The sequence below is a fragment of the Gopherus evgoodei genome, chromosome 3, assembly GCF_007399415.2.
Source record: "Gopherus evgoodei ecotype Sinaloan lineage chromosome 3, rGopEvg1_v1.p, whole genome shotgun sequence".
In the NCBI taxonomy this organism is placed as follows: Eukaryota; Metazoa; Chordata; order Testudines; family Testudinidae; genus Gopherus; species Gopherus evgoodei.
In genome coordinates this window covers 107,606,367-108,759,799 of record NC_044324.1, presented here as the reverse complement: position 1 = coordinate 108,759,799, position 1,153,433 = coordinate 107,606,367, and the positions used below count along the sequence as shown (strand labels likewise).

The 1,153,433-nt window shown below is 42.1% G+C and overlaps 7 protein-coding genes and 1 long non-coding RNA gene across 25 annotated transcripts; 7 read left to right on the top strand and 1 right to left on the bottom strand.

Annotated features, from left to right (window-relative positions):
- Window positions 1-105,404: 105,404 nt before the first annotated feature.
- Window positions 105,405-143,720, top strand: LOC115649393 (vesicular inhibitory amino acid transporter-like). The gene is made up of 3 exons (XM_030558335.1): window positions 105,405-106,021; window positions 109,807-110,044; window positions 142,533-143,720. Exons 1-3 carry the CDS (start codon window positions 105,405-105,407, stop codon window positions 143,682-143,684), a joined length of 2,007 nt encoding a protein of 668 aa, XP_030414195.1. The 3' UTR covers window positions 143,685-143,720.
- A 77,439-nt stretch (window positions 143,721-221,159) lies between these two features.
- On the top strand, window positions 221,160-847,479 carry PTPRK (protein tyrosine phosphatase receptor type K). 16 transcript variants are annotated; one of them, XM_030556281.1, is made up of 34 exons: window positions 221,160-221,332; window positions 348,099-348,221; window positions 435,890-436,161; window positions 523,169-523,250; window positions 529,216-529,331; window positions 557,495-557,669; window positions 611,118-611,411; window positions 721,135-721,437; window positions 731,352-731,461; window positions 732,591-732,792; window positions 737,412-737,517; window positions 751,261-751,534; window positions 754,800-754,836; window positions 798,782-798,917; window positions 802,230-802,259; window positions 806,408-806,568; window positions 809,056-809,091; window positions 810,617-810,628; window positions 812,074-812,258; window positions 813,834-813,921; window positions 821,035-821,111; window positions 821,310-821,327; window positions 824,460-824,496; window positions 825,999-826,096; window positions 826,867-826,983; window positions 829,706-829,860; window positions 831,048-831,183; window positions 835,875-836,024; window positions 836,589-836,762; window positions 838,387-838,518; window positions 838,775-838,900; window positions 840,679-840,842; window positions 842,245-842,380; window positions 846,100-847,479. In XM_030556281.1, the coding sequence occupies exons 1-34, from the start codon at window positions 221,230-221,232 to the stop codon at window positions 846,151-846,153; spliced, it is 4,419 nt and encodes a 1,472-aa protein (XP_030412141.1). In that variant the 5' UTR covers window positions 221,160-221,229; the 3' UTR covers window positions 846,154-847,479. The 16 variants fall into 16 exon arrangements, with proteins under 16 accessions (XP_030412141.1, XP_030412126.1, XP_030412127.1 ...); XM_030556266.1 differs by having other exon boundaries at window positions 829,706-829,875; XM_030556267.1 differs by having other exon boundaries at window positions 798,779-798,917.
- Window positions 264,574-264,918, top strand: LOC115648542 (histone H2A type 2-C-like). Its single transcript, XM_030556282.1, has one exon. The coding sequence runs from the start codon at window positions 264,574-264,576 to the stop codon at window positions 264,916-264,918; it is 345 nt and encodes a 114-aa protein (XP_030412142.1).
- LOC115648543 lies at window positions 376,482-398,829 on the top strand. The gene is made up of 3 exons (XR_003999590.1): window positions 376,482-376,493; window positions 381,484-381,489; window positions 398,734-398,829. It is a non-coding gene; the product is annotated as an uncharacterized LOC115648543 (long non-coding RNA).
- A 21,515-nt stretch (window positions 847,480-868,994) lies between the features above and the next one.
- On the top strand, window positions 868,995-972,525 carry THEMIS (thymocyte selection associated). Its single transcript, XM_030556264.1, is given in 8 exon segments — window positions 868,995-869,190; window positions 885,970-886,128; window positions 896,923-897,381; window positions 901,882-902,927; window positions 956,021-956,031; window positions 956,033-956,172; window positions 962,878-963,015; window positions 970,339-972,525. Coding segments are annotated over 8 exon segments (2,064 nt in total). The 5' UTR covers window positions 868,995-869,099; the 3' UTR covers window positions 970,359-972,525.
- Window positions 972,526-977,868: 5,343 nt separating this feature from the next.
- On the bottom strand, window positions 977,869-1,002,582 carry C3H6orf58 (chromosome 3 C6orf58 homolog). The gene is made up of 6 exons (XM_030554362.1): window positions 1,002,204-1,002,582; window positions 995,628-995,714; window positions 990,996-991,180; window positions 987,000-987,136; window positions 981,123-981,361; window positions 977,869-977,972 (listed from the first exon to the last, which is right to left on the bottom strand). Exons 1-6 carry the CDS (start codon window positions 1,002,580-1,002,582, stop codon window positions 977,869-977,871), a joined length of 1,131 nt encoding a protein of 376 aa, XP_030410222.1.
- A 49,355-nt stretch (window positions 1,002,583-1,051,937) lies between these two features.
- SOGA3 (SOGA family member 3) lies at window positions 1,051,938-1,111,932 on the top strand. Of its 3 annotated transcripts, none has more exons than XM_030556262.1 (10): window positions 1,051,938-1,052,033; window positions 1,052,624-1,052,733; window positions 1,054,531-1,055,451; window positions 1,056,111-1,056,335; window positions 1,059,461-1,059,619; window positions 1,089,302-1,089,373; window positions 1,090,108-1,091,283; window positions 1,093,462-1,093,807; window positions 1,107,240-1,107,346; window positions 1,111,822-1,111,932. In XM_030556262.1, exons 3-8 carry the CDS (start codon window positions 1,054,618-1,054,620, stop codon window positions 1,093,570-1,093,572), a joined length of 2,577 nt encoding a protein of 858 aa, XP_030412122.1. In that variant the 5' UTR covers window positions 1,051,938-1,052,033; window positions 1,052,624-1,052,733; window positions 1,054,531-1,054,617; the 3' UTR covers window positions 1,093,573-1,093,807; window positions 1,107,240-1,107,346; window positions 1,111,822-1,111,932. The 3 variants fall into 3 exon arrangements, with proteins under 3 accessions (XP_030412122.1, XP_030412121.1, XP_030412119.1); XM_030556261.1 differs by having other exon boundaries at window positions 1,107,234-1,107,346; window positions 1,111,826-1,111,932; XM_030556259.1 differs by having other exon boundaries at window positions 1,107,234-1,107,346.
- A 53-nt stretch (window positions 1,111,933-1,111,985) lies between these two features.
- Window positions 1,111,986-1,130,615, top strand: KIAA0408 (KIAA0408 ortholog). Its single transcript, XM_030556263.1, has 5 exons — window positions 1,111,986-1,112,070; window positions 1,114,905-1,115,137; window positions 1,115,468-1,115,545; window positions 1,117,196-1,118,547; window positions 1,126,808-1,130,615. Exons 2-5 carry the CDS (start codon window positions 1,114,958-1,114,960, stop codon window positions 1,126,824-1,126,826), a joined length of 1,629 nt encoding a protein of 542 aa, XP_030412123.1. The 5' UTR covers window positions 1,111,986-1,112,070; window positions 1,114,905-1,114,957; the 3' UTR covers window positions 1,126,827-1,130,615.
- Window positions 1,130,616-1,153,433: the final 22,818 nt, after the last annotated feature.

The window sequence follows — 1,153,433 nt, the reverse complement described above, 5'->3', positions numbered from 1 at the left end:
AATACAAAAAGTAATAAAATCAGCACAGCGGCCCTGGTGTTATCTTGGTATTATACTCAGTTCTATTCTGTGCCCATATTTTTAGTTTCTATGTGCTAGAGGGTTTTTTTTTTACTGGTCATCTCTAAGTACATTGTAGAATTTATCATGGAGTAGCTAGAGATTTTGTCAGATGGGTAGGAACCAGTTGGGGCTTTTGTCGTCTTACAAGGCATAGGAAGCAGTTTGTATTTATGGGATGAATATGTTACCTGGATGTTTCTGCTAAAATAATCAGTAGTGAAATCATAAAATCATTCTTCTGGACAGGGAATCTATGAATCATGAAGGCTAAAATTAACTAGAGGGAGAAGGAGCCAATGAAAGCTTAGTTTCCGTGGTAAAAAGTCTATAGCATGGGATGGATTCTGTGGCAATTTGTATGACCTACGCCTGTCTTTATATCAATGCAACAAACCATCTCCCTGGTTCTGAGTCATTTGGAATTCCTACAAACTCATAATTCGGAGAGGAAAAGGAAAAATCACATGAAAATATGATCCTCTTACATGTTTGCTGTCTGAGCTTAAAGTTCTAGCACAAGCCAGCATGATGGGAACATTTTTTTTTTCTTCTGCTTCTTCCTTACTCAAAGTAGCTCTGAAGGGTCAATGAACTTGATGGAATAAATTCCTTAGTATCTTATATCAGGGACATAGGTAGCTGTATGCACATGTAACAATTTCCATCACATTAAAAAACAATGGCTGCATTATGAAAAAATGACAAATTTATGAGAGGTTGGTTACAACGTTAATTGGACTAACAGAGGAGTTTGCAAAGTTTGGGTAGACGCTATCTGGGATGGTTTGGCTGTGTTCTGACAGATTATATAGTGTTTTGTGAGAACTTCATTTTCTTTATGGACTGATTTGTATGGATTGATTACTAATAATGGAAGACTTACTAACCTGTATAGAAGACCAAGTAATTATCTAATTAAAGTGAAATTTCCCCATCCTTCCCCTGACCCCAACACTTCATTGTACAGGTCAATATGCACTTATGTTAGCAAATTAGGTAACTGTGATGAAAAGCAGCACCCATTTTACATATACAGGGCCACATTCCAAAATTGCTTCAAATCCACAAAGAATTTTCAGGTTATGTTGGACTCCAAAAGAAAATTTTTCAGAACAACTTGACTGAGTTGTGGCCAACATAACTGCACCTGACAACATAACCTGCAAGGTTGTTTGATTGCATGCTTGTATGGCTCTTGGAGTGTTAACTCCTAAACACTATCTACAGTTTCACACGAGCAAACTTTACAAGAAATAGCCATGTGAAACAGGCAAGTTGAATAAGTATAACAAAAAAAAAAAATCCACAGAGAGATCACACATTGTGCAGACAGTTTAATTGTTCCATTCATCTGCAGAGTTCTTTGGATAACAGCTCCCTCAGGATTGTGGTCCTCCACTGAGACATTTTGTAGGGATGCATGGATATAATTACAGGCAAAACATCTCTGAATTATAAACTTGTCTTTAATTAAGTGTCTGTGTTCTTTCTGCTCAAATTGTATACTTCGTGTCTTCCTCACTTTTTTGGCTGTCTACTTTATTATTGTTTGCTTCAAAAGTCTGGGGCAAGAACTATCCAACGTGCAGCACTATCTAAGTAGTATCACAGAAGCTGGTTTGGCAGTTACTGAGAGACCCTAATATTAGTATTCCCCTAGCAAAGAAATAGTGTGAACAGAATACACCCCAACGCCTCCACCAACAAGGTTGTATCTTTTGTACTTTTCAAATATTTGAGGCAGCATAGGCAGTGGGCCGGTGGGAATAGTGGAGGGCGAGTGTTCAATCTTTTTTCCTATCTGAATGTATTCTTGAACCCCCTACCTAAAGTGTGTCCTCCCAGTGCTACAATAAAGGTACGATTGTTCCATTCTTTATAATATGCTGTCACTGTCATTTATATAGATTTTTTTTAACTCTCTTCAAATCCACAGACACATGGTTTTCCTTTGTTGCTTACCCCACAAAATGGCATAACCTGAAGAAACTAACATACAGGAAAATAATGCTCAAAAGATCATGGGTCACACCTTGTACTGGGACAAGTGTTTTACAGCAGCACTGTATATAACATAATGGAAATAAATATGGATGTATTCTTCTCATGATATATTCACTGGGAAATTGTTACCAACATCTCATAACAAATTAGAATGTAGCCTCTTTAACAGCATCTCCTTCAAGCAAAGAAATTCACTGTTTCCATATGTTTACCAACCTCAAAATACTCAAAGTACAGTCATTATGAGTACTAAACCTCTCTGCCAGCTCTTATTGCCTACAGTGATTATTTTAACACCAAGCAGCTGAAGTGTCTTTGTCTGTGTCTCCCCAATTCAAGGTGAATATTTTACCAAAACTGAAATGTGGCACATTTTAAATTATCTGAAAAAGCCAGTCCTGGAAAAACACTACAAAAAAACATTTGGAATAGATTTTTCAAAGACACAAATGGAACTAGGTTCCTAATTACCCTCTGTGTCTTTGAAAAACTTAACACTGTGTGAATGTTTAATTTAAAATTTTGGCCATGCTCTTTTTATGTTCCCTTCAGACAAATATTTAAGTGATTGTGTTTAACTCACATAATTTTCAACAGAAAACAGATTTCAAAGTTGAATGTGCAACTATTAATAGAACTCAATTTTAAATTCATGCCATTATTGCTTGCTTCCTCATCCGGTCAGGCATCAGAAACAAAAACATATTATTCATCCAACCATCCACAACAGGCTTCAAAAGTTGAAGAAGCCAATCAACACTATTCAAATAGCAAAATATTGTAGAGAACTGGTCACAGTCAATCTATGGAGTTAAAAACATTTAAAGGAAGGAAGGGAGAAAGGAAGGAAGGACTTCCAAGCAAATACATTTAAGGAAATCACAACAAAGGAAAATAATTTTTATTGATTATTTGCTAGCTCTCAACATAAAAACAGGCCTAGCTAAATAGAAGCCACAATTCATCCTTTATAAAGGCAAAATAGTTACTTCATGGACTGTGTAAGCTTTCCAAGTCGCTAATATGAATAAGATTAAATCTTCCAGTATCACCAACTGAAAGGGCCATCAATGCGCAGTTTTTATGTATCTCATACAATACAATTCTCCAGGCAAATGAATTCTCTCAACATAGATATCTACCTAATATTAATTTTATAGTGAAAAATGAGTTATAAAAAAATCATGGAGATCCTTACTTGATAGATTTGGCTATTGTTAAAATCTGTAACAACTGTGAAGACAGTAGCCAAATGTTGTACCAGCAAGAACTCAGGTGAAAGTTAGTTCCAAAGAAAAAAATTAATATCTGCTCTTTGGGAGCCATATATAAACCTTGAAGTAAAGGGCCGAGATGCTCAAAGATATATTACACAACTGAACTGTAAGTTAACATGGATCATAACATCCAGTCATGAGGAAAAAAAATAATGACTGGAAATAAAGAACATTATAGGCAAAACTGGCTAAATTCAGATCAGATGTAAGTTTAGTCAATTGAGATGGGCCAATAAACCTGGTCTGAATTAGGTCAACAGAGGCTATAATCTTCATTTTGTGTTTCTAGCCATGCCACCTCTTAGTTTTGACAATTTTTCCCTTTGTGTGATCCATGCTAAAATGCAATGCTTTACTCAAATGGCGGAATCTCCTACCCTGTGTTTGTAGAGCACCTAGCACCATGATACCTTGATCCCAGGTTTTCTTCTCCTAGCACTATAATAATACAAATAAATAATAAATAATAATAATCATCATCTGTAGTAAGAAGTAAAGACGTATGATAATAAGCAAACTTTTCCAAGCCTCTTGCAATCCTTTGCCAACAATCCTCGTATGCGTCAACATTCATTGAAATATTATTTTGCCAAGCTAATGTGTTGTTTTTGCCAAAAGTAAGTTACCACTCTCAAAGTAGCATTACTATCTGTTTTCTTCAATGAAAATAAATTATATTGCCAATTACCAGCTATTTTGCTATCTGTGTTTCATACAAGACAGTGAAGATGTTGGATTATTCCTCAGTGCTTGCTCTGACAGGACAATGACCAATTACCATCCAGAATTTTCCCATCAACTAGTTCTCCCTTTTCTACTTCTTCAGTTTGATTCCTTATGATCTGTATGAAATTTGTTAGGCTGCTCTTCAACCCCAGCTAAAATGAGAGTTTAAAAATCTAGATAGGGTGGAAATCTGTGCTGTTTCAACAGAAACACAGAAAACAAATTAGCCGGAAAATGGAAATATAATTTGCTTCTCTATGTTCAGTCTGCAACAACATGCTTTTTAACAGAAAAAAAACACAAAAATTTTTGGACCAAAGCAGGAAGATTTCCACTCCATTCATCCTGTACGAGAAAACATAATATGGCCTTTTGTATAAATATGGATTATATCTGCCTTTAATTCGTCCTTCCAGCTTTCTCTATCATCTTTTATTTTACCCAGCAATATACATTCAAACTCAGGATAAATCCAGTCAAAACCATATGGCAGTTTCAAGTCAGCAGCCTACGACACACTTGCTCTTTCTTCTCCAGGTTTGCCCTCATATTTTTATCCCTTAATCAGTGTATTTAATAGAGTTCTCTAACAGACTCTGATCAGGCTCTCATAGATATCAGTGGCAGCTTTGCCGTTGTCTTCAATGGGAGCAGGATCATACCATTAAATTGCTCGGTTTATGTATCATTTCTGCACTAAACTATAAACCCACCTGTAGCAGGCAAAATAGAGACATACTCAAGTCCCTGTGAGGAAAATCAAAATTAGGGGTCTCCTTTTGAGATCACAACTGACACGCCTCTGATTGGCATTCCAATTGGCCTGAAACAGATGGACAAAACAGTGGGAATGGAACACCACAGGAGCATTCTTGATGATTAGACAGAGAGGGAGGACACATGTCCTTCTTGTAACACTCTAGTCTCTGCCTGACCTTCCACATCAGACAGATGGATACTGTTCAGAGGACTGCATGAAGCTGCTCTGTAGAGCCACAGAACAGTGAGCAAAGCTCTTAGTGCAGTAGTGTTCCAGACAATTGAGGATAGGTATAAAAATAACACTGCACCCCTTCATCTTATTCAGGTCTCTTCACATCACAATTTCCAGTTTTCTTTCTGTGCTCCCCTTCCCACAATCCTACACTTCTCTGACTTGGAGACATATAATTTATTTTGAAGACCTCTCCCACAGTGATGAATTCTTTATTTTACCTCTCTTGCAGCTAAGTTAGCACAGCAGCACATTTAAGTCATTAATCCCTTTGGGGATACAATTGCTTAAGCATTTAAGGTGATTCCTTGTATAGTTACAAGTTTCAGTGATAAAATGCCCCAGTTACATAAAGCTATTGCATCTTTAACTCACTGAGCACAGCATGGGTAGACTGTGTAAACTGCAGAGATTAAAATGCAGTATTAGCAGCCCATTTGCCAATGGAAAAAATGCATACTATACTTAATCATGAAAATTAGAATGCATTTGTTTCCCAGTTTTAGTAATTTTTCTTCCCCCTCTCTTTAATGCTTCAGCTCATGTATAATAACCCATTTCTCCACAGAAAATTTCAAACAACCAACAGATCATTAAGTATTTATACAAAATACTACAATGAACATTTTCACACTTTCCAGACTTGAGGGTTCTCTCTCAGCTAGGCCACTGGCTATGCCATGTAAATGCCACCTAGATATCTTTTGAGATGGATGTGAAGTGCTTGGAAAACAAGCAAAATGAGTTACTTAGGCTGCCTTTGATTCTGAAGATGTGTACTTAGATATTAGAACATGATGTATTTGCTAAGAAGATACAATTTTAGATATTTTACCTGGGTTTGTAATGTATGCTGCCTTAGCAGGGGTAATTTTTAAAATCTCATCAATACAACCAGGGCCCAATGCTGCATCCTCCACTCACTCAAAAGCTTTCAGTGGTTTCAATGGAATGTGAGTGTGTAAAGAACAGTCTCAGCCTCCCCAACCCCTTTTGTGTATCAGGCACATGTTGGGTTAAAGTGAGGGCAGAGCATTGGGAAGGAGTGAAAACACTTACTGAAGTACAGAAAGTAGATTCTTTTGTCAAATCTTGGACTTGCTTTATGCAATGTTTCCAATCTTTTCACTTGCAAATTCAAGCATAATGTCATGTTACATCATTTGCAAGAAGTGTGACAAACTGTGCATTGCAGTAACAGAGAGACATCTTTCCAACCCACTTTGCTGAACACTTGACAGCTGCTAAAAGAAAATACCTTCTCCCTTCCACAACAGAATACGCTGTTTTATTTAAAAATTCATTAAGCTTCTATATTAAAACCAAAAAGGAATGACACTGTGTAATTCATGTAAAAATATATGAAAAAAATCCTATTACTTATAACAGTCAATACTAAAATGAGGCTATAGAGTTCATTTTTTCATATGAAAGGCAGAGAATAGACTGCAGGATAACTTGTGGTTTGGACTATTCACCTGCCCAGGAAGGTAAGAACCCACCATTTAAAGATAAGTAAAAGCTACCCAGATTGAGGGTTCAGGTGCATGTGCCCTCTTACTTTACATCCTCCCAGGGAGGGATGGAGGAGGGACAGAGCTTTGGCCTTGCATCCCCATGAATCAGTGGTTCTCCAAACTTTGGGGCACACTCTCACAGGGCAACGCAGAGGAATGTTTGGGGGGCACTCAGGTGGGCACCCAGCCTCGGTCTGCCCCCAGACCAGCTCCGATCCCAGATGCAGCTCCCTCCAATGCCAGACCAGTTCCACCCCCAGCTGCAGCTCCATCTCTAGCCCTAGCTCCTCCCACATCCCCAGTTCTGCTCCCAGCTCCATCTTCAGCCCAAGCTCTGCTGCTGAGGAAGCCCTGACTGTGCAGTAATGGGGGTGAGGGGCAGCCCAGACAGATTCCATTACTGATAAGTGGGGCAATACTGGAAAAGTTTGGCCACCACTACCATATATGCTAGTCAGCACAGTTTAGCCAGCATGAGATGTTGTAATTTCCTACTGGCCTACACACTCCCAGAGTGAGGGGGACGCATGCAGGGAACTGTGATTCTGAGTGCTTCCTGAGGCTACTCTTGGGGTGGCACAGCTTATACCACCACTCCCTCCTCAGGGCTGTTCCTATATGCACAACCTAGCCTCACGCATATAAACAGTAATACAAAGAATTTCACTGGTTGTGAGCTTCAGACGAATGTCAGACACACGTCCATAATGTTAGGACATTAATTTTAGGGGACATGAAGAGGACATCAAAGTGTGTGGAATGTGCTTCTGCTGCAGCATGTGCTGTACTCAAACAGAATAGGAATTCAGCCACAGATTTGGAAGTTAGAACCTTTCACTAAAGACAGTCTATATCAAGATTAAAAACATTCCAAAACTTAAAAATAAGCACTCACGTACACAGTGACCCAGCTGAGGAAAGACCCTGAAATTGAAATGCAATTACTTCCCACACTTATTGAACATTATGTTGTTGCTGTGAGACGTTTTGGAGAGTTTGTGCACTGAAGGCACAGTCTCTATTCTTTTCTTGCTTTTATGCACCCCTGCTATGATAAGTACCAGCAGTAGCAGAAAGACCACTCCCAACTGCCAGACACAGAACATGTGCATATCTGTGTAAGCCAAAATTGTAATGTTTCTCTGTTTCTTTCCCTTTGTCCTTTTCCTAATACCCAAGAGGCAACATCTTTATAGCATTATCTCTGCCAATGCTGAGATAAATGTGGCCTCCCTTTTCTGGGATTATAGGTACATTTACATATGCTATCCTCTTCCCACCTTCCTACGTGTTCTCCATTAACTGGCAAAGAGTGTTAACCATAATCTGATTGTAAGAAGCCAAGGTGGCTTCTCTTTATACCTGAGAGTAAAGAGCCACTCTCTCAGCCTGAAGGGGCAGGGCCAGACCAAGCTTACTCCACCCCCCCCCGAAGGGGAGACGTGGAACAGGAAGTACAAAGGGCAGGGCCCTCAGCCCAGTCAGGGCAGCACCAGGGAGGGAGGCAGATGCAGATTGCTGGCTGCTTCCTTCAGACCCTGCTGCTGGTCTCCTGCTGGACCAGGAGAAACCTGACCTGGAGGAAGGACAGTGGCTACCCACCACCGAGTACCCGGAGGAACTGGAGGATCTGAGGCAGAGGGGGAGCTGGAGTTGCCAGCAGCAGAATACCTGGATGAGTTGGAAGGACCAGAGGGACTCACTCAAGGGACCGAGTAGGAAGGAGCCCAGGGACAGAACTGCACAGTGCAGTGAGTCTGTTTGGTCAGCGTGTTGCAGAGGGACCCCGCTGATGGGACTCTCACCCTGCCACTGCCAGGACCCTGGGCTGGAATGCAGTGGAGTTGGGTGGGCCTGCATTCCCCTACCCCAGCCAACTCGCCTCGGGTAGCAAAGTCCCGATAGCGCTACAGACTCTTGCTGGCGCTCCCCTACCTGAGGGGCGCGCTATAGATCTTTGCCGGCGTCCCTCCCTCTGCTAATTCCCTAGTGACAGATGGCCTGATGCGGGCCGGCCAGTGGGACAGTAGCTCCCCACCACCCCCTAGCAGCTCGGTGGGTCAACCGACATGGGTCACACTGATCCACACAGCATCTGAGTTTTGTTCCACGTGTGACTGAGTGCTGGGCTGGTGCTGCAGCAACACATGCAACACATGCTGCAGCATTCACACTACAGAAAAGCCTGATTCCACTGTCTTTTAGACAACAGCATACTATTTATCAGGTCAAATTTCACTGGCCTGGCTGGATACAACTTTGGTAAACTTAAGGTGAGCAAGGAAATGCTGCTAAGTTGCCAAGTAATTAAATGATGAATAAGTAGGATATTGTCAGTAGGGCACAACAGCAAAGAAAGCAACATGAAAACTTTTTAAATCTGCAGAGTTTATTTGTTTTTAGCCTTCTGTTCTTTGTGATACTGTAAAGCAACAAGACAAGTCATTTGGTGAGGTGCAAGTCTGAACAGAGTAGCTGCTATTCCAAACCCAGTTGTAAATATAGCAAAGAGAGGAGAAATTTTAAGCATGATTAATAAGGGTTAATTTATCAGAAGCATATATTGTAGGAGAACACTATGTAGTGTCAAGCACTGAATCAGTCCCTACAAGCAGGGTCCAAAATCAAGGCCACTAACTACACGCAGCAGCTTATAGCAGTTTCATTTTTAACCTTTACCCTGATTCCACTGTATAGGACCTGTAAGCAATAGTCATTTGTTACTATATAACAACATCAGTATTATTTAGAACAGGGGTGCTCAAACTTCATTGCACTGCGACCCCCTTCTGACAACAAAAATTACTTCACAACCCCAGGAGAGGGCACCGAAGCCTGAGCCCACCTGAGCGCTGCTGCCCTAGGTGGGAGGACCAAAACACAAGCCCCACCACTCCAGGCAGGGGGGCCAAAGCTGAAGCTCAAGGGCTTCAGCCCCAGACAAGGGGCCTGTAAGCTGAGCCCCACTGCCCAGGGCTGAAGCCCTGGGCCCCAGCAAGTCTAAGCCAGCACTGGCGACTTTGGGGTCCCAACCCACAGTTTGAGAGCCACTTATTTAGAATAACTCCAAGGAGAATACGTAAACCACCAACCAATGCTGAAACTGAAACCAGTTAATTGACACCAACAATAATGCAGAAAAAGCTGTTAATTTACACTGACAGATTTTGTCTATTTCAAAGTTAGTTCTTTTTAAAAAGCTCACCATCTTGAGTATAGTCATTAATAGATTACTCCTGAGGGCATTCTGTGCCAAAAAAAAATAAAAATTCTGCACACAATATTTTAAAATTCTGCAAAATTCTGCTTGTCAAATAAATGTGGTGACTCCAGCATAGGTCACTGGCTGCACAGAGGTGAGAAATCACTGCTTCTCCTGGCACACAGACTCAGCAGGGAAGCTGCACTCAACCCTGACACAGCACAAGCATCCCATCTGGGTTCTGTGTGGGGAACTCTGGATGCAGACATCTCAGTGGGAGATCCAGGTGTGATGAGGATCTGGATGCACTGGGGCTTGTTGGGGAATTCTGGATGCAATCTAATTGGGGGACTCTGCAGAGGGGTCTAGGTGAAGGTGGTTGGGGCTCAGCAGGGGGGTCTGGGCATGGGGGGGATAAAGCTGGGCAGGGGAGTCTGCGTGTGGGGTCTCAGTGGGGGGTCCAGATGCTGGAGGAGTTTGACTCAGTGGGGTGGGGATCCAGGTGCAGCTGGTTGGGGCTCAGTGGGGTGGGGATCCAGGTGGGGATGGCTCATCGGGGAGGTGAGGTGAGGCGGGAGGGTCTGGTTATGACAAGGTCTCGATGCATGGGGGCTGGGTGGATGGGGAGAAGCTCACTCTTCAGGGATCCCTCTCCCTGAAGCTAAGGAGCAATGGGTGCAGGAAGCAGGTGGATGGGAGTTTGCAGAGCTTCCTGCAGCAAGGGAAGAAATTTGAGGGTGGGTCTGACCTGGCCTTGGATGCTGTGCAGGGGAAGAGGAAGTCCTGTCCTCCCCAGCTCAGTCGGGACCAGCAGCTGAGCCCGGTGCAGGGTAGGAGCCACCTGCCGGGTCTTCCCCAGTCCCACCTCCTGCCTCACAGTGATTTACCTCTCTACTGCTTCCCTGGGCCCCAGAAACATACTGCTGGGAAGGGTTGCATGACTGCTTGTGGCTTCCCTTTGCTTCCCTGTCAGAAAGTCATTTTTCTGCAGGGAAGCAAATAAATCTGCAGGGGACATAAAGTCTGTGCATGCACAGTGGCACAGAATTCCCCCAGGAGTAATAGATACATTATATCCAAATAGCTCAGATAGTACAGCAAGTAGCCATGTAAGTGCCTAAATATGTCACATTAGAACTAGAAATGTTGTGTTGTGTTCTAATGTGGTATTAAATTTTAGATTTTAATCTTGAGGTCCATTAAACACACTATCAATCTACTGTCAGAAAACCTCCTTGTATATACATCATGTAGAACTGTACATTATGTTTCTGTGTAGGTACCTAAAGGAATGTGTTCCACATACACATGCGGTTTAAGTAAAAACTGCCATATATCAGAACTACCGACTAGGTGCCTGTCATATGTGAGTACTGCTGAGCTTATCTGCAGAGAAACACACTTTAACAGCATTTTCACAGCAGGTCTTCACTTACCACTATTCAAATGCAGAGGGAAAGGAAAGAGCCAACGATATTATATTGACTTGTTGACATTGTCAAAATGCAATTTAACTTCAGTATAGTTCTGCTATAATGTTCAATACATGCTTGGCTGTAATTGAAGCTATTCTCCTGGAAATGTAGTTTATGTAACTGCAAAGGTGGTGGAACATCTCCCCTGACAAAATCTAACCAATTTAGTCTATATTATTATGTCTCCCTTAATAGCCTGAATATTTTTGATTTTATGAATAAGCATATCTCTTCATATGCACAAACTATAGCTATTTTTTACTTATGGGTATTATCTTGACTGTTAAATCCATCAGGTGGTTGGAGTTAAGGTCTTTATATCCAAAGTAATGGGAAATTCGTTTAAATGGACACAAAAAAGAAGGCTGCATAAGATGACGTAGATAACAATAACACCCAGAAGTAAAATGAATACACACACACACACACACACACACACACACACACACACACACACACCTTAAATACCCAGAAGATTCCATATTGCAGATAAACATGTTACAAACAACAGATACCTCTGTTCATAACAGGAGTAAAAACAAATTGCTAAAACTTTTGAAAGATACAACAGTAACAAAAATTCTTCTGAATATGAAGATGAAATAGGGCCTGTCATCATACCACACTACATTGGTGCAGCTACACTGGTGCATTGTGTCGATGTAGCAGGTTTGGTGAAGACCTGCTATGTCAATGGGAAATTGCTCTCCCCTTGACTTAATTACTGTACCTCAATAAGAGGTGGAAGCTATACCAGCAGAAGAGCATCTCCCACTGAAATCGCATGGTGTAGACACCGCTTTAAGTTGATGCAACTTACGTCGCTCGTGGGGGGGGCTTTTTCACACCCCTGGGCAATGGAACTTACGTAGATTTAAGCAATAACGTGAACAAGCCCACAGATGACATAGACTTAACTTGTTTGAAATTCTAACTAGTGGTTAATTTGAACTAACTATATCTTCAAAAGAAAACATCTGGAAAGTCAAGAGAAATGGGAAAGACCTCACTTGTTGCTGTATCTATTCCATGCTTTGTGAGGCATACCACTTCCTATAAGATGAGGAGGAAAAGATCATAAAATCCATGTGCTAAAGAGTGGGAGAATTTTGTCATTACTCTGATAAATAACTACAAGGTGACATCCTAGAACGTTCTAGGCTGTGAAGACATTTTAAATGGCTGGGCAGTATGAACTGGTTCAGAATTTCAAATTTATACCAAGTCTAGAACTTGTAATATACAGCTTGTGTAGCCTGCATAAAAATTATCTTGTGGTACTACCTCTGTGTCCTGGGGCTGGTATCTTTGGGAGAATACCCGAGGGTAAGAAGTGTCTGTCTGATCTCGTACAGTACCAAGTGGACTTTTGGCATTAAATAATTCCTTGCTGCCTTGAGTGGAACGACTGGAGGCAGGGGTGTCTTCTAAATCACCTGTAATCCATTTTTTTGCTGCTGTGGGAGTGGAGTCTAATCTTATTTTTCTATAGCACCCATCACCATAATATCTAAGCACTGACCAGATATAATATTTTGTCCAGACTTGGATACACTGTGAGAGAGCCCACTTATGGTTGCTAGGGATAGATCTGGCAGAGGCATCTTCTGTAAACACTAGAGGGACTCTCTCCAGATTGCTTTCAGAGGTTTAACCCTTTTGGCCAGGGGACAAATATTTGAACATTTCTTACCTCTGCCAGAGAAAGAGGTGTCTTTGCCACAGGAGGAGGCATGGCTACTTGCCAAGAATGATCACTTCAAGCCCATCAGAAGGGATGTTAGAAGTCTCAGTTCCAGGCCCTGAAGGGACAATACTCCAGCAGCAGATTGCAGTCCTCTCATTCCCAGTAGTGACACAGGGCATCTGCCCTGCTATCAGGATGACATATTTTACACTATATGCAAAGGAGAAAATCTTTCCTTTCAGCCAGGCCTCTGATAGGCAACCCCAACTTTCAGACTTGTAGTCAGTCTCCAAACAGACCAACATCATTAGAAAGGACCGCACACGGTGGTGTAGTTGAGAGTAAACTTGGATAAACTGAGTTTACCCATTTCTCATTTGGGAAATATGAAGTTTAGGTTCATTTACCCTCTTCTCTTTTTTAAACCTCTACACTGTTGGTCCCAATAATTGACCACCTTCCACTGGATCACTCTCTTTACTCAGCTGGCTTCTCAGGTCTGGTATCTTTCACCTTATGAGTGGGAATGAGGTTTGTGTTCATGAGGAATTGCACAAAAGTTTCCTCCAGGTGTTAGGATTGCCAGATGAATGGGACAAGGATGATCCTAATCTTGGAGAGGAAGGTTAAGATGCCATAGATTCAGAGGCCTTCCCTGAGAAGAAAAATGCACACCTCACGGTACTTATGTCAATACAGCATCCATCCCATCACAACTGGTCCCTGTATCAAGGACCAGTGAAGCAAGTATCTGGACAGATTTGTAGTGCGAAAGAAATTGCCTCAGCATCAAAGATGTCTTCAGAAAGATCCTCTGAAGTGGAGACTGGGTGTAAGATAAAACAATCTAAAATTGCAAATGTCCTTTTCTCCCTATGCAGATGGGATCTGGAATGTGGATGGAAATGGCAGCAGGCAATATGCTGTAACCTTCATCCAACAGAACAGGAAGCTGTCCCTTGAAACCAGTCCTATGAGTCTTTGGTGGAGGAAGGGAGATAAAAGGAGAACTATCATGGGGGGGGGTGTCACAACAAGCATGAAGAGTGTAGCTCCTCTCACCTTGGGGGTATTGATGGGGCAAAAGAATTCCCCACATGTGAATAAATTACATGGCTTTACTGCCTGCTATATGTTTAGATACAAGCGGCAGCAGTGGAAGCTGGGCGTGGGGGGAGTACTTAGGGAAAACACAGGTAAAAGTTACAGCAATATCAAAGAATGATGCCATCATTTATTTTATATGCTTGAGCATGAACAACTATGTTGGAAGGCCAGAGTCTGCACAACTTGTCAGAAATGAAAGCCGAAGCCAGAGGTTAAGCATAAAAACTGCCCTCTCTAGGATTTCCAGTTCATACATTGTTCTGGTACAACTAAACTAAAAAAAGACTAGCTAAATCCTTGGCCACATTCCCTTCTTGCAGCTAAACTCCAAAACAATATTAACAGAGCAGCTCTCCAGAACTCCTTGTCCTAGCTTCTAAGATAACACCCCCATCTGCTTATTCTCTGAAAAGGATCCCAGCTATTTTCTAAGGCTCGGAGCCTAACTAGGCTCGCCTGCAGCCTAGGGCTTCCTCCAATAACTTTCGGCACACTGGGACACTCCACAGCAGAAATCAGATACAGAAACCTAGTTGTAGATCGTGATTCTGCATGACCTTCCTTTAGAGGCCCATAATGTCCAAAGAATCAGTGCACTCAATCACAAGTTGCAGTCAACCCAATGTCCCAGATTTATCAATTAGTAGTGGACTGCTCAGCCTATGATCTGGGATTTTAACAAGGTTGTAGCCTCTTATTTGGCTGATATGTTCACCTCTGTATTGGTGGGTCAATAAAAATGAGTAAATAATGGGAGAAATTACATCTTAGGCCTGCCAACACTGATAGTGTTTCTTAAACATTTAATACAATTATTTTTGCATTTATAAAACTGATCAAAAAAGGCAATTGGGCCTTTGACATAATTTAAAAATACAAGAGGGAGCAATTTAAGAAAACCCATCAGAAAACACGCAGGCCTTCCCACAATTCCTCAGCTCATTTTCAGATCCCTGGGTGGAAAATGAGCTTTGCAACATGCCTCAAAGGGCATCAGATTGAGGCTACTTCATCCAAGTGGGAGAACAAATTCCAAAACTGCGGGACGCTCACACAGAATGCCCTTGTTTATACCAATGGTGCTCCAGCTTGAGCACCTTTGTGAGTCTCAGCAGTGGCAGCATGGCCCGGTTAATATATTACGTTAATAGCAAAAGGACTGAGTTATTCATATCATTCAGATAAGCATCAGTTTTTTATCAGTTTAGATATGTTGATTACTATTTTTCCCCTTTTTTGGTTTCTTTTCTTTGAGGCAATGGGAGTATTCACTATAGTCAAACAAATTCAGATCCAAGACTCAAGTCTGCAAGTGCTTATCAGTGGTTTCATATTAAATGCTTGAAAGTTCACCTGAAGTAGCGTGTGCAGGACTGGAGCATTCCCATTCCCTCTCCATTATGACAGCAGTTGGTCCTAAACAGCATTTCAACACCATTGAACTTTACTGAATTAAATGGTACCACCAGTGCTTCATTTGTAATGAAAGAGGTGCCAAAGCTCAAGCAATTAGGTGCTGGGGCTATGAACTGCCAAGCCTAGAAGTGCCAGAGCTCAGCCCTACAACTCCACGCACAAATTAAGCACTGTGCACCACAGATTACATGGTCACCTGTGTTTGAGGATCTGTTATAGCAGTGGTGCCCTGAACATTGACCTCAGGAATATGTATAGTTCCAATATTCTGAAGAGGAAAAACAGAACTTCCCCACAAGGGTTGTTTTTCATGTCTGTCACCATTAAGGCAGATGATCCTTTTTTTTGGCTCATTGCTCCAAAAAGAAAGAACAAGAAAATCTCACAGGAAAATTTGTACTTTTTCCTTTTTTCCATCCCCCCCTTTGTTTATCCAAGCTCATTTGCAAGAGAGCCAAGTTCCTTTCAAATAAATCTAAACAGTCTTGCTGGGTTTGGTGGGTGTGAACCACACCTACTCTCAGAAGGTACCCAAGACTACAGCTGCTGCTGCAGCTACATTTCTAAACAAGAGTCAGGCATTGTCAGGCTGCCCAAACGAAGACGAATTTTTATTCTTCCTGTCCACATCCTCCAGTTATACACTAATTCAATTTATACTATCTCTTGAATACTAATTCTGATACATTAAAATATGGTTTACAGGATTTCAGGCCATATCCTGGACCCTTGGAAATTTGGGAAAGTAACAACAAAAATTGGTACCCCCAAAGGGACAAGATGAGGAAGTGGTCACCTGCCTCTCTTGAACCTAGGAGAGCAAGGCATCCACAGAAATACAGTGAGTATCAGTTCATCAGTTATTCCATAACAGAGCTAAAGGAATGTTTAGGAGAGGAAGTAGCTGGTGGCAGGCTGCCTCTTGGTGGCTCATGTTCCAGGAAATTGGTTTATATCGAGAGATGAAATTGTCAAGATTCTCTCCCTACTCTGGAGTACAGACCTCCTAAGTTTATCTTCTATAGCTTAGGTTAAAACTTCCCCAAGGCACAAATTCCTTTCCTTGTCCTTGGACGGTATTGCTGCCACCACCAAGGGATTTACACAAAAATTCAGGGAAGGGTCACTTGAAATCCATATCCCTCCCAAGCTCCAGCCCCTTTCCTAGGGAGGCTTGAGAATAATATACCAACCAGTTGCCTTAGCACTGTAAGCACAGACCAGACCCTTTGTCTTCAGGACACTGAAATCAATCAGGTTCTTAAAAGATGAACTTTAGTTATAAAGAAAAGGTCAAAGAATTACACCTGAAAAATCAGGATGGAAGGTAACTTTACAGGATAATAAAGAGATTTAAAAACACAGAGGATTCCCCTCTCCTCCCCCCACCCCCAGCTCAGCTTCACAGTTATAAAAACAGGAATAAAACTACCTCTGTAGTATGGGAAAAATTCACAAGCTAAAACAAAAGATAACCTAATGCATTTCCTTGCCCTAGTTACAATTTCTGCAGTTTTAGGATCTATTATTTCAGGTATATTTTCAGGAGATGTTAAACCTGCTTGGTCTCTCCCTCCGTCCGGAGAGGGAACAACAAAGAGAGCACAAACAAACTCTTCCCCTCCTAGATTTGAAAGTATCTTCTTTTCTCATTGGTTCTTCTGGTCAGGTGCCAACGAGGTTATTTGGACTACTTACAGGTAAGGCAATTCAGTACAGCTGCCAAGGAGGGATTTTATGCTACCTTTCCCTCTATTTTTGTGACAAAAATGTTTAGTAGCAGCACAACAATGGTAGTTAGGCCTCCTGATTTCTATTCCCAGTTTTGCCACTAACTTTAAGTATGACCTTGGTTAAGTCATTTAATCTTCCTGTGCCTCTGTTTATCCAGCAGTATGATGTGTACACCGTACTGCCATGCCCAAGTGCTCAAACATGTGAGATTTTAATCAAAGAATAATAAATTACATTTTTGGTCTGCCTGGTGATTTTTCCAGCCTCTGGGGTGAGCAACAAGCTTTGATTTCTCTTCATTTCAGGAACTTTAAGCTCTGAAAAAATGAGGGAGCAGTTGTCTTCAATGAGGGCATCCTGTCTTCAGTCCCAAGATAAAAAAACTAAGATGACATCCATGTTGTATAAGGGCAGAATTCACAAGAGATTCACAGCTGTCCATGAGCAGCTGTTTTACGAAAAAGAAAAAGGAAAAAAACACATGCACCTAAAATCAGCAACTCTAGTACCTCCATAGGTGTTTTGAGGGTTAGTATTTATTTAGTATTTCTACTCCTGGAGGAATTCTGTGCCACTGGGCAATGCAGACTTTTGCAGAAATGGACATTGTGCATGCAGAATTTCCTTTCCCATGGAGAAATTGGCTGCAGTGCTGCTAGCTGCCACTAGGGGCCATTGGACCCTGCAGAGCCCAGCTCGCACATAGAAGTCTGCTGGGTGGAGGGAGAGAGAGGGTTCCTGACAGCTGCAGTTCCCAGCATGCCCTGAGGGAAGGAGAGGGTGGCACTCAGGAAACTCCATGCAAGCCTGGGACCCAGTATCAGGCTGTTTCTCCCTCTGGATCACTGGGCTTTGAGGGGACAGGAGACTGGGTATCTGACCCGGGTGAGGGGGTGGAATGGCTGGGCTCTTGGGAGCAGGAGGTGTGGGTGTCTGGATGGGAGGGACCCTGTGGCTGGGCTCTGGGGCAGAGGGAGTGCAGGTATCTGGGCTAATGGGCTCAGGGGGTTGGGTGTCTGCCCCCCCCAATCTGGGTTTGGGGGAGGGGCAGAGAAACAGGAACTGGGTTGTCATAGGGGTTTCTTTAATTCTCTTCTCCTGGGGGAATTTTTGTGTCTTTCTCTCTATTGTTACAGACATACTTGGTGACAGGTATTTTGAAATAAATGACCAAAATATTTGAAACTGGTGTGATTATGTAGTGGTATTTTGACAAATAAAATCTGCAGAATTTTTCAGAATTTTAAAATATTATGCACAGAATTTTTAATTTTTTGGCACAGAATGCCCCCAAGAGTATGTTTCAAGATCTTTGGATGAAGGTGCCAAAGTGCAAATTATTACTAGCCTATTTCATGCCACAATTCTGCAATGAGATGTGCGCAGGCAAACTCCTGTGCTTGCAGCTTCAGTGAACTCAGTGGGGCTCCATATGGATGCAGGAGTCCACCTGCATGCATTTCATTGCACAGACGGGGTTTTAGCATTCATAAAGGGCAAAAAACCTAGCCCTACTTTTTCCATGCAACAGGTGCAGTCCAAACAAGCTCTCTCACACTGCCACTTTCTCACTGCAAACTTTTTTCTACTGTTCCACCTATGTAGCTCACCCTTAGCTTGGAGGGACCACTAAAGGCAGCATGATAATTCAGTCTCCTTTACTTAATCATGTTAGTTCAGTCTCCTTTACTTGTCTGCTCTGCTGAGAATAGCTGATGTCAAATAGCACCATATGTCAGGGGTTGGGGAGTGTCAGGGGAGAAGTAAGGAGGAGGATATTTTTCCATACACTTTTGGCTACTAGTGTAACACGGTGAAATACTGTAATACAGTGATCACACCTCTAAAGATTTCCATGCTTGAGATACACCACCAGTTACAGCAGTAGTCTCCTATTTTTAAATACAGCAAATCTCTCTCAAACAAACATTTTGAACCTTTCAAAATGGAAGAAACTTTAAATGTGACCAATACACCTGTAGTATAACTACAGTTTTGCTGCAGGAAAACACTGCACATCTCTTATTTTCGGGTATGGCCACACTGCAATTGCAGCATGTGTCGACATACATGCACAAGCTTTAATCTAGTACAGCCTATGTTGAAGCTTGTGTTGTCATAGCTTCACTGTTATTGGAACTCGAGCAGCTCAAGTATGTGAACACATGCGGCAGTCACGCACCCTGATCGCACTGTAGACATACTCTTAGTTCTTGAATTACAAAATGTCACTTTTGGCATTTCACGAACCCCAGTGTAAACTGCAATGCTTCAGATGAAAAACTGTCTGGGGTTAGAAGGAAAAAGATTTGGTATCTTCTACTCAACATTTTCAGAGGAAAAAAAACAAAGAGCAAAACAAATAATTTTTGTCTGCTTATGCAAAACATGACAGTTAAATTCTATAGATAACATAGATTGCCCTACTTTTCATTTTAACTGAATGAGAAATAACCATGCTTATTATTTTGCAGAACCTTGGTCACAGTAATATTTATGTCAGGGTGATGAGAAGACATGACAGTTTCATGAAAGTTAACAGTTACTGTGACACTTTGATGAATCAAAGTATTTGTATACTTAACCATCACAGAAAAGCAATACTAAGTCTATTATCTTTACCAAACTATCATATAAACCACAGTTGTTTTTTTCATCCAGAAGTGAGCTCAGACTACACGCAGAACTGCAGGCAAAAACATTCTTGCTACACTTTTATGACAGTGAACAGTTAATAGCAAATTACAGCACAGACAGGGACTACAAAGAATGCTCAATTATAATGGAGGTTGATTTTGGACACGTGTTTGTTTTATCTGGCATATCAGCAATACTGCAGGAAACTATGCTCCAAATTAGAGAGCATGATGTTGACTTGTATAATATAATCAGATTTCCAGTATGTTATACTACAGTTGCTCTGAGTAGCATCTTGAGGCTAGTAACAAAATCCAGATGTAAATCTATGACTTTATTTTTGTAACCATTATTTAAATTTATAACTTCCTGTGTATGTTGTTCTAATTCAAAATTTACAGTTGTTTATTAACAAAAAGATTCACCCTGACCTGACCTAGAAGGCTATGACTGTCCCCCACCCTTCATGTATTACCATTCTTTTTAGGTCCTGATCCTGGAAACACTTATGTTTAAGGCCTTTGAGTATTACCATAATATAAGTATTACTTCATTGTAAACCTGCATAACTCGTCATGATGGTATTCTGCTGTTAACTTTATCTGTATGGAGGAGCGATCTCTAGGGTAATTAAGGTCTACTATAGTTGAACTCCAACAGAGGTTCTGAAATAGCATGATACTAGATCATGCACTTCTTAATAGCTTTAATCAGGTGAGTATCCTAATGTGGTCAAAGCACTGAGACTTGAAGAGAAAACGGAACTCCAAACTCTCTTTTCTTGGATCAACAGGATCCAAACACACCAATTATAGATACATAGATTCTAAGGCCAGACGAACTAATATGATCATAAAGTCTAACCTCCTGCGTAACACAATCTGCAGAACTTCACTCAGCAGTTCCTGCATAAAGCCTGATAACTTGTGGTGAAACTAGGGCATATCTTTTATGTGAACCACTTAGAATCTGGGGGGGGGAGGTGGAAACTAGATGGGGAAAGAAAGGCAGCCAACCATCTTACTCTTCAGCAGTGCCTACTGCCTGATCCTTGAAACTTCAGGTTTGGAAGTGGGCACTCTGCCATTTCAGCTGGGGTTCCAGGGACAGATATTGCTACTATGAAAGAGATTGGAAGTGTAAAAAGTCAAGGCTGAAAAGTTTTGCCAAATCGAAAGCTAGACAAGAGTCTATATTCTAATGCAAAGTTGTTTGTCTTATCAGAAACATGACATTTTAAAAATTATAATGTGAATCAGATTCCCTTCTCTTGTGGAAAACATTTTGGGAAGGGTACCCCTATTTCCTCTTCCCCACAGCAGCAGTTCCAGAAGCAGCAGCACTATCATTCCTCACTTCACTTAGTTCTGTGCCAGCAAGAAAAATAAATTCTCAGGAGATAATGCTGCTTCAAACAAGATTGATTACCTCCTACATTTCAACATGGAGAAACCCTAGGCTGAGTAGACAGCAGCATCTGGCGAGCTGCTCATTCTCTTTTACTCCTGCCTTGTACTCCAAGCCTAGAAAGCACCAACTCCAATTACGAGTCTTTGTGGAGTACAATAGCACAAACAGTACTTAAACTTTCTGCTTAGTCAATGAGACCATCATCTGTACTAAGACCCTTCTACTCCCATAACCAAAAGGGACAGTTTGGGCCACTGGTGGGAGAAAGAAAAACAATGTTCTAAAGAAGTATGGGTAATAAGCAGGAAGAACTGGAAGTGCTAATAAATAAATACAACTATGACATTGTTGGTATTACTGAAACTTGGTGGGATAATACACACGACTGGAATGTTGGTGTGGATGGGTATAGTTTGCTCAGGAAGGATAGACAGGGGAAAAAGGGAGGAGGTGTTGCCTTATATATTAAAAATGTACACACTTGGACTGAGGTAGAGATGGACATAGGAGATAGGAGTGTTGAGAGTCTCTGGGTTAGGCTAAAAGGGGTAAAAAACACGGGTGATGTCGTGCTGGGAGTCTACTACAGGCCACCTAATCAGGTAGAAGAGGTGGATGAGGCTTTTTTCAAACAACTAACAAAATCATCCAAAGCTCAAGATTTGGTGGTGATGGGGAACTTCAATGATCCAGATATATGTTGGGAAAATAACACCGCGGGGCACAGACTATCCAATAAGTTCCTGGACTGCATTGCAGACAACTTTTTATTTCAGAAAGTTGAAAAAGCTACTAGGGGGGAAGCTGTTCTAGACTTGATTTTAACAAATAGAGAAGAACTCGTTGAGAATTTGAAAGTAGAAGGAAGCTTGGGTGAAAGTGATCATGAAATAATAGAGTTTATAATTCTAAGGAAGGGTAGAAGGGAGTACAGCAAAATAGAGACAATGGATTTCAGGAAGGCGGATTTTGGTAAGCTCAGAGAGCTGATAGGTAAGGTCCCATGGGAATCAAGACTGAGGGGAAAAACAACTGAGGAGAGTTGGCAGTTTTTCAAAGGGACGCTATTAAGGGCCCAAAAGCAAGCTATTCCGATGGTTAGGAAAGATAGAAAATGTGGCAAAAGACCACCTTGGCTTAACCACGAGATCTTGCGTGACCTACAAAATAAAAAGGCGTCATATAAAAAATGGAAACTAGCTCAGATTACAAAGGACGAATACAGGCAAATAACACAGGAATGCAGAGGCAAGATTAGAAAGGCAAAGGCACAAAATGAGCTCAAACTAGCTATGGGAATAAAGGGAAACAAGAAGACTTTTTATCAATACATTAGAAGCAAGAGGAAGACCAAGGACAGGTAGGCCCACTGCTCAGTGAGGAGGGGGAAACAGTAACGGGAGACTTGAAAATGGCAGAGATGCTTAATGACTTCTTCGTTTCGGTCTTCACTGAGAAGTCTGAAGGAATGTCTAATATAGTGAATGCTTACGGGAAGAGGGTAGGTTTAGAAGATAAAATAAAAAAAGAGCAAGTAAAAAATCACTTAGAAAAGTTAGATGCCTGCAAGTCACCAGGGCCTGTTGAAATGCATCCTAGAATACTCAAGGAGTTAATAGAGGAGGTATCTGAGCCTCTAGCTATTATCTTTGGGAAATCATGGGAGATGGGGGAGATTCCAGAAGACTGTAAGGGGGCAAATATAGTGCCCATCTATAAAAAGGGAAATAAAAACAACCCAGGAAACTACAGACCAGTTAGTTTAACTTCTGTGCCAGGGAAGATAATGGGGCAGATAATTAAAGAAATCATCTGCAAACACTTGGAAGGTCGGAAGGTGATAGGGAATAGCCAGCATGGATTTGTAAAGAACAAATCGTGTCAAACTAATCTGATAGCATTCTTTGATAGGATAACAAGCCTTGTGGATAAGGGAGAAGCAGTGGATGTGATATACCTAGACTTTAGTAAGGCATTTGATACGGTCTCGCATGATATTCTTATAGACAAACTAGGAAAGTACAAATTAGATGGGGCTACTATAAGGTGGGTGCGTAACTGGCTGGATAACCGTACTCAGAGAGTAGTTATTAATGGCTCCCAATCCTGCTGGAAAGGTATAACAAGTGGGGTTCCGCAGGGGTCTGTTTTGGGACCGGCTCTGTTCAATATCTTCATCAACGATTTAGATGTTGGCATAGAAAGTACGCTTATTAAGTTTGCGGACGATACCAAACTGGGAGGGATTGCAACTGCTCTGGAGGACAGGGTCAAAATTCAAAATGATCTGGACAAATTGGAGAAATGGTCTGAGGTAAACAGGATGAAGTTCAATAAAGATAAATGCAAAGTGCTCCACCTAGGAAGGAACAATCAGTTTCACACATACAGAATGGGAAGAGACTGTCTAGGAAGGAGTATGGCAGAAAGAGATCTAGGGGTCATAGTGGACCACAAGCTTAATATGAGTCAACAGTGTGATACTGTTGCACAAAAAGCAAATGTGATTCTGGGATGCATTAACAGGTGTGTTGTAAACAAGACACGAGAAGTCATTCTTCCGCTTTACTCTGCGCTGGTTAGGCCTCAACTGGAGTATTGTGTCCAGTTCTGGGCACCGCATTTCAAGAAAGATGTGGAGAAACTGGAGAGGGTCCAGAGAAGAGCAACGAGAATGATTAAAGGTCTTGAGAACATGACCTATGAAGGAAGGCTGAAGGAATTGGGTTTGTTTAGTTTGGAAAAGAGAAGACTGAGAGGGGACATGATAGCAGTTTTCAGGTATCTAAAAGGGTGTCACCAGGAGGAGGGAGAAAACTTGTTCACCTTAGCCTCCAATGATAGAACAAGAAGCAATGAGCTTAAACTGCAGCAAGGGAGATTTAGGTTGGACATTAGGAAAAAGTTCCTAACTGTCAGGGTAGTTAAACACTGGAATAGATTGCCTAGGGAAGTTGTGGAATCTCCATCTCTGGAGATATTTAAGAGTAGGTTAGATAAATGTCTATTAGGGATGGTCTAGACAGTATTTGGTCCTGCCATGAGGGCAGGGGACTGGACTCGATGACCTCTCGAGGTCCCTTCCAGTCCTAGAGTCTATGAGTCTAAGAGATACCGTAGCTGGTCAAGTTAAAATCCCTGCGCCAAAAGAACATGACCATATTAGAGAGGCGAAGACATTAAAATCTTGAACACAGTGGATGAAATCCTGGTCCACACTACACTAAATGAACAACTAAACAATACATACCTACTGTGAAGACAGCATTACGTTACCCACACCTGGACCCTACCCTGTGGGTATACTAGGTACATATCAGGGAGGGAGGTGGCAATAGCCAAAGCTTGTTGTGTCCAGAAATGCCTGACTGATGTAAAACATTGCCTTAGGGGGCCATTACAAGTTAGTCTAAGTTAGCCTCAGCCTCCAGGCTGGCCTAAATAATTGGGGAAGGATGGCATACATCCTCCTCTAACCACCTCATCAGATCTTGAACCAAGTGTAGCTCATGGATGGAAGTCAATATGTGGGTATAAACTATGCATCTACTATTAATGTTCATGGAGGTGCTGTTGCAAATTCATTCAATATCACATTACATATTTAACCTTTTGGAAGTGCTATGTACCTACCCAAATAGCACAATCACTGTCTCCTCCCTGGAGTTAGAAAAGAACAATTGAGTCAACCCTCCAAGAATGCATCTATTCTTGATGCATACAAGTATTTCCCATTAATGGAGTTATGCATGGGAAATGCATGGAGAATAAAGTTGGAAGATGTAATAATGGGATAAATAAAGAAAACAAGTGGTTGCTGTTAAGGATGGGAAGTTTTGTCTGTCTCTCACCCTGAGTTTTAATTATAAAATTAAAAGTAAAAATACAGTGAAACTCTATTATTCACAATTTCCTTCAGCCTAATATATATATACACACACACACACACACACACACACACACACACACACACACCTTTCTCAGTGGCATTTCCCTAAAACTGAAATTCCTGGAAAATAAATGTAGACAGCATTTTAATAAGAGTATAATAGTTTACGGTTACTAACACCTGTTATTCCAAATGTTAACATCCAATTGTATTTAATTTGGATGAGTGAAATTTAATTTATACAGTGGTATAATCACATTCCCCAATTGTGTCCCCAGCACACCATAATGTACAATTTGCAATTCAGGTTATAAAGAACTTCTATTGATCCTTAATACAAGATTTGTCTGAGGAAGGACTGAATAAAAACAGCTAAGGATTTCAGGATCTGAGGTAATATTTCTTGTGTATTCCACTAATGCCAACTGGCACAGGACCCATCAGGCCTGACACACTCATTACCCTCAATACATTGTTGTCATAATATGTATCTAAAAGATGTCATTAAAAGTGTCATATGAAAACTGGGGACACACTCATCCTGAAAAAAAGACGGTTACTCACCTTTGTAACTGTTCTTCTTCGAGATGTGTTGCTCATATCCATTCCAATTAGGTGTGCGCACTCCGCGTGCATGTCCGTTGGAAGATTTTTACCCTAGCAACACTCGGTGGGTCGGCTGGGCACCCCCTGGCATGGCGCTGCTATGGCACCGAATATATACCCCTGCCAACCCGTCCGCTCCTCAGTTCTTTCTTGCCGGCTACTCCGACAGTGGGGAAGGAGGATGGGTTTTGGAATGGATATGAGCAACACATCTCGAAGAACAACAGTTACAAAGGTGAGTAACCGTCTTTTCTTCTTCAAGTGCTTGCTCATATCCATTCCAATTAGGTGAATCCCAAGCCTTACCTAGGCGGTGGGGTCGGAGTGAGATATTGCAGAATGCAAAACCGCTGAGCCGAAGGCAGCATCGTCTCTGGATTGTTGTACCAGGGCATAATGGGAAGTAAAGGTGTGCACTGAAGACCAAGTAGCTGCTCGACATATCTCCTGGATAGGTACTCGAGATAAGAAGGCGGCCGACGAGGTCTGAGCCCTGGTAGAATGTGCGGTAATGTGTCCCAGAGAGACATAAGCTAGATCATAGCAAGTACGGATGCATGCCGTTACCCAGGACGAAATCCTCTGAGAAGAGATGGGTAGGCCTTTCATCCGGTCTGCCACTGCAACGAAAAGTTGGGGCGTTTTGCGGAAGGGCTTTGTTAGGTCAATATAGAAGGCGAGCACCCTATGGATGTCGAGGGAATGTAACTGCTGCTCCCAACGAGATGTATGTGCTTTGGGAAAGAAGACCGGGAGGAATATGTCCTGGTTGAGATGGAAGGCCGAGACTACTTTGGGGAGGAACGCCAGATGTGGACGTAACTGCACCTTGTCTTTGTGGAACACCGTGTATGGTGGGTCCACCATCAGAGCCCGAAGCTCAGAGACTCTCCTAGCCGATGTGATGGCTACAAGGAAGGCTGTTTTCCATGACAAATATAGGAGCGAGCAGGTTGCCAATGGCTCGAATGGAGAAGTCGTAAGTCTCGTCAGGACCAAGTTGAAGTCCCAGGAAGGGGCGGGGCTTCATACTAGAGTGTATAGATGCTCCAAACCCTTGAGGAATCTCGAGACCATAGGGTGGGAGAAGACAGAGTGACTACCTTCTCCTGGGTGGAAAGTAGAAATAGCCACCAAGTGCACTCGCAATGATGAGATAGCGAGGCCTTGCTGTTTAAGATACCAGAGGTAGTCCAATATAGTGGGGATGGGAAACTCCATGGGTGTGGCATTCAGTGTTTGAAACCAGCAGGAAAATCGCTTCCACTTGGCCAAGTATGTAGACAGAGTGGAAGGTTTTCTGCTACCCAGGAGTACTTCTTGCACCGGGGCAGAGCAGCGTAACTCCGATTGGGTTAACCATGCAGGAGCCACGCTGTGAGATGGAGAGATTGCAGGTCTGGGTGGTGAAGCCTGCCGTGGTCCTGAGTTATAAGATCCTGATGAGGAGGCAGGGGGATCGGGTTGGCTATCGAGCGGTTCAGCAACGTGGTGTACCAGTGTTGTGGGGCCACGCAGGGGTGAACAGGATCAAGCAAGCCCTGTCTCTGCAGAGCTTTAAGAGAACCCTGTGCACTAGTGGGAAGGGTGGAAAGGCGTAAAGCAGCTGGCTCTTCCATGAGATTAGGAAGGCGTCCGATATCGAGCCCGGGGTGAGATGATGGAAGGAGCAGAACCTCTGGCACTTCCTGTTCTCGCGGGAAGCGAAGAAGTCTATATGGGGAAAGGCCCACTTCTGGAAGATGGAATGTATAAAGTCCGGGCGAAGCAACCACTCGTGAGACAGAAAAGATCTGCTGAGATGGTCTGCCAGAGTGTTCCGGACCCCTGGGAGGAAGGATCTACAAGATCTATTGAGTGGGCTATGCAAAATTCCCACAGTTGGATCGCCTCCTGATGAAGGGAGGAGGATCGAGTCCCTCCCTGCTTGTTTATGTAGTGCATGGCCATTGTGTTGTCCATAAGCACTGAAACACAACGACCCTGCAGATGTTGCTGGAACATCTGGCATGCCAGGCGGACTGCTCTCAGCTCTCAGACATTTATGTGCAATGCTAGCTCTTGAGATGACCAGAGGCCTTGCGTGTGAAGATGGCCTCGGTGACCCCCCAGCCGAGAGATGATGCGTCCGTCGTTAGGGATCCTGAGGGCTGCCTCAGATGGAATGTCAGTCCTGCACACACCAGGGAGGGTGTTAGCCACCAGTCGAGGAAGCCTAAGATGCTCTGAGGAATGGTGACCACCATGTCTATGGTATCTCTGTCTGGGCGGTAAATTGAGGCGAGCCAGGTTTGAAGGGGACGCAGGTGTAGTTTGGCGTGCTTGGTTACAAAGGTGCATGCGGCCATGTGACGGAGGAGGCTGAGACAGGTGCGAGCCGAGGACGTCGGAAAGCTTTGGAGGCTTTTTTTAATTGAAACTAGTGCCTGAAACCGGGGTAGTGGCAGGCAGGCTGTTGCAAGTTTGGAGTCTAGAATGGCCCCAATGAATTCTATTCTTTGAGTGGGTACTAGAGCAGACTTCTCTAGATTGATCATCAGGCCCAGTCGCTCAAATAGGTCCATGATGATGGCCACGTGCCTGATGACTTGGCCTCGGAGGTCCCCCGAATAAGCCAGTCGTCTAGGTAAGGAAAAACATGTATTCACTACAGCCATACACTTTGTAAACACGCGAGGGGCCGTAGAGAGGCCAAACGGAAGGACCACAAATTGAAAATGTTGACGGTGCACCATAAACCGTAGGTACCGTCTGTACGGGGGATCAATGGCGATGTGGAAATATGCGTCCTTCATGTCGAGAGCAGCGTACCAGTCTCCGGGATCCAAGGATTGGATGATGGTCCCCAGGGATACCATGCCAAACTTCAACTTCTTCAAGAACATGTTGAGTCCTCGCAGGTCCAGGATGGGTCGGAGACCTCCTTTTGCCTTGGGGATTAGGAAATATCGGGAGTAAAATCCCTTGCCCCTTAATTCCTCCGGTACCTCCTCTACAGCCCCGATCGAGAGGAGCGTACGAACCTCTTGCCAGAGGAATTACTTGTGAGAGAGGTCCCTGAAGAGGGACGGGGAAGGGGAGTGAGAGGGAGGGGGCGAAATAAATTGGAGGTGGTATCCAAATTATACCATGTGTAGGACCCAACGATCCGAGGTTAATTGGGTCCATGCAGGGAGGAAGGAGGAAAGGCGGTTGGAAAACTGAAGGGGATTCTGGGGAAGGACTGGTGCTCTGCTCTCAGGCGTACCTTCAAAAGTTCGGTTTGGGGCCCGTCGTTGGTTTGGCGGGACCATTATTGTGGCCCCCTTTGGTCCCAGATTGCCGTCTGCGGTTACCGCGACCGCGCCTTCTGCCAAAGTCTTGTCGTGGCCTGGGTGGGGGGTAAGGGTGCTGAGGCTGGCTACGGAATGACCTTTATTGTGTTTGTGGGGTATGCATCCCGAGGGAATGCATAATCACCCGATTGTCCTTGAGATTCTGCAGCCTAGGGTCCATTTTCTGAGAGAAAAGGCCCTGGCCTTCAAACGGCAGGTCCTGGATGATGTGTTGCAGTTCAGGAGGTAGGCCTGACACTTGCAGCCATGAGATCCTTCTCATCGTGATTCCAGAGGCCACGGTTCTGGCTGCCGAATCGGCAGCGTCGAGTGAGGCTTGGAGGGAAGTCCATGCCACTTTCTTTCCTTCCTCCAGAAGGGCCTGGAATTCCTGGCAGGAGTCCTGTGGGACAAGTTCAGTGAACTTGCCCACCAACTGCCAGGTATTATAATTATATCTGCTAAGCAGGGCCTGTTGGTTCGCCACCCTGAGTTGGAGGCCCCCGGCAGAGTAGACTTTACGTCCCAACAGGTCCATCCGTCTAGCCTCCCTTGATTTTGGGGCGGTGGCTTGCTGGCCATGGCGCTCCTGCTCATTCACGGATTGAACCACTAGAGAGCATGGAGGAGAGTGGGTATATAAGTATTCGTATCCTTTGGAGGGTACCACGTACTTTCGTTTCACTCCTCTGGCCGTAGGAGGGATAGACGCCGGGGATCGCCAGATGGTGTCCGCTTTGGCTTATATGGAGCGGATGAATGGCAAAGCCACACGAGTTGGCGCATCCACCAACAGTATGTCTATCACCGGGTCTTCAATCTCCGGGACCTACTCTACCTGGAGATTGATATTTAAGGCAACTCACCTCAGAAGGTCCTGGTGAGCTCGGAGGTCGATGGAGGGTGGGCCCAATGAGGATGTACCGGCTACCACCTCGTCTGGGGAAGAGGAAGACGACAGACCCAGAATGAGTGGTTCATGTATGGACTCTTGGTCAGGAGGTACGTCAGGGTCTGGGAGGACCTGCGGGTCCAGTGCCAGAGGAGATTCGTCTGTACCCGCTGGAGGGGGGCGGGTAACAGTGGCCTCCGGTGCGCGATGTTCTGACGGGGCAGAACGTGATGGTACCATGGGTTCGCCTTGGGCCTGGTGATATGCCCAAGGCGTCCAAAAGGACCACTGATGAGGACCTTGGTCTGGACCTTGAGCCTCATGGAGAACACGGCTGTGTGTCTCCGAATCCCTGTATGAGGCACTATCAGCATGCGATGACTCAGACGCATGCCATGATGGCCATGGCGGAGCAGAGACCACTTGAGGAGGAGCCCTGCATCCCAGGTACCATACTTCATGCCTCACCTGAGAGCGGTACCGGGTTCTGTACTGGCACAAGGAGTGGGTGTCATAACCTTAGTCCCAGATTTGGACCTTAGCGTCCAAATTATGGGGGTTAGCATGAAAACCTCCAAGCTTAGTTACCAGCTTGGACCTGGTACTTGCTGCCACCACCCAAAAAATTAGAGTGTTTTGGGGCACTCTGTTCCCCCTGAAAAACCTTCCCTGGGGACCCCAAGACCCAAATCCCTTGAGTCTCACAACAAAGGGAAATAATCCTTTTTCCCTTCCCCCCTCCAGGTGCTCCTGGAGAGATACACAGACACAAGCTCTGTGAATCCAAACAGAGTGACTCCCCCTCTCCGTTCCCAGTCCTGGAAACAAAAAGTACTTTCCTATTCCCCCAGAGGGAATGCAAAATCAGGCTAGCAAATCCAACACACACAGATTTCCCCTATCTCTTCCTCCCACCAATTCCCTGGTGAGTACAGACTCAATTTTCCTGAAGTAAAGAAAAACTCCAACAGGTCTTAAAAGAAAGCTTTATATAAAAAGAAAGAAAAATACATACAAATGGTCTCTCTGTATTAAGGTGACACAATACAGGGTTAATTGCTTAAAAGAATATTGAATAAACAGCCTTATTCAGAAAGAATACAAATCAAAGCACTCCAGCACTTATATTCATGCAAATACCAAAGAAAAGAAACCATATAACTTACTATCTGATCTCTTTGTCCTTACACTTAGAAACAGAAGATTAGAAAACAGAACTACTTCTCCAAAGCTCAGAGAAAGCAGGTAGACAGAAAACAAAGACCCAGACACAAACTTCCCTCCACCCAGAGTTGAAAAAATCCGGTTTTCTGATTGGTCCTCTGGTCAGGTGCTTCAGGTGAAAGAGACATTAACCCTTAGCTATCTGTTTATGACAGTGGGACCGGGACCTGCGACCAGCACGGTGCTGGGAGGTCGACCAGGATCTTGAAGCTCTATGATGAGAGCAGCTGCAGTGCGAACAGTGCCGGGAGCTGGACCGGTGTCTGGAGTATTGGTCCGGTGAGTGGGATCTCGAGCAGTGCTGCGAGTACGACCGGTACCGAGAAGGGGATCAGTACTGGGACTGCAAGCGGCGTCGGGATCGGGACCGGTGATGAGATCGAGAACGCTGGCGGGACCTTGCTCTTGAGTGATGCCTCCCAGCGGTGCCAACGGAGGATGGTCTTACCATGGCAGGCTTGCCTGCTGACTGAATAACCCGCACCGGCAGTGCCGGGGATTGAGGCAGGGTGGGTTCCGTTAATGCAATCAGTTCCCTCGCCGTAGAAAATGTCTCTGGCATAGTGGGAATGATAAGCTCTACCGAGGCATGCGCCGGGGAGCTGTCATGCACTGGACTCGACCGCCCTTGTGTGGGCGGAATCAACGGTGCTGAGATTGTTGGTGCCACGGCAATTACTGATGCCGGGCAGCTCGACTTAGGCCGCTGCTCAGACTGCAGTGCAGATAGTGGAGCCACAGGATCTTTGAGCTTCTTGGCACGCGGGGAGAGGGAGCGGTGCCGGGCAGGTTTCTGGGCCAGTGACGGTTGTTGCCGAGATGTCTTTGTGGTGCTGGCGCGCTCCGGAGCCAACGAGGCACTTCTCCCAGGCACGGACTGTCCGGCACCCGATGCCGAAGGTGGAGGAGTGAGGGCTGCCTCCATTAGGAGCTGCTTGAGGCAAAAGTCCTACTCCTTTTTCGTCCGCAGCTTGAAGGATTTGCAGATCCAGCACTTGTCTGCAAGGTGGGATTCCCCCAAGCACTTGAGGCAGGAGTTGTGAGGGTCTCCTGTGGGCATCGGCCGGCGGCAAGCCGAGCATGGTTTGAAACCTGGTGAGCCAGGCATGGGCCTGGGCACCGGGTGAGGGAAAGGGCTAATCCCCAACGCTCTGAACTATATACACTAACTACATTTACGAAAAGGTATTAAAAGTATTAACTAGAACTAGAGAGAATAAACTATATACACAATAAGTATTAGAACAAGTGAATAGCTAGGGAGGTGGAGATCAGCTAAGCCGTGCTCCACTGTTCCAATGACCAACACAGGCGGTAAGAAGGAACTGAGGAGCGGACGGGTCGGCAGGGGTATGTATTCGGTGCCATAGCGGTGCTACGCCAGGGGGCACCCAGCCGACCCACCGAGTGTTGCTAGGGTAAAAATCTTCCGACGGACGTGCACGCGGCGCACGCACACCTAATTGGAATGGATATGAGCAAGCACTCGAAGAAGAATCATTGTGTGTTGTATGTACAAGTTGTGTACAAACAGTTATAGATCGGTGCAAGAAATATGTTCTTAAAATGTGTTTGGGTGGCAATGCATAAACCTAGCCTGCCCTAAACAAAGGAATGTGTATTCCCCTGTCTGACTGGCTTGATTACAGGCAGAGGACGATAAAAGTACATTTATATATAAGGTAAGCAAAGCCAACAAGTGGCAAAGAAGACAGTTTAGCAAACATGCCAGGGAACAGAATTTGCCCTCCAGGAATGCTTCCTAGCTCTTGAGGCAGAGACAATGGATTTTGGGTAATATAAAGGAAGCAAAAAGACGTTTTAATTGCCCCTCACCTGGGGGGCAGAGTACAGCACCCTCTGAGCCTGTGAAAGTTGAGTCCCTTAGCCTTGAGGGCTAAGGATGCTGTTGGTACTTGTCAGTAAGAAAACTGCTTAGGCAAATATTGTAACTTACTAAAATTAAGTTTTGGTCACTAGAAAGTGTGTTTTGTTTTGTTTTCTTTGTAACCAAACCAGTCACTTTTTCCTCTTGTTTAGTATCACTTACAATTCTATTCATTGTTAGTAAACTTATTCTTAGTTTTACTATAAACAATTTCACTGCTCTTATATTGTCGTCGGTTTGTGTCCTTTACTAAACTTATAGGCTGGTATATGCTCTGTCTCTTTGGAGGCAGTGAACTTAATTTCTGTGAGTGTCCAGTGAGAGGAGGGAGAAACTAAGAAACTGGGAAACTAAGAAACTGGGGTTCACTGTATATTACCGACAAGGCAAGGTGTAGAATGGCAGAATTTCAAGGAGTTGGCTGATGAAATAGATAGACTTTTGTGACAGGGAGAGGACACACGGTCTAATCGACAACCAAGCTCATTCTTGCTGAGGCAGCAGTGTCTTATGGTTCTGGGTGTCCTGAGTAGAATGTCACAGGTGGTCTCTGAAGAGAAGAATTTGGCAAATAATTCATTGCTGCACTACTGGAAACTACAAATGTCTTTATCAAAGGAGAGAGGGGAAAAATTATACAAAAACCAACAACAGAGTGCATATTTCAAATTGTTGCTGGTTGCATTTTAAATTACATGTATATGAATTATATCCTTGAAACAAATCAGTGGGATGCCAGTAGTGCTATCAGAGGACATACTGATCAATATTTTTGTTCCTTAGAGCTTTTGAGCCAGATGTTTATTAGGCCCAGCTGATATTTTAGGAACAGATTTCAACTCAGACTCAAAAGTGGTTTAATTCCTGGAAACTGATTACTATTAAACCTGATATATCTTCTTTAAAGCATTCCTTTCATATGCCATTTCCATGCTAAGTTTATTTCTTAAAAACATAATGTTTTTTTATTGTCCTTTTGGTACCACTAAGTATAATATTTACAGTACTGATACAATTTGGAGACAGTAAATAGCTAAATCTGTCACTTACATAGGAAATGACTAAATCTTTGTTAATAGCTGTTTGTAAAGATTTATTCTTCTATAGCCTTCAACTACAACTGATTCTCCATGTTACATTGTTCTTGCTGATAGCTACGTGACCTTCCAGTTTGAATTCTCTAGTTCCTTTGATTATTGTAGAAATAAATAACTGTATATATCACATATATTCAATGGATAATTGGGATATAACAGAATTAGTGTTCTGGCCTATATGGCTTAGTTCATAAAGACTGGGGAATAAATCCTGGCTCCGTCGCAGTCAATAGGAGTTTTGCCACTGACAACAGCAAGGCCAGGATTCACCTTCATGTGTTGATAGCACCTACCTGATATATTAACTCGTATGTCACATTAAGAGAAGTATCATAGTAAAAATTCCAGATTCTAATAATCAGAAATGAAACGAATTTCTTCTCTTTAATACTGCTTTTCACTTGATGCCTTATGGACACTGTCTAGTAGACATCTATGAAGAGGAATTAACAAGTTCCTCTTCACTAGTACTATAAAATTATTTCTTTATTTGAAAAGGCAGATGGTGCTAATATTTTTAAAGTGCAATTTCAAAATAAGTCAAAACCATCTCTGCCCTGGGAAGTGTATTGGCATGTAAATGTGTGATTTAATAATTATTTGCATTTGCAAAACACAAGCTTGAGCAATGCAATTTTCTATTATTCTATGAGTCTAATAATAGTACTGTGAGTCACTTGACAAAAAAACCCAAAAATGTTGTTCAAGTGAGGCATTAGTAACAATTCATATAGTAATGAGTTAGAAATTTATTTTCTCAGTCTATGACCACAATTCCCATAACTCTTAACACTGAGAGACACAGAATCGTGATAATAAACTCAGTCATTTTCATAGGAATTTAGGGCCTGGATTCTGCAATTAATTGCATGCAGACACAGCAGTGTGCCTGAACGGAGCCCAAAGGACCTCCAAATGGGGCACAGGGGTCTATATGCAGACATCCATCTGCTGGATATAGGCCTATATCTATAAACTGCTAGGATAGCCATTCCACCCTGTATTTCTGCCCAAAACTACCACTGACATCAGTTGGAGTGCTGCATGTGAACAAGAGTAACCAGCCTATGGTCAACCCAAACAGAATTTTTTTTTAATTTTCATGATCTGCCAGCAAACTAAAAAAATCAGTTATTCATCCAGCTCTACTGCAGATAGCCCCAATGCTAACCCTACCATTGGACAGTGAACAGTTTGCAACACTTACCCTAATCTAGCTCCACCAATCAGCTCTAAATTTCACCCAATCCCAGGCAAACCTATTCTTAGTCAAAACCCTTGAACTGACCACAGCCCTTATGCTAGTCAAAGCCCATAAATTTGCAATAACTTTAACCTTAGCCCAAATTTAGAATGGAATAGGTGTTGGGTATGGATTTTGAGACCATCAAATGGCATCACACAATAACCCTACCACGGGATGATGAACCTATTCTAATCCTAACCTGCGTCCCAAACTTACCATACCAAATCCTATATTTTACAACTTTATTGGAGTGAGCATTTCTGTCCCGTGTCTGTCTCTTAGGGCTTGTCTATACAAACATTTAGTCTGCAGCAAGATGGGGTGTAAATCTACCCCATATTAGCCAGCTCCATTCTAATTGTCCATGTGGACTCTGCTGCCATGGTCTAAAAGTTCCCTAGCACTCTTTAATCTACTTCTGTTTCAAAAGACAGTAGATCAAAGTGCACTGGAGAATTTTAAGTGCACGGCAGCTGGCTCCACACAGACACTTAGTATATGGCATGCCTAGTGTGGGGTAGATTTACACCCCAGCTTGCTGCTAATGAAGTGTTCATACAGACAAGCCCTTAGATTGAGCTGCTTGTGGTAAGAACTCACTATGTCCTCCACAGTGTCAAGCACAGTCATCAATTAAATACATGTAATTTATTGTTGCTCACTATCCCAATTTTCCCCCTTGCATTTACCTGAGCTATCTCACATGTGCAGTGTAGTACTGTATTACATTCCAGAATCGATACTAGTTAGAGAGGAAGAGACTAAAATAGACCCAATATCAGCAAAGATTCCTTCCTGAAGCAATCAACATTAGTTAGCATTGTATAAAATTCTTTCCTGATTATTGGGATGATAAATCTAATAACTCTAATGAGAAAGCCTTTAAAAATATAATTTACATGCTTAAAATGCTACCAAAATCTCCTAATCTCTCTAGTAAAGATTAAATCATCTTTCACAGCTCATACAGGGTATGTAGTTAGTACCTACCCACCTTGCTCTGCAACTTCTATGGTCTCCACAGATACAATAACAAGCAGACAGAAAAAGGATGACTGACATGCAACCCACTACATGATTTTTAAAAAGGGCTTATATAAGGTTTTCCTTTACTTAAAAGAAGGAGCTTCATTTTTCTTAAATTTACACCTCATTTTATTGACTTTATAGGTGCTGGAACTAAGAGTGCTGGGGGGGGCTGCTGTGGTTCCCATCGTATACAGGTTTGCAGTTTGGTTCAATGGCTCTCAACACTCCCACTGCACACATTTTTCCAGCACCCCAATTGACTTCACCTGATTGTGAGTAGATTAGTTTAATCAGCCAAACAGAGAAATACCCTAGACATCATTTTCTTATAGCCAGTTAGAGCCTCATCCTAAAATCTGATCTAAACTTCGTATTTGGGATCTTGTACTATATATTATTGGATGAAGCTTTAGCAGCTTGGAAATGATCAAGAGCAATGGATAGCCTGTCTTTAGAATGAGAGATCAATTCTGCAGCCCCCAAAGACACAGTGGCAATACTCTTCACCAACCAGGAGATGTTGAAACTAATTTCATAAATCTTTTGTTTCACTCTAATCATTTACACAACCCAATATTTTATTAAATGGTTTTATTTCTTTCGAGTTATGCACAAGAGGCACTGCTTGTAAAAGAAGAAAGACTTGCCCAGTATTCAGAATAAATGTGGATTGATAGTATGAAAATTAAACATTCTACTTCTAGATTGTTAGAATATAATTAAGCAATTACAGTCAAGGTATAAGGCATTTCCTAGGGATTAATGACCAGCTGGGAAAGAAGATGGCCCTTGGCTGTGTCTCAGGCCATTAACCAGAGTGGGCCATCATTAATTCTCAATAAATTGCTCTGCACCAAGGTAGCTACTTCTATTGTAAGATTAAAAAGAAAAAAAGGTTATGAGTGGGTTTTGTTGTACATAGGTGAATCACTTTAATTTCCTCTGTGCTGTACAGGGCATTTCTGGAGAATTAATGCCTTCTATTATCCAGTCAGATTGCTTGAACTGTGTCTCAGCATTCAATTCCATTTATAATTATTTATTACAAACCTAAAGTGGCAAGAAAAATGCCACATACAGCTTGGTTTGTTAGCAGTCTTTATTGTTCAGAGAACCTCTAACTCTTTTTGATCTTCATTCCTAGAGACATACTATTGGCAAAAAATGCAAGGATAATGGTTCTTCTGCAGTTCTTCCCCCCAGAAAGCCAATAAACAGCACTGCCTGTCCCCACAATAACGCTTCTAGGAATAAGCAGTGACAGACTATATATATCAACCAAGTATGTTATTGGGCTTAAAAAGAAAAGCCATGAACAACTTTTCAAAGGATATTTTCCCTCTCTTTTAAAAATAAAGATGTTGTTGTTGTTGTTCTGGTAGCAACTAAAGGACAGGAATCCATAGTGAAAAGCACAGTACAATCATATACCAAAAAGATAGTCAAAGGCTCTGATCCTACAAACAAGTATGCACATGCTTAACTTAACTTCCATGACTAGTCCCATGGGACTCATGTAAGATGAGAGACAACAAGTGGATGCCACACAGAGGGGGTACAATGAGAGTTGCAATAAGAATCCATAATCACGTTTGATCAGACAAATTATTAAATATGCCTATTATTGCAATGCTCAGAGGCCCCAGATAGGATACAGGTTCCATTGCTGTTGGTGCTCTACAAACAGATGTAGAAATGGTCCCTGTTCTGAAGATTCTACACCATCTGTTTGTATGCACTAGACCTTCTCAGGCTGACAAAGGACAGTTGGATCCACTAACTGTTCAAAACACTGTATTTCCCAAGTTATACTGTAGGAAGAGAAATGGTGATGGTGGGGTGGGAACATAATGATGATGATCTGGTAGCAATACTGAATATGATGCGGGGAATTTCCCAGGGGAATTAATGAATAACTGGATACAATAACTTCAGTCTTACTTTGTGTCATCATCTCTCCTGGACAGCCATTAATCCTCCAGAAAATGCCTGGACCTGGATTATTATTTCTTTTAAAACACACACACACACACACACACACACACACACACACACACACACACACACACACACACACACACGCTGTTTTTCCAATTATTCCAAAGACACTACAAAGTTTTTAAATGACTCCATAGCCTACAATAAGACAAACAAGTTGAGTGAGTTTTCCCCAAGCTATAAAAGTGGAACAAAATATTCATATGCTTTGCTGGAAAACTAATGTCTCACTCTGCATTCAGTCTGCAGCTGGGGAAGTGGAAAACTGTAGCCCCATGCATAATCAATAATGATAGGGTATGCATGTAAAAACTGTCCGCCCACTCTGAATGTAACAAATATTTGCCATATTTACTGTACATCCATAAAGAAATGACTGGGAGAGAGAAGCACATTTAAGCAGATCCAAAACCCACACAACATACAAGCTTAATACAATGGTACTAATTCAGAAGGCTTTCTGCCGACCTGCAAAAAGCTCAACTTGCTCAAAAGAGAAATCCTCCAAACTTTAGATTATTTGAAAATACACTGCCGATTAAATATGCATTTTCAATTAAGACACATAATTGAGAGGGGTTAATACATGTGGTGGCATCATAGATCAGTTATTCTGTACTACATCATTAACAGAAAACAACTCTCTACTGCTAATGAATGGTTTGTTCTGTTGCTTCATATTGTATCAGGCATTTTAAACTTTTTTCAGTTATTTTTTTAAAAAAGTATTATAGTGGGGGCTAGATACCATCCTAGGGTCTGAAAATGGCATGAAGAAAAAAAAACAAATAATTATAACCATTGCATGCTTTGAGAGGTAAAACACACCTCTAATGCTGCTCTGTCGGTTACACCACCTTATGAGGATTCTCAACAAAATATGCAAACAATTGCACCCCGAATTCACATATGCTATTGCAGTGACTTCACACATAAATCACTAGCACTGGTCATTTGCATGAACAGTATTGGGATTTGCTCACACAACACAGGCACAAGTATTGCATGCCTAATAGGTTTTTTTTTAAATCAAACTCAAAATATTTTAGTTCATACTACAATACATTTATTTAAAAGGCAAGGTTTACAATTTATTCCATGGCACCCTCTTCCCCCAGAGGAATTCCATGCTCCTATACAACCATCCATTAGCATTTGAGATTTTGAAAATACATGTATAATAGATGCTGCTGTAATGAGTATTTTTGCATACACATATATAAAGAATGAAAAAAAGTTGTATATTTATTTTTCCACATCTGAAAAATATTCAAGAACAAATTTATAGCAATAGTTTTGCATCCACCAGAGATGCTGCAGCACAGGGGAAGGTCCCAAATAGGTTATTATGTGATATGTTTCCTTACATGCATATATGCATGCCACGTATATATGCAGCCAGTATTACAGGATGCCATAACATATTGCTTTGCAACAGGATACAAACCATTCAGCAGCTAGCACAGACCAGGGTGCTAATGCTGACTGCCCTCCACTAGAACTACTAGTATACATGTGGGAAAGTGCCTCACTACGCAATATGCTCTGGGCCAAGTGCCAACAGTGTGAAATTTAATTTGTCTGATATAAGGAAAACTGGAAAATATATTTAAAATACGACACATGGATTGTAGTGTTAATTAGCAGTGAAACTGAAGGAAGATAGCAACGACAACAGGGAAGTAATGGGAGCATTGTAGTGACCCAGTAGAGATTGTCTTAGGTTATGTCTATACTAGAAATACTACAGCAGAATAGCTGAAGCACTGCAGCTGCGTCATTGTAGTGTAGACACATACTACAGCCATGGAAGAGGTTCTGTTGCTGTAGTAAAACCATTTCTCCAGGAGGCTCTGACTAGGTCAATGGAAGAATTCTTCTATTGAACTAGCACTATCTACTCTGGGGCTTAGGTCAGCTTAATTATGTCTTAGGGAGGTGAGCTTTTTACACCCTCGAGCAGTATAGCCATGACAACCTAACCTCCTAGTGTAGACCAGTCCTCAGTAACAAAAATGAGATGTATCTGTTTTAGGTACTTATATGCTACACTATTAGTATATGTGATGAGGCGACTGCGCCTCACTGGTATGTAAGGGATTAAAGGAACCCTAGGGAGGCGGTGCAGGAGGCAGTCAATAAGGAAAAGGCTTGTAGTAACAGCTAATTAGGGAAACGTTTATTGGGGGAACCAATCAGGGCCAGGCTGGCCCATATAAGAAGGGGCTGCTGAGCAGAACAAGGCAGTCACTCCCAGGAGTTTGAGGGAGGAGGACTGGCTGCTTAGGCTTCGTCTACACTACGCGTTTAAACTGATTTTAGCAGCATTAAACCGATTTAACGCTGTACCCGTCCACACTACGCGGCCCTTTATATCGATATAAAGGGCTCTTTAAATCGGTTTCTGTACTCCTCCCGAACGAGAGGAGTAGCGCTAAAATCGGTATTACCATATCGAATTAGGGTTAGTGTGGCCGCAAATCGATGGTATTGGCCTCCAGGCGGTATCCCACAGTGCGCCACTGTGACCGCTCTGGACAGCAATCTGAACTCGGATGCAGTGGCCAGGTAAACAGGAAAAGCCCCGCAAAATTTTGATTTTCATTTCCTGTTTGCCCAGCGTGGAGCTCTGATCAGCACTGGTGGCAATGCAGTCCCAAATCCAAGAAGAGCTCCAGCATGGACCGTACAGGAGATACTGGATCTGATTGCTGTATGGGGAAACAAATCTGTTCTATCAAAGCTCCGTTACAGAAGATGAACTGCCAAAGCATTTGAAAAAAAATCTCCAGGCTACACAGTGCTGCGTGACAAGCGTAACGGGAAGCCAGAGACTCAAATGGACACTCATGGAGGGAGGGAGGGGGTACTGAGGACTCCAGCTGTCCCACAGTCCACAGCAGTCTCCGAAAAGTATTTGCATTCTTGGCTGAGCTCCCAATGCCTGTAGGTTCAAACACATTGTCCGGTGTGGTTCAGGGAATAGCTCGTCAATTTACTCCCCACCCCCATGTGAAAGAAAAGGGAAAGAAATCGTTTCTTGACTTCTTTCAATGTCACCCTATGTCTACTGAATGCTGCTGGTAGACGCAATGCTGCAGCAGTGAAGAGCAGTATCCACTTCTCTCCCCTGCCTGGTGGCAGACGGTGCAGTAGGACTGCTAGCCGGCCTTGTTATCAACCCGTGAGTGCTCCTGGCTGGCTTCAGGTGAGGCTGGTCGGGGGCGCCTGGGTGAAAATAGGAATGATTCTCGGTCATTCCCAGTAGATGGTACAGAACGGCTGGTAACAGTCCTCATCATAGCAACTGGGGGCTGAGCTCCATCAGCCCCCTCCCCTTCACGTGTAAAGAAAAGATTCTGTACTGCCTGGATTGTCATAGCAGCGGCATGCTGGGCTCCTCTCCCCTGCACCGCTTAATGTCCTGCCTGGACTGTCATAGCGGCAGGAGGCTGCCTCCCCCTCATTTTATCTCACTAACAAGTCAGTGTTTCTTATTCCTGCATTCTTTATAACTTCATTACACAAATGAGGGGGATGCTGCCACGGTAGCCCAGGAGGGTTGGGGGAGGAGGGAAGCAACAGGTGGGGTTGTTGCAGGGGCACCCCCGGTGAATGGCATGCAGCTCATCATTTCTGTGGGATCTTGCACGAAGCAGCTGTGCTCTCTGATACACTGGTTCTCTAGCACACTTTCCCCATATTCTAGGAAGGACTGACTCTATTTTTAGAAACCATAAAGGAGGGATTGACTCGGGGAGTCATTCCCATTTTTGCCTTTGCACCCCCGGCCGACCTCAGCCAGGGGTACCCATGATAGCAGCAGACAGTACAGAATGACAGATAACCCTCATCTCATTGCCAATTTACACCGGCAGCAGATGGTACAGAACGACTGATAACCGTCTCTGCTATCATGCAAAAGCAAATGAATGCTGCTGTGTAGCGCTGGAGTATCGCCTCTGTCCGCGGCATCCAGTACACATAGGTGACTGTAAAAAAAAAAGCTGTACAGGCTTCATGGTTGCCGTGCTATGGCATCTGCCAGGTCAATCCAAGGAAAAAGGGCGCGAATTGATTGTCTGCCGTTACTTTCCTGGAGGAAGTAATGACTGACGACATTTACCCAGAACCACCCGCGACAATGATTTTTGCCCCATCAGCCACTGGGCTCTCAACCCAGAATTCCAATGGGCGGGGGAGACTGCGGAAACTATGGGATAACTACAAAATAGCTACCCACAGTGCAAAGCTCCGGAAGTCGACGCTAGCCTAGGACCATGGACGCACACCGTCGAATTAATGTGCTTAGTGTGGCCGTGTGCACTTGACTTGATATAATCTGTTTTATAAAACCGGTTTATGTAAAATCAGAATAATCCCGTAGTGTAGACGTACCCTTAGAGAGCTGGAGCACCATGGACAGAGCAGTGCTGGGCAGGGACAATAGAGTATGAGAAAGCTCCAGAGTATGACTGCCAAACTAAGGCCCTGATACAAGGGCAGAGGAGATTCTGGGGTTGCAGGGGAAGTCACCCGGGGAAGAAGACAGGAGAGCTGGAGGAAGGGCAGTAGGTGGCTGCTGGCTATTGGGTCCTTGGGTCGGGGCCCGGAGCAGCAGGCAGGCCTGGGCTTGCCCCCACTGGCCACTGAGGAAAGTGGCTGCTGCATGAACTGCAGTCTGCCACTGAGATGAGTGGGTAGAACCTGGATTGCAGATTGCCACTGAGGACTGTCGGTCCCTTGGAAAGGGGGAAAGCACTGAGAAGGGCACAGCTGGAGGGCTGTGTCCAGAAGAGGATGATGTAGTCTGGAGAGCAACATGGGTTCTGGATGGGGAGACAGGAGTAATGAGGAGACACCACCTGGAGGAGGACACACTGGCAATCCTGAGCTAATTCTCAGGATAGCCAGCAGGAGGCACTGTACTAGTGAGTCATGCCCTGTCACAGCATAGTGCCTCACAATCTTTAATGTATATATCCTCTGAACTGCAGCTGGGCCAAAAAAATTTGTCAAACCATTTTTTGCCAAAAAAACGCAAATTCAGGTTGACTGAAATATGTTGCAAATTTGTATCAAATGTGCTGGATTGTTTCATCCAGAAAAAAAATTGAGAACACACAACATTTTATTTCAACATTATATAAATGAGCAGTTTTGATTTTATTATCATAAAGGACTTTATTTCAAATTTTACTTTCAATTTTATTTACATTTTAATTTTAAAAAACTCAAAGGAAAAAACCTAGCAACATTTCACTTTGGGTTGAATAGCCAAAACAAAAATTAAACTCCTTTGGTTTGTCAAAAATAATTCCTTTCCAGTCAACACAAAATGATTCCCCCACCCCCAATTTCTCAGTTTAGCAAAAAAAAAAAAAAAAAAAACCCACACCAAACAGTTAGTCATGCTGATTTACTCCCAATACCCCTGTGAGATAGCGAAGTGCTATAAACCCCACCATTTTACAGATGGGAACTGAGGTAACTAGCAACCAAAGGCCAGATTTTAAAAGGTATTTAAGCACCTCAAGATGCAGATGCAAGATGCAGAAGCCAAGCAGAATTTTTAAAATAACCTAGGTATGTAACTCCCTTTTCCAGCCCATGAAGTGTGGGGCAAAGCAGAGGCTTGAACCTGGGTCATGTTAGTGTATTAGTTAGGGTATTAGCTGGTGTCCACTACAGACCACCAAATCACACTCAGGAACAGGATGACCACTTCCTTGCACACTTATCTTTAATGTGTAGAGGGGGAGAAATCTGTTATCATGAGGAACTTCAATTAGAGTGGCATATGCTGGAGATCTCATGCTGTCAGTACTAAAAACATCCTTGGAATTTTTTAAACATTATATATGACAATTTCCGAGCTCAAAAAAAGTGTTGTAGCCAACATGGAGGAATTCTATATTAGACCTTGTCCTAGCAGATAAAGAAGAACTGATCACAAAACTAAAAATTAATGGTAACTTGGATACAAGTGATCAAGAGTTGATCACATTTATAATGTGCACACAGAATAGAGTCCAGACCAGTAATACATATACTTGGTGCTTTAATGGGGCTAATTTCACAAAGCTGAAAACAATTGCAAGCCAAATCAGCTGGGAAGAAGACTTTCATCAAAAATGTGAACAATAATTAGGAATCATTTAAGAACACCTTATTAAGAAGCCATAATCTCACAACTGAAGGAAAAGACCATGCTGGTTAAAAATATCAACCAGGTTTAGACAGAAAGTGAAGGCAGATATTTATAAATTAAACAAAACAAATCGAAGAAAGAGGAAGTTGATAGTAACGAATATAAATCAGGAATAGTAGAAAATTAATAAGGGAAGTCAAGGGACACAAGGAGAACTCTATGGCCATCAGAGTTAAGGACAATAAAAAGGAGTTTTTAAAATATATTAGGAACAAAAATAATCCAGGAAATCAGCCTAAAGCCGGCCCAGTCAGTGGGGCTAGCAGCAGGGACCCCGGCGGGCAGGGGTCAGCAGATGGAACCCCAGACCCGCAGTGGGCTGAGCGGCTCAGCCTGCTGCCGGCCTGGCATTCCGTCTGCCACCCACACTGCCAGTCTGGGGTTCTGTCCACCGGCCTCTGCCAGCCGGGGTTCTGTCCACCAGCCCTGCTCAGCCCACTGCTGGCCCAGGGTCTGTCCATCCAGGCTGGCAGTGGGCTGAACGGGGCCGAGACCCCGGCTGGCAGGGGCCAGCAGCTGGAACCCTAGACCAGTGGTGGGCTGAGCAGGGCTGGGGTCCAGCACCTCAGCCTGCCACCGGTCTGAGCGGCTCAGCCCGCTGCTGGTCTGGAGTTCTGTCCACCAGCTCCTGCCAGCCGTGGTCCTGGCCGTCGGCCCCACTCAGCCCGTTGCCGGTCTGGGGTTCTGTCTGCAGGCCCCTGCCAGCCGGGGTCTCGGCCCCGTTCATCCCACTGCCAGATGGCAGTTCTGTCCATTCACGATGGCAGCAGGCTGAGCAGGGCCAGGACCCCAGCTGGCAAGGGGCTGGTGGCCAGGACCATACACCGGCAGTTGGCCAAGTGGGGTGGTGGATGGAACCCCAGACCGGCAGCGGGCTGAGCGGCTCAGCCAGCTGACAGTCTGGAGTTCTGGCCCCCAGCTCCTGCCAGCCAGGGCCCTGGCCATTGGCCCCACTCAGCCCACTGCTGGCCTAGGATTCCATTTACCCAGGCAGGCAGCGGGCTTAGCTGGGCCAGCAGCTGGGACCCCAGCTGGCAGAAGCGTGTCAGTAAAAAAAAAAAAAAAAAAAATCGGCCCTCGTGCCACTTTTGGCACACTTGCCATAGGTTGCCGACCCCTGATCTAGGTAATTAAAGGGCTGTCAGCATAACAATGATCCCAGGAAAGATAATTGACTGGCTGATCTGGAAATCAATAAAGAATTGAAGGCAGGTAATACAATTAATGCAAATCAACATGGGTTTATGAAAAGTAGATGCTATCAAAACTAACTTGGTATTCTTTTCCCCATGAGATTACATGTTTGGTAGATAACAGTAACAGTGTTAATATAATATAGGTGTTTGACTTGGTACTGCATAACATTTTGACTAAAAAGCTAGAAAAATATATCATTAACCTGCCATACATTACATGGATTAAAAACTGGCCAACTGCTAAGTCTCAAAATGTAACTTTAAAACAGGAAACCATCATCCAGTAGGTGTGTTTCCAGGCGGTTCCCACATGGATAGGTTCTTGGCACTACACAATTTAACATTTTAATTAATGACCTGGAAGAAAACATAAAATCATCACTGAAAAAGTTTGCAGATGACAAGTTGAGGGAGTGACAAATAATTAAAAGGACAGGTCACTGATTCAGAACTACCTGTATTGCCTAGTAAACTGGGCAAAAGCAAACACTGGGTGGTCTTAATATATCTAAATGTAAACATATTCATCTAGGAACAAAGAATGTAGCCTATACTTACAAGATAGAGGATTCCCAACAGGGAAGCAATGTCTCTGAAAAAGATTTGGGGTCATGGAGGATAATTAGCTGAACATGAGCTTCCAGTGTGATGCTGTGGCCAACCAGTCACCAGTACCAGGTGACTCAGACCCATGTCTCTGCAGGGCTGTGGCAGCCATTACTCGTAGGCCATCTGGAGCGTTCACAGGAAGACTATGCTTCTTCACAATCCATTGTCTCTATTAATGGCCCATTAGCCCTGTCTGGCTTTTTCATTGTTGTACCTCAAGGGCTGGTTGGGGTGATACCCAAAGTAACACATTTGAAATACAGATAGAATATTAACTATGCAACTTCAGATATAGAAATGACAGATATACAGACTGGATAATCACATTCAATAAATCATCATGTTTCCAATTACCTCTTGCATGGCCATCTTGCGTAAGATATATCTGTTATGTCATTCATATTATAAGCATGTTTTCATAAATATGGAGTAAAACATCCCATTTCAGTTACAACACAGAATGCAAAGTGTATAGTGCTCACTTTATCATTTTTACAGTGGAAATATTTCTAGTAAAAATATAGAGACTTCAAATTCACCTTATACAAGTACTGTAGTGCAATCTCTGTATCCTGAAAGTGCAACTTACAAATCTAGACATTTTTTTTGGTTACATAACTGTTTTGTTTGAGTGCAATGTAAAACTTTAGAGCCTACAAATCTACTCAGTCCTGCTTCTTGTTCAGCCAATCACTAGGACAAACAAATTTGTTTATATTTATTGGATATAAAGCTGCCCGCTTCTTATTTACAATGTCAAGTGAAATGTGCATGGCAATTTTGTAGCTAGCATTGCAAGGTATTTACATGCCAGATATGCTTAACACTTGTATGCCCCTTCATGCTTCAGCCACCATTCCAGTGCACATGTTCCATGCCAATGACACTCGTTTAAAAAAAGTGTTAATTAAATTTGACTCCACTCCTTTGGGGAGAATTGTATGTCTCCTGCTCTGTTACCCACATTCTGTCATATATTTCATCTTACAGTAGTCTCAGATGATAACCCACAGATGTTCTTCATTTTAAGAACACTTTCGCTGCAGATCTGATAAAATGCAAAGAAGGTACCAATGTGAGATTTCTAAAGATAACTACAGCACTCAACCCAAAGTTTAAGAATCTGAAGTGCTTTCCAAAATCTGAGACAGATGAGGTGTGGAGTCTTCATGGCTGAGGATGTTAGGGAGATTCCCAAACCTGAGCTGACTTTTCTAGGTGACAAATCTGAGGAATTGTCACAGATTGAGGTGTCACTAGAGGAGGTTTTGGAATTAATTGATAATTTAACAGTAACAAGTCACCGGGAATGGATGGCATTCACCCAAGAGTTCTGAAAGAATTCAAATGTGAAATTGCGGAACTACTAACTATGGTTTGTAACCTGTCCTTTAAATCAGCTTCTGTCCCCAATGACTGGAAGATAACTAATGTAACACCAATATTTAAAAAGGACTTGAGGTGATCCCGGCAATTACAGACTGGTAAGTCTAATGGTGGCTCCACTGTTAATTGCCACCAAAGTAACTGTGCCTATTCCTGAAGCAGTGGAGAACAACAGGATCTTATGGGCATGAAGTCAAACCTCAACTTTGCTTGATTTTTTTTTTTAATATGACTATGACTCAAACCCATGAACCCAAGTCAACCAAATACATGCATGTACTATTGGTAGTTAGGAGTAGGACAAGGCGTACTAGTAGCATTTGGATAGGATCCTGTAAAAGTATGTTTATTATTCATTATAAAGTTTCACAAGTGTTCACTGGCATATCGCTGCTCCAGCTGTTGCAGACCTTGTAATGACATTACACTGAGTCAGATTTTCTGCTGGAGGAATCTGGCAGTGAGTTCAGTCCTTGTCAAAGTCTTATTGATGATGATGATGATGATGAGTAATCTCTTCTAAAATAACTGATTGCAATGACAGATGACTTTTATATATTAATCCTGAGAAGTTATCTTATTACTTGACAGGACAAAAAAAAACCCATTAATTTACATTACTTTTCTTGGAAATCCTGTCAATAAAAAAGGCCTGAGTAAGAACACTGGTGTAATACAATTATAATGTTCAAGCTAGCCACAGTTTCACTCTTTATCTCACACACAGTGCAACAATATTCTAAGAGTTATCAAATTCTTTTGGGACATGTCATCAATTACTATATGCTCATCTTGATTGACAAGGGCATCCAAGCTGCCATCAGTGAAGCAGGAACCAAGCATCTATGATTGCTTACAGAAGCTGGTTTGGAGGGACAATGATATGCAGCTCCTAGTAGGATGCTTACTATGAACTAGATTAGTGGCAGCAGTAAAGGAGTCCCATTGCTGCTTCAAAGACATTTAATATACAGATTACAGTCTGTTCTGTCTGTTTATTTTACAATGGAGGGGTGTTCTGTTTCAGCCTTGACAGCAACCTCAATTAGTAGTAGTATGTGGGTGTTAGCAGAAATATGCTTGACATGATTCACCCTCACAAAGAAAGAAAGCCTCTGCTGCAAAGAGCTTACAGTCTAAAAAGACAAGTAACATAAGGGTGGGAGAGATGGAGACAAAATATATACATTTTATTATACATATATTTGAGGCTCATTAGCATTATCACCCTTGCATTTGGAACTTAGGAGAAAGTCCTGCTTCCTCTATTCAGAATTATGATCTTCTCCAAGTACTATCAGTCCAAGTAGCCAGATTGACTGTGAAGGCATTTGTGGGGGTGGAGTTCCTTCCTTCATTCTGAATTAATTAAAAGCCATTAGTGGATGCTCTAATTGGACACTTATTAACCAAAGGGACAAATTGTCTGAAACTGCAGTGTAAATCTCAGGAAGGAGAATCAAAAAAATTGAAGGACTGGAAGGGACCTGAAGAAATCATCTAGTCCAGTCCCCTGCCCTCATGGCAATACTAAATATTATCTAGACCATCCCTGACAGGTGTTTGTCTAACCTAATCTTAAAACCCCCCAATGACAGATTAACTACCCTGACAGTTAGGAAGTTTTTCCTATTGTCCAGCCTCAACTGTCAGTGATGCTCTGATTGAAATGTGACCACATACAGTAACTCCTCACTGATTAATTATTAGAGAACATGCTCATTTAAAATTGTGCAATGCTCCCTTATAACTTTGTTTGGCAGCTGCCTGCTTTCTCCACCTCTTGCAGGAAGAGCAGCCCATTGGAGCTAGCTGGTTGGGGCTTAGAACCAGGGTGGGCTGGCAGCCCCCCTAAGTTCCCTGTGCAGCAGCTGCTCAGCAGGCTATAAATTGCCAGGCAATTCACGTGTCCTGTGTGCTGCTCCAGACCTCTGCCTTGTAGCTGCTCCCAGGAGCCTCCTGCTTGCTGTGCAGCAGGTCAGGGGGATGAGTGGTGTTGAGGTCAGGGTGTCCCCCTCCCCACACTCCTGCCCCCCACTCCTGTACCCCACCTCCACAGAGCAGCAGGGGACATGACAGGGCTCAGGACTGAGGGAGCTTGTTGGCAGCAGCTGCTGTATCAACTTGATGATCTACTTAAAAAGGCAGTGTACTTAGAGTGCAGCCAGCATACTTAAAGGAGCAATGTGTGTCTCTCACATACACATGCACCCCCCATCATTTTGGAAAGTGGAGGGAGTGGGGAGTTCCAGAGGAATAGTGTGGGTTCATCATCCCATTCAGTTTCCACAGGGAATGTTTGCAACCACTGCCATGGGCTATTGTGTCTCCTTCCTCTGTTCATGCTGCCTTGTAGAGTGTGAGGCTACATTAACAACGTGTTAACTCTTGAGGACTCAGCCAAGTGCTAGTTCATCATTTAGCAGCAAGGCATTCCCTGGGAAATATCCCACCCTCTGACTCCACCCCCACCCTCACCCAAGCATCACAATCATTGCTATGTACAGTATTAATTGTTTGTTTAAAACTTATACTGTGTGTTTATATATGTCTCATCTGGCAAAAAATTTCCCTGGAATCTAAAACCCACCCATTTACATTAATTCTTATGGTGAAATTAGATTTGCTGAACATCATTTTGCTTGAAGTAGTGTTTTTCAGGATCATAACTACAATGTTAAATGAGCAGTTACTGTATATTTTTGTTGCTACCACTGTTAGACAATTGCAGCAAAAATTGTACAAAGTATATCATGTAAGGTGTCAATGGAAAAGTCATGATTAGCCAAGTATGATTATCCTGTTTTTATGCATGTATTTTTGTATCTGAAGTTATGAATATTGGGTATAGATCTGTATCCCAAATGTGTTTGTTCTTGGGGTAACACCTACCAGCCAAAAACCAACACTGAAGCCAGACAGCTTTCTACTGATGGCCCATCAAAGGCAATTGGCTCTCTCAATGGGCCACAGAAGAAACTCGTCCCTCCCATTAAATCTTCCTGTGGATGCCTTAGCCTCCACGTGGGCAATGGCTGCTCCTGTGAGTCAAAGCTATGTAAGGGCATGTGACCCTGGACTCCAGCTTGTGCCTGTAATTTTCCACACGCTTACATTGTGAGCTTGGTTTGGGACAGTAAAATTCCATCCACATGGGAAAAGGTATAAAAGACTCTAGAAACATCTCCATTTTGTCATCATTCCCCTTTTCATTTCTCTGGACTGGACTTTTAACAGGAAAGCTCTGAACAATGGAGGGACCCCCCAAGCTGTTTGGATAATTTCAAGAGAGACTTTTGCAAACTAGCAGCTTCTTCAATCACTGCTTCAAACTTGATATAAGAACTTTGCAGTCACTTGTATGTACAGGATTTCCTGAACTATGTTAACTCTCTACTTCTTTTCTCTTAAAATTAGACCTTTAGATTTTAGTTAGTAAAGGATTGGCAACAGCATGATTATTGAGTAAGAGCTGAGTTATATATTGACCTGGTTGTGTGGCTGATCTCTTGAGATCAGAAGAAGCCTTTGTTCGACAAAACTGTTTTTCAAGTGTCTTTTGTTTTCTCTGAATTAGATAACCAGGACCTGTTGTGCCTAAAGGATATAAAGAGGAAAGGTGACACCAAAAAATCCTTCTGAAGTTCTAAAGAACTATTGCTTCTGGTATCAGCAACCTCAAAGAAACCAATCTATTCAGGGAGTTGTCAACTGCTTCCAAAAGTTTAAGATGTCTCCCAATGTTCAGTATGTAGTAAAGACAAAGATATATAGTTGCCTTAAGAACATGATTACAAACAGGACAAAGCAAAACTGGTGAAAAATAATAAAATTCACACTAATTTGTTTTGTGCTATGTGTAATCTCAAAAATATCAATTTGAGGGGCAAAAAAATTGAAACTGATTGACAAAACCCATTTCTAGTCCTAAAATCTGAGCTTTCAAATTTTAAAGTCTTCAGATTTTCCTCAGAACTATCATGGCAGTCATCTCCACAAGCCAATACTACAAAAGATAAAACCGGGAGTATTAACATAAGTCACCAAACTAAAACATACAATTGCATTGCCTATGATACACATACCAGGTCAGGTGTGGGAAAATATGAACACACTCCTGTGCCATCTTCAAAAGTGGCAAAGTATCCCTGAATTCCTCTACCCATGCTGTGACCAGGAAGGAAAGTTAAGCAGAGGCACTAAGCTAAATTACAAGAAAGGTATCTGTGGGCAGACCTTTCCAGTGCAAAAACGAAGACAGTAGACCAGATGATAGTTTCCTCTCACTTTGGAAACACACTTAGCATGACTAGGCAGCGGAAGACAGGTTGAGGATGACTGGGAGCTCTTGCTGCTCATCTAGAGACACAGACCCAACCCATCTCTCTGTAGCCAGAGGCTGATTTCCTATAGCTGGAGGTGCAGATGGACACTAACTTTGGATGCAGTGGTTAGCAACCCAAGAACCACCTTTGCTTCATATCGCCAATAGTGGGCTTCCCCCTCAGTCTTTCCACTCTTTGTGCTACTTTTTCCCTCCTTCCCCTATATTCCCTAGAGATGAAGCAGCTTCCCTTAAGGGGAGGAGGCATGGAGCCTTAATCAGCTACTCAGCAACCAGAGGGAAGCAGTTATGATATGTTCCCCTAAGGCCACCAAACTATAATCTGGAATCTTAGTTCTAGTGAAAGTTATTCTAGTGCATGAGCAATTAGTGCTTGGAGTAGACTGCTGGAATCCCTCTAATAAGAACATAAGAATGGCCATACTGGGTTAGACCAAAGGTCCATCTAGCCCAGTATCCTGTCTTCCAACAGTGACCAATGTCAGGTGCCCCAGAATGAATGAAAAGAACAGGTAATTATCAAGCGATCCATGCCCTGTAGCCTATTCCCAGCTTCTCGCAGACAGAGGCTAGGGACCCCATTCCTGCCTAATAGCCATTGATAGACATTAATAAAGAGAGCACCAACATTTATCCAACAAGATTCAGCCTCAAGCTTGCTTTCTTCACTAAACAAAACCACCAACAACAATTGCAATGATGTGGCAGCAGTAAACTAGCTTGTTTCTCATCAGGCTCCCACAGCATCTCCTCCTCTTAGGGCCTGGGGTTCATTGATGCAGGAGTATAAATGGGAGTGTGGCAAGGTATACAGGTGCTACATAGGTTCCAGTGTGAAAGGAGTTACATGTAGAATGCAAGTTCACTGACTAGCACATGGATGGGGCTATAAAAACTACCACAATGATGACTACTGAGGTGGTGGCAACAGGATCTGGGGGGGTCATGTGCTGAAACAGCTTCTGTGGTTGTTAATAAAGCCAGACCTGAAGAAAGGAACTTGATCTGAAGTCTAGTTTAGTGCTTTATTTTATCTTCCTTCACTGGTATTCTGGTCTCTTGCAGCTAGTGGAATAGTAAGGGAAGGGCATCAAGTGTGTGTGGGGAGTGGGGGTTAGTGTTTGCCAAATCCAACCATCCACAGGGTAAGAAGGAAACTGGGAGATTCACTGACTTGTTTTTGTCCCCTTGACTGAGGTAAGTCAAATCCATCTATCTATTGCTTCAAAAAGCTGGACCAGGTTTCCACATGGAATGAAGAAACTTCAAAGAATTCTGTATTTTGCTCATCCTAGAAGTAATCAGTTTCAAAAGATTGTGCCAAATGAGTTTGCTCCTCTAAGATCCATGATGTGAACTGATTGCTTTAATTTCAGTATGCCAGTGTGAGGAAAATATATACAGTTTCTCACTGATGCCTAGTACATAGAATTAAAAACATCTAAAGTACTTCTTCACATACCGAAAGTAGTCATTTTGAAACCCAATGCTTCCAAGTAATGTTGCACCAGGAAGCAGCAGCAAAGGGGTTAAGTATCATGTAACATATCAGAGCAGGATTAGATCTGTTACAAGATTCTAACATTCTTTGACAGAATAAAATCCTCCAGAGAGTATTCTATATCAGAATATAAGGATTGCCCTACTAGGTCAGAGCAATAGTGCATCTAGTTTAGTATTCTGTCTAAAACACCAATCAATACCAGATGCTTCAGAGCCTAAATCCACATAATACTCTAAAGATTTAATATTTGTAATGGGACCTTCATATTAACAGATATACCTGTATCCTTATTAATCCATCTCCCTGAAGTTTCTATACTTTGGGGCAAGATCCTAATATCTGGGTTCTTTTACTGTGCCCACTGCATTGGTATCTGAGTTCTCATGGGAGTTCTGCAGAATTGGACCCATGAATAGGCTGTGTGGCAGTCATTCTATATAAATAGAGTAATAACTTTTCTGAACAGGTCGGGAAAACCACAGACCCTTAGCAACAATAAAAACAAGTGGGCTACCATCTGATTCTGGATCTGTATAGAGACTAGGGAAAGTTGTTTTCCCTGCTATTGTCAGCAGTCAGGAAGGAGGACAAGTTAGAGATAGCAGGCTTGTCCCCTTCCTTACACCATTCCCAGTAGATAAGAGAAGGCAAAGAAATAATACATGAAGTAGAATCACAGAAATGCCATTAAATGGAGCTGCAGATAGCGACAAAATAATTGTGGGGATCACTGTTACTCTGCATCATTATGTGCACTGACAGCATCACAATGAAATGACAGCATACTTCATGGCTCTTTGCAACTCCATTTGATGCATACTCCTGTCTACTGGAACTGAGATGGGGTGGGGTCAAGCCTGCTATCTCTTACCTTTCCTCTTTCCTACTGACAGTAGGAGGAAGGAATTTTAGTGACTCCAGGTATCAACAATGACATGAGACCAGGCCAGCACACAGAAGAGCTTCCATCAGACTCCAGGAAAACCCTATGTGATGCACAAAAGAACTGTATACAACTCTAGAACCACTGACCAAGTATCACTGTTCTATTCCTAATAGAGTTCCCTCAGGATGTTTTTCCTGATACTTAAATGAAAGAGAAATATATATTATATCTTCCTATTTCATATAGGTGGCATTGTAAGTAATTTGGACTCAGATTCTGATGCCATTTGTCATGTTCAGGGACACCTTACTCCACAAGTAAGGAGTACAGTGCACCTCAGCATAAGTCTCAGGTTCTGGTCCTTCGTGCTTACACCTTTCAACTATTGCAAGATTATGTTCACTCCCCAGTAAGACACTTAGTTTTTCAATCTCTCCTTGTTAAAATCACTCTCTCCAAGATCACAGGGATGTTTGTTGCTCCTTTCTGAATTCCCACCAATGTGTCTATTTCTAATATTCTGGAGGAGAATGAAGCCCAGTTGGGTGTTAAAAAGGGCTACTGTCTATCTGCTTGGCATTTTTGCTTGAACTATAAAATACCCAAACCTATAAGAAATAGCATTGTAAAATACACTTGGTTCAAGTCTACATTACAAAATTAAGTTGACCTAAGTTATATCAACTTACAGCCATCACAGTAATTGAATCAGTTTTACACATCCACATTATGTGCCTTATGTCAGCAATGCGTGCCCTCACCAGGAGTGATTGCACCAATTTAGTTGTCGGTGTGGAGCATTGTTGGATGGCTTCTGAAAGGCAGCAATTGTCAATTTAAGCAACTACATCAACTTAAGCACTACACCTCTCATAGAGGTGGAGTTAAGTCAGTGTTGTGAGAAAGTTATATCGATGGAGTTACATTTTAGTGTAGACACAGAGTTAGGTCAATGTAAGCTGCCTCATGTTGACCTAATTCTGTAGTGTAGACCAGAGCTTATTGTGAGCCAAACATGATGCTGCCAGTTTATGAGGAATTCTACAAAAATACTCACTGTTCAGTCTACAGAACAAACAACAACATCTGCAGCAGAGAACAAAATACAAAATTAACTCCAGGCTTCTGACCACAGTAAATCTCCAAGCTGTTTAAAATATAGAATTACAGACTGTTCATGTTTGAGGTACAAGATGTTCTTGAACTTTACGTTTTTAAAGGGCAATATGGAACTTTCATGCGAGGTCTTGAACAATTTGGAAAATAGCACTTAAGACATGTTGCATAGCTTCCTCCTCCCCTCCAAAATCTCAGATTGCTGCCAAAGTCGCAGAGTAGCATTAGCCATACAGTATTATTCATTAAATAAAGAATTAACTGAAAAACAAAAACTGTGAACATAAACTTACAAACTTAAGGCCAGTTCTGGTCAGACTGAAGTCAGTGTTAAAATGTTCACTGGATTTCACAGAGATCAGACTTCGGACCTTAAAAATCACAGTACAGTTGACTATCATTCTTCAGCAGTAGAGAGAATCTCTCTATAGTGTGTTAGAACCTCCTAGCAGCTGTAGCGCAGCTTAAAAAGAGATTAGGGACAAGTATAAATAAAGTGGAAAACTGTCAGTCCAGTACTGGAATTCAGCAGTGAGGTCTAAAAGGTCCCATTTACACTTAGTTTAACATTCCATTACAAGAAGTACTAGAGTTCCTCTTTGAATTAATGGGACTCATACAGCATAACACTAACAGTGTGGCAGCCTAAAATAAAGTAGATCAGCAGTTCTAAAACTGTGGGTCAGGACCCCATTTTAATGAGGTCACCGGGGCTGGTATTAGACTTGCTAGGGCTAAAGCCCAAACCCCACCGCTTAGGACCAAATCCAAAGCCTGAGCCTCACTGGCTGGGGCTATAGCCAAAGCCCAAGAACTTCAGCCGTGGGCAGCACGGCTCAGGTTACAGGCCTACTAACGCGGGGTGGTGGGACTCAGGCAGACTCAGGCTTCAGCCCCCTACTCCTGTGGTGGAGTAGTCATTTTTGTTGTCAGAAGGGGGTCGGGTACAATGAAATATGAGAACAGCTGAAGTAGATTAAAACCAAAGACTCCCACTTCCTTCCTAAGAGGAAAGTAATGAGCAAGTTTCTTCATCATGGAGGTCAAAAACCAAAAACATTGATTAAAGAAAAGCACATTCCCCAGCAATAAGAGATGGTTGGGAGGTGGGGGCGGGGAATGAAACCCTGCCAAAATGAGTGTCTTTTTGGCTGAGAATTAAATTCTTTGGAGCAAAAGCAAATTATGGCAAATGCATGTTGTGCTGTATCTTTACTTTCTGAAGATCTTCCTTACTCTTCAGTATTTACAGCGAGTCAAGTTCCAAATGTAGTCAGCATGGCTGGGTGAGATTTTCTTGGTTTACTACAACTATTTAAGTTCTATGAAGAAGTTTAGTCAACTGTCATCTATCTTCAGAGTTAAAATTAGCATTAAGGAGTCAGCTGCTTGAGACAATACATCATATTTTATAAAGTAGGTGTCAAATCCCTGTACCCAAAACCTGAATGGAGGAAAAAACCCTAGACAAATCTGAAGCTGTGTGTTATTCTCAGGCTATAGCATGATATCAAGGTCATTTAGGAGCTCATTGTTATTCTAGCTATTTTAATCAGAGATTTATTATCATCACACACCCATGGTATCTCCTTACTGAATTCCTTTCTTTTTTTTCTTTTTTTTTAAATAGCAGAGCTAAAAATGTTAGGGTAGGAAGAACAGGCTCTAGAAGTGATACTGTGTGTACTAGTAAACAGACTTTTAGAAGTTTTGTTTAGCTTATTTCTTTTATATAGCTTTTTATGAACATTTCTTTCATATCTTATTTCCACCTACAGTAATAGACTTAGCAAGAAAAAAGAAAGAAAAAGATAGTCCTTTCATTTTAAAGTTACTAATTAAGCACTGTATAGCTGAAAAAATATTACTATAGATGCAGCATTTTGTGTACCTGGGAAGGGCATGATCCCACTTCCACTGAGGTGATATTCTCTATTTTAAAAATTACTACGAGTTTGAGCAGCAAAGAGTCCTGTGGCACCTTATAGACTAACAGATGTATTAGAGTATGAGCTTTCGTGGATAAATACCCACTTCGTCGGATGCATATGAGTTTGAATAACACCACCATGTCTTCTAAACTATCATGAAACTACCGCATCAGCCTACGATCTTGCTTAAAAGTGGAATGCCATATAAAGACTGCATGCATTTACATAGATCTCAATATGTATTTCATTACAATCACAGAGATGCCTGTAGATGTATGTTAGATGAGGCATGGGCTGGACAGAAGAGAGGAGAACTGAAGTCATATTCAAGTCCATCCCTACCAAATCCAATAGAAAACTACCTGAGTATAACAGAAAATATCACACTTTGAGTGACTATCCCTGTATTTCAGAGACATACTGTGGGTGAGGTAATATTTTTTATTGGACCAATTTCTGTTGGCCAGAGAGAGAAGCTTTTGAACTACACACAGCTCTTCCTCAGGTTTGGGAAAGATACTCCCAGCACCACAGGGACATGCAAGGTGGAACGGATTGTTTAGCATAAGTAGTTATCACATACTGTAAGGGACCTTTCAAGACATAGTTGCATTAATACCGCTGCAGTCACTGGACAAAAAGAGGGGGTTAGTGAGTTAGAGATACGGGAGCTATAGGCAGTATATTTCTCAAACAGCAATAATCCCATTCGGTGTTGTGTCTGAAATGGTCACTCTCAGTGCTGGGAGCTGTATCTCCCCTATATTTTGAAACGGGAATAAGGAGAAATGCTTGGCATTGGCTTTTTCCTGAAACAGGGATTTGCGTGCGTGTTGTGGGGCGGGAGGGAATTAGTCGGGAATCAGATTTGTTCTCAACTGGCACGTGAAAGAGCCTGCACTGCACGGTGTGCCTGGAAAGTTGAAGTGTCAGTCAACAGCACAGGTGGGGGTGAAGGGCTGGGAACCAGAACCAAACCTGCTCCGATCAGTGCAGGTCGGGAGAGACCAGGACAAGAAGCCGACTGCCGCTTGGCTTGAGCTGGGTCGGACCCTAGCGCGCTGCCTCCCAGCTTAACGCCCGGAAACTTGGAGCCTGACCTCAAAGTCTCTCCTCCTCCCACTGGCGATGCCAACAGTGCCACTCCGGCTAAACCACCCAGCCAGCTCTGGGGTCCCCGAGTCCCCGCCTGCCCCGGAATCGGGGGGTGCTGAGCTGCGGGCAAAGGCGCCCCTGAGCCCCGCCGCTCAGAGCTCGGCGGCAACTCGCCAGCCCCCAACCCTCCGGTACCTCTTCGCTGCGGCGGCGGCGGCGGCGTCTGCTGCTGCTGCTGCTGCTGCTCAGCTTGGCTGCTGCACCAGCCGGCCAGCGCGCTAAGGAGCAGGAGGAAACCCAGACTTCCCCGTGCCATTGCTCCCGAGCCGCTGCCTCTTCCCCCGGTCAGCGAGGCGAGTGAGCCGCCGCCTGGGAGAGCGGAGGGAGGAGGCAGAGACCCTACAGCCTCGGGGCGGGGGGGGGGGGAGACACACCCCTGTCCTCCCCTCCCTGCTCTGTCCTGCAGAGCCCTGCTGCAGCTGCTCCACGCCGAGGGGCGCCCTGCGGCGCGCAAGGGGCACGGGCCAGCCAGCCTCCAGGGGCGCTTTCTAGGGCACAGGGTCCTGCGGGTCCGGCCAGGATGGGTGGCTCCAAAAGCGAGGCGAGCCCCAGGAGTGAGGGACCCCTGAGAGGCAAAAGCTGATGGCCCGGGCTCTCCCACTGTCTGGGGGCCGCTAGAGGGGATGCCAACGGGCTCTGCAGGGGGCGCCCCTGGTCTCCGCTTCAGCGGGTGCAGAGCATGCTGCAGAGCGGTGCTAGCCACAGCCCAGGGCTACCCTGCTTCTCCGGGAACTGCTGCACTGCCAGGTGAAAACCAAGGTGTTGCCCAATCATTAGCCCAGGCTGAGACTACTTTCTCCCTGAGTCCCCAGCCACAGCAGGCATGACTAGCTGGGGGCATGACCTGGCAGCTCTCATGTTTGTCTGTGGCTGATGGAGGGAAAGTTCTCTGCGAAGGGCCCTCAACTCCGGAATTTGCTTCCCCTACCAGGTTTGGGCTATGCTGGACTATTTATCAACAGAATATGGTGCAAAGCCCATCTCCAGTCATGTCTTAGAATCGTGGAAATTAAGGAAGAGAGACCTATCATGCCATGGAATCCATCTCCCTGCCACTTGGGGCTTGTTTCCTATGGTACATGGAGCACTGTATATGCTTGAACTGGGCACATACAGGGTTAAAGGTCAAATGATTTAGTTGGCGTTGGTCCTGCTTTGAGTAAAGGATTGGACTAGATGACCTCCTGAGGTCTCTTCCAAGCCTAATCTTTGAAATGCTGCTTCACCCCATACAAAGGCTGAGTAAGGAGGCTTTGCATTGGGTGCAACAGCATTTGACTTTTAATCCTGTGCAGGGCCACTCCCTTCTCCACCAACCTTCACTAGGGTATTCCAGTGATGGCTTAATAGCACACAAATCTTTGGCAAGCCAGCAGAGTATCTAAGAGCTGGAGAGAGGGGCTTCTCCTCTTCAAGTGTTTTCTTCTAATTTTCCTTTTTAAAAATAATTGGAAAATCCTATCTGTACCAAAAAGCTACATTAAGAGAAAGTTAAAGTTACCTAGTCAAGCAATCAAAAGTCAGGAAATGTAAGTATACCATGTATAATTTTCCTGCTATCTTAGACACACATCTGTGCATACTACTATACATATGTCAGAAAGAGCCATGAAAAACATTTTTATGAAAATTACAAACTAATCAATACTTACACAGCATTACAAATTAATTACAACTTTCAAAATTTGCTGGCATTGTAAAATCAATTTACAACTAGTTCCCTCTATAGCTAACTGCCTTATCTCCTGAGGTGCACAAAAAGAAGGTTGTGAGATTGGATTAAAATAAAATGTATAATACATGGCAGATGACTAAAATTAAACTATATCCCTTGAAAGGGGAAAAAGAACTTCAAGTCAATTTTGTTGACTTGAATATGTCAAAGACAGGTTAAGCCATTCTGACAATGAAAATAGTGTACATATAAAAGTTACTACAAATGTGTATCTGAAGTAGAAAAATGTATAATAGATTGCATTAGAAAAATGGAATTTAATAATGCAAGTAGAGACTGCATTATGATTCATCCACACAAAACTGAGTAGTTAAGATTGCACTGTCAACTACTTCCTGATTTGAATGCTTACCAGTGCATCCATAAAGTTTTCTTAACTTTTTTTAAATTAATCTTCAGATTTCAGATTAAACAATTATATGTATTTGCTCAAGTCAGGCATAAATACACCCTCATATAAGTGTTTATGCACTGAAGTCCATAATCATTATCTGAACTTCCTATGACAGTTCCTGTTTAAATGGAGTTTGGGTAATGAATTTGTCAAGCAATTTCAGACATGGAAAGTTTGCCATAGTCCCACAAATCTGGGTATGCCTACTTCAGCTCTCAAAGTCATGAACTTCTTTGTTGATAATTTTTTTCAGACATTTCAGGTTCACACTCAAGAGAGCATTGTATTTTGCTGATAATAGATTGTACTGTTATATCCAACAATGCAGCCCATGCATTTCTTTCACTATTACTCCACATTTAGTAGAGCCGTTTCTTGTCCTTGCAAAAACTGATCTTGAGGTTTTATTGAAAATAACATGGCTCGAGTATGTGCACTGTTTTGAAAACTCCCATTACTTCTAATACATTCAACAGATTCTCTCTCAATAAAATGAGAACAGCTAAGTTCCTTCAACTGTCAGCCATTTGTCACTCTTAAGTAAATAGAAAACACTGTACCCTCCACTTTCCCAGTGATGAGGTACCAGCATTCTGCAGATCTTACTGGAAAACCCAAATTCAAGACTAGCATTGATAGTTCTGCAGTTGAAAGTTAATTGCTTTGTTGCAATAGTATATGTAATGAGTGGCATGTTGGAAGGAAATTAGTCAAACCAATCTAGCATAGTCTCACTGTCACATTTTAGTCTAAGAGCTTTATGGGAAATAGTATCTCTTGCTGATCCCTCTCAGGGAACAGGGAACAAAACACATAACTTTGGCTGCTAAGTAGCACGAGGATGAAAGTACACTGCTGAAATGCAAGGTAACTAAAAGCTCAAAGCTGTTCACTCCAAATATATTCCCTGGAGTTCCAAAATGGAGCAGTTCACATTTTGTAATCAGGGCATCTGAAAACTAGTCGCATCACTCATAAAAGAATCAGAGTGGTAGCCGTGTTAGTCTGTATCAGCAAAGACAACGAGGAGTCCTTGGGGTACCTTAGAGACTCAGGCCTGGGCTACACTGAGAGTGGGGAGGGAAAGAGGGAGAAAAATCAATCTAAAATACGCAACTTCAGCTACAAGAGTAGCGTAGCTGAAGTCAATGTATCTTAGATTGAATTAAAATTACTTACTTCGCATCCTCGCGGCGCTGGATCGATGGCTGTGGCTCCCCTGTTGACTTTGCTTCCACCTCTTGCACTGCTGGAGTTCAGCAGTCGGCAGGAGAACAATTGGGGATCGATCTATTGTGTCTCACTACATGCGATAAATTGATCCCTGATAGATCGATCGCTACCTGCCAATCCGGCGGGTAATGTAGACGTATCCTAACAAATTTGGGCATAAGCTTGTGTGTTTTAGACCACAAAAACTTATGCCCAAATAAATTTGTTAGTCTCTAAAGTGCCATAAGGACTTGTTTTTTCATATAAGAATGAGTCTCAACTACATGAGCTAAAGTACCAGGCCTGTTAAGTCAGAGGCAGTTACAGCTGCATTCATTAAGCTGCTGTAAGAGCCACACCCAGAGGTGAAAGTAAGCTGGTACAGGCCAGTACGGAGGACCAGTAAGAAAAGGAGACTGACTGAGGGAGGGAGAAAGAAGCCTGCTCCATGCATAAGAATAGTTTAAACTCGGCTGTTCCCTGATGGTTCAGCCCCCAGGGCTAGGTTTCTGGCATCCTTGTTAATTTCACGCACAGTAGTTGAGGGGAGTGTGTGTTGACCATGGCAAGGGCAGTCCTCTTCTGCCCCCGGGATGAGGGGATCTCCCTAATACTAATATACACAACAAATACAAGCATTTGGCTGCACAGCTTAAATCCAGAGCTAATAAAAGCAAATGGAGGGGGAAAACTCACTGTAACATTGGTTTCTTGTCTCCTCTCTCCCCCTTCTCCAGCCAGGCTGCAGACAAGGCTTTGCATTCCTCCCCCCTCTGCCAGCAGGGGTTCTCCTCTAGGCTCTAGCTTGCAGTAGGGAGACTGGCTGAGATGCCTGCTGCTGCTGCCTGCAAAAGAACAGTTTAAACTCAGCTGTGGGCAGCCCAGAGCCCTTTGAATCCCAGCCGTGGCTCCAGCGGCTGGGCTAGGGCAGGGGTTTAAAGGGCTCAGAGCTCCCCGCCGCTGCGGGCAGCCCAGATCCCTTTAAATCCTGGCTGCGGCTGAGTTTTAAAGGACTCAGAGCTCCCGCCACTGCGGGCAGCCCAGAGCCCTTTGAATCCTGGCCGCGGCTCTGACATCTGGGCTGGGGCAGGGATTTAAAGGGCTCAGAGCTCTCCGTGGCTGCAGGCAGCCCAGAGCTCATTGAACCGCGGCCACGGCTCTGGCAGCCTGTCATAACTGTCCTACTCAGATCTGAACCTTAGAGTTCAGAACATAGAAGCTAGCATGAAACCTCCAAACTTAATTACCAGCTTGGATCTGATATCGCTGTCACCAGCCAGAAGATTCCAGTGTCTGGCTCATGTGGTCTCCCCAAAGCCTTCCCTGGGGGACCCCAAGACTCAGATTCCTTGAGTCTCACAACAAAGGGGAATAAACCCTCCCAGATTTCCCTGCCCTGGGTTCCCTAGGAGATTCCCTGCTTCAAGTCCTTGAAACACAAGTACCGAGAGATCTAATCTCTCTCTCCCCTCACCCAGAGGGTATGCAAAGTCAGGCTTTGTAACTCTAACACAAAGAGATGTTCCCCCTCCCTTCGTTTCTTAGCCTTAACCAGTGAAAAACACTTAAACAAGTCTTTAAAAGAAAGCTTTATATAAAAAAGAAAGAAAAAGACATAAAATGGTCTCTGTATCAAGGTGACAATAGACAGGGTCAATTTCTTAACAGAAAAAATGAATAAACAGCCTTATCCAAAAAGAATACAATTTAACACATTCCAGCAACTACACACATGTAAATACAAAAAAAAACCAATATAAACCTATTGTCTTACTATCCTTGTACTTACAACTTGGAAACAGAAGATTAGAAAGCCTGGAGATAGAAAGATCACTCTCAGAGACGAGAAAGAGAACAGACCAAGAACAAAGGACTCACACACAAAGCTTCCCTCCACCCAGATTTGAAAAAGTCTTGTTTCCTGATTGGTCCTCTGGTCAGGTGTTTGGTTCCCTTTGTTAACCCTTTATAGGTAAAAGAACATTAACCCTTAGCTATCTGTTTATGACACGCCCCCCAAATTGCAGACAGTGGGGAACCTCACTGGTGGCGATTTCCTCCTAGAACTTTAAAATGAACAGATTAATACAACACATGCACCTTTACATATACCACTAAGTATATAACTAACAGACTTTTACCTTTTAAGAACACTTTTTAACTACTGGATTCTGGGAAACTTTCACGAGAGAGTGCATTAGCTACTTTGTTAGAAGCTCCTCAATGTAGATTGCCATGTAATTTTAGGGGCGAAAGCAAAATGCAGACCTGTTATTTACCAGGCTGCACGTGGCAATAGACTGTATAAGTAAGGGATGCAAGGAGGATATGGGTCACGATGCAAACTGCAGGCACGCACACAACTAAAATTAATTAATTTAAAGTTTTATTGGGGATAGTTACAAGGGGTAGGGGAGCAGTGTATGATTAGCTAATAGGGTTAATGGAAATTAAAACATACAATGGCTAAAGTATGTACTATCAAACAATATTTATAAACAAAGATGCAGTAAACAATATTTATAAACACGGATGCAGCATTTAGTAATAACCAATACTTACGAATACAAACCTACTCATAACGACCGGCAAACATAGAAACTCTGCTTAAAACACGTGAGCTGAGAGAGGCTTCGAGGTGATCAGGCTCGGTTACGGGTGTGCACAAGGTACACAGGATTCGTTTTTCTTTCTCCTCTTCTGCCTGCACATGGTAGACCAGCCTAAAATACCCACTATGACATCATAGAAGTGTCATAGGGGACAGGGCCCAAAAACTGTGTGTGTTCGTTTCTGATTGGTACAAGCAAAGTTTACACCAAGTAGGGGAGCAGGTGTCTGAAAGTCTGGCTTCGCCCCCAAAAGGTAAGGAAATGCATATAGTTCAGAATGCGTTTAACACTGAATGACAAAGGAAGAGGCCTGGGCAATACCGGTATGGGCAAGTTTTAGGATACAGACAGGAACTAATCTTAACACTCAAATGTGCTGAATTTCAAAATCAAAATCTTGGAGAGCTAAACTCCAGCGAAGAAGTTTCTTGTTGTTCCCCTTGTGTCATAAACAGATAGCTAAGGGTTAATGTTCTTTTACCTGTAAAGGGTTAACAAACAGTAACCTGAAACACCTGACCAGAGGACCAATCAGGAAACAAGACTTTTTCAAATCTGGGTGGAGGGAAGTTTTTTGTGTGAGTTCTTTGTTCTTTGTCTTGGGTCTGACCCTCTCGGCTCTGAGAGTGATTTTTCTATCTCCAGGCTTTCTAATCTTCTGTTTCCAAGTTGTAAGTACAAGGATAGTAAGACAATAGGTTTATATTGTTTTCTTTTGTATTTACATGTGTGTAGTTGCTGGAATGTGTTAAATTGTATTCTTTCGGAATAAGGCTGTTTATTCACTTTTTTTCTTAAGCAATTGACCCTGTACATTGTCACCTTAATACAGAGACTATTTTTAATGTCCTTTTTCATTCTTTTTATATAAAGCTTTCTTTTTAAGACCTGTTGGAGTTTTTCTTTCGTGGGGACTCCAGGGAATTGAGTCTGCAGCTCACCAGGGAATTGGTGGGAGGAAGAAGTCAGGGGGAAAATCTCTTTGTGTTAGATTTACTAAGCCTGACTTTGCATACCCTCTGGGTGAGGGGGAAGAGAGATTAGATCTCTCGGTACTTGTGTTTCCAGGACTGGAAGCAGGGAATCTCCTAGGGTCGTCCAGGGAGGGGAGCCTGGGAGGAAGAAACAAGGAAACAAGGGGAGGGGGTTATTTCCCTTTGTTGTAAGACTCAAGGCATCTGAGTCTGGGGGTCCCCCAGGGAAGGTTTTGGGGAGACCACACTGAGCTAGGCACTGTATAATTCCTAGCTGGTGGCAGCAATACCAGGTCCAAGCTGGTAACTGAGCTTGGAGGTTTTCATGCTAACACTCATATTTTAGACACTAAGGTCCAGATCTGGGAAGAAATGTTATGACACCTTAGCAGTAGGAAGCCACTTTAGTGCAGCATGGTCAGTTTGTAGTTGGAACCGCCGTCCCAAAACATATGGGCGTAGCTTTTCCAGGGCGTACACAATGGCGTAGCATTCCTTTTCACTGACTGACCAGTGACTTTCCCTCTCAGACAGTTTCTTGCTGAGAAACACGACAGGATGGAAGTTGTGATCCATTGCTTCCTGCATGAGAACTGCTCCTATACCACGCTCAGATGCATCTGTGGTGACTAGGAATGGCTTGTCAAAGTCTGGGGCCCTGAGCACAGGGTCAGACATGAGCGTTGCCTTAAGTTGGGTAAAGGCCTTTTGACACTGATCAGTCCACTTAACTGCATTTGGCTGGGTCTTTTTGGTCAGGTCGGTCAGTGGGGCAGCGATTTGGCTGTAGTGTGGTACAAATCGCCTGTAGTACCCGGCCAAGCCTAAGAAGGATTGAACCTGTTTCTTGGACTTTGGGACAGGCCACTTTTGGATAGCATCCACCTTGGCCTGTAGGGGGTTTATGGTTCCTCGACCCACCTGGTGTCCCAGGTAAGTCACTCTGTTTTGGCCTATTTGACACTTTTTGGCCTTAACAGTTAGTCCGGCCTGCCTGATGCGCTCAAAGACCTTTTCCAGGTGTTCTAGGTGTTCGGGCCAGGAGTCAGAAAAAATGGCCACATCATCGAGGTAGGCAACTGCATATTCGCCCAGTCCTGCTAGTAGACCATCTACCAGCCTCTGGAAGGAGGCGGGTGCATTTCGCAGCCCGAAAGGAAGGACATTAAATTCATACACCCCTGCATGGGTGATGAATGCTGACCTCTCTTTGGCAGGTTCATCTAGCAGTACTTGCCAGGACCCCTTGGTTAAGCCTATTGTAGAGATGAACTGGGCACATCCCAACTTTTCCAATAGCTCATCGGTGCGTGGCATTGGATAGTTGTCTGGATGAGTTACCGCATTTAGCTTAAGTCCACGCAAAAGCGTATTTCCCCGTCTGGTTTGGGTACCAGAACCACTGGAGATGCCCATGCATTGGTAGATGAGCGGATTATACCCATCTGTAGCATGTTCTGGATCTTCCGTTCTATAGCAGTTTGGGCGTGAGGAGACACCCGGTAGGGTGGTGTTCTAATGGGGTGAGCATTACCTGTGTCAATGGAGTGGTATGCCCATTCAGTCCATCCTGGGGTGGCTGAGAACAATGGGGCGAAGCTAGTGCACAGCTCCTTGATTTGTTGCCGCTGCAGACGTTCCAGGGTTGTGGAGAGGTTCACCTCTTCCACGCCACCGTCTTTTTTTCCCTTTGTAGTAGACACCTTCAGGCCACTCAGCATCATCTCCCTGGACTGTAAACTGACAAACCTGTAAGTCTCTGGAATAGAAAGGCTTGAGAGAATTAACATGGTACACTCTGGGTTTTAGAGAGGAATTGGGAAATGCTATGAGGTAGTTCACAGTTCCCAGGCGCTCTTGGACCGTGAATGGCCCTTCCCATGATGCTTCCATCTTATGGGCCTGTTGCGCCTTCAAGACCATAACCTGGCCTCCTACCTTGAAGGAACGTTCTCTGGTATGTTTGTCATACCAGGCCTTTTGCTCTTCCTGAGCATTTTTTAGGTTTTCTTTAGCAAGCGCTAAAGAGCGTCGGAGGGTGTTTTGTAGGTTGCTTACAGGCTCGCTGGCGCCCTCTGGCGTTGGGGTTGAAGATGGATTTGCAAGCACTGTCGTCAGTGCTAGCACCAGTTTTGGTGCTGGCTGCTTTTCCAGTTCCTGGTCTGGGATTGGAAGCGCTGTGGCTGTTTTTGTTGTTGGCATGGATTTCGGGTCCACTACCTTTGTCTGGGTTTCTTGTAACACAGACGGGGCCTCTGTGGATGGCTCAGGAACAGGAATGGGTCTGGAAGCTTGCCTGGTTTGGCTACGTGTAACCATTCCCACTCTCTTGGCCCGCTTCACCTGGTTGGCCAAGTCTTCCCCCAGTAGCATGGGGATGGAATAATTGTCATAGACTGCAAAAGTCCACATTCCTGACCAGCCTTTGTACAGGACAGGCAGTTCAGCTGTAGGCAAGTCTACAGCTTGTGACATGAAGGGATAAATTGTCACTTGGGCCTTTGGGCTGATGAATTTGGGGTCGACGAAGGATTGGTGGATAGCTGACACTTGTGCCCCCATGTCTCTCCATGCAGTAACCTTCTTTCCGCCCACTCTCAAAATTTCCCTTCGCTCCAAGGGTATTTGAGAGGCATCTGGGCCTGGGGATCTTTGGTGTGAGGGTGGTGTAATGAACTGCACTCGGTTGGGGTTCTTTGGGCAGTTGGCCTTTATATTTCCCAGTTCATTACACTTAAAGCATCTTCCAGCTGACTGGTCACTGGGTTGAGGTGAGTTACTGGAGACTGGTGAGGTGGAAGAATAGGGTGTCTGTGGCTTTGCTTGGGTTGTAGGAGGGGTCTTGGGTTGCCCTCGGTTGTAGGGTTTATTGTCGGTGTGCCCCCTGGGGTATTCATTCCCCTTGACAGTAGCTTTCTTGCTTTCTGCCACTTCAATCCATTTGGCTCCAATCTCCCCCGCCTCGGTGAGATTTTTGGGTTTTCCATCTTGTATGTACCGTGTTATGTCCTCAGGAACACCATCCAAGAACTGCTCCATTTGTATGAGGAGGTGCAGTTCGTCCATGGATTTAACATTGGTCCCTGATATCCAGGCCTCATAATTCTTTCCAACGTAGTAGGCGTGTTGGGGAAATGACACATCTGGTTTCCACTTTTGGGTTCTGAAACGCCGATGGACATGATCCGAGGTTATCCCCATTCTGAATCTGGCCTTGGTTTGAAAGAGTTTATAATCGTTCATTCTGTCCTTTAGCATTTCAGCCGCCAACTCTGCTAAGGGTCCACTGAGCTGTGACCTCAGCTCTACCATGTACTGGTCTTCAGGGATGCTGTACCCAAGACAGACTCTTTCAAAATTTTCTAAGAAGGCCTCAGTGTCATCACCTGCCTTGTAGGTGGGAACAATCATTGGCATAGGGTTGTTATGATTGGCTGTGTTCTGTTGCTTAGCCTTTTCTAATTCCAGGGCCTGCCGGTAGGTCTCCCTCTGGAGTTCCAGCTGTCTTTGGTGGTCTGCATCTTTGGCTGCTTGCTCTCTTTTGTAGGCTGCTTCTCTGTCTTCTTGTTCTCTTTTGTAGGCTGCCTCTGTCTTCTTGTTCTCTTTTGTAGGCTGCCTCTCTTTCTCTCAGCTCCATCTCTTGCAGTTTTTTTTCTATATCTCGCCTGTGGTTTGCCTTTTTGATTTGTGCCTCTGCACTCAGTTTTGCCTTGGAAGTCATGGTTCCTGTTTTCTTGTGTTGGGGTGCCCTCCGGTGTTTATTGTCTGAACTGTTGGCTCTATTGTCTCCTGGGGTTTGCCTAGCAACAGTGCCTTTTTTTTCTAGCTAATCTTTTAAATGTAAAGTAAACCAGAAAAACCACTTTATTTGCATGTGTGTTGTGCTGGGTACTTAACTCTCAATCGGAGTGCTATAGTTTAACAAAAGACCCTTAATAGTTCCTTGCTTAATATGCAAGCCAAACTGCAACCAGAGAACAGAAAAAAAAATTCTCTCTGGCTCTGTTTAAAACCACCCTTTCTCTGTGCATAAAAGCCCTAGCGGAGAAAAAGAAAATAATATTCCTACTGGCTTCTGGATCTTATCTATCCCACCTTTGTCATAACTGTCCTACTCAGATCTGAACCTTAGAGTTTAGAACATGAGAAGCTAGCATGAAACCTCCAAACTTAATTACCAGCTTGGATCTGATATCGCTGCCACTAGCCAGAAGATTCCAGTGTCTGGCTCACTGTGGTCTCCCCAAAACCTTCCCTGGGGGACCCCAAGACTCAGATTCCTTGAGTCTCACAACAAAGGGGAATAAACCATTTCCCTTCCCCCTCCTCCCAGATTTCCCTGCCCAGGGTTCCCTAGGAGATTCCCTGCTTCAAGTCCTTGAAACACAAGTACTGAGAGATCAAATCTCTCTCTCCCCTCACCCAGAGGGTATGCAAAGTCAGGCTTTGTAACTCTAACACAAAGAGATGTTCCCCCTCCCTTCGTTTTTTAGCCTTAACCAATGAAAAACACTTAAACAGGTCTTAAAAAGAAAGCTTTATATAAAAAAGAAAGAAAAAGACATAAAATGGTCTCTGTATCAAGGTGACAATAGACAGGGTCAATTTCTTAACAGAAAAAATGAATAAACAGCCTTATCCAAAAAGAATACAATTTAACACATTCCAGCAACTACACACATGTAAATACAAAAAAAACAATATAAACTATTGTCTTACTATCCTTGTACTTACAACTTGGAAACAGAAAATTAGAAAGCCTGGAGATAGAAAGATCACTCTCAGAGATAAGAGAACAGATGAAGAACAAAGGACTCACACCCAAAACTTCTCTCCACCCAGATTTGAAAAAGTCTTGTTTCCTGATTGGTCCTCTGGTCAGATGTTTGGTTCCCTTTGTTAACCGTTTACAGGTAAAAGAACATTAACTCTTAGCTATCTGTTTATTACACAGCCGGGCTGGGACCAGGATTTAAAGGGCTCCAGACTTCCCTCAGCAGCAGGAGCTTTGGGCCTTTAAATCCCTGCCCCTGCCCCGCAAAGCTCAGGGTTCCCCCTGGTGGCCAGAGCCCTGGGCCTTTAATTTGCCCCTCAGCCCCGGGGGGCTTCCAGCCACCTCTGCAGCTGGGAGTCTCTGGTTGATTTAAAGGCTCTGGGTCTTCCAGCCACAGCTGATTCCCCAGGGCCTTTAAATCTTAAGAGGCCACGCCTCTTCCGGATGAGGCCATGCCCCCTCAGGACTCCAGCAGTACCAGTAAGTCCTGCAAGTTACTTTCACCCCTAGCCACACCATGTTAGCATGGATTGCATACTCCCTCCGGCTGGGAACATTCAACCCAAACAGAGGTCCACAGCAGTGCAAATGCTTGTGCTAGTTACAGTTTGTCACAATGCTGGATGGATTTAGGGTGACCAGATGTCCTGATTTTATAGGTACAGTGCTGATATTTGGGACTTTTTTCTTATATAAGCCCCTATTACCCCCTCTCCCAACCTCCTGTCCTGATTTTCACACTTGCTATCTGGTCACTGTGGATGAATTATCACTGGAGATTGAAACTGGAACCTTAAAGCATGAGCCTCTGCTGTTTAAGCTAAAGGAAGGTCTATTAACAGGCAGTAGCAGGCTCAGATGTGATCTAGCCTCTATAGGGGTCAAAAATCCAAACTGTGTTATAGTATTACTTTCAAGGACACTCAAAAGCTATCAACCTCTTATTAAAATCCAAAGCTATGGGGACAAATTCATTATTGTAAGCAGCCTGCTGCTTTCTTGCTGCCAGCTCTGAGCTTCCTGTAGCTCAGTCTCTCCACGGTCTATATGGCCACTTCCTTACTTATGCAACTTCCCAGGTTGCTGGCTCCTAGATAACTATGTGACCTTGAAAACTGAGAATATTGCCTTTTCAGGGCTTGTCTAAGTATCCATGTCAGTTCTACAAAAATTTTAGAGTGTCAGGTTTTCCAAATCTCTAAAGTGGTCATGTGCCAGCTAAGTTGAAACTAACAGCAGGATGGTTATGTAGGTTGGCACTTTCAAGCTTGCCCCCACTCTTGCCATCATATGTTGCTTATCTGACCTCTCCCTACGTGAGTCCTCAATCCAGCCCTCCCTAATGTGTACATTAAACTCCACTGAGCCTGTCGCTGCACCATTGTCATATGCAGGTAGCTAAGAACCCAGCCATGGCCAGCATCACCACTTTTCCCTAATCCCACCAGAGTTGCACTCTGGAATGTGTTGGTGCAGAGAGGCACAAGAGGAAGCCTGTTTCTAGATGGGTGGGAAACAAGGAAAGGTTATGATCTCAGAGGAGAAAGGAAAGAGGAAATAGATGGGAGGAAAGATGGGGAAGAGAGACAGAATTGAGTAGGTTTTGGGACTGGGGTCAAGTGAGGTGAATAGGAATGTGTGGGCATGACAGGTTGAGTGAAGGAGAGCATAGCAAAGAGGAGGAGAAGTGAAGCTCAGAACTGCTGTGGTCTGACAAAGTTCAGATGGCTCAAAGTGCAGATCTTTTCTCTTCCAGGCCCCTCTCAGCTCAAGCCCCACATTTTCCATTGCTATCTAAACATATCCCAACTCACCCCATGACCCACTGCAGCCTCACTGTTCATTAGGACTATCCCCTCACCCTGGGCCACTACTCTCCTACCATGTGCACCAGCATTTATGAAACATGATACTTAAACCATGTTGATTCTTATACTGTAGATGCAGATAAGTAGGGGAGAGAAGTGGTGGACCTGCCTGATCTCAGACTGTGCATCCAAAAAGGGCAAAAGCCATACTCCTGGCTTCTTGAGGGGCCCCTTTTCAATCTACTTGCTGCCCTTTTGGGCCAATTGAAAGAGGAAAAGATACCTAATAAACAGCTGACAAGTCTTAGGATTACTTAATACACATTTAATTATTACAAACAAAACATCTACTCACCCTAAGCAAATATTCACTTGTTGCAGAGAACCCAATGAGTATGTTTTTAGATTATCAGATAACTGCCAAAGAACAAGTACTGATTTTCATAGACTTATTCACCAAGGAAAACTATAACCCACTCTGAGTGATCTGTGAGACTTTCAATTTGAAAGTATATTTTAAAATAGTCTTCAACTAGTAAGTCTGTTGCATGAGAAACTGCCAAAATTGCTAGATATCATTAACAAGGGGAGTTTCTGTCTACTAATTTTACCCTGATCTATATCTTTGCCTCTCCTGGAATGGACATGGGGATTTTTTGGCTTAGTCATCAAGTCTCGGTTTTATATTTCCTTGCCAGCAGCTGATGAGTTTCGTGGGGAGGGAGGAATTAAATCAGTTCTATAGGATTATATTGACTTGCCTTCCTGAAAATTGATATTACTGCAAGGAATACAGGCAGGGAGAGAAGCAGATGGGTAATATCTGACAAATAAAATTCCAGATATTGCCCATATGTTTCCCTCTCCACATTTCAACTTCAAAGTATTGCTGGTGTCCTAAAGGTTATTTTGGTGACATTCTTCTTTGCAATGAAAATCCACCCAAATAGGAGCAGTATTCTGTCCATGAGCAGGTGCAGCGACGTGAGAGTGGGGTTCAATTCACAAGATGCTACATTTCAAGTTCATATGTTTGGAGATCAAAGTCTTCAGCAGTCATATGATGGGCTCCTTTTATTACAAAGCAATTCTGCTTGATAAACTATATATGCTTTGTGTTTGTTTTTACATTTATTTTCCAGAAAAAATAAGACAGTAAAATAGAGAAACCAAAGAAGCATGTGGGAAAGACACTGCAGCATAACTGTGAATAAACAGAGGTTCAGTTAAGAATTTATGCTTTGAATACCAACGGTGTGTTAGGCTTCCAAACACTTCTTCAGGTGTGGATGATACTCCAGTGCTTGCATTTTAATTTCTAGTCATTCTGTCTATACATTTGTATTAGTTAGATTTAGTGGCAGGCACATTTTTGAACAAAGTTCTGATGTTCTCTAAAGACTTCTCTTATAAAGCAAAAACTTCACACATAATAAACTGGCAAAGGCGCAGGGGCTTTATAACAGGATAGTCATATAAGGCCTGATTCAGAGCCCACTGAAATCAAAGGAACTCTTTCCATTGACTTCAGTGATTTTGGATTAGGCCTCATACCTTAGTCTAGCAAAGCACTTATGTGCCTAACTTTAAGTATGTGAGTAGTCAATGAGACTGCATCTCACTGAAATCAATGGGACTATTCACACACAAATTTAGGCACATGCTTAAGTATTTTACTGAATTGGGCCATAGTACATTGCATCTGTCAGGATTGAGTCCTTTACTGTCTGTCATACTCTCACTAGCGTCTATAGGACATTTAGACTATGGGATCAGACTCATGCTCCAGGACTATACACAAACAGGAAACTCTGTATTGAAAAGTTACGTGATCTATGAAAAACTTTTACATCTTCAGAAAAATGTAACACTGCATAAATCCCTTAAGTTTATGGTGCACTTTTTACCCAGAAAAATATTTTAATTTGACTAAATCAATTGTGAGTAAAAAGATCCAAATCATTGCTAGTATTTTAATGTTAGTACTTTAATCCAAAGATGTTAGTACAGTTTGTGGTGTTGTATTTATATATATTACATTAAACTACAGTTATTTTTGTATTAGTAAGATTTACAGCTACAGAAGAAAGAATTGAACATTCAAACAAAATTAATGAGTTGCTGATTATGATGTAATTGAGAACAGAATTTGGCCCTCTGTCTTTAATTCACACTATTATACCTAAATTATTTCACCATACTGTGATTTGTAAAAATCACACTGCAATCTTTAAAATTACATTCCCAATAAGCATTTCACATAGATTTAATAATTCGGTTATACAAAGGATAATGTCCATGGCATTCCAATATACAAAGCAATAAGTGGTACTTGTGTTCGATTAAACGCAGTTGCAAAGCTGAGGCATTTGATCAGTGGAAAAGAAAGTGCTGTGTAATCCAACACTGTGTACATTATTTCTATCTAGTGACCAGCTAAAAAAGATACAAACTACATTATAAGAAATTATGGTTAAACTTGTATATCGTTCTTTCACATTTGTTTTTGGTGGTTCTTTGTACATTTGCTAGTTTGACCAGTAAGCATGACGAAGCTTGTGGCTCAGCAAAGTGCCTAGGAATAATAAATAAACAATAATAATTAAAAAAATAATGAATTATTTAAACTATTGGTGAGTTTGTCAACGGAATTAGTAAATTCAGTCCCAAGCATCTCTACCAGATAGCTATGAGGCCAGGAAAGAGAGTATTTTAAAAGGACATTTGAAGACATACTCCAAAATGACAGACATTAAAGTCATTCTCACCTGTTTTGCAGCAGCTTTCATGTAAGACTACACACTTCATATGACTGTGTTGGGAAATCCTGGAGAATAAAGTCAAGAGAAGGAAAGGTCATATTGTTGCCCAATTGTATAATTATTCATTGTGACTAAAGAACACAACTGGATTTAGTTAGTTCCTGTCACAACATCATAACGTTGCACCAACAAAGCAGCCTCCAGGTCTGTCTCATACAGAACTTTTATCAGCAACCTCAGTACTACGCTTGTACATATCCCTAAGGGCACGTCCAGACTAGGGTATTAAAATCGATTTTAGATACGCAACTTCAGCTATGTGAATAACATAGCTGAAGTCGAGTTTCTAAAATCAAGGTACTCACCCGTCCAGACGGAGCGGCATCGATGTCCGCACCTCTCCGTGTCGATTCCGGAACTCCGTTCGCGTTGATGGAGTTCCGGAATCGATGGAAGCGCGCTCGGGGATCGATACATCGCGTCCAGACTAGACGCGATATATCGATCCCCGAGCAATCGATTTTAACCTGCCGATGCCGCGGGTTAGTCTGGACGTGGGCTAAGTAACAGAAGCTCCTGAGCCAGTGAGCTTTAGTTCTTCTTGCATTCTTACTCCACTTGACTTGGAAGTTAGAAAATTATTGTGGACCAGTACTACTGAATTGTTGAGGAGGAAAGACATGCAAAGGAAAGAATTCTGAGGGCAGTAATCTCTCTGACAGGATGTAATGTTGTCTGCTGGTTAGAAAATGGGTCTATGACCCAGGATTTACTCTGTGACCTGGGACACACTACACTCTCTGTGGGTCATTTTACGCATTTAGAAGCTGTGTATAATATTGCTTATCTTGCAGGGAATCATGAAGTTAAGTAAATTAATTTAACATGTGTCGTACAGCAGACCACTCATCCGCACAGCACCTCCTGCTGGTTGGTCCAGGAATTAGCTCTTTCAGAGCACCTCCTCCTGGCCCGTGTCTCACTTGCTGTCATCTGCTTCTCCCTTTCTTCAACTACCCCTTTAGTTCAGGCGCCATGTCCCTCCTGGTCCACGGTGCCCCTTCTCTGGGGTACTGCCCCACAGCAGTTCCCCCACACTAAGGGATCCTCCTTGGGGAACCACCTTGCCTCAGTGAGGAACTGCCAGTCACAGGGCAAATTGTAGCCTAAAATGGCTGCTCATCATTGGCAAGGAGGTTTGGGTCTGGGTCTGTTGCCTTTCCCTGGCCTAACTGCACTGCTTCAGCCTCAGTACCACCACAGACCCTTTTAGCACAGACTCAGCCTGGGGTCTCACCTGGCCAGAGTTCCCCAGAACTGCACTGTTTGAGATACCTTACTCTAGCCAGGTACTTCCCACTCCACCAGTGGAGTGAGACTCCACTATCTAGCTCCCAGCCCTTTTATCGGACCCTAACTGAGTGTGGCCACACCTGTGGCTGCCTACCCAATCAGCCTCTCTCAGTTGCTTTCAGCCCCAACCCTCTCCAAGGGCCGGCTTTTAACCCTTTCCAAGCCTGAGCAGGGTCACCACCCTGCTACAACATGAAATTCTCCGATGAAAGGAATACCAATCATTAATATATTACCACTATTTTAGCATTGTGTCAGATTTCTGGGACTAGCCTTTTAAAATGGCCAGATTAAAGTAATGTCTTCAGTTTAAGGGAACTAAGAACCTGTTTTGTCTGGAATTTATCCTATAGTGGATTTGATGAAAATCAAATTTGTTCAAAATATTTAGCTTATATTGTGGCAAGCACAAGGCTTTACCCACAGATGTAGGTATGGATCTGATACAAAGGCATTCCTTACATCTTCTGGAACTCCAAGTCAATGAAAATGTTGAAGAAACTGAATCATATGGAGGAAATTCTGCTGGTGGAACAGCTGGATAGCAAGTCATGTGCTATCTTTATGGTTCTTTATGATTGGGGCATTAGGTATATTACAAATTATTTATTTGTGCCTTTGTTTGACAACTGGGATACTCAAGCAACATCCTAGATTTGTATACGTGGTGCTGGTGACAGGACATTCTCAGAGGGATGTCAGGTCTGCAATTTGCTTTTCATACTTGGCCCAGTAGAACCCAAGTTTCTGACCTTCAGGACATGCTGCAAGGCTTATCTGTTCACTTGGAGTTTGTAAAAGGTGGTAGATTGAGCAGAGTATGTTTAGTTTTCCTTTATTCTAGACTGAGTTCTTCTGTGATTTTTTTACATCAATTATTGTTTTATTTATTTATTTATTGTATTGTTGCCCTAGAGAAACAGTGCTGTCACAATTGTTCATCCCTCTCCCCCCATATTTAAAGTACTTGTGCCAAATCCTTTTCTTCTTTGTGCTTGTCCTAATTTCAATAATTTTTTTTTCTGTTCAGTAGTAATTCTCTATATGGACTATAGATTGGCTAGCCCTATGTCTGAACTGCAAAGAAACAGCTGTAGCCAGTGAGGATCTGTACTAGGCAGATGCAATGGCTGAAGATTTTTTGCAGGATTTCCCTGCAACCGTGACAGCTGGAAAGTTACTTTTTGGTCTTGGGCTAACCAGTTCACGTGCATATGGCCAGTTGGCTGTTATTCAGATACTATGATCCTTTCCCTTGTAAGTTGTGGATGGTCTTATGAAAAAAGAGGCACTCTTTCATAAATTACTTTTCTTTTTACAGGTTTTTGCTTAAGTACTGCAGATCTTCCAATTTAGAGCCACTTTTGAAACTTCTATTTTTCATGCTCTCATCCACTTACTGAGTTTATAATATATTTGTTTCTATATATATGGGTAATGAGGTATATGACATAATTAAACTGTTAGTTTTGCAGTGTTCAGTATATCCGATGCAATAGAAATTAATACAAATACTAAATGAATAATACCATGTATTACATTTTCATAAATATAAAGTATGTGTTTATATACATATTGGTGTAGTAATTGTAATATATGGTTTTAATTTTCTGTTCTAGATGTATCTGTATCAATTCTATGCATCTCATACAGATCCCCAAGATGCTGCTAGGTTTTGGTGCCTCTTTAACCCTCCATTTTCCTGGTTTCAGCCAGGAACTTCTAGCTGGGAAGAGTGACAATGGCCTTTGGAGATCTCCTAGATCAGCGTTTCCAAAGTCGTGGGTCCTGACTCATAGACTCATAGACTCTAGGACTGGAAGGAACCTCGAGAGGTCATCGAGTCCAGTCCCCTGCCCTCATGGCAGGACCAAATACTGTCTAGACCATCCCTAATAGATATTTATCTAACCTACTCTTAAATATCTCCAGAGATGGAGATTCCACAACTTCCCTAGGCAATCTATTCCAGTGTTTAACTACCCTGACAGTTAGGAACTTTTTCCTAATGTCCAACCTGAATCTCCCTTGCTGCAGTTTAAGTCCATTGCTTCTTGTTCTATCATTGGAGGCTAAGGTGAACAAGTTTTCTCCCTCCTCCTGATTACACCCTTTTAGATACCTGAAAACTGCTATCATGTCCTCTCTCAGTCTTCTCTTTTCCAAACTAAACAAACCCAATTCCTTCAGCCTTCGTTCATATGTCATGTTCTCAAGACCTTTAATCATTCTTGTTGCTCTTCTCTGGACCCTCTCCAATTTTTCCACATCTTTCTTGAAATGCGGTGCCCAGAACTGGACACAATACTCCAGTTGAGGCCTAACCAGCGCAGAGTAAAGCGGAAGAATGACTTCTCGTGTCTTGTTTACAACACACCTGTTAATGCATCCCAGAATCACGTTTGCTTTTTTTGCAACAGTATCACACTGTTGACTCATATTAAGCTTGTGGTCTACTATGACCCCTAGATCTCTTTCTGCCATACTCCTTCCTAGACAGTCTCTTCCCATTCTGTATGTGTGAAACTGATTGTTCCTTCCTAAGTGGAGCACTTTGCATTTATCATGTCCCCCAGTGGGTTTCAGGAATGGTCTATGTGGTTTGTGAATGCCCTGGAGATGCTCTCCTCCCCTGCAACCATGTTCTCACTTTCCCTGGACATCGGGCAGCAGCGTCGGGAGCAGGATCTGGGCAGCTGTAGTGTGGAGGACACGGCTGGAGGCAGTGAGCAGACAGTCAGCAGCCTGGTAATGATTGTGGCTCAGCCACAGAGAGAGAATCTGGTTGGGACAGTGAGAGCAAGGGGCTTTGGGGAGCCAAGCAGGGGGCTCAGGGGCCAGGCTGGTAAAACAAGGGCAAGTAGGAGTCTGGAGAAGGGGCAGTAGGGTAAATGATAGGTCCTCCCAAAAAAGACAAAATGCAAGTGGTGGGCTGCCTTACTAAAATGTTTGGGAACCTGTGTTCTACAGATGAACTGCTGCAACACAATGATCATTTTTAACTTTTATTTCCCAGGGTTGCCACCACCGCACTTCTCATTCAAACTGACATGTCTCTCTGTCAAAATGTTGCCTCTAAAGCAGGCACACACGTGTGCACACACAAATGGAGAAATTCAACCCTGCTATGACTCCATTGATGTCAGTGGAGTCATAGCAGGGGGAAAATTTGGCATTAAACATCCTTAATATGGAGAAAATGAATGCTTGAGGTATGTCTGTTCTTGTGTGTATGCCATACATCCATATGATTATGGAAAAAGTTTAAAAGATTGCCAGTCTGTGAGCCAGGAGAGATTAATTAAAGCCAATAGATAATTTTAAAAGGTAAATAATTATGGCAGCAAAAATATTTTGAGATGGTGAGTTTTTTTAAGCCAGTCTAAGAGAAGCTGGAAGTACCTATCTTTGCAGCCATCTGTCACTAGTACTAGAGAGGGGACATGTCAAAGATGAGTAAATACTTGATTTTTTTATTCATCCTTCAGTGATACTCAAGCTATGCATGAGATGATATTTTCTTGCAAACAGGGCCACATTTTGATATTCACAGCAAGTTGTACCTTACTCCACAAGCAGTCCCTACGAAATCAAAGGTACTATCCTGACTCTCAATCTAGCTCAAAATAAATAGTTTAGGAAGTACCATGCTGGTCAAGGTGGGAAGGCCCAAGACATTAGATCTTTATGACATCATATTTTTTATTCTATCTGATATAAGTGGCATATAACATGGTCTTCAGACAATGAGAGAGAACCTTAGGATTTGGCCAAGTGGGAATGCCACCTTGGTAAGGACTTTAGAATTTGGACTAGTGTGTACAGATTGTCTCTCTCGTATGCAGTGCATTTTGGCATTTTGCATTTTGACTTAAATTTGGGACATATTTAACCTGGTACTCTGTTGCCTCCTGGAAGTTTGGAGTCAGCTGCCAGATTCCATTGCTTGCCCATCAGCTTCATGAGCCTAACCTATTTTGTTATTTTACAGTGAAGATTGAGCCTAAGAAGTGAAAAGCAGGGAGGTTGTGAACTCAGAGGGAGTTGTGCACCAGTCTGCAGTTCTGGTAATGAGACCTCTGCAACTCTATGCTTTGAAACTGAATAACTTCTTTATACATAATCTTTACAACCAACAATATGCCTATTGTATTATCATTACAATGTATTGTAACAAAGCCTGTGCTCCAGCTGTTCATTTTGTTTACAGCATTGGAAAAACCCTTCATTACAAAGTCTTGCATTTAAACAGATACCATGGTATATATTCTCCCCATGTTAGGAGTGTATAATTCTATTAACAATAATAGGAGTTACATGTGCACATTGGTAGTGACTTAGATCTCATGCTCAAGAGGCTAGGGATGAACAGACCTCCTAGCTTATGTCCTTTTTGTATTATATATATATATATATATATATATATATATATATATTCACACATACACACACATTCAACAATTTTAAAAATCACTTGCTTGTAAGGAAAATGTTTACCATTTACATGCTGTAAGTAGCATAGGTGGTATATTATTAATATGTGGAATTAATTACATTGGTTTTATTGTTGGAGGTTATTTGCACTCTCCTCTGAATGATAAAAGCCAGCCTACTCTTTCCTAAAACACTATGTCAGCAAAGGCAATACGTAGAGTGCCATTTTATTTATGTAATGCTGATAATAAACCACCACACAATTCCTCTTCCAATCTCAGTAGTGAAGTGCTGTCATGTGTCTGATTTTTCTCTTAACAAAGAGCTTTCCAGTTTTACTAGTACATAATTACAATATATGCATAAATCCCAGTCTAGTGCCCAATGTAATTAAAGATATTTCTTCAAGAGGAAAATTCTGAGGCTAAAAAACCCTGCTGAAACAAGAAATCCTTGACTAAATGCATTTTTATGCATGAATCAATCTTCAGAAATATTTCTGAAAACAATTATTAATGGTCTGTTTAATGGAAAACATCTTTTTTTTTTCTTTTAGTGTGGGAGAGAAGTTTCTCAACAGTGCCATCAAAGCTGTGCACAATGACTTCAAGACAATGTAAAAAGCCTGCAGAATGTTTGTGCACCCTAGTAAAACGGAACCAGCAGAACCATTTTACAATGATTAGCTTTAGTAAATTTCTAACCAGACTAAGACATTCCTTTAGCTGGACATCTCATGTACCCTTGTGGTAACATTGTAAGCTAAGAAAGAAGCCTTGAGAAAATATTTCCTCTTGTAAATTAAGCATGCTAGAGACATAGAAGTAATACTAACTTGTTTTTTCTCATGGTTTTTTCCTCCTCTTTTGAGAGACAGCAGTTGTGATTCTGCCAAAGTACTTGCAGATACCATCCCACAAACACTTGAAGATAATGCAGCAACCTAATATGCCCAGTACTTAGACAAGAGTGGGTCACGTGTTTAGCACCAGTGCAAATAATCAGAATGCACTGCCTGGCATTGGACTAAGCATTGCCTCATTCCATTTACCAAAGGAGCACTGGATTAAAGAAACTCATCAAGAGATGTACAGATCAGAAGAAATAAAAAGATATTGTTTCTTAATTGAGTTCTTGATAAGGGAAAAAAAATCACCATTCAAAGGGAAAAAATAAAGTGATGGAACTTCTAAGCTGTCATAAACAGATAGCTAAGGGTTAATGTCTCTTTCACCTGAAACACCTGACCAGAGAACCAATCAGGAAACTGGATTTTTTCAACTTTGGGTGGAGGGAATTGGGTCTCTGAGTCTTTTGTCTGTCTGCCTGCTGTTTTCCTCTGAGCTTTGGAGAAGTAGTTCTATTTTCTAGTCTTCTGTTTCTAAGTGTAAGGACAAAGAGATCAGATAGTAAGTTATATGGTTTCTTTTCTTTGGTATTTGCATGAATATAAGTGCTGAAGTGCTTTGATTTGTATTCTTTTTGAATAAGGCTGTTTATTCAATATTCTTTTAAGCAATTGACCCTGTGTTGTATCATCTTAATACAGAGAGAACATTTGTATTTTTTCTTTCTTTTTATATAAAGCTTTCTTTTAAGACCTGTTGGAGTTTTTCTTTACTTCAGGAAAATTGAGTCTGTACTCACCAGGGAATTGGTGGGAGGAAGAAATCAGGGGAGGTCTGTGTGTGTTGAATTGGCTAGCCTGATTCTGCATTTCCTCTGGGTGAATAAAAAAGTCCTTTTTGTTCCCAGGACTGGGGAACGGAGAGGGGGAATCACTCTGTGTAGTTTCACAGAGCTTGTGTCTGTGCATCTCTCCAGGAGCACCTGGAGGGGGGAAGGGAAATAGGATTATTTCCCTTTGTTGTGAGACTCAAGGGATTTGGGTCTTGGGGTCCCCAGGGAAGGTTTTTCAGGGGGACCAGAGTGCCCCAAAACACTCTAATTTTTTGGGTGGTGGCAGCAGGTACCAGGTCCAAGCTGGTAACTAAGCTTGGAGGTTTTCATGCTAACCCCCATATTTTGGACGCTAAGGTCCAGATCTGGGAATAAGGTTATAACATAAGCCTTGATGCATTTTTAATGTAGGGAGCAGAGGACAGGAGGGTATGGAATAAAAGTGAGTGGAAGCAGAGGAAGGCCATTCTGATCTTCCATTTTGCAAACATCTTTGCTTTATTTATCACTCCTTATTTCTGATTTAATTTCTTTTAACCGTAACTTTCTTTCAATTTAATCTTTGCATAATGTTTCTGCTATTCTAGTGTAATAGTAAGGCACTTTCTTTTAGTTCAGGAGCAGTGCAGCTATTCAGCCTCTGCTGGGAAAGTGTGACCAAACTCAGCACTTGGTCGCATCTGTTCATAGTGGAAACAAAGGACAACTATATGGTTTGCAGTTCTTTCTTTATCAGAGTACCCTTCCAGTGATCTTTGTCTAACATTGTGTTTATATCTGGTCCCACTTGTCGTATAATCAATATTCCACTTTTTATGTCTAGAATTAGGTTCCTGAACAACTTTAAGAATTGGGCAAAAAAGAAAGTTATTGTAAAGAGTGTCACATCCCTTTACTGTCCAAAGTGTGAGAGTTTGCTTGAGTAAGAGTATGGGGGGAAAATAAGGAAAGATCTCAGGATTTGGGCCCGAATTAGTACCATCATCTGATAAAGTATTACTTAACATACTCATCTGCAGTGTTGAAATCACCCCCTACCTCGAACTTTTGCTAGAGTCTGCTGATTTTGTGGAGGAAGTAATAAACTTGCTGTCCCTTAAAGTGTTTGAGTTGCTAAGATACAGTTGCCAAGAACAGAGTAACCCCCACACACAGGGCCAGCTTTAGAGGCAGTCAATCAGGGCAGTTGCCCTGGACAACAACTTCCAGATCCACCAAATCAGCATCTGGGAGGGGGTGAGGGCAAGTGGGAGCACTACACTGAGGGTTAAAAAGAAGAGCTGAGCAGCCAGTCAGTTTATGGGGACTCCAAAAAAGTTTTCTTCTCTTGGCAGCAAAATGCCTAGGACTGGCCCTGTCTACTCAGACAACACTAAGGACACCATATTTGTCATATTCCTCTTGTTTATACTCAGGTGGATGCAAGCTAGGCCTGATCTTCATCCTAGGAGTTGACATTAGGGACATCACAAGTGTTCCACTCTCCTGTTCTAACCACTGTTTCATCAAGGCAAATATTGTACCCTTCTCTCTGTCCTACCATGGAAAGAATCAAAAACTTGGTTTTTATTTTAATCATCTAAATTTTCCGCATGGTCTAGCTAGGTAAATTTCCCAACTGCAAAGATACCAATGAGCTGGTAGAACATTATAAATCACCTTGTGATGGGGTGTCTGCCCCACACTAGCCCATAAAGGGTTAATAGAATCCTAGGGAGGCTGCGCAACAGGCAGCCAAGTGGGGAGGACCCTAGGGAGACTGTGCAGGAGACAGCCAATTGGAGAGGGCTATGAGGAGCAACCAATCAAGGCCAGTCTGACCCATATAAGAAGAGCCACAGGGCAAAGTAGTTCAGTCACTCCCTGGAGCTTGGGGAGAGGGGACAAGTGGCTGCCTTGCAGGCATAGGGCAGCAAGCACCTTGAACAGTGCAGTGCTGGGCAAAATCAGGGGAGTGAGAGTCAGCTCCTGGCTGACTGCTGGGGCCCTGAGACAAGGGTGGAGAAGGTGCTGGGACTGCAGGGACGTGGCCCAGGGAAGTAGACTGCGGGGTTTGATGGAACACAGCGTGTGACTGCCATCTACAGTGTACCTGGGCTGGTACCTGGAGTAATGGGTGAGCCTAGGGTCCCCCCCACCCCTACTTGCCACTGAGGAAGTGGCTGGACAGTGGACTATGGTTCCCCTGGAAGGGTGAGAACTGAGGGTGACACAGCTGGAGGGCTGTGTCCTGAAGAGGACATGGTGTTTGTTGGAACAATTCACTTCCTGAGGCAGAAGTGACAGTGGTGAGATGTCACCAGATGAGGGCGCATGGGCAGAGTAAGCTAGTTTCTAGGACAGTCAGCAGGAGATGCCACGTTGACACGCAACTGAAAAGGTCATGATGGTTCACTGACAAACTGCACCAAATGAAGCACACAGACATAACAATACGATTGGTGTAAAATCCTCTCTGAACCCACTTGCATATTTCTTTTGGATACTACATTGAAGGGATCCCATACAAAACCTCAAGTGAAGAGAAGCTTGCAATGCAGGTGGAGATTTGATTTGCTGAGTAGGGGAGCTTAGATGCTGCCAGAACTTGTTGGAAGAAGCAAAGCTACTGGAGAATGTACCAGTCCAGGTGCCCCCAGAAAGCAGCATGCCTGCTGGGGCCATCTCTCTCTCATGAAGGTCCCCATTACTATTGAGTCAAAGCAAAGAATCTAATATGTGATGGATGCTGTAGATCACATGTACACACAGCAATCTAACAGGCATTTCAGGCTGCATATACCAGCTCTTCATAAGGAGCAAGAAATACCTTGGCATATACTACAAAAGAGTTGCTCATGCCCAATGTCAGCAATTACAGTATCATCTTCATAATAGGCTCAGTACTTGAAGCACAGACACCATCTTCACTTTTTTTGCCTGTTTTTATACCACATTACATTCTTATCCCTCTGTACTGGTGGCAGATTGCTTGGGCTGTAATTAGACACTATGAATTAGCAAACACTGTCTTGTTCTTTTCAGAGTTTATCTCATGGAGGAAGAAGAGGAGGTAGGTGAAGAGACAGTGGACCTATGATACTGTTACCCTCACTACAATTTCTCAGACTGGCAATGAGCAGTATACTAGTCCGTGTATGTTGAGATAAAGCACAATATTTCAGGCTTGCTCTCTCCCCCTCTCTACATTATCAAATTTTATTATATATATGCATACATTTAATTCATCCCTGCAAAACTGTCATTAACGTTATCCAGCTCCAGATACAAAAGTGACTAGCCTGCCCTTTACCATTACAACGGGTGTTACGGACCAAATGAATGGTATTTTACCCACTCATTAAAAGAATTACTCACCCTGAGAGGTGACAAGTAAAATTTTACAAGAGTGGCAAAAACAGATCTTTGCTATATTGCAAGCTGGAACCATCTTCCTCTTCCCCTGAAATGTGTATATAATATTAAAAAACTCTACATTGAAGTTACATTTGGAAAGTCAGGTGCTCAAAAGTTAGGAAGGTCCAGAATTAAGAATGCTTGTGCAACCTGAATTCGTCCCCCTCTGTGTATGCATTATGATGCTGTCTTTAATTGCATGATCACACACTTTTCACAGGACCCCTGACTGTACAAGATGGACAGTGCCCTGTGAATGGGCAGTATTTTCTTTTTATCCTCATTGTTCAGTGTGTGGCCTCATGGATAACTTACTACACACTATTCAACCCTGCACTGAATATAGAATTATTAATTTCCTTATGGGCTTTTCTATGGTGCTTTCATAGAGGTATGAGTTCTTTACAAACCTTATTGACTTTATTATTACAACATGCCTATCAGGTGAGGTGGCATTATTATCCCCGTTTTACAACTGAGGCAGAGATTAAAGTCAAGAGTGTCAAAAATATCAACTAATTGGGTGCCCAATTTGAGATGCATATGATATGATTTTTTTTCAGAGCTCTTAGCATTTATACATTCAAAGCACAGTTCATTGACTGCATTTGCAGCTGCAAGTGCTTGGCACTTCTGCAAGTCAAACCCTGGCTTCTTAAATTGGGTACCCAAAAAATGAGGAACACAAAGGGCATGTCTACATTGCAGCTGGGAGTGAGCTTCCAGTGTAGCATGGGCAGCAGCTCAGGCTAGTCTCTAAGTACATACCCAGGAGGACTCAGCAGTTTTGTACTCAGGTGGTTAGCCCAGGATGCTGCCCATCCTACCTCAGCTATACTATTTTTAGCGCACTAGCTCAAGCAGAGATAGTGCATGTCTAGCTAGAAGCACAGTCCCAGTGCAGCCTGGATATACCCATAGTGGCTGTTTGTGAAAACTGTTTTATCCAGCATCATCACATAGAAGCTCTGTGGCAGAGGCAGAGATAGAATCCAATTCTCCAGGTAAGTATTCAGGTGCCTTAACCATGAGACCATTCTTTCTCATCCTGCAATTCCCAGATTCATTCACTACATAACCCAGATTCATTCCCTGAGCCCCATGCAGCCTGTGCACTTTCCTATCTTTGATGTGCTTGACTTTGTAGCCTTAACTTTCAACACAGAGATAGAAATCTCTCTCTCTGGGGCAGGGGGGCGGGGAGAGAGAGAGAGAGAGAGAGAGAGAGAGAGGAGTGATGGGATGGACAGCCAATACTCAACCTGAGCCACAGTGAAGTCATCCCTCCTCCAGTGAAGTCATCCCTTCTATGACAATTCCCAGAATAGATTCTGCTTCCTCCAATTCAATAGCAGAGACAGAACTAATATTAGCATACAAGAGACTGTAGGATTCAGTCATTGAAAATAATATTCAGTAATCTATTTAATATGGTGACTTTTATTGTACTCTTTATTATAACATTGTGTGTGGAATATTAACAATTGCTGTCAGGTTTATAATTATCTCAGTGGTTTCCTGACTGTTAGAACATCCTCTTCTCAGCCTGGACTCCATGTAATTTCTCCTCTGCTTGTATGCTTCTGCTGTCATTTCTTCCTAATCACTCTCTCCATATGTATGCTTTTTCCAATCCTCTTTCCTTACTGTTTTCTTTGTCTGTCCCACTCTTACGCCTTCTTTCACGCTGTCCCTTAGGCTTTGAACAGCTTCCCACTTCTCATCTGACAAGAGCCATTCTATTCAAATCCTCCCTTAAAATCCACTTCTTTCAAGAAGCCTCCCAGTACTTAACTGTTCACTGACATCCACCCTACCATCTTGTATTAAATTATCCCCTTAATTGTTGTCTGACTGAATTACACTTTAAGCACCTAAGGGTAAGGACCTCATCTTTTATGTACTTCTGAAGTGCCATGTACATTTACAGTCTTCTAAAAATATAAGCAGAATAATTTTGAAAGAACTGCTTTAAGAGCTGGTAGAAAAATACATTGGAAGCAAGTTATGGGCAGCACTCCTGAAAGCCTAAAAATGGAGCTTATCAAATGCTGCAACAACCTTTCCCCAAACATACAATCATATGTATAATTACATTACCTCTCATCATGTTCTATGGCTGTTTTGTATTTGCTTTTCACAATCATTCACGCAATCAAGTTTCACTTGCACACTGGCTGCAGAAAATAAATTTTAGTCACATATCTGAGTAGTCACAGAAGTTACATTTTCACTTTGCAGGCATGAATATTTTGGCCATAAGTGTTGTATTAGGACAAAAAATACCATGTGATTAATCTTAATCACAACTAACCAATAATGCAAATAGTGAATGAATATTCACAGGTAACTGACAGATAGGGGGTATGTCTGTCAAATTATAAGCTCCATTTTGTTTTGTGAATGCCATTTTGATTGTAACCTTCCCTGTAATCATTCATAAAATATAGGTTAGAAGGGATGAGTGAGATAATCTAGTCTGATCACCAGTATAAGCTTCTGTAACATTTATTTTGCACTGTAACCTCCAGTATAGCCAGTCTTATACAGGGAGTTAGAATAGATGATCAGGTACCTTCCAGCCTTGGAATCTAAGAATCTGTGGTTAAGATTAAGACATCCAAATGGTGTTGCAAGACAATCAAGTCCAGATAAAGACATTCTATTCTGGGACATTGTGTGCTCAGACTTGGGGATGGGACAATTTCTAAAGAGTTAATGTGAAAGAACTATTAACTCTGAACAATTCTTCTTTTTGCTGCCAGTAGGAAGCAATGGACTTGACACAGAAACCTCTCTGCAGAGTGGGATGGAATCCCCCAGTCTAAGTACGTGGCTGGAATCTGCAGTTGCCCAGCCTGACCAACTCACTACAGAACAGAGACTTTATTGATAGAGGCTACTTCTCTGAGAAGAGTTGTTGTAGCATGCTCCATTGTGGCCTGTCATGGCCCTGCAGGCCCATAGCACTCCACACCCTGTGTGTCTTTTCAGTCAATTACCCAGACCAGATAAGTTAAACCCCTCTGTAGCGAGGCGGTGGGATATCCCACAGCCCCGCTGAGGAACAAACCTCCCCTACCATCACCGTGGGTGGAGCTGCTGGGTCCTGCGCCCGCCCCTCAGAGGTCACGGCACAGATCTGGAAGTATAAAAGGACGCCTGCAGAGCTCAGTCGAGGCCCAGCCACTGCAGGGACCAGATGTCTGCGGCCGCTGCCAGCCGGAGCCTGCACCCAGCCAGCAGAGCCTGCCCCGCGCTTGCTACCCCAAGGAGGACTGGCCGAGCCTGCCCCGCGCTTGCTACCCCAAGGAGGACTGGCCGAGCCTGCCTCTTGCTAGCTACCCTGAGGAGCCGCTGAGCCTACCATCGGCTACTTACCCAGAAGAACCGATGGTGTTAGAGACCACCGGTGATGCTATGACGACTCAGGTACCCGACAAGGGGAAGTGTGGAAGTAGCCCGGGGGCAGCTGACCCCAGTCTGGCTGCAACACTGCCAGAGTCAGTGTCAGTGTGTTGCGGCCAGGATCCCCACTGACAGCAGCGAGTTTCTGCCGCTGCTAGGGCCCCAGGCTGGGACGCAGTGGAGTGGGAGGGCCTGCATTCCTCCTGCCACCCACTCCTTGGGTGGCAGACTCCCCCTTTTCCCTGGCCTGGAGAGGCTAGGACCTCCTGCTAACTGACTATTGACTCAGCCCCTGCTGAAAGGCCTGAGTCCCAGACTGTTTGTTTGCTGCCCCGCCCTGACCTAGGGCCTGGGCTGCTACCTAACTACTACTGCTCAGCCCTGCCTGAGGGCCTGAGCATTCTGACTCAGTGTTTGTTGTCCCGCCCTGACCTAGGGCCTGAGCTGTTTCAGACTAGTGACTCAGCCCCACCTGGGGTCTGAACCCCCCTAATCGAGTGTACACTATTCCCCAGGACAGCGGAGCCACCAGCCGGCGGACTAGAGCGAGGCGGTGGGATACCCCACAGCCCCGCTGAGGGACAAACTGCAGCCAAGCCGCACTACACCCTCTTCATGGGGAATGGTTTAGTCACTCAGTCTGCGGAGGATAAGACACTTATTTAGCCACTCAAATTCACATCCACTTCAGATCCATGAAAGACTCCTGGGCAGTTTCCCTATTCTGCAGGTCCCAAGCCTTCTCCCAAGGCTGGGTTGTACTTCAGACCAGAGGCGACTCTAGACATTTCGCCGCCCCAAGCACGGCGTCATGGCACGAGGGGCGCTCCGCCGCTCTCCGGTCCCGTGGCTCTGGTGGACCTCCCGCAGGCATGCCTGCCTGGGTCCGCTGGTCCCACGGCTCCATGGAGCCATGGGACCAGCGGACTCTCTGCAGGCATGCCGCCAAAGGCACCCTGCCTGCTGTCCTCCTGGCGACCGGCAGAGCGCCCCCCGCAGCATGCTGCCCCAAGCACGCGCTTGGTATGCTGGGGCCTGGAGCCGCCCCTGCTTCAGACAATCCCTTTCTCCCTTTTCTTAACATAGGAGTCTCCAAGCTTTACTCCTTAGAGCTGGAGTTGTATTTTAGGTCAGCTATAAAGCCTCAGGTAACTTCTCCTTCAGCTGGCCCTTTTCCCAGCCAACCCTTCCACCCTCAGGTTAGGAGGGCTCAGAAGGCAGACTTTCCCCTACTACTATCTTATCTCTGCTAACAAAAGGCCCTGCAGAAACCTTCTCACTCCCTGTAGCACTTTACAGATAGCTGCACCAGTATGAAGGAGGCAGCATTTATACTCGCCCCTTCCAGTTTATTTCTTATTGGTTGGGTGATTCCTTCTAATTGCTAATTCTTCCTAGGACCCCTTTCCACTTTTCCCATATCTCTTCAGGTGTTGTGTATCAGACCACCACAAACTCTTAAAGGGCCATGTCACATGACAGCGAGGACTGACCAGTAAGGAGCTCCTTAAGGGGCAGACTACCCCATCACAGGAGATTATTCCACTGACACATGCAGAATAACAGGCAAAGCAGGCATAAGAGCTGTCTGTCCCTAGGATTCAGCCCAAACGTGGGATTCACAAGGTCAGTGAGGTCAGACTCAGAGAGACTGCATTTAGGAGATGGTTTGTTTCCTAATATCTGTTACTCTTGTGCTGTTTAAAAGTTAATGTTTGTGGTTAAGAAATTCCTTTGCTAAGTCTGTTTGCTTGTTTGGCTGCCACAATGTCCATGAAAGCCTTAACTGGAGCTCTCAGCCAGCTGAATTCAGGGGAAGGAAACACATCTAAGGAACTCGATGAGAGGGCTAAGGCCCAAGTTCCAGGATCTAGGTGGCTGGACAGTAGGATCCCACTGCCCAAGAAGGGTGTAAGACATGGGAACTGCACCTGGGGTTATACCTGAGACCCCCAGAGCCAGAAACAGTGACCAATCATTACCCAGGGTACTTTAACACACGTAGGCTTCAGTGGTTGGATCTAGTCACAACAGATGTGCCTAAGACTAGGACAGGCCCAGGCTGTTGCTGTTCTCTATATTACCATAGCAGCTAGGAGCCCCAGCCAAGGACCAGTACTCCTTTGTGCTAGAGACTGCATGAACAGAACAAAAAGACTGTCCCTGCTCCAAGAAGCCTACAATCTAAAGTTGTGACTGAAATCAATCGATTCAGGGGTTTAACTGAATAATGCACACATTCAGTGATATTCTAATAACTTGAGGATCCTGCATGAATAGAAAAAGCTAAATTTATTAGATAAGTCATGAATTGTCAACTATTCACTCATCCCTCATTTGAAAAAGAGGCTTTATTGTGCTGTTGCAGAGCGGGGCCAATAAGAAAAAGTAGTAATATATTTTGATTAAGAACTAGCATGAGTGTGTTTGTTATAGGCTTCTCCCTGAAGACCTGTCAAATGACATGCACAAGTCTTTAGATGGCAAATGTCTCACTTTACTGAGATTTGTCCTTTTTTCAGGACATTTAATATATTTATGGTGCCAAAGTTACGCTCATCAGATAGAAAAACTAGACAGGAGGTAAAATTTTCAAAAGTGCTTAAGTGACTTATGAGCTTAAGTCCCATTTTCAGAAGTGACTTACGAGTCTAAGAACAAATTACTTCGAGCCAAAACATCTGTGATAAATGAAGTGCAGAGGTGGGGAGAGCTCCCTTTGATGGACCCCAGCCAGCCAGTTAGCAGTAAAATCCCTCTTGGTAGCTGTTCTCTACTTGCTTTACCTGTAAAAGGTTAAAAGTCCCCCAGGTAAAGAAAAGAAAATGGGCACCTGACCAAAAGAGCCAATGGGAAGATAGAACTTTCTAAAATTGGGAAAGAAACTTTCCCTCTCTGTTGTTCTCTCTGGTCTGAAGAGATGGGCAGCAGGAATGCTGTGTAAAGTTTGAACAAGATATGAAAACCATCAGATCATATCTAGAACTACTTTTAACAACCCAAATATGTAAGTAAATTATGAATGTTTAGGAAGATGCAATTAGGTTTATTTCATTTATTTTTTAAGGCTTGTGGATGCCTCTGTGCTAACCCCAGATGCTTTTGTTTGCTTGTAACCTTTAATCTAACCTCCAAGAAAGCTATTTGGGTTGCTTATTTTGGAATTCCTCTTTTAAAATCTAGCAAAAGCATAAGTTCCAGATGTAAATTTAATAAAAATATCTTTAAGAACATGATTGGATTTTTGATGTTTTAAGAGGTTTGTGCATGTTTGATTAGCTGATGGTAACAGCTGATTTCCTTTGTTTTCTTTCTCAGCTCTTTCCTGGAGCAGGAGGGAGGCGAAAGGACTTGAGGGTATCCCAGAGGGAGGAATTCCCAAGTTCTCCTTCCTGGGTCCAAGGGGTTTTTTTTGGCATTTGGCTGGTGGCAGCATTTACCAAGCCAATGTCAGAGAAAAGTTATAACCTTGGGAGTTCAATACAAACCTGGAGTGGTCAGTATTGATTTTAAAAATCCTTACGGGCCCCCACCTTCTGTACTCTAAGTGCCAGAGTGGGGATTCTGCCTTGACAACATCCAAGTCATTTTTGAAAATGGGACTTTGACTCTTAAGACATTTAGGCCCAGATTTTGAAAGACACAGGGGGTTGCTGTGCTCAGTGTGACAATACCCAATTGATTTAGGAGCCTAAATCTCATTTTCAAAAAGGGTTTAGCATTTAGGAGCCAAAATCCCAATGACAGTTGATTTAGGAGTCAAAATCCCATCAACTGTCATTAGGATTTTGGCTCCTCAATCCTTTTGAAGATGAGAATTAGGGTCCTAAATCAATTAGGTGTTACAATGTTGTGCACAGCAATACCTAATTACCTTTAGAAATCTGGGCCTTAGGTGCTTTTGAAAATTTTACAAGTGATCTGTGCCCCCAAAGAGTTTGAAGTCTACGTTTAGAAAAGACTCAGAGAAGGGGCAATATAATAGTGGGTGGGGAATGAGGGAGCAAGAAAAGGGAGTTCATCAAAAGATAATGCAATTACTCAAAGTCATTTGAAACAAGTTTACAAAAAAAATTAAAATGATATAAGTTCTTCTATAAAAAGAGTGTCTCCATTAACTCAAGTAGTATGTTTCTAAATCTAGAATAGAAGACTGAATTCTGTTCTTTTGCGCCATGTAGCAAGACGGTAACCATATCAAAAAAAGTCACACAACTGCTTAATAAAAGGTAAAGAAATATCACTTTATGAAGTTCTGAGAAAGTTGTGAAGAAGGGGAGATAATCTTCTTGAACATCAAGACAGTTTTTGGTACAATATGTGATTTACATGGGAGAGTATAAAATATATTTTATAAAAATTTAATAACAAGAGCCAAAGAAGAGTGGTTATAGATCAGATAAATGAGAGATGGCAAGCATAATGCCATAGACCCTGTGTTTAGCCCAGTACTTTTCACAGTGTACTCTAATCGCAGTGATACGGAAGATGAGAAATTCAGCAAGGTCTGCAGTTCACATGAAACTGGCAGAGGTAATCAGTACAATAGAGGAGAAAGACACATCCTACTGCATTCATTTGGAATTATGGGTGCTCTGCAGCTCTGAATGTCAGACCATTGGTGTCTCATGTTGGATTAAAAAAAAGTGGACACTCTCAAAAATGTAGGCCCAACTGTGCTGTTCACAATGCGGTTGCTCGATCATACAGCAGTTGGAGAGAATCTGCTGTTGCACCAGTTATAAAGCTCGTAGTACAAGAAGGTTAAGTCTCAAAGAGTCAGTTCTAAATTAAACTAATATAAGAAGCCTAACTGATGTCACCTGACTTGGTTGGATTCTTCCACAAGAGTCTTAAGTCTATATAAGAACAAGCAGAGGGAACCCATGAACTTTACTCCTAGGGGAATTCTGCGCCACTGCATATGCTCAGAATTTATGTCCCCCGCAGATTTTCTCTCTGCAGAAGATACATTCTGCTGGAGAAATGCTGCAGTTATGCCCACCCAGGGCTGCTGTGGCACCAGAACAGAGCACTGACAGTAGCAGCCAGCAGTGTTCCTCACAGCTTGTGAGACCAGGTTAGGAGGCACAGGGTATGGGGCAGGGGGACAGACAGAATGGGGTACACAAGGCTACTGGGGGAGGTCACTGGGGTAATGGGTTCAGAAGGGCTAGTGGAGGACATGAGCTTAATGGGGGTGCAGGGCCACATGGGAATGGGGGTGGGGGGGTGCAGGGACAGATGGGGACAGGGGCAGATGTGCCTGACTGAATAGGAGAGGCTAGGGGTCAGCCAGGGTCTGCATGAGGGAGGCTCCCCAACAATCCCTCTCCCCACCCAAAAAAAAAAATTCTATTCCATACTTCTCCCACCCACACCCAACAACCCTTCATGTTCACTTTCAGGCTCCTTCCCAGCAATTACTTTCCCCTCCTTCAGCTCCTCTGTTACCCTAACCCTCTCCCAAGCTTTTGCACTGTTTCTGAGGCATGCAGGAAATACGTTTCTGTATTGTTTAAATGAATTACTGAGAATTCTGTATTAATATGCCTAGTAAGGAATCTATTTGTCGAAAACACATTGCCGGCATCTTTTTTGTTGTCTGTATTGTTACAGACATATTTGCTGAAAGGTATTTTGAAATAAGTTACCAAAATAATTGAAACGGGCATGATTATATTGTGTTTTAACAAATAAGATATGCAAAATATTTTAAAATTCTGCACAGAAATTCCCCCAAGAGTAGAAACTGCACAAGACTTTCCACAAATCTTGTCACAATAAGAGGGAAAAACAAAGCTCTTGTGGTTGAACTGAGTTTGAGTATCTGTTCCTTCTTCTATAAGCATCAGCACCTCCCCTCCACCCAATCACCACAACAAGGTGCCAGTGTTGAAGCATTCCTAAAGCCCATTTGTGAGGTTTAATTAAAAGCATTTAAACATGCTAATATAGGTATATCGATGAAGCATTTCCCATTATCATCTAAGGACTCCTAGAATTGTGTCAGGCATGGTGAGGTTAGACATCATTCCACTGCAGCATCAGCATAAGATGGCAGTGGCTTCTGCTGGAACAGCCCACCAATCAATGCCGTAGTATAAATCCAATCTTGGCATGTAGCAGCACTAGCTTTCTCAACACTATCCACACATTTCCCATTTCTGCAATTTAGCACTTGTCCAACTTATGGAATCACTGAAGCAGCTGCCGGCCTGCCTCACCCTCACAGAAAAGGAGCTGCAGAAGTCTGGCATTGAGCCTTTATGGAAGTAGCTGAATCCACCCACCTGAAGAGAAACATCTGCATCAGCTTGTGGTGAGTCCTTCCAGGACTCATGCTGCACCACTCCTTCAATAACAGCTTCTAGAACACGATGGGCAGAAGTGCTACTTGTATTTATTTCATTTGAAATGACTAAAGACAGTAGTAGAATTTGTAACAGTGCTGTTATTAATAAAAGAACTCAAGCACTCAAAAAAAGCAAATGAACGTTACAGCGTACAAGTCTTAGACACACAGGTAGCCAGACTCACCTGGGAAGGCCATGTAACGTGTTTTAATACCAAACTATTAGTGTATTTTAATAGATTTAATTAGCACTATTTATAGGAGGTGTCATTTTACTTATGTTGTAGTTATGGTACTGGTTGTGCTAAGCCTATGAAGCTACTCAGTGTGAATGAGATGTTTCTAGAATATTCAGTCTGATGTGAGTACTGATAAAGCTGGTAAGTGCTGCACCTTAGGTCCTGATAACCATGACTTCATAGTATATTATTAAACATTACACTATTTAGTATGGGCCAGATTTTGACCCATGTGATCTCCAAAGCATGTACAGAGGGGAGAGTCTTCTCCCCAATTTAGTAGTGGCTATCTACCTCCTCTGCAGCCATCAAACCTCACCTCTCCCAAATTGAAATCCATGGCTCTGTGCTCCTCCCCTCTTCCTGCTGTATATTGAAGATGTGACTTGAGGAAGACTTAGAAATCCCATTGTGTATTGGGGATCTCCCCAGCAGACTGACAGATGGAGTGAGTGACCCAAAGAAACCCTGAAGCCAACTGACTGTGCCAAACTGAACACTATCAGACACTTTCATTGGGGGATGAGATTATGGCCAGCCACCCCATGATTAAGGCAGCTTGGAGTAAGTGGATAAAGCACAGTCCTGTGGAAGAGACTTCAGCTATGCTTCTCTAACTGAGAACAGGCTGGATGATTCAATTGAGCTCAGCTCTTTCTGGGAAGGTACTCTGTTCACGAAGAGCTGAGAAAGGATCAGGGGTGTCTCATTGGCTCCACTGCAAAAGGGGGTAAGAGGAGCTTCTGTGGTGGAGGGACAGGAGAAAAGATGGAGGAAACTGGAGAGAAAAGGAGAAGAGAAAAGGGAGCTGTAGAAAGGGTTAGAAAAGTGTAAGAATACACATGGAGATAGAATAAGGATAACTGAGAACAGAGAAAGAAGAAATAAGGCCTGGATTTAAAGGGGGAGAAGACAGAAGACAACTCAACCAGCTGGTGTGTTAGTAAAGGGGCTAGCAGATCATTCGAGGAAGGCAACCTGACTTGTAACTAGCTCCCATTTAAATCTTGGGAAGAGTGTAGGTGGTAAAATAGACAAGGGTGGAGGTGGATTAGTTGTAGCCAAAGAGGATGATAACAGCTGTATTTACTGGCTCCCATAGATCAAGAAACTTGTGCCAAGACAAAGCATGGAGGTTTAATTAGTCACATAGTCTTTGTTTGTGTAGCTCCAGATGTCGATGGTTATAAAATTGTCCAGTTTTACAGCCAAAGTATTTGTCTTGATGACCTCTTGCAGCAGTGAATTCCACATGCTGATTACCTACCTCCCCTCAAAAGGGGGCCAGGCTGGGGCCATCTCTAGGAGTGACTGGCCCCAGTTCAGGAATTATATGAATTTACTATTTCTTTGCTTAAGAGTATAAGATTTTATGTAAATTTAGCATAATAAATATGAAATTTGCCCAAGATTACCAACACATTTCTTTCAAAACACAACAGAAAAAGGTTTGGTCTTCCTTCCTTCCTCTGTTATTTGGGTCAATGAAACAGCCAGTGGAATTGCACTGGTGTAACTGGGAACAGAATTTGGACCACTGATTATGAAACCAAAGTGGTGACTGATGTAAGGGGGAGGAATAGCTCAGTGGTTTGCACATTGGCCTGCTAAACCCAGTGTTACAAGTTCAGTCATTGAGGGGGCCACTTAAGGATGAGACAAAATCAGTACTTGGTCCTGCTAGTTAAGGCAGGGGGCTGGACTTAATGACCTTTCAGGGTCCCTTCCAGTTCTTGGAGATATGCCTATTTATTATGTATAAAATGGAAAATCCATGTCCAGTAGTCAAAGAATAAGGACAAGCCTCTGTCTTGTCTATTTAGATTGTAAACTTTTTAGGGCAGGAATTGTTTACTATTATTTGATTTTAAGGCACCTAACATAAAGAAGTCCTGATTTCAGCTGGGGCCTCTGGTCAGTTCTGTAATATAAATAATAATGATAAAATCATTGAACTATGCTGGGCTGTATTGTCCTGTGCTATACTGTGATATGCTCTTCACTCTGACAGATTAATGAAGTTAGTTCAATAGGAGATTAGTCCAAAAATCCCAGAAGTTTTCTATTTATTCAGATTTAAGCATTTACCCTTCTATTCTGTCCTTCAATGTATTTGGTAGCCAGAAGGCACGAGCCTTCGCAAAAGTGTTTCATATAAGTTTGCATAAAGCCACCAGAATGTCGCTATTAAAATAGGTTTTAAATGTCATCATGAAAAAGTGAAAAACATATTTTTTAATAGTTGTTAAATTATTCTGCCTTACCAGACCTAGTAGTATGTAACTGGCTAGCAAGTAATCAAGGTGCCTAATCCAAAACCCGATGATGTTAATGGGACTCTTTTCATTGACTTCAGTGGCCTAGACACCTGGCCTAACCACAGGTAGGCAAATACAGTAGTTCTGTGTTCAGAAGTATCTGATCATTTCTGAGCCCATTTGCTCTTTCCCCAATGAAGATAACCACACTAAATACTGAACATATTGCAAAGGGGGAGGAGGAGGTGACCAAAACAGCACTTTGATTGATATCTTTATGACTTCTTTTGAAAACAGCACAAATAAATCCATCTATAAGCAGTGGGCAAACTACAATTTTTCATGTAATATATCAAATGTAAAATGAATAATAAGAGTGCTGCATTTAACATAATTCAGATTCTCAGTGAAGGGTGGTAAAGTAGTTCTTCTCCATATTTAATCTAATAAAAAAGGCTTTTAAAATGCTAATCACATGTTTCACCAGATTATACCTTCCACAGAAGGCTTAGTCAATGAATCAACCAAATGTTTTCTGCCCAGAAATGTAAACATCTACATCAACAATGCTTAGCTAGAAAGACAACATTGAATGGTACATAATAACTTTGAGATATTTAAATAGAAGGTACTATAGAAATACAAAGCACACAATATACATTGGTGAATTCAACCCAGCATTATCTCCGCTTCTCAGATCTGGAGACCAGAGTTGTTGAACATAAGAAACAGAGGGACACTATAGAGTAACTGACTTCAAAAGTGGCAACCTTGAGCCTTCATTTGTGGAAGGTGGTGTCATGATGGGAGGGAACCAAGGTGAATGGAGGAACAAATTCCCTTAGTTGATAGATGACCAACTTTTTATTTCTATTTTTCATGCACCCCTGAGATTACTCCAAGAGATGCTGATATGGTTGAGAGATGCAGACAGGCTATCGCAGTATGGGCCTCAGTCATTAGAAATATCGACAGATGAATATACTGTGACCATGAGAACTGTTTGCCAACTAGGAGCAAAACTGCTGAATTTCACCAGACATCTAGACTACATCTACACTATGCACCCCTTTTGGCTACGCATACGTAGCTACACACTGCAGTGAAAAGCTGGCTGCATCCACACCACAGTGTGTAGTTTCACATGCCAGTGAAAGGCTCTGGCATGGAGAGGCAGCAGTGAAAGGCTTCAGTAAGTTCAGTAGCTTCCTCCTGCCAGAGCTTTTTCCCTGCTGCCAGAGTATTTTCCTGTGGTGGAGGAAGGCTCCAGCTGTGGGGAGCTGCCAGAGCCTTTCTCCATTGCCTCCCTGCAACCAAAGCATTTCCCTGCTGCTAGGGTATTTCTGGAGAATGGCTGCAACAGCTGTGAGGCAGCCAGACATTACATGGATAAAAATATCAGTGTAATTGGGGAGGTACATCTTGGATGATTAGAGAGCTGTGTATGGTATGTACTTGGAAACGTACTCGCACCCTTCAGGCTTATACCACTGACATAGGGAGGTGTAGGAGAGAAGTCCTGGAAGTTAAATCTAGATTGCTAGGGAAAAGACTTAGGTCCAATTCCTCTACGGTACCTTTTTTTAAAAAAGCTTCCAGTTTCATGCATGAGGCCAACCAAATGGGGTGGGGAGGTTCTTCAGAGTTTCAGTGAAATGATGAGAAGATGGTGTAAACATGAGCCATTTCAATTTATTAGCCTGAGGAAAGCTTTTTGGAGAAGGAAGAGCCTGGGCTGCACCAAAGAGAAGAGATGGGCTCCACATTAACGTAAATGGAAACGCATGATTGGCACAGAAAATGGATCACTTTTTTTTGGGGGGGAGGGGTGATTTAAACTAGGAATTGGGAAAGCTGGCAGGTCCTGAGGAACACTCAGGTCAAAGACATATGCCAGGGAGATAATACAAATGACCTCTGTGTTCAGTACAGGATAGGACAGATTTTACAGCTAACTGGGAGACCAGTTTGGTTACATTGGTTCAAATAAGGGCATAATGTGACCTCATGAAGTTAAATTCAGAGCTAGTATAGGTAGGTAAACTTCTTAGTGAAATCAGCAGTTGCACTCACTTAAACCAGACCTTAATCTGGCCCCATATATACAGAGTAGCTGTTAAAATCCAGATCTGCTGCTGGAAATCCTGTTGGCAGGAAAGATATAGACACTGCTGGGGTTTACAAACCCTATACTGAGCACAGACAGAAGGGAGAGGAAAGTCTTCCCTGCTTACAGGCAACCAGGCTGGGCACACCCCAGCACAGCGGCCAGTACTGCCAATCCTGGAGGCATGCACTCACAGCTGGGACCAACATGGAAAACAAGCCCAGCTATAAAGGAAAGAGAACAGATTGAGAGAGCACTGGGAAGGCAGAAAGGCCTGAGGGATAGCAGAAGGCAACAGCTCCCATGCCAGAGTGACTCTATGAAACTGTCTAGGAGATAAAGGAAGACTGCAAGCCCTGGGGTTTAAGGGCTGTGTAATGGCATCAGCACCATCTCTTACAGGCACCCTCTTTCTGATCAGGGGTGAGCCAGATTTTCATTTAGTTCTTACAATAGGGTGGCACCCAACTCTCACGAGCATCCCCCTGACCAATAGTTGTACAACAGGTCTTCAATGACTCAGTCCTCTGGCTGAGTCACACACATTGCTCCCCTCCCTTTTGGAGTGTATAGTCTCTAGTTCTTTCACATGGCTCTGGTATTGGGCCATAGCATCAAAGTATCCTCCCCAGTGGCACTGTCTTCTTTAATACCCTAACAGGACAGTACCTCAGTACCTGCAGTTCATATCCTTTTGACAGCCCTCCCTGAACTCAGTCTTCAACCAGACCGGTAGGGCCAATCACCTGGTCTGGCTGGGTCCTGGGCTCAGTCTGCCCAGACTGACCTGTCTATGGTCTGCTGCTCTTCCAGACAGCTAGGCACACAGTCTTTGTACGCCTTCCCTGGGCTAAGTCCTGCGTCCAGTGAACTATCCATGGTCCTGTTGCTCTTCTGAGCACCTAGTTGTCCCTCTTCAAGCTCCAGGCAGTAACTGACAGCTTGGCCACTGCTGCTTTCTTTTATATGGCACTTATGGCCTCTGATTGGCTGCTCCAGTAGCTCCTCTGATTGGCTGCCTGGAGGACCTCTCCTCTTCTCTTTTCTGGGGCTGGGTGAGGTAGGCCATGCAGCCTCCATCAGGGGCCCTCTGGACTTAGTCCACCCGTCACAGGCTGATTGACTCATGTCAGGTTAAGTTGATGGACAGGGCTAATTTGAGATGAATAGAGGAAAAACAGCTAGGAGAAAACTGGGACCTGTAAAGAGACTGCCTCTAGAGCTCTTTACATTATGGTACCAGAAGTGAGGTTGAGTTTAATTGTCTCAGCAGAAAAGGGAAGCTCTGGAGATCAATCAGCTTCTGCTATGGCTGTCTGACTCAAGCACAGCAACAACAGAGGCAGCAACAACTGTTCAGACAGATGGCATTGCACCAGCAACAGTTGTTACAATGGATGGTGGACCTGGTACCAGCTGCAACTCCTCAGGGTCCCACCACTTTCCCCTACACTTCAGGGAACCACTCATTCTTGGCACCTTTTGCAAGAGTGACCATGACCTCTCAATGGCCCCCAGCCACGTGGGCAATCTGGCTTGCTCCACTCCTCACTGGGGAAACCCAAGCAGCATCTTAGGGACTTGAAGATGCAGCAGCCCAGGACTGTTAATAGGTGAAGTCTACCATTTTACACTTAGAAAATTTGTGGACAATACCAACCTGGGTGGGGTTGCAAGTACTTTGGAGGATAGGATTCAAATTCAAAATGATCTGGACAAACTAGAGAAACGGTATGAAGTAAATAGGATGACATTCAATAAGAACAAATGCAAAGTACTCCACTTAGGAAGGAACAAGCAGTTGCACACATACAAAATTGTAAATAACTGCCTAGGAAAGAGTACTGATGAAAGGGATCTGGGGGCCATAGTGGATCACAAGCTAAATAAGAGTCAGTGTAACACTGTTGCAAAAAAAAGCAAACATCATTCTGGGATGTATTAGTAGGAGTATTGTAAGCAAGACACAAGAATTACTTTTTCTACTCTACTCTGTGCTGATTGGTTTGAGTATTGGCCTGCTAAACCCAGGGTTGTGAGTTCAATCCTTAAGTGGGCCATTTGGGAATTTGTCCTGCTTTGGGCAGGGGGTTGGACTAGATGATCTCTTGAGGTCCCTTCCAACCCTAATAATCATGATTCTATGATTAGGCCTCAAGTGCAGTACTGTGTCCAGTTCTAGGTGCTACATTTCAGGAAATATGTAGACAAATGGAAAGAGTCCAGAGAAGAGCAACAAAAATGATTAAAGATCTAGAAAACATGACCTATGAGGGAAGATTGAAAAAAAACGGGTTTGTTTAGTCTGGAGAAGAGAAGACTGAGAAGGGACATGATAACAGTTTTCAAGTACATAAAAGGTTGCTACAAAGAGGAGGGAGAAAAATTGTTCCTCTTAACCTCTGAGGATAGGACAAGAGGCAATGGGCTTAAACTGCAGCAAGGGAGGTTTAGGTTGGACATTAGAAAAAACTTCCTAACTGTCAGAGTGATTAAGTACTGGAATAAATTACCTAGGGAGGTTGTGGAATCTCCATCACTGGGATTTTTAAGAGCAGGTTGGACAAACACCTGTCAGGGATGGTCTAGATAATACTTAGTCCTCCCTTGAGTGCAGGGGACTGGACTAGATGACTTCTCGAGGTCCCTTCCAGTTCTATGATTCGGGGGTTCTGGGAGAGGACAAAAACTCAAGAACTTCTAGACTCTCCCCAAACCTCTAGAGAAAGCAAGGCTATAAATAGTAACATTTTCTCATGGTGAATTTTGCTTACTTTTTTTTTATCCTCCTTGCTTCCACTTTGTAATGTTTACTCTCACTCTCTCTCTCTCTCTCTCATGGCAAACAGGCAGGCACCATTGACAGATGTGGCTACTGTTGGTGTAAACAAACAAATCTGGTTCTGCTTTACAGCAAGAGTTACTGTCTATGTATGAATACAATTTTGAAGCAGATGCAACAGATTTTAAGTCAGGACATTTTTCTCCCCTATTTCCCACTCTATTGTAGAGAAGAGCAACATACCGGTATCTGGGTATACATTTAGTATTTTGTGAAGTAGTCAAGTTGATCACAAAGAAGAGCTACAAGTGATCACCATTTAGAAGCTTCAACATGCACTGACAAGGACCCTAACCTAATTACCTCCTGGCCTAGAAGGAAGAAGTCCCAGAGAGAGAGGTGATAAAGGCAACCCCCTTCATAGGCATAATGAAGATGACAGACTCTGTAGTCAATCCAGAAGATGCTTCAGAACAGCATTCCATAGGCCAAAATGAGACAGCCTCTCTGCAACTGGACCCAGAGAGGCTAACAGGCTTCTTGGATTTCTGCATGGAGCAAAAAAATTATGATACTTTGAGCCGGGTCATTGAACAAGAAGCAGTGATAGACGATGGGAAGGTGGACCGCCTGAGGGCATGGCCATACCCTCATTTTTGTCATTAAGACAGACTTGTCATATCATGTAGATAGTGTTTTGCATTTTCAGTTTTCACCAATTTTCACCAATAAATTACGAGCTTTTTTATTAAAGGAGTTTGGTTTTTACTGCTTTATACCAGTTTATCAATCTACTCAATATTTTTGGGGGTACTTTTTTTAAAAAACATGAATGCTTTATGCGATTGTTATGTCCTGGAGCTCTGAGGCTGAAGCAGTTCTACAGTGTAAAACAGAGGTCAGCAACCTTTCAGAAGTGGTGTGCCAAATCTTTGTTTATTCACTGTAATTTAAGGTTTCACGTGCCGGTAATACATTTTAACAGTTTTAGAAGGGCTCTTTCTATAAGTCTATAACATATAACTAAACTATTGTTGTATGTAAAGTAAATAAGGTTTTTAAAATGTTTAAGAAGCCTCATTTAATTAAAATGCAGAGTCCCCTGGACCGGTGGCCAGGACCTGGGCAGTGTGAGTGCCACTGACAATCAGTTTGCGTGCCGCCTTCGGCACACGTGCCATAGGTTGCCTACCCCTGGTGTAAAACATAGAACACACACGGTGGAAGTTTGAAAAATCAAACAATGTTAATATCACACTATGACTGGCTCACAAGGAGATGTTGCCCACCTATTTCTTTGAGTCCATTTAGTGTGGTGCTGAATTCAAATAATCAATCATCTGCAGATAAAGATAAGGTAAAAAGGTAAAGATGAGGTGAAAACACAAATCTATGCCTGAATACCAACAAGAAAATCAGTGCTTAGAAAATTTCAAGAAAAGTAGACTGGAGTGAAGAGGATGCATTGTGCTGCAAGTACTGCAGCACTGAGGTCAGTGCTCGTGCTGACAGAATAAAGGAGAATGTCGAAAGCAAGCTTAAAGAAGAAAGTGAACTTTGGGATAAACAGTCACCATGGCTTTCACTGCGGCTTTAATGAAAGGGAGAAGACACAGCATGATTGTGTCAATGAATTTGTGCATGCTCTTTGTTTTGTCAGACAATCGCTGTTAATTGTAGAGAGGCCTATTGGTGACTTTGTGAGATAATACTGTGCAGCAGCAAAAATTCTTCCAAATGCAGACAACCTCACGTGTAAGTATCTGAAATAAAATGATGATATTTTAGTATCTAGACTGATGGAACGAACTGATGGAAATGTGGTGTCTAGTCTGATTTTTGATGAGTCTCCTGATGTTTGAACTGTCCAATTCTTGGCCTTTTGTTTTTGATTTCAAAGTGAATAAACCTGCACTGTTTTGTGCTGATGTGACATTCATCCTCTCTGCTGATAGCCATTTTGTCAATGCAGCAATAACTGACATGTTTGATATGTACCAACTAACTTGGGAAAATCTGGCTACAACTAACACAGATTCTGTTTCCTACATGCTAAATTTGCACAGGAGATTAAACTCAATCAGAAACTGGAGCTGCTTTATACTACCTGCCCTACTCACCTAATTAGTATTGCACTGTCAGTAGCTACTGGTACAGAAGAAATGAAAGACGTGAAATCTTGCATCATTGGATCTGGAGCCATTTTCAAGCATGCAAACAAGTTTAAGGCTTTGTTTTACAGAGTGTGAGATGAGTGCAAAGCCAACTGCCAATTACCCCTGGTGTACCACATAGGTGAATGAGCTTGTATTTCACTGCCTGTCTTGTAAATAATGCACAGACTGGGCTAATGTGTCTCCTGGAGCATCCTGAGTTTGTTGGTTCTAAAGCAGAAACTCTGAAGAGACTTGCAAATAACCAAAATGACCACCAGACTCTGCACACCAAGGTAATATTCATTGTTGAAAACTTGGAATCACCATGTGACACACAGAAAACATTGGAGTTTTCTCTGATTACTGTCAACATGTTTGTCAATTCAGATGTTTTCTGGATCCTGACAACCAAAATCACAGCTGAAATGAGCACAAAAGCTTCAAGAGAAACATACAGTGAGAAAACCCAGCTGTTTTTGAAAATCCTTATGATCCGAGAACACAAGAAAACCAAAAATGCATTCAAAACCAATGCTTACAAGAAATGGGGGATGACTGTAGCCCATAAACTGATCCCCAAAATGTTTGGTGCTAAAGATTCTTTTTGGAATGTCATCCAGGTGTTGCACCCCTTCCTCAGGGTGAATTTTGCAGCAGACCATGACTGTTGTTCCAGAATGTTTCAACTATTTGCCACTAAAGGTGAAATCTCAAATCTGAACATGCCTAACCCTGATAATATGAAACTAGATGTGCTGGCTTTTTGGACCAGTCATCAAAACACATTTCCCATCTCCAGCAAATTGGCAAGGTGAGCTTTGGGTGTACCCCCTGGATCTATTGATGCAGAGCACTTATTTTCAAAGTTGGATTACCTCCAAGACAGCAAGAGGCCCTATATGAGTGAGGATACTTTGAAGAAAATTATGCAAGGGTATACAAACCAGGATTTCTGGAAACATTCCTAGTTCAGAGAGACAAAAAATACCTTTGTACATTAAAAAAAGGTTTCGATTATACTGTAGTAAAATGTGTATACTATGAAAAGTCCCTGTCTCTCCTCCCCACTCCCCCGATTTTTTTAATTCTAGTTTTAACCTGATTTCATCCTGGTTTTAATGTTTGGAAAATAAACACTGATAAATTCCCTGAATTTTTTTTACAAATAAAAACTGAAAATGCAGAACATCTAGACCAGGACAAGCAGAGGCATGAGATATGGATGCAATTACTTCTGCCCTGGTTATATCATCTTGAGCTCCTACAGTTAGTGCACACAGTACTATGTGCAGGACACCTTGGGAAGGATAAGACAAAGTCTAGGATCCTGACCCAATACTTTTGCCCAGGGTCCTTAAAGAAGTTGAGAATGTATGTGTGTCATGCTTCAAATGCTAACTAGTGGTCACCAAAGGAGTCCCATGGACTCTACTAGTACCCTTTCCCTTGATGGAGATCTTCTCTAAATGAACAATAATCATTCTTATATGCCTCCTAGAGAAGAGTACTTCTGGACACCAGCATATCCTTGTTATCATGGATTTGGTCACCCAATAGCCAGAAGTGATACCATTCCATACAATGATGACAAGACTATCACTAATGAGCTGCTGAAGGTCTTTGCCTGGGTAGGGATTCCCAAAGAGATCCTGATGGATGAGGGAACCAGTTTTACAATCTGGCTGATAAGAGAGTTTTGTGGCCTACTAAAAGTCAAAGCATTATACACATCTGTAGGGTCCTAGCAATTTCACAATCGTAGGGTTTTAAAAATCACAGATTTCATGATTTCAGCTATTTAAGTCTGAAATTTCATAGGGTTGGAATTGTAGGGGTCCTAACCCAAAAAGGAGTTGTGGGGGGAGGTTGCAAGGTTCTTGTAGGGGGGATTGCAGTACTGGTACCCTTACTTCTGCACTGCTGCTGGTGACAGCACTGCCTTCAGAGCTGGGCAGCAATGGCTGCTGGCCAGGAGCCCAGCTCTGAAGGCAGGGCCACTGCCAGCAGCAGCACAGAAGTAAGGATGGCATGGTAATGGTATTGCCATTCTTCAGCACTGCAGCCTGCAGAGCTGGGCCCTCAGTCAGCAGCTGCCACTCTCTGGCTGCCCAGCTGTGAAGGCAATAGGGAAGAAGTAAGGATGACATGGTATGACATTGCCACCCTTACATCTGTGCTGCTGCTATTGGGGCGCTGCCTTCAGATCTGGGTGCCAGGCCAACAGCCACGACTCTCTGGCGGCCCAGCTCTGAAGTCAGCGCAGAAGTAAGGGTGGCAATACTACAACCCCCAAAAAATAGCCTTGTGACCCTCTGCAATTTCCTTTTGGGTCAGGACCCTCAATGTGAGAAACGCTGGTCTCCCCCATGAAATCTGTATAGTATAGGGTAAAAGCACACAAAAGACCAGATTTCATGATCTGTGACGCGTTTTTCATGGCTGCGAATTTGGTAAGGCCCCTACACATCTGTGTACCATCCATAGACAGATGGCCTAGTGGAAGACTTAATCAGATGGTAGAGAGAATTCTCAAGAAATTCATTATCCAAGACTCATAACATTGGGACCAACTACTCCTGACTCTTCTCCATTAAGGAAGTATCACAAGTTTTGACCGCATTTTCACCACTGCAAGTGTTATATGGGCAACCGCCAAGAGGTATAATAGACCTGGTGAGAGAGACATGGGAAAGCCAGGCTCCAACCACCAAAAACCTTGTACAATATGTCTTAAAGTTACATGAGAGACAGGAAGCTACGGGGCCCTATGCTACAGGAAGGAGCACACGTACAAAAACAGTTATATTATAATAAAGGGGCATGACTATGTGCCTTTCAATCCGGGAACAGAGTTCTATTGCTTCTTCCAATCTCTGAATCAAAGCTGATGGCCAAGTGGCAAGGCCTTTATGAGACGGTAAAGGAGGTAGGAACTGCAAACTATTTAATCAGACAAAAGCAAGAAATGGTGGGAAGGAATGACAAAATAACCATGTAAATTTGCTGAAGCCAAGGAATGCCACTTCATCATGCCATATGCTGAGGAACTGGGACCCCAAATTAGAGATTGCCTGAAAGAAAGCTCAGTGCCCCTCTGAGAGAACCTAACCAGAAGCAAAAAAAACCACAAAACAGGCACTCCAATTGGTGGCCACTTTTACAAAGATATTCTCAGCCCACCTTGGGAAGATATACATGGGCCACAATCACATTAATATGGAACCCAGTAAAGTAATACAGAAGAGCTGCAACCAATCCCCCAAAAATTGAGGAGGGCTATCAAGAAAGAGTTCAAGGTCATGTCAGAACTTGGGTTATCCCAAAGTGACTGGAGAAGTCCTTTTGTGCTGGTTCCAAAGTCAGATGACTCACTACATTTCTGTATAGACTTCAGAAAGGTTAACAGTTTCAGAATTTGATGTCTACCCCATGCCTTGGGTAGACGAACTCAGACTGGATTTAACAAAGGGATACTGGCAGATTTCCTTAACACCAGACTCACAGGAGAAGATTGCTTTTCTCTGCAGAAAACGGACAGAGGTGACACTAAAAATCAGTGAATCCTGCAACTACACTCCCTTTATTTTCCGTCCTTGCACAAATCCCAGATGCTTCTCCATGAAAGTAAGGGAAACAAAATAGATATCGTTTTTATGGTCTTATGGTGTGTAAAGACTTTATTTATAGCCCTGGAATGAACAGACAGAGCTAAACAGCATTAAAAAAATTCTGCTCTCTCTCCTCAGAAAAATACTATGAAATAGAAATGGTTATCAATATGCTAGAAGTTTTTAAACTTTTAGCTTATGTTTTTAAAACATTTTTAAAGTTCTACTGACCTCTGTAGACACTAAATAAGAGCAGAAAATTCTCACATCTGGAGAAGTAGGTAGTTATTTATACATATTTTTCCGTTGTTCTCTATTTAATTTTGAATAAATTATTCTTTTTAAAGTTGTTGTGCTATTATAACTCTACACATGAATGATATAATTTGGTCTAAATATGATGGGACTACTTAGCTCATGGACAATGTAATAAACCTTAATTTAACCCAGCAGTAGCCTGCTCTATTAACTTCTATGTATATTACAGTCATTTTGTTTGTATCAGTCAGTCAGTGCTGCTTTTCAATGCAGTAGGTTGGGGGTTTTTTGGAGGAATATTTACTTGTATTGAAAAACATGCTTGCATAATTTCCAGAAACAGATTCTTGCAACCACTTGTAGCTTCTTCACGAGTGACTGATCTATGTACTTACCATAAGTAAAAGGATTTGAATTGTAAATTTCAGCTTGCAGGCTACTAAACCTCATTGACTCTGAGTAGCACCTTGAAGACCCTGGGTATGTTCCTTTAGTTTGGCATTTGAAACTGACACAAATAAAAGACTGAAGGCCAACAGACCTCATAAATCATAGCTACAGTGTCAATGCCAATCTAACAAAGGGACTAATAACACACAACTACTGCAAAAAATAAAGACAGCCAGGAAAAGATTTTATTTTAATAGCTGGTATTCAGGATGGCTTACCTGAAGCAGGCTCTTTCATCTCTTCCCCATTGCTTTAGGGGTACACAATCCCTATTTTTCAGGCTGGTGAAATGGGAAGGTTGCCTAGATGCTGATGAAGAAAATGTGAATTTTGCCAGAAGGGATGAGCTTAACCAGACCCACAGCGAGGAAAAAGAGGAACAAGATGCTACCATGACCCTTGAGTTTAATGTGTCCCACCAGGACCCAGGATATCAATCCAACGCTCACATGCAAGGTGCCCAGATCAAACTGATCACCACTTGGGAAGCTGGATGGAATGTTACCAATGCTATTCAGGTAAAATGCTTATCTATTCACATTAATCATAATTTTAAACACTTACTCAGTTTTGTTTTGCTTTAACTATATCATCATTTCACAGCATTCAGAAGGTTTTTTATTTCATCTCAGATGGTGGATTAATTTATTACTGACATATTTAAACTTTTTTTTACATGAAACTCACACTTTTAAAACAGGGAACAAAGGTCAAAAGGGAGTCCTGGGGGAAGTAGGGACATTATCAAAAGATAGAAAGATTCTGAAAATAATTAAACAAGGTAAAAATAAAGAGATACTAACTGCTTCTGTGGGTTTGGAATTGCCTTTCCATGTGTACATTTGTATTCAGAGAAAATCAGCAAGTTAAAGAAGGTGGAAATAAATCTGAGATACAATATGTAAATCTCACAAAACCAGAGACAATGTGTTTAAGATCAGTTTCATCTCAGGTCTAACTTAACTGATGACTATGAATTTGGACCAAAGAGAATAATAATAAAATAACACTTTTTATTAGACATCAAATTTAAACTTGGTTCCATAATTTTCTTGATGGAAAAAGTGTTTTTTTCATATCCATAAATTTCTTTTAAAAACTGCTTTTTCTCTCCCACCTCCTTTTCATTTGAGACATCATACAGTAAGAAACAAATGTCTACAGATATATTTCACATTTAGCATTGTTTATACACTAATCAGTAGCTCGCTTGCAAATTTTCATGACACCTTAAATACGGAAAAAAAACAAAAAAAACAGTTCTTCCACTGTTGTTGACACTCTGATAACTTTAGTGGACATTTTTTTGTTCGTCCTCTTCTACTCCCCCCCCCCAACAATCTTTTAAACATTATGTATGTCTCAATGAAGTTTCCATGCTATATCTAATTTAAAATGAATACAAATACAATAAAATTTAAGTCAAAGTAACATATCATATTCTAAATGTGTTTAACTAGGAACATAGACTTGCAATCCTAATACAACAATGGAAATATATTTTGGTGACAAGTCAGTTCTTGCAGCCTCTCAGCATGGTCTGTCAATCAGCACAATGGGCTCGGGGTGAAATCCTGGCCCCAGCACAGTCAATGGGAGTTTTGTCATTGACTTTAATGAAACCATTTCACTTTTGAGATTAAGGGACTTTGTTTCTAGATCCACTTTTATCAATGCCTTGTTGTGTGACTTTTGTCAGGTCACTTAACCTCTCTACTATTGTTTCCACATCTGAAAAATGTAGGTAATAATTTCAGTCGCTCAAAGTAGTTTAAGACTCCTGGATCTATTTAAATATAATATTATATTATTAATTGTTATAGATTCCAGTATAGAACTAGATATTTAGCAATACAGTAGCAGATTATTAAAAGATTATTAAAAGATTTTTTAAAAGGACAAAGTAGCTAATCAGTTCAGGAAGAAGGCCTTCAATGAGGGTCTGGCTACACCGCAGTAAATATCCTGTGGCTGGCCCAGGTCAGCTCACTCAGGCTTGCAGATGACCAGTGATGAGCTGCTAAAATCTTAAAAACTAGTTCCCTATAAAAAGTTCTGATTTAAGGGATGTGCCACAGCATTTTTGTACCAATAGCGTTACCATACATCCATATTTTCCCGGGAGGAATTTTCCTAGACAGCAATTTAAGAACCGAAAAGCCTGACATGTCCAGGAAAATACGGATGTATGTTAACCCTACCTAAAGTTCTTTTTTAAAAAGATGGGCTTGAACTAGAACTGAGTTCAGTTTCACATGTGTGGGTCACTGCCACTCCCTGGGGGTGTGCTAGGGTGACCAGGTGTCCCAATTTTATAGGGACAGTCTCAATTTTTGCGTCTCTTTCTTATATAAGCTCCTATTACCCCTCACCCCGTGTCCCGATTTTTCACACTTGCTGTCTGGTCACCCTAGGATGTGCACATGTGTGGGTCCCAGCTGCTCTCTGCACCCCCTCATTGAAGCAGGTGTGCAGGGTTACTGCCCTGAGAACTGCAGGGCACCAGTGGACATGAGGCTGGCTGCAGACAGGGGAATGGGGCAGGGTTAGCTGGAGGCAGGGAGTGTAACATGGGCTGGCTGCAACAGGAGCTGGCTGTGGGCAGGTGATGCAGATGGGCTGACTGCGGGCAGGGGCTGTGGCAGGGGCTGGCTGCAGGTGGCTGTGGGCAGGGGGCAGCTGCGGGCAGAGTGTGTGGCAGGGGGGTGGCTGCGGGCAGGGGGTGTGGCAGGGGGTGGCTGTGGCAGGGGGTGGCCGCGGCAGGGGGTGGCTGTGGGCAGAGGGCGGCTGTGGCAGGGGGTGGCTGCGGGTGGCTGCAGGCAGAGGGTGGCTGTGGCAGAGGCTGGCTGTGCCGGGGGCTGGCTGCGGGTGTCTGTGGCAGGGGGTGTCTGTGGCAGGGGGTGGCTGCAGGTGTCTATAGCAAAGGGTGGCTGTGCCAGGGGGTGGCTGTGGGCAGAGGCTGGCAGTGGGCAGAGGGCGGCTGTGGCATTGGGTGGCTGCGGGTGGCTGCAGGCAGAGGGTGGCTGTGGCAGAGGCTGGCTGTGCCGGGGGCTGGCTGCGGGTGTCTGTGGCAGGGGGTGGCTGCGGGTGTCTATAGCAGAGGGTGGCTGTGCCAGGGGGTGGCTGTGGGCAGGGGCTGGCAGTGGCAGAGGGTGGCTGTGGGCAGGGGCTGGCAGTGGGAGGGGGTGTGGGCAGGGGGCGGGGGGGCAGTACTCACACAGGGAGAGTGGCTGGGAGCAGTCCGAGCAGCAGGACGCAGCTGGGGACTCATCAGGGAGCAGCAGGAGCCCCAGCGCCAAAGGTCCAAGGAGCAGCAGCAGCACCAGGGCCAGGAGGCAGCCCGCAGTGCATCTTAGCGCCCCTGGCCGCCGAGAAGAGGAATACAGGCTTCCCAGCCTGAGCCCATCAAAGCTTCCCTTGCAGGGAAGCCAGTTAACAAGCGGTTCTAAAACTGCTTCTAAATTTAACAACCATTCCTGTGAACCAGTGAAAATCGGTTCCAGCTCACCCCTGCAGATGAGGGCTAGGGTAGGAGGGCTGTTCAGGCTGTAAGGCAATAAAATTGCAGTGTAGACATTTGGTCTTGGGCTGGTGCCCAGCTCTGAGACCCCATGAGGCAGGAGAGTCCCCAATCCAGGTTCCAGCAGAAGTCTGAACATCTATATTGCAATTTTATAACCCCACAGCCCAAGCGCCGCAAGTCCGAGTCAACTGACCCAGATGAACTGTGGGTGTTTTGTTGCAGTGTAGACGTGCCCTGAGTGTCTACAGCTTTAAACCCTGCTACTTAGTCTTGCTTGGCCCAGTATTTAAAACAGAACACAACAGCAAAAGGGGACAAGCTACAGTTTTTCTGTGTTTTGTTTATGGGGGAGCATGAAGGTGGCAAAGTAGGGAATAATTATTTATTTACTAACACGGTTGGAGTTTTCTAATGGATATATTGTATGTGGGTAAGTGCAACAGAGCAGATGTGAAATACATTTTGTGTTTTCTTGAACTTCTCTGAAGTATGAAAAAAAACCTTTATGTCTGGTTAGGGGAATACTATAAAATATGTATCTAAGGCAGAAAAAAATATTGAGTTGGCACAGCTCACTGAACATATAAGAATTTGAGGGAATTTCTATGCAAACCTTATAAGGGAAAAACCAGGAGTTATGAATAGATTGATTAAAGCAATCAGAATGCTCTTGACAGGTGGAAACAAGCTCTGTTAAAATGGGAATGACAGTTGTTTTTGCCTTACCCAGAGGAAAGGGCAATGATATTTTGCATGGCAATTAGAGATAAATGTTTAAGTTGAATTTGAAAACACTCTAAGCACTTATTTAAGTGCACACAATTAATCCACAAATGAAATTATATTATAATCTGGAATTATTTTAAAGATAAGTAACTTTTTGGTCATTATGAAATTCAATAAAGGGGACTTTTTTAGATTGCTTATTAAATAGTACTTATTTGCATTGGAAATGTTGAAGTTTTTTCCTTCAACTGAAGAATGTGAAATTTTGATGATAGTGTTGTTTATGTAAATGATTATTTCAGACATTTAAAGTCTCCAAGGAAACATGTTTCATATTCTTCCACTGTACATGCAAATGAAAACCTGTGTGCAGTTAAAACTACATTTAAGAAAAGACATAACCCAAAATTATAAAATAAAGGGATGAAGAAAAGTATACTCTGGCAGAGCGGTTCAAGTTATACTTCTAGCTAGCAATAAAATGGCAAACTTTTACACTGGTTTTCACAGTAGTCTAGATTCTAACAATATGGTAGGACACCTCTACCTCAATATAATGCTGTCCTCGGGAGCCAAAAAATCTTACCACGTTATAGGTGAAACTGCCTTATATCAAACTTGCTTTGATCCACCGGAGTGCGCAGCCCCGCCTCCCCGGAGCACTGCTTTACCGCATTATATCCAAATTCGTGTTATATCGGGTCGCGTTATATCGAGGTAGAGGTGTACCAAAGGAGTCTTTAGATACCAACAGCATGGAAGAGGAGTGTATTCAGAAGAGATGACGTGGTGTGCTAAAGAAAAATAATGTCAAAATAAAAGTCCCACTAAGCCTACTGTGTCCGAAGTAGTTCAAATGGGCAGAAAACAGCTATTAGGAAGATGTAAAATAAAGTATCCCATCACTACTTTAACTTATAACCCAATTGAGATGGGCTTCCCCAGAACTCTCAGCAGCACAGACAAAGCTCAGGGCTGCAGAAAACTCATCTGTCCTACCAAACAGTTTCAAAGTGCTTTCAATAGTGTGAAACTCACTCCTTTTTACATTTAAAATATAGTTGGGATGGGTTCCCCCTTGGGTGCCACCTGGACTGGGGTATCACTGAGCCATCTGACCCACCAGCCAGGGCTCCCTCTCACACGGTATTGCCATGACAAATTGCAAAGCTCCTCCAAGCTTGCACTTTCACCAGCATTCACACAGATAGGGACACACCCAGCTGCAGTCACTTACAAGCTCTCTAAGCACCAGCCTCAGACCAGTGTTCCCTCTAATTTTTTCCATCGATGTGTGGAATGAATTTTGTTACGTTCACCAGTATGGAGGTAAAGTGTGATGTGAGAATAACAAAATTTATGTAGCAGGTTGGGGCTAAGGGGTTCAGAGTGCGAGAAGGAGCTCAGGGCTGGGAGCAGAGGGTTGGGGTGCAGGGGCTGATGGCTCCAGCAGGGGGTGTAGGCTCTGGAGTGGGGCTGGAGCTGAGGGGCTCAGGGCTGGGGAAGAGGGTTGGAGTTCAGGCTAGGTGAGCTGTAGATAGGGATGTTGGCTCTGGGGTGGAGCCAGGGATGAGGGGCTCAAGGGCGGGGCAGAGGGTTGGGGTTTGGGGAGGTGAAGGTGCCATCTGGAGGTGTGGGCTCTGGGGTGGGGCTGAGGAGTTTGAGGTACACTGGGGCTCCCCAGGGCTATGGTGGGGAGAGAGGACTCCCCCCAGGCCTCTCTCCCTGCAGCAGCACCTGGGCTGGGGGGGAGGGGCACCTGTCCCCTGGCAGGTTCAGGACTGGGCTGGGTCAGGGCCAGGGGAAGGGTGCCTGTCCCTCAGCCACAGCAGGTTCAGGGTCAGGCTGGGTCAGGGCTGAGGGAGGGGCACCTATCCCCCGGTCGCAGCAGGTCTGGGGCTGGGCTGGGTCAGGGCCTGGGGAGGGGCACCACAGCAGGTTCAGGGCTTGGAGAGAGGCATCTCTCCCCACCACAGCCCTGAGCGCCTGCATGGCACTTTATAGGCAACTGCATGGCTGTGTGGCCACACAGCTTAGAGGGAACTTACCCTAGGACCCCAGAGCAGTACCATCCTGCCTTGGTCAAATCTGGACAGAATATGGTTTTAAACCCAGTCTGCCTCTCCGTCAATGTGAAGAGGACCATACACACTAGTAATAATCAAGCTGAGATTTTCCCTAGACACCTTAGTCAAATGCACAGTGGTTTGGATTAAAATATAAAATAAGTTTATTAACTAGAAACAGATAGATTTTAAGTGATTATAAGTGATAGCAAACAGTTCAAAGCAGATTACCTAGTAAATAAACAAAACCACAAACTGATCTTAATATACTAGATAGGTAGGATATTGTCATGGTATAATTCCCCACTCTGAACCTTAGCGTCCAAGAGATGGGGTACCAGCATGAATTTCTCTAAGCTCAATTACCAGCTTAGAACCTGTAGCGCTGCCACCAACCAGGAATTTCAGTGCCTGGTACACTCTGGTCCCCCCAAAACCTTGCCCGGGGACCCCCAAGACCCAGACCCTCTGGATCTTACCACAAGGAAAGTAAACCCTTTCCCCCACCGTTGCCTCTCCCAGACTTCCCCTCCCTGGGTTACCCTGGAAGATCGCTGTGATTCAAACTCCTTGAATCTTAAAACAGAGAGGAAAATCCACCTACACCCCTCCTTCTTTATCCCCCTCCCAGACTCTCCCTGAGAGAGAAAGTAATCCTAACACAGAGAGAAAATTAACCTCTCTCTCCCCCTTCCCTCCTTTCTCCCCACCAATTCCCTGGTGGATCCAGACCCAGTCCCCTGGGGTCTCACCAGAATAAAAAAAACAATCAGGTTCTTAAACAAGAAAAACTTTTAATTAAAGAGAGAAAAGCAGTAAAAATTATCTTTGTAAATTTAAAATGGAATAGGTACAGGGTCTTTTAGCTATAGACACTGGGAATACCCTCCCAGCCTAAGTATACAAGTACAAATTAAAATCTTTTCAGCAAAATACCAATTTGGACTCCTTTCAGCGAAATACACATTTGAACTCCTTCCAGCCAAATACACATTTGCAAATAAAGAAAACAACCATAGGCCTAACTTGCTTTATCTACCTAGTACTCACTATTCTGAACTTATAAGAGCCTGTATTGGAGCGATTGGAGAGAAACCTGGTTGCACCTCTGGTCCCTCTGAGCCCCAAGAGTGAACAACAACCAAAAACTAACAGCACACACAAAACTTCCCTCCCTCAAGATTTGAAAGTATCCTGTCCTCTGATTGGTCCTCTGGTCAGGTGACAGCCAGGCTCACTGTTCTTGTTAACCCTTTCCAGGCAAAAGAGATATGAAGTACTTCTGTTCCATTAACTCTTAACTATCCGTTTATGACAGATATGAATTAGTAAATCCTTACCCTGAGTGATAAACAGACTGGCAGATTCTTAAGGCACAAGCTGCCTTGGCCTTCCAGCTTGGGCTTCCCAGGTTTTCATACACAGACTAGAAATCCCTTTAGCCTGGGAACATCACTTCCCCCCCTGTTCAGTCTTTATTCCTCATGTGTTTCCAGGTGTGTTGTTGTAGGGAGAGCGAGTTCCCCTTATGCTGTCCTTTTCACTCTTTTATATTTTCTTCCCACTAGCTGGAAAGCTCTTTTGCTGTGACCTGGGTCAAACAGCTCCTATTGTGTAGTGCTATCTCTGAGAGATTTCTATTGTACACAGTTCCTGGGTCTTGGGGGTCCCCGGGCAAGGTTTTGGGGGGACCAGAGTGTACCAGGCACTGAAATTCCTGGTTGGTGGCAGCGCTACAGGTTCTACGCTGGTAATTGAGCTTAGAGGAATTCATGCTGGTACCCCATCCACTTGTGCTTGTGTGTATTTCCTCAGTAAGCCGTTAACATTGTTTGTGTTTTTTACTGTTGTACCTGAAGGCTGCTTGTGGGTGTTTTCAACCTCACAACATGTTTCAGTAACACATACATAGCTAAACTTCATAACTTCACATACAACGATAGCCCATACATTCCAGCAGGATATTAATGTCTAGCAGATCAAGACTTTTAGAATGATATCTCAAGGCATACTTTGTACAAAACATATTCTAATTACATGAGAGTGGTGAATATTGAGGTGCCTGTGTGTCACAACAGTGTGATGTATAAATGTTCAATTACTGAAAATATATTAACCATATATACATAGCCAGAGCCTTACCTAGTGTAAAGTAGCAGAACTTCACTGAGTTCAATGGATCTCTGCTGATTGACAGCAGCCTAAGACCTTATTCTATATGTTTTGTAAAATGTATTGATTATATTTTATACCTGTCTCATGTAACAATACATTCCAATAGATGCAGTATTATATTGTATTACATTTGTGGATAATGATACCATAGTCAGAGTATCAATTTTACATTTTTATATCTGGTTTATATATGCATTTGAACTTGTGGCTATAAATCTGGAGTTTTCAAACTGGGGGTCAAGACCCCTAGGGGGTCATGATATTATTACATGGGGGATTGTGAGCTGTCAGCTTCCACCCCAAGCCCTGCTTTGCCTCCAGCCTTTATAATAATGTTAAATATAAAAAAGTGTTTTTAATTTAGAAGGGGGGAGGTCGCATGCAGACGCTTGCTGTCTGAAAGATGTCACCAGTACAATAGTTTGAAAACCACTGCTATAAAGAATTCATACAGTTACAACATCTCTGGCATACAAACAAAAGGAATCCATGGATCCAATTTTAATATTTAATGTTCTCATTGATGAGAATATAGTTTCCATATAGGGGTATATGATGATAAATTTTTATCTGTGACCTTTTATGGTGTTCACCTGAGTAGAAGTGATAGTTGATATTTCTCTTTCTTCCATGGTTTCAGCTGCCTTCATCACGCTAGCGATAAGGTTAAATCCTTAGAGACATTGAACATCACAAATGGAATGTGCAGGGGACCTGCACCTCCAAGGACCAGGGATCAGGTTTGCACAGATATTCAGGCCCAGTAGGGCTTGCCAGGTGTCCAGTTTTCACTTGGAACACCTAGTCAAAAAGTGACACTGGCAGCTCCGGTCAGTACCGCTGACCAGGGCATTAAAAGTCCAGATGGTGTGGGGCTGGCAGGCTCCCTACCCAGCTCTGCATGGCTCCTGGGAAGCAGCCATCATGTCCCTCTGGCTTGTAGGCATAGGTGGTTCTATGTGCTGACCCTCTCCTCAAGCACTGGCACCGCAGCTGCCATTGGCCAGGAACCATGCCCAGTAAGTGCTGCTCGGAACCTGCAATGCTCATCCACTCCTGCACTCCAACCCCCTACCCCATCCTTGAGCCACCTCCTCCATCCCAAACCCCTCATTCCTAGCCCCACCACAGAGTCTGCACCCCCAACCCCAGAGCCCTTACTCCCCCATTACCCACTCCCTGGCCCAGCCTTGATCCCCCTTCCCCCACCCTGAACCTCTCATTTCTGACCCCACCAGGAGTCTGCACCCCAGCCCAGAGCCTGTACCCCTCCCACACCCCAATCCCTTTCCTCAGCCCAGAGCCCTCTCCCACACTCCAAACCTCTCATCCCTGGCTCCACCCCCAACCAGAGCCCTCACCCCCTTACACACCTCAGCCCGCTGCCCCAGCGCAGTGAACATGAGCAAGTGAATGAGGGTGGGGAAGAGCAAGAGACAGAGGGATGGGGGATGGAGTGAATGAAGGGCGGGGCATCGGAGAAGAGATGTGGAAGGGGTAGGGCCTCCAGCAAGGAGTGGAGCAAGGGTGTTCAGTTTTCTGAGGTTAGAATGTTTGCAACCCTAAAGCCCACAGGGTGCCTATCTGCATTTTTAGCTGCCTTTTAAATCTGTCCCCAGGTCCTTAATTGCACCACAGAATCCCAACATAAATTTTCATCCTTAAATTCAGGTAGTTTACACACCTGGGCTTAATTTATACCCCTTAGAACTCCACTGTAGAGCTTGGCCCAAATTATTCATTTTCCATATTCAAAGTTGAAGAACAAGGGCCCACTCCAGTATTTCTGACCAGAGCAGTAAGTAAAGCTACTGCAGCGTTTGGGTTACACACTGAAATTAGAGTAAGTCAGTCATACTTTGAAAGAATTTATAGAAGCCTGAGCAATAAAAATACAACAGCATTTCCCATCACGGGCTGGTTTTGAGAATTCAAACGGAGAGGCCTCCTGCTGATAGAAACAATCAGCTTTCCTAGAGTTTGATCCAGAAGCAGCCAATCAACAAACATTTAAGTTCCCAAAGATGGCCTGCACAAAGCAAAGCCCAAACCCAGAGTAATGTGCATGCAATGTACAGATACCAATCAACCTGAATCTAACTCAACCAGCCCTGGCAGTATTGGCCCCTCCACGCTTTACAGGTTTGCACTCAGAGTACATCTATGATCAGCAATCCTAACAAAGTTTGGGGCCCGGAGAGCACCTTTCTCAAATCAGAGTTGTATTACAATCTCTGATTGAATGTCACCATTATGTAATACATTGTCAACATAACATCACTTCAGGGATGAGGGAACCATGACTGCAGGCTGTGTCTCTGGTTCTCTCTTCCCCCTTGTGAACAAGCCAGCCACCTCCCAAGGCCAGGGCTCCCTCAGTCAAATTACCAAAACAGACTGTTAAGTTCAACACCACGCCTCCCTGGGGCTTGATTTATTAAGATAACAAAATATTCAAAATAAAAGTTCTCAAATACTCAGCAAGTCCATGCTCCCAATCTTCTTGTTGTGGGTCTCCCAGGCCTTCCTTTCCTGGGGCCTTTTCCCTGAAAACTCAGGGTCCCCTGCTGGAGTCTACTTGCTCCCAGCCAACGTTCCCTGCTTTAGCAGGCCTCTGCCACTGTCGCAGACTCTGCAGTCTCTCTTTCTGCAGCTTCCTGCAGCTCTTTACAGGAGAATCAGCTCCTCCATACCCAGCTCATACTACTAAATAAACGCCACACTCCATTGGGGTGCCAGGCAGAGCTAATTGTACAGGGATGGTCAGTTCTAGGCCTCCAAGCCTTAAAGGGCAAGCCCACCATTACATACGTTCTATTAGGGCAAGGATTTTGGACAGATCTATGCCATCCCACTGATGCCACCAGTTCAGGGGGCATGAGTATTGTCAGGGGAAAGAATTTTGCCAGGGTATTCCAATGCTCTGACTATTTCCAGCCACTAGAATCACCCATAAAAGCATTACACAGTCCTCAGGATTGTGCTACCCTGTACCATAGGCCAACTCCATTATATTTTAATATGCAAACGGAAAAGTTACATAAACTTTCCCCACACAGGAACTCCAATTATGTTCAGGGTTTGGCTTAAATCTAACCATTACATTAGTAAATCAAATTGTTTTCACTATGTAGTTTAAGTCAGTTATCAGAGGTCTGATAAATATTGAATACAAGTACATTGAATTTAAAATGCAGGCTCAGTTTTAAATTTGAATATCTTTATTGCTGATTTAAGACAAATCTTTTATTTTTAATGTATTTTTATGTGAATAAAACTATCTAATGTTACATCTTTTTGATAGCAATAGCTGGAAGCAGTGTTATGATGATGTTATAAAGATGGTATTTCTGATGCTGAACTGCAGTTCTTCTGCCATGGCTCACCCTCTGGTGTGTCTACACTTAAGGTGGCATGTAGAGTACATGTATTGCATGACCTCTCAGCACAGGTATAAACAGCAGTGTAGACAGCAAGGCACTGCTAAGAGGAGTACAGTAAAGACATATCTTAAGATATGGACCCTACACAGCTCTCTGCATGCCAATGCAGTGCCTCCCTACCCATCTACACTGCTAATTTCAGCAGCATAGTGTCCCACTGCCAGAGCCTTTCCCTGCTGCAGTGAAAGATTCTGACAGGGACAAAAGGGACTGCAATGTGTAGCTACACATGTATCTTTCACGTAGACAAGACCTGTGCTTGGATAGGAAGGAGGAGACCATCCCAGGAGGTGTTCTTGAAGAGAGTGGACCTAATCCCAACTACCTTGCACTCAGTAAACTCATTTACATACAAACGGACCTAATGAAGGTTTCTTGGACAATAGGCAATGCCAGATTTTTTAACTTTGAAGTGCTTGGAGTGTGACCCATTGCAATTCATAGTTTGTTGTGAGGAGGAATGAAAGGAACTTATGTAAAGAGCATGCTACTGATAGAACAATCTTTAGAATATCTTGCTGCCAGGATAGGGATTCCCTTTTTATATGAACACATAGTCAACATGAGAAGAGGGTGGCAGATTCAGCCCAAAATAGTTAAGATAAGTAATGGCTAAAATAGATTTTCATCAAATGGGTGCAAAATATTGCAGTAATAGACATTTTATTCTATAGGCATTACACCATTTAAAACTGTAAAAATCATAAACAGGACAAACTAGTGTTCACGTACCATGACAAGGGTTTTGCACAGACAATAAATGTGCTGTGATCTATAGACAGAGTAAGCTTGGATTGAATAGATCACTCGGTCAAAGCCCAAAACTTTAAAGAGACCCTCACTTCATTCCAAAGGCTTTCCCAACTTTGAAAACACTAGGACTTGGTGCAGAAAAGAGATCCTTCACTCCCTCATCCCAAGGAAAAAGCTGATCCACATTTCTGCTGCAGAGAAACAAAACTCACTGTAATGCCTACATTTCTAGCTGATCAGTCTTCTGTAACCTTTGTAGGAAGCTGCATAAAAATGAATTGGCACTTTTTCTCCCTCTTATTCACAGTTGGCTCCAGGCTTTTTATAGTACTGTAACAGGCAAGTTTGGATTTCTGTAACTGATATTTATTTTACCTGCTTCCTTTCACAGTTGTGATATTCAAGAAACTTCTCTCTTACTAAGAATGTTGTGGCCCATCTAGTTTTCTTTCAGATGAAAGCCAAAATTACAATTACTTGTTCCTCATACGCAGTCCTCCAGCTATGCTATAAAACACCTCAGATATGTATGTGTGCACATATGCACTTATGCAGGGCAAAAACCACATTGGTACACAACTACATTTGATTGAAACCATAAATCTTCTTACTCTCTGAACTTTATCCTATCTGAAATCTCAGAGAACTAATCTGTTTTAATGAACAACTTTTAGACACACAATTCATTCCTCTTAAGAGGGTAAAGCTAAAGAACATAGATGCCAGAAAACAGTGATAGACAGCAGAAAGACTAGCACTTTTACAGCCAAGAATTTTTTCCTACTCTATAGTAACACACTCCCCTACAATTAACAAATTGTCTGTGGGAACTGGGCAGTGAACAAGGTCTTAAAATAAAGAAGGGTGACCCCTAGTGTTTGTCTAGAAATAAAGATTGATTCACACCAACAATCTTCCCCATTACAGAAGTTGAAGAATTCAATGCTGTAAGTGACGTGCACCTAAATTACTACATTATCTATTATTAGTAGAATTAGTATTAGTGCTATTATTAAAAGAATTTCCAAATGGCAAAACTTCTTCCCCACCATGCATACATGGTTAATCTACAATTCACCCCGGGCATGTAACTCTAGCAGCAGCAGATTCACTGGAAAAGGCACAAGCTCTGCCTCAATGAGCAAATGGAGCTATTCAAGAAAATAAGGAAAAACCCCAAACACTGATTACGCACTTTATTGAGGATGACAAATTGTACCCTAGCCTCAGCAATAGTGAGCTGTATGAAATGCACCTGAAGCTAAATGGAAGAAATCAAAGCTTTTTTTCCTGACAATGTTTCTTACTTGGCAGAAACATATCCCTGTCTGCTTGGCCAGTAGCATCATGCCATATGGAAAATATAGCATTTACCAAACAGCCAACTCAACATCTGAATCTAATATGTACGTCACGAAAACATAAATACATGAATCCAAGTGGATGAAACAACACATATTAGCTCATATACCCATTATCTGTACATTCATTTTCTTTCAGGCTATTTCCTCTGTTGAGACAAATTATAGTACAAATAGATGTTTTTGTCAGCCCCCTCAGCTAGCATTTTGGTGGCTGTATGGTGCCAACTGCTGCAAGAGTTGCAGCCCTTTCTTTTACAAGAGAGCTGCCCCTCGTGACAAACACTTCTTTATCATTCCGTTTTCCCCTCCAGAAACATGTTTTGTTCAAGCTGGGTCCACTCTCATGTACCACTCAACAGTCCCTCATATGAAGAATATCCCTTATTTTGATACCCAAATGTACCTGTGTTCCATATGGACCAGTTGTTCTCCCTTAGATTACTGTAATCTACATATATGGATCTCAGAAATCATGAATAATTCAACTGAAATGAGAAAAAATGTGTATGGATAAAACAAAGGATGACTCCAACATCCTTTTAACTTTCCTATACTAATAGTCATCATGCCTCTCATTTTCAGTCTTTGCCCCACATTTGGGTTTTGGCACTGAGCGGGGATTCCCTCTCGATTTGTTTTAAAAACTCCTCAATATCTCTTCATGACCTTCCGCAGCTCGGTGCTCTTCTTATGAGACTTAGAAGTTTAATTGAAATCCCAAGTCTAAAGCCTGAAAAATTACTTTTCATGGGGTGTCTCATTATGGCTCTCCATTCCCATTCTTCTTGTTTTTGCTGCCTTCTGATTTTTCCACCTCTAATGGGTAGTCACCCACCTCCAATTTGTTGGTGATCATCTCAGATTTAAAATTCAATCTAAAATATGTGCACTAAATGCAGGCATCCCTCTTTGCTGCTTGCGGGGGAGGGATTTTACCTCCCCTCTACTATCTCCTGGCTGCTGGGAGCTCCCGCCTCCCTTCACACACACACACTAACTAGGCAGGATAAGCTGTTGCACTATTTGTATTTTCTTTCCATGGCCCCTCGCAGCCTCCTGTCTCCCATCTATCCCTACATTCACTTACTTCCCATATTTCCCTTAGTTTCCTACCCATCACTTTCTCTGTCTCTACTATGCCACATTCCCCTGCTCCCCCAGACTGCCTCTTACCCTCACATTCCCCTGCATCTATCAGTTTCCCAACTACCACCCATATCCCCCTCCACTCACCTCACTCTTCCTCCTGCTCCATCCTCTTCCCCTTGATTCCTCATAATTTCCTATCCTGTGCCTCTCCACTCCCAGCTGCACCCCTCCCCCCAATCTGTTTCCTGTCACTTTCAAAGTCTCTTGTCCCATGTCTGGATCTCATAATGCTGACTACCAGGCTACCATCCTTCCTGAGTCCAGTCCGCTCAGCCCCTTTGGAAACAATGGGAGAGGGAAGCCAATGCTGGGGGCAGTCTCACCTCCACCTGCAAACATTAATGAGACATAGGAGCCAGCATGCTGAGGATTCAGTCCCAAAGACAATAATGGGAGATGACAGCCATTCTGGAGAAAGGCGAAACTTCACAAGATTCAAAGCAGACATTAGACACTAATGTGAACCCCTAAAAAGCCTAAACATTGCAAGACAGGCAATAAAATCATGACAGCTGGCCATACTGAGGTCTGCAAAGGGGCAGATCTCCCAGCCAGACTTAGAAGATGCATCTGCATCCACTTGCAAACCTTTGCATGAAAAATTAGAATGATAGATGGATTTGTGATGGCCAGGAAAACTGTGTGGTGAATTGCCTGCAAGGTGCAAAGTTCATGGACCTCTTGAGACATCTAGACAGACTTATATGTAGTGCTGGGGAGGAGCTGCTGGTCATGGTACATGTAGGTAACAATGACATATGGAAAGGTAGGAGAGAGGTTCTGGAGGCAAAACCTAGGCTGTTAGGTGAGATATTAAAGCCGAGGACCTTCATGATAGTGTTGTCTGAAATGCTTCCAGTTCCATGTGCAGGGCCAGTAATGCAGGCAGAATTGCAGGGTCTCAATGGGTGAATGAAATGGGTTAATGAGACAATGATGTTTAGAGGGAGGATTGAGGTTTATTAGGAACTGAGGAACCTTTTGGGAAAGAAGGAGGCTATACAAGAAGGATGGGCTCCACCTAAATCAAAATGGAACCAGGCTGCTGACATGTAAAATTAAAAGGGTCAGAGAGGAGTTTTTAAACTGAGGGCTGAGGGAAAGCTGATAGGTGTGGAGGAGCACACAGTTCAGATGCATCCCTTGGGGAGGACTTATTAAAGGGGATACTCTATATCCCATTAAAGAGGACAGGATAGAAGTTGATATAGTACAAGTAGATACCGAAGAGAAGCAATCAAACAAAAAAGAGCCCCATTCAATTACGTCACTTGAAGGCAGACAACTAAATACTGACAATTTTCATAAGCCTTAGTGTACAAATGCAAGAAGTCTAAATATTAAGATGGGTGAATTTGAAAGCCTTGCATTAAATGAGGATATTGATATAATAGACATCACAGAAATTTGGTGGAATGATGATAATCAATGGGACACAGTGATATCAGGGTACTAACTATATAGAAATGACATAGTAGGTCACACTGGTGGTGGGGGCGGTTGTGGTAGTGGTTAGAGAGGCTACAAAAGCAGAAAACTCCAGCTAGTCCTGGAACCCACAAGGGGAGAGGTGATTCTTGATTTAGTCCTAAGTGGCACTGCCCCCTCTATGGTAGTTGTGACATCTAGTGGTAAAGGTCCCCAATGCTGCTCTTTCTCTCAGGGCAGCAATGCCATGGGGCACATGTCCACAGAGGCCATCCTTTCTCTCAGGGAAGCAATGCCCAGTATCAATAGTCCAAGGCATTAGCCTCTAGTACCAATACTGCTAGACAGCAGGGCCAAGCAGTGCAGGGAGGGTAGGGGAACCCAAGCCCATCCTACTCCACCAGGTTCTTACCCAAGGCTCTATGAAACCAATCACCCCAAAGGAAGGATCAGGTCTGCATGTCTCCTGACACATCCCTTGGGTTGCTTCTTACCCTTAAGCTGACCTCAGGCATCTCCTCAGCTGGCAGCAGCTCAGTGTCTCCTTCTATCCCTGCAGTCAACTGGTTCTCTGCAGCATAGACAGGGTCCTTGGTCTCAGCCATCTGGAGTCTTGTAGGAGCCTACAGCACACATTCGCTCTCCTCCTCAGCCATACCAGACTGAGCCAAGCTGAGCTGCTTCCTTTTATATGCTCCCTCCACTGGGAGCATGCACAGCAAGGGCAAGAGGGAGTGGCCATTTGGGCCCAAAGTAATTGGTTAACCCCTGCCTGATCAGTATGGGGTTGGTACAGCCTGTCCCACGCACACAGAATCTAGTCCAAGAGGTGAACATGTCTGAACAGCTCATAATAGTGACGATAATGTAATTAAATTTACTATCCTTGGGGAGGGGGGTGTCACTGGGCATTTCACGCATTACTGGAGCACCTCCTTCTGGCAGCATCTGGGGATTAGCTCTGCTAGGTCAACACCCCTTCCTGCAGTTGCACCCCATCACTCTCTCAGTCTCACTCTCTTAGAATTCAACTGCTCCCACTTTCTGGCTTGGCCCTCCAAGGATATTGCATGCATCTAAGTCTTCTCTTTCATTGCAACCTTAACCATGCCACTGGGTTCCAGCTCAGGGACCCTACAAATAGCAGTCAAGGTCAGCACAATCTTATCCCTTACTACTGTATCCCTGGGCTACTTTCTACTTTGTCGTCTCACCTTGACAGTAACTGAGCATCTCTCTTTCTGCAGCCTGCTTCTACTCTCAGCTGCAGAACTTTATACAGGCCCTCCTGTTCCTATACAGCTGAGCTCCCTCATTACTCCCCGTTTCTTCCTCCAGGAGAAGCCTAGATGGTTATTAGGCCCCCTTGGCCATTTTAACCCCTTCAACCCTTGTGTGGGGTGGACAGCCCGTCACAGGGGGGAAATACCAGTGAAACCCCCCACCATAGCATTTAACTTCAAAAAGTGGAACTACACAAGAAAGAGGAGCCTAGTTAAATGGAAATTAAAAGGAATAGTCACAAGAGTGAAATGCCTGAAAGCTACATTAAAAAATGTTAAAACACCAGAATATAGGCTCAAACTGTATGTATACCCCAGATTTTTTAAAAACAGCAAGAGGATAAAAAAAAATACCATCATGGCTAAACAGAGTACAAAAGACAGCTAAAGACAAAAAAAGGCATCTTTTAAAAATTGGAAGTCAAATCCTACTCAGGTGAATTGCAAGGGACATAAACTCTGGCAAGTCAAATGTAAAAGTATTATTAGGCAGGGCAAAAAAGAATTTGAAGAGCAACTAGCAAAAGATACAAATACTATCAGATTCAGGAAGCCTGCTAAACAATCAGTGGGGCCACTGGATAATCAAGGTGGTACAGGAGCTCTCAAGGAACACAAGGCCATTGCAGAGAAACTAAATGAATTCTTTACATCAGCCTTCACTGCAGAGATTATGAGGGAGATTCCCACACCTGAGCCATTCTGTGTAGGTGAAAAATCTAAGGAACTGTCCCAGACTGAGGTGTCAGTAGAGGAAGTTTTGGAACAAATTGATTAATTAAACAGTAATAAATCAAGAGGACCAGATAGTGTCCCCCCAAGAGATCTGAAGGAACTCCAGTATGAAACTGAGGAACTACTAACTGTGCTATGTAACCTCTCACTTAAATCAGCCTCTGCATCAGATGACTGGAGGATAGCTACATTAATGCCAATTTTTTTGAAGGCTCCAGAGGTGATTCTTGTAATTACAAGTCAGTAAGCCTAATTTCAGTACCAAGCAAATTGTTTGAAACTATAGTAAAGAACAGAATTACCAGACACATAGATCAACACAATATGTTAGGGAAGAGTCAACACAGCTTTTATAAAGGGAAATCATGCCTCACCAATCTATTAGAATTGTTTGAAGGGGCAACAACCATGTGGACAGGGGTGAGAGGTAAATAGTAGGGTCCCCCAAGGATTTGTACCAGGACTAGTGGTGTTCAACTTATTCATAAATGATCTGGGAAAAGGGGTAAACAGTGAGGTAGCAAAGATTGCAGATGATACAAAGTTACCCAAGATAGTTAAGTCCAAAGCTGACTATGAAGAGTTACAAAAGGATCTCACAAAACTGGGTGACTGGGCAACATGACAGATGAAATTCAATGTTGATTAATGCAAATTAATACACACTAGAAAACAATCCCAACTCTACACATAAAATGATGGGGTCTAAATTAGCTGTTATCACGCAAGAAAGAGATCTTGGAATCATTGTGGATAGTTCTCTGAAAACATCTGCTCAACGTTCAGTGGCAATCAAAAAAATGTCACAGAAAGTTAGGAACCATTAGGAAAAGGATAGATAATATGACAGAAAATATCATAATGTCACTACATAAATCCATGGTAAACCTACACATTAAACACTGCATGTAGTTCTGGTCAACCCATCACAAAAAAGGTATATTGGAATTGGAAAAAGTATAGAAAAGGGCAAAAAAAAGTATTAAGGTGTATGGAACAGCTTCCATATGAGGAGAGCTTAACAGGGCTGGGGCTGTTCAGCTTAGAAAAAAGATGAGTAAGGAGCGATATGATGGAGGTCTATAAAATCATGAATGGCATGAAGAAAATGAATAAGGAATTTCTACTTACCCCTTTACTTAATACAAGAACCAGGAGTCACCCAATGAAATTAACAATCAGAAAGTTTAAAAAAGAAGTACTTCTTCACACAATGCACAGTCAACCTGTGGAACTCATTGCCAGGGGATGTTGTGAAGGCCAAAGGTATAACTGGGTGCAAAAAAGAATTAGATAAATTTATAGAGGATAGTTCATCAGTGGCTGTTAGCCAAAATGATCAGGGATGCAACCCCATCCTCTGGGTGTCCCTAATCCGCTAGAACAGTGGTTCTCAGTCAGGGGTATGGAGAGGTCTTCCAGACGGTACATCAACTCATCTAGATATTTGCCTAGTTTTACAACAGGCTATCTAAAAAGCACTAGCAAAGTCAGTACAAACTAGAATTTCATACAGACACTTACTTGTTTATACTGCTCTCTATATAAACACTAAAATGTAAGTACAATATTTATATTCCAATTGATTTATTTTATAATTATATGGAAAATGAGAAAGTAAGCAATTTTTCAATAATGCTGTGCTGTGACACTTTTGTATTTTTATGTATGATTTTGTAAGCAAGTAGTTTTTAAGTTAGGTGAAACTTATGGGTACTCAAGACAAATCAGTCTCCTGAAAAGGGTACTGTAGTCTGAAAAGGTGAGAGCCACTGCTCTAGAAGCTGGGATTGGATGGTAGGGGATGGATCAGTCAATAGATTGCCCTGTTCTGTTCAGTTCCTCTGAAACATCTGGCACTAGCCACTGTCAGAAGACAGGATACTGGGCTGGATGGACCATTGTTCCGATTGATATGGCCATTCTTATGTTCTTAATTATCTTTTTTAATTGACAAGCCTCCACAGTGATTGTTTTAGAAGTAGTAGGATTTGTATTATAATATTACCTACAGACCCCAACCAGGGATCAGGACCATGTTACCCCAGCGCTCTACACCAAAGATGAAAAGACAGTTCCTGCCTGAAAGACCTACCTTCCAAGTGTACTTTGACTTGAGACTTTTTTATTTTTTAAAGCAAGCCTAAGTCTTCAGCAGACATTTGATGTACCATATGCCAGAGCTGGCACTACATAACATTCCAAATTCAAAAGGTAATAACTTTTATAAAGTAGATGCTCCGCAACCCAGTGTCCCTGCTTATGGCCCTGTAAGCCTCATTCCCATTCCTATTTGATCATTTGTTGTTCCCTGAAATTAGTTTAAAAAAAATATTAAAAGGAAAAAAACCCTCTATTTTGGCACTGAGTGTTATATCTCAGCTAGGGAGTCCATTAAACTAAGTTGTATTTCTTTCTTATTTTCTGATTATTTTTCCCCTCTTTATTTTAGGATGTGCATTTTGTTAAAATATTCAATGTTGGTCCCAGATATAACCTACTAATTTTGATGCCAATATGACATTTTTGTTGCTTGTTGAAGGAAGATGCCCAACACTGGGCCTATAACTCATTTGCAAACTCAATTTAGAGCAGCTGCTCTCACTCCATAATTTCTTATCCTAAAACTGTGTAGAGTAAGAACAGCTGCTGTGTTTTATTTCAGAGGTGGCTGTATTTAGTAGTGGGTGAGCTCCTGCCCTTTGAGGTCTGAGGGGGGAGAAGGAGAAGAGGGTATAGAGAACTTCTGCCCTTCCCTATTCAAATTGCACAGCCAGATATTTCCCTGGCATTCCAGAAGAGATGTAGCAGCCATGGCAGTGCATACTGACTTATCAATTCACAAAACATTTTTATAATAATTAATGGGAACAAAATAACTTTACAGCTACATGCTTTTCATACAGATGATTCCCAAAGTACTTTACAGACTGGACCAAACTCTTTCTAGCTGGTGCTGTGAGGAGAAAGAGGGATGCTGCCAGTATATCCTCTTCTCTAGGGATCATGCTGGCCAGGACAGGTTTCTACTGAGGGGTGCCCTTAGTGTGGGGGCTGTGCTGAGAAATGGAGCAGCATAGGCTGTAGGTATGCACTATATCCAGCCAGTTAACTTTTATGATGCACTCAATAGCTCGTGCTGATTCCTGTCCAGGCCAGCATGGTACCTAGAGAGGAGGATATACCTGGCAACATCCATCTTCCTCCTCACAGTAGTGGCTAGAGAGGATTTGGTTCAGTCTATAAGTACTTTGGGAACCTTCTGGATGAAAGGCATATAACTGTAATGTTATATCATTCCTGTCAATTATTATATAAGTATATTATGAACCGATGAATTTGAATCAGATGAGTGGACAGTGATACCAGCTTGCTAGGTACAACTCACTTTCAAAAGTGATGGCTGTAATGAGTGTAATTTACCTTCCTCTTTATTCTCTTTTCCCTGCTTCCATATGCAATGCATAATACCATTTCTCAAATTCCTTTAGCTACAGTATCTACTGTGCCTGCCTTCTCCTCTGGGACTAAAGGAAACAATGTATTCTCCTTAACAAGTAATTTGCTCCCACATTATATTTTGTGGGATTCAGTATATTCTGACAGAAAGCTGGGAACTTTTGCACCACTAGCATTTTCCATGAAATCATGCAGCATTAAGCCACAAGCATATTATTTCAATTTTAGAACAAATATTTAAAACCAGCATACTTCTTTGGTGGAGGGAAGTTCTTGCATTTAACAGCAGCAATCACTTCTTGTTGAGACATTTCCTTTCTCCCCCTCCCCCTTTTAATCTCAGTGGAGACTCTCACAAATAATCCTGGCTATTCATGGAAGAGCAAACTCAGTGATTCCTGTATCAGCCAAATGGACGTACACATTTTACAATGAATGCAGACCAAGCAGCTTATTTCCCTCAATATCCTCCAGTACCATCCCAAGCAGTCTATCTGCCTCATCACAATCTGTACCTGTTTACATGAGCTGAAGGACTGACAGACCAACAGCTCTGAACAAAGTTCTCTCAGTACATGAAGTAATTGCAGGCATTAATCACAGAATAAACACTCGTGTCACTTTCCTCCCTGAAACTGGAAGCAGGGTTGTACTGGCTGAGAGCAGAAATATCAGGAAAAAAATGGGATATTGTTAGGAATTAAGGGCCTAATCAAACTCCCACTGAAGTCTTTCAATTATTATTAAAAAGAGCTGGATCCATCCATAAGATTATACCAGCCAGGAACAAACTGAGGTTGTGGAGAACTCCTCCTTGTGTTTTCAAACTCAGACTCAGTGTGTCATGGACAAATTGAACTGAGGTGGCAAAGAATGTGATGCCATGTTTTTCAACTGCTTAAATACCACTGCTAGGAGTATGGTAACAAGCAAAAGCAATTGGAAATTCTCACTGATGAGAAGAAATTTGATATAATTGACATTACTGAGTCACATGACTGGAAAGTTAAAATCACTGATTACAGCCAGTTTAGGAAGGTTAGAGTGGGTAAAAGAAGTGGCGTATGTGTGTTTATGTGGAGGGATGACACTGTACATTAAAGACACCATTACCTGTTTCAGAGTTATTGATAAATCAGAATAATGCTTATGGATCAATATTCCCAGTAACTAAACCCAGAAAGGATACTGGTGGGGGCTGTTATAGACCACTGAATCAAACCAGAGAATAGGATGAGTTGCTTCTTAAGAGCTTCTTTGTAAAGTGTTTAAAGAAACCTGTGCTGTTATGAGGGACTTCAGTTTGAGGGACATATTCCAGAGATCTCATGCAACCAGTAGTAGAACAACATTAGAGTTTCTAAAAATTACATTTGGTAATTTTCTAACACAACGGGTGTAGCACCCAGTGTGAGTAATTCAGTTCTGGACCTCATTATGATACATGAAGATGAATTAATCATTGGCTTCAATTACATTAATTATGGGCAAACAGAGGACAGTCTCAAACAATCAAATATATATTCCTGGTGCTTCCAAAGGCTAATTCCCCAAAGCTGATGAAAATTAATAGCAAAAATGATTGGGAATAAAAATGTAGACAGAAAAATGTGAATTAAAAGGGAGAGTTGTTTAAGAAGACTTCATTAGATGGCTAGAAAGCCACAATTCCCCACACAAGAAAATAACTAAAAGTCCATCCTTGTTCAGCAAGAAAGTGAAGGGGCAATTGGTTGAGGAAACCTGTGGTCTTCTGATGAGTAAAGATTGTATACTCCTTGGGGATGAGGTCATTGTTTTGTCCTGTGTTTGCAAAACACCTAGCACATTCCTGGTTCACGATAGAGATCCTAGGCACAACTGTAATATAAATAAATAAAAAACAATAATACATGTAATAAATCTTGACATAATGGAGAAATTTCAAAAAGCTGGAAGACTGCTAATATCCTGCCTGTATTCAAAAAGGATAAATGGGATGGAACAATTCTAGGCAAAATAATGGAAAAGCTGCTATAGTATTCAATCAATACATAATTAAAGGCTAGAAACATGGAAAACAGCTTATCAAACAAACCTGCTTTCATTTTTTGATGCGATGACAAGTTGGACCGATAAAGATAACTGTAGATGTAATATACTTTGACTTTTGTCAGGCTTTTGACTTGGTAATGCACAACATTCTGATTAAAAGATTAGCACTGTACAATACCAATAAAGCACACAATCAATGGATTAAGAACTGGCTAACTAATAGATCTCTAAAAGTAGTTGTCAATGTGGATTCATCATTGAATAGGGTGTTTCTAGTGGGGTTATGCAAGGATCAGTACCAGGCCCAATGCCATTCAATATTTTACCAATTACCTAGAGGTAAATACAAAATGACTGGTGACAAAGATTAGCAGAGTGGTAATAATGATAAGGACAGGGCAGTATAGAATGATCTGGATTTCATGGTAAACTGGGCCCACTCAGACAAAACGTGTTTTGATACAGTCATATGCAAAGTTATGCATCTAGGAACCAAGAATGCACGCCGCACCTACAGCATGGGGGATTGTATCCTGTGATTCAGTGACTTAAAAAAGGATTTAGGTGTCATAGTGAACAAACAACTAAATATGAGCTCCCATTGTGATGTTGTGGCAAAAAGAGCTAATGCAAAGCCTGGAGGTATAAAGAGAAGACTACAGAGGTGATTTGACTTCTATATATGGCCATTGGTAAGACTGATACTAGAATACTGTCTGTAGTTCTGGTGTCCACATTTCAAAAAGGATGTTGAAAAATTGGAGAAAATGAAGAGAATAGATACAGTAATGACATGAGGGCTGGAGAGAAGAGTGAAAAAACACAATCTGTTTAGCCAGGGCCGGCTCTAGTTTTTTTACTGACCCAAGCAAAAAAAAAAAACCTCGGAGAGGGCAACTGCCGAAGCAAAAAAAAAAAGCCTCCCAGAATGCCACCCCTGGATTTGTGCTGCCCCAAGTATGTGCTTTGTTTGCTGGTACCTAGAGCCGGTCTGGTCTTTATGAGAAATAAAATGGAGAGGTGACTTGATTATGATGTATAGTACCTTAGGGAGAAAACAGCGGACACTAACGGGCTCCATACTTTAGCAAGAACTAATGGCTAGAAGTTAAAGCCAGAAAAAATCATGTTCGAAATAAGGCAGACATTTTTAAAAGTGAGAGTGATTAACCATTGGGACAAACTACTAAGGAAATGGTGGATTCTCCATCTCTGGCTATCTTCCCATCAAGCGTGGATGCCTTTCTGGGAGTATACTTTAGCCAATACAAGTTTTTGGGCTCACTACAGGAGTAACTAGGTTCTATAGCCTTTGTTACAGAGGAGTCTGACTAGATCAGTGGTTTTCAACTTATGGGGTCCGCACACTATATCTAAAATTTACAAAGGGGTCTGCACCTCCATTGGAGATTTTTAGAGATCTGTAAATGAAAAAAGGTTGAAAACCATTGGACTAAATGATCTAGTGAGTCATAGACTCATAGACTTTAGGGTCAGAAGGGACCAATGTGATCATCTAGTCTGACCTCCTGCACAAAGCAGGCCACAGAACCCTACCCATCCACTTCTATAACAAACCCCTAACCTATGTCCGAGTTATTGAAGTCTTCAGATTGTGGTTTGAAGACCTCAAGCTGCGGAGAATCCACCAACAAGTGACCCATGCCCCATGCTGCAGAGGAAGGTGAAAAACCTCCAGGGCCTCTGCCAATCTGCCCCGGAGGAAAATTCCTTCCCGACCCCAAATATGGCGATCAGCTAAACCCTGAGCATGTGGGCAAGACTCACCAGCCAGCACTCAGGAAAGAATTCTCTGCAGTAACTCAGATCCCATCCCATCCCACATCCCGTCACCGACCACTGGGCATACTTATCTGCTGGTAATCAAAGATCAATTGCCAAAATTAAGCTATCCCATCATACCATCCCTTCCATAAACTTATCAAGCTTAGTCTTAAAGCCAGATATGTCTTTTGCCCCCACTACTCCCCTTGGAAGGCTGTTTCAGAACTTCACTCCTCTAACGGTTAGAAACCTTCATCTAATTTCAAGTCTAAACTTCCTAGTGTCCAGTTTATACCCATTCGTTCTTGTGTCTACATTGGTACTAAGCTTAAATAATTCCTCTCCCTCCCTAATATTAATCCATCTGATATATTTATAAAGAACAAGCATATCCCCCCTCAGCCTTCTTTTGGCTAAACTAAACAAGCCAAGCTCTTTGAGTCTCCTTTCATATGACAAGTTTTCCATTCCTCGGATCATCCTAGTAGCCCGTCTCTGAACCTGTTCCAGTTTGAATTCATCCTTCTTAAACATGGGAGACCAGAACTGCACACAGTATTCCAGGTGAGGTCTCACCAGTGCCTTATATAATGGTACTAACACCTCCTTATCTTTGCTGGAAATACCTCGCCTGATGCATCCTAAAACCACATTAGCTTTTTTAACGGCCATATCACATTGGCGGCTCATAGTCATCCTATGATCAACCAATACTCCAAGGTCTTTCTCCTCCTCTGTTGCTTCCAATTGATGTGTCCCCAATGTATATCTAAAATTCTTATTATTAATCCCTAAGTGCATGACCTTGCACTTTTCACTATTAAATTTCATCCTATTACTATTACTCCAGTTTACAAGGTCATCCAGATCTTCCTGTATGATATCCCGGTCCTTCTCCGTGTTAGCAATACACCCCAGCTTTGTGTCATCCGCATACTTTATTAGCACATTCCCGCTTTTTGTGCCAAGATCAGTAATAAAAAGGTTAAATAAGATTGGTCCCCAAACCGATCCTTGAGGAACTCCACTAGTAACCTCCTTCCAGCCTGACAGTTCACCCTTCAGTATGACCCGTTGTAGTCTCCCTTTTAGCCAGTTCCTTATCCACCTTTCAATTTTCATATTGACCCCCATCTTTTCCAATTTGACTAATAATTCCCCATGTGGAACCATGTCAAATACCTTACTGAAATCGAGGTAAATTAAGTCTGCTGCATTTCCTTTGTCTAAATAATCTGTCACCTTCTCAAAGAAGGAGATCAGGTTGGTTTGGCACGATCTTCCTTTAGTAAAACCGTGTTGTAATTTGTCCCAATTACCATTGACCTCAATGTCCTTAACTACTTTCTCCTTCTGGCCTTAAAAGCTTGGGGGGAAAAGAATCTCTGGAAGCTTGAGAGAGGACTACATAAAAATGGTCTTTCTGCTATTATTTCCAGTGGGCACAGTTATCACTCAGACAGGTTTCTGAGTCACAAATAATAAAAGCTAAGGCAAGAATTAAATTCTTGAAATACCAGCACAGAAAATGTGTACTTATAATTTTTCTTTACAGAACTAAATTTAAAATTACTAGGGCCCTGAATTTCTTTTCTCAGACATCATTTTGGAGACCCAGAGTTGCAGGGCAGCCTTCATCCCTATTTAAAACAAACTAAAGAACAGGAAGGCTAAATTCAAGTTGTTCTATGTGATGCTCTTGAAGTTACTGTTTAAAAATTAAAAATAAAATAGAAAACAACAAGTCCCTCTACAATGATGATGCGAAAGACACTGATATGTCCAAGTAGGTTGTTGAAGAGGCTAAGAAAACAAAACAAACCCAGGTTCTATTGCAAATGGCTCTGTTCTAACTGCACAAGATTAAGGGATTTGCTGTATTTCAAAACCTAGCTCTGGTTCAAATAAGCGCTTATTTATATTTTTATATAAATAGTGTGGAAGTGTATGTTTGTGTAAATACAGGAAAAATAACATATCTGAGGTGATATCCCTAAACAACTTAATCTAGCATTGTATGACAGTATGTTTGGGGGATGGGGGGTCATAGGTTCATCCCCCTGCCCTTCCAAGGAGATGCCTAACCCAGATTCACATAGACACCCAAGTATATGATTGCAGAAATATTAGGATTAGCCTATGATACTACTTCTGTATAATATTTGCAAATGTTGGACGATTTATTAGAATTAACCTAGCACCTTCATAGCATTCTGGCCTTTTTGCCATCTATTCTGATATTAAGCCAATACAGCTGATATTCAGGGCACCTGTTACTAACTAATTTATCCATTTATTTGTACTTACTTCACTTCCTACTTTATTTTTTCGTTTAATTTAACCCTAAGGTTGAACCAGTTTTTTACATCATTCTTTTTGTTCCTTTCTCACTTCATTCTCCTCCTAGCATGATTTGGTCTCTTCTCTTTCTGCCAGGTTACCCTCCCTATGAGGGATACTGCTTTGTTTTTACAGGGGTGTGGTACATTATAGGCTGAAATGGCTTGTAAAATTAAGTAGTCGGTATGACATGCATGACAAAGCCCTGTTAAGGCTGGAAATTCAGAAATCTGGAGAGTTTCTTTAAATGATATAACACTAATTTGTATATTTGGTGAATATGTATCACCTTATTTACATAACTGACTAGGGCAAACTAGTGAGCAGAACTAATGCCTGACAAGTTTGCAGCATTGAATAAGCTGTAGGATTGCCATGCTCCTGCCAGACTCTGTCATCTCTTTGGACTGGCATCCAGCTAACTCTGAACCTGGCTACTACTTGTCCTGGACTTGGCAGGGAACTGTGACTGGGTTGGTGCCTCTGGGGATGGCTGGGAGATCTGTCTGCTTCCTGATGGGAATGCTCTGGTTGAGCTGATGGCCCCTAGCTGAGGGCTGAGTTCTGGATGTGGCTTGCCTCATGCTCCCTTGCTTTAATCAGCTTTTGCTGGTCCTTGTTTCAAAGGCTGTCTAATCGCCAGTCTAAACCCCAGCGTGTATTCCACTTTATGCCTATCTGCCTATGGCCCCATTACAGCAGCCAATGATCACCAGGGTTCTGAGATACACTAACCCCCCTCCCTTCCATTAGACTCAACCCCTATATGGGTGTCTGGGAAGTACAGTAGCATAGGAGCTGTTACAACACCCTTACACCTGAGGTTTTATTAATGTGGGAGGAATCTTCCATGGACAAGTTAAGCTTTTTCAGGTTGCTTTACAATGAAACAGCCTTAACAAATCACAGAATCTGGCCTGCTATCTCTGCAGTTATGTGACATTGTCATTGAAAAAGTGCTTACTGGAGGTATCTTTTCCTTTGAAACTTCTACTTTTAAACTTGATGACATGCAGAAAGTGTCCTTGCAGTAATTATCACTTGTAGTGAGTTAGGAACAGGAGATTGAGGCTGAGATCCTTCTTTACTTGGACTCTCACTTTTCTTCATTAACTCTTTTGGACGTATGGTAAAAAACCAACACCCTGCTGCCAAAGGACACTGGTGAAAATGTTTTTAAAAAGGAATGTCAGTAATAAAACAAATTCTGGAGATACAATGGAGGCAGTGCCACTTTTTATTTTAACACATACATTATGGATGTATCCCAAATGCTCATTTCTGGTTACTAATCATCCTCTGTACTGAAAAGACTACACAGCCAGTTATGGCCAGGAGGCTAGAGGCTTGCTGTTCTCCGTTATCAAAAGGATGCTGAAGGAAGCAGAAACAGTAAGTCCCTGAATCTCTGAGCACCATCCTCCATACTCATACCTTTAAAAAATAAAAGCAAAAGGGGGAGTTCAGACACTATCAATTGCAGAGAAAAACTTGTCTTACTGTGGAAATGTTCAGTATAAACTTCCATTTATCAACTCCAATCTAACTTCTAGGTACACTGAATTGGCAATCTTTTGTGGATTATTTTAAAAAAGGCTAGACAGTTTATCCAAATCCTGAGATTATTTCTATGTAACTCTTCTTCCAGCTTTTCCAAAGAGTAATTAGGCCTGAGCTCAGAAGACAGAAAAATATGGCCTTGGTCACAACTGTGTCCCAAGTTAGCAACCAAAGAAACATCATCAGATATAAGTAAATAGCAAGGGGATCTTAGAAATTAGTTATGCCATGTGCTGATTAAAGTAACAGTTAAATAAATGAAAACAGATAACTATGGGGAGAGCTGTCAGTGGCTGTGGGACGTGATAATGTTGTCTGAAAGACTTACGCTTTAGTCTGGGATCAGGAGAGTTATATAAATGTTAATGGACTAAATTCAGCAGAGGAGAAGCTATTGTGCGGGGAAGGCTTGTTCTGACACGTACCTGTGGCTTAATTATATTGTCATCTTTTTGGGTCAGCAGATACGCTTGAAACTCCCAACTGCAACTTGGGATTCCATAATTTAAAAAAAAATACTATGAATGCAGAAGAAAAGAGAGAAGCTTACTACACGCTAATGAACTAAGGAAACAGAATGGTCTGCATGCTGATACAAAAAATTCCTCCATGTCTAGATTCTTCTACTGATTTTCTTACGAACATGGTTTCTTTAAGATGCTATCAGACCCATTCTGGTATTGGGGCAATCCCTGTAGATTGTTTTCATAGTCAAGGAAAATTGTTCTTTGGGGAAGTGCCTGACTAGCAGCATTCAATAAAAAGCATGGACCAGAAGGGGGCATGATCTCAAAAAATGCTGTTGCACATGCACCTGTGGATAGCCAGATTTGTAGTCTTTTCAATAAAGATGAGTAGTGACCAGAAATGGGGGAAACTTTGGACATTTCCAAAGAATCTGTGTTAAATATACATATGGGATTCTAATCATGTTCTTAATGTGCTTCTGGAAGTTGCTCAGGTACTATGGTAATGAGGACTGTATAAGAACCTAAATAGAACTGAATTAAGACACTGACTGCAGTCACTGTCTGGCTTTGGAAAGTCCTGGTGACTGTGAAGAGTGGGATGAACAGGTGATCAAACATTACAATACCTCAATAAAATGGCTTTCCCAAAGACTTAAAAACACTCCCCCACCCCACCCCAAGTAAAGTGCAATCAACGGTTTGAGCAATAATAAGAGATGTAATGCATACACAGTTAAATACATCCTTAATTGTACCCATGTTTTAAGAGTAATCCTGCAGTCTTAATTCAACTGTATTTTAGAGGTATCTGTACCTACAGTAAAGTCAAGTAAAATAAATACCACTGGTCTAATGATCTAACTTGCTTAGTAACTTAGTGTAAAGATGCCATTGTAATTTGTTGGCTGCCCATCTTCCTCCTTTATTGACTGTCCCCTGTAGCCATTGACTTACAATGTATGTTAGTTTATGGCTGGGAGACAAGAAGGAGATCGCTTTCTATTACATTCAATAGTTTACCGTTAGTTTCTCTTCTCCCCCACCCCTGAACCTGTTATCTAGATCTGTACTTACCTTCTCTTTTCTACCTTTTCCCCTTACAAATAGCATACAAGTTGTGCTTATCCCACCTAAACCTCATGATGGACCTAATCCTGAGATCTTTAAAATTCCCACTGAAATCCACAGGAGCTGGCCTGAGTAAGGACTAAGGCCCTGATCTTCAAAAGATATTTAGATGCTTAACTCCCATTGATTCCAAAGGGAGTTGGCTCCTAAACACCTTTGAGACTCTGAGTGCAAAGGCCCAATTATACTACCCTTACTCATTTTGAGTAATAGCTTACTCTCAATGTAATCACTGAGTAAACTACCACACAAACTGAATAAGAGTGACAGAATTAGGCCCTGTGTAAATAACGAGGCACATATTCTGCCACTTTTACTCATGCTGAGCACAAATGAAGACCCTGATCATATAAACATTTATATATATGATTAATTGTACACAAAGAGACTACACATGTGAGTAACGTTAAGAAATTATTTAAGCATTAGCAAACCAAGGGATTTAATCTGATTACTTTGCATATAGCCTCATTGATGGCACATGACTCATAGCAAGGATCTCATGATTTGGGCCACCATGCCTGGTTAAATGTGTTAATACTTACATTTTACTCTTACCTATAATGCTGTAAGACATAATATAAAATAATGTAATGAATTTAGCTTTATTTTGCTTCCCTTCTATTTTATTTTAATTACCAAGAACACAAAACACTGATGAGAGTGTGACAAATGTACATTGTATATCTTCAACTTTGCCACCTGGGAAAAAAGAGAAATGTCAGGGATACTATTTAGCTTAAATTGAATCTTTTGCATGCATGCCTATTGGGTTCAAGAATTTGATAGTTTTGTATGGATCTGAATTAAAAAGCAATAAAAACACATTTGAAAAAGACAATGAACATGGTGTTTCATGAAACTGAAGTGTGGGACTGTGCATTGGATAAAACGAATATAATCCAATTCCTCTGAGAAAATTTTCAAAGAAAAGTATGTGTATTCCCACCATATATTTTTAGATGTATTAATAAGGCCAAGATTTCTAGCCACTCAGCTACAAGAGTGTTCACGTCAGGAATGAATACAACAGCAAAGAACCCATAAGGTTTCAGCCTGCTGCAGAAGTAACCCATTCAAACACTAATGGCATTTTATTTCTAGATGACTGTTAACTATGACCCCATATAATCTTTAAACCAAAGCCACGTGTCATTATTGGATTTGCCTAAGATACTATTTTAATATTTGGATGAAACTTATACAGCAGCTGCTACAGCTGTTCGATTTTACTACTGAACCTGCTCCATTAATATGCATGTTGACTGAATAACTGCTGATGAACCTTTTAAAATATGCTCCTAATCACATCAGCATTAAATATTAAACAGGAACATGTCTCTACCATTTGCTTGCATTCTCTCTTTCTTAGCTTATCTGTACATGTGTGTTTGGGCGAGCAGTTATTTCTGCTGATAACTTCATTCATCCTAAATAAACACTTTTTTTGCTATTGTTATTTATTTAGAAGTCTCCCACCATGGAAAAGGTGATGCTCAACAGATGCAGGTTTGAAAGTGTTGCTTCTGGTAAACATTTTGCCTCAAGGCTTTTTGTCCTATCTTTTCTTTCTTTCTCTCTCTAGGGAATTTTTGTTCTAGGATTGCCATATGCTCTTCTCCACAGCGGATACAGTGGGCTGTTTCTTATTATCCTGGCTGCAGTGTTCTGCTGCTATACTGGCAAAATTCTAATCGCTTGCTTGTATGAAGAAAATGAAGATGGGCACATCATAAGAATGAGAGACACCTATGAAGACATTGCTAATGCTTGCCGTAAAAAGCGATTTCCCAAACTAGGTGGCATAGTTGTCAATGTAATCCAGGTGATGGAACTGATCATGACATGCATTTTGTATCTGGTTGTTAGTGGGAACTTGCTGTCACATAGTTTTCCATATTTACGAGTGACGGAGAAAACTTGGTCTGTAATTGCGTTTGTAACGTTGCTGCCTTGTGTGTTTATCAAAACTCTAAGCATTGTTTCCAAACTCAGCCTGCTTTGCTCCTTAGTCCATTTCATTATCATCTTCATAGTGATGAGTTACTGTCTGACACAAATACATCAGTGGTCTTGGACAAGATTTAGACTCTCTATTGAGTTTGAGGATTTCCTGGTCTCAGTGGGGGTGATCATTTTCAGTTACACTTCACAAATATTTCTTCCTACTCTTGAAGGGAACATGAAAAACCCAAAAGAATTTAGCTGTATGTTGAACTGGACTCACTTTTTTGCTTGTCTCTTCAAGACAGCCTTTGCACTGACTGCATTACTGACCTGGGGCGAAGAGACAAAGGAAGTCATTACTGACAACCTGCCATCATCCCTGAAAACCCTGGTGAATTTGTGCTTCTTAGCCAAGGCTCTTCTGTCTTACCCATTGCCCTTTTTTGCAGTCACAGAAATACTGCATACTTGCATATCTAGCAGTAATCATTCTGATTACAGAGCCCCTCTGTTTATTGTAGTTTTAAGAGGCTTGGCCCTCTTGTTCACTCTGCTGATGGCCCTGTTCATACCACATTTTGCTCTGCTAATGGGTTTAACAGGCAGTGTAACAGGTGCTGTTATGACTTTTCTTCTTCCTTCTCTTTTCCACTTAAAACTTAAATGGGGAAAGTTAGTGTTCTTGGAGAAATGTGCAGCCATTTCTCTTTTTATTGTGGGTTTCCTTTGCAGCTTAGCGGGTATAGCCTGCTCAATAAAAGGGCTGATTGAAGCACTTGGAAGAATATAGAAAGGCCATCTTGAAAATCTGATAATATACTCTTTTGCAATTCCAAAATTAATATATCATACAGCAGAGACTTTCAAGTTTGTTTTAATATAAGAACTATTACTTGTTTTTAAAATGAGTAAAGAAAGAAAAACAACTTGGTTTACAATTGAAATATTTTGTCATTGAATTGAAATGGGAGTTTCATTTGCTCTCACATTCAACATTAACAATGCTATAACAAGAAAAACAGAAGCACTTTTAATAGACCATTCCCACTTTTAATTCATAGTTATTTATGTGTATATCTGTTCTAGCTAATCAGTGCAGTTTTCCTGGAAGTCAGTTTCTAAGGGCTGGTCCACACTAGTGGGGGAAAATCGATCTTAGATACGCAACTTCAGCTACGTGAATAACATAGCTGAAGTCGAATATCTAAGATCGGATTACTCACCCATCCAGATGGCGCGGGATCGGTGTTCGCGGCTCTCCCTGTCGATTCTGGAACTCCGTTGGGGTTGATGGAGTTCTGGAATCGATATAAGCGCGCTCGGGGATCGATATATCGCGTCTAGATTAGATGCGATATATCGATCCCCGAGCAATCGATTTTAACCCGCCGATACGGCGGGTAGTCTGGACGTACCCTAAGATTCCTTCCCCTGCAATGCAATTATCCTATTGGTTGGATTACAAGATGTCTTACTGTTAGAATGAAGAAGTTAATCTGCAGTTCACTTTCTATATTAGACAGAAAATTTCTTTGATCTTTTTATTTTGTCTGACTAAATTAAAAGCTGAAATGAAGTAAATCAAGTTCAATAAACAGACACATAGTTAATATCCTATATAACTTGCCATCATCTTTAATTTTAAAAGATATTAGCTTAATAAAGAGATCAGCATTGCAATGTATTTCACTTTAATGAAAAGTCATCATGATAGGAAGCAATCTAGTCAGGGCACTTTAATGAATACATCTCTTATTATACTAAAGCTATGCTAAGTTAGGAATTAAAGTAATTATTTGAAAGAAGAAAATTAAAATGTTCATTATGAACAGCTTCATGCAACCCTTACTGAGTCATATGAAGGAGAATCTGATTCAACCATATGTTGGCATGCATAAAGTGGAAACCTCAACAATAACTGTTTAACTGCAATATTTTTCTTTATAATATCTTATCAGCAATGCTACTGGCCCGCAGGAACGACAGTGGCTTCTCAAGGCTAACCTGTTCAATGATAAATGGTCCACAATTAAACTTAAGCGATCAACACTATTGATAAGACCAAGTATATCAGTCTGTTCCTTTGTATTCTTTCTGGTAACTAATGGAATAACATACACTTGTCAAGTTTTGATCATTAAATATAGGACACTAATGAATTATGAAAACAAAATTGCTATATAACAAAACCCCCAGCACAAACAAGAAAGCAACTAGAGTCTTCTAGCATTTGTGTACTCTCTTAAAAACTATGGGTCAAATTCTGCTCTCATTTGCTCCACATTTACACCACATTAATTCCATCGACTTCAGTTGAGTTATTCTGTATTGATGGAGATGTAAATAGGAGAATATTTGTCCCTATCTACTTTTTTAAAGTATAGTCTTTTCATTTTTGTGTAGAATGGCAAAAAAAAAAGTGCTGCTCACTGAAGTAGTTGAAAGGTTATTATTACCCCCAATGACATAGACAAAAGGATATTATCCCTTGGATGATGCCAATGAAAGGGTATCATTACTTTTTTATGTGGAGAACATTCTCAAATAAGTAAACATGCAAGAACGGTATTAGTTATATTTTATCCTTTATGTGTCTGAGGACATAAGAAGATAGTTTGAAGTGTTGCATAAGAATTCTTGAGCTTAGTTTATTCAACAAATCTCCAAACCAAATTGCACAGGCTTTTTTTTTCTATCCCATTTTATTTTATTGCTTTCTGTCTTTTATTCTTCAGAGATTTCTTAGAGTTGCCTTAGTGAATATACCACTCGGAAGTCTTCACATGAATTTGAATATTTTAACTGGTTGGAAAGTAGTAAGATTTAAAAAAAAAAAATTACAAAACAAAACCCTCGGTTTTTCTCAAAAGGTTTTGCAAACACTTTAAAATGTTTTTAGTTTTTGGACAAAATGCCCCCCAAAATGATTTTGGTTTGTTTTTTTCTAAACTGAAAATGGAAATATGGTTTTCAGTTTTTTTTGTTTTTCAGTTGCTGTTTGTGTCCCCTCCCTCACTCCTATGTTGCCACTGAAAATGTGTGGGGAAAAAAGGAGAAAAAAAACCACCCTGAAAAACCAATACACAAAAACTTTTCAATTTCAAAAAGAAAAAGTTATATTGGTACTTACAGGGTCTATCACCATACAGCTATTTGGGACATTTAAGGGATATGGATATGCTATATGTCTGTGAAATGACTAGCACACAGTCGGGCACTGAATAAATACTAATAACTAAAATCACTGCAGCTAGAAAAAACAGACAGACAGACAGACAGACAGACTTACTTGGTGTTCCAATCCACTACCCTGCTAGTCTTTTATTAAAACTTGTTTTAAGAGCCAAGGATCAGCATTAACTGGAACATCCATCAGAGTAAGTGATGAGAATCAAATTGCAAATAAATATAGTCTTGAAAGGAAATATCTACCAACTGTTTTCCTCCTTTACTAACTGCACCTAGCAGCATCTGTCCGGTAGCAAGATTCCAAGTTCCCCCTTCAGTGATGATATCATTAGTACCAGCTAAAACAATCTCTCCCTGTTAATTTTGAGATGGTTGTGGCATCATCAGCGGGTTTAAGGGAAACAGAGCCCTGAACTCAGCACTTGGCACATATACATCCTAGTTGGGGAAGATACTTAAGCACACTCAAGCCGCTGGGACTACTCACATGCTTAAAGTTAGGCATGTGTTTAAGTACCTCCCAGAACTGGAGCTATAAATAGGAACAGCTTCCAAACATTTTCTTTGACTCTGTAAGTGTATTTTAATGTTTAAATTTACACGTAGGGTGAAAGCCAGGACTCACTGAAGCCAATGGGAGGTTTGTCATTGACTTCAGTGGAACCAGGATCACACCTACAATTTGTTAATGATATTCTGTAACAAAAACTTTGCAGTCCATTTTAAATCACTTCACTTCCTAACTGGGAATTGTTTCTCCACCACTATATTTCTTTCTCCTCTTTCAGCAATGAGATATGTGTTCCCTGCTGCTGCTAGTGATAACAGAACATCAGCAATAGATCAGGAAAGGGTATTAAAAGGCCAGTGTTGAGGCCAGAACCACTTTATTATCTGTTCACCCCTGATTATAATGCATTTCGCTTTTCATTCTCTGAAGTGAATTCTGAATCACACATACAAAATTCATTCTACACTAATCAGTTACTCTGAAAAAGTGCAACAAAAAAAAGCATGTGGAGTAGAAGGAAATAAGGTATGTTGTCTGGGCTTTAAAGACTAGTCTGCTACTAAATCAAATTTCAATATTCAGTACTCCCATTCATGAACTATAAAACTTTAAAAACTGGTGACTGATTGCTGAAAATCATTTACCCTGTTCTTCTGCATTATTATTAATAACTGGATGATCTATCACTGCTAGAAAATGTTTAATCTTCCAAATTTCAGTTGAAAAGGAAATGAAGCTCAAAAAAGTATTCTGATAGTATTTCAAGATTTACAGTCCTAAGAGCTCACATGGGAAATAAAATGTTAGGAAATTTACTGTGTTCTGTAGTAGTTTGTCATGTATTTGAAAATACACAATTTGAAAACTTTTAAGTACTGTTGTCCACTGTTTAGCTATCTGTAGCTACTTGTGAGCTATCCATCTAGGGTATGTATATAGCCCACATTGCTGTAGTGCCTGATCACCTCACAGTCTTTTGAGAGAATCGTAAAAATAATGTATTTATCCTCACAATACCTCTGTAAACTAGGGATTAATATCCCCATTTTACAGATGAGGGTGCAAAACACAGAAAGATTCCATGACTTTGTAAAGGTCACACAATACTCTGTGGTGGAGCAAGAAATTCAACATCCCAAGTTCCATGGGTTTCTAATGCACTAACCAACAGACTATCCTTTCTTCCAGTGGTGGGGTTCTAACATAAGAGGCAGCTCCCCTTCCTTCCTCCTTCTCCTCTGCCAATTTATGTCCCCCTGAGATTACGGTATATAATATGGTGGACTATATAGGAGGTTGGTCCACACCATTTATGCTAATGTTGCTCTTCCTACTCAATCTTTTCTTTTCTTGAAGAAATGAATACAAGAGGACGGGGGAGGAAAGGTATTTTAAAGGGAAATAGGGAAGGGAGGGGAAGAGGAAAAGAAGAGCAGAAAGAAAGATGGAGAGGAAATAGAAGCTAGAAGAAATAAAGGAAAAAAGGAGATGGATAAGAACCCAGAGACAGGGAAATGGTAGAATAAAGATGATGAATGGGAAAAGAGGAGGAACGAAGAAGTGAAAGGAAGGGGAGGACAGACAGCGGGAACAATGAGGGAAACAGAAAGGCAGAAAGGGGAAAGGAAGGGAAGAGAAAAGTGACAAAAGAAGATGAAAGAGAAGACAGGGAGCTGCCTTCAGTGTTAGAATCCCACCACCCTAAGAAATTGATCACAGTTACCTGCTAGTAGTAATTCAAGCTTTGCTGCCTGGTGTGAGCTATTTCCTGTATGGGTTCAGTTCTCCATTTGTTCAGTCCCCCAAAGCACTCACGAGCTTGGAACTTTTAAAATAAAATCCTTGCTAGCTCTTTGAGTTGATCTCTATGTTTAATGCTCTCTGCTTTCCAAAGGCTTTTGACAAACTGCTAAATAAAAATGTTCTAAAAATCTATATTTCTCTTCAGTCTATTATATATCCCTTCCTCTGAGTGCTCTTCCCTCTTCTCCCCACCTTTATAAGTTCACAAATACCCACTGGGCCCAATTCATTGTTTTCCTGATGCACCACAGACAGCACAAAAGGACCATAAAGCAGGAATAAAGCCCCTTGCAGTGAGGTCACTGGTGCAGGGAACCTCTCTTAGCTGGGTGCAGAGCCAGCACTGCACCCCCCCTAAAATCCCTGGACTTAGAGAGTGTTCTGGCCAGGCCAGGTGCATGTTGGGTGTCAATGTGGTGGTCCTATTTCTCAGATGCCACAACGTCTGTAAGGGCCATGGAAGCCAGGGAACAAATTAGAGCAGCCCCTAGGGTTGTCCTAACATGAACCAAATATTGAACTAGTCTCTAGAAGCCTCAGAATCAAGGCTGCAAAAAGCTGTGGGGGCAGGGACTAATTCCCTGCATAAAGCAGATAATTAGTCCAATTATATAAAGTGGTGCATTAATTCAAATGTACCTAGAGATGGGCACATAAGAATGTTCCTCAGAAACTGGTGTAAGCTTCAATGTGAAGTGGAGTTTACTGTGCACAGCCCTACCATAAGTTACAGAGAGGTGTCTAGGTCAAAGGTACCAAGCATGCAGCTCCTAGGCTGAATCCAGACTAGCTGATATATATTTATATGGCCCATATGACAGGCTCAGACGTTGCAAAATATGATTTTTTTTAAAAAGCAAGTTTCTAGTCCTCATGGTTGCAAAGTTATCCTTTCAGACATAAAGTTGCCTTCCTAAATCTGCAAACAGCCTGAAACGATGGCCCCGGGAGGTGTAAACTTCCTCATTCCTCAGTCACACTGAGAAATTCACTCTAAAGCATAAGGGTGACAACTCAAACGATCAGAGATTAATAGTTTATGAGGTGATCAAATGGAATGAGAAATGGGGTGGAAATGAATCTTACGGGGGAGGGGGAGGAATTAGGAAGTTGCTCCCGGAAAGGAAATGCAGGTGGAAGAAAAGAGGAGAGACAAAAGGGAGAGGGAAGAGAGAAAGGAGGATAAGGAAGTAGATGAAACAAAAGAAGAAGGGGTGGTAGTTCTAATTTCCTACAGTGTGAAACTGAATGTGATTTATCTAAAAATAACTGACATTTAATTGCTACATAAAAGCAGTATCTTACCCTTGGTCTTGTACAAAACTCTCATTGACTTCTGTGGGAGCTGCACTGTGGACTGAAGGAAGTACTTAAATGTAAATTTATGCCCTGCCCCATGGACCAGCATTGGAATTCTCTCTCTCCTTAGAATGAGCTTGACACATCTGTTCTAGTCATAAAATAGTTTTCCACTCCTGGCTGAAATAAGAACACAGAGAGAAGCAGCATTACTAACTGGTAATCAACATTGAACAAAAGGCTGCAGCAGGCCAGGAACCCACAGAACACCTGGGCCAGAGTCCATGTCTGCAGATTGCCACTCATTTTTGGTGCTTAGTAAATAATCAGTTTGTATAATAAATATAGTAATAATGTAATAAAAGATAAGATGAAGGCAGCAAGATTAGAGGAGCACACTAAGCACACAGGCCACACTACAAGCACCAAATTCTCATTGCAGCTGCCTCAGGAATACTAAGCCCCACTTGGACAGCTGCACCCCCACTGCCATCTGTGACTGGGATCTTTGTACATAACACTCAGAGTGAGCTACTCAGGTGCATGAGGAGACATAACTTCCATCAGCAGAAAATATCTACCACAGCACCTGTCAGTGGGGTTAGCCCCCTAGCCCAACAGATCTAGAGAGCCACACATCAACATGAGCACCCTAATGCAGTTGCTAGTGATATAATCTGCTGGTAACTAGTCACAGCAGGTCACACAATGCCAAAGATGGGATTGGGTAGCCCATTAAGGAATCAAATGGGAGCACAGAGCATGCATCAAGTCATCAGTTGTTTAGTAAACACTAAACCCACCTCTGAACACTTGTCAACTACAATGTGAGAGGGGGAATTATGATGAATGATCATTTCAATAAAAAATAGCTGACTCCTTGTATCATCTCCAGTCATTCAGTAACCACTTCTTTCACCCTGCAATGGGACCTATATGCCCAACCTATAGCATCAAGGTAACAAAAAACATGTCACAGGCAAGGACTTAACTGTGGCATAGCATGACAGTAACTAGTGGATCCTTGAGCCCAGTTCTACATTGTAAACACGTACACTAATCTATATAAGAGAAAAGGCATTTTCCACGCTGGGCATGCTCCCTTTGCTGCTATTTTAACATGCTCTTTCGTGCATGCATTGTTAAAAGTTATGCACCATAGAGACTGGCATCCTGCAGATATCCACACTTTGCAGGTAAGTATGACCCTCATCTGTATTCCTGTAGGTTATCTGCACAGCAGCTGTGCATTTCTCGGCAGTGCTGACTACACACCTGATAGTCTGCACTGTGTGAACTTTACTAGCCTATTGATTTGATACTACTCAGTTTACATATTTTCCCACTGCTGAGCACCATGAAACAGATTACACCCCTTGCGTATAAATTGGGGTTCCAGAAATGTCATTTTCTTATGCTCTCCTGAACTTTCTTATTTGACCCAAATGGAAAAATCCACAATCAACATAATCCTACTGAATGTGAACCTTTGATGAGTGTCTAATGGTTGTTCCAGGGTGGAGCCACAGGAATAACTAAGCAAACTATGGTGTTCCTTTGTAAGAGGTCTGCTCAGTGGAATAAGAACACCACAACTTACTGGACTGGAGGCTGCAAAACTTCCTGCTTTATTCAACTGTATCACAACAAACTGAGCATGGGGCAAAAACTCCTCCTAAAGAAACAGGAAGTAAGGGAAATGTAGAGCATGGCTCCATCCCCTAATGTTCATCATCATGATGACCACTCTTAAACTGCACAGCCAGAGACTCTGTAGGGCTTCTAAGCACCATAGGTCAATAGGGGCAGGGCAGAAACCAGAGATCCTGCAGCATCCTAACACTCCATGTAAGCAGCTCAGAAGTACATCTCCTAAATAAATGCACAAAAGTAAAGTGTCAGATTGCACATCCCAAAATTCTGCTCATGTATCCCCACCCTGCATACCAGAAACCCTCAAATGCCACTTCAGGGTAACAGCTTACATGCCTAACCTCTCTGCCCATCCAGGTAAGTTGACTTTATCTATAACATTGTCCTCTGGTGCATCTCAGCTGCACTAAAGCTAGCAAATGCAGCCCAGGAGGAGCCCCCAGATGTTGTGTTGGGGGAGCCTTGTATAGTCCAGAAATGCCACAGCAGCTCTTCAATAGCCTCCATTCCAGCTCTTGCAGGGGGGTTGCCTGGAGGGATGGAAAATGTCTAGGGCTTCTTTATTCCTTGGTGATCCCTTGTTGCTGGAATGACTCCTTGCAGTTATTGCCATCCAGCACAAATTAAAGACTTCACAATGCTCTCACTTGTGCCAGAGACCTGGCAGCCTGACACCACCAGGATCAAGAGGCCACAAAGCTGGCCTTTACACTCACCTCCTCATCTGTGTGGAGTGTAGAGCTGGGTGAAATTTCTCAATTGAAACTCACCCCACCCTAAGAAAACACAGATTTGGGTCGACTTAGACATCTGCAAAATGTTTCAGCTGGAAAAAATATCTGGAAAAGTAGAAATGCTCAATTTTGACATTTTTCTAAACAAAATGTATAATTTTTTAAATGTGTAATGCCTTTTGTTTCAAACTGTACATGGATTTTATTTTTTTTTAAAGAAGGTTAGTAACCCCCCCAAAATAATATACAATAATTTGTTTTGGTTCAAATGAAGTGTTTTGTTCAACCCAAAACAATTTTTTACTTATTTGGTATACAAAATAATGCAAACAATTTTTTTTGTTTGGTCACTGAACCAAAAAAAAAAATCAGTTATTTGCACAATCCTAACTGAGGGATCCTTGGCTGTAGCTGGGGATCTTGCTCTAAGACTTAATCTTTGGCGATGCCGGGAGGCAGAGTCTGCATGTGTTGACTTTGCCTGGATGAGTAGGAAGGCTGAGTTGAACTAATGGATACAATATTTTTCTGTCCAGGGTCATTGCATTGTATTGCTTTATGCTGTTAAACAGTTACAGTTTAAAAGATGGCTGCATCTCAGGAGTGAATTTCTAAGCACTTCATTCACCACTGCGCTGTAGTCCCCTTGGAACTGAACATAGCAGTGATCATAGAACATGCAGCCATGCAACAGAACAGTTCGGGATAGCAAATGACAAAGAATATTGTATCCAATCGACACTGAAAGGATCATTTAGGAAGACAGCATGGATGTGCCCAAAATTGAATTTAGCCAGGACACAAGAGTTACCAACCCTGTTCTTACAAAAAGTGTGGTAAGATCTTGACTGTTCACTAACAATCAAGACCTTGCTTTTATGTCACTGTGTATGTCCAATACCACCTGGTTAGAAAACCTGTGGATTCGCCATGATCACATATTTCTGTCATTGAAGTGTTGTAACACCAGGCCTGCTTCTGCATGTCTGCCCTGGCCTCCAAGCTTAGATGCAAAGCCAGCACGTACACCGAGCTGTTTCCTGTTTTTGTCTTTGCCAGTAAAGGCTGAGGGTTGACCATTCCAGTAAAAGGCTGAGGCTGAAGTTTGACTGCTCTGTTGCAACTTTACAGATACTTTACAGATATTTTGCAAACAGCTTGCAACAAAATATCCCCTGCTCTTCGGGGAAACTCGGTGAAACCCTATCTATAGTTAATTTTACCTTATTTGGTAGACGAGAAGCCCCATATAGCTGTCAGCGATTTCTTCACTAGATCTTGGTGGGGGGAGGGGGCGTCACTTTGGGTATATCTGTCCTGCCCACAGTTTGGCAGGCAGAGAGGAGAACGCACCTGAGTCACTTGCACCCAGAGTGCACCCGTAACCGAGCCTGATCACCTCGAAGCCTCTCTCAGCTCTCGTGTTCCAGTGGAGCTTACGCGTCTGCCGGCCGTAATGTTTTTGCATTGGTTTGTATTAGTAAGTATGCTTTGTAATTAATTGTTTTTGGAAGTTAACAAGATTTTCTTTTTGGGTTAACTGTATATTGTGTCTTTCTTTGTATGAGTATATTGTGTTGTTTCCTTGTATAAATAGAGTTGTTAGTCAATATTGTTTCTGTATCACTAATAAACCATTAAGGTAAAACCATACGTCTCAGTGCCTGCACACTGTGTCACAACTGTTCCCCCTCTAAACATCCAAAAACGAACCTTTGTCGTTTGGTCACCCCTGCAACCTGGTAGATAACAGGTGTGCATCTGTCTACTTGGGTCCTCGCATACTAGTGGGTGACTAACATGAAGATCTCACCAAATGAAATACTACACATTGGAACAGTGACCTCTGAGGAGAAGTCCAAAGTCAGAACTCAAAGTTGTGCAGGTCTGAGGGAATATGATGTTTCACCTCACAGTCTACCATATAAATCTTAATCTTCAGAAATGAGGTTTACAGAAAAATACAATTTCATTTCAAATAAGAGGTGTTATATTATATGCTAGTTTAAAGCTCTTGACAAAAGCAGGTGGTGAAATTATCCAGAGCTGTTTTATAGTAAAACTCACTATATGAAAGGCAGAACACAGAGCAATCTGCTGTTATAATTATATGCTCAGAGCAAATGCAATATCTGCAGCTTCAATAAACATTGACCCTTTAACTGAATGTGCCCTAAAACACATTAATGCCCATCTGGGAAATAATCCAATCATGCCAACAGGGGAATGAGTGTGAGATTGGCAAATGAGGGCTCATCCACTTTAGGTTGTAAAGGCTGTTCCCTATTAGCTTGTTGCTGGCACTGTGTATCCATCATAGCTTTTTGCTTCTTATTTCAAAATTAATTTTAAAAACCAGTGGTTATGAAGTGTGTCAGACTAACATTGCCATTGCAAAATGAAGTACTCTTGGGTTAGAGCCCAGATCTACTGTTCTTATTACATAGGCACTAGCTGGCAGAGGGAGGAGAAAATTATATTCACCAGTTTATCCCTCTGAATCATTAAAAAAATATATATCACCCTGAAAAAAGGGAGGTCATTTTGCCCCTTTCTACCCTCCCTTCTGGGTATATGCTGGGTAGGAGGAATGCTATAGTTGTGGTCAGAGCTTAACTCTTAGCTCGTCAATAGGGGCTGCTCAGAGGTGGTACTGAATCAGCCCATCTCCAGACTGTCTAGCCAATAGCCTCCACTGTTTGGGCTTCACTGGCCATCTGTAGCTTTCTTCATGGACTTTTCATTGCTGGCGATTCCACCACAGTCTGTGCTGATGGAAGCCAGCACAGACCTAGGAATGAACGCTGCCCACTGACTACAATGAGAGTGATACGTACAGTGCAGCCAATAGTAATGCAAACTTTTTCCATACTACCTCATGTTTCAATTTACTTAGAGACGGACTTAAGCCTAAACCTTGGATTCAGATACCCTCAAACTTTCCAGTTCCAAACTTTGCAACTAGCCCCTCTCTCAGTAATGAACCAAATCAACCCCCCAGAACTTTGTGAACCCACTTTATTTGTATTAATGTACAGTACAGTACAGTAGTGCCTATAGACCTCACCTGATATCAGAAACCAATTGTGCTATACCAAGGGTAGGCAACCTATGGCACTTGTGCCGAAGGCGGCACACGAGCTGATTTTAAGTGACACTCACGCTGCCCGGGTCCTGGCCACCTGGGTCCAGAGAGCTCTGCATTTTAATTTAATTTTAAATGAAGTTTCTTAAACATTTTGTAAACCTTATTTATTTTACATACAACAATAGTTTAGTTATATATTATAGACTTATAGAAAAAGAGACCTTCTAAAAACATTAAAATGTATTACTGGCACACGAAACCTTAAATTAGAGTGAATAAATGAAGACTCGGCACATCGCTTCTGAAAGGTCGCTGACCCCTGTGCTATACAAACACTGTGCCATCAGACTGTAAAAGACAGTCCTTGCCCCCAGACAGCTGACTGTCTAATTACATTAAAATACATTTTAATGTTTTTAGAAGGTCTCTTTCTATAAGTCTAAAATATATAGCTAAACTATTGTTGTATGTAAAGTAAATAAGGTTTTCAAAATGTTTAAGAAACTTCATTTAAAATTAAACTCAAATTTAAGGTTTCGTGCGCCAGTAATACATTCTCTTACAGACAGAGAAAAGGTGAGAAAGGAAACAGGCACAGAGCTGTGATGTGACTTGCCCGCCGAGCAGACAAATTGAAGAACTAGGAATAGAAATCTGGTTTCCTGACTCCCGGTCCAGTGCACTATCCACTTATCATACAAGTGTCTAAAATACAGCTGTAGGCATCCATGCATCAGTACACACTGTCTCCAAACTCTAGACTTAACCTTTTCCAGAGGGACTACCACTAGGGAGAATGGGAAAGCTCAGACCTTAGACCATTCAATCCATAACACTTTCATTGAGATTGCCTATCAAAGGTCACACCTGCCCTGTAGCACTCCCCTCTGACCACAAGTAGCATTACTGAGGCCTGCCAGAGCTTTTCCTTAATGCAGGCTCCCATTAAAAAGTCCACACAGACCAAACATTCAAAACATTCCCCCAGCTGAGGTCCAGTTTATGATGTTCAGTACAAAGTCTTTTAAAAGGAAATGTATATCTTCAGAAGTCTTCAGCCCAGTCCCAGCCTGGGCACAGCCCATCCTCCCTGACGGTCTATCTTTCTGCTCTCCCAACACCTCTTGCCTGGAGTTTGGCCTTCTCCACAGGCTCTCTCAGCTGGTAACTTCCCCTGCTGTCTCAAGGCCCCACAGAAGCCTCCTTATTCTGTGCATGGTCTGCAGGTTATAAAGCCCAGAGGCCTTCCCTTAAGCCTAATTGGGCAGTCCCTAATAGGTCCACGAGCACCAGACTCATTCTTGCAGGGGCCAGTCACTCTTTGACACGGCCAACAAAGATGTCAACTGATGCTAACTGTGCTAATTTGTTTGAATGTAGATTGCCCACTAGGAACTGAAATAAGACAACTAACTCATTTCATGCATGCTCCCAAAAAGCCACCAGATGTTAGTTGCTTACAATGTGAATTTTTACTTTGAATGCAATGGTTGTCATGAGAGTCAAATACTCATCGGAAGTGAAAGTACAAACAAGTGACAAAGAGGTTTTTCTTCTTCCTCACTTGCACAGGAATCCATCTGTGGGGAACATCCAAACACATGCCACATGAAGGCCTTTTGCTAAATCAACATTTCAGCTCCGACTCAGTGACAGCATTCTATTGTCATAGTTCTTTCCTGATAGAATTCAAAGCCTTGTAATGACACAGGGATATATAGATATTAGACCTTGGGGAAGATGATTTATCTGTAGCTTGGTGCACGCTGAAAGACATTTACATCCAAACACAAGAATGATCTGGGATTTTTTTCTCATCTTCAGGTATTAGTTGCTTGAAGAATTCTCTGCATTTGGGTTTAACCCTGATTTTATTCATTACATTTTGTGCTATTTGATTGTCATGCAGAACCTTGTACTCCAAGTGGGGTAGGACTGTGATCAACACAAAAACTGATGTATTACTGTTTCAAGAAAATTCTTGTTAAAATCGATGTAGACTTAACCAGGGTCTAATGAAATAGCATGAACCCTTGAGGTCCAATATTCAGAACATGCATAAGTTCCTCTGCCCTCTATCCCAGCATCTGGCCACCTTTATACATAATGACTGATGACTAGACTGTGACTTAGACTTTTCACCCAGTCCTACACAAGACATATGAACTAGTAAAAATCCCCCATCCCCATTTACCCCTGTGTAGAGTATTCACACATATAGGAGTCAGCAAGTGCCCTCCACCCACATTTGAGCTGGCAATGAATGTCATGGAGTGGGGATGGGTTGATGTCATCATTTGCTGCATAGACGAATTGAGAGCAAGATGGGCGTCACTGAAGCACAATGCCTCCCAGGACTATTCCTGGCCTAGTACAGCTTCTGAATCAGCTAAAGGTACAATTTAGCCTGACAAAAATCTCATTCTTTTTCCTGTCTTAAAGTTAGGAGGACTTCAGTGACAGTGAACATATTACTATTTTCCTATGTAAACTTTTTCCTGATAAGTAGGGGCTAGATTGTGCAGACTCATACATGCTGGTGAGCACTACTCAAATAAGTAATCCCACTGAATATGTAAATCCTGTGGCCTGAAGTTCTAGAGGGAAAGGATCTTTTTGCTCCCTTTGGTTTGTGAGCAGGGTTAAGAAGGCTGTTGTATCAGCCAGGCAAGGTACTCACAAACTTCAACAGGACTTGATTTTTAAAGTGGAAACCTCTTTACCAAGCTGCTGCTGCACCCTCTGTAACTCTCCCTCTGCCTCCCCCCTTCTTCCTGTTTCTTGTCCTTTCAGACTCCCAACAGTCTGTGCTCCCAGTTCTAATAATTACAAGCAACATCTAAACACCACCAAGGCCCACAGAGCTGCTTCACCTTCATAAGCAATTTACTCAGAATTCCAGATGGACAAAAGCTCTAGAGAAGAGGCTGCTCTCTGTCCCTATCTAGTGGTGAATAGGGTGAACTATGTGGCTACAGAGAGCTTCATTTGCATTAACTTTCTACACAACATGTTTCTAATAACACTTTGGGAGCTACACAAACTCAAGACTGCTTGTGTACTGGAACTGAATGGTGACAGGAGAAAACAATTCCTACTTTGTGGCAAGGGCTGTGCTCCAGGGTTCTAGATACTACTGGTTCCCCTCCACTGAAGATCTTGAGCTGTTGAAAGGACTTTGCACAGAGAGATGATGCAGACTGAGCGCTTTGCGGTAGGAGATGAAAGAAAGTCAGAGATGACAAGAACTGGTGCAACACAGAGAAGGTTCTTTGCTGAAGTGGCACAGGACAGCACCAGCGCTGAGTGAACTCTGTTGAGCCACCTCCTATTCAGCCACTAAATAAAGCTGAAATCCCACTAAATGAAGCTGAAAGGATTAAATGGTGGTGCCTTAGTACAGGACCAGCAGCACTTCCCAGGAACTGGAGCCAGGCTTGCCTCCAAGCACCTTGGGAATATGCTACTGTGGCAAACTCAGGACACTTAGCTCCCAAGAGTGGGGTAGTAATTAGTCCCAGAAGGCTTAACCATGGAGGAATAAGGTTCAGCTGCAACAGGGGTTACCAGGGAGGTAATTAGTTTCAGCTGGCCCCAATGGCTAGAGACCTTTTTAAAACCTCCCTGGCAGGGAAGCAGGGGGGGAGGAGAGAAGTAGAGTAGCTGCCAGCGAGTAGAGGCAGCTGAACTCTAAAAACTTTTCTTGCAAGGCAGGTTGCACTCTCCCCAGAAGGAGAGGACAACAGAACAAGGGCCTGACTGAGAAGGGATCAGCCAGACCCTGCGCGACTGTGAAGGGCTTTTGCTTTGCCCAAGTCTGTGTCTCCAAGGCAGAGAAGGACTGAGCTAGGAGAGGAGAGACAGGTACTTTGCCACATGTGGTGTCAGGAGTCGGGATGTACTAGTGAGTGAGGCTCGGTGGCAAGCCATCACAGGGCAAGGTAAAAAAAAAAAGAGAAAAAAAAAATAAAGGGAGGAAGTTTGTTTTTTTTTTGTGGAAAAATGGAGGAAGTACTGAAGACATTGATGCAGGCCACCGCGGCTCAACAGGAGGCTACCTGAGTACAGGTGGCGGCCCAGTGAGAGTCTGTACGGGTACAACAGGAGACCAACCAGCTGCTGCTGAGCCAGGCGGCCCAAGATCGAGCCACCCTGACAGAGGTAGTGAACCAGTTGAAGGCCCTGACCACGATGATGCACGCGGCCCAGGGGACCCGGCCGCTACGGGCAAGCAACTACTTACAGAAGATGACAACGGATGACTATATAGAGGCGTATCTCCTAGCGTTCGAGAGGACGGCACTGTGGGAGGCCTGGCCCCAAGACCAGTGGGCAGGTCTGCTGGCTCCATTCCTGCGTGGGGAGGCCCAGAAAGCCTACTTCGACATGACCACAGAAGCAGCTACGGATTTCCCTCAGCTGAAGGCAGAAATCCTGGCGAGGGCAGGCGTGACGCCAGCCATAAGGGCCCAGCGCTTCCACGAGTGGAAGTACCGGGAGGACAAACCACTGAGGTCCCAGCTATTTGATTTGATACACCTTGCGCAGAAGTGGCTCCGCTCCGAGGCCCGTGGGCCGCAGAAGGTAGTAGAAACCTTGGTATTGGACAGGTACATGAGAGGGTTGCCACAGGACATACGGGGGTGGGTCCGCCAAAATGATCCCTCCTCTTATGACGATCTAGTTGCTCTTGTGGAGAGGCACTTGGCAGCCCAAGAACTTTCTCAGACCCTCGAGGGAGGAAGGCGCCAGTATCGGAGACCAGCCTCTGCACCGAGGCCCCAGTTTGCCCCAGCTCCAGGCCGGAAAATGGAGGGGAGGCAGGAGGCGGAAGAGCCGCCAGCAGTCCCGGAGAGACTGGAGGACTGGGGAAGAAAGGCTCAGGGGATAAATCCCAGCAGCCTGAAAAATAGGGGGCTGCCCCGAGTGGGGTACCGCTGTTGTGCCTGTGGTGAATTAGGGCATATTGCTGCCCAATGCCCTAATCTAGGAGAGCCCATGCAGTGTGAACTGGGAAATATAGGGGGACCATGCGAGCTAATAAGTCTAGTCGGGGTTGCGATGGTCCCCCATAGGTACACTAGGCCCATTAAGCTGAATGGTATAGAGACCACAGCTTTAATAGACTCGGGAAGTGCAGTCATACTGGTCTCAGGGAAGCTGGTCAGGCCGGGCCAACTATCCCAGGCCAAGCGCTGGGGAATATCCTGTGTACATGGGGATATCAGCTATTACCCGACAGTTCCTGTATGCATAGAAGTTCTAGGGAACCCCGCTGAGTTGACAGTGGGAGTCGTCCTGAAACTCCCTTACCCTGTCCTTATCGGACGAGACTTCCCAGGGTTTGATGGCCTAGTCCCTGGGGATGATGGAGAAGGAAAGAAGGACTCTGGGACCCAAAGGGTGGCCCAGATCAGGGACCCTCTCCCCACCTTCCACGAGTTTAGCCAGGATGTGTTCTTCCCACCGGGGAAGTCCAGGAAGACTCGGAGGGAACAGAGGGTGGATAAAAGGAGGGGGACGAGGATCCTGACACGGTACCTGATGCCTACACTAGCAGGAGAAAGAGGGAACTCAACTGACAGTGGGACGGGGTCGGCCATCTACAACCCAATTGTTGGACCGGGTTCTCCAGGCTCTGTCCCTGAGGGGGAGACGGAGGTAGACCCCCCCCCGAAATAGGGCCAATAGGGACCGCACGCGGGACTTTTGGTCAGGATCAGGCCAATGATCCCATATACCACAACATTTTTAAGGAAGTAGTCGAGGTAAATGGGGTCCCAGTGGAGGGGAGAACTAAGGGCCCAGGGCCATATTATATGATTAAAAAAGATCTTCTGTATAGAGTAGTCCGCGTCCAAGAGCAAGTCATCGAACAACTCTTGGTCCCCCAGAAGCATCAAAAAGCAGTAATGGATCTGGCCCACAGTCATCTATTTGGGGCCCACCTAGGGATGGATAAGACCCTCAATCGGATTCTACAGAGGTTTTTTTGGCCTGGTATTTATGCGGCCATCCAGCGATATTGTTCCTCCTGTCCGGAGTGCCAAATACATGGGCCCCGACCACACTTAAGGGCCCCTCTGGTACCTCTGCCAATTATTGAGGTTCCATTCGAACGAATAGCTATGGATATAGTGGGGCCATTGGAGAAGTTGGCCCGGGGCCATCAATACATCCTGGTAATACTAGATTACGCCACCCGATACCCCGAGGCCATCCCCCTACGGAATGCCATGTCCAAGACCATAGCCAAAGAGTTAGTCCAGATATTTTCCAGAGTAGGGATACCTAAGGAGATCCTGATGGACCAAGGGACCCCCTTTGTTTCTAAACTAATGACGGACTTGTGTACCATGCTCCACATGAGGACCCTCAGAACGTCGGTCTACCACCCCCAGACCGATGGCCTCGTTGAACGTTTTAATAGGAAGTTGAAGAGCCTGTTACGGAAGGTGATTAGCCGCGACGGAAAAGACTGGGATGCCCTGCTATCTTATGTACTGTTTGCTGTACGGGAAGTTCCTCAGGCTTCCACTGGATTCTCCCCCTTCGAGCTGTTATATGGTCGACACCCCAGGGGCATACTGAACCTGGCTAAAGAAGACTGGGAAGAACAGCCAAACCCAGGGAGAAACATTGTGGAATATGTGCTGCAAATAAAAGACCGAATAGCCCGAGTCACCCCTCTTGTGCGCGAACACATAGAGAAGGCCCAAGGGACGCAACGGACGTACTACAATCGTCAAGCATGGTCCCGGAAGTTCCAGGTGGGGGACCGGGTGATGGTGCTCATACCCACGGCGGAGAGCAAACTCCTGGCCAGATGGCAGGGGCCCTATGAGGTAATCGAAGCCGTAGGAGAAGTTGACTATAAGGTCCGGCAGCCAGGTCGCCAGAAGCAGGAGCAGATCTACCGTATAAATCTGCTGAAACCTTGGCGGGATAGAGAAGCTCTGGTAGCTGCGCTGGGGGCACCATCCCCTAATGGCGATCAGCCCAACCTGGTAGTAATATCCCCGGAGCTGACCCTGGAACAACGATCCGAAGTGGTCAGCCTGATCAAACGCAACCAAGATGTGTTCTCAGAAAAGCCAGGCAGAACTACTGAGGTTCACCATCACATCTTCACAGAACCTGGAGTGAAGGTGCACGTCAAGCCATACCGGATCCCAGAGGCCAAGAGAGAAGAGATTACGAAAGAGGTCAGGAAGATGCTGGCCTTAGGAGTCATTGAAGAGTCTCATAGTCAATGGTCCAGTCCCGTGGTTTTAGTGCCTAAGCCAGACGGCAGTATGAGGTTCTGCAATGACTTCCGTAAGCTAAACGAGGTGTCCCGATTTGACGCCTACCCTTTACCCAGGATTGATGCGCTGATTGACAAACTGGGAAACGCCCGTTTCATGTCTACCCTTGATCTTACTAAGGGCTATTGGCAGATCCCCCGGCTAAAGCCGACAAGGAGAAGACGGCCTTTGCAACCCCAGAAGGACTATATCAGTATACTGTTCTTCCTTTTGGATTGCATGGGGCCCCCGCTACCTTCCAGCGGCTGATGGACAAACTGTTATGGTCCCATGGGGAGTACGCTGCTGCCTATCTTGATGACGTCATCATATATAGCCCCGATTGGGAGACACACCTAAGAAAGGTAGAGGCAGTCTTGGATACCCTGAGAAAGGCCGGACTGACTGCAAATCCCTCCAAATGTTCGATCGGATTAGCTGAGGCCAAATACCTTGGATATATTGTGGGGAGGGGCGTGGTGAGGCCCCAACTCAACAAGCTAGAAGCCATACAGAAGTGGCCCCGACCACTCCGGAAAAAACAGGTCCGAGCATTCCTGGGACTCGTGGGGTACTATAGACGTTTCATTCCCCACTTCGCCACCAGGGCATGCCCACTAACGGACCTGACCAGGGCTCGGGGCACAGATATAGTAAAATGGTCTGCTGAGGCCGAAGCCGCTTTTGCAGATCTGCGAACGGCCCTCTACAGAGATCCCGTACTGATAGCCACAGACTGGAGGGAAGAGTTTATCCTGCAAACAGATGCCTCTGAAGTAGGGCTGGGGGTGGTGCTTTCACAAATGGTCAGAGATGACGAACACCCCATCCTCTTCCTCAGTAGAAAGCTCCTGCCTAGGGAACGGAAGTACGCCATAGTGGAAAAGGAATGCTTGGCGGTAAAATGGGCCGTTGAAAGCCTCCGCTACTATCTACTCGGATGGAGGTTTACCCTGGTCATGGACCATGCCCCGTTGCAGTGGATGCACCAAAACAAGGACAAAAATGCGAGAGTAATGAGATGGTTCCTATCGCTTCAATCCTTCCACTTCACGGTACGACACAGGTCGGGAGCCCAACATAGCAACGCAGATGGCCTGTTGAGGGTGCACTGCTTTCCAACCCAAGTAGCCCAATCCCATAGTGTTGAGCGGGGGGGGGGGGATATGTGGCAAACTCAGGACACTTAGCTCCCAAGAGTGGGGTAGTAATTAGTCCCAGAAGGCTTAACCATGGAGGAATAAGGTTCAGCTGCAACAGGGGTTACCAGGGAGGTAATTAGTTCCAGCTGGCCCCAATGGCTAGAGACCTTTTTAAAACCTCCCTGGCAGGGAAGCAGGGGGGAAGGAGAGAAGTAGAGTAGCTGCCAGCGCGTAGAGGCAGCTGAACTCTAAAAACTTTTCTTGCAAGGCAGGTTGCACTCTCCCCAGAAGGAGAGGACAACAGAACAAGGGCCTGACTGAGAAGGGATCAGCCAGACCCTGCGCGACTGTGAAGGGCTTTTGCTTTGCCCAAGTCTGTGTCTCCAAGGCTGAGAAGGACTGAGCTAGGAGAGGAGAGACAGGTACTTTGCCACACTACCCATAGACACCAAACTATGAGTGGGGTTTTGCAGATGGGGAAGGGATGTGGAAAAGAGATATTTCCCTCCAAGACATTCACACTGGTGGGTGGGGAACCAACTTAATAGATTATTGCCAAAGTTAACATAGGGGAGTATTTTACTTACCCATTCATATAGGTTTACTGTAACTGTGCTTCCCTACGTTGATAGTGTATTCTGTTTGCCCCTAATAAAATTCTTCGCTTTATACACAGACTCAGTGCTTGCAAGTGGGGAGGTATTGTCTATTAAGGGAGCACAGGGACGGTATTTAGTGATCTGAGCTTGAGCCAGGAGTGTTTTGTTAATTTTAAGAGGAACACCTAGCTGTGTGAACCTTGCCCTTGTGGCCACTGACAACACCTGGCAAAAAGGTTACAACTATAATAGAAATATTAGTGTGAGATAATTGCTCACTAATGTGAGTAAGTATTGTACAGTCTAGGCTTCATTCATATTTTAACATTTATATGAAAAAAATGACTCCTATAGGTCTAAGTGGCTAACAATCATCCCCATTATTCAATAACAGTGTTTAAGTTTATCATATTTAAAGTATTTTTAAGCCACCAGACTTGAATACTTACTTCATGTTTAAGTGTGCACCCATTAACTGAGAGACTATGACAAGAAAAAAACCTAAATAATTGGCCTAAATACCAGCTGAACAAGGTAGGTCTTTACTGGGGGAAATGTATTAGCACACAGTCAAGATGTATTTTTCCACCTTAGTCACTACAAAATACAAATTCCTTTCTGTCATTTACGCTATGTTTGCTTTTCACGCTTCACTTAGCTTGGACAATGAAACAAAACTGGTTCATTTCATTCCACGTTTCTAGTCAGTTTCATTTTCTGGTTCTGAATCATTAGGCCACTTCAATGTTTTTTGTTTGGGATTACAAAATCAGAGAGGTTTTCATTTATTCACTATTTAAAAACTGTTTTTCACTGATTTTCTTTTTAAAACAATTTTCTACTCAAATTAGGTTTTCTTAAACAATATCTTTTTAAAAAATGAAATTTGGAGGAAAAAACACTTCACTGTCCCTTTTCTAACCTCATTTACCTTTTCATATGTGTTTTTCTTCTTTCCCTCACTACTTTTTAGACTGATTTATTCATAGTTTACCTTTTTGCCATGTTACTCAGCCTCAGCTCATTTGCCATTCTGTCCATGTCTTCTTGCCCTCTGAATTCTTTCTGTCCATACTTTCGTATAAAATGCTACATTCCTCACTCTGATTTATTTACTTTCTGTAGATTGAGTCCATGTTACTGGTATTAGGATTCACCTATATGTCACTGTCCGGCCCTAAATGTTAAGGAGTCAGATTCTTTTGATTAATATTTAGATGCAAAGGCACTGTTATTAAGATAAAACTCTTGTAAGTCAGAACTTTTCTGAGCTACAGTTCATGTATATGCTGCAATCTGTACACATAAATGAAAATCAATAGAAAGTTAATGGAAACAAAATACCTCGGGGTGCTTCAGATGCTGCATATAGCATTCTGATAGAGGAGTAGAACAAACATTTCAAGCAAATGGCTAAAAGCCACGGATTGTGAGTTGCAGAAGAAACGGTAGGTAAAGTTCTTCATATGATGCTTATCTTGAACACTCTACAGACAAGATTCAGATAGGTTTAATGTGTTTTCGTGTGCTCAACCATATAAAAGAACCACTGTCAAGAGAAAATGTGTGGGAAACATCCGCACTACAATGACTTACCTAGTTACAAAAAAGACTGTAGATCTTACCTTTATCAGAGTCATAGGATACAAATTTTCAAAAGGAATGTAATGAGCTACACAATCAATTTTCTACAGAACGGCATAGCAATTTCCTGCCTAGGCGCCACACTGTAAAAGTGCTTGATATTAATTTCCAGCAAGCAAAAGAATAGCTGTCAGTGACCATTTTCTCGCCTTGCAAAATTCCCCAGAAGGCTCTAAAAGTTTTCTAATATAATGTTGAACTGTCTAAAAACCAAGGTACATAACAAATTTAATAAGCACACTCTTGCATACTTCTGATTAAAACAGGCAATGTTTATTTCTGTGTTATATCTCAAGAAGAATGTTATGATAGTAAAGTAGACCTTGTCCCAGGCCCTTTGCTTTTAAAAATCAGAAAGCAGTAATCAGTTCCCTTATAGGCTTTCATGCACAGAGCTCAACTCAGAGCATTAGAGAACCTTTGTCTCAAATTCTTAGCATATGCCCCTTATCTAAATCCTTTAAATAATAATAATAATAATATCCCAAGGGAGCAGAACAGAATTAGAAGTCTGTGAAACCTTGGCCCCAAGTCAATTGGAGTTATGCCATTGACTCCAATGGGTCCAGAATTTCACCTTCTATTTCTCCCTTGCCCATGTTACACTGTGTGAAATGGCTCATGACCATGACTGCCTACCTCAGGGCAGACTGTCAAAAACAGGGCAGATACCTCAAATGGGTTGTATGTTCTATAACTAGATTTTACCAAGCCAGTAACAAACATAAACTCCTGGATCACGATACCAGTCTTACCATGGAGTCACAGACAGCCCCCTTAGGCTCTCCAGTCTATCTTGCAACCCAGACAAACTGGATTTAGTAGTAAATGGTCACTTACACTCCCAAAAAGAGAAAGAAATAATGCAATGTTCAGGTGCTTCCACTCCCGAAAGACCAGTCACTTACCCCAGATCAACTGGTACCCTAGATCTTACAATGACAACGCCTGCAGCCAATTCTATAATAAGCTATCTAAAGGTTTATTAACTAGGAAAGAGAAATAAGAGTTATTTAAAGGTTAAAGCAAACAAAAAATATGCACAAATGAGTTACCATCTAAATCCTTTATGTTAATTAAAAGGCAAGTTTAGTATAGTTGTGATGCCATAATTGTGATAATTTTATTTTAAATTAGGAAAAAGACTTGTATACTGGGGCCTCACAAAATCTAATAGCCCCGGGCACACAGGAGAGCTAATCTGACCCTGCGTGTGTATACATATAAACATAAACACACACACACAAACACTTATTTTGGGACCCAGATTATGAACTCTTTAAAACAGGGAGTCTATAAGACTACTCATGGAGTCACTGTACACCAGTGGGAATGAGAGATTCATAATCTGGCCCTGTAATACCAAGAAGACTGAATTCTACATAACAATTTGCAATGTTCAGGTCATTTAGATTTCTTTAATCTGTCATTCTAATTACCCCTGGACTAAGGAGTTTTTCTACGTTTCACCTCTAAAAACTGTATTAATCAGTTTTCTTGACATATGAACCATTCTTGCTTCCTCTTTGCATTTGAGCAGTTTTTCTCTGCAGATCATGTATTCCCATATTCTTTGTTTTTTTCTCATTTCAGGCTTCAGAAACCATGCTTTGGCTCAGAGTGTCTGTAGTGTACACCCTTTTGCCAGAGAAATAATGGACCTTCACATCATATTTTATACTTTTAACATAATTTTTGTGGATGTAGCTGCACCTGGCATTTAAACAGGCTGACTATGAATTTATGGTCTCTTCCAATATGAATTATAATTATTTTATTTTTTGTCCATACAGAAATTAAGAGTTTTGAGCATGTGGATCTACAAACAAATATTTCCTTTTAATATCGCACATAGCTAACAAAGTTTGAAAAGAACTGTCTAGAACTATATCTCACAGGTTACTAACTCTGAAGCATACTGTTTGTGCTCATGAAGTATTCACTGGCAGATTAATAGTTCTGGGTTTCAGTATTAAAATACTGAATTTTATCTAATGTATCTCATATGAGGCAGAGATTTAAACTTTTAAAAAGAAGCAACCTGTGCTTTTGTCGATGTCCATTCTATTTGCTCTTCTAGCAACTTCACTGAGGTTTATTTGAAGATGTTACCCTGGGACTAATCTATTTCAAATAATTGGTAAGGTTCATCCATTTTCTTGGAATGGAGAGCAGGCAAAGGCCTGGCAGGTCACCTTTTCTACCCACCAGACAATGGCAGAATATCCCATACTTGGAATTATGTGCTACCTTCAGCAGCAGTTCTGAAAGAAGAACTATGTATCTGAAAAGCGCACAAATCCATTAAACATCACAGAGCCATTTCCATATGTCTGGGTCTCTGTGATAGGGTATACAAATGCCATAGTGGTCAACATGGGATTAATCAGCTATTTCAGGAGGTTGGGATAACTGGGCCTAAAAATTTACCCTAATCGGAAGGTCAGGTGTACAAAGATCAACCCACCCTGTCCCACCTTGACTGTGACAGATGTCAGACTTGATGGAAGGAGCTTAAAAGGAGAGAACACTGCACAATTGCAGGCAGGCCAGACAGAAGAGCAGACCTTCAGTCCTCAGGTCCTGGAGAAGGGTTTGGTGAAAGCAGAAGCTTCTTGAATGGCTGCTGCCTGATAGTTCCCTCTCTGAACTATACCGTAGACTGGCCTGTGAGCTGGACTGAGGCCATGGCTTGCCAAGGGCTCTCTGAGGAAAGAGAACCCTACAATGTCCATGTGAGAGTTTATTTACGTTGGTTTCTTTTCCTTCATTGACAATCCTGGAAGGGATGGATTCTGTCTCCTATGAACAACCCTGTGTGGCAGACTGTCTGGTTGTTGTGGAGCAGAGGATGGGTGAGTACAAAAGCCCTGTCCTAGCCCTATGAGTGCCCTCAAAGAGGAACACAGTGACAGTCTCTGTTACAGGGAGGAAGGATTCTGGGGATAGTGCAGAAGACAGGGTGATCAGATAGCAAGTGTGAAAAATCAGGACAGGAGTTGGGGTGTAATAGGTGCCTATATAAGAAAAAGCCCCAAATATTAGGACTGTCCCCATAAAATCAAGACATCTGGTCACCCTAGCAGGAGAGTAGTTGTGGGATATCTACACTGTGAAGCATGGTCCCTGATGGAACAGTTGAGTTTTCAAGTAGAAATCCATTCAGGAATTACTGCTGGTTGAACCAGGCAGAAGAAGCTGTCCCTGCACAGTTGCAAACCCCACTTCCAAAGGGAGAATTTTGCAGAAGCTGCCACTGGGAACCACATGGCAGCTCAGAGGGCCAACTATGTAGATATTCGTGGCTCCTACTATTTTCTAGAGATCTGAGATTATTTTGACAGAACTATGGATTCAGAGGAATCCATTACCTGAACCCCCATTATAACATTCTGAGAAAATGCCAAGAGTGTGAAAAAAAAGCATTTCCTAGCTCTTATGTAAGATTTTCCTGATAGGTCCATTATATTGACCCTCCCCAGGTACTGAGGCTTGATGTGATGGGTCATGTTACAATGACCCTAAGAGCTATGCTGATGATATTAGAACTTCTGCCAGATCTACTCAAGCTAGACAGGTCAAAGGGGAGGAACCAGGCTAAAGGGAGTCCACCAGTACTCTGGGTAGGTGATTGTGAGTCAGGCTAACAACTTCTCCATGTAAAAATGTTACAGAAACAACCCAGAGGCAAGATGAGTCTGTGACAGACTTGCAAATAGAAACATCAACTGTAGAGAAGCACAATCTGCTGAATGTAAGACAATATAGTACCTGGCAAACCAGCAAATCCAGCTGACACTATAATGATGGAGAATCAAAGCCACAAGAAAGTTTTTCATCTGAAATGGAGTAGCTTCACAGGTAAAGTTAACGTAGGAATTAGGTGTTGGGCTGTTAGGTCACTTTCGACCACAGGTAGACTGATACAAGTTATTAAAAACTGAAAAATCTTTGGCGTAAATATACGTTTGATTGAGATGAGGTGACCTGGATGAGAGAAAATATCATCAGAACACATAATTGTTTATCTTCAGGAAAAGAGGATGACATAGGGGAGGTTTAGGATTAGTATTGAGCAAGCAAGCCACTAAAGCACTGAAAGCATGGGGACCTATAAACTCAGAAATACTGACTGTTCACATTCTGACAAACCAGGCAAAAGTCATAATTCAGCATTATGTGAAACAAACAATAGCACCAAATGGGTCAAAGACTGTTTCTATAAAAGATGTCAGTGTCCTTGACAAGATCAATATATAAGACATTGTTATTCTCATGGGAGATGTAAATGCATAATACTGCATATGAACATATTACGGCCAGACATGGCATCCCAGGACAAACTGACAATGGAGAATCTCATATTAAACTTTGCGACCTATGTAGTCTTGGCATTGGGGGCCCACTATTTCCACAGAAGAGACAAACTGACATAGAGATTAAATGATGGCTGCACCCAGAAACAACTTGACCATGTTGCCAATAGTAGGCACTGGGAAAAGATCATTGTTGTATTCCAGGGTGTACACGAGTGCTAATGTTAGCAGCATCACATTACTGGATAAAACAAAACAAAACTAAAGAAGGTATCATCACACAAGGCAGAGGGTATGTATACTAGAAAGTTAGTAGAGTCAGCCACTAATGTGCATTTCAAACTACAGTTCAGTAAGAGACCTGAAGTTAGACACTGATGAATGGCATAGAATAACAAACAATAGCAATTTTTTAAAGACGCAAGGGTGAATGCAGGCAGGACCACAGTGAGGGTGAGAAGATCTAAGAAAGAAGAACAGCTTCAACCAAATACATGGAAGCTTGTTGAACAGAGGAGAGAATTAAAGAAGAGAATTCAACAAGACTGAGACAGCAGCAAGAGAGATATTCTGCCACAAGAAGAGGCAGACAAAGACAAAGAAGTTAAAAGATAAGCCAGAAGAGAGAGTGGATGGAAAATAAAACAAGGGAAGCTTAGGAGGTGTACAAGACAGGGGATTCTAAAAAGCCTTTTCTAGTATCTAAACTGACATTACAATTCTCAAACCATTGTGATATTGTGAAAGCTTGAGATGATACAACTTTAACCACAGAGGAAGGATAGAGAGCTCATTGGATGAAACATTCCCAGACTGTGCTTAACCAGCCAGAACCACTAGCACAAACTGAGTGATGTAAAGAAATACCAGACTTACCTATATCCCTAGAAGTGATTGCTTCTGAGGAGGTAACTAAGGATAGTGTACTCAAAAGGAGTTAGGGTCCTAACTTTTGAGCATTCCACCCTAAGGTTATAAAGCCAACTGAAGAATAGGAAAGCACCAGGATGTGATCAGATAGATACTGAAATGTTTAGATGTGTCCTGAAAACTAGAGAAGAGGGGTTACCCTCAAAAATTCCTAAAATTTGTGATAATTGGAAAGGGATGACACTTCTATCTAGTCCCATTTCAAAGTAAACTAATACACTGTTAATGGGTGACAGCCGATACAATATTTTGTTGCTGTGACCATAGCAAGAATTATCTATTTTTTATCATGACTCTGCAGTGACTTGCGCATAATTTTACTTTAACAAAATTGCAGATAATAGAGAATGCTGTCAACACCGGCAGATGTGTGATTAACAGAAGAGTTAATGATTTAATCTATCTTGAAAGTACAATAACTGCTAATGGCTGGCTCACTAAAGAAGTGAAGGCAAGAATCAGCAAAGCCCATGGATCATTTTCCCATTTGTCAAACATCTGGAAGAGTAAAATGAGATTGGACAACACTATTGTCCTTTCAACATTACTGTACGTCTTGGAAATGTGGCAGATGGAAGTACACAACAGGAAGCTGAAGGCACTCTACCAGCAACATTTAAGAAGAAATCTTGGGAATTCTTTGGAGAGATCTTGTAAATAATGCGTAAGTGTTGTGCTGCATTGGTCAGCAGATAGTGGCCTCAATAATGAGACAGAGATGGCTATGACTGTTTGACCATGTCATGATGCTACCCCATGGCAGAAGCACAAGGAATGTCCTAGATCGGATCCCACCTGAAGGGGAAAGAAGCCATGGAGGACAAAGAATGACCTGCCATACAATGATGGAAAGGGATGCTGTTATGATGGAGACAACTCACAATGGAGTCAAATGTTTTTCCAGACATCAGTGGTAGAAAATGGGTTGCCTCATGTGCTACTGGGCACAGGACATTGTAAGTATACATTACACACACACACACCCCTATACTCTAAACACTTTGTCCAATCTAGTCTTTATTTACTTAAAGCAATGTGGCTTACACTCCTTCCCTTGGGATACTATTCTACAGACTGGTAGGCTGCATTGTAATTTTTCCTGTTGGTCAGCTTTATTCAATCTAATTCTATTACTACAATTACTACTACTGTGCCTTTATAGCTGGAAAGTATAGTATGTTCTACTTACTGTGTGTATATTGCCTACTATTATCTCAGTGCCTTCTAGTCTTAGTCATGTAAAAAGTTTATGTCCTTTTTGCAGTACTGCTAATACTGATGTTACACCAAGTGCAAGTCTTATAAACTTGTACTGGCCAAACTACTGCTCAGATTTTCAACAGGTCCTTAATGTTAAACTCCTGAATCTATAAGTAGGCATTTTAAAAGTCACCTGATTTTCAAAAGTGCTTTGGAATCAGCAGGAACTGCTGAGTGCTCAGCAGTTTAAAAATCAGGAATGGGAGTGGGCTCCACTATCTGGAAGTTCCAAACTCCCACATCTTGTCTTGGAGTGGAGACCCTCTTACAGCATTTGGGGAGGCAGATGCTGATGATGATCTCTAAAGTGAGGCTCCACACAGGCCTCATCTTTAGAACTTAGGAGCCTTGATTTTTAGTGCTCATGTTTGAAAAGTCTGGCCTAGACGTTTCAGATAGAATTCTGAACAGTTTTATGCTCCCATTGTTGTGACTATATGGGGTATTACTCAACACTAAATTTGCCCCGTTAAATACAATTTGCCAAAATCCTGTGTGAGCCCCTCTAGCATTAATGGATTCAGTCAATTTAGCAATAACTTCTGTTTTCATGGTGGCAATGTTCTCATTTATATGCCTTAAGATTATTTGTATTCAGAAATATTGTAACTTTGCAGCTCTGATTTTCTATTACTGCTATGGAACTCAACCAGATTATGCTTTTTTCTGTTCTTGTTGTTGTTGTTGTTGCTCCTTGATTTTTCTCACATCTACTACAACTCAATTTTTACATTCTTTTCACATCAGTCAAGTATTTTTCTAGAAAGATGCACTTTGGGCTTTATTTGAGAGTGATGTGTTATTTAGTCTCTCCAGACCTTTTGTGGGATGTAACAGCTTCCGTATGAGGGGAGATTAATAAGACTGGGACTTTTCAGCTTGAAAAAAAGAGATGACTAAGAGGGGATATGATAGAGGTCTATAAAATCATGATAGGTGTGGAGAAAGTAAATATGGAAGTGCTATTTACTCCTTCTCAGAACACAAGAAATAGGGGTCACCAAATGAAATTAATAGGTCGCAGGGTTTTTTTTGAGGATTTCAATAACTCAGTCCTGGGTTAGGGGTTGTTATAAAAGTGGATGGGTAGGGTTCTGTGGCCTGCCTTGTGCAGGAGGTCAGACTAGATGATCATATTGGTCCCTTCTGACCTATGAGTCTATGAAAGACAAAGAAACTCTATGAAAGGTTTAAAACAAACAAAAGTCAACCTGTGGAACTCTTCACCAGAGGATGTTGTGAAAGTCAAGACTATAACAGGGTTCAAAAAGAACTAGATAAGATTCATGGAGGAGAGATCCATCAATGGCTATTAGCCAGGATGGGCAGGGACAGTGTCCCTAGCCTCTGTCAGAAGCTGGGAATGGGGGACGGGATGGATCACTTGATGATTACCTGTTCTGTTCCATCTGGGGCACCTGGCATTGGCCACTGTCGGAAGACAGGATACTGGGCTAAATGGACCTTTGGTCTGACCCAGTATGGTCATTCTTATGTTCTAAAAACCACATATGTTCTGTAAGTATTTCTCCTGTCCTCTTTTTCAGACCTTTCACTCTATGGCACTCTAGGAATGAGACTTAATTCATGATATGAAAAAGGTAACCAAAAATAACTGACTTCAGATTTCTTCAGCAAGTTCCTTAGTTAAAGTATTATAAAGTGCTCTGGCTGTTATGTATACAAAAGGCAGAACAGATCCTTTGGGACCTAAAAGGAGTCTGGGTAGATCCTGGACCCAGGCAGCAGTGGCTTAAATCAAATCAACAAGAAAAAAAGCAGAAGCCAAATACAACATGACTGAGTCAAAAGGCCCTTGGTCCTCAGGGCCTCCATCTCTAGCTATCTCCCTTGTACTTCCAAGAAGTTATAAGTTTCTCAGAGGAAGCCTGGTGCTAGCTCCTCTGTCAGGAAGTTGTTACTCCCTCCAAATCTCAAGCTCTTCTGCCTCTTCCTGTCTGTTCCTCCCTCTTTATACTTGGCCTTGCTCTCATTAGCTACAGCAGCTGGGTGCATGTCTGTAACACTTTGGGGGGTTGTGTCACCATCTGCCCTGTAACCCGGTAGTGTTTCTGTGTTGAGTAGCTCTGACGCCAGCATCCTGCTTACAGCACAATGGCCTCATCCTGACTTCCACCAGTCTGGTTACCCTTGCAGAGTGACACCAGCAGACCGACCAGTCCCAAGTCCAGGGCTGGCCTTACTATGAGGCAAACTGAGGCGGCTGCCTCAGGTGCCAGACTGCGCCAGCAGGCACTAGTACCTAGAGTGTAGAAAATTGTGTCTGCTGCTGGTGCATATGTATTCTTTCTGCTCTAGATGCACAGAGATAGTGGAGTGCTGTGCTGGAGGAAGGAAGGCACAACAGACATAACAGGCAGGCAGGAGAAAAGGGGGAGAAGGAATAACAGAAAGTAGCAGGAGCTGCAGGGAGAGAGAGAGGAGGAGGAGCCTCTGATGTATCTCTCTAGCACCCCCAGGAGCCTGGACGGATTAAACCAGGTTCTCAGGGAGCTTCCTGATTCCTGCTGCTTCCCTGAACCCACGTGAGGAGAACAGGCAGTCAGCTGAAGTAGTAGGAGCCAGTTAGGCCCTTAAGACCCTGATATCTTCCCTCACTGAGGCCCTGCTACCAGCCTGCTTATATGTCCCCTTCAAATGAGTGTTGAGAGCCACTACAGCTGGCACAGAACAGCAGTCATAAGTGAAAGAAGAAAATGCCCCTCTGGGGCAGCATTCAGAAAAAGAAAGAAAGCAAAGGAAGATTTTCTGTCAGAGAAGGAAGGAACTCTCCGGAGATACATAGACACAAATGTTCACGATGAGTCTTCCGGCCCCAGTGAGGATGTGAGTGGTGAGGAGATGCCTGATCTTCAAGTTAGTCAGAGTGCAGGTGACCAACTCAAATGGATGTAACCCTGCACGTTTCTGAAGAAAAGTGTTAATCAGAGAAGAGTGTAGTGGAAGCACAAGAAACAGCTGTTGAGTTTAGTTCCTTAAGTCTAGATGATCCAGGACTGTGGACGCACTTGAGCAGTAGCCTGAGGGACTTCCTTGTACTGCATGGGCCACAGCAGGTGAAAAATTTCATGTTTCCCAAAGACAATGAAAATAGAAGTTTCCATCCAACACACTACTGGTGTGAAATCCCCAATGGTGACAAAGTGGAGAGGCCATGGCTTATGTACTCAAAAACCCAGAATGCTGCATACTGTTTTTGTTGCAAACTCTTCCAGTCTAATGTTCCAGCCACATTAGGTTCTACAGGAACAAAGGACTGGAAAAATCTGGCTAGAAGTCTGGCATGCCATGACAAAGCAGCAAATCACCAGAGAGCATTCCATCGATGGAAAGAGCTTGAGATGAGATTAAGGTTAAAGGCCACCATAGATGATCAGCATCAAGAGAAGATTGCATCAGAGTCTCTTTACTGGCAAAATGTTCTGAAAAGGCTCATTGCCACTGTGAGAATGCTTGCTATCCAAAACCTAGCACTGTGTGGCACTTCAGTTTAGCTGTATGTGATAAACAATGGAAACTTCCTTAAAATTGTGGCACTGATGGCTGAGTTTGATGCTGTACTCCAGAAGCATCTAAGAGTCACCACTCAAGAAATGTACACACACCACTACCTTGGAGAAACAATTGAAAATGAGATCATACAGTTACTGTTAACAAAAGTCAAACAGAAGATCATGGTAGACCTAAAGTCAGGAAGATATTACTCTGTTATTCTGGACTGCACACCTGACATCAGCCATATGGAACAAATGACTTTAATGGTGCGTTTTGTAACAACAACAGAACCTAGTGAAAATGTCCCTGCAATGGTGACTGTCAGAGAGCATTTTCTAGAATTTATTGACACTGATGATACTACTGGAGCTGGTATGACAAATGTGCTTCTTTAAAAGCTGGAAAATATGGGAATTGCAATAGCTGACATGAGAAGTTAGGTGCCAACAATAATGGTGCCAAATAAGAGGAAAGAACAGAGGAGTGTAGACACAGATCCGAGAGTTAAACCCTTGAGATTCTTTTGTCCCATGCAGTTCTCATTCATTGAACTTGGTGGTCAGTGATGCAGCATCAGTTTCTAGTGAGGCTGCTGAATTTGTTAATGTAATTAAAAGCATCTATGTATTTTTCTCTGAATCAACTCATTGACGGCAAATTTTGAAGCAACATCTGGGAACATCCTCTCTGACACTGAAACCACTGAGTGCCCCACGATGGGAAAGTCAAGTGGAGGCGATAAAGCTTATCAAACACCAAATTGGGAAGATAGATGATGCCATAGTTGCCATTATGGAGGATAACACTATGACAGGAATTGTTCATGGGAGAACAGTGGCAAAGGGAAATGGAATCACCAGAAACATACATAACTTCAAATTTCTGCGTGGCTTAGTGTTGTGGCATGACATACTGTTGTGAGCAAGAGACTCCAAGGTGTTGACCTTGATATATCTGGAGCAATGGAACAACTGGACAAAGCAAAGTCATACTTACAGTCTTACCAGTTTCAAAGTGTTCTGAAGAGTGCACAGAAGTTGGCAGAGGAATTTCACACTGAAGTTATTTTCCCACCCATTCAAGAACACAAGAGTCACCAAAGAAGAAGACATTTTCATTACGAGGCATGGGGTAATCCCTTAAGAGATCCCAAACAACAATTCAAAGTTGAATTCTTTAACCAGGTGCTAGACTGTGCAATACAGTCAGCTGAAGAACGTTTCATGCAGCTCAGGGAACACAGCAGTATATTTGGGATGTTGTATGATATTCCAAAACTCCTCACTATACCTGAAGAAGACCTACAGCAGCAATGCAGGGCACTAGAGACAGTGTTGACACATGATGACGTGCGTGATATTGATGCGAGTGATTTAGGTGATGAACTAAAAGCCCTTTTAAGATACACTTTAGCAGGATCAACTCAAAAGGGTTTTCTGGAATATATGTGTACAAATAAGATGACCACCCTCTTTCCAAATGCTTTTGTTGCTCTGTGCATACTTCTAACACTTCCTGTAACAGTTGCCAGTGGAGAATGCAGCTTCTCCAAGCTGAAGTTAATAAAAACACATCTACGCTCCACAATGACACAGGAGAAGCTGGTCGGCCTTACAACCATCTCAATAGAACATGAGCTGGCCCACACTATGGACATTCAGGAAGCAGTTCAAATCTTTGCAACCAAGAAGGCATGGAAATCACCACTTTGATTATTCAAACTGATAAAAATGCCAGTGTTTACTATGCAGATAAGAAAAGTTACATTTGCTGTTCAGTTAAGTGTTACTTAAAATTTTTGAACAAGGCATTTTAAATTGTTAGTTCTCCTTTATCGGGGTAGGTAGTGGAGCAATACCATGAGAGGAGTAGAACAGGAAGAAGGCAGAATTGAGACCTTTCCAAGTTTTGGCCCAAGCAAGGCGGCATGGGGGTGTCATTTGAGCTCCTCGCCTCAGGTGCCAAAATGTTGTGGGCCGGTCCTGCCCAAGTCTCCCCAAAACTGTCTTCCCTGCAGTCTTCAGTCCCTCTCACTGGACTCTCAGAGAAGTTTTCAACTTTGCTGCCTCCAAAGAGATGGAACATGCACACATCTGTTAGTTTGGTTGAGGATTTTACCATTCATTTTGAAACACAGCACTGAGATGGTTGTGGAATACAAGATTAAGTTTATTAATAAAGAACAGATATTTAAGTGATAATAAGTAAGACTAGAAGAGATAGGTATGGTTAGCAGTAAAACCAAACAAAACTTGCTTCCCCATGACTACAACTTAAATTTCATCAAGTTACAATCTTTGTCTAAGCAGGTTTCTCATCTATAGTCAGTTTCTAGCTGCTCAGGCCAAGAAGATCCACTCTGCATGAACTCAAAAGATACTGCTTTCCCTTTGTCCCCTAAGTGATGGATCCCCAAAGTCTTTCAGCAGTTCCTTATATCCTCAAAGTTTATCTATATTTTCAAAGTCCTGGGGGGCTCAGCTTTCTGTGTCCACCAGGGAGTTGACTCCATGTTAATTTTTTCAGTCTCCTGTGATTCTACAATTTCTTCCTGAAATCCCTGGCACAAATGACTAGCCCATTGTTCTTGGCCACACCTGGATTGATTTGTAACTGAGCCAAAAAGGTGTTGGCTATCCTCCTTCGTCTGGAAAAAACCTGTTTGCTTCCTTCGTCTGTTTGCAGACTCCACAACCTAATATCAGAGAGTATCTATAATTTCACATAGTGCCATTACATACAATTCATGGTGATATTAATAACTAGCCTGTTATTAGTTTTCAAATGATATATTACAAGACACCTTTTAGAAACAGGTGTACAAGATATATTGAGCTGGTCAGGCCAGCTGAGTTTTACTGTTACATATCAGGGAGATCCTGGCCATTAGGCATTGGCATGTGCTTAAGGTCACAGTGTCTCTTCTTAATTGACATTTCTCACAGCTGAAGGAGGGCTTGTTTTGCAGCCTGCCGCTAGAGAGGGTTCTTAACCCCTTCCTGCCTGTGTAATGTGGGGTTTGTAGACACACATCACAGAACCTTTATAGTGATGGTTCTTCATATCCCATGTTCCCAACCAAAAAGAAAAGAAAAGAAACCACCAAGTGGATACCGCTCAGGAGCTCAAGGGAACAAGATTGAAACGCAATGCTACCCTTAGTTACATTACTCCTATTTCTACTGTAATGAATCAGAGTGCTCAGGGGCATGTAAAGTGGAAAGTTCCATTCCTAATAACTCCTTCCAAATGCTGGTGGCTTCTAGGTTGTATATCCAGCAGAAAACTTTGCTGTGGTCCTATTAAAGTTTAGGCATCATCAATTCTTAATCTTCTCTGTAACAGGCAATTTCAACAAACTTTACTCAACGAAGCTAAAGAATCAAAAACTCCTTTAAAAAAAAGTAATTAAAGCTTTTCATTTTTGTGCTTCCTGACAAGATGGTCAGAGATGAGATGAGTAAGGTGTGGGACTGAAAATACTTTCAACCGTCTCACTACCGGTCACACAGGAAGTGAAGCAGTTTACAGGATCAAATGTTTTTTTCATTTCAACAGCTGTGTCTTGCTCTGTTTAGAATTAGGGGCATAAGGGCTATGCATACGTATCCAGGGAAGCAATATAAGCTGTTGCATCCAAGGTTTCCTGCAAACATGGAAATCACACCCCCATAAATCTTGTTCCCAGAACTGGGCAGGAATGCAGTTCAATGGTTAGAGTAGGAGCAATGGAAGTCAAAATTACTGGCTTTTGTTCCTTCACTTTTCTGAAGGAAGTGGTGTTAGAAGCTAAAGCAGGGAAGAATAGAGACTTCTGGGTTTAGCCTTTATATTGCATAAATATTAACTTTGAAGGAGGCTAGGACCCAGGTTCTCACATAATAGCTGTAGCATATTTTTGCTATCATTCTTCCCTGGGACAGTATTGTCATAAACAGATAAGTAAGAGTTAATAGAACAAAAGTACTTCATATCTCTTTTGCCTGTAAAGGGTTAACAAGATCAGTAAGCCTGGCTGCCACCTGACCAGAGGACCAATCAGGGGACAGGATACTTTCAAATCTTGAGGGAGGGAAGTTTGTGTGTGTGCTGTTAGATTTTGGTTGTTGTTCTCTCTGGGTTCTGAGGGTGACCAGATGTGCAACCAGGTTTCTCTCCAATCTCCCTGATACAGGTTCTTATAGATTCAAAATAGTAAGTACTAGGTGATAAGGCGAGTTAGGCTTATGTTTGTTTTCTTTATTTGCAAATGTGTATTTGGCTGGGAGGAGTTCAAATGTGTATTTGGCTGGAAGGAGTTCAAATGTGTATTTTGCTGAAAGGATTTTAATTTGTACTTGTATATTTAGGCTGGGAGGGTATTCCCAGTGTCTATAGCTGAAAGACCCTGTACCTATTCCATTTTAAATTTACAAAGATAATTTTTACTGTTTTTTCTTTCTTTAATTAAAAGCTTTTCTTGTTTAAGAACCTGATTGTTTTTTTTATTCTGTTGTGAGATCCCAGGGGATGGGGTCTGGATTCACCAGGGAATTGGTGGGGAGAAAGGAGGGAAGGGGAAGAGAAAGGTTAATTTCTCTCTGTGTTAGGATTACTTTCTCTCTCAGGGAGAATCTGGGAGGGGGAGAGAGAAGGAGGGGGGAAGGTGAATTTTCCTCTCTGTTTTAAGATTCAAGGAGTTTGAATCAGAGTAATCTTCCAGGGTAACCCAGGGAGGGGAAGCCTGGGAGAGGCAACGGTGAGGGAAAGGGTTTACTTTCCTTGTGTTAAGATCCAGAGGGTCTGGGTCTTGGGGGTCCCCTGGCAAGGTTTTGGGGGGACCAGAGTGTACCAGGCACTGGAACTCCCTGGTTGGTGGCAGCGCTACAAGTACTAAGCTGGTAATTGAGCTTAGAGGAATTCATGCTGGTACCCCATCTTTTGGACGCTAAGGTTCGGAGTGGGGGATTATACCATGACAGGTATAGAGAGGATGTGATGTGAAAAGCTTAGGCCTCTCTGTGCCCTATTCACTATATACGCTGATAATATAACAGATTTTTTTGTAAATCTCAAATCGCTCTCATCCTATTCTTTAGTAAGCCCCATGTGTTACAACCTTCTGTTTCCTCAAGCTACAGACAAATCCTATTAGAAGGAGTGGATTAAACTGGGCCTTGACAGATCTGTGCAATTCACAGATTGAAAGGGACAAATTTTCACATTATACTGAATAATGCTACACCATGATCACATTAAGGTTACATGATTTCAAAGCTTTTGGGTACAACAGTTTTCACACATGCATGAAAACAGGTAAATTATGCAACTAAAAACTCAAACGGTTTTCCTTTTTGCTGTGAGCAGCCATCTAAAGTATATGCAATATAAATAAACACTCCAAATGCAGACTGTGTTAATGGGAATTGGCAGATCAATGGCAGCTACCCCAACAAACAGCAACAAAAAAGTGCCTGATCTCATCCTCTGGCTCCATGCACCAAGGGGATTCTCCTCATATGGATCTGCCTCTACCCATATGGAATGTGGGGGGCAGAGGGGTAGGTCTGATACCTCCACACAAGAATTCCACTTACCCTTCCCTTAGGCAGCATAGAGGGTGAACATGGGAAAAGGGGAGTGTAGTGTATAGGGAAGTATCCCTTAAAATATGTTGTGAGCCAGGTAGCAGTGTTCACTGTGTTATGTGCATTAGTAGCTGTCAGAGCAGCAGTATTTATGAAACTAGGCCTTGCATGTTTGTGTGATTTCTTCAACTTTTTGGTGTGCAAATTGAAACAAGACATAATCGGTGACAAGGATGGGATCCTAATCCAAGAATAGAGTGCAATACAGAATGACTGCAGAGGCCAGTTTAAAGTGAATCTAAAAGAAAACTGTGTCCTGCAGCTCTGGAATGTAAGTAAATTGCTCATAAGAAGAAAAAAGGGATATCATAATTGCTGTATCAATAGAGACAACAACTAAAGATGCCAGAGAACTGTAGTAGCAGCAGTGTGTAATCTGTGCAACAAATACACTGGCGAATCAAACAGAAAACACACCATAATATCATGCAAAGACCATGTGCTTTCATTGTGGGAAATAACAATCCAGTGCAAATGGAAACCCAATGGACACTCCAACAAAATGGGGCACACAGAAAATGTGCCAGCTTAGCACCCTCCCCCCAAAAAATCATCACAACCACTACCTGTCATGGGGTGACTGGCCCTTGATGGTCAGATTGGGTCATTGCACTTGTGCCTGCTCAGCACACCTCTTAAGATAATTAATTAAGCCCAGAGCAAGGGCTTTTGATTTGAGTACCTCTTCTAGTACCTATTGTGGCTCCAGAAAAATGGTAGGCCTAAGCCTGCCTGTAACTAAAGGACCTCCCCCTTAGCTGAGGTGAGAGGGGATAGTGAACCCAGGCCACAACTGAATACTAGGGACAACAAATGAAAAAACAAGGATGGGAGTGAAGGCCATAGGGCGAAAATCAGGTTGTGGAAATGGGACACCAAGCAGAGAGCCCCTGGCAGTACCCAGTGCTCCTCAGAGTATCCTTCCAGTAAGGGAGCTTTACTGTGGTGATTAATCCCAAGTATAGGAAGGAAGGGGGCGGGAAATATGTAAAGGGAGCTAGAAACTCAGTAAGAGGGACATTGCAGAGAAGGAAGGCCACCCCTACACAGAGAGACTGACAGGGAGCTGATCAGACTGGAGGGGGAGAGTTCCAAAATATGGAAGCTTGTTACAGGCTAGAAAGGGACCAACTAGGAGCAAAATAGGTTCCTGTCAAGGGGAAGGCCTGAAGAGATGGTTTAGGGAATCTGGTGAGGTCCTGCTGGAAGAAGGGACTAGGCTGATAAGACTGAGGAAATTGACCTTAGCTTATTCTTAGTGCTGATTCTCCCTCACTTAAATTCAGCAGCAGTCTTTTCAACAAAAACCTACGACATATGAAGGGGCATCATTCCCCAGCACTGCCACCACGTCCTGATTTCCTTTAGCGTCCAGCCCCTCTTATGGAGGTACTTGCTCATGGGTCTGATTTCATTCTTCTCCATTTTTCAGATCAAAAACTGATTACTGATTTAAAAGAAATACCTAAAATATCAGCAGTTTGAACTGTGAAATCTATTGGGTCCTAGCATGTCATTGACTAGGTCAGGCTAGATTCTTTCTGAATGACTACTACCTCTCAGACCTAATTTGTATCATGTTATATATTTAGTGATAGTTGTGATAATAATGCATTTGTAACTTTTCATATCCTTTTATTTTATAATATATAAATATATTAAAGGGGAAGGAGTATGCAGACTATAGAAAAGAGCAGTATTCCTTTAAATAGTTTGTGAGCACTTGAGTGGTGCTCACTGTTTTATGCTGCAAGACATCAGATAGAGCTGCAGTATGAATATAGCTAGCTCTGGCATTTTTGTTAGCATGAGTAAGCATAGTTATTTTGGACCCAACTGTGCCTCTGTAGTTTCTTATTATTTGTGTTATGTAAAAAGCAAAAACTACAAGGAATAGGTAGGGAGGGGTGAATGTACTGGGTTGAGGGCAATGTGGGTGAATATGGTCTATCACCAGCCCTTTGGAGATTAGAGAGAAGTTATAGGCTATATTCATTTTGCTGCAGTCCCTCCGTCATGATGGCAAAACATCTATTGAAGGGAGCCCCAGGGATAGCTGTGGCCAAGGGGGTCCTGAGAATGGAGAAGGATTGCTGCAAAGGATAGTCCTGTGGCCCTAAGGATCTCTGAGATTCACAGGATTTGTAGCCAGATCCTGAGTTTCTTCTATGTAAGGAGGAACCTCCCCTCACTCCGAGTGGAAGATAGCAGAGGAGACTTGCTGGGGAGACCCTGCCATCTTTGTGTATTACCAGATACAGGAATAATCTGGCCCTTGTATTGGGGTGGGAGAAGTTTGAATAGGTGACCATCAGCACAATTCATTTAAATACCTAAACCTAACAGCAAATCCTTCCCCATATTTATCTCAATCCACAAAGAGTTTTCAAAATGGGATGAATAGTCACAGCTCTGAAGCTGCAATGTAAGTATGCAATACCCACAGATAAAGTGGAATTACCCAAGGATGAAATACAATCAGGATATGAAAATTAATAGCCTCCCACTGCTGTCAGTTAAGAATGAATCCCCAAAGGGGGAAGTAGATCATTTTGTTAGGCTCTTTTTGGTAGCCATTTGCTTCACCATTGCATCAGTCTGGCACATACTGTATGTACAAGGAAGCAATTTACTATCTATCTTTGAATGTCTATGCTAATTCGCAGCTATAATGTTGCATTAATGTATTTTTACTGTATGTATTAATATCAGTGTATCTACAGTAACTATATATGCCTGCCAGCTGAGGTCCTGGCCTTCTGTGTTTACCCATATGGAAGTGTGTCATGGGCACGTATGCATACTCGCTGTAAAAGGGTAAATAGATTACATTTATATGCAGTACATATGCAGCCTATGGTTTCTATGCTAGTGACAACAGAGCCTGAGAGGAAGAGAAGAGAGTGGTACTGAGAAGCCTAAGCATCTAATTGCAGAAATCAACTCATTAGTACCAGCAGGAGCAGCCATGAGCTGGTTTTTCATGTTGTTTTTTCCACTGCTTCACTTTTGATATTTCAGCCCCTCATGCATTTTTATACCAGGAAAAAAATATAAATAACTCTATATAAGTCAAGAGACAAAGCACAAATAGAATGTTAAAAGCAGGAACAGAAAGCTCAAACAAAGAGGCTTCCTTCAATGCTTGGCAGTGAGAAAATGTTTTGCAAGTGTTTAGGAGTGGAAGGATTAGATTCTTGTTAGTAGATGTTGGTAAAAGTTGATTTCACCACACACAAACGGAAAACCATTTCCATCTAATGAAATTTACAGACCGGCAAAAATAAGAAAAATGATGCTTGAGAACTTAGAGTTTGATTTAAGGATATTTATTATATGTTTCAACGTGATGTTGAAAATCTGTATTGTAATGATTATAAAGCTTTAACTTTGTGAAACTCATTGTCTGCCATTAACTACTGGTATTTATTACCTGGCAGCTCCCCCAATAATTTTCTGCAACTGAAAATTTAAAATGATAAAAATTGAAAAAATGCTTTAAATCTGATACTATGAGTTGAAATTGTATTTAAAAAATGAATTCTGCCGAGCCTACAACTATTGCTGGCCCACCAAAGAAAAAGTCAGGAACATATGGTTCGTGTGCCTAGAAGTGCTTTTTCTAAGCTATTTTTCTTCCTCAGGGCTGCCGCCACGAAATTGACTACTTGAGAAGTGCCTGGAACAATTCCAGTACATATCCTTTGCCATGAAGCCTACAAAAAAAAGTTAGTAGTGATTTCAGCTTGGTGTGCTGTGACCACTGCCTATCATGCCAGCCAGTATGGTCACATTTCCTATTACTCCCATCCATTGTACCCACCTCTTGTCTCTCCTGTTATAGATTATAAACTCTTCAGGGCAGTAGACCATTACCCTATTTGTACAGTGCCTAGGACATTGGGGCTCTGATGCATGACTGGATCCTCTCGGCACTGATAATGCTATCTTCTTGCTATTTTCCTAATGGCCTGAAGATAGCCCAAATTCACCCTGGGTGTAACTCCATTTAAAGTAAAAGGAAGGCCCCAAAAGGGAGTTGGGTCTGCAGTGAATTTTGGCTAAAAAAACCCTCCAACTCCATAGTGCCCAGAACTTGTGATCCAGCCCCCCAAAAAGATACAATCCCCACAATAATACTGTGGGGAGTAAGCAAGAGAACCACATCTGTTACTTACTGGAAGAGGATACAGAGGCAGTGCCTCTCCAACTGGAGGTGTTTAAGTTACCTAATGCTGTCCAGTGTTTCATAAGCGGACAGAACAGACACATCCATGAGTTTCCCAGTATTGCCAGTCCCAAGCACTCACAACTCATGTGATTTTTAAGAAGAGTTAAATTGTGTGTGTTTATTTGTCTGGTGGTTTTCTGAGCCTTGAGAGTGCACAGGGGTCATGTTTTCAAACTTTTCTCAGGAAAGCTAAAAACTTTTTTTTTTTTTTAAGATGAAAGCTGAGAATCTCACACTCACAGCAGTCTAGACGCTGGGGCTTTAAGAAAAAAGCACCAAATATCAGAAGTACTTCCTGATCTCAGGATCCTTCCTGTAGGAGGTGGGATGGGTGGGAGCTGTCTGCTGTGTTTGTCTAGGAACGTTCACTTATCCAGTCAGCAAAATAGCAACTGAAGAATGGGGCTGACTAGCGCAGAGCTTGTGAGGTTTCAAATTTGGGTTTTGTTCCAGTGCAGTATAAAAAACAATTGAATGTTGTTTCAGAAATAGAATTGTGTTGAAAAAAGTTGTGGTTTTTTAAAAATCTAAATATGATCTTTTCAGTTTGGGACTACAGAAGTGAGTATGCACCCTGATGGTTTAGATACTGGCCTACAATGAAAGAAACCAAAGTTCACTTCTCTGCTTTGTTTGAGTCAGTGACATCTGGGATTTAAAAAAAAAAAAAAAAACACCTCACATCTGAAATCAGCTAGAGTAGAGAATTGAACCTGGATCTCCCACTCTTCAGTTTAATACCCATCTCACAAGGATATAGAATGTCTTCATGCTTCAGTGAAATTCGGTTTAGTCAAAAATGCTCCAAGCAGCTCTACTGCAGAGCCATCATATTGGCTGTTTGTGATTCTGATAGATGAGCTCAGGCCAGAGCCGTAGGCCAATTCAGTTGTGTGTGAATATCAAAAGGAGTTAAATATATTAGTATATATTCAGGGAAATTCACTTGTGCTAATAGAGATCCAAGGAGATGTTGATTGCATTGTTTTCATCTATCTATATCCTGTTGTTTACTATTATATTACATTTACATTATGCATGTCTGGTAATTAAATAACCTTGTAAGAGTGTATTCAGGTGTTAGAACTTGATGAAAACTAATGGAATGTTACTTGTATTGTTTTCACTTATCTATTCTTATTATAATGTAATGGCAAGTGTATATCCCTGTAACAAAATAACTGATCAAATGCAAATGAAGAAGAGTGCTAAATTCAAAGCAATTGGCCATTGTGTGAGTAAAAACACTTATCAGATTGTTATCTGGAGAAGACACTATAAATACTTATTCAAAGGAAGATCCTTTATCTCTGAACTGTTTGGGTTCTAACAGGGCAGAATAACTGAACAAGAAGACAGGGATTCCCCAGAATTATTCTGGGTAGCCCTGGGAGAAACTTTTGTGAAACTGTCAGCCTGTTACATTACTGCTACTGTTTGGAGTTACAAACTGTGATTTACTGTTGTTATATTTTACCTGCTTTAACCTCTTAATTACTTTCATTCTTTTTCTTAGCTAATAAACATATAGTTAGTTTATTATAGAACTGGGTTCTGCCAGTATTGTCTGGTGTAAGGTCCAGATACCAATTGATCGAGGATGACCGGTTGGCCCTTTGGAACTGGGAGCAACCTGCTATGGTGTGATTTTAGGTTTAAATAAACTTTTATCACAACATTCAGTTTGTCTGGGGTGCAAGATAGGCGGCAACTATCTGTGACTCTATGGTAAGACTGGTATAGTAATCCAGGCCTTCATATTTGTTACTGGCTTAGTGAAATCTAATTATAGAACATACCACCAGTTTGGGGTGTCTGCCCTTGTTCCCTGAAACAGGCACTCACAGTGATGAGCCACTCCAGACAGTGTGACTGTATTCCCAAACGACTCTATATGATACATTAATCCTCAGCATAAAACTACTATTTTGGACCCCCAAGACAGGTGTAACAAGAATGTTGCAGCTCACAGCTGAGTTATGTTGATGATCTACATCAGTTAATTTGCCTAGCACTGATCTACACTATCAGTTTCTCACTTTTATGAGCATGAAAGCTCACTACCTGTTTTTTAAACAATAACCAGTACTTAGTGAAAATTATAGTGTCAAATTGCACGCATATTGCTTCTAGAGTTAAGAGATTAAAATCTGACTGATTATAGAAAAAACAAAAACATTAAAAATATATCTAGCACAATGTCATTCTACAGAGCCGATGTTGCGAGTACATCTATAGTCTTACCAACATTCCATATAGGTGTTCAGAAAACACAAGTGATCACTCTGAGACATATACCTTGATGAACTCTGTTGTACACATACATTTTCCTTTTTCCAAAGAGAATTTCTCTTAGACAACTGTGATGGGAGCTGGACAGTCGTGCTGTTTCCCCATAGGTGTTATTTAGTACTTTAAATAAGTACTAGCAGCAACTCAACATGTGGTACACTAGCTTTGGGTTATATATTTTCCTTCAAAACTATCTATTAAAGATGATTACTACTCTCCATTTTCAGGCTAAAAAGAAAAAGAAAACAGAAAATACTACAATAATGTAATGTATTTGGATTCAGTTAATAACTTTGTCTTTTTAATATTCTGAACTTGGTGGGATGATTCTCATTTGCACAAATTTAGCTGTGTAAAAACGGCTGTAATTACACGTGATGCTTCATTTATTTATTCCTGAAAATATAGTGTATCCCTGGAAGGAAAAAAAATTAGAGAAAGAGAGGAAAAATTAGAGAAAGAAATGAGAGAAAAAGAGAGAGGGCTGGAAGGTGGGTATGCTACTCAATTAAGAGTGAAGAATTGAGAATGCAGGGCCAGATTCTGACTTGCACTAAGGCCATTTGACGCTGGTGGACTGGTATAATAGATCTTGTGTGAATTACAATCCGTTTAATAAATTTCCTAAATGGTCTCCTGGTTACCCACAACTAAAATACTGGTTTCACTACATTCTTTGCTAGCATTATACGATTCAATGCAAAAGAAATAGCAATACCCATCTATTTATATGCTGTATATTGTAAACATAATCAAGAGCTACATTTTTATTTTTATCGGATGAACATATAAAAAGCCATTTCAATTTTAGTCCCTTTTTCAGGAAAAAACAAAACAACTCATAACCTTACCCATCTATGTCCTGTGGCAAATGTCTGAAGAAAGATCATGCTCAAACTGCACCCTAAAAAGTGAGAAAACTGATGACAAAGTTAAGAAAGACATGACTTGCGAGTTACAAAGGCAGAAGATGCTGCATGGAGAACTAGCAGAGGCATCTCAGATGTCTTCAGGTAGTAGCCCTGCATAGAACACATTGCAGTCATCCAGTCTAGAGGTGAGAAGGTGCAAATTTCACTAATAGAGACTGTAGATTCAGGAGCACCACCGAAATATGAGCCCTTTGGCAAAATTGCAGATAATCCTCAGTAATCATAGCAAGAACCATCACCACCAGGTCCTTCCCTGAAAACTTCCCCCTCCCACAATTTCCAGCTGTCCACATGGGGTCTTTGCCTATTTGCTGCAACTCAGATCCCTGTCTTGTCCAGTCACTTGGAAAAGTAGAGTCCAGAATTGCACTATCCTGCTCTGATGAGAAAGAGGCAGAGCTGTGTCTCATCTACTTACTAATGAGGCTGCAACTGACTCACTATTTCCTGGGCAAGTTCACAAACAGGAGAAGGTGACAAAAAAGAACCTTGTGGAACCCCACACAAGAGAGTACTAGTGTAATGAATCATCTCTGAGAATCATGAGTGCTCATTAATCCTGATGAGTTATCCCTCACCCTGAGTACCTGAGACTCCATGTCAATCTATCAGGGCTCAGCCAATCGACAGGCCAAGGTCTAACCAGGACATCCCAATGCCAGGGATATGGGCTCCCAATGAGAGCAGCTACTCCAGTCAACTCAATATCGTTACCCCTTGGGAGTATACCCCTCTGCCTGGTCATTCTGACAGACTGTGCCTGTGCCTGCTACTACCCCAGTCCAAGACCCAGACCCAGCTTGTGCTTACTCCTGCTCCTGTCTTGTTCCAACCCCATTGTTGATTTCTGCTCTGATCCCTGACTCCAGTCCAGCCTGACCACTAGACCTGACCACTGCTGTTCCAATCATCAGACATGACTGCTGCTGCTCAGTTTCTGAGGTAAAGAGCTAGGTAAAGACAAGCCGTTGCAAAACCACCATCTGGGGTCAGTCAGAGAGGAAAGAATGGAGTACAGCTTCCATGTAGCTATCAACTGCAGCTAGAGGCTGCAGGCAAAAATAGATAAGCCTTCAGCTAATGATATCAAAGACTGAAACAAAAATCTAAAGAATAAGCATGAACATTCAAGCATTGTCCATAATTAGTGGGAGATAATCTACTGAACTAGTCTAATCTCTAAAAGCAGCAAAGAGTCCTGTGGCACCTTATAGACTAACAGATGTATTGGAGCATGAGCTTTCATGGGTGAATACCCCCTTCGTCAGATGCATGTGTATCTCTGTGCCATTCTGAGACTTAAAGTTAGAGTGAAAAGGGACAGAGAACTCTAGGTACTTCTTATGACAACATGACCTTCTCCATAAAGGGAAAATTAGAAATAGGGCAACAGACTGCACAATTGTTATCTTGAAGAGATGACTTCTTGAGTAAGAGCCTAACTACTGCTCATTTGAGGGATGCTATCACTTTACCCTTTTCAGAGAGACAATTAACAAGCTCCTTCGTCAGGAGACCTTTTTAGCTTTTACAAATCACAACGGGCGTAGGTTCAGCTGCAGGTTGCAAAAAGAAGCTTTAAATTTTACCAGAGAATATGCCACATGTGTACATACCTGGATATGCTCAAACTGTCTATTTCTGACCCAGATATCATAGTCTGGGAACCACTCAGAACATGAAGATGATTCCTAAGTAGATAATGCTTGGAAACCACCACATCTCTGGCCAGGGACAAAAGATTATTATAATGTTCTGCCATGACAATGACAAACTGGACTCCCAGCCATAATAATATACGGAGATATACCTGTCTCATAGAACTGAAAAGTCATTGAGTTCAGCCCCCTGCCTTCACTAGCAGGACCAAGAACTGATTTTGCCCCAAATCCCTAAGTGCCCCCCAGGATTGAGCTTATAACCTTAGGTTTAGCAGACCAATGTGCAAACCACTGAGCTATCCCATTCGTCCTCTGGAAGGTATTCTTTCTCAATCCTGAAAGCCAGTTGGGTCCATCAGCCTCTGTGGGTGAACCACTTAGCTAGATCCTCCACCCAAATGGAAGCAATGGTGAGCCCTGACTTCAAACTTTACCCAGGCCTAGGTGTAGAGAGAAAAATTGGCCAGGGTAGGTTCCTGATTGTTCTGGCAAACATAAGATCACAAACCAACTCCTGAGAGTTCACATGGCATGGATATTGAAGTCATCCAGAATAATAAGTCAAGATGACACACACACACCCTCCCCAAGGCTGGACAAACACTCAGTCAGGAATTCAATAGGGTGTCTGGCACATGCAAACTATTCCCAACTTTGCCCCACTGTGGTTCTCACATACAAGCACTCTCCAACTGTATGGTGTGGGTGTGTGTTTTTTTCCTTCTGAACTAGTAATTTCTTACATCTGAAATCGTATGTAAGTGACATTGCAAGAGCACCTGTCTAACACTTAGATATTTTATTTACTTACACAATAGTTATTTTCCCAAAGTAAAACAAACAGTTATTATTAGGATCCATTTATCAGAGAGTCTTTATGCTGTGTTTTAAAACTCCTTTTAAAATGCACTGCAATGCCACTGTATTTGGAGGAAAAAATAAACACGAGCCTCACTTGAATAGGAAAATATGCTGTGTTGTTGTAGCCATATTGGTCCCACTATATTAGAGAGACAAGGTAATGTCTTTTATTGGACCAATTTCTGTTGGTGAGAGACAAACTTTCCAGCTTACACAGAGCTCTCCTTCAAATCTAGGGAAAGAAGATAGGAATAGGGAAATGTTGGCAGATGTAGAATCTGAATATTCAATAAATACTGAGCAGAAACAGTAAGTCTCTGTGTGGGTTTGTATGTGTGTGTTAATTATACTAATTAAAATTAGAACTTCCACCATTAAAGTTTTCTGCAGCTGTGTAGTGTTAGCTGCTATTGTTAGTGTACACAGAAAATACTCCAACAGAGGGCACTAAGAATTACTCATGAGCTGAACGCCCACACAGTCTTGTCACATTAGAAAGACTGCAGACAGCATAACTAATAAAGTTATTGTTCTCTTTTGAAAGAATAATAGCATGTTTGAAGAGAGCATATTAACCCTGTTGTAGAGTATTGATTGCATTTGGTAGTAAAGGAAATGAAACAACAAAGACTGTCTTTTCATTCTTACCATTTTCTCTTGCTAGTTTTAGTCTGTGCCAATTTACACCTATATCTGGGAACACTGAAGATGTATCACCCATAACCACAAAGACAGTGTTATTTTCATAGGCGTTGTTTTAGCAGCTTGATGCTTTTAAGAAAGGATGTGTACTTTAATTTGAGGAAATAACTATGGACAAGAAAGAAATCCTCATCTGGAACTACCCTAAAGCCAATTTGTCTTTTCTTTTTTTAAAAAGAAATAAAAAAGGACAAGGACACACACACGCGCACACACACACGTCAAGTCAATACACATGTCCAAAGATGTCAGGATGATTGGGTCTAGAGATTTTCAATTTAGACCATGTTACAAGAAACATGATACAATTATTATTGCAATCTCCCAGGAAATACATTAATTCTATACCAGTGCAGTAGTAATGAGCAAAGTAGTGTCTTCTGCTGTAATACCTCTTTACAAAAAAGAAAAGTTCCAAGAGAATGAAGCAAACATTTGGGACTGTTTTGAGATTTCACTTTTTAAAATATTTAATAGGCTTCTCATTTATTCATCAGTATATAATGCAGTGGTGGTCAGGTTAAAATAACTATATTAAGCTACTCACAACAAATTTATTAAAAGTTAACAAAAACAATATAAAATAATACCTACTTTATGCTAGAGTGCAAGTTTAAAGGCAAGAAGATGTTTGAATCAGCAGAGTGGTGACTGATGGACATTTCATACATCCGTTAGATATATACCAATATATAACAATCAAATAAAGTTTTTACTTTTAATGAACATCATTTGAAATCATCCCTTGTGCAATAATCTAGTATACATAAACCCACTCACCTTTTCTTGAAATACTGCCTTTAAGAGTATGAGTCCTTGTAGTTTTATTTCCATCCCTTTCTATAAGACTATCTGTAAAGACTTTTGGCATCTCATCAGCCAAACAGCAGACGGAGAAAGGCCTTCCTATCTGCTCTGTCAAGGGAATTGCAAGTTTAGGTGGGGTTTTAATAGACATTGAGGATTTACTGGCATGCCATAGATTGCACGCCTCATTCTCCCTATTATTTGTGCCTTTCTCTTTTAATGGAAATGAAAACAATTACAGTGCAGAAAAGATATAGCTTTTCTTTGTGTGTATCATACCAAACGCTGAATAGCCTGACAAAGGAAAAATGAAGTACAGTATTTACACATCAGATGATAGTAATTAAATTAGTGTTTTAAATCTTTTGCTGAGCTGATAGAAAAGTTTACCAGCATCAAGAAAACTTCAGTATGCTAATTGCAATTTTATTAAATCATAAAATGTATCTGCAAATGAGCACTGCTTTTCTGATAAAGATGGTCTTGAGAACCAAAGAATTTGCATATTTCAGCAAAGCATGTGAAATGCAAAGGATACCATAAGTAAGCTTCACTAGACCTGGTATCCAAATTGCAAGAGTTTCAGAAAATCAACATAGTTATTTCAGAAAGTCAGCATATTTATAGCCTCACTGACAGGTACTGCATATGAAATAGCAGACAAGGAGGTAGCAAAGATATTTCTCACACAGCCATAAAATAGATTCCTTAAAAGACTTTCCCAAATGGACGAGATATTCCTAATTATATAGAAGATGCAGGAAGAGTTTTCCCATGGTTGCTGCAGATGAAGAGATGTCACGGATCAAATAATTCTTTTGCCTGCATCCCAAAACTGGAAGGGTAGCCATTTTATAAAACTGTATCTGATCAGCTAGACACTAGGGGCAACTTTTCAAAGAATTAGTTGTCCACTTGTTGGAGGTCACTTTTCTGTGCTCCCAGAAAGCTGCCAAGTTTCTAAGGCAAGTTGAAAATTTGGTCTTTCAGGACTGTGTCCAGTGTTCAGACATGCACAAGTGTCACGGGCACTATAACAAAGATAGCCACCTCCTTAGCACCCCCTTATGCCAGAGGTCACTCTGCAGCACCCTGTCTCTGTTCCCCCCTCTTCAAGGCCCCTTTAGAACTGCAGGTAGGCTTCTCTGGGTTAACACCACCTCTGCCTGTGGCTGGCTTAATAACAGAAACAGATCAAAACAGTCCTCAGGGTCCCAAAATAAAGCCCATTCCCACAGCACAAGAGTTCATACTTAGTGCAGTCATCTTCTGTCAAAACCAGTCAGGGTTTCTAACAGAAGCCTCCTGCTCACTGAGCTATGGCCTCTAAATTACTCTGGCACCTGGGTCTTTTCCTACAGGAGCTTTTCTTACTCCCTGCAGTCTTGTGCATGCATATCCCTTCCCTTCTAACTCTGCTCTCACTGAGCCGCTCTCCAACCCTTTATAACCTATGTGCCCCTTCTTTCCTCTCTTTATAACCTATGTGCCCCCCCACAGGTCCTACTGGAAGCACCTGCTCTAGCAGGTGGACCTACTGTAATCACACGGAGATATCTTGAAAAGGGGCTTCAGTACATCAGCCTAGTTCTAAGACAGGGATCGGCAACCTTTGGCATGCAGCTCGCCAGGGAAAGCCCCCTGGCAGGCCGGGCTAGTTTGTTTACCTGCCGCGTCTGCAGGTTCGTCTGATCATGGCTTCCACCTGCCGTGGTTCGCTACTCCAGGCCAATGGAGGCTGCGGGAAGCGGCGCGGGCTGAGGGATGTGCTGGCTGCCCTTACTGCAGCCCACATTGGCCTGAAGCGGCAGACCGTGGCCAGTGGGAGCCACGATTAGCTCAACCTGCAGACATGGCAGGTAAACAAACCAGCCCAGCCTGCCAGGGGGCTTACCCTGGCGAGCTGTGTGCCATAGGTTGCCAATCCCTGTTCTAAGATCTCTAACTCCCTTTCCCAGGTGCTAGTAATGTCTCCTGATTCATCCTCCTTCAGAACCTTTGGACTGGCTGTCAGGTTCTAGAGCCCCACATGGAGGTAGAGAATTAAGCTCTAACCTAGCAACCAGGCCAGGTAGATCTTAATAGCTCCAGCCCTGGAACGTAAAAGATTGAGAGTCTCTCTACAGCAAAGATTATGTCTAGAAGATGCAAAAAAGTTTCAAGTTAGGGCAATTGAATTAGTTTAACATAAAAGAAACATCCCCCCAATATCCATCTAAACATATAATTTCACACTAGTTGTCTCTTGTCTTAGATTGTAAGCTCTTTGGGGCAGCCGAGGGACTACCTTTTTGTTCTGAGTTAGTACAGCACCGAGCACAATGAGGTCCTGGTCTATGATTGGGACTCCTCGGTACTACAGTACTATAAATAATAATATTAGTTGGTCATGATGTAGCTCCTTCTTAGTCTATAACATGGCCAGCTAACATCTGGGTTTTTGGAGGAGAAATAGGAGGTTCCAAACTTGATTAACTTGGTTGAGGTAACTAAATTAATCCCACCCCACCCCCAATGACGCTAGTGCTCTCTGGTGGGCCTTCCACTGCATCTCCTTCCTGCCTTTTGTCTTTCATTTGCCACAGATAAAATATTTCCATTTTGTTCTTTACTCCCCAAGCCCTGTATGATAACCTGATGCAACTATCAAAGCCTGTCTGCAGTCACCCTGAAACTCTCCAATGCCCCAAGATGCAAGGGACACTTTAGTGTCATCCCCCCAATCTTATCTGCTGCTCCATTTGAATGGGTCAGCCAAGCAACCAAGAGAGGGCACTGTGGAGACTTTCCCTAATCTACACCTCCTGGTTTGCACTTGCCAATATTTTCTGTGATCTAAATCCTCCTAAATTGGCCCTGCGCAAACCTGAAAATAAGCAATGGGTGACGAACAACCCTTTCACTACCTTGTCCATTAACACAGGCACATCAGGTGCCTCCAACCATTCCCCTTGAAAATTCTATGCAGACACATCTGCTTGCTCTGCAGATAGGTGTGCTTACTGAGATTTATAGTCATGCAAGCATTTTAAAGTCAGGCCCAAGACGTAGAGGGGAATAAGGAAAAAGGTACTGCAACATGAAAAGTGGCAGCATGCAAAGAAAGCAAAATATTTCAGTATCATTAATTTCACCAGGACATGAAGGCAGTCAAGTAAGTGCATTCATCCTCACGTATCATCAGATAATGTTTCTTCAACAATCCAAGAAATTTAAAATATATCCTTTTTATGTTTTTTTTATTTTATTTTATTTGTCAAATCAGGAATAGCCTTAAGGGACACTCAAGTTAGCTGGATGGCACAGAGGATTGGATATGAGACACAAAGGCTTTGATCTGTAAACCACTGGATCAAATGCAGCTCAGGTCAGTATTCAATGAAAGGCCATGTCTACACTTACAGTTTTGCAGCGCTGGTAGTTACAGCTGTGTATGTACAGCTGTGTAGGGCCAGCGCTGTTGGGAGTGGTGCATTGTGGGCAGCTATCCCACAGAACACCTCGTTCCATTTTGGCGCTGTGGCTTGTGGGAAGGGGAAGGAAGTGTGCGGGTCTTTCCGCTTCCTGTTCCAACGCCCCGTGGTGCTTTGCTACACATTCCGAGCAGTTTGGCGGCATTGTGAGTCTGCAGCGTGATTTATGCGATTTTTGTTACAAATGGAGCCTGAGCTGCTGAGGACCTTGCTGATGAATGTTGCCAGCACATCACGCATGGCAGTGGAGCTATTCCTTCAGCTGCAAAGTGACAGTGAGGAGTCAGACGATGATATTGAAACGCCTGACGCTCAAGACACTCAATTGCTTGTGGCAGTAACAGACGTGCTCAGCACCGCGGAATGGCGCCTTTGGGCTCGGGAAACCAGCACTCAGTGGTGGGATCACATCGTCCTGCAAGCATGGGATGACGAGCAGTGGCTGCAGAACTTTCGGATGAGAAAAGCCACTTTCATGGGACTGTGTGCTGAGCTCGCCCCTACCCTGCGGCGCAGGGACACGAGATTGAGAGCTGCCCTGCCAGTGGAGAAGCGGGTGGCTATTGCAATCTGGAAGCTGGCAACTCCAGACAGCTACCGATCGGTGGCGAACCAGTTTGGAGTGGGAAAGTCCACCGTTGGAATGGTGCTGATGCAAGTTTGCACAGCCATTAATCGCACCCTGCTAAGAAGAACTGTGACTCTGGGGAACGTGCAGGACATTGTGGATGGCTTTGCACAAATGGGTTTCCCTAACTGTGGAGGGGCAATAGATGGGACGCATATTCCTATTCTGTCCCCACCCCACCTCGCATCAGAGTATGTTATTCGCAAGGGGTATTTCTCCGTGGTTCTGCAAGCACTTGTGGATCACCGTGGGCGTTTCACTGACATTTACTCAGGATGGCCTGGAAAGGTGCATGATGCACGCATCTTTCGGAACAGTGCCCTGTTCAGGAAGCTGAGGGCCGGGACTTTTTTCCCAGACCGCAAGATCACAGTAGGGGACGTCGAAATGCCCACTGTGATCTTTGGAGACCCCGCTTACCCCTTAATGCCATGGCTCATGAAACCGTATACAGGGAAGCTTGACAGGAGCAAGGACCGGTTCAACTACAGGCTGAGCCGGTGCAGAATGACTATGGAGTGTGCTTTTGGCCGTTTGAAAGGGCGCTGGAGGTGTCTTTATGGGAAGCTAGATTTGGGGGAAAGCAGCATCTCCGCTATTATATCCGCATGCTGTACCCTCCATAATATTTGTGAAGGGAAGGGTGAAAGATTCAGTGAGGAATGGACCTCCGAGGTTCGACGCCTAGAGGATTAATTTGCACAGCCAGAGAGCAGGGCTACTAGAGAGGCCCAGGAGAGGGCTTCAAGGATTAGGGATGCCTTAAGGGAGCAATTTGATGCTGAAAGCCAACAGTAATGTTTGGTGCCTTTGCTGTGCTCTTTCTACCTTGGGGTACAATATTTACCACTTCCTGCAATAATAAAACGTATTGTAAAAGCCATAAAATCCTTTATTCAAAGTACAGTACATAAAAGGCCAGGGGGGTTAGGGTGGTGGACTGTACATTCAGAGGTTTGAATATGCCCTGTTTGGATTACTGTTCAATGTCTGTTGCACTTCAGGATTACTATGCTGCAGAGTAATGGGGGTGGAGTGCACAGGGTAAGAATTGTAGTTATCAGGGCTGGTAGGTGATCGTACAGGTGTTGGGGGTAGCTGGGGGTAATAAGAAACTGGCTGCTGGAGAAAGGTGTTTTGTGCAAATACTGGGGAACAAGAAAGAGAGCTTTGGGCGGGGTGTGGGTTACCACGGTACAGATCTGCCTGCATGGCTACGAGAGACTCGAAAGAGTCAGTTTGGCGAGCCAGGAGGCTTATCAGGTGCTTTGAGGTTTTTTTGGTAGCCAATTCCTTTCTCCTGCTTTGTGTTTGCCTCCACTCATACATTTTCTCTCTCCATTCCTGCGTCTTCCTACTTTCTCTGTTGTAGTGAATCATAACTGCTTTGATCAATTCTTCTTTTGATTTTCGCGGATTTTTTTCTCAAGTTCTGCAAGCGACGTGAGGTCAGTGATCCGGCTGCATTAGTCAAGGTCACTAAAAAAAACATAGATAGAAACATGTAATACACAGAGGCTACATTGTTTATTATCACACAGTGAAGGAGTTTTTAGACTTTTTGTAGCATCCTTCCCACATACCTAACATAACACAGAGAGGCCAGGGAAGCGAAGGCATGGCGAGCAATGGGGTGAGTGTTTCTGCCCCGACTGCACCTGGGAGGGGGAATTGACCAATGGGTCACTGGGGTTTATCTGCACTGGGTACAGGAGGTAGCTGCACAGGGGACAGTAGTGAACAGGAAGGTGGCGAGCTGCTCGCAGGGGGGGCGGTCCGCGTAAATGCCGGCCTGCTGGTGAGGGGGGGGGGAACGCACCGCGGGGCAGGCTACCTGCTGGAAAGGAGAGGGGGGGAAACGTAGCTCACCGCGGGTCTGGCTGCCTGCTGGAAAGGAGGGGTGGAGATCGTAGCTCACCGTGGGGCTGGCTGCCTGCTGGAAAGGGGGGGTGGAGACCGGAGCACGCCGCGGGGCTGGCTGCCTGCTGGAAAGGGGGGGTGGAGACCGTAGCTCACCGTGGGGCTGGCTGCCTGCTGGAAAGGGGGGGTGGAGACCGTAGCTCACCGCGGGGCTGGCTGCCTGCTGGAAAGGGGGGGTGGAGACCGTAGCTCACCCCGGAGCTGGCTGCCTGCTGGAAAGGGGGGGTGGAGACCGTAGCTCACCCCGGAGCTGGCTGCCTGCTGGAAAGGGGGGGTGGAGACCGTAGCTCACCGCGGGGCTGGCTGCCTGCTGGAAAGGGGGGTGGGGAGACCGGAGCGCACCGCGGGGCTGGCTGCCTGCTGGAAAGGGAGGGGGGAGACCGGAGCGCAACGGGGGCTGGCTGCCTGCTGGAAGGGGGTGGGGAGACCAGAACTCACCGCGGGGTTGGGGCGGGACCGTGAACCTGGCGCCCTGCACTCAAGTATCCCTAAATTCTCAACAGGGTTTCCTACTGCCAGATATATCACTGCTGCGTGTTACCTGGGAAGAGAGGGAGGGTCTTCTACAGCAATGTGGATTCCGCCCTGGCCCCTATGCAGCTTGCCTGTGTGCAGCCATGGTCCCCCCACCCCTCGCTGCACAGTGGATCGGACGAGTTAGCCTGACCGGGACAAGGACCACGGTGGCTCTCCCTATAAACTTGCGAAAGCACATTGCCCACGCTTTGGCTGCACCTTTTCAAGAGATTACCGAGGCAGATTACAGAGACGTGATAGAGCAAATCAATGGGCTATTCCACGTTTAGGCATGCATGCAGGCAGCCATAACCCCAACCGTCCTCTCCCAAAACATAAAAATCTGCTTACCCCGAGCACGCTCCTCTGCTTCTTCTTCACCAGCAACTTTCCGCTGCTGTGACTGGCTAGCCTCCTTCTGGCTTGAGAAGAGCTCCTGGCTGCATGCCTCCTGGGACTCCGGGGTGTCTCCTTCCACCCCAGTAGCCTGACTCTCGGCTTCCTCTACACCCTCCCCCACTTCTCCCTGCTCTGAACTCTCCATTGTGCTCCTAGGATTGGCAGTGGGGTCACACCCAAGTATGGCATCCAGCTCCTTGTAAAAATGGCAGATTGTGGGGGCAGCTCCTGAGCGGCGATTTCCCTCACGGGCTTTGCAGTAAGCACTCCTCAGCTCTTTTATTTTGACCCTGCACTGCAACGCGTCCCGTTCATGGCCCCTTCTCAGCAAGGACTGTGATATCTGCCCATAGGTATCATAATTTCTCCGGCTGGAGCGCATTTGTGCTTGCACAGCTTCCTCACCCCAAACACTGATGAGGTCCTGCAGCTCGGAACTGTTCCATGCTGGGGCTCATTTGGGACGTGGAGGCATGGTCGCTGATTGATTGAATGATTGATTGCACTCCACACCTGGCTGAGCAAACAGGAAGGGGATTTTTAAAATTCCCGGGGCATTTAAAGGTGGGGTCAGCTGAGCCCAGGGCAGTGGAGTGTGCATGATTACCAGAGAGGCTTCTAAGGTATGCTGGGCTACCTCCTTATACCCCGGAGGTCAATAAAAGGGCTGGTGGGCGTCCACACTTGCTGACCAGCGCTGGATCACAAGCGCTGGAATCTCTACACCCGAGGCTCGACCGGGTGTACAGCCAGCGCTGCAACCAGGGAGTTGCAGTGCTGGCCGTGCTTTGCAAGTGTGGACACATCCTAAGTTGCAGCGCTGTAACCCCCTCACCAGTGCTGCAACTCTCTAGTGTAGCCATGGCCAATGAAAGTCACTTCACTTTGATGACTGTTCAATGGCTATGTGAAAGGAGCTGATGCTCTCAGGTGTCTACATCACAAAAACTACCATCATGGTTGTGGACAGTCTCTGCAAAGGCCACAGATTGAATGGCCATGGAAACTAAAATACCCTCCCACCCCCCAAATATTCCCAGTAGCAATGCAGATAGGGAAAAAGCTTGCATTTTTACTGTCCATGTTGTGGATAAACAGAGAACTTCAGTCTCCCAGGGCTGTCACTCTGTCATCTTTCAAGCACAGAGAGAACAGGTATTGCCTTATAAAAGAAAGAACTCTGCAAATAGAAACTCATCATAAATCAGGATTTATTTTTCTATATAAAAGAGTAAAAAGCAAACTTCATATTTGGAACTCTATTTCACTTCAGAAGTCATGAAGAAAGAGCATAAAGTAAAACTAGAAAGTTTGCTCTTAGAGACAGGAAAAAGAAACATTTAGGTGTCTGTATGGGATATGATGGTTGATGCAAGTTAAGTACACTAGTACGAGAAACAGTGATATGATTCACAGAGCCCGGTGGCAGAGCACTGTGTGCCATCCATCAAATGCTCACTTCAAGACACCCTAGAATTTTGAATACAGCAGGATTAGGCGATCACAAACCACTTTGGAATCTGTGCACAATGCCAGGCACTCTGTCCTTTATAACAATGGTAAAAACCTTGCATGTGCTAAAATGAAATAAGTAAATGAGACTACCTGGAATTTATGACTGGTTAGATAATTTTGTTTCTCTTGGGGCGTGTCTACACTACGATTAAATACCTGTGGGTGGCCTGGATCGGCTGACTCGGACTCACGAGGCTCAGGCTGCGGGGCTGTAAAACTGTGGTGTACACATTCTGGTTCGGGCTGGAGCCAGGGCTTTGGGACCCTCCATACTTGTGAGGTCCCAGAACTTGGTCTCCAACCCAAACCCAAACAGCTACACTGTAATTTTACAGCCCTACACCGCAAGCCCTGTGAGCCCAAGTCAGATGACCCAGGTGTTTAATCACAATGTAGACATACCATAGGTCATAGCAATGACTCACTCTTTGTTTACAAGAAGGGGTTTTCCAACTTTGTCAATTGATATAAGCCAATCCAATAACATCTCTTCTGCAGCTGATGTACATTCAAATTTCATTTTAAATGGTTCATGACACGGCTCTGTGATTTACACACCACACACAACTTACAATAAAAACAATCTTTAACCAAACTTTTGAAAAGTAGTTTCAAGTGTTACACCTCCCACTGAGTCTTCCTGCCATTTTTTTGTAGTTTTGCAATCACATTTTCCTGGTTTTCAAACATATTTTTCTCTCTCTGTTTCTATGTAAGAGACCCCAAACAACAGGGGAAACTTGCTAGCAGTCCAATTGTAGGAACCCTTACTACCAGACTGTGACAGATATTGCAACCCTATTCAGTATCTTTGGGGACAATTGTATTAAGCTTATGAATGGGTTATGTATGATTGTGTTCTATTCCATGGAGGGAGGGTTACCACAGCTGCTCCAGAAGGTGATTACCCCGGGGACTGTAAACAATTGCAGAGAAATTCCACCCTCTTGGCTGGCTTTTATATGCTTATTCAGACTGGATTTCCAGAGACCAAGAGACAATGGGATTTGGATATGAAAAGCTGAGTTTAAATACTACTCAAGGCCTGCATTTTGATTCAGCAGACAGACAGGACCTTTGGTATTAGGTGGCTCCAACTCTGGAGGATTGGAAAGGACATTGGCCTACCAGATTCCCCATGTGGAAGATGGGTGACTCCTGGTATATTTAGTAAACTTATGGGACTTTTTATACGCTTTCTGTGTCATGCTTTTGTCCTTAATGTAAACATACTCTGAGAAAGAGCTGTGTGGTAACTTAGAACTGCTGGCAATACACTGTTCATACCCATAGGAGAGAGAGCCCAGCACAGGGGCTGGCCTTTAGGCAGACGGGCTTGCTGGGGATATCACAGTGCAAGGCAGGGGACTTTGTAGCCTTAAAACTACTGTTCAGATGGGAGGGAGACAAGGGTTTGTGCCTAGAGACAGGTGATAGTTCAGTGTCAAATTAGGAGGGTGCATCTAGTAGCGGCCCAGATGGGTGTCAGGTATTGGGTCTGGTACTATTTAATATTTTCATTAATTACATGTAAAATGGAGGGGAGACTATGCTTATAAAATTTACAGATGATACGAAGGTAGGAGGGATTGCTTGTACTTTGGAGGACAGGATCTGAATTCAAAATGACCTCGACAAATTGGAGAATTGGCCATTCAACAAGATGAAATTCAGTAAAGACAAATGAAAAATACTACACTTAGGAAGTAAAAATCACATGCACAACTCCAAAATGGAGAAGAACTGGGTAGATGGTAGTGCTGCTGAAAAAGGATCTGGGGTAGGGGTGGGCAAACTTTTTGGCCCAAGGGCCACATCTGGGTGGGGAAATTGCATGGAGGGCCATGAATGTAGGGCTGGGGCAAGAGGCTGGGGTGCAGGAGAGAGTGTGAGGTGTGGGAGGGTGCAGTGTGCAGGAAGGGGCTCAGGGCAAAGGGTTGGGGTGCAGGACGGGTGCAGGGTGCAGCCGGGGGCTCTGGGCAGGGGGTTGTGGTGCAAGAGGGGTGTGGCAGAGGGCTCAAGGCAAGGGGGTTAAGGGGCTCAGGACTGGAGATTGGGGTGCAGGAGGGGGCTCAGGGCAGGGGGTTGGGTGCAGGAAGGAGTGCAGAGTGTGGGAGAGGGCTCAGGGCAGGGGGTTGGGATGCGGGATGCAGGAGGAGTTTGGGGTGCAGGCTCCAGCCTAGCGCTGCTTACCTGGAATGGCTCTGGGGTGGCAGCGGTGCACTGAAGGGCTAAGGCGGGCTCCCTGCCTGCTCTGGCCCTGTGCTACTCCTAGAAGCAGCTGGCACCATATCCCCGTGGTCCCGGTGGGGAGCAGACGGCTCCGCGCGCTGCCCTTGCATGCAGGCACTGCCCCCCGCAGCTTCCATTGGCCAGCAACAGAAAACGGTGGCCAATGGGAGCTTCAGGGGAGGTAGCCTGGGGATGTGAGGCCACAGGGACGTGGTGTCAGCCACTTCTGGGAGTGGCACGGGGCCAGCGCAAGCAGGGAGCCTGCTTTAGCCCCACAGTGCCACGGGGCTGGCAGTCCCGTGGGCCAGATCCAAAGCCCTGATGGGCCAGATCTGACCCACAGGCCATAGTTTGCCCACCCCTGATCTGGGGGTTAGAGTGGATTACAAATTGAAAATGAGTCAACAATATGATGCAGTTGTTAAAAAGGCTATTATCATTCTGCAATATATTAACAGGAGCGTCATATGTAAGACACAGGAGGTAACTATCCTGGTTTCCTTGGCACTGGTGAGGCCTCAGCTGGAATACTGTGTCCAATTCTGTGCATCCTACTCTAGGAAAGACATGGACAAATTGGAGAGAGTCCAGAGGTGAGCAACACAAATGAGGAAAGGTTTAGAAAACCTGATCTATGAGGACAGGTTAAAAAGGGTGAGCATGTTTAGTCTTAGGAAAAGAAGACTGAGGGGGCACCGGATAAGTCTTCCAATATATTAAAGGCTGTTATAAGGGGACAGTGATCAATTGTCCATCATGTCTCCTGGAAGTAGGACAAGAAGTAATAGGCTTAATCTTCAGCAAAAGAGATTTAGGTTAGATATTAGGAACTATAAGGAAAAAATAAGCTCTGGAATAGGCTTCCAAAGGACGCTGTAGAATCCCCATTCCTGAAAGTTTTTAAATGCAGGTTAAACAAAAACCTGTCAGGGATGTTTACTTGATTTACTATGTTTACTATGCCTCAGTGCCACGGGTTGCACTTGACTTCTCAAAATCCATTTGAGCACTATATTTCTATCATTGTACGGCTAAAGGTCTGAGAACTGACCAGACCCTCCTGGAGTGGAGCATGGAGGGAGAAACAGGTGCAGCTACAACTGAAACTGAGACATGTATCTAGTAAGGGTGATATGGATTTTGATGGTGATTATTTGTGGTGGTAAGTACTAAGCCTGATCGTGTTTACAGGATTGGACCCTAGCTGATTATATAAGGGAAACCATGCAGGGTCGCCCAGAGGATTCTGGGGGCCTGGGGTCTTCAGCAGCAGGGGGCCCCCATGTGGGTGGTAATTCAGCAGCGGGGGGCCCTTCCGTTCCGGGACCCGCTGCCGAAGTGCCCCGAAGACCCACGGCAAGGTCCCCCCCCCACCAAATTACCACCAAAGCAGGACCCGCTGCCCAAGTGCAGCCGGGTCTTCAGCAGTAATTTGGTGGCGGAGGTCCCCGCCATGGGTCTTTGGGGCACTTCGGCCCCAGGTCCCCAGAACAGAAGGACCCTCCGCCGCCGAATTACCGCTGAAGACCCGGCTGCACTTTGGTGGCGGATCCCGCTTCGATGGTAATTCGCCGGCAGGGGGTCCTTCCGCTGGGGCGGAAGGACCCCCCGCCAGCGAAGACTGGGAGCAAAAAAGCTCCGGGGTCCAGGGCCCCACAAGAGTTTTCTGGGGCCCCCAGAGCGAGTGAAGGACTCCGCTCCAGGGACTCCGAAAAACTCTCGTGGGGGCCCCTGCAGGGCCCGGGGCGTGGGGCAAATTGCCCCTCTTGCCTCCCCCACCTCTCTGGGCGGCCCTGAAACCATGAAAATGACTAGACTAAGTGCTGTAAAATGCACAAAGTAAGCCTGTGGAAAAATAGAAGAAAAATATATTTCTCTCTAATCTATGTGTAGGAAAAAAAATAACAGAAAGGAAATGATAAACAGCCAGAGGGAGTCAGTTATCAGTCATACAGCAAGTGAAAACCACTCTCTCCCACATGCCATCAAAGTCTGCAAAGAAGATGCACCTCTTTATTGCAGCTGAGGCACTGCAGGGTAGGGAACCAGAGCTGTATGGGTCAATGTAGGCTGAAAGTAGGAGGCAAATCTGCAGAAGTGTAAAGGTGTGCTCAGAATTAATTTACCGCACCAGGTAAGGATGATAATGTTACATTGTCTGTAACAGGTTAAGTGATGCCTACTCTGCCTGCCTCAAGAAGCTTCCATTACCATAATTGCTCTTGAATCAGGGCCTTCCATTCTGCAGCATACAGTGCTGTTCCCAAGTCCACCATTGTTGATTTTAAAATAGGTAATAATGTTTTAGGAGCAGTTTTCAGTATCAGATGGTGATAACTCTTAACTGACAGAAAAATACCTTGAACATGCCATCTTACTACAGTAAGGAAAAAATATATCCAGAGTTCTTGAAATGCTATGTAAGGAAAACTGAAACCTGTCCTCTTGGGCTTAATCCTACTTCCATTGAAGTCAAAAGAACTTTTAAGCCAATGGGGATATATTTTTAGACCTAGAGTATACAATAGTGACTGGTAAAACACTTTTTTCTAATAAAAGCTATCATTCCCTCTCTGCAAAAACAATAGAGTAAAATGCAAATTTCCTAAGGAATTCCACTGATTCCATTCTACAGGGATTTTGCTTTTCAACACTCTCCACTTGATTCTGGCCCTACTAAGGTAAACTTTATTATTCGGTCTTGAACAGTTTTGGCCTTCCCTGTGCTATTTTCCCCTTTATTGCTGAAGTTGTGTGCCAGGTTATGCTCTAAAACATGGGAGATCTAGAAGTGTGGCAGATGGTGCAGAGGGACATTCCAGCTAAAAGACAGCATGTACCTAGATTTTAGAAAATGTAAGTTTTAAATTTAGAAGTTAAAAAAAAACACCTGATAGAATATTTTTAAACGTGATTCCAATATGCTGATGTATTGCAATTCAGAGTGAGTCACTTGACACCCAGCAAATACAAAGAAGACATAGTAATTTAACTGCCAGTAACCTTATAGGGTAGAAATTATAGGGTATTTTGGATGTCACACGCACACGCACACGCACACGCACACACACACTATTTTTTGGAGTATTTGGGACCCTTTTCAATTGAATAGCCTATTTTTCAAAGGGTAATTGAGGAAAATATTCTAGCTCTTGAAAGGAAAGAATGAAACCTTGCTCTTTAAGGATGATATATGAAAGCCACACTGTACCTTGCAGTAAAAATATGTAGTGTTCAGGCAGTAATATTCTGAAGGCAATCAGAAAATCCTTGTTGGACCCAAAAGACAGAGTCCTTATGAGTTTGCAAAATTTATCTGTTAAGACTTTCCTGGACTGGAAGAGAAGTTTAGCAGTATCTTATAAAAGACTGTTCTGAGAGAGAAAGATTATCTGAAATGACACTAGCAATCACTGTACAGGAAACCAGTAATGAGTTGTGAATCTGTTGAGTAAATATTAATGTGACTTGAGTTAATTTCCCTCAGGGTTAAAATCTGCCTAGAATGATAGAAAAGATCTCACCCATGAATTGTTAACAATCATTTCTTCAAAAATCCTTTTATAACTTTCAAAATTTCAGTTTGTATAAGAGGAAAAGGAAGAAAGAGATAACATATTCTACCTTCCCAGTGTTAGAATCCACTTAGCAGAACCAAAGAGAGATGGGAGCACTTTAACTTAAAGAGGGTTGGCCCTTTGTATCCATTCCTTATTGCAAAATAATGGATGGAAGATGAAGTCACACGTGGACCATGGGAACCCTCCTTTGTTAGGCCACTGCTGACCAGCAGAACTGCTACAGAACACCAGTTTACAGACATGGCCCCAGTTTTGTTTTCAGCTTGTAGTCAGTGGGGTTGCACTAGTAAAATGAAGAACATTCTGGCCTTTGTCATTAATCATGTTCTCATCCCTAGAGTATGGACAATTTTCATCCCCTGCTGTCATTAAAATGTGTGAAAATATGACTGAATTGTACTGGCTCCTTGGGCCTCTTTTTTATTCAAACCATGGCCAACCCTTGGTTAACAGAAAGAACCTTTAAATAGATGAATGTGCCAGAGGAATGGATAATGCTTTTTATAGTGTCACTAACTCCAGCTTCTTTGTGCTCAGTGTCGTTTTCTTTAGATAATTTTCTATTCAGGGAGGCTCTTCAGCTATCCTGAGATGTATCAATTTCCAATTAACCAGAGGTAGAAAGCTGAAAGAATTTGGATTTTATAAAGGAGGTCTTGAATCTATCAATATAACTGTAACAATTATTTTAGGGAGAGTAATTACTCTCCTTCAACCCAAATCTAGATTTTTTTCATTTCACTAATAGGCTTTTAAGTTACCTATATTGGACATTTATGCCTCTATAAGCCAAACAAAGTTACTACCAATCCCAACATGCTTAAATGCAGCCAGTTCCTGTGTTACTTTTGATTCATAAGTTTTATTTCACTTTAAGGTTTACATTAAATGCTCTTCTTTTTGGAGAAGAGTTCAGCAAAATGTGGTGTTAAATACCTAATAGTCATCTCCAGAATGCTATTTGCATTAAAGGAGGAAGGACTGACTTCTCAATTGATTGTACTGCTAAATAATTCATTTGGCCCCCAAGGCTCCTTAACAAACTGATCATTGGACGTAGCACCACTGGACGAAATAGCACTGTGAAAGGTTTGAGGCTATGGAGAACTTCGATGTCATTACTTTCGCTCGATAAATCACACCTTTAAAATGAATCTCAGGATTTTTTCTTAATAATGGGGCCAGGCTGTGACACAGACAAATGCATTTCTGGTGTCTATTTTGTCTAAGATGTCGCTGCTGTGATCTTGTAGTCATTTAGACTTTATATAAAAGAGCTGTGAGAAATGTATAAAAGTGTTTGACATTTCAGATTGACCAGTGCTCACAAACTGTCTACATTTTGAATGTTCAATAAAGAACTAAGTAAGTTAATGGAAGATAGGTCCATCAATGGCTATTTAGCCAGGATGGGCAGGGATGCAAAACCATGCTCTGAAGTATCTCTAGCCTCTGTTTGCCAGAAGGATCACTTCATGATTACCTGTTCTGTTAATTCCCTCTGGAGCACCTGGCATTGGCCACTGTCGGAAGCAGGACACTTGCCTAGATGGACCTTTGGTCTGACTCAGTATGGCCATTCTTATGTTCTTCATTCCCTCGTTGTGTAAAACAGTGGTCCCCAACCTTTTTTGTCTGGTGGGCGCCAGACGATGAGCCATGGAGGACCATGGTGGCGGATGAGCATTTGCCGAAATGCTGCTGACAAGCGGCATCATCCAGAGACATCAACGCCGAAATGCCACCGAATTTCGGTGGCATTTTGGTGGATGCTCGTCCGCCGGCCAGTACATGGGCACACTTAAGACCCCCCAGCGGGTGCTCTGGCCCCTGCGGGCACTGTGTTGGGGATCCCTGGTGTAAAACATACAGAATCACTCCAATCCTGGTTCTGTTGAAATCAATGGCAATGGCAACCCCCTGACTGACTTCTATGGAGCCAAGATTTAAGCCTGGTCTTCCCAAACGCTAAACGTATTGACCTCTAGAATTCTCAGCTTGATGCATGGAATTTTAACTTCTTAACTGTAATAATATCTAGCTTTTATAGAACACTTTTCATCAGCCGATTTCAAAGTGCTTCACAACCTTTAATGTGTTTATCCTCACAACATTCTCCACCCCACCCCCAGAGAGGTAGGGAAGTGCTATTCTCCCCATTTTACAGATGTGAACTGAGACACAGAGACAGGGCCGACTCTAGGCATTTTGCCTCCCCAAGCATGGCAGGCAGGCTGCCTTCAGTGGCTTGCCTGCGGGAGGTCCCCAGTCCCGCAGATTCGGTGGCAGCCTGCGGGAGGTCCGCCGAAGCCACAGGACCAGTGGACCTTCTGCAGGCATGCCGCTGAAGGCAACCTGCCTGCCACCCTCGTAGCGACTGGCAGAGCGCCCCCCGCGGCTTGCCGCCCCAAGCACGCTCTTAGTGTGCTGGTGCCTGGAGCTGCCCCTGCACAGAGAGATAACATGACTTGCCCAAGATCACTCAAGAAGTCTTTGGCAGAGCAGAGAATTGGACATGAGTCTCCCAAGTCCTACACTGGTGCCCTAATCAGTACACCAGCCTTCTTCCCTATAATTAGATAACTATAAGTGTAAATAGGAGTTGCACAGTGAGAGGTCAAATTCATATTATGACCCATCTATTAGGTCACATTTACCCCTATTTCAGCTCTGTCTTAAGTGAAGTTCTACCTGCTTACACAAGTGATAAGTATGGGAGATGAGTTTAAAATCTCCTTAGAATGCTGTTTGTCTGAACCACAATATTCTAGGGCTTAGAGTTGGATGAACAGTGTAAAACAATTTCTGAGCATATTGATTTGATTTCTAATACATTCACTTCTTCCATGTTTATTTCTGAGTTCACTTTCTGCAAACAATTCTTCACATTCTTCTGGCATGAATTTTAAATTTGCACGTGCAGGTACTTGCACAGAAATACATGCACACTCATCTACCCAAGAAACAGTAACAATACCAACCAATCACAACTAACCAACACAGCTCAAACAGTGAATATCTAATATAAAATATTCAAAGACAGCTTTTATAATCAATCTATAGAATTTAAAAAATGCACACAAAAATACTTGAATAATTTTGAAGAATAAGTAAATGAAAAGCTATCAGAGTTGGCATATGGATATTCTGTGAGCAGAGACAATGGCTACCTTTATAGAATAAATTATCCATTATTAAGTATTTACTCAGTTGAGAGATAAAAAGTCAATGGAGTATGATTTTCAAAGCATTCAGTGTTGGCTTAACTCTACTCCCATTGAAGTCAATAGGATAAGGGTGGAGTCAACACTGAATTCACTTGAAAATCCTACTCTGTATGGCAAACAAAAGAACTTGGAGTTTTCAGTTATACTAACAAAAGTAAGAATCACAAAGGTGAAGAGTTGATTACAGTAGGACACTGGGAATCAGGACTCCTGAATTTTACTTCTGGGTCTGCTAATGATTCATTGTGTGACCTTCAGTCACTCATTTATTTTCTCTATGCCAATGTTTACCAAGCTGTTGTGGAGTTTAATTAATTAATTAATTAGTTATTTGGCATCCTCCACTGAAAGGTAGAAGAGAAGTGCAAAGTATGTGTGACTCATGGACTTCTTGGTGCCAACTGATAGAGGGCTCAGAGGTGCATAGGGATGACAAGGATCCCCTGGGTCTGATATCTACGTACAAGTTTACCAAAAAGTGTCATGTAAGGTCTCCAGTGAAAGCCGGTGTCACACTAATCTGTATAATCATTGTGAAATGTATGCATGGATAATATGTAAAGAGTTTTGCATATATACTGAAAATTATGTTCTGCAGACCTGTGACTTGGGGTTGGTCACCAAAAGGTATTAAACAAGGTTCTTTCAGGCAAGAGATGTTTTATCTATCAGTCTGGCTAGATGTAAATTGAGTATGGTATGGTCCACCCATTTACAATCCGAGCCAAATGCTAATGAAGGGATTGCGAAATCTTCCAGAGAGGGAGTTTACAGGAAGACAGAAACCAGCAGAAGGTAATCCTGCTTACAAATGAAGACAATAGATTTTTGGACTATAACTGTAGGAACAGAGTTACACTCTGCATCCTTTACCAAGAGGACAAGCTGAGAGAGTGGCTTGTTTCATGGGAAAGAAGGATCACATTCTGAAAAATGCTGGTGAGCAATACTAGATTCTAGAATGCATGTTATGATTTTATTTTATATGCAACCCTTTGTTTCCAATACTTCCATCTACTGCTATTACTTGAATCTCTGTTCTTTGTTTAATAACTTCTTATTTTTACTATAAACATATCTAAGTGGTGTGTGTTGAGCAGTGGGATGATCCTGAGATAAAACTGGTAAGCTGGTATGTACTATTCTTTGGGAGCAGCAGAACTGTCAATTCTGTAAGTACCCAGTGGAACAAGGGCTGGCCACTCCAGAGGGATGTGTGGAGGAGTCAGGGGTTGGAGTGTACCTTTTGTTACTGGTAAAAAGAGAAAGGGACTTGAGAAGGCCTGGACGGTAATGCTTGTGTTACCAGAGGCTGGTGCAGTTGTGGAACGGCTTCCTCACACTAAGGGGAGGTAGTAGTGAGATGCCTCACAACCCATGAAGGTTACTCAGCTGATGGCAACATTCACTCCCTTCCTTCCAGAATCTGTCTGGTGCCTTTACATAACTGTTTCAGTCAGCCACTTTCCCTTCATCCCCATTTGTCAGCCAGACAAGATTTGTCACTGTGTGGAGATATGGAAGAAACTAAATACTACCAAATCTGTATGAAATTAAATGTTTACAGTGGAATTGAAATTTCTATTTTCATTGACACGTTCCAAAACTGAATCTTTACCACTGAAAATTAAGCCAAGTTCTGTCCAAAATTTGAAAAATGGAAGTAAGGAAAAGCCTTAATAATCTGCACACTTTATATTAATTTGTTAATAGCATATTAGATCTGGCATTAGGAGAGGCATATTAGTTTTGCTGCCTGCTGCTTATGCAGTATATCTTCTTAAATGTAATGTTACAAAATGTTATGTACAGATCTATTGAAGAGTGTTTTTCATTTATCACAAATGCACACACCTACTTTGCTACCCACTTTTCTTCATGGCTGAGTGGCCAGAACTTTGGATGTGTGTAATATATCTAATTATACCAGAATAAAGTATAAATTACCATTTTAATTTGCCCTTTCTTGCTTCATACCATTTAGAAGATTCAGCCCTTTCTCTTTGTCCAGAGAACTACAGCTCTTTTCCATGCTCTCATATCCCATTACATTACCACATCTCCTCCTCTTTGATATCCCAGACAATCACTTTCTAATCCATCCAAAAATGCAACTGCTACCATGATCTTCCTGGACAGACAAGCTATCTAGATCACTCTGTTATTTTAATCTCTCCAGTGGCTCCTTAGTCTTCATTGCTTCAAAAGGAAATGTCTTGTGCTTGCCTGCAAGACCTTGCATAACTTTACTCTGCCTTACTTTTCTTTTGTTTTCTCTCATCTTATTGGACCTTGCCCTTCCATTCTACCAGTGATTCCAGCCTTGAGGCCATTTGTCCTTTTCTCCCATAAGCCTCTATGCACCCTTTTTCATATTGCATCCTACAGAAGACATGCCCTTCCTGAGCTTGTGCACAAGATGAGTGCATGCCTTCAACTGAGTATTCTGTGTGATTGTATTCTAGTTATTCTCATCAATCCTCACCCCATATGTTCCCTATTTTTTGACAACCTCCCCTCTGTTATATCCAGAATTTTGGCTCTGATCCTGCAAATATATGAAACTAACTTTTCAAGATAGATTCATAGATTCCAAGGCCAGAAGGGACCATTCTGATCATCTAGTTTGAACTTCTGTATAGCACAGACCATAAAACTTGCCCAAAATATTTCCTAGAGCAGATCTCTACAAAAAAATCCAATCTTGATTTTAAAATGGTCAGTATACACTACAATCCTTGGTAAATCATTCCAATAGTTAATTACTCTCACTGTTAAAAAGTTATGCCTTATATCTAGATGAAATTTGTCTAGATTCAACTTCCAGCCATTGGATCATGTTTTACCTGTTTCTGCTAGATTAAAGAGACCATTAACACATATGTGTTCCCCATGTAGTTACTTACAGACTGTAATCAAGTCACCCCTTCTCTTTTTCAAGCTAAATAGATTGAACTTTTTAAGGTTATCACTGTAAGGCATGTTGTCTGATCCTTTAATGGTTCTCATGGCTCTTCTCTGAATCCTCTCCAATTTATCAACATCCTTCTTGATTTGTGGGTTCCAGAACTAGACACCGTATTGCCTCAAATAACCTTTCCTCATCTACTCAAGATTCCCTTATTTATTCATCCAAGAATTGAATTAGCCCTTTTAGCCACAGTGTTATACTAGCAGTAAAGAGTCTTGTGGCACCTTATAGACTAACAGACATATTGGAACATGAGCTTTTGTGGGTGAATATCCACTTCGTCAGATGCAAGAGTGTTATACTAGGTGCTCATGTTCAATTGATTATTCACCATGACCCCCCAAACCTTTATCAGAGTCAGAAGAACTATTGACTTCAATAGGAGTAATCATGTGGCTAAAGTTAATCATGTGCACAAGTATTTCCGAGATCAACTTTCCATTTATAAACTCTTTGGGGAAGGGACTGTAGTTTTTTAAGTCTTCCGTGAAGTACCCAGAACACTTTGGAGGCTATAAATTACTAAATAAACAGGAAACTAAAATGTACTGGAAGTTACATGTGTAGTTAAGGTTACAGAAAAATTGCATTGTTATATTGTGTTTTGAAAAATATTAATTAATCGATATGCACAAAGGAGTATACTTGTATATGCAACCTTAAACTAGGCTATAACAACACATGGGCCCTCAGGGCACATGTACATGCCCCAGCTCACTTGTTATGGCACTTAGGCCCTTTAAAACTGGGAGCTGTAGTTGCAGACGAATGACAAGGGGAAATCATGTGACATACAGGAAATCAGGTACTGTATAAGGATTCTTGCCTTAGGGGTAGGGCAGCAGATAGAAGAAACCCAGGGTCAAAGAAGTCCTAGGTTCTCCATAATAGCCTGATAAGGCTACTAAGAGGGAAAGGTGTTTCTCCCTTCCCAGCTGATGGAATCTGAAAATACCTCAGATGGTTATTAGCCTGTATTTTGAGTTTATTTGTTTCGTAACTCTTGTTTGAAAGTTAAGTCAGCATAGAGGAAAGGGTTTGGGGCTGAGTTGGGAATTTTATTCTACCTTCCTAGCCAGTGAATTTGCACTGAATTTGTATGGGCACTTCTGGATTTTTGAGTGCTTAATCATGAAAAGTTAATGCTCTCTTAATGCAGTTCTTTGTATGGAATTTCCTATGTTTGGAGGGTGATGATAGGGTGGGTTAAAAGAAAAAGACTAAAAAAAAACCCATGAAAGTTTCCGTTTCTAGGGCTTTGAAGCTCTGCTGGCTTGCAAACAACTGCAAATAGCACTTCTAAATTCCATAATTTAGAAGTATTTGGCAAGTTAGCACTGAAATGTCACTTAGCTAACATACCCTAGGAAGTCCGCATAAGGGAGCCCCTCTCCTGCTGGTGCCTTTCCCAATTGCTGAGCTTATAAAGTGCACCAGAGTGAGGCGCCTTCTCAGGACCAGCGCTAGGGTTTGAGTGCCCTAGGCGGACGGCAATTTCGCCGCCCCACGCGCTGATCCCGCGGCTCTGGTGGAGCTGCCACAGTGGTGTCTGCGGGAGGTCCACTGGAGCCGCGTGAGCAGCCGATCGTCCGCAGGCATGACAGCGGCAGCTCCACAGGAGCTGCCTGCCGCCCCCTCCGGACACCCTGGGCTGCGGGCTGCCGCAGCGGTGCCCTGACCCAGGGAACACCCTGGGCTGCCGGCTGCCTCGGCGGCGCCCTGACCCAGGGGACACCCTGGGCTGCCGGCTGCCACGGCGGCGCCCTGACCCAGGGGACACCCTGGGCTGTCGGCTGCCGCCGGCAGCTCAGACTCCCTCTCTGTCCCAGCAGCAGTGGCTGCTCAACCATTTAAAAAAAAATTGGGGGGCGCTTTTTGGCGCCCTCAAATCTCGGCGCCCTAGGCAATCACCTAGTCTGCCTAAATGGTTGCACCGGCCCTGCTCCTTCTGTAGAAGTCTTCCTGGAACTTGGATGGCGAAGCAGCGTTTGCAGGAAGGAAGGGTTTTAGAGACAGCATCAGGAAATCAGTCTGTATGCGTATGGCTTGAATGCTAGCTTCACTTGCAGCATCTCTGTAAATAGTTGCCCGAAAAGAGCTGGTTTACTTTTAGAAACAGGGAGTTCTCTGATGTTATTACCTAGCATGCATTACAAAATACCCTCTGATGCTTCTTAGGAGCTGTGACACAGCGGCTAGGGGCTAGAAGTAGACAGATTAAAGACTCCTTGGAGCTGTGGGGAAACATAATAGTTTAAGCCAAATCATACTGAGAACTTTAGGTGGGAACTGATTTAAAACCTAATGAAATGTAAGGAGTTTAATGTACCTATAGCTGTGTATACTTGCCCCGTGCTTCACTTCTTAGCTGCTTTGTAAGGGGCAGATTCTGATACCCTTACTCACATTGAATAACACCTCAGCCCAAGGGAAGTCCCATTGACTAGCACCATGCAGGATTGAGCTCTAAATTACAGAAAAACATGTAATTGTGCATTCTCAATCTGTGATTTCTAAATGGACATTGCTCAATCAAATTAAAACCACTTTCTTCCAGACCAAGACCATGCATTGCTCCTCTGTGAGGGCTATTTCCATCCTAAATTTAAATTCTCAGCCTTTTTGGTGGCAAAGCTGCTCAAAGATAAGTTGCAAGAATTTGGTTGATAATAGGAAAAGCATATTTTTTCATTTTCCTGTTTAAAAATTACTGCACCATTTTTTATCAAAGCTTCATAAAAGGAAAACAAACCAAACAAAACCCCTACCTTTCGGCAGAGAATGGAAACTGTCAGCCTGAAAGTTGCTTCAAAGAATCATGAGTAAGACAGAACAAGAGGCTTGGAATGGGAACTGTTACATAGCCCTCTCTATAATTGAACACACACACAGCCATTGATTCTCGTGTAATGATAGGGGATCATGTGAAAGAGCTGCAAAGGCTTCCTTAGCCTTGAGGATGGATGAATAGTCATAAGATGACTCCATTACTGCTCAGGTGTAAAAATGCAGTTCCCAGTACCCAGCTGGAATAGCTGGGCACGTATACGGAAGCTCTAAATTGGGAGGATTAATTTCACCCAGTTCATGGAGTAACATTGGAGCTGTCCAGTGACAACTACTCCAGCCTCAAGTTCAGGCAGCCTCTGCAGTCCTTCTGTACCCACTAATGTGCAGCAGCCCACTCCCAGCCCCGCTCCCATTCTTCATCTACTTTGCTGTGAAAAACCCATTGTGTGAAGATGTGCAGAAGTCCCTTCAGAGGGGACAGGAAGATTCTGAGCATTGCCACCTTTTCTCCAGCCTTTATAGCAGTCTGTTCTCAGCCATAGACCGTCCATGGAATTAGTGAATTTCAAAAATTCTAGCTTGAGTCCTGGACAATAAACTAATCCACTTAGCTGAGATTTTTTGTCTAGGTCTCCTGAGATGTTCTTTTCGGAGTTCAGAATAAAACGAAGACCTTGCCTTGAGAATATTAGATTTTATCAAGAAAACTTGGATCGCTATAATGCTCTCTCTTCCTGAGTGTCTCCATCAAAAGGCTCTTGAATGCAGCCTTGAAGGGCCAGATATTGCAACAGCTCAGACCCCATTCAGGCACCTAAATGAAGTGGAGGGAGATGAATGGAGGGGAGAGGGAAGGGTTGATGTGAGCTATTGTGTGCTGTGTACTTTTGAAAATGTAATCATAATTGTTTGACACTTGAAAAAAATACCTTTGAACCTTTTTGGAATCTCTTCTACATCCCAGTGAGACAGCAGGTAGCTCTAAGTGAAAAAAATATTTTTGCTGTTGTCTGCATTGCAATAGGGCAACCATATTTTGCAAAAAATACCTATCAGCTGTTTAGCATCTTTGTTTAGATTATTATAGCAGCACCTGACTGGTGTGCATCCTAGATCTTTGACACTGAGAAAGTGGTTTTGGGCTTATAAGGAAATCTCTCACTTACCCTTCACTAGGCATTGTGGGACAAAATTCACTGACAGTCTATGTCAGCTTCCTCCAGTAAAGATACCCTCTAGCAAAAAATGTTTCTGGAGGAGGAATGCAGCAGTACAAGTTATCTACAATGTTCTTTCTAGCCAGGGCAACTGAGAGATGTGCAGATCCATCATATTCCTGTTGCAGCCTCCATTTGTGGGGCTTCTATGACACCTATGGCAGAGATTAAAATTGTCCTCTCTGCCAAAACCCCCGGGGGAAGGCAGCAGTGGAAATTCTGCCTTCCCTTAGCCAGAGGTGGATTCCCTCACAGGAATGGTGGCCCTCACTAGTATAGAGGGTGGAATTTGCACTTCCTTGCATCAGCAGGTGGGTATGATCTAAGCACATCTGATTTAGATGATAAGACAGGTAGAAATAAAAAGCCCCCCAGTTAGAGTAATTTGCAAGTCAACTAAGTAGCTATGAATCCACAGCCTGTCACTATATAAAGACCTGCTACTATACACACAGTCAATGACCAAACAAGTCAATGATAAACCAAGGTTCATACATATAGTAAAGTGCTTTTTTTTTCATAATCAGGAAAAATATTCTCCAACTCCTTAGAGAAAGAAATTCATCCTTTGTGAAAGTGACTATTTTTAAAAAAAGTTTTCTTTAGTCTGTCTGCGTCACAGTTTCCTGAGTTTCCAATTGATTTAGTGGCACCCAAAAGTGCAGTGCAGGGGCTTTAATGAGAAATATGTAAAGGATGGGGAGATCCAGCGGAGTTCTGGAAGCATTTAAGCTTTTTCTAGTTTGGGGAGATTTATTTTGCACCTTAGTTGGAGACTGTAATCATCTGGGATTAAAGATGGCGGGTTCCTCAGGGCTCCAAATGCAATGCAGAATTCCCCTCCAGGGGATTCTGGGGGAAAGTCATCTGAGAATTTCTCTGCTGTTTTGGTTGACCTCATGCTTACACTTGACATCTGGTCTCTTAGCTCAGAAGATTTTTTTAAAGAAGTGCAAGCTGTAAATTTAAATGTATAGTACTTTGCTCTTAATTCAAAGTAAAGAGCAGCAAACATTCACAGACATAACAATGTAAAAGCAAGAATAATGAATCCATTCCCATCATACTACTAACGATCTCAAACTTGATATGTCAATGTCAGTATTTTTAAGTGTGTTTATTACACTTAAAAAAAAAATTCTCTCTGAGCCAACATGGATCTGAGCACCACAGACTCTCTGCTCATACCCTGGGGAAGGAAAGGCCATATACTTCATAGTTACTCTATTCACTGGTGACCCCTCCTCTCAATTAAGAAGCAGAATTCATTCTGAAGGAAGAAGGTCCATTTATTGCTCCATAACCTGAATAATGTTGACTGTAATGAGAAGCCTTTGAGTGACAGGAAAGAGAGGAAATCAGAAGACTCCACCATTTGAAGATGTGAAAACTAGTTTGGATAAATCACTTGTAAATATACTGTACTTCAGGTATTCATTGGCAGTGGAACGGATTACAGGCCCCTATCGGGCAAGTGGATCTACAAAGGAGGACCCCTGTGCTAGTGTGGCAATATGAGATCTGCCAGTATGGGTTCAGGGGTCTGCCACAGGGATCCAGCTGCAGGACTGGGGTCTAGATGACCTAATCAACAACTTTACAACTTTATATATATATAAACTTTATATATATATAATATTATCTTCAATTCAGGTTTTTGTATATATACAAAACCCTGAAATAAATATATATATTATTTTTGTATATATACAAAAACCTGAATTGAAGATAATATTATGAGTTAATTTAAATCAATACATTCAAAATTAGAGCTAACAAAGTGTCTTTGGTTCTCCTTCCTCATAGGAACTGCAGTATATGTATCTAAAATCAGTAGATGACCCATTGTTTCTGCAACACCTAGAATACCAGTGCACTTAGATCAGAAGTTAATGTGTCCCCCTCACATAACTCTGAATTTCTCTGGTTCTGTCAGTTTAAACAAAGCCTCAATGTTCTTTGAAGTGCAGCTATTTGTATTCCACAGAAATACATTTGGATTGGTTTTCAATCACTCCACCCAAATAAAACATTTACCTGGGCACAATAATCTGATTCCTCTACACAGTAAAAGTCTTAAAAGCCAACACCTCCTTTTTAGAGAAAAGTCTTTGTGTTGGGTTTTCTGTGCATTTATTGAAAGCTAATAACATTAGCCATGATCCTGAGAAGACTGATCAAATGACTAGGGCCTAGATTTTAAATTACAGCTATACTGGTGTAGGTTAATTGTATTCCAATTCCCTTTCACAAATCCAAAGGTCAGGAAGAGCAGAAGAAATCTTGGCATTACCTCACACAGGACCTGTGAGAATATTTTATTTTATTTTTATTTACATGAGTTCACACCTGTGTGTGCTTTGTATTCAAATAATGAGAAAATAATCTGACATGTTGTGTTTCACCTGGTTTTGCTGTGAAACCATGAATTTTGCAGGGTACAGAGGCAAACCTATCAACTGGCACAAGTTGGCTGGAAAGGGTTTTGAACCATAGTAAGCCTTTTGATGAACCTGGGCTGAATTTCGAGCCTGTAACAAAACCGGTCTGTTTTCAGTGGTTTCAGGTTTTGTTGCAATCATTTCGTAACATCCCTAATTATAACTTACTATGCAAGGAGGAAAACACACTTCAGTAAGCAAATTCACATTTAAAAATTGGGGGGAAATGTCATCTGGTGTAAATAAATGTGAACTCTGATGCCTTTACCTAAAGGGCCTAATCCTGTGCCCATTCAAGTTAGTGGCAAAACTCCCATGGCATTCAGTGGTGCAGGAGGATCAGGATTTTACTGCATAGCATATATTAGGTCTGGATCTTGTAAACAGACACATTCCTGCTCTGGCACAGTCTTGTTAAAGTCAATGGGACAACACGTGAGAGATAGGATCAGGCCCCTATATAGTACATATGGAGATAATCGAGTAGATGGTTTATTCCAATGCCAATGCAGTTAAATAAGACTTAATGGCATTACAAGCTACATGTGTTGCCAGAGAATGTGTATATATGTACACCTCCATCCCAATGATAACTGTATATAACAGACTGGCTCCAAAATGTATCGAGCTTTGCATCTGGGGGTTTCATTGAAATAATACCCTCCCCCCCAGTACAATATTTATATTTTGAAAGAAAAAGAACTCCAGCCAAAGCAAATCACTGAGAGCGCGGAGTAAGTCTAACCCGTGGCTAGGATGATTCCGGTCTGCCAGTGCAGGGGCGTTTGTGATCCAGCCTCTTTCCCTTTTGTTCCCCTTGCTGGAGAAAACAAACCGCGATCGCCCGAGACAGAAGCGTTCCCCATCTCTCTCTCCCGCTGGAACTGCACCCGCTCTCCGGGAGAGGAGGCTGCTACACGAGAGAGGCCGGGGGCCGGAGGCTCCAGCAGCAGCTGGTGTGCCAGTGGCCGCCCGCCAGGCTGCATGTCCGCGTGTCTGCAGCAGGAGGCGCTGGTGGGCCCCGCTCTGGAGGCGTCTGGGCTCCCGGCTGGAGTCCCACATTCCCCGTGCCCAGCGCTGGGACCCGGAGGGTTTGACGTGCGCGCGCGGCTCCTCCCTCCCCTCTCGCAGAGCGGCAGCAAAGTAACTCCGGAGTTACGGGGAGCAGCAGTTGCCGAGCGTGGACGCGCCGGGCTGGTGCTGCCCTCGGGGTGGTTGGGGGGCGGGCCCGAGGGCCGCGGAGGCGGCCGCAGCTGCTTGGGGGTTCCCGGCGAGCCCTGCCCGCGGAACGTGCGGCTCGGGGCCAGCCCGCCTCTCTTCCCCAAACTTCTCCAAACTCGCCATGGAGCCGAGATCCGGAGCCGCCGCCTGGCTGCCGCTGCTCGTGCTGCTGGCCGGCCCCTCGCCGGCCCAGCTCGGAACAGCCCGAGCCCAATTCGCGGCAGGTAAGTGGCCCAGCGGCGGGTGCCTGGGGAAAGAGCCCAGCTGCCGCTCGGCGCCCACAAGGTGCACTGTTGCGCTGGGGGAGGGGCTGTGGTGTCCCGCTCTGGCCCGGGCTGCTTCCCCCGGGGGATCGGAGCAGCGGGAGGGGAGCTGGAGCTCAGGTAAGGAAGCCCCCCGGGCGTCCCGCTGCGGGTGGGAAGGCGGCTGGTGGTGGCGCCCTGGAGGGGGCATTGTCTTGGGGTTCTCCCGCCGGAGCTGCGGTGCTCGTGGGGACTGGGCGTTCCAGCCCGGCTCGGTGCGAGACCGCCTGGGTTCGCCTCCAGCAGCTCCCTTCCTCCTGGGCTCTGGGGGGCCCGCACCCCCCCCAAATCCGCACGGGGTGAAGGCAGGACTTGGGGAGCTCTCGGTGTCCAAGGGGATCTCACCGGCCTGCGCCTCCTTGCTGCGGGGCTTGGAGAGCGAGCGAGCGACATGAGCATTTAAATGTCTCCTAAACTCTCTCCCTCTCATCTAACCAGTTTCCCAGGTAGCGTTTGTGCCGGAGCTCTTGCTGCTCCCTTTGTTCGTGGAACTTTCTCCTCTCCGGCCCCAGCGCTGGGGGAATAGCTCCCTATGTTCTGGACATTGGTGTAGTCTAGTTTCTTTCCTTTCGGGCTTGTGCTTTACACACAGCAGGGGATCTAGGATGTAAAAGCAAATCAGCCTGAAATTTCCTGCGGTGGGGCTGGGCTCCCGGTCGTTTCCAAGAAGTGTGAATAGGAAGGGGTGGAAAACCTCAGCTGCAACTCTCAGCTTTGGAACGCGAAGGGGTGGTGGCGGGTATTTGACTGGGTTGTAACAATCCGAGTATTAACATAGCTTTAACCCCCCACGCCCACTCTTCCCCCGAAAGAGAGGGAGGGAGCTGCCAAAAGAGATTGGGCCGTCGCAGTCTGATTTTAATAAGCAAACAAGTCCCGAATCAGGCTGATTTCTTCTTTCCCCTTGCGGTTTCCTATATGTGTTGGGACAACTTTCCGAAGCGCTGTTGGTTTCTGCTGTCTGCTCCTCTGGGCGGTGGTAGCCCTCATAGTTTACCTGGTAAATAACAGGAGGGGTCCGGGTCCGAGCTTCTCTGCCAAACTAAGAACTTTCCTGGCCAAGCTCCCACCTTCACATGTAACCACTTGAATGGTGCCTTCCGCTCGGAGTGGGTTCGTTTGGTTTTGCGGAAGAGTTAGTCAAAACGATGAGACCGTGGAAGAGCTCACATTTCAGAGCAGTGTATATAGATTTTTGCTGTTCTTAGGATAACTGATGCGAGTTTACACCACCACCACAATGAAAACATGTGGAGATTGCCCAGTTTAAAAAGCAAAGCAACACCAAAAGGGGGGTGCAGGTGGGGGAACCCAACCAGGGAGAGAGAGGTGAATATTTAGGTGGCAGCACATGCACAGCATGAGGTTCAGTCAAGCAAAGATCTTGAAATACAGCATACAGAATAAAAGAGGTTCTGACCATGTTAGACAAGGAGTGATATATGCGGAATGCAATTGCTGTGTTTAGTGTATGATCAGAAAGTAGTGTAATAGTAAACGTGGTGCATGCATCTCTACTGTAGGATGGAAGTCACATTTTGGACTGGTTTCTTCATGTGAAGCATTACATAGGAGAACTGTACAGAAGATTCTTGTTTCATCTTCCCTTGTCCTCTGGCCCCCCCTCCCCCCTCCAGTTGGGTGCATGAGTTTAAGAGATGTTTGGGCCCTATCCTATTGGGACCTTAGTTCCTTGATTGAAAATTTGAACTAGAACATTGCTATGATTGAAAGTATATGTATTCATGAGAATATGAAACACTGTTGTCATTGCAGCTGAAGTGTAAAATTTTAATTGTAAGAGAAAGGTGGTGTTCTGTTCTCCTGAATAAATTTCTTCCTCTTTGTTAGAAGATGTGAACCTTTGCAATTTTCTTTTAATCAAGAAAGATAAGGTGAAGATGGAAGTTGTGCTAATATGCAAGGTTTGTGTTCTATGTGACTGACTTGGAGGTGTATAATAATTTCATATATGCTTACAGAAATTGTTAGCAAAGGTAAACATTGATGTATTATGTGGTAAAGGTCTTCACTGGGGAAAAGAGAAGAGGAATACAAAATGTGCAGCACTTGTTTTCCTTACAGTTGATGTTACAGGGCTGGCTAAAGTATTATGCTAAGGCAGAAAATACCTTTATGTATGCATTATACTATAGAAATTAGACTGATGATTTGGCTATGGCAATATGAAAAGACATTGACTTGACAATGTTATATCAATGTACTGTGTATATATATAGCTTTCTGCTTCAAGACCCTTGCTTTCACAAGCTTGTGTATTTGCATAGAAGTGTAGTCGCATGTGTGTCCTAGGCTCCCATTATATTTCATGTCTTAGAATGTGACATGAAACCCTTTTGGTATTTAACGGAGACCACAAAAAGTTGTCTGTACCTTAGAATTTATAGGGAGTAGAAGAGAATGTAGGATTCTGACCATAGGCAAAGCCTGAGTGAGTTGAAGAACCGCATCTGGAGAAAGACATGGGATTAATTTATTTCATATACTGAGTATTGCAGTAGCTAATACCTTCATGTTCTAGTGCTTAGCAAAGGATGTGCTGATGTATTGTACTGATCAGAACTCCATCAATTAGAAGCCTGCTCAGTCAGACTCTTTTAAAGGTTAGAAGAAAAATAGCATGTTCTGACAGCATCAGCTACAAAATGTGGAAGTTTAAGATTTTGTGTTTATGCATCATAATCAAGACACTTGTGGCTGAAAAGTCCTGTTAAATCACCTTGTCCATTCGCCTGTCAGTGCAGGGTTGTTCCTTACTGTGTATTTCCTGAATTTTCTTAGTCTAGTTTTGAATATCCCAGTTTTAGTAAACCTATGCACACTTATTCTTTCGCTATCACAAGCCAATCTCTGAAGCCCCTTAATTACTACTTTTCTCTGAATTGTCTTCAGAATTCTGACATCTTTCTTGTACCAAAGGGTTCAAACGTATATGCAGTACACAAGGTGAGGGTGTACCCCTGCCATACAGACTTTCTCTCTAGCCCACGATGAGATGCCTCTGTGTATGCAGCCAAAAACACATCCACTTAGCTGCTGACTAGCACCTCAAAGTTTTTAGCAGCATTACTGCTTTCTGAGTACATTCCTTTGACTGATTCCTGCTCCCCTCCCCATGTATTAGCCTGCCATTTTCAAGTTAAAGCTCATTCTAATTCCACTCCAGCTTCCTTTGTATTTGTATTCATACTTGCCGACTCATAAGAATTTAAAACAATGTTACTATTCATCCTTTCTTCCTGATTATTAATAAAGATGTTGACTCAATTTGGGTCTGCTACCAATATCTGAAGTACCCCACTGACACCTCAACAACGTATTAGTCAAATTGATATTTTCTTTTGTTTTATAAGTCCTTCACACAGTTTTCAATCTATGAACAGTGGCCAGATTCAAGACAGTTTAAGTTAAAATTCAGGTAGGATTGTGTGATGTGCTTTATGGCTGGCTAAACTGTGGCCCACAGTCTTGTTAAAAGCAACCCTCCTCCAAATGGGTTTTGTTATGCCTGCATTCCCTCCCTATGTATTCTACGAAAGCACAGGGAAAGGAGATGAGGTGGAGCAAGTTAAAAAGAAATGCAGGGAAAATGAGAACAGCAAAGAAAAAAGAGCAGGATGCATTTTGAAAGGAAATAGCTGCAGATGGAAATTTTCTCTATCATAGAATCCCCAGCCCCATCATACATAAATGACACATGGTAGGTATCAAATTTTTTTCTTTGCAATGGTGCAGGCAGACACATTTTTAACAATTCCTGTCCCTTAGTATGCTATTTCTTTATGCTGATGTTTCTTTCCATCCTTCTTCTTTTTTAAGATGTAATGGGAAATGGCCCTTCAACTTGGTATGTGCCTGTCACACTCTGGGCTAAAACATTCTGGCAGTGCCTGAAGTTCACAGAAGTCAAGCTATTTCATATACAGCACATTCTTCGATCTATGATTTTTGCAGTTCAGTAAGGAACTGATCAGTTTTACAATTTATAATTTTATAGTATGTTAAATACAACACATTAGACTAAAATTCCTAGAGATGGATCAGCCTTATATGCCTAAAGCTCTGAAATTTAAAATTTTATCTCGCAGAACATGTTTTTAACTAGGGACAATTAAAACAACTTAAATATAAGGTCCTTGTATTTTAAAAGGTCAAGACTTTGTAAAATATTACAAATTTAAGGAATGATCCTGCAAACTTTACATGACAGTAGTCTCTACAAAGTAGGACTCTCTGGATGAGCAAAGGCTAAATGTGTTAGGATTGCAGGATTAGGCCCTTGATTAGCATGTTCATTTAAAGTTTAATAGAATTTCTTTCTCAAAGAAAGAATATCACTATCTTCGAAATCTGATACAGTAGAGCAACAGAAGTGTTATTTCTTTTATAAGGAATTTATAATAATTTAAGAGCTAACCTTGATATAGGGAAACATACCAAAATCTTTAGCCAGGCTTAGTAAAATGAAATTGTTAATGTTTCATTTTTATCTCATTGTGTAAAAGGATTAGGTAGTTACTAAAAGATTTTTAAAAAATGCTAAATTAGGAATTAAAGGTTTTTGAAACTAGAGTGATCCTTCTCGTATTAAAGCAGCTAAAGTCTCGTTGGTATTTTCTTACTGATTATGTTCAAAGTTGTGTGTAGTATACAGTCAAATGTTATATATACACAGTCTGTATGTGTATATAAAATTTTAAAGATTAAGATTTAAAAAAAAATAGTTTAAAAACTGATAAACTGCATAGGTGATATTGTCATGGACTGTATTTGCATTCTCCTTTGTATGTTGGAATTTCTTGTATGTGGGTTTGTTTATCCAAGGGCCCAATCTTGCATAATTATTTGGAGTAGTGGGGCCAAAATTAATGGACAAACTATTACAATTGTGAGCTGTGGTTCCAGAGTTTAGTTTGTATTAGCTAGACATTAGTGATACTTACTGATTAGTTTCCATCTATTAAAACTTAAAAATGTAGATATCATCTGAAATAATGGTGTTGCTTTACTATTTGTGGTGCATGCTTTTTTCATTAACATAAGTCATATGAACTGGTGGATGGGCAGAAAATGAGGCATATAACATTAAAAAATAATTTTGGTTGTAAACCTTATAGCAGAAACTGTGTTTCACTGATCAAGTGTAGAGCCCAAAACATATTCTTGCTGCTCCTGTGTTGTACACCTTGGTAGGTGGTAAGCAGGAGGGGAGAATTATTTTCCTCTGTTGTTGCACATTGAGTGTATATGACTTTGAAGAACTATTAAAATGCTGTTGAAATAATAACAGAATAAGCAATTTATACAAATGCCTGAGAATAAAAAACATGTTGCAATTAGAGTTGCCAGTTTTGGTTGGACATATTCCTGGAGATTTCCTCACATGACAGTCTTAATTCCTGGAGATTCCAGGACAATCCTGGAGGATTGGCAACATTAGGTGTGGTGTTTCCTAAAATAATAGGCTCTTTATGCTTGCACAGCAGCAATATTATGTTAGAGGCCAAAGTTTATAGTTCTAGTTAAACAATACCCACCCACCTCCCAGGTTGCTTGTTTAATATTTATTTAATCTTTTATATGGGTGCTGAGCAATTCAGTAGACTCTTAAAGTAATCTTTTTTGAATTGTGGAGGGTAAGGTCACAGTTAACCATTGTGAGGATTGTTGACATACTTAAGGAGTTCCATTTACTTTGTTTAGCACTTGTCAGGTAGTTGTGCAATTTGGTTGCTTTTGTTTGTTCAGAATAGGGGTGGGTTGGGGAAATCAATGTAAAAGTTTAGAGCACTGACACCATGGATTGGTTTGTATCCAGAGGAACAGTGGTGTTTCTTTGTTTTGCCTTTTGTTCTTCAAATTAATTTCCACAAAAAGTTCTAGGTGTGTTTTTTCTTAACAAATCTCTAAGTGTGTTTAAATGGTCCATTTGCTCTGTTGTGTCCATTTCCATAGCCAAATCCCTGTCTGAGTCAAGATTTTGTCTTACTTTCAACAATTCACTGGCAGTTCTAAAATACCGAATAGATTGAAAGATACTTGCTGACACAGACAAATGAAAACAAGAAAATTCAAGTTAAGAACTGCCTGTCTCCCACCTGGCAGCAATACGCAGAGCTGAGAATACACTGAGGTTGTGGACACTACCCCTCAGCTCTCTTTGAATTTAATTGCAACCTCGTATGACCCCCAGCTGTGTAATTCTGCCTTTGGTCCATTTTGCAGGATTGGGATGATTACATATTAAGGGTGAAATCCATGTATTTTAAGAGTGAGATTCCTCATTTCAGTAACTTCTATCCCAATTATAAAAGTTCTTTTAGTGAGAGTCTTGGTTTATTGGCTGTCATGTTTTTAACACAAAACAAATACTTTCAACTTTCCAGAATCAGTGAGAGATTTTATCCAGCAAAACAAAGAAAAAATCCTCATTTTTTTATAGACTCAAAAAGTACTTATCAAAACTTTTAAAATGTGTTTTCTGGGAACACACATTAGTTTTTACTCTTAAAAACAGTTTTAAATCTCATCTGAGAAAGAGAGAATATATTGATTTACAGCTGTTCTACATGCCTTGAGAGAGGTTTTTTTTTTATGGGTTTGGTTGACATAATACCATGCATATTGGCATAGCCATAACCCTGTTTTGTCAGTGAAGCAATTGAGTAACATATTTATGGAATGATTATACTATTGAGCTTGGATCTAAGCTTGCTATCATGTAAAGACTACATTCTTGGTAGTAAGTGGCTGCAGGATTGAGCCCTGAAAGATGTGAATTTGTAAGCATGTGGTTTAATACTGCTACAAGTCCCAGAAAATCATACAGTTGTCTAGAGTAATTGAAAAATGCAATATTTTCCCACTCTCCCAACTGTCTCACTTTGGGTACTTATGAATTATCCCTTTGTTTTAAAGCCAAATTTTCTCTCTTCTGTAATTTAATGGAGGCATATTCATGCTATTTTTACTGCACATTGAATACGATATCTACACTGAGTTGTATGCTCTGTGTGTATGTGTGAGAAATATACATATAGATATCACATTCCCTTACTGTAATAACAAAGCATAACCATACTGGCTTTGAAGATAACTAACTGGCAGAGAAAAATGCCATGACAAAACAAATTTGATTCTAATTAAAATAACTTCTAACAGCTTCTGATAAATTATGTCCTTTGTGGAGTGGAAGCGCTAAATTTTATAAATGTTGTAGCTTTTAATTATGATTATTGCTAAGTAGCATTTCCATGTATTATTTTTTCTGTAGTTTCTAGTAGCTTGGCTTAAAATACCTATTGACTTTAAGGGCTTGTCTACATCACAAAGTTGCAGCGCTGGTGAGGGGGTTACAGCGCTGCAACTTAGGAGGTGTACACATCTGCAGGGCATCACCAGCGCTGCAACTCCCTGTTTGCAGCGCTGGCCGTACTCCCGTTTTGTCTCGGGTGTAGAGGATCCAGCGCTGGTGATCCAGCGCTGGTAATCAAGTGTAGACACTTACCAGCGCTTTTCTTGACCTCCGTGGAATAAGCAGGTATCCCAGCATACCTGAGGAAGCCTCTGGTAATCAAGCAGGTCTCCTTCCCCGGTTTGCTCTCGCGTTCCCCGAACCCCCGAGCAAGCAGGTCTCCTTCCCTGCGGTTTGCAGAGGGGTTCGGGGAACGCGAGAGCAAACCGCGGCGAAGCTGGTCTCCTTCTCCGGTTTGCTCTCGCGTTCCCCGAACCCCCGTGCAAGCAGGTCTCCTTCCCTGCGGTTTGCAGGGGGGTTCGGGGAACGCGAGAGCAAACCGCGGCGAAGCTGGTCTCCTTCCCCGGTTTGCTCTCGCGTTCTCCGAACCCCCCTTGAAGCCGCCCAACAGCGCTGTAGTGTGGCCACATCTAACACCACTTGCAGCGCTGGTTGCTGTAAGTGTGGCCACTCTGCAGCGCTGGCCCTATACAGCTGTACTAATACAGCTGTAACAACCAGCGCTGCAAAATTGTAGATGTAGACATACCCTAAGTGCATACATCAGCCTAAGGGTATGTCTATACAGAAGTTGGGAGTGTGCTAGTATGCTAAAAATGGCAGTGTGGCCACAGCGACCAGGCTAGTTAGTTGAGTACAAACATGAACAACCCTGTGGGTAAATATTCATGTGGCTAGCCCGTGCTGCCATCTGTGCCACTATAATCACATTGCTATTTTTAGCATTCTGGCTGAAGCAGAGCTAGCATCTACCTACCTGCATTAGGCAGCAAGCTCCCAGCTACTGTGTAGACATACCTTACAGTTGATAAGGACAAGTGCCTTAATACTCGAACATTTCACTCGATGGTTCCTGTTATCCCATCAAGAGTGGCAAGTGAAAATTACAAAAACTGGGTCATTTTCATCCTGTATCTGTTGCTGGTAATAGAACAATTTTTCCACTTATAACAGCTTGTCATTTGGTATCTTTCAGGCTTTGCATGGTGATTGGGGGATTAAAATCAGAATGGGAGGCTAGATATATCTTTGCAATTCTTGAGGCTTCCTCCTGATACTGTCTCTGTGAGAGAGCACAGCTGAATTTCTTTCTCACCTTCTTATACAAATACAGGGGTAAGTCTTTGATTTTTAGCAGTGAGACAGCAGTCAGTACTTAGCAGAAAGGCAAGTCATCAAAACCTAGTAATGTAAAGTATAGAAGGCAATTTTATATTTTGTACAATTGCTAACCTCCGATTTCCCTCTGAAAGCACAGTTTCTGTATTTTCTCTATTTTCCTTCCTGTGGAGGAGGGCTTCTTCAGAGAGATGAATATTACCTTGTTGTAAGTGACCTGCAAATAAATATATATAATAGGCTTCTGCCTCTTTACTGCTTTAGAGATGAAAAAGGCCTGAAAGATGTGGGTCTATTTGTTCCCCTCTGCTTGTTGTGGTTTTTTTTTTTTTTTAACCTTTAGAAATACAAGGAATGACAACTTTGATCTTCCCAGGTTTTGCGGGAGGACTTCTGAAGAGCCTTGGAAGATAAATATTAATACTTGCACCTTAAGTGAAGGGAGAAGACGTTGAGTCATAGATGTCCTTTCTGTGAACTGTTTGTTAGTCACTGAAGTTAAACAGCTATTAAATGGCAAAGAAATAAAAATAAAAATAATTAATACACAGTTAAGGTTGCTTGGTGATAGTTCGTGCCCTTCCAGAACATGAAGTACAGCAAAACTCAAATTTATGAAAACCAGGAAATACAGAATTAAGGAACATGTCCTGTTAATATTACCTCTGGCCCCCTAGAGCAGGCAATAAGCACTGGGAATTATCTGCATGTACTGCAGCTGCATTGAGAGTGTGAACTGGTGCTTATTGAATGGTGGAGGCAGTGGGTGGAACAGGAAGCTAGAGATTTGTTTGTTCGTTAAAGAGATGGGGATTAGCTTGAAGAGCCAGAGCTCTGATTATGATATGAAGAGATCAGAATTTATGTCCAGTACGTATCTGAGTAAAGGAAAGGAAGCATATGTATCTTGACAAGCTATTGCAAAATTGTACAGGTTGTCTCAGTACCAAGGTATGGGGGTAGAGTGGGGGAGGTTTTTACCACCATAATTAGATCAGTAATGACGCAGAATATGAGATAAGTCTCTAGATTTAGTAATGGGTAATAGAAAGTATAGGTTTAGATGATATTCTGTGAGATAGTGTGAAGAGTTGTTAAATTTCCTAAACATGGTATTTTGCCATGAAAGTAGACTAGGGGCAAGTCTACAGTTAAAATGCTGCAGTGAAGATTCTACCTACCTAGATGGGAGGGCTTCTCCCATCAGCACAGGTACTCCACATACCCAAGAGGCAGTAGCTATGTTGACAGAGAATTCTCTCATCAGCCTTGTGCTGACTACATTGGAGGTTAGATAGGTTTAACTGCATTGCTCAGGGATGTGAATTTTTAACACCTCTGAGTAACGTAGTTATACATACCTAATTTCTTAGTGTACACTTGTCCTAAGTGGTTGAGTGTAGGGTAGGTTCAGGTTGCATCTTTCTTTTACAGTGAAAATACAGAGTGAAAGTATGGGTGTTTTGGAGCTCTCAGAGAGGGCAGAGTTAAGGTTGTGTGGGTGTGTACTTTAACCCTGTGTTTCCTGGTTTTCACAAGTCTGAATGGTGCAGTTCTGGAAGGGCATGAACTATTGCTGGGCAACCTTAACTCTAGAATGTAGGTCTATTGTGAGCAAGGGCATGAAACAATGAACAAAGCACGAATTTACAGGAGCTTCGTCAATATGTAAAAGATGTAACTAACTGAAAATAAATAGTAGGATAGTGAATGTGTGATAACTTGCAGCTGTGATTTAGCATTTAATGCAGCATGTGAACAGCTCATGGTTTAGATGGGAATTGGCTACGAAAACTGGTAGACCAACTGTAAAGTGTGTGATACGATGCATTAAGTGTAGACGTGTATCAACTGATTCATGATTATGTACATTGAATGTGTGGTACATCTATACCCACCCCCACACTTGAGTCTGATTAATTCATTGGAGCTTTGCTGTATGCCAAATAAAAAATCCTGAGTGACCAAATCTGGAGTTGAACTGAATTCTTGGGAAGCTGATGGGAAAGAGGTCTTGGAGAAAATCCCAAGGTAGGTTAATAAAGTTTTGTTGCTATTTTAATTTTATAGTTCTTTGAGCAGACAGAAAAATAGTGTTAGTACAAGGTGGTGGTCACTGAGGCAGTAGTAGTTATTATGTATGTGTGCAGTTCAGACACTCCTGTGGTAAAGTAATACCTATCTCTTACATAGCCTTTTTCATCAGTAGGTTTCAAGAAGAGAAACATTATTAGTTTCTCCATCTGTACAAAGAGAGTAAAGCATAGAGAGGTGAACTGACATGGCCAAAGTCATTCAGTGAGCTAGTGGCACAGCTGGAAATAGAGCTAGATTTTCTGAGTTCCAGTCCATTGTTCTCTCTAGTAGGCCCACACAATTGCTATGTGATTCCTAAGTGCTCTCCCTTCCTTTCCCCACCCCCCCATCCTTTGTTACAGTGGAGTGGTAAAAGTGGTCTTGCTTTGAAATATTTGGAGAATGTGGTTGCCAGCAGCTGGTGAGAGAAATCTCAGGTCTGGCCTATGTATGTCCCAAGAACTTGGCAGTTTTATTACATGGTGGTTACGGTAACTTTAAGCATAGAATTGTAGAAATGTAGGATGGAAGAGACTTGGATAGGTCATCTAGTCCAGTCCCATGAACAGAGGCAGGATTAAGTATTACCTAGATCATCCCTGACAGATGTTTGTCTATCCTGTTTTTAAAAATCTCCAGTGATGGAGATTACTAGGTAATTTGTTCCAGTGCTTAACAGCTTTACCTCTAGAAAGTTTTTCCTTATGTCTAACCTAAATCTCTTTTGCTGCAGTTTAAGCCCATTATTTCTTGTTTCGTCCTCAGTTTATAAGGAGGACAATTTATCACCCTCTTTATAACAACCTTTTACATCCTTGAAGACTTACCATGTTCCTCCTTAGTCTTTTCTAGACTAAACAAACCCTTGAAGATCATGTTTTCTAGACCTTTAATCATTTTTGTCGCTTTCCTCAGGATTTTCTCCAGTTTATCTGCAACTTTCCTGAAGGGTGGTGTCCAGAACAGTTTGATCTATTGGTGTGTGAGCTTTGGAACTGCTGGGCAATTGCCTACATGGAGAACCAAAATCTTCAGCTATTAATGTAATTTGGCTTCCCCAAAAGAAATAGTGGGTGGCATGCACTCTGTTGGGATAACTCAAGCATTTGAGACCCTGGTGTGATTATCTCAGTCCGGGTGTGGTCTCTTCCTGTGAGCAAAAACAGTTGTGAAAACATGTCAACTTCAGGAAAAGCTGTTTCTTTCAGGAGGCTGTATCTTAAGAACCACTTAGTCAGATGGCTCCAAATTTGGATCACTAACCAAAGCTCAGACCCTCATGGGGCACACCACATTTTAAGACAATCTGGGCAAAAAGAAAGCTTAGAAAGCTGATCTTAACCTTAACTATAGTAGAATTGGTGCTCCACTGTAATACACAGTATGAGTGAAGCCCACTTCCCTTTTCCATTGCTCAGCTTTCTTTACCTTGGCTCCTATGATGAAGTCACTTCATTAATTCTCTAGTTTCTTTTAGGCTAGATGGACTTTTTTTTTTAACATCAGAAATTCAGATCCCAAGGGGGAAAAATCCCTTTGAAAGGAAATCCTCCAAAATAAACCTGAACAAACCTTTCAGCCTTTCCTTATACAGTTTAAAAAAGCAAAAAGGCACAAGCCCAACTTTTTTTTGCCTCCTGCTACAGATTACGTTATATTGGTAGTCCATCCTAAATTGTACCAGGAACTGAAATGGTGGTAATGCACAGAACTACAAACTAGGGCCTCAATGCTTATGTACATGAGTAGTTGGGGGTGGGCCAGGCTGGGGGTGGGGTGATGGTTCAGCTCAGTAGGACTACTTGTATCAAGTTATTCACTGGCAGGATCACGACATAGCTGTTTCCCCACTCAAACATCTTTCAATTTCTTTTTTAGTCTAAAAGATAACTCTGTTTTCAAAGCAAGGAACAACTGCTTTAGTTGTGAATGAAAGCAAAGTTCTTTTAATGGTATAACCTTTGGATTGCTGAATGGGTTGAAAAAGCTCAGTCTGAAAGGGAACATAATTTCCTTTGTTGAAATGACGTAATTAGACTAGTGTAATATAGGGTGAAGACAAAAGGGAAGGAGAATTCCTTTGGTTACAAGTTTACTATTTAAGCCCTGGATAAGACCTTGGCAATGGGTAGTATTTTTAGTATTGGTGATGAATGTCAAAAGCAATTTAAATCAATAAATATGTTCAGTCTGTTTAGCGTGTTTGCTTTTCTTTGACAAAGATGTTGGTTTAAGCCTTTATGCTATCTTGTGTGAGTGGAGGGAGAAGATCCCACGTACTTCTTAAAGAGTTGATTATTCTCTACCTTGAAACATTGCTTTGAAGTCCTCCTATATCCACTTGGGCTAAGGACTGGATGGGATTCTTTTCAGTGCCTGTTCACTGCTCTCCATGAGGTCGTGCTTGAGTAGCTTGAGGTATGGACTGCTTTCATATTCACAGTCCCTCCAAATAATGAGTCAGACCCCACAACTGGTTTGTATGCCCTATGGTTGCATAACCGCATTAGGCAGCTGGGTCAGTTTATACACCATTGAAACCACATTCAAGCATATGTACTTAACCGTTTTTTTGGTATTCCATACTTCAGCTGTTTCCTCTATATCAGTGTGTTGCATTTCTGCGGCTATGTCTACACTACTGTAGCTGTACTGATGCAGCTGTGTTGCTGTAAGATCTCTTGTATAGCCACTGTAGTCCGACAGGAAATCTCTCCTGTTGACATAATTAAACCAGCCCCAATGAGCAGCGGTAGCTATGTCTGTGGGTCTCTCTCACCGACATAGCACTGTGAAAACTACCACTTATGCCGGCATAACTTAGGTTGCTCATGGGTGTGGTTTTTTCACACTCCTGAGCATCGTAAGTTTGCTGGCATAAATAGTAGTGTAGACATGGCTTAATTAAAGCTACATGTCTTCTGGTGGTTTATTTGCATTTCTCTCAGTTGTGGAATAAGGAATTGTGTTGAGTGATCAGTAAGTTTTTGGGGGAGATTATCACAGTATGCTCATTTAGAGCAGAGAGAGTGTGTCCACGTGTTTCTTACAAGCATTTCTTACAAGTGGGTATACGTTGTCAGTAAATTGACAGAAACCTTGTATGTTAAAATCTAGAGTTTGTGGCTTGTGGGCTACATGATCCTGTGAATCTGGAAGAACTGAATATATAATTATTAATGACATTTGTGGACCTTAGAAATACTGACATAATATAGATAGATGGTTGTGCACAATAATAGTTTCCAGATAACTATAAACATCTCATCACTGACTGCTAAGTAGAGAAATGAAAACAATAAGTATTAGGTTTGTTTGTGTTTCAAAAGGCCATATTTCATGAAAAGTAAAATATGGTAAAATACTTTCTTACAAGTATACTGTCTTGTTTTCTCTTAGGATCCTTTTCTTGGGTAAGTAACTAAGGGCTTGTCTACATCAGAAAGTTGCAGCGCTGGTGAGGGAGTTACAGCGCTGCAACTTAGGAGGTGTACACATCTGCAGGGCACCACCAGCGCTGCAACTCCCTGTTTGCAGCGCTGGCCGTACTCCCGTTTTGTCTCGGATGTAGAGGATCCAGCGCTGGTGATCCAGCGCTGGTAATCAAGTATAGACACTTACCAGTGCTTTTCTTGACCTCCGTGGAATAAGCAGGTATCCCAGCATACCTGAGGAAGCCTCTGGTAATCAAACTGGTCTCCTTCCCCAGCTTGCTCTCGCGTTCCCCGAACCCCGAGCAAGCAGGTCTCCTTCCCTGAGGTTTGCTGGGTGGTTCCGGGAACGCGAGAGCAAACCGCGGCGAAGCTGGTCTCCTTTCCCGGTTTGCTCTCGCGTTCCCCGAACCCCCCTTGAAGCCAACAGCGCTGCAGTGTGGCCACATCTAACACCACTTGCAGCGCTGGTTGCTGTAAGTGTGGCCACTCTGCAGCGCTGGCCCTATACAGCTGTACTAATACAGCTGTAACAACCAGCGCTGCAAAATTTTAGATGTAGACATGAGGGAAGATAATCTGTGAAGGTTAGCATAATTAAGACAATAGAAATTAATATCAGAAAAATCTTTAAAATGGAACAATGTGCATGGTGCATTGAGCGGAGAAATCTGTGTTTTTGAGTATGAAGCAATCAGCGTCAGTACTGATGACTAAGAAGCTTTAGGCAATCAAGAATTGATGAAAATACTACCAATCTTCCGCACCCCCAATTTAATTAGCTTATATTGATGGTCCCTGGAGGATCCAACAAGTAATGAATAAAATTAGTAAATGTTTAGTTATTTTCTGGAAGAATATCCTGATTTGTGTTGAGGCTTTATCAGAGGGCTGGTGCTGATTACATAATAGATATTTAATTCATAGTTTTTTCTACATAGAAATCTCCCGGCAACTACATGTATAAAGTTGTAATAAAAGTAACACAACAAAATTGTAACATGGAAAAAAAATTCAAAGCATTATTTTGACTGAGTACTTTGAACCTTGGGACAAATAGGAATGTCTTATTTTGACTCATAACAAAGGGTTGTTAAAGCATAACAGAGAAAAAAATTGGGGAGCGGGAGCGGATGTGCAAAATACCTAGCACACTGGGGCCCCAAAACCTGTGTGTGCATATAACAAAGCAATAATATGTGTTTGTCACAGCAAGTCTCTAATTATTATGCAAAGTTCATGGAGTCAGGCTATTTTTAACAAACTATCTCATTTTGCAATAGAAATTATTTAAAACCATTTAAAATCCCAGTTCACGCTCCCTTATTCCTCCACACTGGACTTACATTGCCTTGTAAAATATCACTTAGCAGTGGACTAACTGGGATTCACAACTCATGTTAAAATAGCACTCTTGCTTATATTTATGGAAATAAAACTGAAAGGGTTTGGAGAAAAGAGAATCTGGAATTATGAAGAGAAGGAGGATAAGACTGAATCCTGAAAATGTACTGTAAAGGTCTTGAGGTAAACAATTGGGTTTTTGTCTGTAAAGCACCAGTGACTAATAAGATTAAGATTTTAAAGGTGGACTGCAAAAGCAGAAACCAACGTAACTTACATTTGTGCCTGTTACTGCTCCTTTGACATAAAAAGATGGCTGAGTACTTCTTTCCTGCCTATTTTTAATATATCAAATAACTTGTCTCATATTACTGTGATTGTCATCTCACTCATTGCTCTAGAGTCCAAGAAACCCCCCCCCCAGATTTTCTCAATTGTGAAGTAGAGTTTCTCAGTTATGAAAATATATACCTTTTTTAGCTGATGGTGATAATTTTCTGTGTGAGCATCTTATTTAGGTGACTCTTATCTCTCTTTTTAGCAATATAAATTTTAAATATTGGCTGTAGTTATTAAATTGTATGTAGATGTTAAATTATAGCTTTTCAGTTTATAAACTGGCCCAGCAGCTATTTGATGGATATATTTTTTATACTTGTTAAGATATACAAATACCTGAAAAAAAATGGTATCCCTGGAGTATCCCTATTTCCTCTAACATGTGGTTGGTAGTTTCCTGTAAATAATGGAGCAATTTGTTCTCAGACACAGAGTTTTACTAATTTTGGCACATAGGAGGAAACGTGAGATTCCTGTAATAGCAGAAGGAGAAAAAGTGCATTTGAACAGTTGCTTAATTATTACCCAATAGCCATTTTAAGAAAAAGATAGAAGGGTTACACTAGCCATAAACAGAGGTTTTAGAGACAGGCTGAACTGCTGCAAAAGGTAGAGTGGCTTGGCAAATTGGTAATTACAAGGACTATGTGTCAGATGGAAATACATGATGTAATTACATGAACTAATAGTCTAGTGCATAGAGAACAAATTATGTAATGTGTAACTTTCATATTGTTTTTCAAAAGTTTGCATATGGAGGCTTGGAAAATCCACTTACTCTGGTTGAGTAGGAAATGGTCCCTAGAACTTGCTCCCCGTCTCCCTCCCTCTTCAGTTCTCCCCCCATGCCTCTCCCGCACCTCCCACCCCCCGGCAAGCTGCAGAGCAAACTTTCCAAAGACAAAACAAAGTTTAAATTGATAGTGTCATCTGCAGACTTAGGAGGACAGACTGCTCCAATGCCTCTGTTGTTGTTTGGAGCTTTTGTGAGCTACTACAGAGTGAAGACTGAAAAGTATTGTTTGTTTTCACTGTTACTAACCAGAATTAGAGCTTGCCAAAACTTGAGATTTCCTGTTCATGAGAAATTTTGAAAAAAAATTGAAAACACACAGTTTCCAAAATTCAATATGATTCTGGGATCTGGGCAGCTATTCACTGAAATTGACAAGAATCATGTAAATTTTAGTCAGAGATTAGGAGGCTTACCCCAGCCTTGTTGGGGCTGCCCTCATGGCATGGCTGTCCTGGAGCAATAGACCTTGGAAGCCCATTTCAAGACTTCAGGTCTCCCAGCTCCATGGCAGGGAACCTGAGAAAACGGATTTGAGCTGTGGAGATGGGAGTTGAGTCCTGGTTAGAACAGGAATTTCTAGGGCTTCAGGCTCCTCTACAGCCTGCCAGGAAACCAAAGTGGTTTCCACTGTAACCATGCCTATGATTAGGTGACAGTTCATTGAACCTGAGATGCATCCTCAAAACATTTCAGATTTGATGAATGGCATTTTCCAGTTAAACTTCACTGAAATGGTCCCAACCAACTCCATTCAGAACTTTGTCAGTTTCACTACTGTCCGTAATCAGGTCAGTTTTCTGTGATTTGGAAAATCTAGGAGTAACAGCCAAGGGAGGCACAGGAACAACTTACTGTGGAGGAAGATGCAAAAATCAAAGTAGGAGCAAAAGAAATGTTTTTCAGTAGCTAGAAAGCTGAGGGGAGGGGTGGAGTTGCTCCTAAATAGTGGGTGTCTCCATTTTGTTTATATCCATCTGTTCCTGTTAGGTTTAGTCCTCTGGCTACTAGATGTCTGATAAAATTGTCCAGTTCAGGCTGGAGGTGAGAGGGAGATACTAAGTTTTAAAAGAAGTACTGTGTATAGTATAGATTAGGGGGTCCCTCATTCTGTAGTGAGGTCCTGGCTACCCTTTCAATTAAAGATGAGAAGCAAAGAGCAAATACATGCACTGAAGTTTCTGTCCTCCATGCGTTCTTCTCCCAATGAGTCAACCCTGTGGCCTTTGTGTGAATTGTACCTTTCCTCCCTTCTGCCACACTTTGGATATCTCCCTGTCCACTGTGGATGCACATAAACTCTCTCCTGGGGGTTTCTCTATCTTGGGGTTGGTGGTTGGGGAAGGAGGGTATGTGGGTGTGGAGAAGTAGCCACTTCCCTGAATCATGCTGTAAGGTCAGCTGTGGGTGCAGCAGGGAGATGGAGGAAAGCTGGAATGAAGCTTCTCTCATGCCATTGGTGGCAGGGACGTGGGTAAAGAAGTCGGTGGAAGAAGAGGTCCCCTCATGCAGGGTTTCACAGTGGTGACAATGGATGAGGGAGGCTGTAAAGGAGTGTCCTCTGAGCTGGGAGTCAGAAAGCAATGTGGTTCTGCCACCAATGGCTGTGGGGTGACTGCCTGCCTTATCCCGTATTGGCCCTGACTGGAGGAGGGGCTAAATTTGATTGAGTGGCATTGCTGGCTGCAGTGCCACTCAAATTTGGGGCAGCCAGGTAGGTAATCTAGAGCCCTCTCCTTAGCAAAATTCTAGTTGTGCCCCAAGTGGTTGTACTGAGAACTCCTGCTTGGGAAAGAGGGAATCTGTTCCCTGTGTGGAATCAGACATGAGCTGTTGCCTCCTTCCATTTTGGCTGTGGGTCCCTGCTGGCCCCGTTAGGCTGAAGCAGACAGACTGCTGTGCGCTGGACACCTTTTGTACGTTTGAACAGAGACTGAGGGCCAAATCTGGATGATGAGTTTGTTTGACACCCCAGGAATAGAGAGAGGTTTTGTGGTGGTGAAGTGGGAGGGGAGAGAGAATGTATGGGATGAAATAGAGAATGTAGGGAAAATAAAGAAGAAATGAGCACCAGACAATTCAAGAAAAGATGTGATATGATTATGATGTCTGAGGAAGAGAGGCTGTTCCAGATCCTTTAAAATTACTTGTTTGTTTGTTTGTTTTTTAAAAACACCTTGTAAATTACACACATGGTTATCTATGCAACTTTGTATTCCTGTTTGTCTTACTAACTGTCCCCATTTTAGTACTCCCTTCCTTCTCCACTCAGCTGTTTCCTCTTGATCTTATTTACACTGTAAGCTCTTTGGAAGAGGGACTGTATTTTACATGTACAGGGCCCAGCACACAGGGGTCCTGGTTAAGGCTGCTGTGTGCTTCCATAACCATCAATAATAATAAAAATAGCATTGATCTGAAGAAGGACAATGATTCCCCAGCATCACATCGCATCTCTGCCCCCTTCACTCTCTGCAAAATCTTGTTATTGAGAGCAGAGGAGAAGGCTGCAGTAACTGAGACCAGATGGGACCAAGGCTAATTTTTGTATTTTTTCTTTCATATTCGCATATCTAAAATGGCCCCAAGTATTGTAAGAATTAAGTGAATTACAGTCTTTGATATATCTCCTTAAAACACACCTTTGAGTTAGAAGTGCTCTTATCCCCATTTTACAGATGGGAAACTGAGGCACAGAGAGGCTACATGATTTGGTCATGCAGGAAGTCAGTGGCAGATCTGGGTTCAATTTCTTGCTCTCCCATGTCCCAAGCTAGCATGATAACTAGTGAACCTACCTCCCTTAACGAACAAGTAAAATAAAAGTCTATGTGAAATGGGGCTATGTAAAACTTAAGTCCAGCATAGAAAGCTGATCCACATATATAAAGTGAGCATTATCAGAGACCAGGATAAATAGTGTCTGTGGTAATAAGACCTACCTGTACCATATCCAGTTTAAAATAAATTTAAGGGGATGCAGACTGAGCCAATACTAATATGTCAAACCTTTAAAAGGAGGAGGGAGGATTAAGGAATTCAGTGAGGTAAATGTAGAGGAACACATTCAACTTGAAATAAGTGTATAAATAGCAGGAAATAAGAATTAAAACAAGAATTGGTTGGGGGAGTTGAGCCAAGGCATCTATAGAGATGTCCACCCCATGGAGATTAATATCACACTATATACAAAGACTGTGATCTGGAAATGAGATTAAAACAAGAATTGACTGGAAGAAGGGGATGAGCCATTGCATCTTCACAGAGGTGTTCGCCCCCATGGAGATTAATATCATATAGAATAGAGGAAATCTGATTTGGAAAGGAGATAAAGAAGCATTAACCAGAAGAGGGGATGATCCTATAGCACTTGCATAGTAAACAGGCTTTACTTTCTTTCAAAGGCTACTACTGTCCCTTTTAAAAAATATCCCCTCAGGGTAATTAGGGCTTGTTACTTTTAGCATGATTAAAAACAAAACTACAATTGATTGTTAATGTTGCAACGAAAATTCCAAGTACTTTTCTTAAGCAATGAAAGATCAATACCATTATTCAACAAATGTGTCAAACAGTTTTTACCTTCATTTTATAAACATATCTTGAAAGCATAGAGGTGTTTCAGAAATTAGAATACCTGTGGGAAAAATTGAGACTTTGTAAGTTCTCCATCCCCTGTAGAAAAAGCTCCAGAAACCTGAGTTCTGAATGTATTCAATCATATCTAAAATTTAAATGTTACATTGTACTTTTTCTAGAAAGATGACAAGGTTCCTCTGCATGCTTATGCTTAATTTTGCTAAAACTTTGTTCTACTCAGACATGTCACCCATTGTACTTTGTCACACTGGGCATGTCTACATTACAATAAAAACCTGAGACTGGCCCATGCCAGCTGACTTGGGCTCATGGGGCTCAGGCTGTAGATGTCTGGGCTCAGGCTGGTGCCCAGGCTCTAGCATGCTGAAAGGTGGGAGGGTCCCAGAGCTCAGGCGGCAGCCCAAGCCGGAATATCTACACCCCAATTAAACAGCATGAGTCATCTAGCATGGGCCAGCTGCTGGTATCTAATTACAGTGTAGACATACCCACTGTTACTTAAAATGTTACTTCCTTTCCCTTTAACTCAGTGTTTCCCAAACTTGGGATGCCGCTTGAGTAGGGAAAGCCCCTGGCGGGCCGGGCCGGTTTGTTTACCTGCCGCGTCTGTCGACCTGGCCGATTGCGGCTCCCACTGGCCACGGTTCGCTGATCTAGGCCAAAGGGAGCTGCTGGAAGTGGTATAGGCCGAGGGGCATATTGGCTGCCGCTTCCAGCAGCTCCCATTGGCCTGGAGCAGTGAACTATGGCAGTGGGAGCCATAAACAAACCAACCAGGCCTGCCAGGGGCTTTCTCTACACAAGTGGTGTCCCAAGTTTGGGAAACACTGCTTTAACTGATTCAGAAATGTTCCTATGTAAACATTTGTTCTTTATTCTGCTCTTCTCAGTCTCTTATTTTTTGCACAAATACAGCCAAAAGTACTTTGACACCACTTCCTTCCCAAATCCAGTTTTGATCAAGTAAAATGCTACCCACTGGTTTAAAAAAAAAAAAAGTTTATTCAGAAGAAAAGGTTCCTCTGACAGCTCTCCTTGAATGTTCTCAGAGGATTGGCTTGCAGCCAAACTCGTACTCGAATTCTGAGCTTTCTGATTCACATTGTTTTATGTATGAGTCTTTGTGTGACACAGGTGCTAGCTGGGTGGTGACCTGTACAACAAGGCTGTGTCTGCAGTGTCATTTTCTAAAACTTCTGTCCTTGCTGCAGCATCGGTACTGCTGCACCAGTAGTAGTGACAGTGGGAGTGCTAACATATATGGAACACTGGCATTTTTACCACCATATCCTCTAATCCTTCAAATAACATGTCTAGATGACATGGTGGTAAAAATACCTGTAACTATCTTTTAATAATACAGTGGGCTGGGAACACTTTCCACTGATTATTTTGAATTCTTGATGCAGGTCTAGTGAGCCTTGTCCCTGGTTCTTGGGTGTTTCCTAGCTTCTCTCTCAACTGCAAATAAAGCATATTTTCATGTCAAGATAGATATCTCAGGGTAGAATCTTAGTGGAGACAAGGTATGGTACTTTTTGCCTCAACATAGCTAATTGACATAATCCCCAAATGAGGGAGTATAGTGTTGACCTCAGTGAGCTGTGCTGAAGTAGAAACTAACTGCTGAAGTCAGAACTTTCCTCTTCAGGAGGCTTGAATCCAAACTAACTCCTCTAAGGGGATTGATTCTTGATCTATGCAGACTCTAACTAAACAATGTAGAAGTCTGTTAAATGATTCTTGCTGTCAAGGCTGGCCTCTACTTTCTTTAAAATTACCTTTCAAAGTACTGAGTATCCAGAGAGGCCCTCATAAATGTACTAAGGTGTTAATTCTAGTCTGGAGTGCAGGTGTTTCCTAAATCCTTGGGGGGGCTGGGGGGAGGGAGGTAGAGCTTGCTTAGGATATTATCCTTATGTTCTACAGTTCAGAGATAGCTATGTGAAGTGTGTGGATTTCATAAGGATGCTCTTTCAGAATATTAGTAACAGTTTGTCTACATGGAAACACTCAGGATGTTAGGACTAATTAACTAAAGGTGTAAAGTTAAAGCACATTTAATCTCTGAGCGTGTGCTCTCATTCAGAAGTCAAATGGCCATAGTTCACTTTAGCTTAATGCCTCTTCAAAGGGGATTACTTAATTTTAATTTTTGGTGTCTATGTGGAGATGAGCCCTGAGAGATGAAGTCTAGTTTGAGTCATTTCTGTGGCTGTATTTTCTCTGAGGTGATTATATGGAGACATCAACATGTAAACAAGTGTATTCTGTGGGGGAGAGCTAAGATAAAGAATATACATTTGCATGTGATAACTTAACTTGCATGTTATATTAAGACCAGCTTTTGGAATTGTTACTCAGAAGAACAATTTCCTCATCATTCTAATGGTATTTTTCAGCATTAACTATTTAGAAGCAGATGATGAATAAACAAAAATAAAAATGTTGCAGATATATTCCAGAATATATTGTTTGGGTTACTCTGAACAAGGCCACCTCTATTATTTGTATTTTTTGGCCAAGGAATTTTTTACAGAATTCACTCTATGCTGCAGAACTGTGCTTCGGAATTGGAATTTTCATTTAACTTCTCTTCCAACCCCAAAAGCCCCCCAACTGTTTCTATTTGACATTGTTGTGAATGAACTGTAAAAAAAAAAAAAAAAAAAAACCCCACCAAAAAACACCAAAGCAAAAAGAAATTTAAGATACATAGTGGAGTGATGTCTTCCTGATTTTGCAGAAGCCTTGGCACAAGAGTTCAGCTGTCCTGTTCATTTGTTATGCTAATCCTGAAACCTAATCATGACACCACTTTGAACAAATACTATCTTTCACTGCTGATCATTCTAACAGAAACATTCAGCTAATGTGCCTATTCAGCAATCCCAAAATGTACCAAAGAGGTACCCTTGTACAAAGCTGCAACTGTTTCCTGCCCAGCAACCAAAGCCTCCAACTTTCTTCAAACAACATCAGTACAAAAATCTGCGGCATATTGACCACTGCAAGAGTAGGTATGAAAGACTGACAATATCCTGTAATATATTGAACAAACGTATGGAATTAAGCCTTGTTGAATTACGGTTAACACCTTTGGAGAACATTGTATTAAAAATACAGTTGTGTGATAGTGATGTGGACCTGGAGGTACTTTCTCTAGTAGGGAGGGAGATACTAATAAAGTTTCTCCATTATCAGCCTTAGAAGCCCCCTTGAGAGAGATGCATATACTCTGGATTCTCCAGAGACCCATAGACAAAGTGAAAGATTTTTTGGATTTAAAGCGCCCCCCCCCCCCGAGTATAGGCTGACTCGGCCTTTTTCCTGATCCGGTAAACAGGCAGGACCCTTGGTCCATGGAGGACCTCAGTCCATTCTGTGGGGTTGGAAGGGCTTGATCTACTGAGGCCTGATGGGACTGGGTACTAGTTCTGATGAACTTGTAAGCACAAGGAAGCCTTAGGGTGGGGCGTTGACACTTTTTAGAGTCCGTGTGAGATTTGGGATGAACTCTGGTAGGCTTACTAGCATGCCTGCAGGTTCTTCTGTTGTTTAAGTGTTTTCTCTGCAATGCTTTTTACCTTTAAGAATAAAGAAGGTTTGCCTAGAATACTAGAGAGCCTCATGGGGAGGCACTGAGAAGTGGAAATTCCTTAAGATGTGTTGGTCACCCCAAGGGGATTTTTGCACTATCCTTAAATGTGTAAGACACAGGCCATGTCAGCAAGAGAAACACTTAATTGGTATGGAATGCTCCTAGTGTGGATGCAGCTATACTGGCAGAGCTGTGCTTTGTATGGTAAGCCCCTCCTGCTGCCCCAATAAACTATACCGATAAAATAAACTATACCGATAAAAGCTCAGCTTTGCTGGTATAACTAAGGCCTGGTCTACACTGGGGGGTGGGGGTAGGGTGGAATCGATTTAAGTTACGCAACTTCAACTATGTGAATAATGTAGCTGAAGTTGATGTACTTAGATCTACTTACCGCGGTGTCTTCACTATGGTGAGTCAACTGCTGCCACTCCCCCGTCGACTCTGCCTGCGCCTCTCGCCAAGTTGGAGTACAGGAGTCTATGGGAGAGCGCTCAGGGATCGACTTATCACATCTAGACTAGACGTGATAAATTGATCCCCACTGGCTTGATCGCTGCCTGCCCATCCGGCTGGTAGTGAAGACATACCCTAAGTCTTCACTAGGGACTTCCACTGGAATAACTATGTCAGTCAAAGATCACAACTCACTGACTGGCATAGCTGTGACACCAGAAGTCCCTAATGTGTGATATACTACTCTGCAAGGGGAAGATTTTAATCAGCACTAGTCCTTTCTAATAAGGCCAATAAACTTAATATTTCATTTTGCTCTATGCTCTGAATCCTTTTTCAAAATACTAGACCTATTATGTCTTGTAGATTAGAACACATGCACCTTTTAAAGCATTCTCTTGAACTCCTGGGAAAATGCTGTAACTTTAATTAGTGTTCCCTGCCTTCTTTCATTTCATCTAATTCTGCAGATGCAGGCAACCTGTTCAGAAAATGTTTTGGCTAGTCCTGTAGTGGTTAGAATAAACACTGTGGTTTCTAGTTTAAACTTCTCTTCATATTCTCTCTCATTCTTGGTTTATTTAAAAGAAATCCAACAAAAACCTTTCAAGACAAGCTTTCAAGCACAGTATTAAGACTTACAACTCACTAGTGAAAACTAAATTGGTTAGCATAGTTCTAAATTAATTCAGGTTAATTCACTGTAGTTTTGTGTGTATGTATACAGTGTCGAGTACTTTTTGTTTGAATTGGTGTAGCAGCTGTACATGCTGCCTGAATGAGATGATTAACGCTGCCGACAGTACAAGGTGGAAGGAAAAACCTGAGGAGCAAATCATGTTTACGTATTTAGCCAGTTGCAATATGATACCAATCTTTAAATTCCTAGAGCCAGATTAGTATGATTTGGTTTATTCTTGCAAACAGGGGCCTTGGGGCTCTCTTCATTTGTCAAGTGGTACGTTGAATTCACAGTTCACTATTTAGCCTTATGTGTTATGTATATTACATACTTTCAGCTGAACACGGAGGAGAAAAACATCAGAAGTGTGAAGATGTGTTTTCAGGCAAAGTTGTGCTAAGAGGCTCTTAATGTGCTCAATGTGGTAATTTACAGAGCAGTTTGCTGCTGAATGGTAAAATTTAAAAACAAAATACTGTTTAGAAACAATCCTGGCTATATGTAATTATTTCTGTCTTATTATTGGGGACAGTAACAAAACAAGATACTTTTTAGGCTTCATATTCTTATTACTTATTTGAAATTGTAATGCCTGTTTCATGTAAGTTTGTTGCTGTGGATATTATTGTGTATGAATCGGGGAAATAAGCACCAGAATCAGATCAACTTTTAAAAATAACCTTCCTTTATCTACAGATAATTCCTGGTTCATGCAAAATATCCATAAAATGTGTTTGTGGATAAAATGCTTTCCACATGTTTCTATGAGAAAATAGATTGCTATGGTGTATATTATTTGTATTTAAAACATTTATTTTGTATTCTGATTCTTGAGCTTTTTTCCCCATTGCTTTTAGTGTTGAAAGGAAAAAAACAAACTGGCACCTAATCTCAGAGTTTTGCTCACCAGGTGGGGAGTGCAGGGAGCCTAAACCACTGAATTCCACAGAATTTAAGCTTCCTTTAAAGTGTGTTGGGGGGCACTTACATGTGTTTTGGTTATGAAAGTTCATGAATGCCAACTGAATATATGCTGGTGCAATGATGTCTTCCTAAGTCTGTATTGAGGGAGCCTCAGTGGTTCTGCTACTTGGCAAAGCTGTGAGCAGCAGCAGTATGAAATAACTAACTCTGGTTAGTTTCACAGCTGCTCTTCAGAACCTCTTGGGCAAAAGTGACATGCTTTTTGACAGTTTCAGTTTCATGCTGCTGTTGCTTGGGAATGCTATAAGCAGCCTCAGGAGGCAGGCATTAGAGTTGTAGTTAGAGGGGAGGATCTTTCAAGCTGCAGTAGCTGTGGGTTAGGTAGGATAGCAGAGACCTTTCTCTCTTGCCTGCCTCTTCTTCCCCCACTCTGCCAGAGCAACTATGAGACTGGAGGACACCAAGCTTCCCTTTGAAGCAGCCGTGAGGCCAGGGCTGTCCTTAAGATTTATGGTGCCCTAGGCGAGATTATTAAACTGGTGCCCCTGTGCCTGATCTGCTCTTAGCAACACAAGTATAAGCATACAGTACTGGAAAACTTGCAACACTCATGTTATTAAAACCAGTTTAACTTAATTAAGCACACTGTAATGCTGATGCACTAGCACTAAAGAAGTAGCAATACAGAAAAAATTCTGATTTGACAGAATGATGCAAATAATATAATTTTTTTAATTTGTCAATTTTATTGGAAATTTATGTGAAACAAAGATTTGTTTTTAATTAAAAGTAATCTTTCTGGCTTTTTTGGCTGCAAAATCAGTAATAATGTCACCGTATGACAAAGACAAAGTCGTGTCTTGTTCGATTGCAAGAATAGCAAGACCAGTTAAGCATTCCTGACTCATTGTAAAGTGGAGATAGTTTTTAATGAGCTTTAGTTTTGAGAAACTCCGTTCTCCTGATGCTACTGTTACAGGAATTGTCAGTAGAATATAAGTGGCAATGTACAATCATTAGAATGTACACTCAGTAGAATGCAGAATTAGAATTAAAAGTAGAAGTAGAATGTACACTCAGTAGAATACAAGTGGCAAAGTCCTGGCCACCAGTCCTGCTCAGGCCACGGCCAGCTGAGTAAATGAAACCCCAGACCGGCAGTGGGCTGAGTGGGGCTGGTGCCTGGAACCCTAGACAAGGATCCCACGCCCTGCTCAGCCCGCTGCTGGTCTGGGGTTCTGACCACCAGCTCCTGCCAGCCAGGATCCCGGCTGCCAACCCCCCACAGCCTGCTACCAGCCTGGGATTCTGCTCACCCAGGCTGGCAGGAGGCAGAGTGGGGCCAGCGGCTGGGCTCATGACTGGCAAGGGGCCGGCAGCCGGAACCATGGAGTAGCAGTAGGCTGAGTGCTGCTGGCACCCCAGACTGGCAGCAGACTGAGCCACTCAACCCTCCACCGGCGCTGCTCAGCCCGCCACCAGCCCACTCAGCCTGCTGCCAGCTGAGTGAATGGAACCCCAGACTGACAGCAGGTTGAGTGGTTCGGCTGGCCTGCTCAGCCCACTGCCAGCCTGGGGTTCCTTGGGGGTCCCCAGGCCAGCAGCAGGTGCTGAGTGGGGCCGGCAGCCGGTATCCCAGCTGGCAATAGGGCAGCAGCTGGACCCCAGATGAAAACTGGCCCACTCCCTGCCTCAAACCAAACCTGTCACTAATAATTGTCAACAACTTAATTTTCTGTTTTTGGCTAAGATATTGACATTTAAAAAAAATATTGACATTGGATTCAGGATTGTTAGCAAGAATTTTTGGCAAACAAAGTTGTTAAATGACAATCTAAATGGCAACACAGTACTGCTTTCATGCTTGGCTCACCCCCGAGCCTGCTGGTCCAACAGCTGCAGTAGACCCCAAAATCCAGCTCTTGGGATGCGGAGTGGCAACAGCAGCAGCAAACCCTGAGGTCCAATCACACGCCAATGGGCACCACCACCAGCCATATGGACCATGGTGAAGTTAGCACAGCATCTGATCTCAGACAGGTCACCCATGGAGCCACAGCAGCTCATCCTGCCCTGTGCAGCTCCCCCAGATGAGATGGATCGCTGGCAGCTGCCAGCCTGGGGGAGAGGTGCTCCCCAGCTAGGGTGACCAGATCCAGATGGCCTGATTTTATAGGACCAGTCCCGATATTTGGAGCTTTGTCTTATGTAGGCACCAATTACCCCACCAAGAGTGACCAGACAGCAAGTGTGAAAAATCAGGACAAGGGGTGGGGGTGGGGATAAGAGGAGCCTATATAAGAAAAAGACCCCAAAATTGGGACTGTCCCTATAAAATAGGGATATCTGCTCACCCTACCCCAACCCCCTGTCCTGATTTTTCACACATCTGGCTAACCCCAACACAGCCCTGTGTGACATTCCAATCCTGGCTCACTGCGGAGGAAGTGAGTTACTTTCACTTTCACTCCTCAGCAGGCAGCCAGCCTCCTCCCCCCACCTACCTCCCAGCACCTCACCCAACCCAGCCCTGACGGAGGGGAGGGAGAAGAGAGAGAGGGATGCTCCTGGGGAGGAGGGAGAAAGGAGGGGGTGCTCTGTGGGGCAGGGGGGGGAGAAGAATGGATGTTATGGGGGACAACAAAGGATACTGGTTCCAGAGCCGCAGAGCCTGCCTCACCTCACCTCAGCCGGGGGGAAAGAGTCACACTCACAGGTGAGCTCCTTTCCCCAACCCCTACCCTCTCCCCTTCCCAGAGACCCCAGCAGCCAATCCCCTTCCTCAGACTGTGCAGCATTCTGCTCTTTCTAGGACTCAGCAGCCCTGCTCTTACATGCTCCACTGATTCCCATCTGTCTGGGCTCACGGCAGAGCGGTGCCCCCAGACCTAGTGGTGCCCTAGGCTGCTGCCTATTCTGCCTATGGCTAAGGACGGCCCTGCATGAGGCTGAAGACTGAAAGCTGCTCCTTGCTTTCTAGTAAGGGATGAGAGTGGAGTTGAATTTATTAGATTGCTGGTATCCAGAGGCAGGTAAGAGAGCCTGAGCCGATATGAAAGCAAGGTCCAGGGATAGTATCCATGTACAAATCCCAGCATTCTCTATTCTTCTCTTTGTCTGGTGGAGAGGGACTAGGCTTGTCTTAAAGGATTGATCCTGGAGACTAGTAGGTTTAATGCTCTCAATTAGTAGAAGCCTATAGTAAATTTCTTTGTTTACCATCTCTTTATGCTTGATAAGATCTGTCATTTTAAAATGACTGTGTCCTCTGCCTACCAGATTTTGTTTGTTTTTCCTAACACCATAAGATTAGGGTATGTCTTCACTGCAGTGTTAGCTTGGGCGCTTACATGGGATTTACCTCTAACAACCCCATTCCTGTTCACACACAAACTTCTCTCACCAGAGTCTGGTGGTGCTTACAATCTGGGCTAGCTGTTTCGTCAGGGGCTGTAGCTAAAAACCCAGGTTCTGCTTTCAGCTGGGTTGGCAACCATCCACTTTGCAATGGGGACACAGGCTAAACCACTTGAGTGATGATAGTTTTCTAGTTTCCCCCCCATGTGTTCAGGACAGACACATTCTCTCGCGATTCACTGGGGAAGAAGCGAAGCACAAAGAACCACGGGATATGCCCCCCAGAAGTCCTTGTGACACACATGGGTGAGTGAGGCACCCAGGGGTGGGGGACGACACTAACTAAAATGGGGTTGCTCCCACCTGGCCTAGGCTGACCCAGTTGCCAATCACCCAAGTTAATGCTGTATGTGAAGGCATCCTAAACCCTGTGTTACAGCCACTGTGGCCTCTTTTTCACAGTTTATTGATGCCCCTTCTTAATTGGTTGCTTAAAAGGTTGCTGTTGAACAGTTTGAAGCTTTCTTATTGGACTAACAACACTACAAATACAGTGCTGCTGGCTTTTTTTCAGTCAATGAAATAAAAGGTGTGTCAGGAATTTGACTGCCCAATTTTGGATAATTTATTTAACTATAGTAAGGGAGTCTGTTAATTATACTAGGGAATTTACTGGAAATCTTTTACTAAGGAGAGCATGGTATAGTTACAATACCTGCCAAAATTTAAACCATGGAAGAGAATGTTCTTGTCACAGCATAAAAGATTGTCTTCACTAGAGATTTTAACCTTGAATTGATTGTCAGGAACACCTTTCTAAAGGCTAGTCTGGACACTCCTCAAATGTCTGTTCTAGGATACAAACATTTGTATTTTATCCTAAGTCTGTATTGCCAGAAAAAAAGTTTAAGGAATGTCCAGAATAGCCCTTATTAACGAGATAATTGGCAATCAATGAACATGATATGGTAATAATACTGTGGCTAGGTCTTCATTGCAAAAAGGGCATGTCTTTCAACACTGACATAGGCCTTGTGTTAGCTATGATAAATGGTGTGTTCCTAACTCAAGTTAGCTAATTTGAAGTAAAATCCTAGTGACAGCAAGAGTTTGTAGTAGGTTGAGATAAAAAATTCCGGGGGAGCGTAGGGGTTTAACTCAACTGATAATTTATGTGAAAAATAGAGACTGCCTTGTCGTCTTTAGGATTTTATCTCATGGTGCTAACTCTCGTTTTTTTCATAGGGAAGACAAGTCTACAGCTTGTGTGTGTACCTCAACCTTAACCAGCTAACATGTTAAAACTACAACTGCCTTTCCTACACTAGGATTTTAGCATGTGTTAACACATGTTGAAAATGCTTTTACTTTTGTGGACATGACCTAAAAAGGGGTGTGTTTGCATGTGTGTGAGAGAGTCTTTGGCTACAACTACACTATGAGTTAGAGATACAAATACCCTGCTTGTGTACACATACTGAAGCTAGCTCTTATTGAGCTGGCAGGAGTATAAATAGCAGTATAGCAGCGGGAGCACAGGTAGTAGCAGCAGAGATGTGGCTGCGCCATGCAGAGCACAAACCCATCGGAATCTCTGCTGCCACTATCCATGCTGGTGTGGTTACTCTGCTATTTATACTTGTGCCAGCTTAATGAGAGCTAACTCCAGTATGTGTACACAAGCAGGGTATTTGCAACCAGAGCTCGCAGAGTAGATGTAGCCTTGCAGTGATCCTTCTGAATGCACAGAAATTGTTAGACATCTAGGGAGAGGGAGACAGTCTGTTACTGATGACGTTATTTTTATGCTGAGAGGCTTAGAAAGGGCAGGTTAAAAAAACAGTTAAATGAAATAATTTTTATTTTTACAGAAGATGATTTCGTGGGAGGCCTCGGACAAAATAAATACTTTGTAAAGGCTAACAGTGTGATTTCTATCTGGGAATTTAGGGCTAGTGTTTTTTATAATAAATAGGTGTGTATACAAATGTTACCCATTCTTTGTATGTTATAAGCTGAACAGAAGAAAATTCAGTGGTTTATACAAATATTAACCTGTAAGTGTCAGCTAATTGGAATAAATTTTCCTAATTACATGCTTCAGCTGTAATTATATGGCTGGTATTTATTATTGGATGGCAATAAAGATGCAAATGATCAGTGTTTATTATTTGATTATTATTCTTTTAATTGTGGCTCAGAGACTGTTGTCTGAATTCTTGATCCTATAAATATTATATAGAGGCACAGATTACTTTTTCTAATCATTCTTCAATTTTTATGGGTTTCATGTACATTGTGTTGCATAGCTACAAACCAGATTACAATTACAGTACTTCTGAACAATTTTTTTTTCTTGTGGGAGGAGAAAACAGAGTAGTGTTGGGTGATAAGGGGCCGCAGTCTATTAGTTGTATAGTACAAAAAGTGGCTTTTTGTAACTGAGTTTTATTGTTGACATTCTGTTTTATGCAAAGATTTTAAGCAAACTATGCTAATTAAAGTCATTTCGATACTCCTATTAACAGAAATATGTGGAGAGGGAATGCTTCATGTTGCCTTTTTGTGTTACTGGCAGTATCGTCCATTAGCATCCTACCATGATTGTATTTACTAGAGCCATTAGGAAAAGCCATTCACCAGTGGCTGCTTTGGCCTTTAAAGTTTACTTTACAGAAGATTAGTCAGGAAATAGCTCTTTTCATATTCACCCCTGACTGTGGTATGCATGATAGTATATACTTTTGACAAGCTACCCATGGACAACAATAAAATCACTTTCCCAGTCTTATTTTTTCTGGCTTCATTTTTTAAAAATAATATCCTTTATCGTGTTGTGATTTGGAACTTGGCATGTGACCCTATGCTTTGTGTTTCAAAGGCTTTTTGTGCTTTAAACCACCACACTCCCAACACTCTGTAGAAAACTAGCTGATACTTTTTTGTGCCATTGGGGAAACTGGAGGTAGAGTATATCTAGTGGTATGAAAATCTTTTTGTTGTGTTCCTTTTAGGGAGGGGCATGAGGGTGGGTTTTTTAAATTAAATTAAATTAAATTTAAAATTTTTTAAAATAAACTATAGCATCACTACTGATGCATAGGTCTGGGTTTCAGATTGTAAATTCATATGGGAAAGATGCAGAGCTATTTTGCTGATTCATCTTAGAAGCCAGGTCAGCTGAATCTCTTGAGATCCAACATGGTGGCATGAGCGATTTAGTGGCTCTCTGAGAAGAGAAGGTTATAAAGAAATAGAAATCTAGCTGAGAAAAGTTTTTGTTGTTGTAAGTGCAATCTGGCTTTTGGGCTTTCCTTCTTTAGTTACAAATAAAGGCAGACCCCAGGAAGGGGGGTGAGTTTTGGAAATTCCCTATTGTGTGTGTGATGTGGGAGGACTACTGGTTGTGTGTGACATATTTAAGGCCTCCTATTCATTGGGAAAATTGTATTAACTAACAATACTAAATATGATTTTGCCCTTAGTTGTGTTTTTAAAACATATTAGCTGGCTGTGGCGAGAGTTTATCTTGTTCTTGCCTATTCTAGGTGCTAATTTAACTCACACACATCCTGGGTGTGGTGTTCTGTCCCATATAGTGGCACCAAGACCATTTAGAGAGTAATTAATGAGTCTGCTCCACAGCTTGAGCTACCAGCCAGTTGGCTTGTAGCTCATGCAGTAGAGGCTCATGCACTAGGCTCAAGAGGTCCCAGGTTTGATGCCAACGACCGTGGTCTGTCAGCGTTACACTAAGTTGTGGTCAGCAGTGTCACTGTTAAAATGTATAGTCATACCTTTAGAGACTCACCTTTAGCGAAAATGGGCTCTCTTCCCTAAAAGCTTATAATCAGTGAAAAGATGCTGCCAAAGGAGATAGGAAAGGGAACGGTGAAGTTTAGTGTATGATAGTTAAAGCAACAAAATATCTTTTTTTAATTGTTAAAAAAATGCAGTTTCCTGATAGGGCATTCTTTAACCCGTATTTCCTCAATTCTTTTTACAAAATCATTTCTAGAACTACAACTCTAGATCTTCTAAAATTCTTCTTACCTTACTTAGAGATCAAAATTACTCTGGATCTCCAGGATCCTTGATTTGAGTATTGCCCAGTGCCGTAGCAGGTATATTTTAAAATCAAGGATGTTAGGCTATCTTGTCAGACCTCTGTTAGCTCTGGTCTGCACTGGGGAGGAGGAGGGAGAGTCGATCTAAGTTGCGCAACTTGAGCTATGTGAATAACATAGCTGAAGCCGACATGCTTAGATTGAGTAAGGCCTGGTCTACACTACGCGTTTAAACAGATTTTAGCAGCGTTAAACCGATTTAACGCTGTACCAGTCCACACTATGAGACCCTTTATATCGATATAAAGGGCTCTTTAAATCGGTTTCTGTACTTCTCACCGACGAGAGGAGTAGCGCTAAAATCGGTATTACCATATCGGATTAGGGTTAGTGTGGCCGCAAATCGATGGTATTGGCCTCCGGGCAGTATCCCACAGTGCACCACTGTGACCGCTCTGGACAGCAATCTGAACTTGGATGCAGTGGCCAGGTAAACAGGAAAAGCCCCACAAAATTTTGATTTTCATTTCCTGTTTGCCCAGCATGGAGCTCTGATCAGCACGGGTGACAATGCAGTCCCAAATCCAAAAAGAGCTCCAGCATGGACCGTACGGGAGATACTGGATCTGATGGCTGTATGGGGAAACAGATCTGTTCTATCAAAGCCCCGTTACAGAAGATGAAATGCCAAAGCAAAGAAAAAAAAATCTACAGGCTACACAGTGCTGCATGACAAGCATAACCGGAAGCCAGAGACTCAAATGGATGCTCATGGAGGGAGGGAGGGGGTACTGAGGACTCCAGCTATCCCACAGTCCACAGCAGTCTCCGAAAAGTATTTGCATTCTTGGCTGAGCTCCCAGTGCCTGTAGGTTCAAACACATTGTCCGGCGTGGTTCAGGGAATAGCTCGTCAATTTACTCCCCCCCCCACATGAAAGAAAAGGGAAATAAATCATTTCTTGACTTCTTTCAGTGTCACCCTACGTCTACTGAATGCTGCTGGTAGACGTGATGCTGCAGCAGTGAAGAGAAGTATCCGCTCCTTCCCCTACCCTGTGGCAGACGGTGCAGTAGGACTGGTAACTGTCCTTATCAACCCGTGAGTGCTCCTGGCTGGCTTCAGGTGAGGCTGGCTGGGGGCGCCTGGGTGAAAATAGGAATAACTTTCGGTCATTCCCAGTAGATGGTACAGAACGGCTGGTAACCGTCTTCATCATAGCAACTGGGGGGTGAGCTTCAATCAGCCCCCTCCCTTTCATGTGAAAAGAAAAGATTCTGTACTGCCTGGACTATCATAACAGTGGGATGCTGGGCTCCTCTCCCCCACACTGCTTAATGTCCTGCCTGGACTATCATAGCAGCTGGAGGCTGCCTCCCCCTCATTTTATGTCACTAAAAACTCAGTGTTTCTTATTCCTGCATTCTTTATTACTTCATGACACAAATGGGGGGACACTGCCACGGTAGCCCAGGAAGGTTGGGGGAGAAGGGAAGCAACGGGTGGGGTTGTTGCAGGGGCACCCCCCATTTCTGCGGGATCTGACACAGAGCAGCTGTACTCTCTGATACACTGCTTCTCTAGTACATTTGCCCCATATTCTAGGCAGGACTGTCTCTATTTTTAGAAACCATAAAGGAGGGATTGACTTGGGGAGTCATTCCCAGTTTGCTTTTGCGCCCCCGGCCGATCTCAGCCAGGGGCACCCATGATAGCAGCAGACAGCACAGAAGGACAGATAACCGTCATCTCATTGCCAAATTACACTGGCAGCAGATGGTACAGAATGACTGGTAACCAGCTCTGCTGTCATGCAAAAGCAAATGAATGCTGCTGTGTAGTACTGGAGTATCGCCTCTGTCCGCGGCATCCAGTACACATAGGTGACTGTAATAAAAAAAAAAAGCTGAACGGGCTCCATAGTTGCCGTGCTATGGCGTCTGTCAGGGCAATCCAGGGAAAAAGGGCATGAAATGATTGTCTGCCGTTGCTTTCCCGGAGGAAGGAATGACTGACGACATTAACCCAGAACCACCCCCGACAATGATTTTTGCCCCATCAGGCACTGGGCTCTCAACCCAGAATTCTAAGGGGCGGGGGAGACTGTTGGAACTAGGGGATAGCTATGGAATAGCTACCCACAGTGCAATGCGCCAGAAATCGATGCTAGCCTCGGACCGTGGACGCACACCGCCGAATTAATGTGCTTAGTGTGGCCGCGTGCACTCGACTTTATACAATCTCTGTTTTATAAAACCGGTTTATGTAAAATCGAAATAATCCCATAGTGTAGACGTACCCTTACTGTGGTGTCTTCACCGCGGTGAGTCGACTGCTGCTGTTCCCCCGTCGACTCTGCCTGCACCTCTCGCGGTGCTGGAGTACAGGAGTCGATGGGAGAATGCTCGGGGGTTGATTTATCGCCACTAGACTAGATGCAATAAATCGATCCCTGCTGGATTGATTGCTGTCCACCATATCCTTAGATTCATGCATCAGATTTTTCTGTTGAAGAAATTCTAGTTAGTCCTTGAGGATAGTGGTGGATCAAGAGCTACAGACTTGGGCCCTAATGTGCCTCTTCTTAGTGTCTGGGAACGGAAATTTATCTGTCTTATTTACTGGAGTCTTTTATGCTTACGAATATGGTATATGAATGATTCAAAACGTTAATCTATTAGACTTCATAACACCCTCCTCCCACCCCCTCTTGCATTTTACAGATGCGGAGCTGAGGTCCCGAGAGGTGATGTGATTTGTCCAAAGTGTGTCAGTAGTCCTGTGGCAAACACAGAAGTAGAATTGAGATCTCCTCAGTCCAAGTCTAGTGCACAACCACCTCTTTCCTCTCAATAGGGTTTCAGTAGGCCTCACAAGAGGCAGCTGTCCTTTATTTTAATGGGCCAGTTGTGCTTTTGTTTTGTTTTTGGTTTATAGATTAATTTTTCTTCCTCTTCCCCTCCAGTTGCTTCTCATTCTCTCAATCACCCTTTGTAGCTGCTGGAGGAGCGCTGAGCTTCAAACTACTCTATATTTGCTTTCTGTTCCTTGATCTGTCTTTTGGATGCCCCTAGTTCACCCTTGTAACTTCTGCTGTTCTACAAGTAGCAGACTGAAATTTACAAGACTGTTAGGAATTTCTTGGCTACAGTGGCCTGTAACTTTTAGGTAGCAGCAGGGAATCTGATGAGATTCTATCACATTTACTCTGCTGTTTCTCAGAAATTGGCGAGCAGCCAAGACATGGAGTGAGTCTAAATTGCATTGTTTGGCACAGATGCTACATTTACATGCTTAAACTGGCCAAAACAGTTAAAACAATTTGTGCAGATCCTGTTATTAATCATTTATATAGTATTGCACATGTAAATGGCACTTTTGTAAACAAAGAATAAGACACATTCCTTTGCCCTGAGGAGTTTACTATCTGAGGGACAAAACAGTGCATGGATCAGCAGTTATCTAAGGAGGGTGTGGAGAATGTAGGTGAGGAAAATGAAATAGGAACTGCAGGTAACTAAGCACATTAGAATTCATGGTTTTGTTTTCAGGTGTCTTCAGTATGTTTCAATAAGGTGGTGTAGGGAAACTCTGCTTCCCACTGTAATGGACTATGTAGTTAGAATTTCTGTCAGGGAGTAGCAATATGTGACTTATTGGGTCAAGATCCATTGTCATTTAAAGGCCAAACTAATACATGCAGCATGGGAGATTAGATGCATTTAGGATCTTCTGCGCCAAAACATTTAAGCAAAAGACTTTTTATCCTACGTTAGCTACTGGGGGACAACATAAGACAGTTTTAATTTTCGGGGGTGGGAAGTGTGTGGGAAGCTGTTTTTCATGGAACAAAGTGGCAAATTTTACGGGGCAACATTAAATTTCATAAATCCTCATTAAAAGCTGTCAATCAGCCGGGCAGTGACTTAGAAAGAACTATACACTTTTCAGTAGACCTCCAAAGAAATCTCTAACTTCTATTTGCTTCTGATTATGTATCTTTTCTTAGATTTTTTTCTAATAGTCCAAAGATAACTTGTTCAATAATACACTTCAGTAAAATCAACTTCAAGGCTCTGGAATATCTGTCTTAAGAAAGCAGAAATCAGCTGTCTTTAGGCAGGAATGCAGAGTTGGGTTACCCATGCTATACAGGTAAATACTTCTGTAGCCCCTCTGTCCACTCGGTTACCTCCTTTAATGCCAATCTGCTTACAGGTTTTGATGGACAGGCCTGGGTTCTTTTGGATCCCACCACTAACTCAGCAGGGTGTATCTTGTTTCTTTTTTTCCTATGAAATTATTTTGCTGTGCCTCCACCCCCCTCGTTCCTTCCTGGCAGGGTCACCAGGGCTGCTTGGGTGGAAAATTCTAACTACAGAGTAATCCCCACTTACTTGCCAGATAGTTGGAGGCTTCCAAGAAATAACATAAACACACACAAATATATTCAACACAATAATTATATTAAAAAGGAGACAAATACAACATAACAGGATGAAACACTATTTTTAGGGTCACCAGTACCCACACTGAAAATACCCATGACTTGATATAGCAAATGTAAAATTAGTGTCCCGTTGGTATGCGTGCTTTGCTGGGGCCCCTGATGACCTATAACCACAAAATTCTTCTCTGCAGGGGTTTAGCAGCGTGGCTGACTGGCTTCAGTACATCCCAAAGGACTCACAAGTGGGAGGAGGTGGTAAATCCCTCCACAGATGTAATATGCAGGTTATAAAATCCTCAAACTCTTACTCCCTGGCTTGAGGACACAGTTCAGGGAGTAGCATGTCCCCAAAAGAAATTCCCTGACTGACTGACTAAAAGATGGTGCACTCACAAACTCCATGAATGATCCTCAGGTTTGAAGATGAAGCTGGACTCCTCAGTCACTGCAGAGGGGCTGCAGTCTGCTGGCAGGGATCCTCCTCAGGCAGGACTCAGGCTGCGTCGGTCCCAGGATTTCCCCTCACCACAAAGGGGTGCAGGGCTCAAGGTGTAGGCTTTACAACTACCCTAACATCCAAACTGTAGCTTCCTAGCCCAGCCTCCAGTCACACATTCGGCAGACAGTTTCCCTGGACTAGCGGCCAGAGCAGAGCTGACCATGTGGTGATTAGTCTCCCCTAGGGAGCTGGAGGGTGAACTCAGCCTGACTGGGGAAACTTCCCAGCAAATGCAACACATTGGGAATCATCAGTAGGGAAAGAAAAAACCCAGCTGAGGGATCTGCTGTCAGGTCCTTAGAGGCCTGTTCTCAGGGGGAACCCTGCATGCAAGCCTGGGACTCAACAACTCCCCACACAGCCAGTCCTCCCTTGCCCTGGGCTGGCTCCAGAGAGACTCCAAAATGGTTTCTCCCCTTTCCTGAACTCCCTGGGAGGATCATCTCACTCCCTATTGGTTTCTGGGCAGACTCTGAGTTTGCCTTGGCTCCCCCTCCCTGAGCTGCCAGCAGACAGAGCTCCAGGAATCTAGGTAATCTCCTTGGGGGTTACACTTCTAACAAATAAAAGGTGGTAATACTTGGTAAGACATTTATAAATACATCTTTTATATAAAGAGTTAAACAATTAAAATAAGTAATAAGCATATTACAGACCTGTAGTATGTATTCTGATGATGGTAAGAACATCAGAAAAAGGCATTGTAGATGTTTGTAAGTCAAGATTACAAGCAATCTATTGGAATTCATAAAATATACAGATCACTTATCTGTTAATCATTTATTACCTTTATAAACTATTTATAAAGATAACCCTAATATTAACCAAAAAGGTGGCTTGGTGCATTATTTTTGTGCCACTCTTTTAGCCATCTGTTTGTTTATGGTGTAGCCCACAGAAGAATCAAATTTTCTCTTGTCAGTGCATGTTGAAGCTTCTAAATGGTGATCACTTGTAGCTTTTCTTTATGATCAACTGGACTGCTTCACAAAATGCTAAATGTATACCCAGACACTGGTATGTTGCTCTTCTCTACAGTAGAGTGGGAAATGGGAGAAAAATGTCCTGACTTAAAATCTGTTGCATCTGCTTCAAAATTGTATTCATACATGGACAGTAACTCTTGCTGTAAAGCAGAACCAGGTTTGTTTGCACCGAGAGGCCACATCTGTCAATGGTGTCTGCCTGTTTGCCATGAGAGAGAGAGAGAGCGCGCCATTAAAAAGTGGAGGCAAGGAGTATTTAAAAAAAAGAAAAAGTAAGCAAAATTCACCATGAGAAAATGTTACTATTTATAGCCTTGCTTTCTCTAGAGGTTTGGGGAGAGTCTAGAAGTTCTTGAGTTTTGTCCTCTCCCCAACCCCCCATTTCATAGAACTAGAAGGGACCTCAAGAGGTCATCTAGTCCAGTCCCCTGCACTCATGGCAGGACAGAGTATTATCTAGACCATCCCTGACAGTTATTTGTCTAACCTGCTCTTAAAAATCTCCAATGATAGAGATTCCACGGGAATTTATTCCAGTGCTTAACCACTCTGACTGGAAGTTTTTCCTAATGTCAAACCTAAACCTCCCTTGCTGCAATTTAAGTCCATTGCTTCTGAAGTTCTCTATCCTAAGAGGTTAAGAACAACAATTTTTCTCCCGTCTCCTTTTAACAACTTTTATGTACTTGAAAACTATTATCATGTCCCCTCTCAAGCTTCTCTTCCAGACTAAACACACAATTTTTTCAATCTTTTTTCATAGGTAGGGTGACCAGATGCCCTGATTTTTGGGTCTTTTTCTTATATAGGCTGCTATTAACCCCCCTCCCCCCCAGTCCCTGTCCTGATTTTTCATACTTGCTGTCTGGTCACCCTATTCATAGGTCATGTTTTCTAGATCTTTAATCATATTTGTTGCTCTTCTTTGGACTTTCTCCAATTTGTCCACATCTTTTCTGAAATGTGGTGCCCAGAGATGGACATAATACTCCAGTTGAGGCCTAATCAGCGTGGAGTAGAGCGGAAGAATTACTTTTTGTCTTTCTTACAGCATTCCTGCTAATACAACCCAGAATGATTTTGTTCAATTGATCGTTCCTTCCTAAGTGAAGTACTTTGCATTTGTCTTTATTGAATTTCATCATATCTACTTCAGATTATTTCTCCAGTTTGTCTAGATCATTTTGAATTTTAATCCTATCCTCCAAAGCACTTGCAATCCCCTCCCAGCTTGGTATCATCTGCAAGCTTTATATGAATACTCTCTATGCCATTATCTAAATCATTGATGAAGCTATTGAATAGAACCAGACACAGAACTGATCCCTGCGGGACCACACTTGTTATACCATTCCAGCATGAATGTGAACCACTGATAACTACTCTCTGGGAATGTAAAATGCGACAGAGTGTCCTGTGGCACCTTATAGCCTAACAGAAGTATTGGAGCATAAGCTTTCGTGGGTGAATACTCACTTTGTCTCCGGGAATGGTTTTCCAACCAGTTTTGCACCCACCTATATCTGAATAGTTCAGTCCCAAGCAGGAAAGGAAGCAGGCACTATCTACCCTGCTTGCTGTAGGGGAGCTGCTTGTGTAGACAGGCTGCTGAAACAAAGGCACCTGCCCTGGTAACTAGACCAGTGAGAATATCGAGAAGGAAACCAAAGAATTTAGGTGACAGAAATGTGTATCCCTCTCCATATTATGAGAGAACCATACTATATTCTCTGGGGGGGTCTTATGCTTCCTTCCCCTGCTGCTTTCTGTGCTCTGGTCTGTGGACTCAGCCCAAGAGCAGGCCAACTTGTTTCTTACAAGGCGTCATCCCTGTCTGCCTCCTGCAGTCATCCCTACCTCAGTGCATTTGATTTTGTGTTCTCATCTCCATCTGCCTGTTTTTATTTGCATGGTAAGAAAAAAAACTGGCAATAAGTTTGAATTAGACTTTTTTTAACCAAAGATTTTGATTTTCGTGACAAATTGTCAACTTTATATTTTTGTGAAAACCGTTAAAATAATACAGCCTCTGTTGTGTTTGTGCTTAAATAGATCAGATTGTGGCCAGCAGGTGGCAGCAGAAAACACACTCACTCACACGAGCGCTTGCGCTTCTTTGCTTTAACTTGTGTCTCGTGTGCTCTGACCCCCCTCTGTTTCCACAAAATTCAGGACTGTAAAAGCGCTTTAGTATTTACATATCTTTCTGATTATAAATGTTTTACCTCTTTGATTTGATTACTGAATGATTGCCATTCAAAATGCTCTGGAAAACTGTCATGATTTTTCAAAGATGGTAGCAGCCCAAATTGTGAGAAGATAGATTAAAATTTATATAGAATATTCTAATAGTGTCCTCTTGCTACAAAACATTGAACAGTTCTATGAGGAAATGCTGTTAAATGGAGTTTATATAATGCAGAGAGAAAGATAGTGAGTTTAGTTAAGGTTGCATAAACATTTCCATTCTAGCTTCCCCTTCTTCCTTGACTGCAACTTCACAAAACTTGAACCTTTTGACCTTAAATTTTCAAGGTTTTATCTCTTCCCAAAGATTAATTATTCTTAATGAAAGTTTGAGCAAAAATAGTTGAGCTGCTTTGAGTATAAGGAAAATTTAGGGAAAATTATTCTTTACTTTTTATATTTTTTCTCAGTTTCAAAGTTGAAATAGTTCATAGAATCATAGAATCTCACAGTTGGAAGGGTCCTCAGGAGGTCATCTAGTCCAACCCTGTGCTCAAAGCAGGACCAACCCCCAATTAAATCATCCCAGCCAGGGCTTTGTCAAGCCTGACCTTAAAAACCTCACAGGAAAGAGATTCCACCACCTCCGTAGGTAACCCATTCCAATGCTTCACCACCCTCCTAGTGAAAAAGTTTTTCCTAATATTCAACCTAAACCTCCCCCACTGCAACTTGAGACCATTACTCCTTGTTCTGTCAAGATCATTACTCCTTATTCTGTTGTGTAGCTGAAGTTGTTGGGGGTTGCACATGCAACCTTAGCTTTGACATATCTTGACTATGCACTTAACTATGCACCTTAACATTTGCTTAACTTAGATTTTTTGCATTGAATTACGTATACTTAGTAATTGTAATCACTTTAAGAAATATATATGCTAATAGAATAACTTAAGTACTCACATCTGTAGAAATAGTTGAACTGTTGAGTGTTGTCTACAGTGTAATTGTTGGGGTCATGGGAAATGATTTTTTTTTAATACTAGTAATGACTTTGAGCAGAATCTCAAGTATAATCCATTTACCTTATGTCCTTTTTCCCAGGACCATTAATAGTTTATTTGCACAAGAGCAGGGGAACTTGATACTGCAATTTTGCTAGTTACTCTTTCCTCTCCATTTTGAAATTTGAGTTGGCCCAAAAAAAGCCAGGCTTGAAAATCAATTTACTGTATCTGTGATAGCTTAACCCTGAACGCTTGCTGAATGTTCTTTGTACAGTCAGCTGTGGAATGTATTGCTACAGTTGAGTGCATGCTATTCTCAGACATGTTAAATACAATGTAATGGTCAGCACAGAAAAAAGGGGCTAGTTTTGCCTTGTTTATGGCCTGCATTCTGTTCATATTTTTGTAAAAGGTACTTTTATTTGAACTGTAACGTTCAGTGCTTCTGCCCAGAAATGTATTCTGTACTTATCTAGTATTAAAATCCTTTAAGATTGCAACTTGATCATGAGTTTATATTCTCTTTTATAACACACTTCTGTTTTAAACAAAAACAAGATTTAACATTAGAGTGTGGGGAGTTGGTTTAAAACAAACATTAATGGCATACATTTAAGGACTTTAGAGATCATAAAGGTTTCAATCTGAACTTTTCTGTCACTTGTATTATTTTTCTGCTGTGTGTAGGAAGAGTGAGTTATTGATGGACTTTTGCTGACTCCTATAGCAGTTTGTTTCTCGTGATTTACAATGTCAGACCGAGGCAAGCCGGGAGGGAAAGCGAGGGCCAAGGCAAAGTCTCGCTCCTTGCGGGCTGGGCTGCAGTTCCCGGTGGGTCGAGTGCACCGGCTGCTCCACAAAGGTAATTATGCTGAGCTGGTGGGGGCTGGAGCTCTGATCTATATGGCCGCAGTGCTGGAGTATCTGACCGCTGAGATTCTCGAGTTAGCCGGCAACGCTGCTCGGGACAACAAGAAAACCAGGTTCATCCCTCGTCACCTGACAGTCGCTCAGGGGGGTGTCCTGTCCAGCATCCAGGCTGTGCTGCTGCCCAAGAAAATGGAGAGCCACAAGACCAAGACCAAGAGCAAGTGAAGGTAATCAGGAAGAAGCAAAAATCTTCAGTCCAAAAGGAACAATTCTGTCAGGTGCTCTACCTTTTAGGGATCTCACTTCTCTGAACTCAGTATGCATTTTCAGACAGAGAGAAAAGGAACGTAGAAAATATTTTGGCAAAAAGCAAGTAACAGATATACAAACAGATGTTTTGGAATGTAAATTTTCCTCTTTCTATCATTTACAATTCTATAATTGAATAGTAAGCTTAAAACAAAGGTGAGACTCCCTTTATTCTTTATCAACTTAATTATTCTGTTCTTAAATTTGTTTCTAGTTATCTTTAATGCTCTATCGTTTGAGAGTGTGGATGGAACCCCACAACTTTTGCCTGAATATTATATAACACAACATTTTAAACTTAGCTGGCCATTTTCCTGCATAAATTAAATATTCTCATTAAGATAAGTTCAGCCTCTGTCACTTGTAAAATGAGAGATCCTACTCACGTCTCAGTAAAAATGATGAATGTCATTTGCAAGGAAACTGTTTCCTCTGTTTTTTCTCTCGTTAGATAAGTCCTTTTTATAATACAAACATGTACTTTACACTTGTGCTATTGTAAATAAGCCTTTTGGTGTAAAATTGAATTGCAGTAAGTAATATTACCATTCTCACTTTAATAGTTCACACCAGTTCAGATGGTGCCACCCTAGCAGGAGCTGGAAATGGTACAACTTAATCTGTTGATGACATCAAAAGGATTGATGGCTCACTGCAGCTATTGTTTCTGCCGTCCGCGAGTGAAGGATCAGTTCTCTTGCTGGTGGCTGGTAAAGCAGATCTAAGGAAAGGCTACATTTATCTCTGGTTTACAAAGTTTAGGATTTGGATCAAGAATTACTTCAATGTGCAGCTGCTACCACAATGGCCTTGTTACATTTAATCCTCACTGCAACGTTAATTATGGGAGGTTTTACAGTTTGCATGCCCACAAGTACTCGTTTCCTTGACCTTTTCTTGGGTTGCTGTGGGCAATCTGATGTTGCTGTGCTTAAGATTTTCTCTCCCTTCAATTACAAATATACAAGTTAAAGTAGCATACCCTTTAATCCTGACCCATAAGTAGGTGAAACATTTATTAGCATACCACTAACAAACTTGACTTTTCTGAATGCACTCCAGTTTCCTGAAATTTTTAATTCAGTGTGGCTGCTTGTGGACTGCTTATTTTGGAAAGCACCCTAACAACAGTTTGGAATCTTCAAGCATTTAGTTATATACATTGTTGTTAAAACTTTGAGTGTTTACTTTAGCTAGGCATGGAAGGTGTTTGACGTCCATTTCTACAGTAACTGTATATAGATGCAACCTTTTGGAAAAGATTGAAAAGTACAGTTGCAGCAGGAAATGATGTACCCCTCCATTAGGAAAACTAGTCTGAGAAGAACTAATATTGATCTCTGTAGTAAATGTTGCCATAATAATAGGTAAGTCTTGCAAAGTGTTTTCCATCAGTAGATCTCACAGTGCTTTACAAAGAAGGTGTAGGGATCATTATCCTCATTTTACAGAATAAGAAGCTGAGTCCTAGTCCTGTGCTCTATACACTGGGCTACACTGCCTCCCTTATAATTCCTACTATATCCCCTATTTTCAGTTCATTGTATCTTTCAGAATTTGACACCTTTTGCATGTGTGTTTGCTCAGAAATTATTTGTTTTGGAAGGTCTTAGAAAATAAGTTCAGCTATTTCTGTTTAGAAGATAAATAGACACACATTTTGAGTACTGTACTTCAAACAACAAAAAAAAACCCCCAAATTGCTATCTCTGAATGAAGAGCTCTGGCACAGGAGAGATTAGGAATAGGAGAGATTGGGAATAAATACTCTTTAAGGTGTCTGGTATAAATTTACTTCTATTTAGCAAGACATTAAAACGGCCATTTGCACCATTAGTTCCTTTTGGAGACTTTTTTTGCACTTCCATTCATGTTCTAAGAAGTCTGTACTATACTACACCCATATTTATGACTTACTGTTTTAAAAAAGATGCTTATGGCTACTGGTCTTATCCAAAACTCTTTTAAATTGATAGATTTGCAGGTCCAATATTTCATGGTCCATTTAGGTCTTGAAATGGGAGATTTCCTACCAGTAGAAGTGAAGATTCCGGGTTTTCCAAGGGGAGGTTTGTCATAAGACTTGATTTTCCACTTGAAAGTTTCTGAAGTGTGGCTCTGAAACTGATATTTATATTTATAAAAACATTTTTACCACACTATGATTTTCTCATATAGAAATATAGTGTCTATATTGAGACTGTAAAAGCAGCAAAGAATCCTGTGGCACCTTATAGACTAACAGACGTTTTGGAGCATGAGCTTTCGTGGGTGAATACCCACTTCCTCAGATGCATGTAATGGAAATATCCAGGGGCAGGTATATATATGTTTGCTAGCAAGCAAGCTAGAGATAACGAGGTCAGTTCAATCAGGGAGGATGAGGCCCTGTTCTAGCAGTTGAGCTGTGAAAACCAAGAGAGGAGAAACTGGTTCTGTAATTGGCAAGCCATTCACAGTCTTTGTTCAATCCTGAGCTGATAGTGTCAAATTTGCAGATGAACTGAAGCTCAGCAGTTTCTCTTTGAAGTCTGGTCCTGAAGTTTTTTTGCTGCAGGATGGCCACCTTAAGGTCTGCTATAGTGTGGCCAGGGAGGTTGAAGTGCTCTCCTACAGGTTTTTGTATATTGCCATTCCTAATGTCTGATTTGTGTCCATTTATCCTTTTCCGTAGAGACTGTCCAGTTTGGCCGATGTACATAGCAGCGGGGCATTGCTGGCATATGATGGCGTATATTACATTGGTGGATGTGCAGGTGAATGAACCAGTGATGGTGTGGCTGATCTGGTTAGGTCCTGTGATGGTGTCGCTGGTGTAGATATGTGGGCAGAGTTGGCATCGCGGTTTGTTGCATGGATTGGTTCCTGAGCTAGAGTTATTATGGTGTGGTGTGCAGTTACTGGTGAGAATATGTTTCAGGTTGGCAGGTTGTCTGTGGGCAAGGATTGGCCTGCCACCCAAGGCCTGTGAAAGTGTGGGATCATTGTCCAGGATGGGTTGTAGATCCTTGATGATGCGTTGGAGGGGTTTTAGCTGGGGGCTGTATGTGATGGCCAGTGGAGTCCTGTTGGTTTCTCTCTTGGGTTTGTCTTGCAGTAGGAGGCTTCTGGGTACACGTCTGGCTCTGTTGATCTGTTTCCTTATTTCCTCATGCGGGTATTGTAGTTTTGAGAATGCTTGGTGGAGATTTTGTAGGTGTTGGTCTCTGTCTGAGGGGTTAGAGCAGATGCGGTTGTACCTCAGTGCTTGGCTGTAGACAATGGATCGTGTGATGTGCCCGGGATGGAAGCTGGAGGCATGAAGGTAGGCATAGCGGTCGGTGGGTTTTCGATATAGGGTGGTGTTAATGTGGGGCTGTTTATCTGAAGAACTTCACGCAAGACTTTTCAGACTTTTTTTATTCTGTCCACACAGAATTGTTCATCAAAGCTAGATCAAGATAGACTTCATTGTCTAAAGTTAATCATTAAGGGATTAATGAAAGATCCCTCTGGTCTGACTTGTATAATCTTTTCTTGATACTTTTTCTGCTGTGTGTTTTCTTGTCCTTGTTGTCATTGATGGTTTTGGGCATCTATCTAGTTCTTGAGATGAATATGATGAAACTGTACATCAATAGGAAGATATTTACCTTTCTGCCTTTGCCTGAGGCTGTCTTGCTCTTAAGAGGTGATTTTTCTGCTGTTCGGAGTGTTAGCAAGGCACTTGAATTCTGATGGACAGAGCTATAGAAAGCTGTCTAGCATAAATTTGAGACATAAGTTTGACTGCATGAGAGCACATTTCTAGGCCATTTAATTTGTCACAGTGAACTTGCTGTAAAGCTTTTTATTTGAATCCATGGTGGCCAACCTAGCATTTGTCAAATTTCATACAAACGTTATAGGGGATAGATAATAGGATACAGAACCTTTCACCTTGAGAACACACATTCAAATCTGTTGCACATTCAGCTGTTAACATGTGACCTCTGTTAGGCAGTTTATGTGAAATGAGATGACACAAAAATGTCATCACAATTAATACTAATTAACAGTTTTGGTCATGGAGGCCAAGGAATGGACATTGTGGCTAAATTTCCTTCTTGCCTGTTAGGCAATCCCTTCACAAACAAACACACTAACAAAATGGAATAGGGCAGTTTGTGCTTCCATTTCCTGTGTTGCCCTAGTATTAGAGGATAAATGGAAGACTCGTACGTATTCTCAGTTGTCAGCTTAGCCATTGTGAACATTTAAATAAAATTTCAAAACAAATAAATATTGCTGCCACAAAACAATTAAAAACTGGGTTACGTTAGTGGCTAACACTGAATTCCAGTCTTGTAAAACTTTTATTGATTAAAACAGTAACTTTTGAATCCCAGGAAGTTTTCCATACACCAGATATACTGAATTATTAAAAACTGGGTTTGATTTCCCTAGGAATTCTGTTTTTTGAAGATGCAAGAGGAGAAAACAAAATCAAACCCTTTGATTTCCAAAAGCCCCCAGAAGAATAAGGAAATAATCTCCTAACTAGAGAGTGGACAAGAACTTGCATTGGTTCATACACAGGGGGAAAAATTGTATAGCATAACTTCCCCTGCCTCTGCCCCGGCACCCTGAAGAACTGTTCTGTTTTCTAAAGCTCATTTAACGAAGCTTTAAAGAGTAGTAATTTATGGGCTAGGATCCAGATTGTGATCTTGGGTACATAAAATTATAAATTCAGAGTAACTTAGTTGAAGTCAGTGAGATCAGAATCTACCCCTAGGTGTTTAAAAACACAGCAGTTCTCAGTTGCATTAATTTTTATACTTTTATTGAGCTCTTTTAGGTTATCAAAGGGCTTATTGAACCAAAACCTGTGTGCTCAGAGGCCACAAGAGTAAAGACACGGAGAAGGAATATTTTGGGTATGAGAGTAGTGGTTTTTATAATTGTTAATATACTGATTATAGATTTACTGATTATAGATTTAATAATATAGTTGAAATAAAACTCTGTTAATGGGATATTTTTGCCAGGCTATACTCTAACAAGCAGTGACCCTCTGGTATGAATAAATTGCCAACTGCAATATTCATTCTTTTGGACTTTGTCATGCTTAAACAGGAGAAGGCTAATCCAAATCCAAATTCTGAACATTAGAGGCCTACCTTAAAAAAGCTTTTAAAGTATATGTGGGAGGGGAGGAGGAATTGAGGTACTTGTAATCTGTCATGCAAATGAAGATTACTTTTGAGCTGTTGTGGTGTCCACCAGGTAAATATGGGACACAGTTAGACTAGTGGTGTGCAACATTTTCAAGGCCAGGGAGCTTCAATCAATATTTGAGGGCAGATTCTCTATCCTATTTTGATTGTTTTGCACCATCCAGACAGTCGAGAGGGAGTGGAAATCACTTGCATTTTCCCAGTTAAAAATTCTTCCCCTGTGGGTGAATTCCTGACAGATATAGAGCTGGCTTCTGTGCCTCCCTCCTTGCAACCTAAAGGATATGGGGTCCTCTTGGAGGTGGGGAAGGGGAGTGGGTGCAGTGGACTGTACCTTGGTTATCTCCAACTAGTAGATGGTCCTTTGGGGGATTCAGGTTAGCTGGTATATGTTAGGGCAGCTTGGACTCTGCTATACCTGCGCCACAGACAGAGTACAAAAGAAGCCAAAACTGGTGGTGGTTTCTTGGCTTCTTTTTTAACTTTCTTCTGGGCTGCCCTTGATGGCTGTGTAGGGGAAGGGAGCCATCTTTTGCTAAACACTCCCCAGACTCAAGCAGAGCCAGTTGAGGTCATATCCTGTTCTCCCTACGACTTCTAAAGCCAGACCAAGGAAGTGAACAGTGGAGCGACCAGAGCTATACTCTTTTCCTCCTTTGTGATGAACAGACAGCCTGCAGAGGAGCAGCTGCAGCAGGAAAAGCACAGCAACCCCAACTCGCATCAGAGCTGTTCTTGGTGTTAACGGGGAGAGACCATGCAAAGCTGTGCCCTCGATTACCTTCCCTTTTAAACGAGGTAGATTAAAAATCAGAATCTGAGGACCCAGCTCCAGGAACACATTTTAAATTGTAATCAAATAAATAATCAAGTAATTCTTTTTCTTGACATGCTTGCCTTTGAGGGCCATAGGCTGGACCCTGCTGTGTTAGGTAGGGATTAGAATGAGGTGATAGACTTGAAAATTGGTTGGAATGCTTTCAAAATGGGGGTGGGAGAGGCGGAAAGGGAGATGGTGACAGAGGTAGAAGCATAAAATCACTTGCTCCTTTTTTGCTTTAAACAGCAGAAAGTTACCGGCAATTAGAAGTGAATCTGGGCTAGGGTGGATGAAGGTATTGGGGGCGGTATTCTTTTAACAGCTTTGAAAGCAGAGGCTAGTGTAAGCATTCGGTAAGTATGAACAGAGTGCTCAGACATGGGATGCTCTTTGAGAATACAGTATAAAAGTTAGATATAAGTAGGATAGGACTGTAGGAATATTAGATTGACAAGTATTTAGGAGTGACAAGTGTGTATTAGATATAAAAGTAAGGTAAGGCAGTAATGCAAGACCTACAGGCCAAGGCCTGCAAGGTTTCAGCTCAGCCACAGTAGGCCTCAGGCCTAAGGTGATTTGACATGAGTAGGTGATCCATGAATGACTCTATGCCAATAAGATTACTGTAAAGGATGTGCCAATAGGTGATGATCCAGGAAAATATATCACAATGTACCCATCTAGACCTCAATGTACCCGTTCAGACTGCAGGACACCTGATTGTAACATCACTGAAAGTTCTGTTCTGGCTGAGTGTTACCATGATAACATATGTACATAAATGTCCATGAGAAAAAGGGGAACTAACAGGACAACCTATGAAGAGCTGGGCACCCCAAGATTTATGTGGTGTGGAAGTATAGATGAGGAAAAGTAGGTTGGAATCCTCATAACAAGATAAAAGGGTTCCGTTGTATGGATAGGGCGGGAAGATCCCAGAAAGAGCCATCCCTCTATTGATGACCACCAGCTGAGAGATTCACCAGACTCTATAATATCTTTGGGTATGTGAGGATGAATACAGCGTTGGCTATTGCTTGGGCTCTCTTGGGTTGAGAAAATGGGTGAGTGAGTGTAATAACTTACAAGTAAAAAATCTTGTTTGCATTATAACTATGTTTCTGGTTACTGTATTTGTTGTTTGTTCCTAGAGCCTCCAAATCTAAGGGTGATTTCCACCTTATTGATCTTAAAACCGTAGCATCACAGGAGCTGGACTCACTGTAATTTACCGCAGAACTATCAATTCATTCAATTAAATAAAGGCTACAGATGGTTTTAAAAAAAACTTTTGAAAAGGCAGTAGTGAAGCAAACTTTTGTCTACATTACTTGTTATGTAATAGGTGTGATGTTGCATTACAGAGTAATATGTTTTTGTAACAGTTGTCAGATTAAAATCTGGAGAAAAAAGTACTGAAAAATGCTTCTGACAGTGTTTGCTGGTACTTTGGAATATCTGTGCTCTGCTTAGCTGTCATTTTTGTATGCTTTCTACTGACAGTTTACATTGTCATAGTAGTTACAGGCCACTTTTTTTTTTTCTGCCTCCTTCTTGCTTTTGTCCGTTCCCAGCCAGGAACTGTTGTTCAATTGACTCAAGTTTCCAAATTGTTTTTGTTGGGATATATAAATTTGACTTGATTGCTTTACTAAAGGTCGTATTTGTTTTTCGGCAGGTCTTTTAATACTCGAGATCATGGCATTGTTGCCGGTGGCAAAAGCTTAGAGAACATTTTTCAATGTAGAAAACTAACCCAGGAGAGGACCAAGAAATTGGATTTAATTTTTTCAGTTCATAACCTTATGTAACCTGTGTTCTTTCTCCTTCCCCAAAAACCCACAATCCATTCTCCTGCACTTACGCTAAGATAGTTTTTGCTGTTTTTCTGCCGTGAGATGGATTTATTCTCCTGTTAAAAGGTAGAAACTGGTACAAATATGAAGTTAATATTTTTGGCATCATAAAGTGATTGCTTTTTGGGTGATATAATTCTAAAATCTGTAGTGTTTGAAAGATGCTATAATGTTTTGGCTTATTAAGCAAGGTTTTTTTTGTAGTTTTGTAAGATAACTATGTGAAACTGCCAATGAAGTGGTTATAGTAAGACACTAACTAAAATTACCTAAAGTTTAAGGTGGCATGTTTCTCAGAAATGATTTACTATCACTCTACTTGCATCAGTTAGAATTTTACTTTGTGTGGTATTGTTTTCAAAAGACTTATATTATTATATGTTTTCACATCATTGTAAGACTTGGATATTTTACAGGCTTTCTGTGTAAATTGAAACAATGTATTTGTTCTTAGAGTTTAGGTTTTTCTTTTAATGTTTGCTTTAAATCCAGCTGGACACTTCCTTTTAAAATAAAGATGCTGTTGTATTTGTAACAAGGGGCTTTTTTTTACCAAGGAGATTATTTAACAATGAATAGGTGTTTTCCATTCCATGCATGTTTACTTAATCTGACTGCACATCTTTGGCACAGATTTCAATGGAGTTATCTTCCAAGAAGTTTGACTGTACTAGTGAGCTGTCTGGAAAAAGATTGTATTATCCTGCTGTGGTTATATGTAATACATCTGTCATAAAAACATTGTGAATCACTTTCTTCCCAGATAATTTGCCATTTCTATGTGCTACCCAGAAAGGAAAAATTATGTCTTCGAGTATAGATAATTCTATTCCCAAACTAACAGAAACAGCAATAACATGTAGAGCTATACTGACTACAGGAGACTCACAGGAATCTTGTTGGTGGATGCCAATATTTCTCTAGGCTTGGCCTGCAGGAAGTAGGTAACAAGAAGAGGGGACACAGAGTAACTTTATTCATAAAAGGGAGAAATAGAAGATTAATGCTACATATGACAGAAGGCTCTTGATTAGGCTGTGGTGTGGAGGGTGCCTTTCTTAATCAATTTCTGTGTATCAGTCAGCCATAAATGTTGTGCTCTGTATAAAACAAAAGTCAACATTTGGGGTGTGCTTTAACTGGCAACAGCTTTTGGGGGAAAAAGGCTGCCTACGTTCATTTGTATCCCTTTTTTTGGACAGAATTCTTTGTTCCTTGTTATTCTTTAGGCTTCCTCATGGGCATCTTCTTGATGAGTTATGGTTAATTAATAAGATATCCATGGCTGATTTTATGAATAGATAGGTGGTGTATATGTGGAAGACTGGTTATGTTACAGGTATCTCTCTCTCAAATTAATTGAAATATCAATTGCCTGTCAAATGAAATGTTTTAATTAAATGTAAGATCTAAGTTCTGAAGCTGAATGTTATAATTGAACTAACTGACAATAAATAAAACCGATCAGTTTAATTTTCCCTACATTGTGCAGTGTGACTGTTTGGCAACATTGATTCTCTTTCATGGAAGGATTATGTGATAAATTTTTTCAGCGTTCAGCAGCAAAATAATTGATCTTTAAAATGGGATCATTCTAATAATGTTTCTTGAAAATAAAAACACCATTTTAAAATAAATTCTGAGTAGCCTTTTTCATGTAGTCCAGGTTAGTGGATACATAATTATTCAAAGCTGTGACTTACTACGGCCTTGCTGGGGGAAACTAGTGGGAGGGAAAGGAGAGGAACAGGCCAAATGACAGCTAACATCTGTATCATCTTTCATTGAGATCATCCTCTGTAGAAAATAGTGTTGCTGGTTGGTACTTTTCCATTAGTTGAGATTGCAGACAGGCAGTTGTGCTGTCTTTGCACTGAATTCTCAGTTTTACTTTGTTTGTCTCACTAGCAGGAAATATGACAACGTAGAATATTTGCTTCTACTCTCTAAAATTGTGTGTGGGTCTTCAATATTATCCCCTGACCTCAGTGGCTGGGAGCTTCTAAACTTGAGGCTGAGCGACTTGCTTCTCCCAAATCCATTTCACTGGGCTGTGGTGATGTTATAGTTTGTTCTACACAGACTGGGCTTGTGTGCAACACTAATGAATAGTTAGATGCTGTCTTGGTTACACTGGCCATATGTGTTGAGATTTAATCAATTTAGCATTTTCCGCTGTTAAATATGTACAGTCAGAATAAATTACCTGACCTTCCGTCTCTTTTCTGACAAGTAAAGGAATAATGATTAAAAAGTGTCCCCAAACCTCCCAAAATAAAACAAAAGATGATTTAAAAGATGAGGAGAAAGAGGTGTTCAATTTTCAAACGTCATTGGTTAGATGATATTGTAGTCCTGAAAGTATAAACCAAGGTTACAAAACCAAACTTCTTGAAGTTCTTGGGAGAGAATACACTGTAAAAGTTTAATAAAATTAAGCATGTTGGTTTTAAGGGGAGAGTGTGAAAGGGGTGTGTGTGTGTGTGTGTGTGTGTGTGTGTGTGTGTGTGTGCATTAGTACCACATGGTGAAGCTGAAGGGTGTGTGATTGGTTCAGTTTTCCTGAAGAGAGGGACTTGCCTTCAAGAAATTTTGGGAACACTGCTTCAACACAAGTAGGGGGAATCTTTTGGCTTTTTGAGGCTAGCTTCAACCTATAGACACATTTCAGGTGCTTCTGTATTTGACTGCTGTTGGTGGAACCAGCCTATTTCCTATGACAAGCAATGCCGACTTGCATAAATTCCTCCTGCCCCACTCTTTTTTTTTTTTTTTTGATTAGTGTATGTGATGTTTTTTATTGCGGATTCTGACAACTGGCATTATTCTTCTGAGGTGAGGTGGAGGGAAATTGTCAGATTGCGTAAGTCCCTGGGGAGCCTGGCAGCACAGTTACATTGGAGGAAACGGAATACAAATAATGGGAAGCCAATTTTCCTGCCTTCTGCTCTGCCTGTGTCTTTGAGAATTTAAAGAAGTGTGAGGACATGGGATTGTTAGGGAGTTAATGTGCTATGTCTTAATGCTACAGTACTGGGGCTAAACAGATGGTGTCATTAGCTTACAGTGGAGAAGAACTATTTTTTGTTAAGATAATAGGAAGTAGCTGTGGGTGGTGAACCAAAAAGCTTATACATTGATGGGACCTAAAATATATTTAAAACTATGAAGTGTATGGTTATGATTGTTCATTGCTAATTACAGCCCTATTGATAGAAGAGACTTACATGCACCTCTGGAGGTAGCCTTTAATGACCAAAAAAAAAAACAAGTGTGTCCATTATTTTTAATGTGTAAGCACAAGTGAAGGAGTAGAGACATGAAAAGCAAACACTCCTACTTCTCTTGGCTAATAGTGATTACATATCTTTGGAGTGACAGAAAGCATGGAGCTCATTTGCTTTTATTCCCTGCATGTGTGTTAGGAGGCTATCAGAGAACCGGGCATCCTGCAAACATCCTTTAAGTCCGTGATCCTGTTAGTGGTTTTTTGTGTGTTTGTTTCTCACATTAACTTATTTTGAGCTTGCTTATGCCATATATAATATATAAAATATTATTATATTATAAAACGTAGTTCACAAAAGTTAACAAGAAAAATGTAACTACGCAAAGGAAAATAACTTGCTCTGGCCAAGTGATCTACGTGGACTTAACATTTAAAAAAAGAGAGCTTCTCTGAGGGTACGTCTACACCACAGGATTATTCCGATTTTACATAAATCAGTTTTGTAAAACATATTGTATAAAGTCGAGTGCACGTGGCCACACAAAGCACAATAATTCGGCGGTGTGCGTCCATGTACTGAGGCTAGCGTTGATTTCTGGAGCGTTGCACTGTGGGTAGCTATTCCATAGCTATCCCATAGTTCCCGCAGTCTCCCCCACCCATTGGAATTCTGGGTTGAGATCCCAGTGCATGATGGTGCAAAAACAATGTCACGGGTGATTCTGGGTAAATGTCATCACTCAATCCTTCTTCAGGTGAAAGCAACGGCAGACAATCATTTTGCGCCCTTCTTCCCTGGATTGCCCTGGCAGACGCCGTGGCAACCATGGAGCCCGTTTTGCCTTTTGTCACTGTCACCGTATGTGTACTGGTTGCTGCTGACAGAGGCGGTACTGCAGTGCTACACAGCAGCATTCATTTGCCTTTGCAAGGTAGCAGGGACGGTTACTATCCGTATTGTACAGTCTGCCATGCCATTGTAAATTGGCGATGAGATGACGGTTATCACTCGTTCTGTACTGTCTGCTGCTGGACTCCCCGGGTCATTCCCTCCTTTGTTTCATCTAAAAATAGTGAGTCCTGCCAAGAAGATGGGGCAAGTGTACTAGATAACCAGTGTACCAGAGAGCACAGGCACTCCGCATCAGATCCTGCAGAAATGATGAGCTGCATGCCATTTTAGGGGGTGCCCCTGCAACAACCCTACCTGTTGCTTCCCTTCTCCCCCAACCCTCCTGGGCTACCATGACAGTGTCCCCTCATTTGTATGATGAAGTAATAAAGAATGCAGGAATAAGAAACGCTGAGATTTTAGTGAGATAAAACGAGGGGGAGGCAACTTCCAGCTGCTATGATAGTCCAGGCAGTACAGAATCTTTTCTTTAGATATGAAATGGGGGGGCTGATGGAGCTCAGCCCCCAGTTGCTATGATGAAGACCATTACCAGCTGTTCTGTACCATCTGCCAGAATGACCGGGAGTCATTCCTATTTTTACCCAGGTGCCCCAGCTGACCTCACCGAGGGCAGCCAGCCAGGAGCACTCACAGGATGACGACGGCTATCAGTCATTTTGTACTGTACCATCTGCCACCGGGGAAGGGAGGGGAGTGGATGCTGCTGTTCAGTGCCGCAGCACCGTGTCTACTAACAGCATGCAGTAGACATGCGGTAACATTGAAAAAAGTCAAGAAATGATTTTTTTCCCTTTTCTTTCATGTGGGGGTAAATTAACGAGATATACCCTGAACCACCACCCTACAGGCATTAGGAGCTCAGCCAAGAATGCAAATGCTTTTCGGAGACTGCGGGGACTGTGGGATAGCTGGAGTCCTCAATATCCCTTCCCTCCCTCCATGAGTGTCCATTTGATTCTTTGGCTTTCCGTTACGCTTGTCACACAGCACTGTGCTGTGGCCTCTGTCTATTATAGCCTGGAGACTTTTTCAAATGCTTTGTCATTTCATCTTCTGTAAGGGAGCTCTGATAGAACAGAGTTGTCTCCCCATACAGCGATCAGATCGAGTATCTCCCGTACGGTCCATGCTGGAGCTCGTTTTGGATCCGAGTTCAGATTGCACCATTGTGACCGCTCTGGAAAGCACTGTGGGATACCGCCCGGAGGCCAATACCGTCGATTTGCGGCCACACTAACCCTAATCTGACATGGCAATACCAATGTCAGCGCTACTCCTCTTGTCGGGGAGGAGTACAAAAACTGGTTTTAAGAGCCTTTTGTATTGATATAAAGGGCCTCGTGTGGACGGGTGCAGGGTTAAATCAGTTTAATGCTGCTAAATTCGGTTTAAATGCGTAGTGTAGACCAGGTAAGAAATAATTGAAAAAGAGGGGTGTGGGTGGGTGGGGGGAGACAGTCGGCCAGAAGTTTCATGCTTGGGAGAAAATCCAGTTACATCTTGATCAAGTCTTAGATCCCTTTCTCTTCCACGCTTAATAAATAATTTCACCTGACACTTTGGCTAATTATCAAAGTTGTTGGTTAAATATTTTTCCTTTTGCAGCCTATGTATGCCTGCTTGATCTTTAATTGGCCTTTTCCATGAAATGTGATGTCACAATTCCATATGTATGACTTCATAGGACATTAAATTACAAGAAATTTCGTTGTAGTTGGAAGGTTGGGAGGAAAATATGTTCAAATATATCTTACAAAAGGCAAAGTGTAAGAGGGTGGGGAAAATTAGCATCAGAAGTAATTGCAGAGATTTGGTTAGTAAGCTTTTGTGATCACAGCAAGTCTCCAGACCCTGACATAGAACTTACTTATCCTTGCAGCTAGGTTTCAGGGGTACAAGCAAGCAGTTTCTGTCATTGGTGTGACTAAGGGCTGGTCTACACTGGGTGTGTGTGGGGGATTGAACTAAGATACACAACTTCAGCTATGCTATTTGCCGCTATTCAGCTTCCTCATCGATGCTTACTTCTCCTGCCGAGGTGGAGTACAGGCGTTGATTCGCGGATCGATTACTACCCGCCAATCCGATGGGTAGTATAGACGTAGCTTTAGTTCCTGCCTCTATGAAAGCCATTAGCTTGTTCTGTGTCCTGTCAGCAGAGGGTGACTGGCTTTCTTCACCCACTCCAGATCCTCTGCGAAGCCTCACAAAATAGCATTTTCCTCAAATAACTGCATTCTATTCTTCTAAACGTTACCTAATTTATGTATTCTACATTTGTCCCTCTTACACTGTTTTCATTGTTTTGTTTTGCTGTCTGTCTTGGGATCATATTCTTACAAGGATGGATAACTTACAAATAGATCATTCAAATTTTACCTCAGAAGTGTCCACTAGAAAATTCTTTTCTTGACTGTATTTGTTTTAAATTATTTGGCTAACGTCTGTGAATAATTTGGTCTGCACTTGGTTTGATCAGTTTATGAATTTCCACACTTCTTGGATACATAATTCATATGGCATATTTCTGTCTCAGACTAGACAAATAATTCTTAAAATCAAGTTACCAGTGCATATTCTTGTTAATAGTCAAAATTTGCTTTCTGTAACTATTCCCCTAGTATTTTAGAACTTGCTGCTTCTGTGGATGTTCCTGCAAGTAAACTTTAATAAAATGCTGACTCAAAGAAAACGTGAGGAGTTTGATCACTAAGCGAATGGCTCTTCTCACAAAAAATTACTTTGCAATATTCACGCCGCACTACATCTGGGTCAGCTGGTAAAAAGAGGAAAGATTGTTAATGCAAACTCTTTTAAGTTCAAACTACAGACTACTACTGTAAGTCTAGTGCTAGCTATCTGCTCGACATAAACTTTTGTCATGTTGATTATATCCTTTAGATAACTAGACTCTGGGCTGTAATTGTTAAATTGCCAGGCACCCATATTGGCTTAATAAAACCTGCTCAGCAAACATGTCAAACGAGCAAAAAAGGCAAAAATTGGGCTTGTTTTTGGCTTAATTGGTTTGTAAGTTGCCTGTTGGCTAGATTTTGGCTTGTTGCTTGTAGCTTCTTTTTTTTGATCAGCTCCCAGCAAACAGGGGCAAGGGGCATAAGGCTGGGGAGAGAGTCCGGGTGCACAGCGGGCACATCACCATCCCAAAATGCATATGAGGGGAATCTAGTCATATAGAGCTTTTGGATTCTTAGGGAGATTGGCTTGTTTTGGCCTTGTTTTGAAATGTGATTAGCTTGTTTTTTTGTTTATTGTGAAAGTAGGGTGCGTATTTACCGCATGAAAGTTGGCAACTGTGCTGCTCAGATATGACAGCACTTGCGGATAATGGAAGAAGATTATAAAGTTTATCACTTTCTATACTGGCTTCATAAATTCGTCAGAGGGGTATTCGTATTAAACAACATATCGGGGGGCGGGAAATGCTAGTCAGTATAGTTGGAAGATTTTTTTCCCCCTTACAAACATTTTCTATTTTTTAATGTAGTGTAAAATCAGAAATGTCATAGATATTGCTCTCTTTTCCCCTCTTATTATTGTCTCCTTATTTTGGGGGATGGGAAATACATTAAATCTAAATTAGTCATAGATGCTTTTGAAAATTTCTCTCAAGTCGCATTTTAAGTGACTTTAGGCCATGTCTACACTTACAAGCTTACAGCAGTACAGGTGTGCTGCTCTAAGAGTGCTCATTTTAGTCACGTTATGCCGATCGGAGAGGGCTCTCCTGTTGACGTAATAAAACCAGCTCAATGAGTGTCAGTAGCTATGTTGGTGAGTGAGTCTCTCCTGCTGCCAGCGTTGTGCACACGAGCACTTATGCCAGCAAAACGAATGTCGCTGGGGGTATGTTTCTTCACACCCCGAAGCAACAAAAGTTTTGCCCACATAGGCCATGCCTACACTAACATTAGCACTTAAGTCTCCTAAATCTCACTGAAAGTCAGTGGGACTTAAGTGCTTTTGAAAATATTACTCAGTGCCTTTAAGGAGGAAATCTGCTACCAGTGGGGAGAAGAATGCACATTTCAATAGCTAAATTTCTCCTGGTAGGTAAGGGTTTACAAACCTGAAAATCATTTGATAAATGCTTTCTTATTTGCAGAAAGTACACATAAAATATTGAAATTTAGTTTAATAACTTATTTCCTTTACTGGCCTAGGAAAGAGTGACAAGGACAGAGAGTTGGGTAGTTTTATTGGTAGTTCTGGTGTTCTAGGTTGAGAGGTACTGCAATAGTGAGACATTGTCATGACAAGCTGTTGTTAAGTCTGTAATGCTTTTGATGTTTGAGGGCATTATAATGAGTTCCAATTAGGATATGTCCTTGTATTGGTCATCTCATTACAGATGTTCTGTTCTCACTGATGAAATTACACTTATGTACACAAACTCAGAAGGGAGGTTTATATGTTGATAAATATTATCCAGAGAAAAATGTGTTGGTGCCACTGCTTCAGTTATTAATCTCATTTTCCAGTGTTCCATTGAATTTGTAGTTAAATTTGAAATTAAGTTTTTATGAATTTGACTACGTGGAATATCACTGCCTATCATGCTGGCCAATTCTGTCTCTTTTTTTACATCTACTCCCCCATCTGTCTGTATCCATCTGTCGTCTCTTGTCTTATATGTAATTGTAAGGCCTTTGGAGCAGGGACCGTCTTTAAGTTCTGGTTTGTACACTGCTTAGCACCAAAGGGTCCTGATCCAGGGCTGAGGCTCCTAGATGCTAACAATAACGCAAGTAATAATAACGGTCAGCTTGAGTATAATTTTTAAGTAAACTAATGGAGGGTGTGGGGGACATTTTTAGTAATTCAAACTGATCTTCATTTAGACCGAATGGAAAAAACACCGGTACCTCTAGTGCAACTGCTCTTTTGACAGAGGAAGGTGTGTGTCCTGTGGACCCGTGCATGTTACCTAGTTTTTCTTTTTGCCCCATCTCCATGGATGGGCTGATTTAAATGGCTGTTTCTGGAGAACTTTATTGCATATCATACATTTTCAGTGCAAAATGGTCAGTCCCTGTCTGACTGACACTGCAGTAAATCAACTTAAGGTATATTGACCCCTGCTACATTATTCACGTAGCTGGAGTTGCATAACTTAGGTTGACTTAGCCCCATAGTGTAGACTTGCCGTAAGTGTAACTTTTACTCTGGGAAGCAACTCTGTAAGAATGGTAATGTGGGGTTCCATGATTGTAGTGTTGATTCCATGTGAAGTGTGCTCAGATTATAGGCGGTAAATGTTTTTTCTATTTGTCAGCCTTACACACTCAAGTTAGGATCTGCCAGTTGGAGTGGGATCTCAACTTTCATGCACAACTTCTTCACCAGTAATAAGTGTTCTGCAGGCCAAAGTAGGTTCTCAGTTACACCTCTGCAGCCCCATTGTCTTTGCATTACATATGTACATGCACAATAACTTGAACTATAATATTTTGAATACCAGTTGGCATTGATGTTGCTCCATGTATTTATGAATTATGGTTCCTTATGTTTCTGTCACAGAGTACAAAATGGCTTGGAAGATGCTGCACTCTACTGGATTTATGATCTCCTAAAAAGTTAACATATATTGACAAGACAGACCAGAATTAATCTGAAATTCTTGGTTTGTTGTCTTTTTTAAATGTTTATCTTAAATACACTAGTTGTCTCTTGATTTTTAGTGCACAGCTAATAAGTGTCTGATATTTTGTTTTTGTTTTTTAATTTGGTACAAAAGCCAGATAAAGCTGAAGTTCGACAGATATTGACAAAATCCAGGCAAACATTCAGAGCTGACGCTCTGTCCTAAACTCTGTGTTCTGCTTTCCATCTCCCCCACACTCTGTACATGCATGACATGAATACAGAACCAAATGTCAGCTTTACATTAACATTTGTTAAAGGTTGTGACACACACTGGAAAAAGGCCGGGCAATTACAAGTAATTTATTTTGTATTTAATTTAATATAACATGTCACGAGACTAGAGATGCTGAAGAGCAAACGAGGGCATGTCTGTTTTTATCCTTACGTCGTTTTACTAAAGAAAGGTATTGTAATATATGAATGAATAGACTGATTAGCTACGAGAGCTCCAGTTTGGCAACAAAATTTAAATGAACTACATTTGAAACTCGCCTTGAATTATACCTATGGTTACATAATACACTTGTTTTTAATCGCTGATTGACTTTAAGAGTGAGTGCAGGTTGTCTGTTTGGAACAAACACCTGAGAGTTTTCACTTTTTTTGATATATTTACCAATCACTGGTAAATATTTAGAGCTTGTACAGCACATGCATGTGTTGTCTTCAAAGTCTGCTTTTTTAGAAAAATGTGGTTATTTTAAATTCATTAGATTTCATTGTTGGCTTCTAAACAGTGATACAAAACCAAAGCTGCTCAGTGTTTTGGGGTTGTTTTGTTTCCATTCAATCTGACTTCAGTCAAGATGAAGAACTAGTTCAAAAAGAGAAGACTTAGAAGTACTTAGAAATATACTCTGCGGAGCCAAAACTTCACAATGTTAGTCTTGAAAAAAATATACACAAAGGGTCATCTTAAAACCAAAACAGTCTCATAAGAACATCCCATGATTACCAAAGTCCGGAAGGGGGCACATCTTTCAAAGCTGGAAATTTTAGTGAGTCACCTGATGCTTCCAGACTATGGTATTCTCGGGTTACATTTGCTACTTTTGACATTTAACCACGCTTCCACTGCAAATAAATTAGCTTACTATATTTCTTTAACAATGTGCTTGGCACTGTGTATGAACAGTATGACGACCATTCCTGCCACAAGTTGCTCGCAGTCTAAAAGACTGACACAAAAGAAAAAAATGCAAGAAGCCCAGTGGTTCATTTAATGTGGTGTTAGGGAATAATTAAAAAAAAATTGGCTCATGTAAATGTTACTCATCTGTAATTTCCAGACTTGTCAGGATTTTTCTATTTGACACTAGAGTAAAATTAATGTCTTTCTAGTTTGATACATCTGAAAGCTTTGAGGTTATGTATGGAAGTGAAATGTCTATGGCCCTCATCCTGCAACTGACTCCTTTCAGGCAGACTGCAGCCCAGGCTCCGTGCAGGTGTCCTCCAATACAATCCCTTATAGTGTGGAAGCAGTTATACCAGTATATGGGGGGGATGGGGAATAAACTGCTGGTGTTAGGTACTTGTCTGGGATATAACTGTGCCCACACTACAGGTGTTTGTGCTGCTTTAACTAGACAGGTAAAACAGTTATACCTCCTAACTGACATGGTTACACTGGGACAAAATCTAAGCATAGCCCAGGCCCTAGTTGCAGGTGTAGGGGCTTTTGGAAGGAAATGAAGAAGCTATAGTGAGTTGAGTGGTAAGTATCTGATCTTTGGACTTCGCAGTCTTTTACAGTGACAATTAAGGCTGACCTTTCATGACATCAGCTATGTATTCTTGCCATTTGCACTTAAAGGTGATCTTCAGAGGAAAAGTCAAGAGTTATTTGTTCTTTCTTTCACCATAATGCATACAGGATTATTGAATATTTTTATTTTCCTGGTGTTTGTGAAGAATATCAGGTTATATTTACTTAGTTTTTGCTGGAGGACTCCATGGTCAACTGTAGAACTAATGGGATTGTAATATCTCAAGAGACCAGAGTGAAACCTGCTAGAAGCAAGGGGAGATTTAGACTATCTATTTAAAACTTTTTTGCTTTATCAATTATTTAAATTTAATTACATTCCTGATGAACAGTTAGGAGAAGTCCTCCTCTTCTCCAACTATCCAGTCCTTTAGGGTCTCAGAAGTCTTCTGGCAAAAGTAGGACAGACCAGGTATTTGACTGGCTTGCATGGTTATATATTCAAATGGGTGACGTTTCTTGGTTTATCTGTAACGTGATTGCCACAGCTGGTCAATTACAGAATTTCAGGGAATACTCTTAGCATCAATGGGCAGGCAGACCTCTGTTAATTTTTGTGAAACCTGGAAGGAGAAAATGGGGAACACATGGCATCTGGTTAGCAGACCCAGAAGCTGTAATCAGATCTGCAGTTGTCTGTAGCTCACAGGAAGTTTGACAGATTGTGCCATTAACACCTTCTAGCATACCAGCACTTCCCATCTCATCTTTGTCCTTTGTCTCAATTGAGTTCAAAATATTGGCACTATCGATGACAAGAAATAAGGCACAACTGGGGGAGGAATGATGGGAATAGGGGAACATGGGGCGAATGGCACAGACCTCTGGCATGGCTAAAAACCATTAACAGGGAGAACAGGCCTGGGGGAAATGTTCAATCAGCAGGGGGAGCCAGAGAGAGAAGAGAATGAACGAGATTCAGTTTTTCCTCCCTCCTAGCTTGCTGCACTCCACAAAGTCTGCTCCATGCTGTGGGGGAAAGGGTGTCAGCTATCTGTCTCTTCAGTTTGAGGGGAAGAAAAGGTACTTTGGAGGGGCAATAAGAGAGACAGAGCCCTGGCATTTTGGGGGGAGGGGATGAGGGTATTGGGAAATGAAGGGGCACACAGAGTTACTGGCATGGGGGAGGGTGCAGGAGGTGGGAAAGGGGGGATACAAGTCCCTGGCCTCAGGGAAAGGGTGGGGTCACAGGGAATCCCTGGACTGGAAGAGTATGGGAGAGTGGCAAACAAGGAGCTTATGGGGCAGGGAATGAAAAGATGCATAGAGAGACCCTGTTGTGTGCAGTGCACTCAGCCTAGAGAAGCAACAAAGTATGTTCCTTTAGTTCTAAGTTTGTAAACGTGTGTGTGTGTGTGTGTGTGTGTGTGTGTGTGTGTGTGAGAGAGAGAGAGACTACCTCTATATAAAAGCAGAAAAAGGTGCACAGAAAACTCTCTCTGTTTTCTCTACAAGTCATCTTTAAACATCCACATGGGCAGCCATTAATGACTAGCAGGATGATAGACTCTACTTAGTGGTTGCTGATTAATATTGACTTGTAAATAGGTACTGGCTGTGTTTGGAAATTTAAAACATTCCAACAGCTTATGAGCTTAGTTTGGATGAGTGTAATTAACATCCATGTTTGGCTGCAAGGTAGGGGTTAGTATAACTGCTGTGCATATATTTACATTGGGAAGGCTATTTGAACCTTATTGCATGTTCTTTTCTTAAAATTGTGTCTATTCTGCCCTGCTTGCAAAATCAAATACTTTCTCTCCATTCCCTCTGATTCTCAGCCACAATGGGTTTTTTTATTCCTTTCAGTCTGTTAATCTTTCATATTAAAAGAAATGAGACATAGCAAGAGAGGTGGGGAGAAACACACCAGCGCCAAATGGAGTCCAATTAAATTCAACAAATCATGGGAGAATACTCGCTAACGGAACACTAATCCACACATAGACACTTCATTCAGAAGTCTCAGGGCTTGAACAACAAAAGCATGCTTCTGTTTGGAATTCTTAAAATTGTATAAACCAACCTCAGTGCCTTCTGGAGGCATGGCAGTAGTTCAGTCAAAATGAAACCTCTCCAGCTACTCGGCTGGAGGGGGGAAAAATCATCATAGCAAGATGAGAACAAAACACATACTCCTCTTTAGAGCGCTTTCTCACAAAGGCTCCTCTTAGGGCTAGTCCTACTATGGCTTAAACTGTGTTGTTAACAACCATGCTGAAAGGCTACCAATAGTCCTCTGAGCATGTCTCTGGCATGATTTCAGAGCACTGTTAAAACAGTAAGTAAGAAAAAAATTCCCTAAACCCCATTAGCTAAAATTAAGAAAAGTTGATACTATTCAGTCTTAAACCAATCTGAGAGCATATCTAAACTATAGCTCCATGTCCTCTGTCAAATGATGTCCACATTACCCTCCTGTCGGTGATATGGGTCCTCACCAAGAGTGCGCCCAATGATGGAGGAGGGGCAGAGTGGGGGCCTTTCCGCTCCCAGGCAGGAACAATGAGGGGCAGCCACCCAGGCCTCTTGCCTCCTTGAGCAGGGAGTCTCTGAGTAGCAGCCTGGCTGTAGTTGCCTGGCTTTCTTGTCAATTTCACGGCATGGAGCTGTGAAATTGACAAGACATCCAACAGCCAATATAGGTAATGCAGTGTCCACACAGACCCTGTGTCACCCTAACTACACCGACAGAAGCTCTGTGCCTCTCTTGAAAGTGGAGTTATGTCGCTGTAGAAGGGCACTTATCAGCAGGACAAGGCTGTAGTGCAGGGATCTTAAACTCAGATCACCACGAGGGCCACATCACTGACACTTTTTCATATAAAGATACAAAAGCCCCCTCCCTCAGGCTTGTAAAAGGAAGGAAGGCCAGTTATGCTACTCATAGGGGATGATACCCTCCATTTACATCAAGGAAATCTTCGTCACAGAAATAGCAAGTTAGAAGAGTGGCGATAGGAGGCTTGCCTTTCCAAGCAGTCTCAGATACAACCTGGAACTTTTACTGAGTTAAAAATTCTATTTTATTACTCTGTCCAGGAATGGACCATTATCAGTTGTGTAGTAAGCCGGTTTCTCCATTAGTGGCAAAGAGTCTTAAAATGCAGGTGAATTGGGATGGCAGTGAGTGCCTTTAAGCACTGTTTTATGGCAGTTTATATTTTGGCCAGAATATGGTCACAAACTTTTTATATTAATGCTTTCCATTTAAGAAGAAAAAAACAAACCCACCCTACTGATTGATTTGCAGTAAAGTGCCACGTTTCATTGTTATCTCTGCTTGTCTGGACATGTGAGTGGGGGTGGGGTTGGCAAGTGCAAAGGTTCAGCATCTACCCCCAACTGAAGCAGCAGCTAGGCTAAGAACCCATCCAAATACTTTGTAATATCCTTCATAATAACAATAAAGATGGCAACCTCCATCAATGTAGGACTGTAGGCTCACATTAGGCCTGATTAAACTATGATTTTAAATTTGATTTTGGATATTAGCATGAACAATAGGCACAAATCATGTGACCGAAAAGAATGAACTCATGAGAAAGAAGGATTGATTGTATTGTTGCTGCTTAGCGTATGTGCAACGTGCCTCAGGCAGCATGTGACCAGGATTCATCTTGGAATTTGGTCCTCTGGTTGGATCGTTAACTTCCCCGACTTGGGCTTGGTACTGACAGGGAGTGCTAAAGAAACTGTTAGTGACCCAATTCCAATGTTATCTTATTTAAGGTTTGGGAAATAAAGAAAACATGGTGAATTTGGCACCAGGTGCAGTAAATAATTGGTTAGAAAGGCTTCATCCAGTAGTTGGGAGAAAAAATATGGCAAAGTGAGATAAGGGAAGAACCGTGAAGAGAGCAGAGTGCAGCCTTAAACTGCTTCAGGTATTGCTAGTTAATAAATAGCACTGTCCTCACTTACTTGTTATAGTGTATTAACCCCCCGCTCCCCCGGGCTTACTAGGGGTTCTTTGTTAGAGCTTTTCCTAACCCCTCTGGAGTCATACCATGATGAGAAGGTGTCTTCTGGGCCGGATCCAGTTGTGAGTATTCAGCCAATGCTTATAACTAAGGCTAAGATTTTGTCATGGTTATTTTTAGTAAAAGTCATAGGTCGCAGGCAATTAAAAAAAAAATCACGGAAGTGCAGGGGTGAAAGTAACTTAAAGAACTTACCGGTAGGCTGGAGTCCTGAGCAGGGGCCTGGCCTCAACAGGAAGAGGTAGGGCCTTTCAAGATGTAAAGGCCCTGGGGCTCTGGCTGTGGCTGGGAGCCCCAGGGCTTTTAAATCATCCCAGAGCTACTTGCTGCAGAGGTGGCTGAGAGCCCCAGGGTTCAGGACTAATTAAAGAGACCGGGGCTCCAGCCGCAGTGGTGTGCATTGGGTTGAGTCTTTGCAGACATCCAAGTTCTAGACCCATACCCATCCAGCTGTGTAGCTGAGTCCATGTTGAAATGGCAGTGTTTGGTACTCAGAACACGGTCCGTTCCATTGTAAAACAGACATATTGCATGAGAATCACTAAACTTTCTTCTTATTATTTCTGACTTTCTGGTAGCTCATCTTGATCCCCCTTATCTTCTCCCTGCACTATTGTCCAGTCTACTCCATCCCGTGATTGGCCAGCAGCTGTCAAGACACATACTTAATAGATCAATGTTCCATTACTTATATAGTGCAAAGAGGGTTTTTCTCTCTGCAGCCCAAAGCTGCAACAAGATTCTAGGGCCTTTGTAGGCTTATGGGAAGGAACTGGAGGACCATGATATCTCAATTGTGGATGCCCCTGGCTGCACATTTTCACTGCATTAATACTGTGTAGAAACCCTCAGTAAGCTTGCTCATGGTCTACCCCAGGGTCAGCAACCTTTCAGAAGTGGTATGCCGAGTCTTCATTTATTCACTTTAATTTAAGGTTTCGCGTGCCGGTAATACATTTTAATGTTTTTTTTTGAAGTTCTCTCTCTATAAGGCTATATATTATATAACTAAACTAGTGTAGTATTGTCAAATAAACCAGGTTTTCAAAATGTTGTTTAAAAAGCTTCATTTAAAACTAAATTAAAATGTTGATCTTATGCTGCTGGCCCGTTCAGCTCGCTGCTGGTCTGGGGTTCTGTTCACTTAGGCTGGCAGTGGGCTGAGCAGGGCCTGCGGCTGGGACCCCGGCTGGCAAGGGTGTGGCAGCCAGGACCCCAGACTGGCAGTGGGCTGTGTGAGGCCAGCAGCTGGGACCCGAGACTGGCAGTGGCCTGAGCGGCTCAGCCCACTGCAGCTCATGGATTCCATCTGCCGGCTCCTGCCAGCTTGGATCCCGGCTGCCAGACGCCCTTAGCCCAGTGCTGGTCTGAGGTCCCGGCCCTGCCCACATACAGTGGGTACCTACCTTCTCCCTGGGTCTGGCCCATTCTCTTCTTCTCTCTGCACTGAGCTGAGGGTGGGAGTGCACTGAGCACAGGGCTGGGGGTGCAGGGTCTGGCTAGGAGCTAGAATGGGGGAGGGGGCTCAGGGTTGGGGCAGGAAGTTTGAGTGTGGGGCACTTACCTGGGCAGCTCCCATTTGGTGTGAGGGGTGCAGGTGAGAAGGTGGTGTGTGTGTGTGTGTGTGTGTGTGTGTGCAGGAGCTCCCATTTGTTGCTCGGGGGCAGGGGATATGGGGGGTGCAAGAGTCAGGAGTTGGGGTGTGTGTGCATGGGCTATGGGGGGGTGCTGAGTATGTAGGGGGTGCAAGAGTCAGGGGAGAGGGCTGGGGGCATGTGAGGGGGGTGCAAGTGTCAGGGTGTCGGGGAGGCTGGATATGTGTGGGGGTGCCAGAGTCAGGGCTGGGGTCATGGGGGTGAAGGAGTCAAGCAGAGGGTTGGGCGTGTATGAGGTGGGTACAGGGCTTAGGGCAGGGGACTGGCGTGTGGGGGATGGCACAGGGCTCAGGTCATGGGCATGGGGGGTGTGCAGGGTTCAGGGCAGAGGGCTGGGTGTGTGTAGGGGAGCAGTCAGGGCAGAGGGCTGGCTGTGTGTGTGGGGGGGTCAGGGCTCAGGGCAGAGGGCTGGGTGTGTGTAGGGGGGCGGTCAGGGCAGAGGGCTGGATGTGTGTGTGTGGGGGTCAGGGCAGAGGTCCCTCCACACCCCTGGGCAGGGCTCCTTGCCAGGTGAAAGGAGACGGGAATCCATGGGCAGGCCACTGAGGCGGCTCCTCTCTCAGTGGGCACAGTCTCTGCCCCTCACTGGCTGTGTGTCCTCGGGACTCCGGCAGGCAGCAGCATGCCATTAAAAATCGTCTCGCGTGCTGTCTTTTTGGCACACGTGTCATAGGTTGCTGACCCCTGGTCTATCCTATAGTTGAGCACATGAAGACTGCCTGGCCATGGGGATGTATATAAATGCATACTTCATTAAGAGTAGAAAACTAGAGTTGAGCAGAAGGTTAGCATGCAATGAAGACAAGGCCGTTGTTTAAAAGCTCTGTTCTCCCCTCTCACTGCCTAATTGAAGGCATTATTCTTAACTATTGTTTTGGTTAATATGGGATGATTTCATATCTGGCCAAGCCATACTGGAACAGTGTTCATAGAACCTCATTTAGAAAGATGAAAGCCCAGTACAGACACATGACCATACCTGGGATGTTAGGGCTGTTATGTAATAGCAAAGTTTTAACAGACGGGAGTATTTGTAGCATTGTACTATAGTCCAGTCAGGCCACTAGCAAAACTTCTGGTCACTTTTGGTACTGCGGATAGCTGAACGATTTAAATATAAATATAATATAGTTTGCTTGGCCAGTACTGATGTTTATGATAAAACAAGGCAGATGTTAAAAATCTAATTTGAAGTTTTTGCCTTACTATCTGTTTCCTTGTCTTCTCTGCAGGCTGGGCCAGGTATTAAAGCTGTAAGTGCTCTAATGGGGGTAGTAGCCTAGGGCTCTTGAAGCATTGCTAATTTCAAACCTTGTAATTTAGTTAAATGGAAACTTAACTGCATTTAGATGGGTGAGCTGCCAATTTTCTATTCCAGCCCAAACGTGCCAACCACCCATTATTTGTTGTCTGTGCTAAAGCCTCCTTGCTGTTCAAGTTTGACAGTTTGCACATGATTGGCATGGCATTACTTTCCTCAGTAACAAGCTTTTTTTCTTTTTTTATTGGAGCCTGTATAGCAGTGGTGGGCAACCTGCAGGTTGCATGCGGCCCATCAGTGTAATCTGATTGTGGGCTGCGAGATATTTTGCTGACATTGACTTTCCACAGGCATGGCCCCTTCACAGAGAACGGCAAACTGCCACTGGGAGCTATGGGGGGCTGTGCCTGCGGATGGTCAACATCAGAAAAATGTCTCATGTCCTGCAGTCAGATTACCCTGATTTGCTGCATGCTCCCCATGGGCTGCAGGTCACCCACCACTGCTGTATGGGAAATAGTACATGTGTATCCGATCATTTAGAGTTTCAGCAGTACGGGATTCACTCTCTTATTCACCGGGGGGGAAACTCTCACAAATGTGGTGGGTCTACACAAGGTTCTCCATCACTTGACTTACACGGTGTGGCTGCATGAATGAGAGGGGAGAGGCTGTGGATAATTTAGTGTAGAGTGTACCACAGGGAATAGGCCAGGGAGAGGGACCACAAGAAGTGCCCCTAAGTGGATCCAGCAGTCCTATCACCTACATAGAAGGATTTAGAGGAGCTTTGGCAACTATTTCAGACCATAAATTGGATTTGTGGCAATGGAAGGGGTTATTCAAACCTTGTGGCTTTTCTCGGGGTTGGCAGGAGTGTGCTTGCATTCCATCTCCCAAATCCACACAGTTCTTTGCACAAAGCCTGAATAATCTGATTGTGTTTACACTATCTTTTCTTTTCAAGATTGCTGCTGGTGGAGCTCCAGTGATAGTAGCAATGGTGAGAGCATTGGTGTAGACTGGGCAGTAGAGTCATCACTACTGTGACATGTTTGTGAAAATGCTGGTGCCATGTTTGTTAATGCTTGTCCGCCCCAATGAAGTTGCATAGGTGGTTGGGGGAATGCAAAGTAAAATGCTGTAGATAATACCTGTATTGAGGTGGATGCTGTGCGTGCGAGAGACAATGCTTCACTATTTAGAAATAATTTCTTAAAATAGCCAGGATATGAATAAGAGTAGCTTAGAAGGGATGATTACAAAATACCATTTATCTTTGTTTGGGAACCATAGCTTCCATTAAGTTTAATTGCTTACCATACAGTGATAAATAGAGGGCAGCTTCAAAACAAAGATGCTTTCTAAATGAAGAAATATGGCATTTAAACATGTTTTTAAATTGAATAATGTTTTTTTTTTAATTTGTGATAGTGGAGTTTGAAATTAGCCTACTGCACAGTTTGTGCATTCATGACCAAACATTCCTTTACTTGATCTTATCTTCGATATTAATAATCAAGGATGGAAAAGTTTCTTGTCATCTACTAGTGGATCAGGGGTGTGAAAAAACAAATGTTTCACTGACAAAAGCGCTGCTGTGGACAGCGCTATATCGGCGGAAGACGCTCTCCCTCCAAGATAGCTACTGCCACTCATTGGGGGTGGTTTAATCATGTCGGCAGGCGAGCTTTCTCCTGCTAGCCTGGAGTGGCTACATGGGAGACCTTCCAGTGGTGCAGCTGCAGCAATGCTGCTGTAAGGTCTTTAATGTAGACAAAGCCTAGTTTGAGGGAATTAGCCCTGTGTGTTTTCATGAGATGAATGAGCCCTTCAGTGAAATTTTCTATTGAGAAGATCTTATCTTGGTCTTTCAGCAATTTGTTATAAATTCTAAAGGTATTTTTAAAGCTGTTAGTCTTGTAATAGTGATTAAAATAGTTTATCGTAGCCTTTTTATTGTTGGCTCTCCTCTGATCCAAATTAAAAAGAGAAAATCAATTAGCAACTTGTCTATACTTCAAAATTAAGTCAACTTAGTTTAGGTTAACCTACAGCCACTGCAGTAATTCAGGTGGCTGTTGGTATCCACATGGCCTTCCTTCTGCTGGTTGTGGGCATCCTCACCAGGAGTGCTTGCATCGACTGAAGTGGGGCATTGTGTGGCACTGACAGCTGAGCGTAGAACACTTGCATCGACTGATGTGGGACTTACACCTGGAGCCCCCTGCCTGACCTGGGGTGACAGCCCAAGCTCTGAGCCAGGCCCTGCTCAGTTTCACAGCTGCCTTCATCTAAGAGCAGTAGGATGGGGCTCACAGCTGGAGTCATGAAACTGAGAAGAATGTCAATTTCACTGCTGATAGGCTCCCTGCTGTGAAATTGAGCCCCACACTGGGCTCACAGCTTGGACTGTCGCCCCAGGGTCGGGAATGGGGGCTCTAGCTGTGAGCCCAGCATTTGGTTGATGGCTGGGGTGGGAGGTGGCTGAGAGCCTTGCATGGGGCTCAATTTCACAGCAGGGAGTCTACCAGCAGTGACATTGAGCCCTGTGCTGCTTCTCTTAGCTGGACGCAGCCATGAAATTGACAAGAACAACAGCCAGCGGCTGATATATATAATGCAGCGTCACCCACTATATAACTACACCAACATAAGCCCAACGCCTCTCATGGAGGTAGAGTTACATTGGTGTAGAAGTCCAGTTACTTCGGTGGAAGCAGCATTCGAGTGTAGACACTGACATAATTAAGTCAACATAAGCTGCCTTACGTCTATCTAAACTCTGTAGTGTAGACCAAGCCTGAGTTTCTGATATATTGTCACTTCCCTTATGGTGGCGGTGTAGGCAGGAATGTAGAATTTGCGAAGTTCAGTTTGCAGAACGTAAGATCCACCTCTTTGCTTCCCTCTTCCTGCCTCCCAAAAACTTTGGCTTTGTTCTCTTAAGTGTATAAAGGTTTCCTTTGAATTCGGCTAGACTGTTTCTTTACACAAAATGGCCTAGAAAAAGCTCATTCAGCAGCCTATCAAATGTTGAAAGTGAATCAGCATGGATAGCCCCTGCTATGTGGTAGATGGAGCTGCTTTTGCTATGATTCTGGCTCTTCCTGGCCCATGGGCTTAGGAACTACCATGGGACTCAAAATCTTCTTTCCCATGATAACTAGGGATGGCCTTGTAAGAACTGTTACCTTGGCTCCTGAATATGTTTACTCTTTTGTAATTATTTTTAATCTATTTGAATCCTTTTTAATAGCTCCCTATTATAGGTACACAAGGTAGTACTTCTTCACAGGATTGTCAGCTGAGCCAGTACAAAGAGAGAATCAGGCCCTTGGAGAAGATATTGTGCTCACTGAAGTCAGTGGAAAAAACAAGTTCTGAATAAACTTTCTTTGGGTACACATAACTAAATTGCTCTATATACTCGTTTATTAGCCTGTTCGTTTAGGTGGTTAGGTAAAAATAGCAAAAACTGTGAGACCTTTTCATAAGCTGACCCTTTATTTCAGGGGTTGGCAAACTTTGGCTCCTGGCTCATTAGGGTAAGCCTCTAGCGGGCCTGGACGTTTTGTTTACCTGGAGTGCTCACATGCACGGAGCCCTTCAGCTCCCAGTGACTGCAGTTTGCCATTCCCAGCCAATGGGAGCTGTGGGAAGTGGCGCGCCACTGGCTGGGAACGGCGAGCTGTGGCCACAGGGAGCTGAGGGGCTGCATGCAGGTAGACAAAACAACAATGTATTAGATATTCAATTCAGTTATTCCATAGAGTTTAAAATAATCAAATTTTGGTGTAGACCCGTTTATAAGCTGACCCCTGCTCTTTGATGCTTCAGTTTTTTACCAAACATATTCAGCTTATGAATGAGTATATTGGTAATTATGGCCTGCCAGTCAACTTTTTACATGTCAATTTAGTAATTTAAAAAAAGAATTAAGAATAACCCAGAAAAGGAAATGTAAGCCTAAACATGTCTTTATTTGTTTTTGTGGATACATATTTTACATTAAATTGATAGTTTATGGCAATCTAAACGGAGTTTCTATTAACTGGAAGAACTGTGTGTGTGAAAGTCAGAGTGCATGAGACCATGGATGAAGAATAATCTGTAAGTGTGAGTTTTTACTGGCTGTTTTTTTCATCTTTATATAAATCTGCCTCCATGTGCAGTACAAAAATTATATTATATGCTTATGTAAGTACATGTACCTGAATATCTGTTTAGAAGACTTAGTTAATTTTTTTTGAACACTGTTTACTATTTTGTCTGATATTCAAAATGCCTAGGAAGGAATTTAGAAAGACAAAATAGGTGAGGTAGTATTGTTTATTTGACCAGCTTTGCTTGGTGAGAGTCTCAAACTTTGGACCTACGTAAAGCTCTTGAGGTCTGTTTACATGTAGTTGCTAAGACAGTAAAAAATATTACCTCACCCACCTTGTCTCTCTGATATCGTGGGACCAACACGTTTACAATAACATTGCAAACAGAAAGGAATTTGTATGTTTGCTAGTTTGCAGGTTTCATCCTAAAATTTAGAAGGAACACTTTGAGTTTAGGTTAGCGTAATGTTGTTGAAGTACAGTCTGCTCCTTCTGTAAAATGTACGTTTGGGGGTGTGTGTATGTGCTTGTATATGATTAACAGTATATAATATATACCTCAAAATACACAACATATAAATGTTTGGTCTCTGTACTGATGCTGACTTGAATTTGAATGCTTTCTACAATAAATCTTTTTTTTAATTTTCAATTAGCCATTAAGGTTACTGATCATTATTTAACAGTGTATTAATGGACTTCCCACCCTAATTACTGAAATTAGTGCCTTGCAAATGCAGTAGTCAATCAATGAATGAATGAGTGTGTTGGATCCTGAACTCTCTCTCCTCCCTCCCTTCTTAATTGCCTCAACAGTTTCAGTAAATACACCACTGTTCTGAGTCCTCCCTCTCAGGCAGAAAATGGACCTTTTCGCTTTAATTGTGTGGTTCAGCCATACCTCTAATGCTGTGTTAGGACCTGTCTCTGTTCTAAATGGTTCCAAGTTGTAAATTAAATATTTTTTGGCACCAAAGTCCATTTTTTTGCTCAACTGTTCCCATTAACTGTTGCTTTCTGATGCTAATGTTCATGGGAGAGCAGGAGCTCTGATTGGCATCTTTTTAAATAAACACCCAATAGTTTGAGGCTTTGCCCATACTATAGAATTAAGTCAACTTAAGTTACATTGACGCACAACCACTGCAACAATTAAACCGCTGTTGCACGTCCATGCTGTGCTCCTTGTATTGCTAGTGTGTGTCCACAGTAGCAGTGCTTTAATCGACACAGAGAGCAGTGCACCGTGGATAGCTATCCCACTGTGCACCTTGCTACTATCTAGTGTGGGGTGTTTTGGGAAGGTTTTGCAATGCCTCATGGATACAAATGTATCATGAAAGGGTGGAGGGGACATGAGTTCAGTGTCTCATGATGCAGTTTTCTCCATTCCAAGGACGTCCTATTATGTTTGACACCACTTTCAAAAGCTCAGCTACCCTGCACATCTGCCATCTCTGTGAGAAGCATGGATCCTGCGCTGCTCTTCAGTATTGTGCTGAGCGTTACGAACACAATGCAAATGATCCTGCAGTATTTCATGAGCTGCGAGTCTGATGATGATTCCTTGGTGACTGCCTTGCTTTGCATCATGGAAAGAAACCATTCAAGATTGCTTTTAGCATTCACGGAGCAGCTGCACATGGTGGTCTTGAGCCTGAAAAACAGACACTGACTGGTGGAATCTCATCATTACGCAAGTATGGGATAATGAGCAGTGGCCGTAGAACTTTCGGATGAGCAAGGCTATATTCCTGTAACTGTGTGCAGTGTTCACCCCAGCCCTCTGGCGCAGTGACACCAAAATGAGAGCTGCACTGACAGTGCAGAAGTAAGTGGCGATTGCTTTGTGGAAGCTGATAATGTCAGATTGCTACTGATCAGTTGGTAATCAATTTGGAATTGATCAATCCATCTTGGGGGTTGTGGTGGTACAAGTGGGCAGGGCCATTAATGGTATCCTGCTATGAAGACTGTGACTCTGGAAAATATGTTGGAAATAGCTGGTGGTTTTGCAACTGTGGGGGATAGATGGAACACACATCTCTCTTTTGGCATCAGGCCACTTTGCAATGGAGTACATCAACAGAAAGATACTTTTTTATGATGTTACAAGCACTTGGGGATCATTGGGGTTTTCACCGACATCAGTGTGGGCTGGTAAGGGAAGGTGCATGGCACATTGATCTTTAGGAAAACAGGCCTGTATAGAAAGCTATAAGCAGGGCCTTCCTTTCTAGATGTAAGGATTGCCATTGGTGATGTTGAAATGCCAGTATTGATCCTGGGAGACCCTACCTACCCTTACTCCCACGACTAATGAAGCTGCATACTTGCCTCTCGACAACATCAAGCAGCACTTCCACCACAGGTTCAGCAAGTGCAGAATGACAGTTGAATGTACCTTTGGCTGTTTGAAGGGTCACTGGCACTGTCTACTCAAGAGATTAGACCTCAGTGAAGACAGTATCCCCATGGTCATAGGTGCCTGCTGTGCGCTTTATAATATCTGTGAAGCAAAGGGAGAGATGTTTGTGCAGGGATGGAGCACGGAGGTGGATCAGCTATCTGCTGATTTTAAGCACCCAGATATCAGAGCTATAAGAAGGGCTCAGTGGTGGTCAAGGAGAATGGATATGGGCTGGGCTGTTCAGCTCAGGGAGGCTTTGAAGGAGCATTTTAACAATAAGCCACAGTAATATGTGTTGCTGTAGTATGCTGTGCCAGGCATTTTTTATTTTTTGCACTGTGCTATGAACTTAGTAATGAGTGATCTGTGTATGCTAATATAACAATGCAAATGCAACTGTTGATGTTATCTTTGAATGTTGGTCACAACCACCATATGTTAGAGACTAATAAAGATGAATTAAGTTTTCAAAAATAGACTTCTATTCCACACCCATGCAGACATACCTGTTTAAAGCAGAAATAAACTTCATATACATGGGTAAAAGTATCTTTTAAAGGAGAAGGAACAGGGAATTCACAAACACTCACACCCAGCTTTTTTTGCAACAGTATCACACTGTTGACTCATATTAAGCTTGTGGTCTACTATGACCCCTAGATCTCTTTCTGCCATACTCCTTCCTAGACAGTCTCTTCCCATTCCGTATGTGTGAAACTGATTGTTCCTTCCTAGGTGGAGCACTTTGCATTTATCTTTATTGAACTTCATCCTGTTTACCTTTATATTTTTGTTTTTACAGACTTGGTGAGCAATTTTAACAATAATTTGATTTAATAACAAATTAGGTGTAACCATGGTGGAAACATAGCATGTATTTATATTTGTAGCTGATAAACAAGGGCCTTTTTTGTTCCTTTAAAAGATTTAAAACATTTTGTGTTTAAGTGATGCTAAACTAATAATTTGCATTTTAATACATTTTATGGCCAAGGCAGTTTTAATTTTTACTTTTATTTGTTGTTTATATATATAGCAGCCAGGAGATGGTGTTTAGCCACTGCCACATATTTTATGTTGCTTTTAGGTTTACCAGACCAATTTGTATTAAATTTATAGTATTATTTGCCTCTTTTTTGCAATTGTCACCAAAAATGTTATGCTTATACAAAGCACACAAGATTTTTTTTTATAGGAGAGAAGGCAACACACTGCATTTATTGAGAATACAGTAGTTAGCATGTGCTTTTTAGTTACACATACACACACCGTACACACTGTCCCACCAGTCGATGTTATAGTTACCGTCTGGATCAACCTGGTGGCCAGCTGGGTTGATCATCGGTAGGGAGGAGCTGGGTTCCATCGGTCGTGACACGATGCTCCGGGGAAGTCTTGGCAAGCCCAAAGTTTCATGACAAGGCACCCTGTTTATATAGTGATTTTCCTTTATTGGGATCAATGAGTTTTGCTTTGTTATGCTGTACCTAATTGTTGTTTGACAAGTGCTTGTTTTTTCATTTTTGTTTTTTATTACAGCTATTTTGTTTCTGTTGATAGGTGCCTGTTTTTTTAGGGTCATTAATTTGCCTTCCTCTGACATTTCAATAGGAACATGTTGGAGCCTTTTGGTGCCCTTGTGTCTGTCTCTGGTTCTTTTCTAGTATGTTTGGTTCAGTGATGGCCTTTGCACTTATTTTTTAACACAAATTTTTTATTCACACACAAAACAGAATTAATTTACACAACTTTTTGAACACGAACATCAGATTGCAATGCAAAAGAGAGACAATCATTGCATTCTTTTCCTGATTTTAAAAAGCTAAACCTACAACAAATTGGTGACCCTCAAAGGTCTGTCGCTGTCTTGAAATCAGATACAGATTCTGGCTTATGTATTTCTACCAATGGTCATTTTGGCCATTCCTTTTTTTCATTCAAAAAGTTGGCTGGCAGGATATGATAAATCATACACCAATACATTTAATACATGCTACATTATTCTTCATCTTTTATTTTAAATTATATTAATACAAACATAAAATCGTACTATAACATATGCACCAGAGCGACTGTTTGCCTCTCTTGCCATCTGGTAGCTTTTTGTAGCTCTTCTCCACCATGCCCCAAATGATCTGGCCATAGATGTCAAAGTTCCTACAGCTGGATCAGAGCTGTTATTGCACAGCCTCTTCTCCCCAGAGACCCTGGAGATCCACCACCTGTGGTGTACTCGAGGCAGGAGTGTGTTTGCTGTGTGGAGCCAGCATGGTCAGCTGGGCAGTTGCAATGTTAGATCTCCATGACTAAGCAAACAGGGAAATGGAATTTTAAAAATCCCCAGGATTTTAAAAGGGGAGGGGTGTGCACCTGTGTATCTGGCTGCTGGACAGCAGAGTTCAAAAGTGACCAGAACAGTCACAGTAGGGCATTGTGGGACATCTCCCGGAGGCTATAAAGTAGACATAAGCAATGCAGTGTCTACATTGACATCGTGTCTCCCTAACGGTGTAGATCTAAGCACTATGCCTGTCGCCAAAGTGGATTTATTATGTTGGTATAGTGGGTGAGTTAAACAGGATCAAGAGGAACATTGTAGTGTAGACAACTACACAGTTAGGTTGATGTAAGGCAGCTTACGTGTAGACTAGGTCCCAGCTTCTGAAATGCTATTCATGCTGTGTGTTGCAGATGTTGAGCATGTGTTTTGTGCTTGAATGCTTGGGGTGTATGGTTTATGCTGTCTTGGTTCTTACAGGATCCTATTTCTGGACTTGTCTGTATCTGTGCTGATGTAGCTGCACTAGTGCAAAACCCATGAACTTGACATATTGCACTGCTTGAAACTTGGATACTCTGTGCCAGTTGTTCGATTTTTCTGGTGTGCTGCATCTTGAGTTTTTTGCAATCGTGCAGCTGTGTTGTTGATATACTGTTGCAAAAACCCCAGGGTAGACAAGCCGTTAGGTTCAGGGTTTCTATTCTGGGCATTGACTTTTGATTTTTTCTAAACCCTTAAGACAAGGTGGGGAACCTGTGGCATGCTGCTTCATTTAATCCCACCTGTAGCAAGTCTCTGCACCATGGGCCAGGAGCCTCGAGCCTTGGCGCCCCTGCCCCCCACCCATGTGGCTGGAGCCACAAGTGCCGGATTGCCCTGTTGTGGGGGAAAGCTGGGGCTGCCAGGTGTTAAAAGTCCAGTCGGCTCTGCGCTGCTCCCAGAACCTACTGGCATGTCTTGCAACACCTAGGAGCGAGGGCAATCAGGGAAGCTCCGCGCGCTGCCCCTACCCCCAGCGCTGACACAGCAAATCTCAATGGGAGCTGCAGGGGCGATGCCTGTGGGCATGAGCAGTGCACACTGCGCAGAGCCCCCTGATCCCTCCCCCAGCAGCGTGGAGCCAGGGAAGGCAGGGAGCCTACCTTAGCCTAGCTGTGTGGGAGCTGCCTGAGGTAAGCGCCACCCGGTCGGAGCCCAACCCCCCTGTCCCAAGTAGGAAACCCCCTCCCCCACCTTAACTCCTTCTCAGACTCCGCATTCACACCCCAACCCCCTCCCCAGCCCTGAGCCCCCTCCCGCACTCAAACTCTCTATCTGAGCCTGCACCCCAAATGTCATCCTGCACCTCTGCCCCAGCCCTGAGCCTGCTCCCACACTCCAAACCCCTTGGCCCCACCTGGAGCTCCCTCCTGCATCCTAAACCCCTCATCCCCAGCCCTACTTCAGAGCCTGCACTTGCCGTCGGAACCCTCACCTGCTCCTGCACCCCCAACCCCATGTCCCAGCCCGGAGCCCCCTCCTGCACCCTGAACCCCTCATTTCTGGCCCCACTCTGGAGCCTAGGGGGAGCCCTGAGCCTCCTCAAACCCCGCCTCCCCTCACATGGGGCTTTGTGTGGCCTGCGATTGATATTTTATTTATTTATTTATTTTTTCCTGTGGGTCAATGGCCTTTGATAGAAAAAAGGTTCCCCACCCTTCCTTAACATGTACTCTCACTTTCAGGCAGTTTTTTCCTTGTAAGCAGCTCTGCTCGCTAACTGCTGGACCTTCTCTTTGGTGCATCCACTGTTGCTGGGCTATCAGAGTTCTCTCAGGAGACCCTTCTTACGTACTATTAATTAATAGGCTTTGGGAGAAGGTGAACATGTGTGGGTTTTTTTGTCCTCTTCAGTTGAGCTCCCAGGACTCTTAAGGGGTGTCTGTCCTGGTTAATTAGCATGACCTTTCTAAAGCTCCATATTAGCTAGCCCTCTTCTCCCCGACTGCATTTCTCCCTCTGATTGCCCTACCCAGCCTTGTTGACTGGAATGCCTTACTGCCTTCTACACAACTCCTCATAAGTTGTGTCATGAGGTCCTCATCTGCTTACTTTGATTTCATGGTAGTGAGTTCAACTGATTCATTGCTCCTCTGGGTCAACTGTTTGACTGGAAAATCCTTCCCACTGCTTGAACTGAGTCACAAGAGAAGTGTACCTGCATGTTAAGTGGGATCATTCAGTGACTGGAGTGCTCTGTTTTTTGACTAACGTGGTTAAAATGCTGGAAGCTGCGAGGACCTTATCTACACTGGGGCTCCTATCACTGCAGCTGAACCACTGGTTGCACTGGGAGTAGAGATGATCAAAAAAGTCTTGACTTCTCTCAATATACTTTCATGCCACTGTCAGCCAGCTGGAAGGAGTACAAATTCTCCGTATTGAATAGCCTTGGAAAAAGGGTCCCAGCTGTGGTGCAGAAGTAGCTTTAAAATAGTTCAGTAAGGCACTAAGATCCAGCCTTCAAAAAATGTTCATTTTCTTCTGCTTTTCTGTGACTTGATCTAGATGTGCTGAATGACCTTTTAATGAATCATACCTTTTGACTTAAACGGTGCTGTTACCCTACTTCTCCCTTAGGCTAGTTTATCCTCAGTCAGGAACAACACAATTCTTTAAGCATATCTATCAAACTAAGCCAATATCAAGATATACCAGTAGGAGTGTTGGCGGTCCACAAAAATATTGATAGATGGGAGAGCACACACATCCCTCAAGACAAACACGTTCATCCTCGAATCACTTATAGTCTACTACTAGTGGAAAGAGGCGGGGGGCGGGGAAACCATTTTTAATGGGCTTTTCATCTTAAAGGAATTTTTTTTTTGTACTAGGCCTTGCTGTTGAGCCTTTAAATTTGTGTCTGCAGTATTTGTTGGCTCTTCCACATACCCTGCCCTCTGATTCTTTGACATTTCCCTGTCCATCCCAGTGAGCATGCTACATTGTACTTGGCCCAGAGGTCATTCCAACTTCTCAAACCTCCATCTCTCACCTGGCAGCACTGTGGTGTCATTAAGCTGGTTTTAAGATGAGCATTTAGCTCTTTTATGTGCTTCGTGTACTAAATTCAACTTTCACAGGAAACCATTGCCTCATTAAAGGAAAAACAATTAAGCCTGGGGCACTTATATGTAGTGTTTGGAGACATGGGCTGACAGTTTAGTGCTAGTAGGTCATGATCTCATATTCAATAACTAGTTTCAGCAGATACAGTGTTGGCAAGCTAATGTAGTCAGTTGGAATCCAATAAATAGAACAACAGTGAATGAAATAGCAGCAGAACAGCAAAAGCAGACGTGTGAAGAAGACAAGTTTGTCCTAGTTGATATTATTTGAGAACCTGTTTCAGTAACTGAGACCTTGATCTCTCACAGAAATAGAGGTATGACTTTTGTGGTTAGAAACCTTTCCTGAATGTGCTTTATGGCGCAAGTAAAATGTCTATTAATGAATTGAAATTGAGAGTTGGCTACTGATGGGTAATGTCTCTGATGAAAGCCCGTAGGGCATCAAAGAAACTCTGGCACTTAGTGAGTGAAGAATATGTGTAACATGAAACATGATGTTAGAATATTAAGGAACAGATTTTTATGCATTTTTTGCCATGAAGAGTGAGTAGGAAAAGATGATAGTTTTAGCTGTTACTGAAATGAAGGATTGATAACAATGAGTAGAGCCAGAGGCATAGGCAGGTGCAGTGTATACTTTTCTCCCAGACTCTCTTGAGTCTGACCTGCGGTTTTGCATTCTGAACTGCTTAATAATAGAGATAATCATCCATACCACAAAAACTCTCTACAGTTTGGCAGGCATCTGCTATAGATTATACGACATTGAGACCATTTAACTCTCTCATCTTTAGCTCAATTAGAATCCAGATCCTGCATTAGCTGTAACGTGCCACTGTTCCTAACCTGAATAGTGCATGGTTTTAATTGAATTCTTTGTCAAATTAAATTTTCGTAATAATGCCAAATACTTGACTGCTTATGGCAGTGCAGTACATTCTTTGTGAGTATAGCAAACAGATGCACCATATTATGACGTTCATCTTCTTTGAATTGTATTTCACCTCCATGTTACCTTTATGGCCTTTTCATGGCTTAGTCTGAATACTTATCTAGAGTCCCTGATTCATGCTGAATATAGCACCCATATCTATAAAAGAATGTCAAGAGAGGGCTTGTTTAGCCAGGGGTATAGATCAGCGTTAGGTATCAGCGGAAAATGTAGTTATTTGGAAAGCCTTATTCACAGCCTAAAACTGCTAATAGACATAACTGTATAGACCAGTGGACTCTGGGTATCGATTTATGCACTTCTAAATTTTATTCTGATATAAATAACAAAAGAGTTTTAAATAGAAATAGCCTTGTTGCTTTTCAGTGTCTTTTCAGCCACACCTTGGCTAAGTGTTCCATGAGATTGAATCTGATTAACTGGTGCAGAAGTAGTCTCTGCCTTGTTTTTAAAGACTTTGCTATTAGAGTTGTCATGAGGCTTGTACTAATAGTATTTTGGGAAAAAGACTATATTGTCAGCCCTGCAGATTCCACTTTAACAGTGTCTTAGATGCTGCAACCCTACACACACTATTTAAGTAATGGCAGTAGAAACAGAAAAATAAAGTTTTCAGAAATCATGGTGAAGTCCAAAAATTAAACACTTAATTTTTTTTGTCTGTAGCCAGCAGGGCATTATTAATCTTCTAATTGAGTTCTCCCATATAAAGAACTGTCACTTCACTTAAACTTTAAACTTGAAGGTTTTTTTAAAGGGGTTGTTGGGTAATTGTGCAAGAGGAGAAATTAGATTAACCTATTTTTCAATATGTTACTTTTCAAAGCTTTCACCATATGGGTTCTTTCTCTCTGTGCTTAGGTGAATCTTAAGCCTGGTAGGAAAAAACCCTCACCCATTTCTCCCTTTACCTCCAGCCCCTAGCAAAATAACTTCAGATCTCATATGGGCTTAATTTCTTCTTCATTTTACCACCTCTCCCTTGCAATGTGCCAATAAGGCAAGTTTCATTGACCTTTTACTGTTGCCAGCAAAAGGGAGCTCAGATAGCACTGTGATTCACTTTCTTTTCTCGCCAGGTGATTTAAATGGATTACCTTGCCTCTGGGGCTGTCTACACTGAGAGTTTCCCAACTGGTTTTAAAACTGGCCAGAGCTGTAATATAGTCCTTGTGGTAGGCAATCTGACCTGTTTTCTACTGAAGAAACTGGTTCAGTAAAAATGGGTAAGGCAACCTTTAAGATGGCTAAAGCTATGTTGTTAGTGTGTTAGTTATCACTTTTAAATCCAGTTAGAAAATTTCCCCTGGGTAGACAGGCTTTACTTGGAGTGCCCCACCTGCTGTGGAACAGTAGATTCACAGTCACCTTGAATCTATATTTCATATACTCAGGGTGGCACACCTGAATGAATAATACAATTTTCAAAGGTGGTATAAGCAGCAAAGAATCCTGTGGCACCTTATAGACTAACAGACGTTTTGGAGCATGAGCTTTCGTGGAGCATGAGCTCCAAAACGTCTGTTAGTCTATAAGGTGCCACAGGATTCTTTGCTGCTTTTAAAGGTGGTATAGAGCATTTTCCAGAAACCGAGGGAGAAAACGCGTACTCTTTGAGAGCTGAGAAGGTATTTCGTACATGGTGAGCAGGGGCGCTGGAAAATTTTTTATAGTGGGAGTGCTGGTAAGGAAACAATGTATTTGAGCTGTTGTTACTACTTCAAGCTGTGGGAGGGGATGCGGCAGCTCTCGTAGTTTCAGCACCACTGGTGGCTAGTGGCTCAAATCCTTATTTTGAAGGGCCTCAGTCATAACTGGAAACTCTCTGGCCAAATAAAATTATGTGAGCAGTAGCTGCACTGTTTGGTACTGGTTTCATTTCAGACCATTCAAAAGATGCCTTTTAGATATCTTGATCAAAGCATCCATCCCCACAGATCAACATCACTTACCAAGGGAACTCTTTGCTTATTAATGTATCCTCTAGAACACTGTCTGCACTCCAGCTTTTAATTGAGTTGGTAATCACTGTTGTGGGGCATAGATAGCTCTGAACTAGGTTTGTGCCCCCACATGTGACTACTACTATGCAGAGATCCTGGTGTCCGAGTGCTTTACCCCAAGACTGTTTTTTTTTTACATGGTAATTCAACTTCTTACAAAAAGACAGCTTGTTAATGTAAATGGGAGCCCTGGGTTTTCCTGCCTTTTTGAATATGATTTGATTGTTCTTCAGGCACTGGCTTTTCATGGAAACTAGCTCTCCAGCTGAAACTGTGTTTTGTTCTCTCAAAGAAGGCTTATAGCTCCTGTTAATTAGTTAACGGGATAAACAAATGGAAGTGCGACTGAGGCATGGTCTACACTAGGAAATTAGGTTGATAGAACTGTTGCAGAGGGCATGAAAAATCCATACCCCTGAGCGGCACAGTAAAACCAACGTAATCTGCTGTGTAGAAAGCACTCGGTAGACAGCAGAATTCTCCCATCAACCTAGCTATTGCCTCTCGGGGAGGTGGAGTACCTATGCTGATAGCAAAAGCCCTCCTGTCTGTGTTGGTAACATCTTCACTGAACCGCTGCATGAGCACAGCTGCAGTATTTTAAATGTAGACATGTCCTTAGATCCTTCTCAACTGAAAGTGATGTTCTTTTTCCAAATAAGCTTTTGAATAATAGGTGAAGTAGTAGTCAAACTAAGGCTATGTCTAAACTACCACTTATGGTGGTGTAACTTATGTTGCTCAGGGATGTGAATAAGGCCTTGTCTACACTGGCAAGTTTCTGTGCAGTAAAGCAGCTTTCTGCATTGTAATTCCTGAGGTGTACACACTGCTAAACACTTAGTGCGCAGAAACTGCGCAGTTGCAGCACTGTTGTAAAAATAATAACCCACCCCAATGAGTGGCGTAGACCTTTCTGTGCTGGGGCTATAGTGGTGCCAGTGTAGACACCCTGGTCGATTACAGCACTGTGATTGGCCTCCGGGAAGTGTCCCTCAATGCCTATTCTCGCCTCTCTGGTCATCAGTTTGAGCTCTACTGCCCTGCCCTCAGGGTGAGCCCCACCCCTTAAATTCCTTAGGAATTTTGAAAGTCTGCTTGCTGTTTGCTCAGTGATGCATGCAGTGGTCTCCATGCATCTTTCCAGGTGACCATGCCTGCTTCACGCACCAGGCAATGCTTTGCTTGGAGCAATGCCGAGCTGCTGGACCTCATCAGCATTTGGAGAGAGGAGGCTGTCCAGTCCCAGCTGCACTCCAACCATAGGAATTATGATACCTACAGACAGATTTCACAATGCATGACAGAAAGGGGCCACGACCAGGACACACTGCAGTGCAGGGTCAAAGTGAAGGAGCTGTGGAACACCTACCACAAGGCGCAGGCGGCAAACCGCTGCTCCCGTGCTGCGCCCATGAGCTGCCAGTTCTACAAAGAGCTGGGCATGATATTCGATGGTGAGTCCACCTCCACTGCGAAGACCACTGTGAATACTTCGGTGGCTCACATGGCAGTTGAGAGTGGGCTGATCCAGGAGGAGGAAATCTTGGAGGAGGATGTGGAAGGGGAGGGGTCTCAGAGGCAGGACAACTCGGAGGTCAGAGGACAACTCGGAGGTCAGAGATGCATGCAGCCAGGAGCTCTTCTCTACCCTGGAGGAGGCTAGCCAGTCACAGCTGTTGGAGCTTGGCAAAGCGCAAACAGGAGAGGAGGCCCCTGGTAAGTGGCTTTGATTTGGGGAATTGCTGAAGCAAGTTGTTGGGGGCAGAAGGGTTTCAGAAAGCAGGCTTATGTCTGTATGATGCGCGTACCACCACATGCCTAGTCTGAGCGGTGGAACAGGGTGTTGTGTGACTCCCTCACTTCATGGGCATCTGCCTCACAGATCTCAACAAAACTCTTCTGGAGATACTGGGCAATCTGCTGCCACAGGTTCTTTGTTACAGTTGCTTTGTTTCTTGCTCCATTACGGGTAACTTTCCTGTGCCACTCTGCCATCATGGGGGGGACACCATTGCTGCACACAAGCGAGCTGCATAAGGGCCAGGGTGGAAGCTGCAGTCTTGGAGAAGACCCTCCCTTTATTTCCTGCTGATCCTCAGCTGTGAGATAGCTTCCATAATGAGAACAACCTGTGAAAAGTGTGGGGACAGGTCCAGCTTCCCATAGAGGCATTGCCAATGGGCTTTTAAATGGCCAAAAGCACACTCAACAGTCATTCTTCACTTGTCAGTCTGTTGTTGAACTGCTTCTTGCTGCTGTCAAGTTGCCTTGTGTATGGCTTCATAAGCCACAGCATTAAGGGGTAAGCGAGGTCTCCCGGGATCACAATGGGAACAAAGTCCTGGCTTGCAGCTTCCTGAACAGGCCAGTGTTCCAAAAGATGCATGCGTCATGCACCTTTTCAGACCAGCCTGTGTTAACGTCCATTAAATGCTCACAGGGATCCACAAGTGCCTGGAGAACTATAGAGAAATACCCCTTCCGATTAATGTACTCGGTGGCTAGGTGGTCTAGTGCCAGTATTGGAATATGCATGCCATCTATTGCCTTTCCGCAGTTAGGGAAGCCCATTTGTGCAAAGCCATCCACAATGTCACGCAAGTTGCCCGGAGACATGGTCTTCTGGAGCAGGATGCGATTAATGGCTCTGCACACTTCCATCAACACAAATCCAATGGTCGACTTTCCCACTCCAAAGTGGATAGTGACCGATTGGAGTAGCCAGCTTCCACAGTGCAATCACCACGTGCTTCTCCAGGAGCAGGACAACTGTCATTCTCATGTTCTTGTGCCACAGGGCTGGGGTGAGCTCATCACACAGTCCCGTGAACGTGGCTTTCCTCATCCGAAAGTTCTGCAGCTACTGCTCATCATCGCAGGCGTGCATCACAATGTGATAATAGAATCATAGATTATTAGGGTTGGAAGGGACCTCAAGAGATGGTCTAGTCCAACTCCCTCTCAAAGCAGGACAAATCCCTAAATGGCCCCCTCAAGGATTGAACTCGCAACTCTGGGTTTAGCAGGCCAATGCTCAAACCACTGAGCTATCCCCCCCCCCGGTGATCCCACCACTCAGTGCTTGTTTCCCGAGCCCAAAAGCGGCGTTCCACTGTGGTCAGCACCTCTACGAGTGCCACAAGCAATCTTGTGTCGTAGCTACTAAACATGGCGAGATCAGTGTGAAACTGCTGTTGTCCTTGTAGTTTAAGGAGTCACTCTAGTGCCACTTGTGATGTGTTAGTGAGAATGAGCAGCATATTTGTCAACAATGCAGGATCCATTCCTGAAGACCGAAGAGGCAGAGCAGAGCGCGCAGTACACAAACCATTGAAAGATGGCACCAAATGCGGATGAAAACACAGGAATTGCTGGGATGCGAAGCAATGCATCACAGGGCATTGGGACAGGACTGAGGATCTCCCGCGACCCCATCCGCCTTCTCACAGCTCTTAGCTGCAGAAAAGGAAGAGATGCTCTGTTGGATAGCTGTCCAGAGTTCACCGCTCTGAATACCGCTGCAAATGCCACAAGTGTGAACACGCTATTGCTCTAGTAGCTGACAGAGTGTGAACAAACAGCTGTTTCCCTTCAGTGCTCTCTGAGCGGCGCTGTAACTCTGCCAGTGTTGACATACCCTAAGCCACTCTCGGAGTGACATAAGTTATACTGGCATAAGCGCCTGTGTGGACAGCGCTACGTCAGCAGGAGAACTCATTGAGGTGGATTAATTATGTTGAAGGGAGACATCTCTCCCGTCAGCATAGAGCAGCTACATGAGAGATCTTATGGCAGCCCAGCTGCATTGGTACAGGCATTCCACTGTAAGCTCTCTAGTGTAGTCACAGCTTTAGAGTGCTTTATTCTGTTACCCTGATTCTGCCCTAAGAAGAAAACTTGGGCTGTTTTTCCTATCACCCCAAAAAAAACCCTCTGTATCAAAAGGCAAAATTGTATATTAAATGAGTAAATATAATATAGTTTATTGTGTTTCTTATTAGCCAGAAGGGGCTCTCTTAATTTGAAATGCTGGGATTCCAGTTAGAGGAAAGAAGACAAAATTGCTTTTAGAATGATTGGGATAGCAAAAATACTTACTGCTAAAAATTTGAGTACTAATGTTTTTAACATTTCCTGACATGCTGTCACATTTAAGAGGACTGATGTTTGTTTTATGTAATGTGGGATCATGAGAAAGTAAAGACTGCAAAAAAGCGTATTGTATAAATTTTCTGTCAAATCTTAAATATAGAAATAAAGAAGTCTGAGACTTCAACTCAGTCTTTTAAACTCAGGAACGTCTAACTGAAAAAACGGGGGTACCTTACCAGTATTTTACTGTCATATTTGTGTTGAAGAGTTGTTTGTAAGGGTTAGATGTATTATTTTTCAATACAAAAAAGAGACTATATACTATTGTTTCTGGAGGAAAGAAGTGTATGTTAGCAATTACTTTTTATATAGAAACAAACCAAACACAAGGTCATTTTTAACCTTACAGCTTTCACCATGTTTCCTTTAAATTCTCATTTAAACTATAATTTTTGGCCTCTGTGGAGATTATAATCTTGTTTACTTTGTCTGTTTGACAGGTCTTCAGCCACTAGCAACAAAATTGTGAACACCAGCTCCATCTTCAATTCACTCTTTGGCTGCATCCACATTAGCCTTTCTCTGAAGAGGCTACTTCCTTTCTGTAAATTGAAAATATTTCCTTCATTGTGATCCTGGGAATTTATATTGGTTATGAAGCATTTTGCACTTCTAACACGTTTGATCCCCAAATCTCAAGTATGAATAATTACTCCTATTCCTTACCTACAGCCAGGCATATAGTAATGGTTGTTTTAACTGCGCATACTATCATCCATGGGCTGCTGTGGCAAGAAAAGGCCAGATGACCTACCTAGACTTAGCAGATACCTTTTGTTATGTCTGACATCTACCAAGATTGGGGAATAAAGTCCAGTTCCAGATATGAGCGTTGGGTGTTCTACTTGGCTGAAAGTCCATTTGGACTGGTGAATAACTTTTAACTGTGTGCAATAGCGGCTTTTATTAGCTGGATGAAATCTCTAAATTTGTGGTGTGTCACAATCTAATAAGAACCTAAGAATGGCCATACTGGGCCAGACCAAAAGTCCATCCAGCCCAGTATCCTGTCTACTGACAGTGACCAGTGCCAGGTGTCCCAGAGGGACTGAACCAAACAGGTAATAATCAAGTGATCTCTCTCCTGCCATCCATCTCCACTCTCTGACAAACAGAGGCTGGGGACACCATTCCTTACTCATCTTGGCTAATAGCCATTAATGGACTTAACCTCTGTGAATTTATCTACCCTAGTTCTCTTTTAAACCCTGTTATAGTCCTAGGCTTCACAACCTTCTCAGACCAGGAGTTCCACAGGTTGACCGTGTGCTGTGTGAAGAAGAACTTTCTTTTATTTGTTTTAAACCTGCTGCCCATTAATTTTATTTGGTGGCCCCTAGTTCTTTTATTATGGGAACAAGTAAATAACTTTTCTTTATTCGCTTTCTCCACACCACTCATGATTTTATATACCTCTATCATGTCCCCCCTTAGTCTCCTCTTTTCCAAGCTGCAAAGTTCTAGCCTCTTTAATCTTTCCTCGTATGGGACCCATTCCAACCCCCTGATCGTTTTAGTTGCCCTTCTCTGAACCTTTTCTAATGCCAGTATATCTTTTTTTGAGATGAGGAGATAATAGAAAACATAGCTGCATATTGAGGGTGCCACAGAAATTGAAATATTCCCTGCCATAGTCCATGAGAAATAGCACTCTCCTCAGTATTTTACAATTTTCCATAATCTCTGCCTCTTCTGGTAAGCTTCTCTTACACTAAGCAACATGCAAGGGGATTTGTGTAGATGCTGGATGTTGTAATGTAGTTGGAAGTGTTGTTTGTTCATTCTTCTCTACCATTTACTGTGTAATATTAGCTATGAATCAGACTGAAAAAATTGTGTTAAGGGGTGTAATTCCTTTATCACGATCAAAGCTCCTGTATCCTACATGCCACGTTGCATGTTATGTAGGAGGGATCCCTGAATTGTGGTGGAAACCCTTACATTATGCATAACTGTTTCTCCAGTTCAGTACAGCATCTTATTTTGATAATAAATTCAGTTTTTTATACTGCCCCAAATTTTAATGTTACAAGTTTTCATATTGACAATCAGTAACAACACTGTAAAAATAGTTGAAAAAAGATGAGGTTTTCATAGCTGGGGAGAGAGTAGTTGCTACTTTTTTCACCCAGGAAAGCATGGGAAGTCCAGTTTGGGATTCTGGAAGGCATGCATCTTTTCATTCCCTCCTCTTTTTGGGCAAGTTGTAGGCAGGTTAAGTTTGACATGAGTGGAGTTTGAACCCCTTATACACCAATCCAGCAAACCTTGCCCCACTGTTTCCTGCCTCAGTAATTTCATGCTGTTTTTCATGCCACATCTGCTACTATTATTACAATGGTTTCTCTGCTAGAAGGCTGAGCTATTAAATAGGTGGTTGTGTTGACATTTTATAGTATTAAGCTTCAACCTACATACCTAGGTTTTTTATGTGGGGCCAGTTGTGTGGCATCTGAGCACACTGCACTCGATTTTTTTATCATGTTAATAGCCTGTAAGAGTAAAAATAGAACATCCTAAATATTTTTCTGCCTTATTGTTTGTACTATTTTAAAGCCAATTAGATACTTTTATTTCCCCTGGCTGCATCTTTACTAGCAAGCTTTGTAGCTGTAATTCATCACTGGTGCGATTCCAACGTAGTGGCTGTGAGTTGTTGTGATTAGATATTTTATGTTCTGGCACGCCAGAAAAACTGTTTGTTAGCAGCAGTATCCTAACAAGTAGCTGTTGCAGCAGTCCAGAGTTCAGTGAGTCTTATGACATACCTTGGATTCAGGATGAACTTTGAGAAAAGCAAACTGGTTTCTTATGAACAATTATTCCACCTGAGTGACTTTTTTCCCTTCAGAAAATAAGGCTTGGTGTACCAGTCCCTTAGCAGAGATTGTACAAATGAACAAGTCTAGAAAAGGATAGTGCTGATGCACTGAAGGATAATGACACAATTCATTAAGTTGGTACTGTAGTACAGTCCTAGCCATTACTGCACTCAGTACTAATATAATTGCTGTGGGACCTAAAGGTGAATGGAATGCTTTAAATGGTAGATGTTGGGGAAATTTTCTGACATTGTTTGGGAATTCATACGCTGGTGAGAATACAAACAATCTTTAAAAAGGTGTGTGTGGGGACTTGGGGGAAGAAATTATATCACTGCAGGGCCTCTGGGAAGTAATTTATACCTGATGCTGCCCTTTGGGATTGGAGTATAATTCTTGTTTTGCAGTCAACCTAAGATCCAAGCAAGAGAGGGCCACTGCACAAAATCATAGCACTAGGTACTGGAGTGAACGACCACTGACCCCCTGCCATGTGACTGCCTTGTAACTTGTAAGTGACCAATGGCATGTAGCTGAGGTCAAGAAATTTGTCTTATAGCAGCACACCTGTGTGTGTCACTCTTACTGCACGCACCAGCCTTCTCTAACTCTAGCCTGTGAGATTTGGAATACTCCTCCCATAGATCAATTTGATAACAAGAAACTCTAGAGATCCCTTATCTTTTGCACTAGGGTGCCCCTTCCTCCTTTGGGCCACAGATGCATTCATCTTCTAAGAAGGAAGCATCATGTATACCTTCTATTGTAGGTCTTGGTACCAGTTCTTGTTGCATATCTTTCCCTTTCTGTTGCCCTCAGCTGGCCATGGAGATTTTTCCTTTCCCCTGGAGGTCAAAAACACACCCCTCATCCCATGGTTCAGAGAGAGATCTTCTTTTTTAACATCTCTTTCTGTTTGCTGGGTTCACTTCCTGATTCAAGAAATGGTCTTCCGACAACCTGGGTTTATCCAAAGTTGTCATTAGTACTTTGCTGAGTTTTTAAATCAGTGATTTAAAGGATCCATTGTAATATTTCTTCCTGGTGTTCTTGTTATGCACCAACACTAGGGTAACTTTGAGGTTTTTTTGTTCTGTTCAGATCCTCTTCCAGTGTGTGAATTGGTGTAGCTCCATTCAATAGTCCTATGCCAATTCAAACCAATTGAGGATCTAGCCCTTTAAGTGTAAATTATTTTATGTTTAAGAAAGGAAAAAGTCAGGATTGAGAGCAAATCCAACTCCCTACCTCAAATTGACAACATACCACAATTTGTAATGCATGAATGATGTGATATCTCAGTGGCAGAAAACTTAAGTCTCGAATAATCTTTTGCTCTGTGGTATTGTCAGTGAATTAGCTGTGTTTAGGGACTTCAGAATAAATTGTCATAAAGGTGAAATTTCTGTAAAATAAAATAAAATAAAATAAAATACTGGTAATGGTGGCATGCCATTCTCGGCCAACTTTAAAATATAAAGAGCCTCAAAAGGAGGAAATTTGTTTTAGAAAGGTGGTGCTTTTGCTTCTAAAGGGAAGACAGCTCTGGGGGTTGGTACAGTGTCAAGCTGTTTCTAAACTGTAAATCACAGTACAGGAAGATTAAAACCTTCATTTACATCTAAAGTCTCAAGTAAAATGTTCTGCTTTTAAAACTGGTACTGCAGATCTGGCTATACATGCAGCCCCATTAGTTTCCAGGTGCAGGCGCAGTGGCATAAGGTAGTTAGCTGATGCAGGTTGCTTAGCACTGTACATGCATTTCTGTTTGCACAGACCAGTAAGTAGGAATCATGAGGTATTGGCTAATATGGGCAAGGTGTTTTTACTCAGAAGAGTAACTTGATCCAGACCTACTTAGTACTGGGAGAGTCATAAAACACAAAATCCAAGCTTCAAGTTACTTTTATTCTTCAGGTTTCAGAAGCCTGAAGAATAAAAGCCATGTTAGTCTGTATCCGCAAAAAGAACAGAAGTACTTGTGGCACCTTAGAGATGAACAAATTTATTTGAGCATAAGCTTCATCAGATGTATCCCACGAAAGCTTATGCTCAAATAAATGTGTTAGTCTCTAAGGTGCGACAAGTACTCCTGGTCTTTTATTCTTCAGACTCATTCTCTGCTCGCCAGCTCAGCCACGACCAGCACTCCTTTTTTCCATTCCTCCATCCCCTTTTTTCCTCATTGCCATAACATTTTGGGGGTGAACACAGTGGGCCAGATTCTCATCTACATGAAAGCCCTTTTATATCATCCTGGCAGTGTAAATTAACCCAAGTAAGTTACTTTAAGGGCCCCTTTACAGTGCCAGAGTGGTCTAAAAGATGCCACTTAAGGTACATGAAAGTCGAGCCCAGTGTGTCTCAGCAACTGTTATTCCTTGCTTAATCGCTGGAGGGGTGTATCTGCGTTGGGTGGCTGAAAATTTTCCTCCTGACATGAACATTTTGCATTATATACTGGATATTTTACATCACCCCATCCTGGCTTGCATAAAGAGATGGTATCATTCTTTAGCACAATATGCGTTCTGAATTTGTATCAGTGTTTACATTATTTAATTATTTTTTTTTAATGAATGCATCCTGGTTTGCCTTATTAATGGCACATGTAAAAAAACAAAGGAAATCAGGCCAGAAGATTTTTGGTTTTGAAAGTACCAGTGATATTCTAGTCAACGAATGCTTTCACATCAGCCACTTACTGCAAATGTGTCTGGATGTTTGTTGAGAAGATCGCTGATTGAGATCCCTCTCTCTTTAATCCTGTCAGTTTACAGAAGGATGCTGCTGCTTATTCAGATGTGGAGAAAAATAAAGCTTTGTTTGGAATCTGTGGAGGGAATTTGCCACATAATCTGTGTGGCATTTTCCATACACTTTCCCAGTCTTAATAAATAACATTAAAATTCATCCTGTTTTTTCTTTTGTCCCTTTGCAGTCAGACCATGCTGTCTTCCTCTCCTCTCCCACTCATGCTTCCTTTCAGTTTTTTAAAGTGGCTGACGTAAAAAGAAAGAGAGGAACAAACAAAAACCCTGCTGCTCTAAAAATATGTATGTGCAGGGGGGATAACCTTAGTGTTCACCACCTCTTTTCCGCTGAAAAACTTTGTTAAAAAGTTGTCATCCAATCTGGTTAGCAGTCTGCACTTCTGTCCCTCATACCAATATCTTCTAAGCCAGGGCAACAAACTAGTTATTAATTCATGTTTTTACATCTTTCAACTAAAGATGAGTGACAAGGGAATTCTGAATACTTCAGAGGAGATATGTATTAGGTTCTCTGAGTGGGGCACCTTGGCTTTTTACTCATCTTAATTTTGTAGCTGACCTTTTTTCCCTTTTAGAATTCTCTACATCAGCCACAATGCTGAAGGCTCAAATCCTGATGCAAAGCAACAGATTGGTCCAGAATTGCAAGGACATTCTTCCCCTCAGCTGCTCACTTCAGAATGATGGTGATAATTGTGCCTATCGTGTAAATGCAAAGAATAGTATTTCACCAAGTATATGGTTATTTGAGATCACACACGTGAGGTGTGCAGTTATGAGGTACAAGGCCAAGTTCTTCTAGCAGTTACCTCAGATCATGTACACAGAGTGAGGTGATCCACTGGTTAGTTTTGTGTTGGATAGAAAGGGTTGGGCTTAATAGTTTAGAGCCATGTGGTGGTTATTCTACAGTTGTGAGATTGGCATCTCCTTTGGCCAATCAGAGTACTTTTCCGTTATTAACCCTTATGCTGAGAACTGCTGCTGCAATTCCTGAATCGTGGCGGGGTTCATTGACAGCAGTGAGGTTTTCATTATATGCTTGGTATTTTATATTTTATAGAAGAAGATGAACTGGTATATTTGGCTATTTTTTCCACTTTTTCAGAAAATCTGCTAAACCTATGCTTTTCATGGATAAGGAGTAGCGGATAACTTAAGTGTCCTGTGATATCTTCTACAAGTTGCATTTCAGAATAACATGAACTGACCATTTCTTCAATTAAAACTTGAATAATTTACAGGATGTTTGTGAACTTAAATTCATATAACTAAAATGGAATCCTCCTTTGCTTACCTTCCAAAACCACAGTGCCGAATTCTTTGTTTCAGCTGCTTCACTTAAAAGCAGCAAAGAAATACAAATGTTTCTATTTTAGGTGCGGTGATATCATACAGTGTTTGGAGGGAAAAATACCGGAACCCTGAGTCAGAACTTGGCAAATACGTATCTTTCAGGTTAACCTTAAAAATATTTTATTAAAGAAAATATCCACAACTCCTCCTCCCCTTTTCCCCAAATTCTAGTATTTTGAAATGGTCTCTGAATAGGATGTATTTCTGACTATATATTCTTTATAGTGTGAGGTTGTGTGTTCTTGCATTTCTTACATTTTGTGTATTGTGTGTGATTGGAAAAATATTTCGTAAACTGAGTTGTGGGACTCATACAAGTTAATTATGTTTATTGGATGATCAAGAAGCATTGTAGTCTGAGACTACCAAAACTACTATTACAAGACATTTTGAAGAATTTGGTAGAATCATAATTTTCTGGAGGAGTTATCTTTCCCTTTTGTTTTTTACCTTTCACATGAATAATTGTCTTTCAAATGGAACAGGAGGGAGAGTTAAATAGCCTAAGTATGATTTGAAAATATTTACTCTGTTAAGAATATTGGTAGACGTATAATGTATGAGGGTGGGAATCCATTTCTAATGATATGTTAAATTCTCCAGCAGTTAGTTCCCTTTTAATATATTAATCAGTACTTGCTAATGTTACTAAAGTTAAGAATCCCTAACATACTGCATTATGCCTGAGTGTTCTCAGGAGTTCAAGCTCAAAGACCACTGTAAAAAATTTATTGTGGACTAAATGTAACATAAGAGAGCAGTTGGAAAGTGATAGTTGGATTTTAGCATTTTTAAGCTAGACAGGCTTGGAGGGGGGCAGGAAGCAAAAAGGTGATTATCGCATTTCACGTAATTGGGCTCTATAGTTTACTAAAATAAACATAAACTTCATGGTATTCTTTATTTTAAAATGGCTTGTTTACACTGAAGACTGGCTACTGTATATATGCATGGTAATTAATTTAATTTCTAAAAATACACTTCTGTATTACGCTGGTTGACTGTAATGCTTCACTGTAATGAACTTAAGTATCAGAGGGGTAGCCGTGTTAGTCTGGATCTCTAAGAGCAGCAAAGAGTCTTGTGGCACCTTATAGACTAACAGACGTTTTGGAGCATGAGCTTTCGTGGGTGAATACGCACTTCGTCGGATGCATTCACCCACGAAAGCTCATGCTCCAAAACCTCTGTTAGTCTATAACAGTGGCCCTCAACGCGGTGCCCGCGGGCGCCATGGCGCCTGCGGGGATGTCTTAATGCGCCCGCGTCCTGGACCCCGGGAGAGCACCCGCCGGCATTTCGGCGGGGATGCCTCTCGCTGACGCCGCTTGCCGTCAACAAGTGATGTCATCGAGAGGCATCTCTCCCGAATTTCGGCACCTCCACCTCTCGCTGACGTCGCTTGTCGACGGCAAGCAGCGTCATCAAGAGGCGTCGCCGCCGAAATTCGTCGGCATTTCGGCGGGTGCTCCACTGCTGCGGTAGTCCTTCGACTGGGGACCACTGGTCTATAAGGTTCCACAGGACTCTTTGCTGCTTTTACAGATCCAAACTAACACAGCTACCCCTCTGATACTTGACAGGAAGAGTAAAGTAGGGAAATCTAATGTTCACACACATTCTTAATGTATCATATCTGAGAGACATTAATTTCTGTATAGATGTGTGCAGGGAAAATCAGTTCATTTTCAAAAGGAAGTTGCAACCGAAGTATGTAAAAAGAAAATATTTGCTTGGAAAGTTGATTTTCCTGATGTTTTATGTGTTTTTTAAAATGGAAGTGTGAGAAGGGGGTAGTGGTGGCAGGTAAAAGCAGTGTTTTCAACCCCAGGCATTCAGAAGCCGTGCATCAAGCCACAAGAAATCATAAAACTGTTGAATAATGCTGGGTGGTTCTTATGTGCCATCTCTGTGTTGAGAGTTTTCAAGCCTTAGGGTTCACATCTTGAAGCTTTTCTCCACAGCCATGAGGGCCAGGAGCTCTACTTCCATAATTTAAAATAACTCAGATTCTCATTTAATAACATCTCACCAGGAGACGGGGCTTTAAAAAAACCCATAAAAAATCATGAATTGACAACACAGGGAAAAGCACTCACACAGCAAAGATTAGATTTACTGATTAACCAGTGGACCTTGGTGACCTAGGATATCAGTTTGGCAGGATTAAAAAAGAACAGATATTAGTATGGATAATAAGAATATGAAGTGATATAATAGTAATATTAAAAATGAGTTTTGGAAGGGATATAAAACGTCATGCTTTAGAGTATTAGCCAACCTCTACTGGGGAGTAGAAAGAGACTTCCCTGGTAGGGCACAGCGTCCTATAATTGCCTAATGTGTCGTGCCTTCATCTGAAGGAGCTGGCATGTTGCACTGTCAAAGAGAGAAAAGTGGATTGAATGAACCATTGGTTGTATTTAATATGGTAATTCCTGTGTTCCTTGTCCCTGCCTGCAGGTATATGGGATCTTGGGGAGCAATTACCACACAGCTGGGGTTCCAATTAATTTCTCTATTAAAGGAAAAAAAAGGAAGTGATGGGAATTTAATAATGAAATACAATGGGATGGGGTGTATAGGGTGTTTACAATAGACAACGATGGGGAGGGGTTCTTGAACAGTGTAGGGAGTTCTAATAGTAGGCTACAGCAAGTGGGGTTCAGCACAATGGGATACAGTACAGCCAATAAGCAACTCTAGATACAGTGTGGAAATGCAAAGCGTACCCAAAAGAAATGCAAAATAAAATGGTAGCTTCTATATGAGTTAATAGTCAGATACACAATGTAACACAGTGGCATCAATGTAAATACAAAGTATATCAGAAAAGTGGAGGCAACCAATGGGGTGTTATAATTACAAGTAAAATGTGAGTTACAGTACAACAATACAATATCAATATAAAGGCTGGGTCAAGAAACGGGGGGGTGGGGGAGTGAGTGATTAGTGGTATGCAGACGAGTGGCTGGAAGCAGCGAGAGACTCTGAAGCCCGGCAGGGCAAGGACAACGGAGCAGTGTGATGGTGATCTTCGGTAGGGGAGGGGCAGCGGAGAAGTGTAAAGAAGGGCTAGAGAGAGGTTTAAGCAACAAGCGGACACCAAAAACAAAGGTAAAAAAAAAAACAGCAAAGGGTTTGGGAAGTTTCACAGGGGGAGAAGCAGCAAGGGGTTTGGGAAGTTCGGAGGGTGATGCAGACGCGGGGGGGGCAGCAAGGAGTTGGGAAGTTCGGAGGGAGTGCAGATGTGGGGGAAAAAGCAGCAAAGGGTTATAACAGGGAGACACGGAGAAGCACACAGAGGGGGAGATTGGAGCGGGGGAAAAACAGACACGGGAAAGTTCATGGAGAGATCGGGACAGCAGGAAGGCGAATTTAAGCAGCAAAAAACCTTATCTATCTTAACCAACGACTAGGCAAAACAACAAATATCACAATTCTAAGCAAAGCTATAACAAGCAACTAAAAAAACAAGACCTATGGTGCACCTTATGCTATGGGGAGGTTACAGAGGGCAGAGTGGTATGTGTCCAGGACCCAGCTCCCAAGGAAGCCAAGGGATGGTGGCTACAGCGGTGGATACAGCTGAAAGCAGAGAGCCCCAAGGCAAAGCCCACAGGAGCAGAGCTTAGCAGCGGCACAAACTTATTTTTAGCGGCAAAGAGCCCTGGAGTTTGAGAGGTTTTAAGACACAGACCAAGGTTTAGCTTGAGTCTGTGTGCTGGGGAAACAGAGCCAGCAGCTAAAATAATAAAATAAAAGTATAGAAAGTTTTACAGAGGGATTCTTACCAGTCCCCAAGGCAGCAGCAAAGGCAGAAGCAGCAGCAACATCAGAAGAGGCAAGGAGGGCTTGGTACAGTCTCAATAATCAGGAGATCTCTCAGGTAGCAATTCGTTCTTTGTGGGGGGGAAGGGGGCGTTCAAAAAACGGGGGTATGCTCAAAAATAAAACGAGAGCGGAGGAAGGACCCCCAAAAACCCCTGGCTGATCAGACCAGGCAGCAATGCAGGAACCTTTCTGAGGTGTGTTTCAAAAATGTCTGGTTTTAAAGGCAAACTTGGGCAGTTTCCCGCCAGTAATCCTGATAGGCTCCTTCTGTCACAGGGGAGGGGGCACAGGGAAAAAACTGAAGGTAAGCCCAGAGACATGCCTGGGCATGACTCAGGAGCACATGAGGCCTATGACTCATGCCCAGGATCTTAAAAACACAATAGGTCTTGCAGCTCTGGACATTGCCTACCCTACACCAAGCCCAGGCTCAACGAGGTGATAACAGGACTAACCCTTTGAACAGGGCAGTGGTCCCACTTAGCACGCGGCACAAGTGGCCATCCCTTTGAGAAGGGCAATGGCTCTTGTTAAACAACTTAAGGGGCCCTCCCTTTGAGAAGGGCAGTGGCCCTGGTAAACAACTTAACAGCCAGGGAAGGGCGGCCACAGGAGAAGAGAGAACCAAATGGAGTCTGGGGACAGCTGTAAGAAACAAAATGGAATAGGGGATAGCTGTAACAGCCATTCCTATGTAGTTTAAAAATATTGTGAGCCCCCTTAAAATGGCTGCAGTTTCACTGAGGCCCTTTCAGAACATTCATATCTGCTGTGCAGTTCTCTGTAGGAAATGATGCTTTAATTGATGGGTTAAGAGAGGAGACCAAAACTCATTTCTAGGGTGGTATGGAATCCTGAGATGCTGACTAGCACATCCATTGATGGTGAAGCCTAGGTTGGAATTTGGCTCTCTGCCAAAAGTTAGTGATAGTTCCTGCTCTAAGGAGTGAACAGGAAAGAGTGAACTGTTTAAAGGAGCTGTTTAAAACAAACAAAACTAAATACAAGATTTAAAAAAACAATGGTGACTCCTAATACATACTGCAAGCGGATGAAGCACATTTTTTTTTTTAAAGGATAAGTGAAACTCATTCAATATTGCAGATACATTTGATGGTGTGGGGATTTTTTGGTTACTGTTTTATTTTGTAACACCTATTCCACCCTCCCCCCACTTTTAAACTAGGAAAAAAGGGAGAATATTTTCCCAAAATAATATTGTCCTATTTTGCAGTTTGGTAATCAACCAGTGCCCAATCCTGCCAACATTTGTGCATATGAGTAACATTTCTTTGATGAATTGAGTTAGTTACTCCCTTAGTCATCAACTGCCTAATAAGTAAATGTATTCCTTAGATTGGGTCTCTTATTATTCAGAGAAGGAATTAAAATGTGTACTTCTGTTATTTTATCTTACTGTAATGCTTTGGAACCCTTGTCATTGACCATGGGCCCCATTATTCTAGGTGCTGTACAAACACAGAACAGAAAAGATATTCCCTTTCACAGAGAGCTTACAGTGTAAGTATAAGACAACAGTATAGAGATCTAAGTATAAGAGACAACAGATGGATATAGATAAATGGGGAGGAGAAGGAAACAACGAGACAGTATTGGTCAGCATCATAGACAGTGGTCTCAGCACGCCAACGACCCTATAATTGTCAATTTTTTTTTGTAGGCATCATGGTAAAGGATGGTTTAGAAGGAGGCAGCTTTGTGGATATTTAGGCCCAAGCGTGAGGGACAGCATGAAAGAAAGCATGAAGGTGCTCTTTGAAGACTTAATAAGAATCATGGAGGCTGGTGTCAAAGGTAAATTAGAGGCAGGAGTGGATATTTCATTACTGAATGAGAGATGATTGGGCCTGGGGATCAGCTGTGAAGGATGTTATAAGTGAAGACAAGCAGGTTATGACTGATACAGTGGAGTAGGAGGAGCGGGTGAAGGGATGCAAAGAGAGGGGTCACAGCGTCTAAGTGTTGGGCTAGGAAAATGATCTTTGCAACAGCATTCTGAATGGATATTAGCTGGGCAAGACTGCATTTGTCAGTGCCAGAGAAAAGGAAGTTCCAGTAAGGAAGACACAAGTCAATGTGAGCCTGGAGAGGAGTTTTAGCTGTGTGGATGGATAGAAATGGCCTATCATAAATGTTATGTGGAAAAATCTGCAGGATTAGACAGTCTGGATTTGAGAACCTGGAGGAGAGGTCAAAGTCTAAAATGCAGCCCAGGTTCTGGCCCTGAATGACAGGCAGGTTGGTAGTGATATTCACATTGGTCAAGAAAGGAATATACATTTAGACATGGGCAGTGCGTGAACTGCCGGTTGGGGAGGCTAGCCTCCAGCCCCGCCCCTTCTGCATGGAGCTACACCCCTGGAGCCCCACCTTCTGCCCCCCTCACCGGAGGCGAGAGGCCCCCACTCCCACAGCTATTGACCTAGTCCTGCAGCTAGCTGCCCACCCCAAAGGAGTGCTGGGGCGGCGGGCGGCGTGCAGTCCCAGCTATGGAGCACTGGTGGGGCTGGAGCTGGAGGAATGGAGCCACACTCAGAGAGCAGTCACGGTCCTGGCTGTTTGGGGAGGCCTTGTCTCCCCCAGCCTATGCGATCTGCTGCCCATGCATTTAGCGCTCTGTTTTAGCCGTGTTGAACTTGAGCTGATGTCTAGACATTCATGAGAAGATCTCAGAGGCAAGCTGAGCTTTTAGTTTGGGCAGAAGGAAACACGTCTGGAGTGTAGGTAGATCTGTGAGCTGTCAGCATAGAGATGGCAGTTCAATTTGTGTTTGCTGGTATGATTACCAGAGATTAGGGGTGTAGAAGAAGAGAAGTGAACCAAGGACAGAACCTTGTGGAACACCCACAGAAAGGTGGCAGGACCTTCAGGGGGAGATGAAAAGGATCCTTTGCAGGACCATGCTGAAAGAGTGATTACAGAGAGAGGAGGAGGAGGAGGAGGAGAATTGGGAAAGGACAGTCACTCAAGCAAAGGGAGGACAAGATTTCAAGAAGAGCATGGTTCACTGTGTCAAAGTGACCTGTTTTCAGTTCTTTACATCTTCCTTCTCTCACTCCTGAATTATGTGGTGCTTGTTGTCTGCTGATTTGGAAATACACTGTAATTTGACATCAATGAACAAGGAGCTGCCCCACCCTCCCAGCCCCTTTCACACTGTTGTCACATATAGGATGACAAAAATCAATTGAAGGCTGCATGATTTTATTATATGCTGTGAATATCTTTTTGGTGTTTCCATGTGTCTGTTTAAAATCAGCACAAAGTTGTTATGCTTGCAACTTTCTTTATTGGGTCTGCATTATGTGTGTATTAAGTTATTAAATATTGATTTTTATATTAAACATTTTTACAGTTTTTTTGATTTCTGATCTTTATGAAGCATTTCCCTGTTATGTTTGCTCCATATTGTATATGGTATTTTAGCCACAGAGTTGTATATTTAGGAAAACTAAGAGACTGGTTCTGTACTTTTTAGACCACAATATAGAACAATAAGAGATTCTCTCCCAATAAGGATTTTTTATATACAGTGACAAGTAGTACAAGCCCCAGGGCACTTATTGTCCATTGAAATAATTTTCATTTATTCTATTAGGTGAATAAAATAAAATAAAATTTAATGTTTTTCTCTCCACCCCCCTCCTCCCAAGATATTTCATTCACCGGCCCAGATGAAACTAACCAACTTTTAGCTTGTTCTTGGTCTTATGTATACTTCTAGCAAATATCTTGCGTTCTTCAAGGAACAGCATTCGCATCTCTCCTTCCTCCAACTCCCTTTTCCATTCCCTTTTAAAAGTAGTGGCAGACAGGAAAGAAAATATTATGGTTGCAAAAATATCCACATCACTGCACAGTGTCAAGAGTATTTAAAAATAGTCCTATAATATGTATGTGAACACTGGCTTACTGTGTAAATTCACTAGCTAGCATGAAAACATGCCTGAAGAACAATCTCAGAACCTTATTTTTTTTTAAAGGGTGTAAGGAATACAGGAGGTATTAATTCTTTGCATTCCTAACAGTCAGCCGTAGAGCAAGACTTGAAATGGGGCATCCTTTTCAGAGGCTCACTTACCTCATGGTTGTAGGGTAGGTGCCAAGTTACTAAGCCCATGTCCAGACTAACCCGCGGCATTGGCGGGTTAAAATCGATTGCTCGGGGATCGATATATCGCGTCTAGTCTGGACACGATGTATCGATCCCCGAGCGCGCTTACATCGATTCCGGAACTCCATCAACCCGAACAGAGTTCCGGAATCGACATGGAGAGCCGCAAACATCGATGCCGCGCCGTCTAGACGGGTGAGTACCTCGATTTTAGAAATTCGACTTCAGCTACATTATTCACGTAGCTGAAGTTGCGTATCTAAAATTGATTTTAATACCCTAGTCTGGACGTGGCCTAAGCTGTCAAGTGCTGCTTGAAAGAAAAAAATACTATTATAGGTTTAAACAGTTGACTATTGCTGCTGAGGAATAATGTGGGGACAGGTTGCCACTTCATGTCTAGTTCTTGTGTCAAGGTTGGAGGTGCATTATCAGTTGAGATCCAGACTGTGTAGGGGAGACAACTCCAGGGGCATGAGGACCTATGTATCAACCCTCCTCTTGCCATCCATATGAGCTGTGGGAAATCTTCCAGGGAGGAGCCATCCCATAGACTGAAGCTGGCAGGAACAAGTGCAGAAGCAGTGTCAGCCTGGACCTTTGGACAACGACAGTATCATCAGACAACTTTCTACAATGTTTTGTTTTGAACGTTCTTCCTTTCCCCTCTGCTGCCTGACAGCTTGCTCCTGCTTCGCCCCTCTTCCCTACCCCAGTCTCTTCCCTTCAACATCACTTGTCTTGCCATCCTTCATTCTTTCCTCCCTTATCCCTTTACTGGCATTTTTTTTGCTGTTTGCTTTAATGAATCCCTTTCTGTGTTCCCTTCTCTTCATTTAACATGAAGAATAAAAGAGAATGCAAAATAACTAAGCCCAACCCCAACATGTGCAAACAAAAACAGGGAAGAAAAATTAAAACCTTATGGAACCAACATGATGGTCACAAACCATTACTTTTCCCCCCATGTTTCTGTGTTCTGTCACATCCTGTGTTTGCCTCATCTGTTTAAATTGCAAGCTCAATGGGGGAAGGATTCTCTTTTCTCTGCACTTTGTCTGTCATGATATGGCCTCAGTCTTGGTTGGGGCCTGTAGGCAGTACCATCATAGGCACCAACTCCATGGGTGCTCCGGGCTCAGGCACCCACAGGAAAAAAAAATAGGGGGTGCTCAGCACCCACAAGCTGTAGTGGTTCCTGCCCCCCCCACTCCCAAGTTTTGTATCACAGGTCTGCTCACAGCGCATGCCCTGGTCCCAGATAGAACTTGAATGTGGAATTGATAAGTTCTGTGCTGCTCCCAGCATGCCCTTGGGGCAGGGAGTTTGTTTATAAACAGAGGCAGGGTGATTAAGATAACAAAAGTCTTGTTGTTACTTTAAATTAAGGATTGTTAAATCATCCTGAAAGCATTGCCAGGTACTCCATTTAAAAGATAGGAAACAAAGGGTAGGAATAAATGGTCCGTTTTCAGAGTGGAGAGAGGTAAATGGTGGTGTCCTCAAGGAGCTGTACTGGGACCAGTGCTGTTCAACATATTCGTAAATGATCTGCAAAAAGGGGTAAACAGTGAGGTGGCAAAATTTGGAGATAATACAAAACTACTGAAGATAGTTAAGTCCAAATCTAACTGCAGAGACTTACAAAGGGATCTAACAAAATTGGGGTCAGTGGGCAACAAAATGGCAGATAAAATTCAATGTTAAGTGCAAAGTAATGCAGATGGCAAAATATAATCACAACTAACTATACATACATAATTATGGAGTCTAAATTCACTGTTACCCGTCAAGAAAGAGATCTTGGAGTCATGGTCACTATGCTTCCAGAATACTGCAAATTTATAAAAAACCTCACTGTGCCTGTATCATCCTGAACTGTGGAATGCTCATTCTCCAGCCTCAAAATACTTAAATTATCTCCGGTCATCAATGGGACAGACACAACTGAATAATGTAGCTGTCCTTAACATGCATCAAGACCATACCAGGGAACTAGATGTAAATAAGATTGCTGACAGATATCCAGAAAGCTATAGTGATACATAATGTCTTTAAACTGGGACATTAGTGAAGACCGTTTGTAGGTGATTGGAACGCTTTTAATATACTGTTAATTCATGATGTAATTATGTAGTTCATAAAAATGTAATCATTAAAATAGTAAAGATACCAAAGATAGATACATTCAATAACTAGAATATGAAAGAAGTGTATACATATGCTGAAAATACCTCCCTCTCCCGCAAACGGGCTGTCTCTCACCTCACCCCTCTTCAAAAGCACCCCTGGCAAAAACAAAAGTCAGTGAGTGTAAGTACCATAATACAAATAATTATTAATAATAGAGCAGTATAATGGAAACTTGCACTGTGCCTGCTCATATTCTGTCTAGTTTCACAGTCGAAGCTTTTCAGTATAAGCATAAATAGTCACTAGGTCATCTATTAAACTACTGCACAGCCAACCCTATCTTGACATTCTTTAGAGTTTCTCCATTCAGGCAGGAGAGGGGTTAAACAAAACCTGAACCTAAACTAAAAACAGTGCTATTTCCAGTTTAGTATACTTGTAATAGTGCTCCAATTTAAACTAGACTGCAAATTTTGAGAGAAACAAAAATAGAACAAAAATTGCACGTTTTAAATCCTCCCATTTTTATAACTCCCTTGAGACATACAGAGTAACTTTTTGTCTAGTTCATGAATTACAGTAGAGTTGGGGGCTTGTGGTTGTAAACCCGTTTATTGGAAAATAGAGTAACAGCTTTTTATGCCAATTTGAAATAGTCTGGGTGAGAGAGATCAGAAAGCTTGAGTAAAATCTCAGTGCCATCGTCAATTTCTTGCAACACAATCTGACACACTTTTCTGTCTTTCTCATCTTGCTAATTACTTGAAGTAAGAGGAGCTGTTTGTGTCTCTGCTGTCCTAGGTATAACATATACATGTTGTGTACTTATTATGTGGTTAATTTATATAAATTGACCCCCTTCATCCCTCCAGCATATGAATGTCATGGGACTTATGGGTGAACTGCAAAGTAGAAATGACAAGTTAATCACAACTTTTGTTCTGAATGACCTCATTTATTGGGCTTTGCAAGGGTTTCTGCACAGAAATTTTATCAGAGTCCCTAAAATGCTTCCCTTATCGCATAAAATATTTTTGGTACATCCTAGCTCATTGAAGAATGGGACATTAATGCAAGAAGTGGTAGCATATGTGATAAATGGTATATTTAATATCACTTTAGAGGATATCTTTTGTGAATTAGTAAGTACCAAAAGGGAATGAGAGGTGGGCAGGGAGATGGAGGAGTAATTTTAGAAAGACTGTCTGTTTTCAGACTTCCACAAACTGGTTAGTGTTGAAAGTCTCTGTAAAAAGTTAGACTTTAACTCTTCTTATGCATTTGCAGTTCACATTTAAATCAGATGCTAAAATGGGGTCTTGTTTGTTTATATGTTTGCTCTGCATGTTGACTTTGAAAACACAGTTGAAGCAAAATTCTTCCATCCAAGTGAATCATGTCAATGACTTTAAGAATACATAGCCCTATATTTTTTGTTTTGGAGAAAATAACAACTATTTTAGTATTGGAAAAATGTGTATTTAAATAGGGAATGTTGTCTGCAATGATCAGAGCAGGAGATTGAGAGTCAAGGTTCTAGTCCTACCTCTGATATTTACCTTGGGCTAACATGTATCTCAGTTTACTTCTCTGTAAAATTGGGGTGCTTGCCCGTTGGACAGGTGTGTTGAGATTTAATGACTGTTTTGAAAGCACTCTGATGAAAGCTGCAATATAAGAACAAAATATTATTGTATTACACCATTTACATTTAACTTTGATATTCTTAAATGAGTAGATTTACAGTGTGATTTATTTAGTCAGAGAGAAATCAAGATTTCTTGTGCTAAAATAAGAAACTAGTGCCTAACATTGACTATGGGTGGACGTATACTTAATGCAAACTGCTCTCACTTTCACTGTGGCTGCCTGCTTCTCTTTTTTTTGTAGACAATACGTTGACATTGTCGTGAACTGTTCTCTTGATGAGCTCAGCTTTTTATAAAAGTAATACTCACTTTTTCTCTTCCATTGGATTTTTTTATCTCAGTGCTTTCCTGGTTCTCTTCTCCTGCTGTCATTTCCTTACATATTTCCTCCAGTGGCTCTTATCATCTCATCTTCTTCCCTGAACTATTGGTGTCTCCTCAGGGTTCTGTTCTTGGCCCACAACTCTTCTCTCTCTGACCTTATCTCCTTTGGCTTCAAATATACCCTTTCTGTCAGTTATCCTAGCTTTCTACCGCAGAACCCTCTAATTCCATCCATTTGCTTGCTTCTAGCTGCCGTCTGACATCTCATCTTGGGTATCTATCTAATATCTCAAACACAGTCTAACCCAAAGAGAACTTTTAATCTTTTTGAAAAAGATTCTCTCCTAGGAGATTCTCTCCTTAATTTTGATGTATCTTTGACTTCTCTTTTAAAGGTTTGACACCAACTCAGCAGAAAACCTATACTGGAACTGGGATGACCAATCATACTTCATGAATAATGAACAGCATATAATGAATAGTTTGTTTAAAGCCTATGGGCTGAAATTTGTTTGCATTAGCTGTTCTATGAATATTTACTAATAATGAATTCTTTTATAGAAATCTGTTTCAGTTTACGAATAATTTATGAGCAGAAAAAAGGCTAAATTCTTTGGATGATTGACTGGCATTGAATAATTAAAGAAAAATAAGTTTCATGGTCATGGGTACAGATTTGCTAAAAACCAGTGTGATCTTAGGGTATGTCTATACAGCAAAGAAAAACCCTGGCTGGCTCCTGGGATTATTTCATTTCTGGTCTACACAGCAATGAAACAGCCTGAGCCTTGTGACCCCTAGTGAGCTGGCATGGGCCAGCTATGGGGTTTTCTTTGCTGTGAAGACATAACCTACACAGTCCTGCAGTTTGGACTGTGGGGTGTTGTAAATAGCAGTGCACACCAGAATGCTGCTCTGTAACTCCTTCTTGTGGACTCTGCAGGCGTGATCTAAAAGATTCATGTTCATGTTCATGTAGTCCCGCTACACCTCTGCATAGTCAGAACCATGGGACTGTGTAGACAACCCCTTAAAGAACTTTTTAAACAGCTCTGGAAATAGCCACTTTTGCATTCACTGGTGTTCAATAGGAAATTTCTTCTTTCCCCTAAACAGTGGCAGTGAAGCCATTTTTCTCTACTGTAGGCAACCATTCAAATGTCACCTGATGCAGTGCTTTCTTGCTGAATCTGCAGACAGATCACTCCAGTGCTATCAGTTGTAGCATAAGTAGGATCAGGTAAATAATCCTAAAAAAATGAGGGCTGAATCAAAGTTAAGGTAGCAGAGACCCAACCTCTCCACTTACTCCTTCTTTTCCATCCCCACTGACAGTGAGGAAAGGCAGTAGTGAGATCTCCCAACAGTTAAGAGATGTTTGGAGTCAGAAGAGTGGGAAGCAATAGTTCCTCTCTCTCCCAGCAACCATAAGGCAGGAGAGGGAAGGTGTTGGATGGTGAGCAAGTTCAAATACCTAAGGTATCAGATACTCAATAGCCTGAGCAAGACTCATATCTAGATAGTAGTATCTGAAAAATGTGTATTTATATAGGGAATGTTGTCTACAATGATTAGAGCAGGAGATGGAGAGTCAAGTTCTAGTCCCACCTCTATTTACCTTGGGCTAACATGTATCTTAGTTTACTTCTCTGTGAAATTGGGGTGATTGCCTGTCCGACAGGTATGTTAAGATTTAATGAATCCTAGCACCCTCCCTTTCTCAGAAGTTGGGGTTGGGATGGAGGCTGCACTTCTTACCTTACCAGTCTTTATCCTCTGTGCATTCTTATTTGCATCTGATAAGTGTGACATTATTGACATGAACTGTGACCAAGAAATTGGAACAAAGGTCTGTAACTACGGGGGGGAGCTTTGGGGGCATGGATCAGACCCTGGGTCTGTGTTGCAGCAGATTAGCATATCTGGCTCAACAAGACAGGGTTCTGAAGGCCCAAACTGGCAGAGAAAACGGGCTCAGAGGTAATCTCAGTACATCAGGTGACAGTCCCAAAGAGGTCTTTGTGACCTCTTTGGGACTGTAAGTTTCAAGCCCTGTCTTTCAATATGAACTTTTGATTATTAAAATTGCTTCTAATAAATAGAAGTGTGGTGCTTGAGTACATGAGAGATGGATGCGATTAGGCTTGAAATGCAAGATACATCGGAAATGTATCTAATTTTTAGTATTCTTGAGTAATTTAGTTTGCCATTCTGCTTGTATTTTTAGGTGAGGCCTGAAGTTAGGTATTGAGCTGATAAAGCAGAGGGAGATAAGAACATGTTATTAAAAGCAGGGAGACAAGATCAAACTAGGAAGTTATAAACTTGTTTCTGCTTGGCTTTCAATGCTATTAACTGAATAAGTTTTATTTTGTGTTCCATGTAAATTTTACTACCATGAAATAAATGGGTTGTTGCTGCAAAGAAGGGACATTTTAGTAGTAGTTAGTATGGCTATTTCTGGAATGAATGGAACCCTGTATCTTTCTACAAGTGCTGTCATTTCATAATATTTTGTTAATTAAACACAGTCCAGGGTTGCCCAGAAGATTCAGGGGGCCTGGGGCAAACCAATTTTGAGGGCCCCTTCCATAAAAAAAAAAGTTGCAATATTATAGAATACTATAGTCTTGTGGGGGCCCCTGTGGGGCCTGGGGCAAATTGCCCCACTTGCCTGACCCCCAGGCGGCCCTGACACTATCAACTTCAAAATTCTAGACACCTCAGTTAATTTAGGTTATTTCATGTATTTTTACTACGTAGACTTTCTAATAAGTCATTAGATTTTTATGTTCAAATGGTGTTAATGGCAGTTGATAGTAAATTCTAATTGGGTAACTGCTTATTCTGTTTTGCTATCATGTGTTGTAAAACACATTGGCAACAAGAAAACAAATTAAATGCCTTTAGAAGACTGAAACATCCTGTGTTACGAGACTGCTGAGATATCTGTAGATTAATGTGGAATGTGGTGGTTTTAAAAGCAGACACAATTCCTGGATATATGACAAGTAGAAGGCCTGGCATATCACCTTTTATCCCCCTGGTACTCCAAATCCATCAATCAGTGAGGGAGAAAAATTAAATTTTCACAAGATTTTTGTCTGCCATCCTGGAGCAGTATAACTTTGTCCTGGGCTTTTACCATGAAGCCTTCCAGTCTGATGGATTTAAGGCTAGTCATTATGCTTTTAGAATAGATGGTAGAGAAAAATAAAAACACGTTCTTGAATAAAAGAAGCAGATTGTTCCAAACAGTCATATGGACTTGATGAGAAAAGTGTTTCATACCTGAAGTCACCTCCATACTCACCAGTCTCAGGGAAACATGACAAGCAAGAAATAATACAGTATGAGCAAGAAGTTGTGATGGACAAAGTTAACTTCTTGACTGTAGTACAACTATTCTTCCATTCTTGTAGTACTTAATGTGTCTGTGATTTGCTGTGTTTTAGGGATGAATTGGTGTGTTCAAATCAAGCTGTAAAAATATTTATGAATATTTAAGACACTACAGGAAGTGCATGGTGGGAGGGAAAGGGAATAAATATATCCTGACATATTACCAGATATATAGGTAGAATCTTTGACCACTGAGAAATGCAACAACCCCATAGAAATTAATTGTCAAGATGTCTTTGTGACACTGCACCCCATATTCTTCATAGTAACAGTATTATGATTATAGCATAATTTTGATGTATTTTATGAAAGATAACTTGCTAAATATGATTATCCTGTTTGTATGCATGTATCATTTTTGTATCTGAAGTTATGAATATTGACTATCTGTACTTCAAATGTAGTTACACCTGGGTGATGTCCACTAGACAAGATGCTTTCAGTCTAGTCAGTGGGGAAGGGTCTATTCAGGGCAATAGGCCGTTAAGAAAAACAATAGATCTTAGGAGAAGCTTAACCTCCACCTGGTGAGCCTTCCTGATAATGCTATATGCAGCCTGTAAGAAATTACTGTGATGATTCTACAAGGACATGTGTCCAGGCCACATGATGCTGGGCTCCATCTTGAGATGTCAGTATTTTTCCACAAACTAGCTGGGAACCAAGCTTTGAAACAAAGGGTTCCTGCCATATGCTAAATCTATATAAATCAGGGAGTGACATCATCTGAGGTTTTTCACTCCCAACACAAGACAACTCCTGGAAACACCTGAGAAACAAAAACTGAACTGGGGAAGTGCTGGACTCAGGCTAAAGGGATTTCTAGCCTGTGTGTAAAAGGCCTGGGAATTCCAAGCTGTAAAGCAAGTGCAGCTTGCCCCTTAAGAATCTGCAACCTGCTTGTATCGTATCTCAGGGTGAGAAATCACTGCTTGGCATCACTTACATTCACTTAAAATCTATCTTTTGTAGTTTAATAAATTTGTTTTTGTTTTATTATAAACCAGTGAGCTTTGACTGGAATGCTTGGTGAAAATCTCTGCTTGGTTACCAGTATGCATTGCTCTCTTCACATTGAGGGAGAGGTGGACTGGGTATTAAACCCATATACTGGCCAGACTTGACCAGGGCAGGACAGTACTGCTCTGGGGTCCTATACTGGGAAGCTAGTGGCTGGAGAGCCTGTGTGAATGCTGGTGAAAGTGCAGTCTGGAGGGGCTTTGCAGCTTGTCACAGCAGCACAGTATATGAGAGAGCCCAGGGGGCCAGCGGTACCCCAGTTCCAGGTGGCACCCGGGGGGAACCAACCACAGTCTTATTGTTGCTTTTGAAATGTATGTTTTAAAAATGGAAAAGACAAGGAATAGGATGTTTGACATTGTTGATTCTGAGATCTTTCTCGCTGCCCATAATTCTACAGCCATTTATTTTAAAACTTTTCTCCCACTGGCTTCTGCTATGAGGTTCTGTAAGTCTGATGCCAAAACAATGTACCTGTTGTGAATTCTGGCAAATATCTGCTTTGTTACTACAGGGCGACTTGACAATAAGCGTTTCCTACAAGATATAAGTTATTGCACGTATGGGTGGGATTTTTGTCTTTGGTTTGCTTTTACTAAATGTTATGGCATCAGACTGAATACAACCTAAGCAGCACTTCTGCTTCATACATGACTTGGATTTAGAACCAATCAATGCTCTATTTAGAAAGATGGAAAAGAGCCATTATTCTGTTCCCTCAGAATATGTAGGGTCTTGTGATGACACAAAATACATCAAAGTAAATGTATTTCTCTCTTCAGCAAACAATTTTCCTAGCTGATATCTAATTTTATATCCGTACGATAGTTTCACAAGCCTTGGAACACCTGGTCGTAAAGGGACGCTGGCGGCTCTGGTCAGCAATGCTGACTGGGCTGTTAAAAGTCTGGTTGGTTGTGCTGAGGCGCTAAGGCAGGTTAGTCCCTACCTGTCTTGGCTCCGCACTGTGCCTTGTAAGTGGCCAGCAGGTCTGGCTTCTGGAGGGGGGGGGGTGCACGGGGCTCCGCGCGTTGCCCCTACCCCGAGCACCAGCTCCGCACTCCTATTGGCTGGGCGGTGCCTGCGAGTGAGAGCAGCATGCGGTGCCTCCTGTCTTCCCTCGCCCAGTCTACTAGTGCTAGACCTGCTAGCCGCTTCCTGGGTGCATGCAATGCAGTGTGAGTACAGGCAGGCAGCCCTGCTGTACTGCTGACTGGGAGCCACCTGAGGTAAGCCTGAGACCCAGCCCTGAGCCCCCCCAAACCTGGAGTTCCCTCCTGCACCCCAAAGCTCTCATCCTCAGCCCCACCCCAGAGCCAGCACCCTCAGTCCAGAGTCCTCACCTCCTGCCTCAACCCGCAGCCCCATCTCACATCCCATCCATCGGCCCCATCTCCCAGCCTGGAGCCCCCTCCTGCACCCCCAACCCTAAAGCCTGCACCCCCAGCCAGAGCCTGCACCCACTGTCTCAACGTGCAGCCCCATCCCACATTCTGAATCCATTGGCCCCACCTCCCAGCCTGGAGACCCCTCCTATACCCCGAACCCGTCATACCCAGCCCCACCCTGGAGCCACTGCCCCAGCCCAGTGAGAGTGGGGGAGAGTGAGCCACTGAGGGAGTGTAGTGAGTGGGGGCGGGGCCTCAGGGAAGGTGCAGTGCAAGGATGTTCAGTTTTCTGCGATTAGAAAGTTGGCAACTCTAGATTGCTCAGGTCTAACTAAAGGTGTAAGTTGACCTCCTGAATTTATACTTGTGGTGATATGTAGGAATATATAAATTCATGTGACTTTAAGATTCCAAGTTAAGTTAGCAGATAGTTTGTATTTTTATATGTAAAATATATTACTTGGCACATTTGATCTGAAAATCTTTAAGATCTTAGGTGTGAAACCTCACCCTTTTCAGTTATTTTTCAGTAGAGCCACACTTCAAAAGCATTTTATTCAGAACATCCATACCTTGCTTGTTCTATTTTGGAATAGTAAAACAAACGTGACAGCTTCAAAGGGAACTATTTCTTGATAGAGATAACTGTAACTAGAGGGTTTGAATAATTCGACCTGGACTCCATTTCGACTGGGCGTTCATTCTTGAGCTCAGTTTTACTGTCATGAACTGACAGCAGACACATGCCTGTTAGACTAAACTGGAGTTCCATGCATGTACGCAGTGTGGTATCATGAAATTTAATAAGTTCCTGCTCAGCCAGATGGGAGGGAGGATCAAACCCTCTTTTTTTATATTGAAATGGAAACTTTGGGGAAACCAAAATAACAGATCAATCCAAGATTGGTATCTAAGCACTGGTAATGAAAGATTATCCTTTTGTGCCACATTTGTTTTGATTGTGCTTATAAAATGAGATAGCTTCTACAAAAATGGCAAAATTCCTATTTTCTTTTCTAAACATGGTACAATTCTCTCAGAACTTCCTCGTAGTCTGAAAACTGTTTGTATTAAATGCTCCAGCATCCTTTGTGGCAATGGGCAGTAAAAGTCCAATCTGGTTTTATATTTTTATTTACGTAAGCCATTGTAACAAACTACAAATATTTTATGTGGCTGTACTGTCTCTTTGTTTGAATATGGAAACAAGGTTCAGATATGTTAAAATGCATTTCTGTTCTTCAAGATGGAAAAAAAAATCTTACTTTTCTGAGAGCTGTTTTCATAAATAGAAATGTCTTGCTTCTTTTCTCTCTGCCCTATGGCAGAAGCAGTTGCTGATATAAACCAGTGGGTTTGAAGTGGGTGGAGTAGATTAGATGCTCTTGTGCCTTGTGACACGACAGCCTAGTGTTTCCACTTCTGTCATAGGAGTGACACCTTACTTCATTATAGTCTATTTCCATGACAGCAACATCTTTCTCAATTTTTGTATGCTATCTATTGTCTTCCTCTTTCTATCTTTCATCAAGTAGTATCCTGTCAAGGGCTTGTCTAGAAATAGTTTTTGACCTCTGTACAATATGCTCAAACCACTTCAGCCTTCTTTTTTGAATCAGTGTTTCTACAGCCTGTTGGCCAGTCCTTTGCATCACATCAGTGTAGGTGTCTGCTGGAGGGATAAAGTAACTAAGTATTCTCTGCTAGCATCTCTAATGGAATGCGTTCAACATTCCTGTTGTGGCCTCAAGAGGTCAAGGCGAGGACAGGAAATATAAAAGCCCAACGCCAGAGCTCGCTAGAAGTACAGCTGCTGGAAAGGCCAGATGCCTGCAGTCTAGCTCCCGGTTGGGAGACCCTGGCAATCGGCGGCCAACCCGGAGACTGGCCTGACCTGCTGACACTGACCAGATCTTGGAGTTGCTGCCAAGCCTACCCCTTGCCAGGCACCCTGAGGATCCCATGGTATTTGACCCCTCGGATGACACCATCTGGACCCAGGTACCTCTAGATGGGGAGTTAGGAAGTAGCCCAGGGGCAGCCAGCTCTAGTCTGGCTGCAGCACTGCCAGAGCCTATGTCAGTATGTTGTGGCCAGGATCCCCACTGACTGAGAAGCGGGCCTTTTGCCGCTGCTAGGGCCCCGGGCTGGGATGCAGTGGAGTGGGTGGGCCTGCGTCCCCCCTGCCACCTGACTTGTGGGTGTCAGTCTCCCCCTCTTCCAGGCCCTTTGGAGCCAAGAGTCTGGACTTGCTGTTTACCTGCCTTTGCTCTGTCCCTGTCTGAGGGCCTGAGCCATTGACTCTCTGCTGCCCTGCCCTGACACAGGGCCTGGGCCTGCTAGCTATAACTGTTTACTTACCCCTGCTTGAGGGCCTGAGCCATTTATGCTCTATTGCCCCGCCCTGACCCAGGGCCGGGCCTGCTCATTATATAAGAGTTGCCCCAGGTCCTGTCTGAGGACCTGAGTCCGTTGCTCACTACTGCCCACCAACCAGGCTTGAATAACTGTTTGTGTTTTGCCTCTACTGCTGTCACGGCAAGAGACTCCCGTGGCCAGGCTAATCCCCTGTCACAACTGAAAGGAAAGTAGCAAGGTGGTGTGGTTCCCCGCTGGCCCGGAGAGGGACGAGCCCCGGCCAAACCCCTCTCCAGTGTCCAACAGAAAAATGTCATTTGCAAAGTCAAGATCTTGAAGTGTTCCCTCTACTCCGCATAACTCCTGTATCTTCCTTTGACATTTCTCTTTGCATCACGTGATCTATCACAATGCGGAAAAGGGGTGATAAGATGCAACCCTTCTGTACTTCAGTGATTATATCAAACGAGTTGGTCTCTCCACTGTCTATACTCGCACAGCATTTTGAATCTTTCTGCAGGATCTTGATCAGTGAAACGGCTTTTCTAAGGCCATATTATTGCAACATCTTCCATAGTGATTCTCTATGAATATGGAGGTGTGGGCCTATGTTTGAGAGTCAGGCTAACTACCCGTCCATGTAAAAAAAAAACAAAACACACAAAAAAGTAAGTCAATTTCAGTTACACAGTTAGAGAGAAATCATGGCCTTGCAAACTCATTGACTCAGTGATTCTGAATGGAGATATGAAGATGGTGGACCAAAATCATGAGAGTTTGTTGCCTGATACAAGAGGTCCTAATAGTTAAAACCAAAACTACAATCTGGTACTGGAATGTGAGAGCTATGTTTTACACTGGGAAATTGAGCATGTAGTTAGAGAAATGACTTTGTTCAGTATTAATATTTTTGGAGTGAGTGACATGAGATGGACTGGATGCTGAAGACTCCATGTAGACAACATCACAGTACTCTATTGAGGAATGATATCCACACAGAGGAATTTTGACACAGACAGCACAACTTCTACAGGAATAGCAACCGATCAACTCACTAATTTATAAAAGTACGTTTCATTACAAATCATGCTAAAATAACTATTATCCAGTGATATACGCATACCAGCGATCATGAGAAGCAAGCAAAAGATGCTTTTCTACACTAAGTTGCAAAGCATATTAAACCAGGTTTATGCTATGGTGTTGGTCTGGTTATAAGTGATATGAATGCCCAACTTTGTAATGACAACCTCAGATATGAGCATTTCATGGGTAAAAATGGAATTTGAAGGGTGTATGGACAAAGGTGAAAGATTCATTGAATTGTGCAGCATGTATAACCTGGGCATGGGGGGGCGGGCACTTTTCCCTTATTGTGGGAAACACAAACTGACATGGAAACGAAAAGATGGAATTACTGAGAAAAAATTGGGACTACATTTCCATAAGTAGACAGTGAAGAAGTTTGCAGCTGGATACACAATCTTTTACAAGCGCTGACACAGGAAGTGACCATTATCTTGTCATTGGACAGTTAACTTATCTTTTTATTTTATTCTAACAAGAAAAGAGAGATGATATTTGATGTGAAGAAACTCACCCATGAATCTAGAGCTCACTTTAGAGATGTCACAACTTCTCACGAGACAACTTCACTTGGACCAAGAAGATCAAGGAACAAAGAGTGGTTACAGCCCCATACATGGAAATCAAGTAAAGAAGAGCCTTAAAAGAGAAGCAAGCTCAAGAGAGACAGTCTGAAAAGCAATTCATGCTGTACTGGGAGTATGTAGAGAGGGGCAAAGAAGTTATTTTGGAAACATAAGAGATAATGACTTGACAAAAAAATGAGAAAACCCAAAGAACCTGTGAGAGGTGGCTTTAAGAAACTGTTTCAGTTGTGTAAGCAGTTGTCATCACAGTTTCTGAGTCAGTGGTATCATACAAGTGAAATATGGAAGATTAATAGTGGAAGTAGAACAAAAGGAATGATGAGAACATTTTAATGAAGTATTCCGCCAACAAAAGCCAACAGTTCCACCTGATGGATGTGAAAAATTAAATATTTCACTGCTAGAAATTTCAGAAGCAGAAATAGAGAAAGCAGTTAAGTAGCTAAAAAACAGCAAAGCACCCGGTCAAGATGAGATCGCTGCTGAACTGTTTAAAGCTGGTGAGGATGTGGTAGTGCACGTGGTACGTAAACTTTGTAATATGGTTTGAGAGTGAGAGAACTCTCCCTCAAGAATTGGAAGAAAGGTGTGATCTGTGAATTACTGAAGAAAAACAGCCAACTGTTTTTTGATAACTGGCAAGAAATAACATTACTTTCAATACTCAGAAAAGTATTCTGCAGTATATTGTTGAACAGAATCATATTGGTCATAGAAAAATCGTAATGAAGAAGCAGGGTTTAGACCAAAAAGATTGTGTAGTGGCTTCAAACTGGAATTTTCTTTCAATAAGTTTATTCTGCGGATTATCCCTAAGGATCATGGGCTGAAAGACTCGTACTTTATAAATTAAACTTGTTGACTACATTATACCGTAGAGTGATTAGGTGGCTGCACAATATATGATAAGCCATTAAATATGGCTTCTTTGTTAAAACTTTATTCATTTCTTTGTCTGCTTATTGTCTGTTTATATGCAATAACCTGTTCCAGTAAATGGTTGCTAGCTGCAAATAAGTTAGTCATGAAACACATCAAAGTTCAACAGAAACTTCATCACAACTTGTAAAGTTCTGATTTCTTTTTAACTATTAGTCTATCTTCCCTGTCTCTAAATCACTTTTATAGGAGATCTGCAAATTGGAGTATAAAATATCATTAAGTTTAGTATAACTTGCTCAGTGTCCCAATAACATGGCTAAGATGGGCATTCTGCATAGTAGAGCTTAACTTATTTGTCTAAAGTTAAATGTAGGATAGTCACCTTTCCTTATACTTAAGGTTCCCCATTTTTTATAAATGAAAACTGGACATGCAGTGGATGAAGCTCCAATGAAGACAAACTGAGCCAACAGTTCTCTCTTTAAAAAGGAAAATAGTTGAGATCCAAATTCTAGTTTTTTAGCTGAAGTTAGTAATGAAAATGTTTAATGACTTTTTTCTTTAGCTTCAATGAATAGTTGATTCGGTAGGTTTCTGTGGGATGTAAATATTCCCCTGCAGTGATTGGCTCTGAAACCCTAAGTATCAGCGGGGTAGTCATGTTAGTCTGTATCCACAAAAATAACGAGGAGTCTGGTGGCACCTTAAAGACTAACAGATTTATTTGGGCATAAGCTTTCGTAGGTAAAAAAACCCCACTTCAGATGCATGGAGTGAAAATTAGAGATACAGGCATAAATATATATTGGCACATGAAGAGAAGGGAGTTAACTTACAAGTGGAGAACCAATGTTGAAGGCCAATTCCGTCAGGGTGAATGTGGTCCACTCCCAGTAATTGATGAGAAGGTATCAATACCAACAGAGGGAAAATTGCTTTTGTAGGGAGCCAGCCACTCCCAGTCCCTATTCAAGCCCAAATTGATGGTGTTACCCCAGGTAGATGGAAAGATGTTTTAAAAACCATGAAGTATGGTGCCCAGCTCCACATATTTTATTATTTCAGCCTAGGAATCCTTACTGGTTTCTAAAGTAATGGCATGGTCTTTATACATCATAGTAGCAACCAAGGGTTAGCTTAGACCTTTCTGGTTGGGAGAGTAAGTGGTGCTCTCTCTTCCTCAGTTCCTCTGATCATTTGGAATGCATCTCCGTCTTGGCTCATTACACTCATTAAATATTTATATAACAGTAGTGCTCAGAGACCTTCATTAGGATTGGGACTTTCTTGTGCTACATGCTATACAAACAGAAAAGTAGAGACAGTTCCTATCTCAAAGAATTTGCAGTCCAAGCCAGCTAGCCTAAGTTGTCATTGCCGCTGTTTGTGCCTTGATCTAAGGTACCGTATTAGAAATCCAGTAAGTAAACATTAATCTTATTAGAAATCCAGAACAGGCTTGTTTGATAGATGTAGATGGTTCCAATGACCTTGGAGTACCAGTGCTATGTATCTCTGAAGTGCCTAGGACTTGAGCAGAGGCATTGGAACTAACACTCACAGTTCATCCCTGGCCTCAGTATGGGTGAGTTGATTTAGGCCCAAGATAGTAATGACGAGTGAATTGTGGCATATACCTCTGCAATAATCGAAGGAATGTGATAACTTTAGGCTATTGGAGATCAATAGGTGGTGGTGTACCCTGAACATACAGCTCTGTTCCTAATCCATGGAACCATAGTAGAGAACTGTCAGTTCACATGGCATTTGCTGTCCTGTTCGTTTTCAGTTGCTAAATCACATGAAAAGAAAGTAGGAATATGTTAAATACTTCTACTTTTCTGTGCAAGCAGTTGCTGTTACCACAAAGAGGTGGAAAAGTGATTTGCATTCTTGAATTGGAAGACGGTGGTCCACACTGTGGGGAAGGTTGAGAGCCCCATGCCTACAATACACTTTTCACTTATATCAGCAGTTGTGCTGGAATGGGTTTAAATGTATCAATATATCTTATCAGTGACTATAAATAGTGTTCCACAACTGAGGGCTTCCTTGCCACCCTTCACCACTCCCTCAAGTACACCTTCTGTTATTTCATCACAATGTCTTAGACAGGTAGGTCTTCTAGTTTCTATAATTACTATAATAGTGTGTGAGTGCTTGATTAGTGAACAGAGAGGGGCAGATCTGTATTTGTAGTGTCTTGGCCATATTTCAGGTCATAGGAGGTGACATGCAGGAACGGGATTAATTTCTACTTTACCTTATGGTTGTATCATAATTCATTATTGTATGTGTGCATTTGACTTCTACTTTGCTTTACTCTGAAACATGTATTGGTCACTGTTAGACGCAGCATACGAGCTGAGATGGAGCTTTTCCCCTTTTGGTATGGCAGCTCTTATATAAAGTGGATTTTGTAGCAGATTGATAATCCATTCAGATAGCTTTTCTTTCGTGTATATGATAAATGTGTACCTACTGGCTTTGCTGATGCTGCAGTGTTGTGCAAAAATGACAAGGTCTGTATTGTTTCTGAACTGAGACACTAGTTGTTGTTGTTAATCAGAATCCTGATACCTAAAATTAATAGCGGGTCTGAAGGACAACAATTAAGATAATTCATCTTCCAAATGAGTCAATGTGATATCCATTGGTAGTTTAAATTTATATACCGAGGGCACGTAAACCATTAAAAAGGGTAATGGGTGCCCTGAAGGCATGTGTTTCAAAGCAGTATGTCATTTTGGTGCTGTGACAGTAGACAATGATAACTTTGCTTTAAGGGAAGCTGCTATTCATTTATCAATTAAATGTCTATGGAAATGTTCGTGTTTGCTGTAGAATGATCACAGCAGTCTATTGGAAGTTAAATCAAAGGCTAAGATTTGTGTTTTAAGATTTTATGGCATTATCATGAGAGAAGTTAATTAGAAAGCTGTCTTGGTGGTAATAGGACACTGGAGAAGAACTTTAAAAGGTATTAATGTTTCTTTAGAGAGACAAGGTGGATGACATAATTTTTATTGGACCAACTTTTGTTGGTGAGAGAGAGAAGCGTTCAAGTGTACACAGAACTTTTCTTTAGGTCCAGTATTAGAGAGAACTTTTCTCTCTAATATCCTGGGATCAACATGGCTACAACAACACTGCATACAATTAATGTTTCTTTGACACACACACGTAATTCTTCTTTTGTGCTTTGCCATCCCTGATAGTGACACAGGCATAGCAATCAACTCGGTGCAGAATATCATTTGTTACGTTTCTTTTGTTGTTGTGTTCATATTGTCAAAGTGATGCATGAAAAGCATAATATATATAAGGTTTCACTCAGATGGAAATGGAGCTGAATTCAGATTTGTGGACAAGGCAGTCCAACATGTCCGACAAGGAAATGAATTCCAATTTAGGTTGCCAGTAGATGATGATGATGATGATGATGATGTCGTCTTATTGCATTTTATCTACCTCACTGGTGCTGTCCATACTGGGGTGAAACAGTATTTAATAACTGTTGGCACAAGCAGAGTCCTAGCATGATTTTATTGACAGATATAGAAGGGAATTTTTGTGGGGGTTGTGGGGGTGTCAAGTTGGCTAAACTGTGTGACAGACCAAAACTCCTCCGTTCACAGCCTATTCTGATATTATGGTTTTATAACATGGGTCCAACACACAATTCTTAAAATTCCAGGAAGACTGTTCGCTCTTCTTAAAACAAACACTTGTGAACATGTATCAGAGGGTAGCCGTGTTAGTCTGGATCTGTAAAAGCAGCAAAGAATCCTGTGGCACCTTATAGACTAACAGACGTTTTGGAGCATGAGCTTTCGTGGGTGAATACCCACTTCCTCAGATGCATGTAATGGAAATATCCAGGGGCAGGTATATATATGTGTGCTAGCAAGCAAGCTAGAGATAACGAGGTCAGTTCAATCAGGGAGGATGAGGCCCTGTTCTAGCAGTTGAGGTGTGAAAACCAAGAGAGGAGAAACTGCTTCTGTAATTGGCAAGCCATTCACAGTCTTTGTTCAATCCTGAGCTGATGGTGTCAAATTTGCAGATGAACTGAAGCTCAGCAGTTTCTCTTTGAAGTCTGGTCCTGAAGTTTTTTTGCTGCAGGATGGCCACCTTAAGGTCTGCTATAGTGTGGCCAGGGAGGTTGAAGTGCTCTCCTAGAGGTTTTTGTATATTGCCATTCCTAATGTCTGATTTGTGTCCATTTATCCTTTTCCGTAGAGACTGTCCAGTTTGGCCGATGTACATAGCAGAGGGGCATTGCTGGCATATGATGGCGTATATTACATTGGTAGACGTGCAGGTGAATGAACCAGTGATGGTGTGGCTGATCTGGTTAGGTCCTGTGATGGTGTCGCTGGTGTAGATATGTGGGCAGAGTTGGCATCGAGGTTTGTTGCATGGATTGGTTCCTGAGCTAGAGTTATTATGGTGTGGTGTGCAGTTACTGGTGAGAATATGTTTCAGGTTGGCAGGTTGTCTGTGGGCAAGGATTGGCCTGCCACCCAAGGCCTGTGAAAGTGTGGGATCATTGTCCAGGATGGGTTGTAGATCCTTGATGATGCGTTGGAGGGGTTTTAGCTGGGGGCTGTATGGCCACTGTATCCCACACTTTCACAGGCCTTGGGTGGCAGGCCAATCCTTGCCCACAGACAACCTGCCAACCTGAAACATATTCTCACCAGTAACTGCACACCACACCATAATAACTCTAGCTCAGGAACCAATCCATGCAACAAACCTCGATGCCAACTCTGCCCACATATCTACACCAGCGACACCATCACAGGACCTAACCAGATCAGCCACACCATCACTGGTTCATTCACCTGCACATCCACCAATGTAATATACGCCATCATATGCCAGCAATGCCCCTCTGCTATGTACATCGGCCAAACTGGACAGTCTCTACGGAGAAGGATAAATGGACACAAATCAGACATTAGGAATGGCAATATACAAAAACCTCTAGGAGAGCACTTCAACCTCCCTGGCCACACTATAGCAGACCTTAAGGTGGCCATCCTGCAGCAAAAAAACTTCAGGACCAGACTTCAAAGAGAAACTGCTGAGCTTCAGTTCATCTGCAAATTTGACACCATCAGCTCAGGATTGAACAAAGACTGTGAATGGCTTGCCAATTACAGAAGCAGTTTCTCCTCTCTTGGTTTTCACACCTCAACTGCTAGAACAGGGCCTCATCCTCCCTGATTGAACCGACCTCGTTATCTCTAGCTTGCTTGCTAGCACACATATATATACCTGCCCCTGGATATTTCCATTACATGCATCTGAGGAAGTGGGTATTCACCCACGAAAGCTCATGCTCCAAAACGTCTGTTAGTCTATAAGGTGCCACAGGATTCTTTGCTACTTGTGAACATGGTTGTCACTAGCATGGTGATGGTCCTAGTGTGAATAAGACTTATGTCCTGTGTGTGTGTGTGTGTGTGTGTGTGTAGAGGAAGGTACTACATAATAAATACAACTAGCAGAAGTTTTTGTGTGGATAATATCTGCTACAAACCAATTTCTTGAAATGTATTTGTTGTTTGCAAGGAATTTTGAGAGATAGTTTTGAGACTAGTGTTTGCAAAGTACTCTCTTCAATGTGTTGTTGTTCTTGTATGGCTCATCTACATTGTGTGGTATTGTTTCTAGTCACTTGTTAGATGATTGATGCTTTTTAAACAAAAGTGTAAGAGGTAGAACAGCAGGAAACCTGGCCTCCTGGGTAGGGATTGGCTGAAAGCTTTTTCTATCAAAACTGTTTTAAGTGGAAAATTGGATTTTGCCTTAACAAATATACTTATGCCAAAAGTGTTTGCTTTTTATGGGACAATCTTCACTTTTCATCAAACTCTCCAGCCAAAAATTCAGTGGTAGGCCAAAAACACTGGATTTTTTTCAGTTTTTCTGATGAAAAGTCAATTTTCCTGCAGGAAGCGCCATCCCCCTCCCAATTTTTTTTCCCAAGAAGCTCTACTCCTAGGCTATTTTTATGTTGCAAATGCAGCAGTAGTCGGGGTGGTTTGCAGTCCTTCTTTCTTTCTCCAGGAAAAACAAAAATAAAAAAAACCCAAGCACATGGGAGGATGTCATTGAGATGGATTGGAAATGACACATTTTTCAGATTATCCTGATTTTACCATAAATGGAAACAGAGTTTTTAAGTCACAGCATCAGGTCCTGTTTTCAGTATTGTATCTGAAATACTTAACACAGACTTTATGGCCTGTTAGAAATTGTCTCTAGTTTATTCTTTAACAGGAGGGATTTATGTTTGCAACAGTAAGAATTGTTAATCATACCAAAGTACTGATTCAGGCTATGTCTACATAGGGATAAACAACCCATGGCTGGCCCAGGTCAGCTGACTCAGGCTCACGGGGCTTGGTCTCGGGGGCTGAAAAATAGTTATGTAGATGCTCGGGAGCCTGGGATGGTGGAGGAACTCAGAACTCAGGCTCCAGCCCTAAGCCTCAACACCTACACAGTGATTTTTAGCCATACAGCCTGAGTCAGCTGACCTGGGCTAGCTGTGACTGCTTTATCCTTGTGTAGACATACCCTCAGAAGCCAATGAGACAGAAATGAGTTTGCCCCTTAAATACCTCTCACTTATTTTCAACTGCCAGATACTTCTATAACCTTCTTCCTTGGTCCCTATGGCTTCTCTTAATGGATTATATGCTGCTCTGAGTATAAAGATGGTCATGCTCTGTGTTTACAGTCTCACTATTTCTTGGAAATAATCAAAGATCATCTGTTCTGATCTTGCTTCCCATTTTCAAAACCAAGCAGCAAATCCAAAGATTGTTTACCCTAGATGGAGATAACAGCAGCTGCAGAGCTACGTGCATGGCATCTGTTGTTCCTATTGTGAAAAATACCTCTCCTTCCCAGAAGTCCCTTTCATTCTCTACTCTTTCTTGTGACTCCATGCTTCATCTCTCCTCTCACGTTCCTCTGTCTCTTCTTTCCTCCCCTACTCTCACCTTTTTCACCTTGATCTTCATAAGTGAAGGAGAAGATTTGAAAACCTGTTAAACAGGACCATTACCAAACAGTAGATTTTTATCATGCTGAAAACTTCGTTGTTTTTTTAAAACCCCTCCTCTCTGCTCCCTGTCCCTCACTCCTTCCCTTTGTCCCTTCCTCTCACAATTCCTGTAGTTTTGGTGATGGGCACTGGATAAAGATCCATTGTTTATGACCCTGAAAAAGAGTATTCAATTTGTGTTGTGTTAGGCTGGGTTGGTTTAATAAAGTAAGAACATCAAATCCACTTTGAAGAAATCAAAATATTATTTCAGTTCTCAGTGACTGTAATTATACTGTCAGAGTGCTTTCTCCTTCCTCTACCTCTGTTTGAGCTCTGTCGATAAGGTTTATTCAGGCCATGGCTACACTGGGGCTTTACAACGCTGCAACTTTTGCGCTCAGGGGTGTGAAAAAACCACCCCCCTGCGCGCTGCAAGATACAGCGCTATAAAGCCTCAGTGTAAACAGTGCCGCTCCCAGCGCTGCAAGCTACACCCGTAGAGGATGTGGAGTACGTGCAGCGCTGGGAGAGAGCTCTTCCTGCGCTGGCGCTGCGACCACACTCGAAACTTCAAAGTGCTACCACAAACACTTTTCATGCAAACACTGAATCAGGTTCTACTTTGACTTCAATAGCTCAGTCTGTGATTTCCTGCTCCTGTAGAATGAACTGTTGGGGGAATTTGGCTGTGGGAAGCAGAGAAAATTTAAAGAGAATAACGCTGATGGATGAGAGGCTTGAGATTTTTAGCTTTGCACATAAAAGCTTGTGAACTATGTCATAGGCTGTGTGGGCTCTGTGGCAGATGTGCCTAGAAGGAACACCTCTTTTTGAATTTAAAAGGATTTCTATTTTAAATAAATATAGAATTTGTAATTAATAAAATATTTGGTTTTCTTTCTTTCAGGGGGATGCACTTTTGATGATGGCCTGGGGCCCTGTGATTACCATCAAGACCTATATGACGACTTTGATTGGGTGCATGTCAGTGCTCAAGAGCCTCACTATTTGCCACCTGAGATGCCTCAAGGTGAGAGCCACGGCGGTGATGGTACAAATTGAAGGGAAAGATTTGTGGCTTGTGTTTCTTTGTTGTTTTGAGAATTTTGAAGTTTCCTTAAAATGTGCTTATAGCCTTTGAACTTCCCTTAAAACTAGTTAACACACAAGCCTGCTTTAGAAAAAAAAAAATAGGTAAATCTTCTAAGTGCTGTTCATGATTTTAGCTGGGTGGACTCCTGATTATTCTAATGAGTATTACACAGCCAGAACCTGTGGAAGCACTGTGCAAATATTCCCCTTCAAATGTCAGTAAATCTGTTCGTTCAGTCTTCCTTTTAAATACACACAAGAACTTAACCAGCTTCTGCTAACTCTGTCCTTTTTAAAAGAAACAACAGAATTTTACATTTTAAATGACATCTGATATATTTAGATTGAATCGTTAGATAATATTAAAAGGCGAAAAAAAGATGCTTACAGAAAACTGACTGCTCATCTGGGGATAATCAGAAAGGTGATTTATGGAAATATTTCCATTGTTAATTACTATTGAGGACAGGTAATGAATAACTGAAGAGGTACAGGCTAGATGACCTTGCGTGCTCGCCTTTGATGAACAACTTAATTGGTGCTTCCCAGACAGGATGGTATGCAAAGAAAATGAAAGCGTTTGAAATTCAACTACATTTTCCAATTAACAGGACATTAAGTAATTAATCATGCAGAGGAGGAGAAAAGGTCATGGCCACTCTATTTGTAGCTAACATAGCTTCCATTTAGGCATGTGGGGAAGAGAAGGAACCTTGCCATTTACAAGCAACATAACCCTTTTACCATATCTTCCCCTTTCATTTATTGCTTGTTGTGTGTTAATGGTGGTTATAGAGTATATGTAATTTTTACTCCTGTAACTAGTGGCTAGCTAGGTGTTCGCTATTTCACCCTGCTGCTGTTAATATATGGGTGCACGTTACTGTGCCCATATCTTGTAAAATAAGCAGCAGTGGCTCCAAGCACAAGCGTTCCAAGCATGTGCCTGGGGTGGGAAGCGCCAGGGGGCAGCCTGCCGGTCGCTGTGAGGGTGGAAGTCAGGCTGCCTTCAGTGGCTTGCCTGTGGGAGGTCCGGTGGATTTGGTGGCAATTCGGTGGCGGCTATGATGAATCCGTGGGACCGGGGACCTCCCGCAGGCTTGCCACTGAAGGCAGCCTGACTGCCGTGCTTGGAGCGGCAAAAAAGCTAGAGCTACCCTTGAAAATAGGCTCATGTGTTGAGCAAGTTTTAGAGTTGATTTAACAAAACGTGTGGTGATGATGCATATAAGAGAGTAGATGTTAGTTCTTAAGACAGCATTAATTGCTGATGGTATTTTTGTTAGTGTCCAAAGTAGTGCCCAAAGAACAAGGCTTGAAGTTGGTTGCCTGTTCTCAGGTTCATGTTGTATGATTGCAAATATTTAGCCTTTTAAAATGGTGTGGAATTATATTACTCATAATATGTGTTCATATGGCAGTTTAAATAGCTAGGTTTTGAAAGAGTCTGAATGACAAGATAGCTCTTGTGTCTCCCTAAATAACATGTCAGCCGTACAATTTTCAACCACTTTGACTCTTGCTCCCTAACCTGACACCTGATGTCTGTTCAGTTTTGTGACAGACCAATTCACCCACTGCATTCCCATTGTGTGGAGTATAGTTTCCTGTCCAAATGTCATACAAGCTTTAGAAGTATTTTTTTCTCCCACTTACATGTTTAAGCACCCTTTATTTAATCAAGTGATCAGGTCTTTGTACAATGAAGGGCGAGAGGTGTATCATAAAACGGGGTGATCATACAAGTGCAGGCAAGACTCTGAGTTATACAATGCCACAGTTTAGTATGTTAGATGTTTAAAAATCTGCAGATGATTTTGGGGAATTAGTACCCAGTTTCAAATACTGACTCTCTAATAAGGTTACTTTGCAATTTGATCAGAAGGCATAAACTAGGATTAAGTGGTTCTGATTTTTAAAAGATCTACACCACACCGGAACTCCTACACTCAAACTATTTCAAGTTTGAAATTGACTAGAACATTAGGATTAGGGTTTTACTGTGCAGTGGGACTTCTTATGATATTCTTAATTAATTTATAATTAAACTATTTCTGAACACCCAAGCTGCAGCCACGTTGTCAGACTGTCATATGTTCATTGCTTTACATCTTTGTGGAATGTTTTAAATGTTACATCTTTTTTAAAGACAAGAACTAAAAGCACCAAAGCATATGTAATAGCAGATTGTTCATAAATATTGAGAGAGGCTAATGTGACTGAACAACTTTCTTTCACCCTGTGTTACCCGTTAAATTTGGCTCAGGTTTCTAGAAAATAGGTGACTGCCTTGATGCCTTTTTGATGCATGTAAAATGAGTGATTTTGATTTTTTTTCAGTACTGTTTTTAATGAATCAGTGCCCCCCATCACAATAACTACCATCAAAATAAGCGAATGTAACTAGATTAGGAGGGATTGAGGGTTTAGTTACTGAGTTGGGATAGCAAGAATATGAAGAATCAGAATTAAAGTAGAGTGAAGTAGACACTTCTTGGTACAGAATGGGAAGTCAAATGCAAATATGGCGGGTGGAGTGGTGCAAGAAACAGAGAACTTATTTTCCAGCTGGCTGAAGTTGCTGTTCATAGGAGCAGCAGAAGGGTCTGGTTGAATAACATGGCTAAAAGAAGCTAACCCTTCCCTCATTGTATCCTTTTCCTGGATAAACAGCTAAGTGGGAAAGAGGGTGCTCTGCAAAACCAGTTTGCCTGGGTTACAGGTAGGGAGTACAGGGGAGATAGAAAGAGAGGAAATAAACTTTAGTTCAAATGATGGCTCCTAGTCTATGAAACTGTACCAGAGAGGTGGAGAAGTGGCAGTGATATTCTTTGTATCTGGCTGTCATGCTTGTAAACACTAGCAGTACGAAAAATAGCCACCGAGTTCCAAGGGCTTCTTTATTTTCTCTCATGTCATGGTCTCACCATCAGTGAGAATGGGTGGTAGAAATGAGCAGCTAACTGGCTTTTCAGTTTGGTGACTTAACTGAAAAATCCGAAAAAACAAATTGTTTTGGATGTTTTGTTTTGTTTTGTTTTTCTCACTGAAAGTTAAAACTGAAAGAATTTCAGGTTGGGGGTAGGAAAAAGTGAGTACAACAAACCATTGCTTTTGACTCTAAGTGTTTTTTTCCACATCTTTCATTTTATTTCCAGGCTTGTGTATTCTTGTTTTAAAAATGAATCAAAGGTTTGAAATCTTTTTGAAATGAAAGGTTGAAAAAGTCACAATGAAATGATTCAGCTGTCTTGAAATCTTTTTTGGCCAAAACTATTCATTAAATTTGACCCAAATTTGCAAATATTTTTGATCAGCCAGAACTATTCATCCAAAAAAATATCATCCAGCTCCAGTGGGTGGACGAGCAGGAGATGCCAGCAGGGCGAGGAAAATGCCTCACTCTTGTCAGCATTGCAGAAGCACTCTCCCAACAGTGGTTGATACCATGGAGCACCCTGTCTGGCGTCCTTTGATGCTCTCTTCCAGTAGCCATCCAACTATGGAGAGGTAAAATAATGAAGCAACAGGAGGAGAGAGGGTGCAAATAAAGTTAACCTTCTGCTACTTATGTTTGAAAAGCCCTGCTTTTCTATAGCTCTTCACATGCCATGAATCTCTCTTAAGGGTTATAACCAGCCCACTGCTCTGTACGGTGAAAGAGTTCGATGCAAGAAATCAGTGCATGGGGAGTGCATGACAGAGCTCTGCACAGTAAGTGAGGTGCAAGGCTAGAAGCAGAGAATCCAGTGATGATGCTCCGATCCTCCCAAGCTCCCCACTCTTTAGGGTATAATAAAGCTATAACCATTGGCTGAAGTACTCTTCATGGAGCTGCTCTGTGGAGTTGGGGGAAGGATACCTAATTTTTTATATCTTCACTAAATCCCACACATCTGCCCAATGCCTAGTCTTGGCTACTTTAGTGGGTGCTTGTTTAAGGCTTTACCACCTGATTACCTGAAAAAAGAATATTGCACATGCTTAGTGTGCAGTTTTAAGTCCTCCTAACTTTTTTTCAAAATAAAGCATTTTTTGAAACTAAGCAAAGACCAAAATATTCAGTGAGAATTATTTCCAGGCCAAATCTCAACTTTCAAACTTCTACCATTGTTTAAGATGGTTCAGGTAGAGTGTGTGTGTGGAGTGGATGGGGGAAGAGAGATTTTTTTTTTTCTTCTCTTCCATAATTCTAATGGCTGAAGAGATTTTAGTAAAACTTCACAAAAAGCTTTCCACTGGACAGAAATCAAGCATGGAAAATTTCAGACCTACAGGCAAATGTTTTGGAATGTTATGAGCATGTAAAAACAGGTAATAATGGAAAGTATTTTGCAACCTTAACTATGGTATTTGCTACCATCACACCAGATATAATAAACTCTTTTGAATGAGTAATGCAGCTTCAGACATGTTTTTCTATATTGATCTAGACTGCATTTTTCAAATTGTGATCAAAGGGAAAAGTCTGTTATTTCTAGTATGGGAAAACCATATATGCATAGGGTGACCAGATAGCAACTGTGAAAAAATGGGACGGGAGTGGGGGATAATAGGTGCCTATATAAGAAAAAAACAGGACTGTCCCTATAAAAACGGGACATCTGGTCACTCTATATATGCAGCATATATAACATTTGATTAAATGTAAAGGGAATAGCTACAGGAGGTAATACCTGCAGTTTTAAATATTAGAACTTGTAAATTATTTGAGCTACAATTTGCATGATAAGGAATATGGACTTTATCATTAATATCAATGGAAACATTATCTAATATGGTCAACATCCAGTTACCCCTTTCTGCTTGCAATCTGTATCCTTATCTAGGATAACAACTATTTAAATATCAAACCTATGATATTGTAGTAGTCGAGCAAGAAGGTTGGTAATTGGCGAAAATATAGGCATACACAGAATTTCATTGTGGTACAGTGAAATGTGGGTTGTTGCTATGATTGCAAAGATCAGTATGCTTAAACAGTCTGGGCTGCATTTGAGTCATCAGGATTACTCCTTACAAAATGTAATGGATTAATGATATCAGTGGTGGCTCCAGGCACCAGCACTCCAAGCGCGTGCCTTGGGCGGCAAGCCACGGGGGGTGCCCTGTCGGTCTCTGCAAGGGTGACAGTCAGGCAGCCTTCAGCAGCATCCCTGCAGGAGGTCCGCTGGTCTCGCAGATTTGGCGGCGGGTATGCTGAATCCGCAGGACCGGGGACCTCCCGCAGACAAGCTGCCAAAGGCAGCCTTCCTGCCATGCTTGGGGTGGCAAAAAAGCTAGAGCCGCCCCTGGTGATACGTAGTGTAAAGGTCCCCACTGAAGGTTTTACACAGCTCAAAATGTGGGTGGGATAATTTTGACAGTAAAGCATTGAGAACGTAACCATTTTTCAGTGCTGCTGGACTTCTGCTTTTTTTGTGTAATGTCTTGCAGTTGCACTTATGCAAATAAAGTATGAAGTTGGGTTCAAAATGAGGATGGAATAAAGAGAGAGAACTCTGTGAAATGCAGGGAGCAAATTGTATACTGACTTGTACTCCTTTAAAATAGGGAAAGAAAGATGGGGTGATCTTTTCCTTTGATCTACCTGCATGTCTTTTTAAAACTATTAAAGCAAATATTTTCTACTTGTCTATCTAGGTGAACTTTTAAGAACATATATATATCACCATCAGCTGTATAATTAAAATATACATTAGAAACATTAAGAGCCATTAGTGGGAAGATGAAATCTGATTTCTGGATGTAGAATATTCCCTTAGTCACTCCTAGGGGACAACTGGATACATCTTGTGCTCATTATGTCTCTTTTTGTATAATGCTTTATGAACAATTGTGCTCTTTTAGTAATATGATTGGGGACATATTCCATAGTGAGTTGGGGACAGGGGTGTGTTTCTGGCCATATTATTATATCTATTGGTGCATTTACCCTTAGTCTAAAGAAGAGAGTTCATTTACCACATTTGTGTTACTCATTAAGAGCAGACACACTGAGAGGCAATGCAGGGTCAGTGAGTGAGAGCCTGTACTGCTCGAGGGGAACTACTTAATGAAGGCTGGTTTTTAATGTAAAGCTATTTCCCGCCCCCCTCTACTCCCCCCATTTCCCCCCGCCCCAGGATACAAATGCTATCTGAAGAATGTCTAACTTGTAGTGGGACAGGAATGGTATGGTGCGATGAACATCTTCTTGTACCTGGTCTTTCAGAAATATAATGTGTCTGGTTTGGATATGTTCTAATGTTGTGGAATAAGTTTTCAAGAAACATGGGGGAAAATAAGTCCTGAAATAAAGTATATTTTTAGAAAGAAGAAAGAGGCAAAGTATAGACAGGATTTCAGGGACTATTCCGGCACCTTTTTTACATATGCCTTAAAATCAATATCTGATCCAGAGAAACAAAATTTCTTCTTCCTGTGAAGAACACTGCTGAAATCAGTTATGACCTTTCACCATAAATTAAAAAAAAAAAAATGCCACACCCTCCCGCTCCCAGCCCAAAACATACATGGCTGATTCTGGTGCAGACCAGCCACTAGCTCCATGGCTAAAAGCTGCAGCACAAGTTGATAAGTGTTGAAGATATGAATTACTAAACAGTGGAAAGGTCAAGTTGCTGCTCTGAAAAGTAGAAAAATCTCAACCAAGAAATAGAAGTTCTATGGAGAAAATTGAACATTTTGCAGTTTTTGAAGAGGGGAGAGAATGCCAACAGTGTCATGAAATTCTAAGCCCGCCCTTAGAGACACTGATTGAGAAAAGATGTGCCAACATGCTCTTGGTACTACAGGAGAGCAGGATTTAAATGGAACACTCTAAAACTTTATCAGACCTCTGAGCAATTGAGTGCTGTGTTCTTGCTGTCATTTTGCGGCTAATAGTTTGAATTGGCCATTTAGGGGTAGGGAATCAGAGTAACTTTGTGAGAGTTTTATTTGCTGATCCATTTAGGTGAGAGATGCCATATGGAAGACAATAGCTTAAATCTCGAAGTTTTATTGTATGATATTTGCCTTGGTCTTTTAACTATTAAAGAGAGAACCAAACCCAACAAATCCATGTGCTGGAGGGTTAAGAAATTTTGTTGTCTATTTTCTTCTCTTAATTGTGTATCGAAAGGAAAGGGACATGCTTTTTGTAAACTATTTGGGTGAATTTTAGGGTTCTTTACCACTTTCAGCCTCCTCACTTGCACCCTACCCCAAAAAGCAGCCCCAAACAAAAAAATGTGTGTATGAATTCAAACATAAATATGTATATTTGCATATTATAGAGTGTGTAATACACACTGTGTGCTGATCATGTTAATACATGATAGCTTTGTGGAGCTAGGAGAATATCCTGTCAATAGTGGTCCTTGCTGAAGTGCAAAGGTGGCATGCTGCGTTCATCCCTTTTTAACTTCAGAGGGTTTGGTCAGGAAATATGTTTTGCTGGGCTTCTAAAATGATGGGCAGTTTTATGTTAACAGAATCATTAATGATTATCACATATTTGTATTATTTGGTAGTGGCATGTTTAATAATAAACTGCCTTGTTAATACAGGAAATGAATGTCTATCAGATAAAAAACCTAGGCCCTGCTAAACATATACTCATTCATATATTATCAGGCTGGCTTAATACAACTTGTTCATCAATTTATTGTCCCATTCCTGGTAAATAAACAGCACCCAGTTGATTACTTGATATTTCAGATGCACAGTAGGATTGGGAAGGCACCATAGCCTACTATCTCCATACTGAGTTTTAATGTGCTTGAGAATAATGAAGGCCTTACAGATAATGTAGACTGAAATAAAATATCTTGCTTTGTGTGGAGCTTGAATAAATCAGATTTTTCTTGAAATATGGATATTGGAGTGGTAAATACCCGGAAGATTTTTAGTAATAGAAACAATGATGTCTCCAAATGGAATAATCTACTTGCTACTTTCACATCCAGTGAAACAACCAGATTATCCTCTCCCTAGAAAGTTACAAGAAATAAAGCTACCAGAAACTGTTAAAAGTGCTTGGATATTATTAGCAGAATTGCTGGCTCACTCAGAGCCAACTGCCAAGAGAGCTCAAACCTTTATGGATACAGAATGAAAGCTTAACTGCTTGGTGTGTAGTGGTGTGTGTTTTTTTGTTTTTTTTTAAGGTCATGGATATCCTTAGGTTGAACAGCTCCTTTGTGGTTGAATATGGATTGCCAAGTAACTGATTTGGTATTGAAACTTTATTTCCCCGTGATGTTCATGCACAGACGTGTCTTGCACTAGCATTGATTAAATCTTAAATCTGCAAGGCTGGGAATTGGCTAAAACCTATTCAAAGTAACAATAGAATCTGTGCAAAATGCAGCTTTAAGTAGGTAGTCTCTTAAAAGTCACACCTCCCCACCGCCTCTTCAAGTATCCCCAGTTTTGCTCCATCTTTTAATAGAAGACCTCCCCTGTTATTTCAGTTTCTTGGATGGTAATTTAAGGTAGGGCTTGAAAAATCCACTTGCTGCTGGTAAAGAGTTCCAGTGCAGCAGGGTGAAAAATGACCTAGTCAATTTTCACTGTTGCTACTCAGACTCCTGACAGCAGCATTAAAACTATTGGCTCAGATTCAGTCTGCCACTGCTTGAAAATAGCTATAAGTATCAGGAGAGAGTCACTGGAGCAACTTGTTCAGCAACAGGATAGCGAAGGAATAGAGTAGTAAAATATGAGCCTTTGTGAGGTAGGAGGAACAACATGAATGCTTCTCCCCTGGAGTAAAGGGGGCTTCAAGTTTATCAGATACTTCATTGCCAAAGTCTGTTATGCAGGCTGGAATCCCCAGGGAAGGTTGAGGTAGAGCAGCTGGGTGAAATCTCAGTGTTTTCCCAGCAGGCTGAGAATGGAGGTACGTTTTTTTACTAGGGTGTTGCTCCTGAGCAAATAGCCTTTCACCATTTCGTATTCAGCGTTGGCTAGTATGTTTTGTTCTCCTGACTCCTAGGTGGAAAAGTTACAAAAGAGAAGTACAGTATCTGAGTGAGTTTGGGAAAGAAAAGTGAAAGAAAATATAGAGGAGAAGAAGGAAAAGGGGAAACACATTGGAGACAACTTGCACCATGATTTCATACAGGAAAAGAGTGACATGAAGCCAGGAATGCAAAGAAGCTATGTTACAGGGTGGGACTCACTGTTATGGCGCCTCCTGCTGGTTGTCCAGGGAATTAGCGTTTCCAGCCTCTGGAGCACCTTCTGCAGGCTGGTGTCCCGCTTGCTGCTGAGCCTGAGTCCCTCCTGGACCCCAGTGCCCCTGTCAGGCTGGGGTGCTGCCCCCTGGCAGTACCCTCACAAATCTGGGTCTCCCCTCCCCAGGGGACTCCCAATCCCCTCTGTCCTCTCCTCACCTCACCTCACCTCACCTCAGTCTATGGCCACTGCCAGTCATCAATTAGCTCCCATTCACTGGGGCAGACTGCAGTGTAAATGCCACTCATCATAGGCAAGGAGAGTTTGGACCTGCTGCCTCTGCACTACCCTTGGGCTGCCCTCTGCAACCCCAGTACATTTCTTTGGCCTTTAACAAGGCCTGCATCCTGGGGGGTTTCTAGGCCAGAGCTCCCCAGCTCCTCTGGCCTTCCCCCAGCCCTACTCCAGTCTCAGTACCCTGCTAAGCTCCTAGCAGCCAGGCCCATTCCTCTCCACATCTAGAAAGAGAGTGTCTGTGCTCCTGGCCCACTGTCCTCTTATAAGGGCCTGCTGGGCCCTGATTGGGGCGTGGCTGCATCTGTGGCTGGTTCCCCAGTCAGCCGAGACTTGTTGCTTTTCCCAGGGCTGATTTAAGCCTTTTAAGGTGGGAGCGGGTGACCACCCTGCTACAAGCTATAACAGATATGAGAGATGTTAATTTACACTTCTAAAATGTATTAACTATGACATTGCCAATCAACGTTCTGTTGAAATATTGTGTGCAGTAGGAATTCAAGATGTTGGTGTTACAAAGTTCCTCCTTGTTTGGGGACCTGCTTACCTGAGATTGTCCCGTCCTTCTCCCTGTGCTGACTTACCATGGTTGTAACTAGCTGCAATATTGAGTTGAGGCATCCCCCCCCAGCTTTATAGAGGAAGAAGTGCTGTGCAGGGTGTACTCTGACTTTAGAACCTGCTCCAGAGGCCGGATTTGTTAAGCTACCAGTCGCACAGCCAATCCTGTTTCTCCACCACACCCCGGTCATGGCTTTTCGAGAGGAGTTTGAGTTTATTATTCTTATAGTACACCACTATTTTCTTTCACTTACAGGGGAATGTGGCCTTTGGCAGCGTGCCGCAGCACAAGTATGTCCTCTGTTATCTAGCAACCTTAGGCTCCAGGCTAGTAGTTTGTTAATTTTGCAAGCCTGGACTTAAGGTCATTTTTACTGAATGTTCAATGAAAGTGAATTTCTAGTTATGAATATTTCATATTCTGTGATTACAGTTTATAACCATAATCACTATGTAAACTGCCATAGAAGGCTATTTCTATATAGCATGTTGGATTGTGATCCTATTGCAGTAGTGCCCAGGGCACCCAAGGAGTATCTGAGCCTTACTGTGCTAATTGCTGTACAAATGAATAGGGTTACACACTACATAATAACCCAAAGACCCAGAAGCCTATTTTAAGACAGCATTCAAAAGAAGTGAGTATAACAAACAGTAGATGGGTGGATAGAAGGAATAAAGGGTAAATTCTGTTTAATTTTTTAAAATCAGGAATCCCCTTAAAGTCAACAAAATCACGGGGCAAAGAAGAAATATTAAAATTAATACATCTTTTGCTTGTATAATACAGTATCTGAAATTTTACTGCCTACTTAAGTATTGATTTTTTTTAAGTTCTTTCCTTTTTGCTGTTCAGTGTGTAATTTATATTCCTTTGTTATGCTTTTGCTGGTTGTAGGTGCTGTTGCAGCATCTACTGATTTTTTAAATGGTAAACATAGCTGCTGTAATAAAGCTCTACATTTGTGCAGAACCACACTTTGATTACACGGATAACATTTAAAAATGAAGTAACTTTTCTTTCATTGACTGTGGGCTAGTATTTGGAGACCAGTCAGATTTTAAACCTGTATATTGTTATCCATTAGTGGTATAGAGATCTGTTAAGCTGCTGTTACTGAGCTAACTGTGTCTGTAGCGGAGTGTTGTCAGATCAGGAACATTCATTTAATCCTCATTTCCCCTGCCCTCTGAGTTTTTCATTCCCCTTTCTCACCTCTGTAAACACAGGTCATGTGGAAGGTGACCTCTTACAGATGAGGTCAGGGTGAACACCAGTAAGTAGGCTGTAAAAATGCTTGCCACTGCTTGGGATTTTATTTGCATGGCAGCAGAGTGATGTCATTGTGTAGCCAAAGAGTCGGCTTGTTAATTCATGAGTTAGGCCATGGCTACACTGGCACTTTACAGCGCTGCAACTTTTGCGCTCAGGGGTGTGAAAAAAACACCCCACTGAGTGCTGCAAGATACAGTGCTGTAAAGCCTCAGTGTAAACAGTGCCGCAGCGCTGGGAGCGGGCTGCAAGCTACACCCGTAGAGGATGTGGAGTACGTGCAGCGCTGGGAGAGCTCTCTCCCAGCGCTGGTGCTCTGATCACACTCGAAACTTCAGAGCGCTGCTGCGGCAGCGCTTTGAAGTGCGAGTGTAGCCATACCCTTAGTTGCAAGGGTATTGTAACTCTGTAAAGTCTATTTGAAATGTTGGTTCTGGATCCTGGAGGGATCATAAACATGGGTATGCAGCTGCCATCTCTGACATAGCAGATCCCACAAGCGTGTCCCTCACAGCTTGGCAGAGTAACTCTTTGCTTGTAGAGGAGGTTAGCTGGTATTGCTCAGAATTGAAATAAGTGAGGAATGAGAGCCAATGGGAAAGGTCAGATGTTACTGATGTAATTCAGTACAAAGTTCATAATTATAATGTACATGTTTTCTGTACAGATATAGTGTGTGTCTGAACTCTTTATGGTAAAATTCCATTTATTTAGGGAACAAGACAGATTTACTGTCAGCCTGTCACTTGTGCAGATAGCGATTTTTATTGGTCTAAGAGTGATGATCTAGCATAGCTGCTGTGAATGGGAATAGTCAGTGCTACAGATCTGTATCTAAGAGAAGAACCTTTGGGTATTGTTAATGTTTCAATCACAAGTAAGAAGTGCTGTTTTTGGTCTTTTGATACTATAAGGATTTAAATTTTATTCTCATCCTGCCCATCTCTTCCCCCCCCCCTCCACCCACACGCTAGGTGTACTGGTTTTGTAGATCTGTTAGGTTCCATATTTACTGTATTTATCCACACAAAACCCCATTGCCCCTATTTTACAAATTGTGCCTCAGTTCCTTGAGAGGCTGCTAAGTGATTTGCTCAAGGTCACACAGAAAATACTTGGCAGAGCAGGGATTTTACCCTAGGCCTCCCGTGTCCTAAGATACTGTCTCAACCACCATCCTTCCTCTCTGGAAAGTTTTTGTGTAAAATCGGATTCGGTATATGTAAAAATAAAGGCTAAACCATAGAGAACATGGCCTAAGGAGACAATTCCCAAGTCAAGGGAATGAGCCTGGATAATGTCCATGCAACAGGCACCCAGGATAGAACTATCTGTATCAGGCCCAAAGAGAAAAATACGTAACTAGAACAAGTAACATAGGGCTTAGACCTGATCACAACAAACCTCATGCATTTCCACTGAGTCAATTACTTTCAAGAGCCATTGACAGATGGGAGCTATACTCAACCCTCATTGGTCAAAGAGATTTTCTCCCAAATACTTCAGCTGTCAGTTGGAGGGATAAACATGTTTATCATCAAATCTGCTATAACTGTGACTGATTTGCTATTCAGACCCAGTCTTTATGAGCACAGTAGCCTGGCTGTGACAAAGGAAATATTGGAAAGTTAAGGATTTCCTGAACAAGTGATTGCCCTCCCTCTCAAACCCCTCTATTATATTTGTGTGAGGAATGAATCTAGGCATGCATGATATATAAAGAGAATGAAAATGAATCCGTGGAACTTTCCAATCTCTAGTATCTTCCACAGGAGCATCTATCAGCAAGAATGTGTATTAGTTGCATCCAAGTACTATCTAAAGTCCTGAGTAAGGTAATCAGATGCTGCAGGAGCAAGCGTTCATGCTCAGTATCTCATACTTTTAACTGTCAAGATGGCATTTCTAGTTCCCATAACTTTCTTCAAGAGGGTATTACAGTCAGAGATGAATATTGTATGATGCACAATGAGAAGATGAGCCTAAGAAGTCTGAAATGTTTCCATTCCAAGAATACACTTAACATTCCACGGGACTCAGGGACTAGCACTTCCTTCTATTCAATCCAATTGTATACTAAGAAGAAATGAAGGCACAACATGAGTGTTTGAGGGACAATCAAAGTATACATTGTAAGAACAGAATAATTTAGGAAATCCACAGCATTTTTTGCCTTTCAGTAAAGGGATGAAGACAATTAATGACACAGTAGCCAGGTCAAGAGACCAAGATGCAAGCAGCAAGACAAACATTGCCAATGAGTCTTGAAATCACAAAATAGATAGCAGCTGCAGAGAGAGATCTATGCACTGTTAGCGAATGTGCAAAACAGAATAGCATGCTAAGCAGCTGTTTGGGCTACAGTCCATATATTCAACAAATACTATAAACACATTTTATCAGATTTGATGGAGGCAGCGTTTGGTATCAGGATCCTATAGTCCATGGCAAAGTGCGATTAAATGTAAGGGCATTATTCCTTTCTTAAACTCCTGTAGTTTTATTTTATGTGCATAATCCCAAGAGGTATTTGAGAGAGAAAGTTAGAGGAAAGAATTTTTAAAGGTATCTGACAATTCTGTTCCACCATGGAATCATGATTTTAAACCACAGTACGGAAAAGTAGAGGATGGGATTTAGGTGAAAGTACTAACCAAAGAATTAACATGTAGATTATTAACCAGCTGCTGTAGTATTGGGTTTTTTACTGCTTAACTTAAGTCCTTCTGATGAGCAGTTGAGGGGATGTTAGAGTTGCCTACTATAAATTGGATTGAACTGTTTCCAAGTCTCTTGAGGGAAAAAACCTACCCATGCATATGCAACAGCCAGACATACTATATTATTTCAGGGAAAGTAAATGAAAAGTAAGGATAAACTTTTCTCTAACAGTCTTGCCATCTCTTTAATGCTGGTTACTTCCTTTGAATGAAGGATCAGCGCACACCACACTCCAGGAGTGAAAAACTGTGCTACTGTCAGTTTCTTCTTTCCAGCCATGTCCATGTCATCTGAGCTAACTCTTCTGCCTCCCTGCCCCTCTTTGTAGTGTACATGTCCTGTGGGGTCTGTGTTTTGAGACAAAATGACATACATTTCAAGAGACCTTCCAGTAGTTTATAAACTTATTTAAAAAGCGCAGGTATTCTGGAAATGAATTATAGCCTCAGGCCAGTGGCAAAATGCCCATATGTACATAGTTGATTGCTTTACATGCTTTTTGCATTAATGTTGTTAGTGACAGTGACTTGAAGCAAGCTCTTTGCAAGACGCTGGTAGGTGGGCCCTTCTCCATGCCTTACCTTGATTGACAGTGCCAGCTGCTTTTTTTTCCTTGAGAAGGGACTCAAGCCTGCACATAAATCATAAAATGGAGTGCTGGTGAGATTCTGTTATATTTCACCAAATCAGATGAGGGAATAGGATTAGCAGCTCCTTATAATTTATCTATATGTAGCAAGAAAAATGGTCATTTTCAGATTTCAGTCTTGGGGTTGTGTTCTGGAATTCTCATGATGTCACTAGTAAAACATTTTTGGAGTTTCTAAAAACTATTCATAACTTTGTAACACAAAGAATTCCAACAAAATTGAGGTAATGTTGTATATTGGACATCAATCTGATTGGTAAAGGTGAATTGATCACCCAACTAAAAATTGATGGTTGCATATATGCAAGTGCTGCTTGTGTGCAAACTGAAATATAGTCCTATCCAGTAAAATATATTTATAGTATTTTTAAATGGACAATTTCTCAAAGCTGCAAACAATCAAAGTTAAATTGAGTAGAAGAAAATATGGATTATTATGATTATTGGGAATTGTTAAAGGATGTTTTATTAGATGCTCCCTCCCAAAAACAACAGTTCCACAATCATTAAATAATCCTTATTGTTTTTGTTTTAAGAAGGGAGGTGAAAGAAACGCTCACGCTCTCTCTCTCTCTCTCTCTCTCTCACACACACATAAATGGAGGAGTGATAGCAATGAATATAAATTAGCTGTTAATGATGTGCAGACAATTGATAAGGGAACCTAAAGGCATCAGTGAAAGATCTACCAACAGTAGGGTTATGGATAGACTTAGAAGGATTAGATTTGTATTGGTATATGTTCAAAAACCTCAATTTCACCATACAAACGAATGAAAAAATATTTGTCAATAATAGGAATTTACAGATAGGCAAGGTAAGAAAAATACTGATTGAGAATATTTTAGAGTTTGATGGAAAGCTATTTACTTTTTATGTTTTGGCATATGAAAACAATTAGTATTTTTATTATAAAGCTTTAACTTTCTGCTTCTGTGTTTATTATAATTAGCTAATTATTGTCTGATTCCCCTATAACTTCCCACAACTGTGAAAATTTGTATAGATAAATTATGGAGTTTAAGCATTTTTTATTTTTCACAGCTGTGAAATTTAAATACATGCAAATAAAAAAATTCTTAAAAATAAACAGATAATATCTGTGGAAGTGATATTAAAATATATGAATTCTGCCAAGCCTAGTTATGGACAATAAGAAGGAATTCTTTAAATGTATCAGGAACAAACAAAATCCTATCGGTAGTATAGGTTGATACTATACAAGGATGGCAACATGTATCAATCAAGATGTAGAAACAGAAGAAGTATTCAATAAATTTGTTATATATTCAGAAAAAAGCAGGATGATATTCATATCTTTCTATTAAATACGTAACTAGAGACAACATTAAATAGCAACTATTAAATATTTTTAAAGCTACAGGACTGGCTAATTTGCACCCAAGAGTTTTAAAGTAATTGGCTTAGTAGCTCTCTGAACCATTAATGTTCACTTTTAATGTAATGTTGACTTGACGTTCCAGAGGACTGAGGAAAAGCCGAGCTTGTTGCCAGTATTTTAAAATGGTAAATGAGATGATCATGATGCAGGTAATTATAGGCTTGTTAGCCTGATATTGATATTAGGCAATATCATGGAAAGGCTGATATGGGACACAATCAATAAAGAATTTTAAGATGGCATAATTAATACCAATTAGCATGGTTAATAGATGGCATAATTAATACCAATTAGAATGATTTTATCAAACTATCATTTTTTGGTGAGATTACTGATTTGGTTGATAAAGATAACTGTCCTGCAATAATATATTTAGACCATAATAATAAATAATGATCAATCCACCGGCTGAACGTTTGGAGAGAGACTTCTGTTAGGTATTTTACTGAGAGGCTTTGTCGTGTATCTAAAAGTCAGGCAGTGTAAATACTGTTTGTCCGCACTTTTGCTGACAAAATACCACCCCCTATGAGTGAGGTTCGCGTTATCGGCAGGAGAGTGCTCCTGCCGACAGCGCTCTGTTTACACTGCCACTTGCCATGGCAAAACTTTGGTCTTTTGGGCAGGGGGATGGGGACTGGGTTTAAGCACCTGTGAAAGACAGTCTCATTTAAAAAAATAAGAGAGGAATTAGTACTATATAAAATCAGTGCTGCTCATATGAAATGGATTATAAATTTTAAGTGACCGATGGGGAAAAAAAATGTCAATGGGAAATTGGGGATGTGTCTACTTGGGTCCTGTAGGGATCTCTTCTTGACCCAGTGTTATTCACTATCTTTTATCAGTAATTTGGAAGAAAATATAAAGTAATTGATGGTAAAGATTGCAGATGACACAAAAATTGGTGGAGTGGTAAATTAATAATAGGGATAGGTCAGTTATACAGACTAATCTTGTTCGCTGGGTAAAGTGGGCTCATTTGAGCACTGTGTATTTTAACACAGCCAAATGCATTCTTGCACATATAGGAACAAAGACTATAGCTCACACTTATAAGATGTGGAGCTGTATCCTGAATAGCAGTGATAGTGAGCTCTCAGTGTAAGGCAGAAGCTAAGAGGGTGAATGTGATCAATATATACAAAATATCAATTAGGAAGAGGGACGTTATGATATCTCAGTGGCATCAGCGAGACCATTACTGGAATGCTGTGTTCTCTGTTAACTCTTCGGAAAGAGTGTTGAAAAATTGGAAAGGTTCAGAAAAGAGCCACAAGAATGATTACAGGACTGGAAAACTTACTTTACAGTGAGAGACTAAAGAACAATCTTTTTAGTTTATCCAAAAGAAGTTTGAGGTGACTTGATCATACCCACAGATTTCTGATAATAGACAGTTCTTTAATCTAACAGAAAAAAAAAAAAAAGAACAAGATCCAGTGACTAGAAGGTGAAATTAGACAAATTCAGTGTAGAAATAAGGCATCCATTTTTAATAGTGAGGGTAATTAACCATTAAAACAACTTGCCTATGAATGTGGTAGATTCGGGCTGGGCAACCTTTGGCCTGTGGCCCGCCAGGATAAACCCCATGGTGGGCTGGGCCAGTTTGTTTATCTGCCGCGTTCGCAGGTTCGGCCAATTGCAGCTCCCACTGGCTGCGATTCGCTGCTCTAGGCTAATGGGGGCTGTGAGAAGCAGCGCAGGCCAAGGGTTGTGCTGGCTGCCACTGTGATAGATTATCCATCACTTGCCATCTTTAAATCAAGCTGGATATCTCTCTAAGGGTATGTCTACACTATGGGATTATTCCGATTTTACAGAAACTTTTTTTTAAAATATTATATAAGGTAGAGTGCACGTGGCCACACTAAGCACATTCATTCGGCGGTGTGCGTCCATGTACCGAGGCTAGTATCGATTTCCGGAGCATTGCACTGTGAGTAGCTATCCCATAGCTATCCTGTAGTTCCCGTAGTCTCCCCCACCCATTGGAATTCTGGGTTGAGATCCCAGTGCCTGATGGGACAAAAAACATTGTTGCGGGTGGTTCTGGGTACAGCCTCACTCCTCCCTCTGTGCAAGTAGCAGACCAACCGTTTTGCGCCTTTTTCCCTGGGTGAACTGTGCAGACGCCATAGCACGGCAAGCATGGACCCTGCTCAACTCAACATCTCGCGCATTCTCCTGCAGTCTGTGCTGAACCAGGACCTGCAAAGCCAGGTGAGGAGGAAGTGGATACAGCAGCATGGCAACGAGAGTGATGAGGACATGGACACAGAATTCTCTCAAACTGCGGATCCCTGCGCTTTGGAGATCGTGCTGGTAATGGGGCAGGTTCTAGCCATTGAACGCCGATTTTGGGCCCTGGAAACAAGTACAGACTGGTGGGGCTGCATAGTATTGCAGGTGTGGGATGATTCCCAGTGGCTGCGAAACTTTTGCATGCGTAAGGGCACTTTCATGGAACTTTGTGACTTGCTTTCTCCTGCCCTGAAACGCGAGAATACCAAGATGAGAGCAGCCCTCACAGTTGAGAAGCTAGTGGCAATAGCCCTCTGGAAGCTTGCAACACCAGACAGCTACCGGTCAGTCGGGAATCAATTTGGAGTGGGAAAATCTACTGTGGGGGCTGCTGTGATGCAAGTAGCCAAAGCAATCATTAAGCTGCTGTTACAAAAGGTAGTGACTCTGGGAAATGTTCAGGTCATAGGTCAGGATGGCTTTGCTGCAATGGGATTCCCTAACTGTGGTGGGGTGATAGATGGAACCCTTATCCCTATCTTGGCACCGGAGCACCAGGGCTCCCACTGCATAAACCGCAAGGGGTACTTTTCCATGGTGCTGCAAGCACTGGTGGATCACAAGGGAAGTTTCACCAACATCCACTTGGGATGGCCGGGAAGAGTACATTACGCTCGTGTCTTCAGGAACACTACTCTGTTTAAACGGCTTCAGCAAGGGAATTACTTCCCAGACCAGAAAATAACAGTTGGGGATGTTGAAATGCCTGTAGTTATCCTGGGAGACCCAGCCTATCCCTTGATGGTATGGCTCATGAAGCCATACACAGGCAGCCTGGACAGTAGTCAGGAGTTGTTCAAGTGCAGGATGGTAGTAGAATGTGCATTTGGCCTTTTAAAGGCTCACTGGTGCACATTACTGACTCGCTCGGACCTCAGCCAAACCAATGTCCCCATTGTTATTGCTGCTTGCTGTGTGCTCCACAATCTCTGAGAGTAAGAGGGAGACCTTTATGGCGGGGTGGGAGGCTGAGGCAAATCGCCTGGCAGCTGATTACGTGCAGCCAGACACCAGGACGATTAGAAGAGCACACCAGGAAGCGGTGCGCATCAGAGAAGCTTTGAAAACCAGTTTCATCACAGGCCAGGGTGCGGTGTGACTGTTTGTTTTTCCTTGATGAACCCCCCCCACCCCCTTGAATGACTCATTCCCTGTAAGCCACCCATCCTCCCCCTTCGATTACCGCTTGTTTTCTAAGGAAATAAAGTCACTCTCATTTAAAAATCAGGTATTCTTTAGTAATTAATTATAAAAAGAGGGAGAGAACTGACAAGGTATCCCGGGTGGGGTTTGGGAGGAGGATAGGAGGGAAGGAAAAGGCCACTAAACGAATTTCAAAATAATGACAGCCTTTTGCTTGGGCTGTACACTGGGGTGGAATGGGCGGGTGCACAGAGTCTCCCCCCACACGTTCTTAGGGCTGGTCTACACTACAGGGGAAAATCGATCTCAGATACGCAACTTCAGCTATGTGAATAAAGTAGCTGAAGTCGAAGTATCTAGGATCAAATTACTCGCCATCCTCATGGCTTGGGATCGATGTCCACGGCTCCCCATGTCGACTCCACAACTTCGTTAGGGGGGTGGAGTTCCGGAATCGATATAAGCACGTTCGGGGATCGATATATCGCATCTAGATGAGATGCGATATATTGATCCCCGAGCAATCAATTGCTACCCGCCGATATGGTGGGTAGTGAAGACGTAGCCTCATTAGTTGTCTGGTGGGTGAGGAAGCTAAGGAACATGTTGAGGGGGGAGGGTGGTTATACAGGGGCTGCAGCGGCACTCTGTGATCCTGCTGCCGTTCCTGAGGCTCCACCAGACGCCGGAGCATGTCCGTTTGATCACACAGCAGCCCCAGCGTTGCATCATGCCTCCTCTGATCTTCCTGCTGCCACCTCTCATCTCAAGCATCTCTCCTCTCCTCACGTTCACTGGCATCTTTCCTGTACTTTGATACCACGTCCTTCCACTCATTCAGATGAGCTCTTTCATTGCGGGTCACTTCCATGATTTCCTAGAACATTTCGTCTCGCGTCTTTTTTTTCCGCCGCCTTATCTGAGATAGCCTTCGGGATGGAGGAGGGAGACTTGAAAAATTTGCAGCTGCATGAGGGAGGGAGAAAAGGAAGAGAAGTATTTTAAAAGATACATTTTACAGAACAATGGTTATACTTTTTCACGGTGAACAGCACTATTCACCTTATATAGCACATGTGATCTCAGTACAAGGTCGCATTTTGCATCTTACTATTGAGTGCCTGTGGCTTTGGTGTTAGAGATCACAGATGCAGGTCTGGGCAGCAGAATTCGGCTTGCATGCGGCCATGGTAAGCCATTGTCTTTCGGCTTCTGCAGCCTTCATATATCCAGCGCTCACCTTTCCCAAATAGCAAGCAAAGCCCATTGAATGCTGCTTCTTCCCTGTTAACGTGCAGCACCAGAACCCCCCCCCATCCAATTCTCTGGGATGATCGCTTTACCCCTCCCCCCACCGCATGGCTGGTATCATGGAAGATGGCTGCTAGCCACCCTCCCCCTGCACCGCATGGCTGGTAGCAGGGAATATCCCAGCTAGCCAAACGTGAAAAAGCTCAGCGCCAATCACCCCCCACCCCCTGCTTGGCTAACTACAGGGAGGGATTTCTTTTAAGCCACAGGCAAACACCCCAACCATCTCTGTCCCCTTAATTAAATTCCTGTATTTCAGCCAGGTTACCATGAACGATATCACTCTCCTGAGGATAACACAGCGAGATAAAGAACGGATGTTGCTTGAATGCCAGCAAACACCGGGACCATATGCAGCTAGGCTTTGTCATGCAGTGATACCAAATTGCTTGCTACATGCATGGCGTGGTCAAGTGTCCTACCATGGAGGACAGAATAAGGTTGCCCTGCCCAGAAACCTTCTGCAAAGGCTTCTGGAGTACCTCCAGGAGAGCTTCATGGAGATGTCCCTGGAGGATTTCCGCTCCATCCCCAGACATGTTAACAAACTTTTCCAGTAACTGTACTGGCCGTGAATGCATCCCAAGTCCTCAAGGCAAATTAATAATTAACACGCTTGCTTTTAAACTATGTTTTATATTTACAAAGGTACACTCACCAGAGGTCCTTTCCATGGCTTCATTGTCTGGGATAGTGGCTTAGGAGGGTACTTCTGTCAGGCTGAGAAAAAGCTCCTGGCTATTGGGGAGAACGGAGTGCTGTGTGCTCTCTGCAAGTTCATCCTCCTCTTTCTCCTCCTCATCTTCCCTGTCCACAGAATCCTCAGGCATGGCTAAGATTACCCCCACCTCGGAATCCACGGACAGGGGTGGGGTACTGGTGGCGGACCCTCTAGAATTGCATGCAGCTCAGCGTAGAAGCGGCATGTTTGCAGCCCTGCCCCGGATCTTCTGTTTGTTTCTTTGATTTTCTGGTCTGCTTGTCTGAGCTCCTTAACTTTCACACGGCACTGTACTGAGTCCCTGGTGTGGCCTCTCTCCACCATGGCCTTGGAAGTTTTTTCATTTCATCTTTTGGAACGGAGCTCTGTTAGCACAGAATCCTCTCCCCATATAGCAATCAGATCCAGTACCTCCCATGTGGTCCATGCTGGAGCTCTTTTTCGATTCTCAGACTGCATGATCACCTGTGCTGATCAGCTGTCCACGCTGGGCAAACAGGAAATGAAATTCAGAAGTTCACAGGGCTTTACCTGTCTACCTGGCCAGTGCATCTGACTCTAGATTGCTGTCCAGAGCGGTCACAATGGTGCACTGTGGGATAGCTCCCGGAGGCCAATACCGTCGAATTGCAGCTGCACTAACCCTAATCCGAAATGGCAATACCAATTTAAGCGCTGCTCCCCTCGTTGGGGAGGAGTACAGATATCGATAGTAAGAGCCCTTTATATCGAAATAAAGGGCTTTGTTGTGTGGACGGGTGCAGGGTTAATTTGGTTTAACACTGCTAAATTCGGTATAGACGTGTAGTGTACACAGGCCTAAAAGATGATATAGCTCAAACAGAAATTAGGGGCTTGAGTCAGAAATTACTGAGTGAACTTGATTGGCTTGTCATGCAGGAGATCAAATGAGATGATCATAATGTTCCCTTATTGTCTTATAATTTCTGCATCTGTGAGCCCCTGGGGAAAGGATCTGTGTATATTCCTTCTTGGAGAAAAGGAATTGACATGCTGACATATTTTACTGTGATTGTTCAGATACTTTTTCCTCCATAGTAAAATGTAGTTCAGTACATTTGTTTGTTTTCTAACACATCTAATTAAAACTTATTTTTTATATCTTGTTTTGTAATAAGTAGTTTGTCCCTCATATTTATCCACTTCCACAGGCTCTATGGTTTTCTGGCAGATGCCATAAAATTAGTAATTGCAAAATTTGAAACGTAGCTTGTCAGAGGCCCATGTTGTCTTCGTGTTTTAGGAAGAAAGTAGATATGCCGAATACTAGGCAATGCTTTCTTGATAATTCTGAATCTTTTAAATTTGATATTCGTTCAGTATAATTTTAAATGTGTTTGCAAACATAAAATGGCAATGATTGATGCAAGAAGCCTCTTCTAATCTACATTATTAAACACTGGGTAAAAGCATCCACATATTTGTCTTGAGAAACCTCAAAATGCAGGCGGTTGTGTAACAAAGGCACAGGATGAAGACCTAGACTCACTTGTTTCAGACTAGTCTCTGGAATCACTTATTCCGTATCTTTTTAGTAGGCTAATGTTATTTATATGTTTTAATATGTCTTAAAAATAAGTGTTCCAGTACTAGAAAATATACAGTAAAGTATCTGTACATTGAAGACACCATTTGAAAGAGCTTGTATCTGATCACGTTTAAGCTAAGGATGGGTAGTTTAACAAGCTGTCTTAAGCAGCTACAGCAGTCCCACTAGCTGTAGGTGTCTCATCATTCTGGAAGCTCATGCATAAGTGTTTATGTAGTAAACATCTGTTTGTTTGCAGTGTAGCACCTCTGTAGGTCTCAACTTTTTCAAGGCTTTTGGGGATAGGCAGAGGAACAGACAGATATTTTCATATTAGTGTGATTTTCCTGCTGCTCTTATGTGGGAAATACAATTTTTTTTTGGTGACCAGTCCTTCTGGTTCAAAGGGGATATTTACATATCCTTCAAATAATGCCACAAGTGTCAGTTATCCTTTATAAGATGAATGAATTACTGTACTATAATAGCTATAAAAATCGGTGGTTTTTTATTTTCTTCCATGGACAAATAAAGAAGTACTAGCTACCATTTCTTTAGGATTGGAACAATGCTTTTGCTTGTCCCGTGTTTAGTACATTGTGGGCACTACCAAAACAGATAATAAATATCCAAGCAGAAGTGGACAAGGTATCTTGTGAATCTTTGCTAAATGCATCATACTGACTTTTAAAGACAACAGAAGAGTCTCTCATGCTTTTTCTTCCAAGTCATATATTAAACCTCACTGGATTGCTTTGATGCTTAAGTGACTTTTCTATTGAGAGAAACTCAAGTGTATCTGACTGAAATGCAAGCATCTTTCATGTGCTTTGATAACTTTTCTTGATGTGGTAGTCTTGCTAAGTGACAATCTTTTATTTAAACATTTGGCTCCATCTCTTTGATCCTAAATTGAAATCCTAATCCTGTATTATGATTGTATTACTTCCATTTCCATAAAACTGTAATGTCAGGAGTACAGAACTATGACTTCACTGCAATAATTAATAAGTGGAGAAAATGCTGAAGAGAGAGTTCTTAATTTTGGCTAAACGTGTAGTCAAACTGCATGGTTCAGGGATATCAAAAGTATGGCCAGATTCATCTGGTCTGTGGACTTCTCATGGATCTTCCGGCATGTTCAGTTACTCCAGAGTCCATCCTATGAGGATTTGATATGTATAGCTCCTCAGTTTGTTGTACTCTAACTTCCCCATGCAGAGCATGCTAGTATGCATTGATGTTGTCCTGTTTCAGAGGAGGTGTTAAGCGTGTAACACACTGGTGCACTCTACACATCACTCCGCTATAGTCCAAACTCTGGGATTATATAGACAAACCCAAAGATTCATGGGTAGTCTGTGGGCCAAAAGTAGCCCATGCCAAGAGTCAGGCCTTCTATATGAAATGAGTTTTACACTCTTGCTTGATACAGGGACTAGGAAGGAATTTTCTCAGCCCTTATACAGAACTGCATAATTGGGTCGGTACACTGTATTTGTGTTTTTTTTTTCCTCCCAAACTTCCCCTGCAATCCTTGATGATAGTCGCTGCTAAAGGCAGGGTACTGGACTTAAGGGTCAATGATTGGATCAGGTCTGACAATAACAAATCTTGTATTACTAACATGCAGATATCTGCAACAATATTTATAGTAAAAGAAGAAAGAAAACAAGTAGCCTAAACTGCTTTTAATCTGTTTTCCCCAAGTTTGTGTGACTGAGGCTTTTAAACTAACTTTAGATTTGAAAAAAAAATAGCGAACAAAACAAACAGAAAACCACTCCACTAGCTGCAAAGATTAGTAACCTGTTTTTGTGTGTTAAATGCTATTTTGGTTGCCAGAATCTTGTGGAACCCAAACCTTTAATGTTTTGGAAATGGAAAGCATAGAAAGTAGTGCTCTACCTTGAAGATTTCTATAAAGGCTTTTTTGGAACCTGTCCCTACAAAATTTGTCTAAGGATATCATAGAACCATTATGGTGAAGGATAGATATCCTTTTAATGAGGATGATTAATTTTATCTATAAGGCTCACCTTTATTCATAGTTTTAACTAAGTATTATTATCTTTGTTATGGATATAAAGGTTATTACTGCATCTCCAAAATACTCTAAGGGCCATCCTTTTCTTCATTGTAAGTTTTCTCATGGTTCTCTGGTTGTCTGCTCAACTTTTATTAGGAATTTGGGCGTTATTATGGAGAAAATGGAAACTGATGTAAGAGGGAAAAATAAGTCAATATCAGGTGAAAACAATTTTAAAAAAAGGGCAGTTGTAGGAGAAGAGTGTGAAATTTATGACTCGGACAAATATTTTTATGTAGTGATAATTTTTGAGCAATATTTAAATGGATTTGAACACTTTTATGGATAACAGGAATGTCGGGAGGAGTTATAGTTGATGCTAAAAATTTTTTTATAAGAGGATATTCAACTTTCACACTTCAAGGATCAAGGACAAGAATTTCATTGGGAAGATTATCCCACATCTACTTACTGCAGGGTTGCTTGCATCTTCCTCTCATGCATCTGGTGCTGGGCTCTGTCAGAGACAAGACACTAGAGTTGATGGGCCATGCATCTGAACCAGTATGGCAATTTACCTGTTCCTATGTAGTGGTGGTGTCAAACTCTTTTTCAGTTCTCTGTATACACACATACCTTTTTATATTTAATAAGTAATATATTTTAATTACCTTTTGTTTGAGAGAGCCCCTCAAGTTTCTTTGAAAATGCAGTGTATGTGACATTGAATATTAAATTAAGAATTACACTAACTTAAATATCTAAAGATAAAATGAAATGAGTGCTTTGTGTATTGGGCCATGACATTTTGCATTTTTCCAGTACTGAAGACAGTTGATAAACTGCTGTTCTGTCCCCATTCCCTCCCAATATTTAGAGCATGCATTTATTGTCAAATATTAACTAAAAGTTACTTCTAATTGATGATTTACTGCAACAAAGCCTTCATTCTGCAATGTGTCACCAGCCTATTCGTTTTCAGTAAAGATCTGAAAGCTGTATGTCTTAAAAAGCAAACTTTGATCAAAGATCTGAACTTGAAATATGGATAGTAATACATATTTACTCCTGTGTTCGAAGTTGATTGGAAGGAGAGGAATGTTTTTTGTGCATTCAAGAAGCATGGAGAATTTAATATTTTTTTAAAACCTAGCCTAATTTACATGCTTTTTTAACTCATGTGGTTGATTAAAATTTATAATAGGAAGAAAATTTTCATATAATGATGTTTGCCTTGAACTTCCATGTTAATTACGGTGGTAGCTATTTTTAGCCTTATTTCCGTGTGTCATGGTATAATTCCCCACTCTGAACCTTAGCATCCAAAAGATGGGATACCAGCATGAATTCCTCTAAGCTCAATTACTAGCATAGAACCTGTAGCACTGCCACCAACCAGGAATTCCAGTGCCTGGTACACTCTGGTCCCCCCAAAACCTTGCCCGGGGACCCCCAAGAACCAGTCCCTCTGGATCTTACCACAAGGAAAGTAAACCCTTTCCCCCACCGTTGCCTCTCCCAGGCTTCCCCTCCCTGGGTTACCCTGGAAGATCAATGTGATTCGAACTTCTTGAACAGAGAGGAAAATGCACCTTCCCCCCTCCTTCTCTCTCCCTCTCCCAGATTCTCCCTGAGAGAGAAAGTAATCCTAACACAGAGAGAAAATTTACCTTTCTCTCCCCCTTCCCTCCTTTCTCCCCATCAATTCCCTGGTGAATCCAGACCCCGTCCCCTGAGGTCTCACCAGAATAAAAAAACAATCAGGTTCTTAAACAAGAAAAGCTTTTAATTAAAGAAGGAAAAAACAGTAAAAATTATCTTTGTAAATTTAGAAAAATGGAATAGGTACAGGGTCTTTCAGCTATAGACACTGGGAATACTCTCCCAGCCTAAGTACACAAGTACAAATTAAAATCTTTTCAGCAAAATACCAATTTGAACTCCTTTCAGCCAAATACACATTTGAACTTCTTCCAGCCAAATACACATTTGCAGATAAAGAAAACAACCATAAGCCTAAGTCGCTTTATCTACCTAGTACTCACTATTCTGAACTTATAAGAGCCTGTATCGGAGCGATTGGAGAGAAACCTGGTTGCACGTCTGGTCCCTCTGAGCCCCCAGAGTGAACAACAACCAAAAAACTAACAGCACACACACAAACTTCCCTCCCTCAAGATTTGAAAGTATCCTGTCCCCTGATTAGTCCTCTGGTCAGGTGACAGTTCTTGTTAACCCTTTCCAGGCAAAAGAGATATGAAGTACTTCTGTTCCATTAACTCTTAACTATCCGTTTATGACACCGTGCTAAGTATCTTATTTTTCTCTAATAAACTTTGATTTTTGTTCTCTACAGTTTAACAAAAACAACAGTATCTATCATATCTTTCTCAGCTCAAGGTCTTGTAGCAGATGGAAATCAAGGATGAATCAAATCACTCTAGTTCAGTTCTTGAAACCTGACATTAGTTTGTTTACTCATTTCACTGGAAATCCTGTTCAAATGCAACATACTGATACCCCTCCTCCCCCCCCCAGCCCCCTCGTGTGTTCTTAATGGAACAAAATGATGGACTAAGGAAGCTGAAGGTGATAGAATCACCAAGTGTTTTTCCTACATATTTGCACTTCTTATCAAAAAAATTAATGGTTCAAGTTTTAATCTTTTCTCAATTTGATTAGATGCCAGCCATTCACAGAATTCTTAATTGACCTTTGAAATATAAATCAAGGAGTTAGTGCACCAATTTAATCCAAGTGGAAAGCAGTCTTGAGGGCCAAAGTAGGTTAGCATGCTGGAACACAAGTGTATATAAAGAATATATTAGCTGACCTACAGCTTGCAAGATTATTTCTCTCTTTACTCTGCATCCACAGTACTCTTCATCCACAGTAGGTCAGTAGGCTACCTGACACCTTCTTTTATGTGTAAGAATTTACCAGCTGCTTTAAAAACAACTGAATAAGGAGAAGTCTGTTAATGTGGTTGCTGGGTTAACACTAGCAGGTGCAGTTGTTTTTTTGGCCTCATAACCTTGTCATGGTAACCAGGGATGGAAGCACTAAATGCTTCTCTGTATTGGGAGTTCCATCTGGTAAAACCATTCCAAAGCTGGGCTCCATCTTCAATATTTATAGGTTAGTATTGTTTAGGCTTGTGGATTAAGAGAAAACTGTCTGGATTTAAGGGTGCAAAATCCTATTTTCCTAACACAGAGAGAGTTACGAGTGTCCTGATGCTGGACAGTCTACCAGGGTAGCAACCTGTCAGCTCCTTTTAATTAAAAAAACAAAATTCAACAAAAAACACCCATCAACTGTTAAAATTTTTTCACAGCACTCTAAAGAAATGTTCATTTATAACTAAATGTTGCTTCACTTTGTCTTGTACTTCGTAATTGTTTTGGCCATAATATAGCTAACACTCCTTAACAGAATGAACACTTTCTTCAGAAAGACTTCCTCATGAGGTGCTTACTTACATGTGCTCACTTAAATTCAGAAATGCTACAAAGAACTTTGTTAGTCCGGTGTTCCTTTTGAGCTGGTCTGATGCTAGTTACTCATAGTAATTTTCCTACAAACTTTAGAGTCTGAAATCTTGCAGCTCTTTGAAACCTTCTTTTCCCATTTTCCACAGTGATAACGGTGCCTTTTAAGGGCTGTCTATTCCTTTCTGGCTAGACCAAGACATAGGAGTCAGAATTCCTTTACCACACTGAATATCATCCAAGTACTTCCTCAAATTGTTTGTGGACCCTGCAAGGAGAGGCAGATGCTCCCCTCGCCATCTATATTTGTAATGGAAGCAAAAGTCCAAGTCGAAAATATTCCATGACTTATTAAAGAACTGCTCCCACTTTGCCGCCTTAGCCGTCAAGACTCGTACCTTCCTTTTCCCAGCGGATGTGATCACCATCACCCTCAATTAGTGGAATTTATGGGAAATATGTTTTTCATGTCCATGTCATTTGGTACCTCATCTTTGTGACAGTATTAGCATGATTTTTCTGTTGAGTTTCTGCCCCAGACCTCATTAATTTAAATACAATATCTTAAGCACAACATGAATACCATTCTTGACAATTTTTATACTGTTACAGAAAAATTTACAAATGGTAGAATTTAGATGTTAATTTGGAGGTTTGGGATGAGGAGATGGACTCCTCTTTGTGTGGGCATTTTCATTTTATTTTTTAAAGATAATTTACAAGTAGTTCATTCCATATGTGATATGATGCAGCCTTTGAGACACATATATGTATTTGTGGGATTGCAGAACCCAAGTGTAATTTTATTCTTGTGTTTTTAAAATCTAAGGCTTAAATTCGTCCCATGATGCATACGTCAATTTTTATGTGTAAATTACAATTCAGCATGCTGTGAATTGGCACGAGACAGTAGTCTGAAATCTTTAAAGAGTTTATTAGTGAGTTGAGAAATTGAGATTTTTTTTTTCCATCCATAAAAAAGAGAACATAATTAAAGTTGGCACAGTCCTGCATTCAGAAGTAGTATGGCACATCTGGCAGTTCATCTGAGGAAGACAGGTTTGCTTGGTTATGGGAGATGCCTACAGTTGCATCTGCCATCCTGACACAGCAGGAGTTTTAGCTAATGATGTTGCCTAGCAAAGAATACATCAGGAAAAAGTCAGGGTTAAAAATAAGTGTGCACATGAAAAGAGGAAGACAGCAACATATTGTAAGGGATGTAGAGCTGTTCCAAGTTGTTATAGCAACTAACATTTTAGATCCATAATTATGTAATGACAATGCTGCCAATGTAGTGTAAATCCTAAGTAGATTGCATTTGTTATATTGTCTTTGAGGCACATGAAAGTATAAAATATTCTCCAAAATAATCACTGTTTGAAATGCTATTCACGTGATTATGTAGAATCCATTATTTTTATTTCTGAAGAATTACAATGTACTACAAGATCTAGCTTAATGAAATAAATATAAACAAGAAAATAAAAATGTAGGACAGTGATTATGTTCAGATTTTTGTGCCAAAGCACGTTTTTTTTGCATAGCAAAAATTACAGATATAAATCCTAGCTTTATTTGTTAGCTCAGATACGTTTAGATGGGTTTTCTGATTACCTGAATGGATCATATTGTTCAGAAATGTTTCCAAGCAAATAAAATCTTCTGAAAATTCAATTACATTGAAACAATAGCCATAAGACATAGTGTAGTTCTTAGTGCTAATGATGGCAAAGGGCAAAGTGGGCAAACATTATTTGTATTTACTTTTGTTGGTGCTATCTCTTGAAGCCAAACATTTAGAATGATTTACAATGAGATGAAAAGTTATACCAGAAGCTCAGTGTAAAATGTTTAGAGTATGCAAGACTTTTATAAGAAATTAAGAACCTAGTTTTAAATGATTTTTTTTTCAGTGGGGTTTGGTTCATTTGGGGACTTTTAAAAAGATATGGTGCAATATAAGTGGTTGTTTTTTAGAATTTACTTTAAATTAATACTAACTTGTGGTGTGATTGAATGTAACTACTAGTGTATATGTGGGTATTTAGAAACTACTCTCAGTCGTTTATCCCTGGTTGCAGTAGTACAATATATCATTTGCAAGGCTTGGATTGAGCCACTACCAGTGTTTTAAGCAGTAAAAAGTAACTTTAAAACACTGCCTTTACTCTCCCTCATATTTCCCATTTAATAATTTCTTCCAGCTAACAGACACCTTGATGCTGATGTCACAGACAGAACTGCTTGCAGTTTTCTGAAAGTGGATCTGCCATAGCAAGAAGGACAGGCAGTATGATGTAAGGACAGGCGGTATGATGTAGCACTTGCCTGATGAAATAGGAAGCATCTTGTTGCAACTGTTCTGGGCGAATATTCCAGTTAGGGGCGGCTCCAGGCACCAGCGCACCAAGTGCGTGCCTGGGGTGGCAAGCTGTGGAGGGGCGCCTGCCGGTTGCTGTGAGAGCAGCAGTTAGGGAGCCTTCGGCGGCATGCCTACGGGAGGTCTGCTGGTCCCTCAACTTTGGCGGCAATTCGGCGGTGGGTATGCCGAAGGTGCAGGACTGGCAGACCGCCTTCAGGCGTGCCGCCGAATCCGCATTACCAGCAGACCTGCTACAGGCATGCCGCCAAAGGCTGTCTGACTGCTGTGCTTGGGGCAGCAAAATACATACAGCTGCCCCTGATGCCAGTCATCTGCTGGAAGGTGGCCATAGCAGGGTCATGAAAGGGTATGGAGGGCCGGGTAGGGAAGGCTGTGCCCCCTCAAACAGCCAGCCCCCTGCCCCCATCCACCTCTCCCACTTTCTGCCCCTCTCAGAACCCCCGACCCATTCAACCCCCCCCCCCCCGTGCTCCTTGTCCTTGAGTAAGGGGCCCACATTTTCCTTGACTTTCTTCTTGTTGCTAACATACCTGAAGAAACCCTTCTTGTTACTCTTAACATCCCTTGCTAGCTGCAACTTCAAGTGTGATTTAGCCTTCCTGATTTCACTCCTGCATGCCTGAGCAATATTTTTATACTCCTGTCTGGTTATTTTGTCCAGTCATCCACTTCTTGTAAGCTTCTTTTTTGTGTTTAAGATCAGCAAGGATTTCACTATTAAGCCAAGCTGGGTGCCTGCCATATTTACTATTCTTTCTACACATCGATATGATTTGTTCCTGCAACCTCAATAAGGGTTCTTTAAAATACAGCCAGGTCTCCTGGACTCCTTTTCCTCTTGTGTTGTTCTCCCAGGGGATCCTGCCCAACAGTTCCCTGAGGGAGTCAAAGTCTGCTTTTCTGAAGTCCAGGGTCCATATTCTGCTGCTCTCCTTTCTTCCTTGTGTCACGATCCTGAACTCGACCCTCTCATGGTCACTGCCTCCCAGGTTCCCATCCACTTTTGCTTCCCCTACTAATTCCTCCCAGTTTGTGAGCAGCAGGTCAAGAAGAGCTCTGCCCTATTTGGTTCCTCCGGCACTTGCACCAGGAAATTGTCCCCTACACTTTCCAAAAACGTCCTGTATTGTCTGTGCACCGCTGTATTGCTCTCCCAGCAGATATCAGGGTGATTGAAGTCTCTCATGGGAACCAAGGCCTGTGATCTAGTAACTTCTCTTAGTTGCCAGAAGAAAGCCTCATCCTCCTGGTCTGGTGGTCTATAGCAGACTCCCACCACGACATGAGCCGTGTTGTTCACACCTCTAAACTTAATCCAGAGACTCTCAGGTTTTTCTGCAGTTTCATGTCGGAGCTCTGAGCAGTCATACTGCTCTCTTGCATACAATGCAACTCCTCCACCTTTTCTGCCCTGCCTGTCCTTACTGGGCAGTTTATATCCATCCATGACAGTACTCCAGTCATGCGAGTTATCCAACCAAGTCTCTATTGTTCCAATCCAGGGGTAGCAACCTATGGCACGCGTGCTGAAGGCAGCACGCAAGCTGATTTTCAGTGGCACTCACACTGCCTGAGTCCTGGCCACCAGTCTGGGGATCTCTGCATTTTAATTTAATTTTAAGTGAAGCTTCTTAAACATTTTAAAAACCTTATTTACTTTAGAGACAATAGTTTAGTTATATATTATTATAGACTTATAGGAAGAGATCTTCTAAAAACATTAAAATGTATTACCGGCACACGAAATCTTAACTTAAACTGAATAAATGAAGACTCGGCACACCACTTCTGAAAGGTGCTGACCCCTGTTCCAATCACATCATAGTTCCTTGACTGTGCCAGGACTTCCAGATCTCCCTGCTTGTTTCCCAGGCTTTTTGCATTTGTATGCAGGCACTTATGATAACTCACTGATTGTCCCACTTCCTCAGCATGAGACAGGAGTCCTCCCCTCTTGCTCTCTCTTTCTCGTGTTTCCTCCCGGTATCCCCTTTCCCCACTTACTTTAGGGGTTTGGTCTCCTTCCCCTGGTGAACCTAGTTTAAAGCTCTCCTCACTAGGTTAGCCAGTCTGCTTGCAAAGATGCTCTTCCCTCTCTTCGTTAGGTGTAACCCGTCTCTACCTAGCACTTCTTCTTCTTGGGACACCATCCCATGGTCAAAGAATCCAAAGCCTTCTCTTCGACACCACCTGCATAGCCATTCGTTGACTTTGATGATTTGACGGTCTCTACCTGGGCCTTTTCCCTGCACAGGGAGGATGGATGAGAATACCACTTGCACCTCAAACTCCTTTATCCTTCTTCCCAGAGCCACGTAGCCTGCAGTGATCCACTCAAGGTTATCCTTGGCAGTATCATTGGTGCTCATGTGGGGAAGCAGGAAGGGTTAGTGATCCGAGGGCTCGATGAGTCTCAGCAGTCTCTCCATCACATTGTGAGTCCTAGCTTCTGGCAAGCAGCAGACCTCTCGGTTTTCCTGGTTGGGGTGACAGATAGATGACTCAGTCCCCCTGAGGAGGGAGTCCCCGACCACTACCATCTGCCTCCTTCTCTTGGGAGGTGGTCGTGGAGCTCCCATCCCTAGGAAAGTGCATCTCAGGCCTTCCTATCGGTGAAGTCTCCTTCTGCTCCCTTCCCTCAGATGTATCATCTAGTCCACTCTCCGCATTAGTACTGTGGAGAGAACATGAAAATGGTTGCTCACCTGTATCTGCATTGCTAGTACATGGACACTCCTCTTTCTTCTTCTGGAGGTCACATGCTGCCAAATTTCTTCACAGGCCTTCTATCCCCACTGTGCAGCCTGCTCTGATTCTTCAGAATGTTGTGCCCATAGAAGCATATCTGATGTCTGTCCAGGAAATCTTTATTTTCTCTTATGCAACGCAGGGTCGATACTTGTTTCTCCAGACCTTGAACCTTCTCTTCCAGTATGGAGACCAGCTTACAGTTTGTACAGACAAAGTCTCTTCTGCCCTATGGAAGAAAGACAAACACCCTGTGCAGGTAACAGCAGCTGAACGCTCAACATTCAGATGAAAGCCTCAGTGCACTTTCCCCAGGCAAACTCCCTCTGTTAGCCTCTGCTGTTCACCGTGCAGCTGGTTCTCTGCTGACTGCCTTTTTATAACAGTCGGGCCCACTCAAGGCCCACCTGGAACAAAGCACTCCCAGTTCACACTTTTCAAACAATCAAGTACACGGTCAAACTGACAAACTGTACCCGCAGCAGACACTCAGGTACTCACCAACACAGCCCCTTCAATGCAGCACTTAGCGTACCTGCTCTCGGACAGATCCCTTGCAAACTCCCTTTATTAGCCTCCGCTGCCTCCAAGGATCCCTGCCCCTAACTACCCCCCCAGGACCGCACCCCCTATCCAACTCCCCCCACTCACTGTCCCCTGACTGCCCCCTCCCGGGACTCCCTGCCCCTAACCGCCCCCCTGAGACCGCAGCCCCTTTCAGAATGTCGCCCTGCGAACATGGGCGGAGGACTCAGGAGGAACAGGGGCAGCCGTGCAGCCAGAGAGAAGCGACAGTTCCCTCTTCAAAGTGCTGCTTCTCTCTGGCTGGCTGCGCGGCTGCCTGGTGCTCCTCCTGAGTCCTCCGCCTGTGTCCACTGTACTCCCTCCACCCGCACCACCTACGTGCTCCCGCAGTGCAGCCCCTCCCCCCCGTGGGGGAGTGCACCAGTGCTGAGCTGCCCCAGTGCCTGGCATCCCCTTGTTGTTGCGGGGCCCATGCCAGGGCACCCTGTGTTCACTCGTAAAAATCTGCCCTGAGCTGTGCCACCCGGCTGGAGACAGCCATGCTGCCGCCATGGCAAGGTGAAGCTCTGGGGGTGGGGGGACAGCTGGGGAGGGGCCGGGGCCGGCCAGGAGCTCAGGGGATGGGCAGGATGGCCCTGCGGGCCATCGTTTGCTCACCTCTGTGTTAGGAGGTTAAGGATACAAGCACCAGTGAGCCAAGGAGAATGAGCTCCTAAATATGTGGTTTTTGGAATTTACCTCTGAGTCTTCTACAGGGCCTTTTTCTACCAAGTATTTAAAGCCCATTATTGACAAGGAGACAGTGAGTGTGATCTTAATTTTAAATTTTTAATGTCAGGGTTGGAAGGGACCTCAGGACGTCATCTTGTCCAACCCCCTGCTCAAAGCAGGACTTTGCCCCAGATCCCTAAATGGCCCCTTCAAGGATTGAACTCATAAACTTGGGTTTAGCAGGCCAATACTCAAACCACTGAGCTATCCCTGCCCCCAATAGCAGTGTGTCTGGAAGTAGGGTGACCAGATGTCCCGATTTTATAGGGACAGTCCCGATTTTTGGATCTTTTTCTTATATAGGCTGCTCTTAACCCCCACCCTCGTCCCGATTTTTCACGCTTGCTGTCTGGTCACCCTAGTCTGGAACAGAAACATTTCAGGTCGGAGTATCAAATCTTTCAGTAGTATTTTTTGTGGTATGTTACTTAATAAAATCTGCAGGGGCTTCAAACTTGTCTTTGTATGAACTGTATGTCTGGAGACTCAGGGACGAACACTGTTCCTCTGTCACTCAAGGAAGTCTAAAAGGCCACCTAAAAGTTATGAATTGACATGCTGTTGGACCTGAGGGTATTCACCCTGAGCTGCTCAAAGGTGCCTTGGGAACCAGTGAGATCAGCCTGCATCATCTGTTCTTAAAAGCAGAGGCATCAGGCGTGTGGAAAAACATCATCACAGTGTCCTGTACAAGAGTAAAGGATCTTGTACTGAGTGTGGCAACTGCAGGCTGATCTCATTGTTATCAGTCCCTGGAAAGGTCTTTGCTCACATGTTGCTTGGTGGGGTGCAGCCACTCCTTAACAGTGTCATCCACAGCAATCCGTTTTACTCTTGGGTGATCAACAATGGCTACTGTCCTTACCTTCCACCTTCTGACTAAGTGCACTGAAAATGTAACTGCCTGTTTCATGTGGCATACCTCAACATTCGCACGGCTTTTGATTTGATTGACAGGCCAGCACATTGGCTCACACTGAAAGGAGTCGGTGTTCCGGATATTCTGCTAAATCTGGTGCATGATCTTCACACCAGTACCGTGCACGTTGGTTCAGTCTTTTACCACATTTCTATGCAAGCTCAGGTGTGCAGCAGGAATGCATTCTCACCCTGGCCCTATTTTGTTGAGCTATCAGTTGGATATTAGGACTTGCTGCTTCATGCATTAGAATCAAGGTTGGTCGAGAACTGTTCACCAGCCAAAAGTATCCAAATACTGCTGCCTTGCTTGTGAAGAATTCAGGGAAGTCAGAGAATTTCAGACCATTCCTTCACAGTCTCCAAGTCACTGCCCCCACTGTGGGATTGAGCATCTCATGGCAGAAAACCCAGGTCCAGAACCTTGGATCTGGGCCACCAGAAAACCCTGTGCAGGTAGGGTTGAGTACCATGGAGAGCTTTGATGATTTCATTTACCTAGGCTATACAAGCAAAGTTCAAATAGTCGTAGCAAACTTCTTTGATTAATAGGTTTTGCTGTTTCCTGCATGAAGTCCATGTCTCACTTATGATGCAAAAATGTCTTTGTGCTGAGAGAGTTCAGAATCTATCAAATCTGTGTACTACCTATATTACTGTACAGGTCAAAAACCTGGACCTTCTTACGGGAAGACTTGGAATAGCTAGAGGCATTCCATATGTCGTGTCAGTGCCAAATCCTGAACATAAAGTGTTTTGAGTTCTTGTGAAATGCCAGGCTTGCAGAGATCTGGCTTTCCTTCAGTCACTCATTTTATTCAAAAGCAGCGTTGCATGTTCTTCAGCCAGGTCACCAAGATGGACAAACACCGTCGGTCCTCCCCCCCTCCCCTTAGCACATTGTGCTTTAAAACTCTCTATCCACCCCTGAAGGAGTGCATGCCCTGACCCTACCTGGTGCCACCTGCAGGGCCACCCCAGAGATTCACAGATTCGCAGAATTTAGTCAGATCATGGAACTTCATTACATCATACCTGTTCGATACTGTCTACAGAGTTCACTCTCACTGGCAGAACCGTTTCTGTACATTATGGGCGCTTGATGATGGTTTCTGTGAATAGAGATCCACAAATTGCATTCAAGAGCACCTGAAGGTATGTTCAGTTTTTTAACTTACAAGATGGATTTTTGCTCAAAGGACCTGATGGAACCTGGAGAAGGCTTCTCACTTTAACCCAATCATCCAGAATTTATTACATAACTCATAAATGTAGTCTGTTTTTGGTTGTTATCCTCATGTCCTGAGCTTTTACCAGTGTATAACAGCTAAAAACGAAATCGATCTAGCCCTTTTTAGAAGTTTGGTTTCTTACGTGTCTTATACAATACAATACCACCTAGTGTTCACACTGAATTTACTGGATCCTGATTAAAGTCGCTAACCACTAGAGATGGTTGGAACATTTTCGATGAAATGAAAAAGACTCAGTGTGAAATTAAACCAAATTTTCAAAATTTAACAGTTGCTAAGAAGCTGAATTGTCATCTTCTGTTCAGCTCTGTTAACCACCCACATGGCAGCTAGAGCCTTTCCCAGTCCCTTGCTTACCTGGGGCCATGGCTACACTTACAGTTCTGCAGCGCTGGTAGTTACAGCTGTGTTCGTACAGCTGTGTAGGGCCAGCGCTGCAGTGTGGCCACACTGACAGCTACCAGCGCTGCAGTGTGGCCACATTTGCAGCACTTGCAGCGCTGTTGGGAGTGGTGCATTGTGGGCAGCTATCCCACAGAGCACCTCGTTCCATTTTGGCGCTGTGGCTTGTGGGAAGGGGAAGGAAGTGTGCGGGTCTCTCCGCTTCCTGTTCCAACGCCCCGTGGTGCTTTGCTACACATTCCGAGCAGTTTGGCTTCATTGTGAGTCTGCAGCGCGATTTCTGCAGTTTTTGTTATAAATGGAGCCTGAGCTGCTGAGGACCTTGCTGATGAATGTTGCCAGCACATCACGCATGGCAGTGGAGCTATTCCTTCAGCTGCAAAGTGACAGTGAGGAGTCAAACGATGATATTGAAACGCCTGACGCTCAAGACACTCAATTACTTGTGGCAGTAACAGACGTGCTCAGCACCGTGGAACGGCGCCTTTGGGCTCGGGAAACCTGCACTGAGTGGTGGGATCACATCGTCCTGCAAGCCTGGGATGATGAGCAGTGGCTGCAGAACTTCCGGATGAGAAAAGCCACTTTCATGGGACTGTGTGCTGAGCTCTCCCCTACCCTGTGGTGCAGGGACACGAGATTGAGAGCTGCCCTGCCAGTGGAGAAGCGGGTGGCTATTGCAATCTGGAAGCTGGCAACTCCAGACAGCTACCGATCGGTGGCGAACCAGTTTGGAGTGGGAAAGTCCACCGTTGGAATGGTGCTGATGCAAGTTTGCACAGCCATTAATCGCACCCTGCTAAGAAGAACTGTGACTCTGGGGAACGTGCAGGACATTGTGGATGGCTTTGCACAAATGGGTTTCCCTAACTGTGGAGGGGCAATAGATGGGACGCATATTCCTATTCTGTCACCACCCCACCTGGCATCAGAGTACGTTAATCGCAAGAGGTATTTCTCCGTGGTTCTGCAAGCGCTTGTGGATCACCGTGGGCGTTTCACTGACATTTACTCAGGATGGCCCGGAAAGGTGCATGATGCACGCATCTTTCGGAACAGTGCCCTGTTCAGGAAGCTGAGGGCCGGGACTTTTTTCCCAGACCGCAAGGTCACAGTAGGGGACGTCGAAATGCCCACTGTGATCCTTGGAGACCCCGCTTACCCCTTAATGCCTTGGCTCATGAAACCATATACAGGGAAGCTTGACAGGAGCAAGAACTGGTTCAACTACAGGATGAGCCGGTGCAGAATGACTGTGGAGTGTGCTTTTGGCCGTTTGAAAGGGCGCTGGAGGTGTCTTTATGGGAAGCTAGATTTGGGGAAAAGCAGCATCTCCGCTGTTATATCCGCGTGCTGTACCCTCCATAATATTTGTGAAGGGAAGGGTGAAAGATTCAGTGAGGAATGGACCTCCGAGGTTCGATGCCTAGAGGCTGAATTTGCACAGCCAGAGAGCAGGGCTACTAGAGAGGCCCAGGAAAGGGCTTCAAGGATTAGGGATGCCTTAAGGGAGCAGTTTGATGCTGAGAGCCAACAGTAATGTTTGGTGCCTTTGCTGTGCTCCTTTCTACCTTGGGGTACAGTATTTACCACTTTCTGCAATAATAAAAAGTATTGTAAAAGCCATAAAATCCTTTATTCAAAGTACAGTACATAAAAGGCCAGGGGGGTTAGGGTGGTGGACTGTACATTCAGAGGTTTGAATATGTCCTGTTTGGATTGCTGTTCAATGTCTGCTGCACTTCAGGATTACTATGCTGCAGAGTAATGGGTGTGGAGTGCACAGGGTAAGGATTGTAGTTATCAGGGCTGGTAGGTGATCGTACAGGTGTTGGGGGTAGCTGGGGGTAATAAGAAACTGGCTGCTGGAGAAAGGTGTTTTGTGCAAATACTGGGGAACAAGAAAGAGAGCTTTGGGAGGGTTGTGGGTTACCACGGTACAGATCTGCCTGCATGGCTACGAGAGACTCGAAAGAGTCAGTTTGGCGAGCCAGGAGGCTTATCATGTGCTTTGAGGTTTTTTTGGTAGCCAATTCCTTTCTCCTGCTTTGTGTTTGCCTCCACTCATACATTTCCTCTCTCCATTCCTGCGTCTTCCTACTTTCTCTGTTGTAGTGATTCATAACTGCTTTGATCAATTCTTCTTTTGATTTTCGCTGATTTTTTCTCGTTCTGCAAGCGACGTGAGGCCGGTGATCCGGCTGCATTAGTCAAGGTCACTAAAAAAAACATAGATAGAAACATGTAATACACAGAGGCTACATTGTTTGTTATCACACAGTGAAGGAGTTTTTAGACTTTTTGTAGCATCCTTCCCACATACCTAACATAACACAGAGAGGCCAGGGAAGCGAAGGCATGGCGAGCAATGGGGTGAGTGTTTCTTCCCCGACTTCACCTGGGAGGGGGAACTGACTGATGGCTCACTCGGGTTTATCTGCACTGGGTAGAGGAGGTAGCTGGTGGCCTGCACGGCGGACAGTAGGGAACATGAAGCTGGCGAGCTGCTGGCAGGGGGGGCGGTCTGCGGAAGTGCTGGCCTGCTGGGGGGGTGGGGGAACACACCGCGGTGCTGGCTACCTGCTGCAAGAGGGGTGGGGAGACCGGAACGCACCGCGGGGCTGGCTAACTGCTGGAAGGGGGTGGGGAGACCGGAACGCACCGCGGGGCTGGCTACCTGCTGGAAGGGGGTGGGGAGACCGGAACGCACCGCGGGGCTGGCTACCTGCTGCAAGAGGGGTGGGGAGACCACGAACCTGGCGCCCTGCACTGAAGTGTCCCTAAATTTTCAACAGGGTTTCCTACTGCCAGATATATCACTGCTGCGTGTTACCTGGGAAGAGAGGGAGGGTCTTCTACAGCAATGTGGATTCCGCCCTGGCCCCTATGCAGCTTGCCTGTGTGCAGCCATGGTACCCCCACCCCTCGCTACACAGTGGATCGGATGAGTTAGCCTGACCGGGACAAGGACCACGGTGGCTCTCCCTATAAACTTGCGAAAGCACATTGCCCACGCTCTGGCTGCAACTTTTCAAGAGATTACCGAGGCCGATTACAGAGACGTGATAGAGCAAATCAATGGGCTATTCCACATTTAGGCATGCATGCAGGCAGCCATAACCCAAACCGTCCTCTCCCAAAACATAAAATCTGCTTACCCGGAACACACTCCTCTGCTGCTTCTTCACCAACAACTTCCAGCTGCTGCGACTGGCTAGCCTCCTCCTGACCTGAGAAGAGCTCCTGGCTGCATGCCTCCTGGGACTCTGGGGTGTCTCCCTCCACCCCAGTAGCCTCACTCTCGGCTTCCTCTACACCCTCCCCCACTTCTCCCTGCTCTGAACTCTCCATCGTGCTCCTCGGATTGGCAGTGGGGTCACACCCAAGTATGGCATCCAGCTCCTTGTAAAAACGGCAGGTCGTGGGGCCAGCTCCTGAGCGGCGATTTCCCTCACGGGCTTTGCTGTAAGCACTGCGCAGCTCCTTAATTTTTACCCTGCACTGCAACGCGTCCCGTTCATGGCCCCTTCTCAGCAAGGACTGTGATATCTGCCCATAGGTATCATAATTTCTCCGGCTGGAGCGCAGCTGTGCTTGCACAGCTTCCTCACCCCAAACACTGATGAGGTTCTGCAGCTCGGAACTGTTCCATGCTGGGGCTTGTCTGGGCCGTAGAGGCATGGTCGCTGATTGATTGATTGATTGCACTCCACACCTGGCTGAGCAAACAGGAAGGGGATTTTTAAAATTCCAGGGGCATTTAAAGGTGGGGTTAGCTGAGCCCAGGGCAGTGGAGTGTTCAGGATTAGCAGAGAGGCTTAAAAGGTATGCTGGGATACCTCCTTATACCCCGGAGGTCAATAGAAGTGCTGGTGGGGTCCACACTTGCTGACCAGCACTGGATCACCAGCGCTGGAATCGCTACACCCAAGGCTCAACCGGGTGTACAGCCAGCGCTGCAACCAGGGAGTTGCAGCGCTGGCCGTGCTTTGCAAGTGTGGCCACATCCTAAGTTGCAGCGCTGTAACCCCCTCACCAGTGCTGCAACTCTCTAGTGTAGCCATGGCCTGGGGGTTTGTTTTACCCTCTAGCTGACAAGTTTTTCCTGAATGTGGAACAAGTCAAGCAGGTGTACTTAACTTTGACTCATCTTTACTTGCTCAAATTACTCTGCAGCTGTGCCTTTAAACATTGTTAACATGGTATGCAAGGTTTGAGTGGAATAACCCCCTTGTAAAGTCAGTAAAATTGAAGCTGCTGAAACCCTTTGTGTAACTATTTTGCAAATGTAAGTTTAATAGATGACTGGACTGTTATTCCATAGCTTGTGAGGGTTGCACTGACTTCACAGCAGTAACTTTGTATTTCTGATGGAGCAAGGACAAGCCCTTATTTAGCATTCTTGTATTCAGATTGGTAGAGGTTATTTTAAATGACAGTCAAATGTGCTTGTTTTAAAGGAAAATTGCAGTGAAATATAAGAGGAACTCTATCTACAGAAGACCAAGTCACTGATTTTTAAATAATGTTTTAAAATGAAATAATGTAAGTAAAAAAGGAACCTGCTCTCTTGATAGCTTGATAGAATAGACTAGAACTGTGAATTCATGTTCCATAAGCAACTTAGTTTCTAAATCAGTGTTTTCCAAACGGTGGGTTCAGACCCACTAGTGGATCACAGGAAGATTCTAGATGGGTCAGAGAGCCCTAGGCAAACATACACGTTTCTTGGCCTGCTGCAGAAGAGAGGCCCAAGGAGGGGCGGGGGGAGCGGTGTGACCTCAGAGCACTTCAGTAGCAGATGGCACATTGTATTGTCATGATACTTTTCCAAAACATGGCATCCAATAAATAATTGGAAAACTAAGTCACTGATTATTCATATTCTTGTGTGATGTATGTATGATTAACTTACAAAGAGTGTGACTGAAATGTGTTCATACGAGGCATGTCCAGGGAGTTGATGAAAAGGTCTTCTCCAGACAAAGGAAGGAGGCAAGCACCTCAAATCAGGTGTGACCAAATTCAGTGAGCTATCCATTCATATCTGAGGCTGCAGGAAGAGATCATTTGCACTGTAAACATCATCAGTGGTGGAGGAACTACCATGGTGTCTGTACTTAGCAGTGGAAAGGAAATTAAGGTTACCCTTCAGAAAAATACACTTCAAAGATATACTCAGGGCCGGCTCCAGCTCTTTTGCTGTCCCAAGCGGGGAAGTGAGGGTGGGGGGAAGGAGAAGGAAAGTGTTTTGAGCTCTGTGCTAGCTAGGGAATCTGGTCAGTCATGCTGGAAAAGAGATGTGGTGAGAAATCCTTCTTTGAACAACAGACCCTAGTTTAGTCTTAGAAACATGTTTACTTACTTTGCTTCTAACCCTTTCTAACTTAATTCCTTATGCTTTGTATCATGCCAACCTATGAATTTTTGTTTAATAAATTTGTTTTACTTTCACTATAAACCAATTCTGCTCTTTAATTAAATAGAGTTTGTGAATCCCAGTTAAGGTGGTAAACTACTGGGTGCTCTCTCTTTAAGGGAGCAGCAAACTTAATAACTTCTGTAAGTGTTCCGTGAGAGGGCTGGATGCTACAGGGCAGACAGTTTTGGGTGAGTATTGTGGTCATCCTGCAAAGAGGAACTGGTTGGTGGAAGCCAGGGTGTAACCTGACCAGCATGCTTGTCTGCTGGCTGTTGGTGTCAAGGCTGAGAGCCACAGCAGCATAGCTTATAAGGCATCCAGAGCTGTAGGGCAGATGGTAACTCAACCCCTTACTGGGTCTAAACCCCAAAGAGTCACAAGGGGGCTTGGGGAGCGAATCTGCTCCACAGTCACCCTGCAGTGGTGGTTCCTGTGCTGTGAGGTTGGGCCTGTCTCCCTGCTTCATGATGGAAGCGCAACTGGGCCAAATTTGAGTGACATTGCAACCCAGTGTGCCAGCTCACAATGCCCAGAGTGGGGAGCTGGGCCTAGCCCTGTGGGTAAGTGCAGGGCAGGTTTACTTTTCAACCTCCTCTGCCTAGGGGGTGGCTGCTCAGTACTGGGCTGGGACTAGGGTTGTTGTGCCGGGGCTGATGGTGTATGTATGTGCAATGGTGGTTTGCTCCCTCCCTCAAAAAAAAAAAAAAAGAAAAGACACAATGCAATTTGTGGGTTATCTTAGTGAAAAGGGTGGGAACCACAGTTCCAAGTGATTTCTGGGCAAGCTATTTTTGTGATGTTTTGAATAAATTAAGAGTTATTTTTCTAACCATTAATTAGACTGGAAGTTTTTCTTTTCTAAATAGAGCCCTATTTTTATTTTATTTTTTTTGTTGCCTGTGTTTATACCTGTGGTGCTGTCCTGGTTCCACAAAGGGCTCTTAAAGCCAGAATAGCCGCCACAGGAAGATCACCTGAACGCAGAAGAATCTTTTGTTGTGCTGTCATTTTTAATAGCATCCATCTTGCTCTCCCTCTCTCAGCTGGCAAGAGGACATGGTTGTGGGAGAGGGAGTGTCATCTCAGCTCCCTAATACCTCAGCAATGCTAGCTGCTATAGAAAAGTGGCTCCCAAAGACTTGTTGTGTATGTGTGTGCACGCTAGAAGCTAAGATTCCAGGTGCTTTGGCCAGATAGGAGACCCCCCGCAACCTGGGGGAGGTGGTGAACTGACACTCCCTCTTCTTCCCCTCCCCCCAAATACACAGGCCTCCCATGGCTGATGGGGGAGCAAGAGGTTAAGGAATACAAGAGGATTTGGGATTCTGGAGGTGGAGAGGGGAAATGAGAGGGTGTAGCGAGGAAGGAATTGAGGTTCTGGGAAGAAGTTAGAGGTTGAGTTGGTGATGGAGTGTGGTGGGGAGCTGGGTGACGGATAGGGGGTAGAGGGGTTGGAGGCAGGATGATGAGCTGATAGCTCCCCCAAAGCACACTAATTTCACCCTGAGATTGACAGCTTCATAGTTCCTTAGTGACACAACAACTGAAGAAGGTTGTCATGGAGCAGAGGTTCTGAGGTATCTTGGGCCAGTTCCATGGAAGGCATTTAAGGTTAAGAGTCCCTGAATTTGATTTGGGCAGGTGTAGGGGATAGTAGGATAGTAAACTGAGCACTGTCGTGATATGTTCTTTGTGGCCGTTGTTGCAGAGAAGGTGGGTTGTTGCACTGTGCACTAATTGAAGCTGAAAGTACAGTGAGTTGCAAGGAGTGCTGCCACATGCTGTTTGTTGGAAGGGGCTGTCATGTCTGGAAATTTAAATATTGAACCATCTTTGATTTAGAAAAGTTTTGGAACAGCCAGAAAAAAATGACTGGCAAACTGTGTCTGTTCACACCATGAAATCTGAAACAGTCAACTGTACAATTTTTTTTGGCAGAATAAGCATGAGAAATTTTAAACTGAAAGAGGATTTTTTAACATAAATAAGTACCTGAAAATAGTTTAGAAAAGAAGTGCCTCTTCAATCCTAACAATAGCACTGCAGTGCTAACAAAGAAAAAGATTTAGTTTTCCAACTTTTCAGTCTATTAAAAATATGAAGTGAAAGAAAACCAATACAAATATCTTGCTTCTGACCATCACTAAATATCTGTCCTGGCACCACCTATTCTTGCACATGAACACTGGAAACGGAAACTTACAGGAAAGACAAAAAACAGAAAGAAGGCAATCTGTTTTCCTTGTTAATAAATCTTCTTTCTTAAGAGCAGTCTTTATTTCCCATGTTGCTTTTGTGTCTTGCTTCTATTCGTCTTTGTCTATTGTTATTACTTGATTTCTTATTAACTGGAGACTGTAAAATCCTCAGGTTAAGGAACTATTTTATATGTCTGGAAATAACGATTATATTTTATATAAATAATAGCTTGGGCTGTTTTTAATATGGACATGAAGTAGAATCAAGAGCGCACTTTCTGTTATACTGTACAACATTTAGGGGCGGAGTTGAGTATAAAAACCTGGCACGCTCCCTGAAGTTGGTTCCTCAGTATTTTCATAAGGCCCCAATCCTGCAAACACATATGTGAGTAGCCCCACAGAATTCAATAGGGTCATTCATGCATGTTTGCAGGAGCAAGATCATAATGTACATGGCTCCCTAACCAAACTAAGTGATATGTTTACTAATCAGTTTGAAATCTTCATGTTAATTTAGAAAATAAAACTAGATTTTTATATAGTTTTTAAAATTATATTTAAACATTTGAAAAACTTCAGCATATATCCTTTCTGTCACTTGTAGTAGTCTGGAGGAAATCTTAGGTTCATATTAGAGACTAGTATTATTTACGTTTGCAAGTTATTTCATAGCTTCTTAGTATAGCTATTTTTGAAAAGGCTTTATCCAATAATTAAATTAAGCTGTAATCAGTTCTTCTGTTAAATTCAAAGTACAAATCCCACAGCAGCAATTTTTTTTCTTGAAATTTGGTCACTGAGGTATCTCATGAAACTACAGTTGTAATCAGGAGATATTTATTGAAAATACAAACTCTTAGATGTATTTAATGACTTGAAACTTACCATGGGGAGCCTCATACTTGAAAAACATCCTATGATTCACAGGCAGGGTCCTCTATCCATCCTTTTATCAGAGAAGGGAATAGGCTGAATATTTACGTCCAGTTTGTTGTGGAATGTACCTTTTCAGGGACGTTATTAGTTTGCTGCATTTAGGATTAATACATGGGGCCCAATTCTGCTCTTTGTTACCCTTGCGTTCCTAACAGAAGCTTTGTATATCGAGTAGGCTGTATTAGAAAAGTATGTGCAAACATTCTAAAGTTATGTCTGTACTTATGGCAGCATGTTGGGTACAGACACTGCATGTCTCCCTAGCACATGTGTGTATATATAGCAGTTTAGACAGTGAGGCAGTGCTTAGGTGAGTAGAGCGTTCTGTGTTTTCTGAACCCCCAGGGTATGTACCCTTCATGGCTGTCTATACGTCCAGTGCCTCCCTTGTCTATTTTGAGTAGTAGAGTGTCTAGCTGCTGGAACTTTTCTCTGCCACAGTGAAAGGTGCCAGCAGGAAGGAGGCAGCAAGGAAAGGTGCCAGCTGGAGCCTTCCCTTGCTGCTTCCTTCCTGCTGTATCTTTTCACTGTAGTGTGTAGCTATCCACCTCAGTGACAACTGTGGATGCAGCCTGCCTTTCACCACGGTGTGTAGCTACAATGTAGTGCTTCTACTCTACATGCTGCCAAAAGCGTAGGCATAGACTGAGTTCTCCACTTAAATAGGATTGTGCCCCAGATGAAGGCTAAATTATATTACATAACCCATTGTAATGGCAATGTTATGGTACTCGTACATTATCTCCTCCAGTCAGATTCAGCATGAACCACTGGTTGGTTTGACTCTTTCCTGTGTGCTGTGTAACTAAGTTAAGGGTAGGCCACAAGACAATCATGCATTTGTGCGAAAACTGCTTATATAATTAGACTATTTTTTTCTTAATTGCTGAAAATCATTTGGACAATTTAGTAGGGGGATTTAATATTACAGGGTCCTCTCAAGTTTATCTCTACTCAATATCATTCATTATTAAATATTTATATTACCATAGTGCCTAGAGGTCCTGATCAGGATCAGAGTCCCATTCCACTACGCACTGTACAAATACATAAGCACATACCTATCCAGGCCTGGATTAAGACAGAGGCACTATAAATCCATACTTAGGGCTCCAGCCCCTGGAATTATGCAGTTACATCAAAAGCAAGCTTTTAGTTTAAAAAGTAAAAGGTTTAGCCCTCAAAGGAAAGCATGGAAACACGAGGTGAGTGTAATAGCTGCAATGGCTTCCCCCTGAATCTACAGACCGTTTAGGTTTTAGAGGTTTGAACTGTACCATGCTTTTCAGTGGGATTATAACACCAAGACCCATTGCTCTGACAGACCTCAGCAGTGGACTGTGCACATGGCAAGAAGGAAAAAAGAGTGCAGAAGGCCCAGCCAACACATCTAAATAGATACCCCCAACAGCCACCGTGCAACTACTTGGCCCTTCTTGCTGCCAGCCCTGCCTCTCCTCTCCAGGTTGGGGAAGGAGGTGGGAGCCCTTTTGCTTCTGAGGGGAGGGAAACCACAACTGTTGTTTGTGGGAAGTGAGGAAGTCCTATGCTGCTTGCCCCTACTTCTCAACAGCAAAAAGGCAGCCCTTGTGTCATAAACAGATTGTTAAGGGTTAATATCTCTTCTACCTGTAAAGGGTTACAAGCAGGGAACTGGACGCCTGACCAGAAGACCAATCAGAAGACAAGATACTTTTAAATTTGGGTGGAGGGAAGCTTTTGTGTGTGTTCTTTGTCCATTGTGTGTTGTTCTCTCGGAGGGTCTGAGAGAGACCAGACATTACTACAGGCTCTCTAAGTTTCTTTTCAAATAGTAAGTAAAAACAGGTGGTTTAGGCTTTTTGATTGGTTTACTCTATTTGCAATTGTGGATCTGGCTGGTTAACGTTTATATGTGTAGTTGCTGGGAATATATTGATCTGTATTGGTACTGAGGGGAAAGTCTTTCTGGTGTCTGTAAGCTATAGGACCCTGTAATATTTACATCTTGAAGTTACAGAGATAATTCTTTACTTTTTCCTTTCTTGTATTAAAAGATTTCTTTTTAGAGAACTTGATTGATTTTTTTTTCTTGTTTCCCTTGTTTTATTCCAGGGGATTGGGATGACTCACCAGGACGGGTGGAGGAGACGGGAGGGGGGAAAGATAGAATCTCTCTCTGTTTTCTTTTAATCTGTTTGCCTCTTTGTGGAAGGGAAGGGAGATGCTTCTCTGAATGGTGATTTAAGAGGTTGGATCAGTATCTCTCAGTATAGCCCAGGGAGGGAAATTCTGGGAGGGGGAAAGGTGGGGGAATGGTTTATTTCTCCTTGTTTTAAGAACCCAAGGGATCTGGGTTCTTGGGGTCCCCAGGGAAGGTTGGGAGGTCAGAGTGCCCCAAAACACTATATTTTTGGATGGTGGCAGTGCTATCAGATCTAAGGTGGTAATTAAGCTTAGAGGATTCAGGTGTAGTATCTCATGTTCTGAACTCTAAGGTTCAGATCTGAGAGGGAATGCTATGACACCCTGTCACTGCCACTCTACAGATTGTGATCATGTCACAGATTGATACAACAGTACGGGGATAGAGCCGTGGGGTGGAGCCACATGGGGCCTGATGTCATGGTGTGCCTACAGCACCAGATTGCCTTAATCTAGCCCTGTCACTGCCCTGAAGAGTTCACAGTATAAGCCCTGCTCCAGCTATTCATTATTTATGGGGATACCACTGACACCCCACTAACTTTAATGGAATTACACTCAGATGCAAGAAATTGACAACATGTTGCACACTGCCAGATCAGGGCCTACAGGTGACCAAAGTAATTGCAGTTTTTTCTTTTAACATACATTTTTATATTCATTTGCTACTTTTAAAAATTAGAAAGAAAACAAGTGAGTTATTCCTGTCAGCCTCTCCACTTAGTCATCATTGACAGACTGATTTCTGATAGGATTCAGTGTTTTTAGAACAAACCCTTAATGAGTTGCACTGCTCAGTTCTGTATTTCATTTGACAATGACAAATCAAAATCTTTTTGAATTTAACCTTGCATGCTGTTCTAGATATTTAATTTCTCCCTTTGCTTCCCTCCACCACCATCTTCACTTTTGATACTGGCAAACACTCTCACAAATATTGAAAAAAGGTATTTATTTATGAGTGTGACTCAAGCCTTGGTGTAGGTATTTCTCATGAAGCTCATGTCAGTTCAGAAACACTCTCCCTTTACTTTTTTGCCTTTATTTTCTTGAACAAGACTGTATTTTATCTTGAATACTATTTTACACTCAAGATAACCTGCAATTTAGTCTCTAAGGAAAGCCATATGGGAACCCAGATAAATATTGCCTAGATTGTAATTAGAAGATGCACATTTTCATCGGTGGTATTCAGGCATATCCCAAGATTACGTCTTACCCCTTAGAGTTTAGATTATTTTATACGGTAAATAAAACCGCTCATGTTCCAGAAAAATCCAATGTGCACCTTCCAACTTCAGCACTGTTTTGCTACAAAAATGATAATTACAGTCTCTCCTGAATTTAACTATTTGGTAAACTGACTCTGAGATTGATTAAGGGTGATCTCACTGACTGACACTTGTTAGCTTGCTAATAGAGGACTTTACAGTATGCCTATGTATAGATTAATATCTCGGAACAAAGATCTCTACTTTCAGGAAGTCCTGAGTGACAAAGGAGAACATACATGCAAAAAGTAATAAAGCCTGAATGTTGCACTCTCTTAGCTCTTTATACCTGAACAGTGAACCAGACACTCTAAGCTTTCTTGAGTAATTGGTGCAAAGCTTTCTCCCCTTCTCTGCTTTTGTACTTTCTCAATGTTTGGACAGAACCCTCTGGCTTTTAGTCACTTCTAGACTGGTTTACTTACCTTTCTGAAGTTTGATGTCATTAAGTTTGATTTTGAGGGACCTGAATGTTGACATTACTGGAAGAGTAAAATACTCTTGGTTAAGAGGAGGTTGTTTATTTTAGCAGTAAGATGTTACAGGGTGGAATTCATTCGTCAAATAATAAATGCCTAAATTAGATTCTGAATCTTGAGGCCAAAAGCGGACAGTTTTCTTTCATTTGAAGTATGCATTAATGATCTCGTAAAATATGCCTTTATTATTTTATTGATATAATGTTGTCCTTAAAATTTTACTAACCAGTAATTAAAATGTATGGATTTGAGAATGGAAGGACTTACATGGGGCTCTTTTGTTTTTATAATGTTTTTCATGTAAATATTGGCCTCTTCTCACTGTACATTTTACATAGCTTTGCAACATATTCATAAAGGATCTGGAAAAAGAGGTAAACAGTGAGGTGGCAAAATTTGCGGATGATACAAAACTACTCAAGGTAGTTAAGTCGCAGGCAGACTGTGAAGAGCTACAAAAGGATTTCACAAAACTGAGGGATTGGGCAACAAAATGGCAGATGAAATTCAATGTTGATAAATGCAAAGTAATGCACATTGGAAAACATAATCCCAAATGTACATATAAAATGATGGGGTCTAAATTAGCTGTTACCATTCAAGAAAGAGATCTTGGAGTCATTGTGGATAGTTCTCTGAAAACATCCAATCTATGTGCAGCGGCAGTCAAAAAAGTGAACAGAATGTTGGGAATTATTAAAAAAAGAGATAAGACATCATAATTAATAATATTGCCTCTATATGAATCCATGGTACACCCACATCTTGAATACTGTGTGCGAATGTCATCACCCCATCTCAAAAAAGATATATTGGAATTGGAAAAGGTTCATAAAATGGCAACAAAAACTATTAGGGGTATGGAATGGCTACCATATGAGGAGAGATTAATAACACTTTTAATCTTGGAAAAGAGACGAGTAAGGGGGCAGATATGATAGAGGTCTATACAATCATGACTGATGTGGAAAAAATAAATAAGTTAGTATTATTTACTCCTGCTCATAACACACAAACTAAGGGTCACTAAATGAAATTAATAGGCAGCAGATTTAAAACAAAGTATTTTTCACACAACGCATAGTTAACCTGTGGAACTCTTTGCTAGAGGATGTTGTGAAGACCAAGACTAATACAGGGTTCAAAAATGAACTAGATAAGTTCATGGAGGATAGGTTCATCAATGGCTATTAGCCAGGATAGGCATCTCTAGCCTTTGTTTGCCAGAAACTTGGAATGGGCTACGGGATGGATCACTTTAATGATAGCCTGTTCTGTTCATTCCCTCTGGGGCATCTGGCATTGGCCATTGTTGGAAGACAAGGAGTACTTGTGGCACCTTAGAGACTAACAAATTTATTTCAGCATAAGCTCACGAAAGCTCATGCTGAAATAAATTTGTTAGTCTCTAAGGTGCCACAAGTACTCCTGTTCTTTTTGCAGATACAGAGTAACACGGCTGCTACTCTGAAACCTGTTGGAAGACAGGATACTGAGCTAGATGGACCTTTGGTTTGACCAAGTATGGCTGCTTTTATGTTCTGAAAAAACCAAAATATACATAAGAGATACTTTCAAAAATTTCTTGATTAACCTAGTTGTATCAGCCCAGACACAGATCTCACTCACAGGTCCAGAAAGTGAAGTCTGTCACTTGTAGGTCTCCAGTTCAAAACCAGGACAGACTAGTGGTGACAGAAATCTGTCAGCATAATCATCTGATGGACTGTGTGATATCAGTGAGCCTCAATACAGTTATCCAGGACTATTATCTGCATCTCAGAACTATCGCCAAAACTGTTACCATTTTCAATCTCAGCAGAGAGCCTGTGGAGCAAGTGAGCAAAAAGATTGAACTGCCTCATTACCCATAAAAGTGCTCATTCATATCAGTGTGTTGTGTGTAAGCAGTTTAACACAGAGAAGGTTGCATTGACACTGACTGTTCTGTGTGTAGTTTGTGGATAAACAGAAGATTTAAGTTAGCACTGCTGTCAGTGTGTCTGTGTCGTGAGCAGTAAAGTACACTTTACAATCCTCTAGGCCTTCAAAGAGCAAGGGAAAAGATTAAACACTTTTAGCTAGTAGATTTAGTTTCCAAAGTAATTTCTCCTTCTCCCAGTGTTCCTAGACCAACCAAGAGTGGGCTAAGGATGAATGTCAAACAGAAATCTAATACAGATACCCCTGACTTACGCAATTGTTCCGTTCTGGAAAGCCTCGTTTAACTTGAATTTTGCGTAACTCAGAAATGTATGCCTGTACATTACTCATAAATTTACACAACTCGAAAATCCTATTTCTGGCTTATGGAACTTTTTCCATAAGTGCGAATTTGCATAAGTCGAGTCTTCTGTAACCCAGGGAACGTCTGTATCCCCTAATGGGGAACGCTAAGAATGTGGTCTTCTAGAAGATTGATTTATGATGTCTTTTGCCTTCCCACCTCATTAAATGTTTTATTTTTTTCTCCAGATGCACAGAATACTACTTGCTTTAAGTAAAGTTTAGACATCAAAGAATTTGCAAGCATTGTGTAAGAAATTGATTGTTTAAGTACAACACAGCATTTGTTATGTACATAGACTGCTGTGTTAGTTTAGTGGAATGTGGTTTGGGTGTTTTCTTCTGTACTATTTCCCTTCTCACCTTTGTCATTTCCAGTTCTCTTACTGAATTTGTAGTCTGTTTGTTCAGGTTTGAGGGTATTGTAGGTTGCTCCAGTGGAGCAAAGCTGTTAATGTGGTGTTGTAGATTCATTTCAGTGGGATACAGTGTGTAAGTTTGAGGTTGAATTGTCAGAAGGAAATGAATTGCTATTAGGTGGTGTGTTAGTCTCATTACTATGAAAAATTGACTGTCAACCTTACTTTCATTTCTAGCTATAAATTGAGGGGAAAAGTCTGTCTTCCTTTCTTATTTGATGCAGTGTGGTTTTCTACCCTGGTAGACTTCTCTAAATATCTTGGCCATGGTGACTCATTCTTCAGAGAGGTAGGAGTTTTTCAATGAGTTTTTATGAGACAAGTACACAGGGATTCTCAGTTTGTTTTCCAAATGCCTTATTTTCTTATAGAGATTTGAGATTTTGTAGGGAGTCAATGGGAAATAAGAGTATTCAAATACCACATACAATAAGCAGTGGAAGAAAGCAGAGAATATTATGTTGACTAGTGAGTAGAATCTGCAGCAGAGAGCAGCTAAAACCAGGAAGAGATGGCAGGATGGAGCCAGCTAGTGGTACTGCAGCTGTATTCAAAAATAAATTGGAGGCCTCCTGGTATTTATGCCTGGAGTGCATCATGCCTGTATTGCACATTGCCATTCACTCTGGGAAATCATGACTACCGCAGAGCTCCACAGTGCACTTTAAATGGCAGCACTTCACTTCTAAAATGACTAGAGCCCTGCATGAATACAAAATTTGTATCTGCATCTGATCTGTGATTCACAAACATGATCCGCGGATATAAAGCAGATATTCACAGATTTGCCGCACTCTGGATACAAAATTTGTATCCACATCCATCCACGAACTGGGAACATAATCCATGGAAAGTCCGGTTGAAAAGGGGACCTGACAGTGTCCAAGTCAGATCTATAGACGGGACACCCAAAGTCTATTTACTGCAGGCAGGCAGGCACCAGGTTATCACTTGCGCCAGCCTCTACTTAGCTGGGGCCACCTCCTACCTAGGTCAGGCTACTGCAGCTCTCAGCCCTGGCTTTCCAAGCGAGTCCCTCCCAACCTCAGGGGCAGGGCCTCAGCCAGAAGAGACGGGGTGACGGGGGGAGGAGAACGTTCTGGCACTCCTGCTGGAGTATCCGCTTTTTAAATATTACAAGGTTGGCAACCCTAATCAGAGTGGAATTGTCATATCTGTGTAATGCCCTACCCCTTCAAATAAATTATTAAATTCTTAAGCCCTACATTGGAAACAAGGATTTACTGGAACTTTTAATTTCCTGTTGAGAGAGATTTTTTTTTAATTAGTGGAGCGAGTCACAAGCAGATCCCAAATCGTAGTTTAGCAACCACAAAGCCCTTGATCACTCAGAAGGCAGTAAATGTCCTTGCTGATCTTCCTGGGTTAAAGGAAAGAATTGTGGCAGAAATTAAAACTGAGTAATTTCCCCCTAGAACATGTCATAACTATAGTTGTGAACTTTAAAATACTGTTGCCTAGAAAAATGAAATGTATATTATCAGATACCTGGTACATGGAATCATGCTGCCTATGTAGTGTACTGTTGCAAAAACTATTAACTCCATAAACCGTATGTCATGGTGACTAGGTGAGCTGCCCTTTAGGGCCTGTTTTAGTCTTTCCCAAGTGCACCCCTTTGAGGACAGGTTTCACTGCCTTCTCCCCTCTCTTAATCTTCCCATTCTTTGACTGGATCTCTGGGTTGTAGCTCTCTCTGCTTACCCAAACATGCTAATGTGACAGGCTCAAGTGGATTTAGCACCTGTTAGCTCTTTTCTTGCAGGGCCCCTGTGAGAACAGCTGATTAAAGTAACTCAAAACCAGCTTCTTAATAACAAAGCATTATTCATTCTTTAATCCAAAGTTACTGTGCTGGCTAGGTCTCTGTGTGTAGCATCTCCACAGACAGCCCCTAAAAGAAGGGAAGGGCACCTGAATGTTGGAATAACCCTCAGAGAAAGGTGCTTCTTGTCTGGGGTTTGGGGAAAATGAAAAGTAATTTTGTATTCAGCAGCAGCAGGAAGGGAACTGCCTCTGTTCCCTCCTCCAATAATGAACACGTGTTCTGGTGCTGACTGAGCTTGTGCCTGTGCCATTATTTCAGGGACTCTGCCAGCTTGTGCTAACCCACCAAAAAGGAGATCACCTGATTATGCAGCACTATGTAGCAATAGGTCAGAGGTAAAAACAATAAAGAAAACCTGCAAGCGTGACTCTTACCTAATCTTCTAGCCTCTCCTTGCTTATTTAAACCAACCCTGCTTAGTCCAGACAGCCTTCAGCCTGGGGCAGAGGGGGGAGACATACCTGCACTACCTGTCTTTTGCGGCCTACCGTTTTTCCAGTTCAAATGTCTTCCTGGTTTCCCCCTTGACTTCATGGCACATTTTCCAAATTGTTTTATTAAAGGTAAATGTTGTTTGATTAATTTCATAACCAGTGCTGCTGCTTAATTCCTACTTTGCCGCATGATTGAACCACAGATGTGCTGCAGAGGTTGGCCAGCCTTGCCTCATGATTTAGGTCTAATGTACTGCACAGTGTAAGGGTGCTTGATCATTTAAAAGAGAATATCTCACACATCTTCCCTGTAATTATATTATTTTTATTCTAAACAAGTTTCTTCGTGAATCTATAACTGAATTTTGAAATAACTACCTAATACATTGTGAGAAATAAATGTGTTTTATTCAGGGCTGCCCGGGGATAGGGGCAAGTGAGGCAATTTGCCCCGGGGCCCCCACGAGAATATAGTATTCTATAGTATTGCAACTTTTTTTTTATGGAAGGGGCCCCAAAAATTGCTTTGCCCCAGTCCCCCTGAGTCCTCTGGGTGGCCCTGGTTTTATTAATAGTTTGGGACTTCATTATTTTCAGCTTCTCAAAGTACCCAGGGTTTTTATTTTCCTGTCAAGCGAAGCAGTATAACAGCTTAATTGTCTCACTGGAAACCTCTGGTTTTATTTATTCATTTATTTACATTTGATACAATAAGGGGGACATCGGGGATGGGGGGTGGAATGGAGGTTGCAAAGGCATAGTGACAGAGTAGCTTTTTGCAGTTATTCTTGATAGAATCTCTCTCTGCAACCATACGTTCAATTATAAACCACTATCTGAAGGACTTGATTCTTGAATAGAATAAGGCATGAGAGCATTGAGCAAGTCCATTTGTACTCTTGCCTGCCTCTGCTCTCAGTTAATTGAGGGCATGTTTACACTGCCCTGCAGTTCTGTCTATGGAGGTGTGAATAGCATAGTGCACCAGTTTTCTTTGCTGTAACTCACCCATGTGGACGCTGCAAGCTAAAAGACTCCTATGTCGCATTTATGTAGCTCTGTTTGAAGAGGGCTATGTTAATGTGAACTGTGAACCTTTTAGTTTGTTTGTGTGTGGGAGAGTTACGGCGCAGCTCTTCGGTGCACACACAGCATTGCTATTCATGGCCCCAAGGTCTGAACTGTGTGGTAGCATGGATGTGCCCTAAATAAGAGGCAAAAGAACTGCTTTAAATATCAGTGTTATAGTATCTTGTATCCTGATGAGAACATGTTGTCTCCAGACCTTGGCAAGGTTCTTCTTGTCTTGTGCTGTCTATTAGAGCTCTGTATTTGCATAGTCTGATGATGGACCTAAGGAATACTGAGGTAGAACAATTTCTATCCTGAAGTAGTTTCTCTTGCATTCTCTCCTTGCTCTTATGTTTCCTTACTGTCTCCTCATATGGACAATAACGTGTGATAGTGAATGAAGGATTACATATTCTACTTTTGTGCAAGCCCTTAAAAAATTAGCGCACACAGAAAAGTAGGCATTCACTTTCCATGTATAATGTGTTCTTCACTGTGTAGTGATTGCCATATATATGGGTATTTTTTTAAGGTGGAGAGTGTGTAACTGTATCCAAATTATTTATATCAGATTTATGCTATATAAAATAAGAGCCCAAATTGTAAGCTCTAGGCATAGTCTAATTAAATACAACAATAAATAATCAAGCTGGAAGTTGCCCCAATCCAGTATCCTGACCACAGGAGAGACAAAAAGCCAACAGTTCTACCTCCTCTCCTCCCACCGCCAACATACCTGTCACATGAACCATCCTCACAATTTGGAACTAGTAGCTGAAAGCCTGTGCTGTTCCATGTAAAGTCAAACCAGTAAAGTCAAAATGGCTGAGAACTTGAAAACTGGGTGGTGACAGACGGTGAAACCCAGTGGTGATTCAACCTGATATTCTAAACAAGAGGAGCTTTCAGGCATGTGTGTAGCCATTGCCTTTGCTTCACTCTTCATAATAGATTTCAGTGTGACACACAATGACAATCCTGGAGTTTTATTATAGGTGACTGTCTTCTACAATTGCACTACCTGTGAATGCCAGGAACCTTAATGTGTGCTTGCTTATGTTTTAGATGGACAAAGTTCTTAACTGATTATATGGAAGTTTCTTTGCCTAGATTGGCTGAAAAGAGATTTTCCAGTTGGCTCTTTACCAGGCTTATGGGCATTTGGGTTGATAAGGAGGAAAGAGTCGATGAAACTATTTTTTAGAAGCCACAGTGTCACGACAGAAGAGTTGTGCTTTGCAGTAAATTTGTTTGTTTGATTTCCACCTCCTGGTGTTGCACTGGTTTGTTTTTTTTTCCAAAGATTAAGATTAAAGACTTTTTTGCTGCTATCCTTATCTTTAAATTACCTTCATTTGTGAGACCCTTTTTTACCTCCAAGTGTCTGATTTGAACATTCAAAATATTTTAAAAGCACAATTAAGATTCATCAATGGTGTTTTACTCTTTTAATATTCCTTTGCAGTTTCTGAAAATTCTGACTGTGAAAGGGAAGGTTTGAGAGGTTAAAATTACCATCTTTTTCGTTCATATAGTCATTGGTTCAGTGAGAACTGTATGTTCCCTTAGGAAGTACAAGTGCAGAAATAATTTTATTTCAAAGCTTGACTAAAATAAAAAAAATAATAATGAAATACTTTGCCCATCTACAGGAAATCTCAAAGCACTTTGTCAACTTTAATGAATTTAGTCTCAACACCCTTCTTTGAGCTAGATGATTGTACCTATATTTTATAGCTGGGGAGACGGAAGCCTGGAGATGAAATAATGTGATCAAACAGATCTGTTGCAGAGCCGAGATTAGAACTCTTATCTAAGAGTCCTGTGCTTTAATTAGACATTCCTTTCTTTCTAATAGAAGCCTAGAAGTAAAATTTTGACTTTAGGGTGTTAATATTAAGTGCAAATGAATCACCTCATCTTAAATCCAGATCAGGTGCCAGTCTGCCAAATGACACTCTTCTTTAAAACAAGCTTGATCCCTCATTTTTTGTATTCATTAGATTGCATTATATAGGAGACCCAAGGGAGAGTGTCTTGGGGACAAACTCACGTACACTCTCAGTATCTCATTGGAGTTGTGAGCATTTTTAATATTCAATAAAGATTTAAATAACATTAACATGTATAGACTAGAACTGTTAGGAGAAAAAAGATGTTAACTTTAATCTCAAATTATAATTAGTATGAACATGTAGTGTCAAGGGGAAAAGATACCAGTTTTCAGAAACTCATATGTTTAGAGTGAACAAAAGCCAGTAGTGATTGTGCACATCTTTAGTTTCCTCTAAGATAGTAGTGCTTGTTTATATGTAGCTGTTTTCCCTTGCAGTGCTTCCCATCATTGAATGCAGAGCATAATTATTTCAGTTTTAGTAACAAAAAATGCTAGTATTCTAGCATAATCTAGTTGTATAATGGGGACAGGCCTTTTCATCCATCTCAGGACTATTTCCCTGTAGAACAAGCATGGACTATTAGAGTATAAAACCAATTGAGCCACTAATATAGCTTCTAACTTGCACTGAGGAACTTGGGACATTGTAAATACATCCAACATTTATTATTTGCAGATGTTCCTCATATAACCTTTTTTCTTTGGCAGTCTAGTGCCATCAATGTAGAATTTAAAACTCCCTGTGTTAGTCATCCACTAATTTCCCTTGAGATATTACAAGCATTGTCAAGTCATGCTTACTAAATTGTTTTAGATTCTATTTCACAAATACATCACTAGAGCCTTAGTTAGGTGGTTGATGGATTGACTAGTGGAGGGAGGGATAGGGGTCACTAAGTGGTTTGAGCATTGGCCTGCTTAAAACCAGGGATTGTGAGCTCAATCCTTGAGGGGGCCATTTAGAGATCTGGGGCAAAAATCTGTCTGGGAATTGGTCCTGCTTTGAGGAAGGGGTTGGACTAGATGACCTCCTGAGGTCCTTTCCAACTCTGATATTCTATGATTTATGAAGATGTTTTGTTTTTTTTCCTGTTGGTCCTGTCCTCTAGTAGGTGACTTCTGGGTACCTGTCTCGCTCTGTCAATCTGTTTTCTCACTTCCCCAGGTGGGTATTGTTGTTTTAAGAATGCTGGATAAAGATCCTGCAGGTGTTTGTCTCTGTTTGAGGGATTTGAGCAAATGCGGTTGTATAGTAGAGTTTAGCTGTAGACAGTGGATCGTGTGATGTGTCCTGGATGGAAGCTAGAGGCATGTCGGTAAGTATAGCGGTCAGTAGGTTTCCGGTATAGGGTGATGTTTATGTGAGCATCACTTATTTGCACTGTAGTGTCTAGGAAGTGGATCTCTTGTGTGGACTGGTCCAGGCTGAGGTTGATAGTGGGGTGGAAATTGCTGAAATCCAGGTGGAATTTTTCAAGGGCCTCCTTCCTGTGGATCCATATGATGAAGATGTCATCAATGTAGCACAAGTAGAGGAGGGGCGCTAGCAGACCAGAGCCTAAGAAGTGTTGTTCTAAGGCAGCCATAAAAACGCTGGCATACTGTGGGACCGTGCAGGTACTTATAGTAGTGCTGCTGACTTGAAGGCATAAGTTGTCCCCAAATCTGAAATGATTGTGGGTGAGCACAAAGTCACAAAGCTCAGCCACATGCCGTGGCCTCATCAGGGATACTGTTCCTGACAGCTTGTAGTCCATCCTTGTGTGGAATATTGGTGTAAAGAGCTTCTACATCTAAGGTGGCCAGGATAGTGTTTTCAGGAAGATCACCAATGCATTGTAGTTTCCTCAGGAAGTCGATGGGGTCTCAGAGATAGCTAGGAGTGATGGTAGCGTAGAGTCTGAGGAGAGAGTCCAAATAGCCAGATAATCCTGCTGTAAGAGTGCCAGTGACTGAGATGATGGGGTGTCCAGGGTTTCCAGGTTTATGGATCTTGGATAGCAGATAGAATACCCCTCGTTTGTTTGTTTATGATTATGCTGTCTGTAGGTGTGTATCATTTTTGTATTTGAAGTTGAGTATTGGCTATGTACTTGCATCTTAGTGTGTTTGATTTTAAGTAGCCACAGTGAAGCATTTGGTCAAATACAGACTTCAAAGAGAAACTGCAGAACTAAAATTCACTTGCAAGTTTAACACCATTAATTTGGGCTTGAATAGGGACTGGGAGTGGCTGGCTCACTACAAAAGCAAATTTCCCTCTCTTAGTATTGACATCTTCTCATCAGTTATTGGGAGTGGACCACATCCAACCTGATTGAATTGGCCCTGCCAACACTGGTTCTTCACTTGTAAGGTATCTCCCTTCTCTTCATGTGTCAGTTTAATAATGCCTGTATCTGTAATTTTCACTCCATACATCTGAAGAAGTGGGGGTTTTTACCCACGAAAGCTTATGCCCAAATAAATTTGTTAGTTTTTAAGGTGCCACCGAACTCCTCGTTGTTTTTGTGGATACAGACTAACACGGCTACCCCTCTGATACTTTTAAATGCATAGGACTCTTGGCCTGTGAACCTTTTGGTACTGAAGAAATCAATTGTTTGATACTGTTTTTGTTTGCATAGTACTTGCTGTATTGCTGTAATTATATAATCGCAATCACAAGATGCTATAGAAGATTTGCAGAGAAGTCTTCAGCTGTGACTAAACACCTTTGACATCACACCTTGTGGGCAAAGTGCAGGGAGAGAAAAAAGGAATATCGTGGTGTAGGCAAAAGCTCTCAAGAACTAATGGATCGGTGGACTGACAGCTGTCAGGAAGCCTTTGAAACTATAAAATAACTGTTGTAAACTGTGCCCATCTTGGGGTTTGCCGGCTGGAAGCTTCCATATATATGATATATGTAATATATATATATTACATACAGATGTCATCTTGACAAGATTAAGAGTGGCATTGTATCAAGAACAAGAACAAAGGGTCAGAGTAATTGCGTATGTCAGCTGATGACAGAGTGCAACTGAATGGAATTATTTCTGTGCATAAACTTGAGTTCCTAACTCTCAGATAGTATCTGAAAACATCCATGACTATTTGTATGGAGCAAAGTTTGAGGTTGTGACTGATGATGATTCTTTAACATACACTCTTAACAACTCCAATGTTGGATGCCAGTGGTTGTTGGCAGTGTTAGCAATTTGTGATTTCGTCATCAGATACAAGTCAGGCAAACTGAATGGGGATGCAGATGGTTTATCACCCAACCACATTGCTTTAAATTTGAAGATGAGTGCATTTAAGCTTGAAGCATGAGTTCAGAAATATTTATCCAGAGCTAAACTTGAGTCTGAGAACTGGGAACAACTGTCAGCAGATACCTGCATTACCTGTGAAAAACAATCGGTACATATTAAGATACAGACATGTGGAGAAGATACCAATAAAGAGAAGTTTTTTAGTGACTGAATTGGTGTCATGCAGTGATAGTGCTGGTAGAGTACAAATGCCCAGGGCTATGTCCAGGAAACTCCAGTATACCTGGACTTCGTGTTTGGAGATTAGAGAAAGATACAGAGGAAAGATAAGTCATCAGCAAGAATAATTCAGATGATGTAAGAAGGTAAAAGGCTTACAAGGGACAGGAATCTCCTGAGTTACATTTACTAAGGAAGTGGAATCAACATCACTTAGATTAGTGGCTCTGAACCTTTCCACATTACTCTACCGCTTTTAGGAGTCTGATTTGCTTGTGTACCCCAAGTTACACATCACTTAATCGACTTTCTTACAAAATTGGACATATACATACAGCAGTGTCACAGCACAGCATTACTGAAAAACTGCTTACTTTCTCATTTTTATCATATAATTATAAAATAAATCAATTGGAATATTATACTTACATTTCATTGTATAGTATATAGAGCAGTATAAAGAAGTCCTTGTGTGAAATTTAAGTACTGACTTTGTTAATTATTTTTATGTAGCTTGTTGTAAAAGTTAGGCAAATATCTAGATGAGTTGATATGCTCCCTGGAATAACTCTATATGCCCTTTGTATCCCTGGTTGAGAAACACTTGACTTAGATGAAGAGGTGCTCTAGTGAAGAATGAGGTGAAGAGAAGTCATTATTAAATTACTGCCCCCACATTCTCATTGATATCGTACTACAAGATATCTAGGATGAAGTTGGGCATATGGGCATAGAGCAAACTTTGGCATTAGCCAGAGACTGCTACTGTTGACCTAGAATTGCAGTTGATGTCCATGGTAAATGGAGAACCTATGAGAGCTGCATCGGAAGAAAAAGCTAGCACAGAGAAGACAGCGCCTTTAGTGAATATTAAGATTTATTCACCACGGGCGCTAATATGCAGTGATTTCTTAGTATTAGAACCTGCTGACTGTGATACAAGGAATATTTTGGTGGTGTCTGTTTATTTTGCTGGGTATACATATCCCACTAAAGATTAAACAGCCAAAACAGTTGCTACTACTCTACAAGAAAACTTCGTCTGTCAGTGTGGTTTTCCAATACATAGTGATCAAAGAACGGACTTTGAATCTGAGCTGATATCTGAGCTATGCACCCCACTATGGGTAAAATGAAGAACTATGCCTTGTCACTAATGCTACATTTTAGTCACGGGTATTTTAGTAAAAGTCACAGACAGGTCACAGGCAGTAAACAAAAATTCATGGCCTGTGACCTGTCCATGACTTTTACTATATACCCCTGACTAAAACTTGGGGGCAGGAACTTCCCGGGGGCACCGCAGGTGCTGGGGCAGGGCAGTCTGGTTGTTGCGGGGGATGGGCGGGCGGTGGTGTGCAGCCCGGGATCCCCACTGGTGCTGGGGTGTGTGCGCGGGTGGTGGGGCCAGCAGGCTCCCTGCCTGGCTCTGTGTGCACCCCCTGTCCCCCCCCCCAGTAGCAGCAGAGTTTGGGTTTGGTAGGAGGCAGGGGGTTGAGGTACAGGACGAGGTGAGGCGGTCTCTGTGTGGTGCTTATGTAGGGGGCTCCCCGGAAGCGTCTGCATCCCCCTCGCTTAGCTGCTAGACAGAGGCATCGCCAGCTTCGCAGCTCCCACTGTGCCCCAACCCCCTCCCACATCCAAACTCTGCTGGGGGCGTGGGAGGGGGGCAGCGCGTGGTGGCCCAAGACTGGCCCAGCAGCGGCTGGTGCAACTGACGTAGGGGCTGCCTGAGCTGCCCCTGAGCCAGGTGCACCGGCTGCTGCAAAAGTCACGGCGGTCATGGAAAGTCACAGAATCTATGACCTCCATGACAAACTTGCAGCCTTACTTATCACCTCTGAAGAAACTTTGTAGAGCGATTCAATAGAATGCTGTTGAGCCTGTTAGGGCAGTTGGAGAATTAAAAAAAACAACCAAAACTCTCAGTGGAGGAAGTATGTCAAACCATTGATTCATGCTTACAATTATACCAGAAATGACAGAACTGGAGAGACTCCCTATTTCTTAATATTTGGCAGACAGCCATTATTGCCAATTGACTTGTGTTTTGGAATTAAGCTACAAGGCAAATCTGAAATAACTCATCAACAGTATGTAAAGGATCTTAAGAGAAAACTGAAGAAATCCACTAAGTTGGCAAGAAAAGCATTGGAGAAAAGTCAGAAAGCTAACAAGAGGCGATGGGACTCAAAAGTTATGATTTCACGAATCTGAAGGTGACAGGATCCTCGTTCACAATCTCAATTTAAGAAGGAATGTAAATTGGGGACAGATGGGATCCCCAGATACAAGTTTGTGATCCAACAACTGCAGGATGCTTTTCGTGTTTACTTTGTGAAACCAGAAGATTGTATTGTACCTGAAAGAATACATCATGATTTATTGAGGCGATATGGTTTTACTTCAATTACAGAAAAAGATGAGCTTCAATGTGATAACAGTTCTGAAAGTAACTTATGGGGAGTCAGCTGAAACAACTCTCAGAGAGAAAGTCTCTTAGGATTAGAGGAATCCAAAAAAACTTTTGGATTGAAATGTGAAGCATCAGAATTTACTCCTGAATATTCTGCTTTTTCATATGCAGTTGATACTTGGCAACCAGATGCTGAAAGCACAGTATTAATGGACTCATATGATGCTGTACCATATGAGCAAGGGAATGACTGCCCAGAAATATCAGTAGAGTTCCCTTTTTACAATCAAGATACTACTTTACCATATATACGTAGTGAAGAATTGCCTGATGTTTCTGTTGAATTTCAAGTAAAAGAAACAGATACAGAACTCTCATCAACTAAGAGAGTTGTAGCTGAGAATTTGCTTTGCAGGTTTACATATGCCAGTGAAATTTTCAGGAATACATGCATAGCCTCTCATGTGCCCATACCTATGATACGATGTGGGTACAAATAACAAGTTTTTGTTAGCTTTACAACATTTAGAATATTAGCTGATATGGTAGGAACTCACCTGGTTGGTGGACATTTCATAGAAACATCAGGAATGACAGTGGTTTAGTAGGGGAGAATGGAACTTAGGCTTCTGTCACTGTTCCTTTGATTCAGGGGTGGACAAACTACGGCCTGTGGGCCAGATCTGGCCCCTCAGGACTTTGGATCTGGCACGTGGGATTGCCCCCCATGTCGCCGTGTGTCCCATGCCATTCTCAGAAGCGGCCAGCACCACTTCCCTGCTGCCTGTGGGCAGGGGCGCAGAGAGCTTTTTGCGTTACCCTGGCTTCCAGGCACCGCTCCCCTCAGCTCCCATTGCCTGGGAACGGGGAAGCGCAGCCAGCTTCAGAGGAGGTACCTGGAGCAAGAGCAGCACATGTGGAGCCCTCCCCCCTGCCTTCTCCAGGGGCCGCAGGGCAGGGCCGGGGCCAGGGCAGGCATGCAGGGAGTCTGCCCTGGCTCCGATGTGTGCCGCTGCCACCCTGGAGCCACTTTAGGTAAGTGATGCCGGGCCAGAACCCGAACCGTGCCTGCCCCTCAACTTCCTGCCCGCACCTCACACCCCACTTGCACTCCAGATCCCTGTCTTTAGCCCCCTTGTATACTTCACACCCTTCCTGTATCCCAACCCCCTGTCCTGAGTCCCCTCCTGCACCCCAACCCCTTGCCATGGCCCTGCATACAATTTCCCCACCCAGATGTGGCCCCTGGCCCAAAAAGTTTGCCCACCCCGCTTTAAATAATAGATTATTATTTGATTGCCAAAACAGTAGAGCAGCTGTCTACTGCCTTCTGTTAGTTTGGGACTAGCAGGGGGAAAAAGGTTCACGAACCCTTGAAGCATTCTCAGTCGGGCATCACCAAGGGTGGGGCCATTTGCAATCTCAAATGTTAAGGAAAAAAAAAAGGATGGGAGGCACTAAAGTCTTTAGTTTGCTCAGGCATACCCAGAGAGAGACAGCGGTACTGGAGGGGTGATGAAGATCTCTGCCCTGAGGGTTGATGCTCACAGACCTGCTTTTACTAATTGCAAGGAGAGGTTAACCACAAGGAAAAGAATACCAGCCTATTCAAAGAACTGGGCACCTGCTGCTTGTTCAGTTCAGGATGGTATGGTGATATAAATGCCAAATCAGCATTGCGTGTTCTAAATGCATGGAATTCGTGAACTGTGTACCTTTTGGTATTGAAGAAAGCCACTATGTTTGGTACTACTGTTTTTGTTTTGTATAGTGTGTGCTGTTTTCTGTAATGATAAGATTATGCTTATATTTATGGGGAATCTTAGTTAACCTTCAAATTGTCATTTTATAAACTTAAAGATTTTTTTGGTAGCTTTATTATATGATAGTGTCTTTATTCCAAAGTAGAACAATTCAGAGTATGGGCATCCACAACTGTCCAAACATGCATATTTAGCATGTGGTGTTCCCCACAGGTAAGAGTTCCGCTGTCAAACTGAACTCACTCGCTATTCTGGCAGTAAAATGATATTACAATGGTTACTTATGTAATCAAAGTTTAGAGTGTTACACAAGCAAAAAACAACATTATCTGGTCTCAGTTACAGGGGATTCTTCAGTTGGTTATTATATATGGAGCTCTGAAGAGGGGAACAAATAATCTGGTGGGGGTGGAGGGACTGTCAGAATGTATCAGGTGATTTCTGGGAGAGCTCATCCGCTTGCCGTTACTAGCAAGGGCTAAGTGAATTATTTTATAAATCTCAAATATTTTCAGAAGATTCTTGAGAAATATAGGGAGTCTAATCTTCTTTCCATAACTTCCCAAGAGACCCACTCAAAAAACCCTAATCTGCTATTTGCATATAGTCATAATTAGGAATTGAGTTTTTTTTTTTAACACTTTGAGCCCGATGAGTTTTAGCATTCTCATTTACTGTTGAGTCCCATAGCTATCATCAAGAGAATAAGTAATTTAATTTCTGTTATCACTTTCAGTGTCTTAAGGTTATGGAAATAAGAGTGTGTTTCTTAGCCTATTTTAATATTATTCCAGTTGGATTAGTTGATAGTGCTTTAAAGATGCAAATGCTGTCTCTTGTGATATCTTCCTGTGTACCAGTTGAGGTCTAAATTCTATTTAGTATCAGAATAAATTCAAAATAATTTTTTAGAATAGGTGTAGGTGGGATTTTTGTTAATGTGGTAAACAGGTGAACAATTGTTTAACAAGTTTAAAATTCTCTCTCAAGTTGTTTTTGTGTCTCTAAAGACATGTTGAAAAATGGTTTCTCCAGCTAAAATTAGTTATTTGTTCATGAAGAACAAGTTCTTATGCAGAGAAAAATACTGAATGAATGCATTACATTTCTGAAATTTATTTCAGAATTTGTCCAGTCTGGGTGCTAAGTCTTTCTATTAAGAGTGTTTTGGAACAGTCTAGTTTTGACTTCTACAGTTAGACAATCCATATAAAATTGTGCATCTGTGCGTATAGATAAATGTATGTATGGTGACAACAACAAGAGTTAAGGTTTAAACATTTCCATTCTGAAAGATTGTCTCTTTTTTTTCAGTTGTTTATAACTTTGTCTAGTTTTCTGTTTTTGGATTGAAATTCTTCAGTCCAGGTCTCCATGTGAGAGGAATGTGTAATTTGTTTTGGTTTTGGAAACTTGAGCAAATAGCATTTTGTTTGTTTTGATGAAGAAACTGTGTGCAAGGAAAACACTTCTGTCATTATTTACTTAAAAAACAACAACCCCAAAACAACAATAAAAAAACTTCCCCTCACACAGACAACCTCCCTCCTTCCAAAAACAAACATTTCAGCCTTTTTAGAATAGTTCTAATGCCTACCAATAATGCATGGCGATTTAAAAAAAAAAAAAAACTTTAGATAAGATGAAGCCTGATAAAAATCTGTTTTTGTTTTGGCAAAGAGTGGTTTAAAAACCACAGTGCTGACACACTGATACTTTCAATAACTAGAAGTTTTTTCAGAATATTTTTCTGTGTTGAAGGTTTTTACAGCCCTGTCTCATTCACAACACTGAGTCAGTGCTCTGTACGAAAGACTAAAGAAATCTGCCAAAGTCAGTTAAGCACTTCTATATTTAAAATTTTAAAAGCATAAATGCTTAATGAGGTTTTAAACCCTTTAGATGAATGGGAGGAGATAGTGTCTGCATCATCCTAAGGCCTGGGCTACACTAGCGGGGGGATTCGTACTAAGATACGCTTCAGCTACGCTATTCGTGTAGCTGAAGTCTAAGTATCTCAGTTTGACTTACCTGGCCATCCTCACGGCGGTGAGTCAACTGCCGCGGCGCCCCCATTGACTCCACTTACTCCTCCTGCCGAGGTAGAGTACAGGCGTTGATTAGCGGATCGATTTATCGTGTCCAAACGAGACGAGACTCCATAAATCAATCCCCGATACACCGAACACTACGCGCCGACCCGGTGGGTAGTATAGACGTTCCCTCAGTGAGTGTATACACCACCTTTTGTGAAAACAGTATCTAGCCTAGGGTCCAGTTGTATCCATTGCTGTCCAAGAGATCTCGGATCATCTTCTATACTGAAGACCTTTCAGTGATCATCCACACATTTGTCATTACTAGGATTTCTACTCCTGTAAGAACTACGCACAATCTCCGATTGTTGCAAAAAGTATCTGTTTGAGTGGTACATGCACACAATATCTGTGCTCATTTCTCTGCACTGGCCTCTTTTGAGTAAGATGCAATAATGAATTAGCATTGAATGGTTGAGGGTGGGGGTGATATTCTTTAGCCCTCCCACCACAGTAATTAAGAGTATCTAGGAATCTGTTGCTGTCATTAGAAAGTAGGAATTCTCCATATCTGATAGCTGATTCTCAGTCAGGGGCTTGTGCCTTGGAAATTCTCTCCTTCTGATTATTTGTCAGAGCCAGAGATGTCTGGTTATCTGTTAGAACACTTGGGCAATACACACCTATTTTTAGAGCTAATCTGGAGTTTGATGGAAAGTGCAGTTTCTGAAAAACCGGGCAAGAAGCTTACACAGCTTCGACCTTCCTGGGTCTGACCTCGGAGCATTCAGCATCCCCTTCCACACCATGCGCTTCCCGCAGTGAGTCTGCCCAGGCGGGTCCCCTGGGGAAGCCAGAGGGCCCTGCACTCCAACTCTGCAGTCAGCAGTGACTCTCAGCCAGCCAGCCAGTAAAGCAGAAGGTTTATTAGTCCACAGGAACACAGCACAGGGCAGAACTCATTAGCACAGAAATCAGTGACTTTCAGCCAAGTCCATCTTGGGGGGAGGGGAGCCCAGAGCCAGGGCTCTCGTCCTCCCCGAGCCCAAAGCCAGCTGAGACTGACTCGCTTCTAGTTTTTTTTTATTTATTTGTTTGTTTGTTTTTCCATCGAAAAAACCCCCCCAAAATATTTTGTTTAGGGTTGGGTTGACCCAGTTCAAAATGATGGTTTGGCGAACTGAACTGAAGCCTTTCATTTCAGGTCAATTCATTAATCTGCGCCTATCTGAACTGTCTTGGTGCCTTATTGGGAGTTGTAATTTGGGTCCTATATGCTGCTTTTCCTCAGTAAGGGCTGGGCTCCTTGTCTGGACTACATCAGCTATGATGTACGGCATGACTCTTCCTTATAAACACAGAACAAATACTTCTCTGTTCTATCTTGAACAAATATTGACAGAAATGTTTTGATTCTTTAAATAAAAATAAAGAATGTCAGGTATCCCCAAAAAGGCTCCTAAAACAGATCTAGATTGAAAAAATCAGATGTACGGTCATGTTAGCTTTGGAACTATGCAATAAATAGACTTTTTTTGTCCATTAGCTAATTGCAAAGGGGAAACTCAACCAAGATGTTTATAATGACAGATGACTCGGTCATATGTTTAGGAAGTTTCCAAATGTATTACGTATTTAATGCAGTCCTTTTAGAGATCCTCCCTGCCTTGGTAAAAAAACAGAGAGGACCCTTCCTGTACTCAAGGAAGGAACAGTAGTATCAGGCTTAGGGAAATCCTGAAATAGGAGACATGTTATAAATGCTGTTTCAATCACATATTAGTTTATATTTTGATTTTTACACTTGTTGGGGGGAAAAAAATCTTATTTTCCCCCATTTGTTTTGGTATTAGAAAATGGGCAAAAAGAAGCAGTAATATATTTAAATTTGTATGTACTAAAGTTCAGGCGGAATTGGATTTAATATACTTCTAAGTCTTATGAAATGAGTGGGTCTGCATCATTTTGTTTTCAAAAGAATGTACATAGCTGCCACTCAAGTGTGTTTGTAGTATGTTGAAAGTAACTCAAGTTGCTATCATTGTTTAAAGCAGTCTTCTCTTGAAAAGGGTGATGAGAAAATGCATAGGCCTTGAAAGGTTGGCTGGATAAGTAGTAGTTTGAGAATCATTGACCTAAATATCTGTCGCTCTGTTTCTTTTCTACTGTCAGTGAGAAGCACTTGGAGAAACTGATTCAATGTTTTCAATGCTAAATTCCATATTTCTTTGCACTATAGTAATGTTACCTTTTGAGTCTTGAGAACAGTGCTGTGACAAATAACGAATACTCAAAGCTACAATGTACAGAGCTCTCATCTTCTTTACAGAGGGGCTGCCTGCCTCAAGTAGTGTCAGTTTTTTGTTTTCTCTTTACATTCTGAAAAACAAAGATTCTGTGAGTGGGGACCTGTACAGAGGGATTTGATTTCAGTGGCTGATGCAGCCCTTTCTGGAAAGGAGGCACGTGAGTTTTCTGGCCCTTTTCTCTATGGTCTGCTAGAAAAGACTACACAAGGGAGCGTGTTATAAGACCAGTGTCTTTTGAATAGACACTTCAAGCTTCTGTCACAATAGTCAGTCACTGACCTTTTATTTTCACAGGTTTTGCAGTTTGTTGCAGGCTAGATATTTGCAAAGGTCTACCACAGCAAAAAGTTAGGGTGAAAGGCCCAAACTAATAAACAGATTAAAGAAGCTAAAATAACACACCCTATTGCATCCCCCAGAATCAAGGTCAGGAGACTCAAAACAGACGTATAGGAAAACTGGGCTTTAAACTTTCAATTTTTAAAGTTTTAGTTAAGAACATAACGGCAGTACTGGGTTAGACCAGTGGTCCATCTAGCCTAGTATCCTGTCTTACGACAGTGACCAATGCCAGGTGCTTCAAAGAGAATGAACAGAACAGGTAATAGTCAAGTGATCCATCCCCTGTCGTCCACTCCTACCTTCTGGCAAACAGAGGCTAGAGACACTCAGAGCATGATGTTACATCCCTGCCCATTCTGTCTAATAGCCATTGATGGGACCTATCCTCCATTAATGTATCTTTCTTTTTTGAATCCTGTTATAGTTTTGGCTTTCACAATGGCAATGAGTTCCACAGGTTAACAGTGCATTGTATGAAGCAATACTTCGTTGTGTTTGTTTTAAACCTGCTGCCTATTCATTTTATCAGGTGACCCCTAGTTCTTACGTTATGTGCAGAAATAAATAACATAAATAAGCTAGGATGGGCAGGGATGGTGTCCCTAGCTTCTGTTTGCCAGAAGCTGGGAATGAGCGACAGGGGATGGATCACTTGACAATTACCTGTTCTGTTCATTCCCTCTGGGGCACCTGGCATTGGCCACTGTCAGAGGACAGGATACTGAGCTAGATGGACCTTTGGTCTGACCCAATAAGGCCGTTCTTATGTTCACTTTCTTTTTCACTTTCTCCATGCCACTCAAGATTTTATAGACCTCTGTCATATCTCCATATCCATAGCTGGCAGAAATAAGGGGAAAAGAAATTCTGTAGCTGCTGCAGCCAGTAGACTGAAAAATAGTTAGCAGGAGAGGCTCCTTTGTACCCTCTACCTTTAGATGGCTCTAGGAAAGGAGATGTGTGTGCCTTCTAATTTTTTTTTTTAACTATTAGTTAAAATTCTCTTAGCGTGATTATGGACTGGGCAAGGCACGTGACACTCTTCATAGAATCATAGAAATGAAGGACTGGAAGGGACCTTGAGAGGTCATTAGTCTAGCCCCTTGCAGTGAGGTAGGACCAAGTAAACACAGATCATCCAGGAATTTGTCCATCTTGTCCTTGAAGTTAGAATTTTTGTTTTAAATATCTAACCTAAATTTCCCTTGTTGCAGATTATGCCCATTACTACTTGTTCTACTGTCAGTGGACATGGAGAACAGTCGATCACCATCCTCTTTTTATAACAGTCCTTAATGTATTTGAAGACTCTTATCCCGCATCAGACTTCTTTCTGAAGACTAAACATGCCCAGTTTTTTGACTGTTCCTTGTAGATCAGGTTTTCTAAACATTTTATCATTTTTGTTGCTCTTCTCTGAACTCTCTAATTTGTCCACTTTTGCCTAAAGTGTGACACCTAGAATTGGAAACAGTGCTCCAGCTCAGGCCTCACCAGCACTGAGTAAAGGAGGACAATTACTTCCCGTGCCTCACATATGACACTGCTGTTAATACATCCCAGAATTATTTTAACCTTTTTCACAATTGCATCTCATGGTTTAGTCATATTGAATTTGTGATTCACCATAATCCCCAAATCATTTTCAGTAGTACTATTGCCTAGCCAGTTATTCCCCATTTTTTATTTGTGCATTTGATTTTTCCTTGCCATGTGTAGTTCTTTGCACTTGTCTGCTCTGAATTTCATCTTATTGATTTCAACGCAATTCTCTAATTTGTCAAGGTCATTTTCAATTCTAATCCTGTCTTTTTTAAAGTGCTTGCATCCCCTCCCGGCTTGATGTCATCTGCAAATTGCATAAGCATTCTCTCCATTCCATTATCCATTTCATTAATGAAAATATTGAATAGTACTGAACCTAGGATAGACCCCTGTGGGATACATCCTCCCAGTTTGATAGTGAACCGGTGACTACTTTTTGAGTACAGTCTTCATCCAGATATGCACCCATTTTATAGTATTTTCTGTAGACCACATTTCCGTGGTTTGCATATGAGAATGCCACGTAGGACTGTCAGAGGCCTCTCAAACCCCGGGATATATCATGTCTACTGCTTCTCCTCCATCCAGTAGGCCAGCAACACTATCCAAGAAGGAAATTAGGTTGGTATGATTTGTTCTTGACAAATCTATTTTTCTTTTTTGTTTAACTTTTTTGTAGGTGCTTAAAAAATGATTGATTGTTTAATGATTTGTTCCAGTATCTTTTCAGGTATCACAGTTAGGCTGTGACTGGTCTGTAACTCCCTGGGTACTCTTTATCCCTCCTTTTAAAGCAAGGTGCTATAATGCCTCTTCTCTAGTCCTGTAGGACTTCACCCATACTCCATGAGGTCTCAAAGAGATTCACTAATGGTTTTGAGATTCTCATCTAGTTCCTTATCTGCACTTGTGTGAAGTTGGTCAGGCCATGCCAACCTGAATACATCTAACTTATTTATATATTCTCTATTCTGGATTGTATTCCTTTCCTCCTCTCGTTAATATTAATTGTCTTAATTATCTGGCCACAATCTACCATTTTAGAGATGACTGAAGAAAAATAAGCAGTAAAACACCTCAGCTTTCTTGGTGTTTTCTGTTACTCTCCTTCCTTGCTAAGTAGTGAACCTACACTTTTCTTCACTTTTCTGTTACTCCTAATGTATTTGTAGAACCTCTTTTTATTGCCCTCTGTGTCTCTTGCGAGGCCTAACTCATTTTGTGCTTTAGCCTTTCTGATTTGTCTGTCAGTGCCTGTGCTCTTTTGCATTTATCCTTAGCAATTTGTCCATGTTTCCACTTTTGTGTAGGATGCCTTTTTACATATTCAGATAATCAAAGAGCTCCTGGTGAAGCTATGTTGGCCACTTACTATTCTTCCAGTCTTTTCTTCATTTGGGTATAAAGGCAAAACTGCAAACTAATATTGTCTCCTTAAGAAACTCCAGCTCTCCGGAACTCCTTTTTCCCTTAGTGTTTCTTCTCATGGGACCTTACTGACCAGTTATCTTCTGAGTTTGTTAGTCTGCTTTTTTGAAGTCCATTTTCCTTATTCTGCTGCTGTCTTTCCCTCCCTTTCTTAGAATCATGAAATCTATCATTTGATGATCACTTTCCCAAATTGCCTTTGTCTTTCAGATTTGCAATCAATTTCTTCCTGATGGTCAGAATCAAGTCTGAAATGACTGTTGTCCTGGTTACTTTCTCCACTTTCTGTATTAAATTGTCCTGAGTACATTCCAAGAACTTACTGGACATTTTGTTTTGCTGTATTACTTTTCCAACAGATGTTTGGGTAATTAAATTCCCTCATTCCTACCACATTTTGTGTTTTGGATATTTGTTGGTTCCACCTCCTCCCTCTGATTTGATGGTCTGTAGTAGATTCTCTCCATGACATCACCCCTTCTTTTTTCCCCCATTCAGCTTCTCTCAGACTTTCAACTGGTCTGCCCCCACCTCCTTCTGGACTTCAGAAGAATTGTATATGTTATTGATGCATAATGCAGAACCTCCTCTCTTTTTCCCCTGCCTAGCCTTTCTGAACAAGCTATACACCCCCTGTTGTGAGATTTATCCACCCAGTGATGCTACTTAAGTTATAATTTAGCTTATGTACTAATATTTCTGGTTCTTCATGTTTATTCTCTATACTCCTTGCATTTGTGTGAAGACATGTAAGGTGTTGAGCAGATTTTCCTCACTGTTTTCTCTCTCGTTACTCCTATGACCCTGTTGTAACTTTCCATTTTGCCCCAACATCTAGCTCTCCGTTAAGGTCACTTTTTTTATACCTGTCTGTGGGCTTTTGTTTCCTGCCCCCTTTGAACCTTGTTTAAAGCCCTCCTCACTAGGCTGATGAGTCTGTCCCAAAAGATGCCCTTCTCTTCCTTGGTCATATGAACCCCACCTCCTTCCTGGAACAGCATCTCTTGTCCAAGGAAGACACAGGCTTTCTGTTGACGCAGTCTGCACAGCCATATGTTCATCTTCAGGATGCACGTGTCCCTGCCTGGCCCTTTGCCTCAACTGGGAGGATAGACAAGAATACCATCTGTGTCCCTGAGTCCTTCACCCTTGTTCCCAGTGCCTGGTAGTCACTGCTGATCTCCTCAGGGTCATGGCTGGCGGCATCATTAGTGTCCACATGGATGAGCAGCACAGGGTAGTTAGTGGTCAGAGGGATGGAAAAGTCTCAGCAGCATTTTTGTGATGTCTCTGATGCGGCCTCCAGGCAGGCAGCTCACCCCTGAGGACATTACGTCAGGTTGGTAGATGGATACCTCCATCCCCTCACAAGGGATTCCCCATCCACCACAACCCTACTTTGTCTTCTCTTGTGTGTGGTGGCCAGGAGCCCTCCCAGCTTTGCGGTCAGGTGGCTCGTTCTCCTGAGCCATTGGGGTCTGTTCCTTTCCTCCTGTTGCCAGTACAGCATTTCAGTTCTTGATTTCAGTGGATTGGAAACCTAGATGCGGGGTCGAGCACTGTAGACATCTGAGGCTGTCAGCAGCTGGTTCTCCTTCCTCCTCTGGTGCTACTCTTGTCTTTTCTGGTTGGTTAGCAACCTCCATCTCAGGTGTTTCATGTGCATTCTGTTAATGAAGTCCTCTTGGTTCTGGATGGTGTGCAGATGAACTACCTCTTCCTACAGCTCTCTTACCTGCTCCATGAGGGACTCCTCCAGCAGATGCCTCTCACACCTAGTGGTTCCCTTCTGCCTGGCTATCGTGGGTGGGAACTTGCAGACAGCATTCCCAGCAGGCCAAGACTGGGACCAGGGTAGACGCCTCCTAGGTCAGAATGCCTGTTTAGCCAGGATGTCCACAGGTGCAGGGAGCGATGGCATGGGTTCTGTCATTGTGCGTTCTTCCTTGTAGTGTACCTGCAAGTTAAGGGATGGGAGGGAAAACAAAATCCATCTCCTTTCTGTCCTCTGCTGGTGAACTACAGTGGCTAACTCCGTTAATTTCCCAGCTGCCTCTGTCTCACTAGCCACTGGGAGCTGCATGCTCTTTAAAGCCTGGGTCATAAATGCAGGGGAATGGGTGACTCACCCCATGTCACTCAGTTTTCTTTAATCACTGGCCTATCCAATCAAAAACTGCACTAATCTCATTTCAAAGAGCCCTGCTAGAAGTCAGGCACTAGCTCGCCTATCTGCTGAGCAACTTCCCCATGCCAGTCAGCAGCCAAGCCTAGATTTCAAATGCATCAAACCAGTAAATTAGCCAGAGTCCTACCAAACTCGATGACAAGTTCCCAGCACAGAAAAGTGCTCCTTTTTGCCCCTCAAAATTAATCAGTAGCAAGATGATGGAAGTGCCCCAGAGATACTCACAAGCTAGCAAACTGCCTTTGTCTTGCCAGCTTCAGTACTGATCCTCAAAGACAATATATTTGGAGAACTCAAAGTACTCACTAGTACCTCTCCTTTCCTTACTGTGCCAATGTGCAGTACTTTGACTTTGCTTTGGAGCAGAGCTGTGGCATGATGGCTCAGCTGACCACTAGTTCAGGTTTCTCTGTTGAGATAAGCCCTAAGAGGAATATTTCATTCCACATCCAGTGTAGCTTAACTTTCTGAACATTATTTTGTCTATTTCTAAAACTCCCAGTTTTTATCTATTGTGAATGTAAAAGAAAAAAAAACCTCTGTTCCTTCCTGCCATTCCTCCTTGTTGTAGTATAATTCCCAAATCTGGACCTTAGTGTCCAGGATATGGGTACTAGCATAAAGTCCTCTAAGATTAATTACCAGCTTAGATTCTGTAGCACTGCCACCAATCAGGAATTTTTAGGGCCTGATACCCTCTGGTCCCCCCAAACACTTCCCTGGGGACCCCCAAGACCCAGATTCCTTGAGTCTCACAACAAAGGGAAATAAACTATTCCCTTCCCCCTCCCTTCTTCCTCCCAGCTCCTTCCCGCCCTGGGAACACTAGGAGATCGCCTGATTCAACTTCTTGAATCACCACACCGAGAGGAGTGTTTCCTTCCCCCTCACCCAGAGGCAATACAAGCTGCATGAATATAACACAAAGAGAAAATTTATCCTTCCCTTCTCCCCACCGATTCCCTTGAACCTTAACTAGGAGAGAAAAATCAGACAGGTCTTAAAAGCAAAACTTTTAATAAAAAAAGAAAGAAAAAAGTAAAAGGTTTATCTCTGCAATTTAGATGGTAAACAGTTACAGGGTCTTTCAACTTATGAACAATAGAAAGAAACTTTCTCCAGCAGAAACAATTTAAGCTACTTCCAGCAAGTACACATATGTAATTGGGGAAAAAAAAAACAAATTAAAAGACTATGACCGCCTTTTCTTACTCACAATTCTGAATAGATAAGAGACTGTAGCAGGGAAATTTGCAGAAACCTGGTTGCACCTCTAGCCCCATCCAGGACCCAGAGAGAACAAAGCCAAACTCAAAACCCACAAACAAAGGCTTCCCTCCACGAGATTTGAAAGTATCTTGTCTCCTGATTGGTCCTCTGGTCAGGCGTTTGCAGGTCACTGTTTGTTAACCCTTTATAGGTGAAAGAGACATTAACCCTTAGCTATCTGTTTATGACACTCCTCTCTGTTCTACTCCATTCTATGTCCTGTATCTTCTCTCTGCTGCAAATTCAGACAGACATTTAGTCTTGTCTCAGTTTGCATTTCAACTCTGAGAAATCGGAAGGGAACAATACAGCTATGTTGAAATTGGTGGCTGTGGTATTCACTTTGATTTCCAGCAGCTTGTAAAGAAATTAAAACAAGGCAACAGCAATCCCTCAATGCTGTGAAGAGGGAATGGCACAGCAGTTGAGAACAGGAGACAATCTTTCCTGTTCACACAAATTTCAGAGGCCTTTTGCATTATTTCCTGCAATATTAATCTCATTAACATTGACTATTTTAAATATTATAGAGGAGAAATCGCTAAATTTCAGGCATATTAAGATATAGGTGTGGTGATATAATGGTGCAGAGTATTTTAAAAATGAACCCACTAACCTATTTCTAAATGCTTCCTTTGAACTCATGAGTGGAGATGCTCCTCCTCATTGATTTGGACAAACCTTGTGTTTCCCATATCCTTATTAATGCAAATTATTTAAATCTGAATGGCAAAAACATGAAACTGAAGTTGTGGGAAATTATATTAATGGTAAAGAAATTAATTCAGCATTGTTTGTAGCTTCCTGCATAGTTTTCTTTGGTTTATTTTCTCTTCAGTAGCTCAAGTGGCAGTGGGAGTTTACCATTTTGCAAGGCAGATCGGTCATTTGTCACTGAGTAGTGTGAGTGCAGGTGTGGCAAGGCTATTTGTCCCAGCTAATGAGGATCGTTTTAAGGGCACTTGGGTTTTTAATTTTTTAAAGGAAATTCCTCTTACAAGAAGAACTCTAATGCAAAGTTACGGTTAAACATAAGCTGAAGATATTTTCTTTAAGGTTCCAACATTTATTTCAACTTTTTCATTTATCCAAACAGCATACATAATAATAGGGCCTTCTGCTATTTTACCTCTGCATTTGGCACTGGTGCTGCTGGAGTACCTTGTCCAGTTCTGGTGTCCACAATTCAAGAAGGATGTTGATAAATTAGAGATAATTCAGAGAAGAGACACAGGAATGATTAAAGGATTAAAAAACAGGTCTTATAGTGATAGACTCCGGGAACTCAATCTATCTAGTTTGACAAATGGAAGGTTAAAGGGTGACTTGATTACAGTTTAAAAGTATCTATTAGATGAACAAATATATAATGGGCTCTTCAAACTAGCAGAGAAAGGTATAATATGATCCCATGACTGAAAGTTGAAGGTAGACAAATTCAGATTAGAAATAAACTGTAAACTTTAACAGAGAAGGTAATTAGCCACTGGAACAGTTTATCAAGGGCAGGGGTGGATTTCCTATCACTGCCAAATTTTTAATCCAGTTTAGGTATTCTTCTGAAAGTTATATTCTGGGAATTATTTTGGGGAAGTTCTATGACCTTCATTACACTGCATAACTTGATGCCTCTTTGTATGCACCAGAGAATTGCACTGACCTTTTCGCTGCTGTACTACATTGAGCGTGGTTATATTATGGACTGTTAATTGACTTATAAATTGAAGCGAGTACAGAGGCGAGCAGCAAAAATGATGGTAGTGTGGGACTGATTTGAGGGGAAATAAAAGTTAAGTATGTATAACTAGGCAAAACAATGCTTTAAATATAATGGAGGGAGAGAGATAACTGTCTACAACAGGGGTAGGCAACCGAAGGTGGCACGCAAGCTGATTTTCAGTGGCACTCACACTGCCCGGGTCCTGGCCACCAGTCTGGGGGGCTCTGCATTTTAATTTAATTTTAAGTGAAGCTTCTTAAACATTTTAAAAACCTTATTTACTTTACAGACAACAATAGTTTAGTATCAGAGGGGTAGCCATGTTAGTCTGGATCTGTAAAAGCAGCAAAGAATCCTGTGGCACCTTATAGACTAACAGATGTTTTGGAGCATGAGCTTTCATGGTCAGATGCATCTGACGAAGTGAGTATTTGGTATAAGGTGCCACAGGATTCTTTGCTGCTTTAACAATAGTTTAGTTATATATTATAGACTCATAGAAAGAGACCTTCTAAAAACATTAAAATGTATTACTGGCACGCGAAACCTTTACTTAGAGTGAATAAATGAAGACTTGGCACACCACTTCTGAAAGGTTGCTGACCCCTGGTCTACAAGTATTTAAGAGATGTAAACACCAAGGATGAAGAGGAATGTGTAGAGATACACCAAGGCCGTGTAGTGCAATAAAAGTCAGACTGAATACTACTAACATTTTCCTGACATTGAGATGTGATGGGCTTTGCAGTAGTCCTACAGGACAAGTGATGACAGTCTCATCATTTGGGACTTACAAAAATGGCCTGTACCAACAAGAAAAAGATACAGTTGGAAACAGTCCTTCACTAACAGGGTATGAACAGATGACTTAATATATATTCTTCACCTCTCATTTCTGATAACCTCATGCAAAGATGGAATTAGCCACTATGAAATTCAGGGAACAAAAATGAAGACATTCTTTAATGTTAACAGAGGCTGCCAAGAGGGCTCTCTCTTACAGTGAGATAGCTAATCTGGATTGGTTAAATATACATATTTTTTGACAGTGCAGACAAACATTTTATTAATGAAAACATTCAGCTGTCTCATATAGTTCTGCTAACTATTGTGCGTATAACTTTAGCTCTAAATTCTCTAGTTTGAAAATTGGCACTGCTTATTTTATGAGTCTTATGGATTGGTAGTCATATGACCTTGACCATACCTAATATTTCTGTCAGGTGCAATAATGGTCTGTGCACTGCTTCCTGATTTCCTATCCTCTCATTACTCCTTTGTTTAACATAGGCGATAGGATTGGAAGGACTAGGTCAGTGTCCCCAGTCTCCTGCTGTTGCAGGCAATGTCATGATATAATCCTATTCGTAAACTTATCAAGTTCCATTTAAGACAAGTTAGATTGTTTACACCCATTACTGTAACTAGGAAACTGTTCCAGAATCTTAATCTAATATCCAGACTAAATGTTTTATACCATTTTATACCCATTTTGTCTTGTGCCAGTATTGTTCTTTACTTTGCTTAGCTCTTTTCCCTTCCTGGCGTCACTCTCCTCAGATGTATTTATAGAGAGCAATCACATCCTTTCTTAGTCTTCGTTTTTGTTAGGCTTAACCAGCCAAGCAGTTTTGTCTCCTCTTGTAAAATATGTAAAATATGCTCTAATCAGTAGTCAATATTTGTGTAAAATGTGTTATTTACAGTGATAATCTGAGATATATCCTCTCTTCCCTTGCTTTACTAGTTTCACATGACTGTCAGTAATTATGACCATTATTCATTGCCTAGTTTACTGGTCAGCATTAACTGATCCAGTTAAATGTGCCATTATTTTGTTATTAAAAGCAGTAATGAACTTAAATCTATTGATTTTGTAGTGCTAAAATACTGTGGATTTAACTTTCAAGGTAAGCTGTGTACAACTGTGTATAGGAATACCTTATGTGCGTATGCAATTACAAATAGTTTATTTGCTCCTGCACAGCGTCAGCTAGGTATCTTATTGGACCTGGAGACATTCAAATACTTGATTTATTCAGGTGCACTATTCTGCATGTGCAGATTAATGTTCATTACATATAAGTGATGAGATTTTCGAAGTTAACAGTATGTGGGAGGTGGGTGGGGAATGTTATGAATTGTTTATTACCTACTCAGCAAAGTCAACATCTTAGATATATGATAAAAGAATGAAATGATGTGTTAATATTGTTAGTTTAAAATATATTTAAAAAAAACTGCTAAGGTTATCTTCTTTTCTAACACAATTACAGTTAGTTTTACTTCACACCTATGCAGAAATATACATTTCACAAGCTTCATCAATTATGAAGTGCCCTGATTCTGCAAGTGTGTATGCGTGCACTTTACACACTTGGGTAGTCCTATTGACTTCTGTGTGTGTTTTGTTGTCTTCACTGGGGGCTGCCCATGCGGGTTAAGTTTAGGATTGCCGCCTTTCTAATTGCTGGTAACTGGACCCCTGAGGCCCTGCCTCTGCCCCTGCTCTGCCTCTTCCCTCACCCCTCCAGGCCTTGCCCCCCCCACTCCTCTCCCCACTCCCTTCCTGGGTCGCCTCCACTCCATCTCCTCCCTCAAGCTGGACTCCTTCTGCTTCAGGGCTGGAATGGGAGCTGATGCAGTATGACAAGGAGCCTGCTTGCAGGTAGAGGGCAACTCTGGCTGAGCAAGGGCTGGTGCAAGTTAATGACTTAGCACCTTCCCTAACCCTGGGGTAGTCAGTCTTTTGGTGTCTGACTTGACATTGCCAGGTCTCCTTTTTGACTAGACTTTCCAGTTGAAAAACAGGCTCCAGACAACCCTAGTAAAGTTAAGCACATACACAAGTGCTTGCAGGATTGAAGTCCTACAATTCATCTGGATCTGCCAATAGAGTGACCCTGTGCCAGCCAATCATGTTCCAAGTTGGTGAATTAATGATTTGTTAATAACGACATTAAATGCATTTTAATCGACTTGTAGGTATAAACCTTTTGTGTAGGACAACTAATATCTGTTGGCATTGTAAAAAACAGTAGTCCCCATACAGAATAAACTCTTGGAATGTGGATTTATATTGTATATAGTTTTTTATGTTGCAATCCATTGACTTAGATATTCCCCTAAGTTAATTTTTTAAGTGTTTAAGTTTAGCCTTGTCTTCTTAAGGTAGTGTGTTTGTTTGTTTATTATTATATTTATATATGTGTGGTGTCACCTTTACAGTATAAGAATATTTAAAACAGATATCACAGCAACATATTCCAGTGATATATATTTGATGAGGAGTTTGTTGGCAAAGATTCCTGGTTTGAATGTTTCCTTAGAGCAGTTTAGGAAGTGGCGGTTGGAGGATTCTGCGTTCTCATGGGATAAAGTCTGTTTAAAAAGAGGGAAAATAAGTAGTTTGCAAAATGTTGAACAGATGCTTTGGCTTTGTGACAAATGGTTGCAAGTGCTGTCTGGAGCGTTTTATGTTTTGCTGGAGGACAAACATATGTAGATAAATGTATGCAAATTTGGTTTTAAGTACTGTTGAACGTTGAAAAATGAAGATAAGAAGAGTACTATACAATATCTATATGCAGAAAGATTGTATGGCTTTGGAATTTACAAAGACTAACGGAGGGCTTCTTAGCACCGAAGAGGACAAACAGTTTGGTTTTTTTATAGGGCTGTTGAGCATAGCAGTTAACTCACGCGATTAAGTCAAAAAAATTAATCGTGATTTAAAAAAGTAATAGCGATTAATCACGCTATTAAACAATAGAATACCAATTGGGATGTTAGATGGGTTGGGATCTGAGTAACTACAGAGAATTCTTTCCTGGGTGCTGGCTAGTGAGTCTTGCCCACATGCTCAGGGTTTAACTGATCACCATATTTGGGGTCGGGAAGGAATTTTCCTCCAGGGCAGATTGGCAGAGGCCTTAGAGGTTTTTCAACTTTCTCTGCAGCATGGGGCACGGGTCACTTGCTGGAGGATTCTCTGCACCTTGAGGTCTTCAAACCACAATCTGGGGACTTCAGTAACTCAGACATAGGTTAGGGATTTGTTATAGAAGTGGATGGGTGAGATTCTGTGGCCTGCATTGTGCAGGAGGTCAGACTAGATGATCATAATGGTCCCTTCTGACGTTAAAGTCTGAGTCTAATAGAAATTTATTAAATATTTTAGATGTTTTTCTACATTTTCATATATATTGTATTTTGTGTAATTGAAATCAAAGTATATATTATTTTTTATCATTTTTACAGTGCAAATATTTGCAAAAAAAGTGTTTTTCAGTTCACCTCATACAAGTACTGTAGTGCAATCTCTTTGTCACGAAAGTGCAACTTACAAATGTAAATTTTATTTTTGTTACATAACTGCACGCAAAGAGAAAACAACGTAAAACTTCAGAGCCTACAGGTCCACTCAGTCCTCCTTCTTGTTCAGCCAATCGCTAAGACAAACAAGTTTGTTTACATTTATAGGAGCTAATGCTGCCCTTTTCTTCTTTACAATGTCATCGGAAAGTGAGAACAGGTATTTGCATGGCACTTTTGTAGCCAGCATTGCAGGATATTTATGTGCCAGATACGCTAAACATTTGGCAATAAATATTCATACTTTGGCCACCATTCCAGAGGACATGCTTCCATGCTGATGACGCTCGTTAAAACAAAGTGTTAATTAAATTTGTCCCTGAACTCCTTGTGGGAGGATTGTATGTCCCCCTGTTCTGTTTTACCCACATTTGGCCATATATTTAATGTTATAGCAGTCTCGGATGATGACCCAGCACATGTTGTTGTTCATTTTAAGAACACTCTCACTGCAGATTTGACAAAATGCAAGGTACCAATGTGAGATTTCTAAGGATAGCTGCAGCACTCGACCCTAGATTTAAGAATCTGAAGTGCCTTCCAAAATCTGAGAGGCATGAGGTGTGGAGCATGCTCTCAGAAGTCTTAAAAGAGCAACACTCTGATGCAGAAACTACAGAACCTGAACCACCAAAAAAGAAAATCAACCTTCTGCTGGTGGCATCTAACTCAGATAATGAAAATGAACATGTGTCTATCTGCACTGCTTTGGATCGTTATTGAGCAGACCCTGTCATCAGCATGGATTCATGTCCCCTGAACTGGTGGTTGAAGCATGAAGGGACATATGAATCTTTAGAGCATCTGGCATGTAAATATCTTGTGGCGCCTGCTACAAGAGTGCTATGAGAACACCTATTCTCACTTTCAGTTGAAGAAACAAGAAGCAGGCAGCATTATCTCCTGCAAATGTAAACAAACTTGTTTGTCTGAGTGATTGGCTGAACAAGAAGTAGGACTGAGTGGACTTGCAGACTCTAAAATTTTACATTGGTTTATCTTTGAATGAAGGTTTTTTTACATAATTCTACATTTATAAGTTCAACTTTCCTCATAAAGAGATTGCACTACAGTACTTTCTTTTGTTTTTTTACAGTGCAAATACTTGTAATAAAAAAAAAACAAAGTGAGCAGGGCCGGCTCTGGCTTTTTTGCTGCCCCAAGCAGAAAAAAAAAGGGGAGACGCGGGCAGCTGGAGCGGCAAAACAGAAGGGAAAAAAAACGGCACTGCCAGAGTGTTAAAGCAGGGAGAAAAAAAAAAGATACTACCAGAGCGGCAAAGCAGGGCGGGAGGGGGGGCGGGGAATGACGTGGACGGAGCAGCAAAGCAGGGGGAAAAAAACAAACAAACAAAAAAATCTGCGGGATGGCCGAAGCCAGAGTGCAGTGGGACTTCCTGCACAGCAGACGTGCCCCGGCTAGTGTGGGGAGGCGGAGGGAGCAGGGGGGAGAGAGAGAAGGGAGGTGGCCAGGGCTTCAGCAGGGTGCTTGCCACACGGCCCCGACCGCCAGGCCGCCTGGGCTCCGTGCCGCTCCGGTCTGTAGGAGGGGAAGGACGCAGGCTGCCGGGCTTGCTGCAGACCTGGCACCAGCTGGGCAGATGGAGCGCGCAGTTCGCTCTCAGCAGGGCGCTTCCCTCCTCAGCACTGTGGCCCCTACGATCGGCGAACCAAAAAAAAAAAGTGTGACAATAAGTTATGTCAAACTGCACTAGCCAGAAACCACCAAATGATTTCAACAGTATCTCTGAGCTAAAAGGTAGGTTCCAAATAGCCTTTTGAAGTTTACTCTAGAGCCAGGCATAACAGCTGAATGCCAGTGTGTCCATTATAGTAACAATACTAGGAACCATCAATGCACAATTGTCTATCAATTTTGAACCATAATTGTTGGAGATTTGTAATAATAATGATCCTAAATATCCTAGTACCTTTCATTTCATTTTTAAAAATGAGCAGTAACAGTGAAGAAACTGGCAATTAGCCAATGAAATCTTGCCAAGTTGTCTGTAAAGAGATCATAATGGTGGGTTCTACATGGGTAATCAAATATAAACTGGTCAATGAAACTGTATCCGGTATACAACTTTTTAAAAGAAGTGGTTTTATTCCTAGATCAATTAACAAAATAATAATAATTAAACAGTAGTAATATAGCTTTGTAAAAACTAATTTATTTGAGTCTGTAAAACATTTGTTTTCTGTTTCGTTAGAGAATAATTGTGCAGCGTGGAATTGCTATGCAAGTCAATGGAAAGTTTTATCAAACAAATGAGTCAAATGCTGATTTTTCTATCTCATTTACACATAAACATTTCTATTTCCACTGATCAATAACATATCAACAATTTCTTGTTCCCGTAGCTCATGTGCATTTTCAAAAACCTCCACACAATGCCTCCTGCTGTATAGTGTAATTTATTTTACTTACATCATACATCCCCACCCCACTGCTCCAAAGAGCTCTTTTGGTTACTAGAAATTGTCACAGTTGCTCCACTAATTACTAACAATAGGCTTGATTTTTGTAGCCCTTACTCTGTTATCAAGAATTTAGTCACACAAGGAATGTGACTCTGGGGCTCCTAGTGTGAATAAATGCTCGCAAATGTGAGTAATGGTTGCATGGTCTAGCTCAGGGATTGGCAACCTTTCAGAAGTGGTGTGCCAAGTCTTCATTTATTCACTGTAATGTAAGGTTTCACGTCCCAGTAATACATTTTAACGTTTTTAGAAGGTCTCTTTCTATAAATGTATAGTATATAACTGAACTATTGTTGTATGTAAAGTAAATAAGGTTTTTAATATGTTTAAGAAGCTTCATTTAAAATTAAATTAAAATGCAGAGTCCCACAGACTGGTGGCCAGGACCCAGGCAGTGTGAGTGCCACTGAAAATCAGCTCGTGTGCCGCCTTCAGCACACGTGCCATAGGTTGCCTACCCCTGGTCTAGCTCAGTATAAGGCCATTTTTCAGAGTCTTTTCTCTATAGCAATACATGTGTAGGAAAATTAAACCATTTTATGTCGTTTAAAAATATTTTATGTTTATTCACAGAGGTAGAGAGTTCAAAATGCATTTTAGTACAAACATTAAACCTTCAGCCCTGACAGAAATCAGTCCTGGAAAGAGCATGTTGTTTCCCCGCAAAGCAACATAAATAGTTTTGGGAAGATGGCATGTATATTATTTCTGCTTTGAAAAGATGTACCACCTCAATTTCCCTGGTTGTATTTAGAGTCCTGTCTGCTTACTTCATTGACAGGTTTTGCTACTTTTAATACCAGTCATTGTTAGCTCTTCTGAGCCAATAGGACCAGGAGAGACTAAGCTGGTGGTCTTTCTCTCTTGAGAATTATCAGAATAATTGGAGTTGCAATTGAGGGCCAAGTTCTGATTGGTTGTGGCTTTGGAACCCATTGCAGAGAAGTGTCACACAGGTGTAACAGAAAGTGTAAGTTGGACTGCAGAACCTTTTTTTCTGGTAATGTATGTGATCCCAGGTTGAGATACTGGGGTATTGGTTACAAAAACCATATTTATACTTTTAATTTGAGCAACTTTTGACCTGGCAGTCCAGAGATGATATAAATTTAAAACCCCACAGTTTCATTTTTAGTTTCTTTAGAGCAGAATGGCACCTTAAAATAACTGAGATCTGTAAAGCCTTTCATCCCAAAGGATCACAAAATACTTCAGAAATCATTATACAAACAGAATATATGGTTCTCTTCACTGAAACACAGCCATCCCTGGCATGAAATGTAGCAGTTCTTAAACAGGCAAAAAGTGTGCTACCCAAAAGTGTAAGATAGGAAGTAGAAAAAAGATTCCTATATCCATCTGAAACTGCTGGGAGAATTCAGCAAGAATGGCCCAGATCCACAAAGGGATTTAAATGTTTAAGGCCCAGATTTAGTCTCCCAGATTTAGAATGGGGTATTTTAATGTGGGTTTCTCTCAGTATCTCCTTTTGAAGCCATTCCTCTTTGTGTTAATAATTACTCACTGGACAAGAGATAGTGAGAGTGACTCTGTAGTGCAGTGGTTAGAGAACTCACCTGAGAGGTGAGAGAGCCTGATTCAAATCTCTTCTCTTCATGAGGCAGAGGCAGGAATTAGACCTGGGATCTCCAACATCCCAGATGAGTACCATAACTACTGAGCTAAAAATTATAAAGGAGGCCGTTCCCCTAACCCAGTTGTTTTGTGAGAGTTAGGCATGTGTTGCTGCCATTATTGCAAGAACTAGCTTAGGCACGTAAGGTGCCTGACTCCAGGAGAGTGTTCCCAGCTGTGGATTGCAAGCACAGATAGATGCCACCCTATAGCCTGGATTTAGGCACCTGATGCTGTTAGATAGGTAGACCTGGCTTACATAGGACCCCCTCCAAATGGGCTGCCTTTAGTGGATTGCATTCCCAAGTTTGCATTCCTCTCTTTTCCCATGTTTGTATAGACTGCCTAAGTGGCTAACTCAGTGGATTCCCCTGGGTGGCTAGCAGCCTAAATTTCTTTGAATCTGTTGCTACTCTTGTAGTCTAAATATTTTGTTTTGAAGTGTATTTTAAATACGTTTGAATATTAGTACCGTGTATCTTTTCCTCTTTTTTAGAGTGAGCTGTTTTGAATCCCTGCATTTATGTATCTTCAACTCTTTCTCTTTTCAGGATCATGCATGATAGTGGATTCCTCAGATCATGATCCTGGAGAAAAGGCTCGACTTCAACTTCCTACAATGAAGGAAAATGACACTCACTGCATTGATTTCAGTTACCTTTTATATAGCAAGAGTGGAACGAACCCTGGAACCTTGAACATTTTGGTTAGGGTGAACAAGGGACCTCTTGCTAATCCCATTTGGAATGTGACAGGCTCTACTGGCAGAGACTGGCTTCGAGCTGAGCTGGCTGTCAGCACCTTCTGGCCAAATGAATATCAGGTAAGCCTACAATACATCCTCCTCTTATTGCCAGGGTGTTAAATGTGCCAACATGTGGTGTTGTAGCATCCATGAGACCTTATGTATTTAAAGAGCTTTTCCATACAATTTTAAGCATGTCTTCTCCCATTCAGTACAACACTCCATTTGGGGTAAGGATTTTTTTGAGTGAAATTTAAATTCACAAGGAATCTGTGTTGTATGATGTCCAAAAGCCTACATTAAAAACACTCTGAGAAACTTGAAAATCCAGTACTCAGAAGTTAGGAAATGTTAGAGTTAAGATTGCCTGTGCATTTGTAACCACATCTCCCTTGTCCATATGCATTAAGATACAGTCTTTAATTACATGATCACAAACAATTTCCCCCCCCTTCATTGGAAGCCTGCCTAGTTCAATGCACAAGATGGATGGTGCTTGCTTAATGGGTAGCTGATCAATATTTGGTTTTCTCCTTATTTTTCAATGTGGGCCTATGCCTTTTTTAGTGTGTACTATTCAAACCTGTTTTGAAGACAGAATTATTAGTTTTGTCATGGGCTTTACTGTGGCTCTCATCACTATACCATCTAAGTGTGTCCCAAACACTAATGAATTTATTTCACAACACTGTGAGATGAGGGGGATAGTTGGGGAACTGAGGCAGAGGGTAAGCTCAAAGTATCCATTAATTTTGGGTGTCCAGTCTGAGACACCTAGGATCTGATTATTTGGACTTCTTACGAAGTGCTATAAAATGCTGTGTTTGAAGAACAGCTCCCATTGACTTCAATAGCAGCTATGAGTGCTCAGAACTTTTGAAAATCAGGCTCCAGGGTCTTAAGGCAGTCACTCAGAAAATGAGGAACACACAGTTAATGACCACCTGTGAGAAGTTTGGTTTAAGTGATTTGATTGGCATCACATCATAACCCCGTGGCAGAGGCAAGAATAGAATCCAGTTCTCCAGAATAGCTTTCAGTTGCAAATTTACCAGTAGTAAGACGACATTGTCAAAACAGTTAGGGTTAACAACACTTGGAAAGTTGTTTCACCATGTCGATATTAAAATAACTAGAAATGGGCTCTTTTGGATTAGTTGGAGAGAAGGCTGCCCTTCTGGTCACCTGAAGCTGTTGCTTCAGGCTATTCAGGGATATGGTGTGAAGAACAAAACTGATATACATGAGAATACAGCCATGCGGTAAGGAGGAATTGTGTTAACTAGTTACATCTGCTAAGAAGTGTCAAACAAACTGTGTCAGAGATCAGCACAGTACTCTAAGGGACTGATCCAAAGCCTATTCAAGTCAATGGGAGTTTTCTATGGATTTTAATTCAGACCCCAAAGGAGCTGTTCTGATTCATTGCAGTAAGTGTCTATATGAAGAGTGGTGTGTTCAAAAATTTCTAGATATCAATTATATAATTTTGCGTTGCTGCCCATCACCATAGTACCTGTCTTCTGTGTAAAACCTGTAGCAACAAACAAGTCCCTAGCGGAGTCTATGTAGTTTTTGGCACATTACTCACTTCAGGGTTAAAACTGTGCTAGGAATAGGATTGTTCTTGTTTTCTATTTTTTTTAAAGATTTTATCAACTCCTCCCACCCCTTATTTTTTGATTGGGAGAGGTCTAGAGGTAGTGGTGTAGGAATTATGAGCATGGTTCATAGATTCTAGGGTCAGAAGGGACCAATGGGATCATCTAGTCTGACCCCCTGCACAAAGCAGGCCACAGAACCCTACCCATCCACTTCTATAACAAACCCCTAACCTATGCCTGAGTTATTGAAGTCTTCAAATTGTGGTTTGAAGACCTCAAGCTGCAGAGAATCCACCAGCAAGTGACCCATGCCCCACGCTGCAGGGGAAGGCAAAAAACCTCCAAGACGTCTGCCAATCTGCCCTGGAGGAAAATTCCTTCCCGACCCCAAATATGGCGATCAGCTAAACCCTGAGCATGTGGGCAAGACTCACCAGCCAGCACTCAGAAAAGAATTCTCTGCAGTAACTCAGATCCCATCCCATCCCACATCCCATCACCAACCACTAGGCATACTTATCTGGCGATAATCAAAGATCAGTTGCCAAAATTAGGCTCTCCCATCATACCATCCCTTCCATAAACTTATCAAGCTTAATCTTAAAGCCAGATGTGTCTTTTGCCCCCACTACTCCCCTTGGAAGGCTGTTCCAGAACTTCACTCCTCTAATGGTTAGAAACCTTCGTCTAATTTCAAATCTAAACTTCCTAGTGTCCAGTTTATACCCATTCGTTCTTGTATCTACATTGGTACTAAGCTTAAATAATTCCTCTCCCTCCCTAATATTAATCCCTTTAATATATTTATAAAGAGCAAGCATATCCCCCCTCAGCCTTCTTTTGGCTAGACTAAACAAGCCAAGCTCTTTGCGTCTCCTTTCATATGACAGGTTTTCCATTCCTCGGATCATCCTAGTAGCCCGTCTCTGAACCTGTTCCAGTTTGAATTCATCCTTCTTAAACATTGGAGCCTAGAACTGCACACAGTATTCCAGGTGGGGTCTCACCAGCACCTTATATAACGGTACTAACACCTCCTTATCTTTGCTGGAAATACCTCGCCTGATGCATCCTAAAACCACATTAGCTTTTTTAACGGCCATATCACATTGGCGGCTCATAGTCATCCTGTGATCAACCAATACTCCAAGGTCCTTCTCCTCCTCAGTTGCTTCCAACTGATGCGTCCCCAATCTATATCTAAAGTTCTTATTATTAATCCCTAAGTGCATGACCTTGCACTTTTCACTATTAAATTTCATCCCATTACTATTACTCCATTTTACAAGGTCGTCCAGATCTTCCTGTATGATATCCTGGTCCTTCTCCGTGTTAGCAATACCCTCCAGCTTTGTGTCATCCGCGAACGTTATTAGTACATTCCCGCTTTTTGTGCCAAGGTCAGTAATAAAAAGGTTAAATAAGATTGGTCCCAGAACCGATCCTTGAGGAACTCCACTAGTAACCTCCTTCCAGCCTGACAGTTCACCCTTCAGTACGACCCGTTGTAGTCTCCCCTTTAACCAGGTCCTTATCCACCTTTCAATTCTCATATTGATCCCCATATTTTCCAATTTGACTAATAATTCCGCATATGGAACCGTGTCAAATGCCTTACTGAAATCGAGGTAAATTAGGTCTACCGCATTTCCTTTGTCTAAATAGTCTGTCACCTTCTCAAAGAAGGAGATCAGGTTGGTTTGGCACGATCTACCTTTAGTAAAACCATGTTGTACTTTGTCCCAATTACCATTGACCTCAATGTCCTTAACTACTTTCTCCTTCAAAATTTTTTCCAAGACCTTACATACTACAGATATCAAACTAACAGGCCTATAGTTACTCGGGTCACTCTTTCTCCCTTTCTTAAAGATAGGAACTACGTTAGCAATTCTCCAGTCATACGGTACAACCCCTGAGTTTACTGATTCATTAAAAATTCTTGCTAACGGGCTTGCAATTTCATGTGCCAGTTCCTTTAATATTCTCGGATGAAGATTGTCCGGGCCCTCCGATTTTGTCCCATTAAGCTGTTCAAGTATGGCTTCTACCTCAGATGTGGTAATATCCACCTTCATATCCTCATTCCCGTTTGTCATCCTTCCATTACCCCTAAGCTCCCCATTAGCCTTATTAAAGACTGAGGCAAAGTACTTATTTAGATATTGGGCCATGCCTAGGTTATCCTTAACCTCCTTTCCATCCTCAGTGCGTAGCGGTGCCACTTCTTCTTTCTTTGTTTTCTTCTTATTTATATGGCTATAGAACCTTTTACTATTGGTTTTAATTCCCTTTGCAAGGTTCAACTCTACTTGGCTTTTAGCCTTTCTCACTTTATCCCTACATGTTCTGACCTCACTAAGATAGCTTTCCTTGCTAATCCCACCCTTCTTCCACTCCTTGTAGGCTTTCTGCTTGTTCTTAATCACGTCTCTGAAATGCTTGCTCATCCAGCTTGGTCTACAACTCCTGCCTATGTTTTTTTTCCCCTTTCTTGGGATGCAGGCTTCCGATAGTTTCTGCAGCTGCGACTTAAAGTAATTCCAGGCCTCTTCTGCATTTAGATCCACAAGTTCTTCAGTCCAATCCACTTCCCTAACTAATTTCCTTAATTCTTTAAAGTTAGCCCTTTTGAAATAAAAAACCCTAGTCCCAGATCTGTTTTTGTTTATCCTTCCATCTAGTTTGAACTGAATTAGCTCATGATCACTCGAACCAAGGTTGTCCCCTACAACCACTTCTTCTATGAGGTCCTCACTGCTCACCAAAACCAAATCTAAAATGGCATCCCCTCTTGTCGGTTCTTCAACTACTTGGTGAAGGAATCCATCAGCTATCACATCCAGAAAAATCTGAGCCCTACTATTCTTGCTAGCACTTGTACTCCAGTCTATATCTGGGAAGTTAAAGTCTCCCATGATCACACATTTCCCATTAGTGTTTACTTCCTTAAAAACATTAAAGAGGTCTCTGTCCATATCCAAATCAGATCCTGGTGGTCTGTGAGTGGAAAGACTTTTTCAAAGAGGAAAGTTTTGCAGTATTTCCTAAATATGGTCAGACTAGATTCACCTCGATAGATATTTAAACAATATATGAGTATTCCATTATGCTTTATCTCATCGGGTGCCAGTCACAGCCATGAGTTTCTCTTTTATTGGTTTCTGTTTTTTAATACTGCTGTTTTACTTTCTCTCTTTTTTTAAAGTTTAAAGGTATTTATACCACAAAATATGTTCAAATAACACGAGATTAACGCCATGAAAGAAAAGTTCAGATAGTTTGAGTTGTTTTGGAGGGGAGAGGGGTGTTTCGCTGAGAGCCTTGACATTATTTAAAAGCAGGAATGCTTTATTAGTAGTTTTCATAGCAGTGATCAAGTTGTTGTATACCGCTGTAGTCAGACTTGGCAATGAGATTGGTGATTGGAGGTTTATACAGGTACCATAGCCATTCTTCATTTATGTTATAACTTTCATATAATTTCTGTAAAATCCTGCACTCAGAAGGTCCCTCCCACTCCCAGCTCCCCAATGCAATGTTAAAATAATGTAAAATACATGGTTGTTCAATTTTCTAATTTTTAATTTAAAAGTAAGTAGTAGATCTGGGTGCCGTAATCTATACATAAGCTGCACCTGGCCTGTAAATGCTGCCTTCCTGCTGTTCTCTGGTTGAATCAGTTGGAACCAGTCTAATTTTATATAATTTCTTACTAAGAATGGAAAATGTATGAGTGTGGTTTTTTTGTTTTGGAATAGAATTAATTTTTTCTGTCCTTCTGTAAGAGCTTCCTTTGAGGTCGTGAGGTTAACAGTGCTCTTTCAAGAATACAGAGTAATTTACAGTGTTAGCTTTAACGTTGAGCTGTACTCCAGAGCACAGTATGAATGCCTCTTCTGTTCAGTTGCATTCTGAGTGACAATGCTGCAGTTCACTAGCTCTGTAGGTTGCCTGTCCACCTCTTGTGAGTTCAGTAAGCAATACAGGAGGAACGTACACATGTTTAAAACAAGATTGAAGGCAAACAATTTGTTTTGAGAATTGCATTGTCATAAACTAAACCTGGCTTGGTACAGATCCCCAAGCAAGGCCACCTTTTGTTAAAGATTATAAATTGGAAAATGTATATAATATGTGCACTTTTAATCCAAGCAAACCTCCATATCTGATTTTTTATAATATTTTTTTCCATTTACTTAAAGTCAAGTAGAAGTCAATAGTAGGTAATATACTGTATCAAAAGTGATGTGTATCAGTTGTTTAGATACCGAGACACATGTATATACAAAATATATTAGCCATCTCTTAATGACGCATACTATGTTTAAAACAAACTCAAGGGATGAACTGGAGAATTACAGGCCGGTAAACCTTGCATACCTGGTAAATTGATTGAAATGATAATTAGTAGTAGAATAATAAAATACCTGGAAATCATGATAATATGGTCGGTTCAGCACAGTTTCTGTAAAAGGAAATTCTCTCTCTAATGTTTTAGAATATTTTGATCATTTAGTATTGGATAAAGAGAAACCAATTGACATAGTTGATTTAGATTTTCAAGCAGCCTTTGACAATGTCCTTCACAAAAGGCTACTAAATAAAGGAAGTAGTCTTGAGATAAGAGGCAAAATATTGTTGTGAATCAAAAATAGGCAAAGCGGTGTTCTTTGTTAATAAGACCAAATCCAAAGAATGGAGCAAGTTTGTATTTTATATAGTGTAAAGGCTGTGTTGTAAGTGGACAGAGGAAGGAATTTCCTTCCACTCCTTAGTATGTTGTTAAAAATCTCATCACTTACTTTGAATTGTTTATCTGTGCTCTGTTGATCATCATATGACTGTTGCAAAACTGGCAAAGAAGAAATGCTTAATTTCTGCCAAAGCTTTGCTAGAAATCAGTGTCCTTCATTGCATTCATATAGCAGAATGTAGCATTCTATGGCAAACCCCCAAATTCCAAGTGCTGAATGTGGGGAGGGATAGCTCAGTGATTTGAGCATTGGCCTGCTAAACCCAGGGTTGTGAGTTCAATCCTTGAGGGGGCCATCTGGGGCAAAATCAGTACTTGGTCCTGCTAATGAAGGTGAGGGCTAGATTCAATGACCTTTTGGGGTCCCTTCCAGTTCTAGGAGATAGGCTATCTCCAATTATTATTTATTTATTATTATAACTATATTGAAGCTGTAGGGCACATAAGGTGAGTGAATATGTTGCTGATAAAAAGCAAGATAAGAGGTTCTCCGCTCCTGTTCTTTTGACACTCCTGTACCACATGCATGTGAATAAGTGGTAATTTAGAAAAGAGTAGATGTGTTTTTGTAAGAAATGTTGCACTCATTCCAAAGCATAGTTGGCATTTGCTAACTGCTCTCTGGGAAATGAAAGGGAGGCTGGCTGATCTTGCTGTGTTCCTGTGGGTGCTTTCAAGCAAGAGGGCCAGTAATTCTTCCACTGTAGGTTTTATACTCTAGGAAATTCCTGAAGTTGTGTAATGATATGATTTATCTCTTCTGCTACTGGCAAGATATCTGTTTAACATGGGGATGAACTCTCTAGGAGAATTGTTTGGTTAGAGAATCCTTTGGGATTGAAGGCCCATATTTGAATTGGGTACTCATTAGTTTTTGTTTAGTTTTGTTACTGTTGTAATGGAAAAAGGTCACCCTTGACTTGTCTAAAATCTATTTTAGGGAAAGGAATTTCTCAGGTTGTATTGTTTAACTCATTCTGGAGTTTTGTGTCTTTCATTTTCCATATAGATTACTGTAAAGCAGGGGTTCTCAAACTGGGGGTTGCGAGGTTATTACATGGGGGGGTCATGAGTTGTCGGCCTCCACCTCCAAACCCCACTTTACCTCCAGCATTTATAATAGTGTTAAATACAAAAATGGTGTTATAATGTATGAGAGCGGGTCACACTCAGAGATTTGCTGTGTGAAAGGGGTCACCAATACAAAAGTTTGAGTAACACTGCTGTAAAGCATTAGTTTATGCTAGTTAAATTGGTTATTTCTGTCTAACTTTGTATGCGAGTCTAACGGTGTGTCTACACTGCAAAAACAACAACAAAAAAAACACATGGCAGAGAGTCTTGGAACTCACATCTGCAGACTTGAGCTTGCACAACAGCACAACAATTGCAGACAGAGTCTGTACCCCGGACTCTGAGACTCATTGCTTCAGGGGTGATGGGATGGGGTTTCTTTTTCTTTTTTTTCTTTTTGTTGTCTTGCAAGTATAGAGAAACCCTAGGGGCTCTATACTAATTTCCCTTGATTTCTCTGCTGTTTGGTTGATGAGAATCATCCTCTGCTCAAGAGTCTCTCCTCCTTTGGGCTTCAAGCACTATCATTTTCTGTTTCTTCTTCTCTCTTGCTGACCACGCTCTCTGTTTAGTATTCACTCTTTGTTTTGTATTAACAACAAAGGGGAAGGGAACACAGGCTCATATCAGGAAAGAACAGGATAAAGAATATTTAGATGAATTAGATGTAGTCCAGTCATCAGGGCCTGATGAAGCTCACCCTAGAGTACTTAAGGAACTTGTCAAAGCAATTTCTGACCCATTAACAGTTTTCTTTAAAAACTCATTGAGGACAGGTGAGGTCCCAGAGGACTGTGTCTGTGTTTAAAAAGGGGAAAAAGTAGGACTTTGGGAAATTATAGACAAGTCAGCCTAACTTTGATACCCAGAAAGATACTGGAACAAATTATTAAACAATCAGTTTGTAAGCGCCTTGTAGGTAATAACCAAACGAGGTAAATATGGGCCAGATTAAATGACTATATAAGGCTGGTGCAGAACTGGCTGAAAAACAGTACTTCAAGTAGTTGTCAGTGATTCACTGTCACAATGGGAGGATATATCAAGTTGTGTTACTCAGGAGTCTGTCATGGGTCTGGTACTAATCAATATTTCCATTAATCAATTGGATGATGGAATGGAAAGTATGGTTACAAAAATTGTGTATGACACTAAGATTGGTGGGGTTGCAAGCACTTTGGAGGACAAGATAGGAATTCAAAATGACCTTGATAAATTGGTGAATTAGTCTGAAATCACTAAGATAAAATTAAATAAAGACAAGTATAAAGTCACACACTTAAGTTACAAATCAAATACGAATACTAATTATGAATAACTGGATCTGATGGTTATAATGGATCACAAACTGAATGAGCTAACAGCTTGCCTTATATTTAGATAAAGTAGGGATATTCAAGTAGGAAGAGCCTGATGAAATTCATCCTAAGGTACTTAAGGAACCAGCTGAAGCAATCTCAGAACTGTTAGCAATTATGTTTGAGATCTCATGGAGGACTGGTGAAGCGTAGACATAGTACCTATCTTTTCAAAGGAGAATGCTAGACCAGTCAACTGAAACAAATTATTAAACAATCAGTTTTTAAACCCCAAGAGGATAACAGGTTCTTTAGGAATTGCTAGCATGGGTTTATCAAGAACAAATCATGCCAAACAAGCCTAACTTTCTTGTTTGACCAGGGAGGCAGTTGACATGATATATCTTGATTTTTTTGGTAAGGCTTTTGACATAAACCCACCTGACAATCTCATAAGTAAACTAGGGAAGTGTGGGTTAGATTAAGTTACTATAAGGTGGATGCACAGCTTGTTGAGAGAGAGGGCTGAATTCAGCAAGATGAAATTCAATAAAGACAAACACTTCACTTAGGAAGAAAAAAAAATGCAGAACTACAAAAGTGGGAATAATTGGCTAGGTGGTAGTGCTGCTGAAAAGAATCTGGGGGATTTATAGTGGATCACAAACTGGATATGAGTCAACAGTGTGATCCAGTTGCAAAAAAGGCTAATATCTGGGATGTTTTAGCAGGAGTGTTTTTTGTAAGATATGGAAGATAATTGACCTTCTCTAGTCAATCCTTGTGAGGCCTTGTCATAAACAGATAGCTAAGGGTTAATGTCTCTTTCACCTGGAAAGGAGTAACCTGAAACACCTGACCAGAGGACCAATCAGGATATAAGACTTTTTCAAATCTGGGTGGAGGGAAGTTTTGGGTGTGAGTTCTTTGTCTTGTGTCTGACCCTCTCGGCTATGAGAGTGATCTTTCTGTCTCCTGGCTTTCTAATCTTCTATTTCCAAGTTGTAAGTACAAAAATAGTAAGACAATAAGGTTTATATTGTTTTCTTTTGTATTTACATGTGTGTAGTTGCTGGAATGTTTTGAATTGTATTCTTTTTGATAAGGCTGTTTATTCATTTTTTTTCTTTTAAGCAAATGACCCTGTATTTGTCGCCTTAATACAGAGAGACCATTTTTATGTCATTTTCTTTCTTTTTATATAAAGCCTTTTTTTAAGACTTGTTGGAGTTTTTTCTTTAGTGGGGACTCCAGGGAATTGAGTCTGCAGCTCACCAGGGAATTGGTGGGAGGAAGAAGTCAGGGGGAAAATCTCTTTGTGTTAGATTTACTAAGCCTGACTTTGCATACCCTCTGGGTGAGGGGGGAAGTACTTGTGTTTCCAGGACTGGAAACAGGGAGGGTGGAGTCCCTCTTTTTAGATTCACGGAGCTTGCTTCTGTATATCTCTCCAGGAACCCAGGGAGGGAACACCCGGAGGGGGGAAGAGAAATGGTTTATTCCCCTTTGTTGTGAGACTCAAGGAATCTGAGTCTGGGAGTCCCCCAGGGAAGGTTTTGGGGAGACCACAGTGCGCCAGGCACTGTATAGATTCCTGGCTGGTGGCAGCTTCACCAGGTCCAAGCTGGTAACTAAGCTTGGAGGTTTTCATGCTAACACCCATATTTTGGACGCTAAGATCCAGATCTGGGAAAAATGTTATGACAGGCCTCAGTTGGAGTACTGTGTCCAAATCTGGGAGCCACACTTTAGGAAAGATGTGGATAAACTGGAGAGAGTCCAGAAGAAAGCAACAAAACTAAGAAAAAAAATTAGAAAATCGGACCTATGAGAAAAGGTTAAACGAAGTGAGCATGTTTAGTCTTGAGAAAAGAGGACCGAGGGCAAACCTGATAAGTCTTCAAATGTGTTGAGGACTGTTATAAAGAAAACTGTGATTAATTGTTCTCCATGTCCACTGAAAGTAGGACAAGAAGTAATGGACTTAATCTTCAGCAAGGTAGATTAAGTTGAGATATCTTAAATTAGAAAATCTTTCTAATTACAATGGTAGTTAAGCTCTGGAATAGGCTTCCAAGGGAGATTGTAGAATCCACATCACTGAAGGTTTTTAAGTACAGGTTGTAAAAGTCCAACACTTGTCATGGAGAGCATAGGTTTACCTGGTCCTGCTTCAGTTCAAGAGGCTAGTCTTGACGGCTTCTTGACATCCCTTTTAGCCCTACATTTCTATGATTCTATATGATGCTGTTGTGAAAAAGGCAAATGTCATTCTAGGGTATATTAACTGGAGTGTCCTATGTATGACACAGGGAATAATTGATCCACTCTACTTGGCAGTGGTGAGGCCTCATCTGGATTACAGCATCCAGTTTTGGCAATCCACTTTAAGAAAGGGAGAATTGGAGACAGTCTAGATGAGAGCAACAAAGATGATAAAACCTGACCTATGAGGATATATTGAAAGAAAGGGGCATTTCTAAAAGCAGAAAGTGTGAGAGGGAAGAGAGAGAAATGGGATATTTTGTCCATGTCCTTGCTCTCTCTAATGACAATGGCAGTTAAGCCACGCTGTTTCTGCCAACATAGCTTAATATAGACCACACAGAACCATTTTCCTCGCCAAGTCCCTACTATATTTTCATTATTATTTTTCAAACCCATATAATTACTATTTGTTGGTCTCTCTTAGCAGGTCAGGCGACCAGTGTTTAAACCATGTTAGCTGAACCCATGTTGAAACTTTGTCTAAAACTGGCTCAGTTAAGATGGTTTGATTGTTAGTGTAGCGAAGGCCTTAAAACTAGCACTTGGATATCATGGTGCCCTTAAATACCTAGATAGATTGTTGCACATGTGAAGCACATTCTTGGGAAACTTTTAGGTAGGTTTCACTGAGGAATTGAAAGTTCTGGTAACGCAGACCTGAGATGGTGATCAAGTGAAGTCTAATCAGTCAGAAGAAGTACATTAATGAATGGGAATCAGACTTGACAGGCTGGCAGGATACAGATGTAGCAGTTAGAGAGACGGGGAAAGATCTGAATGTTTTTGACCTAAGTGAGAAAGATTCCATGTAAGAAGAACATTCAATTAACTGAACTTTAACTATCAAAGTCAGTGAAAAAACATAGAATAAGGTATTAATCCGTCAAGAAATTCCCTGAACCAGGTACCTTTTCTTTCCCTTTAATAGTTCATTTAAATCTAGAGGTTACAACTCAGATATAGGCAGAATTCTCTTAAATCTTTTCTACACAACCCAGCTATTCCTGCTAAGAACATACATGATGAATAATAAGCAGTGTAGACACTGTTTTCATTTAAGTAAAACATACCACATTCCATTTTGAACTCCCTGATTTGCTTGTTAATCACTTGGTCTTTTGGCTAGTTTCCAATAAGTTGTCCGCAACAAACCTAATTTTTACATCGTTTTGTAGCTAATGTGCAAGTTTTCCATCCTCATATTTCAAATTAAGAAGGTTCTGAACAGAGGTTACTTCACAAATTCACCTTTAATGAGCCTTTTCCATGAAGGATTTTATCAATTTTGGGGGATCACAAATAAAGGTAAGACAGATTTCAGTCTTTTGTAATCCAATGAATGGCTAGGGATGAATCTAGTACTGACTGAAAGAAGGTGATTGTAATAGGTGTTAACCCATTAAAGCTGATTTCTTTAGTAATTGTAGTTAGAGATGGGTATCTTTTCAAACCTTGAATAATTGGCACACCCATTAGTGTTTTTCTTTGGAGTCATTCATTTCCTAGTTCTCAAATTTGGCAAAATGCAAGTGAGGATTCTGCTGTGTTTCTAAAACATAGACTCATAGTCTTTAAGGTCAAAAGGGACCATCGTGATTGTCTAGTCTGACCTCCTACACATTGCAGGCCACAGAACCTCACCCACCCACTCCTGTAATAGACCCAGCCTCTGGCTGAGTTACTGAAGACCTCAAATCATGGTTTAAAGACTTCAAATTATACAGAATCTACCATTTACTCTAGTTTAAATCTGCAAGTGACCTGTGCCCCATGCTGCCTAGAATGTCGAAAAAACCCCAGGGTCTCAGACAATGTGATGGGGGTGGGGTGGGATTCCTTTCTGACCCCAAATATGGCAACAAGTTAGACCCTGAGAATGTGAGCAAGACCTGGCAGCTAGACACGTGGGAAAGAATTCTCTGTAGTAACTCGGAGCCTTCCCCATCTAGTGTCCCATCACTGGCCATTGGAGATGTTTGCTGCTAGCAGTCACAGATCTGCAACATGCCATTGTAGGCAGTCTCATCAGACCATTGCTTCCATAAACTTATCACACTCATTCTTGAAACCAGTTAGGTTTTTTTTTGCCCCCACTGCTTACTGTGAAAGGTTTTCCAGAATTTCACTTCTCTAATGATTAGAAACCTTCGCCTAATTTCAAGCCTAAATTTGTTGATGGCTGGTAAATAGCTATTTGTTCTTGTGTCCACATTGGCGCTTTCCCTCCCTGGTATTTATCCCTCTGATGTTTTTATAGATTTCAATCATATCTCCCCTAAGCCTTCTTTTGGTTAGGCTGCTAAGCAAGCCAAAGTCTTTGAATCTCCTTTCATAAGGTAGGTTTCCCATTCCACAGATCATTCTCGTAGCCCTTCTCTTTACCTGTTCCAGTTTGAATTCACCTTTTTTAAACATGGGAGACCAGAACTGCACACAGTATTCCAGGTGAGGTTTCCCTGTCACTGACACTTTCCTGTCTCTACTGGAAATGCCTCGTCTGATGCATCCTAGGACTGCATTAGCCTTTTTCACGGCTGCATAACATTAGCGGCTCATAGTCATCCTGTGATCAACCAATACACCCAGGTCTTTTTCCTGCTCTGTCACTTCCAACTGATAAGTCCCCAGCTTATAGCAAAAATTCTTGTCTTTAGTCCATAAATGCATGACCATGGACTTAGTACTATTAAATTTCATCCCATTTATATTAGTCCAGTTTACAAGATGATCCAGATCTTCTTGTATGATATTCCGGTCCTACTCTGTATTGGCAATATCTTCCAACTTGGTGTCATCCATAAATTTTATTAGTGCACTCCACTTTTTGTGCCAAGGTCAGTAATAAAAATATTAAATAATATTGGTCCCAAGACCGATCCCTGAGGAACTCCATTAGTAACCTCCCTCCAGCCTGACAATTCACCTTTCAATATGCCTCGTTTTAGTCTTTAACTAGTTCCTTATCCACCTTTCAGTTCTCACATTAATCCCCATTTTCTCCAATTTAACTAATAATTTCCTGTGTGGAACTGTATCAGATGCTTTACTGAAATTCAGATAGATTAGATGTACTGCATTTCCTTTGTCCAAAAAATCAGTTCTCTTCTCAAGAAAGGGTCTAAGAAGGGGATCACGTTGGTCTGGCATGATCTACCTTTTGTAAAATCATGTATTGTATCCTTTGTTCCCAAACCTTGCATGTGTGCTTTTTTTTCTTCTTTATTGTTGAAGCTTTTATCAGATAAGAGCATATTGCCTCATCTTAGTACCTAAGGCACTACTGTAACAATGATGGAAACTTACGCAGTTTTGGAAACATACCCAAATATGAACGCTTGCTTTCTTTTTAATATTGCCTAGCAGTGTTGCACTCTGGACACAACTTAGTAATCAAAATAATCATATATTTTTCCATACAATTTACAGCAATAGCTCCTCACAGGCATATATTTTAATAAATAAACTTTCTTCAGCTCCTTTTCAAAGCCCAATACCAATGCCTTCTGATAAATGTTAACATAGATTAAATGTCTTTTTCTAATCTGAATATTTTTATACTCCTGTAGTACATACACACTTGAAGTTATCCTATTTATCATGAAATGTTTACAAATTTGGGGAAATACTAATTTCCCTAAATTGAGCAGAGATTAATTTCTAAAAGAGTAGTTACTTCTAATAATAATATAATGTCGTGCTTTTATATAGCACTTTTCAGCAGTGGATCTCAAAGCACTTTACAAAAGAGGTCAGTATCATTATCCCCATTTGGCAGATGAAGAAACTGTGGCACAGAAAGGCAAAGTGACTTGCCCAAGCAGACCAGTGGCAGAGCCAGAATTAGAACCGAAGTCTCCTGAGTCCTAGTTCAGTCCTCTGTCCAGCAGGCCTCACTTCCTGTAGTTTGACTATGATGAAATTGTATTTCTCATGTAAAAACAATTCAAGTGTATCTTCATACTCTTGTTTGGTGGGTGTGCTAAGGCCTTCTGACTTCTTCATGGGGTTGTGACCCATGAATCCCTTGTGCCAACTGGCAGGGGATTTACAAGAATATCTTGCTTTTAGTATGTAGATTTTGGTTAAGCAAAGTGTGTCATGTGAAGTCTTAAATAAAAGCCAGGGTCACACTGGTTGTTAATATTCTTGTGAAATGTATGTACTGATACTATGTAAGGAATTATGTATGTATGCTGAAAATACATTATTTGAAGAAGCAGGCTTCCTGTGGGATAAAAAATGTTCATTTGCCTATTTCTCTGTTGGCATGTTGATGAAGCATTGTAAGATAACACAATGGAGGTACATTTACATACAAAATCAACAGAAGAATATGAAGTCAACAAAGGAGACACGCAACAGGGGAAGATAACCATGTCTTGAGAGAAACTTCAAAGGGTTGCTGGTCTGCTTTTGGGAAACAGAGAAGACACCCCTGTCATCCTGCACCCAGGAAGTAAATGGACAGTATGTTTTCATTCATGAAAATGGGAGATCAACCAGTGCTGCAGAGGACATTTGGGGTACAATAAACTTCTTCAGACAGGTGGTTAGCCAGATAAGTTTAGTCTCCAGAAAGCATGTTATGAGTTTGTTTTATGTAACCTTTTGCTTCCATTATCCATACTGTCTCCTTAATCTTTGGCTTACAGTGAAAACAAGTTTTTATTATGGATCTTAATGCAGTGGCATTAAGTAAGGAGCTGAGCCTCAGCTGAATCATACAAGCTAGTGTATACACTGTTCTGTTGGGGACAGCAGACCTGACAGTTGTTCTGTGAGTGTACAGTGGAGAAGGGGCTGGACATTACAGGGGAACACTTCAGAGGAACTCGGGGACTGGGGTGCAAAGTAAGGGCTAGCATTGCCCAGAGAGCTTGAGTGGCTAACTGGCTCAATGAGTCAGGGAACTGACACCCCACTGAGCACCAGGAAGTCTCCCTTTCACTGGAAGCAGGGAGTTAACAAAGTGATTCACAGTCTTGGGTATCCCAAGAACCCTCACAGGGGTATTCTCAATTAGGTGGTCTATTCTCTCTCTCTACCATGTCACTAGAGTTACTGGAATTTGAAAAAGTAGGCAAAGTATGCCAAAGTTAACACATCTAATGCCCACATGTAGGAAAGAGTTCACAATGCTAATGTGGTATACAATATAGCCAGTTTGTTTTACAATCCATCTCTCACATACTATGAGGCTGTTTGTGCAATTTTTGTTTTCTCCCAAACTTATGTTTTCTATCATGCTTATTATCTAGAAGTCTCACTGTTTCTCTCCCACTTCCTCAGTTGAAAAGTGAGTTATTGCTAAGGAAGAAAAAAATGCAGAATCCCATTCATTGCTCTTTGAAGCTATAAAGAAAAAGCAGGGACTACAATACACCTTCTATTTTCTGTAGTGTCTCTTCCATGTAAAAGATGTCTGAAAACATCAGAGCTTTGTATCATTACAAAGATGACAACAGATGGGGAGAGAAAAAGCTTGGAAGAAGAGAAGTTTTCAGCTGAGATATGACATGACAATGGTCAAATGTGAGAAATTTAGGAAACAGTTTTGCATAGGGGCTGCAGAGGAGAAGACTCCTGTGCTTGCATTGTATGGGATGACAGAGAGATGACCAGTGCTAGATATATGGCAAGGGGAAAGGAGGAGGAAGAGAGGCTGAATTGAAGAGTGAGGGTTTTACAAATGAGGATGGTGATTTTTTTTAACTTGTTTCTGAAATGAAAATGTCCAAAGTCTTCCTTACACCATCAAATCTCATTGTGCTAATAACCCTGGGTGAACAGCTGGAAATAGAAAAGTAATTCATTATTATTTATTGCAACAGCCTGGGAGGGACAAATGCAATGATTCATATACATAAAGTAAACTCTTACACGGAGTAAAATTTCAGTACATGGCATTCTTTGTTACTTGCAGATGCAATAAATTCACAGTCAGATCATAACCTTTTGCACTGTTAAGTAGTTACTTGCACAAGTGTTCCTACAGACTTCTGTAGCACTATGCCTGAGAATAGTTGTTCATCAGTGTAAATAAGGGGGTTACAAGCTATCTCTCAGAAAATTTGGATTTGCATGCTTTCATTTTAACTGACAATTACAGGACACTGCATATTGAGTCAAGAAATCTCATCAATTTTTATTTTGTTCCTAAGGCACTGAGTTTCTATGGGCATAATTTGATTTCAAGCTTCACATTTTAAAAAAAAATCTTTTTAAAAACTATAATGCATATGGGAACACTGCTTATGAGAGTCATTGCCTATGCTCTCCTATGTCTTTTACAAATGAAAACATTAAAAATCATTTTAAACCAAAAAAAATAAAAATACCCACAAGGACTCTCTTCTCTTGCAAGTTAAATAAAAATGACGTACCATAAATACCAGAGACAATATAAAGACTAACTTTGTAAATTAATTCATTTGTAGAAGTATCAAATGATAAAGCTGGTCTCGATTATTAGTCCAGATTTTGTGATTTTCTGCTGTAGGATATTTCTGCGTGTCTATTTTGAATAATAGATATTTCATTTTATATTTGATACTTTTCCTGGTTCTTTTTTAGAATTTAAATAAGTGTCCAAAAGGGAAGGAGATCTTTTTACACACTAAACGGAGTCAAGAGTAGACTGTAACATTTCCATCCAGCAGTTATGAAATTCGTGATAGTGCTCCAGCAGCTCTTGATGCAATGTGGAAAATAGAAATGCAGATAACTACCATTTTAAAACAATTTATTGTGAAGTCATATTGACTACTGCCTTTGGTGGCTGCTAAGATTATGCTTAGTTTCTTAGCACTTATTACTTTTCTGTGTGATTTGAAATTCAGTGTGACCCACTCATCCATGCCATTACAAAGACTGACTTTTCTGCATTTTAGGCTGTATGCAGCGATTTGAACAAAATATTGGTTCTATGGGGGAGAACTGACAAAAAGTAACATTTAGTAGTTTTCCTGAAATTATTCTTTGTGGAGAGCTGAAGTATCAGTTCTGGGAATGCAGTGGAAAAGTGAAAGGATGTAATTATCTTAAATGATTATAGGAGCCATGTTAGTGTTGCAACTAAGATAGGCTGAAGCAATGACGAAACAAAAACTAGATGCCTGCCATACTTGTGGTTAGTATCTTTTTAAAATTCCTTTTGATAAGATGGTTACAGAATCAAGTTATGCTGCCATAAATAAGGCAAGCTGAAATACTGACAACAGAGATTGGTCACTAAGAATTATTTCACCCACTGGCAGACCTTCCTGAGGATTTACAGTTTAACTAGACGTATGAGTTTGAAGATAAGACTACTTTTAAACAAGTCGTGGCTTGATAATGGTGTGTTTTGTTTCCATAATATAAATAACTATTATACTTTGCCACTTAAATTCCCATAGGAAAATGTCACTATATTAGAATTTCTTCAGTGATGGTTTTAAATTACTTTAGCCTGTTAGAAATACAAAATCATTTGAATTTTACATTAAACGGGGAAAGTATAATAATTCAATGTCAAATAACATTCTTGATTATAAATGAGAGTTGAAAAGAAAATATTGTTCAGCAGCTAAAAGCAGCAGACCTTGTGTAAATCAGTGCCCAGAAGCGAGGGTGTGGCTTAAGTTGATGTCACCCTCCCAAGCAGAGAAGGCCTTCCACTCCACTGAATGCTGAAAACTCCACTCCAAAAGTGAGATGAGGCCCATCTCTAGAGAGGTAGAACAGGCCAGCCTGTGGATTGCTAAGTCAGTGCAGGACTTGGGGTGCCAAGCAACAATTTGCATTGCTTGTTCCTTTCACCATGAAGGAAATAGGGTCCAGAGTGGCTACCGCCTAAGAAGAGACAAATCTGGCTATAAACCTTAGTGAACTGGATAGTTAAAGTCAGCGGTTCTCAACCCGTGGCTCGTGGGCTGCATGCGGCTCAATTAGCACATAGCTACAGCCCAGTTCAGCTGTGTGCTGAAGGCTAGCCCGGGTAGCGGGGTCTGAGTTCACGGCTGCCTAGTGCTGTGGACTCCAGGCTGCCCTGCCACCCAGCCAGTGGGGTTGGGGCTGTTGGCCTGCCCTGCATGGCGAGCGTATGCGGTCAAGGCTCCGGCCCAGCCCTGCCGTGTTGGCAGTCCAGGGTCTTGTGCTGCCACCCAACTCCCTGAGCTTCGGGGGTCTGGGGCTGTTGCCCGACCCCACAAGCTGCAGGGCTGCCACCCAGCATATGCAGTCCACAATGACAAAAAAAGGTGAGAACCACTGGTTTGTCTTTTTCCTTTCCTTTCACTCGGAATCTCTCTGAAGTCTTATGCTCACTTGTTCTCCACAGGGTTCTGAATATCATCAGTGTGTCTGACCAGAGTCTACTAAATGATGGGCACGGTCCATGGTCCATAAAGTCAGTGAAAAGATTCTTATTAGAATAATAGAACCATATGGTTAGAAAGGACTGCAAGGGTCATCTAGTCTAACCCGTTGCCAAGATGCAGGATTTGTTGGGTCTAAACCATCCAAGACGGATGGCTCTATCCAGCCTCCTTTTGTAAATCTCCAGTGAAGGAGCTTCCACTATCTCCCTAGGCATTCTGTTCCATTGTCCTACTATTGATTTCACTGGATTTTGAATGGGGTCCTATGAACAATAGCAAAGGCAGTGGCGCTAGTTCTCTATAGACTCAGGAAAACTTACTTTAGGGGCTTGAAAGTTCATTTTTTGGGGTCAAAGGGTTAAGTTCTGCCAAAGTTTATGGCTTTAGCCACAACACTCTCCAGGGAAAGTTTTTTCTGCTCACTACTAGTAAGTAGATTTTTTCAGGTCTTCAGGAGTACAAATGGTATAGGACTCAAACAGAGGGATCAGTCAGCCAATCAAGTACTAAAAACTTCCAGTATTGCCAGTCATACACATTAAAAAGTAATAAGTTGGGCACCTCAGAACTATGAAACTGACTTTAAAAAAGCCCAATTTTTTAATAAATATTTTATTTTATCGTATGATTTTTGAGTCTTAAGGGTTCACTTTTCAGGCTTTTATCTGCACCTTGTGGGATTTAGAAACCTACTTGTTGTTTTATATGAAAGCTGAGATTCTCATGTAATCACTTGACTCCAAGCGCTGGAGCTTTGAGAGATACCGAATATCACAAAACTCTCAATAAAATCATGAGTTGGCAATGCTGCACAACTTTTTCTTAATCAGTTTCTCACCAGCAAGAAACAATGAAATTAGTGCCAGAATTTGTGTCATAGAAGTCTTTCATGTATGGTTGGGGTAAATAGGTGGAGAATGGTAAACTCATGATGCATGGTTCTTTGGATATAATAGCCTAATGAGCTTCAATATATTCTGCTGGGGGATTAGCAGACTTCATTTTTTTTTAAATATAAGGATGTTCTTCATTAACACAAACTTCCACTTTTTAAAACTTTTAAAATTGCACCCCATTCAGCCACCAAACTTGTGTGCCTAGAATTGATAGTAACAGAGGAATAGGGCATAAGGATCATGGACTTCTCGATGGTAAGATGCTTTGTTCAGCACTTTTGCTTCTGAGGACTGTGCTTCCAGCTGCCCGAGGAATGTTTTAGAAGGATGTCTTACTTTTTAAAAACTTTTTCATGCAATTATATTTGTCTGTTGTTTTGTCCTTCCTTTTCTACCTTTCTCAGCCAGGGAAAGAGAAACCTCTTGGGAAATCCCTTTTCAAATAGCAGCAGATTAGACAGTGTTTTTTAAAGTGTTTTCTCTTTTTCTGAGGTAAACTGTGAATAAGCCTGGGGCTGAAAATGAAGACCAAAAGTTTTTCTTCCTCCAAATGGGGATCTAACAGGAATCCTCAGCTGACTAGTGTAATTGCCCCCTTATAGGAAAACAAGTGCTTCAAATACTCTAAATCTCTCCCCGTTCCCTATTTCCCTATGCACACTCTCCTTCTTCCATCATTTTAGATTTGGGTGAGGGTGACTTTGTCAAACCAACTAAGATTGTTACTCTGTGGAAGAAATAACTCAAATTTCCAAACAAGTGCATTAATATTATTGTACCCCAAAAGCCTTTCAAATATACTAGTCAAAGTTCCGGAATAAAACATAACAATAATGATTAAAAAAAACCATAAAACTATAGAAAGTAATAGCATAACTCAATTTTTCCCATTGGAGGTATTTATCATATTATAAAGGGATTTTAGGGAGATTTTTCACTTTTTTTTTGGAAGTGTGGAGGGAATTTATATGGCTGTTTTAAAAAAAAAAAAAAAATCTTACAGCCAGGTTAAAATAACTTTTAAATATTGTACCAATTTTTTTTATCCAGATCAAAAGGGTGTGAAATGAGAAGTATACAAAGCAATACATGTTGTATAGTGAATGTAGGGAGGTAGTGAGCTCAAGTGAACTGAGCTTAAGGCTCAAATCCTCTTGATTGGAATCTTTCCAGACTCGTTATTTGGGAGGTCACTGCCGTCTGTGCCAGTCATGAAGCTAACTCAGTAGGGCTTTAGCTGAACTATTTTTCATGCAGAACTTTGAAGATGAAAAGCATCATTATAAAAGTCTGAAGGGGGAGTATGTTGCTTTCCAAATATTCTTTAGTAATCCTCCATGATCTCCATGTTGGCTGCCTAGGAGAAACCCTCAGCAATACTTAGTCCTGCCTGGCAAGTCCTCTTCTCCCTCATTGTCATGTAGGATCTGAGGGTTCTGATGTCTTCCTTTATTACATGTGGTCCATGTGACCTTTTTGCATATCCCTACTTCTTGGTTTCTGTCTCAGTTGTGACTCCACTGCAGAAAGCATCTTCTCTTCTTTCCTAGGGATTGTGGCGGCTCTTTGTGTCCTCAGTGATGGATTAGAGCAGGAAATGCTAGATGCGGCACTTCACTGCTTGTACCTGAACTCAGGCACAGTGAATGGAAACCCAAAGTAGCACATTTTCCTTGCTTTGCCCAGTGACAACTAGAAATGCTTTTCAACTCTTAAGCTGAGCCAGGAGACATTTTCTACTCCTAGGGGAGGATTCAAATTCTGTCACTGCAGAATAGTGAAATTCATGGGGCCGTGACACGTTGTCCTGTTACTGTACTGACTACAGTGCAGCTATTGTCTTCTTTACTAGAAGGAAATCAGCATGTAGTTAGCCTTGGAAAAGTTTTTAACGGAGGTTTCTATACTGAGGTGATCAACTTTCATGATCTCAGTCAAAATTATGGGGAAGTGTAGAGTGCATTGTGCTGACATTCATAAGTTTATCTAAAAAAATCTGAGCTTTTTGAATAGTTGTATTGTCCCTTGAAAGGAAACAAAGAACTTTTGCAAGTTATTCTTTTGAATTGAGCCAAAATTAAATTTTGATTGCTTCACAGACCTGCATTTGAAGGCTTGACATTTCAATCCTGCAGGTTCTTAGCTGTTCAAATACATGAGAAATTAGGTTAATGCCCTGAGCTAGCAGAGGGTCACTTCTGTTTAAGGAATAAATAATTTACAAGCCAGGAAAACAGATCCGTTCATTCCAAATAATTTGCAGCAAACATATTAAATGATTTCTTAATGATGCTAACCTGTTCTGGGCAATCCCTATTTGTAAGACATTGGGGCCTGCTAAATTCTTCTTGCATTATCCAAGAAAGGGACAGTCAGATTTGCTGATAACTTCTCAGACAGCTTGAGAGCACTTCTAAGCTTATACAGCTAAAAAGTGAGGAAAAGGAAGTGCTGATAGTATATCATACCCTCCGGGTGGCTAGAGTTACCACATAGCAACCATGAAAAAACAGGAGAGGTGGTAGGGGGTAATAGGCGCCTATATAAGAAAAAGTTTCGAAAAACAGGACTGTCCCTTTAAAAACGGGACATCTGGTCACCCTACTGGTGGCTAGCTTTCAGCAACTCAGATGCTCAGATCTCGGGTTCCAATTTATGATCTGTTGGCTGTTGATGGTCTGCAGAGAGATGGCTGGACATATGGTGCTGGCTCTCCTCTTTGTGGTCCTTGAAGATGAACTACTGTAACATCCTTTTTTCTCTTCTTCGCTCTTTACTCAGTTTGACTGTTAGTCACAAGAACCTGAAAATTGATGTTAAAAAAAAATACAGCAATTAGGAAGTGATTAATTATTTTCTAATTGCTTTTCCCATGTGGAGTGGAGTGAGGATGGTTAAATACAGAAAAACATAATTTAAAATGGGTTATTCCCCATCTGCAGAAACTTCCCTCTAAAAGATTTTAGTGGGACTTTTATGTCCTTAAATTTGAACTAAATCTACAGCTGTAGAGGAATTTGGCAAAGAAAAAGCACTTCTCAGTTTGCTCTCTTTTCTATTCATCTTTCTTAAAGTGCACAAAGATGAATGCTACTTTTGAACATTTAGTCTTTTCTTCGTCTCTGATATTTTTCCCCTTGGCTTGGTGGATTTAAGGCATAGTTACTTGGCCATATTTTTTTATACGTGAATACACCACTTATGGGTACTATTGTTTCCATCTTTTAATCTTGCAGATATAGCTAATCTAGCATTCTCAGTCATCAAGAAAATGATGAGGAAATAGTTGCAGTCTATACACGCCTTGCTTGATTTAGGAGCTTTTACTTATTATCTCACTCAAATCCTGTACTGTGTTGTCCCTTTTTGTGTTGCTTGTTCTGCATGTTCTTGAGAAATTGTGCTAAAAGTGTCTCCACTTGTTAGTCAGAGGTATTTTGTGATTCTGAACTTGGCTTTCCTCTAACTAGCTCTACCTATTACAGAGATGCAAGTTATTTAGGGTACAAGCAGTACCTGTTATGGGTGGGACACCATGGAAACAGGAAATGAGTGAATTTAGACTGGAAGCAACTCAGCCATATGGAACAGAGGAATGGACCAATCTGAAGGAGAGGGAATAGACCCCTATATTGCAGCCTTTGCACACTGGCTGTTACATGCAATTTTGGGAACTTGACAGACTTCCTGATTTGGGACTGTATACTCTGCAGCACTTGGGATCACCACCTGGGAAGGTGATCTCACATGAGACAGATGTTTAGGCGAGGGTCATGCAGTGGAAGAGAGAAGATAAAAGTCCTTGGAGGCACAACACAATCCCTGTAGTACATGTAAGGTTACCACCTGGCTGATATTTGACCGGCGTGGCTGTTTTTTTATGGATTTACCAGTTGACAGAAAAATAATGTAATCTACTGTTGGGGTTTTTTTTTTAACGTGGGTCTAGAGATTTGCATTATCACCACAATACACTGGTATGTCTAATGTTAGAAGTTCTTGTGTCCAGCTAAAGATGCTGCAGTGTTCCTACTTCCACAGTTTAAGTGACAACAGATCAAAACTGGTGAAAATACAGCAGCTGTCTGACCACCAACATGTGTGTGAGAGAGGGTTTATCCAGTGATGAGCTGCCAGAATGTTAATAACCAGTTCTCTACCGCATTTCAGCGGCAGTTCTTTCACTCACTCTGGGTTTTTGGTGGCACTTCGGCTGCGGATCCTTCAGTGCCGCTGAAGGTCTGGAGCTAGTGAACAACCCGCCACCAAAGTGCTGCTGCCGACCTGGTAGGGAACGGGTTATTAAGCACCATCTGGTGAGTACGAGCCCAAGCCCCCCCACCCTAACTTCCCCCCAGGACCCCATCCCCACTCAACTCGCCCCGCTCCCTGTCCCCTGACTGCCCTGACCCCATCCACCACCACCCCGACAGACCCCCTCCCCCCCCCGGAACTCCCACGCCTACCCAACCCCTCTGTTCCCCTGACCGCCCCCCGAACTTCTGGCCCCTCCAGCCGCTCCCTGCCCCTTATCCAACCCCTCCTCCTAGTCCCAGCCGGGCCCCCTTACCATGCTGCTCAGGGCAGTGTGTATTGATACCATGTGGCCTGCTGAGGCTCGCAGCCCCACCCCCTGACCACTGCTCAAAGTGACAGGAACTGCAGAGCTGCCCAGGAGTGGTCCAGAGTGCTGGTGCCGGGCTCTGCAAGAAGGGGGAAGGCGGGGGAGGGGCCAGGCGGGGGGGGCAGCCTCCCCAGCTGGGAGCTCAGGTGGACTGGACAGGATGGTCCCGCGGGCCGGTGTTTGCGCACCCCTTTAACAACTGGTTTTAAACCGGCTTCTAAATTGAACAACTGGTTTGTGTGAACCGGTGCAAACTGGCTCCAGCTCACCACTGGGTTTATCACCTGAGAGTGAGGAAATGTGCGATGTTGTTCTTACCTACATGTGTTCTCTCTCTAGACACTGTAAGTGACTGTTGAGGGGAGGGCATTGTGGATTTGTCTTTTGGCTGAAGGTTGAGATTGCAGTGGGCTTGCCTTGTGGAGTGGGTTGGGTGCTATTTTTTTTTTTTGCATTTCAGAGGTGGTAACCCGAAGTACATTCCATGAGCTAACAGCAAATGTGAGCAGGTAGGCAATGTTTCATTACCATAGGGTGATTCATTTTCTGTGGAAAACAGCATGAGGTGGTAAAGGAGTGATGCCCTGCACCAGGACAGCATTGCAAGGCGTGTGTCAAGTTGAACTATTATAGCAGTGTGTGCAAGAGCAGAGGAAGGTCCCAGAAAGAGTGTCAGACTTGTTCAAGAGGGGGCTGGCACATCACAGCAGTAATGACATCGTGACTCTCTCCTTGAGTCTGAGAGCATATTAGGTTCAGCTGTCAGGACAGGAAAGGAACAAGAGACAATACCAACTTCCCTGCATGCAACAGTAGTAATATGGAAATGACATGCAATTTCAGCTGAATAGCAGGGCCTTCTACAGTGTGACTCCTTGGGGTGAATTAGACTCAAACAGACCCATTTACAGAAGTCAGGAGCACCCTAATAGTATACAATGAGAGCATAACGCAGCCTGTAGGAAAATGTGATTTCATAGTAACTAACCTGGAGGAAAAAAAGACAGCACCAACTGAAGTTCGTGATGATGGATGGTAAGCACCACAGACCCCTCTTCGGGAATGTAACCATACAAGTCATGGATCTGCTCGGAGTGCAATGTCAGAATTTTAATAGCATGGGGAGTCCCATGGACAGTGGAGACCATTTTAAAAATTCATGGGGATGTTTTCAAAGGTGAATGGTTCTGTGAAGGCTGGAAGTGTGCTTACCATGAAGGAAAATTCCAATGCCACTATGTAATTCAGTACACAAGGAGCTCAGAAGTGTGCAAAGCAGGGATATCGTGGCACCCTTAGAGGCCAGTACAGCCTGGGTAAGCAGCATGGTGGTGATAAAGAAGCCATTAGGCAAATTATACATATGCACAGATCCAAAAATATTGAAATGGGAATTGAAAAGAGGCTACTGCTCACAACTGATGAGATCTTGTCAGAACTTTCCAAAGCCAAAATCTTTACAGTCTTTGATATGAAGAATGGTTTTGGCACATAAGCTTAGATGATGAGTTGAGCGCACTGGCAACCTTGGCAACACCACTTGGTTGCTACGAATGGCTGCACATGCCGACGGGCATAAACCCAGAGAAGACTCACTTAAGTGCTGGAAAGATTGTCTGGGGTGATGATAATTGCAGATGATATCTTTGCTGTAGATGAAGGGAGCAATGATACAGAAGCTGTGTGAGACGATCACAGAAAACTGCAAGCTTTTCTACAGCAATGGAGGGACAGGAACATAAAACTCAACCTGGAAAAAATGTGACTCAAACACATAAGGTGATATGCATTGGACTTTTGCTCCCAACAGAGGGGCTAAAATCAGATCCCAGCAAAGATCAAGGCAGTCAGCAACATGTCAACTCCAGTGGATGTAAAGGGAAATGGCATTTCAGAGGAATGGTAAATTGTCCGTCTATGTTATGTCCCCACCTGGCTGCAGTAACAGAAGGCATATGTCAGCTCACGAGGCAGGAGGTTGAATGGAACTGGGCAGGCTCCCAACAGCAAACAGTTGACATACTGAAACAATTGATAATATGTGTCTCTGTCCAGAAGTACTACCAGCCAGGAAAGCCACTAGAGAATCTGGCATGATGCATCTGAGAGAGGATTGAGGGTAGCCCTTTTGTAGGAGTAGCCAGTTCCTTATGCCACAGAGCCCTGTCAGAGTCTGGAGAAGAGTATGCCCAAATACTGGCCTTGGTTTTCGGAGTGGAGTGATTCCACCACTACGTCTATGGCTGCAGAGGTGGAGGAACAGAAAGACGGGCCCCAGGCAGGATTTTATTGTGAGCCCCTTTCCTCAATGTTACTGTTTAACATGAAGTGGTGGTGTAGTTTTGTCAGTCCAAGGATATTAGAGAGACAAGGTGGGTAAGGGAATATCTTTTATTCTCGCACCCCTTGTGTCTGACTTATTTATACACATCAAAACATGCCGATTCAACTGTTCTTTCACACATAAGTCTCTCCAAAATCCATCTCCCATTCTGTGTCCCACATTCAGCCCTGTTCATCCACCACTCCACACCAGGGGCCCTGGGAGGGAGTTGCCATTGCAACCTGGAGTGCATGGACCCAGGCACTCCTGCCCCAGCAGCAGTGAAAGAACAGGCTTCCCTTGCCTCACACTGTAGCTGCTTGTCAGGCCAGGGTGCTGGGGACTCATTTAGGCACTACAGGCTCCTGGATGGAGTTGTCAGTGGCAGGGACCAGCCTCTTTGCAGCTGGCTCCTTGCGTCCTGGGACAGAACCATGAAAATCTTCTCCATCTTACCTAAATGGCATTCCTGGCCCCTGTCTCCCCACTCTCTGACTTGAAGCTTTTTCTCCCCACCATTGAGAGATGTATGTACCCAGCATCAGCAAGTTGGGAAGGAGGATCAGGATACAGACTCCATTAACATGCCGCACTGTCTCCCAGTTTCAGTAACAAAGCTGATGAAAGTCAAAGAGACTATGGAAAAGGACATTTAATTACGGACTAGTCAAGAGAACAGAAGACAAAAGCCAAGTACTGGTAGGAGCAGAACCATTTTTTTAAAATTAAAGATGAGTGCTCTGTGTGTGTGTCATATGGAATCATATTTTGAGGACAGAGCTGCTGTCCCTGCCTCACTTTGTATGGATGTCATGCAAAAAAATCACATGCCCGTCACACTTGGGCATTGGCAGCTGTTTTAGATGGGTTCAAAGTTGTATTTACTGGCTGGGAATGAATACACAATTCTGCTACTTGATAAAAGGATGTGAAACCTGCTGGTCATGTGATAACTACCAGGCAAAAGAGACTCTGTTACCATATAAACTGTCCATCGCAGGGGTGGCCAACCTGAGCCTGAGAGAGAGCCAGAATTTGCCAATGTACGTTGCCAAAGAGCCACAGTAATACGTCAGCAGCACCCCCATCTGCTCCATCCTCCTGCTCCTATCGCCTCCCAATCAGCTGTTTCGTGGTGAGCAGGAGGCTCGGGGGGGAGGAGGGAAGGAGCGAGGTCATGGCAGGCTCAGGGGAGGGTGTGGAAAGGGGTGGAGTTGGGGAAGGACTGCTGGCAGAGCCAGGAGTTGAGCAGTGAGCACTCCCCAGCACATTGGGAAGTTGGCACCTGTAGCTCCAGGCCTGAAGTCTGTGCCTATAAAAGGAGTCACATATTAACCTCTGAAGAGCCACATGTGGCTCCGGAGCCACAGGTTGGCTACCCGTGGTCCGCCCAATCCTGGGAATAGATAAGAGTTGACTTATTTACCTTCAATGAATAGCAGTACTTGATTCCAGTGGACAACTATTCAAACTTTTGGGAGTTCAGTGCCCTGCCTGATACAAGTAAGTCAGCGATTGGCAAACTGAAGGTCCACATTGTGAAATGCAGCATTTTGGACATTGTATTCACCAACAATGGACCCCAATTTCCATCAGAAGAATTAAAGGAATTTGCACACACATGGGAGTTTGACCATCACACCTACTCCCTAGCACACCCACAGAGTAACGGTAAGGTGGAATCAGCTGTAAAAACAGTTGACAGTGAGACAAGGCTGTTTCTTCTGGTTCAGACCCCTTGTTAACATTTTTGGAACACAGTGCAGATGCTGATGGGATGAAGGACCAAAACCCTGTTGCCAGTGAGGGGTGGAGACCAGTTGCAACCAGAAGGATGGAGATATTGCCAAGAGAACGTAGTTCACAGTTAAAGAAAGCAGGCACTAGACTGTCAGCCAAGGACTTACTGGCCCTAAAGACAAGTGTTTCTGTGAGGATGGAGCCATTAGAGCAGTGTTTCTCAACCTATTTACCATTGTGGGCCGCATATACAGCTCTCCATTTGTTATGTGGGCCACATTCACATAATATGTATACTACCAGTATGGCCCAGAGGATGTCACATGGGCTGCAGCTGTGTGCTGACTGGGCTGCAAGTAGTCCGTAGGCCACAGGTTGAGAGGCACTGCATTAGAGGGACACCAGAGGGAATGGACAGAAGGAGTCAGTAGGGATTCAGCTGCAGTCAGGTCATATGAGGGATAAGAGGGACAAGTGTTCAGCAGGAATAGGAAACACAAGCTAGCTGGCACAACATCCAGAGGGAGCCTATGTAGGTCATCGTAGCATGGAAAAGTGGGGAACTATTTGGAAGTCAACCCCACAGGAAGGGAGGAGACGCCACAGAGACAGTTTGCTAGACTCGGAGACAGTTGACAGGTTTGGTTGCCTGTTGAGCATCTCAAAAACTATGTAACCAGCTGATTCTCTGGTAAAGAGGAGACTCCAATTCAGCTGTGTGGTGGCATAGAGATACAGGGTTAGGGTGCCAAGTGTCTGGTTTTCGACCAGAACACCTGGTCAAAAAGGGACCTTGGTGGCTCTCCGATCAGTGCTGTAGGTCTAAGGCAGGCTAGACCCTACCTGTCCTGGCACTGCGCAGTGCCCTGGAAGTGGCCAGCACGTCTGGCTCCTGGGGGGGGGGCCTCCACACGCTGCCCCCACCCCAAGTACTGGCCCTGCATTCCCATTGGCCAGGAACTGCAGCCAATGGGAGCTGGGGAGAGTAGTACCTGCGAGTGAGAGCAGCGCGTGGAGCCTCTGTGCCACACCACGCCTCCTCCCCCCCAGCAGCCTGACATTCAGGCTGCTTCCAGGGCACAGCACAGTGCCAGGACAGGCATGGAGCCTGCCTTAGCCCCACTGCGCCGCTGACTGGGAGCTGCCTGAAGTAACCCCTTACCCCAGCCATGAGTCCCCACAAATTGGAGCCATCTCCCACACCCTGAACTCCTCATTCCTGGTCCCACCCCAGCCCAGTATCCGTACCCCCTCCTGCACCCCAACCCTGTGCCTCAGCCCACGGCCCCCCGTGCACTCCGAATCCCTCATCTCCAGCCTGGAGCTCCCTCCTGCACCCCAAACCCCTCATCCCCAGAACCCCCACCCCCAGCCAGAGTCCTCCCCCCACACACACCTCAACTCCCTGCCCCAGCCCAGTGAAAGTAAGGGAGAGTGAGGGAGAGCGAATCACCGAGGGAGAGGGAATCTAGTGAGTGGGGGCGGGGATTCGGGGAAGGGGCAGGGCTAGGGAGTTGGGTTTTGTGTGATCAGGAAGTTGGCAACCCTAAATGGGGTAGTGGTATGGGCCCCAATTGTTTGTTTTTAGTGTTTATATTAAAACATTTGTCAAATAGCGAGGATATGTCATGATCAGTGAAATTGGAGTCAGAGGGCCTGTGTGCCCTGAAGGGATTGTGACTGACAGGATGCCAGGAAAATAGGGAATTTGGGGAGTTAGGTTAGAAACAACTCAGCCATGTGGGCAGAACAGTGCACAGTGTTTAACCAAATTCTGGTAGTTCAGTGTAACCTCAGATCACCTTCACTCTTTGCTGATGAAACTGAGGTGCCCCCTTATTCCTAGGCATGAGTTATTTATGTGGCAGACTGCAGCGTGGCAGGGAGACTAGCATCTCTCGAGTCATAACTCCCCCTTCTGTGCTGGCGGGTGGGCATGGTCAGACTGGCTAGAGTCTTGACTCTTCCCCGCAGTGTCAGCCAGCACAGCTGATCTGCTGTCACAAGGGGAAAATGCCAGGGATGGGTCTGGTAGAGGTTATTTCTCCTTTTTGAACATGAGGGAGGAGGCAGGGAACTGAAGACCATGTTGTGACTCAATGTGCCTTTGCATCTGCTTGGGTAGCATAACTATAACTATGTGCTGACCCTTATTCAGGGCTTGTGGTAAATAAACGCAGTCTAGCCTTAATGAGGTCAAAAGTACTGTAAGACTGACTGCAAAGATCCATGCTCCCTCTCCCCATTTAAAGATTGTTGGCCAGTAGCTATGAGTGTGTGGTGGTGATTGGTCAATACACTTAGGTTTCAATGATTTATTTTCTGAAAATGTAAATCTTAACAGGATAGCTTTCTACCTTATTCAGTACCTGTTACTTCTCCAGAGGTCAAGAGTCTGATTTTAATAACAATATCTCAGAGTTGCTAAGCTAAAGATAGTGTTGTCTAGAGTCAGTGCTTGCTTTGTGCCAGGGCTGAGTCCCGGCACCTCTAGGCTTGGCAGTTCATAGCCCTGGCACCTTGGGGCTTGCTGCATCAGTTATGAATGTAAAAAAAATTGCTTGAGCCTCAGCAATTTGCAAATTAAGCACTGTCTGTAACATTTAGTTTTACTACAGTTTTTTCTTCAATGTTATGCAGTGCATGAAAAATAGGAGTAAATTAATGTGTCAGACATTTCCTTGAAATTTCTCTTGAGTTACGATAAATATCAAGCAATTCACACTGAAAATAAATATCTGCAAGTTGTTTGATATAGTTACATAAACATAAGTTAGCACCAGGCAAGTTGTCATTCAACATGAAAAGCACAAAACAAAAATCTCTGCCCCTGAGTGGGCAGGATCCTATGGTAACCTATAAATACCACACACTGGGGGTTTTTTTGGGTTTGTTTTTTTTTTTTTTAGAGAGAGAGAGGGTGTGTCTACACTGCAATTAAAAACCCTTGGCAGATGACTTGGGCTCATGGCACTGAGGCTAAGAAGCTGTTGAATGGCAAGTCTGGACTCTAAGACCCTGCAAGGTGGGAGGGTTCCAGAGCTCTGGCTGCAGCCAGAGCCTAAAGGTCTACACTGCAATTAGACAGCCAGCCCCTCCTTAGTGTGAGCCACGGGAGCCTGAGTCATCTGGCATGGGCCAGCTGTGGGTGTTTAATTGCAGTGTAGACATACCCAGAGAGGGAGAGAATGAACCCTGCAGGTACAACTAATTCCTGATGCAGAAAAGTTGTTTTGGGAGGTTGTCAGTGCATTTGATTGAGCAGTGCAAGCGGAAAAATGAACTTCTGGTTCATGAAGAACTGCTAAGTCAGATGTACTTCTCTTTAGATAGTATTGAATTCCGTTTGTAAATTTCATAAATGTTGATTTATTACTAACTTTCCCAAAGGATAATGTGTGGAATGGATAATGCATTAAAAATACCTAATCAACTACTTTTGGTTTTATATTTTATTTGATTAGGAAATCCTAGTGAGATAATATGCTAATACATGCCATGTTCTAGTTGTTTTGCATAGGTTAAATTAACATTAAACATTGCTTTAATACAGAAATTGTGTTTTGCTGTTTTTGTTTTTGTCATGAAGGAAAAGTGAACAAGGTACATACATTCTTTCAGTTGCTCCTTTCACTGGACCATCAGTAATGTTGCAATAATTACAGGATACGTATACACTGGAGAGAGAGAAAAAAAAACAACACCTGCTGCAGGCCTTGATTACTTAAGTCAAGCTATGGGGTTAAAAATTGCAGTGTAGCTGTTAGGGCTCTGGCTGGAGCCTGTGCTCTGAGATCCTGCCAGGAGAAAGTGTCTCAAAGCCCAGTCTCCAACCTGAACCTGAAAGTTCACACTGCAATTTTTAGCCCTGAGCCCTGCAAGCCTGAGTCAAGTGATCTGGCCTCTGAGACTCAGTGCTGAAGGTGTGTTTTTTTTAAACAAAAAATTAAGTTGTAAGCTTCTTTTATGTTGAACTAACCTCACACTATCTACTTTTCACTTTCCTTATGCTAGTGTGTCAGAATTTACACAGGACTATAGCATGGAAATTGTTTTCAATCTTAACTACAGTGGGCACAGGATAGATTTACTATTATTTTGTGCTAAAGATTAAAAGTCAAATGCTATAGACCACCAGACCAGGTGGATGAGGTAGACGAGGCTTTCTTTGGACAACAGAAGTTTCCAGATCATAGGCCCTGGTTCTCATGGGGGACTTCTATCACCCTGACATCTGCTGGGGAAGTTTTTGGAGTGTGTTGGGGACAACTTCCTGGTGCAAGTGCTGGAGGAACCAACTAGGAGCCGTGCTTCTCTTGACCTGCCACTCACAAAAAAGGTTGAATTGGTAGGGGAAGTAGAAGTGAGTGGCAACCTGGGCAGCAGTGACCATGAGATAGTCGAGTTCAGATCCTAACAAAAGGAAGAAAGGGGGTAGCATCTTTGACTCCTTCAGGGAACTGATGTGCAGGATCCCCTGGGAGGCTAATTTGAGGGGGAAAGGAGTTCGGGAGAGCTGGCTGTATTTTAAAGAAGCCTTATTGAGGGCACAGGAACAAACTATCCCAGTGTGCAAGAAGAATAGCAAATATGGCAAGTGACTAGCTTGGCTTAACAGAAATCTTCAGTGAGGTTAAACAGAAAAAGGAAGCTTACAAGAAGTGGAAACTTGGACAGATGACTAGGGAGGAGTATAAAAATATTGCTCAAGCAAGCAGGGGTGTAATCAGGAAGGCCAAAGCACAATTCGACTTGCAGCTAGCAAGGGATGTGAAGGGTAACAAGCAGAGGTATGTTAGCAACGAGAAGGTGATCAGGGAAAGTGTGAGACCCTTAGTGAATGGGGGAGGCAACCTAGTGACAGATGATGTGGAAAAAGCTGAAGTACTCAATGCTTTTTTTTTGCTTCGGTCTTCACAGACAAGGTCAGCTCCCAGACTACTGCACTGGGCGGGCAGCACAGTTTGGGGAGGAGGTAAGCAGCTCTCAGTGGTGAAAGAATAGGTTAAGGACTATTTAGAAAAGCTGGATATGCACAAGTCCATGGGCTGGATGCAATGCATCTGAGGGTGCTGAGGGAATTTACTGATGGAATTGCAGAGCCATTGGGCGTTATCTTTGAAAACTTGTAGTGATTGGGGGAGGTCCCGGACAATTGGAAAAAGGCAAATATAGTTCCCATCTTTAAAAAAGGGAAGGTGAAGAATCCGGGGAACTACAGACTAGTCAGCCTCACTTCAGGCCCAGGAAAAATCGTGGAGCAGGTCCTTAAGGAATCCATTTCAAAGCACTTGGAGGAGATCAGGAACAGTCAACATGGATTCACCAAGGGCAAGTCATGCCTGACCAACTGGATCGCCTTCTATGATGAGATAACTGGCTCTGTGGCTATGGGGAAAGTGTTGGACCGGATATATCTTGACTTTAGCAAAGCTTTTGATACAGTCTCCCACAATATATTTGCTAGCAAGTTAAAGTAGTATGGATTGGATTAATGGACTGTAAGGTGAATAGAATGCTGGCTAGATCATCAGGCTCACAGGTAGGGATCAACAGCTCGATGTCTAGTTCAAGCCCGTATCAAGAGGGAGTGCCCAGGGGTCAGTTTTGTTTTTTTAAGCAGTTTTATTAAACATCTTCATTAATGATCTGGATGATGGGATGGACTGCACCCTCAGCAAGTTAATGGATGACACTAAGATGGGTGGAGAGGTTGATATGCTGGAGGGTTGGGATAGGGTCCAGAGTGATCTAGACAAATTGGAAGATTGGGCCTCAAGAAATCTGATGAGATTCAACAAAAACAAGTGCAGAGGCCTGCACTTAGGACGGAAGAATCCCGTGCGCTGCTCCAGGCTGGGGACTGGCTGACTAAGCTGCAGTTCCACAGAAAAGGTCCTGGGGATTACAGTGGAAAAGAAGCTGGACATGAGTCAACAGTGTGCCCTTGTTACCAAGAAAGCTAATGGCATATTGGGCTGCATTAGTAGGAGCATTGTCAGCAGATCGAGGGAAGTGATTATTTCCCTCTATTTGGCACTGGTAAGGCCATACCTGGAGTATTGTGTCCAGTTTTGCGCGCCCCCCCCCACTCCCAAATTGGAGAGTCCAGTGGAGGGTAATGGAAATGATTAGGGGGCTGAGACACAGGTCTTATGAGGGGAGGCTGAGCGAAGTGGGCTTCTGTAGACTACTAAATAAGAGAAGAGTGAGGGAGGATTTGATAGCAGCCTTCAACTACCTGAAGGGGGGTGTGGCGGGTTCGGACACAGAGACCCACTTGGGACTGTCACCTGACTTGCTGAAATTACCTCTAAACCCATCTTCCCTGCCAACGTGGGACTTCCAGAACCCGGCCTTATTTGCCTGCTGCAACACAGACCCAGGTCTGGTACACGCTCCCAAAGTTGCAGACTTAACTGAAAACAGTTTAGTAGATAACCTGCCTTAGCACCCAGACACCCAACTCCTAATGGGATCCAAACCCCAAATAAATCTGTTTTACCCTGTATAAGGTTTACTGGGTAAACTCATAAGTTGTATGCCCTCTATAACACTGATAGAGAGAGATGCACAGCTGTTCGCTCTCCCAAGTAATAACTACTTACTCTGAGTTCATTAATAAACAAAAGTGATTTTATTAAGTATAAAAAGTAGGATTTAAGTGGTTCCAAGTAATAACAGATGCAGCAAAATAAGTTACCAAGTAAAATAAAGCAAAACCACACAAGTCTAAGTCTAATACATTAAGAAACTGAATACAGGTAATATCTCACCCTCAGAGATGTCCCGATAAGCTTCTTTTGCAGACTAGACTCCTTCCTAGTCTGGACCCAATCCTTTCCCCTGGTATAGTCCTTGTTAGTTCCAGCAGACATCTTAGGTGGGAAACAGGAGCTTTCTCATGACTGCAGCTCCCTTTGTTCTGCTCCACCCCCTTTTATAGCTTTAGCACAAGGTGGGAATCTTTTTTTTCTCTGAATCCCCACTCCTCTTTCTAAATGGAAAAGTACCAGATTTAAGATAGATTTCATTATCAGGTGGCATGGTCACATATCCCTGTGAGACCTCATACTTCATGACCCATGGGCTGGCCCCCACATACACAGGAAGGCTTGCAGGTAAATAAACTATTTACAACCAGTTATCCTAATCAATGGGAGCCATCAAGATTCTAAACCACCATTAATAGCCCGCACTTTGCATAATTACATTAGGACCTATGAGTTATACTTCATATTTCTAGCTTCAGATATAAGAATGATATATGAAGACCAATAGGACAAACACTCAGTAGATTATAAGCTTTGTAATACATTACAAGAGACCTTTTGCATAAAGCATATTCCAGTTGCATTATATTCACATTCATAAGCATATTTTCATAAAACACATGGAGTGCAACATCACGGGGGTTCCAAAGACGATGGAGCTAGGCTGTTCTCAGTGGTAGCAGATTACAGAACAAGGACCAATGGTCTCAAGTTGCAGTGGGGGAGATCTTGGTTGGATATTAGGAAAAAATATTTCCCTAGAAAGGTGGTGAAACACTGGAATGGGTTACTTAGGGAGGTGGTGAACTCTCCATCCTTAGAGGTTTTTGAGGCCCAGCTTGATAAAGCCATGAGCTGAGGCTGCGGGGGAGGGGGAACAGCAAGAGAGGAGCCAAGGGTAGTCTCCTGGGGCAGGAGCTCAGGGGCCAGGCAAGAGGGTCGCCTGCAGGCCGTAGTTTGCCCACCTCTGCTCTGGGTAGATCAAGAATGACAACTGAATGAAGTTAGAACACTTCCCCTTTTCAAGTCAAGAAAATCAGGATACCCTGCATTCAGAAAGAAGAAACAATACTGCTGATGGAAACATTAAAAACTAGAGATTTCTTCCTCCCTGTGTAAATGTGACACTGCATATTCATGAAAACTGTTTACATAGAAAGTATTAAAAAAAAGTGAAAAATTAAAAATAAAAGGAAAAAAAAGAGCCATTTCTGTGAAACAGAAAAAAGATTCTTCTTTTATTTCCTCCTCTTCCAATGTTTTGACCAGCTCTAATAATTCCTGTATTACAGATGAGGAGTAGACATATGGAGGCATTAATGATAAGTAAGGTTACCTAGGAGGTCTGTGGCTAAGTTGGGAATTGAACATGCAGAAACTATTGGATGAATATTTTCCCAAACATTCCTTTTTGATTTGTTTATAGAGTAATAATAAAAATAAAGTTTCAAGAAAAATGGTCCAGTGATTTAAAAGGTATTAATGTTGCATTACAGTTTCTTCCTATATTAATTTAGATGGTCTGACTATTTTGATAGACAGTGGTACAGCAGTATTTAGATGAAAACATTACTTGATGTAATTGTTTTTATTTTTATTATGTTAGTTCCATTACTATAATTTAAATTTAGTGAATTTTCTTGTAAGTTTGGCCTTACAGGATGCCTTAATTACTTCAGTAAATTCTTTATCTGGTTTTCTGATAAATATTACAGCTTTTATTTGGGTTGCTTTTATCTGTGTTGGTTTATGGTAGGGTTTTTACAGGTGTTATCTTCATTGAGTCAATGAATAATTTAAGAGCTAATAAAAGTTTGTGGTGTGTAACTATAAAAGCTGCTTCACCTCAAAAACGTTGTACCTGTAAAGTTTGCAATTAGGAGGAGGGATGGTTAAACTAGGTGCAAAACAGACATCAGTTTCCTGCAGAAATATTTTATATATATATTCTGGAGGAAAAGTTCTTAAAAAAATCAGTCTTGCAATATACTGAAATGCAAAGAAAAACCACAAGAAACTTCCACAGAAAGATTCTGTTTGCCTTACCAGGCCAACATATTTCAGGAAGGGATTAACACCGCTCTCAGGTATCCCAGGTAGAATATACACAAATCCTATGTCATGTAAAACTGCTTTTAGCCTAACTAAAATATTACCTATTGTTTTAGTAATGGGTTCAAATGTGATACTGGTGTGTTCTACTCAGTTTTCTTTTCATTTTTATTCTTTGTTTTGTTAGCTACTGTACTATATTTTCTTCATGTGCTGTGAGAAAACGGCCTGCGGTTACATTAAATAGGCACTATTTAATCTCAGTTACCACACCACGCAATAGTATCAGAAATACTTCCGTGTTTGCTTATTCAGTTTCAAATATCACTTTGTGGTAATTGAGGGCAAGTGTTGCCTATTTAAAGTTGACCATTGTGCTCTGATTTCCTCCTTTTGTGGTTCTTCTCTTACTGACTTAAAAAAAAAAAAGAGGAGGGGGATACTTTCTGCTTTAGCTGCACCTCCACAATAAGGCTCCTCTTCTCTGCAATTCTACAAGGTTTGGATCTTGGCAATTTGCTTTTTTCTGTCTTATCTTTCTCTGTAATCTTATCTTCTATGTTCAGATTCACTGGCTTTCCTAACAGTGCTCAATGTTCTGATACATTTAATGGCTTTTAACTGAGTCTTGAGCAAGTACATTCTGGCTTTGGCTCTCTTTCTGTAAAGAGGCTCCATCTTCTACAGTACCCTGATCTTTACACTGTATTTAAGACAGAATCTCAAATGCAGTTTAAAGATGGTTGCAGTGCAGTCAGTTTCAAATGAGTTAACTAGTGTGGACAAAGGTGAACAGTGTTCAAAATTCAAATTCTAATCTAGCAGATAACATGATTTGGCTTGTCCTCTTGGTCAGTCGCAACATGCTAAAATCCATTTTTTTGCTGTGAACAAGTTTAAACTGTTGAAGATTTTTTTTTTTCCATTCTGGCTTGAAACTGATATAGGCAGAGTGCTGCCCAATCTCCTTTTCCTTTCCTGCTGCCATATATCACTCACAGAAAGTAGCATGGCAGAGCACTTGGTAACCTAGATCAATCATACCTGGATGCATCTGAGCAGTAAATTCCAACTGTGAACATCATCCTGCAGGGCTGAAGCAGGGCAGAAGTGTTCAATAAATATTTCAGTTCTTCATTTGAGAAAAAGCCAGGTGATGTGATGTCATGTCATATATGATGATAAAATCCTTTTTTTCCAGTTATTAAACAGCAGTTACCAATGTTTGGCATTTTTAAATCAGCGAGTCTGGATAAATTGAATCCGAGGGTTTTTAAACAGCTGGCTGAGGAGCTTGCTGGACTATTAATGCTGATTTTCAATAACTCTTGGAACACTGGGGATGTTCCAGATGAGTGGAAGAAAGCTTATGTTGTTCCAATGTTTTTAAAAGTATGAACAGGTTGATTCTGATAATTATAGGCCTGTCAGCCTGACGATGTTTCTGGGCAAGATAATGGAGCTTCGGATACGGGATTTGATTAATAAAGAATTAAAGGAGGGTAATATACTTAATGTCAATTAACATGGCTTTATGAGTAATAGATCCTGTTAAATTACTTTAATTTTTTTATGAGTGAAACAGGCTGGTCTGTCCCTTTAAGGGCAACAGGGTCTCCTTTTCTGCTCTTGTGCCATATATTCCTCACAGAAGTCAGGCCACATAGATTTAATATCTGGATGCATCACGATTGTGAATTCTAATCATCAACATTATCCTTCAGGGCTTCCATACGACCGTTGATCTATGGTGTGGCCTCCTTAAGGTTTGGGACCCAATGGTCTAGGAAAATGACAAAGGCGGATAAGAGGAGAGAGGAAGCAGTCCTGGGGAAATAGTCTGTATTTGGGGAAAACTTGTGCTTCTGTTCCTTTAATATCCCAGGACCAGAAGCCTTTTAGAGAGGGTGGGGCAAGACTCCTCTGTCTCCCACCAACCAAAACCAGCTCCGGGAAAGAGAGCTTTATTACGGTGGTGTGGGAGTGTCACTATAGTTAAAGTTGCATTATGACATTTGTTTAAAGGTTGACCTTTCTAAATCCTCTAAAATGGATGTGTTTAGACTCATAGACTTTAAGGTCAGAAAAGACCATTGTGATCATCTAGTCTGATCTCCTGCACAATGCAGGCCACAGAACCTCACCCACCCACTCCTGTAATAGACCCCTAACCTCTGGCTGAGTTACTGAAGTCCTCAAATCATAGTTTAAAAACTTCAAGTTAGAGAGAATTCACCATATACACCAGTTTAAACTTGCAGGTGACCCATGACTCTTGCTGCAGAAGAAGGTGAAAAATCCCCAGGTTCTTAGTGAATTTGGGGGGAAATTCCTTCTTGACCCAAAATATGGTGATCAGTTAGACCCTGAGCATGTGGGTAGGACCCACCAGTCCAAGCCTGGGAAAGAATTCTCTCTAGTAACATAGATCCCTCCCCATTTAGTGTCCCATCTCCAGCAGTTGGGGATTTTTGCTACTGTCAGTTGCCGATGGGCCATATGCCATCGTAGGCAGTCCCATCATGCTCTCCCCTCCATAAACTAAACTTAATTTAGTCTGGTTCCTTTTGAAATTTGGTGTGCTCCTTTATTTAGCGTGAGGGAAGGATGTTCAGTACACCGATCAACTTTTACCAGGTCTGTGATTGATGGCTGCAATTAACACCTTCCAGCATAAGTATATACACCTCTACCTCGATACAACGCTGTCCTCGGGAGCCAAAAAAATCTTACCACATTATAGGTGAAACTGCATTATATTGAACTTGCTTTGATCCGCTGGAGTGCGCAGCCCCACCCCACCGGAGAGCTGCTTTACCGAGTTATATCCGAATTCATGTTGTATCGGGTCACGTTACATCAGGGTAGAGGTGTATGTGCAGAAAAGATAACACATAGCATGGAACAGAGAACATTATAGTTGGATCATAAGATCCATGTAGTCTTTATTCAGACAATTTCTACCTAATCAACAGATTTTATACCAAAAACCTGTGAGGAGCTGGGAAGGCAACCATGCTAAACTAATATTGATTGTTTGGTCACCGATTGGTGTATAATGCTGATCTATTGGCATATACTTAGGGTTTGTCTATACATGGAGTTATTCAAGAACATCTATTACTGAATTACTCCATGTGCAGATTCTTTTTCAAGAATATGAGCGCCTTGTTCCTGTGATGTTGCGCAGTCTGTATGGTTTTATAAAAATATGGTAATGAGTTAATATAATGTAACTGGAATATGCTTGTTGTAAGGTACCATTACAAAATTTATAATCTACTGAGTGTGGTCATCCTATTTGTATAAATGTACCACTCTTGTATCTGGGACTAGAAATATGAAATATAACTCTGAGGACCTATTGTAATTATGCAAAGTGTGGGCCATTAATGGTGGTTTGGAATCTTAATGGCTCCCATCAACGAGGACAATTGACTGGGGCTCTGTTTGCAAGCAAGCCTTCCTGTGAGTCAGGCTGGGAGGAGTGAAAGCTTGGGGTCTTAACAGTGATGTGTGATCATGTCACCTGAACTGGAATCCATCTTTAACCTGGTGCTTTTCCAGTGAGAGGGGTGGAAAACCAGAGAGAGACAAAGGATTCCCGCCTTATGCAAAAGATCAATAAAAGAGTGGAAGAGAACAGAGTAGAGAGAGTCATCATGAAGAATCCCATAGCAATCACCTGAGCTGGAACAAGAGCTGTACCGGGGGAAAGAATTGTACCTAGGCCTGGAAGGTGTCCAGTCTGAGGAAAAAACGTACTGAAGTATCTCTGAGGGTGAGATTATCTGTATTCAGTTTGATTAGACATAGATTTGCACATTTTATTTTATTTTGCTTGTTGACTTTACTTTGTTCGGTCTGTTACTACTTGGAACCACTTAAATCCTACTTTCTGTATTTAATAAAATCATTTTTACTTAGTAATTAATTCAGAGTATGTATTAATACCTGGGGGAGCAAACAGCCATGCATATCTCTCTATCAGTGTTATAAAGGGCGAACAATTTATGAGTAAAACGGATTTATTTGGGTTTAGACCCCATTGGGAGTTGGGCATCTGGGTGCTAAGGACAAGCACATTTATGTGAGCTGTTTTCAGGTAAACTTGCAGCTTTGGGGCAAGTAATTCAGACCCTGGGTCTTTGTTGGAGCAGACAGGAGTGTCTGGCTCAGCAGGACAGGGTGCTGGAGTCCTACTGGCAGGGAAAACAGGAGCTGAGGTAGTCTTGGCACTTCAGTTGGCAGCTTCCGGGGGGGTTCTGTGATCCAACCTATCAGAGTTCCTTTTTAGCTTAATTTTAGGTTAAGCTAAACAGAAACAAGGCACTCTTATTGCAGAATAAGTGTCCGCATGTGGAGTTGTTCAGGAACAGCTATTCCTGAATAACTCAAAGCTCGTATACACTGGCACTTTACGGCGCTGCAACTTTCTCGGGGTGTGAAAAAACATGCTCCCTGAGCGCAGCAAGTTTCAGCAATATAAAGTCCCAATATAGACAGTACCTATCCCCCTCATGGAGGTGGTTTAACATTGCCAGTGAAGACGTGCCCTTAGTGTAGACAAGCCTTTAAACATGCCTAATCGATTTAACATATGTGATTATCCTAGAAGAATAAGCAGTTAAGAGGTTGACACAGATGATTAAAAAGCAAAAATATTTTATCTGCCCTTTAAAAAAAAAAATACACTCGGGAAAATTAAAGAGAGAATTGTTTGTTCTCTAAAAGTGAATTTAAAAGTGAATCTAGATGCTCTGCTACTGTGCTGTCACATATGCTTTAACGAAGAATGTTAATGGTCTCATATCTTTGCAGAAAATGTTCAATGTTAACAGTTCCAATCAAACATCAGAAGAAACCTCTCTCAGTTGTATATATTTAGAAGACAGTAGAACATCAATCATTATTTTAAATGATTTTTGTCCATTTGAAGAGAAAAAGGCTTAATTCTGCTGATGCTATTATAAAGATGTTAAAACTATTTTAACAATATAGTGTAGAATAGCAATTTGTGAAACAATTCATGGAGAGTTATGAAAGCTGAACCTCTTACTATCTTGACAGGAGTATCATGAACCAGTGGACCGTTACCTGGATATGTGATTGAGATCAGAAGGCAGTGCTTAAAAGATTAGCTCAAGATTGTCTTTAGACATACATTAATGGGCAGCAGAAAGTCTCTGGGGGTATTTATTTACACCTCTAGACTTTTTTTACCTAGAATTCTTAATAGTCACTCTGCTCTCCTCCTTTCCCCCCCCCCCCCCGCCCAAAAGAAAGCTCTCCATTTTAGGAAGGGGAAGCCCTATTTTTTTGACTTTCATAGCAATTAAAGTGCAAAACACATTGCTGCTACTGTATTTCCCAGAGTAGTTGTGACCTGCAACCATCATTAAGCCAAGCTATGTGGGACAGCTTTCCTCTAGATCATGGCGTGCAGTATGGATTCTTGTGGCACCTACATGTTTGTGGTTTGGTTTTTTTTTTTGACTATAATGTAAGCAAATGGGTTTATACTGGCTCAGAGACAGTTTATTCTCTTCATGCGCAACTTTTTTCATTCATGGGGAGGCTTGGTGTTGGGTTTAACAAAGCAGTAATGGGCAAGAAACGGAAGAAAGGGTTTAAAGAAGAGGATGCCTTTGCTCTACCTTCTCCATAAATGGAGGTATCCCAGAGAGGCCTAGCATTTGATTTTTTTTCATCTGGGAGCGCATCATTATCCTTACACATCCAGAATAATCAACAGAAAAGTTAGTGGGTAGGTGAAAGCTGGCAGAAGATGGGAGGACCTTGTAGGAGAGACAGATATGGCAATTTGCTTCAGAGTCCTTGGTTGCATGCAAGTTATGGGGTGATCTCTGGTTAGTTTATTAGCATGCATGTAGGTTTTCATTGTTTTTAATTTTTTCTCTGTAATGCTTTTACCTTCAGAGTAAATGTGCTTGCTTATAAAGAGCTGTGGGGTAACATGTGACTGCTGGCAGGTACGTTCAGAGCCTTCAAAGAGACAGCAAAGTTTAGATAGTCTGATTTGTGGGAATATCACAGTGTAGGCAGGGAACTCTGCAGCCTGGAAAAACCCCATGCAGGAGGCAGAGAGACATGGGTCTCTACCAAGAGGGGTGACAGCTGAAGAGACAGGAGCCTAGAGCGGATGCCCTTGGTGGACCACAAAATGGGGATACAGGCGCTGTTGTGCTGAACAGTGACACAGGCAAACTGGGAATTGCAGTTTTGGTTGGAGGGAATAAAGTAGTTTTCCCTCACCTCAGTCAGGAACCCTATAGCATTCATCTTGAGTAGATGGGAAAATTAGGCATACCTTGTCTTTTCATGTGGAACATGGGTTGTTTTCCCCTCTCCCTCACTCATCTTTATGTGGGTGAGGCCAGAGTCTTCTCAGCCATAAGTAGAACACTTTCCTGTGTGATTGTCAGGGAAATAATATCACCAGCTCACAAATCCAAGCGTCAGATGACAAGTTGTGATTCTTAATGTGGTGTTACACTGGAAATTTTAATTTCAGAATGTAGGGATTTAATTTTCATAGAATTATCTACTTAACTCCATGACTATGCTTGCATTATGTGCGAGCTGGAAAAAAAAATCTGTTCTTATTCAGTGGAAAAGGTAAATATAATGGGTAAAGCTGAAGAAAACACCTTTTTTACTTGAAATCTGTGCACTTGAATTTACCAGCCCATTCCAAAATATATTGCTTTATCTATCTTGTCCACCAATCCTAAATATACATGCCTTTGTTAAAGTGCTCAAGAACTGAAGATCGAATTCCCAGTGGTTAGCTAATGACACTTGTTGAAAGCCAAGTTAATAATTTCCTATGGACGTAAGCAGCTCTGGGTAGTGTTTGACTGTTTTTGAAAGGATACAACACAGTTTTTGGGTTTTTTTAAAATTCATTTCCTTTTAGTTTAATAACTGAAACATGGTTCAAAGAGCATTGAAACCTAGAAATCAATTTGGTGTGACCTGGTGTGTACACTTTGTCTGGCAGTCCCCATATCAGTGTTAGGGCATGGCTACACTAGAGTTTACAACAGTACAGCTGCAACACTGTAAGCTCTCTAGAGTAGCTGCTAAGTCAATGGGAGAGAGCTCTCCTGTTGACTTAACTACTTCAGCCCCGCGAGTAAGGTTGCCAACTGGAATGCCTTGTTGAAAGGGACCCTGGCAGTGCTGGTCAGCACTGCTGACCAGGACGTTAAAAGTCTGGGTGGCAGCACAACAGGGTAGGGCAGGCTCCCTGCAGCTCCCTGAAGGGGCCAGCATGTCCATGCAGCCACTAAGTGAAGGGGCAATCAGGGAAGCTCCACATGCTGCCTCTGCCCCCACTGCCAGTTCTGCAGCTCCCATTGGCCAGGAACTGCCAACAATGGGAGCTGCGGGGGCGGTGCCTGCGGGCAGTATGCATAGCTCAGAGCTGCCTGGCCGTACCTCCACCTAGGGGCCGGACATGCCGGCTGCTTCCGGGAGCAGTGTGGAGCCAGGGCAGGCAGGGAACCACTTGAAGTAAGTGCTGCTTGGATGGAGCCAGTACCCTGAACCCCTCCTGCACCCCAGGTCTCTGCAGCTCAACCCCCTGCCCTAGGTTGGAACCCACTCCCAGACCCCAACCCCCTGCCCCAGGTCGGAACCTGCTCCCACACCCTACCTCCCTCCCAGACCCCAATCCCGCACCCTAACTCCCAGATCCCACACCCAAATTCCTTTACCGGAGCACGGAGCATGCACCCCACAGCACCTCCTGCACCCCAATCCCCTGCCCCAGCCCTGAGCGCTCTCCCTTATTCCAAACCCCTTGGTCTCAGCCCGGAGCCCCCTCCTGCACCCCAATATGTCATCCCTAGCCCCACCCCGAGCCCACACCCTCACCCTTCCACACCCCAACTCTGTGCCTCAGCATGGACCCCTCACCTGCACCCCCACCTGGAGCCTTCACAGCCTCTCGCACTCAACCCTCTGCCCCAGCCCAGTGAAAGTGAGTGAGGGTGGGAGAGGGAGGTGAGTTTGAATGAGGAGGGGGCAGTGCCTCAGAAGGAGTGGGACAGGGGTGGGAGCAGGGGCGGGGCAAGAGTATTGGTTTTCGTGCATTTAGAAAGTTGGCAACCCTACCCACCTTCGACAGAAGCTATGTCAGTGGGAGAAGCTCTCCTGCCAACATAGCACTGTTCACACCAGCACTTATGTCAGTGTAACATATGTTGCTCGGGGGCGATTTATTCACCCCTTCCCCTGCCCCGAGTGACATAAGTTATTCGGACATAAGCTGAAGTGTAGATATAGCCTTAGTCATAGTTTTGTGCTAAATTGCTCTGCTTTGAGTTTTGACTACTCTATATTGAAATGGGCTCCGAAGTGATGTATGTGTGATTGATTTTGCTTTCTGAAAAGTTCACTAGGGTTGTTGGTATTAGCTGTGTCAACATAATGCCAAGTTGCCTATATTGATGTGGAGAAGATAATTGCTGCTGTGTGGTTTGTTGCAGCAGAATGGTTTTAAAATGTGGTCTTAACTTTCTGCTTGTATAAGCCACTGATCCACAAATTGTCAGAATGTGGAATTACTGTTATCTAGAGGATCCCTGAAAGCCCTGTTTGTCTTGTTTGCAAAGCTTTCCTGTCAGCTACCTTTTCATCATTTATTCTAATTTTTCTCTTTGATATAAGCTTCCCAGACTACTAAATTAATCTCAGTAACAAAGAACAATAGTTGACCTTTGTTTCTGACTGGTATTGTAGCAGTGTTGGTTCCAGGATACTAGAGACACAAGGTGGATGAGGTAATATCTTTTATTGGACCAACTTCTGTTGGGGAAAGAGACAAGCTTTGTTTGTGAGTTCTTTTGAAAAATTGGTCTGATACCCAGAACTGGAAAACTAATAGTCTGCATCTGTAGCCAGCTTAGCTTTTAAACTTGAGGAACTGTGACTGTGATTTCTCAAAAGCTGGAAGTATTAGATGTACAGGTATAGGACAGGAAAGCTGGTTTGATCATTAATCAAGTAAATTGTTGAATCAGGGTTTCAGAAGTACAGGCTTAAGGAGGAGTTAGATGAGAGCACCTGAAATATTTATGTAAAATTCAACATTGCCTCTTTCTAAGAAGTCAGCAATCAATGAGTTTTACTACCTGATTATTTGATTATAATGTGTGGTAACTCGGTGCTTTAAAAACACACGGGTTGAGAGATGACACCCCACCTTCCCCAAGCAGCTCTGTGAAATAGTCTGAGACAAATATAAAGATGAGAGTTGAAGGATAATTACACTGAGAAATATTGGTCTCCAAAAATGAACTACAGAGACTTTTAAAAAACAAAACTTGTTTGTAAGATCCCCCAGAAAAAGAGAGAAAAGAGCTGTCTTTAAAAAAAAAAAATCTTTATTGTATTTTAGCAAAAATTGAAACTATAATTATCTCGGCTCTTGAAGAATCTGTACAGCCAACTTCTGGGTTTTGTATTGTGTAAACAACCGCCTCCACCAATATTTGCTGGAACTAGGGGTGCTGCTGCACCCCCTACTTGAAGTAGTAACAACAACTCAAATAAATGGTTCCCACATTAAGTATCCCCCTATAAAAATTGTTCCAGCACCACTGCCTCCACGCTTCACACTCTTCTGTCCCCCCCCTCCTTTTCCACACACAACCCCCCTCCCCCAACCCTTAAAGATGTGGTCAAATAGAATCTGGACCTTCCCTCTCAGCCAGATTTTCATATAGTTTTGAGTGTAGCTTTTATGCAGCTGCTGCAGCTCTGTGCATACATCTGGTACTCAAATACCCGGTTTTCTCATCAATTCCTGGTAAGTGCGTGTGTGTTTGAAAATCATGCCTTTATTGTTTTTAAAATGAATGGTGTACTTCTCCTGACCAGTAGCTCATTCTTTTTAACCCTTTATCAGAGTGCAGACAAAGACTTAAATTATGTATACAGGGCTGGCTCCAGGCATCAGCCAAGGAAGCAGGTGCTTGAGGTGGTCAATACAAAGGGGCGGCACCTCCTGGCCTTTGGTGGGAATTCGGTGGCAGGTCCCTCAGTCCCTCTCTTCCTCTTTGAGCTGCTGCCGAAGTGCCGCTGAAGAGGAAGAGAGAGAGTGAAGGACCTGCTGCCGAATTGCTGCCAAAGAATCAAGCGTCGTGATTGAGCTGCTGCTGATTGGCTCCCTCCCCGCACTTTTGAGAATACTGAGAAAGTGAAAGTACTAGGTCACAACTGAGAATAACTATGCTCTTTTTCCTCTTGGAAACGTTCAGACAAGTTAATAATTTTCAACCAAACTACCTTAAAATATCCTTGGGTCTCTGACCATTGTGTCCTGTTATGATACCCTCTCTAGTGTATGGTATCTTTTACTTTAGATTTCAACTTCATTCATTTTAGTTGTAGCAACCACATCTCATAATCTTGGGGTGTTGAGGATCTTGTTACGAAGAGAATAAGGTACATTTAATTGAGGCTTTTAAAATTGAAGTTAGGATACTTTGGGTGGTCTTGATTCTTTATTTCAGTCTCCTGACACACTAACAATAATTACTTTTTTCATTTTGCTGAATCAATAGGTTCACTTCTTTTTTTTTTTTTACTTCAGATAACAGTTTGTAATAAGTGAGAAATACAGGAGAGAAAACATATTAATTGATAGAATTTTTTTTTCCCATGGGATAGTTTCTAGATATAGGAAGCGGTTCCCAGAACATTCTGTCCCTATATAAATTGCTAACTCACTTTGTGAGTTGCGTTCAGAGGGCCAGCACATAGCCAGTCCCAGTACTACCAACCCCAAGCATTTAAAAATTGTCCACCCCTCCCCCCAACTCATGAAATTGACTTAAAAATAAGGATGTATTAAAAATAACAAATCTCGGGTTATTCATTTACTTTTTTTGTTTGTTTTAGAGCCTTTAGGGTTCACATTTTCAAGCTTTTCTTCACAACAGCATGGGTTAGAAACGTTTTTAATTGAAGCTGAGATTCTCAGTATTGCTGACCCCAAGGTTAAAAACATCTCTCACCAGACCCTCAAATCTGAAAGTTGAAGCAAGGTTTATGTGATGCATCCATCTTGTGCTGTGCACATAGTTGAAATGACTCTCTCTATACATACTTGCCATTCTTAGTTTACCACTTAGAAATGGCTATAAAGTATTTAGCCATTTCATAGGATGGCTGGAAAAGAGGTGGTTTCAGAAATGGTCTGTTAATGCATGACAGAAGGGGAAGAGTTTATCTCTGAAAAAATAGTTTAACTGGATTTGAGTGGAACCATCTTTCTTTTTTCTTATAGCTACCAAAATGTGTGGGGGAAAAAACACTTTTTGTCATTGTATGTTGCCTTTGTTAATATAGAGATTCCATTCATACAATTTTTTCTCATAAGGAACAGAAGCTCTTAAAACTGGTGGCATCAGAAGCACTGTGATAAGTGAACACTTGTTTTGCGCCAAAATTCTACTTGTCCTGCCCTAATAGCGGATGATGATCTTATAATTTTCCCTCCGGCCATTTGCATTTTTCTTGCCTCCTTTCCCCAACTTTTGCGGCATTTAACATATTTTTTTTGCTCTGGCTTTATTTAAATATTTTTTATTTCAGTTTTACTAGTTTCCTGTCTACTGTTAAATGTTGCCTTATTTTGTAATTCTAGCAGCTGCTCCCCTCAGAGCATTTGTTGAACCATCGTGGGAACATATCTAATAGCAGCAGCATTGGTATGAGAAGCCTGAAACAAATCCTGCCCTAAGGCAACACTTGAACACAAAAGAAGTTGTTTTGGGTGGGGAGGGGGGGTATTTGTGAAGAAAAAATCATCCTCAAAGAACCAGAAATATGATTATGTTGCTTCTCTTAAACTCTGGCCTAGTCTACATTACAGAGTTAGGTAAAACGTCTATGTTAATATGCAAGTGTCTATGCTACGATGTTGCTCCCGCCAGTGGAAGTCGCCCACTACATCAACTGAATAACTCCACCTTTGCGAGAGGCATAATGCTTATCTCAATGTAGTTAGAGCGATGCCTGTAGACACTGCATTACTCATTGCCTGTTGGCTGTCACTCCTGAGTGGAGCTAAAAGCTGGAGTCCAGCCCCCTACCCTCTTCCTCTGACAACACAAGCTGTCAGCAAGACACCTGGCCAACAGCTGGGGCTATCAGGGGCAGGAGGTGGGGGGATGGGCTCGAGCTATGAGCGCCACACCTGCCCGACAGCTTGGGTTGGCAACACCAGGGGAGAGGGGGAGGGAAGCTGTGAGCCCTGGGCCTGTCTGACAACTTGGACTGTCAGTGCCAGGGCAGAGTGGAGGGGAGGCGCTACATGTGCGAGCCTCATTCCTGGCTGACAGCTCAGGCTGCCATCGCTGGGGCAGAGGGGCTCCAGCTGGCAGTGCCCCACAATGCCATACTTCAGTTGGTGGAAGCGCACCATTGATGGAGCATAGTCTGGAAGTGAACCAATGCTTTAATTACTGCTGTAGCTGTACGTCGACTTAAGTCGACATAATTTTGTTTGTGTGTGGAATGGAGATTAGAGAGAGTCAAAACTAATGTTTTATATAGCACTTTCACTGTATGTGGTACATTAGGTGAACTCTGGCAAAACACACAGGTACCCGTACAGAAGACTAAAGGCACAGGCTGGTATTTTCAAGTGCAATGCTATAACAAAGACAATACAACACAATTCTGATTTCTAAGAGGCTGAGCTGGACTAGTGGGGAAGAGAAGGTCATACACCCAAGTAGTGGTCAGGCCCAGACCAAAGAATTTTGGGGCCCTGAGCATGATGGAAATTGAGGGGCTCCCATCTTCATTAAATCTGCATGCACTTGACGAAGTAAGTATTCACCCACGAAAGCTCTTGCTCCAAAACGTCTGTTAGTCTATAAGGTGCCACAGGATTCTTTGCTGCTTTTACATCTTCATTAAAGTGTCCTGCTCCATACATCCCACTGCACATACACTCTCAAATGCCCTTCCCAAACTACATATACCTCAACAACCCTCCTCCAGCCCCGCTTATCCTCACATACGTCCTGCTCACTGCATATACCCCAACATGTCAGCCCCACCAGCCAAAATTCCTCACTCACATACCCCAACCCTGCAGCCCCAACGCCTCACCCCACAGCCTCTCCCCCAGCACTCCCCACGTACTCTGTGGCCTATCAACAACTCACCCCGGCCCCTCACCCACTGTCCTTGGGACCTTCCTGGCCGCTCCAGTGCCAGCCTGACTCAGCGCTTTGTTCCCAACCATTGCTAGGGTGGCTCACTCCCACTGCTCTCACACAGCCCTATGCTGCTCAGGTTTGGCCTGGTCACTCCCCCACTGTGACAAATGGGTGATCAGGCCAAGTTTGACTGTAATGGTGACTGAATGCATGGGGGCACCGTGCCACTCTGTTTTGTTTTTGTTTTTATGGTGGTCAGAGACATCCCTGCGAAGGGGGCCCTGTGCAGGTGCAGTGAGTGAACACTGGTTAATCTGGGTCTGGTGATGCTGGCTGGAGACATTGTGCTTTTTAAAGAGAACTTTGTACAGTGTAATGCCTCAGAGATGCTGGAGCAAGTATACTGGGCATTGGGACTTGGTTCACCTTAGAAAAAATGTACCTAGTGCTCCCTCTTCAGCACATGGATGGAATCCCCTAGTTCAGCACATCCCATGTGGGGCTGCTTATACTGCTAACAGGCTCCCACCCTCCTGAAATCCTTAATGTAATCAGCTAATTTTTGGCTGCCCCTACCACAGGTTCATTCCAGGGGGTAGGGGGCAGGATGGCTGAGGTTTGCTATGCCTCTGCCCCGTTCTAACACATCTGTGATGGGTCAGTCATAATTTGACCCACACTGCCATAGTCACAGGCAAAAGCTTGACAGGATAGGTAGGGTATTTAGAGGTTTATGAAAGAGGGACTAGAAATCTGGAATGGGCAAGACAAGGAGAGGAAAGAAGGGCTGTCACGTTAATTGGGTGTGGGAAGTGGGTTATAGGACAAAGATGAAGGCAGGGACGGAGTGTGGAGAATTTTGGAAGCGAGGAGAATCTTGAATTTAATGACGAACATAAGAAAATGGCAGTGCAAAAATCAAGGAGCAAGGTGATCAGAGGAGCAAGAAGAGAATTTTGGGTGCTGGATTTTGTGTGGACTGAAGTCTGCGCAAGGGAACAATGGAGATAGGGGGTCATTAATCAGTGGAACAGTTCTGTACAGAAGGAGCATCCCAAGGGAGTTAGCCAGTTTGTTGCTCAGGTGAGGCAGTGCTATTGTAGGGCCTGTTCTTTGACCAGTCATTGTCAACTGATGGCTGTTTGGTTTGTCTCTGTGAAGCGGGTTTATATTTACTTTATTGATCTGTAGCATGCCTATTGCCATAGCAGAGAGGAATTTATTTGCAAAGCTAAAATATGTAACTTAAACTACACAGAATGGCATCAAAGCAAGATCTGCTACTTCCTACAGAAATGTTATCAGCTGTGATGTTTCATTCCTTAGCAAATGACAAACAAAACCAATAAAAGTTAACTGCAGGTGTGTCTTGCATCATTCTCTGAAGCTTATTAGACTCAGACTTTGGGAGATTAGTTAGGGGAATAAAGTCTGGAGGCAGTGGTCTTCAAAGGAGAGCGCTGACCTTGTTCCCGGAAGATCCAGCCCCAGCAGGAATTTCTGAACATCGCCACAAAGCAGTAGATGAAGAGATTTTTGTCTGCAATAACCAGGTTCCAGACCATTTAATAGTAATATTGAGGGAGGCAGTTAAAGGGGCAGAGAAGGTTGGGAGACTGAGGAAAAAGCTTTCAAAAAGGAAAAGAATAAGTTCTTCTTCAAGTGCTTGCTCATACTCATTCCAAGTAGGTGTCTGCGCGCTGCGTGCACGTCTGTCGGAAGATTTTTACCCTAGCAACACTCAGTGGGTCGGCGGAGTGCCCCCTGGCGTGGTGCCGCTATGGCACCAAATATATACCCCTGCCGACCCGTCCGCTCCTCAGTTCCTTCTTACCGCCCATGTCAGTCTTTGGAACAGTGGAGCACAGCTTAGCTGATCTCCACCTCCCTAGCTTTTCGCTCGTTCTAATACTTACTGTGTATATAATTTTTCTGTAGTTCTAGTTAATAAATTTTTGTAAACGTAGTTAGTGTATATAGTTCAGAGGGTCAGGGATTAGCCCTTTCCCTCTCCCAGTGCCCAGGCCCATGCCTGGCTCACCGGGTTTCAAACCATGCTCGGCCTGCCGCCAGCTGATGCCCACGGGAGACCCCACGACTCTTGCCTCAAGTGGTTGGGGGAATCTCACCTTGCAGACAAGTGCCGGATCTGCAAATCATTCAAGCCGCGGACGAAAAAGGAGCGGGACTTTTGCCTTAAGCAGCTCCTAATGGAGGCAGCCCTCACTCCTCCACCTTCGGCACCGCCTGCTGGACAGTCCGCGCCAGGGAGAAGTGCCTCCTCGGCACCGGAGAGCGCCGGCACCACAAAGACAGCTCGGCACCAACCGTCACCGACACAGAAACCGGCCCGGCACCGCTCCCTCTCCCCACGTGCCAAGACGCTTAAAGCTCCTGCGGCCTCACTATCTGCACCTAGGTCTGAGCAACAATCTAAGTCGAGCTGCCCAGCACCACTAACTGCCGCGGCGCTAACAACCTCCGCACTGTTGATTCTGGCAGTGCAATAGCCATCGAGTTCGGTGCGTGACAGCTCCCCGGCACATGCCTCAGTAGAGCTGCTCATTCCCACTACGAGACATTTGCTACGGCAAGAGAACTTTTTGCCTTAACGGAGCCTGCTCTGCCTCAACCCCCGGTACCGCCGGTGCGGGTTATTCAATCGACAGGCAAGCCAGCCATGGTAAGACCACCTTCCATTGGCACCTCAGGCAGACAGCACTCAAGATCGAGATCCCGTCAGCGCTCTCGATCTCGCCACCTCTCCAGATCCAGGCGCTGCTCGCAGTCGCGGTACCAATCTCCTCCCCAGTACTGGTTGCACTCACAGCACCACTCAAGGTCCCACTCTCCGGACCGATATTCCAGGCACCGGTCCAGCTCCCAGCACCATTCGCACCACAGCTGCTCTCATCACAGAGCGTCCAGATCCCGGTCGACCTCCCGGCACCATGCCAGTCGCAGGTCCTGATCACGCTCTCGGTACCGATACGGATCCCAGTACCGCTCCCTGGCGCGGCATGACATACGGTACCCTAGAGACAGGGCTTACCCTCAAACAGCCTCTGCTCCGCCATGGCCATCGAGGCACGTGTCTGAGTCATCGCACGCGGATAGTGCTGCCTATCCTGATTCAGAGGCGCACAGCCGGATTCTCCATGAGGCTCAAGGTCCAGACCAAGATCCTCATCAGTGGTCCTTTTGGATGCCTTGGGCATATCACCAGGTCCAAGGCGAGCCCACGATACCATCACATTCCGCCACGTCAGAACATCGCGCACCAGAGGCCACTGTTAGCCACCCCCCTCCAGCGGGCGCAGATCACTCCCCTCAGGTACCAGACCCTCAGGCCCTCCCGGACCCTGACATACTTCCGGACCAAGAGTCCCTCCAGGAACCACTGGCACCGGGTCTGTCGTCGTCCTCTTCATCTGACGAGGCAGTTGCCGGTACATCCTCCTCGGGCCCACCCCTTATCGACCTCCGAGCTCACCAGGATCTTTTGTGGCGAGTCGTCTTAAATATCAATCTCCAGTTGGAGGAGGTCCCTGAGGTTGAGGACCTGGTGATAGACATACTGTCGGTGGATGCCCCAACCCGTGTAGCTTTGCCATTTATACGCTCTATCCAAGCCAAAGTGGACACAATCTGGCAATCCCCGACGTCTGTCCCTCCTACGGCCAGAGGGGTGGAAAGAAAGTATATGGTACCCTCCAAAGGGTATGAATACCTATATACCCATCCTCCTCCATGCTCCCTGATAGTTCAATCCGTCAGTGAGTGAGAACGCCATGGCTAGCAAGCCCCCACCCCAAAATCACGAGAGGCTAGGCGGATGGACCTGTTGGGACGTAAAGTCTACTCTGCAGGGGGCCTCCAATAAGGGTGGTGAACCAACAGGCCCTGCTCAGCAGATATAACTATAACACCTGGCAGTCAGTGGGTAAGTTCACTGAGCTGGTCCCACCAGACTCCCGCCAGGAATTCCAAGCCCTTCTCGAGGAAGGAAAGAAGGTGGCGCGAACGTCCCTGCAGGGCTCCCTCGATGCTGCAGATTTGGCGGCAAGAACCGTGGCCTCGGGAATTACTATGAAGAGGATCTCGTGGCTGCAAGTATCAGGTCTACCTCCTGAACTGCAACACACCATCTAGGAGCTGCCGTTTGAAGGCTAGGGCCTTTTCTCCCAGAAAACGGACCCCAGGCTACAGAGTCTAAAAGGTAATTGGGTGATCATGCTTTCCCTCGGGATGCAAACCCCACAGACACAGCACAGGTCCTTCTGTAGCCAACCCCAGCGCCCTTACCCCCCGCCCAGCCCGCGTCAAGACTTTGGCAGGAGGCGTGGTCGCGGAAACTGCAGGTGACAATCTGGGTCCCAAGGCGGACACAATACCTGTCCTGCCAAACCAGTGCCGGGCCCGAAAGCGAACTTTTGAAGGTGCGCCAGAGAGCAGAGCATTAGTCCTTTCCCAGGGATCCCTTTCAGTTTTCCAACCGCCTTTCCTCCTTCCTCCCTGTGTGGTCCCAGTTAACCTCGGATTGCTGGGTGCTACGCACGGTGGAATTTGGATACCACCTCCAATTTATTTCGCCCCCTCCCTCTCACTCCCCCTCCCCATCCCTCTTCAGGGACTCCTCTCATGAGCAATTCCTCTGGCAAGAGGTTTGCACGTTCCTCTCGATCGGAGCTATGGAGGAGGTACTGGAGGAATTAAGGGGCAGGGGATTTTACTCCTGATATTTCCTAATCCCCAAAGCAAAGGGAGGTCTTCGACCCATCCTGGATCTGCAAGGACTCAACATGTTTCTGAAGAACTTGAAGTTCCGCATGGTATCCCTGGGGACCATTATCCCTTCCTTGGATCCAGGAGACTGGTACGCTGCTCTCAACATGAAGGACGCATATTTCCACATCACTATTTACCCCCTGCGCAGATGGTACCTACGGTTTACGGTGTACCGCCAACATTTCCAGTTTGCGGTCCTTCCGTTTGGCCTCTCCACGGCCCCTCATGTCTTTACAAAGTGCATGGCGGTAGTGGCCGCCTTCCTCCGTCGTCAGTGAATACATGTGTTTCCTTACCTAGACGACTGGCTTATTCGAGGGACCCCCGAGGCCCAGGTCACCCGGCATGTAGCCATCATCACGGACCTATTCGAGAGACTAGGCCTGATGATCAATCGAGAGAAGTCCACTCTCATACCCACTCAAAGAATAGAATTCATTGGGGCCATTTTGGACTCCAAACTCGCAAGAGCCTGCCTGCCACCGCCCCGGTTTCAGGCACTAGTCTCCATTATAAAAAGCCTCCAAACCTTTCTGACGACCTCAGCTCGCACCTGTCTGAGCCTCCTTGGTCACATGGCCGCATGTACCTTCGTAACCAAGCACTCAAAACTACGCATGCGTCCCCATCAAACCTGGCTCTCCTCAGTGTACTGTCCAGCCAGAGGTACCATAGACATGGTGGTCACCATTCCTCAGCGCATTTTAGACTCCCTCAGCTGGTGGCTAACACCCTCCCTGGTTTGTGCGGGACTGCCGTTCCATCCGAGGCAGCCCTAGGTGTCCCTAACGACGGACACATCGTCTCTCGGCTGGGGGGCTCATCTAGACCATCATTGCACGCAAGCCCTCTGGTCACCTCAAGAGCTAGCTTTGCATATAAACATCCGGGAGCTGAGAGCAGTCCACCTGGCGTGCCAGACATTCCTACAACATCTGCAAGGTCGTTGTGTTTCGGTGCTTACTGACAACACAATGGCCATGCACTACATCAACAAGCATGGCGGGACTCGATCCTCCCCCCTTGTCAGGAGGCCATCCAACTGTGGGAATTTTGCATAGCTCATTCGATAGACCTTGTAGCATCGTTCCTCACGGAAGTTCGGAACACCCTGGCAGACCATCTCAGCAGATCCTTTTGTCTCACGAGTGGTCGCTTCGCCCGTACGTCCTATGTTCCATCTTCCAGAAGTGGGGCATTCCCCATATAGACCTCTTCGCTTCCTGCGACAACAGGAAGTGCCAGAAGTTCTGCTCCTTCCAAAGTCTAGCCCCGGGCTTGATATCGGACGCCTTCCTAATCTCATGGAAGGACCAGCTGCTGTAGGCCTTTCCACCCATCCCGCTGGTGCACAAGGTTCTTTTAAAGCTCCACAGGGACAGGGCTTGCCTGATCCTGATCGCCCCTGCGTGGCCCCGACAGCACTGGTATACCACGTTGCTGGACCACTTGATAGCCAACTCGATCCCTCTGTCCCCACATCGGGATCTTATAACACAGGACCACAGCAGGCTTCACCATCCGGACCTGCAATCCCTCCATCTCACAGCGTGGCTCCTGCATGGTTAACTCAGTCGGAGTTACGTTGCTCTGCCTCAGTGCAAGAAGTACTCCTGGGCAGCAGAAAACCTTCCACTCGATCTATGTACTTGGCCAAGTGGAAGTGTTTTTCTTGCTGGTGTCAAGCACAAAATACATCACCCACGGAGGTTCCCATTCCCACTATATTGGACTACCTCTGATACCTTAAACAACAAGGCCTCGCTATCTCATCATTGCGAGTGCACTTGGCGGCTATTTCTACTTTCCATCCCAGAGAAGGTACTTACTCTGCCTTCTCCGACCCTATGGTCTCGAGAGTCCTCAAAGGTTTGGAGCATCTGTACCCCCTAGTACGACGCCCTGCCCCTTCCTGGGACCTCAGCTTGGTCCTGACGAGACTTATGACTCCTCCATTCGAGCCACTGGCAACCTGCTTGCTCCTGTATTTGTCTTGGAAAACAGCCTTCCTTGTAGCCATCGCATCGACTAGGAGAGTCTCTGAGCTTTGGGCTCTGATGGTGGACCTACCATACACGGTGTTCCACAAAGCCAAGGTGCAGTTACGTCCGCATCCGGCGTTCCTCCCTAAATTAGTCTCGGCCTTTCATCTCAGCCAGGACATATTCCTCCCGGTCTTCTTTCCCAAACCACATACGTCTTGTAGAGAACAGCAGTTACACTTCCTTGACGTCTGTAGGGCACTCGCCTTCTACATTGACCGGACAAGACCCTTCCACAAAATGCCCCAACTTTTTGTGGCAGTGGCAGATCGGATGAAAGGCCTACCCGTCCCTTCTCAGAGAATTTTGTCATGGGTAACGGCATGCATCCGTACTTGCTATGACCTAGCTCATGCCTCTCTGGGGCGTATTACTGCCCATTCCACCAGGGCTCAGGCCTCTTCGGCCGCCTTCCTAGCTCGAGTTCCCATCCGGGAGATATGTCGAGCAGCTACGTGGTCTTCAGTACATACCTTCACTTCCCATTATGCCCTGGTGCAACAATCCAGAAAGGACACAGCCTTCGGCTCTGTGGTTCTACACGCTGCAGTATCTCACTCCGACACCACCGCCTAGGTAAGGCTTGGGAGTCACCTAATTGGAATGGATATGAGCAAGCACTCAAAGAAAAAAAGACGGTTACTCACCTTTGTAACTGTTGTTCTTCGAGATGTGTTGCTCATATCCATTCCAAAACCTTCCCTCCTTCCCCAGTGTCGGAGTAGCCGGCAAGAAGGAACTGAGGAGCGGGACGGGTCGGCAGGGGTATATATTCGGTGACATAGCGGCGCCACGCCAGGGGGTGCCCAGCCGACCCACCGACTGTTGCTAGGGTAAAAATCTTCCGACGGACGTGCACGCGGCGCGCACACACCTACTTGGAATGGGTATGAGCAACACATCTCGAAGAACAACAGTTACAAAGGTGAGTAACCGTCTCTTTTGTAACAAATTAAGAGGCTAAACGATTCCTTCTGACTACAAGGGGAAACCTGGGGAATTCACTCTTCCACAAAGAGGATATCAAAGTGGCTTCAACACCTGCGAGCAGTTAGAGGAAAGAGGAAAAACAAACCTCATATATGAATTCTAAAGTGCAAGTTACGGTAAGCAATATTTTTTGTCTAACTCTAAACAGTAAGGAAAATTCTAGTCTACATTTTTTTACTGTACTCTATGTAGTTCTTAGTAATTCAGTATATTCAAAAAAACAGATTAGTACTGTATGTAAAGCAATATTTATTTTTATTATACTCATTGCTTCTTTTAAAACATTTTATTCACAGTCTTAACTTTTATTCATCATCAGTTGCTGAATATTTTTAGAAGATGGTGAAAAATGTAAATAAGAAAGAGGAACGTCCTGAATTTCTTGTACCAATTTTGGGTTCTCATTTTTTGCTACACTGATTTGACAATCTCAGTCTGTTCGAAGCAGACAGATGTCCACGTTACAAAACCACCACTTTCTTCACCACTATTATTAACATACACATTAACTGTCTGAGTGTTGAGGATGGATTAGATATGGAAAATGGAGTGCTATTTGACTTTTGGAAGTAGCCCTTCCAGAATAGGATTGAAGGACATTGATAGGGTGGTTTAAATGTTTTGTAGATAAAATAAAGGCTAACAGTCTGGTAACTTTAATAAGCTTATTTGTATAGTGCTGTAGATATACTTTGCATCACTTCAAGGTAAATATTGCCTAACAAAAAAGACCCTCCCTCAAAGAGCTTATAAACTTAAAGTATGACTCAGTAGACTATGTAACTTTAGTGCCCTCGTGGCCAAGATGGCGTCTGCTCTGCAGGCAGCTCTGGCCAAGAGAAGGTGCATGCAGGAATGCAGCAGAAGAAATCCCTTCCACCCCAGGGGCACCTGTTCCAAACCCCCCAGAGTGAACACACACACCCACGGGAAAAGTACAATAGAAATAAAAAATGTAGGTATTTATTTACAGAGGGATGAGAGGAGAAATACAAAAGGGGAAATATAGGGGGAGCAGTAAAACAGGGCTGCATTCAAACCAAAACCCCATGGGCCCAGTGGTAGCAGACACTGAGAAATGTGTCTGCACACAGAGTTCAGGAGGCCTGAGCAAAGTTCCAGTCCAGTGGTGAGTCTTGGGTGCTCCTGGTCGTCTTCGACGCCAGTGAACTCTCCCCAGCAAACCCCTCCGATGCCCTCTTGTGCTGCTTCCTGCAAAGCCACACACAGCGACCACCTCCGCACTTAACTAGCTACAACCTCCCTCCTTGTTCCCAATGCAGAGTCACAAGCGCCAGTACTCACAGCCCCATGCAGCTCTGGGCATGTGATACTGGATCCAGCTCTGGCCTGTCCTTGGGCGATTTCCCCCTGGCACAGTGCTGCTCTGGGCTCCTGTCCTGGGCTGTCCCGATCAGGCCTGTCCTCCTCAGGCAGGTTCGTCCTGATATTTGGGGCTTTTTCTTATATAGGCGCCTATTATCCCTCATCCCATCCTGATTTTTCACATTTGCTGTCTGGTCACTCTAGTGATCACTATAATACAGGCCTATACATCTGTACAGTTTTATGTGTAATTAATTAGTGTCTCTAGCTGACAAGTGCTGGTTTGGCTTCTTATAATTAAATGGTGTAAGTTACTTACTGATGTGTTAAATCCATTTGACAATATTTCATATGCTGTTATTTTTCTTCATCTTAGTTTGTAAAATTCAGTAACTATTTAGACACTAACTGCCATGTTCCAATTCAGTGCACTTGTGTCAAGTTGAATGACTGTGTTAGAACTGGTGATGATTGAACCTTGCAATTTCTGGTTTGCAGGAAATTTTGGCACTTTGAAATTTGGCATTGTTCTGATTTCTGCTAAAATTGAGGTTCTCTGCAAATGTCCTGTAAAGTGGAAATGCCAAAGGAAAAAAAATGGGGGGGGAAAAAAATTCAGAAACACAGACACATGGCGTTTTCAAAAGGAAAGTTGCTCCTAAGGACCTTGGTTGCTGCTGAGTGTACTTGACATGATTCTTGTCAGTTTAACGGCTGCCTGCCACTGAATAACAATGGGGATACTGACATTACACCCAGAGCAACTGCCCTGACTTCCATTTCGCACATAGCTTCTGGACTCTTAGGGTAACTGGGGCAGGGAGTCAGCTGTCTTGGGAGTCTGGAAGCCCTGGGGCCCTTGGCCTTGGTGATATTGCCATGGAGCTATAGACCTGGGAAGCCCTGAGAGCTCCAGCTCAAGCCAGGGTTCTCAGGGCTTCCAAGTTCCTGCGTGTGGAGCACAGAGCTGAGTCCTGGTTAGAACCCAGTGCTCTCAGGGTTTCCAGACTGTGGCAGGAAGACCTGCAGTTCCCAGCTCTGGGGCAGTCTGCCCAGTGTGTCTGCTTCAGAGACGTGCACTTTGGAAGCCTTGCAATCTCTGACCCCAGAACCGTGTACGTAGCAGGGTTGCTTCAGAGCTGTGGACCTTGCACAAGCCTCAGGTCCCCAGCAGCCTGCCTGGTGAATTGACAGGAAACCAGTCAGGTTTCAAGAAAGCATTTTGGGTTTGACAAATTAGCAGTGCTGATGCTCTAGTTAGAACTATCCTGTGAGAACCTCTCATTCCCTAACTGCAGTGAGAGGTTTGTTTTTTTTTAAATATTAACCCAGAACATTTGTGCCTCAGAATAGATCTCTCCGTATAGCAAGGTCTCTTGATAAGTGCATTGCTGTCCACTAATGTGTCATGTAAGTAAGGTTAATGCAATTCTATAGCCAATGTATAAAATAATTGTATCTGCAGGTCAGAAAGAAGCTGAATGGTGGAGATTGGGGCTCCCTCTTGGATTGACAGTCTAAGTGAGTTAAGAGCAGTGAGGAGAGCATGGAAAGCTGCATGACCCTGGATCTAATAACCCTCTTATCCTCCAACCCCCATGCAAATTGTGCATATGTTCCCCATGACAGTAGGTAAAAGCAGCAGGTGGCTTACAGGAAGTCTGCTCCTGTAGCAGCCACTTACCTTGGCTGGCTGCAGTGGTAGTTCAAATGTACAAGGCTGGACTAATGTGGCAGCCCGCCAAACTGAGCTGCTCTGTTCTGCTGTGAGAGAACACCCAGCTCAGCCCTGTCTCAAGGAGCCTGTGGCTTCTGGTGAACTGCAGGGAGGGAAGTGGGCTCCAAAAATTGCGGGGAGCGGGGGTCAGGAAAAAATAAGTAAAAGTACAAATAAAAAATATGAGAAACACAGAAAAGAAGAGAGAGAAGGCAGGGAATGGACAGAAAGAGTAAAGACGGTAGTGAACTTGGCAAGAATAGGTGTGAGGGGTCAAAGCTGCAGGAGGGTGTACTAGTTTCAGTCCATTGCAAGAGAGCAGGCTCGGAATTATTCAAGTAGAAGCACAGGAGTGAGTTTGATCACTCTTATTTTGAGCCAACAGCTGATTGACTACATGGTATGTGCAGAAGAAGAAGAGGATCATTTAAATTCTTTTGCGATTTGCTGTACCCTTACAAGTTGATTATACTTAGTAAATTGGTTTTACTGTTTGCAGAGTGAAAACAGCTTGCCAAGAAGCTCACTACATTGCACAGCAGTAAGAAGTATTGTCTGTTCAGCTCTGTCTGCTTTCTCAACATTTATCTTGTTAAAGGGATTAAACACTTATCTTGGAGATGTACCTGATGGCCAGACTTGTCACGGTCGCTTAGTGAAATATAGAAAGGTGTATAGAACAACTTATTGATTCAGTAACACCATGTGTTTGTGGGTCAAATAAATGGTTGATTAGAACGTAGGTGGTAACTAGATCTGTACGGTTGCCCTTAAACAAAGATTATTTATTTTTTATCTGGCTATTAAACAAGGTATTCATCTTTGAAAAATAACTTCATAGAGCTGAGGAAGTGAAGCCCTATCACTTAGACCAGACAAAACATACAATGTGTTGTAGGAAATAAAGCTAATGTGGCAGGAAGGAAGGTCAGCTGAAGTACTAGGCATTTCCTGTGTTTAGTGAAGAGAAAACACATCGTCTCATGGTTAGGAGATGAGATTTAGACCTTATTCAGCAAACCATCCCTAGTCAACAAAGCACTGAAGCATGTGTGCTTAACTTTAAACACTTGCTTAAGTCACATTGACTTTGATGGGATTTAAGCATATGCTTAAAGATGATAAGCATGTGATTTAAGTATTTTGCTGAATCATGAACTTGATATTTAGGACGTCTTTCTGACTCTGTGATTTTGGACAAATCATTTAAATACTGATTCTCCTCCCCCCTCATCTATATAATGAAGATATTTCCCAACCACACAAGTGTGCAATGAGGCAAAATTCATTAGTATAAAATTTATTGAGAGCCATGGAATGGAATGTGCTGTTCAAATCCATAGTATTATTAATGTCATGATTCTATGATTATGAACTTCATAAGAAATTTAAGATTTGATGTTTTGTTCTGTAGTTACAGTATTTGAAACTGATTTCTCATGAATGAAAGGGAGAAATTTTGAGTAGAAGGGGCAGAAAGCTTTTAAAAAATCTTTTAACAGGACAGCATAGGTGCAAAAATTAAGCTTATCTGTGTTTTTCCTTTAACCTAGTAGAAATTTAGAGACCTTTAAAGGTGACTTCTATCTTGACAATGTCTCTTTTCAATTTACATTTTAACTTGATTTGATTAAAAATGAGGGTTAACATGGAAAATACAAAATTATTTTCTTAAAAATTAGTGTTGGCACCTACACTGTCTCCTCTCGAAGTGTCTGTCTTAATGATTAATTCTCAAATCACTTTTGCACAAGTCATTTATTATAGTAATGTGCAGTAAAAGTCACCACTTCTTTTTAGTTTCAGTAATTACTACTGTTAAATGCCCTTGCCAGGCTTTATTTTTGAACGACATATTACATGGCCAAAAATATTTTTCAGAGTCTCTGGTCTTGTTGTTTAAATGGTGAAAAGGTCATAAAATAATTGCAGGACGATTAAAATGATAGCTGTGTGTAAATTCAGATTTATGTGACAAAGGATTTGTCTACACAGGGACATCCAGGAAAGGTAATCCAAATTAAATAAAGGTGTGAATTTGAAGTGGATTAGTTAAACCGCATTAAACCTGCCTTTCAGAATTAAAGTGGCCTTAATTCAGTTTACTCCCAAAGTGAATTAAACTGAACTAAATTAAGGCCATTTTAATTCTGGATAACAGCATTTGCACGTGACTTTAATACAGTTTAACTAATCCATTTAAAAGTCACACCTTCAGTTAATTTAGTAAGGCATTTGATACGGTTCCACATGGGGAATTATTAGTTAAATTGGAAAAGATGGGGATCAATATGAAAATTGAAAGGTGGATAAGGAACTGATTAAAGGGGAGACTACAACGGGTCGTACTGAAAGTTGAACTGTCGGGTTGGAAAGAGGTTACTAGTGGAGTTCGTCAGGGATCGGTTTTGGGACCAATCTTATTTAATCATTTTAATTATTGACCTTAGCACAAAAAGTGAGAATGTGCTAATAAAGTTTGCGGATGACACAAAGCTGGGGGGTATTGCTAACACAGAGAAGGACCAGGATGTCATACAGGAAGATCTGGATGACCTTGTAAACTGGAGTAATAGTAATAGAATGAAGTTTAATAGTGAACAGTGCAAGGTCATGCACTTAGGGATTAATAACAAGAATTTTAATTATAAAATGGGAAAACATCAGTTGGAAATAACAGAGGAGGAGAAGGACCTCGGAGTATTGGTTGATCACAGGATGACTATGAGCCACCAATGTGATATGGCCGTGAAAAAAGCTAATGCAGTTTTAGGATGCATCAGGTAAGGTATTTCCAGCAAAGATAAGGAGGTGTTAGTACCGTTATACAAGGCACTGGTGAGACCTCACCGGAATATTGTGTGCAGTTCTGGTCTCCCATGTTTAAGACGAATGAATTCAAACTGGAACAGGTACAGTGGAGGGCTACTAGGATGATCCGAGGAATGGAAAAGCCCTCTTATGAAAGGAGTCTCAAAGAGCTTGGCTTGTTTAGCCTAACCAGAAAAAGGTTGAGGCGGGATATGATTGCTCTTTATAAATATATCAGAGGGATAAATATCAGGGAGGGAGAGGAATTATTTAAGGCGAGTACCAATGTGGACACAAGAACAAATGGATATAAACTGGACACTAGGAAGTTTAGACTTGAAATTAGACAAAGGTTTCTAACCATTAGAGGAGTGAAGTTCTGGAACAGCCTTCCAAGGGGAGTAGTGGGTGCAAAAGACATATCTGGCTTTAAGACTAAGCTTGATAAGTTTATGGAGGGGATGTTATGATGGGATAGCCTAATTTTGGCAATTAGTTTGGCAGTTGATCTTTGATTATCAGCAAGTACTTGTGCCCAGTGGTTTGTGATGAGATGTTAGATGGGATGGGATCTGAGTTGCTACAGAGAATTCTTTCCTGGATGCTGGCTGGTGAGTCTTGCCCACATGCTCCGGGTTTAACTGATCGCCATATTTGGGGTTGGGAAGGAATTTTCCTTCAGGGCAGAATGGCAGAAGCCCTGGATTTTTTTCACCTTCCTCTGCAGCATGAGGCACGGGTCACTTGCTGGAGGATTCTCTGCAGCTTGAGGTCTTCAAACCACAATTTGAGGACTTCAATAACTCAGACATAGGTTAGGGGTTTGTTTCAGCAGTGTATGGGTGAGATTCTGTGGCCTACATTGTGCAGGAGGTCAGACTAGATGATCATAATGGTCCCTTCTGACCTTAAAGTCTGAGTCTATAATTCGGATTAATTTTCCTGGATGTCCCCATGTACGCAAGCCCTAAGATTTTCTTTATTCAAGTTTCTTGTGTCTTTTAATTTTAAAGAGATTGTTGTGTATATATATCAATTGCCATAAAAAGCTTTGTTTTCAAGTAGTCATTTAGATTCACTCAATGGATATAAATTTCAGTAAATTGATCTGTGGGAGTAGATGGTGTGGTTCTTATTATAAACTCAAAGCCATTAAAATGGTACTTTTACTGGATAAAAATAGCTGTCCTGTGTTCCCCGTTTTCTGTGTAACGTTCTACAGTAGAGTTGGAGATATTTACCGAAAACATATATTTCTGGAAATGCTACCTGCATTTGCAAGATTTTATCTGCATAAGTATGATGCAAACTAGAGGACACTAGCCAGATTTGGTCAAAACCTTCTTCTTGCCCCAGCTACACCGCTGGTTACAAGTGTCCTTTGATTTTAGATACATTTGAAATAGTGACTTTCCACTCCCTGCCTTGTTTACAATACATGTGAAGTTTTCCTCAGTTGCCATTAATGTAAGATGTGCTTTGTTTTACCATTAGCATTTGGCAAACCTTTTAAAGTGTTCAGGATTGAGATTAAATATATTGTAGGCAGTGACATGCACATTTTTCTGTTGCACAAACTACATTAAGTGCCCAGTAGTCAGTGCTTTTTGCAATTGGTGCTTTCCATTCCTTTTGTTGATTTACAGTGGTGGTGCCCAAACTTCTCTTGTCGTGCCTCCCTTACTAGTAATAGAATCTGTCCATATCCCCCCTCCATTACTGCACTGTTGGCTCAGTAGAGGAGTTTGGGCTGAAGGTGGAGCTGTGGTTGGGGACAGAGCTGGGCTGCGGGCGGAGTCGAGCTTCGGCTGGAGGCAGAGCTAGGCTGGGTGGTGCTCTCCACCTCCCTCCCCTCGGTGTGTGTGCACAGCACTATGTTGGCAGGAGAGCTTCTTCCACCAATATAGTTTTTCCTGCTTGTGGAGGTACTTTTATTATACCGACGGTAGAGCTCACCTGCTGGCATAGAGTGTCTTCACCAGACGCACTGCAGCCGCACAGCTCTATCGGTACATCTGCAGCGCTGTATATATAGACATGGCCTTAGTTTTTTTTTTAATTCCCCCTCCAGCTAAGCAGAACACCGACTTGACATCATCAGCAAATGACTGCCATTTGGTACTCACTGATAAATGTGGGTTCAGTTAATTCACCATCAAGGATTATAAACAGCAATTTAAGAAGCTCCTCAACTAAGCTGTGTTCATGTTTCTTTAATGCGTCGTTGAAGTAGTGTGGTATTCAAAGGAGCAGTGGTCATAAGGAGATATTTGAACACCTAGGTTGTGCAGAGAAGTGTTTAATTTCCTCGCTCGGAGGTTATTGAATGATAACTATGTGTTCCAGTCTCTTCCTTATTGCTCTCATGGAAATTCTTTGCTTCTTGGATGTGGAGCAAATGCACTTTTTCATGTTGAACAGTGGCATTTCTACAGTGTCCCACCATAAATTCCAGCTGAGCTGTACAGTTCCTGTTAATAGCTAGAAATCAGGATGATCCTTCAATCCAAGCAATTAATTATATTAGAAATAATATACAGTCTTGAATTTATCTGCCCTTTTCCTACCTTTCAAGCTTCAGTATGTTTTGTAGCTGAAATTCTTGGAACGAATGAAGAAAATATAGTTAAAGCTATCCAGTAGTACTTGATGTTTCATATTTTGCGTTGTCAAAAATGATGGTAGTAATAGACTGTCAGTAGAAAAAACAAAATATAAATACTGCGACGCCAAACAGTGAAAGCATTTTCTCTCAGTGGTGTGTATTGGATTTAAAAATTGAGGTATTCAACAACTTACAGTAAGGCAGTAAATAAAAGATAAACAGGAAGGAGGAAAAGAAAAATCATGGCTGCTAGTAAGGGATTGTTCTACATACCTTTCAAGTACAAGAGGAATTACACCTCAGTTGCCTAGATATTCTGACATCCACTAAATTTATTGTTTAACAAACGCCTTGCATTTTTACACATCCAAAGACTTGTTTACAACACTGAGATGGATCACAGAGTTTTCTTTCTTTTGGTTTGCATTTCCCGTATTCATCATTTATTTTTGTCAGTCTTGTGATGTTTGGCTTTGTTCTTGTGTGCAGGATTGATTAGACTTAAGCCAAGGATAGCAGGATGTGTCAAGGGACAAGATCACTTATTCAATATACCAAGTTGCACCAGTCATTAAAACGGTAATTATGCAGAGGGGGGGTGGGAATTAGAGGGTAAACACTGTGACTGGCCATGTCCTACATGCTGCATTCTGTGATCACAGTTTAAAAAAAAGCAATGTGTATCGTCACCTTAGTTATTTCTTCTTCTAAACTTTGAGAGAAGAACTATACCATCTCCAATACCATTCTGTTGTATCCGTCGGCAAATACTGACTTTTAATGGTGACCAATGAATATTAATGACCTATTGGGATAAGTGTCAGTTTTGGTTACTGTAACCATTTTGTCCTCATTCGTACAGAAGATAGGTGTTGACTATCTGATAACTTAATAATTTAACCATCCTCACAGACCTCTAACCAGGATGAGCTAAATTAAAGTAGTTTCAGCAAATGATGGTAGAAGGGAAATGATGCAAACAATAAAGGGCAGGTTTTGTGGTGATGTATTTATTTTAAAAATATTTAGTCTGGGAATAGTTTCTGTGTTCAAATCTCAGAAGTTGAGATGTAAAATAAACATCAATAAAGAACTGTATCTACTGCTTAGGTTTATAATTGCAGATTGCTTTTCAGAAATAATTGGCTCGATATTTTTAGCTGACTGACTGATCCTCTGGACCATTATGCCACTGTGAGATGTAAGGCTTAATCACACAATCTTTCTTTTCTTAAATTTTATAAGTATCCTTTAATATAATTATTTATAATAATGTATATGCATATAGTGTGTATCAATTAGTTACTCTTCAGATTTGTTCTGTTTATCATCTGTATCATTAGCACAAATTAAATTTGTCTCTAACCTGACTGAGTGATTAATGCAAAATTCAGCACTCAGTGTTTTAGCACAGAGTGGTTTGAAGGAAAAAAGTGTGGTGTATGAATTTAGCAAATATGTTCACTAATATCTAATTTCTAAAAATGTATGGATTCCTTATCAGCTTGGTTCAATTTGTGTGTCTTAGGCCTTAGTCTGTGATAAAATGGTGATTGCAACAGCAGGATTGACATACCCCTTAAGAGAGTGATTACTGGTGCTATATAAAGAGTGATAAGATCTAGGCCTAGTCTATACTACGTGTTTAAACCGAATTTAGCAGCGTTAAACCAATTTAACCCTGCACTCGTCCACACAACGAAGCCCTTTATATCGATATAAAGGGCTCTTCTAACCGATTTCTGTACTGTTCCCTGACGAGGGGAGTATGCTGAAATCGGTATTGCCATGTCGGATTAGGGTTAGTGTGGCCGCAAATCGACGGTATTGGCCTCTGGGTGGTATCTCACAGTGCACCATTGTGACCGCTCTGGAAAGCAATCTGAACTCGGATGCACTGGCTAGGTAGACAGGAAAAGCCCCGAGAACTTTTGAATTTAATTTCCTGTTTGCCCAGCATGGAGCTCTGATCAGCACGGGTGGTAATGCAGTCCCAAATCCAAAAAAAAGCTCCAGCATGGACCATACGGGAGATATGAATCTGATCAATGTATGGGGAGACAAATCTGTTCTATCAGAGCTTCGTTACAGAAAGTGAAATGACAAAGCATTTAAAAAAATCTCCAGGCTATGTTACAGAGTCCACAGCACAGTGCGGTGTGACAAGCATAACGGAAAGCCAAAGAATCAAATGGACGCTCATGGAGGGAGGGAGGGGGTACTTGAGGACTCCAGGTATCCCACAGTCCCCGCAGTCTCCGAAAAGCATTTCCATTCTTGGCTGAGCTCCCAATGCGTGAAGGGTCAAAAACATTTTCCTGGGTGTTTCAGGGTATATGTTGTCAATTTGCACCCTTTCCCCCCCCCGCCGAAAGAAAAGGGAAGAAAAAGTTTCTCGCCTTTTTTCAATGTCACCCATGCTGCTGATAGATGGAGTGCTGCAGCGCTGAACACCAGCATTCCCTTCCCGGTGGCAGACGGTACAATATGACTGTTATCTATCGTCATCATCAGCCCGTGAGTACTCCTGGCTGGTCTCGGTGAGGTCGGCCGGGGGTGCCTGGGTAAAAATGGGAATGACTCCCAGTCATTCCCGGCAGATGGTACAGAATGGCTGGTAACCGCTGTTGTCATAGCAACTGGAGGCTGAGCTCTATCAGCCCCCCCCCTTTCGTGTCTAAAGAAAAGATTCTGTACTGCCTGGACTATCATAGCAGCTGGAGGCTTCCTCCCCCCCATTTTATCTCACTAAAAAGTCAGTGTTTCTTATTCCTGCATTCTTTATTACTTCATCACACAAATGGGGGTACACTGCCACGGTAGCCCAGGAGGGTTGGGGGAGGAGGGAAGCAACAGGTGGGGTTGTTAAAGGGGCACTCCCTAGAATGGCATGCAGCTCATCATTTCTGCGGGATCTCTGGGGCTCTGACATGGAGCGGCTGTGCTCTCTAGTTCTCTGATGCACTGGTTCTCTAGTAGACTTTCCCCATATTCTAGGCAGGACTGACTCTATTTTTAAACAAAACATAAAGAAGGGAATGACCCAGGGAGTCATTCCCATTTTTGTTCATGCACCCCCGGCCGACCTCAGCAAGGCCAGCCAGGAGCACCCACGACAGCAGCAGATGGTACAAACAACTGATAACCGTCATCTCATCGCCAATTTACAATGGCAGACGGTGCAGTAGGGATGGTAACCGTCTCTGCTGTCTTGCAAAGGCAAATGAATGCTGCTGTGTAGCACTGCAGTACCGCCTCTGTCAGCAGCATCCAGTACACATACGGTGACAGTGACAAGGCAAAATGGGCTCCATGGTTGCCATGCTATGGCAGCTGCCAGGGCAATCCAGGGAAAAAGGGCGCGAAATGATTGTCTGACGTTGCTTTCACGGAGGAAGGATTGAGTGACGACATTTACCCAGAATCACCGGTGACACTGTTTTTGCATTGGGATCTCAACGCAGAATTCCAATGGGCGGGGGAGACTGTAGGAACTATGGGATAGCTCCGGGATAGCTACCCACAGTGCAATGCTCCGGAACTCGACGCTAGCCTTGGTACATGGGTGCACACCGCCGAATTAATGTGCTTAGTGTGGCCATGTGCACTTGACTTTATACAATCTGTTTTACAAAACCGGTTTATGTAAAATCGGAATAATCCTGTAGTGTAGACATACCCCTAGTTAGAGCCCTTAATCCTGCAGCTGGTGAATGTAACTTACGTTTTTTGAAAACCTGAGCTGAGATTTGGACTGATAACCAAATGTTTGCACAACTCTTCTCACAAGCATTTGCAGCTGCAAGAGGAGAGTGGTATTGTAGCAGATAGTCATTGAAGTAATAGAAACAAATACAGAGACACACCCTGGTTCTGAAGTTAAGTCTGGAGGAAACTAAATAGTGTTGCTGGACAAAGTTTGCCCTACACCCCATTGACTTCAAGTGAAGGCAGAATATCCCCCCTTGTATCCAACTATTGATGATATGGACAGAAAAAGTGGATGCTATTCACACCTGAATAGGGAGCAGAAACAAAAATTTGAAGGCAAAGGAAAGTGGCATTAATTGGGAAAGCTTTAGTGAAGAAACAAAAACAAATTACTGCTCTCCCAACTCCAAACTGAAACACTAATATGTAATACATAACCACAGGGAAATCTGGTAAACTTGAACAATTCACATTACTGTAATATGCGCCTAGTGTTTTCTGAAGTGTCCTGAGTTGAGACTACACTAATGTGTGCTCAGGAATCAGAATACAACCTGTGCGATATCTGAAGATTAGATTGCCTACAATGTCATATGGCCCATCTGTGAGTGCTGTTAGCAAATATCTCCTGCCCCAGAGATGGGACACTAGATAAGGAGGGCTCTGAATTGCTACAGAGTATTATTTCCCAGGTATCTAGGTCACATGCTTAGGGTCTAACTGATCATCATATTCAGGGTTCGAAAGGAATTTTCCTACAGATCAGATTGGCAGACACCTCTGGGGGGTTGAGGTTAATGGAGCAAATAATTAAGCAATGAATTTGCAAACACCTAGAAGACAGTAAGGTGATAAGTAACAGTCAGCATGGATTTGTCAAGAAGAAATCTGTCAAACCAAACTGATAGTTTTCTTTGACAGGGTAACAAGCCTTTTGGATGAGGGAAAGCAGTAAACATGGTATATCTTGACTTTAGTAAGGCTTTTGATACTTGTCTCGCAGGATCTTATCACAAACAAACTAGTGAAATACAATCTAGATGGAGCTACTATAAGGTGGGTGCATAACTGGTCGGAAAACATTTCCCAGAGAGTAGTAGTTATCAGTGATGCACAGTCAAGTTGGAAGGGCATATTGAGTGGGGTTCCACAGAGATTAGTTCTGCGTCAAGTTCTGTTCGGTATCTTCGTCAATGATTAGATAATGGCATAGAGAGTACTCATATAAAGTTTGTGGATCATACCAAGTTGCAAGAGCTTTGGAGGATAGGATTAAAATTCAAAATGATCTTGACAAACTGGAGAAATGGTCTGAAATAAATAGGAGGAAGTTCATTAAGGAGAAGTTTAAAGTGCTCCACTTAGGAAGGAAAAGCCAGTTGCACACACAAAATGGGAAATGAGTGCTTAGGAAGGAGTACTGCAGAAAGAGTTCTTGAGGTCACAGTGGATCACAAGCTAAGTGAGTCAACAGTATAACACTGTTGCAAAAAAGCTAACATTCTGGGATGTATTAGCAGAAGTGTTGTAAACAAGACATGAGAAGTAATTTTCCACTATACTCTGAGCTGGTTAGGGCTCAACTGCAGATTGTATCCAGTTCTAGGTGCCATATTTCAAGAAGGATGTGGTTAAATTGGAGAAAGTCCAGAGAAGAGCAACAAAAATGGTTAAAGGTCTAGAAAACATGACCTATGAAGGAAGATTGAAAAAACTGGGTTTGTTTAGTCTGGAAAAGAAAAGCCTGAGGGGGGACATAACAGTTTTCAAGTATATAAAAGGTTGTTACAAGGAACTCTGTTCCTGACTTTATTGGGGTTAGCCTATGCTTGCCAAAGCATGTTATGCTTTTTCATGGATATTAACTTTGTTTTTTAAATATCCAATTGAACAGCAATGTACAGAATGTTTTCCTATAAACTCATGATGTACAGGGGGAGTTTAGTCTGCTATACTCTTATCAGTGGTAAAATAAGTGATATAGCTCTGCTTCACAGTAGTAGTATTACCACAATGCCTATGGGTCTTAGGCATGGACCATTGTAATATATGCTGTGCAAACAAGACAGGCATGGATAGAGTCAATAACCATATTAATGGAAGAAAGAGAAAAGAGGGCAGATGAGAAGTCATTGATGCGGATGGACTGGAATTCATGGAAAGACTGACACAACAGTGTGTAAGGAGGGAGGGGGGTGGCTGATGGGTTAGAGAGGAGAAATTCAGCAGCAGAGAGATTAGAGACAGCACTGCTTGGTGAAGATCCAGTCAAGATAACGGCTATATTGTTGAATGGGAGTGTTGAACCAGGGCCCCAGGTCAAAGGAAGATGTGAGGCTGAGGAAGTGTGCAGGTAAGGGGTAGTCTGGTTCATCAACATGGAAGTTGAAGACAGTGAGGATAAGTGTGGGAGTTTGTGAGGAGGAGGGGTGGGGAGAGAGCCAGGAGTTGAAATCAGAGAGGAAGGTTGATGGGAGGAGTTGGGTGGACAAAAGATGACAACAACGACAAAGAAAGTGAAAGGAGAGAGAAGTCTGATGTTTACCATGTAGATCAACGGAAGAGGTTTTGAAAAAATAAAGCCACACAGGACAGATGCTTGTCACCAGAAAGTTTAGTATGACAGCTCATCACAAAAGAGCATTAAAACACTCCAGATAGCTCCTCCAGATGCCTCTGTTGCCAAGTGGTGAACGATCTCTTCTGCATTTACCACAGTGCCACTAAATGCCATCCAATATTTTACAATTCGCTGCTTGCTGCACATGATGGATGGCTATTCCACAAGTTTAGAGTGAGTGTGTGGGTGTGTATATAAAATAATATACATGCAAGTTCATTTGCATCATCCCTTCTTATTAAACATAGAATAACTGAAATGCGTAGACAGACTCCTTGCCTGCCATTTCAGATTGGTTTAAAGGCTTCACAAATATAGTAGCAATGGAAAAGGCCTATTTTACTGCAAAGCGGAAAGAAGCAAGATTTAAATTTATTGGGGGCAAACCTTTTGAATGAATGACCTAAAAACACAGATTATTGAAACGTAATTTATTAATGGTTGTACTTGTAAATACATGAGAACCTCTTGAGAAATACCATAAAGGCCGTGTCTTCATTAAGAAAAAAGATGGTTTCTTATCACATATTAGCCGAAGCACGATAAAAAAAAAAAAATCCACCTTTTTTCTTAGTATGGACATGCCCAGAAGGGTACAAAGGTCCCCTCTAAGCTTTTGAAAGACATCATGTATGTCCGGTTGAACTTGGGTACAGGGTGGATCTCCAGTCTTGTGATTTTTTTCTCGGAACATTCACGGAGAATTGAAGGACAACAGAAAAACCAATTAACTGAACCAGTGATAGCTTCTTGTGCATAGAGAGAAACTTTGGAACATACTTTTAAAGATGCTCTGAAAGAATTATAAATACGTATTGTGTGCATGACTGTGTACATAAAATGAATCTACTTATTCTTCTGTGGTATTTGGTGATCTTTGTTTACAGTATAAGCCTGAGGTTTTGTGGATTTAGTTTATTTTGAGAGACTATTTTGAGATGAGCCGTCATTACAATGTTGTATTAATAACTTATATTTATATAACACCCATAACTGGACATGAAATGCAATATCAAGAAAAACAAGAATTATTTTAAATTCTCTGCTCAGCTTGGATATTCTCTGTTTCCTAATCCTCTTCCTTTTCTTTTTCTTTTTTCCATTTCCATTCTTGCTAATGAGGACAATCTTCTGCAAAGGGATAGATTTTGTACCCTTTGAAAATTGGCAGACTCTACATTCCTAAGGCAGTGTTTCTCAACCTTTTTGATACCAGGGACTGGCTTGCTGCCTTTCTAAACTGTGTCAGGGAGATCTCAGGGACTAGTGCTGGTCTACGGACCAGTCGTTAGGAAATTCTGGTCTAGGGTATCAAAGCACAGCAAGTGCTTTGCTTCTAAAGCTGGTTGAAAAATGTTCGATAAAACTTTTCTCTGAAAAATGCCCTTTTGCGGAAAGGATGTTTTGCAGGCATTGATTGAGTTTGACACAAATGATGTCAGGAAGTTTTCTCTCGTTCAGGATTGGGGGGGGGGGGGCAGGGAGGGGAACCAATAGCCTGGTGGTTAGGCCACTCAGCTGGGACCCAGGTTCAAATGGCTGCTCCAAATCAGGCAGAGCCAGCCCAGATTGAGGATATGTTATAAGCTAGAAGCGAATAGGGCTAGCTGGAAAACAAATATTCCATTTTATGGGGAAAAAAATAATGAAGTTTTGACATTTTGTTTTCATTCCAATGCACAGTGAAATCCAGTAGTCTGGTGGTTAGGACACTTATCTCAATGGAGAGTGTGGACTTGAACCTGGGTCTCCCACATCCCCTGGGTGAGTGCTAAGCTACCAGGTCATTGGATATTCTGGAGTGGCAGAATCTCCTCTTCACAATTTTTACATTGTGCATTGGAATGAAAACAAATTTCAAAAGTTGAATTTTTGTCACAAAACAGAATTGCTTTCTGTCCAGTTATAATCGATTCTAGTTTCTGAAATATCCTCTCTGCTGGCATTTTGCATCTCAGTGAGTGCAGTGTTATTGGTTTCACTAACTGTCATTTACTCCAAGACCTTGGGGGGGAGGGATAGTTCAGTGGTTTGAGCATTGACCTGCTAAACTCAGGGTTGTGAGGTCAATCCTTGAAGGGGCCATTTAGGGATCTGAGGCAAAAATCTGTCTTGGGGATTGGTCCTGCTTTGAGTAGGGGGTTGGACTAGATGACTGATGTCCCTTCCAACCTTAATATTCTATGATCTGCATTACAGTAGTTGTGAAAAGAGAATTTAACATGGATCTAAATATAGTTTACTCCCACTTCAAAGCCCCCTTTTACATTGTGTAGCAGTATATAGGATTATTAGTCCCAAAGTATTGAGAGTAATATAGAATTTTATGACATTAACCATGACAAAGATATAATCCCATCTATAGGCATGAGAAACACTTGAGTGCTTAATACAATGTTTGTTTTAAATGTACGTTGTTACAGTTCAAAGAAGGAATTTGTAAATATAGTTTTATATCCTATTATACTTGTGTTCCCTAGTAACTTGGTTTACAGTAATGGAAGGTGGCTGACCTTTGAGAGCAGAGATTGCGAATTAGCCCAGTCAATTGTGTTCGTTTTATGGTGGCATTTTGTCTACTGAAGGTTAGAGGTGAGAACACCCTTCTTGCTTATTAGTTTGGCATCAACTTGAAATACAATCTATGAGGTGATAGGTTGATGTTTTATATATGCAATCTTTTCCTGCCATTTGATAACCCTTCCATCAGAAAATGAGCTTTATAGTGGCATTAAAAATACATGCCTCAAATTAAAAGTAACTGTGGTACTGTGCTTGGCCTTTAATTATATAACTTGAGCTGCTGAAGAATGATAATTGCTTGTTCCTTAATAGCTATTTTGTACAATTAGCTTCTGAAATGTGGTGCATTTATCTTGTTGTGAAATAGCTCAGAGAACAGAAGAGTGATCAGGTATAATCACACGCAGTAGTCTGACAGTCAGTGAACTGTTCCTGTCTTTCTGGAGTTCTCTGGTTGTCATGTTGACTGTATTTTTTTTTTTTACTCCTATGGAAAAAGGTTCCATCTTTTGTGGAGCAGAATGGCAAATGTCATGAGCAACACCGAAGCTCATAAACATACATTTTTAATGGCCAGCATCACCAAAACAATGGGTTATAGGTTATTTTGAATGTTTTAGAGAATCTGTAGAGAAACAGAGAATTTTCCCCTAATATTTAGCTTCTTGGAGTTATGTTAATAATTCTGTTTTTTATAGAGTGGTTTTGTCATTGTGGGAGCGTAAGATTTCGCTCCTTCATTTTGTTTTTTTCTTCTCCATCAGGCAGGTAAAATAGGAATTTGCTTTGCAGACTAAACTATGGGGTGGTGTGTGTGTGTATTAGGGAATGGTTAAAAAACACACACACACACAAGTTTAGCAGGAAGGGGAAGCTGGCCCTGCCTAAGGGTATGGCTACACTTGCACTTTCGAGTGTGGTCGCAGTGCCAGCGCTGGGAGAGAGCTCTCCCAGCGCTTGGGAGAGAGCTCTCCCAGCGCTGCACATACTCCACATCCTCTACGGGTGTAGCTTGCGGCACTGTTTACACTGAGGCTTTACAGCGCTGTATCTTCCAGCGCTCAGCGGGGTGTTTTTTTCACACCTCTGAGCACGAAAGTTGCAGCGCTGTAAAGCGCCAGTGTAGCCATGGGCTAAGAAAAGCTGTCCCTGTTTTCTTTTGGGAGAGCTGGTCCTTTTCCCTCCCTTAAGATCCTGTATTTCCTTCCTCTTAATTGTCTCCTCTTCCCCCATCAATACCATTATCAGCATCACCTTGCTTGCCTCCTGCTGTCATACTCCCTTTGTGAGATCAGTTGCTTGAACGCGTACCGGTCTCCCAGACTTTTTCCCGCAAATGCGCAGTAAGCCAAGAACTAGCAGACAGTCTGAATGTCACATTTTTTCTATTGCTTTTTGATGAGACAAATGGTTAATTTCACATTGTCTGACAAATTTTTGATCACTAATATAAATACACAATTCACTCCGTCTGCTTGACTATTTCAACACATTTAGACCTGAAATTTCCCTTATGTTAGGGCCATTTTGTGTATAGCTAACTACTTGGAATTCTTCTGGTGGTGCAGAGGTGGCATAGTGGCTCATATGTGACTCCTTATTTCTAAGTCTGGTATAGGGAATGTGGCTCAGTCTGTCTTCTTCCTGATCTGTATATGCTGTAGTGCCATTAGGAGATGACATAATTTAGAGCAGCCAAAAGGGCGCTGTAAATTATGGCATAAGGCAGGCTTGATGAATAGATAGGATAGGGGAAATGCAAAGGTAACTTAAAGCCATCTGTTCACACACCTTTCCCGCTGAGTTGTACTGTGCACTCCTCAGTTGCATCCCAGGATTGGGGCCTTTGAGTGAATGTTGTGTGTTAGGAGATGTTTCTCTTAATTAACCTTAGTGTTAGCAAAGTTTTGTACTCCACTGTAGATTTATGTGCCCCTTCAGAAGAGTCACCATTTATTCAAAATGCTCTGTCTCGTTTTGTGTGTTTTGTGCTTTAACTGCTTTTTGAGGGAGTTGGGGCAATGTAAACTTCTGTTTCATTCAGGACTGATAAACTGAAATGGATCACAAATGTGAATGTGTAGATTTGTGGAGACAGAAGATTTATTTCAAAAAAACTGTGTTGCAACAGGAATAGGGCAGTATTCCAGTGAATAGTCTGAATGGGGAAAAGCAGCTGTGACAATGGCATAGGAAGTGGACTTTGTGAAGCACTGTTATTTACTACCTGCAGAGCAAGCAGGCTCTCCTGTTGTTATGGAGGTGGTTCTGTATCTTTCGATGGCTGTTTCAAATTGTATTTGCAAATCAGCAATTTTACACATTATTTATTTAGTTCAGCATGGACTAAAGCAAAATTTAAATAAAATTACTCTCATCTTTGAGTCAGTTGTATAACATTTATTTTGGGTTGGTGGTTGTTCATTTGTACACCTTGAACGCAGTATTGCAAGATTCAAGGTGAACCTTGCAGCCTGCCTTAGCTCTCTTCCCCCGCTTGTCTACTTCCTGGTTTTATGTTCAGCACCCATTTCTTAGCCTCGGTAACACATCTGGAGTACTATTAAAAACCCACATTAGGAATATTTATCCAGTAAAACTCCTGGGAAAAATGATAATTTTACTTGCAAGTAGAGACGGCAAAATGTAGAAATGAATTGAACGGGTGGGGTAGAGGATGTAGTATTTTAGTGTGAATTGGGATTCTTCTTTAACTTGGCTAAAAGCTAAAACACCTAGTGTGTGGGATTGGTGAAGGCAGAACTGTCTTAGTTATAAATAATTTCTTCAGTTGGTGGAGAAAATACACTGGAACCAAGCCTCAAACTCCTTTGGGCTTAGCTCCCTCTGGCCTCATTAAAAGGTTTGGCAGATAATTACTATGTCTGGATCTCTTCTGCAAATTTTCTTTCTATCACAATAAGTAAAATATCAAGTGTTCAGTTTTTATTCTTATTTTATGGGTGTTACTTGCTATCACTCCTATCCTTCACTTAGCTTCTAAATAAAAGTGTGAACATTTTTACTGCAGAATGATCAAGATGTTTTCAGCTTTGCATTGTTTTTGAATCTCAGCCTTTAAGCTCTCTCAACTGTAGACACACCCTATGGCATGTCTAAGGTCTTGGGTACAGAGCCTTTACAACCCATTATTTCTTCTTCAACTTTTCCTTCAGTCAGTCAGTGCAGGTGGGCCTGTGTGAAAGCTTAAGATCCTCCACATGGTGATTAATGATTAGAGAGCCAAATGCTGCTGTGACCATTTTGTGGCAGGTTGTCTCATGCAAACCTTTCCAAAGGTGTGTAACTCTTTTCAGTGATGGGTAGAGTGACTTCCTGGATCAGAGAAATAGGTGTTGGAACATGGAGCTCCTTTACTCTGGCCTACGGCAAGGGTTCTCAATTTTTCATAGCATCTTAATAGAGAGAACCTCATGAACCACCTCTTATTCACAATTGTATAACACCCTTGTGGCTACTACAGCAGTTGTTCACAGGTAAAAGTAATATTAGGAGTGTATTGAATCTAGTTTTAGCTCTCTAATGCAGTGCAGTAGCTGATAGGAGGAGGAGGAAGAGAGCCTGCCATCCTCATGTGACCAGCGAGCTCTCTACAGACCATATTTTGGGAACTACTATATTGAGAACATCACTAGGATTTACTGCCACCACCCTGAGACCCCTGCTCTTCAGTTTCACTGTTCTGCGATTCTTGCCAGAATCATTTGTTAAGCCCTGTTTAGAGGTCAAGCAGCACATGGGTGTGTTCCTTTCTAGTGTGGAATCCTACAGGAGCATTTTTAAACCAGATCTGAAAAATTCAGTAGCTTCTTAATCCTGTGTCAGATTTCAACACCTGGTGGGAATATTAAAGGTGTGTGCACTGGGTCTCCCTTGAGTGATTATGAGAAGATAAAAATATCTATTAATGTTTCCTCACCAGCTTTGATAACAATATTACTAACTTAACAAACAGGTAGCTTTTGAATTCTTCAGTTTTTAAATCTCAGAGGATGTGAGACGTGAAAAGCGACAGAGGAGGGTGTTTCTTAACCAGCAGATTTTAAAGGGGCTAGATTTCAAAGTTTTCACCCAAGTGGTTGATTTACTGTACTGAAAATCCTCTAGGGCCCTGTCAGCAGAAAACCCTGCCTCACAGCATTAGTTAAGCATTCAAATGGAAGTAATTATGTTTTCATGGTTTCTAAATTAGCTCAGCAAAATTATCTGGAACTGTCACAAGGGAGATTCATTTTATTATGTCAACACATTTTTTACATATTAGGACAAAATTTGTTTAGACATCCCTCCCCACCTCTCTCCTTTCAAACTGTTTTTCATTGCATTTCTTACTGGAAGTATTTCTCTCAACAGTGTTTCATTTTTCAAGTGTTCACATTTACTTTTAGATGTAGACTACTAATTAAAATCTTAATACCTGAAATCTCTAAACTGCTGAAACATCAGATTTAATTATTATTATATTTTTTTATGTGAGCGGAGTCTCTAACATTTGTCTTCTTGTAAGTACAGTTTGTCTTGCCGTTTATGGCCTTTTAGCTATGGGATGTTTTGTTTTTTCTAGAGAACAACCCTGTTTCTATGTATATTCTGACCTTAACCAGTTTTGTTTCCAGTACATCTGGAGCTGATCAAGTGTTCTTTTACAAATGTAGAATAAAAGAACAAACAGACCCCATCTTCCAACCAAACAAACCTCATGGATTTATTCATGGATTTATTGGGTTTACTTTAACTTTAAACTTTAAATATTTTAAAAATGATTAACCTGTTCAGACTCATATAAACTGATCATGAAGTTTGCAGGATAAAATTATTTTAGAGACAAAGTCTATCCCCTGCACCCATCCCCAACCTTTCTCTAAATTCCAGTTTTAACTAGAATTCCCCCTTAACTTAGTTTATTTAGCCATTAGTGTAAAAATGGTGCTGAAGCTGCAAATATTAGATCAGAATAGCCACCTTCAGGATTTCAGGTAATGGACTGGAGAGAAAACAGCATGAAAAGCAAAGTTAATTCCATTCCCAAGCTGAAGCAGTGGATGGTTTTTATATTGTCATCTCTCATGACTATAATCCCTTCTGTATATAGTCCTCTAACTCAGTTCTTAGCATCAAGTATTGGAATTGACCTGTGCATGAGTTCAAGCTTTGGGCAATTAAGCTAGCAAGAATCCATTTGTAGCTTGACAGAAAAGTTTCTCATGTTGAATGCTCTAGTGAAGTGGTAAGGCCAATTAGATCTTTGCCACTCATGGAATCTGCGCTTAGAAATGTCTTTTTAGCTCTTGTTAATGATGCAAAGCAGAGCCTAAGGGGGGAAAATAAGGTGAGTGAAAGGAAGACTTGTTGCTGTAACCAGATTTGTGTGTGTGTGTTAGTTAATATATACTACATACATATAGAGGTTTAGAAATGATATTTTCCTAAAGGAAAAACAAAACAAACAGAAAAAACCCAGTTATTGTTCCTTAAGGGGAATCGCCCTTTAACATACCTTAACCCCACATGTTACATTCCCCACTTGTTCTCCTGTACACCAAGTTCCATACACTTCAAACATTTACTGTAACACAATGTACACACCTAATTACTCACCATCACACTATGACACCTGAAGTCTTAACTCTAAGCTTAGCAGTACATGAGTAGTAAGTATTTGCATACTGGGAAATGATGTGATGTGTATGTTATATGTGATTTTTTTTTTCCCCAGGGGGATGATACTATGATTTCAGAGATAAGGGTTCATATAAAAGTGCTAGTCTCAGATAGCTTGGTATTTCCTCTTTTAATGGTTTTATAGTAAGTTCCAATTTACAAGTCCTGCGGCGTAACAAGATATCAGACTTCTAACATGGGACACTTTTTATTAATACAAAAAATAGTTATCACTAGTCTAGGACTGCAGAATAACACAGTTAGCTTGATTTTGACTAATTGTGGCTTAGCCTAGGCAAGATCCTACACTACAACTCAGCCAGCTAAATTGAGCCACAGGGCACTACCCTGCATCTACACTAGGAAGAAGTTTAGGTTGGGCTTAGATTGTGTTATGGTTACCTTGGAGATTTCTCTGGAGTAGGGTTTAAAGGTACTAGCTAATGTGTTCTAATAAACATGTCCTAGAAATTCTAGTGTAGACAAGCCGATTCAGACTTTATCACATTCTAAATGGGCTGAGTTAAAGCCTACGGATGAGTGAGGAGGACCATCTTAAGTTGTGTTTCAGTTTGCACTGCCTTGTCCACACTATTAGTGTTGTTGTAGCCGTGTCGGTCCCATGATATTAGACAGACAAGGTGGGTGAGATAATACCTTTTATGGGACCAGCTTGTGTTGGTGAGAGAGACAACCTTTCAAGTTTACACAGAGTTCTTCAGGTCTGGGAAAAGTATTTAGAGAGTCACAGCTAAATACAAGGTGGAACAGATTGTTTAGCATAACTTGTTGACACATATTTCAAGGAACCGCCGTTCATTGGAGGTTTTAATTTTGCTGATGGGAGAGTTCTCGGGAGAATCGATAAGGTGCTTTTCAGAATTGTTTTACTGTTAGTGATAACTACATCATGAGACATCAAATGAATCCTATATCTTTTTAATAAATTCATTATTGAAAGAGGAGAAGCTGTTGGAGAAGTATTGTTGAGCCAATATGAGGTTTTGGTAAAGTATAATGGGGAGAGTGAAGAATTAACTGGAAAGGAAATACACAAATTTCAGACTCTCTTAGTGACGAGCATCACAATAATGAAAATGACAGAGAAAGATTCCCCTTCCCCGCCACATACTTTTCCACCCACTTTTTTGTAATTAAGGTATGTATCCTTGGTATCTAAATGAGATTATCTAGTGGCATTTTATCCATGATTATGGGAGATTTCCAAATAGGTATATCACGTCAGCCAAACAGGAGAGGAAAGGTCTCTAAAAAGGTATTGAATGTGTGTCCTCCTTGCCTCTGTGATGCCCCTTTGTGGCCGAGCAGGGCATGAGCTGCTCAGCTGCAGGTTTTCGCTGGTAGGTCACTGTTCTTGTGAGGTCTGAGGGAGTGGAGCTGTGACTCTCTGACTAAGGCACAGTTCAGTCCTACTCCTTCCTGGGTGCTCTGGTCCAAAATAAATCAGGAATTGAAAACTATTACCCAAAACAGGGTTATTTGATGAAACTTCAGTAAGATCCCACCCTTCTATCTGGGGCTTGTCTTCAAACAGTCCGTGCATCAGCTCATCCCTCAAGGTCTCCTCATCTGCAAGGGACCATCCAGCTGGCAAGCCACCTCAGTCTCTGAGCTGCACCCAGATTTCTCTCATGTCAGGAGAAGTGGCACTCAGTTCTCCTTCCTAGGCAGTCCTGACCTGGGCTAGATCTCCTCCTTTCAACTCCTTTCCTCATGCCTGGCCCTTGCTGCAGGTATAGTGGGGTGGGGCCACAGGTTGTCATTAATCCTTTTGTTGGTAGCATGGGGCCTATATGTTTCATTGCAGAATACTTTTTTTTCCCTTTTTTTAACCAGTGAATAACTTTCTTCAGTCTCCACTGTTTTATGCCGTTTCAGACTCTTTCTGAACCATGCTTGGAAGATACAAGAACGGAATTTGGGTTGGAAACTGCATCTGTGCCAAGAACATGTGTGTTTTGAAAACTTAGTCTTTTAAATTACAGTAAAGTAGAAACAGAGAGTATTCACACACTCCAGCCCCAGTGTATGCAGTAATGAGCTCATCGTGCATACAAATGCCTATGTATGTACACAGCTTACTTTTATTACATATGCAAAGCTGTGTTAAAAGAATATTAAGTTTACAAAGTCAAGCATTAAAAAGTCAGGATTGGCTATACTAACTTTTCCAGGGGGCACTGAATGCATGACACATCTCTTAATGAGCCACTATTCAATATTTTATTTTCTCCTCATTGTTTGATGTGTGGCCCCAGGCCTTGTTATTGAACACTATTCAAATCCTGCTCTAAAGACAGAATTATTAACTTTTTGTCATGGGCTTTTCTGACACTTACCATTGTGGCATCTGATTGCTCCCTGTCAGATGGGAGGTGGTAGTTTTCCTATTTATAGATGAGGAACTGAGACACTGAGATAAAGATCAAAAGTGTCCACTTATTTTGGATGACCAGTTTGAGACTCCTAGGATTTGAGTTTTCAGAGTACTTAGCATTGTACAACACTTCATTCCTATGTTCAAAGTAAAGCTCCCAGTGACTTCAGTTGCAGCTGTGAGTGCTTAGCCTCTGGGTCTCAAGTCAGGCATCTAGTTAATGAGGAACACAATTAGTGGCCACCTGTGAATGGTTTGGTTTAAGTGCCTTGCCTAGCATCACATGGGATTCTGTGGCAGAAGCAGGGATAGAATGCAATTCTCCAGTGCAGCATTCACCTGTCATAACTGGGGGACTGTACTTTCTTCTCTTGTGCAATTCCCTTTCTCCTTCACTACACACCTTCCAATTTCTGTAACAAATGAAGCAAAGGTCCTACATGCAGTGGACTCATTCATTACACAACTCTGATTATCAACAGATCACAGCCTATCCTGTGCACTGAATGAGACAGTTCTGTGAAAAATGTAGTATGTACTCATAATAATAAAAGATTGTGTCATAATGCATATGCACAAGGGTGCAGAATTAAGGTTGCACAGCCAACAAAATTAAGTGTTCTGGTTGCAAAGATAAGTGTTTTCTGTTTACAGAAATTATATTCTTTATCTCAGTGACAGTCCTGTTCTGTCTTTGCATGGCAGTGGACACAGTTATATAGTAGGACTTATCCATTCCTAAATGGTAGGATTCTACCAGTATTATGACCTAAAAAGAACATGAGTAAAATGATTTATATTGCACTTCATGGTCATATTATCCTAAAACTTTTCAAAGTCCTGATAAAACTGCTTGGATACAGGGAGCTCTTAAACTTGACTGTTTTTAAAGGATTGGGGCAGGGAGGGGGAGACGCACAAACTTCCTGAAATTTCTTTTTTGCATTTTGAAATTTCCAACTTTATTCATATTCAAGAAAAAGATTATTTCTCTCTTCCCTTTCCAGTGTTAAAGTCAGGCACTTATAATGTTATGAAATGAAAGCACTACAAGAACTCTGGAGTCTGTGTATTGATACAGACACAGCGGTGAAATGGGGACAGATATATGCATGGAATTAAGCAGCAGGCCAGAACGTTTATTAAACTTTAGCACACAGAAAGTCAACCATACTCTCCTATACCTGGCATTTAATTGTTTCTAGTGCAGGGGTTACAGGGCTTTTTTACCATAGAACCTATAACTCAGGGTATCATAGAACCATAGGGTTAGAAGGGACCACAGGGGAGCATCTAGTCTAACCCCTTCACAAGATGAAGGATTTGTTGTGTCTAAACCATCCAAGACAGATGGCTATCCAGCATCCTTTTGAAAACCTCCAGTGAAGGAGCTTCAATGGCCTCCCTAGGCAGTCTGTCCCATTGTCCTACTGTTCTTACAGTTAAATTAAATCTCAGGAAGAATGTCCTAAATCTGCTATACTGTAATTTGAACCCATTGCCTTTTGTCCTCCCTCTGTGGCAAGAGAGAACAAATGTTCTCCATCTCTTTTATGGCAGCCTTTCAGGTATTTGAAGATTATTATCATGTCCCCACCTCCCCCCTTAATCACCTCTTTTCCAAAATAAACATACCCAGTTCATTCAGCCTTTGCTTATACGGCTTGCATTCTATCCCTTTAATAATCTTTGTCACTTGCCTCCGGATTCTTTCCAGTTTCTCTACATCCTTTCTATGCATTGATGACCAAAACTGGACACAGTATTTCAGTGGAGGCCTAACCAGCGCTGAATAGAGTGTTACTATCACCTCCCATGACTTGCCATGTTATGCCTCCATTAATTCAACCTAAAATTGCATTTCTTTTTTTGCAACATCACATTGTTGACTCAGGTTAAGCTTGTGCTCTACCACAACTCCTAGATCCTTCTCAGCAGTGCTGCTGCCAAGCCAGTTACCCCATTCTATATTTGTGCATTTTTCTTCCCTAAATGTAGCACCTTATTTTTGTCTTTGTTGAATTTCGTTTTGTCATCTATAGCCCAGTTTTCCGTTTTATCAAGATCCTTTTGAATTTTAGCTCTATCTTCCAAAGTGTTTGCAACCTCCCTGCTGTGTGTCATTTGCCAAATGCATGCCTTTCCATAGCAAGGCAGCAGTAGACACACTAATTACACTCTGGTCAGTTTTACAGTCTGGTATTGCAAGGCTGTGGAGAAATCTCTGTGTATAGGAGCAGCCCAGAAATTCTTTGCTGCTCCTGTTGGTGAAGGGTGGAACAGGAAGTAGGAGCAGATGTGAAGTTGTGAAGAAGTGCCTTTATTACTCCCCCACATCACTTTCCCTATTTCCTAGCAGGAGTGAAGAACGAAACTGACAGTGATAATATCAAACTGCACCTACTTCTGTCAAAGCCACTGGGGAAATGCTACTTGCAACATCACAAGAAGAATTTTCTTTTATGAAATTATACTGCCGGGGGAGTTCAGGAATATGTGGGGAGTGTGATTCCAACTGGAATTTAAATTCCTGTTAATTAAGTTTGTTGTTTGTGTGTAAGGAGATGTCTGACCCACCTTAAAAAGGTACTTTCAGAGTTTAATCCTATATGTATAGTGTGAAAATAAACTTTACTCCAATGGAAACAGCCTAACATTAATTACAAGTTAAGAAACATGTTTCTGTGTTGTATCCATAAGAAGCAAATCTAGAAGAAGTCAAATATACAAATGGTAATGGAACTATAGTACATTAAGTAATAAATATTCCATTCAATCATCAAATCTTATGGAAAGTCCAGCTCAAATGAAAAAGCAACATGCCATATATCTGCACTCTCCACTGTGGGTTCTGTAGAAATGAGTGTTGTAAACCTTTTTTTTTCTTTCTTTTTGACAGGTAATATTTGAAGCCGAAGTCTCAGATGGGAGAAGTGGCTACATTGCCATTGATGACATCCAGGTTCTGAGTTACCCTTGTGGTAAGAAGTGATTGAGGGCTGCATTTCTCTCTGTCTTTTCAGGACGTGCTCAATATTGGCTCAGACTGCTGAGTTTTCATTGCTTGATCATTGATGTCCTTTTTCCTTCTGTAGAATTTCTATTACAGCTTACATGAATGGATATTGGGGTGGCACTGTAGTGATTTCACTAGATAAAAATCCTTCTGTCTAGCAGAAATAAAGCATTGCATGAAAATAAAAGTGCAACTCTTCAGTGGTTGACTTTTTAGTGATAGATGTGGACACTAAAATTGAAATTGAAATTCAAAATATATATACTGATTTGTGCTAATTTTAAATTGGGTTAGCATATTTAAGTCTAAGGCCTGGTAGGCAACTTAATAAGGGTATGAAACCCGAGTGAGAACTATATATCTTCTGGTTTCCAGTTATTGTAGGCCATTATGAATAGGGACAGATTGTATGCATTTAAATGTAGGTTTCACTCTCGCTCAGCTAATCCTGGAAAAAATTCTAGGCCAGTGACGCAATAGCTCAGGAAACATTGGACCAATGCATGTGAGAAAAAAATCATGTCTATGCAGGTCTCTCATTTGTTGCTTCTTTCCTTGTTAATTCTGTCCCATTCTACTCTACCTGCCCCTGCCCAACCACAATAGCCCTGCAATTCTCTTCAAAAGTGATACTTTGTTTTAGCGTATCCCTGGGGCTGATAGCTTAACTACTTTCTCTACAGATATACAAGTTCCTGAAGCCAATGCTCACTAAGGGCTTGGCTACACTGGAGAGTTGCAGTGCTGGTGAGGGGGCTACAGCGCTGCAACTCAGGATGCGGCCACACTTGCAAAGCACGGCCAGCGCTGCAACTCCCTGGTTGCAGCGCTGGCTGTACACCCGGTCATGCCTCGGGTGTAGTGATTCCAGCGCTGGTGATCCAGCGCTGGTCAGCAAGTGTGGACCCCACCAGCGCTTTTATTGACCTCCGGGGTATAAGGAGGTATCCCAGCATACCTTTTAAGCCTCTCTGGTAATCCTGCACACTCCACTGCCCTGGGCTCAGCTGACTCCACCTTTAAATGCCCCTGGAATTTTAAAAATCCCCTTCCTGTTTGCTCAGCCAGGTGTGGAGTGCAATCAATCAGTCAATCAATCAGCGACCATGCCTCCACGCCCCAGACGAGCCCCAGCATGGAACAGTTCCGAGCTGCAGGACCTCATCAGTGTTTGGGGTGAGGAAGCTGTGCAAGCACAGCTGCGCTCGAGCCGGAGAAATTGATACCTATGGGCAGATATCAAAGTTCTTGCTGCTAAGGGGCCATGAACAGGACGCGTTGCAGTGCAGGGTAAAAATTAAGGAGCTGCGCAGTGCTTACTGCAAAGCCCGTGAGGGAAATCGCCGCTCAGGAGCTGCCCCCACGACCTGCCGTTTTTACAAGGAGCTGGATGCCATACTTGGGTGTGACCCCACGGCCAATCCTAGGAGCACGATGGAGAGTTCAGAGCAGGGAGAAGTGGGGGAGGGTGTAGAGGAAGCCGAGAGTCAGGCTACTGGGGTGGAGGGAGAGACCCCGGAGTCCCAGGAGGCATGCAGCCAGGAGCTCTTCTCAAGCCAGGAGGAGGCTAGCCAGTCTCAGCAGCTGGAAGTTGCTGATGAAGAAGAAGCAGAGGAGTGTGCTCGGGGTAAGCAGATTTTATGTCTTGGGAGAGGACGGTTTGGGTTATGGCTGCCTGCATGCATGCCTAAACGTGGAATAGCCCATTGATTTGCTCTATCACGTCTCTGTAATCGGCCTCGGTAATCTCTTGAAAAGTTGCGGCCAGAGCGTGGGCAATGTGCTTTCTCAAGTTTATAGGGAGAGCCACCGTGGTCCTTGTCCTGGTTAGGCTAACTCGTCCGATCCACTGTGCAGCGAGGGGTGGGGGGACCATGGCTGCACACAGGCAAGCTGCATAGGGGCCAGGGCAGAATCCACATTGCTGTAGAAGACCCTCCCTCTCTTCCCAGGTAACACGCAGCAGTGATCTATCTGGCAGTAGGAAACCCTGTTGAGAATTTAGGGATACTACTCAGTGCAGGGCGTCAGGTTCGTGGCCCCCCCCCGCCAGCAGGTCGTGAGCACGGCGTTGCGTCCCCCCCCTGTCCCCCCCCCGGCAGCAGGTCGCCAGTACCCCGGTGCGTTCCGGTCACTTCTCCCCCCCCCTCCCCTCCCCCCCCACCAGCAGGTAGCCAGCACCGCGGTGCGTTCCGGTCTCCCCCCCACCCCCGCCAGCAGGTCGCTAGCACCGCGGTGCGTTCTGGTTCCCCCACCCCCCACCAGCAGGTCACCAGCACCACTGTGCATTCCGGCCCGCCCCCCCCCCCCTGCCAGCAGGTCGCCAGCACCGTGGTGCGTTCCGGTCTCTCCGCCCCCCCCCCCCGCCAGCGGGTCGCCAGCTTCATGTTCCCTACTATCCCCTGTGCAGGCCACCAGCTCCCTCCTCTACCCAGTGCAGATAAACCCCAGTGAGCCATCAGTCAGTTCCCCCTCCCAGGTGAGCCATCAGTCAGTTCCCCCTCCCAGGTGAAGTCGGGGCAGAAACACTCACCCCATTGCTCGCTATGCCTTCGCTTCCTTGGCCTCTCTGTGTTATGTTAGGTATGTGGGAATGATGCTACAAAAAGTCTAAAAACTCCTTCACTGTGTGATGATAAACAATGTAGCCTCTGTGTATTACATGTTTCTATCTATGTTTTTTTTAGTGACCTTGACTAATGCAGCCGGATCACCGGCCTCACGTCAGTTGCAGAACTTGAGAAAAAATCCGCGAAAATCAAAAGAAGAATTGATCAAAGCAGTTATGAATCACTACAACAGAGAAAGTAGGAAGACGCAGGAATGGAGAGAGAAAATGTATGAGTGGAGGCAAACACAAAGCAGGAGAAAGGAATTGGCTACCAAAAAAACCTCAAAGCACCTGATAAGCCTCCTGGCTCGCCAAACTGACTCTTTCGAGTCTCTCGTAGCCATGCAGGCAGATCTGTACCGTGGTAACCCACAACCGTCCCAAAGCTCTCTTTCTTGTTCCTCAATATTTGCACAAAATACCTTTCTCCAGCAGCCAGTTTCTTATTACCCCCAGCTGCCCCCAACACCTGTACGATCACCTACCAGCCCTGATAACTACAATCCTTACCCTGTGCATTCCACCCCCATTATTCTGCAGCATAGTAATCCTGAAGTGCAGCAGACATTGAACAGCAATCCAAACAGGACATATTCAAACCTCTGAATGTACAGTCCACCACCCTACCCCCCCTGGCCTTTTATGTATTGTACTTTGAATAAAGGATTTTATGGCTTTTACAATACTTTTTATTATTGCAGAAAGTGGTAAATACTGTACCCCAAGGTAGAAAGGAGCACAGCAAAGGCACCAAACATTACTGTTGGCTTTCAGCATCAAATTGCTCCCTTAAGGCATCCCTAATCCTTGAAGCCCTTTGCTGGGCCTCTCTAGTAGCCCTGCTCTCTGGCTGTGCAAATTCAGCCTCTAGGCGTCGAACCTCAGAGGTCCATTCCTCACTGAATCTTTCACCCTTCCCTTCACAAATATTATGGAGGGTACAGCACGCAGATATAACAGCGGAGATGCTGCTTTCCCCCAAATCTAGCTTTCCATAAAGACACCTCCAGCAGGCTTTCAAACGGCCAAAAGCACACTCCACAGTCATTCTGCACCGGCTTAGCCTGTAGTTGAACCGGTCCTTGCTCCTGTCAAGCTTCCCTGTATACGGTTTCATGAGCCAAGGCATTAAGGGGTAAGCGGGGTCTCCAAGGATCACAGTGGGCATTTCGACGTCACCTACTGTGATCTTGCGGTCTGGGAAAAAAGTCCGGGCCCTCAGCTTCCTGAACAAGGCACTGTTCCGAAAGATGCGTGCATCATGCACCTTTCCAGGCCATCCTGAGTAAATGTCAGTGAAACGCCCACGGTGATCCACAAACGCTTGCAGAACCACGGAGAAATACCCTTTGCGATTAACGTACTCTGATGCCAGGTGTGGTGGTGACAGAATAGGAATATGCGTCCCATCTATTGCCCCTCCACAGTTAGGGAAACCCATTTGTGCAAAGCCATCCACAATGTCCTGCACGTTCCCCAGAGTCACAGTTCTTCTTAGCAGGGTGCGATTAATGGCTGTGCAAACTTGCATCAGCACCATTCCAACGGTGGACTTTCCCACTCCAAACTGGTTCGCCACCGATCGGTAGCTGTCTGGAGTTGCCAGCTTCCAGATTGCAATAGCCACCCGCTTCTCCACTGGCAGGGCAGCTCTCAATCTCATGTCCCTGCGCCGCAGGGTAGGGGCGAGCTCAGCACACAGTCCCATGAAAGTGGCTTTTCTCATCCGAAAGTTCTGCAGCCACTGCTTGTCATCCCAGACTTGCAGGACGATGTGATCCCACCACTGAGTGTTGGTTTCCCGAGCCCAAAGGCGCCGTTCCACGGTGCTAAGCACGTCTGTTACTGCCACAAGCAATTGAGTGTCTTGAGCGTCAGGCGTTTCAATATCATCGTCTGACTTCTCACTGTCACTTTGCAGCTGAAGGAATAGCTCCACTGCCATGCGTGAATTGCTGGCAACATTCATCAGCAAGGACCTCAGCAGCTCAGGCTCCATTTGTAACAGAAATCTCAGAAATCGCGCTGCAGACTCACAATGCCGCCAAACTGCTCGGAATGTGTAGCAAAGCACCACGGGGCGTTGGAACAGGAAGCGGAAAGACCCGCAAACTTCCTTCCGCTTCCCACAAGCCACAGCGCCAAAATGGGACGAGGTGCTCTGTGGGATAGCTGCCCACAATGCACCACTCCCAACAGCGCTGCAAGTGCTGCAAATGTGGCCACACTGCAGCGCTGGCCCTACACAGCTGTACGAACACAGCTGTAACTACCAGCGCTGCAGAACTGTAAGTGTAGCCATACCCTAAGAGATGCAAATAATAAAGATATGATTGCAAACTCAAATTCCCTTTATCCTCTTTCCCCACCTAAAAACAACTAAGGCTAAGAGCATTACCCTACTCAGCCTAAGGAGCTATTGAGTCTCTTGCCTTTTTATATTTCAGCCAGCCAAGCTATAGGGACTTGCTTAAAAACAGATGCTTAAAAAAGAGCTCTGCTGGGTAAACAAGTGGTAAAAGAAAAAGGTAGTAAAATACAGTCTTGATAGCAGATTACCAACATGATACAGTATTCAAATAAACCCTGTCTGCTTAGTGATGGTTATTCCATTCTCTTTTCAAATTGCTTTCTTTTTTTTAAAGAAAGCATGAATGAGCCTTCTGTTTAACTGGTTATGTAGGTAAAAATGTGTTTGAGAGCTATATAATGTGTATCTGTCAATTGTGACCATCAGTTTTCTTAGGCTCAATATTTCAATCGGGTGGTTTTGCCATTGAGTCTGTGCAGATGTATAAACTGTGTCCTATCAGCCATTGAAATGTTGCCGTATTTAATGGCACGGAAAACATTTGTCTGCTGAAGACGAAAGAACTCAAAATTACATTGCATTAGCTCTTAATACAGTATTATGAACGTAACAAATTAAATCTCTCTTCTCTCCGTCCTGCCCCCAAAAATAAATAAATAAAAGATTTACTTGTGAGGGATTACAGTGTGTCAGGTGGAATACAATGGAAATTCACTGGAAGAATTTTTGTGGTGTCTTTCTCACATTTCTGTATTTATTTTCCTTTTGCTTTGATTTGTAAATTACTTTATTATAAGTCACGTACAACATACAGTAGTAGAGTCACTGGTGGAGAGGAGGAAGAAGCAAAAATGCTTTTTCTTAAATTAAAATGAAACAAAAATCACTTTCTCTCATATGAGATTAGTTTTAGCCAAACGTTGTCATAATATATATCTTTTGGGAGAAAATAATGTGTTTTTTTTATTAGTGAGCACTGTTTGTAATTTTATTTTTCCACCTCCACAGATAAATCTCCACATTTCCTGAGGCTGGGGGATGTAGAGGTCAATGCAGGGCAGAATGCTACATTTCAATGCATTGCTACCGGGAGAGATGCAGTGAATAACAAGTTATGGCTGCAGGTATGTCTAACTCATCCAAGTCTGTTTGAATAAAGAACAAACTTATTGTTGAAAATGAAATATTTTAATTCAGTGTTTTTTCTTTTTAAATCTTGAGCATGTAGAATCTTTCCTATAAATCAAATTTGTGATTAATTTGATTACAGGTCTATCGCATCTTACGCGCATTTAGCATGCACGATTTCAGCTTTACGCGGTTGGCAAAAACAAAAAAAAAAAGAGAAAAATAACAATTTAAATACTGTTTCTGTAGTGCAGGCGATTCCGCCCGCCATTCAACTCAATGTAATTTTGACTATACGCGGTTTTCATTTTACGTGCTAACCATGGAACAGAACCCCTGCGTAAGATGAGACAGATCTGTACACAGAAAAACTAATCAGATTGGAAAGATACAGGAACAAATTATTAAACACTCAATTTGTAAACACTTGGAGGATAATCAAATGATAAATAATAGCCAACATGGATTTCTCAAGAATAAATCATGCCAAACCAACCTAATTTCTTTCTTTAACAGGATTGCTTCCCTACTGGAGAGCAGGGAAGCAGTAGATAATCTTGATTTTTAGTAAAACTTTTGACGCAAAACTAACTTTTAAGCAAAATAGGGAAATGTGGTGTAGAGGAAACTACTAACTGAAAGACCATACTCATTGTAGCTATCAGTGGGTCACTGTCACGCTGGGAGAATGGATCTAGTGGGATCTCTCTGGCATTTGCTCTGGGTCCAGCACCAGTCAATATTAATGACTTGGATAATGGAGTATAAAATCTGCCGATGACCCCAAGCTGGAAGGAGTTAAAGGCACTTTGGCGACAGGATTATAATTCAAAATTAGTTTGATAGATTGGAGAATTGGTCTGAAATCAGCAAGATGAAATTCAGTAAAGACAGGTGCAAAATACTTCACTAGGAAGGAAAATATCAAATGGAACAATACAAACTGGGGAATGGCTGGCTAGGTGGTAGTACTGCTGAAAAGAACGTGAGGGTTACAGTGGATCACAAATTGAATGAGCCAACAATATGATGCAGCTGAGAAAAAAGCAATTATTCTGGTGTGAGTTAACAGGAGTATTGTATGTCAGACATAGGAGATAATTGTTCCATTCTACTTGACACTGGTGAGGCCCCAGCTGGAGTATTGTGCGTGATTCTGAGTGCCACACTTGAAAAAAGATATGGCCAAATTGGAGAGAGTCCAGAGGAGAACAACAAAAATTATAAAAAGTTTGGAAACCCTGACCTTTGAGGAAAGGTTTAAAAATGAGCATGTTTAATCTTGAGAAAAAAAGATTAATGTGGATAAGAGGGAACCTGATGATAATCTTCAACTATGTTGAGGGCTGTTATAAAGAGGATGGTGATCTGTTGTTCTCTGTGTCCACTGATGGTAAAACAAGAAGTAATCTGCTTAATCTGCAGCAAGGATTATTTAAATTAGATGCGAGGAAAGGCTTTGTAACTTTAAGGATAGTTAAGCACTGGAATAGTTTTCCAAGGGAGGTGACAGACTTCCTGTCATTGGAGGTTTTTAAGAGCAGATTGGACAAACCTGTCAGTAATGGTCTAGGTCAGAGGTCGGCAACTTTTCAGAAGTGCTGTGTCTAATCTTCATTTATTCACTCTAATTTAAGGTTTCGTGTGCCGGTGATACATTTTAACCTTTTTAGAAGGTTTCTTTCTATAAGTCTATAATATATAACTAAACTATTGTTGTACATAAAGTAAATAAGGTTTTTAAAATGTTTAAGAAGCTTCACTTAAAATTAAATTAAAATGCAGAGCCCCCCGGAGCAGTGGCCAAGACGCGGGCAGTGTGAGTGCCACTGACAATCAGCTTGCATGCTGCCTTCTGCACCTGTGTCATAGGTTGCCTACCCTAGTCTAGGTATACTTGGTCCTGCCTCAGTGCGGGGGGATAAGATAGATGGCCATTTGAGGTGCTCTCCAGCCCTATGTTTCTACTATTCTATGCTAATGACTCCAAATTTTTAAAACTTAGAATAAAAAATATAAAAAGGTGCACTAGACAAATGGTTACTATGTAAGATAACTATTAATGTATTCTCTCTACATGTAAATGTTTCTTTATCAACACTTGTAAGCAATAAGTACTTATGGTTTGAAAGAAAAAGTTTAGTATCTAGTAAAACATGTGCTTTATTTAGTACAGGCTTAACTGAGAGCTGTCATAACTATGATGGATGATCCTATGATAGAGAGAAATTACAAATTAATCCCTTGGGATGTGTGTTAAAAAGACGGAAATTGTAACCTAACACTATAAAATTGCCATGCCTTTGAATCATAGGAGAAAGATTTGTATAAATATACAATTATATGTTCTGAAGTAAACAGTGTCTAAAATCAGAATATTGTTTGCCCCTCACAAAGCTCTGAGAATGTTTTTACTCATAGCTTAGAAAAAGGCAGGTTATTAGGAAAGATCACAGGGGCATAGACAGCGTCTTCAAGAATAGTTTCTCATTACTTGATGTAGATGAAAGTTGAAGAACTAATAAAAACATACCCCATTATTTCGGCATGTATCTACAATGTGCCTAGGAACAGCAAGTTTGCAGTGTGCACAATCTTTAATTATTTTGAGAAATTGAAAATTGCTTCTTCAAGCAGAACCTTTTGATACTTAAAAAATCTGAACTTCAAAAATGCAATTTTAAAATCTAGAAACTACCAAATGTAAAGTTGTATACTTTGTAGTAAGTCGGACACTGCTAAAATGAAACATAATCAATTTTTTCGTAATCAGGGTCTGACTTATAACCCAATTCAGAAAGGGGATGACCATCTTTGGGTGTATATATAGCCATGAGATGCATCTGAAATCCAAAATAGACAGGAAATTTTTCTTTTGGGTAGAATATGAGAGAGACTGACTTTTAGATAAATAGGACACAGAAGATATTCCAAGAAAAGATAATCACAATGTGCTACAGTGTGAAAAATGAGCACAGAACTAAAAGGCATTGCATTGCATTGCATTTCACATTAATAAGTCCTTGTACTAAATAGATATCATATCACCAGGAATTATTTGTTTTACAAGTCTTTCTGCTAAGTACAAACCATTATTTAAATAGAACAAATGTAAAATGTACTCATTGAGATACAGCAGTTCAATTTCTGAGCATTGTGTGTTTTATGTGCCCAATTTGGCGAAGTTAAATTACATTAACCTGGATTATTTTATGAGAGATAAGGTTATAACAATGAGAGTCTAAAGAAACAATGTAAAACACCACTTTCAACACAGATAATTGCTCAACAAAGCCTGACACTGGGAGCCAACTGGAATTTTTCCATACCACTCTGTCCTCCAAGTAAGATAACTTTGACTGATTATCCCTTATAACTTTTCTTTTTCTCTGCAAGAAAGCCAGTTAGCAGCCAAAACTGCTTGGAAAACATTCGTTTTCTCTCTTCACTCAGTTAATAGATTTTACTGGATAGATCACAGAAGTGGATTCTTTCTTATCTTGTAAAATGCTAAGAATATCCTTTCATTTGTTAGCTGAGATCTTGGGACTAGAAGATCTTTCAAATAACTTTCTTTGCTAATGTTTATAAAGTGCTTTGCTACCTTGCTATAAAAATAGCTGTTTGATAGTAGTCACCTGAATTCTTCAAATGCAGATCTCTACTCGTATTTTACTTCTCTCTCTCTCTCTCTCTCTCTCTCTCTCTCTCTCGCCCTTTAAACTCTACTAGTTCTGTCACCATTTCCTCTTTGCCCTGTATGTTCCTTTCTCATCATTCAAGTCTTTGCTGTGTTTTCCCAGCACAGCCATGCTAATAATTAATTTTACCTGTCAGAATGCTTTCTTCAGTGTTTGGAGAGCATTGCTGGTTATCAATCCTGCTGTGCGCAGTTTTGAGCAAACATCAAATTGATCCGTTTTCCTTGAAACTGATGTAAAGGTGGGTTATGGACCACATGGGGTATACAAGTATCTGACTTGGAAAAGGCACACGTCTACCCTTAGTTCAAACTACCAAATTCACTTTCTAAAGTTTCAGCATGAAGAAGAAAATTGAACCAACCAACAGATCAAATAAAATGCCTAAATAATTGTTTTTGAGGGCCTGGAGCAGCAGCGTTCCAGGAATGCATCTTCTCTCATAGCAGCAAGTGAAGAGAGATGGTTTATTAACATGCTATGTTAATAAATAAATAAAAGAACCTTTTTTGTCATCATAGTTGAATGTGAAAAGATCTTCCCTTTTTAAAACTTCGAATAAGGCATTCTACATGAGATGTAATTATATGAAATAACATTTGGGGAGACTGGGGCTGTTCATGCCAGAATTGCTCTCTGACACAATATCCTGTTTGGTTACATTGAAGCTATAGAGTGGTAGTTTTGCAGACATGGGGTTATTTAAAGAAAATAATGGCTGTCTCTGTCTCTTCCAGTTCTTTGAGTATTTCTAAGTGAAAGATTAAAATAAAGAACTTTAAAAAGAAACTACAGAATCCATTCTGCCCTTTCACTCTTTCCCATCTCCTTCAGTAAAATTAGGCAAATCATTTGTATCTATTTATTTTGTGGGATGGAGCTAGTGGTACTATCAGCAACAGTAGCACAAACAGCAATGATGTATTTTAGAAAGGCTTATTTTTCTAACTTCAGAAATCAGAGGTGTTAGAAATTGTGCATTATGTTTATGCCACTGTATGATATTTTTTCTTGCATGTGTATGTATGTGTGTATATATATATTTATAATTTTAAGCGTGTACACATTTGTATGAATATAAAAACATGAGTATAGATAGTGTGTTCCAATACACCAAATCTCTCATTATATGCATATTTATAATGCAGTAAGATCCAAAGGCTTTTCACAGACTCAGATTTTTGTGAGCATTACAGAAAGATGAATAAAGACTGATTTTGGCCCTTTATTGGATTTCATGTTTTTTTTTAATTTTTTTTTAAATCAGATAGCATTTGTTTTTTCTTTTTTTCAATTTCACAGTCGCATTGGACTGAGGTTGGGAGAAACAGGTTTTTGGCATTGAAAGATAAGTAATGCTGAGAACAAAAGTGCTTTGAAAGGTGCAGCTGCATTGATATAAAGCAGTAGATATCTGATTAGATCGGTGGTGCCCAAACTTTTCCTGTCGCACCCTCTCCCCCCCATACCAGTAATGGAATTTGTCTCCTCCTCCCACTACTGCATAGTTGGCCTCATAGTTTGGGGACCACTGGACTAGATAAAGAGCCTTAACTGGTTCAGTAACACATTATGAGAACATTGAATGTTAAATATGGGGATGAGAGAGAGAGAAACAGCTTTCAAAATTGCACCTCTTCTGCAACAAGTGTGCAGCACACAATTATTACGGTACCATGGCTATTCTTTTTATTTACAGAAATAAATACTTTAACTGGTGCGTAATTATTAACAAATATAGGAGAAGATCAAAGGTTTGTACATTTTTGTTTTAGTTGAGCATTCCAAAATATGGATGCTTGTATAAAGCTTTCTCACATATGTCTGAATTCTTGAGATGTCTCTTCTCTGTCTACCTTTTCCCATCTCCCTTAAGATACTGTTGCAGGTAAAAACAAGACATTCTGTCCCTCCCCTGCTCCCACCTACCTCCAAAGTTCCCACTGCGGGGCCTCACAGGTTTGCTAGACCCTTATTTGGATTCAGTGGTAGCTGGGGCCACTGTAGCCATTAGAGTTTCTGGGCTCAGAGATGTGATTATTCAAAACTGAGATTTCAATTTAATACCCCAGCCTGGAGACAGAAATATTAAGAGAACTAGCACTAATGTTCAGGTTGGTTCTTACTGTCTTCCTGAGCTTATTTCCAACTATGGTTATGTACTGTATAGGCTCTCTCCTAGTGTAATGTCAATAATCATGGACATAGGGTTGCCAACCCTTCGGAATTATCTGGGAGTCTCCAGGAATTAAAGATTATGGGATGAAACCTCCAGGAAGACAACTAACCAAAATTGGTAACCCTATCTATCCACATTAAGATGTCTGTCTTCTTGTGAAAGTTAAGACCAGCACATGTTGAAATTCCTTTGTTGAAGGAGTCCAGAGGTGTACACATCTGTGTTTAATTTTATGCTTAATGCATGTTAACCATGGAGAATCATGAAAAATGTATGGCCAGTTGTCCACTCTGACACTACCCACTTCTGCTCTGGTGCCTGTGTATTTGTCGAATGTACTAAGTTAAGTGACTTTCTTCCCGATGCAATATTTCCTTTCCATTTTTTAATATTCTCTTTGCCTCATTCCTCTGTTCACCTTGAATTTTTGTATTTGTTATGTTAATTTGGAATCCCCCTTGGGCAGAGACCTTTATTTTTGTATTGTATTTATTTATTTTTGTGTATAAAGTACCATGCACACCAGCGGACCTATGCTAATAAATAGCAAGCAAACCCAAGTGCTTAGCTATGCAGTGTGCCTGTTCTCTGGAAACGGCTAAATGTTAGGTATCCACGAAAATAGGCAGAGTAAAGGCAATTATTGATTCAGAGATCATGCTAAATACTGAGAGAGAGAGAACTTATAAAAATGAGAGTTTAAATGGTCAAAATAGCATTACAGGTTTGTCCCCTTTTCCCCAGCATAGAGAAGTGTGTCTTGTGCATTAGATGCTTCAGTGCAGTACTAAGCAAGTACAGTGTAGAGGTAGACTGACCTCATATGGCTAGTCAGAATGGATAGGAAGATGACACGTGCTTTGAATATTGTATATATTGTTTAGTACTTGTTCCATTAATCCAATAAGGATATCAGAGCAATAGGTTTGTGGATGTTGGGTTTTGTTTTCCTTTGCCAGAAGCAGGCTGCTTTTTGAGTTGGGAGCAATTGTGACTCCCATATGGCCGATCAGATTTTATAGTCTCTTATCAATGGCCAGTATAACTGGACACCTATGTGGAACAGAGAATAGAGCCCTTTGCTGGAACATCTGTTAAACCATATACCTTGGCTCCAGGTTCAGTTGGAAATAATTGAAACACTAATGAGTCCATCCATCATTGCTGAGCTTGGCATTAATGCCTCATTGGATTGGGCAGAGAGGCTTGTCTTAATTTGCAGTTCGGTGTGTTTTGCCATGGTCCTGGGTGATACCATTTGCTTTGATGAATCTCAGATTAGAAGCACTATTGCATGTGTTTAGAAGTTTAAAATGTAACTGGCAATCCTGTGTGGATTGCCATCAAAGCACTGGCAATTGGGCCAATCTGTCAGCAACAGCATGAAGTGCTGGCTTACTGCCTCCTCAGTTGGCTTGCCAAGCCTGGCAAGTCAGCGCATGGTTTCACCCTTGGAGAGTCTCATCAGCATTAATGCAGTGTGATACATCTCTTCTCTCAGCCAGAGGAAAATGTCATTCCTTGTGGAGTAACAGATAATTAAAGCAATTGCCTGAAAGTAATCTTTGCAGAAGTGAAATTAGAAAACATTATGGAAAATGGAATGCAAATTGCTGTGAAAATTGCAGTGTTATCAAGTGAGGGGCTAACTATGCAGTTGACCTGGTAAGGATCAAACAGCTGACCACATAATGTTATCGTTTTTGGAAAATGTATATACCATAACTCATAATGCTTTGTTTACCGTCTCACTATCAGGTTTTGGTACTGTTGTTGCCATAGAATGTGGTTTGAAACAGTCTTCACTTGCCACAGGGAATTTACCAATCTGACTCATCTTCTCTCTTCGAGTGTCCTCCCCACCATGCTGCATGTACACGCATCTTGAAAGATTCCTTTAAAGAGCTCCACACCTCAGGCATATCCAGTAACATTGTAGTTTTAGCAGATTGGCCTGTCACCTGGAAGCAACATGCCACTGGCATGCAAGAAACCCAGAACTGAGAGCAAACTTTAGAAGTTATGCTTCTGGGATAGCAGGTGGAGAGTCTCAATTGTGACAACACACTTTAAAGTATGGAGAAAGCGTTCCATACAGAGGGAAGAAATGCCCGAAATTGAAAGCAAGAGGCAACAGGAAGCAGTGAATTGTCAGGGAGGAGTAGGAACTCCAGGAAAAAAAAAAAGGCCATGTTCAAATACTTGGCAAAATCTGTCTCCAGAAAATAATACAGGCCTGTGGTTAATTTAGCTTTATTTAGGCCCATTATTATCAGTTTCTTTTTTGTTTCTGAACACATGCTATACTTCTATAGTCTTTCTAATATAACTTTACATTTAAATTTAAGACAGCATTATATTTTAACAGATTTTACTTTGTTTAAATAGGGTGGTTGTGCTTTTTTGGGGTTGAGGGTGGAGACTGAAAGATTTACTATTGTGTATGTAAAATCATTTTTCTACCCCCTATGGAATGACTGTCCCGGGATAGGCTTCATATTTTATTTTAATACTGACCTAAGGCACCCTGCGATCAGTGCAGGTTAAATTGGAATGGAATAAGCTTCCGATTGATGCTACAGAGCATCAGTTGTTGTGTCTAGTGTTTCATATGACCCTGGACTGATAGGTGTCCTAAAGAACATTCAGTATGTTGAGACACATGGGGGCAGCTGCTGATACTCATTCCCTGAAACATGTGGCATTGCAGAACCACAACCTAGATCAGGGGCCAGCAACCTTTCAGAAGCGGTATGCTGAGTCTTCATTTATTCACTCTAATTTAAGGTTTAGCGTGCCAGTAATACGTTTTAACGTTTTTAGAAGGTCTCTTTCTATAAGTCTATAATACGTAACTAAACTATTATTGTATGTAAAGTAAGTAAAGTTTTTAAAATGTTTAAGAAGCTTCATTTAAAATTAAATTAAAATGCAGAGCCCCCCCAGACCAGTGGCCAGGACCCAGGCAGTGTGAGTGCCACTGAAAATCAGCTCGCATGCCGCCTTCGGCACACGTGCTATAGGTTGCCTACCCCGACCTAAATTCTCTGCAGTTTTTATTTGACAGCCACTCATCAAGTTGGTTAATACTTTATTTTTTGTCTAATTTGTGGAGGCTTATCTAACTCGTGATGATGCTACTTATCATTCTGAGGTGTTAAAGAAAAAATATTTTGAGTGGAAAAAAAATGTCTAATGAGGAACTTCAGCAGAGATCCTTGCGAGTGCTGTGTTCTCTGCAAAGGCTGCCATATGGATACTCATAGCCCAGGGAAGCAACAGGTTACCAATACTATCCACCTGTTGCTATTACTGCTTAATAGATTTCATCATAGGTTTTTTATCTTGTTTTCCTTGAATGCAGATATTCATAGTTATGTGCTCAGCCAATAGGATGCCTCATTCAGCTTCTGACAATGATTTGTATCTGTCTTTACTTACAGTATTAATTGCTGTTATTCTTGGTGCTAAGTGTTCTGCAAATTGCTTGCAAATCAATTAATTCCTCTGTTATAAGACAGAGTAGCTTCATCATCTTCCATTTCACGAATTCCTACTCTTCAGGCCATGTATCAGTGTTCAGATTGACTTTCCTAGTAGAACAGACAGCCCTGCCATAACTGTTTACTTTACCAGACAAGGTACACAACCTGATCTTAATTAGTGAAGGTTACTTTTCTGCTGGAAAACCGAGCTTCTGCCTTCCAGTCCATTCTTACTGTATTCCTTAGTGTACTGCTGTTACAGAAAATTACTTTTAAAGATTTCTTGCTTCCTGCTGCTTTATCTTTTTCTCTTGTTAGAAAGTTAATTGACAAAAGTCCCTTTGATGTGTTTTTTCCACTACCACAAATCTTTTCCTGTCTTGAAAGCATTTAATGTCTCTTCTTGTTCTCTTTCACATTGGCACACAGTAGCCTGGTGAAACATGCTTCAGGATGTTGCTGCTGTCCTTCAGACCCAATTCTGCAAATTAGCTGGCACTTGCAATACATTCCACTTTTAAATATTACATCATTCTTCAGCAGATGTCTCCTTCTTCTGCAGACTTTGTGAAGAAAGTTTCTGTTCCAGTTTTCCTGATTGTTCGTGATCTGCTCCTGGTTTTTCTCTATACGCAGTAGTTTTAATTTCTTAACTTACATCTGTCAGATAGGAGACATGCCCGTTCCCACCATACATAATGTGCACACTGAAATTTCCCATTCCACCTTTAGTCTCCCCAACTTTCCTTTTTATTGACAGCTCTTTTCTGGAGTAATGATGCTTCTGAAAGGGAAGTCCAAAGAATATGTAAACATGGAAAGTAGCATTTATCTTTAAACATCTTGTTTCTGTTATCTGTGCTCTTAGCCTTTTCCCCTTATCTTTGAGTTCTTCTTCGAGGTAGGTGTGCGTGCCGCGCGTGCACGTTTGCCGGAAACTTTTTTACCCTAGCAACTCCAGTGGGCCGGCAGGTCGCCCCCTAGAGTGGCGCCACTATGGCACTTAATATATACCCCTGTCGGCCCGCCCGCTCCTCAGTTCCTTCTTACCGCCATGTCGGTTGCTGGAACTGTGGAGTGCGGCTTGCTGTCCTCCACGTACCTAGCTCTCCTGTACACTGTTCGTAGTCATAGTTGTAAGTAGTTTTATAGACAGTTTGAAGTAGTATATTAGTTAGTTGTTTATTATATATAGTTGTTTAACTTGTTCGCGGGTGGGCCGTTGCCCGTCCCGGTGCCCGGCACCGGGCTCATGCCTGGTTCGCCGGGCTTCAAGCAGTGCTCGGCATGCAAGAAGCCGATGCCGACTAGTGATCCCCACGACGCGTGCCTCAAGTGCCTGGGGGAATCGCACATCAGTGAGAAGTGTCGTATATGCAAGGCCTTTAAGCCTCGCACAAAGAAGGAGAGGGATCAAAGACTCCGCACTCTCCTAATGGAAGCGGTACTGACTCTGGCACCGGTGGCGCAACCGGCCACTTCTACTCCGGCACCGGACCGCGCCGGCACCGGCAAGACTCCCCGGCACCATCCATCCCCGGCACCGGGAGCAGATCCAAGACCCTCGATGTCTGCAACACCATCGAGGCAGGCTCGAGTGGAACGCCCGGCACCTACCTTGGCCGCGGCACCGCCTGCAGGGCTGCTGTCGACTCCGGGTCCGGAAGGTCCGTCGAGTCCAGCCCCTCCTAGCTCCCCCTTGAGATCAGGGGTCGAGCTGTTAGTCCCATCTACGCCGGAGACCTTTGCCTCGGAACAGGACTTGATAGCTCTCACGGAGCCGTCGCAGCCTCAGACCACGGCATCCCCGGGACGGGTAACGTCCAGAGGCAAACCGATACTGAGAGCGCTGTCTCCGGAGTCCAGGCACCGATCGCCCCGGAGACATGAACACTCACGCTCGGGGCGCCGCTCGCAGTCCCGGCACCGTTCTCCCCGGCGGTACCGGTCGCACTCGCGGCGCTGATAAGCATCTGCACGGTCCCGGTCTGGCTCCTCTTACCACCGGCACCGAGACTCTAGGAGCCGTTCACCTCGGCGTTCAGCTCCTCAGTCGACCTCCTGGCACCAAGCCGGTGGTAGGTCCCGTTCCCGGTCGACCTCCTGGCACCGCATCAGTGGCAGGTCCCGGTCCCCACTGCCATCCCGGCACCGTGCTGAACGAAGATCGCGGTCCCGCTCTCAGCACCAACCTCGAGGCAGATCTCGATCCGGATCCCGGCACCGACTACCACGCCGTTCCCGGTCCCGATCCCGGCACCTGTACGGGTCGCGGCACCGATCCTCGGTACCGAGGAGAGCGTCGGCGTCGGCATATAGAGAGGTCTATCAAACTGGCTCAGCGCCTCCGTGGCCTTCAAGGGAACCATCCGTGTCCTCTCAGGCAGAGAGCACCTATGCGTTGGGCCAGGACAGACACTCAGCCCTGTTTCAGGACCCTCCGCCTCAGGAACGAGGGCCTCAACAGTGGGGGTTTTGGACCCCATGGGTGTACTGCCAAGCCCAGGGTCCACAACATATCACTCCCCACCCTGCGGCGGAACGCAGGCCACCAGAGTCAACGGTGTCTAGACCCCCTCCCTCCCTGGAAGCAGAAGACAGGTCCAGCCACCAGGACCCAGAGCTCCCTCCAGTGATGGAGGTGCAGCCCCAGACAGAACCCCCCGTGGACGCTCTGTTGCTGGGGGGTTTCCTCGTTGTCTTCCCCGGATGAGGCAGTGGCGGGTACGTCGTCCTCCAGCCCTCCCCCTCTAGATCTTAGGGCACACCAGGACCTCCTCCGACGGCACAAAACCTGGACATTCAAGCAGAGGAGGTCTCTGAAATCGAGGACCCTGTGGTGAGCATCCTCTCCGCCGATGCACCCACCAGAGTGGCCCTGCCTTTTTTCAAGACTATTCAGGCCAACGCCGCTACTATCTGGCAGTCACCGGCCTCCATCCCTCTGACCGCTCGAGGAGTGGAAAGAAAGTACATGGCCCCCCTCGAAGGGCTATGAATACCTGCACGTTCACCCGACACCCTGCTCCCTTGTGGTCCAGTCGGTGAACGACAGGGAGTGCCACGATCAAGAGGCCCCGGCACCCAAGTCTAAGAAGGCGAGACGGATGGACCTCCTGGGCCGCAAGGTCTGTTCAGCGGGGGCGCTACAGCTCAGGGTCTCGAACCAGCAGGCCCTCCTTAGCCGCTACTCCTTTAACTCTTGGGTAGCGGCGGGAAAATTTGCAGAGCTCTTACCACAGGACGCCCGTCAGGAGTTTACCACCATCCTGGATGAGGGCAAAAAGGTAGCGAGGACCTCGCTACAAGCCTCCTTAGATGCTGCGGACTCGGCCGCTCAGACCCTTGCCTCGGGGCTTACGATGCGCCGCATTTCCTGGCTTCAGGTCTCTGGCCTTCCGCCAGAGCTCCAGCATACTATCCAGGACCTCCCCTTCGAAGGGCAGGGCCTGTTTTCCGCTAAAACAGACCCCAGACTAACCCTTAAAGACAATAGGGTCATAATACGGTCTTTGAGGATGCATACACCTGCGACACAGCGCAGGCCATTCCGGCAGCAGAACCAACAACAGCAGAGTCAGCCATATCCTCAGTTCTGTCCGCGGCAGGACCTCACTAGGCGCCGCGGCAGGAACAACCGACGCAGACAGTCGGGTGGCCAAACGGGGCAAAACCAAGGCTCTGCCAAGGCCCCTCCTGGACCCAAGCCTTCATTTTGAAGGTGCACCCGAGGGCGCAGTACCAGTTTCCCCTCCGGATCCTTCCCCTCAGTTTTCCAACCGTCTTTCATTTTTCCTCCCGGCGTGGACCCAAATAACATCGGACCATTGGGTCTTGCGTACTGTGCAGGCCGGTTATCGCCTGCAGTTTTCATCGCCCCCCTCACCCACCCACCATCCTCGTCCCTCTTCAGGGACCCCTCTCACGAGCAATTCCTCCGTCAGGAGGTGCAGACGCTCCTCGTCAAGGGAGCCATAGAGGAGGTTCCAGAGAGTGAGAAGGGCAAGGGGTTTTATTCCCGCTACTTTCTAATCCCCAAGTCCAAGGGGGGCCTCAGGCCTATCCTCGACCTGCGGGAACTCAACAAGTATATGGTAAAGTTGAAGTTCTGCATGGTATCCCTTGGAACCATCATCCCATCCCTGGATCCCGGAGACTGGTACGCCGCCCTCGACATGCAGGATGCTTACTTCCATATCGCCATATTCCCCCAGCACAGGCGTTTCTTCCGCTTTGTGGTCAACCGCCAACATTATCAATTTGCGGTCCTCCCGTTTGGCCTCTCTACAGCCCCGAGGGTGTTCACGAAATGCATGGCAGTCGTCGTCGCACACCTTCGGCGCAGCCGCATTCACATGTTCCCCTACCTCGACGACTGGCTGATCCGGGGCACATCGGAGCTGCAGGTTCGCGACCACGTCCGCAGGATCAGCAGCCTCTTTGCTGCCCTAGGCCTCGTGATCAACGTGGACAAGTCTACTCTGCTCCCCACGCAGAGGATAGAGTTCATCGGGGCCGTTCTGGACTCTACCCTAGCCAAGGCCTTGCTACCCTTGCCCAGGTTCCAGTCGCTGTCGGCCATCATTCTGCGCTTGCAGGCGGCCCCGCTGACCTCTCTAAGAACATGTCTGGCCCTCCTGGGACATATGGTGGCCTGTACGTTCGTGACAGCATATGCCCGACTCCGCATGAGACCCCTTCAATCTTGGCTCATCGCGCAGTACCGGCCGGCCAGACATTCATTGGACACAGTTGTCACCGTTCCCCAAAGGGTACTGGACTCCCTTCGGTGGTGGCTGGACCAGTCTGTAGTCTGTGTGGGGCTCCCGTTTCATCCGCCCCAGCCCTCGGCATCCCTGACTACGGATGCCTCAGATCTGGGCTGGGGGGCACACTGCGGCGCCCGAAGAACTCAGGGCCTGTGGACCCCTCAGGAGCTGGACCTCCACATCAACATACGGGAGTTGAGAGCGGTCCGTCTTGCTTGTCAAGCGTTCGTCCATCACCTTCAAGGTCGTTGTGTCGCGGTGTTCACCGACAACATGACGACCATGTTCTACATCAACAAGCAGGGCGGCACCAGGTCCTCTCCCCTATGTCTCGAGGCGATGCGTCTCTGGGAGTTTTGTATAGCCCATGCCGTTCACCTTTCCGCCTCCTATCTCCCGGGAGTACGAAACACTCTAGCGGATCGACTGAGCAGGTCCTTCCGCTCGCACGAGTGGTCCCTCTGTCCAGACGTCGCCCTCTCACTCTTCCAGAGGTGGGGTCGTCCCCGGATGGACCTCTTCGCATCCAGGGAGAACAGGAAATGTCGAACATTCTGCTCCTTTCAGGGTCAGGAGCCCGGGTCTATAGCGGATGCCTTCCTGATCCCATGGGCGACCCACCAGTTTTACGCGTTCCCTCTCGTTCCGCTGATACACAGGGTCCTCCTCAAGGTGCGCAGAGACAGAGCTCGTGTGATTCTCATAGCTCCAGCGTGGGCCAGACAACATTGTTACCCCATGTTGCTGGACCTCTCAGTAGCCAACCCAGTTGTCCTGCCCCTACATCCGGACCTGATCACCCAGGACCACGGCAGGCTCTGTCACCCAGACCTTCCGTCTCTGCACCTTACGGCATGGCTCCTGCGTGGTTGACAGGCTCAGAGTTACGCTGCTCTACCCCGGTTCAGGAGGTTCTCCTGGGCAGTAGAAAGCCTTCCACCAAGGCTACTTACTCGGCTAAGTGGAAGCGTTTCTCAAGTTGGTATTCGAAGAAAGGTCTTCTCCCCCGGTTCAGGAGGTTCTCCTGGGCAGTAGAAAGCCTTCCACCAAGGCTACTTACTCGGCTAAGTGGAAGCGTTTCTCAAGTTGGTGTTCGAAGAAAGGTCTTCTCCCTATGGAGATTCCCATCACCACTATTCTAGACTACATCTGGTCCCTCAAGGCCCAGGGTCTGGCGTTGTCGTCCCTTCGGGTCCACCTAGCGGCTATCTCCGCGTTTCATCCTGGAGGGGACGGATGTTCCGTCTTCTCCCACCCTATGGTGGCGAGATTCCTGAAGGGACTGGAACGTCTCTATCCCCAGATCCGCCCTCCTGCCCCTTCATGGGATCTCAACCTGGTCCTAACTCGGCTCATGGGTCCTCCATTTGAGCCGTTAGCTACTTGCTCCCTGCTCTATCTCTCATGGAAGACCGCCTTCCTAGTGGCCGTCACCTCAGCTAGACGGGTGTCAGAACTACGGGCCCTCACGGTAGATCCCCCGTATACGGTCTTCCATAAAGACAAGGTGCAGCTGAGACCACACCCTGCCTTTCTCCCCAAGGTGGTCTCAGCTTTCCACATTAACCAGGAGATCTTCCTCCCCGTCTTTTTCCCAAAGCCCCATTCGTCCCGCAGGGAGCAACAGCTCCACTCGCTAGATGTCCGTTGGGCGCTAGCATTTTATGTGGACAGGACCAAACCCTTCCGCAAGTCCCCCCAGTTATTCGTGGCGGTAGCAGACCGGGTCAAGGGGCTACCGATTTCCTCGCAGAGGATATCTTCCTGGGTTACCTCTTGTATCAGGACCTGTTATGACCTGGCCCACGTTCCGACGGGCCGTGTGACTGCTCACTCCACCAGAGCACAGGCGTCATCGCTGGCTTTCCTTGCCCGCGTGCCGATCCAAGAGATTTGTAGGGTGGCGACCTGGTCATCGGTCCACACATTCGCTTCCCATTACGCCCTGGTTCAGCAGTCCAGAGATGATGCGGCCTTTGGCTCTGCAGTGCTCCAGGCCGTGACTTCTCACTCCGACCCCACTGCCTAGGTAAGGCTTGGGATTCACCTACCTGGAATGGATATGAGCAATCACTCGAAGAAGAAAAGATGGTTACTCACCTTGTAACTGGTGTTCTTCGAGATGTGTTGCTCATATCCATTCCACACCCGCCCTCCTTCCCCACTGTCGGAGTAGCCGGCAAGAAGGAACTGAGGAGCGGGCGGGCCGGCAGGGGTATATATCAAGTGCCATAGTGGCGCCACTCTAGGGGGTGACCTGCCGGCCCACTGGAGTTGCTAGGGTAAAAAAGTTTCCGGCAAACGTGCATGTGGGCGCGCACACCTACCTGGAATGGATATGAGCAACACATCTCGAAGAACACCAGTTACAAGGTGAGTAACCGTCTTTTCTTCAATTAAGGGGGGCTGATGAATGCTATATTCTGAAGAACTGTTCCACCAAGGGAAGCCTACTAATATCTCTAAACATGTTCATAAAGACTCATTAGCGTTTTTCATTTATTCTGTGCTGCAACACATTACTGTCTCCTATACTACTGCTATATAGGACCATTAACCACTGAAAATACAGTATTAATCCACGTTTCATATTTCTTACTAATCACAGTCTGTTTCATGGTGTGTGGTTTTTAAAATTCCTTGTCACTATACATTCTATCTTTGATGCTGTCTCTGTCACTTCCAGAGCCTCTGTCCCAGTGGATTCTATTAAATAATTCTGCATTCAGGAAGTATAATTTTCTCTCAGACACCTTTTTCTATTTTATGGCACACATTGGTCCAGACACACTAGCTTTAAAGTGGGCAGAGGTGTAAGTGGAGAATTTCCCTGTGCAATGGAATTCTGCTGGTGGAGATGGATCTACTGAATCCTATGCAATGCCTCCCATCCCAGCCTCCATAAGGAGGAGGGAGAGGCATTTTGGGGGCAGGGCATGAGCCAGAAAGGCAGAGGAGGTATAATGACAAGGCAGAGTTCCGCCATGCCCAATCCACCTTTGGTGTACAATCCCAGAAGGACTTTAAGCCAGTGATGTAAGTGGTTGAGCTAGGGCCTGGTGACAGAATCAGGCAACCACAATTGGTTTCCTGTGGCCCACTCCCATCACCATAGCATCTGAGCCCCCTTCAGATGTATTGGAGAATCAGTCATTAGCTTTATTAAACTTAGCTTTATGGCTGTGCTGATAAGGAGTGGCCATGCTCTTGTTGAACTGCTTTATTTATTGGGAAGCTGGGCCTTCCATTGGTTTGCTATAAATCTCTGCCCTTTTCCTGAAAGACCAGTTGTTTGAACTTTATAGGAGAAGGGCTATGTTATAGTGTGTGTGTGTGCTGGGGGGCGGGGGGAGTTATTAGAGAAGCAGGAGAAATTCTACAGAGACAGATAGAGAAGGAGCAAACAGACAAACAACGTGAACGAGCACAGGGTGCCCCTAAGAAAAGCCTAGAGGGAGAGATGTTTGAAAGGGTTTGGTGCTATGAGCAAAGAAACTTCATCCTGTTTGGTTCCTCCTGTGTTCAGAGAGACAAGGACTTTGTAGGTTCTTTATCTGTAGCAAAGATACCTGACTGCATCATTAATTTCTCGTCCTACAGGAAATACCGGCAGGGCCCAGAACTTTTACCTGCTACTTAGGTCAGAAGTGGTAGCACAAATATCTCCTTCACTTTATCGATTGTGATCTAAACAATATAAAAAACAATTTTAAAGTAAAACATGTATGGTGAAAGCACTCATTTATGAGAGAGGATTTATTAAAAGCCTTGAAGTTTCTGCTCACCAGTTGTTTTTTTGAAAGGCAAGTAAAATATTTTGTTCAGTATAGTTGGTTCCTTGTGGTGAGACAAGTGAATAGATTTTGTGCAAGACTGATTAAAATCTCTATGTAGATAGCTTTGCTAAAGCATAATAATAACAACAATATCCCAAAGGTCCTTGTTGGATTGGGGGCTCGTTGTCTTGAGTGCTGTACAAGCATACAATGTGAAAAGTTCCCTGTCCTGACGAGCTTTACAGTCAATGTAGAAAAGACAAAATAGCGCTAGAAAGGCAACATATATGGAAAATGTTGGAAGTACAAAACCAGTTCTTTGCATTTTTTTTCTTTGAGGATTTTTTTATTTCATTTTCCCAAACTATCTGCTACCACCCTGTCCCGTCTCGCAAGCCAGCCTTCCCTGTTATTGCTGTTCAAAATGTTCTCCTTTCATCTTACCCCCACCCTCTAGCAGTTGTATCTTGTTCCAGAATGAACAGGGACCTGAAAGTATTGGACTGTATTGTTTCCAAGTTCTTCAATCCTTTTTTACCACAGAGGTGATGCTTCCAGAGCTGTGATCTCCAGCCACCCACCACTCACTGCTACTACTGTAACCTCTGCAGAATTTCTTTCTCTCTGGGGAGCGCCTGTCTTCTCAGAGTAATGGGGCTGCTGCCCAGTGGAGGAGGGCAATTATAAGAACAACCATACAGGGTCATACCAAAGGTCCATCCAGCCCCGTATCCTGTCTTCCGACAGTGGCCGATGTCAGGTGCCCCAGAGGGAATGAACAGAACAGGTAATCATCAAGTGATCCATCCCGTTACTCATTCCCAGCTTCTGGCACACAGAGGCTAGGGACACCATCCGTGCCTATCCTGGCTAATAGCCATTGAGGGACCTAACCTCCATGAATGTATCTAGTTCTTTTTTTGAACCCTGTTATAGTCTTGGCCTTCACAACATCCTCTGGCAAGGAGTTCCACAGGTTGACTGTGTGTTGTATGAAAAAAATACTTCCCTTTGCTTGTTTTAAACCTGTTGCCTATTAATTTCATTTGGTGGCCCCTACTTCTTGTGTTATGAGAAGGAGTAAATAACACTTCCTTATTTACTTTCTCCACACTAGTCATGATTTTATAGACCTCTGTTATATGTCATCTCTTTCCAAGCTGAGAAGTCCCAGTCTTACTAATCTCTCCTCATACAGCAGCAATTCCATACCTCTAATTGTTTTTGTTGCCCCTTTCTGAACCTTTTCCAAGCCCGCTATATCTTTTTTTTGAGATGGGGCCACCACATCTGCATGCAGTTTTCAAGATATGGGCGTACCATAGATTTATAAAGAGGCAATGTGATATTTTCTGTCATCTTATCTATCCCTTTCTTAATGATTCCCAACATTCTGTTTGCTTTTTTGACTGCAGTTGGCCACTGAGCGGATGTTTTCCGAGAACTATCCACAATGACTCCAAGATCTCTTTCTTGAGTGGCAACAGCTAATTTAGATCCCATCATTTTACATGTATTTTATATGCTACTGGAGCAGAGATTGGAATCTAGGGAGAGCTGATAATGATTAGCAGTGGTTAGGCTGAAATTACCTACTTGCGTTTCAAGGATGTAAACATCAAGAAAGGAGTATAGTTGTGCTGGATTATCTAAACTGATATGACTCAGAATGATGGTATAAAACCAATAATAGAAAATCTTAAACTGACTGTCAGGACAAAAATTCCTGATATCCGTTGTCCATGTGGGAAAATCATTGAGTTTAAAGAAGTACCAAGTTTTTTACAGAATTTTATAGAAAAATTATATACCTGCTATGAAATTCTATAAAATAACTACTAAATATTATCAGGAAAGAAGTTATTAAATTCTGTAGGTTTATAGCATATATAGGTTTCACACCTATTAAATTCTATACAGCTTATTGATGGGTGAGGTCTGTGGACGTGTCTCCCAGTAGAAGTGAAAGGAGACTCATTGCATCAATGATTTCAAACTAGAAGGGACATAACTGTGCATTGGCATAGGGATGGTATAGTGTTTTTTTTCTTTCATCTTTAATATCTATATAATATCAGCCAAGCTAAACTAAAATAATTTGTAGCCTACATTTATCATATACATGCCCTCGAGACATTCCATCTCAAATCCAGATTGGAATTTTCTCAAAATTTGGGGCTGTTTGGATGTAGGGTTTTGGTTTGGTTGCATGACACTGTTGTGGGTTGGCTTAAACCTCACTGAAACTTCATTTAAGATAGTGTAAGAATCCACTAAGTTCCTTTATGGAAGCAGGTTCCTGAAATAGTAAGGGCCTTTGTGATGATTTGGAAATCTATGTGTACAATTTATGAATTCTTGGGGAGATTGTGAACTCTCAATATGTGTTTTTATCAGACTGCAAACTCCATATGGAGTGTGAGGGCTTGTTGTGTTCCCAGTAGTGTCTTTACCTCCATGTTAGGCTGAAATTCCAAGGTGTAGTGGAGGGTCTATTGAAATACAAATATCCTAGACAATTGACTGGTTCCCAACAAGAAAAAAATTACTGTATTTTCCAGGGAAGAGGTTGATTAGCAATAAGGGCACTTCTGGGGACTGACCAGGAGGTCACCTGACTAAGAATCTGATCTCTTCACTCTCTTCAGCCATTTTCAACTGCTCAGGATGACAGAAGCTGCTGCACAAGCCTTATGAGGCTGGAGGACCCTCCTTACCTGAACACAGATGTCCCCAAAGGACTTAAGAGCTAGAGTGAGGGGCATTGGATTCATGATGTTTGTTGTTTTCTACATGATCTGTTACTTCTGTGTATTTTTCATACTTAAATAAGGCACAATAACATCAGTGCTAAAGTCATGTTGAACGCTCTGCAATGCTATTGTGATGTTTTTTTCCTGAGAACTGGAACAGTTTCCTGGTACTTTCTTTTTTAGAAGTTGCAGCCCCAGGCCCGTCTGGCCTCCCCTCAGTGGTGGTGAAGCGGAACTGCCTCTATCCTCTGACTCTATTAGTGGCTTGATCTATTAGTCGCTGTGGGAGGTGGGCCATGGCAGAGCAATAAGTGAGCAGCTGCTCTTGCCCAGCAGCTTCAAGAGGAAGGGACTGGCCAGCTGTGGCAGCTTGATGGAAGACACTGCTGAGTTAGAGCCAGCTGCTGCGGGATGTGGAACTTGGGGCGTACCAGGCTTCAGATCCTCTCCAGAACTGCCAGGTACACACCTGCCCAGGGGGGAGAGGCAGGACCTAAACCGCTAGCTGCCCGGCTGGCAGAATGACTCAGAGGATAGCCAGGGATATTAGGCTCCTGCTCCGCTCTTACAAGAAGCAGAATGGGCTGCAGCACTCGGAGCTGCTGCTATACCGGTTTCCCAAGGCCAAGTCCTGGCGCTACTCCTGCTGCCTTCTGGGCACCTGCTGGTGCAAGAGCTGCCTGAGCAATCTGGTACTTCTTATTTTACATGCTGTACTTACCACATGTCCCCTGTGAGAGTTAAACTGGAATCCAAAAGGCTCACACCTTCAATGGGATTCTGGGAGAGGGTGTTTTTTTAAAACTATAGGAAGTGTCTGAGTAGCCAGCCCTGAGCTGGGGTGTTAGGCACCTGGGCCACATGATTACAACTCTCTGGAGGGGCAGCATTCCAAAAGCATGTGTACAGACCGCAAGACAGGGATGGTGCCTAGACACTGTTCAGATTATGGAGGTTTAAAATTCCCAGGGATTCAATGGCACAGATATCTGGTGAGTTGCCAGCAAAAGGAGCCCAGACAGATCTGCGACAGCATCCAACCAACCAAAACACAGGGACGTGTGACCACCCAAAACAAAGGCACATGTCAGGCTACTCAGGAATTTGAACTCTGTGACCAGAGGGGCTTCACTGAGTGTGGTTTCAGTGTCAGGGTGGGGAGTGAGAGAGAGAAGTCAGAAAAACACCAGAGAGGGCAGAAAGGAAGGCCGGGATACAGAACAGACACTGGGAACATGGACATGAGAAAAGCAAAAGAGCTTTGGGGCTAATTGCTGACTGGAAAGGGGCTTGGGACTGAGAGTAAAGACACTATCTCAGGCTGTTTGAATCCTGCTGTGTTGTAAATAAACAGGATTACATTTTTTAAAAACCTGACTTCATCACCAGTGTCTCCTCCCAACTGGAACAACCCTCAAGACCCTGATTTTTTGGCTAAATGCTCAAGTCAAAAGGAATAGTAATACAAAGTCCCCAGACACAGTTTGACTTCTCTCAGAAGAGGGAAAAGAGAAGAATTAGTATCTCGCCACAGATTTTTGTGTGTTAGGCAGGATAGAGACTGTTGTCCAATTTAAAGGCAGATTAAAAGCGGTAGTGGTAAGGATGATTATATGCTTCCATTGACTCAAAGAAAAAGCATATGGCATATAAAATGGTTTAACTATCAAGATCCAGAAATGGTCCCGAAATGTATAGAACACTGTGATACAAGTGCCTGCAGCTCTGGAGTAGTTATCAAATGCTTTACAATAGTTGCATTTTTTTTAACCAGCTGCTTATGGCATGTAGTTCTTTGCTATGTCCACCATTATTTTCCAAAAAGGAGAAAAATGCTATCTTAGAGCATGTGGTATTATACTTCTGACCCCTCCGAAGAGATTGATTCAAGGTTATCAAATCAGACAGCAGAGGAGTAAAGGAATCAGGAAGAGTGCAGGGTGCAGCCAATCCTTATTAGCATAAATCCACACTAATTTTAAATTGAGTTTTTGAAACCTAATTGAGCAGAATTTTCGAGCTCTGTTCAGAGTGAGCGACACATAAATTGAAACAATATAGCTACCATGAACCTTCTAATGAGCAGCGAGCACTGCTGCTTTTCTTTTTGCCCTTTTAAGAGCTCTGACATTAAAAAGAACATTTCAGTTAAGAGATCATTTCAAATCATTTGAACACTGTGACTGGTTAATATGTCCCAGTGCAAGATATATGCTAAGGTGAAGCCAGGGTATTTGCTTCAACTTTTATTTTCTAAGTGGGAGATCACTTTCTGGATGCAGTGTTGACTCCACTGGTGATTAAAATTATTTAAAAATATAGATAGATATACATGGGGATAGGCTTTGCACACCTACTGGAGAAGTTGCATTTACTGCACTCATGTTGAAGAAAAGTAACATTCAGAGATTGTTTCAACCTTTCAAAATCCTCCTTCAATGAAATTTGAGCAAATTAGTTTTTTAAATTCTTTTAACTCCAATGTAATTCTAACTTTTATCCAGGCTGCCATTATCTTATGTCTTATTTACTGCATATTCTCTTCTCTGGTCTCAATAAATGCAATTTTGCCCCTCTTGTGCTGTTCCAAAGTGTTTCAAAGTGCTGTTCCAAAGATCATTTTCCTAGCCCATTTCTTTGCCCATGTCATCCGTCTCTGTGCATACCTCCACTGTGCATACCTCCTTCTCTAAAGTAAACTACTTGTCTTCACTTCAAAGGCCATTCACAGTCTATCTGCACTGTCCTTATCTCTTATATGCTATAAAGAAGTCAACTTCTGCCTCTGATCCGCCAGTGGTGCTGGCCTTCATAGTCCGCTTGTTAAATTTTCAAACTTGGGAGGAGTTACTCATGAACAGCAACAAAGTCACCACACTGTCCTCCTTCAAAACTCTCCTTAAAACTCTTTTGCTGTGATCCCTACAACAACTTGGCAACAGTTAGGCTGCTGATGTCCTGGGACCAGAGCCTATCATGCTGGCCAATATTGTCTTAATATATCTTTGTGCTCCCCCAGGCTGTCTATAGCTGGGGTTCTCAAACTTTTTTTTTTTGCTGGGGCCCCCTTTGAAAATATTTCAGACTGTGACCCCCCCACCCCAGAAAATTACTGTAGTATTGCCACCCTTCTGTGCTGCTGCTGCATTGCCTTCAGAGCTGGTCAGCAGGAGAGTAGCGGCTGCTGACCCGGCTCCCAGCTTTGCAGGCAGCGCTTCCACCAGCAGCAGCACAGAAGTAAGGGTGGCAATACCATGCCTGCTGCAGGGCTCTACCTCTACTATTTGTTTCCTGGCATTTTTCCAGCCCTTCATCTCGCTACCCCCCAGCATTGCACTCTGGGCGGCTGCCTTGCTCTCCTTGTCCTAATTACAACTCTGATCTTGTGACCCCCTGTACAATAACCTTGCGATCTCCTTTTGGGTCCAGACCCCCAGTTTGAGAAACACTGGTCTATGGTCACATCTTTTCTCTTATATTTAGATTGAGAGTTGTAGGGTAGGGACTGTCTTTTTGTTGTTTGTGTGTTCAGTGCCCAGTACAATGTGGTCTTGGTCCTGTGTGCTCCTGCAATACAAACAATAATTAATAAATGATTGTTAGTAAAAAGTAGTAGTATACTTTTAAAAAAAAAATCTTCAGTCATGGAGGGTCTGTCAAGGGCTGCATAGTCCATGGCACTGTGGATGCAACAGGAGCCTGTAGTTTTTAGGTTGCCTGAGCTTAAAGCTCAGGAGAACACTTTCAAGGATAATTTAAAAGGACACATTTTGAGTTGGGTAATTTGACTTTGTTAATACTGTTATGGGGATCCTGTTTTAGAGATCTAAAACACAGTGGCGGCCTAAAGGAACTGTATAAAGGAGACAGACACCAGCCATTCTTGAAACAGTCTAAATCCTGGAAGATAAGGGAGCGATAACTCATTAATGCAGTCAGCACAGACAATTCTAGGTTTTGTTGTGAACAGTAAATAAAATTAAGCTAATTAAATTTCTGTGTATTGATAGTGAGGCAATTCCATAACTGTTTTAAAGTGCTTCATTATTCAATTTAAAATTAAGAGCCCAGTTAATTGTGTTTTCTAGCATTGAACATGCGGAGCAGCTTTAATAAGGGAGCTGTAACATTTGGAGACTAATTTGTTTTACAGTACAGGCTATGTAAAGTTCTTCACTGTCAAGGAGAATGAGTTTGGAGCATTAGAATTTAAAAACATTGGAGTCAAAATAAAGGAAATGCTTTAATATAAGGAAATTCTACTTTTGAAGCGAAAAATGCATTGCATTTTCAGAAACCTGTATTTAGAGTATTTTTTTAAAGGGGATTAGTCAGTTGTATTCTGCAGTAAAATCCCTCTACTGGAGAAATCAATAGCATTCGGGGAAAGGTGAAGAACATTTTTTAAAAGCATATTTTAACAAGAAATGTTAAATCCTTTTATTTTTCCTCTTCTACTGCCATCCAACACTTTGCAGGAATAGACTCATTGAATTAGTTGAGTTGCCTTGCAGTCTTCTGTAATACTGTATTTCAAAATTTCAGTCTTTTAGTCAACATAATCTACACTTTTGTCATCTTTAGTGTTTCTTAACAAATGGCTGACAAGTGTGTGCGTGCTGGGAAAGAACATGATTTTCCTTCCCCTTCCTTCTCCCTGGGCTGATGATCAGAACATAGATTGTAAGGAAGCTTCGACAAGTAGAAAGGAAGGAAACTGCAGCGTAATTTATTTATTTTAGAAAGCTTGGATCTGCCGACTTAAAAATAATTTATCATTGTGTAGACTATCAAGACATTCGTTTTAAGTCTATGATTTAAACTGAGGAAATAAACAGCTAGAAAATCTTGCTTTCAAATGTAATGAGCTAGCTAAGAGGAGGAAAGAGATACATATTGCATAGTGCCAGGGTAGGCTCCAGGTACTAGCTCAGGAAGCAGGTGCTTGGGGCGGCCAATGGGAAGGGGCAGCATGTCGGGCTCTTCAGCAGCAATTTGGGGGCTAGTCTCTCTTGGAGGGAAGGACTTGCTGCCGAAGAAGAAAGGAGCATGGTGGAGCTGCTGCCAATCACGATTGCGGCTCCCCTCCACCCCTGCCGCTTGGGGTGGCAAAAACCCTGGAGCCGGCCCTGCATGGTGCTTTTACTGTAGCTTGATAGTAGTGAAGCCTTTAAGTGTGTAATAGCTGTTCGGTATTGTAAGCTTTAGTAATACTGTTGATAGTTTGCATTTCGATGGTGCCTTCCATCTGCAGGTCTCTTTGAAAACATTAGCAAACTAAGCCTAACTTCACCTTTGTGAGATGGGTATTCTCCACCTTTGACAGATGGGAAAACTGAGTCACAAAGAACCTATGATGTACCAAAGGCCATCTAGTGAGTCAGTCACAGAATTGGCAATAGAATCCAGCTCTCCTGACATCCAGTCCTATGCTCTTACCACATGATACAATTTCAGATGACTATCATATAAGAAAGGGATGTTTGAGATTTGTGTTAATGTAAGAGATGGCGGCTTTAAAAAGAGGAGGTATCTGAGTATATTTTTGTAATATTTCAGATCAGAGTTCTCTCTTCTGCTGGAGATGCGTTTTTTTTCTATTTCATTTGGCACTATTTCCTAAGTTTCTTCTGCAATCAGAGCCATGCCTGTGGGGGTAGTTGGAGGTTTTACAGTTGACTCAATGCCATCTCTGACATAACAGCAGAAAAGGAAATTAAAATTGGTCTTCTCAGTATAAACTTTTATCATGAAATAAGGGAGAGTCAGTCCAATAAAATTGCTGTTGATAAAGATGATGGAATGTTCTTCACACTGGAATTTTCTTGGATTGAGGGGAGCGGAAAACTGTCAGGAGCATATAAATGGTAGCTTTCAGACAAGATTGTAATGGAGTGTGGGAAATGGTGCATTTTGACTGCTATAAGACAGAAAAAACTAAGATTCATGTTTCAATGCGTTAATGGTTAAAAATGAATAGTTTTACAGTGAGTCTGACGCAGCACTAACAGCTGGCTAATTTATAGCGGTATGTTTTTTCATTAGGAGAGGGCAGCTCTTTATAGAGAACCTAACCCCGTACTAAGACCATAAATGTTAGATGTAAAATGAAATGATTTAGTACATGCCAGTAGCCCAAAAAACATACATATGCAGCTTTGACTCATTACACACCTCCCCTTTTTTTTTTTTTGCCAGAAGCTTTAAATTTATTAAATTCCAATTTGCTGCCTTTAGCAATATTGCTTCGTGCTCAGAAATTCTGAGTTTAAGTTTTGGGTGGTATTTCTTATTCCTGGGGTTGATTGGGAAGTTGTACATTTCTACCTGAGGGGGGGATTTGATAGGAGTAGGCAATGCTGTTGCAGGACAGATAATTGCCTCTGTTGATGAATGAGAAATGATGCTCCCAGTTTCAGAAACAGCTGCATCCACTTGTACTAGGAGAGGGATGCTGTCTGTGGGAAAGAGATGGTAACAGCTCTGCTGGAGCTAGAACTAGTCAATTTTTTTTGAACTTTTGAGTTTTCAATGAAATTTAAAATTTAATTTTCATTGGGGGTGAGGAGATGAACACAAACATTCCTTTGCAATTTTTGCAGTTTTTTGGTCACTCTCATGGAACTGATTTGAATTTTTTTTTATATTCAGGAATGGTGTTGCAGTTTTGACATTTTTCAAAAATTCAAAAATCAGTAAACATATTATGAAAAATTCCTGTTTTCCATTTTTTTTTTACAGCTTTTTTTTTCAACCAGCTCCAATTGGAGGGCGATTGATGTCAGGCAGTGCAATTTCAGGAAGTGGGTGACTGGTGCATAAGAACTAACAGAAAAGGGCAAACCCAGTATCCAGAAAGCTCTTGAAAATCCAGCAACTCTGTGCACAAGTTTTATGTAGAACTTTTGTTTACAATGGACTGATAAATTAATTTTAACTTTACAAAGTTTAGTAAGCTGTCCCAGTGATGCAACTCACACAATGTGATGCTGCTACTTGGAAAGCTAGGATCTCCTGTGAATAGTTCCCATTATTGAACAATGCAAGACGGATGTGACATGCTTGGCCTCTTGGGGTATGTCTACGTTGCAATTAAAAACCTGTTCCATCCGACTAGGGCTTGGGCTAAGGGACTGTTTAATTGCAGTGTAGATTTTTGGGCTTGTGCTGGAGACCAGGCTCTAGGACTGTGCAAGGTGAGAGGGTCCCAGAGCTCAGGGGTCCTTCGTCGAAACCCTGTGAGCCTGCACGAGCTGGCACCGGCCAACCATAGATTTTAACTGTAGTGTAGATATACCTTGGGAGAGGTGGAAGACTCTGAACGTTTCCCAACTCTAGAGGGGAAACTCTTTGCTAGACGCTCCCATCATGGAAAACTCAGCATGGCGAGATTGTGTTTGGATGTTTTAAAATATATTTGTTGGTACTTTTATGTCTTTGTCAAGAGGAAAAACACTCTTATAAGATATCTTTGCACTGTTTTCTATTATTTATAGCGACGAAATGGAGAAGATATTCCAGTCGCCCAAACTAAAAATATCAATCACAGAAGATTTGCTGCTACCTTCAAGTTGCAAGAGGTGACAAAAAACGATCAGGATTTATATCGCTGTGTAACTCAGTCAGAGAGAGGCTCTGGAGTGTCCAATTTTGCTCAACTTATTGTGAGAGGTAAAGTTGCAAATATTTTCATTTTATGAAATTAAATACTCTGAACATCAATGCATCATATTTACATTTTTATTTAGCCACCAGATAGCACAATAAAACTACAGAAATCCTCAGAAAATAAAACTAAGGAATGTGGCTGTAAAGTTTGTCAGCCTCTTTTCTGACAAGTGCTTTCCATAGAATGGGATTCTATAAAAAGTCCTAGGGTATGGCTACATTTGGAATTTCAAAGCGCTGCCACGGCAGCGCTTTGAAGTGTGAGTGTAGTCAGAGCGGCAGCGCTGGGAGAGAGCTCTCCCAGCGCTGCATGTAAACCACATCCCTTACAGGTGTAGCGTGCAGCGCTGGGAGCCGCGCTCCCAGCGCTGCTGCCCTGATTACACTGACGCTTTACAGCGCTGTATCTTGCAGCGCTCAGGGAGGTGTTTTTTCACACCCCAGTTGCAGCGCTGTAAAGTGTGAGTGTAGCCAAGCCCCTAATAATGCAGTGTTTGTAAAATATCATATTCCTTTCCTCTGTCTTCTAGATAATACTGGTTGAGATGAATACTGATAAACGTTTAACAAATAATTTTACAGATATGAAAGATATCTACTGTAATAAGTTAATTTTTACTTCTTAATGTTTTTGCCTTAGGCAGCCCTAGTGAAAATAGTAGATTTCCCTGTGACCTGAGAGACTCAGGTATATAAAAATTCCCTCAATTGTTCACCTGTCTGAGCGCTAGGTGCTTTTACGGAGATTTTGGTCTCAGCCTATTTGTGGGGTAGGGGAGAAGCCATGGTGTATTTGCTCAGCCCCCATCTGAGAATACTTTAAATGAATTTGTCCACTCAGAAGCATGGCAGCCTGCTGCTGTGCACCCATGACTTATGCTTGGGGAGTGGGAGGGTTATGTTTTAATTAAGCTTGATGGCCCAGAAAGAAGAGTGTGATATTTTTCTGTTTCAGTTGGCCTTTTCTGACCCTGTTTCCTGACCTCAGGTGACCTTGTTGATTTACTTTGGCTTAGGAAGTCTGGCAGTGGCTTAGAGTTTGAGATTTGGGGTCTTGGGGTATAAGGAGGCACTTGGTCTAGTCGTGAGAACACAGGACTGAGATTCAAGATTACTCAGTTCAGTTCCCAGCTTTGCAATTCACTTGCTGTGTGGTCTGGGGCAAGTCTTTTAACCTTTCTGTGGCTATCTTTACTCAACTGTTCAATTACCTACTCACACATTTGCAGTGAGGCTTAATTAATATTTTTGTAATGTGCTTTGAGACTCCCAGGTGAAAGGTGACTGACAAGTGCAAAATATTATTATTATTACAAAAACCATCATTAATTGGGCTCTACCGTTTCCTTGCTGAACAACCATTGGCTTTGGTAATGTTACCTGCTGTTTGTGCAGTAATTAGTCATATTATTTCTTCTAGTGGATCACTATATAATTTCCTTTTTAATGTGATAAAATTAGTCCTGTTGCAACATGAAAACTAATTTTTTTATATAACTAAGAAACTAAAATATTCAGACGTTTGTCCAAGAAATGACTGATGTTTTTTAGTTCTTTCCAGTGCAAGAAAATAGTAAAGTAAAATAGTTTTTAAAAAGTTTTGGAAAATTCAAGTTAAAATATTGAAGTCCAGAGTAAAACTCAGCTTTATGACCTAATCTTAGCTTGATGGTAAGTAGCAATCTAGTCAATACAGATATTTTATATATATAGATTCTATTATTTTAAAAGTTAATTTTTTTAAAAAGTGTATATTGCACATTCTAGAGTTAGAAGCTGAAGAATGTTAGCTATTTTATTCTATTTTAGTTAAATTTCTTTAATTGCTCTAACAGTTTTTCTACCAACACATCAGAATAAAAAAATGGGTGTATAGGATTTGTTGTTCACTGTTATATTTGAAAAACAATATACCATAATATATTTTCTTGTTTGTCTGGGTAACCACCAAATAAATCTTGTTAGCCAAAAACATACCCTTGGGGGTCAGCTACCCTGGTGTTAAAACTATGCTGAAAATTAACCATAATGACAGGTCCTATATCTCAGTGTCGCTTTAAAGCTGACATCCTGCTACATGGATACAAAAGACGGTAATTTTAAAGGAAATTTTTGGGCCACTGATATGAATTACCTTTAATAAGAGCTGGCATAGTATTGCCCATTGTCAAAGATGACCCTGGGATAAGAGTTTATTAGTGCATTTCCTCCTAAACTGAAAGTGACAGGGCTTGCTTAGGGCCTTTTTGTTGCTGTTTGTAACAAATGAAAATTTCACTGTGAAATTCTCATGCTGAAGAGTATTGATCTATGTGTACTCACAGCCAGAGGAAAAAAAAATACGGTGAAACACAATTTACTTTGTCATGACTTTAGGATTGCTTCCAGATCATTCTGAGTAATGATAATATCTTCAGCTTGTAGAAGCCAAACTTTATTGACAACACTGGTTATTAGCGAGTGAGAGATGAACAGCATCTGTTGCTCCGTGCATCAAAATTTTGGGGTGTATGTGTGTATATATAGATAGATAGATACTGTATATGTGTGTAGAATGCATACTTTAATATAGATGTGTAATCATGGTGCAGTTTACTACTCAGCAAGGTATTTTAATATTGATAATGGAAATGCCAATTTTATAGCTTATTCTATGCAAATCACCATCTGCAAATCAGCATCTAATTATTCTTACAAGGAAATTAACTGTAGACTTTATTACCAGGTTTTTTTTGGCACCCCTTCAAAGATCCTCTAAGAAATTCCTTGGCTGTTTCATTTCACTTCCATTAAGTTTTGTTTCACAAGAAAGACCAGTATAGTGTTTTCAATTCAATTACAACATTTTACCAGAGGTATTTCCAGTCAATAATTTAATGCTGAAACCTTTACTTTGAGTTGCACTTCAGCTTTCAGCTCAGTAGCTGTGTTGTATTGATTTTAATTGGTTTCTGTGGCACAGCTGTCAGTCTTGTGTATTTTCCTTCTACAAGAGACTGTGTACAATTTCAGACAATAAACTTACCTGAAAATGTCCCCCAGTCCCATCTTCCACTTCCAGTTTCATTTGTTCTCTGGTAAAATGGCCAGTGCCCAGAAGACAATACACAGTCTTGTGCAGATTCCTGTTTTTGGAATATGTAATATTGTATAGTGTAATATGGGGTAGGAGAGGGGAGAGAGCTATGAAATCTGAATGCTAGCTAGGGTAACCAGATGTCTCGATTTTATAAGGACAGGCCTGATTTTTGACTCCTATTGCTCCCCCACCCCCATCCCGATTTTTCACATTTGCGGTCTGGTCACCATAATGCTAGCAAGTTGGGGAGGTTAGCTCCTTTCTTCCTCACTACAGAGCATATGAGTGAACAGTGAGGCTGAAACATAGGCTTGCATTGTTCTGGTTTTCACAAATAATGCATCTGAGTATTATGGTTTCTCTAGAATATTTCACATAGTATTGTCCGAGACAGATGCAGGTTCGAGTAAGGATTTGATTGAGAGAGGAAAATCAAAACGAAAACAGATTGTAATTCAAAATCAAGTGGTTGTTTATTAATGGGGAATGAGTTGCAACTTGGGCTGGGGAGGAGCACTTTTACCAACTAACAATACTATCAGAACAAGAATATACACACAACTTGAAACAGTCTATTTACATCCAACAAGAAACCAAGCAGTCTACAATCAACTACTCACTAAAAACCAGAGCAGATACACAAACCAAGTTAACTGTACATGCATTAATTGAATACTATAAAAATACACCAAGTAACCACAATAGCAATTAATACAACAATTTGACTCTTATATACTATATACACAACTTGGTACCAAGTAAGGGAAGGGAAAAAAGGAAGAAGTTAAACAGGGTATCTACAGAAATTAAAATGCACATACCACACTCCAGGCGCAGCTGACCAGCAGTAGTACAGACATCGAGGACATGGCGAATTGGGGAGGGAAAACAATCCAAAGAACCAAAACGACAACGACACGAGCTGGCTAAATCCGGAGGATACCCTGGCTGAAAGGGTGATCCAGCTAAGATGCGGATACTCCGGCCGTTTTTGGCACGAGACTTAGTTTTATTCAAAGACTCTTACTCATGTCAGTGTCTGATTGGTCCCTAGCTCCTTCACCAACCAGGTTCCAAGTTGGTGCCCTCTACGTCAATGGGAGCTGCATCTGGCACACTACTTTTGCACACAGCCCTATGCTTTTGCACACAGCACCAACTTGATTTTTTGACCTACAGAAGGTTCGAGAACAGGCACACTGGCATTTTTGCACACGGCACTAGCCTGACCCTTAAGTGACCAGGGAAAAGAGCGGGAATAGGCACACAGCACTACGGTGTTGAACACGGTACCAATGTGACCTCTTGACCGACGATTGGCCAAACAGACGCCATGTTTGAGCATAGGCTTTAGGGCTGCAACAAGTATTTCTCAATTTGCTTTCATTTAAACTAGCTACATATCATTCAGCAGGTTGAGTATGCAAAATTTCTGGAGCATTATTAGATGTTGCAAGATAAACAGGATTCATAATATCTTTATTTCACACAATGGTTCTTGCATAGGTAACTTTGAAGAAAAAGTTTATTAGTGTGAATCTGTTAGTCATGGAAGAGAAAATTTATCAGGGGAATACTTATATCCAGCTGCAACATTTTAAGCTGATCTATAAATAGTTCCATCATTTGTCTGAAAGAGATTTGATGATTTTATTGAAATATGTTTAAGTGCAACTTTTACTTAAGTCCTATCCTTTGTCACATGTGTAGAAGTTGTTTTTGTTTTTTAATGGCAAGAGTTTAGTTGATTTTTTTTTCCTTTCTCTTCTCTGTTCTGTCATCCTAAATTGAGATTACTATGGGAAGTCGAAATAAGCGGCTTACTTCTTGTTTCATAGCTCCAGTGTGCAGTGATGTTAACCTCCCTAGCGCCCACAAGTTAGGGACATTACAAATCTAGACTGCTTTCCTTAGGATGTTCGTTGTATTCCGACCACCTCAAAACCACTCTTTTAGAAGTCAGAACAAAGTGAATTCCTGTTTCATTGGTTTGTTTTTCATATCAATAAAGATTAAATTCTTCCATCAACTTGTTTCAGCTCATAAAGGGGACTTCACCCCCATGTTACTAAAGGGGGAGTGATAAAGTGGTTTGAATCTCTCTCTCTCTGAGTGAGCCTAATGTATGTTTCTCTTACATGTGTGGATTTCTTCCCCATAGACTTGCAACTCAGGTGAATTACAGAGGAGGTTTGGTCACTTTTATATAGCAGAATTTACTCCACGCTTCAGCTCAAAGGAATCTAGTTTCCTGTTATTGTGTTATGATTTCTCTAATGTCTTTCAGGCATAATGTCTTCCTAAGTAACTGTCTAGGAATAAATTGAGACCACCAGTAGTCAGCTACTGATAAATGTCTGACAGAACCCTAGAACTCAAGAGCACCATTGTAGGTCAGTGGGTCTGTGAGTCTGGGCCTTGACTAACCTTTTGGTTGGGGAAAGTATGTTTTACCCTTAGCCAACCTGATGTTTATGGAATCAACCCTTATACGTTTAAAGTAATTTTTTCCCCAAAGGTTCACTGCACTGTATATATTCATTCTAACTGGAATTGAAATGTGTATGTTGCCTTGTTGAACAATGTGGAACTTCTATTAATTTTCATTGTAACAAGGTTCCTTATGAGCAGGTTCTACTGTATTTGTATCTAAAACTTGGATCATTTTTTAAAAAAAAGTTGCCTTATTTCCAAGGCCATGGAACTAGGGCTTGTCTTGTAATTTTATGTATTGAATTGTTGGTGTTTAGAACAGCCATGGCTGAAGTAAGGATTTCTGAATAATTCTGCCAGAAGGGAGATTGGATATATGCATTGGATTTTAGTCTCCAAAGGCAATAAGTTTCAGATAAGATTCTATATGGAGAAATCTTTTAGTGGTGTGAAAACACTGTATTAGATTTCCCATTTGGGGCTATGCTTATCTCCTAGGAACTGTGCCATAATCTTTATTATGGTGAAAACAAGAGTCCAACTGTTAAATAGTTTTGTCCTTCTTACCTGAAATCCCTCTAGGGTTTTTAATCTAAAAAACCAGTAGTTAAGATGATGCCTCTGATGAAGCTAACACAGCTTGATGATGGGACTGGCATCTGGAAAATACTTCTCCTGGGAATATTTTTCTTTTCTCTCTAGAAGTGTCTACATTTCTTCCACGTAGGAAAGATTCACATTCACACTGGAAAGTTAACTAGTGCCTAGTTTATCTGGGGACTATATTAAATCTCTTAATATGTCATTGTTTGTGTCCTAATTCTTGCCACCTAGTCTTTGTTAAGCACAGTGGTAAGTTTGAAAATATTCAATCTGATTTCATGAAGAGCACTAGGCAACAGGTTGAGGAAAAGACCTGAAATGGCCTAAATGATGTTAATATACCCCCTGCTTGCAGCGGAATTAACTCCTTTAATACCAGATTGGTGCATAGAACTATAGTTCTGTTCCTCAGTGTTAAACTAGAAAAACCTCAAGCTGTCTGCTCCCACAATAACAGTTTATTATCTAACTAAATGAGAAGGGATGTGATTCAAAGATTTAAGTCCAGACACTTCAAGACGTGGCTGTTTGCATCTAAAACCACAAACTAATCTGTATTTTACATCCTAGAGGATGGGAACAACACTTCAGATGGACAAATCAGCTTTATAGTGATATCCAAATTCGCTGTCCGGAGGAGGTAGCGTGGTTGAGTGCCTACAGCATTGAAGTGAGACTTAGGAGAACTGATTAGTCAGTGACCGACTGTATGGCCTTGGGCAAGTCTGTTCGTTTGCCCTTCCATCTCTTCTCTCTTTTTTTCTGGTTTGACTGTAAGCTCTTCAGGGCAGGGATTGCATCTTATGTGTATGTGCACTGCCTAGCAATTGGTCTGTCTTAATTGGGGCCTCTATCTGTTAATATAGTAAATTATAAAGCCATACATTTCTGTAGAATTTAAACTTAAGTCAGCAGACAACTCTAATGCATTACTGCCACTTACAGCTTCCTCCAAAGCAGCCACAGAGTGAGGTCAGCAAGAATCATGCTAGTTTTATTGGTGCTTTTCAGTTCCTGGTGAACTCCAGTGCAGTTGTTGAGTCATGCCAATTTCTCATTGTTCCTGCTTTTAGAATCAGGAAGAAGACCCAAAAAGGAGCCAACAGGAAGGGGACAATACCAGGGACTTCCCCTGTTCTCAGTGTTCCAATTTGGAGATAGGCTTTTGAGAGGGAGAAAGGAAGGAGAGAGGTATTTCTTTCAGCAGCCATAGAGGAGTTTTGGGGAGTGCTTTGTGTTGTTTCAGCCCTGGCTGAGCAAATCCTTGTGCACAGTCAGCAGGTTGTTGTAATAGACTGAAACTTTAGATCCCACATGCTTTTTAGCTTCCTGAGTCTGAGATGTTTCCAGACACTGTCTCCAACTCTGATCCTTCAGGCATACACCTTGGATACAGACTTCAGACTGCTAGCATCCCTTCATGGGATGTAGAATCCTGTAGCTCAGTATCACTAGAGAGGGCTGGCCTTACCATGAGGCGAACTGAGGTGGCGGCCTCAGATGCCAGATTGTGCGGGGGGGTGCCACTAGGACCCAGAGTGTAGAAAATTGTGTCTGCTGCTGGTGCATATGTATTCTCTCTGCTCTAGATGCACAGAGATGGTGGAGTGCTGTGCTGGAGGAAGGAGGGCACAAGAGACATAACAGGCAGACAGGAGAAAAGGTGAGAAGGAATAACAGAAAGCAGCAGAAGCTGCAGGGAGAGAGATAGGAGGAGCCTCTTATGTAATTCTCTCCCAGGAGCCTGGACTGATGAACACCAGCTTCTCAGGGAGCTTCCTGTTTCCTGCTGCTTACTTGAACCCACGTGAGGAGAACAGGCAGTCAACTGAAGTAGTGGGAGCCAGTTAGGCCCTTCAGACGCTGATATCTTCCCTCACTCAGGCCCTGCTACCAGCCTGCTTATTTGTCCCCTTCAACTGAGAATTGAGAGCCACTACAGCTGGCACAGAACAGCAGTCATGAGTGAAAGACGAAAACACCCCTCTGGGGCAGCATTCAGAAAAAGAAACAAAGGAAAGAAGCAGGAAGGAGCTCTCCTGAGATACATAGACACAAATGTTCACAGTGAACCTCCTGGCCCCAGTGAGAAGATGCCTGATCTTCCAGTTTGCCAGGTTACCTGCACTCTGACTGCTACTGCAGCATCCGTATCTCCATCTCAAATGGATGTAACCAGGCACATTTCTGAAGAAAAGTGTAAATCAGAGAAGAGTGTGGTGGAGGTGCAAGAAACAGCTGCTGCTGAGTTTAATTCCTTAAGTCTAGATGATCCAGGACTGTGGACCCACTTGAGCAGTAGCATGTGGGACTTCCTTGTACTGCATGAGCCACAGCAAGGGAAAAACTTCATGTTCCCCAAAGACAATGAAAATGGAAGTTTCCATCCAACACATTACTGGTGTGAAATCCCCAAGGGTGACAAAGTGGAGAGGCCATGGCTTATGTACTTAAAAACCCAGAATGCTGCATATTGTTTTTGTTGCAAACTCTTCAAGTCTAATGTTCCAGCCACATTGGGTTCTACGGGAACAAAAGATGGAAAAATCTGGCATGCCATGAGAAGACAGCAAATCACCAGAGAGCATTCCATTGGTGGAAAGAGCTTGAGGTGAGATTAAGGTTAAAGGCCACCATAGATGATCAGCCTCAAGAGAAGATTGCATCAGAATGTCTTTACTGGCAAAATGTTCTGAAAAGGCTCATTGCCGCTGTGAGAATGCTTACTACCCAAAACCTAGCACTGTGTGGCACTTCAGATCAGCTATATGTTCCAAACAATGGAAACTTCCTTAAAATTGTGGCGCTGATGGCTGAGTTTGATGCTGTACTCCAGGAGCATCTAAGAAGAGTCACCACCCAAGAAATGTACACAAACCACTACCTTGGAGAAACAATTGAAAATGAGATCAGACAGTTACTGGCAACAAAAGTCAAACAGAAGATCGTGGCAGAGCTGAGGTCAGGAAGATATTACTCTGTTATTCTGGACTGCACACCTGACATCAGCCATATGGAACCAATGACTTTAATGGTGCATTTTGTAACAACAACAGAACCTAGTGAAAATGTCCCTGCAATGGTGACTGTCAGAGAGCATTTTCTAGACTTTATTGACATTGATGATATTACAGGAGCCGGTATGACAAATGTGCTTCTTAAAAAGCTGGAAGATACAGGAATTGTGATTGTTGACATGAGAGGTCAGGGCGACGATAATGGTGCCAACATGAGAGGAGAGAACAGAGGACTGCAGACATGGATCTGAAAGTTAAATCCTCGAGTTTTTTTTGTCCCATGCAGTTCTCATTCATTGAACTTGGTGGTCAGTGATGCAGCATCAGCTTCTGGTGAGCCTGCTGAATTTTTTAATGTAATTCAAAGCATCTATGTATTTTATTCTGTATCAACTCATTGATGATAAATTTTGAAGCAACATCTGGGAACCTCCTCTCTGACACTGAAACCACTGAGTGCCTCACGATGGGAAAGTCAAGTGGAGGCGATAAAGCCTATCAAACACCAAATTGGGAAGATAGATGATGCCATAGTTGCCATTATGGAGAATAATACTATAACAGGAACTGTTCATGGGAGAACAGTGGCAGAGGGAATTGGAATCACCAGAAACATAACTTCAAATTTCTGCGTGGCTTAGTGTGTGGTATGACATACTGTTTGAAATAAATGTTGTAAGCAAGAGACTCCAGGGTGTAGACCTTGATCTATCTGAGCAATGGAACAACTGGACAAAGCAAAGTCATACCTACAGTCTTACCAGTCAGATGAGGGATTTCAAAATGTTTTGAAGAGTGCACAGAAGTTGGCAGAGGAACTTCACACTGAAGCTATTTTCCCACCCATTCAAGTATACAGGAGTCACCAAAGAAGAAGACATTTTCATTACGAGGCATGGGATAATCCCATAAGAGATTCCGAAACAACAATTCAAAGTTGAATTCTTTAACCAGGTGCTGGATTGTGCAATGCAGTCAGTTGAAAAACATTTCATGCAGCTCAGGGAACACAGCAGTATATTTGAGATGATGTATGATATTCCAAAACTCCTCACTATACCTGAAGACGACGTATACCAGCAAGGCAGGGCACTAGAGACAGTACTGACACATGATGACATATGCAATATTGATGCGAGTGATTTAGGTGATGAACTGAAAGCCCTTTCAAGATACATTTCAGCAGGATCAACTCCAAAGGCTGTTCTGGAATATATGTGCACAAATCAGATAACCACCCTCTTTCCAAATGCTTTTGTTGCTCTGTGCATACTTCTAACACTTCCTGTAGCACTTGCCAGTGGAGAACGCAGCTTCTCCAAGCTGAAGTTAATAAAAACAAACTATGCTCCACAATGACACAGGAGAAGCTGGTCGGCCTTCCAACCATCTGAATAGAGCATGAGCTGGCCCAGACTGTGGACCTTCAGGAAGCAGTTCAAATCTTTGCAACCAAGAAGGCACAGAAAACACCACTTTGATTATTCAAACAGATAAAAATGGCAGTGTTTACTATGCAGACAAGAAAAGTTACATTTGCTGTTCAGGTGTTTGAAAGTTAAGTGTGTAAAATTTTTGAACAAGGCAATTTAAGTTGTTTGTTCTCTTTTGTTGGGGTAGGTAGCAGAACAGTACCATGAGATGAGCAGAACAGGAATAAGGCAGAATTGAGACCTTTCAAAGTTTTGGCCCAAGCAAGGAGGCATGGGGGTGTCATTTGAGCTCCCCGCTTCAGGTGCCAAAATCTTGTGGGCCAGCCCTGGCCCTACACACCAAGACCACTGGTGACCCCTTCTCTCCCAAGTCTCCCAGTAACTTAGGCCTTTGTGAGTACTTCGGATGATTGTTACTATAACTGTCACAAACTTCCCAAGGGCAAAGCAAATAACACAGAGGCTTTGCAAACACACTTTTAAACACACTTTCTTAAAATATAGAAAATGAGAGAGAGAGAGAACTGTGGAAAAAAAGCACAAGAGATGTACAGATCTGTTGGAAATAATCTGCCTGAAACACCCTGCCTCAGTTTCCTCATGCTTCCTGGGAACCTTTTGGGCAGGAGTCCAGGACCTACATCTGCTATCCTGCTGATCAGTCTTCTCTTCTGGTTCTGCTCTGTCTTCGCTGTAAACAGTGTATCCTCCTTTAAAAGCAGAGTTTAATACCTTGTCTCTTTCAGTCCTTCCCCTGGGTTTTTTCCGTTCTCTAATCCTCTGTAGGATGTGGCTTCTGGCACTCAGCTTTGTTACAGTGGATGAGAGTCACTAAGAAGTCAATAAATAGTCTTTGGCTGATAGTTTCCATTGTCATGCTATGGCAAGGTCATCCAATAGCTGATGGTCCTTAATGTCTGTCCATTCAGGGACAGTGATCAGGTACCAAACGCCTTCCCCTTAACACAAGAGAACTGATGCAAGGATACAGTGAAAGATATAGAGTCATAGAAATGTAGGGCTGGAACGAACCTCAGGAGGTCATCTAGTCCATCCCCCCAACACTGAAGAAGAATTAAGTGAACCTACACCGTACCTGATAGGTGTTTGTCCAGCTGTGATAGTCTACACTGTTATGTTCACCACTTTTACAAGACCATGGTAAATTTTGTACAAAGTATGCCTTGTAGGGTATCATTCAAAACAACATAATCTGCTGAACATTATTGTCCCAGTAAAATATGTATATCATATTTGTAAAGTTACAAAATTCTACTATATAGCATTATTATAGCATGCTCCAAGGTTAAGAAAAGCTAGCACAAACCAGTTTTTCAGAGACAAACACACACAGGCACCCCAGCCAGGTGTTGAATAGCTATCACCTACTCAAGCAACCATTCTCCAGCAACGGGAAGGTGTAAACAAGAAATTTACATTTCATCGCAGGGACGGTTCAAACCTCAGGTTGACAGTGGCCTGTGTCACTATGACTCAAGCATGTTCTAGCACAAGAAATTGCATTATAAAGATGGGATGAAAGCACTTGACTTCACTCTTCCTCCTATCTCTCTGCTCATGAGATCAATGAATATTTGAAGGATACTGAATTAAGGGAAAGGGGTTCCAGGCTGATAGGACACCCAGCCTGTGAAATTTACTGCAGCATATAGCATGGAAAATCTTTGCTTTGAATTCTGTCAATTTAAGTTAGCCATTAGCTTGCATTTTATCTTTTTATTTCTTTTGTAATCAATCCTGACTTTTGTGCGTCATTACTTAAAATCTATCTTTCTGTGGTTAATTAACCAAACATACTGGTTAGGATAAAACAATAAGACAAGTTTAAGCGTGTGGGGAAACTTCATTTGGAATAACAAAGTTGGTGCATATCATTTTCCTTTGATAATTGACGGACTTTCTATGAGCTTGTATTCTTCAGCAAGGTACTGAGCAGTATAAGCAACACATTTCTGGGACAAAGTCAGGGGCTAGAGAACCTGCTAGTGCTGCCTTGTATGTAATGGATGAATAGCTTGTAGAACATTCACGTAGCATAGCTGGAAGCGATTTTGCATGCTAACAGCTGTGTGAACAGGCCAGAAGTGGATGTTCTGACAGCGAAGCAGTGTAAAAGGCAACCCAGGCTAGAGAATTAAGTGGACACAGCTTTTCAGAGGTCCAGACTCTACCCTGGATAATGTCACACCAACTTATTCTTAAAAACCTTCAAATGATGGGGATTTGACAACCTCCCATCATTCAAAGTGTAAATATGCAGAGAGTTCATAAAATCAAACTAGAATTCATAAGTTCACCTAGATTCATGTTCAAACCATCACACTTGGCAGTTGGAGGTACGATTTGACAAACTGGCCTTTTTTAACCAGGGCACTGCTGTTGTGCTGCTCTTTTCTTTGCCTTTGTTAATTATATTAGTTATACATACTTCCAGTTAATATATTTAGTCCTTTTCTAGCAGGTATCTGATAAGTTTTCCAAGTCTTTGTCTAAGTCTGAGAGATCTTTCCTCAGAACACCATGGACCCCAGGCTCACCTCTGAGCATGCCAGTGCCTCACTCACAAAGGAAAGATGTACAGGTTCCACCGGAGTCAAGAAGTCTTCTTTATTCTCACATCAGTGCTGCTTTTATGAAATTTCCTTCAAAGGTTCCACCTGGAAAGAAGGGGGGTGCTTGGTAGAATGTGACATGAAAATATTTCCCCTCAAATGTGGAAATATTACCCTTTTAGCTTTTTTTTTTTTTTTTTTTTTGGAAAAAGAGTAGTGTAAAGAGAATCGTGTAGGCTGGAATTTTAAAAGGGCCCAAAGGGGAGTGAGATGCCCAGTTCCCATTGAAGATGCCTGGGAATTGGGTGCCTAACTCCATTAGGTTTAAAAAAAAAATCTCAGCCTTAGTGGTTTTAGACCTAATACTTGAAACACCTAGATGCCCTGGAACTGTAAGTCTGAATAATGGCCTGGTTCACTGCATTTTTCATTCTTTAACGATAGATACATTTACTTCCATGCCATTTGCTGCATGTCTGACTTTAAAGATCCTATGGGACTTTCAGAAAAAAGAAGAGTTTGACAATAGAGTTGCTGGTAAAAACTCATCCTCACCCACACAAAAACCTCTTCTATCTTCTGTGGTGTGCTGTGCACCATTGTCTGGCTGCTCATTTCATCGCAGCAGTGGTTTCTTTTCAGTGGTGGTAGACAGTTGTAAATCACTTTGGGATTCTTTCAGTGTAAAGTGTGCTGTTGTAATACTGTTATGTGGTTCGTACTTCATGTTTTACTGTGACAAGTGCAAGATGCAAGACACATTTTACTGTGCTCTCTTTGGAGCTGGCTTTGTGCTTTGAAAAAAAAATCTAGATTAATATTCATATTAGGCCAAAGCTAATCTATATACTCCACGATGACATTTTCTTTCTTGCTTCACTCCCTTCCTCCCCTCCCACCTTTTCTGTGTGTGAATAGTTGGCTAGAGGAACTGACAAAAAAAGGGTGTATTTCATGAATCCCTTGAAGCATTATCACATGTGGAGAGGATGGGCAAAGGACAGGGACTTGACAGAGATGGAAGAGGCAGCTCTGTAAGGTGTGCGCGGGGGAGAAGGATAAAGCTTTAGAGTGTACTGCTACAGTTTAGTTTACAACTCACTGCTGTGTACTTTATACCTCCAGCATGAAGGGTTTTTCTCTGCCCAAAGACTTGACATCACAGCTCGACAAAAACAGTTAATGAAGAAACAAATAAGCAAAGTCATCACGCTTATGTTAGGGCCATGCTTGGTTGGTTTATTTATGTTTTAAATCCATCCCCCTTCTATGCAGCACATTAGGGTTAGTAACATCCTCTTGCTTGACACCCTTACCCATGTAACTGTAATTCCATAGACTAACTTCTGCCACCCTGACTCACAGACAAGGAGATGAGAAGGTTTAATCTCTGGCCTGGTCTACACTATGCGTTTAAATCAATTTTAGCAGTGTTAAACCGATTTAACGCTGTACCTGTCCACACTACGAGGCCCTTTATATCGATATAAAGCGCTCTTTATATCAGTTTCTGTACTCCTCCCTAACGAGAGGAGTAGCGCTAAAATCGGTATTACCATATCGGATTGGGGTTAGTGTGGCCGCAAATCGATGGTATTGGCCTCCGGGCGGTATCCCACAGTGAACCACTGTGACCACTCTGGACAGCAATCTCAGCTCGGATGCAGTGGCCAGGTAAACAGGAAAAACCCCGCGAAATTTTGATTCTCATTTCCTGTTTGCCCAGCGTGGAGCTCTGATCAGCACGGGTGGCAATGCAGTCCCAAATCCAAAAAGAGCTCCTGCATGGACCGTACGGGAGATACTGAATCTGATTGCTGTATGGGGAAACAAATTTGTTCTATCAGAGCTCCATTACAGAAGATGAAATGCCAAAGCAAAGAAAAAAAAATCTACAGGCTACACAGTGCTGCGTGACAAGCTTAATGGGAAGCCAGAGACTCAAACGGACGCTCCTGGAGGGAGGGAGGTGGTACTGAGGACTCCAGCTATCCCACAGTCCACAGCAGTCTCTGAAAAGTATTTGCATTCTTGGCCGAGCTCCCAATGCCTGTAGGGTCAAACACATTGTCCGGCGTGGTTCAGGGAATAGTTCGTCAATTTACTCCCTCCCCCCCCACGTGAAAGAAAAGGGAAAGAAATCGTTTCTTGACTTTTTTCAGTGTCACCCTATGTCTACTGAATGCTGCTGGTAGACGCGATGCTGCAGCAGTGAAGAGCAGTATCCACTCCTCTCCCCTCCCTGGTGGCTGACGGTACAATATGACTGATATCCGTCGTCACCATCAGCCTGTGAGTGCTCCTGGCTTGCCTCAGGTGAGGTCGGCTGGGGGCGCCTGGGTAAAAATAGGAATGATTCCTGGTCGTTCCCAGTAGATGGTACAGAACGGCTGGTAACCGTGCTCATCATATCAACTGGGGGCTGAGCTCCATCAGCCCCCTCCCTTTCCTGTGTAAAGAAAAGATTCTGTACTGCCTGGACTATCATAGCAGCGGGATGCTGGGCTCCTCTCCTCCGCACCGCTTAATGGCCTACCTGGACTGTCATAGCACTGGGAGGCTGCCTCCCCCACATTTTATCTCACTAACAAGTCACTGTTCCCGTAGTCTCCCCTTGCCCCTTAGAATTCTGGGTTGAGAGCCCAGTGGCTGATGGGGCAAAAATCATTGTCGCAGGTGGTTCTGGGTAAATGTCGTCAGTCATTCCTTCCTCCGGGAAAGCAACGGCAGACAATCATTTCGCGCCCTTTTTCCCTGGATTGTCCTGGCAGATGCCATAGCATGGCAACCATGGAGCCCGTTCAGCTTTTTTTTTTTTTTTTTTTTTTTTACAGTCACCATATGTGTACTGGATGCCGCGGACAGAGGCGATACTCCAGCGCTACACAGCAGCATTCATTTGCTTTTGCATGATAGCAGAGATGGTTACCAGTCGTTCTGTACTGTCTGCTGCCAGGGTAATTTGGCAATGAGATGATGGTTATCTGTCCTTCTGTGCTGTCTGCTGCTATCATGGGTGCCCCTGGCTGAGATCGGCCAGGGGCGCAAGAGCAAAACTGGGAATGACTCCCCGAGTCAATCCCTCCTTTATGGTTTCTAAAAATAGTCAGTCCTGCCTAGAATTTGGGGCAAGTGTACTAGAGAAGTAGTGTATCAGAGAGTACAGCTGCTCTGTGTCAGATCCCGCAGAAATGATGAGCTACATGCCATTCACGGGAGGTGCCTCTGCAACAACGCCACCCGTTGCTTCCCTCCTCCCCCAACCTTCTTGGGCTACTGTGGCAGTGTCCCCCCCATTTGTGTCATGAAGTTATAAAGAATGCAGGAATAAGAAACTAAGGGATAGCTACCGAATAGCTACCCCACAGTGCAACGCTCCAGAAATCGACGCTAGCCTTGGACCATGGACGCACACCGCCGAATTAATGTGCTTAGTGTGGCCGTGTGCACTCGACTTTATACAATCTGTTTTATAAACCGGTTTATGTAAAATCGGAATTATCCCGTAGTGTAGATGTACCCTCTGATGCCAAAGTGCTTCAGGGTAATGCTGCAGCAGTTTGAAAACTACAGGCGGCTTTGGGTAGGGGATGCAGTCAACTTAAAAATCACGTCTGCATGAGATTTTTTTTTTTTTTCTTACAAAATATTACAATTACCATTTAAAATTACTGGATGAGAAAGATTAATGGATCAAATAATTGTTTCTCTCTCTTTCTCACTGTGTATGTGAACGTATTCTGTACATTTGGTTTCATTGTTTGTCTGTTCAGTTAGTTGTACCTGTTTGAGTGCACGGTTCTCACATCAACAGGAGATAGGGAGAAACACTATCATAAACGGGGAACTGCATTTGTAAAACCACAGAAATTAGCTGGCGGGGCTCACAGGGTGGGTATTTTACATGAAACTACATTTAACTCTACTAGACTTCATGCCAGGGACATCGTCCCCTTATAGCAGTACTGCCCTATCTAGTTTCCGTTGTACAGTCTAGTTTGTCTGTATGCAGATGGCGGCACCGGCAGCTTCTTTTCTCTCTCCTGCCTCTCTCAGCAGAGCCAGGAAGTGGCAGCCTCTCTGAATTCCCTGTATCCTCTGCCATTGTGTGGAATCCATGGCAGAATCCTTTTCTTGGGGGCCTTTGGAAAATGGAGGAACCAGGAAACAAGAGGAACTAGAGCACAATAGAGTTAAAAAGACAGTGTAAAAGATGCAAGAGAAGTTGAGTGTCAGAAAAAGGAAGAGAAAAAGATAAAAGAGAAATTGAAGGGAGAGAGATGGTTGTGATTACACAAGGCAGGTGTATATCTGGAGGGGTGGAGGGAGGACAGTTGCATTTAAGAATTTATTTTAAAGTAGATAATAATGTCTGTAACCAAACTGTTTTTACACCTAATATTAGCTAGTCACTGGTGGCAAAAAGACACAAGTGGACTACTTGAGATCTGGGAGCATGAGACAGTCCAATGGCTAGCATAGTGAAACCCACGCTGTGCCACTCATCCTCCTCAGAGATACTGTTGGCTCTGGCAGCTCTACCTAGAACAGGACCATCTCAGATTCCTGGGAGCGATTTGTGGAATGTCACACCTGTGAGCCCCTTTGACTCTGGAGGCTTTCCAGGAGGCAAAGGATCTGATGTCCCTCCCAATTCTGCCGATCCTTCAAGGTGACTGGGGATAGAAGGCATCAAGGGATAGTGAGCTCCATCCTGGCACTGACTGCTTCGGCACCATATAGAGGAAGACCCTGCATGGTCCTGATGCAGCAATCTTTGACCCATCGTTGGTCACCAGTTCCCTGGCACTGTGCTGCCATGGTCTTCGAGGGAAGAATCCTCTTCGTAATCCAAGGGGGAATCCTTTGCTTCACCAAAGACATACTGGGACCCAGACTCTGGTACGCACCAGACTTCGGTACCAGCCCCCCGAACCGGTGCATGGCCACCAGGCCACTGGCCAATGCAGTGGCAGTATTGGAACCTGTGGATGTTTCATCTGGTACCAAGTCCCTCTTCCCAGCACTCAGACTTCATTGTGTCCGAGAAGTGAACCACCGTTTTTCTCATCCGGGTCAGGTTTGATATAACTCTGAGCCCACCTCTAAGAGAACTGCTTATGAGTCACCTAGAATGGAATGGACAGGAATAAGCACTCAAAGAAGAAAAAACTGTTTCTAAACTTTTGTAACTGTTCTTCGAGATATGTTGCTCATATCCATTCCATGACTTATTCTCCTACCCCTCCGTCAGAGTTACCGGCAAGAAGGAACTGATAGGGTGCCAAGCCGGCGGTGCCTCTTATACCAGCACATACATGCGCAGCTCCAGGGAACACTAGAGCCAGTCCTACTGGTACCATTGAGGGAAAAATCTCTGGCAACTGTGGACACAGCACACACACATCTATCATGGAATGGACATAAGCAATACATCTTGAAAAACACCAGTTATGAAAGGTTATTAACCATTTTATCTAGGTGGAGATGACCCATGTTCAGTGAATTCCAGTCTGCTTGGAACAGCTATTTTGCTCTAGTCGCATGGATTTTATGGTGGAGAGAGAAAATGATACTACCTATTCTGACTTCTTCCTGCACCATCTGATGTTGACAAGGGTATGAACAGGGCTTCACCATCATTGACTGTCATGCTGTTTTCCAGAATGAATACCTTTTTCAGAATGAATAACTTCCTTTTTTTTTTTTTTTTTTTAAAGAAGGATATGTTGTTAACGATCACTCAACCCCCAACCTAGAGGACCAGTGGACTGCTTTTCATCTGGTCCCTACCTTTTGACCTGTCTGACTTGGGTGGCTCTACCAGGAGTTAAAATTCTCTCTTGCAGGGTCACTGGAACACACAAACCTACCCACTGTGTCAAGGTGCAGCTCCCAGGGTAGGGTTGCCAACCCTCCAGGATTGGCCTGGAGTCTCCAGGAATTAAAGACTAATATTTAATTAAATATTTATGTCATGCGAGGAAACCTCTGGGAATACATTCAACCAAAACTGGTAACCCTATCCCAGGGAGAGATACCAAATATGAGTAAAATCAAGTATCAATAACTTATCTAAACTTTAAAAAATGGCACTTTTTAATGCAATACTTATGGGTGTCTGTTATATTCATTTCACGTGGCGCTTAAGAAGCATGGCAAGCTGTGATAAAGTTGACAGAGTTGAAATGAAGGAATGCTGCCATTGTGGCATAGGGACCGTGGCTTGAACTAGTACGGATCATGGTTTTGCGCTCCACTCTCTGAAGTAGATAGAATGAATTTGAGCAACTTCTCAAGAGATTTGAAGTTGATTTAGACAAGACAGTCCAATGTGCAAGTGTAGAAAATCTGAGTTGAAGAACTTTCTTTACACTGTTGTATTCCCCCAGAATAAGCTGGTGATTGTTTTTTTTTTTTTTTTTTAATTTTAAAAGAAATCTGTAAGCCATCCAGTTGTAAAGAGATTCTATTCAGTGTTCAAGAGTATATAAAAAGGAGAGCGAAGGCTGGGCAGCATTCAGGCTTTCTTGCTTCTTCCACGTATGCTGTCCTCTTTCTGCAAACACTTCCTGAAAGTAGAGTTCTCTAAATTCATAGACATTTATGCTGTAAGCACACTGTCCTATTGTAGAGTCCCATTCTGGGAAACTATATGTGGTAATAGATTCCAATGTGTACCTCACTGCTGTGTTCTCTAGTTGTCTACGGTTACCTAGTTTAAGCCACATAAAATGTACCCAGATACCCTGATGTTGGTTGCCTAATGACTGTTTGTAATTTAAAATGAAATCTATCACTTTCTCATCCAGCTTCATCAGGTGCTAACTTCAAAGTTGATTGTACTTGTGACAGTTGAACTGCTAGCGTCATTAAACATTGAATACCTGGTTTGAAATTTTGAAATATAATTATTATGATTAGCCAAATCTTTGTTTTGCTTTAGATTCTGAGGGATCCGATGCAAACTTCCCCTATCCCACACAGTAAAAGAAATAGCACAGAAAGGTTGTATGGTGGCAGGCAGCAATGTCCAGTTAAAAATAATAATAATAATAATAAAAAAATCATATATGCTTGAGCTGTTGCTTTTAGGTTCACAACTCTCCCATTTGACTGGTGTATTATTTATTCCAATCTGTATTTTAGACAATCAATACAAAACAAAAAATAGTTGACAAGTAGTGAAATTTTTTCACTGGAATGAGGGATGCCTGCCAACACTTTCTTTTTCCCCAGTAGATTTCAGTTATCCTTCCAGTCTCTTCTTTAAATATATTTTCATTTAAATAAATGGTTCACTTGAGAACTGCAGCTGAGAATGTTCGGTTTCAGTCTGAATACCACTCAAAGCAGGGAGAAAATTTTTAAGAATATTTACTTAAAGGTAGACAAAGGGCTCTTGCCAGCCATTATTTTCTTGCTGCAGAAAACAAAACAAATACACCACCAGGTTTGACATCTCTGTGTATCGTGTAGGGTTGTTAAAGTGTGCTGATAACTGGATTGGCTGATGCATGGTAGTAATGAAAAGGAAGGCATTTGGAATTCAGCATAGATGGCAGAAAACGCAAGATGTCAGAGAAGCTATATATTAAAGAGAATTTGAATTGGAAACTGAATCCCAACCTGCCACTGGGGGCATTTTGATCATTTTGATTTATTAAACTTTTATAACTGCATTCAGATGAAGCCGAATTAAAACACTTAGTCTTGGGTGGTTTATGGTACACAAGCTATTGAAGTCTTGCCATGAAGGTTGTTTTAATGATCAATGTAGACTTAATCTGAGTTTCCTTTTGAATGTAGAATACATCTGTGCTTGAAAATACATTTAATATAATAATGTTGTAGTACTGAATCATGAAAAGTAACGTGCAGTTTAACAATCTGACATTAATTTCAGTTTGCATTTGAGCTACTTTTATATTTATATATGTATATATGTGTGTGTGCATACACACACACACACACCAATTTTATACATATACTGCATGCACCCATACGGCACTGCTACAATTTCATTGTAATATGTATATACACACACACTCCAATTTTATATTGATATATTTCCATGCATTTGTATATAGCTATCCATTCATAAAAAAATATTTTATAACAATACTTCACGAAAAGGGTGATTTTCTAAAAGGTATCGGAATCCTGGATATTACTGCTTTTTTTGATAATTTTTCTGCTTCAGCAGCTACAGATAGTTTTTCTGAACACTGGCTCTGCAATAAAAATAAATCAATTACTATTAGAGTGGCACTGTGGGTTAAAGGCATTACAAGTTCACACTCAGTTTTGCAGCAGGGAGATGATACTTAGCTGTGAATTGGGAATGATGCAAAAGATGGATGAGACAGAGTTCAAGGAGCAGTAATGTGAGGGTCCAGTGCTATCATTCCAAGCTGTCTCAGCAACGTGATGGATGGTTTGGTGGCAAGAAGCAATAATATTAGATGATGAAAGATTCATCTCCAGATCTTGATCCACTGCACGCAGTCTACCTGTTGGTGCTGTAGTGGCATAATGTTTCTGATTTGTTATGAGGAGCTAAATTACTGTACTTAAGCACCCAAACTGGCATGTAGAATTTTGCAATCCAGATTTTTGGCAGCTGCTAAAGAAACAAGTAGCATATCAAGTTCTCCTGCACATTGTAAATTTAATTACCTCATATTTATGCATAGTAGTTGTTGACAGGATCTTGTAAGCTATGCTTATATGATAGGTAATTTGTTACCTCCAGAAATCACTTTCCATGTGCCTTTTGATCATTATCATGAAACATGATAAATGATCTAGCCTATGAGGTGTAAATGAAAATGAAATGGATAATTGGATTCTGTGTCTAAATTGTGGCTGGAATAGTAGTTGCAATTATAATTGCATTAATCTAGTTAAAAAATGTGCTTTGCAATGTATCAGTGACTTTTAATCATCTTGGCTGTAGTGGTGTTTGAGAATAATTTTAAAGTGACGGCAAAAACTTTACGTAGATTAGTTTGGATAAAATTTTTTTCCCCTCCTTAATAGCCTCAAATATTTGATTGCTTAATAATTCAGAGATGTAAACAAAACATGATTATCTCTTCATGTAGCTGGCAAAAAGAAGGATATTAATGGGATTATACAGAAAACGGTGAGAAACATAGCCAGTGGGTTTTTGTGATAAAAACTAAGAGAGCTTAGCTTCATGTAGAACAGAAAATTCCTTCCTGCTGAGTTGGTGAGGTTAGCTACTGCTGAGTGAATGAGGATGTGCTGGTTTGCTGGAGAGATTGTCTTTGAAACAGATAGGCAGGTGAGACTAATATTCCTTAGAGGAAGTTGGAGGAGACTTTAGAGGGATGTTGTGAAGGAAACACTTTCATTGTTATTGTCACGTACTCCCACACATTAATATGAATTTTTTTTTCAGTAGTACCCAGGGTGCCCAAACAAAGAGGAAGGGATGGACTTGTGAGTAAGACACTCAATTGGGGCTGAAGTCTGGATAGTTTTCAGCTCTGTCACAGACTTTGGGTATTTCTGCACCACAGCTGGGAAGTGTAATTCCCAGATTGGGTAGACAGACATGCACTAGCTCCATAGGCGCTGGCTCCATGGGTGCTTCGAGGCTAGAACATCCACGGAGAAAAAATTGCGGGTGCTCTGCACCCACCAGCAGCCAAGCTCCCCAAACACCCCTCCCCCCCGCACACTGCATCCCTGCTCCTCCGCCTACCTCCCAGCACTTCCTGCCAGGCCGCTGCCAAATGGCTGTTGGGTGGCATAGCAAGCTCTGGGAGGGAGGGAGAGGAGCGGAAACGTGATTCACTCAGGGGAGGAGGCAGTGAAGAGGCAGGGCCGGGGCGGGGACTTTGGGGAAAGGGTTGGAATGGAGGTGGGGCCTGGGGCATTTGGGGGTTGAACACCCACTGGCGGGAGCAGAAGTCAGCGCCTATTACTAGCTGTGACTGAGCTTTCATGATGCCTATGCTGTGTGGCCGTAGCAGCATGGGCAGCATCTCGGGCTAGCTGCCTGAGGATGTAACTCAGATGGGTTTGTACTTGGACAAGTAGCCTGGCCTGGTTTTGGCATGCAAACTTGATCAGAGCTAGCATGTCTGTCTGTCTGAATTGAGTTAGGAATTACACCGCCCAGCTGCTAGGCAGACATACCTTTTGTGTAACCTTTAGCAAGTCACTTAATCTGCCTCAGTTCCTCATCATTAAAATGGAGATGCTGATATTTCCCTCTTCCCATTCCTTCCTTTCTTTCCCACAAGTCTCATCTACTTAATTAATGCATTCTTTGGAGTAGGGACTCCTCCTTACTCTTTCTGTCATAGTGCCTAGTCTCATCTCAGTCAGCCCCTCTGTGTTACAATAATTCAAATATAATTTTGCTGAATGCTATACTAACACAGTAAGAGAAACTCCAATTACCATTTCCTCTCCCACCCTACTGCAATATGGCAGGCAACCTTTCAGATGCTTGGGTGCAGAAATTCAAAAGCAGAAGCCGACTTTGCAGAATCTCCAAGCTTATCCCAGGTGCTCCAGGCCCAGGGGAAGCTTGGCATCAAGGACCGACTCTGAGAAACAACATGCAGGCAAGTCTTAAGTGCTTGAGGTGGAAATTCAGCAGCATGAACAGCAGTTTTGGAAGCTGCAAGCCAGAAATCCTTTGTATTATGTCTGCGCCCTCACCCCCAACGGTCTTCCTGAAGTGAAATATGGTATGCAGTTGAAGCAGTTGGTGGGTTAGAGGGATAGGAAAAACCAGTGGTGCAGGACCCTACCCCTTTATCTACAACCCCTTTCATGGTATGCTGGACATACAGCAACTGAGGCCCTTGCCCTGAAACCCAAGAGGGTTTTACCTTCTGGAGTAAGAATATTCAGAGAGCTGTGTGGATGTCCTGCTCAAATTTAAAAAACTCCACAAATGTGGACATTTCAAGGAATTTGCAGTTCTCAATCTTCATGGTACTCTTGAAAGGATGAGAATTTTATTTTCTCTCACAATCGAGGCATATCCTGGAGCCCCTTCTAGATGGGACTTAGACCCAGTCAAGAGCCCTAACTTCTTGTGTCAGGAACCTTAATCTTCCACTTCTAGCCCTTTTTGCAGCAACTTTGCAGTTCCCAGTTTCTTAAAGATAGGTCTCTATAGAGATGCTGTTAGGAGACTAGTAGAATGATAGGATATTTCAGGTGATCCCTGAACCTTCTTTTGTAATGTATGAAGGAGTCTTCCTGTACTTTCTATCTAATGTAGCAATTATATTGCCCAGGAGAATTAGTAAATTCAAGGGCCTTTATTCATCTGGAATCCTTATGTGGGATTTTTTCCTCCCTAAGCTGATGCTCAGGGCTGCACCACAATTTTCTGTCCCCCAAAATTGTTTTTCACTTGAACCAATCTATTTACTTGCCTTCAATGGGTGCCTAGTCTTTCCACCATTAGGAGAAACCACTGTGCACATTAAATGTTTACACAGAATTGCTCCTTGAAGAAAATCAGAACCTATGTCAGGATTAGTTGTTTCCCCTAACAAGGGGTGCAAGGCTTCCAGATAAACTGTTTTTAGAGGTATAAATTCATAAGAACAAAAGAATGGCCCTACTGGGTCAGACCAAAGCTCCATCCAGCCCAGTATCCCATCTTCGGACAGTGGCCAGTGCCAGGTGCCCCAGAGGGAATGAACAGAACAGGTAATCATCAAGTGATCCATCCCCTGTTGCTCATTCCCAGCTTCTGCCAAACAGACACTAGGGACACCATTCCTGCCCATCCTGACTAATAGCCGTTGATGGACCTATCCTCCATGAATTTATCTAGTTCTTTTTTTAACCCTGTTATGGTCTTGACCCTCACAACATCCTCTGGCAAGGAGTTCCGAAGGTTGACTGTCTGTTGTGTGAAGAAATACTTCCTTTTTTTTTGTTTTAAACCTGCTGCCTCTACACCAGTCATGATTTTATAGACCTCAATCATATATCCCCTTAGCCATCTATTTTCCAAGCTGAAAAATCCCAGTCATATTTATCTCTCCTCATACAGAAGCTGTTCCATACCTCTAATCATTTTTGTTGACCTTTTCTGAGCCTTTTCCAATTCCAATACATCTTTTTTGAGATGGGGCGACCACATCTGCACACAGTTTTCAAGATGTGGGTGCAACATGATATTTTCTGTCCTATTTTCTATCCCCTTCTTAATTATTCCCAGCATTCTGTTCACTTTTTTGACTGCCGCTGAACATTGGATAATTTCAGAGAACTATCCACAATGACTCTAAGATTTCTTTCTTGAGTGGTAACAGCTAATTTAGACCCCATCATTTTATATGTATAGTTAGGATTATGCTTTCCAATGTGCATTACTTTGCATTTATCAACATTAAATTTCATCTGCCATTTTGTTACCGTCACCCAGTTTTGAAAGATCCCTTTGTAGCTCTTCACAGTCTGTCTGGGTCTTAACTATCTTTAGTAATTTTGTATCATCTGTTAATTTTACCACCTCCCTGTTTACTCCTTTTTCCAGATCATTTATGAATATGTTGAATAGGACTAGTCCCAGAAGAGACGCCCACTTGAAAACTGGCCATTTATATCTACTCTTTGTTTCCTATCTTTTAACCAGTTTCCAGTCCTTGAGAGCACCTTCCCTCTTATCCCATGGCAGCTTACTTTGCATAAGAGCCTTCAGCAGTTACAGTCCTACAACTTGTTCATAAAGGACAGATCTCTTTCTGTGAGGTTTCACTCAATCCAGCATGTGGCCACTTCCTGTGAGAAAAGCACAGTGCTTTGTTCAGGTAACTTTGCTGTATGGCTACCTGGTCTTCAGTGTAAGCTCTTATCAATTGCTTTAAAATAGATGTTATCTTTGTCTGATATGACTTTCAGACAAAGGCTCTGCAGATTTTCTCTTGGTTTTCCTTCATTAAAACTCTTCATATGATAGAGCAGGGTTACGCAACCTGTGGCATGCATGCCGTGAGCTAATTTTCAGTGGCACTGACACTGCCTGGGTCCTGGCCACTGGTCCGGGAGCTCTGCATTTTAATTTAATTTTAAATCAAGCTTCTTAAACATTTTAAAATCTGTATTTACTTTACATATAACCATAGTTTAGTTATATATTATAGACTTATAAAAAGAGACCTTCTAAAAATGCTAAAATGTATTACTGGCACATGAAACCTTAAATTAAGTGAATAAAAGAAGACTCGACACACCACTTCTGAAAGGTTTCTGACCCCTGTGGTAGAGGAAGGAAGAAGAAAAGAAAAATATTCTTCCTATCAGAACTTTTTCTGTTTGTTTGTTTGTTTTATTTTAATGATTTAGGTTTCCCTCCTGTCTGTGAAGGTTGGTTTTACTGCTGACAACTTCCTGGTTGTATTGGATCATAGGCCATCAGATACTCAGAAGAGAGAAAGGTAGAATTTATTACCCATCTGTAATTTTCCTTCCCTGAAGGAAATACCTAGTGCTCTGTGAGACCCCCATTGTCAGCATCGCAAAATTTGCATTAACTTCCAGTTGGAGGGCAAATATCTCAGTCTTTTCTTCTCTTATGATACCTTTCTACAGAGATGGAGAAATCTTGAGATTCCCTCGTACTGAGATCTTACTTAGTTGAAAATCATTTCTATTTTGTTCAATAATAAATGAAAAAGCAGTTTAAAAATAAAATGTCCTTCCCAGAGATGGCTAATCTTTTGTAATGTGCATTATTCAGAATTTATATTTTGCCTTCTCAGCTTAGGCATTTCTCTGGAGAGTGAGAGAGGAAATCAGTTCTCTGTATAGCTCCAACAGTTGGCAGAACATTGTGAAGCTAGAGAGAGAGAGTGTATTTTTGTTTTTTTAAAGAGGAGCCTCCATGCTTGGAAGATGAGGAGGACTAATCCAGCTGCAATGGATCGACAGCGCATCAGGTGTTCATTCAGAGAAGAAAAAAATATGAATGTGCAATTAAATTTTACCACTTATTGATCGGTAGCTTTGCCATGCTTTTTAGCTTGTCTTCTCTTTGTGAAGTAGAAAATCTCTACTGAGCATGTGCATACTGTGCTTTTCTCAGAGGCTTATTACTTGGCCAAGTTTGAGTGCTTTTTCCCAGGGATGGCAAAAAGCACATCCCTGACACAGATGCTCTAAAGCATGGGGAGCGGTAGAGTTTTTCAAAGAAAAGGTCACCATATTTTCCCCAGTGTCATTTTTGGAAAAAGCTGATGTGTTTTGGCTGAAAATTTCAGAAAATTTCAGCCCAAACGGTTAATTTTTGGCAAAGTTATAAGCAACTGAAAACAGGATCTTATAATGGGCAGTGTCTGGCAACCTGAACAATAAGTGGTGCTACCAATTATGCCTATAATATATTTGTCTTATTCTGTGAGTGCTTTCAGGATGAAAACAACTAGTAGTATGTTGTGTTATTGGCTAGTTGACAACCAACTTACTGTAATGCACTGTACTGAGTTATGCAACTGACAGCTTTCAAAATGGCATCTCTGTACAGAATTGAAGAAAAACTCTTCAGTCTCTGAAGGCTTACTTCAAAACAAAAGTAATAATAGTAGGAGATATACCAATCTCCTAGAACTGGAAGGGACCTTGAAAGGTCATTGAGTCCAGCCCCCTGCCTTTGCTAGCAGGACCAGTTTTTGCCCCAGATCTGTAAGTGGCCCCCTCAAGGACTGAACTCACAACCCTGGGTTTAGTAGGCCAGTGCTCAAACTACTGAGCTATTCCTCCCCCCAAGTCATTGAGGAATTCTCACACAAAGCTTTTCTTGTGGATGATTGTGCTTTACTTAGTCATAGTGAAAGTGAGCTATTGCTTATCCTTGACAGTTTCTCAGAGGCAACTAAAGAGTTTGGACTCATCATCATCCTGGAAAGAACTCTACCCAGCAAGCCCCATCAATTACTACCACTGCATCACTATTGATGGTGCAAAAGTAAAGAATGTCAATCACTTTACATGCTTTGGCAAGTATCAGAGGGGTAGCCGTGTTAATCTGGATCTGTAAAAGCAGCAAAGAATCCTGTGGCAACTTATAGGCTAACAGACGTTCTGGAGCATGAGCTTTCGTGGGTGAATACCCACTTCGTCGGATGCATGTAGTGGAAATTTCCAGGGGCAGGTATATATATGCAAGCAAGAAGCAAGCTGGAGATAACGAGGTTGGTTCAATCAGGGAGGATGAGGCCCTGTTCTAGCAGTTGAGGTGTGAAAACCAAGGGAGGAGAAACTGATCTTGTAGTTGGCAAGCCATTCACAGTCTGTTTAATCCTGAGCTGATGGTGTCAAATTTGCAGATGAACTGAAGCTCAGCAGTTTCTCTTTGAAGTCTAGTCCTGAAGTTTTTTTGCTGCAGTATGGCCACCTTAAGATCTGCTATTGTGTGGCCAGGGAGGTTGAAGTGTTCTCCTATAGGTTTTTGTATATTACCATTCCTAATATCTGATTTGTGTCCATTTATCCTTTTCTGTAGAGACTGTCCAGTTTGGCCAATGTACATAGCAGCGGGGTATTGCTGGCATATGATGGCGTATATTACATTGATGGATGTGCAGGTGAATGAACCAGTGATGGTGTGGCTGATCTGGTTAGGTCCTGTGATGGTGTCGCTGGTGTAGATATGTGGGCAGAGTTGGCATCGAAATTTGTTGCATGGATTGGTTTCTGAGCTAGAGTTCCTATGGTGCGGTGTGCAGTTACTGGTGTGAGAATATGCTTCAGGTTCACAGGTTGTCTGTGGGCAAGGACTGACCTGCCACCCAAGGCCTGTGAAAGTGTGGGATCATTGTCCAGGATGGGTTGTAGAGCCCTGATGATGCGTTGGAGGGGTTTTAGCTGGGACTGTTTGTGATGGCCAGTGGAGTCCTCTTGGTTTCTTTCTTGATTTCTCCTCTCCTGGTTTTCACACCTCAACTTCTAGAACAGGGCCTCATTCTCCCTGATTGAACTAACTTCATTATCTCTAGCTTGCTTCTTGCTTGCATATATATACCTGCCCCTGGAAATTTCCACTACATGCATCCGACGAAGCGGGTATTCACCCACGAAAGCTCATGCTCCAAAATGTCTGTTAGTCTATAAGGTGCCACAGGATTCTTTGATGCCTTGGCAGTATCTCCTCAAGTGACAATTCCTCAAATTAAGAAATATCAAACAGAATACAAATGGCAAGCTAGTCTTTCTGAAGACTTCACCATAGAATACTCGATCAGCATACATGAGACTGTCAACGAAACTGATGATGTACAGTGCAGCAGCAGTGATAGCATCCCTTTTATACAGGTGCAAAACATGGCCAGTTTACAAAAGACACATCAAGCAACTCGAAAAAATCCACATGCACTGTCTTCACTCTATTCTGAAGTTCCACTGGCAAGACAAAGTGTCCAAAATTAACATCTTTCAGAGAGCAAATCAACCAGCATCAAGGCAAGGATTATCAAATATCAGCTTAGCTGGACAGGTCATATTATCAGAATGGGGGGTGACACTCTTGAAAAATGTCTTCTGTGGCAAGCTGAAACTCGGAAAGCACAGGAAGGGCAGTCAGAATAAACACTTCAAAGCAGAATCTCTATTTATGCAGCATAAATATTGATAACTTTTGAAGACATGGCTAAGGACAGACCTGAATGCAGAACAACTATCAATAAAAGTTATAAACATTTTGAGGAAGACGTGCAAAAAACTGATTGAAAAATGAGCGAAGTGTCATGCCAAGTCTTTGGTTGAAGCCTATGTGAAGCCTATAAAACCAAAAGGGGCAGGGTGTGTGTGTGTGTGAGAGAGAGAGAGAGAGAACAACACAGGCAGACAAGGATAGAAAACCGAACATTTAAACTGCAAAGTAGAACCCCATTCAGTGTCGTCATGAAGATAAGAAAGTTGCTGAAATATTGAGGCACCTTGCAGCATACCCCTGTGCTTAATAGAGAAAAGAGAACTGGATATAACAAAAAGGTGATTATAAGAAAGGAACTTAAAAATATGAATAGAGGCTTAGGTTTGACTAAAGTAAGAAATAATCTGAAGCTTTATCTGAAAACAGTATGGACCTTTTTATGAGTTTGAAAAAAGGTTCTTAACTTTTCTTCCTTGTTTTGCCCTCCAAAGTCTGTATTTAGTGAGGTCTTCCAGATATAGAAGGTGCCACATAAAAATTTGTTAGTGCAGTGTATGTGAACAAAATGAACAAAGAAATAAGAGACCTCACAATGGTCTGTTCTTGACTAATGCTGTTTAAATAAACATCCAGACATCAAGATGCTTTTTGAACTAAGCCTTGTGGAGAATAGTCCAAAGGAGATTTTTTACTTGCCTTCTCTTTGTTCATGCTGTCTGTTTATGTTAGATATATCTTCATATATTCAGCAGCTTCTAGCAGGATCTGTAGTGGCATGATGACTGTTTGCCCTTCTTAACATATTTTAAGTAATATACCCAGCATCATGCTCCAGGAGATGGGATAGATTAGGTGTCATTGGAAGATGTGTCTCCCAGTCGTCATTCCACCTGTGTGCCCTTCTCCGGTCTTCTGTGATCTCTCCGATCCTCCAGGAGTTCTCAAAGATAATTGCTAATGGCTCTGAGATTGCTTCAGCTAGTTCCTTAAGTACCTTAGGATGAATTTCATTAGTCCCTTGAATAAATGTTATTTATCTAATATTCTTTAACCTGTGCTTTCCCTATTTTGGCTTGCATTCCTTCCCCCTGATTGTCAATATTAATTGTGCTGCATATCTGGTAATCATTAACCTATTTAGTGAAGATTGACGCAAAATAGGCATTAAGCACCTCTTCTTTCTTGATGTCATCAGTTATTAGCTCTCCTTCCCCACTAAGTAGAGTACACTTTCCTTCATCTTTTTCTTCTTCCTAATGTATTTAAAGAACCTCTTTTTATTGTCTTATTCATATGACTCTTATTAGTTTCTCCATTCCTGCCTTTGAATCTTAGCACAAAACAGAGGCGATTTGATACTGTAATGATAGGCACCTGGACAGACAGCTCAATCATAGTATGCTAAACTGTTAAGGCAATTTTAAAACCCAACAAGGAGTAAGCTAAAGCTGGAGCAGCCAGACTTAACAGAGTGGAAGGGGGAAGACTTAGGGTACGTCTATACTACTCGCTGGATCGGCGGGTAGTGTTCGATGTATCGGAGATCGATTTATCACGTCTTGGCAAGAGAAATAAGTGGAGTCGATGGGGGAGCCGCAGCAGTTGACTCACCACCATGAGGGTGGCCGGGTAAGTCAAACTAAGATACTCCAACTTCAGCTACGCAAATAGAGTAGCTGAAGTTGCATATCTTAGTTTGAACCCCTCTCCCCCCCCCCCCGCCTGCTAGTGTAGCCCAGGCCTTTGAAAAGTTTTAAAGGGGAAAAGGCATGTGTTTCTCCTACAACCTAACCTCCAGACTCTCCCAGTTTCAAATACATACACAATACAAAGTATAAAGATAATAAATAGGATATTTTTAATATACTAAGATCATGAGATAAATTAATGACATGTGCAGTCAGGTATCGAAACGTGAAGTGCTTAGGCCAACTACAAAAACGTGGAAAGGAAATGCACACTTGATAGTTGTCATGCCACAAACACTGAGCCTGGAGAAGCAGTAATGATTAGTGATTGATAAAACACTAAAACTTTCATCACAACACTTAAAAACAGTGCAATAGTACGAAGTCGTATAGTGTCTTTCATACACACTGAATCTCCAAATGCTTCACAGCTTTGGAGAATAGTGATATGGTGGAGTGGGGTGAAGAGATATGAGATATGCATAAAATGAACTATTAAATTTAAGTTAAAATGTGTATTCTGATGCTGATGAATATAGTGATTTTGTGTTTGGAATATTAGCTAAGTTCATGTCATTTTTGTTTATATATAATTACAGAAATAGACAATTCGCTGTAGAGGGGTGAGTAGGTTCTAAAGAATTCAGTTATTTAATAAAATAGAGAAACTAGGTTTGCATTCAGTGGAAGGAGGGGACATTACTGGTCATTAAGGTGTATTTAATTCAAAAAGGGAGGATAGATATTACAAGGCAATCTGAGCTAGTGTCAAACTTAAGAGCAAAGAGTATGAACTTAAGCTAAGTAAGGGCCAGGCTAAAGGCATTTTAATGGAATTTCTTTTCACAGAGTTAATATATTGAGAAAATGATCAAAAGCAAAAATAGAAACATTTCATTTAATAATGTAAGAGAAGAGATAAGTATTTTAAGGAAAATATTTTGTGAAGGTGCATCAAAAGACTGTACAAGTTTAAATGAGCTTTCTGGCTGACTTCAATTTTTTTCCCTTGTGTTGCTGAGAAAGAAATGATAAATAATTCAAACCAAACAAAATATAAACACCACAGGGTTAGAATACTTACCAGTAGGGAACCATGTACGCTGACTGTGAAACAAAGGCTGACAGCAGGGCAAAACGTTTGGTCTTGAAAATAGGGTTTGTAGACAAGTGGCAATTTTAACTACTCCTTTCAAAGTGTTTAGTAATTGTAATCCAGTAGCACTACTGGAGTTATTGGGTAGAATGTCCCACAGTGAAAAGAAGTGTCAAAGAGTTTATACAAGCCTATTGTACTTGATTTACTATATTTACCTTAGCTGTGTGTTTTAGACCTACTAAAGGGGGGAGGAGGGGAGTGTGTCTGTGTTTTGTATGTACTATGTTATGTGTGACAGCTTGGTGATTTGTCCATGTACAGCTTATGAATTCTGATTGATTTTATGAACTTTATGTATAATTCTGACCTTTAGTTGTATTGAATTAGATATTTGCTAACAGGAATCTGGGTATATATATCCCGCAAACCCTGTCTCGAAGTAGCTACAGAGCAATCAAGACTAGTTAACATTGAATGACACTTGCCCTGGTAGTGCAATGAATATGCTAGCAGCAGTTCTCAAACTTCTTTGCACCACAACATCCTTCTGACACCAAAAATTGCTACTTGATCCTAGGTGTGGCGAGGGACAGGAGCCCGAGCCCCACTGCCCCAGGCGGAAGCCCTCATGCTTTGTATCAGCCCTGGGCAATGAGGCTCGGGCTTTGGCTTCAGCCCCAGTCCTCAGTGAGCCCATCTGAACCACAGCCTCTTCTGAGAACGGGTTGAAGACAGGGAGTCTGCATGCCAGGACTGAGCTTCAGAGGACAGAGAATCTTCATGTCCGTGGCTCAGACTCACAGGGCTTACAAGTACACAGGACCCAGTGATTGGTTCCAAAAACAGTATCCTGGTGAATGTGTAGCGGACGGAGCTCTACCAGGTCTGTAACAGTAATGTTTTGTCTTTGAGTGATTGCTCATATGTATTCCACAGTAGGTGTGTGTGTTTGCCACATGCACCGGTATCGGAAGTTTTTCTCTTGGCAGTACCCATAGGGGAGCATCCCTAGCCACTCCTGGAGTGGCGCCTCCATGGCGCAGTATAAGGGGCGCTGTGCGCTCCCCCCACCCTCAGTTCTTTCTTGCCACGAGTGAAGGAGCTTTGGAACTGCTCTGCTCCAGCTTTGCTGTAGCTCGTCCCCAGAACTCTTGTTCATTCAGTGTATGGTACCTGTAGTTTAGTTTAGTTTAGCTAGTACGCCCGGGCCGGGACATGCCCCGCACTCCTGGTTTTAAGTTCTGTGACACTTGTAGGCAACCTATGCCAGTGAGTGATCTGCACAGCGATTGTTGACGCTGTTTTGGGGAAACCCATCTCAGCGATCGCTGCAAGATTTGCAAGTCGTTTAAGCCTCAGACTGAGAGAGACATTAGGCTCCAGGCTATCCTGAATGAGTCGGCATTGACCCCAACTCCGGCACGTTGCTCCGAGTTGGCACTATGGTATCGGTGTGTGGTGACCCCTTGGGGCCATCTACTAGTCGGCACCTCTCCCTGTCCATGAGGCATGCCAAGAAGGCTAAGAAGAGGCCTTCTCCGCTATAGCACCGGAGTAAAACTGGGGAAGAGGCTAGACCCATGTTGGGCAGTCCTCAGTCTCCATCAGCCTTTAGGCCTCTGACTCAAGCTGAGCAGAGTAGCCCATTTGGAGCAGACTTCCCCAGAAGCATCCATACCTGTTATGACCTGGTAGGAATCCCCTCACCGTCAAATGTGAGGGCGCACTCGACTAGGGCGCAGGCCTCGGTGGCTGCCTTTTTGGCCCATGTCTTCATCCAGGACATTTATAGGGCTGCCACGTGGTCTTCAGTTCACACTTTCACTTCGCATTATGCGATCATCTCCCAAACAAGGGAGGACACCGGGTTTGGCAGGGCTGTGCTCCATCCTAAGAATTTGAGATTCCTATCCTCCTCCAACAGATATAGCTTGGAATCACCTATTGTGGAATACACATGAGCAATCACTCAAAGAAAAGACAGTTACCTTTTCCGTTATTGGTGTTCTTTGAGATGTGTTGCTCGTGTCTATTCTACATCCTGCCCTCTTTCCTCTCTGTTGGAGTTGTCTGGCAAGAAGGAATTGAGGCTAGGGGGAGCGCACAGCACCCCTTATACCGTGCAATGGAGGCGCCACTCCAAGGGTCATCAGGGACACTCCTCTACAAGTGCTGCTAGGGAAAAAACTTCTGGCACCGGTGCACATGGCGAGCACGCACACCTATTGTAGAATAGACATGAGCAACACATCTTGAAGAACACCAATTGCAGAAAAGGTAACTGTCTTTTACAGACTTGTATTGTGCTACAGACATTTATTGTAGAGTAATGGTCCCATTATTAGGGTTTCCTATAATTTCTAATGTATAAAAATAACTTTTTAGCTTTTTTTGAAAGGCTCTTAACCTTCTTTGATTTGTAGCTGGACTTTGAAATTTGGCAGGCTGTCGGGGTGTACGGAGATGCCTTCTGTTGCTTAGTTCTGATCTGGCAAAAATTATAAGCTCAGAAATCACAGTTAGCTATGTGCCTTATGCACAGTAGAGCTTGCTGGTGAAATTGCTCAACATTCTTTCTGCAGTGACCATGCTTTCGCCAGTCTTAATCTCTTTCAATTTTAAGCTTTTGGGAGCAACTTGCTATTTAACAGGTAGTACAGTGTGGTTCTGATATTAATTGCAGGCTGGATATACTACTGTAATATAAAAATATGTTCCTAGCATCTTGCTTCAACATGCCATATATAGAACTCAGCCCCCGGCAGACCTCAGACAAAATGGCTGTGTGCACAGAGCACTTTAGTGGTGGCATTGGTATTTGCTAACTTTTGAGTGCTTGACTTTGCAGCCTTAACTTGCAAACAAACAAACTAGGTTTCATACGTAATCTTTGAAGGTAGCAACCTCATTAATAGTATATTCTGTATTTGAAGAGGGAAAGAGTACCACCTAATTTCTGCCTTGGTAGCTTTTCGTCTCTTCAGTGCTTCTGTTGCTCTGGTTGATTTTGTTTGTTTACCGTTCTTGTGTCAGTACTGAAGCTTAGTCACTTAACTTTCAGTCTGCTAGCTCAGTCTTAAGGGCTGTTGATTTGCATCCTACTGAGGAATTGAAAGAGGCATTGGACAAATAATAAATGCTCACTTGCTCAGTTTTAATTACAGAAATATTAATTAGGAGGGTGAAAGTTAGTTCAAATAAGGAATCCAAACAAAATGAAAATTACTTCTCATATAACCAGTTCAGTTCTTAAATATAAGTATGTATGTGTGTGTTATTAAAACACTTGAATGATGGAATTCACTTCACTTGCCTGAGACACAGCAATCCAGGAGACATGCATCTGAGGAAGTGGGTATTCACCCACGAAAGCTCATGCTCCAAAACGTCTGTTAGTCTATAAGGTGCCACAGGATTCTTTGCTGCTTTTACAATCCAGGAGAATCATCATTGATACTGCCCCGTGTATTAGAAGTATGTCATGGGTTTATTTTACTAATGTAGAATGTTAAAGTCCCTGTCATGAACAACATGAAATTTAAATGCAAAAACAGTTATATCACAATTAAATAGTAATAACCCCCCAGAGAGGCATGTGGAAGCACCCTATTTGGAAGGTCAATGTTTATTTATATATTTTTTCCATGCATAGGCCCATCTGAGGCTCAGGACATATTTAAATTTCACAGAAAATCTCAAATACAATACCTTGCTTTTCCCAGCAGATAAAATAATCCTTTCCTATCACATGAAAAATACAACCTATTCATCCTTTTTCTCCCTGAGAATAAAATTTGGCCTTGTGTAGTATACCCTGAAAGTTAACAGGTCTGTGCTTTGGTATCCCAGGGATGGGAGCCAGATTTCAAAGACGTGCATCCCTCACTGAAATTACCCTGCCAAAAGCATATTCTGTTCATATAAAGACAACTTCTGCTCAAGTGACTCCACTGATCTCATCTTGGTGCACTATGTTGTAGGAAGAGATGTAGTCTCTCAAATTATATTCAAAAACAACACATTGAATTCCTTCCGGAAACTTTTTGGCAGCCAATGCAGATCCCAGGTCACGAGTGTAATGCACTTTTGGTGTGAAACTCCTCTTAGTGTAGAATGCCACAGTCTACTCATTAACTTCAGCCTCAGAGAGAAGTGGAGCCTAATGTAGAATGCTTTCTGTCAAGAGAGGTGATGAAAATATGGAGAATTTTGCCAAGAACTGAACCTGAGAGAAAAAAAGTTGCTCTCTTCTCAGCAGGTGCAAATGGAAAAAAAAAAAAAAGTTTTTGGTCACAGCTGCTATCTGAGCATCCAGCATCTAATAACACACATGAACAGTGCACCTGAGTATAAATTCCACCAAAACTCCATGGGGTTTGCAGATGCTTCATCAAAACCTCATAATCACTGGTATCAGATTCTGTGCCCACAGCACTTGTTGTTTAATTTACATTACAGATATAAGTCAGCCTGATCCCAAAGAATATATATTGAAACAGTGGAGCTTATGAAATATATAAGACCTAAAACAACAGGTGAGGAAATAAGATGGGCAAATAAGGGTTACAAAAATAAGGCAAAGTAGTTACTTCATTTCTATAGGTCTTGTTAAAAATATTTCCTAATGTGTACCAACTTCAATCCTCCAAGTCTCACTAAAATCCTCATTCATGGCAAAATGGTCTTATTATTTTCATCCCCACCACTCACTCACTCACCTACCAACTCAGCTCTGTCCTGCCTTACTACACAACCACCCTCCCTGGGTCCTCAGTCCAGATTGCAACACAAATCATACTGCAAACAGACCTTTCTCAGATATTTACCAGTGTCCCACACCAAAGCTCTTCTCCTGTTGTTGGGAACTCCTAGAGCTGTGAAGGCTCTTTCTGTCCCCTAGCCAAGCCGAACTACTCGAGAACAGACCAGACAGCGGGCAATGGTACTGTGTGGGGTTTGCAGAGAGGTAATGGCAGAAGGGAGATTCCTGCCTCATGTTGTGGTGAGCATCGACTTGCTGCTTCTGCTGTCTGGTCCATTTGAAGGTGATTAGCAGAGGTGTCTAGGAATCAAACAGAAAAATATCTGGTTCCAATGATGTCATGAGGTCCAAAACACGAAGAAGTGTTTGTTGGCCATTTTGATTCCTGCTCCAATAGTTACTAATGGCCCAGGAGAAGTCCCCCCCCACCAAGCCTATACAGTTGTGGCAAGGAGAGTATTGGAGAGCCTGCCCCTCAGGACTGGGCTAAACCCCCTGCTGATGTGCAGCTCTCTCCACTAACCTGCTGGTGCACCAGCTCTGGCTGCTGTGGTTCTGGTTTCTGACACTTGACAGTAAATTTCACTGTTCACTCTGAAACCTTGAATGGGGAAAAAAATCTTTTTAATCTATTAATATGTATACTCTATACCATATACAAAACTCATTTCTCTGGACATGAGAGGGATAAACTGTTATTCCTGTATAACATTTATTCTTTCTTTTTCTTTTAAACTTTAAGAACATTAAATTGTCTAGCATTAAAGTCCAGATGAAGTAGTGGGGTTTTAAAACCTAGTTTGCTTCTGTCATTCCCTAAAAAGTTCCTCTAGACTTTGGAACCTAGCCAAGCCCATCTGGTATTGAGTGGGTGGGCAGCTGCTTTTTTTTGTAATAGTTCATTCATTTCTGAAATATTTATTATTTTCTCTCTATTAATCACTCCATGGGAGATGCTCATGCAATCTGTTTTAAGGTTAACTTTTTCGCTCCCTGATACTCAAGCAAGTTCATAAATTCATAGATTCCAAGGCCAAAAGCAACCATTGCGACTGTGTAGTGTCAGCCATAGAACTTCCACAAAATAATTCCTGATTCAACTAGAGTACAGGTTCCCTCACTACTTCATCTTCATGACTCAGTAGGTGGATGGGATGGAAAGTCAAGCATCTAAGAACTTAGATATTCGTAGTGAGATGTACAAAAGACACTGCAGATCATTTCTCCGGAAAAAAATTACAGAAATGGGAATAAAGTACTCCAATCCCTTGATTTCTATGCCCATTGTGAGCCACCTGGAGTTTAGTTGTTTTTTCTGTACATATAAACCTTGAAACTGGAATGTGTGTGAAAATACTCCCATCCTTAGTGTCCAATTGTGTGGTGATTAGCATTTAAGATATTTGTGGTGTTCGTGTTTGATCCTGTTTAATCTTTCTAAATAATAGTAAATTTAGCATGACAATGTATTTGTCTTGGTGGTCACCATTTGAAAATATGCGCACTTTATTGTTCATTGGAATAATAAGGCTAATTTATTCATAGATGCATTGAAGGGACTAGAAGGGACCATTATGATCATCTAGTCTGACCTCCTTTATAACACAGGACATAGAACTTCCCCAAAGTAATTCCTAGAGCAGATCTTTTAGAAAAGCATCCAATTTTGATTTTAAAATAGTCAGTGATGGAGAATCCATCACCACTCTTGGTAAATTGTTCCAGTGGTTAATTACTCTCATTCTTAAACATTTATGCCTTTTTTCTAGTCTGAATTTGTCTAGCTTCAACTTCTAGACATTGGATTGCATTATACCTCTCTCTGCTAGATTGAAGAACTCATTATTAAATATTTGTTCCCCATGTAGGTACATATAGACTATTATCAAGTCACCCCTTAACCTTCTCTTTGTCAGGCTAAATATATGGACCTTCTTGTGTCTGTCACTGTAAAGATTGTTTTCTAATTCTTTAATCATTGTCTTGGTTCTTCTCTGAAACCTCTCCAATTTGTCAACCTCCTTCTTGAATTGTGGACACCAAAACTAAATACAGATTTCCAGCACAGGTCACACTAGTGACAAATGTAGAGGTAAAATAACGTCTCTGTTTCTATTTGAGATCCCCCTCTTGATGCATCCCAGATTGCATTAGTATGATCCAATGGCTGTAAATTGAGGTTAGATACATTCAGATTGGAAATAAGGCATAAATTGAGACTTTTAAACTTCAGTGGGCTTGCAAGAGCCATTTACCATGCATCTTACTTCATACCACTTGTACCTGCACCTTTGAAGCCCAGTTGTATCATTTTGTTGTATGACTACAGAAGGGACCTATCTGAGATTATGCCTCTTCATCAGCTGCTTAAGAATTCAGCTCAGTCCACTCTTAATTCCATACTGGTGCCATCACCTCCATGGTTATTTCATTCCCTGGCACCATCTATGGAGCTGGATTCCTGAGAATGGCAGCATGCTATTATGTCACAGGTAGAGAGCTGGCTTCGTAAGTTTTCATAAACATTCAGGTACCTGTTTTTAGGTACCATAGTTCGTTGTTTCATATGACTGGGAAATTTTGTCAACACACATGAAATGATACTCATTTTTAACAGTTTGATTCTACCAGTGATCTGTAGTGTGCACCATAAAAGTATAGAAAAATAATTATTATTCTGGAGTTAGCAGCAGAACTATTCCAAATTAATGTCTGGGGGACCATATAAACCATGCAGATCTCACTCTGCTTGTTTTACTACATCACACAGAACCCCTTTATTAAAACACTGTGTTCTTCCTTTCTTAACTGCTGCCCATCTGTTTACCAATATCTAAGGAAGCATTTCTAGTTAGTGTATCTTAAAGATACTTAAGCACTTGTCACCCCCAGGTATTCATTATATGGCAGTGTGTTAATGTTAGGTGTAGAGTTTTGGAATCTGTTAAGAGTTCCTTACCCTTGGCTAATTGGAAACACACTTCGTCTGATGAAAATATTTTTTCCTACATGTGTAAGAAAGAATAAAGAATTTCTATTCTATTTGCAGATAACAAACTGGAAGTAAAAGTGACTTTGTGGCATCAGCCCCTCCCCTACGCACTATGTTCACTCCGGTATTCCATGACTTCCAATCCATCACTGCTGATGTCTTCTCATCTGCTCTCAGCCTCTCCTCCTTGTCCTTTCTTCCACTGATATGGTTGTTGACTCTCTCCATGTTTCTCTCTCCTTCACGGTTGACTTGACTCCTTTTTATTCCTCTGTCCTATGCAATTCCTGTCCAGCACTGGCTCACAAATTCAACCTCTCTTCCTCCATTTCTGCATTTCCCTACTAAACAACTCTACTTCTCCAATTTAATTGAATCCTGTGCCTGCAATCCCAGACACCTCTTCCTAACTTTTGACTCACTTCTCAAACTCTCTCCTTCTCCTACTTCCACTTCTCTGTCCACACAGATCGCGACAATTTTTTTCAAAAGAAAAATTGACAAAATATGATGTGACATTCTCCTTTCTCTCAGCTTGTGCCCTCCTACCACAAACTTTCTTACTCTGTCTCTCTCTCCTCCTCCTCCATCACAGATGCAGAAGTGTCTCATCCACTGGCCCTAGTGACCTCACCCCATCTCCTAAACTCCCTCATGCCCACTCTCATCCCTTCCCTTACTCTACTCCTTAACCTCTCACTCTCCCCTGACTTCCCCTCACAATGCAAACATGCTGTAGTCTCATCCATCTTAAACAATACAAAAAACAAAACAAACCCATCCTTCACGCCACTTGCCTCTCCTGCTACCACCCCATCCCCCTTTTCCGCTTTATGTTCTAAGCTCATTGAATGTGCTGTTTACATTGATTACTCAAGTTCCATCCTAAACCCACTCCAGTTCAACTTCTACTACAAGCACTCCACTGAAACCACTCTCTCCAAAATCTCTAATGATCTGTTCTTTGTCACATCTCAGAATCTGTACTCCATCCTCATCCTCTTTGACCTGTCAGCTGCCTTCAGCATAATTAACCATGTTTGTCTTCTTGAACTCTTGTCTTCCATTGGCTTCCATGACACTCTCCTCTCCTGGTTTCTCCTCCTACCTCTCTAATCACCCCTTCAGTGTGTGTCCTCCTCACCCTCCTCTCCACCCTGCAGTTTTCTGTGGGCATTCCGCAGGCCTCTGTCCTTGGTCACCTTCTCTTCTCCCTCTACCTTCTTATTCGCAAACACAAATTCAACTACCACTTCTGTGCTGACCTCCCTGGTCTATCTCTGTACTTCAGACCTGTCTCCTTTTCAAACTAAAATCTTCACCTGTCTCTCTGACATTTCCTTGTGGACTTTTTGCTATCAGCTCAAGCTCAGCATGCCTAAACATGGCTTCCCCACAAGCTTTTCCCGCAACCTTCTTTCCTGATCGCTATTGATAATACCACCATCCTGCCTGTCACTCAGGCCCAAAGCCTGGGCATCATTTTTGACTTATGTCTAAATCTTGCTGAATCTTTCTACATAATATCACTAAGATATCAAGTTTCTTATTCATCCACTTAGCTAAAACTCTCATCCAGGCTCGCATCTTGAATACCGTGACATCCTTTTTTCTGGCTATGACAAGTGCAGTCTTGCCCTGCTTGTATCTTTTCAGAATGCTGCAGCAAAGATCATTCTCTTGGCCTGACTCTTTTATCATGTCACCCCACTTTTTGCATTTCTCCACTGGCTCCCTCTCCTGGAACATCAGAAATAAGCTACTTCACTGTCAGGGCCCTTCCAATCCCACCTTCTGTACTGTCTCTCATTCAGTGTGCAAAGGTTGATTCCTGTCTCCAGTCAGACCGTGATGCCAGCCTCCACTGCACGCAAATTAAATTTTCAAACAAGCACCTTCGTTCTTTCCTCCCATGCTGTCCCACACATTTGGGAGGAGCTTCCAGTAAGCATCTGCAACGCCACTTCATTTTCTCCTTCAAATCGCTCCTTAAAATTGTCCTTTGCCATAATGCATACACAAGGCATGACATTTACGCTGCAAATATGCTGAGACCACAGCCTATCATGCTGACCAGCATTGTCTTATTGTTTCCTCTACTTCCCCATATGTCTATCCATCTGTTGTCTCTTTGTCTTCTGCATAGATTGTAAGCTCTTTTGGGGCTGGAGACTGGCTTTCTGGTCTGTGTTTGTACAGCACCGAGTGTCCTGGTCTATGGCTGGGCTCCTAGGTGCTTCGATAATACAAATAATAAATAAATGCAAATTGAGGATGTTGGCATTGAGTTGAACTCAAGACTTAAAATTGAAACAAGTAATTCATCTGCATAGTTCCAGTGCACAAAACAAGTGTATAGTATATAACTGTAAACCATGAGGCAAACCTTGCTGCTCTTTCATAGGCAGAACTCTATCACTTCCGTGGAAGTTTTATCTAAGCAAGGTTCAAATTCAGAGGTGTGCCATGCCTCTTCAACTGCTGAGGGCTAAGTTCTTGTCACTGATCATGAATAAAACTATAACCCAGCTGTGGAATCTTAATGCCTGATGCTTTGTCACCATCTGCATGGTTTAATGTTTCAAACAGGACACTATTTCTGCACCTTACCCCTCCAGCTTTATTCCTCCTTTCCATTACAGGCAACTGGCAATTTGACAGCATGAGTACTTGTGCAATGGTGTATAAAATGTACTATTCTCACTCACTCCATTGCACAAGCCATGCATTAGCGGATTCTAAATCATTTTTGGGAGGTGCCAGTTTTTGAAGAAGGGATTTGATTTTGTTCTTAACCTACAATGACTGTTCCTTTCTAGCAATAACCTAAAAGTTGAGATCTCGTGCGACTTACTGATGCATGTGGAGAATGAAGTAATTGTGATGAAAATTCCAAGTTAGCTTCACAACTGGCTCATTTACACTGAACAAAATCTTCGTCTTTATATGTGGTGCTGCACATTATGGTCACCACATTTTCTTTCATGCAGACCAGCTATTGTGTATTTTCATTGCTCTCTGAAGTAATGTCCTGTATAAATGTCTTTATAATACAATATATAATCTTATTGACAAAACAAGCCATCCACTTCTAATTGATTGCTATGGTGGCATGTACTAGTATCCTAAAATATCAGGAGTGTGCTTGTGCTTACAGGATGTGGGGGAGAACATGCTTCAGGTTTTAAGAAAATCTTGTTTATTTTCATATGTATGCTGAGCATGAGCCTAATGTTGTTTTCAATTTCTGCTGAGAGTGCTGAAGCAACACACTATTCCTTTTATTTAAGGGCAGATAATAAAATGATTGCAATGGTGTTTCAAATCAAGGTGAATAAAATGCCATGATGATGCATAGGATATGAAATCACTATGCAGAAGTTAGCAGTTTCCACAGTGAAATAATAATTCTTATTTCAGCACTTTGGGTGGTCAGTAACTACTGTGTCACAAAGATTAAACATTTTTATATCTGCACAATCTTTTTTGTACTTCAGACATAAACTTGATATATTATGCAGGTACTTGAAAGTTTGAGCTAAACTGTGACACATTCAGTATCAACATTAGCAGAGACCCTAAATTTAAAGCTGATGTTGCAGTGGCTAAATACAATAGGGTCATAATTATGCAAAGTGTCATGGGCTGCTGTTCAGTTTGCCGTTTCTGTTGTGTATGTTCATACTAACAGGATTTTTATACAACATTACTGAATTTTGCCAAGTTATGTTGGGTGTTTATGTTAAAATGCTTGTGTTTAAGACAAATTATTTCAGTTTTCCCATTTTTAGTAATAATGACAAATGAGAATTAATGCCGTATTTATAGCTGTTCCTTTTATGTGAGTTGGATAAATCACTCGATGCCGCCTGGTCACTAAGCAATTGCTTAGTGTTCTTTTGTTCCAGTCAACTAACTCCTTTAATTAAATAGTAACATTTTGTAGGTACTGTGTATCAATTGGCAACAGGGTACAAGGCAGTTAAGGGTACATTTTACTTGTTGAAGTCACAATGAGTGTATATCCCATGTCGTATGAATAGGCTTGGCAGAATTCAGTTTTTATCTTTTTTATATCATCAGTGGATATCAATCTCTGCACATTTTTTATTTTTATAAATTTAAATGTTCACAATCTTGGGAAAATTATAGAACAATGGAGGGGGAGGGAGTCAAACAATTAATGGCAGTAGACACTAATATTTTAAAAAGTTAAAACTTTATAGTTAAAACACAATTTGTCAACATCACAGATCCAAATATATAAGTTAAGTATCCATACATCTAACTCTAAAAACTTTTCAAGCAGCATTTTTCTTACTTTTCCTACGTATAAATTTCCATTAGTATCAATGGACATTGTTTGTGAAATAAATGTTTATTGATGTTTACTGATTAAAAAAAAAAATACAAGCCTCCCAATCCTATGTACGAAGCGGCTCAGCATGGGACTGACAGTGCTGGAAGGGCAGCTAGAACTTTGCAGTAGAGTGATAGATCTCATGCTGTTAGGTCTTTCTCATCATAACTGCTGTAATTTGTGTACACACATGAATAGTTGAAAGTGCTGAGATGTATTTGAACTATCTCTGTATTCATCTGAAAAATATAAACATGAGGGTTGTGACAATTTGGAAAACTTATCTATGTATAACTTTTGAATTCTGGTTGATTTTATGAAATTGCTGTATGACTGTATGCCTCAGGTAGGTAAAATCAGCCATTTATGGACAGACCTGGGCTAGGGCAGTGCAACAAGAGTCATTGACCGGGCCGGCTCCAGGCACCAGCGCAGGAAGCAGGTGCTTGGGGCTGCCAATGGAAAAGGGCGGCACGACCGGGTGTTTGGCAATTGGGCAATGGGTCCCTCAGTCCTTCTTGGAGGGAAGGACCTACTGCCGAAGAATGAGGCGGCGCGGTAGAGCTGCCGCCGAAGTGCCACCAATCATGGCTTTATTTTATTTATTTATTTATTTATTCCCCTCTGCCCCTCGCTGCTTAGGGCGGCAAAAAATTTGGAGCCAGCCCTGGACGTTGAGTTCTTAACTTGGAAGCACCCTAGAACAATGAGATGTCTGCAGCTTAGGAGAAACTGTTTTTTCCTGGATTGTCTGCAAGGGTGAGGCTGGAGCAATGGAAAATCCACAGAAGAAAAGAAAGAAAGAAAAAAAAAAAAAGACAGGAAAAAAAAGACACAAGCAGTTAGAAGTTGCTGTTGAAAAAGGACATGTTCATTGAGCTAAGGGGAAACATTTTGATCATCTAACCTGAATAAGCGAAGGGGACCTTGTTTCAGGAGTTAGAGGAGAGAACATAACCAGGAAGAGAAGACTAGGGCCATATCTACCCTAAAAAGTTTTTCTGCCAGAATATTTGCAGCATTATAGCTGCTGAAATTGCTAAATTGCTAGAGCTATGCATGGACTTGGCTGCTCTTCCTGGTTCTGCATGTCCTCATTGTGAGAAACTGTATCAGCAGATAATGTAGTACGCCATAGGTAGGCACCTCAATGGCCCAGAACCACTATCTGTCACAATAGCTTGTTGGAATGTTTTGCAGTGCATTGTGGGATACCAGTACTGTGCTTAGGGACCTATGGGAGTTTGGGGCCATGTCCCCATAATTTCCTTTCCTCCATCCTATAATGTTTTTTCTATCCCGTAACTTTTGTGCTTTTAAAAAAATTCCTACATTTCCTTGTACTGGCAGAAACATGGATCCTGCACAGGTCAGCAGAGTTATCACGTCTTTTTTGGAGATAGGGCATGCAATTCTTCTGTATTGGTGAAATTGCAGTGACTATCACTGCAACAACAGCTGGTTGTGCTGCAATGAAGATGAGATAGGACTCAATAAGGAGGAGGAATGGATGATGGCAAACAATGCATGAAAATTTATTGGGTGCTGCAGGCATTCATTGACCAGCTCCACATGATGGAGTGGCATTTCTGGGCCTGAGAAACAAGCAGTGACTGGTGGGTATTGGTAGATCACAGGATGACTATGAGCCGCCAATGTGATATGGCCGTTAAAAAAACTGATGCGGTTTTAGGATGCATCAGGCGAAGATAAGGAGTTGTTAGTACCGTTATATAAGGCGCTAGTGAGACCCCACCTGGAATACTGTGTGCAGTTCCGGTCTCCCATGTTTAAGAAGGATGAATTCAAACTGAAACAGGTTCAGAGACGGGCTACTAGGATGATCCGAGGAATGGAAAACCTGTCATATGAAAGGAGACTCAAAGAGCTTGGCTTGTTTAGTCTAGCCAAAAGAAGGCTGAGGGGGGATATGCTTGCTCTTTATAAATATATCAGAGGGATTAATATTAGGGAGGGAGAGGAATTATTTAAGCTTAGTACCAATGTAGATACAAGAACGAATGGGTATAAACTGGACACTAGGAAGTTTAGATTTGAAATTAGACGAAGGTTTCTAACCATTAGAGGAGTGAAGTTCTGGAACAGCCTTCCAAAGGGAGTAGTGGGGGCAAAAGACATATCTGGCTTTAAGATTAAGCTTGATAAGTTTATGGAAGGGATGGTATGATGGGAGAGCCTAATTTTGGCAATTGATCTTTGATTATCACCAGATAAGTATGCCTAGTGGTTGGTGATGGGATGTGGGATGGGATGGGATCTGAGTTACTGCAGAGAATTCTTTTCTGAGTGCTGGCTGGTGAGTCTTGCCCACATGCTCAGGGTTTAGCTGATCGCCATATATGGGGTCGGGAAGGAAATTTCCTCCAGGGCAGGTTGGCAGAGGCCCTGAAGATTTTTCGCCTTCCCCTGCAGCGTGGGGCATGGGTCACTTGCTGGTGGATTCTCTGCAGCTTGAGGTCTTCAAACCACAATTTGAAGACTTTAATAACTCAGGCATAAGTTAGGGGTTTGTTATAGAAGTGAATGGGTAGGGTTCTGTGGCCTGCTTTGTGCAGGGGGTCGGACTAGATGATCCCATTGGTCCCTTCTGACCCTAGAATCTGTGAATCATATTACAGTGCAGATCTGGGATAATCAGCTGAGAACTTTCAGGTGCTGCAGGCTCCATCCCAGATCTGTGTACTGAGCTTATCTCTGCCATTCAGCACAGAGATACCAGAATGAAAGCTGCTTTGATGGTGGAAAAGTGGGTGGTGATCGTGCTTTGGATGCTTGCCCATAGTGCTGTGTCTCGGATGGCAATCAGTTTGTGGTTGAAAATACACATTGGGGAAAGTTGTCAGCCAGGTGTGCAAGTTCATTAAGCATCTCCTAGGAGACCTGACCTACCCTTTGCTTCCCTGGTTTGTGAAGCTGGACACTTGCACAGCAGCAAGGAAAGATTTAACTGCAAGTGCAGGTCGGATGACTTTTCAAAGTGCATTTGGTAGACTGCAAGGGAGCTGGCAGTGCCCCTTGACTAGGCTGGATCTCAGTGAGGCATATATTCCCCATTTTCATTGCTGCATATTGTGTATTACATAATATTTGAGAAGCAAAGGCGGAAACTTTTTACTAGCAAGGTAATAGGATGCAGTGGCCCAACTGCTGATTTTGAGCAGCCAGGCACAAAGGCAGTTATGCGTCCACTGGGATGCTTTTTGGTTGAGGAAGACCTTAAAAGATCATTGTAACTGGGTGTCATAGTACTGCTGCATGCTCCTTTTGTGTACTCCTTTCTGTGATTGACTTGAATATGGATTTAAAATTATTCATAAATGCCAGTTATGAATTTCTTTTTATTTACCTTTTTAGTTTTTGTATGTTTCAAATGCACACAAGTCACATTTTCAAAATTTTTTTTTTCTGGAACTGAGGACTAGACACTTGTTTTAAAGTAATGCTGAGCTTTTTATGTAATCACCTGACTGAAAGCTGGGGCTTTCAGTAAAAATATTAAATACTGTAAGAATTGTGAGAAAATTAAAAAAAAAAAGTTGGCAACACTTAAATTTGGCAAATTGCTGCCACTAAAATAAATGTTACCTTAACCCTCTTCCCTCACCCAAAGTTTGGGCATATGTTCTGTACTGGAAGGGAGATGTAGTGGTGTGGGTGGAGGTGTGCTACTGTACGTACATGTGGACTGTGTGTGTAGTATAGGTTAGTACATAAAAGTGGACTCGGTGAATTATATTAAATAATGTAATAGTAATCTTGTAATAGGTAATTTTACATGCTAGTGCGTAATGTTCTACTTTTATAATACCACTTATGATACTAAAATCATGAGTAATTTTCCTGCTTGCTTGTTTGCCTATTATACGTAATTAATTAACACACAATGTGTAACATTAAGGATGTGATACAACCATTTAACAGCAAGAAAAATCAGTTAAAGTTGATGCTTTGTGCCTATTCTATTCAGTGATGCCTAAATATCTCAATGCATTTAATGCATAATGTGATTCAAATCTTGATTTGAACATACTGACTTACTAATAGGCAAAATGGAGATGTCATATTGATGAAATGTCAGTCTTGATTTATGATTAACTTCGCTTTTGGGCATTTTGAACTGGCCAAATACTGCAAAACATTATGCATGAACATTCACATTTTAGAAGTTTGTGCTCCTTTTGTTTTCTTTCTGCGGACAGTCTAGCAGCCAAGTTCACTGGCAGGATTGTACACCAAAATGGCTAAGTTTAAGCAATAGTGCACAATATTTGTGGAAAGCTTATCCTTAGTTCCTAAATGAAAGTATTCACACCTGATTGCTAGATTTGCACTCATCACAGAAGGGAATGAAATTACCAAGTGTGACCAATGTGAAAAGTTTGGAATTTGTTACAAATGTCTACTCAGTGATCATATTGAAATAGCCCATGAACAATCCCTAGGTTGAAATATTTCTTCATAAAACATTGTATAAGTTTGAACACAAGACTAAAGCTAAATTCAAAGAAAAAATTGTTTGCTGTGAAAAGTTCATATCTCTCTAGTCATAAGAATGGCCATACTGGGTCAGATTAATGTTCCATTTAGCCCAGTATCCTGTCTCTGACAGTGTCCAATGTCAGTTGCTTCAGAGATAATGAACGGAACAGGGCAATTTCATCTCATCGTCCGGGCCCAACTTCTGGCAGTTGGAGGTTCAGGGACACCTAGAGCATGGGGTTATGTCCCTGACCATCTTGGCTAATAGCCATTGGTGGATCTATCTTCCCTCAACGTATTTAATTCTTTTTTGAACCCATTTATGCTATTAGCCTTCACCAAATCCCAAGCCAATGAGTTCCACAGGTTGACTATGTGGTGTTGAAGAAGTACCTGCTTTTGTTTGTTTTAAACCTGCTGCCTATTAATTTCATCATATGACCCCCTTGTTTCTGTGTTATGTGAAGTGGTAAATAACGCTTCCTTATTCACGTTCTCCACAGAATTCATGTTTTTATAGACCTCTGTTATAGCCACCCCTTAGTCATCTCTTTTCTAAGGTGAACAGATTCAGACTTTTTAACATCCCCTAGTATGGAAGCTGTTCTCTACCCCTAATCATTTTCATTGCACTTCTCTGTACTCTTTCAAGTTCTAATATCTTTTTTGAGATGTGGCACCCAGGACTGCATATACCAGTGGTCGGCAACCTCTGGTGCGCGGCTCGCCAGGGTAAGCACCTTGGTGGGCTGGGCCAGTTTGTTTACCTGCTGCGCTGGCAGGTTCAGCGGACCGCAGCTCCCACTGGCCGCGGTTCACCGTCCCAGCCAATAGGGGCAACAGGAAGCGGCACAGGCCGAGGGATGCGCTGGCCGTGGCTTCCAACCGCCCCCATTGGCCTGGGACGGCAAACTGCGGACAGTGGGAGCCATGATCAGCTGAACCTGCCGACAGTGGGAGCCATGATCAGCTGAACCAGGTAAACAAATTGGGTGCTTACTCTGGTGAGCCACATGCCAGAGGTTGCCAACCCCTGGCATATACTATTCAGGGTGTGGGTGTATTATGGATTTGTATAGTGGCATTATGTTATTTTCTGTTTTATTATTTAGTGCTTGCCTAATGGTTCTGAACATTCTGTTAGATATTTCCCCCCCCCCCGACTGCCACTGCACATTGAGCAGATGTTTGAAGAGAACTATCCACTATGGCTCCAATATCTTTTTCTTTAGTGGTAACAGCTAATTTAGACCCGATCATTTTGTATGTATAGTTGAGTTTATTTTTTCCTGTGTGCATTACTTTTCAAAGTGGTTTCAGCTTCAAGTGCACTTAAATGTGTGCTTATGTCATTTGAATTTTTTTCATAATCTCACAGGTGTGACAAGTAATTATTAATTCTGAGATTATATCAATCACAAAATGAAGGATCAAACTTTTTTTCCTCTTTAAGTTTTGTAGTAGTATTTACTTGTGACTAAATTCTTGTATGCTTCAACACAGAGTGAACTTTTTCTGAGGGGGTAACTTTGGGGATCCCCTCTTGCTTATCATCTTCATTTCTTTCCATACCACACCTTTACATTTGGACAAACTATCTTCCCAGCTCACTTGGAAAGAGTATTACTTTTTATTCTATAGGAACTGGACCACAAGACTAGAAAACCACATGCTCCCTTATCCTGCAGGATCACTATACTGTGTACTGATATATGCAGTGACTCCAAAACCCATTGATTGAGTAGTGTTGCATACATCTGATAATAGTGCAATAGAAGTGATATCACAACATCATAATGGCCTCAACACACCCACTAATTGTTAGTGTTATTTTCCAAATCATAACATTTTCAGGTTACTAGATCTGTAAAAGCAAATGATACAATTTGAAATTGTAATTGGAAAATATTTGATAGATCTGGTCATAGACTAATGAATGAGAATCATTAATAGCAAGTTAATTGGGTAACATAAAAAAAAAGTTATCTGGTATATTGGGATTGCATGGTTCAGTTGAGTCTTAGTGTACTTTAGGGATTTTTGGTTGCACCATACCTCTGGATCTGAGTGCATTGTGTTATGAAGAATATTAATATTGCTGCAGAACAATTACTTGTTCATTTGCTAACTGATTAAAATTCATGCATAATTTATTAGAATGGGAAGAGACTTTCTAAATAAGTCTTTGTCCTCAAGAGCTTAAAAACAAAATGCATATGCTAATGTAAGAATACGCTTTACATCCAACATAAAAATTTAAAATGCAGTGGTATATTAGTTTCATTAATGCATAGTTTCACTTGTAGTAATCATGTTGTTAATCAAAGTATATACTTCTAAACATAGCTTCATGTTGTAGAGTTTCAGAACTCAGAGTTCGTGGTGTATCATCCTCAACAATGTTTGTTGTTAGCTATAAGACTGACCTTAGAATTCGTTAGTTTGCCATTTAATATGCTAGTTCCGCAGGAAATGAACTGCCTTCATTAAGCTATGCTACATTGCTGAGGTTTGATTCAGGTAAAGAGGCTTATGCCTAGTTTATGCCAGAAAATCGGAGGGCAGAGAGGGAGAAGAGGAGAAATTTAGATGATTAATTAGTTTAGATACCTGAGAGTCCAGATTGTCGTGAACTAAACTGTGTAGAACTTGTGCACATTACTGAATCAGGCCTAGGTCCATCAGTGAGGATGAATGAAAAGAATTCCAGCTGTTCCCATTCTGAGATATCATGGATTCATTTGAGAGCCCAATTTTCAAATTGTGTAACATGAGATGAGTGCTTTGGTTGCAGGTCTTCTACGGACGCTCATGGGAAATGCCTCCCTGGCAAAATTTTGTGAATACTTACTATTTGGGCAATCTGGTCCCTTCTAAAAATGGCAAGTATGCAATTCCAGAAAATATATCTAGTAGCTCCAGAGTAATGTCATATCTGGTAGAGATGCAGAGGGACAAAGAAATCTAATCCCGAACTTCACCTCGAAGTGCTGATAGAATGTAACAAGGTGTTCTTGGAAGCAGCTGCGATCCTGTTCAGGTCATCATTGTTATGAATAAGCACGTGGTAATGATATGTTGACTAACAATTTTTACATAGTCACTTTTCAAAGGTAGAACCACAGTTTACTTCATTTTCTTAAAGGTGTTGTGTTTTCTTTTTGGGAGGCAGGGTTGAAGGATGGTAGAGGGGTGGGGTTAGATATCTTTTGCATGCACTTCCCACCAGATGTCTCTACCTGCTTGGAGTTGCTGTTTTGGTTCCGCACTACTGCTGTGTGAAACCCCTGTGAGACTTGAATTTAGCATTGTTGCCTAATTAACTGAAACAAATTAGCTGAAATATGTGCCATCCGGAATGAAAATGAACCTTCCGTGTTTATCAGTGGATTCATTTTATTGGAAAAATACACGTTGCTTTGATTGTTTCTTAAAATAAATCACTCCTAGGCAATGTACTACTCCAGGCAGAAACTTCATAGATTTTTTTCCCTCACACCTTTTCAGTCCCTTGTTGCTAACTTTCACTTTACAGCTTTGTTAAAACTATATTAAATGGCAGGGAGGGGAGAGGGGGAAATGGGTGCCCATTTCAGACATATGTATGCCAGGATAAGTTATTTGATTGAGGAACCATAAATAATTCCATATATAGTTGTTATTAATCTTGACATTGTCACCATCCAGTCAGTATTGCCCAGTTCTAAACATTCTGAATGGCTTTGATGTATTTCGATATTGTTCACCCTATACTGCATTTGACAGGTTTGAAATGGACTGCAATGATGTTTTTGGAGATGCTCTCAGGGGGGCAGTGGAACGTGACACTGAAGCTATTACTGCAGGAATTGTTCCTAGCTTCTTTCAATAAAATAAAATGAGTTGGTTTTGAAATTCAAAGTCCCAATTTTTTTGTCTTATAAAATACATGAATTATCATGAAGTGATTCACAATATTTCAGGAAATGTTACCAGATAAGGATCTTATAAACCAGCACAGTCCTGGAGCGGGGGAATGAATAAATAAATATAGCTTATTGACTTCAGTGGAGCTACACTGAATTATAACAACTGTGAATATAGCCTCCTGTTCTTAATGCTATATTATTCTGGCTTTGCTTCCCAGTTCTGGCATCTCTAAAACCGCAGGATGACGCTTCTTGTTGGGCTATGCCTTTAGCTACACGTATATTAATAATATTATGATCTTTCTAAGTTTGGTTTTATTCACTGTGTATTTTTTAATTTCTTACAGAACCACCTCGACCAATAGCACCCCCTCAGTTACTTGGTGTTGGGCCTACATATTTGCTGATTCAGCTGAATGCTAATTCCATAATTGGTGATGGGCCTATAATTCTGAAAGAAGTAGAGTACCGGATGACATCTGGGAGCTGGACAGAAACCCATGCTGTAAATGCACCAACTTATAAGCTATGGCACTTAGACCCAGACACTGAGTATGAGATTCGTGTCCTCCTTACCAGGCCAGGAGAAGGAGGAACTGGCCAGCCAGGACCACCACTTATCACCAGAACCAAATGTGCAGGTGAGGTCCGGTGGATTTTTTTGTTTTGTTTTGTTTTATTGTTATTTATTTATTTATTTTTGCCAGTTTGTTTTCACTGTAATGGTGCTGTTACTATAGCAATAGTTCTCCTTTGCTGGTACTGCCAAAGGTCTGAAAGTTCTTATGCCAGCCTGGCCCCCGTATTCTGTTTGTGTCACCTTGTTGGGGTCAACTTAAGCTTCCATTTATTGATCATAGAAGCTAGGAAACTGTGACAGAGTGTCTGAATGCATATAGTTAAATCAAAGGAGGCTCTAAAGGAGAGCTGTTAAGGAATTCAGGAAAGGTAAAACAGTTACCAAAATAGCCTCTCCGGTACCCAACTTCAGTGGAGTTAAAACAACAATGGCTGAGCCATCATTTGGTGAGAGAATTTACCTAGCTGGCTTCATGGATACCCTAGGGTGCTTTAGTCTCCCAAGGCTAAGCTTGCGATCAAAAGACCCTGGCCAGTTAAAAAGATGCCCTGGCAGAAAGGGAGTGAGCTGAGAGAGGCTGGCCAGGATGTGTCAGGGAAAAGGCTGACAGGTCTGGCTGAGACAAGTGGAAACAAAAAAGCTGGCAAACATGCTATTCAAAATTACTTTAAAATGTAGTAAGAAAAGACAGACACGTTGCTTAATTCTAAGTCGTCTATATTTATATAGTGATGAGAGCAGTGTTAGAATGAAGTCTCCATTCACAAATTATGTATGTATGGATTCCAACTGGACAGGTTAGTCTAATGCGTGTCTTAGTATGTGTGATCATTCTGTTCAGTTACTATGGAAAAAGGTCAGCACCAGAGTTAGGAGCTAATGTCAAAAGTGTCCTCAACTTGACCAGGTCAGTGAGTTTATATTCCAGAAAATTAGACCATCTGTATTGATACTGTTTTATTTTGAAACCAAACATTGCATTTCTTGGGAGCTGAAGCATTCTGCTCATTTAATTCCCTAAACAAACAAGTTCTCAGCCTAAAGCAATTCTGAAACTGCAGGCAATTTTGAAATAGGCGATCTTATTTCTAATTTACTATGCAGTGTGTACCTCTCTTGAAATGTGAGAGGATTCATGTGTCTATCTCAGGTCAGATAACCACTGTTGAAATCTAGTCCAGATTAAAGTGTCAGTTCAGTTCTCTTAAATAATTTTAGACATTGCTCCAAAAATATAGTATAGAAATTTGAAGCAGCTTCTTTATTAAGGTGACACAACCTAGAATCTCCATCATTTGGGTATACTTTCTTGTTTCTAATATGTGAAAGACTTAAGCTGCCTAATATGAAAAAGATAAGGGGTTAGGTCATGGTATATTAAAGGCCTGACATCCCTTTAGCTAGCCAATTTAAGGAAAGCAGAGTGGTGTAATTTTTAAAGCATGAAAATATACACAATTATAAATAATAAAATATATATTCTTGATGAGTTTGTTCGAATGACTAGATCAAAGTAATACTTAAAGTGATAAATATTTGTTCAAGTAATAATTGATTTGAATATTAAAACATCAAAACAATAAGCAATATAGCTTGCAGTGCTTTTGGTGCCACAACAGCACAGAAACCTATTTTTTAATGAAAGGTGACAACTGTAGGCCATGGGAGGTTGAGTTACCTGCCCCAGATAATATAGTGAATCATTTACAGGATCCAGATTAGAATATGATTTCCAGGTCTTTGCTCCATTCATCCATCTCCAATAATAGTGAAGACAGGTATTTCTCTTCCACTAAGGCTTCCTTTGGGCTTTTGCAACTATGTTGTAGTTTTAAAACTTGCAAAATCAGTATAAAAATCTATCTGAAGTGTGTGTATGTGTGTGTGTCTGTTAGAAAGCAAACGACGCAATATCAGCCTCTTCCAAAAAAAAGTTTTAAAAGCCAAGAATAAAGCCAATAATGAAATAGCTAACAGTATGATATATTCTTTGCTAGTAGTGTTAGCTTGGTGACTAGCAGGTCGCTTACTGTGCTGCATTGTATTCCACTAACTGCAGTACTTTGTTTTGGAAAATTCTAGTTTTTGTTTCAGGCAAGACTGCTTATTTTTAAGATAGCTATCCTTATTCCCCTTTTATTAGTTTTGTCTTTTCTGTATGTTTTGTAAGCTTTAGGTTCAATTTTGAAATAAGTTATAATTGATTACCCATGTAATATTTATTTCCAGTCAGTGTATTTGATATATCAGTGTGAAACTACCTTGCTTTACTGTGTGAATAAGAAACACATTACTGAACATTCACTGGATGGGTTTTAAATGTTTATGCTCTAAGTAATAACTAACATTGAATTATCAGGAATAATATGTTGGTAAAATGCTATTGGCTATTTTACCACAAGAATAAACAGTTGCTTTATTTTGGGAGGAGATTGAAAATGATTTTTACACATTGTTGGTTTAGAATTTACAAATACCATGACATTTCAGAATAATATGATATTGATCTATTAGTCCATGTTTCACTTCTGAACATCTTACGTTTTGTGCACTTTGAAGTACAATTGCACAAGTTTGGGCATCAAGCATTCGATGTAGTTATCAGGTGGCAAGAGTGGTTGAACGAGAAGTTGTGTCTCCTAAACAGTGAGTTAAAACAGTGAACAGTGATTTCTGGAGGACTTTTATAAGGTGCCAGACACAATTAATTAAATTATTTGTATAACTGAAATTTGATAGATGATTTTTCCTATGCTTAAATTTAGTGACTGTATTATACTAAAAATATAGATTTTTTTTTACCAGATCACATCCATATGTGGGTAATTAACGATAATAATCAGCAGACAAATATGATATGACTAAGTATTTTTTTAATAATTAGACTGAGAATATAAAACACACTAACCAGAACTTGATTTTCTTTTTAAAATTATACTTCCTGAGAGCACAGGTCCAGTCTTGTTTTCATTTTAAAGCAGGTTATAGCCATTTTGCTAGGAGCAGTAATATGCTCCAAGGTGTATTTTGTGAGAGAGGTAATTACATGTCTCTGGTGGCTGAGGGCACTTCTCCTCATCTCATTCCTCACAATGCACCTGAAGTGTGTGATTCCCGCAGTATAACTACACTGTATTATTGCTCACATAAGCATTTTAAAATAAAAGGAAGTGAGATGCTGTTTTAATAGGAAGCAATCCTAATACCTAAGTGCGCAATAAGGCAAGGATGTCTTCCTGTGAGATTTTCCTTTTGAGGATATCATTTGGCATCAGAGCGTGTTTGCAATCTGTCTTTCCTGTGTTAAGCTGAAATAAAATATGCTGTATTTTAAAGTTGTCCACTTAGCATGCTTTAGCAATTATACTTTAGAAATTGTTCTGTTACATTAGCTGCTGCTTCTGAATAACTGTTAACAGCTGAGCTTTCTCATTAACTGGTATTTTAGTGGTAAAGAAGGTCAACAGTTCAGTCTGTGCAGAACTTAATATATCTACATGGTGAGTAGAGCTCCTGTTTCACTGAAGTTCAGTGCAGTTTGTGATTTTTCACTAATACATGTAGATCTGTGGAGCAAAGGGAAAATGATCTGATTTTCATTCCAAACCCTTTAAGTAAACTTGTGTCAGTGGATTTTTTATAAAGCAAGGAAAGGGATGAAGCTTTTCCCTTCTGGTTACAGCTTTATCAAAACGGAAAATGGAACCATATGTATTGATTTTTTTTACTATTGTCCAGGATAATTATCAATCACAGAGACTAATAATCAATGACAATCAGCCTTGAGTCACAAAAACTGGTTTAAATTTTTGTTCAACAGTGCAACGTTGACTTAAGGTTTGGCTTTAGTTAAAGGTTCAGGTTCAGGGCTGTTTTCCACTCTGTTTTTCTGAATGTGGAGTATTTGTTTGTAGTTTCCATGTTACTAATTTTGAAAATAGAATACAAAGAATACCAGGATGTTGCTGAAGTTCCCATCAGCAAAAAAGCACATAATGAGAATAAGTAGCACCAAGAAAATAATCTCAAGTGTTTTTACATTTTAAGTCTTAAAATTAGGCTCCAGAGATCAGTGCATTTGTTCTTCATGGCCATCTAGATTAATATGCCATGCTAATTATTTTTTTAAGTAATTGTATGCAATTTTCAAATAGAGCAGTAGGGCCACGAGAAATTTTTAAAAATCACTTGTGCTGAGGGCTGACTGGCAGCAAATAGTTACACTTTTCTTACTATTGATTGTCCTGTTGAAGACTATGGAGTGGGGCTGGAGATTTTTGATAGCTAGAACTAATGAACCTGTCTTGTAGGGCCTGGGAGAATTTGGCATCTTGGTACTTCGGGGAGGTGGGCTTCTGAGAAGGTGCTGGAGGCAAAATTGGGTATTTGTCAGAAGGACAACAGGAAAATTTGGCAACTGAAAGGTCAAGTTGAGGATATTCCTCCTTTATGTTTGTATAATTCAAGAACTAGAGTCTTTTCCTTTAGGGTTGCTTATCCGCTCTTCCAAAAAACTAATAAAATACAAGCAAAAGGCTAATTCTTAGTAATTTTAATCTGGTGGAATGTTCTAAAATTTTCTAAGGATTCAGAAAGAGAATATTTACTGCTTTATCTTAATGCAATCTTAAGATTTCAAGCAAAATCTTTATCCTTTTCTTGATATACTGAAGAAATCTGATATCAATAAATTAGAAGGCTTATAGTATATAAAAGAGGAACTGTAATACATTTTGAGCATTTTAGTGAGTTTGATTTACCATTTTCACATTTATATTGCTATTTATAGCATTGAAACTTTTTATTAGACTAAAATAACGACTCATTTGAAATTCTGTAGTTGAATATATTGAATTTTTACATTTGTCATTGCAGAATGCTCATATTACACCAGTATTTATAAGTTTCTGTTTGTTTTTACAAACTTCTTTATCACCTGTAACTCTTGTTTCTGGGCTTTTTGCTAGAGTGAATGTCGAACATTTAAGATCTCACTAACAGATATCACACACCATGTGCTCCTGCTCCTTGCAAATTTACTAGTTGGCTATGTTATGAAATCAGGATTTAAACAATTAAGAAGGATTAGGCAAAGGGTGCATCTTGCAGCTCTTTCTAAACATGGCTGGGTTTGCACTTAGTCATGTTTACTTGGGACAGAATTCCAGAGTTGCATACTTAGCCTAAAGAAATCTCTTATCACCAACATCTACAAGCTTCATCCGTGGGATGTCCAGCTCTAGCGTTCCAAATGATCAGCTGGCATATCAAACCAGTGCTCTGCACTGCTGTAGTTTCCAATTGATTGGCAGGTAACATTCTATTAATGAACATATACATACTATATATGAAGTGCTAACTAGCCTAAGCACACAAATGGGAGTCCTATATGGAAGGCATATAGCACTGCAGAGTAGTAGATTCTTGTTAGATCATGCAAACTAAACAGTGGTGTATGTTGGGAAGTACTTGGCTGAAAGATCTTCAAGGAAAACTCCGCTGGTCATAGGAACATAGTGTTGACTCGGTGGGCAGCTTTCCTCCCTTGGAATCAGTATTAAACAGATGACAACTTGTCTTTACTTTCTATGTTCATTGTCCGCTGTTCATTGTTGAGTGTTTATTGCATAGTCTTTCGAGCTGTGGGTTGTCTCTTTGCTTTTTGAAATCTCTTTCAATAAAATGTGTGAATGTACAAATTCCAGCGTAGGCAACTGCATGCTGCTTGCCTGAATTTCCCTGCAGCTTCATTTGAATTAGATTAATTTTCTTTTCTTTTCATGGTTGGTTCTAGATTTTATGGGTCCCTACATGAAGATACTTTATTCTGTGCCCTGCCCTCCTCCCTGTCCTTTTGAAAGGGGCTTTGGAAAGGGAGGCCTACATAGAATCCACCTGCATAAACTGTCAGCTGCTTTTATCTGTCACTCAGTGCCAACCCATCTCTATCTGAAATATCCTCTTCCTCCTTGTTTCTAAGGTCCTTTGAATTTAAAGGGAGACAATATAAGGATAAAAAGCTGATCAAGTTCTTAAACAGATAACTGACTCTGAACTAATGCTTGGTACAATTGCAGGTGCCTGCTGGGCCAAGGGGTCATTAAAGACTTATTAAGGGACAGGACATCAGCACTGCAAAAAATAAATGTTAAAAAGACAGGAACTTCTTGATCAATTTGGTTAGCACTGTAAAAGCTAGCCAAGGTGTGTCTACTAGCAGGTCCTGGAATCTCCCTTAAACAGCCACGCCTCCTTCAGCCTCCCCCCCCCCCCCACACACACACCTGTTGTTTTCTTTTGATCCTGTGTGCATGAAGTGCAGGGTCCCTAGATGCAGAGTAGAAACCCTCCTGGGTACTTAGAAATGACTAAGATTAGTAAATAGAAGACACAGAAACGTGTGTTTTTCTTTTTCTACATCTAACTTCTGTCCATGCGAGAATGGTGTGAATCTTGTCAGCCCTGTCATAAAATGGCAAAGCTTCACTGACACCTGCTGGAGAATGATTAGGGGAAGGGATTAGTACTGAAGTGCTGAACTCTCAAGGCAGAGCAGACTGAGGAATATTGAGCTTGGAAAGCCAAGGTTAGAGCCCTCATAGTGAGAGTCAGTACAGTTGCGAGAGAATGGAACCAGTAGCCAAGAGCATCCCTTCTAGACCTTGCTAGAATTTTGAGAGGGTGACCAAGAAGATAAGTGGGATGAAGGAAGAATAATCATCTGGGAAGATGGGGACAGAGCCTGTCTCAGTGCTGTTTGGGTGGGAAGGGACTGAACAGGGGAAGATTAGTTTATTTACAGCACCTAATATTTCCAACTCAGTGTGCTGCTCTTCTACAGTCATGGAGCTGTGACAGGTATACACTGCTGGTCATTCCCTTATTGGAAGGGAGGCTTAGAACTTGTTATGCATTAAAGGTTTGATCCAAAGTTGATTGAAGTCAATGGAAATATTTACATTAACTTCAGTTGGCTTTGGATCAAGCCTAAGTTTCTGGCAGAGCTCTATTATTGGAAAAGAGCAACATAGCAGCAGCTGCAAGCTAGCAGCACAGGTAAGCTATGGATTGACAAGCCCCTGCTCTCCTCCCCACGCGCACACACACGCTTGCTTTTTGGTGTCCTTTTCCAGAGCAGTGTGTGCTAGCAACATTTAGACTTCAGTGATTTATCAGAAGTGATGTAAGCACATTTCTGAGAGGAGCACTGTTTGCAGCATTAAAATGTATTCCAGTATATTAATCCAAAGCCTCTATTCCAGCTGTAAAAAAGTGGATGCAGGGAAATAATTCATATTGTACCACTTAAGAGAGCTGCCAGAGATGTGCCTAAGCCATGTAGAGCAGATCCTGATCTTAATTTCTCCAGATCCACACAGTTTTGGTGTGTGTCCGTTTCAAGAGAAAATACCTGCAGGATGACATCTTGTTGGAAAAGTGTGGCTCTCTTAAATAGACTGCCAGTTTTTACTGTTAAATCTTTTATGACTACCATCCATTACTTTGCTTGATGCTTTAATTCAGTTTGCTTTCATAATTAGGGTCATTCAACACTTTAAGCGGTCAGTACCATGGTGATGGATGCAGTATAAGTAACTACATAAAATAGAACTAGTTTTTTTAAACGTGCAGTTTTATAAAACTAGCTTTTATTTAGCTTGTTTTTATCATTGGATAAAAATTAGAGGAGAAACTTTAATACAAATATTTATAAACAACTGTCAGTGCAGCCCTTACGCATAGTGTTTCAGAGATCAAGCATTTTGTGTTCTCATTCTTACCCACCAGTGATTAGCAGAGCACCAGAGGGAAGGAAAAAGATTATAAGGTTCTGTGTGGAGGTGGAAAACAAGACAATGCAGAGAAAAGGGAAGTTTCTTAGTTGGATCAGAGTTCCCATTCAGGTACTAATTCCTCTCCCTTCTTTATTTCTGTAAGAGTATGTCTACAGTACCCACTGGATTGGGGGGTAGCGATCGCTCCATCAGGGATCGATTTATCGTGTGTAGTGTAGACCAGGCCTAAGAAATACTAGAGTAATACCCTTTCTTCCTGCCACCCAAATGGCAGTATGCCTCTGGATGAGACTTGAGTGAGTTAGTCCCCCTCCCATCCCCATATTGAAGGGGTGTGGGAAGGGCATCTGAAAAGCTCCCAACCCCCATTCCTGCTTACATTGTCTCATATGGGTCATGTCTATTGAAGTGGGATACTTCTGTTTTTTGTACCTTTTTTCTCAATCTAATATTGCTCATTTCCCTGATTCAAACTTGGCCTTCCTCAAGCAGAATAAAATAAATGATACTTTCTCAATATTTTTTTATTTCTCAATGAATTTATGTTGTATTTGGAGAAAAGGCTAGATGATATTCTCATCATATGATGATGAAATTCTTTCCATTCCAACAGTAACTAACAAAGCTGTTAAAGAGCAGCTACTAAAGTTAGAAATCTTTAAATAAGAAGGTTCTGATAACTTGCGTCCAAAAATTTTAAAAGAGCTGACCACAAAGCTTTCTGGACCATTAATGTTGATTTTCAATAACTCCTGGAACTATGGGGAAATTCTGGAAGCCTGGAAGAAAGCTAATGTTGTGTCAATATTTAAAAGGGTAAATAAGATGACCTAGGTGAAGTCATCCTGACTTTGATCCTAGGCTATATAATGGAATGGCTCGTACAGAATAAAATTTATAAAAAGAGTAATATTATTAATGCCAATCAACACAGATTTATTCATACATTTGAAAGGCCAGGAGACATTATTGTGATCCTCTAATCTAACCTTCTTTATAACGCTGGAAAGAGGATGTCCCTGAATTAGTTCCATTTGTAAATCAAGATGTTTTTCTAAAAGATTGCCAGTAGCTAGGTCTATATTAGGAGAAGGGAGGGGTCTACCGAAAATACGCAACTTCAGCTACGTGAATACTGTAGCTGAAGTTGGCGTATCTTAGGTCGATTTACCTGGCCATTAGGACGGCGGCGAGTCAACTGCTGGCACTCCTCCCTCGACTCCACTTCCTACTCTCGCCATGGTCGAGTTCCGGAATCAACGGCAGAGCAATTGGGGATCGATTTTATTGCGTCTACACTAGACACGATAAATGGATCCCCGATAGATCGATCGCTGCCCGCCAATCTGGCGAATAGTGTAGATGTGCCCCGTGATGAAGACTCCACTGAAACACTTGGTAAGTTGTTACTTATATAAATGGAACTTGTCAAACAAACTTGATAAAAAATTTTAATGAGTTTACAGGTTTGACTGATAACAGTAGTATTGTTGATGTAATGTCCTTAGCTTTCTGTAAGACATTTGATTTGGTGCCACATTAGATTTTGATTAAGAAACTAGAATGATACAAAATCAATGTGACTTACATTAAATGTATTAAAAACTGGTTAACTAATTGGTCTCAAAATGTAATTATAAAGAGGAAATAATCGTTTAAAGGGTGTGTTTCTACTAGGGTTAGTTTTTGGACCTACACTATTTAATAGTTCTATTAATAATCTGTTAGAAAACATAAAATAATCACTAATAAACTTTGCAGACGTCACAAATACTGGGGGAGTGGTAAATAATGAAGAAGACAGATCATTGATACAGAGTGATATGGATCACTTGTTAAAACTGGGCACAAGCAAACTATGTTTCAAGATGGCCAAATGTAAGGTCATGCATCCAGGAACAAAGAATGTTACTCATACTTACAGAATTGGGGAACTCTATCCTGCGAAGCAATGACTCTGGAGAAAAAAAAACTTAGGTTTCGTGAGGGTTAATAGCTGAATATGAGCTCCCAGTGCGATGCTGTGACCAAAAGAGCTAATGCGATTGTTGGATGTATAAACAGGGAGCTCATGAGTAGGAGTAGGGAGTTTGCCGCCTACCCCCCCATATATATATGGCATTTCTGGAATACCGTGGTCAGTTCTGGTGTCCCTAATTCAAGAAAGATTTTGAAAAATTGGAGAGGGTTCAGAAAAAAGCCATGAGAATAATTACAGCATTAAAAAAAATGCCTTATGGTGAGACATTGAGTTCCTTGAGTCTATTTACCTTAATAAAAAGAAGGTTAAGAGCTGATTTGATGAGTCTATAAGTACCTACGTGGAAACAGAAACGGAGAGCAGTCTGACAGACAAAGGTATAACCAGATCCAGTGGCTGGAAATTGAAACTAGATAAATTCAGACTGAAAATGAGGTGCAAATTTTTAACAGTGAGGGTAACTAGCCATTAGAAAAACTTACAAAGGGTTGCAATGATTCTTCATCACTGGAAATTTTAAAATCAGGATTGGATATTTTTCTAAAAAATATGCTCTAGTTCAACCACAACGATGGGAATTGAAGCAGTAATTAATTCAGGTAAGTACTGTGGCTTGTATTATGCAGGATGTTAAACTAGATGATTGCAATAGTCCCTTCTGGCCTCACAAATCTATGAATTAGTGTACCACTGAACTCATACTCTTTGATTAAATGATCCTTGAAGGTGTGATTATCCAGTGAGTTCACAAAGGTATTAATTCAGGCCTCAGTCCTTTAGAGATTGATGCATGTGTTTAACTTTACACATTGTGATATCAATGGGATTACTCAAAGTGCGGAATTAAGCATGTCTGGAAGTGTGTGGGGTTGGGGCCTGAATTTTTTGATGTCTTTTACAAATTCAGCCAATTAACTAATAATACCTCTTAGGGAAGGAAGCAAAACCCCTGGCCTTCTCCTTAATAATTTAAGCTTTGTAAAAGCCTCCCAAACTGGATTCTTGAAAGCCTGTCAGATTGGTTCTCAAGAAGAAAACCGTGTAGGATCACCCTGCATTTTAGTTCTCCATCCTGTGGAATCAAAGTTGACTCTTCATATGAGAGACCGTTCTTAAGATGACAAAGATGAAATGATAGAGACTTTGGAGAAATTTTAAAATATTGAAAATATAAAACAATATTCACCTCACTGTGTGAGGTAGACAAGTATTAACTCCTTTGATTGGATAGAGAACCTGTTTCTAATCAAGTGTCTCCACCAAGCATTCTCAAAACTACAATACCCACATGAGGAAATAAGGAAACAGATCAACAGAGCCAGACGTGTACCCAGAAGCCTCCTACTGCAAGACAAACCCAAGAAAGAAACCAATAGGACTCCACTGGCCATCACAAACAGTCCCCAGCTAAAACCCCTCCAATGCATCATCAGGGATCTACAACCCATCCTGGACAATGATCCCACACTTTCACAGGCCTTGGGTGGCAGGCCAGTCCTCGCCCACAGGCAACCTGCCAACCTGAAACATATTCTCACCAGTAGCTGCACACCGCACCATAGGAACTCTAGCTCAGGAACCAATCCATGCAACAAACCTCGATGCCAACTCTGCCCACATATCTACACCAGCGACACCATCACAGGACCTAACCAGATCAGCCACACCATCACCGGTTCATTCACCTGCACGTCCACCAATGTAATATACGCCATCATATGCCAGCAATGCCCCTCTGCTATGTACATTGGCCAAACTGGACAGTCGCTACGGAAAAGGATAAATGGACACAAATCAGATATTAGGAATGGCAATATACAAAACCCTGTAGGAGAACACTTCAACCTCCCATGCCACACAATAGCAGACCTTAAGGGGCTATCCTGCAGCAAAAAAACTTCAGAACCAGACTTCAAAGAGAAACTGCTGAACTTCAGTTCATCTGCAAATTTGACACCATCAGCTCAGGATTAAACAAAGACTGTGAATGGCTTGCCAATTACAAAACCAGTTTCTCCTCCCTTGGTTTTCACACCTCAACTGCTAGAACAGGGCCTCATCCTCCCTGATTGAACTACCTCATCATCTCTAGCTTGCCTGCATGTATATACCTGCCCCTGGAAATTTCCACTACATGCATCTAACAAAGTGGATATTCACCCATGAAAGCTCATGCTCCAAAACATCTGTTAGTCTATAAGGTGCCACAGGATTCTTTGCTGCTGCTTTTACAGATCCAGACTAACACGGCTACCCCTCTGATACTAATCAAGTGACTTTCTCAAAGGAACACATTGAGTCAGTGGTGGAGTTTGGATTGACACTCATTTGTTCCTGTTCCATGTCCCTAGTTCTGTCCTCTAGCCCAGTCTACAGCTAAAAAGGATACAACTTCTATTGAATTTTTTATTTGATATCGTTTGTGTAACTTGTTTAATTCAATATTGACTTTTGAAAGCAGTTTAATTTTCCATCCCACGTTATTAATTGCTGGAAGGTATTTTATTACTGTAGGAAATGACCTGTTTATTATCCTTAGTACTTGAGAGGCTGAGTCTAATGGAAATTTCATTGTTTAAATTGTATGGAATTGTGTATAACAACAAGGGAAGGCCAGTGTAACATTGGCAAAGGATGTCACATGACTTGCTGGCAAATCAGACTGAAATATCACCTAGAATGTGGCTCTCCAAGAGTAGAATGTGCTGCCCATGTGTTCACTCATAGTAGATCATGGGGTTGCAAATAAATAAATATTCTAATTGCACCAAATCGCCTCCGAAAAATGGTCTTGTGGTTAAGGCACTGGGCTGGAACTCAGGAGACCTGAGTTCAGTTCCTGACTCTGCCACAGACTTCCTCTGTGACCTTGGCAAGTCACTTAATCTCTCTGTGCCTCAGTTAGCATCTGTAAAATGGAGATAATATGTCCTTCCTCCCACTCTTTGTCTATCCTGTCCATTTCGGTTATAGGCTGTTCAGGGCAGGCAGTGACTCTTACTATGTACTTGTACTGTGCCTAATGCAGTGGGACATGATATTGGCGGTGACTCTGAATTGCTACCACAGTAAAAATAATAAATTACTAATAATCAGAATTAGTGTAATAAAGGTCAAAGGAAGTACTAAAGAATGACCCATTGAACTGTCCGCAATATGTCTATGCAATGCTGTAATCTGAAACCGAGAAAAATGTGTATAGATAGGAATTATGTTCCTTGGCAATAATTGGAAATGGTAGTGAGGAGGAGACTTGAAAGAAATATTTTGATGGGGTTAGAATCATTGAATTTTTTTTAGTGCTGTTTTACTCATATTCAGAACGTATATATTTAAGATTTACCCTATGCAACAAGAAAAAGAAAACACATGCAATAAATATTTATTGTATAATCTAGTCTATATAACAGTAGTCTTTTTCAATAATACTGTAAACAATATAATGTTACATTGTCTTTTTTTGCATTTTTTAATTATTTTCTGAGTGCCCTCCCACACCTTTTTTTTTTTAATGAGGGTAAAAGCCTCACCTTCCCCCGTGAAATAATAACACTGGTCCTACACAGTTTTATATGATAATTCCTAGACCAAATAATTTAGCTTGGATTTTTAATAGCTTTTTTAATAAATGATAATTTTTAGATTGAGTTTGTCAATGATTAAGTGTTCAGACCTGCAGATCATCAGCTTAGAAGGAGAAGTTCTGCTCCTTTAAGGTAATTCAAGGTAGGCTCTCAAATCAGTTTGTTTCTTGGATGGCTTAAGACAAACAGAATTCCTGCTTAGAACTTGAAAAGCCTGAGTTGCAAATAGTGATTGCTGTGTTGGCTCCAGCCAATATAAAGATCTTTTGAAAATATCAAAGGAAAAAATTTAGTTTCCAAATCATGTTATTGAAGAGGAGACTTGCACAGTTCATACAGTTTATCCACACTAATGGTTTGCTGTTAATGCTCTTCTACTCTGCTTCTTAACTCTGTTGTAAGCCATTATCTTTGCATGTAAATCATTTCATTTCTTGGACCGACAGTGCTGTATTGCAGCAGTCAGGTTAAGAAAGTGAGAAAATGTCATATGTTACATTAATATAGAAACATTCATCCTGAAGAATTGGACTCTGAAGCTTTACACGCTTGTGTGTGTGTGTGCATGTATGTGTGCAAATAAACTTTTTCTACCATTGAAAAGCAGCTGTTGTGCACTAGCACTACTATATAAAGCCACAGTCCTGCACTGTGATTTGTGCACAGCACTTTGTTCCTCCTGTGCCCGTCATGATGCAGGATCAGGTACTAAGAAATATAGTGAGCAATTAACTTGTTTTTCAGTACTTTGTTTTGTCTTTCCCATTATGAGTTTGGTAAATAAGCTCTGTGTGTGTCACAGACATGTTTGGATTCATTTCTTCATCTTCTATGTTCTGTTTTTTGCTCAGCCATGGCATTTTCACTTGGACTATATTTAGTGGCTCAGAAATATAAAGTAGTAGCTTATGTATATGTACCACTGTCCCTCTACTGGATGGAGTCAGACTGACTCATATGTGTAATACTTAGCTTTAGGAAACTGGTTTGTAAAGAGGATAAAATCACATTTACTACTGATAGCTAATGGAAGAAATTCTCCTTTAACTCAATTGATATAGATGATTGGGGGGGGGAGGGGCGCTGACGTTCCTGAGTTTTTCCCCTTTGTTCCCACCCACCCCCCATGTATGTAGATTATTTCCTATTGGGGGCAGGGGAAAGTAGCAGAGGAGGTTTTAAGCACTATAACAAATATATGCTTATACTTGGGTACTGTAATGGATCTGCAAGGGATCTTGTGACCGCAGCGTGAGTGTGGCTGGCTTGTATTTCTCCTGCCAGATATTCTGCGGGCAGGGCCGGAGCTTCCATTTAGGTGACCTAGGCGGTCACCTAAGGCACCAGGATTTGGGAGGGTGGCATTTTGCTGCCCTCAGCAATTCGGCGGAGGGGGGTCCTTCTGCGCTCTGGGTCTTCAGCGGCAATTCTGCGGTGGGTCCTTCACTCGCTCCGGGACCCGCCACCGAAGTGCCCCAAAGACCGGGAGCGCGGAAGAACACCCCCCCCCCGCCGCAGAATTGCCACCGACTACTGGGAGCGCGGAAGGACCCCTGCCTAGGGCGCCAAAAATCCTGGCACCGCTCCTGTCTGTGGGCCTTTCCTTTTGAGGTAGTGCCCCAGACCATGTGGTTGGAAGAAGATTAGTACCTCCAGGGTATGTGTACACATCCAAAGGAACAGGGAGGTGTCATTGAAGTTCTTCCATTTAAATTTTTAATAGAAGTTAATCTAGCACTTTGAATCTTAACCACTGAATCACTGAAATATTTTTCTTTAAAGGAAATAAAACTTCACATCTAAAACATTCATCAACTGTATTCAGTCTGATTATTACAGAACAAAATTCCTGTGACACAAATTTAATTTTAATGTTTTAATTTTAGCAGAGTAAAATTCAGCTTCTCATGGATTGTAAAACAAATATCTAGCTATTTAGCAAGGGACAAACCATAATGTCCTCATTTTAAAAAAGTATTCTGAACTTAGACAGGTGATATTTAAGGAGCCTGAAGAGAGAGATGACCTGGCAGTGTAATAAGACACATCGCAAGTGACTGTCACAAAAGGAATGAGAACGAGACTGACATTTTCCATTACTGCCCAGTGCTAAGGTGCTAGCATTATCCCCTAAATAACCACATGCTCCAAGCAATAATGCACTGTCTTCTTCTGTACTAATATGAAAGTGGAATTCAATCTCTTTGACACATATTGCTTCAGCTTTTGGCTTGTCAAGTTGTTTCTGTGCTGGAACTCAGCTAATATATTGTGAATGGGTTCTGGTACAGTGATTGAAATGGGGAAGTTACTCAGTTGTGTGAAGTAAGCTTCAGTGGTGTCTCAAATAGGCTGGATAAAGAGACTTCATTTTTGATTGCCTTTATTTTATTATTTATTAGAAGCGCACTAAATCTTCAACCTCTTGAAGTAACCTACTGTGTTGGAGTCTGTACTCCAGTAGGCTCTGAAAGTCATGAAATCTGCTGTTGGTGTAGTAATCACTGTTTTAGGGTAAAGAGGTAATTCTGTTTTCTTCCTCTCCCCACGAGCGTGTGTGTGTGTTGTTTTTGCTCTCAGAATTTCATATTTTTTTTAACTTTGTCCCAGTGGAAGAATATGACTGCAGTAGCCTAATGATAGACAGGCTTTGCACACATCCGCATCAATCAAAATCTGCTTTTGGGGGATATTGTTATGGTAGTATACATACTGACAAAATGCAGTTTGTAGTAAATTAGCTTTACTTCTGAATGTTTTACCAGATTATGTCACAACTGAATGGTTACATTTTCTTTATGAACAGGAAGAGGTAAAGTTTAAATAATATAGTATTCATGTAAAAAAACCAATATTCTTTTTACTGTCTGGCGTGAAATACCTAATTCTAAAAGTGATAATTAGTTGGTGCAATCCTAACCTGCCGATTAAAGACAGAATGTAAGATCCTAATCACTTCTATTCTCTCTGAAGTGTGCATTTCCATAGTTTGATGAGCATTAGTGTAGGTAGGAAATTTTTTGACAAAACATTTCTTAACCAGAAGTTGCTGACTTGTTAACATTGAAATGTTGTGCAGTGGCCATTTTGATTTCAACAAAAGATCTGACTGAACCCAGGTAGGGTTTTAATGGATCCCTACCAGCCAGGCAGGGTTCTAATGGATCCCTACCAGCCAGGCAGGTTTCCATTTGAAACCTATGTGACTCCTCAGTAGCCCACCTGGTGAACTGTTTGAAAGCCATTTAGTATACCTTTCTGTCAACCAATGCCTTTCTTTAGGCATTATGTAGGAGGAGATGAAGTTAACTACAAAGCTAATTTAGCTGATCTAGATTGATAGACCTTTGTGAACATAGCCATCACCTGTACTGGTGTAGTCATACCACAGAAACCTAAAGCAAGTTAGGTGAATTTGGCATGTACAGCACAGATTTCTTTAGGTGGAAGTCAGTGGCTGAGGAGGCAGTAAACTGTCACGGTAACATAGGTACAAACCTCACTGGAGCTATATATGCCGGCAAATTTTTTTGATTGCTCTGTTGTATGTTTAATATAATGCATTGTACAAGTACACTTGAATGAGTATCTTTCATGTAAATTATTTTGGTGGGCTCTGGCACACAGTAGTAAACAGTACTACAAGATGTTACACATGTAAACATTTTCTACAACTGTAGATAAAAATATTATTTGATAAATAGTGTCTGATTTAACGTGACTATTGCAAAGCATTCCTACAAAGGGGTAGAGTTAAGGTGGCACATAGCCATTTCTTGACTTTTGAGTGCTAAACCGTGCAACTTTAATATTATCTTAGCTCGGCTTTTACACGTGTATTTTCCTAGAATGTTTTAAAAGAAACAAATGGAGAGTGTAGAGAATACAGTAGAGAATTAAATATATTGCATGACTCTGCAATTTGTCACATGGCTGTCACTATACATCTTAAATACATGCACTACATTTAAAAAAAATTAAAAGATCATTATTAAAGTTGCAAAGTCAAGCTCTCAGAATTCAGAGAATGCCAGAATTAAGGCTGCCTTTGCAGCCTTAATTTGGCTTCCTGGTGGATATGCATCATGACAGTCTTTAATTACGTGATCACATACTATTTTGTCCCCAGGATCCTTGCCTCATTCAGTGCCCAGGATGGGATAGTGTTCACAAAATGAGCAGATATTCAATATTTTGTTTTGTCATCATCATTAGATCTGCCTTAAGTATCAGAGGAGTAGCCGTGTTAGCTCAGACTAACACGGCTACCCCTCTGATACTTGACACCATGCAAGGCACTGCATTTAGCCGTATGGAGTGGAAATCCATCAACCTTCCTTAGTTTTCCACTACATGCATCCGATGAAGTGGGTATTCACCCACGAAAGCTCATGTTCCAAAACATCTGTTAGTCTATAAGGTGACCCAGGATTAAAAAAAAAAAAAAATCTGCCTTAGTTACCCCACATTGTTCAAACTCTGCTCTGAATGCAGAATTATTAACTTCCTCATGGGCCTTTCTATGGTGCTTATCACTATAGTATCTAAGTGTTTCACAAACAATTAATATATTTTCAAAACACTCGTGTGAAGCAAGCTGGTATTTTTATTCTTCTTTTAGAACGGAGAGTTCAGAGCCGTAGACCTGGCCTGATTCTTCAGAGAACTTAGCATTTTGTAACATTTTTTACAAAATATTACATAATACATAAACATAGCATTTTTTGTGTGCTCAAAGCATAGCTCTTATTGACTTCAGTTGCAGGCATGAATGCTCAGCACTTCTGCAAATGAGACCCCCGCTGACTCAAGTTGGACACTCAGAAAATGAGGAACACACACTTGGGCACCTGTGAAAAGTTGTGATTTGTGTGACTGGTCCAGTACTACATAGGAACTCTGGCAGAGGCAAGGATAGATCCTCCGGCGTGGCTTTCAACTATCTGAACCACAACACTGTCCTTTCTTTTTCAGCAATCCCCTCCCTCTTTCACTACACATCTTTCAGCTTCTGCAGCAAATGAGGCAGGCATCCTACAAGCAGCCTCATTTGCTGCACACCCCTTATTCATTGCTTGAACACTATCCATTCTGTGCATTGAGTGAGCCAGGGATCCTGTAGAAAAAAAGTAATCAGTGGTAAAATATTAAAGACTATACATATGCACAAGTGGGCTGAATTAAGGCTTGTCAGACCGCCTTAATTCTGGCATTTCCTAACTTTTCAGTGCTGACTTTGCAACCTTAATGTTCCTTTAATTAGAGTGTTTGTGTGCGTGTGTAACTTCCTAGCTTTTATAAAAAGCAAATTAAAAAAAACAGACATTTTATCATGTGCCACCATATTGATACCAACATGGTTCATCAGCAGGGTTGGAACCTTTAGATGCACAGCACAGACCTCTGCCACTTGAGCTAACAGAATAACTGATACCAGTAGTAGATTTTCATCCTCTTTGGGGAAGAGGAGGCATGCATTTTACCATTAGATTGACAGCAGAGACTCGGAAATCCTAAATTCTGTTCCTGGCTCTGAAAGGAGTGTAATCAAGACCCTGCTTCTGTTTTCCTGAGGCACACTTACTTCCACCTTTGGCATCTCCATCCTGTCCTAATCCCTTTCCTCCTCCATCTTCTCCCTGCTTGTCATCCTAGTTGTGGTCTTTCTCAAGTATTACAGGCTTTGTGTGCAAAGATAGTCAAACCTGTTGGTCTTTTATCTCTATTCATCTCCATCTTCTTTCTCTAGTCCAGCTACATCCCTTGCAGGTAACTTGGGCTCCTTTAAAGCTATCTCTGCCTAGTCTTTAAAGCTGGCTGGCTGCTTCAAAGAGCCCCCTGGTAGCAGAGATATGTGGGTACTAAGTCTAAGGATGGAACTCAGGCAGCTGTTTGGAATGCATCAACTGCCCCTAAAACGCATGTATGAGACAAACCTGGACATGAGAGGAGGATAAAGGAGAGCTGTAGGCATAGACACCAACTCCGTGGGTACTCTGGGGCTGGGGCATCCACGGAGAAAAATAGTGGTTCAGCTCTTCCCCATTCCTCCTGCCTGCCAGCAGGTTCTGCCGATCAGCTACTCCTCCATCCTCGCTCCCGCCCACCACGATCAGCTGTTCAGGAGCGTGCAGGAGGCGCTGCTGGTGGTGGAAGAGGGGTGGGGGTGGAGGCTTGGGGGAAGGGGTAAAGTGGGGCAGAGCCTGGGTTGCAGCAGTGGTTGAGCATGCCTTGGGAAGCTTGCGCCTCAACACTACAGAAAAAGGCTGAGAAGGGAGAGATTCTGTTACTATTGTGATAAGCATGGTATAAACTTTAATAGGCTAAGAATTTCCAGGGTCTGGGGGGCAGGAGCTGTGGGCGGGCACTTTTGGGGCCCCTGCAGTCCCAGAGTGGCCCAGGGGATTAGTGGGGGGTCGGGAGCAGCCTGCTCTGCTTCCCTCACCCTGACCCCAGCCAAGTTGCTCAGGGGAGGAGGCTTGAGGGAAGGGATCCCATCCGCACTCACCAGCAGTGGTGGAAGCGAAGCAACCCAGCCCCAGCCTGCTCCACTCTACCAGCTCCCAGCTGTGGTGCTTCGCTTCCCACAACAGGTGAGTACAGAGGGCGTCCTTTCCCTAACCTCCCCGCACTCACCTGCGGCAGGAAGTGGAACGCCACGGCTGGGAGGTGGCAGAGTGGAGCAGGCTGGGGCCGCATCACTCCACTTCCTGCCGCTGGTGAGGGCCTGTCAGGAGGATGGGCGGAGGGGTGGATAGGGGTCAGAGCAGTCAGGGGACAGGGGGGTTTGGTAGGGGGTGGAGTCCTGGGGGTAATTAGGGACGGGGTCTCTGGAGGGGACAATCAGGGAACCAGGAACGGTAGGGCAAAGCAAGTTTGATATAACGTGGTCTCACTATAACGCGGTGAGGTTTTTTGTCTCCCAAGGACCGTGTTTTATTGGGGTAGAGGTGTACCAAGAAAGAATATAGTATGTACAGTGGCTAACATACATAGAAATAAACAGATAGACAAATGAAACTAATATTGTCTTTTTAAAATTTTGTTTTTAATCTGTGCATTTTTAATCCTTGTTCTATGCATGAGCTCCATAAACTATTTTTTCTAAAGCATATCCAGAAAAAAACAAAGTAACCTGAAGTAAGAAAAATGCATAAAAATACAGACTATGTATAATGGGTTTCTATAATACGTAGGAGGCAGAGCTTGGAGGGTCTATCTCAATTTGAAGCTATTTTATGCCTTGAGTATTTTCTTTCATTACTTTAGATAAATATGGTTTTCTGATCTTAAGAGCAATAATTTTGCACTTTTTAAACCTGAAAGTTTCTGCTGGTGAAGAGGCAAAGGCATCCAAAATGCTCTGAGACATTGGAAAGAGAATTTTCACTTAAAAAGGCATAAAACATGCACAAACATGTAATTGTTTGTGTGTGCACGTTTTAGATCGGTATTCAGTGGCTGACAGTTTTTAGAAGACTTAAAAAGCATTACTTACAGCAGACTTCACCTATATTTTATTTTATTTATTTAATAAGTAGTCACTTTAAAAGAAGTAGCCATTCCAAATAACTGTTGTGCTTTACTGGAGTCCATTACTTTTAGTTTTCTGTGGGGAAGGCTAGCCAGGAGAGGGAATCCATCTGAGACACTTTTCTTGCTTGCTTGCTTGCTTGCTTTCCAAGACCAGCTTCTAGTGGTATTCCTTCTGACTCAGGAAGGCTGGATTCAATTCCCTCCAAAGTTAGTCAGTAACTAAATTCTTGTGCCCGTGACTCCCACTTCCACAACATCAGGGCGTGCAAGCAAGCTACCAGTAAATGGAATGTATTACCTAAACTGCTTTTTTCAAAAGAAGTCACTATTTAGCCTTGAGGTCTTCAAAATATTAAAGCAATTGCTAGTGTTGAAAGTTTGTCACTGTGCTTTTTCCCTTAAGTTCGTATTAGTCATGTTATCCATTATTAAGTACCCCAAGCCTGTTTGCCATAAGCTGGGAATGGGCGGGTGGGGATGACTGATGATTACCTGTTCTGTTCAGTCCATCTGAGGCACCTGGGATTGGCCACTGTCGGAAGATAGGATACTGGGCTAGATGGACCTTTGGTCTGACCCAGGATGTTATGTTCTTATGTACATAAAACCCATAGCTATGGAACTCCCTAGGATTTTGTGGGCATCTTGAAAGCAGTTTGCTTGTGGAGACCAGTGCTCCTGGGCTTCTGCTGATAGAATTAGGATTGCAAGCTCCTTTCCAATTGTCTATCAAAGTCTTCTGTTAAGCAACCATTGTAGCTTCTCATCAGAAGGGGTACAGGTAGCTTGAAGTAGCCTCCAGGCTGAACAGGGAAATCAATTTGTAAATCCTGATTTTGAGACTGTTAAATATCTGCCTTTGGCATGTTACTTTATCTTTCAGTGACTTCCCCCCACTCCCCCCAAAAACCTGATACAAATAAATTTGAAAAGGGGGATGATAATATTTAATTTCCTGAAGGGTAAATCACTGTACACACATTAAAATTTACCAGAATACACACCTTGTGCTCCAGTGGCTGGTGACCCTCAGGCCCCTGGCTTATTTGAAGGGTTGTCCTCCTTCCTTGGAATATTTCTTTAATTGTTAACCAATCTATACAGATGGAACAGATCTAACTAGCAGCAAGGTCAGCATTTGCTGGCAAATCCATCCCCCACCCTCTCACATAGATGATGCAAATATGGGACTGGGAGAAGTGGAGCATAGCAGTCCTCTGATGCAAGCTCTATCTGTTGGAGCTGCTTCACTCTGTTCAGCTCCTCTCCTCCCTCATGGACTATTTAGTTAACAGACCACATCCCAGAGTTTTCCAGTCACAGGTCAGGCTGCAGGGCAGGAGGAAGTGATTGCTCTTCTTCCTTCTCCCTTTCATGAGGGCACTGTGGTGGGAATGCAGTCATGTTGCTGCCTATGCTGGTTCCCCAGTACCAGTGGAGGGAGAGGGAGAGACTCCTAGGAAGTAGGGGAGGTGTTGAGAAACAAATAGGGATGGGCCTTAGAGAGGGCAGCTGAGATCCAATGGGGGGAGCTAGGGGGTGGAAGTCTGGGAAGGAACTGTGGCAGTGGGGAGACAAAGACCTCCAGAGTAGTGTTTGGAATCTGAGACTGATAGAATGAACTGGATGTTTCATGTCCCTTGGGAATCTTTGCTGCTTCAGCTAAAAGGTTGTGCAGAACGTATTCTGACAGACAATATTGTGCCCGTATTGACAAGATCAGGAAAATTATGTTAGGAAATAGTGAACGTATGGGAATGATGGGTCTCTGATTTTCCAAGCTGCCCTTCATCTTTTTCTGGAAGATTACAGGACCACTATGAGCTGGCTCTGAAGGAATCACTAGTAAAGCCCATGTTCAGAAATTAGTCACCTTCACATAGCAGTTAGTCAGAATAGACAGCACAGTGTGAGCTCTGCTGTGTTCAAGGATGGGAAGAGATCCAGCTTTGCTAGGAAGCCTGCCTTTTAGATTAGAGTCATGGGGTTCTGCATGCCTGTCTTTCCCTTTCTCTTTCCTCCTCTTGTTTATGATTTGCTGTTTATCATTTACAGAGCTTGTGGAAAATGGTACATTTTTTTTTGCAAAAAATTTGGAAAGAAATGAAAATGTTTCTGCTTTTTGATGGAAAGCCAAGAAGTCTTTTAGTTTTCAGTTGTTTTGTTGGAAAATAAGAATAAATAGAAATTTTATTTTTTTTAAAAGGCCTCTTTTGATTTAAAGAACAATTTGAACAATAATATTTGACCATATCTCCTTTAATATTTCCATTGCACTTGCACCCAGTAGTCCAAGTCAGTATTATACAAGCAGAAGTGGGGCAGGGTCCTTGCCTGTGACATTTTAAAATCTAGAATAGACTGAACCTTCCATATTGGAAGTACAGTGTTAAGTACAATCTCTCCAGGATAAGGCTTCAGAATGTGTTTAGGGATAAATTCCAAAGTCATTCTCATTATGTACACATCCTGCTTCCTTCCTCTGTATCTTAACTCCTCAACATACCCATTCCCAACACTCTTTCCTCCCCTCATCCCCCACCTTCATCTCCCTTTGCAAGCCCCAACCACCCATAGCTCTGTCAGTCCACTCTTCAGTTACCCATGTATGTCTTGACCAGCTGATAGAAGTATGGTACCATAAATCACCCCATATATCTGGGCCACTGGATGTCAGTAAGAACACAATTCACCAGATTGCTATATAGCTAATTTCCACTGCTGAATTGAAGAGTGAAAGATGTGGTAGCAGACATAACTATAATCAGGCTCCCTGGGGATTGCTGCTTTGGTAACGTATTTTCTTCCACGAAGAGTGTCATGAGCAGTGGGAGCACTTAAAGACACCAGAAGTAAAAGGTAAGAGAATCCTAAATGTGTCAGAGGCTATTGTTAATAGCGTTCAAACAGTCTTACAAGTGTCACATCTACTGTCTGAGAACCGTGGGCAGATCTTGCATCCAGGCACAGTATCTCTCCATTTGGCAGTTTGTATCATCAGTTCCTCAGACAATGGACACCTGTGCAAGTATGGCACATATCGAGTTAACCCTGAAGAAGTCCTGATCAAACCATAAAAGTTTGTTGCATGTTTCAGTAAAATTTTGGCTTTTCTTGCTACTTTATTTCCTATTGTGTTGGACTGTGGTGGGGTGGCTGCCCCAGCCCCATGTGAGAGGGGGCTAGAGTAGGCCAGAGTGGCTGCACAGGTGGTCAGCCAATCAAGAAAGGGCTTATTGAGAGCCAATCAGGGCCAAGATTAGAGCCAGCCAATGAGAGCTAGGCTAGGCCCTATATAAAGGCTGCCTAAGAGAGGCGCAGGGAGTCACTTCCAGACCTTCAGAGGGGAAGGTCTGTCTCCTGAGTGAGGAGACCAGCACCTGGGACAGCGCAGTGCTGGGCAGGCTCGGGGAAGCAGAAGGGAACTCCAGCCCACTACCTGCCAGGCTGCAGGCCTTGAGGGCAGGGCCTCGCCGGTGCAAAGGCGCCGAAGGGGGAAGCGGACCGGGGAGAGAAGAGCAGGAAGGCTGCCACCAAAGGGTCCCTGGGTCGAGACCCAGTGTAGAGGGTGGGCCTGGGTCCCCCCTCTTACTCCTTGCACAGACACCCAGCCAGTGGATGTGAGAGTGGACTGCACCAGACCCCTGACGCTAGGGGGTTACACTTAGGGATGTGGTTGACCACGGTGACTGGGGCGCAGAGAAGGACTGCTGATAACACCAGACCCCCGGAAGAGGGTGAGACCGGAGTAGTGGGCACTGCTGGAGGGCAATGTCCTGAAGAGGATGCCACCGAGCGAGAAGCAACACAAGTCCAGACAGCAGCGAGGAACAGACAGCAGACGGGACACCACCAGCAGAGGGCGCTCCACCAAGGACTGAGCTAATTCCTGGAGCGACCAGTGGCAGATGCCACGGTGGTGAATCCCACTCCCTCATATGGACTGTTTTCTCCACCTAAAGAAGGCAGGCTCATCTCTAGTCTCATTCACCGCTCAGTTGGACAGCTACCTATGATATCACATGCCCATGTAGGTTCTCTTTTTATACTCTTTCATGTGAAATAATTTCTTAAAGGACTGTTTATGATTTTCAAGACTTTCAAAAGTGGTTAAATGGTGTTGGAGATGTGATTTTGGGAGAGTGGTTGCTTTCTTCTCAGTGCTTTCTGAAAATCAGACCTTTTCAAGGACTTTCAGGTTAGGCACCCAAAATGACTAGTCACTTTTGAAAATCTTGGTGTTCTCTTCCTATCAACTTTTATAACTTTTGTGGTAGTTATAACACAGCCAGAAGAGTGAGAGCTAGCTAGCTTGGCTGGCTGGTGATCTTCTATATAACAATATTTCATTAGAGAGTCTTAGTCATTAAAACACTGTAGCCTCTGCTTCCCTCCCTCCACTTCCACAGCCCTTTAGGGATTATAGTGCCAGTTAATCTCCCAAGGAAGAAATATTCAGAGAGAACTAGTTATCAAAGGAAACAGAGAGGTTACTGAAGTGTGGAATTGTCTCTTCAGATTACTCTTCTCCACCTTTTGTTTCTTTGGAGTCCTCTGAGGAATCTTTGTACAAATGAAATGGACCTGTGAGAAGTGGGAACCATGGTTCTTTTTTGTATCATCAGGTCTTAATATTTAGTTGTAAGAGGTTGCTTATGCAGCACCACTGAACATTGCTTTCTGAAAGGTCCTGATTACTGTGTTACCATGGGTGCTTGCATCCCAAAGTGTAGAGGCATAAAGGCAGGATACTACATGTAATCTTACTTTTCCAAGAACCTGTTTTATGACTTTTTTCCCTCCTACTGAGTGGTGTTTAGTGATCTCTTTTATCAGAGGGTAGCCGTGTTAGTCTGGATCTGTAAAAGCAGCAAAGAATCCTGTGGCACCTTATAGACTAACAGACGTTTTGGAGCATGAGCTTTCGTGAGTGAATACCCACTTCCTCAGATGCACCTGAGGAAGTGGGTATTCACCCACGAAAGCTCATGCTCCAAAACGTCTGTTAGTCTATAAGGTGCCACAGGATTCTTTGCTGCTTTTAGTGATCTCTTTGAAGCCAAATTCCTCCTGTAGTGCACATCTAGTCACCTGTAGGGAAACCTGACCTTGAAATGATGATGCAAGCAATGCAGAAATTGGATTCCTGGAAGGATTCTCTCTGCTGTTTGGGTTTTCATGAACAAAGATTTGTTACAAGCTTAATATTTCAATAGACAGGATGCAACTTTTTTTTAAATTGTTTGCAAATGTATTAACAATCTCAGAGATTTGGCCACTCTAAGTACAAATTGTTGGACATAGCTTTTCAGACTTTCTTGATTTGTAATTATCTGACATAATACATAACGAAATACAATTATTTGACGAAGCTTGCAAGCTTATTTAATCTGTTTCGTATTATACTTGCAAAACATATAAGCAAGATACCATTTTTTATGCTACTTTAACCTTCATATAACAATCTTCCCCTGGAAAAAAAGTCTGTGAAAGTCTAATTTATGTTGACAGAAGCAGTACAAGTGTTTCATAATAACAAAGGCTTGAATATGTACATGGGAAACACATTTGTATTACACTTCTGTATGATTATGAAATGTTAACTCTAGTGACTTCTTATGAAAAGCCATACTGTGGTACTTTGGGTTGTTTGTTAGTTGGTATAGAAATTTAAGTTGTAAAGTTTATGTACTTTATAAAAAGGTTTGCCAACAAATACGTTAATTTGCACTAAAATAGTTTAGTTTTTATTTATTTAACTGTTGACTGCACATAATTCTGTACTTATTTTGTTGTTGATGCAGCTTATGGTATATCCACAATTACTGCACCTTTCTACTTTGTATTTGCAAAGTGAGTCACTAAAATCATCTTCTCCCTGTTGTGGTGTCAGGTGAAAATTATTTTACAACATTATGTTGCTTAGCCTGATCTGCTCCAGGGTAAATGTATTCAAAATGAAATCACCTCCACTCAGTTTCATCTCAGGTTCCACTTATACACTTACGCTACGGAATAGCCCTTGACATCTTCTCTCTCCTACCTTTCATCTGGCTTCTCTTGACTGTATTAGTTAGCTTTACAGTCTTCGTGAAGCTAGCTCTGTTTGATTAAGAAGGGAGAGGGTGGCTGAGCGAAATATTTGGAAGATTTTCTCCTCAACTACCAGTCCCGTGTCCCTTATTTCTGGAGGGTATGACCATGCTTTTCAAAAAGCAATATTTGGCAAAGAAAGAGACTGAAAACGGGGCAGGAGTGTAATGCTAAGTTTCTTCTTGTTTTATGGCCATTTTCCTCTAGTATGGAAGGAAATGCTGTGAAAGTGCTTTACCACTTCGCATGTATATCTGATGAGAAAAACATACCTGGGTTTCACTGGCCACCTCCATGTTGTACCAGGGTCTCAATTTCTAATTAAGTACCTAATACTGAAGCTGGAAATTGAAATACATCTACAATTGTGAGGTACAATTAATCAGGAGAAGTCTGCAGCTCCGTCTAGTCCTTCATACCATGATGTATTTCATGTCAATACCAGCAGCAATACTTATTTTCCCCCTTCCTCATGTGTTCAGTCTCTAGCCTCTGCTACATCTTTGCTGAGTATCCCTTCAAATATACATGATTTATAATAATATTTTCGTATTTTTTTAAAATATTTGTTCTCTGCTGCTGTGTGTGAAACAGGAACTGATAAACTTGACTCTTCAGAGGAAACAAAGACATTATCTGTACCCAAGACAGACAAACTAAAAATAATTCAATGTGACTGGTGATTTTGGATGTCTCAATAGTATAAATGTCCACCTGGACATTTTCAGAGGATGGGTTGCTCAGCATTTTTTGAAAATCAGGGCCTCTCAAGGAATTACAAGCTGGCCATCCAAAATCACTGGCTGCTTTTGAAATGCTGTGCAGTCTATTTTTCTGACAGAAGTGTGATTTTTTTTTTTAAAGTTAATGGTGCCCCTTTAAGCATAAATAGCATGCCTAAAAGTACTAACATTGTCCAGTTTCTTTTGCAAGTGAATAATCCCTTGTGATCTGGCAGAAATGTGTCAATCAGTTCATGATGTGAAATGGTTAGAGAATTCTGGGTATTAATAGAGCTTTACAATTGAGTGCTAGTAATGTCATGTCAAACCTATGTCAGTTTGCCTATTATGTCCACAGGTATGACTGGATATTGTTTTGGACACTTTATTTGGAAATTCTATTTCATAACATTAGGATACTTCAGGCAGAATAGTTCTTGAGATGATTGCGTTTCCTTGGTGGTGAGTTACACAGCCTTTGGCTGGTGCCACAGAATATGAACTAAGATTTATAATAATCGCTCAGAAATGCATGGCCAACTCAACCTCACTGCCTACATTTGTGATGAATGCATAGGAAATGTCAAAATAGACTACCGTTATTGTTACTTAAGAATTTTTATACTTCGCCTGATAGAAAAAGAATAATTCCAAATTTGTAAAGTGTCATCTTCTTTACTTTTCCAAAGATTTTATGAAAAGGGGTTGCCTTCCCTAGCTGCAATCTGAAAATATTTTACGTCAGTTTAATAGCAAAAAATGAGATAAAGTACTGAAAATCCATGTTTCCTTTCCAAATTAAACAGTTCAAATAGCTCATGGAAAATCGCAAATGAATAAACTATTCATAAGTAGTTTATTTTTCCAAAAGTGCATGTTACTGCATAGTGTAATTTCCAGAGAGAAAACGAACTGAGTCAAGGGTATAGAATACCATTAAACCTCATTTAGTTCAGGAAGTTACTGATGTGGGTTGATCGAAAGAGAGAACTGATTAAATTACTGCAAATGTGATAGAGGTAACTAATCAATCCTAGTTTACAGCTCCATGCTCAGTCCACTAGAATGTAAGTAGAAATAGCGAAGCTATCTCAAATGGTAACCCAGCGGTTAAGATCTGTTGATGACAACTACTACTATTACTTTTCTTTTAAACTGGGTTTACTCCTGGGGAATTCTGGTCCACGGTGCGCACACAGAATTCATGTCCCCCACAGATTCCCCTCGGCCCCGCAGATAATAGATTCTGCCGAGGAGGCACTGCAGTTATATCTTTAACCCATTAGGGGTTGTTGTAGCGCCAGAAGAGCGGGAAGCTGGCTCAGGACCGGAGCAGCCAGCCACAGATTGGGAGGGGCAGTGCCTGCTTTCTTCAGAGCACCCTGCTTGTGGGACCAGGTGAAGAGGCATGGGATATGAGGGGGACATACAGAGTTGGGCACACAGGACTGCTGGAGGTCACATAAACTGGGTTTCAGAAGGGCTAGGTGGGAACAGACTGGGAAGGGGTACAGGAGTTAGTGGGGTGACAACATTGAGGCATGAACTGAATGGGAATAGGGGTGCAGAGCCACATGGGAATGTGGAGGGCTGGGTGGGGGTACAGGGACATATGGATAGGAGGTGGGTGAGTGTGGGTGTAGGGACACACAGGAATGAGGGAGGAGGGGGACTGAGTGATGGTACAGGGACACATGGAGATGGGGGGGAGGGTGTACAGGGACATGGGGACAGGGGCAGAAGTGTCTGATAAAATGGGAGAGGCTAGGGGACAGCCAGGGTCTGCATGAGTTAGGCTCCCCAACAATCTGCCCACCACCAGTCCTCCCTTCCCCCCATTTCATACTTCTCCCACCCACGCTCAACATCCCTCCAGGCTCACTCCGAGGCGCCTTCCCAGCAATTATTTCCTTCTCCCGAGGCTCCTCGGTTACTCCTGATTCCCCCCAGCCTTTGCACTGCTTCTGAGAAGTGCCAGAAATATGTTTCTGTATTATAGTTTAAATGAATTATTACTCAAAGTTCTGTATTAATATGCCTAGTTGGGAATCTAGTTGTCAGAAAACATTTCCTGAATCTTTTTTGTTGTCTGCATTTTTACAGACATACTAGCTGACAGGTATTTTGAAATAAATTACCAAAATAATTGAAACTGGTGTCATTTATATTGTGTTGTTTTGACGAATAAAATATGAAACATTTCACAGAATTTTAAAATGTGTACTAAATTTTTATTTATTTTATTTTTTTTGGCATAGTTAACCCCTGGGGGAATTCTATGTTCTAATTTGTATGGTAATTCCAAAGTCCCATGCCTGTTTTTCAAGTTACAAAATGATCTTTTCAAACTGCAATAGATGTTAATAGAGTTGTTCCTTAGTGTATAGACATATCTAGAGGAAGGTAGAAAAATAGAGTCTGCGCTGCATTTAAAAGAGACTTTGGAAAATTCAAGGTGAATTATTTAAAGAGATCCATTTTTCTACATTTTGGACATCATGCCTTTATCAACCCAGTTGGTAGGGATTTAGTCTGTAAACTATCGCCCAAAGCTTGTCAACATTAATTGCTGCCTCCAATTTTTTTTACTGCTAATTTATAAACAATAAATGTAGAGTACTCAGAATTAACTGTGTATTTTCAGTCTTTATTACCTCCATTAATGTATCACATTCAGGGTTGATCTGGCTTATTCTTGGACTGAACTTTATGCATTAGAGAGGACTACAGCACGAATTTGTTTTAAACATGGTTGGATCCACCATAGCCACCACATTCTATATCTATTCCTTTTCCTGCCTGGCTCCACAAAAGCAAAACAGAAAATCCATAAACAGATGAAAATAAACCTTTTGGAACATACTCTGGTTTTATGGTGTAATTCAACCTGTACATGTTAATCTTCTGCATGCTGGAGAAAAGGGGAGGGGGGGGCTTTTTTGTTTAATTAAGCATAGCTTCCTTTCAACATAACTGACAGTTTTGTGATTGGATGTGGTATAAAACCTAAAGATGAAAACTTATGTCCTCCTTAATGTTTATTGTGGCCCATTGACACTTACTGTTGTTTAACTACTTAATCTACTTCCCCTTCCCATTATTAATGTTAACCTTGTAAGCCTTAAACTATTTGGAAATTAATGGTCTGTTGTACAAGTCTAACCCTTCATAGTGAAGGGATATTAAGGTATTTAATGCTGTTCACTGTGTAACTAGATCTCAACTTATAGTCATAAATAACCACACAATTTCTTAGTTTAAATTAAATACATTTATTTTTCTGTCTATGCAGTTCTCATATAAGGGGTAGTATTGTAATTTGAATCTGGTAAACATCTACATACGTCTCTTACTTTCACTGAGATAGGAAATAACTGCAAGTTATCAGATTTGTCTTTTGAAAATTGAAATTTCAAAATTAACGTATTAAAGCAGATAAATTCAAGAGCTTTGTTTTCTGTCATAACTCTCACATGCCCTTGTCAAGGCTCAGTGAATTTTACTTTGTTTTTGTTTTTTTAATTTTCCGTGTTAAATTTGAATTGAAGTTAATGTTACTGACGAGAGAAATAGAAGCAATTGGTTTGCACTAAACAAGTATGAATGGTTGTTAATGTGAATGACTTTCAGGCAGTGAACGTTAGAAAACAGTAGATTACTTTCTTTACCTCGGGCATTTTAAACCATCTTCTGTGGTAGGCCTGACATTTTATTTTTTTCTCTTGAACACGAAAGCAAAGTAATTGGAGTCTGGTAATTTTGGCCTATGGCTGATGAAGATAAATCATAATGAGCTACTGGAATACACACTGACAACCCACATAGGTCTACTAGAACATGAACTCCAACTAATGTGTTTTTTAAATTGTCTCCTCCTGATTCATATTCTAGAAGGACCCAGAACTGTTAATTATGAAGCCAAGTGCCATTTGTTGTTCTGAAGACATTTCATGTACTAGACCAATTGCTTCAAACTGTGAAGCTTTTTCTCCAGAACATCACCACAGAACTACTATTCTGTCCTTCTATTGTGTCTGTGCAATTGCTTGGGCTTGACTCACTCATTTGTCTTAATAAAACAAAATTTCAGTTTGTTGTTTCTGTTTCTCAATCTGAAATGCTCCTTTTGACTCAGGTTGATGTGGCTCCACCCCCTTGCTGTTTAAGCTAATTCAAACCTAGTTCAGCTTCTCTCTGCAGCCTATGCTTTCTCATGGCTGGTCACGAAGCCCAAGTTTTCTGTGTTCTTATCTACACTCTTCAACTTTGCACTAGAGAACCTTGAATGTGGGCATAATCTCCCTGTCCTCTAGGGTATAGCTCCATAAGGTCTTTGGGTCAGTCAGTAAAATTTAGCCTTGGCCCTCATTGCAAAGAATCCTGTAGGCAGATTAGGACTCATTTCCCTTTTCCTCAGGTGCACTTGTGAGTCATTAGGTAGGCCGACATCCTCTTGTTGCAAAAGCATTGAGGTGCTTTGTTCTACATGTCCGACCACTTCCTCTCCCCTTCCCCCCACCAGCCTCACTTCAAGTCTTGGAGACAGTCCATTGCCATTTGTTGTCTCCAGGTTCACTGAGACCGTATAGGAAGAAGAAGATTGTTTTATCAAGAAGGAAGCCCTCTCTCCTCGTTTAAGAGCAAGCCAAGGTGTATGTGTGAAGAGGTGGCAAAAACCTTAGATATGTTCAAAGAGGGCTCCTGCAAGCATAGGCTCCTAGGATGAGCCTGTTGAAAGAATTCTCTGTTCTGTTTCCTGTTCCAAAAAGACATGAAAGAAATGATGAATGAGCCATGACAGACACCTGCTGCCTGCACCACCCTTTCCAAGACATTTGGCGCCCCAGATACTGTTCAGACCTAGGGATGCCTCCCACACGTAGACTCAACAGACACCTCATAGACTCTAGGACTGGAAGGGACCTCGAGAGGTCATCGAGTCCAGTCCCCTGCCCTCATGGCAGGACCAAATACTGTCTAGACCATCCCTAACAGACATTTATCTAACCTACTCTTAAATATCTCCAGAGATGGAGATTCCACAACCTCCCTAGGTAATTTATTCCAGTGTTTAGCTACCCTGACAGTTAGGAACTTTTTCCTAATGTCCAACCTAAATCTCCCTTGCTGCAGTTTAAGCCCATTGCTTCTTATTCTATCATTGGAGGCTAAGGTGAACAAGTTTTCTCCCTCCTCCTGATGACACCCTTTTAGATACCTGAAAACTGCTATCAGGTCCCCTCTCAGTCTTCTCTTTTCCAAACTAAACAAACCCAATTCCTTCAGCCTTCCTTCATAGGTCATGTTCTCAAGACCTTTAATCATTCTTGTTGTTCTTCTCTGGACCCTCTCCAATTTCTCCACATCTTTCTTGAAATGCGGTGCCCAGAACTGGATACAATACTCCAGTTGAGGCCTAACCAGCGCAGAGTAAAGCGGAAGAATGACTTCTCGTGTCTTGTTTACAACACACCTGTTAATGCATCCCAGAATCATGTTTGCTTTTTTTGCAACAGTATCACACTGTTGACTCATATTAAGCTTGTGGTCTACTATGACCCCTAGATCTCTTTCTGCCATACTCCTTCCTAGACAATCTCTTCCCATTCTGTATGCGTGAAACTGATTGTTCCTTCCTAAGTGGAGCACTTTGCATTTATCTTTATTGAACTTTATCCTGTTTACCTCAGACCATTTCTCCAATTTGTCCAGATCATTTTGAATTTTGACCCTGTCCTCCAAAGCAGTTGCAATCCCTCCCAGTTTGGTATCGTCCGCAAACTTAATAAGCGTACTTTCTATGCCAACATCTAAATCGTTGATGAAGATATTGAACAGAACCGGTCCCAAAACAGACCCCTGCGGAACCCCACTTGTTATACCTTTCCAGCAGGATTGAGAGCCATTAACAATTACTCTCTGAGTACGGTTATCCAGCCAGTTATGCACCCACCTTATAGTAGCCCCATCTAAATTGTACTTTCCTAGTTTATCTATAAGAATATCATGTGAGACTGTATCAAATGCCTTACTAAAGTCTAGGTATATCACATCCACCGCTTCTTCCTTATCCACAAGGCTTGTTATCCTATCAAAGAACGCTATCAGATTAGTTTGACACGATTTGTTCTTTACAAATCCATGCTGGCTATTCCCTATCATCTTACCACCTTCCAAGTGTTTGCAGATGATTTCTTTGATTACCTGCTCCATTATCTTCCCTGGCACAGAAGTTAAACTAACTGGTCTGTAGTTTCCTGGGTTGTTTTTATTTCCCTTTTTATAGATGGGCACTATATTTGCCCCCTTCCAGTCTTCTGGAATCTCCCCCGTCTCCCATGATTTCCCAAAGATAATAGCTAGAGGCTCAGATACCTCTTCTATTAACTCCTTGAGTATTCTAGGATGCATTTCAACAGGCCCTGGTGACTTGCAGGCATCTAACTTTTCTAAGTGATTTTTTACTTGCTCTTTTTTTATTTTCTCTTCTAAACCTACCCTCTTCCCGTAAGCATTCACTATACTAGACATTCCTTCAGACTTCTCAGTGAAGACTGAAACAAAGAAGTTATTAAGCGTCTCTGCCATTTCCAAGTCTCCCGTTACTGTTTCCCCCTCCTCATTGAGCAGTGGGCCTACCCTGTCCTTAGTCTTCCTCTTGCTTCTAATGTATTGATAAAAAGTCTTCTTGTTTCCCTTTATTCCCATAGCTAGTTTGAGCTCATTTTTTGCCTTTGCCTTTCTAATCTTGCCTCTGCATTCCTGTGTTATTTGCCTATATTCATCCTTTGTGATCTGACCTAGTTTCCATTTTTTATATGACGCCTTTTTATTTTGTAGGTCACGCAAGATCTCAAGGGTAAGCCAAGGTGGTCTTTTGCCACATTTTCTATCTTTCCTAACCATTGGAATAACTTGCTTTTGGGCCCTTAATAGCGTCCCTTTGAAAAACTGCCAACTTTCCTCAGTTGTTTTTCCCCTCAGTCTTAATTCCCATGGGACCTTACCTATCAGCTCTCTGTGCTTACCAAAATCCGCCTTCCTGAAATCCATTGTCTCTATTTTGCTGTACTCCCTTCTACCCTTCCTTAGAATTGCAAATTCTATGATTTCATGATCACTTTCACCCAAGCTTCCTTCTACTTTCAAATTCTCAACAAGTTCCTCCCTATTTGTTAAAATCAAGTCTAGAACAGCTTCCCCTCTAGTAGCTTTTTCAACTTTCTGAAACAAAAATTTGTCTGCAATGCAGTCCAGGAACTTATTGGATAGTCTGTGCCCCGCGGTGTTATTTTCCCAACATATCTCTGGATAGTTGAAGTCCACCATCACCACCAAATCTTGGGCTTTGGATGATTTTGTTAGTTGTTTGAAAAAAGCCTCATCCACCTCTTCCACCTGATTAGGTGGCCTGTAGTAGACTCCCAGCACGACATCACCTGTGTTTTTTACCCCTTTTAGCCTAACCCAGAGACTCTCCACACTTCCGTCTTCTATGTCCATCTCCACCTCAGTCCAAGTGTGTACATTTTTAATATATAAGGCAACACCTCCTCCCTTTTTCCCTCATCAGAAAAGAAATCTGCTCTTCCAGTGCAGGATGAAGTCATCCTGAAAGACTCCCTATGACAGAAGACCAGAATTCCAGTTTCTAGAGGAATTATGGATGTTTCTCCCAAACCATTCCAGCTGGTTCTGCAGTGGCCGTCTGTTCCAAAGTATTGTTCATCTGACTCTAAGCCCTGGATTCTCAGGCTTGTTTCATAAAAAAGAAAGCTGTAATTATACAGTTGGTCAGTTATGGTAATTTCCAGTATCCTAAATTCTGGTAAGTCTGTGACCTACAAAACCTGTTACCACACATCAGCATATTCCACTACTGGTGCAGGGATAAAGGATAGAAATGTAGTTTCTACTGCATTTCTCAAATATTAGATATTTTCCTAGGAATATTAGAAAGACACTGAGAGGACAAGACACTTTACAGGAAATGAGCAGTCCAGTCCAGGTGCTGTCGATTGGTGATTACCAGATTCAAGAAAGTGGACACCAACTAATCTGTGGCCACTGGTCCTTTACTATGCTCTTCATTGTTGCTTCACGGGCTCTGCTTCACTGAACTCCAGTTTTCTTAGATATCATTCACACAGTAGGGTGTCTATGTGTGTCCTTTCCTTTTTGTCCTCCTCTAAGGAATTCCTGTGTCATTCATGTTGTGTTATTAGGGCCGTAAAATTCTACCTCCACTGAACTCAAGAGTTTCAAAAGTTGACTGCTTGGTTCAAGAGTGCCAAATAGCCATTTTGCTATGATGAAGAGAGAGCCTATTTGCTTTCATTGAGGAAATGTACACTGTAGAAAGGCATCCTCTTCTGAGTTAAAGCTCACTGCATCAGAGGAAGTTCTTTATTGGATAAGATCAGTCTGGTGGTTGAGTCAGATGTTTAACAGACATTATACAGTTGATATCAGTGCTTCAGCAGACACTGCTTTTTAAATGTATTGTCATAGCCATAGTTTTATTACACCTTCCTCTTCTCTTATTTATTTGTTTTTGTAGGGTTGCCAGGTGTCCGATTTTTGACCGGAACGTCCGGTCTAAAAGGGACTCTGGCAGCTCTATTCTGCACCGCCAACCAGGTGATTAAAACTCCTGTCAATGGCGCAGCAGGGGCCCAGGGCTAGGGCAGGCTCCCTGCCTGCATGTCTTCATGTAGCTTCTGGAAGTGGCCACCAGGTTCCGGCAGCCCCCTAGGCTCCACATGCTGCCCCCGCCTTGAGTGCCAGCTCCGCAGCTCCCATTATCCGGGAACCGCAACCAATGGAAACTGTGAGGGTGGTGTCTGCAGGTGCAGTGTGTGGAGCCTCCCTGGCCACTCATGCCCCTAGGGGCCCCAAGGACCTGGCAGCTGCTTCCTGGGAGCTGCAGTATGTACCGCCAGGATCCTGCACCGCATCCTACACCCCAACCCTCTGCCCCAACCTGGAATCCCATCCTGTACCCCAAACCCCTCATCCCTGGCCCCACCCCAGAGCCCCTACCCCCAGCTGGAGCCCTCACCCCCCTTCCCCAACCCGGTGAAAGTGAATGAGAGTGGGGGACAGCAAGCCGTGGAGGGAGGGAGGATGGAACAAGTTGGGGCAGGGCCTCGGGGAAGGGGCAGGGCAGGGATGTTCAGTTTTGTGCGATTTAGAAAGTCGGAAGCCCTACTTCTCAGTTCTATTCTGGATCTGTTCTGCTGTTCTGATATGTATACTCCACTTCAAGACAAGTATCCTCCTCTAGAGGAGGAGGCAGAGCTGTCCCTAGGGTACGGCAAACCAGGGGCATGGCCCCGGGCCCTGCACTTTGGGGATCCCCATACTTCTGGAGCAGGCGGGCAGGGAGGTGAGACGGGAGATGGGCTCCCCCTCCTCCCAGTGTCTGCTGCCCACCTGCGGGCCCTACTGATCAGTGCCTCCATCTCCCTCCCAGCGCCTACTGTCGATCAGCTGTTTTGCAGCGTGGAAGTACTGGAGAAGGCAGAGGAGCAAGGGCACAGCACGCTAAGGGGGAGGGGGCAGAACTAGATGGAGTGGGGGCAGGAAGAGGAGGGGGCAGGGCCTTGGTTGAGTGAGGCCAGGGCCTGGGCAGAACTGGGGGGATCACCTCCCCTCCCCCGGCAGATAGAAACTCGACACCTATGTCCCGGGCCCACATCTCTCTAAGGAGGGCCCTGGGAGGAGGAGTTTGGTTTTACCTTGTAAATTTGCTTTCTGCTGAGCCCATCCAGGTAATGGTTATGTTTCACGTCTTGCAGGTCATTTGGTTGATTAATTAGTATTTGAAGTTACAGAAGCTTTGACTTCCATGAGCGAGTGAGTGCTGGATGCAATTAGGAAAAAGCTATGTTAGTAGGAGCAAGTTACCTAGTAATGGCTAGGGGGCGCAGTTATTTGAACTGGAGCCATGAGGAACAGCAGCCCAGTTTTGGTCTTTTCGGAAAGCAATTTTAAACACTTTGACCAAAAATCTTGGTTTGCCTAATCATTAAATTGTTCATATTTTGTCATTCTGTTATGCAGGAAAGAAATCTTGTCTGTGTGCAGGAAAATCCCTTGTATATTGAAACTAAAATGCGAATATATCAACAAATGTTTTTCATGGCACAAGTCACAATCTAGCTAGTTGTGGAATAGTTTTGAGACTATTCCTCAGTTGTTACTTTTAAAATATTTTATTATACACACACTTTGTGATAGTCCAGTTAAATAGTATCCACATATTATATAAGAAGGCACATTTTAGTGCAGGGAGATTAATGGCAGGCTCATATCTGACATCCTCTATTAATTATAATCAGCTAAGTCCATTGATATTTAAGAACAATATGATGATAAACAGAGCAAATGAAAAAAGAGAGACGGGCAAAGGAAACTCTAAATGACGTGTGGTGAACAAGAGATGGGCTTTATGCCAATTAAATATATGGCAAATCTGCTTTTTTAAAAAAATTGGTAAATACTATATTATCGCCACATTTTCCTTCTACAGATCCCAGTAGGCAGGGAGGTCACAATATAACATTAAATAATGTAGTATTTGATGTTTACATGAGGTCTGCTACCTATTGTAATAACAAAAAAGTTAATTAATTATTCAAGATTCATTTCTGGGGAGCTAAGGAAAGCAAATACTTACAATTTGTTTGGATATATTTGGAGATTTCCCACATCCCTAATACCAGTTAAGTTGTCGGTCTTTGAAAAGGGACTTGCATGATGAGACAGACTGGTGAAAAATGAAAACCTGTATTAAAACAGATTGCTCTGACTGGTCTTAATCTGCATTCCCTGTATGGTAATTTCAACTTCTTGTGTGGATTAGAGTTTTCTCACATGTATCCTGGCCTCTCCTCATTTTTGAACCTAGCAATGGAGTAGCAATCCTGTGCTTTGACTTCAGGGTCCATTGCCATGAAAATGATTGACACACCACAGATTTCCCATTATGACTTTGCTGTAGGTTCAAGAAGGAGACTTGAATGGAACAGGAAACCTTGAGTCAGTAGTGATAAGATATTTACTGTTAAAGAAGACATTTGGATGAGTTATACAAAAGTGAATGTTTTACAGTTTTAAGTTTAAAATACAATACTACATACACATTTCCTCAGTGTGATAGGCAGCCATTAAAATATATAGTCTATTCCCAATTTAACTTATCTTGTTCTTTTCATACAAACTATTAACAAATCTTCAAGAATAACTGAATTCATAGTCCTGTTTCCATGTCACCAGGATCTGAAGGGTGGGGGGGATTTCAGCATTAGCCTGCCTTTGTAAATTAATTTTTTAATAACTGTTTTGCTGAAGCTTAATATACTTGTTATAACAAGCAACCTGAGAGATCTGCAAATCAGCAAAGATATTAACCGTTTAAGAAATAAATTAATCCTTCAAGGGCCCCATTAACACTGGACTTTTGACTAATGTTTGAAATCCTATTTAAATACAGTTCTCTCTAACCCAATATCAGACGTTTTTTGGCTGGTCATTGTAGATAGCTGAACTTGGCTTATATGTGACTTTCAGAAATAGTTTTAGAGCAGTTTGGCTCAGATTGCAATGACCAACAAATGCGCTGTGTCAGATTTTTGTTTGAAGTGTGCTCAGAAGATAAAACTCCAGCTGAATTGGGGAACAGAATTTCTAGTTATTTTGAAAGGTGCTATTTCCACAAATGTTATCACAGTTGTTGTATTTCTTTATATAATTAGCCTATTAAAAAGATAAATGAAATAGGTTTTACAGGTTGTAGTGAAATAAAATATTTTGCATAGAAACCACATAAAAGGAGTGAGAGTGATTTACACACACATACCTCTGAAGATCTTGCATTCAGCTGAAAAATGGAATTTTCCCATAGATAGGGCAAGAATGTTTTTCCTCTTGCAAAGCTAAGTAGAACATGACAGGATTGGTGTGCTATATCGTTCAGTGTTCTGGGTTTGTTCATTTAATAAATGTTAAAACAGATAACTTGTAATAAAGATAGTTTTCACAGTCTTAACATGTAGTATTTAAACCAAGATTTGCTATAGTAATGCCTTACAATGCCTCTCTCTATAGTTTTGGATGTGGAAGCAAACTACTAAGAGACATATATAGTTACAGTTCAGTTGAAGGTTGGTGATATCTAAATTGGGATGGGTTTTATCTTCAACTAGAAAATAAGGCCTAAAAACAGAATTATTAATGTGTGTACTTTATAGGACCTCTAGTAGTGAGAGTTTTGTTAAAGGCCTAGTTTAAAGGCCCGATTACCTGATAGAAGGTTTAAGTTATCAAAAGTGCAAGGACCTACATATAAATGTTGGGAGTCTTGAAAACTGTTTCCCTTGTGTAATTAGTATTAAAAGTTTGCTCAGTGATCGTCAATACATATATGTTGTCCATAATATGTACCACATTAAAGGGATGTTATGCGCACAGTATTAAAACAGTAAAACAAAATAAAACATTTTATATATAAAAGTGCTGGGAAGTTGTTACTTGAATGTATTATGCGCTCCCCACAATTCTCTTCACCTATGCCAGGTATCCCACAATGCTTTGCAAAGCTGAAGTCAGCTTTGGCATTAGAAAATAGGAAGTCTGTCAAAGTCAAGATGCATGAATGATGTGTCCTAGCACAAGTTGTGATGTACCTCTATGCCCAGCTGATTTGGAATTAAGTATCCAATACAGAGCTAAGAGAAGTACAGAACAGCAAGTTAAGGAACTGCTATGAGGTGGTGGGTTGTCGTTTAATGACATGTAAGGAGTTTTTTGTAACATGTAAAATAGTACTAAAAATACTACTAGTTGAAATGTGTATCTTTGAAGCACACCTTCTGTAGAAAGTGAACAAGTTGCGAGATAAGAATTGTTTCCTGAAGGATTGGGGTATGTATGTCTCCTTTTCTTATTATGCTGCTTTGTCTTTAAACAGTAAAATTGGCGAAAGTATGGATATTTGGTCTCTTGAACATTTATAAGTGCAAATCACGAGCATAGTCACACAATTGGTCACACTTTTCAGTCAGTAGATTGAATTTTTAAATTTTAATAACCTGTTAAGGTGAATTCTAGTCATAGATCAACTGTCTAGGGAACTGTCATCTGTTTTCACAAGTCTCTGCCTCTGATCTCAACAGTTCCATACTTCCAATGGAACATATCGATTATTGGATGTTGTTTTTGCTGAATAAGTGGTCTCTCAAATACCCTAGGCTGTCCCCATGCAAGTTTTTGAATATCAGAACTGAAATGTTGAACTTGACTTTTTATTCAGTGGAATGGGAAACCAGAGCAGTGAAAGAAATATCTGAGTAATAAGTTCATGGCAGCCTCTGTTACTGAGCTGCAGGCTGCTGCATTCTGAAATGACTGATGCTTTTTTAGGTTGCCAGCTTCATTCCGAAGAAATGCCTATCCGGTGTTGTTTTCAAGATTTTTGTTCTCCTCCATATCATTTTTGTTGGTATCTGTATATCTTTTGCTACCCAGCAGAAACATTGCTTGTAAATAAAGGGTATAAAAAGACAGAACCTAATTTGATGTGCCTTGAACACATGTTGTCCTATGTGAAAAAAGAGGGATATTGGAAAACTAGATTCTGTTCTGAAAAGTTAATACCAAAAAAAAAAAAAACTGGTAAAGTCATACCCAGCACTTTCAGGAGAGTTCTGTGACAGTGACTAATTTTCTTTTCTTCCAAGAAAGGGAGAATTGCCATGTGGAGGATTTGAGGCTCCTTCAGATTTTTCCTTGTTAATCATATTATCATCCTGCCAGTGAGGAGGACTGGAATAAATTCCTTTCAGAGCCAGTCATTAATGCTCTTTAATCTCCTGGTGAAAAGTGCTGTTCAGCTAAGTACGATGATTCTTCCTTCTCCCAAAACTCAGCATGTTATATTTCAAGCACTCGCCTCATTTGCCTACACTGAGGAATAAGAGTCTTTTTGTTCTGAGTAACCAAACCAAAGTTTCTGCATAGAAAAACACAGCACTGCTGCTGGTTAGGTCAGAAGGCTAGAATATGATATTGGTTATACTGTAGAAATATATATTTTTTTGTTTATAATCCAACTGTAATCAGCCTACATCTTCCCATATTTGATTAAGATGCCTAAAAAGTAAACGCACTGGAAACCAAATTTATGGCAGATTTCCAATAACATGAAAGTATACTATGTATTTAATAATAATACTTAGCATTCCTATTGTACCTTTCATCCAAAGATGACAAGCTAGTTTGTAAATATTTGTGAGTTAAACCCAAAACTAGAACTGGTTGGAAAATGTAATGAAATATTTGTGAAAATTTTACTAAAACTTTGGATTTTTTTTAATTGTTATGAAAAATCTATAACGATTGTTTGTAATGTTACGAATGCAACTGAGCATATGTTGCTTGTCAAGCCCTACATTTGTGTTTCTGTTTTTGTCTGTACCAATTGGTGAGATCATTACAGCTACTTCTGAGGCTTCAGTTAAGTGAGCTCCTCAAATAGGGCCAGAGAAATGTGGCACTTCACAGGGAATGAAACGAGAATTGATATTCAAATATTGTTGTTATATGTGTTTCTAATTTTGAGATTTGCATAGACATTCCATTATCAATTTGTGTTTTTTCTAGTTATTTTTTAGGTGACCTTTAAAAGTGCCCTGTTTTGGGGTTTGTCAGGCTGTCCGTGTTACTTTAATCTAATTTTATTCATACATATTATTCAAATCATTATTTAAATGTTCTTTGGGGATTTTTAAGCTTGTAATGGTTCATCCAGAATTCTTGGACTTTCAGCAGGAACGCGGTGGGGGGGGGGGGAACGTGACCCATACATGAGCTTTGATCAAAGGCAGGTCAGTTAAACACAGACATGCACACTCTTCCAAGTAGAACATATTAGTTTTTGAGTTCTGCCAGAGGTCATTCTTTTGGAGAGAGGGAAAGGACTGTGGGCTCTTTGTTTTTGTTGGCATTTAGACTGTGTTTTGTGAAACTGCATTGTGCTTGTTAGCATTTATCAAAACTAGCTTTAGCAACAATAAGAATTAACATTTTTAGGATTGTAGATTTCTCTGCATTAATCAGTGTATTGTATTGGAATGCTGCTCCTGCCAATGGAGGCCAGACATCAAAACAATCAATATACGCTGTATGGTGGTACAAATTGCTGAGGTAATCATCAAAAGAAAATTACTTTCCTTATCAGATATTAAGGGTGCATTTTAAATGATTGTTTACCACAGTTATTCAAACACGAACTTTAATGACAAATCTGGAATATTTTGGTTTAACATGTTCATGCATGGAGAAAAATCAGTGACTCCAACACCACCTATAGTTTATAATACTGTATAAGTAATTTCTGCATATATAGTTTGCGAAGAGATTTCTTATGGTAACTTTCTTCCAGAAGGTACTATATAAATATAAGTAATTATCATGTAAGTCATTATCCTTGATCCCCTGAGTTACTTGAAAACAAAGCAGTTTTTTAGTCTTGGAGCCAGTCTGCCTTTCCATCTGTAAGTTGAGGCTGCCTTTAAGAGAGAGAGGGAATGGAATTACATAGGAGAAAGGACAACCATATGGTAAATAAAATTTGGGACCCTCTCTGCAATACAAAGCAGCCAAATTCTTATCCTACCTAATCACTGTCTCAGAGAGTTGAACCCCTCTTTCCTCCTTCCCCCTACCACAACTATTTGCTTTTGCTTGAGCCCCCATTTTCGTTGTAAAAGATCCCTCACTATCTAAAGTGAAACGATTTTAAATGAAAGATTCTTGTGAGTTAGGACTACCTATGTTGCACAAATAAAGGTTGGTCTGCCTGTAGCAGGTATTGTATTTCTAAGTACCCATCATCTTGACTCTCCAGGAACTATTTTCGGACTCCTGGGAACAGAAAATATTGTATGCTCTCTTGTATTTATTGGCATCTGGTGCTGAACCTTGTTCAGAAAATTGTGTTCTGATGGATTGGTTGACCTTTTTTGATATCATATCTGTACCTCCTCTCCCAGTGATTTGCAAGTTGGGAACTTATCACTTGGAAATACATAAACAAAGTCCTCTTGTCCACTAATCATGGACATATGGCCAGAAATTAATTGGGGGGCAAAAATACAGGAGGCAGCCTGAAAAAAGAATGGGGAGGGAGAAATAGCTGTGCACGGGGGAAGAGGAGCAGGAGCTAGTCTTAATGCACCTGTTGTAAAAATGAAATTGGGAACTGTTCATTTTTCCCAATTCTGTGTTATTTTATGATAGAATGTGAGTAACAAGTAACTATTGGTCCACAAACTGTAACTGGAAAGGTAGGAACTTTTCTGAGAGGATGGAGGACCATATGAAAAAAAGTGCAATAAATAACATCGAAAGGAAAATATTTATAATCCTTTACCTATGATTCTCATCTTGCTATTATTAACTGTTGTTCCTAGTGGAAGAACTTGTTGCAAAATGGCAAACACAAAAGTTGTTTTTCATTTTTAACAAAATGCAATTTAAAATGAAATCATATTCCAATAGTAGTAGTGGTCTACACTTACTGATGCATTCTCAGACATTTCAAGATGCCATGCTGACCCCAAGCCATGCCACTTTTTAATGCATACTCTGTTGTAGCTTATTGCTGTATTCGCAGAAATGCTCAGTGAAAATGTTCCCTGGAATACAAGACCTTTACTGTTTGATTATCTGGTTACTCCCAATTAATCTAGGAACATGTGCCTATTTTGCAAAGTGCATATTAGCAGACCAGACATTACCAAGTGTGTCATATCAACAATGTAGCTCAGGGGTAGCCAAACTGCAGCTTGTGAGTCACATTCGCCTCTTTTACAGTTGAAGTGCAGCTCGCGGAGCCCCCCATGCCTCCCTCATTCTCTGCCTACCCAGATGAGGGGCAGGGGGGAGTTCAGGACTTCTGCGCTGTATTAAACCTGCTAATTAACTAATTAGTTTGTCCATTTCATGGATAGGGAAGTAGAAAGCAGTTGATTGCCCATAGTACAATTATGAAAAGTTAGTCACATGAAGTAATTTATCTCTTATCTTTAGTTTCATTGTCATATTTTCATAGGTAACCACGTTTCACTCTTTTTAGGGCTTGCAGACAAGTACACTGTACGAATATTGATAATGGAAGCATGGAGTCCCAGTCCCTTACCTCCTGCCACTAAATCTTTGTACTGAGTTCCCATTCCACAGCAGATACAGGAGAAACTGAGAGACTAAGAGGAAACCTCAACAGAGGCCTGAACAGTAACTACCATATATACTCATTCATAAGCCAATTTTTTTTAGTAAAAAAGGGAAGCACCAGAGAAGGGGGTCGGCTTATGAATGGGTATAGAGAGGGAGAGGAGGGATACAACCCCTCCCCCCAACAAAGGGAGCAAGGAGAGGCAGCGGAGACAGAAGGGAAGAGGCAGGACCAGAGTCTCTCCACTTCTGGCCACGCTGCTCTCCCCCAAGCCTCTGAAGCAGCTGCAGCTCTGGAGCTGGTAGGCTGCAGCCGTGTTGCTTGTCCCCGCCCGCCAGAGCAGACTGTGGCCACACTGCCCGGCCCGCTGGAGCACTCTGCGGCTGTGCTGCCTGGCTCAGCCCGCTGGAACATGCTGTGGCTGCGCCACCCAGTCTGGCCCACTGAGCAGGCTGCAGCAGTGCTGCCCAGCCAGGCCAGAGACATCCTCCCCTGGGCTTCCTCAGATAAGGTGGGAAGGGATGGGAGGGGGAGAGTGTGGGGGTTCCGGGCTAGTGGTGGTGTCTTGTGGGCGATGGTCACAGAGGTTACTCCCCTGACTCCCAGCTTCCCCCCTACTCCCCCCAAAAAATAATTTCCCCACCAGTTGCTGTCCCGGCCTGTCAGGGAAAGCAGCTGGCACACCGGGACACTTTGTTTACTTAGGTTTACCGCTGTGCCTGCGGATGCTCGAGGTAAACAAACCATCTTGGCCCACCAGCACCTTATCCTGATGGCCCATAAGTCAAAGTTTGCTGACCCCTGAATTATATGGTCAGCTTATGAACAGGTTATAAAAAATTTCCATTTTTACTTATCCATCTTGGGTGGGGGGTCGGCTTATAAATGTACCGGCTTATGATCAAGTATATACGGGACATTATCATTGTTTCTCCAATAGGGGTCAGGTCCCATAGTCAGATGTTTTCAGCTGTTAGTAAAGATTCTTGAATAAATGGTTTGAATATTCTGAAAAGAAAGGAACTTTTTCCAAAGTCCTGATCACTTCCCATATGGAAGAAGTTACTGATTACTCATCACTTTAGATAACTTTTGCTTTCTGCGTGAGACTGTTGCTGGACTAACTACCATGAGATCATTTATCACTCATGACTGGTCAGGAATCTCAGGATTGCCAAGGAGAGTAACAAAAGTCAGTGTTGCTTTTCAGTCTAAAAAACAACCACATTATAGTAATTAATAACCTTGCCTATTAACTTTTTTCCTTCCTCTTTAGTACTACATTTAGTGCTGTTTTAAAGGTTTTTGTCTTCTGCAGGATGGCAGATCAGGGCTAAAAAAAAAAACTGTCTCCAGTGTAAAATGCTTCACTTGAAACTTTTAATGGTTTTGTTAAAAATAGCCTAAATTATTAACACTTTAGTTGAAACAGTTAATTTTATTTTTTTTAATTTGAAAAAGAAATAGGACACAAAAATTATCCACATCACCATTTATCCATTCTTCCAGGTCATTCAGTATTGAACAATTCCAATTCTAGTTCTGATCCCTGGGGCATCCCACTATTAACCTCTTGCCATGCTAAGAATTGACCATTTATTTCTACTTTTTCACCCTTGGGTACCAGTTTCCCTTAAAAGCCATCTTGACAGAGATCAAGAATCTTTTGGAAATATAAATATTATATCTACTTTTTCTTCTTTACCCAATTTTTCTTAACCTAAACAATTCTGAGAGGATAAAGATATAATTTTATTCTTTTAAATAAGCAATTTGTTGGTCCCTATTATATTATCCTCAAAATAGATTATGGCATCTTCAGGCTTCAATTCTGTAAACACTTACACATGTGCTTAACTTTACTTGTTTGAATAGAAGTGACTACAATGAAACTATTGAGATGAGTCAAGTTGTGCACATGCATGTTTGCAGGACTGAGACTTTAATGATAACACCATTTAATTTCCTAGAATAATTAATCAGCTATGGAGGGGTGTAATGTGCTTATGGTGTTTTTGAAAAATCGTACCCCAGGTAGGATTGCCAATTTTGGTTGGACGTATTCCTGGAGGTTTCATCACACGACAATCTTTAATTAAAGATTCATCTTTAATTCCTGGAGACTCCAGGACAATCCTGCAGGATTGGCAACCCTAACCCCAGGGCTTTGTCACACAAAACAAAAGCATGGAGTTTAATAGCAAGGTCACTTCAAAGTACTCAGTGTTAAGTAAAAAAGATCAGTTAGGAAAGAGAAAGATGCTTAAAAATCAGCAGTCCAAAAGAGATACCACATCTCTTTGATCTGTACCATTTTAAAATGGGATTTTTTGGAATGACTAATTGTTGTTTAAAACGGAAGACTGTGCAAGTTTTTCATAACTAAGAAGCACCAGTGAAAACAGCCTGTCTGATATGTCGTCTTGTTTAGTTGGAGAACAATTCAATATGTTAATATTGAAAATGTCACAGGCCTTTATACAAATGATGATGGACATTTTTTCCACTCTGCCATAACCCTGGGCAGCACCCTTCAACATTTAAAAATGTGACTAAGATGCCTTTAACCACTTCATTGTTACTAAATATACACTTGATGCACATGCACCCTGGTGCTGTCAATTATACCTGGGACCATCCAGATGCTCCATTGAATACAACTGTGCATTCTCTTCAAATGCCACAATGAAAGTCTCAGAAAGATCCAACAGTGAAGGAGTTAAGAAGTTTCAGTACCTCCAAAATTTCAACAAACTGGGTTGGGGGGAAATTACCCCAATAAAGTTAAAGGAAGATAATCAACACATCTTGGAAACTAATTGAGTCACAGGCAGATTTACAATTATATTGGTATTTAAAAAGGTTCTATGCTGGTTGAATCGGGAATTGTTATTTTAAGACGTTTCAGACAAGAAGATGACTTGACATGAAAAGATCTTCTATAAAAGCCGGGCTGCAAAAAAGACTCTTTTATAATGGTACAAAGTTAAATTAAAGGGAGTGAAAACAGACAGCACTACCATTCTGACAAAATTCAGGGATCAAAGCACCATAGAGACCCCATTATATTTTGAAAATTCATTGTCTTCTAGAATTGGTTGTGTGCACTGTAGATCACTCAACAGGATATAATTAAACAATAACACATGGAAGGCATTATTTTTTGAGCATTAAAAACCCTGTAGATTTTAATAAGAAAAACATGGTTACTTGTTACTGAATGCAAAATTTGTAGTTTCTACAGGTTTCCCTTGCCCCCTGGGCATATACAGTATCTGTTCTTTCTGTTGTTTATACAAAACTGTGTCCAAGAAATCCTCTTCAAGCTTCACTACTTCCTTTGACCAAATCAAGACCAGTTTTGAAGACTATCGAAAAGATGGAATTCCTTTGTACTGATCTCTGTAGCCTGGTATTAGATTAAGCGTTATTGGCAATGAAAGTGAACCTCGAAGTTCATTTGTATTTGAAATATTTCTGTGATTGGGAACTCACCTGGCCCCTCTTGTAATAGTTTTGTTGTCCGCCTAACAGCAGATGGATGATCTGTCATGATCTGAGTAGGAAGATAACACAGTGTTCCTTCCTTCCAAAGATGGAGCTGAATCAATGCAAGCAGTGGTTAGACATTTACTTGAAAAAATTTGCTGCAGGTGGGAATGTGGTAGTAGTGATGACTCACCTGTTCAGAATACAATTTACATTGAGCTGCAGTCTTATTACTTAAAAAGATATAACTGATAATATCAAATATCCATAGCTGCATAGCTTTGCTCAGCAATCAATGAGTAAAGAAGCATGTGGAGCAGGGTGATCCAGTGGATATAGTCAATTTAGATTTTCAGAAAGCCTTTCACAAGGTCCCTCACCAAAAACTCTTAAAGTAAGCTATCATGGGATAAGAGGGAAAGTCCTCTTATGGATCAGTAATTGGTTAAAAAATAGGAAACAAAGGGTAGGAATAAATGGTCAGTTTTCAGAATGGAGAGAGATATATAGTAGTGTCCTCCAGGGGTGTGTACTGGGATCAGTACTGTTTAACATATTCATAAATGATCTGGAAAAAGGGATAAGTAGGGAGGTGGCAGAATTTGCAGAGGATACAAAGCTACTCAAGATAGTTAAGTCCAAAGCAGACTGTGAAGAGTTGCAAAGGGATCTCTCAAAACTAGGTGACTGGGCAACAAAATGGCAGATGAAAATCAATGTTGATAAATGCAAAGTAATGCACATTGGAAAATGTAATCCTAACTATACATATAAAATGATAGGGTCTAAAATAGCTGTTACCTCTCAAGATAGTTCTCTGAAAACATCCACTCAATGTGCAGCGGTCAAAAAAGCTAGCGGAATGTTGGGGATCATTAGAAAAGGAATAGATAATCAGACAGAAAATATCATATTGCCTCTATATAAATCCATGGTACACCCATATCTTAAATACTGCCTGCAGTTCTGGTCCAAAAAAAATATATTGGAATTGGAAAAAATTAAGAAAAGGACAACAAAAATGACTAAGGGGATGGAACGGCTTCCATATGAGGAGAGATTAATAAGACTGGGACTTTTCAACTTGGAAAAGAGACAAGTAACCGGGGCTATGATAGTGGTCTATAAAATCAGGACTGGTATGGAGAAACTAAATAAGGAAGTGTTATTTACTCCTTCTCACAACACAAGAACTAGGAGGCACCAAATGAAATTAATAGGCAGCAGGTTTAATAAAAGAATTGCTACTTTTAGATCTGTAATTGAGTGTCTAGGGAGGCTGAAGTGTTCTCTGACTGGTTGTTGAATGTTATAATTCTTGACATCTGATTTGTGTCCATTTTATGCTCCTCTGCCACGTACATTGGCCGAACCGGTCAGTCTCTACACAGAAGAATAAATGAATAAAAAGTCACAATTCTTCAACAAAAAAACTTCATAAACAGACTCCAATGAGAAACTGCAGAACTGGAATTAGTTTGGAAACTGAACACCATTAAATTAGTCTTGGATAGGTCATTACACAAACTAAAAACTATTTGCCCGTGCTAAATTTTGCCCTACTGTTATTCACGCTCTGTCGTCAACTGTTTGAAATGGGCCATCCTTATCGCTACAAAAGTTTTTTTTCTCCTGCTGATAATAGCCCACCTTAATTGATGAGTCTTGTTAGAGTTGGTATGGCAATCCTCATTTTTTCATGTTCTCTGTATTCTTCCTGCTGTATTTTCCACTGCATGCATCTGATGAAGCCCCCAAAAGCTTATGCCCAAATAAATTTGTTAGTCTCTAAGGTTCCACAGCTACTAATCATTCTTTTTGCTGATACAGACTAACATGGCTGCCACTCTGAAACATTACTTTTTGGAATCCATTTGGGATGGAATTAAAAGCCCTTTCAAGTGCTAGAGTATATTGTCAACCACATTTTAGGCAATATGAAGGTGGAAAGGAATGCAGAAGAAGATGTCTCCTGTAACTTCTGATTTCCATGCTTGTGTAGATGGGCTCTGGCCCAATGCAACCTTAAATGTCGCTAAACATAGTTTGTTTCTATCAATTCAGTATTTGAATTATGAATGGGCCTTGATGACAACTGGACTAGGTTTTTTTATGCTGTACTAATGTATAGTAAATGTCAGTTCAGTGCAATGAAAATAACAGGAACTATATAAGTATTTTTGTCATACCTTTCAGGAGTTCTCATGAACAACCTATTAATTCTTTAACTTAAAATTAGCTGTTACTTAACGTCTTTAGAACATAACAAAGAACTAGTCCGTGGCATAATTTTTTTTTGTCTTATGCCCTCAGACACATCTCTAAAATCCTGAAAATTTCTAGTTTTCCTTTCCAGATTCTTTTGTCTGGAACATGTGTGGCTTTAGGCGCTGCATGCCCAAAGCTTTTTAAGAACATATTTCCGGCATGTATCTATAAAGTTATTTGTGGGTTTACCATACATATGCTACTCAAGAATATTATTAATCAGTCAGTTATTAATTTCCCAATGATATATTACATATGTTACAATCTATAAAAAGGGGATTAAGGACAACCCAGGGAGTTACAGACTAGTTAACTTCAGTACCCAGAAAGGTAATGGAGCAAATAATCAAGCAATCAGTTTGCAAACATCTAGAAGATAATCAGGTGATAATTAACAGTCAACATGGATTTGTAAAGAAGAAATCATGTCAAACCAACCTAATAGCTTTCTTTGACTGGGTAACAAGCCTTGTGGATTGGGGGGAAGCAGTAGATGTGATATATCTTGACTTTAATAAGGCTTTTGATGCTGCCTCGCATGACCGTCTCATAAACAAACTAGAGAAATACGACTTGGATGGAGCTATGATAAGGTGGGTGCATAACAGAGAGTAGTTATCAGTGGTTCACAGTCAAGCTGGAAGGGCATAATGAGTGGAATTCTACAGGGATCGGTCATGGGTCCGGTTCTGTTCAATATCTTCATAAATTATTTAGATCAGTGTTTCCCAAACTTTTGATGCCGCTTGTATAGGGAAAGTCCTGGCGGTCTGGGCCGGTTTGTTTACCTGCCGTGTCCACAGATCGCAACTCCCACTGGCTGCATTTCACTGCTCCAGGCCAATGGGGGCTGCTGGAAGCGGCAGCCAATATGTCCCATGGCCCGCATCACTGCCAGCGGGAGCCGTGACCGACCGGACCTGCGGACGGGGCAGATAAACAAACTGGCCCAGTCCACCAAGGGCTTTCCCTACATGAGCGGTGTTCCAAGTTTGGGAAACACTGATTTAGATAATGGCATAGAGAATACACTTATAAAGTTTGCTGACAATACCAAGCTGGGAGGGGTGGCAAGTGCTTTGGAGGATAGAATTAAAATTCAAAATGATCTGGACCCAAACTGGAGAAACCTTCCTAAGTAGATAGGGTGAAATTCAATAAGGAAAAATGCAGAGTACTTCACTTAGGAAGGAACAATCAGTTGCATACAAAATGGGAAATGACTGCCTAGGAAGGAGTACTGCAGAAAGGGATCTGGAGGTTATAGTGGATCACAAGCTAAATATGAGTCAACAGTGTAACACTGTTGGGGAAAAAAAGCAAACATCATTCTAGGATACATCAGCAGGAGTGTTGTAAGCAAGACATGAGAAGTAAATCTTCCACTGTACTCTGCGCTGATAAGGCCTGGAGCATTGTGTCTGGTTTTGGGCGTCACATTTCAGGAAAGATGTGGACAAAAAGGTACATTTTATGGATTTAAAATATAGGTTTTTATACCCCATCCAAAACTGGAGCGAGGATTATGTGGAAACATTTGTTTTTCTCACATTCCTTTTTTTTTTTTTTTTTTTGGTTTCTTAAAGAGTACAAAGCGTGATCCCTCTTCTCATCTTATGTTAAAATAATTGTGTTTGGTTTTAGCTCCCAACATTTTCACTGCATGTCTTCAATGTAATGAGTTTTCAGACGACAGAATGTAAAACATAATCAAACAATGTTTTTATGAATTCACATCCAGTTTTCTTGAAAAGCAGTTCATGCCATGCTTCAATTAGTATTTCATTCTGTGCTAACAGCCTGTTCTAGTCCATTTCACCCTGAGAATGGTGATATGATCCAAGACATTGGATGTAAATGTTGTGTAATATTGTAGATTTTGTTCAATAATGTGTATTAGGCCTTTGAGTTCATTAAAATTTAGTTTTTTTTGGGGGGGAGGGGAATATACTATTGCTAATGTACAAAGCATCCGTACTTGAGTATATGTGATAGTATATATCAGTTTAAATGAAAATTCTTCATTGATAAATACAATTATTGTCATGGAAAACGGCTGCTGTGAACATATGTAATGAAATACGCTTAGCTTTCACTGTACTGTTACTTCAACAGCATGTAATAGGTTAACTTGATGAATCATGAAATGTTTGCATTTCTTACTCTGGACTTTGTATATCAGTGTATCCGTTATCAAACTGCAACTACAGAAGCTCCCTGACTTACGAAAGCATTCCGTTCCAGAATGCCTTGCGTAAGTCGAATTTTGCGTAAGTCGGGAACATATCTCCAATAATTACACACCCCCCCACACACACACACACACTCCTCCCTCCCCAAAAAAAGCTCAAGGAACTTTTTCCATAAATCCAGATTTCCGTAAGTCCGGTTTGCGTAACCTAGGGAGCGTCTGTACCTCCCACGACCAAAAATAAATACATGGAGACACTGAAACACTTCCTTGCTCAGATTTAAAACTGAATATCTTAGGTGTGTAAGTTAGTGGTTACTTTGTTTAATCAATCCTTAGCTGGCTGTTTTGCATAGGCTTAGACTGGGCCTTTTCTGGATCTAAATTCTGATTAATCGGGACAGATTTTTCTGGTGCAAAAAGTTATATAAAATTGACAAGTTATCATACGTGCCACCTGGAAAGTGTACAGAATGACAACTGATATTTTTTTCTTTCACTAAAGTAAGCAACCCTATTATTTGTATTAAAAAGAACCACACATTTTTCCTGCATTTGAAGCAAAATCATATATAAAGTGTGAATTTAAACCCTAATTCTGAAGAAAGGCACTCTTTTGATACAAAAAGGAATAACTGATTTATCTTGGTGATGGCCCTGAAGATAAATGCTGTGCAAAAATCATTCAAGTGTCTGATATTACTGTGGTTGGATAATATACCCCTCATAAAAGCAGGCTGGGTGACTGCATCTTTTTGATGTTTGATTTTATTTTTGCTCAAGACTCAGAGGATTCTTATAATTTACACTTTTCAGTTTATTGCCTTCTAATATTTAAGATTCCCCTGACCCCTTGGCTACTTTTTCTTATTCTAGCAAGTAAAGAAAGTATTTAGTTTTGCTTTCTATTCTCTTAAAAAGTTAAAAGTATGCCATAAAACACATTCTGTTTGGAACTAGAAGGCACATTTCTTGGAAATATAGTATTTATATACTCTTGGAGATATTTATATTCAAAACTTTGACTGTATTTTGTGCTTTGTTTTGCTTGCATGGGTGAAAGTAATGATGGATTTGTTCACCCTAGATGATATTTATTCCTTTTACTTCACTACACATAATCCACCTGTGTTAGATCTTAAGGCCTATGTAGACTTTATACTCCACTGGAGAGCTTATCAGCTTCTCTGCAGGCTGCAATTTGAATTTTAAAATTGAAAATGAATGCATTGTGTTGCTTTTTTTAAACCCATATACAGAGCAACTCCTGCACTCTCCTGTTGATGTGATAACTGGAGAATGGAGAGCAAGCCTGTGGCTTGTTGTTTACAAAGGATGAAGGGTTTCTGATTCTATCCCTATCACCAGTTACTAGTACTTATTTGTTTGGTTTTTGCTTTTCTGGAAAGGTTGGGGAACACTGGCAATGGCACAGTCCCATACACGTGAAAGTGTGAAGTGAGAGAGAGGAAAGTACAAGGTGATACTTTTGTTTTAAGGTTAGATATAGAGATTGGCCAGGCCAAATCCTGCAAAAGCCATCATCTTGGTATAGAACATCTTGTATAACATCAAAGAATAAGTTAAGCAGATAGTACTCTGCGTCTATTTCAAGTAGCGGTTAAACAGGCTGTTAAACACCATTGACATTTCTTACAGGTAACAGAATTTTTTTATAAATAGGCCTTGGTAAGAGATGACAATTAAAGGATCAAGCCAAGATAAAAAGATAAAAAGGATCAAGCCAAGATAAAATACCTTGGTTAGTTGAAATGGCATTAATGCAACAGAACCCACTCAAATTAATCAGTAATAAAGCACTTCAAGAACATTGTCTGCTTTAGACTACTAAAGTATGCAGGAGAGAAATTCTTGTGCTGATGCATTAACTGTTTAGGGAAAGGAACAATTCTGTTTTGTCCATTGAGCACTACATACATTTTCTCAGTGCAAAAGTTTTTACCTTTTATCAAAACTATTTATGAAAAGATCAACTGAGTAAATTTCATAGATCATCTCTTATAAGAGATCTATTTGGAACAGAAGCTATAAATAAATTAATGGAGATATCTTGTCTCCTAGAACTGGAAGGGATCTTGAACGGTCATCAAGTCCAGCCCCTTGCCTTCACTAGCAAGACCAAGTACTGATTTTGCCCCAGAGCCCTAAATGGCCCCCTCAATGATTGAACTCACAACCCTGGGCTTAGCAGGCCAATGCTCAAACCACTGAGCTATCCCTCCCCCTACAGCTACACCACTGTCTGGGTCATATAAGCAACCTGTGCTTTGCTCAGATTGTAGTGCACCTTCTCCACTGCCAACAGTCATGGAGCTGCTTAGGGAGCAGGAAGCTCATATGCATTTTAAATACAAATAAGCTCTTTTACCTCCTGTTTGGTGCTACTGGAGTATCCATAATTAATCTGTCACTCCCATGCCTGGTGAGTCAACACAGAGAATGTATCAGAGGGTAGCTGTGTTAGTCTGGATCTGTAAAAGCAGCAAAGAATCCTGTGGCACCTTATAGACTAACAGACGTTTTGGAGCATGAGCTTTCGTGGGTGAATACCCACTTCCTCAGATGCATGTAATGGAAATATCCAGGGGCAGGTATAAATAAGTGTGCTAGCAAGCAAGCTGGAGATAACGAGGTCAGTTCAATCAGGGAGGATGAGGCCCTGTTCTAGCAGTTGAGGTGTGTCTTTCACACCTCAACTGCTAGAACAGGGCCTCATCCTCCCTGATTGAACTGACCTCGTTATCTCTAGCTTGCTTGCTAGCATATATATACCTGCCCCTGGAAATTTCCACTACATGCATCTGAGGAAGTGGGTATTCACCCACGAAAGCTCATGCTCCAAAACGTCTGTTAGTCTATAAGGTGCCACAGGATTCTTTGCTGCTAACACAGAGAATGTGCTGTTCAATCTCAGCAGAAGGGAAATAGGTGATCCCTAGTTGTTTTTTGATAGTTTTTTTTTAGTTTTCTTTTCAGTGTACAGAGTGAGTTTCTGCCCTGATAGCTGCATAGAATAGGTGCTTGTGTTCCTGGTGGCGACCTCCATGTGCACCGGAAAACTTATGGGCCCACCAATGATTAGGGAACTTATCCTTTCTCCCATTCCATTAAATATGTGTGAAGTGGAAAATAAAGAAGCCTGCCCCAAAAGGGCTCCTTGGCTGCTCCTGTCACATAACAGAGCTGTCAGTCAGAGTTCTCTTTGATGCATGGTGTATTTTAAAACTGCTCCTGAGCTAAGTGATTGTCAACCAAAGAACACCATCTCTCATATCTGTTCCTCTAGCTTCACACTGAAGGAAGTATTTAGAACTTTTGTTGCATCTCTATTGTCATTCCCAATGCCCTGACTACAATCAATGACAGTCAAGCTGGGCAGAGTCTCAGGCCATGTCTACATCTAAAATTTTGCAGCGCTGGTTGTTACAGCTGTATTAGTACAGCTGTATAGGGCCAGCGCTGCAGAGTGACCACACTTACAGCAACCAGCGCTGCAAGTGGTGTTAGATGTGGCCACACTGCAGCGCTGTTGGGCGGCTTCAAGGGGGGTTCCGGGACGAGAGAGCAAACCGGGAAAGGAAACCAGCTTCGCCGCGGTTTGCTCTCTCGGTCCCGGAGCCACCCAGCAAACCGCAGGGAAGGAGACCTGCTTGCTCGGGGTTCCGGGACCGAGAGAGCAAACCGGGAACGCCGCGGTTTGCTCTCTCGGTCCCGGAGCCAGCCAGCAAACCGCAGGGAAGGAGACCTGCTTGCTCGGGGTTCCGGGACCGAGAGAGCAAACCGGGAACGCCGCGGTTTGCTCTCGCGTTCCCGGAGCCAGCCAGCAAACCTCAGGGAAGGAGACCTGCTTGCTCGGGGTTCCGGGACCGAGAGAGCAAACCGGGAACCCCGCGGTTTGCTCTCTCGGTCCCGGAGCCACCCAGCAAACCGCAGGGATGGAGACCTGCTTGCTCGGGGTTCCGGGACCGAGAGAGCAAACCGCGGCGAAGCTGGTTTCCTTTCCCGGTTTGCTCTCTCGGTCCCGGAACCCCGAGCAAGCAGGTCTCCTTCCCTGCGGTTTGCTGGGTGGCTCCGGGACCGAGAGAGCAAACCGCGGCATTCCCGGTTTGCTCTCTCGGTCCCGGAACCCCGAGCAAGCAGGTCTCCTTCCCTGCGGTTTGCTGGCTGGCTCCGGGACCGAGAGAGCAAACCGGGAAAGGAAACCAGCTTGATTACCAGAGGCTTCCTCCTTCCACGGAGGTCAAGAAAAGCGCTGGTAACTGTCTACATTGGATTACCAGCGCTGGATCACCAGCGCTGGATCCTCTACACCCGAGACAAAACGGGAGTACGGCCAGCGCTGCAAACAGGGAGTTGCAGCGCTGGTGGTGCCCTGCAGATGTGTACACCTTCAAAGTTGCAGCGCTGTAACTCCCTCACCAGCGCTGCAACTTTCTGATGTAGACAAGCCCACAGACCCTACTGGTGGGAATGGGGAAGGCTTGGTAAGTGTTACAAGGCAAAGTGAGGAATAGGAAAGGATCTTTTGTGGCAGAGCTAGACAGGCCTCTGGAGCTTTGGTGTACTGCTTCCAATACTGGAATAAGGCCTTTAATGGCAGCAATTGGCTCCCCACAGGAGAGCGTTATCTCTTAATGTTTCCCAAGGAAGTGGGAATTGGGGGGAGTAATTTGAAAACCACACTTTTGGAAGTGGGAAATGGGTAAGGAATGTGCCATCTTTTGTGAAGAAATACTGAGCAAGATAAAAGACAGTGATGGTGTTGAAATAGGAATGATATAGCTGAATGGGTAATCAATGAAAATCTCTAGTGATTGAGAGGAAGAATTTTCCAGCAGCTAGGGCTCTGGCCTAGGACTTGGGAGACAGGTTCAATTCCCTGGTCTGCTACAGAGTCCCTATGTGGCCATGAGTAAGTCACTTAGTGTCTTTATGCCTCAGTTCCTCATCTGTAAATTAGAGTAACAGCACTTCCTTACTTCACAGGGGTGTTTATGAAGATTAATACCTTTAAATTATAAGGTGCCTTTAATGTCTACTGATGTAAAGTGCTATATAGGAGCTATCTGCTGCTATTCTCTTTATTTTTATCTTTTTCCATGCCTAGTACACTTCTTTGGGGGGAAGAAGCACAACAGAGGGAGAAGGATTAGGAATTCAAAACTAACTAGAGCCTATAATGTGTTTGAGTTTTTTTCAGTTTGACAACTAAAGTTTTTGTGCATAATATTTTTAAATGCATATTTTTCTTTCTCAGTTTTTAGTTCTTCACAATAAATATTATTTTCCAAACAGCTTTAAATACGTACAAGCTTGTCTGAGTCTGAAACTAGTCACCATGATGGAGTGATATGATATGCTTGCTCTTCCATGGAATTTACACAACTCTTCTTACTCAATCCTGGGGAAATGCGGAGAAAAGAAGCAGTTTTTTTGAAAAATTTAAGTGTTGTTTAAATTAACACTACTAAGATTTACAGATCCCAAATTCAACCTACTGTAGAACTATTTTGTTGCTGTTGTTTAAAAGTTTGCGTGAATATGAACTACTATCATACTTTCCCAAAACATTATTGAAACAACTTTTCCACTATGTGACTCCAGTTGGTTTGCACACATAGATGTGTATATATAGTGATCAAAGATGTCCTTCCTCTCTTCTGCTATGAAATACATCTCAGTGAATGATGTGAAGAAGTACAAAGCAGATTTGTCAAGTTTAGATCAACAGTGTCACCTTACACTTAGGTTCTTGCTTGTTTAGATCAGAAATTAAAATAAGAGTACAATGTAGCTGTGTGTATACTGAACCTTACTCACCACATAGTACTGTATGTCTCTTTCCCTACTGTGTTTATGTTTACAGGGAAGGGTGTTGGTTGCATGTACTTAATTGAGTCTAGTACTGTTTCAAGCTGGAACTTGTAGCCATCTTTTTGGAGGCTACAGGAGTTAGCACCCTGGATGAAATAGATACTCCATAATTAAGAGGTGTTAATGCTGAAATCAGTCTCATTATGCTGACGTTATTTCATATAGACCACGGTGGTTGGCACCAATTTTTATTTTCAATGCCTAAGGATTTGTAGATAGATTCAACAAAATGAAGAAAGCTATTATCCTGTTTTGCATTGATACTTTAAATAACAATTCCTCCCCTTCACTACTGCATAATTTTGTTGGTTGGGGAAAAGTCTTGTGGTGTAATTTGTCATGTTCTGCCACATTTATAGCTGATTATTATAATTTTGCATGTGTTCAGTACAGGCACAATTAGTGAGCTTTATACAGAGGAGATGCTAAAGACCTTTCTTGCTGAGCATTATGAAACTGTGTGTTTAACTGTCATAGATGCATTTAATTTGCATCACACTGATATTGTTTATAGTGGTGGGTTAAACTGTTGCCTGTGTGTATGAAAAGGGGAAGCTGTCACATGGTGTTCATATTTGGAGAACTAATATGTAGAACTTCATATTGCCAGAGTGATTTTAAAAAATTCTGTTAAGTTTTGAGAGAAGGAAATGGGTGATAATGTAAGCTGGCCAAGGTGGTAGAACACATTCTTACTGGCATTCTTTTTTCAGTTCTTAGTTTATGATCTCCATTAATAAGAAGAATGAGGGAAAATCTAGTATTTGCTTCTGAGCAAACCTAGTGTGATAGCCTTACTTGCCGTGGGTTTCCTGTCCTTGCAAGTTATAGACCTACATCAGAAGATATTGGGCTTGCCGAGTAATCTGTATGTTTATTAGTAAAAGGTTGAGTGTGGCTTACATTGAAATGGATTTAATGAGACAAGAAGTATGAAAGTTTTACTTTAAGATTGCAGAGGCAAAGAAACTACTCAAATACAAGGCCAAATTCTTTGCTGGGGTACCTTGGTGTGGTTCCACTGAAGTCGATCACATCAGCAAAGAATATGGCCCATCAGTGTCCTTCAAATAAAATACTGAGCCTCTGATCTGATAACACTAAACATAGAAAAAAATAAACTGAAACTAGTAGATCATAATTTGATAGGCCAATTTCAGGTGGTTGCTGCTGATGATAATATTCATTCTTTATATCACCATCATGCCTAGGAGCCCCACCATGGACTGAAATGTCGTTATGATAGGTGTTGTGCAAACACAAACCAACAAGATTGTGTTCCTTGAACGTGAGAAAATGGAAGAAACAGAAACCTTTTATTACCCCTATCCCCTCCCCCACACACACACACCCCGACCGATTTTATGAGGATGTTACAGATTTGATTTTCTGGGGGTAGGAACTGTGTCCTAAAAAATTAGTGACTCTTTATTTCTCTGTTTTTACTATCCTGTAAGTGGTGTCACTTATGGTTTTAGGCTGGGGTTTTCAAAGGAATATAGTCTTGTCTGCATGAGAAAGTTGCATTGATTTAACTTAAATCTGTTAAAATAGTACTAAAATTGTTTTTGGTTTGAATAACTTATTTCCATTTAGTTTAAGTGGGTAAGGAATTAGTTTAAGGTAAATCAATTTAAGCTTCTTTTTGGCCAAAATACAAGTGTGTATGCACTGGTTTAATGAACTTTGATTAAAAATATACCTTTAGCTAAACCAGTATATATTAGTATGTTGACAGAGCCTAAGGGAGTTAGGTGCCCAATAGAGCTGGCTGAAATTTTTCAGAGTTGACCAAAACTATTTGCAAGTTTGTGTTGGATTTGCCCGTTTCATTTCAACCCCCAAACATTTTGTGACGGTTTCCAAGCATTTTGACAAAAGAAAAGGGAAAGGATTCACAAGCCGACCAGAGGAGGTGAAGGTGACTCCTTTGTAAACTGTACCCCAGTGACTAGGCTACTCACCTGGAATGTAGGAAACATGGGTTCAGTTTCCCCTTTGCCTGATGTGGGGGAACTAATAAATAGTCATTGGGGCAGGAACTTCTTTCTCTCATCCTAGTTGAGTGCCCTAACTGCCAGGCTGTAGAGTCATTCTCCTGTTCTTTTCCTGGCCAAATGACTGTCCATTGTCATTCATGAAGTCAAGGAATTAATGAAGTCCCAGACCAGAATATCTGTGACTTTTCAGTTTGCCAGAAATTTTCCAAAAATGCCATTTTGGGGTTGACCCAAAACAAGACTTTTTTACTCCATTTTTTTTTGGAATTTCCAGTGAACCAAAACCTCCATTTTTCACCCAGTTGTAATGCCCTGCTGCCATTGAAAGCCAGTGGAAGTCAGGTGCCTAACTAACATTTGTGCCTTTAAAAAATCTTCTCCATAATTAATATATGCTGGATCCCCTCATAATGGAAAAGTGTGATAAGGTCATTTATAATACAACCTGGCTGTATTTAGTGAACTAAGAAAATGAGAAAAAGTATGTTAGTCTGCGCTGTGTGAGAGTATATTAAGGTCATGGATTTTGTCTCCACTTCCTTTAATGTATGTTAAAACACACAACAAAAAGTCTCACGGCCTTTGAAGTTGAGTTGTAAGGTAGGCCTGATTTAGTAATTTCTGTTTTTTGTTAATTATCTTGCATTTAGTAACACAAACCATCCAGTATTCCCTTTTATTTTAAGAGGAAGTGATAAATATGTAACTCTTAAACGGTAAGCATTTGATACTATGGAATCATTGGAGCATCCCACTGTACCTGCTCCTAAAGATCTGTTCTGCCATGTCTGTTAACGTGAAGGACTGAAGTTCCAGTGGACTTTACTTTCAAGTAATGACTTTAGTTGTGCTCCCTGAAAGAGACTGGCAATTATCTAGGTTTTGGAGTTGACTTTGTGGTGATTGGATTTTACACTGGCATATAATGCTTCTTTGGGGGGGTGGGGTTGGGGCTGGATCATGTGACTATCAATTTATCTTGGGAGGGCTGTTAATTAAAAAAAAAAAAAAAAAACCCAAGAACTTACAGGACTTCTTTTCTGGTGATCGACTTTTCCTTTCATTAGAAAGAAAAGAATCTTTCTGTACTGGATTTAATTATGTGTGTAGCTTTTTGAAAAAGCCCTTCGTTTTCCATCACAGAAGGCAGGATTTCACCAGTCCAAGATGTACTGAGATCAGACAGCTTGATTTCTTGTAAATGTGTTTTACCATATGTTAAAGAAAGGGAAAAAACAGCAGTGATAATAATGTATTTGTATGTAACACAGATTAAAATGCAGAATGTAAGTATGTGATGTTAAAAAAGCAGGAGGGAGAATGGTCAGGCTTCACCTCCCTCCATCCCTTAGGCCATCGTGTCACTTCTGCTGTTTCTTGCCACAGGATTATTTCAGAAATAATGTAACCAATATTTTCTGTTGGATCATTACAACTCCCATGTGAAAAATAAAATGGCCATTTCCAAAACTCCTGTGATATCTTTGGCTCTGGAAACATGGAGATAAGAAATAGGAAATTGGTTGTTATACTCTGATGAGCTGCAGATGTTGTTTGTATATATCTGTGAGGCCCCATATTGAGCAGAATTAAACTTGTATTGTAAATATCAACAGAGAGCTAAACTTTTCAGCTATTTCCCCCCAGACTCTTAACCTATTGACTTGTAGCCAGCTGTGGACCAGCTTCATTTGATTTTAATTTATTGGCAGTGCAGTGACACTAAAAGTAAATCCGTGTTACAACTTACAGCTCTCCAGTTTCAAACACTAACCTTTACTGAAGTCACAGTATGCATTTTACAATATTTAAGACTTAAATATCAGTCTGGAGTTGCTCTTTCTATGGGCAAGTATGGCTTGCTTTTTTTTCCTCAAGTGCTGAGCCGGGGAGTCTTTCAGTAATACATTTCAAATTATCTAAATAATGAAATAATGCATATCTAGAGATGGGAGATGTGTGTTTTGCTGGTACCTTTTAGGAAACATGTTATCAAATGCAGTTAATGCATTCAGAAAAGAAAGGCCAACAGGCAAAGTTGCTATAGAGCAGTTGTGTTGATGGGCAACCAATTTACTAAGTTGTCCACCAGGCAGCAGTGTAGTTTGAGATTTTCCTGGCATAATTTTCAAGAGTACTATGAAAACTAGTGTTATAAATGGTAGGCAGAGGGATGGACAACTGTAACGTGGGAAATTACTAATTTTCCAAACTGCATAGCTTGAAAATACCTTTAGCCTTGCCCTTTAATATTATAGTTTCTTTGCTACGCTTTTTATTGCTTTGTCTTAAATTACCAAGGCAGGATTTAACAGTGAAATGCTTTATAATTATTTGGCTGAAAAACTGTTTTGACCTTTAAAAAAAAGAATGCATGTGCATTAATGGGCCTAATTTATTTAAATATTTTATATAAAAACTACTAGGCAGGATAATATTTTACTTTAGGGAAAAGATTAGAGTGAAAAAGAACAGCTAATGACACAGTTTCCAACTTCTGAATCACATTATGAAACATTATCACAGCATTAGTTGCTTCTAATTTGACATTATTAAATAGATGTGGTAAGAATTCTTTTCATGTTTAAATGGTTAATTATACTTTGTTTTTAAATTGGGGGAAAACAGACACTTTAAAAGGCTCAGCCTAGAATTTTTCTTTAAATTAGAATAAAATATTGTGCTGTGGCACCTAAAGGATGACATTATATTCTGGGTGTCACATTTCCCCCTTTTTGAGAGAGGCGGCTGTAAGCTCTTCAGTTAGAACTGCAGTGAGGTAGGGATACTGCTATCTGTTATAGACGGCAATTCTAAGAGAAGCTTTCAAAAGGAAAGCAGATAATTTCAACAAGCTAATTAATTGACTCTGTGCAATTAGATGACACCCCCTCACCCCCACCCACCCACCCACAAAGCAAGATGCTGGCTGGAACATTCATAATGACACTCCATAATCTGCCGAGGTTCCCTATTGATCTTCATTAGGTCAGATTTCCCTTCCAACCCCACCCCCAGTAGTCCATGTTTAGTCACCAAGGAAAGCAGTTTTTGTGTCGGGCACATCTCAAATTTGGAAAGTTGCCATAATTACAAACGTTAGCTTTTCTTCTGTTGCTTGAAAGGATGCCAGAGTTTGAATTGCATTTAACTATACAAAGGCTTGTGTGATTACATAGTCTTTTTGCATAGTTATATCAGTTGTGGATTTCTGCTTTTATGGAGAATGGATTTTCCCCAAAGGGGGAGAGAGAGACCTTACTAATCACAATACTTCATAATTTGCACATGCAAAATAGCAGTCTCTCCCCACTTCTAAGCAAAGATTTAATTGCTGTAGTGAAATTGGACATTACTTTAAGACTTTTACAAAATATGCTGCAGAATGTTTCCTGGTAGTCTGTGAAATATAAATAATTAAAACTAAACTACATTTGTCCAATAAAGAAAGTACATTTTCTGAAGCATTATCTCCTGCTGTTTTAATGTCTTCGTTCACTTACTAATTTATAGACTTCACTAAAAAGCACTGGGTCTCTCCAATCATTAGCACAAATTAGTACGGTTCTATTGCTGCCAGTTTCAACAAAAAGTGTCACGGATTTCTGTATGTAGATATGAAAGAAATTGATAACATAATGGCAATACTGCTATACTCTTAAAGTACTGCCTCCACTTGTCATTCAGAGTAGACACGATGACTGGGAAGAATAAAATAATAAATGTCATTATTGTTCTCTGAAGATGACAAGCCATCCATATTCTCTAATTTAGATGCTTCACCTCCGTGTGTGTGTGTGTGTGTGTGCGTGTGTGTGTGTGTACACACCCTTAGGAATTCCCCACTTTCCCCAGATTTATGGGCAGAGATGACTTGGTCGGATTACTTTGGGGCAGTTCTATGCCTAAATTAGTGAGAGGGGATGACTGTTGTAAATTACAAAATATTTTTCTCCTGGCCCAAGTGTATTTTTAAAAGTGTCCTTTGTAGCTCATGCTGCAGGAGACTAAGACAGAATTAGTCTTTGTGATATTTTGAAAAAAAATCCTGTTATGCTAACCTCGTTTATTGAAAATACTTGTGTAATTGTAGATAATAGGTTTAATTTAAAAAAATTGAAGTATTTTTCCTTTCCTGAAGGTCAGTACAGCCAGGTATGGAGTGATGGTGCTGCGTGTCTCTTTTTTAAGCCTGAGAACATAAGTCTATAATATATAATGAAACTATTGTTGTACGTAAAGTAAATAAGGTTTTTAAAATGTTTAAGAAGCTTCATTTAAAATTAAATGAAAATGCAAAGCCCCCTAGACCGGTGGCCAGGATCCAGGCAGTGTGAGTGCCACTGAAAATCAGCTCGCGTGCTGTCTTTGGCATGCATGCCATAGGTTGCCTACCCTGTTATATAGGTTGCCATAGTGATGTGCTAGCATATCTTATGAAGAGGAAAATACTACACACATCTACTTTGTCTCATTGAAGTGGGCACCGTTACTTTTTTTATGAAAATAAAAAGTTGGGGATATAATTCTCTTCTCAATTGCATTAGTATCCAAGAGGAAAATGTAACTAGATAACTTACCTTAGGTGACCTTTAGATTTTACTGTCCCAAGTAATATAGAAAATTCCAGTAGTGTGTGAAGAGGACAACTTGTGTGCTCTCAGCTTAGCCAGGTTTAGGTACTTGTATTCATATTTAACCATGCTTTCCCCGTGCCCGCTCTGACAATTGCCATTTTCTTCACTGGCTGTTTTTCTGGGCCTTGCTTTTCCCTCCTCTTTTGATTCAGTGCCCAGACCATTACTTTTTCTTGTGCTCAGCTGTGTCTGAGCATTCAATTTCCTTCTCGGCAGAGTACCCATCAGTGCATGTTCTCATCAAATCCAATTCAGATGGTCTTAAAGTGACATTTACTAGAGAGAGAGAGAAAATCAATATATTAAAAAAAAGTTAAGCAAAATATAAACATTGCTAGAATGAAACACTCTGAAACATATAGCTAGGCCTGAAATCTTAGTTCCTAAATATTGGGAATGTCAGATGAAAAACCTTTATAAATTAAACCTCCTTGAGTCTTAATTCCAAGGTGAGGGATCAGTTCCAGTCTGTCACTGATAGCTCACCTCCTTCAGACCTGAATAACAGCACTGTGTAAACTCGAAAGCTTGTCTCTTTTACCAACAGAAGTTGGTCCAATAAAAGATATTACCTCACCCACCCTCCCTGTCTACCTTCATGTCTTTGCAAGGTGTCTTTCCCCAAGAAGTCTGCGTGTGATGGAGACCCTCCGTATATATTCCCCTGGGATTTTGTGAATGCAGCATGTTGTAAATTACTTCATCCTTTAATTCAGACATCAGTGCACAATTTACAGCTCTGAATATAAATTACAACATTGAGTGACATATTTGATTATATTAATCCAAATAAAACATTTAATTTCCTCCTAATTTGTGTGGAAGCATTATCTGCCCATTTTAAAGAACTCTGTGAATTTATTTAATTTATCCATACTCTACCCATCAGTATGGTATCTGAATGCCTGTGTAAGGGGCTAATTTCTTAATGAGAATACAAAATCCTGAAGCATACTAATAAGAGTCCATAGTATTTACTGTTGTCAGCTTTCTGCTTTCAATGGGTATCCTCCAGACTTCATGTTGTCCAATTACACATCTTCCTTCGGAGGAAGGTTAACATGAGAATGAATTCTCCTGATGGATGGATGGATGTGTGTTCTGACTGATTTGTTAGCCTACTGTTTGTTGCTGATATGAAACTCACTACAATTTTATAGCAAATTCAATTGATATCAGCCAAGTTGCCAGCTGTCAGGATGGCTATGCAGTGTGGGCCTGTTCCATATCCCACTGCAGTAAATGGAATGCCTTTCCTGTACTTCAGTAGGCTTGGAGCAGGTACTATGTAAGTATATAAATTGCAAAAATAGCAGAAAGCTCCTCTTCTACATTTCAGAGTCCTCCTGGCTAGTATTAAACAAAGTAGTGCTAGATTTCTTTACATTCATTTTGTATTTGTCATTAAGAAAAGCTAACATTTACCTAATGTCTGGCAGCTGCCATCTTGCAAGACGGATATTAACGTGTGTTATGTGTATGCCATGTCTCTTGTTCTTCTGGGTCCACATTACTGCCAGGTTACATTCCACATGCTGTCCTTCCCTACACCAAGTTCAAAGCACCAGTACAGCAGTTTGAACTTTAACACCAGCTAACTTCACCCCTGAGTTCTGGATTAATGTTTAAGCAGCAGGAGATAGATGTTTTTTAACTTCGTTGTGGGGAAGCATATATGAACTTTATGGAGTATTACAAGCTGGGAAGGTGAGGGGATGAGAGAGACACTTTCCTGTCCCCTCTTACAAGCTGACACCTCCCAGATATAAGAGAGTGCTATCCACCGCTTTGCAGTTATATGAAATATGAAACTTTGACATGTATTCTTAGCTAGTATTTTAAATTTTAGTGTTACAATTAAATATAATAAGACTAAGTGAAATTTCCATTAATTTTGTTGTATTTGTCCTCGTTAAAAAAAAAAAGAGAGAGAAGTAGTGAGTGTCTTCTTTTAAGTTTAATACACAAATATAACCAGTTATGATTTGAAGTTCACATCTCGTTACAGTGAAAGGGATGAGATCAAGCTTTACATCCTGCTATTGTTGTTCGCCGGAGACAGATTTAGTGCAGGGTTACAGTTCAAACCAGTGTACTGGTGATATATTTATAGGAAAAACAGGAAATTTTAACTTTTTTTTAAGTTTAAAATTTTCAGAACAGAGCAAAAAACTGAAGAATATTTCCTTCCTTTTCCCACCGTTTTCTCCTGTCCTTGTTACTAAAAGCAGTTCTAGAAGAATTTTGTTGTATTTCCGGGATACATTTTATTTTCTTCAGGGTAAATTTCCTCATAAATTCCCTGAAGCCTGTCATAGTAGACAGGACATAGTAGACATGCCCACTGACCAACTTCGGTCATTTCAAACTTCTTTATTTTTAGATTTTCCCTCCAAACTACTAGAGAGACTACTAATCATTAAAGAGCATTTGTGTCACATTTCAAACTCCAGCCATTTTTGCACATACTTATGAACATGTAAGTATCTGTCTATGAAATACATATGCATGAATCTGTAATTTGACAGGGGAGCTGGTTGGGACATGAAATTTTAACTCTGTGGGAAATACCAGCATTTTGATATTTGTTTTCATTCTAAATCAAAGAAAAGTTGACATTTCTCAGGCAAAAAATCTGATTTTTTTATTTGAAAATATAAAATAATTTTGTTCAGATAATGCTGAAATATTATAATAAAATATTAAACCTGATACGTAATATTGACTATTATATAAAATATGATGTACTAATTTTAACTATAACAGACAAGTTGAAATAAAATGTTTCAGCACTTTCCCTTTGAAAATTTGATTGAAATCAACACGTTCCCACAAAATGTTTTGATTTCAGTGAAACAGCATTTTCTGACAGAAAATTATGTTGAAAATTCAACAGTTCTCTCTCTCTCTGTGTCTCTCTCTCTCTCTCACACTCTCTCTCTCTCTCTCTCTCAGCTTGTGATAGATATTTTTGAACACTAGGTCCCTGATCATGCAAATACTTATGTTCATTCTAAACTTTGTGCATGGAGTGATCCTGTTGCCTTCAGTGAAGTTACTCACAGTGAGTAAAATTACACAACTGAGTAAGTCATTGCAGAATGAGGGCCTAATTTAGAAAATAGCTCACAGTATAAAATGCTATTTGTATACACGGTAATATAATTTGTAATATATAAATTTAGAATATTTTATAATTAGATAATGGGTGAGGATTTAACTCTTTTTTATATACAATATGTATAATGTTTGCAATATATGTGATAAACACTATATAATATACTCAATCCCTGTTCATTTTAGCATCTGTTTATTTTAGAACAAAAGAGTAGACCATGTATTTACATTTAATTATTGTCCTTGTTCCATTTTTACCTCTGGCCCTTACCTGCTGAAATGTGCGTGTTTAAATTTGTTAAGCTGATGATTCACAATGAATGCAGCAATTGTTAATATACAGAAAATATTTCCAGGGTTACAGTATACTTATCATTTATTTAAAAAATTGCATGATGATGTGGCAGTGTTTAAAGTTTTTATTTCAGTATGCCTTTGGGAGCAAGCCTTTGATCCTATCCAGAAACCACCCCCCCAACCGCTTAAGTAGTAGATGACACCACTACATATTCATCTATTTATTCTGTGCACTAGAGTGGAGAGAGAGCTCTGTGCAGTAGCTATAATTTGGTTTACAAAGTGTGTGTGTTGTACCAACTCAACTTTTTGCATGGTTTCCTTAATCACTGAACTGTGGAACTGAGGACCATACTACTGCCCAGCTCTTTGGGCTGCTTTCTCCATAAGTCAGGCTTTCCTAAGTACACTCCTTCTGTATCCAACAACCTGGCAACCTACTTTCTTTTCTTCCCATATTTTCACCTCAGCTGTTCTTGTCTCTGACAAATGATGCATTTTCACATATTGTAACTTCCTATCTATCTGCATTACAGTTATCCACTGTTCAGCATGAGAAACTGGTTACTGCAAACTGCCTTTTTATTTTGTGGAGCCACTGTAAAGTCCGGCCTTCTGTACAACCATGATATTTCCTTTTGGGACACACACTGACTGCCTGTATGCAAGCTTAGCATTTGCAGATGCTGTTAAAAAGTTTGTAGATGTCAAGTAAATGTATATGATTAAGTAAGTGATTCAAATAGCATAATTAACAGATGGCAGGAACAATTTTATATTCGTATTTCTGGCCAACAACATTTGGTAGATATAATTACTGTACAGGTGTTAACTGCCCTTCTATCATGAAATGAGACATCTCTAAGCACCAGAGGTGCTCAGCAAAGAGACTCGTGCTTGTAAACTTGCGAGGAGGTTAACGGCTCTCCCTTTACATGTAAATTTGGAAAGCTAAATTTGGCTCTTGGGGTCTGATACCAAATTCTGAGGAAGTGAAACTAAGCAGAAGAGCAGGTGTTGTATAATCTCCACACTGATTGCTAGAAAAAAACACTGAACATTACAAGGTGTTCAAAATTCACTTGACATTTGAAAGGTACCAAGTCCAAATAAGAAAGTCATTTAGGGAGGAAAAAGACAGCTGGCATGAAAAATTCCTTTGGCTTTGTCAAAATTATTTTTTTCCTGTGTAAAAGACTAAACTGCATGTTATTAGGCTTTGCTACTAGTGCAGAACATGATATTTTGCAGGAGGAAAAGGAAGGATGTTAGAAAGGAGAATGAATAAGCAGACCCTGGTTTTATAACAGCCCTGTTTCTCTCTTGGTGTATTTGGTGGTGATGTTCTAGGAATGAAAAGAATGGTTTTTAAGGGCTTTTCATTCAGAAGCTCGTGCAAATAGCAGAAAACATGAGAACAAAAGGTTTGACAAAACCGAGATAAAACCTGCATTCATCTGTTCATAATTAAAAAAATAAAGTGTAAACACGCTGTTAAAAATTACATAATTAAAAACCCAAAAGTCATAAGCAAAAATGAAGATTCTTACAGCATCACCAGTTTGGCTGTGTTGCACATTCTTTGTTTTATGGTATGCATTTGACAGCCTAATCTGTATTCAACTACACATCTGACCAGAAAGACTGAAATAGAAAATACTACATACTGCATGTATTGTTGTCACTTAAATACCACAGGTAGATGGGTGTGTACTACATATGGGTTAACGTTGCCACTGGACCCTTATCTTTGATTTTTCCTATTTTTGTGGCTTACATTACATAAGCATCGTATTAATGGTGTGGGAGGTTACATTTAATTTTCTTTTACATAGTGTTTAAGTGAATTAGTCATTGAAGACCCATCAAAAGTTTAAGGAGATGACCTTGTAAATGGCATTAAATATTTCCAATAGCATTTATGCCATTATGAATATACATTGAAAAAATGTATTTTATAAATAATTGAGTCATTGTAAATCATTATAGCTAACTAGAGTCTCTTGAAATATATTTGCAAATTCACACTTGAGGTACATGTTTAAAACATGCACTTGCACACTGCGTTGCTGATTTCACAGTTTTTGATTGTGTGTATCTAACAGCGAATTTTCAGTTCTCTATTATTTGTAGCCAGCTTTATCCAGATTGATTTGGAGACAAAACTGGCATTATCCACAAATGAAGTTTGCTATTTCAGCTGTTTGGTTTGAGCAGTAGGGATTGGGGGCTGAGGAGAGGAGCATGTGAATTCTTGGGTAGTATAATAAAATTGAAATGAGTGAAACTATTTTTATAGTCTTTATGGTTACGGACACTAGCTTCTCACTACTGTAATACACAGAGGATAAATATTTGTGTAGTGTAAAACCATAAAAGCCTATGAAGCTTATGTAAATCTGAAAAGCATGTGTAGTGTTTGGAACATTTTCTATAATGGTTCACACTCCATACTATGACTTGTATGGATTACCTGGATGTAGTAGATAACCCTGCACAGCTCAGTAAATGCTTGAATATTGAGATGTATTACAGTAGATCATGCATAATCATTAAAATGTTTACCTCTTTCGTGATTTTTCTTGTAGTAAAAATGTCATTTACATTATTCTTATTATGCAAAATCCCAGGAAAGGGCAAAAGGTTATCACTGTATAAAAGAAGCTGTCAAGATTATGTGAGAATAGCTTTCACAGCCCCTTTGGCATATCGGATGTGAAGGCCTTTATTTAATAGTACTTTGTGAGCAGACTCTAGGAAGTGAAAATCAAACACAAAACAAACCCCATATCAAAGTAATTAGAGGGGTCTGCGTTTAATTTTCTTGCCTTTGTGGGTTTGTTACTCTCTCTAATTCAGTCTCTTTGTGTCCACATATTGCGGCAGCAGGTGTTTATCTCATCCCTTCAATCTCTGATCATGTGGTGGGTTTTTTTCTGTGTTTTAGAGTTTTTAAATGCCTAAATACAAGTGGGTTAGTTGAAGATAGATAGTGGTACTAGTTTAACTGATTTTTTCCCCCCAATACATTATGAAGAGCACAGAAATCCATTGTATCAGCAAACAGACATTTTATTCAGAAATGGTTTAATTGACAGTATATTCTACAAATGAAAGACTGTTTTGAACATACAAAATCAGACTTCTTTTTAAAAGCTTTGTCAAACGCTATTTTAGTTATTAACTTTTGCATTCAAAATAAACAGAATGGTTGACAACGCAAGTATTTTTTCATGCAGAAGTACTCAGTGTTTGTCAGGTACACAAGATAAAGAAGAACAGAGGAAACATACAGAAGGTTTTTAGTTTCAATAAGTATATGTGTTGAAAAAATTACATCAGTGATTTTATCAAGTCATTCTACTTGGTCCTTCTTTCCTCAAAGTTAGTTCCGGGAGCTTGTTGAAAAATGACAAATTGTGTGAAAGATCTTGACATTTTTAGTTGGAAATTTTTAGCTAAATGTTTTTTGACATTTCAGTGTTTTGTATTCTTGTGGTTTTCCCTTTGTCCCCTTTTTTCCCTGTTTTCCCTGACAGCAATAAAATGTTGTCCAGGGTTGTTTTAACTTTATCGTTTTTCCTTTTGCTATTCCGTAACTTTTAGAAACATCATCAAGGTTTGAAACGTTGCAGGTTGGCCAAGTTTTACAGAGTTTCATTTTTCCTTTTCTCATATTACAACTTCTCTAAAGGTGAGAAAGTTTTGAAAAGTTAGAGTGGCAAAAGGAAAAGAAAAATGAAAAATTGGGTCACAAGGTCGTCTCTAGTTTCATCATTTGTTCTATTTCATTTAGTGGCAAAAAGGAATAAAGAAACGGGGAGGGAAGAACAAACATTCAAAAATTTGTAATTTTCCAGTTTAAAATAATTCTGGAAAATTTTGAAAACACTGAAAACTTTGTTTCTGTTTTTAAAAATGATTATTTAACCTCAAAAAAGTATCAAATGACAAAATTAAAGATCAGCTTTAGTTCAACTGTACTTGCTCCGTTTTTCTCTTCTCATTAATCATGTGTCAGTGGCTGGTATTGAGGGTAGTGGTCTGTATGTATGAAGTTTAGCATCCTGAGATGGGCTCATAGACTGCTATCAAGTTAAGTTTCATCACCCACCCAGAACCAAGTGGTATGCAATAGTGGCCCTAGCCAGACAGAGAAATAATTAAAATATATATAGGTAACTCAGGATACTGTGATTTACCTCCAGTGACTTTTCCAAGTAAATAATGTTCCTAATAATTCAGCAGTGAAGGGGTCTTTTTGACCCAGTCAGAATTAGCAAGCATTTATGTTTCTGGCAGGTACTTGTAAATACAGGACTGGAATTTCTTGCTTGTTATATGGATTCTGGCTACTCTGAAAACTATAATGGGTTTATACTTTTAGCAAACACAGCTGACATGCCATCCTGTTCTAGTTGTTAAACATAGTAGGGAAATTGATTTCATTTATGGTTTTCTTGACTTAGCATATTTTAGATAGACAGAAAACACTGAAATATTATTAGTGAATGAGTGAAGGGTCTTGTATTCTCCCTTCTTTCCCACAGCTTTTCTGTTTCTAAAGCTCTGAGCATGGGATGGGATGTTGCATATGAAGCACAATACAAGTCAAATGAAAGAGATGTCAACTTTTATCTTTGGAAACTATGTAAGAACGAGCGTACAAATAAGACCACGCCTGTTACAAAATAGCAACCTGCCCTATCTGTGCTTGTTTTATTGGCTTAGTATGCCAAAATTAAAACTAGGCTTCCACACATGGCAGCACAGAGGATACACAGCCTGTTTTAGTCCGTTCAGAAGCAAAGCATTAGGGTATTAGTAATGATTGATTAATTGTTGCACTAGCCCAGTGACTGAATTAATTTTGCAGGCAGATTATTTAATGTATATTAGCAACAACTGTACTATACTGTTTTTTTAAAAGTCTTTTATTTTATTTATGAAAAATTCATTTTAGATCTCCGTCAAAACATTCTGTACCTCTCACCCTCACTATTTTGCCAAAGTATTAATATGTTCTGACAATTGATCAAAAAACATAATTTCTGTGCTTCTCTTGAGCTAATATACTGAGCTACCATGAAGATAGCACATGTCTGGAAGGAACTAGGTATGCAGTGATTGTATATGAAACCTGTGTTTTATATAGCTAATAGTTTATATAAAAAGTCCTTCAGAAAATGCTTTTCAGGAAATTTGATAACTATGTGATGGGAGATAAAGCGATGTCATTTATTAGAAACTGATTAGCACTTGGGCGGTAAAGATGGAAATTAATAGCTGATTCTTGGAATAGCAAGAGGTTAATCGTGGAAGGAATCATTACTACGTGTTCAATATACTAATTATGTAGAGGAAGAGGTGAATAAGAAGATTGTCTAAATTTGATAATTATTTTGTTTAGTAAAAACTAAGGAAGTTTTGAGAAATTATAGAATCCTCTAATGAAAGTCAGGTGATTAATATATTGACAGAAGAAATTAGAAATAGGCAAGTTAAAGCACAAAGAGTAATTTTAACTACTTGTACACAGGGTTATGAATTAGCTGTAATCTATGCAGCAAATGAAGGTGAGATTTTAGTGCTGGGATCCCTGGGTACAGGATGTTAGCACATGCTGAAGTCCATGCCACCACATCTTCAGCACGATTGTTACCTGGGCTAGCTAAATTAAAGGATGTGCACTACTAAAGGGTATATGCTACAACCACACCTTCATTTGCTGTATAGAAATACACTCAGGATAAAGATCTATGGAATCACCAATGGATGCAGTTCTCAAATGCAGTCAGAAGTGCAAACAAGATATTAGGCTGCCACTGTTGTCATCCCAGAACATTTAGAAATCTTGACTTGAGCTTAAAAAAATCATGATTTTAAAAAACAGTCAACCATTGTTTGGTTCTTTTGACTTGGTTTTTAGTTTCCTGAGCCTTTAGGATACACTGGTGTCACGTTTTCCTGGGGACTTAGGAAAAAAACAATGATTGTGAGAGTTGACCATAATGCAGAATGGTCTAAAGACTATGGGAAATGCGCCATAGTCAAAATGCAGACCATCTAAAAAGAGTGGGCTAGAGAATGACTGTGGTGAAAGAGTTGGTTTAGGGTGATGGTTTATAACTGGAGTGTGTATTATTACATTTTTAACTATTTTTTTTAAATGAACAGTATAGCAAAAGTTACTCAGCACTCATATTTACCTTTTGTTATGATAGGAGAATAAACAGAAACTTAATGGAAGGATGGACTTTTGAATACTCTCACAGTGCATACATTACTACCCTTCTGGGTAGACTTTTCTAGAATATTGATTTTCTTTAGCCTCGTTGAGATCCAGTATAACTCGGGGGTGTGTAGACTTGATCAGCAAACCAGTGAAGATTTATGTATCTTATTGAGAAGAACACCTAGTCTTGGCAAAGAAATTACCATCTTTGTATCCTGATCCCAGACTGTTCTAATATCAGTGTTAAATGTGCTAGAGATTTTAGGATTAATTTTTAAAAGAGGTGGGAATTCAAGAAGGAATATTGCTTAGAGAGTCCACCAACTTCACATCTCTTTGTGCAAATGTAAAGGTAAAAATATTTGTTTTGCAGGCACACTTGGTTCTTGCTAGGATTTGTGGACTGTATCCAGTGTTCCATTACCAAACGTGTTCCGTAACAGCTTGCCTACCAGTTCCTTTCTATTTCTATACAGAGTGACAACGCTTTTTATTTTCTAAGACAAATCTTAGGTTGAAAAAAAAGTTGTTAAAAATAAAAAAGCCATGTCCAAAATATTAGCTTGGTTAATGTGGTAAAGACATGTTACATCTGAAATGGGGTGAATATGCCATGCTTGAGCGTTAACAACAACTGCCAACCCCTACCCAGTTTAGTATCAAGTTGGGGAGCGATTTTTGTGCTCTTATATCTCTATTGCCCATCCCACACATATGGTTTAAAATGCAGGGAGTTCGCCTTTTTTTTTTGGTTAACACTTAGTTAACTAACACTATGAACAAAAGAAGCATCTGTTTAACAGTTTGATTTTGATTACTCATTTGTAACAGGACAGAGGAGTGTGAGGTGGCAATCTACTTGCATGTGCAGCATAGGTCTAAGACTATCCAAGCCTAAAATACACTTTATCTGTAGCCAAGTATTGGTGGAGAGCCTGGATTGCATTACTACTTTTATGGACTGCTTTTCTGAAATACTAGTCTGATTATAGTCTCTTTCAAACTTTTTTCCACAATTTTGTCTCCTAAACACTTAGAGATCATTAGCAGTAGGGGGAGAACAAGGTGGGTGGGGCTGCCATAATCTAGTTGAAGGAAGAGAATTAACTTGTATCCCCAATATTTTAATTGTATGTTGATGCTTGTTCAGATATTTGCGTTGCTTGGTTTCGAAAACAAAAAAGAGAAACAAACAAAACTTCTAGTGAAATCCCAGTCATGGATTTTCTGATCAGAAACTGCAGAAGCATGTTAAATGGGCAAGGGGATTAGCTTTCATAGAGGTGTCTTTATGTTTGTCTTGTGATGCTAATTCAAGTTATCCTTGGGGAGCTTTGTGTGTCTTTCAGTAAGACACAAGTCTGTAAGAGAAAATTGCAGGATTGTTTTTTGCATTCAGGCATAACTTCCTCTTGGTGAATGTTTATACAGGAAGACAGCACAACTCACTCAGTTGACAATATGATCCACTTTTTTATTGAACTGATAATACAATATAATCCAGACATTTTTTAAATTAATGCACATAAATCTAAGCTTGTATAGTGTTACGGTTGGGAGAACTGAATCTGAATCTGCCCTGTTTGACTTCAAAATTAAAGGGACCTAGTACTGCAATCATGCTCTAGTCTGATTACATTCCATTACTTAGATTCAGTAGGAACCAGTAGGAGTGGCATATTATTTTATTAATTTGCTTATGTTGTTCAGTTTGTCAGAAATTTTATGTTGCCTATGGGCACCTTTTGTGATGTTACTAGGTTTTTTTCTTTTTTCCTCTTGCAGTTTGAGATACTGTAGGGATTTTGAATATTAGTACGGCGTGGTCCTGTCATCTGCAGTGCACAAATCTAGGAACAATAAATACAGCCATACCTACAAAAAAGGGGGCTATAGCTTAGCAATTAGTGATTCTGAAAATAATTTAGGGATCATCATAGACAAGCAACTGAATATATGTGTGATGCTGTGACAGAAAAAAGCTAATGCAATCCTTGGATGTATAAAATGGGGTGTATTGAGGTGATTTTACCTCTTTATCCAGACTTGGTGAGAATGATAGTGAAATATTGTTCTGGTATACATCTTTTTTTAAAAGAATGTTGAAAAACTGTAGAGATATCAGAAAAGACACACACACACTTTACAGTGAGACACTTAAAGGGATCAGTCTGTTTAGCTTATCAAAAAGACGTTTTAAAGGTGACTGTGCAGACTGAAAAAGTTCCAGCCAGGAGGGAGAGAGATGCCCGAGAGAGATGACAAATGAGGAGCCAGAAGCTTAAGCTATGTCTACACTACGGGATAATTTCGAATTAACATAAACTGGTTTTCTAAAACAGATATTATAAAGTCGATTGCACGCGGCCACACTAGGCACAGTAATTCGGTGGTGTGTGTCCATGGTGCGAGGCTAGCATCGATTTCCGGAGCGTTGCACTGTGGGTAGCTATTCCGTAGCTATCCCATAGTTCCCGCGGTCTCCCCTGGCCCTTGGAATTCTGGGTTGAGATCCCAGTGCCTGATGGGTCAAAAATCATTGTCACGTGTGGTTCTGGGTACAGCCTCACCCCTCCTTTCATGAAAGCAGCAGACAACCATTTCGCGCCTTTTTTCCTGCGTGAACTGAGCAAACGCCATAGCACAGCAAGCATGGACCCTGCTCAGATCAATAGCGCAATCGTGGACGTTGTAAACACCTCGTGCATTCTCGTGCTGTCTATGGTGAACCATGAACTGCAAAGGCAGGCGAGGAGGAGGCAGCTACGGCAGCGCGGCTACGAGAGTGATGAGGACATGGACACTGAATTCTTCCTAATTGTGGGCCCCTGCGCTTTGGAGCTCCTGCTGGTAATGGGGGAGGTTCTACCCATTGAACGCCGATTTTGGGCCCGGGAAACAAGCACAGACTGGTGGGACCGCATAGTTTTCCAGGTGTGGGATGATTCTCAGTGGCTGCGAAACTTTTGCATGCGTAAGAGCACTTTCTTTGAACTTTGTGACTTGCTTTCCCCTGCCCTGAAACGCCATAATACCAAGATGAGAGCAGCCCTCATAGTGGAGAAGCGAGTGGCAATAGCCCTATCATAAACCTAGTCCCAGATTTGGACCTTAGCGTCCAAAATATGGGGGTTAGCATGAAAACCTCCAAGCTTAGTTACCAGCTTGGACCTGGTAAAGCTGCCACCACCCAAAAAATTAGAGTGTTTTGGGGCACTCTGGTCCCCCAAAAAACCTTCCCTGGGGACCCCAAGACCCAAATCCCTTGAGTCTCACAACAAAGGGAAATAAACCTTTTCCCTTCCCCCCTCCAGGTGTTCCTGGAGAGATACACAGAAGCAAACTCCGTGAATCTAAACAGAGGGAGTCCACCCTCTCTATTTCCAGTCCTGGAAACACAAGCACAACACCCAGAGGAATGCAAAGTCAGGCTAGTAAATCTAACACACACAGATTTCCCCCTGACTTCTTCCTCCCACCAATTCTCTGGTGAGCACAGACTCAATTCCCTGGAGTCCCCCACTAAAGAAAACTCCAACAGGTCTTAAAAAGAAAGCTTTATATAAAAAGAAAGAAAAAGTACATAAAAATGGTCTCTCTGTATTAAGGCGACAAATATAGGGTCATTTGCTTAAAAGAATATTGAATAAACAGCCTTATTCAAAAAGAATACAATTCAAAGCACTCCAGCAACTATAGACATGTAAATACAAAAGAAAAAAACAATAACCCCTATTGTTTTTATGATCTCTGTACTCACAACTTGGAAACAGAAGATTAGAAAGCAGGAAATAGAAATCCCCTCATAGCCGAGAGAGAGTCAGGCAGAAGACCAAAGAACAAAGGACTCCCCCACAAAGTTCCCTCCACCCAGATTTGAAAAAGTCTTGTTTCCTGATTGGTCCTCTGGTCAGTTGGTTCAGATTACTTCTTTCCAGGTGAAAGAGACGTTAACCCTTAGCTATCTGTTTATGACAAGCCCTCTGGAAGCTTGCAACGCCAGACAGCTACCAGTCAGTCGGGAATCAATTTGGAGTGGGAAAATCTACTGTGGGGGCTGCTGTGATGCAAGTAGCCACAGCAATCATTAAGCTGCTGCTACGAAAGGTTGTGGCTCTGGGAAACGTGCAGGTCATAGTGGATGGCTTTGCTGCAATGGGATTCCCTAACTCGGGGGAGGCGATAGATGGAACCCATATCCCTGTCTTGGCACCGGAGCACCAGGGCACCCAGTACATAAACCGCAAGGGGTACTTTTCAATAGTGCTGCAAGCACTGGTGGATCACAAGGGATGTTTCACCAACATCCACGTGGGATGGCCAGGAAGGGTTCATGATGCTCACGTCTTCAGAAGCACTGCTCTGTTTAAACTGCTGCAGCAAGCGACTTACTTCCCAGACCAGAAAATAACAGTTGGGGATGTTGAAATGCCTGTAGTTATCTTGGGTGACCCAGCCTACCCCTTGATGCCATGGCTTATGAAGCCATACACAGGCAGCCTGGACAGTGGTCAGGAGCTGTTCAACTACAGGCTGAGCAAGTGCAGGATGGTGGTAGAATGTGCATTTGGCTGTTTAAAGGCTCGCTGGCACACATTACTCACTCACACAGACCTCAGCCAAACCAATGTCCCCTTTGTTATTGCTGCTTGCTGTGTGCACCACAATCTCTGTGAGAGTAAGGGGAGACCTTTATGGTGTGGTGGGAGGCTGAGGCAAATCAGCTGGCCGCTGATTACGCGCAGCCAGACGTTAACCCTTAGCTATCTGTTTATGACACGCCCCCCAAATTGCAGACAGTGGGGAAGCTCACTGGCGGCGATTTCCTTCTAGAACTTTAAAATAAACAGATTAATACAACACATGCACCTTTACATATACCACTAAGTATATAACTAACAGACTTCTACATTTTAAGAACACTTTAACTACTGGATTCTGGGAAACTCTCACGGGAGAGTGCATCAGCTACTTTGTTAGAAGCTCCTGAGATGTGCTGAATATCAAAATCAAAATCTTGGAGAGCTAAACTCCAACGAAGAAGTTTCTTGTTGTTCCCCTTGGCAGTATGAAGCCACTGTAGTGCAGCATGGTCAGTTTGTAGCTGGAACCGCCGTCCCCAAACATATGGGCTTAGCTTTTCCAGGGCATACACAATGGCATAGCATTCCTTTTTACTGACTGACCAGTGACTTTCCCTCTCAGACAGTTTCTTGCTGAGAAACACGACAGGACGGAAGTTGTGATCTGTTGCTTCCTGCATGAGAACTGCTCCTATACCACGCTCAGATGCATCCGTGGTGACTAGGAATGGCTTGTCAAAATCCGGGGCCCTGAGCACAGGGTCAGACATGAGCGTTGCCTTAAGTTGGGTAAAGGCCTTTTGACACTCATTAGTCCACTTAACTGCATTTGGCTGGGTCTTTTTGGTCAGGTCGGTCAGTGGGGCAGCGATTTGGCTGTAGTGTGGTACAAATCGCCTGTAGTACCCGGCCAAGCCTAAGAAGGATTGGACCTGCTTCTTGGACCTTGGGACAGGCCACTTTTGGATAGCATCCACCTTGGCCTATAGGGGGTTTATGGTTCCTCGACCCACCTAGTTCCCCAGGTAAGTCACTCTGTTTTGGCCTATTTGACACTTTTTGGCCTTAACAGTTAGTCCGGCCTGCCTGATGCGCTCAAAGACCTTTTCCAGGTGTAGTAGGTGTTCGGGCCAGGAGTTTGAAAAAATGGCCACGTCATCGAGGTAGGCAACCGCATATTCTCCCAGTCCTGCTAGTAGACCATCTACCAGCCTCTGGAAGGTGGCGGGTGCATTTCAAAGGCCGAAAGGAAGGACATTAAATTCATACACCCCCGCATGGGTGACGAATGCTGACCTCTCCTTGGCAGGTTCATCTAGCGGTACTTGCCAGTACCCCTTGGTTAAGTCTATTGTAGAGATGAACTGGGCACGTCCCAACTTCTCCAATAGCTCATCGGTGCGTGGCATTGGATAGTTGTCTGGACGAGTTACCACATTTAGCTTACGGTAGTCCATGCAAAAACGTATTTCCCCATCTGGTTTGGGTACCAGAACCACTGGAGATGCCCATGCACTGGTAGATGAGCGGATTATACCCATCTGTAGCATGTTCTGGATCTCCTGTTCTATAGCAGCTTGGGCATGAGGAGACACCCGGTAGGGTGGGGTTCTAATGGGGTGAGCATTACCTGTGTCAATGGAGTGGTATGCCCATTCAGTCCATCCTGGGGTGACTGAGAACAATGGGGCGAAGCTAGTGCACAGCTCCTTGATTTGTCGCCGCTGCAGACGTTCCAGGGTGGTTGAGAGGTTCACCTCTTCCACGCCACCGTCTTTTTTCCCGTCGTAGTAGACACCGTCAGGCCACTCAGCATCATCTCCCTGGACTGTAAACTGACAAACCTGTAAGTCTCTGGAATAGAAAGGCTTGAGAGAATTAACATGGTACACTCTGGGCTTTAGTGAGGAATTGGGAAATGCTATGAGGTAGTTCACAGTTCCCAGGCGCTCTTGGACCGTGAATGGCCCTTCCCATGATGCTTCCATCTTATGGGCCTGTTGCGCCTTCAAGACCATAACCTGGTCTCCTACCTTGAAGGAACGTTTTCTGGCATGTCTGTCATACCAGGCCTTTTGCTCTTCCTGAGCATCCTTTAGGTTTTCTCTAGCAAGGGCTAAAGAGTGTCGGAGGGTGCTTTGTAAGTTGCTTACAAAATCCAGATTGTTAGTTCCTGGAGAAGGCGTAAACCCCTCCCATTGCTGCTTCACCAACTGTAATGGTCCCTTAACCTCGTGACCACAGACAAGTTCAAATGGTGAAAACCCTAAACTGGGATGTGGTACAGCCCTGTAGGCAAACAGCAACTGCTGCAACACTAGGTCCGAATTATTGGAGTATTCGTTGACGAATTTACGTATCATGGCCCCCAAAGTTCCATTAAACCTTTCCACTAGGCCATTGGTTTGATGGTGGTACGGGGTGGCAACCAAGTGGTTCACCCCATGCGTGTCCCACAGTTTTTGCATGGTCCCTGCCAGGAAATTAGATCCTGAATTTGTAAGGATGTCGGAGGGCCAACCTACCCTGGCAAAAATGTCTGTTAGGGCCAGGCACACAGTGTTAGCCCTGGTGTTGCCTAGAGCTACTGCTTCCGGCCATCGGGTAGCAAAGTCCATGAAATTCAGTACGTACCGCTTTCCTCTGGGTGTCCTTTTTGGGAAAGGACCCAGAATATCCACAGCTACTCGCTGAAATGGGACCTCAATTATGGGGAGTGGCTGGAGAGGGGCCTTGACCTGGTCTTGGGGTTTTCCCACTCTTTGGCATACCTCACAAGACCGGACATACTTGGCAACATCCTTGCCCATCCCCTCCCAGTGGACGGACTTCCCCAACCGGTCCTTGGTTCTGTTCACCCCAGCATGACCACTGGGATGATCATGGGCTAAGCTTAAGAGCTTCCCCCGGTACTTAGTTGGAACCACCAACTGTTTTTGCGGCTGCCATTCTTCCCGGTGTCCACCAGAAAGAATCTCCTTGTATAAAAGTCCTTGGTCTATAACAAACCGGGATCGATTAGAAGAGCTGAGAGGCGGTGGGGTGCCCCGTGCCGCCGCCCAAGCTTTCTGAAGGCTGTCATCTGCTTCCTGCTCAGTCTGGAACTGTTCCCTTGAGGCTGGGGTCACCAGTTCTTCCTCAGACTGTGGACTTGGGCTTGGTCCCTCTGGAAGCGATGTAGGTGATGGGGTTGTTTCCGTTGCTGGTGAACTGCTCTCTGCTGGTGCACCTGAGGGTATTTCAGGCTCTGGCTGAGCCTTTTGGGTATGGCTGTCTGTTGCTTCTGCCAGTTCTGGCTCACTGGCGCCCTATGGCGTTGAGTTCGAAGATGTGGTTGCACTTGCTGGTGCTGGTTGCTGTTCCAGTTCCGGGCCTGGGACTGGAGGTGCTGTGGCTGCTTCAGTGGTTGGCATGGAATCCGGGTCCACTACCTCTGTCTGGGTCTCTGGTAACACAGACGGGGTGTCTGTGGACGGCTCAGGAACAGGAATGGGTCTGGAAGCTTGCCTGGTTTGGCTACGTGTAACCATTCCCACTCTCTTGGCCCGCCTCACCTGGTTGGCCAAGTCTTCCCCCAGTAGCATGGGGATAGGATAATTGTCATAGACTGCAAAAGTCCACATTCCTGACCAGCCTTTGTACTGGACAGGCAGTTCAGCTGTAGGCAAGTCTACAGCTTGTGACATGAAGGGGTAAATTGTCACTTTGGCCTTTGGGTTGATGAATTTGGGGTCTACGAAGGATTGGTGGATAGCTGACACTTGTGCCCCCGTGTCTCTCCACGCAGTAACCTTCTTTCCGCCCGCTCTTAAATTTTCCCTTCGCTCCAAGGGTATTTGAGAGGCATCTGGGCCTGGGGATCTTTGGTGTGATGGTGGTGTAATGAACTGCACTCGGATGGCTTTCTTTGGACAGTTGGCCTTGATATGTCCCAGTTCATTACACTTAAAGCATCTTCCATCTGATGGGTCACTGGGCCGAGGTGAGTTACTGGAGACTGGTGAGGTGGAAGAATAGGGCGTCTGTGGCTTACTTGGGTTGTATGTGGGGTCTTTGGCTGTCCTCGGTTGTAGGGTCATGCAATGACACCCGATCACTTGCTACATGCATGGCGTGGTAAAGTGTCCTACCATGGTGGACGGAACAAGGCTGCCTTGCCCAGAAACCTTCTGCAACAGCTTTTGGAGTACCTCCAGGAGCACTTCATGGAGATGTCCCTGGAGGATTTCCGCTCCAACCCCAGACATGTTAACAAACTTTTCCAGTAACTTTACTGGCTGCAAATGCATCCCAAGCCCTCATGGCAAATCAATCATTAAAAAATGTTTGCTTTTAAACCATGTTTTATATTTACAAAGGTACACTCACCAGAGGTCGCTTCCATGGCTTCACTGTCTGGGCTAGTGGCTTGGGAGGGCTGGGAGGGTAATTCCGTCTGGGTCACAAAAAGCTCCTGGCTGTTGGGGCTAAGGGAGTGCTATGTGCTCGCTGCAAGGTCGTCCTCCTCTTCCTCATCCTCCTCCTCATCTTCCCCCTCCGCTGAATCCTCAGCCATGGTTGAGATTATAACCCCCACCTCGGAATCCACGGACAAGGGGGGGGTAGTGGTGGCGCAGCCCCCTAAAATTGCATGCAGCTCAGCGTAGAAGCGGCATGTTTGCGGCCCTGACCCGGATCTTCCATTTGCTGCTTTGGTTTTCTGGTAGGCTTGTCTGAGCTCCTTAACTTTCACTCTGCACTGCACTGAGTCCCTGGTGTGGCCTTTTCCCATCATAGCCTTGGAAATTTTTTCAAATATTTTTTCTTTTCGTCTTTTGGAATGGGGTTCTGTTAGCACTGAATCCTCTCCCCATATAGCGATAAGATCCAGTACCTCTTGTGCGGTCCATGCTGATGCTCTTTTTCTATTCTCAGGAGACTGCATTGTTACCTGTGCAGATGAGCTCTGCGTGGTCACCTGTGCTGATGAGAGCTCCACGCTGGCCAAACAGGAAATGCAATTCAAAAGTTGGCGGGGCTTTTCCTGTATACCTGGCCAGTGCCTCTGAGTTCAGATTGCTGTCCAGAGCGGTCACAATGGTGCACTATGGGATACCGCCTGGAGGCCAATAACGTCGATTTGCAGCCACACTAACCCTAAACCGATAATGTTAATATCGATTTTAACGTTACTCCTCTCATTGAGGAGTACAGAAATCGATTTAAAGAGCCCTTAAAATCGATATAAAGTGCATTGTAGTGTGGACGGGTACAGTGTGAAATCGATTTAACACTGTTAAAATTGGTTTAACTGCGTAGTGTAGACCAGGCCTTAGAGTGGGTGCCCTTGGTGGACCATGAAGGGGAAATACAGGTGCAGTTACCTGCAATCTGTCATCTTTTGGCTTTATTACCTACACATCTCAAATGCCAAATGTTGATGGTTATAACCAGGCATGTAAGTTCCTGTAAACCCTTGGGAATTTACATCCGTTCAGGTCAATTCAAAGCTCTTTAGTTTGTACGCCTGTCAGTTCAAACTCAGTTCTGAAGAATCTGTAGAACACTTTCACTTGGGAAAGTTATTTCATAATTGACAAGACTTTGTTATATGCAGGAAAGCTTTATGGATATCACAGTTCCATCAGTGCATTGTAATCTGACAGTCTAATCAAGATAGCTGGGCAAGGATAATATTTAATGTCAACCAAACATTTCAGATAAGTTTCTTTCTATATTGGTTTGTCGAAAGAAAATTTTCTGGTTTAGTGTTAATGAAATTCTTCATAGTATGAAAGAAAATTAGCTTTGCATATATATACAGAATTAGCCAGGAGTACTTTAAAGAAGAGTGTCTCTTAATTTTCAGTAGGTTTTTTTTTAAGCTTTACCCTATATTTTGTAGGTATATTTTTCTTTAATTCTGTAGTGTGTGTGTTGTTTCTGATTGTAACTATTACAGACTTAGTTAAATCCCCCTAGAGGCCAGTCACCAGTCCGTTGTACTTGGATCCAGTCTTTGAATCCCATTTGCTTCCAAACCAGTTGGGGTTGGGAAGAGTCCAGTCACTGTCTCTAGGCCTGGAATTCTAGAGTATACTCTTGAGTGCAGGCCTCCTGGCTGGCACCCTTCTTTGGGAGAGGGACTCTATAGTCCAACTGCCTAGGACCTGAAACATGCTGAGTCATTCCAAGCTTCCCAGACAGTTGTGCATGCTCCTCTGGAGTTCTACCTGGTCTGGTTTATAGTTATCTCCTTGGGAAACAGTGACTGGTGAAGTAAAGAACATAGTCACTGCGCTAAAATTTCTAAAACCACAGTAACTTTTAGTCTCAAATGAAAAAGGGTTACGGATCTTTAGAGGGGAAAAATCTATTCATGTTCCCTGAGTCTATGTTCATCCTTTCTTGTGAATACTTAGGCACAGTCCATGTGTCAGTGCACAGGCCCCTTCTGTGTTCTGTATCCTATAATCCTTCTGTTTGGTTGGCCAGTTTGAGAGAACAACCAAGCGAATTGACAGACCCTACCCTTAAAAAAGCATGTGACTAACTGACCAACTTCATAGCCCTGCTAAGGTGGTTAACTAGGAAGTTCTAGCTCCTCTTAGAGTTGAAACTGAGAAAACCAGTTTCCTTCATCCTGGCCGCTCACTGTAGAAAATAACATTGTTCTTTGCTTAGGAAAACAATTACCGCTGATGATTCATGTATTAATATCTCTTCAGGGAGGTTTCAGGATTCCATTAAGTTATCTTGGTCTTTTCTTGATGTCTCTAGGCAGTTACAGTTACATACTCAAAATGCAAGATGCATTCTTGAAAGGAGTGGTTACAATGTCAGTGAAGGTCACAATTTGATACAGATTTGTACCAGTCTGCCCCAGAAACCTTAAATGCATACATTTGGTCTGATCACTAACCAATTGTTAACTGTTGATGGTACAACCGTTAATGGCAGTAGCTGGACCAGTGAAAGCTCCCTGCTAGCTGCTGCCGGCAGCTGAGCCATCTGCTTTGTTGAGCATCCAGTGTGATTTTGACCACTATATAGGAATGTTGCATGGTACAAACGTAGAATGAATCCCAGCTCTGACAGTGACTTTCTCTGTTGTTTTTGTCATGTCACATTTGATGTCCATAGTTATGCACCAAAATCAGAGGTGCTGAGCATCTGCAGGGTACATTGACTTTGTAAGTTGTGGATACTCAGCACTGCTGAAAAGTTGTCCAGTCTTATTTAGATGCGTAAATATTGGTTTCACTTCGTATGTCCATGTTTGAAAATATTGGCCTTAATTTCTCTCTCTCCTTCAGCTTCTCGGTGTAATGAGGGATGATGCCTACCTACATCAGAGGGTTTGTGATGATTAACTAGTTAATGTTTAAGTCCTAGAGAGGTCCTAAAACTCACAAGAGTTAAATTTGAGGTGTAAACCAAAGAATAGTTTTACTAATGGTCCCCAAAATCTTAAAGCCAGTCCTGTGCATAATTATATGATCATGGTGGACATGAATCCTTTATAGTTCTGGGGATAGCAAAAAATTGCTTTTTATGCCCATCCTAAAATGGTAAAGCTGCTTTACGGTGGAGCTATCTCAGATATATTAATGATGACAAGTTCTGTTATGTTCTTGCTATTGTGGCATAGGCATAGCAATAGTCTGGTTAACTGTTACAGTTACCCATAAAGTTTAGGAGCCAGGAGCTTAGGGTGAGGCTGGGGTTGTGTGTTTATGCAGATTATGCTAATCTGCAAAGGATTAATATTTAGAAGCAGAATAAAAATTAAAGAAAAAAGTGCTGGCTAAAAGTCATCTTGTAGAGTTTTTTGAAATCTTTCAGCAGTAAGCATAAAGAACTGCTGCCCCTTTTATTTTTAAGCATTTACTATTCTCAATAGTAAGTTTATTACGAGTAATGTGCTGGTGTCCAATGATTAACTCATCCTTCCAAATTGTACTGCCTGAACCTATGTGGCTTTGACTTGACTAATTGGCTACTTGCTTCTTTTGCATTCTGTTGTGATTTTATGATAGTGATTCAACATGTACAACACAGACATTAAAAAAAAATGACAATAATGCTCCACTTACTCAGCCGAGCATGACTGACACCATTCCAGATTACTAGTAACATAGTGCTGGGCTGAATATCACATGAACAGTTGTTGTTATAACTGTGCAACCAAGACAAGTAATAGTATAATATGTCACTTTATTTTATTTTTTTAAAGCAATATGGTGAGTTGCACTCACCACTTTGAGAGCCCCCTTCATTCAGGTGCAGTGCTATGTTCTCTTCAGTTCCAGCACCCACTCTAGGCTGTTAGCTGGGCTCTCTAATCTTTTGTGGCTTGGCCATCCAGACCCCTTCTGGGGTACAAACTCAAACAGAGAAAGTTCTTTTGTCCTTCAGGGTCAGTTATAAATAAACTGGTTTCTCACTCTTCTGGGGCTTAATCCCTTCTCCAGAATTGAATCAGCAAGGTTCCTCCTGAACTCCTGCCACCAACTATGAACAGCAATGAGCTCGGGCCCTGGCCTGGCTCCTTAGGCTCTGGCCTACAGAGCACCACTCCTCATTCCACTGCTTCTAGCTAGGGACTACCTTGCTAGAAACAGGCAGCTCCTTTTATTTTGGCCTACTGAGCCTTGATTGGCTGTTGCTGATCCCCAGCCCTTCTGGTTGCTGGAAGCTGCTCCCAGGGCACTTTTCAACACAAGCCTGAGGTCTAATACTCAGTGTTCTTTTCTTCTCAGAGAGCTATTTCCTGGGGCAAGGTGCAGCAGAAAAAGGCTGTAAGGTTTGGGTATACCCCATCCCAGGGAAAATAGGGTAAAATCATGGAGTGTGATTGACAGTTTGAACAGTGCTATCTAGAATAAGTAAGCACATAGTAAACAGTACTGACTCCTGTTGCAATTAAAGAACTAATCCTATAAGTCTGCATGTGAATGAAAACTAACTTTGTTGTTTTTGCATTTAATGACAGCATCTGTTCTATATTTCAGTTTAAGGCAAGATCAATTGTGCATGAATTAATCACATTTATACAAAACATCTCATTTTAAAATGAGAATAACCAAGAATCAGCAGCAACTAAGGTGGTTTTCCTTACAGTGCTTCCAAAAATTTGCTGGGTTTACACCTTTTTTTTGCTGTATGTCTAACTGCTGATCTCACTTTATATCTGGTTATGCTAGCTGGTTGACAATATTTTTCAGTCATATTTCAGTAGCATTTGTGTATTTCAGGATCGTGGCATAGAATAGAAATATTCAGAGCGTATTTGCAAAGACAAAATTAAGTTTGCATAATATATTACTTTTTTTGCATAGGGGTGAGAGAGTTTTTATATTTTCTCAAGTTTCCATTTTGACAAAAAGCATTGAATTTGTGAAACTGGGTGACTTAAAGGAAAAGTCTAATTTGTTATAATGCTTTAGAAAGCTAAATATTTACTAAATAATTAATATAGTATGTTCTCTATAGCATCAGAGAAATCCCCTTTAGCATTTTCAGTATCTCCATTCTGTCAATGGGACTTTTCTCTAAGAGGCCTGCTGCCTTCCCAGAAGGATCCCATTTCATGAAGTAAATTAGGGGCTTATGGATTTGATCCAGGACACTCTTTTTCAGTATGAGGAAAGCCATCTCAGATGAGCAGTGGTTTTGCAGAATCTGGTCCCAATTCCCAAAAAGGTTTCTTCAACATTTCTGATCATATGCAATTGGAAATAAGAACCAATGCCATATGAATTGTGTCCAGTCTCAACCAGTCCAGTTCAAAATGCTTTTTAATAAACATTTTTGGTTAATCTCTAAATTTTAAAGATTTATTTAACTTTCCCAAAAGTAATTCTGACCATGAAAATCAGCATTTTCAATCTGTTTTTTTCCATAATGAATATTTTATCCAGCTCTAGTTTTATTTCCTGTTACAGATAAGTGTTGTTCCCATTTTACTGAGGGCTTGTCTACATCAGAAAGTTGCAGCGCTGGTGAGGGAGTTACAGCGCTGCAACTTTGAAGGTGTACACATCTGCAGGGCACCACCAGCGCTGCAACTCCCTGTTTGCAGCACTGGCCGTACTCCCGTTTTGTCTCGGGTGTAGAGGATCCAGCGCTGGTGATCCAGTGCTGGTAATCCAATGTAGACACTTACCAGCGCTTTTCTTGACCTCCGTGGAAGGAGGAAGCCTCTGGTAATCAAGCTGGTCTCCTTTCCCGGTTTGCTCTCTCGTTCCCGGAACCCCGAGCAAGCAGGTCTCCTTCCCTGCGGTTTGCAGGGTGGTTCGGGGAACGCGAGAGCAAACCGCGGCGAAGCTGGTCTCCTTTCCCGGTTTGCTCTCTCGTTCCCGGAACCCCGAGCAAGCAGGTCTCCTTCCCTGAGGTTTGCTGGGTGGCTCCGGGAACGCGAGAGCAAACCGCGGCGAAGCTGGTCTCCTTTCCCGGTTTGCTCTCTCGTTCCCGGAACCCCGAGCAAGCAGGTCTCCTTCCCTGCGGTTTGCTGGGTGGCTCCGGGAACGCGAGAGCAAACCGCGGCGAAGCTGGTCTCCTTTCCCGGTTTGCTCTCGCGTTCCCGGAACCCCGAGCAAACAGGTCTCCTTCCCTGCGGTTTGCTGGGTGGCTCCGGGAACGCGAGAGCAAACCGCGGCGAAGCTGGTCTCCTTTCCCGGTTTGCTCTCGTGTTCCCGGAACCCCCCTTGAAGCCGCCCAACAGCGCTGCAGTGTGGCCACATCTAACACCACTTGCAGCGCTGGTTGCTGTAAGTGTGGCCACTCTGCAGCGCTGGCCCTATACAGCTGTACTAATACAGCTGTAACAACCAGCGCTGCAAAATTTTAGATGTAGACATGGCCTGAGACACAGAGAGGGTTGTGATTTATGTAAGGACGCAGTGGGTGTGTCCACATTGCAGCTGGGAGTGTGCCTCCCAGACCACACAGGCAGATTCTCACTAACTCTGCTTGAACCAGCATGCTAAAAATAGCAGCGTGGATGTTGTGACACAGGACCTTCTCGATCCAAATATAAGTGGGTAGCCTGAGCCACCACCAGTGCCATAATGTTCACATTACTATTTTTAGAGTGCTAGTTTTAGCAGACCTAGTGAGAGTCTGGCTACCTTGTCTGGGAGGCGCATTCCTGTCTATGCATAGACATACCCAATACATCATTAATGGGTAGTCACATCTAGAATCCAGGTCTGCTGATTCTCAGACCCATCTTCTAATTGCTCCCAGAAAGAGAAGCAACTTAGTTTTGTACTTTGTATACCAATAAATTTTGGACTTGAAAAAGCCAAAACTAGCTTCTCTTTCTGCAATAAACAGGGTTTTTTTTCTTCTTCTAAGTGCTGATCATATTCTGTGTTCCAGCAAGCTCTTTAGCAACACAATTAATTAACCTTTTTAACATTTTAATTTAAAAGATTGCTGTCAAATGTAATATTTTGTGGTTCTTCAGGGTGGTTTGGGCATCTTTGGATATTTTTCTCCCTTCTTCGTTTGGCAAATATTGATCCATGCTTTCTCCTCTGTTGTGTTTTGAAAGGTGATGGCAGCAACTTAGCTGCTTTATTTATCAAGGACAAATTTTGTATGTAGTCAGGAGCGCCGGCAGCCTTTTTGGCACCCTAGGTGGCGGATTGTCCCGCCCCCGAAATACCACTGACGACTGCGGCAGCCGAATATCCGGCCACCGCGGTCGCTGCCCCCCAAATGTTAGCACCCTAGGCGACCACCTAGGTCGCCTAATGGGTTGCACCGGCCCTGTATGTAGTTTTGTCATGCCAAACAGGACCGGTTCTAAGGGTGAGTGATCTGAAACATTTTCTGCTTTGGCTGGCAAAACACCTAGGGCCATTCCCAATTCCAAATCATCTTAGTTAACTGCTGCTATGCAGCTAGCAATAAGAAATGGAAAGCTGTGCTTTTGTACAGTCTACAAAACGGCAATGGTGTTCATTTATGTACCAACAAGGCTCATTGATGCAGCATACTACTTTTTGTGTGTTTATTTAAATGATTTTAATAGAGTGTAGTAAATTTGGGCTTTAACCCAAATTTGTCATAATTTTAAACATCTTTATTCTTAGAAGGAAAACTGAACTTCATTTAAATTTAAAAATTTGGTTTAGATAAAACAATCTGATTTTTTTCATATTTTTTTTTAAATCTATTTTTATTCAACCAACATCACATTATGGCTTTAATGTAGGTCAAAATTCTTGATCTCGATAGTGGCCTGTTACCAGATGATGTTTAACATATGTTGTTCATCTGTAATTTAGATATAAAACTTATCCCAGCATCAGAGGAACTGAATTCCATGAGAAGGAGACTCAGATTTTCAGTAGGACAGAATAGCATAGAAGGATGATAAAACACTTCATGTGTCCTGTCTATTTCTGATCTCTTTGTATAATTCACATTCCCATTCAAATACACTAGAAATTCACTAATAAGGGAGTGAGATATGTAGTGTTAGCAACATTCGCTATATTATCATGAGTTCCCTGATATGAAGCCACTTGTTTGTGAGGCTCTCTTGATAAAACACAGACAGCTCTGATATTTTGCCTGAGATGCCTGCAGTTTTCCTTTGTGGCCATTAGAGACTGCTCTAGCAGCTGCCTGCCGTGCCCAGCTCTCCCTATACTTTCTGTGGGTATGTCGGTACTGAAATCCAGAGATGTGATTGCAGCATATGGTATGTCAGAACTAGCTTTGATTGACACACCTTGCTAAAAATATAAGTGAAGCCACAGCAGCATGAGCTAACAGCCTGAGTATGAACCCAGGTCCTGGGCAGGCTTCTCCTCAAGTGGCCAGCGCGTGCTGCTGCCCATGCTGCTGCAGCTTAGCTGCTACCATTAGTAAGCTTGCTTGATCAGCACTAGCTAGGTATGCCTATGTGGGCTGCAACCACATCCCAATTGCAATGTGGACATATCCTGAGCAAAGCAGAGTGAGGGAGCTGGTGCTGCACATACAGTTGCCCTCTCAGAGTAACACAGCAGTGGCCTCATCGCCTCACCACAGTACAGAAAGGCAGAGTTAATGGACATAGGAACTCAGACATAGCCACCTCCCCTGGAAGCTGGAGGCAGGGGATAACCCTATGGTATCAGGATCTACTGGAGCCTGTTGTGGAAGATGGGAGAGCTGGGGTTGAGAAAGCTCTGAGCAATAGAAGGGAGAAGCTGAGATCTGCATTTTTTTTGCGGGTACACATTTTGTATGCATTTAAAGTTGAATTTTAAACCTGTAAATGTCAAACACACGTTATTGGTGGGAAGGAGAGATTGAAAAGCAGAAGGCAGAGCAAAACAACAGGACTGGGTCATCGTGTTCAGTTCCCGCTATTGCAGGAAATCCCATCATATAATCCCATTCATATGTTTATCCAGATCTATCTTAAAAGTAGGTAGATTGTTTGCCCCCATCTATTGGAAACTTGGTCCATAGCCTCACTTATAATTTATTCTTTTTTCTTTTTAAACACTTGTGATTTTAGCCAATCTTGGGGAGGATGGAGGTAGGGACTCTTGGTTTTTGAACTCTTGGGGCTGGCAATACTGGAAAAGGAAAATTGCTGAATTTTGCAAATTACATGCTTGCATTACCATTATGTGTTTAACTTTTTACTCTTTGTTCTTCATGGTGTGTAATCGATCACCTGAGTTGTGTGGTGGTATTTCTGCTCTTTGATCAGAAGGCTGGAACTTTTCTATGCAGGAGAAAGAAATTCAGATTTCAAGAAGTCCGTGAAGAACTCCTGTAGTAGGTCTTGCCACTACAGTAACTAAACAAGTTCACACCAATATTCACAAGATTTTAGGTTTCCACAAATATTCTTAAAAAAAAAAATGTGTTTCTGAGAATGTTCATTGGAAAGGCATCATGATTGTGATCCAAGAAATTGGAAGTTCATATTCAACCGAATGTTGGTGCAGGCTTTTTGTGTAGTATTCATCCAGCTGTACTAGTTACAGTTGTTAAAAATGTGGGTTCTTTTTAGAAAGGTAACTCTTGAATTCACCTTTAATGTCGCCACAGATCTTGCATTTGTAAGTCAAGGGTTATTTTTTTCTGTTTCTGTTAATTTTGTAATTTACAAATGAATTTAGATAATTAATTCTTTCAAGATGCCTGTATTAATTACAGTCCTGGGCAGGTTTCTTTGGAGTTTTATAATGCTTTTGGTCACAATTTCACTGTGTTTACTGTCGCAGCTTGATGCCTGTTGACATGCTGATTCATGTTTTATTATACCGGATAGGGCTTATTCATCTAGAGGAATGAGTTTAGAGAGGTCACATCTTATAATCATGCTGGCATTTCCACTCCTTGTAGACTATATATCTCGTTTTAATTTAAACTCAAAAAAATGCACTGGGATTTCTGCAGCTAAACTGCAATCGATGGAATTTATTATCAAGGGATGTCTAATCTCTAAAGCTAATACAAGACTTCACAGCTATTGATTACATGAGAAGGATACACAAATTGTTAATCATCTATGGAGGCAGTAGGATAAACATTCCATCAAAATAAAAAGAACAAGTAATTGTCATCAGTGCTGTTATATTTTTGTCTCTATACTATATCTCTGAAACAAGGACAGTTACATTTTGCATGTGAAAAGAAGTGTACTAGAATATATTAAATATTCCCTCAGTGTTTTTGAAATTACTATAGTACAGCTGATTATCTGTGTACTAATTCAGATGTTTTCTCTGGGTCCCTTGGGTATGTGGTCAATAAGAAATTTGAAAGCTAACTCAATAAGTCAGATACCTGAAGGAAAGGAGGAAGAAAGAGCTCATAGATTTTCATGCATTCAAATTATAACCTTCATTTGAAACAAAATAAATCTATAGTGCTAGCACAAGATAAATACTATCACTTAGTTGTTCTCTGTATCTTCCACACTTGGTATATATCAGTGATTCTCAGCCAGGGGTCTGGAGCCCGCTGGGGAGCCGCGAAAAGGTTTCAGGGGGTCTGCCAAGCAGAGCCAGCGTTAGATTCACTGGGGCCCAGGCCAGAAAGCCGAAGCCTGGGGCACTGAACCCTGCCACCTAGGGCTGAAGTCGATGCCTGAGCAGCTTAGCCATGCGGAGCCCCCTGTGGTGTGGGGCCCTGGGCCGTAGCCTTGCCTGCTATCCCGTAACGCCGGCTCTGCCTTTTATATGCAGAAAAATTGTTGCGGCACAGCTGGGCCATTGAGTTTTTATACCATGTTGTGGGGACGTCAGAAAGAAAAATGTTGAGAACCCCTGGTATATATGAATATATACTGTGTATACTGTATAGATGTGACTATACAGTATTTGCATTCATTCATTATATTCATTCTGTGTCCAGATTTTCTTGAGTGCTGAGTGTGATGGATTTGGAGCTACAATGACTGTAATAATTTATGAATATGTTGGCCTGGTTATTGGGTTGTTTACTGAGACTGTATTGGTTTAAATTACCTGGGCTGGGCTGGTATAGAGGCAGAAAGGAGATGGCTTTAGTAGCCACCTATCAAAAAGCACATAAGTTGTTAAGAAACTATGCCAGAAATGATTCTTTGATGATTGTACTTCTATCTCATAGATTCCCAGACTGTGGGTTGCAACTCCAAATGAGGTCACGCCATCAGCAAATGGGGTCACAGATACAAGGGGCAGGATGGTGCCATCTGCTCCCGAGCCTTTTCATAATGTGACCTTGCATGCACCAGCCATGCAAGGGTCACACTGTGTAGAGACCTCCATTTTGTAGCTCGAAATGTAAGCCTCTTCATTTGGCATTTGTGGAGAAAGTCCGGACACATTGGCTATGCAGAGGTGGCTGTGTGGTTGCCAGTTTGGCCATTTGCACCATCTGGCTGTGCAAGCAACCAGCTGAGGGACTTGAATGCAGAAGATCCTTATCAGACGGGCATCTTTTATGATCGAACTGGTAGGAGCTTGTGCTAGTCTTTTCTGAGATGGGACTCTGCAATGGCTTGTAAGATCCTTAAGGGGGAGGCCATATCTTCTTTTATACCACCCTGAGTACCCTATTGGCAGTCAAGGATAAAGAATCATTGTAAGTCACAGTGTCTGTGCTGCCCTAGTGTCACCACATAGGGCCTTCCTATATCTTGGCCTCATTTGCTTAATAGTGAATTTCTCTTTCTGTGTTGTAATAAGAAGCAGAATGGGCTCATTTTTTATGCAGTTCAACCTCCAGCAGTGAATCTAGTGATGGAATTATGAACGCAAAACAAGAGTCCAAGAAACGTGCTCACAAATACAACAGGAAGATGTAACTTTATACTGTACAATGTGGTATAATTTATTCACTCTCCCATCCTCAGTGCACACTTTTGGTTCCTCTCTTATCTTCTGATTTAGTTAAGAACTCTCAAATTTATATAATGCTTTTTATTTTTAAGCACGTTTTCTGACAAAAGAAAAATTGTATGCAAAGCGGGATCTGGATTCTGCTGTCATGCTAGTGTAAGTCAGAGAAAGCTCATGGAAGTCACTGGAGTTACTCTAGTTTTGCACAGATTTAAATAAGAGTAGAGTATGGCCCAAGATATACAAATGTCAGAGTTTTTTAATTCAGGGTAGGCTTGATGGAAAAATTGCTGGGGAGCATGAATCAACACTCAGATGTGGTCATGTGAAATATTACCTATTCCCTTTTAATAAGGGAAAATAAGTGTCAGGTTTAATATCTTAAAACTAAGGCTGTCAAATTATTTTTAAAATTGCAATTAATCGCAAGATTTTAAAAAATAGTTGTGATTAATCACAGTTTTAATCGCACTGTTAAATAATAGAATACCAATTTAAATTTATTATAAATATTTTGAATGTTTTTCTACATTTTCAAATATGTTGATTTCAATTACAACACAGAATACGAAGTTTACAGTGCTCACTTTATATTATTTTTATTACAAATATTTGCACTGTAAAAAGAGATCAAATAATATCTTTCAATTCACCTCATACAAGTACTGTAGCTTAATCTCTTTATCATGAAAGTGCAACTTACAAATGTGGATTTATTTTTTTTTACATAACTGCTCTCAAAATCAAAACAATTTAAAACTTTAGAGCTTACAAGTCCATTCAGCTCTACTTCTTGTTCAGCCAATTGGTAAGACAAAAGTTTACATTTACAGGAGATAATGCTGCCCTCTTCTTATTTACAATGTCACCTGAAAGTGAGAACTGGCAAGTTCTTCTTGATAACGATCCAAAGCTGTGTGAACTGATGCACCTTTATTTTCATCATCTGAGTCAGATTCCACCAGCAGAAGGTTGATTTTCTTTCTTGGTGATTTGAGTTCTATAGTTTCCACGTTGGAATGTTGTTCTTTTAAGACTTCAGACAGCATGTTCCATACCTCATCCCTCTCAGATTTTGGAAGGCACTTCAGATTCTTAACCCTTGGGTCGAGTGCTGTACTATCTTTGGAAATCTCATATTGATACCTTCTTGGCATTTTGTCAAATCTGCAGTGTTCTTAAATCAAACAACATATGCTGGGTTGTCATCTGAGATTGCTATACCATAAAATATATGGCAGAATGTGGGTCAAACCATGGAGCAGGGGAGAGACAATTCTTCCCCAAGGAGTTCAGTCACAAATTGAATTAACTCATTATTTTTTAACAAGCATCATCAGCATGGAAGCATGTCCTCTAGAACTGTGGTCAAAGCATGAATGGGCATATGAATGTTTAGCATATCTGTCATGTAAATATCTTGCAACACCAGCTACATTTTTCACTTTCAGGTGATGATTAATTGACAACCCTACTTAAAACTCAATAACTTGTCCTTGGAAAGTAGTACGTTTTTCTGTGTAATAGGAGATCAAATAAGATTTCATGAAGTTTTAAACTCTAAGGTATAAAAATAGGATATGACATTATTATTACTTTTTTGAGTCTTAGTGAAGTAAGAGATTCCATATTTACTATAGAGCATAATAGTATCTACTTTATTGACTTCTGACCTGCAGTGTTTACCAGTTTAGGTTGAGTAGTACAACTGAATAGGCTCTATTTTTGATGGCTAGTGCTCCAGCCATCTGAGTATGGAATTTCTGTCACTTTACTTGACCTCAATCAGAGCATATGCCAACACAGAGCACCTGAGTTAGGACTTTTAGGTTTTATTCATAACTTAAATATGGGCTCTATCCCTAATCTCAGCTTGTCCCAGCACGTGTGCTTGCTGTTTTTCTCTCTCTCTCTCACACACACAGACACATTCACACACATCTGAATTCTACCATTCCTAAAGCCTGCTACAAGCATCAGTAGTGGTGAACTGCCTGTGCCAAATGAGGGTTCTAGTGGTGCACACTTTCTCACTGAGACTCTGTCTTTAGCATTTGATCTTCATTGCTGCTTTTACTGATCTTCTTTAGACATTCATCATAGCTCTAACCTAGTGACTTTTTGGGAATGCTGCAAGATTAATTTATTTCTTTTAATTTATGAATAGAGACAGCCAATTTCTCAATCACATTTCTGTCTGTTTTTGTTTTGGTTTGTCTACTTATAAGTATTCTGAATCAAGTTAGGGAAGTAAAACTGTTTTTGTTTCTGTTTACGTTTTACATTTGACAGCAGTTTGTGTATTCTCTTGATCAGTCAGTCAAACTTCTTGTCTCATGCGCTAGAATAATGACATCATTCATGCCCTGCTCTGAAGTGGGCAGTTCAACTGCATGCTTGTCCCTTGGCTTGCTCTGCAAGGTGTTTACAGGAGCAAAGCTGTAGGTTGAGATTGGACTAGGAGGTGTTTTATTTTTCTGGGTCCCCTCACAAAACCAGAGAGCAACAAGTACCATGGTGGCAGCTAGAATAAACCTCTTCTTTATTTCTGAGACCCCTTCATTCAGTGAGCTAATTTCAGTATTCAACCAGGCTGTTGTTGGATGGGCAGCTTAATACTATACTCCCTGGGACTCCTCAGCATTTTCCAAGGGGACGTTTAAAATTCAGGAGGCCTTACCTCAATGGTGCTACTTATGAAAGAATGGGCAGACGGGCGGATAGGCAGTGTTCAGAGGGAGAAGTAGGGAAGAGCCTAAGAAAATGTGGTTGTGTTGCTCTTGAGCCTATCTGCTGTCCTTTGCTGAAAAGACTCTCAGCAAAAGAAGGGAAACCCATCACCTTTAAAAAAGTAATTCTTCTTTTAAAATGTCAGATCACACTATTTTAAGGGGGCTCTATCGAAAAACATTGACTTTTTTAAGTTAGTCAATTAAAAATTGTGTTTGTGTTTTAAGAGTTTTGCTACAACCTTGTTTTGTATGTCATTGTCTGTATTCAAAGGTCTTAGCAGCCATGGCAATAGGTGCTAAAAAAAATTAATAAAACTTGCAGCCCTCAGCACTGGTCTTGTCCCAAAAATGTGTGTATTTGTGTACTGTGTCTAGCCCCACACCCAAAGTAGCAAGAGTCCTCCAGTTTCATACACACTCAGGGCTCTCCTCTTCTTGCGTTACCAGTCAAGTCAATCTAAGCCATCATTAGCTTAATAAGAGTTGTAATGAGTATAGTTAAAATTATTTTGGCATACCAAGTGATTATGCAACATGTTGCTCTTCAGCGTGTAGACGTTTTGAGCTGCCTTTTGATTGTAATGTCACACAAACAGAAATAAACATCTCAAGGGAAAAAAAAGGCATTGAATACCCTGTCACTCAAGGGGCCCAGTTCTTTTATCTGAATTTACCTTTGCTGTAAAATGTGTCCCGTTGTTCTCAATTTCATACAGACAAATGTGTTTTATCTTCTGGTCAGAAAACCCACTTATGTTTTTTCAGATAAATGGAATTGATATTGTGCATTGCAATCAACCTTTAGGATTTCTGATGATTGGCAGCAGTGGCAAAGCACTTGTCATGCTTCAGTATCCTTATTTTATGTACATCTTTGAAAACAGCTTTTTTTTGGTTACAAGATTTGGGGCATTTTCCCCCTCTGATTGACTGCAGGATTATAAATTTTATCATTAAAAATTGGTACTGGGCAAATGCATGCTCTGCCCTTGTTTTTTTTGTAGCTGTGGAGGGTTTTGTTTTCACAGCTACCTCTGAATAAATTGAGATAATCTCTACAAAGAGACACTGATATTGACCTCTCAAATCATGTGTCACCTATCTAGCGCTAAAGAAATTGAATTTCATTCTATCTGTTCTCAAGCTACTTATTAAATCATACTGCTATTGAGAGGTGTCTGGGGGTCAACAGGTTTGATCTCTTCCTGCCATCTATCCCTCTATTATTAACTTTAAAGAATTACAAAGTTGTTCTTTATTTTATCTTATAAAGTTGGGTTAAATCTTTTTGATCCATAAATTGTTGCACATGAAGTCCCTGTGTGTGTAATTCTTTTATTTGGTACAGTTTTGGACATGGATTGAAGAGCCAGCTTAAATGTACAGACTTTTTTTTCTCCTCTCTCTCTCTCAGGTTTGCTATTCCTGACTATGTTTAGGCTTTGAACTGGAGATCAATATTTGGTTTAAGTAAATTAGCCGTTGACGCAATTGTCAATTATTATAAAATATGCATTATTGTAGTACTGAAACAAATCTTAAAAATGTGCTGTGTTTTATCTGAGTGTTTAGTCACTCTGTTCCTATTATCTGGAATCATATTTCCATTCAGTTAGAAATAGGGAGGCTGATGATCTGTTATTATTAATTTGCTGCTGTAATATCCAGAGATCTTAAATGGCACCCTATGGTCCTGGGTGCTGTGCATATATTGTAAGAGACAGTATCTACCTCTAAGATCTTACAGTCAAAGACAAGACACGCCAAGTAGGAGTAACAAAGAAATGGAGGACTTAGGCCAGGGTATAGGGCTTAGTTACTGAGAGAATGGTGGTCTTTCCAATGTTGACCAAAAAAAAATGGGGACAGGAAGATGACCTGTTGATCTAACTAAGTTAATGGCAAGACATCCACATGGAAATGTCAGAAAGACAAGCAGAGATGCAGAATTAGAGGAAGAGATAAGTGAAGAGATGAAAGTCTGAGTAATCAGCATAAATATAGTGGTTGGAGCCCTGTGGGCAGGTAAGATTACCTAGAGATCAGTAAGATTTAGAGGGGCCAAGGATGGCGCCCCATACATCCCCCACCAATACAGGAGAGGTCAAGGAAGGTGAGGCCCTGAGATTTAGCCAAGAAGAGATTATTAGAACTTCGAGACCAGCTTCAGGGCAGTGATGAAAGGTCTAGGACAGAAATGGAGGAGAGAAAGAGGTGAGGAATTCAGCTTGAATATTTTACTTTTATCACTGAAAAAGTTGACAAGGTCCTGAGCCAAGATTAAGGTGGGAAAGAGTGAGGGAGAGGTTGAGGACAGCATCAAAAGCAGTGAATAGACAGCTGACATTACCAGCATGGGAATCAGAGTGGAGAATGTAGTGCTGCTTGAGCCGGAAGATGGCAGAATAAATTTGTAGTGGAGGAAGTCCACGTGATCATGGAACTTTCTCCAGAGATGTTCAACAGCATAAGAGGAGGAGACAAAGCAGCACATATTGAAGTTAAGCCAAAACTGAAGACAGACTTTGAGGTGGAAGAGAGTGTGTGCAGATAGGGGTTGAGTGGTAGCTGAGAAATCATGGATGTAATTAGAGTGGAGGTTAGGGAAGGATCGGGTGGTGGAAAGGGGGTGGTGATATTGAACGAGACAATGATGATTAGACAGTGTATTTTGTCCTTTTATGAAAGGAAAAAAATTGATCTGTCTAGGATTAGTCTAGTCTAAACTATTACATGGCCCCTGGCAGCATGATATCTGAGCACCTACCTCTCCGCCAATCTGAATCTAGATTTAGAATTGAATCCAACTTCCCTCAACCCCTCACATGAACAGTTCCCTTCCACATATATACACTCTGTTCTCCCTGATTTAAAGATAAAAATTAAATCCTTCAAATCTTCTGTCACTGTAATGACCAAAGAAGGTATGCTGTTGGCAATCAAAATACTCAGATTTACTTTGCTTCCTGTCAGTTATCTTGGAAATCTTTCAAATGCCAACTGATTTTCTCACCTCATACAGCATCTAATGAGCCACTTGAGCCCTTTGCCACTGCCCCACATGAAGAGTTGTCCCCTGTAAGAAATGTATTTAATTTATTTTTTTAGTTCTTTGGGGAAATGGCTTTTGAGTAGAACCCCACATTTTAATGTTAAAAAACAAGATTTAATGCCAAAAATCCCAAATAGTTAATTGCTTTATTTAAAGTATATTTTAAACTCAAAAACAAAAAATTTGAATACTGTCCCTTGTTATAGCTTTACACCATAAACAGCAGCTTGAGCTTGCAAAGCAGCACAATGAACACCAAATTTGTACAAAGTTTAAAATAACAATTTTCCAGATACTTGAGAAACAGTTTCTCCTTCACTTTGCTGCATCTGAAAATCCTATTTTGATTCTTGACAGTTCACAACTCACCTAAAATGGCACTCTGTTAACTGTGATTTGTTCAGGTCCTTGTTAGGAAAATCTTGGATGCAAAATTCGATACTTGACACATAAGTATTGTAGGCCCTGATTCAACTAGGGTTCTTAGGCACATGCTTTAATTTCCTTGCTAAATCAGGGCCTTAAAGAATGTCCATCTCTCTCTCTCTCTCTCTCTCTCTCTCTCTCTCTCTCTCATTTTAAATCTGAAAGTTACAGTCAACTTGAGTTCATGGCCCCTAGATGTTTTCACCGAGGGGAAGAGTGTTCTCTGTGGAGGGAGGCCTGCTGAACAATTAAACTTTCTCCTCCCTTGGGGTAATAGACTCTCAGATTTGTCCTTCAGAGCATGCTGTGAGAGCTATCTATTCACTCAGATTTTTTCTGAAGGGAGAGGTTGAGTTTGAGATGAGGAAGGGGGGATGGGGTACTGACATTGAGGGAATTGAAATTGTTTCATGTAAAGTTTTCTTTTAAAAATTTGAACTGTTCCTGTGCCTAAAGTTTGAGGATAGGTGTAACTTGTGACTCAAGGGAATGAGTACATAAAGGTGGTTTCAAATTATTTGTTAATTCTGCATAGATATTCAATTAATATTTTTTTTCTTTTAGCAAAATCTTTTCTGATCCCCTTTAAAGAACTGACATTGAGGAGCAGTGATAGAGTTATCTTTTTCATTGGGAATTAATATTTGAAACCTAAGCTTGGTGCATGTGCCACTGCTATTGTTAGCCCGTGTTATTTAACATAGATGGGAGCCAGGTACATCTGAATTCTATTCCTGGCTCTGACAATAAATTACCTTGTGGTCTTGAGCAAGTCACTTAACTTCTCTGTGTCTGTTTTCTCATTAGTCAAATGGGAATAATAATACTTACCTATCTGACAGGACCAGGTGTTGAGAAGATTAATGTTTGTACAGTACTTTGAAAATGGCAAGAGCTTGTATTGTTGTTATTATTTTAGTTTCAGTTCATTGATTAAGAAATTAGGAGTGTTCTGGAAGGAGTCTTATTCCATTCATGTTAAGCAGGGTATACCACTTTGGTATAACCTAATATAACAGAGAAGCAAGTTCTGGAGTGACGTTCATGCTATTTAGACAAAGCAGTTCTAACTGTGATTGGAAAGTTCAAGGGAGGGAAATTACAACCACCAAGGGATGAGATTAATAAATGGCTACACACCCCACCACCAGGGCCGGCTCTAGCCATTTCGCCACTCCAAGCATGGCGGCACGCTGCGGGGGGCGCTCTGCCGCTCGCCGGTCCCGCAGCTCTGGTGGATCTCCCGCAGACGTGGCTGCGGAGGGTCCGCTGGTCCCGCAGCTCCGGTGGACCTCTTGCAGGCACGTCTGCGGGAGATCCACCGGAGCCACCTGCCGTCCTTCCGGCGACCGGCAGAGCGTCCCCCCCGGCATGCCGCCCCAAACACACACTTGGCGTGCTGGGGCCTGGAGCTGGCCTTGCCCACCACACACTGGCTTGGACTGCTGTTCCTGGAAGGATACCTTTAACTGAGAAAATAACCGTCAGTTGGAATGAAATTACAGGAGAATTAAGATAACGTTTTGGGGAAAAGTAAAGCTCTGAAGGACATCATGGCAATGTGACTGGGGAGGGAGCTTTCTCTTTTTCTTATCTAAAATAATTTTTTTCATAATGAGATGCAGCAATTTTCCTGAAGCATACTAAGCAATTCAATAGCTTTTTATCTGAGAAAAATAATTATTGGAAGATTACTTTCTACCAGGGTCTTACAGATGGAGAATTTGTGGTGCAGCAGTTTAAAACAATTGGACTTTACCTCTAGAGAGCCCTGTTGTGAATGTTTTTCAGAGGCAAGAGTAAAATTGTGTTTAAAGCATCATTTTAGCAGCAGTGGGACAGTTGGCAGAGTTTACCAAAGCTGTTGAGAGACTCTGTAGACTTTAATTACTATCTCAGTCGTGCAGAATTGGTTAATCTCTGCCAAAGATGAGAGTGCTTGTGAGAAAGCTAGATCATGCTTGCTATCATATTCCTCCTTTTTCGACAGGTGAATAGAGGATGCTTTTTAATATCTCCTCTGATAATGACACACATTTGTAAAATTTGCATAGAATTGTAAAATACTTTTTTCAAGATTAACAAAACGTTTGTTTTTCTGTTGTTGTTGTTTCAAAAATCCTATGTAACATAGTGTGAATACATATTAAGGTTCTGACTTGGAGGAAACCAAATCAAAATTCAGTGCATTTCCCGTCACCGGTTGGTTGGTCTAAGGCTTTGCTTGATTCTCAGACATGCAAGGCTTGAATCTTCAGAACCAACTATCCTATATTATGTGCATATGCTCTTTGTAAATTAATTTAATACACAGAGCAGGTTAGAAATGTGTGTTTTATAGCGCAGGTGTGGGGGCATGACTTGGGATAGGAAAAAGAAAAAGAAATTTGAGAACAGTGGGATCATTTTTAGATGAGAAAGTAATATATAAAACAAAACTTGTCTAATTACACAGACTTCCACTTATTTCTTTAGATTTCAGATTCTCAATCAGGGTGCATAGTGATGTTTATTCCTGTTATGGTCTGTCAAGTCTGAAGGTTGTATGCAGTATTGTGGTAGCCATATCTTTTATTGTGCCAACTTCTATTGAGAGCGACAAGCTTTTGAGCTACACAGAGCTTTTCTTCGGGTCACCTGTAAACTCAAAAGCTTGTCTCTCTCACCAACAGAAGTTGATGTGTAATACAAGATTATCTCACTCACCTTGTCAAAGTCTAAAATGTCTGGCTAAAAAAGTCTAAAAAGACTTGGTATTTTTTTTTCCTTTTTATATTCTCCTAAAACATTGGAATATGGATTTTCTACACTTGCTAAAGGGAAACTGATCCTGAACCATCCCATTCTGAGGTCTAGTCTGCACCTAAAGTTTTAAGTTAATTTAGCTGTGTTGCTCAAGGGTGTGAAAAATATATCCCTCCCAGAAAGACATAGTTAAGCTGACCTAAGCCCCAGTATAGACTGCCTTCTGTGGGGGTATGTCTACACTATGGGCTTATTCCGATTTTACATAAACCGGGTTTGTAAAACAGATTGTATAAAGTCGAGTGCACGCGGCCACACTAAGCACATTAATTCGGTGGTGTGCGTCCATGTACCGAGGCTAGCGTCGATTTCTGGAGCGTTGCACTGTGGGTAGCTATCCCGTAGCTATCCCATAGTTCCCGCAGTCTCCCCCGCCCATTGGAATTCTGGGTTGAGATTCCAATGCATGATGGTGCAAAAACAGTGCCGTGGGTGATTCTGGGTAAATGTCGTCACTCATTCCTTCCTCCGTGAAAGCAACGGCAGACAATCATTTCGTGCTCTTTTTCCCTGGATTGCCCTGGCAGACGCCATAGCATGGCAACCATGGAGCCTGTTTTACCTTTTGTCACTGTCACCTTATGTGTACTGGATGCTGCTGACAGAGATGGTACTGCAGCGCTACACAGCAGCATTCATTTGCTTTTGCAAGGTAGCAGAGATGGTTACCATCCTTATTCCACTGTCTGCCATTGTAAATTGGCAATGAGATGACGGTTATCAATTATTTTTGTACTGTTTGCAATTGGAAAGTGGTGATGACGGTTATCATTCATTTTGTACCATCTGCTGCTGTCATGGGTGCTCCTGACTGGCCTCGCTGAGGTCGGCCGGGGGCACATGGTGTCATAAACAAATAGTTAAGGGTTAATGTCTCTCTTACCTGTAAAGGGTTAAGAAGCTCAGTAAACCTGGCTGACACCTGACCAGAGGACCAATAGGGGGACAAGATACATTCAAATCTTGGTGGAGGGAAGTCTTTTGTTAGTGCTCTTTGTGGTGGTGTTGTTCGCTCTTGGGACTAAGAGGGACCAGACGTATATCCAGGCTCTCCAAATCTTTCTGAATCAGTCTCTCATGTTTCAAACGTGTAAGTAATCAGCCACGCGAGGCGTGTTAGTCTTATGTTTGTTTTCTCAACTTGTAAATGGTTCTTTTTGCTGGAAGGATTTTACCTCTGTTTGCTGTAACTTTGAACCTAAGGCTTGGGCGGGGGGGAGCCCTCTGGTCTATAGGAATCTGATTACCTTCTAAAGCATTTTCCATCCTGATTTTACAGAGATAATTTTTACCTTTTCTTTCTTTAATTAAAAGTTTTCTTTTTAAGAACCTGATTGATTTCTCCATGTTTTAAGATCCAAGGGGTTTGGATCTGTGTTCACCAGGGAATTGGTGAAGTCCCTCAAGGCAACCCGGGGGGGAAAGTTTTGGGGGAACAGAGAGTGCCCCAGACACTGGAATTCTGGGTAGTGGCAGTATACCAGAGCTAAGCTAGTAATTAGGCTTAGAAGTGCCCATGCAGGTCCCCACATTTGTACCCTGGAGTTCAGAGTGGGGAAAGAAACTTTGACACATGGACAAAAATGGGAATGACTCCCCAGGTCATTCCCTTCTTTATGTTTTGTCTAAAAATAGAGTCAGTCCTGCCTAGAATATGGGGTAAGTCTACTAGAGAGCCAGAGAGCACAGCCGCTCTAGGTCACAGCCCCAGAGGTCCCGCAGAAATGATGAGCTGCATGCCATCCTAGGGGGTGCGTCTGCAACAACCCCACCCGTTGCTTCCCTCCTCCCACACCCCTCCTGGGCTACCATGGCAATGTCCCCCCATTTGTGTGATGAAGTGATAAAGAATGCAGGAATAAGGAACACTGACTTGTTAGTGAGATAAAATGAGGGGGAGGCAGCCTCCAGCTGCTATGATAGTCCAGGCAGGACATTAAGCAGTGTGGGGGAGAGGAGCCCAGCATCCCCGCTGCTATGATAGTCCAGGGAGTACAGAATCTTTTCTTTAGACAGGAAAGGGGCAGGGGGGCTGATGGAGCTCAGGCTCCAGCTGCTATGATGAGGACGGTTACCCAGCATTTTGTACCATCTGCCTGAAATGACAAGGAGTCATTCCCATTTTCACCCAGGCGCCGCCGGCTGATCTCCCCGAGGCTAGCCAGGAGCACTCACGGGCTGATGATGGTTTTCCACCATTTTGTACCGTCTGCCATCAGGAAAGGAAGGGGAGGGGATGCTGCTGTTCAGCCCCGCAGCACCATGTCTACCAGCAGCATGCAGTAGACATACGGTGATATTGAAAAATGGCAAGAAATGAATTTTTCCCCTTTTCTTTCACGGGGGGGAGAGAGGGGGTAAATTGACAAAGATATACCCTGAACCACCCCAGACAATGTTTTTGACCCTTCAGGCATTGTGAGCTCAGCCAAGAATGCAAATGCTTTTCGGAGACTGCGGGAACTGTGGGATAGCTGGAGTCCTCAGTCCCTCCTCCTTCCCTCCCTCCACAAGTGTCCATTTGATTCTTTGGCTTTCTGTTACACTTGTCACGCAGCACTGTGCCGAGTCCCTGCTGTGGCCTCTGTCTGTCGTAGCCTGGAGATTTTTTCAGATGCTTTGTCATTTCGTCTTCTGTAACGGAACTCTGATAGAACAGATTTGTCTCCCCATACAGCGATCAGATCCAGTATCTCCCGTATGGTCCATGCTGGAGCTCTGTTTGGATTTGGGACTGCATCGCCACCTGTGCTGATCAGAGCTCCGCTCTGGACAAACAGAAAATGCAATTCAAAAGCTCGCAGGGCTTTTCCTGTCTACCTGGCCAGTGCATCTGAGTTCAGGCTGCTTTCCAGAGCGGTCACAATGGTGCACTGTGGGATACCGCCCGGAGGCCAGTACAGTCGATTTGTGGCCACACTAACCCAAATCCGACATGGCAATACCGATTTCAGCGCTACTCCTCTCATCGGGGAGGAGTACAGAAACTGGTTTAAAGAGCCCTTTATATCGATATAAAGGGCCTCGTTGTGTGGACAGGTGCAGGGTTAAATCAGTTTAACGCTGCTAAATTCGGTTTAAACGCATAGTGTAGACCAGGCCTGAGGGTGCCTTTAATACAGCGACGGAAAAACCCCTTCCACAGAGCTTATAGCATAGACGTATCCTGAGGAACTGTCAGGTTACTGCTCTTCTTTATAACTACTGTTTTTCAGATAGATGAGCAGACAGGTAACACCCAATGCTCACTTTCCAAAGGAAGCTTATGTCCCTCCATCATCCATCTGATCTCCATGCACCCATTAAATTATTTCTCTCAATCCTAGTAGTTTTGGCACATTGGGCAACGTGTTCAGAAGGCCACTACCCAGGAAGTCTAATATTTTTCTTTTACCATGAGTTTGATAGTAACTCGGTACTCAAGGGTGGAAGAGAACAATTAAATTCAAGCTCATAGTGGATTTGAGAGGGAGGTGATAGGTTAATGTGAATATTAAGAAAACTAATGTGTGACTTTTAATCCATAATTGTGTGTGTGTGTGTGTGTGTGTGTAAAGAAAATTAAGTAGTTGGGTTGCAGTTGTCTTGTAAACTGCATGCTGAATAGAGTATATTCCTTGAGACTCTCACACGTTTGGATAGGCCATCTGTGCTTTCTACAGAACATTTGCCTACTTGAGATTCTTGATTCATAAAGGAAAATTACACAGGACAGTTGCACCCCAAAAAGAAGAATGTGTTTCATGTATGTGTATTCTCTCTTGTCGTTTTCACCTTGAATCAGCAAAGACACAAAGTTAAAGTGTATCCTAGAGCTTGCTTTATTTTCTTTGTCAAGCAAATATATATTAAGAATGTAGAAACATTCCCTTGGTAAATTTCTAGTACAGCTCTAGTGTTATATATATTTTCATGGTCATGACTTTCATTGTGTAATCATTTTAATTAAGTTTGACTATAAAAGTTAGTCTTGCATGAGGGATGAATGTGCTGGAGAGACAATGATAGATTGATGGCAACCCAGCCAAGTATTCCATGTTCTGCTGTTACTTTCTAGCTGAGTGGAAGTTCATGGGCAGATAACAGTTGAGCTTGAGTGATGGTGCACCGATTACTAGCTCAGAGCTATGCACAGGCAAAGTGTATTGGGTGGTGAAAGCAGGCAGAATATGATGTAAACATCCAAAAGTGTTTTGTAATATTTCTTGACTTTCTTACTTGAATGAATAGCATCATTACTGAAATAATAAACGTTAATGAATATCTGCATCATTTTTGTAACTGCTAGTTTAGTACAGCAATTAGTGTAATTAGTATACAGCATAGCTTGGTGGCATGATATAAATCATACCATAGAGCATGTTGACTCTTCACCGCTGTGATATATTATCTAATTCACTCATTTAAAAAACAATAAGGGGAAATAGGGGGAAGTTAGCAACAACAGCTGTGGTGGCCTTTTGGTCACTCTTCCTGAATTTGCCTTCTGTATTCTTAAATGCTTTGAATTTTTAGCACTGTTAATTAACATTTTATTTTTAATGTTGGTAAATCTTAATCACTGATTGAAACCTACAGAGAAGAGACGGAGCAGAAAGAAATGAAAATGTGTGGCATTTCACCTCAGGGTATTTCTTGCAAGGGGTGTCACTTCTTCCAGTGATGGGTTTGTACATTCTGGGTATCTCCAGTGCTTTGACATTTCTATCACTTAACAAGTCAATGTGAATGTGGGAAACGTTAACAGTGTTATCTCCATTATATTCTGTGTCTTCTAGAGCCCATGAGAACACCAAAAACTCTGAAGATTGCTGAGATCCGGGCAAGACATATTGCAGTGGATTGGGAGTCTCTGGGTTACAATATTACTCGATGTCACACTTTCAATGTAACTATTTGCTACCACTACTTCCATGGTCACAATGAGAACAAAGCAGACTGCTTGGATATGGACCCCAAAGCACCCCAGCATGTGGTGGATCACCTGCCTCCTTACACAAATGTCAGCCTCAAAATGATCCTAACTAATCCTGAAGGGCGAAAGGAGAGTGAGGAGACCATTATTCAAACAGATGAAGATGGTATGCAGAAATACTATTATAGACATGATATCTAATCTAAAGGAGTGGGAGGGAATGGTGTAGTGAGTTAAAATACGTTTTCTGATGAACAAAAGTCAGTCTGTTCCAGGGGTGGCCAAACTTACTGGTCCTCCAAGCCACATACGACAATCTTCAGAAGTTCGAGAGCTAGAGCACATTTGCCAGGCTCCAGGGCTTGGGGCTTCAGCTCTGTGGGAGGCACCTGACAAGACTCTGGGCTTCAGCCCCACTCTTGCTGAAACCCTGAGCCCCAGAAGGAACATCCTGCAGGGCTGAAGCTCTGTGACCCCACTCCCCGCTGGGCAGAATGTCCTACTCCACCACCTCATTGCAAGGCAGAGGTCCCAAACTCCTCTCTCCCCGATCTCCGAGTCTGGTAGATGGAGAATGTGGGGGTGACATGGGGAGCTCTGCAAGCCTCACTTTAATGGTAAAAGAACCTCATGTAGCTCACGAGCCAGAGTTTGGCCACCCCTGGTCTATTAATTAGTTTGTAAGAAGGTTAAATGGCCCCCAAAACTGGGGCTTTTCAAATATTTTAGTAGTCATTCTGAAAAACTAAGTGAAATGGACCAATATTTAGCCCATGCCACTGTGCATAACTTTTATGTCGGATAAAAATATTTCCTTAATTATGAAATATATTCATATAGGACACGAGGACCATTTGTGGTGTTAGTTAAGGACCTTTTTTCAGAATATTCAATAGAGGAAATTTATTCTGTACATTTATATTTAAATATTCAGTTCAGATTCTACCTGAAATTCAGGATAACTTCAACAGAATATGTTGCATGTTATATAGCACATATATTATCTATTAGCTGACTTTTTAAAAAAGAGAAAAAGTAATTTTTTGAGACCTCTGTCTTCATGTCCCTGGTTTAAGTCCACTAGCAAGACAGCCTTACTTACATGAGGAGAAACAAAGGACAGATTTAGATGTTTATCAAGCTATTCAGTGATTGTTTGTTATGAATCTTAATATGGAATTCTAATAAAGTTCCTTAATTAGATGCAAACGATAGTATGGAAATAGAGCTGGCTTAATTACCTTTAGCTGACTAACTGCCAATTCACATAATAGAGAAAGAAACCTTGTGTGTGTGCACATACATGTAAGGACATAGATTAGGGCTGTCAATTAATGACAATTAACTTATGCAATTAACTCAAAAAAATTGATTAAATAAATTAATCGTGATGAATTGCAGTTTTAATCGCACTGTTAAACAATAGAATGTCAATTAAAATTTATTACATTTTTTGATATTTTTCTACATTTTCATATATATTGTATTCTGTATTGTAATTTAAATAAGTGTATATTTTGATTTACAAATATTTGCTCTGTAAAAATGATAAAAGAAATAGTATTTTTCAATTCACCTCATACAAGTACTGTAGTGCAATCTCTTTTTCATGATGGTGCAAATTACAAATGTCGATTTTTTTTGTTACATAACTGCACTCAAAAACAAAACAATGTAAAATTTCAGAGCCTACAAGTCCACTCAGTCCTACTTCTTGTTCAGTCAATCACTAAGACAAACAAGTTTACATTTACAGGAGATAATGCTGCCCTCTTCTTGTTTACAGTGTCACCAGAAAGTGAGAACAGGCATTTGCCTGGCACTTAGTAGCTGGCATTGCAAGGTATTTACTTACCAGATATGCTAAACATTTGTATGCCACTTCATGCTTTGGCTACAATACCAGAGACCGTGTTTCCAGGCTGATGACACTCGTTAAATAAATAATGCATTAATTAAGTTTGTGACTGCACCCCCGGGGGGAGAATTGTATGTCCCCTGTGCTGTTTTACCCACATTCTGCCATATATTTCATGTTATCGCAGGCTCAGATGATGATCCAGCACATGTTGTTTATTTTAAGAACACTTTCGCTACAGATTTGACAAAACACAAAGAAGGTACCAATGTGAGATTTCTAAAAATAGCTAAAGCACTTGACCCAAAGTTTAAGAATCTGAAGTGCCTTCCAAAATCTGAGACGGATGAGGTGTGGAGATGCTTTCAGAAGTCTTAAAAGAGCAACATTCTGATGCAGAAACTACAGAACCTGAACCACCAAAAAAGACCTTTGCTGTTGGTATCAGACTCAGATAATAAAAATGAGCATGCATCAGTCCACACTGCTTTGGATTGTTATCAAGCAGAACCCGTCATCAACATGGATGCATGTCCCCTGGAATGATAGTTGAAGCATGAAGGGATACGTGAATCTTGAGCGCATCTGGCACATATATTTCTTGCAACACCAGCTACAACAGTGCCATAAGAATGCCTGTTCTCAGTTTCAGGTGACGTAAACAAGAAGCGGGGAACATTACCTCCTGCAAATGTAAATAAACTTATTTGTCTGAGCGATTGGCTGAACAAGAAGTAGGACTGAGTAGATTTGCAGGCTCTAAAATTTTACATTGTTTTATTTTTGGACATAATTCTACATTTGTAGATAAAGATAAAGAGATTGCACTACAGTACTTGTATTAGGTGAACTGAAAAATACTATTTTGGTTTTTTTTACAGTGCAAATACTTGTACTGTGCTCACTTTATATTTATTTTTGATTTACACTTTGTATTCTATGTTGTAATTAAAATCAATATATTTGAAAATGTAGAAAACATCCAAAAATATTTCATAAATGATGGTTTATTATTGTTTAATAATGCGATTAATCGCGTGATTAAGTTTTTTAAACGCCTTGACAACCCTAACATAGATACATAAAAGAGAAAACTGAAACAAGTGCAGTGTGTTTGTATATGTGTACAAGCAATGAAATGAGTTGCGTAAATGCTGACTGCAATCAAAACTGGGATGTGGTGGAGCACTTGTGTGTTTTTAACATGTGTTCAGTTTTACAGCAAACAGGAAAAATAATGATGTTTCAGACAGTGCAATAATGAAGACAATGTTGCGGTATTTCACAGTATAGCTAGAGAAGACAAGTAGTTGTGGAGAACCACAGAGATTGATATACAGGATTTTTTTGAGACATAGAGAATTTTAATATTTTATGCAGATCAAATTTAGTGTTAAGTTTTCTGTAGGTGGTTAGAAATATAAACCAGAGGGAACTATTAATATGTCAGTGTTTTAGTATAGGTATTCATAGTTGCTGTATTACATGAAAATCAACAAAGCAATGATGCTATGCCCATGTGAATAGAGTTTCGTTCTCTGTTGCTGAGTAGTTGCCTTTTCAAGATATCCTTTTATTCTCTTCTCATATCCTTTAGTCAGTTAGATTTGCAGAATTTGTCCAAAAAAAACTATAACATGTAGAAACCTCGCCTTGAATTTAACTTTTGGGTTATTATTGGGAATATGGAGTACGAAGGCTTTCAGATGAAAAAAGATACTGAATCTTGTCACTCTGATCAAATGATCCACTGGCGCTTGCCAAAACACTTGATTTTCTGAATCTTCCCACCTGTATATCAGTGACCTTGTTTATACTTGGAGTTAGTGTTAACGTGAGTTCCCCTCTCCTTTACTGGGAGTAATATATATTCTTTGAAACCAATTATAAAGTCATTCCAGCTTTATGTTAATGAAGTCAGAAACTGTAGCAGCACAGTTTTTCCAAATTCTCTTCCTCCCAGTCTAACCCTGTACCTTGAGCCCAGTGTTGACTGTTCTTTGTATCAGATTTAGGAAGTGACTTTTAAAGTCATTTGGTTGTGTGGCAGTGTGGACGAGGTCCAGAAGCACCCTGCTTGGAGGCCTCATGGCCCTGCCTTACTCAGCCCCAGAATAAGAGCAGAGAGAAGTGCTCCAGGCAGCCTAGAGTGGCTGCAGAGGAACAACCAATTAGAGGGGCTGATGGAGCAGCTAGTCTGGGGCCAGAAGGGCCCTATATAAAACAAGCAGACTAGCAGAGAAGTCAGTTGCTTTGTGGAGCTCGAGGAGTGAACACTGGATGACTCCCTGGTTGGAAGAACAGCAGTACCACGGACAGCTCGCTGTGGAGAGCTCACTGCAAACAGGACTGAAGCCCCATGGAAGGCTGCTGAAGAGCAGCAGGACCAGCAGAAGGTTAGTGCAGGAAGCCTGAAGCCCAGCGGGACTGAGCACAGAACCTGGCCAAGCCAGCGAGGGTGCTGAGATGGGTCCTGCTGGTCTGGCTGAAGATGAGCCCAGGGAGACCTGCTGAAACACCACAATCTGCGGGCACCCAAATGGGCCTTGGCTGGGTGGTTGAACAAAGCCGTGCCTCTGAAAGAAGCCTTAGACCCACGGCCCCATACCAGGACTATGAGAAGAACTTGCACTGTATACCCCGGAAGGGAGGACAATGTATGTGGCTCGGCCAGAGGGCTGAGTTGCTGAAGACCTGCTGAGAGAACCATCGGCCAAAAGGCTGCTTGTGAGAGGTGGGTGCTACCCTGTGAAAAGAACTGTTTGCAGGCACTATCAGCCAGAGAAAGGGGGAACTTGCGAGAGGCGGGTGCCAACCCTGTTACAGGATGTTATTTGCATCAATGGTCAAATTGAAAAGGATACTTCTACAGTGCCATCTTGTCTGTTCTCCCATTGGTTACCTCAGAAAGTATTTTGGAATTGTGTACTGGTAGTAATTGTGTGGTGAGAGTTTGTTCTGTGATTCCCTGAGTGACCATTTTAAGTTTTTTCTCTCAAATCTTTTTCATTTTAATAAATTCCTCAGTATTTCCATTTTTAGAATTTGTATTGGGAAATATTTCTGTGGAGCTGGCTTAATTTCCAAATCATATTGTGTCTTGTAGTCTCCTATACCAGAAAGAGAGAGTTTGTCAAATCCTAATCTGTGTATTTACTATAGTAAATACTGTGAAAATTGCAAATACTGCTGTTGGATAACAGAGGTGCTTTTTTTTTTTTATTTTAAATATACTCTCTTGAAACTTTACATCTTTTAGTTTTTACACATTTAATCAGCAAGTTACTCCTAAAGTAATTCATGTATATTGATTATCCTTTTTTCTCTCTTTGTACATTCCCAGTTTCGCTATGCTGCTTTTTTCCCTTCTTCCACTCCTTTTTTCTCTTCCTTCCTTCATCTTATCTACTCAGTTCTTTCCCTTTCCCCATATTCTTTTGTCCCTTTTCCCCACCCCCATTTTGTGGCTTTATAATCTTCTGTAGGCCTGCAGTCATAGTCTACATACACCAGAACAGTGGTTGTCAATCTTTTCTGTCCCATGAAAACCCCAGCATACCATCTCATGACCCTCCTCCCATTTAGTTGTATGAGAAAGGCAGGGTTATTGTGATCCCCTTACATCTGTTTACAACCCCCATAGGTTTCAGTACTTCCAGGTCAAGAACCCCTGTACAAGAACAAAAAGATCAGATACTTGAATGACGTTTGGGTGCTATTTTCACAACCACAAAGCACTTTACTGCAAGTATTGTAAATGAATATTTACCCCCGAGTATATGTTATCAGTTTATTGCTGGTACATATTACCTTTTTTTGTACAACAGAGGAATTCTTCTTGCTATAACTGTGCCTATATCTCTATATAGTGTGTGTATTTCCATGCAGCCTTCACTGTGGAGTGTATCCTTAATAATAAAGAAAATATTCTGTTGACACTTTCATTATTATGTAGCAGGAAAACTGAAGCAATATGGAATCATTTTATAGTTGTTGGTGTCCTTTAAAACATTCCAAACAAAACTGATGTAGTAAATACTTTTTCCTATAAAGTTAGTGCAGGACAATATTCCACTGACACTATTTGGGAATTTCAATTTCCTTATAACTGTGATGTAATTTAATGCAAATTTAATGCTCTAAAATAATTATTCTGATGTCAGATCAATTGATTGTGTTATTTTTAAGTATAGTATTCTGGAAAGTCTGCCATCTTACAAATATGTAAAAGAATAAATTATCAGCTATGCACTATACAAGTATATAATTTCATGAAATGTCGTCTTGTGATATCCATAAATCATGAAAAGAGCTAGTGACATTTCCATCATAAATCCATGATGAAATTCCCTTTCAATTTATAGTATATTTATTATTTTTTATATTTTTTAATATAAGTTCAGAACTCTTTGTGCAAACAACTTGGGAGCCCTATCCACATTGGTATGACACTATCTCCATTTCATTAGATATTGACAAACCTTGTCTAAAATAAAATTGATTTACGCACATAAAAACAAGGGAATTCAGAATTAAAACTGAAGCTGTGGTCTACGGATATGTGTGTTATAAAATGCTGGGCTCCAAAAGAGGATGAGGGGCCATTGCGTAGAGGTATTGGGAGGAGAAAAGGGAAGTCTGACGGAACCACAAACTCTCTTTTTGAGTCACCCAGGTGAATGCAGTGACTCAAAGATTAGACGTCAGCTCCAGTTTTTGACCAGAATGCCCAGTTGAAAAAGGACCCTGGCGGCTCCGGTCGGTACTGCCAACTGGGCCATTAAAAGTCCCAGTCAGTGGCACAGCAGGGGCCCAGGACTAGGGCAGACTCCCTGCCTGCCCTGGTTCCCTGCGGCTCCCAGAAGCAGCTGCCAGGTCCCTGCAGCCCACAGGCGCAAGGGCAGCCAGGGAGGCTCTGCATGCTGCCCCCACTCTGAGTACCGACTCCACAGCTTGCACTGGCTGGGAACCACGACCAATGGGAGCTGCAGGAGTGATGCCTGCAGGCCCGAGGACAGTGTGTGGAGCTGCCCATGCGCCACCGGAACCTGGCGGACGCTTCCTGGGAACTGTGGTAAGCGCATCTGGGACCCACACCCCATCCCCCTGCCTGAGCCCAGAGCCCCTCCTGCACCCCAGAGCCCAAACCCCCAGCCAGAGACCGCACCCCCTCCTGCACTCTGAACTCCTTGTCCCCAGCCCAGATCCCCCTCTTACACCCCTATCTGCAGCCTGCACTCTCTCCCAAACTCCCTAGCTGAGAGCCCCCTCTTGCACCCCAAATCCCTCATCCCCTGCCCCAGCCCAGAGCCCTCTCCTGCTCCCTGAACCCCTCATTTCTGGCTCACCCAGAGCCCACACCCCCAGCCCAGAGTTCCTACCCCCTGCGCCCCTGCCCCACCCCAGAGCCCACACCCCCAGCAGGAGCCCTCACCCCCCTCCTGCACCCCAATCCCCTGCCCCAGCCTGGTGAAAGTGAGTGAGGGTGGGGGAGAGCGAATGACAGACGGAGGGAGGATGAATAGAGCGAGCGGGGGTAGGGCCTTGGAGAAGGGGCAGGACAAGAGTGTTCGGTTTTGTGCAATTTAAAGTTGGCAACCCTAGAAATAGGTCTTTGTTGCCTAGTGTCCTGTGGTACATTGACTCTTTTTGCATAATATTTTTGTTAATAAAACTATCTCTGAGGAAAGGGACATGGGGACTGGACTTGAGAATTCAGGCTTTATTTTGACTAACCTGGTTGGTGAATCTGCCCTCTGGTTTACAGATACACTCCTCCTTAGAATCTCTTTGCTTTCATATATCCCTCTCCTCACTTGCCAACCTTTGTTTCTAGGCACTTATTTTTTCCTCTACTCCCCTTCCCCCAATTTATGTGTCTGGCATTCTCTGCAGCAGAGGTTTATTATAATCACAGTTTGAATTTTTGTTCCAGTGCTTTTTTTGGTGCCTGTGGAAAAAGAATCATGGAACTAACTAGGTTCATGTAGTGCCAGTCAGTTTAACCTTATTGCTGCTACTATTAAAGAATACTATAGTGCAGAAGTGCGAACTATGATCATGCAGTGCGATCAGTCTGTGGGCTTGTCCCGCTTGGGTGTTTAAAAATAAATGTGGGAGGGTGCCTGAATACACAAGACTCCTGTAGTCCTGTGTCCAGTTTCACTCCTTTATGCAGCACAATCTCTTTAAAAATGAGATACAATAAATAATTTTTCAGGTTTCTTTGCAAACTTATGTGTGGACATTTGTTTACCCCTTCCTCCCCCAGGCCATTTTTAAAACTGTTTTAGCAAAATATAAGCAAGTGTGTTTGGAATTCTTTAGCTACAGTCCCATACGTTCTTATACACACATTCAGATGTAAAATGAAACCTATCACCTGGGTCAGACTACATGCAACACTATGCTTCATGTGAGCTGTGGAGAAGAGAAGCAGCCGAGCATTCCCATGAAAAATAGACTGACGCCTATGGCAGCATCCTTGAATGCAACAAACAGCACAGAGGGGCTGTCATGGCACATCAGCCTTTATCCACTACACAATCTGTGTCAGTACAGTGAAGCAAAACAGCAGTATGTACGTTTAGTTAACTTCTCCCAAGTCTGCAACTGACAGATGGATGAACAGTTCCTATGAAGTTGGGTTGGAGTCTCATCTGTTTACTTATGGGCTTCTCTGACTCCATGAATGTATTATTAATGTATCATATTATGCTGCCTATCCCGGAGGTCAGCTCATCATTTACGTCTTCTATGTAGACTGAAATAAATCTTACTGTTGTGACAGGCCACTCTCTGTTCCATGATTCTGCTAACACCGTGCATAGCACTTCCTTTGATCCAATGATTTTTAATTTATTTTTGCCCCTTACAAAATTGCAGGAAATCTCCAGGAAATGTCATATGTGAAGCTTATTGCATGTTGGATAAAGGGGGGAGGGAGGAGAAGGGAACTAATTAAAAAGGGAACATAAATATATGCTTGGATATTTAAATCAAAACAAGTTGTTAAGTTGAGAGAGTTTTTTAAAAAATAAAGCAGCAAAGAATCCTGTGGCACCTTATAGACTAACAGATGTTTTGGAGCATGAGCTTTCGTGGGTGAATACCCACTTCGTCGGATGCACCAAAGTGGGTATTCACCCACGAAAGCTCATGCTCCAAAACGTCTGTTAGTCTATAAGGTGCCACAGGATTCTTTGCTGCTTTTACAGATCCAGACTAACACGGCTGCCCCTCTGATACTTTAAAAATAAAATCTTTCTTACATTCAGTCTGCACTCCCCTCTTCCCACCAATCTTTCAAAACATTCATCCTCAACTCCAGGCGAGTTGCTGATGGTTAAAAAGAACCATATTGCACAAGGGGGTGTGAAAATTTTATAAACTGAAAATGGGAGATAACTCAGCACTCAGACCTAGTACTGATGTGATTGCTAGTTATTATGAATCATACTTCAGGTCATGGGTCCTAAAGTGACTCTTCAAACCTTGTTATACTGGGGATGGGGAGACATATATTGATATAAGAAACTTTGGTCATTCTAGCTTAGTTCAGATAAAAGCTTTGAAAAACTTCTTTTATTTGAAAGATTGAAGCAGGCAGTTCTCCTTCTACTGCAGCATTAACATTATTGTCTTGGAAAGCAGAGGTGATGGTTGAACTGCTGTTTTTTAATTAAGATTTTTAGTTTTTAAAACAAAGCTAGAAGAGGGGGGTGACTGACACCAAAGTTTCCCAGCATTTCTATCTTTAGTAGATGCCAGGAGGAGCAATATAACATGTACTTAATCATATGATTATGGGCCTTTGATATGGAAGGCTGGTTTTGAGGCAGTCTTCAAAATCCTTCTGCTGAATTATTATTAAAGTTAGTGAGGTTCACTAAAGACTGAGACTGTGATGTGGTTTGGTTTTTTCACTGTTTGCTTTGCAAGACCAAATTAATTTACCTTGCGTGACTCATATGAAACCGTGTTTGGGAGTGGTCTCGACTGGGTGCATTCCCTGCATACCTGGGTAAGAGTACACCCTTTGATGTGCTTGTGCCTTTTTTTTTTTTTACAGTAAAAGGAATATTAATATTTAGGGATTGCATTAACTGCAGTCATTGATGGGGTATACCATCACCCGATGTTCAGTTTACTCCTCTCTCCCTCTCTCTCTCTCTCTCTCTTGCTAGAGGTCCTACTTTTAAAAAATTCTAATTTATTTGCAGTTCCTGGCCCTGTACCTGCAAAATCACTAAAAGGGACCCCATTTGAAGACAAGATCTTCCTGAACTGGAAAGAACCTGTGGATCCAAATGGCATCATTACGCAGTATGAGGTAATAGAAAGAACGTCTAGGAAGCTTAGGGTGATATTAGGGGCTTTGTCTTATATACAGCACCGCCCCAAAAAAAAGTGTCCCAATTTTTTACGCATGCTATTTGTTCACCTTGAGGTTAGAGAGTGGGGAAATAATTACTAATGATTTTATATGCTTATGGTTTGCAGAAAGATTCTGTTCAATTAGCTGTTACTCTGTTTCACAGAGTAATAGAATTATTGTGGTGACTAGAGTTTGTCGCAATACATAATAGTATTGGTTGGCCTTGTCAAGAAGCATTTCTGTGTGGCTATCACAAATGATGGAATCCATGAGTAAATGAAACACTAATTTTAAATCTTGTAATATTAATATACAGCCTTCCAAAGCCGTGATTTAGTGGAGACCTCGGGAATCTCATTTGTGGAAGGAGAAGGTTACACACACAAATGTGAAGAGGATTATTAATGGTGAAATTGACTTATCTAGCCTTTGCCATAACTTTGGCTATCCTCCCTTTAAGGAAGCCAGCATGCAGATTCTAGAACGATTCTTTTTTTATGACTATGTTTGAGCCCTTGGGAAAAAAAACCAAGCCCACAGGGAACTTGGATGCAGGCACTTTCAAAATGTGGGGACTCTGGGGCAGAGTCTGTCTTTCTGTCTGTCTCTTTTTAAAAAAAAAAAAAGTGGAGGAGGGAGGAATCTTAATGTATACTAATTTATTAGTTCATTAAAATATAAAAATATTTGAATTTTTAGTGTTTGCAGGCTCTGACCTATGCTAATGGTGTTCATGACTGTGTCATTGCTGGGTTTGAATATCCTAGCATGATTTTAGACAGTATTTTAATGTGACTGTTGGAAAAGGTAGAGTACAGAAGGTATGCTCCCTGCTAGCTTATAGATATTAAGAATGTAGGGAGATAGAAGAGAGAAAAGTATGTATAGCGGTAAAGAAGAGTGAAACAGATTGTATTTTAATACCTATCAATAAAATAACATTCAGCAAATACCATGTTCTCAAGATGTCTACAGTAAGGTATCTGCATGCCATCGATCTCCTTTACAAATAAGAAAATAGATAAAATTCTGCCCATGTCTGCCAAAAGCTCTAACATAATTTTAAAAACAATCATTTTAACAGGTTAGCTACAGCAGTATAAGGTCATTTGATCCTGCTGTCCTAGTGGCGGGACCCCCACAGACTGTGTCAAAGGTCTGGAACAGTACGCACCATGTATTTTCACATCTACACCCTGGTACTACCTACCAATTTTTTATACGTGCCAGCACAGTCAAAGGGTTTGGACCAGCGACAGCAATCAACGTAACAACCAACATCTCAGGTAACTGAAAAAACAAAAGGCAATGGTTTTGTACAGTATGTTTCTGAGACTTTAAAAATAAGGAGAAAAACAAATAACCATGCACTCCAGCCATTTAAAGTGGTTCAACTTTACTGGGAACGTTTTGGGATATATTCTCTAAATACTGCTACAAGTCCAAGGGTGTGCAGGTGCATTAAAAGAAAATTATGCGCCTATAATTTTCAAATGTTTTCAATTTTTTAATTTTAAATATTGTGTTTTTCATCCAGGGATTTCAGAGTGCTTTTCAAACATTAAGTCTCACAATGATTTACGAGTTAAGTATTACACTGGTTTTACAGATCAGGGAAGTGAGGTGCAGAGAAGTTAACTGATTTACCCACAGTAATTTAATGGCAGAACAGGGAAGCAGAATCAAGGAATACTGGTGCTAATTGTTTTAAAAATCTCAGTGTAATGAAAACTAGAGAATTACAGAATGAAAATATAAACAATTTGATAGGAAAATACTGGTAGATGTAATTGTGTTACCCTTCAGTATTCTTCTCAAAGAATAAGGCTGCAGTTCATAGAGCTGGCAACTAGTAAAATTAGTCTCAAGTCAGCCTTTGAGATTTAGTTGATTATATGACATGCTAACTTTAGAACGTGACAGACAATAGAAGTATAAGTCAATTGAAAACCTAAAACAATGCTAAGCAGGTTATTTCCCTCAACTCACTGCTGGGATTGCGCATCCTCCTGCTCAGTCTGGGGAGTAGATCACCAGGACAACACCCCTTCCTCTGGTTGCATACTATCCTTTTTCTCTTTCTGCGTCTGCAGCCCCTCTCTCATTCCATGAGCTGCTGCTGCCCCTTCATGATTTAGCCCTCCGGCCAGGTCACTCGATGTGTTTTCACCTCCCAGAGTATTAAAGTCTTCCTTTAGCCATCCTAGGCAGTCTGCCCATTCACTGCCTTGTAGTGCCACTCCTTCAGTGGCTGGCAGAGGAACCCAGGACCACCCTCTACTCCTAAGTTCCGGCTCAGGGATCCTGTAGCCAGCCATCAAGGCCAGTTCCCTTCTAGACCTTACTGCCTTCCCCAGAGCTTTGTCCTACATTCCTGGCTTCCCTGCTGTCTGGGTTTGCCAGACCAAACATACCTCCCTTCTCCCAGGGAGTGACTGCAGACTTTCCCAGCAGCCCCCTTCTGTTTCCCATTTCTTGTCTCTATAGTCCCAGCCCAGCTTGTTCCTCCCGAGCTGGGCACCCTCACTCAGTCCAGAAATTACTTATTCCCTAATTCCTCTTAGCTGTGTCCCGTTGGGTTAATTAGCCCACTTCTTAGCCTTCATTAACCCTTTCACGGCAAGCATGGGGTGAACACACCATCACAGCCTCATTCTGCTACATTGTTGTCTTGAGATGTTTCTAAAGCAGGGGGGTCAAATTTTTCCAAATGTTACTCTAAATCTCTGCATGAAGCCCTCCTCATGCACTGCCCTCATCACCCTGCTTCCAAACACACACAAACGAGTGGGTAGAGGCAGTTAAAAGCAGAGCTCCTTGAATTATGTACCCTGTTACAGTTTAGAAGCTAGAATAGTCAGGATAGGGTTAAACTAATAGCAAAAGGGGAAGGTAAAAAGAGAGAGATTTGATTTTGTGTGGTGTTCATGATGTTGAGAACAAAATTAATTAAGAAACCAAAGGACATAAAGAGAAGAAATTCTTAAATTGCCTATACACTAAAGCTAGGAACCTGGCTAACAAACAGGAAGAATTGGAATGCCTCATTTATGAGCATAAATTCAGTCTAGTTGGTATTATTGAAACCTGGTGGGTTGATTTGCACAACTGGAATGTTAAAATCAATGGCTATAACCTATTTAGGAAGAATTGAGTGGGCAAAGGGGGAAGGAGAGTGACGCCCTGCCAAAAATGCCATTATCTGTTTCAGAGTCACTGATAAGTCAGAAGAAAATGATCTTGAATGCTTATGGATCAATGTCTTAACAGATAAAGCAGAAGATAGGGACACTAGTCAGTGTCCGCTACGGTCCTCCTTATGCATCTATCTATAATCTGTAGTGAGAAAAAATTATGTGATCATGGGGGACTTCAATTGGAGTGACATATGCTGGAGGTCTCATGCTGCCAGTACTAAAATATCCTTGAATTTCTAAATATTATAGATGACAATTTTGTAACTCAAAAAATGTTGCAGCCAACATGGGGGAATTCTATATTAGACCTTGTCCGAGCAGGTAAAGAGAAACTGATCACAGAACTAAAAGTTAATGGTAGCCAATGTAAATGTCATCGTGATTTGATCACATTTATAATGTGTAAACAGAATACAGTCCAGACCAGGAATATATATACTTGGTACTTTAATACGGCCATTTCACAAAGCTGAAAATAATTATGAGCCAAATCAGTGGCTGATATGGGACTCAATTTATAATGAAATAAAGGTGAATAATGTAACTAATGCAAACAAACATAGGCTTCTGGAAAACAGATCTTATCAAACTAACTTGATCTTTTTTTCCCCTGAGATTACAAGTGTGATTGATAAACGTAATAGCATTGACTCAGTATACTTGGACTTGTGTGAGGCATCTGACTTGGTACACATGACATTTTGATTAAAAAACTAGAACAATATGAAATTGACATTGCACACATTAAAAACTGGCTGAGGGATTGGTTCGTGGCTGTTTTTGTCAATGACCTGGAAGAAAACGAACAAAAAAATCGTCCCGAATAAAGTTTGCTGATGACACACAAATTGGGGGATTAGTAAATAATGAAAAGGACAGATCACTCCTCCAAAGCAATCCAAGTGGCTTAGTAAACTGGGCTCAAGCAAACAATATGGTTTTAGTATGGATAAATGTAAATGTATACATATGGGAACAAAGAATGTAGGTCATACTTAAAGGCTGAGGGAATCTACCCTGGGAAGCAGTGACTCTGAAAAAGATTTGGGAGTTGTGATGGATAATCAGCTGAACATGAGCTCCCAGTGTGATGCTGTGGCTGAAAGAGCTGATGTGATCCTGGGATGAATAAATAGGAACATTGAGTAGGAGTAAAGAGGTTATTTGACCTCTGTATTTGGCACTGATGCCACCTCTGCTGGAATATTTTGTCCAATTCTGGTGCCCGCAACTCAGAAAGGATGTTGATAAATTGGAGAGGATTCAGAGAAGAGCCAGGAGACTGATTAAAGGATTAGGAAATAAGTCTTACAATGATAAACTCAATAAATTCAATCTATCTAGCTTAACAAAGAGAATGTTAAGCCATGACTTTATTATAGTCTTGTAAGTGTCTACATGGGGAACAAATATTTAGCAATGGGCTCTTGAATCTGGGGAAAAAAGGAAGGATGATCCAATAGTTGGACGTTAAAGCTAGACAAATTCAGACTGGAAATAAGGTGTGAATTTTTAATGGTGAGAGTAGTTAATCAATGGAACAATTTACACAGGATGATGATGAATTTTCCACCACTGACAAAGTTTACATGTAGCTTCATTTCAATTTTGAGCACTTTAATGGACCCCGCAACAAGCCATTATCTTTTTATTTTCCAGTGAAGTATAACTCCCTTAGGAATGAGCTTCCTTGTTCTCCAGCTTCTGCTAATGCAGTATAAGTTCTGAGAATTAAATAACAAATACATGTTTCTTTCTTTTTAAAGAGAAGTAATTTGTCTGCTGTCCTCATTTCTCATACAACTCATCCATCCTTTTCTGTCCTCCTTCCCTTGCATTCCATTTAGCCCTCAGTTTTCTTTGTTCCCACCTCCACCAACCTCCCAAATGGTCTGCCTGCAAGTTTTATTTTCACTTAAAAGTTTGAATTGAGTGTCTTAAAAAACATCCCAATTCAATGCAATGAAGTTAAGTCACTCCAGCCACTTTTCTAGTGTTGCTGAGTGCCTGGCTGGAAAAGGGAGGCAGACATTTCCCTTTAAAATGCCTCCTCAAAGATTACTCACAGGTGATATTTCAAAGGGAAACTACTGCCTCCGCTACTTGCCCAGTGGGATCCTCGGCAGTGCTACAGAAGTGGCAGAGCAGCTTTTAGCTTCACTAGGCTGATTTAGAAGCTGTATGTTATCACTCTCCCCAATCTAGTAGTGTACGTCTATTCTTCCGTGAAAGTAAACATGAAACTTGAAGGGATCCTAAAATGTTGTGGGCCAGAGAGAGAGATTATGGAGGCTGCTGGGGGTGGGGGTCTGAAGACGGGTGATTAAAAAGGTGAAAAGAGGAGGCTAAAGAGAGATTTACAGACTTTTTGTTCCTTTTCCGCAGAAGCCTGTAAACAACAAAAAAAAGTACAAATGGAGGAAGAATACATACGTAGTCACCTTCTCCCATCATTTCCACCCCTTGTCCTGTGTGAACCTATCTAACTTAATGGATATGGGGATATTTGTGGGGTATTTTATTACCGCTTGTGGAGTTCCAGATACGCAACAGTGGGTGCCTGGCTGCAAAATCATCAAAAAGACTCTAGCAGCCTGTGAAAATGTGACTTTGTGCAATGTTTGTGCAGGTACAGAATCTAATGAAAATTCACAATGCTTTAGCTAATTTGATTCTTGGTGCTTCTTTTTTCCCTTAACATTAATCAGCTCCTACTTTACCGGACTATGAAGGAGTTGACGCATCTCTCAATGAAACTGCTACTACCATAACTGTATTGTTGAGACCAGCTCAAGCCAAAGGTGCTCCTATCAGGTATTTATTTAAAAAACAAACAAACAGTTTCTGTAGTAGATTGCATGTTGCTTAGCAGCTAATAAAGCAATTCATTCCTAAGTGATATTCATTTGACATTTATGTCAGGATGTTTGTTTTTCTTGGTTAGACAAAGACTACAAATAGACCTATAGTTAATAAGAGTAAATTCTTCAGAGGGTTTTAGATACTCATTACCTTAATCATCAGCCTATCTCTTCTGTTTCAATTAGCCCACCCCCTAGTTCAGAACCATTTCATTTCACTTCCTCTCTTGGTATCTGTGAAATGCGAGGTTTGAAAGTATTTGTCAAAAAGAAAAATAGAAGATAGCACTACCTCTCCAGTATTTTAAATCAGCTATTGTATAATGCATTTCATAGCTAAGATTGGAAAATTGGAAGCTTGGAGGAAATAGGAGAATAATAGTGGTGAATGCAAACTATTTGACTTTTTTTTTTTAATTCTCCTTCCAGAAGTGCTTATTAGAAATCAACTTATAGCTATATTAAATTTTATTTGGGGTGTCCCTTAATCATATTAAAATATTTCATGTTATATTAACTTTGAGAGACCTTTTCCTGTGTCCTCCCAGTTGAAAGATAATTTAATTCTGTTTGCAAAGATTAATCTACATCCTGTTTTAATTTCTCGTTGTTGGTGGGAAATCCATGTTTGGTTTCTATTTTACAAAGACTTATTTTTACCAATATTTTTGCTTGAATAGGATGGTACTTTTTCTACTTTAAGGTACAGAAAATGAGCTGTTTGTAAACAACATTGTTATTCAGAGTAAAGCAGTCTTAAGAGTAGCTTGGTACTGTAGGATGAGTAGCTTAGAATATATTTGTGTTTAGATATTTACATCTGGAGGATTGGTCACCATTTCAGTCTTTCAGATGCTTAGTTTTACGGATATACCAAATACAAACTAACCAGATTTCACTACTTATCACAGAGGTGGAAAGTTTGTAATTTTAGAGCCTTGCTGTTGGTGTTGTTAATTTGATTATTGGCACTGGAGATAACTACTCAGATTCATTTCCTTTCTAGGAATTATATCCGTAAATAAAACTATAAACCAGGGACAGTCAGTAACTTTTTGTCAAGGTCCAAATTTCTTGCTCAAGGTAATGATAAGTAAATAAAAATATTTGGGATCCATTCAAAAGCATTTGGCAGTCTGGATTTGGCCCACAGTCCACCTGTTGACTGCCCCTCCTATAAACCATTGAAACTCCTGGATAGCAGCACATGGTGTTCTTCAAGTGATGGTCCCTATGTATAGTTTACTGCGGGTATGCATGTGCTCCATGAGCGTGATGCTGGAGAATTCTTGCAGGCAGTGTCCATTGTTATGCACCTGCTCCCCTGCTCTCTTCTTGCTCTGCATTGAGAGTAGAAGGGGGTGGCATGGACCAACCGCTGTATGGCCTGAGTTGGAACCGCCAGTGTCCAGAGCTTGGTTTTTTAGGAGAGTCTCCAGTTTTGAGAGTTCATTCTTAATCTGTCCTTGTTTGCTGTATAAGATGTTGATCAGGTGGTTCTTCAGTTTCTTTGAATGTGTGGGGCACAATCTATCAGCATAGTCTGTGTGGTATGTAGATTGCAATGGATTTTTTACCTTTAGTCCTTCTGGTCTGATGTCCATCTGTTTGCTTTTGGAAAGGAAGATGATGTCTGTCTGTATCTGCATGAGTTTTTTCATGAAGTTGATGGATTTCTACTCCATACAGTTAAATTCCTAGCACTCCTAGCAATCTTCAAGACACCACTGACTTCCAGGAAACTACAGTCCATTGGTGGTCTTCCTGAAAACACCATCCTAGCCACTATGGATGTAGAAGCTCTCTACACCAACATTCCACACAAAGATGGACTACAAGCCATCAGGAACAGTATCCCCGATTATGTCATGGCAAAACTGGGGGTAGAACTTTGACTTTGTCCTCACCCATAACTATTTCACATTTTGGGGACAACATATACCTTCAAATCAGCAGCACTGCTATGGGTACCCGCATGGCCCCACAGTATGCCAACATTTTTATGGCTGACTTAGAAAAACGCTTCCTCAGCTCTCGTCCCCTAACGCCTCTGCTCTACTTGCACTACAATGATGACAGCTTCATCATCTGGACCCATGGAAAAGAAGCCCTTAGGAATTCCACCATGATTTCAACAATTTCCACCCCACCTTCAACCTCAGCCTGGACCAGTCCACACAAGAGATCCACTTCTTGGACACTACAGTGCTAATAAGTCATGGCCACACAAATACCATCCTATACCAGAAACCTACTGACTGCTATACTTACGTACACACCTCCAGCTTCCATCCAGGACACACCACATGATCCATTGTCTATAACCAAGCTCTACAATAGAATCGCATTTGCTCCAACCCCTCAGACAGAGACAAACACCTACAAGATCTCTATCAAGCGTTCTTACAACTACAGTACCCACCTGCTGAAGTGAAGAAACAGATTGACAGAGCCAGAAGAGTACTCAGAAATCACCTACTACAGGACAGACCCAAAGGAGAAAGTAACAGAATGCCGCTAGCCGTCACATTCAGCCCCCAACTAAAACCTCTCCAGCGCTTCATCAAGGATCTACAACCTATCCTGAAAGACAATCCATCACTCTCACAGATCATGGGACACAGGCCAGTCCTTGCTTACAGACAGTGCCCCAACCTGAAGCAAATACTCATTAGCAACCACAGACCACACAACAAAAACACTAACCCAAGAGCCTATTCTTGCAACAAACCTTTGTTGTCAACTCTGTCCGCATATCTATTCAGGGTACACCATCATAGGACCTAATCACATCAGCCACACTATGAGGCTCGTTCACCTGCACATCTACCACTGTGATATATGCCATCATGTGCCAGCAATGCCCCTCTGCTATGTACATTGGCCAAACCAGACAGTCTCTACGTAAAAGAATAAATGGACACAAATCAGACGTCAAGAATTATAACATTCAAAAATCAATCGGAGAACACTTCAGTCTTCCTGGTCACTCAATTATAGACCCAAAAGTCGGAATTAATTTGCAAAATGGACACCATTAAATTAGGCTTGAATAGAAACTGGGAGTGGATGGGTCATTACACAAAGTAAAACTATTTCCCCATGTTTCTGCCCCCCCCCCTCCAATCCTCACCCCTTCTTGTCAACTGCTGCAAATGGACCATTTTGATTACCACGACAAAAAGTTTTTCTCTGATCTGCTGGTAATAGCTCACCTTAACTGATCACGCTTGTTAGAGTGTGTATGGTAACACCCATTGTTTCATGTTCTCTGTGTGTGTGTGTCTGTGTGTGTGTGTCTGTGTATATCTTCCTACTGTATTTTCCACTGCACGCATCCGATGAAGTGAGCTGTAGCCCACGAAAGCTTATGCTCAAATAAATTTATTAGTCTCTAAGGTGCCACAAGTACTCCTGTTCTTTTTGCAGATACAGACTAACACGGCTGCTACTCTGAAACCTGATGTAGTGTAGTATTTTATACACCCTGGTCAGGAAAGCCTTTGCTGTGATGAACTACAGAATAACAAACAGTCCCTTGCATATAACTTGCATATGTTGATCTATAATATATATGAAAACATTAAGCTTAAACAACATATGCAGCTGAACATTTGATTAAAAATGAGATAAGGGGCAGAACGTTGAATCCTTTATAAAGATTATTATTGACATTAAAAAACAAAAATACCATTTTGCTTTGCCCAGTAATCAATACAAATCTGTTCTCATGCTGTCCGTCTCAGATCCAGCATAGTGTTAGCAGGTGGTGCACAATGAACCATAGACTCTCATAATTGCTTCAAGCCAAATCCAGATAGTGAAGAGATGCATCTGAGCTGTACAGTAAACATTTTGAGCAAAGTTTAGTCTGAGGTGATCAGATTTTATGGTGATGGGCATGTATAAGAACCAGGATAGTTATACATAATATAAAAAGGTCTTAAATCTTTCCCACTTAATTAGCCCACTTGATAAACTGCATTAACCATAAAGAACCAACATCTTCCTAAACGGGTTAGTGTAGTCAGTTATACATTACGGCAGAAAATAGTAATATTTGTAACACAAAATAGAACAACTAAAGATATGTCAGCCTCTTTAGACAAACCCTAAAAGGGAACAAATTTGTTTCCAGTATAGAAAGATACATAGTAATTTATCAAAGTCCTCTAAGGACTTTTCTTCCACTGTGAAGGTACTGTCAGCTTCCCTTGTGTCCCCAGACGTCATAGTGTTTGCCAAACAAGAAATTCGGACATATGGTCTCCACACTAAACCTTCAGTCGGGCTGAAGCAGTACAAAATCCAGACCCATTAATTTTATCCTTGCTCTTACAATCATGAGTGTTTTCTCTTCATTGAAATTAAGTATGACTATAAGACAAGGAGAATATTTTCAAATCTTGAAAACCAGGCCTGCAAGTGACGTGATTTTTATTCATTATTCCAGATGAGGAGTATCCCTCCAGAAATGCTCATGGCATTACATGGCTATCCATCCCTGAAATATGCATATTGCAACAGTTATGTATCACCAACATCTTAATACAGAAGATAAATGTAATACACTGAAAAAAGGGAGGAGGTGTTGCCTTATATATTAAAAATGTATATACTTGGACTGAAGTTGAGATAGAAATAAGAGACAGACTTGTTGAAAGTTTCTGCATAAGGATAAAAGAGGTAATAAACAAAGGTGATGTCATGGTAGGGGTCTCCTACAGACCACCAAACCAGGAAGAAGAGGTGGATGAGGCTTTTTTTAAACAACTAACAAAATCATCCAAAGCACAGGACTTGGTGGTGATTGGGGACTTCAATGACCCAGACATCTCATGGGAAAATAATGATCTAAAACTCAAAAAGGAGTCCTACAAAAAGTGGAAACTCCATCACATTACAAAGGATGAATATAAACAAATAGCACAAGTATGTAGGGACAAAATTAGAAAAGCCAAGGCACAAAACGAGATCAAACTAGCTAGGGACATAAAAGGAAACAAGAAAACATTCTGCAAATACATTAGACGTAAGAGGGAGACCAAAGACAGAGTAGGCCCATTATTTGGTGAGGGCGGGAAAGACAATAACAGAAAATGTGGAAATGGCAGAGGTGTTTTATTACTACTTCGTTTTGGTTTTCACCAAGAAGGTTGGTGGTGATTGGACGTCTACCATAGAGAATGCCAGTGAAAATGAGGTAGGGTCAAAGTCTAAAATAGAGAAAGAACAAGTCAAAAACTTGCTTAGACAAGTTAGATGTTTTCAAATCATCGGGGCCTGATGAAATGCATCCAAGAATACTCAAGGAGCTGACTGAGGAGATATCTAAGCCATTAGCAATTATCTTTGAAAAGTCATGGAAGACAGAAGACATTCCAGAAGAGCTGGAAAAGGGCAAATATAGTGCCCATCTATATAAAGGGAAATAAGGACAACCGGGGAATTACAGACCAGTCAGCTTAACTTCTGTACCTGGAAAGATAATGGAGCAAATAATTAAGCAATCAATTTGCAGACACCTAGAAAATAATAAGGTGATAAATAACAGTCAACATAGATTTGTCAAGAACAAATCATGTCAAACTAACCTGATAGCTTTCTTTGACAGGGTAACAAGCCTTGTAGATGGGGAGAAGTGGTGGATGTGGTGTATCTTGACTTTAGTAAGGTTTTTGATACTGTCTCGCATGACCTTCTCATAAACAAACTAGGGAAATGCAACCTAGATGGAACTACTATAAGGTAGGTGCATAACTGGTTGGGAAATTGTTCCGAGAGAGTAGTTATCAGTGGATCACAGTCATGCCGGAAGGTCATAATGAGTGGGGTCCCTCAGGGATCGGTTCTGGGTCCGATTCTGTTCAATATCTTCATCAATGATTTAGATAATGGCATAGATCGTACACTTATAAAGTTTATTGACGATACCAAGCTGGGAGGGGTTGCAAGTGCTTTGAAGGATAGGATTAAAATTCAAAACGATCTTGACAAACTGGCGAAATGGTCTGAAGTAAATAGGATGAAATTTAAGAGGACAAATGCAAAGTTCTCCACTTAGGAAGGAACAGTCAGTTGCGCACACACACAAAATGGGAAATGACTGCCTAGGAAGGAGTACTGCAGAAAGGGCTCTGGGGGCCATAGTGGATCACAAGCTAAATATGATTCAACAGTGTAATGCTGTTGCAAAAAAAGCAAACATCCATTCTGGGATACATCAGCAGGAGCATTGTAAGCAAGACATGAGAAGTAATTCTTCCACTCTACTCCATGCTGATTAGGCCTCAACTGGAGTATTGTGTCCAGTTCTGGGTGCCATATTCCAGGAAAGATGTGAACAAATTGGAAAAAGTCTGGAGAAGACCACCAAAAATGATTAAAGGTCTAGAAAACATGACCTATGAAGGAAGATTGAAAAAATTGCATTTGTTTAGTTTAGAGAAGAGAAGACTGAAAGGAGACCTAACACTTTTCAAGTACATAAAAGGTTGTTACAAAGAGGAGGGATAAAAATTGTTGTTCATAATCTCTGAGGGTAGGACAAGATGCAATGGGCTTAAATTGCAACAAGAGTGGTTTAGGTTGGACATTAGGAAAAACTTCCCAACTGTCAGAGTAGTTAAGCACTGGAATAAATTGCCTAGGGAGGTTGTGGAATCTCCATCATTAGGGATTTTTAAGAGCAGGTTGGACAAACACCTGTCAGGAATGGTCTAGATAACACTTAGTCTTGCCTTGAGTGCAGGGGACTGGCCTAGATGACCTCTCAATGTGTCTTCAAGCTCTATGATTTTATGTTGAATTGCTTCAATACAGACAAGGTCAGCTCTGCTGCACTGGGCAGCACAATATGGGGAGGAGGTGAGCAGCACTCAGTGGTGAAAGAACAGGTTAAGGACTATTTAGAAAGGCTGGATATGCTCAAGTCCATGGGACCGGATGCAATGCATCCGAGGGTGCTGAGGAAGTTGGCTGGTGAGATTGCAGAGCCATTGGCTGTTATCTTTGTAAACTCATGGCAATCAGGGGAGGTCCCAGACGATTGGAAAAAGGCAAATATAAGTGCCCATCTTTTAAAAAGGGAAGAAGGAGAATCTGGGGAGCTGCAGACCAGTCAGCCTCACCTCAGTCCCCAGAAAAATATGGAGCAGGTCCTCAAGGAATCCATTTCGAAGCACTTGGAGGAGTGGAAGGTGATCAAGAACAGTCAACATGGATTCACCAAAGGCAAGTCATGCTTCACCAACCTGATTGCCTTCTATGATGAGATAACTGGATCTGTGGATATGGGAAAAGTGGTGGACCAGATATATTTTGACTTTAGCAAAGCTTTTGATACAGTCCCCCACAGTATTCTTGCTGACAAGTTAAAAAAAGTATGGATTGGATGAATGGACTGTAAGGTGGATAGAAAGCTGGGTAGATCGTTGGGCTCAAAAGGTAGCGATCAATGGCTCAGTGTGTAGTTGGCAGTCGGTATCAAGCGGCGTGCCCCAGGCATTGGTCCTGGGGCCGGTTTTGTTCAACATCTTCATTAATGATCTGGATGATGGGATGAATTGCACCCTCAGCAAGTTAGTGGATGATACTAAGCTGTGGGGAGAAGCAGATACGTTGGAGGGTAGGAAAAGGGTCCAGAGTGACCTAGTCAAATTGAAGGATTGAGCCAAAAGATATCTGATGAGGTTCAACAAGGACAAGTGCAGAGTCCTGAATTTAGGATGGAAGATTCCCAAGCACTGTTGCAGGCTGGGGATTGACTGACTATGAGTCATATCACCTGGATATGAATCAGCAGTGTGCCCTTGTTGCCAAGAAGGCTAACGGCTTATTGGGCTGCATTAGTAGGAGCATTGCCAGCAGATCTAGGGAAGTGATTATTTCCCTCTATTTGGCGCAGGTGAGGCCACATCTGGAGTATTGCGTCCAGTTTTGGGTCCCCCACTACAGAAAGGATGTGGACAAATTGGAGAGAGTCCAGCAGAGGGCAACGAAAATTATTAGGGGGCTGGGGCACACAACTTATGAGGAGAGGCTGAGGGAAGTGGGCTTATTTAGTCTGCAGAAAAGAAGAGTGAGGAAAAGCTGTCTTGTGAAAGGAGACTCAAAGAGCTTAACTTGTTTAGCCTAACCAAAAGAAGGCTAAGGGGAGATATGATTGCTCTCTATAAATATATCAGAGGGATAAATACCAGGGAGGGAGAGGAATTATTTAAGCTCGGTACCAATGTGGACACAAGAAAAAATGGATATAAACTGCCCATCAGGAAGTTTAAACTTGAAATTATATGAAGGTTTCTAACCATCAGAGGAGTGAAGTTCTGGAACAGCCTTCCAAGTGGAGCAGTGGGGGCAGAAGACATACCTGGCTTGAAGACTAAGCTTGATAAGTTTATGGAGGGGATGGTATATGGGATAGCCTAATTTTGGCAATTAATTGATCTTTGACTATTAGCGGTAAAAATGCCCAGTGACCTGTGATGCGATGCTAGATGAGGTAGGATCTGAGTTACTACAGAGAATTTTCTTGGTGTCTGGCTGGTAAGTCTTGCCCACATGCTCAGGGTTTAGCTGATCATCATATTTGGGGTCAGGAAGAAGTTTTCCTCCAGGGGAGATTGGCAAAGGCCCTGTGGGTTTTTTGCCTTCCTCTGCAGCATGGGGCACGGGTCACTTGCTGGAGGATTCTCTGCACATTGAAATCTTTAAACCATGATTTGAGGACTTGAGTAGCTCAGACATAGGTTAGGGGGTTATTACAGGAGTGGGTGGGTGAGATTCTGTGGCCTGCCTTGTGCAGGAGGTGAGACTAGGTGATCGTAATGGTCCCTTCTGACCTTAAAGTCTATGACTCTTTGAGTGAGGGAGGAATTGATAGCAGCCTTCAACTTTCTGAAGGGGGGGTTCCAGAGAGGATGGATCTAAGCTGTTCTCACTGGTGGCAGATGACAGAACAAGGAGCAATGGTCTCAAGTTACAGTGGGGGTGGTGTAGGTTGGATATTAGGAAAACTATTTCACTAGAAGAGTGGTGAAGCACTGCAATGGGTTACCTAGGGAGTTGGTGGAATCTCTATACTTAGTGGTTTTTAAGGCCTGGCTTGACAAAGCCCTGCCTGGGATGATTTAATTGGGGTTGGTCCTGCTTTGAGCAGAGGGTTGGACTAGATGACCTCCTGAGGTCTCTTCGAACCCTAATCTTCTATGATTTCAGTGAACTTTACTACCAGTTTTAGTGAAACTTCACTCTGCTTACATTGACATTGATGTTCTGTTTCCATCATAAGCATATTTCACTGTCATAATGAGCATTACTAGGTAGATATTAAAAGATGATTAACACTTCCCCTGCTGCACCCTACTTACGTGCTCTGACTGTGCAGGGTAACAGCTAAACTCTAGGTTCCCAGCCTCAAAGAGGACAGTGCTGGCTAGCTTATTGAGGAGTCTACTGTCCATTTTTCTTACAAACCAGGCATCCATGAAGGGTCAAGAGATAATTATATTTAATCACCTCTTTAATGTCCTCATTACTTCCAACCAATAGAGGCCCATTGTTTATGGTATACCTCCACTGACTGTGTAGTTATTTGCCTCTAAAAACACAGACAAAACTTCACTAAGGGCTGGTCTACACTACGGGGGAAAATCTATCTCAGATATGCAACTTCAGCTACGTGAATAATGTAGCTGAAGTCAAAGTATCTAAGATCGAATTACTCACCGTCTTCACAGCACAGGATCGATGTCCGCGGCTCCCCATGTCGACTCCACAACTCCGTTCGGGTTGGTGGAGTTCTGGAATCGATATAAGCTCGTTCGGGGATCGATATATCGCATCTAGATGAGACGCGATATATTGATCCCCGAGCAATAGATTGCTACCCGCCGATATGGCGGGTAGTGAAGATGTAGCCTTCGATTAGGGTTTACTGTACTTCTGTCTCTGTCATAGTCCTCAGGAAACAGATGTTCCTTAATCCAACTTAAATCTACAGATAGCTGTCAATCACTACTTAAAATGCTGCATGCTGTGGTGGTCACAGCTGTAATCAGGACTGTAACCATGTCTTGCTGGTCAATTGTTATCTCATAATCTCTAGTTTTCTTTATGGCCTCCAGGAGTTTTAAACCAACTGTAGAAAAGAAATGCAAAAGGGGAGGGGACTGCATGATTCAGAATTTGTTACAAGACGTGTATTTTTTCATCACCAAACTAGTGGCTCAGATCCCAGTCAGTAGCAGTTAAAAATGATTACCTTTCAGTGGTCCATATTAAGTGATTTGTAGTCTCCTTCTACAGGGCATCCTAAACAAAACCAGTAAAACTGTGATATTACATCATACCTTCAAATTTTATTCCACATGTATTACAAATAATCTATTTGAGAGATGTTAGATATTTTTCAGGGGTGTTTTTGTAATTGGTAATGTGTTTTGTATCCCTGTGGCTGCTTTCATTACACCATAAGTCCAACGATATGGGCCACAGAGGGAAATAATAAGGCAACAATTACATCTTAGGTTAGTAATGAGCCAGACTTCCAATGGAACCTAGTAAGGGCCTAGGTTGTAATTTGACCTGTTCAGCACATATTAAAGGAATCATGTGCCTTGTCTACACTAGACTTTTTAAATGGGTTAGGTAGCACATGTTAAATCTGTGTCGAGATATGGTCCAAGTGTGGACAGTATTTATCCACACCTAGCTGAGGGTTGGTTTTTTTTTGTTTTTTTGGGGAGGGGGGAGCATTGAGGTGCACTGGCAGAGTGGCAGGCATTGAGCCCCTTAACTTGCTCCTTACTTACTTGTATGTACTGTGGCATTTTGGTTAATTAGGTCAGTTAGAGATAAGAAAAAGGGTCTCTATATGCCAAAGCTCAGAGCTACATTGTCCCCTTCTCTCAGGTCTCTCTCTCCACTTATCTGCCCAGCTCTAATTGCCGACAATCTCAGAGCTTTTGGGCACCAACAATCTACTCAGCACCATCTCTTTCTTTAGAATAGCTCAAATCCTGTTTAACCAGCACAGAGAGAGGAAGAATATTGTCCCTCATTACTTCCAAACTTCATTTCTTCTTCCTATTTATTTCTTTATCTCATTTTCTTCTCCCTTTTGTGTGCTGGCTGCCAGCAAGATGAAGAGAATATGACTTGCATCCTACAGAAATCCTACAGATTTCTTGAACTCCAGACACTGGCCCATGTAAGTGCCCTCTTAGGGTATGGGGCCTCACCTATATATTAATAAATATGCCAAAAAAACCCTTAGTGGTGAAACAGTTAGGGCTGCTGCTCAAACAACATGCTCTACTCAAACACTCAAAAGCAAGAAAATGAAAAGTTAAGTCTCCTAACCATACATACCCTGTACTCTTCCACCCACTGGCCCACACTGTGCTATTATTACAACCTCTTTACACCCCCAGACCAGACAGTGCAACCGTATGGATCTTCTCCACACACCCCTTTACCAAACTACTCTCCCTTAACAATAATATTTGTGGATGTTTGGTGTAGTGATGTGTGTTCTGGGATGGGATAGTTTGGTAACAGGGTGTGATGGCATCTTAATGGCATCTTAATGGTCCTGACCTGACTATTTAAATCTCCATATGCCTTTGAGCTTTCAGTTTTGCATTCGGGCAACATTTCCAAAGACTATGCACAAGCCTTTAAAAATTATTGATGAGAGGGATAAAAAATCCAGAGTTGGAGAACGGAAATAACCAATGTAATTTTTTTTCTTTGTCTGTTAATTATGGCACATAAAAGTCATTTAAGAGAAATAATGCTGATTTTTTTTCTTCTTAACTACAAAAAATAATTACATAAGCCCAAGCATCCCAACAGACTCTATGTACACGTTTCTGATCTTACTTCTACAGTTTGTAGTTTTTAAGCTACAGTGGCCTGCAAAATCAGTTTTATAATATTCACTTTTGGGAGTGGAGAGGAGGGGATTTTTAATTTATTAGAATTTGCAACTGAATTTCTGAAAATTCAAGTCTGACTCAGATGACATGCTGCACATTTTGCGGTATATTTTGATCCAAAATATCAAAAGTATTGCCATGAATTAAATTGACAAGTTAAAGTTGAATTCAGTAATATGTATCTCTTCTACCTCACTCCCTCAGTCATATTTTTGACTAATAAAAAGAAAATATTCCTCTGAAAGTAAATAAACTCTTGACACCCTCACTCTAGAAGGACTGATATGAAACTATGTTAAAAACTCCACTTCAGAGCTGAATGACACAACAGCATATTCCAGGAGATAGTTTTCTTGCAGTCACATGTGTGCACATTGAGATGTCCTTCCACTCTCCCTGCTGGCTTTATTCATGTAAACTGGCAGGATATTGCAATTGACAAGTTTCCTGCTCTCCTGGCACTTCAGAGAGCAGAATACTTGTCAATTCCAATCCCTTGGCAGCTCACAAGAAAGGAGCTGCAGAGAATGTGAAGCAAAAGAGTGACACTTCCAAAACTCTGGTCAGTTTCACTCCTCCTTTTTGGAAGACTTTTAAGCAGAAATAAAACTGACAATCTTGTCAAGTTAATTCAACTGTTTCTGCGCTTGCCTACAATTGGATGAGCATCTTTCAAGCTCTAGGGTACAAGAAATCCCGCCCCTCCCCCACCTTTCCCATAGCTTTTTTTCCCCCAACAGAAGAACTCACCTCTGTTCTTCCTTTTGAAAAAAACATTCTGCTTCTGCAGAACATTAAATGCTGGTAATGAGTTGGTAACATACGATAGTTATGTAGTTCTCCAACGCGGAAAGAAGAATTATAATTACCTGTTCTCTTTAGAGAAGGTGATTTTGAAAAGTGACCAAACTTTGGACCGTTTCAAGAAAGGTATTGGCAGGTTTGAATTAGAGTCTTAATAGGCTGAATGCCATCTGCTTCAGCAATTTGTAACATTTTATCATTGACAACTGCAGAAAAATGAGGCAGTCTATTTTGGTGGAGTGGACAGATTTCTGTCCATCTGTGCTTTGTATTACAGCATGTCACTTGTATTTTAGATCTGCATACCTCTGAGCCAAGATAGATGCCATAGCAAGGTCAAGAGGTGGAGAAGCCTGTCAGCACATTCTGTCTCTGATGATATGACAACTGCAAATTGGTGCTTCAGGCACAACCTGGAGGCAGTCATTATGTTGGGCCTTGAAGCTGAGCTTTGTATCGTACCATTTCAAAGGAAAATGCTAAGTTCAAATGCTTCAGAATATCAGACAAAGAGCTTAATCTATTACAGTGTCTATGGTTAATGTCAGAGTCATTCATGGGTTACTTAATAACCAAAAATATCACTGGTGAGAGAGATTTTTTGTTTTGTTTTGTTCCTTGTGTCTTTAGAAAATATGTTGAAAGAAGCAGTATTGAAAGAATAAGAAAAAAATAAAATAATTGTATGTGTAAAATCAGCGAATACCGTTTTTCTGCTCTAGGCTGGGGCTGAAAGTAGTTTATTTTTTTTTTAAAATGCATAACAATAGCGTAGCATTTGATGGCTGAGTTGCATAGCTTCAGCATAACTTTTGCAAGCTTTTGTTTCTCTTTTCCCATCCAGTATCTTTTTAAACTGACCCCCACAGTGCCATTTGGCATCATGTTTTTGTGCACTGTGAGATTTGAGAATCACAGATTGCCTGATCATTTTTTCTCTCTTTAACAAGTGCTTACCAGATTGTTGTTGAGGAGCTGCATCCACACCGAACAAAGCGAGAAACAGGCACAATGGAGTGCTACCAAGTCCCAGTCACATACCAAAATGCTCTAAGCGGAAGCTCACCATATTACTTCGCTGCTGAATTGCCCCCTGGTAACCTTCCTGAACCAGCACCTTTCACTGTCGGTGACAACAGAACATACCAGGGCTTTTGGAACCCACCACTGGCTCCTCGGAAAGGCTACAATATCTATTTCCAAGCCATGAGCAGTGTTGAGAAAGTAAGTACCCACCAAATTTTCCTGTTGGAAGTAGCTCAGAAGGTATCCTTGGTGATGAATCTCAAAGTTCGATGTAGTTTGCGTTGGTGATGGTGCTGTTTTAACCTTGCACTAGCTTCTATATTGTAACAGTGTGGCTTTGAGCCATTCATATTTTACACTATGCCTGCTTCTTAATAACTGTTACTAGCTGAGAATTTAATAATTCTCGGTAATAGTTTGAGTGAAATAATTTCAGCTGTGTGATTCTGCCTCCTCCGTAAATAAACATCCATTGTTCTTCTCCTAATTCTCAATACGTGCACACTTCAAAAGATTAGATTACTGCAGCATAAAGAGAATTTACTTGGCTCAGTAGGTTAATAAAATAATGAAAACTTTTCAGGATTCTGACACCAAACATCAACTAAAAAGTAAAAATCCATTGATTGTGAAGTAACCCCATGCCCATGGTATATTTCTGAGCATCTTTATACACAACTCTGCTTTGATTGCTTGACTACTGTGCAGTAGTTAAGGGCATGGGTTTGGATTGCTTTCATTACCTCCTTACTTTTTCTATTTTTGACACAGTCATTGAGCACTGCTGCTGATTCTGTATGTATATTGAAAAGAACAAAATGACAGGAAGCTAAACTCTGAAGAGGGCTTCAGGTGTGAAAAACAATGACTTTTCAAACCTCATGCTGTTGTCACTGAATGATTTTCTTTTGTAAACTAAATATGGGTGTGGGGGACTGTGTTCAGCACAGTAACTTGAGGTATTTAAATATTCAATTTATGAATTACATTTTAGATAAGTATAGTTCTATAGGAAATTGCTACATTCTCTGTATAGAGCCCCTATATTAGCTGTGCAGGGGGTTAAGGGAAATTGCTGGGATATGCAGCTAGATTAAAGGCAAATGATCTTCATCGGATCCTTCTAAAAGAAATAGAAGCCATTTGTACCCTTCTATTTGTATTTCTGCTGTGGCTAATGATAAAGAAATCATGACTATTGACTAGATCTGCCACTGAGCCTTTTGAATGAAGTCTCACCTATATCTGTAATTATGAAAATTGCTCCATCATGTAAGGATAGGAAAAAATGTAATATCTAATGAAATTGCACACTGGAGCTACTATGGAGCTGGTGGAATTTTCTGATGATACCGACTTTTTCTCTTGCTAGACTTAATCGAGGCAAACAACGGGAAAGAAAAGCTACCTGTCGCACATTCATACACATTTCCCTCACCTTCTGCATTAACCCACCTAACAGCTTTGTTGACTTCCAACAACTAAACTGGGTTCTTGAGGAAATGATATTTCATACAGTATGTAGTGATTTAAAAATATAAACAGAACCAATACTAAAAAAAACAAAAAAAGCCCGATGTTTCAGTTTCTGTATTTTGACAGGTTATGACCAAAAGGTGAGACACATTTTTTTTTTGTTCTGTTTAAATTTGATCTTCAGTTTGAGAGAGGCTGTGTGTGTTCGTGAAATGGTCTTCTCTGGTATGATGTAAAAGCTTGGGACAGATTTGGACTCACAGTTTTCATTAGTTTTGTTTCCAGTTGCTGGTATCTCTTTTTTACACAACATACATGGAATACAATTGTACACTGTGACCCTGACCCTGCAAAATATTTCAGCACATGCTTAACTTTAAATCAGTGGGATTACTCACATGCTTAAAATTAGATGTGTGGAAAAGTGCTCTTCTGAGTTGGGGCCTACATTACACAATGGTTGCTGCAGAGAGTTTAAATGTAGATACATTAGCAATACCTAAGCACAGGGCCGGCTCCAGGCACCAGCCCAGCAAGCAGCTGCTTGGGGCGGCCAACGGTGAGGGGTGGCACATCCGGGTCTTTGGCAGCAATTCGGCGGTGGGTCCCTCAGTCCCTCTCGGAGCAAAGGACCAGCCATCTAATTGCTGCTGAAGACTGAAGCAATGATGGTAGTGCTGCAGATCACGATCACGGCTTTTTTTTTTTCTTTTTGCTGCTTGGGGCAGCAAAAACCCTGGAGCCGGTCCTGCCTAAGGAAGATGCTCCTTAGTTAAGATTATATTGACATTTCCAATATCAACCAGTGGAGCTTTTACCTGAGCTGAAAAATGCCTCTTGATTGAAATATGTCATAAATTTTTAGCTCAGGACTTCTCTTTATTAATTTCTACATCACTGATTTTCAAAGCAGTTGGCTTAGGCATTTTGAGTTAAATAATTCTTGTGTGCTTAAGTTTGTTTTTATTTTATTTATTTGGGGGGTTTTGAGGGTTGGGAGGGGAGTCAAGAAAAGAAAGAAGGAATCCTGGAGGCAATGACATAGATCGCAGCAAAGAAATGCTGCTTTGGGGAAAAAAATACAGACCTTGTTGGATTAAAATGGATTTAATCATTGTCTAATTACTTGTTAAAACAGATCTAAATGGTTTTAAGGGGCCAGTTACAGCCCATCACACAAACTTATGTAACTTTTTCTTATTTCTGATATTAGCTTTAAAACATTGTATTACACCTAAAGAGAGAGATTAGACAAGAAGGCCTAGAAATTCAGTTAAGATTGAAACTGCCTCTTACCCAGTGTGCATAACCAATTCATTTCTCTGACTTTTGAGTGATCTCATGCATTGCGTGAACCAGTGGTGGAAAAAAATAAATACAATTTGAGTGTGTATGTAAATAAAATATGTGCAAAGTTCTTTTGTGGTAAAATGCCTATAAATCTGGAGCAGAGATTGGCAACCTTTGGCACGTGGCCCACCAGGGAAATCTGCTGATGGGCCAGGACGGTTTGTTTACCTGCAGCATCTGCAGGTTCAGCCAATCACAGCTCCCACGAGCCACGGTTCACTGTTCCAGGCCAATGGGGGCTGCGGGAAGTGGCACAGGCCGAGGGATATGCTGGCCACTGCTTCCCGCAGTCCCATTGGCCTGGAATGGCAAACCACAGCCAGTGGGAGCTGCGATCCCTGCGGATGCTGCCGATAAAAAAAACCATCCTGGCCTGCCAGCGCATTTCCCTGATGGACCGCATGCCAAAGGTTGCTGATCCGTAACCTAGAGAGAGATTAGGAATGGGTTAACAATTTTACTGAGATTGCCGCCTCTGTAGAGACAAAATTAGTTTACTCCTCAGTCTCCACTAATATTCCTAGAGCTCTTCACTACCATATGCAGTACTAATCTATAGTACTAATACTGTTTGTGAAGTGGGAGAAATTGAAATATGCAGTTGACTGTATTTTCTTTAATTTTCTTCCCTCAACAGGAAACTAAAACTCAGTGTGTTCGAATAGCTACGAAAGGTAAGAGGTTTCTCCCCCTCCAAGAAAAAGGGCTATTTTGCTTATTTTAGACTTAATTAAATATGGTATTTTTGTTATGCAGTTTTTGTACTTGTGCCCAGTGATATTGGCAGCAAAATATTTTGACTCACCTGGATGTCCTAACATGTAATCGGTTGCCACTTTTTATGTTTTGGTGTTTTGCCAGGAGAATACTATTCCAGGAGTAAGCAGAATTTAGACAAAATAAGTAAAGCTCTTTTCAGTAGTTTGTATTCTCCAGGGTCTTGTCCTTGTGAACAGCTGGGGAACTGGAAGAAGCTAGTCAGCATGGGCTCAAGAGTTGAAAATACACTTGTTTAAATGTCTGTCATGCTGACAAGTACTGGAGAGCTGGGTGTATGTTTTTTATTCAGATTGAGAGATGCTAGGAAATATATATAAAACAGAGCTCAGTGACTTGTGGATAGTCTTGGCAGAGGGTTGATTTGATGAAGGCTTTAATTTTTTTAATATCAAGTGATAGCCAAGTATGAGATTGAGTTGAGAGCGGCCAGAGTCAGTCTTATTGACCCCACACACGGCAGCGTAATCACATGGTGCCCATTCAAGAAATTATTTCATCTTCAAATGAGGATTTAGAGTACATCTTATTAGTATCTCCCACTCTGACTGTATTTATAACCACTCATTTCAGAGTTATTTGATTGGGTCAACAGCAGGGAGAGTGGTTTGCTAGATTCTAGCAGCGAAAACAATAAAGGATTCCGAATGCTGGAACAGACCTCCTTGGAAGCTTAGTGCTACTCAGTGTTGATAAATGCAAAGTAATGCACGTTGGAAAAAAATAATCCCAACTACACATATAAAATGATGGGGTCTAAATTAGCTGTTACCACTCAAGAAAGAGATCTTGGAGTCATCGTGGGTAGTTCTCTGAAAACATCCACTCAGTGTGCGGCATCAGTCAAAAAGCAAACAAAATATTGGGAATCCTTAAGAAAAGGATAGATAAGACAGAAAATACCATATTGCCTCTATATAAATCCATGGTACATCCACATCTTGAATACTGCCTGCAGATGTCGTCATCCCATCTCGAAAATGATATACTGGAATTGAAAAAGGTTCAAAAAAGGGCAACAAAAATTATTACGCTTATGGAGTGGCTTCCATATGAAGAGAGATTAATAAGCCTGGGACTTTTCAGCTTGGAAGAGAGATGACTAAGAGGGGATGTGACAGAGGTCTGGTGTAGTGTATTATTTATTCCTTCGCATAACACAAGAACTAGGGGTCACCAAATGAAATTAATAGGCAGCAGGTTTAAAACAAACAAAAGGAAGTATTTCTTCGCACAGCGCACAGTCAGTCTGTGGAACTCTTTGCGAGAGGATGTTGTAAAGGCCAAGACTATAACAAAGTTCAAAAAAGAACTGGACAAATTCATGGAGGATAGGTCCATCAATGGCTATTAGCTGGGATGCCCAGGAATGGTCTCCCTACCCTCTGTTTGCCAGAAGCTGGAAATGAGAGAGAGGATTGTTCACTTGATGATTATCTGTTCTGTTCATTCCCTCTGGGGCACCTGGCACTGGCCACTGTCGGAAGACAGGATACTGGGCAAGAGAGACCTTTGATCTGACGCAGTATGGCCATTCTTATGTACTTCTGTTGTGTGTGTTTGCATCACACAGTGATATACAACATTAAATCAACTTTGGGTCTGAACAAATGGGCAGATTCAAATTACAGTAGCATTTTTCTATCACTTCAATGATTGGTTCAGTTAAAAGCTGGTGGTGTGTTTACCTCTTATTATGTAGTATCCACAAAATGTTTTCTCCAGAACATAGAAAGGAACACATACTTCTCAAGACAAATTAGTATAATATTTTCTTCAAATGAATTAAGATGATAAAAGTAGGGAAGTTAAATGATGAGCTAAGTCTTCTGCAAAAAATAAATCAGTGTTAGCTTTCTTTTGTTTACCTTAGAAAATTAAGTGTTTGAACTGAAATAAATTGTTAGCATGAACAAATATTTATGTATCAATATGCATATATTGCTGTGATTTAGGCATGGGGAGAGCTTTAAAAGGTTCCGAAGTATCCTAGAAAATTTCAGGAAGTGTTAAAGGGAGTAAACAGTCTTTTTCATAATATATCACTACGGCTGTTCTAACACAATGTGGAATTGATTCCATTGGGGGATTGCGTAAGGGAAGTGACATGGAAGGTTGCTGTCTACTTTACCATCCCCCTGTCAGCTGATCTCTCAGCAACATGCAGCACAGCAAGAGTCCCATCAGGTGGCTGCTTGTGTGACCTTCTCTCCTATAATAAAAATCCAGTGTGTGTGGGGCTCACTAGTCTGATTATTGGCTGCATAACCATAAATCAAGTCCTCTTGGAGCACCAGTATTGCCAGTGATGTCAGCACTATACCCACTGAAAGTGCAATTAAAAGTAAAATATTTTCCATCAGTTTAAACTTCCGCCATGCTTTCTGGGGTAAAATCAATGATATAGTTAGAGCTCCTTGAGAGGAAAATACTTTCACACTTGAAATATTATAAAGTGTGTGTGTGTGTGTGTGTGTGTGTGTGTGTATATATATGTAAAAAATTTTAATTTGTTAATGTATCAGACTGTCTTTAACATATGGGTGAATAACTTGGTTAATCTCTTTAGTTTATTTTAGCTCATAGCCCCCAGAGAGACATATTCAACTTTTTCAGTTAGAGTATTTTCTTTCACTGAAATGAATATTCACAGGGAAATCAGAAGTGTTTCACGGTACCCAGTATATTGCGAAAGAACCAGTGCACCTACTGTGAATTCATTAAATTTGAACTAGATTTTGTTATAAAGGTTTGTGCAGTTCTTAGTGCTATCTCTTGTGACTTTAAGGAACCTGCAGGTAGCCAGTCAAATTAGGCCTTACTGTTGAACTTTGTGAAAAGTTTGGGTTTTTTTAAAATGACTTTAAAAAATCCATATAAAATCAAGGAACATTTCACCTACTTAAAGTTCAGGGTTTAAAGCAATGTTTCCGAAATGCAGTGAAGGCAGTCTGTTGTTAGCTAATTCAAAGGACGAGTTGAAACTAATCTTCCTGTTTTGCCTTATGGACTATGTGGTCTGCCAGTTTACAGCTGTACTTTACACACTGTTGTTTTACAATATAGAGATGGGAGAAATATGGCTTTGTAATGCTAGCTATGTTGTACTCTGTTTGAAGAAGTGCATATCCCTGAAAAATTTAATCTTTAATTTAACTTTGAATGAAATTTATTCTAGTGACTAATCTTTTCGCTTGTGTGTAATGTGATTCATATTCATATGTTGCATGCCATGAATTTTGTTCAAAGGGTTTCCAGTGATGCACCATTCCTGTAACCATTGATTAAATTGTTTTCTGTATTGATAACAAACTAATAAGGGTCATTGAATTCAAATTGCAGTGTCTTCGTTTTCCTATACTCAGAAAATATTTTGGACACATCATCATACATTTCCTACATAAAAAAATGAGGTGATTGGAGCATGAATTCCTCTACAAGATGTTGCCTAGTTGCCTCTAAAGCACCACACTATCTTTGGTATATCTTGAAAAAAGTGTTAGGATAAGATGAGAGGATTATTTAGTGGTTGCAGTGTTGAAATATGTAAGATGAACATCTTGAATTACATAGGGACTCTGACATTGTGACTGTGACCCCCTCTTCTGTCTTCTTTAATCCCATTACACTCACAGCCTCAGCCTGAGTTCTCCCCATGACCTCGCTGCATGCCTTGTCAATCTCACTCACAAGGAAAAGAGTTCTCAGTCATAGTAGTTGTCAGTAGTTTCTGGATAGTAATATACACACAATCTCCAGTTTTGGTCTTACAACTCCCTACCAAGTCACTAACCGGGTGGGGGGGGTGGAAAAAGACAGTCTTGTAACTTCCTTAGTTCCATGTACATTTTTCAGGATATGAGAGAATAGTTTTCTTGATTAGGAAATGGAAGATAAAGAAGAATGCCTGTTACAATGTACATTTAACATCAGCAAGTTCTGCATGTAATTTGTAAAAAGAGAATGAGCAAGTTACCAAAATTTAATTTTGGGAGCAAAGTTCAACTGTTACACAGCACTGAACATACTTATCACTGTATAAATTATAAGGAATAAATTATCCTTGAACCTGCTTAACCAAAATATTGACAAATGGATGAATAAAGGATGATTGAATGTACATACCTCAGCTGCAAAATCAGCCAAGGCCACTTAAAACTAAGCAGTATATTATTACTGATCAGTCATATTTTGGATATCCATACATTTTGAAGTATGAATGTGCAAAAATTTGAAGTGAACTTTCACCAGCATGCTGTATGACGGCATTTCATTTTACCATTGTAAATAGTGTCGGCTGCAAAGGAAAGGAAACTCTATTAAAATAGCCAGAGAAGAATGATACTTGAAATAATTTAGCATGTAAATAGACATTTCAGAAGACAAATGGGACAACTAACTGCCAATTGCCAGAAAATGGATGAGACAATATGTTACATATTGATGGTTAGTTATCAGGATGCCAAGTTTGACACTAATACTGGTATTTTGTCTAGCTTGTAAGTATTATACAAATAGGGAAAAATCACAAAATTAAATTAGGATAAAGCAACTATGTCAGGAAATAAATAGTGTTTAAGTGGTGGGACTGGTAGTCCAGTCCCAAGAATAAATACAGTTCAGCATTCATTTTTTTTAATATGAACTCTAACCCCCAAAATATTGCCTTTCAATTTCAGTTTGTGTTGCTAGTAGAGGCAACATTATTTGATCCCTTCATCTGTATGTGTGTTCACTTTGTGCAGATAGGAGAAAATGCCTTTTGAAATAACACATGCCTGGAAATAATTAAAAAATAACAAAATTACTTTTTAATCTGTTTTTAGAAATAAAGTCTGGGTGGAACATTTGAGCTGTAAGTGTGCATTCAGTCCACTGTGTCTAAAAGTTGTTATGCTGAATTCATTCCCGCTGCAACTGGGTCCCGACCCAAAGGCCACTGAGGTCAGTGGGACTCCTTCCACTGATTTCAGCGTGCTTTGGATCCTTAGAGGCTATTAATGTGAATACCCTGCAGTTGTATCCTTAAAATTGTGACTGATGGTATTTCTGATCTTAAATGAAAATTCGTAGGACTTGAAACGCTTCTTGTAGCAGTAAATAAAAGTACTGAAGGATGTTTTGCATCAAGGGGGAGAGGGTAGAGGTTTTTTTTAAGTAGAAAATTGAAAGATGCTTCTGAGTTACTGATTAATTCTCAAATATGTGAAGCTTTCTGATAGTGAAGCTACATGCATATATAATAGATTCCAAAGCCAGATGGAACCATTGTGATCATCTAGTCTGATCTCCTTTATAACATAGGCCATAGAATTTCCCTGAATTAATTCCTGTTTGAACTAGAGCATATTTTTAAAAAATACAATCTTGATTTAAAAATTGCCAGTGATAGAGAATCCACCACAATTCTTGGTAAGTTGTTCCAATGGTCAGTTACCGTGTCTGTTAAAATTTCATGCTTATTTGTAGTCTGAATTTGTCTTGTTTTAACTTCCAGCAATTGGATTTTGTTATACTTTTGACTGCTAGTTTGATTGTCTGCTAGATTATCAAATTATTGATCCCCATGTAGATACTTACAGACACTGATCAAGTTACCCTTCAGTCTTCTCCTTGGTTATGTTAAACAATATCAAGCTTCTTTAGTCTCTGACTGTAGGGCAGGTTTTCCAGTCTTTTAATCGTTCTTGTGTCACAATCCTACTTGAATTGTGGATACAATATTCCAGTAGTGGTGGCAGCAATGCCAAATCCAGAAGTAATATAACCTCCCTACTTCTACTCAATAACCCCCTGTTTAAACATCCAGTTCTTCACACTGGCTTAGTTATTTTTACATCAGTGCTCCTATAATGTTTGAGAGGGAGGCACCATTGTGTTCATGCAATGTCTAATAGTAGAAAACATTTAAACATTCCCTAATGTCATTCAAAAGGTTTGAGAACAAAAGGAGATCACCTTAAGCTTTGTTACTTCAAGCACTTTTGCATGATATTTTTAATCTCATGCAGGGGAAAGTTTTACTGAGCTGTTGAGCCATCCAGAGGAGGAAATGGAATTTCAGAATGCCACCATCTTGGATTTTCCCTGTTCACATTTAAGATCATACCAGTAAACCATAACTAAAATTTATTTTAACAACAAGAAATATATGATCCACCTAGTTGAATGGACCAGTACGATACAGCAGTAATTGTAATTCAGACAAGACCCATTACTCAGAAGCATTTTATGAGTTCCAGATGCAAGACCTCTAGTCCAGTCATGTTCATGTAAATGAGATTGATATGAATATCCTGGGATCTATCAGCTTTCCAAATATTGATCTGAGTAAGGGATTTTTATTTCATTGATCCCAGTAGCTGTGGAATTCATTAAATGGTCTAGGCATCTGAACCTGTCTGATAGGCATAAATAACACTACTTTATGGTTTACTGGTATGATCTTAAATGTGAACAGGGAAATGTGATTTCAGAGCGAATATTTGCCACACATTTAATTTTAGGAATGCTGATGGGTGAGCTGTGTTTGCTACTTGTTCATTACATGCTGGTCTTCACCACTCAAGGATTCCTTTTAGGAATGTCAACAGTAAACTCTAAATTACCTAATTTCTTTAATACTTGAAGTATACCCTGAGGTGAGCAATGTGAAATCAAATTACTCTGATTTATACATCATATAATCACAAGCAATGAAGAGCAAGAGCCAGAAATCACCTTGCATGGTACTGTGGTGAAGATTACACTTTGCATTAGATTTGTTCCTATCTCTAATCCCCTTTATAAAACTGTCCATCAACTGAAGATGAGCTGTTTAATGTTGCCAGAGAGCACTGAGTGCATTGTGTTCTGGAATGGTTATAAGCACAAGTAATTCCAGGTTTTTCGTCCCTTCTCCCAGTGTTCAGAAAATGTGGGATTTATTATTGCATTTTTAAGCGGAACCCCCCGTTTACTGCTTTTGGGTAAATCAGATTGCATTTTGAGTGAATCCAATAACTTTCTCAGGGAAATTTTATTTTTAAACAAGATGCCTAGTCAACTGCATCTTACAGAGACACAAATTCCAATATTAAACTTGATTTGGGTTTGTACATATTAAACTTTTGAAGCACAATCCTAATGCTTACTTCAATGTATTTTTAAAAAATCAACCCCTATTCATTATAATTACTGTATTTTGAGTCCAAATATCAATATTAGCTTTCCTTTGTTTTCAAATGTTTTTTGAAACAAATTGTTAGGCAGTGTTTCACATTTTCTATCTGCTTATAAACATTTTCACATTCTTAGGTGCTTTACCAGAATCAGAGAATAAGACTAAATAAAAGTAACACTATGGCACCATATTATGTTGCCCTGAACATTGACAGTGAGCTCTGGAGTTAAAGGATGAACTTTTGGGGTTTTTTGCTGCTTGGAGAAATGTAGCAACATTTTGATAGTGTGTTGTGGCTGTGTCCTACAGGACTTTGTGATTGTAACCCACGTGGCTTTAACTGAGTGACTTATTTCTCTATTGCTTTAAGAGAAGCTACTTGCAATGGTGACTGTATAAGCAGTACGGTGGGGGGGACGATGGAGATTTTGGTGGTTGTAGGAACAAAATGATCACTTTAGGATGAAGGTTTGATCAACTTTAGTTCTGGATCTGGGCCCACCATGACAGGAAGGAAGCCACATTAAGTTATTTAAAATACTATACCTATGACAGCAGAAATGAGGATTTTCTAGCGTGGATCAGACTGGGCACTGAATGTGCTACTTCCGTTGGGGTCAACAGAGGTGGATACAGAGTCATAAATGTAAGAATTTAGACATTACGAAAAGTACCAGAGCTTCCTAGCTTCAGACTTTTCAGTGTGATAGATAGCATTTGATTCCGTTATTGTAGACATACTACTAAACTGATCTTTTGTTTCAGTATTGCTATTTGCTAGTACTTGTGAAAAGTGGTAAAAAAAATATCTGACATCTTCTGTTTCCTCATCTTTCTCATTTAATTCCCTTCCTTTACTCCTTCTCATTTTCTTTCATCGTTCCTTGCCTTTCTTTTTTTTCCTTACATCCCTACCCTCTTTGCACCCTTGTCCATATCTCACTTTCAAAATATGGTATTCCAAAGTGCTGAGAGAGTTAAGGGAGACATAAACCATGAGGTACAGTCTGCCTGGAGTACGGATTTTTCATTTGTATCCCTTAACACTGAGCATTGACAGAAAAAACACGTTATTAGCTACTTTATCTCTGACTATTTTCCAGTAATCTTTGACATAGGAATTTCCTACTGGTTAGGGCCATGATTGTCAAATGGCTGCCATTTGTTCCATCTTGAAAAAATGTCTATGATTAATTCCTGTGACATTTTAAAAGTATATTAGGTAGTTGTTTCATAAGGGTATATGCTGACCACAGCATTTAAAAAAATGTACACCTTCTATGCATGTTTGGTGTTTAATTGTTTGCCTGATTGATTACATTAGGAAACATTTAGGCCTGGTCTACACTTAGGTTGGTGTAAGGCAGCTTTTCTGAACCTAACTCTGTAAGTGTCTACACTACAGGGTTGCTCCCGTGGATATAAGTCCGCCACTACAGTGACCTAATAACTCCACCTCCATGAGGTGCATAGGTTGGTGTAGGTAGGGCTATGCAATGTCTGTGTAGACACTGCATTACTTATATCGCATGTCAGTACCACGCAGAGCTCACAGTTTTGAGCCCTGCTGACAGGCACTGACAGCCTGGGCTGTGGGCTCTGTGTGGAGCTCTGCTACCAGGTGATCACAGCACAGGCTATAGGCTTCATGCAGAGCTCACAGCTTCTGTCAGCACTCGGCACCAAGCTGTCAGCGTGCAGCAGTGGGGTTCACAGTTCGTGCTGTCATTCCCCCACACTGCCCCACTTAAGTCAGTGAAGTGCTCTGGGTGAGGACATGCACCACCGGAAGAAGGAGGGTAGTGTGGACATGAAAAGCCACAGTAGTTACTGCAGTAGCTGTACGTCGACCTCACATAGGTTGACTTAATGTGTAGCATAGACAAGGCCTCTGTTGAGCAAATCTCAGACTAAGCCTGTGTTTCATAATTCCTCAGTTTTTGTGAAACCTGAATATTCTGCCTGTTTTAAAGTGAGCAGATTGCATTCCATGGGAGTTTAATGAACCCTGGAAACACTGGTAATTCAAGACGTTATTACCCTTATTTTGTAGATATGAAGAGATTCTCTGTTTAGTTATCTAACTTAGTTCTTTAGCGTCTCTCACTTTCTGTCCTTGATAAAGATCTAATACTGACTGGATTAGAACATGACAGTTCTCCAAGATTTAGAAAGGCTGCTAGCTAGTTCCCCGTCTGTTTGCAGCTACTTGATCACCATGCTACCCAGGAGACAGAATTTCACATCTTAATCCTTCATAACTTTGCCTCCCCACTGCCACTGGAGAGTATTACCACTGTTTGCTAAATTTTGAAGTGCTTGCGAAATGTATTGGATTGAGAGCCCTGAATACAGGAGTCCCCTATCTACAAAACAGGTCAAGCACAGGAAGTGATGGTCCAGGCATATCCACCCTACCAATATGTCTCAACCCTCACCTGGAAGGATAATCTTTGTGTGTCACAATTCTGTTCATTCTTTACTCTCTTCCACACTTTTCTGTGGAAACTGCCTGCATGGGTGCCAGTTGTGATCATTGTGATCTTATCAACTCTTGTCCACTAGGAAATGCATCTGACAAGACCATATAACACCTATCCGATATTTAACCATCTGGGTTGGATCAAAATTGTGTCTAACAGCTGAAACAGAGATCTAGAAGTGAAAGTCTTTTTTTGCTGTTGCTAACCTTCGAACTTTCAGTCCCTCATAATCCTGTGGTTGAAGATCATCAAAATGTAAGGCAGGAAGGGACTTCAAGAAATCAACTAGTCCAGCCCCCTGCACTGAGGGTGGATTCAGAAAATCTAGATCATCTTAGAAAGGTGTTTGTCTAAACAGTTCTTGAAAACCTCCGAGGAAAGGGATTCCGCAGCCTCCCTTAGACTCTTCCAATGCGTGACTATCCTTTATAATTAAAGTTTTTCCTAATATCTAATCTAACTCTTCCTTGCTGCAGATTAAGCCCATTACTTCTTGTCTACCTTCAGTGGACATGGAAGACTGTCACCAGGTTCTGCCCCACTTTTCCCAGTCTTCTTTTCTCAAGACTAAACATGCCCAGTATTTTTAATCATTCCTCATAGTTCAGGTTTTCTGAACCTTTTATCATTTTTGTAAAAAAAATTTTAAAGCGTGGCACCCTGAACTGGAACCAGTACTCCAGCTGAGGCCTCCTCAGTGCCAAGCAGAGTGGGACAATTACTTCCTGCTACTTACATATCACCCTCCTGTTAAAGAGAATAATATTTGCAGGATTTTTTGCAGCTGCATCGCATTGTTGATTCATATTCAATTTATGATCCAAATCCTTTTCTGCAGTACTAGTGCCTAGCTTCATCAGTGATTTCCTATTTTGTGTTTGTGCATTTGATTTTTCCTTCCTAAGTGTAGTATTTTGCATTTGTCATTATTGAATTTCGTCTTATTGTTTCAAACCAGTTCTCCAATTTCTCACAATTGTTTTGAATTCTAATCCTGTATTCCAAAATGCTAGCATCCCCTCCCAGCTTGGTGTCATTCACAGATTTTAGAAGCCTATTTTCCACACCGTTATCCAAGTCACTAATGAATATGTTGAATAGTGCTAGACCTATCCAGTAGGTCAGTAACCCTGTCAAAGAAGGAAATTAAGCTGGTTTGGAGTGATTGGTTCTTCACAAATTTATGTTCACCATTACTTATAACCCTATAATCCTGTAGGTGCTTACAGATTGATTGATTGATAATTTGTCCCAGTATCTTTCCAGGGATCGAAATTAGGCTGACTGATATATAATTTTCCCAGGCCCTCTTTGTTTCCCATCTTTAAAGATATGTTTGCCCTTCTCCAGTCCTCTGGGACTTCACCCCAGATTTGAGCAGATTGATCATTATTGCAGCAGGCAGAATGTAGTTATAAAATAGAGAGTTCTCATTTTGCCTTGTAAATGAATGCCACTGCGTTCACTGCATAAAAGTGGCTGGGAATTTGGTGATAATGAGATGGCAAATTGATTCTCTTAGGATAAGAAATATGTATGTCCCGATTATGAGAACTGGTTATCTGGTTGCCATTATCAGGGTTACTTGTTTGCTGTGAATGATATCTGGAGACACACATTCTTTAGCCAGATGAAATGGTGTTATTTAAATAGGTAAATTTCAAATACACTGTGGTTATGGTTAATTGAAGTTTTCTTATGAGCTCAAAAAGCTAAACACATTTGTATACACAGTTGTAGAATAACAAAGGTTTTCAACCTGTTACAATTCCATTATTGAAGAAGGAGTGGATCTAGACAAGGGATCCGAAGAGAACATTTTAGAAGCTCTGGGCTTTATTGTAGTTTTGTCAAAGCACTGGAAAGTAGAGCAAGCTAAAAAAAATCTTGTGTTTTCCCTGAAGTATAAATCCTGTTCTAATGTATTTTGAGAAGCCAGTGCAGAGAACTGCTGTAGATATGAGTTTGATTAAATTAAACTCTTTGATTTGCCTTAAAAACAACACACACATACATGTATGCGGATTGTTGCTTGTAGGTTACAAACAATTCTCCTCTTTCCTAGGACACAGGCATTTCATTTTATAAGTCCCTGGTAGCTTCACTGTTGGTCAGGAACCAGGATCTTGTATGTAAGTTTACTATGTTGAACTCTATTATTGATCCATTATCCTTTCAAACCAGTGTTAGGATAAAGGTATCTGCGCTGAATTTTGGATAGAACTCGAAAACACTGAGCATATTCTAGAAAGAGAGAACTGTGCTATCTTATTTATTTGTTTTTCTCAGGATTTAGAATAATTAAGGAGCGTCCATACACAGACTCAGATCATACAGCCAATTATTTAAAATTATAAAAACAAAATGCAGTTTCACCAGCTCACCTTTCTAGCAAGTAGCAGCACATTTACCACCCTCATGCATTGGCCAATAGCCCACCTACCACTAATGAAAGCAAAACAAATAGGCACTGGAGTGTGCCCTGAAAGTCAGTAGATCTAGGCTATTTTGGACTAGGGTCAGGAGGAAATTCCAGAGTCCTTGTGGAGAATGTCCTGCCAGCTTCCCCCTTTCTGCTATATCAAGGGAAAATGTAGCATCATTATCTTTGTGGACCACATAACAATGAAGAATTTGTATGACGAAATATCCAGTCTCTTTTATTTTGAGTAGTTAATGTAACAAGTAATCCAATAATAACTTTTTTCTTAAATTGCTCTTATCAGTGGTTCTGTATCTTAATGGACAGTTTATTATGTAAGTTTCCTTTATCGTTAAAAATAGTAAAAATTAGTGATTTGGGGGTATTCAAAAGATGATTATCCTGACACCTGATTTTTCTCTGTTTACCATCATAAGAGGTACCTTATTCCATCACAGGTGTCAATTACTGCCAGTTGTGATGGAATTTTCTAAGACACCCACTAGAAAATTAATTGAGGTGCATATTTTCTACATAAATCACTGAATGGCTATTGGATGGTCATAACTTTTTGTCTCTGCAGAACTGGTTTGGATTCAAACTAACATCCTAGAGGTGAAAGACTTGTGCCATTACCAATATGCTTGGCTGGGAGGAACCTGTGTGTAGCAGGGTGCTGCAAGGCCCTCTTGACCCCGCCCCTGCTGTGCTGACAAAGTCACTCGGAGACCCTGGGATTCAGTAACCACTGGTGCTGTTTATTTACAGGTTGTGCTCCCACCATCTTTTCACCATACGCAGCATGGGTTCTAGTGTCAGTAGGGAAGAACTATTGCTCTGCTTCCACTCCCTCGCTTCCCCTTCCAGTTTCCTTCCTCCAAGCCTTTTATATAACCCCAGGCTAATAGGGTGGGCAGCTGTCTCCCGTTCACCAGTTAGGTGCAGGTTTTCTCTAGCCAGCTCCAATTTACTTCCATTAATGGGAGTTGTCATGACAGAGGACTGCGTCACAGTTCTTGCCCAGCACCCTCTCTCACTATAATATATAGTACTATATTCTTATGTGTTATGCCATTTAAATTGTGCTGTAACTTTTCTTCTTCAAGTGTTAGGTTGCTCAGAAGCCCCTTACTTTTTTCCTTCTCAACACCTAGTCTTTTTCTTTGCTACTTGCTGACCATTAGAGTAGTTAGAACCAACTTACAATATCTTGAATTCTACTTGCAGAAGATTTTAACTATCAAATTACATGTAATAATTTCGAGATAAAAACGGGAGTGACAGATCACTAAAATATAGGCTATGCATACATCAGAAATTTCTCTTCGCATTAACTTTGAACTTGGTCATTTTCTTGTAAAATGATTTTTTAAACTAACAACTGTGTTGTCAGTTTTACTTACCTCACTATAGCACTAATTTTGAAAGCCATATGCTCTTTATCTCCTTACCGGATGCCTAACGATGTTTTACAGCAAAGTGAGAAAAACAAGATATAAACATAATCCACACTGGAAAATGCAGCCATCATATCATCATGTAAACAAAAGTTAGATAGAATTTAGCCTGTGATGTGAACATTTCTGCAACTTATTTTCAGCTTGGTTAAACATCTTTGAAGGCATGTTGCTCTTTTTCCATGGGAAATATAAAATATTAATGCACACTTTCATGTTTTGTTGTGACATTTCTCTCACTGTCTTTCCCAAAAGCATTGTATTCTTTGTGGATGTTTTTGAACATTGTCCACTTTAAACCTAGTCTTTTTCAAGTTTTCTGATGGGAGCTCTTTACTAAATAAATAGGTCTTGCTTCCATTGTAGTCTATATCATTCTTCTAATTATTCCTGAGTTATTTGCACAGTAGATCACCATTTTTTTCTGTGACCAAAATAGCTTGTCTGTTTGACAGTGCACTCACAATATAGTTAATATTCTCACTTTATTTTCCGCAAGCATCTGACAGATCAAGAAGTGGTAGGGATTTGAAGGTGCAAAATGTAGTTCTGTTTCATAAAAGACTTGTTCTGAGCATAAGTCAGAAACCCGTGAGTTCTCTCCTGACTCTGACATGAACTTCTATCTTGCTGTTCGACAGCTCATTTAGGCTAAAATCTTGTAAAGGGTCCTGAAGAATACAGGAAAAATACACAGGCATTTGCACATACATAGTGCTATTATTGCAGCTGCATATACATACTAAGTATTTGCTTACAAAAAATAATTAGCTGTCAGCATTTGTGCACTGTCCTGAGACCGGCCTGCCTGCCTTTCTTAAAGTCTGGCCTTTCATCTGTCTGCTCAGTTTTCCCATTTTTTAAATGTGACTAAAAGTAAATTCTATGAGGATGAGTTGTAGAAAGCAGCATTTGTTATGCTAGAGGTAGACACATGGCGAAATGAGTCTGGAACAGAACCTCTAGAGATGCTTCCTCCAACATAGGGTTGAAAGGTGCTATCATAGAGATATTATAGATACCTCAGACACAGGGCCAGCTCCACGTTTTCTGCCACCCTGAGCAGCAAAAAAAAAAGCCGCAGCAGTGTGATCACGCCGCTCCACTCTTCAGTGGCAGGTCCTTCACTCCGAGAGGGACTGAGGGACCCACCACCCAAGACCCGGATGTGCTGCCCCAATAGCGGCCAGAGTGCCGCTCCTTGGTATTGGCCACCCCAAGCACCTGCTTCTTTATCTGGTGACTGGAGCCGGTCCTGCTCAGACAAAAGGAACTATACAAGTGCAAGTGTCAGAATTATGATAAAGGGAGGTGAGTACCAAAAACATGTGACAGAGTTCTGGGAAGCAGAAGCTGATGTAGCACTGTGTCCAATGCAACTACAGCAACTAGTTGCACTGAAGTCGTCTTTATTGGGAGGAGCTGTACCTAACTGGTGGATTGGGATGGGCTAGGGAGAGCCCAAAGGACTAATTAGCTCATTACTTCAGAGTTGGAAAAGGCACAGGAATGAAGTGCAAACTGGTGGGAAGAGAGAGAGGCTAGCAGGTGTTTCAAAAAAGGATATCTCCCCAGAGAACAAAGCTTCTGTCTCTCCCTTCCCCTCCCCCCCCACCCCCCCCCCCCGGGCTGAGTGAGCTAAGGATTACATCACGGTCTCAAACTCAAATGACCATGAGGGCCACATGAGGACTAGTACGTTGGCCTGAGGGCTGCATTACTGACACCTCCCCCCTGCCGCCCTCAGTCCCGCCCCCACTCCATTCCACTCCTTCCATGAGGCCCCGCCCCTGCCCCACCTCTTCCCTGCCCCCATTCCAACCCCTTCCCCGAAATCCCCACCCCAACTCCACTCCCTTCCTGCCCCCAGGGGTGCAGGTGGGGTGTGGCAGGGGCTCAGGGCCCGGAGTTGGGGTGTGGGGTGCAGGAGGAATGAGAAGTGCAGCAGGGAGTTGGGGTGTGGGGTGCAGAGGGATATGGCAGGGGGTCAGTGCAGTGGGTTGGGGTGTGGGGTGCAGGGTGTGGCAGGGGGTTCAGGGCACGGGGCCAGGTGCAGGGTGCAGCAGGCAGCTCAGAGAAGGGGGTTGCGGTACGGGGTGCTGAAGGGGGCTCAGGGCAGTGGGTTGGGATGCAGGAGGGGTAAGAGGTGCGGGGGAGGTCGAGTGCAGGGTGCGGCAGGTGGCTCAGGGAAGGGGCTTGGGATACAAGAGTGGTGCAAGGTGTGGCAGGGGCTTAGGGCAAGGGATCAGGGTCAGGGTATGGCAGGGGGCTCGGGGCAGTGGGTCGGGGTGCGGCAGGGAGTCGGGGTGCAGGGTGCGGCAAGGGGCTCGGGGCAGTGGGTCTGGGTGCAGGAGGGGTGCGGCAGGGAGTTAGGGTGCAGGATGCGGCAAGGGGCTCGGGTTGGGGTGCAGGAGGGGTGTGGCAGAGGGCTCAGGGCAGGGAGTTCGACTGCCATTTTTTCCACTGACATTTTTTCCACTTCAAAAGTTATTTTTCCTCCCTTGGTATCCTGCTGTTAATTGAATTGTTTCATTAGACTGACCTCATGCTTGGTAAGGCAACTCACATCTTTTCATGTATTTATACCTGTTCCTGTATTTTCCACTCCATGCACCTGATGAAGTGGGTTCTAGCCCATGAAAGCTTATGCCCAAATATTTGTTAGTCGCTAAGGTGCCACGAGGACTCCTCATTCTTTCTGCAGATACAAACTAACACATCTACACCTCTGAGAGCTGCACAAGTTTGTAAAGGTGGTAGAGACAGATTGAAACCAAGCACAAAGTGTTTGACCAGAAGAAGCTCTCCAAGCAGTTTGTGGCTGGAAAAGAGACAAGAGTGAATGACAGTTTGTATGCTGAATTAACATTCAGACAAAGATAGTCATAGTGAATTAATTTTAGTGGTGGGGATGAGTAAATCCAACCTAGAGAATGCCTTAAGGTTGCTTTCATGATGCCTGAGGTTAGTATGATTAATGTAAATAATATTTTTTCTTTCTCCTTTTAATGATCTCAGACCATGCGTGCACCTGCAGTTAAACTCCACCATGAGTAGGATCTGGATTACACACAACCTTGTGTATATTTCTGCCTTCGTGGGTTTTTATCATAATAGAAATGTATAAATCCTTAATGCTCTTAGTGCCATCCATATGCTGTGCAAAAATCCTCAGAAATCTGTAAAAATGAAAACCAAGAAGATAGTTATGGGCTCAGAATGCTCAAAACAGTCCTAAGCTATTCTAACAGCTAAAGCTTTGTCAGCTGGATCCTAATACTCCATAACCTCTAAAATAACAAATGCTGCCTTCTACAGCTTCATCCCATTATATCTGGGCATTTGAAATCATTTTACCAGGGGGGAAAAAAAGAGAAAGCTCTTCTTCTGAATTGAAAGCATAACTGTAGCATCTGTGCTACTGCCCCAGGTGCTATCATTATGTCCCGCAATCAGGAGAGCTTTTCTTAGATTTATGCTTCTGGGCATATGGACAACTGCAAGTCTTTGGAGATATTAAGGTTCTCTCTCTTTCATTATTATCATCCTTTTCTACAGTCTTTGCTAGGAATGCTACTAGATTTTCTCATTTATGGCATGTGTTCATTTGATGTTTACTTTAAGCTATTTTAGAAAGTGATGATAGGCAATCAAGACATCATATAAAAATATAGAAATCCTGTCTCCAGGGGAATAATTTGATTACTCACAGCAATCCAATACACAAATATATATACACTGTATATGTCAGTAAAAGAAGATCCTGATAGCTGAGTCCTCAGTCTATGCAAAGAGAACAATACACGTCTTAAGTTTTGTCATACATATTTCTTTGCAGACAGGACCCCTCTCACTGTTACGGCACCAGTCAAAGGCAAACTCTTCTCGCCCTCCTCAGGCAAAAATTTCCTCCTCCTGTTTAAACCTAAGAGCTTTACAATGTATAGGTCATTACTAGTCTTGAGACAACTGTGCCATTGGGAGCAAGGATTTCTGCTAGCTACTTTATCCTTTGTTGGCAGCCTGTTGTTAGAAAGGATTGTTTTCTTCCTTTCATACCAGCCATTCACATCTCTGATTTTGTATATTTTTTTCACATCCGCTCAAAGTAAGCTAATGTACCAGCACAGCATTATAATGAATTTTCTGTTTGGTTAGATGAAACTTAGATTGTTATGACTAATCGAATTACTCCTCTGGAGACAGAATTTCTAAGTGAAATGATGAGGTGGAGCGATTACAGTTGTAACCCTTCAGAGCATAAAAAGATGTCATGTTAATCCACTGTGAATGGGCCGAATTAAAAAGGAGAGGGAAAAAAAGAATGCATTGAAAAAAGGAGGGGATATGAAAAGACCACTGTGTCATTTATTCCTCATCCATTCAAGCTCTGTTGCTATAGTGAAAAGTAGTGGTAAACTGGGCTGTTGTACCTTTCATGTCTGTCATTCAAACTGAGAGTTTTAACTGCCTGAATACAAATCCAGAGGGAATGAGAGAGAGAGCAAGTGTAGCAAAAAAGAAGTGTATCTAAGAGAGAGAATAAGGGCTTGGCTACACTTGCAGGTGTGCAGCACTGGGAGTTACAGCTGTCTTCGTACAGCTGTTTAGGGAAAGTGCTGCAGCGTGGCCACACTGACAGCTACCAGCGCTGCAGTGTGGCCACATTTGCAGCATTTGCAGCGCTGTTGGGAGTGGTGCATTGTGGGCAGCTATCCCACAGAGCACTTCGTCCCATTTTGGCGCCGTGGGTTGTGGGAAGGGAACGGAAGGGTGCGGGTCATTCCGCTTCCTGTTCCAACGCCCCGTGGTGCATCACTTCACATCCCAGCAGTCACTGTTTTTCCATCCACGTTTGGCGCCATTGTGAGTCTCCCAACGATTTCTGTGCAGCGCGATTTCTGTGGGAAATGGAGCCCGAGCTGCTGAGGACTTTGCTGATGAGTGTCGCCAGCACATCACGTTTGGCAATGGAGCTGTTCCTTCAGTTCCAAAGTGACAGTGAGGAGTCCGACAATGATATCGAGTCGCCTGACGCATATGACACTAAATTGCTTGTGGCAGTCACGGAAATGCTCAGCACCGTGGAATGCCGCTTTTGGGCTCGGGAAACAAGCACTGAGTGGTGGGATCACATCGTCATGGAAGTCTGGGATGACGAGCAGTGGCTGCAGAACTTTCGAATGAGAAAAGCCACTTTCATGGGACTGTGTGAGGAGCTCGCCCCCACACTGCGGAGCAAGGACATGAGATTGAGAGCTGCCCTGCCGGTGGAGAAGCAGGTGGCTATTGCAATCTGGAAGCTGGCAACTCCAGACAGCTACCGATCGGTGGCGAACCAGTTTGGAGTGGGAAAGTCGACTGTTGGAATCGTGTTGATGCAAGTTTGCAGGGCCATTAATCACGTCCTGCTAAGAAGACCTGTGACTCTGGGGAACGTGCAGGACATTGTGGATGGCTTTGCACAAATGGGTTTCCCTAACTGTGGAGGGGCGATAGATGGAACGCATATTCCTATTCTGGCACCACCCCACCTAGCATCTGCGTACTGTACCCTCCATGATATTTATGAAGGGAAGGATGAAACATTAAGTCAGGAATGGACCTCCGAGGTTCAACGCCTGGAGGCTGAATTTGCACCTCCAGAGAGCAGGGCTGCTAGAGAGGCCCAGCACAGGGTTACAAGGATTAGGGATGCCTTGAGGGAGGAATTTGAGGCTGAAAACCAACAGTAATGTTTGGTGCCTTGCACGGGAGTGAAGTGCAGTGGTTACAGTGATTTGCAGTGCCTGTTTTTTTCCAGGGCTATGGTATCTTTCACTTTCTGCAATTAAAAAAACTGGTTTAAAAGCCAAGAATTCATTTATTGAAAATAAAATAACTAAAAGGGTAGGGGGATGTGGTGGTGAACTGTACAGTCAGAGATTTGAGTATGTCCTGCCTGGAGTGCTGTGCAATGACTGCTGCACTTCAGGATGAAAATGCTGCATAGTGATGGGGGTTGAGTGCAGAGGGTAAGGATTGTAGTTCTCAGGGCTGGTAGGTCAACGTACAGGTGTTGGGAAGAGCTGGTGGTGGTAAGAACCTGGATGCTGGAGAAGGAGGTTTTGAGCTGACATTGAGGCACAAGGGAAAGAGCTTTGGGACTGGGGGAGGGGGGTGCGGCACGGTAGTGCTCTGCCTGCATGGCTACGAGTGACTGGATACAATCCGTTTGGCGCGCTAGGATGCTTATCAGCTGCTTCGTGCTTTTCTTCTTAGCCATTGCCTTTCTCCTGCTTTCTCTTTCCCTCCACTGCTGCATTTTTTCCCTCCATTCCTGCTTTTTTTTTACTCTCTCTGGCAGACTGATTCGTAACTGCTTTCACCATATCTTCTTTACTTTTCCATGGCTTCTTCCTCAGGTTTTGTAGCCTCTCAGCAGTCTCTGATACGTCCAGTCGAGAATTCAAGGACACTGTTATTAGAAAGACAAAAATTGAAACATTTAACAGAGAGGCAGCATTGTGTATAATCACAGTGAAGGAGTTTACAGTCTCACTTTAGCATACTTTCCACATACCAAACAGAGCACACAGAACCCACAGCAGCGAAGAAGTGGTAAGTAAGGGGGAATGGGTGCAGGAGTTAATTAATCCTGGAAGCTATCTCACTGCTGCGGGTCACCTGGGAAGGGGGAATGATTGCTTTAGGCCTGTGCTGGGGTTTCTGTGCGTTGGAGAAAGCAAACTACTGCGAGGGACACCTACTCTGAACACTCTCCCAACATTTTCTACAGGAGTTTATCTTGGAAGATATCTCGCTGCTGCGGGTCACCTGGGAAGCAAGGGAGGGTCTTCTGCAGCAATGCGGATTCCACCCTGGCCCCTATGTAGCTTGCCTGTGTACAGCAATGGTCCCCCCACCCCTCGCGGCACAGTGGCGCGGACGTGTTAGCCTGACTGGGACAAGGACCACAGTGGCTCTCCCTATAAACTTGCGAAGCGCATTGCCCCCGCTCTGGCTGAAACTTTTGAAGAGATTACCGAGGCTGATTACCACGACGTGATAGACCACATCAATGGGCTATTCCACATCTAGGCATGCATGCTTGCAGCCATAACCCCTCCTCCTCTCCCGAAACATTTCCATCCTGAAAATAAAAACTGCTTACTGGGAACCCGCTCCTCTGCTTCTTCTTCACCAACAAGTTCCAGCTGCTGTGACTGGCTGCCTTCCTCCTGGCTTGAGGAGAGCCTCCTGCATGCCTCCTGGGACTCCGGGGTGTCTCCACCCACCCAAGTACCCTCACTCTCGGTTCCCCCTCCCCCTCCTCCTCCTCTCCCTGCTCTGAACTGTCCATCGTGGTTGTCGGATTGGCAGTGGGGTCATCCCCAAGTATCGCGTCCAGCTCCTTGTAAAAACGGCAGGTCATGGGGGCAGCACCTGAGCGGTGGTTTCCCTCACGGGCTTTGCAATAGGCACTCCTCAGCTTCTTTACTTTAACCCTGCACTGCACTATGTCCTGATCATGGCCCCTTTCCAGCATGGCCCTTGAGATCTGCCCATAGGTATCGTAATTCCTACGGCTGGAGTGTAGCTGTGACTGCACAGCTTTCTCCCCCCAAACACTGATGAGGTCCAGCAACTCACCATTGCTTCATGCTGGAGCTCATTTGGCACGTGGAGGCATGGTCACCTGGAAAGATTCAGTGATTGCACTCCACACCTGGCTGAGCAAACAGGAAGGGGATTTTTAAAATTCCCGGGGCATTTAAAGGGCATTTAATGGCCAGGGCTGTAGAGTGCGAACTGATGAGCAGAGTGGCTGAACAGGCATTCTGGGATACCTCTGAATACCTCGGAGGCCAATTACAGGGCTTTTAGTTGCCACACTTGCGGAGCAGCACTGCATCACCAGCGCTGCAATCCTTATACCCGAGCCAGAGCAGGAGTACAACCAGCGCTGCAGCCAGGGAGATGCAGCGCTGTATGTGCCTTGCAAGTGTGGACGGTGAGTAAGTTGCAGCGCTGGTGGTGGGTTTACAGCGCTGCATCTCTCCAGTGTAGCCAAGCCCTAAGTATATGTATTCTTTAAAGCTGCTAAACTTGATGCATCCTTACCTCTAGAGTTTAAAACAATTGGCCTGTCATATGAAAGCAGCAGATGTACTGTAAGAGAGAAAACCAAAGCATTAAGATAACTAAAATTTCAACAAAAGCCAGCAGCAACAAAATGATGTTTTTACTACATGTATTTAAGGCCTTCCTGTGAGAATCATGACACCTGGGTTATACTCCCAGCTTTGACGCAAACTTCTTGTATGATCTTGGGTCGATCACCTAATGATTTTTGTGTTAACTGGGGATACTGTACTGCTGTACCTCAGATTGTATTATGAGGCACAAGTTAACATTTATAGGGAGTTTTGAGATCTTCAGATGGAACATGTTATGTTAGGGTAGAGTATAATTAATTACCACCCTCGTGGTAACTAATTGAATACTGCGATGTCCTGTCCCTTTAAATGCCTGCACGCTCTTCAATCCAGGAGGCATGAAGTCCAACAGGAGAGCAGAGAAATAGCAACTTTTCCAGGCAGCATTGGTTTCCTTGCTATTTTCCCTTTTTCTGTTTTGCCCTTCTGTATTTCTCTTGCTTCTTTAAGTCCCATCCCATCTCCTCTTTAAACCCGAAACTTCTCTCCCCTCCCTTACCCTAAATCACTTTCTCTCTCTCTCTCTCTCTCACCTTGAGCTCCAAAACAAAAATGAGGTGAGGATTCCTAGGGTAGCAGAAATAAGAGGACTTCAGTAGATGCTGGAAAAAGGTGCCGTCTCCCCAAAGCATGTGTGCACACTGTGGTCTCTGAGGTGTGCATTTTCATCCCATTCTCCCATTATTGGAGCCTTAGCATGTGTACATAGGAATCTGCTTTTGCCTGTTCTTCCATGCCTTCTCCGTGCCTCTTCCTAGCTACTGTTGTCAGGTATATTTAATCCTGTCTCAGCACATGGATGATGGACCTGTTGAGGTCCCTTCCAGACTTACATTTTCTATGATTCAGTGAGAACAGGGGGAAGAGCAGGCAGGAATAGGTGAAAGCCAGACAGGAGGTGGAAGTAGAGGCATGCTTTTTAACCTAGCAATGGCCGCAACAGCATTTTCCAGCAATCTAGTAAGATGAACTGTAGCCAAGCACTGAGGGCCAGATTTTTAATGATAATGAGGCACCTAAAGATGCAGATAGGTGCATAGTGAGATTTTTTAAAAAAGCTCAGGGGTTGAACTCTGATTATCAGTTCCTCAGTTCCCACAGCTTCAATAATGTGTGGGATCTGAATAGGATCATGGAAGAAGGTGATGATATTTGAGACACATGAATTATTATGATAGACGATTGGTAGGCCTTTAGGCACTGATGGAGAAGGCTTGCAACAATGTAAACAGATTGCTAAAATTGGAAAGGATATAACAGCTGGGTTGCATTCTGCTGTAGAAGACTGGGGGCTCTACAGATACCTTCACATAAGCTTTGGGGCAGAGAGATTGGTGGAGTTTGAATTAGGGCATTTTATATATTATGGTGATAGGTGAAATTATTTTAAATGGAATGTAACATGGGAATGATGGACATGAAATATTTTGGGGAACCTTTTGATAAATTTTGGCATCAATATATGGAGATATACCTATCTCTTAGAGGTGGAAGGGACCCTGAAAAGTCATTGAGTCCAGCCCCCTGCCTTCACTAGCAGGACCAAGTACTGATTTTTGCCCCAGGTTCCTAAATGGTCCCCTTAAGGATTGAACTCACAACCCTAGGTTTAGCAGGCTAATCCTGAGCTATCCCTCCTCCTAAAGAATACATTGGGAAAAAGAGGGGATATGAAAAGACCACTGTGTCATTTATTCCTCATCCAAACTTACTTTTAACTAAGACTCAAGATAAAATTTGTACCTCGGTTTCCAAAAATGAAAGGCTTGTATAGGTCAACCTCCATCCACCATTTGTGCCTCCATATTACCTTTTTTTTTTTAATTAAACATTTGTTCCCTCTACAGAAGAGATCTGAGATAATAGAACGACTGTTTCTTATATGCTTGGTGAAGTAATAAGGACAGTGAAATTTGATAACTTATCCTTTACTTATTATATTCATTGTACTGTAAAAACAAATTAGTGTCATAAGTAACCTTAGCGTGAAAAGTCAAGATTTACATTTTCATTCCTTGTTTTTCCACCATGCATTCTAGCCATCGTTCTATTGATAAATTATTAGTCGTTTCTTACATCTGGGAAGTTTGTATTTGCACGTTTTTCTAATTTTGAAGCAATTTATTTGAAATCTGCCTTATGTTTTTATCTGTTCTACAGGAACCAGATAGCATTTTCATTGAATCTGCCCTATAGTTATTTAACATAGCTAACTTCTTTTCCCGGTCATTCCACCTTTCAAATTAATATATGCTAAGTTAGTGCTAGGTAAAGACTCTGTTATTCATATTCAGTTGTCCTTCGTTTTCTTAAACATATGATGTATGCATGCAGAGTCATAAAATCCCTTGTAAAGGCAATAACATTCTAATCCTATATTTCTGACAGCATTCTATTGCAACAAGAGTAGTAGTTGTGGTTTCAGTGGATTACCCCAAATTTTCTTTTAAGAACTATGGCTCTTCAATATTTAGTGGTCAGACAAAGAGAGTATCATATTTCTTATCCGTAATTAACAGATATAATTGCATTGTGAGGTTAATACACTGAGGTTTCTTTAGGTCAGGGGTAGGCAACCTATGGCACGCGTGCAAACTGATTTTCAGTGGCACTCACACTGCCTGGATCCTGGCCACTGGTACGGGGGGCTCTGCATTTTAATTTTAAATCAAACTTATTAAACATTTAAAAAACTTTATGTACTTTACATACAAAGTAGTTTAGTTATATATTATAGAATTATAGAAAGAGACCTTCTAAAAACGTTAAAATTTATTACTGGCACACGAAACCTTAAATTAGAGTGAATAAATGAAGACTCGGCACATCACTTCTGAAAGGTTGGTGACCCATGTTGTAGATAATAATGGGTGCAATTTTTTCAATTTTAGATGCCTAAAGTTTGGCCCCTAATTTTCAGAGGTGCTATGAAAGCTCAGAACGTCACATCGGAAAACATGAATATCTCAAAACATATTTTGGTTGCTAAATAAATATGTAGAAGACTAACTTTAGGCATCCAAGTTTGAAAATTTTCTCTACATCTTTTAAGAAAAATTAATCTGATTCACTGTGTTATGTAGGCAGATAAGATATCCTCTGTTGATTGACTAAGCTGAAGCCAGTGATATTGCTTCACTGATTAAAGTCACACCATCAGGTTTTCTGAATGTATTCCTTTCGCTTTAAAGAGGAGAAGAGAAAAGTCATATCTGGCTCTTTTCACTGAGCATGTCCGTGATGACTGCTCATAATGAAGCCTCACACTGTGGATTGTCCCTGTGTGTTTTCAACAGTAAATTACATGATAAATGAGCGGCAACTGAGCTGGGGCTCTACATGTTTTCTTGAGATCTGTGTCCCTGAAGAATTGAGTATATTGTTCTCAATTTTAACTCTCTTAAAAACTTACGTTCAGTTTTTTGCAGAGATCAATTTCTTGGTTCACTACAATATAAATATTTTTTACCACCTGATCAGTGAGGGCACTTGGCATTCTCTCAATTTAGTGACTTTTCTCCTCCAAATCAATCATGTTTTAATCATATCACAACTGGCGGAAACCCTAAGCCCAGATTTAAAAGCTTAAAAGCTATTTGAATAATCTGCTTTGCCAGGAACCCAACACATATCATAATACAATATTCGCATATTGTAGTTAGCTTCATTTCTTTTGGCTGCCCTATGGGTTTGAAGCTTTTGTTAAATATATAATTTCCTCTTTTGATGTAGTTGTTTTTCCTCTCTGGGAGGCTGGTTGAAAAAGTAGCAGCCTGCAGCCCTTTCCAGAACAGAGCAGCTAATTTCATCTTTGAAAGAAAAACCACTAAATGCTCCACTACTATGAACACATGCAGCCAGAGTGTCCACAGATCCACTCACAAACTCATATCTGTTACTTCTGCAGTCTGCACAACACAAGCCTACTGATTGTCTTGTGTTATAACAAGCCTTTGTGCAGTAAATACTAATTCATCTTTACCTTCTATTAACAATTGTCATAAACAGATGGTTACAGGTTAATGTCTCTTTTACCTGTAAAGGGTTAAGAAGCTCAGTAAACCTGGCTGACACCTGACCAGAGGACCAATAAGGGGACAAGATACTTTCAAATCTTGGTAGAGGGAACTCTTTGTTTGTACTTTTTGTGTTGTTTGTTGTTCGCTCTTGGGGCTAAGAGGAACCAGACGTACACCCAGGCTTTCCCAATCTTTCTGAATCAGTCTTTCATGCTTCAAAATTGTAAGTAATAGCCAGGCAAGGCGGATTAGTCTTATGTTTGTTTTCTTAACTAGTAAGTGTGTCTTTTTGCTGGAAGGATTTTTACCTCTGTTTGCTGTAACTTTGAATCTAAGGCTAGGGGTGGGGGGTCCCTCTAGTCTGTATGAATCTGAGTACCCTGTAAAGCATTTTCCATCCTGATTTTACAGAGATAATTTTTACCTTTTCTTTCTTTAATTAAAAGCTTTCTTTTTAAGAACCTGATTGATTTTTCCTTGTTTTAAAATCCAAGGGAATTGGTCCTGAACTCACCAGAGATTGATGGGGGAAATAGGAGGGGGGATGGTTAATTCCTCTTTGTTTTAAGATCCAAGGAGTTTGGATCTGTGTAAGCCTCTTGAGGCAACCCAGGGAGAGGAGAGTCTGGACGGGGGAGGGAAAAGACGAGGATGGTTAATTGCTCCTTGTTTTAAGACCCAAGGGGTTTGGGTCTTGGGTTCCCCAGGGAAGGTTTTGGGAGAACAGAAAGTGTGCCAGACACTATATTCTGGCTGGTGGCAGCATTACCAGATCTAAGCTAGGAATTAAGCTTAGAAGGGTCCATGCAGGTCCCCCACATTTGTACTCGAAAGTTCAAAGTGGGGGAAAAAACCTTGATAACAATATCTTAAAGTTCTATAGCCACTGAGGCCTGGTTTACACTAGAAAATTGTCAGTTTAACTACATCTTTCAGGCATATGAAAAATCCATACCTCTGAGCAGCATAGTTAAGCCAATCTAGCCCCCACTATAGATGGTGCTAGGTTGACGGAAGAATTCTTCTGTCAACCTCGCTATCACCTCTTGGGAAGGTGGATTACCTGCAGCGATGGGAGAACCCCTACCAGTGTAGGTAGATAATGCAGTGTTGCAACTGTTCCACTGCAGCCTTTCAAGTGTAGACAAACCCTCAGACTCTCTATCTAAACTGGTGTCCATCACTGTAGTATTTGAGGACTTTCCAAATAATTGAAATAACAGTCACTCTTTTTCTTTCATCAGTCGGTAGATAAAATAGCTCAATTAGTTTTTAGGATTTAGGTTTTAGGATATCCCTTGGGGCAGTGGTTCTCAAGCAGGGGTCCAGGGCCCCCTAGTGGGCCGCGAGCAGGTTTCGGGGGTCCTCCAAACATTAGACTTGCTGGGGCCCACAACAGAAAGCCAAAGCCCCACCACCTGGGGCTGAAGCCTGGAGCTGATGTCAAATCTTGAGCAACTTAAGTTCATGGAGGGCCCTGTGGCATGGGGGCCCCAGGCAATTGCCCTGCTTGCTACCCCCTAACACTGGCCCAGGCTTTTATATGCAGAAAACCAGTTGTTGTGGCATGGTGGGCCATGAAATATGTATAGCGTGTTGGGGGGTGGGGGGAGCTAAGAAAGAAAAAGGTTGAGAACCCCTGTCTTGGAGAAAGGGTGTATGTGTGAGAAAAACATAAGAGAAAGTAAAGTCAGAGGATGAGTGTTGCAGTTCATTCAGAAAGTGGCTAGGTCCCTGGACATTCTTATTTCTTGCAATAGCTTAGGTCAAACACCTGAGTTCTGCCTTCTCCTATTGGTTGGCAGTTTCATTGTTTCAGTGAAACCTAACTATCATGGGTGGTCGTGAGCATGGAGAGAGGCAATCTCTCAGATGCTGTAGAATGTTTTGAATATCAAGACAGATTTTGAACTGGACTCTAATCAATAGGGAATCAGTGCAGAAGGGAGGACTGAAGTGGTGTTTCATGGTGCTTTGTTACTAAGCAGACGGGCTATTGTATTTTGCACGAGCTGGAGGTTTTCTGTAGGACATGTGGTTTCATTCCTATATATAAATGGCAATAAACAAGCATGAAGGTCACCATGACCAGATTTGTGTCTGATTAGACACCACTCAATCTTTCAGCCAGTCACAGATGTAAGTAGGTTGTTTGGTTTGTTTGTTTTTTAATTTGGGCATCTAATAGTACTAAGGAGTGCAAAAAGACCCCAAGACTGTGGACCAATTTAACAATCTGACAGCAGATACTCTCAAGAGCAGAGGATGTTATAGGGGAAGAAAGTTTTTCAGAGATGTTCCCTCCTCCTGCCAATACCTCCTCAGACTTACCTAGATTCATCTCTAGCCAGCTCCTCTTATTCCAGATGCTTATTTTGGCTAGACTGTTTGAGTTTGATATAAAGGAGATGTACAGCTGAGTGTAATTTGCTACCTATGGTCAAGTCACAGCCTACATTGTTTCACCAGCAGTGGGAGAGGCCTTGAAGGACTCTACAAAAATGCTTACGATTGTAGGTGGAGGAATAGATACCGATAGCAGAATTTTGAGTTGTCTCTGAGAGAGAAGGCCTGAGCTATTTTAGTGTGTTTCCATTAACCCCTGCAATTTGTTGGAGACCGAAGAAGAGCATGGGCATCAGAAGTACCAAATCTTGCAGAGAAATTCTGAAGGATGTACTTGCCTTGTCAGGACAAAAGATGAGAGGAGAAGGTCATTCATTTGAGCACAGTCAACTAAAAACATTTAAAAAATTAAGACAGGTCCCCAAAATCATGAGACATATAAAAACATTAAATTGCAGTTTCTTTGGATCTCTGATTTTTTGAGCCTATAGGTTTGCTGTTGTCAAGCTTTTGTCTACAGCCATGAGGGCTAGAAATTTGAAGTTTTGAATGAAAGCCAAGATTCTCATGTAATCATATGAATTCTTGAGTTGAGCCTTTCAGAAAAACACCAAATATCACAAGACTCATGATAAAATCCCATGAGTTGGCAACACGGAACAACCAATGCTTTGTCAGTACTATCTCCTGTCTTGTAGCTGGACCAGGAAGGATCCAGGATACTGACAGCTGGTTTTGAAGACTGATTTTTGCTAGCTGCTTGTTTAGGGGGTTAAGCACTATGTGGCATTTAGAGGTCCCTGAGCCTAACATCAGCATGAGGGCAAACTGGTAGAAACTATAATGAAGAACAGAATTATCAGACATATAAATGAACATTATTTGTTGGGGAAAAGGCAACACAGCTTTTGTAAAGGGAAATCATGCCTCACCAATCTACTAGAATTCTCTGAGGGTGTCATCAATCATGTGGACAAAAGGTGATCCAATGGTGCTTGTATTTTCAGAAAGCCCTTGATAGGTCTGTCTCCAAAGGCTCTTAAGGAAACTGACAGGTTGTGTCTTGGATCAGTAATGAGTTAAAAGATAGGAAACAAAGGGTAGCAATAAATGGTCAGTTTTCACAATGGACAGAAATAAACAGTGGCATCTCCCAAGGTTCTGTGCCGTTCAGCTTATTGATTAATGATCTGGAAAAGGACTGAACAGTGAAGTGGCAAAGTTTGCAGGCGATAAAATTATTTAAGATAGTTAAGTCCAGAGCTGATTGCCAAAAGTTACAGAGGGAATCTCACAAAACGGGGTTACAGGGCAACAAAATGGCAGATAAAATTCAGTGTTGATAAATTAAAATAAATGGACATTGGAAAAAATAATCTCAACTACACATATATAAAGAAGGGTTCTAAATTAGCTGTTGCCACTCAAAGAGATCTTGGAGTTATCATGAATAGTACTCAAACATCAGCTCAATGCACAGCAGCAGTCAGAATGTTAGGAACTATTAGGGAAAGGATAGAAAAGACAGAAAATATCATAGTGCCATTATATAAATCCATGGTGCGCCCATATCTTGAATAGGGCATCCAGTTCTGGTCGCCTCATCTCAAAAAGTATACATTGGAATTGGAAAAGATTCAGGGAAGGGCAACAAAGATGATCAAGGGTACGGAACAGCTTCCATACGAGGAAAGACTAAAATGACTGGGACTGTTCAACTTAGAAAAGAGATGATTATGGGGGGATATGATAGAGGTCTATAAAATCATGAATGGTGTGGAAAAAAAGAATAGAAAAGTGTTGCTTACCCTTTCCCACAATACAAAAATCAGGATCACCTGATGAAATTCACAGGCAGCATTTTTAATACAAACAGGAGGAAGTACTTTTTCTCACACCGTACAACTAACCTGAGGAACTCAGTGCTGTGTAATGTTGTGATGGTCAAAAGTATGAGTGGGTTCAAAAAAGAATAAATTAAGTTCATGGAGGATAGGTCAGACGATGTCTATCGGCCAAGATGATCAGGGATGTAACCCTGGGTAACCCTAAACCTCTGATTGATAGAAGCCTGGAGTGGAAGACAGGGGTGGATCTCTCCAAATTTGTTTTGTTCTGTACAATCCCTCTGAAGCTCCTGTACTTGCCACTGTTGGAGACAGTATACTGGGCTAGCTGACCATTGGTCAGACGCAATATGGCAGTTTTTATGTTCTTATGTTTGTATATGGTCAGTTGCATGATCTCTAGCACTAAGCAGTGTTTCCTTTAGGATTCATCTGGTAATTATGTATTTTAGGATTTCCCTCCTCAAAGGGTGAGTTGCTGACAATCTCCCTCAATAAGGAGATGTCCTAGATATTTTCTATTCTTAAACCATCTAGGCAGGTCAAGAGTCAGAGTTTCATGTAGTGGCCCTGATTACTGTCAGTGGTTCCATGACAGCTACTTGTTTGAATACTCTAAATTATTGGAAAGGAAAGCATTATATTTCTCCTCCTCCTCTTGGCTTGGTTTTTGTGTCCATCCCAGGTGCGAGTAATCACGTTTACTGCTGTGTTCTGGGATTGTGAGGGGACAGTCTGGATTTACAAAGCAATTTGCGCTGCAAAAAAGTTCTTTGGGTTGTAACTTTGCACTCTTTATGGCAGAGGAGAGGTTAGCTGTCTTTGTTTCCTTCAGTGAAATTACATAGCTCTATAACAAGTTCGGAACACCGAGTTCAAGGTATTCCTTGCTGCCAGTAAATTCTTGCTTTGTAATTTTTATAGGTGTTTAAATTGGTTGAAGTTATCCAATTAATATTATTTTCCGTAAAAATGGCAAAATGCAGCTGCATGCCTTTGACAGTAATAATATTTATTTTCTGTGTACTGCGTGCTCCTCTATATGAACAACAGAGATTAAAATGTATTTCTGTGTTAAAACAATTAAACATCTTGTATGGCATAATACATCATTTTCCTCTGACGTGGAATGACACTGAAACAGTTTCTGTTGTGTATGCCATGTACAGAGTGTTGCTTTTGTAATAAAGCATGTGTCATCACCTATTTTCAGGGGTTTGAATACCAACTGTCAGTGTTAATTTTGGGGGTAATAAGTGATGTATAAGGCATTTCTAATGCCTGGGGCGGGGGGGAGTTTTACACTATTATTTTTGAACAAAAATTTTGTGTCTGAATTGAAATTAACATTCTCTTTTTATTTACAAGTGAATTGTTAAGATTGCTATTCCTTCAGTTAAACAGCTTTGTTTTTCAAATCACAGTTTGACAGGTGATTATTTCATAATGTGCTCTAATTGCCCAGATTTCTTTTCTGAAAGGTTAAAAGCATGCCTTTATTTCAAAAGGATTTACTGCACCCATTGTACATTTTTTCATCAGAAATGTCATAATAATTTGAGCTTGTGGCCCTACTATCTAAGGGCAGCATTAGCAATGACCTAGCTGACTTTAACAGTCTGTGGGGTCACTGATGTGCAAACTGATGAATTGTAGAGAAGCTTGAGACCTGATGGCTCATAATGGTTTCAAAAGACAATTATGTCTTACAACTTGCTTTTTAGGAAGCCCAGGATGAAACCATTGCAGGAGAGTCCACATTTAGGCTTGGGAGATAATAATATGGATGCTACAAAAATGCATAATTATACATTTACACAGTAGATCTTTAATTATTCCTTTCTGAGAGCTGTTCATTTACATTGTCGGTGCTTATCTTAATATAACCTTTTTTTTTTCTTTTTTTTTTACTATTATCAAACCCTGCTTTCAGAAGCAGAAAGTGAATTTAACTGGTGTAGTGTGCATCTATAAAAGTGGGATTTGTATCACTCTTCGGGTCTGTACTAATGAATGAGCTCCACATAATTGCACTCAAGAACCTACTATCTGAAAGTATGATTTTAAAGCCACAAAAGCTATAATGAGCCTGATTCTGCATACACTTTGCATACAGAATTTCCTTTATTTTCAATGGGAGTTCCACATGGAGTTCTTAAACAAGAAGAGCCCTGACATTATGAAACAAGTATCTAATGTTTCTATCCAGCTCTCACTATTTTTATCATGAGTCTCACGATATTTAGTGATTTTCTTAATAGCTCAGCTTCTGAGTCTGGTGAATTTGTGAATCTCCATTTTCTTTCTCTAATTTATTTAAAAAACAAAAAAGGCTCTTGCTCTTGTGGTTGGGGAGAAAAGATGGAAAATGTGACCCAAGTGTATTCTAAATGCTCAGTAAACAAAGGGCAAATAACAAGAACCCCAAGGGTAATATATTTTTAATCTCATGATCTTTGGGGACCCGACTCACAAGTTTTGCTTGCTTGGGGTTGTCAATGTAGATCCATGGATTGCACTTCTTCTGGATAAGCCCTACTGCAGTGTAAAATGTTGCTCATTGAAACCCTACTAGACATGAGAATTCCAAAGCAAAGTGCAAATCTGGCAGTGCCTGGTGACATGTTAATATCCAGAATGTCTCCAAGCCTTTTCACTGCATGCTGCTTTTGCCTAGTGACATACCAAAAGGTTATATTAGTGTGCTTACACCTTCTTATACAGTATGCTTTGTGCAATGGAATTGCAGAAACCTAACTCCACATTTAGCAGTTTTATTCAAAAACACTGTAGAGCCTGAACTGGAAGCTGACAGAGTCCCTCTAAGGCCTGGTCTACAATGGGGCAGGGGCAGGAGGCAAGCTAAGTCAGCCTAAGTTACACAATTTCAGCTACGAAAATAGTGTAGCTGAAGTTGATGTACTTAGAGCTACTTACCACGATGTCTTCACTGCGGTAGGTCGACTGCTGCCGCTCCCCTGTCAACTCTGCCTACGCTTCTCACTCCGATGAAGTACCGGAGTCGATGGAAGAGAGCTCGGTGGTCGATTTATCACATCTTCACTAGATGCGATAAATCGACTCTGGTGAATCGATCGCTCCGCCATATGTGTAGTACAATATAAGGGAATTTCTAGGTAGGTCTCTCACTCCCACTTGGTATGGTATGCCAGCTTGCTTGCATTAGTTTTAAATATATAATAATGCATCAAGCACAAATATTGCTAGGGGCATGCACATCATTTCAGGAAAAAACACAGTAATGGAAGGCCCAGCTGTTTCTCCACATTCTCTGTGTATACAGATGTTGCTCTTTTTTCATGGAAATGGTCATTAGCCATATCCATTGCACCACCCTTGTCTGGAGATCCACATGTGGGTAGGTAGGATGTGTGGGGACAGGGTTTGGTAAAGAAGGGATGCTCTGTATGCAACACACACACAACCCCCGGAAACTAGCGGTAACTTGGCCAGACGCTGTATTAACATTTTAGGACAGCCATCATTTAAAGAGGGCCTGCTCAGCAGCTGCTTGTCTGAAGAAGCCCCTGCAATGTTCTCCAGGAGACCTAGGAAACACTGTATATAGGCTTTCTCTACAGTGATGGCCCTTCGGCTATAGTGCAGTGTTGTCCAATCTTTTTGGTATGAGGGCTGAACATGCTGTTTCAAAAAGGTCATGGGGGAGATTCCTTTGTGGGGAGCTAGCACTGCCAGCTTCCACATCTCCTTCCCTATAGTCCTTGAAAAAGGAGTGTGAGTGGTCACACCATTCTGCACTTTAGCTATCCCAAGTTAGCATATGGTCTCTTGGAAACTAAAACTAGTTGGCACAGTTTAGGGCACCATACAAGGTGCTCTAACCTGGGCTGTGATAGAAAATCAAGGAGCTATAACTGCAGTTTCTCAGCTTCTCATCGTTCTCCTGTCCTGGGTTACCCTCATTCTTTGCTAGGCATTCCCCTAAGCTCGGACAGAACCAGTTGAAATCCAGTCCTCTGGGCTCTCACAGACGCTGGGCCCTCCTCATAGTAACGGGAACTATTCAGACACATTAGTTTAAAAATCTCATGACACAGCTCAGGGATCAAATTTTCAGTTCGTTATTAAGGGAGAGAGGGATAGTTCAGTGGTTTGAGCATTGGCCTGCTAAACCAAGGGTTGTGAGTTCAATCCTTGAGGGGGCCATTTAGGGATCAGGGCAAAAATCTGTTTGAGGATTGGTCTTGCTTTGAGCAGGGGGTTGGACTAGATGACCTCCTGAGGTCTCTTCCTACCCTGATATTTCTGATCAAATACAAATTTTCTTCTTAATATGGTTAGCTATAAAGCCCATGATTTAGAGCCTTGAGGGCCACAGCTTAGGCACCTGTGCTCTACAGCAGTGGTTCGTGAACTTTAGTGAACCCCTTTCACTAAAATGTCAATTCTCACAAACCCCTTCCTAAAAATGAATATTTCCAGGGATTTTCTCCTTTACCTGTGTATAAATTACTAAAGCAGCAATCTTAGAAATATAAAATTTGTTTTTGACATGCTTATTACACACTATTTATTATTAATTATTATTTATCATTACAGTATTTTTGTTACATTATGAAAACAGCAACACTCTTCCAAGATCTCACTTCCGTAGCTTGTATCACTTTGAATAAGCCTGTTTATAAGACAAGGCTCCTATGTTTCATCAAGGATTATCAGATGTGAAACAGCAAGAAGGTATTTAAGAAGCCAAATCAAAGAGTTCCTCCTACACAAGCATTCAGGCCTTGAGCAGTCCAGACAAACAACACACGTTACAACAAAGCTTGAACTTGTTCTTCATCATAATTTAAAAAACAATACTAGCTGCCTATTTAATTTTAAAAAGAGCAAAAAAAATCCACCTCCCTTTCCATTTCTTATAAGGAGTCTTGAAGTTTAAATCTCCTCAGTATGATAGATATGCTTGCTTTGATCTGCTTAGCTCTTGGAAGTCCAGGGGCTCCAGGCTGCTGGCCCCATGCTGCCAGAGATCCCTAAGGACAGCTCTGTCCGCCATTAGGGATTTTTTTCCTGAGAAACCCCTGTAACATTTTGTGAACCCTCAGGGGTTCACGAACCCCAGTTTGGGAACCACTGCTCTACAGGGAAGGTTATTAAGCCCATGTTAATTCAGTGAACAAAAACCTCTCACCTTCCAGAAAAGCAAATAGTCTAACAATCTTTCCTTCACCCAGGAAAGTCTTACAGAATACATGAGTCTTTCACACAGTATATGTGCATACAGGAGTCTACAGATACCTATTGTGCAACTGGATTCCTTGAATACCAGTACAGCTTTGCTCAGATGTTCTCAACAGACTGTTTCATAAGAAACTTTTTACAGTAGTTATGTAAAAGGAATCTTTCTTTATTAATGAATTTTTAAAGCTTTTTAAAATCTTCTTAATTGTATCATTAACATCACTCTGGAAAGTCAGTAACCAGAGAATAAAACTCAAATTGATAGAAAGCAGAATGATTTTTCTGGTCAGATGATTAAAACATAGAGCAAGTCACTCTGAAAAAGAACTGCTCATAAGAAAAACTTGCTTGTATTTCTCACAGAACTCCCAGCCCCTACCCCCTGCCCATGATAGATTCACTTATTACCTGAGTTGTTTGGAATACTAGTACTCTGATGTTATCCAATATTGGGTGTTCAATCTATTCAGCCAAATTTTAGTTTTAATTAACAGTTTTATAATACAAGCATAAAATCATAGTGTAAAACAGTTTTTCTTGATCAAATGCATCTCGACTTACTCATGGTACATAGTTACACTATTACTGCATGACACGGTGAATACAAAGTAATACAAATCAAAAATTAACATGTAAACAAGGCATAACATAAACAGCAGCTTCAGTCAAACACAAGGCACAGTATATCCCACTTCACAGAGCAGGAAAGCCTATCATAAAATGCCATGAGTGTTAGAGGGTAAAACACCAGGTTAAGAGGTTATATATACAATCTTGTACAAAATCTGTGGATTTAAAGCTGGCTTTTAGAAGGATGTCTGTTCACTAATAGTATCATATAAACCACCTTGCAAATCCTGCTTGCCTTTTCTACTTGAATAACTTTGTTTGACAGAGTGGAATATCATTATTATTTTTCCTATCACCATCTCCTTAGTAAGGGTAGGTGAATAGATTTCATGCCTAGTCTCATAAATTTTCTGATGATTGTGCAAGGTTACATGTAAATACTGAGCTCCAGAAGGAAGGAGAATACAGATAAGAGATGTGCAATAACTGAATATCATACACGGTGATATTATTGAATTATTATAGTATCCAATGTACAGTTGCATTATGTAAATAGGTGTTGAAATTTGAGGTGATTTTGTTGAGTATGTAATAAAAATTGGTTTTTAAAAGAAGTTCAAAGTGACTACATTTATCAGAAATTTAAGGGTAAAAGTCCTTCCTCTGCTATTATCTGTAGAAGGATAAGTTGCCACCCTCACCAACCAGTCAGGATCTCACCATTATTTAGGCTTGTCTTCACTACAGGCTAAATCGATGCTGAGATCGATGCAGTGGTGTTGATTTAGCGGGTCTGGTGAAGATGCAATAAGTTGATGGGAGCGCTCTCCTCTGTCAACTTCAGTATTTCACCTCCCTGAGAGGTGAAAGCTAAGTCAGCAGGAGAGAATCTCTCGCCAAAGTAGTACGGCGTAGACTCTGTGTTAGGTTGATGTAAGGTACGTTGCTTAGGGGGGTGATTTTTTGACACCCTTGAGCAATGTAACTTATATTGACTTAAGAATCAGTGTAAGGCTAGGATTTAGACAGTTGCAACACTCAGTCAAATACAGTTCTGCTCACCATTGAAGTTCATGGCACTGCTTGCAACAGTAAGCTGAATAGGATTTCGCCCTTTGCTTGCTACAAAATATAGAGAAAATCAGCATTACAGAGGTGATAACAATTGATAACATAAAGAAAGAATTATTGATAGAGGTGTTGCATCAACTGCAGATGGAACTGTGGAATGTAACTGCTGTTATTGTTGGTACCATATAGAAAACTAATGGGAGAAATCCAATAAGTATCTTGGATCTAGTTTGTCCCTCATTCTCATTAGTGACTCTTGTGTGTGATAATTCACCTAAAAAAAAATGCAGTCCCCTCCTTGTGGATCAGAAATAATGGGGGTGGGGGGAAACAGTCCCCATCCTTCAATTTCTTATGTGAGTGATATTTCTTCCAAACAAATAACCCAATTGAAAGCAATGGGAATACCCTGTATTAATAAAGATTTGCAGGATCCGGTACAGAAATGTAGAATAAAACATATAAGATATTTAATGAAATTGTAAAAATAAGCACTGACTGGAATAAAGCTGATCAAAAGGATTAGATGAAAAATACACAGCCTTGTTTCCTATAATCATCACCTCATTACTAAATTGACTATAAAAATACAGGTTTCTCTTTAAAATTCTCACTACTTTTTCATCTGACCGGTCATCAGTGTGAAAAGGGATTATAGGCACAGATTAATAAAAAGGAATTTTAAGAACTGGGTAAAAGGAGGTTTTTATACATTCAGTGAGTCTGGTAGATTTCAACCATATTAAGAAAAACAGAATCCCAAGACTTGTAATATTTCAATATTTACAGTCAGCAAGGCAAAAAATCGTGTTGTTTTTTTTAGTAGTAGAAAAATGTGTCAGTGCAAATGAGCACCAAAGAAGGTTTTATATTTTTACTGGCATGAAAAGAAGAAATCCCCTCTCATGAAGAAGTGGGGAAGATATGTAAGGTGAAAAATTGTTACAGAAGATTGTAAACAGATATGGAGAGTAGTTATAAATCATGGGAAGAAAAGGGTCTCCTGTGTGAACATATTGGTTTAACCAAGGGGGCACATTAGTGCTGGAAAGAAACCCCTCAAATTGGAAAAACATTTTGAGCTGTATTTACCTTTTATGGATTAGTGAAAAATAATTAGCACTCTATCAAGGGTGACCAGATGTCCCTTTTTTAAAGGAACAGTCCCATATTTAAACCCTTCTGCAGATGTCCCAACTTTTTCTTAAAAATGAACACATTGTCCTTTATTTTCTGTATTCCTCCCTATCAGTACTGGTGGGTCCTGCTGTTGGCTGGATCCCTGCTTGCCAGCCATCTGCCCACCAGCGGTGAGTGAGTGGGTCAATTGACCGACAATGGGTGTGTGTGTGCAAGGCTGGTTGCGGCGGGAAGATGCAGCAAACCAGGCCAGCTGCTCCCCCTGCTGGTCCATCTGTGCAGCCTCTGCGGCATGCCGGCTCTTGCCCAGCCCTCCATCTTCTTCCCGGCCAGCGCTGGTTATGAGCTGTGCTGGCTGGTGAGTGTGGGCAGGCGCCACAAAGTGACTGATTATGTCACCTCTGCTGCCCACCCATCAGCCCTTTACATGCTCCCCCTCTTGCTATATTCTCCCTGTTTCACACCTCCCTCCAGCCCCATGGCTCCTCCATCTCCCCCGTGGCGGGGCATGTCCCACTTCCAGCACTGTGTGGAGAACCAGCCCCTGGTCAGAGCACTCAGCTCACCAATAGCCTGGCCGGCAGGCTTCTTCCTTCCCCCGCTGCTTCTGGCTGGGTCGGTGCCCCGAGAAAGCCCAAGACCCTCCAGTCAGGGGAGCTGGCCAGGAAGAATTGAGCCCTGCAAAGCCCCACAGAGCGCTGACATGGGAAAGCCTCTCCACTCCTCAGCTGAGCTCTGGAATGGCGAGGGGTGGGTGAAGCGATTTCCAGCCTGTTCCTGCCCTGACTCTGCAGACTCCACAGCAGGGCCTTAGCATCCTCTTCACCCGCCCTCCCCAAGCCCTGGGTCCTGCCCCCAGGGAGCATGGGGCTGCTCTATCCCCTAGGCACCTTCCCCTGCCAAGCCACCTCTCTGCCGCGTTTGCTAAAGACCCTGCAGTCAGGTTCCTTGGGTCCTGGTGCACAATGCATCCTTAGGGCTGAACCTCTTCCTGCCCGCACTGCTCCAGGGGACAGGAAGCAGCTGGGTTATGTTGGTGGCCAGCAGCAGCCTGGAGGTCTTAGCTGTCTTTTGACAGTCTGTGGGCCGGAAGGGAAAAGCTGTTTCCAGACACATGGGAGGGGAGAGAAGAGATGAGCTCTGCAAAGATGCAGGGCCAGTCATTCCTTCCCCTTCATGGCGGGAAGTAGCTCTCATCCCTTCCCTCCTCCACAGTCCCGAAAGGCTGCTGCTGGCCACATTCTGATGTGGACTCTTACAGAAATCTGAAGGGGGGCAGAGGGTGAACCTACTTGCCTTCCCTCTCCCACCTCACATGTTGTCTCTGAAAGACACAGTGCCAGGTGCCAGGAGAGGCGGGTCCGTCCCAGGGGCCCTGCCGGGCATGGAGGTTGGAAAGCGCCATGCGGAGAGGGTTGGTCAGTCACCCACCCTGTGTCTGTGTGTGTGATCCCTCCCCATGTGAACCTTAAGGATAAGAAAGTAAATAAAAAGAATCCAACTCTGCAGTATTTCTTTTTAACAGGGGCTCAGTGAACTTGATGTTAATTTGAACGTTTGTACTGCATAGTTCTGATTAAGTGCCATTTAATTCACTTGAATACCAGTAATTTTACCAGGTGTCCTGAATTCAGAATAGGGAGATATGGTCACCCTCACTCCTAGCACTCAACAAGGTTAGTTTTCCATTTACTGATCACTGATAAAAGTGAATATTATTGCCCTGTATCTCAGATGTGGTTGAGGTTGCTTTGTGCCACACCATGAACCAAGCAAATCTGACCCAGAGCCACCAGATCCAGCCATGGGAGGAATCACCCCAATGCAGGGGGAAATCTTACAGGAGTATATAGAAGGTTCAGACAGGACACCACATACTGTGACAATTCTGTTTCAGTTGTGGCCCCTTGCAGCATTAGCAGCCAGCAGGTGCTCTAATTTGCACCGCGGGGATTGACCCTGCACTCGAGGATTGCTGAAGTGCAATTGTGATCTTTATGCTACCTTTGCACATGCATGCATCCCCCACGCACCCCTCCAGCCCCCCCAACACACACACAATTCTTCATTCAGACTCTAGAAACTGGCCCCATGTGTTTTGTGAGACCCAAATTGTCACCATTCTGTATACATTCCAACACATGGAAAACTTGTACAAGCAGTTACAGTAATTATAATGACAGATTGCACCCACACACATGTGCACAAACGACCTGTTAAATGAGTAATTGGACAATTGGGTGCACATTATTATAAAGATGTGAACCTGACTTTCCTTTTTTTGTATATTGTTTGTTGTTCTTTTTCTGGGTATATACATTTAGACCAGTAAAAGCTGAAAACATTGACAGGAGGTAGAATAAAATAAATATGGAAACTGAACTCAAAAAATATTAAACATCTGCAGTTTTCCATTCTTTTTCCTAAAATTTATTTATCTGTTATATGCAATGGTTTTATTTAAACATTTACACCCTGTTATGTAAAAATATAACCCCTCTGAATTAGCCCACAATGTTATATAATTTGCACCAAAGAATGCATATATTATTATTTATTGCTGGAATAATATAGGGTAAAATCCTGGCCCTATAGTAGCCAGTGGGAGTTTTGGTATTGACTTTAGTGGGCCAGGATTGCACCTGTAGATTTTAAGCGTTTTGGATAGAAAAGATTCAGCCTAGATATGTGCTTGATCCATGACTTTTCAAGGTAATTTTTCTACTCCTTTTTTAAGAAAGGCTAATATCTAGTATATGTTCCCATTAGACAGAAGTCTTATTTCCTAGCATTATTGACCATTAGTTCAGACTCTTTAATGTAAAAACAAAGTAAATGAACATGCAACAGATACCTACCTAGGCCTTGGCAGTTGTTCTAAAAGCTTGTACGGAGTGCCACATTTTGAACAGTTACAAGGACCTGAGCTCTGATATTTCTCGTGGAATATAGCCAATAAAAAACACTGTCACCCAAGCCAGGAAAATAGTTAAACTCCTGAAGCAATCTTTTCGTCACATTGCTTGAGAAATGTTTATTTGCTGAGTTCGTATGGTGGCTTTTGAAAATGAGAACTGCATGGCTGATAATATACTTTTAATGAAACTTAAGTAACAAACTTGGCATAAAGGTTACTATAATAGAGGTTAATATAACTGAGCTCTTGTTCTTTGCTTCCAGTCACTCTCCTCTGCCTCCTTTCTAAATCACCATGAAAACACCACCATCCCCCCAGTGAATCAGGCTGATATTCTACCTATCATCTTTGATGCAGCTGTCTCTTTTGATGATCACATTCACGTCATGTCTAAGCTTTTCTACTTCTTCCTACACAAGAAGGTCTTTCCTTTCATTCTGCCCAGGGAAAACTTTTGTCCAGGCCCTCATCATTGTGCATCTTGACTACTAAAACTTCTTCCTACCTATACGTGACACAGGCCATCTTATCCCACTCCAATTGATTTTTAAAAAGCTATTATTATTAATCGCCTTTGCTTATTGCTCTGAATACATCTCCTCCCCCACTACATGTCTCTCACTGCGTCTCCATTCCCCATTTGATCAATCACAGGACACGTCTCTTTACATTTAACACCGTACAGCTCTTAACCCTCCTTTGCCTTCTGACTCTAATACATTATCTAATACATCCCTCACATCCATTCTGCCAGAGATGCCAGACTCCAATGCCCGTTGATCCAATTTTCCCTCCGTCACCTTTGTGCTTTCTTCCCATTCCAACCCCTATGTCTAAGAGGAGGTCCCCATTAAACTCCATTAAAACACTACATTATCCTCTTTCAAGTCCATCTGTAAAACTTATCTTTGTTATGGTGCCCATAAAACACTCAACAATGGCTAGGCAGCTAGTGTGCTATGCTATTTATGCTAAATATGATTACTTTATTGGTATATTGTCACCCTGTCAGGGATTGGGGGATTTCGGGTATGCTTCTGGCAGCAACCTCCTAGTGGTATTACTCTGGGTTCTGTTTCCCAGCGGCGGGAGTCACTGGCCATGTTGTCCAACACTGGGATTCACTGGCTGGGGGTAAAAGAACCTGGGCCCTCCCTCCTCTATCAGGTTCAAACCCTGAGCCCAGTAAATAGTAGTTCAAAATCTGCGGCCTAGAGCATCAGGTGCCCCTATGCCTGCTCCCTGGGCCACTTTCTACTCCAGCTTCTGTTCCTCTTTTGGCGTCACTGGTTCGCCTCTGGGTCCCTCCTGAAGTCCTCTCTGTCTGTGCTCCAGTGGGTCTTCCTCTCGTAGTCACCTCTTGTTGCCGTTTACCTGTGTGATTGAAAGGTCTGGAGCGGCTTGGCGGTGAGACCTGGGCCTAGCCACTTGGGGCTTCAGCGGCTTCTTGGCAGGAGCCTACAACATACAACTGCTCCCCTGGTCCTTACTGTGCTGATCTGCTCCATTTTGAGCTCTGCCTCACTACGAGCATGCCCAGCAGGGGTGTCTGGGCCCAGAGCTGCTCCTTAACCCTTTTCTTTACCTCATCCCCAGCCACTTCCCCATTTGCTTTGTCCACTTGTTGTGTCTCATCAGAACTATATGCCAAGAGTGTAAGCTATTTGGCACTGAAACTGTTGATCCTTATTATATATATTCAGCTCTTAGCACCTTTATCCCTGATTGGAGCATCTAGGTGCTAAACAATGCAAGCAATAATAATAATAGTATAAGCAGTGGGCAATAAGTGTGTTCTTCTGTCTATCCAGCCAGATTGTTTAATCTTGTTTGTGTATGTAATATGTATATTTGTATATTAGAGAAACAAGGTGCATGAGGTAATACCTTTTATTGGACCAACTTCTGTTGGTGAGAGAGACAAGCTTTTGAGCTTATGCAGAGCTCTTCTTCAGATGTGAGTATATGAAGCCCACTAGTGAGTCAGTGTTGCAGATCTCCCTCTATGCCAATCTGCAGAGGATATGGGTCCAGGATGACATAATGATGACTGAGGGGGCACTGTGCTAGCCTGGTCTTGGGATGTATGCTCTTCGTAAGCAAGAGGAAGGAAAACTTAGACAAGGGGCTCAGGAGACTCAATTTTCTATTCCACCACAGATTTCCTTTGTGACCTTGGACAAGCATTTAATCTCTCAGTTCCCTATCACTACTTCACAGGCATGTTTTGAGGATAAATACATAAAAAAGATTGTTAGGTCCTAAGATCCTGTGACAATGGGGCTATATTAGATCGATAGGAAACTAGAACAGCATGAGACATGGGGATGTGAATGAGAGAGGTCCTAATATTGCAAAAATATAGCAATTTACATTAAAGTGTAGGAGATTATGCATTTCCATTTTTTATTTGAGGGATCTAGTAATAATTTAAATCTAGTAAAAATTTATTTTGCTTTTTATTGTACAAAATTTAGAGGGCAAAGATAAGTTTGGATAAGTGTAAAATGGGCAATGTGAGTGGAGGATATGCCAATGCAAATCCTGATCCTTCTAATATCCATTTTTAGGCACTATTTTTGGTGTTTTTTGGTGGGGGAGAAATTGTTATAAAGAAAATATTATTGATTTTGGATGTTAGCTGGAATCCATAAAAACACATTTTCCCTCTGTTTTTTATATTAGTGTTTGTTTTAAACTATATATATGCATTTGTATATCAGGTGAATACTATGAATTATACACACACACACGCACGCACACACAATACAGCATGTGTGATGTATCTGTAGAAGTTCACATATGTACATCACACATGCATGTTCATACACACACACACACACACACAGAGTGTTTGTGCATGTGTTGTGTACTGTATTAACAAAATGTAGAAACTGTCTTTAAAGAACTTTTAGCTCATGATAATTTTCCTGTCAGTGGTAATTATATGCTTTAAGTAACTTCTTTTTGGATTCATTTAGCAGCAGCAACAGAAGAACCAGAGGTGATTCCAGACCCAGCCAAGCAGACAGATCGTGTGGTGAAAATAGCAGGAATAAGTGCTGGAATTCTGGTATTCATCCTCCTCCTCCTAGTTGTCATATTAATTGTCAAAAAAAGGTAAGAATATTAAATTTTCCTGTCTCCTTTTTCTTCTATACTGAATAATCCAAAAATATTCTTTCACAGATCATTTCAAGGAAAGACAGTTGTCAGGACGAGTAGCTGAATAAAATTTATATATTTCTGGTTTTGTACTAAATTTTGAGATACTGTATATGTAAATAAAATGAGGATTGCTGTCATTTTGAGGTCTAGTAGCTTTACTTTTTTTGTTATTCGTTTCTAAGTAGCTTTAATTTTAAAGTTGTAAAAGTATACAGCAGTGCATAAAAAAGATATCATTGAAATTCGTAGATTCTTATTTATTTATTTTACCTTCCGTATTGTAAACTCTATAGAGATTTGTTTCCATATGAAGTCTTTGAGTCCTTTGTTATAAATTATCTGACTTTTCTTGCAAAATATTTTTTATATTTTTGATATATTTTGCTCCATTCTTGTAAATCTAGAAGATATATTTTAAATCACATTACATCATTATAAAATTATCTAGTTAGTCCTTAGTGCATGAATTTTTTTTTAAGAAAGTATTAACCTGAATGAAATTCAGGTGGTTTTAGTACTTTTCATAGTCAGAAAACAAGCAATAGTGCCATCTTCTGGAATTATCAAATGATAACTCTCCATAAAAGGCTAATTTCATTTACAGGCTACTACAGTATACTACTTGTGCATTTGAAAAATATGCTTAACTTTTCAGTGCTTTCAACTCTTAACCTGGAATAAAATTTTATAATCTATTTCTATAAATTCTTAGTCAGAACATCTTAACTATTATTACAAACAATGAGTCCGTCATTCCCTCTTTTTTCCCGACACCCAATCTTTGACCCTAATCCCTTTGAGGATGCACAAACCAGCATGTTCTGCTTCGAATGAGATCTTTTTCTTCCAGAGGTTTGTGGATTGCAGTTCCGCCCCACCCACCCCAAATTCTTAACAAAGAATATATTTGTAAATGTTGCATATGTTAAAATGAAATAAAGTTTTCTATTATTTTTTAGAAGTAGATAAACGTTAAAATTGTACCTAAGATCACACTATATGTTATAATTAATGGTTTCCATTAGATTTTTTTTTTAATTTATTGCCTCTTTACAATTACCCCTGGAGATATATAACTTGGAGAAGAAACATCTGCATTAGAAACATTAGGTATGCTTATAGTATTCTGTGTTAGTTAGCTACATATGTGATTTTCCAAATAGTGCTTTCACTTCTCTCTGTTGTCTACCTCTGTGGTTGAGAATTATATGCATATACAAAAGAGCAAATCATAATATTTTAAAAAGACATAAATTCTTCTTATTTTCTCTATTTACCCAAATTGTGAAGAGCAATATATAGATTTTTTTTCAACTTTCAGCAAGGAATTTTTCTTGATCTGTACTGCAAGATATATCGCTGAGACATATCTTTTCACCATGGTCCCCTCATATTTGATACAAGATTGTATGTGACTAGCTCCCCATTATATATTGCCAGTCATTTCCAACGGAATTGGCTAATCTTGCGGGTAAGAACTGCATAAAACTTCAAGGGGTGAGTGAAAACATTCATTAGAAGATGTGTTCATTCTTACATTCTGAGCCTTCCTGAACTCTTGCTTTCACTAGTTTTTAAAAGAAGCTTTAATTCCTAACGTATTAAATTGCTTAATGAAGATAAATTAACAATGTCAGTAAAATGATACTTTAAAACTTTTCTCCCTGTATGAAACCCTGCAAGCAATAATATGTTAGAAGTCATACTTGATCATCTGTCTAAAAATGCATAATACATTAAAACTTCTGTAATATTCTGTATTCAAAATAGGTGGGAAAATTACCCTATTTAATGAATCTTTAATGTTTGGTAATTTTTCACAATGATAGTTGAATTGGTCTGTTGAATATATAATAGATCTTTCAGTTTTTTCCCCTCTGAAAAGTGGACACTTTTTTAGATCAACCCTTAGTCAAGGTCACTTACAATAAATATATAAAACGTTAAGAGAATAGTATATACATACTTAAGTTAATTCAGTCCCTCTGGTGAATCAGGACAACTTGTATAATAAATCCATGAACAGATGGAACATCTCTTTCTCTCTTTCTTGTGCACACATACACACACTCTTGCACATGCAAACACACATTTCAGTTAGGTTTGGTGGGATTGAAAATTTGATAAGTTACATATCAGCATACATATCTAGTGAATTCATAATGTAGTATCCCTTTTGATACCTGAGATTGATTATAGCTATTATGTAAAAAAAATAACAATACAATGAATTTACTCATTCCCATGGGTTTAATAAGTCTCATGTTAACATATATCTCTAAATTTGATTACATGTGGCTTTATCTTTTAATGAAGAAAAAAACGTGAGTCGTAAGCTGTTCTGTTCATGATTTCACAAGTCTAAGAGATGGTTTATGCTTTGCCTGATCATTCTGTGCAAATTGCTTTACGTTCAACTGGATGAAACTCTTGGCTCTTACACAGTTTTACAAAGTAATCAAGCTAAGAAAAGGGATACTGCATCTTTCAAATCGCAATGCCACGTTCTTTTAGTTGTTGGACTGTTAGCAAATGTACTTCATTTCCTTCCATTTGTTTACCTTCCATATTTTTAAATGCTTACCATGCATACATCAACATTTCTGACTGTAAGATTTAAAGATATAAAATATATGTTTGCATTCAGCAAATGTGTGTGTGTATATATAGGTATCAGTATACACATACATCTGCTGTAAAATGTGTATTGTGTATGGTATGAGTGTACACATATATGTACATATGGTATGTTTGCAAACATATATGTGCACCTGTGTACCAGTAAAGACTTCAAAATGTCTTCATTAAATTTAGTGGTTTTCTGACCAAGTATATTAATACAATCTTTAGTTTTTGTAACTGAAAAGTTAAAAGCATATTTAATGCACAGGCTTTGTACACAACTATTCCATTTATCATGACATTTAGGTAGTAATTGATCATCATACTATGCTGAACTTCATATTGAAAATACATAATCCATTTAATTTTCCATTTTTTGGCAGTAGATTAAATGTCAGCATGTAATTTTCTCAAGTGATCTCTCTCTAAAAAACAAATCATTTTTATATGCCAGTGTATTTTTTTAATTGCATGGCAAAGTAAACCTAATCAATGCATGAGCAAGTTGAAACGCTAACCGAAGAAACATGAATTTTCAATTTTTTTTTAACACACATTTCTCTGCTTTGTTCAATGTGACGGAGTCACGCTTTTCATTCACCATTGCTTCTCTTTTTCCACTGTCTGTGATTTGCTTGCCAGGAGGAGCTACTATTCTTACTCCTACTATCTGTAAGTAGAAAATGGGTGACTTACTACTTTACATGTTTTAAAGATGCAGTATCCCTTTTTAAAAAAAAGAAAAAATACAGTCTTTATAATTTTGCTAAATTTCAATTTTTGATACATTTCCTTGGTCTGAGGGGGTCTAAAGGTTCCCTGGTGGTTTTCCTATTTTACCTTGGTTTGTTTTTTTTTAAAGGGATATTGTATTTATAACTGTATATTGAGATTTTTACTCTTTGCCTACCTTTTTCCCCATAATTATCATTTTAGTTAGTATAATCACATTTTGATTTGCATTCTATATCAAATTTACACATCACACTACAAAATGTCTTGTGTAGTAGCTGTCGCATAGGGAACCATGATTGTGAATCACTATTTTTTGTTTTTATTTAACAGGAATAAGTGCATTAAAGAAAGTACATTTGCAGCTGATACTGCCTAACACCTGTAGTATGCAAATCAGATGTAAATTTCAAACATGTAAACAGGCTCTTGCATGCTCCCTGGAGGACAGGATGTTTACAATGGTGGGAGCAACAATGGGAATTGTTTTTACAAAAATATCTGTTGTATACAAAGTCCTTCTCTATTGCTCATTGGGCAATCTGCATACGCAAGCAAAAGTATTATTTTATACTGTATAGCAGGAACTTTGTTTCATTGTAGCAGAATTACATTTTTGTCTGTGTCAACCAGATGAATTTTTGTAAGATCTGTAATGATGTAGGCATTGATTGAACAAAGTGCTTGAGCATGTGCTTAACTTTTTAAGGATGTGCATAAAGTCCCACTCATTTCAAAGGGAATAAAGCAGTGGTTTTCAAATTGTGGGTCATGACCCAGTACTAGGTTGCGGAATGGAAGGCATTTGGTCATGGCAGCTCTGGTCAGCACCACCAGCTGGGCTGTTAAAAGACCCATTGGCAGTGCTGCCCGGCTAAGGCAGGCTAGTCCCTACCTGTTTTAACACCGTGCTGCACCCCAGAAGTGGCCAGCAGCAGGTCTGGCTCCTAGACAGAGGGGCCACGGGGCTCTGCGTGCTGCCCCTGCCTCAAGGACTGGCTCCGCACTCCCATTGGCCAGTTCCCAGCTGGTGGGGGCGGTGCCTGTGGGTGGGAGCTGCTTGCACACCTCCGCCTAGGAGCCAGACCTGCTGCTGGTTGTTGCTGGAGCGCAGTGCAGTCCGCAGTGCCAGGACAGGTGGGAAGCCTGCCTCTGCACTCTTGCCGTGCCACTGACTGGTAGCCGCCAGAAGAAAGCCCACGCCCCAGCCCTGAGTCCTCCCCAAACTCGGAACCCCTTCCTGCACCCCAAACTCCTCATCCCCGGCCCCACCCCAGAGCCTGCACCCAGAGCCCTGACCCCCTCCTGTACCCCAACCCCTGCCCCAGCCCAGAGCCCCTACAACACTCCAAACCCCTCATTCCCAGCTCTATTGGGTCGCAGGCTTCAACAATTTTCTCAACTGGATTGTGAGAAAAAAGGGTTTGAAAACCACTGGATTAAAGCTTATGCTCAGTGAGTGCCTGATTATGGATGCTCCTCTACATTTTTGTTTAAACAGGTTATTTACTTGACTTCATTTAATAAACTGAAAAAGCTAAACAAATGTTGTAAACTAACAATGGAGTTCTCTTCTTCATTGTGATGAATTATAATTTCCTTGTTAAATAAGAATTGCTTCAGCCAAAGATAATTAACTGCATAGTTTCATACTATGATAGAGCACTTTTTCCCTCTTGACACCCCCTGAAACACCAACCTGCCTTATGGTCATGCACTTGGATCCTTTGATAGACAATGAGAAACATTTATGCTTGTGTCAGTCTCAAGTACTTGCATAATAAATTGCTTAATTGTCTGACTGGATGTGCCTCTAGAAAAGATCAGGCCTACAAAGAGTCAATACATTGTAGTGCTAGAACACAATGGGCCTTTTTTGAGGAAGTTGACACATAGCAGAAGAATTAGTAGTAAACTACTGTTATACATTAATAAGTTGTAAAGCATTTCAGTGGTTGCTGATTTATATAGCATAGCTAGCAAATTTTGTTACAAAGTGGTGCTTTAAAAGGGGGCTTAGTGTAGCTGAGAGAGTAGACTTTATAACCTTTTTTGTTCCTTTCCAGAGATGGCCTTTAAAACTGGGAGCTTTAAAGTCTAGAAAATATCTGAAAAGCTTTAATACTAGAAAACTGGAGCCTGAATTAGAAATGCCAGTTTCAGAAAAGCTTTGACAAAATTAGATAGCAATAATAAATCTGGAGCATTTTCAGTTCTGGAGCTTCTATTTTTTACAAATTTGTTCAGCTGGAATATTGCATAAACAAACTTTGCTAATTACTCTAAAAATGCCTGCCTGGAGAAAACCTATATCATAAAGTGTTTTAAGGAGACACCAAAAATGTGTTATTCACTCATGGAATCATGTGAACATGTTTATTTTTGGACATCAAAATTCTAAATTTTTGACCCCTTGGGCTTTAATTAAAGAATAATAGTCTGAGAAGATCTTCATGACTTCCTTAACAGACTGGTGGTTGTTAGGATGAAAGTGTCAAGGAGAGGAAGGAGTTAGAGCAATCTAAAAATCTTCCCTGCTTGATTATATACGAGCAGACCAGTTCTCAGATCTGCTCTGCCTTGTCTATCTTCAACACTTTTTGGTGGTCCTTAAAAACTGAATAAAGTTTGTGAAACCTGAGAAACAGACTTCAAAGGAATTAGTATCTAGTGGAGAGAGAGCCCCACTTCCTATTTTGGATGGCAGGGTAGATCACTTCCCTATTCTGCAGTAGTGTTTTCCTCACTAACCTCTCCTGTGCAGCTGCAGAATATTGAAATTTTGCAGCCAACACTAGAAGGCTCTAACAGAACTTTTATCCCATGAAATATAAGATAGATATGCAAATTGTAAAAGCATTTAACACTATGGTAATAACATTGCTTTTGAACAGAAAAAGATCATGAAATTAAACTGCTTTTAAAAAAAATATTTTTTCAGCATACAGTATTTGCTATGCTGATTATGTCTTTTCTCTGTGGTGCTTGTGGTTCATCCAAGAAGATCATGCTAAATGGTTATCTTAGCCAAACTGCTTTGAGCTGTAGTTGTTACTACAGTAACAATTTTGAATATTTTATATTTATTAATATAATAAAATGTATGTAGATCATTCATAAAGACTTAGAGAACACGTTGTGTAATACCTTGCACATTAAAGACTTTAAATGCACATTTAAGACTTAAAATGACAACTATAACCTATCGGCTCTGACTTCAAAGGGGCTGCATTCAGAAGGAGAGTTTCTTGAACTATTTCCTCAATGTGCAGTTCATGTGCAGCGACTATTAAATTTTGGTTTTAGCTATACAGTTCAGAGTGCTATGGCATTTGTGTGTGATACAGTCACAGTCTGTGGTTGCTCATTCAAAAAATCTAGTGTTCTCAAACTGCATAGAATACAGATTTTTCTGAACAAAAAAGTTAGCATCAGGAACGATAAATTTCATACGATTTAGTATTGTGTATGTAAAGGGAAGGAGCAGCTCCTAACATGAAATGTACCATTAATCTGCATTGAATCATTATGTTGTGTTGTTGGATTTCTTGGCTAATAAAGTAATCTCAATGGTAAAATGATTTTTTCCTACTAGGAAGAACAAGGAAATGAATTATCCAGTTATAAAATCAAAATGTAGACTTAAATGGGAATGGTTGATAAAATTGCATGTACAGATGATACTTCTTTATCATTTTAATTAAAATATAACTACAACCTCTAATTTGTTTATATTAGTATAATTACACTCTGGAAAAAAATTAATATCATTAGGTACAGAAATAAAAACTTGTCTGGGGATTGGTCCTGCTTTGAACAGGGGGTTGGACTAGATGACCTCCTGAGGTCCCTTCCAACCCTGATATTCTGTGATTCTTTGATATGAAAGTATTTATGCAGCATAAATATTATATTCTCTCTTTCTCTCAAAGAGCAGGAAATATAATTGCAGCTGTGTTTATTGGATCATTGGCCTTTGCTTGTTGCCACCAAGCCCCGCTCACATGCACCATTAATTACTATTGCAGGTGTTAATGTTTCATCAAATATTAAGGTGTTTTGGGTTTTCTTTGTTCTTGGCTGGGCAGCAAACTTGCTAAGAAACGCAAGGACGCCATGGGGAACACCAGACAAGAAATGACACACATGGTGAACGCAATGGATAGGAGTTATGCTGATCAGAGCACCCTTCATGCAGAAGATCCTCTCTCAATCACATTTATGGACTCTCATAACTTCAGCCCCAGATGTAAGTACAACAGTGCTAGATCCTATTGACTGTAGTTGGCTATAAGGGAATAGGAAAGACAGATTAGTGTGCTTTTCTGGTTTGTTGCGTATAGCACTGGTTCTCAACCAAGGGTATGTGGAGGTCTTCCAGGGGCTACATCAGCTCATCTTGATATTTGCCTACTTTTACAACAGGCAAAAAGCACTAGTGAAGTCAGTGCAAACTAAAATTTCATACAGACAATGACTTGTTTATATTGCTCTATATACTGTACACTGAAATGTAAGTACAATATTTATATTCCATGGTAAAAATGAGAAAGTAAGCAGATTTTCAGTAATGCTGTGCCGTGACACTTTTGTATGTAAGCAAGTAGTTTTTAAGTGTTGTGAAAGTTGGGGTACAAAGACAAATCTGACTCCTGAAAGGGGTAGAGTATTCTGGAAAGGTTGAGAACCATTGGTATATAGGGCCAATCTCCAAATGTAGATTTCAGTGGGAGATAAGAGAAGTAAAAGTCTTTAGAAAGGAATGCTTATGTATAATGGGTTGGGAGTATTTTTCCATAGGAGTGTGTCATGTTGTTTGATATACTTGAAGCCAGTTATAGTTAGTACTGATTAGTACACCTTCTAGAGTCGATTCCGTGTTTGTTATAGCACCTTTTTAAATTGCATTCCAAAATAGTCTTTACCCAGGCAAGGGCATTGTATACCAAATTATTAAGTAATGACTACTTTGCACAATGTCTGTTACCATAATCAATTAGCTTTTATTTATTTTTTTGCATGAGCTCCAAATGAGTTTCTCTCTTTTGGAGGTGAGGAGGTTGCAACAGGGAACAACAATTCAACTTCCCATCCTTTTGTAAAATGCATGTTTGCTGGCATACTTGGAGGTTTGCTACATACTTTTATTTCTTTGAAGACAGGAAAGGTTACTACTGAAATGTGTAGTTTTGAGGATCAACACCCCACCCCCACCCCCCTCAGACACACACACTCCCTTACTACAGTACTTATAAGGTCATGACTCAGGAAGGCATTTAAGTTTCACTTAAGTCAATGTTAAGCATGTGATTAAATGCTTTCCTGAATCACAGTCTATATCAGTACTTGCAAATACTTCATGATTCATTTCAGAACTGAGTAGTAATTATAACAGTGATCTTTGATCTGTTGCATTATTGCTCCTTAATATTGTTGGAAAACATTTAAAATGTAGGTTATAATGTCAAAAATTAGTTTTTAACTTTTCTGCACTTGGAGGTCATTAGAACTCTGAGCAGAAACTCTCTTGTTGGTTTGGCAGCATTGTCTTATATTGTAATATAGGAAACAAAATTGGGGGGTAACCTTAGATCTTGCTGTTCAAGTCAGTCCAGCTCAATATGCTGTGGAGATAACTTTCTTTAAGCATCTCCTATCCAATTTCAGTTTAATACCAACCTAGCTTGCCACTTCTGTATGGTGTTAAGGTACTATACTAGTGGCTGTGTACAACTGTGGCTAGAGTTGGAAAGAATTTTGCCAGCGACTGCTAATTCGTCAGAATCTAAACAGAACTCAGGCAGGGCTCCTATGGCAACCTGCCTGCCAGGCAGGTTTGGCAACCTGCCTGGTTTCTTGCCATCTCTCTCACCCAGCTCCTCAGCAGTGTGTCTGGAAGCCCTGGGAATGCTGACTCCCAAGCTTCCAGGGTCTGCAGCTTTGGAGCAGCCAGCCAGCCAGATTGCCCAATGACCCTGACTTTATTCCATTTTGCAAAAAAAAATAGAATTTTTTTTATTCTCATTCCAAATCAGATTTTGAAATATCAGAATCGTCCGTGAAATGGAATACATTTCTCCCAACAGCTCTAATCAGGGCCTGTAAAATCCTGCCAGTTTTAACTAAGGTGTGGTTACATCAGTATGTGCAGCGTTTCTTTGTCTTTTCCCTGTACTTACTATAGGAAATACCTTGAGTACTGCAAATAATGAAGCTATTAACTGCAAATATTTATTTAATTTTCTAAAATAATTGTCAAGCTTTTAAGGAACACCCTTTTGTTATTGGAATTGGGGTGTTGGGTAAATGTTGCACATTAAAGGATGGGTTGGGTTGAAAAAGAAAGGCATAGTTCTGTAAAAGTGAACTATTATGTCACTGCTAATGAAGACTAGTGAGGGACCATGTCCCTTCCAAGAATAAAAGCTTATTGAATTGACTTCATTGCAAATAAGAATCTCTTCTGCTTGTATCTTATACATAGAAACATCATTGCCTAATTTAATGCAGCTGAAGTTTATTTTGTTTTGGCTATTAATATAAATATACTGCACATAAGAGATCTCTTTTCCCCTCTGTTATGTATAATGTCAAGTAAACTGGAAGTATTCAGTCTGTTTGCTGTAACAAAATTAATGAGAGTTTCACTGTGCATTTTATCATGTTGTTGTTTTTCTTCTTAAAAATACACTAATTGAGGGTAATGTATTTCTTCATGAGCTTTGTTTTCCTGCAGTGCCCAATGATCCACTTGTGCCGACTGCTGTGTTAGGTGAGGATCTAGTCCTTCATCCTCTGTTCCTGCATGGATTTCATTTCCTTGCATGGTTTATAGCTCTGACAACAAATACATTGTATACAGTATTGAAGCTGCTTGTTTTACATAATAGGTAGCCAAGCTATTATCAGACAATGCAGGTATATTCAACTCTGTACTCAGTTTATCAGCTCAGTTAAAGTTGAAATAAGTGTCAATGCAAAAAAAAAATTCTTTAATTCTTGCATTTAAAATTACTCTGAGTGCTAAGTGAATAGGAGCAAAATGATAACAGTTGTAAAATGTTATAGGTATTCACCTCCCCGTGGCACTAGGACTAATCCAGATGAATCGATCTGTAAGGCTAGAACCTGGTGGGGGAAAAAACAAAACAAAAACCTGTATTATGATTAGATAGCACCCCAAGCTCTATTTTCTAACTAAAGAATTAGGAGGAAGGGGAGATTAAATATCTAATATGCAGGAAAGATTAATAAAATCTTGATTTGTGCTTTCCACCCTTTATGTAATTACAGTTTTCAAATGCCTCTGAGTCGTAGGCAGTGGTGACTTTGGAGTTATTTCAAAAATTGAAGAGGTTTTGTTTTGTATTTTTTTATTTTTTTATTTTATTTTATTCTATTTTTGGCTTAGCAAACAATATTGAAGGACTTTGTTTTTTAGAAAATGGTTTTAAAAATGCAGTGGAAAAATAATATTTGTGTCCCATTTTCTGACTTGATATAATCTAATGAATGATATTAGAGTTCAGTCAGTTACCAAGGCTGCTTTACTACTAAAAAGTCAGCAAAATTAGACTTACTGGTTGAGTGGTATTTAAAAATTGAACTTTCCCTAATGTGTTTCTTTGGGAGGCTTTTTTCTAATACACATTATCTCAGGCTTTTACTATTCATGTAGGCCATGCCCAACTATATTTGCAGTGACATTAGAACTACTGAAACTACTAATTCATCTAGGTGAAACAAATTTGTAGATAGCCAATGGTAAATCTGTTGAAACTGTACTGTGACATATAACTGTGAAGAGGAAGCCCTAGAGGTTAATTGAAGGAGAATTTAATAGTTTCTGTATGTATTCACATCTCAGCATACTTTTCATTTGTTTTTCACAGATGAGCAGTTTTTCATATGACCAGAACTATAGCAAATAAGTCTTATGTTAGCTAAAGGTTGTGTTAGGTTGTAGTGGTACGAGACATATGAATGATTTTTTTAGTTCATTTTCAGCACGTTAGTGTCTCATTCCATTCTATATACTTTATCTAGTAGTAAGTTACTCTGATAATTTTGGTTTTCTTAGATCCATACTATTCCATTGGATTCAGTGGGGAGCTCTACTTAAAAATTGATGGCGTGATATACCCCTTATGTTTTAGAAACTATTTGAAATATTATAAAGCCTCATAACTTTTAATGCTATTTATCGTTTAGTCATTTTCTAATCTAATACAGACTTCAAATAAATTTCTTATGTTCTTGTTCACTCTTTGTTTTTTTGCTGCTTCAATGGGTTAAAGTGCCTATTACTGGTAAGTATATTGGAAGAAACTATAGAGAACTGCACATCAAGAGAATGTTTGAAATGTGTATGGTTTAATATGTATAATACCACAGTAAAAGTGACTGGTACATGTCACTCATGCTGTTAGGGGGTTTAATGAGGCATAAATGTATTGAAATTAGCAACTCTTGTGTAACAGCTTACAGAGCGAGGTTACTTACCTTAAGATGGCATTTGATACAGCATTCAAGTTGTGTGCACCTTTGGCAGAATTGTAGAGAATATTTAAATGCTGTCCAGACCTTAAAATGCTGGCTATATTGCTAGGGCTTTCTGCTTGGTTCTTTGGAAGGGACAGGAGTAGACTGATTGTAAAGTAGCATGTATGGGTGTTGGATCTCTTATGGAATGACTTGGAATGATAAATCAGCTTTTGCCTAAGAAAACATGAAAACAGCAGCAACATACTTTGAGTGGCCCAGCAGCCAAAATCTGGTTTCTGTATTACATTCTATCTTCCTAAATACCACCTATAATTTTAATTGGAATGTTGAAAGTGGTATTCACCTTTACTTCCTGTGCTAACCAGTCAGTAGAATTGCTGTATGCTATTAGTGTTTCACAAAAGTTGTTGACTCCTTGTCAGTAATGTAAGAAGTGATCCCTTTATGGAGTTCATACATCAGCTTAGGTTTGAGTAGTGCTTTGGAGTCCTTCAAGAAGAGAGGATTGTTACATACTAGTTTTATAAATAGTATTTCTTTCTTTACTTAAAATGGAGAGTGTCCAGCGGAAATCAGGGCACGTGATAACTCAGCTGTTCAGTTGAAGGATCGGTAGCACAATGATAGTATTAAAGTCTCCACTTTTGTATGTGTTGGTTCTGCATCCCAAATGGATTATGTAGGCTTAACCCTAATATGAAGATTTTTTAATAACAAATGATATATCTGTAATCTACAATGTTTGGTGGGGTCGGGTTGTTTGTTTTTTAAACTGGGATCTGAACTCACTGATTCTGGATGTAGAACTATGGTGAGCTGGGAGCACGGAAGAGCTGTCCTCATTATGTTGCTTATTTCATAGTTTTGTTGTCTTTATTAAATAAGCTTGTTTCAGAAAAGTTTAAATTTTGGATAACAATGAGAAAGTGAAGTTTTCTAAAAAGTGACCATTAAAAACTATCTTTTTAGCTTTTTAATGAAGTATCCTTAGACCTTCTGTTCTACAGGACAGAGAATCTCAATCTTTTCAGTGTGTTTGCAATCAAATAAATAAATTTATTTAACACCCTGAATGCGCTAGGTGCTGGCTTGCACACTCAGAAATTTTGGGGGAAGGTGAAGTGATGAGAAACTGTAAGTCTCTGTTTCAATAATAGGCTGAAAATTTTACTGTAGTTGATTCATTTTAGGTGTATACACTAGTGTTAGAATAAATGTTACTTACTTCTCTGGGCTTTTGTAACCACAGATGAGAATCACAGTGCGACAGCCGAGTCCAGTCGCCTGCTGGATGTCCCTCGCTACCTTTGTGAAGGAACAGAGTCCCCTTACCAGACTGGACAGCTGCATCCGGCCATCAGAGTAGCTGATTTGCTGCAACATATTAACCTCATGAAGACATCTGATAGCTATGGTTTTAAAGAGGAGTATGAGGTAGAACTTAAGTGATTTATTTATGAATTATTCTTATCAGAAAAACCCCTTGTGAGTACAGTATCTTGTTTGCAATGAGGGCTCTTGGTTGCAGAGGGATTAAACTAATTGTAATGGGATGAAAGAAAATTTGACAGGGAGATGTATTAGGTAGTGGGATAATCCCAGAATGAGGTGGGGAGAGGAGTTCTATTACTTGAGACATTCCAAATGACAGTAGTCTGGACTAAGCGCTAGACATATCCAACAGTGAAAAATCCAGCACTGGTGGTGTAGGGTGGGTACAGATGGACAGATAGCTCTCCTCCACCTCTGGTTTTGGATTCTCTGGGATGATTCTGTGAGGTTAGAATGTCAGAAACAGTACAGCCAGTAAAGTGTTACAGACTAGTTTTGCATACAATTACAACTATATTTAAAATGATGTAACCACTTGCTTGGTAAACTTTGCTGATTAAATTTAGAGCCCTCCCCCCCCCCATCTACTTATGTATTTAATAGGAGAACAAGACTTAATAGCTGTTTTTATCATACCTCTGCCATTTCCCCTCTTCACTTACATGCATTTTCCCCTTAGTCAGTGTTTTCTTATACCATGCTTCATTTTAGGGCTGTGCTTCCATAGTGCACAAAGAGCAGTGACTAGTTTAGTCCTTGATTTCTACTTCTGATGGATGGTCTCCTGCATCATCTCTCCTTGCCCTAACATGGGCCAGTGGTGGAGAATGTGCTTTTAAATTTGTTTCCATAGTAACTGTTCTGTTTCTGTGGCTGATCTCCCAGGTAGAGGCAGCACAACACCCAGAAAGGAAGCTATAGTGGCACATGCCTTCAGCAATTAGATAGAAGCATGGAATACATGTTGTGGGCAATGGAAAAGAACACAGAGAAAAGTCTCATCTGCCATCGCTGAGATAGCAACCTTTATTTTACACCCTTCACAATATGGAGAGGAGTTTGAAAATGTTTTGCTAGTAGTTTTAAAGTTTTAGCTTTAAAATTAGAGCACGAACAGCAAGAGTTTTAGGAGGAGTCTTCATGGTTGCTATGTTCAAGAGTAATGCCTGCTCCATTCTAAGAAAAATTATAGAACAGGCAGTAGGTATCTGAATATATTATGGTACATTATAAGAGTGGGGAGGATCAGTCTGTGTATATTTCATCTGGGATTCCTCTTCTTTTCCTTCCTCCCCACCTTGTGAAGACTGCTGTGCACTTGACCATCCATTTCCAGCCCTCCATCAAGCCTCCATCATAGCTCCCTCTATTTTGGGCCAGGAGGACTGGGTTTGAAATCCCTTTGGAAATCAGTCCTTAACTGATTCATTAGCCTGTAGGGATCACTGAGAGAGAGACTCTCCCTCTTCCTATAGCTACATTTCTACTTCTGCTATCAAGGAAGCTAGTGGGTGACAGATCAGATAATCAAAGCTGAGATTCTTTTATGATAGAGAACTGTCAGGACATAATCATGCTATCCTAAAAAAGATATCTTTAGCAATGTTGTTTTAAAAAATTACATAGGTTTTACTAAACTAATTTCCTTATCTATCTATCTATTATTATTTTTAATAGAGTTTCTTTGAGGGACAGTCAGCATCTTGGGATGTCGCTAAAAAGGATCAAAACAGAACAAAGAACCGATATGGAAACATTATAGCATGTAAGTTCCTAGATGGCTTGCGGTCAGTGTTTGACTGTGCTGATATTAATTGTCATATACTGCTGTATTTATTGAACAGCTTTTTGAAGTAAAAATAAAAAAATGCAGTGGCACATCTGCTTACAAAACCAAATGCTCATTATTGATCAGGGCAGAAATACAGTGCTATCTTCAGAATTTGTGCCATTGTCAAAGATTCTTTCCCTTCAGGGCTAATGTGTATTTAATTTTATGTTTGTACATAAAATGCATGGGGAGATTAAACATGTGAAAGTGACAGAGTAACAAAATCCCTTTGAATGTTACATTAATTGTAGTTTTGTTCACCTATAATTGTATTACAGGTTAAAGTATCTCAGACTGTCCACACGCTCTTTTTGTTGTTGTTGTTGCTTGTAGCCACTGTGTCTGAACCCCACTTGTGTAACATAGGTGTGTTTTACATTGATGACTAGGAGCAGGGAGTCCTGTCTCTCTCGAATCCTTAGACATAATACTTTTGATAGCTTAGAATATGTCTATACTTAAAATGCTACAGAGGAACAGCTGCGCCACTATAGCGCTTCAGTGTACACACTACCCACTCCAACGGGAGGGCTTCTCTCGTTGGTGTAAGTAATCCACCTCCCTGAGAGGCTGTAGCTAGGTCAACAGAATAATTTTTCTGTCCACCTAGCACTCTCAATACTGGGGGTTAGGTAAGCTTAAATATGCCACTAAGGGGTGTAGACCAGGTCTTAGATTCAAACACGGGGTAAACCTATTTTATTAATATTTTATATGGGAATTGTGTATGCAGTAATAATGCCACTCATCACATTTAAATGATTGAAAGCATGTTGCTAATATGAACATTGCAGTTTTTTAAGGAGCTATATATGAAGTTACATGATGCTGGGAGCAAAGGACTCATAGTCAGGACTTTTTGGGTTTCTAGTTTACCATCTCTGCCACTAACTTCTTTTGTGACTTCAGGCAAATCACACAGATTCTTTGCCTCTATTTACCTTATGTATCATTGTGATACCTACTAACTACACAGGGGTAATGGAACTTATTAACCATTGTGAAACACTTTCAGACCCTCAGACAAAAGACTCTTTTCTGTGTAACTATGAGGTAATCCCTCCGTTTTAAAGATTTTAAATTGTCAAGCACTAGTAGTTTCCTCAGAAGCCTTTCCAGTGCACTAGATCTTTGTAATTTACAGTTCTTCTTCGAGTGATTGCTCATATCCATTCCAGTTAAGTGTGTGCGCCGCGCGTGCACATGCGTCGGAAAACTTTTACCCTAGCAACTCAGTGGGCCGGCAGGTCGCCCCCTGGAGTGGCGCCGTCATGGTGCTCGATATATACCCCTGCCGGCCCGCCCGCTCCTCAGTTCCTTCTTACCGCCCGTGTCGGTCGTTGGAACAGTGGAGCGCAGCTTAGCTGACCTCCACTTCCCTAGCTACTCATAGTTCTCATATATAGTTATGCAGTTATAATCCTTTTATATATATATTTGTATAGTTATACGTTTTTTCTTTGCTAACATAGTTAGTTTAGTAATAGTTAGCGGGGTTCAGGAAGTAGCCCCTTCCATGAACCCGGTGCCGGAGCCCATGCACGGCTCACCGGGTTTTAAAATGGGCTCAGCCTGCCAGAAGCTGATGCCGAAGGGAGATCCACACGACTCCTGTTTGAAGTGCCTCAGGGAATCACACTTGACAGCTAAGTGCCCCATTTGCAAGGCTTTTAAGCCGAGAACAAAAAGGAGCGGGACTTTCACTTACCTCTCCACCTTTGGCACCGAGCGATGATCAAGCGGCTGGCAGAAGCGCCTCCTCGGCACCGGACCCCACCGGTACCGCCAAGGCCTTTCAGCACCGGCCGTCGCCGGCACCGAAGTCGACTCAGCACCGCTCCCTTCCTCCGAGGTCGAGAAAGCCTACGTTTCCTGCTGGTGCCTGACGGCTCCCCGGCACGCGCCGTGGTTGAGCCCCCTGCTCCTGCTGCTTCCGTGCCACCTGCATCGCAGCCAGAGAGCTCGTCTAAGTCAGATTGCCCGGCACCGACACCTGCAGAGGCACCGATGACATCGGCACCGTCGATTCCAGTCCCCCAGGGCCATTGAATCCAGTGCCTGACAGCTCCCCGGCACGTGCCGTGGTAGAGCTTACTGCTCCTGCTGCTTCTGTGCCAACGGCACCGCAGCCAGAGAGCTCGTCTAAGTCGGATCGCCTGGCACCGACACCTGCTGAGGCACTGACGACGTCAGCACCGTCGATCCCGGTCCCACAAGGGCCGTAGAATCCAGTGCTTGACGGCTCCCCGGCACGCGCCGTGGTTGAGCTTATTGCTCCTGCTGCTTCCGTGCTGACGGAACCGCAGCCAGAGAGCTCGTCTAAGTCGGATCGCCCGGCACCGACACCTGCTGAGGCACCGACGACGTCGGCACCGTCGATCCCGGCCCCACAAGGGCGTCGAATCCGGTGCCTGACGGCTCCCCAGCACGCGCCGTGGTTGAGCTTATTGCTCCTGCTGCTTCCGTGCCGACGGCACCGCAGCCAGAGAGCTCGTCTAGGTCGGATCGCCCGGCACCGACACCTACCGAAGCTCTGACGACCTCGGTACCGTCAATCCCGGTCCCACGAGAGCCGTCGAATCCGGTGCCTGACAGCTTCCCAGTATGCACTGTGGTTGAGCCTGCTGTTCCCTCCACGCCGGAGACATTACCAACGGCGAGGGATCTCATTGCCAGGACAGAGTCGATGCTGCCTGACCCCGGCACCGCCGGTGCGGGTAATACAGTCTCTTCATATGACCGTCCTCTGTCAGCACAGCAGAGCGGCACCGTTCATGATCACGGTCTCGCAGACACTCCAGGTCCCGTCGGCACACCCGACACCACTTGCAGTCCCGGTGCTGTTTTCCTCATCGGTACTGGTCGCACTCGCCGCACCGGTTGGTATCCCGTTCGCCGACCCACTATCAGCACCGTTCTGACTCCTGGCACCACGACAGGTACCTTGACTCCTGTAGCCTCTCCCCGAGCCTTGAGATCTCGGTCGACCTCCCGGCACCATTCTGGTTGCAGGTCTGGATCTCGTTCCAGGTACTGGTACGCCTCCCGGTGCCAGTCCCCGGTGCCGAGTTGGGCAAGGTCCGATAGAGTCAGAGACTCTGCCCGTGCCTTCTTTTAGTACCTCCATGGCCATCCAGACACGTCATCCCACATGCGCAGATCTTATGCTCAGGACCATGATTCTGATACGTTGGCATGGCCAGCGGGCGCCAGCCCCGAAACCGAAGGAGGCTTGGCGAATGAACCTGCTTGGTCGCCAGGTGTACTCTGCAGAGGCCCTGCAGCTCTGGGTAGCAAAGCAACAAGCCTTGCTTAGCTTCTATAATTATAGCACCTGGGTGAAGGTAGTTTAGTTTATGGAGTTTCTCCCTCACAACTCCTGCCAAGAGTTCGCTGCCGTCTTGGAGGACGGGGGAAAAAGGTACCCAGAGCATCCCTCCAGGCCTCGTTGGACGTAGCAGACTCAGCAGCTAGGACTCTGGCCTTTGGTGTCGCCATGAGGTGCATCTCATGGCTTCAGGTTTCAAACCTCCGGCTAGAGCCTTAGTATGCCGTTCAGGATTTACTCTTTGTTGGTAAAGGCCTCTTCGCGGCAAAGACAGCCCCAGGCTGCGAAGCCTGATGGACAATAGGGTCCTAATGCGCTCTCTCAGCATGCATATGCCAGCGACCAAACGCAGGCCTTTCTGTCCCCAGCCGCCATACTCTGTGCCTAGCCAGAGACAGGACTTTGGCAAATGGCGAGGCCAAGGTGGTCGCAGACGAACGTCAGGACCCCTAGAGAGCCAAGGTCAAGGTCCCTCGCAATTACCACTGGGACCAAAGACGAACCTTCCAAGGTGCGCCTGAGGGCGGTATACCAGTCACAGGCCGGGATCCGAATCCCGCTTTCTCCTGGCGTGGCCCCAGTTAATTTCAGATCGCTGGGTCCTGCGCACGGTGGAGCATAGGTACCACCTCTAATTTGTTCCAGCCCTGTCCCCCTTCAGGGACCCCTCTCACGAGCAATTCCTCATACAAGAGGTGCAGACGCTGACTGACGAAAGGGGCAAGGGGGTTTACTCCCGTTATGCCCTAGTCCCCCACTCGAACGGAGGTCTCAGACCTTCCTAGTCCTGCACGGACTCAACCAGTTTAGGATAAGGTTGAAGTTCCGCATGGTATCCCTGGGAACCATTATTCCATCCTTGCCTCCTGGGGGCTACTATGCCGCCCTCGATATGAAGGACGCGTACTTTCGCAACGCCATCTTCCCTCCGCACAGGAGATACCTCCGCTTTCTAGCCAACCGTCAGTACTTCTGGTTTATGGCCATAGTCACCGCCTACCTTCGCTGATGTCAGATATGCGTTTTTCCGTATCTGGACGATTCGCTTATCCAAGGAGGCTCCGAGACACAAACCACTCAGCACGTGGGCATCGTCACAGTCTTATTCACAGGTCTAGGCCTGATGATGACTATAGAGCAATCCACTCTGGTTCCCACGCAGAGGTTGGACTTCCTAGGGGCTATCCTGGTCTCCTACCTAGCCGGAGCCTGCTTATCACAACTGCGGTTTTAGGCGATGGCAACAATCATCCGAGGTCTGCAGGCTTTCCCAACGACCTCGGCTCATACTTGTCTCAGTCTCCTGGGTCCATGGCTGCCCGCAAGTTTGTAACCAAACACGCCAAGCTCCGCCTCCGTCCTCCCCAAGTCCGGCTCACCTCGGCATACCACCCGGACAGGGAGCCAATGGTCATGGTAGTCACCGTTCCCTCGAGCACCTTAGGCTCCTTAGAGTGGTGGCTAACTCCCTCCCTAGTGTGGGCAGGGATGCGGTTCCATCCACTCCAGCCCTCACTGTCCCTGACAACGGACGCGTCATCTCTCTGCTCGAGTGCTCATGGTCACCTCCGAGCTTAAGGCCTTTGGTCTTCTCGGGAGCTGGCATTCCACATCAATGCCCCAAAAATGAGAGTAGTCCGCCTGGCGTGCCAGGGGTTCCAGCGGCAGCTGCGAGGCGTGGTATCTCGATGTTTACAGCCAACACAATGGCCATGTGCTTCATAAATAACCAGGGAGGGACATGGTCCTCCCCCCTTTTGTCAGGAGGCCATCCATTTCTGGGACTTTTGCATGGCCCACTCGATGGAGCTGGTGACTTCCTTTCTCCCAGGCGTTCGGAACGTCTTGGCGCTTTGACTCAGCAGGTCTTTCCTGTCTTACGAGTGATCACTCTGCCCCATGTGAGGCGTTCTGCTTTCCAGAAGTGGAGATGTTTCCTCACATAGACCTGTTCGCTCACCGCGAGAGCAGAAAATGCCAGATGTTCTGCTCCTTCCAAGGTCTCTCCTCGGGATCGATCTTGGACGCATTCCTGATGCCGTGGAAAGGCCAACTCCTTTATGCCTTCCCACTGTTCCCACTGGTTCATTAGGTCCTGCTCAAACTCCGCAGGGGCAGAGCGCGCATCATCATGATCACTCCAGAGTGGTCCAGGCAGCACTGATATACCACGTTGCTCGGCCTGTCAATATCCGACCCAATTACCCTGCCACCCCACCCAGACCTCATCACTCAGGGCAACGACAGGCTTCGTCACCCGGACCTGCAGCCTCTTCGCCTCATGGTGTGGCTGCTGCGTAACTGAGCCGGGGTGACAGGAAGCCTTCCACCTGGTCAACGTACCGGGCCGAGTGGAAGCGTTTCTTCTACAGCTGCAATACGCTCGATCTTGCTCCTACTGAGGTCTCGATCCCCTCTATTTGGCCTCCCTCTGGCCTTCAGCGGCAGGACCTGGCGGTATCATCGCTGAGGGTACACTCGGCAGCCATCTCTACCTTCCAGCCAGGCTAAGGTGGACGTTCCGTGTTCTCACACTCTATGGGTTCGAGGTCCCTCAAGGGCTTGGAGCGCTTGCACCCTCGGGTGCGCCGCCCATCCCCAACCTGGGACCTCAACCTAGTTTTAACCAGACTTATGTCTCCCCCATTCGAGCCGTTCGCGACCGGCCCTCTGCTATACCTGTCTTGGATGACAACTTTCCTCGTAGCTGTTACATCGGCCAGATGGGTCTCCGAGCTCAGAGCTCTTACGGTGGTTCCGCCGTACACTAGGTTTCACAAAGACAAGGTGCAGTTATGACCGCACCCAGCTTTCCTCCCTAAGGTGGTTTCGGCCTTTCATGTTACCCACAGCTCAACGCAATGGGCGCACCCATTGCACTCCCTGGACATCTGTGGAGTGCTCGCATTTATATTGCGCTGACAGAACCATTTCGTAAGGTGCCCCAGCTCTGTCACGGTAGCAGACCAAAGGGAGGGCTTGCTTGTTTTCCTCTCAGAGGATCTCATCTTGGGTGATGGCGTACATCCGCACTTGTTATGATTTGGCTCATATTTCCCCAAGCCACATCACTGTGCATTCTACCAGGGCTCAGGCTTCATCTGCCGCCTTGCTGGCTCGTGTTCCTACCCACGAGATCTGTCGCGCAGCTCCATTGGTCCTCGGTCCATACCTTTGCTTCGCAGTATGCCCTGGTTCAACAGTCAAGAGATGCTGTAGTCTCTGGCTCAGCAGTTTTCATTCTGCCACATTTCACTCCGACCCCACCGCCTACGTAAGGCTTGGGATTCACCTAACTGGAATGGATATGAGCAATCACTCGAAGAAGAAAAGACGGTTACTCACCTTTGTAACTGTTGTTCTTCGAGATGTGTTGCTCATATCCATTCCACACTCGCCCTCCTTCCCCACTGTCGGAGTAGCTGGCAAGAAGGAACTGAGGAGCGGGCGGCGGCAGGGGTATATATCGAGCACCATGACGGCGCCACTCTAGGGGGCGACCTGCCGGCCCACTGAGTTGCTAGGGTAAAAGTTTTCCGACGAATGTGCACGCACGGCGCACACACCTAACTGGAATGGATATGAGCAACACATCTCGAAGAACAACAGTTACAAAGGTGAGTAACCATCTTTTGCCTGCCATTTATTTCATATTTATATTCAAGCCAGGTCTGAAGGAACTTCTATTACCTATTTTTTTTCTTATATTAAATTTACAGATGACCACTCCAGAGTGATTTTGCAACCTGTTGAGGATGATCCTTCTTCAGATTACATTAATGCAAACTATATAGATGTAAGTGGTTGCATGGATTTCTCCCTTTCACCCTGCTAGCTTCTGTATGTGAAACTTTTTGCATGTTATGCCTACAAAATTATTGAAAGCTTTTTTTTTTTAATTAAGAACAAAATGTACACTTTCCTTGTTCTACGTCCCAGTACTCACTGACATTGTTGTGCTTTCTTTCACATCTGACTTTGGTTTGGGCTGTAGATTTGGCTGTACAGGGATGTAAGTACCACTATATGTGAATAACAGCATCCTATTGTAAATATTTGCTATAGACATTGTTCTTAATTACTTTACTTTTCTATTTTTATTACTAGATATCAACGCATGCTTCATTTAATTTACCTCATGTAATATCTGTTCTTTTTTTTCCCATTTTCTTTTGTGTAAATACTTTATGTATGTACCTGTGTTAAAGAGATCACTTAGACTGTTAACATAGTTCTAGGTATAGTTACATAAACCAGATAAACTTCCTCTTTAAGAGAAGTTGCTGTTAACTTAAATTTTATTTTGGATGGTTTTGGTTACTAGCTTTTATTTTCCCCTCCCATTTTTATGTGAGAAGCTGGATAGTATGCTGTAAAGTAGTGGTTCTGAAAATGTATCAAAGTGGTGTTTCTAATAGATGGCTTGGAAAGGAGTTGGGGAGGATAGCCTTATTTATTTCCTTAAGGGCAATAGTCATCAAGCTGAATATGTAATTAATATTTGATCTTCAGGTGACAATTGGATATTATACAGTATATACACAAACATATATATTTATAATATTTTAGAAATGTAGTATAAGTTTCTTGATTTCTACATAATATCACTGTACATCTTTTTTCAAATTTGAATTTCCACATTTTGTCAGGAGTTCAAAGGAACAGGAATCTTAAGAGATCTGCCATGTATATTGGTCCAGAAAATATAACCTTGTTTAACCGAAACCTTGAGAAGAAAGAGGCTGGGAGGGCAAATAATATGGATGAATGAAAGACCTGTAAAAATAATATCACCCAGAGTATTTACTGGGTGTGTTTTAAAGGGCTGTATTTTTCTCAGCTTCTTTTATATGTAGCACCACACTAACTCTTTTCCCTTCCAGTGGTGGTTTGTAAAACGTGAGACTTTCTAGGATATAAAGTTTCTGCTACACGTATAGCACTGAATTTCTTATCTCCGCTACTGTGATATGTGTAGGACCAGAGATATTTTGACAAAGGATTTCCACAAAATGTTTCCCCTGATTTGTGATAAATTCCGTTTCTCAGAGGTATTGTTATCCCATGTAGACAAAAACACCATCTCATCATAACCAAGGAGGAAGACCACAAACTTACATTGGCTCTTTGCTGAAAATATTTTTTACTTGTTCCTGAAAACATGGTGTATAAAGAGAGTATAGCACTGTGTTAAACTTGTGTAATTTGAAGTTGGAGCTGGATATTAAAACCTCATGGGGGATTGGATTGTCCTTCCGGGGTGTTTTTTAAGAATATTGAGTAAGCCAGTCCATTCTAAAAACACAAATAAAATACTGTTCAAAAGGATTTTTATGAGCTGCAAAGGAAGGTAATCAATCGTTGGCAAGGATGATTAAACAGTTCTCAGAGAGAGGGTTCAAATTGCATGGATATGTGAAAATCTGTCAGTTTAGTGGCAACAAGGGGATACAAGGAGTATAAAGATCCATGATTCCTCTAATGAATGTTTGACCCTGTTGGCTTAGTAAGACTATAACCCAGCAAATAGCTATGGTTATTTCTCTCACATTCTCACAGAATATCACATCACTTATACCACTTCCTCTCATACTAGCTCTACTAAATTTAGTTCCTTCCTACAACCCTGATCTTTCTATCTTATTACTAGTACCAGCCTGAATAAGTTTTTTACGAGTTAATTTAGTACAGAATCCATTCATCTTGCAGTTCACATTCTAATAATTGACAGTTGATGATGTGCAGACAAGCAAGCACTAGAACTTAGCCAGCTAGCTGGAAGGGTTCAGTTGTACAGGTTTGTTTCTGTATATGTGTGTGTGTATATACATGTGTGTGTATCATGTGCAATATAATACACGGGCACAGACTCTGTATAATATTGAAAACATTTTGCAAAACTTTCTATTGTACCCAAATGCAGCAGGGCATTCATTCTACGCACGCACACATTGTCCAGCTCTAACATTGGAATGTTGTGTTATTATTATGTATGGCTCTAATAGACATTTTTGTGCATTTGTAATTAAAATTATTTTGATAAGAAAATGAAAATTATATTCTCGTTTCATTGCTTATGGCAACAAGGACTAATCACTTTTGGTGATGTGAAGGCAAAGATCATTTTCACTAAATTTAAAATAAGCCGCCCGATGCACTCAGCAGAGAAAGGGGGTGTCAAAAAAGGACTAATTAATAACCCTAGTGACCTGACTACGCTAATTTTTACTGTTACAGTACAAGTATGCTCAGTTTCAATGTTAATTTTTCCATTTTATTTGTTACCATTGGAACCTTTTCAGACTTAATTGATCTGTTTGTTATGAGCTAGTCAGTGGCGGCTCTTGACTTTTTTGACAGGTGAGGCACAAATCACAAAATAGTTATTTCTACCCCGGGGTAGAAATAAAGGTTACCTTATTGATAGTGAAGAAACAGCAGGCAGATTTGGGAGCTGAACCTGCCACCACTGCCACTGCTACCCAGCTTGCATGGGGAGGTGGAACATGAAGTAGGCTGCAGGGCTCAGCAGCAGCTTCTCTGAGCTCACCCTGTGGGGGGATGAGGCTGGGGGGGGAGGAGTGAGGTCAGTGTGTGCAAGAAGCCAGAAGGCCTGTCCCCTGCAAACTTCCTGCTTCCTGGGCCTAACTGCTACAGTCCTGCCCGTGGCCTCACCAATCAGTGGTTACCATAGCAATGCCTTTAAAAAGTGACTTGTGGGTGTGGTAAATTGCCATGATAACAAGGCAGCTTCCGGAAGCACAATTAGCTATACCAAGATCTGAACAGCACTATGTCCTTCAAACTTTCTGGTACTGCATTTCGCCACTGGGGAGAGAGAGAGTTGTGACATTTAAATCAAATCATAATTTGTCCTTAAATCTGTATATATTTATCAATTTTTAAAAAAAGAGTATGCAAAATGTGTTTTGTACCTTTTGGGAATTCTTAATTAGGCTGTGCCTCACTTGCCTGGGCTGACGAAGCCGCCCCTGACCTATACACAGTTCTTAGCTACTAGTCTGTTCTGAAAAGGTTTTCTATAGCTAAGCTGTCTTACAGTCCATTATGCCTTCATTTTCCCCTCCCTAGCTTGCTCTGGTTGGTATTAAAGTATAGAAACCAACTTATTTTTCTGTTTTAGGGCTATCAAAGACCAAGTCACTACATTGCAACCCAAGGTAAGAATCTTCCAGAGCAATGTCACCCAGCAAACCTGCTCCATAACAATCAGTAGACTCTACCCTTTTATGTACGATATAAAAATGGAACCAGATTTGGTATGTAGTGTATAGTTTGCAGCAGCCACTGTTTATCCTTCTGTGCTGCAGCAATCTAAAATAATTTGCCTACATGGAGCATGCATAAATTAACTTACTCAATATTTAGTGCAACAAATTAATGCAACTCTTATTCGTCCTATTACTTTTTTCCCATATAAATCTAGTCAATAGTTACTACAGTCATTTGCAATTTGAGGGTAAGTCAGGGAAGGGCTGAAAGAAAAGGAAAATTTCAGCCTATCTTAGGTGTTTGTCTTCTCATAGTACTATATGTTATGAAGCTGTGTGGTATTGGTCCAAGACCAGTATTGCTGGGGTAAATAATGACATAGTTACCACCATTGAAGTAGTTTTTTGACAAGCTGAGACCAAAGATGGGCTGTCTTTCCCGGGGAGCTTTGACTAGTGAGGCTGTTAGCAGAGAGAAGTGAGGAAAGTCTTCCAAATTCAACACTCTGGAAGGAAAAGGACAGGAGAGGAGGAGGCTTCCATTTTCTGTATAAATCAATCACTTCACACCTCAGGTGAAGCTATGCAAGTTGTAGAAAAGTAAACAGATTTGACTAAATTGTTTCCATTTCATAATACAGGGCCACATTTTAAAGACTGCCTCTAATTATGCATTTGCAACCAATTACAGGCATAAATAATATGATTTTGTCGTTGCTACTCAATTATGGTCACAAATGAAGTAATTAGATGTCTAAATCTAATAATTTGGACTTGTAGTTGATTGTACCTGCAAAATTAGAGACTAAATGGAAACCTTTTTAACAATTTGGCCCATAAGTTTTTGTCATATATCAGTGCAAAGTCCTTTTCTTTGGGCTCTAATGGAATCTATATATGCCTACCTACCTTTATCGATTATGTTTGCACCTGAACATTTAGTTGTGTTTTAGCACATTTAATTAATACAATTATAAATTATTGTCCGTACAGGGCACAACCATGTCATTATTTAGACCTTGGCTACAGCCTGCGATCAAACATAAGTAGAAGCAAGTGTTTGTGTCCTCAATCAAATGTTTGTGTAGTTTCTACACTAGAATTTACAACCACCTTAATTAACAAGTGTTAAAACAAAACTAAAAAATTATATCCACATATGGCTTCTATCATACTGTCTGAGTAGCTACTACAGTGTCTGAGCACTTACACTTTAATATCTTTCAAGTGGTAATTTGGTTAAATTGAGACACTTGTGCCTCAATTATGAATAACATTATGGTTTAAGAACGTCATCAATATAATGCTGCAATTCGGTAGGGATTATTAGATCCTTTCATATCTGAGCAAATAACTTTCTGCATATCAAATGCCTATGCTAAAAGATTTTGGTTTTAGTGTTCAGTCAGGTAGTAGTTTTATTACACAGTGCTAAATGTTTTTTTTTCCAGGTCCAGTCCATGAAACAGTGTACGATTTCTGGAGAATGATATGGCAGGAACAGTCAGCTTGTGTTGTGATGGTTACAAATTTAGTTGAAGTTGGACGGGTAAGGAACTTTATTTTTAAAATGTTATATCCTAAGAATAGCCTCTCAAACTGCTGTTTATCATTGCCGAAGAAAATACAGAAAAGTCTTTTGAAAAACACCCTTCACTCTGGGAATGAAGGGGAGTTCATATATCCTTGCAACATGAAGTAGCATTATATAATATGGCTGCTTTATAAAGAAAAGACCCAACGAATCAGGCTGTTGCCATGCTATTTTAATGAATAGGGAACAATGCTGCCTCAATCCATAATACAATATAGTGCATAAGAAACATTTGTATATTACTCTACGCTCAGATGATCACAGCTAGCTGACTAGACAACAAGTGCACATCATCTTTAACAGCAGATAGAAATCAGCAGATTATTTTGCATTTTAGGATTAGCCACTCTCTTGAGAATTACTTTAATAAAACACCTGAGATTGTTTTACAACAGCATAATTATTGAAATGGAAAACATCCCACTGCATTAATTAAAACCAGTGAAAAATATACTTTCCTTACTAGAAAACTATAGAATTCAGATTCACTAATTCAGAAAGTTTATTTCTCCTTTGTGGAGAGATGTGTAAATCAGCATAAACACTTAACACTAACATTATGAACAGCTTTCACAGTACTTGATTGACAGTTGGTGCATCTGGTCCACAGTAGGGTTCATATGACTACATCATTTTGAAAGTAATTTTGATATAAATTGTTAAGTTACTATTTGACATGCTTTCACTTTCATATGCTTTAAGGGGCCTTTTAATTTTGTTTTTAGGTCAAGTGCTATAAGTACTGGCCTGATGACACCGAAGTTTATGGGGACTTCAAAGTGACTTGTGTGGAAATGGAGCCACTTGCAGAGTATGTAGTCAGGACGTTCACCCTTGAAAGGGTAAGCTCTTTGAAAGACATCATCAGAATATTGCTATTTTGCAGTTCAGTTTGTTAAACAGTGTCTTTCACAAGTACAATACCAAATCATTCTGCCTATTTAACAATTCCATAATGCCGAATTTATTTTACCATAGGAGGAATGTGTTATATCACTGGTTCCCAATCATTCATATACCCACAGCTTTTGTACTTCAATAATTTGTTTTGACTGGTGTTGTACACTTCCCTTCCTGACCTTAAAAATGAGCCTGTTCGCTGGGCCCAAGTAACTTGTTCTTAACAATCTTCCATTCACTGGGGCATGTCCTGACCCTTACAGAAGTTAATGTTGCTCCAATATCCTGACTTGTTCATTACTTAGGGTATGTCTACAGTACGAAATTAGGGGTCGATTTTATAGAAGTCGATTTTTAGAAATTGATTTTATCCAGTCAATTGCGTATGTCCCCACTAAGCGCATTAAGTCGGCAGAGTGCGTCCTCACTACCATGGCTAGCATCGACTTACGGAGCGGTGCACTGCGGGTAGCTATCCCACAGTCTCCGTTGCCCATTGGAATTCTGGGTTAAGCTCCCAGTGCCTGATGGGGCAAAAACATTGTTGTGGGTGGTTTTGGGTACATGTGGTCAGTCGTCCCTCCGTGAACGCAGACAGTTGTTTTGCGCCTTTTTTCCTGGGTTACCTATGCAGACACCATGCCATGGCAGCATCGCATGGTCGCACCTACCCCAGCCTACTCCTTGGTCCCATGGCTCATGAAGCCTGGACAGTAGTAAGAAGCAGTTCGTGGTAGAATGTGCCTTTGGATGTTTAAAAGCTCGCTGGTTCTGTTTGCTGATTAGGGCAGACCTCAGCGCAACCAGCATTCCCGTTGTTATTGCTGCTTGCTGTGTGCGCCATAATATCTGTGAGTCAGGGAGAGACGTTTATGGTGAGGGTGGGAGGTTGAGACAAAACGCCTGGAGTCCGATTATGAGCAGCCTGACACCAGGGTGATTAGAAGAGCACAGCAAGGCGTGCTGCGCATCAGAGAGGCTTTGAAAACCAGTTTCATGACTGGCCAGGCTTTGGTGTGACAGTTGTCTGTGTTTCTCCTTGATGCAAACCCGCCCCTTTTGTTGATTTTAATTCCCTGTAAGCCAGCCACCCTCCCCCCTTCGAAATAAAGTAACTATTGTTTTGAAACCATGTATTCTTTCTTTATTTAAAAAAAAGAGAGATAATGGACAGGGTAACCCAGTTGGGGTGGGGGAGGAGGGAAAGACAAGGCCACATTGCTTATTGTAGCCACACTAAAAATCAAACTCTTTGAATGACAGCCTTCTGTTGCTTGGGCCATCCTCTGCAGTGGAGTGGCTGGATGCCCAGAGCCTCTTTCTCCCCGCCGCCCCCCCCCCCCCCCCACGTTCTTGGGCATATGGGTGAGGAGGCTGTGGAACATGGGGAGGAGGGGAGGCGGTTATACAGTGAATGCAGCGGGGGTCTGTGCTCTTGTTGGCTTTCCTGCAGCTCCAACAGATGCTTCATCATATCCATTTGCTTCCCCATTAGCCTCAGCATCGCGTCCTGCCTCCACTCTTTGTGCTCACTTAATTCTTTCCTGGCCTCTGCCACTGAATGCCTCCATGCATTAAGCTGTGCCCTGTCAGTGCAGGAGGACTGCATGAGCTCGGAAAACATGTCATCGCCAGTGCATTTTTTTCACCTTCTAATCTGCAATAACCTCAGGGATGGAGATGATATGGGGAGCGTAGAAGTATTCTACACTCTACCATTCTGGTGGGGGACTGCATGGTCACCTGTGCTGCTGAGTGCTGCCGAGTTCACCATGCTGACCAAACAGGAAATGAAATTCAAAAGTTCCCAGGGCTTTTCCTGTGTACCTGGCTAATGCATAGGAGTTCAAAGTGTTGTCCAGAACAGTCGCAATGGAGCACTCTGGCATAGCTCCCGAAGGCCAATACCGTCGATTTGCATCTGCACTACCCTAAATTCGACCCAGAAAGGTTGATTTTTAGCGCTACTCCCCTTATCAGGGAGAAGTACAGAAGTCAATTTTAAGAGCCCTTTAGGTTGACAGAACAGGATTGGTTGTGTGGACGCAGTCATTTTTAAATTGACCTAATGCGACTAAATTCGACCTAATCCCATAGTTTAGACCAGGGCTAAGAGTATAACATAAATGAATATGAGATAGCAAATACTAGCTGGTGTGGAACAGCTGTAGTCTTCTGGTAGAACTGTTACACCTGTCTGCACAGGTTGGAGAATCATAATTATATATATAGAAATATCAGTAAAATGCTTTTTTGTGTTGACTCTAAAAACTATTAGAACAGTTGGTCTAGCATACTTTAATAGCAAATATAAGTATTATGTGTTTCAGGTTTGCAATACGTTATCAAAATATCACACTATGGCGCCATTATACTATATAAGACTTATGGGATAAGATGCCAAGCAGTTTAGTATAGATTCTCCTCTTTTTATGTATATGTGATAAAGATGAACGAGCAATTTATTAATAGCCGTGTTTATATTCCATTGTAAAATCAGTTTTCCTTTAAACATAGAATGCCATGTTCTTTGCTTAAATTAGTTTGAGAAGACAGTATGTAGATTCTGGCAGTATTGTCATTGCTTGACCCAGAGAATATTTTGGGTGTTGAATATTTCGAGTTTAATAACTTCTTTCAAAATATTATTTTTGTCTTTGGCAGAGAGGTTACAATGAAATCCGTGAACTTAAACAGTTCCATTTCACAGGCTGGCCAGATCATGGAGTTCCTTACAATGCCACAGGCCTCCTTTCATTTATACGTCGTGTCAAATTGTCTAACCCTCCTAGTGCTGGGCCTATTGTTGTACATTGCAGGTGTGTAGAGAAGAGGTAGATGAATTTTCTACAACTTTATATGTGAGCTTGTATAGTAGTCTCTTGTGAAGTTGTGGGGTTTGTCTTGTTGTTGTTTAATTTTTGGGAATGAATTTGCTCTTTCAATGCCCTGTCCACCCTGGAAGCAGAACTAGGCTAGCTACAGTAATGTTTAAACATAGCTGAATTCTAGTACAACTTCCCCAATTGGTATGGACAGATATTTTTTCCTCAGAACTGTTAGCCAAACCTTGTTATAATTTAGGCTAACGTTTAACGTGCTCTATGGCAACATTTTATGACAAAGTACTAGGATGGTATTTTGTTACAGCTATGTTGACATTTAAAATGTGCCTTTGTGAAATATAATTTTGAGTAGAATATTTAATTGAACATATGGCAACAAATAGATCCATCCAGTGAAACAACATTCTGAAATATTGGATAGAGTGGGAACAACTAAAGAGTGTTGTTTTCCATGTAAGTTTTGCAAATTTTCCATTATGGGGCACAGTTCACTGAAATATGATTTCTTGGCAAATCCATCAAATGTGTTAACTACATTCTGCACATAGAGTTAGCCAAGCTGTGCATGGAATTCACTTTTCAAATATCTATAATAGCTATGTAAAAACCCAGGAGAGACTCCCATACAATTCTGATATTGTACCGGAAGATGGTTAACTGCCTAAACCAGAGTATAAGGGAGAGTCTACATTTCACAGTCAAATTTTCTTACCTGAAATTGTCCCTTGGAAAAAAATAGTCCTCCTTAGTCTCTCAGAATAAAGATAAGTCCTATATGTTTTGAAGTGATTCCATAAAGAGCATAGTGATCCTGAAGATCTCTGTCATCTAACAAGTCTGTTACTACAGTTTGTTTCTGGACCATGAAGGAATGTTCTGAGTTACTAAAAAGGAACCTCACTGATACTGTTTTTACATAATCTGAGATCTATTGAAAAGTTTTTGTTTGAGTTGTATACATTTCATGTCTGTCTAAATGCTATCCTGAGGAATAAAGGGGGAAACTGGAGATTCTGTAATGGTTGGAAAGATACGTGTGAGAAGTTAGGTTAATGTTCCAAGTGTGTACTTGTAAATGCCAAATAGAGTTTGCTAAATTTGTGAGGTAGATTTTCTGGATGATGGGGAGTACTCTGAAATTATTTGCTAATTCTTTCCAGTGCTGGTGCTGGACGAACTGGCTGTTACATTGTGATTGACATCATGCTAGACATGGCAGAAAGAGAAGGTGTTGTGGATATCTACAATTGTGTCAAAGCCTTACGGTCACGTCGCATCAACATGGTACAAACAGAGGTATGGTAGTTTATCTGCAATGGATCTAATGCTTTCTTAGCTGCATTAAGTCAGAATTTTATTTCTCTAATCAATACAGCAATATCATCTTAATCAGTCACCCATCCCGCCCTCCCCGGCAGCAGATAACTATTTATCCACAGTGAGAGGAATTCCTGAATAAGAACAGTACTATGGAGCCAGGAGCACACAGCACAGAGGCTATGCCAGCTCTTTGCCGGCTCCCAAACTGGAGCCCACCCATCCAGAACAATAGAACCCAGTAGCTTCCACACACTCCAGCATCAGCACAGTCCATACCACCTTCCAAGCCCTGGGCCTGCTGATAAAAGAGCAAAAGTCAACTTTTGTCCTGGCTCAGAGAATAGCTTGACTTGACCCAACCCAGGGCCTTTCTGCCCGAGACCTGATTCCGGAGTATGTTGGACCTGATATCCAATGTTATGGTCCATCCAATTAGGGCAGCTTGGGTTTTCCTCAAGCTACTGGGTCACATGATGGCATGTACTTACGTGGTTCAGCATGCAAGTCTGTGCCTCAGACCCCTCCAGATCTGGGTAGCATCAGTATACTCCCTAAGCAGACACCACTTGGACTCCAGTACTCCCCTAGTCTTCGCCTCCTTGCACTGGTGGAAAGACCCAAGATTGGTAATGATGGGGTTGCCCTTTATTACCTTTCAACCATCAGTAGTTTTAATCTCTGATGCGTCCGACCTAGGGTGGGGAGCCCACCTCAGACTCGGGGCCTCTGTTCCCAAGAAGAACTCTCCCTGTACATAAATCTCAGGGAGCTCAGGGCAGTACACTTAGCTTGCCAAGTGTTCCTTCCCCAGATCTCAGGAGATGTGGTGCAAGTCCTTACAGACAATACCATAGCCATGTTCTATATCAATAAGCAGAGAGGAGCCCAATCTTCAGCTGTTTGTCAGGAGGCTATCTGTCTGAGACTTCTGTACAAAGTACTTCATTCATCTTGAGGTGTCACATCTGGAATGTACTGGCAGATCACCTCAGCAGATCCCTTTCCTCTCACCATGAGTGGTCCCTTCACCTGAAGGTCACCAAGTTAATCTTGGTGGACCTGTTCATTACCAGACAGAACAGAAAAATGCCATCAGTTTTGCTCGCTGTCTGGGCACAGCTCAGGCTCCCTCTCCAATGCTTACCTGCTCCCATGGACAGAGCTCCAATTCTATGCCTTTCCTCCAATCCCTCTGGTTCACAAGGTCCTCCTAAAAGTCAAACGAACAAGGCAAAATTCATTCTGACTGGTTCGGCGTGCTCCCGGATCTGTCAGTAGCAGCTCCACTCTTGCTCCCACTCAGCCCAGACCTAATCTCACAAGACCACGGCTGGTTGCTTCACCCGAACCTTGCTTCCCTGTCCCTAACTACATGGATGCTGCATGGCTGAACTCAGAAGAACAGGCTTGCTCAGAACAGGTCCATCAGGTCTTGCTGTGTTGTAAAAAGGCATCCACCAGGGCTACCTGCCTGGCCAAATGGAAGCGCTTCTCAAGATGCACATCTCAATGAGCTCTCTCTCCATCTCGATCTTCCCTTCAGTCTATGTTGGACCGCTTGCTGCACTTAAAGCAACAGGGCCTGATTCCTCTTGTCTATCAAGGTGCACTTAGCCATCTCAGCTTTCCACCCACCGGTGAACGGCAGGTCAGCGTTCTCCCACAAGATAGCTGTATGTTTCTCAAAGGGCTGGAGAAGCTCTGTCCTCTGGTCCATGAGCCAATCCTCCCATAGGATTTAAACCTGGTTCTTTCAAAATCTTTTGACAAAAACTTTTCTCCCAAAGGAACAAAATGGACACCGTGTAGTCAAGTATGTGGGTTTATTACGCACAGCGCTGCCAGAGTGTCACTTTGCTTGTCAGTGCCTCTGAGCCTAATAAGCAATTGATTACAATAGATTATATAGGGTATTCATGGGCGGAGAGAAGCGACAGGATGGGAGGTCCCGAGCCCCTGGATAGGTTCTAGCAGCAAGACAAGATAAGCACAATAAGCCAGTAGTCTAAAAGATTACATAATGGCTCCGCCCATGGTTTTAGGTTAACATACAACATACTGTATATGGGGGGAGGGATAGCTCAATGGTTTGAGCATTGGCCTGCTAAACCCAGGGTTGTGAGTTCAGTCCTTGAGGAGGCCATTTAGGAATCTGGGGCAAAAATCTGTTTGGGGATTGGTCCTACTTTGAGCAGGGGGTTGGACTAGATGACCTCCTGAGGTCCTTTCCAACCCTGATATTCTATCATTCTATAAGTTGAATCCTGATTTAGGGTCCATAGGAATCAAGTAGCTCTTCTGATTGTCCAACAGGTACATTCCTGGGGATTAAAGCAGAAAGACATTGAAAAGTACATGGCAATAGAAATTGCTTTCAAGGTGCCCCATTGTGTTCCTAAAAGCTAACATTGGCATGGGGGATGCATCTATGGAAGGGAGCATGTCATATCTCATACTGACATGTTTGGGCCTCTCCATGAACTCTAGCCTGGTATATGGGGAGAGTATTCACAATCTCCTTCCTGCGCTAAGGAGTGGACATTCTGAGGCCCCTTCCAATGTCTGGTATGTCCGTAATTTCAAGGACACCAGTTACTGCTCCCCATCTGGAGTTCTGCTGACTATGCTTTATCTAATAAGAAGCAAGGTTGTCTCTGGTTTATTCAGCTTCTCTTAGCCAATATTGTTCTTTGTTAACTAGGCCCCCAGCTCAAACCAAGCTTTGGACTTTGGGCCTATGTGAAAAGTTGCTGACAGAGCCTGTGGTGAGGAGATTTTACACACACAGCAAATGGATCATGGCCCTTCAGGTCCCCTCTTCAAGCCGCTAGCATCATGCCCCTTGTTGCAATCACCTTGGTCGGAAGGGTCTCTGAAATCAAGAACTTTACATCAGAACCGCCTCACATGGAGTTCTTCAAGGACAAGGTCCAGCTGGGCCCTGACCTGGCTTTCCTGACACAATTTCATATCAGTCAGGCCAGCCAAGAGACCAGGCTTCGTCAGCAGAGTTCTGCTCTCACAGTTCCCAATCCAGGACATTTGCAGAGCCACAACCTAGTCATCAGCACAGTCCTTCGCATCTCACTACACCATCACCCAACAGGCCCGGGACAATGCTGATTTTGGGAGAGTGATGTTGCTGTCAGCATGTCCATGACCTCTGAGCCCCCTCCTGGGGTACTGCTTGTGAATCACCTCACATGGAATGGACAAGAGCAAGCATTCAAAGAGGAAAAAATAGTTACTAACCTTTCCATAACTGTTGTTCTTCAAGGTGTGTTGCTCATGTCTGTGCCACAACCCACCCTCCTGCCCTTCTGTCAGAGTTAAGGACAAGAAGCAACTGAGAGGATGCAGAGCTGGCAGTACTCTTTAAACCGGCGCATAAGTTCACAGCACCAGAGAGTGCTAAAGCTGGCTTGACAGATACCACTAAGGGAAAAATCTCTGGCAATGGTGCATGTGGTGCACAAACACACCTAACATGGAATAGACATGAGCAGCAACACATCGCAAAGAACATAGAAAGGTTAGTAACCGTTTTCTCTAATAACGAAATAATAAAAGCTACCATCATGAAGCGTTCACTCCATTGAGTCACCACACAATCTTACTGCCATTCTCATTATCCCCTCCACTTACTCTACCAGTTGTTTGTAACCTCTTGTCTACCCTTGGATTTTAAATTCTTTGTGGGCAGAGACTGTGTCTGTTACAAACTCTCTGATGTGACTAACATACGGTGGGTGTTGCAGGCCCGCCATCAGAAATTCTGGGGGGCTGGGGCCCAGGGCAGAAGTGATGAATCTGTCACTTCTGGGATGACCCACGCTGGCCTATCACACCGGCCCTGGAGGTCCTCCAGAGCGTGAGGCCCAGAGCAGTTTCGCACGCCTAGGAGTCCTGTGGCCTGCCCAGGCAATTTAAAAGGGCCCCGGCTCCCGACTGCCACCACTTCTACTGTGGCCCCGGGGGCCCCCAGGCCCTTTTAAATCGCCCAGGCACCTGGGCAATTGCCCTTTTTGCTGTCCGCTGTCGACAGGCCTGGAGTGTTGTGTAATATTTGACAAAAGATACTGTTGGAATAGTAATGCAGCTGACTGGGGGCTGCAGACTCACAACAGGCCAACAAAATCAGGAGGCAGCATTTCCTGTATTGGCATAGTGCTGAGTCTATTGCCTGCCCAGTGCTAGGTATGAGACACTAGGTATACCAGTCCACATGCATATAAGTAGCATGAAATATGCCACATAATTACTAGGAGCAGGTAGTGCTTGAAGCATTGTATATGCTTTCTGTATGTATCATGGAACTGAAAGCTACTATTAAGGAACCAAATAAGCAGAACCAGCATGAGACTGTCTCCCACACTGACCTATGCACCACAGAATCTCCTGAAAATTCCCCCATTAAGCAAATTAGTGTACTTATGCTCGTACTATCGCTGGACTTAAATTGGTTCTCAGGGAAACATACTGATTAACTGCATCCCACTTAGGCAGATTGTACTGTACATAAGGTGCTAAAGCAATATCCAATGCATTGATGGAAGCTGCTTTGAATAAGATTTATAGAGGGGGAAGATCTGCTTATCTTGAAGGAAAGTAAGATTTTATTTTGTTTTTAAATTGCTAGGTTTTTTTTTTCTTTTCCCCTTTGGTAGGAGCAGTACATCTTTATTCATGATGCCATTTTGGAAGCTTGCTTATGTGGAGAAACTGCCATTCCTGTCTGTGAATTCAAAGCTGCATATTTTGATATGATTAGAATAGACTCTCAGACAAACTCTTCACATCTCAAAGATGAATTTCAGGTATTTACAGTTACTGGTATCTCTTCATAGAATAGCAACTTTTTTGCCTCTAGGTACATATAATTTATTTTAAGGAAAAAGACTTTCATATCAATTCATAACCTTTGTCCCTTTCTTGTATTTAAGATAATATAACACCCTTTTCTTTTATTATGTACTTTACAAGGTCACTTTTAAATAGGAAATACCCTTCTTAGATTATAATTGCAGTAGACTGCTGACTATAATGAACAGTACTGACCTTGAACTGGCAGGATGGGGGGTTTATTTTGCATTTTAAGCAAGTGAGACACAGTTCATATGTGTTTCACAAGATTCTATTTTCTTCCTTTTGGATTGCATGTTAGGGGGGATGCATTTAGAGGATCCATTTAGTAGTTCCTGATGCATCTTCATACCTGAGCTTTCATTCATTTTAACTGAAAAAATGTCAGACACATGCTCTTGTTTGCTTGTGATTTTTCATGTTTCCCACGTTGCAACATTTTAAATAAAAGAATGAATGTCAGGAACACTATATATAAGATGCACTATAACATGATATTGATTCCCTTTGCTGTTTAGACCCTGAATTCTGTAACACCTCGGCTGCAAGCTGAAGATTGCAGCATAGCCTGCTTGCCAAGGAATCATGACAAGAATCGCTTCATGGATATGCTGCCACCTGACAGATGTCTGCCTTTCTTAATTACTATTGATGGGGAGAGCAGCAACTATATCAATGCTGCTCTTATGGATGTAAGAGACTATCTCCTTTGTCTGTGTAACGTGCCATGAAAACCTGTGTAATATGAGAGAGAACTCTTGCTGGTTAAAGAAAGGGCAATTCTTTCTTCCTGTAGTGTTCAGTAAAGTAGTCTTAACAAGCAAGGGAGAGGGAAGTCTTGGCAACATTTTTAAAATCCACTAACTTTTGTTGTTCCTTTACAACATTAGATATCTCAGATGTCTCGGTGCTTCTGTGATCCTCTGGAAAGCTGGGAACTCCCCTTTTTAATAGTATTGTATTAAATCTCCAATTTCCATTCCTCCATAGTCACAATATATAGCATCTTCAAATCTGTCACTGGTCCAGAAATGAATACTGCTCATCTGAGCTTTGGGCTAACAATTTGTGGGTAGCAATTCCATATTTGTTGGTGGAAAATAGGAAGTCCTGCCAAGCCACCCCATCCCTTTCAATCTCTGCTCCCATACCCCCAAAATGTGATCTGATGTATCAGTCCCATAATAGCTGGTATCGCTTGTGTTGTGTCTCCTCGTTCTGCTACTTGCAACCCATGTGTTGCCGGGACTCCAGGAGCTGGAGGCTGCAGGGAGTAGGTACGAACAGCCCTGTTCTCAGCCTCCAGGAGGGTTAATCCCATTGCAGCCTGTTTGCACTGCTTTGTGCCTCCTCTCTGCTGCCATCAGTCTATGTGCTGCAGGGCCAGAAAACCCCCAGTGGCAGCCACATGGACTGCAGCCGTCAGAAGATAGAGCAGCTCCAGTCTTCTCAGGAGTATTCCAGTCGCAGTAGGAGATAGTGCAGCCTGAGTACATCAGTAACTACACAGCTCTGTCCTTACCAGTGGGAATTAGTCCCTAATTACCAGCCTTCTCTGCCTTTAAAAATAACTGCCAGCTCCCCCTCCTTCCCCCAGACTATCATTCTTCCCAGATGGCAACTGTACATGACAGTCACTTGCTGGTCTTCTGTTGACTCCTTCCACTAGTGACAACCTAGCAATGCTCACAACCTGAGTTCAACTCCAACCAAGAGATGCAGGGAGGGGGGTGTAAAATGCCCAAAGTCTTCTCCAATAAAACTATTTTAAAAAGTGTTTTTTAAGACTTGAAAACTTTTTGATGTCAGCCCAAAGAGAGGTTTATAAAGAAAAGAAAAAAGCTTTAGGATCAGTTACAAGAGGAAAGGTGGCTTTGTGGTTATCACACCAACATGGGACTCAAGATCTAGGTCCAGTTTCTGGCTGAGTCACAGACTACTTCTGTGAACTTGGTTAAATCAATATTTTTGTGCCTCAGTATCCCCCTTTGTAAAATGGGGTTAATACATCTCTGCAAGTATTCTAAAATAATCTGAAACTAGATGAATGCATGTAATATAAGCACCAGTTCAGCAAAACAGGCAACAATGGGCTCAACCTTTAAGTGATTAATTTAAAGGAGATTTATGCATATGTGACCTGTTTTTTTTCCCACTTTAAATATCTTATTGTTTGAATAGTTGTTCTGGTTAAAACTGCTAGATTTTATTCCACTACATTGTTTTAGTTATGTTGCCAAGAGGCCCAGACTTTGCATAATCGTTGTTCAGTGCTTTCTTTACTAATATTCCCCTACTCACTTCTTTTCTTTACAGAGCTACAGGCAACCAGCTGCTTTCATTGTCACACAACATCCTTTGCCAAACACTGTGAAAGATTTCTGGAGATTAGTGTATGACTATGGCTGTACCTCTGTTGTAATGTTAAATGAAGTTGATTTAGCACAGGTTAGTGTTCGTGTATGGAGGTTTTGTGAACAAATTAATGCATCAGGGTGGTTATGCTTCGTAATAAGGTGAATGTACAGTGCAGTTTCACTGCAATTACAGTGTAATTACCCTGTGGCTTTGCTTTTCAATAACTAATTAGTATTAATTAACATATATATTACTGTACTATAAAGTGTGTTATAATAATAATGAAATACTACAATATTCATGATGCAACTTAAATTTTAATTATATACATTTTATTCTTGTTCAGGGCTGTCCACAGTATTGGCCTGAAGAAGGAATGCTGAGATATGGTCCTATTCAAGTGGAATGCATGTCTTGTTCAATGGATTGTGATGTAATAAACAGAATTTTCAGGATATGCAATCTAACAAGAGTAAGTATCATCATCATCATCATAACAGCTAACTGGGCTATTGTGGATTTAAGTATTACATAATACTAAATATACAATATTAATTAAACATTCAGTTCCTAAGATTTAACTATTTTTCTGCAGCTGCCTATTATAATGGCCACAAGCAGTATTTCATTTTATAACTGTCATATGAAATTGCATGTAAGCATATCTGAAGGACACTTGTGGTTATATAATTAACACCTCGTGGGCCTTGTGGTGCAAGAACCGCAAAACAAAGCAGAAGCATTATGACATTCTACTAAATATATATGAAAAGACTCAAAGTTATTCTGGTTTTGGAGGTTCTTGAGACACTGTGCCCTGACCTACATTTACTAACATGTTCTCTCCACCTCCAGTAATGATGCAAGTCTTGATGCACTTTTCATCTTTTATCCATTACTGTCTCTGCCTTCTTTCATGTTGTCCTGCATTCTTTCAACACACTCTCAAACCATGCTTACCCGCCACTACCTTCTCCTTCAGATCCCCGCTAGAAACTCATTTCTGCTATGTTGCCTGTATGCAATGAGTTAAAGAAAAATTTGTGAGAACCAGTAGGTTATGCTATTGTAACCACCCCCCACTTTATTACCCTCACTTGTTACATCTCATATTTAGAGATCAAGTTTGGACAACATGTGTGAAGTACGTTGCATATTTCTAATTTAACTCATAAATGATGATAATGGATATGGGGAAATGAAAGGGTGTTGCAAAGGCTCTTCTGTCGGGTTTTGATTTCCCAAGCTATTTCTCATGGATGGTTCAGAACTGGGTCATGTTTTATCCAAATTCTATGCTTTGGTTGAAAGGAGTGTTAAGCAAAATGTTTTCATCTCTCCTTTTAACTCTCCTTGTTGTGTCTAGGAAATTCAATACAGTGTAGAGATATTAATACATTAAATGATTATGTTGTAGTCCTTTTTTGTTTCTTATATGTTGCAGTTTCCTTGTTCCTGTCGCTTTCACTTGTTCCATCTCTTATTTTCATTCTCTCCATTTCTTTTTTTCTGTTTTGGCTTTTTTATTTTTGTTTCCTCTGTCTCTCTTTCCTGTGAACCTTTCTTTCTCTCTGCACCATCTCTTTCCATCTTTGCCTGCCCCTGCTACATGAAACCAGGGTGAGTTATTTATTCTTTAGGGCAGCCAGGTACAGGAAACCTTTCTGAAACATTCTAAGCCACCCCAGAACACTCTGTGTCTGAAACTCAGTTTAGGAAAGGCTCAGAGATTTGCCATCAGGATATGATGGGCTGGCAAAAGAAGCAGACTCCATTCAAGCAAAAAACATATTTGTACGCCACCATCATTTGTTGTTGTTTTATAACTGGAAATACTTTGTTAGGATAAGTGCTCCTACAGAGCCACTGCATTTCTCTGTAAGGTCTACAGATTCAACAACGGGTTTTTTTGCTTATGTAGAGGTAGAATGTTTTTTAAAAAAACAGAGAAATATCCCTGTTAGTTTATTTAGGAGTGGTTAAATTAGTGGCCCTATAAACTTTGATGTCCTAAGTTGCAACTACTTCAGAACATTTTCTTCTTAAACTTGTTCCATTGTGCCCTATTTCTGTAATACTTACACAGACACCTTTATGCTATCTCTTTGTATGTATGCTCAGCACATACATGTAATGGAATTTGTGTGCAATATATCGTCTGATTTAGTTTTGTGTTGTTTTATCTGTTCAGTTTTCATAAACTGATTATAAATGTGCCATGTTAATGTAAAGTGGTTTGACTTCCATCAGCCACAGGAAGGCTATCTGATGGTGCAGCAATTCCAGTATTTGGGATGGGCTTCTCACAGAGACGTTCCAGGCTCCAAGCGATCATTTTTGAAGTTAATTCTTCAAGTTGAAAAATGGCAAGAGGAATGTGAAGAAGGGGAAGGCCGAACTATCATTCACTGTCTGTGAGTAATTTTGTTGTGGCCAACTGGGTATATGGCAGCATCTTGGACTCTTTAGCATCCAATTCATTATTTTAAGTTCAATCCAGTGCTCCTATTAATACATTCTATTGTATATGTCTTAGTTTGTTTTCTTTAATTTTGGCCCTGGTACTTGCACCCACTGGAACCTACATACTGTGGAGATGAGCACAATAGAAGTGGCTGGCTGGACAGATATGTGTTCCCTTTTGCTGGGGTTTTCTGGAGTCCCAATTTTCTCCTTTTACACCTAATGACAGTGTTTTCCAGGTGGCTATAAATGAGGGTCCACAAGTGACTTCTGATCCAATGCCATTATACTATTGAGTAATCTAACAGGATGCTTCTTTGTACTAACTGGCAAGAGATGACATATAATGAAGCTTTTCATTATATGTTTTGCATATTTTGAATAGTGCTCTTCCAACAAGTTTACACATCACAGCTGTTTTGTGTCATTCTGGACCAAGAATATGCATACCTGAAATCAAAGACGTTTTTGTTACATCTATACTAGTGCTAGTGAAAAATAATTAATGTACAGAATGTAGGCAGTACCTGCTTTTTTAGCCCTGTCATTTAAAAAGAAGAGAGAAGAAAAAAAAACACTGACTCCCACCATATGTGTAATCAATTAAATGTCATCTTTTTAAAAGAGAGCTATTTTTAGGAAAATTGGGAAAACCAGTATATTTATATTTTTTTTACATTGCCTGAATGAAAAGTGACTAAACTATTTTCTACCATATTTCAACTTAAAGCTTCAATTTTAGCAGTTGAATAAACTGCCCTCAAAAGGAGGTTTATAATTAAGTGTTCACAGATCTCTTTTGACTCTTAACTACGGCAAAATTCCAGAATGCCCATATGACTCATATAGTTTGTTTACGTAATTTAAATGTATATTCAAGAAAAAAAAATCTTTCCAGGAACTTTTGGAAATAATATCAAAAAGTTACAAAAAAGATTAGCAGCATCTCTAAAGATCAAATCAACACCACACTCCAGTAATATTCTGCCACTATTCTTGTAGCTTGTGATGATTTAAAACAGTTCCCTCCAGAAACAAATGGAAAATGTTGCAGTTTATATTCATAACACTTGCTTTTAATTTCTCCTGCCCACTTAAGTTGTGTTATAGCATACTAGGCTGCATAATGAGCTATATAGCACACCACAATTGTTTCAAAATAGTATCAAGATTGCCAGTGACGTCAGATGTTTCAAACCACATCAACTAGAGCTATGAGGGGATTGATAAAGGTCTGTCTCATCTAATGGGTCCCCTATCTTGTATTTTTACAAAAATTAAAGGTGAGATATATGTGACAGGTATATCTGTAAGTAACAGAAGTATTAACTCTGTTGTTTTGCTTACATTCAGGAATGGTGGTGGTCGAAGTGGAATGTTCTGTGCTATAGGCATAGTTGCTGAAATGGTCAAAAGACAAAATGTTGTTGATGTTTTCCACGCAGTAAAGACGTTACGGAATAGTAAGCCAAACATGGTAGAAACTCCGGTAAGTTACTGAACATTGATTGGTATTCAGACAGCCAGTTAGCAAGAAAGATAATATACAGTGTGTATTGATATGGCTCACTTGGGAGCACTCTCACTTGGGATGCAGGTTGTTCATCATTTCACTGGTGTGACCAAAAGTACTAGATCATGAATCTTGTTCTCAAAAAACATAGTAATCCATCTACTAGAGCTAGGTGACCTGCAAGTATCACCCTAGTATAATTCTAACAGTAAATGTAATGCTCTGAGTGGATGTACTGTTGTGAATTGTTACATCCTGAGTTGGAACCCTATTGCGCATAGAAGGACTACATATTGGATAGCATCATAAACAGCTGCCATATCGCCTGCTTTTCAAGGAAAATATTCAGAACAGTTAGGGCTTTTCTACACTGAGGGGGAGATGGACCTAAGTTAAGCAACTTCATCTACGTGAATAACGTTGCTAAAGTTGACATACTTAGATCTACTTACTGCGGGGTCCACTACACAGGGTTGACTACACTATGTCAACAGGAGACGCTCTCCCGTCAACTCCCCTTGCACTTCTCATTCAGGTGGAGTAAAGGAGTTGATGGGAGAGTGACCTGCGGTCAGTTTGGCAGGTCTTCACTAGACCTGCTAAATCAACCGCTGATGCATCTATCGCTGCGCCTCAATCCCCCGGTAAATATAGATAATCCCTTAGGGTACACTATAATCTCTCAAGATCACCCTATGTTCTTAAAGTAACACTATAGCCTGTTTTGCTCAGACAAACCATCTTAAAAGTTTACAAGCCAAGACAGTTCTTCCTAAGAGGAATAAACTGTGAAGTGGAATATATTTTTTTTGTAATTGCAATTGCTATTTCTGGGCCTTTGTGGTAATTTGTAACACTGCTTTCTGACAGAGCCAAAATGACGCAGGAAAACTTTAATCTTAAAACATATTTTCTTTTAATAGATTAGGGGGGTTTACTGTAAACTTGCTTTAAGAAACCATAACTCTAAAGAAAATGTTTTTTTTAAAAAACATTAAATGCCTGACTTTGAAATACAGTCTCTCATTTTCTAGACACAGCTTTACTCCCACCCCACCCCCGACCCCACTCCCCACACACACACATGCACCCTCTCCCCAGACTGGGTAATTTACCTGTTCATGTTCCACTCCTGCCACCAAAATTGCAGACTGAGTGAAGGCCCTTTAGAAAAAGTGAATCCTTAAACATTAAGATCTTTCTTGTCATGGTTAAGTATGAAAGCAGGTTGGAGAATGTCTTGGAATTTTTGCCATTTGACTCTCATGCTGACAGCCGCCAATGTCGCAAATACCCACACTCTTCAGACAGATGGTTGCCTCTAGCACTGAGCTCAGATATGCCAATTGAAATTAAAAATGTTCATGGTTTATATACAGTGAAAATTGCTTCTGACCCTTCGAACTGACATATTGAACAAAATCTGTGTAGTTTGCCTTTCCTCATACATCCCTTTTTCCAGGTGTCAGAATTTACTAGACTTCAGGTGTACATGATATGATTTCCCTAATTATTGTTTGTTGCTGTCACACTGTTTGGAGTGGCTCACAACTGTGAGTGCCTAGGTGAGTGCTCACAACTGTGAGGGCAGACTGTCAGAAAACAGAGCAGATACCCCAACCTGATGGTGTGTTCTGTAATTAGATTTCATCAAGCCAGTAACAAATGTGAACTCCTGGTCACTCAAACCAAAAATCACACCACATCAGTTTTCTCCCAGTCCAAAGAGACCAGTCACTTACCCCAGATCATTTGGTACTCCGATCTTACACAAAAGACAATGCTGACAGCTAAATCTATAGTAAACTAACTTAAGATTTATTAGCTGAGAAAAAAGAATGAGAGTTATTGAGAGGTTAAAGCAGGTACAATATATGTACAGGGGAATCACAGTTTGTAACTCCAAATGGTGACAGTGATGTAATAAACTACCAGTTTCCCAAAAGTCTTCCAGGGCTACCCAGAATAACTCCAGGGATCTCCACTATGCATCTGGTATACTTCCCTGAAAGAGTCCAAAGGATCTTTCTTTGCATTCATTCTTATAGCTTCTTCTTACAGAACACAAGCTAACAGAGCCTCTACCCATGTGGGCTTTTCCTCTGATGATATTGACTGACGAATGCACTTTGAGCCTCCAACCTCAGGTCATCACACACAATGGTCATTTGCATTGGAACTAGTATCTTTTCTCCTTCATTAGCATTTCCACAAAACTTCTTTTTTGTCTGATGAGTTATTTAGTTACAGGAGTATTTACAATGTAAATGTTTACTGTTACACTATGACAGGACACAGATAAGTAAAAACAATGCATGTAACATCCCATTAGTTTTATGAAGTTTAAACACCAAATACACTCTTCTGCAGTTAACAGTGTACTTTGAGCTATACTAATACACACATGAATTGACTTGAGTACACTCTAGCATGACCTGATCTGCCAGCATCATAGTTGCTTCCATCTGCTGTACCGAGTGGATTAAATGATAGCTAGAATGTTAACAGCTGTAAGGGGGAGGTTATTGAACGTATCTGGCCTACCTGTGGCCATCTTGCTAAAAGAACTATCGAGTCTATGCAGCACGCTATTTTTGAGATGTAGCGCACAAAACTGGTGCTCAGATTCCAGCTCATTGTTGAGAGTGAAAGCAGGTCAGATCACATGGAAATTTACTTGCTATACTTAAGGGCTACTATAAAGAGACTCCAATGTATATTACGTATGATTCTGGTAAATTGTCTGAAAACTTCTCTTTATTTTTTTAAAAGCCCCAAATCCATTGTAGTTTTAATCTGCAGTTACTAAATTTCTGTAGGTGTGTTTCTCTGTGGTGTGTATTGTGTGGGCTTTTATTCAGAGCTCTTGAACGACAGCAGCAGCAGCTGTTGAGTCGTTAGTAGAAAACAAACCAGGAAAACCAATGTAGCATTGTCATCTGCCCTACATTCAACAAGATCATCAGATAACAAAAGTAAGCAGCGCAATAAAACCTTTTAGATATCCCACCACTTCCTGCTAGTGGATTTTGCAACCTAAAGTAAATCATGAGACCAGGCTCATTTCATTTAGCTTTAAAAGCTGATAGAATTTAATCAACTTCTCTTTTTTCAAATATTGACATTGAACAGCAACCTTGTTAAAAATAAATATTAGTTTTCCTGGCTGTACTTGCTGATCTCCTCACTTAAATGCACCTTCTGATCTATTTGACATTACATTATTTATCACAAATTCTAACACTGTCTTGAGGCCTAATACAGTTCAGTATCATAGCTCAGTATTCCCTTGAATGATATTAAGATGCTGGTGCTAGTTTACTGCTAAATACCATTTGACTTAGAAGAAGCAGCTGTCAGTTGTACAGGGACTGAAGTAGTTCACTAGAGAAACACTTTGTTAGAAAATGAAAACTACGAGTTTTATAACTAACTCAGAAGCAAAACAAATCACAGGGAAGCAAAGAGCTTATTGCCATGTGTGGCCAATTCTTCCCTTCCACTGTGGTGGTTAGGCTGAGGTTTAAAATCAGAACTGACATCAGATGTTTTAATAAATTAAAAGAAAAATCTTGTGAGACTTGTATGGACTGAAATGGCACAGCAGTACTCAGAGAATATAGGTGCTCATAGATATCCCTGCCCTTTAATATATTAGACAGTTTCTTTAATTTTCTCTCTCCTTTTTTTTTCAGGAACAATACCGTTTCTGCTATGATGTCGCTTTGGAATACCTTGAATCATCTTAGTTGGAATGGATGTGACAAAGTGCACCAAGTATATGAAGCTCAGTAAACTGTTTTGACAACAGTTGTTCAACCTGTGAAGAGAGATTTTAGTGAGAGGGACTTTTAAAATTTAAATGCTGAAGTATTTTTCTTATGAAATTGTGGATCCTAATAAAAGAATTCAGTCTGTTTCTATGCCTGTATACAGTATCAACATTTAATGTCACATAAATAAATTTAATGAAATCCAGAGTCAGAAGAGATTTGCTCAAATTAGGACTTTTCAGTGTTTGTATATACAGCCATCTGTCAATTACAGTAGAGCCACCATCTGTTGCATGTATCAATATTTCCTATATGGTATTTTTTTTCCTTTTCCTTTTCCTTTTGATAAATTGTTAAAGTAAAACAAAACTGTGCAGATTGATAGTAAAATTCATTCTTTATACGTTTCAAGTGTTGCAACTCTATATAACTGGCTTATTTTGTTTTAATGTGCAATGATGGCTGGATCACATAAAGTTCTTTATAGAGAAACTTCAACATAAGCCAAAGACTCAAGTGTAAATATGTCTATATGGAGAAAGCACATTGTATTTATTGTTTACTTGCATTCCTTTTTGATGGCTGAAAAAACAATCATTTTTCTTGAAGAAAGCTTTTTTTGCTGAAATCAAGTGTAAACGATTTTTGTAGTTTATTTTTTGTATGTTGTAGTGTAAGTAGAAGACATACTTTTTATGCATAGATGAGGAAACATTGCTATAGTGATTTTGTTGTGTACATGCTTGTGAATTAAATCCATGTAAACAACTCGGTTATAGGTCTTTAACTACAGGACCAAAATCAAAACATTTTGCTGAAAATGTATAGTTTTTCACAGTTGCATTAGTTGAATATTGATCGAAAGAATATATAAGGAAACCGCACACATTAAAATGGCCTTGCTTATGACTTGCACAATGTTGGAAGTAGTTTCTAAGCACCGTTACAGTTTTAGGGGAACAAATTATTCAACAATGCTTGAAGCACAGGTCAAGAGAAGAGGACAACATGTATCCTTTCAGGGTAAGAAGTGTTTGTTTAGCAAATTGTAAAATTAAATGATGTTTATTTTGATGTTTACAGACATGTAAGCTTTGGCATCTGACAAAGCAAAATTTGAATAAATCAATGCCAGATTCTGGTTATGGTCTTGGTGTACAAAACAGTCATGTGTTTTTACTTAGTTCTTCACCCACAGTAACAAGTCTTGACATATTTTGCTAGCTAATATCATTCCAGTCTCCTGTTGTTTTTGGAATTGACAGAAAATGACAAGGTGCTTATAAATACTAATGTAAAGTAAGGGCGAATTAAACAACTTTTATAAAAATATGTTGATTCCATATTATTGCTTATTTTGATAACATTTCATTTATTATCATTGCTAAGAAATTGTCATGTTGCTGGAGTAGTGCAATGTCAGTGGATTCCAACAGATGTCCATATTTGCTTAAAGGAAGAAAGTCACAAGGCATGCTCCCTCACCCTGGATTTATTTTAGCAAGCAGTCCCCACACACTCTTACGTAATCCCATCACAGTGTACTTTATTTACAAGGTTGTATGCAGCTTCAGGTCCCATCACCATACAGCTTTTCCTGAGTTTCATTGTACCCCCTAGGCACAGGGTGAGAAGGTGGGAAAAGAGTTCTCACCTTTCTTAGATCTGGGGCTGCTATGTCCTTCCAGCCCCTCCCCCTTCCTGTGTCTCCCACTTAACCATCCCCAGTTAGTGATCTGAATCGCCTTGTTAACTGGTTAATCACCCAGCCTTAATCAATTATCTCCCAATCTGGGGACACTTACAAAGTGCACAGAGAAGTGATCCAGCTCTAGGCAATTCCCACTCGCACTGCATCTACTGCGTTTTTGTTTGTTTCTTTCTTACCAGTGCCTTTTCTCTCCTCCCCGAGGCTCTGCCTTTTCTCTGGGGGCTGCCATCCCATCCCACGAGCAGTTTCTTTAAGCCGACTTTCTAAAATCACTGTAGGAGACTCTCTTCTCCATCTTACGGCCACAAAAGGTACATTCCGATGGAGGGGGTATCCACCACATCTCAGTTTTTGCACTTCTGTCTTCATATCATATGCAATCTTTTGCAGCATCAGACTTCTCCCCTGCATTTGAAGTCTCCCCATCTATTATATTGTCCAGGTTACCCTGGATTGCAATACACTGTTGCTCTTGCTCTGGGTCTTTCAAGTCCTCAGCCTTTTTGCCTTTCTCCCCCTTCTTTGTCCTTCCTTCCAGCCTTCCCTTTTCTGTCTCCCCTTTAACCATCCCCCTTTTAGCTGTTCCCAGGTGATGAGCTGAATCCTCTGAGTAACTTGTTAATCCACCCAGTCCTACTCAATCATCTCCCAGTTTGGCCCATGCGAGGGTGCTTACAAACCACTTAATAGATTTATAAAAAATTTTAAACACTTCTCACCACAGTACATCCCATCCCATCCATCAGCTGTAGATCTCTCAACATTCAAGCGCCTGCCCATAAAAATCCTGGAAAAACAGACAAGCTTTGCAGAAGATCACCAAATCTAACTCTTGATGACCAAAGGAGAGGCCATATAATGTTTTGTGGGGCAAAAGCTGTGCCTAACTGAGAACCACATTTGTCACTTGCTGAACTGGAAAGCAAAATCTAATTTACATAGAGAGAATCAGATTGCAACAGCCCTCATCTGCAGGGGTGGCCCACAGACTACAGAATGCAAGTGCTAAAGTTCTGTGTTGATTTGCACAACATCCAGTTCCATCTTACTTCTTTCCTAACCAAAAATACACTGGTCAGTCATGCGATAGTGTAGTTATCATGAATGAGCAATTAGTTAACAGTGAAATTTAAATCTTGTGATGTGGACATGTAGTTTCTGTACTCTCTTGCTGACGGGGTGACCTTGCACATAACTGATGGGTGATAAAGACTCTTCAGAAATTGTTCTCTACCAGGCCAAGGAAGAGTCCCTGTCGGGATGGTAATATCAGATGGGTGTTCCTCACCCATCAGAAATTTCTTCCTGTACTAAAGATACAAATGTAATGGAGTCCTTAAGGCTGCATATTCTGAATGAGGACTATAAGTCATGTCAGAACTGGCTAGTGGAAGCAAATTCTGAGGGGTGAATTTTCCATCATTGCACCAGCTCTCCCCACCGCCCTTCCTTTTCTTACCCAGTAGCAGCAACTGCCAACTTCACTTAGCAGCAGCACCAGCTCCTTCCTCCAAGGCAGAAGCTGCTACATGGTCCCTTCCTTATCCCTGGACAAGACAGAAGAAGAGAAGGGGAGGGAGTATGCAGCAGCTGCCCCACAGGCAGCAGAACAAGCACCTCGGGTAAATGAAGTGTACAAGTCCTGTGGCTGAGGGAGAGGATTCTCCTCTGCCCAGGGCACGTAGAGGAGAACAGGCTTTTTTTACCTTGTGGCTGTGCAAGAGTTACCAGGACCAGTACCACTATCTGTCAGCTCATGCCCACTAGCCATCCGTGGAAATCAGGGTTCATTCTCAGTACTGTCCTATCTGCTCCCACCTCTTGCCTCGGCATTAGTAGCGACACAGACATTGGAAGGCAAGCTGTGAACTCCCTGGATACTGCTCTGCTCTGTTTCAGATATCCAAATACAGCCCTCCCAGCCTACCTCTGTCAGGAAGTGAAGGCAGGATTGAGTTAAATTGCTAATAGAGATGTAAAGTAAGAGAACCAGGGTGTGGCAATAAAGGATAATCAGTGGATTCGTGTGCTGTCAGAGCTAAAATGGGTGCAGTTTCTGAGTTGGCTTAATATTGCGCAATGAAAACAGACCAAGAACAACAAAAGTAATTTTAATTGAATGTAGTGCCAAAAGTTATTCTTTGGTCTAACATTTAAAAAAGTGATTGACCTCAATAGCCTCATCTCTAAATGCTTACAGAACAAGGTTTGGCTGTTCCTTTGAAGGCTTCAGTAGATTTTCCATAAAGCAGTACTAAGGTCACTCACTATCTCCCAGTTTTGATCTGAAACCCTTATCCTGAGCTTGTGTGAGCAGCCACCAGCATTTGTTGCATTTGAGAGAAAGCGCTCACAGAATAGTGCTCCTGAGCTAATGATGTTTGCCCACAATATTATATTAACAAACATGAAAATAAAAGCAACTGCAGGACTTCACTTAGCTGCTATTATAAATGACTTACTGATTTCCAAGCTATAAGTCCTAATACGACAAAGTGAGGGACGCAATACTAGGTAAGTACTGTTAGTATGTCACTAAATTAAAAGAAAGAGATGGCTTGGAAGACATTTTTGTTATGGAATCATTACAGGACTAGGCCACCTGGACTGACAAATGACTATACAAAGGCCTTTTAAAGCCTGATTCTGCTGCTGTTTCAGAAGAAACCCTGAGATCCTGAAATAAACGTGAAAGCTACTCTCATTCTCTACTGTACTTTTCAGTGGCATGCAGAAAGGTCTGCACTGAGTTAAAATGATCCCAGTCTCACAAAGGAACCTGCATGGTGGTTTATTGCTCATACTTTCCCTTTGTTAAATAGACAGAACTCTAACCTTTGCAGATCCACAATAGTCAAGTATACTTGCGAAGATTTACTGATGTCTTTGCTGTCTCAAAATGAATGATCTGTTAATAACTGCTTCTGTATATTGGGGTTGAAATTTTCAAAGCTGGCTAAAGGATTTAGCTGGCAACTTCCATTAATTTCAATAGGATTTTGAGGGGCAAAATCAACTAGTCTGTTTGAAGATCTCAAACTGTAGGGCCCTATTACTGGGACAAATTTTAACCAATTTAAATGAATAATATAAAATAAAAAATGTTTGATCTTTTAAAATTTCCTGGATATTGATCATATGGGTATGACCTGAGCGTGAGGGGGTGTGTGTTTTGAAATAATCAGTCATCCCTGACAAAAATGTTACTTTCATAGCAGGCTGTTTTCTCTGAGATTAATTATTTTCCTAGTACTGAGTTCCGGTACCCAGACTGTGCAGGGATTGGCTTGTGCAGTGCGAAGCACATGAGATGGTACCTAATAATAATAATACATACTGACTTCTTCTTGGCCAACTAAGAATGGATGTTTTACTGCCTTCTTGGGACAGGAAACTCCATTTCAAAGGCATTTTGTAAGCCTCTCTAACTTCTATCTTCCATCTGGGTCAGAAAATAGTTTTTTATCATTTGTGAAATCAGGACTAAATTTGAAACTCCATATGCTAAGAGATTTTTCACATCCCACCAAGTAAGCATAAAAAATGAAAACTATATAAAAATACTCTCCTAGATATAACAATACTGAGAACCAAAAAAGAATAATTTTTGCAAGCTTTGGAATACCTTATAACTTTTCAGTGGCATGCACAAAACAGCATCTGGCAAAGCACAGCACCTCCAGATTGTGATAATATATAAGCTGGCCTCCACCTCCCGCAGCCCCTATTGGCCTGGAACAGCGAAACGCGGCTATTGGGAACTGTGATCAGCCAAACCTGTAGATGCTGCAGGTAAACAAAATGTCCCGGCCCACCCCCGGGTTTCCCTGATGGGCCACATGCCAAAGGTTGCTGATCCCTGATGTATACTCTCAACTATATCTTTTCCAGATTTTCAGTCAGGCAACACATTTGTTTGATCATGGAAAGGCTCATGCCTGGGCACTGTGTCTTGGTCTAGTTCTCTAGTTGATTAACCTGAGTTTCTAAATCAACTATCATTATTAGAGTTGGTAGAGGCCACAGGTGTTTAAAAAGACTGTGTTCAGGCTTGAATGCTTTTCAGAATAAGCCTTTTATAGGGCTGATCTGTGCAACGGCTGCTGTTGTTAAGAGTTGCTTTCGTATGTGGGATCAAGATGAGAGCTGCACCCTTGTGGGTGTCATTTCTGAAACAAGAGTCTATCTTGATTGCACCAGCAAATTCTATCCTGTTCTGGCAGTCATTTCCTCCATAGTAGTTGGGTCAGAGTTGAGCAGGCAGGTGCAGGGCCACTGTGTAGTGTGACTTCCATGGTGTATGTTATGTAATTTATTTTGGCAAAAAGGATTTCATATGGCTGGCTCAAATTTAGGCTGGATTTTGGCAGGAGATGGAGTTAAAATTCCTTGTTCTCCAATCTTAGAGTGGTGCCCAAACTGTTCCTCGCATGCCCCCGCTTACCTGTAATGGAATGTGTCTGCCCCCCATGCACTCCCCTACTCCCATGTCCAGGAGTGGAGCCATGGCTGGGGTAGGTTTGTCAACTTTCTAATCATACAAAACTGAACACCTGAGCTCTGTCCTTTCCCCAAGGTCCCACTCCCCTCTCACTACATTCCCACTCCCTCAGTGGTTTGCGCGCTCCCACCCAAACTCACTTTCACTGCGTGGGGCAGGGGGTTCGGGTGTAGGAGGGGATGAGGGCTCTAACTGGGGGTGCAGGCTCTGGGGTTCAGGGTGTGGGAGGGGGCTCTGGGCTGGAGTATGGAGTTGGGGTGCGGTTGGATGTGAGGGATCCAGCTGGGGGGTGTAGCTGAGGATGAGGGGCTTGGGGTGCAAGAAGGGGCACCAGGCTGGGGGGAGGTGGGTCCAAGGGATTCAGAGTGCAGGAGGGGCAGAGGATTGGGGTGTGGAGGAGGTTTGAGCTCTGGGCTGGGTGTGTGGGCTCTGGGATGAGAAGTTTGGGGTGCAGGAGGGAGCTCAGAACTGCGGTAGGGGGGTGGGGCTTGGTGTTGCAGTGTAGGCTTACCTCAGGCAGCTCCTGGTCAGCGGCACAGCAGGGCTAAGGTAGGCTCCTGGCAGCAGCCAGAAGCAAGTCCATCTCCTAGGTGGGGAAAGGAGGCTCTGCGTGCTGCTTCTTGTCCGCAGGCACGATCACCTCCAGCTCCCAATGGCTGCAGTTCCTGGCCAATTGGAGTGCGGAGCTGGTGCTCGGGGTTAGGGCAGCACAAGGAGCCCCAGGGCCTCCCTGCCTAGGAGCCAGACCTTCTGGGCACTTCCAGGGTGCAGCGTGGTGCCAGGACAGGTAGGGACTAGCCTGCCTTATCCCTGAAGCACCGCCGACCGGACTTCTAATGGCCCAGTCAGTGATGCTGACTGGAGCTGACAGGGTCCCTTTTCGACCTGGCATTCTGGTTGAAATCCAGACACCTGGTCACCTAGGCTGGGGCCGGGAGCGGAGATGGGGGCCAGGAGCGGGGCCATGACTGGAGGCTGGGAGCACAGCTGGAGGCAGAGCAAGACTGGGTGGTGCTCACTCCCGAGGATTGGCCTAGGCCACACCACATTCCCCCTCCCCGTCTTTCCTCTGCACCCCCACAGTTTGAGGACCACTGCATTATGCAATATCACATGGCATGTGTCAAGAGTAGCTTCCCTTATGTCTGTAACTTAAAGTTAGGATTGTGGCATCTGTTATGGGGTGTCCACCCCACAATTGCCCGGGAGAGGTTAATATAGGCAAGACAGGCCAATTAGTCATAGGCAGCAACTGGAGGGGAGCTAGGATGCAATGAGGCTTAATTGGGCATGAAGCTCACCTGGGTGGAAATAGGTGGGACTTCTATAAAGCCAAGCTGCTGGCAACGGAGGGTCTGCAGTGAGGAAGCCCGCAGCCTCACTCCCTGATACAAAAGTGGAGAATAGGAGCTTGTAATAAAAACAGTCCAGGGAAGGAGCAATAAAGGCTGGGAGAGTAAGACCTGAGCCGCTGGGTCCCACCCACAAAGCTCCTGATTGGGGGAGATGTGGAGCCCGATTGATTGGCTGGGAAGCATTGCTTAAGCCAGAAAGAGGCACAGGAAGTTGAGCAACTAGTTGGCTCGCTGCTGCTATGGACCCTGCCTACTTGTCTCACTCCTGAGCCCTGCCTCCCAGCTGGTTCTTGCCTTCATTATCCCAGACCCTCATCTTGTTTGTGATTCCTGCTGTTCTGCCTCGCTCCAAATCCCTGCTCCTATGCACTACCCGGGCTCTCACCCCCCACCCCAGTTCCTGTCTCTGTTGTGCCTGACCACCCACATCCCCATCTTTCCACTTCCATCTAAATGGGCAAAGAATGTATCTTGGTATAAGCGACCATATGCTGGACTCAAAATATTACCCTCCAGCAGTGAGACATCTGGATTAATTTGTTGACATAATTCTCCTGTATACAATCATGTTTATAAATATTCCTTAAAGAGATGCGAAGAGTGCAGCAGACTATCATTTTTCAGACTATTCATATAGGGCCAGATCACACAGGGTGCTCAGTAGCCATGCTGAAGGTAGTTGAACAGCACACACAAGGTACTCAGCACCTTGAAGAATTGGTTGAGGGCAGGGAGAAGTGTCCAAATGCTACACTGTATATATGAGGACATGTGCAAGGAACACATGGGGGAGTTGCCTAAGGGTCACAAATGTTCTCAGATGTCAAAGAAATGTAGATGCAACAAACTGAAAATGTGCTGAAGTGCTGGCAGAAGGACTTAAACTCTGAAGTTAGAGCCCCAGGATGTTTCCTTACAAATTGTTTAAAACCTCAGATTATTTAAATGTAGTTTGTGAAAAAGGTTAAGCTGAAAGGGCTTGGGCTGTGTTCTAGCGGACATCCCATATGTGTATGCTGTTCCCAACCAGAAATGGACACAATGCTTGTATGCTCGTATTGCTAATCATGATACCTGAGTGAATGCAATAGTTAGCCTCCGAAAAGCTGCTGAGGCAGGACAGGCAACAAACAGTGAAGCATCTTCCCTGTATTTTAAACAGGAAATTACCAAAACATGTACTGGGGAAGCTGAAGCATATAACACAGATGGTTTGCATAAGAAAAGATCGTTTTAGACTGCCAAAGGACAGAGTATCTGCATTGTCTCACTGACTGAATGCTAAATCTGTCCCCCAGGTACAGGTTCATCAGCCAATAAAACTGGAGAAAGTATGTGCCTTCTAGTGGTCTCCTCCTTCAAGCTCCCCAGTTCGAATCTTCAGAGGCCAAAGGTTCCTTCTGCCCTAGTAGGAAACATGCTGCATGCTAGTAGGCCACATCCCCCTAATTGTCCATCTGGCTGTTGAGCTCTACTGCAGAGCTAGCTGTGGCTCAGTAGTTTTGGGAAAGGTAGTGTTTAAATGTAGAATCACCATAGGAAAAGTCATTCTTTGCCAATTGTAACCCACAGAGGGACAGGTAAGGCACCACCATATTTCTTTACACTTAGAATAGGAAATAACTGGTATATACAGTATGTGATATCCACTGGCCAATGTTAACTGTGACCTCTGCTATTGTTAGCAAAAATTCTGCGTACAGTGAAGGAAAGAACAAGGTCTTCTATAGCAAGGGGATAATTCTCTACTTGATTTGGAGATTCCATAGAAGTCCAAGGGCAAGCATCTGTATAACACCAAATGTTTGTCTAGGGGCCTGATTCAGAATCCCTTGTGCAACTAAATCTTCCTATTTAATTCAGTGGAAGTGTGATCAAAGCCTGATCCCAAACCAGATAACTAACAGTGTGATAAATAAAGGGTGGGAGGTAGCTCCCTTTGATGGACACCCAGCCAGCCAGTTAGCTGTAAAATCCCTCTGGGTAGCTGTTCTTTACTTGCTTTACCTGTAAAGGGTTTAAAAGTCCCCTGGGTAAAGAAAAAAAAAGTGGGCACCTGACCAAAAGCGCCAATGGGAAGATAGAACTTTTTAAAATGGAGAAAGAAACTTTCCTTTTGTCTGTTGTTCTCTGGGCTGCAGGAACACAGAGCAGCAATGCTATAAACAGGAGTGCGGTGTAAGGTTTGAACCAGGTATTAAAAAGTATCTTCCATACCTAGAACAAATAATTTGGATAGAGAATGTTTAGTTTGACGCTATCAGGTTTATTCCTTATTTTGGCTTGTGGATCTCCTCTATGCTAACCTCTGATGCTTTTGTTTGCTTGTAATCTTTAAGCTGAACCCCCAAGAAAGCTAGTTTGGGTGCTTAATTTTTGGAATTGCTCCTTTAAAATCTAGCAAAAACCTAAGTTTCAGATGTATTTTCTTTTTGTTTTAATAAAATTTACTTATTTTAAGAACATCATTGGATTTTTGGTGTCCGAAGCGGTTTGTGCATGTTGTTTGATTAGCTGATAGCCACAGCTAATCTCATTTGTTTTCCTTCTGAGCTCTTCCCTGGAGCGGGGTGTGTGGGAAAGGGCTTGAGGGTACCCCACAGGGACAAATTCCCAAGTGTTCCTTCCTGGGTTCAAGGGCTTTTTTTTGCTTTTGGTGGTGGCAGCATTTACCAAGCCAAGGTCAGAGAAAAGCTGTAACCTTGAGAGTTCAGTACAAACCTGGAGCGGCAAGTATTAATTTTTAAAATCCTTGCAGACCCCTATTTCCTGCACTCAGAGTTACAGAGTGGGGATTCAGCCTTGACAACCAGAAAGTAAGCAAAAATAAACATTGCTCATGATATGCACAAAAGACCCAAAGTAAAACCTATATGTCAGTCACTGTGATAGAGCTTAGGAAGTCCCACTAAGAACCCCTCAACCTCCAATATAATGTGGAATAAGAGATTTAGAATCACCCTTCTACCTCTATTCCTCCCCATTGCTAGACGTTTTGGTGGTTACCAGCCATTATCTCGCACCATCTGTCCCCATAAAATGAGCTTTATTGCCAAATCTCAATTTTCAGCAACTTTTTTAGACTTTTTCAAAGACCTTCATCCATGTTCAACTCTCCCCCACCCTACTGCAAATACATGGCAATGAATTCCACCCGTTATTTAAACCTTTGTACTGCACCTTTCTATGAAAGAGTGGGAAACATTTGCTCTGCAGCAGTGCAGTATCAGTGTCTTGCAGAAGATAGGAAATTACTACGATCAATTTAACCAGCATGTTGAAAGTGTCAACAGCATTTTGTGGGGACCCTGATTCTTTAAATGAATACCCATTTTAAGTGTTAAAATGAAATGGTATGAAGCTGCTTTTAGACTGAACTTCATACACACACTGGAAGAAATTGCAATTAAAAGCATTCTCCAGCTGTCAAAAGCCACTTCCTAACTCAGCTAACAAGATTTTGTGTGTGATGTACTGTACATTTGGAGGAGTAATTTTTAATTATTTATTTTTAGGATGCCTGCTGATGCTAAAGAGTTGCTTGTTTTTATAGGAATAGTTAAATGACAGATTACATTTCAGTTTAAATAAGAATGGACAAATGTAACCGAGTTCTACTGCTTTACAGAATTTTTTGCAATTCCGATTATGTTTTCAGCTAACACATTGGACACTACGATAAATCAGTGGAGTAGATGACAAAATAAAATCAAGGCAAATGTTATAAAAATAGATGCATTTGTTGACATTTGCTTTTCTGTTTAGTCTAAATATTCCTCACAAGGGTGCTTGCTTAAGAATGGATTGTTGTTGTTTTCTCACTGTAAGGCCTTGGCTACACTGGTACTTTACAGCGCTGCAACTTTCTCGTTCAGGGGTGTGAAAAATCACACCCCTGAGCACAGCAAGTTACAGCGCTGCAAAGCACCAGTGGAAACAGTGCCCCAGCGCTGGGAGCCCTGAAAACTAATCCCCACGGGAAGGTGGAGTACCTGCAGCGCTGGGAGAACTCTCTCCCAGCGCTGGCGCCACGACCACACTCGCACTTCAAAGCGCTGCTGTGGGAGCGCTCCTTTGCTGTACGGCTGTAAATGTTGCCATACCCTGATGAGACATTAGCAAAGATGAGGAAAGTGACATGCCGTTTTCATTCTAGTTTCTTTAAAGCTCTTTGCTGTCAAGGAAAGTCAAGCTGTTTTTGCTTCCTTTCTGTAGAAAATTGTCACTTGATAGGCAAAATTTCAAGAATAATTAGAGAAAGTACATGTGTAAATCCCATTGGGAAAATCAATCTTTCACGAATATATTTAAATGAATTCAGTGTCTTTTCCTTTTAACAGGAACTAAGTGCAAACATTTATTTTGGATTTCTTTGATGGCACCCAAGATCCTATGTTGCTTCTTTAAAAATAAATTACAGAGTGCAACATTCAAGAAACCACAGAAGGGGAGAGTGATATTTCAGATTAATTTAAAAAACCCTCCAACATGTCCCCAGCTGCACTGAAGATATGACACAGGTGACCAGATAGCAAATGTGAAAAATCGGGACGGGGGGGTGGGGGGTAATAGGAGTTTGTATAAGAAAAATACCCCAAAATCGGGACTGTCCCTATAAAATCGGGACATCTGGTCACACTAGACTGGACATTTATTTCAAACTTTTTGTAATTTGAAGATAAATTAAATAATATTTCTGCCCTCCGTAAACCTTTAATACTCCTCTCTCAAACTTAGTAATGTCCTTCTTTTAGACAATTGTCTTTCCATAAGATTGGCGCATATAATTTATTCTACATTTGTGACTATTTACAAAGGACAGAAGTGTAATCTGATGGTTAAGATACTTGTCTGGGACTCAGGAAATCTGGATTTAGTTTTTGGATCTGTCACAGACTTCCTGTGTAAAGATGGGCAAGTTATAATTTCTCCTTGCTTCAGTTTCCAATATGTAAAATGGGAGTAATACTTCCTCACTTCAAAGTGATGTTGAGGATAAAATCCATTGATGATTGTGACGTGTTCAGATACTGCAGTGATGGAGGCTGTATAAATATCTAGGTAGAATTTACAATATGATGTCATTCGCACATGGTGAAATTTTTAGATAAAAAAATGTAGATTCAGATCAAAACACGTGCATTGGTCAATTTCAGCAAATTGTTTCAGTTGGAAATTTTAAAAAAATTAGGAAGTGGTTCATTTTGTTGACATTTTCAAAACCCACAAAAAGGAGTAGGAAGTGGTCGTCCTTCTTATTCCCAACAGCCAAATGGAACAGCTTCAACAGGAGAGATTGCGAGACAGACCCAGCCCCTCCCAAAATAGCCAATGTCCTGGTGATTAGGGCACTCACTTGATGGGAGAATTGGGTTCAAGTTTCTGCCCCAGAGCGGGGACCTGGACCTGGGTGTCCGCTCATCATCTCCTCCAGTTAGTGAATGGCACCTAAGGGTACATCTGCACGGCAATAAAGGACCAGTGGCATGTCTGTGGCTGGCCCAATCTGCTGACTGGGGCTGGTGGGGCTCAGGCTATAACATTGCAATGTAGATGATTGAGCTCGGACTGGAACCCAAACATCTGCACTGCCAGGTTTAGCCCTGCAAGCCCAAGTCAGCTGTCCCAGGCTCCGAGATTTGATGCCGGGGTGTTTTAGGTCAGTGTGGCGGCCCTTTATTTCCAATTTTTTTACTTTTTATTTTTAAAAAATAAAAGGTTTAAAACAAATTTTGCTTGACATGAAATGAATTTTTTTTTAATTTTCAATTCACCCAAATTTCCAAAAAGTTTTGGGTGGAGGTTTACCTGACTTTTTTTTTTAATTGCCAGTGAACCAAACAATCAGTTAGTCACACAGCTCTAGATACAGTAAGAGTAGGCATTCATACTCTGCTCTGACACAGATGGAGGTCTGGGGTTTCAAATCCTGAATTAGTTTATCAAGTGATGATAATATTTGGTGCCTATTCTGCATAACTACTACTACTTGGCAGGATTGTCTTTTTGCTAGAAAGGCCCAGAAATACAATAATAAGTAATACTGTATTTAGTATCTACATAACTGTATCTTCAAAGTACTCTGCAAAATGTTAATCAATCTTCACAATATGCTTGTGAAGGTAGGTAAGTATCAATCCCCTTTTACAAATGGAGGAAACTTAGGTGGGGAGTTTAAGTGAGTTACCCAGGACTACAGAGTCAGTGCAATAACAGGGATTAGAAAGCAGGAATTTTTGGCTCATCGCCTACTTTTCAGATCACCCCCCTTTCTGCACCAGGTAGGTTTAGGTTTGCATTGTGAGAGCTGCTGCACTACGTGGCACTCCAGCCTTTCAGTTTCATGCATGTCAAATTCATGCACAATTCTAAAACGACATATAATCCCAGATCATATGTTCTGAATTAGTGCACTAGAGATACACTTCATAGAAATTTCTGGTTCACGCGAAGCCATCAACACGCATTAAAGAAACTGAAAAAGAGCGATTAACGTTCTTCACTTTAATCTAGTAAATTAAAATAGCAAAATCTAGTAAATTAAAATAGCAATATCACCCACTGTGTATGGTGTTTCTTAGGAACCAATGACCAGAGAGAACTATTAACCCTCCGTTGTGAGGACCCAGTCCAACTCCCATTAAACTCAGTGGACAGCCACTCATTAATTTCAATAGGAGATGGATCAGTCCCTAAAACATAGGAAATGTTCTATATCTAGGTGGTGGTTGTTCAGTCAAAAATAGTTTAGCAAAAATGTTACTAAGTTTTAAAGTATAATATATAAAGATATGCCCTGGGGGGTACACTTGATTCTTGACTGTCTATTAGAGTCAAACATTGGCAACTAGCACTCTGGGCTCAAGAACCATGGCTTGCAGACTTTCACCAAGTTCTGCTAAGCCATTTAGGTTTATTATTAAGCTAGTCTAAGCTCTCACTGCTGAACCATAAGAAAATGTCAAACAACTTCAGAATTAGCTACTGAGAACATAATGGAAAATTCACATTATGGTCATGCTGCATCACAATTTTCATATATTTAAAGGTCAAGAGGAAACATTATGATCTTCTAGTCTGACTTTCTGCATAAAACAGGCCATAATATTTCACCCAGCAACTTCTGCTTCAAGCCCAGCAACTTGTGGTGGAGTTAGAGCAGCTCTCTTAGAAGGACATCCATTCTTGATCTAAAGACTTTGAGCGATGGGGAACTCACCACATTTCTTGATAAGTTCCAGTGGCTAGTCACCCTCACTTTAAAATGCATGTTTATTATTTTAGTATGAATTTGTCTAGCTTTAGTTCCCATTGGATCTCACTATGCCTTTGTCTGCTAGATAAAAAGGCCTCTACCAAACATGAAGGTGTTGAGGTGAATGTCAGCAGAGGTTTGATGTGGAAGTTGGTAGGAATATTAAAAACTATTTTCTTTCACATACTGAAACATAGCACATAATAACTTTCCCTAATATTTCAACTACATCTTATTAAAATAACATTAGAAGCAATTTACTTGTCTTGCAGCTATTTGAGGAAAAGACGTGTTGATGACAAGTTAACTGAGCTAGTCTTGTATTTTACGGAAGTGATTTCAGTGCTTGTAAAAGGCCAGATGATAATACTGAAGAATTGATTCTCTCTATCTACAGAACAGGTGCAGCAATAAAAGTAGCTTTCTCAGACCGCCCCGCTAGCATGCCTTAGCCCCGGCACTGCCAGCAAGGCAAAGGTGCCAATTGTGAAGGTGTTTTTTGTGATGTGGACATATGTCCACTAAGTAGTGGACTGAGACCATCAACTTATTTCACAAAGGACACTGAAAAGACACGGTTAATTGACGACGGTGAGTCACTTCCAACCTAGGCTGCACAGGACCACATTGGGTTCTGAATCAGTACTGATTCAGAGGAAAGCATCCCCACCACTAAGTCACCAACATCGCTTCCTGGAAGTATGCTGGGTCCTTCTCTAGAGGCGTGTCATCAAAAACTGTAAAGTTCTGCTTCAGCAGCTGAGATAATAGAATCAAAGAGATTAGAATATGCCTATTAAGTCTCCTATTCCATTTCCCACCTCCTCTTGTGCAGAATTGTTGCACGGTACCTTATAGTGATTTATTTAGTCTGGGTTTAAATGTACCAAGTTGTTCACCTGTTCCCTGGGGAGATTATTTCATAGCCCAATACATTTGTGTCAGGAAGAACTTCCTAACATTGTCTAAATTTATTCTTTCTGGCAGTTGGAGTTCCCAACTTGCTCTGAAAAGAATCTATATACACACTACATTGATTCCTAACTTACTGCTTTCATGAGGACTGATTTGATTGGTAACTTAAACATCAAAAACTAAAAACATCAGCCTAAATTTCCTCCCCGGTCTTGGCTGTTCCTCTGTTTCATGGATTATGGTTTTTTCTGCCCAAATACTTCCTCTATATCCCTTATACCTAGAGCTAATAAACTCCTTCACCCCATTCACAGTGAGCATCTCCCTTCGGAATTCCAATGCCTGGTTACGCACCTTATATATATAACTCCTCTTCATCCTTGGTGCTGGAGAAGTATAAACAATTGTACATGGTTATAGTTACAGCTGATTGGAAAATGTGTTGGAATTTTGGAATTGTTGGAAAATTCCAACCACTGTGTGAGCTACTGGAAAAATGTTTGCGGAACAATTTAATTGAAATTTTGAAAATTCCATTTTTTGACCAGCTGTCTCTGTTGTCTCCTTAATCATTGCTCAGCTAATTTCTATATATTTAGATCTCTCAATCTTATCCTATAAGTCACTAGTTCCCAACCATTTCCTGAAGTAGCCTGTCTTGTGATGGATTGATAAATGGGTGTATGACAGGGTCCAGTCACTGCTAGGGGTTCCTCCTCCTGGCCGATCTGGGGATTAGCTGCTTCCAAATCAGAGGCCCCCTTCTGCTGCTCGCTGCACATCCTGCTGCTGCTCTCTGTCTGTCTCTGCAATTCCAGGTGCTCTTTCTTCGCAACTTGGCCCTCCAACCAGGTCACTATGCATGTTTCTTCCTTCCAGCGCATCAAAGTCATCTCTCCTCACCAGCAGTCTCAGGCAGTCTTCCTATTCGGTGCCCCATGGTGTCACTTCCTCAGTGGCTGGCAGGGGAACCCTGGCCCACCCTCTGTGCCAGGTTCCAGCTCAGGGACCCTCTAGTCAGCAGCCAAGGTCTGCTCCCTCCTGAACCTTGCTGTCTTTCTTGGAGCCTCTTCCATACCATCTGGCTATCCTCACTTCTCTGGGTTTGCTAGCCTCACAACTCCCTCCTCCCAGGGAGTAACCATGGGTTATTTGTCTCTATAGCCCCCAAACATACCTCCCTTCTCCCAGGGAGTAGCTGCAGACTGCTTCCCTTCAGCCCCCCTCTGCCATCAGCTTCCTGACTTTAAAAAGCCAGCCCAGCTTGTTCCTCTTCAGCGAGGCTTCCTCATTCACTCAGGGGATTACTTAAGCCACTTGATCTCCCTCAGCTGTGGCCTGTCTGGTTAATTGGCCCCCTTCTTAGCCTGCATTAACGGCTTAAAGGAAAGTACGGGGTGAAGACCCCTGTCACAGGGTCTCCTCTTTCTCCTTGTCTCCTTGAATTATATCCTCCACAAGTCGAGCTGCAGACAGAATGGCTACAAAAGAGCATATGCCCAGCTTGAATTTTGTAGATTTATGCATTTTAGGTGAAATGTGTGCTGGTGCATAGGGCCTGCAGCATGGCCCCCTGTGGCATTGAAGCACTATGCCTGGTTCTAGGGGTTGAGTAAGCATGCAGAATGATCAGTATAGCCCGTGCATGCTGCAGAGGGGATCTCTGTGGTGGGTTCACATAGATTAGTGAAGAAGGCAGTGTTGGCAGGGACCCTGATAGTGGCCCTGTCACCCTGCACAACATTGTCATGGAGCAGCTGTGATCTCTATTCCATCACTAGGGGATGGAAGCCTAGTGCTGCAGCCTGTCCTGGATTTGGAGGGAGGATTTTGCCTTTTTTTTTATAATCTACCTGTACTTCACCCAATTACTCCTGTTCTCAGCACTGGAGCCTGAATGAATAGCAAGGAGAGATTCCTTCAAGTCAATGTTCTGCTAAGCAGAGGGTCTAAACTAGTGGTCCCCAAACTTTTTTGTCCATGTCCCTCCCCTTACCCAGTCCATGTCCTCCCAGGAGCTGCGGCTGGGCCCGGACCTGTGGTTGGGCCAGGAACAAGGGACTGAGGCCAGGAGGGGAGCTGGAACTGCAGCTGGGGGCGGGGGTGGAGTGGAACTGGGGGAAAGCAGAGTAGGGCTAGGTGGCACTCCCTCCCTGCCCCCCATGGGGGCTGGCCTGGGCCCTGCCACATTTCTCCCCGCCCCCAATGTTGCTTGGTGCCCACAGTTGGGGACCACTCGTCTAACCTGAAGAATCAAGAATCAAGGATCTTTCAGTAATTTGTGGTGATGAGGCTAAAGCGTTGTTTGATGCACAGTTTGGAATGAGTGACTGTTTAGAGATGGCAAATGTCTCTTTTCACATTGCACCGCACAGAAAACTGAAAACAGCTCCCCTAGAGTGATAGAGAGTACAGAAAGGCACCTCTACTTTACCATGATATGTGCTAGTAAGACTAGAATTCCTGTGCTAATGCATGAACTGTGGGTGGCATTGCTGATTTGGATGAGTGTAAACATATTAATTTTTTGTCATGGCAACTGACAGTTGTACAGTGAAAGCTTTATCTGACATGTTGGGGGAATGGAGGTTGCCAGTTAATCAAAAATTCTGGTTAACTGAGAGTTATACTACAAATGGAATACCAATTTTCAAAGAATTAGAATACAATAAAATGAATCAAGTATAAAATAGCATATAGGTACTCACCAACCCAGTAGTGGTAATGCACTGCAGAGTGGTTGGTTTCTTGAAGCACTTAGGTGTATACAGGTAAAGTTTTCTACACAGTAGGTTATCTTATGATACTATCTATCACTATGTGCAGCACATGGCGTATATTCAGATCATTAAAAATATACTTAACACTAAAACTATATTGAACATAATTTAATCTTCGATTATTCAAAACGCACTTCAGGGTCTTGCAGTGCCTCAGAGTCGTCATAATCATCAATAATCACTGTAGATGTAGAAGGTGTAGGAGATTGGGCTGAATCTGTAATGACCCTATGACACACCCTGGAAGCTGCTTTTTTGAATAAATCCTTGATATCAGCTTGCTTACTTGTCTTCTGCCTCTTTTGCATAAAGGTAGAGTGCAAAATGTACAATTGCATAACCTCCTAGGCAGTATACTAGTCCTGGTTACTAGATTGAAGATTTGTACTGGGAGATACCAGAAATGCCAGTTAATAGAGCTTTCCAGTTGATAAAGTGCTGAACAACACAGTTTTTACTGTATTTTGTTCCTGAGAGAAATGTACTTTATGCCTTATACGTTTAGTTACTCAGGTTTAAACGACTTTTAAGCAATTTATAATTTTGCATAAATTGCTGTTAATTAGATATTCATCATGGTGCTGCATTCCAGCAAATCTGCTCTACTGATGTCAGATGAAACTAAAAAGAAATTTAAAGAAAATCAATATGTCAATTTAGTGATGGTCAAAGGAGACCCTAAAGAATGAAAGCTGCCATTTAGCCGCAGACTTGGGTCAATATGGACAAGTGTGGGCCTGTTGGAAGACATGGCCGCAGCACCACAGCTCTGACCTGGATTGACCCCAGCCTCCAGGGGCAACGGAAGAATTCAGCCAACTTCCACACTCATTCTGTCCTAGGAGACTATTGAATTTTATGAGCTCAATCCTGCAAGGGGCTGAGCACTCTGGCCCTAATCCAGCAAAATGCATGCTTAATGTCTAAGCACACGGAAATTCGCATTGAACTTTTTGGGACTACTCAAATAGAGGCAGCATTGCCTAGTAGATAGAACACTGGACTGGGACGTATTAGAGCTTGGTGGTATTATTAGAAATACATAGCAGGACTGGGACCCTGTGAGGCGGAACCCTTTATTGTGTGTCTTTATGACTGAACTGAAAGGTGATTGGAAATGCGCATTATTTTTCCCCATGATTAATTATGTTTGCTTAATTTGTGTGTGTCTGTGTCTGTTGCTGGAAGGGAATGAAGGAAGAAGGTATTTTTATAAAGCAAGTAAATAATTGCCTGCATCTGTTTTCTAGGTAGGACAACAATAATAGCTGTCACTACTAGAACCATAGTCCTTTTTTTTCATGCCTCTACCCTGCAGTGTTACCAGCTGCTAACGGTGATCTCTCCACCTGCTACCTCGCTGCTCACAAAACCATCTGCTACATTCTGTAAAGCAATCCCTTACCCATCCCAGAATCAGATCCTCATTCCTTCATCCAGTGCCTGGTGCAGATACCCTGTCCCTAAAACTGGCTCCCATGCCCCTGGGATTTGGGGACACGAGTTGTCAACATTTCCCATTTATAAGGGACAGCTCAGACATGTTATACACGTAAGAGGCAATTTTAAAACATGTCAGAAAAGCAAACAAATTAACCCCCATCCCCAGTATTAAAGCAGGTGGCAATCATGCTCATCATCTCATTACATAGTGCAGTGCACCTGCACCTGTATTTCCCCTCAGTGGTCCAGCAAGGGCACCCAATCTCAGGCATCCAGCTCCCTGCTGTTCTCTCTTGGCTGGAGAGAAACATCTCTCCGCCTTCTGACATGGGCGTACATCCAGACTGTACAGTTCCCTGCTTTCACTGTGTATTTCCCAGCAAAGACAGTCTGCCTAAGCACACCTGCTTGCTTTCTCTTCAAAGAGTGATAATGGAGTGATTAGAATCAAGGTAAAAAGCATTAGATAAAACAACTGAAAACCAATTAAATAACCTACACACAGCTAATAAACTTGCCAGATTCTCAGCTGGGCTCTGGCAAGAGCAGGCTTTCGACACTCTTCACTAAGGCTTGCTGGTGCTTACAAGTTCATCAGCGCTTCCGATTGGAACTTGTGGGGCCGCAGTAGACCCCCTCCTTCCAACCCTACCCTATGGACTGGGGCCCTCCATGGACCAGGGTTCTATCCATTTGCTGAATCAGGAAGAAGGCCCTGAGTCAGCCTAAACTCAGGCTTTTTATCCAAAAGTCTTCTCTTTGTTTCTGGGTCTCTGGAGTATCCAGTTTGAACTCTAGAGGGCTTCTAAGGCTGATAATGGAGGACGTTTATTAGCGTCCTCCTCCCAACCTGGGATGGAACTTGCAGGTCCACAACACAGAATTGCATTTTTAATAAGTGTACCCCAAAGGTGTTAATCCTAATTCAATAAGGTTTAATTTAGTAAAATTTATCTTAATCCCATAAAGTTCATTCAGGAAATTGTCAGTCTGTCACAATTAAAGTAGGTGGCATCCCCTCCCCCACCTATCTGATTAAACAGCTACCTTGCTGCTTTATCCTGACACCGCATAGATACTTTGGGTATGGCTACACTTGGAGCTGTGCAGCGCTGGGAGTTAAACCTGTCTTTGTACAGCTGAGTAGGGAAAGCGCTGCAGTCTGTCCACACTGACAGCTACCAGCGCACTGTCATGGCCACATCTGCAGCACCTGCAGCGGCACTGGGAGTGGTGCATTATGGGCATCTATCCCAGTGTTCAAGTGGCTGCAACGTGCTTTTCAAAAGGCGGGGTGGGGTGGAGCGTGACAGGGAGTGTAGGGGAGAAAGAGTGGATTTTTGGAGCCGACACTGTGTCAGCAGCTGCCTTGCAAGTTCTGAGCCCCTCCCCCATCTCCCTCTCTCTCACTAACAGAAAGCAAACAGCAGCTGTTTTTTTCCCTCGCAGACCAGATAAGCAGCCGCTGCTGAAACGGACCCCCCCCACCTGCCACACTGCTTCTCTCCTCAAGCAAAGACTAGCTGTGGCGGTTCCAAAAGGAGCCCCCTGCCTCTGCTCATTCACAACAAACAGTAGCTGTGTTTGTTTTTTTGATAAGCAGCTCCAGGGAGCCCGGAGTTCACAACAAAACAAAGAGTGAGACCTTCACTTAAAGGGATTATGGGAAGCTTCTGGAGGTCAGTCACAGCGTACTAAGATTATTTCCTGTTTACACTGGTGCTCCAGTGCTGCAGCAGCAGCACTATACTCTTTATTCCTCTCGGGGAGGTGGAGTACAACCAGTGCTGTAGCCATGGAGATATGGAGATACAGCGCTGTATGTGCCTTGCCAGTGTGGACAGGGAGTGATTTACAGCGCTGTAAAGCCACCACCAGCGCTGTAACTCTCAAGTGTACCCAAAGCCTCTGGGAAGAACTTGCTGTCACTGCAGAGTGTGAAACAGTGTAGCAAGGAAGAGCCCTAATCCTACCGTTGACTCTATGATTTTATGGACTTTATGCCTTACCCTGTGAGCAGTGCCATTGAAATCAATGACACAACTCACCGTTGTTATGGATAACAGAGCCAAATCCCTATATATGAACAATGGCCAAGATTTTCAAAAGTAACTAGTGATTTTGGGTGCCCAAGTTGAGACATCTTAAAACAGTCTGATTTTTCAGAAAGTGCTAGGCACCTACCCTCTGAAATCCAGGCTCTTCTAAGGTATCTCAAGTCAGAGCCCCAAAGTCTCTAGTTGCTTTTGAAAATCTTGGCTATTCTGCATAACTAAATTCAATTGTCATGCACAGATCCAAAGAGGCCCATATTTTTGTCTGCACCTTCCTCACTACACCACAGGAACTCTCTAAAGGCAGCAAAAACAAAAAAACAAAACGGTTTCATTTTATATCTCCAGAGAGAGTTTGTGGTTTCTGAAAAGAGCAAATGTAAAACTATATTTAGTGCTCCAAAAATAAATGTGATTTGTTTTTCCAGCTTCAGATATTTTTAACATTAAACAAAATCCTTTCCATTTGGATCGATGACTATTTAGTGCCTCCAGGTACCAAACCAAATAACTCCCTGTTTTAGGTTGAGTTTTGCAGAAACTCATCTTTCCTATTAAATTTGGTACCAGCTGCAACCAACATAAGCAGCACTTCATTTAGCCTAAATTGGCACATGCTCAAGCACCAGGCAGTATAAACTTAGCAATGTCAGTTGATACTCATTCTTGTGGCATTGCTCACCCTAGTCTTCCCTGCCCCCCACTCCTTGAGCTGCCAAAGTAGGAGGAAGTGGCGATCATAGTAAAGAAGAGAAGCGCCTCCCTCACCTCTCCTCCCCACTCCTCCCTCCAGCAACAGAAAGTTTCTGAGAGATGTCCCAGACTCTGTTCCTGTGAGTACCATGGGGGATGTCCCAGGAGGTGTTGGCCTTTAGACACCAAATGCATGTGCTGCCTTGACACAGACCATGGCATCAAACCTGACAAAATTCATCCATTCCCTGGATCCGAGAACCCTCCCCAGGGTTCTCCAAATCCAGTCAGGCATCTACTTCCAAGGTAAGTTGCAGACTTTTCATGGTGAGGTTCATGGACTCTGCTGTTCCCTCACTCTGGAGAGAGGAGATGCTGGGGAATGGAGGGAGGATGGGGAAGGATGATAGCCTTTTGGACCTTTCTGAGAAAGGAGGTTCACCTGTGAAAAAAGAAGTGAAGTTGTAGATGATTTGGGAGGCTGGTTTGGTTAGGGATACATTCAGTTACTTGTAGGCATAGAGATGAGATGAGATTTGGAACAGGGCACTTAAACCTCCTCCACTCCTGGGCTGTTACTGAGAATGCCATAAGTGCCAGGGTATACTTAATCCTGTCTCAGTGCAGGGGAATGGACCAAATGGTTCTTGAGATCCCTTCTAGTCCTACATTTCTATGAGTGCTTAGCGCTAATATAAAGCCTGCAATCAAAGGATCTGAAGTCACTTCCCAAAAGTTAATTGATTAAGCCTCACACCTCTCTTGTGAGGTAGGCAAGTAATACCTTTTATGCATCAAAGCACTGAGGTGGGGATTAAGAGGCAGGAGTGTGGTTATTAGCCTTGACGCAAGAAAGAGAAAAGTCTTTCTACACAAACATTGTTCAGGACCTGTAGATCCTTTAGATGTGCTATGATATGAATGGATCATTGTGATTCTGACATTAACGTCACAGTGGCAATTTTTTGCTGGGTTTTCCCCAAGTATTTGTATTAGATATTCATGTATCAGAGGGGTAGCTGTGTTACTCTTGGTCTATACGAAAGCGACAGAGTCCTGTGGCATCTTATAGACTAACAGGCAAATACCCACTTAGTCAGACGCATGGCATTCCTACTCTTGGGGCTTGTTACTCCACAAAATCCTGATGAAAGGATTGAACTAGCTCCAAAGGGCTTTCACTGGAAGGCAAAAGTCTCTACTGCATATTCTGTTTCTGTTGAGTGCATGGGACTCTCTTGGGGCTTGTCTACACTGGCAACGTTAAAGTGCTGCTATGGCAGCACTTTAACTTGGCTTGTGTAGTTGTGGCACAACGCTGGGAGAGAGCTCTCCCAGTGCTCCAAAAAAACCATCTCCACGAGGGGCATAGCTACCAGTGTTAACAGCGCTGAAACTTGCAGTGCTCAGTGGTGTGTTTTTCACATCCCTGAGTGAAAAAGTTGCAGCACTGTAAAGTTTCAGTGAGAACTAGCCCTTAGATGTCAGTGGAAATTCCATGTGAGAAAGCAGTCAAGAATGTAGCAAGTCAGAGAAGGGAATGCTTCTCTTAAGGTTAAATTCACTCCAGCAGAGGGTCTAGGAAAGTCCTTCGCTCCACATCAGTCTGTAGTGTTGCAGTGCACAGGAGGGAGTGAGGGTGAAGTTGTCACACACTTGTGCTAGCTAGGAAGAAATCTCAGATATGCTGCAGTGGAAGGGGCTTTGGGGGAATTAGCTGGAGCAGGGATTATAATATCTGTGCATATGCAGATCCAAAGGCCTGCATAGGGTGGAAAGAGATTATATTAGCCATGGCTGTAGAGAGACTGAGCTGCAGTCTCTTAGCCTGCTTGTTGGAGTGTGGTGACTTCCAACCCACCAATACCCAAGAGATTTCCTTTATGGAGAGGAGAAGAAGGAAGGAGTGAATTTCAACTTTAGTTCAAAATCTTCAGTGATAATCATGATCTATTGCACGGCATCTTCTCAAACTCTCCTGTTTTGACTGACCTAAAACAAAAATACAAAAGCACTTAGTCCACTTGACAGTTTATTGGACCTAGAAAATGGCATTCTGGGAAAGTAACTCACCTGAATGTGTCAGAGGCTTCTAAAAATATTATTTTTTCACTCTCTAATTTGAAATATGACCCCATTCATTGGTGGCTAAAGTTCTGCATTGAAAAATCCTTTGTCTCTGGGCTGAGAACCTGAGACTTACGTTCCAGGCTGAGATTAATTAAAATCTTGAAAAGAGAGTTTTGGGTTGAGTTGGCAAACCCAGAGGAGCGGAATCTGTAAATTGAAAGCAAAGCTCCTTAAGTGTAGGGTGAACAGATAGCAAATGTGAAAAATTGGGACTTGGGGTGGGGGGGTAATTGGAGCGTATATTAGAAAAAGACCCCAAAATTGGGATTGTCCCTATAAAATCGGGACATCTGGTCACCATACTGAAGTGGAGGAAAGTGAGTAGCGGGGGCATCTATGTAATTCACTGGAAAATTAGCATGGTTCCTGACTGGGCCTTCCCCTGGGGAAACCCACATAATGAGGGCCAAGGGCCATTCCATGAGGTTTTACCTTATGGACTTTCTAACCTCTTAGTCCCTCTGGGAGGAAAGTGTTACTAGCTGACAAGGCCATAGCCTCAAATCACCACAGACACTGGGGAGCTGCAGAGAGTGGAAGCTGCTTCCATACAGATCCAGAGGTCTCTGCACACAAGACTAGACTTACGGTGCTGTTCTCTTTCTGTGCTCAGGAACTGTGCTCTCATATTACCCAGGACTCTCCTCTCCAACAGCAGTGGAGGTGCAGAGTATAAGGAAATGCTGGAATTGGCAGCACTTTCTTACATGCAGATATCTCCTTCTTTTGGAAGAGATCATGGTGTAATAAGCAGGTGCTCCTTGACTCCTCCTTCCCACAATGAGACCCCTCTTCTGAAATACCCTGGAACCTCCAAACTCTGGTGCTGAGGCAGGAATTACACCACAGGCTTGGAGGAAAATGGGCACCCATATTATAATAATTGGACCTGATTCTGTATAGTGCTCACCTTCCTCAATTCCTTTGACTCTAATGGAAGTTCAGGGTGCTCTGCACCTTTAAGGTTTGAATTCACTGAATCAAAAGATGGTAAAGACCCTCCTTGGTTAGTTAGTTCCCTGCAAGTGCAGGATTAATTAGCTCCAATGCCTTTTTCTCTATTCCTAGAGGTCTCATCTGACCTTTTTTACTTTCAAATACTCCCCTCCATACTGCATAGTGGAAGAGAGGCCACGGCCCAGCATGTGTATTATGCCTTATACTGCATTCTCTAAAGTGAGATGGCAGCTTTAAAGAGAGTCTGATATCTATCGGTTGTCATATTGGTAAGCACGAGTGTAGACCCCTGTATACAATGTGAATTTCCAAATGGACAGCAGTTCTTTGGTTTCTCACTGGATTTCCCTCCCCAGAAGTCTCCATGATCTCTCTTACTGCATCCAATTACACGAGTGATCACATGGGGTGTAGCAACATGGCTACATTGGTAGATTATGAATTTGTTACTAATGTCGTGAAGAACAAATTAGCGTGCACATACAGAATTTAATAGCTATGATCCTGTTGTGAAGGGGCAACAGGCAGTTAAGTCCCTTTCAGTTTAGCTTTTCTATGGCCTTTCATTTACTGTATTGTGGTTTTGAGGGATTCTTAATATGTTGCTCATACTATACATAGAAAAAACTGATGGTCAGTAAAGGAGAGGATTCACATAGGGCTTACCTACCTACATGTACTGTGCTGCAGCTGTGCTGTTGTAGTGCCTCAGTGGAGACGCTGCTACTCTGACGGGAGAGTTTCTGTCTGCGTCATTAATCCACCTCAGCGAGAAGCAGTAGCTATGTCAATGGGAGAAGCTGCACCAGGGACTAGGTCGGTATAAATATGTTGCTCTGGGGTGCGGGTTTTTCACACTCCTGAGCAACGTAGTTATATCGATGTAAGTTTGTAGTGTAGACCTGGCCTCAAAGAACATGACAAGAAATCATGGAGATTATTTCAAATTCATCAGCTGGGGAAGAAATAAACCTATGAAAGAGAGTTTACAGCAGAGAGGAAAAATATTTCCAGCAGTTGGGTTTGTGTCACAGCAGCACCAGGTACATTGTCCAAAAAGAATGTAGGATCTTCTGATGCCATTTTGAACAGCTATGTAGAATGAGATAAGAAGTGAATAAGAATCATTTAAATCCAGTCCTGAGGGATATGCTCAAAACTGTAGCAAAGGAAGGGCCAGAGTGTAGCCACGAAGCCTCCAGCCGCATTGTGGAGTGGATAATATGGAGACAACAGAGCTTGTTTCTCCACTGCCTTTGTGCCTTTTGGAGCAGTGAATACGAAGTCTACTGCTGAATCAGAATTCTCCACTCAGCATGAAAGCACTGCACAAGTCTGGACCTGTGAATCAACCCCAGTGTCCTTCAGGCAAGCTCAATGTCCCCGGGAATGCAAAGAGAGCTTAACTCTTACGCCATCCTCTGAGAGGATGAAACATGTGCTGCTTGCACATGGGAAGCCCGTTTTACTGGCGGTTGCAGAGATAGAGGGCAGGGCAAGGAATGGGAATGCATTTGTCTCTGGCCAGAAGCACAAAGGAAGAGGGAAGGCTCCCAGAGGCCTCTGCTTTGCACTCCCACATACTGCTGAGCACAATCTGGTCCTTAGGTTTTAGGCACAACCTTGCCAGATGGACTTTTTGTACAGGGCTGAACACTGACAGTATGATCAGCCCTATACGAAACTGAACATGAAAACAGCCCTTGCCTCCAATAGCTTTAGAATCACCGCAGTCATACTTAATAACAACCTTTTGATGTTACAAGTTGATTTTCATCCGTCAAAATCAAGTATTTTACAAATGAGAGAAAAGTATCTTTATCTCCAGTTTGGAGCTGGGAAAACAGAGGCAGTACCTGGATCACACAGCATACTTCAGTTCAGTGTTTGTACTATCATAAATTCACTGCCTTAGTCTTAACTTTCAGTGCTACAAACACTGGATAGTTGAACCACTGAAGAAAATGGAAAGGAAGGAGTAAGCCAATTATAATAGTGAGCCAGAGACTATTTAGACACAAATACCTTGGTAATCAGCATGGATTAGAAAGGAACTACAGGACAGTCTGAAATACATGGCTGTTTAATAGTTCATTTTAATATGTTATTAAAACGATTGAACTACTGAAAGGCCATTGGAAACTAGTTTGATTTATTGCATGTCTGTCTGAATACTTCAGTAAATATTGATGTTCTGTGAGTTATGATAAGGCCATTGATTTTACTGCTAGGATGGCAAGTTGGAGATTTCACTTTTATGTGGAAAAATTATATATGTTTTAATATTGGTATAATTATTTTATGGATAACTGAATTTAATTTTCTGTGGGCTTAATTTAACCAATGTCAGGGCAGTAAAATGTGTCAGACTTTTATCTTGAAAAATATAGAGTTGTCCAGGATGGCTTCTTCCTATTTGTGATACATGGATCCTAAACGTGCTCCCCAGTGCACCCTTCACACACAATGATTCTTCAGCAGTATATAGGCCTTCATCTTTCTCTAAGTGGGAGTGGAAATTTTGCAGGTTTCCTTCTAATTCTTTCATTTGGCTTTGGGCTGGATTTGCCCCCTTCTCCCTCGATACACATGTCAGTGATGTGGGGTTTGGACTTCTCAAAACTGTGGATCTCTGGGGATTTGCCAGAGGAAAGGGACCACTTCCTGGACACTACTTGACTTCTCACTGTGACTGGTCCCTGGAATAACAGGTCTACTGCATGATCATGGTACCAGGGGCTCTCCTGATTATGGTTGCCTCCTGGAAACCTATCAGGCGTAATTTATACAGCTTTGCCCTACATATTTGCAGTGGGAAGAGGAATCCTGATCGCTGGAATCTCATTCCCACAGGCTTGGTTGGAACAGAATGGAGGAAGCACACCACAGATGTAACATTACAAGTTCCACAGTCCCCTACAGCTTGGAACTGCAAGTGTAGGTTCCCTCCACTCTTGCAAGTTGTGAGGAAATGAAGTGTCTTGTTGGAGTCCCCCACATAGATACCCCACCTTTGCCCCGCCCCCCTGTTCTTGCACACGTACAGAACTAATGCTCTTTGAGCAAGGTGCTATGTGGTTATGAGAGTGCTCAACGCTTTCAGGTTCAGGCTCTTTTTTAGCAGTGATCCAGAAGGTTCCTCCATACCCTCTTAGCTATATCTAGGACCCCAGTACAAAGCAAGACACTTAAGTACCAGCCTAATTTTTTAAGCCTGTGAGTAGCTTCATTTTAAAGATCTTTTAGGTGATCCATAGAGCAATGCCCCCAAACAGGCATGGGCTCATCACTCCTGCTGCCTCCCCTTCATCTCTGTATATACATGACTATTGGCTGCCTGTACATTTTCACTTTCAGTTTTGCTGCTGCTGTTCCTGGTAAACACCATCATCCAGAGCCTGTGGTGCTCATGAGCTCTTCCCACAGCCCTGCATGAGCGTGATGCAACTGACCCTCAACAAAACAGTGAAACGGACTGCGTAATGTTCTGTCAAATTCAAAAACAACAAATAAGCAAACTGACTCAAACAGTGGAGAACTTTTATTTAAAGTCTTATTTGCCTCTGTAATCTAGCAGGAGTTACTTGTAGCAATAGTAGGTAGAAAACGATCAGATGGAAATGTTATTTTTCATGTTGATAGTAATCCTTTAAGGTAACATGGAGTGGACCAATCCTACTTGCTTTACAAATGTGAAAATGCATTTGAGTAGGGTTTGGCCATATATGTCATCAATAAAATGTGAATAAAATAAATAGGATGTCTATTCATGGCTATTAAATAAATATTTTTGTTTTTTAAATATAACTCCAATTTAAACAAAACCAGAAAAACAGTGATGAAAATAATTAAGGTTGTATGATTTAAAGTGGTGGAGTGTTCATTTTTTAACAATGGCCTGAGCATCTACTGAGTTGAATGCTCAGTTGTATCTATGACAAACAAACCCACATGAGGGGATCCTGGGGGCAGAAAATCTCTTGGAGGACCTCCACAGGGAGAGCCTCTCTGCATCATTCCATGGGTTGGGCGAGGGGTTGACCTCTTCATTCATGAAATAGGCTACAGGGATCAATCAGGTACTCTGCCAGTCACTAGGGTCATCCATACCAAGGCCCTGAATTTCTGAAGCTGCCTTGGTCTCCACTATCCCCAGCTCTTTGTCCCAGCCAGAGTGGTGCTAATGGAATCCCCCTGGCTGTGTCTGCCCCTGGAACTCATAGGATGGGTGAGGCTCTGTGGAAAGGAAAATAAAGGTCAGGCTTTGTTACCTTTTCCTGGTAATCTTTATTGGGCCAGAGAGGAGACTATGGCCCCAATTCAGCAAGGTCCATGCCTAACTATGGGCTTGATCTTGCGAGGCACTGAATGCTCTGGCATGATGCAGCTGAGAAAAATATGCTTCACTTTAAGCAGCTCCATTAACCTCTGAGTAGTTGCATTGATGCTTATAATTAAGCATGTGCTAAAGTGCTTTGCAGTATCCAGCTGCTTTATTAATGACCTTAGCACAAAGAGTAGGGGGTGCTAATGAAATTTGCTGCTAATACAAAGTTGTCAGTACAGAGAAGGATTGGAATATTATAGAGGAAGATATGGATGACCTTGAATACTGGAGTGACAGAAATGGGATCAAAATCAATAGTACAATGTGCCAGGTAATGCACTTAGGCTCTAGTTATAAAAATTTTGGCTACAAGCTGGGGTCTCAGAAATTGGAATCGACAGAGAAGGAGAGAGATCTGGCAATGTGGGTCAATCACAGGATGATGATGAGATACCAATGTGATGCAGCCATGAAGAAGACAAGTGCAATCCTAGGATTTACCAGGTGAGGCATTTTCAATAGAGATAAAGAAGTGTTAATGCCATTATTAGGGTGACCAGATGTCCCGATTTTTATAGGGACTGTCCTGATTTTTGGGTCTTTTTCTTATATAGGGTCCTATTACCCCCCGCCCCACCCAATCCTGATTTTTCACACTTGCTGTCTGGTCACACTAGCTATTATACAAGGCACTGGTCCGACCTCACTGGGAATACTGTGTACAATTCTGGTCACCCATATTCAAAAAGATTAATTTAAACTGGAACAGGTGCAGAGAACAGCTACTATGGAGGTGGTGGAATCTCCTTCCTTAGAGGTTTTTAAGGTCAGGCTTGACAAAGCCCTGGCTGGGATGATTTTGAGTAGGGAGTTGGACTAGATGACCTCCTGAGGTCCCTTCCAACCCTGATATTCTATGATTCTACTAGGATGATCAGGGGAATGGAGGGCCTATTTTATGAGAGGAGACTGGAAGAGCTTGCCTTGTTTAGCTTAGCTTGCCAGGATTATTTGAGTACATCTCATTTAATCATTTGCCTGCCATAGCGGGGGCCTTGAGCATGGGTGTGCCTCCATCCCTCCTTTTCTCTGCCTGTGGCACTTAATAGTCTATTCTCCTGTGGGCTGTAATACTTTGGTTTCATTTTGGTTGCTGAATTTAGCATGCGGGTGCTGGGTGGTGTTGGTGGCCTGTGACATGCAGGAAGTCATACTAGATGATTTAGTGGTCCCTTCTGGCCTTAAACTCTATGGCTCTATAAGCACATGGGTAGTTCCATTAATTTTAATGGGACTACCCTCATGCTTAAAGTTAGGCCTTGATTCAGCAAGTCACTTCTGTGGATTCTTCCTTAGCCCACTCAGTCCTTCCCCTACACAATGCTGCCCATATGGTCCAGAGGAAGGGAATAGGAATATTGTCATGGGCAAATGGACTACCCTTATGCAAAGTCTGTACTGGAAGGTGTCTGCTCCTTTCTCAGGACTGGGGAGAGACGCAATCTCATCATACAGATGTTTTTAAAAATCAAGAGGAGTTACAGCTGCTATGGCTAAGTTCTGCAAACAGAGCTCTCACCACAGGCCAAGTGACATTACTGGTAGGCAGTTGTGTAACTTTGTTGCAGAAATGTTGACTCTCAGAGGTAAAAATAACAAAAGGTCAAAAATGTTGCATTTAGAGCTGTGGTTTTGATTGCTCTTTCCTATAACATGGGTGCAGTGTGCATGCTCCTGCATGCAGAGTTTAAGCCCTCCAAATAAATGAGAGACAACAAAAAGTGTCATCGATCCATCAGGAAAGTAATAAATCATAAACCGCCAAAGTAATTTTTTGAGAATTCCATTATGATAGAAATGGCTTAAAGCACTTGGCATTCAAAATTTCACTTTCTATGTAGAAATATAAATCTGCTCCTTTTGTTTTCTAATGGTTCGATGCTTGCAAAATCAGCCCCTCTTCAGCCAGGGTGGTTAATAGATGAGTGCCATGAATGTGTGAGGCCATCTTTACTAACAGAGCTCTCCTTGCAGGTTTGTTCAGACTAGCTGACTCAATGCAATCATTCATTAATAAGGCGCTTTAGAAAGGTCCTATCAAAGCACACAGTGTATTGCTTTGGGAGGAGGAAATGTGCTGCATGACAGATAGCATGACTGTAATGTACTGGAAGTGAAATTCACCACACAGGGCAGGAGCCATAGAAAACCCTGCAAAATAGTGATTTTGCTGTGCATGGAGAGCATAAGGGTGGAGTGGATATGCCGAGGGTCTCTGCAGCACCCCCTGAAAGCAGTGGTGCTGGTTCCATGCTAGCTCTAGATAGATGGGGGGAGGAAAAAGTGTGGCGGTTAGGAGAGAGATGAGGGCAAATAGTTAGGAAAGCCAAGATTAGCTCACATTGGGGGTTCACAGAGTTTGCAGCTCTGGTTACAGCCTGAGGTGGGAGTAGAGGCTATGGAGGAGCTGTGGGGCTATTCTAGGCCTCGCTGGCTAGCATCCACTATTTTTTTTTTCTGTGGGTGCTCCATGCCTATGGCCAGGTGGGTAGCTAGTGCACAACATAATAATAGGGGAAAGGAAATTTGGGAAAGGACAGCAGGGAAAATCCCTATTCTTACAAAACATGCTAGGGAATCTTTAACATCTGTGCAAAAAAGCCAAGACCACCTCTCCTCCAGCATCCCAAACCTCCTTTCAAAGAGATCCCACACCATTCCATCCCCTACCTATACTTCCCCACACAAAGATTGTTTACCTGGGCTTGGTGGGACAGTGCAGAGGCTGAATTTCATACTGGACATGTGACTGAAAAAAGATAGTGCCTCTACTGGTGGAGATGTATGACTATGTTTACCTACTTGCTTAGCCAGAAGTATAATGCTGCTGGAAAAAAGTTTATAAGCCAAATGAAAACCTTAAAATAGATTTCAAATTAGAACTTTTTGCTAAACCCCATCAGCAGACAGCCCCCATAAAGAAGGGATTTTGTTTTATTGACACTGCATGCAGATACTTTGTGTACTTTGCTCCTGTAGAGCTTTTCGCAGCTTTAATGAAAACAGTGATTTGAGCTGACCATGTCGTATCACAAGGCAGTCTATTGTCATTCTGGCTGAGCAGTTATTCCAGAAAGAGGATCAGAGGCAGATTATGGATTGGTAGGGCCCTGGGTCAGAGCAAGTGGGTTCCTCCTGCAGTCCTCCCCCAGTGCTTCCTGCATGCTGTGGAACAGCTGATTGTGGTGGGCAGAGGCACTGGGAAGGAGTTGATCAGCAGAGCCGCTGGCAGGTGGGAGCACTGGGGGATGGGGGAGGAGCTTGCTGCTGGTGGGATCTAAGCATCCACTAATTTTTTTCTGTGGGTGCTCCATGCCTATGGCCAGGTGGATAGCTAGTGCACAACATAATAGTAGGGGAAAGGAAATTTGCGAAAGGACAGCAGGGAAAATCCCTATTCTTACAAAACATGCTAGGGAATCTTTAACTTCTGTGCAAAAAAGCCAAGACTACCTCTCCTCCCGCATCCCAAACCTCCTTTCAAAGAGATCCCACACCACTAGCTGCATGGAATTCAGTTCATCAGTGGATGCTGTTTGAAGGAGAGAGGCTGAATTTGACCCTCTAGGGGTTCCAACCTATAGGTCCAGAGAGTCAATGTCTGATGTTTGGGCTAGCAGATTGCACTCTGGGCTGTTCCTCATAGGAGAAAGAACAAACAAGAGATATTTAGAAACCCGCTGTGTACTTGACAGTATGGTCCAGTGGATATAGCCCTGAAGTGGGAATCAGGAAACCTGGGGTTTAGTCCCAGCTCTGTTACAGACCTAAGGGTGACCTTGGGCAAGTCAGGTTACCTCTTTGTGTTTCAGTTTTTCTATTTGTAAAATGGGAGTAATGATGATGGCTTCCTTCATAAAGTGCTTTGAAGTGAATAGGTGAAAAAGGTGATGTAAGAACTAATTATTATTCATTGACTTAATTGTGGACCTCATTCTGAGACACCATGTATGTGCACAGTTCCCATGGGAGTCAATGAACATTTCACTCACAGAGCAACTAGGGAACTAGGTCCTAAGTTAGGAGGGAAAAAAGCAGAAATGCAACTTCAATGGCTATTATTCTTACTTATATTATAAAATATTGATCTCAATCATTCTGTCTCCCTCCATGATGTGAAGGGTAACTTGAGTCATCTCATGCATGCATTGTATTTATGATTTATGTTGTTGTTTTTGAGGGGAAAATAAACCTTACTGTACATATAATGAGAAGAAAACCAAATAAAAAATTGCTGTAGGTTTTTTTCATAAGGGTACTATTTTAGGAGAGACAGAGAAAAAAGCTATTTAACTTGTTGTTTTGGTTGCTTTGATGTAATAACAGCAGCGGCTAATATGGATTGTCAAACCAGAGATGAGTTTATAAAAGGATATAAATGTAGTTTTTGTTGAACAAAGTAGCAATCCAAAAAGGTGGTTTCAAAGGCAACTAGTTCTTTAATTACAGCCTTGAGGGGCGTTGTTTGATCACTGTAAAGAGGCTGCCTTATTCTAGCTCTTGCTAAGATGGTTTTGCATTGTATTCTCTCCATCTTTTTTTAGTTGAAAAGAATCAGTCCTTAAGGTTAATTGACTTAAGTTTTCAGTGTATTTTATGCTTTCTTTGTTGTTAAACACAGAGAATTGACATGCTGACAATGAGTAATGCACGAAATATGACATTTTCCATTTTTCCCATGTGTACATAATATACTACACCTCTACCTCGATAGAACGCTGTCCTTGGGAGCCAAAAAATCTTACCGCATTATAGGTGAAACAGTGTTATATCGAATTTGCTTTGATCCACTGGAGTGTGCAGCCACACCCCCCACCGAGCACTGCTTTACCGCATTATATCCGAATTTGCGTTATATCGAGGTAGTGGTGTATATATGGGGTTCCATGGTGCATAGATAATCATCTTCAGCAAGGGTTTTCTGATTCACATAACCACCCTGCAGGAACTCTGACAATAAAACTAACCCTGCTGGTATTAATGGGAACAGAATTTTTATTGTCTATTTGAAAACAACTTGGTTCTACTTCTCATCAACACATGTATTTGGTAAAATTAGCTGGATGACAAATCACTAAGGTAACATTTTTCTTGCCAAAAATGTCACCCTTATTGTACTAGTCCAGGCAAACTGCCAGACTAGATCTAAAATCAGGATTTAGGCAATTTAACTTGAGACAAATATGTAATTATAATCCATACTATATAGCTGTGCCCAGAAATGTATTTATGCTTGCAAGGGTTATTTATTTATTTATTTTTGGTCTAAACAGTCTAAACACATTGGGCCAAATTCTGATCTTAACTACACTGCTGAAAATCCAGAACAACTCCACTGAAATACAAAGATATGTAACAGAATTACTCTGGATTTACATCACTATAACTGAGATCAGAATCTGGCCCACAACATCTTATTTGCTAACATCTCCTTATAGACTTTCGCTTACAGCCATTTGAAGGGTTACATTTGTTCACTTCAGTCATTTGCTTACTGTGCTGTAAGAGCCCTGTCACGGTGACAGTGGGACGAAAACATTGCTAAGAGATGGCTCACATACAGAGGTGACCAGCTGTACAGCTGCATGTCTTGTGTTGAAGATCAGGTGTATGGAAGAGTTGATGCCCTTAGTGTTTGGAGAGAGGATCACAAGTAGTCAGGCATATCTTGTATTTTTCACATATACATTGCAAATGTGTCATCTCTTCCTGAATTATTATTTTAGATTAAGGGAAAATAAGAAAGAACAATAAAATGTACTCAAGGGAGAGAACAGTATGGGTCTTTCTTTAACATGCTTCCTATAATGGAACACAAAAGGGCAGTTATATCTAGGAGATACTCTCCTGCTAGAAATACAAGTGCTGTACATAACTACTATCATAATGCACAGCTACATACCACTTTAAAGAATACAACACAGAATCTCCCTGCCACGTAGTCTAGAGAATGTCATTCATAGCAGTTGGGGGAAGCACTGAAGAGACACTTGGTCCTGGAACAAGGATACATGGGGATAATGACCAGCAATAAAAGGAAGAGTTGGGTTACGCTTTTAGAGAGCAGGAAGCTTATATTTAAAAAATTCATCAATAAACCACCCTGCTACTATGTGATATTACTGTAAAGCGTTTGGTTATTTCAGTCAAGCCACACACACACACGGGTTATGAAGGCAACTGCAATGTCCATCTGGGGCTCCAGTTTTACCCCACTGTGATATGGGAGGCTCAAGCATTGAGGCCAAGGTGGAAACCTTAATTAAACAAACCAGTGGAGACCACCCGCCTCATACAACTGGAGGAAAAAAATTGACAGGTGAGCCTCATTGTTTTAGGCATATTCCCTGTCCCAGTCATGAGAGTACCACTAAGTTTGGCCTTTCACTGGGTTATGCGTTTCACACACTTAGCTGAATGAGAGCTTGCTAAGAAGAGAAGGAGAAAGAAGAAGAAATTCATAGCAATCAGGCTCAGTTTGTGAACAATTATGAAACGGAAGAAAAGGCTAAAAGCCAGATTCTCTTTCATGGTCTGGATCTGAGAGGTTGGGAACTGGCTAGATCTCTCAAGCAAGGCTTTCTACCAGTGAGAGTGGTAAATTAGGACCACAGCTAGCTAGAGTCATCTGTCATCCAGCCCAGGCATAAGGGATTTATTAGAGTTGTGGCTGGAGCACCACTACAGTCAACTATTCTCAGCTCATAGTTGGTCTCTTGTGGACTATTGCCCATTTACAGTTTGGAAAAGTGGGTGCAGCAGAGAATCTGGCCCTAAAGTTCAATGAATAGAAAAGATGCAATGAACAATGTGCTCTCTTTTACTAGCGCATTCATCATAGATACATTTTGGGGGAGAGGATCAGAGGTGGATTATGGATTGGTGGGGCCCCTCCCCACTCTTTCCGCCTGCAGCCCCCCCCCCATCCCCCAACATCCCAGCATTCCTGCTGAGGAAATAGGGTAAAGGCATTTGGGATTTACCTTTTCTGATAATAGCATTGCCACTTTTGATCTGTATACTGTATATGAAGGGTGGTGTGGTTTTTTCATCAGATAAAGAGGATTACCATTTTCACTGCTGTTTCATCTCTCTCTCTCTCTAACGTGCCTGTGGAGCACAGCTAAAGCAAGGAGAACTGACACTTCCTCATGTGGTCATTGGAGCATCAGACACTGTAACCCAGAGAGGCCCAGAAGGCTGTATAGTAGTAGCTGTGTTAGTCAATGCGGTATTGCTAGGGGTGTAACAGAACAGCAAGTGGTGACAGATTCAGGTTTGCCAGTAAAAAAGACAAATTGTTCTTTTATAGTGAATCAGGGCAGTGACTTTCCTGGTCTTAAATATTTAGGGCCAGATTAACTGAGCGTGGCTCAGGGAGGCATAAACTATACCACCTTGTGTCAGATTGTTGTTTGTGTTGCAATAGTTTCTAAGGACCATTGCCCTAGATGAGGACTCCATTGTGCTAAGCACTGTACAAACATGTAACAAAAAGTCCCTGTCGGCAGAGTTTACAAGCTAAGTAGTATGTCCCTCTGCATCACAGGGTGGAATTCACTGTGAGGAAGTCCTGGCAGTACTGCCATCCCCACCCTCTCTCAGTGCTGTGTGAGTGAAAATGTACTTCCCTGTTCTACATGAAGAGAGAAAATACTGCTTCACCCTGCTTCCCCTTGCAGGGAGCAGAAAATCAGTCCTGCACATACCCACTGTGGGGAAGTGTCTGAGGATTGCTATACTGTAATCACTGGAGAAGTACAATACAGGAGCAACATCGCCTTGCTGCCTCTGAAGGCACCTCAATAAGATGAGGGTGTTACTGGGAGTGGAATGGTTTCTTTGGGTATGTTTTCACTGCAAAGTTCACCCGAGCTCTTACTCAGGTGTTACACATAAAACTCTCTTGGCTGAGTTTGGTGGTGCTTTCATTCTACGCTAGCTGGCATGGCTGGGGGTATAGGTAAGGCTAAAGCCTGAGTGAGGATGTCACGCTGCCTGGTAACCCATGCACTCAACAGTGAGGATGCAGGCTGAAGTAGGCAAGTGCTCTTAGTCCTCCAATGCCTTCCCCCAATTGTACCCCTCCATGCCCAGAAGGAAAAGACATGTTTTCCCATATTTCACTGAGGGAGAACCATAGAATGTCTAAGCCTGTAGCAGCACAAAGAATCACGGGATATGCCACCAGAAGGCATAGTGACACACGTGGGTGAGTGCGGCATCAGTGAGGACACAGTAACACAGGTAGGGCTTTGCTCACACCCAGGCCAGGCCAGATCCTCATACCTAGTAACCCATCACTCAAGTTAACTCTCCAGTGAAGACATGCCCTTCATGCCTTGAACCAAGGTGCATGTATGTGGGGGAAGAGGTATTTCCTCTGCTCTCCCAATATGTGCTAAATGATGTAGGGAGAGCTCTTTTTCTGGACTCTCCTCAGCTCCTGGAAATGATTTTGGGAGACAGCTCACCCCGCTTCAGTGGGCTTTCATATTCCCAGTGAGAAGTGTAGGGGAAGCTTCATTTTTAAGGGAACGTTGACTATAGCCTTAATTATAGAGATGCTGCCACTTCTCCAGTGTATCTTTTCTTAGCTTGTGCTTTTTTCCTCCTCTTAGGGCTCAATACTGCAATCACCTACTACCATGTCTAGTGCTTATTACCAAGAGGAGCCCCATAGGTTTTAAAGGGACTACTCATGGTAGTGCATGGTTTCGTCACTGAGTTCTTAAATGATGACACCTTGAGACTGCAGCCTATCTATGAGTTCACAACCAAACCCTGTAGAGTGAGAGGTGTTTATTAGCCCAGAATATGGTTATGACTTGGATGTAACCTTGAGTCACTATGAAGAGAATGAAATTGCTAATAGGTAGTATTTTTGATATAGCTGTGAAGTTGAGATGGTCATTCCCCATGTGGTGGCCACCAGGTTGACGAGTTCTGCAGGCAGTGGTAAAAATAAAAGCACAAAGATTTGTGTCCTGCACAGCTACTGAAATTTGCTGTATAGTTGTGGGTCTGGATTGTGCAATATTCTTACTCTCTGACTTTCTGAGACCATTCTGTTTCAAAGTAAAAAGATTGTAGGGTGATCTTTTTTAGGCTCTTTTCTCTTCATAATGGTATGTTGAAATGCTATCGGGAACTACATGGAGTACATGCACAGATGCAACTGATCCAAATTGCAGTGAGGTCAAAAGAAAGATTTCCCTTGACTTCAATAGTCTTTGCAGCAGACCCATGGAGAGGAAACTTCATTGTTTTTAATATTATGTATCCTATCAGAAATACTGGGATCCTATCCCATATAGCTTATTGTATATACCCTTAATCTCAGTAGGGTAAACTTTGATCTTAGATTGATTTTGATCTTTATGTGTGAAATAATACCCAAGGTAGGTAGAAAACCTGATGGCAGGGTCTATAATACTGAGAGGGAGAATGAAAACCAAATAGCTGCGGAAGATCATGTAAATTTCACATAAGTAGTTTAAATGGCTTTTAGTGTCTATGCAGAAGGAAATCTTCCAAGACAAGCAATAGGGGTATTTTAAATTGTGCTTAAAACTTTTGCACCATCTTTCTTTTCTTTTGTCTCTCCTAAGGCTCCATTTATGAAATGTTTGGAAATGAATGCTGCCTGCCAACCGGGGAATTGATTAAAGTTACTGGGTTCAAAATTAATAAGATCATTGCAAGCATCTGCGAGAGTAATGAAGACAGCCAGTGCTCAGCCAGAATTGAATTGCCTCTGAATTTTCCAGGTACAGTATTTCATGAATATGTTACTGAAGTTTTATAAACCCCATTATCACCTTTATCAGTTCTGTTGTTTCATATGATGATACATGACTGATGTCTGTTGAGGTACCCACTAGGATGCCAAAAAATACAGTCGTAATAGATGGCACTAGATAAAAGGAACTAATTTCTAAATTTTACCTTGCATGACTCTTTCATGCCTGCATAAGAAATAATATTATTATTAAAAGTGGAGCTGGTACACTGCTTATACCTAAGGTTGTCCATGAGAAGACTCATTGTGATACTCTGTTTTCAGTTACTTGTGACTCTGTCAGACTTCAACTGTTTGGGCAGAAATTTTCCATGCCAGGTGTCTTCTTCAGGCTAATATTTGTTTATTTATTTTTAATGTTGCAAAAATGGTTGAGCCATTTCTGAGAATGAGATTAGGGGAAAACACAGCGTTTTGCCACTGTTAAAAAAATTCTTACTGCTGTTTGGTTGAGAGATTCTGGTGTCTATGCTTTGGATCAGGGACTTGAAATTTGGCAGCCGTGGCCCTTGCATCAGGGATGGATCTTGTGCTGCTTCTGTGGGGAAAAAACACCAACATTTGGCCAAGTTATCAGTCTCTGAAAAAGCTCAGCTCACACATGCTTAGAAGAGACTTGTTAGAGTTTGGCAGCTGCATTTCCCAAAGATTCCATCTGCGATGACCATATTCCAGCCTTTCATAGCTCCTACATGCCCATTGGACTCAGGGCTGCCCAGAGGATTCAGGGGGCCTGGGGTCTTCTGCGGCAGGGGGCCCCCGCTTTGGTGGTAATTCGGCAGCGGGGGGTTCCTTCCGCTCCGGGACCTGCCGCTGAAGTGCCCCGAAGACCCACGGCGGGGCCCCCCTGCAGACGAATTACTGCCAAAGCGGGACCCGGCACTTTGGCGACAGGTCCCGCTTCAGCAGTAATTCGGTGGCGGGGGGGTCCTTCCTCTCCCCTGCTGCCAAAGACTCGGAGCAGAAGAAGTTCTGGGGGCCCAGGCCCCGCAAGAGTTTTCTGGGGCCTCCGGAGCGAGTGAAGGACCCTGCTCCAGGTGCCCTGAAAAACTCTCGTGGGGGCCCCTGCGGGGCCTGGAGCAAATTGCCCCACTTGTGCCTCCCTCTGGGCAGCCCTGATTGGACTGCACACACTCCATCCCAGAGCTGAAGGAGCTCAGCAAAACTTTCTCTGCAATTGCTACTCCCAGTTGCTGTGGGCCATTCTGGTGCCAGAAACCAGAACTGGAGCAGAGAGACTGTCTTTCCTGTGCTCTTAGTGTCTCCACTGTGTGGGCCCAGGCACAGTGGAGGAGGAAGCAGCCAGATTCAAATTCAGAAGAGATTGGACCTGGACCTCGGGCAAGGGGGGCAGTGGAGGAAATAGATTAAAACTGGGACTTGGTGGAGGCAGTGGGGAGGGAATTGTAACTAGCACTGGGAGCTGGCAGGGGAAACACTGGGGATCAGGGTTGGTGCAACCATTTAGACGACCTAGGCGGTCACCTAGGGTTCTAGGATTTGGGGGGCGCCATTTTCTTCAGCAGCGACTGCGGCGGCTGGATCTTCGGCCACCCCAGTCGCCGCTGGCATTTAGGGAGAGGGAGCTGGGACAGGGGAGCGCGGGGAGGGCCGCCTGCAGCCAGTAAGGGAGGGCTGATTGGCGCTGCAAGCCTGGGAGGCGGGAGAAGTGAAGCGGCGATGGCATACTCGGGGAGGAGGTGGAGCAGGGGTGAGCTGGGGCGGGGGGGCCTCAGGGTGGAGGGGGGGAGTTGCCACTGGGGAGGGGCCTCAGGGCGGGGGCTTGGGGAGGGTGCAAGGTGGAAGTTTCGCCTAGGGCGCGAAACATCCTTGCACCAGCCCTGCTGGGAATGACTGTGAAACAAGGGCAGATGTGGAGACTATGGGGTCAGTGGAAGGGACAAGACCAGAGATGAAAGTAAGCTGGTACTGTCTTTTACGTAAAATCTGATTCCTGATAAAGGCCTAATCTGACCCTGGTATTAGCAAAAACTACTGAAAACGTGAGTTAATATCTGTTATTTCATTTTATCCTCATTCTAATTTGTTCGTTCATGCTTCAGAGGATCAGTCTATTCTTTCTGTGCTCGCAACGTGGACAAAAAAAGTCTTATGCTGTTATGTTAGTCGCTTGAATAGCTACATCCAGCAAATATTTCTGAACTACTCTCTTCATTATGAACAACTTGGTGAAAGCTGACAGATTTCATGACTCCTGAGCTTGGTCCTACTGTTAATGGTTTTTTTGTCCTCTTCAGTCTGCATAAATATTTGTAGATTCTCTGACTGCCCACAAGACCTGTAATAGTTTCCTTTAATAATAATCATGATTAGCATTCTCACAAAAATAGGTTAGCATTGTTATCCCTTTTTAGGTAAGGGGCAAATGACGTACGTAGAGATGTAATTTGCCAAACATAACACAGCATATCAATGGCAGGGTTGGGATTAGAATCCCCAAGCCTAATTCTGGTTTCATTTATAATAAAAGAAATGCCACTGAGATGTGTGGAGGGCCTTGACCAATACATTTGCTAATTCATTCTAAACTTGTACATTCCATTGCTTGTAACTTTCTCCCAGCCCCCAAAAGTTCCCATCGGGGAAATCTACATGCCTTGATTTCTGACAAAATGTGATTATATTTAGAAAGTCTAAGTGAAGTTGATTCAGCTGTTTTTTATTACACGGATGGAAAAAAAATCTTTTAACACTTCTTTGCACTCAGCCTCCATGTCTGAAGTTTAGAAACTTAACTTTGTCATATGTCTCTTTCTCATGAGAATTGTTGCTATGTTAAGTATGAAAAACATCTGGATTGTAATTTTTAATGATTTTAATAAGGTTCTGGATAGCCATAAATAACAATTTTTTTAAAAAATCCATGGAAAAAAAAGAACAAATATATCAGAGCAAGCAAAGCATTATGAGAAATCATCAGTGTGTACAATGCCAGCTAGAGAACGATTGCTGTTGTTTTCATTCTTCACACCAGAATAATTTTTTTAATATTTACCTCTTATCTGTAGAGGGAGAAACATATGGAACTTTACATACTCATAAACACAAGCAGGTGGTTACTAGGTACATTTAATTCATGGGCATAATCAGTATAGGAGCACCATACACAAGTCCACATGGTTCTTTAGCTGTCTGCTCAAGCATGCTGTTACCAAAATTAAAAAAAGCATCAGAATGAATGATAAAGATTTTTCTCCTTCTAACCCTGATAGAGTATGAACCCAAGGGGATAATTGGATCTTTAGTTTTGTGTGATTAAAGTGTATTAATTACTGTTTCATATGAAACCTGCTTTCTGACATGAGGATATTCATCAGCTGAATTCCAGATGGCTCATCAGTCCCGGGAAATTTAACATAGCACTAAGTTCAGTCTCGGATTGATAGAGGGGAAAAGGATCTCCTTATCTGTGCTGAATATCCTTTCCCACTCCCTATACATTGCCAAGGAATTCCAGGCCAGAGATGACTTTTAATCCCAGTTCATGAAGATACTCCTGAAGAGCATAGCTTTTGCCTTTGGAATACAACATATTGAAATAGCTCGTATTTTTTCAACAACTTTTCATAGGAATGATATCCATGTTCCCCTCAACCCCAACATTTCCAGGGGGATAATGCCCCTATTGCTCCTGCAGCCTACTTGGCTGGAACATTGGCTGGATGATGGTGTTTGTCTTTGTCTTTGTAAGTTACTCACTCATCAGGACGGCGTCCCTGCAAACACGATACTTTTTTGACATACTATACGGAGATTGGCTTACTTGTAACTTCTTTAAATGCATGTCAGTGGTGCCATAAATTATAGTGACTCTTATTAAACCCTTAGCTATGTCACATGGTACTGAAATTAAGGGTGAGACCTTTGAAACCCCTTTCTGCTGCTCAGACACTGCAAGGCAACTGGAAAACTGTCCTAATGAGCAACTGTGGATTCGTCTTACCTAAGGGAATCCCCTTCAAGCACAGCCCTTCTTTAATGTTAAAACCAAGTTTTAATCACTATTAACTGACCCAGTGCTGAACCCCATTTTTCTTGGTTTGCACTGACAACTAAGTTGCGGTCAGCATTATGTTAGCTAACTCAATTACTCACAATCATGTTCAAACATAGCCACGTTCTGTAGTGTACTCAAGGTCCATAGCTTAGCCATGTTTGTGCATCCACACCAACCATGCTGCTTAACCATGATGGAATTCTGGGAAAAACTGACAGCTTTCCCACAGCGCTTCGGCCGTGGACAGAGTGCCCAGAGGAGATGTATACACAGAGGCACAGGATGCAGTGAAGTCTGGAATGTTTTAGCACACTGACAGCTGTGAAGACCTAGGATTCTAAAACCAGTTATACAGGCACTGTTAATGATTCCATCTCTACACTAAACCATTCAGCTCCTTACCATGCAGGTTTCTGGCAAGGACACACTTCTGTTAGTTACCATAGGTGCTAGTGGAGTATTAATCATGTTGTATGTGGATATAATCCATGTTTAGAGCCAGCCATGCTCCTAACTGGTTATAAACTCAGTTACAAGCTGTAGCGTACATAGGATCTTAGTGAAGTTCCCTTTAGAGTGAAAGGCAATAACTGCTATACACACATTGCAATGTGAAGATTAAGTTTGTTACGCTAGATCTTTGGCTGAGCACACAAGGCTGTAACTGGTTCGTTACCCCCACCTGGCTGTGTGAACTGACTGCATGCTAAGACTGATTTTGGAGAGTATCCACCTGGTGCTTTCAAGAGGATGGGCACAGGGAGTGGGGTGGGGGGACAACAGCACCTCTTGTGTGGAAGGGAGGTGCAAAATCACTCAGGAGATGGGGAACTCATGAAAATGCACACCCCACTGTGCCAAGCTGCCCTGTGTAACTCCCTGTCCCTTCTTTTTCTCCATACCTGGGACAGTGAGCATTTCATCTTAACCACGGGATTGAAATAGCTCTTGTGTGGTCCCAACAGGAAGTGGGAAGAGATGGGCTGCGGAAGGCTCGTGAGCAGATCTTTTGTTCTGGTTGGTTGTGTTTTTTGTGGGGAGGAAATAGCCTTGCTACCTTATTGGGAGAGGATGGCCTGATTCTGAGGGTGCACATGTGCTTGCAGTTACCACTTAATTTGGACTCACGCATATTTTGCAGTCACAACCTATGTGTTTGCTTTTGAAAATTTGGCCTACAATAACCTATTAAACTTAGTTATAGTTTCTGGGAAATTGGCCTTTTGCTATGGCTAGTCAAAAAAAACCACAGTATGACTATTATTTAAATGTCTGTATGAGGCAATGTTATCACTGCTGAATCTTGTGTAAAGAAAGCTTAATCACACAACTCAACGAAACCCGACTGTTCAGTTCTCTAAACTGTCCGTTTCATCTAAGGAAACTCTCACAAATATATAAATATACATGTTTTTCTTGTTGTATGGACTTCTAATAAGACAGCTCCCAAGGGCATAATTAACATGAATTAATAGTGCCCCTAGGGATTAGAGAAGCACACATGCAGCCTCTGCCTTGTAATACTTCAGAGTTGTAATTACCTCATAGACTCATAGACTCTAGGACTGGAAGGGACCTCGAGAGGTCATCGAGTCCAGTCCCCTGCCCTCATGGCAGGACCAAATACTGTCTAGACCATCCCTGATAGACATTTATCTAACCTACTCTTAAATATCTCCAGCGATGGAGATTCCACAACTTTCCTAGGCAATCTATTCCAGTGTTTAACTACCCTGACAGTTAGGAACTTTTTCCTAATGTCCAACCTAAATCTCCCTTGCTGCAGTTTAAGTCCATTGCTTCTTGTTCTACCATTGGAGGCCAAGGTGAACAAGTTTTCTCCCTCCTCCTGATGACACCCTTTTAGATACCTGAAAACTGCTATCAGGTCCCCTCTCAGTCTTCTCTTTTCCAAACTAAACAAACCCAATTCCTTCAGCCTTCCTTCATAGGTCATGTTCTCAAGACCTTTAATCATTCTTGTTGCTCTTCTCTGGACCCTCTCCAATTTCTCCACATCTTTCTTGAAATGCGGTGCCCAGAACTGGACACAATACTCCAGTTGAGGCCTAACCAGCGCAGAGTAAAGCGGAAGAATGACTTCTCGTGTCTTGTTTACAACACACCTGTTAATGCATCCCAGAATCATGTTTGCTTTTTTTGCAACAGTATCACACTGTTCACTCATATTAAACTTGTGGTCCACTATGACCCCTAGATCTCTTTCTGCCATACTCCTTCCTAGACAGTCTCTTCCCATTCTGTATGTGTGAAACTGATTGTTCCTTCCTAAGTGGAGCACTTTGCATTTATCTTTATTGAACTTCATCCTGTTTACCTCAGACCATTTCTCCAATTTGTCCAGATCATTTTGAATTTTGACCCTGTCCTCCAGAGCAGTTGCAATCTCTCCCAGTTTGGTATCATCCGCAAACTTAATAAGCGTACTTTCTATGCCAACATCTAAATCGTTGATGAAGATATTGAACCGGTCCCAAAACAGACCCCTGCGGAACCCCACTTGTTATACCTTTCCAGCAGGATTGGGAGCCATTAACAATTACTCTCTGAGTACGGTTATCCAGCCAGTTATGCACCCACCTTATAGTAGCCCCATCTAAATTGTACTTTCCTAGCTTATCTATAAGAATATCATGCGAAACTGTATCAAATGCCTTACTAAAGTCTAGGTATATCACATCCACTGCTTCTCCCTTATCCACAAGGCTCGTTATCCTATCAAATAACGCTATCAGATTAGTTTGACATGATTTGTTCTTTACAAATCCATGCTGGCTATTCCCTATCACCTTACCACCTTCCAAGTGTTTGCAGATGATTTCTTTGATTACCTGCTCCATTATCTTCCCTGGCACAGAAGTTAAACTAACTGGTCTGTAGTTTCCTGGGTTGTTTTTATTTCCCTTTTTATAGATGGGCACTATATTTGCCCCCTTCCAGTCTTCTGGAATCTCCCCCGTCTCCCATGATTTCCCAAAGATAATAGCTAGAGGCTCAGATACCTCCTCTATTAACTCCTTGAGTATTCTAGGATGCATTTCATCAGGCCCTGGTGACTTGCAGGCATCTAACTTTTCTAAGTGATTTTTTACTTGCTCTTTCCTTATTTTCTCTTCTAAACCTACCCTCTTCCCGTAAGCATTCAGTATACTAGACATTCCTTCAGACTTCTCAGTGAAGACCGAAACAAAGAAGTCATTAAGCATCTCTGCCATTTCCAAGTCTCCCGTTACTGTTACCCCCTCCTCATTGAGCAGTGGGCCTACCCTGTCCTTAGTCTTCCTCTTGCTTCTAATGTATTGAAAAAAAGTCTTCTTGTTTCCCTTTATTCCCATAGCTAGTTTGAGTTCATTTTGTGCCTTTGCTTTTCTAATCTTGCCTCTGCATTCCTGTGTTATTTGCCTATATTCATCCTTCGTGATCTGACCTAGTTTCCATTTTTTATATGACGCCTTTTTGATAAACCATGCTGCTCTAGTGCCTAAATACTGGTGTCATCCATCTGGTGGCCTGTACTATTAATCAAGCTAAGGCACATTCTTCTCCCTTGCTTTTATAATCCAGCGGTGGGGTTGGTTGTTTTAACATAGATCGATATTTACTCTATAAATCACTGAACTGCATGAAAAAGGATAATTAGTGTGAACATTTAGGACCACATTCGTTTTTTGTATAAGTATGTGAAACTACACTGAGAACTATAGAGTTGCCCGTGCTTACACCAGCTCTGGATTTGTCCCATAAAGCTTAATTTTCATGATCAGGTATGGGGGCAGGGGGCAATAAATCAATTTGCCTTTTTGGAGTAGCAAAGCAACTGATTATTATTATATTGTCCTGCATGTAAGAATTGGTGGAGGATGCTGGAACTAGAAGTGTTTTATCTGGGGTTGGGGAATAAAAGTATTGCTTCTAAACTAAGAGAAGCATGGCAAGTGCAGCCACTGATAGTACAGTTCCTAAGGTGACATGAATGTTTTGGGATCTATTCTTCGGACTTCCGATTTCCCATGGGGCCTCAGATGGGATTTGGAGATTGCACCTCCCCAACCAGTTCCACAAGGGCACAAATCCTGCTTCTAAGAGAGAACACTTCCTCAGAAAGTCTACAAGGTTCTCTGTTTACTCCTCACTGTAGTGCCTGAGCATTTAAATTCTCTTTTTCATTGCTGCTACTTTTATGATGGGAGGGTTTCTTTTGTTAACATGAAGATGTTGGTAAAAACTCTGATTTCCTATCTTAGAGGAATGTATCAAGTTTGTCATAATCCTCTGTGGTTTACACTCCAACTGCACCAGTGCAACAGAGTGTGATAATATTTCAGTGATAAGCAAAGCAAAGAAAAAACAGAGATGAAAGGGAATACTGTCATTGGATCAAATGTTGTGAAGAACATTTTAGACCCTGCTCTACCTTGGAAACCTGCATGTGCTTAACTTTGAAGTCATTGACTGTGTAAAGTTAATCACATGTGTACATGCTGGAAAAGTTGGGGTCTTAATGTAGTGATGGTCAGAAAAGTGACACTATAAAAATGTTTTTACTCAATGTTGTTGTCTTTTGTCTGAGTCACATCAGCTCACTTTACTGAAGGGAGGGGGAAGTGTTTACTCCTGCACACTCTCCAAAGCCAGCATAGCTATTGTAGATGAAGCAGGATTCTATTCTACATTATGAATCATCAACAAAGCTTCAGCTAAATTCCACTTGCATAATTTTCATTCCAGGTTGAGATGCAAAAGCCTGAAAGAACACTTGGGCTATATAGCTGTGTCACTAAGTGATATCTCCTTCTTTCAGTTTTGTTTGCTGCACTGTTTAATGTAGAAGAATCTCCTGCGTGTTGCAGTGGTCCTGTCATTTTGTATTTCACCTCAGCTATGCAACATTATAGAATGAGAGACTGTTTTCTCTCTCACACTTTCTCGCATTGAGACTTTATTTTCATTCTTTCCTGTTTGTTGTTTTCCTTAATCTGAAATGAAAATAATTTAGATTGAAAAATACTTCTGTAACTTTAGTGCCCTCGTGGCCAAGATGGCATTTGCTCTGCAGGCAGCTCTGGTCAAGAGAAGGCGTGTGCAGGAATGTAGCAAGACAAATCCCTTCCACCTCAGGGGCACCTGTTCCAAACCCCCCCCGAGTGAACACACACACGCACAGGAAAAGTACAATGGATATAAGAAAGGGAGATATTTATTTACAGAGGAATGAGAGGAGAAATACAACAAGGGGAAATATAGGGGGAGCAGTAGAACAGGGTTGCATCCAAGCCAAGGCCCCACGGGCCCAGTGATAGCACAGTCTGGAAGGGCAGACACCAAACAATGTGTCTGCACACAGAGTTCAGGAGTCCTGAGCAAAGTTCCAGTTCAGTAGTGAGTCTTGGGTGCTCCTGGTCATCTTTGGTGCCAGGGAACTTTCCCCCAACAACCCCCTTCGGTGCCCTCTCCTGCTGCTTTCTGCAAAGCCACACAAAGCGACCACCTCCCCACTTAACTAGCTACAACCTCCCTCCTTGTTCCCAGTGCAGAGTCACAAGCCCCAGTACTCACAGCCCCATACAGCTCTGAGCTGTGATACTGGGTCCAGACTACTAGCGCAAGTCACAGAAGAAAATGTGTATCATCATTCTTGTACTTGTTATTGGAGCAGTGGTTGACTGCTGAAAGAGCATTATTTAAATTATGCAAGAAAACTCCTACAATCATTTTTGTCTGCTTCTGAAGCTGTTCAGTAAATGATGGTTCTATACTTTATCACTGTTGCTGTTTTTAAAACCTGAGAAATGACTGTTGGTACCACTAGTTGGTATAACTTCCTTCCATTCTTGGATTTGAGATTGTTGTCTTGCCAGTGCAGTCAATCAGTCAGCTTTATAAACTTACTTTTCGTTGGTAAACTTATTAAATAAACACCTCTAAATATTTCGGGCTAATCAGAATTTTTGATAAAGTGGGGCATAATCTGCTTTGATATTTCCTTCTCAGGCGATTTCTCCCTGGCACAGGGCTCCTCCTAGGTCCTGTTCTGAGCTGTCCCCGATCTGCCACCCTGTCTTTCCCAGGCTTCAGGCAGGTTCTCCACTGCTTCCTTTGCGAGGGCCTGTGGGCTGCTCCCTCTCTCTCCCTCTGAGCTCCAGCGCCACCCCCTGGAGTTTCCTTCCTTTTTTCACACTCTTTCACCTCTAGGAAAAAGATTTAAAGGGGCCATGCTCTCTAAACCCCCAAGGGGTTACACTTCTTTGTGTATTGAAAACCTGGGAGGATGCTGCTTGATTTTCACGTCTGAGTTGATTTTGCAGGGTGGTCAGTTAGAAAAATTATCTTTCCCTCTATATTTTGAACATATTTGCTATGAAAGCTGTTAAGAATTTAATTTACACGTGCCTAAAGTGTCAATATAGGAACTATGTGTCCCATTTCAACTTTAACATTCAGATTTAAGTGGGACTTAAGTGATGCACAGGTCTTGTGCTTACTGGCCTTCTGCACTGGTTTGAATGTCATCCTCAGAGAATAAGTAATGAAACTTCATGATTCTGTTTTCATAGAGCCACTTTTCAGACAATACAATCACACTTTAAATTATAAATATTTTGTTTTGTTTTGATTTTTGAGTTTTTATTGGCTCTATGGGTTCATGAACTAAAAGTTGATGTAACAGTGGATGCTTGAATATTTTCCAAGTGCCCTTGTATAATACAACATTCGTGTTCTTAGGTCTTTGTAAGATTGTGGCTGATAAAACTCCATATCTCAGCATTGAAGAAATCACAAGAAAGGTTTCTATTGGGCCAACGCGACTGGGCCATCCTTGCTTCTATTGCAATGAAGACATAAAAATGGCAAATTTCACCATCAAACAAGGTGAGCAGATCATGTTCAACTCCGTGGAAGAGGTCAATGGGACGCTGACTGTGAACTGCGGAGTGGTAAGAGATAACCAATCTCACTCCTTTACTTTGCCACTCTCACAAGAAGGAGAGTTCTATGAATGTGAAGATGACCATATTTACACCCTGAAAGAGATTGTTGAATGGAAAATCCCCAAAAGTAGAAACCGGATTGTGAAATTTACCAATATGTTATATACACGGGACTTCTCTAATCCACTTCCTGAGAATTTTGATGGCTGTCTGATTCTAGCACCGATCTACGAAGTACAAGGAGTGATGAAATGTAAGTAATAATCTAAATTAATGAGCTGTACCTCTGTGCCTAGCAGCCTGTTTTAAACTGAATTCAAACTGCTCAAAATATCTGTTAGACAGTGCTTGTTTTGGACAGGTAGAAGATGGGTATTCCATAACCATATTTACTACTTCTGATAGTTTAAAAATGGGGAAAGAAGGGAAAGAATTTTTCTCCTTCTTCCTTCATCCTCTAATTCAAATACTGACTCCATATCTTTTTATTACAATCTGCTATTATCATTTTTACTGATACTACTACTATTAAATTATCTTTAGAGAGGAAACTTTTTTTCAAGCAGATGGAGCAGAGAACTAAGAGTTCTGGGTTCTATTCCCAGAAACTCTTATTGACTGTGTTACCATGGGGCAGTTATTTAATGTATGGCTCTATTTAGCTATCTGTAAAATAGATATAAAGGTAAGTATCTATGTCACAACAGTGTTAAGAGGCTTAATTATTGTTTGTGAAGTGTGTGGAGATACTCTTGCACATGGTGCTATCTGAATACAAGGTGGTATTATTATTATATTACAGAAGCCAACATAGGGCTTGTCTTCACTGCAACAATTAGCTCAAAATAATACACTTGAGTTACTCTGCCTGAGCTAGCCTAGCTTGAGTGAGAGCCAAGTGACTACACTGCAACTACCCAGAGTGATAGGATTAGCAGCTGATGAGATGTAACTTGAACTTCTGCATCCCCTCTACACTACTAGCTCCAGCATCAGCAGAAAGTGAATCTCAACTCATTTCCCTGTTGGGCCAACTAGCCTGAGTTTAAAGTAGTGGTTCTCAATCAGGGGCACATGTACCCCTGGAGGTACGCAGAGGTCTTCCAGGGGGTACATCAACTCATCTAGTTATTTGCCTAGCTTTATAACAGGTAACATAAAAAGCACTAGTGAAGTCAGTACAAACTAAAAATTCATACAGACAAAATGAGCAAGTAAGCATTTTTTCTGTAATACTGTGCTGTGACTCTTTTGTATATGTGTCTGATTTTGTAAGCAAGTAATTTTTAAGTAAGGTAAAACTTGGGGCACATAAGACAAATGAGACTCCTGAAAGGGGTACAGTAATCTGGAAAGGTTGAGAACCACTGGTTTAAAGCACCAAATAACCTGAGCTAGAGATTTTTCTGTGCATGCAGTGACTGGCTTAGGAACAAAACTTGAGTTCTATCCAGAGTTAACTAAAATAAAATTTAAAAATGCACAGACTATTTTTTAGAACACCCATGAAACAGGAAAAAATAAGTGAATCATTTCTTTAAGGATTTAAAAATTGCTGTGTGGGTATATGTATATGTATATAATTCTTGTTTGTAAAAAGGATTGATTTTGTCCACAGCAAGATACAGGACAGTCAAGATTTTTCAGCTTTTCCATGAAGAAAATTACATTGGTAGCCCCAGATCCTGCAAGTGCTTATGCACACACTTGACTTTGCTACTTTGAGTGGACTAATCATAGCAGTAAAGTTGAGCACATGTGCAAGTATCTGCTGGATTGGTGCCTAATTTCCTGCAAGGTTTTTCTGCCTTATGCCTATATCAGAAACAGCTCCATGAAAATGGAATCATATTAGTATGCCACTCAGCAGCATGTTTTGCAAAAAAACCCTTTTACAATGGATATTTCTGCAAGGAATGATATAAGTAAATGGCTAAAACAGAGGACAATGAAAGAAGGATGGGCAGCAATTGTTTGTGCAAGACTCAATTTTTTTTAAATGATTGATTAGAGATATTCCGTCAAATCCAATATCCAGCTAATAGGCTTACTGTGTATCTTCACATGCTAAAATACTCAATTTTTCAAAACTGTTGCTGGAATCAGTGGCTTGGGCCCCAATCCTGCAATCCATATAGCTGTATCCCTGTGCCCACTTAGGTCCAAACTGCAGGATCGAAGCCCTAAGTAAAAATTAGTTTAGTTTCCTAAAAAACTGCCAGATGGTTGTGAGATAATGTGAAATATGCACTTGCCTCTCAACTCCACATCCTGATGTGTGCCTTACTTGTTTTTATTTGCATTCACGTGTATGTTTTTCACAGTGCATTCAATATGTAAACTACATTAAATGTCTCCTAAACGTTGATTTTAGAAATGAGTCATTCTGCACCTGGTTAACTGTTTACTTGTGAACTGCAAAAAATGGATCCTCACTGTTCGTTAGAAAACAGTGAAGCTCTCTCTATAGATTTTAAATGAAGTAAGGCAAACTCGGTTCTCAATGAAAAGATCACTGGTAAGAGGGTGGTTAATTACGTTTTCAGAGGCTGTGGGCAGTTGCTATGCAGGTGTCCAGTCCCTCACCTTCCCCCCAGCCCCACCAACAATAACTAGATTGATGTATGTAACTCCCTCCACAGCTCACAGAAAATGTATCCATTTGTAGACTGTTTTAATTCTCACTGATCACTCTTAGTTTGGCAACATTTCTTCATGCTAGTCAAAATGTTTGGTTCCTGAAGATGATATGACAAGGGCAGAGTGTGCATACACAGATGTTGAGCATCTGTCATACATTCTTATTATATAAAATGGACATTAAGTACTGAGTTTAATGAGTGAAGAATTAGTATATCATAACACATGAAATATAAATGTAGGAGCTGCTATGCAGCATGTCTGAGTATGTATGTACAGTAAAAAACTTAATGAAAGAGGCCTTTAAATAATGCTCCTTGTTAAATTACACTGTCCTGAGAACTTGTTTATAATGAAAATAGCTAGGACCAAATTTTCAAACGAACTTTAATAGTATCCTCAGTTTTGCACCTGTAATTACTAGCACATGCAATTTTGCAAATGCAGTTATGAGAACATAGGAATTGCTGCACGGGATCAGATCATCTAGTGCAGTATCCTGTCTCTGACAGTGGCCGATACTCGATGCTTCAGAGGAAGGTGCAAATAGTGGACAATTCTGGGATAAGCTAACCAAGTACCCTGGAACATGAAGGTTTATATCTCTTCTTTTAAAAAAGCAGTATTGGTTTTTATAATAGTGTAATTGTAGATGTTTTCCAGGGGTGAAAGTAAAATACAGCTCTTATTGGTATGGGTCCCACTCTGCCCCCCAAAGGGGCGGGGCCTCAGAAGGGGCAGGGCCAGGGTGGAAGTAAGTTACATTTCTTAACCGTACAGCCCAAACACAAGCAACCCACCTCTCCTACATGCTTCATGGATCCCTCCCATTCCATGACGTAGATATAGAAAATAAAGCTACTACTACTACTACCAGTACAGTCTGCAATAAAACTTTACTATTGGAATAAGCCTGAAAAACTGAAAACTCACTGTCACATTTTTCTCCTTGTCCTCCCTCCTCCTCCTCCTCCAGCCAGGCTGCCAACGCAGCTAGGCTTCCGGTCCCCTGACCTCCGCACTCAGCAGGGGCTGCAGGGGCCCCCCTCGAGCTTGTAGCAGGGAGCAAGGGGACTGGCTGAGGGAGAAGCCTCCCCGGGTAGCTTGCTGCCTGCATAGGAACAGTTTAAACTTAGCTGTTCACACCGTGGTCTGAACTGCTGGATTCAGGGCTATTTCTGCCCCCTGGAGGAGGCGATATTCAATAATATAATACACAAAAAATACAATCAAAATCAGGAACCATTTCCAAGTTCAAATCTATCATAGATTTGAACTTGGAAATGGTTTCTGATTTTGACTGTATTTTTTGTGTATTATATTACTGAAGATCGCCTCCTCCAGGGGGGCAAAAAAGAACTGCGCTGGCTTTGGTCACCCCCCACCCCCCACCAACCATGAGTGAAATTAACAAGGATGCCAGAAATAGCCCCGAATCCTGGTTTGGACCGTGGAGTGAACAATTAAGTTTAAACTGTCCTTATGCAGGCAGCAGGCTAGTAGGGAGTCTTCTCCTTCAGTCGGTCCCCCTGCTACAAGCTAGAGGGGAGCCCTGCAGCCCCTGCTGAGTGGGAGGGTCGGGGGAACGCGGAGCCTAGCCACGTTGGGCAGCCTGGCTGGAGGAGGAGAGGGAGAGAAACAACAAACAAACGTGACAGTGAGTTTTCCCTTTCCAAGCTTTTATTAGCTTTGAGTTTGAACTTTTTGTTATGCAGCCAAGAGGTGAAAGTAAGCCAGTACTGAATGCTCCGCTTATTTGCCGGTACGCTCCTGCACCTTTTTTACCGGTACTGTGTACCGGCTTACTTTCACCTCTGATGTTTTCATTATCCATACTAATGTCAACACCTTTTTTAATCCTGCTAGTTTTTGGCCTCAGGGACATCTTGTGGCAATGAGTTCTGTTAGTTCATTATGCACTAAATTTATTCCTGTTCAGCTGGTATAAATTATAAATTAAATTATAATATTTGCATTGATAATTGGCAAAATTGTGGACACAATCGTTGTACAACATCTTAGAGGGTTTTTTTAAGTTGTCTCTTGGAGTGTGTATATTTCATTACAAAATCAATGTGAAAACAAAAACTGACTTTTACCTTTTTCCTTTCAGTTCGAAGGGATATAGTTCATATCCTCTCTGATCTAGACATTGAAGTCATAGATGTAACAGATTCTTATGATATTAGCTGTTTCCTTCATCCAATATCCATGGAAGATGTATTTGAAAGGACAAGCAAAGAATTTCCTATGGTTGCTGAGGTAATAGAAGGACCCACAGGAAGACAGCAACCTTGTAATTTATTATGTCCTGGGAAAGAAATTGTCATTCACAAAAAGTACCAGGCGAAAAGAATCCTTGCATCTGAGATCAGAAGTGATTCCCACAAAAGACACTTTTTAATTCCTGCCAGCTACAAAGGAAAGTTCAAAAGAAGACCTCGGGAGTTTCTAACTGCCTATGACCTGGAGATAGCAAGAAGTGACAAGGAGCAGCTTCATGTTGTAGCAACTAAAGCCTTTGATTCTCCCCATGCAGAATTGTTTTCTGTTTCTGTTGGAGACCAGTTTCTAGTTCAACAGCGCCAGACCGGTGAAATCATATATCAGGGGAGGAAGAAAGTGATAGATGTTTTGGCCTGTGAACAAATATTAAGTGAGGCCTATAAGAAAGTGCTTCTTCCTATGTATATGGAAGGTGGCTTTGTAGAAGTGATTCATGACAAGAGACAGTACCAGCTTTCAGAGCTTTGCAAAACGTTCCGCTTGCCCTTTAATGTCAAAGTGTCTGTGAGGGATCTCTCCATTGAGGAGGATGTCTTGGCTGCTATGCCTGGACTGCAGCTTGAAGAAGAAATCACAGACTCTTACTTGCTAATCAGCAGTGCTGGCGATCCTGCAGACAGTTGGGAAATTCCTGTGTATCGTCTAAATATGTCTGTTCAGGTGCTCAGCAAATCTGTTGATGAAACTGTATCCTCCCCAACAAGAACAATTGTGGAAGAGATCAGTGAAGAACAATATTACATGGTGAGGAGATTTGAAAACCAAGTCCTATACCCACCACCCAGACCTCCCAAAAAGCCAACAACACTGGAATCAAAACCTTTTCTTACTCTACCAGAGCGAAGTGTGTTGGATGCACAGCATGCTGTGAAGGTAGGACATTTCTTCTATTATATATCCTTTGGCATATGTTTGAGATACTTCACAATCTGCTTCCATTTTATGTTGGCTTGTGTTTTATGTTAAACTCATTTATCTTCATGCAGCATTTGAAATGGCAGTGAACCCCACAGGATAGACAAATGAGTGCTATACATCTTGACAAGAACTTAACATTGAGGGCTGAATCCTCCGTTGGTGTAAATTGATCTGTGGCCAGTTGAAGATCTGGCTCCAGAGCTTCAGGATTGAATAATCTTTTGTTGCACTGGTGTATAAGTGAGGGGACAGTTTGGGCTATTACAGCTAAATGCTTAAAAATGGGAACTATGTGTTGATTCGATACATTAACAGAGAATTTTGTTCAGATAGAGAGCACAGAATTTGAATTTGTATTTGAAATTTACACATAGACATTCTACAGAGATATTTTTGTTCTGAATATTTTGCGTTGTGTTCAAATATTAACTAGATTTTCAAATGGAAAGTATTGATTTTCATAAAGCTACTGAAGTTTCAATATTTCACCAAAGCAAAGAGCACATACAAAAGTGCCCATTATAGATGGACAAGTATGGGAGTATTTTTAGTAGCAGTTAACCCATAACAATTGTGCTTGTCATTGGTTTTCTGCTATACATTGAAATAACTATATATAGAAAGGTGACTTGATGAGGATTCAGCAGGGAAACAAGTACAGGGCCTGCTCAGACTATGTGTGTATCTCTAGTCACAGCTCCCATTGCCCTCTCGCTTTCCTCTTCAAATACAAATCCACCGAAAGAAAAAACAACTACTATTATTATATTAATTATTAATGCAGTTGAGTCTCCAGAATGTGACTAGTTACATCTTGGTGACTATGATCCACTTGGAATGCAAACAGGAATTGATGCGTTTACATTTTTTTAAAAAATAAGGGCCATATTGTGCCTTTTGCATCCATGTTTGGAGGGGAACATCTTTGCGCCTCTCCCCTCATGTGCTGAATGTTGTTCACCTCTGTGGCAGCATTTTCTGCCTCTGTTCCTAGGACAGAGAGTTTTCCATGGGCCTGAGGATCCATGCAGAAGGAGCAAGCAGGCCCAGGGAGAAGTGGATGTGGGGAAGATACACATTGTTCTGATACCAGTCCTGTGGAATCCTTCAGATACAAGTATCTGAAGCTATGTTGATTTCCTCTGTCTTCCCTCCAAGCTGGTGAAGCTCCTTCACTGATTTTTTTTTGGGGGGGAGAGTGGGAGGGGGGAGGTTGAGGGGTAGCTCACAGCCAGCTGCTGGCCAGGGAGAATTTCTAATAGCAAGGATCCATTAAGCCATGCTACCAGCTAGTGGGGACATATAGAAGGCATGGGTTCCAGAATTGGTAGAGAGGCCTGAAGCCTGTGTCTGAGGTACTGGATGGGAACCCAAGAACTCTTCCCGAGGTCTATTTCATAGGCAACTGAACCACCAATCAGAAGGAGGCAGACTGCCCACTGTGGGTGTGTATGTGTGTGAGAACTATGAGCTGGTATCTGACTCTGGATTAGTATTGTGCAAAAGATGTTATTTTACTGCAGCTAGCATAACAGAGATATATTATGGTTCATATGTACATTTGTGAGCGACTGCAACCGTAGATTTCAAATACTTGGATACAGAAACACATTTAAGCAAATGACATTTTTATGAAAGCTTGCAATAAATAAATAATAAATTAGAGTCAAAATGTTAGCTCGATACAGATTTGTAAATTCTCTTTTCCTGGAAAGGTGAAACAAGCAGATATCCCTTATTCATAAGCTTAACCCCCCCAGCTCTAATATAATAGATTTAGAGTCAAACAGAATGTATTATCTCTCAATCCTGAACAGAGAGAGGCCTTTGAGAATACCTGGATCTGCGCTGATGTTTTCCTGCTTTTGGCCAGTGGTGGTGGGGCAAGGGGCGAGAGGCTACAATTTTCTTCTGAACATACCTGCTAAGTCTGAAGGTTCAGAAATTTGCCCAAATGATAAATGGCCTGATCTGCATATTTTATGATGCTGCGTTGCCTCATTTGCATAAATGACTGCAAACATCCAAATGAGCAGCACATAAATCCAAGAAGGTTGATGCATGGAATGAACTTTAGGATTATAGGAATTGCCTTGATCCTATCTGGCTCTGGTATCTCCCCAGCTGATGTTCAACTAACTCTGGCACCTCCTGGAGGCTCTGCCCCTGGTTGCTCCTTGTTCTGATCTGGGTGAAAGTCTGTCTTTTGCGCCTAGGTGCTGCTGCCTTGCAAGGGAGATATGGTTGCTTCCTGCCATCAGCTGGTCATGCTCTGGTTGGGCTGATAGCCCCTAGCTGGGAATTCACTTTGATTGCTCCTTTACCCTTGTTCCCTGGCAGGAGAGAAATGGAGGAGGCTCTAACTGCACCTGCCTGCTGCTTCCTGGCTGGCTAGCTATAGGAAAATACTCTATCAATGGAAAACCATCCCTCCGCAATAGACCTGGAGTTATATAATAAAATAAAAAAAAGGAAAAGAATGATAAAAATACAAGATATAGCAAATCAATATATCTGTGATAAGTGTGGACATTACTGTCAAATGTATATTGATTGCTCCAAAGAGCAAGCAGAAGCCCCGAATATCGGGACTGCCCCCATAAAATCAGGACATCTGGTCATCCTAACTGGAAATGATACACTTAATGAAATATTGCTGCTAACAAACGAAGTAGTGCAATGCGATCTGACTGTGGTAATAATATGGATCCTGGCACACACAGGGATTGCTGGCAATGCATAGGCAGACAAAGAGGCAAAAAATGCTATTGAGCATGAACAAGTTGGCCTACACATCCCATTAAGCAAATTGAATTTACACACTTAATCAAAAATGAGATAAGGACGGAATGGCAGGAACTTATGGCCACATGAAATGAAGGCAGAGGAAAGGAGGGAATCTGTGAAGTACGCCCAATAGTTGAAAATGTTTATATAATCCAAGGACCTGAGAGGAAGAGTGAAGTGGCCTTATTCAGAATTTTAACAGGTCACTGTGGACGAAATAGCAATCTATTTCTAACAAACGAATTTAAGAATGGATTTAAGGTTTGAGAAACAATAGGTCATCTCTCATGGACCCTTAAAGACTGTACCAGTGAAAGGAGATATTTATATGGAAAACTCAGAAATCTTGGAGTAATAAAGTTTTCTTTGCAACACTTGTACAGAATGCAAGGAAAATTGGGCCCAATTAAAAAAGCTATTCTGCAGTTTTGAATCATCCTGGGAAAGGTGACAGACTTTGTCATAACCTGTCTATGAAATCCAGTGGAGAGCCTGCCGTGCCCTAGAACCGAAGGAGAAGAGGCCTGGCTGGCGCAGCTAGTGGAGAAAGGAGGCAGTAGCTGAGGATGGCAGAGAGAGAAGGCTGGCTGGCAAGCAGTTGAGGAGGAGGAAGGGTGGAGCACTGCATCTGGCCCCCAGCTGAAATAAGGCTGAACATTGAACCTGACAATGGAGGTCAGTGGGGAAAAAGAAAGTTGTCTTGGATTATGAAGGAGAAAAAACAAGGGATGAGGGATGGTCTCGGATCAGGAAAAATTAAAAGAAAAATAGATATATCAGGTTTGAAAAATAAGGAATTCATAGAAATTAAAGAAAAAAAACAGGATAGAAGTCAGCATTTTATAGTTGTCAGAATAGAGACAGAAGATGTGAAAACAGAGGATGTTACTCCCCTGAAAATGGCAGAATGGATAAAGCGAAGTGTTGGTGTCATTCAAAGAGCTAAAAGAATTGCTGTGCGGTGATCTATTGGTAGAGCGTACGCATAAAGAACAAGCTGAAAAACTTCTAAAAACTGTAATCTTAGGGAAAATGAATGTTACTTCTCAACAGCCTAAATTCCTGATTAAAGTAAGAAGGGTTATGTATGAAATGCTACAAGGATTATCTGAGGATGATATCTAAAAGAATACAGGTGAAGAGAAAGTATTGTTTGTTAAATGGCTACTTAGTAAGGGTGGGGGAGGGAAAGCCATCTACCACTGTACATATAACACTTAAAGGTAGGACACTTCCCAGTAGGATCCAAATGATTATCAAACTTTTGGGGTTAAACCATATATTCCTACTCCCCACACTGCTGGGGAGAAGCTTTAATTGTCGGTTTGGCTGTATGACAGCCATTTGTAAGGGCACAATGTGGTGCAGTAAATGTGGAGAAAATAACTCCCATGACAAGTGTGTAGAAGGAACAGAACCTAAATGCAGCACTTGCGGGGGAAAGCACAGTGCAGCAATAAAGGATGTGCAGTAGGAGAATAAGCTAGAGAAAAATGAAACCTGTTCACAAAGTATCTCATGCAGAGGCTATCAAAAGATACACTGCAGAAAATAGAAAAAATACACAAGAAGAAAAAGATGTTCAGGGGCAGCAGAACACATCTCTGATCAGGGAGGAGAATATAAGAGGAATGGGAGATGATGTATTGCTTGTAAGTAAAGAGAAGTGTATAGTGCTCTTTATAGAAGTAATTAACTGCATCTTGCAGATGGAGAAAAAACCTCAAAGATTTGAAATCACAGCAAATGTAGCAGAAAAATATGTAAGGACAGACAACCTCTCAATAGACTGCATTAACAGGATTTTGACTGAAGGCAATAATATAGATTAAATAACATGATCTTAATGATCCTTAGCTGGAATGTGCATGGTTTAATAATGCATAGACAGGAATTTAAGAAAGCCATCTCTAAAATGGGGAAAAAAAGCCTAATATAATATGTGTGCAAGAAAGACTGGTAATAAGTAAACTTGTGTACAGTCTATGGGGGTATGATATACTCTGGAGGGATCGAGAGGCTACCAAAGGAGGGGAGGATTTAGCTATGTCAAAATGGATGTGCAGAAACTATGTTCTGAATATAATGCTATTAAGATTGCCATGCAGAACAAAATCACTTATATACAGATATACAATTTTTATAATCCATATAAAAATTAGTTAATTTAGAACTAGAAAAATTATGTAATGTCAAAAACCCTTTGATAATTTGCAGACACTTTAATAGTCATAATGTGCTATGGTGAAGTAAGAAAACTGACTGAAATGGTAAATGTTTAGAACAATTTATTGACATGCATAATGGTATATTGAACACAGTAGCACCTACTAGATTTAATTGATTGGATGGATCCTCTTCAGTTTTGGATCTGGGAATTGCAACAAATAAAATAAGCTAGTAAATGGGAAATGATCACTTCCTATACTTATTGGGTATTAAGGCTGAAGAAATGTCAAAAAACATGAAAAGAGTTCTGAACTGGAATTTTAAAAAGCTAATTGGGGCCCTTTCAAGATTAAGGATGATGAATATTTATGCAGTAGCTGTACAATTGACAATCTAGGAGAATTCTATAACAACGTAATAAAAAGAATGACTGGAATTGGAAGTAAAAGTCTTAAACAATGAAGCAATGAAACTAAGGTCTCCAGCTTAGGAATGGCAGACATTTTAGCAAAAGAATTCCAAAAGGTCAGTAGTGATATGAATCAAAGAAATAGGTTTTGTGAAAAATATGGAGGTTTATTGAGGATTATTGTGAACTATTAAATGGCTGGAGAGAATATGCTGATGATGTGTTAAACAAAAGTTTTAGTATGCAGGAGCTTATTTTAGCCACTAGAAAAAGGAAAAATACAGCTCCGGATAAAGATAATATAAGGAAGGACAAGATTATGTCATGGAAGTAACAGAGTCTATGATTTTTTTAGAGACCTTTGTGACATTTTCTGCTTCAGCCCATAGCTGTGGGCCCATAGCTGTCAGCCCACAAGCCAGAGCTCTCAGTCGCCGTGGGCAGCAGGGATACCTCAGAGCTCTCAGTCACTGCGAGCGTTGGGGCCCCTGGAGCTACCAGCTGCTGTGGCTTGGGCTTAGGCTTCAGTTGTCCCATCAGTTCCTCCTCCCTCATTATTTTTAGTAAAAGTCAGACAGGTCACAAGCATCCGTGAATTTTTATTTAATATCTGCGACTTGTGACTTTTACTAAAAATAATCGTGACAAAATCTTAACCTTAAATATAAGTAATGGAATGCGTCAACGCTTGTCAGAATAAAGTCTAAAGATTCTGTTGCAGTTATATAATGATATTTTGGGAAAAAGATAGCTGCCAGTAGAATGGAAACAAGCATTGGTAATACCAGTGAGGGAACCAGGCAAGGTACATGCAAGGCCTGACACTTACAGGCCCATTGCCCTCAGAACGTATGTGGGGAAGATTATGGAAAAAATAATAAATGTAAGACTTGTGGAATACTTGGAGAAAAATAATATTATAACTGACGTACAAAGTGGTTTTAGAAGAGAAAAATGCACAGTTGACCATATAATCAGATTACAAACAGAGGTATAAAAAAGCATAAGGACAAAGAACTTCATGGTAAAAGTCTTCCTGGCCCTTATGTAAACTAGCCAAAGCTGGAATAAAAAGGAGAATGTTTTGATGGATAAGGGACTTTTTAAGTGACAGAACTATACAAGTCATAGTGGGAACATCAAAAACTTACAAGCTTACCCATGGAGATCTATGAGGGAATATAATCAGCTCTACTTTGTTTTCCATTATTATAAATCACCTCCCAGAAAGTGTGCAGACAGGAATAGGTATTTTCCTTGTTGCAGATGGCTGTGCTACGTGGACTAAACATAAAAGACTTCAAGTAGCTGTAGAAAAGACAGGTGAGGCACACCATGCAATTTCCAAGCAGGGAAATTATTGGGGATATAAATTCTCACTGCTTTTTTCCAGAAAGAAAATTAAGGAAAAATGTGACTTATTTCTTTATGGTGAAAAAATGCAGATAGTTCAAAAGTTTATGTTCCTAGAAGTCATGTTTAATTAAAAATAATTAACTGGGAAAGTGACATAGATAATATCATACAAAACTTACTTAAAAGTGTAGCTGGAAAAAACTGGGGTGCAGATAACAAGATACTGATGAAAATGTATAGAGCATTGGTAAGACCAGTTTTAGATTATGGATGCCACGCTTTTGGTTCAGCCTCAAAAACAACTGTAAGAAACTTGGAACTGCTCCATACCCAAGCTCTGCGATTGGCATGTGGCACAATGATAACAACACAAAGGTGTGTGCGGCAAGTAGTCACTGGAAAAGCAAGTATAAATCCAAGGATGAAACTATTAGATCTAAACTTTTGGGCAAAACTAAAAGGGGAACCTGAAAATAGAAGTACACAACAGATTTATGAGGATTGCTGGGAGCTTAGTAGATTGCCACAGACTTCGTCATACTATCCATGTTAAAAAAAAAATGGATGGAGACCTGTAAAAAAGAAAAATAGAGAGACCTAAACATTTTTAGTCATGGGAAATCAAATTACAGCTGCAAATTATTCCCCTATTTGATGATTTGGAATTGTAGAGGGGGAAAACTGAGAGAAGGAAAACCCCACACATTCTGAATGAAATTCCTGAATTTATTTGTGAAAAATGGGGCCATCTTTGCCACGTTTCTACAGAAGAATCAAAAGATGACAGCATGAGTAGGAACAGCCTTCTGTGTGTCTTGGAATGCAGAAATCTAAAATGCTATTAAATGATGTAACCATTCTGACAACTGAACTGATGGGGATAATGTTTGCACTAACATGGATAAGAGATGTGCAATGATGGGCTGCAGCTGTAATTTTATCTAGCATAATGACAATCAGAACAGGGACTTCAGAAAGCAGAAATGACGTAATTGAAATAATGTTCCTAACAGTAGAATTAAGCAGGTATCTGTGTTACAATACCATGGATGCTATTGCATATTGGAATACCTGGAAGTGAGATGGCTGACAGCAGCAGAACACACTCTAAAAATGAAGGCGTGGATATTAAGATATCCTTAAGTAAACAAAGCCTTAAAAGTGTGGCCATGGAGGAGCTTGCAAAGGAATGGCAAGACCTTTGGACTAAGGAAATGAAAGGATAAAGGTTCTGTGACAGGGGTCGGCAACCTTTGGCACATGGCCCATCAGGGTAATCTGCTGGCAGGCCGTGACACATTTTGTTTACATTGACCATCTGTAGGCACAGCCCCTCGCAGCTCCCAGTGGCTGCGGTTCGCCATTCCTTGCCAATGGGAGCTGCATGAAAGGGTGCGGGCCGCAGGGATGTGCTGGCCGCCACTTCCCGCAGCTCCCATTGACTGGGAATGGGATGAAGGAAGCATAGGCCAGAGGTCAGTAGCTAATAGCAATAGTAGCCACCATCGTCAATAGCAAGAAAACAGAAGCAATGTTTTTTTCTCTTCTGAATGGTTTTAGTTTTATGAAGGTGATGGCCTGACCGGCTCCTCCCCTTTGGAACTTTTCCTCAGGTGTTCTTTGGCAAATCAAAATGGAACACTCCCTTTTGAAATCACTGGCATAAGCCACTGGATTTGATTAAGTTACCTTTATGCAAGTAAAGAACCTACCAATTTTAATAATTTCTTGATTGGTTAATCCATGAATCCAAAGATATATACCCAGACAGATCCAAATATTTCAAGACATTTGAAGAAGACATGATCAGCTCCTCTTAGTCACAGGTCAGTCCACAGACATCATCTCAACCATCCTATGGCCTGAGGGAGACAACTACAACACTGCCCAGCATCACTCTAGCCATTACTTGAGGTATATGGCTGTGATTGGGTTGGGGAAACGTAGGCTACATCTCTATAAGTAGAATCCCCCTGGCTGTTTGTCTCTGGATGCAGCAAGAGAGAAGGGGAGCTCTAATGATACAGGTCTTGCATAGAATAGCTCTATCTTTAAAGAAACAGCCTAGATCATCTCCTCTCTAAGGTCTGGATCCAGCAAAGCATTTAGGCATGTGTTGAATTGGGGACATTCCATTGGAAGTCAGGCATGTGCTACACCCTGGGCCATGATCAGTGCAGAGAGCAGCTAAAACCTAGAGCCTCCTGACCTTGATGGGAGACTGCACCATTCTGCAGGGAATGTCCTAGTTTGAGCTGCTCTTCTCTCTGCTGATGCTGGGCTGGCAGCCTCATTGAAGAGCTTTGTCTGCATCCTACTGAAGGGGTCCCTCCATTTGTACTTCAGGTGTTTGCTGATTCTTCAAAATACAATGAAGTCATTTTAGATGGCTCTGAATCTATAGTCATTTCAAAGCTGGTTGTTTTGTTCAGTCAGAGCAATAGTGGATTAAAAGGCTCTTTTAAAAAAAATTTCACTATGAATATGGCATTCATCCTCTCTTCCTGTCCTATCCATCAAGTAGTGTTGCTGTGCTGGGCCAGAGCGATTCTTTTAATTATAGTATATTGAGATTAGATGCAAAAAACTAAATAAAGGTAATATATTATTTAAGATACTAAAAGGTTTCACTTGTGTACACTCTAGAGCAGAATTTGTTTCACCATTAGGGGCATTTTCATTTCCCTTATTCTACGTGGTGATATTATCTAGCTAACTTCTTACACCATGAAAAAGATATATAGAGGAGTCATGTCAAAATCAGAGTTTTTTCAGTCCTTTCAGATAGTTGCTTTTCGAAGCAAAGAGCATTATGTGTGCCCCTAGTACTGGAAAGTGATTGTGCATTGGACAGGAAAATTGTTGAACCAGCGTGATGGAGTATAATTGCAAAGAGCAAAGGGGAAGGTGTGTTATGTTGTTTCCTCTAAGGCAACGTAAAGACTCTTAGGAGCTATTTGTTGTGCCACAGCATCACTTCTGATTGATTGTGACATGGGGACTGATAAGTGCCAAAGAGAGAGATTCATAGTCTGAGTCCAGACTTTTATAGTATACAGTTATATCTCCTGGATTTATGGCTCATGATTCAAAGTCTGTGAATGCCATGGATCTCCTGTGATTGTCAGATGGTCACTATCTGTAGTTACAAGAAAGAGCAACACATGACAAGTCGTGCAGTTGTGTTATAATCATTTGCCTCGGGGGAATCAGAGAGACACTTTCTATATCATTTTCCTTATCAAATCACTCAAGGGTTGTGAGTAGATGTGATGTCACATTGTGACTTTAGCATTCTCTCTTGACTTGTTCCTTTATATCTTTCTTCTGTCAGTTTTCTCGTTGAGCATGCTAATTGTTATCCATTGGAAACCATGGGCCAGTACTGCAGTAGCAGCGTTCTCCCAAGTGCAGATCAGAGCCTGAGACGAAAAGAAAACCTACACCCATCTTTGCACATTGAAAGCCATTGGTCTCCTTTATTCTTATGCCTTACTACACAACTTGGACCAGTGATGATAAAACACATACTGTATGCCTACTTACATGTTGTTGTTTTTTCTTGAAACATGATTCTCTATAGTGATTGTCCCAAAGTGAATTGGTTTAGTATTTCTGCTGATGGTGATGCAGAACCTACATTTGTAGCTATTTCTCATGGTAACCATATGGGGCATGGTATCTTGTGAGCATTACACTAAGTAATTTGTCTTGGATCATTTCTAATACAGTAGTCCACAAACAATGGTTTTGGAAGCACCGGGTGATCCGCAGAGAACTGGTTGGTCACATGGAACTGGATCTGTTTTTTGTTTCCAGCTTCTACCTTTGGCCAAACCCAGCATTAAAAGAAAGATCTGATAAGTTTGTAAGAACAGCTGGAAAAAAAGGAGGAGGGGAAGACGAGGTCTGTATGAGATAACCCCTCTATCAAGATAGTGGTCATACTATGAAAAAAAGTTTGAGAACCCTTGTTCTAATGCTTAGTCTTATAACCTTCCCACGCAACCAGGACTGCTGGGAAACAATTGCTGAGCAATTAGGGCCTGATCCAAAGCCCACTGAAATCATCGGGCAGTTTCCTTTAATTTCACGTTCTGCTCAGAAATGTAGAAAATATTAACAATGATAAGTCTGGGTATCCTTAAAGAACAAAATCAAAAAGCCCACCTTCCAAACAGCAGGGAAAATATTCTAATTTCCTCAGGATGAATTTCCCTCCCTTCATTTTCTATTGTGAACAAAACTAGAACAGTGCATGCGTGCACACACAACTGCTTTCTGTCAGTGGCAGAAAGTCACAAGACCAGAAAATACAATGGGTATTTGGTATTTTATATATTTAGTATAGCAGACTGATATGATTTCCCAAAACCCTTTTTCAGAGCTCTGGCAAGTAAATGAACCAGACAAAGATTTGAATGCACCCTTCACAATTAGGAGCACACACAGTGAATGTGACAAAACAAAAACTAAACCTAAACTTTTCACCTGGCTGATAAATCTAGAAGGGTGTATCAGGTAAGGCCTGTGTGGTCCAGGAAGGAAGAGGTTTAAGATTTTCTGAAGTTCCCTAATCCTGTTTATCTGCTACTTCTACTTAAACTGCCACCGTTCTTGAGAGATTCAAAACTGCAGTTGCTCTTTTCTAGCTTTCTTTCTGATTATAAGCATACAGCACCTAGCACAATGTGGTCCTGGTCCATGACTGGGGCTTCTCAGTGCTACAGTAATACCAAAAATAAAAATAAAATAAATAATAATAATAATACTACACTTGGGAAACAGAAAAAGTATCATGTGACCTACTGTATGTTACCAATCACAATTTATACAGCTCAGATTTTAGAGACTGACTATCAAATCGATTGAGAAAACTGATAAGCATTGAGCAATAGTCTTTATTTAAAAAACAAAACAAACAAAAAACAAACTCAACAAAAAATTATCAAGTAAATTTTAATAACAAGGAAATCACAGCCTACACACGGACATCCAGTGCCTAATCCTGCCATGCTTACAACTTCATGGACAGTACGTGTGGAGCACAAGTGTCTCAAGAGAAGTAAAGTTGACAGTATTGGGCTCTCAGTAAGCAGAGACAGGTTAAATCCACTGTTGACCTGTTTCAGCAAGGTACTATTGCATATGCCAAACTTGGGACTACTTGTGTGCTTTAAGTCAGGTATGTTTTTAACTACCTTGCAGAATTTAGGGCTGAGGAAGTTAATCATGACCAGTTATTTGCTCAACACTAGAACTGAGAAAAAGAGAATGTAATTGTCCAAACTGGAATTTAATTGAGTTACCAGTAAGCATCAGGACATGATTGTTAACTATGATTCTATGCTAAAGACTATTATCGTCTTTCAGGAAGTTCTTGCAATGTTACGATATTTCTTGATTTTTTTTTATGGTCTGCAGTATTTTTTGAATCACAAAATCTAAAAAATGAAAAGAAAAGTGATCTCTTCCATTTGGCTTTGCAGTGCTATGGATGGAACTACCAAAATCTGTCATTAACATATTTCTCACATCTGTATTCACAGCAGAATGAAGACTTGTCTAGAATTAAATTGATAAAACATAAGCTGTATACTTAAGGAAATGATTTTTGCTGCAACCCCTCTTTTCCTTTCACATAACCATTACTTTTTCTGCTTTCATAGATATTTCTCGTGAATTTTGGGTCTATATAAGGTAAGTTTAATAAAGATGTTTATGCTGTGCAGCAGGAAGCTAAACTTCCTAAATAAATATTAAAATAGAAAATGCATGCAGGGCTGCTAGGAAGAAATAGGTAAGGCCAGACTTCAAGAATCAATAATTCTTTGATATTAGAAATAAGGAGAAATATACAATTCTTAAGTAGAAAAATATATGCCCATGAAAATATGGGATCTGAGTGAGTCCTGTTCCTCTCCTCTAACTTCCTGCTTGTAAAATCTACTAGCAGACCTGCTGCCCTACAGAGGTCACCCTCTGGATTCTCACTTTTTGTTTTGTTTTGCTTTGTTTTGCACTCTCTCCCCATCTACCACTGTAGTAACCCAAAAATAAGTCCTACATAATGATAGGGAACCAAGCAGCCTCAGGTCAGCAAGATGGCTGCTGCTTAGTCATGCGCTAAAACTCCACTGCAGTAATTTTTACATGTGCCAGTTTAAATGGGTTTGAGAGCCTGAAATCCCAGCTAACAAGTGTCTGGAAATCCTCAGATGTTTGTTAAGAAAAGCACCTCTGAATAATGAAAGTTTCTTTGTGAGCTGCCAAAAGAAGCAGGAAATTGTGGAACTCACCATGTTGCCCTCATAAACAGAATGCAATGGGGAAAGATAGGGATGTGTCTACCACAAAGGCAGACATTAGAGAATTGCCTGAAATGATATCAAGGAAATCTGCGACACAGATTCTACATGGAATTCATAACAGATGTAGAACTCATTGGTAGAGTGAACGAAATTCAGGCAGGCATAAATGAACATTTAGATATGCTAACTGATGTTAATACCGAGCTTTAGATGGTAGAGAGAAAGCAAATTGGTTGATCTGGAGATAAAAATGGATGGCTTGGGGAACAGGGAGAGAAGTATCATCAAGATGAAGAAAGTGCCGGAAGGAATAGGAACGGGAAACCATAGAAAAATATAGAATTCCCCAGGAAGGAAAAAGGAGCACTTGCACAAGTAGGGTCTGATTCAAAGTCCGCTGAAGTCACTGAAAGTCGATATGGCTGAAAAATAGAATTTGTCTCCCACAAAATGTCTTGAATTTATGGGGAAAAAAAATTCTGGATTGAGAGAACCTAAACAAAAGATGTTGGCTTGCCTATCTCCCTGCTTTGCCCGACTCTGGCTGCCCAACTCCATGTGTAGGTGGCTTCCTGGACTGCCTAACTGTCATTATCATTGTCCTTGTCTGCATGGTAGCGCAGCTACCTAATGATCTCAGGGTGAGCTGCACAGCTGTCTATGAAAACAGTGCAGGTTTCTGCAATATTGGGATGCCCAGCTCCCAGGTCTCCATGACTGGCTGGTTACCCAGAGTGCCAGGCAGCCAGCTGGTTGACTGGCTCCTCAAGATCCCAGGTTTCCCAGGCAGCCCTGCAATCAAGGCTTTAACCAGCTCCCCACTCCTTGGCTTGCTGGCTCCCTGGAGAACTGGGCTGCCTGGCTCCCCAGCTGGCAGACTTCCTGGCCTGCCAGCAGCCTGGGGAGTCTGGGAGTGGGGAATCCTGGGAGTTGGGCATCCCATTTTGAGGAAACTACATTTCAGTCAGAAAAACAATCATATTGAAAATTACTGACCAACTCTCATAGGGAGTCTCTCCAGTGGCTTCAATGGACTTTGGATCAGACCAACAGACAAGGCCTAATGCACACTCTGTTTCCACAATCACCTATGAGCTCTTGCCCTAAGGATGTGATTATTCAACTGTACTACTGTTAGAACAAGGAGAACAGGAGAATCCTTTGAGAACATACCCCAATGGGAATATAGGGACAAACAACGTCTGTTTTTCAAGATCGGTCTTTGTTCATATTAAGAAAGAGATGGGAGCTAAGCAGAATCACTACAGTGAAAACCAGGCCAATATATAAAAAATGCGGTGGCTTCCCACTGAAGTTCTGCCTTTTCCTTGAAAACTCAAGATTACACTATCAGAACCATGTGATGCATAAAAAGTCCCTAGAAGAGCTGTGATTGTTTTGAGACTTGTGCAAAGAGAACTGACATGAGAAGATCTCCATCAGTGCAGCCAGCAGGTCAAGCCCAAGAGGACCCATAAACAGAATACAAGAGAGAGAATTTCCAGAGAGAATTTGTGGAGAGGAATAGGATAAGGATAATTAGGAGAGAGAAGATGCTGTCTGAGGAGCTAATCAAAGAGATTAAAGGTTTCAAAGACACTCATAGTTCTGAAGATTCCCATGTTTGCTTATTAGAACCTTGTAAGTGCATGGGTATCTTGGAATCTAGAGTTATAATACTGTATGGAGATAAACCTATCTCATAGAGCTGGAAGGGGCCCTGAAACATCATTGAGTCCAGCCCCCTGCCTTCACTAGAAGGATCAAGTACTAAATTTACCCCAGAACCAAAAGTGGCCGCCTTAAGGATTGAACTCACAACCCTGGGTTTAGCAGGCTAAGGCTCAAACCACTAAGCTATTCCCAAAACTATAGTTTGATAGTAAAAACTATGGGGGATAATAAAATCAGTAGAGAAAGGTATATTCACTATCAGTTGATTGGGTTTGGATGGATGAGGGAATCCACTATAGAAGAGTGGAATATGATATTTTTAGTGTCTATACATTGAAATTGATTGTCCTTGTGCCATGGATGGACATATAGTTTATTCCCATTTTTGATACTGTAGAGTGGTAGTTAAATAACTTACAGATAAAGGTATTTGGTGTTACTTTCTTCATTTTATTAGTACTACTGTAGGATGTAAAATAATTCTGTTGATAAATATTTAAGATAGTTTTATCACTAATGTTGGGACTCGGGTAACAAGAAGTTGGAGTAGCTGGGGAAGCCTTTAGTTATATCTGTTGTGACTAGTCAGGAATAGCACCAATGGAGAATGAAAGGGAAGGTCACGTGAATCCCAGTCTGGTTAAAATAGTCATAGGAAGTGGATGGGTGGTAACTGCACATGACAGAGAGAGATGGGTCCTTTATGAGGATGGAATTTAGAGGGGAGAGGAGATGAGGATTTCAAAGTGTGCAGATCAGTCACCATAAAACTGACACTAAAGTTATTTGCTATGAAGTAGTAATTGTGTAATTGGATTAGCACTAAAGGGAGGAATAGGAATGACAATTTACTGCTTGACCAGATAGGGTGACAAAATGTGTGCTAGATAAATGCCAGTCATTGTTTTACTTTAAATGTACAAGCTCAAATCATCTGACCAAGTGAAGAATATTTACATTTGAACTTGAGCAAATGCATCCAGAAATTACTTTTTTAAAAGAAAGAACAGGACAGAAACTTGTTATAAAAATGAGCATGGTTTGAAAAAGAATGTTCCTTGTTTAGTAAAACTGAAAAAAATAGAATGGCTATATTTACATATATGTTGTTACAGTTTGAGCAGTAACTTGACAAGGGGAAAATAATGTAACCTTAATCCAACCTTTTGTCTGTCTTGGCTATTTAGAAGGCCAGACACTGTCTTAATATATGGAGGAGGAGGGGGAGGAATAGCTCAGTGGTTTGAGCATTCACGTGCTAAACCCAGGGTTGTGAAATCAATCCTTGAGGGGGCCATTTAGAGGTCTGGGCCAAAAATCTGTCTGGGGGTTGGTCCTGCTTTGAGCAGGCAGTTGGACTAGATGACATCTTGAGGTCCCTTCCAACCCTGATATTCTATGTTTATACAGCACCTAGCACACTACTATAATACAAAAAACAAGAATAAATAGTGGAATTAACTAAATTTTCCTCAGTTAAAAGTTTTCAGTTGAAAACTAATTTACAAATCAGATGCAAAGAGCAGGTGGCTATAAACTGGACATAGCCCAATATAGCCAAAATCCCCAAGTGTGCAAATCTGAAAAGAATGAAACAAGAGCATTGAGAGAGGTGTGAATGTGTCCCAGTTCACTTTACTAGGTATTAACTCTGAAGCAGAAAAAGATATTTATAAGCTTGATATATTGCTAAGCACTTTACTGTTGCTGTTATACCACTAACACCTTAGCTGATGTGCTTATCTGTGGTTACTGCAGAAGAGAAGTTAGGGCTACACTTGCCATTTAAAGCGGAAAAGGTCCCTTTTTTGCATAAAAAACATGCGGGTGTCTACACTTGACAATGTCTTTTTGTGGTGAAACTCAGAAGTTTCACTGCAAAAAGAAAACCACCTCCACGAGAGGCGTACAGCTCTTACCGGTGATGCTTTTGCAGTGATGTGCAGGTGAAGACACACTCTTCTTGTTTACACAGCTTTTTAGTCTGCTGGGAATATCCCACAGTGCCTAGGTGACTACTCTGGCCAACAATTCTACTGCCCCAGGACATCCACCCTGCCCCTTGCAAAACCCCAGGAACTTTGACACTCCCCTTCTTGTTTTCTTGGCAAGTGCTCAATTATCATGTGGGCAGGTGACAATGGCTGCTCCACAGAGCAAACAATCCCCTGTTTGGAGCCATGCTGAGCTATTGGAGCTGATCAGTGTTTGAGGAGAGGAGGCTGTGCAGGGACTCAGGATACCCCACGATCACCCTCGCCCTCTTTCCATCGTCAAAATGGAGAGAGCTGCACTGTAGGATAGCTGCCTGAGAGTGCTGCTCTCATTGGCAATGGAAGTGCTGCTAATGTGAACACTCTCTGACACCTGAGGAATTAAGTGAGCACACAAACGAGCACTTTACTTTCACCGATTCCCTATCACTGGTGAAATTTACAGCACAAAAACTCTGCAAGTGTAGAAATAACCTAAGTCTGAAAAGGAGAAAAGTGAGGGGGGATTTGATAGCAGCCTTCAACTACCTGAAGAGAAGTTCCAAAGAGGATGGAGTTAGGCTATTCTAAGTTATAGCAGATGACAAACAAGGAGCAATGGTCTCAAGTTGCAGTGTGGGAAGTCTAGGTTGGATATTAAGAAACACTATTTCACTAGGAGAGTGGTGAAGCACTAGAATGGGTTACCTAAGGAGGTGGTGGAATCTCTATCCTTAGACAGAAATTTTTACAGCCTGGCTGACAAAGCCCTGACTGGGAAGATTTAGTTGGGGTTGGTCCTGCTTTGAGCAGGGGGCTGGACTAGATGACCTCCTGAGGTCTCTTCCAACTCTGATATTTTACGACTCTCTGATTCTAGAGAGTGCTGTCCTATTTACAGCACTGTTGCCAACTTTCACATGGTAAATAAGCACCCTGACTTTCACAGTAAACCAAAACCAAGCTAATCCCATTTCAAAATAAGGCCAAAACAAGCCAATCCCTAAGAACCCCAACACTCTATATGACTAGATCCCCCTATGTGCACTTTGGGACTGCGGTGGGCCTGCTTTGCACCCCTGACTGTCCCCTCCACTTGTCCCTGCTTGCCGGGAGCCAATCAAAAAAAAAAAAAAAAAAAAAAAAAAGGAAACAACAAGCAACTCACAAGCCAATTAAGCCAAAAACAAGCCTAATTTCTGTATTTGTGGGTTTTTGTTTTTTTCTTATGCGGGTTTGGCATGTCTGATTCACAGTACCATCAGCTACATATTTGCTTCTTCATCTTGAAGCTTATAGGATCCTTCAGGTAGCTGTAAGTTTTTCTGCATTACTGAGAAAACTTCACAGACACTTTTCAGAACACCAGAGTATATTTCCTCAGTTTGGCAGACTTCTTTTCAGATGATAGCATTGTGGTACGAGCTAGACATTAAAAATTTCAATGTAAAATTTAGCCAGGGTCAAGAAAGAAAGTAAATGAAGAACAGTGTAGACAAGCATAGGGACTTCTGGCCATACGTGTACTTCCTTTTTATAAACGTATCATCTTGGGATAAGGTCTTACAGCAGTTAATTAATGAGAGCAGGTTGAGACAACTTGGTGATAAAAACTCGCTGATAGTTTTTGTTGGAGCCAACTGTAGCATTCGGATTGTATAGCAGTGGCACTCAATCACAGCAACTCAATGCATATTGCTTGCATTGGTGGGCCTGTATCAGTGCACAAATGGTGGGAAAATGTCAGGAAATCCCCAGCATAGACCAGCCCTGTGGGGCTTGCCTAAAATATGGGTAGAAGGGGAATTGCTGTGAGGGGGAAATTGAGAACCAATGGAGCAGGGAAATCAGAAATCTATTTGTCCTTCCTCTTATCTGAAGGTTCCCTCTTTTTGCCATGGAAAAGATGCAGTGGGATAAGGAGGTGGCACACATATAGGAAGGGAATGATGTACATTTTTGTTATAAAAAAAAACAAGTTAAAAAAAAGTAGTATATGATGATGATTTTTAATAAAATCAGATTTTTTTACATGTGGGACTCCATTTTGTGACTTTCCAGCTCTCAGTATCTTTGATCTAAAGGAAAATTCTACCTTTTTCTTAATCTCAAGATTCCTCAGCTTGAACCAAACATAAGGGCACTGGCATTTTTATTTAAGCTCCCACTGAAGCTAATAAAAAATATCTAAAGTTTCCTTTTAAGCCTGGCAGTGCAGCTGCCACCTTACATTTCCCAAACTTTTGGGAGGCAAAATAGAGGTTCCCAAACTTTTTTTGCTGTGCCCCTCTTCAAAGAGTCATGTCCCAGCCATGCTCCATTCTGAACCCCTGGGCCATGGGAGCACAAGACGACCATTACTGAGGGAAGGAGGGTCTGGAGAGCAAGCCCATCCAGGCCCAGTGAGGAGCGGAGGCCCCAGGGGTAGGGGGGCAGAGAGGGATCCTATGTCTTGTGATGTTGGGCGTGGGCCTGGGGTTGAAAGTGAGCCTACCCTGTACTCACTCCAGGCAGCAGTGGCTCTTGTCCCGAAGGGCGGGGCCCAGCTCTCTGCTCCATGCATTGTGAGCTAGTGCATGAGGTTGCAGTGCTGCTCAGGTTTGGCCTGGCCACCCTTCCATCATCATGACAGAGGGGAGGTGAGAAGGTTGGCTAGGTCAAACCTGAGCAGCACTGTGAACCTATGTGCCAGTTCTCCCCCAACCCCAGTTAATTTTGTTTTTTAACATGCGGCTCAACCTGGCACCAGTCAGGTCCTCGTGCCCCTCAGGATAAATTTGCTGCAACTCCTCCAGTTTGAAAAGCCTCTGGGGTAAAAAGCAATCTGTCCGTTGTCTGATCTGCTACCTGCAGTGTTCTAGCCATACCCTTTCCTTCCCAGTTGTCACATCCCACACGATTAACAGCCCCAGTTCCATCCAGGATAGAAGTATTTATCCCTGTTCCATTCCTTCACTGGCTTCTGGTGTTCAAGTTTCAAGCAGCAAGAAGACAAAGACGTAGCAAATAGGAGAAAAATAGAAAGCAACTTAAATGGAAGGGTGTAGCTGGTATCCACAGGAAATTCAGAAATGAAATCTCCCCATGAAATTTTGAAACCACTTCTGTCAAACTTGAAAGGTTGTGTGTGAGTGGAAATCTTCCATTCATTTTTGGAGGGTAAGTTAAACCTCAGGTACGAATGCTCTAAGTTATTCAGTAACACTGTGCTAATGGTTGAAACTTGCTATTGTTGAGTCATAAGTGAAAAAGCATATAGAACATGGATTTGACATCAGGTTCATTTCTAACAATATTTCCTGTCAATGCAAGTGCTCACTATAATTGGATCTTACTTAATGGATAGATGTTTAACTGACTTCTCAGATACAGAAAAATACTGGTACGAAAATGTCAACCTAAGTGCTGTTTCCAAGAAGTGAGTCTATGTTCAGTGCACCCGGAACTAGTCCTTGACTCTCTGTGTCACTTCTGGATGTAGCCACAATATCGTGGTAGTACCATCTGGATCCAGAGTCAGGGCTGAACAAGGGAAAGCAAGAAAAGGAGAGTAAGCAAAATTCCTTATCAGTGAGGGTGGGGTTTCTTCACCCCCAGAACAGGCTGAGTGCCATATGCATATAGAGAGAGAGCGCGTGAGGACTATGAGGAAGACTGTGAAGAAAGAATATAGTAATGGAAAGGAGTGAGGAGGAGCACAGGAGGAGTTAGAAAAGACAGAGCTTCCTTATAGGCTCAGAGGCAGGAGGATAAAATATTAAAACATTTGTAAAGAAACAGAAATTATTTCTCAAAACAATGGCGATATTAGCATATAATGCTTCAACATACTGATAAATTGTAGTGGCCAAAATGGATAAACCATTTAGAGCAGTTTTGCAATGAAAAAGAACTTGTCAGTAAAAATGGTGGGACCGCGTAAGTTGCCTCATCTATCCCATAGGAGACTGGGCAAACAACAAACTGGTGACATCAGGCCCAAGTACAGCTCAGGAGAATAGGTATGAAACAGTCAAGAAACTGTTTTATGTATATATTCAGTGTGGAACTTGAGCAGCCCCAATAATATATCAAAGGGGAACCTGGAGGCATAAATTTTGATTCAATGAGGTTCAACAAAAAAGCTCAGAAAGAAACATAAAGCAGAAAACCTAAACAACTGAGAAGACTTTGACTGCAAGTAACAATGGAGGGACATAAAAGGCCAGGCTCACAGTGGTGGCTGAAATGTGCCTGCTGCAGCTGAGGGAGGAGCTGATGCTATAAGACCTTTTGTGATCCCTCCAAGCCTGGGTGATTTGTGCCAGTGTGGTCTAACTGAGGGATGAACTAAGTTGTGACAGCTGCTAACAACCCCATGGGCCATTACCATGGCCAGAGTGCAGGGACACACGAGCCATATTATTTTTGTAGTAGCAGTAAATATTTATATTATGCCCTAAGGCCTTCCTGAAGCCATATGACTTTTAAGGGCCTAGGACCAGGATTTCGGTTAGTAAAAGATTAACTCCAAGAGGTTCAGATCACCTTAGTTGGCTCAAAGCTATTCAGATCTTCATTAAAATAGTTGTTGAAAATGTTGTTCTTTACAGATAAAATGATGAGAAGAAAAAGCATTCTGATGCAGAATGAGAATGCTTGTGTAATACAGAAGCATTGCTTGACCACTGGTAGGCTAAAATTAGGTTGAAAAGGAGATCATAAAGTCACTGCCATGCACTGTTTGCACCACATTGAGATGCTTTATATCAGTGCTTAGTAATTCAGGAATATTCGACTAGTCTATATGGTATATTTTCCTCTTGATCCATGCATGGTAATTGAATCTAACATTCACAGGAGTTTCATGCTCACAGGTAGAATACACCTTTTGTTTTTACCTTTTTGCTAAGGGCTAGCTGTGCATATATTTGACCTTTTCTCAGGTGCATGCTGAGGGAAGGGAGTATAAGGAACTTTTTCTCACTTGCATGTCTCATAAAGAACAGGCCTGCGAAAGGGAGCAGGCTACATCATAAAGGGATTTAGCAGGATCAATGAGCCAGAATGCTTCCCCCATATACTCTGAGGGTATGTCTACACTACGGGATTATTCCGATTTTACATAAACCAGTTTTGTAAAACAGATTGTATAAAGGCGAGTGCACACGGCCATACTAAGCACATTAATTCGGCGGTGTGCGTCCATGTACTGAGACTAGAGTCGATTTCCAGAGCGTTGCACTGTGGGTAGCTATCCCCTAGCTATCCCATAGTTCCGGCAGTCTCTCCTGCCCCTTGGAAATCTGGGTTGAGATCCCAGTGCCTGATGGGGCAAAAAACATTGTCGTGGGTGGTTCTGGGTACAGCCTCACCCCTTCTTCCGTGAAAGCAGCAGACAACCGTTTCTCGCCTTTTTTCCTGGCTGAACTGTGCAAATGCCATAGCACAGCAAGCATGGACCCTGCTCAGATCAAGACCGCAAGTGTGGACATTGTAAACACCTCGCGCATTCTCATGCAGTCTATGCTGAACCAGGACCTGCAAAACCAGGTGAGGAGGAGGTGGCTACGGCAGAGCAGCGATGAGAGTGATGAGGACATGGACACAGAATTCTTTCAAACTGCGGGCCCCTGCGCTTTGGAGATCCTGCTGGTAATGGGGCAGGTTCTAGCCATTGAACGCTGATTTTGGGCCTGGGAAACAAGCACAGACTGGTGGGACCGCATAGTTTTGCAGGTTTGGGACAATTCGCAGTGGCTGTGAAACTTTCGCATGCGTAAGGGCACTTTCATGGAACTTTGTGACTTGCTTTCCCCGTGCCCTGAAACGCCAGAATACCAAGATGAGAGCAGCCCTCACAGCTGAGAAGCAAGTGGTGATAGCCCTCTGGAAGCTTGCAATGCCAGACAGCTACCGGTCAGTCAGGAATCAATTTGGAGTGGGAAAATCTACTGTGGGGGCTGCTGTGATGCAAGTAGCCAAAGCAATCATGAGGCTGATGCTACAAAAGGTTGTGACTCTGGGAAACGTGCAGGTCATAGTGGATGGCTTTGCTGCAATGGGATTCCCTAACTATGGGGGGGGCGATAGATGGAACCCATATCCCTATCTTGGCACCGGAGCCCCAGGGCACCCAGTACATAAACCGTAAGGGGTACTTTTCAATGGTGCTGCAAGCACTGGTGGATCACAAGGGACGTTTCACCAACATCCACATGAGATGGCCGGGAAGGGTTCATGACGCTCGCCTCTTCAGGAACACTACTCTGTTTAAACAGCTGCAGCAAGGGGATTACTTCCCAGACCAGAAAATAACAGTTGGGGATGTTGAAATGCCTGTAGTTATCCTGGGGGACCCAGCCTACCCCTTGATGCCATGGCCCATGAAGCCATACACAGGCAGCCTGGACAGTAGTCAGGAGCTGTTCAACTACAGGCTGAGCAAGTGCAGAATGGTAGTAGAATGTGCATTTGGCCGTTTAAAGGCATGCTGGTGCACATTACTGACTCACTCAGACCTCAGCCAAACCAATGTCCCCATTGTTATTGCTGCTTGCTATGTGCTCCACAATCTCTGTGAGAGTAAGGGGGAGACCTTTATGGCTGGGTGGGAGGCTGAGGCAAATCACCTGGCCACTGATTACGCGCAGTCAGACACCAGGGCGATTAGAAGAGCACACCACGAAGCGGTGCACATCAGAGAAGCTTTGAAAACAAGTTTCATCACGGGCCAGGATACGGAGTGACTGTTGTGTTTGTTTCCCCTTGATGACCCCCCTCCCCTTGATTGACTCATTCCCTGTAAGCAACCCACTCTCCCCCTTCGATTACAGCTTGATTAAGGAAATAAAGTCACTATCATTTAAAAATCATGTATTCTTTATTAAAAAGTCTTTATAAAAAGAGGGAGAGAACTGACAAGGTATCCCAGGTGGGGTTTGGGAGGAGGATAGGAGGGAAGGAAAAGACCACTAAAAATATTTCAAAGTAATGACAGCCTTTTGGTTGGGCTGTCCATGGGGGTGCAGTGGGCAGGTGCACGAAGCCTTCCCCCATGCGTTCTTACACGTCTGGGTGAGGAAGATATGGAACATGGTGAGGGGTGAGGGTGGTTACACAGGGGCTGCAGCTGCACTCTGTGACCCCGCTGCTGTTCCTGAAGCTCCACCAGACGTCGAAGGATGTCAGTTTGATCACGCAGCAGCCCCAGCGTTGCATCCTGCCACCGCTGATCTTCCTGCCCACACCTCTGATCTTCCTGCCGGAACCTCTCATCTTGAGCGTCTCCTCCTCACGTTCATCCCTCCTATCCTCACGTTGGTCCCTCCTGTTCTCATGTTCACTGGCATCTTTCCTGTAATTTGATACCACGTCCTTCCACTCATTCAGATGAGCTCTTTCATTGCAGGTCACTTCCATGATTTCCGAGAACATTTCGTCTCGCGTCTTTTTTTTCCTCCGCCTTATCTGAGATAGCCTTTGGGATGGAGTAGGGAGGCTTGAAAAATTTGCAGTTGCATGAGGGAGGTAAAAAAGGGAGAGAAGCATTTAAAAAGATACATTTTACAGAACAACGGTTATATTCTTTCACAGTGAACAACACTATTCACCTTACATAGCACATGTGATTTCACTACAAGGTTGCATTTTGCATCTTAATATTGAGTGCCTGTGGCTCTGGTGTTAGAGATCTCACAGATGCAGGTCCAGGCAGCAGAATTCAGCTTGCATGCGGCCATGGTAAGCCATTGTCTTTCAGCTTCTGCAGCCTTCATATACACAGTGCCCTCTGATGCTTCTTTCCTGTTAACATGCAGCAGCAGAAACCACCCCCCCCATCCAATTCTCTGGGATGATTGTTTTACCCCTCCCCCCACCGCGTAGCTGGTATCATGGAAGATCACTGCTAATCACCTCTCCTTCCCCCCCCTCACCGCGTGGCTGGTAGCAGGGAAGATCCCTGCTAGCCAAACGCGAAAAAGCTCAGCGCCGTTACCCTCCCTTCCCCTCCCCCCGCTTGGCTACCTGCAAGGAAGGATTTCTTTTAAGCAACAGGCAAACAGGCCAGTAGGAATGGCCATCTCTGTCCCCTTAATTAAATTCCTGAATTTCAACCAGGTTACCATGAATGATATCACTCTCCTGAGGATAACACAGCGAGATAAAGAACAGATGTTGCTTGAATGCCAGCAATCACCGGGACCATACGCAGTTAGGCTTTGTCATGCAATGATACCAGATTACTTGCTACATGCATGGCATGGTCAAGTGTCCTACCATGGTGAACGGAATAAGGCTGCCTTGCCCAGAAACCTTCTGCAAAGGCTTTTGGAGTACCTCCAAGAGAGCTTCATGGAGATGTCCCTGAGGATTTCCACTCCATCCCCAGACATGTTAACAAACTTTTCCAAGAACTGTACTGGCCGCGAATGCATCCCAAGTCCTCAGGGCAAATCAATCATTAAAAAATGCTTGCTTTTAAACCATGTTTTGTATTTACAAAGGTACACTCACCAGAGGTCGCTTCCATGGCTTCATTGTCTGGGCTAGTGGCTTGGGAGGGCTGGGAAGGTAATTCCATCTGGGTGAGAAAAAGCTCCTGGCTGTTGGGGACAACGGAGTGCTGTGTGCTCTCTGCAAGCTCGTCCTCCTCTTCCTCCTGCTCATCTTCCCCATCCGCAGAATCCTCAGGCATAGCTGAGATCACCAGCTCCACCTCGGAATCCACGGATAGGGGTGGGGTAGTGGTGGCGGACCCCCCTAGAATTGCATGCAGCTCAGAGTAGAAGTGGCATGTTTTCGGCTCTGCCCCGGACCTTCCGTTTGCTTCTATGGTTTTCTGGTAGGCTTGTCTGAGCTCCTTAACTTTCACTCTGCACTGCACTGAGTCCCTGGTGTGGCTTTTCTCCATCATAGCCTTGGAAATTTTTTCAAATGTTTTTTCATTTCGTCTTTTGGAATGGAGTTTTGTTAGTAGGGAATCCTCTCCCCAGATAGCGATCAGATCCAGTACCTCTCGTGCAGTCCATGCTGGAGCTCTTTTTCGATTCTCAGGAGACTGCATTGTTACCTGTGCTGATGAGCTCTGCGTGGTCACCTGTGCTGGTGAGCTCTCCACGCTGGCCAAACAGGAAATGAAATTCAAAAGTTCACGGGGCTTTTCCTGTCTACCTGGCCAGTGCATCAGAGTTCAGATTGCTGTCCAGAGTGATCACAATGGTGCACTGTGGGATACCGTCCTGGGGCCAATACAGTCGATTTGCGGCCACACTAACCCTAATCTGATATGGTAATACCGATTTCAGTGCTACTCCTCTCGTCGGGGAGGAGTACAGAAACCGGTTTAAAGAGCCCTTTATATCAATATAAAGGGCCTCGTTGTGTGGACGGGTGCAGCGTTAAATTGGTTTAACGCTGCTAAAATCAGTTTAAACGCATAGTGTAGACCAGGCCTGAGTCAATGCAACTCTGCACCATTGCTTACTTTGATTTATGCCTAAGAGGTACAATCTAGCCCAGAGTGAGACCAGCCCTAAGTAAAGCCAGAGGAATGAGCACAGGACTAGAAAATGGAGATGCTGGGAATATTAACTTAAGTAAAATTTTAAGTATTTGCTCTGTGGCCATTTTGAAAAACTCTTTTTTTAAAATTGCATGAATGATTTGCTGTTCAATTTCTGAACAGCAAACGAATTAATAAAAGCAAGATCTGCTCATGGTCAATTTGTGAACATTAAGGGGAATTTCTTTTGTTGATAAAGTATCGATAATCCCTTTAGAGCACAGAAACAATGCCATGTGGCTTCAGCAACCAATCACAGGGTATGAACTGTGACTGCCCAGAGCACCCAGTTTACACAACTGTTTGTGAAACAATTACAAATACCAACCAAAACTGTAAAATTAATGATGTGATTGAACAATGCATATACAGGGAGAAAGGCTAAACACATCTGCTAGTTATTCAAAACAAATAATTTGATCAAGGGCATTTGTTCTATGTGTGAAATTACCACTGCAATTAATGGGAGATCTGTGATGTAAAAGATGCTATTTCTAAATATGTTTTCCTGATGGTAGAGGCTACAACAATAATAATAAATAATACCTAGTAGCACTTACATAGGGCTTTTCATCAGTAAATCTCAGAGCACTTTACAAAGGACATATCATTATCCCCATTCTACATTTGTGATATTTGTTAAGAATTGTTATTATTTTATCAGTTTTAGGAGGTATAGACTGAACTCATGTAGATCTTAGTTTCTCTCAAGCAGCTAAATAACTTTTTTATATTCACTGATTATGGTTACATATTTATTTACAACGTAGAGATTTTAAAAAATAACTTACTACAATGAACATATACACTTATGACTTTCCATTAAGGGGAAGCACTCAATTTATCTATGAGAAGGGGGGAGGGATAGCTCAGGGGTTTGAGCACTGACCTGCTAAACTCAGGGTTGTGAGTTCAGCCCTTCAGGGGGGGCCATTTAGGGATCTGGGGCAAAAATCTGTCTCAGGATTGGTCCTGCTTCAAGGAGGGGGTTGGACTCAATGACCTCCTGAAGTCACTTCCAACCCTGATACTCTATGATTATAAAACAGTGCATTTGTCATTTTCAAAATTCCCAAGTCAATCTGACTCTGCAGTGTATAAATGTGATTGCAGACAGAACTCAACTATAAGAATATGACAAAGGTCTTCAGCATTAATTTATGATTGCTGCAAAAATGCATCAATTTTATCTATTTTGAAAAAGGTTTGTGCATTCCATGCACTTACTAGCTAAAATCACTTGCCTGCAATTTTATGAAAACCTGGCACATTTTAAGTATAACCACAAATAAACTTCCACTCCAATATCAAAATGTTTGTCAGATAGTTCCTGGTTTTTGTACTTGTTCTTGTTCAGTAGGCATTACAAAACTGTTTCCTTTCTGAAAACCATACTAAGTTTTATTTGCTCAACATTTCCAGCTCTGAATACATTTTGATTCCTGGACTCTGGTGTAGACTGTCCTTACGCACACATTTGGGGAGGTACTAGATATACTTACTGGGACAAATTCAGACCTGGTATAAGCAAGCACAACTCCATTTGCTGTATTTACTGGAGATGCACCTGCTTCCACCAGGTGTTAATTTGCCCCCATGGTTTTAATACTGGGACATGCCATAGGCTTTATTTCAGTAGTGGTTTAGCATGTTTTTCAGTGACAGATGCTGTATTTACTGACAGGCACTGAATTGTATCTGCCTTTATTTCACAGTAGATCTGTGATTTCAGCCACTTGCATGAGAAATTCCCCCCCTCCTCGCCCCTCGTGTAGTGGGTCAGTATAAGGCATAAGCACCACTTAGTTCCCATGTAGGCCTCAAAATATGGCTTAGGGGATCTGTTCTCTTCTCCATGTACACCCACTAAGGCTAATGGATGTTAACCATGAATACAGAAGTAAGTGTATTATACCCTTCACAGGACAGAACTGCAAAGCCTATACGATTTGTATTTTTTTAAATAAATAAATCCATTGACAGTACAATTTCTTTCAAGATAAGAATTGGATGAAAGAATTCAAAGATCATATGGTTCCGCTGAATGCCTCAGAGCTCTTTACAGCACTGGGGTATAACTGAAATCCACACCGATAGATATTAAATCTCTTAAGCAGATCTTCATTTTCAACTATCAATTTGCTATTGTAGTTCCTTTATAAACTGCTGCCATGAACTGAAGGTGGTGATGTGAGGCTAATTATATTTTTTTAAATGTGGAAGAAGACTGACCTCATGGAAGAAGTGGTGGTGCTATCTCTTGCCTAAGAACCCTCACTTAAAAATCAGATAATGTTTTCCTAGCAATGGAATCAAGGGAAAACTTTGTTTATATCATTGAAATCCATATTGAGTCTATTCAGCTCTCTGCACACATGCTTGCACACAGAGTTTATGAATGAGTAGTGTGTATTTTGAGAGAATAAACTTCATAGTATGGACTGTATATTTCACATAAAAAGACAAATAACAAGGGGTTTCTGAAGCATGCACCTTCACTGCTGGTGAATATGTTGAATATCAACTTGAATTCAAAAATAGTTCCAGTGGCTTTTAATATATTTGTTGTGGCTAAAAAAAAAAAAAACCACACAACCCCGCTCCCCAACCAACCAAACAAAAAACCCCACTTTAATTGCATCATTTACACTGAGAAGAAATGTTTACTGGTTGCATCATTGCTATGCCTTTGATAAATCCATATTCAAACATTGTGTGAGAAATACCAGGATGTCCATATAGCTTCCATTTGAAATATTAAAGATTAATGGTTTTATCATAGTTTTACATTCTTTATCAACTCCCAAGTTCTGACAACTGTCTTTGCTGCATTTTTCTCTCCATATACAGACCTGGTGTCAGCTCATGTGAAGGCTCGCAGCCTCACTGAACAATGACAAACATTTAGCTGGGAACCATTCTGACTTACCTGTGGGTTAGCATAGTTAAAATAGATATTGGTGGTAAAAGAATGAGTTTAATGTTTAGACTTTATGTGCTGTTTGTAAGATGCTGCATGTATTAATCCTACTTATAATATCTATAGCCCATGGTATAATGTTATATTGAGTGTTTGCAATGTAAACCTTTGTAATTGTACAACTCACCAAACAGGAAAAGACGTATTAATTAAGGTAAAGTGCTTGTCCTGCACACAAGATGACCCCTTGAAGGCAAATGAGGCACTGTGTAGCTTCAATGGACAGATACCTTGTTGATTGTATTTCTCACTCCCTCCAGGTAGGGGAAACCTAAGCATGAAGTCATCCCATCAGCTTGGAATGTGGGTTGAAGGGGATAGGAAAGTCCCCGTCAAGGGGAAACTTGATGTCTTTGTCCTTTCTAGACTCTGAGGTGCAAAGACTCCTAAACATAAGCAGGAGATCACCATGCTGCTTGGCATGGGTCAGCCCTAAAAGACACTTACTGTTGCTTATTATATAAGCTTATACTATATTTTTTAAATATAAGACTTAACTCATTTGTGTGTGTATGTTTCCTGTTTTAACCTTGTAAATAACTCTGATTTCTTTTCTTAGTTAACAAATCTATAGTTAGTTTATTATGGGATTGGCTACAGGTGTTGTCTTTGGTTTGAGATCTGAGCACAAATGACCTGAGGTAACTGACTGGTCCTTTGGAACTGGATGTAACCTGAATATTGTTGTGATTTTTAATATAAAATGACCATCTATCACATAGTCCAGCTTGACTGGATGGCAAGATAGACTGGAATGCCCCAGGGAACTGTCTGTTACTCCATGGAAAGAGTGTAATAGCGCTTTAGGTGTTCACACTTGTTACTAGGTTGGCAAAATCTAATCATACAACATACAAACAGTGTGGGGTTTCTGCCCTGCTTTTTGATAGTCTGCCCTGAAGTTTGCACTCACAGTCATGAGCCATTCTGGATAGCGTGCCATACATCATTGCACAATTGGCTAGGGTTTCTTTATTTCTCTTTCTCTTTTCTCTGAAGCATTTGGTATTGGATACTGTCAAAAACAGAATATTACATATGACAGACCAAAGCTTTGATCTGATATAAAAATCCTATGGTTCCTGTTTCTATGTGAATATTATATTTTCACAATTATACATGACATAGTCACTAGATGACAATATATGAGCATGTTGCTACATCAAACTGTTGTCACTTTTAAATTGTGGATAAAATAAATATTCCACAGCATAATTTCTCTCTGAATTTTTTTACTTCAGTTTTTAATAGCCAGCACCTTGGCCAATAATCACACAGGGTCCATATTACATTAGTCAATGTTTTAAAATAGTTTAGTTGTCATTTCATGGTACTTTCAAATCTTTTTTCCTTGACCTTTCTCTCTCATCTGAAATACGTTTGTGGTAGATACAAATTCTAGAGGAACTTACAAAAATACTGAAAAAACTGAAAGAAAATGTGTGCCTTTGTTCTTTATATCAATGCACCTGAAGTAGCCATGGCCTATAGATTGTAATACATTTGGATAAGAATAATTTTACCTTCTGGAAGACTTCTATTGCTATTAAATGCTGCTGTATCAATCTAGAGTTTATCAAGCTTTCATATAGGTAATAAGTTTAATTAACCTTATCAGAATTCCATAAGTTAAAATGCAAAAGTACCTCCAGATAAGCCTTTCTAAAGCATCTATTCCTGTAGAAGTATCTAAGCGCTGTGATTTCATTTGGAAATAATGTATCATTAATATCCATGAATACCATGACTTCTCACTAATGATGGAAAAAAAGACTGATTATAGCATCATTTTAAGAAATAACTAGAAGAACAGAACTAATCTGTAGATATGGATTGAGGAAGCTATATTTTGGTTTGCGGGAGTTCAGATCTGGGTCCATTTTATGTGAACTAACAAAGTTTTCTTACTCAGAGAAGTCAGTTAATTTTTCTATTGACTTTAGTGGGATTTGAATAAATTAATATTTGCAGCTTTCAGTACAATTTTTTTTACAGCTACTAGGTAGATTTGTTAGTTAAATGCATTTCAACTAGAAGCTTGATATTAATTCACACGGGGTAAAAAGTCATCTTGAATATTTCAAACACATTTTTTGCTGGTGAGAGGTACCAAAGCCATCAGAGGGGGTTTCGTTCCTTTTAGAATGTGATTTACTTTTGAACAGTGTAATAATAATAATCACAGTACATACCTATTCATATTTTTTGATAATAGGACAGGCTAGACACTTAGCCCATGTATTCAAGTCTACAATGTATACTGCAATGTAAAATTTTGGTTCAATAAACTGATTGATATAGACAGACACCAGAATGAATCAGTTTTGCATGAGCTTGATTTAAGTTCTTTAAACTTGTTGTAAATAGACTGTTTTTCCCCAGCAAAGCCTATTTCATAAAACTACAGGAGGTAGAGATTGCTACTGACTTAATTTAGAGCAGCATGAGCCCTCTCATCAGTATAGTGTTTTATTTTACTGTATATAATTTTCAGATGAATGCTCTTCACAAGGTTTGTTTTTTGGTGACCTCAGTAAGGCGCTTCTTATGGGAGGAAATAATGGATCATTATTCTCTTCAAATAAACTGAATTACCAGTTTATAAAAACAAGGTAATTGGTTTTTACTTCCACAGCATTTAAAATGAACTCACTGAACTGCCTGGATGCACATTAGCAGGTAAAAGCACCATCCCTTTCAAAGTTCTGGAGAAGAACAGGATTAACAATATCACAGTGAAGCTCACCAGAGGTCCCCAGGATTGTGAGGTACCTCGATACCACCTGCCCTTAGTGTGAAGGTGTCTTGTCTGTGCCTGCTGTGGATCAGTTCCCTGAAACCAAGAGCCTCTGACAGCACAAACACTGCCTTCCAGGTCTTTTGTGAAAGGCACACACCAACCCTCAAATACTCAGAGCATTCCTTGCAGTGTCCAGCCCCTTATCCACTGAACATTCACAGAATTACCAGGTTGGCTGTTCCCAAAGGAACACACCATCTTGTAAGATTCAACCCTTTGCTTAACACCACAGCACTTAGAAATATTTACAGTGAAAACAAGAATAAATTTATTATCACAGATTCAAGTAAGAGTGAGTAAGAATATTGGAAACAAATGGCTAGATGTAAAACCAAACCAAACCCAACACTTTCTACAGACCAAACTTAACTAAAGGGTAAACCTCCTGTGTAAAGAAGTTTATCTCACCCGAAGTTCTTTGTAGCATTTTCAACCAGGGTTGGCTGAGACCCTGCTTTAACGAATGCAAATGCTGCCAATTTATTCCCTACGTGCAGGTTGGGTGACCAGATAGTAACTGTGAAAAATCAGGACAAAGCATAGGGAAAATGAGGTGTAATAGCTAGCCTATATAAGACAAAGCCCCCGGTATCAGGATGGTCCTGATAATATTGGGATGTCTGGTCACCCTAGGTTGCAAAAGTGGCTTAAAGCTACCAAAGTGCCCCTCCCTGTGGGCTTGGAGTTTGGTGTTGCGCTGCACAGGATGCAGCACACAATTTCACCGGAGGTGGTTTAACACCATACTTGTAGAATCTTGTTCTGCAAATTAGACATATCACAGTTTCTGGGCAGATATTTTCAGGGTAGCATCAAACACTAGGTGAGCAGGCTACTGTCTTCTTTTCAGCTCTCAACAATTTGTCAGAGGGTAAGTCCTGTTTATCTACCCCAGTTTTCTCCGTTGGTGTTATCTATTTTAGGCTATGTCTACTCCACAGTTTGTTTGACAAAAGTTATGCCACTTTAATTAAACCCCTGTTGCATGTCCATACTATGCTCCTACTGTTGGCAGAGCATATCCACAATAGCAGCTCTTGTATTAACACAGAGAGCAGTGCACTGTGGGTAGCTATCCCACCGTGCAACTGGCCACAGAGTGCTTTGGGAAGGGTTTGCAATGCCTCATGGGGCAGGTACAGTGTCACATGATGCAGGTTTCTCAGTCGCATCATTTCATGGGCATCCTAGTAGGCTGTCAGTCACTTTTCAACTGAAATGTGGAGGAGTGTGTGTGACAGGGTGTGTGCTTGTGGGGGGACAGAGAGACAGAGTGTGTGTTGGGAAAGTGTGTGTGTTAGGGAGAGTGCATTGGCATGCTGTCTCTTTAACTTTAGACAGCAGCTTGAGCGGTCTCTCCCTTTTCCCTCGCCAGCAGCAGCCTGCTCTGCCTGCGTGGCCGCCGGCTGGGGAGAGCAACGTTCCACATTAATGGGTCTGATTCCCCACAGCCTCCTCAGCTGCTGCAAGCAGCATCATAGGCGGCGACTCCGTGGGTACTCCAGGGCTAGTGGGTGCTTAGCACCCACTGGCAGCCAGCTCCTCCCCCTCTTTCCCCAGTGCCTCCCGCCCACCATGGATCAGCTGTTCAGTGGCATGCAGGAGGTGCCGGGGGGAGAGGGAGGAACTGGGAGGGAAAAGACAGGGAGGGGCAGAGTGGAGCGGGACAGGAAGGGGTGGGGTGGGGGTGGAGACTTAGGGAAAGGAGTGGAGTAGGGGCAGGGCCTGGGCCAGAGCAGGGGTTGAGCCCCATGAAGCAAGGAGGAAGCTGGTGCCTGTGAGTGGCTTCCTCATCAGCTCTGTGAGCTCTCCCTGCTGAGAAACGTCAAGTTTCTTGGAGTTTTGAAAGGGGAGGGGCACATGCCTGCAGGGCAGCCAAATTTGAAACAGTGAGCAGAGCAGTCACAGTGGGCATTTTGGGATACTGGGGGAGGCCAGTTATGTCGACATAACAAACGGCAGCGTCTGCACTGATGCTTTGTTGCTTTAATTTTGCCACAAAAAGCTCTATGCCTCTCTTTGAGGCTTTATTTTGATGACAAAATAGCAGAGTTTTGCTGCCAAAAGTAACTTTGTAGTGTGTACACCTCTACTATTTTGTTGGCAAAAGTTCCTTTTGCAGACAAAACTGTGAAGTGTAGACAAGGCCTTAGCAAAACTATCTTAGTAAAGCTTGCCCTAACCTGGAGTCTGAGGTGGAATGATTTTGGTATCCCCTGGACCTGGCTATGGTACCTCCTTAACATCTTCCTTTGCTACTCTTACACATGGTGAGTTGTTCTTGGTCCCGATGAAATCAATTGAAGTCCATGGGGCTACTGTGTAGGTAAGTACTGCTCCCCATGAGAGAAGGTTGCAGAAGGAGGCTTATAGTGCACTGTGCACACATTGAGGAAGTGGCAATCCCTGCCCCCAAATCTTTACAATCTTTAAAAGAAAGAAAGAAAAAGTAGGGTATGTAATATAGCTGGTGTCACTGAAACTGAAAGCCCTTGTGGTCTGTAATGGCTGGCAAATGGAGAGGCTATGCTTTGATCATATTTTGATACAGTGTTTGACATTAAATCTTGCTATCTACCAGTAGTTACCTGCCTTACAATTTAGCGCTGTTTTAAGGAAATCGAAAACCTGCGGCATCTCAGACATCAGTATGTGGCAAATGTTGATTATTGTAATGGAGGCCAGTGAACATGGAAAAACCTTCACTTAGGGCCACCTGCCATTATGCAACTTCTTGTTGCAAGGGATTGATCACTTTTAAATATTCTAAAAGTTTCCAGTACAAATTTGTTCAACTAAATTGCACTTCTGTTAGGTTTTTTGTTTTTCTTTTGCTGGTCTCTTTGGTGTTTAAGGTTTCACTCAACTGTAGATATAAAAATCAAAAGACCACACTCTTCCTTACTGGCACAATGTGTTTAATCAAATTAATTCATTGTATCTGTTTTAATATACTCTAATTTTACCAGGATTGGAAACTTTCTGAATTACAGTTTGGTTTTTAGCTCAACAAATTGTGCTTGACTTAGAAAGCGTAGAGCATTGCTGCTTAAAAAAATATGATTTTGCCTAGATGGATAGTCTAATCTCAGATTAAGGAAATTTGCCCATATCAGAGTCATAATGAATATATGATTTTATGTAGCTAATTCATAAACAAAAAGGAATAAGAGATGGGCACTAGCTGCAAGGTTCAAGGTGGCAGCTGTTCAGATCTGGGGTTTTGGTTTGGGATCATTGCTAGAATAAAAGATTGGAACATTTTGGAACAAGTTAATTTCTACAATGGAAAGCTGTAGTGGTAAAACATTGTACGGCCATTTATTATTATAGTAGTACTCAGAGTAGAGTTACCAGGTGTCCAGTTTTTGACCAGAACATCCAGTCGAAAAAGGACCCTGGTGACTCCAGTCAGCACCGCTGACTGGGCTGTTAAAAGGCAGGATCCCTGCTTGCCCTCGCTCTGTGCAGCTCCTAGAAGTGGCTGGCATGTCCCTACATCTCCTAGGCAGAGGGGCCTGGCTCTGCAGCTCCCATTGGCTGGGAACCACAGCCAATGGGAGCTTTGGGGGCTGCATGCGGAGCCACCTGGCCATGCCTCTGCCTAGGAGCTGGACATGCCGGCCACTTCTTGGAACTGCCAGAGGTAAATGCTGCCTGGCCAAAGCCCTCTTCCCCCCCCAGTCCAGTGAAAATGAGTGAGGGTGGGGGAGAGAGAGTGATGGCAGGAAAAGGATGGAGTGAGCAGGAGGCGGGGCACTGGAGAAAGGGGCAGGGCAGAGGGTGGAGTAAGTGCGTTTGGTTTTCTGCAATCAGAAAGTTGTCAATGCTAACTCAGAGGCTCATCTAAGGTCAGGGTCTCGTTGTGCTAAGTGCTGTACAAACACCTAGTGAGAGACAGTCCCTGCTCTGATTACTTCACAATCTAAATAGATGAGACAGAGAAAGGATGGAAAAGGAAACAGAGATCAAATGATTTGCCCAAGATCACTCAGCAGGTTAGTGGCTGAAACAGGATTAGAACCCAGGTTCCCTGGGCTCAAACTCTGGCCAGGTCTACATTACAGAGTTAGGTCAACACAAGGCAGCTTACATTGACCTAGCTCTGTAAGTGTCCACACCAAAATGTGGCTCCTACTGATGTAAATCACCCACTACACTGACCTAATAACTCCACCTTCCCGAGAAGCGTAACACTTAGGTCAATGCAGTGTCAGTGTAGACACTGAATTGCTTATGTTGACTGTTTCTGCTTTTCAGAAGCTATCCCACAGTGCCCCATTGACAGTTAAATCAATGCAAGTGATTTTGGTGAGGACGCGCATTTCCGACACGAGGAGTGTAATGTGGACATGCAAAAGCGATTTAATTACTGTGGTGGCTATATGTCGATGTAACATAGATCAACTTAATTTTGTAGTGTAGACTTGCCCTAAATGTCTGGACATGAATATTCTTCAGTCTTTGGGAAAGTTCAGATATGGATCCAAAATGCACAGCTTGTCTCTGTATCTGTCTAGAAAGTGAATCCACAACAGCTACAATATAGTTAAATCATATGATGGTTAATGAGTTGGATAAATTCTGCCTGTGGAAGTGTGCATATTGCATGAGGATGCAACATAGGCCTGGTAAGCTGCTCAGATGCAACAGTAATGAGCTCAGTGTCCATGCCTAGGTAGTTTAGTGCGGAGCATTATGTTGAAATAATCTTGTGAAATATTGTTAGTTCAGAGAGTTATTGTTGTCACTGAAAAATGAATTTGAAGTGGTTGGAGATCTTCACTGGAGAATTTCTTCAGTCTAGGGGGGAATTTCTACTGGTATAAAGCTGATAGTGTGGCTCTCCCAGCTCCTACACTGGAAATCCCCCTTCTCAATATAAGGGTAGAGAGGGGACATGGTATAGAAAGAGATGGGATGGAAAGATGGAGCTAGGCTCTGCTGTGCCCAATCCTCCTTCGGCATAAGGTCCCTGACACACCTTTCATCAGGTTGTGAGTTAAAACTTTTAACTTGTACCTCATCCATGTGGCTGAGACTCAGGAGAGTTGCAACCAGACCCCGATAGCAATCTGAGCTTAATGAATTTAATGGGCAGCAAAAATGAATATGTTGGTAAGGGAGGAATGTAGAGGTTGAGAGAGGGTGAAATTAAAAAAAAAAAAGTTGGAAATGGGAAAAGAAGCAAATGTGCTGGCAGCAGAACATCTGTCTCCTGATTCCAAATCCTGTGTCCTATTCACTGGATCATACGTTCTCTGTGAACAGTGGTGTAAACTGGCGGTTTTTTCTACCAGCAGCCAGAAGACTAGGTTCTGATGGCGGGTATTTTCATAGCTCTAAATGACATACAGTTGCTAATGAGGCTAAGAGCTGAACCACAGTGCCTAAGCATGTGGTCTGACTCCTGCCTCTGGAAATTACATGTCAAATTCAGATGAACTACAGGAACCTCTTGGGGGCTCCACTTTTACTCCACTGTAGCTCTGTTCATTTCTGTGGGATTATACCAGCCTAAATCTGGAGCAATACAGCAGAAAATCAAGCCCTTGATTTTGTTCTTTGATATCTTCCAGTTAAATAGAGCAGTAGCCAGATAATTAGTAAAACAAAGCAGAAAGATATTGGGTGATCATAGAAAGTGCCAACCAGATGCATTGCTAATAAAAGAAATGTAAAGTATATGTATATACACACCCACATATCTTTTTTTTTGTAATTGCCAGAATCTAAAAGAAGAAAAAAGTTGCTGTTTCCTGTCATGTTTAGTGCACTGTTTCGGTTTGGGTCTGTCTTTATTTTTATCATTGGAAAGATGAAAGCAGCTATTTGAAGCAAAGGGTGTGTAATGCTATGGAAGACAACTGAGTGTATTCATAAAATGTACTCAGCAGAGAGCCTATTGCAGTATCTTTCCTCTCTTCTGTGCTACTGCAGAGCTAAAAGTGATTGATAATCATCTTAGTTACTGTACAATTTGGCTATGATTTTATAGTTGAAGCCGTGGCATTGATCTACAGTTGAATGAGATAATGCTTGTATGCTCCCTTTCTAACTTGCCAAGAGCAACGTACTACTTGTATCTGTAGAGTCATATAAAATGCGTACTTGCTTGAATCCAGATTTTAAGAGCGGTTTTATACAGTTATATTCCTACTCATTTCAAAGAACATACTTAATTTTGTAAGGAAATATGAGACATCTTAATCTAGGTGCACATTTTAATGCTGCAGCATCTACTTTTTCACCTGTTTAATGTTGCACAGAAGTTTTGTTAAAATATGCAAAATTTTGGAAAGATGGTATTACTGATGTTGATGTGCTAATTCATGTGAGGAAATGTCTATGAAACATTTTATAAAATAATACATCGTCAGTCAAATGGTCAGAAACATCAATAGAAACAGTGGTTTGAAATACAAGATAGTTTCTTCCTGCTTCTTGTAGCGTGGATCAAAATTAATGCTATTCTAGCACAACCTGGAGCTGGGCGAGTTCAGTTTTGGGTGCAACAAACATATTAAGATGTATACAAACCTTTCATGTACTTTTTTCCTGTCTAGATTAGAGAGGAACAGCATAAAAAAAAGATTAGGTGAAAGGTTTGCCTGAAATCAGGCAGTTTGACTGCTGGAGTTTTCTTACACAATCAGCTAAACATGCAATTCTTGTTGCAGGAACAGTACAACTTGTCATATTTCTCTGAGGTTTTTAGGTTTCTAGAAACCCCCAAACTCAATAGGAAACCAGGGAGTTATGAAACCAGATAGATTACAAACACCAGAAAGGTTTGCTGAAATTTGTGAACACTGAAGCTGACTGGTTTCACCTACTTCTACTTGAAAATGTGAGCTCTTACCCCACATTTGGTCAGATTGTCATTTACACTAAGGCCTGGTCTACACTATGCATTTAAACCGAATTTAGCAGTGGTAAACCGATTTAACCCTGCACTCGTCCACACAACGAGGCCCTTTATATCGATATAAAGGGCTCTTTAAACTGGTTTCTGTACTCCTCCCTGACGAGAGGAGTAGCCCTGAAATCGATATTGCCATGTCAGATTAGGGTTAGTGTGACCGCAAATTGAGGGTATTGGCCTCCGGGCGGTATCCCACCGCTGTGACCACTCTGGACAGCAATCTGAACTCAGATGCACTGGCCAGGTAGACAGGAAAGCCCGGCGAACTTTTGAATTTCATTTCCTGTTTGCCCAGCGTGGAGCTCTGATCAGCACGGGTGGCGATGCAGTCCCAAATCCAAAAAGAGCTCCAGCATGGACCGTACGGGAGATACTGGATCTGATCGCTGTATGGGGAGACAAATCTGTTCTATCAGAGCTCCGTTACAGAAGACGAAATGCCAAAGCATTTGAAAAAAATCTCCAGGCTATGATACAGAGTCCACAGCACAGTGCTGTGTGACAAGTGTAACAGAAAGCCAAAGAATCAAATGGACGCTCATGGAGGGAGGGAGGGAGTACCAAGGACTCCAGCTATCCCACAGTCCCTGCAGTCTCCAAAAAGTATATGCATTCTTGGCTGAGCTCCCAATGCATGTAGGGTCAAACACATTGTCCTGGGTGGTTCAGGGTATATCTTGTCAATTTACCTCCCCGCTCTCCCCCCGTGAAAGAAAAGGGAAAAAAATTGTTTCTTGACTTTTTTCAATGTCACCGTATGTCTACTGCATGCTGCTGGTAGACGCCGTGCTGTGGCACTGAACAGCAGCATCCTCTCCCCTCCCTTCCCCGGTGGCAGACGGTACAGTGCAGAAGGACTGGTAGCCGTCCTCGTCATCATCCCGTGAGTGCTCCTGGCTGGCCTCAGGTGAGGTTGGCCAGGGGTGCTTGGGTAAAAATAGGAATGACTCCCGGTCATTCCCAGCAGATGGTACAGAACGGCTGGTAACCATCTTCATCATAGCAACTGGGGGCTGAACTCCATGAGCCCATCCCCCCCATTTCATGTCTAAAGAAAAGATTCTGTACTGCCTGGGCTATCATATCAGGGGCATGCAGGGCTCCTCTCCCCTCCACCGTTTAATGTCCTGCCTGGACTATCATAGCAGCTGGACACTGCCTCCCCCTCATTTTATCTCACTAACAACTCAGTGTTTCTTATTCCTGCATTCTTTATTACTTCATCACACAAATGGAGGGACACTGCCATGGTAGGTAGGTGCTTATGTGTTGTTTTGTACATATAAATAAATAAATTGGCAAATATGCCAGTGATATTACAGTGAAAGGCTCTGCATTCTACTTCCATTCTCCTAAGGCATATAATGAATGTTTTCAAGAAGCAAGTATATAGAGGATACTGATTTTTTAATTTTTTATTTATTACTCATACTTGGTAGTGTCCACAAGCACTGACATACTCATGAAAAAATGCCGTTCCTGTCCAATCTAAGATTTTCACAGAGAGAAATGATCAGATTATGATTTCCAAATGCAAAATTCCAGGATTTGAGTATCTGATGTATTGTTTGGGTTTGCCAGTGTCTAGTCTAGGATGATGATGTTTAGTTAGTGCCAATACTGTGCCCTGCCCTGGTAAGCTTACAGTCTAAGGTCCTGATCTGGCCAACTCTTACACACAGGCTATTGAGTAGTCCCATTGGCTTCCCACAGTAGTAAAGAAAAGCACAAACACAACTGTTAGCAGGATCAGGGCTTAAGGCTCTGATCCTGCAAACACGCAGGCCTGTTTGTCCTAACCATATTGCTCAGTGCTGGGAAAAGTTTCACGCCCTGTGTGACACAGGTCAGCCTAACCCCCACTGTAGACTCAGGTAAGTGGATAGAAGAATTCTTCTGTTGACCTATATCAGAGGGGTAGCCGTGTTAGTCTGGATCTGTAAAAGCAGCAAAGAATCCTGTGGCACCTTATAGACTAACAGACATTTGGAGCATGAGCTTTCGTGGGTGAATACCCACTTCCTCAGATGCATGTAGTGGAAATTTCCAGGGGCAGGTATATATATGCTAGCAAGCAAGCTAGAGATAACGAGGTCAGTTCAATCAGGGAGGATGAGGCCCTGTTCTAGCAGTTGAGGTGTGAAAACCAAGAGAGGAGAAACTGGTTTTGTAGTTGGCAAGCCATTCACAGTCTTTGTTCAATCCTGAGCTGATAGTGTCAAATTTGCAGATGAACTGAAGCTCAGCAGTTTCTCTTTGAAGTCTGGTCCTGAAGTTTTTTTGCTGCAGGATGGCCACCTTAAGGTCTGCTATAGTGTGGCCAGGGAGGTTGAAGTGCTCTCCTACAGGTTTTTGTATATTGCCATTCCTAATGTCTGATTTGTGTCCATTTATCCTTTTCCGTAGAGACTGTCCAGTTTGGCCGATGTACATAGCAGAGGGGCATTGCTGGCATATGATGGCGTATATTACATTGGTGGATGTGCAGGTGAATGAACCAGTGATGGTGTGGCTGATCTGGTTAGGTCCTGTGATGATGTCGCTGGTGTAGATATGTGGGCAGAGTTGGCATCGAGGTTTGTTGCATAGATTGGTTCCTAAGCTAGAGTTATTATGGTGCGGTGTGCAGTTACTGGTGAGAATATGTTTCAAGTTGGCAGCTTGTCTGTGGGCAAGGACTGGCCTGCCACCCAAGGCCTGTGAAAGTGTGGGATCATTGTCCAGGATGGGTTGTAGATCCTTGATGATGCATTGGAGGGGTTTTAGCTGGGGGCTGTATGTGATGGCCAGTGGAGTCCTGTTGGTTTCTTTCTTGGGTTTGTCTTGCAGTAGGAGGCTTCTGGGTACACGTCTGGCTCTGTTAATCTGTTTCCTTATTTCCTCGTGCGGGTATTGTAGTTTTGAGAATGCTTGGTGAGATTTTGTAGGTGTTGGTCTCTGTCTGAGGGTTGTAGAGCAGATGCGGTTGTACCTCAGTGCTTGGCTGTAGACAATGGATCGTGTGATGTGTCCAGGATGGAAGCTGGAGGCATGAAGGTAGGCATAGCGGTCAGTAGGTTTTCGATATAGGGTGGTGTTAATGTGACCATCACTTATTTGCACCGTGGTGTCAAGAAAGTGGACCTCCCGTGTAGATTGGTCCAGGCTGAGGTTGATGGTGGGGTGGAAGCTGTTGAAATCGTGGTGGAACAATCCATGCAACAAACCTCGATGGCCATCCTGCAGCAAAAAAAACTTCAGGACCAGACTTCAAAGAGAAACTGCTGAGCTTCAGTTCATCTGCAAATTTGACACCATCAGCTCAGGATTGAACAAAGACTGTGAATGGCTTGCCAACTACAGAACCAGTTTCTCCTCTCTTGGTTTTCACACCTCAACTGCTAGAACAGGGCCTCATCCTCCCTGATTGAACTGACCTCGTTATCTCTGGCTTGCTTGCTAGCATATATATACCTGCCCCTGGAAATTTCCACTACATGCATCTGAGGAAGTGGGTATTCACCCACGAAAGCTCATGCTCCAAAACGTCTGTTAGTCTATAAGGTGCCACAGGATTCTTTGCTGCTTCTGTTGACCTAGTTACTGCCTCTTGGAGAGATGGATTACTAACATCCATGGAAAACCCTGTTCAGTTGATGTACGAAACATCTACACTACAGCTCTGTGGTGGTATCCACAGTAGCATGGACACACCCTTATGCATGTGTGTTACTGTACTCACATGAGTTAGTCCTCTTGACTTGAGTGGGGATAATCACATATGGAGAGTTTAACACACAGAGAAGTGTTTGCAAGAGCCTGAAAGATCGACACAGAGAAGAAGGGATCCACAGGGAAATCCAGAGGTGGGGACAATTTAGAGGGTTTTTTCTTTTTCACAATAATTTAAAAAAACCAAACACACACCTTACTTCTAATGAGAGTAGTGGAATGAAAATATCTATATACATATATATCTGTATGGGAAGGCAAATACATGTAGAGATTCAATTGTTACAAAAAGACTAGTGGAGTGACTACGCTAGGAATATGTTTACTGATAAACAACCCATTCCTCCCCCTCCATCTCCTTGCGTCCTGCTGTTCCATTCCTCGCTGTGGCCTGGAGAGCAGATGATTTTGAAAAACAAAGGGTCAGATTCTGAGCTCCAGATAGGCTGGAGTAACTCCAGAATAACTCCCCTGACCTGTGGGAAATTACTGCAGATTTATACTGGTGTACCTGAGATCGGAATCTGGTCTAAAGTATTTAATCCTACCATTGTGGTGTCCTGCTGCTTTTACTGAGGCTGCTGTCTGCCACACATAGCACTTTCTGTCATTCAGTAAGAGGAAGCACAGTGTGTGCTCTGCAGCTGGACTTGCAGCTTAATGTTAGTAAGGACAGCATGGCGATAAGGACTTGAAAAACAATTTATTTTTAAAATCTTGCTTCTCTTCCTCCCCTCAAGCCACAGCTAGGGAAGTTGTATAGGATGCATGAGGACTCTGGCAGAATCAGCACAAGATGTGAAGAGGATGGAGTGTGGAGTAGATCTGAGAGGAAACAGCTGGAAGAGTGCGGGGCAGGTTGGGGGATCCGATCAGAGGTTCCAGCTCAGGAAGGCAGCAGCAAAAGGAAAAGGCAGAGAAAGTAAACAGTTGTAGGGCTTAGGAGGGCAGGAGTAGCTGCCTAAGGATGTGGTATCAAAGTCACTTTCCCATGCGCCAAACAGGAAGTTCATATTCACTTTGGCTGAATTCAGTGGGAAATGTGCAGGCTCAGCACCGCTGGCAGTAAGTCATTGTGAAGTGCAGGGCCCAATTTACACCTTATGTGCCCCTAGGCACAGCACCTTCAGCGCCCCCCTGCCTACAGCTGACCTTCGTGTTTTCCATACAAAATAAAAGCTGGAACCTACGTTTAGCTTTTAGGCGTCCCTGGACTGCTGGCGCCCCTAGGCTCATGCCTACTGTGCCTCATTGGAAATCTGGCCCTGGTGATGTGGCAGAATGAGTACAGAGCTGGAAGCCAGGAACCCCCAAATTTGAATCCTGGCTGCCACTGACTCACTGCTGGAGGCCGTGCAGAACAGACTGTTTCAGTTTATTGGGCGTCCGTAAGATGAAGACCTTGTACTTACCCTCTTAACCTCCAGGTGTGTTGTGAAGATTAATTGGTTTCAGTCTTACAGTGAGCTGAATAGATGAAGTGCTATACAAATGCTAAGGAATCTGAAAAATCAGGCTAGCTGTCTCAAGATGAGTGCCTGCTCAGGATTACAACAAATGTCGGTGGGTGCCCAGTTTGTGTTATGGTGAAGGCATGCCCAGGTTCATTCTCTGCTTTGCTGTGATGTTGCTACAGGATACAATGAGTATTTCTCCAAACTGCAGGAGATGTTTGAACAATTCAGTATTATTAAGCTATCCAATATATTTTAAAGGATCCATTGGATTTGTAAAAATAATGGCCAAAGTTTTAACCCTGACTGTCCTGAGCCTTTTAAATACAGTGTCATCACAACCCAGGTCACTCAGGGCTACCCTGGATTACTTTCTGTTCTGTTGTGACAAACATAAGGCCCAGGAGAAAATGACAGGAGTTAGGAGCAGAGGTCCCTTTAACTGCACTGCATCTATAGCTTTTAACCCTATGGAGGCAGAGTTTCAGTTCAAAAGGCGCCAAGTTCTACTTGGCACCATTTTGGAACAGACCCTGAAACAGGGGCACCATTCCCACTTGGAAGTGTAATGAAATGGTTAAATACATTCCTTGAGCAGTGAATGAGTCCAGAGACTGGGGTGCTGGAATTCTGATGCTAGCAATGGATTCTGCAGGGACATTGGAACTGTGCACACTTGCATGTTTTTTATTGATGCAACATATTTCATGACAAAAATCTGTTGAATATTTACCCACGTGGTACCCAAAATTTTTAAGGTCATACCCCCCCTCACCTTTGTCCACGCCCCCACTCCCAGGAGGTGGGACCGGGAGTAGGCTCACAACTTGAGGTTGGGGGAGAGCTCAGACAGAGGAAAGGGGGCCAAGGCTGGATCTGGGCCGGGAATGGAGCTGTAGCTGGGGGCCAAGGGTGGGGACAGGGATGCAGCCAGGCTGGGAGGCTGCAGCCTGGGTGGGGCTGGTGCTGATGCTGGGGCCAACCCCAGGCTGGGAGTGAAGCCACGGCCAGGAGCGAGGCTGGGGCTGGGGGCCAAGCTGGGAGCAGAGCAGGGCTGGGTGGCGCTCCTTCCCCACTCCCCCTGGGGGCTGGCCAAGGTGCCCCCGCCCGAATGTTCAGGGTGCACCCCACAGTTTGGGGACCTCTGATTTACCTTTCCTATGGAAATGATCTGTGAAGGGCAAAAGTGTTTAAATATGTACTTAAAACCTTTGTGAAATTTTACTGAAAAACCCTTATTGTGCATGAGCAATCGCCTCTTTTTAAAGGTTATTCTATTGGCTGGTTTCCTTCTTCCTCTCCCACTCCCCCATCCCTCCCCATCAAAATTTATTAGATCTTGGTCTGCTCAGTTTCCAGGCATCAGTTTTTCACTGTTCACTATTGCACCAAGTCACAGCTGTATCTAGTGAAGAACATCCCCTCCCTCCATTTCATTCATGTAGATAACTTCAACAATTGGTTTTATTGTGTTTTTGGGAGGGGAGGAAGCATTTGGGGCAGAAAAACATATCTGTCAGGATGAGACCCTTTATGTCACGTTTTTGCCTGCGGTGAATTTTGCCGCCGAATTGTAAGCCCTTGAAATAAGAAGTTTAAAAAGGAAATGCTTAACCGGAGTTTTTTTGAATACATCGCATAAGACAGGGAAGAGAGCCATCTAGTGGCTTCTTAACATTCCTTCCTTACTACGTTTCCCCTTTTGGTAAAGATACTAGTTTGCTCTGTTCTTACAGGAATGCCTTTTTCCTGGGCTAGTTATTCTTTTTCAGACAATAAATGAGCATATTTACTCAAGTTCGCTGATTTTTTTAACCCACCTTGTCACTCTGCTTATTGTGAGAAACTCTGAATGTTCAACACTCCTCTCAATTTCTCAAAGGGCTTGTCTCAATTCCATTCACTTTTTTTTTTGTTTTATTTTGTAGCAGTGGGAATAACATTAATATTGTCTTCTGGGTCTGTTATGTTACTAGAAACAATTTGGAGTCAAGGCCTGAATAAGGTGATACCAGATCTACTGTTGCTGGTGGAAATTTATTGCTTTATTTATTTTTAACTCTAAGCAAATGCTTAATGTTGTCTGTCCATAACCCGTTATCTCTTTGTATAGCATTCTATTTTTATTTCCTGCAACACGCCACTTGTCCTAGTCCTGGGCTTCTACTGAACATAAGTGTGAAATTGATCATGGTTTTATGGCGTGGACGTGTGACAGTATACTATAACAGAGGTTAGAGGGAGAATTTGAACTCAAGTTGCCAGAGGTGAAAGCCCAGAACTTTAACCAAATGGGCCATCTAACTTTTGGAGTGAAGTGGCTGACAATATATCATAAGTTTCTTCCTGTCTTTCCAGGCTCTCAGCTTTCTCCTCTTTTGGCCTATATTCAACTATAGTTTATATTTTACAAGTTCTGCCGGCAAATAAGAACTCTGAAGTTCAGCTCTTTGGTATGCTAATGAGGATCCTTTTTATTGTCCATGGCCTTTCTGAAGAATCTTTTAAGTAGCTTGTTCCTTTTTCAGGCATCCCAATGAACTGCTGAAATAAAAGCTTGTTGTCATGTGTTGGAGTTGTGTGTTTGGGGAGACCGTTAAAATTCTTTATTACAAAACCAGGGCCTCTTGTCAGTTTCCATAACTGTAAATACACTCTGCCCTTGAAAAAATTATGTTAGCATGCAAGATAACTTGGCTTGCTGATGGATCATTCAAGAACGCTGCCTTGGGATATGAGTTACAATCAAAAGATAATTGTTTCTTTCAAATGGATAAATCAGTCCTGATCTTCTGCTGTTATATTTCAAGTTTCCTATGAGGTCTCAACGGTTTTCCAACTGTGTTATCCCTTTATTTGAATCTGTTCTTTTGCCAGGTGTCACTTTTAAACACTCTGTTCCCTTATTCCTTGGCACACAGTAGACCAAATTTTGATGTTATGTATAGTGGTGTAAATCTGGAGTAATTCAGTTGAAACAAATGGCATTACTTCCAATTTTCAGCCCTGTCAATGGATTAGAATTTGGTCTGCTGGATCAGTATGGTATTTTGATCTGATTCTGTTATCACTTACGCTGGTTTTAACATTAGTGTGAGATCAGAATCAAGACCTATGGCTCTACATTATAAGAGAAATGTGGCGGCTGGAGTCTAATGATCCCTGTATAGTTTAATTCCAGAAAGGGCTTTAAGGATTGTGAAAGGCCCTCTATAACAAAACAAAACAAAACAAAACAAAAAGATAACTCTTTATCTAAGGGCTGGTTCTACACTATGAGTTTAGGTCTATTTAGCAGCATTAAATCAATTAACCGTGCACCCATCCACACAACAAAGCCATTTTTGTCGACATAAAAGGCTCTTAAAATTGATTCTGTACTTCTCCCCAAAGAAGGGAGTAGCACTGAAATCAACATTGCTGATTCGAATTAGGGTTAGTGTAGACGCAATTCGATGGTATTGGCCTCCAGGAGCTATCCCACAGTGCACCGTTGTGACGCTCTGGACAGCAATCTGAACTTGGATGCACTGGCCAGGTAGACAGGAAAAGCCCCACAAACTTTTGAATTTCATTTCCTGTTTGCCCAGCATGGAGAGCTGATCAGCATAGGTAACTATGCAGAGTTCCTCAGCACAGGTGACCATTCAGTCCTAGAATCGAAAAAAAAGCTCTAGCATGGACCGTACGAGAGGTACTGGATCTGACTGCTGTATGGGGAGATGAACCTGTGCTATCAGAACTCCATTCCAAAAGAAGAAATGCCAGAACACCTACCTCAGCCTACCCCTTGCTCCCATGGCTCTGAAGCCTGGACAGTAGTAAGGAGCAGTCCAACTACAGGCTGAGCAAGTGCAGAATGGTGCTCACTCTACTTCCCTGTAAGCCACTGCCCTCCCCTCCCTGCTTTGATCTCTGCTTGCAGAGGCAATAAAGTCAGTGTTGTTTCAAATTCATGCATTTTTTATTACTTCATCACACCAAATGGGGGGATAACTGCCAAGGTAACCCGGGAGGGGTGGGAGAAGATGGAAGCAACAGTTGGGGTTGTTGTACGGGCATGCAGCTCATCATTTCTGTGGGATGTCTGGGGCTGTAAGCCGGAGCGGCCTCTTGTATCTATGATTCTTTAGAAGGCTTGTCTCATATTCTAGGCAGCACTGAATCTCCATTAGACAAAACTTAAAGAAGAGAATGACCTGGGGAGTCATCCCCATTTTGTCCAGGAACCCTGACCAACCTCACCGAGGCCAGCCAGGAGCACCCATGACAGCAGCAGACTGTACAGTATGACTGGTCCTATTGGCATCCAGCGGGGGTGGGCGGGCGAAGCCCGCCCATTTCTAAAGGACTCCCCCCCAGCCTAAGGGGAGGACCCACAGGTCTGGGATACAAGTAATTACGGGGGACAACTAATGAAAAAAACAGGTAACCATCATTGCCAACTTGCAAAGCAGCAGACGGTACAGTGTGGCCATGGGTGGCAAGTTTGTAGAAATGTTGGTGGTGCCCAGAACCCACCCCCACATCTCTGCCCCCCCAAAACTCCGCCCCCACCTGCCTAAGGCTGTGGGTGGGGATTTGCAGGGGGAGGTCTAGGGTGCAGATCCTGGGCTGGGGATTAGGGTCAGGAGGGGTGCAGAGTGCAGGTTTTGGGATGGAGTTGGGTGCTGGGTGCAGGCTCCAGGCTGGGGCAGGGAGTGGGTGTGCAGGAGGTGGTAAGGGGTGCAGGCTTTGGGACAGAGTTGGGTGCAGGCTCTGGGCTGGGAGTGGAATGTAGGAGGGGGGAGAGGTGCAGGCTCTAGGAGGAGTTTGGGGGGGGGAAGGGGTTGTAGGGAAGGAGGGAGGGGGTGCACGCTCTGGGAGGGGGTTTGGGATAGGAGAGAGTGGAGGGGTGAGGGCTATGGGGCTGAGGATGAGGGATTCATGATGCAGGAGGGGGCTCGGCTGGGGCAGAGGATTAGGGTGCAGGGGGGATGAGGGGTTCATGATGCAGGAGGGGGCTCAGGTCTGGGCAGAGGATTAGGGTGCGGGGGGATGAGGGCTCTGGCTAGGGCTGAGGGGTTGAGGAGTTGGAGATGCTCAGCGCTAGGGCGGAAGGGCAGGGTAAGGGCAGCCTGCCTTGCCATTAGGGACGGGGGGGGGCACTAGGACCCTGGGGCAGCAGACAGCACTTCTGCCGGGAGCTGCTCTGCGTGGGAATGTGCTACACTGGCAGCCCAAGCAGGCACAGGAGAGGCACGCGCTGCTTTCTTTTCTTACTTATTGTAGCCGAATACAATTTTTGTTCTTGTTTTCAGTGGGCACAGCTATTATTTTGGGAACTCTGTCTATTGCTTAGTCTTTCAATATAAGAACACTCGGGTTATCTGCAAAGCCATTTTTCTGGGTGTTGTATAACTGTAGCTACAGATTCCAGGGAAGAACTGTGCTGTCTCAAGTCACGTGTGTGAGATTTATCAAGTGTCTCCAATAGTTTTTGGTGGTTTCTTTCAGAAGAGTCCCAGGGGTCCTAAGCCTGGCATAATATTATTGCCCATCTCTGCTGATGGCAGCTTTGGTTGGAAATGGCCTAAATAGGAGAGGAAAGGTAGTCTTGTGGTCAAAGCACAAGCTGGAGTGAAGAAATCTTGATTCTTTTCCCAGTTCTGCCACACACTTCCTGTGTGACACTGAAGTACTATAGTTTCCCCAAGTGTAAAATTGGGGTGGTAATATATGCCCACATCACAGGAATATCAATATGTTTCATTCATTACTGATTTTAAAGTACAATCATTGCCTTGCATTAAAGACAAAGCATGCTGATTTTTATTTATTCTTTATGCAATACGGTTCAGTAGAATAGTAAATGTTTCTGTATGGCTGGGTGCAGGATAGGTGAGTGTGCATATGTATACTGTGTCTTAAGCTCAGTATGCAGTTGTCAGGCAAAATTTGCTTTGGTCTCTTCTAGCCTCCTTTATTATCTGTAATGCATGAAATATAAGACATTGAAATAAGTTCTGTGCAGATTTACAACTTCTGAAGAATGCTGTAGCCTCAATTTGCACTAAAATGATGCATCCCCAGTACTTTGATCCTTGCATTAGCCCCCAATAACATTTTGTATTTTATTTAATATAACATCTCTTACTTACTTCCTGAGGCATTACGTAGTTCCAAGCTACCTTACCTTTATGACTTTGCACCTTTTCTTCTAAAGGTTGAGTGGTAGTAGAGGTTTTTGGGGCAATTCTTAACTACTGAGGTAAAATTTTCTGGTCACAAGCTTTTAGTTGTTATATTGGTCAGCAGGGACAGCTCTATGTATTTTGCTGCCCCAAGCATGGCAATCAGGCAGCTTTTGGCGGCATGTCTGCGGGAGGTCTGCTGGTAACATGAATTTGGCAGCATGCCTGCAGGAGGTCCACCGGTCCCACACCTTCCGTGTACCCGCTGCCGAATTACCACCGAAACCGTGGGACTGGCGGACCTCCCATAGCATGCCGCCAAAGGCTGCCTGACTACTGCCCTCACGGCGACCAGGCAGGCTGCCCACTGCGGCTTGCTGCCCCAGAATGCGCTTGGTGTGCTGGTGCCTGGAGCGGCCCCTGTTGGTCAGATTTGAAATTCCCTCTATTTTACTGATCTGGGATCCTTTGTAACAAATTGCCATGGTCCAAATCCTGAAGATTTTTAACTCAGTCCTTCCTGTGGCAGAATGCTCACTGAAGACAATTGGCAATTCCTGGCTCCATTGAAGTCCAATGGCCAAAGCTCCCACTGACTTCTGTGGAACCAGAGTTCACACAATTGGAATTCTTCTTCAGAGATGTCTGAGTAATACTGAATTAGAATGTCAGGATTAGACCTTAGATGTTTATTGTAGTTATAAAGTGTACTTTTAAGTATTCCGTAAATCTACTAAATGTGTATATTACAATTAGGGATGCTAGAGTGTTACACATTTCAATCTAACTGAAATGAAAATCTAATGTATATAACCTGGTTTATTCTTAAATGTCTGAGCTCTGTCAATTTTAATGTATTTGCCAAGTGCCTTGGGGAACCATTGCAAAGAAGTGACTCTGAAGAGTGGTACATTAGATTGACTGATAAGATAATTACAAGTATTAATCATATGCTTCAGAATTGTGGATTTCCCCCTGCATGGCTATTTTGGACATCAAGACTTGTTTTCAGGTTATTTTGGACAACACAGAATAAAGACTATAAGCGTAACACATTGTGTTAATTACTAGGCTTAACGTATTAAAAAAAAGGAAATCTAAATAGAAAAGAATAAAGACAAAGATATTTTTAAAATGTTGTTATTATTCCTGTTAGTTACATAGTATGTTCTCGAGATTTTCTTAATTTTGTAAACACTGAAGAAAAGATTGGTTAAACTTATTTCTGTGCTGAAATGTCCCCAACCATCTGAGCTCTGAGGACAACCTGTGCGTAAATTGATCTCCACTTATTTTTTTTCTTAATCATTCACCTTTAGTATAAACTATACGTTTATGGAGGCTGTGACAAGTTTATTGAAAGTGTTGTACATTTCTGTTTTGAAATGTGTTAATTTTTGTCCTGGCTAAAATTTGGACATTTCTTATAACTTCTATGAATATGGTCAGGACAGACTGGTGTCGCGGTGATACATGTAGATCTGGTGCAATACAAAAGAGGAAGAAGAGATCTCATTTGTTGAAGAAGGGGCCCATTGTTTGCTGGTGCAAAATGGTAGAGCTCTGTTAACTTCGCTGGAGCTATGCCACTATCCACTAGCAGAAAATATGGCTCAGTTATAACAGCATATTTTTTACTGTTTTTTTTTCATTGCTGTTAAGAATTTCTTCTGACAATTCTGTCCTTTTTCCAATATGTTCAGCTCAATTTCTCTTTCCACAAATCCCTGAGGTCCTTGTGAATTTTACCACTGCTTCAATCTTTGCTTGATATCATAGTTCTTTCACAATTGTGACTATACTGCATAACATTGTACAAGTTGTACTATACAACCTTGTGTAGATCTTGTGATGCAGTGAACCCCTGCTGATATATCTTCTAGTGTTTATTCAGAAAATACAAATCTAAGTAAGCCCAAGAAAGTCTTAATTGGTTTTTATCTCCCATTATTTGCTCTTTTTATTGTTGCTATTTTCATTGTTGTTTCAGTTAGGATTAATTTTACCTGTATGCATGATACAGGTTGATCTTGATGAAGAAGGGCTACACTTCTTGCACAAGTAGATAGATTTTGATCATTAGCTCTTATTCACTAGTTGCATCTCAGCTGGATGTGCTGTTCTATTTTGAATTGACTGGCATTTCAATTATACATATTTATACTTTATAAATGGTGACTGTGGTTAGGCAGTACTCACATGCAGTTACAATGTAAATACATTGCAGTTACAGTTTTGATAATATGAATGTTATCAAAACCATAACACTAATGTATTTACATTATAATTGTGTGTAAGTACTGCCTTACCACAGTCACCATTTTATAAGTATAAATATATATAATTGAAATGACAGACTTGTGTGTATATGTGTGTGTTGTATTTGTCATGTACTGAATTAATTCAATGAGTTTTATTATAAGCCATACAGTAAGAACAACTCATTAAAAGGAAAATATTTGAAAAGAAACAGATAAGGAAATCTCTCTCTCACGCGCGCACGCGAGAGAGAGGCTATGAAATATGTCTTAAAGGTAATTTTCTGCACTTGGAATATCTTCTCATTCTAGTCATGTTACTTTGTGGTATACATGCCTCCAAGGCTAGAATTGTAGTAAATGTTATTTATAACTTACTTTGACAAACAGTAGATTCATGTTCCAAATCCACAGATATGACCAAAAGTATGACTGATGCTCTCCCTGTCACATTTGTGAAAAGTATCTAGTTTGGACTAACAATACATACAAGAAATCAATCACACTGTTCTATGTAATTTCAGAATCTCTGTGTACACCACTAAGAAACTGCGCTCAGCTCAAGCTACTGCTGTTTCAGAATTACAAGTTAGTTGTCAAAATGATTTAGTGCCCTGGGAGAATGAGGACAATGTGACTGGAACAGCTACATTACTGGACACCAGTGTGATTAAAGGTCAGTTAAGCTTTATGATTTGATTTATTAATATAACAGCGTTTAACCTCAGCCCTGATAAATGCTTGATGTGCAGAAGTGTTTTGCATGATTCAATTGGAACTTGTGGATCAGTTAAAGAGACAAAATATGAACCTCTCATTTCTTCCTGAATAAATGCCATAAGGCAAACTCTCAGCAGCAGCATGGTATTAAACTCAGTTTGACACTGCAGCATGAATATTCAGTGGTTCTCAGGAGCAGGCCTGCATGGAGAAGATGCTGCAGTCAATCTTTTTAAAGACTGATGATTCAACGCTGTTGGCAAAGCTGATTGAGTGAGTTGTGTAAAAATATAAGCTGTCTCAGTCGTATTTTTATTTTTCTTAGAAAAAATTGAACTGAGAAAATTAGTTGGCTTTTATTTAATTTATACTTTTTCTGTACTGTGTGTTAGGATTTCCCATGTATTTTCAACATCTGTTTTGGTGTTCTATTTTTTTTTTCAGAGCATGTTAAAGCTGAAAAGCTACATGACATGAGGCCTGATCCAAAACCTATGAAGTCAATGGAATAAATACCATTGATTTCAATGGGGTTTTGGATCAGGCTCATGGCCCTCTGATGGGTCCATCCATCATATCTATCCAATAATGGGACTTCCACATGTAGCGTGTTTGCAGGACTGGGCCCTGAATGTCTGTCTGCATGCAGTCAGTTGAGTGGTTTCTGCTAGTAATATAAAAATATCCCATAAAGCTTTTCTTTATTGCCTTCGTTGAATGTGTGTGGCTGCCAACTGTGAAATTCAGGACATTACTTTGAAAACCTTGCATACTGCAACTCTTCCAAAATAACATAAACAGCTTTCATAACAAGAGATTCATTATTAATGCTCTGAAAGTAATTTGTTTGAGGGGAGAATTTCAAAGGCACAAGAGGCACCTAACTCCTGTTGAAGGATAATAGGAGTTTGTCACCTAACTCCCATTTGTGCTGTCACAGTCCAAGGCAGCTGCACTTCTATTCCCCCTTGAAGGTCCAGCAACGGCACCTGCTCTAGGCTTCCAGCTCCTCAGCTATCACCTCTCTTGGGTTGAGACCCACCTCTCTCTCTCTTTCCTGATTGGGGGTATTTCCAGGCTGCACAGTTCCCTGCCTACACTGCGAATTCCTCAGCAAAGTCAGACTGCCTAAGCAGGCCTGCTTTGTCTTCTCAGAGGCTATAAACAGTGTGATGTTGCACTCTATATAATTTTATGAAAATATGCTAATGAGTTTAAATATAATGTAACCGGAATATGCTTCATGCAAAAGGTCTCTTGTAAGGTATCATTACAAAGCTTATAATATACTGTGTGTGATCATCCTATTTGTATAAATGTACTGCTCTTGTATCTAAAACCAGAAATATGAAATATAACTCTGAGGGCCTATTGTAATTATGCAAAGTGTGGGCCATTAATGATGGTTTGGAATCTTGGTGACTTCCATTAACTAGGACAATTGTCTGCAGCTGGCTTTGTTTTACTTGTAAGTCTCCCTGCATACGTGTCTGCTGGCATGTGGGTAATGAAGTTTTACAGTGACATGTGATCATGTCTCCTGAACTGGAATCCATCTTTAACCTGGTGCTTTTCCATTGAGAAGGAGGGGGTGGGAACCCAGAGAGAGACAAAGGATTCCTGTCTTGTGCCAAAGATATATAAATGGGTGGAACAGAACAAAGGAGGCAGCCATCATGAGGAATCCCCTAGCTACCACCTGAGCTGGAACAAGGGCTGTACCAGGGGAAAGGACAGTGCCCAGAGTAGGAAGGTGTCCAGTCTATGAAAGAGACTTATTGAAACATCTCTCAGGATGAGATTTTGTCTATGCTCAGTTGTATTACTATATTAGGCTTAGACTTGCGTGTTCTATTTATTTTACTTGGTAATTCACTTTGTTCTGTCTGTTACTACTTTCTGTATTTAATAAAATCACTTTTTACTTATTAATTAACCCAGAATATGTATTAATACTTGGGGGGGGGGAAGAGGGCAAACTGCAGTTTGAGGTCTTCAAACCAGTTTGAGGATTTCAATAACTCAGTCCTGGATTAGGGGTTGTATAAAAGTGGATGGGTAGGGTTCTGTGGCCTGCCTTGTGCAGGAGGTCAGACTAGATGATCATATTGGTCCCTTCTGACCTATGAGTCTATGAGCTGTGCATATCTCTCTATCAGTGTTATAGAGGGCAAACAATTTATGAGTTTACCCTATATAAGTTTTATCTAGGGTGAGTTGAGCATCTGACTGTTAAAGACAGGAACACTTCTGTAAGTTGCTTTTAGTTAAGCCTGCAGCTTTGGGGCCCGTGATTCAGACCCTGGGTCTGTGTTGGAGTAAACAGGCAGTCTGGCTCGGCAAGCCAGGGTGCTGGAGTTTCGAGCTGGCAGGGAAGGCAGGAGCAGAAGTAGTCTTGGCACATCAGTTGGCAGTTCCCAAGGGATCCCAGTTCCCAAGTTCTGTGATCCAACCTGTCACAAACAGTACAATTTCCCATAGGTATAAGTTACCACACAGCTCTTTCTAAGCAAGCACATTTATTCTTAAGGGTAAAGCACTACAGAGAAAACATATTGAAAACAATAAAAGAACCTACACAAATGCTAATAACCTTACCAGAGATCCTCCCACACTCCAGCAAGAGCTCTGGCTGTTGAACAGTCCTTCAAACCCTAGCCAGGGTTTTTCTGTGGTTACCAGTTTGTAACCATTTTGGCTCAGACCAAGCACTTATAAATTGGTGAATTACTCCTTTATGCCCTTTGATCCTGGGAACAGGTAATTCATAGACAAAGGTCCCCTCCCCAGGGCAAAGTTTCAAAAGATCAGATCTGGAGGGGGAGGCATTTGCATTCCACTCTTCCTACGTATTTCCTAGGAAACCTACTCAACTAACCATTAATTCTTATTTTTTCTCATTGATTAAAAGAGTCCTTTGAAGTTCATAACACTTCCCCAGGTTTAGATTAGTCATGTCTCCTAGACAAGTTACATACAATAACACAAACATTTGCATTTTAATACAATGAGCTCCTAAAATACTTAACCTTAATGTGATATGGTTTAACTTAGTTCAATAAGGTTACTGAAGGAAATTGCCATACCTGTCACATGTGCCTTTGAAAATCTCCTCCAAGTTGGTATTTTTTGGTTTAGTAAATGTGTTTAGTGGTTGCAAAAAAGGAAGATTCCAGATTCCCAGGTCTGGAAAATTAAGTCCTCTGTTTAGTCCCCAGAATGGATATAATTGGCAATGAGCCATTTTAGTATGAAAGGACCACTTTCAGGGCTTTAGGATCTGATCCTGAAAACCGTTACTCATGCTAGCAGTCACATTAAAGTCAGACTACCCACATGAGTAAGGACTGTCGCAGGGGAGTCTATACAGAGTAAAGAGGTGCCTGTACTGCGGCAGGTCAGATTGTTATAACTTATGCTGAGGACTGGCCAGAACCTGGTGTGGTCTTGGGATCATTAGTATTTGCATTACCATTGAACCCCATTGTGCTAGCACTGTACAATGCAGAACAAAAAGATGGCCTCTGCACCAAGGACTTTACAATCTAAGTACAAGCAAAGAATAACACAAGTCATACATTTTAAAAACCCACCTTTATTGAACACACCATGATGAAAATGAAAATGAAAACCAGGGCAGAATTTGCAAAACTTCATCATAGCACCTCGTAATAGGCATTGTCAAATCCAAACTCTAACAAAGCTATTATTACTATTCCCAGCATTTTTGAACGCTGCCAGTGTGCCTTTCCTATTTTGAGTCGCTGGATCAGGTCCCAGTAGTGCCCCTCTCTTCCAAACATGTTTTGTATAACTTGGCATTCTGATGAGTGCTGTTAAGATAGGACTGGATCTCCTTTCCCCAGTGAGCAAGGAAGTCCAGGACTGCAGGATGGGACCATGTGAAAGTGTGGGGCATGGCTCCTATGACTGGTGTGTGGTATATGACCCCAGGTGTGTGTACTTACCACAAGCTGGAATCACAAGGGGACACAGCTGGCAGCATGACAGCATTTAAAGGAGGAGGTGACATCATATCAAGATGTCCCTGAAGCTGTAGAAAGCACACAGGTAAACAGACAGGCTGATCCAGCTGTACAAGTAGAGCAGTGTGGGATGGCAATGGGAGGACTGCCAGAGGTGTATCATTGTGAATTGAAATGAGAATGTGACCACACCTACTGTGTTCTGGGAAAACTCATCCTGCATGCCAACAAACTCATTTCCAAGGCAGGTTTATTAAAACAGGGAATAAGGAATAAAATCTTTTGTCTCTGAACACAAAGCAGTTTTCCCCGAAAAACTCAATTAACTCAAAACAACATGCAAATGTAGTAAACTCCTAAGTAACTGAAGCAAAACATACATCTGATGTGGAGCATACCACTCTCTAAATGAGGGCACATCCCTCGGAAATACCAAGGTAAGAATGCAGTTTCCCAGCTAGAGTGATTCATCACTTCAGACAATGAGACACAACCATATGTGAATGGAGTAAACTTGTATTATGGAGGCTACGTGCCACATATGGCAGATAATCTGAATTTACTGTGGCAACATTTTTAAAGAAGATAACAGGTTCTTTTTGTTCTTCAGGCCTTTTACTAACAGTCAGATCTAGATCTATCTGCACCCGGACTGTTAGTGATTATACTGTATTAACAGTTTATTCACCCCCTGTCCATACTACACCAGTAACCCCAAAAGGTAAACAACAGATCACCTCGTGTATGCACAAATGTTGATCTCACACTAATATATACAATCCAAAAGAAGGATTCCTAAAAGAGAAGGAAGGATGATCTCGTGGCTTTGGCACTGAAATGGGAATCAAAAGACCTGTGTTTAATTCTTGGGTCTGCCACAGATTTCCTAGGTTCTCTTATACAAATCACTTAATCCCTCTGGGGGAAAATATGTAAAGTGAGGGTAATGCTGCTTTCTTTCTCCCACACTTTGGTGTACTTTGTCTATTTAGGTACCTGCCCTGAACAGTATGCCATCTCTCACTGTGTCTGTAGAGTGCTTAACACGATGGCTCCTCGGTCTCAGTTGGGGGCCTCTAGATGCTACCTTAATACAAATAGAATAATAGAAATGGAGGGGTAAAAAGGACCAAAACAAGTCCTGAAGTCCAGCTGCCTGTGTTGACGCAGGACCGAGTAAACCTAGACCATCCCTGATAGGGATCTATGTAACCTTTGCTTAAACCTCCTGTGATGGGAATTCCTCAGCCTCCTTTGGAAACCTATTCCAGAGCTTAATGACCCTTATAGTTAGTAAGATTTTCCTAAAATCTAACCTAATTCTCCCTTGTTGCAGATTAAGTTCATTATTACTTGTCCTATCTTCAATGGACATGGAGAACAACTGATCATCATCTTTTTTGCAACAACATCTTCAAATACGTTAAAGGCTATCAGATCCTTCCTCAGTTGTGTTTTCTCAAGACCAAACTGCCCATTTTTTTAACCGCTCCTGATAGGTCTGGTTTTCTAAATCTTGTATTGTTTTTGTTGCTCTCCTCTCTCTAATTTGTCTGTATCTTTATTAAAGTGCGGCACCCAGAATTGGACACAGTACGATAGGCACTGACTCCAGGGGTGCTCCAGCCCCTGGAGCACCCACTGAAAAAAATTGGTGGGTACTTAGCACCCACTGGCAGCCAAACTCCCCTCCTCCTCCCAGCTCCTCCTGCCCACTGGGGGCAGGGATGGAGTGGGGACAGGCTTGGGGTGGAGGGTCAAGCATTCCTTGGGTAGAGAGGAAGTTGGCACCTATGTACAGTACTGCAGCTGAGGCCTCACCAGCGCTAAGCAGAGTGGGGCAATTTACATCCCATCCTCCATACATTCCTGTTAATAAATCCCAGAATGACATTAGCCTTATTCACAGCTGCATCACATTGTTGAGTCATATTTAATTTGTGATCCACTATAACCCTCAGATCTTTTTCAGTAGTACTCCCACCTAGACAGTTATTTTGTAGCTATGCATTTGATTTCTCCTTCCTAGATGCAGTACTTTGCACTTGTCTTTATTGAATTTCATCTTGTTGATTTTAGACCAATTCTCTAATTTGTCAAGGTAATTTTGAATTCTAACCCTGTCCTCCAAAGTGCTAACCCTGTCCTCCAAAGGACCCCTCTCATCTTGGTGTTATCCGCAAACTTTATGAGAATACCCTCCACTCCATTATCCAAGTCATTAGTGAAAATACTGAATAGATAGGCCCTCCTTGTTTTACAGTGAACCATTGATAACAACCCTTTGAGTATGGTCTTTCAACCCATTGTGCACCCACCTTATAGTAATTTCATTTAGATCACATTTCATTAGTCTGCTTATGAAAATGTCATGTGGGACTATGTAAAAAACCTTACTAAAATCATGATATATTACATCTACAGCTTCCCTCCATCCACTCGGCCAGTAACTCTGTCAAAGAAGGAAATTAGATTGGTTTGGCATGATTTGTTCTTGACAAATAATATGACACGAAGAAGGAAGGAAAAGAGAAAAGAGGTGTTAAAGCAGTGAAAAAATGGTTAAAAAACAAGGAGATAATTCTGAAGAATGGGGGTCATATAAATCCGGTGATCAGCAGACTCCCATGTCACCTTCTTACAGATATTTTATGGTTTCTTTATTTGTTACTTAGGTCCAATAAACAAAATGCTTCTGGAGAAGAAGCACAGCTATGAATATGCTGATGAAAACGTAATTGAAAACATAAGGAAAAAATTCCAAGAAAGCACAATTCACAATAAAATGTATCCCCTGAAGAAGAAAAGGGAAGGTGAGTGTGTCATTCGATCACTTACAAATGTAAACAAATGCATGCCACTGTTTTCAGATCTAATGGCAGTCTTCACTTGTGAAATTGGGAGTTGTCTGTGAAAGTGTCAGTCTCTACAGTAGCATTTTCTGAGGAACAGGAGTGAAGCAAAGGAGACACCAGTAGTACAATTTGTCTCGCTGTCACTGTTTAGAGTGATGCCTTTTTCAATAGACACCGAGTCATTCGAGCTGGGTAAAAAATTTTCACAATAATTTATTCACCAAAAAATGCAGTTTCAGTCAACCAAAAAGTATTTGCAAATTTGACACAGATGCACTGAATAGTTTTAGATGAAAAAGGTTTGTCCAGTGGTCGTGCTGCTGCCCCTGCCTCCTTTAGAAGAGGGTGCCCTGGGATATAGGGCAGTCTGGGTTGGATGTCTGCACTGCAACAAGGGGTGTAATTTGCAGCTTGTGTAGATGTACCCACGCTAGCTTTTAATGTAGCTAGCTTGCTAAAAATAGCAGTAAGGATGTGGAAGCATGAGCTAGCAATGCATGTATGTAGCAGGGGAGGGGGAATAGGGGCAGGCGGCCTTGTACAGCCTGCACTGAAGCCCATGCTGCCACATCTTCACTGATCTTTATAGCAAGCTAGTTACGGTACAGGTATGTCTGCACATGCTACAGATTGCAGCGCTGCTGCAGTGCAGATGTGGCTATAACCCTCTCCAGTTGAAACTGTTCTGCTTGGTATAAAATATTTGAATAATCACTGGCTCAGAGGACAAGTGTGCCACTGACCCTGTAGCTTGGTAGTCAGGGCACTCAGCTGGGAGATGAGAGATCCAAGTTCAAGTCTCTGGGCTAATAACTATTTAATCACTTATACAAAGTAGAATAGCTTCAATGGAGAGATTGAGAGACCTGCCCCAGAATGTCCCCTAGCCCAGCAGTCAGGGCACTCTCCTGTGGTATAGGAGATCCAAATTCAAATCTTTTCTGCATATCAGGCAAAGGGGGGAATTGAACCCAGGTCTTCCCACAGCTCAAGTGAGTGTCCTAATCACTAAAAGTATGTCTACACAGCAGCTGGGAGGTGTGGGATTCCAAGCTAGGGTAGACAGTCTCATGTAGCTCTGCTCAAGTGAGTGCACTAAAAATAGCAGTGTGGCTGTGGTGGTGGCTTAGACTAGCCACCTGAGTCTGGTCCTGCCACAGCCCCTGGTACATACTTGGACAGTGAGCCTGAGCAGCCACCATGCTGCTATTTTTAGCACCCTTTGTGGAGCAGAGCTAGCATGTGTCTGGTAACCCAAGCTGGGAATCACATCTCCCACTGCTGAGCAGACATATGCTAAAGGGCTAATGGTTATAAGAGAATTAGCTCTTCCTCCATCAGCTGTCTTGTGACTCTAGCCCTTCATATGCTTTGCTTTTTATTTTAAAAATGCCCAAAGACAAAAAGTTTCATTCAACTCAAAATGAAATTTTTGTGAACTCACAATTTGCTGAAATTTTCCAACATTTTTGTTCCATTGTTCAGAACTGCCAGTGAAGCAAAAACCCAGGTATTCACTCTGCTTTAAATGTAATACATAACTAAGCTTTGTAAAAAGCAGTAAACTTTTCGGCCCTGATTTTAATTTACACTAAGGCTACTTTCTGCTGCTCTGGCTGTGGGAAGGGGATTTAAAGCCGGAGTAAACAAGAATCGGGTTCTTACTGCTTAAAGCTAATAATAACCCCAAATTGTCAGTTCCAACTTAGCACAAATGGTACTTATATTGTTAAGCAGGGGTGGGGCTGGTGGAAAAGGTTACTGAGCTCCTCAGCTTCCCAACACTCTAATAACAACTCCTGATTTTTCCCTCTCTAAGTTTCCCTCTTAATCTCTCTTCCTGCCAAATCCCCCTCTTAACTCAGTAAAGGATCCAAAGACTAATTTTCAGTGAGGGTCCTAGGTAGTGAAATTTCTCCCACTGCAGCATGCCTGGGGAGGTGAACAGGATGCGCTAGTTGATATTCTACTCTTCCTCATAGCTGATGTTTGTATGTTGCAGCTTGTATCAATTCCCATGTCTCAAGAAAGCAACAATGAGTCCTGTGGCACCTTAAAGACTAACAGATGTATTGGAGCATAGGCTTTCATGGGTGAATACTCACTTGGTCAGTCGCAATACAGCTGTTAGTCTTTAAGGTGCCACAGGCCTCATTGTTGCTTTTTACTAACACAGCTACCCCTCTGATACATGTTTCAAGAGTGGTTTCCAGTCCTTTGCAGGCAGTACATGTGCTGCAGCTGTGGATCCATGTCTTTCCCTCCCTACCCTTGTGGCCAGTGTTCACAGAAGCAAATCCTCTTCTCCCTCTATGAAGGCATTGTGGGGTCTGTAGCAACAGATCATGTTCTCTTCCATCTCAAACTTCATCGCAGCAATGCCTCCAGGAGGACCGGCAGCAGGGACTTTGCAGCCTGCCTTTTCTTCCCTCTCATCAAAAGACTGTTAACTGAGATGAGCCATTTCTAATTCAGAAGGGGGCACCTGGTTTAAATTCATGCTGCTTCCCACTTGCCCTGTGCCTATGCCAAGAAATAAATTTTCATGGAGCATGAGAGAAGAAGAGCCAGGAAGCAGCAAGATCACAGAGATTGGAGTCTTCTGCATGCCCAGCAACCACAGCAGATCATACCCAGAAGGGTGGGGAAAAAACAAGCAGCTGTCAGAAGGAAGAGGGAGAGACTGAGGACAACACTGTAGTCCAAATCTACACTAGCCAGGGAATTAGTGCCCAGATAGCCAGAACAGGGTCAGTAATGATTCTGGCTAACAGGGCTGTACTGTCACATAGACAGGGCCTAACTGGACACTGTAAACAAGGGTTACACTGGAAAAGAAAAAATTTCTATTTGACTTCTTACCCATAAGTAACCAGGCAGAATGCAGCTTCAAGAGACAACATCTGTCTGAGGGCCTAGCCTCTAATTATGCCATTTACTGTTGAGTTGTCAGATCCTTCAAGCCTTTATCCACCTGCCCTTTAAACTCCCTGTCAACAGAGAAAAGGCTGCACTTTATTACTCCTCTTGTTTGAAGGCTTTAGCAAAACATGCAAGAAAAGACCTTTGCTGTCTTTGGGGAGATGGCTATCGGAGTCTTGGATTATGAAACAGTCCCATAAATGATCTTATTCAGAGGATAAAGGAGCAACCACCCACTCTAAGATCATTAGATAGCCAAAGGACATGTTGATTTTCTTCTAATTTTTTGGTCTCCTTCTGACATTCAGAAATTCTCCATTTGAGGTTTATATTAAAAATTTCTGCCAAGATTCTCTGTGTGCACATTTGTGTGTGCATTGGGAAATGTGGATTCGATTTGTGCATGTAAATCCAAGCTTTGGTGAGTACAAAAACAAACCTGAAAGACATTTGGCGCACCAGTGAGGACAGCTTAAGAGACTGCTTTTGGAAAAGTCTCATAAAATCAGGTCAATGGGCCATTCAAAACATAGATGAATTTGCTGCTTTGGCCTTATTGAGAACATCTCTTATAAGCTTTTTAAGGGGAAAAGATTTACAAGAATCAATGGTTTCCTGCATCTCTGCCAAAGCTTTAATTATCCGTCATATTGGTTACACCACAGGCCTGCTTCCCATTAATTTATACCATTCATTAAATTCTTCCTTTCAATTGTTCAGACATATACAAACAATCAGACTGAAATTCATTGGCGCAAATTATATTATAACAAAATAAAAGCAAACCTCAATAATTTAACTCTTGTCTGAGTTCAACCCTCAAAGAATGGATTTTAAATCAGTGTTTATAATCAGTTATTTAGTCGTGTATAGAGACTCCAACCAAGATCAAAGCTCCATTATACCAGGCACTATACCAATATATAGTAAGAACCAGTCCTTGCCCCAAAGAGCTTACAATCCAAACAGACAAGATAAAGAGTGAGAGGGGATATGGAGGCAAAGATACTTGCCCAAGGTTGCTGGTAGATTTGGAAACAGAACCCAGGTCTTGTCACTCCCAGGCGATGGCACTGTTTACTAAACCACACTTCCCTTCTATCTTTTGTACTAATTTTGATAGATTTTCTCTGGGCTTTCATATCCTTTTGTTCTTACACAAAGTGAAATTAACTATTTATTTTATTGCTTCACTGAACCTGGACCAGATGATAAAGGCCAAAATTTTCAAACTCGGGTACCTTAAATCAGGCATCTAAATCCATATTTAGGCATTCAGAACTCCTGCTTAAGTCATTGGTACTTGTGGGTTCCTAGCATCTTTGAAAAATCTCATCACTTTCATTTAGATTCTTAAATATGGATTTAGATGCCTAGTTTTAGTCATCCAAGTTTGAAAACTTTTTCCATTTGGTATTTTCTCTGCTCGCTGATGGGATGACTGAAGCTTTTAAATGAGAAAATAGTGAATGGTGCATATAGGAGGAAAAATGAACAGATAGGGATAGGGGTACTCACATACAAGTTGGGCAATGCAGGTTCAGTCCCAGGTTTGCCACAGGCTTCCTGTGTGAATTTGGCATGTTGCTTTACTTCTCTTTCTCAATTCCTCATCTGCTTTTACAAACAGGGAAGAATTCATAGGGGAAGTAGAAGTGAGCAGTGGCAACCTAGGAGGCAGTGACCATGAGATGGTTGAGTTCAGGATCCTGACACAAGGAAGAAAGGAAAGCAGCAGAATACAGACCCTAGACTTCAGAAAAGCTGACTTAGACTCCCTTAGGGAACTGATGGGCAGGATCCCTTGGGAGAATAACATGTAGGGGAAGGGAGTCCAGGACAGCTGGCTGTATTTTAAAGAAGCTTTACTGAGGGCGCAGGAACAAACCATCCCAAAGGGCGGAAATAATAGCAAATATGGCAAGCGACCTGCTTGGCTTAACAGTGAAATCTTCGGTAAGCTTAAACTCAAAAAGGAAGCTTAAAAGAAGTGGAAATTTGGATAGATGACAAGGGAGGAGTATAAAAATCTTGTTAGAGCATGCAGGGGTGTGATCAGGAAGGCCAACGCACAACTGAAATTGCAGCTAGCAAGGAATGTGAAGGGTAACAAGAGCGTGTCTACAGGTATGTTAGCAACAAGAAGGTGGCCAGGGAAAGGGTGGGACACTTGCTGAATGGAGGAGGAGACACAGTGGCAGAGGATGTGGAAAAAGCTGAAGTACTCAATGCATTTTTTGCATCGATCTTCACAGACAAAGTCAGCTCCCAGACTGCTGCACTGGGCAGCACAGTATGTGGAAGAGATGAACAACCCTCAGTGGTGAAAGAACAGGTTAAGGACTATTTAGAAAAGCTGAATGTGCAGATGGGTCCATGGGTCCAGATCTAATGCATGCCAGGGTGCTGGGGGAGTTGGCTGATGTGATTGCAGAGCCACTGGCCATTATCTTTGAAAATTTGTGGCTATCGAGGGAGGTCCCGGGCGATTGAAAAAAGGCAAAAATGTGTCCATATTTAATAAAGGGAAGAAAGAGAACCCAGGAAACTCGTGGCAAAATCATGGAGCAAGTCCTCAAGGAATCCATTTTGAAGCACTTGGAGGAGAGGAAGGTGATCAGGAACAGTCAACATGGATTCACCAAGGGCAAGTCATGCCTGACCAACCCGATTGCCTTCTATGATGAGATAACTGACTCTGTGGCTCTGGGAAAAGCAAGGGACATGATATATCTTGACTTTAGCAAAGCTTTTGATACAGTCTCACACAGTATTCTTGTATTCAAGTATTCTTGCTAGCAAGTTAAAAAAGTATGGATTGAAAGAATAAAGTGGATAGAAAGCTGGCTAGATTGTCGGGCTATCTACCTGTTTTCTATGTTAATTAAACATGGTGGAATCAAAACAATGGAAACCCCATTTATATACAGGGAGATGGGAAGCCCACAGGAAGGAAAGAACAGCATGAGGTCATCCTGCCTTTTGAAACAAGTTCATTGAACTTTGAAAGATAAAAGCAAGGGCAGAAGCTATATTTGGCATCCATCACAGGACAGATATGAGGAAACAGAGCTCTTGCAAGCTGAGAAAGATGGGTGTCCTTCAACCAAGGGGGAGTTTCTGGAACTGAATATAGGTGAGAAACTTGCTAAGGTTAAGATCTTGCACCTAGGATGACAAGGGAAGCCTTGTACTTTTGTGGAAGGTCCTGATTGTGGGAAAGTCAGCCATGTTTGGGAAAAAGAATAAGTGGTGAGAGAAACCAGCTTGAACAAAGCCTATATCTTGCTAGATTAAGTTTTAGAATTTTAGAAGCATATTTTGGTTTGTTTTACTTGTAACTCTTTCTATCTTCATTCCTTATATGTGAACTCACTTAATCCTATGTATATTTTGTCAATAAATTTAAATAATTTTTACCACAAACCAATTCAGTGCTGTGTTTAAAAGGAACCGTGTGTTCACCCCAGTTAAGTTAAGCTGTGATGTGCCTTTGTGTTTTTAGAGGAACAAGCAAATCATATAATTTTTCTGAACTATCCAGGAGAGGGCTGGACAGTACAAAACACACAGTTTTGGGAAATTCTGGAATTGGGAGTGTGCTGGTGTTATCCTGCAAGTAGTACCCAAGGCTGATGGAAGCTTGAGTGGGGCTGTAGATAGGTTGCTGGGGTCAGAACTGTTGAACCAAGGCTGTGTGGCACACAGGGTGTGACCTGTATGATGGTAGGCTAGTCCTGAGCAGCAGAGGGTGGGGGCTACAACAGCAAAGCTTTGTGAGGCACCCCAGGTTACAGGACAGGTGGTGACACAACCCCTCACTGGTCTGGATTGCACCTCGGAACATGACAGTGGGACACTCAGATACCATAGTAATGAGGTCATGTCTGGAAAATAAAAACAGATGGACAAAGAGGTGAAGTGACTCACATCATGGAACTGGTCAGTGGCAGAGCAGAGGATGGTGAAATCTTGGCCCTGTTGAAATCAACAAGGGTTTTGTCATTGACTTCAACAGAGTCAAGATTTCACCCAAGGTCTGTTGACTCCCATTCCTTTGCTTTAATCACCAGCCCACACTGTTTGTAGTTCCCATTCTGCAAGAGCTGAGTTTGCATTTTTATTAGTTCAGTAGAAGCGACAGGGTTTTGTCTCCTTAGTGACTGATCTGCTCCCCATCTGTTTTAAGCTAAATATCATTCAGTTACTGTCGTTTGCTAACTCTTCATTGACACACAACTGTTCACATAGCACAGCACTCATGCACCCACATGTTCGTTCACTGTGTCATTTTAAAACCAATATAAAAGACTTCCGTTTCAATTTCAGCCATTCATTTTCTTTTTTGTTTGTTTTCAGAAACCTCTAAAATGGAATAATACTGAAATTAACCGGAAATGACTGGATAACTGCATATATTATGTAATTAGATCATCCACAACTACAATAACAGATGAATCATGAAAGAAACACCATCTTCCTTCTATCTCATGGAGAGCATTCAAGGCTGCAATTCAACTACACCAAGCCCCATAGAAACTAAACTACTTTCACAATCATAAATAAACAGTCATGCACGCTAATGGTTCCCTTTGTAAACATGTATTCACAAATTCATATAATTATACCAATTAAAATCCAATTTTGCCTTCTCAGTGCACCCAAAACACCCATTGATTTCCTAGGCCACTGTAGGGCACTTACTCCAGGCCAATTCCTTATTCTAAAGTGTCCTATAATTGCAAATGTTTTGAGGAGAGAAAGTAAAGTAAGTCCTTATTTAACTAAACAATTGCAAATGCTCCAGGTTGAGTTTCAGGTACGGTGTACTGAAAATTACAAGGGTCAGATTCTGCCACCCTTTCTGGTGCTGCGTAGTATCTTACTGTGCAAGTAGTACCTTGCTTCATAAGTAATCCCACTGAAATCAATGCAACTGCTCACAGAGTGAAATACTTCCCAGTGTGACTAAGGATGGCTGAACCTGGCACAGAATAAATCATAGTATTTTGGGTTAGGTTGTGTCCATACTAGGGATAGGAAGGGCTGATCTTGTGGGGTCTGAGTAGGAGCCACTAAGAATCGTAACCTCTTTGTTCAGGAAGAGATAGTTGCTCAGTCGGGGAGTAATTTGCCAAAAAGAGAACAAGGAAGCACGGGGAGGGATGAGAGCAGGTGGAGTCATGTCTCCGTCCTTCCTGTGCATTGTGAGGAGGGAGCATGCTGCACTTTTAAAAAGTTATGTAGCAAATTGCTCTCCCATTCACACCCAATCACAACTGGGTCAGTGCATCTTCACGCAAACTTTCAATGGGCTTTGCCAAACAGGAGTCATTAGGTCTTGATTAACGCTCCACCTGTTAAAGGGTATAGCAGATTCTTCATATTTTTCAAAAATTTGCTTTAAAATGTTTTCCTTTTTAAAAATATTTTTGAAAAATGAAAAATAAGTGGTTAGACAGTTCCATAAGAGGTGAAGGGTTTGCTGGATGCAAAACCTATCTGATGAGCATCTGAGGTACATTCATTGGTATTGTGGAAATAGCAATTATGGTGGGTATTTCTGCTTATTCAGATGAGGATGCTTTTAAATTTAGCTGTGAATGTACAAGCAGTGCCGATATGGGAAACATACATGCTGTACTCTCATATTACAAAGCAACAAAGCACCAAAAATGCCTACATCTTTTCTCTGTGAATATTTTTGAAGAAAAAATCCATACGATATATAGTATACCCTGAATTGGTGATAGGAACTCCATGGAATAGTTAGTTACCTCTATGGTAAATTCATTTAGGATTTCTTTGCACTGTTTTACATTAATTTAATTAGGATAAATCCTTTTCCTTACTATAACCATTGTCTAAATTAGTCCAATCAATAAACAGTACTTTGTATACACATGTTTTTATGCAACATTCGGAATATAAATAGTTAATGAGGGATAGTTTTGTCTGTGTGTCTGTTGTATGTATGCACCCACCTTATCTGTCTATTGTGTACATAGGATTAATTGGGTAATGTGACCTGTGAATGTATTGATATGCCTCTTTGAATAGATTGCACAAAAAAACAATATTTCTCTTTTTAGTAGGTGAGAACAGTCCAGCTTGTAACATTGGCAAACCCATTCGTCTGCATAAATAAATGTAGTTCATGCTGTATTTTACTAGGCTATTGTATATGTGATGTTGCCATTCAGTAGGTGGTTTAGAGATGATAAGGGATCTATTACTACTAAATTCTCCTTTAGCTCAAGTGGCAGAGGTCTGTGTTTTTGGAGTTAGAAGGACAAATACAATAAAACTCAAGCCTGTAAGTTGCTAAGTGCCTCCTAAGAGGTGTTGGGTACCCTCAACTGTTGTGTGTGCTCAACTCACCACAGACTCAAGCTGTTAATGTGACAATTGTAGGCTTATTTCACAGCACACTAATATATATACTGTGGTCTCTTTTGTAAAAATGAAGTCTCAGTGATATTAGCCCTTACTATAGCACAGGGGTTGGCAAACTTTGGCACGCGGCCCATCAGGGTAATCCGCTGACGGGCCTCGAGACATTTTGTTTAGGTTGACCATCCACAGGCATGGTCTCCCACAGCTCCCAGTGGCCGCGATTTGCCATTACCAGCCAATGGGAGCTGTGGGAAGTGGCAGCCAGCACGTTAAATAATAAAATAGTTGCCTTGTAAATGATTGGCATAACCCCTCACACACATTTGCTAGTTTAAAGGCTTAATTTATTTATTGTTAATGAGCATTTCCTTCCACTGCACTCTCACTAAGGGCCTATCCTCACATGGAGTTATCAGAAACAGCTATTCCTGAATAACTCTACATGCAGATGCCTTTATTCAGGAATAGGAATGCCTTGGTCCTGTTTGGCTTAATCCGGAAAGTGCATTAAACAAAACAGGGGCAGGACAGCCTTATTTTGGAATAAGAGTGTCCGCACATAGCTTATTGTGTAGACAAGCCCCTAGACAGCATTTCCATGTGGATAATCAACATGCACATTTTCCATACGTTCCGCCTTTGTGCTTGGAGAAGATAAGAAAAACCTTTCTCCCAGCATTCTTCTTTAAACGCCCAAAAGCCTTTTGTTTAAATACAATGTGCTTCTTCTTTGTGTCGGACAAATCCTTATCTGCAACACTCCTGGCAAGGAGTGCTGCTGTTGATGCTTGTTATCCCGCCACTTAATGCATTTGTTGCTTTAGTTACCTCTTATGTCTGCCCAAGTGCTATTTTAAATTTTTGCTTTGATGCCGCTCTTTGCAAGTATCTGACATGGTGTTAAATACTTGCAGTCTTCAAAGAGAAACCAAGTTTGCTTTCAAAGATTAGAAGTGGGGTGTCATGTTTGTTGGGGGGGGTTTGGGAATTGCTGGGCTGCCGGCCTGTCTCCCAAAGCTCAGGAAGGACTAGCACCAGGCCAAGATTCTGTTCAAGTCCTTCCTTCAGGGTACTGTTTAATCTTCAAACACAAAATTCACCAACAAACACAAAGACAAAGCGGGTACCCAGAAGCCTTTTGTTTCTCTCTTTACCCCACCCCCTTTCAATTCCAGAGTCTGCCACAGAACAGGAGCCAACTCCTTCCTGCAGAAACCCCTTCAGCTGAGCTTGTTCAGTCCTTTACAGGAATCCCCTCACCCCTTTCCCTCCACCAGGCCCAAACACCCATTTTTAAAGGGATTCGGCCTAACAATACGGCTGGTTGACCCCATACGTCTTGGCCCTTAAAGTGGGTGACCATCCCATTCCAGGAATACTTTTGTGTTTTCCAGTGATAGATTTGCCTGTTCAGCTCTTCCCCCTTGGGTTTCATATCTCTTCTCTCTCTCTCCACAGGTTACCCTTTCCTGTGTAGCCCTTACTTCCTCTGATGAGGAAAGATGAAAAGAGTTAAATCAATATGTGGAACATGGCCAAATGGTGACTCAGACCCTGATCCTGCAAAGACTAATGCACATGTTTATCTTTCTGCCTCTGAGTTCACCTGGATGTGGGAATGTCTGCAGCTGCCTTAGCAAATAGGTGCCAGCTCAGGCTTAGCCTCAGATAAGTAATAGAACTGGCCTTTGCTATTTTTGAAAGTCTTGAGAAACAAATTTTTGTGTCCTCCTTTTTGCATAAATGTACGTGATTCCCTCATAATCCCACAAAGATGTACAGAGGCAGATTAAACGTTCTAGGAAGAGTTAGTGAGATGGTTCTATGCAGTACACTATATTTAAATAACTGACTTCCTACTTGCTAATATCTAACCTAAGTCTCCTTTGCTGCAGATTAAGACATTTACTTCTTGTTTTTCCTTCTATAGAGCAATTGATCACAGTCTTCTTTATAACAGCCCTTAACATTTTTGAAGACTTTTATAAGGTCCCACCTCAGTCTTCTTTTCTCAGGTTAAAAAACTGAGCATTTTTAGTCTTTTCTTCATAGCTCAGGTTTTCTAAACCTTTTATCATTTCTGTTGCTCTTTCCTAAAGTGTGGTGCCTGGAGTTGGACACAGTACTCCACCTGAGGCCTCACCAGTGCTGACTAGGGACAAATAGTTCCTGTGTTTATTCAACACTCCTGTTAATACACCCCAGAATGATATTCACCTTTTTAGCAACTGCATCGCATTGTTGACTCACATTTAATTTGTGATCCACTATAACTTCCAGCTTCTGTACAACAGTACTACCACCCATCAGTTTCCATTTTATGATTGTGTGTTTGATTTTTCCTTCCTAAGTGTAGCACTTTTCACTTGTCTTTATTGACTTTCACCTTGTTGATTTCAGACCAATTAATTAAGGTCATTTTAAATTCTAATCCTATCCTCCGAAGTGTTTGCAACGTCTCCCAGCTGGGTGTCTATAAATTTTATAAACATACTCTCCACTCCATTATCAAAGTCATTATTGAAAATATTGACTAGTGGAGGATCCAGAACTGACCCCTGTACGGGTTCAGTAGATACACCCTCCTAGTTTGACAACAAACCATTGACAACTACTGTGAGTGTGGTGTTTTAACCAGTTGTACACCCACCTTACTGTAATTTCATTCAGAACTCCTTTCCTTAGTTTGCTTAGGAGAGGTGAATCCTGCTATTTGTTCCTTTCAATTATAGTAATCATGTTACATCTATTTACATTTTCAAGTCTAATTTAGCAAGAAAAAGAGCAAAAAATGCAGTTTTCTTTCTTTCTTTCTTTCTTTCTTTCTTTCTTTCTTTCTTTCTTTCTTTCTTTCTTTCTTCAGAAAATGAAGTTTGCTGAGTCTGATTCCAGAGGCCAGCTTATACAAGCACCATTCACTCCTATCTCCCCAGCCTTCTCCTGCGCATTGGTCAGTATATACCCGAACAAGTGTTGAGGATTGTTTGCAGAGGGAGCTGAGAAACAGTGTTAAAGATTTCCCACAACCACTGTGACTTCTGTCCTGCTGAAGGCCATAGATCAGGAATAGGAGAGTTTTAAATATATATTTTAAGGGAAATACATTTTTAAACTAAACTTTATACTCAAAGTGAGCCATCTTTTGTCACAAACATGAACACCTAAAATCAGAAACTACTGTAGAAAGCTAAACCCAAAAAGCATAACAATGATCCAAATTCTGAAGGCTGTCTGACTAGTCCTTACTCAGGCAAACCTCTGTTGCCTTCAGTGAGAATTTCGCCAGAGCAACCACAGACTAAAAAGGAAATAAAGATTTGACCCAGTAAGGATACCCCCCTCAAAGTAAGTCAGTGAGGCTTAATATGGATTCAGGTATCTATCTACACAGAACTCATTGCAGGATCAGGACCTAACTATTGTCAGTTTAAATTTGTGAGCACCCAACAATTATTTTTTGTAAAAGAGGAATTGTTCAACTCAACTTTGTTTTTCAAAGTGCTGAAATTGCTGATTGCCATTTAAAAATTATTAATTAATGTAATCAATATATGTAAAGAAATTACTGGTTTATAAAAAAGTATTCTACAAATACATTCTAATTGCAATTCGTAGTTATGCTCCTTGTTGATTTGTCTGGACATTTGTGTTGTCAGCTGTTGTTTTTCCCAAAGACTCCATGGGGATGTAGCTAATTTAAACACAGAAAAGGTCAAAATCTTTTTCAAACTTTTCTTGAACACAATTAGCTTAATATTTTAACAGGTGGAAGCTGTAGTAATTACTTTTAGATTATATACAAAATCTGTTGAAGTATAATTACTCTGATCTATGAACCAGGTAATTAAGGTAAAAACTCCTTAGATATTTTCTTAGACCTCATTAACCTATTTCTTTTGAAAATGCTTGGATAATGACAGGACTCATTAAAGCACATTAAAAGTTTATCCATAAAATGACACTGAGTAATTTAAATCTTTATCCTGGGACATTAAAGGACAGAATAACATTGAACTGCTCAAAATACTGACAAGTCTTTCTTGATTTCCAGTACAGACTTCATACAAATTTGGAAGGAAATTGGCCAATCGAACTGAGCAAGTGGGAAGGGTGCAAGAGCCCTTTTATAGTGGAAAAGGGCTGGAGCTGGGGTGAGAACCTCACCCCTGGTGTGTCTGGCAAAGATTTTGCCCTTTGTACATGAGTCAGGTGATGACGTTCCAGTCAGATGTCACATGTTGATTATTGGGTTGCTACTGGGTTATCGATTCTATATGATTATGGGCTTGATACATTACTCATCAAGTAGTTATGGCAAGACACACAATTACATTAGGAGCATTGAAAAAGCTTCAGGAAAAAGGTTAGACATGTTTCTATTACATTATGTAGGATTTAGATCGCAGAAGTGATATACGATATAGTTTGTAGCTTTTTAGACTTGAAATTAATGTCCTGAACATGATACAAAAATTATCCTTTTTGCTTACCAATGAATGATGTGTTGAATAAAAGACAATCAAAGTGTGTTGCCTTTCATTTTTCATTATATAAAAACATCCGCATATTAGGAATTTTTTCAAAATTTTTTTTACAAAAAAACAGGCTCAGCTTGACCTCTAAGTTGCTCTGCAGGAAGGTCACCCACAACTTTTTTGTTAGCTGTTGACATGGAGCTATTCAAAATGCAGGACCAGATTTTGCCCCCTCAAATGGTACCAATGGGCTATTTTTTAGGGTTGAGCTCATGGATTAATAGGCAAAATAAATGAAATATTCAAAGTCCTTGTTGGTCCTCTAGCAGTAGCTGGATTATGCCAGAGAATAATATCAATGAGAGCTACAGATGTCTAGCACCATTTAGGATTTGACTCCATGTTATGAACTGAGGTGTTTACATGATGCAATACAGGAGATAGATGATTCATCTGCTCAGTATTTAAATTGAAAGGGCTGGAAGTTTCAAACCTAATTGCTGCTGTCTTGTAAAATCTGGACTCTGCGGTAGCAGAGAAATACCAATTCAGTACATCATCTTTGGATCTCAGATTCAAAGAGCAGTTCTAGCTGATTGTCCTGAGACCATCAGAGACCAGACAAACTACATATTTAGCAAGACCACCGACTACAGAAAGAGAGACACAGTCAGATTGTAATTGGATTTTATTTTATTTTTCATTAATTATACATGTGTTTATAAGGCAAATTGACCGAGTTCTCATTTATAATTTTAGTGAGCCATTTTAATTACATGCAAATGAGCTAAATAAGGACTAATTAAGAAAATTAGGCATAATGATGTTGATTCAATAGGAGAGAGAGGCACTAACGTGGCTACGTAGGAAATCCTGCTTCAAGGAGTTAATGTTATCAGGTCACCCGATATACTGTGGGTTAAATAGTTGAATCAATCAGGTTCATGTTGGAACTGTTTTTAAGACATGAAGTGCTGTCAAAATAGCTCAGCTCAAATCATTATTTATTCTCACCGGATCAAACTCCAGGGCATGTAACCAAGTTTTCAATTAGACTCTGTATCATTGCCCTTCCTGCTTCAGTAGACATAATCATTCTCCACAGCAGCAGCAAGGCTCCACCTTGGAAAGAAAGAAAGAAACAAACTGCTACCATAAAATCAATGCCACTACAAAAGAGTAGGATGAGCTTTCCGGGGCAAGAAGACCATCACCTCTGCTGAAACCTACTACCAAAGTGTGAACAGTGGAAGATAATATGTACAAAACAGAAGTGGGCTGCCTGCATAATAATCATTTAAAACTATATATGGAGACAGAAACTGGTCTGTCAAATTAGGGTGTTGTGGTAGTGATTAACAACTGGGTAAGTTCTCTCATCAACCCCATGGCAAGAAAGGATGATCAAATATAGATGTTGGGATCTTGTTTGACAAATACGCATAGTGTCTGTGTTTAAAAGACAATGTGCTAGCAGTTATGATCACACGCTTTTTTATTTTTCTTTTAAAATTCATCCAGGTTTTGCACGGCTGCCAAACTGAGTCTTCAAAGAGTGATCAAGCCAATGGGGGCGGGGGAGACACTAATGTTTCCATACAGCCTATCAGTTATTCCAGCTGACAGTGTGTATGTGGTGGTTCAGAAACCATACACTAACACCAATGTACAGAGTATTCACTTCTTCCTGCTGCCATCTGTGAGAAAAGAGTGCTATAAAAAGGCAGTTCTCTGATACCACAGTAATGAGTACAGTATAAAAACCTAAACAGAATTGGTGCTCCTGAATGATGACATCAAGCAGGAACTAATAAATGGTGGGGGGGCAATGGGGACAGCTCTATAAATATAGCTTCCTGCTAGTTAGAGGAGACTAGAGGACAGTAGGGAGCAGCCTAAACTAGGCACCTGGAAGGCAGATGTTTACACCAGGTTGGAAAAGATGGTTATGGCTGAGCATGGCTGGGTTTTATTGCCTGTTTGCATAAAGCTCCTTGCACTTTGTTTCAAATCTCTACAACTTCTGGCAATAAAAATGTACTTAGCACAAGACATTTATGTGGTGTTTCTTCACAGACATAGGTTGAGACATGTTCCCTGCCTGCTCCAAAGAGCTTACAGTCCAAGGGCCCAGTTCCGTGAAGTACCAAAACCCATCAAATCCCATTGACATCAGCCTGAGCAGAGGAGACTCAGTATCTCACAGGAAGTGCTCAACAGCCTGCAGAACCAGGGCCAAGAAATGACAAGCCAAGAAAAGAAGATATAGGACAAAAGTTCAGTTCAGAGAGGATGAAGACATGTTATTGGGATAGAGAACAAGCTAGGAAAGATTTTGGGACAATGTCAGTTTCAACTGAGAGTTCTGAAGGAGGAAGTGGGAGATGTGTCTAATCTCCCAATTTTGGAGAAGAAACAAAGAGCTTCACCACCAGCTGTTGTAATCCTACAATAAACTCTTCACAGTGAGGTTTCACATCCAGCTAAAGCACTGGGATGATACTAGACATGCTGATGCTCTCCTTTAGGTACCCAGCCACGTACGAACACAGTTGAGTCTTCTGAGACACTTAACCGGAGGCTGAGCTCTCCCTCTGATCTCTGGTGTCCGACAGATCACAGAAAGTGGAGATCTGCCTCTAGAGCACCCATTTGCAGAGTGCCAAAAAGGTCAGGCTTCTTTCCCATGTTATTCAATGCAACCATTCACCCACTTGGGGATGCTGTGATCTTGAGCAGCACGAATATACAGATAACACCCAACTATAGATCTCTTCCACATTGAACAGGGCAGCTGCTCTGCCACCTAGCTTCCCCGATGTTTGAAGGAGATAAGCACCTGGATGAGGAGTAGCTGGCTGAAACTTAATCCAGATAAGATGGAGATGACAGTAGTGGCAAGAGCATAAAAGTATGAATGACTATCCAAAAGCACATTTCCCTCAGTAGAACGTGTCAGTCCTCTAATCAAGTGGCATGACAGACTCAGGGTCCTTCTGGACTGTTCCATCTCCTGGACACCCAAATGGCATCAGTGGCTAGAAATTCCCTGCATTACCTTTTGGCTGGCAAGGCACTTTCACCCAATCCTTGTTAGAGGTGGAGCTGGTCATAGTGATCCATACTGTGGTCAATTCCAGGCTTGTTTTCACTAAAACCTGGAGTTGAAAGTGAAGGCCAGCAACTTGCCACAGCCTGTCATTTGAGTTTTAGTGATAAGGAAACAACATTTCAGTGCTCCAGTCACTGCAATGGCTCCAATCCCAACTCACGTGCAATTTAAAGTCTTAATCCTGATTCTCAAACCACTCAGTGGGCCTCAAGTATTTCAGAGTAGATTGGCAGGTGTCCCTAGCTACAGAAGCCCTTTCCAAGCAGACATCAGACTGACCATGGCTGTCCTCATCTACACAATTAAACATAAGACTGGTTCCTATACGATAAAAATCCTACAGATAACCAACTGGTAAAACAAATTCCTACCAAGCATACTCTAATGGCATTACAGGAGGAAGGACAGAAAAGATAGTCTTACTGAAAGACCATTGTTTTATGAAAATTTGTTTGTGCTGAAGTTCCATGAAGACTGGAACATCTAAAAGAAAGATCTCTATAGATAATCCAGCTCTTACATTTATTCAGTGCTCTTTGACTACAAGTTCTGTGGTCTTTCTGAAAGTTTCCTGTGAGAAGGCCTTTACACCAAGAACTCTTTCTTGCAGCTCTCAAAGAAACATCAGAATGACACAAGCACATACTGAATTCACAAATCAGAGAGCTTGTCACAGTAACAGTTTTGACATGTGTTCTGTATTGTTGTACATGAATACTGTGTGAGTTAAAGATTTCTTTCAGACTTATTATATATCACTATACTTATACTGTACTGTATTTTCATTTCAAGATGCCAACATCTTTTCCTAAATAAAGAAAACTAAATAAAGAGATATAAGCAGTGTAACTGTAAATGAACTGGAACTGTAGGAGCTTGTAGTTCTAAACATTGCCATCAGATGATGCTGTATAACTTATTTTACAGCTTTCATGTTAACTTTAAAAAAGACTAGAATTTATATGACACCTTTGATAATTGGGGAAAAAGCATGATGTCACTTGCTTAGATGTATGTACATGCACACACACACTATCATCGCAATGCCTAATCAAAGTTGTCTCCACACACTCTGTTGGTTGACCCATTTACGTGTGTTTTTTTTTTTTAATTACTATACAGATGATGGATAAGGTGTGATATATATGGGTGGCTCTTACCTGTCAATTCATTTGTTTTGTGAAGAACACATAATGAAAGCAAGACTTGGTTTTGCGCTGGACTGAAGTCACTAATGAATGGGGCTTGATCATGTTCAGAAAGCATCCGCGGTGGTAAGAAAGCCTGGAAATAGTTTGTGTTCTGTAGATCTGCAGAAAAACGTGTAGTCGCAATGAAATCCACAGCATTAGCCCAATTCTCCCCAAAACTTGCTTCAGGGCCAGACATATATTTTAAGCTGAAAGAAATAAAAACTCAAAGTTAACAGGTAAATTAATCCTAACCAGAGCTCATTAATCTACCATTTATATTGCATTACATCTAAAATGTAAAATGCCTTAATTCATAACTGACTTGTTGCTTTAAAGGACTGCATTAGTGAGACCAGAGATATGTGAAAGGGGTAGCAGGGAGAGCTTAGTCCGAGAGTCTCAATATCACTGTGACTTAAGAGCTCCTCTGGTGCTCCTCTCTCAGTTTCCCTGGCAGTGCTACCTTGGCATGCAACTGAGCTGTTTGAAGTGCCGTTGCAGAGCCTTTCAAGCACTGATGCACAAACTAGAATATGGCCATGCAAACTGTAAAGAGCAGTGACATCTGGTCTCAGTAGTCTACCAATGAGAATTCTTGATGTGTGACTAGTCTCCCTCATACCACTGAGTCATTATGACTAATAGAACTGCAGCATGCAAATTAGCGGTAAAGGAAGGGTGATGATTGGCTGTTACCTGAAGTCACAGTGGCCCTACTTAAGAGTTACCTGAGCCTGCCTGTTACCTATATAATAATAAAAACTAAGTTAATATCTTAACTACAACCAAATTTAAATGTAGCCTTTGAACAGGATTTCAGTTTAATTTTAAATATAAGGAATTTTTGAAGTGCCTGTATTATTCTGTTGCAAAGATTATTTGGGACAAAGGAAAGACTGACACAGATGCTAAACTTCCTAAAGAACCACCCAGTTTTTAATTAATTCTGGCTCACAAACTAAAGAATAGATTTGCTGGTAAATTCTCAGAAAACCAGTGATGTACTCAGAGAATAAGCATTGCAAGTTTGGGAAGGATATGCTGTATATCTCATCCTAAAGAAATACATTGAATCCATACTTTACGTGCAAAATGGAATGCAGCCTTAATTGTGGAGTCATGACCAGTGCCTCCATTATATAATTGTTTCTCTGATAGTTTGTACTGGCTGAAATTTTATCCTAGAATCATTTCTTTTCAACAGAAAGTGGCTTTTTGACTAAACCAAACATTTTTTTGTAGAAAAAGTTTATTTTGGTTAAAATGTTCAGGCCCGTGATGGGGTGTCCTCCTCACACTAGCCCTGCAAGAGCTGAATTAGGCCAGGTGTGCCCAAATCAGCTAAATTAGGCTGTAAGCAAGAGAGAGTTAGGCTGCAGGCAGCTAGTTAGAAGCTCACCTGCGAGTGACTGGTGGAGCTTCTACAAAAGCCAGGAGATTGGCAACAGAAGGGGCTGGTGGGAAAGGCTGCAGCCACTCTCTGGGAGCAGAAAGAAGTGTTTGGAGGCTGCAGAGACCTGGAGGCTGCAGTTGCTCCCTGGGATGATGAACCCATGAATCTGGCAGCCACAGAGAAGGAAGGGAGAACCAGAAGGTTAGGAAAGAGTTCAGGGAAATGAAGAGTTCGGGGGAGAACAAATGTTGACTGTGGAGTAGAGGGTGCCTGAGCTGGATCTCGGAGTAGTAGGTGGGCTAGGGTTCCCTAACCAGCCACCGGGGAAGTGGCACTGGTAGGGTAGTGCATCAGAAGACTCTTTGAGCCTGTTTTGGAGAAGAGACTTCCCGCCCTAGAAGGGAAAACCATGATAAGTGACCTAGCCAGAGGGTTGAGTCAGAAAGGGGACGCAACAACTCCTGGAGCAAGAACCAGGCTGCAGACAGAGACCAAGGTGGAGGGACAACATGCAACAGCTGGACAAGGCATCGGCCTGACTAAGTTAATTCCCAGAAATGCCAGAAGGTGGCGCCATCCAGTGGTGGGTAGAGCAAACCCCTTACAAGGCCTTTGGGCAAAATTCCAAAAATGTTGAATTTGTTTACTTTTTTCAAGAAACTGAAAATTTTCCATGGGAAATTTCAGAAAAAAAACACAAATATTTTTCAAATTTTCCTGTGAAAAACAATTGGCTTTTTCAACCAGCTCTAATTCCTACATATGATGGCAGAATGATTAAGACTATGCATAGATATAAAAATAATAATCAGAGGGGTAGCTGTGTTAGTCTGTATCTGTAAAAGCAGCAGAGAGTCCTGTGGCACCTTATAGACTAACAGACGTATTAGAGCATGAGCTTTCGTGCTCCAACACATCTGTTAGTCTATAAGGTGCCACAGGCCTCTTTGCTGCTTTTACGAGAATAATAATGTTCTAATGCTTGTTATTGTAAGGGCAGTGCTGCAGATTTCCTCTCAAGTTCACTCCTGTATATGGTTGATAGCATTGGTGGTATTATTTCTCTAACTTGGTTTTAAGTAGTATCATGACCCAAACAACTGAGTGGGAATAAGATTTGAATGGATACCTAAAATAATGCTAAGAACAATAATTAGCTCTTATATAGCACTTTAATCCATAGATATCAAAATGCATTACAAAGGCAGTCAGTACCATTATCCCCATTTAACAGTAGGGAAACTGAGGTACAGAGCAAACAAGGGGAAAGAGTAAATTAGAGTGTGCACAGGATGAAATGATTGTGTTCAGTGCAAAGCAAAGTGATGAATATGGAGGCAGTAGATGAAAGGACTGGAGGAAGTCACTCATGAAATCTCTCTAGGAGACTAATCCAAAACTTACTGAAGTTAAGTCCTGTTGAAATCAGTGGGCTCTGAATCAGGCCCATCTTCTTCTCATGTCCTTCCACTGAAGTCATAGTTTTTTCCAGTATTGGGCACATAATATGGCCTGGCCTGTGGCCCTAGTGAGGTCTGGCAGGATCTGGCAGACCAACAGATGTTCCATGGGTTGTGTTTTGCCTCAGTCACATGTTTCTGGGTCACTGGAGTAGCCCCACTTCCACATATTGACTTTTGAGCAGTCAACTCTTGTTCAGAGGTGATTTAAACATCTCCAGGTCAATCAACCCTATTCTGTGTCTGTGAGAAGATGTCCAACAATGTCAATGTGCATTTTGACATCCTTGATAAGTATTTCTAGTCATATGTGTTACATTTCCAGTTGTGTGGCAGTCAGTGATTTTTTTAAGCAGTTCCGTTGCAGCAAGAAAGCTTTTCCATGATTTCAGGTGGCTCACTGCCGCAGTATAGCCACAAAACAGATGTCTGATATAGTTGGCTTGTTGTAATAGTTCCATTTTATTTGTGACTGGTCTCCTGATATCCAATGGAGCGAGTCCAGCTAGCACATATAGGCTATTCACGTTTGTTGGTTTTATTGTTTTTATTGTTGTTCATTCAGAACAAGATCCAGATTCTTTGCATGAGCTGATCTTTTCTACTCTGGATATGAGTATTTGGCCGTTGAATAGCAAAGAGCAAGTGCAGTGGCTCTTAGTGTTGCTGGGTGGGCTTCCCAATTTGACTTTATAAGCTTCCTGAGTATGTTATTCTGTGCACTAACTTTGCCTTTTATCTTCTCCACATGTGACTTAAAGGAGAGAGTGAGTTCTAGCATCACTCCTAGGGAGATAGTGGGCAAATGGTGCCCCATTCCAGATGATGCTGAGTCATAGAGTCATAGACTTTAAGGTCAGAAGGGACCATTATGATCGTCTAGTCTGACCTCCTGCACAACGCAGGCCACAGAATCTCACCCAATCACTCCTGTAATAAACCCCTAACCTATGTCTGAGCTATTGAAGTCCTCAAATCATTGTTTAAAGACTTTAAGGTGCAGAGAATCCTCCAGCAAGTGACTATTGGCCTCATGGCACCAAAAATGGAAGAGTCTCACCTGTGTTTTGGCTGGTTTGGTCCACAATTGGTTCTTGGTAATAAACTGATAGCCCAGACCTCATTAATTTTAACGTAGCTCTGGGCAAAATCCTTGGCTTGGGCAGCAACACATAGGTAATGGGCATAGATACACTTTTGTGCCAAGATGATTGATTGGTTGAAAAGTATTGGCAAGAGTCAGATCCCCTGTGGTAGGCCATTTTTCTGTTGCCATCATTGGTAGTTCTTCCTGCATAGTTTGATATAAAAATGTCAGCTCTCTAAAAGAGATTGTATCAGTTGTAGGAGGTGGTGATCTTTTGTCATGTTCTATATTTTAGTATATTTTACTCAAGATACCTAAGCTGAAAGCAGACTGAGAAGAGCTAGAAAGGGATCTCACAAAATGAGATGACTGGACAACAAAATGGCAGATGAAATTCAATGCTGATAAATGCAAAGTAGTGCACATAGGAAAACATGTTCTCTGAAAAGATCCACTTAATGTGCAGCGGCAGTCAAAAAAAGCTAACAGAATGTTAGGAACTATTAGGAAAGGGATAGCTAATAAGACAGAAAATATAATAATGCCACTATATAAATCCATGGTATTCCCACACCTTGAATACTGAGTGCTGTTCTGGTCACCCTATCTCAAAAAAGATACATTAGAATTGGAAAAGACACAGAGAAGGGAAACAAAAGTGATAAAAAGTATAAAACAGCTTCCGTATGAGGGGAGATTAAAAAGCCAAGACTTTTCAGCTTGGAAAAGAAGTGACTAAAAGAGAATTTGATAGAGGTCTATAAAATCCTGAATGGTGTGGGGAAAGTGAATAAGGAATTGTTACTTCCTTCTTCACATAACACAAGAAACCAGGGTCACCAATGAAACTAACAGGCAGCAGGTTTAAAACAAACAAAAAGGAAGTACTACTTTACATAATTCACAGTCAACCCAGGGAACTCATTGCCAGGGGATGTTGTGAAGGCCAAAACTATAACAGGATGTAAAAAAGAATTAGATAAGTTCATGGAGGGTAGGTTCATCAATGGCTATCAGCTAAGATGATCAGGGATGCAACCCCATGCTCTGGGTGTCCCTAGCCTCTGACAAGAAGCTGGGAGTGAACGACAAGGATGGATCAGTTAATGATTGCCTGTTCTGTTCATTCCCTCTAATGCACCTTTCATTGGCCAATGTTAGAAAGTAGGATACTTTTATCCCAGAAGGTTAGATGGATTATTGGTCTGATGCAGTATGGTCATTTTTGTGTAGTAAGGAATCTTTGGTGATTCTCTGTGTCATTTGCTGCTGATAGAGCCTGTTACCATACGCTTTTCAAAGCTTGCTCTGGGATTAGTTGCTTTTCAACAAGTGGTGAAAGGTGGTTTAAGATGAAATGCTCATATAATTTGTAGAGGTGGCTTAGCAGTGGTTATAGGCCTTAAGTTCTTCAGCTCCATTTCATCCTTCCCTGGCTTAAGGGGTGTGATGACACCTGCTCACTTCCAGACACTGGGGATTTTATATGTGGCTGAGCATGTGTTAAACAACTTGAATAACCAGATCTTTGTTGCTGGTCAGAAGTATTTGATTTGTTCTTTGTTAATGTCATCTACACCAGCGGCTTTGCCATTCTTTAGGATGTTCATTCATGTATACACTGCCCCAAAATGATAAATCTCCTGGTCTTCTTGCCACTTCAGCCATGATTTAGGTTGTTTGGTGCCCTGCCATTTTCTAGAAGGAGCGTTCATGTTGCGGTTCCTGTCAGACTCTTTGAATATAAGAATCTTATTGAACATATACCATTACAATATAACTAAAGACTCAGGTGCATGAGGAGCAAGCAAATTATACTAAACCTTGCAAATACGGTGCCTACTAATGGACATGGAACTGGGGAATTATTCCCTTGTGATCCTACTTTTGCAGCTTTCTCTTACCTGTTTCTGAACTTTGGAACTGCATAAGAAATGGATGCTACATGCGCTTCCCATAAGTAATGCAATGTTTCATTTTTTTCTGTTGAGAAGGAAGATGCTGTGGGCCTTTCAGATTTCCGTTCAGTGGATAATAGATACTAAAGCAGAAGCAGAACATAAAAATATTACCAGCAGAGAATATTTTTAAAAAATGCATAATACTTTGTTACTTGGAAAACAATTATTTTGAAAAACGTTTTGTTAACTGGGGAAAATTGCTTTTAAATAGTTAGAATGTGGGGATGTTGCATATTGATTATAGCTTAATATTTGACACCGGGGGTGGGGGGAGAATGATTAATAGATTTACAAGGTGAAGTCATGATCCCATTAAAGTTAATGAGATTTTGTCATTGATTTCAATGGAGCCAGGTTGAATCTAGAAGACACAATTGGGGGCCAGGGGAAGAGATGGAGAAGGGGTACCATTCTGATAATATAGTACAGGGGTCAGCAACCTATGGCATGCATGCCAAAGATTTTCAATGGCCCACTGCTGCCTGCTGGAGCAGCAGACCATTAAAAATCCGGCCCGGCCCGCTCTTCTCCACTCTTTCCGCCCCTCCCCCCTGTGAGGACAAGGGGCAGAAGCATAGGCGTGTGCACAGGGTGTGCCGAGTGTGCCCAGCACACCCTAATGCAGGGGTGGGCAAATGGCCCCACTCTCCTGGCGCGGCAAGCTGCGGGATCTACGCTCCCGGGCCAGAGCATCCAGCCAAGCACAGCAAGCCGCCAGCCCTTTCCCTCCCCTCCCCCTTCCCCTGAAGCCATGCTGCCGCATGTGCAGCGCTCTGGGGGCAAGGTCTGCGTGCTTCTGTGGGGCAGTGTTTGGCTCCATTGGGAGGCAGACACGCTCCCCCCTCCCCTGGAGCCCTGCCGCCATGCGCACAGAGCTTTGAGGGGCAGGTCTGCCCACTCCTGCGGGGCAGCATTTCTGGCTCTGAGCAGAGCAGAACATGCTGCTAGGAGCCTCATGGTAAGGGGTCTGAGGCCATGGGAGTTGGATAAGGGGGGGCAATCAGGGGACAGGGAGGGGTGGGGTGGGATCCTGGGTGGGTGGCTAGGGGGGGTCTCTGGAGGGGGCAGTCAGGGAGCAGAGGGGGTTGGATGGGGCATGGGAGTCCTGGGGTCTGCAGAGAAGAAGTGGATGCAGGGCCTTGGGGAAGGGGTGGGTGGGTGGAATAGGGGCATATTCCCTCCCGCCCCCTGCTCTGACCCCCTGCCACACACACCCAGCCTTCTGCTCTGAGCCCTGGGCCCCACACAAACCCCAGGCCACTGCCCTGAGCCCTGTACCCCCTTCATACACACCCAGCCCTCTGCTTGCCTCCTTCACCCCCCCACAACCCCAGCCCTGACTCTGGTACGCCCACACATACCCAGCCCTCGCTGTCCTGACACCTGCACCCCCCTCACATGACCCCAGCCCTCTCCCCTGACTCTTGCACCTCCCCACATATCCAGCCCCCCACATCCCATGCACCCCCCACAGCCTGACTTGCACCCCCCACATCCCCACTGAGCATCAAATGGGAGCTTCTGCGCACACACACACACACACCCACACCCATATTCCCACCTGCACCCCTTGCACCAAATGGGAGCTTCTGCGCGCGCGCGCGCGCACACACACACACACACACACACACACACACACACACACACACACACACACAAAATCTCATATTCCCACCTGCACCCCTTGCACCAAAGGGAGCTGCCCAGGTAAGTGCTCCACACCCAAACCTCCTGCCCCAACCCTAAGCCCCTCCCTCATTCTAGCTCCTGGCCAGACCCTACACCCCAACCCCCAGCCTGCTCCTTCACCCCCAGTCCTGTGCTCAGTGCACTCCCACCCTCAGCTCAGTGCAGAGAAAGGAAGAGAATGGGCCAGAACCAGGGAGAAGGTAGGTACCCACTGTGTGTGGGCAGGGCCGGGACCCCAGACCAGCAGCGGGCTGAGCGGGTCCAGCAGCTGAGATCCCGGCTGGCAGGAGCCTGTGGATGGAACCCTTGAGTGGCAGTGGGCTGAGCTACTCTGGGGTCCTGGCTGCTGGCCCCGCACAGCCCACTGCTGGTCTGGGGTTCTGGCTGCCGGACCCTTGCCAGCCGGAGTCCTGGCCGCAGGCCCCACTCAACCTGCTGCTGACCTAGGTGAACAGAACCCCAGACCAGCAGTGGGCTGAGTGGGCTGGCGGCATAAGATCAACATTTTAATTTAATTTTAAATTAAGCTTCTTAAAGATTTTGAAAACCTTGTTTATTTTACAATACGACACTAGTTTAGTTATATAATATATAGACTTATAGAGAAAGACCTTCTAAAAACCAATCAAATATATTACCGGCATGTGAAACCTTAAATTAAAGTGAAAAATGAAGACTCGGCACACCACTTCTGAATGATTGCTGACCCCTGATCTATTTTGATCTACTGCATAATACACAACATAGAATTTTACCCAGTATCTTATGCATCAGGCCTACAACTGGATGACACACATTGTATTTTGCTCCTAAAGTGGTGCTTTTTCTGACTCTGAAATAGTTGGATTTGCAACCAGAAGGCATTCTGTAATTTAAAATTCCTGTTTAAATGGATACATTTCATCACAGTTCCACTTTGCTTTTTAAAATATGGGAAACTGCTGCTAGAGTTGGGGAAAAAATGCAGACTGAATTCTTCTATAGTTTGCTGTACTTGTAATGAATGATTCAGCTGAGGATATCATTTCCAAGGGGAAGATAAGAAATAAAACAAGTCAACAATAAACAAAGGGGTTGGTACCCATTGGATTACCTCTTACTCCTACAGTAAGTGGACACTGATTTTTAAATTAAATTGTGCAGTGGCTTTACCTGATTTTTTGGAATGTGGAGAGGTCCCAAGAAATTGTTAGGATATGTTGTTGATTTTACAAACAAAACAAAATGCTTCCTGTAGGTTTCCAAAACTTGTGGAGCTGAACTGGTATTCACAACAGTGGGGAATTTTTTTATTAAAAAGTCTTGTTATAAACAACAGTTCTGTGTTTTGACATCATGGAATTTTCCATGCTACAATCCTTGTCTTCCTGGTCTTACTTGAGCAATCTCTTACACACTTTCAAGTGCATTGATATAGATTTTCAGGAAGTCTGAAAGAATGAGAGCTGTCAAATTTATCCTGCTAGCTGTCTTTTAGGTTAGGATTATAATTTTAGTTGTTTGATTATAATCTTCTCAACATATTATTTCAGACAAATAAACTTAAAATATCTGTAATGACTGATCCACTCATACCCTTCAGCTTTCTAGTTCATCTGTCTAGCTTACCAAGAGAATTTTTGTTTTAGACTTTGAGTCTCTGGTGACTGGACATTATAATATTTGCATTTCTGGCTGGTCACAAAAAATCTGAGAGGAAGTCTAACTAAAGGAATCATTATTGAAACTTGGGATGGAGAAGAAACTGTCACCTCTTTTTTAGGGAAAAGGTATGAAGTGAGAGGGAGAGACTGAGTACGTGTGCAGAAGAGTGCCTTTCTGAGTGAAACTTTCAACAACTCTCTTGACACTCAAAGAAGCAAAAGGATCATATAAAAGTAGGATAAGGGCATTTCTGAAGGAGAATATTCTCTATCACATTTCTGTTCTTTATATAGCCATAACACAGCTCTCAAATTACTAGTATAGGCATTAGCATAACAATCTCTTGAGTCAGATTCCAAAACATAGAATTATTTTGAGTGAAGAAATAAAGCTACAAACTTTAAAAATTTTGGATGTGATACTGCTCTCTAACTAGTTTTACATCATGGTAACTCCATTGACTTCATTTGGATTTCTCCTAACTGACGCTGATACTAATGAGATGTGAATCAGGCCCTCTGATTCTTAAACATTAATAATAACTTTAAAAAGCAATATTTTGGTATCATCTATCACCAACTAGGAACAAAAAAAAAGATGATTTACCTCAAAATAAGCCTTCCATGCATCCATGACTTTTGGAATGTGGGAATGGCAGTCGGCAGTGCTGTAGCAGAAGTCTGCTCTTAGCTCTTCTGGTGGTAATATTTTTATCTCATGTTGCAACTGTCCAAAGAAACCAGCTTCCATGGCACCCAGAAATGGTATAATACTCAGATAGTAATTCACAGCTATAATAATGCATGAAAATAAAAAGAGATGACAGTTGCAAGTGAATGAAACATGCCTATCTAGAGAAAACAGTGAGATTCTGCCTCTGCTAATGTTCAAAATCATCAGTCATTTACACATGACAGTCTGATTGTTGTTAAGTCAATGGGAGTTGAAAGTTTTCAGTACGTAGCAACTTGAAAAATTAGGCCCTTAAATGTTACCATGTACAGGGCTTAAAAGTTTACCAGACACAAGCATGAGACTAAACTCACAAGTCAAAAGTTGGTATGAAAATTAGCTCCATGGGCCTTATCCTGGTGAGAAGCCCAGCACTCACGCTTAGCATCTAGGAAAGGAAAAGGTGCTGACATTCTTATCAGGGTATTGTCTATGGGGCTCTTTGCTTTGTAACAGTATATAGATTGTGGATGCCTCCTGATTTTTAAGTCTTTGATCTCCATCTAGCTGCTGGAAGAAGTTTCTTTTTTTTCTCCCCACTCCCAGTCTCCTAGCATTCCTTTGCCCCCCCAAACTCATTGAATTTTAGGTGCACAAGAAATTCAGGAATGGCCCCAAAATATGGTTTTATTTATAAGAATATTGGTTGTCTTGGTGGCTCACTCTGAGGCAGGCTTTCTGAAATAACAAACCAGTGATCGAAAATAGATAGTGGTAACGGTAATTGTATTTCTGACTATTTAAGTAGGGGCTCATCAAACAGATCTGGAAGTCTGTGGTGTATTTGTACTGCATGCTTGGGGGAAAAGTGGATGAAGATCATATAGCCTCTTTCTTTTCCTATGAAGACACATTTCCATAATATGAGAATGATGCTAGTTAAAATACAGTATGTAGTTGACTCTGCTCATGCCCTCAAGCTTTACACTCAGTCAGAAGGATACTAAAGGTTTGACATTGTCTCCTGTTAGTGTCAGCAGCACTCCTTGTTTGACAATGCTCTATTACTCAGAAGGTGGGACTTACCATGATGATGGGCATGCTATAAAAACCTGCATGGAAGGAAGGTATGCATTACATACCTTTAATTACAAATTACAGCTCTTATTTTAAACTCATATTTACCTTCAGACATTTATAAGCCTGATACATTTTTTTTCCATTTACATAGCAGTGAAAGTTTGCTTGGTGCTTCAGAAGTGTATTGAGATTGAAGCCCAGCACTGAAAAGTTTACAATCAAAGAAGGAGAAAAGGATGGTGTAGCAGGGTGGACTCCTGCTCCGGAAGAGAAGAGGTTAAAACAGCCCTGGCAAGGGGGCCGTAGCTGGAGCCAGAAGCCTGGGCTGATGGCAGGAGTGGCTGCAGCTGGGGGCTATGCCACAAGCTGTATAAGAAGGCCAAGGGAGCCAGAAGCAGAAACCGTCTCTCTCTGACTGGAGAGAGAGACAGGCCTGGCTGCTCGAGGACTCACCCAGGGAACCTAAAGGAAGGCAGGGCTGGGGGAAAAGCCTTAGGAGCTGGGAAGCCCTAGGCCAGCAACTCCCCAGGCTGCAGGGCCTAATTCTAGGCCTCCAAGGTACTGGGCTTGCAGAGGGGCAGCCGGAGGGTGGGTAAAGGCAGCCAGACCAAACCCCCTTTGCCTATGATGAGTGGCTGATACTGCAGTCTGCCCCAGGGCGTGGGGGCTAGACAATGACTGGTCAGTAGCCAATACTGAGACAAAGTGGGGATAGTGGGGTGGTGTTTCCCTGGGGGGGGACACCCAGTTAAAGGGGCACTGAGGTCCAGAGAGGGGCCTGGGGCCAGCAGAGGACAGGTGGATCACCGGCCTGCAGAGGGCGCTCTGTAGCTGGAATCGAGCTAATTCCCCAAAGCAACCAGCAGGAGGCACCGCAGGGGTGAGTCCACACATTTACAGATGGGGATGGGGACAAATGCAACATATAAACAAAGTGATATAGCTGTTGTGTTTTACATGCGTCTTGCTAGTTTACTCTTCAACACACGCCCATACTTGCACTGCTCCACCCCAGGAATGGGTTTATTTGATCATCTTTTCTGAAGATAGCAAAAAAAGTCATATACTGTGAGCTCTATGTAGCAAATGTGCTGTACTATGTTGCTGAAGAGTGGTAGTGTAAGCACAGTTAAAAGTAAAGTGATGTTTCTATTTCGCTAAGGTTACATGATGACATCAGGATACCCATTCAAACTGGTTATCCTAATGCAAGGTTTCTCACACCTTCCTCTGCGGTGCTGGCCACTGTCAGAGAGATGCTGCTGGATTAGATGGTTTGATCCCGTCTGGCAATTCCTATGTTTCTTTGTAAGTTTGAGCACCCACTGGTCACATGATTTATATTTTTCGAGTCTGAATTGTTGCCAGACTCTTAATTACAGAAGTCTCCACTTCTGTGGAGTTTGCTAGGATGAAGTAGATTCAGGCAGCCTGCCAGCAGGTGGTGTGGAGCAGGAAGAGGGTCACATGACAGCAAAATATGAGCAGGGGAGATTCGGGAGTGAGGGGCAGAAGTGATGGAGGGGAAAGAGTCTCTCCCCTTTAAAATAATATCGGTTGAACATTAAAAAAAGTTATAAAAACTTGAAGATTGAAGTTTTCTGTAGGAAATCCTGCCCTATCTAAAATAACGGTTTTTTTTAACAAACATTTATTCCATGTAAGTGTCTTTAAGCTCAAATAGTCATGTTAAGCTGTAAAGCATCATTCTCGTTTTTTTTCTATCTGCCAGTTGCCTTTTTGAAAAAAGGCATAAGATAAAATTACAAAACCACCTATGGCCCAGCTTTTTTGAAGGTATTCAGGAATTACTCCACTCAGCATTGCAAGGCTTAAGTGGCCTAAGAGCCCAAGTCTCATATCAAAAGCACCAAGCCCAGATCCCATTGCCTTTCAATGAGGCCTTAGAATCTAAATCACGTAGCTGCTTTTGAAAATCTTACCCGGGACATAAAATACAAATTTCTTTTAAATCTCTGAACTAGATCATTCATTTTTGGATATGGAAACAGAGAAAAGTGTACTTTTTATGGTTCATTTTAGAATAGCTAAAGTTTTTGAACTGGCATGTGGGTAGCCCTCAGTGACAAACAGGCCAGTAAGAAGTTAGTGATTTCTTTTTAAAAAAAAAATATTTTTTCTTTCTTTGAGGAATTAGGCTTCAGTAGAAAGACTAGAAATACTGCCATGTAAGACCAACTCTGGGGGGGGAAAATGGCTATATTGTTTCAGTGTGTGTTTTTGGAGCTTATTTCCATATGTCTATGAATTAAAGAGAGAGTGAAATGGTAAATTAAGACACTCCAATCCTCAACTGGTAAAGAATGCATCTCTGTTGTTCTGAAAACTCTGGCACAGTTTTTTTTGGAAAACGGAAGATTCTGCTACATAAGTTCCTGAAACTCATAAGCCTAAAGGAAAGGGCAATAAATCAACTGCCAGTATTGAAACTTAACAAGCCTGGATGTATGTAGAGCAGAGATTTTCAGACTGTGGGGTGCACCTCCCTGGGGGGCATGGAGGAAGGTGGGGGAGAGGTGCAAGTTGCAATGCTGGGCAGCTGGTACCAACCTTGTACAGCAGGGCTTGGGGAGAGAGGGCAACCTCCACCCCGACACCTTTTTGGGCCACCCAGCAGGTGGGCCAGGGTTAACATCTGCGTCACTTGTGCCCATTTCCACTGCTGGCAGCCTCCATGCCCAGTGCTGGTTCCACCTCAGAGACCATCACATGCACCTTCCCCTGCCCTGAAATCCCAAAGTGGGAGGGGCTGGCACAACCAACAATTGTAATTGAAAGGTGGGGAGGGTGACTCAGCTCAAAGTTTGAAAACTGCTGATGTAGGAGCAGTGTGTTTTTCCCTTCTATACGAAAGTCTGGGCAGTTGTTCCTCCTACAGACCTGGTGGGTGAGCTGATGGCTTTACACTTTTACCTCAGAAAAGGATTCATGTACTCTGAGGGGAGGAGATAATAAGAGCACAGGCTTGCTTCCTGTGGGATTAGTCTACTCCTGTTCCTCCTGTCCAACTACGCCAGTCCAATGGTATTGACAACAGCGGAGTTGGGAAGGTGCAGCTGAGGATAGAATTGCTCCACAGGATTTTTATTCTTCATGCTGGTGCATGAACCAGAAAGAACCTAGCTTGACTTTCACATCATTGACTAGCTGTGGTGCTGGCAGTTAAAATGAACAAATTGGATCTTGGGTCATTGATAGATACCAAATATGGAAACCCACACTGCCATCTTTATTCACTTTTCAGAATACAGCCACACTTTAAGGTTGAGAATTTAAGCTTTCACAAGTTTCAGGGTTAAGAAGTTTTAATTTACTTGTGTTTTAGATAGCATTCTGTGAACTTTCACTACACAGTCGTGTAATGCTGAAATTACTTTAGTGGAGTTCAGGTGGATGGAAGACTCTGAATTACCTTCTAGGTCATTACTTGCTTTCCAAATAAGAGCAAACTAATAACATACTTACAGGCCCACCAGCTTCGTACAGAGATGCACAGATGCTGTCCAGCCCCATGGCTGCAGGTGGTAACATTGGAAGGATCTGCTAGCCTGCCTGAATGAAAACAAAATAGAATGCCAGAAGCTGCTCACCTTATTCACAGGAGCAGTCCCATTGAAGCCTATGGGACTTCTTGCATAAGTAAAGCATGCAGGATTTGGCTCAGTGAAAGAAAATAGTTACTGTTAATATAGTGGTTTAATTTCACAGTCAATGCCTCCTGTAGTGCATAAAAGATGCATTAATAAATTGGCTTTTGCTACTACTGGCTGTAAACTTATTTGGAGAACTGCAAATATAGAACTGTCTGAAGCTGGAAAACATAAAAATCTGACATTTATAAATGCACAGTTGTCATAACTTTCCTACTCAGAGCTGAACCTTAGAGTTCAGAACATGAGAAGCTAGCATGAAACCTCCAAACTTAATTACCAGCTTGGATCTGATATCGCTGCCACCAGCCAGAAAATTCCAGTGTCTGGCTCACTCTGGTCTCCCCAAAACCTTCCCTGGGGGACCTCAAGACTCAGATGCCCTGAGTCTCACTACAAAGGGAAATAACCCCTTCCCTTCCCCCTCTTTACCTCCTCCCAGATTTCCCCACCCTGAGTACTCTAGGATATTCCCTGCTTCAGTCCTTGAAACACAAGTACCGAGAGATCAAATCTCTCTCTCCCCTCACCTAGAGGGTATGCAAAGTCAGGCTTAGTAAATCTAACACAAAGAGATTTTCCCTCTCCCTTCGTTCCTTAGCCTTAACCAGTGAAAAACTCAAACAGGTTTTATATAAAAAGAAAGAAAAAAACATAAAAATGGTCTCTGTATCAAGGTGACAATATACAGGGTCAATTGCTTAAAAGAAAAAAATGAATAAACAGCCTTATCCAAAAAGAGTACAATTTAAAACATTCCAGCAACTACACACATGTAAATACAAAAAAAAATATAAACCTATTGTCTTACTTTCCTTGTACTTACAACTTGAAAACAGAAGATTAGAAAGCCTGGAGATAGAGAGATCACTCTCAGAGCCGAGAGGGCCACCGAACCAAGACAAAGAACACCCACCCAAAAACTTCCCTCCCTTGACATTTGAAAAATTTTGTTTTCTGATTGGTCCTCTGGTCAGGTGTTTGGTTCCCTTTGTTAACCCTTTACAGGTAAAAGAACATTAACCCTTAGCTATCTGTTAATGACAACAGTTAATACTAATTTGACAACAGAAGCAAAATCACTTATGTACCAGACACACCTAATGAACAGCACAGCATAAATATCTCACTCAGCTGCTCTGGGGAGGTTTGTACCCCTAAGTACAGAATGCCAGTGAATTGAGACTCCCAAACCCTGGCCTGAACTCAACAAAGCACAAAAGTGTGTACTCAATATTAAGCATCTGAATAATCCCACTCCTGTTCAGCCAAACTCTTCAACACGTGCTTAATGTTAAACATGTTTACAGTCTCATGGTGATTCTGTGAAGGCATTTAAGGATGTAATATAAGTATCCTCTTCCTGTTCTGCAACACATTTAAATCATGTGTTTAACATTAATTATGTGAGTAACCTCACTGTAATTAAGCATTTCACCCATTAAAGCATGTCACATGCTTTAGTCTCATGCTTATTAAACAAACTATTTACGCATGTGCTTTGGTGAATCAGGTCCTATAATACCTATTTCAGAGGTTCCCAAATGCTGGACAGTAGAGCATTTGGTATGTGGAGAATGAGTTGGATATGTTTCTGCCAGATAAATCACATTAAATGAAATCTAAAATACATTAAATCCTTTTCGATTACTATTTTCTATATAAACAATTGCTGTACTTGCCTAAGGGAAGATGTGTAATCATGAATGGTGAGATGTCCACAAGATAATCTCTCTGGTAAGATGTGATCCATACTACGAAAAAGTTTGGAGCTCCTTCTACTATTATATTTCCATATATTGTGCAATCAAAATGAAACAACTAGGAACTAGGGCTATCAATTAATCACAGTTAACTCACATGATTGACTCAAAAAAATTAATCGTGATTAAAAAAATTAATCACAATTAATCACAGTTTTAATCGCACTGTTAAACAATAGAATACCCATTGAAATTTATTAAATATTTTTGAATGTTCTTCTACATTTTCAAATATATTGATTTCAATTACAACACAGAATACAAAGTGTACACTGCTCACTTTATATTATTTATTATTACAAAGATTTGCACTGTAAAAATAAACAAAAGAAATAGTATTTTTCATTTCACCTCATACAAGTACTATAGTGCAATCTTCATCATGAAAATGCAATTTACAAATTTAGATTTTTTTGTTACATAACTGCATTCAAAAACAAAAGAATGTAAAACTTCAGAGCGTACAAGTCCACTCAGTCCTACTTCTTGTTCAGCCAATCACTAAGACAAACAAGTTTGTTTACATTTACGGAGATACTGCTGCCCACTTCTTATTTACAATGTCACCAGAAAGTGAGAACAGTATTTGCATGGCACTTTTGTAGCCAGCATTGCAAGATATTTACGTACCAGGTATGCTAAACATTTGTATGCCCCTTCATGCTTCAGCCGCCATTCCAGCGGACACACTTCCATGCTGATGATGCTTGTTAAAAAAAAATGCATGAATTAGATTTGTGACTGAACTTCTTAGGGGAGAATTGTATGTCTTCTGTTCTGTTTTACCCGCATTCTGCCATATAGTTCATGTTATAGCAATCTCGGACTATGACTCAGCACATCATTTTAAGAACACTTTTGCTGCAGATTTGACAAAATGCAAATCATAGAATCATAGAATATCAGGGTTGGAAGGGACCTCAGGAGGTCATCTAGTCCACTCCCTGCTCAAAGCAGGATCAATTCCCAACTAAATCATCCCAGCCAGGGCTTTGTCAAGCCTGACCTTAAAAACCTCTAAGGAAGGAGTTTCCACCACCTCCATAGGTAACCCATTCCAGTGCTTCACCACCCTCCTAGTGAAAAAGTTTTTCCTAATATCCAACCTAAACCTCCCCCACTAAAACTTGAGACCATTACTACTTCTTCGGTCATCAGGTACCACTGAGAACATTCTAGATCCATCCTCTTTGGAACCCCTTTTCAGGTAGTTGAAAGCAGCTATCAAATTAAATCCCCCCTCATTCTTCTCTTCTTCAGACTAAACAATCCCAGTTCCCTCAGCCTCTCCTCATAGGTCATGTGCTCCAGCCCCCTAATCATTTTTGTTGCCCTCCACTGGACTCTTTCCAATTTTTCCACATCCTTCTTGTAGTGTAGGGCCCCAAACTGGACACACTACTCCAGATGAGGCCTCACCAATGTCAAATAGAGGAGAATGGTCATGTCTCTTGATCTGCTGGCAATACCCCTACTTATACAGCCTAAAATGCTGTTAGCCTTCTTGGCAACAAGGGCACACTGTTGACTCATATCCAGCTTCTTGTCCACTGTAACCCCTAGGCTATTTTCTGCAGAACTGCTTCCTAGCCATTTGGTCCTTAGTCTGTAACAGTGAATGGGATTCTTCCGTCCTAAGTGCAGGACTCTGCACTTGTCCTTATTGAACCTCATCAGGTTTCTTTTGGCCCAGTCCTCTAATTTGTCTAGGTGCCTCTGTATCCTATACCTACCCTCCAGTGTATCTACCACTCCTCCCAGTTTAGTGTCATCTGCAAACTTGCTGAGAGTGCAGTCCACACCATCCTCCAGATCATTAATGAAGATATTGAACAAAACTAGACATACCAATGTGAGATTTCTAAAGATAGCTACAGCACTTTGATCCAAGATTTAAGAATCTGAAGTGCCTTCCAAAATCTGAGAGGGATAAGGTGTGGAGCATGCTTTCAGAGGTCTTAAAAGAGCAACACTCTGAGGCAGAAATTATAGAACCCAAACCCCCAAAAAAGAAAATCAGCCTTCTGCTGGTGGCATCTGACTCATGATGAAAGGGAACCTGGGTTGGTCTGCACTACTTGGGACTGTTATCGAGCAGAACCTGTCATCAGCATGGACGCATGTCCCCTGGAATGGCGGTTGAAGCATGAAGGGACATATGAATCTTTAGCACATCTGGCATGTAAATATCTTGCAACACCGGCTATAACCGTACTGTGAGAACATCTGTTCTCACTTTCAGGTGACATTGTGAACAAGAAGCGGGCAGCATTATCTCCTCCTAAGGCAGGTAAACTTGTTTTTCTGAATGAGTGGACTTGCAGGCTCTAAAGTTTTACATTGTTTTATTTTTGAAAGCAGTTATTTTTTGCACATAATTCTACATTTGTAAGTTCAACTTTAATGATAAAGAGATTGCACTACAGGACTTGTATTAGATGAATTGAAAAATACTATTTCTTTTGTTTTTTACAGTGCAAATATTTGTAATAAAAATAAATATAAAGTGAGCACTGCACACTTTGTACTCTGTGTTGTAATTGAAAGCAATATATTTGAAAACATAGAAAACATCAAAAAATATTTAAATGGCATTCTATTATTGTTTAACAGTGCGATTAATTGTGATTAATTTTTTTAATTGTTTGACAGCTCTACTCGGAGCCTAATTTGAAACTGGTCAATGATATGGGTCAAATCTAAATCAAAATTGATAGTTGTTCAGCTTTTTAAAGTGAATTAAGTGCTTTAGAAAGACGATACAGTGACAGCCCTGGAGACTATTGCTCAACTACATTTAGCTACAGATTCATAGATTCACTAGTTACCGAAGCCTCCATAATAGCACTGAAGATATTCATAACGCATTACAAAACAAAGCGATTAAAGATAATGTCCCTGCCCTGATGAATTCATATTCTAAATTAAGATCAGAATAATGGGAGGTTGCAGTGTCGATGTGTGGGAAGTGTGTTGGTAATTAAAATTTTACTCTACCTATTTCTGAGGAATTGCTGAATAACTTGTCAGAGAAGAAACCAGGAGACTACCAAGAGTGTTGTGCGCTGATACCTATGGAGTTATACTACTGCCCAGTGTGAGGAGTTGCGCTTTGGCACTGTCCCATTCTGGCTGACTGCATGAACCATCCTATAAGGGGTGCTCTGGCTCCTATTATCCATTGTGGTTTAGAAGTGGGGTGCTGATCCAGAGGGCACTTGCAGGGAGAGACCTCCCATGAAAATCTGGGAGCAGAAAAGAACAGCTAGGCAGAATTTATTACAATAGATAACTGATTCTATCCTGTTTAGCTAAAACTTTTTTCCAAATTTCCCCAATAGCACTGGGAAGATGCAAAGGCACGGCATTGTTTGAGTTAGGACCTTCTCCCAACACTGTGCAATGGAAGGCAGGGGATTTCAAAACAGGGTGATTTTTAAATGTTTACTTGAAAATTTTACCAACAATTTTTTAGCTAGGAAATTGCCTAGAAAATGTAGTCTCCTGAATGGTAACACTGGTAAATTCAGTTGTTAACACATGAAATAGGGGGAATTAACACCACCTTTAAGTGGGAGGCTTCCCTTTATCCACAGAACAGTTATACTACAGTAAGTAGCAGGGCAAGATTCCTCACAAAATTCTTACTAATGTGCCTCCTTTCTGACCCAGAGAGACCTTTAGCGTATGTGAACACTGCAAAATGAAGATGTGATTTTTAGCGTGGGTAGGCATATCAATGCTAACTTTAAACTTGCTAGCACCAGTAACAACAGCACTGTAGACCTGGCAGCATGGGTTTCAGCATGAGCTAGCAACCCACATATGTATCCAGGTTCCGCGGCAGGCTAGCTTTAATCTGGTTAGCATAAGTATGCCTCCCTGTATCATATATATACTTTCACTTTGCTGTCTACTAAGAATGACAACAGGAATGACAAATCACTGAAAACAGTGATGTTGCTTGGCTTTTGTGGACTGGGCCTACACAAACATTTTCCTGAATTTTTTCACAAATCTTTTTGTCAAAACTTTGAAATTTCAAAAAATCTCTCACGCTTTTCAAGCTGGTAAAAAAAGGACAAGATCTGAAAATATTTTCAAAAACAAATTCATAAAAAATTAAAATTTTTCAACCCATTCAAGGAATTATGCTGAAGCTACCAGTGAAGATATCATAAGCTACCAAATTAAAACACCAACAAAAACAATCCATTAATATTTTAAAATCAGAGTTGCAACATCCAGTATAAAATTAGATGACCAGGAAATGCTTTTTAAAGCAGTGAATTAAGACACTAATTTATTAATTTTCTACCTCTATTTTTGGCCTAGTACGATTTTTAAAAACCATACTTGGCTTTTGATTAACATTGTTTGTGGCAATATCTTCCCATATCAGCCAGGCAACATCAAGTTCCCATATCTATTGCTCAACAGCGCAAGGACATTGCATTCATTTCAAAAGTTCCCTTCCAACCTAGCAACTTAACTCTCTTCTGGGTAAAGCAAAATTCAGAATGCATGGGACTGTACTGGTTGCAAGTAAGAGGCCATGAAAATAACAAACCTGCATTTATCTATTAAATATTTAGTTATTACAGCCCTTTTAAGGAGAGAGTTTGTACCTGTTTGATATTGCCAGCCAAGCTGAAGAGGCAAGCCCCATAGGATATTTGATCCAGATGTGATGAAATATTTAGCTGAATAGTTGAGCAAGATCTTATACACTCCCAGTCTCTCTAGATAGTTCCAGGCACTGATGATGATTTTGTTGCCATGTACTGGGAAATCCTCTATGCTTCCTGGAGCCTGATGCCACAGAGGAGGATAAACATCCTTTTTGCAGACATCCTCTTGGGTTAGTGCTACTACAGTTGCTGCACTGAGAGCAATGGTGGTCAGTAGCACAAGGAGAAGAGAGTGCTGCCCCAGGAACACACGCATGTTAAGTAGGACCATCTTATACACGTATCTGGGACTTTCAGAGTAGGGATGAACTTTCATCAGGGAAGGCAGGGGCAGGGATGATGGCTCAGGCTACCTATATAGTCAGTCAGCATGGATCACCCTGCCCCTTTCTCCATGAAGCTGACGTGGCTCTGTCAAATTGGCATACCAAGAGTGATGCTCATACCTCTCCTGTTCCAATGCTGCCTTTGAGGCACGGATGGGGAGCTGAGGGATCTCTGGTGCAGTATCAGCTCTGAGTAACTTGAACATGCTCAATAACAACAGAGGAAAGAAGCAGAAATAAATGAAGCTGCTGCCCTCTTACCATAACAATCTTCTCCTCCAACAAAATGGGGATAAAAATGGGGGGAGTTAAGAGATTTAAAAAATGGAGGTGAGGGCATAAAAGGGGGAAAAGGGGTGGGGATGGGAAGCTGAGAAACAATAACAAGAGCAGAGGGGCAAAAATGAGGGAGCAGTAGGGAGGGGACTTGTGCTCCTTCTTGGACAATGCAGTGCTGGGCTGTGGGTAAATGTGTATCTATAGCCCAATACCTAGACAACTTCTGTCAGGAAAACTGAAAGTAACTTCCTGCTCCCAATGTTCCCTCTAAAAATTTGTTGTAGTGAGAGGGCTACAAACTCCACTGAGAAATACATTTTTGTCCTTGGGCAAGCTTATGCCTTTTTTTCAGTGAGGGGGGTTGTGTGGAGGGGAGGGGGTAAGTGTCTGGTAGTGGTGATGGTGGGGGGTTGGTCCTGTCAGCAGCAGCTCTGGAGGTGTGAAGCTCTGTGTTGAAACCATTACAGTAGTTAATTCCAACAGGTACCTGTTTCTGCTGGGCTGCATGGAGGAGGCGTAAGTGGCACATTTCGGACCTGTGCAGTGCATACAAGATTGCTGCCTAGCCAGACAGTTTACAGGGAACATTAGTTGAAACTATTCTTTATTCGTGGCTCCAGCTATCTGTACATACAGGATCTCTAAGCCTTGATTATTTTTAGAACTTGAGCTTCAATTATTTTTATTAGGGCTGGTATTTTCAAAGGAGGCTAAAGACGTTGGGGCCAAGATCCTTAAAGGTATTTAAGTCCCTAACTCCTGCTGATTTCAATGGGAGTTGAGTACCTAAATACCTTTGGGGATTCTGGCCAAGGTGCCAAAATATCACTGAAACTCAATGCAATTTGGATACCTAGCTCCCTTGGCCCTTTGAAAATCATAGTAAGTGTCCATTTTAACAACCACATAACTTCAGGATGAAAGCAGCAGGCAATTAATCCTGACTTATTAGAGGGATGTGGGGAAATAGGTATGGGGGTAGAGACAGCAGTTGGGCATGAGCTGAATCCCCTCCCAAAGGTCTGTATTTGGAGACTTTTGGTTGTAGTTCAAGATAAGAACGGCCACACTAGGTCAGACCAATTGTCCATCTAGACTAGTATCCTGTCGCTGGCAGTGGCCAGTGGCAGATGTTTCAGAGGGAATGAACAGAACAGGGCAATTTCGGGTGTTCCATCTCCTGTCATCTAGCCCCAGCTCCTGGCATTTTGACTTAACCGTTGACTATAATGTGCCAGATCCTCAGCTGTGTAATTCAGTGTTGCTCAACTGACTTCAGTGAAACTATGCCAATTTGCACTAGCTTAGGATCTGGCTCAACAGCAGCTGTGTCAACTCTCAAGGTTTTATCATGCATCTTGTGGTATTTTATGTTTTTATTATAGCTCCAGCTGGAATGAGGTTATCATCTGAGAATGGCTTGTGGCTATGAAGAAAAGCTTAAACATGTAAGTCCTAAAGATTCCAACATCAGAAAGCTAATAATAATAATAATAAACAACCCCAAAGTGTTATTTCTGGGACTTGAGTCATGAGTTTAGCACTGTTGGGGTTGGCAATACTGCAAAAATCATTACTAACTTTGAAAGCTCACATATTCGTTAAGAGATGTAACAATCTGGAAAGTCTGAAGTGTATTATTCCATTATTAAGCTTATTTGAGCCATGAAAAGATAAGATAATTACTGAATTTAAAAAAAAATGTTATTGTGAAATCTGTTCTGGAAAAGTAAAGTCTTTCATCCAGAAAATCTGCTACAAAATTGAATTGTCCTCTGAAGAGTAATTGTGCCAAATTTGAAAACTAAATTAAATAAACTGTGAAACAGTGGAATTTCCGTCCTGCTTTAAACTCACCCTTAACTATGGAGTTGCTAGGAGCACCTCTATAATGATTTCTTCAGAGTTGCTGGTGACATTTTTATTTTCCCTTTGTTTCTCTTCTCTAATGATCCATTTTAATGTGACCTAACAAAGAGAGGGGCATAGAAGATCAAGCAGTTTTTAATCACCATCTGTTCCTGTTGCTACTTTTAATTGATTTTGTTGCCTAGATTCAACCGTGAAGAAGCACTAGAAACATATTAGTTATATATTATTTCTGTTTGCCTAGGGGTCTGCTGAAGACCCTTACTGGGTCCATGCAGTGAAACTGCCAGAAACTTTTGCTCTTCTACCATTTAAAAGGCTCTAGAAAGTTACTTGATTTTTTGGATCTGTTAGTCTCTTGTGAAATGGGTATGATCTATTTCTTTTACACTACCATCATAAAGGGACCAGGATCCTGGTGAATCCTGCCTCCTGGGAATTCCTACAGCACAGGAACTATTTTCTGTAATGCTATTCAGGGTGTCTCTTTAGAGAGCTGTGGGCAGCAGTCATAAATTGGGCAGTCCCTGCAGCTGCTCTCATTTTTAGGCCAGAGGTCATGCTGTCCATCAGACCAGACCAGAACTTTGGAAACACAAAAGAGATGCCCAGCCACCATTGCCTTCCCCACCTTCTAAGTTATGCCCCTCACAAAGTGCAGCTCAGAACTGCTGGCTCAAAGTCTTGAGGGTCTGCTTCTCTGGATCCCTGCGGCATTAGGAGTGTTGACTGCATATTAGCATTGCCTGCCCTTTTTGTTTTCCCTGCCTTTTACAAACTGTCATCCTTCTCTTTGTCTGTCTTATTTAATTGATTTCAGATTAAGATTGATGAAGCTGTTAGCGAGAAGGAAGGTCTGTGGGGGAGGGTGTGGCCATTGATAAAGAGTGTGCAGAGGATGGATAGTGGTGATGATGGGCCAGATAGATGGAGCTGAGAACTTTATTATTCTGCCTCAGCAGCAAGCCCAATTTGTGATACAGTGCACTGGAGTATGTCCATCATTTATCAGTATTGAATTAGAGCCATTAAGGCTGCTTTTAATTTACATAGTTCTAAATAATTTAAAATACCTTCCTTTCATTAGCTTTTTAAAAATAGTTATTATTAATATCACTTGCTGCTGAAAAATTTGTCTCCTAAATTCCTTTGCTGACCTTGTGGAATCCAAATAAGAATTAGACACTTCTGTTTAACCTGATCTCTGCATATGTTATTCCTCAACAAAAAGAAAACTGTTACTACGGTACTTTGACCTTCTGATATTTTGTAATTTTGTAATCTTCAACTGCTTTTTCTCAGAAAAACAACCATTTCAAAAGAGCAGTATTTAAACAGGCAAATCCCCTTAAATCTACTTTTTTCACATGAGAAAAACTGCAAATGCTTATTTTCTTTGAAAAAACTCCGAACATAGTTTCGGTTTTGTATACATAAGGTAATATAAACCAGTCTCGTGGATTAGAGAATGACAGTGACATGAGCCTGGTGCTCCCCTATGAAAGAAATGGATGTTTAGCCCAAAATGTATTTATTGCATGCTGTAAGAAAAGTTTCCACCAGATTACACCCTTTGATAGTTATTTGCCACTAAGTATTTGTGGCTTTAGCCTTGCAAGTTATAGAAAAACAGTCCATGTTCAACAAATAGAACATATCAGGGGCTAGACATAAGCATGTTTTGTCCATTCAAGGTGCACTGTCGTGGCCTCACATCATAGAACATGCCCCTAAATTAGTCTCTTATTTACTCTCCAAGAACAGTTCAGAAAATTTTTGAATAATATTTGTTTTCAGTGAAAGAAAATGACCTACAAAAGATAATCCTAGAAATAAATGTCTTATCTTTTGGGGTGTAACTGAGGTAATGTGAGGATTACAAGTCACCAGAGAAAAAACAGGATGCTGCAAGGTAGAGTTAGGGGACAACTAAGATATTTCAGGAAAATAATGGATGCGATGGACATGATCTGCAAAGGGACCAGGAATAGAAGTATGTGTGTGTGTGTATATATATATATGTATAATTTTCATACATAATTACCATATTTGTGCTGGCAGATCAGGTATTTGCACCTTATTCACCTTTTTCAAGTTGTTATCTGAAATGGCAACAGCCCTAAAATACTGCCCTTTAGAAAATAAGGCCCAGTGAACACCACAATGGGCTCTAGATAGCAAGCATACAAGTATGAAGGACAAGTCTGGATAGTAGAACTCTAGTAGGCATATAGACTGCACTGCAGGGCATTGTTGTAGGCCTTTCAGTAGTAGTATTAAACTAAGAGGGTCAGCTGATGGAGGTAAACTTTGATTCTGCACTAGGTTCCACTTATGAGCCCTTGCAATCCTTCTTGGGCATTGGAATCTACTAATTCAGCAATACAATTGCTGACAATCTCTGCAGAAGGCATAACACTATCATACACTTATCACCATTAGCAAGTTCCTCTGTGTCTGCCCTAACTCCTGTCAGCCTACACACAAACGTAAAATGTTAGCTGGTTTCCTATAGGTCCTATGGCCAAACTGAATCTTGAGAAGGTTTGTGAGTTCTGAGAGGGTACTGAAATATTCTATGGCAGCCTATCGGTTTAGGTATGAAGATATATCTTCACCTTTCTTGTAAGAAGCTATCTCACCATGCCAGATAGTCAGCTCTATATTCAGAGGCTATTCCCCTAGGCCAGAACTTCCATTCTCTAGTTGAGACTAATCCACTTTTACAGATCATCAGTTCCCTTTTTTGGAGCCTAATTCATCATGCCAGAAATTCAAGTGTCCTTTAGCAATTGAATACTCATTTCCAGATGTTCAGCCTTCCCAAATTGTGCCTAATCCATATTTCCATCTTTTCAGCTACCCACTGGGACACAAGCTCATCTTGTTAAATTTTTAGCTTCTCATTTGAAGCCAAATTCATATAGGCATGATGTTCAACTACCTACTGTTCAGGTCAGGTAACTTTTTACTGGGTCCATTGTGTAACTCAACCAAGCATCACCATTTTTCTGCAGCTAACTTGCAAAGTGAAAATGCATTGGTTGAAATAGATCAATGGCTGAGAGAGACTGGATTTGTATATCAGCATGTCCCTTTGGTAGGTTATTTGGTCCTGAAAGGTTCTGTGCTTGTGTACTGGTTTGGGCATAAACCTAGACCTTCAGCTTCCGAATCAGAACCAAAGTTGGCATGCCAGCTCTTCAGCTTCACATCCAAAAGACCACATCTTTAGCATCTCATTAGAAGCCTAATCCACACTTCTAGATCATCTACTTCACATTAAGAGCCTAGAATCTATCATACCAGATATTTACAACACCAATAGGAGCCTTATCCGTATTTACCAAACTTCAACTCCTCATATGGATCCTAATCCATATCTAGATCCTCCGCATTCTTGTTGGTGCCTAATTCACATTGTTAGCTGTTCTGCTTCTTATTCAGAGTCTCATCCATATTTTTAGACTTTCTGTTCCCCATTTGACAGCCTGCTTCACCATGCCAGATCTTCAGCTCCACATTCTGAGCTGAATCAAAGGTTCCCTTTCAGAGCACAACTCCAGCTCTTCAGACCCTTATTCAAAGCCTAATTCACCACCTCAGATCTTCAGCCCTAGTAGGGACTAAATTTGTATTTCCAGAACTTTGGATCCCCATACTGAGCCTAATCCTTATTTCCAAATCTTCAGTTTCCTATTTAGAGCCGGATATCTAGGCAAGATCTTGAAGTGCCCACTGGAAGACTAATCTACATTGCCAGATGTTCGTATCAAGTTACTTTTAACTGGAGCTGTTGTAACATCAGTGTTCTGCAATGAATAGTCACTATTATTGTCTAGCTAATTTATCATGTGCAGTTGTATTGGTTGTAATAAGTCAGTGGATCAAGTCCTAATTTTAATAGGGCCTGAAAGGTTCCATGACTGCATGTTAGCACTGATCTCAAGCTGAATCTTCAGAACCCTAATGACTCTACATCAACAGCATTGATCTTTGCTCCTTGTTCAGAGTCTAATTCATGTTTTCAGATCTTCACATGCATTATAACAGATCTTCGGCTCCCTATCTTAAGCCTAATCCGCATTTGTAGATCTTTATTTCTTCAGTGGGAGCCTGATCAACAAAACCATATTTTCCTGTCAGGTAACTCTTGACTAGGGCCATTGTGATGTCAGTCAAGTCCCTGATTCTACAGCTAATTCGCAAACAGCAGTTCAAATGGTTGTATGACTGGACTGACATGTCAAGACTTCTCACTGGTAGTTTACTTGTACCCAGGTGTCACAAGTGCTAAAAGATTCTGTGGTCATATACTAGTCTGCACATTAAACCAGATTTTCTGCTTCCTCATAGAGCCTACCTCAGCATGCTAGATCTTCTGCTCTACACTCAGAACCTATTTCCTCAGGTCAAATCTTCAGGTCCCCATTTGAAGACTAATTCATATTTCCAAATCTTCAGCCTCTCACTCCGAGCCTAATCCACTAGCCCAGATCCCTAGTAGGGCCTCAAGCCATATTTCCGGATCTTCAGCTTCCCATTGGGTGATAAATCCATAGATAAGATCTTTAATTCTCCACTGGGAGCCTAATCTACATTGCCATATGTTCAGGTTAAGTTACTTACAACTGGGGTCATTGTGATTACATCGTAATTCAATCACCTGTTGTTCTGCTTCTAATTTTCAAACTGACTTATCGCTTATAATTAATCTGTGGTTTGAGAAAGACTGGACTAATGTGTCAAAACTTCTTTTGGTAGGTTACTTAACCCCAATTTTCACAGTTCCTTACAGCTTCTTTGGTCACATACTTTTCTGGGATCATCAACTGTTCATTTGGAGACTAATCCTCCATGCCAGGTATTTAGGTTCCCATTAAGAATCAAAATCTCATCTCCTCACCTTCAACTCCCATTGGGATACCTAATCCAAAATGCCCGATCCTTACCTCCTATTGATAATCTTATCTGTATTTCCATATTTTCCACTATCAATCTAGAGGTGATACACCAGGCCTGATCTTCAAATCCCCAGTAAGACCTTAATTTACCAGACCAGATCCTCAACTTCCAGCCTAAACAAAGCATAATCCAATAGCGTATGTCTTTAGCCCTACTTGTTCCTTTCAGCCTGGAGATGCTTATTGCTCTGCTTCGTTTTATGCAAATGGAGTATTAGGTATCTATTATGAAATATGTATCTGCATATTTAGACACTAGATTAAGAAATTAACATGGGATCACAAAATCTACAGGAAGGAACTCATAGCAGGAGGGTGTCTGGTTTCTAAATAAAGATCAAAGAACTTTTTTTTTAATACATCTGGGGTTGCTAAGGGACACCCTGGATTCTTTCAACAAGGAAGTAAGCTGACAGTGGGGTTATTTCATGAACAGCCAAGGCTGGCTATAATACACTGGAAGGATTTGGGGTGATATTTTTTCTGTTATGACAATGTCTTATTAGTTAAGCTGAGGCTGTATTATTTGTGCTATGATTTTATTTTGTGTTACCCTTTGTTTCTGATATTTCTACTTGCTCTCATTTGAATCTCTGTTCTTTGATAAATAAACTTAGCTTTTTTATAGAGATAGCAAGTGTAAGTGCTGTGTGCTATGAGAAGCTGTGTTCTATGATGTAACTAGGAAGCTCTTGTGTACTGTTCCTTTGGGAACAGAGGATTTGGAATTCTATGAATGTCCAGTAGAGCAGGGGCTGGATGCTACAGGAAATACTTGTAGGGCTCAGGGTTGGAATGTGCCTATTGCTTACCTGCAGAGGGATGGCAGAGCCCACATGAGCTGAGAGAGGAGTACTTGGGCTGCTGGTATTAGGGAGCTAACACACCAGGCACAGACATGGCTTCCTCACGCCAAGGGCAGGTGGTAGCGAGCTGCCTCACAACCCTGGGTATCCTGGGAAGCATTTCACCTACTTCCTAAAGTTTAGATGAGCAGAAGGAGAATATGAAGGGGCAGAAACTAGTACAGGAAGGCAGGCCACGTGAGCCAGGTCAGAGTCCTGTATGGCAGATGCCCCAAACTCAGATGGCATTTGACATGGAGAGTGCTCCCTCCCTTCCCCTTCAGTCCCCACATCCTTTACCAAAGGATATAAGGCTTGAGCAACTTTGCCCTTGACCACCACAGCCACCTCAGATGTTACAACCCTTTTCCCTTTTTTCATCCTGACACCTCTCCACTTCTATGTCAGGGTCAGCCTTCTGCCCTATCTTCCTCTCTCTCTGCTGTTGCGACACTTTCTGCAGCTTCCTGCACCTAATGCCTATCATCTTGGTCCATGCACCACTGATCACCTCTAGAATGGGAGCACCGTAGGCAAGTTCTTCCCCCTCTCCTCCAACAGCAAGCGGGGGTTGTACCATTGTAGAAACACTTATTCCCCTTCCCTTCTCCTCACTCTTGTTCTCAGATGCCATAATCTGGCCTCCTACTGATTTATAGAAGCAAACTGCCACCCATTTCTCTGCTTTCCTCTACCACCATCCTTCCCACCTCCATGTGCTCCCTTGGCATGGATCTCTTGCCCATGTACCTAGTTCCTCCATCATGCACATCTGGTGTAATATGGACACACTGCTGCTAAGTGCCCAGCTGCCCACAGCAGTACTGGATGGCATGACACCACAAAATGATCAGAAGCACTACATTTATGACAGGTTCGGGGATGCCCCTCATAACTAACATACTAGCATTCTTCTGTTATCATGAAAGAGCTAGGTAAGTGCAAAATTCCCCCATCTATATCCTCATTTGACTCAGGACTTTCTCACTGGGAGTACAGCAGAAAGGGATGTAGGAGTTATAGTGGACCACAAGCTAAATATGAGTCAACAGTGTGATGCCGTTGCAAAAAAAGCAAACATGATTCTGGGAGGCATTAACAGGTGTGTTGAAGGCAAGACATGAGAAGTCATTCTTCCACTCTACTCTGCTCTAGTTAGGCCTCAACTGGAATACTGTGTCCAGTTCTAGGCACCACATTTCAGGGAAGATGTGGAGAAATTGGAGAGGGTCCAGAGAAGAGTAACAAGAATGATTAGAGGTCTAGAGAAAATGACCTATGAAGGAAGTCTGAAAGAACTGGGTTTGTTTAGTTTGGAAAGGAGAAGACTGAGAGGGGACATGATAGCAGTTTTCAGGTATCTAAAAGGGTGTCATAAGGAGGAGGGAGAAAACTTGTTCATCTGAGCCTCTAAGGATAGAACAAGAAGCAAGGGGCTTAAACTGCAGCAAGGGAGGTTTAGGTAGGACATTAGGAAAAAGTTCCTAACTGTCAGGGTGGTTAAACCTGGAATAAATTGCCTAGGGAGGTTGTGGAATCTCCATCTCTGGAGATATTTAAGAGTAGGTTAGATAAATGTCTATCAAGAATGGTCTAGACAGTATTTGGTCCTGCCATGAGGGCAGGGGACTGGACTCGATAACCTCTCGAAGTCCCTTCCAGTCCTAGAATCTATGAATCTATGACAGTATAGAGCACCAGGGGCATGACTGTGATGAGGTAGCTGCCAGCTGAGCTCAGCCAGGCTGAAGTTTTGATTTTGTACACATTTCTGTTGGACTTTAGTAAAGGACTCTGGTCACGGAAGGGGCAAGACTTTGCAAAGTGATCTGGCTGGAAGGCCAGGAAACACTTGTGGCTTGAGTTGGCCAAAGGAGAGCTGGGAAAACAATTCAGCATAACTGACACTAATTCATGAGATATTTTGGTGTTGCCAAATCTGTATATTTTACCAATATTGTGGGGGGAGGAAAAAAGTTGCCCTGCTGTTGTCTGCAGGGCCAGCGCTTCCATTTAGGTGACCTAGGCAGTCACCAAGGGTGCTAGGATTTGGGGGGGTGGTATTTTGCCACTCTCGGCGGCAATTCGGCGGCGGGGGGTCCTTCCGCGCTCTGGGACCTGCCACAGAATTGCCACCGAAGACCCGGAGCGCGGAAGGACCCCCCCACCGCAGAATTGCCACCAACGACCGGGAGCACAGAAGGACCCCCGCCTAGGGCGCCAAAATCCCTGGCGCCGCTCCTGGTTGTCTGGTGACATTAAACCCAAAGGGTGATGCTTGTGAGGCTAAATGTATTATGGATAAGGCTGCTGAGCAGGTAATGCTAGTTTAGTGTCTAGAGACCTGTGGTATGAATCACCACACCCTCAGTAACATTTACTGTCCAAGCTTTTCTGTCTCATTTTTCATGACATGCAGCATAGTTCATTTACATAGTTCAGGCAACTCTGTGTAAAGAATTCCTATGTAAGCCCTAAGTTTAAAAATAGAGAAACCATAATAGGCGAGGTCCTCATAGCATCTGGGTTGTGAAGAATGGTATCTGCTATAGCAACATGATAATGAAATTTCAATATAGTGTCAAGCTTAGCTCACAAAATTTGAGGCCGATATGAAACAAAACCAGGTTTTGAATTCAAAGACTATCTGTCCAGCATTCAGTTTGTTTTGTCCTTGATGCTGTATATGCAGTCAGGTTATGGGTTGGCTTTATTTCAATTTTTTATTAATTATACATTCTCTCTCTCTCTCTGACAAATGAAAATTCAGGTTTTAGAGAGGCATTTTAATTAGATGAAAAGATTCTGTTTCATTTTGCCTACTTAATCAATGGCAATTATTCATTAAGAAGAAGGCACACACGACTCAGAAAATCCAACAACTCCAGGTTAACTGGCCCAGATCACTAGATAAAGCATGGGTAAAATGATTGTAGCTGATTTAAACTCCTGCTGAAGTTACTTTGTGTCATTAAAGTAGCTGGTGGTCAGAAATATATTCAAACAGCTGAAGCCAGCCAGTATTTTTACCTGGTCAAACTCGGTGTGCAAATATTACTTTCATAGGATTAGGCCTATTGCCCTTACTGCTTCAGCCATTTTCCATGATCCTCACAAAAACAAACATTTCTTCTTGAAAGGAGAATAAAGTTGTCATAATGTAATGCAACAAAGAAAATTGAGCAAAGACAACCCCTGAGATCTTTACTGAAATATAGTAATGTATTGCAAATAAAAGATATGTATAAAGCCAGCTGTTAGCTTACTGGCTAATTCTAAAAGTTGAGGAAAAGAGAATAAAACTATTGTTATTTCTAGTTGGTATTCTTTGTTAAAACTGAAGCAGAACAGAATACTTTGATTCTGTTTCTTCCAGAATCCAGAAAGCGGCAGAAAAGGGGAGAGTGACTTTTCAGGAAAGCACATTTCAAGACAAGGGTGGCGGAGTCTTCTTAGAAGTGTGTATGGGGGGCAGGGGCCTCCAGCAGCCCTACTCCCAGCCAAGCTGGAAACCAGAACCCAGGGTGCGGTGCGGCCTGAAAGCAGCCCCCTGCCTATGTTTCCACTCCCCTGGGCCCTCTGCCCAGGGCAGGTGGAGGGACCCAGGCTCCCCACAGTTGCCCGGGCAGCTCTCTCTAATCTGGCTCTGGCTGGGATGGGGGGGAAGGGGCCTCGGAGCCGCAACCTGGCCATAATAAGAGCCACGCAAGGCCCAGTTTTGACTGTTCTAACACCTTTCATTCCGTGGCTATGCAAGGACAGCTGTCGCAATTCGGCATGTCTCGAGGCTTTCTGTCCTACCTCCTGGTTCCCCCTTTTCTCAATTTCAGGTCCTCTTTTTGGGGCTCTGACCACATCTTTCTGTCCCCGCATGCCCTTTGTACAGAAAAACAAGCCTAGCTGAAGCTCTAAAATTTTATAGCTTTGCTCCAAGGCCTAAGGCCCAAGTGGGGGGTTAGCACTTTTCCCTGACACTGTTTACAATGGGTCTGAACTTAGGAAAGTCCGCTGTGCTTCAACACATTCTTTATTTATCTATGTTAAAGATCGCAGCCATATATGGACCTTATGCTTTAGCTCATCATTATCTATCTAGGTGAAAGGTCCCAGACATATGTATGCTAACTTTGCCTTAGCTCAACATACAGGATATGGCCTGTAAGTCCCTTGCGTTACAGCCAAACTACTTTAATATAAAACTCTTATAATAAAACAAATCAAAACCATAGGAAAAATAGAAACCTATAAGAAACGAAGATATAGGCAAGCAAGCAGGCTAGCTGTCATAATATAATTCCCAATTCTGAACCTTAGTGTCCAAAACATGGGTACTAGCATGAATTCCCCTAAGCTTAATTACCAGCTTAGATCTGATAAGCTGCCACCAATCAGGAATTCCAGTGCCTGATACACTCTGGTCCCCCCAAAACCTTCCCTGAGGACCCCCAAGACCCAGACCCCATGGATCTTAACACAAGGAAAGTAAACCCCTTTCTTCACCATTGCCTTTCCTAGGATTTCCCTCCCTGGGTTACCCTGGAAGATTACCGTGATTCAAACTCCTTGAATCTTAAAACAGGGAGGAATCTCCCTCCCCCCCCTCCCCTTTCTCCCTCACCCAGAGGCAAAACAGATTCAAGCTCCGTGAATCTAAAACAAAGGGATTCCCCCTTCTCCCCTCCCTCCCTGTTAAGTACGGACTCAATTCCCTTGAGCCTCAACAAGGGGGAAAAATCAGACAGGTCTTAAAAGCAAAACTTTTAATAAAAAGAAAGGGGAAAAAAAAGGTAAAAGTTTATCTCTGCAACTTAGATGGTAAAAAGTTACAGGGTCTGTCAGCTTATAGAAACTAGAAAGAAGCCTCCTCCCAGCAAAATACAATTTAAAATACTTCCAGCAAACTACACATTTGCAAATACAGAAACAATCAAAAGACTGTAACCGCCTTTCTTACTAAATTACTCACTATAAAAGACTGTAGCAGGGAGATTGGCAAGAAAACTGGTTGCCCGTCCAGTCCCTTCCAGGACCCAGAGAGAACAAAGCAAAACCCAAAAAACACAAACAAAGGCTTCCCTCCACCGAGATTTGAAAGTATCTTGTCTCCTGATTGGTCCTCTGGTCATGTGTTTGGTTCCCTGTTTGTTAACCCTTTACAGGTAAAAGAGACATTAACCCTTAACTATCTGTTTATGACACTAGCCCTATAGGCTACAGTGGACAGTCCATGCTGTGGCTCCCCACAGCTTCCTGTGCAGCTCTTACCATGGCCAGACTGCAGCTCTAAGGCCCTCTCCCAGCTGAAGCTGGGTCAGGGAGAGCCACACTGGGCCAGGCAGGGATCAAAGGGGTGGGTACATGGGCTAGTGGCTGCTCTCAGCCCCCTCTGAACCATGGGCAGGTGGAGGGTTGGTGTGGCTCCTACAATTGCCAGGGCTCGATGGCCTGGCCAGGGGATAGGGTTTTGGGGCCAGGGAAGAGGAGGGGAAGTGGGTGGGGTTCAAAAAGTGGGAGGGCCATGGCCCCCTGGTCCTCCAGTTCAGGGACGCTGATTCAGGATCTTTTTCAGAGTAAATGCTTGAAAAAAATTAGCAAACACTAAGAATTAAATCCAGATTCATACGTATTGTGTGGTTCTCATGCCATGTCAACTATGTTTTCTGGCCTCTGCCTGAAATGTCAATGTGCAGTCTTGGCACTGCAGACCAAGAGACTGTGTGTACAATGCAGAGATATATTCAGTGAGTGGGAGATGCCTGCAAAGTATGGCTGTGGAAAGAGACCCAGAGATGTTAAGGAACACAAATTAGGTATGATCTTGAAGTATCAATTTGAGCAGGTTATGGAGAGACGACATGTCACAGAGCAGAGAGGCAATAGTGCTTGGGTTTTTTAAACAAACGTGTGACACTTTTTTTGAAAAAGTGAGCCTGATAAATATTTCACATTGAGAGACAAAGTTGTTACCATGTCCCAACTTCCATTTTATTTCTTTTTAGAATCTTCCCCGTTCCCCAGTATTCTCAGTGGCACTAGGAACTCTGGTCAGGAAGTTTCATATATGCTGTAATTTTACATGCTCCAACTCAAATTTAACAAAACCAATACTACATGCATAATGAGACAAGTGAGATACAGAGCCATATATTGGCATTGATTTGTACATGGCACTTCCCTGCTCATATCCATGGGATGGAGCAATGGCATGAAATCATCTATAGTTGACAGCTATTCAACTGCATCTAAGACCCCTTGTATTATTCAGCACATTAGGCCTAAATTGTGCAAGAAAGCTCATTGATTTAGGGGGCAGATCTGCATTGAATTGTGTAGATTATTTGCCAAGGTTCATTACTTATATAGTTTAACTGCTCTCCCAGCTTTGGGGCTGTGTAGTCTGGGTTGAGGCAGAAGGATATCAAGCTCTATTTTAGGGGAGACCAGGGGCTCTTAGGAGGATGCAGCTGCTATTGAAAGCTGGAGTAAAGCATTTTGACATGGGTTAGGAGCAGTGCAGCTAAGGAGGTCCACAGGGCACGCACCTTCCTAACATCGGCAGTGGCAGTACTCAGCTCCCATGCAGTTAAGGAACTTCAGGATGGTATCCATTTCCTTCCTCAGGTTCTTCTTGTTCCTTCACAAACTATACTTCTGCCCTTCGTGCTGCTGCATGCTTCCCGCTTGGCCACTACCTCAGCAAGCCACACACACTCCTAAGAGAATGAACAGGCTCAGTAGCTGGTAGGTGGCAGGAAAATGGCAATTTTTGTGGATTTATGTAACATCCTAGAAAAATGGGAAATATGTGGCCCCTTCTGCGCTCACCTAAACAGAGCAATGAGAACCTTTTCTTTACTTCAGTAAAAATCAAAGGGAGGTGGGAAAGTTAACATGACCACTAGATGCACAAGGTCTCTGATGAAAACTGTGCTTACTCAGAATCATGAAACTGCCAACAACAAGGGTAAATACTGTGGGGAACTAGCTTTATAATCCATTTGCCCATGTCTATGGAGTTCCCTGCCAGAAGAAATTAGGGCTGGGAGTTAGTTGCTCAATTTTCATTGACTTTCAATGGGATTCCCTTTGGATCAGCCTGGAATAACCACAAACCTTATTGATTACACGTTAGAACATAAGACCCAGTTTTCTGACGATTTGGTAAGGATCTTCAAAAGGGCCATTTAGCTGAAGTGACTATGCTTCCTTCTAGTTCACATGTTAAGGAGTTAGTTGTTTTACCAAGAAGTGGAGGAGAACCTTTGCAGTCAAGAAGCATTTGTAAAAAGGCAGGGTGGCTGTCACCATATGACCTCCCTTCCACTTATCTGCCCTGTTGGTCTGAGTTGTTAGCTGAGGTGGTCCCACTGCACATTTAGAGACATAATATGGCATCCACCAAGCCTGTTAACATTAAATTCACTGTTAGGTGTAGCTGTATTAAATGATGGAGGAATAAGCTGGAGCAGGTTGCTAGAATGGTGATTGTGATATGTGGAGATCTAGGCCTGAGTATCCCCTCCCCTGCATAGGTGCTCTCAAAGGAAAGAGGTGCATATGTACCTTGAGATTCCAGTCTGCATAATTTCAATACAGAATTGTGCCAGTTGTGACAGTAGCAGGGCACTGGGGTCTTCTTGCCATGGATATTGTCAATAGTGATGTGGGATATGAGAGCAGTTTGTGGATATAATGATGGGTGAAGGAAAGCATAAATGTAGGTGGTGATCTATGAGTGAGTGTGAAGGGGTTGTTAAATTTAACAAGTGTGATATTCTGTTGGGGAGTAGTCTCAGTGTTTGAGTGTAGGGCCAGGGCAGGTAATGTTTGTCCATTATAGTGGAAAACCACTGAAAGTGTGTGTGTTATGGTCGGGGGCGGCTCTAGGGATTTTGCCACCCCAAGCACAGCAGGCAGGCTGCCTCTGGCGGCTTGTCTGTGGAGGGTCCTCTGGTCCTGCAGCTTCGGTGGACCTTCCGCAGGGACCAGCAGACCCTCTGCAGGCAAGCCGCCGAGGGCAGCCTGGCCGCCGCCCTCGTGCCGCCTGCAGAGCGCTCCCCGCGGCTTGCTGCCCCAAGCATGCGCTTGGCATGCTGGGGCCTGGAGCCGCCCCTGGTTATGGTTATGTTGGGGTAGAGTTAAGGTTGTGTGGGCATTTTATCTTAACTCTGTATTTCCTGGGTTTCACAAGTATTGAGTGTCACTGAACTCAGCATTCTGGAAGGGCAGCAGCTGTCACTGGGCAACCTTGACTGCATTAATGAAGGTTTTTTTTCATTTAATTTTCTAGTTTTTTAAACAAAGAAAATGTTGTTGTAGAAGTTAGTGATCAGTTAGACAGATGTGATTCTCACCTAGGTTTGCATTTGATTTTTCTACTGTGGCTAGGTAATAATCAACAGACCTAGATTTTATATACATGCTTTTCATTGGTAGATCTCAGGAGTATAGTAACCACCTCTCAAGTCAGTGTCAAAATGACCAAACCATGTACAATATCAGAATTGGAGATGGCCCTTATCTTAATTCCTTACCCAGATCTGAACCCCCCAAGCTCAGAAGTACTTAAAATCCAGATCCAAATGTTGTGGCCTGAGCTCATCTGCAATCAAACTTTGTAGCAGTAAATTCTGATATTCTGTGCTGCGTTTTTGCATATAAACAGTGTGTGGGATGACACAGCTGCTAAATGAATAGTATGCGCCTTTCTTAAAGTCCACAAACACACAGCTAGAAATAATGAACTTCATAACAAAATATATTTGCCTGAAATGCTAGCCTTGAAGTGAAATGTGACAGAACTGTAGGATGCTGTCGTTCTCTACAAGACCACTAGATGATGCCATATAATTATATTACAATCTCTACATTGTATTTATTTCAATTGTAACTAGCAAAAAAAGATAGCTGACTAGAACCAAATGTGGTTTTAATATATTGACAAAACTGAAAATAAATGAAGTATTGTTAGTTGCTTGGGTTAAATGTGCATTTTTATCACAGACCTCATCTCTATCATAACTGACATTTATTGGAAGACTAGAAGAGAGACCAAGGATTCAAATGAGCATGAAAACTGAATCACCTTCATCCTAAGGGAGCAATTACACTAGGAAACGGTAAGCTTTTAGAGCAGGATTAGATGATATAGTGGTAAAACTATAGTGGTTTAGACTAGGGCTTATATTTTTGGTAGCATCAGTGCAACAAAACATATACACTTAAAAAAACAAAACCCACACAAAAGGCCCTGGGGGCCTTGATTGCCACTGAACAGGGTTGAGGTATATTGGTGGGGCACTCTGCAGAAACTTGCATTGCCTCTGCCCATGCTGTGCCTGTTCTGTGGCTCAAGAGAAGACTTTGACAGGATTCTAATCTCATGCTGGTGATAGGAATAACTCCACTGATGTCAATGCAGTTACACGGGTATAAAACCAGTGTGAGTTCAGAATCAGGACTGTAAATCATAAGCACTAAGTTTATTTAAAAGTTCAAAGAGAAGGCATGTATGGATTTTGGTACAGCAGTGCCCGGGCTCCCATTACCATTACAGATATCTCTCTAGTAAGATATCTGCCTCTATATTGATAGCTATCACTCATTGCAGCTGATACTTATTTACCATCGGTGTCTAGGGAGAGAGAAAATGCATATTTTGCATATCTTAATATACAACACTTTTGTACATTTTATATTTTCAAACCAGTTGCTTATTAGCTCAGCAGAACAGGCAGTAGTCCTTGTAGCTAAGTAACACTTTGGGCCAGCTCCTAGATTAATTGGACTAGAGTCAGTGTCTTTAACAGATCTCTGCTGATTTACACCAGCTGAGGACGTGGCCCATGGTTTTAAGTCATTTTGGCTCTTGTAGAAACATGATACTACACGATTTGACTTGAATATTGTAATTTTTTTTAAGGCTACCCGCATAAGACAGACCTATATTGATTGTCAGGACTAGATATGGGCCAAGGAAGGCCACTGGCTTTCTATGTGTTCCAGCTGATATCATCTCATTTACACATTCTTATGTGAGTTAATGCATTTTAATTACTTTAGCTTTTATAAGGACATGCTTAAGTGATTTTGTTATTGTCCTGGATATATTTGATGGCATAGAGAAAGGGTTATTTGTCTGCAGGAGGCATCCACTAAGAAGAGAGGATTTGTGAGTGTTGCTAATCTATCTTTAAGTGGATTTGATATTGATTTAAGAAAGCACTTATATGAGCATCACAGATCAGTAGCAAACCCCACCCCCATGCACAACACTATTTTATACTTGGAATACAATTTACAAATTTGAAAAATTGTATGTTGTGCTCATCACCTTTCAAACTCTGCTTATTCTTCTCACTTTTGGATTCCCATGTTTTCTTTTGCCCTTCCCCACATTAGGCTAGAGAGAGGCTACCTTCCTTGCCACACTCCTTCCTGCTATACTGGATCTTCCATGGCCTCCTGCTGCTCTGGAGGCCCCACTCTCTTCTCCTGGGAGTTATTTGCATAGATGAAAACTACAAAACAAAATGAGATAAATTTCAGAGCAGGAAAGGGACAAATTCTGCTGGGGTTGTTATGTTTGAGAAAATACTTCTTTAAATATATCCCACACATGTCACAGTCAAAAAGATGATGTTATAGCAGTGCCACATGTGCCATGTATCTCTCTAGTAAGATATCTGCCTCTATATTGATAGCTATCACTCATTGCAGCTGATACTTATTACTATCGGTGTCTAGGGAGAGAGAAAATGCATATGAAAAGAAAAGGTAAAGGGCTGGATTTAGTAGTCTTCCAGTCCCTAGATACTCTGAGCAGACTGTCATTGTGACAATATGTACGGCAGAGGAGGAAGATGAAATATAATTGTGAGGGAATGCTTGTGGAGTACCTGCTGTTGTTGTGGAAGCATGTGGAAGAGGGGTGGGAAGAGTCCGTGGAAGTAAAGGTCACCCTCGGTATTAGAATACTGGGTTCTGTAACTGCTCAGCAGAGCAGAGACCTGCCAGCTAAGAGCTGTGTTTTCTGTGGTATTAATGTATGTATAGTAAGAATGTAAGAATTTTATTGGTGAATACAAAATGTCCATTCTTTAATAAGAACCCCAACGTACCCTCTTATAATGCTTTCATTTCAGAGGTATTTCTCTATCTGATGTGTATTAAGTTCTTCCACAACACCCTTTTCTCCCCTCCCCCAAGTTTTTTAAACTCTAATAAACATCTACACATGCTTCATATGAGTGCCTTCAACTCCCATTAATGCAAGGGGAAATGGAGGGTGCTGAGCACCTTGCAGGGAGCACCTAGAAGTTCAGGCCTATGATAGTCTGTTCCGTCCACTAGCTAGGAGTTGCTACACTGACTTTATTAGATTTATCCAGTATGACCAACAAAAATCTCTAACAATGTAATTCCTTATTTTACAAGGCTTTAAAGATGAGGCTGCTTAAATAACTTCGGTTCCCACCTCTGAGAGGCCCACAGCATTATTTCTGGTACGTGCCTCAGCTGGATTGCATAGACCATACTGAATTAAGTCCCATCTACATCTATTAGCTGTTGCTTTATTACACTTCTAGAGATCTCAAATAAGGCTTAGAAAATACAGCATAAAGGCAATAAAAAAGAAATGTAATCAATCAGATCACACATCAGTGCTCTATCCATAATCACAAAACATCTCTCAATGAGGGAGACTTATATTAGGGTTCATCACTGCAGCAGTGGATGACTAGGAGGAGGCTATTTATTCCTGTTAGAGAGCCTCTGGAGTCAACAGAAGTCTGTAAATATAATTTTGTGCGTGTTTTATTGGTGGTGAATCTTTCAACAGCTTTAGACATTGAAAGAAGCAACAGAACATGTTAAAAAGTAGGGTAAATCAGCATAATTGGAAGAATGCATGACTTAATTAAATAATTTATGTAATGCACCATCAGTTAGTGAAAGGTTCCGTACAAGTACAAAGTATTATTTACTTTCATAGGACAAAATTCAGTCTCATATGTCTGCCCCATGCCAAGTCAGTATATGATAGCTTCCTGTAAGAAGAAAAATGTCATGCTGTTGCTGACACAAAAACATAAGGCTATTTTGAAATGGAAAACTGCAATTCATACATTTGCATCTGTGGCAAGCAAGGGGCTGGGAATCAGGAGACCTGGGGTCTATCACCATTTGCCCATGTGTTGTGGACTGGGGGCACATCATTTAATCTTTTTCTGTTCTTCAGTTAAAAAAAGAGTAATACGGTTGCTTAAAGTGCTCAGTTCAGTTTCTAGTGGATAGATGTCCATGTCATCACACAGACCACAACTGATACCCTTGTTGACTGTCTCCGGAGAGAGGCCAAGACTGAATTAACCTGGAGACTGAACTCACTCCATTTCTACAGGAGTCCATCAGGTCAGATTGGAAGCACATTATCAAGACAGTGGGGGTGAACCTGAACTGCTACCACTTGTCCAGTATCAGTTCTCTGTATAAGCAGGGGTATTCACTATCCAAAACTGTCAAAAAAAAAATTAAAAAATCTATCAGACAATAGACTTATGCATATCGAGACTATAGACTCATAAATGTAAGGCCAGAAGGGACCATTATATCATTTAGTTGTGATGGAATGCACCCCTGTATTCACACCCTACATACTATTGTAATAATCTTTGTACAAGGCATGCCTTGTGGAGGTATCATCTGAAAACTCATAACATTTTGATCAGGAATATCATGGTAAAATGCAAGTAGCAACATTATATGTAAGTTATGAACTTAAGCTGAAATCATGACAGAAGTATGCTTCCCAGATAAGTCTGGGGAGTGGCTAAACTAGTTTCTCAAAGATAAAGGGCGAGTTGACACTACAGCTAGGTGTCAACAAAACTGATGAGCCATCACCTAAAAAGTAGCCATTATTTGGCAAAAAAAGGCTATGAGGACAAAGACCAGAGTCTTAGCTAAGAAGCAGCATGAGGTCTCCTTCCTCCACCAGACCCTTGACTGTTAGTTCTCAGCTGGAAATGCTTTTCAAAGAGGGACTTAAATGATAAAATGGAGGGGCAAACACCCAAGACACTCCTCTCTCTCCCCCCTTACCATTCACTTCACCTGAGAAGGCAAAGGAATAAGGAAATAGCTGTTGGACTGCAGGGTGAGGGGCAGCCTGTCTTGAAGAGTTTGGTCTGAGTGCTGTTAGAAGCATGTGGTGAGAAACTGTGCTTAAATCTAATATAGTATACTTTGTTAAGCTAGGCACTAGAAAGCATTTTATCTTTTATTTTTTTGTAACCATTTCTGACTTTTATGCCTCATTGCTTGTGCTCATTTAAAATCTCTCTTTGTAGTTAATAAACTTATTATTTTATCTAATCCAGTGTGTTTGTTAAAGTATCTGGATAACTCCATTTAAGATGGGAAGCTTGTGTATATTATTCCCTTAAATGGAGTAATGGACTTAATATATTTGTACTGTCCAGGAAAGGGCTACACAGTACAAGACATACATTTTTTGGGGGAAAACCAGGACTAGGAGTATGTTGAGGTCACCCTGCAGTATAAGGCTGGTGCGGGCCGGAGTGTAACCCAAGTGTGGCTGGCAGGCAGCAGTTACATACAGACATTCAAGGTGTGACTTGCATGCTGGAAGGCTGTTTGTGAGCAGCCCAGGTGGGAGCTACTTTAGGAAGGCATTGTAAGGCACCCTATATAATCTATTGTAATTAATTGTTCTCCAGCATCTCTGAGCCTGATAAGCAAAGTCACACTCCGCCAGCGCTGCGTAGTAAACTCCTGTGCTTGACTCTACACGATGTGGATTACTGTTCCTTCAATATCCATTTGTTATTGTGCCGACCTTGTCTCTTAACTCCAATAACTCTTCTTCCTCCCTCTGATGTATTTATAGAGAGCAATTCTATCTCCCCTCAGCATTCATTGTCTTAGGCTAAACAAGCCAGACTCCTTAAGTATCCTCTCATAAGTAGGTGCTCCATTCCTCTGATCCTCCTCATAGCCCTTCTCTGTACCTGTTCCAATTTGAATGCGCCTTTCTTAAACATGGGAGACCAGAATTGCACACAGTATTCCAGATGAAGTCTTGCCAATGCCTTGTATAATAGTAATAACACTTCCCTATCTCTACTGGAAATACCTCGCCTGATGCATTCTAGGATGGCATTAGCCTTTTTTCACAGCTGCATCATGTTGGTGGCTCATAGTCTTTCTGTGGTTGACTAATACATGCAGGTCTTTCTCCTCCTCTGTCTCTTCCAACTGATATGTCCCCAGCCTATAGCAAAAATTGTTAGTCCCTAAGTGCATGAACTTGCACTTTGTACTATTAAATTTCATTCATCCATTCTATTCTATTTCTATACTTCCACAGTGTCTAAAGTTGTAGTCAGGGCCCTTTGTACTCTGCAGTGACCTAAATTATGTGTTGATTCCTGAATCCTGTGGATGCTAGTGGAGCAAAAATGGAAATGACATGGCATCTTCATATAGACTTTTAAAATTTTATGTTAATTAATGAAATTTGAACAAGACAACAAATCCAGTCACCTTCACTTATTAACATTAAATTAAATTTAATATTTTCCACATATTTTCAGTTTCCTTTCCATTTGAATGACCCGTTGCTATTAATGAGAAAATTTACCTTTTGGAGCTATTGAAAACTCAGGAAGATAATACCAGTTTTCTTCACAACCAGAAAGGCTAGAAACATATTTTAAAAGGCTAAGATTCTGGGGTACCCTTCTGTGCTAAGGGCCATTCTAGTGCCACAGAACCACAAAATGCACAGGATCCTGGTTGTAATATTTATGCTATATGTTTATATACCCTTGATGGGAATGGTAAGTATGGACAGGACAAATTTAGGTTGGTATGGGAACCTTGACTTCAAATGACTTTATTTTTTAATATTAAGTGGGATTTATTTAAAGCTCTGGGCCCAGTTTTTAAAGATATTTAGTATTTCAGTACTCTGCATTGTAACATCTAACTTATTTAGGAGTACACATCTCATTTTAAAAAGTGATTTAGGTATTTGAGCCTATTTCTCATAGATTGGCAATGGGATTTTGGCTCCAAAATTCCTAAATCCCTTTAAAAAATGATATTGATGCACCTAAATCAGTTAGGTATTGCAATGCTGAATGCAGCAATACCTAAATCCCTTTAAAAATCTTGACTAAATCTATTAATTTCTTTATTGGAAAAGTATTCTCCCCTTTAACAGAGTCCATTGTTAACAACTGTTTTTTGCTTGGGGATTATGAATGAACATAGTTTTACAAGATACACAGTGCATTGATAAATGGAATATTTTCTTTTTTTATATATCATGCACAAATAGTATTGATTGGAAAAGTGTGTTGAATTTTATATTGTTTCTGAAGATTTATTTAGTAATTATATTAAAATATATCAGTAATAAAATAATTTGTGAATAATCCTAGGCTACCTGAAAGCACTAATTCAAGGAAAATAACTAAAGTACCTTAGAAATCAGGGATGAAATATTGCCTCACTGAAGTCAATGGCAAAACTCCTTAAATTTCCAGAAGGTCGTGAAAAGGGAGAATCAAGTAATATCAGTCTTCAGTTCATCCCACAAAGTAGGATTTGAACAAGGCATATGAGGGAGTCTCTGGAAAAAATGGGTTTAGGGCAAATGGAATTGGAGGGCGGGGGGGGCAAGCACATGTGGATCTTTCTGGGATCTTGGACATTTTGTAACAGCTCCCTCTGTCAGTGCTGGGTGGAAACAGTTTGAAGTCCTCTAAGATATATACATCCCATTAATATATAACCAGTTATCCAGACGGAATTAGAAATATTTTGATTGACTCTTGCCAGGCCAGGTACCAAGTTAACCCAACACTTCAGGTTCCAAAGAGAGAACTGGGGGCTATTTGCTCAGTAGACTCCTCCTTCTCTGTCAGCCAAATGTATTATCTTAAGCCTCGGTCTTTGAGAATATCCTTGAATCAATACCCTATTCTAATTGAAAAAGGAGCATTTCAAGTCTACCATGTGATGCTTTGGTCCCCCACTAGTAACAGCATCTGTTGTCCATGACTCAAGCTCCTGTATCTGCTCAGGATCGGCTAGAGACAGAATCTGTGGGTCAGATTCTGATTTTAGTTAAACTGGTATAAATCCAACATTACTCCATTAGGCCTAGTTCTAATCCCACTCACAACAGCATTACACAAGAGTAAATATATTGTGTTCAATAGAATTACTCCAGATTTACATGGACTAGAATAATATTTGACTCGTGTCTGATCTCTAGTGTAATCCTATTAGATTCTGGGCAGTGCATAGGGCAGTCCTGCTGGGGAGGGGAGGGGGGCACAGTTTCCATGGAGAACCTGCCCTGAAAGAGTTATGCTTGTACTCTTTTTGTTTATTACAGTCTTCAAATGTGAACGAATGCTTTAAAAACGGTAAAATATTTTGGTCCTCTAATTTCCCACACTCCTCCTTAAAAATGTCGCTTCCCTCTTCCTAGCTCTCCCCCTCCCCCATGAGATAACAATTAAATTGGAAGCAAGCTAACCGCTATGTGGAAGAGAGGTTGGAATGGTTTGATGAGGTGACGTGTGGTTGATGTATCCATAGAAACCAGGACTCCGGCCTCATTCACACAAAAAACGCTTCAGAGACAGTCCAGAGAGAGAACAGAAGCCATCGTAGATGCAGTAACAGATTCTATCAAAATTGTCTATAATTCAAAACCTTTTAAAGCAGTGTCAATGTAAGAAGGGAGATATATTTGGGGAAAACCAGTTTCTGAAGGTGCTGGTCTCATATACAGCAGCTGAATCAGATAGTAGGCAAGTATTCTTAACCCTGAAAAATACCTACTCAGCTTGAAATGACCTAGTCGCAAACCAGCTTTCTTTATTTTATTATTTTGACATGTACCTGAACTTTTTTAACTGCACAACAGCTGCAGGAGCTGTGTATTAGATAACATGCCTAGATACAATGCAATGCCTAGATAGCATAATGAATTATATGCACATTAGGAATATCAGCCTGATTCACCACTGCATGATTCCAATTTTTATACCAGTGTAAGTCCAGTGATTTCTAAGTACTGTACAAACACTAATAGATAAAACCTCAAGCTCTTGCTGTGGGAATGAAGAAATGCTGGGTATATGTATCTAAATAGACACTGGCTACAATTTTCAAAAGCATCTAAATGACTTAAGGCCCTAATTTTTGAAAATGACATGGCTAGATTTGTAAAGGCATTTAGGAGTGTAAAGATGTAGATAGTCACTAATTCAAAAGTACTTAGAAGCATAAATAATTCTTGCAAATGATAGTTCCCCTCCTAAATCACATAGGTTAAATTCACAAAAGGGGACTTAGGCATTGAAATGCTTAGCCTAACTTTAGGCACTCTGCCTTCCCTCTACCCCTGGAAGCCACTTTAAGCACCTTGACTCCTTATACAACACACAGGGGAAACTAGGCCTGGTCTATACTTAAAAATTAGCTCGACCTAGCTACATCGCTCAGGTCTGAAAAATTTCACCCTCTGGGTTCCATAGTTAGGTTGATCTAACCCTGACTTGCGGCTAGGCCAACAGAAAAATTCTTCTGCTTACCTAGGTACTGCCTTGCAGAAAAGTAGATTAGCTACATTAACAGAAAATAACTGTTCCGTTGATGTGGGAACCATCTACACTGTGACATTACAGCACCATAGCTGTGCCACTGTAGCAGCTGTAGTGCGAACATAGACTTAGGTACCCTCAGAGTAGGATTCATAGAAGTCAGCATGCTAACGAGATCCACCTAAGCTATCCAGTAGGACACGTCAAGAGGGATGTGGCCTAATCCCTGCCCATCAATGGGATTTAGACAGCTATTTCTATTTAGGATTCACAACTGTGAAACCTTTCTGGAGTTAAGCACCTAAGCCAAGTCAGCCCTTTATTGCAAAAAATGGTGGCGATGGGGCTGTTGCTGCTATAACCTCTAGCACAGTGGCATTCTGGGACAGACCCTGATTAGGCCATTTACACAAGATAGGCAGGGGGATTTCTAGTTTTATCAGTTTGCTGGGGCCTGGGTACTGAGTAACAGTGACAGGACTTAGGCAGCTTTGAGCATGCTCACCAGCAGAAATGTACCATGGGGACTTTACCAGCAGAAACTTTGGTGCCAAGGAATGTAGGCACCAACAGCATTTTGAACTTCTAAATTTTGGACTTCAGTGCCTAATGGGGCAGTTAGGTGCCTAAATCCCTTTGTGGATATAGCCCGTAGGTACTTCTGAAAATTTTATTCATTGATCTTGAAATACCAGTTGAACTGCATAAATTATTGTTACAGAGGAAAGACTCAGGCAACCATGAAGATCAAGCATCACAAAGAGGATGACCATTCAGAAGGAATTAATGAAAAACAAATGTGATATAGTTTCTGTCTGATCAATTAGGTGCATCCAATTATTAACAAAACAAGTGTCCCAAATTAGTATAGTGGAAATTAAAATTAAATTAATATTAATGAAAAACAAGTTAGAGATTAAAAAGCAAAAACAAGTCTTCCAGCCAGAGATGTAGAATATTTTATCAGCTGTTTAGTCACTTCCTTCTTTTAAATTTGATTGATAGAGTGGGCACACTCTGAGTACATCATTCCTGCTATCACCCAGGCTCTTTCACACCACCTTTGAGGTTGATTGCACTCCAGGGGTGCATGAAGGGAGAACTCCTTAGTTTAGACTACATTAGAGTGCAAGTCATGGGAGGTGATAGTACCATTCTACCTGGTGCTCGTTTGGCCTCAGATGGAGTACTGTGTCCGATTTTGGTTGCCAATGTATGGAAAGGATCCAGAAGTGAGTGACAAAGGGATCGAATGCCAGCCATATGAGCAAAAGCTGAAAGCACTGGGTATGTTGAGTTTGGAAAAGAGGAGATTAAGGGGGGACATGATAGCGGTCTTTGGATACTTGAAAGGCTGCCATAAAAAAGATGTAGAAAAGTTGTTCTCTTTTGTCACAAAGAACAGGACAAGAGGTAGTGGGTTCAAACTACAGCAGAGCAGATTTAGATTAAATCTCAGGAAAAACTTCCTGACTGTAAGAACAATAGGACAATGGAACAGACTGCCTAGGGAGTTTGTGGAAGCTTCTTAACTGGAGGCTTTCAAAAGGAGGCTGGATAGAGCCATCTGTCTTGGATAGTTTAGACACAACACATCCTGCATCTTGGCAGGGGGTTGATGGCTAGATGACCCTTGCAGTTCCTTCTAACCCTATGATTCTCCCTAAGTGCGGGGACCATAACTGTCCCTAGGGCTTGCCTGGAGAACACAGTGAATTGAAAGGCTCTTTACAGCCTTCTTTTTTCTGCATGCAACTTTGCTAGGGGCAGGCACAATCTGGCCCTTAGTCTTCAGGGGCAAACCAGCACCTACAAGAGTAGACCCATTGACTACTGCTGAAATGAATGGACTACTTGGGTAAGACAGAACTGCTACTCAAATAAGGGGTTTCACGATTGGACATCACCTTTATTTTTATACATTGGATTTATAATCTCTTCCTGGAGTCAGCTATTTCAACATACGTGTAACATTTTTATGTCCATTTAACTACCAGGGACACTGTTTCCATTAGCTTTCAGTCAACATACTATATAAATGTGAGGATCTAATGTGCACTCTTCTCGTCGGGCTGGTTTATCCACAGAAACCTCACATTTTGGTCTCGTCATCCACGGAATTACTTACCTCCCTATATTATCATTAAGCTTTCTCATGTAATCAATGTGCCATAGGCACAAATACAACATCAAGACCAGTGGTTCTTGCAGAAATTTATGTATGATCGGATTTTGGTAGGTTTGTAAAGGTGCTGCTGTGGCATAATTCCAATTTCTGAGACCCAAATGTGGAACAAAGAATCAGAAGAAGAGCCACAATGTCTATAATGGTACAGAAAACTTTAAACAATGTGGGATTCATTTTCTCAGTGTAAATAACATTTTTAATTTCCCAATCATGAATAATTTATAATATAAATAGTTTTCGATAACAAAAGAGGGAATAGCAAGTCTGCAAGGGACAGAGATGAATGTGTGGATGGCTTAGCTTGTTTTAAGGCCTGCTCAATACAAGCAACATTTTTAAACAATGGATACATTTGATCACCGAGGAAGAAAGGGATAGCAAACTTTCTGCAGTCCTAGGAATGAGTGAAATGTCTAATAGCCAGAGTAGTGCTAACAGCATACTGTATTTTACAAAGTTTGTTAATTATTAGAAATAAATTCTGGTCAACAAAGTAAAATATTAAATAATCTTCAATCATCTAATTTTATTCTCCACTGCCAGAGACAAAGATTTTTCTGTTTTTAAAGATATTTTTAATTTATAGATCACATTATTTCTTGTGAGGCTGGAAACAAAACTAGATATTGGAATAAAAGGATTAGGCTTTACTTGACTAAGGGGATTACATGTAATGTGCTGTAATACTTTAATTCAAGCAGCAAGAAATAGCAAGACGTTCATTATCTCTGGGCTGGAGCCACTGGGCTAGATCCTGGCCCATGCAGACCCTTCATGCCACACCAGGAAGCAGCTCTAACTAGCCAGCTGGTGATTCTCTCAACTTGGAAGAATTCCCAATGGTATAAGCCTGGCATAGTGGATCCCAAGCCATCACTACCCCCTGGACAGGGCTGGTTGAAGACATAGGCAAATGAGTCACATGCCTCAGGCCCAAGCATGTGTGGGTGGGTGGGTGGGGGGACAGACATCAGGGGTAAAGTCATAGGCCATGGAAATAGGGGGCGGGGAAGGGCCAACCACTAGGAAAAAAAAACTTCAGTGGCTCTGCAACCCCTGTGCTGGGCTGCAATGCCATACACTCAAATTTGGCCAGGGAGGGCAAATTTGAGTGAGTGGTGGTATGATCCGGCATGCTGGGGGTTGCAGCACCACTCAAGTTTGGCCCAGATGCTAGGGTTGCAACCTGGACAGCTTTTCTACTAGGTTGTTGGCAGCCAGTTTTGTAACAGTGTTGGTGGACGTGCAGCAATCGACGCATGGCGCTTGGGCCTGCTGTCACATGCTACGCCCTCAACGTGCTGATGTGGTGACTGAGGCTCCTGCTCCTCTCAGCGCTGGAGGCTGGAAGTGGGATCAGTGGACCTGAGGATCCCTAGCAGGGAAGTTAAGGAGTCAGGAGGCCAGGGAGGGAGGAGGTGGGGCTCCTGGGAGTGAGGAGGTATAGGGCTCATAGACCAGCGGGGGTTTGGCTGCTGGGGGGCATAGACTCATGCCTCCTGTACACGAGTGCAGCCAGGGCTCGACCCTCTCCGAGGGGAGGAGGGGAGCCACGCCGGCTCACTACAAACCAGTGGGTCCGGGAAAATAGCCCCGCAGTCCATGCAGCAATTGCCTGCCCAGTGCGGGTAAGGGGGGGCTCAGGTCTTTCGGCAGGACTGAACCATAACAACCTCTATGAGCCTGGCCCTCGGTCAGGGCGGGGCAGCCAACATTGAGTCAGGAAGTTCAGGCCTTTGGGCAGGGCTGAGCAGTAATGATAGGCTTTGGGCCCCTCAGGCCAGGGAGAGGGGGAATCTGCCACCCTGGGGTCGGGTGGCAGGGGGGACGCAGGCCCTCCCACTCCACTGCTTCCCAGACCGGGGCCCTAGCAGTGGCTAAGGATCCCCTGAGTCAGTGGGGATCCTGGACGCAACACACTGACATAGGCTCTGGTAAGGCTGCAGCCAGACTGAGGTCAGTTGTCCCCAGGCCGCTTCCATACTCCCCCTCGGGGCCTACCTGGGTCCTGACATCGGCCTCTGCAGGGTCCAGGGGCATGGGCTCATCGTGGCCAGGGCTTGGTGGTAGGTCCAGCAACTTCTCCAGAAAGTTGGTCCAGGGTAGCTCCAGCAGCTCCTCCGGGTAGCGGGCACCGGTAGCTCCGGCGGCTCCTCTGGGTAGCGGGCGCAGGGTAGCTCGGGCCAGTCTGGGCAGCAGCCCTGGGTCACAGGAGGTTCCCAGTCTCGAGCTCTCTTAGGGACGTCTGCTCTCTCTGGCTGCTGGGGCCTGACAGAGCTCTGAGGGCGGCCTTTATATTTCCGGGTCGCCTCCTGACCCTTTGAGGGGCGGGCTCAGAGCTCTTTAGCTCCGCCCACTCTGGCCTCTGGCTGGGCTCTTCCTCCTCTGGGCTAGAGGGGAGCCACACTGGCTCACTACACCTCCCAATAGTGTGTGTGGGGGACAATCTAAAGGTGATGACACATAATCGCCCCATGTTTCTGTCCATAAGCTGCCGTGCTCTGCCCACCCCCGCAGAGTTACCTGTGGGAGGGGCGGGGCTGGGTGGTGTCTCTGTCCTTCTCCTGCTATGCCTCCTTCCCATCCCTCCCGCATGTTTGGCTGCTCTTCCTGGCTTTCTCTGGGATCAGGCGGCGAGCAGAGGTGGTGGAACAGAGCTGCTTCTCACAGTGGCTGCCCAGTAGCTACCTGAGAGGGAGTCTAGCCACCACCTTCCCAGTTGGGTTCTCACAGGCAGTCATGGTGTTATACAGAGCAGTGACTTGGAGCGGCCGTCATGAGAAGTGTCTGGTCCTACCCCCTCTGCTCCCCACCTGGACCCAGTGGCCGGGGACAGAGGTCGAGCATGCCAGGGGGCAGGCACAGCAGAAGAAAGACAGAGCCCCTCTCCTTGTGCTGACAGGTCGAGCAGAAATCTGAGGGGAACTTGACCCCATATGCCTTGCCTATGTGGTAGAGGGATGCCTGAGGTGGGAAAAGGAAGGTCAAGCTGGCGGGGGGGGAGAGGCCATAGCTAGTGGCCATTTTTCTGTGCCCATTGATGGGGCTCAGTGTATGTTTGCCTATGGTCCAGTGATAGATTAATCCCGTTCTGCTCCTGGACTCATCTTATAGGATGCAAGGGAATGTCAGTGTGTGGGTGAGGGGGAAGCATAGCTGAGATGTGCTGTTGTCTGGCCAGTTAACACCCCCTTGGAAAGGCATCACATCAACTCTCTAATACTGTAGATAATAATTTGGTGAAATGGATGTGTGAAACTGTGACTATGAACTAATCAGCAGTTTAGTGCTTCCAATGCAAGTTTCTGCTTCACAACTCCTAAGGGCCTAAAATGGTGTATTACTTAATTGGAGGAACTGAGGTATTCCTGTTGTTGCTCCATTTGGCCTGACTGGCTAGTCAAAGTTTGGGGCCCTGTGTTTGTTCCAGCTGGGAGTAGAAATTGCTGATAATCTCAGATTATTCTGATGCATTTTGTTTGTTTACAGAGAATGTACAAAGCCCTGAATGCAGAATGAATCAAATGGCAAGAAACAGCTTCTTTTGCTCCCAGCACCAATAGCACTCTTTTCAGCCTGCACCTCTGACCCAAAAACCTCTCCCCAGGTTTCTTCCAGGAACAGCCACCTGTTCAGCTGCTCCTTTAGGCTGTCTCTCTTCATGGTCTACCTCCCCACAACACACACCTACCACAATATTCAGCAAAAGCTCCTGAGCAGGTTCACACACTCCTTTTCCCTTAAGTAGGGTTTATTTTGACAGTTATGTTAACTGAAGGATGAGCTCACACCTATCAACCTTGATTCCATAACAAGGTTTCACCCAACTCATAACACATTTTTCCAAACTCTTATTATCCACAAAGGGCTCTTCTGTTTTACTTACTATGATTTGCTGCTGTGTAGTTCTCTTATTTGCATAAAACAAACAGAAAAAGATTTTTGTTTTCTTAGTTTAAATAAAAAAGGAGAACAATTAAGGAATTCATGTTTTCTTCACTTTTTTTCCCAAATTACTGACAGCCTTATAGGAGGATTTAGAAATATATTGGAAACTGCTTCAGCTAGTGAGTTAAAATCCTTAGAGTTGAATTTGCAGGAATTAGAGGAAGAGGACAAGATTTTTCTTGTGTACTTGAACTGTGCTTTGTGCAGTTGACTGCAGGGAGAGGAGGAGAACTCGCTTTTGATTCTGGAGGCCTCAGGGCTTCTCTTACTTGTACCAGCTGGAGCAACCCTATAGAAATTGCTGGAATTGTCAGTGCAACACAGTATGCTCCAGCAACTCCTCCTCCTGACCTCAGCATGCCTGAACATGGGGAATCCCTAACTGCCTTTTTAAAATCAACTTTCAGTCCCATTTGGGTCTCCAGAACTGTACAGAGGAAATGGACCAGAGTCCTACAGAGTATTCTTGATTGGAAGTCCTCAACTCTAGAAGTTGCTTTTCCTGATGGTTTAAACTGGATGGTCTTTTCCTGATGGCCTGATTTGGCTGATGTTTAGGGCATAGTGTGAGATGACTCATACTTTTGCCCAAGAGAAAGTGACTGTAGTAGGAACTGAGGCACTCTGGTGGAGAAATGTGACACTTTTCTTATTTTTCATTCCTTTAAGATCATCTCCTGCATAAATAAAATTCAAACTTACAGAAAAGCAAACTGGACAAATTGGCTGTTTGCATACTGTCTGGTGGGCGTTCCCCAGGTTAAAACACAGTTGTAATGATTACATAGTCAGTATGTCTAACTTTAGATACAGAAATGATACATGCATACAAATAGGATAATCATAGTCAGTAGATCATAACCTTTCCAATGATACCTCACATGACCCATCTTGCACAAAACATATCTTAGTTATGCCATATTCATATCATAAGCATATCAGAAGAATATGGGGCATACGGTCACATCTACAATAAAAGCTAATCAAAAAGAGCTTTTATTAACATTTCTGGCACCTCCTTGTACTGGGAGAACAAGTCAAGTTGTCTCTTCTAGACAGGGTGATTTTTTTTTTCTCCATTAGTAGGGTAGAAGCTAAATCTGATTTCCACTCTGAGGATGGTGTCTGAGGGGGATGGGGAACTTTCCAATGTCTCAGTGAGACTATTTACACAAGATGAGTAAGAGCTATTAGGACATGTTTTAGAGATAAATATGGGATCATCCTCGTCAAAGCCATGAATGCAGAGTCTAACAGAAAGGATGATATGGCAGCTTAGTTTGTCTACATGAGGGCCAAGACTGTTAACCTTAGTGCTAGCCAGAAATCAGAATTTCTGTTTTATGGTAAACGCTGAAATTTTGAAAAAAAAATCCAAATATGAACAAAGAGTGGACATTTTAAAATTTACCGTGGAATAAAAATTCCCAAAAAATTCAGTTTAAAACTATTGAAATATTTTTTTCAACAATGTTGATTTTTTTATTTTACCTTGTCAAACCAAATCAATTCAACATCACTGAAACAACTTTTATATAAATGTGTTAACTATGAAGTATATAATATATAAATAAAATATAATACTAAATATTTTAATTTGCAATCAATTCAAAACTGTAAAGGTAAAAATGAAATGTTATTACCTTATCAAAATGAAATGTTTCTACATTTTTTAACTGAAATGAGAAAGTTGAAATGGGAGAGACAACGTGGGTGAAGTAGTATCTTTTATTGGGCCAACTTCTGTTGGTGAGAGAGATACAAGCTTTCAAGCTTACACAGAACAGAATTTTGTCCAACAGAAGTTGGTCCAATAAAAGATATGATCTCTCTAATATCCTGGGACCAATATGGCTACAACAACAAAGCTGAAATGATTCATTGAAAATGTTGTTGAAATACACCTGTTCCCATGACCTGTTCCGATTTCAACGAAAGTGCATTTATCTGGTGCAAAATTGTTCTGTTGAACACTTTTCAATTAGCTCTAGTTGGCCCTCAAGGGTGGATATAAAGTGGCAGGACCAAACAATGTGTGATAGTGAGTGATATGAATGGCTATCACTTTGTAGATTCAACAAGGTTTATAATCTGATTTTTCTCTGTCAGAATCTGTTCAGTATTTTGTTAGGTGCTAGACGTAAGTTTAACAAGTTCATTTTACGTTGTGCTGGATTTATTTCCAAACTTCATCTCCCAGAAATATTTCATGTTCATCATTCCGCATTGTTTAAGCTGTTATTTTGTTGTTTGTTTTTTGCCAACAAATTTGGTGCTGGATAAATGTTTAAAGACCTAAATTAAGTTATTAAATATAATAAATTCAAAAAGCAATATTTCATCTCTCTATATTTTATGGAAAATCTGGCCAAATTCCTATTTTTTAGAAGTTCTGTAGTAAATAGTTTTGTCTCTTATTTATATAGTTATTTGATCCAAATGGAACTCGCTAATTATTCTGGGGCATGTGTAGTAATATTATGGGTTTCTCTTTGCATCTTCATTGGCTATGCCAGACAACCAGGTAAGTCAGAAAAGCAAATACACATTTCATTGTTTAGGGTAGATTAGGCTAATGCACTGCTTGTCAAACACATTTTTAAGAACATAATTCTAGTATGTAGCAATTATTCTTTATATGCACCCTGTATATACTGTGACAAAGTTCCTCCTCTACCTTGGTGGGTCCTGCGCTTATTGGCAGATTTGCTCTCCTCAGTGATCTTCCCCTCTTGTGGAACCCACAGTCTGGGTCAGCTCCTCCTGTGTCTGATCAGGACTTGGGAGATTTGGGGGGAAACCCAGGCCCGCCCTCTACTCCAGGTTCCAGCCCAGGGCCCTGTGGATCATAACTGTCTATAGTGCCTCCTGTAACAGCTGCATGACAGCTACAACTCCCTGGGCTACTTCTCCATGGCCTCCTCCAAACACCTTCTTTATCCTCACCACAGGACCTTCCTCCTGGTGTCTGATAATGCTTGTCCTCCTCAATTCTCCAGCCATGCACTCTCTCACTCTCAGCTCCTTGCCCTCTTGCTCCCAGCTCCTCACACACACTCCTTCTCCTCTGGCTCCTCCCTGCCTGACTGGAGTGAGCTCCTTTTTAAACCCAGGTGCCCTGAGTAGCCTGCCTTGATTGACTGCAGATGCTCTAATTAAAGTAGCTATCTCCACTGCCTTCTGGAAAGATCTTAATTGGCCCCAGGTGCCTTGATTAACCTGGAGCAACTGCCATTTGGTTACCAGGGTACTAGGGATTTGTTTAGCCTGGGGCTAACATACCTGTTTCTCAGTACTTTACTGTAGCCATCTGGCCTTGCCCCATCACAATACATCATGCAAGAATATTAACGATCAATGCGTTATTAGTTTTCCAGTATTGTGTGCCACCTTTTGGATATATATCATGACAACAGTGTATTAGATGTAGTGACTATGTCAGGCCTGACAGGAGTTGCTGAAATAGAATAATGAACCACCTGTGGGTCTCTGTGTCACACCCACCTTCTAGTAATTTCATCTAGACACATCACTAGTATTCATATGAGAATGTCATATGAGACTTTTAAAAGTCTTATTAAAATCAAGATATATCACATCTACAGCTTCTTCCCTATCCCTGGGTGAATACTCCTGTCGAAGAAGAAAATAAAGTTGGTTTGGTATGGTTTGTTCTTGACAAATCCATATTAGCTATTCCTAATTACATTGGAGGATAATAATGTCCTACCAATTGGTTTAAACCTGAAAAGATATTGGAACAAATTGTTAAACAAAGTTAGGCTGACTGGCCTATAAGGCCCCTGATCCTCTTTGTTCCACTTTTTAAAGATAGATACTGAGTTTGCCCATCCCTCAACTCCTGGAGTTCTCAAAGATGAGTCCTAGCAGTTCCAAGATTGCTTTGATAGCAGTACAAAGATTGCTTTGAATTATATGTGAAAGAAAATGTAGAATCAAATGAAGTAAAAATCTTAAATGAATCCACATGTTCCACAGAATCTCTATGGATAGTAATTCCATGCTCTAATAAGAATATAACAGTAGGAATCTATTATCGACCACCTGCCCAGGACAGTGATAGTGACGACGAAATGCTAAGGTTGATTAGATAGGCTATGAAAATAAAGAACTCAATAATAGTGGGTGATTTCAATTATCCCCATAATGACTGGGTACATGTCACCTCAGGACAAAATTCACAGACAAAATTTCTCGATTCTTTTAAATGACTCCTACTTGGAGCAGCTGGTACAGGAACCCACAAGGGGAGAGGCAATTCTCGATTTAGTCCTGAGTGGAGCACAGGATCTGGTCCAAAAGGTAACTATAACAGGACCTCTTGGAAATATAATAACATTTAACATTCCTGCGGTGGGAAGAACACCTCACTAGCCCAACACTGTGACATTTAATTTCAGAAATGGGAACTATGCAAAAATGAGGAGGTTAGCTAAAAAGAAATTAAAAGGTACAGTGACTAGAGAAATCCCTGCAAGCTGCATGGACACTTTTCAAAGACACCATAATAGAGGCCCAACTTATATGTATACCCCAAATTAAAAAACACAGTAAAAGAACTAAAAAAGAGCCACTGTGGCTTAACAACCATGTAAAAGAAGCAGTGAGAGATAAAAAGGTATCTTTTAAAAAGTGGAAGTCAAATCCTAGTGAGGTAAATGGAAAGGAACATAAACACTGCCACATTAAGTGTAATAAGAAAAACCAAAAAGGAGTTTGAAGAACAGCTAGCCAAAAACTCAGAAGGTAATAACAAAATGTTTTTTAAGTACATCAGAAGCAGGAAGCCTGCTAAACAACCAGTGGGGCCCCTGGATGATTGAGATACAAAAAAAGCACTTAAAGACAATAAAGTCATTGCAGAGAAACTAAATGAATTCGTTGCTTCAGTCTTCATGGCTGAGGATGTTAGGGAGATTCCCAAACCTGAGCTGTCTTTTGTAGGTGACAAATATGAGGAATTGTCACAGACTGAAGTGTCACTAGAGGAGGTTTTGGAATTAGTTGATAAACTTAACAGGAACAAGTCACTAGGACCAAATGGCATTCACCCAAGAGTTCTGAAAGAACTCAAATGTGAAACTGCAGAACTATTAATTATGGTTTGTAACCTGTCCTTTAAATCAGCTTCTGTACCAGATGACTGGAGGTTAGCTAATGTAATGCCAATACTTAAAAAGGGCTCTAGAGGTGATCCTGGCAATTACAGACTGGTAAGTCTAACATCGGTACCAGGCAAACTAGTTGAAATGATAGTAAAGAATAAAATTGTCAAACACATAGAAGAACATAAATTGTTGGGCAAAAGTCAACATGGTTTCTGTAAAGGGAAATTGTGTCTTACTAATCTATTAGAGTTCTTGGAAGGGGTCAACAAACATGTGAACAAGGGGGATCCAGTGGACTTAGTGTACTTAGATTTCCAGAAAGCTTTTGACAAGTTCCCTCATCAAAGGCTCTTACATAAATTAAGTTGTCATGGCATCAGAAGGAAGATCCTTTCATGGATTGAGAACTGGTTAAAAGACAGGGAACAAAGGGTAGGAATAAATGGTAAATTTTCAGAATGGAGAGGGAGTGGAAGAAAGGCAGGATCAGTAAGGAAAGCTACCTTGGTGAGGTCAGAACATGTAGGGATAAAGTGAGGAAGGCTAAAAGCCGCATTGAACTGGACCTTGCAAAGGGAATCAAAACCAATAGTAAAAGGTTCTACAGCCACATAAATAAGAAGAAAACAAAGAAAGAAGAAGTGGGGCCGCTATACACTGAGGATGGAATGGAGGTTAAGGATAACATAGGCATGGCCCAACATCTAAACAAGTACTTTGCTTCAGTTTTTAATAAGACTAGTGAGGAACCTTGCGATGATGGAGGGATGATAAACGGGAATGTGGATATGGAAGTGGATATTACCGCAACTGAGGTAGAGGCCGTACTTGAACAGCTCGATGGGACGAAGTCGGAGGGCCCGGACAATCTCCATCCGAGGATATTAAAGGAACTGGCACGTGAAATTGCGAGCCCGTTAGCGAGAATTTTTAAGCAATCGATAAACTCGGGGGTTGTGCCGTATGACTGGAGGATTGCTAATGTAGTTCCTATTTTTAAGAAAGGGAATAAAAGTGATCCGGGTAATTATAGGCCTGTCAGCTTGACGTCTGTAGTATGCAAGGTCTTGGAAAAAATTTTAAGGGAGAAAGTAGTTAAGGACATAGAGGTCAATGGTAATTGGGACGAATTGCAACACGGATTTAGTAAAGGTAGATCGTGTTAAACCAATCTGATCTCCTTCTTTGAGAAGGTGACAGATTACTTAGATAAAGGAAATGCGGTGGATATAATTTACCTAGATTTCAGTAAGGCGTTTGACACGGTTCCGCACGGGGAACTGTTAGTCAAATTGGAAAAGATGGGAATGAATATGAAAGTTGTAAGGTGGATAAGGAACTGGTTAAAGGGGAGACTCCAGAGGGTCGTATTGAAAGGTGAATTGTCAGGCTGGAAGGAGGTCACTAGTGGAGTCCCTCAAGGATCGGTTTTGGGACCGATCTTATTTAACCTTTTTATTACTGACCTTGGCACAAAGAGCAGGAATGTGCTAATAAAGTTTGCGGGGGTATTGCTAACACGGAGAAGGACAGGGATACTATTCAGGAAGATCTGAACCACCTTGTAAACTGGAGTAATAGAAATAGGAAGAAATACAATAGTGAAAAGTGCAAGGTTATGCACTTAGGAATTAATAATAAGAAGAAGAATTTTGGATATACGTTGGGGGCGCATCAGTTGGAAGCGACGGAGGAGGAGAAGGACCTTGGGGTACTGGTTGATAGCAGGATGACTATGAGTCGCCAATGTGATACGGCTGTTAAAAAAGCAAATGCGATTTTGGGATGCATCAGGCGGGGTATTTCCTGCAAGGATAAGGAGGTGTTAGTACCGTTATACAAGGCGTTGGTGAGACCACATCTGGAATACTGTGTGCAGTTCTGGTGTCCCATGTTCAAGAAGGATGAATTCAAACTGGAACAGGTTCAGAGACGGGCTACAAGGATGATCCGAGGAATGGAAAAACTGCCTTATGAAAGGATACTCAAAGAGCTTGGCTTGTTTAGCCTGGCTAAAAGAAGGCTGCGGGGGGATATGCTTGCTCTATATAAATATATCAGGGGGGTTAACGTTAGGGAGGGAGAGGAATTATTTAAGTTTAGTACTAATGTAGGCACAAGGACAAATGGGTATAAACTGGATATTAGGAAGTTTAGACTTGAAATTAGATGAAGGTTTCTAACCATTAGGGGAGTGAAGTTCTGGAACAGCCTTCCGAGGGAAGTAGTGGGGGCAAAAGACTTTTCTGGCTTTAAGACAAAGCTTGATAAGTATATGGAGGGGATGTTATGATAGGATCGTTAATTTGGGCAATTGATCTTGGATTACCACCAGATAGGTCTGCTCAATGGTCTGTGGGGAGATGTTGGATGGAATGGGAACTGAGTTACTGCAGAGAATTCCTTCTTGGGTGCTGGCTGGTGACTCTTGCCCACATGCTCAGGGTTTAGCTGATTGCCATATTTGGGGTCGGGAAGGAATTTTCCTCCAGGGCGGATTGGCAGGGACCCTGGAGGTTTTTCGCCTTCCCCTGCAGCGTGGGGCACGGGTCGCTTGCTGGTGATTTCTCTGCAGCTTGAGGTCTTCAAACCAATTTTGAGGATTTCAATAACTCGGTCCTGGGATAGGGGTTGTTATAAAATTGGATGGGTGGGGTTCTGTGGCCTGCCTTGTGCAGGAGGTCAGACTAGATGATCAGGTTGGTCCCTTCTGACCTATGAGTCTATGAGTCTATAACTAATGATGTTCCCCAAGGGTCAGTTCTAGGACCAATCCTATTCAACTTATTTATAAATGATCTGGAGAAAGGGGTAAACAGTGAAGTGGCAAAGTTTGCAGATGATACTAAACTGCTCAAGATAGTTAAGACCAAAGCAGACTGTGAAGAGCTTCAAAAAGATCTCACAAAACTAAGTGATTGGGCAACAAAATGGCAAATGAAATTTGGATAAATATAAAGTAGTGCACATTGGAAAAAAATAACCCCAACTATACATACAATATGATGGGAGCTAATTTAGCTACAACTAATTAGGAAAGAGACCTTGGAGTCATCGTGGATAGTTCTCTGAAGTTGTCCATGCAGTGTGCAGAGGCAGTCAAAAAAGCAAACAGGACATTAGGAATCATTAAAAAAGGGATAGAGAATAAGATGGAGAATATCTTATTGTCCTTATATAAATCCATGGTATGCCCACATCTTGAATGCTGCATACAGATATGGTCGTCTCATCCCAAAAAAGATATACTGGCATTAGAAAAGATTCAGAGAAGGGCAACTAAAATGATTAGGGGTTTGGAATGGGTCTCATATAAGGAGAGATTAAAGAGGCTAGGACTTTTCAGCTTGGAAAAGAGGAGACTAAGGAGGGATATGGTAGAGATATATAAGATCATGAGTGCTATGGAGAAAGTGAATAAGGAAAAGTTATTTACTTGTTCCCATAATACAAGAACTAGGGGCCACCAAATGAAATTAATAGGCAGCAGGTTTAAAACAAATAAAAGGAAGTTCTTCACACAGCGCAGGGTCAGCCTGTGGAACTCCTTGCCTGAGGAGGTTGTGAAGGCTAGTACTATAACAGAGTTTAAAAGAGAACTAAATAAATTCGTGGAGGCTAAGTCCATTAATGCTATTAGCCAAGATGGGTAAGGAATGGTATCCCTAGTCTCTGTTTGTCAGAGGGTGGAGATGGATGGCAGAAGAGAGATCACTTGATCATTACCTGTTAGGTTCACTCCCTCTGACACACCTGGCACGGGACACTGTCAGTAGACAGTATACTGGACTGAATGGACTTTTGGTCTGACCCAGTATGCCATTGTAAATATTCTAGGATGAATTCCATGAGGTCCTGCTGAATTGAATACATCTAACTTATCTAAATATTCTTTAACCTGTTCTTTCCCTATTTTGACTTGAATTCTTTCCTCCATGCTGTTAATATTAGCTGTGTTGAGTATTTGTTCACCAGTAACCTTTTAATGAAGACTGAAGAGAAACAGGCATTCTTGAAGCTTTCTTGAAGTCATCAGTTATAAACTCTCCTTCCAAACTAAGCAGAGGACCTACACTTTTGTTTCAGAAGGGTAGCCATGTTAGTCTGTATGCACAAAAACAATGAGGAATCCAGTGGCACCTTACAGACTAACAGATTTATTTGGGCATAAGTTTTCATGGGTAAAAACCCCACTTCTTCAGATGCATGGAGTGAAAATTTATTTGTTTGTCTGTCTGTCTCTTGCTCCTAATATCTTTAAAAAAGCTCTTCTTATTGCTCTTGATGTCCCTTGCTAAGTATAACTCATTTTATGCCTTAGCCTTTCTGATTTTGTCCCTACATACTTGTGCTATTCTTTCATACTCCTTCTTAGCAATTTGTCCATGTTTCTACTTTTTGTAGGATTCCTCTTTGATTTTCAGGTCATGAAGGAGCTCCTAATGGAACCATATTGGCCTCCTACTATTCTTCCTATCTTGCCTTCACATTGGGATAGTTTGCAGTTGTGCCTTTAATAGTATCTCCTTGATAAACTGCCAACTCTCCTGAACTCCTTTTCCCCTTAGATTTTCTTCTCATGAGACCCTACCTACCAGTTCTCTTGTAAGGTCTGAGGCCTTTTTCTAAAGCCATGTTTGGAGAGCAGCAACCATGAGCCAAGAAGCAGAAAGTCACATCCTCACATTCCATCTAAATTACATTAAAATAATGTAATATCGGACTGTTAAGAAGGTGATCAGCTGATAATAGTACCCACCATCACCAGATAAAGAAACAGATCTTAAGATGTTTAAAGAAAACTTTGATTGCATTCAGACTGGCAAAAAATCACTTATCAACAGTCATGATTGTGAAATCTATACTTTATTGTTTTGCCTTTATGGTCCCTGCTTCTCTATTGTTTATCCGTATGGTTTCTGTCTGATTCTTTAATTGTTTGTGTCTCTTGCATAACTAATTTTGCAAGATTTAAATCAAGTAAGTTGGTGGGGTATGATCGGTTAAAGAATTATTTTTCAATATGTTTTAATTGGTCAAAAAATATTTTGTAACATTTTAATAAAATAATTTATTGATTAAGGTATAGTTAAGTAGGACTCAAGTTTCACTATATAAACAGGGGTCCAAAAGGAAGGTCTTTGGAACCAACTAGAGGACACACCCCAAGATCAGAACTGACAGAACTCAATACCCTGCCAACTGTATTGTTCAGAAGCTGGAGGCTTCAGATGACCTGATCCTGACTGGCCAGAAGGAAAAGTTCATTTTCCTTATTGGGAGTGGTGAGCATTGTATGCTTAGCTTGTGGATTCTGTTTTGGTGATTGTTAGTAAACAGAGATTAGAATATTACTGTGTAAGGCTCTTTCACTGAACCCAGGATGGGAAAGGTAGGTGCCTAAATTAACAGGGTTATGCCTTGAGACCATGGAAGAGTAAAGGTGAATGGCTAGAGTTTGTGGGTAGAGTTTGTTAAAGTCTGATTTTTTTGAAGCCCATTGTCCTTATTCTGCTGCTCTCATTCCTTCCTTTCCTTAGAATCACGAAATGTATCATGTTGTGATCACTTTCACCCAAATTGCCTTCCACCTTCAGATTTGCTACCAATTCCTCCCTCCCTGTATATCAGAATCAAGTCTAAAATGGCTGTTCCCCTGCTAACTTTCTCCACTTTCTGGAACAAAAAGTTGTCCCCACTACATTCCAATAACTTATTGGAAATTTTGTGTTTTGCTGTATTACTTTTCCAACAGATGTCTGGATAGTTAAAGTCCCCCATTACAACCAGGTCTTGTATTTTGGATGTTTCTGTTATGTATTCTAGAAATACCTCATCTACCTCCTCTTCCTGATTTGGTGGTCTATAGCAGACCCCTTCCATGACATCACGCCTATTTCCCCTCTTTTGTCTTTACTCAGAGACTCTCAGCTGGTCTGCCTCCCACTTCCTTCTACATCTCAGAACAAGTGTATGTTTTCTTGATGTATAATGCAACACCTCCTCCCTTGTTACCTTGCCTGTCCTTCCTGAATAAGCTATATCCCTCTATACCAGTATTCCAGTCCTGAGATTTATCCCACCAAGTCCCACTCATTGCAGAGAAACTAAATGAATTCTTTGCATTGGTCTTCACTGTTGAGGGTCATGGAATCATAGAATATAAGGGTTGGAAAGGACCTCAGAAAGTCATCTAGTCCAACCCTCTGCTCAAAGCAGGACCAATTCCCAACTAAATCATCCCAGCCAGGGCTTTGTCAAGCCTGAACTTAAAAACCTCTAAGGAAGGAGATTCCACCACCTCCCTATGTAACCCATTCCAGTACTTTACCACCTTCCTAGTGAAAAAGTTTTTCCTAATATCCAACCTAAATCTCCCCCACTAAAACTTGAGACCATTACTCCTCGTTCTCTCATTTGGTACTACTGAGAACAGTCTATATCCACCCTCTTTGGAACCCCCTTTCAGGTAGTTGAAAGCAGCTATCAAATCCCCCTAATTCTTCTCTTCTTCAGACTAAATGATCCCAGTTCCCTCAGCCTCTCCTCAGAAGTCATGTGTTCCAGCCCGCTAATCATTTTTGTTGCCTTCCACTGGACTCCTTCCAATTTTTCCACATCCTCCTTGTAGTGTGGGACCCAAAACTGGACACAGTACTCCAGATGAGGCCTCATCAATGTCAAATAGAGGGGAATGATCACATCCCTTGATCTGCTGGCAATGCCACTTCTTATACAGCTCAAAATGCCGTTAGCCTTCTTGGCAACAAGGGCACACTGTTGACTCATATCCAGCTTCTCATCCATTGTAACCCCTAGGTCCTTTTCTGAAGAACTGCTGCCTAGCCATTCGGTCCTAGTCTGTAACAGTGAATGGGATTCTTCTGTCCTAAGTGCAGGACTCTGCACTTGTCCTTGTTGAACCTTATCAGATTTCTTTTGGCCCAATCCTCTAATTTGTCTAGGTCCCGCTGTAACCCTACCCTTCAGTGTATCTACCACTCCTCTCAGTTTAGTGTCATCTGCAAACTTGCTGAGGGTGCAATCCATGCCATCCTCCAGATCATTAATGAAGATATTGAGCAAAACTGGTCCCAGGACTGACCCTTGGGGTACTCCGCTTGATACTGGCTGCCAACTAGATATGGAGCCATTGATCACTACCCATTGAGCCCGATGATCTAGCCAGCTTTATCTCCACCTTATAGTACATTCATCCAGCCCTTACTTCTTTAACTTGCTGGCAAGAATGCTGTGGGAGACCATATCAAAAGCTTTGCTAAAGTCAAGGAATAACACATCCACTGCTTTCCCTTCATCCACAGGTCCATTATTTCATCATAGAAGGCAATTAGGTTAGTCAGGCATGACTTGCCCTTGATGAATCCATGCTGACTGTTCCTGATCACTTTCCTCTCCTCTAAGTGCTTCATAATTGTTTCCTTGAGGACCTGCTCCATGATTTTGCAGGGACTGAGGTGAGGCTGACTGGCCTGTAGTTCCCTGGATCCTCCTCCTTCCCTTTTTTAAAGATGGGCACTACATTAGCCTTTTTCCAGTCATCTGAGACCTCCCCCGATCACCAAGAGTTTTCAAAGATATTGGCCAATGGCTCTGCAATTACATCCACCAACTTCTTTAGCACCCTCAGATGCAGTGCATCTGGTCCCATGGACTTGTGCTCGTCCAGCTTTTCTAAATAATCCTGGACCATTTCTTTCTCCACAGAGGGCTGGTCACCTCCTCCCCATACTGTGCTGTCCAGTGCAGCAGTCTGGGAGCTGACCCTGTTAGTGAAGACAGAGGCAAAAAAAAAAAAAAAGAGCATAGAGTACATTAGCTTTTTCCACATCCTCTGTCACTAGGTTGCATCCCTCATTCAGTAAGGGACCCACATTTTCTTTGACTTTCTTCTTGTTGCTAATATACCTGAAGAAACCCTTCTTGTTACTCTTAACATCTCTTGCTAGCTGCAACTCCAAGTGTGATTTGGCCTTCCTGATTTCACTCCTGCATACCTAAGCAATATTTTTATACTCCTCCCTGGTCATTTGTCCAGTCTTACACTTCTTGTAATCTTTTTTCTGTTTAAGATCAGCAAGGATTTCACTGTTAAGCCAAGCTGGTCACTCGCCGTATTTACTATTCTTTCTACACATTGGGATGGTTTGTTTCTGCAACCTCAAGGAGGATTCTTTAAAATACAGCCAGCTCTCCTAGACTCCTTTCCCCCTCTTGTTATGCTCCCAGGGGATCCTGCCCATCAGTTCTCTAAGGGAGTCAAAGTCTGCTTTTCTGAAGTCCAGGATCTGTATTCTGCTGCTCTCCTTTCTTCCTTGTGTCAGGATCTCGAACTTAACCATCTCATGGTCACTGCCTCCCAGGTTCCCATCCATTTTTGCTTCCCCTACTAATTCTTCCCTGTTTGTGAGCAGCAGGTCAAGAAGAACCCTAGTTGGTTCCTTCAGCACTTGCACCAGGAAATTGTCCCCTACACTTGCCAAAAACTTCCTGAATTGTCTGTGCATCACTGTATTGCTCTCCCAGCAGATATCAGGGCTGTGATCTAGTAACTTCTGTTGCCAGAAGAAAGCCTCGTCCACCTCATCCCCCTGGTCTGGTGGTCTATAGCAGACTCCCACCACAACAACACACTTTTTGCTCAGACTTCTAAACTTAATTCAGAGGCTCTCAGGTTTTTCTGCAGTTTCATACTAGAGCTCTGAGCAGTCATACTGCTCTCTTACATACAATGCAACTTCCCCACCTTTTCTGTCCTGCCTGTTCTTCCTGAAGAGTTTATATCTATCCATGACAGTAGTCCAGTCATGTGAGTTATCCCACCAAGTCTCTGTTATTCCAGTCACATCATAATTTCTTGACTGTGCCAGGACTTCCAGTTCTTCCTGCTTGTTTCCCAGGCTTCTTGCATTTGTGTATAGGCACTTAAGATAACTCACTGATTTCCTGCTTTCTCAGTATGAGCAGGGTTGGCTCTGGCGCTTTTGCCACCCCAAGTGCAAAAAAAAAAAAAAGAAAAGTCGCGATTTGCAGCAATTCGGCGGCAGATCCTTCACTCCAAGAGGGAGTGATGGCCCCACTGCATTGCTGCCAAATGGCCAGATGTGCTGCCCTCCTCTTTATTGGCCGCCCCAGGCACCTGCTTGCTACGCTGGTGCCTGGGGCCAGCCCTGAGTATGAGGCAGGAGTCCTCCTCTTTTGCACTCTCCTGCTCATGCTTCCTCCCGGTATCCCACTTCCCCACTTACCTCAGGGCTTTGGTCTCCTTCCCCTGGTGAACCTAGTTTAAAGCCCTCATCACTAGGTTAGTCAGCCTGTTTGTGAAGATGCTCTTCTCTCTCTCCGTTAGGTGGAGCCCGTCTCTGCCTAGCACTCCTTCTTGGAACACTATCCCATGGGCAAAGAATCCAAAGCCTTCTCTCTGACACCACCTGCATAGCCATTCGTTGACTTCCATGATTCAACAGTCTCTATCCGGGCCTTTTCCTTCCATAGGGAAGATGGATGAGAACACCACTTGTGCCTTAAATGCCTTTTTCCTTCTTCCCAGAGACACGTAGTCTGCAGTGATCCGCTCAAGGTCATTCTTGGTAGTATCATTGGTGCCCACGTGGGGAAGCAGGAAGGAGGAGCGATCCGAGGGCTTGATGAGTCTTGGCAGTCTCTCCATCACATCATGAATCCTAGCTCCTGGCAAGCAGCAAACTTCTCGATTTTCCCGGTCGGGACTGCAGATAGAGGACTCAGTCCCCCTGAAGAGGGAGTCCCTGACCACCACCGTCTGTATTCTTCTCTTGGGAGCAGTGGTCGTGTGAGGAAGATTCCCAAACCTGAGCCATTCTTTTTGGGTGACAGATCTGAGGAACTGTCCCAAACTGAGGTGTCATTAGAGCAGGTTTTGGAACAAATTGATAAACTTAACAATAATAAGTCTCCAGGACCTGATGGTATTCAACTAAGAGTTCTGAAGGAAATCAAATGTGAAATTGCAGGATACTAACTGTCATCTATAACCTATCATTTAAATCAGCTTCTGTACTAAATGACTGGAGGATAGCTAATGTGACACCAATTTTTAAAAAGGGCTCCAGAGGTGACCCTGTCAAGTAAGCCTCAATTCAGTACCGGGCAAATTGGTTGCAATTATTATAAAGAACAAAATTGTCAGACACATAGATGAATATAATTTGTTGGGAAATAATTAACATGGTTTTTGTAAAGGGAAATCATGCCTCACCAATCTACTAGAATTCTTTGAGGGGGTCACCAAGAGTGTGGACAAAGAAGATCCAGTGAATATAGTGTATTTAGATTTTCAGAAAGCCTTTGACATGGTCCCTCACCAAAGGCTCTTAAGCAAAATAAGCAGTCATGGGATAAGAGGGAAGGTTCTCTCATGGATTGGTAACTGGATAAAAGATAGGAAACAAAGGTTAGGAATAAATGGTCAGTTTTCAGAATGGAGAGAGGCAAATAATGGTGTCCCTCGACTGGGCCCAATCCTATTTAACATATTCATAAATGATCTGGAAAAAGGGGTGAGCAGTGAGGTGGCAAAATTTGCAGATGTTACAAAATTATTCAAGATGGTTAAGTCCTGGGCAGACTGCAAAGAGCTACAAAAGGATCTCACAAAACTGAGACACTGGGCAACAAAATGGCAGATGAAATTTAAAGTTTACAAATGCAAAGTAATGCACACTGGAAAACATAATCCTAACCATGCATATACAATGATGGGGTCTAAATTAGCTGTTACCACTCAAGAAGGAGATCTTGGACTCACTGTGGATAGTTCTCTGAAATCATTCACCCAATGTGCAGTGGCAATCAAAAAAGCAAACAATTTTGGGAATCATCAAGAAAGGGATAGATAATCAGACAGAAAATATCATATTGCCTCTATATAAATCCATGGTACGTCCACACCTTGAATATTGCATGTAGATGTGGCAACCCCATCTCAAAAAAGATATATTGGAATTGGAAAAGGTTCAGAAAAGGGCACAAAAATTATTAGGGATATAAAACGGATTCCATATGAGGAGAGATTAATAAGACTGGGACTTTTCAGCTTGGAAAAGAGGTGACTAAGGGGGGGATAAGATAGAGGTCTATAAAATCATGAGTGGCATAGAGAAAGTAAATAAAGAAGTGTTATTTACTCCTTTTCATAATACAAGAACAAGGGGCCACCAAATGAAATTAATAGGTAGCAGGTTTAAAACAAACATAAGAAAGTATTTTTTCATGCAACACATTGTCAGCCTCTGGAACTTCTTGACAGAGGGTGTTGTGAAGGCCAGTACTGTAACAGTGTTCAAAGAGAGGTAGATAGATTCATGGAAAATAGGTCCATCAATGGCTATTAGCTGGGATGGGCAGGAATAGTGTCCCCTAGCCTCTGTTTGCCAGAAGCTGGGATTGAGTGACAAGGCATGGATCACTTGATGATAACCTGTCTGTTCATTCCCTTTGGGGTACCTGCCGTTAGTCACTGTCAGAGGACAGGATACTGGGGTTGATGGACCTTTGGTTTGACCCAGTATGGCCGTTCTTATGTTCTCTGATGCCAATTAAATCATAATTTAGCTCATGTACTAATGTTTCCAGTTCTTCTTGTGTATTCCCCATACTCCCTGCATTTGTATATAGACATCTAAAGTGTTGAGCAGATTCCCCCATTGATTTCCCTCTTGTTGCTCCTATGGCCCCATTGTAATCAAACTCAGAAGGAAGAAAAAGAGGTATTTTTATTGTTGTTTTTATTTATATATACTTGGGAGATACTCAGATACAAAGTGATATAGGCCACATAATGCTTGGATATGTAGACAAATCTACTTAATATTCACAAGAATAAATAAATATTTGAATCATCTTTAGTAAATTAGAATGGCACTGTTTCTATTTTTACCAAATATGTTAGGACTTTGTCAATTAAATACTTGCTTTTTTATTCAAATCATACATTAATTAATATACATATGGAATTATCTCTAGCAAAGGAGAACAGTTTGGCAGTGTCTCTCTGCCTTTACCAATTGCATTAGGAGTTTGCTAATGAAATGTAATTATGATTTTGCTATACTTGAAATGCAAATCAAGGAAATGAACAAAGGAAAATCCAGTTGTCATTCTGCTGCTGCATCAGAAGGCGACTGGCATCACTGTCTCCTCACGCTAGTTTTCCTTAAAAAGAAGAATAAATAATTGATCAGAATCTATTGTTTCCCTGGAATGAATTTTGAACGAAAATTGTCCACATCTACTGCAACCTAATCCTCCTGTTTGCCCTGCAATCCGATATTGCCATGTGCAGCTAAAGAGAACTGCAATTGAGCCTCAAGGCCTGGGCGTGGTTCTTGTCGTTTAATCTCTTCTTTTCTTTTCTCTTCCCTTTGCTGCTTCCTCCCTCCCCCACCCTCTCTCTCCGAGGCCCAGTGAGGTCAGCTCGGGAATATTGCTGCATTTCTCTGAGATACTCTGGCACAGCTTGGTACCTCGTGTGTGTATGCATTTTACCAGCCCAGCAGCAGACAAAGTGGTGGTGAGTAATGAGACTGCCTTACAGTAGAGCCATTGTTGGCGTTGGGGTTTTTTGTTTGTTTGTTCTTTTTCTTTTTTTAAAGTAATGTTGAATACGATTAAAACTCAACACATTGTAAATCATTTAGGGTAACCCTGCGAAAACTCCATCTTCCTTCTGCATCCTAAAATCGGGACAAAAGCCAGAAGCACCCGCAAGCTTTAATAAACACTTGCAATGTGTGCAGCACATTGAAACGTACTAGAATAAGAAGGACGTGATTTGTGCTGGGAGAGTGAACAAATTAAATGGAAGCCCCTTCTGAATTCTTGGCTGCTTCTGTCTCGGGGGATTTAGTTCCACACTGGCCAGTGAAAACTGTGAACCTCTCTCTGGTTTACTGTTGGGGGTTGATTTTTTTTTTTTTTCCGCCTTGGCAGCTGTTTCCAGCAGGAAAACCTGCAGAGACGCAACCGCGTCCTGTCACCTCTTTTGACGCCACGCGATTTTGTCTCTAGCGAGCTGATTCTATTGCAGAGTTTGTGCAGATGGGGAATTCTTATTTGGAAATGGGTTTGGGTTGCATTAAAAAGATTCTCTAATTTGTATAGAAGCCTGCCGGTGCTGGAATTTGGGACACGAAGGATTCAAGTTATATTCCTGGCAGATCTTTGCTGAGCCTGATGACTTTGCTGCAGTGAAACTTCAGGAAGAAATCCAGGTAGCATGTAGGGTTACAGATTTGTTGGTTTAATTTTTAGCGACACCTAAAAGTCATAGTAATGAATAAGATACTGAAATCAAGTTGATTCCACCCGTTTTCAGCGTCTCTATATGCAGTTTTTGTCTTCAAGAAAAAAGAGGCTTTTTCAATATGAGAATTCTGAAAAGAGCAGCTTAAAATTCTGTTTGTAATAGGCAACTGAAATCTAAAGAAACACATTTCATAAATTGTTTTTATAAAGTAATAGATTATAGCCCCACTTCTGACAATTAATATATTGGAACTTTCTGCCCAGTTATGTATTTCTGAACATTAATTTTCAATACTTTAACTAAAATCATTATTGTAGATGTCAATGCATGTAACAGTAATGGGTGCATCCCTGGCAATAAGCAGTGTCATAGCCTAGAGTATGTTCCAGAGTTATCTAATTGGTACAGAATATAGAATGACCTTGCCAAACTCAGGTTTCTCTCTTTACTGTTTAATGCTTCAGCTAATTTTAGATAATTAGAAATTTACTGGGGCCTCTAAGGTTTTTACTTTTGCATAAATTATCACTATAAATAAAAGTTGAATAAAGGCTATTAAATACATTTTGTTGATCACAATGATCATTTTCAGATTATACTAAGAAGTATCTTTGTAAGGTTGCACCCAATAAATAGCCTTTTTAGAATCGATTGTGACCATGGAAACTATCACTTTTCTAATATGGAAAAAAGTTGCCAGCTGAGCTAAGTTGGTAACCACAGCAACAGTCTGGAGTAGTGTGTTCTCTGCTTCCTAGCCTTTTAAATATAAAGATGGGTAAAACTGGCCAGATAGACTTCTCATAATTAATAAATGTAATAATCACTGAGAAATCAGAGGGAAAAGTAAACTTTCACATATGAATCTTAAGAACTAGTGATATAGTGCCAACGGACAACAAATTAATTACAAATCTGGGTTCAGAAGTTAATTTAGTAATATGAATAACAATAACCTACACCATTGTTTAAGGACGGGGCTAGTAACGACTCCTCTGTTTAGGTGGTCCAATCCTTCGTACTACTGGGAGACCCCCGTTAGAGCTAAAGGAACTTCTGGTTTTATTTTCACGTGTGCAACCCCAAGAGCATAAAATACTTCCTTCCCCTCCCCTCTTGCAAATATCCTTTTTGACGGCATGGTGGGTGCTTTCTAGCACGATAGAGAGCTACATTAGCATCTCTAGCTAGACACACGGAACAACGGTAGATAAAGCAAGAAAGATGTGTGTGTACAAGACAAGTGCCACTTGCCATTCTTTACTGAATGGAACCAGGAGTTCAGACATCAGCAGAAAAAAATCTCCCCTAGAGACACAAAGGAGCCAGGGTCTGATCTCAGCTACACCAAAGTTACTCCGAATTTACATGGGTATAAAGGAGACCAGACTTTGGCTGGCCATCCCAGACTGCAAAGAACAGCAATTTTGAACTTGCTAGGGATTGAAATCAGGTGCCCGAGTTCATAGCTGTGTGGAGTTGGCTTGGAACAAAGCGCTCAGCCTCTGGCCTCCAGGCGCCTTCCCTCTTCGGCAGCAACGCGGCCCCTAGAGAATAGCTTGGAGGGAGCAGGCAGTATTTACATACACCCCGTGGGCTGAGCCCCCGTCCCTAGCGCTGGGGCTGGGCGCATGCCGCCCCGCAGGGCTCCGTGCCTGGGTTTCCCTGCTAGCAAGCCCAACTGCGGGTGTGCAGCGCTCAGTCCGGTGCGAGCACTGAGCGTGTGCGCCTCTCTCCGCCCCCCGTTCCCTTCTCTGTGCAGCTCTTTCCCCAGCTCCCAGGGAGGCGGCGGAGGAGGATGCCCCGGCTGCCTGCCGCCAGCGAGGCTCCCCGGCGCTAGCAAGCCGCGATGAACCAGCCGCCTGCCGGGGGCGCTGCAGCTGCTTCCGAGCCTCGCCAGCATCCGGAGGGGAGCAGCAGCAGAAAGCAGCAGCAGCGAGCGTCCTCTCCGGCAGGCCCCAGGGACAGCCGCCCCGCCGCCACCCCCCCGCGAGCCGCCGCGGCCGCCTGCAAAGGCAGCTGGGCGCGGCCGCCGCCGGGGCAGAGAGGCGGCCGGGGCCGCGGGGACAAGCCGCCGCCTGCGCTGCTGCGGGGCGCGGCGCTGCCGGGAGCTGTCCAGCCGGCGGCTGGTGCTGAAGCGCAGCCGCACGCGGCGAGGGCAGCCGCAGCCTCCCGGGCGCCGGAGCCACCTCCCCCCGCCACGGAGCCTGCCGGCGAGGAGCCGCCGCCCGCGGGAGGAGAGGGCGGAGGAGTGGGCGAGCGCGAGGGGGCAGCCGCGCTGCAGCCGCCGCCCAGGAACTGGAGGGGCAAAGCGGGGCGGGCTCCGCAGAGGGGAGGCGGGGAGGCGGCCCCGGCCCCTCCATCTCCGTCGTCGTGTGGCGCAGGCAGGGGCCGGGCGGCGGGCGGGTGCTGGCGGGAGGGATGCCTGCAGACTGAGCTCATCCAGTTCCACCTGCGCCGGGGGCTGGCGGCAGCGGCCCAGATGCAAACCAAGGGCGGTAACCACAGCAGCGCCGCCGCCCCGGCTGAGGCGCCCCTGGCCTCCTCCCCCTCGCCCATGGCGGCGGCCGGGCCCGAGGGGCTGCAGCAGGGCGCTGGGAGCGGCGGGAGCCCGAGCCCGCCCCAGCAAGAGGAGCTGCAGGAGGAGATGGAGAGGCTGCGGGAGGAGAACGAGACTCTCAAGGTGAGCGGGGGATGGGCGCGAGATGCCCCCTTTATTCCCCCGAGGAGGAAGATGGGGTGTGAACCCCGCCTCTGGGCAGGTGGGGGTGGAAATCGGCAATGTCTGGTTCCTCCATCCCCTGTCAGATGAGGAGCTAGAAAGGGGCCTAGCACTTAGCATCCACCCCTGGCAGAGGTGGAGGGTGAGGCTGGGAAAATTCCTCTGGGGAGATTTGTGATCTGAGCTGGAAAGGGGCAAGGCCTGTCACCCACACCCTTCCTGGGGAGTGACGGGGGGAGTAGAAGGGGAGAGTAGAAGGGGAGAAAGCAGGTTAGCCAACCCCTTCTGCTGCTCCACATCTGTGGGTGGGCAGGATGCTGCACAGCAGATACAAAGCATCATGGGCTAGATCTCTGCTTGTTTCCTATTTCTTTTGCTAGCTCATGCGGGGGAGGATTTATAATAATATCAGTATAATACTATACAAGGGCAATAATGTGTTTTAGTTCACAGTATCTCTCTTACTGCCCTCCATTTCTCCCATTTGTCTTATTTTTTAATGGGCGTGGAGGGGGAAGACCTGTTTTCCAGCTGCATTTTAGTCACATTTCCCTATGTTTTATCTGTGTATCTCTGATATTTATTTTCTTGGTCCATCCGTGTGCCTGACTGGGTGTCAGAATGAGATAGATGAGTTGAGAACTGAGATGGATGAGATGAGGGACAGTTTCTTCGAGGAGGATGCTTGTCAGCTGCAGGAAATGCGTCATGAATTGGAGAGAGCCAACAAGAATTGCCGAATCCTACAGTACCGGCTCCGCAAGGCTGAGCGCAAGAGGCTCCGCTATGCACAGACTGGGGAAATCGATGGAGAGCTCCTGCGCAGCATGGAGCAGGACCTCAAGGTACAGAAGCACCTAGTCTCAGTGTGTGGGTGGGTAGTTGAAGAAGGAGAGAACTGAGTACTGAGGCAAAGTGGTGCTCCCATATCCTAGTCTCTGACTCACACATTCTGCTCCATACCAGTTTGAAACACACATCTTCTAGACTATGCAGGAAGCACAGGGTATCGGAGGCCAGACTTACCCTTTGATTTGGGGGGCAGAATTTTATGGGCCATGTTTTGGGCTTCAGATGTGTCTTTTATTCAGTCTTTACTGAAGCCAATTCTTGGTGAAGTCATCAGGAGTTTAAGTAATTTCCCTGAGTGATTACACTCGGATCTTTTTAGGTCATTACAAACAAAACAGCTTACACCCTATGGGCCAATTTTTGTAACCCAACTGAATAGTCCCATTGATTCCAGTGGGACCATTAGAGTATTTACTCAGGCTTCAGTGAGATTATTTGTATGAAGAAGTTATTCATAGGGTGAAATCATGCCTCCACTGAAGTCAATGGAAAAACTCCCATTGACTTCAGTGGGAGACAGGATTTCAGCCATCGATCTTAAGGCCAGAAGGGACCATTACGATCATCTTATCTGACCTCTTGCATAATACAAGCCATAGAGTTTCACCAAGGGATTCCTGCCTCAAGTCCATAACTTCTGGCTAAGCTACAGCAAATATTTTAGAAAGAAAACCATTCGCTTCAAGTGATGGAGGATCCACTGGATTCATAGGTAAGTTGTTCCAATGGTTAATTGCCCTCATTGTTAAATATTCATTGGGCCAAATTTGTGCCTTATTTCTCATCTGTGTGCTTTATTTCTAGTCTGAATTTTTCTACCTTTAATTTCTGTTCACCACATCTTGTTATGCATTAAACTGCTGAAATATATACCTCTACTGTTTGAAATCTTGTCACTGTACTTATCAGCTGTGATCAAATCACCTATTAACCTTCTCTTTAAACTAGATACATGCTTTAGTCACTGTAAGGCAAGTTTTACATAATTCAGATAATTCTTGTAGCTCTTTTCTGAATCCTTTTCAATGTGTCAACATCCTTTTAGAAGTGTGGATACTGGAACGGCACATGGTATTCCAATAGTGATGTTGGTAATGCCATATACAATGTTAAAAACATCTTATTTCTACTATCACTCAGTATTCCCCTGCATAAACATTAAAGGATCGCATTTGCTGTCTCAGCCAGTGCATTGCAGCTGATTATCCACCATGCCCCCAAGTCCTGTTCTGAGTTACTTCTTTCTAAAATTAAGTTCCTCAGCCTACAAAGGTGACGTATAGTCCAGATATTTGATCTTGCATTTAGCTATATTAAAATGCGTGTTGGTCAAGTGAGCATAGTTTACCATGTGATCCAGATTGCTCCATAGAACTGACTTGCCCTTATTATTTATCATCTACAACCTTTACCAGCAATTGATTTAATGCTTTCTTCAGGATGTGTGATAAAGATGTAGGATAGTACTGGGACAAAAACGGATCCCACTAGAAATGACCCCATTGGATGATGATTTTTAATCAGAATATTTTGCATGACTGTGTCAAAACCCTTACAGAAGTCTAAATACATTATGTCAGTATAGTTACCTTTGTCAGCCAAATAGTTAGTCTTGTCAAAAAAGGATATGAAGTGCTATTCAGCCTCAGGGTTGCAGAATCTAGGCCATATATCTGACTTTCCTGCCATGCCAGGGCTTAGAGGGAGGGTAACAGATGCTACTTGTGGAATCCCCTATGTTGGAGGACTACCCAACTGATCAATTAAGCACAAAAGTGGGGGAAAGGAGGTCGGGATCTAGTCCTCTGACTTGATGTGATTTTTCACCCTATCCTGCAGTCTCTTAGTCTAGGAATTCAGCAAAGATGGCCCCTCCCCCTGCAAGGTCTGTGTGCATATGTGTGTGTGTGTAAAGGATGGGGCGTAGGGATGGGGAAGTCATTGAATGAATACTGCAGCCTATTGTATCAGTACTTCACACACAATTGTGTTTCTTGTCATGAAAGAGTGAGGTACTAGCTGCAAGTGGTTTTTGATAGATAAAATTCTTCTGCATTGCTTTCTGTGCAATATTTTTTTCTTTAGAGTTCTGTGTATGGGTGTGTACATGAAATATAACAGTATTAAAAACATGTAACAAATATTGTATTGGCCATAAAAAGATAGAACTCTGAGCTCAGACTTAGGTAATGCAAACACCAAAGAACGATTAACTGTCTTCAATTTTTAAAGAAACTAACATGTAAGATCTTTCAAAATGATTGTATCGAAGTTATCATAGCTGTTGTTGTTTGCCTAAATATTTGATATATGTTATTACTGTTTTTAAAGTGCCAAAAAGTTATAATACGATGTTCTGAGTGGCATAATTGTCATTTACATAAATGAAAAAAGGGATTGGGTGATGGTACATTTCCTTAAATTTTCCCTCTGTGTCTGTGCATTTCAAAATTGAAAACAAAAACCATGAATGCTTCTATGCACTTTAAAAATGTGATACTGAATTTTAGTGTTAGACACAGGTGACTGGTCACAAAATCTAAGGCATATCTTATTTTTAAAATTAAAGTAATTAGCAATAATAAAGACTAGATTGTGACCAACCTTTCATGCCTAAACAGGGGGAAGGAAGTGAGGAGCTGTCCCCTCGTTTGTGCTTCATATGGCTGGAGAGGGTAGACCTTGCTGTTAGTCAGTGCTTCCATGGGCATTAACTGTCTGAAAGGGACATGCCTGGGTGCAGTAGAAAAGGAAGCAGTGAGTGAAGGAGTTGGGAGAACTGTCAATGCAGAATTCAGTCCCTTTCAAGTACAGTTTCCAAGGATGGTGGAGTTACTGCTTCATTGTGCACACCTGAGAGTCCAGAGATGGAGTATTTGTTTAGGGCCTAGACCAACTCCCACTGAAATCAATGGAAAGAATCTTCTTTCCTAACTTTAATGAAAGTTAGGCTGAACTCTTTGGTAGCCAGAATCCCACTGGTTGACTGTGGCTTCCGCACATCTCTTCCACACCCTTCTACTGAAAAAAGTCATAAGTGGTAATTCAGACAGTACTGCAGAAATATATATTTTTCATGTATTTAATTATTTATTTTTGCAAACACCATTTCATTTAGGTTGCAAAAGATGTCTCAGTAAGACTTCATCATGAGTTAGAAAATGTGGAAGAAAAACGAGCCACAACAGAAGATGAAAATGAAAAGCTAAGACAGCAGCTTATAGAAGTTGAGATTACCAAACAGGCTCTACAGAATGAACTGGAAAAAGTGAAGGAGGTTAGTGTTATTTACTAGTGCTACTTCAAAATATGTGAACTGTTTTTATTTCAACCTGAATTTCTGAAATTACCATTGCTGAAATAACTAATATTTCATATACTTGTTGCAGTTATATGAGAGTTCTGAGGGTGCAGAACCAAAGGTGGCAAATGGTCAGGTTGAACAGCTTGATTATTGAGAAGCTGTGAACAAATTGGAGATATTAAATGGGCTGTAAATATCATTTCAAAGACATACATAACCAAACTCTTGTCTTGCTTTTTTCTGAAACTATGAGATTGTGGAGTTGTCATAGCTAAGCCGTGGGGCTCTGAGACATTCTGCCTATGTAAGGTAGATGCCTGAGGAATGCTATGGGGAGTTTTAGTATAAATGTGCTGGATGGTGTCCTGCACACCTGCTTTTGTAAACTGGGGTATGTGCTCCTCCAGCAACTCCTGTTAGATGCTTGCAGGCATGCAGAGGAGCTAGGTCCTGGCCATGTTCCCATCCTAGCTACATTCGCTTTGAGTTTTGGAATATTAATGGGTGCACTAGCTGTCATTTCAGCCTAAATGCTGAATGCTCAATGAAATGTTAGGTCTGTATTGTACCTGACTTGTTCACATGTGCTAGGCTGAAAAAAATGCTCTTTATCCTCTTCCCCAGCACCTAGGTTCAAGAGCACCCAGATTTTTCTTAATAAAAGAAAAGTCTGCAACAGCAATACATACTGCAGCAGACTGAAAGGTAACAAAGCAAGCATTAACAAGAAACAGTGTGTGGATTAAAAATGAATATTCCAAACAGATTTAAGAAATAACTCACCATTTCAGTATATTCATTTAGTGAATGCCTCTGGCTGCCATTTTAGTGAGACTTCCCAACAGTCCAGTTGCTAGTCTGATCTTGCTAGAGAGTGAAGAAATGTATTTAAGTAGCTAAGTAAGGCAGGAGATTTTCAGCATTGTAGAGTAAGTTCTATTGTTTTTAGAATTTGTTTTGTTTAATTTAACAGTGGTTTCATGTACACAATACCTGTGTTTTCTTTGCAGGTGTTGATACTCACACTTGTCAGTAGAGGATAAAGTGTATCCATTGCCACACCCCCACAAACTTCCTTCCATTGCTTTCCAGCTAGTAACTGGTTTGCCAAGAACATGAAAATCAGAGCCTGCTCCATCTTCCATGCTTGAGACTCTCTTCCTCTTCTGGTTTTGTTCTGGTCTTCAATGTAAAACACCACTTCTCTCAGCTGCCAGACCCATCTGCTCTATGAGACTGTGGTATCTGTTGGATTTCCGGGCTATGAGACTGTGGTACTTCTGTAGTTACCCTTAGTACTTGTTGCTGGACTCAGCCTTGCTCCAAAACTTCCCCAGTTTCAGTCCATTCAGACTCTCTGGGTTGCTGTTCAGGGTTCAGCCCTACTTCTGACTCTTTTGCCCCAGTCCACTGCTGAAGGTTATGCCATGGTTAGCTTCTACCTCACAACCTGCTTCCTCTTGGTCTTTGAATTAAGATCAAATGTGGTATCAGTTTAATATCTCATACATCATCTATTAGGGAGCTACATCTTGTACAGGCAAGGGAATGAACTTGATAATGGGCCTTTGTCATCATTAGCTTCTATGATCTCCTCCTAACTCCTGGATCTATTCTGTATACATTTCTATCCCATGCCACTGAACCATAGATTTGCTCCTCATATCTTCCACTTCTCCCCCTAGCTTGAGTATCTGTTGCTTTCCTTCTCTGGTCCAGCAAGAAGGATCCTTGGAACTCTGGGACGAAGGAGAAAGCCAAGCTGGATTAGGGGCTGGTGCTATTCTCCTTGGTAATAGCTTCAGGAAGTCAAAGCTCACTAATGATCTCTGTTATCACAGAATGGGGACACTGGGCCAGAGAGGAGAAATGGGACACCCTTTGGAGACTGGGCACCAGAAATCAGGGCCCTGGGTACAGACACTGATCATGAGAGGCAAAGTTGTATCTCTATACTGAGTTGGAGTGAAGAGCTGCACCCTTAGGATGGGGTAGGTTAATATTATCAGGCTGGACCAGAATATTATGAGACTTGTACCTCATCCATTTGGAGAAGGAACCTGGAGTAGAGAATGCTGACCTTGGCTAGGATTTTCAGCACAGGATGGGGGATATAGAAGGATGGTTGAGGAGAAGCAGTTCAGACAGAGGAGAGGGATATTGAAGAAAAGTCTAATACTATGCACGTTGCAAGCCTTTTGCCAGTTGGAAGAGCAAAGGAGGAAGCTAGAGACAGAATACTGATTTCCCGTCTTGCAAACTTGAAGTTCAGCATCTGTGAAGAAACTGTGGAAATAATGTTAATATGAAACCACCATTAGAACAACCCAAATAATTCTGAAATATAATAGAATATACCTACACCAAATTTCAGTGTCTGCTGCCTCTCATATCTTCAGATGCTGATCTACATTTCTTGTGTCTTCAGTCACGTCATCAGACTGCCACAATGGTGGCTTCCTATTTTCTTGTGAATTATTTCTCTTTGGAACTCTAGTTCCACAATCTCTTCTCATCCTGAACAGCATTTACTCATTTGAGTAGACCCATCAAAATCAGTTGAACTTCTTTTCTGAATAAGTTCTACTCAGTGTGAGGAGGAGGCCAGATTCTGATCTCAGTTATTCCAGTGTTATTCACTGAATTATTCACTGAAGTCAGTGGAGTTACTCTTGATTTACAACAGAGCAACTGTGATCTGAATGTGTCTCAGTAATTTGAATATCTTTTATATTGCATGTCACCAAATTTGCTGGAGAAATGCAAAATCCTAAATTCATGTATTGGAAAAGTATTGAGCCTTTCTGTTCTTTAAAATGCATTGAAGTCTAACTTCTGTTAGGAGTTTGCTCTTTTTCTATGACAAACAGTGTGGAGACAGCAGAGGTATATGAAATGAGACACAAGAAAGTGTTGTGGAAGCCTCTTGTGCTAAGTAGCATGCCCCAGCTCACCAAGCAGAGAGTGACCAGAGCCAAACATTCATAGTAAAGATGCCAGGCCTTTAAGGCTGCTATTAAAGAAGATGGATTGGCCATATTGCAAGCATGTGGCATTAAAGGTACATAGGTTGTGCACAGATTGATCCAGAGATCTTCCCTGGACATTTTTACGCACATGCAGACATACACACATACGTGTGCACACACATGCACTTACACATTTGGTATCAGATTCCTCTCTGCATTTGGAACAGTTGAAAATTGAAGGAATCATGGCATGTTGCCTCATGAGTGGACATTAATGTTGCTCATGGCTGCAACAGCTTGCAATCAGTTTGACATCAGAATTTAGGGAGCTGTTTTGGGGTAGCATGTGATAGAACTGTGTTTTCCACTGACTGCTCCCACCTGAAGCCTGTCAATGCCCTATTTAATACACTGTGCAGATTCTTTGCTTAGCAGCCTTACCACTGCATATCTCCAGATGGAAGCAGGCCAGTTAAGCTGCCGCGCAGAATGCAGGTGTTTCATGTGCACAGTGGGGCTTCAGCCTTTCTTTGTAGCAAATTACTACTAACTGCTTATATCTGTGCCCCATTATTAATAATTATCATGAATAGTAATATTTTTATTGCAGGTAGCATATGATGCTAGATATATAGGTTCTGTAATTTGTTTGGGTTCTCTAGCATATCTGTTAGGTTTTTAAGCACTTTAGTTCATCATTAGATATGCAACTTAATATTAAATATTTAGTAGAGGTAGGACAGTTATCAAGGTCAACAAATATACCATATTATTATTGAAAGCTGACAAAGGCATAATAATGAATAATTAATTACTTAGGGCTACATTTTTTGTAGCCTTTATGTAGTTTCTCAGAGGTATAGTAGAAAGTAAAGATTCCCCCATCTCATGCATCCACATTGATGCCAAATTCAGTTGCAGCCAAGCACTTGGATATATAGGTGTTGTGCACTAGATGCTTCCTGTTGGGCAAAATAGAGTAGGTATGGAGTAGGCTGGTGGCTGAGGGAGAATGCTAAACCCCATAAATGGGTTTCAGAAATCACTTCTCCAGTGCAAAGGTAAAGCCCTGGGAGGCCTTGTACCTTTCTGAGATGGCTGAGGGATGTGCCTTTGTCGTCCCCTTGAAAATCCATCCAAGGGTACGTCTACACTATGGGATAATTCCGATTTTACATAAACAGATTGTATAAAGTCGAGTGCACACGGCCACACTAAGCACATTAATTCGGCGGTGTGCGTCCATGGTCCGAGGCTAGCGTCGATTTTCGGAGTATTGCACTGTGGGTAGCTATTCTGTAGCTATCCCATAGTTCCCGTAGTCTCCCTCGCCCCTTAGAATTCTGGGTTGAGAGCCCAGTGGCTGATGGGGCAAAAATCATTGTCGCGGGTGGTTCTGGGTAAATGTCGTCAGTCATTCCTTCCTCTGGGAAAGCAACGGCAGACAATCATTTCGCACCCTTTTTCCCTGGATTGTCCTGTCAGACGCCATAGCATGGCAACTATGGATCCTGTTCAGCTTTTTTTTTTTTTACAGTCACCGTATGTGTACTGGATGCCGCGGACAGAGGCGATACTCCAGCGCTACACAGCAGCATTCATTTGCTTTTGCATGATAGCAGAGATGGTTATCAGTCGTTCTGTACTGTCTGCTGCCAGGGTAATTTGGCAATGAGATGACGGTTATCTGTCCTTCTGTGCTGTCTGGTGCTATCATGGGTGCCCCTGGCTGAGGTCGGCGGGGGGCGCAAAAGCAAAACTGGGAATGACTTCCCGAGTCAATCCCTCCTTTATGGTTTCTAAAAATAGAGTCAGTCCTGCCTAGAATTTGGGGCAAGTGTACTAGAGAAGCAGTGTATCAAAGAGTACAGCTGCTCCTTGTCAGATCCCGCAGAAACGATGAGCTACATGCCATTCACGGGGGGTGCCCCTGCAACAACCCCACCCATTGCTTTCCTCCTCCCCTAACCTTCCTGGGCTACCGTGGCAGTGTCCCCCCTATTTGTGTCATGAAGTTATAAAGAATGCAGGAATAAGAAACAGTGACTTGTTAGTGAGATAAAATGAGGGGGAGGCAGCCTCCTGGTGCTATGACAGTCCAGGCAGGACATTAAGCAGTGCGGAGGAGAGGAGCCCAGCATCCCGCTGCTATGATAGTCCAGGCAGTACAGAATCTTTTCTTTACACAGGAAAGGGAGGGGGCTGATGGAGCTCAGCCCCCAGTTGCTATGATGAGGACGGTTACCAGCCGTTCTGTCCCATCTACTGGGAATAACCAGGAATCCTTCCTATTTTTACCCAGGCGCCCCCAGCCGACCTCACCTGAGGCAAGTCAGGAGCACTCACGGGCTGATGGTGACGACGGATATCAGTCATATTGTACCGTCTGCCATCAGGGAGGGGAGAGGAGCGGATACTGCTCTTCACTGCTGCAGCATCACGTCTACCAGCAGCATTCAGTAGACATAGGGTGACATTGAAAAAAGTCAAGGAACGATTTCTTTCCCTTTTCTTTCACGTGGCGGAGGGGAGGAAGTAAATTGACGAGCTATTCCCTGAACCACGCCGGACAATGTGTTTGACCCTACAGGCATTGGAAGCTCAGCCAAGAATGCAAATATTTTTTGGAGACTGCTGTGGACTGTGGGATAGCTGGAGTCCTCAGTACCCTCTCCCTCCGTCCATGAGTGTCCGTTTGAGTCTCTGGCTTCCTGTTACGTTTGTCACGCAACACTGTGTAGCCTGTAGATTTTTTTTTCAAATGCTTTGGCATTTCATCTTCTGTAACAGAGCTCTGATAGAACAGATTTGTTTCCCCATACAGCGATCAGATTCAGTATCTCCCGTACGGTCCATGCTGGGGCTCTTTTTGGATTTGGGACTGCATTGCCACCCGTGCTGATCAGAGCTCCACGCTGGGCAAACAGGAAATGAAAATCAAAATTTCGCGGGGCTTTTCCTGTTTACCTGGCCACTGTATCCGAGCTGAGATTGCTGTCCAGAGTGGTCACAGTGATGCACTGTGGGATACCGCCCGGAGGCCAATACCGTCGATTTGTGGCCACACTAACCCTAATCCCATATGGTAATACCGATTTTAGCGCTACTCCTCTCGTTGGGGAGGAGTACAGAAACCGATATAAAGAGCCCTTTTTATCAATATAAAGGGCCTCGTGGTGTGGATGGGTACAGCGTTAAATCGGTTTAATGCTTCTAAAATCGGTTTAAACGTGTAGTGTAGACCAGGCCCAAATTTGGCCGAGGTGTAAGCCACTGAAAAATTTTAGCTCACACATGCTCGGTAAAGATTTGTTAGAGTTTGGCAGCTAAATTCTCAGATGTTTCAACTCACAGTGAGTATGCTCCAATCCCTCACAGATCCTTTATGTCAACTGGATTGTGCATACATCATTCCCACAGAGTGACTGAATGTGTCCAGCCCAGAGTTCTAGGACTGAGCAGAACTTTCCCTGTAATTATTCCTCTTGACTGCTGGGGCTACTGTGGCACCAGAACTGGGAGCAGGGAGATTGTGCTTTCCGTGTCTCCCCCTCTCCCCCACTGGAGACGGGAATGGTGAGGCAGATTCACACAGGGACAGGCTGATCCACTTGTAGTCTCCATGCCCAGCAGTCCTAATCTCCTCCTTGGCGTTCCGCATCCGAGTCCCAGTTTCCCCTCCCTCTCCCCCAGTGTCTCCCTGGCCATTCCCAATCTCCTTGACAGACAGTATCTCTCTCCCTCCACCCTCATCCTTGTTCACAGTCTCCTTGCCCAACCAGTTCCAGATCTCCCCTCCTGACTCCTCATTTGATCTACTTCTTTCCTGTCTTCAAGTCCCCAGTTGTCTCCCTGTTCCTCCCCGTCCTTGTTCTGCTCCCCCTGTCGTGCTGATTCCGTCTAGGGTGACCAGACAGCAAGTCTGAAAATTTGGGATGGGAGTGGAGGGTAACAGGAGCCTATATAAGAAAAAGATCCAAAAATTGGGATTGTCCCTATAAAATCAGGACATCTGGTCACCCTAGCTCCGTCTCCCTCCCTGGACTCCTCATCCAGTCTGTCTCCCTGGCTTCTTGTCCCAGTCTCCACCCTCCTTCCTTGCCCCATTGTACTGGTTCCTTTGCCCAGCCAGTCACAGTTCTACTCTGCATTTGGGGTCTTTGTCAGATTCACTTCCCTTGCCCCCATTTCCTCCTATTGGTCCCTAGTCTCAGGCTCCCCCGTTCCCTGCAGCTCCTAGTCTCACTTCAGTGTTCTCCACCCCCAGATGGCTGCCGGTCTCCTCTGCTCCCTGTTTATCTCACTAGCACCCAATCCCAGCTTCCCCTTCCCCCAGGTCACTGTCTCCTTGCTTAGTCAATGTCAGTCTCCCAGTCTGTCTCTCAACCTCCCCTCTCCTGGGTCCCAGCCCCAGGTTTTTTGCCCAACATGTCTGAGTCTCCATCCCGGCTCCTAGTCCCTGTCCTTCTTGCAACTTCCAGTCACAGTTTCTTTTCCCTGCCCTTGCCACCAAGTCCCAGTCTCATCAAGCTCCTTTTCCCAGTCTACTTCCTTCCCTCCTATCTACTCCAGCTCTCGTTCCCTCTGCATTCAAGTCAGGTGGCTTTCTCCCCCATGTTGCCTGTGTGCCAGCAGGCCAGAGTTACTGAGAGCACAGGGGAGAAATGTTCCCTGTTCTCAGTTCTAGTGCCCAGCCCCATTTTGATCTGGACCAGCCAACAACAGCAAATACAGGGAAATTCAGGCTTTTTCCCTGTAACCATGCTGTGGGGATGGCTTATGTACAATCTGGTCAGCATTAGGAGCTTTGAGGGGATGGTACATGCTCAGCACACGTGGAATCTTCAGAGATTTTAGCTGCTAAACTCTAAGAAGTTTCTACTGAGCACGCAAGAACGACAGTTTTGAGAGCATTATTAGAATTTGGCCAAATTTGGGCAGATTTCCACAGGAACAGCTAAAAGGCACATTCCTGACACAAAGGCCACTCCCTGCATTATTTCAAGTCCTTGTTCCCAAGCATGAATTAGATAAGTTCATGGATGATAGGGCCATCAATGGCATCCCTAGCCTCTGTGTGCCAGAAGCTGGGAATGAGCAACAGGGAGTGGATCACTTGATGATTACCTGTTCTGTTCATTCCCTCTGGGGCACCTGGCATTGGCCACTGTCGGAAGACAGGATACTGGGCTAGATGGACCTGTGGTCTGACCCAGTATAGCTGTTCTTATGAGTGTGCTGGACCTTCTCAAAGAAAAGGTTGCCAGAATTCTTTTATATTGGCAAGACAATGTATTTTTCCTAGCCTTATTATCAGAAATGGCTGAACCATTTCGGCTGAAACGTTCAAAAAAAAATCAGCCTAAAGTAAACCACATAGCATGGAAAACTTCAGCATAAATAGTTTGTTTGGCAAAGATGTAAGCAAATAAAACCAAGATCTAATCGTTAGAGGTGTTGGTCAATCTCCTGTTGACTTCAGTGCACAAGGAATGCAACATCAGGCCTCTGGTGGCCATGCAGTGACCAGTGTAATTGGTGGAGTGCAGGGCTTATGAGAGGGGGAAAAGAGAGGACAGTTGTACAAGGGCCCTGAGCTTAGGGGGAGGCCCCCAACACATCTCTAACGGGGGTGAAATGGGAGTAGGTCCCCAGCAAACAAATTTTTCTTGATGGGCCAGGGTGGAGCTGATGTGGAGAATTTTGTAATCTGCTCTGTGGTTATGTTCATTTCATTTTGTTTTAGAACTGTACTTCTCACAGTTATCTTTGGGAATATAGTCAGTTTTTATAAATTGACCAGTGTATGTGGAATATGTTCAATTGTGTAAATGCTAACAACTTTCGGTCTGGTTCTGCCACTTTCTGCTCATACTGAGTAGTATTTTTAACACTGCAGATAGTCCCGCTGCAGTGAACAGGAGTATGTGCATAGTAAAGTACAGTTTAATGTGAGCCCAGCTGGCAGACTTGAACCAATAGTTAACAATTGTTAACTAAATACAACAGACCACTCCCAAACAATAAACATTATGGGTTAAATTATGCCCTTGTTTGGCCTACCTGGATTTTGGGTCTAAGTCTTTTGGGGAGTGCAGCCTCCGCTCTCTAGCTGTTTACCACCCTGCAAGCAGATGGGCAGGAAAGGGGAAAAGAGGGGCTGGGAATGGATGGGGACTTGACCCTGCTCCTCTATTCACTGGCTAGAGTAGTTGGCCAGGCCCATGTTGAAACAAGTAATCTGCACCCTTTCTGGAGTTCTAATAACTTACTTGTTCCTGGCACAAGATGGCAGCAGGGGAGGATTTGTGATTCTTTCAATCACAGTTTCTTCCTGGGTCTGCTCCAGGGACAGAGGGCTCAGTCTGTCTCTATAGCAAAACATCTACCAGTGATATCCCTACCTAGAGGATTTCAGTTATTGGGGCTCTCAGTTTGTCGCCTTTTATGAAAGCTTAATTAAACATCATAATTAAGATATTTTATTTCCAAAGGGTCTGAGAAGCAAAATCAAATCCAGGATTTATTTAGCAAAATATTTCCAAAATGCTCCCCAAACCTAATGTTCTGTAAACACTGTATATACAGACTGACAGACCCCCCCTCCACTTACTTCCACTGGAGTCCTATATGTGCAGGGCTCACATGACTGCCCTCCCCCCCCCCAATATTTTTCTTTTAAAAACAATGCTGAATATGGATGTTGCTCAAAGTCTGTGGGTGTGATTCTGACACCCTTGATCACCATAACTAATACCTTATACTGTGAATATTCCCAATGATTTCACTAGGATCTAGGTTATCAGAATTTGGCCCCATATAGGTGCTTTAAAGATGAGGAAACTGTGGTGTTGAAAAACAAGGTAATCCCCACAACAAAATATATTGTAGCTGTTCCCTTTAAGTCTTTTGAAAATGATGTTAATGATGTGTCACAAGCAGAAAAAAAATGGTTGAGAAGTATATACCAGTGTGATGCAAACTGAGTTTATCCAAGTGGAAACTGAACAGCTTGATGGTCATTAAAAATATGGTCTCCAAACCACTTGTAAAATAGTACTGGGATATTTTTTCAGGCTCAAGAGATGCATTCTTACAAGGAGATTTTCTTCCAAAAAATGGCTAACAGGACCTTTTCAGGGTGACAGTGCTGCCCAAGTGCTTCTTGGTGTATTGTCATCAAATTGTCTCCAAGTTTACAAAGAATTTATATTGGCAGTTTTGTCTGTTTAGCAGAAAATAATACAAATTGGCAAATATAATGAAGATAATATAAGTAGGATACTTTTAAAACTGAGGGAAATTATATACTTTAAAAGTAATTCTATCATCACCTGTGATCACCAGAATAAAATTGCCCCAGTGCATTGCCTTATTAAAGGCTGCTAGCTGTTTGAACTTGAAGACATAGTAATACTGTACTGGCTTGCCTTTCTTTCCTTCCTAATGCCAGGATAATATTGTTCTGATTTTCTTTTTTTCTTTAATTGATTTGGGCAGCCCCAAGTTTCCATATGTAGTGGTGGTGGTTGTGCTTATTTATTTATTTATTTATTTATTTAATGATAGTGCAGAGAAGTCCCAACTGAGTTCATGGCCTCTTTATGTTAGGCAGTGTACAAAAGAAAGAGACAATACCTGTCCCAGAGAGCTTACAATCGAAATAGATAAAGCAGACAAAGAGTTAAAAAAGGAAGTAGTATTATCCCCATTTTACAGATGGGGAACTGAGGCACAGAGAGAGTAAGTGATTTGAGCAGGGTCACACTGAAAATATGTAGCAGAACAAGGCACTGAACACATATGTCCTGCTTCCCAATTCAGTGTATTAAGCAGAAGACCAACTTTCTTTTGAACCACTGTTCTCATCACTAGAGTTTCTGATGTCTACTAGAATCATTGACTCAGTGATGAATTATACCGACTCAAGTGAGGTGGCAGAGTAGTAAATCTAATCCATTTCCTTTGTACAGGGGTAAAGGCAGCAAAACTGGTATACACAGCTGTTTATATGGGTCATGAATGGTGCAGTGGTCGTTAGTGCAGTTTGACCCTGAGCATGGAGGGCTTCAAAGATTAAGACAAGGGGCTTTGAAATGACCCCAGAAGTTAAGTGGGAGCCAATGAAGGATGAGGAGCATTGATGTCATGTTTTCAGCAATTTTTTCTACTAGAGAGCTGGTCTTCTGTTTTCAGCACAAATTGGAGCTGTCATATTGCCATTACCTTTAGGTCAAGGTACTGCGAGTCACAGTAGTCAAGTGTGGGGACAATGAATGCAAGAATCTTTGTTGCTAGGACCTCCTCTTAAAGGAAGGATATGATTTCCTAGAAATCTGGAGGAAAAAGAGGATAGTTTAAGCTATGGTTCCCACTTGAATATCCAGTAGTGAAATCCAGTATTAGTGATAACTCCATTAAGGCCCTGAGGCATTGTACTAGCTTAGCAAACAGAGGGAAATATATCTAGCTCCTTAAAGTGTATCCCTATTCCCACCAGCATCACTGCAGTCTTGCTTGGCTTCAGTTTAAACCAACTACCATGTGCTAATCTCTTGTAGGCGTTGTGATAGCTTGTGACAGAGCTGAGCACATCTCCCCAGAAGGAGGTATAGAGCTATATAGGAGTCTCAGTTGCCCTTCTTGGATTCATTGGGGACCAGTTTTCAATCTTTCACTCCCAGTTCCATATATGGCCACTCAAACTTTAGTCTTCTAGTTGCCAACTTGACTGTTCAAATGAGAAATGTGATGCTCTAATTTAGAAGCCCAGGTCAGAAAATGAGGCTACCCAGTTTAGCTAGCTCTACACCAGTTGTGTTACCTTTCTCATAGCTCATCTGATTTGAGTATCAGAGGGGTAGCCGTGTTAGTCTGGATCTGTAAAAGCAGCAAAGAATCCTGTGGCACCTTATAGACTAACAGATGTTTTGGAGCATGAGCTTTCGTGGGTGAATACCCACTTCCTCAGATGCATGTAGTAGAAATTTCCAGGGGCAGGTATATATATGCTAGCAAGCAAGCTAGAGATAACGAGGTCAGTTCAATCAGGGAGGATGAGGCCCTATTCTAGCAGTTGAAGTGTGAAAACCAAGAGAGGAGAAACTGGTTCTGTAGTTGGCAAGCCATTCACAGTCTTTGTTCAATCCTGAGCTGATGGTGTCAAATTTGCAGATGAACTGAAGCTCAGCAGTTTCTCTTTGAAGTCTGGTCCTGAAGTTTTTTTGTTGCAGGATGGCCACCTTAAGGTCTGCTATAGTGTGGCCAGGGAGGTTGAAGTGCTCTCCTACAGGTTTTTGTATATTGCCATTCCTAATGTCTGATTTGTGTCCGTTTATCCTTTTCCGTAGAGACTGTCCAGTTTGGCCGATGTACATAGCAGAGGGGCATTGCTGGCATATGATGGCGTATATTACATTGGTGGATGTGCAGGTGAATGAACCAGTGATGGTGTGGCTGATCTGGTTAGGTCCTGTGATGGTGTCGCTGGTGTAGATATGTGGGCAGAGTTGGCATCGAGGTTTGTTGCATGGATTGGTTCCTGAGCTAAAGTTATTATGGTGCGGTGTGCAGTTACTGGTGAGAATATGTTTCAGGTTGGCAGGTTGTCTGTGGGCAAGGACTGGCCTGCCACCCAAGGCCTGTGAAAGTGTGGGATCATTGTCCAGGATGGGTTGTAGATCCTTGATGATGCGTTGGAGGGGTTTTAGCTGGGGGCTGTAGGTGATGGCCAGTGGAGTCCTGTTGGTTTCTTTCTTGGGTTTGTCTTGCAGTAGGAGGCTTCTGGGTACACGTCTGGCTCTGTTGATCTGTTTCCTTATTTCCTCGTGCTGGTATTGTAGTTTTGAGAATGCTTGGTGGAGATTTTGTAGGTGTTGGTCTCTGTCTGAGGGGTTAGAGCAGATGCGGTTGTACTTCAGTGCTTGGCTGTAGACAATGGATCGTGTGATGTGTCCAGGATGGAAGCTGGAGGCATGAAGGTAGGGATAGCGGTTGGTAGGTTTTCGATATAGGGTGATGTTAATGTGATCATCACTTATTTGCACGATGGTGTCAAGAAAGTGGACCTCCCGTGTAGATTGGCCCAGGCTGAGGTTGATGGTGGGGTGGAAGCTGGTGGAATTTTTCCAGCGTCTCCTTCCCATGGGTCCAGATGATGAAGATGTCATCAATGTAGCGTAGGTAGAGGAGGGGCGTGAGTGGACGAGAGCTGAGGAAGCGTTATTCCAGGTCGGCCATAAAGATATTGGCTTATTGTGGGGCCATACGGGTGCCCATAGCAATGCCACTGATCTGGAGATATATATTGTCATCAAATTTGAAATAGTTGTGTGTAAGTATAAAGGCACAGAGCTCAGCAGCCAGTTGTGCTGTGGCATCATCAGGGATAGTGTTCCTGACAGCTTGTATTCCATCTGTGTGTGGGATGTTTGTGTAGAGAGCCTCTACATCCATGGTGGCTAGGATGGTGTTTTCTGGGAGGTGACCAATGCATTGTAGTTTCCTCAGGAAATCAGTGGTGTCACGGAGATAGCTGGGAGCGCTGGTGGCATAGGGTCTGAGTAGAGAGTCCATATATCCAGACAGTCCTTCAGTGAGAGTGCCAATACCCGAGATGATGGGGCGTCCAGGATTTCCGGTTTCCACAAACCGGACCCATGGGAAGGAGACGCTGGAAAAATTCCACCACGATTTCAACAGCTTCCACCCCACCATCAACCTCAGCCTGGACCAATCTATGCGGGAGGTCCACTTTCTTGACACCATGGTGCAAATAAGTGATGGTCACATTAACACCACCCTATATCGAAAACCTACCAACCGCTATCCCTACCTTCATGCCTCCAGCTTCCATCCTGGACACATCACACGATCCATTGTCTACAGCCAAGCACTGAGGTACAACCGCATCTGCTCTAACCCCTCAGACAGAGACCAACACCTACAAAATCTCTACCAAGCATTCTCAAAACTACAATACCAGCACGAGGAAATAAGGAAACAGATCAACAGAGCCAGACGTGTACCCAGAAGCCTCCTACTGCAAGACAAACCCAAGAAAGAAACCAACAGGACTCCACTGGCCATCACCTACAGCCCCCAGCTAAAACCCCTCCAACGCATCATCAAGGATCTACAACCCATCCTGGACAATGATCCCACCCTTTCACAGGCCTTGGGTGGCAGGCCAGTCCTTGCCCACAGACAACCTGCCAACCTGAAACATATTCTCACCAGTAACTGCACACCGTACCATAATAACTTTAGCTCAGGAACCAATCCATGCAACAAACCTCGATGCCAACTCTGCCCACATATCTACACCAGCGACACCATCACAGGACCTAACCAGATCAGCCACACCATCACTGGTTCATTCACCTGCACATCCACCAATGTAATATACGCCATCATATGCCAGCAATGCCCCTCTGCTATGTACATCGGCCAAACTGGACAGTCTCTACGGAAAAGGATAAACGGACACAAATCAGACATTAGGAATGGCAATATACAAAAACCTGTAGGAGAGCACTTCAACCTCCCTGGCCACACTATAGCAGACCTTAAGGTGGCCATCCTGCAACAAAAAAACTTCAGGACCAGACTTCAAAGAGAAACTGCTGAGCTTCAGTTCATCTGCAAATTTGACACCATCAGCTCAGGATTGAACAAAGACTGTGAATGGCTTGCCAACTACAGAACCAGTTTCTCCTCTCTTGGTTTTCACACTTCAACTGCTAGAATAGGGCCTCATCCTCCCTGATTGAACTGACCTCGTTATCTCTAGCTTGCTTGCTAGCATATATATACCTGCCCCTGGAAATTTCCACTACATGCATCTGAGGAAGTGGGTATTCACCCACGAAAGTTCATGCTCCAAAAGTCTGTTAGTCTATAAGGTGCCACAGGATTCTTTGCTGATTTGAGTGATTTTTCTCTGCTTAACTCTCCTCAGATAATATGACCTGAATTTTTTGTCTCATCTCTGTTATTGCTGTCATTTTTTTGGTCATATTGATTGATTCAATTTATTACATATCTTTGTGTCCATTCTCTATGGGATTATGTAGAACCATCTCAGAGAACATTTCTTTGGCACATTTCTATAGAACTGGTGTAGATCCTCAAAGAAACAGCACAGAGAGGGCCAGATCCATCCCCTTCATGCTGCGTCAATGACGCAAAGGGGCAGAGGGCTGCTGAGGAAGGCCACCAGGGATTCCCTTGACATAAGGGGGAATCTCTGCATGGCATACATTACACTACGGCTCCCCCCAACCCCAAGCATAGTGGTGTGTTGAGGGCCTGATGGTAGGATGATCAGATGTCCTGATTTTATAGGGACAATCCCGATATTTGGGGATTTGTCCTATATAGGTGCCTATTACCCCATCTCACTCTATCCCAATTTCTCATACTTACTGTCCGGTCACCCTACCTGATGGGGGCATAATAGAAGTGGAGTCAGAGCACATTCTCTGTACATTTACCTTGCCTATTTAGACTGCAAACCCTTCACAAAGGGGCCTTCTTTTTGTCATATGTCTGTATAGCGTGGGAGCTCTAGGCACTTCTGCAGTATAAATAAATACTATTAGTAATAACTTTCCAGTCGTTCTGAACCATGGATTCCAGGGCACTCACTGGAGGATTATAGATCCTTTAAAAATGTTTCGGTATTCTGGAAAAGGTAAATTCTGCACCAGTATAATATTTTTCCCCAAATGTATCAAAAATTGCTCTTCAACACGAAGACATTGTTTTATAGAATGAGTACACACTGCAAAAGAGACTTTATGTTACTGAAAATCTCTTCAAGGCCATGAAAAATAATAGTTAAAAACTGTTTACCCCTCAACCCACTGTGTTCAACTTACTCCCTCACTGCCCCCTGCCCCCTGAAGAAAAGCCTGGGAAAATAGATAGAGTTTGCAACCTGCCGCTGACAGTCAAAAAACTCAAGCTCTGTCAGATCAAAGGAGGAGTTGTCATGGCTTTCATGTCATTTATTGTATCCATGGCCACTGCTATCTTTAGGACTTCTTTCTCCTGGTCTCAGGTTCAACTCTTCAGTGAACACACATTGCTAGGCCAGATTCTCCAATGCTTCTAGTAAGCATAGGGCGGTACAGAACAAGGGACTAATAAATGAGGTGCTCAGGTCCCAGGTAAGAAGCCTTCAAGCTCCCTTTGTTTTGCACATGGAATTTGACAGTGTATTTTTCAGGTATCCTTTTGAATGGCGTGTGGTGGTGTCAAAGCTTCCAGCATTCCTAGTCATACTCCTGCAAAGTACCACAACACTAGGTTGCTTGCCATTGCCCCATGCTGGAAAATAGGATATACTGTTACAGAGGTAAGCTTTGTCCTGTGTTTCAGCAGTATCCTGCTAACAGTGCTAGGAATAAGACGCATATCGCAATACAGATGTGTTCTGTGAGGCATGTCTCAGTCCTTCTGGGAGTACGTCTGTGCAATTTTGAATGCAAAATCAGGTGAAGGAAATTGGCAGGACCTCATTCAGTAATGCAGATGAGCAGCAGGCAGCTAATCCAAGTTCTGACAATTACTATATAAAGGAATTATTATGTTAACTGTATAACAGATCAACAACTTGCTCATCTGTAACTTCCTCAAAATGACCCTTTTTTAGGTTGCTAACCTCCATTAGTAAGTTACACAGTGCTTGCAAAATGAGGTAAGCTGACTGAACCTGACACAGCTGTACATACTCGTTCTCAATAAACTACAGCCAAATGACACAGAACACTAATGACATATGGTGGAATGTGCTAAAGGGTCTCCGCCTTTATGATCACAGTTTGAGTCTTTGGCTGGTGCAGAAATCATAGTCCTTTCTTTTGTAGTTGCTGAAAAAAAAAATCTCCCTTTCAAAGGTAAATTAACACAGGTTATAGGTTCTGTTGCACACAACTGGTAATGTAATTTGCATTAATTTCCAATGCACTCAATAAAAACAAGAGTTTGTGAAGTATGATAAGGACATTGGTTATAATTTGGGGCTCCTTAGTTGGGATGTACTTTGTGATCCTCAATGACTCATTTTGCACCTGTCAGAAAGTAGGCCTCTGTTCTGGATGGGGAGCAGGTTATATCTGTTAGACAGAGATATTGCAGAGGTCATTATGGGCACGTTATCCAAGCCAACCTTCATCACAGCCAACATGTAGAGGTGGGTAGAAGTTGGTACCATCCTACCATTATGGCATTTTTCCTAATACACTAAGCTTTTTGTAAAGTGGTCTGCAACCACAGTAACTGTTTTGTGTGAAGTAGCTATTTATGTGTGAATGTGCTAGGAATTAAAAATAAGCTTAAGCAAATATCTTACATGTAGCCTGACTGGCTTGCATTCTTTCTTTCTTTCGTTCTTTCATTCTTTCGTGAGGTATAAAGAGAATGGATAAAACATGTGTCAATGGTGAATACTGCATGCAAAACAGCTTCTCTGGTTACGCTGTAGTGTAATATTGCATATAAATAATTATACAGAATTATGCATACACCTCTGTAATGATTCTGCATTAATTACTAGCATGATATCTGTACCTTCTAAGCAATTTGCCATTCACTTCTGATTTTATTTGTAAACTGTACTTGTGATACTGACTGCAGAACTATATGACACAGCCCACCTTTCTTCTTTTAGGGCATTGTGATTGAGTATGTGCAGTTGAATTATGTATTTGTAGTGTATGTCATTGAACATTACATAGAGTAACTGGGGTAATGTCTATACAGCAAAGAAAAACCCTTGGCTTGCCCATGTCAGCTAACTCAGGCTCACAGGGATCAGGCTGCATGGCTGTTTCATTGCTGTGTAAAACTTTGGGCTGGATCCTGAACTCTGGGACCCTCCCATCCTGCAGAATTCCAGGCTCCAGCCCAAGCCCAGAAGTCTACACAACGATGAAACAGTCCCGCAGCCGAAGCCCCGTGAGTCTGAGTCAGCTGGCAAGGGCCAGACGTGGATTTTTCTTTGCTGTGGGTTTGCATCAGTAATTGGTCAGACATCTACTCTGAATTGAGTGGAATCAACAATAGTTGGGGGTATGAAGCTGCAGGCAGGATTTTTGGTGTTTGTTCATTGCCAGCTGGAGGCTTGTTTTCCACTTGTCACAGTATTCACTGCATCAATAGCCAGAAAATGCTGACATTTTCAGTGTCTTAGTAGATCCAGGTAATCAGAGTGCCAAACACTGCATCCATTGTTAAGAAGTAACAAAGTAAGTTTAGCCTATTGGACCAATTAAAAAAAAAAGTCTTTAGTTCTGTGGAAATGCTTTTATATATTATGTGAAAATTCAGTAGTGATGGCAGCACATATGGAGGTATGTTAGAGAAACTTGTGGCTATCCTTTCCATATTGCCTTATTTGTTCATAATTGTATCATTATATTAATGAATTTAGCTATTTCAATATTAAACCCAGTTTAGGATGATAAGTACATGTTATGGATGCTTGTTTAGGTCATGGATGAATGCTTTCATTTGCTATGCACCTGCTCCCATCACTATTGCCTGTAATAGGGACTGGTGTGCATACATCTAGAGTGTGACTGATGATGACCATCATGGCAACCTAATTACCAGAAGCATATGGTGTTACAGGCTTGACTAAACCTTTTTAATTTTGACTGGTACTAGCAGTTTGGATTTCCAGTTAAGTGATTTATTAGAGACAGTGCACTAGTGGCAATGTGCTAGGCTCTGTTTTGAACTACTTCTTCTTTCGTATGGCTTGGGTAGATAGCAGCAACTACACATTTATATCTAAGTTTGATAGCCAGCAGAGTGCCTTCAGGCCCTCAGCAAAAGAATGAAGGGGACATTCAGATGTGATGTGCTCTATGGTTTGTGCCTGGTGACCACAATCACATACAGGGGTTTGCCTCGTTTTCCATTTGAAGAGGGTTTGTTTACATCTCCCATGAGATGTCCTAATGCGATTCAATCTGCACCTGTCTTTCTGACATAAAACCTGGTGGTTCCTCAACAGGATCAATGACAAACTGTTTGTTTTGAGTGGTCAAAGTGCTCCATGTGACTCTGCATTGAGCCTCAGCATCAAAGCTGGGTGTAAGGATCTTGATACAGTTCCATAGAGGGTTGCAGGATTTTCCCTGAGGGGTGGGAAACCCAGGTCCAGTGATGTGACAGGCACAGACCATTCATCAGACCGTGTTGGTTGACCACTGATGGGTTTCTCTTATAGTGCACCATCTACAGTGAGAAGTAGCAGTTGTATGGTGACCACATTAGGAGTGAAGTGACCAGGGATAGCGCATATGTTTTGTGCTAAGCTCTTTCTCTGGTTGTCTTGGTACATCTGCTGTCGTCTAGGCCAGCCATTGCATATCTGTGTACTTTTTTTATGCAGAAGAGGGAATTGTTTAGCACAGGCAAGTTAACGTGATGTACTTTGTATCAGTATGCACATGCATGTGCTTTCACAGTGATCTATAATTTATGTTGTGGTCAGAGTACTTGAGTATTGTATGCATGCTGTGCTGCAGTCTCTACTGTGATGGAATAAACAGAGTTGCATGAACACAAGCTGGTTCTCATCAGCAGGTGATGAGCATTCAAACCTGGTCTACTGATGATTTTTTTAAAAACTGAGTATACAAAAAAAGAGTTTACAAGAAGAGCCTGTGGAAGGAATACAGATGACATGCGTTTTCTCAGACCTGACCACCTCTTGCTACAAACAACTCCACTATGGAACTTCTTCAACCCAACAAGTAAAATAACATGACTGCTATTTAGTGCACAGTACATGATGGAGGATGTGATGCTTTGGTAGCAGCACAATTCTGAATCTTGTCTGTTGTTGGTTTCAGTTCTTACAATTACCGTCTCGGTTACGCTGTCTGTTTGGTGTCTCCCTAAGTCGGTCCCCACCTATCAGTGTCATAGTGATACCGGTCTAGCTATGATGCAGCTATGTCACATATGCAGTAGCTGAGTTGTTGGGAGAGCACGTGGGATCCCTCTCTCATTAGAACGGCTAGTCATAACTGTATACTGAACTGTAGAGCATCCGGACACTTGGGATACAAGGTCAGGCATCAAACATGCCTTTGCATCCTGGCCAGTAACTGTAAATAAGCACAGAAAGCAATGGATATGCCATACAAGAACACTCCCACTAGTCCACAAAGTCTCCACAGTGAATTCCATTTTAGGAGTGACTGCTTTCTCTACACGGTATGCATGGCAGTGCTACATAATCAGGAACTCTCTGTGGAGATTTGATGGAAATGGTGAGTTGGCAACGTAGTCTGATATCAAACCCATCTTTTTGTTTCAAGTTTAAACACACTGCATTCTAAAGCCCCCCCCCTTTTTTTCTGCAGTATTCAGGTTCTGCCAGGTGCCCTGTTACATGTGTCTGTTCCTAATTCCACATTATAATAGTGTACTGTATATAGACTTAGCCTGTACCATGTGTCTGCCTTTGCATACATTGTATCACTCTAAGGCAGATCACTGGTGATGTGGAGAGAGATATTTTGATGAGTGCTACTGCACTATTTTGCAAGTGATTTGCCTTTTCAGTGACCTTTGTGGTAATAGGTGAGAAGCCAGATGATTGCTTAGGGTATCTAGGTTTGTAGTGCATTATCAGTAAGCAAGATCTCTACACTGAGCTGCCTATTGTCAAAAATAGCTAGGGGAGCCCTTTACATGGTATCTTAGATTATCCTTAAGACTGAAAGTACCACTGCTAATACGCATCTGTTTTGCACTAGGTAGGAAGATGAGGATCAGTGTGACATCTTTTTGCACCTGACAGTACTTTGTTTTCCTGTACTATGCCCCCTGAACTCACTGTGCCAGCAGCTGCCAACCCCTGTTTTCCACTGCAATGACTTTATTGGATAGTAGCAGGATTACACTGATGCAGCAGGACAAACTACCTACTATGCTCTGGAGAGTCTGACGCACTGTCTTGATTAGCTTAAACATGTGGGGAAATTGCACATTACAAAACCAGCTTGTTTTATTCCCTTTTGTTTTATGATGGAAAATATTCCTAGCTGTTCATTTTGCCAAATCAATGCCCCCCAAACCAAGCACGGACAGCAGAGAAGACAGGAAGAAAAAGAAACAGCCATCCCCTCCTTAGGATCAGGCAACAAATGGGTGGTGATTGTTGTCAATTCAGGAGAGAGATGGCTCTTTCCATAGGCAAGCAGTGTCCCCTTGTAGTCCCTCTGTGCACAGTGTGGAAGGTTGAATCAAGAGGTGAGACCTACTTCTTTCCAATTCCCACATGATAAGGAGTTCCCCTCTGTCCAGCTGTCAGGACCAGCAGGGACAGAATCTGGTGAGCAGGCAAGGATTCATATCCAGGCCTATCTAGGAGGTGCTGTTAGGCCTGAGACGTACTGTGGCTTGAAGTTCAACAGACTATGCCTTCATTAGACTCTCAATATGGAACAGAAAATAAAGAGAAGCAAATAAAGGGAGCAAACAACACTGATGAAAAGCCCCTCCTTCAAAGTCTCTATATATTTCATATTTTTTTGGTTTGTGGAAAATTATCTAGATCCAATTGCCAGCATTGGAGGATTCAGCTCTACTGGCCTTCTTGTGCAGAGGTCTGCAGACAACTGTAAGATCTATCTACAGATCTGCCTGATCTCCCATTGGCCCTGAACATGGTGGATCTCAGGCAGTTTTACTGTGTGTGTCTGTGTGTGTTGTAGGAAGCCATGGAACAGAGCTTCTTGTTCTATCCTATTATTAATTATATATTAATATATGTATTATTGTATTGTATTTTATTTTATTTTATTTATTATTTTATTATGTATGTATTTGTGTCATGATGGTGTCCAAAGGCCCCAATGTGGGCTGAGGCTTCTTAATGCTGTACAAATATAGCGCAGATGGTTCTTTTTGAGTCGCTGCAAGGTCGGTGGATCTATAACTACATAAATTCACCAACCAGCCACCTTGCGTAGTTTTGACAAAGCAGCATTGTGCATCTCTGAGGCTGTATTCCTCCTGCACAGTGGGTTTGACAGGCAGTATACAAACACACGATAAAAAGACAGTCTCTGTCCCACAGATCTTATGCTTTAAGACAAGAGACAACAGGTAGATACAACAGACAGACTGGGAGAGCACAAAGAAACAAGTTTACCATAGTCTCTGTTCTACCAAGTGCCCTGAGCCAGGCATTTCATTTCAAAGGAGTCACTGCACTCTGAAATTCGGCTGTGCACTCCAGGATTAGAGGACTGTGTTTGGTGACCTTCAACCTTAATCTGGTTCAGTTGAGTATGGTTAGATGTATCTTTCTTTGAATTTAATCACCAGTTCTTGATCAGTTGAAAGGTTTGGTGGTCAGTTACAAGGGGTTTAGCATCTCAAAGGAAAGAACACTTTGCTTCCACTACTGTGCTGAACTCTGCTTGATCAGAAAGTACATAGTCACAAGCAACAGAAATCAGAATTGGGTATGCTGCATGGCCAGCACATGTACAGAGGTTGGTAAAGCTGACTTTCATGTCTCATTTCTCTGAGTTTTTGCATCAGTTTGTGAAAAAGCAGATAAAATGCAAATGAAAGTATGCTAGGTGTTGGTATGCTATTTCATTTCACACTAACAATAGAATTTTTTTTGCATGTCTACTATCTTTGCTTATTTTATGAGCGATAATTTAGCTGTTTGTGTGACTGGCCCAAAATGTTCTGAGGGCTTTGTTAGATAGATTGTAAATTTTGCTGTATATTTTCTCCTTTTGAAATTTTCTCAATTTAATCAACAGGTGACTATGATAGTCAGATATGAATGAATCTGAAAATGATAAATAAAATAATTTAAAACAAAGCACATGTAAAATATAAATAGCTGAAGAAACCCCATGCCCCCTTCTTCTGAAGTGGGATATTGGCTTCAACTAGTTTAAATGACTACATTGAGCTACTTATCTTTTCCTGGTGAAGGATGCCTGCATTCTATATTCTTCTCCAGTAATGAGTGTAACACATGCCATTTTTAATATTAAGAGGACACTGATAGGGCTGTTAGGGCTATAACCAGACCTAGCAAATTTCTGTTCAGTTTCTGGGTATGAATATTCACTTGCATTTCTTAATATCCCTCTGTGCTACCTCCCTGCTTCATTCTTATGAGCAGGCAAGGTACTGAAATACACAGGACATTGCCCTTGGAGTAGGCTGGGCAGAACACTGGATTGGTAGGATATGTATGCTTGTGCTTATCAGAGACAAATCAGGTGCCCTGGGTGTGTTGCTGGTAGGTTGCCCAGCATGGTGATTGAGATAGTTTGTTAGGAGTGTAGCCCTTGTCTTGGAAGGCTGATAAACTTTAGGAATGAAATGGATATTTTAAAACATATTATTTTGAGGGTAGAATATATTTTCAGTCACCAGCCTGGAGAGGATCCATTCAGTTTCTAATACCTGTTCATTTAATTTTTTTAATAGGTGATAGTAAAGTGATTATTTCAATTCTCGTGTCTATTCAGGGTCAGATCCTAGGGTCTGGCAAGAAGTGCTCAAAGCAAGTCAGGAGTTGGGGGAAGGGTGCAAAGGTGACTTTAACCAGCTTTGCATTTCCCTGAACTTGGGGCAACTCTGTGCGAGGCTGGTCAGTAAGTGCAAATTAGAGTAGGCTAGAGACCAGGATGGTACACAGATGTACCAATATCGAGGAGTACAAAGACGGCTTAAAGCCAGCTCTAACTTGCAGTGGCTCCAAGTTATTACAACAGCTGCGTTCTTTTTTCCCTGGCCATGACATCTGTGCTGGCTGAAGATGGGGGCAGGGGTAAAGATCCCTCTGTGTTATGGTGGTTTCTCATGTGGTTGGCTTCAGATGCTCAGCCCTGGTAGAGTGGTGAAGTTTTACCTCCATGTCTTCTAGACTTGCTCTGAGCAGGGTTACTCAGCAGCCTGTAGAAATGCTGACAGCCAGTTTAGTGCTCCCACTGTTGCTAATTCTGGTGGAGTTGCTAATCGCTAGTGGGAGTTCCATAAAATCCTCGGTGTAGTCAACATTTGGTAGATCATATCTCAGTCTTTTCCATTTCAGATACATAATTTGTTTCATCAGATATTTCGGAAATATCCTTAATCATTGTAAACCTGTCTGACAAACACATTTAAAAAATCAAAGTATACTAAATTGATCTTCAAACTAAATGAATTATTTATGTAGTTTGTCATCTTTTTGGATCATAATGGTTAAATACAATGGTAGATTTTCTAAATGATGTTAGTTTTGTGTAACAGTCCCTGACTACGCTTTAGCTAAAGTACACTTGAAAAATCTTGAGGGACATGTTAAAAAAAAGTTCAACTGGTTTAATACTTTCATTAGAAATAGACATATTGTTAATTCCCTATAAACAATAATATTTGTTGTTTTAGGGAAATATTTTGTTCTTGCTATAAGAATGCACAAAAATATTGAGTAGTTTTCAAATTATTGAGTAAAAAATACTTTTGGGCAAAAAAAATTACATTTTAGACCAATAATGTTCGAAACCAGCTTTGAAATATTGGTGCTAGGTCTGTTACTGCAGTTGAGAAGCAGTTGTGGGTGTGATTTGGATGTTGCTGCATTACATCTTGTGGTGATGTAATCAAGCCAAAAGAAAAGAATGGAGACAAGTAGAGAAATATATCCTAAAGGAATTCATATGCATAACTATTGTGGACAGATAGATTTTGCACATAAAAATTCTGCACATGGAAGTGACAAAATCTATAATCTATCTTGTCAGGTGTTAGTGCACCAAAAGTGCATACATAGTGTATATTCATAAAATCATATATGTGCCAAATGGAGGTCATAGTCTGAAAATCAGGCTCCAAGCGTCTCTATTTTTTGTTTTTTATTTGCCTTGCTCTTAAATGTATTTTTCCTTTTTTTGTTTTGCCCTTCTGTATTTTCTCTCACTTCTTTCAATCCTAGCCTATCTCCTCTTTTACCCAAAACACTCTCTCTGCTTCCTGACCCTAAATCACAACTCTTTGTCACCGTGAGGTGCTTCCCTCAAGGTCTTTCTCTCCTTCCATTTGGGGCCCAAAGAAAGATAATATGAGGAATCTGATTCCATGGAGAGGGAGGACATATTTAGTTTGTCCAATGTTTTTTATTCAGTCCCTAAATATTTTATGTTCAGTTTCCATTAATTAAAATATCTGTTAGCAGCAGTAGATAATTTCACACCTTGAAAATAGGATCCATGTTTTTTAAAAGTATGAAATATGAAGATAAAATGATGGCAGGTATGTGTAGACATTCTAAATTGCTATCTATACCACTGAAAAATCCTGTTGAATTTATTATTCAGGGACTGCAGGATATAGTGTTCGATAGTCACTAGATGACATTCTCTCTTCAGCATCCATATTGGATCAATGTTCTGACATGTTATTAGGGCGCACTGTGTTTTTTGAAGAGGTCAGCTTTGGATCACGCGATGATTACCTGTTCTGTTCAGTCTCTTTGGGACACCTGGCAGTGGCCACTGTTGGGAGATAGGATAGTGGGCTAGATGGTCCTTTGGTCTGACCCAGTATGACCGTTCTTATGTTCAGAGAAGATATAAAACTGAGGTTTTGACCTCCTGTGGTCATTAAGTTCCCCATGGTACTTTTCACAGGAGAATGAGTGATAACCCCAGTGTCCCACCCAAATTCCAATTGGGCACAATCTAATTACTCAAATCACTCCTCTAATTTTAATTGTATATGTGGTATTCTTTGTTGCTTTCTGCTATAAAATTATATAATGTTGCTGTGTGCTATTAAACAGCTGCTTCATTTCAGTAGAGGACAATATGAGCATTGGGTATAGTTAAAATTTGAGAAGAGCAGAATGAAAGGCAATATATAAAGGCAAGTTGTTGTTATTCAAATGTTAGTATCCTGGCTACCAAAAATAACTGTAATGTTTGTTAAAACTTTGAGGCAAGAGTAAACATGTTTATAGCATTTCTCAAACCTAGAAAAATTGGATGAGGGTTTTTTTGGCCAGTTTATTTGTTGTGAGAATATTGTCAGACAGCCCTTGTCTTTAATTAGGAGCTGGAAGGCTTAGTGGAGAAGTTGGAGCTCAGCATTTCAGAACTTCTGTATATCTGGAGAGGTGCTGAGCTCAGGGAGATGGAAAAGATGAGATTAGGTGATGAAAAAGAACTGTATTTTTGTACCCCTAGTATTTTATCAATGGGCAGCATTGGCAAGGATCTGTTATGTGAAGGTTTTTAGTATTAATGCAATCTGTTTGTTTGTGGGGACTTTCCTTTGATAAAACTTAATGTGAAGCTGAACCTCTCAAGGTCCATTTCTTTATCCATCCTTGAATCCACTAATCTGAACATTTGCCTTAGTTTTTCTGCAAGAGATAGTTCGAAAGTGTAAGTGTAATGCCAGGTCTTAGCCTGCCCACTCTCCACTCCGAATTTTGGCCATATATATTGATCTGGACTTCGTGAGTCATGCCTGATTCTGTAGTGGGCTCAAACTGGACCCCTGAACCTGAGCCCCCTTGGGCTTGTTTCTAGTTACTGCTGACACTTACATGTCATTGTCTTTAGTTTTGCTACACTGCACTGTGTGGATCTTATTTGTTATGGGACTGCTGTGGTGGTGAATGAAAGGGACCCGTAGGTAGAGTCATGCACAGGGTTTCTGCATACAACATAGTGATCCATTGTTTCCTGATCCGTTATGTGGTACAGACTTCAAACAGAACAAAGCTAGCTTTGATTTTGGGTAGTGTCTGGATTCTCCACCCAGTGGTGTAGGCAGGGCTGGCTCCAGGGTTTTTGCCGCCCCAAGCAGCAAAAAGAAGAAGAAGAAAAAAAAGCCGTGATCGCGATCTGCAGCTCTACAGCCGCTACTTCAGTCTTCGGCAGCAATTCAGCGGCTAATTCTGCCCTCCAAGAGGGACTGAGGGACCTGCCGCCGAATTGCTGCCAAAGACCCAGATGTTCTGCTCCTCACCGTTGGCCGCCCCAAGCAGCTGCTTGATGGGCTGGTGCCTGGAGCCGGCCTTGGGTGTAGGGAAGTGCATATTTCTCCTCTCTCTGCCACTGAGGCTCTTTGTGCCAGAGAGGAGAATGTTCTCAGAGGGAGGGCAGGCATAGTCAGAGAGTAGTGATCAATGGTTCACACTCAAGCTGGAAAGGCATATTGAGTGGGGTTCCGCAGGGATTTGTCCTGTGTCTGGTTCTGTTCAATATCTTCATAAATGATTTAGATAATGGTATAGAGAGTATGCTTATAGAGTTTGTGGATGATACCAAACTGGGAGGGATTGCAAGCATTTTGGAGGACAGGTTTATAATTCTTAACAAACTGGAGAAATGATCTGAAATAAACAGAATAAAATTCAATAAGGACAAATGCAAAATACACAACTTAAGAAAGAACAATCAGTTGCACACATGCAAAATGGGAAATGACTGCCTAGGAAGGAGTACTGCAGAAAAGGATCTGTGAGTATAGTGGGTCACAAACTAAATATGTGTCAATGTAACACTGTTGCAGAAAAAGCAAACATCATTCTGGGATGTATTAGCTGGAGTGTTGTCAGTAAGACTCCACTCTACTCAGCACTTAAAAGGCTCATTTGGAGTACTGTGTCCAGTTCTGGGCACTACACTTTGCTAAAGATGTGGACAAATTGGGGAAAGTCCATAGGAGAGCAACAAAAATGATTAAAGGTCTAGCAAATATGTCTTACAAGGAAAGATTGAAAAAATTGGGTTTGTTTAGTCTGGAGAAGAGAAGACTGAAAGGAGACATAATAACAGCCTTCAAACATGTAAAAGGCTGATTTAAAGACAAATGTGATAAATTGTGCTCCTTAACCACTGAGGACAGGAAAAAATGTAATGACCTTAAATTGTAGCAAGGGAGATATAGGTTAGACATTAGCAAAAACTTCGTAACTGTAAAGATAATTAAGCACTAGAACAAATTGCCTAGCGATATTGTGGAATCTCCATCATTGGATCATTGGAGGTTTTTAAGAACAGGTTAGACAAATACCTGTCAGGTATGGTCTAGATCAGTGATTCTCAACCAGGGTCCCCCTAGTGGGCTGCAGGCAGGTTTCAGGGGGTCTGCCAAAGAGGGCCAGAATTAGACTTACTGTGGCCCAGGGCAGAAAGTCAAAGGCCTACCACCTGGGGTTGAAGCGCAGGGCCCTGAGCCCTACCCCTCGGGTCTGAAGCTGAAGCAGTGTAGCTTTGTGGGGGCCCCTGTGGCATGGGGCCTCAGGCAACTGCTTTGCTTGCTATCCACTAATGCTGGCCCTGGCTTTTATATGCAGAAAAGCAGTTTTGGCACTGGTGGGCCATGGTGTTTTTATTGAATGCTGCTGGTGTGGGGAATGGGCTCAGAAAGAAAAAGGTTGAGAACCCCTGGTCTAGATAATACTTAGGCCATGTCTGCACTTCAGAATTAAGTTGACTTAACTTACCTTGGGATACAGCTGCTGCAGTAATTACATCACTTGTGCATGTCTACTTTGCTCCTTGTGTCAGTGGTGTGCGTCCTCACCAGGAGTGCTTGTATGTATTATACTGTCAGTGTGGGGCATTGTGGATGCCAGTAACTGTCGACATAAGCGATGCAGTGTCTACACTGATACTGCATCAACCTAATTACATCAGCCTTGACTTTGCATCACTCATGGAGGTGGAGTTATTAAGTCCATGTAGTGGGGCAGTTACCTTGGTGGGAGCAAAATTTAAGTGTGGACACTTCCATAGTTAGGTTGACGTAAGCTGCCTTGCATCGACCTAACTCTGTAGTGTAGACCAGACCTTAGTTCTGCCTCAGTACAGGGGACTGGACTAGATGACCTATTGAGGTTCCTTCCAGGCCTACATTTCTATGATTCTTGTATTTAAAAGCTTCCAGTTATCTAATCTGCCAGAAGAAAACAATATCATGTGACTTTGGTGACCCATCCTACTCTGTGAATAGTGAACCATTTGCAAACACTGCTACTTGAAAATTGGCCAGGTAGGCAATTTGGTTAATCCCTGTGACTAATTAATACTTTCACAGACATCAGGATTGGTTTGCAAACAAGCAGTGAACAGAAAAGAGGACTAAGCCCATCAGATAACTGATTCATAACAAATTATTTCACCAGCTCTAGTGTTAATTTTTTTTTTCTAATGAAAGCAGGGAGGCCTAATTTCCTGATCTCTGGGGACTGCCTGTTTCTGATTCCTTCTTTGGCCTTGGGCAGAAGTCACTTAAGATCCCAGGGTGAAATCCTAGTCCTATCGACCTTAATGGCAAAACTTCATTGACTTCAGTGAAGCCAGGATGTCACTCCTTGCCTCAGTTTACCTATTTGTACAATATGAGTTATAATAAGTTTTTTACCTGCCTCATGGGGATGTTCTAAGCATTTATTATTTGATGTCTGAATATTGAAAATTCAACCAAGAGTGGTTACTATTTTACGATGCCTTATATAGCATTTCTGTTGTGTTATTTTAAGATAGAATTATTTCCCTTGTTTGTGATATTACAGGAATTAGAAGAAGCAGTCCAATAATTGTATGTGATTTGATATGTATTAGAAAAGGGGATTGAATTAGATACATGCTTAGTGACATGTTCAATGTATCTCACTCTTTTGTAGCTGTCGTTGAAAAGAAGAGGGAGCAAAGACTTGCAAAAATCAGAAAAAAAGTCACAGCAGACACCCACTGAGGTATGTTGAAGTAATAACAACCCAGATCCTCAGCTTGAGGCTTCAGTGGAGCTACACCAATTTACATGAACTGAGGATCTGGCCCTTTGTTTTTGTTGTTAGTTTTGATGTTTAGTATTATATCATACTGCTGTATAGGATATAGGGATCTTGGGCCCAAATCTGTAGTCTTGACAACTGACCCAATCCTGCACTGAGAACAGTACAAGTGGACCTGTGCATTGACTGCAGTAGGGTGCTGCATGGGCTCAGAAGTCCAATTTGTAGGATCCGGATGAAAGGCAAAACTCCCATTGAAGTCAACAAGACTTTTATCTGACCAGGACTCCGGGACTTGGCCCTTTGGTTGCAGACTTTGAGACTGTTTTCTGTATATGTTGCCTTATTTAACTGACTTTCAATTTTGGTTTTTCAGCCTTTTGGGTATGAAGCTTAGAAAGTATCCTCTCACTTTCTTTTCACTTTCCACACATCATGAGCCAATAAAATCTTAGTCTTTCATGAAAGGATGCTGGAAACACATGTTTTCTGGAAGCAGTTCAGGCTTTCATAGCAAAGAAAGAAGGCTTTTTTGTCTTAATCTCATCTTCAGATGTAGAAAAATAATTGTTATAATCACATTTTAACTTCTGATGGTATATTGCTTTTATTGTTAACCTTTTGATTTAAAGCTGTATTTGATTTCAAGTGGTGCTCTCTTTATTGACATAAAATTATTTTCATTTTTTTTTAAGGAGGACAATGAAGATCTGAAATGCCAGTTGCAGTTTGTTAAAGAAGAAGCTGCCCTTATGAGGAAAAAAATGGCTAAAATTGATAAGGAGAAAGACAGATTTGAACATGAGCTTCAAAAATATAGATCATTTTATGGGGATCTAGACAGTCCCTTACCGAAAGGTGAAGCTGGAGGACCACCTACCACAAGGGAGGCAGAACTCAAGCTTAGATTGAGATTAGTAGAGGAAGAAGCCAACATCCTTGGAAGGAAAATAGTAGAACTGGAAGTAGAAAATAGAGGACTGAAAGCAGAGCTTGATGATTTAAGAGGAGATGATTTCTCAGGAACAGCAAATCCCCTCATGGGGGAACAGAGTGAATCTCTCTCTGAGTTACGGCAGCATTTGCAGCTAGTTGAAGATGAGACAGAATTGCTGAGGAGAAACTTGTCTGACCTGGAGGAACAAAACAAGCGCATCACAACAGAGCTAAACAAATACAAATACAAGTCTGGCACCCATGAGAGCTCAAGGCACCATGATAATGCTAAGACAGAAGCACTGCAAGAAGAGCTAAAAGCTGCCCGAATGCAAATCAATGAGCTCAGTGGCAAAGTCATGCAACTTCAGTATGAAAACAGAGTGTTAATGTCCAACATGCAGCGCTATGACTTGGCCTCTCACCTCGGGATCCGGGGCAGCCCCAGAGACAGTGATGCTGAAAGTGATGCAGGGAAAAAAGAAAGTGATGATGATTCCCGCCCTCCCCACCGCAAAAGGGAAGGTCCCATTGGAGGGGAAAGCGACTCTGAGGAGGTACGCAATATCCGGTGCCTGACTCCCACTAGGTCTTTTTATCCTACATCGACTGGGTGGCAGAAGAGCTTCACAGATCGGCAGCAGATGAAGGACATCCGCTCTGAAGCCGAGCGACTGGGCAAAACGATAGATCGCCTGATTTCTGATACGAGTACCATCATAACGGAGGCAAGAATTTATGTGGCCAATGGGGATCTGTTTGGACTCATGGATGAAGAAGATGATGGCAGTAGGATTCGGGAGCATGAGCTTCTTTATCGAATCAATGCACAGATGAAGGCATTTAGGAAAGAACTCCAGACTTTCATCGACAGACTAGAAGTTCCAAAGTCATCAGATGACCGAAGTGCAGATGAACCTTTGTCAGTGAGTCAGGTAGTTTTTTACTTATTACAGCTGCGAGGTAAAAAGACACTGCCAAATAGTTTAAGCCTTTAATTTTTTCTACAATGCATTAAAATTATTATAATCTGATGAGCAAAGTTTTTGGTTCGAAAATATTTGTGATTTTAATTTTAAATCCCCCAGTCCATCACATGGCATTTGATCCTCCTAATGGAATCAATTGGGCTACTCATGTGAGTAATGACTTTTCACATAAGGAAGGGTTGTAGAACCAGGCTTCTCAGCATTAAAAAATAAATAAACAAAATACTGTAGATACAATTATTGTGGGAGACAGAACATTCTAGCTTTGCAGCAGTGTTTGCCAGAGTTCTTCTGACATCACCAATAATGTCAGTGCACAAAAGTTCTTTGGCCTGAGGGAGTGAAATGGAAGTGTAATCTGGGTGATGACCAAAAAGAAACTGTATAATAGAGTATAGCAAGTGTTTGAACAGATCAGATGGTTAATGAAGTATGGTATATTGCATATATCATAAAGTGACTCAAGCCTATGCTGCAGTGCAAGGAAAAGAAACAAAAAACAACAAAACTCCATATTACATGCAGTGTTGTGCCATGCTGAATTCAGGGAGATAATGCCTTCCTGACCCCTCTGAATATCATCTTATGTCCTGAAAAATAATATTTAATTACCCTTATCTTAACATGAGTAACTTCAAATGTTGCTATTGGTCCTAAACTTCTCCAGACTTCGTAGTAAGTCTCGTATTAGGTTATATTAACTTTGTAAGTACTTCTAGCCCTACAGTAAGAATTATTGCCAGGTGAAGCTGAAAGCTATTTTTTCTTACTTATATGTTGATTAATTTGATTGTTTGTTCCCTTGTATCTGAAAATCACAGACACAGGCAATTGCTATAAGTGCACTCTATAAAATCAAAGTGTGACAGAGTGCATTGCATCTTTTAACAAAAGGAAAAGACATTATACCATATTTTCATGCAGATTATGGGCCCGATCTGGCATTTATAATTATAGAATCATAAAATTGTAGGGCTGGAAGGGACTTCAAAGAGTTAAATCCTACCCCCTGCACTAAGGCAGGACCAAGTAAACCTAGACCATTGCTGACAGGTGTTTGTCCAACCTGTTCTTTAAAAAATTCAGTAATGGGGATCCCACAGCCTCCCTTGGATGCCTGTTCCAGAGCTTAACTACCCTTATAGATAGAAATTTTTTTCCTGATATCTAACCTAAATCTCCCTTGCTGCAGATTAAGCCTATTACTTCTCATTCTACCATCAATGGATGTGGAGAATAATTGATCACGATCCCCTTTATAACAGCCCTTAACATATTTAAAGTATGTTATCAGGTCCCTCCTCCCCCAGTCTTCTTTTCTCAAGACGAAACATGCCAAGTTTTTTTTATCCTTTCCTCATAGGTCAGTTTCTAAACCTTTTATTGTTTATGTTGTTCTCCTCTGGACACTCTCCAGTTTGTCCACATCTTTCTGAAAGTGTGGTGCCAAGAACTGGTCACAGTACTCCAGCTGAAGCCTCACCAGTGCCGAGTAGAGTGAGACAAGTACTTCCCATGACTTACATCCAGCACTCCTGTTAATACACCCAAGAATGTTGTTAGCTTTATTCACAGCTGCATCACACTGTTGACTCATATTCAATTTGTGATCCACTATAAATAGGGTGACCAGATGTCCCGATTTTATAGGCACAGTCCCGATTTTTGGGTCTTTTTCTTATATAGACTTCTGTTACCCACCCCATCCCCCCACACTCCCTGTCCCGATTTTTCACACTTGCTTTCTGGTCACCTTAACTATAAACCCCAGATCCTTTTCAGCTGTTCTGCCGCCTAGCCAATTGCTTTGCACAGTAGATACTCCCATTAATTTAAAAGGAGACCTGTGCATGGAGCATTTGAAGGACGGGCTCACACTGTGTAAGTGTAATTGATAACTTAGTATTTTCTAAACAAACAAACAAATACGGTATTTAAATCAGTAATTTGGGGGCATAGCCCTGCAGGCATTCTGCATGCAGACCTCCCACTGAAGCCAGTGTGAGTTCAGCACATAGCACCTTTACAGGATTAGATCCTGCTTCACTGCTTATTCTGTTGAAATGTTGAGCTTTCCTTTTTATTAATTAACCGTTCTCTGTGTCTTTGTATTTACTTTCCCAGATGTTCCAGCCTATCATTTTACTTATTCTCATCCTTGTGTTGTTTTCATCCCTTTCTTATACAACAATATTTAAACTTGTCTTCCTTTTTACACTATTTTTTGTATTATAAACCTTTAATCATTTACTGTTCATTGTAGTATTATTTTCAGTTTGTTCATTTTGTCCACCCTCCAAGATAAGAAGTACAAAAGATATAGTTTCTGTAGTAGCCACTGCTGTAAAAACACTGAAGACTACTTGTTTGCAAAAAAGAACAAAACAAAGTGAAACAAAAGCAAAAAGCAAAACAAAACCTAAAAAAGCCACCCAGTTGAATAAGAATTCTCCTCACCAAGGTAGTCCAGGTAAGCTAACAGAAAATAGTTTTTTGTTAAATTTTGTCTTAAGAAAATTGTTTTATACTTTTATAATAAAAATGTTTTGAGAAAATTGAGCCAATTTAGCTAGTATTCATTCATTTTTATGTATTTGAATTGATAGGGTCATTTTGTTTTCTTTATTTCAAAATATTTGTATTGCAATTCCAAGTGAACAGTAAAATCACCTCTAGTGTGTATGTTACAATTGTTTTTCACCGCTCTTGTACATTTTGTTTGATGGTGGACTCATTTGACAGTGGTGTTTTTCACCAGTATGTGGTGTGGATTTGACACTCAAATCCAAGTGATAAGAGCAGGAAGTTTGCATTTAATCTGCCTCACATGTATGGCCTTCCTTGGGCAGGAATGGACATCCACAGCTTCTGTTGACATCGCTGAAAGTTGTGGATGCTCAACACCTTTGAGGATCAGGCCTTTAGAATGGACATTATGTCCTATCCTGTTTGAGGTCCTTATCCCTTCAGTGGTGAGTGGTAGGGAGGAGGTGTCAAAGTTAGAATGGTGTGTAATACGACAGTTTTGTGTGAAAACACAGATTGAGAGGTGGCACAGGGATAGAAAAACTGTGCAGCGTTCACCTGGTCTATCACTCTGACCCCATACTGATCAGCTCACCAGCCTTATCCTGTCTGTCCGTCCCTCTTGGCCACTGCCCCTAATTTGCCTCCCTTCTTTACTGTAAGATTTGCTGGCTCACTCCACCCTGGCCTGACTTTTCACCTCCCCACATCTGGTTCCTGGCTCAAAGAGGAAGTCAGGAACTGGCAGCCAGTGGAATTGAGTCAGACATGGAGAGCGAGCACATCTGGCAGCGGTAGAGCCCTCACTTGAAGAGTCCCATAAAGCTCAGTCCTCTCCCCTGTATTATTCAACCTGGGACACAGGGACAGCTGGTGGGGACAATATGGTCTGAAGTGACACCAGTACTCAGATGACACCAGTCTCTACATCTCCTTTGTGTCAGATCTAAACAAAACCATCTTCCAGCTTGCTTTATGCTTAGCTCAATCAGCCCTTAGATAAACAGCAACTGATTAAAACTGAGTAAGATGGAGGTGATGCTACTGGGAAGAGGGACATGCCTCAAAGAATTGGCCTTCTCTGTAATGTACCCCTCACTGAGGCATGTGCCCTCAGTTTGTTAAATCAGTCTTCAACCCTGGAATCTTTTGGACTCCTCACTGCTCATAGTGGCAAAAAGGCTACTTCTGTTTGTGACAAGCCTAAAGGCTGCAACCCATTCTTTTGGTCACAGTGGTCCATGCATTTCTGATTTTTAAGAATGATCATGACAACTAAGTATTATCTAGGAATGAAGCCACACATCCTGAAAAAGTGTCAACTAGTATAAAATGCAGCTGCCTTTCTGCTTAGCGACATAGGTTGCCATGGACCTATCATACCAGTGCTCTGCTATCTGCACTTGGTACGAAATAAATAAAGTTCAGGTCAGTATTTCTGTCCTAGTATTCAAAACCCTCCTGGGGATTGGCCCCAGCTAATTGAAGGAATGCCTTTCAGTGCTAGAGACTCAACTTTCATAGGAGCTTGGACCTAACTTATGGAATTCATTCCACAGGAGCTGAGAAAGTAGTAACTTCACAGAACTAAATGCAAACCTCATTTCTTTGATTGAGCTTTCTCTCAAAAAGCTCTTCTCCCATAACAACATAAATAAAACAAAACAAACAATCAAAACCCCCCAACTCTAATCAAGAAATTTAATCCTATCTTTTGTGAAGAAAGCAAAAGAAACTGTCTTTGTTATTTCATTGTAAATTATTGAGAGGTATGCAGATGCAATGGTAATGAGCACCACATAAGGAGTGGACCCAGGTTCTCAGCCCTTGAAGGACCTGCCAGTATGTTGTTAGAAAAAGTGACCTTAGCCCATCTTTATATTTCTCATATTCTGGGGAAGGATAGGACCTGGCCTGGTCCCTGGAGTAAGTCAGAGGACCATGAAGGCTTCTCTAATTCATGTCCAGTTGCTCAAGGGACCATTCCATCAATTAGAGATTAGTAGGGCTAGGGATGCTATGGCGAGATATCTTCCCCCCAAGGAACGCTCATAATCTCCAAAGGGACATTCACTTATTGCTTGGTGACTATCCTTATCCACAGCAAGATCACTGAAGAAGAAAGCCCTTGCCTTCTCCCCTTTCCCCATCCCCAATCATCAGGATTTCTCAGCACTTCCTGAGAAACTTCTGTTTCCAGAGAGTTGCAATGCTGCAATTAAAAAAATATATTTCTCCAAGTTAAAGCTTGTCATATAAAAATTTTTTAGCACAAAGGGATTTTTGTTTGTTTGTTTTTAAATCTCCCTTGAGGGAAAGATCAGTTTGGCATTTTTAAATATTACCAACTCAATCAATAAAAGAGGAACATTCAGATCTGAGCCTGGAATGCTGGATGTGGATTTTAACTCATACTTTTCTATCTTCTGTTTAATAAGGTCCTGATTTTAAATTCCCTCACACCAGTTTAAATCCAGAGTGAGTCCTTTGAATTTAGTAGAGTCATTCAGCTTGCAATGGTGTGAGATCAGAATCTGGGTTAACTCTCAATTATCTTAAAATGTTCCTGTAAAGTTATACCCTGGTGCAATATGTTTATTAATTTATAGTGGTCCAAAATTCTTTCTGTAAACAATATGACTGGATTTCTATAGGGGTTTTATGCTTTACAAAAACTAAGTTTTTAGTAGCCCTACAACAAATCATTCACACAGAACAGCTTTAATCCGTCTGTAAAGGTGTTTGCAGGGATTTGCTTCTATCTCGAAATTCAGCAGCAGCTATGGATCCAATAATACCCTGAAACTGTGACATCTGAGTCAAGAAGTGAGAATACCTCTGCATAGGACAGAGAATTTATAACCCCATCAATTTCTCAAGATGCCTTCCCTTGTCTGACAGTGTCACATCCACTTTTTCTGAACTGGGTTTAACTCTTTCAATGCTCTAAGTTAGGCATTGGGAAAGCAGCCCAAAGTCCAGGTTCCATGGACTTCAGTGGAACTGTGCTGATTTACATCAGCTGAGTGTCTGCCCCAGACACCTGAATATCAGCAGCATAGCATATGGTACTGCAACCCAAATCATCTCTCAATCTCCAGATGCCTTGTGTCGATTTTGAGCAAGAGGGTTGACAGAATGAAACTGTGCAGAGTAGGGCCTGGTCTACAATAGGAATTTAGATCGGTGTGACTACATCTCTCGGCAGGAGGGTGCTGAAAAATCCAACTGCAGAGAGACGTAGCTATACAGTACACCCTCGCTATAATGAACCCATCAGGATCCACGCCATTTGTTCGTTATAGCCGTGGGTTCATTATAGGAAAAGATCCCTGCTGCTAGGGTGAGAGGGTGGCTGAAAGCTCCTCCAGCCAGAGGTGGATTAAGGTTTTGCCAGAGCAAATGTGGGGCCCCCCTTCTGCCTGCAGTGTTGCCCCTTTTCTGACCCTTCTGTCTGCAGCCCCGCACACAGCGCCCACCCCCATCCCATTCTGTCCCTTTCCCCGCACTGTCCTGCCCAGTCCCACACATGGTCAGCCCGATTCTGCCCCCACACTGTGGCCCTGAAATCTTACTCCTTTCTCCCTCACCCCATGGCCCTAAGATTGGAGAAGCTCTGTCTCCTCCCAACCACCATGGCCCTGGGCCACAGCAGGGAGTGAGAGTTCCTCCAGTCTTGGGGCTATAGGCATAGTTTGACTGCTATATTTGGGGGGACAAAGCATGCCCACGCACGCACACACACACGCATGCTGAAGTCAGTCCCCTTGGTTCACTGTCTCTCTTCCTCTGCCTACAGTGGTACCTGGGCTGCAAGTGCTGGGGGGACAGGATGGCATAATGGGGGAGCCCCAGCTGCTGCTGGCAACCACTCTGACACCGGCTGCTGCAGTGATGTCACTGTTCTGGCCCTGCTGCTGTTGCCTCCCTGCTGGGGCTGCTGCTGCCTAGAGTATGCTACATGCTGGGCTCCTGCTTCCCCCTTACCATTCCCATATCCCCTTCTCTTCCTCATCCCCTCCCCATTCCTCTCCCCTTCTCTTCTCCCCCCATCTCCATTGCTTTGCCCACACACTTACGATTGTAGAGGAAACAGGTGGGCACTAGAACTCAGGAGGCTGTGTCCAGCTGCTGAGGCAGGACCCAGAGCGCAGAGGAAAAGCTGCTCCGTCCTGCTCTGTCCACATCCCACAAGCCAAAATATACAGGGAGCGGGATTTAGTATGGGAATGACAAAGCCTCTCCCACTCCAGGCCAGCAGAGCCAGGGAGCAGGGTTGGGTATGGGGGTGCCACTTTTTCCAGAGCCCCCAATTAGGGTTACCAGGCATTTGTTTTTTGACCAGAATGCCGAGTCGAAAAGGGACCCTTGCAGCTCCAGTCAGCACCGCTGACCAAAGTCCAGTTTGCACAGGGCTGGCAGGCTCCCTACCTGGCTCTGTGTGGCTCCCAGAAGTGGCAACATGTCCCTCTGCTCCTAGGCAGAGGCGCAGCCAGGGGGGCTCTGTGCGCTGCCCCTGCCCTGAGCGCCGGCTCCGCAGCTCCCATTGGCCGTGAACTGCGGCCAATGGGAGCTGCAGGGGTAGTGCCCGTGGGTGGAAGCAATGCGCACAGACTCCTGGCCGTGCCTCTGCCTAGGAGCCAAGGGACATGTTGCCACTTCCGGGAGCCCCCCGAGGTAAGTCACCCAGAGCCTGCACCCTGAACCCTCTCCTATGACCCAAACCCCTTCTCCAGCCCTGAGACCCCTCCTGCACCCAAACTCCCTCCCAGAGCCCACACCCCCTGCCCCTGCCTGGAGGCCCCTCCCACAGCCTGAGCCCCTCATTTCTGACCCCACCCCAGAGCCTGCACCCCCAGCCCAGAGCCCATACCCCCTCCAACATCCCAACCCCCTGCCTCAGCCCAGAGCCACCTCCCACTCTCCAAACCCCTTCCTACACCCTGAACTCCTCATTTCTGTCTCCACCCCGGAGCCCGCACCCTCAGATGGAGCCCTCACCCCCTTCCGCACCCCACCCCTTGCCCCAGCCCGGTGAAAATGAGTGAGTGAGCGAGGGTGGGGGAGAGCGAGCGACAGAGGGAGGGGATGGAGAGAGCGGGTGTGGGGCCTCAGAGAAGGGGCAGGGCCTAAGGGCAGAGGGAGAGGCAAGGGTGTTAAGCTTTGTGTGGTTAGAAAGTTGGCAACCCTCCCCCAACTAGCCACAGCTCCTTGGCACGGGCCCTGTCAGCCCAGTTGCTAATTCTCCACTGCCTCTGCTGTAGTGGTGGTGCTGGAGGGACTGGGTAATTATAGGTTTGTTGTTATGAAGAGTGTTATAGTGAGGGTGTACTTTACCTACCGCATCCTCAGTCTAGACAGTGGTAGACCTCCCAGGGAGGTGGATTACCAGTGCTGATGGGAGAATCATATGGGCGTAGGTTGTGCCTACACTGAAGTACTGCAGGGGCACAGCTGTGGCACTGTAGCCTTTTAAGTACAGATGCCCTAAGGAAATGTTCATTGCTCACTAAATGCTGTACGGGTGGAGGTTGAGTTAGCCCTAGCTGAATGAAAATGGAGTGTAGCTTACATTTTGTTCAAATGAGGCATACGCAGATGTGGAAGAGACCCTGTTTTATTAAAATAAGTATTAATATTAGTCAACATGATTGTATAACATATGCTTGGATTTGATTACAAATCTGGCTTTCGTGTTAAAGATGGCTGCAGCATAATCAGCATCATCATAATAACCTACCTCTATGTACTAAATTTCACCTCAAAGGAGACCAATTCACTTTACAAATTTGCATAGGAATCACTTTGCCAATCGTTGAAATGCAGGCACAGGTGTGGTAGAATGTTACAACTGTTTTAGCACCAAAATACTTGCAAACACTACCACGCATAGTGCTCGTTGTCGTGAGTAGTCCCATCCAAGTAAATGAGACTATTTATGGTAGAAAGAGATACACCCAATAGTAATCATTTGAAGGACTGGTTCTTAAAAAGTGCACAGAAATGCTACACTACAGTTAAGGCAGGAAGTGAAAAGTAACATCTATTTGAAGCTGCAGAAGGAATTTTGGTAGGTAGAATGTAATTAACACAAATTTGAATTTGGGCAGAATGGTGGGATTAACATCCTGCTTTTGCAAAAAATGCCTTGGGATTTGACCACAAGGACCTCCTGTGCTTTATATCTGTCTGAAAGACAGCTCCTCCAGCAGCACAGTGCCTCTGCAGCATTCATTCAATATTGCTTCAGAGGGAGGAGTCCCACTTACATAGGCCTAATTCTGATCTTACTTACAGTAGTGTAAATCAAATAGTGTAATGCCAATGAATTCATTTTGAGAATTGAATCAGGTCCTGAATCATTAATGCTACTGCTGAAGCACTCTTGAGTTTTTCTCAAATGTCACCTATTCTAGCACTGAGCAGATCTTACCCTACTTAACTAACTTGTGAAATAACAACAGGATTACTAGGGTTGTCAATTAATCACTGTTAACAAAAGCGATTAACACAAAAAAATTAACTAGATTTTTTAAAAGTTGTGATTAATCGTAGTTTTAATCATACTGTTAAACAATAATAGAGTACCAATTAAAAGATATAAATTATTTTGGATGTTTTTCTACATTTTCAGATATTGATTTTAGTTAAAAAAGAATACAAAGGCTACAGTGCTCACTTTATTATTTTTGATTATATATATTTGCACTGTAAAAAAGATAAACAAAAGAAATAGTATTTTTCAATTCACCTAATACAAGTGCTGTAATACAGTCTTATAATCATGAAATTGCAACTTACAAATGTAGAATTATTATTTTTTTACATAACTGCATTCAAAAGTAAAACAATGTATAACTTTAGTGCCTAAAAGTCCACCCAGTCCTACTTCTTGTTCAGCCAATCACTAAAATAAATAAATGTGTTTACTTTTACAGGAGATAATGCTGCCAGCTTCTTAGTTACAATGTCACATGTAAGTGAGAACAGGCATTCACATGGCACTGTTGTAGATGGCGTTGCAAGGTATTTACGTGCCAGATATGCTAAATATTCATACGCTACTTCCTACTTTGACCATCATTCTAGAGGGTATGCTTCCATGCTGATGATGGGCTCTGCTAGATAACGATCTATTACCCACACGAAATTCTCTGTTACTTGCATACTCTAGGGGCACCCACCTTTACCCTGTTCCTAGGGCTCAGTCGTAACCTTACACTCTAGGGCACCCACCCTTGCCCTAGGGCTCAGGCGTAACCCTGTTAATTTAGGCACCCACCCTTACCCTTCTGTGGGCTCAGGTCTGCGGGTTTGTGGGGTCTTACCAGTGAAAGAGCGTTACGCAGTAATATCCTACTTAACCTCTATTTATTAACAATCACCAAAAGAGAATGTACATGCTAAGCATGCAGTGCTCACCCCTCACAATGAGGCAGATGAACTTTCCCCTGATGGCCCATCAGGATCAGATCATTGAGGGGACTCCAGCTTCCGCACGGTGTGGATGGCAGCTTGTTGAGGTCTGGCAGCTCTGATCTTGGGGCTGTGTCCTGGAGTTGGTTCCCAAGAACTTCCTTTTGGACCCCAGTTTATATATTGAAACTTGAGTCCTGCTTAGCTATACCTTAACCAATCATTTTACTAGAATATTACTAATCAATTCTCAAACCAATCCTAACATACTGTAAAATAATTCTTTAACCAGTCATACCCCATCACCTTAATTGATTTACATCCAACAAAATTAATTATGTAACAAACAGAAACAATCAAAGAACCAGAGACCCTACAGACAAACAATAGAGAAGTGGAGACCATAAAGACAAAACAATAAAGAAATGGGGATTTTACAACCACAGCTGTTGATAAGTGAATTGCCAGACAGAATGCTGTCAAGTTTTCTTTAACCACCTTAAGATCTGTTTCTTTATCCTGTGATGCTGGGTGCTATTAGGACAGGATTGCCTTCTTAACCGCCCGATATTACATTGTTTTAATGTAATTTAGATGGAATGTGAGGATGTGACTTTCTGCTTCTTGACTAATGGCTGCTACTCTCTTAATATGGCTGCAGACAAAGGCCTTAGGCCTTACAATATGTCAACAGGAAAAAGCCTTATCCTTACAGATTCAAAGCAGTGTGGGCTGTTGCATGTTCATTTTCATCGTTTGAGTTAGGTGCCACCAACAGAAGGGTGATATTTGGTGGTTTGGGTTCTGTAGTTTCCACATCAGAGTGTTGCTCTTCTAAGACTTCTGACAGCATGTTCTACACCTTGTTATCCCTCTCAGATTTTGGAAGGCACTTCAGATTCTTAAACCTTGGGTCTAATGCTGTAGCTATCTTTAGAAATCTCACATTGGTACCTTCTTTGCCTGAACAAGAAGTACGACTGAGTGACCTGTATGCACTAAAGTTTTACATTGTTTTGTTTTTGAATACGGTTATGTTAAAAATAATTCTACATTTGTAAGTTGCACTCCCACAATAAAGAGCTTGCATTACAGTACTTGTATGAGGTGAATTGAAAAATACTATTTCTTTTATCTTTTTTACAGTGCAAATATTTGTAATAAAATAATAATATAAAGTGAGCAGTGTACACTTTGTAGTCTGTGTTTTAATTGAAATCAATATATTTGAAAATGTAGAAAAACATCCAGAAATATTTCTAATAAATTTAAATTGGTATTCTATTATTGTTTAACAGCGCCATTAAAACTGCAATTAATCACAGTTTTTTTAATCTTGTGGTTAATTGCGATTAATTTTTTAATCGTTTGACAGCCCTAAAGATTACTGCCATGCGTGCAACATTATGGTAGCACTGTAAAAAATGAACATTTAAGGTCATTCTGTGGCCTTCACAGATTTCCCACCAGGACAGATTCTGAATGTATATTTTCTTTGAATACAACCAGAGAAATTTAGTCAAGTCAAGTCTTTCAAGATCCAGATGTACATTCTTTTAAATAATAAATGCCTCTAAAATGTTTTCTAAGTTGTTACTGCAAAGTAACCTACACATATGAAAATAAATGGTAGTTTGAAAGATCTTGTTCAGGGACAAAGATATTTCTTTCATCTGAACATATGTTTGCCTGAAGCTCCAGATTACAGATATAATAAGACATGGGTCTGCTGACATCTGTCACCAATGCTTTAGAATCAGAACTGGAAGAGAGCAGGTGTCTATATGAAGCAAAAATATACCCAGCAGTTGAATAATAGAAAATTGCCAAAACCATAACTGTCTAAATATGCATGATCAAAAAACCAATGAACTGCACATGAACTTCAAGCAGAGCCTTTGAATATAACATGTCATTTCTTCTAATCAGTCCATAATATAATGGGCTAAGAGGGTGATTTTCAAAGGCAGAAATGTCAGGTAGGCACCTAACACCTACTGATTAAAATTTCTGACACTTATTTTCTTTTAAGGGAAACAATGTGCAACACCAGGTTCTACCATTAGATATGCAGGGCTTATGGTAAACTATGTTGTAATGTAGGAGAGTAAACAAGTTGTAAATGTCTGCCATAGATTTCCAAGTTGCATGATGTAACTGTGACTCTGTTCCCCCAACTGTAAATTGTGGATAATATTTCCCTCCCTCACAGAGGTGTCCATGAAACCAGAGGGGTTGCAGAGAGTTTGTATTTTCCACCAAACCCCTTCTGCAGATGGCTTTTAGTTACCAAGCCTGCTGATGTATAAAAAGTAATAGAATACAGGAATCTCTTTTGTAGCCATGTTGACTCTCGTGCTTACAATAGTAAATCTTTATTCTTGTCACTAAGGGCTAGATCATGCCCAGAATAGGGGACAGTGCGGAGTAGGGTTGCCAACCCTCCAGGATTGGCCGGGAGTTTCCAGGAATTAAAGATGAATCTTTAATAAAAGATTGTCATGTGATTAAATCTCCAGGACTATGTCCAACTGAAATTGGCACTCTAGTGCAGAGCTGCATGCCTCAGTAAGAGTTTGAGGAGGCACATAGCAGATAATAGCAGAAAACTTCTCTGAGCCTGCTATTACATCCTTTTCTTGGCTGCAGTCTGCTAGCTGGGTGTCCCCATTCTGCTTTGCAGGCTGGTTGGGAGGAAGGCCATGGTGCTGTCTCTGCTTTCCCCCCAGGGGCATGTTGTATGCCCCCAAGAGAATGGGAATTGAGGAGTCCCTGCACTCCCCCAGCACAGGGGCTGCAATTTTGCCTGGCCTTTAAACAGGTTGCAGACGAGGTAAGGCTTCTCATGCCCTCCCAATCACAGCATGTCCATGTAAGAGCCGAATAGACTCTGCCAGCAGGTGCCAGTCACACAGGGATCTTGTCTATAGAATAAGAAGATGACATTTGAAAACAGTCATTTTCAAGTAGAACCATACTTTAGAAATAATATGTAGGGCTCAAATTCTGCCCTCGCTCAGGCAAATACCCCACTTGACTTCAAGGGGAGCTGCATATGGTCCTTGCAGACAGGGCTGGCTCCAGGGTTTTTTCCACCCCAAGCAGCAAAAAGAAAAAAAAAAAGCTGCAATCGCAATCTGCAGCTCTACCGCTGCTGCTTCAGTCTTCGGCAGCAATTCGGCAGCTGGTCCTTCGCTCCGAGACGGAGTGAGGGACCCGCTGCCCCTCACCATTGGCCATCCCAAGCAGCTGCTTGCTGGGCTGGTGCCTGGAGCCAGCTCTGATTGCAGGGGTGGGCTAGAAACATCTCCTTTACAATCCCATAAATTTTCATTCAATCTTCTAATGCTCTTAACTGAACCCAAAGCAGCTACAATCCTTATACACCTCTTTCTGTGGCACTCACAAGGCCTGGTTATGATCCAGTGCCCATTGAAGTAATTGAAAGATTCCCAGTGACCTCAGTGGGCCTGGATCTGGACTCCTACTGAGTAGCATCATATTATTCACAGGACTACCTCAGAATCTCTTGCTCTGCTTTTAGTCAGTCCTCACTCAAACTGAGACAAATCTCAAGTTAATTAAAACTAATTAATTAAAACTCAGTAAAAACTGAGTTCAGGATTTGGCTCAGTCTGTGTTTTAATATTTTGTTTCACAGCACTTGGATGACAACAGGCACTAATTTAGTAAAATTTAATTAAATACATTGGAATTATAGTCTATATTTAAGGAACTATAGGAGCGAAAATTCATAAGATCTTATTCTGCCCTCATTTGTCCAGGTGCAACCTTGTTGACTCCATTGAAGTTGCAGTGTTGTGAGAGGAGGGTCTGATCCATAATCCCCGTTTAAGGGCTCAGTCCTGCTCTGCTTTACATAGGCACAGCTATTGAGGACAGTTGGGTTGCCTGAGTGTAACTGAGGGCAGAAAGTAGCTCTGGCTTTTTTACAAAAGAAGGATTTCTAAATGAATGGGCTGAGGATTTTCCTCAGGGACTCTCTGTCCTTCAGTCATCTTTGTTCTTTTTTTAAATGGCTTTTGAAACTTGTAATAACAGTCCGAGTCCTACTGCATATCTTTCAGAGGGGCAGAATAAGCACCCAAATAATGTCTTCACTGGGACTTACTCCCTGACCATATAAGGAGAAAAAATATATTTTCCCTGCAACCTACTTGGGTGTTTATTGTAGAATGCACCCTGAGTTGAAACCTTTCTACTGTACATATGTTTTAACATAGGAACATCTTGTCGTTCCAAAGGGGGAAAGTGCTGAGTAAGCAAAGAAGCACCTAGGGCAGACTATGTTCTTGATCCTACAAGCAACTCCTGTTGTCTAGAAGATGGTCAAATTCTACTCTTGAGGGCATGAACATTGTTTCCATTCAAGGAAATGGGAATTGCACTCACATGCCTGATAGCAAATGCCCATCTGTCTTCTGTTCAGCACCAACAGATGCTACCGCACACAGCTGGAGATTGACCATCCACAATATGAGTCAATGCAGGTTTGCAAATGGTTGAGGGCACAAAGAGTCTTAGCCCCCAACCTCAATCCTGAAGCAGGGGCTGATCTCAGTTGCAGTCCCTCAGCACAACTAAGCTGCAGAACTATTACTGGCTAAAGAGGGAAATAGGGGCAGGAAAGAGACATGGCTCCATTCCCCTGATGCTTTTGCTGATGGCAAAGTTGTATGCATGCCCATCTCCTTCTCCCCCCGCCCCACACACCTCGGTGCTCCTTGGGATAGATGCCTGCCAGGGTTCCCCCTGAGGTGATGTAGGTCCACACTATATCCAGCACAGACCAATATCAAGTGAGCATGGAATTTATAACCTACAGTGCAGTGCAACAGTACTATCCAATTAGACATGCAAATAAAAGGATTTGTCACAATGGGCTAGACACTCTACCCTGCTCCACTCAGACTCCGTGGAGAGCAGGGGCACAGTGGCTGTTCATTGGTGGTAGTTCCTTGATTCTCTGCAGTCTAGCTCCAGCCTAAGCATTGCAGGGTAGCAGCTCAAACTTACTGTAGTGGTGTGAGGTCCTTCACTGATGTTATACCTGTGGAGGATTTTTTGTAGCAGAACTCAACTTAGTCACACCCCTTCTTTGCCCCAAGCCAATCTTGTATATATCCTCCATCCCCTTGTGCCAGGGTTGAGGGGTGCAGTTGTAAAAGGGGACATCTCCACCATCTCTGCTAGGTTTCTGTCAGTGAAGAGCTCCCCTTTGGAGGGAGAGTCTCTGCTGGCTACTTCTGGCCAGTTTCTGTGCTTCTAAGTGGTCCAAAAGTAGACTTAACGGACCAATATCCTTATAAAGTAGCAAAAATGTTAGTGTATATTCTGAACAAGCCATTGTCAGCATTCCTAGAATACAAATAAAATAAGATTACACAATGACTAGTAATGTCTTATTACAGAAGTGATAATATAATTGAATGCAAAAAGTAAAGATTTTAGTATGGGGGGAGAGTGGGTGATTTAGGGGAGTTGTGGATCATGAAAAGTTGGCCTGATAAACAAATGTACCCCTCAAAATTGGGCATGGAATGTAGAAAAGAATCCTTCTTTAAAACAGAGAGTTGCCTTTAACTAATAAAAGAAATCTAAAATTGTCCATTGTCATAGCTTTAACTTTAACATTGGTTGCTTTGGCAAGCTTTAAATACTAGCTGCACTATAAAACCTAAAAATGTCCTGGACTTGAAGTTGTTTACACAAAATGTGAGCAGATATAAAGTTACAGAGCTGGGGGCTGGAAGAGGTGGCTTTAAAACCATCCTCCATGTATTGACGTCACATGGAACCCAGCTGCCGGGATGATGCCAGACAGAACTGTTTTTCAGTTTGCGAAACTGAAGTTGTGAAGTTAATCAAAGAGAGTTGCAAGCGCTGCTCTAATTGAAAAATTATCTCTTTCCTGGTTTCTTGTTTTCTTTAAGAATCAGGATTCACAGAACTGGAACTCTTTATCCCAGCTAGCTATGCATTTCACTGCTTTCACTACTACACTGAAAAATGGACTGAAAAACGTCTGATTGTTTATTCCAATAAGGTAAGTTCTTTTCTTTTCTTTTTTTCTTTTAAAAATCACAGTGGTTTTTGAAGCGTTGTGGCCTTATTTGTGAAATAGAAAATAAAGTTAACCATACACATTATTAAGGCTGTAAACAGTTTGACTAACGGATCTTGTAAACATCTGCCTCATTTTGATATTTGTATCTAGACCAATAATAGTTTTAAAGTGTGATGGTGGTTGTTTATTCTCAAGGAAAGGCTGTTCAGTGGTTCAGTCAGTGTTTCCAAACTATGGAATGATTTATTAACAAGACAGAGATGACAGCCCATTTTTGCACATTCAATCTCTTGTTTTTTAAATAGTAGAGTGAGACTCTGAGAGTTTCTTATAGGTTTAATATAAAGTTTATAAAATCTATGATGCCAGCCACTTCTTTAAAAAAATAGAAGTAGACCCATCCCGAAGCCAGCACCTTATCTTACTGTGAATTAATCACTTGTAAAACAGAGGAAGATCAGTTTACCTGAATAGCTGTGCACATCCACTCTAGGTAATCTCTGCTGAAAAATAACACCTCCTCCTCTGATTTCACAGCAGATTATTTTTAGAAGTTGTCATACTCCAGCAGAGATTTCGTTCAAATTATTTTGCATTGTTTCATGTGAACATAGAGGGGAGGTAGAGAGAAGGAAAAGTAACATTAGAGACCAGGAACAGGATAAGACCTTTTTATTTGAGAGGAAAGAAGGGTACAGTGAAAGGAGAAATACAGCTGATGTCAACAAAATTGATTATTTGTTTAAAGTTGATTGCTGTAATGAGCTTTTGACCTTGCCTAGGGCGTGTGGAAAGTGCCCATACAGCCAGATTTCAGACACTGTACTGCTCCACAAGGCAAACTAAAATCGTGGCTGTGTTGGGGTGATAGGACTTCACATATGAAAGAAAAACATATTTTAATAAAAAGGAAGCGGTGGCTTTTTACATTTGTTTGTTATGCTCAAGCTATGTGGAATACCTGTGGGAACAGCCCAGTGTTCTATCCAAACAGTGAGTATACCAGCAGTATTAGAGACTGGGATCTTATTCCTGGCTTCCATGGAGAAACAAGCAGAGAGAGAGACAAAGATAGGGAGAGGAGTCAAAATCCTCTAAGGAATTTAGCCACTATAGCAACAGCAGTAGCAGCATATGGTCACCCAGCCATCTGAGCAAACATCGGCAATCATGACCTTCGCTATGGGTATGTCTACACTTACATTTTATAGTGCTCTAACTTGCTGTCTCAGGGATGTGAAAAACCACTCCTCTGAGCGCAGCTAGTCTGAGCGCTTTAAAGCGCCAGTGTAGACCGGCTCTAAGCACTGGGTGAGCTCTCTCTCAGCGCTCGCATGACCACACTCACACTTCAAAGCACTGCTGCAGGAGTGTTCCTGTGAAAGTGCTTTTAATTTTCCAGTGTAGACATACCCTATGACTATTTGCATCTTAAGAGGAAATTTGAAGGGCGTAAGAAGTGCTATGAACAGGAAAAGAAATCATAGATGAAAGAGAGAAGCGCTTTTGTGGGAAGTTACTGTTACAAGTAAATAGCTGCAACCTCACTTTTTCCAGGACTTGATTGCATTTTGATGGTCTCCATTCTATTTTTATAAATGGAATCTTGTCTGAGGCAGATGTACATTTTGAAGATGGATGTAAGCAAGAGAGTAATACCTGATAAGTAATCACTCTAAAAGAACATCAAGAGTCTTTTGACATGCTAAGCTGCTTTGCAAATGTGTTCATTACAGGAGCACATTCAGTAAATATTAAGCTGCAATGTAGGCTTTCAGATTGGTTCCAGTAAGATTTACCATTTGCTTCTGATTGAATCACAGTTGTTATTCCTAATGTTGCACTGACAAAGGCTTGTGCAAACAGTAGGCAAAACGTATCTCAATCTGTCTCTAGTTTATGCCTTCACACTGTTCTTTGCTACATGCATTTGAATCATTCCAGAGAAGTCAAATGAGTAAATAGATCATTTTGGTTAATTCCACTGAAGTTTCTTGAATAAGTTAAAAAAAAATCTATTAAAAGAGTAAGTATAACAAAAGAGTGAATTACTGCTGTACCTTCCTCCCTCCATAAAAATACAACCTTTGTATTAGTGAAGTGAAAAAAATATTGATATGGCTGTAGATGTTCCATGAATAGAGGTTTCAAATGCAACAGATCTTCAGTGCATGGAATTCTTATATAAGAAGTTGTTTTTCATCAACATTTGCTGCAATCCCTGGTACTGAGCTAGAACCTTGGCCCTGGAGAGGGGCCAGCTCCATAGACTGGCTGGCTTCAGCATGAACCCATGAGCCTATCGGAAACAACAAACTAATAGTGGACTTATGTCATATGTCATATTAAGAATGCTGAGTTGTCTTGGAGCAGTTCTGTTAGTGTCAGAGATCTTTATTTGTAAAGCTACCCTGAATGTTTCTAGGTAGATGAAAACAGAAGTGTTTTGCTGGATCTGAAGTCTGTTTTGGAAGTGGTTCAAGCCATAGGTGCTGACCTTTAGTTTTCCCCAGGAGTGCGTCATCCCCACTCCACCCCGAGGCCCTGCCCCCACACCACCCTTGCTCCACCTCTTCCTGCCCCCACTTGAGCCCCTTGAGGCCCTGCTTCTGCTCCACCCCCTTCCTGAGCCAATCAGCTGTTTGTCAGAGCCCCAATTAGCTGATCGGGGGAGCACCAAATAGCTGATCGGCAGTGCCACTGAACAACTGTGGTTGGTGGGTGCTGAGCTGTGGGTGCTCCTATGGCTCAGGCAGAGCTAAAGAAGGAAATAAAAAGAAGAAGCTTTTGGCAGTCTCAGTGTTCCAATGACGGATCTGAGTGGGAGCTTGAAAGAGCTGAGCTTAAATGCCGCATTGCACAGGTAAATAACTCTGTGGTATTACTGTGATCTTGAAAGAGAGCGACAGGGAGGTTCAGTGAAGGGAGTTCCTGCCCTCTTAGGCCCCAATCCAGCTTGCACTGAGTCAGAGGCATGACTGCCATTGGCTGTGGTGGCAGTTGAATCAGGCCTTAAGTGCTTGCCAGTTGAGATGTACTGTATCAGGACTTCATCTAATACACTGATGCAAGTAACCTGTTGGTCCTCAGCTGAGTTCACAACTCACTTGTTAATGAAAGAAGCTGAATCTGAATTAGATGTCAACTTGTCAGCTGGCTGAAAGAAAAACAGACGGTAAGCAGTGATCATGTAGCAGCCACAGCTGAATCAATCTGCTTTGCCCAGTAAAGGGGTGAGGAGAGCTTTGTATGTGGCACAAAAAGGTAATTACAAAATTAGACGTAAACTAGTAATCACAAACATGTTCAATAAAGGGAGTAGTTTTTGTGACCTGACAAATAATATTGACACAGCCTCTGATCACTAAACAATGCAATCTGCAAGCTTATTGTGAATGGTTATGAATATCTGTGTTCACCAGATTAACACAACAAATTTAAGGAACTCACCCAACTGTGTATACAGTACATCATACCATATCAGGCTGGCAAACTCTTGCTCCCAAAAATGAATTAATGGTTGTTATTCTGACCTCATGTTTGTGTAAATCACCAGCAAATCTGCTGATTATTAGTAAGCCACTGGTGTAAAAATTGAATGAGTGAGAATCAGGTCTATAAAATCTATCACCATTGCTCTGCTGACAGCACTCGGCTTTTTTTTTTCTCCCCGATATTTTCTTCATCTCATCTGGTCACCCTGGTCAGAGTTGGGGTTAGAGCCCTGTTCTACTGTCTTCCAGACCCATGCCATGGGACTAATATATTTATTTAGATTTGTAAAACCAAAATACATTAAGCTTTTATATTGTGTCTGATGTATATGTATGTACATAAACGATTTATGGTTTCCCCCCATAATGGCATGTTTCCTTTTGTGTAATTAAAAGTATACATATAACACTAATGTTTTTAAATGTTCCAGTGTGAAGTCTCAATTGTTCTGAGCAAACTTCCTATCTTTAGATTTCTAGTTGTCTTGTGAACAGTTTAGATGTAGCACACAGACAGCATTCTTGGCCATTCTGCCTAAAGGTCAGATCTTGGAAGGTTCCAAGGCCTTGAACTGCCATTCGCTACAACGGGAATTGAGGGTGCTCAGCATCTTGCAAGAGGCTCTCAGTATCTTGCAGGATCAAGTGCGGTTATAGCACTTCTGCTTCATCTAAAGGAGAGCACATTTGAATATTACCCATTTGTAGGACTATTCCCTATGTGTATGCTATTCAGGTACAGCATGTAGAATGACAGACTAAATTTGTTATCAGATACCACTTTTTTGAGGGGAGAGAAGGGGTTGGAACTCCTTTTTCTGTTGTGTATTCCAGTTCATCCATACTTCTATTGTAGTGTATATGTTTATCTTTATGATCCTGATACAGATAGCAAGCTTTGATACAATTGAAATTAATGGAATGTGCTGTCTGCTATATTTTTTTTCTCTTCGTTTGAAGCTAGAATCAAAGACAAGAAAGACTTATTCTGATAAAATCAATCCCAGCTTCCAGGAAACATTCAGAAAAAAAGAGGAGCAGAAACACCTTTTAGTTGATACTCATAGTGCAGCAATGGACCTGCATAAACAACTGGAGAATACGGAGAGGAACTGGACCAAAGAGAAGATGGAACTGTTGGAGAGATTTGACAGTGAAAGGAAGGAGTGGGAAAGTCAGTGGAAGGTCATGCAGAAGAAAATAGAAGAGGTACTTTGGATTTTTGAGTGTAAACAACACTGTAAAAATGAACATTTTTCTAAAGTCTTATTTGGTGGCCCAAGGCCACTTCATGGTTTTTCTCTCTGAACCATTTTCCGTTTCCGTGTCTGCCACTGTTTAATGGTTTAATGGCAGGATTCAAGGTCTGAGCTGTGGGAGTATTTGAGATATTGTTAATTTTATAACCATAGATAGAGAGTCAAAACTTGAGATGTCACTTTGAAGCATTGGTCTTAGGTCAAATTTGCTGGCAGCATTTACCATAGCCAGAGATTCTGGGCACAGTGTGCATCGTACATGCATTTTAAAAAGTAGCAGACATGTCTGTATGGGGCTTAGGTCATTGGCTCTCAACCTTTCCTGATTACTGTATCCCTTGCAGGAGTCTGAATTGTCTTGTGTACCCCAAGTTGCACCTCACTTAAAAACAACTTGCTTACTTTTTTCTATTTTTGTCGATTTTGTATCACAGCACACTATTACTGCAAAATTGCTTATGTTCTCATTTTATCATATAATTATAAAATAAATCAATTGGAATATAAATATTGTACTTACATTTCTGTGTACAGTATATAGAGCAGTGTAAACAAGTCATTGTATGAAATTTGAGTTCGTACTGACTTCGCCAGTGCTTTTTATGTAGTCTGTTTTAAAAGTAGACAAATATCTAGATGAATGGATGTACCCCTTGGAAGACCTCTGTGTGCTCCCATGGGTATGCATACCCCTTGTTGAGAACCACTGGCTTACGTGAATGCATGTTTATCAACAAAATTCTAATACAGGCATTATAAAATATACCTCTCTGGCTGGGATAAATTATGCACTACTTTATTCATTGACATCAAAGGGAATTCCATGAATCAAAGAATGAGTTGCTCAGGAAATGAGAAATTTATTCCTGCAAGGACCTGCTATATTTACTGACGACATTTATTAGAAAAAAGGATTACAGTAAACAGAGGCTAGACACAAAGAATATTTACACTTTAGCGATCATTTACTTTCTATCAATTCTAATTCACTTCCTTTCAAGCATAGCATAAGTAATTTATTTATTATTCTTTTACACCAAAGTTGTCATCTGAACAAAACCCTCTGCCACTTGCTAATGCACAAATTTATTCTAATATACACATGAAAATATTCTTGCTTGCTTTCTGCAACCACTAGGAATGTAAGGAAGAGATTGTTCGCATGAAAGGAAAATAATAAAATGGAAAAGGAAAATGGAGCCAAATGACTCACAGACATATGCAGCTCTCAGGCTCCAATGTACCTCTGATGTCTGCCTCCTATGTTTCAGCTGTGATTTCTATTGGATTTGAATATGATATTCTTCTCTACTTCGTGCCTTAAATGTGGTGATGTTGCTGTGATTTGTTAACTAGTTGCCTTGTTTTGCCACAGAAGTGACTACATTTCAGTGGTTAGTAACGTGAGCCCTATATGTATATATATGCTGTTTGGGGCAGGAATCAGATTTCCTTTCTGTCATTTACAGCATCTAGATCAATGGAGCCCCAGCCTGACTGGGACCTTTATATGCTACTGTAATATAAATAATAAATTATTATTACAGTTAATAATCATCTGCTATTTTGTTAGTTGGCTCTATGGTATTGGAGATGATGGGCCTAATTCTCAGTTACACTAAGGCCCTTTGACACAGCTCTTGCAGCGTAAAGGGACTTCAAAGTGAATGTAATTGTAATTTACACATAGTGTAATGCCCTTTTATGCTGCCAGAGCAGTGTAAAGTAGCCTTAGTGGGAGAATCAGGCCTGATAGCTTTTGAGTGAGATGTAATGACCGCTTGTGGTCATTAACAAGTCCACCTCCCTTTTCAACTGAAAATAGGAATGTGTAAATCTCAGTGACCTAGCCAAATTCCCAACTCTAGTAATTGCATTCTACCTACCCATATTTCTATGCAGTTTCAAGCAGATGCAGTATTTTTCTTTTCTGTCTGTCCTAAATTGTGTTACAGACTGTGCTGTGCACTGTTAAAGAGCAGGTGTGTTTCAGCTCAGAAACGGCTGTATCCCTTGTCTACTCACATGGGTGTTGTGAGAATGAATTAATGTTGGTAAGGAGCTTTGGGATCTTTGCATGCAAGGGACTGTAAACGGAAGCCTTTGTATTATAATTCCCCAAATTAGAATATGCCAGGACACCTGAGTTAACAATGCCTTTGCTTTTACTAGTGGAGGCAGAGGATCTCAGGACCTCATCAAAAAGACACCAGCACATTGCCATCCAACACCATCCTGGAGTTTTGATTCAGTATTGATTCACAGAGAGAGAGTTTCACTTGTTTAAGACCAGCAGAATGTTCTGGAGCACATTGGTGTTTCCTGGCAGTTTACCACCTAATTACTGACCCAGCTCAGAGGTGCTTAACTTGTGAGATCTTCTGGAACCCCATTCCATATCTCTAAGCCATAGATTAAAATATAGCAAAGATTTGGGGAATTGTAACAAACCTTCTTCACACCTTGTGATAATAGAATGACCCATTGGCCATTCAACTTAGGACTCAGCATCTCTTAGCTAAAAGTACATATCAAGTCTTTCAGCCCACAAGTGATTTTACTGAATGAATGCTTAGGAGCTTTGTAACACAGTTTAAAACAGACGATAAATATGGTCCTTTATCCTACAAGCTCATAACTCTACTTTGATTAAATAGGGTGCTTTATTGCCTTTTCAGCTTTACCAGGAGGTAAAACTAAGGCGGGAGAGCAATATGAATGTCCGGGATAATAAGGCCATTCAAAGCAAGATGCTGCAGCTATCTGTATATTCCCCTACTTCAGAACGGAGTGACAAAGCAGAACTGAACTGTCAACACAACTTGGCAAATGACTGGATGGAAGAAAAGAATTTGCTCAGTAAATCAGAACAAGAATGTAAAGAAACTAGAACTCAGAGGAAAAACAGTGTTGTATTAAGAACAGTCTGGCCTTTGACAACAGGAAAACATGAAGACCTCCTCAGCTTGAAAACTCCTAAGAAAGATACCAGTAGTTATGCTGGTGATCTCAATGCAGTAAGTACGAGAGTAACAGTCTTTCAGCAAATGTAGGGAACATGATGAAATCCTTCTCTCTCTACCCAGAGTATATGTCCTCTGAGTCTCAGGATGCAACAACTTCCCAGCCAGGGAATGTTTCCCCTTCCCCTTCAGTTTGTTACTGTTGAGTATATAAACTTTTGTTTAAATATACTAGTGCCATGCTATTTACTTTGGTCCATAACTTGGAGACCTTTCTGTGCTATTCCCTTCTGCACAGGACTCTCCTGTGTAAATCATCATTGGGTGTAAAACATTCTGGAGATTATTGTTCATGCTAAGGTAACATTATTTATATTTGTAAAGGCTCTTAAAGAACTGGCGAAAGTTAGTGAAGAGTTATGCAGCTATCAAGAGGAAATTCGAAAGAAGCCCAACCACAGAGGTAAAAACACATCTGGCCTATTTATGTTAGGGGAAGAATGGCAACAATGGGCCTATTCCTGAGCCCATTCAAGTTAAAGGGAAATTTGTGATTGAATTGGTCAGGAGCTGGATAGGGCCCAGTGCTCAGTTTCTCAGTGCTCAGTGTAAGGAATCCCAGTGAAAACCAAAATATGTTTCAAACTCATATTTTAGTTACAAAAAATGCAGTGTGCTTCCAAAATATATAAACTGATATCTGTACTTATGTAGGGCTAGATTGTGCCTAGCCCTAACACAGTAGTGGAGTAGACAGGACGAAAGATTTTTGTTCCCACTCTGTGTCATGTTAGGGTTAACTAGATCTCAGCACTGGATGCTGGAGGGACTGCAAGGGATTTGCATCAGATACTCCCTACAGGGAGCAGGGGGGCAGGGAGTGACTTCCCTCCCTCTCCCCCCACTTTGCGTTCGCGCGCGCGCACACACACACACACACACAAACTCACTCTAGAGGAGATGGCTGGCCACATCAGGGAGAAGTAAGCTGCATGCTGAAAAGAACAGTAGCAAATGATTTTTCCTCTCCACCAACACCCCATCCACTGCAAACATAGTGACCTTGGGTTCCTTATGGGGAAATACTGTTAGGGACCGTTCCTTACACAGGGTTGTACATAAAATGCACAGAGGGCTAGATTGTGCCCTTGGTGTGACAGGCTGTCTGGCAGGGGTTCGGTGGGGACACATAGCAGCCGAGTACCCAGAAGGTTTTTTGGCTGATTCTGGCAGAATTCCTCCTTGGGACTCCTGGGAAGCCCACACTTGTGTGGCAGCTACACCACTCTTGGAGAGGATGCATTGTGTTTCCCTCTCCATGTTCAGCAAACTCTGATGAGCACAGACCTGACCTCTCACCCTGTCATTTTCTAGGCAGCTAACACCTATCGCCTTGTAGATACATACGAATATTGTGCCAGGCTCTTGCTGAGGGGTCAGAGGTACAGAGGGGTTCCTTGGAGTCTTCCCCCAGCACATCTATGCATGGGCAGCCCACAGTCTTTCCACAGTGTATGATTACTTTAACATCAATATCTGTGAAGGAAATGGTGTACACTTTGTGAATGTGTGCTGGAAAATGTGATTATTGCATGAACTATAAATGACACTTTTGTGCTCTCACCATGAATATTAAGACATTTGCACAAGCCAATGACTACATGCAGAGGCTCTCCTCACTCAAATACTCATGCCAACTCCCACTAAACTCAGTACAAATTAGAGGGCCCGTCCTCCTTCCTACAGTAAAACCTGTTAGAGGGGACTTAGGTGGGGGGATGGAGGGGAGGAATACACTGCAAGATTCCCTTTGCTGAGGTTCCTTCAAACTCTTCCATCATAGGGTAGGCCTTCTTCCCTGTGTACATAGCAGTGGAATTGCCTCAAAATCTTTTCAAACATCCAATCTTAAAAACCTTCTTCTGATCACCTGTGTACTGGGAGTGGGAAGCTGTGCTGGGGTTAACCCTTTGTTCTGCTTAGAGGTCAGGCAGTGCCCTTGTGCTCTGTCCACATACCTACAGGTTAAGCCTTCCCTTCCTTTTCCCAGATGACTTCTTAGGACGAACATCCTCATCACTTGTCACTAAAAACGCCTCTTCTTTTATGTACAGAATGAAGTCACTTCCTTTTCTGGATGAATTTGAAGAAACCCAAAACACAGTTATTATGCCTGAGATGAACCGTGTGTCCTGCAATGAACCACAAACTTCTTCCCTCACCTTTGAAACAGAAGGACAAAATAACAGGAAGAACTTGATGAGTGCCAACAGGAGTTTGAAAGATTTGCCTTGTAGCTCTCTTACTGGTGATAGAGGAAGCAACTTCATGCCCTGGCCAAAAAAAGAAGCCCCCCCAGTTCCTCCACGGAGCACTTCTCGACATCTGACAAGCTCACTTTCTGCAGCTGTACATGTCTCTGAAGTACCCATAAAAGATTCAGGCAGCAGAAGCAACTGTAAGATTCAGGAGGGTAGGAATGGAAGGAAATGTATTAATCCTTCTCTTGCAAAACAGAGTGAAGCTCCAGTGGCACATGTAAATGAAGGGAAGTCTGTGAAAGGTGGTGCAGTGGTAACTGCTTCAGTACCTATAGCCAAAAAAGAGAGAGTCTCTGAGTGCAATGTAGCGGCAGGTTTTTGTCACAACACATGGTCATGTGATGTGAGCAAGCTTGGAAAAGGTACTCAGAATGGATCTTCCCCATTGTCTGCCCAGAAAAGCTGTTCAGATGGAAATATGGTGCAAACAGAGAATGTGCACAGGAGACATTGCCCTAAATCTCCTAATGTTCTACATTATAATAATGACTCCTGTGACCCTGCAATGCTGCCAAAGGCCCAAAGAAATGAAACATTGGCAGCAAAGATTGATGAATTTAACAGGACTGTATTTCATACAGATAAATGCAACAAATCTTTGCAAGAAAATCAGAAGCTTCAAACACCAACTGGAGATCATAAACACTGTGGCCCAGGCTGTGACTGTATGGTTAACAGAACAGAAACTGTAAATGCATCTTTTGTTTCAAATCCCAGACTCTCTGCAGCAAAGAAACAGGATCCCTGCAATTCAACCAAAACTGCCAGAACAACAGGGCAACAAAAGCAAATAAATGGACTTCCAAGCACCAGTGGCTACCGGCATATGCTTCACGAGCATGATTGGAGACCAATTAATTTATCTGGTCGCCCACGTTCAGCTGACTCAAGGTCAAACTATGGAGTTGTTGAAAAACTTTTGAAAAACTATGAAAAATCAACCGTGACTTCTTTGTATAATTCTAAATGCTGCAAAGATAAGTGGACACAGTCAGATTCTGAGTTCACAGATGGGAGTTGTGAGACATTGAGTCAGTATTTCGAAATGCTCCAGGTAGAGCAAGGAAAGCAAGAGTTCAGAGGAACTCAGCCAGTGTGTTGGGAAGCAAGTCAAACAAGGCAAAGAGAGACAGAAGTTACCAGAGTAAGATTTAATACCCAACTTCAGAAACAAGCCACTTAAATGGGACAAGACTGGGGAAGACACTTAAGGAAATGGAGGCTCAGATGATCTTCAGTGGAATTCTGCCAGTTCCTAGAGAAGGGCAACAAGGTGTAACAAGACTATGGCAGTCAACAGATGCTCAGGCAGTGGGCGATAAGGAGGGCTTTGGGATGTACGGCCGTTGGGAAGCATTATGGACAGAAGACTGTTCTCGCAGGATGGACTTCACCTGAGTAAGGACGGAATAGACTTCTAGGATGGAGGTTCGCCGAACGGATTAAGAGAGCTTTAAACTAGGAATTTGGGGGAGATGGTTGGGAGATGTCCAGGAGATCTCCACGTCGGAATTTAACCTTGAGAGGGAAGTAAACAAAGTAAGAGGGTTACAGCCGTGGACAGAAGAATTGACACAAGGAGGAAAGGTAGTGTAGATAGCAGACTAACAGGTGATGCTGGTGGTAGAATGTCTCTGCCTAACAGGGTAAAGAATGTCAGTGAAGCCAAATGGCAAAAATTAAGATGTCTGTACACTGGTGAGGAGCCTAGGGAACAAAATGGAGGAACTAGAGCTACTGGTGCAGGAAGTGAAACCGCATATTATAGGGATAACAGAAACATGGTGGAATAGTAGTCATGACTGGAGTACAGGTATTGAAGGCTATGTGCTGTTTAGGAAAGACAGAAATAAAGGGAAAGGTGGTGGAGTAGCATTGTACGTCAATGAGGAGGTTAACTGTAAAGAAATAAGAAGTGATGAAATGGACAAAACAGAGTCTGTCTGGGCAAAAATCACACTGGGAAAGAGAGCTACCAGAGCTCCCCTGAGATAGTGCTTGGGGTGTGCTACAGACCACCGGGATCTGATTTGGATATGGATAGAAACCTCTTCAATGTTTTTAATGAAGTAAACACTAATGGGAAATGTGTGATCATGGGAGACTTTAACTTCCCAGATATAGACTGGAGGATAAGTGCTAGCAAGAATAATAGGGCTCAGATTTTTCTGGATGTGATAGCAGATGGATTTCTTCACCAAGTAGTTGAAGAACCAACAAGAGGGATGCCATTTTAGATTTGTTTTGGTGAGTAGTGAGGACCTCATAGAAAAAATGGTTGTAGGGGACAACCTTGGTTCGAGTGATCATGAGCTAATTCAGTTCAAACTAGATGGAAGGATAAACAAAAATAGATCTGGGACTAGGATTTTTGACTTCTCGAGGGCTAACTTTAAAGAATTAAGGAAATTAGTTAGGGAAGTGGACTGGACTGAAGAACTTGTGGATCTAAATGCGGAGGAGGCCTGGAATTACTTTAAGTCGCAGCTGCAGAAACTATCAGAAGCCTGCATCCCAAGAAAGGGGAAAAAAACCATAGGCAGGAGTTGTAGACCAACCTGGATGAGCAAGCATCTCAGAGAGGTGATTAAGAAGAAGCAGAAAGCCTACAAGGACTGGAAGAAGGGTGGGATTAGCAAGGAAAGCTACCTTAGTGAGGTCAGAACATGTGGGGATAAAGTGAGAAAGGCTAAAAGCCAAGTAGAGTTGGACCTTGCAAAGGGAATTAAAACCAATAGTAAAAGGTTCTATAGCCATATAAATAAGAAGAAAACAAAGAAAGAAGAAGTGGGACCGCTAAACACTGAGGATGGAAAGGAGGTTAAGGATAACCTAGGCATGGCCCAATATCTAAATAAGTACTTTGCCTCAGTCTTTAATAAGGCTAATGAGGAGCTTAGGGATAATGGAAGGATGACAAACGGGAATGAGGATATGGAGGTGGATATTACCACATCTGAGGTAGAAGCCAAACTTGAACAGCTTAATGGGACAAAATCGGAGGGCCCAGACAATCCTCATCCAAGAATATTAAAGGAAGTGGCGCATGAAATTGCAAGCCCATTAGCGAGAATTTTTAATGAATTGGTAAACTCAGGGGTTGTACCTGTCAAAACCTAGTCCCAGATTTGGACCTTAGCGTCCAAAATATGGGGGTTAGCATGAAAACCTCCAAGCTTAGTTACCAGCTTGGACCTGGTACTGCTGCCACCACCCAAAAAATTAGAGTGTTTTGGGGCACTCTGGTCCCCCCAAAAACCTTCCCTGGGGACCCCAAGACCCAAATCCCTTGAGTCTCACAACAAAGGGAAATAAACCTTTTCCCTTCCCCCCCCAGGTGTTCCTGGAGAGATACACAGAAGCAACCTCCGTGAATCTAAGCAGAGGGAGTCCACCCTCTCTAATTCCAGTCCTGGAAACAAAAGCACTTCCCTCTTCACCCAGAGGGAATGCAAAGTCAGGCTAGTACATCTAAAACACACAGGTCTCCCCTGACTTCTTCCTCCCACCAATTCCCTGGTGAGCTGCAGACCCAATTCCCTGGAGTTCCTCACTAAAGAAAAACTCCAACAGATCTTAAAAGAAAGCTTTATATAAAAAAGAAAGAAAAATACATACAAATGGTCTCTCTGTATTAAGGTGACAAATACAGGGTCAATTGCTTAAAAGAAATATGAATAAACAGCCTTATTCAAAAAGAATACAATTCAAAGCACTCCAGCAACTATAGACATGTAAATACAAAAGAAAAAAAACAATAACCCTTATTGTTTTTATGATCTCTGTACTCACAACTTGGAAACAGAAGATTAGAGAGCAGGAAATAGAAATCACTCCTCATAGCTGAGAGAGAGGCAGACAGAAGACAAAGAACTCAGACACCAACTTCCCTCCACCCAGAGTTGAAAAAATCCTGTTTCCTGATTTGGTCCTCTGGTCAGGTGCTTCAGGTTACATTTTTTTCAGGTGAAAGAGACATTAACCCTTAGCTATCTGTTTATGACAGTACCGTACGACTGGAGAATTGCTAATGTAGTTCCTATCTTTAAGAAAGGGAAAAAAAGTGATCCGAGTAACTATAGGCCTGTTAGTTTGACATCTGTAGTATGTAAGGTCTTGGAAAAAATTTTGAAGGAGAAAGTAGTTAAAGACATTGAGGTCAATGGTAATTGGGACAAATTACAACATGGTTTTACTAAGGGTAGATCGTGCCAAACCAACCTGATCTCCTTCTTTGAGAAGGTGACAGATTATTTAGACAAAGGAAATGCAGTAGACCTAATTTACCTCGATTTCAGTAAGGCATTGACACAGTTCCACATGGGGAAATTATTAGTTAAATTGGGAAAAGTTGGGGATCAATATGAAATTGAAAGGTGGATAAGGAACTGGTTAAAAGGGAGACTCCAACGGGTCGTACTGAAGGGGTGAACTGTCAGGCTGGAAGGAGCTTACTAGTGGAGTTCCTCAAGGATCGGTTTTGGGACCAATCTTATTTAACCTTTTCATTACTGACCTTGGCACAAAAAGCGGATGTGCTAATAAAGTTTGCGGATGACACAAAGCTGGGGGTATTGCTAACACGGAGAAGGACCAGGATATCATACAGGAAGATCTGGATGACCTTGTAAACTGGAGTAATATTAATAGGATGAAATTTAATAGTGAAAAGTGCAAGGTCATGCACTTAGGGATTAATAATAAGAATTTTAGATATACATTGGGGAAGCATTAGTTGGAAGCAACAGAGGAGGGGAAGGACCTTGGAGTATTGGTTGATTGCAGGATGACTATGAGCCACCAAGGTGATATGGCCGTTAAAAAAGCTAATGCGGTTTTAGGATGCATCAGGCGAGGTATTTCCAGCAAAGATAAGGAGGTGTTAGTACCGTTAATATAGGCCATGGTGAGACCTCACCTGGAATACTGTATGCAGTTCTGGTCTCCCATGTTTAAGAAGGATGAATTCAAACTGGAACAGGTTCAGAGACGGGCTACTAGGATGATTCCGAGGAATGGAAAAACCTGTCATATGAAGAGACTCAAAGAGCTTGGCTTGTTTAGTCTAGCCAAAAGAAGGCTGAGGGGGGATATGCTTGCCCTTTATAAATATATCAGATGGATTAATATTAGGGAGGGAGAGGAATTATTTAAGCTTAGTACCAATGTATACACAAGAACAAATGGGTATAAACTGGACACTAGGAAGTTTAGACTTGAAATTAGACGAAGGTTTCTAACCATTAGAGGAGTGAAGTTCTGGAACAGCCTTCTAAGGGGAGTAGTGGGTGCAAAAGACATATCTGGCTTTAAGACTAAGCTTGATAAGTTTATGGAAGGGATGGTGTGATGGGATAGCTTAATTTTGGCAATTGATCTTTGATTATCAGCAGATAAGTATGCCCAGTGATCGGTGACGGGATGTTGGATGGGATGGGATCTGAGTTACTGCAGAGAATTCTTTCCTGAGTGCTGACTGGTGAGTCTTGCCCACATGCTCAGGGTTTAGCTGATTGCCATATTTGGGGTCGGGAAGGAATTTTCCTCCAGGGCAGATTGGCAGAGGCCCTGGAGTTTTTTCACCTTCCTCTGCAGCATGGGGCATGGGTCACTTGCTGGTGGATTCTCTGCAGCTTGAGGTCTTCAAACCACAATTTGAAGACTTCAATAATTCGGACATAGGTTAGGGGTTTGTTATAGAAGTGGATGGGTAGGGTTCTGTGGCCTGCTTTGTGCAGGGGGTCAGACTAGATGATCACATTGGTCCCTTCTGACCCTAAAGTCTATGAGTCTATGAGACAGTCCAAAATATCTGTTTATGTAATATTAGACACTTTTGGTGTGATTCTTATCTCATTTACACCCATGTGAATCAGGAGTGATTCCATGGAAGGTAATGGGCTATATCAGTGTAATACAGGAGTCCTATGGGACCAGATTCTGATCTCAGCTACACTGGTGTAAATCTAAAGTTTAACCTCAATGTAGTTACTTGAGATTTGCACTGCTATAACTAACATCAGAATCTGGCCCATTCCCCCCCCCCCCGTGAGACTTTTCAAAAACCTATTCAAAGGGCTTTAACACAGGCACCCATGGCAAAACCTACAGAGAGAACAGTCTCCAGAATGATTGCTGTTGCTTGTCCCCTGAAGGTGCCATGCTGGGGCTTCTATAAGTTTCCAGTAACGGAGCATTCTCACACATTCTTCCAGCAGACTACTGGCTGGAAGCCCGCAAAGGAAAGGATGTAGAGTAACTGGAAAGAATCCAGAGGTGACTCATAGACTCTAGGACTGGAAGGGACCTCGAGAGGTCATCGAGTCCAGTCCCCTGCCCTCATGGCAGGACCAAATACTGTCTAGACCATCCCTAATAGACATTTATCTAACCTACTCTTAAATATCTCCAGAGATGGAGATTCCACAACTTCCCTAGGCAATCTATTCCAGTGTTTAACTACCCTGACAGTTAGGAACTTTTTTCCTAATGTCCAACCTAAATCTCCCTTGCTGCAGTTTAAGCCCATTGCTTCTTGTTCTATCATTGGAGGCTAAGGTGAACAAGTTTTCTCCCTCCTCCTGATGACACCCTTTTAGATACCTGAAAACTGCTATCATGTCCCCTCTCAGTTTTCTCTTTTCCAGACTAAACAAACCCAATTCCTTCAGCCTTCCTTCATAGGTCATGTTCTCAAGACCTTTAATCATTCTTGTTGCTCTTCTCTGGACCCTCTCCAATTTCTCCACATCTTTCTTGAAATGCGGTGCCCAGAACTGGACACAATACTCCAGCTGAGGCCTAACCAGCGCAGAGTAAAGCGGAAGAATGACTTCTCGTGTCTTGTTTACAACACACCTGTTAATGCATCCCAGAATCACGTTTGCTTTTTTTGCAACAGTATCACACTGTTGACTCATATTAAGCTTGTGGTCTACTATGACCCCTAGATCTCTTTCTGCCATACTCCTTCCTAGACAGTCTCTTCCCATTCTGTATGTGTGAAACTGATTGTTCCTTCCTAAGTGGAGCACTTTGCATTTATCTTTATTGAACTTCATCCTGTTTACCTCAGACCATTTCTCCGATTTGTCCAGGTCATTTTGAATTTTGACCCTGTCCTCCAAAGCAGTTGCAATCCCTCCCAGTTTGGTATCGTCCGCAAACTTAATAAACGTACTTTCTATGCCAACATCTAAATCGTTGATGAAGATATTGAACAGAGCCGGTCCCAAAAGAGACCCCTGCGGAACCCCACTTGTTATACCTTTCCAGCAGGATTGGGAGCCATTAATAACTACTCTCTGAGTACGATTATCCAGCCAGTTATGCACCCACCTTATAGTAGCCCCATCTAAATTGTACTTTCCTAGTTTATCTATAAGAATATCATGCGACAAAGATGATCAGAGGGATGGAATGCCAATCATATGAGCAAAGCCTGAAGGAACTGGGTATGCTGAGTTTGGAAAAGAGGAGATTAAGGGGGGATGTGATAGCAGTCTTCAGCTACTTTTGAAAAGCTGCCATAAAAAAAGTAGAGAAAAGTTGTTCTCTCTTGCCACAGAGGGCAGGACAAAAGGTGATGGGTTCAAACTGCAGCACAGCAGATTTAGATTAAATCTCAGGAAAAGCTTCCTAACTGTAAGAACAGTAAGACAATGGAACAGATTGCCTAGGGAGGTTGTAGAAGTTCCTTCACTGGTGGTTTTCAAAAGGAGGCTGGATAGAGCCATCTGGCTTGGATGGGTTAGACACAACAAATCCTGCATCTTGGCAGGGGCGTAGACTAGATGACCCTTGCTGTCCCTAGTAACTTCTATGATTCTATGATACCTTCATTAGCTCCTCACAGAAATGGGGTAGACTCACTTGGAGCTATGAAACCCCATAGGGAAAAAAAGTATGTCAGATCGTCAACTGGTATAATTCAAACTGGCAAAATTCCATTGACTTCAGTGGAGCCACATTGATTTTAACAGCTGAGAATTTGATCCTATAGATTTTCTTCTGACCAAGGTCTGAGCCTAACATAAGGGTGTTTTTGTTGGCTTGGGGTTTTTTTTGGGTCAGCTTCACCAGTGTGCAGCAATGGCATTGAAACACTTTTCTAATAGTGGGGTGCTGAAAGCCATCCTCTTACCTCTGTCTGTGCCTCCCCTAGAGCTGGGGCTGGGAGCAGGGCTGTGTCTCCGGGAGTGGAGGAGTGGGTAAAGGGGCTTAGGCTGGGGCCACAGCTGGGGGTGGGAGTGGGACCAGGAGCAGAGCCGCACGCATGGGGCTGGCAGCCTGGACCCCAAGAGTGGTGGCAGCAGAGCCCCAGGCACAGGGCTGGTAGCTGGGACCCTGGAGTGGGAGAGGCAGCTGGAACCCCACATAAAATCTGCAGGTGCTGCAACGCCCCCTGCACCCCTAGGTCCCGCGCCTATGGTATGCAGCTAGTTTTCAGTAGAAACAACTTTGTTCTACCATAGCCGGAAAAATTTTAAAAAAAGAGAGAAGTTTCTGATTTTTTTTGCTCTGTGCAAATCTGATAGGAAATTTCCTCAGTGAATATTTGGAGCAAGAACAATGAGCCAGAGTTTGATTTTATTTTTACTGGCATAAATCCAGAGTAACTCTACTAAAGCCATTGGCCCTGACTCTCCGTTGTCTTGCTCCTAGTGTAGTCATTTATGCCTATGTAAAGTGGGTGTAAAATACTAACTAATCAGACTGGCAGCATTTTAAACCTACCTGCACTCACTTTGCAAAGGTATAAAGAACTACACATGGCACAATGCACTGAAGAATCACATCTATGGTAACTACTCTGTATTTACACTACTGAAACAAAGAACAGAATCTGGACTATTGTCTTTCATGTGTTTGTGAAGCTCTGCATGCAGCTATGACACTATATGCATAAATAATCATTATTAACAATTTATGAAGTATAAACATCTACATGTAACAGTAATGGAAACAGCCCTGTATAATGAGCCTTGGCTATTACAACAGGATCCATCAAACGATATCTGAAAGGTACATGGAATCCTGTTTCAGTGTATTGTTGCATATTGAGTTATGTTTATGAACCAGCACAAGAGTTCATCCACATAAGTTCCAAAAATGAAAAAGTGCCTGCAGGCTCAATTAATTTATGCTTTGCATATGGGTTAAAATCTTATGTCTTCTCTTGTATCTAGCATCCATGTCAACATATCTCATGCTGCAACTAATGTAAGAATTCCTATATATAGAAGTGTCTGTTCCTTTGCATTCTATACATTGCTATGTAATACATCCTCAGGTCCTTTTAATAGCCCAAGACCACCTGTTTTGAGGTATGCCACTTCATTCCTTTTACATTCCATGAATGACTGTTATAACTTGTTAAGGCAAGTAGTTTCATTTGTGTTCTAGATATCTGTGCCAGCTAAATGTTCAACTGGGAAAGGCTTCTCCCGGCCAGCGCGACCAGCAAATCGACGCTTACCTTCCAGGTGGGCATCCAGATCACCTTCAGCACCACCTGCTGTGAGAATGACCGCACATAGTTATTCTCTCTCACTTCAGTCAGAGACGGCAGTTGACTGAACTCAAGGATGAATTTGATGATGATGTGAAATGTGAAAGCTCTGCTCCTCTTTATACATGTGTGTTCTATGGTTGTGATAGCAACCAGTTCTACACTGTTGTATATTGTCCAAGAGTAATCCTGTCACTTGACTTACTGGGCAAAGCATTTTCAATCTTAGATCATCATTGCAGTCTTCAGTGTTTTTATTGATGAAATAATTATATCCCTCTTTCTTTCTTTCTTTCTTTCTTTCTTTCTTTCTTTCTTTCTTTCTTTCTTTCTTTCTTAAATGGCTCACAAAGAATTCCTTTTGAATGACATCCTCCTTGGTTTGCCAGTCTTTTGAGCTGATACAATGTATAGTTGTGTATATTCTGACTTTGCTGCAAACAGCAGAAAGTAAAGCTGTATGCATGATCATGTGTTTGTAGGTGCATGTGTTGGAATAGGAAGTATACAGGTCTGTATTTAGAAGAGACAAACTCTGTGCTAGTGTTGACACTGAAATTACAACATATATGCCTATATATACTTTGTGTTTATTTAAAAAATTTGAAAATATAAAGTCCTAATGACATTTATATTTTGTACATCTTTTATATAGGTTCACAGGTGTAGTGATTGCACCATAATTGCAGCGACAAGGGCTTGCACAATATGTATCAGAAGCAGACTAGCTTAGTGGATTCCTCAGACATGCTTGATGGCATACTTGTTTGGTTTTTCAACCCTTACAATGCTAGGGTCAAGGTAGATGGGCGTATTTTTTCTGAATTAAAATACTATATGATTAGTACTATATTAGCCTTTTTCATCACCTGAGATATTCCGAAAACGTTCCGCTGCCTTAAAATGCTTTATATGTGCCATTTAATATAACCTACTGTAGGGAATTAACTCCTATAGTTTCAGCTATATTGTAATATACAGTTTATGGAGGAAGGAAAAGAATGGTAAGCATGGCAATTCTTTCAAATTTGTTTTCTTTAAACACTGTATTTAAAAGTATAGCTACATCAGAGAAATTTAACCTGTTTACTTTCAGTGACAGCAGGAGAATAAGGAATGCTATGATTACCAAATGCTGTAGTTATGCTTTCTTACTGTGATACTGGACTTCATAGAGTGTAAGCCAACAGCTACTTACTGCTCCCGTGAATGGTATAAGTGGCAGTCAGTTATGAATTTTACTTGCATTCTGGTAACAGCTGACGTACGGTACATAAATATTGCCTCAAGAGCTGAAGGAGATATGATCATTGTGTTGCAGGAGTCCTAGACTGATGGCATTAGAAGTATGTTTTTGCTCTCATCTGTCTGTATATTATTGGCTGCTAGAATGCTTTGTGTGTAGGCTGGCTTATTCCCTTCCCACCGTTTGAATGAAATATTGACACTATTCAGCATTTTTGTTCAACTTTCATAATGACGGTGTTCTCCATTCCAGAAATTTTGTACCCACCATAAAGTTGCCAGATGCATAGTGTAGCAGGGGTGATAACAATTTTCCTTGAACAACCAGTTAAGATATTTCTTCAGTTTACTGATATTTACTGCCTACTTTTGATCATCAACTTGCTGATTAACATAGAAAGGAACAAAAACCTGCTGTGTTCCTTACTGCATGTAACTTTAATTAACAGAAAGTTATGGAGGTAAACTAATATGTCAAGGACAAGTCCATTTTGTCAAGATCTTCTGAGTCCCTCTAGAGCATATACTTTGGTTTTAACAGCTAGAGAGCTCAGTAATTTGTGCACTATAAATACCCTAGAAGGCTGTCTGGACATATTGATTTTAGAAATATACAACTACGGCTGTTTAAAAATGAAGTTGTCTTTGCAGGAGTAAGCACGGCAGAGCCAGTTCCCAGCATTGTGATAACCACAGCTTAGCAGCTGTCTTAAGTAGCCTTAGTGATATGACATATGCTCTTACTTGCTGTAGAAGGAAGGAGTACTAGTTGGCTTTCCAGTTTCCCCAACATGAGCTAAGATTGAGAAGAGCTGCCATGCTGGAGCTTCTGAAGGGACAGAGCTTCCAGAACAAAGAAATCATAAATCTTCAGAGTGGAACATAACTTTTCTCCCACACCTGGTTTCACCAGATGAAGAGCTCCACTGCTTTTGTTTTGTGAGCCTATTGTCAAAATGACAGGCTGAATGTTATGTGTTGGTTAAAGTCTCTGTGCAGATGTTCACTCTTTTTATTTGCTCTCTGGACCACTGTGAGATTCTTCATACTGCTCAGACTAGGAACATGACTGTATTTTACTTTGGCCCTGAAATAAATCCGGTAGAGAGTCTGCAGAGTTCTAAAAGCCTAACCGACAACAGTTAAATAGAAACCCCTCAGGCACAATGGTGTTTGCTGCCAGCCCAAACACTTACCAGGTATTGAAAATATGTGAATGTCACTATGAATCCATTGCCTCCCCTCTTTGATGCTCAGTTATTTGTATTGAACACGATCACAAAGGAATTGTGGCTTTGTCTACACATAAAAGTTGTATGAGCTTAACAAAATCAGTTTGTACGCTAATTTGGTTAAATCAGTGTAAAACCTATGTATAGATCAGGCCTTCGAAATAAGAGAGAGACACCACCCCAGCCAACTTCCCTTGGCTGAAAGGACTGGTTGGCCTGATACAGAGCCCTTGGGCAGGGGGAGATGGAATAAAAAGGTAAATCTCCAAAGAAATGCTTATATATCCTTTTGCCTCTAGCGCATCATTCACCATCTAGTTCTACTTAATGCTTTATCTTTGCTCTATAGTCTTAGTTATAATCTTCCTACAAAGAGCACATTTTAAACGATGATAAAGGAATTAAACCAATACTTTGCTTGTTCTTTGTGAGCCACAGAATTAGTGTATTGACCTTTACACATACAGTAGGGAGTGAATTGGCCATTAACAGAATAAATTGCCAAGCTGTGTAGTCTAATTTTTCGATGTTCTTTTGAGCACCGGTTACTTTCTACTGCCCTTTGATTCTGTTCAGTATGTACACAGTTGTCTATTTAAGAATATGTTTCTGCTGAAACTGTAAATAGGGATCTTGTATCGAAATGGCCTCAGTATTATTTTTGCAAAGTTCCACAGCATCCCAGCAGGCTGGCTACCTACATCCCAATTTTAAATTATGGACTAAGTATAAATTCCTTAGCATGCAAAAAGTATGCAATTTTCGCAGTGTTGCTATGAAAAGAATTTCTTTGGCATTGAGGCCTGCAATATACAATTCTATGTAGTATACTATCATTATTCCTGGAGCAATCTGTAATATTCTCTTTGACTGTGTACGTCCTCTTTAAAATGAAAGGCAGAAGACATTTACTTTTATCTGCTAAATCTGAAAACCTTTTTTGCATCTGGCCTTTCCACCACTTCTTGATTCCCAGTGGATGTATGTTTTCTGTGTGGTTCCTTGCCAATGGTCCATATGTATTTGACATACAGTATGATTTTCTGTTTGTACTGCACTCAAGATTTTTTCCTCAACACATCTTGTTCTTAAACCTGTTGATACTGTTGCCATCCATAAATATATTAGATCTTAATTTACTGTTTTGCATCATTTGAAATGCACTTTCGTCATCAACTGTTAATGTCATATACTATATAAAACTTGTTAGTCTTATAGTTTAAGGATGGTTAATCTGTTTCTGAGGTTGCTTTTTTTTCTTTTCTATTTATAAAGCATTTACATTAGCAGGAACATGTTCCTAATGTGCATTGTACAATCAGCAGCTATGTGACTATGACATTTCGTACTTATAATGCCTTGATAGGATGTTACTCTGAAAAGTATTGTACTGGAACTTCCTTAGAGTAACACAGACTGAACCCACAATAGGAACAAAGTCAAGTGTATGAATGAAAATCAGGAACATAACAGAAGAATCAAATATCAAGGTGCTACACTTGGAGTAAATGTGTGGCTAGTTCTTTGTTTCTAAGGAAACATCCCATTGTACTGCCTGTAGCATATCCTTTGAAATTTCCAGTAATGTATTTTTTTTCACTTGTGCTTTATGGATACCAAATTCCAGTTTTTCTGCTTTATGTGCTTTATAATAGCAGTTGATGTTGGCGATTTCAAATTCTCACCCACTGATACTAAAAAATATGCATTTTTGCTGAGTGTTTATCAGCATCTGTATGGTTTCACATGTTAATCCTTCTAGTGTCATTATTGTTTTACCAGCAGATATGCTATAGCACTCATGATTTGGACATTATGAAATTTATGACCTGTAGTTTCAGGTCATCAAAGGTGTTTAAGTGCCTAACTCCCAATGACATCAGTGGCAGTTATATACTTAAATACTTTGGAGGATACGGGCCAAACACCTTTTATTCACACACAAATCCCAACACTTGCAAAAAGAGGAGCCCTGCTGAAGTGTATCTATCCTTGTAAGGTGGAATATGACTGGTATTTCCCTCCAGCACACGCTGGGCTATGATGTAACTCCACCCCCACCCCCCGTTGATCATGCAAGTTGTGGGGGCTGTCTTCAAGCGGCTTCATTCCCAATCCAGCATGTCTTCTCCCTTACAGGGACAAAATTACAGCTCCTGTGCTCTGTTCTGTTAAGGACCTGCTCTCTGTTAATACTCCCAGGGACACGGGACCCCCTGTTGGGACTGGGAGGAGGCAGGGCCTGTCATGGGAGGCAAAGCTGGCTTGCTTTGCAGGGGGTACATGCTTTACTTTGTAAGGGCCCATGCAGGGTGTGCTCTCCCCTTAAGTGCCTCCTAGAGGCCATGGTGCTGGAACAATTTTTATAGTGGGGATGCTGACAGCAGAAACCCTGTATTTGGGTTGTTATTACTACTGCAAGTCAGGGGGTGTGGCAGCACCCCAGCACTTGTAGTTCCAGCATCTATGCCAGGAGGTGCTGACGCCCTACCTTCTCTAACTTGTGTCTATATCTTCATGGGGTAATCTGACCCCACATAAGAGTAAGGGTGGGAAGAATCTAATAAAGATTTTTCTTATGTAGTTGAAATGATAGAAAAATTAAACAGGCCCGAATCAGTGGCCTTTAAAGGAATTCAGCCAAGATGCGGTGTGTGTGCAGGGGTGGGAACTCCTGCACTTCCAGTAAGGTACCATGGGACTGAATGGTTTGCAGAGGGGAAATCATCACGTTCAAATGGCAGCATCTGCCAGCGTGACAGGCCATATTTTAACGTGATTTGGATAGGTATGTTGCAAGTATGTTGCAGCTTGCACTGGTGTTAAATTCCCTGCTATTTGCTAGGGAAAGGGAGAGTAAAAAGACAATTGTATAACTGTAACATGGTGGCTTAATGCATGTTACTAGGACTTCACGTGTGGCTGAATTTCTGCAGCTTTTCTCCCCCACCACTCATCCTGCATTCTCCTCAGTTCAAACTGGGTCTTGCTCTGTAGGTACTTAAACCTCTCTTTCTTCGAGATGGAAGTGAGATCATTCTGCTTGTCACGTTGGAGTTTGGAAATGTCCTCATTGTTCTCGTTGGCCCCAGCACTGATTTAACTATCAAGAATCACACCTTTGTAGTTTCATTTTTCTGTTGGGTTTCCAGAGATTGGTGGCCATGAAGAAAGCTTGTCAAGTGACTGCTGAAATTGCACATGATGGTCGATGTGTTTTGAGTAGGGCTGTCAATTAATCGCAGCCGACTCACACATTTAACTAAAAAAATTAATCGCGAGTAAAAAAATTAATTGCGCTGTTAAACAATAGAAGACCAATTGAAATGTATTCAATATTTTTAGATGTTTGTCTATATTTTCAAATATATCAATTTCAATTACAACGCTGAATACAAAGTGTACAGTAATCATTTTATATTATTTTATTACAAATATTTGCACTGTAAAAATGATAAAAGAAATAGCATTTTTCAGTTCACCTCATACAAGTACTGTAGTGCAATCTCTTTATCATGAAAGCACAGCTTACAAATGTAGCTTTTTTGTTACATAACTGCACTCAAAAACAAAACAATGTAAAACTTTAGAGCCTACAAGTCCACTCAGTCCTACTTCTTCTTCAGCCAATCGCTAAGAGAAACAAGTTTATTTACATTTACCGGAGATAATGCTCCCCACTTCTTAATTAAACTGTCACCTGAAAGTGAGAACAGGCATTCACATGGCACTGGTGTAGCTGGCGATGCAAGATATTTATGTGCCGGATGTTCTAAAGAGTCATATGTCTTTTCTTGCTTTGGCCATCATTCAGAGTACATGCTGATGATGCTCGTTTAAAAAAAAAATGCATTAATTAAATTTGTGACTGAATGCCTTGGGGAAGAATTGTATGTCTCTTTCTCTATTTTATCTGCATTCTGCCATATATTTCATGTTATAGCAGTCTTGGATGATGACCCAGCACATGTTGTTCGTTTTAAGAACACTTTCACTACAAATTTGATAAAATGCAAAGAAGAGTCCAATGTGAAATTTCTAAAGATAGCTACAGCACTCGACCCAAGGTTTAAGAATTTGAAATGCCTTCCAAAACCTGAGAGGGACGAGGGGTGGAGCATACTATACTTTCAGAGGTCTTAAAAGAGCAACACTGTGATAAGGAAACTACAGAACCCAAACAGCCAAAAGCGAAAATCAACTTGCTGCTGGTGGCATCTGACTCAGATGATGAAAATGAACAAGTGTTGGTCTGCCTTGCTTTGGAGAGTTATCAAGCAGAACCTATCATCAGCATGGACGCATGTACCCTGGAATGGCGGTTGAAGCATCAAGGGACATATGAATCTTTAGCGCATCTGGCACATAAATATCTTGTGTTGCCAGCTAAACCAGTGCCATGTGAACGCCTATTCTCATTTTCAGGTGACATTGTACACAAGAAGCAGGCAGCATTGTCTTCTGCAAATGTAAACAAGCTTGTTTGTCAGAGTGATTGGCTGAACAAGAAGTAGGACTGAGTAGATTTGTAGGTGCTAAAGTTTTACATTGTTTTGTTTTTGAATGCAGTTATATTTTGAACATAATTCTACATTTGTAAGTTCTTCTTCGAGTGATTGCTCATATCCATTCCAGTTAGGTGTACGCGCCGCGCGTGCACACTCGTCGGAAAACTTTCACCCTAGCAACTCAGTGGGCCGGCAGGTCGCCCCCTAGAGTGGCGCCACCATGGCGCTCCATATATACTCCTGCCGGCCCACCCGCTCCTCAGTTCCTTCTTACCGCCCGTGTCGGTCGTTGGAACAGTGGAGCGCGGCTTAGCTGACCTCCACTTCCCTAGCTACTCGTTTTCTCGTATATAATTATGCAGTTATAACACTTTATATATATATATTTGTATGGTTATACGTGTTTTCCTTGCTAACATGGTTAGTTTAGTTAGCGGGGTTCAGGAAGTAGCCCCTTCCATGAGCCCAGTGCCGGAGCCATGCATGGCTCACCGGATTTTCAAAAGGGGCCCGGCTTACCAGAAGCCGTGGCCGAAGAGAGATCTACATGACTCCTGTTTGAAGAATCACACTTGACAGATAAGTGCCCCATTTGCAAGGCTTTTAAGCCGAGAACAAAAAGGTGCGGGGCTTTCACTTGCCCCTCCACCTTGGGCGCGGAGCGATGTTCAAGCGGCGGGCAGAAGCGCCTCCTCGGCACCGGACCCCGCCGGTACCACCAAGGCCTTCCGGCACCGACCGTCGCCGGCACCGATGTCGACTCGGCACCGTTCCCTTCTTCCGAGGTCGAGAGAGTCTACGATTCCTGCTGGTGCCTGGCGGCTCCCCGGCACGCGCCGTGGTTGAGCCCCCTGCTCCCGCTACTTCCGTGCCACCTGCATCGCAGCCAGAGAGCTCGCCTCAGTTGCGTTATCCGGCCTGCAGAGGCACCGATGACTTCGGCTCCGTCGATTCCAGTCCCCCAGGACCAGGGAATCCGGTGCCTGGCAGCTCCCCGGCTCGCGCCGTGGTAGAGCTTACTGCTCCTGCTGCTTCTGTGCCAGCTGCACCACAGCTAGACAGCTCGTCTAAGATGGCTCGCCCGGCGCCGACGACGTCGGCACCGTCGATCCCGGTCCCACGAGGGCCGTAGAATCCGGTGCCTGACGGCTCCCCGGCACGCGCCGTGGTTGAGCGTATTGCTCCTGCTGCTTCCGTGCCAGCGGCACCGCAGCCAGAGAGCTCGTCTAGTCGGATCGCCCGGCGCTGACACCTACTACGGCACCGATGACGTCGTCACCGTCGATCCCGGTCCCATAAGGGCCGTAGAATCCGGTGCCTGACGGCTCCCCGGCACGCGCCGTGGTTGAGCGTATTGCTCCTGCTGCTTCCGTGCCAGCGGCACCGCAGCCAGAGAGCTCGTCTAGTCGGATCGCCCGGCGCCGACGCCTGCTACGGCACCGATGACGTCGTCACCGTCGATCCCGGTCCCACAAGGGCCGTGGAATCCGGTGCCTGACGGCTCCCCGGCACGCGCCGTGGTTGAGCGTATTGCTCCTGCTGCTTCCGTGCCAGCGGCACCGCAGCCAGAGGGCTCGTCTACGTCGGATCGCCCGGCACCGACACCTACTGCGGCACCGATGGCGTCGGCACCGTCGATCCCGGTCCCACACGGGCCGTAGAATCCGGTGCCTGACGGCTCCCCGGCACGCGCCGTGGTTGAGCGTTTTGCTCCGGCTGCTTCCGTGCCAACGGCACCGCAGCCTGAGGGCTCGTCTACGTCGGATCGCCCGGCACCGACACCTGCTGCGGCACCGATGGCGTCGGCACCGTCGATCCCGGTCCCACACGGGCCGTAGAATCCGGTGCCTGACGGCTCCCCGGCACGCGCCGTGGTTGAGCGTATTGCTCCGGCTGCTTCCGTGCCAACGGCACCGCAGCCAGAGAGCTCGTCTACGTCGGATCGCCCGGCACCGACACCTGCTGCGGCACCGATGACGTCGGCACCGTCGATCCCGGTCCCGCAAGGGCCATAGTATCCGGTGCCGGACGGCTCCCCGGCACGCGCCGTGGTCGAGCTACTTCTCCGGCTGCTTCCGTGCCCACGGCACCGCGGCCAGAGGGCTAGTCTAAGTCGGATCGCCCGGCACCGACACCTGCTTCGGCACCGTCGATCCCGGTCCCGCAAGGGCCGTAGAATCCGGTGCCCGACGGCTCCCCGGCACGCGCCGTGGTTGAGCGTATTACTCCCGCTGCTTCAGTGCTGACGGCACCCCAGCCAGACGGCTTATCTAACTCGGTTCTCCCGGCACCGGCACCTACCGAAGCTCTGATGACCTCGGTACCATGGATCCCGGCCCCACGAGGGCCGTCGAATCCGGTGCCTGACAGCTCCCCAGTACGCACTGTGGTTGAGCCTGCTGTTCCCTGCGCGCCGGAGATGTTACCAACGGCGAGGGCTCTCAGTGCCATGACGGAGTCAGTGCTGCCTGACCCGGGCACCGCCGGTACGGGTAATACAGTCTCTTCAAGGGACTGTCCCCTGTCAGTACAGCAGAGCGGCACCGTCTATGATCACGGTCCCGCAGACGCTCCAAGTCCTGTCGGCACGCCGGACACCACTGGCAGTCCCGGTACTGTTTTCCTCGGTACTGGTCACACTCACTGCACCGGTCGGTATCCCGTTCGCCGACCCGCTATCGGCACCGTTCCGACATCTGGCACCGGGGCAGGTACCTTGACTCCTGTAGCTCTTCTCCGAGCCTCGAGATCTCGGTCGACCTCCCGACACCGTTCTGGTTGCGGGTCTGGATCTCGTTCCAGGTACCGATACGCCTCCCGATGCCGGTCCCCGGTGCCGAGTTGGGCAAGGTCCGAGTGAGTCAGGGACTCGGCCCGTGCCCTCTTTTAGTACCTCCATGGCCGTCCGGACACGCATCCGTGTCACCCCATATGCGCGGATTTTATGCTCAGGACCACGATCCTGATATCATGGCCAGCGGGCGCCAGCCCCGAAGCGGAAAGAGCCTTGGCGAATGCAAGGTGTACGCTGCAGGGGCCCTGCACCTCTGGGTAGCAAAGCAACAAGCCTTGCTTAGCTGCGATAATTATAGCACCTGGGTGGAGGAGTTTCTCCCTCGAACCTCCCACCTAGAGTTCGCTGCCGTCTTGGAGGACGGGGGAAAGAATTTACCCTTTGTTGGTAAAGGCATCTTCGCGGCAGAGACAGCCCCAGACTGCGAAGCCTGCTGGACAATAGGGTCCTACTGCGTCTCAGCATGTATACGCCAGCGACCAAACGCAGGCCTTTATGGCCCCAGCCGCCATACTCTGTGCCTAGCCAGAGGCAGAACTCTGGAAAACGGCAAGGCCAAGGTGGTCGCAGACAAACGTCAGGCCCCCTAAAAAGCCAAAGTCGAGGTCCCTCGCAATTACCACTGGGACCAAAGACGGACCTTCCAAGGTTCACCGGAGGGCGGTGTACCAGTCGCAGGACGGGATCCTGATCCCGCTTTCTCCTGGCATGGCCCCAGTTACTTTTAGGTCGCTGGGTCCTGCGCACGATGGAGCATAGGTACCACCTTAAAATTGCTCCAGCCCTGTCCCCCTTCAGCGGACGAAAGGGGCTAGGGGTTTTACTTCCGTTATGCCCTAGTCCCCCACTCGACCACAGGTCAGACCTTCCTGGTCCTGCATGGACTCAACCGGTTTGGGATAAGGTTGAAGTTCTGCATGGTATCCCTGGGAACCATTATTCCATCCTTGCCTCCGGGGGGCTACTATGCCGCCCTGGATAGGAAGGACGCGTACTTTTGCAATGCCATCTTCCCTCCGCATGGGAGATGCCTCCGCTTTATAGCCAGCGGTGAATACTCCCGGTTTACGGCCATAGTCGCCGCCTACCGTAGCTATGTCGGATATGCGTTTTTCCGTATTGGGACGATTCGCTTATCCGAGGAGACTCTGACACACAAACCACTCAGCCAGTGGGCATCGTCACGGTCTTATTCACAGATCAAGGCCTGATGTTTACTAATAGAGCAATCCGCTCTGGTTCCCACGCAGAGGTTGGGCTTCCTAGGGGCTATCTTGGTCTCCTACCTAGCCGGAGCCTGCTTATCGCAACTGCGGCTTTAGGCGATGGCATCAATCATCTGAGGTCTGAAGGCTTTCCCAACGACCTCAGCTCGTTCTTGTCTCAGTCTCCTGGGTCCATGGTTGCCCGCAAGTTTGTAACCAAACGCGCCAAGCTCCGCCTCCGTCCTCTCCAAGTCCGGCCCACCTCGGCGTACCGCTTGGACAGGGAGCCAATGGTCATGGTAGTCACCGTTCCCTCGAACGCCTTAGGCTCCCTAGAGTGGTGGCTAACTCCCTCCTTGGTGTGGACAGGATGCGGTTTCATCCGCCCCAGCCCTCACTGCCCCTGACGGCGGACGCATCATCTCTCTGCTCGAGTGCTCATGGTCACCTCCGAGCTTAAGGCCTTCGGTCTTCTAGGGAGCTGGCATTCCTCATTAATGCCCCAAGAATGAGAGTAGTCCGCCTGGCATGCCAGGGGTTCCATCGGCAGCTGCGAGGCCGTTGTATCTCGGTGTTTACAGCCAACACAATGGCCAGGTGCTTCATAAGCATTCAGGGGGGACATAGTCCTTCCCCCTTTTTTTTGTCAGGAGGCCATCCATTTCCGGGTCTTTTGCATGGCCCACTCGATGGAGCTGGCGACGTCCTTTCTCCCAGGCGTTCGGAACGTCTTATCTCTTTGACTCAGCAGGTCTTTCCTGTCTTACGAGTCATCACTCTGCCCCATGTGAGGCGTCCCGCTTTCCGGAAGTGGAAATGGTTCCTCGCACAGACCTGTTCGCTCACCGCGAGTGCAGGAAATGCCAGATGTTCTGCTCCTTCCAAGGTCTCTCCTCGGAATCGACCTTGGTCGCATTCCTGATGCCGTGGAACGGCCAACTGCATTATGCCTTCCCGCTGTTCCCACTGGTTCGTTACGTCCTGCTCAAATTCCGCAGGGGCGGAGCGTGCATCATCATCATGATCACTCCAGAGTGGTCCAGGCAGCACTGACATACCACGTTGCTCGGCCTGTCAGCCCAGACCTCATCACTCAGGGCAATGACAGGCTTCGTCACTTGGACCTGCAGCCTCTTCGCCTCACGTACCTGAGTCGGGGTGACAGGCAGCCTTCCGCCTGGTCAACGTACCGAGCCAGGTGGAAGCGTTTCCTTTACAGCTGCAGTACGCTCGATCTTGCTCCTGCTGAGGTCTCGATCCCCTCTATTTGGCCTGCCTCTGGCCTTCAGCGGCAGGATCTGGCGGTATCATCGCTGAGGATACTCTCAGCAGCCATCCCTACCTTCCAGCAGGCTAAGATGGACGTTCAGTGTCCCACTATGGGTTCGAGGTCCCTCAAGGGCTTGGAGCGCTTGCACCCTCGGGTGCGCCGCCCAGCCCCGCCCTGGGGCCTCAACCTAGTCTTGGCCAGACGGGTCTCTGAGATCAGAGCTCTTACGAAGGTTCCACAAAGACAAGGTGCAGTTATGACCGCACCCGGCTTTCCTCCCTAAGGTGTTTTGGCCTTTTATGTTACCCACAGCTCAACGCAATGGGCATAACCGTTGCACTCCTTGGACATCTGTGGAGTGCTCGCATTAGTTGTGCTGACAGAATCATTTCCTAAGGTGCCCCAGCTCTGCCCCGGTAGCGGGCCAAAGGGAGGGCTTGCTTGTTTTCCTCTCAGAGGATCTCATCTTGGGTGATGGCGGACATCCCCACTTGTTATGATTTGGCTCATATTTCCCCGAGCCACATTACCGTGCATTCTACCAGGGCTCAGGCTTCATCTGCCGCCTTGCTGGCTCGTGTTTCTACCCACGAGACCTGTCGCGAAGCTCCATTGGTCCTCGGTCCTTACCTTTGCTTCGCAGTATGCCCTGGTTCAAGAGAGGCTGTAGCCTCTGGCTCGGCAGTTTTATTCTGCCACATTTCACTCCGACCCCACCGCCTTTGTAAGGCTTGGGATTCACCTAACTGGAATGGATATGAGCAATCACTCGAAGAAGAAAAGACGGTTACTCACCTTTGTAACTGTTGTTCTTCGAGATGTGTTGCTCATATCCATTCCGCACCCGCCCTCCTTCCCCACTGTCGGAGTAGCCGGCAAGAAGGAACTGAGGAGCGGGTGGGCCGGCAGGAGTATATATGGAGCGCCATGGTGGCGCCACTCTAGGGGGCGACCTGCCGGCCCACTGAGTTGCTAGGGTGAAAGTTTTCCGACGAGTGTGCACGCGCGGCGCGTACACCTAACTGGAATGGATATGAGCAACACATCTCGAAGAACAACAGTTACAAAGGTGAGTAACCGTCTTTTCAACTTCCATGATAAAGAGATTGCACTGCAGTACTTGTATTAGATGAATTGAACAATACTATTTCTTTTATTTTTATAGTGCAAATATTTGTAATAAAAATAAATATAAAGTGAGCACTGTACACTTTGTATTCTGTGTTGTAATTGAAATCAATATATTTGAAAATGTAGAAAACATCCAAAGATATTTAAATAAATGGCATTCTATTAATGTTTAACAGTGCAATGAATTTTTTTAATCGCTTGACAGCCCTAGTTTAAGCTTTGCTATGTTGAAGGCTGTTCAGGTAATCCTGGGGCGCTTGCGTTGTGAGGGCCTACATGCAGGTTGAGCATTGCTCTTACCAATATAGTCTGTCCAGCATTTTGTGTCATGCATGGCTCTGTTAATTCTGACATCATGGATGTCTCACTGGCGAGTGATAACAGTCAATCAGGTGCCATTGTTTGGACCATGGGTGCATCCATGTCGTTTTATAATTTTGCCTAAAGACAGTGTTAGTGATGAGCAGACAGTTCTGCACATTTACCCAAGAGGAGTCCATTGCTGTTCATCTTTCCCACTCCATGTCATCCTATCACACCTCTCCAGTCACTGCTTTCTCTACCAACTCTAGTGCTGAAGTCTCCCAGCAGGAGTTGTCATATTCAGGGGTTGATCTGATGATGGATTCCAGGTCAGAGTAGAACTGCTCCTTCCTTTCTTCTGTGCTGGTCAGTGTAGGCACTGATGAAGTGACATGCCGCAAAGGATTCACTGGGAGTCAAAGTTTCATGAGCCGTTCATTCAGGCCAACAGGGAGATGAGGAAGTTGTTTCAGGAAAGATGTCCTAATTGCAAATCCAACTCCATGGATCCTGTCTTCATCCTCTGCTTTTTGTTTCCAAAAAAAAGTAGTAGCCTCCTAGATCACTGATGGAACCTTCTCCTGCCAGTCTAGTCTTACTCAGTGCTGCAATATCAATATTATAGTGGGCGAGTTCTCTGGAGACAAGAGCTATTCTTCTCTCAGGCTTTTGTGCATTGCCTCCATCCATAAGGGTGCAGACGTTCCATGCTTCTAGAATGTTTATTGGTTTTTGACCCACTCTAGGATGATCTGTCAGCCATGGTAGTCTGACCAGATGTTATGGGGCAAGCAATGTTTAGGGCACCTTTTCTAGCCCCTCCCTTTAAAAGGGTGAACACAACCAGCATGGAGGAAATGCTGTTGAGCGCACAACTTACGTGGACGCGACATGTCATCAGAGTGGAAGACCACTGTCTCCCAAAATAGATCTTGTATAAGGAGCTGAGTTAGGGCAAAAGAAAGAAGAGTCATCCATCTAAACACTTTAAAGACAGCCTGAAGAGCAGTGTCCAGTGGTCTGGTATTAATCTCAAAGAACTTAACCAAATGGCTCAGAACAAGATCAGCATGTAACAGACTTGCTGGGGTCCACAAAATCATCTCCAGGCTGCATCATCAAATATCATAGATATGGACTTCCCATGACCTCAATGCGGCCAACTCTGTGCATCAGGGTTCAGACTTCAGAGTCATATGCGTAACCAGAGATGAGAATTGTGAAAATATCATTGTCATCATCAGCAGTGGGCTACCAACATTAGGATTCCTCCCAGTGGCTAACCACGGGTTAATATTTTCTTTTTTAGCTCAAGTGGTAGAAGCCCATGTTTTTTGTGCTGAATACCCTAGAGTTAAATCCCGGCTTACGACTGATGTCTGTCAGTGTGCGTGCATATGCACACGCAGCCATGACTCGTTACAAACAGCACTCCAGGTGGGACATGAAATCCTGTGCACTTCATAAAAATGATCTCATGGTTTAGAGCAGGGGTCAGCAACCTTTCAGGAGTGGTGTGCCGAGTCTTAATTTATTCACTCTAATTTAAGGCTTTGCGTGCTGGTAATACATTTTAACATTTTTTAGAAGGTCTCTATAATATATAACCAAACTATAGTTATATGTAAAGTAAACAAGGTTTTCAAAATGTTTCAGAAGCTTTATTTAAAATTAAGTTAAAATTGAGATCTAATCAGTTTACTGTGATCCTTGCCCTTGCTTTTCCATGCTGAGTTTTCCAATGTCTGGTGGCATGTATTTGGATACTTTAAGCTGCACACAGGCTTCTGAGTGATCAGTTGTTAACTGGCTCCTAGAGGGACAGAGGACAGATTTCACGTGTGAAAATACCTGTTCACACAGGTATGTGGATCCAAATGCTGAAAGCATTGCAAGTGCAATTTTCTTCACACAGTTACATTTCACTGGCAGGGACATCCAGCAGGTCAGAATTGAGACCCGATGATCTCTCTCGGTAGCTTTAAGTGCGCTCTGCAGATCTACAAACTTTGATGCCCACAATTCTGAGCTTTTTAACTGAATGAGCTGCATTTCAAAATTTTCAACACCCATCCACTGAAATACAGACAAATCAAAGTCACTTTTGTTGAACTTTTCAGGTTTAATTCGAAAAAAAAGCATTGGGCCGAGTCATTGGAAATCTTGAAATCTGTCAGAAAATTCTGATTCCAATTTTTGCATGTACTTTCCAATCTCATCAACACTGACAGTGCAATGTGTCGATAGCTCTTTTATGTGTTGGAAGTAGCGGAAAGTAGAAGATTGAATAGCCCTAGAAAAAACTGCTAGTTTCACAACAAATGCTTTCCAGGCTTCATAAAGATCCAGAACTGTTTGCCCTGCACCCTGGAGACAAGAGGTTGAGTTCATTTAGGTAAGTGGTGATATCAGCTAGAAACATGAGCTTACTACACAGCCATTTGTCATCATCCAGTTCAGGGTAGTTTTGTTCTTTTTCTGACAAAAAGGCCTTGATTGCCTCAAAACAGTTTACAAAGTGCACCAAAACCTTGCCACGACTTAGCCACCGAATGTTGCTGTGAAGTGTGATGTCTTTATAAGCATTGTCCATCTCTTCTAGCAGTGCTTGAAATTGTCTGTGAGTCAAAGCAGATCGAGCAACAAGGAAATTCACAATTCACACCACTGTATTCATCACATTATTAAGCTCTGAATTAGCACACAGGTTTTCTTGATGGATGATACAGTGAAATTTGACTGTCGGATGGCCAATTTGATCTTCAAGTAACTTTACAAATCTCTTCTGTTTTCTGACCATGGCAGGAGCACCATCTGCTGTCACACAAAATATTTTTCTGATGTCAACTCCTCGCTCTTCAAAATGGTTTACAAAACTTTCCAGTATACCTTCCCCCTTTGTTGTGCCATGCAGGGGTTTTAGGCAACAAAGTTCCTCTTGGATTTCATTGGAAGCACAATATCTTGCAACAATTGCCAAATGTGGAACGTCGTTTATATCCACGCTCTCATCAACTGCAACACTAAACACTGCTGTGTCTTTCAATGCAGTCATCTGCTTTTCCTTAATGTTTTCTGCCATTTCACTTATGCGTCTCTCAACTGTTCTGGTAGAGATGGGCAGTTCTTTTATTCTAGATATGATTGTATCTTTATTTGGTAAATCATTGAAGAAAATCTCCGAACAGCTGAGAAAAGCTTCTTTTATATATTTCCCATCTGTAAACAGCTTTCTGTTTTTTGCAATGCACTGTGCAATCTTGTAACTTCCTTCTGTAGCTTGATTTTTACTCAGACTTAACCTTTTAAAAATACTGCTTTGCTTCTCATAGGCTGCTACTGCCTTTTTGATTGATTCAATCTTGTCTGCTTCGTCAAGAAAGGTTTTCTCGTGCTTTGTTTCAAAATGTCGTTGAACACTTGATGTGTGACAAACAACACTTTCATAACAGAAAGCACAAATAGCACGGTCCTTCTTTTCAATAAATCCAAATGCGTCTGTCCAAGCAGGCTGAAATGATCTGATATCTAGCTTCGCTTTCTTAGGAGCTGCCATTTTGTCAAATGTTCCTTCAACTCTCAGTGGGAAAACAAATGGCGATAGAAGGCAGACACAAGATCAAACGCAGTGTGGTCTGAGATAAGCAATTTTAAGATGGGGGTGCTGAGCTGCACCCCCTCTTGCCTGGTGTGCAACCCTCACTGTCCCAGGCTGGGGACAGTGAGCCACAACGGGAAGGCTGCAGAGCAGTGATCCAAGGCCAGGAGTAGAGCCCAGGGTGGTCTGCTGGGACTCCAGGCCAGAAAGCAGGCTGAGCAAGGCTGGAGATCCAGACCCCGGCTGCAGGAGGTCAAAAGCCAGAACCCAAGATTGGCAGCTGAGGTGAGTGGAGCTGGCAGCTGATAGGTAGGTTGCCGACCCCTGTTTTAGAGAAAGTTACATTGGTCCTATGAACAGTTAAAAGCCAGATATTCTTTTCCAAGAGATGCCATTCAGTATTAGCACATCTTTTTTTGACTAGACTCTCCTATTTAAATAGGAGAAATACTCTAGTAAGCCCTGGAGATGTAACGCTGGAGGCAGCACATTGATGCTGCATGATATATGAGAAAAGAATAGTTCAGTAATCCAACGTGCTGCCCCCCTAAGTACACACACACAGATTTTTTCTAGCCTCCCTAGCATTTCCACTTTTAGTCAGTTGTGTGGGAACTCGAATTAGAGTCAGAATGTTTTGACCCACAGAGGGACCTGAGTAGTTTGAATTACCAAGCAGCCATCTGAGAGAGTCTAAATGTCAGTAATACACAACGGAGCCTGACAGGGCCAAGGCGATCATGGCTGGGTCACAACAGAAGGCGAATTGCTGTGTTCCCTGAATGTATTGACATCTTGACTCATCTGTTTCATAACCTGGCTGTGAACGGAAGAAGCTGGCTGTGCTCCTGTCGATCAAACAGCTTGACTGTTAACAAGAAGAGAAGGGGGAAAAAATCTCTATTTTTTTTAAACAGGTTGTAATGTGACAAACATTAAAATGATTCCATGATATGAATGTACTAAAAACTGTAAATCCTGTAAGTCTGAATCCTGCACTGAACTGCCTATGGATAAATGCCTGTGCTGAGCTCTGCATTGACTTTTATTGGGATTCCACTCAGGCATATGGGGATTCCACTCTGCCCATGTAGAGCTCAGTGCTGGATTGAGGCCTTACGTTCTCACAAGATCTGTTGGAACATGCTGTCAAGAACCACAGACTGGGGCCTGCAAATGTATTTCAGAAGCATTTTCCTAAACTATATGTTGCACTCAGAGTGGCCATGTCCTTTGTCATGAAAATATGTTCACCTAGGGATATTTGCTTACACTGACAATCAAAGACAATGTATTCTAAAATAAAAATGACAACTCACAATCGCAAAACAGACTCATAGGAGTCCTGAGTTGGCTTTACAAAAAAGAAGAAAAATGAACTTAGAGCCTGATCCAAAGGCCATTGAAGTCAGTGGGTTTCAATTAATTCATTCAGGAGCTTTGGATCAGGTCCTTAGTGCTATCGAAAGGAGACCCAATGACCTCTTTGGGTGCTGAACCCCACTATTTAGCCACAGTATGTGTTTGTACCACATGGGCAGCAGCAGCACTAGCTTCTTTGCCTTGCTCTGCCTCACATGTGCGCCAATGTAGCTCCACTAGGAATGCTGGGAAACTTCGTGGTTTTCCTTCACAGCAGTGGTTCTCAACCTTTGCAGACTACTGTACCTCTCTCAGGCATCTGATTTGTCTTGTGTACCCACAAGTTTCACCTCCCTTAAGAACTACTTGCTTAAAAAAATCAGACATAAAAATACAAAATTGTCACAGCACAGCATTACTGAAAAAATGCTTACTTTCTCATGTTTACCATATTATTATGAAATAAATCAATTTGAATATATTGTACTTACATTCAGTGTATATTGTATAGAGTATAAATGAGTCATTGTCTATATGAAATTTTAGTTTGTACCTACTTCGCTAGTGCTTTTTATGTAGACTGGTAAAATTAGGCAAATATCTAGATGTGTTGATGTACCCCCTGGAAGACCTCTGCGTACCCCCAGGGGTATGCGTACCCCTGGCTGAGAAACACTGTTTCACGGGGTTTCATGAAAAAAAAATTTTCATGCCATTTTGAGTGTGTTTGAACCTTGTTCCCTCTACCATGAGTTTTGATTGTGAAGAGAGGTGAGTCACACTGCAAGATTTGGAGCCAGAACTAAACTTTTCCAAATTCAGGGCGTTTGGTTGCAGAGTTTTGGTTCAGTCCATTACTACACCAGAGCCACCTGGAAAGATCATATTCACATTGACAGCCAAACCTCTGCATAATTTGGAAGGAGCAGAGTGTTCAAATCCAGGACTCTAGCTCAGGCTCATCTCTAGTTTTGTTTTTGAACCCACCCAACACCTCAAAGGAAAACTCAAGTGAAACTGCCAAGTTTTCCCTACAGAAACTGAATTGTACATGATTTTGAAGTAAAATTTAAAAAATTGACATCTGTTAATGAGTAATGTCATATGGTTAGGGTTCATTGCAACCATTTCACACCCTTAGCCTGACCTCCAAGCTTAACTCCTAAAATAATATACATTTGCGGAAACATCTCAGGTAAGAACAGAATGAAAAAGAAGTGGGAGTACTCGGCCCAAGCTCCCCCTGCATTCTGGGTGTTTCTACTAAAATCATCCACAGTGAAGTAGTTAACAGTGTTGACATTCCAATAGTTATTGTTAGGCTTCAAAGTTAAGAATATATCACTCTGGATAGCAGCTGAAAGGGAAAGGCATTGTACTGAGGAGTGTTAGTGAAGCCACTCAATAGATCCTATTGAATTCCCAGCATTGCACCAAGTTCACAGTGTGAGAGGAATGGCTCGTGGTTCTATATTGAAATGTGCTCTGTGGCACTAAGGAAATGCAAAGTGGTGCTCCCATAAATTGGCACCCTGGGTGACTGCCCTGCTCACCTGCCCTAATGCCAGTCCTGCAGAATCCACTGGGTCCAGAATCCCATTTTCCTGGAAAGGGAGACGGCTGGGTAAAGAAAGATTTTTCCCCACTGTTTAAGTAACTTAAGGTTACCTGAAGGTGAACAGTAGCTCCTTCCTTTTTTGCTGCAGTAAAGAAGCTAAAATTCAACCTCACCTCTATTGTTGTTGAATTTCTTCCTCTATGTGCTCTGTAACTCTTCGCAAAGAAGAAGAATATTAATTATGACAGGAACATTATCTAGTGTTCGCTAACTGAGTATCACAGAAAGGCCAGCAGTAGCAGGACAGGAAGAAAGAAATGCCATTCCTGAATTTCTTATTTATTTGGCAGAGATTGTGCATAGGGCTTAGTCTTCATTTTCTTTGGCTGTAATATGGATAAAAAACATATTTGCTTTTTGCTTCCTGTTGGATAAATATGAGCAGAGTGTTCGTCCATTTCCATAATTTCTTAGACAAGCTTTGGATTGCAAAATTCTTGTCCTGTATCACATGAGTACGTAAGAGCATAAGAACGGCCATACTGGGTCAGACCAAAGGTCCATCTAGCCCAGTATCCTGTCTTCTGACAGTGGCCAATGCCAGGTGCCCCAGAGGGAATGAACAGAACAAATAATCATCAAGTGATCCATCCCCTGTCACCCATTCCTAGCTTCTGGCAAAACTGAGACTAGGGACGCCATTCCTGCCCATCCTGGCTAATAGCCACTGATGGACCTATCCTCCATGAATTTATCTAGTTCTATTTTGAACCCTGTTATAGTCTTGGCCTTCACAACATCCTCTGGCAGAGTTCTATGGCTTGACTGTGCATTGTGTGAAGAAATACTGCCTTTTGTTTGTTTTAAACCTGCTGCCTATTAATTTCATTTGGGGGCCCCAAGTTCTTGTGTTATGAGAAGGAGTAAATAACACTTTCTTGTTTACTTTCTCCACACCAGTCATGATTTTATAGACCTCAATCATATCTCCCCTTAGTCGTCTCTGATCCAAGCTGAAAAGTCCCAGTCTTATTTATCTCTCCTCATGTGGAAGCTGTTCCATTCCTATAATCATTTTTGTTGCCCTTTTCTGAACATTTTCTGATTACATCATTTTTTATATGAATCGACCACATGTACATGCAGCATTCAAGATATGGGTGTACCATGGATTTATATAGAGGTATTATGATATTCTTTGTCTTATTATCTCTCCCTTTCTTAATGATTCCCAACATTCTGTTCACATTTTTGACTGCCGCTGCACATTGAGTTTTCAGAAAGCTATCCACAGTGACTCCAAGATTTCTTTCTTGAGTGGTAACAGCTAATTTAGACCTCATCATTTTGTATGTATAGTTGGGACTATTACTCCTAAACTCTGGACTTCGTTTTGAAGATGGAATAAATTACTGTTGTCCACAGCTGAGTCACAAATTTAGAGCTAGAAAAGAGCACTGGATCGTTGAGTCAGTCTTCCCGCAAGGACAGGTTACAGAAGAGAAATCAGATATTAGATTATAATGTTATGCTCTTACATATCGTTTTTTGTAATGTACAAATATTAACTATTTATGGACCCCCTCACTCCAATAAGGCAGATAAGTATTGTTATTGCCATTTTTCCTAAGGAGAAACTGAGGCACAGAGAGATGAAGGGGTAGATTGTGCTATCCTTACATCACTACTCAGAGAGTAAGGCACTATTCATTGTGAGCGAGGCTGAAAGAATCTGGCTTTTAGTGATCTGCCAGGGTGTGAGTGTCAGAACCCAGATTAGAACACAGGAGATCCTAGAATCCTATGCTGTCAAATCTGTCTAAGTTTTTATACCTTGCTTATCACCATGATATGTAAGTGCATCAGACCTCTCTCTTCATTACTAGATATTAACATTACATTACACATGTAGAAAATATATATTGATGCTATATTTTATTTCAACCAAAGGAATAGATTAGTAGAGTCCAAGAGCAAAAGGGACAATTGTGATCATCTACTCTATCCTTCTGTATAACACGAATCAGAGAACTTCCCCAAAATCATTCTTAGAGCAGATCTTTTAGAAAAAAAAATCCATCCTTCATTTAAAAATTCAGTGATGGAGAATCCACCACAACCCTTCATAAATTGTTCCAAGAGTATATTACTCTCACCACTAAAAATATTTGCCTTATTTCCAGCCTGAATTTGTCTAGCTTCAACTTGTTATACCTTTCTCTGCTAGTGTGAGGAGACCATTATTTAATATTTGTTCCCCAGGTTGGTATTTATAGACTGTAATCAAGTCATCCCTCAACCTTCTGTCATTTAGCTAAATAGATTGTGTACCTTGCATGTGTCATTCTTGTGGTTCTTCTCTGAACTCTGTCCAATTTATTGACGTCATTTTTGAACTGGGGACACCAAAACTGGACACGGTACTTCAGTATATTTTGGATCAGGCCCTATATACTTAAGATTAGCTTTCTGTGAATATTTCTTTCAGTACATTTGTTTGTTTGAATATTGGCAGGAAGTATTCACAAAAGGGACATGAACAGAGGTGAAAAGAATGCAATTAATCATTTTGAACAAATGTTTCTGAATAACCTTTTTACAAGATTTGCTCCACTCAAGTTCTAGTACTGGGAAAATGTTTAGGGTATCCCAAGTGTCAGCTGATAGCCTCTAAAGCCTTTTAAAGGAATTTCCAATTAAAAGGCTATTAGGGTACAGATAGCAAAGATTATTAAATTGGTCACATAAGGAATATTGAATTCAAAGGTGAACAGTTCTGCATATGTCAGTAGGAGTTGACAGAATCCATGTGATAGGTTCCAGCTCCGCAATATTTTATTCTCCTGCCCTGATTCAGATCTTGGGTCCACACAACACATATGTAATTGTTTGTGAAAACTCTTTTCAGTTAAAAGCCTGTCTTTAATCAAGTGCTTGGCAGCCACATTTACCACAATCAGATATTCTAATGAAAAAAAAGAATTTGGAGCTATTGCCAGCAGAGATCACGCATAAAAAAGGAAGACAGGCTGAGGGCTAAAAATGTTTCTATCTCTTTTACTCTCTGTAAACACCCCCTTGCCCTTTCTTCCCCATTGACATTCCCTAACTCAAGAGAAAGCCAAAATGTATATGGTAGCAGGGCCTGCATGAACTGGAATTAGACAAGGAAGCTAGTATTTGTATGAAACGTTGGATCAGTGACAAATGAGAATGACCTGATTATTCAAGCATGGTAAAATATAATGCCACATTGCATCTTGCAATTTTGCCATGTGATCCATATACACTTTCTGGGCAGGCTAAAGGATCAAAAAATACAGCATTCCCCTTTTCCTCTTACTACACTTGTCACAACTGTTTGGTGCGCTACGTGCAGTTATGTCCAAACTTTGCTAAGCCAAAAGCTACAGTAACAATTTGCTGGGACGTTGAGGCCTAAATCTGGTTATGATCACCCCCATATTCCTTATTACAGCTGGTCAGGACTTTTGGATGAAACAGAAAATGCCAATTCATCGAAACCAAAGCTGTTTGCAGGAACATACCTAGTTCAAAGAAAGGTTTATTGAGAGAGGTCTCCAAGGTCCAGGGTGCAATTTCTGGTCAGAATCACACACAGATACCCACCAGGCCGTTACAACACTCATGGGGGAGAGCCAAGTTCAAGTCCATGCTCCAAAACAGGAGCTTCAACCCAGGCCTCCTACATCCTAAGTGAGTGCGCTAACCAGCACCAGACTGTTGGCTACTCTGGTTGGATATTTGTGTGTGTGTGTTTTCTGGTTTGGGGGGTTGTTTTGGCTTTTTTGGTCAAAAACGTGAAAAAGTTTGTGGTTTGTCCTAGTGCGTAATGGGAAAAATTTCCAAACACCGATAAAGAGCGATCTAAATCTCTTAATAAGTGGATGTGTGGTGGGATGCTCACTCCGCACCAGCTCTGAAAGGGTTAAGGAAGCTGATAAAGGGCAAATTAGTGTGATAGGCCACACGTGAGCGGCTTAGTCTGGAGAAGCAACCCCGATTGAAAGATGAAGCTCAACTGAGCAGGTGTGGGCTGGGCTAGTATAAAGCCAAGAAGCTTGCTTAAGAAATGGTTGTTGTGAAGATATCTGCAGTTGTTCTCTGTGCATTAGAGAGGGAAGGAGCCCAGGGAAAGAGTAGGACCCTGGGGAAGGGTGCACCTAGAAGAGAGAAGGGTGGAGAAGAAAGCCTGTAAGAGGAAGGTTGGAGGAGAGAGCAGCAAGGTTGGGAACTGAGCAGACCTTGACTGCATGTTGTAGAGTCCCTCAACTGGAACATGGAGCAGTGGGCTGGCCTGAGTTCCCATATCAACCACTGATGGAATGGTATTGCCTGGACAGTGAGTTCAGTGAGAATCTATACCCTGGAGGGAAACCACATAGTGACCTGGCTAGAAAAAGGAAGCTGCAGCTCCAGGAATTAGAGAGAGGCCATAGAGTAAGATGGAATACTGTAGTTGAGAGACTGAATGGAGAGGCATCAGACCAGGAAGAAAGCTACACCCCAGAACAGCCAGGAGGAAGTGCCACCTGCAGTGAGTACCCTGAGACAGTATGTGTTTTGGTATTTGCAAACCAACGGTATGTGTTTTGGTATGGTTAAATATAAATGTATAGATCTAGGAACAAAGAACACAAGCTAAGTGAATTCAAAGCAAAAGTCTCTCCCACTACATGTTGAAGCAAGATCCCCTCCCTTAGTTGAAAGCTGTTTCTTTTTTCCTTGGGTGTTGTGGCTGCCATGGGTAGAGAGAAAGGAAGGAATAACTTGGGGGCATCTGGTCCCCATTCTTTGTATTCCCCACCCCCTTCTTTGAGAATCATCTCCAGCTGGGATTCAGGAGACAGAAAATGTGTGGGCACGGGAACCTCCAGCTCTTTCCTGCCAAAGAATGGCCACTTAATCAGGTGATAGTTCATTTGATTTTGTTGACACCTAGCTGAGGCATCAGCTAACCTTTTGTCTCTGGGGAACTGGTTTGTGACTCTTCCCCCAGACTCAGAACTTGTTTTTAGTAATATAATACAGAAGAATATTATAACATTACATACAATGTTGCCACACATTTTACCAGAACAATAATGATCAGCAAATTATGAGTTTTCAAGTGATACCTCATAAGGCATACTTTGGTCAAAATCACAGATTATTAGGGTTGGAAGGGACCTCAAGAGATCATCTAGTCCAACCTCCTGCTCAAAGCAGGACCAATCCCTAAATGGCCCCCTGAAGGATTGAACTCACAACCCTGGGTTTAGCAGACCAATGCTCAAACCACTAAGCTATCCCTCCCCCTAGTATGTAGCCTAAAATGTATCCTAGTCTTGAAAAAAAGGGGTGAATATAAGGATTCAATCTGTTACATTTATGTACATACCATACTTGCAACTGTTTAATTCTAGATGCATTTCTGATGAAGGATGCAGCAAAACTGGCTGGAGTTTGAAACAAGTATGTATACTTTGTCTGGATATACATTAACATTGGGGAAAATTTATTTTTTTTTAGCTTCCAAACAGCTTAAGGGAGTTTGCTTAAATGTATAAAAAAAATCACCTTCATGAAGAGGTAGGTACAAGTTGGAAACATGAGTTGTAGTTCAGTGAGTATGAACAATTATTATGATTATGTAATTTCTGCATATTTGCATAGCACCATTTATGTATGTGGTTCTTAAAGACCACATTGCTCCGGCAATTGCCTGTTGGGGGGTGAGGGAAGCAGGAAGTAGAGCTGGGTGGAACATTTTAGTTGACTGTTTTCTGTCAGAAAATGCCATTTTGACCACATCAAAATTGTTGGCAAAATCATACTGATTTCAGCATAAGATTTGATATTGTTATCTCTAGCTTGCTTGCTAGCACACATATATATACCTGCCCCTGGATATTTCCATTACATGCATCTGAGGAAGTGGGTATTCACCCACGAAAGCTCATGCTCCAAAACGTCTGTTAGTCTATAAGGTGCCACAGGATTCTTTGCTGCTTTTACAGATCCAGACTAACACGGCTACCCTCTGATACTTAGCTTGTTAAGTTAGGTATTAGTTGCATTTTACCTTTTTATTTCTTTGTAACCAATTCTGACTTTCATGCCTCATTACTTGTAATCACTTAAAATCTATCTTTATGTAGCTAATAAAGCTGGTTTAAATAAAACAAATGTTTTTGGGAAACTCCATTTGAGATAACAAGATTGGTGTATAGCATTTTCTGTTAATAAATGATGGACTTTATATGAGCATGTGTTGTCCAGTAAAGGACTGGGCAGTAAAAAACAACAACA

Excerpts from the sequence above, each read along its gene's own strand:
- LOC115649393 (XM_030558335.1), top strand. The coding sequence starts at position 105,405 with ATGTGTCTCCTGGAGCATCCTGAGTTTGTTGGTTCTAAAGCAGAAACT. Across the intron at positions 106,022-109,806 it reads ATCTCCAGCAAATTGGCAAG|GCTGGTGAAATGGGAAGGTT; the intron begins GTGAGCTTTGGG and ends CCTATTTTTCAG. Across the intron at positions 110,045-142,532 it reads ATGTTACCAATGCTATTCAG|GGAATTTTTGTTCTAGGATT; the intron begins GTAAAATGCTTA and ends TTCTCTCTCTAG.
- PTPRK (XM_030556265.1), top strand. The coding sequence starts at position 221,230 with ATGGAGCCGAGATCCGGAGCCGCCGCCTGGCTGCCGCTGCTCGTGCTG. Across the intron at positions 523,251-529,215 it reads GGTTCTGAGTTACCCTTGTG|ATAAATCTCCACATTTCCTG; the intron begins GTAAGAAGTGAT and ends CCACCTCCACAG. Across the intron at positions 529,332-557,494 it reads ATAACAAGTTATGGCTGCAG|CGACGAAATGGAGAAGATAT; the intron begins GTATGTCTAACT and ends TATTATTTATAG.
- LOC115648542 (XM_030556282.1), top strand. The coding sequence starts at position 264,574 with ATGTCAGACCGAGGCAAGCCGGGAGGGAAAGCGAGGGCCAAGGCAAAG.
- C3H6orf58 (XM_030554362.1), bottom strand. The coding sequence starts at position 1,002,582 with ATGAAAGTTCATCCCTACTCTGAAAGTCCCAGATACGTGTATAAGATG. Across the intron at positions 991,181-995,627 it reads TGTACGAAGCTGGTGGGCCT|CTGTGAATTACTATCTGAGT; the intron begins GTAAGTATGTTA and ends GCATTATTATAG. Across the intron at positions 987,137-990,995 it reads CATGGAAGGCTTATTTTGAG|TATCTATTATCCACTGAACG; the intron begins GTAAATCATCTT and ends CTTCTGCTTTAG.
- SOGA3 (XM_030556262.1), top strand. The coding sequence starts at position 1,054,618 with ATGAACCAGCCGCCTGCCGGGGGCGCTGCAGCTGCTTCCGAGCCTCGC. Across the intron at positions 1,055,452-1,056,110 it reads AGGAGAACGAGACTCTCAAG|AATGAGATAGATGAGTTGAG; the intron begins GTGAGCGGGGGA and ends ACTGGGTGTCAG. Across the intron at positions 1,089,374-1,090,107 it reads CACAGCAGACACCCACTGAG|GAGGACAATGAAGATCTGAA; the intron begins GTATGTTGAAGT and ends TTTTTTTTTAAG.
- KIAA0408 (XM_030556263.1), top strand. The coding sequence starts at position 1,114,958 with ATGGAAGAAAAGAATTTGCTCAGTAAATCAGAACAAGAATGTAAAGAA. Across the intron at positions 1,115,138-1,115,467 it reads ATGCTGGTGATCTCAATGCA|GCTCTTAAAGAACTGGCGAA; the intron begins GTAAGTACGAGA and ends ATATTTGTAAAG. Across the intron at positions 1,115,546-1,117,195 it reads GAAAGAAGCCCAACCACAGA|AGAATGAAGTCACTTCCTTT; the intron begins GGTAAAAACACA and ends TCTTTTATGTAC.